General features: G+C 41.7%; 65 protein-coding genes and 4 long non-coding RNA genes across 148 annotated transcripts in view; 37 read left to right on the plus strand and 32 right to left on the minus strand.

Annotated features, from left to right (window-relative positions):
• The first annotated feature begins 40042 nt into the window (after window positions 1–40042).
• nav3 (neuron navigator 3) lies at window positions 40043–167029 on the plus strand. Of its 5 annotated transcripts, none has more exons than XM_058077401.1 (40): window positions 40043–40571; window positions 79034–79151; window positions 81200–81252; window positions 95638–95710; window positions 98843–99017; window positions 103728–103796; window positions 107024–107166; window positions 112193–113264; window positions 117202–117317; window positions 124289–124397; window positions 130678–131085; window positions 131853–131972; window positions 141404–141527; window positions 142511–142820; window positions 143111–143834; window positions 145826–146251; window positions 146547–146588; window positions 147512–147663; window positions 148460–148654; window positions 149002–149054; window positions 149420–149443; window positions 151216–151239; window positions 151400–151477; window positions 154098–154181; window positions 155382–155493; window positions 155590–155717; window positions 156505–156528; window positions 156908–157074; window positions 158568–158721; window positions 160620–160806; window positions 162098–162195; window positions 162291–162386; window positions 162459–162627; window positions 162701–162936; window positions 163288–163442; window positions 163525–163596; window positions 163671–163867; window positions 164000–164118; window positions 164432–164635; window positions 164807–167029. In XM_058077401.1, the coding sequence occupies exons 1-40, from the start codon at window positions 40317–40319 to the stop codon at window positions 164924–164926; spliced, it is 7185 nt and encodes a 2394-aa protein (XP_057933384.1). In that variant the 5' UTR covers window positions 40043–40316; the 3' UTR covers window positions 164927–167029. The 5 variants fall into 5 exon arrangements, with proteins under 5 accessions (XP_057933384.1, XP_057933386.1, XP_057933387.1 ...); XM_058077406.1 differs by having other exon boundaries at window positions 40044–40571; window positions 130678–130914; XM_058077403.1 differs by lacking the exon at window positions 156505–156528.
• A 943-nt stretch (window positions 167030–167972) lies between these two features.
• On the plus strand, window positions 167973–172532 carry LOC131132190 (zinc finger protein OZF-like). Of its 5 annotated transcripts, XM_058077581.1 has the most exons (8): window positions 167979–168400; window positions 168831–169660; window positions 169980–170182; window positions 170243–170335; window positions 170406–170501; window positions 170569–170679; window positions 170759–170882; window positions 171020–172531. In XM_058077581.1, the coding sequence occupies exons 2-8, from the start codon at window positions 169528–169530 to the stop codon at window positions 172489–172491; spliced, it is 2232 nt and encodes a 743-aa protein (XP_057933564.1). In that variant the 5' UTR covers window positions 167979–168400; window positions 168831–169527; the 3' UTR covers window positions 172492–172531. The 5 variants fall into 5 exon arrangements, with proteins under 5 accessions (XP_057933566.1, XP_057933565.1, XP_057933567.1 ...); XM_058077582.1 differs by having other exon boundaries at window positions 167974–168400; window positions 170043–170335; window positions 171020–172532; XM_058077584.1 differs by having other exon boundaries at window positions 167974–168400; window positions 170043–170182; window positions 170243–170501.
• A 627-nt stretch (window positions 172533–173159) lies between these two features.
• On the plus strand, window positions 173160–176363 carry si:ch211-214j24.10 (uncharacterized protein LOC558894 homolog). The gene is made up of 4 exons (XM_058077887.1): window positions 173160–173320; window positions 174010–174780; window positions 174872–174904; window positions 175538–176363. The coding sequence occupies exons 1-4, from the start codon at window positions 173305–173307 to the stop codon at window positions 175585–175587; spliced, it is 870 nt and encodes a 289-aa protein (XP_057933870.1). The 5' UTR covers window positions 173160–173304; the 3' UTR covers window positions 175588–176363.
• Window positions 175902–179872, minus strand: osgep (O-sialoglycoprotein endopeptidase). Its single transcript, XM_058077885.1, has 12 exons — window positions 179710–179872; window positions 179228–179347; window positions 179035–179154; window positions 178582–178757; window positions 178408–178503; window positions 178274–178323; window positions 178128–178206; window positions 177980–178045; window positions 177331–177421; window positions 177141–177216; window positions 176821–176919; window positions 175902–176754 (listed from the first exon to the last, which is right to left on the minus strand). Exons 2-12 carry the CDS (start codon window positions 179340–179342, stop codon window positions 176715–176717), a joined length of 1008 nt encoding a protein of 335 aa, XP_057933868.1. The 5' UTR covers window positions 179343–179347; window positions 179710–179872; the 3' UTR covers window positions 175902–176714.
• A 188-nt stretch (window positions 179873–180060) lies between these two features.
• Window positions 180061–182551, plus strand: apex1 (APEX nuclease (multifunctional DNA repair enzyme) 1). Its single transcript, XM_058077886.1, has 5 exons — window positions 180061–180283; window positions 180889–181020; window positions 181090–181256; window positions 181332–181524; window positions 181718–182551. Exons 2-5 carry the CDS (start codon window positions 180960–180962, stop codon window positions 182230–182232), a joined length of 936 nt encoding a protein of 311 aa, XP_057933869.1. The 5' UTR covers window positions 180061–180283; window positions 180889–180959; the 3' UTR covers window positions 182233–182551.
• Window positions 182552–182574: 23 nt separating this feature from the next.
• On the minus strand, window positions 182575–192037 carry LOC131132343 (zinc finger protein 420-like). 3 transcript variants are annotated; one of them, XM_058077883.1, is made up of 13 exons: window positions 191703–192034; window positions 191601–191628; window positions 189935–190072; window positions 189440–189586; window positions 188447–189365; window positions 187376–187578; window positions 187207–187305; window positions 187035–187130; window positions 186827–186937; window positions 185951–186068; window positions 184872–185850; window positions 184356–184411; window positions 182578–183982 (listed from the first exon to the last, which is right to left on the minus strand). In XM_058077883.1, the coding sequence occupies exons 5-13, from the start codon at window positions 188478–188480 to the stop codon at window positions 182754–182756; spliced, it is 2925 nt and encodes a 974-aa protein (XP_057933866.1). In that variant the 5' UTR covers window positions 188481–189365; window positions 189440–189586; window positions 189935–190072; window positions 191601–191628; window positions 191703–192034; the 3' UTR covers window positions 182578–182753. The 3 variants fall into 3 exon arrangements, with proteins under 3 accessions (XP_057933867.1, XP_057933866.1, XP_057933865.1); XM_058077884.1 differs by lacking the exon at window positions 191601–191628 and having other exon boundaries at window positions 182575–183982; window positions 184356–184408; window positions 191703–192037; XM_058077882.1 differs by lacking the exon at window positions 191601–191628.
• Window positions 192038–197115: 5078 nt separating this feature from the next.
• Window positions 197116–204121, plus strand: LOC131132453 (amphoterin-induced protein 2-like). Its single transcript, XM_058078071.1, has 2 exons — window positions 197116–197417; window positions 199482–204121. Exon 2 carries the CDS (start codon window positions 199568–199570, stop codon window positions 201029–201031), a length of 1464 nt encoding a protein of 487 aa, XP_057934054.1. The 5' UTR covers window positions 197116–197417; window positions 199482–199567; the 3' UTR covers window positions 201032–204121.
• A 20421-nt stretch (window positions 204122–224542) lies between these two features.
• On the plus strand, window positions 224543–251402 carry slc38a4 (solute carrier family 38 member 4). 3 transcript variants are annotated; one of them, XM_058078069.1, is made up of 16 exons: window positions 224543–224682; window positions 235378–235611; window positions 235719–235815; window positions 237006–237121; window positions 237375–237448; window positions 237594–237686; window positions 237756–237837; window positions 237913–237995; window positions 239717–239775; window positions 240182–240442; window positions 241996–242075; window positions 242154–242254; window positions 242649–242773; window positions 247853–247997; window positions 249320–249417; window positions 249570–251402. In XM_058078069.1, the coding sequence occupies exons 2-16, from the start codon at window positions 235487–235489 to the stop codon at window positions 249672–249674; spliced, it is 1644 nt and encodes a 547-aa protein (XP_057934052.1). In that variant the 5' UTR covers window positions 224543–224682; window positions 235378–235486; the 3' UTR covers window positions 249675–251402. The 3 variants fall into 3 exon arrangements, with proteins under 3 accessions (XP_057934052.1, XP_057934051.1, XP_057934050.1); XM_058078068.1 differs by lacking the exon at window positions 224543–224682 and adding an exon at window positions 228725–230742; XM_058078067.1 differs by lacking the exon at window positions 224543–224682 and adding an exon at window positions 231214–232040.
• Window positions 251403–273310: 21908 nt separating this feature from the next.
• On the plus strand, window positions 273311–283574 carry slc38a2 (solute carrier family 38 member 2). The gene is made up of 16 exons (XM_058078070.1): window positions 273311–273604; window positions 274743–274850; window positions 274930–275011; window positions 275102–275217; window positions 276694–276767; window positions 276850–276942; window positions 277216–277288; window positions 278199–278281; window positions 278381–278439; window positions 278777–278941; window positions 279027–279106; window positions 279219–279319; window positions 281596–281720; window positions 281791–281932; window positions 282019–282116; window positions 282193–283574. The coding sequence occupies exons 2-16, from the start codon at window positions 274744–274746 to the stop codon at window positions 282298–282300; spliced, it is 1506 nt and encodes a 501-aa protein (XP_057934053.1). The 5' UTR covers window positions 273311–273604; window position 274743; the 3' UTR covers window positions 282301–283574.
• On the minus strand, window positions 282447–293400 carry scaf11 (SR-related CTD-associated factor 11). Its single transcript, XM_058078066.1, has 15 exons — window positions 293165–293400; window positions 291594–291640; window positions 291374–291522; window positions 290302–290385; window positions 289767–289840; window positions 289600–289679; window positions 289495–289529; window positions 289348–289418; window positions 288933–289052; window positions 288753–288847; window positions 286529–288643; window positions 285240–285571; window positions 284994–285167; window positions 284802–284921; window positions 282447–284656 (listed from the first exon to the last, which is right to left on the minus strand). Exons 2-15 carry the CDS (start codon window positions 291610–291612, stop codon window positions 284561–284563), a joined length of 3564 nt encoding a protein of 1187 aa, XP_057934049.1. The 5' UTR covers window positions 291613–291640; window positions 293165–293400; the 3' UTR covers window positions 282447–284560.
• A 469-nt stretch (window positions 293401–293869) lies between these two features.
• On the minus strand, window positions 293870–319308 carry arid2 (AT-rich interactive domain 2). Its single transcript, XM_058078065.1, has 22 exons — window positions 319194–319308; window positions 317284–317459; window positions 317097–317190; window positions 316161–316258; window positions 306552–306685; window positions 303798–304016; window positions 303650–303717; window positions 303453–303522; window positions 302684–302934; window positions 301956–302052; window positions 301635–301844; window positions 301168–301332; window positions 300631–300709; window positions 300417–300551; window positions 299980–300194; window positions 297600–299845; window positions 297052–297209; window positions 296836–296974; window positions 296283–296371; window positions 295870–295996; window positions 295609–295700; window positions 293870–295483 (listed from the first exon to the last, which is right to left on the minus strand). The coding sequence occupies exons 2-22, from the start codon at window positions 317373–317375 to the stop codon at window positions 295372–295374; spliced, it is 4890 nt and encodes a 1629-aa protein (XP_057934048.1). The 5' UTR covers window positions 317376–317459; window positions 319194–319308; the 3' UTR covers window positions 293870–295371.
• Window positions 319309–321406: 2098 nt separating this feature from the next.
• gas2l3 (growth arrest-specific 2 like 3) lies at window positions 321407–347113 on the plus strand. 3 transcript variants are annotated; one of them, XM_058078097.1, is made up of 9 exons: window positions 321407–321525; window positions 334061–334116; window positions 339038–339224; window positions 340348–340466; window positions 340537–340678; window positions 341442–341505; window positions 341595–341736; window positions 343058–343162; window positions 345106–347113. In XM_058078097.1, exons 2-9 carry the CDS (start codon window positions 334093–334095, stop codon window positions 346378–346380), a joined length of 2058 nt encoding a protein of 685 aa, XP_057934080.1. In that variant the 5' UTR covers window positions 321407–321525; window positions 334061–334092; the 3' UTR covers window positions 346381–347113. The 3 variants fall into 3 exon arrangements, with proteins under 3 accessions (XP_057934080.1, XP_057934081.1, XP_057934079.1); XM_058078098.1 differs by lacking the exon at window positions 321407–321525 and adding an exon at window positions 324063–326413; XM_058078096.1 differs by lacking the exon at window positions 321407–321525 and adding an exon at window positions 331154–331498.
• A 1571-nt stretch (window positions 347114–348684) lies between these two features.
• On the minus strand, window positions 348685–359466 carry tm7sf3 (transmembrane 7 superfamily member 3). Of its 3 annotated transcripts, XM_058078656.1 has the most exons (12): window positions 359208–359466; window positions 357440–357594; window positions 354796–354946; window positions 354263–354383; window positions 352746–352917; window positions 352490–352667; window positions 351715–351801; window positions 350979–351059; window positions 350753–350905; window positions 349994–350094; window positions 349763–349925; window positions 348697–349699 (listed from the first exon to the last, which is right to left on the minus strand). In XM_058078656.1, the coding sequence occupies exons 1-12, from the start codon at window positions 359272–359274 to the stop codon at window positions 349446–349448; spliced, it is 1683 nt and encodes a 560-aa protein (XP_057934639.1). In that variant the 5' UTR covers window positions 359275–359466; the 3' UTR covers window positions 348697–349445. The 3 variants fall into 3 exon arrangements, with proteins under 3 accessions (XP_057934640.1, XP_057934641.1, XP_057934639.1); XM_058078657.1 differs by lacking the exon at window positions 350753–350905 and having other exon boundaries at window positions 348685–349699; window positions 350907–351059; XM_058078658.1 differs by lacking the exons at window positions 350753–350905; window positions 350979–351059 and having other exon boundaries at window positions 348688–349699.
• A 447-nt stretch (window positions 359467–359913) lies between these two features.
• Window positions 359914–362586, minus strand: fgfr1op2 (FGFR1 oncogene partner 2). The gene is made up of 6 exons (XM_058077577.1): window positions 362320–362586; window positions 361128–361264; window positions 360843–360960; window positions 360624–360766; window positions 360423–360536; window positions 359914–360355 (listed from the first exon to the last, which is right to left on the minus strand). Exons 1-6 carry the CDS (start codon window positions 362342–362344, stop codon window positions 360224–360226), a joined length of 669 nt encoding a protein of 222 aa, XP_057933560.1. The 5' UTR covers window positions 362345–362586; the 3' UTR covers window positions 359914–360223.
• On the plus strand, window positions 362166–364781 carry med21 (mediator complex subunit 21). Its single transcript, XM_058077578.1, has 4 exons — window positions 362166–362877; window positions 362967–363081; window positions 363408–363508; window positions 364279–364781. The coding sequence occupies exons 1-4, from the start codon at window positions 362836–362838 to the stop codon at window positions 364456–364458; spliced, it is 438 nt and encodes a 145-aa protein (XP_057933561.1). The 5' UTR covers window positions 362166–362835; the 3' UTR covers window positions 364459–364781.
• A 1027-nt stretch (window positions 364782–365808) lies between these two features.
• On the plus strand, window positions 365809–372357 carry LOC131132110 (serine/threonine-protein kinase 38-like). The gene is made up of 14 exons (XM_058077407.1): window positions 365809–366163; window positions 367266–367405; window positions 368133–368184; window positions 368287–368409; window positions 368482–368565; window positions 368639–368762; window positions 368843–368997; window positions 369315–369417; window positions 369513–369574; window positions 369899–370016; window positions 370100–370223; window positions 370440–370535; window positions 370610–370701; window positions 370769–372357. The coding sequence occupies exons 2-14, from the start codon at window positions 367272–367274 to the stop codon at window positions 370891–370893; spliced, it is 1392 nt and encodes a 463-aa protein (XP_057933390.1). The 5' UTR covers window positions 365809–366163; window positions 367266–367271; the 3' UTR covers window positions 370894–372357.
• A 3561-nt stretch (window positions 372358–375918) lies between these two features.
• LOC131132586 (basic helix-loop-helix ARNT-like protein 2) lies at window positions 375919–392489 on the plus strand. Of its 2 annotated transcripts, XM_058078355.1 has the most exons (18): window positions 376272–376380; window positions 378835–378953; window positions 381002–381113; window positions 381176–381214; window positions 381280–381324; window positions 382437–382594; window positions 382662–382744; window positions 382831–382923; window positions 383913–384030; window positions 384115–384264; window positions 386180–386402; window positions 386725–386831; window positions 387047–387197; window positions 387288–387346; window positions 387429–387540; window positions 387628–387706; window positions 387817–387898; window positions 389241–392489. In XM_058078355.1, exons 4-18 carry the CDS (start codon window positions 381195–381197, stop codon window positions 389396–389398), a joined length of 1638 nt encoding a protein of 545 aa, XP_057934338.1. In that variant the 5' UTR covers window positions 376272–376380; window positions 378835–378953; window positions 381002–381113; window positions 381176–381194; the 3' UTR covers window positions 389399–392489. The 2 variants fall into 2 exon arrangements, with proteins under 2 accessions (XP_057934336.1, XP_057934338.1); XM_058078353.1 differs by lacking the exon at window positions 378835–378953 and having other exon boundaries at window positions 375919–376380; window positions 381283–381324.
• LOC131132587 (P2Y purinoceptor 1-like) lies at window positions 391238–394275 on the minus strand. Its single transcript, XM_058078356.1, has 4 exons — window positions 394039–394275; window positions 393853–393958; window positions 393305–393520; window positions 391238–393174 (listed from the first exon to the last, which is right to left on the minus strand). Exons 1-4 carry the CDS (start codon window positions 394225–394227, stop codon window positions 392750–392752), a joined length of 936 nt encoding a protein of 311 aa, XP_057934339.1. The 5' UTR covers window positions 394228–394275; the 3' UTR covers window positions 391238–392749.
• Window positions 394276–396303: 2028 nt separating this feature from the next.
• zgc:162331 (uncharacterized protein LOC793007 homolog) lies at window positions 396304–416076 on the minus strand. Of its 4 annotated transcripts, none has more exons than XM_058078710.1 (7): window positions 416009–416076; window positions 415603–415776; window positions 409302–409511; window positions 399442–399633; window positions 399216–399369; window positions 398964–399149; window positions 396304–397575 (listed from the first exon to the last, which is right to left on the minus strand). In XM_058078710.1, the coding sequence occupies exons 2-7, from the start codon at window positions 415730–415732 to the stop codon at window positions 397236–397238; spliced, it is 1212 nt and encodes a 403-aa protein (XP_057934693.1). In that variant the 5' UTR covers window positions 415733–415776; window positions 416009–416076; the 3' UTR covers window positions 396304–397235. The 4 variants fall into 4 exon arrangements, with proteins under 4 accessions (XP_057934693.1, XP_057934696.1, XP_057934697.1 ...); XM_058078713.1 differs by lacking the exon at window positions 416009–416076 and adding an exon at window positions 409596–409649 and having other exon boundaries at window positions 396308–397575; window positions 415580–415616; XM_058078714.1 differs by lacking the exon at window positions 416009–416076 and having other exon boundaries at window positions 396308–397575; window positions 415580–415695.
• slc13a4 (solute carrier family 13 member 4) lies at window positions 415483–429624 on the plus strand. Its single transcript, XM_058078717.1, has 16 exons — window positions 415483–415857; window positions 419958–420086; window positions 422557–422693; window positions 422914–423080; window positions 423809–423863; window positions 424971–425010; window positions 425077–425163; window positions 425252–425436; window positions 425679–425798; window positions 425903–426004; window positions 426306–426411; window positions 427043–427148; window positions 427243–427358; window positions 427439–427600; window positions 428073–428210; window positions 428437–429624. Exons 1-16 carry the CDS (start codon window positions 415735–415737, stop codon window positions 428572–428574), a joined length of 1911 nt encoding a protein of 636 aa, XP_057934700.1. The 5' UTR covers window positions 415483–415734; the 3' UTR covers window positions 428575–429624.
• Window positions 429599–430949, minus strand: LOC131132777 (cytochrome c oxidase assembly factor 6 homolog). Of its 2 annotated transcripts, none has more exons than XM_058078716.1 (3): window positions 430869–430949; window positions 430431–430597; window positions 429599–430342 (listed from the first exon to the last, which is right to left on the minus strand). In XM_058078716.1, the coding sequence occupies exons 2-3, from the start codon at window positions 430572–430574 to the stop codon at window positions 430244–430246; spliced, it is 243 nt and encodes an 80-aa protein (XP_057934699.1). In that variant the 5' UTR covers window positions 430575–430597; window positions 430869–430949; the 3' UTR covers window positions 429599–430243. The 2 variants fall into 2 exon arrangements, with proteins under 2 accessions (XP_057934699.1, XP_057934698.1); XM_058078715.1 differs by having other exon boundaries at window positions 429600–430342; window positions 430772–430942.
• Window positions 430950–437614: 6665 nt separating this feature from the next.
• Window positions 437615–477424, plus strand: ptprz1b (protein tyrosine phosphatase receptor type Z1b). 4 transcript variants are annotated; one of them, XM_058078703.1, is made up of 32 exons: window positions 437615–438121; window positions 450550–450618; window positions 463755–463934; window positions 465293–465444; window positions 465511–465606; window positions 465687–465753; window positions 465882–466039; window positions 466795–466942; window positions 467680–467864; window positions 468214–468340; window positions 468418–468458; window positions 468531–468986; window positions 469060–469246; window positions 469489–469689; window positions 470469–470613; window positions 470682–470773; window positions 470864–470949; window positions 472499–472519; window positions 472918–473014; window positions 473084–473166; window positions 473244–473378; window positions 473463–473594; window positions 473667–473824; window positions 473928–474063; window positions 474185–474331; window positions 474438–474531; window positions 474608–474681; window positions 474776–474904; window positions 474973–475125; window positions 475954–476096; window positions 476184–476319; window positions 476383–477424. In XM_058078703.1, exons 1-32 carry the CDS (start codon window positions 438064–438066, stop codon window positions 476524–476526), a joined length of 4230 nt encoding a protein of 1409 aa, XP_057934686.1. In that variant the 5' UTR covers window positions 437615–438063; the 3' UTR covers window positions 476527–477424. The 4 variants fall into 4 exon arrangements, with proteins under 4 accessions (XP_057934686.1, XP_057934684.1, XP_057934687.1 ...); XM_058078701.1 differs by having other exon boundaries at window positions 437729–438121; window positions 474970–475125; XM_058078705.1 differs by having other exon boundaries at window positions 437732–438121; window positions 469120–469246; window positions 474970–475125.
• Window positions 477411–482298, minus strand: LOC131132775 (HMG box-containing protein 1-like). Its single transcript, XM_058078709.1, has 12 exons — window positions 482254–482298; window positions 481467–481559; window positions 481230–481395; window positions 481089–481152; window positions 480906–481017; window positions 480643–480737; window positions 480409–480565; window positions 480191–480335; window positions 480002–480120; window positions 479750–479930; window positions 479539–479680; window positions 477411–479475 (listed from the first exon to the last, which is right to left on the minus strand). Exons 2-12 carry the CDS (start codon window positions 481543–481545, stop codon window positions 479464–479466), a joined length of 1272 nt encoding a protein of 423 aa, XP_057934692.1. The 5' UTR covers window positions 481546–481559; window positions 482254–482298; the 3' UTR covers window positions 477411–479463.
• A 296-nt stretch (window positions 482299–482594) lies between these two features.
• On the plus strand, window positions 482595–495104 carry pik3cg (phosphatidylinositol-4,5-bisphosphate 3-kinase, catalytic subunit gamma). Of its 3 annotated transcripts, XM_058078707.1 has the most exons (24): window positions 482597–482881; window positions 483407–483625; window positions 483692–483863; window positions 483939–484201; window positions 485593–485679; window positions 485749–485849; window positions 485913–486082; window positions 486152–486339; window positions 486676–486783; window positions 486860–486941; window positions 487012–487444; window positions 487523–487621; window positions 487897–488032; window positions 488364–488429; window positions 488873–489016; window positions 489139–489220; window positions 489301–489404; window positions 492013–492159; window positions 492253–492343; window positions 492420–492550; window positions 492797–492908; window positions 492977–493134; window positions 493222–493303; window positions 493379–495103. In XM_058078707.1, the coding sequence occupies exons 1-24, from the start codon at window positions 482741–482743 to the stop codon at window positions 493576–493578; spliced, it is 3516 nt and encodes a 1171-aa protein (XP_057934690.1). In that variant the 5' UTR covers window positions 482597–482740; the 3' UTR covers window positions 493579–495103. The 3 variants fall into 3 exon arrangements, with proteins under 3 accessions (XP_057934689.1, XP_057934691.1, XP_057934690.1); XM_058078706.1 differs by having other exon boundaries at window positions 482595–482881; window positions 485593–485849; window positions 493379–495104; XM_058078708.1 differs by having other exon boundaries at window positions 482596–482881; window positions 483403–483625; window positions 485593–485849.
• LOC131132779 (uncharacterized) lies at window positions 487847–490134 on the minus strand. Its single transcript, XR_009130429.1, has 2 exons — window positions 489650–490134; window positions 487847–489401 (listed from the first exon to the last, which is right to left on the minus strand). It is a non-coding gene; the product is annotated as an uncharacterized LOC131132779 (long non-coding RNA).
• A 3256-nt stretch (window positions 495105–498360) lies between the features above and the next one.
• Window positions 498361–601245, plus strand: LOC131132093 (anoctamin-1-like). The gene is made up of 36 exons (XM_058077360.1): window positions 498361–498471; window positions 501022–501218; window positions 502764–502796; window positions 504559–504951; window positions 509530–509628; window positions 509719–509870; window positions 510644–510698; window positions 510780–510831; window positions 511526–511581; window positions 511673–511720; window positions 511785–511849; window positions 512017–512151; window positions 512235–512395; window positions 512503–512585; window positions 512678–512764; window positions 513889–513972; window positions 516219–516293; window positions 516400–516601; window positions 516668–516779; window positions 516852–516909; window positions 517061–517161; window positions 517629–517771; window positions 520205–520357; window positions 520887–520939; window positions 522768–522946; window positions 525327–525432; window positions 526483–528529; window positions 528868–528933; window positions 583650–583783; window positions 592747–592821; window positions 593979–594063; window positions 594157–594516; window positions 595031–596714; window positions 599572–599675; window positions 600015–600103; window positions 601179–601245. The coding sequence occupies exons 1-27, from the start codon at window positions 498435–498437 to the stop codon at window positions 526828–526830; spliced, it is 3267 nt and encodes a 1088-aa protein (XP_057933343.1). The 5' UTR covers window positions 498361–498434; the 3' UTR covers window positions 526831–528529; window positions 528868–528933; window positions 583650–583783; window positions 592747–592821; window positions 593979–594063; window positions 594157–594516; window positions 595031–596714; window positions 599572–599675; window positions 600015–600103; window positions 601179–601245.
• Window positions 539911–589903, minus strand: ntf3 (neurotrophin 3). Of its 8 annotated transcripts, XM_058077373.1 has the most exons (4): window positions 589827–589886; window positions 589572–589751; window positions 560642–560805; window positions 539911–541952 (listed from the first exon to the last, which is right to left on the minus strand). In XM_058077373.1, the coding sequence occupies exons 3-4, from the start codon at window positions 560657–560659 to the stop codon at window positions 541050–541052; spliced, it is 921 nt and encodes a 306-aa protein (XP_057933356.1). In that variant the 5' UTR covers window positions 560660–560805; window positions 589572–589751; window positions 589827–589886; the 3' UTR covers window positions 539911–541049. The 8 variants fall into 8 exon arrangements, 5 of the variants coding, with proteins under 5 accessions (XP_057933356.1, XP_057933357.1, XP_057933355.1 ...); XM_058077374.1 differs by lacking the exon at window positions 589572–589751 and having other exon boundaries at window positions 589827–589903; XM_058077372.1 differs by having other exon boundaries at window positions 589572–589863.
• Window positions 591892–598221, minus strand: pfkfb3 (6-phosphofructo-2-kinase/fructose-2,6-biphosphatase 3). Its single transcript, XM_058077365.1, has 15 exons — window positions 597954–598221; window positions 596744–596872; window positions 596572–596668; window positions 596419–596485; window positions 596269–596343; window positions 596136–596192; window positions 595934–596058; window positions 595649–595856; window positions 595426–595572; window positions 595253–595357; window positions 595015–595144; window positions 594403–594530; window positions 594145–594333; window positions 593977–593999; window positions 591892–592824 (listed from the first exon to the last, which is right to left on the minus strand). The coding sequence occupies exons 1-15, from the start codon at window positions 598030–598032 to the stop codon at window positions 592818–592820; spliced, it is 1566 nt and encodes a 521-aa protein (XP_057933348.1). The 5' UTR covers window positions 598033–598221; the 3' UTR covers window positions 591892–592817.
• On the minus strand, window positions 599839–604279 carry rbm17 (RNA binding motif protein 17). Of its 2 annotated transcripts, none has more exons than XM_058077370.1 (13): window positions 604134–604279; window positions 603574–603699; window positions 603377–603493; window positions 603122–603288; window positions 602577–602689; window positions 602432–602482; window positions 602211–602349; window positions 601975–602126; window positions 601840–601884; window positions 601362–601435; window positions 601113–601211; window positions 600964–601036; window positions 599839–600069 (listed from the first exon to the last, which is right to left on the minus strand). In XM_058077370.1, exons 2-13 carry the CDS (start codon window positions 603694–603696, stop codon window positions 599966–599968), a joined length of 1257 nt encoding a protein of 418 aa, XP_057933353.1. In that variant the 5' UTR covers window positions 603697–603699; window positions 604134–604279; the 3' UTR covers window positions 599839–599965. The 2 variants fall into 2 exon arrangements, with proteins under 2 accessions (XP_057933353.1, XP_057933351.1); XM_058077368.1 differs by having other exon boundaries at window positions 601840–601887.
• Window positions 601350–608775, plus strand: il15ra (interleukin 15 receptor subunit alpha). The gene is made up of 12 exons (XM_058077983.1): window positions 601350–601409; window positions 602072–602138; window positions 602221–602358; window positions 603116–603251; window positions 603564–603705; window positions 604627–604714; window positions 605420–605605; window positions 605942–605986; window positions 606435–606497; window positions 606791–606878; window positions 608022–608064; window positions 608139–608775. Exons 1-12 carry the CDS (start codon window positions 601350–601352, stop codon window positions 608277–608279), a joined length of 1197 nt encoding a protein of 398 aa, XP_057933966.1. The 3' UTR covers window positions 608280–608775.
• A 1316-nt stretch (window positions 608776–610091) lies between these two features.
• Window positions 610092–617261, minus strand: fbxo18 (F-box DNA helicase 1). Of its 4 annotated transcripts, none has more exons than XM_058077364.1 (21): window positions 616978–617261; window positions 616730–616873; window positions 616255–616661; window positions 616043–616179; window positions 615820–615967; window positions 615557–615738; window positions 615095–615169; window positions 614655–614746; window positions 614045–614213; window positions 613760–613973; window positions 613599–613683; window positions 613449–613541; window positions 613236–613372; window positions 613051–613147; window positions 612396–612562; window positions 611482–611554; window positions 611198–611392; window positions 611006–611131; window positions 610833–610939; window positions 610627–610761; window positions 610092–610435 (listed from the first exon to the last, which is right to left on the minus strand). In XM_058077364.1, the coding sequence occupies exons 1-21, from the start codon at window positions 617042–617044 to the stop codon at window positions 610265–610267; spliced, it is 3021 nt and encodes a 1006-aa protein (XP_057933347.1). In that variant the 5' UTR covers window positions 617045–617261; the 3' UTR covers window positions 610092–610264. The 4 variants fall into 4 exon arrangements, with proteins under 4 accessions (XP_057933347.1, XP_057933346.1, XP_057933344.1 ...); XM_058077363.1 differs by having other exon boundaries at window positions 616255–616664; XM_058077361.1 differs by having other exon boundaries at window positions 616255–616664; window positions 616727–616873.
• A 786-nt stretch (window positions 617262–618047) lies between these two features.
• nudt5 (nudix (nucleoside diphosphate linked moiety X)-type motif 5) lies at window positions 618048–620806 on the minus strand. Of its 2 annotated transcripts, none has more exons than XM_058077378.1 (8): window positions 620527–620806; window positions 620210–620274; window positions 619976–620043; window positions 619842–619894; window positions 619664–619771; window positions 619507–619602; window positions 618821–619426; window positions 618048–618746 (listed from the first exon to the last, which is right to left on the minus strand). In XM_058077378.1, exons 2-7 carry the CDS (start codon window positions 620264–620266, stop codon window positions 619215–619217), a joined length of 594 nt encoding a protein of 197 aa, XP_057933361.1. In that variant the 5' UTR covers window positions 620267–620274; window positions 620527–620806; the 3' UTR covers window positions 618048–618746; window positions 618821–619214. The 2 variants fall into 2 exon arrangements, with proteins under 2 accessions (XP_057933361.1, XP_057933360.1); XM_058077377.1 differs by lacking the exon at window positions 620527–620806 and adding an exon at window positions 620484–620521.
• A 280-nt stretch (window positions 620807–621086) lies between these two features.
• On the plus strand, window positions 621087–625714 carry cdc123 (cell division cycle 123 homolog (S. cerevisiae)). Its single transcript, XM_058077371.1, has 13 exons — window positions 621087–621337; window positions 621484–621555; window positions 621640–621700; window positions 621791–621823; window positions 622046–622141; window positions 622289–622395; window positions 622481–622532; window positions 622616–622691; window positions 622802–622924; window positions 622991–623019; window positions 623092–623196; window positions 624231–624368; window positions 625232–625714. Exons 1-13 carry the CDS (start codon window positions 621264–621266, stop codon window positions 625283–625285), a joined length of 1020 nt encoding a protein of 339 aa, XP_057933354.1. The 5' UTR covers window positions 621087–621263; the 3' UTR covers window positions 625286–625714.
• Window positions 625715–626117: 403 nt separating this feature from the next.
• On the plus strand, window positions 626118–674304 carry camk1da (calcium/calmodulin-dependent protein kinase 1Da). 2 transcript variants are annotated; one of them, XM_058077367.1, is made up of 12 exons: window positions 626118–627515; window positions 627611–627749; window positions 651038–651169; window positions 654540–654614; window positions 661620–661758; window positions 662027–662153; window positions 664081–664156; window positions 666806–666918; window positions 668646–668724; window positions 668827–668914; window positions 669030–669255; window positions 669902–674304. In XM_058077367.1, the coding sequence occupies exons 2-12, from the start codon at window positions 627652–627654 to the stop codon at window positions 670024–670026; spliced, it is 1278 nt and encodes a 425-aa protein (XP_057933350.1). In that variant the 5' UTR covers window positions 626118–627515; window positions 627611–627651; the 3' UTR covers window positions 670027–674304. The 2 variants fall into 2 exon arrangements, with proteins under 2 accessions (XP_057933350.1, XP_057933349.1); XM_058077366.1 differs by having other exon boundaries at window positions 626118–627749.
• A 3970-nt stretch (window positions 674305–678274) lies between these two features.
• Window positions 678275–684276, minus strand: ccdc3a (coiled-coil domain containing 3a). Its single transcript, XM_058078651.1, has 3 exons — window positions 683746–684276; window positions 683448–683625; window positions 678275–679469 (listed from the first exon to the last, which is right to left on the minus strand). The coding sequence occupies exons 1-3, from the start codon at window positions 684144–684146 to the stop codon at window positions 679164–679166; spliced, it is 885 nt and encodes a 294-aa protein (XP_057934634.1). The 5' UTR covers window positions 684147–684276; the 3' UTR covers window positions 678275–679163.
• Window positions 684277–685278: 1002 nt separating this feature from the next.
• Window positions 685279–690739, plus strand: optn (optineurin). Its single transcript, XM_058078650.1, has 13 exons — window positions 685279–685428; window positions 686052–686176; window positions 686235–686443; window positions 686536–686691; window positions 687144–687298; window positions 687398–687485; window positions 687753–687868; window positions 687958–688107; window positions 688183–688267; window positions 688881–689039; window positions 689122–689264; window positions 689542–689615; window positions 689743–690739. Exons 2-13 carry the CDS (start codon window positions 686056–686058, stop codon window positions 689853–689855), a joined length of 1569 nt encoding a protein of 522 aa, XP_057934633.1. The 5' UTR covers window positions 685279–685428; window positions 686052–686055; the 3' UTR covers window positions 689856–690739.
• Window positions 690740–691111: 372 nt separating this feature from the next.
• mcm10 (minichromosome maintenance 10 replication initiation factor) lies at window positions 691112–696790 on the plus strand. Its single transcript, XM_058077033.1, has 18 exons — window positions 691112–691275; window positions 691415–691466; window positions 691541–691789; window positions 691867–692025; window positions 692099–692236; window positions 692302–692503; window positions 692576–692741; window positions 692864–693031; window positions 693471–693587; window positions 693673–693863; window positions 693938–694020; window positions 694206–694307; window positions 694375–694836; window positions 694914–695038; window positions 695127–695240; window positions 695341–695486; window positions 695590–695632; window positions 696038–696790. The coding sequence occupies exons 2-18, from the start codon at window positions 691460–691462 to the stop codon at window positions 696119–696121; spliced, it is 2556 nt and encodes an 851-aa protein (XP_057933016.1). The 5' UTR covers window positions 691112–691275; window positions 691415–691459; the 3' UTR covers window positions 696122–696790.
• A 75-nt stretch (window positions 696791–696865) lies between these two features.
• ucmaa (upper zone of growth plate and cartilage matrix associated a) lies at window positions 696866–700069 on the minus strand. Its single transcript, XM_058077038.1, has 5 exons — window positions 698702–700069; window positions 698393–698452; window positions 698226–698318; window positions 697857–697955; window positions 696866–697387 (listed from the first exon to the last, which is right to left on the minus strand). The coding sequence occupies exons 1-5, from the start codon at window positions 698757–698759 to the stop codon at window positions 697299–697301; spliced, it is 399 nt and encodes a 132-aa protein (XP_057933021.1). The 5' UTR covers window positions 698760–700069; the 3' UTR covers window positions 696866–697298.
• A 231-nt stretch (window positions 700070–700300) lies between these two features.
• Window positions 700301–704092, minus strand: phyh (phytanoyl-CoA 2-hydroxylase). Its single transcript, XM_058077037.1, has 9 exons — window positions 703847–704092; window positions 703460–703509; window positions 703045–703155; window positions 702796–702964; window positions 702638–702719; window positions 702384–702565; window positions 702171–702320; window positions 701722–701856; window positions 700301–700645 (listed from the first exon to the last, which is right to left on the minus strand). Exons 1-9 carry the CDS (start codon window positions 703910–703912, stop codon window positions 700592–700594), a joined length of 999 nt encoding a protein of 332 aa, XP_057933020.1. The 5' UTR covers window positions 703913–704092; the 3' UTR covers window positions 700301–700591.
• A 655-nt stretch (window positions 704093–704747) lies between these two features.
• cdk17 (cyclin dependent kinase 17) lies at window positions 704748–727740 on the plus strand. 2 transcript variants are annotated; one of them, XM_058077034.1, is made up of 17 exons: window positions 704748–705060; window positions 716340–716484; window positions 718094–718258; window positions 720868–721001; window positions 722257–722382; window positions 722687–722743; window positions 722831–722945; window positions 723241–723335; window positions 723491–723553; window positions 723654–723777; window positions 723865–723985; window positions 724068–724165; window positions 724235–724340; window positions 725700–725742; window positions 725835–725925; window positions 726000–726077; window positions 726686–727740. In XM_058077034.1, the coding sequence occupies exons 2-17, from the start codon at window positions 716358–716360 to the stop codon at window positions 726724–726726; spliced, it is 1584 nt and encodes a 527-aa protein (XP_057933017.1). In that variant the 5' UTR covers window positions 704748–705060; window positions 716340–716357; the 3' UTR covers window positions 726727–727740. The 2 variants fall into 2 exon arrangements, with proteins under 2 accessions (XP_057933017.1, XP_057933018.1); XM_058077035.1 differs by lacking the exon at window positions 704748–705060 and adding an exon at window positions 714636–716252.
• Window positions 727741–727770: 30 nt separating this feature from the next.
• elk3 (ETS transcription factor ELK3) lies at window positions 727771–733221 on the minus strand. The gene is made up of 5 exons (XM_058077036.1): window positions 733007–733221; window positions 731937–732158; window positions 731289–731870; window positions 730616–730741; window positions 727771–730485 (listed from the first exon to the last, which is right to left on the minus strand). The coding sequence occupies exons 2-5, from the start codon at window positions 732141–732143 to the stop codon at window positions 730393–730395; spliced, it is 1008 nt and encodes a 335-aa protein (XP_057933019.1). The 5' UTR covers window positions 732144–732158; window positions 733007–733221; the 3' UTR covers window positions 727771–730392.
• A 368-nt stretch (window positions 733222–733589) lies between these two features.
• On the plus strand, window positions 733590–738607 carry hcfc2 (host cell factor C2). Of its 4 annotated transcripts, none has more exons than XM_058077592.1 (16): window positions 733590–733820; window positions 734226–734374; window positions 734449–734609; window positions 734696–734898; window positions 734968–735052; window positions 735116–735219; window positions 735298–735519; window positions 735582–735773; window positions 735840–735904; window positions 736031–736082; window positions 736185–736216; window positions 736300–736428; window positions 736500–736697; window positions 737242–737539; window positions 737624–737693; window positions 737769–738607. In XM_058077592.1, exons 1-16 carry the CDS (start codon window positions 733661–733663, stop codon window positions 737776–737778), a joined length of 2130 nt encoding a protein of 709 aa, XP_057933575.1. In that variant the 5' UTR covers window positions 733590–733660; the 3' UTR covers window positions 737779–738607. The 4 variants fall into 4 exon arrangements, with proteins under 4 accessions (XP_057933575.1, XP_057933576.1, XP_057933577.1 ...); XM_058077593.1 differs by having other exon boundaries at window positions 736034–736082; XM_058077594.1 differs by having other exon boundaries at window positions 735582–735764.
• A 710-nt stretch (window positions 738608–739317) lies between these two features.
• On the plus strand, window positions 739318–744453 carry LOC131132267 (centrosomal protein of 83 kDa-like). Of its 2 annotated transcripts, XM_058077741.1 has the most exons (15): window positions 739318–739555; window positions 739633–739771; window positions 740001–740093; window positions 740247–740378; window positions 741139–741390; window positions 741465–741596; window positions 741846–741960; window positions 742709–742853; window positions 742920–743069; window positions 743184–743259; window positions 743319–743449; window positions 743533–743629; window positions 743698–743801; window positions 744039–744189; window positions 744311–744453. In XM_058077741.1, the coding sequence occupies exons 1-15, from the start codon at window positions 739395–739397 to the stop codon at window positions 744443–744445; spliced, it is 2013 nt and encodes a 670-aa protein (XP_057933724.1). In that variant the 5' UTR covers window positions 739318–739394; the 3' UTR covers window positions 744446–744453. The 2 variants fall into 2 exon arrangements, 1 of the variants encoding a protein (XP_057933724.1); XR_009130336.1 differs by lacking the exons at window positions 744039–744189; window positions 744311–744453 and having other exon boundaries at window positions 743537–743629.
• A 1380-nt stretch (window positions 744454–745833) lies between these two features.
• On the plus strand, window positions 745834–751097 carry cep83 (centrosomal protein 83). 2 transcript variants are annotated; one of them, XM_058077739.1, is made up of 16 exons: window positions 745834–746006; window positions 746069–746207; window positions 746309–746401; window positions 746868–746999; window positions 747286–747537; window positions 747617–747748; window positions 748989–749103; window positions 749179–749323; window positions 749415–749564; window positions 749737–749812; window positions 749875–750032; window positions 750101–750230; window positions 750295–750398; window positions 750468–750648; window positions 750715–750828; window positions 751008–751097. In XM_058077739.1, the coding sequence occupies exons 1-16, from the start codon at window positions 745834–745836 to the stop codon at window positions 751035–751037; spliced, it is 2124 nt and encodes a 707-aa protein (XP_057933722.1). In that variant the 3' UTR covers window positions 751038–751097. The 2 variants fall into 2 exon arrangements, with proteins under 2 accessions (XP_057933722.1, XP_057933723.1); XM_058077740.1 differs by having other exon boundaries at window positions 745859–746006; window positions 746076–746207.
• Window positions 751098–751273: 176 nt separating this feature from the next.
• plxnc1 (plexin C1) lies at window positions 751274–772465 on the minus strand. 3 transcript variants are annotated; one of them, XM_058077738.1, is made up of 32 exons: window positions 772291–772465; window positions 767981–769068; window positions 767722–767844; window positions 765709–765843; window positions 765540–765640; window positions 765364–765469; window positions 764886–765051; window positions 764705–764807; window positions 764309–764384; window positions 764068–764109; window positions 763857–763990; window positions 763519–763698; window positions 762398–762506; window positions 760938–761117; window positions 760687–760854; window positions 760523–760619; window positions 760331–760432; window positions 760023–760126; window positions 759659–759700; window positions 759467–759579; window positions 759197–759395; window positions 755754–755900; window positions 755063–755231; window positions 754899–754999; window positions 753726–753795; window positions 753570–753604; window positions 753397–753492; window positions 753168–753331; window positions 752955–753102; window positions 752683–752823; window positions 752535–752609; window positions 751274–752376 (listed from the first exon to the last, which is right to left on the minus strand). In XM_058077738.1, exons 2-32 carry the CDS (start codon window positions 769004–769006, stop codon window positions 752272–752274), a joined length of 4557 nt encoding a protein of 1518 aa, XP_057933721.1. In that variant the 5' UTR covers window positions 769007–769068; window positions 772291–772465; the 3' UTR covers window positions 751274–752271. The 3 variants fall into 3 exon arrangements, with proteins under 3 accessions (XP_057933721.1, XP_057933719.1, XP_057933720.1); XM_058077736.1 differs by having other exon boundaries at window positions 751275–752376; window positions 759467–759591; XM_058077737.1 differs by lacking the exon at window positions 772291–772465 and having other exon boundaries at window positions 751275–752376; window positions 759467–759591; window positions 767981–769384.
• Window positions 772466–772835: 370 nt separating this feature from the next.
• rerg (RAS-like, estrogen-regulated, growth inhibitor) lies at window positions 772836–797050 on the plus strand. The gene is made up of 5 exons (XM_058076860.1): window positions 772836–773035; window positions 777566–777706; window positions 790582–790638; window positions 793748–793821; window positions 795192–797050. Exons 2-5 carry the CDS (start codon window positions 777646–777648, stop codon window positions 795600–795602), a joined length of 603 nt encoding a protein of 200 aa, XP_057932843.1. The 5' UTR covers window positions 772836–773035; window positions 777566–777645; the 3' UTR covers window positions 795603–797050.
• LOC131131869 (synapsin-3-like) lies at window positions 780984–862155 on the minus strand. 3 transcript variants are annotated; one of them, XM_058076853.1, is made up of 14 exons: window positions 861957–862155; window positions 851505–851951; window positions 846899–846956; window positions 842941–843032; window positions 836586–836742; window positions 836096–836185; window positions 811911–811973; window positions 810635–810777; window positions 810400–810474; window positions 810144–810246; window positions 805816–805947; window positions 805694–805712; window positions 805461–805617; window positions 780984–781651 (listed from the first exon to the last, which is right to left on the minus strand). In XM_058076853.1, the coding sequence occupies exons 2-14, from the start codon at window positions 851897–851899 to the stop codon at window positions 781609–781611; spliced, it is 1527 nt and encodes a 508-aa protein (XP_057932836.1). In that variant the 5' UTR covers window positions 851900–851951; window positions 861957–862155; the 3' UTR covers window positions 780984–781608. The 3 variants fall into 3 exon arrangements, with proteins under 3 accessions (XP_057932836.1, XP_057932835.1, XP_057932838.1); XM_058076852.1 differs by lacking the exon at window positions 780984–781651 and adding an exon at window positions 799519–804892 and having other exon boundaries at window positions 861957–862143; XM_058076855.1 differs by lacking the exon at window positions 780984–781651 and adding an exon at window positions 804748–804892 and having other exon boundaries at window positions 805446–805617; window positions 861957–862150.
• LOC131131872 (metalloproteinase inhibitor 3-like) lies at window positions 825009–836052 on the plus strand. Its single transcript, XM_058076859.1, has 5 exons — window positions 825009–825310; window positions 829310–829392; window positions 830323–830434; window positions 833074–833195; window positions 834450–836052. The coding sequence occupies exons 1-5, from the start codon at window positions 825181–825183 to the stop codon at window positions 834645–834647; spliced, it is 645 nt and encodes a 214-aa protein (XP_057932842.1). The 5' UTR covers window positions 825009–825180; the 3' UTR covers window positions 834648–836052.
• Window positions 862156–865677: 3522 nt separating the features above from the next.
• On the plus strand, window positions 865678–885213 carry etv6 (ETS variant transcription factor 6). 3 transcript variants are annotated; one of them, XM_058076856.1, is made up of 9 exons: window positions 865678–866020; window positions 869284–869413; window positions 878266–878430; window positions 880122–880256; window positions 880418–880462; window positions 881121–881711; window positions 883073–883215; window positions 883308–883408; window positions 884678–885213. In XM_058076856.1, the coding sequence occupies exons 1-9, from the start codon at window positions 865991–865993 to the stop codon at window positions 884778–884780; spliced, it is 1443 nt and encodes a 480-aa protein (XP_057932839.1). In that variant the 5' UTR covers window positions 865678–865990; the 3' UTR covers window positions 884781–885213. The 3 variants fall into 3 exon arrangements, with proteins under 3 accessions (XP_057932839.1, XP_057932840.1, XP_057932841.1); XM_058076857.1 differs by having other exon boundaries at window positions 869287–869413; XM_058076858.1 differs by lacking the exon at window positions 880418–880462 and having other exon boundaries at window positions 865679–866020; window positions 884678–885212.
• A 227-nt stretch (window positions 885214–885440) lies between these two features.
• On the plus strand, window positions 885441–931226 carry LOC131132437 (chemokine-like protein TAFA-2). Its single transcript, XM_058078044.1, has 6 exons — window positions 885441–885847; window positions 911728–911822; window positions 921435–921590; window positions 924613–924737; window positions 925251–925321; window positions 928390–931226. The coding sequence occupies exons 2-5, from the start codon at window positions 911729–911731 to the stop codon at window positions 925278–925280; spliced, it is 405 nt and encodes a 134-aa protein (XP_057934027.1). The 5' UTR covers window positions 885441–885847; window position 911728; the 3' UTR covers window positions 925281–925321; window positions 928390–931226.
• Window positions 931227–941174: 9948 nt separating this feature from the next.
• LOC131132736 (uncharacterized) lies at window positions 941175–964383 on the minus strand. The gene is made up of 4 exons (XR_009130416.1): window positions 964142–964383; window positions 947012–947109; window positions 946835–946871; window positions 941175–941698 (listed from the first exon to the last, which is right to left on the minus strand). It is a non-coding gene; the product is annotated as an uncharacterized LOC131132736 (long non-coding RNA).
• LOC131132737 (uncharacterized) lies at window positions 944472–950638 on the plus strand. Its single transcript, XR_009130417.1, has 3 exons — window positions 944472–944880; window positions 947057–947147; window positions 948987–950638. It is a non-coding gene; the product is annotated as an uncharacterized LOC131132737 (long non-coding RNA).
• Window positions 964384–978469: 14086 nt separating the features above from the next.
• LOC131132462 (monocarboxylate transporter 2-like) lies at window positions 978470–991212 on the minus strand. Of its 3 annotated transcripts, none has more exons than XM_058078093.1 (5): window positions 990945–991212; window positions 985217–985456; window positions 981296–981439; window positions 980147–980935; window positions 978470–979607 (listed from the first exon to the last, which is right to left on the minus strand). In XM_058078093.1, exons 2-5 carry the CDS (start codon window positions 985431–985433, stop codon window positions 979339–979341), a joined length of 1419 nt encoding a protein of 472 aa, XP_057934076.1. In that variant the 5' UTR covers window positions 985434–985456; window positions 990945–991212; the 3' UTR covers window positions 978470–979338. The 3 variants fall into 3 exon arrangements, with proteins under 3 accessions (XP_057934076.1, XP_057934075.1, XP_057934077.1); XM_058078092.1 differs by having other exon boundaries at window positions 985217–985461; window positions 990945–991211; XM_058078094.1 differs by lacking the exon at window positions 990945–991212 and adding an exon at window positions 987960–988346 and having other exon boundaries at window positions 985217–985461.
• Window positions 991213–1004684: 13472 nt separating this feature from the next.
• Window positions 1004685–1020192, plus strand: lrig3 (leucine-rich repeats and immunoglobulin-like domains 3). Its single transcript, XM_058078447.1, has 19 exons — window positions 1004685–1005120; window positions 1009386–1009457; window positions 1009572–1009646; window positions 1013833–1013967; window positions 1014054–1014197; window positions 1014274–1014417; window positions 1014509–1014652; window positions 1015255–1015398; window positions 1016164–1016244; window positions 1016330–1016401; window positions 1016519–1016590; window positions 1016753–1016916; window positions 1017174–1017509; window positions 1017593–1017874; window positions 1017950–1018426; window positions 1018511–1018669; window positions 1018754–1018891; window positions 1018970–1019224; window positions 1019296–1020192. Exons 1-19 carry the CDS (start codon window positions 1004906–1004908, stop codon window positions 1019532–1019534), a joined length of 3348 nt encoding a protein of 1115 aa, XP_057934430.1. The 5' UTR covers window positions 1004685–1004905; the 3' UTR covers window positions 1019535–1020192.
• Window positions 1020193–1035998: 15806 nt separating this feature from the next.
• On the minus strand, window positions 1035999–1038540 carry atp23 (ATP23 metallopeptidase and ATP synthase assembly factor homolog). Of its 2 annotated transcripts, none has more exons than XM_058078738.1 (6): window positions 1038271–1038540; window positions 1038021–1038066; window positions 1037684–1037765; window positions 1037476–1037613; window positions 1036491–1036574; window positions 1035999–1036411 (listed from the first exon to the last, which is right to left on the minus strand). In XM_058078738.1, the coding sequence occupies exons 1-6, from the start codon at window positions 1038413–1038415 to the stop codon at window positions 1036208–1036210; spliced, it is 699 nt and encodes a 232-aa protein (XP_057934721.1). In that variant the 5' UTR covers window positions 1038416–1038540; the 3' UTR covers window positions 1035999–1036207. The 2 variants fall into 2 exon arrangements, with proteins under 2 accessions (XP_057934721.1, XP_057934722.1); XM_058078739.1 differs by having other exon boundaries at window positions 1038262–1038407.
• A 171-nt stretch (window positions 1038541–1038711) lies between these two features.
• Window positions 1038712–1043476, plus strand: rpap3 (RNA polymerase II associated protein 3). The gene is made up of 17 exons (XM_058078734.1): window positions 1038712–1038892; window positions 1039047–1039208; window positions 1039285–1039446; window positions 1039520–1039630; window positions 1039696–1039823; window positions 1039985–1040106; window positions 1040166–1040236; window positions 1040302–1040424; window positions 1040499–1040626; window positions 1040696–1040817; window positions 1040916–1040986; window positions 1041809–1041895; window positions 1041974–1042137; window positions 1042206–1042365; window positions 1042445–1042542; window positions 1042603–1042703; window positions 1043267–1043476. The coding sequence occupies exons 2-17, from the start codon at window positions 1039056–1039058 to the stop codon at window positions 1043350–1043352; spliced, it is 1887 nt and encodes a 628-aa protein (XP_057934717.1). The 5' UTR covers window positions 1038712–1038892; window positions 1039047–1039055; the 3' UTR covers window positions 1043353–1043476.
• Window positions 1043477–1043560: 84 nt separating this feature from the next.
• Window positions 1043561–1046500, minus strand: mapk12b (mitogen-activated protein kinase 12b). Its single transcript, XM_058078737.1, has 12 exons — window positions 1046214–1046500; window positions 1045479–1045608; window positions 1045344–1045402; window positions 1045156–1045267; window positions 1045044–1045073; window positions 1044726–1044773; window positions 1044539–1044653; window positions 1044388–1044459; window positions 1044202–1044281; window positions 1044035–1044113; window positions 1043793–1043966; window positions 1043561–1043727 (listed from the first exon to the last, which is right to left on the minus strand). The coding sequence occupies exons 1-12, from the start codon at window positions 1046330–1046332 to the stop codon at window positions 1043663–1043665; spliced, it is 1083 nt and encodes a 360-aa protein (XP_057934720.1). The 5' UTR covers window positions 1046333–1046500; the 3' UTR covers window positions 1043561–1043662.
• Window positions 1046501–1047843: 1343 nt separating this feature from the next.
• On the minus strand, window positions 1047844–1056349 carry mapk11 (mitogen-activated protein kinase 11). Of its 2 annotated transcripts, XM_058078736.1 has the most exons (12): window positions 1056063–1056349; window positions 1054125–1054254; window positions 1053990–1054048; window positions 1053779–1053890; window positions 1052426–1052455; window positions 1052238–1052285; window positions 1051116–1051230; window positions 1050974–1051045; window positions 1050656–1050735; window positions 1050507–1050585; window positions 1050260–1050433; window positions 1047844–1048605 (listed from the first exon to the last, which is right to left on the minus strand). In XM_058078736.1, exons 1-12 carry the CDS (start codon window positions 1056173–1056175, stop codon window positions 1048532–1048534), a joined length of 1086 nt encoding a protein of 361 aa, XP_057934719.1. In that variant the 5' UTR covers window positions 1056176–1056349; the 3' UTR covers window positions 1047844–1048531. The 2 variants fall into 2 exon arrangements, 1 of the variants encoding a protein (XP_057934719.1); XR_009130431.1 differs by lacking the exons at window positions 1047844–1048605; window positions 1050260–1050433 and having other exon boundaries at window positions 1050570–1050585; window positions 1050856–1051045.
• Window positions 1056350–1057265: 916 nt separating this feature from the next.
• LOC131132785 (FYVE, RhoGEF and PH domain-containing protein 4-like) lies at window positions 1057266–1064267 on the plus strand. Of its 3 annotated transcripts, none has more exons than XM_058078731.1 (16): window positions 1057266–1057569; window positions 1058738–1058830; window positions 1058891–1059401; window positions 1059467–1059812; window positions 1059872–1060017; window positions 1060860–1061016; window positions 1061085–1061223; window positions 1061287–1061345; window positions 1061423–1061566; window positions 1062128–1062300; window positions 1062365–1062395; window positions 1062467–1062550; window positions 1062615–1062740; window positions 1062826–1062966; window positions 1063739–1063864; window positions 1063936–1064267. In XM_058078731.1, the coding sequence occupies exons 1-16, from the start codon at window positions 1057452–1057454 to the stop codon at window positions 1064182–1064184; spliced, it is 2643 nt and encodes an 880-aa protein (XP_057934714.1). In that variant the 5' UTR covers window positions 1057266–1057451; the 3' UTR covers window positions 1064185–1064267. The 3 variants fall into 3 exon arrangements, with proteins under 3 accessions (XP_057934714.1, XP_057934715.1, XP_057934716.1); XM_058078732.1 differs by having other exon boundaries at window positions 1057267–1057569; window positions 1062826–1062960; window positions 1063936–1064266; XM_058078733.1 differs by lacking the exon at window positions 1057266–1057569 and adding an exon at window positions 1058142–1058264.
• Window positions 1064202–1070579, minus strand: LOC131132788 (DENN domain-containing protein 11-like). Its single transcript, XM_058078735.1, has 9 exons — window positions 1069953–1070579; window positions 1069317–1069416; window positions 1068220–1068378; window positions 1067478–1067634; window positions 1067270–1067408; window positions 1067064–1067195; window positions 1066835–1066985; window positions 1066696–1066764; window positions 1064202–1065146 (listed from the first exon to the last, which is right to left on the minus strand). Exons 1-9 carry the CDS (start codon window positions 1070311–1070313, stop codon window positions 1064951–1064953), a joined length of 1464 nt encoding a protein of 487 aa, XP_057934718.1. The 5' UTR covers window positions 1070314–1070579; the 3' UTR covers window positions 1064202–1064950.
• Window positions 1070580–1070813: 234 nt separating this feature from the next.
• Window positions 1070814–1073181, plus strand: arl1 (ADP-ribosylation factor-like 1). Its single transcript, XM_058078740.1, has 6 exons — window positions 1070814–1070976; window positions 1071441–1071578; window positions 1071664–1071745; window positions 1071941–1072052; window positions 1072134–1072312; window positions 1072388–1073181. Exons 1-6 carry the CDS (start codon window positions 1070973–1070975, stop codon window positions 1072416–1072418), a joined length of 546 nt encoding a protein of 181 aa, XP_057934723.1. The 5' UTR covers window positions 1070814–1070972; the 3' UTR covers window positions 1072419–1073181.
• Window positions 1073078–1093217, minus strand: utp20 (UTP20 small subunit processome component). Its single transcript, XM_058078730.1, has 59 exons — window positions 1093002–1093217; window positions 1092704–1092784; window positions 1092553–1092619; window positions 1092340–1092472; window positions 1092022–1092210; window positions 1091464–1091545; window positions 1091247–1091384; window positions 1091024–1091179; window positions 1090737–1090892; window positions 1090525–1090659; window positions 1090368–1090445; window positions 1090123–1090301; window positions 1089903–1090058; window positions 1089642–1089730; window positions 1088914–1089019; window positions 1088668–1088818; window positions 1088531–1088593; window positions 1088277–1088444; window positions 1088135–1088211; window positions 1087966–1088045; window positions 1087636–1087900; window positions 1087390–1087557; window positions 1086565–1086655; window positions 1086400–1086485; window positions 1086047–1086172; window positions 1085803–1085969; window positions 1084798–1085006; window positions 1084545–1084688; window positions 1084398–1084477; window positions 1084087–1084319; window positions 1083797–1083941; window positions 1083614–1083701; window positions 1083397–1083540; window positions 1083268–1083321; window positions 1083039–1083191; window positions 1082789–1082944; window positions 1082476–1082616; window positions 1082258–1082395; window positions 1082051–1082190; window positions 1081898–1081980; window positions 1081364–1081826; window positions 1080762–1080918; window positions 1080603–1080701; window positions 1080352–1080519; window positions 1080121–1080287; window positions 1079906–1080053; window positions 1079716–1079832; window positions 1079470–1079640; window positions 1077663–1077794; window positions 1076000–1076110; window positions 1075786–1075935; window positions 1075531–1075713; window positions 1075320–1075451; window positions 1075115–1075247; window positions 1074854–1075038; window positions 1074452–1074787; window positions 1074243–1074369; window positions 1073580–1073725; window positions 1073078–1073504 (listed from the first exon to the last, which is right to left on the minus strand). Exons 1-59 carry the CDS (start codon window positions 1093050–1093052, stop codon window positions 1073349–1073351), a joined length of 8427 nt encoding a protein of 2808 aa, XP_057934713.1. The 5' UTR covers window positions 1093053–1093217; the 3' UTR covers window positions 1073078–1073348.
• Window positions 1093218–1093641: 424 nt separating this feature from the next.
• On the plus strand, window positions 1093642–1097552 carry slc5a8 (solute carrier family 5 member 8). Its single transcript, XM_058077356.1, has 17 exons — window positions 1093642–1094057; window positions 1094112–1094231; window positions 1094306–1094371; window positions 1094445–1094496; window positions 1094576–1094643; window positions 1094705–1094743; window positions 1094811–1094926; window positions 1095342–1095482; window positions 1095557–1095686; window positions 1095746–1095834; window positions 1095914–1096023; window positions 1096083–1096150; window positions 1096211–1096297; window positions 1096358–1096575; window positions 1096657–1096757; window positions 1096831–1096904; window positions 1096974–1097552. The coding sequence occupies exons 1-17, from the start codon at window positions 1093830–1093832 to the stop codon at window positions 1097097–1097099; spliced, it is 1833 nt and encodes a 610-aa protein (XP_057933339.1). The 5' UTR covers window positions 1093642–1093829; the 3' UTR covers window positions 1097100–1097552.
• On the minus strand, window positions 1097203–1098273 carry lyrm5a (LYR motif containing 5a). The gene is made up of 4 exons (XM_058077359.1): window positions 1098132–1098273; window positions 1097865–1097930; window positions 1097569–1097777; window positions 1097203–1097496 (listed from the first exon to the last, which is right to left on the minus strand). The coding sequence occupies exons 2-4, from the start codon at window positions 1097907–1097909 to the stop codon at window positions 1097469–1097471; spliced, it is 282 nt and encodes a 93-aa protein (XP_057933342.1). The 5' UTR covers window positions 1097910–1097930; window positions 1098132–1098273; the 3' UTR covers window positions 1097203–1097468.
• Window positions 1097687–1106887, plus strand: dnai7 (dynein axonemal intermediate chain 7). 6 transcript variants are annotated; one of them, XM_058077354.1, is made up of 17 exons: window positions 1097687–1098937; window positions 1099075–1099089; window positions 1099257–1099329; window positions 1099395–1099483; window positions 1099559–1099663; window positions 1100943–1101080; window positions 1101146–1101280; window positions 1102973–1103076; window positions 1103149–1103307; window positions 1103381–1103531; window positions 1103597–1103684; window positions 1103748–1103911; window positions 1103969–1104128; window positions 1104577–1104791; window positions 1104858–1105016; window positions 1106293–1106406; window positions 1106600–1106887. In XM_058077354.1, exons 1-17 carry the CDS (start codon window positions 1098935–1098937, stop codon window positions 1106873–1106875), a joined length of 2148 nt encoding a protein of 715 aa, XP_057933337.1. In that variant the 5' UTR covers window positions 1097687–1098934; the 3' UTR covers window positions 1106876–1106887. The 6 variants fall into 6 exon arrangements, with proteins under 6 accessions (XP_057933337.1, XP_057933333.1, XP_057933334.1 ...); XM_058077350.1 differs by having other exon boundaries at window positions 1097687–1098756; window positions 1098908–1098937; window positions 1103597–1103911; XM_058077351.1 differs by having other exon boundaries at window positions 1097687–1098670; window positions 1098908–1098937; window positions 1103597–1103911.
• Window positions 1106888–1106895: 8 nt separating this feature from the next.
• On the minus strand, window positions 1106896–1126970 carry lrmp (lymphoid-restricted membrane protein). Of its 14 annotated transcripts, none has more exons than XM_058077337.1 (40): window positions 1125264–1125283; window positions 1124403–1125088; window positions 1123833–1123937; window positions 1123450–1123630; window positions 1123313–1123371; window positions 1123174–1123249; window positions 1122245–1122403; window positions 1122056–1122173; window positions 1121898–1121948; window positions 1121747–1121824; window positions 1121586–1121642; window positions 1121430–1121489; window positions 1120464–1120528; window positions 1120287–1120380; window positions 1120074–1120220; window positions 1119886–1119987; window positions 1119265–1119416; window positions 1118385–1118496; window positions 1117720–1117975; window positions 1116869–1116921; window positions 1115904–1116003; window positions 1115546–1115687; window positions 1115180–1115240; window positions 1114045–1114091; window positions 1113874–1113962; window positions 1113617–1113768; window positions 1113091–1113175; window positions 1112960–1113014; window positions 1112627–1112654; window positions 1112400–1112540; window positions 1111706–1111840; window positions 1111488–1111635; window positions 1111379–1111422; window positions 1111229–1111297; window positions 1109618–1109676; window positions 1109335–1109433; window positions 1108368–1108493; window positions 1108047–1108073; window positions 1107675–1107829; window positions 1106896–1107603 (listed from the first exon to the last, which is right to left on the minus strand). In XM_058077337.1, the coding sequence occupies exons 1-40, from the start codon at window positions 1125266–1125268 to the stop codon at window positions 1107461–1107463; spliced, it is 4521 nt and encodes a 1506-aa protein (XP_057933320.1). In that variant the 5' UTR covers window positions 1125269–1125283; the 3' UTR covers window positions 1106896–1107460. The 14 variants fall into 14 exon arrangements, with proteins under 14 accessions (XP_057933320.1, XP_057933319.1, XP_057933318.1 ...); XM_058077336.1 differs by having other exon boundaries at window positions 1111229–1111294; window positions 1113617–1113774; XM_058077335.1 differs by having other exon boundaries at window positions 1113617–1113774.
• Window positions 1126971–1128062: 1092 nt separating this feature from the next.
• LOC131132092 (uncharacterized) lies at window positions 1128063–1138249 on the minus strand. Its single transcript, XR_009130303.1, has 4 exons — window positions 1138200–1138249; window positions 1136184–1136363; window positions 1128504–1128588; window positions 1128063–1128408 (listed from the first exon to the last, which is right to left on the minus strand). It is a non-coding gene; the product is annotated as an uncharacterized LOC131132092 (long non-coding RNA).
• bcat1 (branched chain amino-acid transaminase 1, cytosolic) lies at window positions 1128176–1133414 on the plus strand. The gene is made up of 9 exons (XM_058077358.1): window positions 1128176–1128421; window positions 1128480–1128590; window positions 1129135–1129254; window positions 1129322–1129482; window positions 1129546–1129688; window positions 1129763–1129848; window positions 1130280–1130420; window positions 1130553–1130627; window positions 1133123–1133414. The coding sequence occupies exons 1-9, from the start codon at window positions 1128311–1128313 to the stop codon at window positions 1133159–1133161; spliced, it is 987 nt and encodes a 328-aa protein (XP_057933341.1). The 5' UTR covers window positions 1128176–1128310; the 3' UTR covers window positions 1133162–1133414.
• A 254-nt stretch (window positions 1138250–1138503) lies between the features above and the next one.
• The window catches only part of sox5 (SRY-box transcription factor 5), a 176473-nt gene continuing 168877 nt past the window's right edge, over window positions 1138504–1146099 (plus strand). For 2 of the 5 annotated variants that reach the window (XM_058076816.1, XM_058076811.1), the window contains exons 1-3: window positions 1138504–1138669; window positions 1139812–1139984; window positions 1145193–1145406. The gene's annotated coding sequence lies outside the window, so the exon portion shown is untranslated. Of the gene's footprint in view, window positions 1138670–1139811; window positions 1139985–1144941; window positions 1145064–1145192; window positions 1145407–1146099 lie in introns of all 5 variants that reach the window. The other 3 variants (XM_058076812.1, XM_058076813.1, XM_058076815.1) reach the window with 3 other exon arrangements.

Here is a 1146099-nt window from a genome sequence, read left to right on the forward strand (position 1 = left end):
CCATGCAAACTCCACACAGAGATGCCCAAGGGGGGGATCGAGCCCAGGTCTCCCAGCTGTGTGACCTAACCACTCGTCCATGCAGCCGGGTTCTTCATTTGTATTCCCAAACATCTTTGACTGATTAGATGTTTACCTGGAAATGTGGTGTGAAAGTGTGTCTCCATGGAAGTAGCAGAGTAATTCCTGAGACTTTTAGGAAAATTGGTTTGAAAATGGTGACCTTTAGATCAGAATTCCACAATAGATGCTGTGAGCCGGGACCAAATCCTCTGTAGTTTTACGGCTTTGTCGGGATCAAGTATGCTTTGATACATGGCGATAAAGCCACCGGTTCCAATTGAGTGAGCAAAATCTTAACAATGAGGAACGCTGGCAGAGAGAATGTCACAGAAAACAACAACGGGCATCTTGTGTGTCTCTGAGATGTCCCGGTCAAGTGGGACAGGACTAATTGTAACGGTTGCGAGTGGACTCATGACGTGACAAATATACAAGCTCTTGTAGATGCCATTAAATGAAAGTAGACCGGCGGCCAAATATTTGTGAGTGGTAAGCCCTCTGTGGATGGAAAGTGATGCAAATTAGATTCCTATCTGTCAGCCATGTTTCATATATAAAATAGACGCCACTAATCAATCTTATGTGTTCATTCAGTTGAGAGACATAGTCTCTCCAACGTGGCTTTAGTCTTCCTCTATCTATTTAGGGTCTCCAGTTAACTTAACATGCATATTATGGGATATGGGAGGAGGCCAGAGTACCCGAGGAAAACAAACACCACACTCAGAAGCCCAAGCAGAGATTCAAACCCTCCATCTCCCGACTGTGAGGCCAACATGGACCCGTCACTGTCCCTAAATACAATCATACATGTTATATTCTGTCCACATGTTTACCCATCTTGACTTTTGCATCCTCAATATCTCGTCCAATCTTGTTGAAATAGTCAATGTAATGGATTTCAAGCATGCTCCATTCTTAACTCATTAATTCTCCAACCCACAATACCCCTCGCAAATTGTCAGTTATTCTAATTATCCTTTTAGTATGTAAGTTAACAATGGGGTGGAGAAGTCTTTTTGCTCGTTAGTTCAAATGCATCATGTAACATAATTACCGGCGGTACCAGTTGTTATGTTACATGCGCCCCCGAGGGTTGGGGGGTGGGGGGAACAAGCAGTGACGAGTTCCATAAAGAGGACAATTGCACTGATTTATGTTCAACTGCAGCAGCCACTCCATTTTCACATATGTATTTATATATGTATTTAAACATACTTTTTATCTATCGAAAGACAAAGAAAATAACACGGCTTCATTTTCTGGCAGATCATCGTTTTTCCTCTGGCCATGGCTTTGTTGACATTTTCACGGCCCTTCACTCAGACCAAAGCCAGCCGTCCCCACACCGCAGATTTGCCACGCCGTTCAGTGAAGGACAGCCACAAAATGAACGAGTAACAAACCACAGATAACGACGGGAATAAACCGAAATAAAATGTTCCCCAACGTTTCCCTTAGCTTGTGTGTAAACATTTCGTATTGCTTTGTTTGTGTGGTGCTGAGTTTGTTTGAGGAAATTAGTAAGTGTGTACACGTCATTTTTTTTTTTTCCAAGGTACCTCATGGTCAGCCTGCCTAACTCACTTCCATTCCGTCAAACGTACTGAGTGAATGATATAAACAAGGCAAGATTAAATAAACCTTTATAGCCTCGCAGGCCACACGCTTCCCTGAACGCTTTTGGACGTCGACCATACGACTTCTCTGAACTGAGGCAGCATACTCATTATTCTGAAAGCAATTTAAAGGAATCAGATCGGACAACCGGCTCTGTTATTTTTAACACCCTTGAAAAGTAATGACAGTTAACGATGACAAAGTGTTCACTACATCTGACGGAGATCTCCCTTCCATCAAAGCCATTGATCGGTGGTTGCCAGCTAATCCATGGAGAGTATGTTCCATGCAGCGCTGTAGGCGGATCAGATGACTGCCAAATGTTTTGTTATTATAAGAATGAAGTCAGTTAAGGTATTGGCTGATGATAAGACGAGTGTCATGTGACCTTATTGTGGCTTGACAGCAGCTTTGGCATTGTTGTTATGTTGCTAGAGAATATACATTATGTACAGTTGCGGTGAGAAGTTGAATGTAATATTCATTTTGGACTCTTAATGATTTATTGAACCATCAGGATACATCTTTACACACTTATTTTTGTCTTTCTTTCAGATTTTCCTATCAGGGGTTGCAACAATACGCAATACTACAGTTAAATGTGTAGCATACATCTAACACTGTTCATAAAAAAGCCTACAAGTTTTACAAGTGTATATGTGTTTATGGCCTACTGAGAATGTTTTTTTTTCCTTGAAGGTCATTGAAGGCATCATGGCTGCTATAAAAATCCACTTTTAAAACTTACAGCAAGGTGAAACCCAAGTTAAAATGTGGCCGTAAGTCTGGAGTCGTAAGTCTAAGATTCATCCCTCCATCATCATTATCATTTTAAAACATGCATGAGGCGCATTTAGGGCTTAAACCTGTTAGCTTCTATCAGGAGTGAACAATGGCAATTGAAGAGAGAGGATTCCGGAGCTGAATCTAATGTAATAAATCGAACAATCACTTTTATTGCAAACGTTGATCCGAAATCAGGAGACCGTGAAACCATTCGGTGGTACGGTTGAAATGAAAATGAGGGATCTCCTGACAATAACGCCTGTCTTATTCTGTCTGGCAACCTCAACCTTGATGCAGCAAGTGAAGCATACTTTCTCCAAAAGTTGACCTGTTTGTTGGGGTTGGAGATGATTCATGCTACGTTTTGCTGCTCTAAACCAGCTGTCCGCTCACAGATGAGTTCATTGTGTCCAATTAGCCACGCTTTATGCGGTTTTGTATTCTTGTGTACGCGCTATTAAGAAGAAAAGCCTCAATTTGTGAGTAATTAACAAAATTAAATGCGAATCAAACGTGCCAAACTGTATTTGTAGATTCCTCTTCAAGTGGCTTGGTAGGTCCCGAGCCTCATTGTGCGGCTTGAAATTCCCATAAAAGTTAACTTAAATGTACAAAAAGGAGGAAAATGGACTTTATGGGAATAGATGACTGCTGAACGCAAACTGGCCACGATTCCTGAGAAACGTCTCCATCGGGATCTAACGGATGGTGCTCACATGCTTCCCAGACTTGACCCTGCAAATGGAGCTTTAATGGTGTTCCAATCAGGAGCCCTAAACTACAGTGCCGAGCTGACAGTTTCAACCCGCAGCTGGGAAACTTCTGCAACTGCATTTTGCCTCGACACCACAATGCAGAGTTCGACCTCTGCATTCAGGATCTTAAATTGAATACCACCTCAAAGCAAACAAGAAAAAAAAACCCCATGCAAGCAATGTTGCAAAACAACAGATGTTTTTCCAACGGTAGTTACCACACTTGGACAGGTTTCAGTAAGTGGTTTGTCCTTGTTTAGTCTGTGACCTCATGACAGCGGTCTGTCAAGCAGTTCAAGCAGACCAGCATCCATCTTGACTTTTCGCGTCTCTCCCTGTGCTCCCTGTTGCTTTTGTTAGTCTGCATCGAGCCAAACTGCAGCTGCTCCACAACCTTCTCTCTCTAATTAACCAGACGATCTTTTGTGATGCTTTCAGTGCACGCTTACTGTAATGTTGGCATCACCTTTGAACGCTCCATGAAAATACTGACTTTATTTACATGTCACTTAGGATAGGCTCTTTCTGTCACTTCTGGGTTGTGTTCATGCAGAACTAAATTCATGGTAACTCTAAAATAGTGGTGTCTGGTTTCTGGAAGAGAATTATGAGTTCTTGCAGATTAGCTGCATCAATAGATGTCCTTTTGTTGCCTCACATTTGTTTGTGACCAGCCAGAACATTAGAATTATTTTTATGATGTTCATAATCCCCCTATTTCTCATTTCTCTATCCCATGACCTGATGCAGCCTTTTATGGTTATGATAAAAGAGTCAGAGTTAGCGATTGGTGCTTTCCCTCCAAAGCCACAACAGATGTTACACTTTTGTTTTGTAGTTTATTATTGATTGGAAATTTCCCCACACATAAATGACTGTTTCAAAGACACATCAAGTATACGTGAAAGCCCCTCTCCCCGTTTGATTTGGTAAATGATTAACACACAAGAAACCTAAAAAAAAAACCCTGCACTCTCACCTAAAACCCTGCTGTGAACTGAGTTATGCTTGATTTTTGACGATAACATGTTGCAAGTACAAGGAAAGGCTATATGCGTTACTGCCATGCAAGTAGGGACCCACAACCCATGGGGGCACACCTTTTTGTCCATCCATCCATTTTCTATGCCACTTTTCCCCACTAGGATCTTGGGGGTATGCTGGAGCCTATCCCATCTGACTTTTAGCAACACGTCCGTCTGAGGCGGGAGAGAATATATAAAGATTTATAATCTGTAACCATTGTTGCCACAATCATTGGCCGCACACAGCAGAATAAAATCACCCATTCACCTTGCAGTCTCCGGTCTCCGGTGGTGTAATGATACAGCTGCTACTTTTTTAGACAGAGAGCATGGAGTCAATCTAAATATGAGGTGAAAGAAAAACAGGAACGATATAGTATAGTTGTTGATCTGTGCAGCGTGGGAGAAAGTATGGTGTGTTCAAGGACTGTCAAACAAAGTGGGAATGGGCAATCGGCATTTTTTCCAAAATTGCTATGCATGAACATAACATTGTCGGACCGGTTTTAATGAGTTAATAGGTTTTGGGTCGCAATAGCAGCTGTTGACAAAAAAATAAAATGCAAGGTGATAACTTCACTTGCATTGTATAATCACTCATGCAAGCAATATTCATATACAAAGTGCCTTAAAAACATGAATTTGAATACTTTTTGAGCGTATTGTTTCAGGCAAGTTCTCCATCAGGTTCAACCAGTCGAATTTGCACCACAATTTGCACATATTTTAGTGAGATATTCTTATGTCGAGACAGATGACGATACTTTTTCTCAACGGAACTAGTTGCAAACTTGTTGGACGACATGTTTCACCCCCACGATCCGAGGAGATTTACTGTGGAAGCTTTATGAGTGTTAGTAAGAGGCATGGCCGCAGACCAAGTTGGCAGGGAAACAATGCTGCAGTGTTGTTGTCCTCTGTTGTGACACTTCTCTCTGTTACTGTTTGTTTGGCCGCTGACGGCTTCCAACTCGAAACTCGCATGCTTTTATAGGTTGGTAGACACACCCCCTGCGGAGTGGAGTGTCTTTGGGAATGTGGAAAGCTGTGGCTCGCGTTCTTCTCAGGGTTGTTTTGATTTCTGAAAAAGCCTTACCAACACACACAAACCAAGTGTCAGTCAACATGTAAACATCACCGAGATTGCCAGGCTATTTCCCTTTTTTACCGCACATATATGAAAGAGTCCATGTTTACTAGAGACTTCTTTTTTTGGCAGGAACCTCTCCGACTGATTCGAGGGAAAATTAGGGATGAATTATTCAGGCGGCATGGGGAGTCATTACTCAAATCTATTCTGGGAATGTGTTGTGCTCAGCAACCACTTAAATAGATGAAAGGACTCACGTTACCCCCCAGCCTCCGCCCCCCTTGTAGTTTTATAACTTGTATGTATTTAGGGAATGTTGACCAAGTGTATATAAATGAAAAAAAGACAATTTTTCTACAAGAACACTTGTTATACCACTTGATTTCAAAAGTAGCAAGAGGGCTGTAACTTTTTTTTCTAGGCCCCGTTGCTGGGTTAAGTCGACTTATACTTATAATATGTGAAAATTAAGAAGTACGATAAAAAATACAGTGGAACCTCAATTTTTGTCATGAATCCAACACGTTACAGAAAGCAACAGACAGTATTTTTACATGCAGAAAACAAAGTGAAAGCCATCTAAATTGAAATGAATGAATAAACATTTCTGTAATGTGTTACACTTTCTGTAATGTGTCTCCCTTAAAGCATTCCTCCTGCAACCTGCGTTAAAGAGTACCTTTGTACTTTGTGACTGATTATGTCTTGAATTTAATAGTCTCTTACCATCTTTCTTAAAAGTTCTGGCACTTGCAGCTTTATACATAAAGAGCACTCAGGAATACACAGTGTGCTTGAACGCATCATCTGTGAATGGCACAATGTACTAAATTCACTAAAGGCAACTACCAAAGTGTGTGGTGACTTTGACTTATAGGTCGGCATGATTATCGCCCAGATATCAGCATAAAAATCGGTTGATATCGGTATCTGATTTTTTCCCTATCATGAAAACCGATATTTCATTCCACCACAGAAGATATGTCCTGTTACACATATCGGTATCGGGTGATATTGGTATTGGAAATTGAGAGTTGGACAATATCGGCATATCGGTTTTCTGTAAAAAAGCCAATATCCGACATCCCTACTTAAAGGGTACAGCACATAAAGTACAACATAGTAGGGGGTGCATGTTTTGCCCAATTATCACCATTTTGTGTGCTGCTCAAGCTTACATAAATACATACAGCCCAGAACAGAAATAATACTTTTTTATTTACCATGAATGTCGCACAGCGGTCGAGTGGTTAGCGCGCAGACCTCACAGCTAGGAGACCTGAGTTCAATTCCACCCTCAGCCATCTCTGTGTGGAGTTTGCATGTTCTCCCCGTGTTTTTCCAGGTACTCCGGTTTCCTCCCACATTCCAAAAACATGCTAGGTTAATTGGAGACTCCAAATTGTCCATAGGTATGAATGTGAGTGTGAATGGTTGTTTGTCTATATGTGCCCTGTGATTGGCTGGCCACCAGTCCAGGGTGTACCCAAAGACAGCTAGGATAGGCTCCAGCACCCTCGCAACCCTCATGAGGATAAGAAAAGTAGAAAATGAACTTTGCGGTGAACCAAAAAAATATCAATAGTCAGGTTATTGCCATCCACGTGAATAGTACCAATGCTAAACAGTTTTCTTACCCGGCAATTTACCATGGAAAATATTCTTGATTGGCACATTGATTTGGACATTTTCACCATGGTGGTCTGAACACACTCACATACACACACACACACACACACACACACACACAGGCATACACAAGCGACGCTGTAACTGAGCCAAACTCTCTGATGCTTGAGATGCTATGAAGGCGGTCCTTTGCATGTCAATTAATGCCAAACGTCTGCAGAGAATTCAGAAGGGGGAGCTAATCTCCCTCTTGTTTCCTTTCCCCATCATGAGCATTTTGCTCTGTAATTGTTTACATCTGTCTCATTCCCCAAAAATATGTTAACAGAGGCTGTGGGGTGGTGGTCCAGAACATCTCAAGGTCCCACTGGCCACTGGATCTTTTGGCAGAGGATGAGAGAGGCCATCCAAAACTGCAGCCAAGCCTCGCTACACTGCACCAACGGTTCTCTCCTCTTCATCATCAAGGTCGCAAGTGATACCGGAATGTTCTGTCAGAGCCGGCCATTTTACCTCATGTTGCCTCGTATCGCCATGCTTTAAGTGAGGTCTGTCATATAGTTTGCATGTTATTATGTAGGCTGCACGGCAGCCGAGTGGTTAGCATGCAGGCCACGTAGCTAGGAGACTCGAGTTCAAGACCTGGGTTTGATTCTCCACTTAAGAATGTTCTTGGGTTTTCTCTGGGTAGTCCGGTTTCCTCCCACATTCCAAAAACATGCTAGGTTAATTGGCCACTCCAAATTGTCCATAGGTATGAATGTGAGTGTGAATGGTTGTTTGTCTATATGTGCCCCGTGATTGGCTGGCGACCAGTCTAGGGTCGCCAGCCTCTTGCCCGAAGACAGCTAGGATAGGCTCCAGCACTTCTGCGACACTTGTGAGGATAAGCAGTAGAAAATGAATGTTATTATGTACTTTTCAGACTTACATATATGTTTACAATGTTGCACTTTTCTTAACAAGAAGAAAGAATTTTGTTTTCCTTAGGTTCACCAAGGAAACTGGAGAACTAAAGAAAGATTTTTTTGTTTTCAGTGGAGCTAAAGACCTCTACCTCACAGTCACTGCTCCTCTGCCCTTGCCCTTCCTGGACATCTATTTGTGAACAAAACATAGCTTGACTACAGATTCTCCAGTAGTAATTGCAAATAAAATAAAATGGAATTGTTTCAGCCAAAAGGGGAACAATGCAGATTTACATATTTTTTGCGATCCATCCGTCTATCCTCACTAGTGTTGCTGGAGCCTATCCCAGCTGTCTATGGGCGAGAGGCGGGGTACACCGTGCACTGGTCGGCAGCCAATTGCAGAGCACCTATAGACAAACAACCATTCACACTCATATTTATAACTATGGAGTCGCCCCTAACTTTGATATTCCAAATCTCGCCGACTGCACTTTGAGTATTTTGTAGTGGTTCTAAATAGCATGTGGTGTCCCAGTGTCAGGCCCACTTTGGAAAAGCCCCCTTTTTTGTCATCTGGGAGTTTGCTTTAATGCATGTCTCCCACCAAGACATTTTTTTTCTTGTGTTTCTTGAGGGTCGCTCAGAAGAGCTGGATGAAAGCAAGGAGTCAGGCATCTGGGCACACAGGGAGCACCAAGCGGCATGTGAGGGATGTGAGGGATGTGGGAGAAAGAAAGAATGCAGAGGAGTTCCAGCATGTGCGGTTCATTAAACATTCATAAAAAACTTTCATTTATTGTGTTAGTGGCAGGCCTTAAACAATGATTAATACCACAACATCAATCAGATACGGCGTTTCTGTAATTGGCATCATACTTAAAAAGAAACAAAATTATTTGATGTATATAGTATATAATGTATGGAACAATTGGTTTTTGGTTCAGTACAACCTAGAAGTATGTCCCTCTGTATCAAAGGCAGAGTTTTCGTGTCAAACATCTCCCCCTCAGGCTAGCCTCTGGGCTGCAGCGCTACAGTTTGATTCACTTGTTGGTTATTCATGTGACCGCGAAAATCGGAGTCATTTGACAGACGTTTTTCCTATTTTAAAGCTCTACTCTAATACCTTTTAATGTTCTTACAGTAATATGTGTCCCAAAAGGCCTCTCTATGTGGACCACATTGGAGAAAAAACTCACCTCTTTGCACCACTGTGAAAACAAGGGTCTCTTTTTAAATATGTGTCCTACATCATGAAGGAAAACCTCCTGCCTTATGGACAGGAAACTGTCCACAGACAAAGGATTCACTACACATTTTAAAATAAAAAAAATTGTCAGTGAGCTCAAGGTGTGGGAAATGTAGGTGTTGTCATTTTGTTTTTCCCTCCATCCATCCAGCCATCCATCCATCCCATCCGTCAATCCATCCATCCCATCCGTCAATCCATCCATTCCATTCGTCAATCCATCCATCCCATCCCATCAATCCCATCCTTCCATCCATCCTATCCATCCACCCATCCAGCCATCCATCCGTTCATCCCTCCGTCCTTCCCATCCATCCATCCATCCATCCACCCATCCCCGTCCTTCCCATCCATCTGTCCATCCACCCATCCCATCTGTCCATCCATCCATCCACCCATCCCTCCGTTTTTCCCATCCGTCCATCCCTCCGTCCTTCCATCCATCCACCCTTCCCATCCATACATCCACCTGTTTATCCATCCATCCATCCATCTGTCCATCCCTCCGTCCTTCCCATCCATCCATCCATCCATCCATCCACCCATCCCATCCATACATCCACCCGTTCATCCATCCATCCATCCATCTGTCCATCCCTCCGTCCTTCCCATCCATCCATCCATCCATCTATCCGTCCATCTGTCCATTCCTCCGTCCTTCCCATCCATCCACCCATCCATCTATCCGTCCATTTGTCCATCCATCCATCCGCGTATCCATCCTTCCATCCATCCCATGGTAGGATGTTTTGTAGTTCCAAACTCTCTCAAATAGAATACCCTGTGTGTGTGCTCAGACACACTGAGGAAGAATAATAATAATAATAGAATGATTTTAAGAAGGTAGAAAGGCCTGCAAGACGACCACAGCGGAAATCATTTGTCACCCGAGAACCACCTGTACAGTATATCTGATACAAGGCATTGGACAAGAGTTAGTGTGTGAAAAGTGACTACAGCGCATCTTCAGATCCGCAGCCAGATTTGTGATCATCAGTCCTGTTTCCTTCTGTTTTCACATTCCCTTGACTCAATGACAACCACTCTGTCACAGCACGTTACATCCGCCGGCACGCTGGGACAAGGGATTAAGAGATGAATGAAGGCCGTATCCCCACCAACATCACACAGACACCAGCGAGGGCGAGCGCCTGTCCTCCGCATATGTCCATGCCCCTTCCAGCCAGGGCATTAGGCCGAGCTGGACTCACACTAACACGAACATTGCAGCAAAGCCACACATTTCCCACTCATGCGTAAAAGCTGAAAGCATTGTGTTAAATATAAGTATAGGGTTAACTCCAGTGGTCTGTTTCTTTTTCCTGTTTCTGCCTCATTCGCCTCTTGAGCATATGTTGTTTGGCATGGCAGCTATTTTGTACACATGGATGAGAAAGAACTTTACAGAAAGCCATGATTTTATTAAGGACATTTTTTTTTCTTTAACCAAAATTGTGGCTACTTTGATGCAGCCACATTATCCATTTGCAATCTTTTTTCCTTGACACTGCTATCATGGAAGACACGAGGGCCCAAAATGCAGCTTCTTCCTGTCATATTTTTGTATTAAGTATGAAGATATTAAAATTTTAAATAAAAAAAAATTATAAAAAATAAAATTATATAAATTAATAAATAAACAAAAAATAAAAGAATAAAGAAAGTGGAAGTGGAAACACTGTAGTTGGTATAGCAGTGACAATTGGGAAGTAGTAAGACTCAAGTGTGATTATTTAATTTGAGGTATTTTAAAGAATATTTTTCATTTTTTCTCTCACAGACTTTTATTTTTCAATCTCACTGAAACAATATCATAACATTGATGTTTTATATCTATGTTAGTTTGTGATGACTGGTGCGGTGACTGTTTAGTTGGAGTGGTTTCTTTCTTTCTTTTGTACTGGACAATGTAGTACGATAGGATGACTAATAATGAACTAGTTGCTCTTGGCACGTGGTTGGATGCCTCAAGCTGGGTGAGGGTGGTTGGTGTGGGGTTTTTATTCTGTGTAGACAAGGAATAATATATGTTTTGTTGGGATAAGGTTGGAATCTGGGTGTTTAGGGGGTGGGACTAGATAAGTCTTGACTTCTTCCCACTCCCTTTCGAACATGTGTACGTTTATATATACATAGGTATTTTTATTTGTATTGATTTTGGTTGGTTTGTTGTGCTTTGGATGTTTTTCATGTTTGAAATAAAGAAGGAAAATATATATATATATATATGTATATTTATATATATTTATAGGCAATAACATTCACTTGCATGCTTGTTTTAGCTGAGTGCTTTCACTTTTCATCTGCTTCATCTCCAGATCAAAGCAACACCCCTTGTCAATCAAATTCACTTTCAAAGTAATGAACAATCAAGTGTAATAATTCATCCAACCTATGCCTGTCCATCATTCATTTCTTTGAGCGATGTGCGACAGCCTTTATAGGAAGCACTAACATTGGATTAATGCCATGCATCAATCCTCTGCTCTCCTGATAGCCATGTGACACAGCAGGGGGTATGTGTGCGTGTCTGTGGGAGAATAAAATGGACGTCTTAGCCAAAATGATGGGGCGGAATTGCAGGGGAAGGCGACGGGGGAAAGTGACAGATGGCGGCAGAGTGATGATGGGGGAAGGAAGGATTGTGTGTCACTGGGCTATAGTGGGAAGTGGGGTGGCGGGTGTGCATGGCGGCGGGTGTGCGTCGACTTTTCGGATTAGTGTGTTGTCGCTTGTGGGATCTGTATCTGCCTGTAACAGTACATGGAAACACGCAGACTTGTCAGGCTGTGTGAGGTAGCAGTACAACAAATCGTGAAGCATATTTCGATTTTTTTTCTTGTTAGCCATGAAGTGGCTATCATCAATGCGTGCGATGTTAGTCAGGGGCAGCCGTAGTGCCCCCGTGACCCCTGCTTCCAGCCCAAACATGCACTCCAAGGAAGACCTGCATGCCAAACAGGTAAGAAGCAATACTTAGGATGCTTTTTGTTGGAGTCAACCTGTTTTGTCACACACAGAAGCCTACGTTCACTTTTCCTTGGACCTCCCACATCCCCCTGCAGTGCTATTATATGGGAAAGCGATCCAATTGTACTGGAGAACTTGCGTGTCATGTCTACACATAGTAAAAAATACTATCTACGTGTTCTCAAGGTCTCACTCATAAATGTGCAGATGTCGACTTAGAGAGGAAGTGCACAGCAACACACTGTACTGTATGTGTACAGTACAGTGTGTGTGTGTGTGTGTTTCTGTGAAAGCTTAGCAGGTAGGTACTGTATACCACTGCGGGGGTTGTATGGGTGTGCTGGAGCGCGGGGGTGCTGGAGCCTATCCCAGCTGTCTTCAGACGAGAGGCTGGGTACATGTTGGACTGGTCGCCAGCCAATCACAGGGCACATATAGACAAACAACCATTCACACTCACATTCATACCTATGGACAATTTGGAGTCGCCAATTAACCTAGCATGTTTTTGGAATGTGGGAGGACACTGGAGTACCCGGACAAAATCCACGCATGCACGGGGAGAACATGCAAACTCCACACAGAGATGGCGAGGGTGGAGTTATCGATCCATTATCAAATAATTATAGGGCCGGTATTACCAATACAGATACTGATAACAGCTGTCTTCGGGTGAGAGGCGGGGTACACCCGTGACTGGTCGCGAGCCAATCACAGGGCACATATAGACAAACAACCATTCACACTCACATTCATACCTATGGACAATTTGGAGTCGCCAATTAACCTAGCATGTTTTGGAATGTGGGAAGAAACCGGAGTATTAGTAGAAACATTCCCAAGTGGAGAATCAAACCCAGGTCTTCCACTGTGTGGCCCGATACATCCCCACTTATTGTTGCTAAAAACCTTATTTCTCGCTATGATTAATTGTGATTAATTATGCATTAAAATTGATCAAATGTGATTAATCGGGATTAATAAATATATACACTAGATTTGAACAACACTACCAAAAACAAAAAAATCAATCAAGCTAGTATTGATCTGATACTGATTGATACGCTCAGTATTTGGATTAATCTGCCCACCCCTGATATTAATCGTTCCCCCTGACCTCATGTTGTACTGATCGTTCGGTCTCTTGCATCACGACAGGGTCCTGCTGCTCAACTGAATGGAGTTCGATATTGCCTAGACACTTGTGGGAGCCATGTAGGAGATTCCGTCTTGTGAGGGTGTGCCCCTAATGACTTTCAGCCAATGAACCCCTACGGGATACAGGATGCAATGCTGCACTTTGTCATGAATATTGATGAATGACGACGAGGTCGCAGTAAAGTCATTACAAATATAATGGATGACCCCCTTACGCTTGTTATATTCAGTGGGAGTGTGTGAAAGTAGGACTCAAATACTGTATTTCCAAAGGTGTCTACACATTTTGTTGCTCCAGAAAATCTTTAATATTTGGAGAAAAGTCTGCCAAGATCAGATATGACCTCAGGCGTGTTTTTTGAAAATGATCGATCTAAAATAAATAGTTATTTCTCTGCATTTACAAGGTCGACATGGGTGAGCTCGGTGTCCAAATAAAGGGCATACTTTCATAGTTACTGGTAAAATGTGAACGTGCACTCCAACTTGATTTCCGCCTACATCAAGCATGCCTTTCTACTGAAAAAGACTAAAACTCGAGAAATGATCAAAACCACATCTGATTATCACATGTGCTAAGCCAAATACGTCAGAGAAAAGTTATAAAAACTTTTAACAGAGAAATATCCAGGCAAGGAGGCACTTTAGGGCAACCTGGGAACAACATAATACCTCCGTGTAAATCAACTTATTTTCATCCAGTTAACAAAATAACATTTGGACACAGGAGAGTACTGTTTGGCACTAAATAACACAATTTTGTACTAATGATGCATGATTGTGCAAGTCAGGGCCAGCAAGGCTCTCTCTGCTGGCCTAACCATTACCAGAAGCACTGACCTACATTTCAAGCTTAAATTGCAGTATTTGTTGCATTAAATTATATTAATTTATTCCTAACAGTCTATTATCTTTATGCTGTAGCGTCTTTCCTGGCTGCAGTCCTTCCAGTGCAAGGTAGATGTATTTTTTTTGTGTGTAAAAATCAGATTTCAGCCAAAAAAACGTGACATTTGTTAAGTAATATGCTATTTATTAGTGACATTTAGAGCAGCAATATGCTGTATATGTAATTTCTAATCATGCACCACAGTGAAAGACACTGCTGCAAATGCACCCTGCAATGCTGCATGTCTAATAAAGAACAGGGTAAATGAGAATGTAGTTTAGCCATCTGGATTGGTTCTGGTGCTTGTAGGTGCTAGAAGGGCGTAACATCTGAAATCAGCTATACAACTCAATTGGATTCCCTCATTGCTTATTTCTTTTCATGCAAAGTTCGCATATGTTCAGACATACAGTACTTCATCCAGGAGCCACAGATTGAAAATTGTACTTGAGCCCTCCCAGCATAATAGCAGATAATGAGGCCTGAGTAATATTAAATGGCTTCATATTTTCAGCAGGAATGACACCAACCTGATGATTGATGAGTGGGTTTTGGCCCAAAGAGTTGAGTTGCAAGGTTCTGCCTTTTCTCAAAAGCTGAAACAGCTTCAACTTTGAAGTGAATGTAAAATTTGGAATAAGAGCAATGCAATATCTGAAGGCTCTTTCAATGTCTAATATCAATAAACCACATAAAACTAATGGAAAGCAGAAGTATTGCTGTTTTTGAGAAAGAAAATGAAACACTGATACAATGGTGAGTGGCTTTAGGTCAAACTATCAGAGGAAGTGAGGAAACAACAGTTCAACCTTGAGTAGCGCCTTTGATTTTTCTTATCGGGCCACTTGCAGATAAGAAGGAAAGTTCTCCCAACAGCTGCATAAAGAGGGCAAAGTTTTCTATTTTATCAGTGGCAAATGTACCATGAATCCCTTGCCACTGTCAGCTTTTTTACAGTCATACAACCTGCCTTCATCTTCTTAATCTTCATCCCGTTGGGGTAGACCATAATTCTCAGGCTGGAATGACGCTGTCAGAACTGTTAGTTTATCATTATGTGTATTTTGGGGGTTGTTTGCCTTATCATAACAGCATAACAGGGGGTCTAAACACCATCATTATATGGGAAAAAACATATTTTGCATTGAAATTGTTCTTGAATGTGCGGGTGTACCTAATGATTTGGTTAGTGAGTGACATCCGATCCAGTCACAAGAAGTAGAAGATAAAAATATAAATGTAAAAAATCTAAAAATGACTGTGGAGCAGTGCAGAACAGCAGCAGGAGAACCGTTGATGGAGTTATAGAATTATAGCATCATTGAGTGTTGAGCGTTCGAATATGTTGAGATATATTTGAGCGGCATTTAGAGCATAGTGCAATTTAAGGGCTGCTATGTTGTGTATTAATATTAGGGATAAGGGTTTTATGCTGCCGATTCCGATACCAATCATCAGTTAGTGATATCGGCCCATAGCGATCTCATAAGTGAACATTTTAAAATGTATTTATGATGAGTGCTATTGGCCAGGGGTGCCGTAAAAGGGGCAAACGTTAGGACAATTCCAAGGTCTCCTCACTGCCAGGGGGCCCAAAAATTATATATTTTTTTATTGTGGCCAAAATTTGCATTCCCACTGTTGGCTATATGATATTAAAAATGGAACCATAAAATCACCTTCATTTGTACGTGATTCTACCAGTGTCTACCTGTTGTACACTTGTGTTTGTTTTTTAAACGTTGAGGTCCATTATGTGGTTGAAAAAACATCATGTTTATACATTTTGGAGGAGTGTAGATGAAAAACGTCTTTCCACTGATTAATAGCGATTAATTATGAGTTAACTGTGGGCAAAATGTGATTTTAATCAATTGACAGCTCTAACGCACACATAGTAAACATGAAGAAACACAAGTAGTATTGTACAGTATTGTACTTAGAAAACACACAGTTACACAACATCGCTTCTTGTTAAAGCATCTTCCTGCTGGAGGATGTTGAGTGAATTGACTTTAGAGATAAAGCTGGATTCGTGGCTGTAGCATCCTTTTTTCTCCCCTGCAGATAGCGCCATTAAAACACATCATATTTAAGTTAAATTAAAAAAGGATGCCCGCATCTGGAAACTTTTGGGCATGTGAAGGAGATGGCTATATGTTTGGCCGTGATGAAGTTATCAAGGCCGACACATTGAGTCGACACAGCTTTTCCATTGGCGCAACCTGCAATATTGTGTACCACAGTCTCCGCTTTGCTGCAGAGGCCCATTTTTGTCTTGCCCTTAGTGTCCTCCTGGATAAAATTTGCTGAGAAGTACAGACAGCGGATGCCATTAATGTTGCTGATCAGCATGTCTTTTTCCAACTAATACGTGCAATGAATTTCCCTCAAGCTCCCTAAATACTTTCCGGTGGTATATGCTGGCATATATGCTCCTAATCTGACGTCAATTTAGGAATATTTAACAGATTTCTCCAAATTGTCCTACCCCATCTAGATATGTGCTTTTTCAAAGTGACAGTATATTGACAGATAAACACAAGAAAAGTGAGGACGGAGACGGTGACATGTATTGTGTTATTTTTGGGATTGCTGGGGGGGGATAAAATATCATCTCGCTCACGTGTTAATATCACACAGTGTTCCTGTGAGAGTGTGTGGTTTGCGAGACAGCTCCCACCCATACTTGAACACTCGACCGGCATTAGAAAGGGTGTGCAAATGAGAGAACTTTATGCACTTCCACACTTCAGCCTCTTAATGCTGAATCATATCTCGCTCTTCCATATTCCCTCCTTGTGCTCGCTTTAATTTGCTTCTTACCTTGAAAAACTTTTTACCTCTCTGTAAACTCTGCCTCAAAGTCAGTGAAAGAGTCATTGACGAGTCTGTGTGTGCCAGTATCACTTTAAGGGGATGCGTTTATATATTTTCATTAAGGAGTGCTTGACTATAGATGTTGATAACTTTGCTTAGGCCACCAGTATAAATGTCGGCAAAATCCACTAAAATATATTTACAGATGTAAGAAACTCAAGTTAGAGTTAAGTTACAGTAGAAAAATGTAATTATCACTGTCAGCTAATATATATATATATATTTAATGTACATCTGAAGAAGATGCCGACCCAAAGGGTGGAAAAAAGAGAAGGGGTGCGGGGTGGGGGATGCATCAGTCATAGCCGAGCTGGAATGCTGGACTTTCTCATGGTGCGTTACTTAACCAGTTCAACATTATTTGAGCTGGCACGCTCAAGGCTGGCCAGGATAAACAGCAAAACACAGTGCAGCGCCCAAGCACCATAATCACAATCATATACAAGTCGGCCAAGTGGTTATTATAGGATACTTAGAATGGAGTGTCTCGGTCGAAGCCAGAGAACAAGAAAAATCACTTTAAAGTCTCTGACAGAGCTGCTGAGGAGGAAAAGGAGATGATTTACAGACCATTATTCTGCTCTCCTGGTGACTTTTGACCTCACAAATTGTCATTGTTGGAATTCTGTGGAAAGAGCAATTTGGGCATTAGTCATAATGTGTTCAATGAATCAGTTCATTTACTGGATTCATGTTTCTGTTGTGCACGAGTGGTTAGAGTGGTTCAATTCCACCCTCTGCCATCTCTGTGTGGAGTTTGCATGTTCTCCTCGTGCATGCGTGGGTTTCCTCCGGGTACTCCTCCACATTCCAAAAACATGCTAGGTTAATTGGCCACTCCAAATTGTCCATAACTATGAATGTGAGTGTGAATGGTTGTTTGTCTATATGTGCCCTGTGATTGGCTGGCGACCAGGGTGTATCCCGCCTCTCGCCCAAAGACAGCTGAGATAGGCTCCAGCAGGAAATGAATGAATGAATGAATATTTCTATTGTCATGTTTTGCTCAAATTTGAAGAGTCTTCAACTCATTTGCTATCAAAGACGTATACGTTTTGGGGGTTTTTGCATGAAAGGCAAAAAGAAGCGGGAGAAGTGAAAATTGTAAATAGTTCATGGTGTTATATTTGTGAATAAATTATTTTCATTTAAAAACATTTTTTGTGTTTTGTTGTGACATAGTGATTGAGTTATTTTGACTAAGTATAAACATATATGGCTACATTTGTGAAAGTTATGCTTGTTGAAATGTACTATATCTTTTTACAAAAAAGCTGCTTTTCCCTTTCTTGTTGAGAACCGATATCTTGCAGAAATTTGTTTTGTTTTGTTCTCTGATGAAAGATGAGGGTCTAATATTTATTTTGGTACATATAGCCCTAGGACACAATATTCAGTGTCAAAATTGTCAAAAATAGCCAATACTGAGAGGGATGTCTTCTAAAAGATGTCTGGGACTGAATGAGTTAACAAACACAAAAGATCAGAGCGGAACTGCACACACAAAGTAGCAAAATAACAAAGATATCTAGAAGGCCCATTTAGGGCCTTAAAACTTAAAACTCACCATGGGAGGTAGAAACAGGAATGGAAGATACCAGGGAAGCTGCAACAGAATACATCGGACTTACACATAGTGAAACACACAAATCCAGAACTAAATTGCAAAGCCATGAATCACTATGAGTGATGGAATTTCAACCCTTTTAAGGGAGTCGGTTCTTTTGGCTCAGGTCCCTAAGGAGAACCGGCTCTTTTGGCACAACGCATTTTGAACAATCATGTGCGACTTTAACTAGAGCCCGCCGTGGTGTAGTGGTTAGCGTTCTGGACTTAGCCGTTCTTGACGAATACCGATGGAGTAAGCACCATCGGTATTCGTCAAGAAGGGCATCCCGAATATAAAAGGCTCAAGCCAAAAATCGCAATCAGGGAAAAACCCAAATGAAACAAACAAACGTGCGAGTTTAACTGGGAAAAAAAAAAAGATTTTTCACTTCAAAGAGCCAGCTCACACTGTTCACTTCAAAGAGCCAACTCCACAATTCGTTTTGTTGGTGACGGACATATCACTAGTTCCTACTAACAGGAGTGAAGATACTGCATACGTTGCCAGGTAGGAAACAGAAATAACACATTACCGTTTAAGCACAGACCAGTAAATAATGGCGTAACAGAGAAAAATCAAACCCAAGAGTCCAACCAGTTATGACACGGATAGGCCAAATCAGTGTCTTTTTTTTATATTGAGCCACCGTGGTGTAGTGGTTAGCATTCTGGACTTCGGAGCAAATGCCCTGGGTTTGAATCTCCACTAGTAAGCGTCATTGGTATTCGTCAGGAAGGGAATCCGGAATATAAAGTGCTCAAGCCAAGAATCAGTATGCGGATCAAAAGATCTTCTGTGATGACTCCTAAATCAGGAAAAAAGCGTAAAGAAACAAACGAAAGTGTCTTTTTGTAATATTTAAGGCAGGACGGAGGCTCCAGTGGTCAATGATATACAGTCCAATCACCACACTTCTTATTGGATTTGAGTGTTGTATGACCTAGACATGGTATTGATCCCTGGGGCAGGTTTGGTCCGCGAATGATCATTTGACCTTTGCTGGAAAGGCAGTTTTAGTGTTTTTGAACTGATGCTATCAAGCATCACAGAATTCCAATCCTTGGGAAGAATTCAGGGTCAGGGCTCTCGTCGGCGCCACAACAACAACTCCCGCGAACGCTCCAGACACTCCCCTCATGCACAGTAATGACTTTTTGCTTCTTTGGTGAGATTTATGCATTTCAAATGCGGCCATGTTGTCTTTTAACAATCCCGGAATGACACAACAGAACACGCGTCATCTTTACCAGCTGACAGACGGCGACGGCAAAATGCAGCATCACTCTGCCGAAAGGTCATTTGCCTCATTGGTGCACTGTCAGTGGTAATTACTTTGCTTTGAGCCTGAGAACAAACAACAGTATATTTGTGTTTGTATGTGCTAAAAATGCAAATGAAGGAGAATGGAGGGAAATGTAGCTCAACATTAGAATATCTCCCTAATTTGTTTTTGGCTCATTAGGCCGGATCCTCCCCAAACACACAGCCCTCATGACTAGATTAGAAATAAATTGCTTAGCCCTTTAGCCACAATGAATGAAGAGAATAATCACTGTTAGACATGCCGCAGGATAAATGACATATATGATGACAGCTTTTTCTATCAGCAGAATGGAGGCCGTATTAATAAGTCCATGCTGACCCAAAAGCACCCAGTTGAGACTAATCCATTTATTCCCTGCTCATCACCAAACTGCCCCCATCTGGAATAAATGGGCAAATACAGTAGCAGTAGTACTGTTATCTTGGAGGTATGATAATCACAGACTGCTTCACAAAATCACAACATATGTTGGGATTCTTGTATGAACCGCAGCTCCCCACAGCACTCATGCAACCCTAGCCAATGTTGCCACCGCCACTGTACTTTCCAGCCATTTTGACAACGATGGGTTTGGGTTGAATCATTTTATACATTCATTCATTTTCTACCGCTATCTATCCTCATGAGGGTCGCAGGGGTGCTGGAGCCTATCCTAGCTGTCTTCAGGCGAGAGGCGGGGTACACCCTGGACTGGTGGCCAGCCAAGAGTCACCAACCGACACAAATTTAGCCATATATACTTAGTCAAAATAACTCTATGTCACAACATAACACAAAAACTGGTTGTTTTAAATGAAAACACTTTTTTCACAAATACAACACCATGAATTATTTACAATTTTCACTTCTCCCGCCTCTTTTTGCCTTCCTGCCCCCAAAAACCCCATAAAAGACATGTGTGTATATATATATATATATATATATAATATATATTGATCAAATCTTCAAATTTGAGCAAAACATGATAATAGAAATATTCATTCATTCATTTTCTACCGCTTATCCTCACAAGGGTATGGGCGTGCTGGAGCCTATCCCAGCTGTCTTCGGGCGAGAAACCCTGGACTGGTCGCCAGCCAATCACAGGGCACATATAGACAAAACAACCATTCACACTCACATTCATACCTATGGACAATTTGGAGTGGCCAATTAACCTCGCATGTTTTTGGAATGTGGGAGGAAACCGGAGTACCCGGAGAAAACCCACGCATGCACGGGGGAGAACATGCAAACTCCACACAGAGATGGCCGAGGGTGGAATTGAACTCTGGTCTCCTCGCTGTTAGGCCTGAGTGCTAACCACTCCCCTTCGAGCAGCATGGATAGTGGATAGTAAATCTGCACCACTCTCAAGTATATCCGAGTATACTTTCTAAAGTATCAGCTAGTTTGGTTTTTGACTTTCCAGTCATGCAAATGCTGCTAAATACAATTGAAAGTCTCCTCACATCTGCTACCAGAGGCAAATACAAGTAAAACATCGGCCTTCATTGCTGCGCTCGAGCTTTTCAAACCACATGATTTTTGCTCATCCAAGCGTTTCTTTACATTGAGTGTCTAATAACACAGAGTAGGTCACAAATGAAAGCTTGGTCTTCTATGGATTTTTGGGGCTATTAGCCCCCCCGAAGGCATCCTTTCGTCCTGCTGGTTCTGCGGATCTGCACGGTAAAAGTACTTGGGAATGCATTTGATTCTCCTCCACATCCAACAAACTGTGCTACATTAAAAGTCAGACGGGGTGCGCTCAGCTTCTATTAGATGTGGTCCACTGCCAGTATGGAGTTACTTGACCACAGGGATAGTCAAATTGAGGACTTGGTATCATGTAACTGTTAAATGTTGTCTTAACACAAGCAGTGGTATAGAAGTTAAAATGATGTTCTCCGAGTCTTCCCAGTCAGACTATTTCACCAATGTGAGTCGAGGTGCTGACAGCAAAATAATTTTCTTGGACTGGCTTGAACGAAGCGTTGTAACGTCCTGCTGGTCTTGAAGCTATTTATAAAACCTCTTCAGTCTGACAAGGAAATTTCCTGAGGAAAAAAATAATAAGATACCTCAATTCAATACAATAGCGGCAGTTTTCTCCAGTAAGGTAGCTTTTTCTGGTATGTCATCGTTCTTTTTTCCCCACTGTTCGAGTCAATAAGAAGGGAACAATCAGCAGTAGCGATGAAGAGAAAACACTCCATCCACAGTTATTAAAAAATGGTAGCACTTCCTTTGATGTGCCGGTCCAAATGGTCGCCGCCCCGTCGCCAGCTTTCACATTTCTATGACACCTGAGCAGAGAGCGCAGAGAACCGCTAACATGGACCCGTGAGAGTTGTGTTTTTTTTCATGTGGCCGCCGCACGAGGCCCGCAGCTCTGACACCATTGACGGTTATTTCAAGTGTGCTGACGTGGGGGGACTTTGGAGGGAACGCCAAGCGGTCCCTATTTCGGAGCATATGTTGGAATTTGTAGAGGTAGAACAGCCTTTCATTGCTGTCAGCGACACATTGATTGCGAACCTCTATTCCAAAAATATTGTGATGAAGTGCTAGAGGAAAAAGATGGTCAGTTAATGAGTTAATGTGGCCAAGACTATAAATTGAATGTCAGTGCTAGAAGATGTTGTTGATGTTGATGGCTTCATAGCAATCTCCAAATACCATGCAAATATGGGCTCAGTATGGAAACAATACGACCTAAAATTAGAGCAATATACTGGATGCTTTGTCAGCAGTGATTCCCAAAAAGGACCAGTTTTCAGTGGGACGCGTGACCTGTACTACATTCAATGTACAATGTACATTCACACATCCACACTCATACTACAGTATCATTCATTCATTCATTCATTTTCTACCGCTTTTACCTCACGAGGGTCGCGGGGGCGCTGGAGCCTATCCCAGCTGTCTTCGGGCGTAAGGCGGGGTACACCCCGGACCGGTCGCCAGCCAATCACAGGGCACACATAGACAAACAACCATTCACACTCACATTCACACCCATGGACAATTTGGAGTCGCCAATTAACCTAGCATGTTTTTGGAATGTGGGAGGAAACCGGAAACCGGAGAAAACCCACGCATGCACGGGGAGAACATGCAAACTCCACACAGAGATGCCCGAGGGTGGAATTGAACTCTGGTCTCCTAGCTGTGAGGTCTGTGCGCTAACCCCTAGACCACCGTGCCGCCCACTACAGTATCAGTGTTTTTAAAAATTAATTATAGTTACTAGTTACTGCTCAGAAAAGTAACTGAGTTACTCCACTAGAAAAGTAACTAGTTACCAGTAAAATAACTATTGCCCCGCCCACAGCAAAGACGGGTACCATTACAGAATTTTGCATTTATTGCAGTCGACAGGTGTTTGTGTGGGTTTGAGTTGCTCACACAAGATGTGGAAAAGTTTTTTTTTTTTCCGGGAACATAATGTACATTTTACCTTTTGACATCAACAAAGTTAAAGTAGTGTCTGTACTTCCATTTGGCAAATGCTGTTTGGCCGTGCTCTAAACACCCGCCCACCCAAGTTCTCTGGCTGAAAACGCAATGCTCTAAATACCCGCCCACCCAAGTTGTCTGATTGGCTGAAGACGCAATTTTACTAAACCGTAGCCAATCCTCGTTGCTTATGTGCTCTAAACACCCGCCCACTAAGTTCTCTGATTGGCTGAAGACGCAATTTTACTCAAATCTGAGCCAATCCTCATTGCTTATGTGGTTATCTCACCCCCTCCCTTGTCACGCTGCAACACTCTCACACTCTCACTGCACTGCAGATTAGTTATGAAGTTGGTGACATATTTTTAGGCGGCTGTCGAAAATGGTAACGGCGTTATGCTGACAGTAAAAGTAATTAGTTAGATGACCCGTTACTGAAAAAAGTAACGCCGTTAGTAACGCCGTGATTTTAAACGCTGTTATTCCCATCACTGTACAGAATATCTCACTCTCCTTGGGTCATGGCATCGATGTAACCCACCTGGTTCAGCCAGTCCACAACGCTAGCCATCAAGCCAGGCCAACGCCCGGCCTGTCGCCTCAACTTATGTACTATTTGACAGAAAAATAATTTCAGCTGCAACTTTCTTCATTTTATCACCAACTAACCTCACAGCAATCCCCAAATATGAAAATATGGCTTCTAATACTCAATTAACATGATTTCTACAACTACTCTGTGTGTGAATAACAAAATGCAGCATGTTGCATTTGTTTACCGTGATTGACAACCTCTGATTTGTGTTCAAGATGTATTTACTAATTTCCTTCCCCTTTGTATTATTTGAGGTTTGTTTGTGTTTTTGTTCTGTTTCGCATCAGTTCCGTCGAACTAATGCCTCAATCTCCCCTCCGCAGAATCTGGAGGGGAGATTGTTTATGAAATTAACATTCCTGGCCCTCGGTATAGAGGCACACAAATATACTTTGCTTTTTCTATCATCATGTTCCTGGTAATTTCACAGTCCACCAGTCAAGGGAGCACTCTCCAGCTGGTTGGGCTGGGTGTTTACGGCCTTTGCTTATGCTATTCAAAGTGGGGGTGTCATTTTGGATGTTTTTTGGCCTTCTCTTCCAACAAAGCATCTACTTGTGAAAGGACACAGAGATGCAAACAACTGCTTCTGCTTCGGCTCTTTTTCCTGAAGTCACAGCACATTAAATTAAGCAAAGGTCTGTTTTTGATTGTTTATCGTCCCTCTCACAATGGGTAATTCGACAAATTTTTCTTTATGATTTATGAGACGAGCCGACTCCCTGTCTTTTGTTGATGTTTCGCAGTTTCTAGTTTGTTTCCATGACAGTGCGGTGTGTCATTACAGAGCCATTAAAGGTAAAAGTACAAAACACAATAAACTGAAAAGGCTTCACTGATGTCAAACCGAAGCTCTGCATTGGATTGTGTTGGGGATGTGAAAAATGACTGTTACTTTCTGTGCGCATCTTTCTCTTCTGTGTTATATTAACCAAACAACAGCGACTGCAGCACCCAGATGTTATTTACTGGCAACTGGTGGTGTCCTTTCTGGGAAAGTCTTTGCTTCCAGTGCATCCTCCAATTCCTATGATAAATATGAAAAGACAGCAGCAGTAGAGGAAGTGGCTCACTTTCATGCTGGAGTTCTTTTGCAGAAAGGCTTTGGCAGCTCCGGGTGTCATCTTCTGGTTCTTCCATAGTTTTTTTTTTTATTAAAAAAACATATGAATCAAAACAGCAGACAGACATCACATCAGATTGACATCAACATGGATGAGAGTTCTCTGTTTGATAACCAGGCTTTCTGGTTCTGCCCTGCAGCAAGTGTTGGGGTCAATCAGAACCAGAGAATGTGATTCTTTCCATTCCATCCCTGGCAAACATCTGACAGATGTCAGACTAAATCGGCAGGTCTATGGCATTAACGTTAGTATGATCAGATTGGATGAAAGTTCCATGTCAAACTGCATCAGACCTGCGTCACTCCAACGTCATCTTCAGACTCTTCGTATTTGGACTAAGCTCTGTCCTGCACTTCTAATGATACCATAATGTGGGTATTGCGGCACTGAATGGTCTGGGTGGTAGAGTGGTAGTCTCCCTTAGTTCTAATTAAGGATCGACCGATACATCGGCCAGCCTATACGTATATCGGGACGATATTTGCGTTCTTTACTTGAATTGGTATCGGCCGATAGGCGCGTGGGTTCGCCGATGTATTTTTCCGCTGCATGATTTACAGGCATGCATCCACCGAGCAGCTTTGTGTTGCGGCAGCAAAAGCAGTATCGGCCACAAATATCGTCCCAAGCAAAATCGGTCATCGGCTAAGGATGATGGAAAAATAATGGTATCGGCAAAAACTTATCGGTCGATCCCTAGTTCTAACTATGAAACTGTAACTCGATCGATTGGCCACAGATCTGTATCGGCCGATATCAGTGGAAAAAGGACGGTATCAACATCGGCTGATACGTGCTTAAAAACACATATCCCCAGCACCAATCAGCGCTTTAGATTTCGATTGGTGCAGCATTTGGGGCACAGTGTGGTGAGTTTGAGGCTTGCGATGTGATCACCCGTCAGGCAGCGGCTAAAGCGCCGATGCCAACCCGCTGTACTTGCGACTGTGGTCAAAATTTGGGGATGAGTCCCCGCCTTAGTAAGGATTTGGGAGCACTTTTAGTGCAGGAGGAACTTTCATTGTGTGCGGGGCTGTGTCGGACTCCGGATGACGTGTGACGAGTGAACACTTGTCATCGGGCAGTACATTACACGGCAATATTCTAACGTGTACACTCTGACGTGCATCACTAAGTCAGTGAATGAGTTCTAAAATCAGAGGCGTCACAAGAGTTGTGTCCCATTTCCATAATGCAGCAAAGAGCGGCACGCTGGCCCGAGTTATGTCTCATTTACAGTGAAGTTATAGCTGGGTGTTATGAGCCGTACAGTGCAACACTGCGAGCGTACAGTCTGGCCACCTCCGACTGTGGCTCTCACTTATATACACACTCTTCTCAGAATGGCAGTTGGGCCAAACACGACCATGTGAGAGGGGAGGAGGGGTGCTTATAACTGATTTCTCCAGGCCTTTTATAGCCTGGTGCCCACGCGCCAGTGCCCTGCCCACCCACTGTCGAGGAAGTGTCAGCAGGCAGAATCCCAAACAATGGCCCCGTCAGGCCTTTCAAAGCCAGATTAACTCCCCTGACCCGCCTGTTTGGGAATTGGCAAGCCTGTGGCAGGCTGCTTGGGCAGGAGCAGAAGACCTTAATTGGACAACTTGCAAGTAGTGGTGGAGGGGTGGTGGAAGGAGAGTTGGCGGCAGTCACCTGCTCTTAGCCTTGTTTAGTTTTCATTATAGTGACACAAGAAGGAGTTACAGGCTTGACGCTTGCAGCTCTCAGCTCTTTGTAAAGCCTGAGTGCAGCCAGTAAAGACAAGAACAGCGCTCCATCATTTTTAAAGGTCCCCTATTATGCAAAATTCACTTTTTACTGATGTTTTGATGTGTCCCTAAAGCCTGTTTATGAACACTAAGAATGAGGACAATCCCGCCTCACTTGTTTGTTCATTTTGATTTTGATGTTCCGGGTTTACATGCTGTCATGAATATGCGTGCAAGATGGCATTGCGACATCCAAGCATTTGGATGCCAAGCATTTCATTGGAGGACAAGTGGCATAGAAAATGGATGGATGGTGCCGCAATGATGCCTCTCTCCACCAGTGGGAGCCAGGGGAGCACAGAGGGAGGCTGACATTATTGCAGCGCTCCTGCAGGCACCAGAGAATGCTTTGCATTATGGGAAAGCATAAAAAAAAGTATTTTTTCCTGTTATACTCTGGTACCTTTTAATATATTTTGTAGGTATAGCTTTTGAGCGTTAAGTTACAGTGTGATGATTTTAGCATTCTTTGTAAGATGACACCTTGACTCACTGTTGCATTATTCTATGTATATTATTATTTCATCATTTATATATATATATTATTATTATTATTATTATTATCATATTATTGTTAGATATTGACATTCTGTGGTTTCTAGTGGGTTGATAAGCTCATTGAGAGTGCACTGATAACCCCAAATTGACCATAGGTATGAATGTGAGTGTGAATGGTTGTTTGTCTATATGTGCCCTGTGATTGGTTGGGGACCAGTCCAAGGTGTACCCAGCTTGTCGTCCAGAGAGGGCGAGATGCCTCCTAACCCAAGTGAGGATAAGCGGCATAGAAAGTGGATGGGTGAACAATTGGAGACTCAAAATTGGGAGTGTCAAACCCGTGCCATTGGGGGCCGAGGGACTGCAGGCTTTCTTTCTTCTTTAGGTGATTTTAATGACCGACCCCTCCTTCAATTTGAGGAATGGAGCTCATCAATTAAATCACCTGCTGTCGGCCCATAGACATGAATGTGAGAGTGGGTGTTGTCTTTGACGTTTATCTATATTTATTGACTTGTTGCGGTACTTTTTTGTCAACTGTGACCTGAGATTGGAAGTGTAACAAAGAGCTTCAGCACTTCTCAGTGAGCCAAATAGGAAGTCAGAAAGGATTTGACTTTTTTGGCAGCTTCGGAATTCTCCCTTTCCTCCCCGTTTTGATTTACTTCCTCTGGTACAAGACAAAAATAAAGCCTGTGTTACTCAGGGGGATGGCTTTCAAAGTCATGCCAACCCTTTAATCACATTGTGGTACCAGTAACAATCATGCAAATACAAGTGTCAATAGACACTCTTGCCTATACTTATCCAGTGTATTGGGGCACTGAGATGTGAGGGTTTGGACATAAATCACTGTAAATGCTCCTCCGTACCCACCAAGTTCAGAGCACAATGTCATGATGCTCGGCTGTCTAATTACAGATCCCTTGTTACTATGAAAGGGCGACACCAGCTGATTTGTGACAAGAATACTCTCAGCCTTGTTATGGATTTTATTTTTATCCCACTTTGTATTCTATATGTACGAAACTATATCATACTAATATTTGGGGTGAAAACCCAAATGCCCTGTTCAGTAATACCTTTAGGTATCGTCACCATCACGTTCCTCTGTCGACTTACTGGACAAGCTTAAGTGCAGTTTCAGAAGCCTTTTTATGGTGACATAAATGCAGGAATGCACTTTGAAAAAACATGCTGAGGTTGCTAAGGTGAAAGAGGAAATGAAAACATATCAAAAAACATGCACTTTTGGGTTTATAAAGCACCTAGCCTACCGCTACATGTTACATAGGTTGGATTTATTAACATAAATCTTGCATGTTGTATCTGCAGTAGCCTACTGAACCAATTGTATTGTTTTTAAAACAGCAAATAGACACAATGAGCAGGTTTTATTGAAACGCATTGCTGTTATCATTGAACACATTGATATTGCATAATATGTGACCTTGACGGTGGGGGGGGGGGTTGTGCTGCAAACGCTAGTCAACAGGATGTATGGCCGCCACAGAGCAGAGAGGAACTCCCACCGACATCCCGCTGTCTTGTCACGCACACACAATCATAGGTCTTTCCTCCACATCCTTGGACCTTTGCAGAAAGCCCCTGAATAGTTGCTCCATGGGTCAGAGTGTACAATTAGATGACTGTCCTTGCCTCTCCACTCATTCCTCCTCCTCCTCGTCGTCAGTGTCACATAAATCAAAACATAGAGCATGATCCCCTCCAGCTGTTTTTCCTCTTATACGTAGTTTACAAGACAGTCAACATGTACAGTATTGCTTTTTGGGCTGCGTTTAAAGGGATTTTTAACAAGCAAGTAGACGTTAAAGATAATGAGATGTTGCACACTGAATGCTGTATGTCGGAGTGCATGTCCATAGAGCGGTATGGCATGGTCCTCACATCTGGGATGGTTGACACTTTGCCAGCTTCCAGGGCTGAGGGCCCTTTTTCTTTCAAACCGCCCTCTTTAATCAGATGACGGCGTTAAAAAGCTGACATTCCTAACGAGACGCCCAGCGCTAATGAGGGCCAGTCCGATGAACCCCAGGCCGGCCGCAGATGATGGCAATATGTGTTTATCAGATGAGCAAACAACAAGCTGTCCCTATTTACAGCCCGCTAGATGGAGGTTAAAAGCCATGTGTGTCTTTACCACACATTTAACATTAATGAGGCTTAAGCTAGTTACTGGAGGACACTTGCTTTATGTCTGCCAATCGCTTGTAACAGCAGTGTCCAAAATCCGGTTTGGGGACATTTGCACCCCAAAGCAAATTTTTTGTTAGCTCAAGGAATATTAAAACACACTCAGAGACAGCTTCTTTCCCAAAGCCATCACTGCAATGAACATAAATGAAAAATATGGATGTTGTATTTGTGCCCTGTGATTGGCTGGCAAACCAGTCCAGGGTGCACCCCGCCTCTCGCCCGAAAACAGCTGGGATAGGCTCCAGCACCCCCGCGACCCTCGTGAGAAAAAAGCGGTAGAAAATAAATGAATGAATGGATGTTGTATTTTAATGCATCTTTTACTCAACTCTATTTTTTATTTAGTTTTTCTTCACTGTAAAGCATCTTTGAGTACTCTGAAAAGTATTATTATTATTATTATTACTGCACTACTAAATCACACATCTCACTGTTATGTACAATAAGCTTCAAAATGTGCAATACAGGACTTATGTGCAATAAGATTCATTAATTCAAGTGAAATTCATGTACAATATGTGCAATTCTACATTTTGTTTACTGCAATTCTACATTTGGTTTACTGTATAAGTTATTGTTTTTGATGTACATATATTTACATTTATTCTGAACAGCACCTACCACTTTTTATATTTATATTCTTTTTATTTTTATTTTTTTCGTTTTTTTTTTTTCCACTTTCTACAAAATGCAGAATGGAGTTGCACTCAAATTTCGTATGCAATTGTCATGCCTGCCATTGCCTACCCCGCCTTCTCCTTGGAGACCCCGCCTCCTGCCTGATTGTGCTCAGGTGTCCCTCATCACCTAATTTCCTGCTGGCTATATATTGCCTCTGATTCCTCCTGTCTGGTGCAAGTTCGTTGTACTCTCATGTCTCGTCCTAGCATTCCTTGTGATCTCCTCGCCTGGTTCTCGACCCTCGCCTGCCTTTCGACCTCTCCTTCTGCCTGCCGCTCTTGGATACCTTTGCCTTATTGGACTGACTTCCTGTGTACCGACCCTCACCCGCGTGTAGAACCTTACCTCGTGTCGTGCCTGCCAATTCTGCCTTTGGGTCCTCCTTCCCACGTCCTGCCTTGACAGAACGAACTTGCCATCATGGACCCAGCGGAGTTGGAGTCTGTTCGACAGGCACTCCGGACGCAAGGACAGCGCCAGAGCCAGCAAGAGGAACAGCTTGCCGCTCTAGGCACGGCGTTGCAATCTCTGTCGGAGCGACAGGACGCCATGGCTGGGAATCTAGGCTCCCAGCTTAACTCCCTGCTATTGGCTCTTCAGCCCCCTGCTTAACCCGCGGCTCCAGTGGATCCAGCAGCGGCTCCGCTCCCTCCTCCGGTCCTGACTTTCGCCTTGCCGGCCGCCACGTGTCCACAGTTGTCACGGCCGGAGTGGTTCTCTGGCGAGTCGGGCGACGTACGCCCCTTTTTGACCAAGTGTGAACTCCATTTCGAACTTCAAGCCCCCGCATTCACGTCGGAACGTGCCCGGGTGGCTTTTGTGATCTCCCACCTCACGGGCAGGGCAGGAGCGTGGGCCACCACTTAATGGAGCCGTCGGTCCGCTGTGTGCGAGTCCTACGCAGCATTCTCCAAGGCACTGGAGCAAGTGTTCCAACGCCAGCCGTCCGGCAGAGAAGCAGCTCGCTCCCTGCTCCAGCTACGTCAGGGGCGTCAGCGTGTCACCGACTACGCTGTCGAATTTCGCGCTCTCGCGGCAAACAGCGACTAGAACGCCCCCGCATTTTTTCTTGGACTGTCCCCCCACATCCGTAGACAAATGATCCCTTTGAAACTGCCAGGAACAATTGATGAACTCATCGCCTTGGCTGTCATGATTGAGAAGCGCCTTCATGATCACGAAGAGGAGAGCAGGTCGCGCGGGCGAGATTCCACCACACACTGGGGTGGCAGCCTAGGGCACGTCAACAACGTCCGGCCCACCCCTGTCGCCGTGCCACTTGCTGCGCCCTCTGCTGACGAACCCATGCAACTGGGACTAACCCGCCTGTCTCCAGAAGAAAGGACCCGCCGCCGAAGTGAGGGCAGGTGCTTTTATTGTGGCTAATTGTGGGGTCAAAATGGGCAAAACAAGCAACCTGGGACACGGCTCGGTGAGTCTTAATGTCATTATCAGCAATCCTGCTCTCTACAAACCTTTGGTACAATTTTGCTCTCAGCATACATCCATCATGGTACCTGTATTTGTGGACTCTGGGTCAGATCCCAATCTCATTAGTACTTCTCTCGCCAGGAAACTAAAGCTTCGCCTGTGCCCTCTACGACACCCCCTAACGGTGAAGGCGGTGGACGGAAGTTCTCTGGGCAAAATTAGTCACAGAACTCATCCGGTCAAGATTTCATTTCCCGACAGTCATACAGAAAAACTAAGTCTCCATGTATTCTCTAGCTCTGATCATGAAGTTACGTATATTAGGGCATCCTTGGTTAAAGCGCCATAACCCCCACTTCGATTGGGCTTCTGGGCAGATCGTCTCTTGGGGGTCTGGCTGTCAGGACTGTTTGGTGAGTGCCAAAACAGTGATGGAACAACAAGGGGAGGTCAATCTAGCCTCTGTTCCAGAGTGTTACCATGATTTAGCAGCTGTCTTCAGTAAAGTCAAGGCCAAGTCACTGCCCCCCCACCGGGTCCACGACTGTGCTATTGACCTGTTACCAGGAACCACACCCCCACGGGGAAGACTCTTTTCCTTGTCCCCTCCTGAACGTCGTGCTATGGAGGAATACATTCAGGAGTCACTTGCAGCAGGGATTATCAGGCCTTCCTCATCTCCTGCGGGGGCTGGTTTCTTCTTCGTAGAGAAGAAAGACAAAACCCTTCGGCCATGCATAGACTACAGAGGACTTAACGACATCTCCATCAAGAACCGGTATCCCCTGCCCATCATTGCCACCGCCACTGATCTCCTGGAAGGAGCTAAGATTTTTACCAAGCTTGATTTGCGTAATGCTTATCATCTTGTCAGGATACGAGAGGGGGACGAATGGAAAACAGCCTTCAACACCCCAACCGGACATTATGAGTACTTGGTGATGCCCTTTGGACTGACCAATGCCCCAGCAGTGTTTCAGGGCCTTGTCAACGACGTTTTGAGGGACATGTTAAATATTTTTGTGTTTGTTTATCTCAGTGACATTCTGATTTTTTCTCGCGATGAATCTACTCATGTGCAGCATGTCAGGAAGGTGCTGCAAAGACTCCTGGACAACCACCTATTTGTTAAGGCTGAAAAATGTGACTTTCACCAGTCTTCTGTATCATTTTTAGGGTTTATTCTGTCCGAGGGGAAGGTGAGGATGGATCCAGGAAAAGTCTCTGCTGTTGCAGAGTGGCCCACTCCTTCGTCTCGTAAGGATGTTCAAAGATTTCTGGGATTTGCAAATTTTTATCGTAAATATATCAGAAACTTTAGCTCGGTAGCCTCTCCTCTCCATGCTCTCACGTCTCCTTACAAACCGTTCCACTGGACTTCTGAGTGTGAGGAAGCTTTTGTGAAGCTTAAGGATAGGTTCACCACAGCCCCGGTGCTTGCCATCCCTGATCCCCATCAGCAGTTCGTGGTCGAAGTGGATGCATCAGATATTGGAGTCGGAGCCGTCCTGTCCCAGATCGGTGCTGAGGACGGTAAACTGCATCCATGTGCCTTTCTGTCAAAAAAATTGTCTTCAGCAGAGTGCAATTACGACATCGGGGATCGTGAATTATTGGCAGTCAAGACGGCTCTCGAAGAATGGAGACACTGGCTGGAGGGGTCTACGCTGCCATTCCAGGTATGGACTGACCACAAGAATCTGGAGTATCTCAAATCCGCCAAGAGATTAAATTCTCGACAGGCTAGGTGGTCACTGTTCTTCAGCCGTTTCAATTTTACCTTGTCTTACCGTCCTGGTTCCAAGAACACCAAGCCTGATGCTTTGTCCCGAATTTTTTTCCCGTCGGAAAAGGAACCTGAGGTCGCAACCATCTTACCTAACTCATGTTTTGTCTCTGCCTTGCAATGGGCGATAGAAGATGAGGTCAGGGAGGCAGGACTTGAAGTGCCTCGGCCCCCAAACTGCCCTCCAGATAAATTGTTTGTTGTGGAAGCCATGAGGGGTCCAGTCATTCATTGGGCTCATACCAATAAGACCTCATGTCACCAGGGGGTGAAAAAGACCATGTTCGTAATCCAGCAACGCTTTTGGTGGCCCAACATGGCAAAGGATGTGTCTGAATATGTCTCTGCCTGTCCTGTCTGTGCGGCTAACAAATCTTCACCACAGAAACCCGTGGGGGAACTCAGGCCCTTGTCTATTCCCCACCAGCCCTGGTCCCATATCTCATTGGATTTTGTTTGTGGACTGCCCCCATCGGAGGAGAAGACGGTGGTACTCACAGTCGTGGACAGATTTTCCAAGATGTCAAGGTTCATTCCTTTTGTTAAAATTCCCTCAGCCAAAGAAACGGCCGAGGCACTGCTGAACAACATATTTTGCATTTTTGGTTTCCCGCAGGACATAGTGTCCGATCGTGGTCCTCAATTTGTCTCCTTGTTTTGGAAGGAATTTTGTGGCTTGCTGGGATCCACAATCAGTCTCTCATCTGGATTTCACCCCCAGTCTAATGGACAGGCAGAGAGGATCAACCAGGTGCTCGAGACAAAGTTGCGATGCCTCGCATCTCAAAATCCCTCTTCTTGGGCTAAACAGCTCTTGTGGGTGGAGTTGGCCCACAACACCTTGCCTAGTGCATCCACCGATATGTCTCCGCATCACGTGGTATTTGGTCACCAACCCTCCCTGTTCCCCTCGCTCGTCAAGGACTCCGTTGTGCCCTCCGCCTTGGCCTTGGTGGGGCGAATCAAGAGAGTTTGGCAGAGGACTCGCAAGAACCTTCAAAGAGAGTCCGATATCTACAAGGTGGCGGCGGACCGTAAAAGAATTCCTGCTCCTGCCTATACGGTGGGTCAAAGAGTTTGGTTGTCCTCCAAGACCCTTCCCCTGAGAGTGGAGTCTAAGAAGCTTGCCCCCAGGTTCGTTGGCCCATTTCCAATCTCCAAAGTCATTAATCCTGTCTCAGTCCGTCTGAAACTACCTAGGTCCATGCAAACCCACCCATCCTTTCATGTGAGCCAGATCAAGCCTGCGAAAACCAGCACCCTGGTCCCACCAGCCAGCCACCCACCGCCCGCCCGAATCATGGATGGAGGTCCGGTTTACACAGTCAGGAAACTGCTGGCTGCTCGACGCTGTGGTCGAGGTTGGCAGTATCTCGTCGACTGGGAGGGGTATGGACCTGAGGAACGCCAATGGGTACCCTCCCGGTTCATTTTGGATCCCTCCCTCATCAAAGACTTTCATGTAGCTCACCCTGAGGTTCCTGGGCCGTCAGGAGCCGGCCATTGAGGGAGGGGTTCTGTCATGCCTGCCATTGCCTACCCCGCCTTCTCCTTGGAGACCCCGCCTCCTGCCTGATTGTGCTCAGGTGTCCCTCATCACCTAATTTCCTGCTGGCTATATATTGCCTCTGATTCCTCCTGTCTGGTGCAAGTTCGTTGTACTCTCATGTCTCGTCCTAGCATTCCTTGTGATCTCCTCGCCTGGTTTTCGACCCTTGCCTGCCTTTCGACCTCTCCTTCTGCCTGCCGCTCTTGGATACCTTTGCCTTATTGGACTGACTTCCTGTGTACCGACCCTCACCCGCGTGTAGAACCTTACCTCGTGTCGTGCCTGCCAATTCTGCCTTTGGGTCCTCCTTCCCACGTCCTGCCTTGACAGCAATGCAATGACAATAAAGGCGATTCTGGAAAAAAAACAACAACATGAAACATAGCCTTCAACAGAACATTGCCAAGGATGATTACTTACAAAAAAAAATGTGTAAATTATATTGTGTGAATTAAAGTTAAAATTGTAAATTTGACTATAAAATAAACAAAATGTATTGGCTTATATAATATTTATAGTACAGTCATACCTGGTTTGAGTTGATATGTAATGTGACTGTTTTGCATGTTTTAAAATGGCCATTTTTCTATTTGGGATAAATGTTAGGTTGATATTTTCCAGGTGTACTTTTTAGTAGGGTGCTCTCTTCGGGGTTTTTTGCTGCCGATTCCGATGCATGAAGGAGATCGGCCGATCTCATGGATAACAAACAGGTAATTGTTAATACATTTTTTGCCATCATTTGTGTAAAACGATTAGTTGTACTATTTGACACAAAGCTGAAACTACTACTTTTTACTACTATGTATGTATTGATTCATAAGAGATGTCTTTTAATGTGTCGGACCTTGCTGTTACGCTCCAACTCTGCTGCTTGGAGGAGTGTTTAGTGTGCGGGCGGCTTACCGTGGAGAAACCGAGGGTTGACTGGGGAGCAGGAATGTATGTGTGAATCCCAAATAAGAGGCAAGAGTCGTTGAAAGTGGAGGTTTATCTCCTCGGGGGGGGGCATCACGCTTGATATATGGTGGCACATGCCCGTGTTCGACCACCACTTTGTCCTATGCGAGGTGGCAAGTGTGTGTTTGTTTTCTTTTCCACGTTGTCCGACGTGCGCTTGACTGATAGCATTCAGACTGCTGACAGCACCAGGTGGATGTCTATCTATGTCTTGTCCCATGGGGGATGTGTTGAAGCGCTGGGTGTGATTGTGCGTACGTGATGGGAGGGTGGAAGGTGTTTGACCCCCTCTTATCTCCAGCACCCCGGAGTGTTTGTTTTCACAGCCCTTGGTGCAGAAGTCATGTGACCCTGGGCAGTATCTTTCATTTGCACTTACACACACCAGCTAGTGCAGTATAACAACCGCATCCGTGTGTGGAACAAATAGGGAGGTGTTCTTGACTGGCTGGAAAATTGTCCATCGTTTAGTTTTCCAAAGAACACTGAAACATAACACAGATATTTACTCAAATTTAAAGGAACTATACATCAAGGTCTACCTTAAATGTATTATATTATTGTCATCCCTCGCCACTTTGTGCTTTCACTTTCATGGTTTTTCTAAATATATTCAAAACTATCGCTCTTTTGTGATTGATGACAAAATGTATCCATAAGCAATGGTACATATTTTTTGGTTTTTGTTATGTATTTTCAAGCCTAAAAATGACTAAATCACTAAATGTATGAAAATACATTTCAGATGTAATTACATTGATGTAATAATCGACTCTGGTCACTAGGTGTCCGTAATGTTACATTAGCCACTGCTAGCTGGGTTTTATGTCTTATTTTCAGTGACTTTGGGTAATAGGAGTGTAAAAAGGTAACTATAGGGGTGCTGTTTCATATCTAGAGAGCTTTAATATTGTTAAAAGCTGTATTTAGAATGTCGTACACAAGTTTTTTCATGCTAAATATTCAATTTATAAAGAAGGAATCCTACTTCACAGAAAGTCTGAAGCTGACTGACGGATCGTTCATTAGTTGATTGATTAGGTTAGTCATAAAGATGTGTAGCGAAGCCTGTTTTTACAAAGTTGTTCTCTGTTAAGTGGTGAACATGCACACGTACACACAGAGCAGTCTCATCTAGCTTCGGGCGGGTCAGAGGTGGTATTATGTCCGTGAGAATGGAGGGTTTTTGTTTATAATAATAAGAAAATCTGGAACTTCAACCTGAACCATTTCAGGGCCTCTTTTCTCAAAACAGACTGAAAAAACTAACATACGGACACATACTGTGTTACTGTTATAACGTCAAAAGCTATTTTTTATTAGTTTGATTATTCCACCCTTATAATGAGATTTATGGCAGTTTCATTGATATGATTACATAAAATGGGTCTTTTTTACATATGCTTTTATATATATATTAATAATCCACTCACTTCTCTCAACATTTAAAATATAGCACAGTCGGCTGTGGCGTATAAAATAGTCAGCCGTGGCAGCCAAACACAAAGGTGCTGACTCTCCTTTCATGGTTTGTGTAGATAGAAGAAAATTTGCGATCTGCTGTGCGTGTATTGACTTTGGAGCTGGTCTCTATTATTAAGTAGGAACAACCAGCGCTATGTTACCAAACTGGCTCCTTGATCATGCAGCTATCTGGACTGCCCTCAGCACTGACATACATTTCCCTGCAACTGCTGTGAATGTGGGTAGTTTTCCTGTCATCTTGGCGGAAACCTGTCTCAGCGACCCCTGTGAGATAGGACCTCATCAAAGACGGGTTTCCAGACGCTCCTGAGAGGTTGGATGCTCGTCAAGTAAAGCTCCAGCCCCTGCAGCTCTGCAGGCAGACGCAGTCAAGAGTTGGACGCCTGCCACTCATTACGTGCTATCCTGTTGTTTTAGGCCTGTCATGATAGCCCCTGGTGCATGATTGGAAACATGTTGAAGCTGGTGCTACTCCTGGTCTATATTGAGACCATTGCCTGTCAAAGACTCGTGATGGCAATGTGAAAGTGCCTAGGATGCAGCAGAGGGTAAAAATTATTATTTCATACTTAACTGACTCCTCATAATATCAACGTTTGCCTTAACATGCGTGTTAGTTCCAAAGTTCCAAAGACACCACTTTTGTCAGCTGGAGATGACAGTTTGTCCAACACAAGTTTAAACAAGCTTGGGAGAAAGACTTCCTTTCCAAAACTGCTGCTACCATCATCATCACAAGGCTTATGAGTGACACATTCCATCCAAAAACTGAATCGGGATAAGTAAACAATTTTTGCAATGTCCTGATAAAGGTTGTTTTTCAAGTTTTTTTAATATATATTGTGAAACTAGAACCTTAAAAATAATAGTTACCAGTAGTAGTATAACTAACTAGCTGGCTGTCACTCATGGCTGTTGGTATTGACATAGATATCTGTCTTGGGCCAATTACATTCATGTGGGTGTTATGATAGGCCACACATTAAATGAAGCTAACTTTAGTCGCTAAACTTGGTCAAATTGCTATCATTAGCTGACAACAAACATAAGTAGCACATGTGTTAGTTTGTCCGGCTTACACACTCAAAGTAGGAAGATAAGGGATGTAACACTTGTAGTATGTTTAAATGTTAGCTCCATTAAGGCAACTGGTGGAACAGCTTTCATCATCTTCTCTTTGGTCTTCCTCTACACCTCCTACCTGGCAGCTCTAATATGCCTGAACCATCTCAGTCTGGCCTCTCTGACTTTATCTCCAAGGCCTCTAACATGTAATGTCCCTCTGATGTACTCGTTCCTGATCCTATCCATCCTAGTCACTCCCAATGAGAACCTCAGCATCCTCATCTCTGCTACCTCCAGTTCTGCTGCCTTTCTTTTTTTCAGTGGAACTGTCTCTAGACCAAACCACTAGAGCAGGGGTGCTCACACTTTTTCAGCATGCGAGCTACCTTTAAAATGACCGAGTCAAAATGATCTACCCACTACAAAAATGCAAAACATCTATTTATTTTCAAATGTATTGAGGATTATTTGTACGTACAATGTATGTTGATGTACCTTACATAACCAAATGAGCCAATATTGCAAAACACACATAATTAACTATTAACATTTTTTGTAATTACCTGAGTTTACTTTGATGACTTGCACTGAATTGAATCAGCCAGGGATGCATAGTCCGGACAGTAGCTGCTGATAGCCAGGTTAGCCAGGCAAACGCACTTCGAAAAAGACATTGTGAAAAAAAAGTCCACCTCCCATTCCGTATGGATGTGATATGTTTTTGCCTTTTTACTTGGTCCAGCTCCTTCACTCATTTTAGTGACCATAAACTTTAGCGAGGGCTTGAAATCTCGCAATTCGCCGACTAGCTTAGCACTTTGCATCGTTGTTTACGCATGAGCGGTGACCTAAAGGTCAAAATTCAGTTGTCATCTGACTGGTTGTCCTGTATGTCAATCAAGTAACAGGGATGGATGATAGGCTGACATCGTAAGTTCTGCTGCACTTAGAGACGTTGTTTGATTTGATTGGTCACCCGAAGGGCAACATTCAGTTGTCATCTGAATGGCTGCCCTGTATATCAATCAAGTGACGGCATTGATGCTAGGATGATATTTGTCACGCCGATATTTGTCAGGATGTCACGCCGCGATCGACTAGTACCACCTCCGCGATCGACCGGTAGATCGCGATCGACTTAATGAGCACCCCTGCACTAGAGTTTTGTATACTTTCCTTTCATTTGAGCTACAACTCTTCTATCACAGCTTTCATACACTCCCTTTAACTGGAATTAATTAATCACTCAACAGCATTACAATTGTATTTCCAAGACGGTTCCAGAGCGGAAAGTGCATTGTCAGTTGTGTTGAGGAAGACACACACATGCAAACACACTCTGTAAGCTCTCCTTAATCATAGTTTTGCCGATTGCTGATTCTCCGCTTGAGGAGTTCATGTCCCCTTGAACTACTCTGGCCGACTTTGCGGTGTGCTGCTGACAGTGAGAGTGAGTGAGTGAGAAAGGGAAAGAAGGGGAGGGAGTAGTGTTGCCTGTGGGAGGAGAAGGAGGAGGAGGTAGTGAGTTGGAGGAAGGAGTAGGCTTCTCAGTTTCTGTATGTCCTGCTTGCTGTAGGCAACAGAATGAGCGCAGTTGCTCTCCTCTCAGTTTGAGAGGCAACTGCTCTTTTTTCCTTTTTTTTTCCTTTTAGTTTTTATTGCATCCAAGACATCGATAGAAGTCATTTTCAATGCCCTGTCACGGACCCGTGTGTCCAGCTCTTTTGTAATCATTTTGTAAACCAGGGGAAAGTACCATGCCGGTAGTTGGCGTAGCCTCCAAACTTAGGCAACCCTCTACGGTGAAGCCAGTGCACACCGCTCTCCCCATCCCCAGCAGCCTTCGGGCGACCAACACCTCTCAGGGCTTCATGGCCAGGCAGCAGGAGCTCAAGGCAAGTGAGGGTGTCCCGATGCTTTCCTGCCAGCTGTCGGTCAAGTCTGAGTACCAGCCGACAAGAACAACAGAAGGAAAGTCTAAGACTGAAACGGAGGAGAGCAGGATCTGCAAGGTTAGTAGTCACATCATCTAGTGGTGGGATTGTCAGACCAGAGTTTCCCATGTTTGGTTGAGCAGGTGCATGGAGGTGACTCATGTGCACTAGGGAGGGATGTTTGCCACCATGAGCCATGAGTAAGGGATTACCTCATCCTGATGCTCTATCAGTTTCTGTCGTTTGCAGGAAATAGATGATTGCTGATGTGTTTAGTCATTCTTTCGAGTGGCATAGAATCACTTCCAAGGAAGTTAGCTGTTTTGTGCTATCTTAAGAACATGTACACCTTGTCTCTCCTTTTGACCTAATAATGTCAAACCCGTAGAGATCAACATCTCAGACTATGCCGATTGTTTCCTTCCATGCAGGTCTATTGTTTGATTTCTCATGCTCCGGCAGCTGGGGGCGGGGTCATTTTCAAAATTCCCCGCCAACTACTTTCAGCAGCACCTCGTCACGAGCTGTCAGAGCGCTGACCGAGTCATTGCCGTTAGGCTCGAGCTGTTCTCCTCTTCTTCTGACAGTGCTTTGCATTCTGGATTCTTTTCCACGGCTTTAAGACGTTCCGTAGCGAACAAAGATTTCCTCGTGACCGGGAGGAAACGTGGGCCGGAGACATCAAAGCGCGGGTCAGCGCTCTGCTGGCTGACTCTAAATCCTCACAGCGTGTCCGGGACTGAGTCTGAGCCTGCGGGGCCTGTGTGAGAGGGCGGGGGGGGGTTGACGAGAGCTTCATCATTAACCTGCTGTTGAAAAGCAACGTAACTTGCAAACTTGTTAGCAGAGTCGGTTGACTTGATTGACACCGGGATGTATTTCCTTTGGTTTATGGGGTGTCTCAATTTTTTTTTACTTAACTTTAAATGACATTTGTGCTGAAAATGCTTTGGAATACATGTTAGCATAAATGCAATATAGATATCCTAACAGTTTTATATTCATAAGGCAAATGATTGATGACTTACGGCAAATTGCAGTTGCCAAGTCCTCTCCATTCCCCTACAAGACATTTTCCTTGATGGAAGCTCGTCTCCTTGAACCAAGCTTCCTCAGATTTTACAGATATACACTTGTCAGTCTCGTAAAGATGTGTACCAAACACTACAACACCCTAAAGCTACAGCATCACATCATCATCATCACAATCACTAAGGAACTTAGCCCTGTGAAGGCATTCAAGGAAGACAAACCTCTGTCATTGTTTCCAGTGTTGAACACCATGGTTCTGCAAAGCAGATAAGAGTAAGAACAGTTCTTGAGTGTGATGATGTTTGCAGAGGTCCGCACATCCGATGTTGTCTTTCAGGAATCGAAGGAAGTTGTTCCTAAGATGTGCAAAGCTGGCATCAAATCCTTTCTCATATTCCAAATGTCTTCTGTGTTTGGATTCATGCATTTGACAGATAAGGTTGTAGAAATGTCATACATTTGTCTCCAAAAGGAAGAGCGTACTGAAATGATGCAAGGTGCTATTAGCTTGTCTGATATAATGAAAAGGCCGTAATTATACTGTCAGGATGATAATTTTTTTTGGGGGGGGGGTATGACTCACAGGTAATCTTGGCAAGATTATACAATCCATATGTGCTGATTGACAGCAAAACCTTTACGATTCTGTCACGAAATACACAGCAGTGAAGTCAAGTACGTATTCTTATTCCTGTTTTGGTTTCATCTGCAGGCCGTTTAGGAAGCTAAATAGTCAGGCCTGATTTATCTGCTGGTTTTGACAGCAAAACCTTCACGATTCTGTCACGAAATACCCAGCAGTGAAATCAAGAATGTATTCTTACTTCCTGTTTTGGTTTCATCTGCAGGCCGTTCCGGCAGCTAACTAGTAGGGCCTGATTTACCTGCTGGTTTTGACAGCAAAACCTTCACGATTCTGTCATGAAATACCCAGCAGTGAAATCAAGAATGTATTCTTACTTCCTGTTTTGGTTTCATCTGCAGGCCGTTTAGGCAGCTAAACTAATCGGGCCTGATTTATCTGCTGGTAGTTGCTAAGTAGTGAAATCCAACAATATCACCATCATCAACAATGATTGGAATCACGCTGGATTAATGGAATTATCAGGCCCGTTTCAGGCGAAACGAGAGTGTTGTTAGTTTTGTACACCACCTGCAATCTCTAGAAGCCTCCCCACGTTAATCCATGTATGATTTTGCCTGTCAGAAACTCCTATCTCCGCGCCTTTGTGTGATGGAGACGAGAACAAGAGGCGACGTCGGCTCCTCCTGTTGTATTCTCTCCCCTGACAGTTCAAATTAGTCTTTAGCCTCTGGCGCTGTGCGATGACGAGCTGGAATGAAGAGCGTATCTGACTTGACTGGGCTTTAATGGAGTGTCAGTGCCACCGGCACTGATAGAGCATGATCTTGTGCATGAAGTGGTCAAAACTGTCAAAATGAACGTAGGTATTTAATCACTCGTTAATGTACATTTTCTTTCTTGAGGTACAGCAAGCGAACAAGTGGGTGCGCCTTTATCTGTTGCATACATGACCCAAGGGTTTCTATTTATGTTAACAATCAATGTTATCCTGAATGTGAGTGTGCAAGCGTGCGTCGGAAGTGGATGTGACAGACACACTCACCCACTCACTTAGGAACTTCCTGTTGATTATCTCGTGTCCACAAGGTCATAATCAAAGCCTTGGGTTTTTTTTTTTTGTATTTATTTGCTTAGCGCCTCATGTAGATTTGTGGCTAGAATGCAGGTCAAACTGTGAATATGACAGAGCGGGTCATATACTGTATAAACATCCCTCATGGCCTCTTTCCATGTCTTGTGTACTCTTGTGAAAGTCTGGAGCTTTTTGCCCATGAAATATGACTTTCATATATGGTAACCTATAAAACAGACTCACAGCTGCATGTATTCTGCAGAGAGTCCATGATTTTGTCTTATTTATCCTCTGCAGGCATGCAATTAGCCGTTCATATAGCCCAAATCATAAATCATATAGTCAGCCAAATCTAGTATTTGTTCAAGCAATGTCCTGAAAATGAATTACACCATCCGATGTGCATTTATTAGCCCCTTTGGAGCACTTTAAATGTATGCATATGCCATTGGGTGTTTTTGAGAAGTGTTTAATTTATGTGTGTGGGTAGTGTGAAGACATTTAGAACAGTAGTTATAAGAGCAAATTATTGTATAAAAAACACAAGCCGTGATAGATTTATTGTGAGTCCACTCTGCCAATAGTGAAAGCATACTGTCTTTCTGGCACGGTTAGGTCGACCCCCCCCCCCCCCCCCCCGCCTTTCTTTTTTAGTGGCTCTGACACCGCTGAAATAACAGAGGCAGCCAGAGGGGGCCAGCTTGCTCCAGCAGAAGGAATGGGTGGGCAGGATGGGAACTTAATATGTCATGGGTGGTCTGACTCGCTGTGTTGGAAGCTGCATCTGGAAGAGAAATCATGCAGGAGGAGTAAATGCTCACAAGCGGTTGTATTTTCAAATGACACGCTAAAACATTGTCAGCGTGATAATCAAACCATAGTCTGAAGTAACTTGTGAACAAGTAAGTCCATCCCACATCACTTGGCTGTAATATTTTCCACCACAGCGATGAAGTAATCCCTCATTTATCGCTGTCCAGGTTAGTTGCAGGCACGACTGCGATGAGTGAATATCCACAAAGTAGGACAAACTTCTACATACAGTAAGTTTTTTACCATTATTAGAGCCCACTAGAAATGAAATAACACCCCTATAATCACTCATGTTATCCAATTTAGTAGATATAATCAGAAAAATAAGACATAAATAAGACTCATGGCCCTCCATTCATCCATCCATCTATTTTCTATGCTGCCTATCCTTACTGGAGTCGCTGGTATGCTGGAGCCTATACCAGCTGTCTTCAGGTGAGTGGTGAGGGCACATATAGACGAACATTCACTCACATTCATACCTATGGATAATTTAGAGTAGCCACATAGTCTTCCCACATGCTAACCACTCGTCCACCGTGCGGCCGACTTGTGCTCCTTTGTGTCTCAATAAATGTCTTGAAGACAGTGTGGGCAGGAAGTGATGTTTTAGGAGGAGTAAGTACGGCCACAAGATAAATAACACAGGCTGTGTTATTATGATTATGATGATTATTATTGTTATTATGTTATTATTGTGCCTGTTCAATTTAAACTGGAAATAAAAGCCAGTCGTTGGCAGTGTGCTGCGTGTTACTGCAACATTTTTATGCAAAAAATGCAAATTTACTGTCGGCCAAGAATATATACAATGTTTACGTTACATTTAGAATATCATTATCTTATCAGTAAAAACATTGCCATTCAAATAGTTTTGTAAGAGCATGTAAACCCCCACATGCGTCACCCCCACTTTGAAAAGGAAAAATATTTGACACAATATTATCCTTTCCAGTGCTTTCACTCCCCCCATCATCGTCTTAAACACTGTATTTCATTTCCACCCACTGTCTGGGGACCTTGGTGTTTAACTTTTGGAGTAAGAACACACAGAGTTGTTTAGAGTAGAGCCACACCGCTGAGAAATACCCTGCCAAATTAAGACAAAAAACGAGGCTGCCATACGTGCTTGTGAGAAGCGCTCTTGAGCATTTCTAGGAAAAAAAAAATCCTCAATGGTGCAATTTTGTTTATCAGGGTGATTGATGTGGTTAAAAGTGCCTTCATTAAGGACACGGAGGCCAGCTGGGGTTTTGCCATCAGTGAGGCTTCCACCACCTTGCACGTGTTTTTGTAGCCCGAGGCTCCATAATTCAATAAATAACTGAGATTAAAGAGAGGGGGAACCTCCCGCTGGCCTGTTATTGTCTCGTCATATTTTGAGGTTTCTCTCTGATGTTTGTGGCCTGGGAAGAGCTGACACTGATTGGATGCAGGAAAGTGCGTATGGAAGAAAGGCTCCTCGCTGGCATGCTACATCTGATATGACACTATGGCACGCACATATACTGTATATGTACATATGTATTGTTTAATGCCACACAAGGAAAAAACAGATAGATGCCGTCTATCGCCATTTTAGTTCTATTCAAATAAATCAACCTTCTCTTTGCTTCTCTTGAACTGCTGCACAAAAAATGGTCAAAATGTGGCAAAAGCTGCACCCCCAGTTTGTTGGCTGTGTTATTATTTTTCTGAGAAATACACCACATGGTTGGTTAGGACACAGGCCTCACAGCTAGGAGACCCGAGTTCAATTCCACCCTCGGCCATCTCTGTGTGGAGTTTGCATGTTCTCCCCGTGCATGCGTGGGTTTTCTCCAAAAACATGCTGGGTTAATTGGCGACTCCAAATTGTCCATCGGTATGAATGGTTGTTTGTCTATATGTGCCCTGTGATTGGCTGGTGACCAGTCCAGGGTGTACCCCGAAGACAGCTGGGATAGGCTCCAGCCCCCCCCCCCGCAACCCTGGTGAGGAAAAGCGGTAGAATATGAATGAATGAATACCACAAGGTGGCGCTATTATTAAAGACCATAAGATGGATTGATGTGAAGTTTATCACAACTTTTGTCAATACGCTCTGCGAAACACCCACTGTAATTTTCGGGTGTTTAGGCACACCTTCAGGGCATTGATAAGCACATGTGAGTAAAATGATACCAAGATTGGTTGAAAAACATGTCTGCAATCAAAAAAATTGCAAGGACGTGGCGAGCTATTACAACTATTTTCCCATAAGTCTTTTATGCCTTTTATGTCACGATTAAACAATTACAATTTGATTTATTCAGGCATTTTCAGCACAACACATCGGTGGCACCACAAATTCAATTTACGGTCACTACCTTCTTATTTAACATTGGTAATCAGCAGAGTAAAATGACTCCCTCCATTTGTCTCTGTCTGTCAGCAGCCTCTGTTCTGTTTTCTTAGCATCCTCTTCACTCTTTACTCTCCATTACTTTTCCACTCTGTCTCCCGTCACTGTCTTTCTCTTTTTTCCAATCGCCAGCATTCCTTTCCAACTTTTTTGTTCTCAGCAAACAGGAGGCTTACTTTATTCCACTTGCTGCCTTTTTTTCCCTTTGACCTTTACCTGTACACCCAATTTGTCGTATTTTTCCACACACCTCTTCTACCTCTTGATCCTCTTCCGCTGTCAATCGTTTCCTTTGTGATCTAGTTCCAATGAGAGCAGGAAGGAGGGACTTAAACACACACCTGGCCCAGTTCTGTCTGTCCAGCTGTCAACTCTTCCCTGCTGAATGAATCACTCACCTTTCCCCCCCTCTTTTCGCCTGCTCCGGTCTATCCTGTTTCTAATCTATCAGTACATTGTGTTGAACCATGAAGAATGCCACTGCAGACCGAGCCTGCCGTAACACATGCTTACATGGCCTCGCGCCTTGTGCTTCCGAGTGTGTGTGTGTGGTTTGTAGGTATGCATGAAGAATGGTTGCTGATGTTTTGAATCAAGCCAGGGCCTTGGCTGTGGTATTGACTCACTGCTTAACACCGCAGTGGTAGTAGGTCACCAACCATCAAGGCAATTCCTGTGTTTCTTTGCACTTCGGAAGGGGTTTCCTGCAGCAAAAAGAAGACATCAATTTAGAGCACTAAATATCCTTCTGGTAATAAAACAGCAGAAAATTGTTCACCACAAACCAGTTAAGAAAAACAACAGCAAAAGTGACTTAAGTGGTTGTTTTCAAGGAATTTCCTTCCCAAGTGAATAAAATGTTGATTCTAAGCCATGTTTAGCTACATTACGGGTTTGGTGCTTCATTTCTATGCTCCAAAAATTACATTTATCTCGTCCCTAGAAGGGGAATACTTCCTCAGAGGAAATCTGCACCAGGATTGTAAACATTTGCACTTCTTACCCTCTGGAAACAAGCTTACATTTCCAGACAAAATGTCCTCCTACCTCCCAACTTAATTTCTCCGTAAAACATTTACAAGTAGAGACACTCTCAGGTGTTTGTTTCATTGTGAAAAAAATAAATCAGCCCTCCTTCCTGGGGTTATATTTAACTGTTGGGTGTTTTTGACCAATAAAGAGCACACAAAGTCCCTCTCGCATGCAAATGGTTGGATGTAAAGCTTGCTGCGGTGCAATAGCGGGTGGTGGTTTGTTTCCGCACCCTCCCTTGGCAGTAGATTTTACAGTGAGCTTAACTGAACCTTTTTTTAAAAAATATATTTAGATGCATCATTACCCTCAACCAACAAATATGAACTTTTATTATTTTCCACTTTCTGGTTCCTGTCTTTTTGTTGTCTTATTTTTTATGCGTTTATGCCTTCTAACTGTCACATGAAATTACATGTGAAGTCATCGTCTTTTCTGACCTATAAATGTAGTTAGAATGTTGTATTCTCATGTTAAACAAGTTTCAGATAATGAGGTTTGAGCATTTGGAAGTGAGCCCTGAAAGATGGCCCTAAACGCTCGGTTTCAAAAGCCGTGGTAAAACTGCCCCTTTGTGATGTCACAGAGGGACGGACTTCCTTATATGGTTGATAGTTAGGAAGCACTTTGGGCGTGTGACCAATCACAACGGGAGTGGGCATGCCTGGAGGTGGACCGTGGGTGGAATAAATCAAAGGAAATACAGCTGAAATAGGTGCAGATTCTGGAAAATCTAAAAAGTTGTCAGTGTGGGTTATTGTGTGTTTCTGCTCTATAGGAGACCACAACTCCATACAAAGGGTCGATAAATGAGCACAATAGGTCCCCTTTAAAGTATGTAATGTGTTTTCTATGGAGAGAAAATAATCACATGCACGAATTAAATGGCTGTGAATGCTGGAATTGCATATGTGTGTGCACTGCGGACTATGAAACTGCGTGTTGCACAGCACCCATTGAAAAGAGCTAATTTGCAGTCATAGAAACACTCTTCATTAGCAGTTCAAATTGTTCAAATTGTCTAGGAAGAGGATAATTGGATTTGATCCCGGTCCTCCTCCTTCCTGGGTGGTTTCAAGCCATGTCCCAGTGTGTGGTTAAGAGTTGTAAGTTTGCGAGTGGAACATTGTCAGTTCACTCTGTTGGACTGTGCGACCAGGAGTTATGTGGCTGGGGGAAATAACCACAAGCATAAATATACTGTATAACATAGTAAATATGGCATCTGTAGTCCATTATAAATTATGGCTGACCTTATATTTTTTTTATCAAAACCAGTTTTCTTTAGAAAAATATTGTTTACTGTACACTTCCGGTATATTAACCTTGCCCGTAAAGTGCGTTAGCGTTGTTATCATTGGTAAACTGCCAGTCCTTGACACTCTCTCTAGAGCTCCCTTATTGGCCTCCCCAGCTCTGCTGTTTTGGCCAGAACACATTTTCTCACAGGATCCACTCGGAGTTTGGCTTTATTTACTGGCTGACGTTGTTGTTATTGCCACATAAAAGCACACATTTGCTTTTAAGAGCCGTGTATTTTGTTGATGCATCCTTTGAGGTATTTTGGAGCTCCTTTCATTTTCTCTTTCAACCTGTTGGCCTTCTCATTCAAGGTTTTGTTTCATTCCATTCTTCCACGCACGTTTATGCCAAAGTGATGTCTGCAAGTCATTTATACCATTCAAAGTGTAAATCTACTCACTGTATTGTAAAATACTTCACGTATATTAGCTTGTGGTGGTCCAGAATCTTTGGGAAAAATGACTGGCAACATGAAGAAAGTCTAAACGTAAGCACAAGAGGTTCCTTGTTGGATCCACCAAGATTCACACGACAAACCTTGTCCAACTTAAGTCAGCTGTCCTCTGGGAAATAAAAAGAAAAGAATCTTTTGGATGACATGATGCAACTTCTCAAAGTCCTTCGACCTGACGGACCTCGTGGTCTTTCAGATTATAGACCCTCCCTTCATTGATGGACCTTGCATCCTAATCAATTTTAGAGTCTTGAAGATTGATGTTTGAAAGTAGTAGCAAAAACGCTGTTTCTTTAATCATTTGGTCTTTCTCCACTGGTAGGCGTTAACTTGCCACTGGATTGGAAGCAGATGCAGGCATCTCATTCAGGTTTAAAAGCATAATCGCTCTCAGCATCTGGCTGCCTCCTTTCAGGCTCTTGGTGGGAACTGCTGAATGTAAGCCTGCCATAAGGCTAGCTAGGGGCCGAGGCTGAAGGGGGAAAGGAAATCAGAAGGGTGGGCAGGAACAGTGTGAGTCTCATGGGAGGCAACAAATCGTAATAGTCGATGTCAGCGTCAGTAAGTAACCAAATCATTCTCAGTAGGTAACAATTGTTACAAGTGCTTGAGAGCAGAAAGAAAGGAAGTGGACTGTGGGTGGGGTTCTGAAAATCACGCCAAGATGGTCCGATGGGACTGTGCCCTTTGAGCCAGGTGATTAATAGGGAACTTTGCCAAAATTCCCAACAACATCGTTTCCGTCAAACAGCAGCTTATTGTAATTATACGCTTTAGTACATTTTTGACCTCCGACATTCCTGGTTTCTCTGGTAATGCTGCACCGGTCCTCTCCACTGGAAAGGGAGTGAAATCTTATTGTAATGACTCCCACATCAAAGCTATAACTGTTAAGGTAACACAGCATAGTCCCCGTGAATCGAAAATTCCTCCCCGTGATTTGCCGGTCTATAAATTCAAATAAGCACCACTCACCTAGCACATTTTTCCTTTTTGGCCAACATTTGATTAAAATCTCCCCACACCATTGATTCAGCCATCTAGTCATAAAGGCTGAATCAGGGTAGATTTATGAAAGTATGAAAACCACGCAACCAACGTTGCCTCTTCTTCCTTCGCTTGTCTTGAGTTGGACGCCGGCGGATATTCATTTCCGTGAGCTTGACAAGGTCCATTAGTCTTTGGTGGGAGGCTTGAGTTACAGTGTCTAGGGGGTAAGAATCCTTTGGCACAGGCAGCAACGTAGTGCATGTGTTATACAATAGCCCAGACCACAAGAGGAGGAGCAGGAAAAGTGGGAGATACCATTGGACTGTGTTTTTTAGAAGTGTGGGAAAGATGAAATGCCTCAGTTTGTCTGCTTGAATTCTGACAGATGCAAAAAGGAAGTGAGTGGCCTGCTTCCAGTTATTCCACATTTTCTGTACACACACCTAAGTCCAATCCGTCCAAGCAATTCCAGGGTACATGGACTCTATATTGACCATGGCTGTAGGGTTCTGATCACTAGGAGGTTCACCTGCCAATCACAAGCATCACTCCATAAATTCAATTGCTCAGGTATACTCTATAGTACTCACATAAAGGTCCTTTATAGGACAGGAACGTTGTGTTGTTCTTTAGTGAGAAACGCTCGTCAAAGATCTTCTATGTGACAGCGGCACTCTGCTGTGTTTATATACCTACTGTCAAAACATTAGTTAAATATCCTTTATAGGGCACTTTGCTGTTTTTAGTACCCACGCACTGCAAAAACATTACCAAAGATTCCCTATATGACAGGAGCACTCGGAGGCTGCAGAAATGCGATCTTTATATTTCACTACTGTAAAAACAAATTAGCCAGGAGTGCTCTGCTGTTGTTTGTGACTAGTGTAAAAACTAGCTAAGAAGGGCTTTTCTGCGTTTAAAAACACTAAGCAAAGATCCTTTATGACAGGAGTGCTATGAGGCTACAAAGATGCACTACATTGACAGTTACTATGGTACCCATTATGTCATTGTATGGTCATATCACCTCGTACTTCGGTACGTGACAAAAAATTAAAAATATATATTTTTTAAATAAACAAAAAAAACCTAAACTATATTAGGAAAGCAGGAAGTGAACAAATGTAACAGTTACTGCTGTAGTCCAGTGATGACAGCTCGCCACCATTTTCAAAACCTGAGAGACGTCTGCGTGTTATGTCACAGCTGAGCATGCGCTGAAAGAACGCACCCTGACAACTTTACAAGATACCTCAATCGGATTGTGGAAAGGAATATTCCACCCCTGTGAATCCCATTATATATTCATTCGGATTGGCACTTTTCTTTCGGAATGAGGTGTATACAAAGGTTAGATTCTTTCCGTTTGGACAAATAACCCGAATGGAATTGAAATATTTGGGTGTAAACCTGGCTATTGTGACAGAATCAGTCTGCTCTGTATTGTTTCATAAAGGGCCCGGTGCCTACTGTAAAAACATGAGTGGAAAAAAAAAAACACTCGGCAGAGATCCTCTGTATGACAGGAGTGCCATGAGGCTCCAAAAAAGATGTTCTATGTGACAGAATCAGTCTGCTCTTTATATTTACATTATTTATATTTTTATTGGTCGAAGATCCTCTTTCTAAAACAGGAGAAATCTGCTGTTTTTTAGTATCTCCCTAAAGACACAGCATGTTATTTTGAGGAATTCACTGTAAAAATAGTAGTTCCTCCATAGGGCCAGTGTGATCCACGTGCCAGGCTTGGCCTGCGGGCCACCAGTTGAATATCCCCCAATGTTGTGTCCTGTCCATGAGCAAACCCTAACAGAAAGACATAAGACTGTGAAAGTGATGGATAGATATGTGTGCCTGCATGTGTGGGCGTGTGAGCCTCAATTTCCCAGGTCTCCTCTCCAGAGAAGTAATTGGCTCAGGAGCCTTGGCAGCAACACTTTAATAGCAGACTTGTTTACATATTATGCCAAGTCATTTCACCCCCATTTTATAAAGGGCTCGGTGCCTTTGGCATTGCGGCGCGTACAGTACAGGCTTTTTATAGCGTCGTTTCCGCAGTGCCATCAACGCAGCATTCTTTACGGCCTCATGCTTTGTGTGTTTTCATAATAACTTCATGTTGTGCCATCAATCTCTGAGAATGGCTGTACAGACAAAAGCTTATGCAAATTGTCCTCAATAAATCAAAAGACATCGTTTTAAATATACAGTATTTGTTGCCCTATCGCTATATTCCAGTCAGCAAGTCATGCAGGGAACTGCTTGTACTGGTATTGCATCATCACATCTGTAAATACTCATGTAGGCTTCGCATCCAGTGTGTTTTTTTGGTAATATTCATAGTAGGGGTTGGTGATACAGGGCCATTACTGTGTATAGATACCAATAACCATACTAATACTTGCTACTCATTAAATGTGTTTCCCTAAAGGAAAAAGCAGAAGTGACAAAATTGTGGATTTTCCTTCTCTGTCCTTAATTCTTCCCAGATGAGACGGCACTCGGCCTGTCGTCGTCGCAGGACACATACAGTATTGGAATATTATGGTCTGGACGATTAGTCATGATGGTTAATAAAAGAAATGTTTGCCTTGGAAGTGGCGGCAGGTTCGGCGAGCGTCCATGCAAGAGTGTGCTAACTTGGATGACTGAGGTGAGGAATTAACGTGCGGTTGTTTCAAGTGGTGGGCCTACAGTCTGTATCCCATCCAGAGGTCAGGATGAGTATAATTAGGGGAAATCTGTTTAAATATTTGCACCTATTTATTAACGCTGAGTGACACGTGGAATTAAGGCCCGTTTTTTGGGGGGTTTTTTTTGCCTCAGCGCAATACTTCTCGGTGAATTCAATTAAGTGGCAAGCCTCCATCTGTTCCTTTTTGGTGGTGGAAAAAAAACCCTGCTGCATGTTTTGAATCATCTTCTACCTCAGCAGTTCCATCTTTGCTTGCTGCAACTTGTTTACACCGCTTGGCTTGCTTGGTGACTCTGTGCTCCACCAATGTTCAACCATGCAAACACTCCACACGTTTTCTGTCAGGGAGCTGTACTCCATCTTTTTGCTTGCCTCATTCTGAATGTGCTCCATTTATTAGAGAAGCCTCTGCTTTGTGTCTTAGGTCTTTGCAGTGTGAGCCTGTACAGGTCAGCATCACCATATTTGGGGACACACACTTACAGTAGATCATACAGTATCGCTTTATCTATTTACAATATAAACAGTTCGCCCCATAGGTGCTCAGGTCAGATTTCCCAATAGAAAAACAAATTCACTTATGAAATACTGGGATGTACGTATGCCGTATATACAGCAAAGAGCAACCGCATTGTAAAGCAGTGCTGAAAGGATGAGCGATAGAGCGTGACGGAGGGCTGGTTTTACTCTCACACGTCTAAGTGTATGTGCTGCAGATGTTGCTAAATCCTTTGTTGTATATACATGCTGCTGGAACAATGTGTATCATCAAAAATGAAAGTTAAAACATGGATAACAAAAATGAATCATGATTTCAATAACATTAGCTGCCTTGGAGATGAAAGTTTGCCTGTATCTGTATTCTGAGTGGGAATAAGTATTGTTTTAACAGCGGTACTAGTTACATGCACGTATTATCACAATAGTGCCAAGGATTTGTAGCATTCCACAGCCTGGGGCACATTTCACACCTACTTGGAAACCGTTTCATTGCTGAATAATGAAGAGCACAGCTGTTGTATGTACAGCTTCTTTGTCATTACCATGGTAACCCTGCATCAGGACCAGCTTGAACAGACTCTCGAGATGTTATCACTCACTTTTTGTCCATTGCAATAGCAAAAAAGTTGCCTTTTGTATGAAATAATTTGGTCGCTATATGGTCCTGTGAGAATATATTAACTTAAATGAACACCCACACCATACACAGAACACATGAAGGATACATAAAATACAGTAATAAAAAAGGGAAATACAAGAACACACTGGCAGGGGCCTTACAAGGGAGGGAGCGACACTTATCACTTTCTGTTTCATCGGAACTGATCCGGCTGCACGGTGGGCGACTGGTTAGCGTGCAGGACACACAGCTCGGAGACCCGAGTTCGATTCCACTCTCGGCTATCTGTGCGTGGAGTTTGCATGTTCTCCCTGAGCATGCGTGGGTTTTCTCCAGGTACTCCGGTTTCCTCCCACATTCCAAAAACATGCTAGGTTAATTGGCGACTCCAAATTGTCCATAGGTATGAATGTGAGTGTGAATGGTTGTTTTTCTATATGTGCCCTGTGATTGGCTCGCGACCAGTCCAGGGTGTACCCGAAGACAGCTGGGATAGGCTCCAGCACCCCCGCGACCCTTGTGAGGATAAGCGGTAGAAAATGAATGAATGAAAAAAGGAAATGATCCTTTCAAATGTTCAAGAACGCCATCTTAATTCTTGATGTTGGCCCCTGCCGTTTTGAACATTTTACATTTTACTTTGCCTAATGTCTACTTTTCACTTTCACTCTCCTTTTTTTGAGACATTTCCTTCAGAAGAATTTGGAAAAGGAAAAGGGACAACTTTGTAACTATGTATATTTTTCTTTATGTACAATATTAATAATTTATGGGAGTGAGTCAGAACCACGGAACGTTGTAACAAGAGAACAAGCAGCAATAAGTACTATGTGAGATGTCTTTTGGGTTTTTTATATATACTCTACTTTCATCCCCTGCTGATTGCTCTTCAAAATCAAGCCCCGCTCTGTAATTAATTCTATGCATCTGGATAAAGTTGTGGACTGCACTTTGTCGAAAATAGAAACTGGACAAAATGGGGTGTCGATTCCTGATATGTAAACACCAAACAGGAAGGGAAAACTGGCAGGCGCAGCACAGTTTCCTCAGTGAAACTGAGCAGTAGCACTTTTTCATGAAAGCAGCAAGTCCAACATTACAGTTAATGTTTTCTTTTGCTCCTGTTCAAATGGTTTTAACACCACAGGACAATTAAGATATAAAGAGTTGGCAAAATCAATGCGGTCTTGTTACTGTGTCCTGATTTCATGTTGGGTGTCTGGATAGCTTGCAGGACGTTTACGGGCTTTGGCTTTGGGATTACAGGAGCTCTGTTTTGAGGTCACAAGGTAGGAGGTCAAAGGGCGTTTGTCTGAACGTTTTGGCAAATAGAGGACGCGTCTAAAAGCAGCATTATGTTGCCAAGGCTAAAAGATATGAAGAGAAGACAGCGACTTTGCTTTACTGCTGACAGACTGCTTGATTGCTTGAAAAAAAAAGTGTCCTTGGCTGAATTAATAATAATTTGATGTTATTTGATTTTTCCCCATAGCCTCATATTAATGCAGCTTTTTTCATTACTCAGTAATGGAAAGAAGTGTGGCTGTGGGCTTGAAAAGAGAAGAATTTAAGAGGCTGCTGTATGATTTGTAGTTGTCATCTTCCTGTGTGTGTGTGTGTGTTTGTTATTGTGTATCGTTGTGCAGCACAGGCTGCAGAGATTGCACCGGGATGCAACTTTACAGTTTATGAGCCTCTATACTCCATGCGGAACTCTTATAAAAAAGATGTTCAGTGTGTTTCTCAGAAGAGTCCTGAGAAATGTCGTTCAAAGACAGCCTCAACCTGTGGAATGTGTTCAAGTCTCGTACGCCTCCAGGACATCAAGGTGTCCGAAAGGAGATATGCCACAAAGGTAAAGGCATAGTGTCGAACAAGCGAAATAAGATATTCTACGGTGTCATTTAGATTGATTGTACAGTGAGTGTGTGTATGTGTGTGTGTGTGTGTGTGTGTGTGTGTGTGTGTGTAGACAAAATAAGATACACCTCAAAGACAAACCTGGCACTTTGAGTCATTGTCAGTGAGTGTTCCAAAGAATTGTGTCAACCCTCAAAGGCAACCCTTTTGAGACCGGGCTGACAATGTTGACATTCTCCTCTCAACCTTCTCCTCTGAAGTTCTCTCAAGTGGAAAGCTTGGGTTCCTCATCCCACCTGCACTGCCGTTGCAAAGCCCTACGATAGTCACCAACGCATCTGGACCTGTCAGGAGGCTTCAAACAAACCCGTGTGTGTGTTTTTGGACCACACTCTCCTCATACGTTCGACTAGTTTGTATCTTCAGTAGCCCCTTTGAGAGTTATTCTGAAATGGACCTTGACGTCAATTAGCTCATGTAGCATTGCCTCTCAGCGTGCCTTCACTCCACAAGGCAACCCAAAGTAAACAAATAAAAGCACTCGCCTTTGTCAGGGGTGACTGCAATTAAAGTACAATTTCCCCATCTCAGGTCCAGGATGTGGCCTCGGTTCACCGCATCCGTAGAGGTTCCTTGCAGTTCTTTGCCACGATCTTCTTGAGAGGCACACGGAAAGTTGCTGAGGTCAAACATCAAATCAGGATCATGATGTATTATATTCAGCTTGACACAGTCAAGTTTTCAAACAACCCAGATTTCATTGGATGACTAAATTGGAAAGTTGAATGTGGTATAAATAAATATAGGTCATGGGGGTCATGGGGGCAAAAGCCTAAGTAGGGAAACCCGAGGAGGGATTCCCTGCTTAGGCTTTTGCCCCCATGCTACTTCATCCGGTTCCTACTGACGGACTCTGAGGCGTTTCCAGGCCAGTTGAGAGACATGTCTATCAAACATGTCCTCAGGCCTTCTACTGGTCTGACATGCCCAGAACACCTCCCCAGGGAGGCGTCTGGGAGGTATCCTGACCAGATTCCCGAGCCATCTTCTCCTCTCAATGCTTAGGGACAGAGGTTCGACTTGAAGTTCCCTGACTCGGGTACTGAACACTGCTGCCATTGATATTTTTGAGTGTCTGGAAAACCTGTTAGGGATTGTGAAAATCTGCAATCCATTAAAAGGCTGCACGGCAATTGAATGTAAACACAACTCCTATCATTGTGCGCACACAGCTCCCCATTCATTGAGCGTTGCCGTTTATCTCTCCAGCTCTGCCCCATCTCTTCCAGCTAAACAGCGAGAAGCAAATCATGATGGTGGGGATTGGTTGAGAGAAGATAAGATAAAAACCATAAAACACCCCACCAAACAAACATTTCTCTCACACACACGCCTGCCTCACCTACAGTCCCCTCTCGGCTGTAACAGCAGTTCCCCTCTGGAGGCCCTGACATGTATTTTACAGATTGCCTGTGTTGGACCTCACCCAGTTATGACAGGTTCTGCACCCTTAGGCCCAGGACGGCATCTGATTGTAGATAGTGTTCCAAAATAAATCACTAAAAACCCTTGCAGCATGCGTGTTTCAGCTGAGCATGCAGTGAAACATGGTGAAAAATGAAATGGAGTGTGTTATAATTAGGTATCCTAGTTGTAAACCTTAGGATTACAAATCACCTTTAAGACCTCCTTATCTTCTTCAACCCCCTCTGGGCCTGTTCTTCCTTGCATGGAATCCAGTTGGGATTCTCTAGAGTCAGTGTAGGTTCACGTTGCAATTGTTCTTCTAAACATGCACAATATCTCACAAGCGATTAAAAAAAATGTGGAGGAGGACTATGATGCTCCAGGGAGAAGCTGCAGTTGACACACGATTGAGTTCATGAGAACGGAAAAGCTAGATCTAAAGATCACTCTATGAGTCCTCTTGCGTCAGTTCTTCCTAAAATACATCAACTGGAATCTCCATTCCAAATCCATAGTGTAGTTTTCTTTATTTCCTTCTAATTAAAAGTTTCCTGATTAGGTCAGACAAACAAGCCACCAACAGCCCAGCCACAAGGCGAGCCCTCGTGTCGTACATCTGGTCTCATTTCCTGCCTGACACAGATTGAGAGAGATGCCGGGTCGCTCGGCCCTCAGGAAGGACATTGAGCGAGGACAGTCTGCAGGATCCTTTCGGAAGCGACTTCAGACCTCCCTCTTCTCCGGGGTTACCTTGGTGACAAGCCATACTAATCCACTGACACACTGGTGTGATGCCTATCGGACTCTAGATTCAATTAGCTGGGTCTGTTTGAGAGGAGATAAATGGCCTTTGGTATGACTCTGATATCCTAATGAGAGGGGATATGTTTGATTCTGTTTAGGAGTTGCGATACAAGATAAGAGATTGGGGGGGGGGGGGCTTATCAGTGACATTGGAGGAAAGGAGATTAGTCTCAGAGCATTAGAGGAAATGTAATGTGCTTAATGATGCGCAACAAATGTGCTTACCCTTGCTACTGATTTGCTAAATACAGTACGCAAAGAAAGGAGAAGGAAAAAAGGTGAATCAATACGGTTAAACCTCATTCTGCTTGACAGCGGCGGTAGGAGGGTGGCGGTCTGTCACGATACTCGCAGCCTTGCTCTCTGCTTTGTAATTCCTTTTGACAATTACGCAGACATTGCATTCTTCTTTCATGCTTATTGTGTTTTCTGGGAGGCGTAATCTTGTTTCCGGGCTGACATCATTTACACACGCTGTCAAGGCTCCGTTCTGTTGTCTTTGTATAGCACATGTGCTGCAAGGTACATGCATGTTATTTAGATGTAGATTTGGCTCAGTCATCCTTGGAGTGATGATATATCTGATTCTCTGTACTTTAATCCAGTGGTCAATACGGCGGTGCTCAAAGACAGCATTCTGTGCCTGCCTTTAATACCTTAATCAGTAGTATCGATTAACTCCCTGAAGATAGTTATTATGTGTCAGAACGGTGTAAAAAAAACACTGCAGGGAAGAGAAACTATTGGAGAAAAGTGGTTAGATATAGATCCATTTATAACAAAATGTGGTTATTTGCATTTGATATGATGACTATCGACCAGTACTTGCTCACATTAGCCTCTAAAAGTTGTCATTTGCAACAATCAAGGCTCCCTCCACCCCCCCGTTCAAGTCCTGGGGTTTTACATGCCTAATGGTCCATATCGTCTTTTGATGTGCTTCACCGTGGCACAACTTTTCCAACATTCTAACTGTCACATTCCTGCGGGGGGCTCCGGGTAAGGTGAGGCCTCCTTTACATTCCCAGAAATGCATCACTGATAGTTTGTTTAACAAATGGTCGAGGGCAGAAGGTCGAGATATGATGAGTGGAGTCCACAGAAAGAGAAAAAAATGTTGCTTGGTGGCTCGCACTATGTAGAAGATGGTTTGGTTGCCATTACTTCAGCTTTAACTGATCAACCCTAAAGATTCAATTGGAGTGTTTGATCACACAAAGAAAGAGCACCTCCAGGGGGGTTGTACAGATAAGGAGTGTTTCCGCCCAGCCTTCACCAAATAGCTGGCTGTGTTTACTCAAGGTCAGCCAGCGTATTTACCTGACTGCTCTTAGGTCACCGTGTCTGTGGGAAACTACCTTCTTCTGCTAGTTAGATATTGTGGCATGTGGAGGTGACACATTCTTCGCAGTGTAAACGTTTGGACGCAAGTGACGACACACACAAGACGCTTCCTATGGAGTTGGGCTTGCTTTCATATGAATAGGTTTTCCTCAGTTTTACAGGGCATGGTTTATTCATACAGTAGTAATGGTGCATTCAGTAGAATAAAAATAAAATATCACACCCATCCTAAAGATGTCCTACCGAGTTACGTTTCCATGGAACATTCGTATTGCTCATTTTCAACAGTTAACCATTCTGTCGTGAATGCACTGGGAAAGAAAGACCTGTCTGTTCAGATTTTAGATTCCATATTCTTCCATTAGGGGAGCTGCTGCAGTGTGCATGTTCTGCTCCGGCAGCTATAAAGATGAAACTTTTGGTCAACATTTTGGTCATAATTGAATTATGGAAGTCCATCTGTAGTGTCTGAGACTGTGTAGAAATTTGGTGTGTAGTACAAAAATCTCAGATTTAATTTCATTGTACTATTATTTATTATTGGAACCTTATAAATGAAATGCCTAAAAGTCATTCTATAACACCTTCATGTATAAATCTGACTAATAATTGACCATATGGTCATTTGTTAACTAGTAAACTAAAACACAGCAGCCACCGAAACTATGTTGTAATACCATTCATTCATTTTCTACCACTTATCCTCACAAGGGTCGCAGGGGTGCTGGAGCCAATCCCAGCTGTCGTTGGGCGTACACCCTGGACTGGTGGCCAGCCAATCACAGGGCACATATAGACAAACAACCATTCACACTCACATTCATACCTATGGACAATTTGGAGTCGCCAATTAACCTAGCATGTTTTTGGAATGTGGGAGAAAACCGGAGTCCCACAAACGAGAACATGCAAACTACACACAGAGATGCCCACTAACCACTCGTCCACCGCGTGGCCCTAAAGACAACATGACTTTTGTTAATGTAGTTTATTTTAGGATTTCTCATTCATGAATTTAATATTTTTGTCTTAGAGCATACATTTATGACCATCTAAATAAAATCTTCTAGCCCTCTAGGCATGAAATAACACCCATATAGTCACGTTACGTTATCTCTCTCTCACTGTCTACTTCGTCCTGCTACTCCCTGTGGATCCTGCGGCGTTCGCAAACCAGTTGAGAGACAGAGTCTCTCCAGCATTTCCTAGAGACCTCATACCGGTCAGACAGACCCTGAACGCCTCCCCAGGGAGGCGTCCGGGGGACATTCTGTCAGATGCCCGAGCCACCTCATCTGGCTCCTCTCAACACGATGACTGCTGGATCAGTGCTTCTCACCCTATCTCTAAGGGAGAGTCCAGCCACCCTACCAGCCGCTACCTTTACGTTTGTATTACACAATATAGTAGACCTAATAAGAGAAAATAAGACAGAGAGTGTTATTTATTAAGTTTGAAAGGGAAAGCACCTTCCGGTAAACCACATTCCTCCTGCACATAGCAACTGACAGGGGCACGGGTCACCCTTTAGAGCGGCACTGATCCAATTCCACTTCAATCGGAGTCACTGACCCAGCCGAAAAAGAACAAGATGAAGGGAGAAATTAGAACACTGTTGCTGCCGGCTTTGAGGTTTTGACTTAATTTGATCAAACTCTTCTTATGGAAAATCCCCAGTTTTTGAGAGTTGTAAAATTAGTTTTGTGGTGAGCAGGGCAATTGTATGATCCTTCATGCTTGTTGAGGGATGAGAAATACTGATACGCGCCACAAAAACACACCAGGCCATGACTATAAGGTTTCAGCATCATAAAAAAGCCTCGCTTTTGAGAGATTTGTATCATTTACACAGCCCTCAGTGGGATAGTGCTGGTTCCAACTGGTTAAAATGACTCACAGTTTTTGGGTAATTTAGTCTCATTTTGAGAAGCGAAAGCCATCGTCATGTGGCCTCAGAGCCACGTGGGACACTTCTGGGCTTTAAAGAGGGGGTTGCCCTCAGAAAGAAAATGTTTTTTTTTTCCCACTCATATTTTACTCTAATGAATGATGCCACCAGTATTTCAGTTCTCTTGTCACATGGATGATGGGTAGAATGGAAAAGGCAAAGGACTCTGATAATTTAAGTCAGTGGAGTCCAATGTAAGTAGCAATTTATCAGTCTCCTAACTGTGTTTATTTAAGTCATGGAACAAAAGCGGTTGTCTGTGTAGCATTATAGAGTGTGCATATAGGGAGCAGGGTTGGTAATAGCCTTTTCCCACCGTCTACCCCAGACGGTTTTTAAACACCAGTAATCCCACAAAAAAAATGATGCTCTAGAAAACCTAGTGCTAAAATGCTAAAGCTACTTACCATTGAGAGGCAAAGTAAGTAAACTGCTTTCTTGAGAAACTTTGAACTGTCCAGTCTTTACGTCCAAATTATGTCCGGATCCAACACATATGGATGTATGGTAAAAGCCGACATAAAAAATAAATCACAGTTTATTATCATGCTATACCGTTTATCAACTCCTATGAAGTTGGGTTCAGCAGCTAGGGGCACAACACTGGAAGTCCTCTTAAGCAATTGGTAGTGTAACCAACCACAGCGGAGTGGGCCTGCCTGCAAAACATGAAATCCAAATAAATACAGCTGGAATAGGTGCAGATTCTGGAAGATCTAGAAAGCTTTCTGTGCTGGTTATTGTGTGTAGCTGTTCTTTCGGAGTCCACAACTCAATGAAAAGGCCCAATGATTAGCATAATAGATCCCCTTTAAGACTAAATTGTCATTTTGATGCTGATTTTTGTGCATAATGCAGCTTACATATGAAATTAAATAGATAATGCCTCAAATGGGTAATCCCCAAATAATGTTGCCTTTGCTCAGTCTCCTGGGCTTCAGTTAAAAAAATAACTTTTCATTGTGAGAAATCCAAGCTGCCTGTTGATTTACTAGGTAAAGGCCCTTTGATTACCACAAGAACCCCACCCACCATCCTGAAAAGCACTTATGATTACAGTATAACCTCAGAGGAACGGCGTATGTTTCACTGTACGTTTATACGATGAATCTGCAGCTGCTGCGAGGGGAGCTCGGGGGTCTCCATTCTGAATCCATCCATGAATTATATGACTCACTATCTCTTCCAAGAGGCATCGCTTGGCTGGCCACATTATATTGGGGAGGTAAATCACAAACACACTACAGCATTTGCCCAAGTGCATCATGTTCAGGTGTTGGGTTTTTTTTGGCTGGGAATCAAACAGCGGATGATTTCAATCCACATAAAACAGTGAAACCTCATGTCGCCAGCACCTGATTCTCTCATCAACTGCCTCCATCTCATCGGCAAGACCAGACCGGCACTTCTCTTCTTCCATACATATCCCACCAGGCGTCTTGTCTGGAGAGGAAGATGAGTAACAGGAGGAAAAAGTGGAATGAAAAGAAGACAATATAACCGTTATGGAAAGATGAATGTGCGAGGAGATGTGATGAGGATTATCGAAAAAAAGGATTATCGAAAAAAAGGATAAGGAATATGGCACCAAAGAGTAAAGAATGTGTAGGAGACAGAGGATGGCTAGCACGTTAACAGCGGTGGATGTCGGCATCTGGCACGGAATCAAAGCAGGGATTTGCAGCTTTTTTTTTTGCAACAGCCTGCAAAGCTACACAAGACGTTGCTCATGATTTTACTTCCCACCGTGTGACACCAGGGGCACAAAGATACTTGTATTGCTAACATATTCCGGTGCTTATTCTGAAATGGTGTGCGTATTTATGAATTTCCTTTCCACATCTTGTAAAAACATTGCTTCATCCAGTTCATTTTTACACACAGTAGGCAGTAGATTGCACATTATATGCTCATTTATATACATTTTGGGCATATCTTTTTGCACAAAATTGGATTGGAGTGCTGCCAACATTGGGCAGCTGCGGTTCATTCAGAAAAACATGAATACAAGGGTTAAAGCAAAGCTGGATAATAATGGTACCCACATTAAATATTGTGCCACAATTTCGACACTTGTGTTGCCAGGTGTAGTGAGGCAATTCCAGTGGATAGTATATCTATACTGCTTTCCAAGCTGTACACTGAATACTCTGGATTCATTTATTCATTCATTTTCTACCATTTATCCTCACGAGGGTCGAGGGTGCTGGAGCCTATCCCAGCTGTCTTCGGGCGAGAAGCAGGGTACACCCTGGACTGGTGGCCAGCCAATCACAGGGCACATATAGACAAACAACCATTCACACTCACATTCATACCTATGGACAATTTGGAGTGGCCAATTAACCTAGCATGTTTTTGGAATGTGGGAGGAAACCGGAGTACCCGGAGAAAACCCACGCATGCACGGGGAGAACATGCAAACTCCACACAGAGCTGGCCAAGGGTGGGATTAAACTTGGGTCTCCGAGCTGCGAGGTCTGCGCGCTAACCACACAGTCACCGTGCAGCCCCTACTCCGGATTAAGTAATAATAATTTTTCACCATTCATCCAACATATCCATAATTTTTCTAGTCAATTTGTACAACAATGACAGGCCCCCGCTAATCCAATCAAGCTACCTCATGCATGTCCAAAGGCTTTTGACCTGCAGTGTGTAACTGACAGCACAATGTGTTGCTCACCCCGGCGTCATTATATCAAAGCATCCACTCGTGCACCTCAGCAAACACCAGCTGGGTAGTTTTGCTTCAGCGGATAATAAACTTTAGGTAATTATTTTTTCTCCTCTGCTATTTCTATCTGCAGGTTATTCGGAAAGAACAGGTTCTCGGTTGTCTTGCTACTATCCCCCCCCCACAACCCCCACCCCAGTCGGGCTGCACATGTGCAGGCTGCTTGGTATTCCCAGCAGGTTGCAGCTCTTGACTAGATACTTAACACTGTCTTGCTATCACCATCTTTGCTCTCCTCTGGGCCAGGAAGATGAGTGTTGATAAAGGACACATTGCTTCCTCCACATCTCATCCATTTTGTGCTTGGATGCATTTCTGCAGGTTATGTTTTAGCACTTGATATGGATGGAGAAGTATTAAGTGTCCGCATGAGCAATATTGAATTGCTTGAACTGGGCATGTGTTTTTAAAACACACACACACACACATGTATATATTAGCTGCAAATCAATTAAATATTTTAGTAAGATTAAATAACATTGAATCTTCAGTAATGGTCATCAATTATTGGCTGTGGATAAAGCTTTTTGCCCATAATGCAATCATATTTTTGCTTTTCCAAGGCTTAGTAGGAGATTTTAAGCTTCATGGGCTGGTTGAGTGATTGACATATTTTTGTAAACATCTCAGGAAGAAGTCGAGATTTTGTGAGGTGCCATGAGGCCTCAGCCTGTATATGTCAACTCTAACTAATTTACACTGACTGCAAAGACTTTAAAAAAGCTTTCACATTTTTCATTTAATTTACCACCCTTGACGTTCCCATTTCTATCCATTTGCCGTGCATATTTGCACACTGCTAGTTGACTTGTATGGCTTTTGCTTTTGCAATAAACAAAAAAGTGAACAGAAGGACACTAATGGTTCTGTTGATATTATCCAAGGTCTTCCTTTTTGGGTTCGACCCCTGAGGTCTCGCTGTTATTCAAGCATCCCGCTGCGTAAGGATGTTAAAACACTCTTTGCAGCTATTAAAGTAGTTTCCTAAAATACATTCAACTCATGCAGATGCATATTGTAAATATAATGTCCTAATTTGGGGGTGTAAATTACTGTAAATTACATTTTTGGCGCCCTCTATTGGTTGTGCTCAATGCATATATCCTCAAAGCATTAGACAAATGGTCAATTAATTGCTAATCATCTCTGCGTCCCTACAAATACAATTTGTTTCATAGCAAACATGTTTGTTTACCAATCTGGCTCAAATTTGTCAGGGGCTGCATGGTGGACAAGTGGTTAGCATGTAGGCCACACAGTCAGGATATCAGGAATACCTGGGTCCACCTGGGTTTCTCTCCGGGTACTCCGGTTTCCTTCCACATTCCAAAAACAGGCATGTTAGGTTCATTGGCACTCCAAATTGTCATAGGTATGACAGCTGGGATAGGTTCCAGCATACCTGCAACACTACTGAGGATAAGCGGCATAGAAAATGGCTGGATGGATGTGCTTGTCAGTCCCTTAAATATTCGTTTAGAATTCTGTGTTGATTTGGCTAAGCATCCCAAAGGTACAGTGAGTGTCAATTGGACTTATGGGGGCAAATTGTAGTGTTTAATAACAGCACCATGTGGTATAGGTGTCTGAAAAAAAGCGAAGAATTCAACACTCTGGGAGTGCATGTGTTTCACCTTTTTAAGTGCAGCTGTTCAGAAGTAGAATAGTTTGTATGGCAGTTGTCTATATTAACTTTAAAGACTGACACGATACAAATAGATACAAATCTATTGGCCATCATTTTCCAAGACCACTTCATTCAATAGAATGGTAAAGCGTCACTGACTTTTTCCGAACCGCTAAGTTCAGCATCGGCTTCTCCATCCATAGTTCATCAATATTTTTCGACTGTGCCTCACCCAGTCTATGCACTTCCTCATCCAGAATTTTTATGGTGCATGTCCCGTTGACTCCAAGTCCAGACGCAGGGCAAATAGACTGGAAAAATGCTCGCCTGTCCAGTCCCAGACATGGCTCTCCGCATCGCTCACGCTCCTCAGACGGAACAAAAAGTTTCCATTGGTCGCTTTCCTTGACCCTTCACATTTAGTTCTGTGATCCACTTCTAAATACCCTCTGTTGTCTCTGACCCCGACAATGAACTGAACTTGCGAGTCCATTAGGAATGGGTCATTAATAATGCTGTCATGCCTGGGTTCTTGTAACCTGATAAGTCTTTTGCTAACCTCCTGTGGTTGATGGTTGCAGTAACTAGGGAGGCTCATAGGTACGCCGGCTAGAAGCATTTATGGGAAACTGTTTTCAGACGTATCCTTCAACCATGCATCTTAAATTCCCTTAACGGAAAACGCAAGGCTGTCGGGTACATGGAGGGGAAAAGATGATGCCACCTCTAGTGATCTTGACAAGCCTCTTCTCAGCCGAGGTGCTTTTTACCCCGAAGGGTGCAAGCAAACTCTCCACTCAGACGTTGAGAACTTTTGCGCTTCTTGTTTAGTCGAAGCTAACCAAGCCTTTGTGGAAGTGGAACAATACAAGGCAGGAGATAAAGAGCAAAATCACAAAGCACTGGGAATTCTGGGGGATTTGTCAGCAGGTCAAAAATAGCTGCCCTTGTTTTCTTACACTCTGAGTGGAAATCCTGTAGGTCGGATCGTTAAAAAAAAGTACCACCCTATTTCCTTCAGGTTCTCCCTCATTAACTTTCCTCTTAGCAAAAAGTGTGACAAGTGGACCTAAAAAGCCTACATTTAATTGTCCACTTTCTCCCTAAAAGCCCTTTGGAGATTCATATTATTGCTGTGCAAGCATACATCATTCCATTAACTGCATGGCTACAATAACAGAAATGCAAGACGAATATCACAAGGGAACTTTTCATGGTATTTTCACTGTGAGGCCTGCAATGAAGTGGCAACTGGCTGTTCTCTGGTTACCTCCTGCCTCATTTTCTCCCCTTGGACACACACACACACACACACACACACACACACACACTTTCCGTTGTCTGGATTTGTTTTTGTAGCTGCATGAGAGGAACGCTCGTGCATCGAGTGCAAAGAGCTTTGTGTCACCAGCTATAGTGACCGGGAAGCCCCAGTGTTTGTGTCAATGTGGGCATGTGGTTCCTGTTTCCAGCCTCCATACATCTGTCAAGTCGAGACAACTTCGGCTGAGGAAGGTATCGTTTCTTATAGGAAAGCAACAGGAGGATATCCTGACAGAAAGCAAGAGAAGGTGCGCTTTAACCTCTGCTGTTGACAGCTGGATATTATGGACTGTCTGTCTGTGGCCACCCAAATGATCTTGGTTTGACATTTTAAAGTCATCAAAAAAGCCAATAGAGAGCCTCACTGCAACACTGACACGCGCGGCAAAAATGTGTGACTCACAGTCTGTTGGCGAGAGAAAGTGGGGAAGACATCCAGAGAGCCTGCAAGGAAGACCACATTCCCTGGACTCTGTGACTCAGCAGTAGTCACACGTGATTCAGGGTCGAGTCACGCCGTAAACCCCAACCCGCCTCAGATGTTTAGCACATCCACACACATGCCCTTACAGTAAATATCAAGGCTTGATGGGTGGCAAGCAGCCCACTAAACCGCAGCGTTATTCAACCTGCCGGTTGCATAAGTTGGACTCTTACTGGAATTCTTCATCTGGTAGTGAAGTTAAGTCTGGGGCAAGTGTGTTGGGGAGGGGGTATTTTTCACCTTGTTGGGCAGTGCATTTGTCATCAAATCACCTTGTGTAAGAATTAGAAGTAACCTACCGCAACTTTTACTGAGGCATATTTTACATTAGAAAAATCTCGCATAGCACAACCAATGATGTACTTTTCCTGATCCTGTCCATCCTGGTCACTCCCAATGAAAACCTCAGCATCCTCATCTCTGCTACCTCCAGTTTTGCTTCCTGTCTTTTATTTGGTTCGGAAAAAAAAACAAAAAAACAATGGGGGAATCAGTTAGATGATCCTCTGTTCATTTTGGAAGGTCATCGTCTTACAACATAGATATTTATACGAGGTTTCATTTGACTGAGAGAAGGATTTGGGTCCACCTATCTTCACGTACCACCAAATCCTGAAGGTTTGAGGCTGTTGCTTGGCAACTCAAAGTTTGAGCTTACTCCACAGATTTTCTATGGGATTAAAGTCCGTAGACTGTCGGATATTGCTGTTGAGTGCTATTATGTACCACTGTACTGAGTAAATTTGTAAGGATTTCTGAGGATAGAATTGTGTTTGCACAACAGGAGGAAGGGCTGCTGGCTTCCTTGAACTTGATGACAGCCCTATTAATCCCCAAACCTGACAGTCAAGGTCCCGACCTCCCGCTGATTTCATGCCCAGCGATATACACACCACCCGGTGTAATAAATAATGAAATGCTTTACAAAGGAAGGAAGGAGCATTGTAACAGAGTTGAACTGTCAGTAGTCAAATTGTGTCATGAGTTGCCTCTGTGAAGCATTTGGCAGTGATGCTGTGCAACTGTAGAGCTTTATTCTGTGGAAGAAAGGATGAAAATACATTCAAGCTGGTGAGTGTGATTCTCAACCTTCCTTGCTGTGAGGCAACTGCTCTCTTGCACCCAGGAACTGTCTGCACGAGAAAATAAAACAACAATAAATCAAAGTCTGACACTGACACGAGGTAAACTACTTTTGATTTGCGACATTTTTGAGAAATCTTACAGTTTGATTACAGTCTGGTTGCAGTGATGATTAAAGAGATATTTCATGCATCCTGCAGTTTAAAGTGAAAGGCAGCTTCTTCTAAAGCTGGGTCAGTGCAGTAGAGCCCCCAGCTGGTTTCCCTGCAGAATGCACATGATCAGGGCAGGATGGATGCAGCAACCTCTGTGATTCATAGCTGGAAATCATAGCTTTTTATGTAACACTGATGACTCTTTTCGATGTTTTTACCGGTACTTTAATTTTACAAGGGATCTTCACAAGGGTCTTTTATACTAATTAAAAACAAATAATAAGAACATCATTTATGTAATGTACTGTATGTTTCAAGGCTTGCATTAAAGCTAAAATACCCAAAACACACACATATCTGATGTCTGCAGTTTGAAAAATTCATGTCTTAAAGCCTACAGTCAAAGTGAAAGTCTGCCAGGCCTGTAATCAATGGAGCGATCAATTGTCACTTTGTTTAGCCACAAGCAGATGGCAGCAGACAAGCAGATATGATATGTGCTGCATGCATAAAGGATCTAAGTAGTAGAAGCTGTTTTGATTCTTTATTAACCCACTGAGTGCCTGACAACAGCCTTCTTTGGTCTTCCTCATGTTGTAATGTCATCAAAACAGCAGTGTTATCACCATCGGTACAAGGGGATGCTCTTATTATCAGAGGCAGCCACAACTTGTAGCTGAGTCATGTTGATGACCAGGAAGGCAGTCAGATGCTGAGAGGAAGGTGCCGGCGATGACTCACACAGATCACGACCTCCTAATCTGAATTTTATTGCAAGATAACACGAACCCCTTGGCTCGGTACTGTGACGGGCCAACGTCACTGTGGTTGTTTATGATCATGTTTTCTGCACATTTCTCATTACTAATAAAAACCTAGCATGCTTTTTGTGGAAGGGGAGCCTAACCACGTCTGAAGGGTGGACTACAAAGAGGTGTGAGGCATCCGAGAGCAGATAAAAAATACAGTTTTTGCACACCAAATATTTTGTCCGATGTGGTGCAAAGACTGTAAGATTAAAGGGGATCTTATCTCCAGGGATGCAACATCACTTCCTCCTGTCTCCGAAGCAAGGTCAAACAAGACACTGTGACGGCAAAAGACCGCATTTGCAATAATTAATCACTGCTGAAGTTTACGTAAGCATCACTTTGTGACTGATATTTAATCCAGCCATGCAGCAAACAACTGTTGGCTGTTGGGTAAAGCGCTCTATGAAGTAACAGAGCAGCCATCCATCACCATAGGAAGTTCTTCAACTTGCTGTCTGTCTCTGAAGACTATAACCTCATAATTTTGCTTCTGCTTTTTATTAACACAAGGCCTGGATTAGTGTGTGCCTTTTGGAAATCAAACGTGTGAGTACCCTGTGAACTTTTCAGCAAAGGCACAAGAGCGACAGGATATGTATGACAATTGTTCTTGGTGATTATTGTTCCTGCGCGCCATATTTGTAAATGTCAGATCGTAATTCAAAATAGCTAGTGACAATTCATATTTTATTGAAGTGCCATTTTGTTCCTCCAGAGGCAACATTGACTGCTGAAACTCATCCACGTCGATGATGTGTTCACCCTACCGATCATTGAACTTAGTTTTTACTGCCGCTTTGAACTACTGTTATTTCATCCCCTTGGTCTACAAACTTGCTTACATGTGTCTGTTTTTCATTCCCATTCTCTCAATATTTTTTTCCCCTCTGAAACGCATTTGTTCTATTTTGTCTTTAAGCTTTTTCAGAGCCCCCGTCTGCATCTTTCTCCTCTTTTTGGCCTGCTGTGCTACAAGAGCTAAACATTGACACTGAGCACATCCAACATGGATTCTGTGTCCAAACATCTCCCAGCCACATGCAATTATGTCATTTTCTACTCAGCACTTCTGCTAAAGCGACAAAGCGGCTTGGCAGATCATGCAGCGCGTGACACAATGATGACTGAACGTCTTGGCGGCATCGTTTTTGGTCTATTCTCTGCTCTTTGTGGTGATGTCACACAGCAATGCTGGAAATGGGCTTTAAGGCAGCAGTATGTAATAATAACAGCCTATGGTAACAGTCTCTAAATGATTTTGTAATCAGGTTTGTAGATTTTATTACTATTGCGGTCTATGATGTTGGTGGACCAGCCAGGCCATGTCATGTGATGCATTACTGCAGTGGTTTTGGCTTATGCTTTGGGTCTATAGCTTTATGAATGCAAACATCGTGATGCCAAATGAATTCTCCCCAAGCGAGCGAGAGCTTTTCTTTCTGTCACACACACCAGTGACCAGGAAAAAAATGTCATCAAACGTTGAGCAGCTAATACATAATGCAATATCTGTTTTGTGATAGATTATAGTCAAAACATAATGAATTAATTTGCGACTCCATGTTGTGACTCAATCCACTTGTCTATAGGTATGAATGTGAGTGTGAATGGTTGTTTGTCTATATGTGCCCTGTGATTGGCTGGCGACCAGTCCAGGGTGTACCCCGCCTCTCGCCCGAATACAGCTGGGATAGCCCCCCACGACCCTCGTGAGGAAAAGCGGTAGAAAATGGATGAATGAATGTAGTATTTAGGTCACTGGTCACAGTCATGACAGAAAACACTGAGACCTTACCTTACATTACCTGATCTTAACACATGATAGAGTGGAAAAAAGTTATCCTCTCATTCCATGTGGAAGTGGTAAGTTTTTTGCTCTTCAATTAATTCTAGATTGACGAGTTAGCTTGCTAGCTGTCTGGAGTCTGCAGCATAAGAGTTGCGTAATGTGATGTAAACAATGTATAGGACTGTAGAGGTGACTATAAGCATGTTGTTTCATGCCTACAGGGCTGTAATAATGTTATAAACCATATTTAGAAAGTCATTAACAGGTCTTCTATGCTCTTAATATAAAAATATTCCATTTATCAACATTGAATTACGTCTTACATTTGGCTCAAAATGGCACAGTTTCTTTTTAAATAAACTCGAATTTAACCTCGCTAAACTAAAGCTACCTCATTACCGTTACCTGAAATCCATATTTCCCGGCCTTCCAACATCCCTTAATCTTTATGATCAGTTATATGTGAGCGTATTTGGTTTCCCTTTATAAAAACGCAGCAGAATAAACAGGTTAATAAGCTTATGGGATATGGTGAGTAAAGTTTTGGCAGGAAAGTCAAAGGCTTTTTCTTCTGAAAAGAAAAAAATAATTGACATGTTTCCCCATTTATGTTCCCTCATGCATCAACCTGATCAACTATATTTACTCTGTCCACTGATGCATTTAATTTGTGCTTTATCGCTGTGTGCATAGCTGACTTATCAGTTTTGTAAATACAGCTGGACAGATCCACCCGCCATTACCGAATACACCCACACTTTTCCTGGCATTGACAGTTGGCACGGCAACAAAGGCACCCTCTCGTGTCATTGGTGTTTGTTTTCTTAAGTTTCTGTGGCGCATCACATCAGTAACGATCTTCAAGCTGGGAGCCAGCGTGTGAGGGGAAGCTTTGAAATTGTTCAAGTGCCTGCGTAAAGTCCTCACTTGGGTGTTTGCCCACTGCTATTACGTATGCTGGGTTTCCAGTAGGAAGGGGGCCTCTCTATTCCGCTCTCAGGACAAGGTAATGGCGGTTTTTGGAGGGAATCACACGCATCAGACTTGCCCTCGAAGAGGTTCATATCGTTCAAATGGCTTCCAGGTGCATTGTTAATGTACTGGAACGTAGACAAAAGCCATATGCACCTCAGGATTCTGGCAGAAATGTGTTTTTTAGCAGCGTATACTATATGCTTACTGTAAGCCATCATCAGTGTTTGGCAGTTCATCTCTTTAAGTCACCTTAGGAAATGGATTCACGCTTGCATTTCCTCTAGTAGACACACAGCAAGCTACTTTTAGAAGACACATCGCAAGTCAATACAGACCACTTCCTGTCTCTCAGACAATTAAACCAGGGGTGTCCAACCTCTTTCCACACAGAAAAATGAAAGGATACAGGGGGCACTTTCATATGGTACCAGTACCTCTGGATCGCTTTTCAAGAAGCGTGACTAGAGGGTGTGTATAGGGTTGTTATTACGTGCCATTCAGTGTACAACTGGAGCCTGGAGGCTCAAATTGCCCGGATCTGGATCAGTGGAAGACTGAATGCATGGAATATGCTGCGGACCAACACAAAAATAACTGCTGGCCGCTACTGGCCCTTGCGCCAGACGTTGGATACAGCTGAATTTTTGCTCACTTATGTAAGTCACGAATGTTGGTGACAGATTTTTCATTCATTTTCTACCGCTTATCCTGACGAGGGTCGCGGGGGTGCTGGAGCCTATCCCACCTAGAGCGAGAGGCGGGGTACACCCTGGACTGGTCACCAGCCAATCACAGGGTACATATAGACAAACAACCATTCACACTCACATTCATACCTATGGACAATTTGGAGTCGCCAATTAACCTAGCATGTTTTTGGAATGTGGGAGGAAACCGGAGTACCCGGAGAAAACCCACGCATGCACGGGGAGAACATGCAAACTCCACACAGAGATGGCCGAGGGTGGGATTGAACTCAAATCTCCTAGCTGTGAGGTCTGCGCGCTAACCACTTGACCGCAGTGCAGCCCTGGTGACAGAGTTTTTTTTGGTAATTTCAAATATGAAATCTCCATATCTCCAGCCAGGAATGTCTCCTGGCAAGGCTCTATCCAAATTGTTATCATGTCATCACTCGTTTTGTTAATACAGCTTCACGTTGCATTTAATCACATCATGGAATCACGTGAAAGCAAATCCAGTGCCAAGTTTTCCAAGCCGGCATAGCCATAAGAGGACACTTAGCCCATTTTGGACAGCTTTACACCACTAAATGCCCTCACAGTGATTGTATATATGTGTTCAAACTCCCTCAACTGTAGTTAAACTTAATTTATTAGACAGTGTTGGACTAATGCCATGATTAAAAGAGCCCGTTCATTCATTGATGCTGAATTGATGAATACATGTGGTCGCTCTGTCCCAGTACCCCCTGGAGGTTACAGAGTGACACTGCAGCTTCTTTCACAAATACCTGCGCGGCTCTAACCACTGCATTGTGATAAGGACCACTGAAGGCAGACTATCTCCTCTGAGGAAAGCGCTGCTCTGGATTTCTGACAACTACGGAGCAGGTAAAAAAAAGGGGGGGCAGACTTTGCTGAGTGTTGCAAAGGAAAGGAGTTTGTGTTTAATGCTTGAATGGGTGATACTGATGATACTCCATTATGTCAGCATCTCTGAAGATGGGGTTCGTGCTGATGTTTTGCATCTGTTCCCACATTTGATCGAGATTCAGAAAGGGAGCGAGAGAGAGAAGCTAAGGAGCCAAGCAGGCTGAACTCTTACTGTATACAGTGTCACTGAAGAGTCATGAATGGGGCGGATCAGTGAGTCAACGAGTACACACACACACGCACGCACACACACATTCACACACCGCATGTGATGCTTGTCACACAGTTAAGAGGGAACAGGATGAAAGAGAGGGTGCTGACTGGTCACAAAGATCCACGACCTTGGATTGACTTGGATTCGCTTTTGTACTTAAAACAATACAGTGTATCGCCAAACCTTCCAGCAGGTTGCTTCTCAGAGTATCCTGTCACAAATTACTGTTTTTCATCTCTATACAATAAGGCTTATTTCTGGTATTTGAAATCTATTTTTTTTAACTTTAATAATGATCTGGTGTACGTGAGAAAGTGGAAAAGAACATGTTGCTCTCTTTGACCATGGTCATTTATTAATAAGTAGACAGTTTGGGCGACAGGGTTTGCTCCCCTCTGATTTCAGATCAACATTTGCAATAAGTGACTCTTGGAATTATTAGATTAGATCAGACTCAGCTCCCTCCCCTTTCTTTATTCAATGCAATTATAAAATGTATACATAATGATCAATGACCGGATGCAATCAGAGTCGCTGTGTCGAAGTTATTTCTAAGTTTCACTTTTACAACTCACAGCAACTATGCTGCGTTCAAGGAATGTTGATCAAATTGCAAAATCTCAATGCTTGATGAATAAACATGATCACAAATGTAAAAATTGTGCGCTTTTTTAAATAGTAGCATTTGTATACTGTACATTTAATCTGCATTATCACGTAAATTATAGATTATTTCAGTTAGTTATTTCGTAAAGCTTAGGGTTATCACAATTTTTTTGTGTTAAAAAAATCTGTGAATGCTGAGTCACAAATGTGCGGCATCATCTCATTGTGCTTCATTTTACTGTTAGAACTAATATGGTATTACACATCAAAACATAGCTTTGACTTATTTGTTTTCACCCGGCGCAGCCCACTATTTGTGCTTGTGTTGTGCCTTAAATGCAGCCACTAAGCAGTATAAAATAAACAAACCCTCCAGGTTACATTTGTGCAATATGTAACTCCTCAGATTTGTCTTTATTTGTACCGTACTCTCCCTGGAGCTACAGCAGATGCAGTGGCAGCTGGCTGCATCCCCCCCCCTCTTTCCAAATCGATCCAATGGCCATTGCCTCCAAAGGAGACTATAAAAGTGTATGTGAGTTATGGGAGGTGTGCCTAGTTTTTGGTGTGGTAATGTGGAGACTTATGGTAACTATATAGTACACTACTTCCCATCCTTCTGTTTACTTGCTTACAGATGGGATGTAGCATTTGTGGTTGATTCTTTGTTGTGTCTTAATGTAATATGCTTTTATAGCATAATGCACCGGGGCTTGATGGTAATTAAATGATAGATCTTAGTCATTGCAGGGAGGCACAGTATACTGTATTGCCATTGTGGTATCTGATTCTAGGAGAATTAATTTTAAAAATCAGAGTTTTTATTTGGGTCGCTACAGATAATTTTTGTGTTTCCTGAATCTCAAGTCTTATCTTGCCGAAAGAACTTCTCTCATACGCCGACTATAAACACCTCCTCTACCTAGCATTCATTTTTTTCTGTGATGACTACAGTATGTAAATTCTTTCAGTGTACATTTGTGCCGCACTTAGAGCCTCAAAGGGGTTCAGGTCTTATGAATCGCAGCAGCTGTGAAGCTCAGTCTGTTATTGGGGCGACAAAGCATCTCTTATCAGTCACTTTATGGACTCCGGTGAAAGACAAAGAGACCACAAAGAAGTGTGGGTGACGATAGGATGGATTATACAATGTAATGCTCTTCGAAGTTAGTGGTTATGAAATGTCTTGTAAAGCAAATGATATGACATCACTTGTATTGTCTAGATTGCTTATATTGATGTTTGACTTGCATAACATATGACCCATTAAGCATCGTTTCTATCATAGTCTAATTATAGATTGATTACAGTGAAGAAAATAAGTATTTGAACACCCTGCTATTTTGCTATTTCTCCCACTTAGAAATCATGGAGGGGTCTGAAATTTTCATCGTAGGTGCATGTCCACTGTGAGAGAGATAAACTAAAAAGAAAAATCCAGAAATCACAATGCATGATTTTTTAACAATTTATTTGTGTGATACAGCTGCAAATAAGTATTTGAACACCTGAGAAAATGAATGTTAATATTTGGTACAGTAGCCTTTGTTTGCTATTACAGAGGTCAAACGTTTCCTGTAGTTTTTCACCAGGTTTGCACACACTGCAGGAGGGATCTTGGCCCACTCCTCCACACAGATCTTCTCTAGATCAGTCAGGTTTCTGGGCTGTCGCTGAGAAACACGGAGTTTGAGCTCCCTCCAAAGATTTTCGATTGGGTTCAGGTCTGGAGACTGGCTGGGCCATGCTAGAACCTTGATATGCTTCTTACGGAGCCACTCCTTGGTTTTCCTGGCTGTGTGCTTCGGGTCGTTGTCGTGTTGGAAGACCCAGCCACGACCCATCTTCAATGCTCTGACAGAGGGAAGGAGGTTGTTCCCCAAAATCTCACAATACACGGCCCCAGTCATCCTCTCTTTAATGCAGTGCACTCGTCCTGTCCCATGTGCAGAAAAACACCCCCAAAGCATGATGCTACCACCCCCATGCTTCACAGTAGGGATGGTGTTCTTCGGATTGTACTCTTCATTCTTCTTCCTCCAAACACGCTTATTGGAATTATGACCAAAAAGTTCTATTTTGGTCTCATCTGACCATAAAACTTTCTCCCATGACTCCTCTGTATCATCCAAATGGTCATATGCAAACTTAAGACGGGCCTTGACATGTGCTGGTCTAAGCAGGGGAACCTTTCGTGCCATGCATGATTTCACATCATGACGTCTTAGTGTATTACCTACAGTAACCTTGGAAACAGCTCTTTTCAGGTCATTGACCAAGTCCTGTCGTGTAGTTCTGGGCTGATTCCTCACCTTTCTTAGAATCACTGAGACCCCACGAGGTGATATCTTGCATGGGGCTCCACTCCGATTGAGATTGACCGTCATGTTTAGCTTCTTCCATTTTCTAATGATAGCTCCAACAGTGGACCTTTTTTCACCAAGCTGCTTGGTAATTGCTCCGTAGCCCTTTCCAGCCTTGTGGAGGTGTACAATTTTGTCTCTGGTGTCTTTGGACAGCTCTTTGGTCTTCGCCATGTTACAAGTTAAAGTCTTACTGATTGTATGGGGTGGACAGGTGTCTTTATGCAGCTAACGACCTCAAACAGGTGCATCTGATTCAGGATGATACATGGAGTGCAGGTGGACTTCTAATGGGCAGACTAACAGGTCTTTCAGGGTCAGAATTCTAGATGATACACAGGTGTTCAAATACTTATTTGCAGCTGTATCACACAAATAAATTGTTAAAAAAATCATGCATTGTGATTTCTGGATTTTTCTTTTTAGTTTATCTCTCTCACAGTGGACATGCACCTACGATGAAAATTTCAGACCCCTCCATGATTTCTAAGTGGGAGAAATAGCAAAATAGCAGGGTGTTCAAATACTTATTTTCTTCACTGTATGTAGTGTAATACAATGCCTCGTCTAAAGAGAACAATGAGTTACAGGTTGCAAGGTTGCAATGTAAATTTGTGTAATATTTAATAATATGTCTTATAAATAATTAGGGCTGTCAAAGTTAATGCGTTAATGACGCGAAAACAGTTTCCTTTAATGGCAGTACTTTTTTTGACACACTCCTCGGCCGTGGCTGAAGTCCAGTGTTGTGCTAGCATTAGCGATTTAGCATCAAACTAGCTAGGGGAACATTTTCAACATCTCGGTAAAACATACGTACATTATAGCGATGTGAATAAGCTGTTTTGTATAAAACTATGGCAGGAACAACATCAAATGAAAAGCTTTTGTATTAGATGAACGTTTGGGTGAGTTTAAGTGGGTGAGTTTAAGAGCTAATATGCTAACAATAAAAGAAAATAGTAATACAAAAATATGCTTGCTGACTCTATTGCTTTAAATAATGGGACATAGTTCCAAAATTTATACCCACTTACATAAAATTTGATGTAATTATCGTTGTTAACGGTGTGTAATGTAACGACTAACGGTTCAACGTTTTGACATCATTTTCCAGTCATATGTCATTGTGGGCGAGGTTAAGAGCTAATATGCTAACAATAAAGGACAATAGTAATACAAAAATATGCTTGCTGACTGTATTGCTTTAAATAAAGGCCCATAGTTCCAAAATTGATATCCTCTTACATAAAATTTGATGTAATTATCGTTGTAATAGCACATTGACTTGTTCACCACAAAGATTTCCCCTACTTATTATAGATGAAAACATATTTCTATCTGAGAAAAAATGTGATTAATTCTGAGATTCTGTGATTAATCACAATAAAATATTTTGACAGCCCTATTAATAATATATTAATGTTATGTTTACAATACTGAATGCCGAGCTGTGTACTAAAAGTGGCCCCCAGGACACTTTTTGGACACCCCTGCCTTATTGGCTTATTTGGACAGTGAAACAGGAAATGATGTTGCACTATAAAACATTAATAGCGAATGCCTTAAGAATAGTCACCATTCTTTATCGGGCAATAATTGAGATGAAAAGAGCAAGAGTTGAGTCATAACGGCTGACTCCTAATGACTCACTGTGGGGCTATAAAATATGCACAAACAAGTCACTCCTAAAATGTTTGTGTCTGTTTTCATACACCAAACCAGCATGGCTTTAGGATTCTACTTATTGTGTCACAATTTTAGTCAGTGAACACGTGCTTTGTTTGGATACAGTAGTGGAGCAAATTGTGCACACATGCTGTACTTAATGTTGGACCTATTCTGTGTTTTCAGATTTACACAGACTGGGCCAATCACTACTTGGCCAAGTCTGGATGTCCACGCCTCATCAAGGACCTGAGCCAGGATGTCACTGATGGAGTCTTGCTGGCACAGATCATCCAGATAATAGGTACACACAGCACACACACATTGCATGAAGTGTATGTCCTACGTGTGTGCTTCTCTTTCTGCTACTTTTATGCATTGCATGTATGGCATGGAAGCATAGACCTACCCATGCTCGTGTTTATGAAGTATAATATTTGGGCCACACCACAGCTGTTGTGGTTGCAGTTTGGGGTGCAAATCTACCCCCAAAAGATATGACAAATAATAAATATTATAATAATATTATAATATTATAATAATAAATAAAGCAAATATACGTATAATAAAATACTGACAAAACTGCCCTATATCCCAGACAATTCAGTTAATTGTTGTGCAAAATCCTACTAAAATGAGCTTCCTTTATTCTGTCACATTTTATCTCTCCCTCCTTTCAGGTGCTCTACTTATCCTCTTCCTCCCTTAAGTTTGCACTTTTTCTAGGTCTTCTTATTTTGTCTTTTCTTTTTTTTGCTTCATGTCTTTGCCTGTGTGTGGCTTTTGCCCAAATCCTGTTATCTCTACTTTTGGGCAAGAGCAAAACTCAGCAAAAGTTGTTATCGACAACAATGATAAGTTAAAGGAATTGCTCATTCATTGATCTAACACAGTGCATGTATGCAGGTTGCAAGCAAAACACATTGTAAACTCACCCACTCACCCAAAGTGCTTCCTAAGTATGAACCATAAAAGGAGGGAAGATTTATTAATAAATGGCCGCTGTTTAATGGTTGACTATTAGTCCAAAAATATTGAATGACAAGGTAAATGTAGTATTTTGGTGACAAGACATCAGCAATGTTACATCGATGACATTACATTTCCTTCACACTGCATGTCTGACATGACAAAATGGGGAAAAACAAGCTCTTTTCTCATTCCGTGTGGAAGTGGTAATCTTTTTTTACTTCTTACTTTGTCCTTCTTCCCCTCTCCGTTTGAAGCACTTTCTTAAGTTCAGAAGAAATAAATTGGAGGGTAACTTGTCAGCTCGGTAGGTTGCTAAATGCTATGAGTTTCTTGTGGCCCTGCATTGATCCTGTAGCCTGTGCATTACAGTTGGGCAAAGTGGTGTCAACAAAAAAAAGTAGTACAAGTGTAAAGGTGACTATACGTAGGGGTGTTATTTGTGTCTACAGGGCTCTAATAATGGTACAAATTGTATTTAGAAAGTCCTTAACTGTTTTTTATGCTCTAACAATGAAAATATTCCATGAATTAATATTGAATCATACTTCACATTGATTCATTTATCGTTGTTTCCAATTAATCACACTACACGAGGGACAATTGTATACTGTGTAAACATGGGTAAATGAAGGTCATAGTTGAGTAAGACTAGAACATCCAAAGAATACAAATACATACTCCATAGATCCCGTCACGTCTAGGAGAAATGTATCAACTGATCACAAGGACCATGATGCTCAATGACACTTGTTTAGTTGTGCGATAGAGGAGAAAGTCTGAGAGTTATGATCTTTCAAGCTCTTCACTTGGGTTCTAGATTGGCTCAGATGAAAGAATTTTGGACCATCCGTTGACAGGTTTCATTACAACTGGGAATTTGAGTAATTATTTGTTTACAGTTATAAGCAATTCCGGTGTAAACCCAAGTTACTAAACAAGTTATGAATAGATAACTTTTCTTTATGCCTCCATCACTGCTTCTTTTTGTCTTGCCACGTTTCTTCTCCATTACTGCCATCTGCCTTGTCACGGATGCTGTCCATCTCCCTTAATCTGTCGTTTTCTTCATCCTCTGTCATACTTCCTTGAACTCTCTCGCTCCCTCTCTTGTTGCATTGAAACTTTACCCTCCCTGCATGCCCCCAAACAGACAATGAGGCCAAGCTGGCCTGTCAGTAATTCTCTGGCAGCAGCTGACGAATTAGGCAGCTTTTGCTTCCCAGACGCCTCGTGCGCACACTCACACACACACACACACACACACATACACACATACACACACACTGCACTTTGCCAGCAGAGGTTCTCTGCTGCATTCGTGCACCTGAGCTGGACGATGGGATGGATAGTAAACATGTCTTCACTTCCTCTCTCCTGCAGCGAATGAGAAGGTGGAGGACATCAACGGCAGCCCCCGGAGTCAGACACAAATGGTGAGTGTTATCTTTCATTCAGTGTTTTATAAGGACAGCATTATGTCGGCTGCGCAGTATAATGAGATCAAATGTATGACTTTTGTCAATGAAAGAATAACAACGACTGCATGAGATGGGGAAAATTTAAACATGTCACTATATATCATGATGTGCAATAGACAAATGTAATACTGCTATGTATATCATGGGTGTCCAAACTTTATACATTTTGTAAAAAGGCTAAAAAACTTTATGGATATAGTGTATCTGTATGACCCATTGAGCCTTATCTCTTTGCATTGTGTCTGTTTTGCTCTATTTTTTCCCATTTTTGCATTTTTTTGGTTGTATTTTATTTCAGTACTAAACACAGTGGGCGGCAGATTTGCCCCAAGCACCCCTGACGTATAGTTCAGGCTAATGTTTTGTTTTTTTTTTAAACATATGGATCACCTTTGAGCAGTTTAAACCTTGAAAATGTCTTCATTTTCACAATTGTACCTTCTGGCTGCCATTCAGCGTGCTGTTTAGTTAATGAGACTTCATACCCGCTTATTTTCATCACAGTGAGATAATTACCCCTGATTTAACTAGAGTTGACTAAGTGTTTATAGGATGTTGGTTTACTGTGGCATCTCTACTGCCACCGCTAAAGTAAAAAAAAAAAAAAGACAGCATGAGGGAACTTGATCCCACGAGTTTAAAGTTGAAAGTATTTTACTGCACCCTGCTATAACAGCTGTCCAATAATATACGTGTTGGTATATTTCCTCAGTGGTCTTCCAGACAGGAGACATTGACGCATTTGATTTAAGCTTAACATCTGAAGGAAATCTGGGATTCACTCCAAAAGAAATGCACTCGAATGTGTCGTACAATTGATTTCACAGAATCTGTGCCGTTTTCAGCTATTTGGACTCGTGACTCCACGGTGAGTCCAGCTGTGGTGGAAGTCAGACTCAGTCAATGCATTAGGAAACCACACTGAAGAAGGAGGAAGGAAGAGGGAAGGTGAAAAACTGGGAAGCTTGTAATGTTGCTAGGAGAGTTTGATGTGTCAAAGCCAGTTTCCTGGAGATAAACACAGTAAAGGTGAAGTATACTTCAGGGTCTTGAATGACGTTAGGTTTCAGCATTGTGGCGTTGGAAAGGACTTTATCATTGTGGATATGTTGTTTTACTCTTTGTCTCAGCCACTCAGTAAGGCCACTGATCCCCCACCTGCTCCAGACAACAGAAGGGCCAGCCAGCTTGGGAATGTTAACTTTAAGGAAGCATGGTTGCTCGTAGTATGGGCACAAAAGGAGGGAAAACAATTGACGCACTCTTCAACACGTACATCTGCAATAATGAGGCTCTCTGAAAGTCGTTTGGAGTATTTACTATATTATAAAACTACATAAGTGTACAATTGGCTACCACCATTGTGACAAAGTTGCCATTATCTTGCTACTTATACTTTTGTTTTGTTGCAAGATATTTAGACAATAATGGCTGTGTATTGAGTGTTTTTCAGTGAAAAGAATATATATATATATATATATACATATATATATTATATATATAGTATATAAAAGCTGTACACTGGTATTGTCAATACAGATACTTTTTACTTGAAATCCTTGCGAGATTTTATAATTTAACAAGACAAAGTAACAATATCGCATTGTACTACATACAATTGTTTGAGCTAAATAAGTCAGTAGTGCTAAATAAGTAAATAAAAGCAAAAATTATGAGATCTAGGGTATCAAGTGTGGTCCGGGGACCATTTGTGGTCCGCAGCTGTTTCTTTGTTGACATGTGGCACATTTTAAAAATAGAATAGAATCAATCTGACAGGAAAAACAAATAAATGTTGTATGGCACATTTTAAAAATAGAATAGAATCAATCTGACAGGAAAAACAAATAAATGTTGTAATATTATGAGAAAAAAATAACGTCATATATATAATTTTATATGCATGTTTATGCATTAAAATGTCCCTTCAATGCAATGCAACCAGAAAGATGCAGGTCAAGCTCTTATAAAACACTTACACTTTTTTTCAGCTTAAAACTGTACCATACATGCTCTCTTCTATTGTGGAGTTGCATCAACACCACTTTCTGCCTCTCGTGCATAAAAGACGTATAAATGTGTATTTGGTAGTGAATGAGTTAATATATTTTAGAGTGTAATCACTCACAGGGTGGTCAGAGCTCCTCCGCGCCAAACTGTCATCCAACCATGCTTTGTGCACCGGAAGAGAGGAAAAAACAGTTCCCACAAAGTTTGAAACAGACAATGTCTACAACAAAAGTCAGTTTGGACCGCACCAGTCAGTATATGCTGAAACATTGAGACCTTAAAGGGTTTACAGGTCTGTGCCTGATTGTTTATTGATTAAACGATGTCCCAAGACTTATCCACATGGTGTGAAATGACATGGTGATGACACATGAATATATAACAACAATACAGCACAGTAGCAACCACAGCTTGGGGACAGATCAGTCTAATTCAGTCATGCTCCGCCTCTCCACCCCCCCACCGCCAACCTGGTTCTTATCCAACTGGGAGGTCTCTGCAGGTGCGGGGAGTGGACCAAGGCCAACTAAGCAGCTGCATCAGTGCAGTCTTGCACGCTACAAGTGTGGTAGAGACTTCTCAGCTAATCTTTTAATACGTTATGATTTCCTGCAGTACAGCAAATAGTCACTGAAGAAGTATTGCTGTCTGCCACAAAGCAGGTCAGATATATAGCTAATAGATTCATTATTTTTGTTTGAGCTTTGACCTCCCTGTTCTGTACCATACAACACCCGGGTTTATGTATTTCTTGACAAATAATTGAAAACACCCCAATCCTCCCATCCTTTAACTCAATTATATAGCCTTATATTACTATGAGTTTACATTTACATACACAGGTATGAAATCACCAACAGTACAAGCAGTAAATGATTATTATGAGAGAATAAACAAAGCCTAGCTGTGTATTTTTATGGAAGTAGTATCAATATAATGAACAATATAGTTTCTCAATATTAGTTAAGGCTGGCCACCAGTCCAGGACAATTAAATGTGATTAATTCTGAGTTAACTACAGGCCCAAAATGTGATTAATCACGATCAAATTTGTAATCAATTAATCAAAGCCCTAACAATATCCCTGCGTCCGTGCAAAGTAGGGCAATGATAAGCCTCCTCTTTTTCTTTCGGCACTGAAAAATACAGACAAAAACACAACATTCATAGGGTCATGGGGGTATGCTGGAGCCTATCCCGGCTGACTTCATTGGCTGGACAGAGTTTGTCATTGTTTTACGAATGAGAATGGTAGGGCAGTGCACTCTTGTGTCATTTAATTTTTTAACATGTGGACACCCAGGCCGTAAAGAAATGATTATCTCTTTAGTCTTGGATGGTGTAAGTAGCATATTATGATATATTATGATATGAGGATGAATAGTCGCCCTCTGTACTATTGCTTTGTCAAGCATTGAATTAGTACTTACATTATAATTGTTTGTGCTTTCCCTATGATAGTAAAATGATAAATGAATCTCATACTGTATGGATATAAACGCCTTTGTACGTGCAGACCTCCATACACTTAATAATAAATAATAATAATGAATAACAAATGTGTACATTGTTTTTGTTGATGGGCATTTTTTCTATGAGGTTTCCAGCTCATTGAATGGCAAGCAGGGAATGGCAAAAGAGCCTTATTCAGCATTACAGCAGAAAATATTAAAAGTCTCGCTACACTAATCCTACTCATTACAGACAGACATCGTTAGAAAACCATGCAGGGCTTCCCGGGAATACAGATGAGTGTGCAGTTTCATTTTCCCAGTTTTATGCATGTGTCTTTTGTTTCAAGCAGCCTCAGCAAAGTGCAAAAAAAAAAACAAACACATGTCACATCGTAAATGATGAATACCGTTCCATAAATGAAGCGATGCAGCGTCTGTCAGAAAGGGAGACTTAGGCGAAATTAGATTGAACAACTCATCGCTTTATGTTCAAGTCTGACACATTTATAGTGTGCCGTGGATCATAATAAAATCAAGCACTTAAAGAAGAAGGAGGAAAAGACATGTCTGCATTAGTGATGGACGTGTGGAATGACCACCAGCTGCATCACAGATTGGATTTCACTCGGAATACACTACTCACAGAAAGTTAGGGGTACTTATTTAGTTTTTGTACAACTTGCTGTTCTCTAACACAACAGGAGTGATTTGACGATGTCCGATAACATATTATTGGCATAATAATGAGCTATCGTTTATATTTTTCTATCAATAATGATATCGGCGTGTGATTGAGGACATGCTCCACACAACAACAAGCTGCTAGCTCAGTATGATTGTGGTCTGGAATTGTTTCCATGTTTCGCCTTCGGATTGTAAATATGTAATTTGCAGTGACATGTGCCATTGCAGCCTGGTAATCCCAGAATCGGGGTTTTGAGTTTTTCTTTGCCCAGATGGGGGTTCAGATCAGGGGATGTTGTCGATGGTTACCAGCCCTTTGAGACTCTTTTGTGGGGTTATAGGACCCTATAAATAAACTGGACTTGACTGGTTATTCAAAGCAGTCATGAGGCATTTTGCTTTCATACTTCTGTTTTATTTTGTTCATGTTGTATTCAAGTGCTTAATGATTCCAGGTTATACATTTCTGGTTTCATACTTTGCACTTTACTTTGGTCTTGTTTGTTCCACATAGAAAAGTCGGTCATGACTTTTGTTGAGGCAAAATGAATATGTATTTTTTCTAAAACTTACCTCACAACTTACCACCCTGCAGTGTATGACTTATTTTACAGTGTTTATTTGTGAAATGTGCCTGGTGGCATCACAGTAAAAGAAGCACAATGTGTTCATTCATTACACAACATGTGACCTGACATTAGTTCGAGGGAAGACCTGCTGCCTTTATCTGTATTGGAAATGAAGTGCTGGACATTGGCTATTGGTAAGAAAACTAATATCGACCTCTCTACTTTTAGTGAAAATGCACAGTATTGGTCGATTTATGGATTACACACCAGTTGTGAATGATGAACTTAAGTGATCTTAAATGTTTGTAATTAAACTTTTATCTTGGCTGTATGAGTTGAAAAGATTAATACGCTCTACAAGTTTGATGAACAGCAGTTTAAAACTATAACTAGTCATCTTGACTCAAAATATAATGGACATTGTGAACACTGGCTGCAAAGTGAGACCGTCTGAGGCCAAACGAATCATCTGTATGAACATCCACATTGAACTGAACCCACTGACATCAGCAAGCAATAGCACTAAGTCGCCTGGCCTCTGCAGCAGGTTTGGTCTAATTGAGTCTAGTGTTTCTTTGAGACTGTAAAAGCCCACCGGTCTCATCTGGGCCCCATCTGTGGCGGCACGCACACCACTCCCAACAAGAGGACAAATGGCACCAACTTATTTTTCAACATCCAGATGCGTCATCTCCACCACTGCTCATTAATAACCCCATACTACCAATTGATCATGTTCCTGGTTTGAGTCCCAGACCTGCAACTGGCATCAAGTCCTCAGGTTGTTTACAGCAACCTGGCTTGTTTGGGGGAGAAAAACGGCGACAAATGGATGGCGCCGGAAACATCACGGTGTTTGGAAAGCCTGAAAGGTGATTGGCAGTCAGCGGTCCGAAGAGGGCAGAAGCAGATGGCCAGTTTTTGACTGCTGAAACTAAAGCTGTTTGGGGAATTGAATTACTTTGAATTTCTTGCTCACAGTCTCCATGCGGTGATGATGTTGTCGCCAGATATCTATAAGTCAATATGTAGTTGTCAAGGGAAGCGTTTTCACCTCTGCCAGATGTTGAGGTCGCAACTAAACTGCTAGTTTGAAGGAAAAAATAAAGTCCTATGATCCACTAGTCATCCACTTTGTTTCCACATGCAACAGCTGTTTCAGCAAGAAGCTCACAGGACACTTTACACCCCCCATTTTTGAATGCCCCAGTGGTACCCCTCCACAAATAGACAAACCAATGCTAGGAGCGTAACCGAGGACTCTATTTTCATCTACAGTATACACTGTATATATTATATATATATAAAGTGGATATCAAGGTTGTGCACAAGTTAAATATCCCAGGAGTGTGAATACACTGTCTCTAAATAGAGCCAAAAAATAGTTCAATGCCTGTTCAAACTTTTAGACTCCATATAATCCTGTAATGTGTATCGCTCACCACCTTCAGGCTTTTAAGAAAAGTTTTTGCTCCTCCACAGAAGTTGGAAGTTACTGCAACAAACCACCTCTGCACCAAGTTTGCTGGATGCAAACATACACAAATAGCTAGCAATTTAATCCATAAATGCAAGAAGTCTGAATGATATCAAATATTTATGTACCCAGGAATGTTGAATGAGCCTATGATGTATGTGCAGAACACCTGCGGTCATACAGTACTGGAAACAATGACACCTGGCGGGTTTGGTTCAAAAAGGAAAATGAGATGCTCTGCATTTCATAGTTTATTCATGCCTTAAATTATTAAATTTTTAAAGTTAAATTATTATAGCTATGGTCATTTTGTATTGTTGTTTTTTTTTTTTTGACTGTTAAAGGAAACTGGAATACCTGGAGAAAACCCATGCATGCATATGCAAACTCTACACAGAAAATACCCAAATGGAAATTCAAACCCAGATCTTCCCAATCTCCCAACTGTGTCACCAACATGCTAACCACTAAGCCATTGTGCTCCGCTTGTCCGACCTTGAGCAGGTCTCTGTGTGTGAGTGACAGGAAGAAAAGCTCAGCCTCTTGTTGAGAAAACCCGTTTTGGTCGCCTAGTTTTGCATGTATAATAGATGATTCCCCTGGTTGATATTTTAGTATTATTTACTCTATGGGGCTGTACGGCGGCGGAGTGGTTAGCGCGCAGGACTCACTGCTTCAATTCCACCCTCGGCCATCTCTGTCTGGAATTTGCATGTTCTCCCCGTGCATGCGTGGGTTTTCTCCAGGTACTTCCTCCCACATTCCAAAAACATGCTAGGTTAATTGGCGACTCCACATTGTCCATAGGTATGAATGTGAGTGTGAATGGTTGTTTGTCTATATGTGCCCTGTGATTGGCTGGCGACCAGTCCAGGGTGTACCCCATCTCTTGCCGGAAGACAGCTGGGATAGGCCCCAGCACCCCTGCGACCCTCGTGAGGATAAGCAGTTGAAAATGAATGAATGAATTTACTCTATGGCCCTGAACATAACACGACTCCTGTTTTTTAAGAATATTTTATTAATCATCTTTCTTGAGTGACATTTCTTTTCGATTGGATCTCTTGTGTTGCAGCTGCATCCCTCCAGGTGACTGGTGTTAATGACAGGAAGAAAAGCTCTGATTCTCTTGGAGAAAAGCCTTTTTGACACACCTGTTGTTTTGCATGTATAAATCCCGAGACCAGTTAAGACTTGCCTGTAGCTCAATTGCAGCTTTCTAATCACTGACTATAACCGAAGAGCATGGCCACATGTCGTTAGAGAAGCAAAGAACTGTTATGTTTAACTCTGGAGCAATGAAGGATGGCCAACTTTTTTCATCTGCTGCAGAGTGACTGCAGTGCAACAGCTGCAGACCCCCTCGCATGCATCCAGTATAAACTTGCAGTGAGTGTTGCAATGTCGGAGTAATACTATCGCATCACTTCCTTTGTCGCTAATGTTCCTGACACAGAGACCGAAATGAAGCCATCACATACGACTCGGGAGACTGTTGTGATTATGACATGCTTGATATTCTGTGAAATGAGAAATGAGTGACAGTTGTTTGCTGTATTTTGATCGTTTCTCATGCTTTTGTCTCTTTTAATTCACTGTCCATCCTCTCCGATGGCAGGTAGCTTACTCACAACCAGCCATGTCTGAGACACTGTTTGCTTCTCCACTACTCTGCCTTTAGTAAACCCTGCGGTGCAAAACCGCTTATGTCTCAACAAGCGTCACCCTCATTTATTACTCACAGACACAGCAAATGATTAGCACTGAGATTTAACAAAGATATTATTTTGTCGCTATTTTGCTTTGTGGTTGTCTGCATATTTTGCCTTTTCACCATCACTGGCACCCTTTGGTGGTGGCATCCAAAAAGTGTTAAGAATAAGCAAAATTTGAGTCTCACAAAATGTATTGCTATGATAGGTTTTCTGCTCTGAATGTACTTAATGTTGTTTTAACCTTGATCTATACCAAGTAAACACAGGGCCGAGTATTTTGTGATTTTTCCCTTTAATTTGTTGATCAGAATAAAACACAGCATTTTTGAGATTTGAAAAAGTGTCTGAAATGAAGTGGGGAAGAAGAACGAAAACACTAAAACCTTACCACTTTCACACGAATTGAGAGAAGCACTTTTTATTTCCACTCGGTCTCAGCCATTGCATGTCAGTTTTATTCATTTATTTATTCACTTTAGTGTCCAATGAGATGTCTAAGGTGATTATCATATTATCATATATCATATATTATCATTATCATCACCATATCCGATGCTATTACTATTTATTGAGACAGCCACCCCTATTGGGCCTTATTTAAGTATTTACATGCAAAAGTTCCAAGCACTCTCTATATACCCTTCAAATATCACAATAATCAGTTGCATGTCAATTAAAAGGTGATGCCTCTTTGTGGGTATTTTTCCGCTTGCATCATTCATTCTTGGTCAGGGGGTTATGCAAACAGTCATCTTAAAAGTCAGCAGCTTAACCCTGCAAGACCCTTTTGGGAGCTGAACCCAGACACTACTGGCAACCAAATCTGTTGGCTGTCAACACTAATGCCATCCATCATGTTTACCTACGCAGAACAACCCTGTAAGAGCATGTGCTCGAGGAAAGAGACAGGGAGGCAGGCCCCCACTGGCCTGTGTGAGCTTAGAAGCCATCAAGCCATACTTAATGTCCTCAGCTCATTTATTCTGCAACTAATGTTCTCTGTGTGTGTCTGTATTAATAAAACACCTCCTCATCTTCTTTCAAAGGTTTTTATAGCATACATACCATTCAAGACAGTAGCTGGCATGAAAGCTGAGATTAGATTTTAAGATGATGCTCAATAAAACCAAACCAAAGCCCCTTTTTTTTATTATTTCATCACCGGTTGGCTGATAATCACAATGCATTTTTATTTCTCGCTTGATTCTCTCATGGCTCAATGGCTACAAGTTGATACTGGAGATATGTGTTTTTAACTTTGTGAAACAGCAGGTGTTACAGAGGCATGCAGTAGCTCTGAAAATAACAGGTGTCACTCACGTTTAACAGCAGACGAAATAAAAGACGACTTATACATGTTCACACTGACCCTCGGGAGGTGGAATCAATTACACATTTGCAGTACAGTGCATGTAATGTCATAGCCTGTAAGTGCCATCCATTTTGTTAAAACACTTCTTGGAAGTGGTCTGACAAAATTGCTAATGTGATCTCTTAAGGGTCTTGTCTATTTTTCATGGTAAACCCGTGGAGCCTTGTGACCTTGGAAGTGGAATGAAGTCGACATTCACTATTAGGCTGCAAGGCCCTTGTGCTAAGTGGTTGTGATGCTTTTGCACTCATCATGCAACGGACCGATGCTTCTTTTACCCCTTTTCTACCTTGGCTGAGTGGTTCAGAGTGCTGTATTTTACAAACTGTAAGTTGCACTGTTTTTCATAGTTTGGCTGGTTTTGTAACTTAGTCAGGTGTAAGAGCGTACTCTAGACTTGTGACAGCTACAGGTATATGCTGCTCCTGTATCCACACCTCAAAAAATTTGCTAAAACAAACAAAACACTGACAGAGTTGTTTAGAAGCCACACAAGTGATGCAGAATGAGATCGGGAGCTTGGTGAACTTGCTTGTTCGGCCTGCTATAATTTAGTCTATTTCCATTTTTTTGAGTCAAAAAACTTTTTTCCTTAACTGCTGCTGGATGGAATGGAATTTGCCTTTATTTTCACTTATACGTACAGAGAAACAAGCAAAATTGTGCAGTCACCTGTCTCTACATATACAATACATTTGGGTCAATACAGTAGTATTGTTTGGTCTCTGCACTTCTCATTGTTCTACGTGAGGTCATTGATGTTGCAGTTACTCTACAAACTTTACAAGGGAGTCTGATAAAACAACAACATGTGATTATATCACTGATCCATTTGATACCACATCAGTCAAAAGGTTTAAAAGAGATTAACAGATGTTGAATAGACTGCTGCACTCATGTGGACACACAGGAAAGTCTGTGTTGCAGATGCAGATCTCCAAATGTTAACCTATGAGACAATATTTGGAGAGAAGCTAATGCATACTGCATGATAGAGGTATCTACATGCCTTGAAAACCTGAAATAATTGAAGTACATGTCCACAGCTTGTCCTTCCAACTTCTTCCGCTTATCTGAGTTCAGGAGCATGGAAGGCCAGAATTCCCTTCGTCCAGCTCAGTAGTCCACAGTCTCTCGAAACACCTCAGGAGGCATCCTGACCAGGTGCCCAAACCACCTCAGCTGACTTTAGTCTGGTATTCTCCTGAATGACAGTACTTCTCACCCTATCTATGGGGGAGAGCCCAGCCACCCTACAGAGAAAGCTCGTTTCGGACACACTTTCTGCAACTACCCGCCATCTTGTCCCATCGGTCACTACCTAAAGCTCACGACCATAGGTGAGGTTTGGAATGTAGATCAACCAGTGAATTGAGGGTTTTGCCATTCAGCTCAGCTCCCTCTTCACACAAAGGAACCGATGTCCGCATCACAGCAGATCTGAACTGATCCACCTCTCCATCACGCATTCCATCTTTCCCTCACTCATGAACAAGACCTGGAGGTACTTAATCTCCTCCGCTCGGGGCAGGCTCTCATCCTTGACCCTTAAATGGCACTCGGCCCTTTTCCGGCCAACAGCCTGTATAACTTATCGGCTTTACAAGACAAGATTCAAGAGTCAAAAGAGTCCTGATCTGAAGAAAAGAATTAGAAATAATATATATGTATTTTTTTTTTACGGAATCAAAATAATCCATCAGGTAAGAACTCGGCAAACATCAGTGAGATGAGGCTTGCAAATGTTCTCTTATTTGAAATCAGCACAAGGTCCCTGATTAACAAAGCATATTGCAGCTATGAAACGCAGCCTCAGTAATGTCACTTTAGCGAGAATGATGAGCCTCGCTAATTGGCTTTCAAGTGCCAAGAAGCATTAGTAGCAACAAAAGGCATGCATTCATCCTGTCAACATCCTGAATGGAAATCGGCTAACTTTGGTACCATGATGCAATAATTATTTGTTCCAGCTGATTTCGGTTGGGCGGCAGTCTCGCCATAGTCATTCACTGACTAAGGAGTTTTAAGAAACTGTTTTCCAGTGGGTACAGCATTTAATAAGATATGCCCCTGAGTCGTAAACTGCTTACACGTGGTTTTTCCAGTCCTTTTAGGAGATTGTATTCTGTCCCATAAGATGTTCTGGCTTATTTTTATTTGACAGCTTCATCTTAGGGCTAACCCTATCCGATTCTACTCATTGTCAGTCACTATTCCTTTCAAGAATCCCAGCATGATTTAGCAGATATTGGCCTTTTATAAGCATCTTTAGCTGCATCGGTCCCATATTGTGCAAAATATGCAATCCTGTTTATGGGCACCAAATGTGAGAAAAAGCTACCATCTCCCTCGCTTCTTGGCTCCACTTCTGGTTGCTTTTGAAGGTTTCGAGAGGTCAAAAATCGTTCCTTCCTTGTGGATGATGCCGCCTCTAGCTGGATGTTCCTGCCCCGTTTCTGCTCCCACCACTTCAGACTTAGTTTGTGTTTGGACTACAGATCAATTGTTGAAATGTAGTATAAAGCAGGGCTATCAAAGCCTAAGCAGATGCTCAAACTCCAATGACTCTCCATTTCTTCCAGGGCCTAACATCTCACTCGCTTTCATATCTCAGTACCTTTTGGTTTCGTTGATCAGAGGTTTGGTCTTTCGCAAGCAAAGGACCTGCCTCCTTCCTTTATAATATGAAAGTACCTCTTACAAGGAACCACTATCCCAGAGAAACAGGTCACTTAAACGCAGATTGGAGTTTGTGTTTGACCTTCATGGAGCCAAGAGGGTGCAAATTTTGCACCTCTCCATCCCCATACCTTCCTCACCTGTATGCTCAATAATTCTCCTCTTTGCTTGCCCTTGCATTGACATCCAATGCCATCGCATGTTCTTACAATCCTAAGTGCATTCATTAAGTGTTCTGCACATTGCCTGCTTGCTCGTCAGCAATGGAGATGACAGCTTCCACCACACAATGTGGTTTCTAATCCAGCCAACATCGTGTCACCCAGTTTTTCTCCACTCAGCTCCTATGTGTGATACTTTGATTTGCGGTGTGGAAACCCGTTATCACGGAACATTAACAAGGCACCATCGAGTTTCCTTCCTACACTGCAGTTTGTGCCCCTTTTGTCACTCCTGAGAGAAAATATTGAGTACCTCCTGAAAATGCCTTTTACTTCTAACTTGATGCCAGCTTACATTGGAAAAAAAATACATGATATCAGTTACTTGAGAGGCTTTTACAAGCACCCACCAAATGAGTAGTTACACCTCGCCAGAGCCTTGTGGAACATTAATGCCACAGCCGTCATCCACACCTTCAATCATCATTAAGCTTTTTTACGTCATTTCAGTGTTTGGGCAGGCTAAAAGCTAAATGAAAGCCTCAGGATTTCTCGTTGGAGAGTGAGTGGCTTTCCCCGTGGAAGACTGCGCTATTTTCTGTTTATGAGTTTCACCCCTTTCTTGTTTTAATGAACGATTAAACACCCACTTGCAGCCTGCCGAACAGATGCAAAGTACACTCTGAGCCTCTTGCCACCATAAATATTTTAAACGACAATAAAAAAAAATGACCGCTAATACATTTTGGTGAGCTGTAGCGTGCATTTAGAAAGCTTCATGCACACATCTGAGCCAATGTGGCATGGTAAAACAAGCTAGCACACGAAGAACGCACATGTTTGCATATGTGTGCAACATGTGCGGAAGTTGTGTTTTGAAGTTGTGTCACGCAGATGCAGACATTATTTGGATGATAGAAAAGCCTGAGTAAGTCATCTGGGTGCTAGCATACCCATAAAAATAATATATTATTGTATTATTTTCTCATGACGCCGGTAATTTCATCTGCAGATCAAGTGCAGCAAACAGCTTTTGTTGCTTCTGTTAGGTTGCTTGGGTTGGGCGATACTGCAAATGTTGGCGTCGATCCGCTTTTACCTTGCAATGTTTCATGATCTGTGTATGATTTACACATTTATGATTTCCCCCTTTAATTTCTTGCTTATGACTATAATCACAATAAAACAGGACAAATATTTTAAGCTAACAAACAATGTAGGAGTTATTTGTCAACATGACACCACAATTTATATTCTACAATATTCTACAATAATAAGACAAAGTAGTACAATTATTCCTTTTTATTAGACACAATTGTTAGAGGGAAAAAAAACAATTTGGCTCTCATTCAAGTCCTTTGTCTGTTTGCCCTCAACGATCTAATTTTTTTAACAATATCAACAATATAACAATGGGAACATTACAAAAAAACAGATATACAACCTAAGTGGATTTTAATTTGGCGTTAAAGAGCCCAAATGGCTCTTTTAATGCTCAAGGTTGCTGACGCTGCAGAATTCACTTTACTAGACTGATGTTCTGTTCAATAACACAAATGGCTCATTCCCAAGCATACAGTATTCTGCATTCTTCTCATTTAGCATCTATTAAATAGAGTATGAAGGGCATGAATCAGCACGCTGGACATCTGACTGAAGCGCCCTCGCCTGCTCGTCCTTTGTGTGGCCTTGGCACACTGCACTGTCACCTCTGACCTTGTCATAAAGGACCTCCTGAGGGTTTCCGGCGGTTGAGCCGCACGCATGCTAATGAACCCGCCTGTTTGCTGCTGTCAAGGAATGTAAAAGTTTGTGAAAAAGAATGTAAAAGTCCCATAATGATGCAAATGAATGCTAGTAGGGCTTTGCAGACGACACAATTATATGTTAATGTTTCCTTGTGGGTGTGTGCATATACATTTTATTCACAAATAGATGCTTGTCGCCAGTTGCCAATGTATTCTTGCACCACGGCTTGTGTAGGCAGCAAGACACTGCGGTCAGTATGTCACACAGGCGGGCCGCAGGGTCATGTGGGGATCGGTCTATTAACCACACAATGATGTGCTTTATGGCTAATATCGCTGGGCATCGCCGTTCCCCCCCTAAAGCCCTCGACCCCCAAGACATTTCAGCTCATTGAATGTTAAGTATTGTAACGGTCTTGGTGCAGCTGAATTTTGAGCTGATTGCCCTGTGTGTGTTTTTTTTTCATACAGATTGAGAATGTGGATGCATGCCTCAGTTTCCTGGACGCCAGAGGAGTGAATGTACAAGGGCTCTCAGCAGAAGGTAAGACCTGGATCAATGATGCAGTCGGATGCACGGTGGAACTCTGTACACTACCATTTTTATTCATAGATGTAGAAAATGTGTTTGGGTTAATCACAGCATCAAAAATGTTCCATGGCGGTGTGATTTCAAATGATTTTGAAGGTCTTTCCATACTATTCTATACCATGGGTTTATCATTCACGTTTTGTTATGTTTATTGCATTTAGTTTTGCACAGTTGTCCAACTCTTGTTTCTTCTTAGTCATTCATTGCCAGCATTTTACAGGGAAAATTCCCACATGATCCTAAACTCCCAACCCTCTGAGACAAGCAGCCTGTCTCTCTCTAGATCTGCCATACAGGAATTGTGTAATGTCATGAAATATATGTCTTCAGCTGCTGTCGTGCCCACGTGCACTGTTGCTGGTGTTCCATGAAAGACCCAAGCACGTCCTTGACCTCCCCTGTAGCAGAAATAGTACGAGAGTTTGACACACTGACTGGTTCTAAATCCAGTTCAGCCTACCTCCGATAGCAGGAGCTTACTAAAAACAGCAAAGTGAGTCACTGCAGGCCTGGAATTTCAAAGATGGACTGTAAATAAATGGGCTATTGGGTTACCTAACTACAACGGCTTCTATTATTTGCTTGGTTCTGCACATCTCACATTTGCTTTAGCATTTAATCTGCATGTCTTTATTATTATTGTACATTGTAATTTAGTAAAAAAAAACATGACATATAATGACAATGCAGGTGCAGTTTATTTTCCTGAGAGACGATAAGCAGCCTATTTATTCTGACAAGTAATGCAAAATTATAGACAAAAATGAGTGAGCATTGTTTGCAAGTGAATGAACGCACCAGCAAATACAAATAGACGGTGTAGACATTGAAAGGGTGAAGGAAAATACATTTCTGGGGATCACAATAGATGAAAATATGAGCTGGAAACCTCATATTACAAATATACAACATAAGGTGGCCAGAAATATTTCAATATTGAATGAAGCAAAATTTGTTCTCATTCAGAAATCACTCCACATTCTTTATTGCTCTCTGGTTCTACCATATCTTACTTATTGTGTGAAAATATGGGCTAATAACTATAAAAGCAATCTTCACTTGCTAAATGTACTGCAAAAAAGGGTAGTAAGGATAATTCATAATGCCGCCTACAGAGAACATACTAACTCCTTATTTCTAAAATCACAAATACTTCAACTTGCTGATATAGTTCATCTTCAAACAGCTAAAATAATGCATAAGGCTAAAAATAACCAATTACCTAAAAATGTCATCCAGAAATATGATCACAGGGAAGAACTACATTTGAAACACTTCTATGCTAGGACTACGTTAAAAAGCCATAGCATTTCAGTATGTGGAATCAAACTATGGAATGGATTGAGTAAGACCCTCAAACAATGCACAATGATGAGCCAATTCAAGAAACGATACAAGGATGAAGAGTCTTGAACCAGTCATGATGTGCTATACATATCACTATATTGACACTTACTATGGTACCCATTATGTCATCGGATGGTCATATCACCTCGTACTTGGGTACGTGACAAAAAAAACAAACTTCAACTATATTAGGAAAGCAGGAAGTGAACAAATGAACAAGTGAACAATGTGTTGAACAAACAGTTCCTGATTGTAGTGTGTACCAGATGGAGGGGTAGGATTTAATAAGCTTTGCTTCTTCCTACTCCTTTTGGACATGTGGAACTGTGAACTGATTATGTGATGCATTCAATTGTAATCTGATGCATGTTCAAATGAAATAAAACCATTACCATTACCAATGGTAGGTTGTGTGATTGGTGTCACCAATACAGATACAGATATAGACAACACAGATGAGTAAAATAAGCCTACACTTTAAATGCATGCATCAGGGGTGTCCAAAGTGCTGCCCGGAGCCATTTTTGGTCTGCAGCTCATTTTTTACTGACCTTTATAGTCCAAAACCTGACTTGATCAACTAAGAACTAACGCTGACCTACACTGGATTTGTTTTGGCATCTTTAATGCACAAAATGTATGAAAGTGGCCGCCCATATGCAGCCATCCACAGAGACCTTAGAGTCTGTACATTTCAGGGTCCCTTTGATTTGACCTGCCTATACCAAAAACCAGCCACATATTTCTTTCTCCAACATTCAATGACCAGGAGAGTACACTATGTCTAGTTTATCTAGTAAAGTAGCAGGAACAAGGACACAAAAGGAAAGACATAAGTGCTATAAAAGAGACCTAGAAGCATGAGAGACCCTGGCCTGGCATGTATTGTCTGGGGATTGAAGCCATAAGCTTGATGAAGTAGGTAAAGGTAGAATTTATGATGCTGGAGCAGTATTTGTCTTCCACATTGTATTACCCGGCTGTACTTGAATCTATGCCGCAAAGTCTTTTGTAACCCACCAAATAACCTCTCCAAATCATGAGAAGCAGAAAGACTGAATGGAAGCACGTCAACCACTTTAAAGGCCCCTCAGAAGCACATTTTCATTGAACGCGGGCCAAGCCGAAACACTTTTTCTTCATTGCACCAAGGCAGCCTCCGACTTGTGCTTAATGAAAAAGCTGTGTGCTGCTGACAATCTCCTGTCAAGGCAGTCCTTTCCAGTGTCAACAAGTTTCTGCCTATCACTTGGTATCATTAGACAGACTTGTCTTTAGTTTAAGTGGATGCTTGCTTTTTCTGCAGAAAAGTCAATTCATGAGGGTAAAAAGTCTCCTTCTCGAAAATTCATGATGTTTCCTCAGGACGTTCTGGTGCAGGTAGCTTCTGGCCTCGATTTCTTGGTGTCTGCGTATGATTAGTTCTTCTTCATACAAAAGCAGAAATGTAAATATAGTTCCTCGTCGTATATTATTTACATGCAGAGTTTCAGTAGTAAATAAACTGGATAGGTCACACATCTGTTTTGGTTGAACGCCTCTGCTTAAGTAACAGATAATATACTGATACTCATAAGATACTAGCTGACTATGACGTGGAAAAACTGATTTACTTGGACACATACAGTCGAAGTCAACTGTTACTGTTCGACAGAAGAAAACCTGTTTTCATATTGTGCCACAAACCTTCAGACTGTGGGGACTTATGGCTTTTCTTTTTGGTGTTTGCTTCTCCAGAGATCAGGAATGGCAACCTAAAGAGCATACTTGGTCTCTTTTTCATCCTGTCCCGCTACAAGCAGCAGCAGCAGCAACAGCAGCAGTACTACCAGTCGCTGGTGGAGCTCAGCCAGCAGACCAGCAGCACGGCAACATCTGCCAGCAGCCTCAAGTCGCAAGAGATGCAGTCCAGGTACAGTTTAATAGCTTGTGTGGCTTGAGCTTGTTTGCATCGTCTATTCATTATTTTAAGTCCTTCCTGATGCATAACCATGGAAACGGAGAGATTTGGCGATTGGGTTGAGGTTTGGAGACGTACTTGGCCAATCCATCACCTTCATCTTCCTCAGCTTTGACATCTGGGATATGTGTTTGGGCTCCTTAATATTCATTCATTTTCTACCGCTTATCCTCACGAGGGTCACGGCATGCTGGAGCCTATCCCAGCTGTCTTCGGGCGAGAGGCAGGGTACACCCTGGACCGGTCGCCAGCCAATCACAGGGCACATATAGACAAACAACCATTCACACTCACATTCATACCTATGGACAATTTGGAGTCGCTAATTAACCTAGCATGTTTTTGGAATGTGGGAGGAAACCGGAGTACCCGGAGAAAACCCACGCATGCACGGGGATGGCCGAGGGTGGAATCGAACTCGGGTTTCCTAGCTGTGAGGCCTGTGCGGTAACAGCTCGATCGCCGTACTGCCACTGGTTTAAGTTGACATAAAAAAACAAGTAATTCCAATTTAAAACAGAGGAATCTGCAAATGCTGAAACATGAAAAGGTGGGGATCTACAGAACATCAATTTCCTGAAAATAGTCAGCCTTTAGCTACACTTGAGTCGAATCACTCTGAGATTTGATGTAATATCAACAGCGTCCATGTTGAGCAGCTAAGCAGTTAAAAGCCACCAAAGCAAAGCAAGCTGTTAGCCTAGTGATGTAAATAGACGCAGCATCTATCTAAAGTCCTGACATGCCATGCATGAGCAGCATTCTCTGACATGCCATACATGAGCAGCATTCCCTGGCATTAGATCAAGTTACTCCACTGCCTTCCTGCTTGGCTCTGTGCATAGTGAACCCATGCCATGAAATCTTTGCGATGAGACAGTGACAGTAACAGTGACTAGCTACTGTGCAGGGCTTTTAGCATGACTCCATTTAGCCAATTTAACAGCATGATGCTGGTTCAGTGTTGTGTCCTGTGTTTTACATGGAATATGTGGGGAGGAGGTTACTAGGGCGCAGCTGCCTGACATTCCCAACCTCCCTATTCCACCCTTAGAACAGGTGGAGAATGATCTATGCATATAATGAGGTTTGGGTAAAAGAAAGAGTGAGGCTTCTGTGTGAATTACAAAGACTATACAACATCATGAGGATGATGTAATCATAAAAGCTGAGCGGTAGAGAGCGTGAATCAGCCAGATAATCACAAAGGTGTGAGCCCAACATTAGATGGAGATTGGTCGGTACCCCAAACACCAATTCTTGGTGACTTTTAGCATTTTTATCATAAACATCATTTATAGTTTTTGGTCAGGGGTTTATTTAGGGATATACGTATGTCACACTGTGCACATAATTCCCATGATAGTTATTGTCGTGCCATTCTACAAATAACCTCTTCAGGGTTTTGATTGGCTAAATGGCCCTAATATGGCCTTATGGTTAGCGCTTAAAGGGCCACCTGTTGCTTTGGCCTGCACGCCAAATGTATTTTGTTGTCCAAAATGTGCTTTTTTGGAATGGAATTTATTTGATGAATACATACTGTATATACAGTAGATGATGGTTTTCATTTGAGGTATCAGACTTGGCTTCTTCTTCCTCGGAAATTGTAAAAAATGGATTCAATTTAATCAGCAAATCTTCTAATTATTTTCTTTTTTCAATGATGAATCCCTTTGAGCCGCTGCGAGCCGTGGATAATTAGCGTTTCTAAATAGCTGCAAAAAGATATATGAGGAAAATGAGAAATGTTAAAGGCTTTTCAGTGATCAAATTATCTGTCTGGCATATTTACACACACTTGCTCTCACATGTTAGGCATCCTGCAAATCTACAGTTGGACTGGGGCTGCTTTCTATAGACAGCACCTGCTGGCCTCACTGGTGTCTCTGGGGCAAGGGATGGGATGTGTGGGGTTATATGTGTACGTCCAAAGGGAGACTCCACCCTTTTGGATGTGGTGCGACGTCTCAGGGCTGGCAGAGTGTTTGTGCACTCTACAAGGCGAAAGGGCGCCCATGCGGGCTCCGTTTAGGAAAAACAAAACCCTCCCTCTTAAACTCGACATGTCCAAGGGTGCACAAGTCGAGCCCTTGGTCTGGCGTTCGTCTCGCCTGCCCACTGCTGTGTCTCGTGAAAGGAAGAGTCGCTCGCCCTACGGGAGAGCCAACACTCAGGCCAAGCTTGACTCATCGCCGAGGTACAGTTGCAATGTGTGTTGGTTGGGTCCGAGTAGCCATCTATTGTATATTAATCCAGAGACCACATAAGGATGATTAGGGCGACGATTAGGTTTAGTTAGAAATCTATATATTAAATATCTAAATATTTGCAATACAGTTGTTGGAAAATATCACCGTAATAGATTGTCATTGTATAGAATCAGCACTGGAGCATATCTGGTGGACCTATTCTGGATCCTAAAGTCAATTCATGGCTCAGTTTAGTCTAAAAACATCCCTTTGAGTCTTAGTCTACAGTGTCTAGCATGTGCTCTAAATGTCCCATTGGTCCATTTGACCCTGTGTTGCCTTCAAAGAATTTAAATGCTGGTTGGATAAAAGCTGCTGGAGATTGTGGTCATCCGTGCAGAATTCCTGTATGAGTTGGTTGACATCTTGGAAACATCCCTGCCAAAAATCTCCAATTGGAGCTAAGGAGATGAGACTATATGACCCAGATTTTTTTTTTTTTTTGCTTGATTCTTGTTGTATAGCCGCTGATGACTATAATGAGATACCTCCCTCATTTCCAGTCGACTCTGGAACTCATTTGCAATGTCACTACATCCTTAAAACTTGCAAGGTCAATGAGAAACGGTGCATAGTGGCTCGGCGCTTATCACAAGGGCATTTAAATTGGGGCTTAATTGTTCTACCTCCAGAGTATGCATGGATATGCCTGTATATGATTGTGAGAAATGGTCATTAGGTATGCATTGAATTTAAATTTAGTACACACACACACTCTTAGACACTTGATACGCCATTTTGTGTCACAAAAAGGGTATTACTTAGGTACTGGTAAACGATTATGCACTTTTGGTTGTATCCCAGTACATTTAATTCACTCAATGCAGACAACACAGAAGTTGTTCCTAGTCGCCAGAGCAACAGTACATCTTAATGTGACTGTATTCCTCCTTTCTGTGGCTCTGGACATTGTATTTGACATTTTTACAGTTGGATTCATACATTACTGCTTTTGAGGCCCCTTCAGGCATAACCACTGTTGCTGTTGCTTCATTTGAGTTATGATTCAAAATCTTTTATTACAGAAAAAAAAATCACATTATGTAGTTCTAGAACAGAGGGGGGCAAACGTTTTGACTCGGGGGCCGCATTGATTTAACAAAATTGACAAGGGGTCCAGACTATATATTTTACACGTAACAGTCCACCTGGTATTATTAAACATCTTTAAAAGTGTCATGCAATCTGCTATTATTATTTATTATTTTATATTTATATTAAAATATTTTATTATTATTTATTATACATTTATTATTTGCTTGTGTCCCTTTTTTAGGAGCACTTTGTAAACAACAGACCACATCAAAAAACGAAATTAATAAAACAATCAAAAGGTTGGCTCAAGCCATGATGCCAGGTTGTATGTTGAGTTTAAATTAAATACTTTGGAAAGAATGGGCGGGCCGTATTCAAACACTTGGCGGGCCATATGTGGCCCCCGGGCCGTAGTTTGCTCACCCTTGTTCTAGAATACAAGTGCCATTGTGTCAAGCGATGGATTTGATTTCACTTTTTAATCTTTTCTATAAGGATATTGAAAATAACACATTTTAGAGATGTAATTACAAAACTGTGAAACCGTCAAAGGATGATATTTTTGCCCGGAGTTATACCATCAGAATCTCATACCAGCCCATGCCAACATCTAAGTATCTGAAGATTTTACTTAATTTATTTACAGTCTACTTACAGTTTACTTAACTTATTTACAGTCATGGCAATTTGAATGAGCCAACATCAGATTGTGGGAAAGAAAGAATGAGAAAAGCAGTTAAATGCTTTACCCGTCATAGAGTAAACACAGGACATTACACAGAGTGCATTTAGTCACTGGAGTAAACAAGCGTCCTGGCACCTGGCTGTCAGCTTTGACCTCACTTCCACATTTTTACGTAGGATGATGAAAGCCACGCAGCATCTTGCTTCATAAAGCGTTCTGCATTAGCTTTACTACTTCCTGTCCAACGTGAGTGGCGGCCGGTGCTGGTTCCCATCGACGTGAATGACTCACTGTGTGTGTGTTGAGTCGTAAACTGTGACAGCAGCCGTGGGTATTTCCTTCACCTCTGCTTTTCTGTGTTTTGTGGGTGTTGTGTGTGGGGTTTTTTTCTCAAAAGCTACCGCCACAAAATTGGTTGTTAACGTTTCAGGAATGATGGTCAACAAGCATGTTATTGACATAATTACACACATGTGACAATAACGTGTGCGTCACAAATCAAAAGAGTTGTCCACCTGACATGTCATATGAAACACTTCCTCTTCCTCCTCCCTGATCTGTTTTTCCCTTCATTGTCAGCCTGAATGTTGCCTCTATCTCAGATTATTGCATTAAGAATCGGATTAAGAAACTGGGCACATTCCTCGTTTAACGCTGTTAACACTCCACACTCTGCTTGTTTCTCCTCAGTCTCACGGCGCGATATGCAAGTCCTCCAGGCCATACTGGAATAGGATCGCCACAGAAGAAAAACACAAGGTAAATCTTGCAAATTGCTATTACTCTCAATTTTAAAACTCTTAGTGTGCTTTGTTGGGATCCTACTGAGGTCTAGGAGTTTGATGCTTTCATTATTTATTCTATCCATACTAACATACAGTTAACCCTGGTCAAGTTGTTAACGTCGTAATGTAGTCAATGGTGGAAAAACATGTCAAAGTTCAAATTTTGATCAGAATGCTGTGGATTATGCTACAGCTTACCAGGATCCTTTACATTGATCCTCAAATGTCCCATCAAAATGTAAAAAAAAAAAAGCAATGAACATCGCAAATATTTTTTCGATATGTCTGATCATATGTTACAGTCACTCTTTGAAATTTTAAACAATTTCAACCGGGGTATAAACACTTTTGGTGTTTAAATGTACTATTATTACTGCTACCACTACTCCTACTATACTTTTCGGCAACCAGCTTGGCTTATCTCCTCTGTATAATGTTGTCGTTTACTCTGTTAGCTCCTTTTAAATGTGCCTGTTAATATTCATAGAAAATATATATATAAAAATACAAATTTCAAATTAGCATTTTCTCCCTTCTCCGGTTTCCTCCCACATTCCAAAAACATGCTAGGTTAATTGGTGACTCCAAATTGTCCATAGGTATGAATGTGAGTGTGAATGGTTGTTTGTCTATATGTGCCCTGTGATTGGCTGGCGACCCGAAGACAGCTGGGATAGGCTCCAGCATACCCCCCTGTGACCCTTGTGAGGATAAGTGGCATAAAAGATGGATGGATGGTTTAGTTAACAGTAACATTCAGGAGAAACTTCCCTGTCTTTTAAACCATTTTTGGGGGAATTGCCACTTGGTCACAATTGCACTACATTTTAACACGGCGCCACCTGTTGCTTTGGGATGCATCCTGCACGCTACAAATGCATTTTCATGTGGACTTAGGACAGCGGAAGACTGGAAGACTGTATAATTGGCAGATGAGTATTTGTATAGGACTGTGCAAAAGTCTGCTGGACACTTGCTTTGTTGTTTTAATAGGCTTAAGTTGTGGTAATAATTACAAGATCGAACCTCCAAACTGGGGCACTAACCTCCACATGGAAAAAAAAACACACAATACAGATCTCTGTGATGTTTGTTTCTATGCATGTTATTCCAATCAACTAATAGCTAAATAACGAGCCAAATGTTGACCTGGGACTTTTGCACAGCGCTGTAAAGCTAAGAGACAATAGGAGGCACCATGCTGATGAATATTTCCTCTCTGGCCGCTGCGAGACAGCAACAATGCTGCAGCCAACGGCAGCTTGTTGGGTGGTAATCTAGCCACTCAGCATGGACAACTAGCCTCAGCACTGCTGCCTTGCAGAGATAGCACTCTTATTTGCTTGCATACAGGAAAACAAGAGTCACACAAACCAAAACCCTGCGGTAGTGAGCGCTGATTCTCCATTTACAAGTATGATTACCACATGAAATGTTTCCCATGAGGAAAGTGGAAGCTTTTATTGCTGGGAAGGGGACACCAAGCAGGTGCAATGGCCAATCGAAATACTTTTCCCTGTTGAGGCATGTGACTTTTCCGAAACATGTGACTGTTTCTTCCATGAGACTACCCTGAAACACAAAACCGCTGTCCACAATTTGCATTGTGTTACTCTCCCCAAGCCACATTTTGCTGATGCATAAATCAAACATGAATTTTGAGAGATGAAAGCATCCCATGATAAAAGGAACTACCTCTGATTTCCATCTAAATTGCCTCAATCTCTCGCTCATTTTCCCGCTGTTTATCTCTCATTTTCCCTTGTCTGCATCACTTTCTTTTCTCATCTACCCTTGCCTTTGTTTTCCCTCTTCTAGTTAGCTTTTTATTTCATTATGCCTTATCCCCATTAGCATACCCCTTTCCTTTGTTATTGCTGTAGTGTTGGATCAAGTTTTTTCTAAAATGGGTGTCTATGGGGGCCACTTTGATATTATTTACTTTTCTGTGTGTTTTTTAATGAACCCTTTGGAGTCCACGCTAGTTTTCTTACATACAGGTTTTTACCTCTATAGCTCACCTTGAAGCTGCTGTATGTCACCAGAAAAAATAAGTTGTCCATATGAAATAAATTGCATACAAATTGGTCTAAATTGTCATTCGGCTCAAATACAATGTCGAGTCACTCACGGCTGTTGGTATTCACGTCCATGTCCGTAGTGCATACCCATACTCACACAAAAGCAGTCTCACAGAAGCAAGCAACAATGTTGAGTCATTATCTGTTGTTACAGGCTATGCAATCAATTATAACTAGCTTTAGCAGCTAAACTTTGTCAAATCGCCATCACTGGCTGACAACAAACTAATGTGTGTATTTGTGTGTGTTATGTGAGGGCAGGATGCAATTCTTGCATTACGTTCGAAAGGTAGCACCCTGTAGGTAACCGCTTATCCGTGACATACAGCAGCTTTAAAAACTGTTCGTCTCGGCTCCGTTGGTTTGCTTTTTTTCAGTCCAATCTCACATGTGTGACTGTGCAGTTATTTTTTCATTTTGACATGTTTGTTACACACTAGACTCTTGAGTGTTATCCATTCTTAAAGCACCACAGCAGTGGTGGAGGTGGTTCACACCTATAAATACCTGGGAGTGCATCTGGATGATGGACTAGACTGGACAGCCAACATGGTTGCTCTGTGCGGGAAAGGGCAGAGCCGTATGCACTTCCTCTGAAGACTGGCGTCCTTCAACTTATGCAATCAGCTGCTACAGCTCTTCTAGCAGACTGTGGTAGCTGGTGCCCTTCCTGTATGCAGTTGTGTGCGGGGGGAGCAAGAAGGACGTCACACACCTGGACAAGGGCACTGGCACTGAGCTGGACAGCCTGACAACTGAGGCAGGACACTGTGGGTGCTCCTTTTCCATCACAGACAACCAGCATCATCCAACATATACGCATGATCCAACGCATAACATCATCTCCAGACAGAAAAGCAGTTTCAGTGGCAGATTACTATCACTGTCATGCTCCACTGAAAGACTGAGCAGATTGATCCTTTTCCATGCCATGCGGCTTTTCAACACAACACATTAATTCTTATTCTATTTTCTTATTTCTGTTATATCTCCTATTTTGCCTTGTTTGTTCATTTTTAAGTGATGAAGTTTATTACTTTTTGCATTTTTGCAGAGCTGCTGGAACTGTGAACTTCTGAACCTACACTATGTTTCACCCAAAGCCCTTTTGTCCCTCCAGGTTACCAGGACCCTCCAGGGTACCTGCTGCAGGCAGCGGGGCCTCCCGGAGTCCGGGCTCATCCAATCTGAACCGCCGCAGCCAGAGCTTCAACAGCATCGACAAGAGCAAACCTCTCCAGTATGCCAGCGGCAACGACAGAGGTGAGCAGGATCTGCCTGGAGATGCAAAGTGGTCCATCCCAGGCAGCCACTTGATGGCACCACTTGCTCACACAAGCTGCATGCAGAGAAGCCCTGAAATCGTACCCCCTCCTTTTAATGGCTCTCTGCTGAATCATCCCCAAGCTCATTATTCTGTGTTAGACATAACAAATGCCATTAAGTGTCAGAGCCGACACATTTTCACAGAGATAATCGAAGAAGCTTGAGGATGAAGAATGATGATGCTTGGAATGGATCTTTAAACATATCCTTTGCTCTTAAATAGATTAATAACGACTCACTGGCACACATTGAGAGAATACCGTGGAAGCGCTTTCCAGGGTTGCAAACCTTTTTCATAATTAAAAACTCTCCAATGCCAACCTTTTGGCTATCAAATGATAGATGGCATTTTCTCAACATTTTGTGGTTGATTCAGTTCCACGGGAAAAGGAATAATGAAGTCAGTGCTGTACTTTAGTTTGAATGCTAGTCAGTCATGAATAAACAAATAGTTGTCAATCAAAGAGGTGACATTTGTTCCATTAGTTAACAATAGAATTCATTCTGGTGGGGTAGTTTTTGTTTGTGTGTGTGCAACTTCCTGTCCAAAGTTTATCCATGTATGTTCGTATAAATTGATAATAATCCACACATTGATGATACCACATATTATTTTATAATATAGAGTAGGGAGAGAGTAAGGAACAAGTGGAGCATATGCTATAAGAGTGGAGGTTTGCCCTGTAAAGGAGAAGAATAAAGACAGTCGCAGCAAGACGGAGTATATCTGTGTGAATGAGAGGCACCCAAGTGGAAGAGTGAGGTTACAGGGAGAAGAGATACAGAATGTGGATAATTTTAAGTACTTGGGGTCAACAGTTCAGAACAATGGATACTGTGAAAAGGAGGTGAAGAAACACATGCAGGCAGGATGGAACAGGTGGAGAAAAGTGTCAGGCGTGATGTGTGATAGAAGAGTTTCAGCTAAAAAGAAAGGAAAGGTATACAAAACTGTGGTGAGACCAGCTATGTTGTTTGGTCTAGAGACAGTGCCACTGAGGAAAAGACAGGAAGCAGAACTGGAGGTAGCAGAGATGAGGATGCTGAGGTTCTCATTGGGAGTGACCAGGATGGATAGGATCAGGAACAAGTACATCAGAGGGACATTACATGTTAGAGGCCTTGGAGATAAAGTCAGAGAGGCCAGACTGAGATGGTTTGGCTGTCCAGAGGAGAGATAGTGAATATATTGGTAGAAGGATGCTGCCAGGTAGGAGGCGTAGAGGAAAACCAAAGAGGAGGTTTATGGATGTACTGAAGGAGGACATGAGGGTAGTTTGTGTGAGAGAGATAGATGCGGAAGACAGGGGTGGGTGGAGGCGGTTGATTTGCTGTGGCGACCCCTGAGGGGAAAAGCCCAAAGAGAAAGAAGAATATATAATCCATATTGTTTTTATTTTTTAAATCAAAATCAACAAGCTTGGTTTTTTTCTTACCCATACTATACGTAGTAGATGGCTTGTGGGTCCTCCTGATGTTCCTTTCTTTGCAGATTACAGCCATTTGCGTGCCATCTATTCATCTGTGAAAACCACCACAACGAAAAAACGGCATGCGTGTGCGGTCGTCACCTCTGCACAGCTGGCCGCTAACAGCATGAATCGTGAATCGTGAATGTCAGATCACCGCTTTGATAAAGTTACAGTAAATTTTGTTCGACACATGCAACCTCTCTCCTCGGCACTGGCACAGTTTAGGGTAGGAAGGATAGACTGTGTGTTTCTGAAGCTGTCCCACCATCTGTTCCATGCGTACTGGTCAGCCAAGAATAGGGCGGGTCTATAAACCAAAGTCATGCTTTTAGTTTATTTATTTATATTTTTTTCGGGGGGGGTGCGCCATTTGTGTCAGTGTGCAAGTGCCTGATTAAGTTAGGCGTTGCATCAAAGGGCATCTGTTCCTGTGGAAGTGTATGTGTGGATTAATGTATGATTGGTCTGCTTTACATTAAGAGCATGCAAACACTGGGGATCAACTTAAAGCTCAGGGATGAAAGCTGCTGACTTCATCAAACTGTAGACAATAATTTATTTCCTGTCAAGCTGAGAGCAACGTCATATTAAAAGACTTCAAATCAATGTGGAGAAAGTAGCCGTATGTCTGTAAAAGTACCAAGAATGTGTGTTTACAAACATTCATATGACTCACATGCAAGTTTTTATTTGCCCATCTATCCATCACCGGCCACATGAAGTGACATTTAATTCCTTGGCCGGTGTGCAAAAAAAAGTCAGTTGCCATGGTAACAGCAAAGTCACTGCACGATGAAAAGTGGCGGGGCTGCGAAACAGCCTCAGGGGGCCGACGGATGGCGGGGTGGGCTCTCTAAAGATGGGGTTAATTGACCTGATACTTGAACATGCATTACTTACAACCTCTATCATTCACACCCATGTGTTACCTTGAGGGCTTCTGTCATGCACGGAATAATTATCCACACATGTCATTGCCTGATATTAGTCTCTATATACACACACACAGACACCTACAGAGTTGTTCTTTTATCAACAGGCAGACAATGCTCAGAGCAGATTGTCTTTGTCCATTGGATTGTATTGGTTGTGGTTCAATTGTCCTGGTGTGTCTAATGATGGAACCAGTGAGTGTATATTCTTGGCAATAGAATATGGAGCTCATATTGCATTTTACGTTTGGGAGCGTGCACCCAGGCAGGCGTTTTTTTTTCCTTCCCCAAGTGTTAAGGGATGCTGTCACACATGTAAGCCTGTTAAAAGAGTCTCGGTATACCAACCTAAGCTGAACCCACTTTTGCCTGCCCGAAGGAGCATTATAATGTGAGGGAGAGGGTGACTCACAACATGTAACCCCTTCCCGCTACGCTGACTGATTGACAGACATTCAGTTAAATGGCGCATAACTTCATGCTGTCAGCTGTGTCGCATTTTCTGTCGTTTTAGTCACCCCATCGTTGTTTTTTAGGGTACATATGCATAGCTGGAGAATGCACAGTGAGATACATTGTGGTCTTATTTGTTTAAGTATTTATGTAGATAAGGTCCCCCATTGTCTTTTTAATGATCGTCCTTCACTTGTTTGCTTCTTTTGAGAGAAGACGGGTTCAAATAGTCACTTTTTTCAACCTCCTTCCTCGTGGATGTGATAATCGTCCAATGTGCCCATATGCCCACAACATTTCACGGAGGACAGCTTTGTAAAGAAATGCAGGCTTCGCTACATATCTTAAAATAAAGCCTGAAGCTCAGCCATCTGTCCAGATGCTGGAGGTCAGCTCAAGATTTGTGAGTTAGAATTTTGGTGTTCCTTCAGCAAATAGGCTAACCTAGCATGATAGTCGATAAAAGTGTGAGTGCAATGTTAGCACTGTAGCACACATAGCTATGGGGTGGCTAACACAGCTCATTAGCATGGTCATGCTTGATGCCAGTGTTTCTAGGAGGCTATTGAGAATGTTGTGCCACGGGGTGAATATGGCTTTACTGGCATCCACTGTCTGGAATTGATATGCCCATTTTTGTAAACTTCCCTTACCATCCATCCCCAAATGTTCTCAGTTGGATTTAGATCACGGGAACACACAGGATGGTCCAAAAGAGTGACGTTATTCCTCTTTTGAGGCTGTTGAAAAAGCCAGATATTACCACACAGACGAGCCTGCAACATCTCTTCATAGACAGCTGCCCTTTGATGCCCCTGCACAACTTGAAGCTCCATTCTTCCATTGAAGGAAAAAGCACCCCAAATCCTGATGGGGGTGTAAAACATGTGTCACATCCCTTCTCATGCCAGCAACATTGGAAGTCATCAGGACCGTCAATGTTCATTTTTTTCTCCTCAGAGAATACAAATTTCTTCCACCTTTCAGTGTTCCATGTTTGGTGTCCTCGTGCAAATTCTAAACAGGCAATTTTTGTGGCATTGAAGGGGACTCAACCGTTCAAACCCTTCTCTCACAGATGGTTATTAGACTCCACTCAGGAACAGCAATAACCTTCATTTGGGCCCAGGATCATATTGTGTCTTGACATTCTCAGATCCTCGGATCCTCCGACTCAGGGCCGTTGACATTATTGTGTGTCTACCACTTGACTTTTTTTGTTCCATCACCCACAGGATCTTTGAAGAGGTTTCAAATGCCTGTCTTACTGCATCCAATCTCAGCAGCAGTGATGCGCTGCCAGAGGCTTTGCTTATGCAGTTCAACAATCCCACCACGTTCACAGAGAGCTTTTTTGCCTTTGCCATCAAGACATTGGTGTGAAACCTGAGAGAAAATGGCATTGAATGCACATTTTTGCCAGGATTTTGCCTTTTAAAGGCTGTGGTCTTAAACTTTTGACCATCTGATGAACCATCCTTTTCACATGATGGTTCTTTGCAATAAAAATGACTCTAAACTATAAAAGATTACTGTAAACATGAACAGAGAAACGTATACAATAAGAGTGACTGATGTTCCAGATTGATTAGTTCCAGCCCCAACAACAATCTGGTTGTTACTTTTGTCATTGTTGCCACTCAGGAAAGCACTGCCCTAGCGTTTTGGGCTGCCCAAGAGCTCTAACATTATCAAGGCACCTTCAGAATCGCTGGAGTAGTGACTATGTTGTAGCATAATGAAGCTAACTCTGTGAAAAGGGAATTTCCAAAGTTTCAGGTTTCTCAAGGTGTATTTTTTCAAACAATGTGCAAACCCAACCGGAGAAGAACTGCCTGTACTTCCAACTTCTAAAAATGTGGAAACCTAAAAATCCAGGAAGACTGTAAAAGTTTTCAGCAATAGAAAAGCTGAATTGTCAAACCATGAGGTTTGCCAAGAGGGAGTAGAGTGTTTCAAAGTTGACTTTAACTCATACACTTATTGTTGAATTTTATAGTTAAGAGTTTCATTCACCTCCAGGTATTATCCATGCTATAGTAGATGTTGTAGTGAAATGGCTGATTGGTCCTAAAAAAACTCATGATTTTCCTTTCTTTCTTCCAGAGGCGATGAGGAGCATCCCAGTACCCGGCGGGATGAATGGAAGCGGTGTAACTGGGACTGTTCCCACCAGCCTAAGTGGGCAGCAGCTGGCCTCTGCCATTCCCTCCCCCGCCGCTAGCAAGTCTTGGCGCAGCAAGTCTATGAACCTCAAGCACAGTGCCACTTCATCCATGCTGGCCAGCCCCACACATTCACCTTCTCCATCACCTTCACCAAATATCCAAGAGGGCATCCAAACACATGGTAATGATGGGTCCAAAGTAGGTGGACCCCAGAGGTCCATGCTGGAGAAGTTCCGTCTCATTAACCCTCGATCCGCCTCCCGAGTATCACCATCTATGGCTGAAATGGCTCTGCAGGAGGAGGATGACCTTTCAGAGTATGGTGAAGATGGACTTACGCCCACAGGGTCTGTATGCAGCAGCAGCAGTAGCAGCGCGACAGCGAAACAAATGCCCTCTAAGACCGCCACATCGTCTCTGACTGCAACAAGCAAGACCTCATCTTCATCCCCTTCATTTTCAAAGGGTTCTGCCAATGCCAGCAGGTCAGCGGCCACATCCAAAGACAAGGATGACAAAAGCAAGTCTGGGAGCAAGCTCCAATCCAAAGAGGAGCGGGAGTCTTTTGCGGACTCTACAAAGAAGACCTCCAAAATTGCCAGCCTTGTACCGAAGGGAGCCAAGCCAGGAAAGAAAGACGCCACAGCCTCCACGGGTTCTAGTGGCATCCCCAAGCCAGGACTTAAAGCCCCCTCTACAACTGGGGCAAAGCCTCAGGGTCAGTCGCAAAGCCAGGCGGGCTTAAACAGCGCTGCAAATCTGCGAGCAGGCGAGGGGGACAGAGCCAAGATGTCAAAAGGTGGGCAAGGTTGCTACATGCAACGCTCCAGCGGAGGTCCAGAGGGCAAGAGAACCAGCATGACCTCCTCCACCAGTACCTCAGCCCTGTCTGGTTCCAATGGAATGCTGGCAGGAGGAGGAGCGCTTGGGGGGAATGGTGTCGTTCAACTCCCACAGCAGCAACAGCACAACCACCCCAATACTGCCACCGTGGCTCCCTTCATGTACAGGTAAGACTTCTATGTTCCATCCAAATGTGGTTTCCTGATGTTACACACCCACAGAGATGCACTCAAGCTGTGTAAATTTGCCCATGAGGGCTGATTTTCTCAGACGACAGCAAACATAATCCAAGAAAAATTTTTTAGAGGAGCTGCCAAAGTCTCTCGGAGGCCTTTTGTTCTGAGAGAGAATGAGAGTTTGCAATCCCATTAAACACGGCTTAATCCCTCACCCCTTCTCCCACTTCTGTCTACCTTCTCGCTCTGCCAACGTTCAGCTGGCGCCTCCTTCCTCCGAGCATTAGTGCAACTTAGATCCCACACATTTAGAAAGTTTAAACCGCTGCAGCTGCTGTTCCTTCGTTGAGTGATAGTGTTATTTCTAACCAGGCGTCACTAGGTTCTGAGGACAGGGAGGACTTAGCCCTCTGGAGATGCACAGGATATGAATGAATGTAGTAGACCTTCAAAAAAATCAAAAAAACAAATAACGAACAAGAACCGGGATATAACTTTCCCACTTTTGGACATATTTAGTAGAGATACTCAATTGTTTTAGGCCACCATTAAATGTACACAAGTACACACAATCTGCACCGCCAAAACCGCCATTCAAGCTCTGCAACCATTCTGTCCAGTGGACAGTGATCAATTATATAATAATCATTATTGTATTATTAATTAGCCTATTATTATTACTATCATCATTATTCTTTTTCTGATTATTACTACTACTAACTACTAGTAGTAGTAGGCTAGTATTAGCCTGCTTATTGGCCTGCTTATTAGCCTTTTGCCCTATTATATGAAATTTGTCAGATTTTTTTTGTTAAAAAAAAAATCAATAAAAAATATCAAATTATTTGATGATAATAATAAAACTAAAGCCCCCCTAAAATAGGCCTAATGACGCCGCTGTTAAGTTGCAAACATCCTATCATCATCAAGTACAGTACATAGACAATTTGTGATTTGTTGACATTCTTGCTGGGCAATATTACTGAAAAAGTAGGGGAGAAAATAGGCACCATTTACTGGTATTATTTACTGCAGGGGTCACCATTTGACCAGTCCATCTTTGGGGCTTGCCAGTCCATTCTGAAAATATTAGGAAAAATAAATGCATTATTGAATCCACGCCCTTTCCTCCAACATACCTGACAACAAGCACGCATTTTGACCGCTGAACACGCCTGTACGCCTAGCTGATCTCCAGCTACACAATCTGCCAAGTCCCCAAATCAGAAAAACACAAAAAATTCCTTTAAAGTCATGTAACAGCATTAAATTCTCACTTTGTTCTACACTATACATCGGTATTTGCATCTGCTGTGTTCAGAGTATATCCTACACAAAAGAAATTCCCACACCCAGAAGGCAGTGTAGCATTCTTGGTGGGTAGAATCCATGTGACTCCAGTTTTCTTGACATTCAGGTTTTATAACGTTACCTTGTTCTCTCTCCTCCGCTTTGCGTGCAGATATTCTCCGCTCGGCTCCAAACTCTTGCATAATATCGCTTGCTCAGACTATCAGAACCTCTACCTTGCAGCCTTGTTTCTGCTCTGTGCAGGAAATATTGAAGAGCTTTGAAGCACAGAGAATTTAGTCCAAACTTACCACAGAATGTGTATAAATATAACTTCTATTTACTGCATAATGGGAATACTGGAGCTATAAAGTGAGGCCAGTTAGCTTCCTGCACACTGGTACCGTATTGGGGTTTTGGGTTACGTCAGCCATGTTGTGGAAATCCATCCTTTAAAGAGAAATGCAGGCGGGGATTATCGGTGTCAGTCAACAAAATGGAGCGATTGCACATTTAAGCTAATCCTCACCTGTGCTGACTCGATTTGTGGGCTCTGAACATGCCAGTAATTCTGTTGTCACATCAGCCCTGTTTCTTCTTGCATCATCTGCAACCATCAGCAGGTTGGTCTTAAGTCTAAAAGCCTCATGTGGTGTTGCAATTTACCACCATTCTCAGTCCAGTTTTGGAAATTTTCATTAAAAACGGCATTTTTCTCTCCCCCACATACACTTTTAGGGGAAGTTTGGTTCATGCCACACCCACGCTTAACCGAGTTGACCTAATTTATTGGAATAAACACAAACAAGGTTTACTGGCCGGATTTCATTGTTTTATTCCTAGAATCACATGGATATCACATATTGCAGGAAGTGCCTGGAGTACTTCTATGCTGATTAATGCTGACAAGACTCATTACATAATTCAATCAATCTTCATTATATAAAGCAGGGGATGTTAACAGCAGAAAGTAAAAGTCAGTATTCGTAGTAAAAGTGTTTACAAAGCATCCTCTAAATGGCAGAATCACCATCTCATAAATATGAATGACTTATTATTGCAGCAGCTATCTGCCTTCCCCAATTTATAACCCATTATTTTGGGTCTAAAGTGTTGTGCATATCAGCGATAGAGAATAAATATGAATGCACCGAGGCAACGAAAACAAGATTTTTCACATGCTTGATTGCGTGACAGTTTTTATCTGCCTCTCTGCAGGTATATAGTGTGTATATTCTATTTGTCCTGCCATGTGTATGTTTATGTTTGTGTGCATGTGCGACTGTTATCATCAAGTGTACTGGACCCCATCTTTGTTACTTCCGACAGGACTCTGATTACACACACGTATTGCACACACACACACACACACAGAAAGTGTTTCATCTGAGATGTCCCCTCCTCCCTTTTGAGGTGTCCATCTGTTGACTGTAGCAAAGCTCTTTTATCACCGCAGACCCACAATCCACTGCCTTATTAATATATCAACATGAGGAAGACACTGTTCCTTATTCCTTCTTCTTGCTGCTTTAATCAACCTTAAAAGTCAATAAGTGGCTCTCACCATTACCTGGTAGAAATGTGTTTTAAAAGGATTTGAACCATTTATTTTAGTTTTGCTGCATTACATTTCCCAAAGAAAGCCATTTAAAATGACCTTTTTGATCCCACATTCATGTGTTACCTTTTCCCATTTAAACCATGGCGCAAAATTTCTTTCGGTAATTAAGTGCATGGTGTTATTGATGTTGGATAATGGTGGGTATTTAAAAAATAAATTGTGCAAGATATGCATGTATGTGTGCTTCATTAATTCAGGGTTTTTTTTGCAATGCAATTCATGTAAATATTTTTTCAAGCCGATAATGATACCAATAATTTCCTGCTTCTCAAGACTGATAATGATAACCGATAACTTTTTCTATCTATTTTGTTTCAATTTAATTCAGATTTAACGGCAGTGAATGTTTGTTTACGAGTTTACATTAAGACAGGCTGTTAACAGCTGTTAACAAGAAAAAAGGAGCGCTTGATTTTCTCATCAGAACAGTACAGATAACCTCACGTCATTGGATATTTTTTTTTTAATTTAGGTGTTATCTGAGCTATTGTTTAATGTGGTAATTCTTCACTTCACACAATTGTCTGTCCGATATTTAGCGTGCACCTATCATTTTAACATCATTTTTTGAGAAGCGGACATTTTTTGTCATTTGATATCTTTAGTGTAATTGTAGAAATAGCTAGTTACTGCACAAATACAGCCTCAAGTGCCTGTCAGAAGGGATGTATTTTAAGCCCAACATATTGCAGACCTGCACTGATTTAGAATTCTTTATCAGTAGGCATGATTAAAAACAAGCTTTAATGTGTACATTCGGGTAAATTCCATTTACTGTATATATTATGTATAGTCTTTGTACATTATATGTTGCTCTAGTACCAGCAGCAACACAACAATAATGAAAATAATCACAATTACTGTCTAAAAATGCCCTTGATTCTATATAACAGTAATTCATTGTGTATTAAACTCCATTTGAATATAATTATCATCCTTGGGGAAACTGTTCCAAAGACTTCGAGGAGGGCTATTTTATTTTCTCCTCTTCTCATGATTTATTTTGTGTGCCTCCAGGACATTCTCAGAGAATGATTGCACCATGGTGGCCCCGGCCGACCCCTGCCTCAGCCCCACCAAGGGTGAGCTGGTCTACAGCAAGACAGCCAAACAGTGCCTGGAGGAGATATCAGGTATGGGGAACAACACATGGTGGGCTTCTCTACAGTGTGCAATGTCAATATACCTCTGTGCATTTACACACAAGATTAGACACCCTTGCACTTGGGGGGTCTGCTTTATCAGTATCTGTGTTTGGATTCGAGGAGGGAAGAGGGAGTCCGCTGAAGCATTAAAGGAAAATGAAGGTTATACTTGCAAGATAGACACTGATGTGGTTCCTACAAGGTGCTAATCGTGTCCTTTCAATGTGTGTTTGGAAGGTGATGGGTGTCTTTTTATGTCTATTTGGGCATCGCCCCCCTCCTGCGCTTGTGTTGTGCCGTGAATGGAAAAGGTCAGCACTGACAGTCAGACACAGAGAGCATCTGTGGCTCTTTGTTTACACCCCCACGGCTGCCATCGTCTGTGACAATCCCCACACTGCGTCACACACGTATGACACATGCAGAGCAAACACAGCTTCACTTGCAGGATAATCCAGTAGAAATATAACGTGCCTCTTGTGCTTTGTCCCTGGAGTTCTGGACTATATATGTGGTAAAACATGCATGATGCAGCTGATTCTCTCATCTCTTAAGTGCATTTTATAGATTAAAGTAAAATAAAATGAACAAACATTGAATGAACTGCTTGTCATGTGAGATTTGGAGAAGAAGTTGGAAGTGGCATACCAGACGTTTCGCTTCGACCGTGGCTTTTCCCAGGGTTTTAATTTGGAGGGTAAAATTAGACTGCAGCGCCGTTCGTAAAACACTTGTTGTTTGTTGTTGTCACAAATCCCGTTGCCGTTTCGCATCCTTTAGTTTGTGAACTCTTTTTTTTTTTCGCGGAGAGGAGGAACCAAGTAGTTCTGCTGAAGATACCATAGGAGAATTTTCTCAACACTGAAGATGCAGATGAACTTTTTGACTTGGAAAAGGGTGCAAATGTCCTGAAAGTTAGTGTATGGCTCAGGTGCTAGAGTGGTGTCACAACCTGAAGGTTGTACATTTGATGCTCAGTAAATCAACAGATGCACTCAAATGAGTCAGAGCTTTTCTTCCTGTCACTCACGCACAGAGACCTGTTGAAAAACAGTGTCTCACAGGTTGGACAAGTTAGCAAACAACAGAGGGGAAGTCATGATGCCAATTTCGTTATTGAATCTGATATTGAAAATGTGATCTTGGTATGGTATGCATTGGTTTGTTTGGGACACACTTAACAAGCTACATTAAGGAACGTCACATGGATGATTCAACAACACAGTTCATTCACAGCATATCTATGACTTTACTTTAGTTTACTTACATTTAATCATTTACACTTGAATTCCTGTTGGGCTGCACGGCAGTCGAGTGGTTAGCGCGCAGACCACACAGCTAGGAGACTGGAGTTCAATCCATCTCTGTGTGGAGTTTGCATGTTCTCCCCGTGCATGCGTGGGTTTTCTCCGGTTACTCCGGTTTCCTCCCACATTCCAAAAACATGCTAGGTTAATTGGCCACTCCAAATTGTCCATAGGTATGAATGTGAGTGTGAATGGTTGTTTGTATATATGTGCCTTGTGATTGGCCAGGGTGTGCCCCGGACTGGTCACCAGGATAAGCGGAAGAAAATAAATGAATTCCTGTGTTGTCACCAGTGGCTAATTAAAGACAAACGAATAGAGAATGTGTAGCGATGGATAGATAGATGTTGTAGAGCTGTTTTATAGGCAGCGTCATCTTCTGGTCTGCTATTTTAGATACCATGACACACGCTCAGCACAGCATGGCATATTTTTGGTTGTTGAAGGGTGGATTTTTGCAAAGTGTCAAGGGACACTATAGCCCTGTTTCAGAGTTTGTCCAACATGCACATGGTAGCTGGGGGCTAATAAAGCTTGCACTGATTGATGAGTAATATGTTGGTTTTGCCATCTCATTGCTGATCCACGATAAGCTGACAGACTCAACGTTAAGCGCCTCCAGATAGCATTTAATTAAGTTGGGCAGCAGCAAGGGGCGGTGAGCTTACAGGTGCACTATCCAAACAACTCGCCCTGCGAGGGAACGAGATGGAGAGACTGCGACGGTAAAGGTGGAGGGATAGTTTGAGGGAGGAGAGATAAGGAGCTGACAGGAGAAAGGAAAAGAATGAGGGAGGGGGGGTGGATTAAGAGAAAGAGAGGATGCTCAACAGTGAGCGAAGAGAGAAAGAGCGATGCGAGTCCTCTAGCTGTGGCTCCACCACCCGCTCATTCTCCGCTGCGAGGAGACCGCCACAGAGTGAGGAGATGTGTAGCGGCGAGGTGGTAATTATGAGCAGGAGGAGAAGGGGGGCCAGATAAGAGTGAATGAAAGAAGACTGTCGTTTAATAAGAGAGGAAAAAGAGCGTGCAAGGAGGAGGAGGAGAAAAGAGAGGGAAAAGGGAGATGTAGCGAGTGGCTCATTCACACCCCTGACTGTGGTGAGAGAGGCAAGAAGACACAGCATGAGGACCGGCGAGGAAGCGGTGAAGGAGATAGATAGTAAAATGTGATGGAGACTATGGACTATCTGGATTATCTACCTGAAGGGGTTTTTTCTCTCACCTCAAACCCGGACCACAGTTCAGGAGGCGTGGGACACGTGTCTCTACCTCCTCCACCTCCATCCTTTGGTGTCATTCGCAGCAACAGTCCAGCCAAGATGAATACACTGCAGGTGGATGTACGCGCACACTTCGATTTACCTGCTGAGCCAAAGGCAGCAAAGAGGTAAGCCGGAAAAAAGGGAGGGGTTCCGTGAGAAGACATGAAGAGGGGAGCAGAGTTCTCTGTATATCAAGGGGGCAGCCCGGCTCGGCGGCCTCCCCAACCCCTTCCGGACAACCTCAACCTGCGGATCAAGCAGCGCTCCCTTACCAATTTAACATTGCACAGCGATGGCGAGCAACGGGTGTACGCTTTTCAGCTGGACAAGCCTCCGCCTCGCCAACCTCAGAGCTCTTCACCATTCCCTTCTTCACAACGGGCGGGGGGCAGCCTGCAAGGAAGCCCCAGGAAGGAGGCGGTTACTCGAAGTGGAGGCACCCGAACCCGATCCCTGTCACTCTCCCTCACCAAGGTGCTCTCTCAGTCTGAACACTCACTCATCCCTGTCCCTTGGCGGTGCACAGCTGCAGGCGGAAGGCCGCAGCGTGCTTCATACAGCGGCCAACCACGGACTGAGCCTGTTCACAAGGCCACAGAGGAGGCAGGCACAGATGAAGATGGCAGCAGCGGGCGTTCTGATGAGGACGCGGCAGTAGGGACGGGTGGTGGAAAGAGAGGAGGCAGGGAGAGGGATGGTGGCTATTGGGCAGAGGAGGAGGTTTCAGGTGGAGGGCCTCGTGAGGGGACGGCTCAGCTGGATAAGGATGTGATTCTCACCATGCTGGGCGACCTGGAGCAGGTGCTGCACAAACAACCTCGCCCACGTAAGTCAGCTGTCGCATTAGATTCCTTGGCGATGACACACTATTACCGTGACATTTACGACGCCCTCTATGGGTTATGCTCAAAATGCTAACATGCATACATACATGTAGCACAGGTGTCCACAAATGTTGTAATCGTGACATACATGGTCGTTGCCTTATGGGCACATACGGGAAACCACACAGTCATCCCTCACCATTTTGCAGTTGGAATTTTGCGCCTTCAGTATATCACATATTATTGCAGGTTTGAATTATCAATGACCAATGACCAATGACATTAGGCTACTTTTGTGGCCGTCCATCTCACCATTTCCTGTCCACACGTCTGGAAGACATTAATTGCAACACACACTTGCACAAGTGTTATTTATATCATAAATGTATTATTTTCTCGAGTAATATGAGTGTAAAGATGACTATAGGGGTGTTATTTAATGTCCAGAGGGCTCTGTTAATGTTAAACCCTTATTTAGAAGGCCGTAAACAGGTTTCAAACAGGTTTCAAACAGGTTTTATATTCTCTTAAAAAAAGAAATAATCATAAAGTAATCCTACTTTGCGGGATTGACTACCATGGTCGTGACTGGAAGCAAATAACTTGTCCTTCTTTACTGCTGCCTTTCTGTGTTAAAATTTTCCCATATTTGAAATTCCATAAGAAATTGAATATCCTCTCTCAAAGTCCACTCATTATAATGCATCATGCCGTCGGTCCAATCAGACTTTTTCATACCTGGCATTGCAGAATTCATGTCTTTCCTATGCCAATTAAAAGCATAACGAATGCACGCAGATTCCCTTGCATATCATTGCCTCGTTTATTACATTTGAAGCCATGCTCATCCATACCAAGTGTTGCAAAGCAGATAGCTAGATCGATAAATAAATATTCATTAAGGCTGACTAAATCTTGCACCACCTGTATAATTAGCATTGTTTATTTAGCTCAAAGTCTGTAAATGTCGCCAGTTTGTATTGCAATCAGATGCTGTACTTTGTTAGTATTCCACAGGAGTGAGTCCCAACTAACAGTCATTCTTGACCTATGTTTGTTTATACCGCATTTTTAAAAAGCCATTTCTTGGTGTGGACCTTTGAGCACAAAGCACGCCTGCAAGCTGTTAAATAACTCCCTGCTGTCCATACAGAAATTGTGTGCACACTTAGATTGGAAAATGGTGGGTTTAACAGGGATTTATACAACATAGAACAGATATGGTGTGATTGAATTTTCAGTAATAAATATGATGGGTTAGGGTTAAGTAAGTTCTGTTTCTTCATACTCTTTTTTTTTGTACATGTTGAATCATGCAAATGCAAACGTGGTGTTCCTAAATGTAACTTATTCAGCATGTCTGTATTTCTAAATCAAATGATGGAATGCATTATAGTTGTACATATTTGAAAGGAGGGCAATCCCACCCTCGGCCATCTCTGTGTGAAGTTTGCATGTTCTCCCCGTGCATGCGTGGGTTTTTTCCGGGTACTCCGGTTTCCTCCCACATTCCAAAAACATGCTAGGTTAATTGGTGACTCCAAATTGTCCATAGGTATGAATGTGAGTGTGAATGGTTGTTTGTCTATATGTGCCCTGTGATTGGCTGGCGACCAGTCCAGGGTGTACTCCGCCTCTCACCCAAAGACAGCTGGGATAGGCTCCAGCCCCCCCGCAACCCTTGTGAGGATAATCGGTAGAAAATGAAATGAATGAATATTTGAAAGCTGTTTTACCCTCTGTCCTCTAAGCAGCCATGCATCTTATAGTATATTAGGATATTAGGTTCAAGGGATTAAGCTGCATGCATGTCTTTCTGTTCCACAAATGCATGCTGTGCCTGGAAAGTGCTTTAAGGTGTCGTGTTGTGCACGAATGTTGGCTTTTCTCATTTTAATGTGTGCCTGTGGGCTCAAGTTCAGGTGAACCTCGCACATAGACACACATAGAATACTATAAATGTGTAATAAATACTAGAATGTAGGCTATACGACCCTGCTCAATGTTGCATTAAGTGTTCTTTCACAACGGAGACCCCTGGAGATAGATGTGCCTTATAATGGAATAGAAAATGTGTCTTTTTAGCGTAAATGGCAGAAAAACAGTGGAAGAGTAGTTATGCTTTCAGCTTACGTAAGAGATGGAGCCAGTGAATGGCTGATGTAAATCAGTTTCAGTGCAAAGTTTTCTTCAAAAATTGAAGGTTTATCATGTATTTTCTAATGTTATATGTAATGCCGCTGATATAAGGTCAGTGTGGTGGCAACACCTCAGCCTCACTTAACTTGCCGTCTGGGTGCTCTGGCCAGTCAAAACATGACCTCAATTATGCCAGTCTCGTCTTTAGCTTCTATGAGGTCATCAGCAAGGTCGGCAGAGAAAAATTGAGGGCAAGTGTCAACACGTATATATATTTATAGATAATTTGTGACGTGTTTGTCTTTCACGATGATGCCCTTGCATTCATTTTTCCTCTCGGGCACAGTCGGTGCGCCATTTCCTCGAATAAAAATGAGTTTCACTGCGGTATACTCTTGTGTCACATCCATTTAGGACATTAGCCTTTCTAGCGTCTGGTATAAGTGCAGTCAGTGCCACCAAAGCAGCCACTCGTCTATCATATTTGGTGAAGCGCACGACTCAAACAATGTGTATTGCCACGCATCATGCACCCAAACAAGGAGATTGCTGTCAGTGCACAAGATTACTTTCATACTGGCACTGTTCAGATCAGTCATTTTTGCACTGCACAGGGGAAAATGCCAATGGAAGAATGCAGAGCCTTTTCCGTGGATTCCTATTTGGATTGTGATCAATCAGTGCAAGCCCCAAGTCAACTGTAGAATGTATTTTGTGTTCATACTTGGCCTGTTGCTTCTTTTTAATTTGGAGCATAAACGCTTTCCCTTCTGCGGCTATTAAGACTTTGAAACGCTTTGCCCCACCCTTTTGACTTTTGGAATTGCATCCCAACTCACTCCGCATCCAACATCTATTCTTTGCCACATGCTCATTATCCGTCCTGTGGTCCCAGCCTGCAGATGTAGCTTGATGAGTTAACAGGCAAGATTAATCAGAACAGACAAGTCGATACTTTTATGTGCCTGCAGCTTATACTTCTGAACTGTCGGCCCTCCCGGTGCTCATGAACAACACTCCTTCAGTTGATGGCGGAATCAAATAAATGCGATGAGAAGCGCTTTAAAATACAGAAGATTGTTTCCTGGCCGTGACTCTCAAGGATTTGGTGGGAGGCTGACAAAAAGCGACAGGGAAGAAAAGGATGTCTGACAGAGTCTGCTTTCGTAGGCACGAGCTAACTGAGCACACGGTGTCACGGCACGACATTTCCTGCTCAGCCTAGAGACCCTTTGTCAGTTGCATGAAAAATAATGTGTCTAGAGTTCATAGAAAAATGCGACATGATGACTTCCATTGACCATTTATTGTTTTGTTTCCCTATAGGGACACACAGCGACAAGTGATGAAAAACCCTGTGTCAGATGTTCTTTTCTCTTAGAATGTGTGTGCAGGTTTCGACTAAATCGAATGTGTGTCTGCAGGAGAGGACCCCGAAACAAGACGGATGAGGACAGTAAAGAACATTGCTGACCTGCGGCAGAACCTGGAAGAAACCATGTCCAGTCTACGGGGGACACAGATCAGCCACAGGTAAGCAGAGAGATGACTTTGCATTTTCATAAGGAGGAAAAAAAACATGTATATTTATAAATTATTCCAGACTTACTGTGACTGAGATGTTTTTCAGCAGAAAAATTACATCTTTTAATAGATTTTTTTTTTTTAACAAAAAACAAAATCTGCAGGTATCCACTGTACATGTAAATGTTGACTTCTCCTAAGTCAGAGGTTTTTTTCCTGTCACACACACTAGAGACTTGGCAAGCTTCAGCAGCAACACAGATAGCGTCTTTAAATCGATGATGCTACATTTAAAATAATGGTGCTCAATTAAACAAAATGGCCGATTTAAGTCAGTAAAGTTAAATAAGTTGAAGCAAATTTCTATGAGTGGATTTCTCTGGAAAAAAAGGATTAATATTCTGTCTTTTTTTCTTCTTGATTTAGTTTTTAATAATATTTACCCAGAAAGAACACCTGTCTTATATCCATCCATCCATTTTCTGTACCGCTTATCCTCACGAGGGTCGCGGGGGGTCCTGCAGACTATCCCAGCTGTCTTCGGGCGAGAGGCGGGGTACACCCTGGACAGGTCGCCAGCCAATCACAGGGCACATATAGACAAACAACCATTCACACTCACATTCATACCTATGGACAATTTGGAGTAGCAGGGGGAGACACCCCGGACCGGCGCTTCTCTCTGTCGGCCATGTTTGTTGATGGCAACGGAAGTGAATGCGGTGAAAGGTGATTAGGAAACCTTAAAGTCACAGCTACCGTTTGTCTTTGTGGTAGGACTAAAAAGTAAAATAATAAATAATGAAATAAATATAATCTAAATAATAATTTAAAATATATATATATATAATTTTTTTTCTTCAAATTATTAAGAACATAACAAAAAAAATGTTGTGTGTTATAATACACTTGGCCGAATAGCGTGACACCAACTGGAAGTAATTTTGCCACAAATTGTCGTGTATTTTTTTAAAGATTGTATCATTCATTCATTTTCTACCACTTATTCTCACGAGGGTCGCCAGGGGTGTTGGAACCTATCCCAGCTGTCTTTGGGCGAGAGGCAGGGTACACCCTGGACAGGTCGCCAGCCAATCACAGGGCACATATAGACAAACAACCATTCACACTCACATTCATACCTATGGACAATTTGGAGTCGCCAATTAACCTAGCATGTTTTTGGAATGGGGGAGGAAACCGGAGTACCCGGAGAAAACCCACGCATGCACGGGGAGAACATGCAAACTCCACACAGAGATGGCCGACCGGGGAATCGAGTCCTGTGTGCTAACCACTCGGACACCGTGCAGCCCTGTCTTATATTGGAGTTATAAATAAACTAAAAAAAGGTTCATAAAAGTTTCCCTAACAAAAAGTGTTTCTAATAGTTATTGCCACCTGCTCCTGTGGTTGTTTTAGTCCTACTTTTACTGGCACAGTGTGCACCGCCCAGCTATTATGGCGGTATTGCCAAGTTTGAACATATCCAAGCTGATATCTACCCCCTACCTGGCTCGCTTAGCCAATCACAAGCAGGCACTGATGTAGAAATAAATGTGAAAATGCTGAGAACGCTGCCAGTGGATATTTTAAGACAACTAAGCCTTCTGGCACTGGGGTTTGACAATTGCAGTTTGCGAAAAGGCTTAGAAGCACCAAAGTGTCCTAAATATCTTAGAATTAATATTCAAGAAGGGTTAACGAGTCTAGGCCACAACACCTGAATCTAATGAGATCCTGTATCAAAACATCTAACCTCTAGATCAGGGGTCGGGAACCTTTTTGGCTAAGAGAGCCATGAAGGCCAGATATTTTAAAATGTGTATCTGTGAGAGCCATATACATTTTTTTAAACGTTGAATGCAATAAAATGTGTGCATTTTTATGTAAGACCAACAGTTTTAGATATAATGGGCTCTAATTATGTAGACCATGCAGGCACACTACCCCAAGCCAATGGGGTGTGGCCAGCACACTTTCGTGAGCAGCGCAGTGTCTAATAATAAATCTAATACTTGTTGCCATTAATACAACTTATTACAAGTATTGCACCATACTCAGTATATTTCATTCTTTTGGCCATCTTTGCCAGAAGGCTTGGTTCTGCAGCTTTAGCTATTTGACTAAAGGAGGAAAGTTTACATTTACATGTTGACATCTCAATGACCGAGGTAGACTACCGCATTACCCAGTAATAATCGAGTTTTGGTGTTTGACCTGGAAAATATCTTCAAGAAAGATGGATATGGTCAGCCGTATTGCAGTAGAAAATAGATGGACGGATTAAAATGCATAAGAAAGTTGTTAATTTTGTCAGTCGTTTCTGTGATGTTTACTTTAAAATGTTAGCAAAAATAATTTTTTATTGTGGTAAGAAATGCTTGAGAGCCAGATACAGTCATCAAAAGAGCCCTACCTGGCTCCCGAGCCATAGGTTCCCTACCTCTGCTCTAGATAAATGATAAATAGTGAATAAATAATGCAAATGAACACATCCTTTAAGTCAATGCACCGATATTTTACTGGTTAAATGTCAGGCTGCAGTTTATAAAGCACAGCTCTCAGCTCTAATATTCTCACTGAAGCGATGCGTGGTGAAGCTGAGACATGTTTGGCTTCAGCGGAACGCTCTGAAGCCAACGCACACATTTCGAAGGAGGCAGCCAACGAAACAGTGACATAACCACTGACAATTGTTTTAGCCCTTCATTCTCTTGAATCTGAATTTTACATGCATGACCACGACAGACACGATTGACTTAAATACCCTCATGTGTCCCATTACTTTTGAGTGTGTTGGATATCCTTGACTAAAAGAGGCTGATCTGATTTCAATATCTTCCTCTTTGCCGTTGGAAGATATGTCCCAAATTATTAATGACACTCCCTCTATTAGCATCCCTGTATTCTTCTACCTATTTCCTGCTTTTAATTAAAACTTGCTAACCTGCTGGCTCTTGCACATCACAGTGACAGAGTAGGGACTCGCATATCATGATGATAACTATTGGTCATTTGTCCCCAGACTTCCCTCTCAGTCTATTATTTTGGCCCATTTACCAAGGGAGATGGTGCAGACAGCCATGACAGATGGCTTTCTGTGCGTGTGCATGTATGTGTGTGTGTGCATGGGTGTTTGTTTTCTATTTCTTATTTCTCCCTCCGAGGGTTCTCAGCCAGCCATGATCGATGCATCGCTGTTGTTGTGCCACCACATTTAATTCAATATAACACTGGGGGGGGGGGGGGGGGGGGGGGGGGGGGTTCTCTCATTTACATGCATGGTATGGTACACAATGTGGATAAAACATGAAATGACCAGCAGTGCAAAGGCTACATGGACTGCAATAACCTAAAATGACAATACATCTAATTGTATCATTTATGCCCCATTTTTTGGGGCGTTAATGTAAAATTTGAATGGATGTTTTAATAGTTGGAAGGTGATAACTGCCTCAGAGGCTGCATGCCAAATCAGTCCATGACAAAAGTCTGGCCAGACCACCTTAATCTCCCCCTGCCCCCCGGATAAGAAATGGCTGTAATCACCGTGAAGGTTTGAAGCATCAAAGTAATTAATCAGCGTTACGCTTGTATGCACATGACAGTCATGCTCAACTTTGGGATTCTTATGTCCTCTAAATGCGATGGCAGCTGTTATGCATCCATCCATTTTCTAGGTTCGCAGGTATGCTGGAGCCTATCCCAGCTGTCTTTGGGAGAGAGGACATACGTATAGTCAAACACACTCGCATTTATACCAATGGACAAACCCACGCATGGGGAGAGCATGCAAACTTCACACAAACGTAGAATCGAACCAAGGTCTTCTGACTGTGTGGCCAACATGCTAACCACTCATCCAATCTGTACTAGTTCATTATGTCAGAACTAATATGTGACCCTACAGCCAAAGTTTATGACCACCATATGTCATAAAAATCAATCATGTACGTGCCACTTTTGAGACAGTCGGTTTTGACGTCATGAAAGATAAACTTCCTTGCTCATGGACATGAGACCACCTCTGAACTCCCTCCCCAGCTAGACGAACCCACCCTGTGCCCACCACTTTGCTACATATCTTATCAATATTGTTTAATTTTGTAAGGATCATTAGCCTTAATTATGCATAACCCAAGCGCTTCATTCATTCAGAATTTCCTGAAAATGTTAAGTATCTTATCAAACTGAAGGCTTGTTATTTGTGTGTCACATTAATAAGATCCAGACGTGTTTTCCTCTCCTCAGACACTCACTATTGATCCAAATACACAATTCATTCCTCCCAGCTTATAGTGAGGGATTGTATTTGTATTGATTGGCATCAGGAAGAGAAAGTCGGTGTTGGAAGAAAATGTCATGATCTTCAAGGCTCAATCACTGTTCTCATCTTGTTGGGTTCTATGGATGTGGATCTCTATCTGGGGATTCAACAACAGGTCAGGTGACATGCTGACATTCTGGACGTAATAGCTTCACTCTGCCGGCTTTGTTTGTGTTGTGTTTATACACTTGGCGTACACAAACAATAAGCCCAAAGCTAAATTATTCATTGCTTTGGAAGTGAGCGCATAGCCGTTGAAGTGTGTGTGAGAAAAAAAACAACCTTTTTTAGGGGGTGTCCACACAGAAAGTGTAGTAGTGTAGTGTTTCAGCCTTTCATCCACACGGAAACGGCTTTTTTTGAAAGTGTTGCCAGAGTGGGAAAATCTCAAAATGCTGGCTTTCAAATCGACAATCATGATTTTATCATGATTATTGAATAAGAAATACAGAAATTACTGTTTACGCTGTACATTGTTGTTCATATTTGATGTCATCTATTTATTCTCCACATTATTATTATTATTATTATTTATTATTATACAGGAGCCAGGCAATGACATTTCGTTGGCAATTTCACAGCTGTGTTATTGTGCAATGACAATAAAGGAAGTCTATCTATCTATCTACATTGATTATAGCCGCCGCTTGATTTTTATTTGCCCATGATGAAAAAAAAGCATGTTTGGAGAATTTGATAAGAAAAAGAAACACATTTTGAATACAGGCATTCCTCCTCTACATCATCTACACCCGTGCCATCATATATAAACTTATGGGGATTCATTGTGCAGTATTCTTATACGAGATGTGTCTGAATACCGTAGGTTTGATGTTTCTCAGCAGCTTTCCTCCACTTCCACTTCCTCCATCCTCCTTAATCTCAACATCTACGTATACACACACACGCCATCTTTCTCTGTTTGTTAGTCTTTCACGTCTTCCTCTGCTGCTGACTCCAGATAATGATAAGATGATTTTTGCAAGCATTGTACACCAATGTTGTAAAGACTGGGTGATTGATTTGCATTGCAACATGACATTGCATGTGTCACTGGGATTGTGTGTGTGTTGCTGTTGATGAGATCTGATGTGAATATGGTTGGCACCGCTGCCCTTCTCATGCTGGCGCCTGGCATCACAGTGGTGCCCACTCAATAAACGCATGGCACACAAACACACTCAAATTACCTCCTTTTGTGCCTTGATAAGTAGTTGCACAGAAGTTGATGCTAGGAGCAACTTTGCAAACATAATGCAATGAATAATTGCAAACAACATGCAAATCTTTAAATTGAGTAAAATCTATTTGAAAAATAGAAACGTCTCCTATACGCCTTGTTTGTTTTACCCATGTGACAATGCAGTGCACTTTTTTCCCAGCAGAGAGAGCTCCAGTTTGGTTCCACCACATACTTTGATGTCCAGCTGTCAGGGATCACCATATTTGTGTGTCATCTACAACTAATTACATTTTTAGTACAATTAAAGGTCTAGCTAAACTACATCTGCATTTTAGCCGTGTCCTGATAACTTTAGATTAAAAAAAAGGCCTTGTGGCTTACCAGAGGGCCATTATAAAGTCATAATAGGAGATTAATTATGATGGAGACTGTGTAATTATCACTAGAGGCTTGTTCAGTTTGAATGATTTCATTGTTTGTGTCAATATGATGTAATTATATCAATTTTTTTGTTGTTTGTGCTTGAAAAGCGTCTAATTAAGTGTGACATTTGGAAGCATTCACTTGATAGTCAGATGGAGACATCACTGGTCTGACATTTGTCTCATGGGAGACTTCATTTTCTTCTCCTCCTCCACCACTTTACAAGTTTACACACTGGAAGAGGCAGCACTCTGTTTTGACCTTCAGGCTTAGCCATGTTATTTTAGGCAGAAAAAAAAACCAGCTGAGTCAAAATAAATGTCCATACATTCCCCCTCTCTCTGTCTTGACAGCACACTGGAGACAACCTTCGATACAACTGTAACCACAGAGGTCAATGGGCGGAGCCTTCCCGCCCTCGCCACACGCTCCTCCCCCATGGCCTGGCGCCTGGGACAAACGCAAACGCCGCGTCTCCAGGCGGGCGATGCCCCCTCCATGCCCGGCAGCTATGCTGCGCCTCGGGCGGCTACAGCGGGCGCTGGCACCACCACGGCAGGGCGCTACAGTGGGCACTCTGACCCCTCCAGGTTTGTGTACAGCGCCCCCCTGAGGCGAGCGGCAGGGGCGCGGGGGGTGGAGCAGGGTGAGAGGGAAGGAGGAGGAGGGCTGGAAGGAGGGAAGCCGATGGAGGTGGCGGGGTACATGAGTGATGGGGACATCCTGGGAAAGAACGGACGGATGGATGAGATCACCAGCGGGTAGGATGATTAGTGCTAACAACGCATGCTAACTTTTTTCCATGTATTTCCTCCAAACATTTTTTTTCCCACTGAGACCTGCATACAAACAAACTGAAGCACATTGGGGGGGCTCTTTGCTACATTTTCTGTATTAAAGATGGTGAAGTCAGTCCACTGTAGGTCAATACAGTATATGCTAAGCTATCTGCACAAAGCATTGACATCTTCCAAAGAAACATTTTATCATTCATCTTATTAATCATACATTTTATTTTATTTTTAGAACATGCCAAGGGCCATTAAAAAAGAGCTCTGAGGCCAAAATGGCCCCTGGGCTACACTTTGGACATCCCTGGTGTAAAGTAATGTTCATCAGTGTACAGTACTTCGCTAGAATAACATATTCTTGGGAAGAGTTACTAAGAAAAGTTTTAGGGGTTGGAAATTGGAGACAAATTGATGAATCAGTGATGTAATTTGAGTGACGGAATTAAGCATCCATGGGATTTGAGACAATTTGTTTCAGCCTGTCAGGACGGTAAAGGTGATTTGCCATTTAATTAGCTCAATTAGCTCAACAGCTAATCATTTCCATGTCCTATCAGGTGTGTCTGATTGCTATCTGCGCTCAAATCCCAACTACTTGCATTACACACTGCTATACTAATGGTAAATAGAGCCACTTAAACGTACAAATACACCACTGCAAGCACTGATAAACAGTATTCCCTCCCTCCTTTATTGTATGCTGACTGTAAAATGAAGTCTAAATTCTGCTCCCACAGATATCTAACAGATGGAGGTCTGCATTTGTATGCACGGAACGCCGGCCGCGCATCAGACTCGGCTTCTTCTCGAGAAACATCCCACAGAGGAAGCAAAGAGATACAGGGGGACATAGACAGGTAAGGATCTGTCAGTCATAGCTAGCTGCTTGTTTTATTTGATTTGTTTGTCTGCGGACAACACACATGGATGTGTTAAGCTTTGGGCATTGTTGGTAAATGAGATATTTCCACTTGCTTGGTTTATAATTGAACTCTTCAGGTTGCTAAGCTGGATAGCTTTGGAGTGCCTCTGTTTTGAGTTGAATTCAAGGACACCTTTGTCAAATGACTTTGAGTGCACTTACCTGTAGACACTTTACTTGGCATCTCAAAAGCATTCACTTGTACAGACCTGCTTGTTTTGTGTTCACTTTTGGCGTTGTCAAGTACAAATCCAGTAGACCGTGCTTGATGCAATGATGTACGGGTTATGAAGATACGTCAGTTATTCTTGACACACCTTTTCATATCTATTGCATTCAATATGAACTGTCAGGTATGTTTGCAATTTGCAGTTTATTTGGGTGATATTGCTTTGAAATGACATGATGGAGATAATGGATGGATAGGACAAAATGAACTAGAAAATATTGTTTTAAAGGTTCCATATTTTGCTATTATTCAACAATTTTAAATAAATGTGTTTCCCATAAACTAGGCTGGATGGAATCTACTACTTGGAGCATGTTGTTTTGTGTGTCTGTAGCTTTAATGCTAATGATCTTCCTCCGTCCGTCCGCTTTGTGTGGCTGTTGTGCACTTTTGTCCACCTTTTACCTATACTATAGTCGTCCCACGCAATATTGCAGTCCATCACTGTATCATGGTTTTTCATCAATTAATTACAGTAAGTAATAGACGATTGCTATGGTCTATTATTAGTCAAAACATATTGAAATACAAGTCATACGTACTTCTGGTCACTACGCGTCAGTAATACCACGAAACATTACATTACTTTAGCACTGCATGAAGTCTTTTCCCATTCCATGTGGAAGTGGTACATTTCTGGTTTATTAAGTTTAGCAGAAATACATTTGAGGAATACATTTGGAATACAGGTAGTGAACAAATGTATCGCAATTGATGTAAAACGGATGGGGGTAAAATTAAATAAGCTTTGCTTCTTCCTACTTCTTTTGGATATAGCAACTGTGAATTGTAATGTGTGACATATTCCAATGTAACTTGTATGCATGTTACTGTATACTGGCAACAATAAATGCCATATTGTATATCACATACAACAATGTAATAATATTAAGGAGTGGGACAAGAGACGGCAAACATTTTACATTTTAACAGCAACATCATGCTATGTTAGCCTACTCGCTGAAGAAAGCAAAACAATTTACAGCCCCCTCGTCTGTTGGTGGATAGTTGACAGAGCTCAAGGATTAATTTTAAGAGTTGTAGCGAAGCCTGATTTTCCACAAATAGATCTTCTAGCCGGAGGTGGTATCATGTACATGAAGAGGGAGGGTTTTTCTTTACAATGTCATCAAAAGCAACCATTTAAATCATGCAAATGATTGCATTGTGGTTGCACTAGTACAGCTTTGGTGGTATTTCATTTCCTGTATGATCACATTTGCTCGATAATCCGATGGTTTCCCAGCCGCTATGACTGCCGTCCTTTCTTCTCAACATCCAGTCAGTCGGCTGGACAGACAGGCAGGCGTGAGTCTGATCATATCTGAGAGCGTCCGAGCGTCAAAACACGGCAGACCCGGCGGCGGGTTGAGAATAGCTGATTAACCTGCCCCTGTCACTCCCAGACTGATATGCCTGTCACACTTGACACTCAAGCGTGGAGAGACATGGGAAGAGAAGAAAAATGAACCCTGTGAACCGTCTCCTCCATTTGTCTCGCTGTAACCCTGCCTGTGTTTTATCTCAGGATGTGAGAAGTTTGCCCCCTCACCTGAGCAGGAAAAAGCGGTTTTGCCGCAAGGCCTTGAAGGTGATAGAGAAATATTTCCCTCAGATGCTTTCAAGCAAGAAAAAGCCCAATGGGAGTTTATTCTTCCTCTCTTCTTCCCCATACACAGCTATGAAAATCACACTGTTCCTTCAATACACACACAGTTCTAATGCTTCCTTCAGCCTTGCTGTGACATGTGTGATTGTCAGAAGCTTAGCTGACGCTTCCCACTGGCGGATGACAATGTTCTCAGGGGGATTCATTTCCCAAGCAATCATTTGCCAGGTTTTTGCACTGTAGTCTGGATTGAGGGTCCTTCCAAGGACAGGATATGCTACCCTTGATTGGTTATTTGCAGATAGGCTTCAATGACTTTGGGAAACTTTAAAATGGTAAACATAACACAGTAACGGGGCAAAAATGAAGAATTGCAATACTTCAAGTGTCACCATTTTGGGTAACCTTGCTCTACATTTTGCGGCAAAACCAGCCATATTTAAGCCATATTGGCTTGTCTCTTATACTCAGCAGCAGGGTCATCCCTGACCACATTCTAACAGCAGTCAGCAAGCATAGATGGATTCCACTTTTCCCTGATATCTTATCTCCATAGCTCCTTCCCCATGCTCATTGCTTATCTCCCCACAGTTCAATGGAAAGAAATCTAGATGGAAATGCAAAAAAGTGTATCTTAAGTGACATTGCAGCCAAGGGCTTTGTAGGACTTCAGGAGTTTTGCTACCAGCTGCTTATAATGATCTGCTTTGTCGTTTGCAAAAGTCAATTTCTGCTACCGTTCATGACATTTCTCGACATGCAGGCATTCTGTCCACTTCCAAGAGAGAGATATCAGCAAATACAAACAAATGTGGTATGTCAAAACACTAGACCTCCTAAATTCTCAGGAGAAGACCTTCTGTAGTGCATTTCTTGCTAAATATTTGCTCTACGGGAGCATTGCTTCATTTGCAGAAAAAAAAGACTTCAGGCAACACTTTTAATGTTCAAGCTGTGTTTGAACGATAGCTAGATATTAAATTCAGTATGCAACTAAATATTTGTTTATTCAGCACAATAGTGTCATTATTGTTTCATCACTAAAGAGGAAGAATTGCTGAGCCTTAAAAGGTTTTCATTTCAAAGCTGTTCCCTTTTGCTGTTTTTTTTCACATGTACAAACAAACTGCATACACTTGGCTCCCTTGAGGCTCATTATGATTCACGCTTTTTTTTTAATCCTTCAATAACGACTCCCCTGGCTGCCACCCATGCATGGCAGCTATATTCCGCAATGCCCCCCCCCCCTGAGGTCGCCGTGACTCACTAGATGGAGACGGGTGGCCAAGCAGGTGACTGAGACCATCTGTGGCTCAAACAGTGCAGCCTTGCTCCTTATGTTCATAGGTTTAAGTGCCTCAAATCTGTTGTTCTTTTCACCCTAACAGATGTATTTCCATATATTATCACATACATTTACAATCCTGGGCATGCCAAATGAATGAAAAGGTCTTCTTTTGCTATAAAAATGGGAGAACATGGTTCATTTTCCACTTTTGTTCATGAACGGGATGCAATCAAGCACTCTATGTGCCCATACTGGAAGGAAGCATGGCGGTGTTTTACATGAAGGATGATCACAGCTGTCACTGTGCAGAGCGCTGAGAGTCGAGAAGATTTGGATGACGAGGTTCTTTCCGTCATCACCTCCTCCCTTCGTCATTTAAGTTCACGTCTAGTTCAACTGAGCCCCGGGCGCCGCTTTGGAGGCACATCTCTCTCATGCTGCACCTGAAACAAAAGCTTTCTATGTTTTTTTGAAGCTCTGAGGCGTTTGTCCCTTTTCAGTCTTTTTCCAACTTCAATCAAAAGCAGTCAGGCGCGCAGTCTAAACTTTGCAAATTGTGATGGTAATTGGAAGGAGTTGCATCCTCGATTGGACTACCCAGCTGTGTCTTCCTCTTCATGCTAATGTGGCTCCGCACTTGAAGCAGGTGCATGCTCTCTGTCAAAATAGTGTTCCATATCAACACATGTTCATTAACCATCTATTTATTCACAAAAGATTGACTTTCTTAATTCCCTTCACTTCCGAGTGGGGAAGCAGCACTCAAATGAACAACTGAATAGGCAGTGATTTTTGATATGTTTACCCCCATTGAACCAATGACCTAGCATGTGTTTTGCATGTAAAAATATTCGATCTAGTGTGAAATGATTTGGTGTGCAACCATGCAGCACTTTCAGGTCTGACTCAATGGGATTTATCGGAGTTGTGGTGATGAGTCACATTAAAGTGACACAAAAGTGACATAAGATGGTATTAAAACAGCCTTAGCCTGCCTGAAATGAATAAATAATGCATGCGCTTAGGGGATAATGCAGTGGTCAAATACTACTTGTAGTCGTATTTCGTCACAACTGTTTGATGACATAATGTATCGTGCCATTTAAAGAAAACATGTTATACTGTAAAACATATGTATATTATACATTTGTGTATGTGTGTACATATATACTTTTATATGTGACTATTATGTACTATTTGCATAAGTATCTCTGACTTTTATAGCGACAGTATAAGACGTTTTTTTATGATAAACGGAGCAAAGCACTTCATTCACAGGAGATTTGCAAGGGTTTGACTCCATTCATCATCTCAAAGGCCTTAATGACTCTGGGAAACATAAAAACGACACTGATCCTATCACGGCTAATTCACTTTACCGTGACTGAGTCACGTAAGTCGTAAAAAGGTAATTCTGTGGAATGATGACTGTTGTGTAGTGTAGTAATGTAGTAGGCAATTAACATGAACTCATAGCTCCCTGGTATTATAGGTGATATAGTCTGTTACATGATGATGTGTTGTAGACATTTTTAAAGAGAATTTTTTATTTTAGTAACATTATGCATGTAACATAATATATACAGCAGATTGAGGGATTATTAAATATATTTTTGTTATTAATCAGTTTGAAAAGGTCAGTCGAAAAGCGAACCGTATGAAATATGAAACAATTTTTCCAATCCAATTACCGGTAATCCATTCCAGACACCCAAAAATATTAACACAAAACACACTGTGTCAAGAATAATGATAGTTTTCCATGCAGAAAACAATGATGAACATTTAGCATATCTTTCACCTTTATTGAAGATTATTAAAGTTTTTGTCAAAAACTGAATCCTATGAACAAAGGCACACAGATACTGCTCTGCATGGCACATCCAGCAGCGATAGAACCAATGTTATAGTAGCGATACGGCGCAAACGACACAGCCAACATTAATAGTACTGCAGAGTTCATTGTAAACAACAGTACAGCAATTGTATCACATTACAGAGATCCTAAATCTACTGGATGCTGACCAGTTGATTTTTTTAGGGAAGGAAGCTGTGATGTTAGTGCGACTTTGCAAAGTCCTTGCAGATCTGCATTGCAGTGGAAAGCTTTGATGTGTTTACTGGCGCTGAAAAAGCTAACGCTGATGGTCAGGCAGCAGACAAGGTCAGGGTCTTTCTTTCTTGGACCGGGTCAGTCAATTAAATACGTATTTCTGACAACACGTAGGAGGAAAGAGGAAGCTCAAGATCCTCTTCTCGGTGCTGCACTGGCACCATTAAGACAGGAGCCTCATGAATAATGTCCCAAGACGAAGCAGTACGGACCTTTCAGAGGCTCACTCATTATGCATCAGATCATTTCTAGGCGTCAGAGGCGTATGGCAAAGCACAGTTGTTGGCTCACGCTCTTCCTTCTTTGCTTTGGCTCAATTCCACATTGTCACCCTCCCTTAATTAACCCTCGCTAACCCGCTGTGGATGACGTGATTGCGCCTCAGAGGGCTTGACAGGCCCATCCTTGGTTGGGGAAGGATGGAAGAGAAGGGAGGGGGCGAGCACAGCAGCGAGGGGTGAAAGTGGAACAGTGAGGTAGTTCTTTCTTCCTCTTGTTCCCATTTCATCCCTGGACTCCCAGTCGATTCACAGCTTCTTGCCGTCTCAGGCAAACAGGTGGAGCAAAACATAATTCTTCAACAGGAACAGGAAGCATCCATCCCATTCGGTGAGTTGATGGAACAGATACACACACACACACACACACACACACACTGTAGACAGCTGATTGTTGCACCTTACTGGTCAAAGCCAGGCAGGAAGGAGAGCTTATCAGTGTCCTGCTTTGGCAGCTGTTGAAACGACAAGGCGACGGAAGTGTTTGTGTAATTCTGCAAAGAAACGTTTAGGTTCCTCTGAAGAGTAATTGTAAGGGCTCAGTGGCATTAAGTTGGATTACTGTGTGGGCAAATGAGGACATGAACTTTACATTTGTATTAAAGACTCCTGGAGTGTCTGTGTCAAGACTTCAGCTTACAGTGGCTACAATTAGTGTTGAAGACTCAATGCCAGAATTAACACTAATTGGTCATTTTTGATGTAAAGACAAAAATAGCTGAACATAATCAGATGTTTTCCTATTTTTTCTTGCAGTAATATACATGAGGTCAGATGAAATGATGCTGGTTAGGTGCTGGTCTATGAACTGATCCAGTGCCAGTCCTCTGTAGCTTTTTACCTGCAGTTATTCCTTCCTAAGTGTACAATTAACTCTGTATCGTTCGTTGTCACGCACCACAGCAAAGCTCTACAGGACTGAATCACCGTATTGTTGATCTCCAAATTTTTACATAAACTGTATGCTCATAACAGCACGGAAAGGCCTGGTAGCAGATCTATTGTGCCTTTATTTTGTCTGAACTTGGGTATGGGTGTTGCAGACAATTGAATTCCACCTGGAGAGAAGGTATGCTGAAGGTTGTGGTGGTGGAGTTGTCGTACTATAGACAGCTGTCCACTTCACTCAAGTCAAGTCCCAAAACCTAATCATGCACATAACGTGCTGTGCATTTGAATAATTGAATCTAGCGTGCGCAGTTATCTGACATGGACCTTTTTGGTGCTTATGTTTAGTGGTGTCAGTGGAAAGATGATGTAGACCTATTATGGAACCACATTTGGTAACTTAAAGTAATAACAAAGAAATATTGTGATAAAAATCGTAGCTTTGTATTTAAAAAAAAAAAAGGATTCCATTCAATTCAGTATGCTCTGAATAAGTGGGCCGGTTTTAAGCTGTGATTGTTGCCACAAAAACCTTCACTTTTTTAAGGACAAGAACTCATTTTAGTTGATTCGCTGTCCTATCAAAATGTTGCCTCCCCTGATGGTTTCCAGAAATGAAGAGAAAAATGACTTGTGAGACTGAAGATAACCATTTTGACAATAATATTCTTGTATCCGCAGTGGTCTCACAACATGTCTTCAAAAAGCAGTTACATAACACAGATTCTCCTGCCTTTGGCATCCTTTTCAATTTGCTTTCCCAAATATTTATCAACCATCAAAATCTCATATATCTCCATGATCGGGTGTAATCACCGGTGTTGGTGCCTTTGTTTGTGCAGTTAATAGCGTTTTTCCTCATCCCGGGCTGCCTGCTGAAGGAACCAAAGTTAACGTGTTGAATATTACATGAGATAATGTTTGCATGGCTGACTGGAGTCACAGCCATGCATTCACAGGATGGAGCGCAGCTTATATGTGTCGGAGGCAATAAAAAACAAATGAATGGTCATGCACATATTTGTACTGTAGTCTTCATTTATTATAAGTCCCGCCTTTTGGGGGGAAAATGGCAATATTATGAGTATTAGAGCTGTGATTGTCTACTATTGATCACAGTCATCACATGAGGATTTAGCTGTGTTTTCACATTGATTCCAAGCTTTACACACCATCTGTTTTTTTTTTGCACATACAATATGAACTCAGATGTATCCTCTGCTGCGTTCCACTCTGTACATTGCAAGCTCATAGTTAATTTAAAAAGTGGTGACACAAAACTCTAGTGTACCCACCCGCCCTCGCCGGCAGGTTATTGAGTTCGCTTGTGACGTGCAGGTCTAAGGGAGGGGAGGAGCTCGGCGAAGCTCGGCTATTCTGTCAAAACCATCTAAGCTGATCCCTGGGAGTTGAACGATGAAATATTCAGTCCGTTGCACCACCAGACAACTGTCTCAGGAGGTCGGCTGCCATTTTTTTTTTGTGTAGTCCTTCTTATTTTGTCCACACTTTCACCAGGAAATGGCAGGAAATGGTGGATGTTGTTTGCTAGTGTCAAAAACCTCCTTTTGTAGAATTATTGGTCACATAAGTGGATCCAAATCGGTTATGGGTCCAGTGGTGGGTATACAGAATCAGTATTTGGTCACATAGCTAGCCGTCAGCACCAGTTACTGGTTTACTATTTGTTCTTTCACTGCAGTATACCAATTTGCTATTAACACCAAGCATCTTCTAGAATTCCATTGACAGTAATTTAGAGTGAAAGCCTTTGCTTTGCCTTAATGACTCGAAGGGGCATTCACTGTGACTCATTATGTTAATTGAGTCAAATTTACCCAAGAAGTACTTTTAATCACATTACAAACAGTGGAGACTTATTTCCTAGCAGAAATGTGCAGCTTTGTATTAGCCAGCCCACCCTGCGAGGGAAAGAGTGATATTTTTGCAGCCATTGTCATGTTTGAATAAAATGAGAGAAAGTCAATTAGACTTCTGACATACACATCTTCTCATTTCCTTTGTCAAGTACTTCTTGGTTTCTATGCCCAAAAGTGGTGTACTGTGTTTTTTGGGGGGTCACTTTGATACCTTTTCCAGTGGAAATGTCAAAAAAAGTGTTTTTTGCCAAGCAACTATATGCATGGGGCATTGAATTTGACCCAGTCAGCCTCTGCTGTCAATCACACATTGAAGTTAGCTCTCAGAGGATGAAGAGTCAAGCGCACTTCAACACCCTGAGGCGACAGGCGTGTCTGAATGTGGACAGAGACAATATTGTTAAAAATACGTTGCTTGTTAGCAGAGAAGCAAATCACATGGACAATTCTGTTTTTTTTTTACAGATTTATGACCATATAGACTTATTAAAAATAATAACTTCCTACTTTTTTGGGTGGAAACACAAATGAAATTTCACACTTGGTCTCGCCCACATTCCCATTCCTTTCAGAAATGCACCACTATTCTCTTATTCTCCACCCGCCTCCCAGTGTCTGATCAATTATAGATGGCAGGCCGGAATTGACGTGTCTACAGTGTGTAATTACTTTCTGGAAGTTGCTTTCAGTTTTGTTCTTTTGACTCATTTTGAAATGTCTAATGACGTCAGTCAGACTGAACATCCTTAGCTGGCATAATATACATGCTGTGTCAGTCGGTTTCATTGCCTTCCATAGTATGTGATTGTGTAAGCAGTCATTTTGCCATCTTTGTGTTTGATTACTGTGCGTATCTCTCTGCATTTGACTTGGCAACTACATACTGTAACATCCCCGTAATAAGATATTAATATCCCTATTTACATGCCTATTTTTTCCTACATTCTCTGTATTTAACAGTACAATAGCGGTCTTAGCTGGCCAGTGTGGGAACATTGATCATTTATTCCTCCACAGACTTGATTCTAACAGTAGATACAACTCTCTTCATTCCCTCTTATTTTTGTTGTGTTTCCTGAAGCTGGGACGACAGCAGCTCGGTGAGCAGCGGCCTGAGCGACACCTTGGACAACATCAGCACCGATGATCTGAACACGCCCGTCTACTCCTCCGTCAGCTCGTCACGCAAAAGCAAGGGCACCCAGGTTAGTCCGCTTTTGTGCATAACGCCGCCAATGTGCAATGTCCATATGTGACTGGAGAACCCAGAATAGCAACAATTGCACACATGTACTTAGCTAACTTTGAATATAGTAATACAAAGAAATCCTTGCCTTCAAATGCTGACTAACCAGCATGTTAGACTGGTCTGCATGTAGCTGAGGGAATAAGCTGCAGTCTCCCTGCTCACTCCTCTCCTTGGAGGCTCTTTTTGCACTATTCTGCCAAGCATCTTTGGCCTCTCATGGAAGAGACTCCAGTGTTGCTAGGGAGACTGCATGGCCATCTGTCAAGGAAGGGCTTTGTAGAGATTGCGTTTGTGAGTGTGTGTGTAGGTGTGTTTGTGCATGAGCATCCCAAAGGAGGAGACATAGTCAGACCAAAGATAGCTCCGACATCACACACGGTTACTTTGTTTGCTAGTGGAGTTTTGTTTCCTTGTGTTGCCTACATACCTTATGTTTTCAGTGTTGGGGGTGATTCCTTGAAGTTGGCAATTACTGTAAAAAATTCACCTCACTAATTAGGATTTCTTCATTCATTCATTCATTTTCTACCGTTTATCCTCACAAGAGTCGTTGGGAGGGTGGGGGGGGATTGGGGTCTATCCCAGCTGTCTTCGGGCGAGAGGCGGGGTACACCCTGGACTGGTCGCCAGCCAATCACAGGGCACATATAGACAAACAACCATTCACACTCACATTCATACCTATGGACAATTTGGAGTGGCCAATTAACCTAGCATGTTTTTGGAATGTGGGAGGAACCCGGAGTACCCCGCAAAAACCACGCATGCACGGGGAGAGCAAACTCCACGCAGAGATGGCTGAGGGTGGAACTGAACCCGGGTCTCCTAGCTGTGAGGTCTGCGCGCTAACCACACATCCACCGTGCAGCCTAAATAGGATTTCTTAACGTTTTTTTAATTTTTCCAACCTTGTATTCATCACTAATTTTCCTGCTACAGTCTCAGAGAGGAAGTAAGTCCAAGCATGCCGAGCAGGAGGTGAGCAGTAGCTGGGCAGGAGCCGAGGACCTGAAGAAGGTGGACGAGGAAATCGACATGACCATGGACCCCAACGCCGCCTCCTCTCGCTGGAAGCCTTCCTCGTCCTCATCGTCCTCCCAAGCCCAAAGCCAGTATGAGGAGGTGGGTCAGAAGGCCACAGCGCTGGCCCAAATATCCCAGACTGGGTCACTGAGAAGGGGCATGACAGCCCAGGTGGGCATCACACCACCCAGGACGAAGGGTACTTCTACTTCCCTAAAAACACCCGGTAGGTGTTTCCATCTTTTCCATTTTCAAACTGGAAGATTCCTGCTTGTTCATTGTTTTACATGTATTCCACTTCCCTTCAAACAGCTTTGTTCCAGACTTTGACAAGTTTAGATACACCTTCTCATTGAATAGCATGAGAAAGTGTATCCAAGCTTTTGACTGCTACTGTAAGATCAGCAGAAATCACGTTGGCTATAGGCCACAATTTGTTCGAACAAGTCTTTGGCCAAAAACCTGCTGAGGACTATTTCTGCATTCATGCTAATGAGTGTTTCTGCAAATTGACAGGCAAGACAGATGATGCCAAGGCTTCGGAAAAAGGCAAGGTGCCCTCCAAGAGTGCATCTGGCATCCAGCGCTCCCCCTCAGACGCTGGTAAGAGCAGTGGCGACGAAGGCAAGAAACCCCCCTCTGGCATTGGACGCCCACCCACCACAGGTTCTTTTGGATACAAGAAGATCCCCGGTCCCACGGGGACTCTAATCACCTCCAGTGGTGCCACACTCTCCAGTGGTTCAGCTACCCTGGGCAAGGCACCTAAATCTTCAGCTGTCCAGGGCAAAAGCGCAGGCATCAGTTGCGTGCGGAAGACCAGCCTGGATGGTTCACAGCCTCAAGATGATGGCATTCTACTCACCTGCGGGGGCTCCAAAGTGCCTCTCCAGTACCGCTCTCTACCTAGACCGGCTAAATCCTCCAGTGGAGTAGCAGCAGGACGCAGCGGACACCGCTCTAGCTCCAGCAGCATCGACTCCAACGTCAGCGGGAAATCAGTTGGCGGAGGGGCAGCAGCTGGAGCCAAGCGTCGGGATGGGGGAAAGGTGGGCTCCAGTGATTGCTCCAGTCCCATCAACATGAACCAGACGGACAAGGAAAAAGTAACGGTAACAGAGCAGGATCCGGGACTCTCTACATCGCCCAAGTCCAGCCCTTCGTCTTCTTCAGCGGGGCAGACGGGCCTCAGGCAGCCGGGCTCCAAATACCCTGACATTGCCTCTCCTACCTTCCGCAGGTAAGTCACTCCCTACTCTCATTCTGTATTTAGTCGTGTTTCCACCAAGCAGTACAGTCCAAAGTTATAAATGGTACTAAACAACCTCCTCTGGCACTGTCCTTTTTGGTGGAAATGTGTCTTTTGTCTTTCGCTGTGCATGTTTCCACAGGTACAAGCATTTCATCGCCATTAGTTCCAATCCATTGGATCATATTTAACAAAAAAGCTATGCCACAGCCTTGAGGTGCGATAAGGTTTTATTTCAGGACTAATTTAATATGATTTCAGAAACTGCTGAATACAATCATCGAGTAAAGAAAGAGGGAAATCATTGTAATACACATCATAGACATTGTTTAGACATTGTTCTCATCATACCCTGATTCAGAGGTCTTCTCATTCATGGCGATGCGTCCATGATCAGAAGCAACAATCTGCGGCTCATTAGAAACACACGCTCAACAGGCATGCCAAAACATGTCCGCCCCATCTGATCTGTCGAGTTGAACCTTTTTGCCTGATCCCCATGTCATTATAAGATCTTTTCTATTTATTTTTCCTCTCAAGACAGTATCACCTGTTTTATTTTGTGTGATTGCGGCGACGGACCAGGACGGGCTCACGCTGAGTAGCAGGCTGTCTGAGCATATGTGGAGGCAGACAGGCCTGAGTGGCCTAACAGATTGGCTTCTTTTAAGAAAGGACGCTGTTAAAGCAGACAGATGTGTTGTTGTATGCGAGTGAGAGGAGGAGACGAAGGACATATGCATACATGGGAAGTGTTGACAATTATTCAACAGGAGGTCCTCGGTCTACGTCCAGAACGTTAATTATACCTAAATTAACACCTAAGCAACTCACACTGTACATATAGTATATGAAGGACATATAAGATAAAATATTAAAAAGATTAAGTCCAATAAAGTGAAAATGAGACAGTATTAAAATAAGAGAAGGGACACCGACACTGCATTACGTTGATTCTCCTTTGCATGATCGTTGTGTTATAAATGTTGCACTGAGCTGACTGCTCTTTTATGAAGTTAAGCCAAACTTTTTAGTTGCTTCTTCTTTGTTGGAGTTCAGGGCTATTTCCAGGAATGTAGGAATCAAAATAATAACATTTGAGCGATCCATGAGAATCGGTACGTTAGTCCCGGTTCCCATTGATGCACAAGACTCGATGGCCAATTCTGCAGATTATATATTCATTCATTCATTTTCTACCGCTTTTTCCTCACGAGGGTCGCGGGGGATGCTGGAGCCTATCCCAGCTGTCTATAGGCGAGAGGCGGGGTACACCCTGGACTGGTCGCCAGCCAATCACAGGGCACATATAGACAAACAACCATTCACACTCACATTCATACCTATGGACAATTTGGAGTCGCCAATTAACCTAGCATGTTTTTGGAATGTGGGAGGAAACCGGAGAACCCGGAGAAAACCCACGGGGGAGAACATGCAAACTCCACACAGAGATGGCCGAGGGTGGAATTGAACCCTGGTCTCCTAATTGTGAGGTCTGCACGCTAACCACTAGACCGCCGTGCCGCCCCAGATTATATATGATATGATAAAATGATATAGACATGTTTTGCCTTCACACAATGAATTGTAATAATTAATTGTCCCCTGCAGCTCACGCCCCACTGACACCCCCCACCCATCCCACCCTCCCCATTTGAGTAGCACTGGCTTAGACCGAGCATGTAGCCAGCGTCGTTTGCCATTTCTCTCACTTTCTGAGCATTTTACCATGTTTAATTTCACTTTGCTTTTCACTTTCCTTTTCTTTGACGCAGTGTCATCAGGGAGTTTGGGAGACATGCTGAAAGTAAAACCTAGAAAGTTAGCCAAAAAAAAGTGACGTCATCCTTTTTATAATTATATTAATAATTTCTGTGAAACCACGAAACGTCGGAACACGAGGACCGCCTGTATTTGTAGAAGTACTTGCTGTAGATGCACCCACTTACATTTGACTGCACCCACCTATCTACCTCCAGATTATTTGGCACCAAAACCAACAGCAAGGCCAGCTCCCCAGGCACGCCTGACTCTGGCAAGTGCCCCTCAATCCTGGGCAGCCCGCACGGTACACTGGCGAGGCAAGCCAGTCTGGAATCGCCCTCCTCTGGCACAGGGAGTCTGGGCAGTGCTAGCGGCTTGAGCGGCGGCAGCAGCCCGCTGTACGGTAAAACCCCCGACCTGTGCACCGACTCCCCGGCCTCCAGCCCGGCCTCTGGCCTCTCACTGCCTTCCAACGCTCGGCCCTGGCCTGCCTGTAGTTCGTCAGCTGGCAGCAAGGACACACTGAGCTGCCAAAGCATGACCAGTCTGCACACAAGCTCTGAGTCCATTGATCTGCCTCTGGGCCACCACGGGCCCAAGGTCACAAGAACTGGCAGTGTCAAGTCCACCCTGTCTGAGGGGTGAGTAAGAGGAATTCTGATTGGGCTGTGTCATAGTCATTGTTTCATGTTAAAATAATCAGATTATTAGCACATAGATTGTGCAGTTCTATAAAATATAATATCATTGTCTGTCCATGCGTATAGTGTTATAAAGGTGTGTACCTTATTTCCACGCAGTGTGCATGCAACATAGTCTTTAATGTTACTGTTGTAGTTATTGTTTTTGTCATTTATGTCAGCAAATCGAGTGCATAACATGTTTTTTTTCCAAACATGTTTTTCCATCTAATGCACTCATCCTCTGTCTTAACAGCATGCCTCTTGACAGAAACACCCTTCCCAAAAAGAGACTGAGGTATAGGAAAAGTGTGGGCATTTTGTATTTATACATATTTATAGTACGAATTTGGAGTCGTGTTGTCTTGGATTTCCGTGCATGGTGGCTCATGTTGCATGTTGCGCCTGCAATTCTCTGTGACCTTTTTATGCAGCACTTTTTCACATCTTCTTTGGACTTGCAGAGGTTGCCCCTTACCTCCAAGAGAACTATGCATCTGCATGTATTTCTGTGTGCACGCTCATCTCATGCACAGTTACATTCACAGATGTGTTATTCCTGCACAAAGCACCAATATGTTGTTATTTCACCATAAAGTAGTGATTCCCAACCATTGTGCTGTGGCACATTAGTGTGCCGTGGGAAATTATCTGAAAATGATGCTTGGCTGAATAAATGTCATAAAGTAAAAGCTTCTACATGATTTGGATGGTACACGGGTAATAAGTAGGATCGTGTGTCATTCAGTGCCATGGCAACACCGGACCAGCTCTCACATCAACTAACCTTCCTGTTTTCTAGTTGTTAAGAGTTCAACAGCCGGACATAGCGTATATACAGAGTGGAATGGCGAGTGGAGGTCAGATGTGACAAGCGTAGTAATGAGGACTTTGGAAGGCGGGATGCTGCTGAAAAGTGGATGAGCGCAAACTCAATTATTATCCTCAGAGGATTAAATATGGCCGATTGTCACGCGTGTGATAAGACGGCCTTCTGCTGCTTAGCCCTTTTGGAGCTGGCAGGAGATGAGTGTGTTTGGCAGCCTTGAGTCAGTGTATGCTGATGCATGCATCTTTATGTTTGCCTGTGTGGGTTTTTTTTTTTTTTAGTTCGGCATAAAGGCCTTTTTGCACTCTGCACTCATTCCACCACCAAGCAACCAAACACTTCCAATATATCACTCTTTAAGAACACCTCAGCACAGTCTCTTTGGGTTTCAGGTACCCTCCGTCGACTCGGCAGACGTCTCACGAAGATGGAATGGAGTGGCTCAGGTCCCATTCAACAGGGGGGCTTCAGGACACGGGCAGCCCAATGTCTCCCCCTGGAGCCTCCTGCACCAACGCTGGAAAATACCACTATTCCAACCTATGTGAGTCTATGCATATTTTAGTGAACTCCTGACAGACAATGTGCTTTTTAAGCAATAGAATATCCGTGTGATTTAATAATGCATGAACAGGACCGAAACCAGCCTCAAACATTTTTCCTAATTCATTCTCCTAGAATAGGAAATAACAAGATCCTCCATAAGCACAACAAATTGATTACATGTGACATTATGAGCAACACTATGTACAGGAAGTGCAAATGTCAAAGTGTAAATGCAAATAAGCACACACCCATCAAAATGCCCAAAAATGGGTTGTTATTTTGTCGTTAAAATACATTCATTCATCCATTCATCTTCTACCGCTTATCCCCACGAGGGTCACGGTGGGTGCTGGCGCATTTCCCAGCTGTCTTCGGGCGAGAGGCGGGGTACACCCTGGACTGGTCACCAGCCAACCACAGGGCACATATAGACAAACAACCATTCATACCTATGGACAATTTGGAGTCAAATTAACCTAGCATGTTTTTGGAATGTGGAAGGAAACCGGAGTAAACCCGTAGCATGCACGAGGAGAACATGCAAACTCCACACAGAGTTGGCCAAGGGTGGAATTGAACTCCGGTCTCCTAGCTGTGAGGCCTGTGCGTTAACCACTCTTCCGCCATGTAGCCCCATTAAAATACATGCATTAATCAAATAAATAAATATTGAATGTTAACCAATAAAATACCTTTAATGAGGTCTTCCCTGGGCCATGCCCATCTCATCCACAAGTATTATCCAATCAATAACACAAATAGATATGATCTCTTCCACTCTTGTTGTCCCGCAGTGAGCCCTACCAACATCAGCCAGTACAACCTACCGCCAGGCAGCAGCAACATGAGCCGCTCCAACAGTATCCCCGCCCAGGACTCCTTTGACCTGTACGGTGATGGGCACCCACTGGGGGGCAGCGCCACCTCCCTGGAGGATCGACCGCGGGCCATCAGTCGCTCTGGCTCCTTCAGGGACAGCACTGATGAAGGTATGCACGCACACACACACACACACACACATACAGGTTTAAGTGCAGGTGTACCAGTGGCCACTCAGCAAAGTCCCACTGGTCGTCAAGTCCTTTAATATCAGTTTTAATGACCTGTGTGTAAGGATTGGCTCATGGGTCGCCTTGCTGTGATTACATCCTTATGGCGGTCAGCTTTTTAACAAGCCATGCATGTTTTTTCACTGCCCTCCTGAAGCTATTCGCCCTTTATTATGATTAGCTTGTTATTGCTAACCAGCATTATTCAGTGCGATGTATAACCAGGTCAAGTACATGACATGAAAAGTAGGTTCCATTTGTTACGTTACCTCTTTCTATCATTACAGTTCACGGCTCTTCATTGTCTCTGGTCTCGAGCACGTCTTCACTGTACTCCGCAGTAAGTAGTAAATTCCTGCATTGCTATGGCAACAAGAGTTTTGAATACAGTAGCACATACCAGAAGATTAAAATTGCATTAAAATTTAAAGAGCGCATACTTGAATTTCCATTCTGGATTTGCAGGAACTGAATTTAATCATAAAGTATTGATTAAGTTTGCACGTTGCAAGGAAATATATGAAGTTTGAAAGGATAGACTTGTGACAAATAATTTCCAATTTCACTTTTAAGCCTGCTTTTACCCACAGCAGGGATGCTGGCTATCTCCATCCCTTTAAAGTCATTGTAATGAAAGGTTGACATTAGGCTAGGCTGTTTATTTTTGCACTTTCCTCAAGTTTGTTTCCGCTTCTCTTTTTCCAGACAGAGGAGAAGGCACACTCAGAGGTAAGAGGGATGACTTAGTCTGTAGTTTTGCTTGCTTCTGCTGAGATTGTGTTGTGTTGCCATAGTTGTGTGAATGCTGAAAAGCGAAATCAACCATGACTGATTGATGTACAATCAGTTATCGTTATCTTTTGAGGTGGTAGCATGTTAGGTGTTAGCATTTTAATCTTTGGTTATGCTCTTATTAAATGGCAGACATTTACATGGCATGTTGAACAGTAAATTCACTATTTCAGTGCTTAGAGCTATCTTGTTTGGTGTTAGCATGCTAACTTTTAGCATGTTAGCATTTTAGCCATCCTCCTCATTTTCAATACCATCATACAAATACTCTCATGTTTACTACATTTTTCAACTGAGGCGAACCATTCTAGCTCATTCATCGTATTATTATTACATTCATTTTACATTTCTACATTCATTCTACATTACATTCATCACTTTTCTATATTAATTTTGTGTTTGATCGCATTTCTACATTAATTTTACATTTCAACACATTTCTATATTCAGTCTAAGTTTCAATTTCAACACATTTCTACATACATTCTACATTTCAATGCATGTCAACACATTTCAAGAGGGAATTTTAGTTTATCTGCTGCTTTTCAGCATTCACACGTAATTGCCACAGAAATGCATTGTGCAGCTTTGCATGTGGGATAGCAAATGTGTTTTCATGTTGCATTTAGGTTTGCTTTATTGTGTGCTTCAGTGTCATAAACTTTATGTACAATGTATGTTTAGGTGACTGCTGTGTTTGTGTTTTATTGAGTCTTGATGGCTTCGTAAATGTATTTGTCACACAAAGCAAAACATGGCTATTTGGTGACCGTAGGCTATGTTAACACGTACACAGAAGGTTGCAACGCCCTTTTCTAGAGTGTGCTGGTGTTTTTACTTGCCTAGTCCATAAATGGTGCAGAGAGACAATTTGCTATAAGAGATTCAGTACGTGTGGACATAGCCTCACTTTAAGAGTAGTTGGACTGTTATTGCATTGTCAATGAAGTCATGAAATAAGGATGAAGATGAAGGATCAATCAAGTAGTTTAACTCTATGTTGCATTGCTTTTTATTTAGATTTTCATTACCAGTAACATTCCTGCACTCCTTCCAACTTGATCATCAATCACCTTTATGTCTAAATTATAATTAACAGATAATAACCTTTGACAAAATTCACATTTCATAGATATATTATTGTTTAGTTCCATTTCTGTTCATTTCTCATTCCTGTTTGTCTTTTAGTGTCTGCTCTTCTTCTCTGTTTTCCTCTAACCAATTAACACTGGATCAAACAGTAATGGCAAATACAGCTAAGCCTTTTCTAAACTGACTCTCGGATTAAAGTAAAAATCAGCGGAATCTGTAATTGTGCAGCCCTTACGGGTGACCTAATCCAGGAAGCGTATTTATTCACATAAAGCCAAAAAGCTGCAAAGATTAGTGCTATTAAAATATGTAAATAACGTCAATATTTCTTAGGGGAGTATTTGTGCAGCATTACTTTGCTTAAACAGGCAACGAAATGGACCTAATAAACACCATTTGTCTTAAAACAATTGTAATTTGTGACTTTAACTGGCTGTATAATAGAAATGAGCTATTTGCAATACTATTTGACCCAAAAAGTGGAACGTTTGCTGGGTAACTCCTAACTATGAATACTACAAGCATTACCTGTAATAACCTCTGTCTTTCCAGCCTCATCCTGTGTGATGGAGGCATGCAACATAGTGTTAATTTTGACTTTTCTCTTTTCAATCAAGGGCCAAACAGTCCAAAACTCCACGGTAATCCCCCACACTTTACGTTCACTCTTTTTTTGTTGGTTTTTTTTCCACACAGTGTCGGCATGTAACTGTGCAGTTTTTGCATCCCAGCTATCAGAATGAAAGCTGCACATTTCTTGCTTTCTGTTAATAATTTGTTTATTTTTTGCTCCCAAACCAGCAAATCAGGAAGCTTCGTCGGGAGCTGGATGCATCTCAAGAGAAGGTCGCGACCCTGACATCCCAACTGTCTGCCAATGTGAGTTTGTTTGCCTCAGTAGACACCCCCACCACCATCCAAACATGGATCCTAGCATTTGCCTGTTGGAAGCGACATAAATCTTGAAAGCATCCACAGAAGCCCTTCTGAAAAATCTGTGCAGGCATTTAGCCTTTTTCCCTTGTTTGCTTTTGGTACTGTGTGTGGTTTTTGTGTTTGGAGATAAGATGTTTTCCTCGGTGGCTTTGTGTTACGTACACAGAGGATTCGTCTCGGGCAGTTTTGTAGCAAGAAAATTCAACTGAGCAGAGCAAATGAGACAGGCAAGCGAAGTGGGAGATGAGGATAAATGGAGCCAGACTAAAGTGTGTAATTCATGAAAAAGGGAGCGACGGAGTTAAGATGCAGATAGATCGACGATATGGCTCAGCTCAATGCCAAACACTTTTGCTCTTGTTTGACTCACAGATTATTAAAAGTTGTGCACAACTGAAACTATCGGGTTGAAAAATGAATGGAAGACACTAACCATGCACAGCATACTATATAAGCAAGGATATTCTGAGCCTAACAGTTTGTTTGAAAAATACGAGTATGACTGGAAATGGCTGGAAAATCCAACCGCTGTAATGTACATAGTGTTAGATTATACCCTTCTAACTAAATATCAGTGCAAAAGTAGGCGTTATTCAAAAGTATACAAAAGTAGAGTTATTCATAAGCGAGGAGGAGCAGGAAGTCATTACTAAATAGAACAGTCTGACTCACGATGCCATCTTAGATAGAAGGCTAAAATCATCATGCAGCAAATTAACACTCAAAAGTTCACTAAGAAATATACAATAGTAACCCAAAATATACAATAATATCTGATGAGCTCCCTCAGGTAGCCATTGGCAGCCATTGACCCGCTCTGCTGGGAACAACAGTTGGGGTATTATTGTATATTTCATATATTATTGTAAATTGCACAGCTACCTTTTGAGTGCTAAGTTACTGTGTGATGATTTTAGCCTTCTAAAGATGACACCGTGAGTGTGGTTTATATATGTACAAATTTTTCTTTCTAAATGTAGTGGGTTTAAAGAAAATTACGGTACTTTATTATAAGGTATTGTTTTGTCATATATTATTTAACACAATGTTTAATAAATATACACATTTAAATAATTGTCACATGTGGGTGGACAAGTGCAGGTCAATAAAACCGAATATCATTGAAATGTTCATTTATTTCAGTAGTAATTATAACATTGTAAAAAATTACAAAATAAAAGTAGTAGTTCTATTAAAAATAATATACAGTACAGTATAGATTTTATTATGTACTGTAAATGTAAAAAATATCCACTTGAATAATAATAATAATAATTGAACTAATAATTTTTGCACCAAATTCAAATTTATTGAAACGCACCTGTACATTAAAAAAAAACAATAATCTAAAATTTATAAGTAATACAGAGAACTTTTCCAATTTATACAAACAAATAAAATGTGTGAATTTGCATTCATTTGACTGACAGAATAAAATCTTAAAATTAATCTTTTATTGCATTATCTTTATTATTTTTACCATCCTGCTTATCATCATCATTGTTGTGCTGTTGCGGAAAATGTGTTTGGGTCTTAAAGTGTTATGGAGGAACTAATATGGGTCATTTGTGTTGAGTCCAACCTAATTAGTCGTATTTGTTGCTACACTGTGGTGTCGTACTACACTCTCTGGGCTTCTTTTTAATTAACCGTGCATTTCTTTGGGGTTTTTATGATGAAAAATGAGGCTTAATTAGTAAAAACAACATTCTTTGAAAGGATTAAGACCAAACCCAAACTATTTCTTGTGTTGTTTTTTTAGCGCTTCTTCTTTTTTCTGTAGTGTTGCATTCAGTCCATTTCTAGCGTAGTTGTGCGTCTTAGTCTGATAGATGTCCTTGATATTTCACCCACGCCTGTTGCGATGGTGTTCTAACAGCACTGACACTGATAACTTCACCTCATTCACTCCACTGGTTTGGCCCTTCATCAACTTCAGCCAATGGCGACCATCGGGGACAGGCTGAAGAACAAGACAGATGGTTCAGCCACAGGGTCCTACCAGCGCCTCCTTCAGGGTGGAAAACAATACTGGCACATTTAAAGGTCATGACATTTGGGATACAGAGATAAAAATGCAACATAGTTTGGTGTTTGAGACATTTTTACAGTACAGTGTGTTAACTTGGAGACAAACATGCCATCCATCACTCAGCATCTGTTGCTATTGGTCATCCCTTCACTCGTTTTGTGAGATTATTTTATCTCCACATCGCCCCGGAGCGCCTTCTTGTCATTGCTTGACGTTCTGCAGTCACAGTCGCTCTGACAGGAGTCGCAGGGTCTCAATGTTTGGATTAGGAGGGTGGCTTGTCAGGGCACAAACACATTTAGGAGCCAATCCAAGAGCTGTATCAAAAATTGGAGCTAATAATGACCATTTTAATCAGTAGTGCTGAGATTCCTTTTCAGACTGTAACCATGACCATTTTTGAGAGGTATCACTGTTTTGACACAAATATAAGCCGAACCTGAATATAAGACCTCCTGTCTTTTTCAATACCTGTTTTATGGGATGCACTTTTAATTATTTATTGTGTCTTTTCACCTTTTACCCCTGCAGGCTCACCTGGTGGCTGCCTTTGAGAAGAGCCTGAGCAACATGACATGTCGCTTGCAGAGCCTCACCATGACTGCTGAGCAGAAGGTGGGTGACTTTAACAGTCAAAACAATATGAGAGATGTGAAGATGGTGGTATTTAGTCAAAAGTAGATTTGTTTTTGTCGGTAAATAGGTAAGTAACATCTTAAAAATGCATCATTTTTTACGCATCTTTTGTGTTTTATGTCATTAAACCAGGCAAAAACCTTTACAGAGGAAGCTATCTCTAGGCTCAGGCTAGTGATGCTCAATATTGGCTTTATTACCGATATCCAGTATGATATATCTTGAGAAATTAATTTCCACAAAGTAGGATTCCTTATTTTTGAACTTTGAGCATATAGATATCACGGTGCGGCTTTGTGAGTTTCTCGGTTCGACCCCAGGATGCAGAGATTAGGACCCAAATGCAGGTAAAAATATATATTTATTTTTGCTATGCAGTAGAACAATGCACTAGCATGGCAAACTCAACCAAAGACAATGAACCGACAAAAGGAAGACGCACCGGCTGAACTAAATACAATCAACAAATTACAAACAGGTGCATGTAGAGGAGAAAGTAAAAGTGACGGAAAACAGGACAGACCAACACAGGAAATAATACAAAATAAGGGTATGAACTAGGAACAGAGGCAAAAAAGGAACTAAACGAGCTGTCACGAGGGGGTGAAGCCCGATCGTGACAATAGAAACCTGTTTTTGACCTTCTAAATAAGGTTTTTATCATAATTAGAGCCTTCTAAATGCCAAACACCACCCCTGAAGTCACCTTTACACATGAATTACCCCATATACTAGACAGTAAAGGTAATGGGGGGGGTTCAAGGTTGAGTTTGATTTAGCCATCAGACCAGCCAATTGGGTCTAAAGTGCACATGACACGGAAGTGTGTGAGATTTGAAACACAGAAATGATTTGCACTGAATTTGTATAACCTGAATGTTAAAACACAATCTGAACACATGCATTTTGCTTATGAATTTTTAATCAGTAACATTTTCAGCATCGTTTTATTTTTAAAAATCTGAGAATTGAGACACAAAAAAACATAGTGGACAGACATACTGAGGTTGTTGCTCTGCAGAGCACGGTGAAGTTTAATGAGGTCTCATTCGCACCGATGTCATTATTGCCAGAATAAACGTTTATATGCCCCGTTATCTCATTTTTTGACAATATCGTCCGTTGTCAGGCATCCCTAAAATAGAGGCTAATAGTTTTTTTTTCTTTTTTTTCCCTCAGGAGTCTGAATTGGTTGAGCTGAGGGAGACAATAGAGACGCTGAAGACCCAGAATACTGATGCTCAAACGGCAATACAGGTGGCACTCAATGGCCCGGACCACCTCCATAAAGGTAGTTGAAATGAACCGATCGTACTATTGAGACACTAGTTGAATTTCAATCAGTGAATGAAACACGGATTTGTTGTTTTTTTGGGGTTTTTTTTAGATCTGCGTATAAGACGGCAGCACTCCTCAGAAAGTATGTCAAGCATCAACAGTGCAGCCAGTCATTCCAGCATGGGCAGCATGGGCAAGGATACCGAGGACAAGAACAAGAAGAAGAAGAAGAGCTGGGTAGGCGGACCAAGGCCATCGCGTCACTGTTGCTAGGCTACAATGTTTTGCAGGGTGTCAGATAAGTAGTCGCCATCCATTGCTGTTTGAGGAGCTCTTGGGGTTTTCACATTAACGTCATCATGCAGATGAGGCTGCAGAATGGCAATAATAATATCAAGGGTATGGATGTTCATCTTGAAATTAAATGCACAATGGCGGGTAGAAAAGTGCTTCTTGAGGCGCTGGGGCTTGAAGTCGAAGCAGAAGTGGCAAACACTTTTACTGTCGTCAAAGTGCTTTTTAAAAGGCCCTTAATCCCATGCACGTACTCACAGGAAGGCCTAAAATCCCCAGATAGGTACTTATCCTTTAAAAATGACTCAGATGTGTACCTTTACTTCTTTTTCTAAATCTGTCCTCCTCGGTTCCTCTTCCAGTGGAGCTTTGCAGCTCATGCAGCAATGCTAACTTAGGCTCATTAGTGCATTTTAGGCCCTAATTAAAGAATCAATTAATGATTCATGTGTACAAATACTGCCTCGGTGCACAATGGAAGATGGAAAACGGAATGAGGTGCCTAATGAGAGCTATTAAATGAGTTAATTTCTGCCTTTGCAAAAATAACGAGAATGACCTCCTCCCAGGCCATGCATTTGTTAAATGTGTACACCTCCATATACACCCACCTCCGTGTGTGTCTACATGTTAGATTCAAGCATGATTCACTGGGAAATGAAAGAAAAGTGGAGTTTTGTGTGGTGTGGGTGTGTGTGTGCTTAACACTGGGTGTGTTCTACATCTTCAGGTGGCTGATTCCATCCCGGCTCAGGTCAGTCGCCCCCTAGAGTGCCCTTTGAATGTGTGCAGTGCAGTTACCCTCCACCTTCGCCCTCCTTCTTTCCAAACCATGTGTTCCCCTCTTGAGTTCCCCCTTTTTGCCCTCTTAAGAACAAGCTCTCCTCTTGTCTTTTCTGAAAATGTCAGCATGGATACGGCTGCCCCGTCATTGCTTGTTCAGCCATCATTAAAAAAAAAATCTCCTTCCCCCGTTTCCATCTCTACTTACGCCCTTGATATTTGCCTCCCTCTTACCTCAACCAACTCAGCAATGACCATTGCTTGGGAATCACACACTCTTGAAAAGGTTGCCTCTTAGCCATATTGACATTGCGTCCGCCCTGCATCTGTGTGTTTGCTTTGCCATGCAGCTGCGCAGCTCCTTCAAGCACGCCTTCAGCAAGAAGAAAACCAAGTCGCAGTCGGCCCACGATGAGATTGAAGAGATGACCGACTCGCTTCCGTCCTCACCCAAACTGCAGCACGACAACCGGCAGGGCAGCATCGCCACGCTACGCTCTTCGCCCTCCACCACAGAGTGAGCTATTACACACTCAACACACAGTATGTGGTACACCTCCACTCTTTGATGCTTTTACACACTTTTGCAGCATATAAGCCACTCATTGATGCCATAATGGACACATCCAGGCCAACGTATCAATGTCTAGATATTGTGGGTGTCATGGTACCAATTTGTAGTCTTATTGCTGTGTCAACTTGAGTACAAGCCCTCCCTGAACATAAGACGACACCTCACATAACAGCATTAGCAACTGCAATAAAAAGAAGATACCACATCTTAGCTGCTCAACGGTTGTGATATTCATTATGGTTAACTTGTTTGACACAGAAATAAAATAGCGTCTTATATTTGGGTCAATAAAATACAAATCTAAGGCATTCAGAAGACGGTAGTATTCTACACTGGCCACTAGGTGTCAATAATGTTATTGTAATCTTTGGTTAGGCTTACATTGCCAGAACATCAGGCTTTTTTTGCAGGTTTGAGTTATCTCAGGCATAATAATAATAACATAATAATCATCTTCATATCAACACAAGCTACTGTTGCGACCGTAATCCACTCCAGGCTAAAACTCAACTCTGACCTTCCAATGTCACTTCCTGTCCTCCACACATCTGGAACACATTTATTTCAACACACGTGGGAACAAGTGATATCGTGTGTCTACTACTTTGGGTGATACAAGTATAAAGATGACTATAGGGGTGTTATTTCATTTCAGGAGGGCTCTGATAATGTTAAAAACTGCGTCTAGAAGGCCGTAACAGGTTTTCTATGCTCTAACTACAAAAATATTCCTACTTCACTTATCATGGGTGAGTCTGGAACCAATTAAACGCGATAACCAAGGGATTACTGTTGTGATTGTGAAAGAGAAACCTAATGCTGTGTATACACACATTTTTCATTGGTTGTCTCGATCTTTCTTATTTTTCTGCTCACTTTTCTTTCACCTCTTTATTTCTCTTCCAACCTCACTTTCCATGCTTTCCTTTTTAACCCCCTCCCCACCTCCTCCACCACCACCATGCCACACCGTGTAGCAAGTGCCTTTGTGATAGCAAGTCCTCCCCAATTTGGACCTCAAAGAAAAGGCAAAACGGCCATGTGGTCTACAAGCACAGATCTCGGTAACAGACTGGAAAGACTCCCCAAGAGGGAGGGTGTGTGTGTGCAGTGTTGGTGTGACTTTGCTGTGCATCGTTATATACAAACACAACGTAGGCAATTAGAGACGGAGATGACAAGCATGCATGTGTGTTTATTGCCTTTTGGCACATTTTCTATTAAATATGGGAAGGATTCAGTCTCAAAGACCCTTTTTTGCTCCTGCCTTTGCAAGTTCCCCCCCTCCCCCCGACTCCACAATCCTCCTTAACAGTCATGGATTTCTCCACATGATACTATGTTTGTGTTGTATTTAGTGTAAGTAACCCACAAAGTGCCCTCCGTCCTCCTCCACCTCCTACCTCCACCCAACCTGTGTGTCATCCCGGCTGCAGGCTATGCGAGTGCACCGAGGCCGAGGCTGAAATCATCCTCCAGCTCAAGAACGAGCTGAGGGAGAAGGAGCTCAAGCTGACGGACATTCGCCTGGAGGCACTAAGCTCCGCCCACCACCTGGACCAGATTCGGGAGGCTATGAATCGCATGCAGGTGAGGTTTACAGGAATCATGATGGTGTAGATGAATGCTATTTAAATGGCCTGTGATGACATTGTGCAACTAACATTTCTTAGATCCTTAACTCATTCAATCCTAAACATTTTTTCAAAAGTCGTCCCTCTCAGTACTGGTCATTTTGATGATTTTGACTGATTTTTTCAGGAATACAGAATATTGTGCCATTGGGCCATATAGACATGGTGTACACCAAAAGAAAGATTAGACTCTCATGTTTCGCCTTTTCACTTGCTGGTTGCTGCATAGGCTCCTTTACAAGCAAAGATGCAGGTCGTGTGGTCATAAAATGCACTTGTGGCTGTTTTTTTTTTTTTTTGCTTAAAGCTGCACCAAACATGCTCTGGTCTATTGTGGAGTTGCATCATCATCTCATTGGTAGCGAATAAGTTAAAAACACCACAGCATTCCTAAAAATCAATGTCAGTGCTAAAATTACTAAATTTCTGCCTGTTTTTCAAAAATGGATATGCAATTACATTCAATTCAATTAACTTTTTTTTGTCTCTGCTTAATTGCATCTCTTTCCGCACACACTTGAACCGGGTCTGCAGAATGAGTCGCCCCCCATGCCACCCTCAAGAAAAATAAAGTTGAATAGTGTAGAGCATACGGTTTAGCGCATACAGAGACTATTTCGCAATGCTTCACATCAGTGCACTACACACTGTACTGAAGCCTATAGTCTCTCTTCTGATCTGGGGGATCTCATATAGCGTCTTATCGGAGACTTAACCTTCACTACAAAGTGAGCCTTGATGATCACAAAATGCTGCTTACAGCCCTTAATTCCACTCCACAGACTTAAAGAATAACAGCCGGCGGTGGCTTGGATGCTACAAAGTGACTATTAACTTTTTGAAAAGCTTATTTCCAAAGCACAACTCGTGTCTTTGAATGTTGTTTCTATTTGATTTTGGCTAATGCCGCATCATGTGCGGAACACTGCACTAATCATCTACAGTGTTTTTGTAGTCGTACTTCAATACAACGTTAAGATCACGCTGAAGCAAAAATTGTCCAAATATGGTGTATATTAAATCCACACATCTAATGTGTCTCAAGTCTCAAGAGATACCATCATAGCGTTTTGGAAGTATGTTGACCAAAATCTGGTCTTGATGCTGGAATTTAACAAAGCTGTCCTCATTGAAGTGGCAATATCATGTCCAAGTGAGAGGGGTGATATATTTTTTGGGTGGTTATGAAGGAGCAACATCATGAACTCATTCAATACCAAAGACGTAGTTTTTATAATAACCCCAACAACAGGATATGCGGTATAGAAAATAGATCGATGGTACCTAAAAGAGCTGATGATGCATTTGGCTTCAGAGCAATTTTAAGCCATAAAAACGTCCACTAGGTGGCAGAAGTGCATTTGATAAGAGCTCGGCAGAGATCATGTGGACGGAACACACATGAAAGGAAGGCGGAAGTAAGAGTGTAGCATGCAGAAGGTGACTAACTATGAACCATATAAGGAAGTCCACCCCTCTGTGACATCACAAAGGGGCAGTTTTACCCCACCTTTTGAAATGGAGCATTTTGAGCCATCCCAAACCTCTTTCACGGTTCACTTTCAAATGCGCAAACCTCATTATCTGCAACTTTGATATCATTTAATGCGAGAATACAGCGTCCTAACTACTTGTATAGGTCAGAAAAGTGGAAAAAGCATAATAGGTCTCCTTTAAAATGTCGAATTTGCATAATACCGATCCTTCACAACTCAGTCCACTCATGTTGAAAAATTCTGCGTGGAAAGAAAGTATTTTTGATTCAATTTAGTTTGATGATATTTGTGTATCCCATCCTGTCATGTATTCAGGCAACATCTGTGTTCATTTTCATCCCCCTCTCTTCATTTATAGAATGAGATCGAGACCTTAAAAGCGGAGAACGACCGCTTGAAGTCCAGCAGCAACGCCACGCCGACAGCCACGCCCGTCAAGACGGCCCGGCCACCTTCGGAGACCTCCAGCACGTCCTCTTCCTCCTCGCGTCAGTCCTTGGGCTTGTCTCTCAACAACCTCAACATCACCGACACCATCATGTCAGGTCAGTGGAGCGTCAGCGCAGATGTCCGATCGACTTTGGCAGGCTGACATTTGTTCTGGGGTGTGAGAAGAGGAAAAAGTAATTTCAGTTGACCTTTGATTAAGAAAAAAACAGGAAGAAAACAACTCATAGTGGCTCTAAGTGCTAATTTGGGAGGTACTTTACTTCTATACAGCAATAGGCTGACTTTCTCCACAAGCTTTAGCTCCTTTTTGACAAGAGCGGAAGATTTCCTTCCTCACTTATACTTGTCTTGTAATTAATGAAGACGGTGAAGCTTGCCTCTGAAGACGACCCATAGCTCTCATTATTTGATGGAGGGATGAGAGAGAGCAGTGAGGCATTTGAGGACCACTGGACCATCGCGTCGCTCTCGCCCCAGCACAGAGCTAAAAAGTAGCGATGTAGGGAATACAAAGTATCAGCTCCAAGATGGACAGGATATATATTATAGTTAAGAGTTACCCGATATAATATAGTCTAAATAGCTAAGTGAGTACACTTCACAATAAACTAGTCCAAAATGGGTAAAGAGTTACTGTGAGTTGCATCATCTAGCACAGCCTTAATCCTCCTGGGCATGGACTTCACTGTATCATGTTGGAAATCATGTTTCCATCAATTAATCGCAGTACTCATGCAGCCCCAGAGTATGGTGCTACCACCACTATGCTTGACAGCAAGCAACAACACTTATATCTCGATAATCACTTACATTGTACAGATCAGGCAAAATGATCAGACACATTTGTAGGTTCAATAAAAGGCAAATAAAATAAAGAAACCAAAAAGTGTTTTTATTTTCGAAAAGTACATATAATGCAATTTTGCTTTTCTCTATAATGCTATTGTTTTTGTTTCTTTTTCAGTTGCTACCATCTGCGTTGTCATTGTGGAAATGTTTATCAAAACAAACAAATCTGTAACTGCAACACAACGAGCGTTCCGTTTGCACTTCAATCTTGGTAGACATGATCCCGTACCAGCTCCAAACACCATCTTGTTATGGGTTACCAACTTCAGAGCTACTGGATCTGCATTGAAACCAAAATCAACTGGCCGACCTCGCACCGCCAGAACTGATTTAATTTTTAAAACACAATGAAACAGAATGGCATTATATGTACTTTAAAAATAAAAATCTTTACTTTATTTACCTTTTATTTAACCTACAAATGTCAGATCATTTTGCGTGATCCTGTACATGATTTACCAAGTTATGTTATGTTTTACCAAGTTTAATTTCTATAGCATTGCCCCGGTTGCTGAGATACTTGGGTTTTGTCTTCAGATATTCTGCTCGACGACAGCTATGAGGGCAATCTGCGTAAGGAAGGTCGGAATGTTCGGATTGTGGTTAACATCAGCAGTGGACCGAGTACAACCAAGGTTAGTGGGGTCAATGGTCTCTTCTCTCCTCCTGTATTTTAGTGTATTATAATATGTAATATTGATACACCTGGCTTCATGTGTCCAATGTGCAGGGCACACAAATGCAAGAGTACCTGATTGGCTCAATAGGTGTCAGTGGGAAAACCAAGTGGGATGTCTTGGATGGGGTGATTAGACGCCTTTTTAAGGTAACTCCATGTCAAAGTCTTGAGTAAATATTATATTTGCAATGTAAAGATGACCACTCGCTCGCCTTGCAGGAGTATGTGTTTCGGGTGGACCCGGTGACCAGTCTCGGCCTGAGCTCAGACAGCATCATCTGCTACAGGATGGGCGAAGTGGTCCGCGCTCACTCCTCCGAAGTGCCTGAACTGCTGCCCTGCGGCTACCTGGTGGGCGACAACAACGTCATCAATATTAACCTCAAAGGTACGCCAAAGAGAGAAGGTGGACATGCAACATGGCAGCAGGTGTACGGTAGATTCACCGCTCCTATTTCCAGGCGTCAAGGACAACAGCATAGACAGTCTGGTGTTTGACACGCTCATCCCCAAGCCCATCATCCAGCGGTACCTCAACCTGTTGATGGAGCATCGGCGGATCATCCTCTCAGGACCGAGCGGTACCGGCAAGTCCTTCCTGGCTGCAAAGCTGGCCGAGTTCATCATTTCCCAAATGGGCCAGGAGGTGACTGAGCACAATGTGGCCAGCTTCAACGTGGACCAGAATTCCAGCAAGGTCGGTACACCTTTGATTTCCTTATAATGTATTTCATATTTCCTTTTTTAATCACTCTAAGTAATTATAATAGCATGCTAAGGGAGTTTACATGTTTTGCTGAGGTCAATAATAATAGTAATACATTGCTCAGAAGGACTTTTCACAAAAGTAAAAGGAATTTTGAAATAAAATAATTTTTTCAGCATTCATGAACAATAATAATAAATAGTGATGTCCGATTTTGGCATTTTTTTGCACATTTTTATGGTGATATCGGGCCATCCATAATAATAAATAATAACATGAACTTGTTATATATAAAGAAGTAAAATAATAATGGAAATAAGAAATAATTCATTTCTTTTCCAGGATCTTCGTCAGTACCTGTCCAACCTGGCAGAGCGATGTAACTCTGAGGGGACAGACACAAAACTCCCCACCGTGGTCATTCTGGACAACCTCCATCACATTAGCTCACTCAGCGACATATTCAATGGCTTCCTCAACTGCAAGTATCATAAATGGTGAGCTTTAGCCCTCCATGTTAGATTTTGTGAGCACAAATGATATGGAAATACCTACTAAGGACCTTCTATTCCACTTTAGCCCCTACGTCATTGGGACCATGAACCAGGGGGTCTCCTCCTCTCCCAATCTGGAGCTCCATCACAACTTCAGGTTGGTCACCACAGTTGATCTGTGTAACCAAGTTAGCAGAATCATCTGTAAAGTGATCTGATGGTTGGTCACAGGTGGGTGCTGTGTACCAACCACACGGAACCTGTGAAAGGCTTCCTGGGTCGTTTCCAGAGGAGGAAGCTGATCGAGACGGAGATCACTAAAAACATGCGCAGCAATGACTTGATTAAGATCATCGACTGGATTCCAAAGACGTGGCAGCACCTCAACAGCTTCCTGGAGGCCCACAGCTCCTCTGATGTCACCATAGGTGAGATACTCTTTACACTGGAATGACAGAAAATAATCAAGTGTACTGTACGGTTTGATTGCTATAGCCCATACACAATCACCATACAATGGACAGATCCATGTTGACTTCCTTGGGTTGTGGTTCCTCCAGGCCCCCGTCTCTTCCTCTCCTGTCCCATGGATGTGGAAGGATCCAGAGTGTGGTTCACTGACCTATGGAACTACTCCCTCGTGCCCTACCTGCTGGAGGCTGTCAGGGAAGGACTTCAAGTAAGTGGTGGCAAACACGCCACTACTACACTGATACTGCTTCGGTTTTGCTGCTTCAACAGATGTCAGCTGATGTCTACAGCAGATTTACTCAGTTGACCCCTTCTGTCTGTTGAATGCATTAATTGGTCCTCATCTGTAAAGAGCAGACGGGCCGTGTTGACCCACAGGGCTTACAGATTGCCGTGACCCATAAATGTGCCATGCAGTCATTGGCCAGATGTGTGCATATGTACAGCTTGGAGGCCAATTAGTATGGTAGTTATTCTTATTTACACTGAAATCCACTCTTTTTTTCTACTTTGTGATGCAGCTATATGGCAAAAGGGCCACATGGGAAGATCCCTCCAAGTGGGTGAGCGACACGTACCCGTGGAACGCGGCCTACCTGCAGCAGGAAGGCCAATCGCTGCTCCAGCTGAGGCCTGAGGATGTGGGCTACGATGGTTACAGCTCATCCAAGGAGGGAGCCTCGTCCAAGCAGGTGTCCCAGAGCGACACCGAGGGTGACCCCCTGGTGAGACACAAAAACAACCCTTACCATATCATAAAGATAGAATTTACACTTCCCACCTTAAAGTGACATAATTGAACTTGTAGATATTGTGACATCATAATAACACCCTAAAATGACCAAAAACTAAAAATAAGCCCTAATGTTTTCTACTTACGCTTTGCATGTTTGCAGATGAACATGCTGCTGAGGCTGCAGGAGGCGGCCAACTATTCCAGCACGCAGAGCTGCGACAGCGACAGCACCAGTCACCATGACGACCAGCTGGACTCCTCGCTGGAGTCTGCATTATGAGATTCACGTTTGGTCCTGCACACCTTTAGTGCATATATGAGAGGTTGTATGATCCAAAGTCACAAGTGATGATATCAAGTTAAAGGGAAAAACATCAACTATCCTATTAGGGGGTTTGTTGAGAATTCCCAGATTTGGAATACAGCTTCTTATAAAAGTGCACACTTCCAGTTTTGGAGGTTAGCATCACAGAACTGGAATAGTTGTTTTTTTAAGTTCATGACAGATGTTTACAATAAGTGGGAAAGAGGAGGGCAGGTACTATTGTTTTTGTATTTCCTTGTTTACAGAGGTGCTTCTCAGACTCTCACAAAGATGCACTTATACAGACAGAGAGGTATTAATCGGTCCAAACACCCCATGTGACCAACAATGTAGCCTTCCAGAGGGCCTTTGAGCAGGGCAGTGCTCTCCATGTGATTGGCTAGCAAACATAACAGAATTGAATGAATATTTCTAGTAAGACACATGCAGGTGAGCCCCGGGGTGCTGGTGCTGGTCTTCCACCCTGATTGTCAGCCGCATTGACGTTACTGTGAAGAAAATGGAAAAGTGCCAACGTTTGCCCATTTGTGTTACTGCCACACTTGACGCTCTTAACACAATGCAGACTTAACTGGGGTTAACAAGATCAAGTTGGGTTCTGCACAATAAGCAGGCAGGCAGCGCCCCCCTGTGGCCGCCTAGTCAAGTTAACAATTGGTGCAACCGCAGCTCATCATCATTACAGTTTTCCAAGGCGCAAAACGACATGTGCATCGATTGGGAAAGTAATCTGTATTTAAAAAAAAAACACTTTAACAAAGGAACAGTGATACTGGTGCTTTCTCGTTGCCTTAAATGTGCAAAAAGGTTGCTTCCATGTAATAAGAAGAGGCTGACATGGATGATGACGATGATGCTTTGCTTCCTTGCTTTGTCAAAACCAGCCTCTTTCATTTCTTATCACTCCTAGTATAAAGTGCAAAATTAAGAGTTCATGTATATGAATTTGAAACTGACCAATATTGTAGTATATATACATACATATATATATATATATATATATATTAAAGGGGGAGGGTTTGTGTTTTTTAGCCCAGTTGAGCTGGGCTCACTTGAACTGAAAGGAGCACAACCAAACTGTTTTTTTTAGCCTGACGAGCATGCTTTGAGCTTTTTAACGGGAAAGAATCAAGAAGAGATATTTACCTTTATGTATACAAGTATTGGACGGAAGCCATTTTTTTGATTGTCCTCTCTTTGGTTGGTTTTGCACACTTGGGCAGGTTGTAAATACTTAAGTCTTGCACAGAGAATCAAAGATGCATTACTAATAACCTGCTAAATTATTGTAGAGAATTTAAAAGTGTGTGTGGGAGGGGGGAGGGGGGGTGCAAAAACTCAAACATGCTGTCCGAAACAGGTGTGTGTCTTGTGATGTCTGCCTATGCAGGAGGCACACTGTGTATACTGTAGGTAATAAGAGATTCCACTCAAATCACAAAATGACAATTGTGCACTTTTCCAGTACGCTCCCATCTTTGCCGTTTAAGTCATTGGATGCCGTTCGACTTCCTCTTTCAACATTGGAGCCTAATGAGGCTTGCTGGCTGTGGGGGCACTGAAGCTGACCTTGACTCCGTACTGTATAACAAGCGACAGGTGCTACTGGTCAGTCAACGCCCATCTGAGACATCCAACCTCAGGACAACCCTCAACTCTACAATCCTACTGTCAGCTTCATGCGTCTCCGCAGCCAAGCCTCGCCATGTGGCGTGCATCTTAAGGGGTGTTGCCATGGTTACACAAGCTGCGATTCACCAGAGTATCTGTTAGACTCCTATTCTTGGTCATTAGTTCTCAAGCTGGCTGAACTTTGACCTCAGTCGGTGTACAGCATTAGATTTGCAGTGGTTCTCAAATAAAGCCCATAGCATTTACTCTGGTTGGAGAAGGGGAAAGTTTTTTTTTTGGGTGAAACATTTGTCCTTAAATGTTTTATATTTTGTACATTTGTATGTAACATATCATGTAAATAGACAGAGACAGTGATTTAACTCATCTGGAGGATTTTGTAGTCTTTGTAAAGCCCTAATAATAAATGGTATTTGGTGTCACACAAGCAAAAATATGTTTGTCGACTTATTTATAACATTAAAACCAGAACCTTGGATACAGGTTGCATTTAACTGTGCAAGTGTTCCAAATAAAATGCACGGTTTCCTCCACTATATGGCAAAATGTTTTGCATTCATTAGCTTTAGGAGACAACAAGAAGACTGTTGTTCTTGCACATAAAGAACACATACTAAAAATAAAAATGTGCGGGGGCCACTTTGATATTTGTATTTTTTAATTTTGTAATAAGGCTCGACCAGGGCCGGACCAAAGACAGCTGGGGTTGGCTCCAGCATACCCCCGCGACCCTGGTGAGGATAAGTGGCATGGGAAATGAATGGATGTAATAAGACAGACAAAAGATGTATACTAAGACAAAGCTTTGTGTTTATTGTTAGTTATACGCTTTACATGCGAGATGAGGTGAGTTTGCACTAAATATCAGGCTGACACCAGCCTGAATTTCACTCAGTATCTATCGGATCGGCAACGAACTCAGTGGTATCGCACATCACTACTGTGTATTGTTCTTTTACTCTTCAGCCGTTTCAGGTCGCAATCGTTTGGCCTGTATTGTTTACGCCCCTGCTGGTTGTTGCCAAGTAATGTCCCCAATTGCGTTAAAGCGTCAGATGATTTATGGGTGTAACTCTAATCTCTGTGTCAATTTCATACTGGAGTTCTCGCATATAGTTTTTCTTTGTAGTGTGGTGTCTTAATTAGGCATATTGGTAACTAAAGCACGATAAGTTAAACCAAAGTTAAACTCTCTTATATAACTAAAATGAAGTTTAATTTTGAAGGGTGGCACAATGCTCTTTCCACTTCCGTTCTTGGTTTGTAACGTTCAATTGCAATCTGACAAAGTCAACGATAATGACAAAGCCGATTCGGAATATCAAACAATAATTAAAAACAATTTAGAAATATATCTGAATTAATTACTTCACTTCGTGGTTAACTCCATACACACGTCCTGACCAAATACAGGTCAATTCGTCGTTAATAAGTTACATTAGTTTCCACAATTAAAACGTTTTCCTGTATCTGTTGATACGATGGGTAGCTTTGACAGAATTTAGGGACGTGATGTCGAGATATTTTTAATTGTTCTGCTTTTTCCGAGTTCGGGGGTGCGTCCCTGTCGCTATCCGAAAAGTAACTAAAAAGTCCGCCTTTTAATACGAAAGTGAATGCAACACACCCCTGACGCCAACATGGGACCATCCGCAGTCAGGCGAGATGAAGACATTTGCAAATCAAAAGAAACACCGGTGTCTTTACCGAAGCACTCATATTGGTTTGATTTTTGGGTCTTCGTTGTCTTTGACGTCGTCTTTTTCTTGGTCATGTATTTCGTAGTACCATAAAATGGTAAGTGGAAGGAAACGTTTGTTTTCCAACTCAGAGGGCGGCTACGGAAGTTGCTAAAGTGTTTGCTAGTTTTGCTAGCCAAATGCAACTTAAGTGATATTATTTTACAATATTTCTATAATGTGCTAATAGTATTAACTACCCGCGAGTAGACTTGTGTGTCCTCTAAAATATCAGGTGCATGAGGCAATCTATGCCTTGATAAATTTTTAAAATGTCATTGTGCAAATAAGAACATCTATGCCAACAGTCGGTCGTCGGACATCTCATCAATTGTAACGTCTTTGACAGTCCAATTAATAAGGATGTCGCCATTTTCCCTCCAGTCTGTTTGACATTTTGATACATCCTGTGTAAATCATATGATTTTTTTACTGTGTTGATTTGAATTTCATTGTTTACTATTTAAAATGTCCTGGGTCTGTTCCAGGTTGGCCTTACGAGGAAGCAAGTTGGAGACTGAAGACGTGGGAGCATCCTGATGAAAATGCTCACCCTGCTTTGACTGAATTTAACACAACCTCTACATCCTGTGCGACATTTTAAATGTTAAAGCATTGGAACTGTGCATTTTACACTGTTGTTGTGACCTGAACCACAAAAGTCCTCCCAATGCAACCTCCTTGTCAGTTGTAAAGGACTAATCAATGCAAATTGTGTATTTATTCGGACTTCGAAACGTCCTGTATGGTATTTTACATGGTACAACCATGACTGTGACCAAGACAACAGATCTGCTCAGTGTTTGTGAAAGTAGGTTTGTTCTGCATCTCCATTTTGCCTTAAACCCAAACAAACACTGGGAAGAAATGGGTAATGTCAGGCCTAAGTGGGGTGATAAGACAACAGAACGCGATGAAATGTGAAGTCACTCAAGACATATTTGTGGAATTTACGCTCTGTGAAACTGCTTTTTGGGAACTGTATTTCAATTGCAGTCTTGCGTTACACACCTACAAAATAAAGCCGTTATCTCATTTTAATACTGTATTATTATTGTGTGTACAGTTAAATGTGGGATAACTAAAAACACATTTTAGATGAGTTTCGCAAACCTAACGGATAAGCGGTGAAAATTCGTGCTTTTACTTTGAATAAAGGATAAGTGTATTTCCTGTTTTGGTCACATGCGTGCTTTTACTTTGAATATTTCCTTTTTAGTGGGGGAAGTTCCGTTTTACATTCAGACTAATGTATCTGTAATATCAATCATCTCTGCTATGGCGACGACTGTGAGTGCCTGTCGATTGGAAAACACAGGTCCGTTTTAAATGTTGCTTTATTAAGTTATGTTTGTGTCTTATTAGTTTAAAAATTACACGAATCGTGATGGTAGCTAGCTAGGCTAATGCAAAAAGCTACTATGATATCAAACTAAGCAAAGATAGCCATGAGTGGATATTTTAAACACATTTCCATACATTATCAGGTCATATAATGCAGATTTATATTAGAACCTGACTGAAGTAAGTTCACAGAAACAGGCTCCAAGTCTATCAGAACTTGTAAACAATCCAATCCTTAGAGAATCAGTGCCAATTCGTATGATATTGACACCATGAATCGTGTGGTGCTACAGATATTTTCCTGCCATTGTCTTCACTGAGGCTGCTGATTCCTCCTTTCCGGCTGCTCTCTGCAGCCATGTGGCAAGTGGCTCAGCAGAGAGACGTCCTTGATTATGACAAACTGGATGAGTTTGTGACCTTGGTGACAGCAACTGTACCTGACCTCCTCAGTGCAAAGCAGCGCAGTACACTGCTTCTCCGACTGAGAGCTAAGGTGAGTCGACATGCATTCCTACAGCTTATTATTACCCACCCAGTCCTGTATCATCCACAGGTCATTCTTGAGTTGTGCCGAAAAGAGGAAACTGCAAACATGTCGTGTATTCAACCTCACTTGGCACGAATCCGGCCGCCAGGGTACAAAGGAGTGAGTCGGTTCTGTCTGGTGTGATCTACTTTGCTGCATCCATTCCAGTAGTAGCAGTAGTTTCTTCCAGAGCGGTGATGCTGAGGTAGATGCAGAGGAGGCCATTTTCCTTGAGCTCATCCAAACCCTCCTTAGAGATCCAGCAGAAAGGGAGCATTTTTATCAGGCATGCTTTTTCTTATTTTCTACTACATTCCCACTTCCTTTACGTTAACTACCATGTTCCTTCCCAGGATGTTTTCCCAACACAGTACGGTCTCAGCCATGATGCAGATATGCAGCTCCTCATGTGGGAGCTTCTTTCCAAACTGGAGAAACTCTTGCCAGTGCCCAACCTCACTCAGGTAAGACGTGACATCATAGTGATAGGTTCCTGGACATGACATGACTCTTGCTCACCACTTTGTTTACATTAACTTCCAGACTGTATCATGGCTGACATCTGGTCCCTCTGTCCTGAAGGACTATGTGCAAGTACTGTCCAACCCTGCTGACCTGAAGTCTCTCCTGCAGCACCTTAAGTGCTTGGAGCACCTCAGCTCGACAGGTAAGCCTTCAGCAGTCATCATTTCAACCCCACAGCTAAAGAAAGCAAATCTACAAGGATATTGTAGTTCTAACATGTTTAGTATTGGCCTGGCATTTCTTTTGAAACTTCCCTGTCCACTTGTTCATCACTTGTAGGTGGTGCCGCTGTGGAGATGTCCTCTCAGGTGTTTGCTTGCTCCCACTGTCCATTCTTCCACATGCAAGAGTCGTACCTACAGGAGCACATTCAGCTCAACCACCCGGAGCATTGCAGCAAACTCCAAGAGCTTAAAGATGCTTCAGTGGAACAGCAGCAGAATAAGATCCACTGCCCGAAATTCCCCAAACCGTTCCCCAATCACGACAGGCCAAACCCTCACACGTGTAAAGATTGTGGCAAGACGTTCACGCGGGCCTCAGATGTGACACGTCACATGCGGACACACACAGGAGAGCGGCCATACACCTGCACGGAATGTAAAAGAGGCTTTCGGAACTCCTGGGATTTGAGCAGGCATAAGCGTGTTCACACTGGAGAGCGACCCTTCCTCTGCTCCCAGTGCGGGAAAGCTTTCACTCAGATGGGATTGCTCAAACTGCACTTTGAGCGGAGCCCCTGCGGGCAGACTTCCGATGACATGGTGGCGGCAGAAGGCGCGTCGTCTGAGCTGAGCGTGGCTGCGAAGTACAAATGTCAAAAATGCGACAAGTGCTTCAGCAGCGTCCTGCAGCGACTTAAACACAGACAAAAGCACGTGTTGAAGCACCAGTACAAATGCTCCCTGTGCAAGAAGATCTACAGCAGAGCATCAGACCTGAAGAGACACCAGATGAAACACACAGGCGAGCGGCCGTTTGCTTGCGAATGTGCCAAAAGATTCACGCACGTGTGGCTCCTGAACAAGCACAGGCACGTCCACACTGGAGAGCGTCCATACTCGTGCACAGAGTGCGGGAAGACCTTCATGCAACTCCAGATCTTAAACAGACATCTGCTGACTCACACCGACCAGAGGCCTTTCCGCTGCTCCTCCTGCGAGAAGACCTTCACCCAAATGGCTAGTCTGACACGCCACGAGAGAACACACACTGGCGAGAGACCATACGTGTGCAATACATGTGATAAGACTTTCCTCACACACGGGGAGCTGGTTAGACATCAACACAGCCACAGCAGCTTGCGGCCCTTCACTTGCCCGCAGTGCCCCAAAAGCTTCAAGACCAAGCGGGCGCAGACCGAACACGTCAACGTGCACACGGGACAGCGTCCGTTTGTGTGCGCTCACTGCGATAAGAGATTCGCCAAGTCAACATCGCTAATCCGGCATAACCTGACTCACACTGGCGAACGGCCGTACCAGTGTACTCAATGCGGGAAGACCTTCTTGACCTCAGGCGAGCTTCTTCTCCACAAGCGGATCCACACGGGAGAAAAGCCGTATCCATGCTCCCAGTGTGAGCGCAGGTTCAGGTGCTCCTCCGACTTACGCATGCACATACGGACACACACCGGCGAGAAGCCTCATAGCTGCATGGTATGCAAAAAGGGCTTTTCTTCATCAACAAGGCTGAAGAGACACTCACGGACACACACGGAGAGGGAAGTACCTGTTCAGTTAGCTGTCTGAAGTTAATAAACATCTGATCAAGACTCTTCTTTGTGTTGTAATGTATAGACAGGGTTGCATATTTCACTTTCAAAACACAATACAATAGCCATAGGCTACCTCCAAGATAGTTTTGACAAAACCTACAGTATGTCACTAACTCAGCTATGTCAGCTAACTCAATGACGATGAAATAATAATCAAGTTATTTTTAACACTGATTTCTGGAATAACTTTAAAATGTCAGAAAAAAATAAATATATTTTTATTAAAACAGGCAGGAAGAAAGTTCACCTTGGTTTGTTCCATAGAACAGTGGTATGAACGGAGGGAGCCCTTTTGTCGTACTGTCTTTGTCTCGGTGGGTGGAGGCAGAGCCAGTAGCATTCACAGAGAGTGCAGAAGCGTGTAAGGTAGTAGAAATTAAATTAATAGATTGAAATATTAATATATAATATAGTTTAACATTGTACTTCTCTGTAAAAAAATTAGGCTAATTAATTTTTTTACATTATGTATATAATGTCTGTTTGATATCTTCAACAAATCCAATAACACTATGTGCCTCAGTATTGACCGTAATATTAGTAATATACTGAAGAAAAGTCGAATCTGACTTATGATCACGTGGTAGACGGTACGTTTCCGTTGATCTGCTGCCAAGTTTCCCGCCGGACGGTTTATTTGCCGGGCTACTTCCTGTTCCACCCACATTGCGGTGTCGTTTCCTGGTGGTGGAAGCAGGACTCAATCCAGCCAGCCGACGTTATCCAAACGCTGTAAACAAAAGTTAACTTAACGGTGCGGACTCAACGACACTTTCAGCGAAAAGACATGCATATCAAGACAGGTACGTTTATTCAATCCCTCGATGTATTGAGCAGAATTGACGAACTTGAGAAGTTATTTCTGTCTTCGCCGACGTTGCTAATACTGCTAGCCGAAGGAGCCTGCTGCCCGCTTTGCTCTGAATGGGCAGTTACGAAACTTTGGCTAGCATGCTAACACGTCGATACAAGCTAAGAATCTCCGTAAATATTAGCCAATCCGGTGTTGACAGTTGTTGATTTCAACACTGTGTTAAAAATACACGTGTAGTCGATGTAATGATGGGCGACTTATTTATAACGTCGAACATTTCTTCATATCATGACGCTGCTAATAAAAGTTTGCTAACATGGTCTCCTAGCTTTTAGCAACGCACAACAAAACCCAATTGAGCGCCCGAAATTGCTACTTGGTGGTTATTTACGGTGTAGTTTCTCGAATTTTCTTTTCTTGTATGTGTAATGTGCCGTGGGACTGTGTAGTTAGATCTCTTTTACTCGGTGTCGGTGCAATGTGGCGCTTGGGGGGGGCTAACCGGGCTAGCGATGTATATGAAATCTTTGATCTCAAGCGATATATATGAAATCTCTTTGATCTCACAATAGGATCTCAACTGTCTACTTTCTGAGGGGAATGCAAGCACATTCCAGGCGGTGCTTGTTTCCATGTGAGTTGTAAATGACTGATGTTTCTTGTTTTACCGTCTTCCAGGTACATGGGAAGCTAGCAACACTGTGTGTGACTCCGATTCCCTGTGTGACCCAGCAGTTCTTGTTTCAACCACCAACTCGGAGCCGCACATTCGAAACAGACGTCTGTCTCCCGGCTCTGGTAACTGCGGTGGCGGCGGGGGTGGAGGCTGCATCTCTGGAGGGGAGCAACAGTCCCGGCAGCTTTCACCTGAAGCGGACCTGATCGGACCGGGCCACACAAACACCTCCAGTTTCCGTCGGGAAAAGGAACGCAAGGGCCAGCAGCACAAAGGTCGAAGTCTTCGCAGGGAAAGCCAGAAGGGCCTCAGCGGGCCTCCGAAGGCGAACCAGAAAGAGAGGTGGGTGGGGGACAGTCTGTCACTGCTCAAGCCCCCGCCTGCCTTCCCGGTGCAGGACAGTCCCGCCAAACTGCAGCCAGCTGTCAGCTACGCCTCCAAAGTGAAGGCAAAAACGCCAAGCGGCATTCTGGAGGAGGACCGTCCCGCCATCGGTGTTCTGCTACAGAACCAATGGGGTCTCAGTTTCATCAGCGAGACGAGACCCGTGTCAGAGGCCTCCAACCATCCTGCCACCGACTGCCCCCCACATCAACCCACAGACACTCAAGCGCCAATAGACCCACCTGTTACGGGGCAGCCCCCCGAAGAAACTCGCAGTCCTTTCGCTACCTCCACCACCCCACCTTCACAACCTGACATAGATGTGAACAACGGGGAGCTGCTGCTTAGTTGTCGCCACCTCATGGAGGCTTTAAACTTTCACAATAGAGGTCAGTTTATTTTATAATCAAGTCTTTTTCACATTTATATTGACAAGAAAAGCAATATTGTAACAATTTGAACTGCTGTTTCTCTCTGCAGAATGGAATGCAATCTGCAACAAACAGAAAAAAGGTAAGGTAAAAATGTTACGATGTCAAATGGGTCAGTGATGTTTAACATCTGCAGTCTTTACTTTTAGACTATTTATATAAACCAGCCCGGCCAACACACATTCATAAAAGGCTTATAAACTATTTTTGTTTAACCCAGCATTTGTCCAATATTACATTTGTATGGTTGAGTATATTGTGCTTATTCCTACACTTCGAGAATTACCTGAAAGTCACGGTCAAACTATAAAAGTACCCCCTGAGACATTTTTACTAAAATGATGAGACTGGCAGGTGTTGGTTATTTGCAAAAATGTAGCTGAAGATTTCACTACATACTTGCATGAGCAAATTGAAGAACATCTTGATATGGTATGGTTTAATTTTATTTGAACATGCATCACATAATCAATTCAGTTCCACATGTCCAAAAGGAGTAGGAAGAAGCAAAGCTGATTGAATCCTACCCCTCCATCTGGTACTTTTACAGTCTGTAATTGTTACATTTGTTCACTTCCTGCCTTCCTGATATTATTTTCCCTATTTTTAAACACATACAGAAGTATAAGGTGATGTAACCATATAATGACATTTGTTCATCAAAAATATGTAGCCAACAACTTACAAAGCGCAATAATTTTTGTTCCTTTTTTAGATCCAAAAAGGGTTGTGTGGTACAAGGACTTCCAGGAGCACCCAGCATAGCGGCGTGAGGAAATCCAAAGCGTATATAACCCCCGCCCACACAGACACACACATCTTCATGCACATTAAGACAAATAACTACGGACAATTCTTTGAGTCCCCTTTCACACACTGCACTCAGGATGATGTCTTCATGCAAAGCCACACTGAGACACTTTGGACTAACTCCTTCGAGATCTTACAGCTTTTTTTTTTAATCGCCTTATATTAACAAGTCTGCCTTAAGTAATCAGACCATTGTTCCATCACCTAATAAATTTTAGCTTGTATGTGTAGAGCGGGGTTTTTTTTAATATATAAATCTTTGAGCTGTACATGATTTTGTCACCCCCCCTTTTTTTTTTTTTTTTAAACTGTCCCGTGTAAAGCGAGTGGTCAATCAAGCACTTTCTTAAAAGATATCTGTTATGACCAATCCCTGTGTGAGAGTCACTTTTCACCCCCTCCTAACTCCATTCAAGGTGTCTACCTGCTAGTTCTACTGTTAATGTCTTTGGTTTACAGAGGGGTGTGTTCAAAAGCACAGTAGAATTCACCCTTTAATTCTGTCAGATCTTAATGCTGTTTTCCCCCCGTTTTTCCTTTTTTATTTGGTTTCTAATCAGGTGAATGTTGCTCATAAATCCATAAGGGAGCTCAGTGTTCAATATTTTTTGTTTTTTTTGGGGGGGGGAAGAAAAAAATTTAATTACACTGGAGGAGGAATGTAAGTGAACAGTATTGCTTAATAAAATGAATAAACATGACATGATTTGTTTATTGGGAATTGAACTTTACCCTGCTGTAGACTGGATTATCTTCTGTGTAACATTTGGCAACAGGTGTCTTAAGAACAAAACGTTAAATGACGCCACATAGCTGTAGAGTAGTGTCCCATTGTTGGTGGTTAAACAGGTTTTCTTGGCAGGCCTTGAGTGTGAAAGGGGGTGAGTGGTCCATTTAAGGAAAGTTGAGCTCATCAACTCCCCCACCCTTCACACACTAAAGGTGTGTCTTTCAGCTATACAATTTGTCAGATGCACAGTATCACCCTTCTGATGCTGCACTTGAGGCAGGTACCCAGGAGTCAAATGGAGTCCACATTTGTTCCAAAGATGCTTATGTGGCAGAGCAGAAGTTTCCACTTATTAGTCTCTCCACGTCACCTCCACTTCATCTGTTCTGTACCTGTAACAGGACCATTGGATGTAGAAAGGAGAGAAAAAAACTTACATCTAATCAAGATCTTAATACCTTTGTGTGATCCACGAGTCCTCCAACTCAGTCACTTGGCCAGATCGAAACATTTCCCAGCCGGCTTGAGCAATCATTGCACCATTGTCAATGCAGAATCTACGGTACAAAGTGACCTTTATTTTGTTTAATGTACGCAGTAGTGGGGTCAAATTATTTCAATATAATGACAGACAATGCATTTTCTACTAATTCTGAAAACTGAAAATATGGTACAAGTGAGGAATACCCTGAACTTGCTATTTTATTATTTCTCCCTGCAGTTGCAAAGTTTCATTTTACTGGTACATAAAATTTCATAGTTCTATGTACGCATTTACCTTTCATCTGTGGCAAAAAGTTTGGCACCTCTTTCTGAGCACATCACTCCCATCATCTCTTGCAAACGTACGTTACCTGTGAAGGCATTGTCATTTTTCTAAGCTTAGACTTAACTAGACACAACCTATTTTGTCTTGAGCCTGTGTAATGTAAAGATGAGCAAAAAAAATAGGCTACAGATGTACTTACAGCCAACACCGCCAACAATGAGGACTTCCTGGGAGCCGCAGTGCGCCATGGCCCTCTCTGTAATTTCCACCAGCATGGAGAACACAGTCTCCTGTAGGAGGGGAACATGATGACCCTGTCTTAATACTTTTTCATCCAACTTGAAACAAACTGAAGTGAATGAGTCTGGTCCATCAGTATTATAATAGACCATTAAATTGGGTAATCTGTGTGAATATACTATTCTTATTAACCATCTCTGGAATTATTACTGGCGGGAATTATGGTATTTGTGCTCCATTTGAGCTTGTCATGTGAAATAATTCGGACACCCTATGCTGTAACTCTTATACTGCTGAACCTCTGCACGCTAAACAGTGAACAGTCACCCCTGCTACTTGACTCTATATTTTTTCAGACAAATACACCACAGGGTGGCGCTGTTATTAAAACCCAAAGTTGACTGCATTCATTATTTTCGCCATTAGCTGTAAACATAAACTCAAACATAACCCCCCACGTAGAGCTGGGGTCAATTTTACTCACGTTCATGTTTAAATACTTTATTTCTAAGCTTTACTTGTGTTTATTGTTATTTCCTAAGAGTCGTGTACAAATTTGACACACCTGATGGTAATTAATAATAGCCACATAGTGATGTGATTCTAACCTGCAAGGAGAAACACAAGTCCGCTGCTGTACACTGACCAGAGCCAAGCATCTTATGAGCAGCATCCTATGGAAAAAAAAAACATAAAACATTTCACCCATAACCTGACTTTAAATTTAAGACACAGTATATTATTGCAACCACTCACCTCAATGTAAGACAGAATCCCAGAAAATGACACATCCATTCCTTTTACTGTATATGGAAGCTCCACATACTGACTCCCTCTGTTTACAATCCACTGCAAAGTTAATCAGAGCCAAAAACATTTTTTAAAATATTGCCACTACTTACTTCTTGGCCATCTGTTCTATGTTATAGCCAGGACTGGGGTCGTTTGAAATCTGCAGAGGTCAACAGTTGTTGTATTTGTGATAGAGTCAAATGTAAATGCATGTACTGTACTCCTGGTAGGACAGCACACCAACCTTAATAACTCTGGCAAACCTGTCCAAACAGTTGCCAACTGCGATGTCTATAGTCTCCCCGAATATCCTGTAGCGGCGTTCAGAGTATGCAATGACCTTAAACAATACGGAAAATACTCATTTCCGTGTAGATTTCAAATACGGTTGTTTACTCAGAGTTTTCCTACCACTAACCTGTGTGTTCCCACCGCTTACATACAGCACGGTGGGGTTACTGGCTTTAGTGATAAGCCGGCCCATCTCGATGTGCCCAATACAGTGATTGACACCTAGGAGGGGCTTCCCCCACAATTGGGCGACTGTGCGGGCCACCAACGCTACTGTCACCAAGGGGGCCCCCATGCCAGGACCTGAGAGGGACATAGATCAATAAAACACCAATGTAAGTCCTTGCACTTGCAATTCTAATGTCAACATGCTGAGTCACAGCAAATATACTTGCCATATTCTCCACCATGTTTGAGCTTGGCGGCAGACATGTTTGCATAAAGTTTGTGGCTATTTGTACATTTCAAAACTGTATGCCAAGTCATTCAGTCATTGTTTGTATTTTTAAATTCTAACAGTTATGGCTGCAGCAGCAGACTTCACCATCATCATATTCCCAAAGCATGAACAAATGTTTACCTTTTGTGTACGCCACACAGTCTATGTCTGAAGGTTTCAGTTCAGCTTGCTCCAAAGCCTCCTTCAAGACAGTCAGTATAACAGAGCGATGATGTCTGGCTGTGTCACTTGGTAAGAAGCCTAATCAGGTGAGAAAACATAATGTGATCAAGACTAAACAGTACATGGATGGTTGAGTGACAGTTTAGCTTGCCTTGACCAGGAGGGGTAATGTACGTCCGCCGAGGGTTGGAAAGTACTTTGCCATCCCTGATGATGCCAATGCCAATCTTATTGGCACTGCCCTCGAACCCAATTACTACAGTCATTGCAGCTACAAAACAATTCAGAGAACATTGAAATAAGCATGGTCGTCTGTTTACTCTCAAAAGCGTGCAATTTAAAAGATATGAACGACAAATACAAGTCAAAATCGTGGAATTTTAGGAACAAAGGTGGCACTCTGAACACATCATGTTTGACTTGTTGCTGGTATAGCAAATAAATACATTATGTTACAAAAGAACAACATTCTATCTTCCAGGCTTGAGAAAAACAAAACATTAGCAACAGCTAGCTATATGGATACTTTGCTAGCAAGACCCATTTTTTTTTTATTTATCAACCAGCTAAAATTCTATGTCACTAGAGGAAAAATTATCGACTTCTTTGTGTTACGTTCATTTAAAAACTCACATTACTCCGTGCTTCTGTTAAAAAAAATTCACTTTCTCGGATAGCGTCAACTCCTCCATGTGAAGTCTCGAGGACCCAAACAAGGCAGACCGATTTACTGCCCAAATCAGTTCACTCAAAAGTTCAACAAATATTCACACAAACAGTCACTCGATAAGTACTGGTAACGACTTATTTGTTTTTATGAATACTGGGTGTGCGTTTGGTTTGTGAGTGTTTTACCTAAGCAGATAACCTTTATGTAATTTAGATTAGGCATTGACTCGGACGTCAAAATTAGTATGTGATCAAATTATAGGTGCTTGCGGGCACCGGTGTCACTAAGTACATATTTATGCATGAGCTGTAAATGATGACTATATGTGTTTGAAGCATATCATTTATTGCACAGTTTGGTCGGTTTTACATTTTAAAAGGTAGTTTGGGTTTAGACGCATGCACGTAATAACAACTAGCTAGCCGGCTAATGCACGATCTGCTTCCGCTTATACAGAGTGCTTTGCATGAGTTTTGGGAGGAGTGGCTTATTCGAGAGCAGCGCGTGTCTGGGCTTTGCATCCTGGTAAACGTACAAGTAAGGATATTTGCATGAGTTTATGAAAATTTCGAGTTTCGGCCTCAAATTGCACCATTTGCACTTAAGTAGCAGCTAGCTGGCAAATTAAGCTCTATAAACCGAAAGGGTCCACACTCATTCATTGTAGGAGGCCTCAGTCTTTGTTCAAATGGAATGCTAGCGGTAGCATAGCGTGTTACCCAAAGTTGCGGTCAGTGTGTTGCGTTGGCTTATTGTTGGGCGATTCTTCACTGGCTGTGTTGTTTGTGTGCGTCCACATAGAACGATTGGCTTCCTGGGAAATGTACTTAACATCACCAGCACGCAGTTTAGCCTTGCTGACAAGCGGACTATATGTGCATTTATACACCACTGCATGAAGTCACATTTCTAAACCTTGTATGTTTTACAAATATAAGCCACGTAGATTTAACGGAAACACCAATCAAAACTCACAGTACATTAGTAGTACATTAAAGTATATAATACACCCTTTGAGGCTGTGGGGAGAATAACAAAGCTAAAGTAAACATGTGCAAGTTTCACAGTCTTGGTGGCTATTGTGTAGACTAGTGTGAAAACTTGATTTCTGATTCACCCCATCTCCCTCCCCCCTTTTTCAGCGGCTCTTGTGCTGTTGTGTGTGCGTGTGGTGGGTTTACGGAGTGTGTTTTCAGTCAGAGCAAGGTCAAGCATGAAAAGAGGCAAGAAGGCAGCGGAGGCAACTGCAGAAGGAGACAATGACGCCGCCTCTGGTAATGAAGGATGCACACTCTGAATGTATGCAACATTTTCTAACGTGCTTGCTGCTTTTGTATTTATAGAAACGACTACAAAGAAAGCAAAGAAGACTAAGGAACCGGAAGCCCCTATCTTGTACGAAGACCCTCCTGACAAAATGACCAGCAAAGATGGACGCGCTGCCAACATGAAGATCACCTCCTGGAATGTTGATGGACTGAGGGCCTGGGTGAAGAAGAATGGCCTGGATGTGAGTTGGTTCTGCAGATCTGCAACATGAAGCTTGCTTTCACTTGTTGACACTTGGGCTTCTTCCCTCTTTCAGTGGGTGCGTGAGGAGAATCCAGACATTGTGTGCCTGCAGGAGACCAAGTGTTCAGAGAAAGACCTGCCAGCTGCTATCACCTCCATGCCGGAGTACCCGCACAAGTACTGGTGTACATCAAATGAAAAGGAGGGATACAGTGGTGTGGCCATGCTCTGCAAAACTGAGCCTGTTAAAGTGACATACGGCATTGGTGAGTGATATTCTATGCCTTTTTAATATTATATATCATTCAGAACTATGTGTGGTTCATGGATGAGAACTTAGTTTGCTGCAAAAGAAGTGAGTAATTAAAGGGGACAAGGAAAAGTAAACATTGCAATACCCTACTACTCTCTTAGAAATGATTGCACATGTGGAACACACGTTATGCTTCTGTCACTCAGGCAATGAGGAGCATGACAAGGAGGGCCGTGTCATCACTGCAGAGTTCCCCACCTTCTACCTGGTGACCGCCTACGTGCCCAATGCCAGCAAAGGCCTGGTGCGCTTAGATTACCGCAAAACCTGGGATGTGGATTTCCGCGCGTACCTCAGCGAGTTGGACATACAGAAGCCCCTCGTGTTGTGCGGCGACCTCAACGTCGCCCACCAGGAGATCGACCTGAAGAACCCCAAGGGAAACAAGAAAAATGCCGGTTTCACCCCAGAGGAGCGTGAAGGCTTCAGCCAACTGCTGGAGGCCGGTTTTGTTGACAGCTTCCGCGAGCTCTACCCCGAACAGGCCAACGCATACACCTTCTGGACCTACATGATGAATTCCAGGGCAAAGAACGTGGGCTGGCGGCTCGATTACTTTGTGCTGTCCTCCTCTCTGGTGCCAGCGTTGTGCGACAGCAAGATCCGCAACAAAGCCATGGGGAGTGACCACTGCCCCATTACGCTGCACATAGCTGTGTAACCTCATCTCGCAGCACAATCGCCAGTTTAGTTGCTTAGATTAGCGCCAAACAATAAAAAATGCCCTTTTTCTGAAATGTATGTCAAACCCAAGCTATTACATTTTTCTTTGGTTGTCCTGCAACACTAAATAACGTTTCAAGTCTAAGCTTGGATTAAGACCAATTGTTGACCTTTCTCAGTGTTATACTGTAGCCCGTCTGTGCTGCTGCTGACCTTTATAAATGCTCAATGCCACAAAATTTAACACGATTTTGTGTTGTAATCTTGGATCAAACCGCAATAAAGTCTGATTTGTAGAACCAACTTAGTTATTGTGTGACCATAAAATATCCTAACCTCAGACTATTCCTCACTCCCTTATGATATTAAGACGACTGCCAAATAATGGCTGTATCTTCAGGAAGCCAACTCCACTCCATCAGTTCTTGAAGTTTAATCACCACCAATGAGATCACAAGCCAAACTGATATGAATTTCGACCAACTTGGAGCTGCATTCAGTTACAGCGGACACAAATGTTTATGTTATCTTAATATGTGTCCGTTGATGCATTTTGAGGTGATAGGACTGCCTGAAGCCTTTGCCACACTCCACACACGCGTAAGGTTTTTCTCCTGTGTGTGTTTGCTTGTGCCTCTTCAGACGATTGGCACTGAGGAAGCTCTTGTCGCACTCGATGCAGGAGTAAGGTCTGGCGCCCGTGTGGTAGCGGAGGTGAATGGTCAGGTAGCAGGACTGTGTGAACCTCTTCTCGCAGTGCGGGCACTGGAAGGGCTTGTGGCCCGTGTGGAAGCGCTCGTGCTTGAGCAACTCGGCGTGGGAAAAGAAGCCCTTTCCGCAGTCGGAGCAAAGGTACGGCCTCTCGCCTGAGTGCGTCAGCTCGTGTCTGGTCAGAGTTGCCTTGTAGACAAAGCTCTTGTCACATTGGGAGCAGCTGAAAACATTCTCTCGAGTGTGGCAGCGCTCGTGCTTCTTCATGTTGCGCTCCCTCTTGAAACACTTTCCACAGTAAGAGCACATGAAGGGCATCTCCTCAGAGTGGATCTTCATGTGGTTCAGCAGACCACCCTTGTAGAGGAAGCCCTTGCCACACTGTGTGCAAACGTGAGGCCTGTCTTTTTGATGGATACGCTGGTGTGCCGTGAGTGCAGCCCGGTAGGCGAAGCTCTTTCCGCAGTTGCAGGAGTGGGCGCGCTCCTTTTGGTGAGTCTGAAGGTGTTTGTTGAGGTAGCTGGCGCAGCTGAAGCTCAGCTCACAGTGAGTGCACTTATGCGAATGCTCGTCTTTCTCGTTGTCCCCCTCACCGTGTGTCTTCAGGTGCCTCACAAGCGCAGACTTCCAGGCGAACTTGCGGCCACACTCCGAGCACACAAACTCGCCATTGTCCATGTGGACGCTCATGTGTGACCTTTGCGCTAGGAGGGATTTGAAGAACTCCCCACAGATCAGACACTCATACTTGCGCCCGGGCTTGTGAGTCTGCTTGTGTCTCTCCAGGGACTGCTTGAAGGAGAAACGTCGCCCGCACTGAGGACAGACAAAGGGCTGTTCACCTGTGTGGATGCGCTGGTGGGCTTTTAACAAGGACAGGAACATGAAGCTCTTGGAACAGTCTTGGCAGTTGAAACGTCCCTCTTCGTCAACAAAGTGGACACTCTCCATGTGGTGTTGTAGCTGCTCTTCTTCTGAATGGTGGAATGAGCATTTGGGACAGGAGAAAGTGGCTGAAGTTCCATCTGCCTCAAAACCTGACAGAAAAACACATTGTTATATACCTGAAGCAACCCAATATACGATTACAAACAAAAAAAAAAACGATTACATGACGATACATCTAATTGACACCGTCAGGGAGCTATGTAGCAATATACCTAGTGTTGTGGTTTGCATAATATCAAGGTGTTTCTAATGTTTATCTTAAATATTGGGGGGGCCACTCACCTCTGAAAATGCACTGCAGTTCTACACTAATGTGAACAAAGCATGCTTAGTTAAATATTGCTGATCCAAAGTCATTGTTATGTACATGAACCTTATAATGTGCCCTGTCAGTGTGTAAAAGTATCACCTAAAGTATTAGCCCAGATCCTTAAATTTGAAGACACACAAAGCAACACTCACTTTCTTCCGCATCCTTAGATGAGACTGATGCTGTCCCGTACGAGTGCTCTGAACTGCTGAAAGAGAGGGAAAACATTAAACCGCTAAATAGTAATCTATTATTTTTAAAGGTTGGGTCTAATAATGAATTACATTTTATAGTGCTTTTTCAAGGCACCCACACCGCTTCAAAACAAAGTGAACCCATTATTCATTCACTCCTCAGTCACACAGTGGTGATGCTAAACTACATCTGTAGACACAGCTGCCCTGGAGTAGCCTGACGTTGCCAATAGCCTCTCCCACCACCATTTCACTCATGATACTTCAAATGTAGCTACTGCCATCTTGTGGAGCTAATAAAAAAGCTACATCAGGAGGTTGCCTACAGCCACAGCTATTTGTGGTCTTGACCCAGTGCTAATTGGAGACCCCGACAGTTATTTGCTTTTGTAGCCCTTGCATACTGTGACTAAATAGGTGTTAATATGAATATTTAAGGTAACATAGAAGTGATAAACACAGTGGCTAACTGACCAGTTGAAGGGTAAAAGCTTCAAGGCTGGAGGATTCTCCCTGGTAACGTCTTGCTTCCTCTTGCTGCTCATGTGTTTCTGCAAGTTGATGACTTGGACCTTCATGGTGGGCCGGCGTTTGCGCCCACTCGTGCGTATTTTGACGAGGGAAACGACTTTGGCATTGGCATTGTTTCCTGCATCGCCAATGTCTTCGGGTAATGTGTCTGCCTCACCACCACTGATCTCTTGCCCCACTTCACAGCACTCTGGGGGGGAGTTGGCGTTGACATCCTCGGTGTGAGTTTTCAGGTGCCTCGCAAGCGCCAGCTCCCAGATGAATTTCCTGTCACACTCTTTGCACGCGTACATGCCATCCATCATGTGTGTTTGCTTGTGCTCCGTGCGGGCTGATAAGGACAGAAATGTCTCTCTGCAGATAATGCAGTCGTACCTGCGTCCGCTTTTGTGTGTGTTTCTGTGGCGGTCAAGGGACTGCCTAAAAGAGAAGCAGCGGCCGCAATCGTAGCACCGGTGGGGGCGCTCACCGGTGTGGATGACCCTGTGGGCTGTTAGCGAGGAGGCAAACTTAAATTTCTTCTCACAGTCTGGGCAGTCATGAGGCCCCGAAGGGCTCTGTGGTTGAACTTCTGCATGGATTAGCTTTGCTGGATCACTTGGTGAATTTTCCTTAGTTCCCTTCTCTTCTTCACTTTCATCCCGGCCTGTGAGTACGTCCTCTGTCTGGACCACGAGAGCATCTTCAGCCACGATGCCACTTATGGGTTCTTCAAAGCCATTTTCACCCATCAGTACACCATGCTCTTCTGCCTCAACCTCTGCAATGACTTCAATTGTGATCTCATCCACGAGTGGCACCGGTATGTGAGTGTCACCACTGAAGCCCAATTGATAAGACTGGTCCTCGGGTTTTGCTATTCTGCAGGCAGGAAATGCAGACAGCGAGGAGAGGATATTGTCCCCCATGCTTGTGGGTGGAACTACATTCAGAAAAACAAAAAACATACATTACACTCAAAAACCTCCAGATAGGACCTTAGAATTAGTAAAAAAAAGTAGTCCTTAAGGATCACAACCTACCATGCTGCTCTAGATGTCGAAGGTGTTTATGATGCCGGAGCAAAACCTTCAAGTCATTGGCTTCGGAAAGTGACTGCACACAGTCACCCAATACTGATGGTCCGAGCCAGCAAATAGTCTGCAAATGATGTATTAAAAACATCATTCATGTCTGGTTACTTTTTTTAGCTACATGAAATGCCGCAGTTTTTGATGCTTGTATTGAATCTCATCAGGTTTATATACAGAGAGTGGTCAATGAATTGCATTGAAAACATTCATTCAACTACATGTGGTGCTACTTGCATATCATCATTTATTGTATTTTTTGCTACATTAAGCAAACGATAACAAGGATATTGGTAAATTAATATGAAGGATAGCAATCTTTGCTACAGCTCATTAGCTAATACAGTAACATACTCCCTCCTGTGGCCAGTTTTGGAAAACCAGCAGCAGGAATTCATGCAATGTGGGGTACTGGTTAGGTATGGGCTGGTTATTGGTTTCAAGGTATACCAGAGTATGGAAAACTAAAAGTTTCAAAACCAGTAAAATGTTAAGTCATACATTTCTATGATATGAGAGAAAATGCGGGTCCAGTGCAGCCACTATGTGGGAATACTTTGTCACGTCCTGTTTAATTCCTCACACTCAAAACTGAGAATTGATGTGTTGTAACCACATAGGTCAGCCATAGATAGCACAGGCATCATGTTATATAATATGGTTTAAAAATGACACATTTTAGAGCTGGAATTATAATACACTGAAACCATCTATCTGTGATGTTTTTGCCCAAAGTTACCATACCAAAATCTCATACAAGCACATGCCTGGAACTGCTAATGTGACATTTAAGTTTCTAATCAAAACACCACTATAGCTTTTGCTCACCTGTTTGAGGTCTGGAACTGTCAACAACTGATTTAGCCGACAGAGGAACTCCCAAAACAGTGTCTGCAAATCCTTGTCATACTCTGTTCCATACTGAGCTGGGAAGACCTCCTTTGCAATAAAACACCTCACAAGTATTAAACATTGTCCAGCATCTATGGTCTACAAGCGCACAATAACAGCGGACATGATACTGATGTCATCTCACCGAGAAGAAGTGCTCTCTCTTTTCAGGATCCTTGAGGAGAACCTGAATTAACTCCTGAAAGTGAATCATGGTTTCCTCTTCTTGTAACGCATTCACCTGCAATGTAATGCGACGCCTGGAGTGACATTCTAAGAATGAAAAAGGCCAACATCAACATGATAAGGGCACTTACATCGACCACAGAGTGGTGTTGTAGTTTGATTGTGTCCAGGAGAGACAAAATGAAGTCAGGTTGCAAGGTTTGGTCACTTTTGCATAATTGAAGTATATACTAAAGATAAAAAAACAAGCATAATGACAGAATTGTGGTCAAAACAAACATCACATATTGTTTTACTCACCCTGGCTCTTAAACCCAGGTTGAGTTGCATCCTGTGCTTATACATCAGCAGGTCTGGGACCATGTCCATCACCAAAGAAACAAATTCCGCCACTTCCCAGTAGCTCAGGACGTCTTGTTTCTTTAGCATCTGAAACATGGAGGCTGACAGGAGCTGCAAAGGGGGGACCAACAGGCGGAGGGAGGCCAGAGGTAATGGGTTAGCTGGAAAGGAAGGTACAGGAGAAAGGCGAGAGGATCAATCAAAATGTTGATATTATCTTTCAGTATCAGTACGAGATGGCCATTTTTCACATTTCTTTTCACAAATATACGTGTGTTTTTTGTTGTGTTATTCAAATATACTGTATGTATTGTTTACAAACTCAGGGGATCTTAGACAGGGGAGGGCTTTAGGGATAAACGTAAAAGGATTTGAGAGCCCGTAGTAGTTTTTGCTTTTGTTTATTTCCCAATTGTTTGGCATTATTTTGTTCAAAGAATTGTATGAATGGAAGGAAATCTATTTTTATGATATCCCTAGATTATCAGATAACGATATTACAGATCGTTTGAGATATAGATATATATATATATATATATATATATATATATATATATATATATATATATATATATATATATACACACACACACACACATATATATATATATATATATATATATATATATATATATATATATATATATATATATATACACACACACACATATATATATATATATATATATATACATATATATATATATATATATACATATATATATATACACACACATATATATATATATATATATATACATATATACATACATACGTTGTTGTTTGCCTAAAGGTAAAAGTTTGTAAATTCCGTTTATAATCACGAACACATTAAAGGCAAAATAATCACTATGATCTTGAAAGTCGCGGCGATACTTATCTTTTTACCAAAATGTGTAGTATCACCCACCCCAAGTAGACATAATTAGTTATGTATTTAAAATAAAACTTAAATGGGCTTCATAAGCTTGACGCTCAGATAAAACACTTAAGTCCATGTCAACTTCGAAGAAAGGTTTTCCAACACACCTTTGGAAAGTGTGTCAAAGAGACACGGGTCCATCTTCGATCAAGTTGCAGTTAGCCTGTTAGCTATCCGCGCGAACGCTGTGTCATTACAAACGATTCGCTCGACACAACGCCTGGCCTAAAGTACCGGATAAAAAAGCTCAAGTTCCGATTATGTATACCCAAAACCAACGCAACAGCATCTAAACAAGCAGCTGTGCATTGAAAACAATCGAAGGGTTGAGTGCGATTTGTTTGCAGTTTCTTCTTCGCTGTGGAGATTGACCCGGCTCAAGATGCTAATTGTTAGCATTACTGCCATCTGCTGGGAAGTCTTACATTTAAATTGCCCTAAAGGAAATGCACACACACAATGCTTCTGCTGATGTGATCCAAACGTAATTGTGAACAAGTCAGTCTTTTATTAGCATCCACAAACCAGAACTGTACCATATTTACCATAAATATACCTAATGTAAACACTGTTAACACTTCCGTAATCACTTCGTCTTACTCACTGCTAGGCTGTCTCCAAACCCAGCTCGTAAACGTTACTGCCCTCTGCAGCCTATACCTTGTATAGCAGCTCAGAGTCACACAAGTCCCGTCTCTACTACCATTGTAACAGTAGTCAAGAAATTAGATGCAGCTCTTTTATTGTATCTCATTTGATTGTTTGATTGTGACGATGTATTGTGATTGTTAATTTACTGAACAACAATTATATGTATAGTAATAAGTGTACAAAAGCTAATGGGTTCAGCAGCTTTTCAGTGCTGAACAAGGTCCCATGGTATGGAAGGTCCGAAAAGACAGTTTGTAGTTGCAGTTCCACAGCATTCTACCCCTGTTGCACTTGATGAATCAGTATCGTTATCCTCATAATACAGCTGAAGAAAATGAGTCTTTTTAAAAATATCTTGTTGGCCGGATGGAGGACCTTGAGAGGTGCAAAAAAAAAAGAATGTCAGAGGACATGGTAGTTATTACATTACTAATATGGAAATAAGTAACCTGTCTGGACTTTCTGCAAAGTCGGTAGGTGTTTGACAGCCCCTCTGGCCTTGGTGTCCAAATTCTTACATCTCAGCATGACAAAGAGAGCTAAACACAGCTGTAGGACAAAGGTCAGCACGCCCAGCACGATGATGGTGTTCGTATCTGTTGGAGGGGGAGCGTTTCAACTTTTCTATTTTTTCTAAACTGCTAATTCAGCTTTGAAATATACAAGACGAGTATGTAAAAGTGTTGTGGACAATTAGAGCAGAGACACTAATGAGAACAGCACAAAGCCCGGATGCATTAGTGTTAATAATTCAGACACACTGGAAATGCTTCAAAGATATGAACAAAGAGTACAAACGCGATACTGGATGAAATGTGATGTTAAATTAAACAAATATGTAGCGTTATAATATCTGTACAGGCAGATTTGATACGTTTAGGCACACTTCCTGTGTTAAACATTCATACAATCAGATGAGATTAAGACGCTGCAGTGATACTCACAGTCTGATGAGTCTCGTGGTGTTGACTCCCAGTGGGATGCATCGGGTCCAGAGAAGTTCTGGTTTGAGTTCTGGTTCTGGATGAGACCCATTTGTCTTACCTGACGTGCACAGACAATGTGGGAAGCAGCTGGGTGCGCTGAAGACAAGTACAGCTATGGTTACTGGATGTGTGATTTAAGAAGAACTGTACAATATAAAACAGGGTGCAGACCAAGGAGACATTTTTGGCCCACATCTGTTTTTTTCTAGGCCCCTCAGCATATTCTAAAAATAAAATTAAGCTATATTATTAGGTATGACCAATAACACAAAGCTAAGGATGTTTAGGTCAAACAGCTTAGCATATTGACCTACATTGGATTGGTTTTAGTGTCTTTATTGTACAAAATGTATGCAGCCGGGGAAAAGTTTGGACATGTCTGATCTCGAAGTAATTGAACTCCAAACCAGCAAGGGGCAACATAGCAGCTTTATGTATATGCTTTTTAATGACAAAATGTAACATTATGACGGCGTATTAGGACCACATTGAAAAAAATAGAGATTTTGAGAATGTATCAGAGGGAAAATAAAGCATATAAAGGAACTTTCCTCTTGCGTCAGGCAAGCTTTTATTTATAATGTGGCAGCAAAATAGATTAGCATGTCTAGTCCTTCACTCCCGCCTTCCTTACCACGCACATTTCACATGTCCAAGGTTGAAGGTCACAAAATTCTCCCCTTTTTTCATAACCTGATATGACGGAATGATAAACAATTGGACATTTCGAGAATAAAAACTTGCAGTATTAGGAGAATAAAGTCATAAAACTTAATAGTATGATGGACGTTTACCACACTGAAAAATAAAATCATCATACATTTCCCAAATAAAGTCGTGAATTTACACGTATAGAGTCGTAAAGCTTAACATTACACCCACATTAAGGCCACACTGAATAAAAAAATTCCAGAATAAACCCGTAGAATTACAAGAATACATTTGCAAAACTTAATAGCATGACGGAGTTTACCATATTGAAAAAAAAATTATCATATTTCCTGAATAAAGTCGTACATTTACAAGAAAAAGTTTGTAGGATTACAAGAATAAAGTCGTAAAACTTAATAGTATGACAAAAAAATTACCACACTGAAAAAATTGTGTGATTCGTAATCGTAAATCGTAAATTTACAACTTGATTTTTCGAAATCTCTCTTGATTTTTTTTCTTTCAGTGTGGTCCTAATAGTCTGTTATATAACAAAGACAAGTAGAATAGGACATTTTTCCGTATCATTTATGTTGAGCAATTTATACTTAACCGGCCCCTTTCACTCCACTTATATAATTGCATGAGGATTCACTTTTTATCTCCATGGTTTAATCTTTAATACATAAGATCTTGTTTAAAGGCCAAAGGGGGCGTGTGCCGAGAGAGCCAATGATCAAAGACAACCTTTAAAACTGTCACGTGAATTACATTGTATTATAATCAACATGTGCAAACGGGTGCGTTTCTGTTAAGGTTCGGCTTCATCTCGAATTTTCCTACTAAATTTGACAAATTCTGCAGGCAACTTCAATGAACTTTGACCTTTACCCAGTCAAATTCACTGAAAACATTTAGTAAAAAAAATAAAAGTGCAATAGAGCGCCAAATATTCAGTCTTAAACAAACCTACCTTACTATGCAGAGTATTGTTTGGACAGCTGTAACGACACATACGTAAAGCCCGTCTGCAAATAATTCTAATTCTAAACATCAAGTTTGCAACTTTACTCACCTTGTTAATGATAAAAGTTTTCGCTGTTTGTTGCTCAGGTGCAAGCAAATGTAGCTTGAAGTTGGCGAATCCTCTTAAATCTCCTCATTAAGGTTCCCGGGAAATTTGTTTTTCCTGCTCACTCCACATGAGGTCCCCTCTTTTGGACAGCTGAACCCTCACATTCATTGCATTCATTCAGTCGTGAACTAGAGGCAGTATTTTTCACCCCCCCAAAAAAGAAATGTAGCGATCATCTGAGGGGCTGGTAAGTATAAGTGCAATAAGTAAGCTATCCAGAGGACCTTGTTCAGATTACCCTCAGGGTTGGGCGTACACCGTCAGCCACAGTACATGTTCATTACGCATAGTAAACACCAGAGCACAAACATCACTGTCACTTTGCCCCCCATTCATAGTTTCGACACCAAGTTGATTATTTTGGCTTCAAACTCACCATATCAGTCAAGGATGAGGTGCTTGTATTTGCTACTTCCAGCCATTGGGAGTTTTTACCTCATGTCAATCTTCACTTTGCTGTTATAATTCATTATGTTTTGTCAATATTATTGGTTGACTTTGATGATGTTGTGTTTGTTTAATAAAGTTTCAATAAAGTTGGTTGATACTTCCAATCGAGTAGGAAGAGGAGTGCTACCTACACCAGGCGTGTCCAAGCTATAAACCACTGGCCGTTTGTGGCACGCAGTTTGGTTTTTTATTGGCCTGCGACACATTCTAGAAATTAAATGAAACACAAAAACCCCAGCAACAACAATAGTAACAATGGAAAAAAAGATGTAATAATAGGTGTTAAAAATAATAACCCATGGCACCTCAACACAAAGCTATGTCATTAAAAGGGCCCATGCATCCTTTGACTTTTCAACATTCCATTCCCATTGAAAGACCCCATGAAAAACACCTGAATCTTCCACAGTCCCGATCTAGTCTAGTGACCTCTGATAGCTATTTTATATTTATCTGCAGCTGTTTAATCACAAAACGTTCTTCCTTATTAGCATTTTAGCTAGCTAACAAAATGGCAACCGGGTAAGATACGTCGTCCATCTATGATGTCATCAGCGATTGACTCAAAAATCTTAACATGAGACACGTTTTTATAGTTTTATAACTATAATTCTACATACATAAAACATTGAAATGCATATAAATTATGAATGAAAGGGCTAAATGAAGATTTCAGGCTACTTTTACCTTCATTGAATTTTCCCAAAGATATGATGTGGCAGCGAGACACCACACAGACGTCATTTTCCTGTTTTGTCAAGAGCTATTTCTTGAATTCAGTAGTATTTGTCACATTCTCTATGAAAACGCTGGCACTTGCAACTTTCTTTGTTTCCATTTGGGGTGAGAAACACTATTAAATTCAAGAACTCATATCAGGTGGTTGATCTTGCTGCCACGTCATATCACATCAAGAATCACGTCTTCAAGGAATGCAAAAGTAACCTTCAATGTTCATTTATCATATATGTATTTGTATGCATTTAGAATTGTTTTCTGCATGCCAAACTATAATTGTAAAAGTATAAAAATGTGTTTTGTGGTAACATTTTTGGCTTTCTGGAATTGATTAATTGGGTTTACATTATTCCGTTTGGGAAAATTGATTCGGCTATGCCGTTTGGAAGGAATCAATGACGCTAAACAAGGCTCCGATGTATTTTCTAAGCCACTAAGACGTTGTACTTTTCCGCCATTACCAGCAGAAGGCGTCAGAGAGCTTGATTCACGCCACGGCTACCGCATCAATCATGTTAAACCACAATTAAACGCAAAAGTCATTATTTAATTGAGTTCAACTGCACTTGTGCATGTTTCTTTCATATTACCAGTGCACTATGTTTCCTATCTATCATTCTCATTGTATAAATATGATAATGCATACTGTCTGCAGGGTAAAACAACTTGCTATCATGCCCACCACACAAGCAGCCTTTAGGCTCATTGTTCCATCACATGTACATCCAGTGATGAAAATAACATGCTAAAGGATGAATGTGTCACCTTGACCATGTAACACACCTTTTCCAATCAAAACAATAGCGTCGGTGTCCCTGCAGAGGTTGTTTTTTGTTTTTTTTTTTATCACTGAACACATCTGTTAATCCGACGTCTACAATCATCTTTAACACAAACTAAATGGTATACAGAGACCAGGGCGGTGTCCTCTGGCGCAAGGATTATTCCTACACATGGTGCTGGTGGCCTTCATGCAAATTCCATTTTGATTATTAAAAGCAGAGCGGACAGGGGAGGCAAACTGTTTTGTTTCCCATTAAGGCGACCCCTTCTCTCCCACTAAGAGGATTATCCCTGACACACGCTCAGGACTTACATAAGGCTGTCAGGGTAGGATAATATCTGACATTTCTGTCATATCCTACATTTTGGCACAACTGAGTAGATGTGAGGTGTGGTATGGTGAAGAGATGGAGACGGGGAGAATGTCTTTGCTTTATCTCCCCAGAAAATTGGATCACTTGTTTGCCATAGCAATACGATCTGTTGACCTTGAAATCCTACCAACCTTGATTGTCTAGTCCGGTGTATAAATATGTTGTGAGACTCTCTAGCGTTCCATTATAACATCATCATCATCCTTCAGCTGTAAGAATGGACTCTTTTGGAGTCTCTGCGAAGATTTTGAGATTTTATGTTCTTTTGTGTTTGTCTTTCCTTTTACCTTTCCTTTCCATCTACAGTATGTTTCTACCATCACCTATGGTAATGATCTTTGGGCGGTGACCGAAAGGGCAAGACTGCAGGTACAAGCGGCTGAAATTAGTTTTCTCCCTAGGAGATAAGGTGAGAAGCACTCAGCCTTGAGAGGAGCCAGAGGAGGTGGCTTGGGCATCTGGTCAAGATTGAGCCTTGAGCGCACGTCAGACCGGTAGGGGAAGAGGCCTCAGGGAAGACCCAGGACACTTTGGAGAGACTATATCTCTTAACTGGACTGGGAATGCCTTGGAATAGGAGGCGCTGGATAAAAGCTGACCTTGGACAACCACTAAAATGTAAAATACATGTTACAGTACCCCACCTCTTGCCCAAAGACAGCTTGGATAGGCTCCAGCATACATAACATGGATGGATATTTACCTTCAAAGCCAGGTGAGGCCTCGGGTAGTTCCAGGTTACTAACTCGTTAGTAACCCGTTACTAAGCCTGTTGGCTTACCTTTCCACACCTACCTCTGCAACCAAGCGACCTCTAAAAGCTTGATCGATGACAAGCTTTTTTTCCCCACCAACAGGAAGGTGGTGTTGTTTCATTGCCTGTTTACTTCCACTTTCAAAACGAGTACCTTCCCGCACCTATAAAGCACATACAAATGACAACAGCATGGGAAATATTACTGAACATGATTCTGTATTTACTTGACCGATATTCGAGTTTCACATATCCAACAGTGAGTCCGATGCGTATCAAGCCTTCAACTCTTATTTATCAATCGCAGAAGGCTGTGTTATCTCAAATCTACATCAAACACACAGTTAATCCCATCTCTCTCAGGAGACGGGCATCAGACACGCGTTTTCATCCTTTTCTGCTAATCTCCATAGATAGTTGATGACTCTCTCTCGTGGAGGAAGCACTCCTCTTTTAAATGTCAAAACACCAGCTGCCTTGATAGCTAGAGCTTGTTACCCGCCTGTATGGATTGTTTGCACACACTGATATTACACATTGAGGGTCTGGTGTCACTTCCTGGGTAGCACCGCAAAGAAAAGTAGATGAAAATATATATTTTTTCCAACTCCGGCTGCTGTGGTGTTTGCAAGTTGCCGTTGCCGGGGCGACATAGCTGGTATGTCCATCACAGTCCTGATAATATTTGTAAAATCTCTTTCTCGCTCCCTCTACTTTAATTTGTTCACTATTTTCCATAATTTCTCAAGAAATAATGCATTAAGTGTGAATGTATGATGATGATGATGATGATGATGTAGCCCTTTATTCTTGTCACTTATACAGGAGTACAAGCGAAATAGTGCAATCATCCGTCCATACATATACAACATACTATGCAGTGAGACAAGGGGTGACAGGACGGGATGATTGGGCGATGAAGGGGGGTAAGAAGGGGGACAACACTAGGAGAGGGGAGGGAAAAAAACAACAACTCCAAACTAGACTCTTAAATGAAGGAGTACAGTGTGCGACCTAAAAAAACCTCGGCATACAAATTGGCATACAAGTAAAAACATTGTTCACACACATAGACACAATGATGATGAGCCATTTGTGAGGTTTACATTCCAAGAGCCCCACAAATAATGAACACACACATAAAAAGCCCTACAATGTCTATTTTTGATACTTTAAACCAGGGGTCGGGAACCTTTTTGGCTAAGAGAGCCATGAAGGCCAGATATTTTAAAATGTGTATCTGTGAGAGCCATATACATTTTGAATGCAATAAAATGTGTGCATTTTTATGTAAGACCAACAGTTTTAGATATAATGGGCTCTAATTATGTAGACCAGGCACACTACCCCACGCCAATGGGGTGTGGCCAGCATACTTTCGTGAGCAGCGCAGTGTCTAATATTAAATCAAATACTTGCTGCCATTAATGCAACTTCTGCTGCTGCATAGTTTTGAACCGTATTCAGTACACGTATTTCATTCTTTTGGCCATCTTCACCAGAAGGCTTGGTTCTGCAGCTTTAGCTATTTGACTAAAGGAGGAAAGTTTACATTTACATGTTTTGTTGACATCGCAATGACTGAAGTAGACTACAGCATTACCCAGTAATGATCAAGTTTTGGTGTTTGACCTGGAAAATATCATCAGGAAAGATAGATATGGTTGGCCGTATTGCAGCAGAATATAGATGGACGAATTAAAATGCATAAGAAAGTTGTTGATTTTGAATATTATTTTTAACAGTCCTTTCTGTGATGGTTTACTTTAAAATGTTAGCAAAAATGCATTTTTATTGTGGTAAGAAATGCTTGAGAGCCAGATACAGTCATCAAAAGAGCCCTACCTGGCTCCCGAGCCATAGGTTCCCTACCTCTGCTTTAAACCCTATAATATGCCTCTCATTGTAATTAAACACATTTTAATTTAAATTTTACACATTAAAAACAATTACAGGCCTATAATTATGCAGTATTGTACTTGCAGAATGTGCAGTTACACAACATCACATCTTCTCCAAGTATCTTCCTGCTGGAAAATGTTGACTGACTTGACTTGTGAGACGGCGCCCTCTGCTGGATTCATGGCTGCAGCACTTAGAAATTAGAATATTTTTGAAAAGTGAATGGAAAAGTGCAACATAATTGTAACACTAGCTTACTTTGATGCTAATTTTACTCCAAAGGTCTTAAAGAACTGGTGGGGGGGGGGGGGGTGTCCATTGTGGACATTTCCAGTTCGTGCATCGTCGTACAGATGCAGCTGATCCTCTTCCCTTGTGTTGTCGTGCTGTGCTGTTCTGGTTTCCGTTTCCTCACACGTTGGACCCCTCCCCCTGGCGTCACGCAACCCGACCTGCAGGTGAACAGTTCATTATGCAGCGTTTCCCTTCTGGCAGCACTCACACACGCCCAGACTGCTTTTAGGTTGCACAATGGTGCGCTTTGCTGCGATCAAGAGCCCACAATGCGCTCCGTACTCTCAGGCGAGTGTGCATGCAGACGCGACCGTGGACGAGAGGATGAGTTGAACAGGCGGCAGCTTCGTGGGCGTGAAGGTAAGCGGTCTGTTGTTGATTTTTTTTTTTTTATTAAAAGCCGATTGTACGGTCACTACTTTAATAACATACATAGTTTCACAGTTCTTCCCAGTGCTGCGCTATTACAGCTAAACATTATATTGCTTCGATTTTGCCTTTGCTGCCTGCATAAGCACTTTTAAAACAATTTCAATGTCGTTAGGAACACTTTACCTGCATGTTAAATGAGTCCATACACTACAGAGAAATGTTAAAACGATCACAAAGAAAAATACATTTAATACAACACAACAGGTGCAGACAGTGTCATAATGAATGCTTTAAATGGTGTTAATCGTTTATTTTTCATCTGGTTATTGCCTTCCACTCTCTGGCACCTCTCACAGACCAGACTGACTGACTAAATGTGCTTTTATGCAAACAACAACAGTGTCCTCTGGTTATACGCTCACTGGCATTGCTCTGGTTGGTCAAATCTGCAAGGGCTGGAGATAGATTATGTACTCTATGACCTCAACGTCAAGCATAAATCTGCAAATTTATCAACGTTTGTTAAAAATCCATACAATGATGGTCATTTTTACGCTTGGCTTGTTTATACGGTAATTGAAGTGGTCTCGTTTTAGTATGGCATGCCTGAGATCAGCTACAGTTGAGATGGCTAAAGTCACTGCAGTAGACATTACAATTTTTTGTACAAAATTTGTAAGATAGGGTGCACTTTTTTTTGCCCATCACTCACAATCCTTATGTGAAACATGAACACATATTGTTCCCTTTTCTGTGCATTATAACACGAGAAAATTAGTCAATTTGAGGTAGCTAACAATGCTGTCATTGGGATACACCTATGGGCTATGAAGCCCTCTAAAAAAACCTCTAAGAATGTTTCATCGTTTGATGTACATGCTGTGATCATGCATTAACACGTACACTGATGATAACATGTATTAGTTGCAGTATCTTGCCGAATTTTGATGATTTAAAGGGGACCTATCGTGTTTTTTCTCCACTTTTCTGACCTATAATTGTAGTTAGAATGTTGTATTCTCGTGTTAAACGATGCCAAAGTTTCAGATAATGAGGTTTGTGCATTTGGAAGAGAGCCCTGAAAGAAGTTTGGGATGGCTCAAAACACTCATGTTTGAAAAGGCGTGGTAAAACCGTTCCTTTGCGATGTCACAGAGGGGCGGACTTCCTTATATGGTTCATAGTTAGGAAGCACTTTGGGCATCTGACCAATCACTGCGGAGTGGGTGTGCTTGTGGCTGTGGGTGGAAAAAATCTAAACAGATCAGGTTTAAATTCCTGTTTAGAAGAAATAAATTGTAGAATAACTAGTTAACTCTGTAACCTTGCCAAATGCTATGAGCGTAGTAATCCAGTACTGTTGCACAATGCGGTGTAAAGAAAAAATAATAGCAGAGTAATGTTGACTATAGGGGTGTTAATTCATGTCTACATGGATCTAATAATGGTCACAGCCATATTTAGAAAGTCATAAGCGGGTTTTCTATGCTCCAACTACGATATTATGTTTATTAATATTAAATCCCACTCACGGCGCTCGGTTCCAGAACCAAATGAGAAACGACTGGATTGGGCACTGTCAGGGTATTCATTTTAAAAGGTTTGCATTTCGATACCACTAAGAAATGAATTCTGAATGTCAGCATTGTTATCTTTGTAAAGGCAGATTTATTGCTTTGGATTTCATGACATGTTGCTTATGCTGTTGCCAGGGAGTGCACACTGTGCAAACATATCACCACAATACTAAATATTGTTAAATTAATAATGTAAATATAGAGAGCATAAAGGCTGCTTTATCGTCTTGGATTTCATTAAATACGGTAGTCAGTGAGGGCATATTGAATATGTTGTGCAATCGCCACAATAATAAACATATTGTTAATTTTATACCAAGTATAAAAAGTATTAAAAAGTGAGCCTTATTTTCTTTGGAAAGGCAGATTTATTGTGTCGGATTTCATTTCCATTTAATAGGCTGCTACTATTTTAAGGTACATGTCAAGATGATTCATGCTGACTACTACATATTTTTGTGTGTATCTTCCTCAGCTCTTACAGGCATCCTCATGGTAAACCTGACATGTGTAAGCCAGGTGAGACAGTAACCTGAGAGTCCATCCTGAGGGAAAACCAGGATGTGTCCCATCGCGTCCCAACTCAGAGGCAACCCTGCAGCTGTCACCTTACTCCTCTCCCTGTGTCTCGGCTTCCCTCCTCGGGCGCTGCCTTGCCCGAGTAGCTGCCTTTGTGCAAGTGATATTATTTCCTGCAGCGGGTGCAATCTGTCAGCGCCGCCCTCCGACCTCCCCGGCTATGCCACGCGCTTAGACCTGAGCCACAATTCTCTCGCTGTGCTGCCCGCTGATTGGATAAACCGGACGTTTGAGCGCCTGGCCACGCTGGTCCTCAGCCGCAATCGTATCGAGAAAATTGAGGCGAATGCCTTCTCGTCCACGCCGCATCTCCTCCACTTAGACCTCTCATCTAACAAGCTATCAGTGCTCAACGCTTCCATTTTTACCGGTCTGGAGGACCTGAGGGAGCTGCTGCTGTTTGGCAACCAAATTGTCCACATCCTTCCCAACACCTTCAGTGGCCTCCAAAGCCTGGCGAAGCTCTACCTTTCTGGGAACAAGCTGACGTCACTCCCTTCAGGTCTTGGGGATGGCGAAGGGCCTCTCAACTTGACCTTCCTTGACGTGTCCTCCAATAGGCTCTCCAGTGTGCATGTTCACACACTGCTTGCTCTAAGCCAACATGGTGGAATTTATTTGCAAGGGAACCCTCTTGTATGTGACTGCGCTTTGCTGGCTTTGTTGGAGTACTGGACGTGGGCGCAGTATCGCCCCCTGTTGGACTTCCGAGATGAATACCCATGTAGGGGCTCAACTCTCAATTGCAGCCTGGGGGAAGAGTCATCTGAAGGTGGAAGCTACCAAGTGGATCCAGGTAAATGGTTGTTGTTGACATGTCCCGGCTTTGCACCACTTCCTATGAAGGATGCCGCCGTCTTCTGGGTCACCCCCACAACTGTGCTCAATTCATCAACGCAAAATCCCAACGCTCACCTCGCCGTCCTCCCCAACGGCAACCTTGAGATACGAGGAGCTTTAATGGAGGATTCTGGCTCGTACACATGCGTAGCGCCACGTGGGCGTCGCTATGACCCCACCGAGTCTCCAGAGGTCACTGTGATCGTGGGAAACACAAGCACCGTCGCTTCCAGCGGCTTGGCCCATCGTAGCGGAACTGAACACTTCAACACTGCTTTCACCACCCTGGCGTCCTGTGTGGTCAGCATCATACTGGTGCTGCTATACCTGTACCTGACGCCGTGTCGATGCACGGGGAACAGGGGCGGGGGATCGAGAGGTTGTGGCGGGCGAGCTATGATGCTCTGCTCAGACCCCAGGGAAGTTGAGTCAGGACAAAGGAGGTCCAACGGGAAAAGGGTGGCGTTCTTGGAGCCGCAAGGAGAGGACGCTGATACGGGTGTTGCAAAATCACCGGTCATGAGTCATGGCACCACAGAGGGCATTCTTAAAAATGGAAGCAGGACAGTGGGACAGACCCTCACAGACACAACCCTCGTGGTATAACAAAAAAACTGAATACAAGGTCATGGATTGCTAAAAATGTAGTCTACATTTCACTCATATCCAGAATCTGTATGGAAATACGATGGATAACATAGGAAGAGATCACAAAGATGATTGAAACGTGGGCGGTGGAGCGTTCACACTAGATAAGGCGTAAAATTGGTAAAGTCTGTCTGACTATTGTTAGGTATGCTGTGAGAACACCAACGTATTGTATGTGTGAACTCAACCAAAACCTTGATGTTTTCCTGATCAAACTGTTTCCGCTACACTGACAAAGGAGCAATTGAAGGTGGCTTTGGCTGCTTTAATACATTATGTAGCTCTATACTTCATCCATGCACATTTATAGCTTTATAATAGCGTATACTTGTCTTGTGAGATGTGTTGGCACCAGAATAATGAAGGTGAGTGTAAGGAAACAGACCTTAAAAAGGTCAAAGTGCACACTTAAACATGATGAACACCACAGTTGCTGTATGTAATATCATCATTATGTAAAGCAGGGGTGCCCAATTTGAGTGAACTGTTGATAAAATAAATAATAACACCAAACTATCTTTAAAATCTATACAGTAATCCCACGTTTATCGTCGTTAATTGGTTCCAGAAGTGCAGCGAAGTAGGATTCCTTCTTGATAAATGGAATGTTTACATAGTTGGAGCATAGAAAACCTGTTTACCACCTTCAAAATACGTTTTTTTGGATCATTAGAGCCCTCTAGACATGAAAAAACACAGCTAGAGTCACTTTTACACTCGCATTACCCAATATAGTAGACATCATAATAGATAATAGGACATCTTAGACATAAATAAGATATAACATAGACTCACGTTAGTTGTCTTCCTGTTAGTTCATACTTCCTGTGTTGGCTATTGCCTCATCAATGTAATGTTACTGGCAACTAGTATGTCTGTGGTTAAAAAGAGCCTCATGGTGCGCTTCCCTCACTTTTTTTTAACAAGCAGTGAACAGCCACACAGGAGCTGCTGTCGGCCACAACTCACACCAGTCACTCGCAAACTTCACAGTGCTAACACTCACTTCCCAAGCCCCGCGCCTTAAAAGGCGTACACAGCAGGACACAGATATTACACTACAGATCATGCCTTCTGAATTCCTTATAGTATTTGTAGGCTAAGAATACATATGTACTAATTGCTTAAATATGCATATTATATAATAGGCAATGTTCGATCATTAAAAAAACTGTTTGTAAAACTATGCGAACCACCATGTAGCGAGGGACGACTGTATAAACCTTTTTGTTAGGCTTTTACAAAATAAAATTACACACAATGTCAAAGTAGCCCCGCATCCTTTCATTTTTCAGTGTGCGTCCCTCAGGGGACACCCCCCACATGTCAACTGATGATCAAACTGTTCCAAGTATTGTACCCATTTTGTCAGTTTAAAAAAAAATATATATATTAAAGATTCATCCATATGAAGTGATTGAGGGATTCCACCGCAGGATGAGCATAAAAATCTATCCGTTTGCACTGTACTGTAGTGTTCCGCAAAATCGAGTGCCCAATCAACGTGCCCTGCGTGTTGCTGATGCACCGTTCATGCATTTTTTTTTATTGACTTCAACTCACCATGGGGCCAAATAAAGTTGGCAGCGCCGGCAATTTGATAGAAAAGGTGAGAAACACTGTTCAATTCGATCTCCTTGGGATGTATGGGAATATTATAATTATTTTTCCATTGTTTTCTGCATGTAAAACTCAAACTAGTCAATAAGTATTTTCTTTGAAATTTATTATTTGCTAATATTTTCGAAAATAATTGGATTAACGTTTATTTTTGTGAATTTCCTCAGCAAGAAATTACAGTGGAATTTTGATCACCGAAGTGAAGGTCTAACTTTAGCTGAAAAAAAAACAAATACAATTTTAATATTAAAAAATAATGTAAACTCAATTAATTCGGAAAGACTATTTTGTATATTTTAGCTAATATGATGCTAACAAGTATGCTAACAACAAATTAAAAAAATATACATGAAGCACACGTTGGACTCACGCAACAACATGTCTTATTGTAAGCTAACCGGAGAAGAAGGCAAAATTGTCATACATTTTCAACACTAACCGAGTTTCTACTGTAATTCTAACCTTTTTGAAGAAATGAATAATGTAAACAGAGGTTCCACCGTGACAGGAAGTTTACAGAAACTAATTTATGATGTGTGATGCCGTCTTTCACCTAATGGAGTGTCCAGGGAGTCATAAAAATATATAGTGATGCTTTTTGCTAAGAATGACGACTAATACTTGAAGCTATTTCAAAAGAATCAACCCAGTCGCTTGCTTTATTTAGAATATGAACCAAAAAAAGTCGACTTTGATCACTCTCATTGATGGATAAAAATAGTGAGAGTGTCACAAGTGAAGAATTGTGAAAAGAAGTGGCCTGTGAACGCCTCACAAAGCAGGAGGCTGTGGAGTAAAGTGTCATTCAGTCAGTGTCACAGAATTAGAAAAGCGCTGACCCACATACTCCCTTTGTCTGTTATTTTTAGACGTGCGGTGTCATTTCCAAGGTGCCCAGAAGCGTGATGTTGTTTTCCTTGCTCGTCCACACTGCATTGTTTTCAAATAAAACGTCTGCTTAGGCAGGTTGAAGGCATGACATGTTTTGTTTTGGGGTTGTTGTTTTTTTTTGTCAAAATGAAAAGTAGTGTTACATCAGAAGGATTTAAAGCATGGCAAATAACCTCTTAGTGAGTCAGCAAATCACAATTTCCCCAAAATCCTCTTATGGCCTTTTCATTTGTGAGTAAAAAACTGAAACCTTAAAGCCTATTTTTTGCACGCTTCCCCTTGCCCAAACCACTTCAGATGATTGTACCGCCGTTTCGGTGGCAGGGAGGACAAATAAGGAGCCTTTTTTCCGGTGACAGAGAAATTGGCTGGTGCTGATGGATCCCATCGGGACCAATCTGAGCACCTTACCATTTGGAAGGACGAGGTGTTATTCTCACACTAACATGATGACTTTTCATGAAGCGACGCAAGTTTCCTCTCATTACATTGGACATCATTAAAAACAGTAAATCATTCTTTCATGTCAGTGTAGTACTATTGGTTGTTATTGTAAGTATATTTTACAGAATATGCTCCAATAAATGCACTTGCCTTGCAGCATTTTTGTACTGGATTGTCATTTTTCATGATTTAAAGTTCATTTGTCGTTCCGTCTGGTGTGGAGGTGCCACACCACGAGGTGAGGTTGGTGTGTTTTTAAATCATCCCCGCTTTCATTTCTTTCACTAAATCGTGTGAGATTTCCACAAGGTCTTTGCAATTTCTCACGTAAAAGTCTGCAATAATTTTACAATAATATGGTCAAGATATTGATGAAAAAGACGTAATGTAATGAAAAAAAATATTTTACAAGAATAATTATTAATATTAATATTAAGTAATATTATGAGAAAAATAGCATATCATTTAAATATTAAAGAAAGAGTTTTTAGAAGGAGTAATGTGAGAAACAAACAAAACAAAGTCGTAACTTTTGAGAATAAAGTAAAAATATTATTGGAATAATGTCAGGAGTTGAAATAATGAAATATAAAAAAAAAACTGTAATTTTATGAAAATGAAGTCAAAATATTCCAAGAAAAAATTAAAAAGTCACAATAATCAGAGAAAAAAAATTTAATATTATGAGGAAAAATAATATTTTTTTAGCATAGATCTGAAATATTCTTCCATCCATCCATCTTCATTTAGGGTTGCAGGGGTATGTTGGAGCCTATCCCAGCTGTCAGGCGAGAGGCGGGGTACACCCTGGACTGGTCACCAGCCAATCACAGGGCACATATAGACAAACAACCATTCACACTCACATTCATACCTATGGACAATTTGGAGTCGCCAATTAACCTAGCATGTTTTTGGAATGTGGGAGGAAACTGGAGCACCCGGAGAAAACCCACGCATGCACGAGGAGAACATGCAAACTCCACACAGAGATGCCCAAACGGAGAATCAAACTCGGATCTCTTGAAGAGAACCACTCGTCCACCATGCCGAAGCTGAAATATATAATTTTTTTAAGGTATGCACATAAAACAAAGGAAAGATCATTTTTTTGGAAAATAAGGTTGGGGGAAAAGTTGATTTTATGGGAATAAAGTGAAATTATTATGGGTATAAACTACAAAGTCATAATATTATGAAAAGACAATTTATGGAAATTATTTAAGAAGAACGTGTCCGGGGAAAGGACATATTTGCATGCAGAATTTTATACGACACTGAATTGAGTTACAGGAAGTATTAAAAGCCGTGGGCTTGTACTAAAACATTTTATCACATATTTAGGAGTTATGACGGGCTCTAAAACCAAAAATATTGTATTGCATAACCAAATCTTAGTGGGGTTAGACGCACTTAGCTTTAAGGACGACTGCCTTGATCAATATCTTCTATCGAGACATTTCATCTTCCCAGTGCCAAGCATAAATGCGACTTCCTGACTATCCATAAGTCAAACGTTGCAGAAGTTTAATGAAAGTGTGGCTCATATTGCTAAAATAGCAACATTAATGTGAGCCCGTTCAATATAATGGCACCATTTGGCAAATGGTGCCCGCTGTTTAATTAGCGTAGTTTCCAAGCTCCATTCACCTTGTTCTGACTGTTCCCCCCAGAGCCGTGTAATCCAAAAGGAGATCATTTACCTGCCTGCATTTTTTTTAACAATGCTACTGCTGAGTGTGCCCCCGGTAGGCCCACTGCTTGTTAGGAAAAGTACGATTTCTGCAATCCTTCTGGTGTGACTTTCCATTCTATTGAAGCTGGAGGCACTGGACTGGCTCACGTGCAAGACTAATGAATGAAAGCTTGTCAAAGTTGCATCAAAAATTAATGCGGTGTGATGGACACCACTGTTCACAACACGGGCTTGTGTGTTCTAGGATTTGGAGCATGCACATGCAACACTCCAATGGAATTTGAAACATGAACACAGCTTGCACACATGTATCACCTTGTTTGTTGATATTTTATGCATATCCTTGGGAAATTTGGAGTGGGAAAGTGTTGAAAAAGTACTACATATACAATATTCATTTATGCCATTTCAACAATCAAAATATGGTGTCATCCAATTAAAAACAATGAAATAAAACAATCCAATTGGCATGATTTCATTTGGATGTGGCTGTTGCAATGTCACCTGCACCACCTCACCAAACAACACTCTCTGTGACGGCTGGATCTCTTTTCCTGTCGCTCCCTTGGAAACACTTGATGGATTGAAGAGGCAACAAAAAGGAGGAGCAAACTTTGCACAAACGTGCCACCAAGAGTACAGAGCAAAATATACGACAAGGAGCATTCTGTGGCATTTATAGGCACCACAACACAAGCACAGTGCTGGGGGAAATTGCAAGTGAATTCTGACTTGAAATTCTTATTCTTATTTGAAATGTGTTTTTAGACTGGGGGAACTCACAATAACGGAAGAAGAGGGAGTCTGTTTGCTAATATAACTCATAATCAATGTTTGTAATGTACAGACAGCATGTAATAAATACATGTGATTATTATAGTTGATGGATAATGCCAAGAAGAGACTTTTGAGTCTTGATTAGATGACGGATAAGAACTTGTGTTTTTTTTTTTTATACTGGATTGAGACCAAACAAGTCCATGCTGAGTTTATGTAATCACATGGAGTCAGAGAGCCAGTGGGGATAGAAAGTCAAGTAGGAAAAAGTAGGTTACTTAAAGGCGGGGGGGCGAGTTTCACAATTTGACATGTCTGATAACTGTTTTTGTTGGTTCTTGAACTTGCCTAAACAAATACTGTCAGTTAAAGTACATGACTATACAATGGAACCTTGGTTGGCGCCATTCATTTGTTACAGACGGTCCAAAATGGACGTTAATCGAATCAAAGAAATAATGTAAATCCACTTAATCCATTCCAGAAAATCAAAATGTTATGTTATTTTTTTTACTTATAGTTTTACTAAATTTACTAATAATGCCATCTTTATCCAGCAACCTTTGTATCGTCTTTTTCACTGTTCACTCCAGCTATGTAGCCTCTCCTCCTTCGTATCTCCGCAGAGATCTCCAATCGCTCTGCGTAGCGAAGGGGTGTAAACAATGGAGCAAGAGGCAAGCTAGCTTGTTGCACTTGCTTAAGGGGGTCCGTATGGCACAAACGACAATAGGAAAGTAATTAAACATGAAAAAGGCCCCAACTGCCGTAACTAGCTTGCACTCGGGCGACGCCATCTTGAAACATGAGACTTCTGCATCAATTCCATTCTATTTCGATATCAACAATATGTTTTTGATATTGTGCTTAAAAGAAATATTACTATTTTAAAAATATTGATATATGGCCCAATGCTGACTCTGACCTAAACTTTAACAGCCACATTAAATCAATAACATGCATAGCTTTTTACTACTCAGTAGACATAGCCAAAATGAAGGGAATACGCCTCAACCAGACTACTAGAGAAACGAATGCCCTTGTCGCTAGGAGGCTAGACTACTGTCACAGCCTTCTTGCCGGGCTCTCAAACAAGCTGCAGTACATGCAGAATGCTGCTGCTCGAGTCCTGACTAGAACCAGGAAATATGACCATATAATTCCAGTACTCAGGTCTCTGCACTGGCTTCCTGTTGCTCAAAGAATAGACTATACAACAGTTCTACTTGTACAAGTCTTTTCATGGTCCTGCGCCAAAGTATATGTCTGACATGTTTGAGCCACATGAACCATCTTGAGATCAGAGAAGCTCAGGTAGTGGTCTCCTGTTGGTGCCCAGTCAGGACTAAACATGACAATCCTCAACTTTGGCAAGCTGAAAACGTTTCTATTCAACTGTGCATATAACAATTCATCAATTCATCAAGTATTTCATCTGCACACTGCATTTTTTTGGTGAGTTTTATGATTTTATGAAGTGATATTACTCGTGCCTCTTCATATTCTTTCTTTGTGTAAACGTGATGTGCTGACATGTAAATTGCTTTTCATGTTCAAAATAAATCCAACCATTACCATTAATGTTGACTGTTGCCGCCTGTGTCATGTTTACGAATCAGTTTTGCATTTTGATGTAACAGCACAACGTGTCTGCCTTTGGGACTCTAATCAGTTTTTCTTTAATGGCCTGGATTCATTAACTTCTTCTGTTCTTTGCCTCACAGAATATTGAACGCGTTGCAACAATAATTTGTGCCCTTGGTGCAGTCTACTCATCTCAACAACAATGGCAACACATACGCCTGAGAGAAGGTGCTGCTGAAAAGACTTGTGAATGTTTTGTATACGTTGCTCATTAAACATGCATCATAAACAAAGGTGCATTGTTTAATGCAAAACAGATCCAGTCCACTAGGTCTTTTATTTTTATTCAGCATCTTGATTTTCGTGCAGTAATACTACATTACACTCCGGCACCCTTCTCGGTGTCAAAAAGCTCAGGGCATTTTTAATTTATGACTTATAATTAAAACTAATTGAGATGAACAGCAATTGGTACAACAGTGGCTTTGAAAATATTGTTTATTACATTCAATTAAATATGGCTAGATAATGTGCCAAACTGGCTCACTGGTTTCTTATATTGTGCAGGGCATGAGGTCCAAGTGCTACACAGGATCTCATCCTACGTCATAAGAATCTTGATGCTGAAGTGGAGGAAGTGTGCCAGGCACAGATATTATGTATGGATGATTCTACTGACCTGGATTCCATAACACAAAAGATATAGGACCCTTCATCTCTTCATTTCCTCTGTTTTTGCTGCGGGGTTCGTCTGTGCCTTTAAAATGGTCTGATCCAATATTTGAGCGGGGATGTCGGGTCAGGGCATTTTCAAGATGCTGTTACCATATTTCTTTGTGTGTGTGTTTGCTATTTTTTTTTTTAGTTTGATTCTGGATCGACTGTATGTTAAGGGACTTAGATATGACCCCAGGGATGCACTTTGGACTCCCCTGCGTGAGGCTATTCGTACCGTGCTAGACTTGGGCATCCATCCATTTTCTATGACGCTTATCCTCACGAGGGTCGCGGGTATGCTGGAGCCTATCCCAGCTGACACCCTGGGCTGGTGGCCAGCCAATCACAGGGCACATATAGACAAACAACCATTCACACTCACATTCATACCTATGGACAATTTGGACTGGCCAATTAACCTAGCATGTTTTTGGAATGTGGGAGTATCTGGTGAAAACCCACACACCCATTAGAACATGCAACCTCTTGTGGCAGATTAGGGCATGATATTGTTGAAATTTTTGAAAAATAGTGTAATATGGGAGTATGCAGTACTGTATCTCCCAGCAGTGGTTCGATAATGACCCCTATAAATGTCATGTCAACAATAAACACAATGAAACTGTATTAGACAAGAACGATGACGAGAAAACATGATTTCTGCCTTCTATCCCCGAGAGTCAGATATGTTTATGAAGTCATTTTCCTTTTCCACTTATCACAAAAGTAGATCATCAGTATAAGATGCTGCTCCCTGTAGTAATTAATTTCAATATACTGTATACGTAGATCAACCCCCTCAAACCTGTGATAGCCAATTGTTATTACAACAATTGGCAAAGTGATGTAACCCTGCAGAGATGACCTGATCGATTAGGAGCACAGCCATGCAATTCCCAAGCCTTGCTTTATAGCATGTCACTGCATTATAAACTTAATGGGGTCTTTTCAGGGAGGATTTGCTTCATTAAAGATACCATCACTGCAATTAAACACCAATGTCCTTGAAGATGCCTTTTCATTTCCCCCATGCAGAGCTGCCACAGCCTCATTAGTTGTACTGTAGGTTACACAATGTTAGAAAAAAAATCTATAGCACTAGGGCAGAAAGGCAGGGGAATTGCCTTGAGAGACAGACTATTTCAAAAGTTTGTAATTGGCGTAAACACATTTTGTTGACAAAACGGGCTCATAAAGTGCCCCTTGTGTTGATTTGGGAGCTGCTCATCCTTGTTTGTTTGCAGATTGGATCTTTCATAAGCAGCATTTGCATTCATACAATCAATCGCAATTTGAAAGCCCTGTTTAGCTGACAGAAAACATAAAAGAGAAAAAGAAAATCAATTAAAATTCTCCTTGAAGAAAGACAGGTCGATTTCATTAGCTGAAAGACGATGTGAGAATGAAGCCTGCTGTCTTATAATACTGACTTGGGTGTAATCACAATGCACTGGTAATTATGAGCTTTCCACCCGGAACAACGTGACAGACAAATCGGTGTATGTTTCCATGGTGCCAACCATCAAAGGGGAAGGCCACTTGGGATAATGCCAGTGTGTCCATCTTTCTCACCAGAACCCCACTCGCAGCTTGCTGAGTGGATGGACATCACTTATTCTCATTACTTCCTCTTTATTATAGGATGCTGGCAGCGGTAATGAACAATTTGAAATGCTGGACGCAGCTACAGTACACTCCATAAATAATACTGGACATGTCTCGAAAACGAATGCCTCCATGACTTTTATCATACAGTCTGTTCAAGAGATACAGTCTTACCTTCTGCTCATGTGAGGATAATTGCATATTTGTTGCCATCTCAGTTATAAAATAGACACTGATTATATGCTTGGGCTTCTGAGAACTGGCAGGGGGTGACAGATGCGTGATGGTTGGCTATCTTCTGCCTCCGTCTGCAAGTTTCTGGCAAAACAGCGTTTTTATGAAATACATTAGCGTGGAAATTGATTTTACCCCCTTTTAAATCAAGCACTAATGTAAATGTGTTGCAAATGTGTGATGATGTGTTCTCATATCAAAGCACACAGGCATTGTTCTTGCATGGGTATGTATTGTCACCGCCACATCCCGCATCTGTAAAGCAGTCGTAGTATTACGTATTTGGTCCAGCTGTGTCCAGAGAACTCCAGAGAAGAAGCTCTCATTGCAGAAAAGAAACACTGGTCTATATTATCTCTCAGCTGCAGAAAGAGAATGAGGAAAGACCAGGAAGGAGGCATAAATGAGAAAAAAAGGAAGCATGGATAGTGTGTGAGAGGAAATTGCTGACTACAAGACATCACTTTGGGTATTATGATCACTGATGAACAGAAATTCACAAGGAAATTACTTGTGGTGGGAGAAAAGCATTTTCATACACGCTGTACCTCACCTGTTTATGACCAATTTAATCGCAAAATTGCACACTACTGTCGAGACAAAATGTGTGCAAGTGTAACCTCAGCTTTAGTAGGTGCTAATGTTATGGAAATATGTGAATAAGGCTGACTGGACATGATGTCTCCCTCTGGCATCGTCATCCAGAATCTTTATTATTTCACACACAAAAAAACATGTGTATGTCAAGCACACAGTAACCTCCCTATCTCCCACAAGCAGACCTGTACAGCAAATTAATAAAACAACAAATAGTTTTTTCCAATGAAATTAACTACTAATTAACCATGCCCGTGACATACCTGAAAAGGGGCAAATATGTGAATAAGGATGACCGGACACGACGTCACACTCTGGCATCCTCATCCAGAATGGAGCGCTGCGGCCAAGAGCTCCCCCTTTCGGCCTTAACAGACATAGACAATCGATCCCCGATTAACTGATTCAGAGTGCATTTTAGACCACATTTTAAATAGATGTAACCCTTTTAAGTGAGCACCTTGCAACACAAACAATATATCACACTAAGATCTAGAAAAATCAGTCATTTTTTAAAACCAAAAAAAAATACAACCCAACCATGCAACTTTAAGACACTAATACTAAAATATGTAATCCTTAGCACTCATACCTGTTGCTATATCATTTTTCATACATTAATAGGGCGCATACGGTGCATTAGGGATGTCCGATATTGGCTTTTATGCTGAAAACCAATATGCCGATATTGTCTAACTCTCAATTTCCGATACCAATATGTGCAACAGGACATATCTCCTGTGGTGGAATGAACAAACAATCTCATTTCAGGTGGTTATAATGCTGTAGGAGCTAGGAGACCCGAGTTCAATTCCACCCTCAGCCATCTCTGTGTGGAGTTTGCATGTTCTCCCCCTGCATGCGTGGGTTTCCTCCCACATTCCAAAAACATGCTAGGTTAATTGGCGACTCCAAATTGTCCATAGGTATGAATGTGAGTGTGAATGGTTGTTTGTCTATATGTGCCCTGTGATTGGCTGACGACCAGTCCAGGGTGTACCCCGCCTCTCGCCCGAAGACACCTGGGATAGGCTTTACAGGACTACCAAGCCCATGTTTGTAAAATTTCCATAAGATTGGTTGAAAAACATGGCTGCCGTCAATTAAAACGTCATTGCACGAGCACCTCCGCGACATAAGTCACTGACCATTTTTCTAATGATTATTATTGCATGCCTTAATTCCAAAGCATTTCGAGGACAAGCCAGAAGGGCTATGCTCAGCGGTCAATGCTACCTGGGAACAGGCATGAAAAGAAGCAGATATTTTCTTTATAATGTCAGCTTCCAATGTGTCTCTCTAAATGGTAGCTCTTCATACAGCAGAGGCTGCCAAAGGATGGTGTACAATCATGGGAGTGCATATGTAATTAAAAATCTTACTTTTGAACGTGGAGTCTAAAAAGCAAGGTCATCCTTTTGGGAAGAAAAAAAAACTCCTTTTATAGCCATTTATTTCCCATGTTTGTGACCAATATTTTAGGACTTCTCTCTTGCCAATGTTATATCACAAACACATACACACACATAGAAACACAAGCAAAGGCAAGGTAACGTAATCATGCCGCAACACAGACTGACAGGTGCAGAGAGTAATATGCTATATTTAAGAACAGCTCCACCATCTTCCTCACTACAATTTGACCTGCAAATTCTAATCTTCTTGAAGTAGCTTTTGATCTCCACTTTCCAAAAGCCTTATGATGACAGTATCCTGCAGTTTATCCGAAGGATACATTCCATGTTACTGTAATATTTAACTCCCTGCAGTATAAGTCTTGTATGTACAGTTAATTATAATGTAAATTAAATTACTTCAAAAGGAATGCTGCGAACCGTGTTGTAGCTTATAATAAATGGCTTTATTGTGAATAAATATATAACACAAACAAGCACAATCACTCATGATGTAACATGCCATGTGTTTCCAGTAATTATTCGCTTTAGTGCACATCGCTGCTGTGGCTACAAGGCATCTTTGTGGTGTGTTGGAGTGTATGTGTGTTTTTACACATCAAACATCTCTGCTTGCCGCTACAGTCGCTGACCTCGGCACAATCCATCCCCATTCAAAAGCTTTCTCCAACTTGCTCTTTGTTAGCAAGATATACTATAATGCATGTTGCACCTTGGTGTGTGCTGTTAATGTCATTTTACTACAGGGCGGGAAACATTAAAAAAAAAAAAAAAACATATATTAATATACGGTTGTCTATGAAAACGGCACTGACAACAAATATGTGACCCCGTTTTAGCATAAAGGGGATTCGTCACTTCAGCGTAATTTAAGTCGGGTGAGTTGAACCCACCTAACCCCCCACTCAGGGGTCACATATTACCTGAATGTATGTGACATGAGCTCATTCGCCTGCTGAAGATTCATGCCTATGTGATGGGAGTTGGATGCAAACATTGTTTCCTCATATATTATAAAAATAACATAATAGTAATGCAGCATTACATTGTAAAAATGTGAAGGAACTTACTAGAGATTAGGCATAGTGTCACTAAATACCGTAGATCAGGGGTGCTCACACTTTTTCAGCATGCGAGCTACTTTTAAAATGACCGAATCAAAATGATCTACCCACTACAAAAATGCAAAACATCTATTTATTTTCAAATGTATTGAGGATTATTTGTACGTACAATGTATGTTGATGTACCTTACATAACCAAATGAGCCAATATTGCAAAACACACATAATTAACTATTAACATTTTTTGTAATTACCTGAGTTTACTTTGATGACTTGCACTGAATTGAACCAGCCAGGGATGCATAGTCCGGACAGTAGCTGCTGATAGCCAGCCTCAAGCACACTTCCAAATGTTTATCAGTCATGGATAATATCCGTATCATAATATCCGTATAATATTCCATATCCGTATGGAAGTGATATGTTTTTTGCCTTTTTACTTGGTCCAGCTCCTTCACTCATTTTAGTGACCATAAACTTTAGCGAGGGCTTAAAATCTCGCAATTCGCCGACTAGCTTAGCACTTTGCATCGTTGTTTACGCATGAGCGGTGACCTAAAGGTCAAAATTCAGTTGTCATCTGACTGGTTGTCCTGTATGTCAATCAAGTAACGGGGATGGATGATAGGCTGACATTGTAAGTTCTGCTGCACTTAGAAACGTTGTTTGATTTGATTGGTCGCCCGAAGGGCAACATTCAGTTGTCATCTGAATGGCTGCCCTGTATATCAATCAAGTGACGGCATTGATGCTGGGATGATATTTTTTTAATGTCACGCCGCGATCGACCAGCGATCGACCAGTACCACCTCCGCGATCGACCGGTAGATCGCGATCGACTTAATGAGCACCCCTGCCGTAGATCATACATACAGTGGTGTGAAAAAGTGTTTGCCCCCTTCCTGATTTCTGACTTTTTGGAATGTTTGTCACACTTGTTATGTTATGACTCGTCAAACACATTTAGATATCAGTCCATGACAACTCAATGAACACAAAATGCAGGAGAAAACACATCTAAACTAGGGGTGTGAATCTCAGCACCGAGGACGATTCGATACACATCTCGATGCACTGCCAGCAATACCATACTTTAACCATACATGGGATATAACGATGTGATACGATACGATACGATACGATGCAATAATCATTTTGTTCAAATCAATGCAATCCAATATTATATGGTGCAATTCATTGCGATATGATATTATTCAACATGATGCAAATAAGCAAAGAAAAAAATGGAATTCAGTATGGTCCTACAAAAAGGATTTGGCTTTATTCCTTCTAGGCACTTGGCAGTAAATTCAACAAAAATGTCACAATCTGAATCACTTCTTGTGTGACAGTTTTGTGTTTCACGTGGTCTGCCTTAGTTCCTGCTTTCATGCTCTTATTTTGTAGTTTTTCCTGTGTTGGTCTGTCCTGTGTTCCGTCACTTTTACTTTCGCTTCTACGCGCACTTGTTTGTAATTTGATTGTTGTATTTAGTTCAGCCGGGTGCATCTGCCTTTTGTTGGTGCATTGGTCATTTTTACGTGTTGTATGCCAGTGCTGCATTCGCTGCTTCGGAAATAAAGCCAAGCTTTTACCTGCACCTTCCCTTCATCTCTGCATCCTTGTGTCGCATCGCAACACCGACATGCCGAATCGTGACAAAAAGTGCTGTTTGTGTTTTTTTACTATTCACCACTTCTTGATCATTCTTTTTGCCATCCTAAAAGAGCAACAACTTTTCAAAAACAACTTTCCGCACAATTTCACATCGGCTATGCAATTACAATAACAGTGGTTCAGTGGTGGAGTAAAACAATTAAACAATGATTACTGACGTAAAAAATACAGTACACAGCAACAACAAAGTAAAAGTGACACTTTCAACAGTGGAATCAATGTTTGTTTATATTACTGACTGCAAAACATACTGCTAATATGAATGCACTATAGCATATCACACATAGCACTATAGAATGCACTATACCTTCCTATAGGAGCTAGGCTAATACAGTAGTGAGGAGCAGAAAGCAAAACAACTTAGTATACCCTTTTAAAATTGTTTCACAATTCAGGAAGAAGCCAACTGCTCTGCTGTTCTAATAACACTCGTTCGGGGGGGGGCACTTGTTGCGGGACGGACAAATAGCTCCTGGACAATTTGGAAAGCAGCTGAAGATCCACTGACCTGATTTGCTTGGTTCTTCCTCGGTATCCGACCAGGAACTAGACAGAGAGGCGGCGGTAGACTTGTCCGTGTTGTGCTGTACCCTTTTTAAGGGGGTCTGCATGTTTTCCGCCATTCTTTGCAAAGCCGTAGTGTTTCCAAACATACCATTTAAACGTTGCGGGGGGGGGGGGGGGGGGGGGGGGGGGGTTAAATATAGAAACTTCCTCCCTGCTGCTTGCATGTGAGCATCCAGGCTGTTTTACTAGTAGTTGTATGTGCCTCACGGCTTCCGTCCGTATTCAATACAAAAGGCGAAATAATGAGGGGAACAGCATAGGTGAACATTAATAAAACGGCGCTTGCATCGGATTTTACCAATACCCACAAACACGTCATGATGAATCTAGATTTCACCAATCAATTGCATCCAAACCCAGTGAATGCGCCGATGCACTCGCATCGTGCACATGCACATCGATGTATCGATTAATATCGATTATTTTCCACACCCTTAATCTAAACCTACAAAGTGATTGACCTCTAAACCTGATAACCGGTTGGGCCGCTCTGAGCAGCAATAACTGCAATCATTCATTTGCTCCTGCTTACCCTCACGAGGGTCGCGGGCGTGCTGGAGCCAGAGGTTGGGTACACCCTGGACTGGTTGCCAGCCAATCACAGGCTATGGACAATGCGGAGTCACCAATTAACCTAGCATGTTTTTGGAATATGGGAGGAAGTACCCGGAGAAAACCCACGCATGCCAACTCCTCACAGAGATGCCCGAGGGTGGAATCAAACTTGGGTCTCCTAGCTGTCCAGCCCAACTTCAAGCAATTACGTGCAATTACGAGTCTTTGAAATGTTGTCATTCAGCCATGTTGGAGGGTTTTACAACATGAAGTGCCTTTGTAAGGTCACGCCACAGCATCTCAATAGGATTCAGTTCAGGACTTTGACTCAGTTCACTTCAAAGTCTTCATTTTGTTTTTCATTCAGAGTTGGACTTGCTGGTGTGTTTTAGATCATTGTCACCATCAGATGGCCAGAGATTCTCCTTTAGGAGTTTTTGGTTTCATGGTTCCATTTATCACAGAAGGCCTGTCAGGTCTTGAAGCAGCAAAACAGCCCCAGACCATCACACTACCACCACCATATTTTACTGTTAGTATGATGGTGTTTTTTCTGAAATGTAATGTTATGTTTACGTCAGATGTAATGGCACAACACACCTTCTATAAAGTCCAACTTTATATTATTATTACTTTATATATATTTCTGGCGAAACTGAAATGAGCCTTAATGTTCATGAGTGGTGGCTGCTCTCATGGGGTAATTTTAGTGGGCCACGAGTGTTCCATGTTTTTGCCATTTGTGGATAATGCCTCTTACTGTGGTTTGCTGGAGTCCCAAAGCTTTAGAAATGGCTTTGTAACCTCTTCCAGACTGATAGATCTCAATTACTCTCAATTAAGTTATGTTTTAACTGGGGGAAATCATTTAGTAGCCAAGTAGATTTGCAATGTTTTCTCAAGAATAACAACTTTCATGTAAAAACTGCATTTTGTGTTCAGTTGTGTTGTTAACACACACACTTTTTCCAAACCACTGAAAAGCCGACTTAACAATTTATTATTTATTTCTAAGAGCTATAATCTAATGAAAGAAATGCAGTTTATTTTGCCGTACAGTCATGCTTTAGAAGACACACAGCTTAAGGTTGGTGACCACCGCTGAGTGTAGCGCGAAACCACTTTCAGTGGTGTCATTGTGGTGAGATGTCGCCCTCTGGTGGATATAAAGGATACTGCTACTCAGTGTAGCACTTGCTGAGCCACACTTGTGTTGGTTTGTTACTATTAAAATTACATTACTATTAGAGTAAATACATATTCGTGTACAAAATACGTATTAGCCCATTTTCTTTCTTTTTTTTTCGAAACGTTTGTTTAAAGTGACAACTGTCAGAGGGGTCGAGTTGGGGTCATAAAATACACCACAGCCCCTGTCACACACAAACACACACACACAGCTTTCCTTTTTCTGCCTTTCAACATAGACTACTGGTTCAAGAGGGGTTTGAGGGTTCACATTCTAGTGTCAGTATGTCTTTGAACGTAACTTACATGGTGTTACTGTTGTAAAATGACAGAGACGTTTAATATGAAAGAAATGTCAGCGTTTTGTTTCCTTCATATGGTCAAACCCAAAAATATAGCGCTGACAGGAAAATGGAGAGGACCGAGTTGCAAGAGGCAAGGCGGGAGTTTAACCTCACTTGTTAAGAAGCGTGTCATCAGCAAGCACAGGAAACAATAGCATTCTTGCTCCGGGGGCTTCTTGGTGTCCCCAGCCCCCTCTTAAGCTAAGCATACAAAAGCTCGGGGAGGAAGAGAGAGAGGGAAAAAAAACTCTTGATAAGACACGGACGCTAAGAACCTTCCAGAGGACCTCTTGAATTGTTCAGCCGTGTGGTGGAAAAGTACAGGACTTTGGCTCAACACCAATCCACCCACCCAAGCGTGGACGCATCTCCTCATCCTCCAGAGCCACAACACAATTTGGATAAACAACATGCACATGACGGCCCGTCACACAAACGCACCCTGTTCCACATTATGTATAGCGGCAAGCTGAGAAAGGAAGAGATGGGCTGATAATGGGCAGTTTTTGTTTTTGCAAAAAACAAACTCCCTTAGAAAGTTGGTATGAAGACTAAATCTGTCACTGAGACAAAAAGCTAAAAATTCAGTTTGATACATCAAAGCAAAGCGTATTAGTCAGAAAATCACTTCGCAAAAGGGGCTATTTTTGAGGTTTTTCTGGCCATTATCTCAAAATACTGGTTAATACATCACAGCATATCATAGCAGATGAGTGGTGAACAGTATAAACGTGCCTATCGCAATTTCTACTCTCTTCCAGGAACCACATTGACGTAGCAGCTCACGCCCTGTCAGACCTTGAGTGGACCCCACAATGTGTCCCCCACACCAACTGATGTTTGATTGACAGGTTGTGTCAGCTGTGCTTTCACTACCAGGGTGGCCTTGAAAGCTCTGACTGAGGTCATCTTGTTTCAACAAACTAAAAGAAAGAATGGTTCTTATTCTAAATATCGCTTCATATTTTAATAAAGCTGTCAGATTCAGCATGAAGTCAAGAGTGGGAGACCTGACAGTAACAAATGCTATCCGTGTAGCTTACGTGACCGGTGACAGTGGTCAGTCAGCCAGTCAGTCAGCTGACAAACATAACTGAGGGCTATTTTTGTGTTGGAAAACACTCTGCTTAATATTGCAAGGTTTGGACTTTATTTTCAAGTTTGGGTGACATGATTATTATTTGTTTCATCATTGCAACTTCTCACATTCTGCTTTGTTATGCAGCCTGACATGAATAACATTAAAATCAGCCTGCATCAGAACATTACGGAAGATAATTCGAGTGGAAGTTCCAGTGTGACACACACACAAGAACTTGTGTTTCCTGCCAAAATTTTTATTTATTTTATTCCACCCATGGCCCGCCTCCGGGCCCGCCCACTCCGCTGTGATTTGTTACACACCCAAAGTGGTTCCTAACTACGAACCATATAAGGAAGTCTGCCCCTTGTGGGTTTGACCACGCCTTTTCAAACTGAGCCATCCCAAACTTCTTCCAAATGCGCAAACCTCATTATCTGAAATTTTTGCGTCATTTAACACGAGAATACAACATTCAAACTACATTTATAGGTCAGAAAAGTGGAAAAAGAGATGTTTAAAATACATAAAAATATATGGAAAATGTATAATTAATGCACAATTTACAAGATATTAGGGGTGTGTATTAGTATGAATTTATTTGACGTTAAAACTGGAAAAAAACAACACTGAGTGGGGGTTGTGATGAGTTTTGAGAAACCAGATGGCACGTGAATCCCGCTTTCTTCTGCTGTGTGTCCCACAGCATAAAGCAAACAATCCCAAGGCTGACAACATTCCCCATCAGGGGGACTCAAGCTGTGCATTAACCGACAAACAGCTTTCTCCCATCTGCACATGTCCGTGTTTTGTCCAAACCTTTCGGGACACGTGCGCAGCGCGACGGCGGCTGCGGCGGTGGTGGTCCCTCCTAAACCGGCTGACCGTTGGCCTGTTTGGGTTTGATGTGGCTGGAGAGGCAGAGCGGGGGGCCCCGACGACAAGACCGAGCCCCAGACCCATTAGTGTGCAGGAAAACACATTGCGTAATACCTTATGCAAGGAGATTCACAAACTAATAGCAAAAGCAAGGAAGCGGAAGAATTGGGAAATGATGTTGAGGCCTCGCGGTATTGTGGCATGGGGGCACACTGGAAGGTTCGGGGGGGTTATCACTGCTTGTCATTGCTTGGAAGGACTGCTAATAAAGAGAAAAATGTTCAGGGGACACAGTAGGGTGTAAACTGTTGCTGTACAAACGACTAAAGAGCAAAAGCACTGAAAAAACTCAGTTAACTCAGTTATTGTGTGCGTTGTCGCCGAACAGCGACAACAGACAGGGCAATCATTTCAGTCAGGCATGCCTTTGACACAAGGCTCCGGACATTTATCATTGCTGTCTTGACTGCAGTAAAATAATTCCATTGCTCTCATGCTCATGGAGGTTCTCAGACACATGATCTCTCTGGTGACAAACACCATGGTAAGCACACAAGCAGCAAATGTGGAAAACCTGTCCTGGGAGGGTGATGACCGAGGTGGGTCGCCTCCATAGACTGCATACAAAGAGGCATAGTTTTTGTGAAAAGACAAGAGAAGATCAGACTTGTGAGTGCATTCACTGACGATGTGGCCTTCAGCATCTCAGACTACATTGCTCCATAAAATGAGCAGTATATTCCATCCAAATGCACAACAACCCACAATTTATTCATCCTTTATTTATTACTTGTCAGGATCTCGCTATTATGCACCTTTGATGCTATAACACGAATGCGTCGTTAGAGCAGGGGTGTGTAAACCTTTTCACTTAAATATACAGTCAGAACAACAAACAGTACAGAAAAAAACATTTTCCTTACTCCAGTCCTGTCAGACTCCATAGCAAAAAATGCTCTAAAAATCTTGTATAATAACTGTGCAATAAACTGTGCAATAACCGTGCAATAAACTTGTGGCTTTGCTTCATGTTAAAATAAATTCAAGATCTCTACCCAAAAGTCATATTTTTTCTTCAGTGATGAGGCTGTAAATTCCAAGTGGTCGTAAATTGCAGTTTTTCCATGCAAGATAAGAAACACCCTGCGGTAATTTTACCAATGTTAAAGGGCAAACGGAATATTCCCGATAACACTACCACCTGCCGTAAAAACCTGCATCATGTGTAAATACTTTCTTTTACTCCCTTGGTGATAGTATAGTCATTTCGGATGCAAGTTCTTTTAAACGTAAGCAATATGAGAGCCTTTAATAAATAGGAAATAACTGTGTTAAATGAATTGAACACATCTGAGTTTACCGGATAATTGAATCTCAATGTAAGCACCACACATTACATCAGTATATGACGGAATTTGAATGTCATGGACAGTCAATCAAAACATCCTTGATGTACGAATGACAGCAGTAGAATGCGAGAGTGATGGTATTTTTAAGCATCATGGTAAAATGTAAAATGTCATTTACGTATTTTTGAGGCTATTTTAGGCCATGAAGACCCCATCCATCTGGACAAACATCATCATTTACAGGAGGTGATGAGTCTTTCACAGGGTCTGTGATCTTTTCCTCAAACAGATGTAAAGTTCTTTCAAATGTAAGTGTGTCAAACAGATGTTAGACATCGGAAAAACACACCCGTTGGGTTGTTAGAATGAGCCCTCCTGATGTGGGCAGATGTGGTTATTGTGCAGAAACAAAGCTGTAGATAATAGCAATTTTCATCTATTAAATGTTCTCAGGGCACTTTAGTCATTGCTGTGCCTTGTTACATAATGCAAACTTTTGTGTGACTGGTTTACTCAAGGGGAGTCATCCCGTCATGCACGCTCACAGGTATGTTCTGGTCTGAAGTTTACAGTATGCAAACAGTGTTTGGCAGCGTTTTGTATGATTAGTTCAAGCTTCAAGTTCATTTGTGTTTGCACAGAGAGGACGAGATGGCTGGTTAACCGACATGTTTTTTCTTTCTTTTTTTTTTTTTTTTTACACTGAATTAATCTAATAAGCCCCAGATGAGCATTAGCATTAAGGGGATTACAGACAATTTGGATTAGTAATGCTTTGTGACTAGTCTAAGTCAATATGGAGGACAAGTGCATGGCGTTGGGATTAAATGTCTTTCATAAAAAAAGTAACGGTTGTAATACAAAAGCGATAAGCAAGATTATCTTCCATCACATGACCAAACGTGAGCTCCCTCGTTATCTTTATGATACAAGGTTAAAATGTAATGAGTGTATGTCTCACAGGAAACACATGTTCATGCAGTAAATAAAATAAATGTTTCTAACAATTGTAGAAGTGGATCAATTCTACACTGGGATACTGTAAGATTTGAAGTTGAAAAAAATGGCCTCTTACTAGCCCGGGATAGCCATAGCCTCTGAAATGCACACCAGACCATGGGCTCAGTTTATTTTACCAGACAGTCCAACAGTATTTCCCCCAGCACACACAACAGGCCTCCTCCCCAACAATTCACCCAGCCCCTTTTACCCGTGACGGGCCAACCATAATTCCCCAATGAGAGGGTGAGGCAATTTGTCTAAAAGGTAACATAATTACACTTAAAACACCCTTCTTTTATGTTACAAAAGCCTTTCAATATTACCACACTGAGGTTTCACTTTCTGTATACATTTTAAGCACTAGATTACATTTAACTATTTCGCCAACAACTACCCAGTTAAGCCCCCCCTCCTCCAGGTGACACTTGGGAGAGTCCAATCAAGGTGATCAGCCTCTGGCCTGCACTCACATGGGCGCGCCTCCATGCTTGTGCCTCGACCAATCACCTCAAAGAAAGGAGAAACGGATGGAAAATTAGGAACACAACCAATGACTTCTAAATGAAAAACTAACTAACTAAAGTGGCAGTTAAACAACTTAAATGGCAAACAAATGCAATTAAAGTACTAACCAGAATGTATGTGTAAATAACAAAAGCCAGCTACGTATATACACAAATAGACACATGACCGTGTGTAGGCGGGGCATACACACCTGATCAGTGAGGGACGATTGGCAGCTCCCTCACAGATACCCATATTGTTCCTACAAGATTGGTCTTGTCAGAAAAGACTTTGTCAGACAACAACATCATCGAGGTGATGATGCAACGCTACAACAGAAGAGATCACGTTTGGTGCAGTTGTAAGCTGAAAAAACCTCCACTAGGCGGCAGAACTGCATTTTATAAGAGCTCGGTCAGCCTCTTTTCCATTTAAATACATAATCTGCAGCAACCAGGAAGTGAAAAGGCATCTCGCCGTGTTGCATGAAAGAGGTTATGCATTGAAGGGAAATTTTAACACATGCACACACGTGCACACACATTTTTCAGTTGCAAATGTGAAAATTGTTCATAGTTCATGGTGTTAAGAAATTGTTATTTTGATGTAAAACTGAGTTTTTTGTGTTGTTTATCTTGTACAATGCGACAAGATAAACAACACAAAAAACTCAGTTTTAGACATTTTGGCTAGATATATATGGCTAAATTTGTGTCTCAAAAAGCCTTTTTCTCTTTTTTTTGTTGAAAACTGATATTTTGCTGAAACGTACCTATGTTCTGATCACTAAAGAACGGAAAACGGAAGAAACAATTGTTTTTTTCTGATGAAAGATGAGAGTTGAATCTTTCTTTTGGTATATACTACCATGTCTATAGTATATTGCCCAAGAACATGATATTCTGTGTGCCTTGAAAAATCAATTAAAAATCATTAAAAAAAAAAACCCGATACCAAGAGGGTTGGCTTTTGAAAAATGGCTACGATTGAATGAGTTAAGGAAATGGTCGGATGGTCCATGCTTGGTGAGCCCAACATGGTGCTCCACCACACCAGAGGAGAACTGAGAGCTTTATGGTGACCATGTTATTGCTTTGAACAGCCCAGTGGAATGGCCCCCAAGATCACCTGATATGACACCAGCCAGACTAATGCCAACTGGACTAGTCGTTTGTCTTTTTTTTTTTTTTAGGAAACTAGGAGAAAAACTCAGGTGACACCACCACATGACATTGACGGCATTGAACAGTGAATCAGGATGAGGTCCACACCACACCAACATATGCACATATTCAATTCTAACTTTCGTGGCAACTTTTTAGAAATTCTTGACTGAAAAATAGGCGTGTGATTATATCTGTATTCCAGTCATTCTACTTTAACTTTGCCTTTGACATGTCATTGCAAAAATGTCCCTTTTTGTCCCCAGACCTAATGTAAACAGACATCAGCCAGGCGGGAAGGGGGGGGGGGGGTTACACTATCATTAAGAAATATTGTGTCTGGACTTTATTAACCTATAAAAGAAAATGGAGCAACAAAGATCACTTGAAGACACTAAAGACAATAAGAGGCTTTGCTCATTTCTTCTACCTGCAGTGGGGGGTATATTGGAGTGGGGGGACGGGGACGGGGACGGGGACCCCCCCCCAGTAGTGTAACATGAAGCTTCAGTAGCAGCCGTCATCACATGGCACATGGAAATTTCCACTCAGTCTCCTTGCCTGTTAAATGGGAAGGGTCTCCATCTCTTGTTTCCAATAGTCCTCCTCTACTGCTACTGCTGCTGCGGCTCTTAACAGTCCACCACTTCCATCGGGTAAGACCTTTTATACTGCCTTTTCTTTCTCTTAAGCTTTTCATTTACTGCCTGGTAGCGTCTGGGTGGTTAAACATTATTAATTATTATTATTTAATAGGCTGGAATGCTGTGCAGCTTTCATGCGCCAGACAAAACCGCACACACTCATGTTGCACGCTGTGAAGTTATTATAGAAATCGCTTGAAGACATTTCTTGCGGATGATTATTGTTTTAAAAGAGAGGAGAAAGCAACAGTAGCGCTTCATGCAGGGTGTTGCCAGAAGCGCGAAAAAAAGTCGTCTCGATTGAGAGACAATCATAACGTCTTATGTTGACAACGCTGCTAAACACGTCCACGTCTTGCCGCACCAGTTGCACACTTTTTCCACCAAAGTGAACATTTGAGCGTATTTAGTTTGTTTTTGCCACGTCTTAGCTCGCTTTCCACGCGTTGGAGAACAAAACAAAAAGGCTCAGCGGGGCTCACATGGCGTGGGTGAAACACGATTTGGGGAGATAATGACTGAGTTGCAATGTGGAATGTTGTTTTTTTTATTTTCTTTGGTGAGCTAATTCATGTGTTATCGCTGCAATCGGGATCGGGCGGTGGTGGAGATGCTGTTACTTTAAGCAAAGACTGGATAAATCCTAGAGTAGTGTTTTGTGCAGAATAAATTAGTACATTTATCAATTATAATGGTTTCTCTGTCATATTTGGGGCTTAAGGCACAATATGCATTACTTTAGGCCAAAAAGGTACACTGAGTTCATATAAGAGTCTGGAAAAACTGTGAATCACGTTTTTCTTGCTTGAAATTGAGGATGCAATCCTGTGATTACTTTTAGACTGTTTGTATAGTTCTGGTCTTTCTGGGGTTCCTTAGTGGGAGGTCCTGGAAGGACAGATGACAGGGCACTTTCTTGATACAAATGAATAGAAAGACTGAAAATAATCCATCAAGTTAAAAACATGGTACACTCCACAGTATAGTCGTGCCTTGCAATAATAAAAGTGTTTTTTTTTTAAAAAACGAACTGTTTTGCGGTTGACTATGGCCAATTATTAGTCAAACAATATAGACAAAGGTATACGTATGTAGTATTCTGGCCACTACGCGTTATGTAATGATTACTGTCACAGTGCATGACCAACATGATTGAGTAATAAGTAGTCCCCCTCCCATTCAGTGTGGAAATGGTAAGTTTTTGGCTTATTTGTCCTTCTTCACACTCTGTTTTAAACCATTTCTTAAGTTTAGAATCAATTGAAGGCTCGCTAGGTTGCAAATGTTTAAAGTCTTGCGTCCTTGCAGTGATCCCGTAGCCTGACATTGCAGTTGAGCAATGTGGTGGTAACAAAGAATAATAGGTGTAAAGGTGATAGAGGGGTGTTCTTTCATGGATACAGGGCTAATAGTCCTAAACAAACATAAACATGGGACAGGTTAACAGTGATAAATGAGGAACGAGTGTATGTACATTCATGAATGTATAATAAGGACAAGTCTAAAGAAAAGTGAAATTGCTCCACTTCTCAGTCAAATTTTGTACAACTCCACTGCTCAAGACGACGTGTCAAAAGGACAACCTGAACTATAATGATGGACAAGTTTTCCAATTGCATACACAAAGCTTGACCTACATTTTCCATATTGTTCCATTGTGTGGCTTATCGCCGCTTTTCTGCTACATGTTTATCCTGGTCTTAAGCCACTATGAAGCAACACAACCTGACCACACACATATTTATACACACTTGTGTGACTGGTCTTGACCTGCCACAAAAAACAGGTTGAGCTTGGAGTATGTGGAGGAAGGGCATATTTTAGTGACATGTTCAGCCTATGGTTGCCTCTCTCTGGTTGCTATAAATACACAGTGACCATGCATATATTCCCCCTTGGCCTGCTTCATATATATATATATATATATATATACGTATATGTACTTCTTATGTAACCACCAGTGACCTCAAAGAAGTATCCATTCAATGCATGTGTAGCTTCATTTTAACCCAGGCATCAATTATGTTATAGAACTGACTTGCAGACACAGTAAAACTCTTCCTTCATTATTATGCAGAGCTCCCTCTACTGTTATATGTTATATATGCAACCATGGTAAATGAATAGCATCTACCCTAGTGTTGCTATTTCTATACACTGCTACTTGAATCCTTTTTTTGTTTTTACAAGATGACATCTCATTAAAGTTGGACTTTAATCAACTTGCACCAAATCAAACCATGCTTAAACCCATGCTTTATTTCCTAGCATCGATGCAATCGATTGATTACCTTTTAAAGGCACAGTGGCCGGAAAAGAGGTAAATGATGATGCATATGAGGCAATATAGACCTAAGTAATGTTTGCTAGGGCAAAAGTTTATGTTGTGGTAACACTGCGGTCGAGAATTTAGCAGTGCGGTGTCAAGGCTATTCATCTGAAATCAATGTACAACATGTCCAGACATGCGCTGAGCTAATAAACGCCCTTAAACGCGTCACAGGGTTCACCAAAGGTGCCCGATCCTCTTCTCATGGAAAACAGTGAGTGGAACATCATGGCGGTACTCAGAGGGGGAATTTGTTTCCCTCTTTTCACCCGCTGCATGGTCGTCAGAGGTCAGCCACGGGGTCCCGGCGTCTCATTCAAGATCTTGGAAACATGAAGGGATGTTTGCCGACACAGCTGCTTTGGACACTTGGTTCTCGTTGATGACGTTCATGTTTTACAGCTTGATGTTGATACATTGGAACATCTCTGTGTGGAGATTGCATGTTCTCTCTGTGTGTGCGTGGGTTCTCTCCGGGTACTTCGGCTTCCTCCCACATTCCAGTTGGTGTGAACGTGAGTGCGAATGATTGTTTGTCTATATGTCTGGCTGCACAAAGATGGCTGGGATAGGCTCCAGCATACCTGTAACCCTAGTAAGGACAAGCGGTACAAAAAATGGATGTGTAGATGATGTGTTACATAATGAAATGAAGATAAAGTGCACTAAATGTTGGTGTATGAATGATGTGGATAGACTGTCCTAGTCTTTTGGCTTAGGAGTCATCTACCTTTGCACTGCGCTATGTTAAACAAATCCTCCTGGGAACATCAGGATCTCTAGGGCTGAACCCATTAACCTTCAAATAAGCCAGGAACGTATACAACGAATTACAAGTTGTAAAAAAAAAAAAAAAAGCAAATGTCTCTGTCGTCACGCAACTGTCGGCAGATCAGTGGAAAGTGATAAGAGATAAGAGCAGGTCAGAAATAAGGTGAGGACACACCAGGTGCTCGAACAAAAGGCCATGTTTAAGTTGATGGATCTATCATACGTTATTATTCCAATAGATGCATTTCATCATAATGTTTACACTGTCATGTCAGAAGAAGAAGAAATGGGAAGGTGGTTGTTATCTCAACATGTCCGATGTGTGATAAATTCCTCCCAGGTGGGAACACAGACAGATTCCGAGTTCTGTCTAAAGCTTTTGTGTTCGTGTAGTTCCCTCTGACAACGTGGCAGTTGGAAATCGGGGCCGACCAACGAAAATAAATGGAAGCTGCATTGGCTACATGTGTTATGTGGTGACAGAAAAATAAAGTGGAAGGAAGCAACAATTCAGGCCTTGTTTCTGGACTCCCTCTACGGAATGGAGTTTACTCGCTGTGACAACACTAACAGCATTAAAAAAGTTACGTATTAAGACAAATAACCTGTAACATGTACAGTAGGTGACTCCCCACAAATGGCGAAAAAACGTGAATAATAATAGACATACCCATAAAAAGGCCACTTTGCACATGTTGCCGTTTCAATCCATCACCGCCTTTCAAAACAGATGAATTAATAAAACACACTGTTTTGTGGTTGAATACAGCCTATAGTTAGTCCAAAAATATGCAGATTTAAGCACATTTCTTCTTCAATTAAGAATTTTCAAGCATAAAAATGGCTCAAAATAAGGCATTCAAGGACAATGATAAAATGTAGTCCATCCTTTACTCAGTTCCCCGAGGGGAACACATTTATACCAACACACACAAGCACGAGTCTGTAAATGGCTTATTTGCTTAATTGCTAATGCATTGTTTGTTTACTACATGGCGCCCTATTACAATATTGGGTAATAGCACCGTGGCATGTTGGCCACACAGCCAGGAGATCCGCGTTTGAATCACCGTTGGCATCTCAGTGTGGAGTTTGCATGCTCTCCCGTTCTCCTAGTACTCAATTTTCTCCCACATTCCAGAAACATGCATGTAGATATGAATGTGAGTGTCTCTACGTGGCTAGCGACCGGTCACCAGACACCAGTCGAGGTTGTACGCCGCCTCTCGTGTCAGCTGGGATAGGCTCCAGCATATCCCCACGACCCTAGTTAGGGTTGCGGACTAGAAGATGGATGGATATTGTGTAATACAAGTGTCAAGGTGACTATAGGGGTGTTATTTCATGTCAAGAGGGCTCTAATAATGTTACAAAACGTGTATAGAAGGTCATAAACAGGTTTTCTTTGCACTCTTGATGAAAATATTCCATTTACTAAGTTAAATGTTGTAAGCGAATTGTCAACCAGTCACATTTCTTGATAAAAGCCTGTTGTTTGATTGATTTATTGTCATGAATGTTTTGTGGTATTGGTCGCTGTTGAAGCAACTGAGGCAAAATGGAGTACACTACTTGAGTGATGCGAGTAAAGGTGCTGTGGATGCAGTCTCAACTAGTTTGTTGACGGTGAATGTTGAGAAGAAACACTAGGAAACAGGAGTTTAGAACATTCAGAGAGAGCTTCTCCCATCCCCTTACACCTAATATAAAATGTTCCCTGCAGTTAATCAAGGAATAGGTGTGTGTGTTAATGTGTTAATGAATAAAAGTCCTGTGGACAATAACAATAGAGGCTGTTCCACCAATAATATATAGACCACATTGTAGACCGTGTAATCAACGTCTTGCCTGTGTCATATGATGCTATTATGTCATATCGCTAACCTGCAAACAAGTTGATAGAGCCACTAGGTTTGGCACGCAGGGGCTAGAAATATACGTTGTCTCAGACCTGTGAAATTCTTAGAGGCCCTGCGGGCACTGTGAAGTTTTTCAACGTGATCTTAAGGTTCTTAACAGCCGACTGGAGTGCTCTTCCCAAGTTCAAGTTCTATTTGTTTTTGAATTTATGTATACTACTTCTGTTATATTTCATGTTTCTGCGTGAATATATATAAGTAAAATGTGTTGTTTCTGACCTGCTTATTAGAGATATTTCCTGTGGACACACATCTGCGGGAGGGCCTGCCCCACTTCTGTGATTCCAGGACGGACTGATTGTCTACAAGTGCGTCACACTGGAGATGTTTTGGTCAAAAGAGGAGGTTAACAACCCCATACTATGATGATGACACAAACATGCCCCACTTGGCGTCTTGTTTACCGGCTCTTGAAGCTAATGTTTGTTTATACAGCAACTTTCACAAGGAAAAGTGCTTCAAATTGAAATGTTAGAATAACTACAGTCCAATATTTATAAAATATCTATAGAAACAAACAGGAGGAAGTTACAAGGCCAAAACCTACAGCAAATATAGGAAGGCATCCTAAAAATTGACATAAAAAGTCAGTTTCACAAAAAGCTTGCAGCATTTTGGCCTATAGGAACCTGGATTTCGAGTATTTACAAATACAAATCTGAAGCCCAAATGCAAGCAAATGTAGTCATTTATGTCGTTCTATATGTGGTTTATCCATCAATATGATTAACTGGTTAGCTTTGCAAAAAACAGTACAAAGGAACCTCCTTCAAAGACGTCATAGTCCTGTTTACACAGAACTTATCAATGGTGGTAAATTCCATGGTGGTGTGTGAATATATGTGGCAATCTGCCATTTCATAACAGGGGTATGTCAACACAGGTGAACAGTGAACAGCCCTCCCCGTTGCTAGGAAACTTGTGTTTTCAGGTAAAAGTGATGGAGACGATGGAGTCGTTTTGGAGGGCCTAACTCTGCTTTAAGTACACAGTTTTTGAGGGATCTTCACTGAGAAGCGTCGAGAAGGGCACCATCCCCCGCAAAGGTTCCTGGTTAGTATATCACAGCGTTGTGGTCACAGGTGACTGGCTGAGAATTTATGTGAACTGACACACACATACTTCAAGGAAACTATTTATGGAATGTTGCCGCACTGCTGTAGCATGTCATTTTAGTGACATTTTTGCAACATCCTTTAAAACATCATTTGTAGCTCACGTTCATTTAGCCACCGACACTGTGCACCCTGCTCTTTAAAATAAGAATGTGATGTATAAATGGTGCCAGGGTGCACATGATGACCTGTATTATGGTGAACTGGTTTGCCAAACCAAACTATGAAGGCCTATTTGCAGAGGTTACATCCAAAACCACAAATAATGGATGCAGCCATAAAAAGCCCTAAATAAGCCTATTTTTGATACTTGAAACCCTATAATATGCCTCTCACAGTGATTCAGCACATTTTAAAGTCATTTTCTTTGCATTAAGAAACAATTATAGGCCTAGAGTATATAGTGTTTTACTTACAAAATGTGCAGTTGCACATCATCATGACATGTCAAGGCATCTTCCTGCTGGAAAATGTTGAAGGAAGCTCTGCGGATAGCGCCATTAAAAACCAATATGTATCTAAGTTAGAATTAAAAAACAAAAAAAACAGAGAAAAAAATTAAAAGTTGATTTAATGCAAAGCACAGTACAACTTGGGTGATTAAACTAATTGAAAACTATGAAAACTATCAGAGGATGCTCTTCACAGCCAAGTCCACTTCAAGCTAAAGTTGAGGCATAGTGCATGTTTTCCTTTATTTGGACACTACGAACTGGACCGAGATAACACCGCCTCATCCCTGACATGTACATGACCTTGGGCACAGCGACATCCCTCTCCAACGTTGCGCTCTGATTGGCCGACTGGCGGCACAGCCTACCACACCTACTGCCCAACAGTTGTTCACCATGCAGCTGGCCATGTGCGTGTGTACAGGGACTGACCATCACTTATTTGGAGTCGCTCATGTGACGTGTCATGTGATCACCTTATGAAGGCGTATTTAACAATGTGACAAACTATACTCAGACTTAAGTTGTCTAACTTGGTGTATTTTGTATTGAGGCAGTGTGTGTGTGCGCGCGCGTATGCACAAGCAAGAGAGTTTGGCACTTGTAGAGGCAATGGAGAGCCCTGTCCTGATTGGGTGACAGAGGTCCTCCCTTCCCCCTTTTAAAAGCCTCCTTTCTCACCTGAGTTACAAAATAGCTGCAGCTCCTCAACCATTCACATCTCCGTTATTTAAAAGCATCTTTTTAACAAAAAGGAGAAGTTTATTTTCCACGGATCTTCTCTGTGAGTATGCTTGTTTTGTTTTAATTCACCATAGAAAATGTTTCTTGCTGCAGGGTATATTTGAAGAAGACAGCTTCTGTCCACTTTCTGCACTTCTCTGCTGTCTGCTGAAATAATTTTGCCCTCAACTGGTTGGCTGATGCAAGACTTTGTTTGGGCGGAGGAGGAGAAATAGGATCAGAATCCCTTCTTTCTGTTAATGCAACCTATAGCTTATTGCCTGTTATTGCATGGCCTGTTGTTATCACTACACTGTGTTATTTATGCCTTGGCGTGTTTGATTAGGTAATATGAATCTGTGTCAGTATTTTTTGCCATACAGCATTGGAACAACTGAACATGTATTCATGCGTAAAGGTGTTCAATAAAACGTATCCCCGAAAAACGAGGTCAGTGTGTGACCCTGTTGACATTTAACATAAACACAACAGCTGGAAACTAGAGTGGAAAAGCTGTGATTATGATAGCTTGTGCTTTTTTAGGACATATTTGGCAGAATGCGGGTTTCTCGGAGAATGCAAAAATGACCCTGGGGATCATTCAATGTTTCTCCATGCAAACTGAGCAAAGACACATGTCACTAAAAATGCATGAAAAAGCCTGCACAAAAAGTATGGACAATATTATGGTTGCAAGAGGGGAAGTATTATATGTGAGGGTAACCCAGTTAGACAGGTTAATCCTCTTGGCAACGAAAAGTCTAAACATTTCTGTCTGGCCACATAGCACAAAGGAGATTAGGCGTATTCGTGGGTATGTGATATGGTTGTTAACGGTAATACACACGCATAATCGCCACTGCTTTACTCACGCTTCCATCCGGGGTTCAGAGGCGGAACAGAAGCATATCGCTAACAGAGACTTGCTGGTCAGATCAAGTCAGGAGTGAGGGTCAAGCGTTTTAAACACCTCTGATGTCAATTCACGGCCCCCTATTGACTGTAAACACAGCTTGTGTATTGTGATGCAAAGATGCTGCTCAGCCGCTTCTTTCGACAGAGACAGACGCAGAACGAGTATTCAGCACCTTTATTGTTTCCGCTTGATGACCTTTGATGTCATGGAGTGCATGATACCGGCCTTGTGCAACGGAAACTTACCGTGGCCATGTTGTGTGTGCCTTTGTCAGTGCAATGCAATAATCAACAAGTTCAACAAGTACACTTACATTACACTTGCTAACTCTAGGGGGAGCCCTGGAGCAATCACACTTATTACATAACTAACAATCTTATAGTTTTATCCACTGCGTAGTGGCCGCTCAATTAAGCTCTTAAATCTGAAATCTAAAATCTTTTTCTGTTGTAGCTAATGACTTCTTGTCATTCCTTGACAGTTTCCATTGTGAGATGACGTCGGTCGTATTAAACATCCCCGCTTCTGTAGAAACTCGTGCATGACAAGTGTCAAGTGCAACGTCTTTGTCACGTTAACGAAAAATACACACACACACGGCCTACATGGCTGATACTTCTTGCTTAACACGTTAGCCCATGCTGTTATTGTGATCACATGCTACATAGATGTGCTGGGCGGAGTCTGGAATGGACTGCTTGTGGCAATATGGATTTTATATGCAGGCCAATATCAATATTGAATAGGGAACACCCTTAATTAATACATTGACTGCAGTGACATAATTCTGGCATATATAGTAAGTGGGTATCTCTGAAGGTTTGGTTCTGTGCAGGGATGGGTACTTGAACCTTACCTGACGATTTAAATTATTATTTAAATTATTATTCATTATTATTTTCTGTGATAGGAATGGACAATCTCTCCCAAAATGTTGTGAATGCTAATGATAGCAAACGATTTAAATTTGAGGTAACATTTTACAATATGTTACCGGTACACAAAATTACAGTAGTTAATGAGGAACAAACTTACCTAACCCTCACCACTACTCATTAGTTCCACAATAACTACTCTAAATGTATACGTATGTGTCTTAGTTCTTCAGTAACTACTCTACTCATGAATTCCTCATTATTCATCATTCCTCGGGGGCTACTCTACTAATTAGTTCCTCGTTATCTACTCTAAATCTATGTGCCTTAGTTCCTCAGTAACTACTCTAAATGAATATACCTTAGTTTCTCGGTAACTACTCTACTCATTTGTTCCTCAGTAACTACTCTAATTCTATGTGCCTTAGTAATTAGTTCCTCATTAGTTCCTCAGTAACTACTCTAATTCTATGTGCCTTAGTCATTAGTTTCTTATTAGTTCCTCATTATTTCCTCACTGTCTACTCTAAATCTATGTGCCTTAGTTCCTCGGTAACCACTCTACTCATTAGTTCCTCAAAAATGAATATGCTTTAGTTCCTCGGGAACTACTCTACTCATTAGTTCCTCATTAGTTCATCAGTAACTCCTCTAATTCTATGTGCCTTAGTCATTAGTTCCTTTTTCATTAGTTCCTCAGTATCTACTCTACTCATTAGCTCCTCGGTAACTACTCCAAATGAATATGCCTTAGTTCCTTGGGAACTACTCTACTCATTAGTTCTTCATTAGTTCCTCGGTAACTACTCTAATCCTATGTACCTTGGTCATTAGTGTTTTATTAGTTCTTCATTAATTCCTCAGTAACTACTCAAAATCTATGTGCCTTAATCATTAGATCCTCATTCGTTCTGCATTAGTTCCTCAATAACTACTGTATTTTTGTGTACCTTATTAAGTGAGACAAAATTCAATTTGGTAGCGCCTCTGCTGGTTGAAACCAAGTAGTGCACGCCCTTTTGCCTCAGTTGCTTCAACATAATAATAAATAAATAATCCACTTTTGGCTTGGCTTGACCGATAGTTCCTATCTAAGAGCTCTTTGTGAGAATGTGACACAACAATTTGGGTTACATCGAATGCGGACATTACATAACATAATGATGTTAAGCTGCACATGGAAATTGTGAAGTCGGCCTCCCTCCATAAAGTGGGGGAGTGAACAAGGAGGCCTCTTCATGGCTGAAGAACTCATTGCATCCTTGGCCTACTTTCAGTGTTTGTTTACTTTACTGCGGCCAGTAATCTTGGCGTATATAATATTTCACCAAAGAGAACAAAAGAAGAACCACTATTTGGCATTTTGTCAACAAATACTAAAACCAATGGTGCAATATATGGAACCAGAGCCCAGATAGTTTTGGACGAAGAGAGGTGCTCATGTTGCACCAAGCAACTGCTTTCCTCTATGAGGTAACAAAACAAATAGCTCCAGGAAATGGCGCAGACTCTCTGAAGCATGATCTCCATCAAGCCAAAAAGACCACATGCGTTATTTAAGCCCCTGAAGTACTCTTAGCGTGCATTTGCTTTTCTCTTACTCACAGGTAAAACAACAGACTGTGCAAGCATTTAAAGGAACCCATTGTCGCTGAGCAACAAAGTTGGCATCTGAGGACAACTTCCTTCTCTTGTCCTGCTGTGCTGTGAGCTACTATGCCGAGTGTTGTGGATCGGATGGAGCTGAGGAAAGTGTCGACGGAGGCTGACGATGACAGCACCGACAGTTTGGATGACCGTTACACGGAGCCCATCGATTCGGAAAAGGCCACCATTAACAGGTCAGCAGTGTTCCGTATAATCTCACAAGAAAACCTACTGACGGCCTGAGGAAGTGTACAACATGCAACTACTGTAACCTCTTTGTGTGCATTTTCTGCTTCTACAGTCAGTTTCTGGACGACAACGAGGATGGCGAGAGCCAAAAGTTCCTGGCGAATGGCATCATGAAGAAGAAGAAATATGAAGAGTACCATGAAGAATATGTAAGCTCGCTCAGAACACAGAAGCACAGAACATAGCACAATTTTTACAGTTACAGATATTCCTTGGTTGACAAATTATTTTTAAATTACAATTTGGTTGTCCTGTGATTGGCTGGCGACCAGTCCAGGGTGTACCCCGCCTCTTGCCCGAAGACAGCTGGGATAGGCTCCAGCATACCCCAGATGGACGGATGGTTGGATGGAAATTTTGGTCATGAGACTTCCTCGAGAGCTAGCTACAGTGCCACGTACCGCAGAAATATTCAATATTGGTTGCTTGCTCATTAACTCATTCAATACGAACTATTTTTCAAAAGACAAATCCTTCAGTACCGCCCATTTTAGACAATTTTCAATCCACACAGAATATTCTTTGGCTTTATAAACATGTAATCTACCAAAAGAAAGATCGGACTCCTGTCTTTCATCATAAAAAAGTTAGTCAGCTACCTTTTTCCGTTCTTTGGTAACCGGCAATAGAACATGGGTAAGTTTCAGAAATATATCAGTCCCCGACTAGAAACACAACAAGCATACCAACATAAACAACACAAAAAAAAGTGGTTGTTTTCCATCAAAATAACCGCTCATTTACAAATATAACAGCAGAAACTATTTTGTATGCTACATTCCCCCACGCTCTCTCACTTCCTCCTTCCAGTCATGTGTGATTTGCACATTAGCATGATCCCTGCCTAGCAAATGCACTTCTTCTACCGTAAAAGTGCTCTGAAGCGTTAATGCATTAGTACAGAGTTGCTTCATCACCTCTTTTTGCCTCTCGCACCAAAGACAAAATGTGAACGACGTATAAATATGTAGTTAGGATCAGGCATTCTTTGGTATTGAATGAGTTAAAGGGAAACTGCACTGTTTTTGGAATTTTGCCCATCATCCACAATCCTTAGGTGAGACATGCATGTAATGGGACACCCCTAAAAAGCCCACTATTAATACACCACAGCGTTTGTTGTGTTTGGTGTTTTATTGCTGTATTGTAGTATGTCCCCTGTGCATTCTTGTGTACAGTGTGAGTGACTTAGGAGTGAATTTAGGTAGAATATAGGCACCAAAACTCAACTTATATCACAGTCTAGGAACAGAACTAGTACGTAACCTGAAGACCACCTGCGCATGATGACTTTTTGTACTCCTTCTCATTTCTCTCACTATCTTTTCTATGCAATCAGCATCCAGGCCATACCTCCTTTGGAATGTCGGTCTTTAACTTGAGCAATGCCATAATGGGCAGCGGGATCCTGGGCCTGTCCTACGCCATGGCCAACACTGGCATTATACTGTTCACGTAAGTGTCACCATACAATACTAACTGACTGATAAAACATGTGTGTGTCAATGAAATGACCACCCACTTGCTACGTTTCACCTCCTTGTGGTCCACATGCACAATCAGCATTTATGGATCTAAATGCCCCCTCCATCCATTGCTCATGCCCAGCTCATAAACTGACTATTATACTAATATGTTACGTGCTGCATGATTACAATTACAATAAGGATTCCTGGTCAGTTAATGCTTTCCTTGCTTTTTTTTTTAGACTCCTCCTTATCGGTGTTGCCATCCTCTCCTTGTATTCTGTACATCTGCTTCTTATGACGGCTAAAGAAGGAGGTTAGTATTTTATTTGACTCCAAAAAACAAGGATTTTCTGCCCGGTAGTGAAAAGGCCAATAGCCAAAAGCCAGTATTTCCTTAAGTCACGATGCTTGAAGTTTATTTGGTGTCTAAATGTCAGTGAATTTGTCTGTTGTGGCAGGGTCACTAATCTACGAAAAACTGGGAGAGAGGGCATTTGGTTGGCCTGGGAAAATAGCAGCATTTGGATCCATAATAATGCAAAATATTGGCGGTAAGATGCAGGCTTCAAATTCAGGGATACACATTCCTTTACTCTTTTTAATCTGATATCATCTTGCAGCCATGTCTAGCTACCTCTTTATTGTGAAATACGAGCTGCCAGAAGTGATTCGGGCGTTCTTGGGTTTAGAAGAAAATACTGGGTAAGTCAAAGTGATTATGATGTAAGTATGAACGTTATATATGTATTCTATAACTGGTTTACACTGTGATTGCAGTGAATGGTACCTCAATGGAAACTACCTGGTGATATTCGTGTCCATTGGAATTATTTTCCCCTTGTCTCTACTTAAAAATCTGGGTAAGTGTTCACACGCATCTGCATATTTTCTGACAAGTACACCACATGGTGGCGCTGTTATTAAACCCTATAAGTTGGATCATAATGACATTTCTCACACAGCTCAATGCTCTCTGCAAAAAGTAACTTTAGTGTGTTTCGCTGATTCAGCATTTTGAGCATGTGTCATCAATTATGGTGTATAAGTATATTTTTCTTAAAATATGAACCCTGGGGCTTATACAGTGCTGCGGCTAACTTATGGATAAATTCTTGTGGCATTTCTGTGATTTCAGTGCTTTTAATACACTCACAACAAGCTTGTCAACTCGTTGGAAATCTCAGGAGGTCATTTTCTTTAACAGTATAACAACATAACAGTCTGACTCACAGTGTGATTGTACTGAGAACACTTTACTAACATGACTCCATTCACCACACCGCACCTTAACACTCCAAAGGTGTACAACAGATATATACAAACATGCATGTTCCAGTAAAAGTTTAAAATGATAAAAAAAAACACCAACATTTTAAAGTAGTAGTTCTTGTAAAGGATTGTGTCTGAGCGCTGCAATGACGCCAGCCTCCCTCTGGGCTCTGGATCCTCTGGCTCTCTCTGGTGGACAGAGACACTACTGCAGTACCATTCAGAATTTTCTATGCTTTCCATGCTCCTCAAATGAATGGGTTTTGCCAAACAAAAGGTATAACTTTTGAGTGTTAAGCTGCTGCGTGATGAGTTTATTGTATAATAAAACCATGGGTCATATTGTGAATAATGAACCCCCTGTATTTTACAATGGGTCGACAAGCTCGTCCTGAGTGTTTTCACACCTCATGATTGGCTCCTGTCATATAAGACTGGGACTCACGGACTTGTGAGCACCATAATATGCCATTTCATGACACGGGCACGTGCAACTTAAGTATCGGTATGGCTTATACACTGAAATTTACGGTCATTAATGAAATGGGGTGTCCTCATTTTTCCACATGACTGTATCATACATGAAATTGACACTTACTGTATATACACTACTATTTGAGATTTCAACATGGTCCAAAAGTGGTACTATCTTCACATTTATTTTAATTTATTGCATTTTCCACTGATAGATTTAATGAAAATTAAATTTGCCAAAATCACCACTAGAGTGAACAACTTTTTCTAACTACTTAAAAAATATATAAAATAAAATCTAACAGACTGGCATGATGCAGTGCAGTTGTACACCCCTCTTAGCGACAATAATAAATGTATTGTCCTACTGTTGTGGGCAGTGAATGAACATTATTGTCTGCTCGGGTTTACAAGCGGTCAGTTATTGCTGTGGACTTGTATCCATGCCACATCTTTGCAGCTGTTTGCAGTCAACCAAAAGTAATATAACACCAACATCTTAGTCAGCTCTGGCAAGTACAAGTTACTGGAAGGAACACTCGCATGCATGAACTTTAAAGATGATCATGTTGAAAAATGATTTGGCTCCAAAAGAAGCCCATTTCATGGAATACGTTGGTACAGCCAGATATAGATTTAAACTATTTCTGAACCCACATTTTTTTATCAGCCTATTTTTGGATGTTAGTCCAATGTGTGACCCATATCCTGAAATAGCAAATAGCAAAGTGAATCTGCAGCTGTTTATGAGAAGTGAGTTAGCAAAAAAATAGCACTGATATCCACTGTTTGTTGTCTTTTTTGTACATTCATCTAGAACACTATTATTCTTTTGCAGGTTATTTGGGCTACACAAGCGGATTTTCTCTATCTTGCATGGTGTTCTTCCTGGGAGTTGTAAGTTTATCTTCTTAATTAATAATACCCTATATGAGATTTCAACAACCAACAGCATAGTTCCACAGCTACAGCATAAAAACAGCCTTTGAATACTTAAATCCATTGTACTTTAGTGTTAAATAAGGTTACTTTTGGGTTGACCAAAGTAAAATGTTCTGAGCAAGATTATACAGTAATGCACACATATTTCTTCACCAAATAAAATTTGATTTAAAGAAGAAATCATATTGCACCAAAATATTAGCTCCCTTGATTAAAAGAAAGTTTTAAAAAATCCTCACTCCTAGAACAACCTGAGGATCAGAGCTCATCACATTCAAATGCACAAAACTTGTGTTATACTGACTGAAAGGGATAGCAACAGCTGAAATGCGATATACCCAACAAGACTATTATTTCCCAGGTGATCTATAAGAAAACCCAGCTACCGTGCCCTCTTCCATTCCTTGACCAACCATCGACCAACGTAAGCACGGATGCCTCGCACATGCCGGGCTTGTACGCGTTACACAACCGCTCGGCGCAGATGGACTTCTCGCGAGCGGACCTTTCCCCGTCCATCACAGACAGCCACGACGTTCACGCCTCGACCAGCGTCCACTTTGAGCCGCACCCTGACGACGACGACATGTGCACTCCCAAATACTTTGTCTTCAACTCACAGGTAGGCTTGCAATGGTACAGGTGTGTCAACTTAAATGATGAGGGATCGTTAAACGAGGCGTAGCAAAATATGTTTGGTTATGGTTAGGTTTTAAAGGTGTGTCATGCCTTTTGCATACATTTGTGTTTGCATACATTTGTATTTAGAGATTTGTGCTCTTTGTATGCTACTGAGAAACTACACCAAGGTATGACACAGTGGGTCACAGGATTTGATAATGTTTTCATTGGGATTTGTTTGTGATAAGCTACAATTGCAGAAAAAGTAAGAGTGAGTAAGGTCAGGGCTTTGTTCGGACCAGTCAGCAAACTTTACAGACTTCGATTTAGTTAGTTAGTTAGTTAGTTTAGACCAGAGGTAGGGAACCTATGGCTCGGGAGCCAGGTAGGGCTCTTTTGATGACTGCATCTGGCTCTCAAGCATTTCTTACCACAATAAAAATGCATTTTTGCTAACATTTTAAAGTAAACCATCACAGAAATGACTGTTAAAAATAATATTTAAAATCAACAACTTTCTTATGCATTTTAATTCGTCCATCTATTTTCTACTGCAATACAGCCAACCATATCTATCTTTCCTGATGATATTTTCCAGGTCAAACACCAAAACTTGATTATTACTGGGTAATGCTGTAGTCTACCTCGGTCATTGAGATGTCAACAAAACATGTAAATGTAAACTTTCCTCCTTTAGTCAAATAGCTAAAGCTGCAGAACCAAGCCTTCTGGTGAAGATGGCCAAAAGAATGAAATACGTGTACTGAATACGGTTCAAAACTATGCAGCAGCAGAAGTTGCATTAATGGCAGCAAGTATTTGATTTATTATTAGACACTGCGCTGCTCACGAAAGTATGCTGGCCACACCCCATTGGTGTGGGGTAGTGTGCCTGGTCTACGTAATTAGAGCCCATTATATCTAAAACTGTTGGTCTTACATAAAAATGCACACATTTTATTGCATTCAATGTTTAAAAAAATGTATATGGCTCTCACAGATACACATTTTAAAATATCTGGCCTTCATGGCTCTCTTAGCCAAAAAGGTTCCCGACCCCTGGTTTAGACGCATAACGTAACCTACCTACTTCACCATGTTGGCGCACAAATAAATATGTACGCACAACACCCATGCCGGAAAAGAAAACCTTGGTATTCTCACCGCAAGGCATGCTGGGTAGCTTGTGGTACTCTGTTGCATTTTCACTTGAGGAGGTTGTCAGAGAAGTAAACAAGGAGGAGTTAACATACTTTTGATAGTCACCGTTTTATTGTTCATAGTTCATTTTGTTGTTGCAGCTAGACTACCCAGCATGCCTTGCAGGCATTTGGAAATAACAGTTTTAAGTTAGCACCTAGCTGTTGTTTGTCAGACACGTAGTTATAGTTGATTTATGTGATGCGTCAACTTGCCATGGAAGTGTTGTGTTGTCGTTTTGTTGCACCGCGAGCAAGTACGTTTGATGGACAACCCCTCCACCAAACTTTGAGTCTAAATGTTTTCCCACCTCTGCTTTAACACAACAGTAATGATATTATATCTTTTCTCTAGACGGCATACACTGTGCCCATCCTGGCCTTTGCCTTTGTGTGTCACCCCGAGGTGCTGCCTATCTACAGTGAGCTCAAAGAGTAAGTGTGCTCCTTTTCTTTCCAAATGTATGTATTACACAAAACTTACATGAAATGCATATGTTGCTATTTGTGCAGTCGCAGCCGGAAAAAGATGCAGAACGTCTCCAACCTGTCCATCCTGGCTATGCTCATCATGTACATGATGTCTGCACTGTTTGGCTACCTCACCTTTTATGGTAAAACGAGTCAATATCTATGTTGAAACCACATGTTGACCAATTTAACTATCAGGACATCTAAAGCACATTCAAACATGACCTCTCACAGCCGTAATGTTAAACTAGACACCTCGATAAAGATACCAGGGCACCAGTAATGCATCCTGAATGTCAGACATTGTCTAATAATAATAACATGACCCACTTGGCCAACAAACTAGTGCTTATTTTCAGTCAGTTGGGTGTGAATTCCACTGCAACCCACACCACCTCCAAACATGGTTCAAGTAATCGCATCTCAGTCACCTCACACTGGTCCACCACGCCTGCACCAAGGAACTGTTAACATGTAAACAGACTCATGTTCAGTGTCCGTTATTTGACAAGTGGCTGTTTCCTTTGCAAATCACAGAAAACGTGGAGGCGGAGCTGCTTCACACCTTCACCAAGGTTTATAAGTTTGACACGCTGCTGCTGCTTGTGCGTTTGGCTGTTCTGACTGCCGTCACGCTGACTGTTCCCATCGTGCTCTTTCCCGTAAGTATCATGTATAAAATACAATCGCATGCCTTCTATGATCACCTTCCCTGTCATACACAACAGTGTACTGTATTCCTACCCTTGCCATAGTAGTAGGCAATAATGCCGTAAATACTACATTTGCATCCATACGCCCATATTTGCTGGCCTCTGCTCTAAAACACACCATGCCGCAATGAATCCATTTCAAATAAACACTTGCCCTTTACCCCATAGTAAACAAAGGTGGTGCCTACATTTTATTATTAAATAGGTATGATTTCAATTCATAATGTAAAAATCTATAATATTAAAATTTTTTTTTACAAGTCCAGCCACCGTTGTGTCAGGAAGTTCATCCAGAAAAGAAAACTAAGACAAAAACGTGAACTGACTTGTTGTGGTCATCCCTGCTGGGGAAAAAAATCAAATGATTAAAAATGTTAATCAGATTAATCACATTTTAAAATTATAATTAATCATGATTAATCATCACGGTCAACTACGTCTAACACCAGCCTCTTTAATAGTAGAAGAACATTTGAATCACACTTTTAACGGCGTTATTGTAAACAACTATGGGTTGCGTTCACTGACATCTCGTAATTTTAGGTAAATGTACTTGTTTTAAGTGTATTTCCCCAGCATACTTAAATATAGCAAATTGTTCATCAGGAAGAAGAGTTACTTCATGTTTATTTACACATACACACACACATTATAAAGTTGTTTTTGTGCTGTTCGGAGTGTCCCCGAATGCATCCAGGCATTCTTGTAACAGGGACTAGAGACATGTGTGAGTTGGAGGTACATACAGTATACGTGTTGGAATTGTACTGCAATTGATGAAGTCAGGATGAAGTTCATCATCACCAAGCTGAGTAATTGAGCCGATACATGCAGCAATTATGTACATAATTAAACAATTGGTTGGAATCACTGGTCCAATGATAATAATATATGTACAATAATGAATACAAACTTTATAGCTGTTATGTAGCATGTATAGTATTTCCTCTTATATTGGATTATGTTATGACAACATTTAAGATTATCGCTGACTATAAATACTACTGTTAGATATTTGCTGCAAAGGCAGGTTGTATTTTATGTCATAATGAGAATGCCTTAAGTGTTCTCTTGGCAGATTTACGATGACAGCAGGAGCTTGTGCTGGAAGGTGAAATACCAAAGCACACCGACAGGGGGTGTTAAAGCCTACCCACATACTTGAACAGTACATGCATAACGTACATGTACAGTACAGCTTCAGTGTGTGAATGGTTGGCCTGTGATTACAGTGCCCACAGGAACACCCCTTGTTGCATTCATTCACATATTCCCCGGCCAAATATGGCCAGGACCTAAATTTAGGGGAACAAACTTGGCTGCTGATCAAGAGGAAGTGTTAAATCCAGTACAGTGGCCAAAAAGGGCAAACAGGCCACAATGTCCAAACACGGAAATTAGCCAAACCATAAACAAGCAAAAACCATAAAACATGTCTATGTTGTCTATGTCTATGTTTTGGATTCGAGGGTGTTTTTGACACTTGCTATTACCTGCGTAATTTTGCAATATGTTTGTGTTTGGAACGTTTGGACGTTGTTCACCATACTCCACTCTCATGGCTGTTTTCTGGTCTTGGGGTGTACTAGCTGCAGAAAGCCACCAGAGGGCAGCAGCAGCCCTGTAATCAGTGAGCCTGCTGCAGTGTTTGTTATGCAAACACATCCCACACTTGTGCATTGTGATTGAATGAGTCATAGATGATGCTTGTGTATACATTTTAGCCTCGTGACGGACACACATTATCACAATGCCGACACGTCCACCACTCACCCCTTCATCCCACCTACTTATTCCAGTGAAGAGAATGTAGTCTGAGACGGGGGGAGGATCCTCCCCCCCCACGCTTTCTCCGCAATGGAAGTTTACTGGATCAGAGTGGACAGTGGAAAAACCCTCACCTTGACCACTGCTGTCAGGCAGAGTTGGGGAGCGGGGGGATAAAACCAAACATGAACAACTGCAACTGTATTTTGGTTATTTAGCAGCAAAAATTGGCACTGAATCTTACTGGTGTTAATACAGGGCATTTTATACTAAAGTATGCAACAGAATGCCTATTACTATTATAACCTACAAATGCATGTTAAATGAAACGTTCAACAGTGCTAAGAACCTATTAGACCCGCCAGTACCTGTAAGGGCATGACTCTCAACTTGCTTTGTATTAGTCATTTATTGTGATTAGCGCTAAGAAAGAACAGCATTAACCAAATAGCTGGCATAGCAGGCGGGGTTGTGTTTAGAGGCTAGGCAAGTTTACTGTACGTGTAAAGACTAGGGGTGTCACGATGGACTTAGCTCTTGAGAACAAAGCGACAAAAAGTAGTACAGCTTAGTACAATGCAGGTACATTTAGTAATTACTAACTAAAACAATAACAGCAGTTATACCTGCTGCTGCTAATCATTTATGTTGACTTGTTATGTAAAGACACAAACAGATTTTGTGCAAAAAAAAAACCTACAGTTCCAATCATGGGTTATCAGAGAGGGTAACGAGGAAGTAGTGAATTTCCAAAATAGTATCACATGTTTTGATAGACGTCTGATACAGCGATAGTGTTTTGATCTGACAAATCTTAAGTATGTTTGTCCAAAGCAGAATTATTACAGCTTCTGCTTGGACATTAACATTTGGATTGGCTTCTGACTGCTCTGTTGTCACGAGACAGCTTTTCTCTTTAAAAAAAATATGGTTACATTTTACAAATTGCACAGCTATCATTTCCTCCACCGTGGTTTGAAGCTGATAACCTGCAAATGACCATTCCTGAGACATCAGATGGAAAGCAGCGCCGTCACCAACTTTCCACCTGACATTTGAGAATCTCGAAGCCTTGAATCCTCTCTGACCTTCATTTTGCCTGTCGGCCTTCAGCGAGAGATTAACATTAGCTTTGTCTGCGACTGGCTGTCCTCAGCTCCCGTGGAGAAGTCGTATATATACGCACATGTGTTTAGACGGGACAATCACGTGTAGGGTAGATAGAAAAGGGAGGCCAGCTCACACAGGGCTTTGCAAGGATTCAGTGCATTATGAGGGGGCTTTACATGGAGGCACCCATGCCCCAGTTCTCAGGCTTTTACTGATGGGAGCTGATTACCTAAAACATAATTTTGAAGACATTTGAGTGATGCTACTTGGACCTGTTTATACTCAAGGCTTCCTGTTAATCGCTGTATGTTGAGGAACATAACAGATAAAACACACTCTAGTTGATTAAGATATTCAAGTCATACTCATAAAACATTGCATCAGCTTCTAGAAAGTAAGCCACACCCCAAAATTAACCGTGCAGTATTAATCTGCAGTATCTATAATTATTGAATAATGTTTCATTTCCTCATTTGACTAATTATATCATATGTATGCTTTCTCTTTCACTCTTTCTTTAACTAAATGCATTCAACTCTCACGTGTGGCTAAGCTAATAGGATACAGAACTACTACACTATGTGTATGTTCATTTAAAAATGTTCCGATTTACTGCAGGTAACTTGTCTTGTATCTTGTCTGCCACTGCGCTGGAGTAACACGAGGTGTTCGCTAGAGGCCTCTGTAGAGTCTGTTGTATGTTTTGTTTCCATTGCAAATAATGAAGTGAATAGGCAGCTGGCGAGCCGTCATGCATCGATTGTTGTTGAAATAAAAAGGGACTTTTCAGACATCTGTGTTTGAAATTGCCTATATAGAGATATTTACATGACACCGTCTTTAGATTTCAATGCGTTTGCAAAACCACTGCGTGCACCAAGACGTCTGCAAACCCTGATGATAATCTACTGCTAAATCTGCATGCCTGCTTTGAGTGTCACCTCACTAAATCCAGTTGTGACTGGCCCATTCTGTCTGTGTTACTAGTTCATCCACATTCCCATTGTGTGTATGCATGGGGGTGGCTGACAGGTAAATAGCAGGAGTCAGTGTACAAAGTGTCCAAATATCACACAGTGTGCTCCAAAGGCTTCGCGCCAGGTAACAGTTGGGTGCCAAATAGTTTGGAGCCTTTCAGAGAAATGCCCCGTCTTGGTTCGAGTTTTCCAAGCCGACCTAATTATGCAACAGCTGCCGGGGGGGAATGGGTGGGTGCAAGGTTGTAGAATTTTAAGGGGGTTGCCCTTAAATTATTGTCATTATCTCACATAACTCTTTAACTGTGACTTCTTTTTGGCAGCAACCATTTAGCCATTATGCTGGCCACCCCCCGACAGTCATAATGAAGGTCGCCCGGCTGGGACTGTGGAAAATGTACTGTACCGCTTAAAAGGATACATCTCTGTCAGCAGTGCATGACGAAACTAAACAGAAAGCTACTTTTGTCGCCTTAGCTGACTGGATATAAAAGACATAAGATAAAGGAAGTAAGGATCGTTGGTGGAAATAAACAAACATCCTGTAAAGACACACCTCCCCGCCCCCACTGCATTCAATCCCGCCTTCCTCTCATGGCCCGGCTGATGCAATCCTATGGTTCCCTTGCACTGCAGGAGATAATCCTTTGCCTTTTTGAATGGCCACCCGCAAGCCCCGCCTCTTAACCTCTCCCTGCGGGGGCCTCAGGCTACACCTGATGCCACCAACCTTTCACCCACTGGAGGCTTGAACGGGCTGCCTGTGGCTCAAGCAGTGCCGGGCGTCTTAGCTGAGGATCCGTGGGCATTTGACACAATTCGGTCATTCAGTATGGGAGTGAGGCCCATGAGTTGTTGTTGTTCCTGGCTGATAGCATGTGCTCACACGTTGAAGACTGCTTCTTTCAGCATGTCCTGATAAAGCCTAAACAACAGGTGATATCGTTTTCACAGCCTTCTGAATGGTCATTACAATATACTGGAATCAGTCCCTCCCCTTCCGCTACGTAGCCAAGACGGTGATGACGGAGGCTCCACACACATAAGCACTCAAAATTGACAACACATCACCACGTATTGGCCTGCCATGCAAATGACATCGTCTGTAGACCTTTGGCCTGAAAATTCTCTTTTTACAAGAATGACTCAAGCCTCCTTCCGTTTCTCCACCCAGATCCGCTCCTCCATCACAACCTTGCTGTTCAGCGGCCGAGGGTTCAGCTGGCCTCGCCATGCCATCATCGCAGCCACCGTCTTGGCCTTCAACAACATGCTGGTCATCTTTGTGCCCACCATCCGGGACATCTTCGGCTTCATCGGTGAGTTGTATTGAAACTAAGGGCGGGAGGCTTGTCAGGTCTTAGAAGCCGTGCGGTCCCGTGAGAAAACCATGACCAGTTTAAAGTGGTCTTCACGGCCAAAACACTCAACATTTACACAATCTCTCTCCTGTTACGGAGTTTCCGCTTTTCTCCAAATTCTAAGTAATAAGAGTGCATTTGTTTTAAAACAAAAAAACTACATCAAATTTAACTAATTTGCTACCAAAGATGTATTTATAAGGCTTTCTCCAACCCAAACGCTCACTCTAAAAGACGGATTTATACATTTTTCCGCACTTGAGGCAAAAAAGGTGATGACGCAACTCCACAATAGAAAAGAGCACATTTGGTGCAGTTTTAAGCCAAAAAAAAAAAAAAAACGTCCTTATATAAGAACTTTCTCATAGAAATACACGCTGCGCAGTAACCAGGAAGTGAAAAGGCACGGCGTCTTGTAGCATTGAAGGGAAATTTGCATGACGCGCATGCATATGCATGCACTCACACACTTCAGATCCAAATGTGAAAATTGTTCATGGTGTTACATTTGTAAATAAATTGTTATTTTCACATAAAACAACCATTTTTTGTGTTGTTTATGGTGTGGCGCAATATTGTTTGTGCCTTGAAAAATCATCAAAAATGGCCGGTACAGAGAGGCAAAGTTTTTGAAAAAAAAATGTCTGGGATTGAATGAGTTGATGTAAGTGTACATTATATCAGTTTTATGTGTTGTTGTTATAAATAACATACAAAGACATTAGATCAGTGTCAAAGTTGAATGCATGTGATCACGCTCATGCTCCTTTGCTTCCATGCTAATGAGCCAAGCCACTGGTGAGGTCGTTGAGCGTCGGGAGAAGATGACTGTTCCTTATTTTCGGATTAAAATGAAAAGTAACTACCTGGTATTTTCATCATTAATGATATTGAATATGAAAAACACACTGCGTCTGTCACCCACACGCATCAAACCCCTATATTATCATACCGATGGTGAGTCAGCATTCATTTACATCAGTACCTGACAATAGCTGAGACGGGTGTGTTGAGTGTTGGCTAGTTGTTGTTTTCAAAGCCAAGTTGTTGCACTTTTCTGATGTGTGCCGTCAGTGATTAGTTTCAATTTCTCCTGCTTTCTGTGTCGCTAAATCAAATATTTAAAAACTGTACTGTAACATCCATCCGCACAGCAGTCCTTCAGGGGTTTGACAGAACACAAGCTATTCCGTAGGACGCAGAAAGGTTGGGGATTGTTGATATAAAATACGGAATGTTCCCGCTTGCACATTGTTGAATCTGCCTTTTTGCTGTGTCAGGTTCCTCGGCAGCCACTATGCTCATCTTCATCCTCCCTGCGGCCTTTTACCTCCGCCTGGTGAAGACAGTGCCGCTACGCTCCCCGCAGAAGATTGGAGTGAGTCCACAGGAACACACATATGCACTTTCTCACGATATCGGTTTTCCTCGGAGGAGGTTGGGCTGTATCAAAGATTTCACCAGATTCCCGCCGCGTCCTGACTCATCCTAACACATTTAATATCATTTTGTTCTCGTCTCGCTCCACAGGCGGCCGTCTTCCTGGTCGTGGGAATCGTCTTCATGATTGGCAGCTTGTCACTCATCGTCCTCGACTGGATCCACAATCCGCCAGGCTCCAGTGAAGGACACTAAGAAGCGACATTCGCAAAGAGGCCTCAATCCCTCCTTAAACATTCATCACGGTATATGAACATATCAACATGTTTTTCACTTTATCCATTGATATGTCACGGTCCCCGAATGCATCGTCGTCATTGTCATTTCCAAGCCGCGAAAAGGCAGAACGTATTTGTCACCAGACGAGCGTGTGAATGTGACATTTGGGGACGGCGTCTGTGGCCCTCCTGAGGAAAAACACGGAGCACTTCTCAGCATCGTTTTGCAGCGTAGGACTAACACATGTACACTCACAGCCAGTCGGTCATTTGCTGCTTTTCAACGTGAACAATCAAGAAAGAAGCCTGCCAAAGTCTGCATGCACATACGTACAGTAACACTACTCAACTGGTTTTAGAGTCATACAAACTCTGATATTTTACGACATGAAGCGGTGGAGGGACTTCCAGTATTATAGTCACATGAGGATCTGAACATATATGTACATAATTACGTGTCTACTGAATCGTGTTGTACATACTATGGAAAATATGCTTCAGGCACTTGATGAATGTCTAACTATGAAACAATATTTTATCGATATTTCAAATGTTTTCTAAAGACGCAGTCAACGCATTTTAATACCATGCAAAGGTCAAAGCAGTGTGATGTGTTTGTAAGCTGTTACACTGAAACGATTTAGTCATGTGGTTCATTTCGTCCATGATTGGGCTCTACTAGAAATGTACTGGTGCCTTTTATGATTATCAATAACAGTTGAACTTGTGCCTTTTCCTGCATTAATTGGCTTTGATTGCCTTGAATAAGGATCCAATTCTCCTCCTCTTTTTGTCATGTACACATCCAGCCAAAGTAGACCATATTTACAGATCCTTTGTGGATCTAAATACATGAGGCAAATAGATATTTCCAATGAAATAGTGTTTATGTGCATGTTTTTTTGTTTTTTTTTTGCATTACACACATGGTCTGTTTGGACAATTGTATATGCTCTGTAAATAATCTGTATTTTATTGTATACTGACTCATTGTCAGCACGTGTTGGGAGTATTTTCTGAAATCCAGTGTTTGTTTTAGTATATATAAATATAAATATGTATAACGTGTTACATTTTTTCCCCTCGCTGTATGACAGTAGGGCCTTTTTTCTCTTTTATTGTATATTTGTAGAAATATTTTCACTTTGTTAGCCTGTCACATGAGGATGATTTTATTAGCGTTTCACAAAACACCGTTTTCTAGCTTGTTATGTTTTGCTACCCAACGCTGGGTTCAAGTTTAAGTTAAAAGTGAACAACACAGAGGGAGAGCAACCACAAAACTTGCCAGAACCTTGCTCTGCCTGGACAATCAAACATTTATGAAGATTTCTTGACATTTTTGCATTTCTGCTTTTCACCTAGTTGGGTTTTAAATCTTTCAACCCACACTTCTGCCCTCTAAAGTATCTCAGGTATCCTTGTAAAAGTTTCCATCTTGCTCTGTCTGTACTCTTTTGCATGAATGAGCCAAGCTGCTGTTCACGGTGAAGCGGTCAGAGTCAGTGTTTTATTAATAAAGAGATGCAGAACCGCTCGGCTTGCCTATATGGAGGATCACCGACCCCAGTGCTGTCCACAGTGCCTCGACATCATGTGGAATTAAGGCTTCACATTTGTAAAAAGAAAAAATATCCCCACAAAGGGCATGTTTTTGTATCGGCGCTGCTGTTTCATTATGAAGAATAAAAATGTGAAAAAGTCACTTGTGTGTTATCGGGGGGGGGGATCCGAGCGGATCCGAGCGGCCCGGTTAGTCTTATCATACGCAACATTAGGATTACATAAAATGCTTACATAAAGTGTTTAGACTGGAGAGGGTACAAATTGTCACCAGTGCCAAAAAATATTATCAGGCCATAGGAAATCAGCGCTCTTGTCTAGGTAGCATCCAGCCATGACTTGTAACACCAGCGCGTAATGTTCCCAAACAGGAGGAGAAAAAGCGGGAGTTAGATAATCTCAATGAAAAAAAAACAATATGTGATAAATGAAGGTAGTATTCCAGGAATAGTGTGTCAAGGCTGGTTTTGTGATGGCACATATTACACATGATTGGATCTAGTTATTGTAAATAATTACTGGAGACAAACACCTGCTGACGTCTCTCGAGGCCACTGAATGAAAGAGATGTCACCCCCCCAATAGAGGACATACTGTAATTACCTGTTCTCTCATTACCTGCTCGCAAGATGACACCCAGGCTTAGCTGGCAAGGACAAACTGGATATGAATTAGTGGAGGGTCATTTAATTGACAATGCACATCATTCTCATGTCCGGATGCATTACGGCCAGAGCTATGGCTACCTTTCAATGTGTTTCTTTGACCCGCTGACATGGCAAATGCTGTAGTGTGCATACCCTTCATTGGCATACACCATAAATGCTTAATTTATAGTCAGACAGAATTCTAACCGCAAAAAAACCCCACAGGGCACTAATTGGAGAGAGGCTGCTATTGCCGTAATTTGACATTTTACTTTAATAATGATGTAGAGTGCATGAAAAAGTGAAACAGGTATCACAACTATAGCAACAGAACTGATGGTATGACATCATAATAATAATAATAATAACGACTATATCAGGAGGTTGCCTACAGCCACAGCTATTAACTCCATTCATTCATTCATTCATTCATTTTCTATCGCTTATCCTCACGAGGGTCGCAGGGGTGCTGGAACCTATCCCAGCTGTCTCCAGGCGAGAGACGGGGTACACCCTGGACTGCTGGCCAGCCAATCACAGGGCACATATAGACAAACAACCATTCACACTCACATTCATACCTATGGACAATTTGGAGTTGCCAATTAACCTAGCATGTTTTTGGAATGTGGGAGGAAACCGGAGTAACCGGAGAAAACCCACGCATGCAAGGGGCGAACATGCAAACTCCACACAGAGATGGCCGAGGGTGGAATTGAACTCGGGTGTCCTAGCTGCGAGGCCTGTGTGCTAACTATTATTATCACCAACTGTGCTAATTACAGACAGGAAGAATATTGTATACTATAGGACATTTATTGCCCTGGGTCAACCCCAGCATAATGGAAACATCAGCAGTCATTTTCAAAATAATGTCATTTTAGTAGCATAAACCTGCACAAACCAGGGAAAACACTGCATAAACACTCATGCATATTAAACAGTCTCTCTATTGTCAGCCTGCAATGGTCTCCACCCTAATGGGACAGAATTTGGTGTGAAGTTAGAGAGAATGCAGGTCACATTCCACCCCACGGTTTTGCCATAAATCTGGTTCCACAACATCAAACGTCCCCAGATATTAACACGCTGCATTGGATGCTCCAGTCAGCAGGCTGTGTTTGTTGTTGTGTTCCCTTATGTGCAAACGTCAGCGCATCTCCTAAGATGCTTCATTTTACTGTGACGCACAACTTGAATGTGCTAAAGCCTTTGCTGATGTTTGTCTCTTCTTTCTCTCTCTTAATGCATATTCAACATGAATAAATGGCTCATTTCCACTGCAGATGGCATTAACACTAAAAACGTCAGGAATATCAAGAAAACAACACCTTGCTATTAAATGTTTAATAAATGTCATAATTTAGACGTACTTCTGATTAACCGCAGATATACTGTATACCGAAGATAATAAATATAGAAGATAACAAATGATTCTGGAAAAATTCTGGAAAAATGAACTGCTGATTGGCTCAGAAGGAAGCAAAAGCCGCTTGCAGGAGAAACTAATAATCAAATCACACTTTTCAATTAAAACTATGATATAATAAAGCATGGTTAGGTATGTAATAAATTATAATAATAAAATTGTAATCTTGCAATATTGTAATGCAAATAAAATTGGAATAAAAATTGTAAAATCAAATGAATAAATTATACCAAATATGAAATTCTATTGCTTTCTTTTATAAAAGTTTAATCCAATCCATATTATCACTCAAAAAACAGCAAATAAAACATGATGTCATGAAACAGTCAACAGTTCCTCATTTTACTATTATTTTGTTAATCGATACAAATACTAAATAAACACCACAAGCAGTTATAGCACGCATTTAAGCGTCCAATTTTGGTCGCTGCAACTGTGTCTATTAAAGGCAGCTAATTATTAAACCGAGCCCGCCGTGGTTAGCTTTCTGGACTTTGGAGGGGACGCCCTGGGTTCGAATTTCCACTAGTAAGCATCATCGTGATTCGTCAGGAAGGGCATCCGGAATTTAAAAGGCTCAAGCCAAATCAGTATGCGGATCAAAAAGATCTGACCGATATGGGGTTTGGCTGCATGTGTGGTCAAGTGTTTAACACGCAGGCCACACAGCTAGGAGATCCAAGTTCTATTCCACCATCTGTGTGTGGAGTTTGTATGTTCTCCCTGTGGGTTTTCTCCGGTTACTCTGGTTTCCTCCTGCATTCCAAAAAAAAAATGCTAGGTTAATTGGCCACTCCAAATTGTCCATAGGTATGAATGTGAGTGTGAATGGTTGTTTGTCTATATGTGCCCTGTGATTGGCTGGTGACCATGGTGTCTGCATGGACAATACCATATTTGGCAGGATGAGCATTAAAAAAAACCGACCAAACTAAACAGAATTGAACAGTGAACAGTTCAATGCGTCACCTTCCAATATTAGTTTGAATATTAGTTACATTCAGATATTTGAGCTCGCGTCACGGCAGAGCCCAGAGGCTATTTTCGTCTGCTAGTGTCAACAAAATACTAAAAAGCAATACCATATAGTAACTTGTGCTAGAAATAATTATTAGACAAATGGCCAATCATGGTAAGTGACTGCGCTGGCTACTATGTATTTAACAAGTAGATTAGAAATAGAGAATTTTGCCTCATAAGTGACATGAAGTAATGTGCAATTAACGTAATAGTGACTGAGGAGACATGCAGTTTGGGTAGGTCCATATCCATCAATGCCACTGAACGACAGACTGACACAACGTGAACAGCATGTCCTGTGGTTGACACACATCTCTACGACTAGCGCCCTGCCTCCATTAATACAGTCAAGGAAGTCACTCGGCACACGGATGCAGAAAGGCACGCCTAAAGCAAACCCTCATGTACTATGTAGTAGAAAAAAAATTGCTTGTCATGGTAGAAACAGGTTAGGTACATTGTGGTCATGTGACTCCAAAGGCGGCCCACTGCAAACACTCATGCAGTAGCAATGCCCTCACATGAAATATTCAAATATGCTTTCTCTATGGATTTTTTTCATGCTATAAATATTTTTGTAAGCCCAACTAAATAATTAACTAGAAAAGCACTGTGAGAGTGCCCCCCATATTGTAATTTAAATATTAGTCCTGCATTTCTTTTATCTATATATTTAGATTCTTTAACCATGAAAATATATCATGGAAGGATTGGAATGACTTAGAGAATGCCAACAATGCTAACATTAGCTTTCTAACATCAAGCATGATCGCGATAAGGTCTGCTTAAGCTTACATAACATACATAGCATACATGTTACACAATGAAAAAAAAAAATCCTAGTACGCTCATGTCACCATGCTAACACCTAACATAATAGTGTCTACCAATCAAAATGGCTCAAAAAGCTATTCTAATATTATAATGTTAGCTAACACCTAAGTGTTCATACACGTGTCTACCCATGAGAATGGCCAAAAATGATACAATGCTAATATAAGCATGCTAACATGCTGATGTCAGCATGCTCATACCTAGCATGATAGTGATAAGCGTTTATATACGTGTCTATCCATGGAAATACCAAAAATGCTAGTATGCCAACGTTAGGATGCTAGCAAGACTAACACCTAGCATGATATTGCAATGTACCGGGAAGGTTAAATGTCCCGAACAAGTGCTCTGATGATTTCTTTTGTGGCGTTACATACACAAAAAAATTAGCCTATTTCGCTTAAAGTTAAAGACTTTAAGACTTTAAAAATCCCTCAGTTCTTCCATTCGTAAACAATTCCTGAATATTTCATCCAAATCCATTCAGGTTATTTTGAACACAGACAAACATGACTCATATTAGCTTAGTTAAGGAAAATTCTTGTTGTGGTCAATTGCAGGCTCTGGCATGTTGTGTCTGCAAGACTTTCACTTAGTTGCATAATATGATGCTTCACAGAGGTGACATTGTTCGTCAAATGACATTACCAGGCTGTACCTTCAGCATGAGATTCAGTTTCCACTGTGACTCACCTTCTCTCAGGTACGTGGCAGCCGCTGGAGCTCGGCGGGTGTCAAAGATCAGAGCGGCAGGTCGGATTCGGTGTGCTTCGCCGTGAGGTGCCGCCATCACACACACATCCAACGGGGGGAACATGGCGACACTATGAGAGAAACAGCGTTTTAGTGCGAAAGGGTAACAACACTCACCCAAGGGTACGCACGTATGAGATGGTCTTGACCTCTCAGAAGATGCTGAAAGAGTGTACGGGGTGCAGCAGGTCAAAAATAAGCAAAAACAGATCAAAGGTGTGACCTCTAACATGCAGCAGACGAGAATAAAGACGAGAATAAAGAACATTTTTTGTTGCTAAGAAAGAACATTAATAACCAATGCAAGAGCGGAAGAAAGAGTGACAGACACAACAATTTTCAGGACATATGTATCAGGTCTATTTGAGAAACAACTTATAACCAACACAGCATTCTGGTACGCTTCAAACCTGGAAACACCCCAAGACTGTCTGGTGTATGCTTTCCAGTGCAGCGAGGAATGCACTGATTTATATGTTGCCGAAACCAAGAAGCTACTGAGCCAGCGCATGTCACAAAAAGACACGCTAACTCTTCAGGTCAAGACTCAGCTGTCAATCTGCACCCTAAGGAGGAACAGCACTCTTTTAAGGTTTGAGGAGGGAGGGAGGGAGGGAGGGAGGCCATCTACGCCCAAGTTGTGAAACACCGATCTCCCACATACAATGCTGTCCTTTCATCGTTTTAACTGGACGACCATTGAGGGTGATTTCATCCAAATGCTGTATCCAATGTATCTTAATGACTGCTGTTTTGAACCACAAATGAATAAAGTTCATCTTGTCCTATCTAGTCTTGCACATGAACTGATGACGCAGGGTCAGATGAAAGTCAATGCATCTTCTAAGGCAGGGGTGCTCATTAAGTCGATCGCGATCTACCGGTCGATCGCGGAGGTGGTACTGGTCGATCGCTGGTCAATCGCGGCGTGACATTAAAAAAATATCATCCTAGCATCAATGCCGTCACTTGATTGATATACAGGGCAGCCATTCAGATGACAACTGAATGTTGCCCTTCGGGCGACCAATCAAATCAAACAACGTCTCTAAGTGCAGCAGAACTTACGATGTCAGCCTATCATCCATCCCCGTTACTTGATTGACATACAGGACAACCAGTCAGATGACAACTGAATTTTGACCTTTAGGTCACCGCTCATGCGTAAACAACGATGCAAAGTGCTAAGCTAGTCGGCGAATTGCGAGATTTTAAGCCCTCGCTAAAGTTTATGGTCACTAAAATGAGTGAAGGAGCTGGACCAAGTAAAAAGGCAAAAACATATCACTTCCATACGGATATGGAATATTATACGGATATTATGATACGAATATTATCCATGACTGATAAACATTTGGAAGTGTGCTTGAGGCTGGCTATCAGCAGCTACTGTCCGGACTATGCATCCCTGGCTGGTTCAATTCAGTGCAAGTCATCAAAGTAAACTCAGGTAATTACAAAAAATGTTAATAGTTAATTATGTGTGTTTTGCAATATTGGCTCATTTGGTTATGTAAGGTACATCAACATACATTGTACGTACAAATAATCCTCAATACATTTGAAAATAAATAGATGTTTTGCATTTTTGTAGTGGGTAGATCATTTTGACTCGGTCATTTTAAAAGTAGCTCGCATGCTGAAAAAGTGTGAGCACCCCTGGTCTAAGGCGACCGATTGATAGCATGTTCTCAGAGTACAATGTACGTTATTGTACATGCTATTTTATATTTTTATACATATTTACATTGAATTTTAGTGATATTTCAGTAAATTGTATTTTAGGATTAGTCACTATTTAATCCTTCCAACATTACTGTATGCGAGACAGTACAATTTGATTTGGCGTAATAGTTTTCTTTCATTAACATTTTCTACATTGATTTGTATCCATTTTAATTTACAGAATATGATTCGAGGCTACTTAAGTAACCACTTTCCCGAGGGCATTTATCAGCCGTTCTTTGTCCATGTGGCTACCCCTGTTATTTCCTATTGATTAGATAAGATCTAAAGTGGTCAAAACATGTGACTCATCTGTACTTATTTTCTTTGTACATGCCATAGTGCAATTCCTCTGCTGGTAATTGTCCACGTTGGAACACATTGTTGTGAGCAAAGGGAACTGAAGGGCATGGTCACTTTGTGGGGTGATGTTGCAGAATGATTAAGCCCATATCATTCTGACTCATTCTGAGCTAAAGGCTGCTGTAAATTCCCAATATACGTACATGCATTTTAAACTAGGAATGCACCCATCATTTAAAAAAAATGGAAATACAAGCATAACTGTTCAATGAATGACTTTCTTTGTATTCATAGTACTTGTTGTACCACACTGTATCCCATTTAGTAGAAATACAATATATTGTTATAAGATATACAATTCCTCAATGTATAAAAGGGATTTACAGTTGTCATTTAAAAAGGCTTACATGTGTTATTTTAATAAAACAAGCAATCATAGCCAGGAGGAAATATGTGCACATGTTATTATGTTATTGTACAGGTGGGATCAGACAAACGAAGGTCAGGGGTGGAATTTATAATAAAAGCTTCATATAAATATGATCCAAGTGGGTTTCAGAGTCAGCAGCAATAATAAGGTGGTCTGAATTTATGTTTACTCAGCTGTTGGACCCTTTTGAGTTTTGGATGGTCCTGTACCCCGAAGGTGATCCCATTGTTTCAAAATCGACAGGATAAGACAATGCAGGATCTGTGTATTTGTCTATTGTACGGCATAGTGTAGTTTAGGAACATCCTGTAGTTACATTTGCACAATCAACCTTGAAAAGGAGTAGAAGATCAGACCTTATGTAATCCATATCTATTACTGATAATCCCTTCACACCATATCTTTAACATACTATTTTGTTTGCTTCCTTTCTGCCATTTAAAATGTGTTTTCCAATTCAAGAGAAAAAATGCAGAATGTTTGGGACTTTGATATTAAAGAGTCAGGACTTGACTCGGACTTAAACTTGAAAATACTTGAGCTTTTCATTGAATGTGTCTCCATTCAACTTATGTGACCGTTATATAACTTCCAGCAAGACAACATATTTCCCTTTGAATCTGCCTCATTAACTGCATCTATTAATGTCCAATCAGGTTTAAGAACAAACAATGACTTCAGACTTGACTGGACCTCTCTTGTCTTGACTTAAGACTTGTCTTGGTCTTGCCTGTCTTTACTTCAGACTTGAGTTTAATGACTAAACACTGACTTGCTCCCACCTCCAATGTACACTATACAACTAAATATAATTACAAAAAAGTCAAATACCAACAAATAGACAGCTTGTGATGCTAATTTATGTGTGTGCTGAAATTATGTTGCGTATTAATTTATGTGTGTTTCAGTGCAAAATCCATCTAAGGAATATATCGTACAATCAATGTTTATGTGGCTGGTGTAATGTGAACAACAGCAAGCTTTCTGTGTCATAAATATTGTTATGTGTGCAGCAAAGTCACATTGATTGGCCATAAATTATTGAACTGCTCCCTGTCACACATATTCAGCATGTCCTGCCAACTTAACATGTAAGCTCACATATACTTTTTGTGCATTAAAAATGCTAAAAGCAAACCAATGTATATATGTAAATAGTGTTATATTTCATTAGTCAAGTCAATGTGCATTTGGTGAATGTGAAGAAATATTTTGTTGTCGTTGACTAATACAAGAGGCATTTCCTTCAATGAACAAAAAAAAAAAATCCAATTTCCTTTTGTGGAATCTTGGAATGCAGGCATTACAATACCTGACAGAGACGTGTAACTCACAAATACATATGGGATTAATTCAGCAATAACCTATCATTTTTCTTATAACTGGCGCACATGCTTCTGGTGTTGAGATGAAGTATCAACTGTTAAATTGAATACTCCCGCATGTAGTAAATGCAGTTATTGCAATAAATCTCGACTGCTGATGACCACGTGGAGCATCGTTGAACATCCCGTTCTGCACACACACACACACACACACACACACACACACACACACACACACACACACACACACACACACACACACACACAAAGAGCCTATAAAAGCCAGCCAAAAGCTAATCTTTAATTAAAATACCATACTGTGCAATCTGACTTGCTCTTGCAAATGCGGTTATGTATACAAAAGAATGCATAATTCCATGAGCCTCTAGCCACATTACTCTAGCGATGGTCATGCTGATGCTGGTTGTGCTGGTGGTGGGCTTCGTCGTTTTGCAACAAGAGTCATAAAAATGTGTCACAAACAACCGCAGATAAGATAAGGTGTGATTTTATGGCTTTCATGTTGAAAAATATCCACGCATAAAGGACAAATTCCACCCAAATTGTGATATACAGTTGTCAGAAAAGCAGAAGAAACATCTACAGTATGCACTGCCTAAAGGGAAATGTTATATTTCTCTAAGTTGAAAACAACACAGTTTAACTCTTTGTGAGTTTTGAAGAGCAGACATGAGGGGTCGGGAAACAGACGAGCAGGTTTGCCAAATTTCTTTGGGATCGCAATCAGGAAGCCAGGGTACATCGGTTGCCATGGTAACCTGCCTTATACCACACCAGCTTCAACTGAAAGAAGAGGATCAAAAATCTGTTTGTTTTCATTTTCATGCAACAAATGTATTAAAATGTATGCTTTTTGGGGGCTACTTTTTCTCTATAGATACGCAATTCACCATAATGATGTTGACAGAGCATAAGATCTTACGATAATGTTTTTATGCAAAGTGAAGGTGGCTCAGGTAACCAAAGAAGCTATGTGGAACATGCTGAGTGCTGCACTCATGTTACACAACAGCAAGGCCTTCACAGTGACACAGCAAAAATAACAATAGAAGAAATGCAAACAAAGCACCACTCTTGGCAAATACAGCCAAAATGGAAGTTCATCCGAGAGAGTCGTCTTTAGGATAACCTACTGACTTTTTTCTGCTGTTATTCGTATTAATTAACCATGGCACATATTGGACACCCCAGCACAACACACTCAGGAAACCTTTTTCTGTTCCAGTGCAGGTATATACAAATGTTGATTGTAATATTGTGGCATGAAGGGTGTGGCTGTCAGCAGGTGTTCATAAGCAATCAAGTACATCAACATATACTGTAGTACATTGCTACACAACTACAGGTATGGGTATATCATACTGCAGAGACATTCCAACTGTTACAGGGGCCAAATTTTCAGGACGCAAAGGACATCATCAAATGATAGACATAATCATTTAAACAGAAGCAATATGCACTGTTTCTAGGGGCCAACTGCAAACCCGCTTGTCAATTGAGTTGAGGACTCCTATAGAGTAGCTACACTTGATAAGCCGCGCAGAAAGCTTTCTGGATCTTCCAGATTCTGCACCTCTTTCTGCAGTGTTTCCAATGATTTCTTGCTTCCTGCCCAAATGGTGGTTTTCTACACTCCACTACTGGCGCTGCTCCAGGTACGCCCACTCGGCAGTGATTGGTCACACTCCCAAGCGTTCCCGAGGACTTCAGACAGCTGCCGAGCTAATTTAGTCAGATTTTTGTCCGTCTTTATATAGACCAGCTTCGGCCATGTTCACAAAACAGTCCTGCGTGCTGTTTACACACAAGCATATTTTTCTCTGGCCGGTCAGGAATCAGAACTCCAACCACCTATGCCTGATGCTTGCCTCTTTAGGAGAGCTAAACTAAGCTAAAATTATCTTTCCCTTACACCGGAACGAACTCTTTTTTAGAAAAACAGAGCGTGCAGAGTCATTCAAAACCTTCCAAAAGGTCGTCTATGTTGTGCTGTTTTTTAAGAGCCTCCTACAAAAAGTGCAAAAAGTCATAAATAGTCATAAATCCTCCAGGACAGGAGCCATCTGTTCTTTTTAAGGACCTACTACAAAAATGCTAGTTAAAGATCAAACTGCTGTTTTGAATGGCCTACAGCAAAAACACTGGTCAAATATGCTCAAAATGACAAGCGCGTCCTTGTGCTTTTGCGGGCCTACTGTAAAAATGCTAATCAAAGATCTTCTATATGACAGGCATGCTCTGCTGTTTTTTGGGATCTGCTGCTGGTGCTTTATGGAGAAAATTGTGAATATGGAGTAGTGACATATTGTAAGTAAACCTGCACACTTCAATAAGATTCAATACGAGAGTTGCATCAAAGAGCCATCATTTATATGGATCCATCACCAACCACGTGTAGAGCCACCTCTCACTTTGATGCAGTGCAGTTCCAACCACAACAAAGCTGATGAGTGTTTTGCGAGTCACTTGCTCTGGTTTTCCAAATTGCAATGCGTGCTTCAACTGCAGGTACGTTTTACACTACAGTGCTTGTATAAATGTGCATTACCTCATCTGGGTCAGGTTGGTCTCAATAGGATGTCAAATGTAGAAGGTGGGGGAAGCAGTCAGTGGCTTAACACCGTGTTGAAATCAGGTCAGATCACAGTTGATATTTAACATATGAACAACATACTGGATGAGATAGCTATTCAAAATAAATCTCTTTCCTTATACCGGGTGGCATTTGTAGCCCCCGTTTCTCTTCATATTCTGACTGAGATATGCTGACTTCAGGTTAGAGGCGGGGTACACCCTGGACTGGTCGCCAGCCAATCACAGGACACATATAGACAAACAACCATTCACACTCACATTCATACCTATGGACAATTTGGAGTCTCCAATTAACCTAGCATGGATGTTTTTGGAATGTGGGTGGAGATTCAAACCCAAGTCTTCCCAATCTCTTTAAAAGTCACACGGTAATTTAAAAGAGATTCAAATCTTTCAAAATATCATAATATTAGGCACCTTTAAAACTCATAATTTAACAAGACTGAACAAGATTCATGTGAAAAGGTTGTGATATTAGGCGACTTTAGAAGTCACATAGTTGCCACTACAGTGGGATTGCAATACATCTGCACCCCATCCATGTGTAGAACGCATCGCAGTTTTGGTGTCAGTATGGGAAGAAAATTGCATAACACAGCGTGATTGTTTGCGTCCGCTGGAACCGCAGTGTCTCTGGTGCGCGACAAGCGCAGGTTAGCGTGCACACTAGAAGTCAATCAGTCAAATGCGCTGTCTCACTCGTCCGCCAAATGCTTGGTCCACTCGCGGCATGGCGCATACACAACAAACTATGATGTGTCTGCATCAAAGGTGCCGTCATGTACGGATGTGCGTTACCAATCCAACTGGAACTAAACATTACTACCGGACTTCACTGTGCTGAATTGCAATTTCAAAATTTGACAAGGGTTGTTAGCCAATCATCATCATCATCATTGTAAATACGCGTCAGAACGGAGTGACTCAATGACCGTGAGGGTTAGCGATCATCAAAAGTCCAGTAAAGGCAACTCACTCCCAACAACTCTCTCCCACTCACATTCTGTTAGATCAGAGGTAGGGAACCTATGGCTCGGGAGCCAGGTTGGGCTCTTTTGGTGACTGTATCTGGCTCTCAAGCATTTCTTACCACAATAAAAATGTATTTTTGCTAACATTTTAAAGTAAACCATCACAGAAATGACTGTTAAAAATAATATTCAAAATCAACAACTTTCTTATGCATTTTAATTCGTCCATCTATATTCTGCTGCAATACGGCCAACCATATCTATCTTTCCTGATGATATTTTCCAGGTCAAACACCAAAACTTGATTATTACTGGGTAATGCTGTAGTCTACCTCGGTCATTGAGATGTCAACAAAACATGTAAATGTAAACTTTCCTTTTTTAGTCAAATAGCTAAAGCTGCAGAACCAAGCCTTCTGGTGAAGATGGCCAAAAGAATGAAATATATGTACTGAATACGGTTCAAAACTATGCAGCAGCAGAAGTTGCATTAATGGCAGCAAGTATTTGATTTATTATTAGACACTGCGCTGCTCACGAAAGTGTGCTGGCCACACCCCATTGGCGTGGGGTAGTGTGCCTGGTCTACATAATTAGAGCCCATTATATCTAAAACTGTTGGTCTTACATAAACATGCACACATTTTATTGCATTCAATGTTTAAAAAAATGTATATGGCTCTCACAGATACACATTTTAAAATATCTGGCCTTCATGGCTCTCTTAGCCAAAAAGGTTCCCGACTCCTGTGTTAGATAGTGTAACAGTTATTAAAGCGCTGCTCTGCAACATACTGAAAGCTGTTGCTTCAACAAGCCTTATTATCGTAATATCTCCATTTTGATACTGTTGTATTGGACCTCTTGGAACATTGCTGTCTGCAAGAGAGTGCTTAAAAGGGTCAACATGCCTGAAAATATTTATTAAAAAGGGATGTACAGCAGAGAAGAAAGTTTAAAACCTCTATAGGGAAATGTAATCTATTTCCCAGTAAAACCACAACTTCCTCTTTTTCACTTTCATTACAAGAAACAAAAGAAGACATACACAAATAGCACAGTAGGTGCCAGTCAGCAGGTTTTGAGATCAGTTGGATCTTAAGGATGTTGTAAGTAGAACTAAGTAACTAGAACTGTAAAAAGAAGAAATGGGGGTGAGGAAAAAATACATTAAACTAAAACAGGCTGCTCAGGAGGTGATCAAAAGTTTAAGACCACAGCATATTACAGTATCTTGGAAAAATGTCTGTAAGGTATTTCCACTGTCATGATCTCTTGATGGTAAAGGCAAAAACGTGCCACTTGTAGCTCTCCATTGCTGCTGAGGTTGGACGCAGTAAGTCATTTGAAACTTCTTAAAACCTCCTGAGGGTTATGGAACAAAAAAGTCAAGTGGTAGACATAAAAAAAATGACCAGCCCATAGCTAGAGGATCCCATTGGCTGAGAGAGAAGGATATTAACAACAAAAAATGTCTTCAAAGGCCTTGTTTCCTTCAACGCAACCAAATTTGCTTGTTTGGAATTGGGACTTGGAAAAATGGAAGAACGTTTATTCTCTGATGAGAAAAAAAAGTAACCTTGACAGTCCTGTTGGCTTCCAACATTACTGGCATGATGAGGAGAACCTACCTGAGATGTTTTCCACACGGGGCAGAGGAGGGGATGCCATTTTGATTTGTTGTTCAGGGGCGTCAAACGGCACTGGCTAAGGGAAGATGTTGCAGGGGGCTTCCCTTGTGATGCCCGCCTTACAAAGGACTTCTTCCAGAGGAATAACGTCACTCTTTTGACTGTCCTGCGTGTTCCCCTGATCTAGGTCCTTTTGGGGAGGGATGGTAAGGGAGGTTTACAAAAATGGACATCAGTTGCAGACAGTGGAATGTGCACATTGTGTATCAATGTGTGTACCCGTTAGAAAATTGTTTAAACCTGCAGAAATGCAACAAATTGTGTCAAATATTGTGCTTTAGCAAGATGTTTATTATTATTCTGCTTATGGAATGAGTGTAGAGCTAAAGAGCTAAAAGCCTATTAGCGAGTCACTGTGCATCGCAATAACAAAACCAGAGGCCATTATCATTTTTTTCTTGAAATGCACATCTGATGATGACTACTGATATGATTCTGGTGTTTCTGGTATTTGTCTGACCGTTGGTGACGCTATCATTCACAGCTCCACCTCTTCCTGCCATCGGTGCTGCTGTATGTGACCTCCATCTTCAGCCAAAGAGGAAATTGTCACGACAAAGGCATGCGGTTCATAACTTCCTGCTGTGGGTTAATCGCTACATAGTAGAGACAAAGAAAAACACAATAACACAAACAATGGACATGAATGGAGTCGTTATCATGACGACTTTGGGTGCTTATCTGTACTTTGAACCTGAGCTACAAAATGAATAGACCTGGAGTCGGGATCAGTAGCTCATGTTATTACTATTATAGTATTATGTTTTATGATTGTGCCACATTTGACAGACAATGTGAGTAATGAGAGCTATTCTTTTTTTTTTTGCATCGTCACCATTACTCAAGTGAAGAGAGGCTTTCATTAGCACACACGTAGCTGACATCCCATCACGCAATGAGCACAGGCAATGCAAGAGGAGATACCAGAAGCCTGGAGGCTAAATGATGTTTAATGACAAGTCACGAGTCTGGCTCTATGTGTGTGGAAGTGAAAGTGTGTGTGTGTGTGTGTGTGTGTCCACATCTTCTCAGTCACATAAAGCATTTACATTCCAACTGAACTGAAAAACCTCCATACAATGTTAGCATCCACCACCTTCCCAGGTCATGTTGTACATATATAAATACATGTGATGCATAACACCCACCATGGAGGACAACAAACACCGGACCTTCATGATGGGAGACGAGCGCGCTGACTGTTGGGCCAAAAAGCCAGACTGTCGACCCAGCGTTCAGCGCAGCTCTTAAGACCGAGGAAGTGAGGTTTCACGAGTGTTCCCTTTGCACGCCCACATGCACGGGCTTTGCTACACATCTTCAAATAAAGCAGCACTGCCAGTCAGTCTGTCCAGTCCATCAGTCGCCACAAATGTTGGAGATGTAATTCATCATTTTGCTGTCATGTAACTGTCAGGTTAGCATTATATGCTTCCAATATACTACTGCAGGGCCTCTGAAACATATTTAAAGTTATTGAGTGGTTAGCGCACAGGCCTGACAGCTAGGAGAACCGAGTTCAATTCTGCCCTCAGAGTTTACATGTTCTCCCCGTGCATGCGTGGGTTTTCTCTGGGGACTCCAGCTTTCTCCCACATTCCAAAAACATGCTAGGTTAATTGGCGACTCCAAATTGTCCATAGGTATGGATGTGAGTGTGAATGGTTGTTTGTCTATATGTGCCCTGTGATTGGCTGGTGACCAGTCCAGGGTGTATCCCGCCGCTCGCCCGAAGACAGCTGGGATAGGCTCCAGCACCCCCGCGACCCTTGTGAGGATAAGCGGTAGAAAATGAATGAATGAATAAATAGTAATAGCATAATAATTGTGCAATATAGTTATCTTCTCAAAAAAAAAAGAATAAAATTTGACACAAAGCATGACCCAAAATTTTGCATTGTAATTGCATGAACTATGACACAGTTCTCCCTCCTTTTTGTCTGGGCTTCACTGTATAAAAAAGCCCCACAGTGGAGGGGTGGAGGGGTGGAGGGAGTCAGTGGGTTCACAGGGCAGCTCCAGGGCCAACCTGGGTGAAAAGTTTTCGGAGAATGAGACGGGCGGCCTCCCTTACCCCGCTGGGGCCCCTAAGGCTAACGTGATCCCCTCCCCCCTCCCCATTTGTGCTCCTGTCATAAAGAATGCGCCCGCTAAACCACTTTCCCACCACTAAGAGGATTTACTAATGCCCACAAATCAAGAGATGCTCTGGCACATTTGGACATAGGAGAAGCTTAATATCATAACTCATGTAGAAACATCCACTGGGCACCACAGTGAGATATCATTTGGTCTGTGGATGCAGTTTCAACATTAAAGGATCTCTTTCCGTCCATACGTCCATACGTCTTTTTATCTGGTTGCACGGATGTCAAATTTGGCTACTCGGGCCAGATTATGGACACCACTCTCATAATGCAGGTGTCATCTGACTGAGGCATATTTATGTTTTTGTATGAGCATTGTATACAGTCGGGCGGCACGGCGGTCGAGTGGTTAGCGCGCAGACTTCACAGCTAGGAGACCAGGGTTCAATTCCACCCTCGGTCATCTCTGTGTGGAGTTTGCATGTTCTCCCCGTGCATGCGTGGGTTTTCTCCGGGTACTCCGGTTTCCTCCCACATTCCAAAAACATGCTAGGTTAATTGGCGACTCCAAATTGTCCATAGGTATGAATGTGAGTGTGAATGGTTGTTTGTCTATATGTGCCCTGTGATTGGTTGCCGACCAGTCCAGGGTGTACCCCGCCTCTCGCCCGAAGACAGCTGGGATAGGCTCACCTTCACCTTCGTGAGGAAAAGCGGTACGAAATAAATGAATGCATTGTATACAGTCATGTGATCAAATTCAGGACACCCTACATGGCTCACCAGCTAACATTTCTGCTTTTTACTCTTGTGAAGGTGAAAATTTGTCCCTTGTCTGTGCTAATTTCTTTTTGACAAAAACCCCTAAACTCAATGATCCAGATTGACTTGAAATTTCTCACACAGCTCTATGCGCACTGCAAAACACCCACTGTAACTTCAGGGTGTTTAACTGAATCGCCACAAAATTTGGCACACACATTTAGGGGACCGACCAGCACAAATGTGTACAATTTTTCCAAGATTGGTTGAAAAACATGGCCACCATCAACCAAAATGTTTGTCTAATAACAATAAAACATACGTAGAGGCTACTGTATCTAGCATGTCTTCCACAGCTTTCAGAAGCGTACATATTATTAAAGCTAACACTGCATGTCAACATAGGCCAAAACATGGCAGATAATCCTGTGATGCTTGTTAAACTCTGCGGGCTTTCTCGCCTACGTTACACGGGCTTGTTTGATTAACAAATGTTTACGTAGTGGCCCTGTCCCTGTCACAGGATTCACACCCAATCAGGATCATGTACTAAACGAGAGTAAGCGAGTGTGTGTGTGAGGGTGAATGACATGACAAGGGTTCCAAAAGATAACCTACTTCCTCTATTGTGACTTGTTTGCTTTACAGTCTGATGCCCAGCACACTCTTTTGTGTCCCTCGTGGAAAAATGGCAGACAGAAACAATGTGTTCAAATATATACGCACAACACAGAAGTTAATAGTACCTATGTATCGGCATATGAATGGGGAATATTCATTGTCACTTCCAAGCCATGTTCTATGTAGTCGTAGTGTACTTAATGTACCTTTCCACACACTTCAAGTCAAGGCGATACTAACCCAACAACCTCTATTTTCCTAATAAGGCCGGGAGATCATGAGACCGCTGCTGCGTCTGTCAATATTGTAACAAAAATCCGCCTCAGCATCAAGGTTTTCCAAGAAAGCTCACAGTCGGGGCGGGGTGACCAAGGTTGAAAAGCAAGAAAATCCTCAATCTTGTGGTAAGGAGAATGTATTAAAAGTCTAGGCTGGTGTGTTGGCAGTAGCGGGGAGGGGTGGTGTTAAAGTGATCTGTGCAGATGCAGCAGGGGGGCCTTAGTGGGAGAGATATGATGTTCTCGCAGGTATTTATCTAGTCAGTGCACTTATGTAAGATAAGATAATGGCAGCGGATGAAGTGATTAACATTGGGAGTAATGACATAAAAGGATACCGGTGTCATAGTTGCATGAAAAGGCCTTGCTTTACCGAGATAATAATGTGATTAACACAGACATATTATTGCTATTATTATTATCAATGCTGAGATACAGGCACATATATGTACAATGTGCCCAAAATCAATTGAGAATATCCCTAATACACAAAAAAAAAAACACTGATAAAATATTTATACACCCCAAAGAAAAATGTGACTACTCGAGGGATGACATATTGACATTATACCCATATTTTCTATTTATTTTATTCACGTATTCCAACACAGCATAAGCCTACATCTTATTACACATTCAATATTATTTCAGTCACAGAGAAAGGGTCGGACAAAATAAACTTCTTCCTACTCCTTTTCGGACATGCAAACGTTAACTTGTGATGTTCCTAATGTAACTTTTAAGCCCCTCAAAAAGTAAAATAATGACCTTTACCATTACCATGAAGCCCCCCCCCCCCCCCATTTTAAAGCACCACAATCACAAAGAAAAAGACATTACTCGAAGTGACACAAAGTGAGAATAGTTGTGCTTCCCTTTTTTGCGAAACTGTTTCAAGCTGACCGTCTATGCAAAACCCACAAGCACACGCCCATTCAAGTATGTTGCGTTGCATTGTTGTACCACTCCTTCCTCCCACAGCCAAAGCCTTGTTTCTTATTCAACGTGCTCAGAGTCGGCACCGCGTGTAGCGCAGTGTTGCCGCAGGACAAACTCAGCATTATTAGCCTCAGTGTGCAAACGCAGCAATTCTGGTGACCTGCATTGCTTAGGAGGGGGTCAGTTAAATAAAAAGAGCAGAGTTGTTCAAAAAAGGACGTGACTTAAGGTGGATAGGTAGGGGCAGTTTTCTCACCTACAACCTGAGATCAGTGAACACATCACAATACATGGAGGGTGAGAGTCTATTAACATACGTATATATGGGTGTTTGTGAGGGGGTACCAGAACTACCCGGGCTCCTTTCCTGATCCGTCTTAGATCTGCCGGGTCAAGTAGCTAAAGCTAAGGTCCCGGAAGGCCCTAAAAATGTCATGTTTTTTCACGCTACAATACATTCAGTCATGTAATAAAGATTCCTCCGCAAGCTGACAAATGATATCCAGCGTGCCTCGCCAGCCAGGGCAGAGGATTCAACTCGTCCTGGTCGGGGGGTGGAGGAGCTGTCGGCCTTCACATGAACCACACTGCAGCGTTTGTTTGTGATGCAGCTTGATGGATTATTCATTCGTAGTATAGGTTTCCTTAGCCATCTTAAATGTCACCAAGAGTGGAAAATATCATTTGAATAATTAATACCTGCATACAGTATAAACAGTAAGTGTGAACAAGTATTTTATGTGGAGGTGGTCTACAAAGTGTAGTAAGGGTGAAATGTTTACAATCCAAGAATATTTACTATTACTACAAAGAAAAAGGAACCAGCTTTTCCTGTTTAGTTTGGGCTTGCCCCACTCCATAAAGTTTGCAAGCACAAATGGCTTTTTGCACAAAGTGTTCACAGGATATTGCACTGTTGTTTCAATGTAATTCTTCTCGTATTTTTAACAATCATTTGACGGAGGAAGGATGTACACGCTGCCTTTTAAGATTAAGATTAAGATATGCCTTTATTCGTCCCTCAGTGGGGAAATTTGTATTGCACAGCAGCAAGAGTACAGAGTCAGTTAAGTAGTACAAAATACACAATATAGAAAAATAAACAATATAAACAACCCAAGTATTAACAAAATCAACAGTTTTAAACAAATGACAAGTGTTTTTCCCAGAGTTATATACAATACAGTATGTAGATAATATGAGATGAGATGAGATATATGACCAGTCTATACACTGAGATCTTGTTAGAGAGTTAATATGAGGCATTATGGAAATACTTCACATAGAACTTAGTATATTGCATTTAGAGCCTTAATATTGCACATGGAGGTTGATCAGATACTGCACAATGAATGGGGTCTGGAGTAACTATACTGACTATAAAAAGCAAGTATTACACAGATGTACATAGTGGTGTACAAGTCTATTGGGAGCAGTGCTGGTTGTACAGCCTGACAGCTGCAGGAAGAAAAGACCTGCGATATCGCTCCTTCACACACTTGGGGTGAAGCAGTCTATCGCTGAAGGAGCTCTCAAGTGCTGTCAAAGTGTCCTGCAGGGGGTGGGAGTCGTTCTCCAACATGGATGATAGCTTAGCCAACATCCTTTTGGTAGCACACAGCATGTAGAGAAATACAAATAAAGTGGAAGTGGTGTGGTGTGATGATGTCAGTTGAATTTGCATGGTTGCTGATTAAGTACGGAGTATAAAACTGGAATAAGATTGAAACCTAACCCAATGATGATACGTAGATGTAGTGCGAGTAACTCCTTTTCTGGTCCGGGAGGTGGACAAAACCCACCACACATTCATCAGGAGTCACGGCTACCATTCCTCGTAGTACTAATGTGGCAAAATACAAACTACAGGTATTACGTGTTACGAGTATTACAAGGTTTTGAGTCTCATATTGCCAAAAAAAAAGTCAAATCGGCACATAATGTAATGCAAAAATGATATTGTTCTCAACACTTGGCAGCAGGAGCGCAATTATTCCATCCGTGTGAGGTACTTTTGGCAGCCTTTTTGGAAGAATATTGATATTTAACAGACATTACTGTTAGTTTTCCTTGCATTAATAATACATCAAACTTGAAACCAGATCTATGAAACCTTTCCAAACACACCTGACCCTTAGAGGAGCGCCAAGTGTGTGTATGAGGATCAGGATGGCCGTTGTCCCATGACAGCGTTTGGACGTAATCTCCTTCAGACTGGGAGGTCTCCTTTGAAGCTCCACTCTCACGGTCTTAAGTCGGACTGACAAGACAAAGGGGAGGGGTCACTCTTAACTTTTAATAAGGGTCTTATCTATACCGGTAGTGGAAAGGAACATAATTGTAGCAAAAATAGATAGTGTATTTCTAATAATAATAACAATCATAATAAAGTCACTGTAGCTTAGTTAAAAGGCACATCACATTATATGTAAATGTGTACATACAAGCATTCTTAAATGCATCTTTTTAGCTGTTTGTAAAACTTTCGAAAACACACCTTATAACTCACATCAAGGTCGTGGACAATGATGCAAAATTTCCCCAAAAAGTGCAGCACAGAGGCAGTATTATCATCTCGTAGTGCCTTGGTACCCTTGGACAGCGCTCTATATTCCTCCTTAAGGTTTATGACTTCATCCTGAATCTCGGAGAATCCAACGATTATTTCCAATCTGTGTTAGCAAATCTCTCCGAGCTAGCCTTAATTGTCCTACGGTTTCCTCCTGTAGTGCCGTCATCTTCTCCCTCAAGGCACAAAATAACTAGAAGTAAACGTGATGCTGAACCCAGACTTCAATTTTTCCAGGCGCCATCTAATCCTCCTCGTCCGTCAGCCAGAGTGGCCCTGTTTCTGATGTGCACTTGTCATTTGTTTATTTCAAAGAATCTGTACCTCTCTTCTGACCTTGTGTTCCCAAATTGTAGTCAGGAAAGCACCGAAATAGTTCAAAAGTCAAGTATCGACAGCAGACCTCTTGCCACGTACGTCCCTATCCGGTCAAAAACAACAGCAAAAATAATCTATATATCATTTCATGTATTTAAAGACAAAGCTTTGTGGTATTAGTTGACATTAAGCTAGAATAAGTGATGGAGTAAATTGAGAAGAACCCGCAGTAAATTTTTTCACGGAATCACACAATTTATAATTGCTGGATATAGATTAAGCCAAAAAAGTTGGTAATGATTATATAGTTACTGCTTTATATTATTAAAAACAGTACTTTTCGTAACAGTGTTGTAATAAATACTATGCTAAACACTTGACTAGCATTAGCATTCAAGTGTTTAATGGACAAAAGGTGAAGAATCCTTCAGGTTTTCGTGCAGGCGGCCCCTGTGTGTGTGGGAAAAAAAACAAACACCCCTGTTTGAATACTACACCATGTCCACTCTAAAGTCCACTACAGCATTCCTCTGGTTTTCCACAGGGGAGTGGCTTTGGGTCACAGAGTGTTCTGTTTGTATACAAAGTACGTCACAGCCATGCGTAAAACTGCCTCCCCCCCCTCCCCCCCTGTTCCAAGCCACTCCCTCGTCTTCCTCTTTCTCTCCAACACATCCCCCACCCCTCCTCCGTCTCCTGGCTGATGCAATGCTTATAAAGGGTGAGTCCACATCCCTCCTATAGCAGAACACTTGTCCTTTCCGTGCATGCATTTTGGAGGATTTTGGCTACATTTAAGAGGGAGACTACAAAAAATATCAAAGATCACTGTTACACACCATTTGGTGTAGGTACACAAATAGCATCTTTTTAGTGTCTTGTGTCACCTCTTTGGTAATTCCTAGTCTTTATTTTAAACTAAATTCCAAGGATCAGTCAGCTTTTGGAGTCATTTTTTGTGATCAACTGGATTTTTGATTTTAACCAGAAGGAATTTTAAAAAGCATTCAGCCACACCTTCATCAGGTAAGAATGCCGGCATGTCATGTTCTTGGCGGGTAGAAAAAAGCGGAAATAGGAAGTGATTATAATATATAGTTTCTTCCAGATGAACATAATTTCTGGTTGTGTTTTGTGAGTCTTTTAGAAATATCCCAATCCCCTGTGGGTTGTATCTTAGAAAATATGACAGAAAATGTCTTATTAGGTCATCCTGGCACATGAATAAATAATAAGACGCCTCGTCAGGGGTTGCGGTGTTATAATGGTGACTTGATGCAAATCAAACACTAAAAGTGATGGAAAAAGGTCTAATGTGAGCGTGATGTTGCATCATGGTGCTAGTAGAAATATGAGAAGCGGGCCATGCCCATAAACGGACAACACGTGCCATTGTTTCCACTGATGCCGGTCATTGGGCCTAATGTGATGAAACTGATCCGGGGTCAGACTCCGTGGGGCTATTTGGGTGCGTTGTGCATGTTTGGGCTTTATGAACTAAATATACGACAATGTCCTGTCTGAGTGGCTCAGTCAGCAGGCTAGAAATGGGATGAAAAGACACTCTGTCTAATGGATGCTCCTTATTTTGAAGATTTTTAAATATAAATGTTGGCAGGTGTGGCCCTGTTGTGATTTGTTTTAATGATTTCAGATGCTAATTTAGCGCAAAATCCACACTGCGGCTTTTCGTCATTAAGCGTCAATGGATGGGGCTGAGGTGATGTCGGGTGGACTCAGATGCCGGTCTGGTATTTTTCCACTGCCGGTGCGTCAAGCCCCCCCTCCCCCTCCACTTCCCCCTCCCACGGCTGAGAAGTCACATGATCTGGCAAGGGGCGCGCACGCACTCTAATATTGATTATTCCGAGGCTCTGTGAGCGTCCATGGTTAGAAATAAAACCAAAAAAAGGGGTTGGAACTCTTTAACCAGTTGAGTCACAATTCCATTGTGACACAGTGTCTTACGATGTCCTCTAAAGCAGAGTTTCTCAACCTAAATTGAGCCAATATGAGGAAAATCTTACAGCACACCAAACAAAATGTCACAAAAAGTATAGTATATGCGGTCGGGAATCACTGCTCTAAAATAATAGAGTGACTTTTGTTGACATACTTAGATACTGATGACTGAGAAACATCTTTCTTCATTTCTTCCTCCCAGTATGAAACAAACAGAGATGAGCAGTTTTTCTCGCGAAGAAGACAACAGCAGCACCAACAGCAACGAGTACAATTACCCCGACTGCCCTAGCAAGGTCCCGCTGAATGGGTGAGAGAATGTTCAGAACGTGACATCATTCCACGTGTTTAAGTGCCTGTGAAGCTAAATGTAAACGTGTCTCTTCAAGCCAATATGCAGACATCGAAGCAGAGAGTGAAAACTTCCTCCCAGAGCAAAACCTTGGCAAGAAGAAGTATGTGACAGAATATGTAAGTTTTCGGCTTTTTTTTTTAAATTTACGCTCATATGAAAAAATGGATGAGTTATTGTTTCTAATGACGGAAGCTGTCCCTCCACAGCACCAAGGCAATGCCTCCTTTGGCATGTCCGTTTTCAACCTGGGCAACGCCATTATGGGAAGTGGCATCTTGGGGCTGTCCTACGCCATGGCCAACACCGGCATTGCTCTATTTGTGTGAGTATATACTTTGTATATAAAATAGCCACAGCAAAGGCCTGGCTTTGCTTTCACATTGCAGTTTCAGCAGCTGCAGTTTAGCTCTGCAAGGTTGCAGGTGCTTTCCCGCCAGCAAGGGTGTGTGACCTTCAAAGTGTACAAATGCAACCCACTGGTGTGTTTCTGGTAGATAAAGTAGCGGAGAGATAAGGCTGAATGGGAAGGTCTCAGTCATGTAACGAAGCCATGCGTCACTTCCGGGGGCCAGCGTTCGGTTACAAACTAAAGGAGTGGCATCTTAAGTCGAGCTAATCCTAAAGAGTGAATGGCGTTGACTATCAAGCCACCAGCTCCCGAACAGTCGGGATTAGCTGCATACCGCCACACAGGGGAACACAGGTACCCCGGCACATCTAAAACTGTGGTTATGATTGACACCGCCAGAGAGGACTATAAGGTCACATTCAAGAAGGAAGTACGGGCTGCAGATTCATTTTCATACACCCTATTAATACCCTGTGCACACTTGGAGCCCTAAGAGGATTCCATACGGGATGACCTTTCCACCTGACTAATGTGACATTCTCAATTGCCCTCATGTTCTGTGCTGACGCAGAAATACAAATAAAAAAAGAAAAAGCACATATCTAACATGCATCTAAGGCAATGGACTCTGATGCATCTATGCACTTTCAATCAGTGATTCATAAACACTGTGTTAAATGGGCTGAAAATGACTACGTATTTATGATGGATAATATATAATATCTTTGTTCATCTATCTGCGGCAAACAGTATGAGGGCCACATTGGGGAAAAAAAATCAGAGAAGTTGTAAATTTAAAGTCGTAAACTTCTCACTTCCGCCTCCCTTACCTCAACCCTTCCACAAGCCCAAGGCCGAAGGTCACATGAGTCGCCCATTTACTTTTCATCGCTGTCTCAGGCCAAGTTTTTTTTTACTTGACATAAATTTATGACAGTAAAGTGGTAAATCTTACGATTTTTTTCTCGCAAATTCATTCTCTTAATATTACAACTTTTTTATGACTTCTCTAGGCATTAGTTTAGTTACTTTTATTGGCATTTTTCTCGTCAGTTTGCAACGTTGTTCTTGTAAATTTCAGACTTCAATGTCCTAAATTTCCAACTTTATCGTGTCAATGTACTACTTTTTTTCATGTAAATTGACGACTTTTTTTCTCATAAATGTACGACTATATTCTCGTAAAAAAAATAATATATAAAAATATATATAATTCATGAGAATGAAGTCATAAATTGAATCCACTAAATGGCACATGATTAACATGATCATTATTTCGGATTATGTATTTGTTTATCAAAAGTAAAATATGTGCCTTGGTTCAACAAAAGTTGGTAAATTAAGAATACACATATATATATATATATATATATATATATATATATATATATATATATATATATATATATATATATATATATATATATATATATTCCATTTTGTGGACAGGATCCTCCTTGTGGCGGTGGCTATCTTCTCCTTGTACTCTGTGCACTTGCTGCTGAAGACAGCCAATGAAGGAGGTGAGTCTGGCTTTTTTTTTTAAATATATACAATATGTCAAATCTTCAAAATGAAGAGTTTAATTTGCCACTTTTTAAAAAGGTGCGCTGGTGTATGAGCAGCTAGGCTACAAAGCCTTCGGGATGCCTGGCAAACTGGCCGCTTCCTGCTCCATCACCATGCAGAACATCGGAGGTGAGTGTCATGGATTGGAATCCAAATGTATATTAATATAATATATTAATAGTTGCACAATCACTCTATGTCTGGAGGAAGAATGAAAACATCAGGGTGGAAAACCAGCATGCGTAGCTTCCAGTAACAACTTGAGTCAGAAACTCTTTTTTTCCCCATACCACGGAACAACTGGGCCCCTCAGCAAATATTTAACTGTGCTAAATGTGTTGTGGAATCCTCTCACTTGGGGGAAAAAAAATTGCTAACTCCATTTTTATTTTGGTCTTTCAGCCATGTCGAGCTACCTTTACATCGTCAAGTACGAGCTGCCAATTGTCATCCAGGCTTTTGTGGGAAACAATGGGTGAGTACATAATAAATAATAAGTAAATGTATTCTAGTCAATTAATCACTCACCTACAGTCGGCAGCTGCGTGGTTCTCAAAAGCAAATAACCACCAGGGTCAAAAATAAGCTGTGGTATAGCATACAGCAGCTTTAGCAGCTTATGTGCTGTAAAATGTTGAAAGCCATGCTTGTTACACTTTGTTGGTTACAATTACCTCTGGTTCTTTTAACTATGTTTATTATTACTATATGACCAGTCCAGGGTGTACCCCGCATCTTGCCCAAAGTCAGCTGGGATAGGCTCCAGCATACACTTGCACTTCTCAGGCAGGTTGCAGTACAGTTCTACACAACTGTAACCATAACGATAAAATCAATACCTCTCACAAACATGTGGGAGATGCTTAGAACTTGTCCAATGACAGGCAAGTTTATCCAAGTGGCCATTCAAAAGGCCCTTTTAGTCGCCGGCAGCTGGTGCCGGATGGAGACAGTGTGAGCGTGTGAGTGCGTGGGTTTAGCTCAATCATCGCAACCTTGCCTTTCATCGCTCTTGTAGCTTGACGGCCGTTTTTTCTCACTGCGGCTTTTGAGATCCACATCTCAATGTCTGAAAATGTCAACTTTGCCTTACATCTGGTGCCCATTAGAAAGCAGGCTTGACCACAGTTCCATGATTAGAATTAGAGGATGACTCAGGAGGAACATAACACGTAACGCTATTGTAAAGGCCAAGAAAGAAAAGGAAGCAGGAAGTTTAAAAGCACTAAATTATGTAGAATATTTTAAAACATGACCATAATAATACACATATAGTTAATTGACTACCCTTTTGTTGGTGTCAAGTTGCCATTATTGTATGTATTATATTGTCCTGTATTTGCAGGACATTACGCTCTATAAAATGCATGTGTTGTGTTTTCCAGGGAATGGTACACCAACGGAGATTACCTGGTCCTACTTGTGTCACTTGTTATTATTCTGCCACTCTCGCTGCTCAGGAATTTGGGTAAGCAACGTCTAAATGTTCCCAAATCATAAGAAACGCAGCATTCGGCAGATTTTGAATGGATTTCACGACTTATGTTTGTGTCCTCCTCCTCATCAGGTTACCTAGGTTACACAAGCGGCCTGTCCCTCCTCTGCATGGTGTTCTTCCTGATTGTGGTGAGTATGTAAAATACATACATCGCCATTTGCCAGTCTTGTACAGTGATGACAAAGCAGGAAATCCTAGAACAAAGCATCATAAAACAATAGCGGTCATGCACAATTGGCTGCAGTAGGAATTTTTTCCAGTACTCCTCATAGATGATGCTGGGAATTCCGACTAACATGCCTCTTAAAGGCAAATTCTCTCCATGCGTGGCCTTATAAAAGCCCTAATTATTATAATTAGCCAATAACATAATGGGAATGGGGCGATTTGGCTTGCAGTGACGTACCTACTGTAATTCTTTCCACCGTCATCATGAGTAAATGCTTTGTCGCTTTGTTCCTCCAGGTGATTATTAAGAAGTTCCAGATCCCGTGCCCTCTTCCTGAAGATGTCCACAGTGTGAATGAGACATTTAGTAAACTCCTCAATGCCACTTTGTCTCCAAACAACGCCACCGCCGTGGACTACAGCGATGTCTGCACACCCAAATACTTTGTCTTCAACTCTCAGGTGAAGATCTGTGACTTGCAATGACATGTGGATTGAAAAGAAATACACATACACACATTTATAGTTGTGTTCTTCCTCCTTCCAGACTGTCTACGCTGTTCCCATCCTGACCTTCGCCTTTGTGTGCCACCCTGCTATCCTCCCCATGTATGAGGAGCTTAAAGAGTAAGTTTCTTTCACTTTTGAGTTCCAAAATCGCACCTGCGCTCTTATCTGACCTGACACATTGCCTGGTGTGGAAAGTAATTCAAACATCTCCGCTCCCTTCCCCATGCAGCCGTTCTCGCAGAAAGATGCAAGGAGTAGCCAACGTGTCCTTCCTGGCCATGTTTATCATGTACCTCCTGGCTGCTCTCTTCGGATATCTGACCTTCAATGGTGAGTGCCTCCAACAGGCTGAAGATTAAGTAATACATTAGGGATTTGGTTTAGATGCACAAATTGGTCAAATTATTTGTTAACATTTTAAAATCACATTAGAGATTGTTACATCAGCCTTTTTTATCGCAGTATTTGAAATGTTTTAACATGTTTCCAAAGTATCGTACGCAACTTCAACTTGTACTTGTACACGATCTTGGCCCTTATAGGCCTCCGTAGTCAAGAGCTAAGCTAATGGCGTTTGGCAAGGCGTTTTTTTTTATATACCATTTCGATTCCAAATAAGCGTTTTTACGTGCGTTTTGAAGATGAAAATGTTGCAACGATAACTTGTGTCGTAAAATTACCTTTTGAAATGGACTGAAACCACAGAGGGACGTGTGCACTGTCAGCAGCGAGCGTGTACCAGGTACAGCTAAAGCGATGCAATGCAGTGCATTATGGGATTTGTAGTATCGGAGGCGCCTTCTATATATGATATTATTGTGCTTGGTCCGCACACTGTAGATGTTAAACGTTACATTAATTATCTGTTAACAATTTCAATTCACATTACAGATTGTTACATCAGCCTTTTTATTATCACAGTATTTGAGCATTTTTGCTAATGTACGGCTTGTTATAAATCCCATGCCCTTGAGACAAGGAAATGCATTGTTATGTGTGAAATGGTTTGTCCATGGGGATTTCCGAAACAACTAGAATCTGAACGTAGTAAAAAATAATACAAAAATCTCAGTAGAATGTTTTTTCAAATTATCGTACATAACTTCAACTTGTACTTGTACACTATCTTGGCCCTTGTAGGTCTCCGTAGTCAAGAGCTAAGCTAATGGCGTTTGACGAGGCGTTTTTTATATACAATTTCGATTCCAAATAAGCGTTTTAACGTGCGCTTTGAAGACGAAAATGTTGCAACGATAACTTGTGTCGTAAAATTACCTTTTTTAATGGACTGAAACTACAGGGCGACGAGTGTACTACTCGAGCAGCGAGCGTGTACCATGTACACCTAATGCTATGCAATGCAGTGCATTATGGGATTTGTAGTATCGGAGGTATGATATTCTAGACCAGGGGTGCTCACACTTTTTCAGCATGCGAGCTACTTTTAAAATGACCGAGTCAAAATGATCTACCCACTACAAAAATGCAAAACATCTATTTATTTTCAAATGTATTGAGGATTATTTGTACGTACAATGTATGTTGATGTACCTTACATAACCAAATGAGCCAATATTGCAAAACACACATAATTAACTATTAACATTTTTTGTAATTACCTGAGTTTACTTTGATGACTTGCACTGAATTGAACCAGCAAGGGATGCATAGTCCGGACAGTAGCTGCTGATAGCCAGGCTCAAGCACACTTCCAAATGTTTATCAGTTATGGATAATATCCGTATCATAATATCCGTATAATATTCCATATCCGTATGGAAGTGATATGTTTTTTGCCTTTTTACTTGGTCCAGCTCCTTCACTCATTTTAGTGACCATAAACTTTAGCGAGGGCTTTAAAATCTCGCAATTCGCCGACTAGCTTAGCACTTTGCATCGTTGTTTACGCATGAGCGGTGACCTAAAGGTCAAAATTCAGTTGTCATCTGATTGGTTGTCCTGTATGTCAATCAAGTAACGGGATGGATGATAGGCTGACATCGTAAGTTCTGCTGCACTTAGAGACGTTGTTTGATTTGATTGGTCGCCCGAAGGGCAACATTCAGTTGTCATCTGAATGGCTGCCCTGTATATCAATCAAGTGACGGCATTGATGCTAGGATGATATTTTTTTTAAGTAACGCCGCGATCGACCAGCGATTTACCAGTACCACATCCGCGATCGACCGGTAGCTCGCGATCGACTTAATGAGCACCCCTGTTCTAGATGTTACAAGGGTTACCGACGTGGATTAGTGTGAGTTGTATTTGAAGGAGCTAAAAGTACAAATATACCCTTTTTGAGTGTACATATATTGTAACGTCCCAATATGCTAAATAGCCAAAGTTTGAGTGGAGTAGCTTTCTCAATCCAAAATAAATAAAGGTTTTCATGGTAGAGGCTTATGTAACATTGCGAAAAAGGCCACCTGGTGCACACTGTAGTATTATTTGTGTTCCTGTTCTTCAGTGCACAGGGAGAGTTCAAGCTGGTTATACAAGATAGCTAGAAAAAGCAACACTGTATAGTCCTACCGCAGCTTTGGAACAAAACGTGCCCAAATCATTAGTTTCCTCATCATTTTGTGACATCTCTCACACCACAGTGCATGTGGAGCCCGAGCTGCTGCACACCTACTCCAGGGTCTACAAGTTCGATACCATCCTGCTGATCGTCCGCCTGGCTGTGCTCACCGCTGTCACCCTCACCGTCCCCGTGGTGCTCTTTCCTGTAAGAGTCGCCGCTTTAATAAATCTTAAGATTCTTGGACTTCCATTTAACACGCATCCTCTTTCTGCAGATCCGTACCTCCATCAACCAGTTCCTGTGCGCCTCCAAGTTCAGCTGGATCCGCCACACCATCATCACGGTGGTCCTGTTGGCCGGCACCAATGCCCTCGTCATCTTCGTCCCGACCATCAGAGACATCTTCGGCTTTATCGGTGAGTGACATTGCGTGTAAAAAGCTTGAAACCGAGCGTTGTCTATTTTACATCCTAAAATGTCTCCTTATCCTTCTCCCATGCAGGTGCATCTGCTGCAGCCATGCTCATCTTCATCTTGCCCTCTGCTTTCTACATAAAACTGGTCAAGAAGGAGTCGATGAAGTCCGTCCAAAAGATCGGGGTAAGTCCCTTCTTGCTTGTTTTTTAAACTCCAGCAACATTTGAAGCTCAATGGAACTACGTCCTCCTCCGTTCAGGCCACCGCTTTCCTTCTGTGTGGCTTCCTGGTCATGATTGGCAGCATGAGCCTCATCATCCTCGACTGGGTCCACAATGCAGCAGCGGAACACCCCGACGGACACTAGAACCGACACTCACATGAAGATGACATTGTACAAAAAAGACACAAGAACTCATACTTGATGGTTGGCTTTGACGGAGAACCAGACTACGCCATTCCAGGAGAATGTATACATGTACAGATGATGCTTTTTCACACCAAAGTATGGTGTTTTTTTCCTCCCTCTTACTTTTTTTTAATATATATACAGACACACACATACATACACTTCTTTGTCTTTACCTGTATTGTTTTTGGAGTTGTGGTACAGCTGAAAACAAATCGAATGTGCCTCTCAGGTGGAGGTGGTACAAGGGTTCAAAAAGCAGCTTACACTCAGGTACGGTTCTGTTTTTGCAAGTGTGGCTGTGACCTCACAGATCAACTACAAATCCTGCTGACAAAACACAGCGCAAACCACCGAAACATTCACAGGAGAGGCAACAGACTTGAACGCTTTGCTTTTTTTTGGTTTTTTGTTTTGCTTTGCCAAACTTGTATTTGTATACCGAAAAGCACTTACTGTTCAGCACACTAGTGGAAAACACAGACTTGTTTCCACATACAGGAGGCCTACTCAGTATTTGTGACCTTGCTTGTGTGACGTCAGCAAAAGAACAACAAAAACCTGCCCCCTTTTTTATAAGCAACACTGGGAGCTGCAGTCACTGGACTCTTTGACAAACTGTATTTATGAAGCCGCTGATGTTGGGATAAGTGTGAGGATTGACGACACTGGTGTGTGAGGGGACTAGATGTTTTTTTTCTGGATGGGAGAATACTTGGAATTTGACCATGTGCGGCTAAGGTAAACAAATGTCACACCGACAAACAATCATACCAAAAGTCTTTTACGACAGCTCATCGTCGTGTGCACGTTTGGCTGTGCTTCCAATACTAAGGCAACACCAAGCTATTTATGGAAGACAGTGAAATCAATGTAAACTATTTTATTATATTTATATGATATTGTATGTATATATATATATGTATATATATCAATTGACTTCAACTGTATATTTTTTTTATGATGCATTGGAGTGGCAAGCTGCAACTGTTCACCTGTCAAAACTGACTGAAATATCCTGCTGTGTCGATTTTGTGCAAAATTCTGTTACGTCGAGGTCACTGATAACGTAAACGCCACCTTGTCCCCCCCTTTGACACCCTTGACATTTTTGGTTGGAGAACAACCGGCTGTGGGCCTCAGGGGCAAAGAGGGCTTTGCCCACCAGTGTTACATTCTTGTTTCAATGAAACGATGTACATCCTGTAAAATTAAATTCAAAGATACTGTAACATGTTGTGAGTTTTTTTTGTCAAGTGACAAAAAGGAGGATTATGCATTATCTAGGTTGCTATATGTATACCATTTATGTAAAGGGTATTTTAACTACAGGTTACAAGGTTGAGTTGAAAAGGCCACTCAACTTTTTGTTGTGCAAGCCTGCCCCCTGGTGGTCAACAGATAATATACCTGAGTATTGCCAATTCTGTAAAAATTATAATAGATCTATTCAACTTGTATGCTGTAGTGAGTGGAATAAAAAAAAAATCAAAACGTCCGATAAAGACTCATCCAATCAGGAAGCAGCTATTTTATTTCACTACTCTCTGGATACTTTGGACATCGTGATGCATTGACATTCAATACACATCCAGGTGTGGATGGGGTTCATTTCACCTGATTTGTTCCCTCCCAGGACCCGTGTCTTATATCACACGCTCACTGCGGACTTGTTCTCCTGATTCTCAAGCAAACAGGGCGACAGTTATAATCAAAAACCTGGCCACTGAGATGAATGCAGGCTTTTAAACTATTTGAAATATTACAGAATATACTTTTTTTTTTCTTTTTAAGAATAGATTTTTGCAATCAGGAGGAACCCGTAGTTCCGGCCAGCAGCCTAGAAGATTCTCTCAACAACAGAAGCAGACATGATTTACTAAGCGGTGCATTTTTTGTATCAAATTACCCACCCAACCACCCCCAAAAGGCCACCCCGCTCTCATTACAGTAGTTCTGCAGGTCAGAATCTATGCAAAATAAAGGGCTCTTGCATTACAATTTTTGATTGGGTCATTCTTTTTTTTCCTAACAAAATATGAAAATCTATAGAAAATCTATATAGTGTAGTTCATTAAAAGGTAGAGATATCAAAAACAGAAATCATGGCTCTCCATCATCGTTGAGTAAAGAGGCTAAATTCCAGCTGGAGGAAATTGCACTTGAGCTGCACAATGGGGTCTGTGAGGGCAGTGCTGCGCCGCATTAAGGTGGCCATTCACTTTTTGCGCGCGTGTTTGTATTTGTCTACATAGGCCTTCACCAGGTTGGCCACCTTACTTGCGTTCACCTCGCCACTCTTGCTGTGACACACCTGGGGACAGGGAAACAAACACACACACACACACACAAAACACAGCTACAGTCAAATTAAGCAGGATCAAACTGGCTCAGACAGAAAACAACCCTCCAATATTCATGGCGATATTTTTAAATAAAATGAGTGTGAAAATGCATACCTTCTCCACTGCTTTGCGGACAATCTCCTTGTACTCCTCTTTTGTGATTTCCTTCTTTTGGTAAAAAGGTTTTATGGCCGTCTTAACTTCATTTACAGCTTTCTCTTGGATTTGTTGTTTCTAAAGCATGCAGAGGACCTCATCAGAGACAGCATGATACAAAATAATGCTGAAAAGGCCATAGCTAGTTACCTTTTCTTTTTTGGAGCTGTCAGCTAGAGCCTTGCTATGATGGCCTGACTGTGTTGTAGATGATGGTAGCACCTGGCTGACTGCTTGCTGACCTTGGGTTGCCACAGCAACAACTACTTTGTTTGGAGCAGGAAGCAGGCCCGGGTTTCCGTAAGTGCCCATAGTACTCACCATCTAGGGAAAACAAGGCTTTTAAAAGGATGATCAAAATGCAGAGTCAGTTGTCTTTACTTAAATGCATCATACCTGTGTGTGGCCATCAGCCTGAGCCGCTGCTGCCTGGCTGCCTTGCTGCATTGGTGGGGGCGGCGGGGGAGGTGGCGGGAGGACTGGAGTGCCAACAGCGGGCACCTGCAGCAGTGGCACGGCAGGGTGGAGGTGCACAGGGACTGGAGGGGCCATCGCGTACGGTGCGGTGGGCTGCAAGCTAACTGGCAGGGGTCCCCGAGGTCCCGGCAGGGGGAAGTGATGATGAAGGACGTTGAGCTGAGGTGGCGGCGGCGGAGGCATCACGGTCAGCACGGGTGCTGGCGCGCTGCCCGGTATGGTCTGAAAGGCAGGGTCACTTTTCGGGGGACCTAGAAATAAAAGGTTTGAAGGACTTTCAAGCAGAGTATAATCCATATACAGTATACTATACTACAATGAAGAGCTTATGAAGACCTATGACACAAAAACATTACAGTACAGCAGTAAGCATGCTCCGATCAATCAGTCACTGATCAGTGTTGGCCAATTTCAAAAGGAAAAATACATGATCAGCATATGCCAAAAAAAACCCCAAAACAAAAACGATGCTTGCGTTCTAATACTCTCCCCTTCACATGCTGCAGACTTGCGGCGGCAAACCCAAACAAACATGTCTGCTGTGTGGAATTTTGATGCAATTTGTGAGTGTGAAGTAAAGTTTGCATCCTGCAACACCTCCGCAAAAAATATAGCAAGTTAAAAAGCTTTCATTTAATCCAGTGTTAAAAGAGCAAACACTTGAAAAAATCATGTAAAAATAAATAAAAATACAGTAAATCAATCTAGAATTGTCCTGACTTTTCTCCCTTTACGGCACCCCTGGCCAATACCACCAATTATAAATAAATGGAAACATATCCAGTTAATCCATGTGACCAGTATCTGTAACAGCGGAGCTCACTCATGGATTATTAGTAGTGGAATCCGCAGCATAAGAGCCTGATCGGAGCACCCTATACAGCAGTGTTTCCCAACCTTTTTGAGCCAAGGCATGCAGTATATTTAATATATTTTACAACCTCAGACCACACCAACCAAGCATGCCTGTCTGTTGTACGAGTGGCAGCAGGTGGATACACAGGTTCATGATTATCTAACGTCTGTCATCTCTGCATGTCATTGCCTGCCTGGATAAAGGTAGATTATTTCTAGAAAAGAATGAACTGTTTTGGGGATCAATTAAGTGAAATTGAATAATTTCCCAAAGCACACTTGATGATCTCTCATTGAGCCACGGCACAGTGGTTGGGAATCACTTTTGTAGAGAACAGTAGAACGATTATAACCTGATGCTGGTTGCTCCTCCTCTGTTCTGTTCCAGGCTCCTGCTCCCCCTCTCTCCCTCTTGGAGTAATAATCCTGAACATCAGCAGGAAGTGTCCTCCGGACTGCCCAGCTGGATGCTGATGACCAGCCTGAGCGATCCAGCATGGAGTCGCCAGTCTCTGAGTCCTGTTTCCTGCGTCCACCACCGCGATTCTCGTTGAAGCGGCTGTAGGCGTCAGTCCCTGAATTGTTGCCCGTCCCTGAGTTGCTTCGTGGCTGCCTGTGGTTGTCATCCTCCTGCTGGTTGTGAAAGCCGCGGTTGCCACCGCCCCATCCTGCCCCGCGGCCACGATCGTAGCCCCTCGACTCCCCCCTGCTTCCTCGATCTTCCCACCGGGAGCCACCGCCACCGCCAAGGTCCCGGCTCCTGTTCTCAGCTTCACTGCGAGTCTTTTCTGTCACCCAGTCAGGATTGTCTGACCAGCCCTGGCGTTCAGGTGATGCTTCGGCTGGGACGCCATTTTCAAAGCGACCAGCGCCTGCATGATACCGCCGTCCCTCGCTGCCATTCCCGCTGCCCTGCCCTGACCTCCAGCCACCCTGTCGGTCTTTTCGCTGGGGAGACTGATCTCTTAAGAGCAGGTGCTCAGGGCTGGACCCGCGTTTGTAAGATCTTGTTCTAGAGCGAGACCGTGATCTAGATCTGGAGCGACTCCTGGATCGCCTCCTCCTTCTGTCACGGCTACGGTCCCTCCTGGAGTAGTCCCTCTCTCTGTCTCGCCCCCGATCTCTTTCTCTGCTGCGAGGACGGGACGACTGGCTGGAGGGAGGGCTGCTGGCACGTTCTCTCGAATGAGAGCGGGAGCGCCTGGATTGCTCTCGTCTGGAGTCCCTCTTAGGGGACCAGGAGGAGGATGGGGAGTGGAAGCGAGAGCGTCGCTGCCTTCCATTCTTCCTCTCATGGCTCACGTCTCTCTCTTCGTGGTCCTTGGAACTTTCTACCTTAACAGAGGAAGGAATTTCGGCAGCAGCTGATGCCGTCCTCTCATGTGATACATCCAAATTGGTATTGCTACCATGCCCACTCGAGGGGGAACTACAGTCCATAGGAACTACATTAGTATCATCTTTGGTGAGACGGTCATCCTCGATTCTTTCTCCAGAAGTGTCCGCTTCTGCTGATTCTGCCGTTCCAAATGTTTTGGAACCAGAGTCCTCAGATTGTTTTGCTTCTTGGATAGCAACACTTTCCTCAGACTGTTCAGCAGGTTTGAGGATTTCACACGCTACTGTCTGCTGATCATTCAAAGGCTTTGCATCATTGCTTTCTTCCGAAGCTGCACAAATCTCCATTTTATCATCCTGCTCAGTCATCTTGTCGCCGTCTGGAGACGTGAGGTCCTCTGGTTCAGAAGGCGAATCATCTTCTCTATTTGAAGTTGACATGTCAGGGGCTTCCTCTTCTTGCATGCTGGGTTTACCATCTGAGCATGACTCAGGGCTTTTTGGAGAGGAGTTTGAGGGACAAGATGGGTGGCTGTCACCTTCATCTGCTTTTTGTTCATTTGAGTCTTCTTCAAGTGTCTCATTCGTGTCTTGCCCCACATCACAGCTTAAAGGTTCTGCAGATGTTTGTTCGTCAGGTGAATCCACACCATCCTGTTCTGCACTAAGACTTCCTTCTGCATCAGAAGGCTGCTCGGGGTTGTTCATCTCATCCTCCACTTCATCTTGTTCTCCTTCCTTGTCAGTGCTGTCAACCCTATCCACCTCATCATCCTCACTTGCTGTTGGGCTTCCAACAAACTCAGACGACTGCTTTTTCCCCGTGTTTTTCCTTTTCCCGCTGGCCTTTCGGTTTGTTACCTGCCTGAGCTTCCTCTTGCCTGGCACCTGAGAAGTCCGGCCAGGCTTGGAGGGCTGGTTGATGGATGAGTCCGAGTCGGACACACTGGACTGCGGCGGCGATGACTGGTCAGATACAGGCGCCTCACCCTGGGGTTTACTGTTGCGCCCTGATCGTCTGGACGGCATCGACTCGGCTTTTTTGCTGGGCGCTTTGGAGTTTGAGGCCCGTCCACCTCGCTTCTCTTCTCCTTTAGGACAAGTAATGGCGCAGACCACACCCTGGAAAACTGTACATCACAAAGTAGATGAGTAATGCTCCAGTCTCCAATCACTGTCCTCTTAATGTGTGAATCTATCAATGTAAGAATCACATTTTTATTAAAGTGGTCTACGCACCAAAATGACCAGGTCCAAATGATGACGTGGAGGTAATGGGAGATGAACAGAGACCAAACGTAAATGGACTGTGGTTCCTAATAGTGGGAAGGAAACTGCGGGAGGCAAATGTGAAATGCATAATCAGCAGGGATTTAAGCTTCTTGTGCATTTTCAAAATTCAACAAAATCACTAACAACCTTGAGGTTCCAGTTGCGGTTATGGGAGCAGCAGGAGAGAACCACGGGCAGTCTTGCACCTGACGTTTGCAGCGTTTAGTTTCATACAGTATGTCCTCTGTCACCAACAACGGCTCTGTGCTGCAAAAGGATGAAAATGTCATTGAAACTGTATCAAGGAAAGGGAAAATAGACTATCAATGTGATAATTGTATCACACGCTGATCTCAGCACAGCGCATGCTTTTTGTACAAGCTGTCGTGCTCATGTAAAACGTAAAGTGTTGATGTAATCCGACACTCAACCCCAGCTTTCGAAACTGTCTGATTGTGTGTTTTGAGACTCCAAAAGGTTGTTGCTGCTGTATAAATAAATCTACTATTCTGTTCTAGTCCCTGCTTTTCAAGCCATACCGTTATCATTTGTATACACTTACATGTCCTGCGTTGATGTGGTTAATGAGATCAACACAGATGGCGGCCACGCACGGCACACTGTTTCTCTCACCTGAAGGATATGTCATACATTTTTTTAAATGCCATACAATAAACGCACAATATAAAAAAACTAATCCAAAGCACACCTTTTTTCGGCTCACTGCCAATGGGTCATTGTTGCCTGCAAGATGAATTAAGAGATGATTAAAAACGGGTAAAAAAGTTGCTTGAGTGTCAGGCTGACAACGTACATTTCCTCACAAGTCCTTTTGTTTTGGAATGAGCCATCGTCCTTGCCTTTTGCCTTACAGACCTTTTCCAAAGGTTGCTTCTGGGAAAGAAAATGAAATTCCAAACGTTCATAAATGGCCTTTTCATGTTAACAGTGAGATCATATTCCGACCACAAAGTGACATACTTGAGACACACTTCATGTTCGGTGTTTCGACCGCTTTGGGCTTCAGGTTCTGCTTCTCGTCTCCTCACAGGGACCTTAGATCAACATGGGTGGAAGTAAATTTAGTTTCAGTGGCCTGTACTGTCTTGCTTTGGGGGTGCAAGTAGTGATTAAGTCATGGTTTTATATTTAGGTTGAATGAGCAAAGCTTTGAGTCGCCTGTGTGTCAGACGATAGCCAGCAGCTGCGTGTAGCAATATCTGCCTACTCCTTCGTTTTCATGTGTGTCTGTCTTCATTTAAATCAGCAAGGACCCTGAGGGTATAAAGGGTATAAACCCTTTTGTGGTTCCCAAACCTCTCAGTCCCCTGTGCCTTTAGATATTTGATCAGAAGCCATGTGCATCCTACTCCTGCAAGCTTTGATAAAAACAACAAGTTCAATGATTGTGGAAGGCTACTTTTGAAAGTCATATAAAATAAAAGCACTCAAAATGTGGGGCCATATATATTTTTTTAATTTTTGTAATTGTGAAATGAGAAATGGATAAACACACCTTCACACAGCATAGACTCCCATCCCATCTGTAAACACTTGTGAAGGGTCGTCTGTCCACTGGACAAGACGGGACCGTCTGCAACTGTTTGGGAAAAGAAAACATTAATACCATATTTCCTTCACTTTAAATCACCATAGCGTCTCAATTCATCATTGGGTGCATCGTCATAGTTACCTTTATGCTAATAAATACTTAAATGTTCTCTGCTGGTGAATCAGTAGAACAGCCACTACTTGAGGCTACTTTGTTTACTTTCTTTTAATAACAGTCTGCAAAAATGCTGGGCTTCAATTCGTTCTATTACGCTGATAAGGCGTGATACTTTTGATTCATCATGGCAGTGGAACATCCAAAGGAACGCCTTAAAAGATCACTTGGGGTGCAATCAAAATATTTAACGACCATGTGTTTCAGTGTCATGCCAATCAGAGGATGAAGCGTGAAGCGATGTTTATGGTAGCTGGTAGCTCGTGATCAAACTGTATCTTAGGTATGTGTGCACAATAATAACCGCAAACGGCCTGTCGTAACTTCTCTGTCAAATCAACTGTACTTGAGTCCTGCACAAACTATATCGATCTTGGTCTTGAGAAGCAGGAAGTTATTGGTATGGGCATGGAAAAAAATCATGCAGTCCTCATTTTATGCATGTACTGTATACTTGTGTGTTTACATTCCATTTATGAGTCTTAGAGGGTCCACAATAGTGCATTGGAAGTGAAATCTAGCCTTGATGCTGTAATTGCCGACACAATTTCCACGTTTGGCAATCATAAACGGTCTGTAGGTCCACATATTATCGTTTTGACATCATTAAACACTTCATAATGCATAATGGGGTCGTTTAAAGAATGCCATTTATTATTTATCACCACCATTTGTTTTAAAAGATTCATATAACAGTGGTGAAATAATTATAATGTTAAAATGTTATTTAAAACAGTGCTAAGCAGTTAAAGGTTTTATATGGTGACAGTTTGGTCTCTGGAATTGTTTATACTTTTGCAACACATCTCTGATCACGAGCAGCATGGAGATGGAAAGATAATGTGTCAGAGTTGAAGGTCACCTCTGCCCAAGTCAGGAGGCATCCGAGGCAGAAGACATGGCAGCAGCTGTCGGGCATGGCGAGCTCTCCTCTGGCCAGGACACCCAAGCAGATAGGACATCGCTCTGCCTCCTCGCCGTCGCTTCCATCGGGGGGCGGCCCCTGGCCATCTTAACACAGAGATACTAAATAAGCATTTAATATGCAGACATATGAGTGTCACAATATTACTGAGCCTCACCGCTCTCAGCTCCTGTCATGTCCAGCCCTGGGCTGTCCTGATCGCCACTACAACAAAGAGGAGGGTCAGCCATCAATGAAAATCTCCAGTTGAATTACAAGTGCAAAAAGAAGAAACGGGAGTGAAACCATAAACATTTTTGGAGGAACCAATTTATTGCAAACAAGCATTAAACTCAAACAGGCTGTTCATCATCTGATCAAACCCCGACTCCACCCTCAAGAGTTGCTTCGGGCACACTTTTTGTTCGTTGGAATTTTTGTCCATGTGGTGAAGAAAGCCGATCATTACCACACAAACGAGGGTCTTCAGTCATGACGGAGACCCCCTGCAACATCGTCACATAGCCATTTGACGCCCATGCACAACCTGAAGCTCCATTTTTTTCCATAATTCCAGATCATGATGGCGCCCCTTTTACTGTGCCATGTGGAGAACACCTCAAGGGGAATCTTCTTGTCATACCAGTACCGTTGGAAGCCATGCGGACCATCAAGATTAATGTTCTTTCTGACAAGATCACAACATGCTTTTGGTCTTACATGAACAGCCTATTTCAGTTCACTGGTTGTATGCAATAAATTGATTACTCAAAAACGTTTAAGGCTCTGTGTTATTTCTTCTTTTCTAATATTGCACAAAGTGAAACCCACAACCGTAAGTTGACAAGTTTATGTTCTGTTGTTAAATAAGGTTTTAAAAAATGACATAATGTTTCAGTTCTTATGGCACAAACCAAAAAGCTGTTCGAGCCAACCATAAACATCACATTGGAATAGTAGGAATTTTTGACCGCTTCTGACCTAAGTTTTGCATCACAGGCAATTAGACGATTATGTCAACACCACAAATAGATTGTTATCCTGCGGGAAAACAAATACAATACAACGCTATATACAATATGTTTAATCATATTAACACACAGCTATATGAAAAATAAACAAAAGATAACGGAAAACACCATCGAGCCTTGTATTCAGTACGTCGGTATCAATAGTATCAATATTTGGATCGATCCGCCCACTTTAAGTTTAAGTATTGAATAACCATACATCCGAATGTTTCACTTGCATTAATTTGATTGTTAGGTTTGATGGAAATTATATCACAATAGTAAGGTGCTCCAATGACAACAATCAACATTGGTGTGAAACTAATTAGCTTTCGTGTCTTGTCAAATCCATTCGGTTTCCTTCCAACAGCACCATTTCTTTTGCAACAGAAATATAGTCACGCTGAAAGGCATGGGTCTAAGTTCCAACACACACAAATGAGCTTCTTCGATCAGAGTCAACATGAAGCGGATAACATGGTTGTTATGCTTAGCAAGGTGAGCTAATACCCAAATAGCTTCGTGGCTGTTAGCACGCTAACAAGCACAGCTAACCGTGCGTATGTTACGCTGAATGCAGTGAAGGTCATAGGTTAGCTATCCGGCTAATAGCAAGCTCATCTTAAGTTTAACTCAATAGCTAACTAGCTGCTTTGAATAACAACACAACACCTGCTTACGTCGTGAAAACAAGCGACCACTCGAGGCTAGTTAGCAGCAAGCAACTGTCGCTACTCACCGGATAAAAGTGCTCCTGTGCTTGGCTTTTACACACCAAACCGTGTTGAGGACCCAAACTTTTTTTCTATAAAATGCTAACAAACCGCTGAGCTAAGCGTGGTAAGCTAAACTTGTTTGTGGCTAAAAACCGAGGACAGATTTCAGAAATTCTCGGCCACATGTCCCGGTAGTGTGGCTGGTAGTTTCAGCGAGTAGCTTCCCCTACTGGACACGCCGAGCATTGCAAGGACATGATGGAAAGGAGCCCCCTGGTTCCAGTGCAAGCGTCTACATTCCTTACATTAGATAAGCATCCTGGATAGAATATCACAATTTGGACAAAAGTTTAAAATCCACCAACATAGCTAAGCAATAAAGAAGGTAAATGTCAAACTCTATTCAAAATGTCACTAAGTTGTTAATAATACTTTCACCATCTCATCTCACAGTCTATATACCATAAATTGTCATCACAATTTTAATTTAGATCTTTCAACTGTTATTCAAAGCTAAAATAAATGATCCCAGTAGAAGCAAAGCAGTGTATTAGAGATTTTTCATTGGAAATATTGTGGGATAAAAGTGAAATGTTCTTAATATTGTGCAGTTTAAACAGTGAATTGTATACGTGTTTACCCAATTTTCACAGCGAGACATGCCTTTGTGTGAAAACTCTTTCAAGGTGAAAAAATGGTTTAAAAAGAGAGAAATATTGAAGCAAAGCAAAAATGTTCAGTGTTTTATTTAAAAACTATAAACAGTCACCAAAGTAAATAAAGCCAATCTCTAACAGACTGTTAGGTCTATGTTTAGTCACACATCTTACTGACACCGCAGAAATGAAGGATGGTTGGGTAGCCCCGGGCAGATGCTAATAGGACAGGCAGTCATCAAATGGTACACAACACACGGTCGAGAGGACAATTGGAGAGGACGTGAGGTAAGGCGGAATGTGGCATGGTATTAAGAATGAAAAAATAGTACAATAAAACTCCACACTATATTAAGATAGAAAAAAGTGGTGAAGAAAATATTATACCTGCACATAAAGCAAAGAACACAGGAGAAAACCTGTATAAAAACTCCATGTATTTAAACCAATTTACAAATACAAAAAGAATTTTGGTACGCGCACTGTGCTCGTACTATGACAAAACGCTTACAGTGGATAGATATATGTCACTTGTGTGTGTGTGTGTGTGTGTGTGTGCGTTGAGGGGAAGGTGTGAGGGAACAGAAAGGGGGCGGGGGATACCTTCAATATTTTTTGTTCTACAAAATGACATGATATATTATTCCATACTCTTTCAGCCAGCAAAATGAGTTCTACAAGGTATTATAATACAAAAATGTCACAGTTCCACAAAAAACTGCTTTTTTCCTCTCCCTAGGCTTTACAGCATCAGTACCTTTGCAGAAGTATTTACAGGGTTTTAAGTACATTCATCCACTGCTGAGTATAGAATCACATTAGTTACAAGTGACCAGGGATCATAAAAAAAGCAACAAAAAAACAAACCCAAACAAAACATACTACTTTATTCATCCTACCAAAGTAATGCTTCTATTAACACCACAGAGCAAGTTCTCCAGTGGCTGCATCATCATGAAAGAGGATCTTCTTTATATATATTCACAACATATTTACAAGATTTTATTAATTGTAATGGTATTCATTTCATTAATAATAAATAAGTGAAAATATATCGACTCAAGTAAGAAAACCAAGCTACCAAGTTTTAAAGAAAAAAAAAAAATCGGCGCCAGTTGCCAGCTGAGTCCTCCTCTACGCAACCCTGTGGGGCGCCTTTCAAAGCCCCGCCTTCTCCCCCCGGGCACCCGAACCACCTGGTGGTCTTCATTCAATCGAAACGTCACTTCATGGGACGAAAACAAAGCTAACAAAATGTGCTCGTGTTTGGTGCTTTGCGGGGGGTATTTGTCGTCCCTCGGGGAAGCAGTCGGAAAGAGCTCCCCCTTGATGGGCAGCTGGTGGAAGACCCCGTGGCAGTTTTTGAGTGTGTGGTCCAGAGTGTGAGGGGGGGTGGGGTTTCAAACACAGGTTGAAGGAGCTGAGGATGAGTGAGTGGCAGGAGGAAGGTCTTCGGTCCAGATCCTGCTCTCTCCTTCTCGACAGACCTGCTACGGCTCACCGGCGTCTTTCCTTTGTCCTCGTTCGCCTCGCGTGAGGATGGAGGGCTTTCTTAGAGGTTGTCCTTTTTGGCGTTAGGCCTGAAGCGAGCGTGTCAGTTCATAAAGGCATTTGGCGAGCGTGGTGGAAACCTCCATGTTGCTTAGTGCGAGCACAGAGAGGTGAGTCTCGTGCTTCTTTACCAACCTGCCATTTAAAACCGCACCAAAAAAAAAAGAAGCAGTGAGACGTCAGTGTTGGCTTACTTCTTCTTGAAGCTTCCATGTCACCATAATAACACACAATTCTAAGAAAGCGGACTCGATACTTACACACGACCACAGTCCGAGTGCTTGGCGATGTTCTTTAACGTTAAGGCAGCAGTTAGTCTTATGTGTTTGGTCACTGGTCCCTCTTTCTCATCCTAGGAGGGAGACAAAACACAGCCACACATTCACTTTGAATCAAGGTAAAAAGTTTCTTTTGGTAGCAACAATGATTATGTAAACCCACATAACGGACAAAATGCATGCAACGCCATTCACAAACAGATAGAATACCAAGGGCGGTGAGATAAAACTGCTGCTACTCACAGTGAAGTCCCTGAAGACCAGGTTTCGAGAGCCTCTGCGAAGGGCCATGAGGGCTGCACTTGGATGATTGACGATCGCTTTCGCTGGTCGGCCTGCCGGTGTACTACTGCCTGCCACTGGCGGCGTCCTTTACAAATAAAAACATCACATATTAAACATTTGTAGTGAACTACTCGTGCTACATGTTGGACTAAAGCAGTGTGGCACAGTGAGCCTCACCTCAGACAATATAATAATAGTTTCTTTAAAAACAACATTGGTTTTCTTGGTCAAAATATGAACTCCAAATCAATTCATAACATAACAGGTTTGAAAAATGTTTCTTTATTGTTCTCAAGCTGCCACGCCTCCCAGGGGAGACCTGCCTCACACTTTCAAAAGCCCTAGTCTAAAGCATCGTTGTCCATACGTACTGGGAAGAAGTCTGGTTGGGACTTTGTTGGGCTTGCTGTTCCTCTAGTTTGAGTCCAGCCAGTAAAGAATCCCGAGAACAGTGCTTATCCTATAGGGTGAAAAGTTGAAATAATTGTAAAATGAAATAATAATAATAATAAAATAAAGCCAACACATGAGCCCTAACACAGGTGTCCAACTCAAGTCCTGTCATATCATTTCATGTTGTCCCTTGTCAGTAGGACCCTCGGTCGTTCTTGCTGAACGTATTTTTTTTGCATGCAGGATTAACTAGCAAACAACATTGTAATGGTATTCTCACTTTGTCAGAATTGTGTATCAATTTCTGCAGTGCATGTTACTTAAAAAGTACTTACAAGCACTGCAAAATCTTTACCTTTCTTTATCTTTACAAATGTCCTGTACATATGTCCTGTATTGCTGTGATAATTATGACAATTTGCTGTGAATTTTAATTTTATATTGGCGAATTTATTACCATGTTATTTTATTTACACATGATGAAAAAGGGTTTCACATCCCTCATCTATACATTTTTTTTTTTAAACGTACCTGTAGATGCGTAATAAAGGACAGTCTCTGTCGTGGAAAAGGGTCACATCCCTCCCACTGACAATGGCCTCCATACACATCTTTTCCACCGTGCTGCGTTGCTGCGTGGTAAAACACTTGGGATGGCGTCTCAAACCACCTAGTGGGGGCCAAAACAAGACAATTCATCAGCACTTTTTGGGGAAAGATTTACTGTATCGCCACAATTCATTATACCTTTTACAGGATTGCCAAAGACATTTGAAGTTTTGCCCCGCTTTCCTGGTCTGCTCTGGTGGTGCCGTGGGGGCCTGCTGTGTTGGAGGGAGATGAGGGCCATTGCTATCCACATTTGCAGGCTGGGTAACAGGGGGCGGGGATGGGGTAACAGTAGGCTGCAGAAGAGAATCACAGCATTATTAAAAAATCCCAAACACTACTTTAAAAAAAAAAAACATGGTCTTCATATGTACAATATTGTACACTGAGATGTAACCGAAGCGCTCTCTTGGCTTAAGTTGTTCTCTCAGCTGCTTTACTGTAGGAGGTGTGTATCAGTGAGAGCCACATGGTCTTAACTGGCCTCACCTTCTTAACCTCCAAAAGCTTGCGTTGCAACCCTGTTAATTAACATTTTCCATTTTTGTTTTACTACTATGGAATTTGGGGCACATCATGGGAAACACTGAAAAATTAAATGGGTGATACTATAGATTTGGATTCAAACACTTAGCCAACAGTGTGTACAGACCTGACACCAAATCATTTCCTAAAAAGTGACTCACCGTTGAGCCAGCTGTCTGCGTTGGTGAGCAGTTCCTCTGCTGAGTGGCGTTCTCTATTGCTACTTTGGCTACTGTGCTTGGGTCTGTTCCCGCTGGCACTGCCACCATCGTGGAGCTGTTGCCGGCGTTGTTGGGGTCACTGATGGTGATTATCCGCACTCCCACTTTGTTGGGGATGCCCGAGGAGGGGGACGATGCCGTACGATCGTCGTTATCAGCCGGCCGCTTGAGGCCCCGGGCCTCCAAGGCAACTCCGTTTGCAGAGGAGGTGACCACGCTTGGCGAAGAAACGGGAAGAGTCGGAGGGAGGGAGGAATTGGGGAGCAGTTGCTGCCTGAGCACAGGCACGGCGTGAACCGGCCCCAAAGGTCCGTTTGTTAATTCCGAGGGAGGCCTGTTCCCTACTGCCTGAGGTCCATTGGCCAGGCGCTCAGCCTGCTGGGCTTTGGCAGTGTCCTGCGGAGGAGTGGGAGCAGGGGGGGTTGAGCTGTGACTCTTCTCTGTAGGGCCCACATCGCCATTCCCCAAGTACTGTTTGGAAGCAATGTGATTTGGAATGTTTTTGTTAATGACACCACAGTCACCCCGATCAACGTCACACACCCCATTGACCAGTGTCTTTTTAGAGTCGGGGTTCCCCTCCAGAGGGGCTTCAAGTCTAGGGGAGAGGGCCTGCTTCCCATTAGCAGGGGGACTCTCCACAGCTGGACCATTTAGTGCCCCCTGGGTGTTCCCTGAGTGGTATGGAGGTAGATTAGACTCCATGCACTTCCGACCGTTTAGCAGCTTGCCACCTACTCCATCACCTACATCACCGTTACTGGTTTTCCCATTGGCAGAGTCCCCTTCTGGCAAAGAAGAGTTCTCCATCACCTCGATTTTCCGCTCATGAATGTGTAACCCAGTGGCGTCCTTGGCCTCCTCCTCCTTTTGACAGATGATCTTGTCTCCTCTGAGTGGGTTCGGCGGCAGTGGTGATGGTGGTGGAACAGCAGGGGCTTGCTGGGGCACGGTTCCAGTCGATAACGGCGGCTGGGGAACACTTGGGGCCATTGCGCTGACCGCGGCGACAGCTGCAGTAGACGTGGTGAAGCCAGTGTTAGGGACCACAGTAAATGTGACTTGTCCAGTTGCCATGGGGGCTTGGATGATTGTAGCTGGACTACTTGTCGAGATGAGCTGGCCTGGCAAGAGCTGAACTTGACCAGGAACAAGCTGAACATTGAGCTGCTGAGGTTGCGGAGAGGGCCCTTGGGTGTTGTAGGCTGCCTGGTAGATGACTTGTGAATTCGGGGCTATCGTGCTGTTGGGAGGGGGTACCTGTGGCGCAGGAAGAATGAGCTTTCCACCCGGTGTGGAAGGTCCTCGCTTTGGAAGCAGGAGCTGTTTGATTAAGCTGGATTCGGAGGAGGTAGGCTGAGAGGGAGGAGTCTGAGGAATCATTTGAAGTGACGGCTGCTGCTGATGTCTTTTCATGGACAGTGTCTGGCTGACGCTTTGATTGGGCTGTACGAGGGTGTTTGAGTGGGATGCAGCAGGTGGGCAGGGGCTGGAAGGAGGTGCAGGCTGCCCTGCTATCTGGATAGTCTGGGCGCCGGGAATGGCGGAAGGATTGGCAAGAACGATTTGGTGTATGGCAGGGGTGTAGACAGGGGTCTGCTGAGGGCTGGGACTGACTATTACCACACTCTGTGCCTGTTGTTGAGGCTGCTGGTTGGGAGTGGCTATCGTGGCTGCTGGTGCAGCTGACTGGTTTGGCGCTGGCTTGGGGGCAATATTCTGAAATGTGACACGTGACCCCGTGGATGTCGCCTGGATGGAAGGGGTGGGTGCAGATGCAGCCACACCACACTGAGGGTCTACCTGTGCAGAGCCTCCTTGTGGCGCCGAAAGGGGTTGGGTTTGATTGAGGGGTGGGTGCTGGGAGATTGGGGGACAGACACCTTGTACCCGGGCCGTAAGTATGTGGCCCTGGGGTACTTGCTGAAATAATGTGACTGGTGTCCCGGTGGGGAGCATGGGGCAGTGTTGCTGTGCGGAAGTTGGGGCAGCGGGATTCTGAGGGCTGTGGTTCTGGGAAGCCGGTGACGACGTTGGGATCTGAACCACCGGACAGGGCCGGATCTGCTGCTGCTGCACTACTGCCTGGGTATTTGACTGTAACTGCCCCGGGTGAGGACCAGCTGGACCGCCTGCGCTGGGGGCTGGTGTCCGTCCCATCTGTGGTGTATTCCCAGGAGGTACCCCTAATCATACAACACACAAATATGGGTTAATAAGTTATTTTTCCTATATTATCATACTTGATTATACATGATAAAAGGCATAAACATAGCATTTTAGATTTTACATTTGTTTCACGCTCCAAATGCGGTTTTACCTGGAGGTGGAGCTTGTGAGTCTCCAGGGGTTTCATGTCGAACTACAGGAGAGGGTGTTGCACCTGGCGTCTGCTGCTGTTGTTGAGACTGCTGGTAGTAAAGTTGAATGGGCAGCGGTATCGACCTTCGCCTTATCCCCACCAGGAGGATGTGAATTGGGCCATTGGTTTTGGTCTCCTCCTGCCGCCGCATTGTATGATTGGGAAACACAGTCCTGTAATGGCAAGGTTATGTTGGAATGTCACAACTGTTTAATATTCCCTGAAGGACATTATGTGCTTCAGTTTAAATATGCCCTCGCTGTCCGATGTAAGGTTTAATTAGCGGGTGAATAATTCATTTTACCTCAAAAGGCTTGGGCGTAACCTTGTAGATGGTTTTGTATCAGTGTGTGCAACTGTGTCTTTAAAGAAGGTGGGGGGAGGGGGGTACTAACCGTAGACATTTGAGGAAGCCAGTTGAGTTCAAGATGTTACTCCGTCCCATTTTGCTGCACGTGGCTAGGTACTCGGAGTACATGTCTGATCGGGACACTGAGCCATCAGTGTTTGTCTCAAAGTGTGCGTTTAGCCTGTTGAATGTAGGATACACTTAGACATGGAGACAGTAGACATTCAGTATAAATACCACAATAATTACAACTCTCTTACCATTGCAGCGTAAATTTCTCTCCGTCAAGTTCGACAATGCCAGGCGGCGGTTGCGTGGATTGAACCGAAGCCCTTGATGCTGAAGGAGAAAACAAAATATGTCAAGTCAATTAAGCGATGTCAGGGTGCACTATAATCAACAAAAATGTCACTCCTCAAACTGTCCACTAGATGTCAGATGAACTAATGTAATGACTTTACATGAGAGTGCTGCAAAACTTAACCAGAATGCCAAGCTTGCATGCCTTGCTGGGGCTCACTAATCACTGAAGTCATGTAATATTTTACACTCTCATGCATAGCGAGTTTACAGCTTCATTGCTAACCAACAGTACAAAATCACATAAAATCCAAGTGACAGTTTGGCACGTTCACTGGTAAACTGGAGGGAATATAGTCTGCACAACTTTGAAATCAGATGATTACAAATCTCACAAGGCTTAAACATCAAAGTTGTGGCTTTTTAAACTGTTTTGCAGCAAAAAATTAATGTATCTTATTATTTTATTCGAGGCATCATCCACTGTCTGCACTCACCAGTAGATGTTGCTCCCTGCACGGCCGCAGGTACCTGCTCCACCAGCTGTGGTCGAACCTCCGTTGCCTGTTCAGTGTTGGCCTGATGCTCGATCAACCGTACCGCTGTTAGGGCATCTGGTCCGAATGTATGAAGGTCAACAGACACTAACCTCACTAACAAGTCTGACGGGACAGAAAAAAAAGACACCAGACACCAATGTTCAGTACACAGAGATTTTCAGCAACATCACATTCATTTAGTAAATCAAACATCTTAGCAAGAACTAAATCCAAAATACTTCCAGGGTAGAAGGAGAGGGATTTGAATTTGAGTAGGACAACTTGGCAAGCATACAAACCACCCAAAGTCCAAGATTTTAAACCTTCTGTAAAGCAGAATGATCACTTTTGCAAAATTGGGTGATTAAACAAACTTTCCCACCATACTTGATTTGAGCCACAGGCGCATGTTTGAGGATTTCTACCTATGCTATGGTCAACTGAGGCGATCTTGCTGCAGGGAACCTCTCCAAGCTGAGCCAATAGGTAGAGCACCTCCAAGGAGGCCATGAGGAGCATGAGGTCAGGCAAAGTGAGGAGCATCATAACCTCCCTGTACGAATCCTGGTCCACATACTCGCAGATGAGCACGCCATTATCCTCTGCTTTGCTGAGGTTGCCCAGGATCTCCATGGCTAAAATAAAAAAAAAAAATTTAAGAGAGAAATTGCACAGAAGATGCTTAGTTGCCTGGGCTACAAGTGATTTGTAATAACGGAATAGGATTTTATGGTTGGAAGCCTCACCTCTCATTTTGAGAAACCTGTCTCTGGACATCAAGCATTTGGTGATGGTGTGAAAGATCAGATGAGTCATCCGAAAGTCAACGGGATCAAGCTGAAGCTATTAAAATAAAAAACATTTCCGGGACATAATTTCTCAGGAACCTCAAGAGAAGAATTCACAGCACATGTCTAAGCATGCGGTTTGAAATGACAAATCTGATGCATAAAAAAGCAATTTCATTAGCATTCATCAATGCTATATGCAGTTTAGACCTAGGAGAAGCATGTTTTAATGTATACTATGGATGCAAAAATTGCCCCATCTAGTGTTAACTCATAACAAAGGCTCTTTGCATACATTTTCTAGAAATAGCATTTTAATAAGGAGTCACGTCCCTGCAGAGCAATACATTAACATACATAAAGTTTATACATAAGGGCCTACCAACTACTTTCATCATTTGTTCTTAAAACATGTAGCTGAAGCTGATTTTATTTTGTGTCTCCCCCCCAACAGCAGAGCAATTATTTATTCATGAATCGGTCGGGTTTTGGGAGACAATATCGCAATTAATACCCAAACAGGTTGGCTGTTCAGCTAATTATTGCACCAATTATGTTAACACTGCATAGTTTGATAGCAATACATGCTATTTGTTGATTACATTACCTCAAAAAGAGTTTTGATCGCAACTTCCTTTCCAGCCGGATTATGCAAATAACCACAAAAAGAAAAAAAAGAGGCTCACCTCGGCGGCCACGTTGCCCAAAGTGTCAAGGCCGAGCTGTCGGAGTGCAATGAGGTTACAGTGAGCACAGAGCAAAAGGAAGCGCAGGCACGTTCGGTTGGCTGCCAGCAGCTTGACGTTTGCCTCCTCAAAGGAGAGGTTTCGCAGAATGACTGCGACCTGCAGCACCCGCTGGGCCTCCATGTCGCTGATGCCCTGGTTCCGTGGTGGGTGGAAAAGGCTTTGCCAACGTTCTGCTACTGATGTACCATCTGTGACAAGATAGAGGAAGCGGGATACCATTTTTCAATAAGCAACATTTAACATGGATGTTAAAAAGGTGGATTTTATTTTGTTGCTCCTCAGACTATAGCTATTCTAGATCCACCCTTTAGGTGCTGCAGTCGGTACCCTTGCATAGAATAGTATTTTGGAATAGTATTTTTATCATTCGTAGCTTAATACATGGGAAAGACAAGCAAGGTTGCACTACTATGGAGTGTTGAATTTGTGCTTGTCGGACCACAGTGTCACAAGAAGCCATCTCGGCAAGCAGCAGGGTGTAATGACAAGAAAGAGGCGGTGGATAGCAATGAATGCTAGAAAATCTTGGCATGAAAATAAGCCTTCCAAGACAAAATGTGGAAGAGGACAGAAGATGATTAACGGGTCCCTATATACTGAGCAGCATGGTGAAAACCTGGCTTAAAGTAGGTTGTAATACAACAGGAAAGCGGTGTAATAGCCCTTTAATGTCGCTGGTGGCATTGAGCGCATAAAGCCTGCTTACCTTGTGCTGTGCTGCTCTTGTCCCAGATCAGCTCCCTGACTTCAGCATCCTCCACCACCTCTTTCCAAAACTGCAGAGAATGGCAAGAAAATCAGTTGTTAGCAAAGCATTACAAACAGTTTCCAATACAGGAATACGGCCTTTACAAAATGTGATGTAATCGTTTCACTTCTTAGTACAAGAATCATCTGCTTTACCCTGATAAAGTCTCGGGATGTTTTCTCCTTCCAGTCAGTACCAAACACCCCGGAGAAGCTGCCTAGCGCTACATAAAAAGGAACATAAGAGGATCATTAGTTGTTTCTTTACAACCAAAAGATAGAGGAACATGGCCAGGGAACGTACAGTCATCAAAGACACCAGTGTGGGCCAATAGCAATGTGACCACTTTGGGGTCCTTGTCCAGCTGCATGGCATGCTTGCTCTCATTGGAGAGTAGAGTGCAAACGTTGACAGCGAAGTCCACTTCGTTGGGTAGGCCCGAAAGGAGAGACAGCACCAGTTTGTTGTAGTCGCACGGCGGAACAAAATCTGTAGACAGCCCGTAGCTTTGGCGGAGATAGTCTAGGGAGAGAAGAAAAACAAAAGATGAATGGCTTAAATATGAGCAGTATGTGGGTATAACATCACACCATTTTAAGGCAAGTCTGTCCCATTTATTTTGCTTTATTTGAAATGTGCACTTTTTGGAAATTTTGCCCATCATCCACTATCCTTATGTGAAACATGAGAACATATGTCTTTCCCTTTTCTGTGCGTTCTAAGGAGAGAAAAACAGCTGGCATGAGAGAGCCAACAGTGCACAGTGTTACATGTTGTGCAACATTTAGACTATAAAGCGTTTAAAAAAAACAAAAACGTTTGATTGTTTTATACATATTCTGTGACAGGTACATTCATGATAACATGCCATACTTCCATCAACAACAGCAGCGTGTCAAGCATGTGTCTACTAATCATTCATGGCAGACTTTGTGAGACCTGCCGCTGAGTACTACTTTTGGACAAACGAGGACACAGAACCTTATCTTTTTGAGCCTGAATATACAGAGGATGAGCTACAGCCCACAAGAAGAGAGAGTGAAACTTCATAGCAGATGGGGGGGCAAGTCATTACACCGCCATGACTTTGTGGTTTAAGTGTGGAGCTTTCCAAGTCATGCAGACAGAAATTGAGTGTAAGGAGTTCTTTTTTTTGTTTCATTACATTTTTGTATTTAATCTTTTCATTACTGTGTTTTATATGTCCTTTATGCATTGTGTGTACAGTAAGTGACCCAGGGCTGAATTATGTTACAACAAAGTCACTACGCCAGCCCTTCTGACGGCACCTTCCATTCACAGCTCTTCAACCAGTGGTAGATGTGCAATTCACCACCAAAACTCTAAGGGCAGTGTTTTCTCTGACTTAGCTATTTAACTTTTGGTACAGTAGTAAACAAAGGTGACTCAAGTGACATTCAGTTAGTGATGTAGCATTGCTGTTCATGAATGCACCTCACTGTTAGGAGGAAGTGTAGTGGGTGAGTGTGTCGAGTGAAAGACGCGTTGGTACTGAGCACAATCACGACACGGACTGCAGAGCGCTGATTGGTTGGTTATCTTCATACATCATGACTTCACACAGTGTGACCATCTACATCATGTCTCAATAATGGAACATTACTGACACGTAATGACCAGAATACTACATATACCTTTGCCTTTCAATTTTTATTTTTGCATATTTTTGGGGGGTTGGACGGGTCCATTCATGCCAGTCACTGTAATTATATATTTTTACGCATCTATGGCATTGGTTCTCAAATATTTTCCATCAACCCCCCCCCCCCCCCCCCCTTATTTATCTGTACTGTACAGACTGAACACGAAACAAACCAGGAAAATGGGGTGCTTGAAGCACATCAGCGTATTCAAGAGTGAAATTCCATGTTGAGTACAATTAATTTGTACATGTTGAACACTGCAAGTACTCCCTGCCTCTCACACAACCCCTGGTGGGTCTGTCCTATTTATCAATCAGTCAAATGATTGTTGTGTAAAAAGTTCATTAACACAATGTAGTTAGTGGTGGCCTAAGACTTCTGCACAATGCTGTATGTACCATAAACTAAATATTGACGTTCCAATAAGGTCAACTTACAAAATAAGCACAAGGATGCGACATCACAACAGCACAACTGTGACTGCAAAGTACGACTCGGGTGGGATGCAAATAGCTTACCAGTGTGCATAGAATAGGTTCTTCACTTAATGAGTCAGAACTCAAATAACATCCACTGCTGGTAGTCAGGTGCGCTTTTGACACCCTTGTGATGTTGTGCGGTCAGCACAGCATGCACAGTGCACTGAAAAAGCAATGAGCACTTGCAAATAAAATATGGAAGGCCCTAATCTGAACATAGGCAAAAAGAAAACCAAGGCACGCTTCCTTTCATGAATGTCAAGTTGCCTCAGAGCTGCTCAGCAGGAGCAAACATATTGTGTGTGTATGTGTGTACGCAAGAGACGTTGCCAATGGCATGTAACAATTTACTTGGAAATATGTGCTCTCTCAGATGAGCTTTTGTCCAGAGGATACATGTTTTTTGCCACCTGATTTATCAATTAATTGTATAAGTAACTTCCACACAATCCTTTATTGCCTGCCTGGTGGGCTTGGTTCCAACACGGCGGCAAAGTACTGTGAGGTAAACACCACCCTGCAATAAAAGTGATAAGTTACATCAATATGCTGCTGAGCGAGCTGCATGGATGGCAAAAGGCTGAGGCACATTCAGCTTAAAACTAGCATTTGGCCTTGCACATTTGAGATGATAAACAGGAAGCAATCTCCATGTAGGTGATGATGTTCAAATGTTGGGCTGAACGAGTCAGAAAATGCACAACATGTGTATGCCCTATGCCCAATGTGCTTAAAGGGGCAAAGATGCAGTGATGGGGCACCGTAAACATATCAGCATGAGGATTAACAGTACAAGCAGTTTGTTACGACACTAATTTTAAGCTACTTGATAGAGAAGACATGGCAGAAAGATGGGCGCTAAGCTCAAATGAGCTTGATAACCGCAATGCAAAAAACAAGCATGCCGGGCCTACCTGAAACAACATGTTGCTGGTAGTTGTAGGATGTGGGAATTGCGCCAACTGGAAGAGAGGTTTTGGGATTCCCTGGCTGCGCCTCGTCATCATCCTCGCCAAAGTGATGGACTCTCTCATACTTCTCCAAGTATCTGTGCGGGGACAAGGCAACAGAAATGTGTTACTCTCTCTGTGGCTACATATAAAAGACAGACAAAATGTTGAACATATCATGAAAAAAACGCCAAGCTCGGGGGTTTTCTGGCAAAAAGTGGATACAGCATGAATATTTAATATTCCCACACAGCATTGGGGCACAAAAATCCCTTTCATTATCTCAAAAATGCCATTTCACTTGCACGAGGACAAGTTAAAGAGGGTACAGCAACACCAGCTGAGACAACATACAACCACAGAAAAAAGCGAAGGACCAGAAATAAATACTTAATGGAAAGTTAAGTTTGACAGACTGAGTGACGATGGTGCTTTCAATGACTCAAAACTGAAAGAGCTGCAGGAAAACTTAAGCACAATGCCATGTGATGAGTGTTTTAGCATACAACATACAAATACAATCTCATTAAATCAGTAGCATGGGAGGGTAAAATAATGTAATGTCACAATTAATATGGCAAAACTACCGCACAAATTCCCATGTAGTTCCATTAAAATGTCATGTTTACCTCTATATTGCTGTTGATGCAACCAAATTACTACATCTATACTGCTTTGTTAAAATTTATTCACTGGCTTTTTTTGCTCAAATTTGGCGCACAAGTATATCTTTCACTGCAGTAACTGTTGCATTTGTACATTTGTATCATGGATGGGGGAAGAGGTAACGTGAGATTAAGTGCTATTTAATCAAATTTACATTCAAGGGGTCGTTTGAGCAACAACACGTCCAATCACAAGCTTTTAGGAGAACCTTTAAAATTTAACAAAAGCCTTTTGCAGAAACATGAGCTGGCTAAGAGGAGCAAACTTCATGCAACAAATACATCCTCTAAACATTTGCTAGGAAATAGGGAGACATGAGCAATGAAGTCATTCTTCCACTGCATGATAAAGTAACGTAATCTCTTCAGAAGGGCCAGCATTCTCTCCAAAAACACACACACACACACACACATATCAAGTCAAATACCTTTGTGGTGAGAGTGTGGTGAACCCTGCCTGTGTGGCCGTGAGTCACCCGACCAGCCAGTGGCTGTTACTGAATGAGGCCCCTGCTTGTTCATCATCATGGCCGAGGTAATCCCCCGTCCGCTGGCTGCCGGGTGACACACTTGACTATAAATACACGCCACTGGTAGGGGAGAGAAAGGAGCGAGCGAACGAGACGAGCGGGAGAGATAGGGCACGGCTCCCGAAAGCAGCGTCATCAACCGCTGTCTGGCCAAAAGCAGATAATGACTATAGATGGGTGCGGTGGGGGTCTGCACACTATTTAATACATACATGCACACATGCATGATGACCTGGTTGTAAGGTCTCCCCCACCCCCCAAAAGTTGACCCCTTTAAAAAGGTGCTTCTCATAGCAATTGGAGGAAAAGCAGCAAGCCGGGGGTTGGGGGGGATATGCAAAATCCTCCTCAACTCTTCGATCAACGTTGTAGCTCAGGTTGGGCCGATTGCTATTTGGATCAATACCAAGGGTATTGTTTATTTTCATAAATATTTTAGTTTTTATTGTGTTTATTTTCTTTGGGTACTCCACCTTCTTCTCACATTCCCAAAATAGGCATTTTAGGTTAATTAGAGACTCTCCATTGTCCACAACTAAATGTGATTGCAGTGTTTCCAATGCAGTTATTTAAATTAATGTGCCGCTACCTGTCAGGCGGCTGTATGCATCACTCCGAATTACCACACGGTATGCATTGTTGTTTCTTGTGTCATGCATTTACTTGGTAATCAAATGCAAGTGGTCACCAAAGGCCAAGTATAAGCCACAGGAAAGGAGATCCAGACACGCAGGGCACTTCCACAACCCCTGGGAACATGCATTACCACCTCTGTGAAAGTTCACAAGCATGCAGCCCAGCTTTTGACTAGCAGGAGTCATGGGTAGCACTATAGCACTAGTGCTCAGAAGACGGCGCTTAGAGACACTCTTCTGCTGTTTGGTAACACTTCTTGGTGAAATATGTGTCCCAAGTGAAGCCCGGGAGCCACTTGCGACAACGGTCCGTATTTTTTATGTGCCCATGACATTAGCCTTTTTTTTTTTTTAAATACATACATATGCGTATTACGCAAATGAAACAACCACCACCACAAATAGACTACAGGCCTGTGGGAAACATTGGAATGCTTAAATGGTATGTACCCTCTGATTGGTTGGCGACCAATCCAGGGTGTTCACTGCCTCTCGCCCAAAGTCAGCTGGGATAGGCTCCAGCCACACATGACCTTAATGAGGAAATGGACGGAATTTATGTAATACAAAGGGAAAGGGAATAACGGGAATAATATGGGTTGTTTCACATTGTTCCATTGTCTTAAATTTGTCGAATTGTTCACAGATAAGTTTGTTGATGTTTTTTTGTTTGCCTAAAACCTGATTATAAACATGAACAAATCAAAAAGCAAAAACAATTTGCTTGGGATTGGATCAATACTTAAATTTGAAATATCACCCACACAATGGCACATAAATATTGAAATGTGAAATAAGTTTGATTTTAACAGCCTCACATCCTGTGACTGATGTAAATCTACCTCTACTTAAAAACAGCAAAGGATGGCAATTGACAAGCAAAAACCCCATGAAGTTGTTTAAAGTCACCTGAATCACTCAAGTGCATTAAGTCCTGGTTTTCAGTCAGCATCTGCCCCTGGTGCCCCCTTGTATGTTTGAGTCCACTGCCCTCTGCTGGATGTGGATACAAACATGGAAAACACACCCTCCTATAAATTCTGTCTGATTGGATTTGTCAATAATCCCAGCACTGGTTTCATGTGATTGATTGATTAAGACTTTACAATGGAGACGACTTGACAGCACAGCACAGCAGAAAACTCCCATCCCTGACAGAGAGCCCATTACATAGTCAAATAACTCCAAGCACTTGTGCTAAATACTGATTTTGGTGCTCTGAATGTACCCCCGTGACTTTCACTGATGGCGTATGACAGGCGCATACACATGGAAAGGTCAGCGCACAAGACGGTACTAATACCACCGGAGTCTTTTACAGCTGCAAACATCCGCATCTCAGCGAGCAGCTATGTGCAACAATCCAAGGGCTTGCTTGAAGCGGAGAAACACATTTCTTTCACAATGGCGCAAGTTTTACTTGGTGGCCGTTGTCAAGGAGGGAAAGAAATGCTCTTTTTATGTGGTGCTTGTCGTCAGACATTAAAGCAAGTGCTGACAATTGCATTTTCTAAAAATGATCCCTTTTCCTTCCATCTAGTCCCGACTGATTCACAACAATGTGGTGCTGACCTTCTCCTTGACATCATAACTGTTTGACCACAGCCTTCTGCTATAGAATTTATAGCCATTGTTCACTAAATGCCCACGAACAAAAGTATCAAGCCATGATTTGTGCATTTGCCCATAGCAACAAAAAAAAGTGGTGAAGGAGCCGCTCTGTCAAGTTCAAGGCATATCTGTCAATCTTCTGGATGGCAAGGAGACAAGTGAAAGAGATGAGGCTGTCAGTGCTTGCCGACACTGCCTCTGGGCAGGTCGAAACTCAAAACACCAAAAAGCCTCCAGGAAGATCTCCTAGCTATACTGGTGGACATGAGCTCATCTTTATCCACAACTGCTTCTCATCAGAGGATCCCGACAGTCTGCAGCAGGCCTTCTGAGGTGATGGGAATTAAAAAAAAACAAATGATGCAAACTAAGTTAAAAGCCACATACAATAAATGCTCCAATTAACCTCTATTGAAGTTAAACACAGCGTCTCCAATAGTCACCAGTTGCGTGGTCTGCAAATGCAAATAACCACCGGGGTCCCCAATTAGCACCAAGTCAAAAAAACATTAGCATCAACAACTCTGGCTGTAGACGACCTCCCGATGCAGTTTGGCTGTAACTTTGCCGTTGGCGTGAGACGCATCATGTCTATTGTTGACAAGAAACTTGTATTGATATTAATCCTGACTAAGCAGTTGGTTCATTACGATAATGGATTTAAAAAATGAGGTATCGGTACCAATTTTTATGTGATGTCATGCGCCACACAGCAGCAACCTTGCTTGCTCAACATGTCCACGCTGTCTAATTATTTCAATTATAAATTTAATTATAAGCTTTGGATTGTAAATAAGCAATTTGCAATGACTGTATCTGTGGGGGGACTTTAAAGTCCTCATGACATCAAAAAGTGATCATGTAAAATAACACTGAAAGGCACGTTTCCTGTGTTAGATGTTGACATATTTATCCTTTAACATATTTCACCACTACTGGAGGAGGAGGAAGAACCTTCACTCTCGGACCTAAGCATGGAATGCATTGTTTTCGTATTGTTGTGGTGCATTTTCTGTTGTTCTATATTCTGTATGCCCGATCTTTGTGTGGGAGGCTTCTGCTCAAAACGGTCAAGCAGATGGAGTAAGGCTGTTCGCATTTCGAAAAGACGCTTGTTCGGCACATTTTGAAGACAGTTGTTTTGATACCGTGCCTCAGATAAAGGAAAGTTTGGGACTGAATGCGTATTACAGGATGGTGCTTATACCATTAGTTTCCCAAATAGTTTCTTAACCCAGACCGAGGAAATCACCAACACCGAAACAGACAAACATCAAAAACCCAGAAGACCTTCAACTGTGGAAAAGCTAAACATGGACCGCTGCCTACTCATCTGGCTCTCGCCCGAAGACAGCTGGGATAGGCTCCAGCATACCCACAACTCCAGTGACAACAAGCGGTACAGAAAATAGATGGCTAGGTCATAGAAGTGGCGTAATCACCAGAAAGAGACAATTACCCGGATAAGATTGAGCAACATGAAAATAAACAATGTAAAATGTAAAAATCAGACGTCTCTCCAATGAACAACTACTAAGAATAATTGGGAAAAAACAATACACGGCGAGAGTGCTTTGATAATCGATCGTAGGGTTTATTATTGCGATAGTTCAATAAATGGTCACAGCCCTAGTACCAATGTACAATGCATTAATAATGACTCATCACAACACAGTATCAGTGCATATTAGTGTTATTGCTGTGACTAAAACTAAACCCAGGCAGCAGCGCGCCGTTAGTGCTTATTAGCAGTACAAAGAGCAAAGCTACGAGGGCTGCAGCTATCGAATATTTTAGTAATCAGTATTCTAGAGAAAATTCATTGCATTAATACCAATAAAACATTTTTGCTGGGTTAAAGAACAATCATTAATACACAAGAGAATAATTTTGAAAAACTACAGTTTGCACCTTATGGAAATGTGAAGTTTTCCAAATGTATCATTGCCAGCCTCATTTAATTGGATTTTTATTTGCAAATTTATTAACACTAACCTGTCTTTCTTGTTCATAGTAGGAGAACATGTTATTTTCGTTGACTATTATGATTTTTTTTTTTAAGAACTTGAGTCAAAATGTCAAAAATAAATACGGGAAGTTCTATAACTTACATTGAATATGGCAATATTTGTCTAAGTTTCACAGTGTTTGTGAAATGCATTCAGTGGCATCACAGTGGAGAAAAAAAGCATAACATGTTCATTCATTACACAAGATATGACCTTACAGTAGTTTGAGGGAATCGGTTGACAACGGTATCAGCAATATCTGTATATCGGTAAGGAACAGCTAATAAAATATGTATATTTTTCCCAATGTTTCACATTGGCAGGACAGTCCAGACAGGGGTAACATGGACGATAGAAGAGCCTAAGAAATGGTATGAAAATTACCACACAATCAGAAAAGGTCAAGAAATGTGTCTGGAGCTTATATCAGTAGATAGAGTGCCTCTGCTTAGACGAAAGGTTCGATATGTTGTCTAATGCAGAAAGTACATTAAAAATGGCGCTTTGCTTGTTTACATCTGAAAAAGCTGATTATTAGAGTTTAAAGCAGAAAAATCTTTGACATCTGCTTTAAAAGTGATTCAAAAGACAAACAGGAATGAGCAAACTCACGGGACAATTAATCTAATTGCTTGCGGGGGTCATGAGAATGTGGAGGCCTTATGGTGGATAGTCAGGGGTCACAGATGGGTGCAAAACTTGCACATACATGCAGTGTTAGCAAGGGGCCAATATTACAATAAAACATCGTCACACTGAGAGGAACGCTTAATTTAAGAGCATCTGTTCACCGCACATAAAAAGAAACAATATGCTGAGCTTAAATGTGTGAAACTCTGCTGCGTGAGCACAAAAGATGATGCAGCCACTATATCTTTTTTTTCCCTTTTAAAATCAGGCCTTTGGGTTGATGCTGCCACAGGCAAACACCTGTAAAATGGTTACAGGTCAACCGTCACAAACAACAGTAGCAAAGGCTTGCTTGCCGTTTGGTGCGTAAAACAAGAAAGGTATGAGCACAATGTATCCCACAATTGCTCCACTCATACATAGCATGATATTACAGCAGAAAAAGCCAGGTCTGATGCATTCTTCCTGCATTTAATGACAGTTGAAAATATCCACACAATGAGTTGAAATGACAAGTCTGCACTGCAAAATACTCCATCTAAAACAAGACATTAAAACTGTTCCCAGTGTGTGCCATGCGCCAGAACCCCATCAGGATAAAAAATAGACAAGTTTGAGCTACCAGCAGTCTGAATAAGTGGTTCCTAGATGTCTGTGCCTCCTGGGATTGCTTCCCTCCCACTGAGGGCACAGTGGCGGCAGAGGAGGTTAAACCAGCGTAACGGTCACCTGACTTGTCTCTCAAATTGTAAACTGGAGGACATCAACAACCTCATCTCTCTGCATGTTTTATTCATTCTAAAATAAAGGTTCTTTTACAGAAAAATCACAACTGGATGGCCCTGTAAGGGTTTATCTCTGAAGTATATTCAAAAAATTCATATGATAGTGATTATGCCAGACAAAACCGAGATGTAAACATTTTGGCTGAAATGCAAAGCATCACTATCAAACCACATCAGCTTAGGAAGCAGAGTGGGCTACTCTGCAGCTGCAGCAGCAGTCTCACACTTGGGAAACGGATATGTCCAAATAAGCATATAAAAGCGTTAGGTTGTTATATTGTAATACTTTGTATGCTATGAAGGCTGCTGAGTCATTAAAAAGTCATGGATAGTGGCCATTGCAATGCAGCTGTGATGACTTTTATTAGGGCTTTAATAACAAGGCGCTCTGTTTGGAACCGTTTTATTTAGGAGGCACTTTCACAGTCTCCCATGTCTTCTACATCTTTGAGAACACATCAAACATTCTTGCATGATCTGCAGTCCTCCAAAAAGGAGCGCTGCACCTTCTCCGGGGTCTCATGTCAAAAGTAGCCCCTCAACGACTTGAAAACGAGCTGAAGAAATGTCTCTGGCAAGCTTCTCACTCATTACCGCCAGACATTCACATATCAAATAGACACTGAACTTCAGTGAGTGCTTATTGCTCTGCGGTGAGCGGGAAGCACGGCCGGCCGGACTGTCCGTTCAGAGGAAACTGTAGAAAAAGACTAGAGCAGAAAAGCCATGGGTTTGATCCCCTGCAACACTTGTCTTCAAACAGGACACAGCAAGGCATTCTAAATCTTGCAAAATAACTATGAAAGGACATAACTTGATTGTAGTTGGACGCTGCTAAAGCAAATCGGAGCTGAGGCACAGTTGATTCAGTTGTTTTCTAGCTATACTGGGACAACATGACATCCAGTAAGAAGCTGAAAGACACGCATGCACACCTCTAGTACGGCACAACACATCTGCATTATTTTGCTGGCATTCAAACAAGTGTTCAGAACTCATTATTCCAATAATACCCAGAAAAGTAAAAGAAATAGCCAAATTCCAAAATCTAACTCAAATACACTTCAAGGCCAACTTTTTAAATGATTCTAAGACGACTCCAGTTCAGCTTAAAAAGCTCAAAGCAGCTACTAGTTACACACATGGCCATTCAACCGCCTAACCAAGGTTAACAACTGACGTTAGCAAACGTCAACAAAGCATTCAGAGAAAATATCCCGTATGTCAGACAGCAACCTCTACCCTGGATGAAGGCCAAAAGGAAACCTTGCCCCGCAGTGATTATTTTATAGGTGAAAGAAAACTGAATTTTGGAACCATACACAGTCAGCAAAAATATGTAGCAATCATTCACTGTCTGCCACGGCTTCCTTTGATAAAAATCAACAAATTAGCTCCAACGGCTGTTGTGACATGAGAATGATATATTCTGCATGCAGGCTTCCCTCAGCTGTCAGCCTGTGTTTGCTGCTCCCTATTTCACCACCCCACAGTATTTAGGGAGCAACACAATTTGACAAATGAGCACAAGTTGGTCACTTAAGGTCATTATATCCTGGAATCAGTCATAAAAGTCGGCGTGGCACAGTGTGCTGCACTTGCTAAATATTTCCTGAGCCTCCAAGTTAGGAAGGTGCGCTCACACTTTTGTCGGTTGGCTCTACTAGAAGAGTAAACGCAGCCCAGGACAACTTGAAGAGATTGGTCTCGCTCCATCTGTCAGCGGACTCTAGTCCTGAGTGAGGCAAGCGTCAACCGCACTAAAACACTGAACACGTGGTTAACATATAGAGAGTGGCGTGAAAATCATCAATACATAAGATTTAAATGCAAGCCAAGAAGCTCAAATGCAGAAGTTAAACATCCTTGGCTCTTGTCATTACAGGGCATTGGTGTTACGCAGCAAATCTCTGGGAAACTTTTTAACTTTATGCAATTTACATCCTATGTAACATCAGCAGCTTGTGAAAATATCTATCATAGAAAGTCCAATGATAGAATGTGATCAAGATGACATCCTGTTGCTTTGGGTGCGTGAGGTCATGGCACAATGTACGTGTCTGTCCAAATCAATGCATACAATTAAATCAGCGTACATTTATACAAGTGTGAATGCAAACCAGACCACTTTATGTCTTCTTTTGCGAGTGCACCCTTTTCCCATCGATACTTCCACAGAAGGCACTGCCTGGTTCACAGCGCCATTTAGCCATGCTCTCCTGCCTCCTTCGTTCACACTAAATAGAAGGCTGGTTAATCGAAGTTTGTCTCCACAAGTAGCACTGAACGTCTGCCGTTTCTCTCTAGTAAAAAGCTGATGTGCATCTGTGCGCTTATAAGGAACTGAGAGCAGCTGTATACAGTTAGAGGGGAGGGCAGGAGAATAACTGCTAGTCTGAGGGACACCTTGCAAAGTAGGCGTTTAAGGGTGTTCTCCTGCAGACAGGTGGCAACTCAAGCAAAATGCCAGACTCCCATCACTTGCAGCTGACTAGTGTTGATGCATGCAACACAGCATGAAAACAAATGAGTTCCAAAAATATACACACCACATTGATTTACCTCATAGATACTCTGCATCATGCAAGTTAAAAGAGTCCCCCCTGCATGATGTCATGACACATTTTCACCATAAAGCCACTGGTTCCTAGCAAGCAAAAAAGCGCCTCTTGTAAACATTCCCACATGCTGCCTGGGAGGCTACTCACCGAAGGTAGTACTGTTTTAAAGCGAATGCAGCGTTGGAGCAACTCCTTGGGAAGTTAAAGTCCTCTCCGAGTTCAATCCATTGGTTTTTGTCAGACACCTGAAATGAGGGAAATTTGTGTTATAAAGGAGGCACAAAAAAACGTAAAAGAACACCTGTAAGGAGAAAAAGAGCGGCAACCATCTGGTGCTCTACCTACACGTCCCCACTCCCCACCATTAGGGGTGGAAAAAATCACTAACTTGTTAAAACTGGTTGGCAAAACTATATATTAATGACAGTAACACAAAAAACAACACAATAGTGTGTTCATGTTGACGTGCTGTGAGACTTCACGTTTCAGTTGAGGCTAGTTAGCAACAAGGCTAACAGGGCTAACTTGACTTTGCCTCCATGCTAGTTGTGGACGCAAACGACGCCAAACTCCTACCAAACTGAGTCCGCCGGCGGAGTGGGAATGTGTTACTTTGTGTTATGACGTTTATTTGTGGTTGTGGTGGATAGAGTTAACATTATTCACTATACGGGGCCTATGAGGCCTGCGTTTTGTGAGCAGCCATGAAGCCGAGGAAAATGGCGAGGAAAGGGGGGGTTCCAAAAAAATTAAGCTTTCCGTGCTAGCAAAGTGTCTACAAGCGCTCCGGAGTGGGGGTTCCGTTCGTCCTCCGTGGCAATCGATGTTAAACGTGCCCGCTAATTTTGAGCGGCTCCAAGTGGAGAGCCCACACACATATACACACACACTCACTCACACAACAACACAACAGCACATTGCAATAGAGATACATGGCAATACTAGCACAAGGCCAACAACGACCCACTAACGTCTTTCTGTTGGTGGTGGGGGTTTCCACTTGTCCCGGGAGTTGCAGAGCAGTCCACATGCAGCAGCGGTGTGTGTGGTGGGGAGAAAAAGCCACTTTTAGTTCCCACTCACCTTAGCAAATCCACCTAAAGAGACGACTCTGATGTAGAGAGCGTTCAGGTCCAGCTCTTTCCCACCCACGATAGGAATCTTCTTGAACGGCGATCTGCGGGGGGATAACGTCAGAAAAGAGCACAAAATGTCTCCTGGTGACACTTTAAGTGTGGGTTTTAAAGTTAATGAAGAATAAAAGACGCACCCTCTGCTTTGGTGGAATTGCCGCAGCTCGTCCAGGAAAGCCTGTCCTTTCCGCCGCTGATCTGGAAGGTTTTTCCCCGTCGAATTTGCCATCGTTTGAACGGTTAAAGCCCACTTCGCTCGCTTCCTAAGACGCCAAGGATCCCATACTCCGCCGGCGCTCAGTCATTCGCGAAGCTGAGTGTGTTTTTAAAAAAAGTTAAATAAGCTGATAGCAAGAGAGCGGGGAAGCTCGCTAATAAAGACTGATGCACACAGCAAGCAAGCGATTCAACCCGGACTAAGTTGCAACGAATAGTCCCAAATACGACCGATCTAGCGGCAGATTCGGCGCGCCATGGCTGAAGGTGCTGGATGAATGCGTTTGGTCGCGGTTGTATTCGTTTGGAGTGGTTTGACAGTGTGGTACGGACGCGGCTCCGAGGCTATCGCACACACTGTAGAGCGGCAGAGGGATCCTGTTCTCAGACAAAAAGATGAGAAGGCCGCGGAGAGGCCGGCCCTGCCATGCGTGCAGCGCCCTCTGTGGCCACTGGTCGCATTGCATCCCGGGCCAGGGCAGAGCTGGTGGCGGAACAATAGCGACTGTTTTCTTTTTTAGGGACCGTCTGACAAATTGTCTATTGCAGGAAGTTTTTTTTGTTAAAATAAATATGACTTAAGGTCAGAAATGCTAATTGTGTGGAAGATACTACGTTTTATCGTGTAATAAAACGTGAGGATAACGTGCAAGTCAGTACAATTTTAAACACTTTAATTAGATTATACTTCACTAGTTGTCATGTCTATCAATATACCGCAGCAAATATTTTACATTCCTGTTTTAGGGACACATATTAGAGGAAACTAACGTAGGTGGAAGCCTATTTGGTGGAAGAGCATTATTTGCTGTCAGTTTTTAGTTGTGTCTCATAGTGTTTTGTGTTCAAATGCTATTACATGCGCTATAGTTGTGCTCATAATCTCCAGGGGATGCTTGGAAATTACCCCACGGTCCCTTCGCTGTGTAACTGCCAAGCATATCTTCTTGATGGGGTTACATTCAACCATTACACGTACCCCTTTGCTCAATGAAAAACCTGTCACAAAATGGCGGAGACGTACGTTAACAGACCCCATTTTGAGGAATTGACATCAGACGACAGCAGAGAAAATGTGTCGTCGTGGTGTGGGTTTTGGGGGGGTCGAACATAGCGGCGCTTGTTTGGGTTTTTTACGGGAGTTCATCTCCGTTTGGACTCTCCTCGGCCGTCTCTCGAATTCTAGGCTAATGAGTTCGCTGCGTGTTAGCGTTGTAGCTTAGCGTGCTAAGCTAACTCACTTTGCTAACAACCGAGCCGCTGTGAGCAGGTCGGGTTAATCCTATTAGGTGTTGTCTAATGTAATTTAAGGCCGTACTAGTGTCATTTGTTTTATTTAATATTATTTAGACTGTATGTAAATACAATTCGGTTACGCGACCGTAACATACGCTAGCTGCAACATCATTTATATAGCTATAGAAACAGATTGACGAACATTGTCAGATTTAGTTATAGTTTATTGATGTATCCCTAATAAGATTAAACCGCTGGAACCATAAAATTACTACCTAGCTAGTTTACATTGCTTGTGTGTCACGTGTCGCAAGCTAATGTTGGAAGCTAACGTGCTAGTTAGCCATATGTGATCGTGTTCACTTTGCGCTTCATAGTTGCAGTTTTACCTTTTGTATAGCACACTTGTCAAAACTCACACGGAGGCAATAATAATTTATCATAAACAATGACTCTATTGATAAACATAGCCCGAATGTTAACGTTAGCCAGCTTGGATCGTGTTGATGCAGTGTAGCTAATGTTCTGGCCAGATTACGTGAGAAAGTGTGGTCAATTAAACCTATCCAATGTGAGTATGTATCGAATGTCTTACCTTTGATTGGCAAGTTCACTTGTATGTGATATTTTCGTCATTTTGTGCCTTTTGTTTACGTATCTGTCATCACATAATGCAGCTGGCCAACCACAGTTCATGACAGCCAAATGCTGCAATAAATATCTACTGGAAATATTTTATATGCACTTTGTCATTTAAAATGTATTCCTAAATTAAAGACATACCGATAATTAAAACGGGAAAAGATGACGTGGTCTACTTTCATATTTTTCACGTTTTTTGTTTTTTATAAACCAAATTTGTCATTAGTATCAACATTTCAGCTTTTTCTCTGTGCCGTTTTTCTTTATTTTAGTTCAGGTGTTCCAAGGGATGTCACCGGAGTTGTATCCAAATTGGAAATTTACTACTTTACCACATTGTGACATATGTGTCATTCTAGTAAGACGGAAAGCAAGTACAGTGTAGCTATAGTCTACGGAGGAACTGAAACTACACTTTGGTTACACGGATAGGGTGACTGTGCAGTCAGTTACGCCATCACACAAGTGGTCTTCATCTGAGTTGACAGTGGCATATGGCGCAAATGAAGCAAAATACTACCAAGCTGCCTCCAAGCACGGAGACAAAAGAGCCCAGTGGGACGCTAACTGGGTGTAACGTGCTTACACGTTCGGGACTGAAGAGGCATCCAGTGGAGCGTGAGTCCCCCCCGTGGCCGTCTAGAAAACTGCAGGTTGCCCTGGGACGAGCACAAGGCTTGAATTTATCCCCATTAAGGCCTCTCATCCATTGGATTATGGCTTCACTTTGTAGCAATCGGAGGAAATGGCAAAAAACGAGGGATTAGTCACTTAGTTTGGGGCATATTTTTGATTCATTGACAAATACCTGGAATTACATTTGAACGTGATTCACCACGAGTGTCAGAATTTTGTATTATAGTCATTGTTACCCGATTAGATGCCATTTATTGAACAAAATTGTCACATTAACGAAATTGTGACAATTTGTTAACAAGTAACGAAATTTAAAGACACCGCTTAGAACATTTTCACCACTAGATAGCATGCATATCTTTGAGCGAGCATTACATTACTATGTACTTGCAGGCTTTCACCACTAGGTGACGCTTCAGTTCAATGTTTTGGTGCAGGGAATGGATTTTCAATTAAAATGTCTGAAATACTTGTTTTTAAAGTTTTCATGTGTAAGAAATAATAAATTGAATACGAATTAATTCATTATAGGATTTATGTAAGGATGTGCGTGTTTTCTCATTTTTATTTTTTCCCTTTATTGATGCTTTTCTACAGGGCTTTCAGAGGGAACAGTGTATCACACAACATATCATTATCTTGTTAAAAATGCCTCCTTTCTCACCGAAACCCTTCCGAACCTCCACTAGTATGTCTTGCCATTGTTCATCCCTTAATCTAAGATATTAGATCACGACGTTCTTATTCAAATTAAATGAAAACGTCAGTCCCTTTGTTATGTAGTTACATGTTTTCACCACTAGATGACGCTACAGTTCAATGTTGCGTTCTTGTGACTTGACAGTATGTCATTAAATACTGTTTCCTTCATTATGTGGTTTATATACACGTTTTGTCGTTTTTACGATTGCCTCCCACCATGAAAATACTCTATTGTGATATTACAACCTTAATTCAATTATAGATATTGACCAAGTTAGTTTGTTATTGTAAAATATCCCCTTTCTTGTTTTTAAAAACAAAGTTCCAACAAAATATACCAAGAATACACAGATACAAGTGTAAGTTTACATTCTTGATAACAGAATAATATATCAAATTTCCGAGAGAGCTCACTTAGCAGCTGTCTGTTTCATAAAGTATGTATTATTAAAGTGAATGGGAAGGGTGTGGCTGAGACTCCACACAATCCTACCCGGAGAGGTTCACTTTCCTTATTGTTTGTCATAAAGTGGGCCGTCATTTTAGACAATACACCACCAAACTTTTTTCTTTGCATAGGCAATACCTTTACTAGTGAACCCTTGTATTTAGACTGGTGTGAAGGAAGTTATGATCATAATTGTTCATGTTTTATAAGATATCATCCACATAAATTGATACAAAATAGCAATGTAACAAATTGTTAGTCAATGCTTTACGTCACTAAACCCATGAATGAATGGTTTTAAAGGCAGGTGAGACAGACTCCGCCCCCTACAGGGGCTGCTGCGCTGTGGTTGGCTGGTTCGAACAGCGCCGCTCACGAGCACGACAGCAGCAGCTCACACACAAGAGATGACTAGTTTCCCAGCTCAAGTTTTCCACAAGGAGAAAAAGCCCCGAATTGATACAAACTCACATGATTTCATTGAAGACTGCTGCAAGTGGTAAGTCCAAACCTCTTCTGTTGTATATGACTTCGGAGCTATTTGGGAAAGTTGTCGTAAAGTTTGTTTAGCTGAACTACAAGCAATCGATAGTAGGAATGCCTTGTGGATGCTAACGAGGATGTGTTTCATTGTGGAGTTGTTAGGCGATACTTTGGATGTTGGTATTCATTCCATGTCAAGTACAGTAACTGCAATGCCAGTATTACCCAAACGGATACTTTTTACTTGAAATATTGGAAGCTCATTGACTGATTTTGTGATTTGTTGAGTAAAACGCAGGACAGCTATTTTAGGCAAACATAATCAACAAACTTATTTTTAAACCACTTATTATTACAGGGCTCGTTTTCACTGCAGTACTGGTACATACTCAAACAATAAATGACAACTGTCTTCTCTATCCACCCTGTTTCTCTCCATCGCTTAAGGAAGGCCCCATTGGAGGCACAATGTACGTTCTTTTTTATTTTCAGGAATTGTTGGAAATGGGACATGGAAGAACTCATTAATTTTTTTTTTTTGGGGGGGGGGTCCAAATCACCATATGGATCCAGCATTTTTTAAAAGGATTCTTTAACATCGCAAGATTAACAATTTCCCGCATTTGTGCATAATATGCAAAATATGGTCAAAGCACTTGTTTGGGACATTTAGCCGTCCCAGTACATTACACTATCATGGTCGGTGTTAGCATTGCAAGTACACTAATGGCAGCATACTAGCATTTGTTTCCATTTTATAGGTAGACAAATATATAAACACTCACTACTGTCATGCTAGTTGTTAGCATGCTAATATTAGCATTGCTATCATGGTAATGTTAGCATTGTAACATTTTTAGCCGTTTTCCTGTGTAGACACTTATATGAACATTTGAACACTGAGCACTATCAGGTGTTTTTTTTAGCCATTTTCATAGATCGACAAACGTATGCTCATGTTAGCATGTTAGCATGTTAACATGAGCATTCTAGCATTTTCGTTATTTTGATGAATATGAATTTAAGCAGACACCGTTATCACGTATACAAGCACTAAGCGCTACTATGTTCAGTGTTAGCATGCTAATATTAATGTTAAGCATTGTTAGCATTCTTGATGTCATTCCAAACCTCCCGACATGATTTCATGGTCAAGAAATAAAATAAATGTAGGACAAATATTTATGTGGTAAATCACAATATGAGGGGAACTACGGAGCTAGGCGGAGGTTTGCGCTCTCTTAGTGCTTTTCTAGTTTTAATGGTGGCATATATATTATTCAGTATATAAATACAACAATATAAGACCATGTAACAATGTATACGCTCGTTTTATCCTTGATTGGCAGGTGGGACTAAATAGTTAAGAGGATCAGTAGTCGTCTATCTATCCTGGGAGGTTGGCCGATAAGATCATGTGAACGCTAGGGTTGAGAGAGACTAAGTATTAGTAATAGATACCACTGCTAAATTTGGCTTTTTTGATTTCACTATTTGGTACACCTGCTCAAGGTAATGCAATCAAACACCATAAAACATTTTCAGTTTTGACTTCCACTGCTAAGGAAGGTCAGATTATATTTATTTAAATGGGAGGCAACTTGGAGGCTTACATGGAGGCAACTTTATTTCAAGGCTTAGAAAAAGGCTTGGAAAAATTGTGCAAGTTGCACCTGACTCAACAGCGCCTCTGCTGGTTGCAGATAAGTAGTGCATTGTAATGTATGTACAGAACGTTAAGTCTTTATTAAGCTATATAAGGGGGGGCAAAAGCAGCTTTTTCTTTTGTTTTTGTTGTTGTTTACCTCATAAAGTGTATGTACATTTGACATGGCTTCCTCTTGACGGAAAAGGGATGAAGTAAAGGCTTCATCATGCAGTTGCTTCCTTCCTGCAAGGAGAGTGACACTCAGGAAACAAATGTCTAAAATCAAGGCTAATGATGTATATTTTGTATCTGCACTTCCAGCTCACACCGCTCTGATTATTGAACTGGTTGTCTTGCCACCCTTCTTGTGTATCTCCAGCATGTTCAAAAAGAAGTCACTTTAAAGCACATGTTACGCAAACATAAATAAATCACATTCTGCTACCAATGGGAGTCGCAAAACCTTAATTTGCAACAAGTGTGAAGCCCGACTCACCGCTATGGCATCAATGTATCATATGTAAATAACTGAAATGATTCATATTTTCATGGTATGAGCTGTACATCTGCTACTGCATCATTAAATACACCGAGAGCCCAAACGCAGCCCTCATCATTCAGACTTTTTATTATCACCATCTGCTTGATATTTGGCATCAGGCCTTTGATTTTGGGTCAGCCCCAGTCTTGAGACAGCAATACACACACACACACACACACACACACACACACACACACACACACACACACACACACACACATACACACGAGACAAAGAAAGCTTAATGAGTCAAACCGCACGAGTGTACGTGGCACATATGGGCTTGATTCCTGCGTGTGTGGACACAATAGAGATGGTAATGAAATCGCAGATTACCCCTCATTTATTGTGTGTAGGGGGTTGTTATTCTGTACATTTTCCTCTGTGTTTTCATGAAATGGTCATGCTGTACTCGGCCATCCCTGGGCTGGTTATCTAATAGTCATGTGCATCCTTGTGTATAAGTCTACATGATGCCATCGCAGACAGTCTGGAGACTCCATGATTGTTTCCCAGAATAATGCCAGAAATTGTTTTAAAATGTCCACAATAACTCTGTTTTTAGTTTGTTGCTTTGTGGTCTGGGTTGATTCATCAGCAATCTTTCAATTGCTAAATTATGTCCTATAATTAAATGGCTCTCAGCCTGTTTTGGTGGATGAACAATAAACTACTATAGCAGATGTTCTTCTTCTTCATCATGCAAACTAATTGTGACTGACTCAAGAGTGCCCCTGCTGGTTGTAGTAATTATTATGCTTCTCATGCTTCAATACAGTACAGTCGCCCCTTGTTTATTGTTTAATATGCTGGCTCTAGACCCGACCGCGATCAGTGAAGTTTTGCGAAGTAAGATTCAATATTAATAAATTGACTGTTTTCATACAGTTGTTAGAGCATAGAAAACCTGTTTATCTGGCCTTCTAAATAGAGTTTTTATAATTATTAGAGCCCTGTAGACATCAAATAACACCCCTATGGTCACCATTATAGCTGTATTACTCATTATACTAGACATAATAACAGACAATAAGCCATTTTAGACATGAATAAGATAACACAGACGAACCCTAACAAAAAACGTGAATTTCTTTTGGAGATAATAAAATATCTATCATTGACCGTGTGTATTTCCTGCAGTGGCTCATCAATGTAATGTTACTGACAACCATAGACCAGTGTAGAATACAACACTACTGATGCTGTCTGTGGCTAAGGTTTATGTTTGAAAATGCTTGATTTAGGCCATGCATATGGACAATTTGCTTAAATATGTACATATATTTGTACTAATAACAGGCAATATTGAACCTAAAAACAGCGATCATTTATTAATGAATTTGGGAAAAAACGCGATAGAGTGAGGGGCGTGATAATGTGATGATAAAAATAAATTCCGTGCTATAGCAAGTTTATTAATTTACCCATCCCTCATCACTTCATTCAAAGTTTCGATTAGTGACCGTTTCGCCTCAAAACGCCATTCTGTTTGCTAACTTTGTTTTTCAGTCAGACTGATTAAGGTCAAAGATGCCCTAGTTTTAAAATCCCACCCTTTTCCCCACCACACTGGGATTATTATGTGACAAACAAAGGTGGCTAATTAGGCTTAGCATAGTCACCCCTTGACCATTTATGGCTCCTTAGCTTGACCTTTACAGAGGACGGGAAGGGGCAATCTGGGCCACAGAGGCTTATCTACACAGCAAGTTGCATGTTTGCACCGTATAGAATAGAATATATTTAGGTACAGTGACACCCTCACACTGCTGCTTTTGTACCCTTGACACTTACATTTTCGAGCTTGGGATGTTTTTGGCTGCAGAAAAGGTACAACGTGGAGTCCAGTAACGATCGTTATACCTTGATTGACACTAATGACCCCTACTGTACCAACCCATCAGGACCCTTGATATTGTTTTCTGAGGTCAGGTAGTTCAAACTGATTTACAGAGCGTCTGCACTACCACCGAAGCCATGATGTAATCTCCATTAGTCGGCCTTTTGTGTGTTTTTGGAAGAAGGTCATCACTAACGGCTTGCACTGGGCACCTCGCCAAGCGGGACCCGCTTCAGTTTAAAGGACGTCGCACCTCTTCTCCATCTGTTATCCTCTGCTGACTGAGTCCAGCAACTGCCTGATGACATCACCTATAGGGAGGGAAAGTAGAATAAACAATCACGGCAACGCGCTCAACAGTGAAAAGGAAAGTCACGACGAGAGCCATCGTGGGGAAGCTCTTGGCTTGGTTGAGTAATGACTTCATTAAAACCATAGACTGTGAAAGGGCAGGTTCTGTCACGTGTCTAAACATTTTTATAGTCAAAACCAACCAAACGAGTCACTTTTAAAGAATTTTTGTGTCAATTCAGTTTTCAGATGATATTGTCACACCGGAAGTACTGTATTGTGTATGGTTCTGAGCTGTAATTCAGGGGTTGGTCTATAGGGGGCAGTGGCATTTTTCTGCTATTGAGAGCCAGCCCAAGGGAGAAGAAGAGTTGCATTGCCGCTTTGGCCTCTTTAAAGTTCCAAGTACGGCACACAGTGCTGTTTGCAGACTAATTATTGTCATCCCGCTGACATTATAACATTGTAGACCTGCAATTTAAGTGACTCAATGATTAATTGAGTTTATACAATTAATCTGTTTTGGCATTTGATCATTTTTGGACTTAAAGATGTCAATATGCTCTGATTTCAGCCTCTCATATGTGAGTATTTTCTTCATCATCCCTTAAAGTGGACCTATTGTCTTTGTGTTCTAGACTAATTTAGGCGATACTCGCACACATCAGCTTTGGTTTTCAAAAACGGTGATGGACTTTTGTGCCTCTTTTCTGATATGTTGCCGCCAGTGGTACATTGTAAAAATAAAATTGAACCAAAAATCAGCATAAATAGAAAAAATAGAGCAAAATGTAAAGACAATGAACTGAAATGTTGATACGAATAACTATTAAGAAAATTATTTTTCTTTGTTTTTTTTTTAAAGGTTTTTTTTTTTTTTTTTCCAAAATAAAAAATATCAAAGTGGCCACCTGCATTCTTTGATTTGCTCTAAGCGGCCCTCGGATTGGACGCCCCTGGTCTAGAGCCTAACCGATTACTTGATTAATTGAAACAACAAGCTTTTAGATTAATCAACTACGAAAAGAATTGTTAGTTGCAGCGCCGCAATGTTTTATACTCTAACAGTGCCACTGCTAATCACATTGCATGTCTTGACTACATGTTTAAATCTTTTTTGCGGCTAACAATGTAAAAAAAAGTAAAATGTACATATCTGTACAAACCAAAAACCTAAAAACTTATGTTCGACTGTTAAATTCCAAAGATTTAGCTGAAAGATTGCTGATAGCCGTGGAATCGGTCGCATGGCTGCCATACCCATAGCAAGCAGAACAAGGGTTACTGATCCTGAGTCAGCAACGAGGATCTTAAAAGTCCCAAAGCTGGCCCGGTGGCGTGTTGTAGACCGTGGATTAGCATCAACAAATCAAAATGGGATTGGCAGGTGGCTTCCACGCCTTGGAGCCTTTAAGATGGGCTTTAACTTCAGAGTTTCACCTATAAGGAAAGAACACTCCATCAAGGACAAGAGGATGCAGTCCAAGGAATGTCTAATCCTTCTTTCAAAGAGAGGTAGTCTATTACCTGGGAGACGCCATTATGCCATGTGAATGTCTTTCTCGGCCCATATTTACCTCTACATTATTTGCTATTTCATTCTCCTCCTTTTTAAAGGAACCGGGCCCCATCTGTATTGAGAGAGGGGAAGCCCGGCTGTAAATGAAACACTCCTCCGACAGGATAATTAAGTCCAGACACAAAGGGCTCAGCAGGAAGGACTTTAATAGAGGAGGAGTTGGTATTCTCCAGGGGAAAGCCAGGCTCAGCAGAACCCTTTTGGACCACAGGGGAAGGGCGCAGAAGGTTCAATTGGCTCTTGTGCTGGCTACCAGCCACCACACACAGCGGGGACTTTTACAAAAGCTACCCGTCCTCATCGTTTGATCAAGTTATCAAGCTGAGGCCTTTTTAATACCCAACAGTAGACCCCATTAGCGCTTCTGCATATTGGTGGATTTCTTTCCAATGATTTGAATTGGAAATCATTAGTCTTTTAGTCATTTTGCATCATTAGTCAGTCAACCTTTTCCAGCAGGAAGAGGCTTTGACAAGACGTGATGTCTATACTGTATGCCTCTAATTTATTTGAATGTGTACATATCATATATAGGTAGATTCAAGAGTCTTCGCCAGGGTTGTAGAGGGGCCCGGTTGTGGTGTGCCCCCACTCACACAGGACCTCTCATTCATGCAAATTTCCCCGTGGGGATGAATAAAGTATCTACCTACCTTTTATTGTCAATTCACCTTATATCAAGGACATACAGAACTACAACATTAGTGCAATTAAACAGTATAAAAATGTAAAAGGTGTACAGTATATACAGGCAAAGGAGGGCATAGTATGTAAAATCAAAGAAACGGTGCAATACCAGGTAGATGCAAGAGTATGAGGTAGAATTGACATGATTAAATGTACAGTGCGGTGCAAAGGCCAATGTGAGAGTTAACCGTGCAGTTCGTTTGTGTGAGTGCAAATTAGGATGCATTTAGCAATTATACCGTATGGCACAGGCAAAGGTCAGAGTGTGCTTGCAGCTGAACCGTTCGTGCAACATGCCTTTTTTGGAATGCTGTTAATGTTCAGAGCGCTCACCATCTTTAATATTAACTTTGTGTTGAGTTCCCTGGACCTAAATGATAGAATATGACATTTCCTGGGAGCTCCCAAAAAAAAATACAGCAAAATGCTTGAAGGCCCTTAAAATTTGCACGTGGCCAACTCTGAGTTATTTGTTACTCATGTTTCAAGTCCTCCGGCATTCCTGGTGCAAAGTGGTGTAAAATCAAAAGGACATGCATCCGGAACGTTCTACTTTTAACTCATTACATAATGTGGGTTGCAATTTTTTTTTCTTTTGCACGGGCGCCACAGGCTGCACGCCACGTGCCTTGTGTGTGTTGTGATGACGGAGTGTCGTGGAGGTGGATGCGTTCCGCTGTCTGGAATAGCGTTGATCCTCTTAACTGATTACTGGCTGCGACTATAGAGGGGAGGTGACCTGCGTGGGGAGCGTTCAGACAGATGCCCCCCCCCCCCCCCCCCCCCCCCACACACACACACACAATAACAACATCCCTATTTATTTCTGGCTCCAAGGTCTAAATAGTAAGCTCTCTTTAGTGAGACCTCAAATCAACTACAATGATCATTAATAGCTACAAAATCTATACATTACGCAATACATAAAAATCACATGATTTGGTGGCATGTTAGTTTACAACACATCTTTACAGCATGTCATATGTAGGAAAAAAGGAGCGCTTGATTTTCTCACGATGTATGATGTATGGATAGTCTTGCCTCATTGGAACATTTCCTTAAATGGTCACTGGAGCTATTTTTTTATTGATATGATGTTGTGATCATTCCAATATTTATTGTGCACCCCTAACATGTATCGTATACACAGTATGTAAAGGTACTCGCCACTAATGAATGATAAGGTAAGATGATCGATGAACAGATGGAATCGGAGTCATGAGTTTTGCTTCTGCATCTTACATAAATCAACAATGAAGCACTAAACATAAAACGTAACTTTCCAAATGACCGCAAGGCATGCTGGGTAGTCCAAAAACAATATGAACTATGAACAATAAAACAGTGGATATTAAGTGAATGTTAACTTCTACTTGTTGGCTTCTTTGACGGCCTCCTCAACAGATTTTGCAATCTGGCAAAAGCTACCCAGCATGCCTTGCGGTGGAATATATGGGTGTGTTTTTTTGGCATGGGTATTGCATGTAGATATTTGTTTGTAGGCCCACATGGTGCAGTAGGTAGGTTACTTTGTGCGTTGCATGTGTTGATGTGTCATGTTTTTTTTTTCTTCTTTTTTTTGTACAAGCCACAGATTGCATTTGTCTATTTTGGTGACTCAAGTGCGCCACAATAGCATTGAAAGGCATGTTGATGGCTACATTTTCCATGTTAAAGATTTAAATAAGGGAATTTGGAAATGCCCAGGGGACCGTCATACATAAATGCAGGCATGAGCAAAACGTCATCAAAAAAGGGAAAATTATCGTACCCCTGACCCATTAAGTCTTTTCTGAACACTTTTCCAATCATTAAAATTATTTTTGAATATTTTCACCAATTACTACCCCCCCTGTAAATAACATCTGATTGCTTAAAATGTGTGATTTGTTTCAGCCTGGACTCAAATATCTTCTTTTTTTCCTCAAGGGATTAAACCTTAAACAAAGCCATTACAAGAAGTGCAGGTTACTCAACCGAAATCCGATCTTTGTATCCCAGGTTTCTGTGCGTCATTTACTCAGTTAATCCCTGGATTCAGAAATACAAGAACAGCTCATTCCACTGAAAAAATGCCGCTGTTATGCACTGATGAACATAATAACATTATATGGATATTAGGTAAGTGTTCTAATTTCAGGGGGCCAAAAATGTTTGCTTACATGCTTGTGTGCATTTTTGCCTCTCCAAGCAACCATTGTAAAATTTGCGTGGTTGTGTTGAGTTGAATGTTGAGCCCTGCCCTTTTCCAATGGGCGACTCCCAAGTTCACCATGACCACAACACACGTTTTGTTTCGGCTGCCCCCACTTTTCTGGTTTTTGCTCCCTTGCCCTTCTTGATGACATCTGACCGTGAGTGGGTGCTTTCAGGCTCTGTAGAAAGTCACACTCTCTCTTGTGGATCCAGCTGCACACAGCTGGGAATCCATGTTGTGTTCAGGGACTTTCAGCGAATGCCTGCATAGTGAAAAGAAGCAGAACCATTCTGAATTGTTCCTTCCTTCTGAAATCATAAATGTCACTGTTCTTTCACTCTTTGACTTGGTGACATTTGCAGACAATGTATGAATAGTCCCTTTCGAAGCCTCTCAATCTAACTGTTCATTCTTTTATTTGAACTTTACTAACCTAGGATAGTGGTGTCCAAAGTCTGGAACAGGGGCCATTTATGTCCATTTTTATTGTATTTACTTTATTGTCACAAAGTATGTTGGGGTTTTTTTGTTTATTTGAATGACTTATACTGTACCATGCTGTCGGTTTAGGGACTGTGTTGTGGTCGGACAATATAGTAAACTTGTTATACTTGGGGCATCATGGCAGCTGAAACATATATTCATTTCATTGTCTTTGTCACAGACACACACTGCTAGAGTCCCACCTCTTCCCACTAAGCCAAGTGACTGTTCGGGAACATAACACTTCCTGTTTCCAACTTTCTTCCGTCCTATGATCGCCTGCTCGAAGAGTTCCTGGTTGGGATGGGAAGGAGTGGATGTCTGTGTGTGTGTCTGTGTGTGTGTGTGTGTGTGTGTGTGTGTGTGTGTGTGTGTGTGTGTGTGTGTGTGTGTGTGTGTGCAGGGTAAAGGAAACAATGGAGGCTTTGTGAGAGTCCCGTCGTGACAGGATTGTTGGGGGGGGGCTTGAAGGGCTAGTCTGGGCTGAGCCAAGCAGAGCCACTTCATTAGTTAGGACCCTCCTTTTGCGCCTCCTCCTGCTCCCATCCATCCTCGCTCTCCCCCACCCGTCATCCTAAAGCCGCCTCTCCAGCTCACTCGTGTGTCGCCACTCTGGGCGGACAGCGCCAGTGCTCAGGCTTAGCGTGGAGGAAAACGTGCTTGTCACACTGAGTTGTCGCTGTGTGCTTCTATCACGTGGTGCTTGACAGCTTTTGCACTGAGGTGAGTGATCTTGTGTTGTCACCTTTCCTGATTGCATCTTGAGTGTCTTGATGATGTGTGTAAGATGACTGGGAGACTGGCGTTGATACTATATGAGATGCCAGATGTTCCTACATGACAACATAGGAGTTGCCTTTTAAATTGCACTTTCTCAGAGCAAGCCCGGTGTTTTCAGGTTATAAGAGCTGATTGTTTGTATAGAGGAGGGTTGCTGTGGGATGCCGCTGTGTGTTCTTGAAGGGGGGGAGGAGTATTGCCTCAGCTGTGTTGACCAAATTATCAGTGTTATTAGGATCGTCATGCTGTGTGATTGCTTTCCTCCCCCAGAGCCACAGGGACAGTCAGTTGAGTTGAGGGGTAATCCCTCACATCCTGTGTGGGAAAGGGCAAAAGAGGAGCACCGAGGCTAACCCCGTCACTTCCTTGTGAGAAAGTCTCAACTAAAAGTCACTGTGCATTCACTAGGAATAACAGTGATGGCTGTTTCTCACTTAACTCCTTATTACACCCCTCAAGGCGCTCACCTACATCCTATTGCTTATCTCAAACTCTACATTATACAGCCTGGGAGAATAGGATGATTTTAATGTGATCTGTGACACAAGCGTGACTCGCCAGTCAGAAGACTCAGTAGTCAAGCCACAAAAAAAGCCAACAAAAACAGAGTTGTCTGATAATATGAGGTGATGTTGCTGCAAAAGAAGGGCAGATGTACTGTAAATCTAGGCCAGAAAGGGTATGATGTTAAACTACAGTGGACCTTTTTGTTACACACAACAATTCACTCAAAGATACCTTTTTATACTGAATTCATTTTCCTCAGTATAAATTGTACAAATGGAAATCCAGACAGTTGAGTAACTTTATTCATTATTATATTCATTATTATTTATTTCTAGTTCTTGCAAGTTGACAAACGGAATACGTTATACAAGTAACTGTTGTTAATCACAGTGGTTCTCAACTGGTGGGTTGGGTGGCTGGCGGAGCCGTTTTCAGTGGGTCGTGGGTCTTTTCGTGAGGGGGAAAGGTAATGATTAAATGTCTGTGAATGCACCTCACATTCTGGTGCACTATTCGCTTGCTACGCATCTGCGAGGTGCACACCGTGTTTCTGGGTGACTGTCAAGCTTGAGTGGGGATCATCAAGTAGAGGCGCCCGTTCGACACACAGCTGGAGATCTCGACTAGAGAAGATGTTGTGTTGAAAACATGAAATCATTCATTTTCTACCGCTTATTTTCACGAGGGTCGTGGTGCGTGCTGGAGCCTATCCCAGCTGTCTTTGGGCGAGAGGCGGGGTACACCCTGGACTGGTGGCCAGCCAATCACAGGGCACATATAGACAAACAACCATTCACACTCACATTCATACCTATGGACAATTTGGAGTCGCCAATTAACCTAGCATGTTTTTGGAATGTGGGAGGAAACCGGAAAACCCACGCATACATGGGGAGAACATGCAAACTCCACACAGAGATGGCCGAGGGTGAAATTGAACTCGGGTCTCTTAGCCTGTGAGGCCTGCGTGCTAACCAGTGTTGAAAACAGTCCCTTAAAATAAGATACATTATATGAGAAGTTTGAATTGAATAATTCCCACAGTTTGGGTCATCATTTGTCATTGAGCGATGATGGTGGGTCCTGCAGCCAAACCAGTTGAGAACCACTTTTTAATAAACATGCAGGAAACGACAATGATTTCCGGTGCATAAGCCACTACTTTTTTTCTGAAGCTTTGAACCCTGTGGCTTATTTATGGATATGTTGTAATCTCATGGCACATCTTCTTTACTTCAAATCTACTACTGATCATTTAAATACCGTGCCACTGGCGAGTCGGTGAGTAAACGGTAGTTCTTTCTTTGACAAGAGCAAGTCATGAGCTTGAACTCACTCAGTCTAACAGTCTGACTAATGGTGTCACCTTACAAAGAACACTAAACTCATCACACAGCAACTTAACACTCAAAAGGTAGCTAAGAAATATACAAGTACCAATACTAGTTTAAAATTGTACCATCAAGCATTTCATCCCATCAAATGATTTCATTGGTTATGGCTAGGGGGCACTGCAATGCTGCCTCTATCCACAAGAGGGAGCCAAAGGAGCCCAGAGGGAGGCTGACATCATTACAGCGCCCCAGCAGCCATAACCAATGAAATGCTTTTTGGGAAAAAGTTTAAATATTTTTATATGTAAACATATTTGAAACTCGTATTGGTAGTATTTTCAAACACTGCCATTGTACTTAAGGACTTACACTGCACTGTCGTTGGCCAACACTTCCTCATCTTCCTCCCTGCACCCACCCTGCCAGGGTGAGTTGACTCGGCTGCCCTGGTTCTCCACACTGACGGCTAACGTTGTCGGTGAGCCTTGCCGGTGGCATCTATCATTTAGTTGTCTTTTTTTACGTGCATGTGTATACTGACAAGTGAGCAAGTGTGCAATTTTTTTTTGACTCATTTTCTGTCATTTCCAATCAAAGAGAGCCCCATCAGCTGTCCTTCTGGGACCTCAAATGAAGAGTTTTCATATTTTTTGTATTCCTGCAGAATGAAGAAGTGAATCATCTGTGATCGCAGTCATGGCTGTCCAGACTGGCATCCAGGTAAGGTCACCAATTAGTTAATGTCGTTTATTAACGGCTAACATTCATGAAACTGTGGCAAAACTGTACTTTTTTCAGCATTGTCTGCTCCTTTTTAGCGCCCCCGCAGGGCGAGAGTCAACTTGTTGTCCAAATCCAGGCACCACCACACAGCCAGTTATTTTGATTACATAAAAAAACGTTGATATGTGTCTCCCACTTAGCAACTGAAGCAAGCCCACCTGTGTCACAGCATGCCATCTTGTTCACATCATGCATGTCTGGCGTTCCACTATCCAGACCCCGAGGAGTGTCTTTTGCACATTTTTGGGAGGGGTAGCTGGAATGTGCCAGACTTTTTTTCCCCTTTCCCCTCCCAGCAACGAATGCCAAGCATGTAAAAATCCAAAACAACAAAGGCGTTGAGTTATGTATTTTTGGACTATACGAGCCTCTTTGGAGCATTAAATTCAAAATGTGCATCCTTGTTATGAATTTCTTAATAGCATAGTTCAGGCGACTGCGATGACTTAAACTGATTTAAGCTCCAACTATATTAAGAGTATGACTACTTTTTTGTGTGTTCGTTGCATCAAAAACACAAATCACAAAGCCAGTTTATCGACTGAGTGTTATCTAAGAACCGCCCTGAGGTGATATTGATCCGTATTACACTGTAATGACTCTGCATCTGTGGTTAAGGTTGCATCACACATGCCCAGCAGAGTTGCGTTCAATAAACCTTGCTCACATTCTGGGCATTGTGTTCACTTGTGCTGAAAACGTATGCAGTCATGGAAGCACGAGCATATGTGCACGTCTACAAACGTATAACAGTCATTTAAATTGAACATCTGCGTGTTTAAGTGTTCTTTTGGAGTACAGGCGGCACGTGTATTTGCAGTTATGTCATTTGCAGGGCTATGGCCATGACTTAAAGAGCTAACATTCATTTATGCAAATGAGTGAAATTGGAATGGACATGATCAAGACAAGTAAACAGGATTGTGTTAGCTCTTCTGCTCCTGAACCGCTGAACACAATTGGGTGAAACTTTGCCAAAACATGCACCCCTATCCTGTTGCCTGTGCTATTATTTTTCTGACAAATAAACCACATGATGGCGCCGCAGTAACATTGGGGGGGGGGGGGGGGGTTTACCGAATTGCCACATAATTTGGCACACACCTTTTGGGGATGGACAAGCACGTGTGAGTGAAATTTGATTACAATTGGTTGACAAATATGGCCACCATCAAGCACCTGAGTCATCATAGCATGAACCCGACCACATCTGTCTATTTTAATTGCTGCTATTGGATCTTTAGTTCCCGCCCTGCTATTTCCATAAAAACAGCCAAGTTAATTGGTTCAAATTGTGCCATTCCATCAAGCTGTACTTTCCACTTTTCCGCATTACACGTTCCACATACGACAATCACATGTCAAGGATACTAAGAACATCTTAGCATTGTCACTGGAGTCCTATGACTGTGGCAACACTGAGTAATGTTATTTCTGCTCTATTTGACATACTTTGATAATAATATTGCTTGGTCACATCCTCCCCCTTGACCTTTGAATTACGGTTCCAAGAGGTTTGGAGGCCCTCGGTGTAAGTGGCTCAAGTTAAGAGCATCAGCTAAACTCGATGAGGATAAATCTAATGGAGAAGCACATGCTGCTTTAAATCTCCATGGCTAGGTTGCATTATTTGCTGGATTACCACCCCACATTCCTCTGCCCAATCAAAACAGAGGTGGTTTAAGAAAATTGAAGATTAGCTCAACTGAGAATGCCCCTAATCTGCTCTCAACGCAGATTCGCATTAAAGATTTACTGTACATCTTAATCAGGAGAGGGGTTTTTTTGCACAACATGTTGTTAATGCTACACTGTTCTGTCTTAGTTTCTATTTAGCAGGACGTCAAGAAGCAATTATGTCACATGACTTCTGTTATATAACGTCTGTCCATCTGGGTCCATTCGGTACTCTTGATGTCAAGTCACGTTTTCGCTTTAGAACAGGAGTGCCCAAACATTTTCCACCGAGGGCGACACCCCTGCTTCAAGTCTTTTTGTTGTTATTGTTGTTTTTTAACACTTTGTCCCGATGTCATCTGCACGTGCTTCTGCTTTATTCTGTTGAAAATGACATTTGGGAGTTCATGTTGACTCCAGCTGACATCCAAACTCTCTGGTCAGATGTTGACTTCAGGGACTGTTTTTACCTAATCAAATTAGATGATGACTTCATGAGATGAGTCAAAGTGGCCTGAAGTGGAATAAACTCTAATAATTGTATAAATAACTTACTTCATTGTGAATCGCATGAGAGTGCATGGGAACATTTTGAGGGGTTTAATTAAAGTTTGGTAAACATCCTCGAGGATACTAGTTGAATTTAGTGATGTGGGATAAACAAGGTGATGTTTATCCATTATTCATTCATTCATTCATTTTCTACCGCTTTTCCTCACGGGTCGCGGGGGGTGCTGGAGCCTATCCCAGCTGTCTTCGGGCGTAAGGCGGGGTACACCCTAGACTGGTCGCCAGCCAATCACAGGGCACATATAGACAAACAACCATTCACACTCACATTCATACCTATGGACAATTTGGAGTCGCCAATTAGCCTAGCATGTTTTTGGAATGTGGGAGGAAACCGGAGTACCCGGAGAAAACCCACGCATGCACGGGGAGAACATGCAAACTCCACACAGAGATGCCCGAGGGTGGAATTGAACCCTGGTCTCCTAGCTGTGAGGTCTGTGCGCTAACCCCTAGACCACCGTGCCGCCTTTATCCATTATATTGTAATGATTTATCGTACTGTGCTGCATGACGGCTGAGTGGTTAGCACGCAGGCCTCACAGTTAGGAGACCCGAGTTCAATTCCACCCTCAGCCATCTCTGTGTGGAGTTTGCATGTTCTCGGGTTTTCTCCGGGGACTCCGGCTTCCTCCCACATTATGAATGTGAGTGTGAATGGTTGTTTGTCTAGTATATGTGCCCTGTGATTGGCTGGCGACCAGTCCAGGGTGTACCCCGCCTCTTGCCCGAAGACAGCTGGGATAGGCCCCATCACCCCCGCGACCCTTGTGCGGATAAGCGGTAGAAAATGAATGAATGAATGATTTATCGTACGATATTTATCATACATTATATCAGTCCTTCTCAGGGCCTGACAAAAAATTTCCTCAATAGTGCAGAGTTCAATCTAGTGCAACATGGTTGCCTGTTTGTTGGTATGCATCATTGAAGCGGCTCTAATGAAATAGAGAGCAAATATGCTGCTGTGCCGTCACGCTGCTGATGAACATGTCTACATAGTACAGTCCCTGTCCCTCCGATCACAGAGTTTCCTGTTTGGACAGAACTCTGCCTTGTTCTGAGCACAGTAACTCATCACAGTGGAAGAAATGGCCTAATATTGCTGTTGTAACATGTGATGGACACTGAGATTAAAGCCATGCGGAAGGGAAGGGTGGGGGTCATTTAGCTGCAAATTATGTAATATCTGTCTGGATGAGTCATCCTAATGCACATCTGCTTATGATTTGGAGATTTCCCTCCTGCTGCTTGTAAACAATGAAGGAATGTATTGCATGGAATGCATGAAAGACTGGAGGAGGAGACATGAGATGGATATGAAAGGACATGACTATGAGGAGCCAGGATCAGTGGCTTGCTCCGGGCACTGTGAACACATCACTTGACGCCCATTTAGGCAGTCAAGTGCAAGTGCTCTCTTTCCTCTATGTCGTCTTTGAGGCTACAACAGCTGTGAGGTTTACTTCAACAATTAGGCGTGACAAGCGGCCAGGCACCGGGTCAGAGGAGGAGGTGAGGCAGCACGTTTCTCCTGCATGGACGGGTCACTAAAAATGCCACCCACTAAGCAGGAAATAGAGCAGCTCAAATGACTGTTGGGACTCTGGGTGTGTTCATTTTGCCACAAGGTTTTCTCATTTTTTCCCCCCTCAATACAGCGGAACCTGTTTATGTCAACGCCCCTCGGACTGGCGTCGAACCTAACCGTTGTTTGCGCATTAACTTGTGACCTTGGCTAGAGACATAAGGAGAATCACCGAAGCATCACAATAGTCTTGAACCAGCAGCTTTTATTGCAGCCCACCACAAGCTAAAACTCAACTCTGAATCGCCAATGTCACTTCCTGTCTACCATTGATTTTGCTCTGTTTTAAATGGGCTGGTTTTTTTTTCATTATATCTACTATATTGTGTAATATGAAAGTAAAGGTCGAAAAGAAGATCGTAAATGGGTTTTCTATGCCATAATTATGAAAAGTTTCAATTTAAGAAGAAGGAATCCTACTTTGCGGAAATGTACTTTTCACTGTTGGTTATGGGACCCATTAACTGTGAAAAACAAGGGATTCTTGTACATAGACAGGTTGTTTAAATAGGTGGGGACCCAAGCTTTATAACTGCGCAGCAGTTGATGCATGAGCTTTGGCGATGGTGCTTCATCTAACTTTAGTGGACTTTTTAGGGGGGGAAGAGAAGGGACTGGAGAGTGGTTTCCACAGTGCATTACTACTAGGATACACTGTTTTTGTATGTTTTTTTTGTTTCGTTCCCAGAATAAAAAACGACCTGATCTGTGATGTCAACAATGGTAGAATGCCCCTTTTCACATGGGTCATAACCCTTCAACGCCCACTAAAACTCGGCGTGTCTTCACTAGGACAGGGAACAATTGGCATTCATTGTCACCTGACTCCAGCAGCAGTACTAGTATTTGTGGAGAATATCTTATTATTATAGCCTGAAACTGCTTTGTTGACCAACTTTTACAGTATCATAAACACGGAGGATGTCCTACCACCAGTCAATTTCTAGGTCATATATTTCTTTTTGTATTTGTTACATAGAAATACTGCCAAATATAGTCAACTTCTGACTGTTTCCTCTCCAGGTATGGTTTGGAGAGAAGTTTGACGCCCCCTTGCTGAGCCCACGGAGTCCTCGCAGCCCGTTGGTACAACGGCATGGCCCGGGACTCGCTGATGTCTTCCAATACGACCAGTGGCTGGCGGTGCGACATGAAGCCACCCTGGTGCCCATGCAGGAGGACCTTGCCATATGGCTCACAGGCATGCTGGGTAATGTCTAAGTTTTATAATAATCATGTCTTGAAGCAGGAGAGTTGGAATGGAGTGTGTGACTTGGTTGTAACAAGCAGAGGCGCTGTTATGATCTCAACTACACGTCAGCTATACATCCACGGGGACCTGCACTATGGCTCAGGCAGCTGCTCAGTACATTACGGCCATGGAAACCGGAGTTCAGAACACTCTGCAAACCATTCTCCCTTCAAAAAAAAACTAAAATCACAAATTGCTTTGAATGCTTTTTGTATGTAGTGATTGGCTGATGGATACCAAAATCACAGTTGGTTTTCCTGTTCCCCAAACTCACTGCTTTTCCAAAGTATCTGTTTTAGTATCCTCATGATGCCAAGGTCTGCATCGCTCGAACAGTCATTGGAGAGCAGTAATTGTGACTGACCTCAGCTGGTGGATGGTAAAAAAATCCAAGGTCCAAGTTCGTCTTTTGTGCTTATTAAATAGGCCCAAACCGTTAAATAGCTGACCACAATAGATCCACTATCAGTTTCTCCCATGTAATTGGATTTGGATTCTGCAGTTTCCAAGTGGCCCCTAGCTGTCTTCGGAACCAGCAGTGTAACAAAATCCCTCATCCCGCCTGTCTCTGCCATTATTCTGACATCTTTTGTCCCGTTTTTTGGTACATAATGGAGCAGGGAGGAAATTGAAACTGACCCTACTGTTTGTTTTAGTATCACCCAGTCAGTGTTTCCCACGAGGAATGCGGGGTGGTACTGAGCAATCAACAAGAGTTATTGGAAACGTGACTGGAATGACCTGAAATGCCATTTTTTTTAAAACTATTTTTAAAAAGGCCTTGACTGTGATCCCTGAGGTGCAGAAATGCAGGTGGTGTGCAGGGGGTGTCAGTTTCAAGCCTCTGTTGTGTGGACTAAACTTTTAGTGGAGCAATCATTGTCACTTAGTGTTCCGCGCATTGTGGACTTTGTCCCCCCTTGAGAATTCAGTGGCCTCAGGGGACTGATTTACAATGAAGGACCATGGGAAGGCTGCTTTTGTCCCCCCGTGACAAAGTATAAAGACTATAAAAGGCTTCTGGGAATTGTATCATTTCTGCTTGCTTTTAGGCTTAAATGTTGCTTCATTTCTTTTGCAGAAGAGGAGGTGAGAGCCGAGTTCTTCATGGAAGAGCTTAACAACGGCGTGAAGCTCTGCCAGCTTATCGGCGCCCTGCAGTCTAAAATCGCCCAGAGTTGCCCCTCCGCGCTGAGCAAAGTGAGTCAGATGCCATCTCCTCACCTGAAGGCTTGTGCGTCGATTTACACAAGTTTCTTTTACCCGACAGCTGTTTCCCATGAGGAAGGTCGCCTGTAAACGCGATGCTTCTCCGGGTTCATTCTTCGCTCGTGACAACACAGCCAACTTCCTGGCCTGGTGTCGGCACATCGGCGTGGAGGAGACGTACCTCTTTGAGTCTGAGGGTCTCGGTAGGTGACTGCATCAATTATCCTAAAACCTGACATCAGGGGTGTCCAAGCTTTTTCCACCAAGCGTCTCATGCTCAAAAATGTTAGCGATTACTCCAAACGAGCTTATCATCTGAATGGAAATCACAGGTCATTAATCAATATTATAGTGGGAATCACAGTGTTAGCTTACAAAAAACCTCTAAAATCATCACACAGTAACATAACCCTCAAAAGTTTGAAATGTTTGAAATGAAAAACAACAGCAATGTTAACTTCATCCCTTAATGTATTTCATCCCAGAAAAGCATTTCATTGGTTATTTGCCTTGGTGCTGCAATGATTTCAGCCTCCCTCTGGTGGACAGAGGCAGGGGAAGCCACAGGGCTTAAAACCTCGTCAAAATTGTAACATTTTGGTGAAATAGGCCCCAATGTCTTCCTAATGGTGTTATGAGATCATCAACCCTGAGTAGTACGTACTTTAATCACTTCATTATTAGTGTTTGCTCTCCAAAGGAAAATGGCATGCTTTTCTTTACAAATGTAAAGTGGGGCTGTGGTATAAATATCTTTTATATTTGCTGCTCTCTGGTCCGAATCCGTGTTCCCTTCTGCATGATTCACCCAGCATCTCCCTTCGGGGAATCATTAACTTCCACGTCACGTTTTCAAACATCGCACCTCTGTCGTCCTGCTCTGACCGCTATATGTTGCCTAACAGGAGCAGAGAGGACAGCTGCTGCCTCACGTTATTCCCTCTAAAAGTTTGTTTTGCTCCTCAGTGCTGCATAAGGAGCCGCGGCAGGTTTGTCTCTGTCTGTTGGAAATTGGACGCATCGTCTCCAAGTATGTCATCTTTGAGCTTTTTAATAAGAATACAGAAATGGCATTTCCGCCCGAATGATAACGCTGCTATACGTATGTGGACGTAACAGGTACGGCGTGGAGCCCCCTGTGCTGGTGAAGCTGGAGAAGGAGATTGAGCTGGAAGAGACCTTGCTGTTGACCGAGGAGCCTCCTCCAGCGGTTAAGACCTTCAGTGTGTGCTGCCAACATGGCGGCCTTTACCAGTCTGGGGTGAGTGCTCTGGGTGCCGAAATAATCAACTCATCTTCATAATGGATAATTAATAATAATTGGTCATTTTGCTTGGAATTCTTATCTTACATTATATTACACTATTATGTTATATTTCACTATATTATCTATTAGTCGCCATCCGCTATGCATATGAGTGACACATTAAGGCATCAATTCCGTTTGCCATATCCACGTGTCCTCATCTCTGATGTCACGTGTGCAAACCAAGATGGCGGCACTTTGCCGCTTCACTGGCAGCCCCACTGGCAGCATGACACACCATAGCCATGTGACCCTCCGCAGGCGAGCTGTGACTGGCTACTCACTGCACGTGCCATTTAGGATACACATATGTGGCGTACTGCAACCAAAGAAACATAAAAGCAACTTATTTTATTGCAGTGTAAGATGGGTATCCTGTCTGGTTTTATTGGTATCACATTCCCCCCTCCCTCTCCCCAAAGGAGACAGATGCTCTAAGACAGGGGTGCTCACACTTTTTCAGCATGCGAGCTACTTTTAAAATGACCGAGTCAAAATGATCTACCCACTACAAAAATGCAAAACATCTATTTATTTTCAAATGTATTGAGGATTATTTGTACGTACAATGTATGTTGATGTACCTTACATAACCAAATGAGCCAATATTGCAAAACACACATAATTAACATTTTTTGTAATTACCTCCACATTACTCCACATTTCCCTTCTTTGGTACTGCGATGGTAGAATGGCATATGAGGCAAACGCACTTCGAAAAAGACATTGTGAAAAAAAAGTCCACCTCCCATTCCGTATGGAAGTGATATGTTTTTGCCTTTTTACTTGGTCCAGCTCCTTCACTCATTTTAGTGACCATAAACTTTAGCGAGGGCTTAAAATCTGACGCAATTCGCCGACTAGCTTAGCACTTTGCATCGTTGTTTACGCATGAGCGGTGACCTAAAGGTCAAAATTCAGTTGTCATCTGACTGGTTGTCCTGTATGTCAATCAAGTAACGGGGATGGATGATAGGCTGACATCGTAAGTTCTGCTGCACTTAGAGACGTTGTTTGATTTGATTGGTCGCCCGAAGGGCAACATTCAGTTGTCATCTGAATGGCTGCCCTGTATATCAATCAAGTGACGGCATTGATGCTAGGATGATATTTTTTTAATGTCACGCCGCGATCGACCAGCGATCGACCAGTACCACCTCCGCAATCGACCGGTAGATCGCGATCGACTTAATGAGCACCCCTGCTCTAAGATGAACTAGTGTGCAAATAAGCCAGCAGGAGACAGTATCATGATATACCTTTTCTTTTCTTTCAGGAGCATGGAGTGGACGAGCCGCCTTGCAACTGCTCCAACAGGGTGTCCATTGAGTACCTGTCAGAGGGTCGCTACCGACTTGGGGACAAGACCATCTTTATTCGAGTGAGAGCCCCACACATGCACACACTGAGTGGTGGTCATAGGCGAGTTCACGTCCGTAATCCAAACTCTCAAAGGGGCAGTGTGTGTTGCATTGAGAAGGATCCCGTTGTTCCAACTGGAATTTGATATTCCCCCAGTGAATAATTACCTGAAACAAGGAATCCTTGTTTTCATCTGCTCTGCCACAGAAAATGTCATCTCCTGAGCAACACAACACGGGTTCATGTGTAAAGCCGGGCGACAGTAATTAGTGCCTGAACACTTTCAATTGGTTTTAGCTTCTTTTCCATGCCAGGGTGTATGTTGCACATGTCTCATCGACGTAACAGGCAAATAGTTACACGTAAAAGTCAAAATGTTTACAGATTGCAGGTTCAGGCATCTTTACGGACACCTATTTCCAAAATAAAGTCACAAAAATGCTCTGAAACATATTTCAGGATGACCGCATACAGAAATATTGGTAAAATGCTGAAACCAATCCAGTGTAGGTCAATATATGTTGTATGCAATCTGAATGTGACATCCATGTCTCAGCCTTTTGGTGACAAATTAGTGTAATATCTACTAATGTATCTAATTAATCATGAATTCATTGTATTTTTACAATATGCCAAGGGCCAATTTAAAAAAAAAATGGCTGCATGCTAAGATTGCTTCTTACCGCTATATCACAGCATTGGTTGTATTGCTGCTGTGTTGTGCGATGTACTTATAGAGACACATTTTATTTTCCACTTTCTCATGCACTCCAAACCATTTTGAACAAATGTTTCAAAATTCAACCCCTTGACCACCAGCCATTTTACATGATTTTGACTGCTTTTTCCAGGCACACCAAATAGTGTGTTCTATGGCTATTTGACCATGGAACCTGCCAAAAGAAAGATTAGACTCTTGTCTTTCATCAGGAAAAAAGTTTGTTTCTACCTTTTTTCCGTTCTTTAGTAATCAGCAGTAAGGTACATTTCAGGAACATATCAGTTCCCAACAAAGTCAAAACATATTTTTCACTTTGACTATACCACAAAATAAACAACAAAAAAGACTTGTTTTACCTCAAAATAACCATTTATTTATTTATAGTTTTCATACAAAACAGTGTGTGTTCAGTGTGCGTTAAAATTTCCCGACAATGCGCAACCCTGCACGCTACACTCCTCCATGCTCTCTAACGTCCTCCTTGCTGCCGAGCCATCATCAAACGCACCTCTGCCACCTTGTGGACACTTTTTGGTATGGAGTGTTGGGGTTGAATATGTCTTTGGTATTGAATGAGTTCAATTTGAGTTTTCAAATTTTAGAAATAACAGCGTAGCGCAAACAACCTGCAGGATCTCGAAATAGCAGTGGCTGAAAACATTGGCATTAACAGCTGTCATCCTGTTGTCGTTCTTTTAATTAACTCCACAAGATGGCAGGATTCAACAGCTTTACCTGCTTTTATTTACCTCTGCATGCGCTTTAAAATGTGGGTTGTACAACTCGACCTTTGGTGTGAAAGTCATGCGTGTTATACCATACTGTCACACTGTATGCAGTATTAAAGCAGGCTGGGTAGTATTCTCTGTACCGCTATTACAACATTGGTTCTGGAGCTACATTTTCCCTTCCACTTTCTCATGCATTTCAAGTAATTGTTCAGTTTCTTTCAATGAACGCCCTGTCATAGTATTAGAACATTTTTATTTAGTGTCTTTATTGGTTGTTTACTAATGTTGTCCCCCCATGGCTAAACGCTCTGATAGAGACTATAAATCCTCCGTCCATGTTAGTACCAGTACAAAGAAGTGGAAGCTGTTTGTGCTTCTGTAAGCTTGTTATCCTCTAACAGTCGATTACATCATGAAGAGCAGTGCTAACTAAGTAGGCTTCAGTCAAGAAGAGGGTGTCCTCCTTTCACGGTTTCATTTCAGATCAAATTTGTCCATTTGTGTCCTCAGATGCTGCATGGCAAACATGTGATGGTGCGTGTCGGTGGCGGCTGGGACACGCTGCGTGGTTTCCTCACCAAGTATGACCCGCTGCGTGTGCTGCAGTTCACCACTCTGGAGCAGAAGATTCTGGCCTTCCAGAAAGGTCCGCCCGGCTTGGGGGGTCACCACAGCACCACAGCGCCACCTCCTGACATGGACCCCCTGGCGGCTGTCAACGACCTCATCTCCTCATCTGATTCCTCCTCCGCTTCATCATCGTCTTCCTCGTCCAGCACGGTCTGCAAGCCGACCGCCCCGGGTCAGACGTGTCGGTCCTACACAGCCTCTCCTGCCTGTACGCCCACTTTACCCAGGAAGGCGACCAAGAAGAATCTCCAGATGACACCTCCCGCCCTCAGGAAGCCCACCCAGCTGCCCCTGCCTGTCACCACCAAAGGCTCCTCCTCGTTGCCGTCTACGCCTGTGGGCGGCTCTAAGCAGCCTCCCACTTCAGGTGTGCAGGTCCAACGTAGAGCTGTGACACCATCCTCAACGCCGGACCTGTCCACGGCATCCAAACTGAGGGTTAGACCATCCCCTCGGACCGCCGCCTCCCACCCCAGGAGTCCAGTTTGCCCCGAGCCATCTTCTAAATGTCCCAAACCATCCAGTCCCTGCACCTCCCCCACCGCTCCACCTATGCCTCGCCCCACCACTGCCCCCAACCCAAAAGATGTCCGACCCCCGACGGGTGCCGGCCAGCGCTCTCGCCTTGCACAACGTCGTCCCGGATCCCCTGCCTCGCGCCTCCGTCTCGAGACGGCGAGGCGGGTGCGAGCAGCGGCACGTGCCGCAGCAGCCCCAACATCCAGGGCGGCGACACCAACTCCTCAAATTCGCCCGGCCAATCCACCCTCCCCTGTCAGGCCAAAACCTGCCTCCCCCCTGCCCGTTAAAGACACCGCAGCCAAAGCCAAGGGGCAAGCCACAATTAAGGCTGCCGCCCCCCTTCCATGTGGCCCCACTGTCCCTGGGCGGGTCCCCAGGGGCAACGCAGGCCCCTTCCCCCACAGCAATCAGAAAGCTTCCGCCACAACACAGAAGGTGCTGCAGAAACCCTTGGCTTCCACCAACCACGTCAGATCTGAGCTCACTCAGACGCAGGCGGTCGCCACCCACAAGACAACCCCCAATGTCAAAACGAAAGCCGAGCCCTCCACCATTAGGAAGATCCCTCAGTATAGAGGCAAACGTGAGGACCCTTATTTTGAAATGAACATCAGGAGAAGGCAGAAGACGTGATGGGAGGGGCAAAATCCAATCCAGCACTTGTTTGAGCACTTTTTCAACACCTTTAATGCTCATCAGACCTTCTCTACTGTGGATCTTAATGAATATTTAACAGTCTTTTATTTTTTAATCCAAAAGGGTCAAGGCTTTGTATGTTTTTTTGTCTTTGTGATGCATTAATGAGTAGTCCCTTTAACTACCTGCTTATCAAAACTCACACAATGTTTACATTTTTACACATGCAGCAGTGACGTCAAGTACCAAACACCGACCTCATCGGGTTACCAAAGTCAATTTAAAGCAGTTATTAACATGGTATCATGGCGCCATTACGAACAAGTCCTCTGTCATGTGCCTTCATCAGAAATCAGTGTGAATGGCATTTAGAATGTATTAAACAATGATGGGAAAATGAGTTTTTTAATACCGTAATGAAGCTTGCACAAGAGGAAACGACTACTGATACTGTCATCACGTTTAGTGCACAACCTAAGCAGTATAGATCTGTTTTATATGGTTACTATTTCTTCTGTGTGTGTGTGTGTGTTGAAATTCTAATTTTCTATGTGTTGTTTGTCTTATGTTCAGAAATATAGAATATTTACAGAATATTATAAATGAGGCTTTCTTTTCTTGTGTTTGCACTTTACAAAAATCTGTTTTTCACACTTTGAATGTTGATTGTGTTTCTTGTTCCAGTTTTTGGTTGTTGTTTTTTTTGGGGTGAATAAATATTTTAAAATCCCATCTGTGTGTTTAATTAGTATTTCACATTAACTTTAGGCCTGTTTTTTGAAGCCACAAAAGCAGCCCATGTCCTTTGCAAAGGGTGAACCTACTGAACACTGACCACAATATCACTGAAGCACTGCTCTGCCCTCTAGTGGAAATAAGGAATCCCTGCAGGGTGCCCAACACATTGTGACACACGATACACTGAATAGAAAATATTGCTATACAGCAGAGGTAGGGAACCTATGGCTCGGGAGCCAGGTAGGGCTCTTTTGATGACTGTATCTGGCTCTCAAGCGTTTCTTCAATAAAAATGTATTTTTGCTAACATTTTAAAGTAAACATCACAGAAATGACTGTTAAAAATAATCAACAACTTTCTTATGCATTTTAATTCGTCCATCTATTTTCTACTGCAATACGGCCAACCATATCCATCTTTCCTGATGATATTTTCCAGGTCAAACACCAAAACGTGATTATTACTGGGTAATGCGGTAGTCTACCTCGGTCATTGAGATGTCAACATGTAAATGTAAACTTTCCTCCTTTAGTCAAATAGTCACCTAGCTAAAGCTGCAGAACCAAGCCTTCTGACGAAGATGGCCAAAAGAATGAAATATGTGTACGGAGTACGGTGCAAAACTATGCAGCAGCAGAAGTTGCATTAATGGCAGCAAGTATTTGATTTATTATTAGACACTGCGCTGCTCACGAAAGTGTGCTGGCCACACCCCATTGGCGTGGGGAAGTGTGCCTGGTCTACATAATTAGAGCCCATTATATCTAAAACTGTTGGTCTTACATACAAATGCACACATTTTATTGCATTCAATGTTTAAAAAAATGTATATGGCTCTCACAGATACACATTTTAAAATATCTGGCCTTCATGGCTCTCTTAGCCAAAAAGGTTCCCGACCCCTGCTATACAGCAATGCTTCTGAAATAGTAGGGCGGGGTGCGAGAGGCTCTCATTTTAATGCAGGCCTACCAAAGTACACATTTATAGTACTCAGCATGCAATATGACTCTTGAATAGGCTTATATGCTCTCCATTCTGTGGCATTTTCTTGGTTTCAGTTTCAAATTTAGTCTGTACAGTACAGATAAATGAATAAATATCAGGTTCTCTAGTATTTTAAATTGGGGACGCGAAAAAAATGATGTTCCTTCGGGGGGCGGGTACGACACAAAATGCGAAGCACTCCCTGTATATGTGCAGTGACTATACTGTCGCATGTCCTGAACTTACCGTAAACTGCCGCTTGGGGGCGCAGCGTTCCCATCAGTAACACCAGAAGTAGTTAATTAATGACAAGGTAATGGGCACCGGTGTGATTAAACGTGAGAATACAGTATATGATATCATGAAATACACTTGTGTTCACTATGAACAGGTTAGCTATGAAGGTTATTTTTGTCGGAAACCTGTGAATTAAGACTGTAATATATAAAAAACTGGAATATATATTTATTTTGACATTTTTGTCGTCATTGCACGTGCCTTTTCACGACAGCAACAAGGCGGCGACGATGGGATGCTCTTAAAGATAAGCGAAAGAGAATTCACAAGCATTATAAAAGTGTAGTTCTTTAAATAATAATAATAATAACCTCACTTTTGTATTGAATGTTAAACACAAGATTCGGTCCACCGTCAGCATGTGTTTAGCAACTTCAGAAATTATGGAACACCAGTAGCGCTAGAGGGCACTAGAGTTCCACCACCGCTAAAATATCCCCAGAAGAAGATGCTGAATAGGCACTTTCCCAACATTTTATTATCAAAACAATTTAGTTTATCGGTTGTTTAGCGTCAGTGCATCAACATCTGAGTGAAAACCTGAGGAAAAATGATGGGACAACAGTACACAAAAATTAAATCATAACTAACAAGAAAATTAAAAGAAAACTATCATAGGTTTCATTCCGATTTAAATAAATGCAAAGAAATTAGCTTTCAGGTTCGCTGTCAGTTGTTCTTTAGTTGACTGACATAATTACTGAGAGCTGAGCTTAAAGCGTAAATGTTATATTAAAAATCTCTGGTGTATTTGTATCTTTAAAAAGCCGAAGTTATAAAACCACGCAAGTTTGTGTTTTAGTGCAAACAGAAAAGTGCAGCGACATTCAAAGCAATAAAACCAAAAAAATCTGACGTCAGATGTCTTTCACTTCTGTGTCAGTGGTGATAAGTTAAATATGAGAATATGTTGTAAAGATGGTCCATCAAAAAACGCAGGGCCTTCTTCGCAACTTGGAAGTCTGACGCCATGTGGGACTCAAACACAACCCAGTGGTCATTCCCAATCTGGCTCACACTGAAGTTAACGCAACTGTCTCTAGAGTAGCAGAGGCGTGTGCTCTCCGGCCGGCTCTGTCCGCCGTGTGAGCTGGCGCACTCTGGCCATGAGGCGATTGGGAAGCGGCGGGAAGTGATGGCTCGGGTCCAGCACGTTGGTCTTGCGGCGTTCACGCTCCTGCAGCCACATGAGGTACGGGCTGGGAGGGAAGAAGGGCCGCGTGCGTTCCCGGTACAGCTGCAAGACGATGCCCGAGACGCCCAGCACCACCCACACTGTGATCAGGATGTAATCTGGACCAGAGAAAAAACCATGGTGACAACACCGTCTCAGCGTTTTCACATTTGGGAACTCACCGATGGTTTGGAACGGCACGTCAGTGAACGCAGCACTGAAGTTGTTGTTGAGGAAGCGCTTGAGGATGTTGAGGGTGATGTAGGAAAGGCTGGTGTAGACGTAGGCATTGACAGCCAGGATGACAGCGTAAGCTCCGATGACTCCACATGCGGTGATGTTACCCTAACGCCAGTCATACAACTTACAGCCAATCAAAACACTTTGAAATCCCAACTTGCTGACATCATTACCTCTCTGGGCCAACGCACAAAGAAGAGTGGGACGATGATCATGATGCTGCAGAACGTCACCCAGAAAACCGCGTCGGAGCGCCTGAACACATCAACGTCACCTGCAGGAGGACCGGATAGGGGATTCAAGTTAGGGATGTATTTACACTTTTATCCTAGGTATTGGCAAGATAACATTAGCATGTTAGTATGTTAGCATGCTGATATTAGCACAGTAGCTTATTTAGCCCTTTTCATAGGTAGACACATATTTGCACTATCATGCTAGGTGTTAGCATTGATAGCATGCCAACATGAGCATACAAGCATTTCTTGCAATTTGAAAAAATTGTAGGACTAACATTTATGGTGTAAATCACAAAATGCAAAGACAAATGTGCTGTTTTTTATGTAGCATTCATCTTTAGACATGACAATTCTAAAATGTTATAAATGAATATCGTCTGGAAACTAATTTCAAAACAACCAAAACTGAAAAAATAAATAAGTAAATTGCACAAAATGTCCCCAGGATACCTTCTAGTTCTTGTTGCCTTGGTATCCCAACATCTTTATATCTGTAATTTAGTTTGATTTGTTAACAAATATATTGACGTTGACTTAGATCTGCCGTTGTCATCGTGCCTTTTAAGGAAAAACTTTTCTGTAGGCTTCTAATTAGCTAAAATATCCTTTCGGTTGGAGGTTATGGCGCCACCTGTTGCTTTGATGTGGCTGCAGATGAGTTTTTAAATGTCACTGGACTGGCCTTCGTCCTACCGAGAGGGGTGAAGAGGACAGTGGACGCCACGAGGAAGCCGAGCATCAGACCGACCACCACCACGCATGCCATCACGGAACCAAAGCGCCACCAGCTCAACACCAGGAGGATCCCGCACACCACGCCAATCACTGACGACACAGCCAGACGTACTGCGGCAAAGGAAGGCATGTCGTAGCATTGTGATGACATCATGAATGCTGTCAAAACGCCTGAAGTCCTCACTGTCATAATCCAGTCCCGTGGTCCTCGTGATGAGCACAAAGAAGAAAAAGGTGGAAAAGCTGAACCCCATGCAAAACAACTCTGGAAGCGGAGGAAAGGAAACAGATCAAAAGGCATCCATCGTGGCTTTTAATGCAGTCACAAAGACATGCTGTGTCACATCAGGCAACCATGGGTTCATCTTGGCAGCAATGCAGCATCACATGCAGAGGAGCACATGAGAGGCATGGTGAGCTAGACAACGGAAAACTGGCTGAGCATGACTCACCTGACCAAAACAACCTGACAGCTGGGTGCTAACCATGGTGCTGATTTGGACCGCAATACTAATAGAAACTAGAATGACTTCATATAAGGTGTATATAGTGTGCGTTAAGCACTTAATCTAAACACTTTGGATCAGTGGTCCCCAAACTAAGACCCGGGGGCCGGACACAGCCCACTTCCACATTTGACCGGGCCCCTTGAACAATAAAGCATGTACATTTTTCTGTCATAGAACTGGAAATGGTAACCTATGGTGAGCAATGTTACTACAAACACACTTTGCCCCAGTCATAGAACATAAACAAACAAACAAACTACCCTGCCCCTGGCCCCCTTCAGAGGAGGGAAAAGTCATGTGGCCCTCATTGGAAAAAGTTTGGGGACCCCTGCTTTGGATCATCGGGCTATTCAGCTCAACAGTTGCTGTTAAATGACATTGTAAATGTCATAAAAGCATACAAGTACTAACCACATTTGAAGAATCTGTGTCCAAAGAAGCAGACAAAGAGACCAGCCAAGCCTACCACCGTGAAAAAAACCTTGGTTGATATTTGTCCTGAAAAGGAAAGAAAAAGGCCACATTAACAACCTAAAAGCAGCAGCCATTTCAGCATTGGATGCAAACATGGCTTTTCGTTTTTTTCATGTCATGAGAGAAAACCTCCTTCCTCTTTGACATGAGTCCACCCCGTGTATCCGTACGCCACTACACATTTATCATTCATCATTCATCATTCATTCATTCATTTTCTACCGCTTATCCTCACGAGGGTCACGGAGGGTACTGGAGCCTACCCGAGCCGTCTTCGGGCAAGAGGCTGAGTACACCCTGGACTGGTAGCCAGCCAATCACAGGGCACATATAGACAAACAACCATTCACACTCACATTCATAATGTGGGAGGAAGCCAGAGTCCCCGGAGAAAACCAGAGAACATGCAAACTCCACACAGAAATGGCTGAGGGTGGAATTGAACTCGGGTCTCCTAACTGTGAGGCCTGCGTGCTAACCACTCATCCGTCATGCAGCACAGTACGATAAATCATTACAATATAATGGATTGGCGACTCCAAATTGTCCATAGGTATAAATGTGAGTGTGAATGGTTGTTTGTCTATATGTGCCCTGTGATTGGCTGGCGACCAGTCCAGGGTGTATCCCGCCTCTCGCCCGAAGACTAAAGATTAAATTCTAAAGACTAAAGACTAAATTCCACATTTAAGGAACAGGTTTCAACTCTTACCAAGTGTTTGACAGCCGTCCAACTTAGAGTTGAAACTGCAAGCATACGTGTGTACGGGTACGTAAGCGGCAGATGTGTTGAGGACGAGGTCTCGAACAATGACAGAGTAGATGACACCCTGGCCGGGGATAGAGCTGAATATCGCCATCCTTGCATCTGTTGAAGATAATGTCATCATCTGCAAAGCAAGAGAGACAGGAAGTGGGGGATTCAAGTATGTTGCTTGATTCGTCATTCATATTATTCTTCACTGCACCAGTTTGCCGTTCTCCATCACGCCCGCGACATCTGCAACAGTCTGGAAACCATGGAACAGGCTGCGCTCTGAGAAGTCCCTCTCAGGCAAGAAATGCTGGTAGACGTCGTACTGTAGCCGCCACTGCATGCTGACCCCTGTAGAGGTGTCACAGGATGGACGAGCGCTGCCCCTGATTGAATAATGTGGGACAACCAGGGAGGATTGAACTATGACGTTTGTGACTGATCTAAATGAATGTGAGCAGAGAGTGCATGTGGGAAACCACCGAGGGTGCTATGTGTGGCTTAGTGGTATGAGTTTATTATTACCATTGTTTAAAACAGTCATTACCATCCACTGGGCAGCGGTACGTTAGTGTGCTGTGGGAAATGATCCATTTTCACTTATCCAATTCACTACAAATGATGTCATTGTAATCCTTCTATACCAGCAATGTATAGGCACAGGCAGAACAATTAAACGCTTTTCCCAGAGATGACAGTCTTCCCTCGCCTCATTGTGCTTCCAACTCGCAGCTTCACTATCATGGTTTTTCTAAATAAATGAATAAATCATTGCTGTTTCGTGGTTGACTATGGCCTATTATTAGGCACAAAATATGCTTGTTTAAGCAAATGTTATGTATAAAAATCACTACATGAATCAAAATACACTGACAGACAAGTTGATAAACAGTATATTGGTCACTAGTTGTCAGTCATGTTACATCATTAGCCACCACAAGAAGTCCCCAAGTAAAAAAAAAGGGAACTTTCCCAACATGTGAGTGTATTTTATGACTTATTTTCTATTAGTATGTCAACCATACTTGGTGATACAAGTAAAAAGGTGACTATAGGGGTGTTATTTCAGGTCTAGAGGGCTCTTAGTGTGTTGTAAACAAAATTTAGAATGTCATAAATAGCTTTTCTATGCTCTTAACTACAAAAATGTTCCATTCGTAAATCCAAACACAGTCCAAACACAGCTGAGATAGGCTCCAGCATATTTGACCACGACCCTAGTGAGGATAAGCGGCATAGAAAAAGATGGATGGATGGATAAATAGATATGTAAATATATTTGGACATGTGCACTACACTACACAACAAGTACAGTATATAACATTAAGAGAGCCTCCTTTTCCCGTTTCTGGCAAGCCAGGAACAACGACGCCACACTATCGGCCCCAAGTGGGTTGGCAATGGCCTGAAAACACCATTTGTTACAAAAAATGGCATCAGTGTGTAAAATCTGCCATTTCACGAGGGAGAGAGAATAATACGTGGCTTTCACAGATGTGCACCGCTGTGGCTGCGACGGAACAATCCAGCAGTGTGTCGCGTGTGCACACACTTCTCTTGGAGAAAAAGAAGCAAGCAACAAGCAAACGTGCTCTGCCTCAAAAAGTGGGCCAGTCTGTGATAACTGGAAATCGGAGCGAGTACCACCGGCTAAATGGGTTAAGAAGGACGAGCAAGCGACTGATCACAAGACCGTTACAAAACAAAACATGAGCCAGCTGAGCGCGTTACCTCGCGTAACCCAGGTTGGCGGGTGCAAAGCGGATGGTGGTCTCGTAGAGGTTGTAGTGGAGGTAGATGTTGGGGTCGGCGTTCAGGTTAAATGCAATGTTACAGCCTCCAGGCATTGGGTCTAAAACAGGGAAGACATGGATTATCAGCATGCAGGGATCACTGATACATTTTGTACATTAAAACCAATATCATGTTGGTCAGTATCTGTTAAACTATCTGAAGAAAACTACTATATCACATTAATAATGACTTATTTTATGTTTACATGGGCCAGGAACAACCAATCTGGGACCCCGGGAGGCACTTTGGACGCAGCTGGACTGGATAATGCCATGTCATGATGACACATGACCACCAAACACAAAGCCAACACCCTCACTTCAAGCTTATGATGAAAGTGCTTGGATTTTGCAGAAGCGCCAACATTAAAGTGCAACTTCCCGTTTTTTTTCCCCACATCTGCTGCAACATGTAAGAAACTTCTTTCTCGAAAACTGGCATGAGCATGAATGAGAACGTTGTTGCCGTACCTGTGCTGGAGAACGGGAGAATAACCCCAGTGCCTGCAACCGTGTCTTTGTCAGCGGAGAACAGGAAGAGAGTGAAGGAGGTTTGTCCTGGCAAGAGAGCGGATAGGATACCGGTGTCCACCGCTGTCGATGACAGACCAGGTACAGGTGTCTAATGACAAGAAACGCAAACAACAGACATTAATAGTGGCTTATAACCTCTTCAAGGCACCCGTTCATTCACTCCTTAGTCACACACTGGTGGTGGTAAACTACATGTGTAGACACAGCTGTCCTGGGGTAGTCTGATGGAAACATGGCTGCCAATTTACGTCAACGGCCTCTCTGACCACCAGAAAACATTCGTTCTGATTCATACACCAGTGTGGGCAGCACTAATAATCCTAATGATAATAATAATCCTAATAATGAGTCTACTGGCATTAAAAACCACACAAAATGTGTCCTGAAGCCACTCTGAGTACAACTCTTTTTAGTCATCAGGACTAATTTAATTAATTAATGAATTAATGAATTAAAGCTGCAGCTTTTTCTCTGCTGTGAAATCAGAGCACTGCTTGATTAACTTCAACTAACCGATTAATTGACGATTCATTGAAGAATTGACAGCTCCCATGCACAAGTAAAGATGGAAAATGATGCTTTTAATGTATTTGAAGAATGCCCTATAACATAATAACCTGATAATAAGACACTACAAACATAATAATTATGTTGAATAAGGGGCTTGTGGAGGTGGTACCTTCATCAGACTCTACAGCAGTAGGGGGGGGGGGGGGGGGAGCTGCGTACCCGCAGAGCAGTCACTGCTTGGATAATAATGCCTTTGTATGGAACCCATCATGATTGGGCAGCGCAGTAAATAAGCAGTAAATGTCCATCCCATGTGGTTTACACTGAATTTATCTAATGCGCCACAGAGGTGATGCGGTTTCACGAGTCACAAGAACTTTTCTCATTCGTTTTGGGATATTAAATGTCTGCATTAATATTAAATCTGCATTGTTGAGTTTGGTTTTTTGAATCACACAGTTTGTAGCCAGAGAACATCAATTAGGGGAAATCTTTAGAGTAACAGTTAAGCTTATTTGAGTGAGTCACACTTCCTAATTCATTTCATAATAATTTTCTAGTTTTACATTAATCCAGCTCCCGGGAAAATTCCTTTTTAGATTGAGGGCAGCTCTCCACTTGTATAACCTTTAAGGTCATTTGCGTCAACAGATCATTTCTACCCAGCAATTTGTTTTCCTTTTGCCTATTTTTGTCTTAAGTTGAACTTAAAGACCCTACCTCAGTCAAGGCAGGACCCTCATGACCACCACCTCTCCGGTGTTTCCCATACATTTATTTATTTGTAGCGGCCCGCCACAAATAGATCTGGTGCTACCTGTTCACCCTCGATTATAAACACATTAGTCTGTGAATGTAACTTGTAGTGGATGGCATCATAGCTATACTTCATAACACACCTCATTTGCACCTGCTCTACCAGAGAATAAGAAGACGTAGCAGGAGGGGATCAGTGTTGTCAACTTTTTACCAAGTATTCAGACCTCCCTAATTGAGCTACTTTCTTGGTTTATTATGATACTTTTACAGACCCATGTGAGCTCCAGCGCCAACCTAACATTGGGTGGTGTCCAAAGTGGGGGGCCATTTGCAGCACGCTGCCTGTTTGCTTATTTCCCCGTGGCACATTTGTGGCAATAAAATTTTACATAAAAAAACCCAGCACAAATGGGATAAATAGAGCGAAAAGCTCCTATAACTAAGAATAACAAAAAACATTTGCCCTTTTTTTAAAAAATCCTTTTTACAAAATGAAAAAAACAAATTATAAAAATATCCAAAGTGGCCACATGCATTAAAAAATGTTTCAATATGTGAGACTCAATAGAAAGAGCTGCAGAGCTTTGGCAGAGCTCCAGGCTTTACTTTATGATGTGTAGTGAAGCCCTTTTTACCCCCAAAGCTGTCCTCCATAATGTGGTGGGTGTGTTCATGGGGGGCAGTAGGCAGTATCATGTCCATTAGGATAGAGGTTTTTCTGTCATCAAGTCATGAAAAAGCAAAACTTGACATTCGACATTCGAACTCATTCAATACCAAAACCATATTTAGACATTTTCATATGCCCGAATACCCAATCCCAAAGATGTATTTTTGCAAGAGGCAAAAAGAGGTAATGACGCAACCGCACAGTAAAAAAAATGTTGCTTTTGAAGCAGTTTTAAACCATAAAATTAGCCTGTCACAAATTCTAATCATATGCTTGAAATGTATTTTTCACAAAAGGTTTTAGTTGGGAACTGTTATTTCCCTGAAACTTACTTGTGTTCTACTGCTGACTACTAAAGAACGGGAAAAGATAGACACAAATGTTTTTTCTGATGAAAGACGAGAGTCTAATCTTTAAGTAGGTTCCATGTTGATATAGCCATAGAACACAATATTCTGTGTGTCTTGAAAAATAAAAGTCAAAATTGTCTACAATGGCCGTAATGAAAGTGTTGTCTTTTGAAAAATGACCAGAATTAAAATAGTTAATCAATATATGCAAAATATACAGTACTGGCAAATGCACACGTTCCAAATCATACCAACAAACTGCAATGACTCCAAAATCCTATCATGTCCTTACGGTGCCATAGGAGAGCGTGACGTTGTGCCGCTGTGTGTGGAACTGCACTGTGATGAAAGCAACCTCCGGGGGGATCCTGCTCGCCACAGCCTGTACGGTCTCATTCGCAGACACGCTGATGTTCTGAAACGTTCCCGGCAAGAAAATCACCCGGTCTGTCACAAGAAAGATAGTGCCATTATACAACCGAAACCAGCTCATTAATGAATGTCACATGAACATTTATGATTTCATAGCTGTGAAAAATGAGACGCTGTGTTGATCTATTCACTGTGATGGATTACAATGGATTGCCAAGGGTCCCATACTGAAAAATCAAAGGACATGGGGGGCCATGTTTCTTATTTATTTTAACCAACCTTTGTAGATATGCAAAGACATTCTCATATTTAAAGAAACATCACTTACATTACACTTACAAATACACTGAAGGACTTTAAAAATACATTTTTTGTTGGGGCTGTTTTTAGGGCCATATGGTATAATTTGTAGTCAACAAAAATTTAGTTTTTAGTCCGTCGAGTATATTAATGTTTCTTGCTGTATATTTGGTCCTGTAATATTATGGATTTATTCTCAAAATATTTTCACTTTGCCATAACAAGATAGCGTTTTACCCAACCTAACTCTCGAAACTTTATTCATTGTTTTTTCATGACATATTTGAATTATTATTTCAACTTTATGCTATAATCTTTTTCTCTCAATTTTTTGAATTTTACCTTTATTCCATGAAATGACTGCTCTTGGTTTCATGGCATTTTTACAATGTGCTTAGGACCAATAAAAAATAGCCCTAAATGCCCCCCGAACCACACCTCGGACCCGCCTGTGATGCTCACAGCATTGTCTTTGTGCTTCCTTTTCAAGAATGTCAAGCATGAAAGTGGAGCTGGCTGATCCCGACTGACTGTTTGTAAAGCCTTGATTTCCATCTGATACAACTTGAAGTGGAAGCATGTGAGTCACACGAGCTTGTTTGTGCTACAAACCATAAACCTACATAAACACCTGTTTATGTATCTGTAAAAAATATACTGGGACGGTCAAGGTGTTGTCTTCAATGTTAGAAATAAATATCATAGCAGTATAGTATGAGGCTAGAAAACAAATACATTCGTTTCATTTAAATGTAAATAATCACTTCTGCATTTACTGCACTATAAGTATTAAAAATGCAATGCGTGAATGTAAATATAATGCTGTATAAATAATATTTTGCAAGTTAAACTGAAGTTACAGGTTGATTCACCTGAGCGACGTTTTATTCATTCATTCATTCATTTTCTACCGCTTTTTCCTCACGAGGGTCGCGGGGGGTGCTGGAGCCTATCCCAGCTGTCTTTGGGCGAGAGACGGGGTACACCCTGGACTGGTCGCCAGCCAATCACAGGGCACATATAGACAAACAACCATTCACACTCACATTCATACCTATGGACAATTTGGAGTGGCCAATTAACCTAGCATGTTTTTGGAATGTGGGAGGAAACCGGAGTACCCGGAGAAAACCCACGCATGCACGGGGAGAACATGCAAACTCCACACAGAGATGGCCGAGGGCGGGGACCGAACCCTAGTCTCCTAGCTGTGAGGTCTGCGCACTAACCACCAGACCGCCGTGCCGCCCAGCGACGTTTCAGTGATTTGTAAAAAAAAAAAAAAAAAAAGTGGGTCATTACATAGCGTCCATCACACACACGTATTAAGTTCGCAAACCAAAAAGAAGACTACACTTCGTATTACACGCACTAGATAATATACTTACTTTCCCCTTGAGTGCCAGCTTCACTTATTATGGAACTCAGCATCAACATCCAGAACCACTGCGACATTTTCCACTCTGACAAATCTGACAAATGAAAAAAAATCCACAAAAGGTCATTTCAGTCATTTGTAACCCCAATGTCTCCTTTGTTTCGCTTTTGAAAGTCGCCACAAACGAAGGAGCGACATGCTTTTCTGACAACAGGCACAAGTCGTCGATGTTCTTCTGCTGCCGCTCACTTCTTGTACTGAGCGAATGACCCTGAAGGCGACGCTCGACGTGAATTCTGAGATACCGCGATACCGCGCCAGTATGACGACGCCCACTACGAGACTGCGAAGGGCAGAGGCGTGGCTAGTTTTGGTACGGACGGAAATACTGTTAAGATTCGAATGTAATGATCGTAGTCTATTTTTGTCAAATTATACTGTAGTTTATAATGTAATTGAATGTGTTAAGTTAGGTTATTATTAGAAACATATATAACCCTTGATGGTGTTAACTGAAAAGAGTACATATATTGGTTGAAGTGGTACAGAATTTAAAGGGTGGATTGAATAATAATGCAAAACTGAAAAGGGATCTTGATGTGTTACATTGATAAAGATTATAACATTGAACTTGCTTATTTTTGCAAAATATGTGTTAGGTTGTTTTTGGGGGGTGGGTATGTGCACCAGTTCGTAAGACAAAAATAAAACACACATTAATATTTCATATTCATAGAATTTATTCTAGCTCACACTTTTCTTTCGCTCACTCACACATTCAAGTCGTTCCAAGTGCCGCAGACTGTGCTTGCCAACACTTAGCAAACCTATAATAAGTACCAAAAATGAAGTAAGTGTTCAAATGCAGCTCTGTAGGAAGGTGATACAGTAAATGCACCGGCAGTCAATGGTGGGGTTTTCATCCCTGGAGAAAAAAAAAGAAAGTGTGTGGCAACACACTGTACACAGTAGTGGCAGAGGTGGAGTGGAAGGGTGGGTTGGTCAGTCAAGTCTCGACTTTTAACTCTACTGTAAGCTGACATCAGTATTGGTCAGTGGCGGCGACAGCGATGTGCTTTCTGATGTGTCTTCTCTTTTAAGGATCAGGAATGCTTCACGGCTGATGCCAAGCAGCTCTCTCAGTCCTTTGTTCTCCAGCTTCAACAACACGTAAACATTTCTAAATTAGGAATATCAATTATTAATGTTTGAGGTTTGCGTTTACCTCCAGCTGCTTAATTCTCTCTTCATCTTCACATATCCGCCCCTCGTCCACTTCTATTGCTTTCCTCATCACAGAAGCCATCTCGTTGATTTTGTCTATGTGTGCTTGCATTTCCTGTAACAAAAAAGATTCATCATTATTATTATTATTATTACTTTCATCTAAATCACCAGAAAATGAATCATTTTATATAATAATGACCGTGGTGTGTTGCTCCTTCAGCTGGCTCACAATGGTGGGGTCATCCCTCTTTCTGGCCATGAGCAGCCTGAACACCTGCTCCCTATATTTGGTCATGATGAGTGCCAATGCAGACTGGTGCTCCTCCAATGACGTCCGCAGCTCTGCGTCAAGGACGAATGAAGAATCTGTTATTGTAGAAACGGCATGACAACACGGGTGAATGTTTCCCATGCAAACCTTTATTTTCTAGCTGGAGATCTCTGATTTGACGGTTTTCCTGCTGGATGCCCAAGATCAGATTTGACCGAGGCCGATGGCGTGCAACCTGGTTTAGCGTGTCAATCTCCACCTGGTACTAATAAAATATAATACAGACAGTCAATAGCAGGGTTGGGCAAAACTGGGTTGCCCAGTAAGCTGGATTAAGATGCTTGGCGGGTCTGATGTGGCCCGCAGGCCGCAGTTTGCCCACCCCTGGCCCATAGGAATGAGTACCTAATGTGGGGATTATGTGTTCGCTACCTGCTTCATTGCATCCACCCGCTTGTTGAGGAACGTTGTCTGCTCAATTAACAGCTCTGCAGCATTGTCATGGTTACGGAGCCTTTCCACCAATGATTTGGCGTCAGCCAGGACTTTCTCCAAAGTGCAGTTCATATCTGGCGAGATAACACACATCATTAGATAACACATCATCCACTGCTCCATGTGTAGCACTGTTAGAGGCAAACATTTTACTTTAACTCCCAAGAGTCAATGACCTTGTTTATGCAGGATAGTAGCGGCATAATAGGTGGCATAGCATTGATGATGTACCCACAAAGACACTCCCTTTCAACTTGGAAGTGAATACGAGTCTGGTGTAAATGTAAGGTAAAAACAGATTTGTTATTAATAATGTTGACCAAAATTTTGTCAAAGTATCGTCACATTACAAAGCAGGAAGACACTGCTTGGAAAGCAAAAGTAAACAAGCAATGACCACAAGCAAACACCACCTTCCTATTGGTGGGAATAAAGCTTGTCATTAATCAGTCAAAGCATTAGCAGCAGTTTAGTTGACTTATCAGGGGGAGGGTGGAGAGGGATATATAATATAAATGTTAAATCCGACACTGGACTCCAAATGAATTATTATTAAGACACCCAGATTTAAAGTAATCTCTTATGTATAACCAGGGAGTCTATGGGGCCTCAATAACCATAAGCACTTGATCTTGCTGTTTACTACTCCAATTGATACATCATCAATCTACCGAAACAATCTCAATCTATCAAAACAAAGCGCCTCTGCCGTAGACCGATGTCTCTGCATTATGTCATCTCAAACAGAAACGTGCAGCTGTAGTTTAAGCGGTTATGGTTATAAATCTACACTTAGCATGTTGCTATCCGACGTCATTACATAGGCAAACGCTGTGCCACTTATTTCCACATTCCACATTTGTATAACACAGCCACTAACATATGTATTTGAACGCCACATGCAATGTTATGTTGTTTTAGGAAAGTCAACGACAGCCATGCAATCAAATGTAAATTATTCAGTAACGAGCAACTCGGAACAGTACAAGCTAAACTGCTAGGCTAATAAACGAAGCACACTGTCGCGCTATTTCAACAAGCCTGTCACATACATGATCTAATATGTCGAGTAGAATACAGCGCTGCTGTTAAAGAGACGTGTGAAGTGGAATTGAAATGGAGGAATTACCTGGAGAACTCAAAGTGCAAGACATTGGGATTTAGTTTGCCTGTTACTTCCTGTTGATGTTTGGTAGCTAATAGCTATAGGCTAATCCACATCAATTGGTAACGCAAGACTCCTCGTTTTACTACCAGTCGCCTTCAAAACACAATCAATTATGAGTGGCACGGTTTAAAGACTTTCTTCGCCGTTAAAAAGTAGCTATTTGAATTGTTGACAAAGACTAGAAACGATAAAAGTCTATCCAACAGCACACATCTCGTCAAATCTCGCGTGATTACAAACAACAACGACGTGAGATAACTTGACAACCCATTTCTGCAAATTCATATGAATTACTATAATTACTCTATATACTACTATATGTGTGTGTGTGTGTGTATAAAATTAAAACATTTCGGGGATAAAAAGTAAAACACACTTAAATTACCATGTAGTGAGCAAGAGGGGGCAATGTTGAGTCACAGTCGCGCCGTGGTTCAAGCGGCGCTCAAACTCAAACGAAGAAGACAGTAAACAAATATGGCGGATAGGCTCACGCAGCTACAAGATGCCGTCAATTCGGTAACGTGTCGAAGACTACGCATGACTTTGCTATAATTGTGATGTAATAATAATAATAAGTGCTAATAACTGATTGTTTGTGTGTCCAGCTTGCAGACCAGTTTTGTAACGCTATCGGGGTGCTTCAACAGTGTGCGCCGCCTGCCTCCTTCAGTAACATTCAGACGTCGATAAACAACGATCAGCCTGCAAACCAAACCGAAGGTGCTTGATTTATGCCGACTAGAGGATGTTTTATTGCCTTTACTAAGTTATACTTCAGGTATCTACTGGGACAAAGGAAAACAAATGGAAGGTCGAAGTTGTTGGTTCTTTATGGACATACATGTCTTGCATCGTACCAGGCAGGTGTTTCATGAGGGAGGAATTATCTTTAAATTATTGAATATTTAATATTTATGAATGAGATACATGGCTCTAAAACGTTATAACAACTAAATTGCTAGCAACTAATGTAGCATTTGTAGCAACAGTTAATGCCAGTCAGCCTGATAATGAATAACACTCAATGCATGGTTCTTTGCGTCTAGAATATGCTCAGCTGTTTGCAGCCCTAATTGCCCGAACAGCCAAGGATGTGGACATACTCATCGACTCTTTGCCAAGTGAGGAGTCCACGGCGGCTCTGCAGGTCAGTATTTTCACATTTCACAGCAAGATGTATCCCTTTTCGGTCATGTCCACACAAACATGGATATTTTTTCCCCACTCCATCCACACCAGTGGCATTTTAAAACATCTCTGTTCACATACAAAACATTTGCGGTCATGCGCATTTTGTCCATTCTGAAGCCTGAAAAAGCAACTACAGTTTACTTGGTTATGCATTATCCTGCCTCTGGTCATCATTATAGCGACCCATTAGACATACAATCAGTGATCCTCGCAGGACTGTAATCTATACGTGGCAGGATATAGATTATGTCTCATTTAGATAATTGACCATGACAGAAATGGAGATTTTCCAAAAATGCGTGTGTGCCTTTTGACATGATTACAAAAATATTCAGCATTGTTTCCTGTCTCCAATAAGTGTGTACTGTTTTAAAGAGAATGTAGACATCATTATGCATCTAATGTCACTATATTGATGAACATGTGCGTTATAATGCTCAACCATTTCTGTTGTGGTATGTGAGGTGTGTTAATAAGCACAGATACGATGCCATCTTCTGTACAGAGTTGTAACAGGCTACACAGACAGTCCCACCTACAATGTGTTTGTGAGCGAGTGTAAACAGTTTTCAACAAAAAAAAGCACAAAATCATTGTAGCATTCCTGGATGGGATACACTGACAATGCGATGTCCGTTGTTGTCTTTATAATGAAGTAAATTCATACAGAGTGACACACAGAACCATCCAGTCTAGTCCCAAGTACTTTGACACTATATGCTCTAGGCGGCCAGTCTGCGGCAGCTAGAAGAAGAGAACCATGAGGCAGCAGCCCGTCTGAGGGAGGTGGTCACCCGGGGCGACATGCTGCTGGAGAAGATCCAGAGTGCCCTGGCAGACATAGCTCAGTCTCAGCTCCGCACCCGCAATGGCGCTCCCTGCCAGTCTTTGCCGCCTGAATCCTGACAGCCCAATTGCACACATTACTTGACATTCACTCTGACATTCACATGCTGGATCTGTCTGTCTGGTCAAAAGCCATATTTCGTGATGTCACCATTAGACACACCAAAATGTGGAAACATGAAGCGTAAAAACTACATTTCTACATGAACATGTCTCTTGGTAAACAGGCCGGTTTTGTATGTTTTGTCTATGTTGTATATTTGTTTTGTAAATATTTATAAGCGACTTCAGGCTGATTTATAAAGTAACTTGACCAGCTCAGCCCAATTTAAGCTCCAATGTGACTTTTTTCTTTGTTAAATAAAGCTTGAATAAAATGTCAAGTTTTGTTTATCCAGATTCTTGAATGTGACTGTGTGAATGTGAATTTCCTCGCATTCTGAGGGGAAAAATAGGAACTAGGTGGCATTTTTTGCTCACTTAGAGCGTTTCATAAGCCTCGGTAATGTAACTATTCAACCTGTGTGAATTCCAAGGCCATAAAGTAAATATAGATGCTGCGTCACAGCTCAGGCGAAATATAAAAACAACTTTGTCTGCTGCTGGACTCCACACCCAGATGTGCTAAGAGGTCACACCCACATCTGTGCACTGACATCATGGCACTTTCATTAAAAAAAAATGTCCAAATATGGACACCTACAGAAAACTATTTATAAAATCACTTTGACATTTGCCAATGAAAAACCCGAAACACTGACCTTTTATTGACCTCAATTACCTTCTAGAACTCTTCTTACAGATTGTTTATACAAAAATAACCAATTAAACTGTAAATGATTTACTGCACCTTTTAGACAGCCTAATGAACCTGTGTACTGTCAAATTGAGTTGGGCAATGCGGTACTCGCGTGTGTCGCTCTCATACTGAGTGAACAGAGGGCCAGTGTCTGCAATAGCGAATTTTCTTTCATTTGTTGATCATAATTATAATCCCAATATAACACAAGTTGTATCAACAAACATTTTTATATTAGCATTTATTTACATGTGACAATAAAAGACATTCTATATTTATATCTATATAACAATGTATAAATGTTAAATGTACAATGTATAAATACAACAATATAAGACAATGCTGCTGAAAACAAATTAATAAATTAATTCTATTGAATTTATCTTAGTTTGTTTGGGAAAAATGAAGTCGATCATTCAAACCAACTCAAAAAAGCCCAATCCACTATTTGATCGGTCTGCCCACCTCTAGTGTCCAAGCACACAAATAAGGGGCGGTTCGACACCTCTTATTGGCTGACGCCGTTTTCAGCCTCAAACAACCTCTCCCCGTGATGGGTCAGTTATATTATCCCCGTCGACGATTGGTCCAATCTAACGCCATTCCAAAGCTACGCCATTGCGTAACCGCAGCGTCTGATGAGCCCGTCCATCCCAGGAAACAGATTTCATATTTTTAGCCATTTATGCTGGGGAACCGCTGCACCTAGACGTATGAAGAAAACAGCTAATATATTAAAGTACAATTTAATGTTGTCCTGCCCTCAGTGGCTTAGGAATGTCGCCATGTTTTTGTTTTTGATAAGGGCTTAGTTTCCTGTGTAGCTCACTGGGTAACATTGGGGTCCCAGTCTTGTCTGCCTACATTTCTAGGCAGAAAAGACGTTTAGACACAATATATTTTTCTTTCACTTAGCTTTGGAGGCTGGCGGCAAGCCACTAATTTACTCTGGAGCAGGACACGGAGGTAAGGATGAGCCTGGTTATTTTAAAAGTGCTAGTTATTTTTACACTGTTTGCTCCAATGGGATATAGCTAGCATTAGCCAAACACATCAGCAATATTTATTTAACCATAATATGTATGTAGTCAATATGAGGCTTTTTTAAAACATACACTCGTGTATTAGGCACACATTCAATACATTATCAGAAAGTTTGCCTTTACGAAGCTGTTGAGTGTAAACCAGTCAGTGTTCCTAATAGTGTGCCTCTCTCATGCAGCTCAAGGTAACCAAATTATTAGACACTTAATAGTGTGGTCAACAACAATAAAATACAGGATAATTACCGTGTCATTAATAATTTCATTTATTGCCACTGGAATTTAACAACATTATTTGTCATTTGTTAATTTATCCATGAGAAAATTAAATGATCAGTTATTTTACCCTGTGTGTGTGTGTGTGTAGACATGAGTGACCCATTCCTCTTGTGAGTGTGATGACTGTACTCTTTCATTCAGGATGGAAAGTTTCCTTGCCAGTCTTTGAAAAGGGTGGAGTGTGTGCATGTGTCTGCCGCTATATTAGTGCCAAGTATGGTCATTTTACACCTAAATGAATGTACTGTTGTGCAGCTGTCGTCAATGTTTCCAAACATCAGCAACGTCCCCGTCTAAGCCTGAGTTATTCAGTGATTTTTCTTAGAAGTCAACCAGGAAGTTAATTTTTTTTGCATGTGATTGTTGTGGCCTGGACTAGACCAAACAGGGCTCCTATCTCTGGCATGCAGAGCTGTAATCAGGGCCAGTCATACTTTTTTTTTTTTTTTTTGAAGGTGTACAGTTTGTACGCAGCAGCCCATTTCCTTCTTTGCACCAAAATCTACTTCTAACTAAAATTTCCCACAGGAAACACAAATCCTCTGTTCTGTGACTTAAAAAGGCAAGTTTTAAAACATAGCCATACATTATAGTAGTACTGAGCAGCTATCATCACACATTTTTGTGTATTTAAGAGACAAATTTTGAAGTCTCACAGAAAGACTATTTGCAAAAATACAACAAAACAATCAATGGTGTAAGTAGCAGGTGGACTGATGTCTCTACTGGTTTTATGTTCATGACAGGATAGTATGGCCATGACAGGAGGGACTGCAGCAGCCCTCCCGATGAGCAACCACACCCGAGAGAGGGTGACCGTGGCCAAGCTGACGCTGGAGAACTTCTACAGCACGCTGCTCACTCAGCACGAAGAGCGAGAGATGAGGTGAGGACACACGCCTTTTCATGCGTTCTCCCTTAACTTCATGCATGTAAACGTTGCTCAAAGGGTCAGGTGTCGCTCCGCGAGCCACACATGCTGCGGGTGTGAACACAACAATGGGTGTCTGCCATGCGCTCGCATTACCTGAGAGCTGATCTGGTTGTTCAGGTGACTGTGACAAGTCAACCACCAAGTGATATAATTGCTTACACCTGCGTGTGTGTGTTTGATGGTTATTTACTTATTTTCCTGTCTCTTCATCAGAATACAACCAGAAATAACAGTTTTATAGGCGAAAGTCACAAGTATTTAATGTAACATCCATATGAACTTGAGCAGTAGCAGGAACATGCCTTCCCAAAATGGCATGGAGCCCAAATTATTAATATCATTGCTAATGCCTATGCTTGAGCAGCTGTTATTATTTTTTTAATTCTAATATTTTTATCTCACATAAATGTTACAGTGCTATGTTTTTAATTCTTCATCATTATGGTTATGGTTTACGGCTTCCAAACATATTCACCAAGTTGGCTATTCAACATGTTTGAAAAGGAGTAGGAAGAAGCAGAGCTTATTTAACCCTAACTATTTCTTCACTTCCTGTGTTTAAATGCTACCATTCAGCCTCATCGAGACAGAGAAAAGTATGGTTCTCATGTATTCATGTCTGTGATGGTTATTATTGATTAAAGCACATTATTCTGGCTTATTGTCTTTCTGTTGCTAGGCAGAAGAAGCTGGAGAAGGCCATGGAAGATGAGGGCTTGCCAGATGAGGAGGTAATGCCTAAATTTGTTAGTATAAGTAAAGTCATGTTTACTCTACATAGCTATTGCAGAAGACGGACATTATTCTGATGATGTTTCCTTTCAAATTGGCAGAAAGTAATGCGGCGTTCGCAGCACGCTCGCAAGGAGACGGAGTTCTTGAGACTGAAGAGGACGCGGCTGGGCTTGGATGACTTTGAATCCCTTAAAGTCATCGGGCGTGGTGCTTTCGGAGAAGTACGTTAACATTTTTATATGTATTACACTGCTGTGTATTACTGTCTTTCAATTCCGTTCATTCTACCGCAGGTGCGTTTGGTGCAGAAAAAGGACACAGGGCACATTTACGCCATGAAGATTTTAAGAAAAGCTGACATGCTGGAAAAAGAGCAGGTATTTTTTTTCATAAGCTGGTGGTGTTGCACACACACTGTCAAATGATGTAACATTTTCCATCCACATGTAGGTTGCACACATCAGGGCAGAGAGGGATATTCTTGTGGAAGCAGACGGCGCCTGGGTAGTTAAGATGTTTTACAGCTTTCAGGACAAACGGAACCTCTACCTCATCATGGAATTTCTACCTGGAGGTGTGCACATATTACATATTGGATATGTGTAGTTAATATTGGCACAGGATGTGCAAATAAGCGCTAAACCTTGTCGTTAGGTGACATGATGACCCTGCTGATGAAGAAGGACACCCTGTCAGAAGAAGCTACCCAGTTCTACATAGCAGAGACAGTCCTCGCCATTGACTCCATCCACCAGCTGGGATTCATCCACAGAGACATCAAACCAGACAACCTGCTGCTCGACTCCAGGGTGAGATAACACACACACATGGCACGACTCACATTTATGGTATCTCGTATCTAATATCTGGCACAATGTCGGTAACCCGTGTCCAAGTGCAGTGATTTTTTTTTAACACTGACATAGGGGAAATGTATCCGACTCACCACTGGTGAAAATAAAACGATGTGATTAATAGGAGCATAAGCAATATGCGAGAAGCGTGTTCTAGCATTGTGGTCAGGGCCCGTGACACGCTAATGGCTGAGGTGGTGACTCAGGGAGAGGTTGTACTCATGGAGGAGAACTACGTGAATTACCTGAATGTTTGTTTGTTTGCTCCACAGGGACATGTGAAGCTGTCTGACTTTGGCCTCTGTACCGGACTGAAGAAAGCTCACCGCACAGAATTTTACAGAAACCTGACACACAACCCACCTAGTGACTTCTGTTCGTATAGTTTTTAATTTTCCAAAGAAAATGAATGTCACCATTTGTGGCTGCATGTTTTTGTGAATGGCCTTTTCTTTTTTATTTTTCTGTAGCTTTTCAAAACATGAACTCCAAGCGGAAAGCAGAAACCTGGAAAAAGAACCGGAGACAGCTGGTACAGCTTTAACATATCGGTTGAATCATTAAACAGGATTGACAGAGTTTTACATCATATTGTGTGTAGTTTGTGTTTGTTTTTGAACAAAGGCTTGTGTAGACTAACAAATGTATTGAGTGACGCCTGGTGTTACAGTGCCCTCTAGTGGTTTTGTATATAGTATTTGTATATTACTGTGCTAAAATGACTGCAAGAGTGTTTCGATACTTAAAAAAATAGTTTCTACTTTTCAGAACCATCTTAAACCTGACTCTACGTTGTGTTTATGTATACTTACATACTTGATACAACATTTGTCCTCGCTCTCTGTGTTACATTCAGGCTTATTCCACAGTGGGAACACCAGACTACATTGCACCTGAAGTCTTCATGCAGACGGGCTACAACAAGCTGTGTGACTGGTGGTCTCTAGGCGTCATTATGTACGAAATGCTAATCGGTAAGCGTACATTTGCATACAAGTGAAAGACAATGTGTGATGAGTTGGTCGCGTGTAAAATGACCCACGCTGCTTCTATTCAGGCTATCCGCCATTTTGCTCGGAGACGCCGCAGGAGACGTATCGGAAAGTGATGAACTGGAAGGAAACCCTTGTCTTTCCACCTGAAGTCCCAATCTCAGAGAGAGCGAAGGACATGATATTAAGGTATGTGGTGACAAGAATCCAGTAACACTCAAGAGTCCTTGACCTCGGATCTGCAGACTTTGCAGGCACAGCATAATAGGTGGCATGGTATAATGATCTTGCGGTTATTCATATAGCGCTGCAGGTTCTGGAACCGCCGCACGGGGGAAAAGTGGTTAGCATGTAGGTAAGCACAAAACGTGTATACTTTGATTTATCAGTGTTTCTGTGTTGCAGGTATTGCACTGATGCAGAGAACAGAATTGGTGCCGGCAGTGTGGAGGAGATCAAAAGCCATCAGTTTTTTGAGTCCGTGGACTGGGAGCACATCAGGTACCCTTATCCTTTTGTTGTTGTTTTTATTCTTCCCACCACTTTACGTTGTTCATGTAGTATTCTCTTTGCAGAGAGCGACCTGCAGCCATCTCCATTGAAATCAAAAGCATTGACGACACGTCTAATTTTGATGACTTCCCCGAATCAGACATCCTCCAACCAGGTTTGAAACATTTGTCAGACCATCTATCAGGAAAAAAAATGTAAATATGTCATTTTATCCATTCCAGCCAATGCGACAGAACCCGACTTTAAGTCCAAGGATTGGGTGTTTCTCAACTACACTTATAAGCGCTTCGAGGGCCTGACTCAACGAGGCACCATTCCCACATACGTGAAGCCCGGGAAGGCCTGACAAGCTCAAACAGGGAGGACAAACAAAAAACATTTACGGACTAACAGGGTCAGGCATCGGAAGGCTCTGGCTGGTTCTGAAGGCCGAAACGCCTCTTCGCCCGCCGACTGTACGTATAACTCACCCTCATCACAAGTCATTATTGCCCGCAAAGGTTAGTTACCGCATTACCTCGTTTGTGTCATATACTGTACATGACAGCTCTCAGGCCAGCTCAGCAGAGTGTATGTGCATGCGCCATCTCATAAAGGCTAAATCACTGCTTCCACATTTAACAATGGTAGCTAAACTAGCTTATGCAAAACAAGTCCACCATTTATACACTTGGGAACATTCTGGAACAAACCACATGTCCTTTTTAAAAAGAAGGTTTCAGCATTATTTGCATTGTTTCATTCATTTTCAAACAGTTTTAGTGTTTATCCACAACAGTAGCTTATGGCGTAATTCTTGAATTTAAAAAAACCACATGCAAATTAAAGCTCCCTTTTTTCCCCCCCGTCAGAAAAAAACAAAACAGCATGACTGCAGGGGTCATTAGCGCACCATGGTGGCATCTGTAAAGCTGAACTGTATGACAGAGTGGCTGCCAAACATTTCAGCATTTCCTGGTAAAAGGAATAGCAGATGAATTCCATGTTGCACACAACATAATAGACCTATATTATGTTATAATATGTGTGCTTTAGGCTGCACGGTGGCGGGTGGTTAGCACGCAGACCTCACAGCTCGGCCCTGGTTCAATTCCACCATAGGCCATCTCTGTATGGACTTTGCATGTTCTCCCTGTGCATGTGTGGGTTTTCTCCGGGTACTCCGGTTTCCTCCCACATTCCAAAAACATGCTAGGTTAATTGGCGACTCCAAATTGTCCATAGGTATGAATGTGAGTGTGAATGGTTGTTTGTCTATATGTGCCCTGTGATTGGCTGGCGACCAGTCCAGGGTGTACCCCGCCTCTTGTCCGAAGACAGCTGGGATAGGCTCCAGCACCCCTGCGACCCTCATGAGGATAAGCGGTAGAAAATGAATGAATGAATGAATGCATGCTTTATATGTGAGGGAAGTGCATTTATACAAACAAGGCCTCCCCCTAATGAATGCCTTATCCTGAATAATTGCCTCCTAGTCTCTGCAGTTGAGTAATGAACATCCATGGCCACTTTATGAGGAAATACAGTATAAAAATTACTCAGGAAATATTGTGTATATATGTATTGTTGAGGATTTAGGGTTGTCTCAAGAGTGTATCTCTAGCCTTTAGATGTTACAGGGTAAGTAAAGTAGGCGTAAAGTAGCTTTACCATTTCAGTTTATTGTCACATCAAAACACAACAAATCAAATCATGCTGGAATCTTCCTCGTGCTGTGCAAAAAAAAAAAAAGACCCTGCAGGAGCATTTTAGGTCAAGTTAACATGCTGATCCATGTCACTCGTCACTCTTACACTGTACTGACAGTCCCCCCCCCCCCCCCCCCCCCCCCGCCTTTTCAAATCTGTCGAGGTCCAATCACTTCCTTCTTAGAAGTGCCTTTACGTCGCTGTTAAATAATATTGCATCAATGTTATTAGCAGTGAATCTAAAGGCTTTTCATGACCTTACAAACTCTTAGCATTGTTTGAGGAAGAAATCTTACAGAAGAAAAGGGAAATTACTAGTTCATGATGACCAAAAAAAAGCAATAAAGTTGTTAAAACAGCCGTATGGAAAAGGCTTTTATGGCTTAGATAAAAAAGGATGCTCATAAAAACATAGCGCGTCAAAGCAAACAGAGAACAAAGACTCCTTGTGAATTATTTGAGTCACAACAGGGGAAATCTATTCACTTTCGACTCAATTTCGTTGTGTTATTTCGACAAAAGGCAGCATTGGCCTGTTTTCTCTGCTGAAGTACTACCCACATCATGTCTGCTGAAAGTTGCACAGCTCTGAAACAGCTGCCAAAGATCATCACAACATGTGATCCAATGTAGCTCATGCCGGCTGCACTCAACATTAAACTACCTGAACACATGAAAAAATATGAACAATCCCACCGGAAGTATTCACTTGTTTTTAATATATATACATATGTAAGTGGAGGAAAGCTACTGTTTGTCATTGGATGAAAGAAACTGTTTTCACCAGAAGGTGGTGCTATTTCTGCAGAATGAAATCTTGAGCTCCTCAAGCCAGTCAGCTACAACAGTATAAGCAATGTATAACGTATGATGTGTATTTTTCAACATTATTTATTATTTATGTTTAGGAATACTTTGTGCATTTTTAGATTTTAAGTTGAAAAAAATATATTTGACGTTTGTGGAAACCCCCGTTTAAGACAAGTAACAAACACTAATTGCTTGTATTTTCCCTTGGATATAATGATGACATATCTGTGGTAAAACGCTAACATCATATGCGTTTTCTCCTCCAAAAGTGGTTCATAAAAGTCAGAAAATTGCATCTAAACAAAATGTGTCACTTTATTCAAAAGAAGATGACTTATTGTCACGGGAGAGTATTCATTAAAAAAAAAAGACCTTGACACTAGAAAATAAAGGACCAAGCTAGTTTTGTGTGTTGGTGGGCACATCAGCGTTAAAAAGAAACCTGCCATAAGATGTAGTTATTAGCATAAACTTGGCATTGTCGGGAATCAGGACAATGTTGTTGGATTATTTCTGTGATGATGTGTTTGTGCTGTCTGTTGTAGCCCAGTGAAAGGTCAAAGGGGAAATTCTTGTCATAGACTCACACAATAATTTATTATGTCTATAACATGGCAAAATACAATAAAGAATCAAATGAAACTCAATGAGTGCATCCTATTTTTAGAATATTTTTAATAATGAAAGTAGTAAATATATACAAAACAATACAATGTTATAATATGTCTTTTAGTTCCTTTGACAGTCTGTGGAAAAAGGTTTAGATCCCTCTGTTTTAAAGGCAACATTAGTAACAACAATAACAATGTCTTTATAATATTGCATTTCCAAATGAGATTTATGAGATGTATGGGTTTAATTGGTTCAGAGTGACCGTTCATGTGGCCTCTAACTAGTTAGCATGCATTGCTACCGCAAAATGGAAGCTGTGCGGAAAACAATATGAGAACCAGGACATCTCGTTGACGAAATATAGGCCACGAGGAGGCACTTCAGCAACAGTGTGGTGCACAAAATGAAAGAAGTTGCATGCAGAGCTCCCAGTTTGACATGAATATGCATACAGGTGTGTGTAGTTTGACCTGATTTGTTGATGACAGTGCATGAAACCAACCAACGCATACATGGCAGAGGTATCAAGAGCACAGCGATAACTCATCCAACAGGTCACAAAAGACCCCACAACAACGTCCAAAGAACAGTAGGCCTCACTTGCCTCAGTTAAGGTCAGTGTTTACGACTTCGCTATAAGATTGAACTTTTTGGAAGGTGTGTGTCCCATTACATCTGGTGTAAAAGTAACGCCTCATTTCAGAAAAAGACCATCATACCAACAGTAATATATGGTTGTGCTCGTATGATGGTCTGGGGCTGTTTTGCTGTGATAAATGGAACCATGAATTCTGCCGTCTCCCAAATAATCCCGAAGGAGAATGTCCGGGCCATCTGTCTGTGACCTCAAGCTGAAACCAACTTGGGTTCTGCAGCAGGACAATAATCCAAAACACACCAGCAAGTCCAGCTCTGAATGAAAACCAAAATAAAGACTTTGGAGTGGCCTCGTCAAAGTCCTGACCTGAAGCCTATTGAGATGCTGTGGCTGAATGACAACAATTCTGCCAAGATGAGGCCAAAATTCCACCACAGCGCTGATAGAGACTTGCTGCAAGTTATCGCAAACACTCGATTGCAGTTGTTGCCACTAAAGATGGCTCAACCAGTTATTAGGTTTAGGGGGAAATCACTTTTTCCCACAGGGCCAAGTAGGTTTGAATTTTTTTATTTATAATACATTTATTTTATTTATTTTTATATTTAAATGTATAATATATAATTTTATTTTTAATATATATATATATATATATATATTATTCCCTTAATAATAACGTGGTTTATTTAAAAACTGCATTTTGTATTCAGTTGTGTTGTCATTGACTCATATTTAAATCTGTTAGATGATCTGATGCTTTTAAGTGTGACAAACTTTTTCACACCACAGTACATATCAAGTAGAAAATAAAGACATTGTTCCTGAATGAGTAATTGCAAATAAAGTATTTCCTTCTAGACATGCAGGCTGACCTACATTTATAAGTAACACACATTTTCACCACAAACTTTACCTTGAGTCTGTGTTTTTTTGACTGGTTCCAAATAGTCATTAAAATATATATATATATCATATATTATGATGACGAAATGGCTTCTTTCAAATATGACGTAGAGTACTGACTTTCTCCATACTGACTTTTAAATGGGTTAACGAGTCAACCGTCGCCACGTGACCACTAAAGTTATATAATATATAGGTCAACACGTTTCTGACTGGCACGTGCAGCCGCCGCTCTTATGTAAAGTCTCGTGCAAAGGTCTCAAATTACACTATGTAGGTGAGGGCCCAAGATCGACTATTGTAGTGAAGACGACTCACTTTGATTCCCCTTCTTCCACCCTTCCATTTTCCTTTCGTTCACATGTTCATGTCGTTATTGTGCTAATTAAATATGTTTCAAACCACGCTCGTGATATTAATGTGTGTATAAAATGTACAATCTTTGCATTTAATCCACCCCGATCGACAACTAAATGTCATCATAATTATGAACATTGCTGCCAGAGTCACTATATTTAGGGTTACATTTCCTGTAATGGGTGTCCTATTGGAGTAACCACAGAATAGGGCAAATTCCACCGCTCCCAGGAAGAACATGGTGATTATTTTGTACTACGACAACCATGGCAAAGTGAGACCTCTTCTTCTCTACTATCGCACTTTCCGAAGGCACGTCAACACAAATGCGTGACGCTCGAGGTCACTAAAATGTATTATTATATTTATTTATTTTATATTTAATAAAAATAGAAGTGTTTTGGGGGCGTATAAAACTAGTAAACTTGTTTGGGTGTTAAACCATGCAGGTAAGACGATGTCGACTGATAAAACGAGTGCTGATTCCAAAAGAGGAATAAATCAGTAGTATGACGTCAGCACGTGGGCATGAATGAAGCGCATAAATAAATAAATAAATACAAGCTGGAGGAGGAGACATGTTTCCGAAAGGACACGGGTGTCCCATCCCTCACGTTTCTGCCCCCTCGACCTCACCCCACTCCGCCTCCTTTGTAAAAAAAATATACGGGAGGGGTTGAGGGGAGGCAAAAATGAAGTCAATTATACAACTCGCCGGCTCTTTGCGGCTCCCTCCTCTCCCTTTATCACTTGGCTCCTCCACATGCGCCGCCGCCGTGCACCGTAGCCTCCTCCGGGACACTGGCTTCCCTTTCAGACGCCATGTCGGACGGAGGCTCGGAAGGGACAGCAGACCGCCTCACAGGTAAGTGTCCCCTTACCCGAATTATAACATAGCATTAGTATAGACTATCCTTTTAACACATTTACTCAAAGTAAAACAATTGAACCAAGAAAAGAAGTGGTGACTTTTAATGTAGACCTCAATGTAGAAAATTTGAGTATTTTGTCACGGCGGGAACTTTTACCGCTTCAACTTTAACAATAAATAATTAGAATAACAGCACACAAGCGAGTAAGACAATAAATCCAGCAGGGTTCTTTTAGCGGCCAGGGTGTTGGACCCCTGCCGACAAAGCTGCTCAAAATGCCGGTAGTAAGCCGGTAAACGACCGTATGGCGAATTGGACAAGTCACCGCCGTGCTAACTTGCCCATTCATTATTCCGTACTACGGGCTGGTTCTCATCTCTCAAATGCTGGACGGGCACGCGCATGAGCATGGGAGGGGAAGCCGGGAGCAGTTTGCCTGCCCAGCATACCTCACGTAGGCACGTGACTGTAACTATAACGACAAATGTCTCCGAAAATCGGTCCCCAAACAGCATACATGTGACTTTAATGTAACACCGTTCCATTGATTTTTACCTAAAGGCCCACGAAAAAGTTTTATTTAGTTTTTAACCTTCTCCAAAGTCCCCATGAGGGGCTTAGTTGCTCACGTGCGTGCACGAGGCAAAGTGGGTCAGTAGAGCAGTGGAGCAGAAGTTCCTTTACTGGCCAGCAGGGGGCGTTTAAGAGCTCCATCGAAAAAATCACAGAAAAAAGTTTAAAATACGTTTATATGTGCGTGTATCTAACCTACTCCAATAAGTGCATTAATCCAATGACTAGACATTTATTAGAAGCACCCGTACCATTAATGAATATCATATGATAAGTTTATTAGTGAGACGCAAACTGATATCATATACATATATGGTTGAATTACAATTTTATAAAGGCACAATATTAGCTTGGGTTGTGTCAGTGCATCTCATTGGAATGTGGTGTACTTATTGTTCTCACTGCATAGTGTTTTTCCAATATCACTTAGTATATATAGCATGATTAGATAGCATGATTTTCCCAAGGACAACATGTACATTCAACAAAGTAACCTATGATCACATTCCCAATAATAGTTGCAAAGCATTTATTTATACAAATATTCCTTCAGCAAAAAATATAGTTTGTAAATCATCAGCTGTAAGACGGCATTGAGAGGTATTTTGTTGTGTTAAGCTGAATTAGCATGTTTAACAATAGTGGCAATAGAGGAAATCTATCTATTCTTCTGACCTTTTAGTGTATTACAGTTGTGCTGTTTTTCCAGTACATTGCAAAATATCTTGTGAATAATGGACAAAATGTACTTTCCAAACTGTTCATCCAAAGTTAGGTCTATTCACATGGGAGATCATATTGTTTCCAATATGGAAACCATGAAAAATAAATCAACAAAATGACTTGCATGCTAAAATGTTTGTTTATTCTGAATTCCACTGCAGATTTTGTCCACTGTGTACTCTCAAGTGCGCTCTCTCTGTTTAAAATGCATGACTAACTACTATGGCCATGTGAATTGTTGTTAATGTATTTCAAAAAGATACATTTAGCCTGTCACAGACTACTGTGTGGATGTGTTGGGGTTGGGTGGGGGGACAATTTTCTCATGACATTCTTAACATGGCCTATACAGTAGGTAGAAGTAACCGGGGTCATGTCATCCAGGAATAACCTAGAACACAGTGTACTTTGCGGGCTGAAGGCTGCCCCTAGTAGTCGGGCACACACACACACACGGTCGTGTTCCTCAATGTAAAGGCTGGGATTTGTTCTAATAATGTGAGAGCCATTTGTAGTTGGGTATCATTAAATGCAATTGTGTAGTGACATTGTGGTGCGTGTGCATGCAAAGAGAACCAGGTCACTTCAGTGCATGAATATGCGTATAATAGTGCAGAATAGTGCACGTCATCACCCCACTTGAGAGGTGTGGACTACCGGAATGCTAACAGGAAGTAATTGTTGCTGGGTGTACAACTGCAGACTGAAACACGCATCTGGGAGGAATATCAGTAATGTGTGGGTGTCTGTGAGAGTGCTCATGTGAAGGATTCTTTTTTTTTTACAAAAATGATGTGAGAGCAGACTATCTGTGAGAAGCTACAGCATTCATGTTGCTTTATAGCTCTTGTGGGCAATCATTTACACTCATGAATGAATGAATGTATTGTATTGCCATGACCTGGTCATGTCTTGTCATTAAACCACAAAGGAGTAACACAAAAAGTAGCATAAAATACAAATGAAAAGTAACGACATGACTGCATCCGATATGTTTAAAATGCTGGAAATGTAATATTATTATCACTCTATATTTTAGAAAAAAATAACATACTAAAATCTAAAAATATGTTGTTGTAAATGCCTTCGCATTTGCAGGAGTGGTAGTAAAGAAATTAATTCATTCATTTTCTACCGCTTTTCCTCACGAGGGTCGCGGGGGGTGCTGGAGCCTATCCCAGCTGTCTTCGGGCGAGAGGCGGGGTACACCTTGGACTGATTGCCAGCCAGGCGAGGTCTGCGCGCTAACCACTCGACCGCCGTGCAGCCCGTAAAGAAATCAATGTTTTACTTTATATGTGATAATTCCAATATGTTTAAAATGTCTTACTGCTTCCTATATTTTGTAATTTTTTCATCTTTGAACTCTACTGTTTTGCTATATTGTGGATACTAGTGTAGTTTCAACAAGTCTGCCTACCAAGTACCTTGAAGTTAATCAAGTGGGATGCACTGGCTGCTTGTTATTGAAGGTATGGCATGTAGGTCACATCGTGTAGGTCACATCAACAATGGACCATTTATGTTTATGCTCTGATTGAACCAAGTATTGATAAAAACATAATGTACATAGAGGCTGAGTTGATTTCATCATTGTGTTTTATTTCAATTTTTCAGTTCTTCTTAACGGTCGTAACTAATTTATTTCATGAATACCGTTTCATTTTTTTTGTGTAATGAACGGCAGATGGAAGTACAGTGGAGCTTCCCCACGCAGCCACACAGCGTCTCACATTCAACACACATACGTCTCTAGTCCGTTCATCCTGGAAACTCTCATTCTCATGACAAGATGCATTCGGGGACACGCCGGCTTTAATATGCGTGTGTTCTGGAAAGTATGCTGGGAAACACACTGAAAAGTAGTCAATTTCCCTTAAATTAGGTGATGTTTTTGAACGTAACCCCTCACTGCTCATTGTGTCTCTATCATTATTTCAATAATAGGCTGCATGGGTACATTTCTCACAAATTGTCCAATTTTACCTCATGTTCCATTCATGTTGTTTATTTTCCGCAAATAACCTATCCATGTTCGTCTATGTATGCCAGTGATGTATAGTATAGCAGAACAATAAAATGGCAGAAGGTACTCTAAATAACGAATCTAATAATTGTATCGGTTGATATACTTTTTGTGACATTTTAGTTGATTTTTCTAGAGTAAAATAAAGGTTGGGAAACACAGTTTTAATCTGGCTTGCATTGTAATCTTTGGACAATTTCAGGACACTGTGGAAAGGATGTGACATTGAAAATAGCGTGCAGCATCGGCACGGAAGTAGTGGGTGGAAGACAGGGCCAGCCAGCTCCCACATTCCACTTTTACGTCAGTGATGACCCACTAAACTGCTCAGGGGGGATTAATGAGAACGGTGTCACTATTACTCATCAAATAGTAACGCTGCATATATTTGGATTGTACTAGAATTTTAGTAGACAACAGACTAACTTTGTATTTATTGCTTGAGCTCGCCAAAGTGAGCCAAAAAGTGAATATGGGTCAGCCAAGGTCAACAGTGCCTTCACTTTCATCAAGAGTTGTTTGGGGTTTTTTTCCCAGAAAAGTGTAACAATTAGAAGTACGTATAGTATAGTGTATAGTAGTATGTATAGTAGTCTCTACCTAGAGAAGTAGGTCAGTGTTACGGCATTAAATAAGATTTAGGTAACATGATAGCTCAAACCCAATTTACCTTCACGTGCCTTCTGGATTTGGCAACTTCTATCACAGTTCAATGGCAGCCCGAAGCCGGCACACCACTGGCTCACATCGAGGGTGTGTGTGTGGGAGGAGCGGGGGTGGGGGTGTTATTGGCCGGAGCCGAAGTACAATAAAAAGTCAAAAGATAATATGTTTGTAAAGCACAATGCTCAATGAATGAATGAAAGTCAAATTTTTAGAAATGTAATTGTATTTTATTTTGGAAAAGCAGGAATGCTGAATCATCCTAATGAATCCAATACAGCCTATGAAACTAAATGTTTATGGGGCCCAAGTGTCATATCATATAAATATCATTTAATTCTTTGGTTGAATGTTGTGTTCATTTATTAAATTCAGCACATTTACTTTTATTTATTTACATTATTGGGTGCATTGGTACCAGAATTTGTTGTGCGTGTAGCACTTAGCTGTGTGGATGAGTGCATTTCCACCCCTCGCTTGTTTGGCAATCCTCCCCCTTACTTTCATGTCATTGTATTCCCGATCCATTTGTAAATTAGCAGCCATTCCATGATTTATTCAAGCTGCTATGAAAGCACTGGAGGTTGCCCACACTGACTCAAGGTCGTCTATTTGTTTGCGTGCATTAGGTGGCAACGCAGAGGAGGGAAGGCCGAGCCAAGCGACCGCTTCGCTACCTGCTGCTGAGCTGCCAAGGAAACGCAAGGGCGATGTGGACGAGAGATCAGACGCCCTCTTGCAGTAAGCGTTTTTTTTTCATCATCGCACTTTTTATTTGATTCTAAATTGGTGTGATCTAACAGCCGCTGTCTTGACTTCCAAATGGATGAGGACTTCACCAGGTACACTGGCATTCGTGAATAATTCTGTCTATAAGTATCCAATTTCAAATTTCTTTTTACATTAGCAGATCCGAAGGAGAGGACCAGCAAGCCAAAATGAAATGCTTCAGGTATTTTCATCTCGAAATGTGTGTGTGTGTGTGTGTGTGAAGGATTACAGCATACCATAGCAACAGTAGCATGCTCTCAGGGGTAACATCAGAACAATTTGATTGGATGCTTTCATGCCATGACATCACTGCTCTATCGCTGCTGTTCGGCGTGGGCCATAAGTTCATGTTCATGTGGCCCCCAAGCTGTAGTTTACCCACCCCTGCTATATCTCTTAATCACATTTACACATCCATTTCATTTATAATAATTGGAATGCACTTCTCAAAAAAGGTTCTACTGTGTATCTAGAGCAGGGGTCGGGAACCTTTTTGGCTACGAGAGCCATGAAGGCCAAAAATTTAAAAATGTGTATCTCTGAGAGCCATATACATTTTTTTAAACATATACATTTTTTTAAACATTGAATGCAATAAAATGTGTGCATGTTTATGTAAGACCAACAGTTTTAGATATAATGGGCTCTAATTACGTAGACCAGGCACACTACCCCACGCCAATGGGGTGTGGCCAGCACACTTTCGTGAGCAGCACAGTGTCTGATAATAAATCAAATACTTGTTGCCATTAATACAACTTCTGCTGCTGCATGGTTTTGCACCGTACTCCGTATATTTCATTCTTTTGGCCATCTTCACCAGAAGGCTTGCTTCTGCAGCTTTAGCTATTTGACTAAAGGAGGAAAGTTTACATTTACATGTTTTGTTGACATCTCAATGACCGAGGTAGACTACCGCATTACCCAGTAATAATCAAGTTTTGGTGTTTGACCTGGAAAATATCATCAGGAAAGATGGATATGGTCGGCCGTATTGCAGTAGAAAATAGATGGACGAATTAAAATGCATAAGAAAGTTTTGATTTTTAATATTATTTTTAACAGTGATTTCTGTGATGTTTACTTTAAAATGTTAGCAAAAATACATTTTTATTGTGGTAAGAAATGCTTGAGAGCCAGATGCAGTCATCAAAAGAGCCCAACCTGGCTCCCGAGCCATAGGTTTCCTACCTCTGATCTAGAGTATACTCTATGAAGTAAAGTGGCCCACCACTGTCCAATCGCCATAGATCTCTATCTCTATATATATCTAATAGCAAAATGCACTCCCAGGCAGCCTCACCGCCTCACTGAGAAGCAGCGGCGAGATAAGATAAACAACCTCATCGACGAGCTGTCCGCCATGATCCCCGCCTGTCAGCCCATGTCCCGAAAACTCGACAGACTCACCGTGCTGCGCAAGGCTGTGCAACACCTGAAAGCCCTTAAAGGTACGCTTTTCAGGTGGTATTATTTTTCTGTTTGCTCTAAAAGTATGTCTCCGTTTTGTGTTTCCAGCCGGGTCGGGCAGCAGCTTTGCAGAGGCTGCCTGTAAGCCTTCTATCCTGCCTCATGATGACCTCAGGCACCTTTTGCTCAGGGTAGGGGCCTCAACCGCTACCGCGTTGGCGACCCCTGCTCTAACGTGATTATCTCTTGATTCACTTTCATGTGTATGATCTTCCAGGTTGCAGACGGTTTCCTGTTAGTTGTGAGCTGCGACCGAGCAAAAATTTTGTTTATCTCCGAGTCTGTCTCCAAGATCCTCAACTTTAGTCGGGTGTGTCCCCATTCTCATCATTTGAACACCATTTGAGGGTTGATTTTGACATTGCTGTTCCCATTTGAATGACGAGGAACTCATAAATAGTAGCAGACATCCAGGCCGGAGGAATAAAAGACTACATGCAATTTTATTATACCGATTGTACAGAACGGTTAAACTCAATTTGTATTTGTTTGATTGGTATTTTATGGCTTGAAAAATATGTAGAATAAGAAAATTCTCTACAAAGTTAGGGAGATAAAATGGGGCAATTTTCTTTTGTTTACAGTACTTAGTACTGTTTTTTTGGCCAATTTTTAAAACAAATTATTATCCAATATAGTACATTTAATGCTAATTAATCATAGAAAATGCTCCTTGTCCCCCATAATTTAATGTAGAATTTTTCATAATTCATATTTTTAATTATATTTTTAAAAAATTGAATAATTTGTGTTACATTTACATTTACATTATTAAGGTTATTATTAAATATTTATATTTATATCATAATATGATTGTTATTAACATTGTTATTAAATAAAACAGTCCCTTTTTCCACTTTGTACAGAATTCTTTTGTTTTCTTGTATCATAATACTAATCAATAATAATAATTAAAACAATATGAATATTACTACTAATAATTTTTTCTTACATATTCTTACAGTCTTCCCACTTTTTTGTGTCATTTCCAGCTACTAGATACCCATTTATCATTTAATAGATTATTCACCATAACTCCAAATATTTAGGGCTGAGCTGTACCTTTCACATAACGATCACACCTGTTCTACGTTTTTGACCACATTTCCCAAGCGGAGAAAGATTATCAGAGCTCCAAAATAAACGCCTCTGGAGAAATATGAAACCACTTGAATATGAAACCACTTGAGTATACACGGGGGAGGCAGATGCTGTTTGGTTTTCTTTAAATGCCACAAAAAGTTCCAGGTGTTGCGATCACAGTCAGGCGGGAAGATGAAGTGTTCGCTATGTCAACAGGTGGAGTTGATGAGCCAAAGTTTGTTCGATTTTGTCCACCCCAAAGACATCAACAAGGTGAAGGAGCAACTGTCATCTTCTGACCTGAACTCTCACCAGGGACTCATTGATGCTGCCAGTAAGTCTGTTGCCATGGCAGCTGTACCTGAAATGAACTGACTGGAGTTGAATTCGTGGACTGTGTGGAAATGTGTGTGTGCAGCTGGGGTTCCTGTTCAAGCGGACACACCGGTCACGGCGTCAAACTTGTCCACTGGAGCCAGGCGCTCTTTCTTCTGTCGCATGAAGCACAGTCGGGTGGAGGGAAGGCACAAGGAGAAGCACCCATTGCCCAGCACTTCCATTAAGAAGGGTGGGTCGACATACCGGTACTGTATAATAATAATAATAATTATTATTATTATTATAATACACTGATATTATTGTGCATATGTTACTATGCCAGTTCTGTAAAATGAAAACGTTTGTAAATTAGTTTCTTTGTAAGTCTGCAAGCGTGTGAACCTATTATGCATTAAAATGCATTAAATCACATGCTTCAGCTTCAAAAGCAGGGCAACACAATCATGCGCAGTTGTGGATGCAACCAAATCAGTTTTGCCAGGTGGACGGGTGCTGCTGGAACTTACAACAGTAACTGCTCAGAAATAAGACATTATACAGACCAGGGTGATGCTAGTTTGAGACCCCCACCTTGATATGAAAGTTTAATGTTAGTGCGGCCCACGCGAGTTTGATATGGATGCTGTATGTTATCATGCACCCAGAAATGTGTGCACACCGGACACAATTGACGCGATTTTGCAAGTTACGACACTGCTCCCAGATGTAACGATGCTAACTTGCTAATTGGGTAAAATAAAAAAAAAATCAAAAGTTTCATTCATGTTCATGTTGAAGGTTAAATAACTGTTACTACTGTTAATTTGAATCTGAAAAAAAATAATTTCTCTAGCCACCAACTAGTATATGTGGTTTCTTAAGTTTTTCTTATTTTGCTGTTTTATTATTATTTTATTTATTTATTACTGATTTATTTTTTCTTTATTTTGATTTATTTTTGCATCTTACTTTGTGTAGTAAATAAAAATTCTGATATTTGAGAACAGTGGAATGTTTTATCAGAACTTTTCTTGTGGAAAACCGTAACCGTAATTATATTATTATTATTATTATTATTATTTTATTATTTTATTATTGATTTATTATACAGTTTTTTTTCTTTTTTTTAATAAATGCGTTTTTGTTTGTTTTTTAAACCTGATGCGGCCCAGCCTCACCCAGACCCTAGCTCCAGTGGCCCCCAGGTAAACTGATTTTGAGACCCCTGATATCGACATTATTTTGCAGACCAAGAACCTGAAATATGCTATTTCACTTTGAAACTGTGAAATCTTGAATGAATATGAGTTGGTTTAGCATTAGCTGCGAGACGATGATGATAATAGTAGTGCTGTGGCATCACTTTATGTACACCACATTATGGATTGTATATGATCAAATAAGCTAACGTTACTTGATGGCTTTAAGTAAGCTTGAAATGAAAAGGTGTCTTTGCAACAGATGTATGAGTTTAGACAGGATAAATTGCACCTCATCGTGAAAAATGGATTATCCAAGATCAAACATGCCCTCAAGACCATCCTGGCAACTTGTTTCCAGAAGTCGTGATGGACTTTGTGTAAAAAAAGAGTAGTCACCGACTTGCATGCGGTAAATGATGTTTCCTTTTCACAACTTTCTACAATGTAGGTCACTTTGATTCAAATGGAGGAAGGAATACAGGAAGTAGGTCAGCGTTACTAGCATTGTATAACCACAAAGTCAGAAGGCAGTGTGGTTAAAACGTGTACATTTAATTGGATGGAGACAAGGAGAGCGAGCGCCTCTTAGTGGAGGGATGCTGCAACTGTAGCGTTGGACTCTGCCACTCAAATCTTCATAGAGCAAAAAAATATTATGATGGAGTTTATCTTTTTATAATAAATTGTAATGATAATCCAAATCAACTTTTATTTTTTGCTAATGATTAAAAACGTATGAAAAAGCCTCAATTAAATGTTAATCAACATTATATCCTCTTAATATGATATTTTTAGTACTACTTCTACGTACTTTATTAGGTACACCTACATCCTAATAAATATACACAATGCAAGTTATTCATCAATATGTTATACTATTTATTACTGACCTTGTTTGAGCCACAAAATATGAGGAACGCCTCTGAGTATGATACATCTTTTTACGTCCATTTGTGTCCACAGACTCCTACAGATACTGCACCCTACACTGCACCGGATACATGCACAGCTGGTCGAGGAGCGAGCTGGATTCGGAAGCAGACACCTCCAACCTGACTTGCCTGGTGACCATGTGTCGCCTCCAAGGACACCCTCCCCACCAAACGCCCAAAGACATTAACGTCAAGCCCACTGAGTTTGTGGCACGCTGTACGATCGACGGCAAGTTCACTTTTATAGAGCAACAGTGAGTGGCCCTCGTTTCTCTCTCGAAGAAACGCCCCTTGGGGTGGACCGTGTTGCTACTTTTGTCATGAGCTTGAGGTCAGAGGTCCTCTGAGAAAGCAATGACGTGGTGAGGAGTTTGTGTCTTTGTCGTTGTTTCTCAGAAGGAGCTGTGCATCTTGATGGCGTCCTTTAATAGATGTCTGGGACGTAATTTCACCTTCACCTTCACCTTCAGCCTTTCTCATATGCATTGACTGATAGATGATGCATGCCTGTGGACATGTTGTTCTCGCACAGTCCTGAATCAACCTACCTGTTTTTTTTCTTTCTTGTTTTTGCAGGGCAACAACTCTCATCGGTTATCTACCGCAAGAAATTTTAGGCACGTCATGTTATGAGTACTTCCACCCGGACGACTTGCAGCAAATGGCAGAAAAACACAGGCAAGGTGATGGAACAATATACATAATATATCAGGATTTCAGTTTTCTGTCTATTTACTTGGACTAAATGTGGCATCTAAAAAGTGTTTTCAAGTGCTTGTGCATCTTTAAACCATGCTACAGCACCGCTCTAAAGTTTTGACACTTTCTTATGTTGTTCAACTAAGAAGTGCCGTCTATTTTCTGGTGCCATGACAGTTGTGTCCAATCTCTTTTCCAGTCCTGCACAGCAAAGAGAAGATTGACACAAAGTGCTACAAGTTCAAAACAAAATATGGCTCTTATATTTCACTCCAAAGTCAGTGGTTTAGTTTTACAAATCCATGGACCAAAGAAGTTGAATTCATCGTGTCTTTAAACAGGGTCGTCTCGTAAGTATTGAAGCATTGATACAAAAGGATGTTTTTGGACTGTGCAATGGATTTGTTGTATCTAACAGCTGGACTGCATCTTCTCACCAGCAGGGGGCACAGCCACACTAAAGATGATGAGGCAGCAGGCAGCTCAAAAGGTCAGAAGGGTAAGAAATCCACATTGAAAATACATTAATTTTTTATTTTTAATGCATTTTGGCTGCAAATGATTTATTTCTTGTCCTACAGACGAAGCAAAACAATTACCCATAATTCCAGGCCTCACAAGTGGAATGGGCAAAATGATCTACGCTGGCAGCATTGGGACCCAAATTGCAAATGAACTCGTCGAGTCGTACAGGTGCCCAAAGACAAAATAGGTGTTGAATTAAAAAGTTCAGACTTCCTATGAAATCAATGTATAATATAATAACATGTCCTTGAACAGGGCAAACTCATCTCCATCAAGCGCTAGCGGTGTTTCCAGTCCTTTTGGACCACCAGCCTCCCCACAAGCCAGTCGAAGTGTGAGTGTTTTGTTATTTTTTCCTTAAAAGACTGCATAAACGTATTATTAATTTGTTTAAATTGAACTGATTTGTATTGTTTTTAAATGCAAAGTTACTTTGTTTTCCAGCTGTCTGGCAGAGGAGAAGAAGAAGCAGGCGGTCCATCTGAGTGGAGAACAGAGGCGGGCCCCAGCGCGTCTGAAAGTACAGGTACTGTGTGACAACATTCACTACGAGCCAATCAGAAGCCCGAAAAAAGTAATGTCTGGAAAATACGCAATAGCAAATTGGTGAATCAGAAAAAGAGGCATTGGCTTTTATTCAGGTTCGTCTTATACAGTAAAGTCTCGTTATATCGATATTGTCGGGAGTCGGAAAAAATATCGATATAACCGGACTGTCGATATATCCGATCCTGCGCCGAACTGCATTAAAAGTGGGCAATAATGATTTAAGCTGCTCGACATTGTTCTATACTATAGAACAATGTCGAGCAGCTTAAATCAATCTTTGCTTAAGGATTTCAATACCAAAAAAGAACACGGCAAACGGCTGCTTCCAGTCAACTTTATTTTTCACACTTCCACCACCAGAGCGCAGCACACACACCGATTCCCGCACTTCCTGGTTCACAGGTCATGCTCAACCCGCCCCACATAGCTGGCCAAACACATGCCTGCAACAGAAGAACCAACTGCGAACGCCAGCATGTACATATGAAAAACAGTGATTATTGCAAGCGATAAAAAGATATCTGAATACAACACAATTAAATACATGTATTTGTACGCTTGTGTCTTGGTTGGAATAGGTGTGTATGCTATGTCAGTTGGTTCTTCTGTTGCAGGCATGTGTTTGGCCAGCTATGTGGGGCGGGTTGAGCATGACCTGTGAACCAGGAAGTGTGGGAATCGGTGTGTGTGCTGTGCTCTGGTGGTGGAAGTGTGAAAAATAAAGTTGAGTGGAAGCAGCCGTTCGCCGTGTTCTTTTTTGGTATTGAAATCCTTAAGCAAAGATTGATTTAAGCTGCTTTTGTATCGATATAAGCAGACCAAATTGGCTGGCGGGAGATGAAAAGGGCATCGTAGTAACCGGATTATCATCATAACCGGGTATCGTACTAACGGAACTAATTAGATCATAAAAGACTAGAAATTTGCCGGGAAATGAAAATAGTATCGTAATAAGCAGTACTTCGATATAACCGATATCGATATAACGAGACTTTACTGTATTTGGATTGTGACGATTATGTTAAAGGGGACCTATTATGCTTATCTTTCAACCCTTTGAGCTGTGGACTCCGATAGAGCAGCTACACACAATAACCAGCACAGAAAACTTTCTAGATCTTCCACAATCTGCACTTATTCCAGCTGTAATTCCTTGAATTTGTCCTTCCTGCCAAAACAGTCTGTTTTAATTCATTCCACCCACAGCTGTTGTGATTGGTCACATGCCCAAAGTGCTTCCTAACTACAAACGAACCCCACTTTCTAATATAGTGGCGATAGGATTTGACGTGAGCATCATTGTGTGGTGTGTCTCACAGGCGAGTCGTCCCAGCAGGACTTGGACAACATGCTGGTGCCGGGCCTGAGCAGCTTTAGCAGTGACGAGGCGGCCATGGCGGTCATCATGAGCTTACTGGAGGCCGATGTCAACATGGGTCAATCGGGGAACTTGGAGGACTTACACTGGCCTTTCTAGCCCCATCACGCTTGTTCTTGTGCCACTTGAAATGAAGTGGACCCTGCATGTGTTCATCCAAGCCTTGCACTGCTGCACTGGATGCAGTCAATGAGGCATATGGGAGAAAGAAGAGTTGATTATCACCACTGTGGTGTCCAACGCCTCCAACAGGAAACAGCGCTTGTCGGGATTCAGTGTCTTCCTGGAGACTGAAATCATGACTTATTTTTTATTTGCCCCATCCACCGCGAGTGGCTTACGTATGTAGAAGATGGGAATGCTGCTAGCCAAACTCAATTTTTCTGCAGGTATGTTTGTTTTTACCGTCAAAAAGTACAAAGCAACAAATCATGGGGGAAAATATGACTTTTTCTGTTTTACATTGGCTTTAATTGAGCCATTGAAGACTCTGAAGCGTTATGCAAATCTGGAGATGCCTTAGGCCTTTGCAGCCCTCCCACCACTACTGTTCCTGCTAATTTAAGTTAAATTAATTTAATTATATTCATGTGCTGATGTTCGGAAACAGTGTCAATGCCGAGTGAATGTGAGCTGTGTCAGCCCACTGCCGTCGTCTTGCTGTAAGCAGTTTTCATACCGTTTTTGTAGTGATATGGACTTAGATTTGATCTTATTTTACTTAATGCTTAATGCTTCATCATTGCAATCTCATTTCAGGAACCCAGTTCAGTTCCCTGTTAAGCTAGCAACCCTTGGCGATTGACAGTACAATGGAACCGTAGTTAACGTCAGTTCTTTCCAGAAATATTTCCCATAAGAAATAATGTAAATCCAATTAATCCGTTCCAGGAAGCCCACAATGACAAAACACATATTTATAGCTTTAAATTTCTAGTTTTACATGCTGAAAACGAAAAAAAAAAACGATGATTGAAAGCGATAACTGAACATTTAAGGTTACGTTTGCCTTCACGTGACCAAAAACAGGAAGTGGTGGTAGTTGATCTCGACGCCACATTATGTCTTTGTAAACAGCACGTCTTCAATGCAGGTAAGAGTAACCTTAAATATTCATTTATAGTTTTCATTCGTCGTATGTGTGCATTTAGAATTGTTTTATGCATGTAAACGTATAATTGTATAACTATAAAAACGTTTTTTTTTTGAGTGAAATGCTAATTACATCATGTGATGTAACTTCCATTTCCGTTTGCTAATTGGCCTGCTAATAGGATGCTGGCGCGAATACACAGGCTAATTTTAATTTAACTGTGAAATGTGGACAAATTCCCACTTGTAAAATCCCCTTTTACGCGTCGAATAATTATTATATGAGCCCAGAACACTGAATTGTTGACTATATGCTGATTTATTTCTTAAGCCACCCTTAGTGTGTTATTCGAAGCACCTACTTTAGCTAGTGCTATTTAGCATTATATGCTACAGTTCTAGCAACTTCTGCCTAGCAACCCAAACTAATTTGAATGTAATATAAAACGTTGCAATGTCAAACTAAAATGTGTTAACTGTCAAACAAACAAATTATACAGTACATTTGCACTCAAAATTATTGTCTATTAAAAAAAGATGGCCAATTAAAAATGTAATTTGCAGAGCTATTGAATTTTGAGTGCAATTGTGCACAAGACTTTAGAATAGAGCTGGTCTCAAAAGTAAGTACAAAAAAAGTGTTGTTTTTTTTTATGAATGTGCACTAAGGGACTTGAGCAGCGGTGTATTGTACTGTTTTGACATATCACTTATTTACTGTATGCTTAATGGTCCTGTGAAGGTCATCTACTGGAAGATTTCCACGTCAGTCGGGGCCATAATTACAAAATGACGCTGTATTGAAGAAGACTTGAAACGACCATGAATTTAGTAGTATGAAAATGTTTACTGAGGTAAAAGTTGACAGAATGCATGTTTTAAGGCACTTTTGCATCGGCTTCCCTTTTGTTATTCAGATGCTCCATCCACTTATTTAATGCTTGTCTATCTATGTATGTACAGTGTCGTTGAATACCACAACAGCCTTTATGTGAAAGATAACATCAGCCGATTTCAGCATTATGACCGGAAATATGCAACATGATTCTATCTGTGTACGTTTTCTTGGAAAATGATGTTTGAGGAAAAGCCCAACAAGCCAGTTCAGCAAGTAAAACCTACGGGAATCAGAGCGCGTATGTATTCAGACACATTATTAGTGTTAAGAAACATTTTCAACAGGGGGATTTGACTTCAAAATGTGTGAAATACTCGCCCTTGTAAACTACTCTGTGTTCTATCACTGGGTTTCTAATCTTGAAAACAAGAATGTGATTGTGTTGCCTTTTCTTTTGAATGTGCTTTTATTGTATATCATTCTGTGGCTTTAAAAGCTGCCATCAATGTCAGCATATACATATAGTCAGCTTTCAAAAGAGGAAAACGCCTGTTTTATCTGTTTTGCAAGTGCTAATTGTCGTTGATGTTTCTGCTGTAACAAGAAATTGAGGTATTTGAAAGTAAATTACTTTTTTTTGTTTTTGCTACTTTTTTTTTTGTTGCTGCGTCTGGTTTTCAAGCTTCAATTTTCTTATTTTGTCAGTATTATCGTAAATATTCAACATTAGCCAGTCAAGCAAACGCACCAAATAAGTACAATAACATTACATTTGGATGAATTCTTATGAATAAATTGAATAAATCTCATAACTATGGTATTCAAATACAAATATGGACATCCAGACAGGACAACACATAATAGCACATCCGACAGAAGTCCTGTAATTGGTATAAACACAAGAAAACCCCCCAGAAAAAATTGAGTAAAAAGGCACAATGTAAAGAAAAAAAGCTGACACTAATAATAAATAACACAAAGTTTGAGGATTTAAATATAGGTAAGTAGTTTTTTTCCACAGAAGACGCCCCTGCATCCTGATATTTTTCTTTATGTGCCCTTCTGGGGGAAAAGTTTGGACACCCTTGAGCTACATTAAAAATCCTACTTCATCTGAATGCACTGTAATGTGAATTAATTCAACTAATTATCATTACACTATATATATGTCAATGAATTAACAAAAAACACATTTAAAAAGCAACATCAAAAATCTTACTTATTCATGAATGCAATCAAAAATTTTAATGACTAAAATACTACTACTATAGATATAAATAAATTACAAGATACTTTTTCGAATGTCATCTTGAATTTAAATGTGAATAAATGAAATGAATATCGCTGTAGATACACTATTAAACTGTCATTCCATCGAATAAAATTCATGTTTACACTCACAATACAAAGTAGGAAGAAGCAGAGCTGATTTAATCCCGCCCCTTCTTCTTTTTCTAGCAGTGACTGACAGTTGTTGTGACCTTTGAGTGTATGTGTGCACAGACTGAGATTCTATGTCTTTATGTACAGTTTTTGGTCGCACTATTTGTCTTCCCTGTTCCACCTTGGCAAAAGATTTGCTTTGCCTTGGCGAGGTAAAAGAGAGGCCCGATGAGCACGCCTAACCTTGGAAACAGCTCGCATACTTGAACAATGTTGCATATGACTAGGTGTATTTTAAAACTACCCGAGATGAAAGCAAGAAGAGTGGGGACCGTCATACAAACAGGAAGGTAGGCGACCACTGAAGGCACCACCACAGTTAAAACATTCACCACCGCCCGTCTCTTTAAGGGTGATTCCGACGCGTTGCTGCTTGTGTAAGCCGGGCTTTGTTGCCGTAACGACCACACCACACCTCCGAGGCTGGCGAGCATGATGACGAAGAGGTTGGAGACAATGAAGGAAACAGGCAAGCTCATGATAGTGGGGTTGTTAACAACACCTGTGTGTAAAACAAATGGACAAGTTACACTCCACAGCAGTAGGGGGAACTATGGAGCACAACTTCAAATTCAAATTCATAACAGTTACCAGAATTTGTGCTAGCTTTTGTTGAGAAGTTTCTTACTAACCTGCAGCGACACAGAAGGACATGGTGATGACCCACACCACGATGGACACGGCAACATGATACTCCGTCTTTCTCGCTCTCAGGTACAGCACGGGTCGAACCACCGCCAGGTAGCGCTCGATACACATGCAGGCCAGCAGCAGGGGGCAACCGATCTGGTTGAACATCGGGAAGATGTTTTGTGCCAAACGGATTGGGGTTGTTTCGTTTGGGGTCGCTGGATGGAAAGAGAGGAAACTTGGAAGATGATTGGGTTACATCACATTGAGCTACATTCAGGATGGCTTGACACATTTACATGGCCAAATGAAATAAATGCAAACTTTTCGAACAATAAAACTGCTTTAATGTGCCAGAAGTGATGGATGTTTAATGTTCAGGCAATTTGTCACAGTTTTACAGTCGTACTACGGCCTATTATTAGTCGGAAAACTAAACGAGTCTTATTTATGCTTATTATATCTACTATGTTGGGTAATAGGAGTGTAAAGGTGACTATAGGGGTGTTATTTCATGTCTAGAGGCCTCTAATAATGGACTGGTTCTTACCTGTATTATTGCTGTCCCGACTTGCCCGAATATAGCCATAAGCATAATCGAATGGTAATATACTGAGGTAGACAAAATCCATCACAACAAGGTTCAGGCCGAGGACCTGTAAGAAAATGACTAGGACAGTATGAAACATGTGATGCTAATCCAAACATATTAGAGGTTGGAACCCCATAAACTCACCTGTGAGGCTGATAGTGACTTTGTTTCTCTAAGAAATAACCAAAGCAGGATTCCGTTGCTCACTACCCCGATGATGAAGATTAGAACATCAGTAGTAAACCAAATGTGTATCCAGAACGTTTTTAGACAGGCTTCATGGATTTCTTCAAAAAGGTTGGCTTTCTGTTCCAAAACGTGAAACGAGGCCATGATGTCTGCAAAATAAAATAAACAAAAAAAGCCATGTGATGTAAGACGTTATTTCGCCTGAATGACCTTATAAAATGTGTTGTCTTCAATGTTTACAGTCACAGGCACGCCTCAGCCAGGCACCAAACAAATGAGCAGGTGTTTAATGATGTTTTCTCATATGCAAATATGTTGTTATTACAACTGATTTCCATCCCATTGTCAGTCTCTACTCTTCCTCTTTTTACTGACCAAGCTCACAAGCACACAGTTGTACAAGCTCACCCAATTGTACTCTTATTTATGCCCACGATAATTATTATTATACGTATAGTCCTACTAATAATAATATAACACATTTTGTTGCAAATATATTTAAAAAAACATTTTTTATTATTATGTTATACAGAATTATTCAAGAAAGCGTCTTGAATACATCTTTGCACGTTTATTTGGAATTTCCATATGACCTCAACTCTGAGTGCTGTTGCCTCACACGGCAGAGAACGAACAGGGAGAACTGGCAGTCAGACACTTTAATGAATTTCTTCCAATGATGAATTGTGACACAATTAGGACAAATTGAGACACGGCTGAATGTAAAATAGGTTTGCATGTTCTCCCTGTTAGCATCCGGTTTCTTCCCACATTCCAAAAACATGCTAGGTTAATTGGCGACTCCAAATTGTCCATAGGTATGAATGTGAGTGTGAATGGTTGTTTGTCTATATGTGTCCTGTGATTGGCTGGCGACCAGTCCAGGGTGTACCCCGCCTCTCGCCCGAAGACAGCTGGGATAGGCTCCAGCAACCCCACTAATCTCGTAAGGATAAGCGGTAGAAAATGTATGAATGAATATTATTATGTTATAAAGAATTATTCAAGAAAGCTGTCGCTTACATTTTTGCACCCTCACTTGTTGTGGAATTTCCGTCTGACTTTAACTCTGAGTGCTGTTGCCTCACACAGCAGACAACGAACAGGGAGATCTGGCAGTCAGACACTTTAATGAATTTCTTCCATTCATGTGACACAATTAGGACAAATATTACAATTGAGACATAAAATAGAGGCAAGCTTTTTTCACCACAGTGCCATCTGTTGGAAATCATGTCTTACTGCGTCACAGCGTCACTGCATCACGTTCTTTCAAAAATATAGCAATTAATAAATCATGCTGTTTTGTAGTTGAATACTGCCTATTATTAGTCAAATATATAAAAATATCTAATATCCTACACTGGTCACTAGGTGTCAGTAATGTTACTGTAGTGTTCGGTGAGACACAAACGCCAGAATTGATTTTATTGCACGTACAACAGGAACAATAGTTCCTACATATCGACTGTAGCAACCTCAACTCCATATTTATACATACAGCCATGTCTTATGTCTACTATATTGGCTGATATGAGTGTAAAGGTGACTATAGGGGTGTTATTTCATGTCTAGAGGTCTCTGATAGTACTACTTTCTAATTATCAGGTCTGGCACCAATTAATTATTACTGTATATACTCTTGTAAAGTCCTGACAGTAGCATCACAGGTTGTTCTGTAATGTTTTACTATGGAGTATTTATTCTACAACTAAGTAGTCAAAATACGCAAGTGAGAATTGTCACTGGCACCAACCATTCTATTTCCCTCGTGCATGGCTATGGCTCTGCATGCAAATAAAGTTACTTTCACCTGCTGTGACATAATAATCATTTTTGTGCTCAATTTGCGGTGTTTCATTGTCATTAGTCATAGTCATCCTTTCTGTCCTGGCGGCACGGCGGTCGAGTGGTTAGCGCGGAGACCTCACAGCTAGGAGACCAGGGTTCAATTCCCACCCTCGGCCATCTCTGTGTGATATCTCCGGATACTCCGGTTTCCTCCCACATTCCAAAAACATGCTAGGTTAATTAGCGACTCCAAATTGTCCATAGGTATGAATGTGAGTGTGAATGGTTGTTTGTCTATATGTGCCCTGTGATTGGCTGGCGTGTACCCCGCCTCACGCCCGAAGACAGCTGGAATAGGCTCCAGCACCCCCGCGACCCTCGTGAGGATAAGCGGTAGAAAATGAATGAATGAATGAATCCTTTCTGTCCACTCAAATGGTGAAAACACACAGTACGCTATTCAACTTGAGAAAAAATCATTTATTGGTAATACAGCTGTCATGATAAAACAAAAATATTTCCAAAAGACAAACTTTGTAAAGTGCAAATCTGAATACTGTGGCTACTTTAGTGCTACTGTTAAAAATACAAAGCCGCACAGTTAAAGTGACTTCAGCAACAGTTGATAGGGTTTGGGCAGACATTTCAATATACAGTCATAAAACATTAAATGCAACGTCCACTGTTCTTAGCACATGTGAACAAAAGCTACAGATTCAGTGCAGTTTGTACTCACAGTCGATTTGACAAACATATTTGTTATATAAATAAGTAAATAAAGACATTTAGTCAGTCAGGGGTGTCCAAAGTGCGCCTGCACTGTAAAAATAAATATTATTAGTTACCAGATACATAGTATAACACAAAGATGTGGCTGGTCATAAAGTTTAGCATATATTGACCTACATTACATTGGATTGGTTTTAGCATCTTTAATGTAGAAAATGTATCAAAGTGGTCCCTGCGTCTTTCAATTTTTATGCATGCGAGCCTTGCTGGAAAAAGTTTGGACACCCCTGCAGAGAGAGAAAGCATCCTTAAAGCCACTAAAACAGCACATTTTTGATTTAGCACCCCCCAAAATAATACACATAATAACCAAAGTACCCTGTTAGTTTGTGTGGGAAGGAGCGATCCCCGTCTGTCTTAGAAGAACACCTAACTTGGGTTTTTATATAAAAAACTGTACACGAGAAATTCCACACCAACAACTCAACAAACGGACAAACCCAAGGTGATTAGAACAGAACCTCCACAACCGTCCTACTGACTGTAGTTTTGGCTGCCGACGGCGACACAGGCTCAGGAAACACCTGTTGACTTCCTGCTGGAGACGTCCATCTTTGCATTCATAGTAAAACTCACTGCCATGGCTGCTGTGGCGTCGGGTTGGGGTTAGGGTAGATTGGCGCCGGGACGGGCTGGTGGTGGAACGGTGGCGCAGTAGTGTTGGGGTGAGGAGGGTATGTGGGCGTGGGGTACTGCCCCGTCATGTGAGCCTGAGAGTGGGTTGTCGTGTGCGCAGGCGTGGAGGCGGTGGAAGAGGAGGTGGGAAGGTGGAGGTAGAGCGGGGCAGAGGGAGCCGAAGGGGCGGAGGGCGCCGTCGGGGGCAGGACCCTCTGCAGGACCACGTGTGGGTAGAGCTGGGACTCGGAGCGGTAGATGCCAGGTGTGGGCGCCTTAAGTAGACTCTCTTGGCTCCTGTATGGGGCAGCAAGGAAATAAGGGGTGTCTATTTGTGTGTGTGACAATGGACAATTGCAGCCACAGTTAACATAATGAGGAAAATCTCCTTATTTATTTACATTATAAGGTCGCGAGGGTCGCGGGGGGTGCTGGAGCCTATCCCAGCTGTCTTCGGGCGTAAGGCGTGGTACACCCTAGACTGGTCGCCAGCCAATCACAGGGCACATATAGACAAACAACCATTCACACTCACATTCATACCTATGGACAATTTGGAGTGGCCAATTAACCTAGCATGTTTTTGGAATGTGGGAGGAAACCGGAGTACCCGGAGAAAACCCACGCATGCACGGGGAGAACATGCAAACTCCACACAGAGATGCCCGAGGGTGGGATTGAACCCTGGTCTCCTAGCTGTGAGGTCTGCGCGCTAACCCCTAGACCACCGTGCCGCCCCCACAGTTAACATAATGAGGAAAATCTCCTTATTTACTTACATTACTGGAAGCTCACGTTAAGTGCTTGAGTTACTTAAGATTTTTCAGATCAACCCCTGCAGATGTTTGGACTTGTCTGTACCTTTAATCACCTCTTGGTCACCACCACTTTCTCATGCACGCTACATCATTATTAAAGTTCCAATAATATTCATTCATTCATTTTCTACCGCTTATCCTCACGAGGGTCGCGAGGGTGCTGGAGCCTATCCCAGCTGTCTTTGGCCGAGAGGCGGCGTACACCCTGGACTGGTTGCCAGCCAATCACAGGGCACATATAGACAAACAACCATTCACACTCACATTCATACCTATGGACAATTTGGAGTCGCCAATTAACCTAGCATGTTTTTGGAATGTGGGAGGAAACCGGAGTACCCGGAGAAAACCACGCATGCACGGGGAGAACATGCAAACTCCACACAAAGATGGCCAAAGGTGGAATTGAACTCGGGTCTCCTAGCTGTAAGGCCTGCATGCTAACCACTCAATCCGCCGTGCAGCCAGGTGATCATGAAAAGTGAAAATCAGGAAGTGTTTCTTGCTTGTATCGGCCGCGCGCACCCATGATTGGACATACTGAATACCGCCGTGCAATGCCCATTTTCTGGCAATCTGAAAACTGTGCACAACCCCTCCACAATGCAGCCCAGCCCTTGCAGCGACAGAATCTTGGACACACTCCTCCGTCGCTTGGCAAAGACTCGGCCAACGTCTGGCTCACAGAACAAAAATTGTGGAACGTGACTCATTGCAGAAATAAACAAGCCAAAATATCGATACTAATAACTTATGTTTGACAGATGTACTATTGCGTGTGAGACGTCACAAATGCCAATTCTGCAACTTTATAGAGTGAAAGACAGGAAATATTGCATTACAGTATTATGATATATTATTATTCACCTCTGATATCCTCTGTTCTCATATCCACTGAGGCCTCCAGTCAAGTATAGGGGGCTGTCCGGTGCCAGGCGGGGGTTCATCCTCTGGGACAAATGGAATATTTTAGGAGGAGGGAACGCCTCCCACTCTCCTTCCTCTCTTTCCAGCCATCGCTCATTGCGACGGGTGGAACGCTTTTCCCTGCGCCTGCAAAGAAAAAGGGCTAAGCAGGGCATCGCGGTTGCCTGCCCCATTCTTTAAAGTTTCACCTACCTGGTCCGAATTTCTTTTTTGGCTTTTTTCTTGCTGGATCGTTCCTGCAGGCAGCAAATGAGGAAGGAAAGTGACATGGCGAGGATGACGATACCGCTCACCACTGACGCCAGCACTGCTACTCTCAATCCACGGTCCTCCGGCCTGGGGATGGCTAGGGACAAGAAGAAATGCTCATGCAAAAGTGCGTTACCGTGGCAACTTGACTTGGCAGACAGCAGCTCACCCTCACAAACAGGCAGGTAGTTGCTCCACTGTGCTTTACCATTGCGGACGTTACAGTAGATTTTATCGCTGCCCACCAGCTGGTAGCCCTCACGGCACCAGAAGGCCAAAGCGCTGCCGATTGACACCCCCGTGCCGCTTTCGACGTAGAAGGAACCTCGACGTGGTGGCAGGATGGAGATACAAGACAGGCCTGAAGAGAGAGGGTCAAGATTTTGAATGTATGACACTAAAATAGGCCGAGTGGTTAGCGCGCAGGCCACACAGACCCGAGTTCAATTCCCCCCCCGTGTGGAGTTTGCATGTTCTACCCGTGCATGCGTGGGTTTTCTCCGGGAACTCCGGCTTCCTCCCACATTCCAAAAACATGCTAGGTTAATTGGAGACTCCAAATTGTCCATAGGTATGAATGTGAGTGTGAATGGTTGTTTGTCTATACTATGTGCCCTGTGATTGGCTGGCGACCAGTCCAGGGTGTACCCCGCCTCTCGCCCGAAGATTGCTGGGATAAGCTCCAGCACCCCCACCACCCTCGAGGATAAGCGGTAGAAAATGAATGATTGACACTAAAATACTGATACAGATAAAATCACTTTCTGTAATGTATTCTCAATTCAACTTATGTACTCTTATTTTGGAATGCTGCACTTCCTGCTGGCATTAAGATACAGCTGCTTTACCCCGGTTTTATGTGCAGCTGTGTGTAATTACAATGAATTAGGTTCATAAGGTGGAGCTGGATCAGTGCCTCTGTTTACTCCACCTGTGTTGTCACGTTGACGTTCTCCTTACCTGTTCCTCCTGCTCTGTCGTTTGTGTAGCCGATATGCTACACTACTGTGAGTACCTGCTCGTGCTTGCTACTAGACTTTTATTTGGACACTGCATTCAACAGTCATTAAGGTATCACCATAAAAATGTAATATCGGTTGATATCGGTATCAGATTTTTTCTTGAACATGAAAACTGATACAAAGAAAAATACTGTATACAACACACGTGTTTTCATTCCGTCACAGGCGATACTATGTCATATTACACATATCGGTATCGGAAATTAAGAGTTGGACAATATCGGCATCCCTAGTTATAATATGGAATTAAAGTCTAAACATTATGGGGATAAATGAACAAGAGGAAGGGTGAAATTGTTGACATAAAAACGTTTTTTTTGGAAAAAATAGCTAGTCCAAATTTTAATAGAATGTAATTGGAATTTTACACGAACAAACTTGTCATTTTATAGAGAAAAAAATGTCCACTTTTCAAGCTGAAATGCAGATTTTTCCAATGACTACTGATCATATCTACATGTGTTTCTTTCCAAAATATCAAAGTGGCCCTTTCACCCATTCACTTGTCACTTTGTGGCCCTCTCTGGAAAAAAGTCTGGATAATGCTTTCTGTTCAGGAAGGCACCCGCTTTGAAAGAAATCACGAAATCAGAAAATCCCCTGTGCTATTATTTTCACAGAAATTATTATAATAGCAATTCTGTTAGGTTTATTCTCATCTTCAGCTTTTTCTTGTGTGTGTTCTCTACTCGGGCATTGACGGTTACATAGGAACGTAGAGATACTGCACGAAGGAAGGGATGGAGCTCTATTAATAGCTTTTTTTATGCTACAGTACACAAATGCAGCTCAGAGGTCTTGTGATACACTTAGCGCTATTGTTAGACTGTTATTGAAGCTCCCAATCATGCAAACCCGCAGTGATTCCGATATGAGCACTTGTTGACTGGTTGACGTTGCTAAAAAACACCTACCATTTCTAAAGCTTTGAGATGCCATCAAACCACAGTGAGAGCCAATATCCACAAATGGCAACAACAAGAGCGCAGCAACGACTCACTCAAGAGGTCACAAAAGACCCCACAACAAGCAGGCACTTGTCTCAGTTAAGGTCGGTGTTCATGACTCCACCAGAAGAGAGACACTGGGCTAAAACGGCTTGCATGACAGCGTTCCAGGACACAAACCTCTGCTGAACGAAAAGAACATTAAGGCTTGTCTCGACATCTTGATGATCTCCAAGACCTTTGGGAAAGTACTGGTCTGACTAGACAAAAGTTGAACTTTTTGGAAGGTGTGTGTCCCATTACATCTGGCATTTAAAAAAAAGACCATCATACCAACAGCGAAATATGGTGGTAGCAGTGTGATGGTCTGGGGTTGTTTTGCTGCTTAAAAAGCTGGAATAGTTGCTGTGATAAATGGGAACTGTATATTCTTTCAATGTGTTGTATTATTAACCCCATTCTTTAACTGCACTCATTCATATGATGCATTATTGCCTTCTTTTCTCTTTGTCTTTGCGGTCATTGCATCTCTTCCGGTCTTTGATGGGCTAAATGGGGCCAAATGGGTTTGTAGGGTTAATAACACCAACTGCCATGCAGCTAACACCTTGTAAATATATTTTTAGATCTCCAGAAATCATGATTACAGTACAGAAGAATCTCGGATGACTGCTTTCTTCCCATTTTGTGCCTCACAAACCAATTAGTGTTGACGGAAACATGGTGTTGGGTTGGCTCATTCCGCCACTAATGAGTAACAGCCAGCGGGCATGTGTGGTGCAGCGCTTTGCTCTGCTGTGTCAGTATTAGTGTAATCTGTAGATGTGTGTGTGCACGAGATGACATCCAGTGTAAGACCCTCGGAACATGCAAGCTGCTCTCCGCTGATTAGTAACGACAGATGGGAGGATTTCTGCAGCGGCAGAGATGCTGAGAGAGGATCCCGTCATCCTGGGTGAGGATGACAGCATCCTCTCCCCGTCTCACCCATACACACACACACACACACACACACACATCAGACACGTGCAGCACGAGTGGTACAGTACATAGCAACAAGGGCTAGCTGACTCAGTGTTTATTGGACAAACTATTCTGCCTTGGATGTGATGGTCTTTTCCAGGAAATGACTTTCTTCTGGCTTCTGCTTGGCTAAATGTGCCAAGTGCTGATAGTGCTGATGACTCTAACTGTCATATTCAGTTTTAACAAAAAAAGGTTGCAAGGGTGAAAAATAGGTGAAAAATCATACTATATGTGTGTACTTTTCCCCCAAATATTTAAACCTTCTTAAATCGTTTTCATACATTTTCTTCCGGTAATATTGTGACTTTATTGCCATAATATTCTAACTTTTTCCACAAATTATAACCTTATTTTATTTGGTTTGGTTCTCATAATATTACAACTTGAAAATGCTACTAAAATAATGTTTTTTTTTGTATTTATTCGAGTAAAATTACAACTATCTTCTCTTAATTATTGACTTTATTCCCATAAATACAAAATACACAACTGCATTTTGTGCCCAAACCCTTTTGTTAGATTTTTTTAAAAATATTATGACTTAAAAAAATCTTTTTTCTTTAATATTACAGCTTTATGCTACTTAAATGATGCTATTTTTCCTCTCATTCGATAACAGCTATTTCTCTTAATATTTTCACTTTATTCATGTAAAGTTCCATCTATGAGCCAATCATTGTTTAATGTTATGCTAAATGCTAAAAACCGAGCTTCACTTTCTCCAGTGGCCAGTTGGTGCAACATTTTGCATGGAGTCGCACCTCACGACACGATACTGTAAAAATCTATTGCTGTATGTGAAGCTACTACATACAGTTGCATGCAGGTTCTGAAAGAAGTAAATGAAGCAGCAGTAACCGTAAATAAATTGTTCAATCGTTACTTCATTACTGCATTTTTTTTTTCTCCGATGGTTGGCGATTTGTTAGCATGTCAAATTGAATTCAGCCTTAAGTGAAGTCAAGTCTACTTTGTGTTTTTCTGGCATCATGAAATCAAGCCAATTCATCTTTTTAGCTATTTTATGACTACTATGTGTACATACGTGTACAGAGCATCCCCTGAGCTTCTTGTAACACACACACACACACACTTGCCATTACTGCTGTAAAGCTGCATCAATTATTAAATATATTACGTGACACTGTGTTTTAAGACTCTGTATTTTTCTTCTTGCTGTTGCCATGCAGCTGTGGTATTTGCTATCTTCCCACCACCAGGGGAGCAGGGGAGCCCATGCAGGATGACTTTTTCAAAAAAGGGAATTAATGCGGAAAAGATTGAAAAACATGTACTAGCTGTGAAATCTTTGTATTCTATTCAAACCCGTGACTCCCCACACAAACAACCACAAACTGACTCTGTGTTGTCGAAGCACCGACTGAACTCAACAGTTTTGCCTCCATGTCGGAACAGTTTTCCCTTGTTAATAGTTAAAAATACACCAGTCAAGTTGACGTAGATGGAAGGTGGCATTCCTAGCTAACAAGAGACTAACTTCACATCACTTTTGTGTTACTGTCGGGTTTTTTGGGGCCCCAGCTGGATGTATTATGACCTCGTGTGAACTTCTCGTCTCCATCGTGAGTGTATCTATTTCCGTGGCACATCACTGATGCACTGTATCGCTGCTGGTTACCTAATCACCCCCTGTGGCTCGCTGCTTAGTGCAAACACATTGAGGGTGTGCATGTGCGCCCATGTGATGGTTCGATTCTCTGCAAATGCCGGATTCATGACGTTGAGGGCATTTTTGGGATCATAGTGGGGTTCCAGGTGTTTGGCAGGAAACAGAGCGTAAAGTACTGCTCAACACGCGACTGCGTGGTCTTTGGAAGGGAGGCTGAGAATTTATTGCGTGAGGAACACACCTGACAGGGTTTCATAGGATGCCGTTCCAAGAGAAAATGTCATTACCGGCGCAGAAGAACACAAAAGCATTTCAGCATTTCATCAAAGTTACATGATAAAGAGACAAGAGATTTTTTTATTCCACTTTCCGCTCCTTTTTGTTCACACAAAAGTCAGCTAAAAAGTAAGTTAACTCAAAGAAAAGGGCCTTCCCCACGAAAGTTAAAATACATAATGGCAATTTAATCTGGTTTACATCCTTGGTTAAATACCAATCCGCCTTTTTTCAGGTCCTCGGCAGAGATGCTGGATGAAGAGATGCGGCATCTGAGAAAGGTAAACCCCACTGGCTGTACACATTTGAAATTATTCACAATAATGGCTGGCGAGAGAATAATAGACTGAAGATTCATGATTGTGTGACTTCTTATTAAATATTACAAAGTGCGGCTACATTGAAGCCAAGGGAAGGTAATAATGAAGTCGAGTCGGTGCCAACATCCATATTGGATTGACAGATAGGAGATGCTGGGAACTCTTTTGAGAGTAGCTTGGCAAGCCTGCAGGGATCACGGGTGAATGTGTGTGTGAGTGAGTGTGTGTGTGTGTGTGTGTGTGTGAGTGTGTGTGTGTGTGTGTGTGTGAGTGTGTGTGTGTAACCCTTTGGAGCCATCGTAGCTTTGAGGAAGTGAAGTTGGCTCTCCAAAGCAAAACAACAACTTGGATGCTACTTTTTTAGCAACGGGTTCTATCGGCACTCCATACCAAATATGTATTTGTTTTTATTGTACCAAAAGCCCCATGCTAACAACATATTTACTTTTACTTTTTTTTTTTTTACGAAGCAATGAAACCCCTGAGCAATTTTAAGTCATAAGAACGGCCACAAGGTGGCAGAAGTGCATTGATAAGAGCTCAGCAGGGATCATGTTGACGGACATATCACAGATGAGGAGAAGGAGGAAGTGAGAGCGCGTGGAGGAGTGTAGCCTGCACAATGGTACAACTCTTTTTTTTTTGTTGTTTGTCAGGATAGTTGTTTCGATATTTGAGCTGTCACAATAGGAAAACAACTTTGTGTGTTAGCTGGTTTTCACCCTGATATTTTCCCCAAACCTATGTAGTTGACTTTGAAAGACATGCATGTAATACCGATGTCGTGAAACTTTTATTATCATTCGACTAGTTGATTCGATGAGTTGCTCCGTTTGTTTGTGTTTGTGCTTTTGCTTTATGGTGGCCATACTTTTCAATCAATGTTCCTCAAATTCTACAGGCATATGCTCGTCCTTCTCCTAAAGGTGTGCACCTAATTTGGTACGGTGCTTTGGCTAAGCACTCAAAAGTTAGAGTGGTTGTTTTGTATAGTGTACTGAGCCGTTTGAGAGATTTCAAATGGGGGTCAAACAGACTGAGTGCCGACGAGGTCCTACCAACATAAGACGGAGCTCAAGCTAGCTCAAGCTAGCTCCCAGGTGGTGTCAACACATGGTGCTAGAGTACCTGCAGGTGGCTCCTGAACTCAAAGGGACAAAAGTAATTGGCTTTAAACTACACCTGCTAATGCCGTGTGCATGGGTATTCCTGTGTGTGACCGTGCCATTAAGTGCTAGAAATAGCCGGGAATAGACAAAGGTAATTGGCTTCCAGGATAAACACATCACGGCCATTGAAACAATTCACATCTACTGGATGTTGCAGCCTGACAATTTGATCTGTGGCGGATAAGCCGCTTAGCGTCATCATGAGGTGGATGCTGTACCTAAATCTGTGCATCGGTATTTTCTATTCTGCTGGACTGGATGCAGCGCCCACTGTTTGTACACTTTTTATACCCAAACCCCCAACCAAAAAACTCCTGATGCCAAGCTCAGGAAGTAAGTGAAGGGATCATGATTTTAAGGATTTACATTTTCAACATTAACTCTCAAACATGGCGTGGAGGTGAATTGACGTGTTGCCGCGTTAAGACTGTAATAAGCCCAGCTCTTCCACACCTTCAACACGCCATCTGTCGCCTATTGTGAGAAAGGAACTCGACCAGAATGATGCAGACCTAGCCTAAACTATATGCAGTGGAACCTCGGTTAGCGTACGCCCCGGTTAGCTAATATTTCAGTTAACGTCCAAAAGTCACAGCCAAATTTTGCGTCGGTTTGCGTACATTCCCAATTGCATTCTCACTAAATTTGTGTCACTTATTGAGGGAAGAAAATTTACGAAAAAACTGTAATTATGTTACAGGCATTGCCTGAGACAACTATGAAAAAAAGGGGGTGGGGGACTTATGTGACCTTTCCGGTGCATGTGGAGGGGGCGAAGTAAGGAAGAAGGAAGCTAGAATGCTAATCTGTTTGTGCTCAACTGCTGTGTTTTGCTGCCACATTATGAATAAAAGAGGAAAGTTTCATCTTTTAGTTTATTCTTGTAAATGGAACACTAGAATATTTGCTTTAAAGGATTAAAAATGTGCACAACCCAAAAACATGACAGTTGACTATATTTTCTTTATTAATATAATAACAATATCCTCATTGCCGTATTTGAACTTAGCTATTTTTTATAAGCGCTGCGTTTCCATACAACTATTCATCATCTAAATCACAACTCAGACTGTTTTGCTGCTGTGAGCTGCACTAGAGGAAACGAGTCAAATAGGCTTAAAATATGATGGGGTGGGGGGGGGGGGGGAGAAAATATGCAGAGGTGCTTTTATTGGTTCATGCTGGGGGGGGGATAAGTCATTTATGCAGTTTTATTGCATATAAGGAACATTTTGGACAGTGAACAAGGCTTTCATGCGTGTGGTGCAAGCCAGATGATCACCTCTGCATGTGTGTGATTAAAGTATCAAAACGCTTACTTACTCCTGCTCACTCAGACACAGAGCTGCCGTTATGAAACAAGCAACTGTGTTTATTCCCTAAACCTTTAAGAAGATTGGTGTGCGTCCATTAGCTGTGTGTGTGTGTGTGTGTGTGTGTGTGTGTGTGTGTGTGTGTGTGTGTGTGTGTGTGTGTGTGTGTGTGTGTGTGTGTGAGGCACGTGAGCTTTGTATTTTGTCATTTGCTGACGGCTTTTTTGCTTCCACGTGAGCGCTGGCTCATCGAGACAGAGCCTGCGACTCACATGAGAATAGACGATGTGAAAAGAGAGGAGAGTGGAGGGACAATTTTCACTGGAGTGGGTTCTATACCATTGGATGGAGTGTGCCACCGTGGCAGTAAGGTTATGGTATACAAAACTGCATATTTTGGAGTGGCCTTTTATTATGGCCAGCCTGTGCAATAATCATGCTATACGATCAGCATTTTGATATGCCACACCTGTGAGGTGGATGGCTTATCTTGGCTCACTAATACCGATTTAGACAGATTTGTCAACAATATTTGAGTGTACAATATTTGTGTACATACATAGAACAACTTAATGAAACACATGCACATATCCACATCCAAATAACTACTACTAATTGTTTACTCATTATGTAACACTCAAAAGGTGTACCAAGGAAATATAGAAACATGTGCTAATATGACTCTTTTCAGGTTTTCCCATATTGCATTGCATCTGAGCAAAGTCCTCATTGAAGGACAAGCGGCATAAAAATGAGATGGATGGTGCTGCAAAGCTACCTCTGTCCACCAGAGGGAGCCAGAAGAGCTTAGAGACCAGAGAGAGGCTGACATCATTGCAGCACCCTGACAGGCACCGATGAGTACTTTGCTCAGACGCAATGCAATTTTTAAGATCATTGTTTTGTTTTTAGTATGTTTTTTTTGGTATGTTTTTGTATATTTTTTTGGTACACCTTTTTGAGGGTTAAGTTGCTGAGATGAGATGATGACTGTTATATTGTTTTCCTTGTTTCATAGTCACAGTCCAAGTGCTAACGACTTTACCCATCATATCGATCATGACGGGCAGCTGTTGGTGCGCGTTTAACCGCTGTTTCCCTCTTATGAATTCCGTGATATACACCAAGGCGGTGCATAATCCAAACAGCACCAGACCTGTTATCATGGTTCAGAATACACTGCACTTTGGACACCCCTATTCTAGAGTAAAAAGAGAGGGAAAGAGGTGGAGGTGCAGTCATGCGCTGCAGCTTTCTCTTGAGGCAGAGGATGGCCAATTGTCTTTAAACGCATCATTTGCCTCTTCAAATACACGCACACACACACACTCACACGCACACACACCAGTAGAAGGATGTGTAATGTGTTTTTCCTGTGGAAACACAGTTCCAATGCAGACAATGGTCTTCCAGCCTAAAGCCTATTATCTATCTTAACTGGAACCATGCAAAATGAATAACCTCAATTTCAACCCTGATCCAAAAGCTCAACTTCTAATTCAAATAGCCAGGACTTAATCTTTGCCTCATGGGGGAGGTGAGGACCAGACTAAAGAGCTGCTTCCTCTAGCTAGGCACTGTGAACACAAGTATTGGGACGGAGCCACTTTTGTGCTTAGGAGGGTGTGGGTGTGTGGAGATGGGTTAGTAAGATTGTGAGGTTTCTGGCTTCTGAAGTTCTTCCACATCAAACTCATACTACCATGCTTCTCTATGTACAATGTATGTACAATTGTACTATGTACAATTCAACATTTTCCAGCAGGAAGATGCTTTGAAAAGCTGTGTAAATACAATACTGTATGCCTGTACCCATGATTTGGTGTGTAAAACTGAATTTTAAATGTGTTTAGTAATTGTGAGAGGTATATAATAGGGTTTAGAAGATTTTAGGGCTTTTTATGAGTGACTCCATTGTGTTTGTTATTTTGCCACTCTCAAAGGTTTTGTAACATAACCCCCCCACAACGTTTTTATTGTAATCTCACCCATTTAAGGTCTATATTGTCATAAATAAGCTGAGTATTAAAGTGAACTCACAGGCTGCCAGTTGAACAGCCCTCCACTGCATGTCCTCGTGTTCCCCAACATGAGTATAATCGGTTCAAAGCAAAGTTAAGTGCATGTGCAATTTGTTCATATGTAGGAGCTTTATGATGATACTTTTCACAAGTTACTTAGTGTTTGCATTCATCTTCCTGGGCTAAATATTAATAATATATATTAGGGTGAAATTGGAATGCAGAAGCGTTATTCAGGTAAAACATACTGTTACATTTCTCGGTATTGACACACTTTGATCAAGTTTACCCGGCAACAGACTAACCTGAGTAGTTGCTGGTTGGTGTCGGCGTCTCCGTCTGTACCTCTGTTGTCGTCTCGCTGTCTGTCTGCAGGTCAGGCTGCAGCTGGATGGTGGTGGCGGTCCAATTCCCTGGCAGCATCAGAGCAGTAAAGTTGTGCAAGTCCTCCGAGATGGGCTCTGAGCCTGGGGTCGGAACCAGCGTGCATAGTAGCAGCACCCAGAGGTGTCCCACTTTTGGAAACATGGGGTTGAATGATGTTAAAGATGCCTCTTTGGAGAATGAACGTTCACAGCATCAGGGTCACATGTTCTGACCTCCTTGCTTCACGGGCAAGAGAACAATCCACGATGCTGGCATCCTGCAAGAGGCTAAAGCCGAGAAAGAGAGCGAGTGAGTGTTTGTGTTCCTCCTGTGCTTTGCTGCTCACTCTGTTTGCTCCTCTCCCTCTCTACAACTCTCTTTCACTCTTTCGCTCTTGCTCTCTGATCTCCAGCTGGGCCGGACGACTAAGCTCTTGCGTAACAGCGGCGACTCGCTTGCTGAGCTGTGTTGAGCTCTCCCTCATGCAGTTGCAGCGTGCCGCCCCCCCTCACTATGACCCTCTCACGTGCACCCCTCTTGTTGTTTTCAGTGGACCGTGAAAGGACAGATGTGTCACTCTGAGGTGCAACTGGAGCACCAACCTAATGCGGGATGATGGTGATGTACTGTAGTAGACATACTGTAGTAGTTATGCTCATTCCTATCCCCATTATTTCATGACAGTATTAAAAATGTTACTTATGAATAGATTACTGATCGCTAGCCTTTATTGACACTCTATAAGTCATTAGAACCAAATGCTCCTACTAAATCTGCTGCATTTGAAATATGAACAGTCGGCATCCAACTGCTTCATCTACCTCTGCATGTGCTTTAAAATGTGAGCTATGCTACTCAGCTGTTGGTGTGACGTGTGTTATACTTACCCCATTCTTCATGCCGCTTACCGCTATTACAACACTGGTTTCGAAGCTATTCTTAATAATTGACACTGTGGTCAAAGAGATAGGATTTCCTTTCCAATTTCTCATGCACGCTACATCATTATTAAAGTTCTAATAGTATTCATTCATTCATTTTCCTCATTTGAATTTCACGAGGGTTGTGGTGGGTGCTGGAGCCTATCCCAGCTGTCTTTGGGCGAAAGGCGGGGTACACCCTGGACTAGTCGCCAGCCAATCACAGGACACATATAGACAAACAACCATTCACACTCACATTCATACCTATGGACAATTTGGAGTGGCCAATTAACCTAGCATGTTTTTGGAATGTGGGAGGAAACCGGAGTACCCGGAGAAAACCAGAAGGTGGAATTGAACTGGGGTCTCCGAGCTGTGAGGCCTGCGTGCTAACCACTCGGTCTACCGTGCAGCCTAGTTCTAATAATCATTTTTGAATTTGAATTTTTGTTTTTGACAATGTCTTTACAGCTTCTCTTTTCACCGATATGAAATATAAAGCGATGGATAAACATGTGATGAAACATGTGACTGCACCTGCTGTCCATTGTCCAGATTGTTTTTTTATCCCATAGCTGTATATATATGTGTGTGTGTGTGTGTGTGTGTGGGCAGGCATGTGCATCCCCTTGTGGGCCGCAGGTAGACACTCAGGTGTATTACGAACGTGACTCGTTGACGGCTCTTCCATGTCCACGCGAACGCATGAATAATTGATGTACGTGGGACCAAAAATAGGAGAGGCAAAAAGAGGGATAAAAGAAAGCGTTGGAAAGTGATTCAAAAGCCAGAGAGGAACAGTGAGGAAAACAATCAGCGAGCGGAGATTGGAAAATAAAAACAGACGTGACTCTTTTAGACCAAGAAAAACCACAACAGATCCAACATTTGGCCAGTAAATGGGGACAAGCTACATTATTTAGTATGCAGGGGGATGTCTAAAAGCTAAATAAAACGCTTAAACGCTAAAGTTATCAGACAATAACTGAGCTAATCATACTTAAAATCAATTTACATGAAAAAAAATACATAACCATTTGAAATATTAAAATTGGTCTGGTTTGGGCGGCACGGCGGTCTAGTGGTTAGCACGCAGACCTCACAGCTAGGAGACCAGGGTTCAATTCCACCCTCGGGCATCTCTGTGTGGAGTTTGCATGTTCTCCCCGTGCATGCGTGGGTTTTCTCCGGGTACTCCGGTTTCCTCCCACATTCCAAAAACATGCTAGGTTAATTGGCGACTCCAAATTGTCCATAGGTATGAATGTGAGTGTGAATGGTTGTTTGTCTATATGTGCCCTGTGATTGGCTGGCGACCAGTCCAGGGTGTACCCCGCCTCACGCCCGAAGACAGCTGGGATAGGCTCCAGCACCCCCGCGACCCTCGTGAGGAAAAAGCGGTAGAAAATGAATGAATGAATGAATGGTCTGGTTTGACAGTTTTTTTCAACCACATGCTAGGATTAGCTTTGAAGTGTGATAGCTACCATCATACACACTGATTTGACCAGGCACATACGCTCCATCTATTATTTACGTTTTCCTCCCGATGTCATTCTACAGCTGCTCCGCAGCATAGAGAAAATACATACATGTAACAAGTGTGTAAAGGCTATATCTCCTAGACACAGGAATATGAAATGTGTGTGTGCAGACATACACACATTGAGCAAATCATTATGACCCTAATCCCGAGCGTGCCTTCCTCGAGCACATCAAACACTGTTATATAATACAACACACACACACTTGCATTCAGACGCAACTCACTTTCTTGTATCTGTGTGTGTGTTTAGAATCTGTCTGAGCCTCTGTCTTTTTTTCGACACTCTTGGCTCACACGTCATCGGAACACCCACAATGTGTATGATATGTGTGTATGATAAAATCTCCATATGCCATTAATTGGTTGTTACAATATTATTATTATTATTATTTATATTATTTATTTTATATTATTTTAGATTATTTATTAGTTCCTCTGAAACTACTCTAAATGTACATGTGTGCTTTAGTTCCACAATAGCTACTCATTACTTCCTCATTTGCATTAGGTCCTCAGTAACTACTCTAAATTTGTACGTTTAGTTCCCCAATAAGTACTCTAAATCAGTGATTTGAATCCCTCAGTAACTCATTAGTTCCTCATCATTAGGTCTTCATTAGGTCTTCAGCAACTTCTCTACTCATCAGTTCCTCAGTAACTACTCCAAATGTTTGTTTTTAGTTCCTCAGTAACTACTCAACTACTCACCCCGTATCATCCAGCTGAGCTAAGGTCATCATACTACAAACGACGACTGTGTTACTGCATCCTACGTTACATTTCAAGACGTGACTTACTCTCACCAGGCGTCTTCAATGTGAGCCTGCATGTGAATGAGTCGTGTTGCAACAATCGCACCTTTACTCCACACGGTCAGAGCGACGTGGATTTGAAGGTGGGATCAAGGCTAATCCTCCTAAAGGCGACCACATTCACGGCGTGGCCTGTTGCAAGCAAGTGTTGCACCCTCATTAGCGATCAATAATCTCAATCAACGCTATGTGCTTTGACCTTTTTCAGACGTTTGGGAACATCTCTCAGGCGACGGGTTCCCTGTGGCTTTGGTGCCGCAGATTAGAAATAAGTAGTCAGACAGACACAAATGTTGACATGAGCTCCTGGAGCTCGGCTGATCTTGTGTTGTGGCGTGCACGGCAGGACATGGACGCACTTGGCGTCAGGAAGCAGCAAGAAAGTCATTATTTGCAAGAGGGTTCAATGAAAGGGCAGACCATGTCCACTTTAGATGGGGGTGTGACATCCAGCAATCATCCATGTCATTTTGGGTATTTCAATGCTACAAACTGATCCACACCTAATATAGCTATATAAATGATATAGTTCATACATAACAGCATATAATGCAAATGAGCATAATGTGTTGTTGCTATGGATAAGCTACAGGAGCCTACAAAATAGCACAATGACTAGAATTTGAGCAGACTGCCATCTTGTGGAAATATTGCAAATGTAAGACTGGATGAAGTCCTAATGACCAGCATGGTGACTCCATGTCACGTTGTCTGATTTCACTGAGCTTTTCTGTTGAAATATTGTTACACATCAGAGGATAATCCCCTTAATGCCTTCCTTGATTCCGGTCAGTCCGTTATGAGGAGTTGGGTGTTAATCCTCATTCAACAAGACAAATGGCTAAATCAATGCAATTTATACTTTCTGCAAAACATACTCTATTACGTTGTACGTTGTTGCTCTTTTTCTCATTTTGATGATTTTACTCGAGTACACGTACGACTATATTCAGTCTCCGATTATTTTTGTTCTGTTTTCCTAACGCTTGGTCATATTTGGATCGATCCACCTTTGGAAAACATACTTTGCTACTAAGGAAAAAAAGTCACACATTTACAAGAATAAATTTGTAAAAATAAAATCGTAATTCATGAAAAAAAGTAGTAAATTTAGGGGAAAAAACATCTCGTTTAGGAAAACGAGATGTGAATTTTATGAATTTACAACAAAAAAGTCAGAAATTTACAAAAAGTAAAGTCAAACTTTAAAAGCAGTTAGAGAAAAAAGTAGTAAATTTAGGAGAAAAACGTCTCAAAATGTCATAAATGAAAAAAAAAACCCAAATATAGTGTCATAAATATATAATATAATAAAAATATAATGTAGTGTCATAAATTTATGAGGAAAAAAAGTCTCAAATTTAGAAGAATAAAGTCATAGATTTACGAGAATCAAGTTGTTAATTTATGAGAAAAGTATAGCAAAAAGTACAGTCATGAAGTTACAGGAAAAAAAGTAGTAAATCTAGGAGAAAAACATCTTATATTTATGAGAGTAAAAGGTATTTTAAGAGAAAAGAGTAATTTAAGAGAAAAAATGAGTACATTTATGATTTAAAAAGTCTCAAATTTAGAAGAATAAAGTTGAATGAAGTTGTAAATTTTCAAGAGTAAAGTTGTAAATTTGTGAGAAAAATGTAGCAAATCTACAAAAAGTCAAGTCATAAATTTACAGAACAAAATGTAGCAATTTGAAGAGGAACAAGTCTTAAATTTACAAGAAAAACTTCCTAAATTTACTTGGGGAAAAAAATAAAAAATTTACAAAAACTAAAGTCATTAATTTACACCCATAAAAAGTAGTCAATTTAGGAGAAAAAAAAGTCTTATGTTTACAAGAATAAAGTCATAAATTTAAGAGAAAAAAGTATGAAAGTTCATGAGAAAAAAGTCCAACATTAATTTACGAGGATAAACTTGTACATTTATGAGGGGAAAAAAGCCAATTCATAAAAAGTAAAGTCATGAATTAACTAGAAAAAAAGAGTAGGAGGAAAAAAACTCTTATTTACGACAAAATTGTAAATAAAGTCGTAGATTTACTGCTTTTTCTTTAAAGTCATACTATTCTGAGAATACCATACTCTAAATTTAATTATGATATCATCCTCTCAAAATGATATCATATTATATTTATAAATTGTTAACACACTGAGGGAATAGTCCAAACCATATGATTTGAATGGGAGCCAATAGCAGTGTTTGCTAATAAAATGCAATGAAGGAATAATCAAAATTGAAGGCAAAATCAGAAAAGTAATTCGATGATCTTTAACATTTACAAATAATGATTTACTTGGCATCGATTCGATACCGTATTTTTACAGTAACGCCCAACCCTAGCGTCCACTGGTGCACACTTGCACATTAAATCCTCTAGTGGGCAGCGTTGTGTCGTTACCTTGAAACTGTGACCAAACACACTTATACACATGTGCAATATATTTACTACTTTATGCTATTTTGTTTTACTTAAGCTGTAAAACACATGTACTATTATCTAAATAGGATTTATTTCAATGTGTTCTGTCATTCTTCAGTTATAAATCGATCCGGATCGATCCAAATAATACCATGAATAGTATCAGATCGATCAGTTTTTTTTTTGCATTGTTGATTTTGTTAAAATGTATAACGTGTTATATTGTGTAGAAGGTCAGGGGTTAAGCCCTTAAAGTATCACCCACCCCAATGCACACACCCACGGCCTTATATAAACATAGCTGAAATGTGATTGGCTGAGACACAAGCAGATGTTGGTGCAAGCCGTGTTTAATTAGCATATCTAAGCAGCAGGCCCATAAAAAGGCTTTCAGCCTCACCTGACTTGGCAGACAGCAGCCAAACAGAGGACGGAGGTTTGTGTGGAGTAGTGCCTGGCCTAAGAGGGATACATTTCCCGATTGGCTTTGGAAGTTCTTCCCAAACACACTCACCTCACTGGGACAAGTCCACTCACCGTCCGCTCTTCTGGTCCGGTCCTGCTCTGTGTGTGGCTGACCGGACACGTCCTCCACCTCAACTGTGTGGGGACTTTCACCGCCTGTGTTGAGTTGCGCCCAGCGGCACCCACGAGGTCCCCGGGTCATCCATGAGGCTGGAGGCTGCAGCCAGGATGGATCTCTTCAGGAAGCTGTGGAGGGCGAGGAACCTGATTGTTGTGGTTTTCATCCCACTCTCCCTGCTGCCGCTTCCACTCATACACCCCACCAGTGTAAGTCAAAGAAATATACTTTCTATACTTCCTTTTTTTTGTTCGTGTTAAGATACTTTCTAGTGTGGTGATCCATAACATATTACAACAACAATAAGCATTACAGCAAAAGTAATACCTCATAATGAAAGTAAATAAGAGTAATACCCACAGCAGTAAACATCCACTTGGTGTTGCTGACAGTCCTATTTTGCTGTGATAGCTTCTGATGGGATTCTGATGGGATTTTGGTGTGTGTGTGTGTGTGTGTGTGTGTGAATCAATCACAAGGCTCTTTTGTTGTGATGAATGCTCATCCTGATCAGCAAGCAGTGTGTGTGTGTTTGGCGAGGAGATGTCACGGCATTGATGTCATGGTGATCAGTAGAGAACAGCAGGAAACATAAATATCCAATACAATAAAAATGTCCTGTACTTTGTCATGTACTTGTCATGTACTGTGCAGTATATTTGCAACACAAGCTATAGAATCGTAGGACAAATCCCTTGTGTCTCGTAATTGAACTCAAACCAAAGACCAACGAAAACATAGTCGATGGAGCAGTATGGTTAAAAAGTGATACTAATATCCGGTACACGGCAACATGTATAATCCATAGTTGACTCTTACATATGTGTCACCTTTTGTACACAGAAAAAGCACAAAAAGTTATCTTGGAGTCCAATTATTAGTAGGGATGTCTGATAATTATCGGTACTGATAATTATCATCCCGATATCAGTATCAAAATGTGATATCGGTAACAGATTTTTTTACCTGACCATGAAAACCGATATTTTTAAAAAGCGGTATACAACACATATATATTCATTCCACCACATCAGCTGATATCGGTAGTATCGGAGTTGGACAATATCGGTTTTCCAGCAAAAAAAAGCCGACATCCCCAATAATCAGTCAACCGGGTACATAAGAGTAGATTTTGCATGGCTCGGAATGACTCCCCTAATATTTAGATGTAACATATTCCATGCCTAAGTGAAACTATATTCTATGAATTGTGCAACAAAACATAGAATATGTTCTGTAAATTGCCGCAGATAGAAGTGCTCTGCTTCACTTTCTGCTGTTTTTTTTCCGAGCTAAACTACTACATCGGTTTTTTGGGCAATATTTACGATGTAACATATTCCATCCCAATGTGAAACGCCAGTATATCCTACAAAAAAACTAAACTTAGTTTCAGTAAATTGCTGCAGATAAGTGTTCAGGACTAATCCTAGACTGCTTTTAGCAGAGGGCATCAAAAGCTTTAAATGTTGTTGTAGTACATAGTACTAGTACATTGGGTTTTTATATGTGAAAGAAATGTTGCACATACCAACTACTTCAATAAGTGTTTTGTGTCACACTCAAAGTTTATTTTCGAGCAAAACACGGGCCAATCACTGCTGTCCTTGCTGTTATGTCAGCGGCAGTGCATGTTTGGCACGGCTTGGCGCAGCAGGACGAGGCCAAAAGCAAGATCCAAAGTGCCAAAACATCAACACACAAAAAAGAAATAATCCAAGTAATGAAGTTATATAATCGACGTACCACCACGCTGGGTCGGCTCCCCGTGGCGCCCCCTCCTTACGACACCGGGGACCGCAGACTGTTTGAGGAATGTGACACTGTGCATGTGTGTGTGTGTGTGTGTAACACAACAGTACAACCAGTACAAGTTACAGTCATGCGGGGTCATTAATGACCAGTTTTTCAATTACAGGAAGACCTAATACAAGGGTTCTCAAACTTGTGGTACTGTGGAAAAAAAATCTAATAAACACATTTGAACAATCTGAACACCACAAAAACGGCTTTATAATGCCTGTGTTCATTAAATACAGTAAAAACTGGCATATTTCAAACATACTTGCTCATGGTGATTAATTAAATTAAAAACTGTGATTAATCTCATTCAAATTTGTAAAGAATTGACGGCCTGAGTAAAATGTAATTGAACCTTTCATTGATTGGTTCAAGGAACACAGGTTCCTTCCACATTGTGACACAGTTTGTCTTTCAGCAACATTTGGCTGTTGCTTTGTTGAACGCCACTCATCTCCATTTCCTCAGCTGATAACCAGGAGCTGATGAGACAATCAATCAAGCCAAAAAATAAACTGCTTTAAAGACGTTGCTTTAAAGGCATGTTTGAACTAAAACTGTGGCATTAGGAGCCCAGACTCAATCATTATTATCCTCTTATTTGTTTTTTTCTTCAGTCTGACTTTTTGCTGCTTTGTTTTGTTGTTTATTTGTGTGCACTGATTTGATGCATTTTTGATATTCAATTAAAATGCATGCATTATTTGTATGCATGTAGTTATCACATTCTTCCTCATTTCCTTGACCAAATGCCCTATTCGATTCCTCTAAAATGCAATTTGCACATGCAATTATCTGTGTTAATGTTAAATATATGACATATGTGATTTAAAAATAAACATTTGCTTAATTTCAATGAACAAATATAGTTTTTTCTTTAAAATAGAGTAAAAAGGACAAAAGTGTAAAAAGTAAGTTAAAAAATGTGTTAAATAAAAATGTAACTAATAAAACTAATAATGACTGACCTAAAAAAGTTATAAAAATAAAGAAAAATAACGAATTAAATAAAAGTGTAAATATAATTTAAATAATGTAAAAATCTTGAAAAAAATAATGACTTGAGTAAAAGTTTAAATGTAATAAAAATAATAATGGCTTAAATAAGTGTAAATAAAATAAAAATGACTTACATAAAACTGTAAAAAAATAATAAAAATACATAAATATCATGAATTAAATAAAGGTGTAATAAATAAAAGTGCAAATATAATAAAAATAATAATGCCTTAAATGTAAATATAATAAAGATAATACTGACCTAAATAAGTTTAAATATAATAAAAATAAAAATGACTTAAGTAAAAGTGTAAAAATAATAACATAAAAATAATAATAACATAAAAATGACTTTGATAAAAGTATAAAAGCAATAGGGTAAATATAATAACAATAAGAATAATTGACATAAAATGTAATGATCTATGTGCATGCACTAATTCTGCTTCATGCAAACCAATACATATTGCATAATCAGATCAAGATCCTGAAGGCATCAGCGTCATTCCATTGATATTATTAACACGTTCCGGCATAGTTCATACGTCCCGCATAGCCACTGTTCTCTGGGATTGAACTCTCATTAGAACAAAAGCATCTATCGCTCTGATTATTGCATCAACAGCTTTGCTTACATTGCACTTTAGCTCTAACTTGCAAAACTAGAACAAAGACATCAGCGATGAAGGTTTCAATGTCTTTGTGTAGCAATCCTCCTCTGATAAGCAGCAGCCAATAATCAATAATCAATAATCAGTGAGTGCTGAATAAGGCCATCTTTTATTTTTTGGTATCTCCCCTCCTGTGTTGACTTATTCTATCTGCCCGTGTATCCTCCTCCAGCACCTCTTTATCCTTTTTGCTCGAGTCAGTCGGCTCCAGCACGTTTCCTGTGACTTGCAGTTTGAGGCAGGCACGCTGAGTCAGCAGCGACAGTGAAGGACCCAGCTGTTAATAAGTAACTGAAGGCAAAATGGAAGCTTTCTTGTGGTTATTTGCTTTGTATGTATTGGTGCAACATTTTCACAAGGGTAATTATATTTTTATGATTATTTCTCATAACATTTGTGTTATTTTAGTTCATTTCTAACATTTATTTTAATGATACACTCATTAAAAATGCAGAATGTATTTATTAAATAGGGCATGACAGTATGTCTCTTTTATTATAGTGTGTTAAGTAGTTTAACTCTCACGTTCTGGATTTTTTAAAATTGGCTATGAACCCTTGTACGTTTTATCGCAGACTAATCCAATAGCTGTGTCTAATACTTGGCCTCTTGCGACGTTAAATCGATAGAAAATGATTCTAAAAAGGAAGACACAGTTCATAGTTAAAGTGTGATAACCCTTGGCCTGTTACAGTCTGGGATGAGCAGTTCAGTTCACTCATATATGCTCTTAACTAGAAAGGCGTACCCCAGGCATCGTCTTAGAACCACTACCATTTCATGATATCACAATCACTTCAAGCGTTCATTGCCTTGTGTGTTTTTTTTTTTGCTTGCAGGAAGCCAGTTGTGCATACGTGCTGATCGTGACAGCGGTCTACTGGGTGTCTGAGGCTGTTCCCTTGGGTGCTGCCGCCCTTGTCCCTGCCTTCCTTTACCCGCTCTTTGGTGTTCTCAAGTCAAGTGAGGTACGCGCAGTTTTTCTCGCAAAACTGAAAAGTGTGACGTTTATTGAGATTTTGCAATACATACCATATACGTATGCAGTCATCCTGCCGTTATCTTACTTAATTGGATATTGGATAATTGGATAATTCAATATTAATCAAGATGGAGCACATTTTTCTAACCATTATTACAGCTCTAGAGATATGAAATAACACCCCCATAGTCACTTTACCAGGGTAGAATACCTCAAAACAGAATATTCCCAACTTATTGGCTAGTTTCATTTCAAGTAAATCCAGTGAGACATAGGTTTGATATCATGTGACCGTGGACAAACACACAAAAAACAAACACAACAATTGTTCTCTTACTGTAACTTCAGTTATGCAAATCGTGGGGGCTTAAATCGCAATGCACAGAAACAACATGGCTGTAATGAGTCTTTATATCCAAGCCCTCTCTGTGGTTTAACCCTAAATAGGTGCACCCCCATATACTATTGATATACTCTAAATTCATGAAAATACGTTTAATTTCATGACTGCTTCACTCCACCGCTTCATTTGGGTAAACTTACTCCAGTCTTTTAAAGCCTATAAAATAACGAAATAATCCCCTCCTTCTTTTTCTCTTAACTTTCTTACGGTGGCATTATATAAAAAGTGAGTTGTGGGCCTCATGTGACCAAATCGCATTGACACTGACAAAGCTGCTTCTTAACCGTGCTGTAAGCTTCTTGTGGTGGCGTTCCATAAATATGCAAGCAGAGAGCTTTATGCAACATTTCCTGTCTGCTATAATGCTTCCAGGCGACATGAGTCCAGGTTCCAAATGATTCCCGACACTTCAGAGTCTGCAATTTTGCCCCGCAACACACGTGACATCATGAACGGTGCATCCTGTGGTGGATGGGGCGGGGCTTAAAAAAACTTTATAATACTACATCCATCATACCCCCACCACGCTGGTGATAGAAGAGTAATAGAAGATGGATGGGTTGTAGTTTAGAACCACCTCAAAAATATTTGTATGCTTGCTTTACACGTAACATCTGCATATTTAAGCAAATATTATATAAAGCAAGCCTTAAAATGGTTAAACAAACTAAAATACAAGGCTTTCAGACGATGCTTCAAAGACGTTGTGAAGATATGTGATATTCTACAGTGGTCTATATTATATATTAGGTAAGTGGTCTATATTAGGTAATACAATTGAGAAGGTGACTATAGGGGTGTTATTTCATGTATGGGGTGCTCTAATAATGTTAAAAACATATGCATATTAAACAATTTTTTCTGCTCTAGCTGTGAAAATATTATAGTTATGAAGATGGAATCCTACTTCGCAGAAATTCACTCATCACTGTCGGTTATGGAACCAAATAACCATAAATAATGGATTATTATGGTTTATTAATTATTGGTTTGAGTCAAAGAGAAAAAGATCAAACTAGAATTCAGGGATGTCCGATATTGGCTTTTTTGCCAAAAACGATATGCCGATATTGTCCAACTCTCAATTTTCGATACCGATATATGTAACATGACATATATCCTGTGGCGCAATGAACACATATGTGTTATATACAGCATTTAAACAAATATCGTTTTTTTCATGACTGGGAAGAAATACTGATATATATACCAAAATCAACCAATATTGCATTTTTATGCTGATATCCCTATTCATTCATTCATTTTCACGAGGGTCGCGGGGGGTGCTGGAGCCTATCCCAACTGTCAGGCGAGAGGCAGGGTACACCCTGGACTGGCCGCCAGCCAATCAGGGGGCACATATAGACAAACAACCATTCACAATCACATTCATACCAATGGACACTTTGGAGTCGCCAATTAACCTAGCATGTTTTTGGAATGTGGGAGGAAACCGGAGTACCCAGAGACAACCCACGCATGCACGGGAAGAACATGCAAACTCCACACAGAGATTGCCGAGGTTGGGATTGAACCCTGGTCTCCTAGCTGTGAGGTCTGCGCACTAACCACTAGACCACCATGCAGCCCTGATATCCCTAATGGCTAATAAATAAATATATATATAAAGAGTGACACATAGATATAGATATTTACATTAAAATAAATAGTGTTCCTGTGTACCACTACTATGTATATGAAATTGTTCCTGAAAAAGCAAATTCAAAAAAAAAAGAAAATGCAAATTTCCAACCATTTGTGGTAGGTAATGGAATAAGCCAATGTGAGTCATGTATGCAATGCGGGCCAAAGTAGGCGAGAGGTGACGAGACATTGGCTTATACAACTTGGTGAGGCCGTGAACCCTGCAAGCATGAAGTATAGCAGATTACAAAGAACGAAGTAATGAGTGTTGATCCATAAACGGAGGAAGGTGAAGTCGGGAAGAGGGTGACGACAGGAAAAGCTCCTATTCAACCATCACTTCCTGTTAGAGCAAAAAAATTCCACATTTTCATTGCTACAATGCACATTTTCTTGCGTGTGTGTTCAGGTGGCAGCAGAGTACTGCAAAGACACCACTTTGCTACTGATGGGAGTCATCTGTCTGGCTGCATCCATCGAGAAGTGGAACCTGCACAAACGCATCGCCCTGCGCATGGTGATGATCGCAGGGGCCAAGCCTGGCATGTGAGTGTTCAAACACGCAAAAACGTTGACATCACCTAAAACTGAAGATGAATTTCTTGGCAGCACATGGAAGAAAGTCAATGTGTAGTTTGAACCATATTTGTTGTGTTCTCTCCGTATTTTTCTCACTTTTTGTCACTTTTATTCCTCTCTCCTTCAGCATCAATTACAATTGAATGAAAAGATGCAATTAGATGATCATTACACTCGTCCTGTGCAGGTTGGTGCTGGGCTTCATGTGTTGCACGGTGTTTCTGTCCATGTGGCTCAGCAACACATCCACCACAGCTATGGTGATGCCTATAGCGGAGGCTGTACTGCAGCAACTCATATGCACCGGCATGGCAGACAACCTCGAGACGGCAGAGGCCACCGAGGATGACAGCGGTAACGATGCTTACATGCAAACACTCACTCACTCACCAAAATATTAGAAACACATCTCAGTATAATGCTGTGCACCACTTCAAACCACAATAAGCATTATTTCTTGTCTTCAATGAAAACAGTACCTTCCTTAAATACTCCAATTAATGCCTGTGTTCAATTAGCTGCTAAGTCCTTTAATCAAGGGGTCACGGACCACTGAAACCAATGGCATTAACATCTCTCTCGTTTTTATGAACTCCACAAGATGACAAAGTGTCATGAGGGGTCAGCATCCAGCAGCTTTATCTACCTCTGCATGCGCTTTCAAATGTTAGTTGCACTAAAACTCATTGCCCTACTTTTGTCAGTGAACTCATCAGTGGTATTAATGCTGGTTAATCCTTTCTGGTATTACAACATTAGTGGTGTTTACACTTGCATGCATTTTGCTGCTGCGTCGTCCTGCAATTTGACATATTGACTGTTTATTATGCTTACACATTACACACTGTTTGCTTTCTGTTTATGCATAAATTACGCACTTGGCATGCAATTTGTGACCTTAAATGGTGCACATTAGCACAAAATGACTACTCTCCCATAGGATTTATTTACACCTTGTCAGGTACTGTTTACGTCTAGTGCATGACAACAGCATGCAGTGTCAGTACACCATTTGATATAGCTCTTGTATTGGATCTAATGATATTGTTCTGATGGTGTTTTCTCATTTCCATCTGTTTCAGACAAAGAAGAAAACCTGGAGAAGAACCAACTAGAGCTGCTGTACCGTAATGCCAGGTATGGTTACTGTCCTTGCGTTGCAGCATACCATCATTGTTGTGTCAATGACAAGACATTGTGTGGTATAAAGTCGGGCTGCTTAGAATTGAGATTGTGCTCCTTTTATATGTACATACTAATCCATCAACTCCATACCATGGCACGCTCACTCACTCCACAGTACATTCATCCACATAATGAAAACAAGCCAAAAGAAAAGTCACTTAATGCAATTGCTCCTCCCGTGAGCTGATGAATGATAGCCAGTGAGTCAGTGGGTAGAACCAGGGCAGTAGAACCATCTTTCCCTGGAAGGCGAGGCTCAGGAGGAAGTACCGGCCAATGTGTTGCCAATGACACTGGAGTGTCACTCCTTAGTTTAGATAGTTTATGTATTGTGTGCCACTGGTTGTCCAGGGTTAAAATTAGAATTTGGGCGATATTACTTACCAGTGGCAACAGATTTATGTGCTGAATCACGTCAACATTAACCGGAACCGACCAAATAATCATGGAAAACTTACCTGCCTCTTGCAGTTCATACAAGACACAGTTTAACTGACAGCTCAAACAAACCAAAATAGGCACCTCTCTTCTGTTCTCCCACGGAATGTTGTGTGCTGCAATGAAATGCATCGAAGCGGAAATGGCGGTTAGGCTGAACTAATATTTCTACCACTAAGCCGCGTTTGGCAAAATTTTCCCCCAACCGTAGGGGTGGCCACTCAGATGGCCAAAGAATGACTAAGGCAGGGTGGTCACTGCCAGCACTGATTCTGAAGGTCCTAGGCAGATAACATTCATATGGCAAGAAACACACCACTAAATGAATATAATAGACTGTTAGGAATGATGTCATTTAATTTCATGGAGCAAATACTAGTATTTATACTAGTAATATTAGTACCCAATATAGGCCATTTAGTTTGCTGTCTAAAATACTATTACATTTGTTTTCTACTCATTTTAAGACAATTTCATATCTCACTTTGATGCAAATATGACTACCATACAGTTGTCTCAGAAAAGACACATTTGGTTAGTTCAGTAGACATTAACAATATTATTCCTCCCAGTTTGAGTCTTTTTTTGTTGTAATTGCTATGATTTCCTCCTTGCCTCCAGCAATGATTGCAGTAAACTGGAATTGTCTACAGTTAGTGAGGTAAGACGATGATCATTTTTTTCATCAATTTACAAAGAAAAGATAATAATGAGTGACTCTATTCAGGTAGAGAGTGGGGAGGCCAATGGAGTGTCTCTGAAAGTAAATGCCAACAAAGAGTGCATCAGACACACAAATGGACACTTGCCGCAGGTTCAAAACTGCCCTCTAATCACAATAACAAACACTGACTCTTCTCATGAAGCTCACTTATTTGATTCTTCCCTATTCACCTTGCTAGGTTGCCATCGAAATCCCAAATGTGAAACGTGTAAAGGCCAGGCGAGATTCCCAGTACCCCACCAAGAGAGATCACATGATCTGTAAATGTCTGACACTCAGCATCACCTACGCCGCGACCATCGGCGGCCTCATCACCATCACAGGCACCTCCACCAATCTAATCTTTGCTGAACAGTTTAACACGTACGTATACCGGAGTTCAATGACTAAACTCTGCGGGTATAACCCATCTTTTGGGGTGGGGGGCACACAGGGTCTGAGATCTTGCTAATCAGACTTTCCAGTCCTCCCAGAGCTTATTTCCTCTCAACACTAATCCTTCATATTACAGCTAGCTCGGACAAAGGTCAGCTTTCTGTAATTTTGTGTGTGCGAGTGGGCAGTAATACGCAGTCTGAGCATCACACACTCCAAAATGTCTTCAGGCGTTATCCGGATGCCAAGGTGATCAACTTTGGCACGTGGTTCATCTTCAGTTTCCCCATCGCCATCATCATGCTGGTCCTGACCTGGCTGTGGCTTCACTTCCTTTTCCTGGGCTGCAAGTGAGTGTGTATGTGTGTGTGTGTGTGTGTGTGTGTGGGGGGGGGGGGGGGGGGGTAAATATATATATGAATGCATACTGATGATGTCCCCCCTGTGTGTCCAGCTTCAGGGAAACATGCTCGCTGAGTAAGAAACGCAAATCTAAGAGAGAGATGATGTCAGAGAAGAGAATCCATGAGGAGTATGAAAAACTGGGACCCATCAGGTATAGTATCGACTGTATCTATTAACGGTAAAACAGCCAGGACCTTTATTTACCTTAACTGCAAACACAATGGGTGTTAATGGGAGGCAGCACTAACAGGAGGTGACTGTTATTTGACTACTCATTGGAACATTTTGTTGACATTTCAAATTCAGCTGCTGTCATAGTATTATGGAGTTCATAAAAAAGACCCCAATTGTTAATTAATAGCGATGTTAATTGACTTATTTCAGCGATAACGTTACTATAAGACATTACATGAGGGCACAGTATTATGCAATTTTGTGTGTGTGTTTTCTAGTTACCCAGAGGTGGTCACCGGTGTTTTTTTCATCCTGATGACTCTGCTGTGGTTCACAAGAGAGCCTGGTTTTGTTCCCGGCTGGACGTCTCTCTTTGAGAAGCAAGTACACACAATGTTGCGTCACACTACACAGCATGTGGTGTTGTTCCCACTAACAGTCATTACTGCTTGGAAGTACATCAACACACAAAAAAAACTACAAAGCATACCAGTAAATTAAGATTTATCAATAAATATATTTTTATGAAATTCTACTAGTGGAATCAAACTATGGAATGGATTGAGTAGGACTCTTAAACAATGCACAACGATGAGCGAATTCAAGAAACAATACAAGCAGTTGATGTTTGCTAAATACAAGGATGAAGAGTCTTGAACCAGTGATGATGTGCTATACATATCACTATATTGACACTTACTATGGTATCCATTATGTCATTGTATGGTCATATCACCTCGTACTTCGGTATGGGACAACAAAAAAAAATCTTTTAAAAAACAAAACAAAACTTCAACTATATTATGAAAGCAGGAAGTGAACAAATGTAACAGTTACTGATTGTAAAAGTACCAGATGGAGGGGTAGGATTTAATAAGCTTTGCTTCTTCCTACTCCTTTTGGACATGTGGAACTGGGAACTGATTATGGGATGCACTCAATTGGAATCTGATGCATGTTCAATTGAAATTAAACCATTACCATAACTATATTGTCCACTCCCTGCTTTAGAAAGGGTTATCGGACTGATGCCACTGTGTCTGTCCTCCTGGGCTTCCTGCTCTTCCTCATTCCTGCAAAGCGACCATTCTCCTCATCCCCATCAAGCTACAGAGACCCAGGTAGAAATCATGCCGTCTTATTGTATTACCTTATTTCTTTAAGGCTATGTTATATTATAAACTACAGTGCCGTAAAATAAAAAAAACAAAACAGTTTCAGTGTCGGATCCACTCGCCCCCATGATCACCTGGAAGGACTTCCAGAGACTGATGCCGTGGGAGATTGTCATCCTGGTGGGTGGAGGGTATGCACTGGCTGCTGGCTGCAAGGTAGAACATTTAATAGTCAATAATATGTTTGTACTACTGTTTCATTTTTAAGCGTATGGTTAAATGTATTTTTTGCACAGGTGTCAGGCTTGTCAGTGTGGATCGGCAGACAGCTGGAGCCCATGAGTGGACTCCCACCCTGGGCTGTCACCCTGCTGGCTTGCCTGCTGGTGTCAGCGGTCACAGAGTTTGCCTCCAACCCGGCAACCCTCACCGTCTTCCTACCCATCCTCTCTGCACTGGTATGTCCCCTTCTTTTGTGAAATATTGTGATTTAAAATAGGACGAGGCGTTAATAGGAAGAAGTTGACTCACTTTATCTTTAATAATGATTTGGAGTGCATGAGAAAGTGGAAAGGAAAAGCGTATACAAAGGTAGGTAAAGTTGATCAAATTTGATAAAAAGCTACCATATAAGCGGTGACGTTAGAAGACTTGTTAATTGAATAACGGCTCGAATTGGAAGGTCTACCTTCTGCAATGTGATTTAGAAGTCTGAGGAATGAAATGAACCTGCAGCAGAGTGATGATGGAGGTGAAAATCAAGCTGCATATGTACTTGTTCCATTTCATATTTACTGTATCAGTATAGGATCATATTCACTTTTCATGTGTGCATTGGGATGAAACGTTCCGCAAACAGGCCAAGAAGCAGAACATGTATGGATGGATGTGATCATCATCCCCTTTACTGTACGTCTTTCTCTTTCACAGTCAGAGACTTTGCACATCAACCCGCTCCACACTTTAATCCCCTCCACTATGTGCGTGTCATTCGGGGTCATGCTTCCAGTCGGGAACCCCCCCAACGCCATCGTCTTCAGCTATGGACACCTGCAGATCAGCGACATGGTACGACACACACCCACACACATTCCTTGAAACACACGCTCTCTTGCACCTGCAGCATCAGCTTGCGTCTTATGTAATACATTTTTCATCTCCTAACACTTGGAAAAAAACTCAGAAGATAAACTACTAGTATTTATTAGGATCCATTGGGAATGCTATGACATTTTAAAGACCTCGGTTCATTCTCCATTTGTGAATTGATGGTCCTCTTCTTTATATTCTCTAGGTGAAAGCAGGTTTTGGGGTGAACCTGATTGGCGTAGCGGTCGTGATGTTGGCCATCACCACATGGGGGGTTCCGCTCTTTAATTTGACAGAGTTCCCAACCTGGGCAGTGGCCAGCAACGTTACCAGCAGCTTATAGCCCCCTCTTGGAGCGAAAAATGTGAACTGTATTGAAGATGATGACTGGAGGGAAGGAGGAACCGTTAAGAATGATACTTTTGTGGAGCCAATTCAGTACTGACAATGAAAGCTGATTGTCATGCTGTATTTTATTTTATCTGTCATAATTGGACAGAGATCTTTACTTGCCGTGTGATATACCACACCGAAAATCATTACCATAGTGCCTTTTTCAGTAAATGTTTCAAAAGGTGTAGACTGTTGCTGCACTTTAAATGAATGTGTCCTTGCTGTTTGAACAGCAAGTGTAGGAATGTGTTGGATGGACTGTTAAAAGAGACGGCTGCTTTATTTACAAGCAATAAATGCACAATGAGAGGCTTCCACTACAGTATTTCTGATGTGTACTATAATGTAATGATATAACGTATCTAGTGTACACTGCAAGCTGCAACAATTCAAGATGCCAGCTGTCTTTACCAAAGTTATCACACTGTAAACATACTAGCCATGATTGGCAATAGTGCCTTCATATGACAGCTCCAGAAAACACTATGATATTGGAAATTTGTGCTTTCATGAAGACAATGAAGGACTTTTGATGTAACCACGGTGACCGATGCAATGAATGGCATCAATTTTGAAAAAAATGAGTTTATGAAATGGGTTACAGTTGAATAATAAGCTGACTTGTTGCCTTGGTGATGTGAACAGGGAGCTATATTGGAAAGGTACAAAGGGTGAGCACACATATTTGTATGTTATGATAATCAAATCTGCTGGTAAAAGAACACTTTCAATGTATTATACATAAATGTACAAGGTGTTTTGTATTTTTACACAATATGTCAATGAAATGTGGAGCTTTTATCACTTTTACCGTAGCATAGGTATAATCAAAATACTATGAATTTATTATTTTTTTTGTAATTTATTCATGCCTACCTTTTTGTAAGTACATACAGGCTTGCAACATAAAGAACTGAAGTGTTTACCTGATGTCATTCATGCCGACATGACAGTTAGGAAGACCAAATAATGTGTACAAGAATAAAATCCCTGAAGCCAATGTCTGTTATTTACATTTATTTCAAAAAGATTGCATGATCACATTTCCTTAAGTCCACAGTGATAGTACACTTTTTTCCAATGAAATATAAATGCAGATCTTTTCCATTATTGTTGTATTTGATACTTCAGACCAGTTGGGCAACATGAGATGTTCAAACAACCCATTCCCGATCCAAATGTCATCTTCAGCTCTGTACAGATAAATACACCCCACTGCTCAAAAATATATAAATGGAACCAAATGCTTAAGGCCACAAACATGACAAAATAAAAGCCTTCTTTGTCTTGTGGTTGGCATCCTTTGTGATGCTTCTAGACCGTCACATTTTCCATCATAGTCTGGTTTTTGGAGATGTTACTATGCAACATCTTCATTATTTTACTGGTGGTCAATTCCAACATTCACTTTGACCTTAACTTGTCCTTCATTCAGTCCCTCTCCCCTTTATTGACAATGGTCACGTAATCCTGTGGGGTGTTTCAACATTGACTGCAGTGACTGTGTAAATATATTATAAATGTCTGCCTTTGTCCCAATATTCCTGTCATGCCAGTACTGTTTTGCTCCATTTAAATCGGCAATAAAAACCAAAGAAGACATGTCAGGATTGCTATTGTTAGGAAGGCTGTCGAGGTCCTTCAGCAGGAGTGAACCCCTCTGTTTGCATCTTCTCCTTGTATTTCAGGAAGTCTCTCCTTTTAATAAAATACTTGACCTGCAAAGTGAGGAAAATAAGCAAATAAGTTCTAGCTGTGATCATATTTCACTTATATCCCTAGTAGTAGTCTGAGGGGATAGTTTACCCACTGCGCTGGACATTTAGCCTCAAATTCTCTTTGGAAGTTCTGGCAGGCTGTTGCTTTATCATTGTTGTCATCCATGCACTTCCACAATAAGTCCCTGGCATCCCAGCAGGCTTTCCTCTCTGCGGAGTTTGGAGCTGCCATCAGCACTTCACTCTGACTTGAATCTAAAAAGGTAAGGTTTTCGTTGATTATAAAAAGCAACTCTAATAACATGCAGGTTTTGCTCAGTAAAGCATTAGCGTCTTATACAAAATAATGATCCTTATCACTAACGATCAACAATGGCGATAGCTACTTAGTAACAGCGTGTATTAGCGTGTTAGCTTTTTCACACTCACTGTGTTAATAAAGCTTGGATGATATATTTCCACAAATGGCTTCTGTGTTAAGATTGTCGATCCATATACTTTACAGTATAGGTGATGTTATGTTTACTTTCGAGGTGACAGCATTAGCTAGGCGAAGGGCAGTTTTTCCTGGTCGCACGTTGATGACGTCAAACGCCAGTACACGAGTGAAGGAACGCTAAGGTATGTTAAGGTATATTCAAATAAGAGTGAAAATATCTAAATAAAATGTAAATGAATGTGTTATCTTAATATTATTTGAAGCAGGTAGAAATTGTTGTCGTTGCTGAAATTCGTTGTCGTTGTCTTCGCTACTGCTCAAAGGTAACAGAAGATGGCGATGTTTGCTAATAAGTAGGGCCTACATTAGGCAGAATGGGTAGAATAGCAGTCAAATGTTGTATATTGACACATGAAACTGAAACTGTCAGAAAAAGTACAACAGGTGACGGGGTCTGTCAGATCGATATATACTGTAGATACATTGACAGGGGCGTGGCTAGACAGAACAGCTTTTAAATGCAATTTGCATTATGTTTGATTGATATGTACACGTATCATAAATGCACAGTATTTATGAGGGTTGTTGGTGGGACTACTGCAAACCTTCAACCAATCCCCAATACCCTATTTGTACTCATACCTGTAATACTGCAAAGAACATCCTTCCCCTAATGTAGCTGTTAAGAAGTCTTTTCCCATGTAAACCTGTTTTTGTCACTCAGCTATTTGGATGCACAATGGCATGTGTGAGAGAGTATACAGCTTTGCAATGAGTAAAGGCATAATTAATGCACAGTGTTGATTAACTCTCTCCTTCCTTTTTCTTTCCCTCTTCTCTCTCAACCACAGTAATGAAGAAAAGCCCCAGAGGTTGCCATGGTGCCCAGCAGCAATCCATCTCCGTTTGTGTGCTCGTGTGGACCGAGGAGGAATAGAAAAGAGGCAAACCTCTGCAGAGACATGGTGCTCACAGTCCTTTTAAGAAAGTAAGTGTTTGTTGCCTGATTTGTATGTGTACAGACAAACCTAATTCACTATTGATGTCACATATTTAGTGATCCCACTTCAAGTTTGTTCATTGTCACTGAAGTGTCTCTAAAGGTTCAAGTGCAGTTTCCAGACGCACAACAGTGCACGTGTAAGATGTTGCCAGTGTGAAAATACTCAGCTATAATCTTTGTGACGACAGAGAGACCTAAAAATCTGCTGCATGAGAGCACCATACACAAAATCGCTGCATGGGAAAATAGTTCAGAGCACCACTATCATATATATGCAGATAAATTGCACAAATATGCATTATATTCGACAAAGAGCGTCATAGCCATCCACTGCATTGGGCAAAAGTGGAAGGAAACAGAAGAGGCCACAAGACAGATTTTATTCGCCGTAATCTCATGACCTACTTAATACAGAACGCTCCATCCCACTCCATGCTGCAGTTACATAATGGAGAGTCATTGTGGTGTCGGACAAATCATTTTGCCAATTGCCTTTTGAAAAGTGCCTTAGATGCTACAAGTAAAACACAGGTAATCCCATTTACCCCAGGAAAGGACTCCAAGGATACCCACTATTCTAAACTAGTGGCTTTACCTGCAGGTAGAATGTGCACATCATTAGAGCCTCAAAGTATGTCGAATGTGCTTGTTGAGAAGAAGGGATCAATATGGAGATCACCTCCTCATTCTGACTGTTAAATGTCTCAACGAGCCACTCTGGTTTTCACTAGCGATTATCTGTTCTAAACAAGGTACACCGGTGATGAACCAAGTAATTGTGCATGTCTGGCCAGGCTTTCATGTTCATATAAATGCACATAATTTGCTGTGACCTCTAACCACAGAAAATGGCTGTTTTTTTTTCTATCCTCCAGCTGAGGTGCACCTTGCCTCATAATGGTCGGAATGTGCGTGGAGCAAGGCTTTAGGTTGCTTTTCTTCACGGTGTTTGATTTGACAGCCTTAGCAGTTGCTGAAAAATGCTTTTATTTGACTCGCTGAATCTCTTTCCAAACATATTCTGCTTCCCTTTCAAAAAAAAGGCAGGTTATCCAAAGGGTTGGTATTTGGCCAGTGAAAGCATTTAAATGTTTCCACAAAATTAGCTTTCTTCCCCTGTGATGACACTGGATTGCGTCCAATTTAGTTCAGTGTTTCCAAACCTTCACTGAACCAAGCAAGAGTCAAGTTACATGCTGTTTTCTTACTAAATAAATTGAATGGCATTGATTTTTCCATTGCCTTTAATCACCCAATTTACATGGTTTAAATTACAAATAAATACAAAAAACATCTGAAATATAACATGAATCCCCTTACCACAAAGTACAAATCCTATAACTAAGGGACTAAATTATAATAATAATCAATTATAAATCCAACAATCATCCAACCATCTTCTATCGCCGGGGCAGCAGTCCCAACAGGGAAGCCCAGACTTCCCTCTCACTGGCCATTTTGTCCAGATCAAGGCGTTCCTAAGCCAACATATCCCAGGTCTTCCCCGACGCCATCCCTGGTGGGACATACCCTTAACGCCTCCCCAGAGAGGCGTCCGGGAGGCATCCTGACCAGATGCCCGAGTCACAGCATGATGTCGGGACACTATGGGACCGCCTGAACACTTTTGGGAGCTGGTACCTACTTGCTAGATGCTACCAAGCTAGCTCTAAGCATGTTAGCATTTTAGCTAATTTGCCGCTCTCTAAAAGCAAATACACACATGGCATGATGTAGATACGCTATGGGTCTGCCTCTCCGCTTTTGAGACTCGGTGCTTTCTTTTAGCTGCTACCGTGCCGACTGTTAGCATGTTGGCATTATAGCATGTCAGCTTTGTCGCTCAATTCCTCGTCTAACGTATGCACGGCATTGCTCGGCGGCGCGTCACGGCAAACAACGGGCCCGAGGTTCACGGCACAGGTGGCAACCCATCAAAATTTCGGCGGGAATTTTCTAGTTTTTATTATTGTGCCTGTTGCTAGATCAATTAAACCTGCAATAAAAGCATGTTGTTCAATCTCACTAAACAATTACTGTCACCTAGTGACCACTTTAGAATACTACATACATTAACCGCAGTGTAGCAAGGGACAACAGGTTAATTGTATGCCTTCTGCCATCTAGTGGTAGAGCATTTAATTGTTCCGCCTGTAACTATGTTGCTTGTATAGATGGATGAATAGTGACAGGTTATTTAGCATAAATAAGAACACCTGATGATCTCTTATGGCATCACAGTGGTTGGGAATCACTGCTTTAGTTCATTTTTAAAAGTGGCCCGCCACCATACAAACAGGTCAATGGTGAAATGTGCATACCTAGTGTTATGTGTGAGGTTCAATTCTTTAGTCTGTCTTGTTGTTTTCATCACAAATATCATATATCTTTGCTTTATGGCCTCATGTGGGCTGCAGTTATTAGTTGGTGTTCACAGGTTTTGGCCTCCAGAGAATAGAGATGCTTTCAGACCATCCAACACATCCTTGTCGGTGAGTAATAAAATGTTTTTTTTTTTATCAGCATGTGTGCTCAAACATGGAGTGCCAGAGTGCAAAAAACTGTGCAAGTCATTTTCAATTTGCAGCACATTAGTTTGTCAAATGTATAAAAGGACTGGGGCACCTATGACCAGTTTCTTTCCTTCCAAATATTACAGTCCAGTGAGGTTTGGTCAAATTCTACACAATATCTTTCCCTAAGCTTGTCTAGAGGTCCATTCAAACAATTACACGAGATGTGCACTTAATGGGTTCAACATGCCAAATCTTATTATTATCCATGAAGCATCCAACGGTCGTGTCTCGTTCTACTCCATCTCAACCACTGATTGAAACTGTCATGCCAACACTTTCATTCAATGGATTAAGTCAGATTTTATTGAAGGATGAATATGATTTACACATCTTGAGCTCTTCCTGTTTTGTTATCAAGTGGCACGCATGGTTTTATCTGGCAGTGACAAATCGGGTGGTGGCATATCGAAATCTGGTGATGAAATTAATCTCCATCGTAAATAATGTAAGATCATGGTGACAATGAGTAAGATTGATATGCTCACTTCTTTTTTCAAGGCAGATTAATTTCTGCATGATAGTACGATGGGAAGGCTATTGTATTATTATGTAATGATTCATTACATTCACATATCCGTCACATGGACACTGTATTGTCTTATTTTGTACAAACCTTAGCATGAGAGGTGAGTCATGTGACTTTAAGATCTGCGGCAGAACCTTTAATGTTCCAGGAAGGTAAATGTCAAATCCCAGACAGACCTGGAACACATACACACACACACACACACACACACGCAGATGCATGCAGACAACTGCCATTAAAGTATGTTGACGTATCCTGACACAGATTTTAAATGACACAAACCCTCTCGTTTCCTTTTTTCTCAAAGGTATCATGACTCTTCAAGAGGAGGAACAAATTGATTATTAAATGGAGCGTGATTATCCCTAAAGGGAGTTTTTTTTGGCAATGCAGTCTTTAAATAACAAGAACAGAGAGACTATGAACAAAAAAAGCTTACTCTTAAACGCCTTCTAACTAATATGGTTGTGATAGATTACATCATAGCTTGAGTGGTTTGCACATGCCAGACAGTCTGCAAGACACACACACATCGCACATGGCGCACATTGGCCGCTGATGGCATCTCACACACACACACACAGAGGGATAAACATCGACCAGTATCTGTCAGGCATGCACTGGCCATGACAGTGACCTCCAGTTGCCACCACTGGAAGTCAATATCACTGTCACCCACCGCCATGGCAACAACACACACATTCACACAAACCCTGAAGACTGGCAATAATAGAAAGATTGATTTGTATTACCATTGGATCATATCGGAATGTCCTGTGTAGCGGAAGTTGGAATTCCAGTATCATCCAGTCATCAGCATGCATAGACTGTATTCTAAATGCTAACTTGCAATATTTGATTCATGGGTTTAAACGTCATTAAACACAACAGCTAATTTCATTAATATGTGATGTGTGATTTTGATCTTGCATTGGCTTTTCCATATATGCACACGTATTGTTCCTATTTTGTTCCCTAAGTTTATATACAGTATATGTCTATACCGATATTCCGGAAACACAAGAGCAAAGAGCATATTGTAACAAACACTGGAACAAAAATGTTGATCCAACAAGTGGGACAAGGCTCTCCTGCAGGAATGGAAAAGGATTATCTCTCTTAATTTATGCTAATGTATGCACACGGAGTAACGAGTGCAGCTTGTTCTTGGGAGACCCACACATTCTCTCACACGCAAACATTTAAAAGCTGCCACTGTAGTGTGTCTTTGCCCCCATTGAAGCCTGTTGCATGTGAACGCCACTCTTCACTCATTCTTGTTTTTTCCCAACACACACACACACACACTTGATGCTGTGCAGTCGGGTACTTCGGGGGAATGTTGTTTTCCAAACCTTTGCCTAATCTTTTTACAATAACACAAACACTCACTTTATTTCCGCTGTGGGAGAGTTTTGGGGTCCTTTTCCGCTGTGTGGTGCTGCTTCGGTTCAGTGGACCAGTGTCTTTCTCTTGGGACAAACTGTTCATCAACACATACTGTGATCTGTGGGATCCCCATCATTCCAGAGTTTCTCAAATGCATCCTCTCATGAACAGCCCTCCAAATGAGACTTCATCTGTTTCTTTAGCTTTTAGCAAGAGCGGGGGCTTCAAAGTAAGTTTAAGACATGGCAATCATGTTGATACATTTGGTCTGAAAAGCAATAGCCTTTCACTATCGCAGCAAGTCACTTGGAGGTGTGTTTGAGTTTGTTATTATGTTTTATGTTTAAAAACTCCCATGCAGCCCAGTTGTATCATGATCTGCCTCAGAACGTGACGGAACATATTTCCTCAGTGAACCATAGCTCCCCAGTGCCTGCAGCACTCATGCACAATGCACTTATTGTGGGATTAGACAATCATTTACTGTGAATAGTAAGTACTGTATACTGTATCCAAGTTTCAGACCATGTTGCACCTACCACCACGCTATAATTGCACTAAACAATAATAGGTGTGGGTTGAGTCTTTTTCACAATATACTCAATATAAGCAATACAAGCTGTACATGGACTATTCTAAAGGACATTTGTATTGCCTTGCTCTCTCAGAAGATATACTGTACTAAAAATGCTTGTCAGAATGGTGTTTATTTTAGAAAGAAATGTTTAGCTTCACAGCTGCACGGCAGTCGAGTAGTTAGCGCGCACACGCAGCGAGGAGACCCGGGTTTGGTTCCACCCTCTGGCATCTCTGTGTGGAGTTTGCATGTTCTCACCGTGCATGCGTGGGTTTTCTCTGGGTACTCCGGTTTCCTCCCACATTCCAAAAACAGGCGAGGTTAATTGTCCATAGGTATGAATATGAGTGTGAATGGTTGTTTGTCTATATGTGCCCTGTGATTGGCTGGCAACCAGTCCAGGGTGTAGCTGGGATAGGCTCCGGCACCCTGCAACCCTCATGAGAATAAACGGTAGAAAATGAATGAGTTTAGGTTCACTTTCGTTCGACCACTTTTAGTTCCCACGTTGTTGACTTGATACCTAAAATAATAGACACCCGTATACATGATAACATTGGAATAAACAAAACAACACTATACATAGACTATATGCAACTGAAAACACAATCACACCATAGCTGTTGTTGCCTTCCTGTGTCCACTTCAATATCATAAAGTCATTATCATAAAGAATGGCAGTTTAAAGAATGGAAGTGAATGCAGATTGGTGCATAGACGTGGTGTGGTAGACTACAACCACAGTAATACGCATATTGTTACATTAATATGTCTCTAGAAGCTATTATATTTCTTTGTCAATGTACAGTCATGCATGCAACAGGAGCTCAGCGCTTAGAGATATAAAAGACACTGGATGTCAAGCGCACGCACGTACACGCCGCGCGCGCACGCACACGCATACAAATCCCTGGAGTAAGATCATCAGACGCCCCACATGCATTTTCATTAAAGGAGGTGGGTGGCGCTCACTTCATCCCTGATTGCCATACGTAAGTGCGCGTCCACGGTCATACCATCCAGACCGCCAGCCCTCCTCTAACCAAACCCAGCCGAACCACGCCGAATCAGAGCCACGCCGCAACGAACATCGATTACCGGCGGCCACGTCCTAACTATCCACTTGCGCATCTTTACGCACTCGATACGCTTTGTCACTCCCTTTAAAGCAAGATTCTGCATCTTCTCGTGTCATCTCCACACCGGGGACCATGGAGACAGTATGGGTCCATGCAGTCTTCTCCCGGCTTCTTCTCTTCTGCCTAATGGGTAAGAAAATCTGACACTGCGCGTATTTTGCCGTGCATTTGCACATTTTCTTTCGTGAACTAATTGTTTCTAACTTTGCATGACAACAGCTAGTGCTTCCATGATTTTGTTGCAATATGTGCTGGGATTTGGGTCCTGGTTTGAGCGTGCTTGCAGACACATGTTGAAGAGTGGAGAGATGCTGTCTGCTTGCACTGTGGTGCATATTTGCATGCGTGCAGCACGATTCGCTCACTTCCAGCAAGTAACTATTTTTAATGAGCATTTTTTTTGCTTTTCGCGATGAAGTCATGAGCTGAAGTGCGGCAGTGACCAGAAGCAGATGATTCATATCATTTACATAGTCATACCATTCCTTTCCAGTTGGAAGCATCTGCCTTGGTCATGTTTTACCCTCATTTTGTAAATGTGGCACTCATCTGGAAATGGGACAAGAGGCAAAACAGTCTGGCTTCTAGACTGCAAGCAGAAGAGAATTTTTTTTTGGTATCTGAACTACTTTGATCATTTTGGCCGTGACAAAAATGGCGAGTGTGTTTGCTTATAATTGTTTTTTTTAGGTTTTAATAATGCATAATAGCACAATTGCAAGATGTAGAATAAAGCCAAATGAAGTTGCAAGTGCCAGCATTTAATATAGAAGGGGAAATATTCAAGAAATAGCAAAACACGAAGGTGGTGTCCGTGTTGATCCTGCTGCCACATGGTGTCTTTGGGAACAGTCTTCAATGAAAGTAACCTTAATGTGTATTTATCTTTTTAATGTGTTATTTATATGCATTTAGAATTGTTTTATGCATCTAAAACTATACTTATACTATAAAAAGGTGTTTTGTGCTTTTGAGAGTCAACAGCCAATTGCAGATGGACTCACTCAGTGTATTAACATCATGACAATACACACCCTATGTTAAACGCTAACAGGATAATGTACGCAAACCGAGGCAAAAATTTGGTGTAAAGTTTTGACGCTAACCGAGGTTCTACTGTATAGTTGTGTGAAAACATTAGGACTTGACTTTCTCACACAGGTCAAAGCGTGCTACAAAACATTCATCGTAACTTTAGGGTGTTTGGTTGAAGCATCGTGAAATTTGGTACACACCATTAGAGCATACATTTTGACCAAGATTTGTAGGGGCCCAGGACCAAATGCCTGTAAGCTACTGACCATGTTGATATCGTCCGAAGCTGTGAGTGTGCAATGCATAAGGTATCTGGGGGACTTCTATGCTATGCTGTGATTTACTTACCAATATTGGGGTTTTACCCATATGATGAAGATGACTTTGTCTGGAATGTTCACGTAGTTTTCGACAGAGAGGCATCATTCCCCGCAGCGATATGACTGCAGTGTTGTCCAACCATCTGTCTCTCAGTATGCCAAGTCGGCACTCAGAACAGTTTCGTGTTTTGACTCACTGTATCACACATCCAACAAACACACACATACACACAAAACTGTGTGATGTTTGCATGCTCTCATCGTGACCTTATTTGTCCTGGCAGTTCTAAACAGTGTGTCTCTCCTTCTGGGTTTTTTTTTTCCTTGTTGTCCATTCATCTATGAGGGCATTTGTGAGATCAGAGGTCACTGATGTTGGACAAGAGGGGCCTGGCTTCCCATCTTTGTGCTGGTTTGTTCCAAAATTGTTTGATGGGGTTGAGGTCAGGGCTTTTTGTTTTTTCCACACACAACTCATGCAATGCAACCATGCCTTTATGGATGCGGCTTTGTGCACTGAGATCTGACCATTTCAAGCCTTTAATGTCAATAGAGCAATTGTACATTTGGGAAAATCCCCCTTTATCACAGTAACTCTGCAGTCTTTTTGGGTCAGGGTTAGGCTTGGAGTCCGGCACCGATTTACAAGGCCAGGTCTTACACCGAGGCGTATGCTTTACATTTATTGTAATGTAATGTATTCTCTCAGTTGTGATCACACCTGCTGCTTGTCAGTCCATGTGCTATTCTGAAAGAGCATATTTTGCAGTTCAGTGCATTTTAAATTTCCCACGGCGCCAATGTCTGTAGCTGATTGTCAGATAGTTCACAGATCTCCAGGCTTTACTTTATGATGTGTAGCAAAACCTGCTTTTCTACAAAACTGTCCCCGTTTAAGTAGCGGGCGTATAAACAGACTAATTTGAGGGGGATAATACATTTTCTCACATTTGGCGCTGATAAACAGGCTCTAGGGCAGGGGTGGGCAAAACTTTTTGCTTTAACAAAATTGATGGGGGGCCAGACTATATTTTACACATAACAGTCCACTTAGAAGGATTGTATCTGTAAAAGTGTCATGCAATCTGCTATATGTACTTGTGTCCCTTTTTTCAGGAACACTTTGTAAACAACAGACCACATCAAATAATGAAATTGATAAAATAAAAAAAAAAGTTACTTAAACCATCAAAAAGTTTGCTCATCCATGATGTCAGGTTGTATGTTAATTTTAAATGAAATACTATGGAAAAAACAGGCGGGCCGTATTCAAACACTTGGCGGGCCGGATGTGGCCCCCGGTCCGTAGTTTGCCCACCCCTGCTCTAGGGTCATATATTACGGTCAGTCATTAAAAAGTCACTTTTACATAACCTAAGGCACCTCTTTAAAGTTTTTTGAGTTTGGCGTTTCAGCCTCTTCCTCACACAGTCAGAGCACCAACGTATTGCATTGTGCTATTGATTGGCTGCTAGGGCGTGACAATTGGTTAGATGGATTCACACAAATACAGCCTGCATGCTATTGATCATTTAGCAGCTCACAAGGCGCAGTGCCAGCAATTGCGCGTTGGTGTTTGTGTGTGTGTGAAGCAACTTGTACAAAGTGTGTTTTGGTAGTTGGCATCTCCAAGTATGTCACTGTAAATATCCCACACCCCCCCTGCAATATATTCTGAGAGCATGCCACCACATTGCGAGACCTAGCTAATGATCATATGTTGAGATACCATCTGGTCTCGCAGCTGACTGAGAGACGACATCAGCATCCGGTGGCATCATAGGACGCCTGATGGTGTAATTGCTGGCCCTGACTAAGTCAAGGCATGAATAATATATACAGAGGACTGATGACACAGTCTGAATCATAAATTATTGTATGGAGAAAGTCTGCTTCCAATGTGTAAGTTATGCTCATTTAAAAACGGCTGATCTTGTAAGGATGACACAGTACACCACCGACCGGTCACCCAGGTTATTGATTACAGTATTGATGAATTGCCATGCCATGGGGGGGTGTTGGTTTCTGTTGATGTCACCTTTGGATTGTTGATTCCATTTCAGATTTGCTGATTGCATTGCTTATATAGTACACAGTAAATCAATACATTTCTTCCTTTCAAATCAAAAGCTAACCATTTTGAGATAGGGCTGTAATTTTCTGCTCATCTACCTTTAAAACTCCCTGCTTAAAATGAGATTATGGCTCCACTAACTTTACCAACCCCCCTCCTGCATTTACGGAGTCAAGCTCTGTAAACCAGCCAAATAAAAACCTTCCGTGAGGGGAAATAAATCTTGTTAGAAAGATTTCCCAAAGCCTTCTTAACTGTCTGGTTTTTAGTGGTTTTGATAATTTTCTTATATAGAGTATAGTAGTTTAAATCCTGAGAGTGGAACACAAAGTATGACCGTATTTCTCTCTCATTAATGTATTCTCAGCGTCGTAAGTGGGTTAACGTATTGCACTAACCGATGCGTTGGCACTGAGACAAACCACAGATGTTACATTCAATAATTAACTACTTTCTACTGTGGTACTTTAACTTCCCTCCTTCTGTCTCCCAACATCCCTCTTTGCCATTTTTGGATTGGCCTTACCATTCCACTTATTCATAAGTTTTCCTTTAATCCACTAGCAGTCTCCTCTTACCATGTATAGTGGGTTTATTTTAAAGCCAGCCTGCCCAATGAGGACAGCTGCTTGTCTTTTTTGATGGTACAAAGCTCGGCTTAGAAGCAGGAAGCACAGTCAAAGGGATTCTCAGCGGCTACTCTCAATGATGCAGTAGGTGAGAACTGACAGGTCAAAAAATCAATTAGGAGTTGTGTTCTTGGACTGTGATGTAAGTCGAGTTGGTCTTATAACTAAATTAACTCTCAATACAAGAATGAAATCAACCAGTACTAGCCAAAGCCCTAGCCATTTTTGCATCTCTAATAAGAAGACCACTACACTGTGAAGTTATTACTGTTGCTTTCAAAGGATCGTTGCAACGTGGCAGTTATGTGTGCTGTAGTGTTAGAGTTTTGTGATTTCCGGTGACCGTCTCACGTGAGTGACATGAGTCCTGACTATTTGTTTGCAGACTTTGTGCCGTGGTTTGCCTGTTTTGTTTTTGCAGTACTGTACAGTTTTTACAATATGATCTTGACCCTTTATGATGGTATTCGAGAGACCATTGATTGAAACTAGTGCGGGTCTTGTGTTTACGGACCATAACTATGTTTTTTCAGGAATTTATTGTAACATGCAGATAACTGTGAAACAATGTATTCCGAGGATCGTTTGCACGTATAAATCTGTCCCTCTATTTTCATTTGTTGTTCTTACTTTGAAAGTTGACAGCAATGCACATGCATCTGTTAAGTGTGAAACCGATTAAACCTAACAATTGTCCCTGGTTATATTGTAGTAGGGCTGCATAACTTGACCGTCCACAGACCGGCTGACTGATGTTGACAAAAACAGTTAACGGCATAATCGAAAGCAAAACAAACCATTGCTTTGACATTTACTTGTGACTTTCAGCTGTACAGAATTAAGGAGAATGGGCAATAATAAAGGATATGGGGATTTTGATTCTTCTGTTTTCTTTCTGTCATACTTTAGTTTTGAAGCTTACTTGCACATGTTTTAAAGGGGACCTATTATGCTTTTTCCCACTTTTCTGACCTATAAATGTAGTTAGAATGTTGTTTTCTTGTATTAAATAATGCCAAAGTTTCAGATAATGAGGTTTGAACGTTTGGAAGTGAGCCCTGTAAGAAGTGTGGGATGGCTCAAAACGCTCGGTTTCAGAAGGCGTGGTAAAACTGCCCCTTTGTGATGTCAGAGAGGGGCGACTTCCTTATATGGTTCATAGTTTGGAAGCAATATGGGCGTTTGAACAATCACAGCAGAGAGGGGAATAGATTAAAACAGACCATTGTGTCAGGAAGCACAAATCAAAGGAAATACAGCTGGAGTAGGTGCAGATTCTGCAAAATCCAAAAAGTTTCAGTGCGGGTTATTGTGTGTAGCTGCTCTATAGGAGTCCACAACTCAATACAAAGGGTCAAAAATGAGCATAATAGGTCCCCTTTAACTGTAATTAGACGGTAGTTATGTCGCTGATGTTGTTTCACGCTGCTCAGTGATAATGGGGAAGTTGATGATACAACGACGGGAGTTTTCCAAATGTGAGGTAGGCTGGAAGATGTCTTGGGAGTCACAGAAACGTGAGAATAATGAATCACACCTTATAAGTTAATTTCTCTTTTGTGTAAGGCAAAATGAATTGATTTTTAGTTCCTCCTGTGAAAGTGCAAACAGATACCGGAGTCAGCTGGAAACTCTGCAAAATATGCTGCAGAAAATTTGAGGAGTAGGGGAGGCCCCAACCGTATTATGTTCTCTGAGGGGAGGATCATTGTGACACACTTTGAAAACGTCTGGTGCACACAATAATGTCGATTGTGGCAAAGACAGAGATGCAGTTTTTCTTTACAAGGCAGCCAGTTCACTTTGAATAAAAAGAAATGCTACTATTGCTTCTTTACTACTTATATCTCTTGCTTTGGTGTGGTCATTCAGTCTGAAATCAATTGAATATTTTAGGGTTTCTATGTAAAATAGTATTTAAATTCAGATGAAAACCCACTTTAGAAGTCTTTATAGGTTGCATTTTGTCGCTTATGCAAGTGTCCTGGTGGGCAACAGAAGGCGACAATACTTCAGTCTTCAAAGTGGGGCATAAAACCAGTTGGTTGAATTGGGGATCTGGGGACTGTGACAAATCGAAAGTCAATTAAGGCTTCCAAATTTATAACCAACCCAACACCCACCTTAAAACAGGCGAACATAAATCTGCAAGTGAGGACTTGGGAAAGTCTACCATCCACAGCGATCTTAAACATGCACTCTAAACATGCTTCAAATGGATTTGTAATGCAAAATGACACCATCTTTGTTGACTATTTTGTTTTTTGGTACAGTGGCAAAAGAGTTTGGGCTAGAAACTAGCGGTGATAGTGAGCTGTGTGTCTGCTGTCTGCCAAACAAGTGAGGAATGGGGGGGGGGGCGTGACCTCACCGCTGAAAGACAACCAGGGAGGGGAGGTTGTTTTGTATCCATGGCGATGGAGAGAGTCGGATCAGGAAGCCGACAGGAAGTCAGGGTTTTCCACGAGCCATTGGTGGCTTTTTTGTTGTCCTAATGTTGTCATGGAAACTCCACTCATTCAGACTGAATTCACTTGACTCTTCGATGAACATATACGTATTTTCCACTAATAAATACTACATTTTTTTTTCTTCTACAAATGAACCACTATTGGACTTTAAATGCAGCTCTCCATAATGAAGCACACATAGCTTTCAGACGGCATCAAATCCATTGCCAAAGGAGGCTGTATTAGGATGCAGGGCCGCTCCACTGAACGGATGCAGGATTACTAATCGCACATACGCATACAGTTTTTTCTCAGTTTGTGCCAAGCAGATGGGATTGGTTCATCTCACTGCTCAGACTAGGCAGGCAGATTAGTGAGCCACACAAGTGAGGTGAACATGTGCACTCATATGTCCACAGTGGATGGACCAGAACACTCCGCCTGCGTGCTCTGACATCACAGTGTGCAATGAATACACACATGGCCTCCTCCAATGTTCACACAGTATGTATCATTCGCGTAGATTCTCTTTTATGATGTATTTTGAGCTCATCAGCTACATGGATAAAAGTGTAGCAATACCAATCCCTTAAGAGATGACCCGTTTTGCCTGGTTTGACTTTTTTTTTTATTTTTTACCCTGAAGCAGAGATTTTAAGACCAGCTGAACAGACCACATAGTACCATTACACACTCACAACGCATCAAAAATATCGTAGCTGCGGGGTAGAATAAAGAGGAAGGAGGCTCATTCATCCCTTTACACCTTGACTTTAACACCAGCTGGAAGTGAGCGGGTGAAATTGCAAGTGTTTTGTGGACAAACTACATTTCTATTCGCTTTCTGAGGCTAAATTTGCAGAAAATCTACTGTCCATTTTTAAATGTAAGCTAGAGAGCTTACCTTATTATCATTTAGCATCCAAATGATGAGCTAATACATGGTAATTCCTGATACTCATTTTTAAAAAATGTGTAATAACTAATTTTGGTTTGCAATATTCCAATGCAGTGTGGGTTCAAACCCTCCTACTAGCTGGGGTGATGACGTTCTCCTATTTCAGATCAGAATTTGCAGTAAATGTCCATTTTCTATGCCTCACTAGGGTCGTGGTGGTATGCTGGGGCCTATCCCAGCTGTCTTCGGGCGAGAGGTGGGGTACACCCTGGACTGGTCGCCAGCCAATTACAGGGCACATATAGACAAACAACCATTCACACTCACATTCATATCTATAGACAATTTGGAGTCGCCAATTAACCTAGCATGTTTTTGGAATGTGGGAGGAACCCGGACAACACAGAGATGTTAAATGTGTTGTAATTATTAGATTCTATTCAGCTCCAGCTGTATTTCTCAATTTTTACCAACCGATTTGTTTTCTATGGAAAAAAAAAACAAACAAAAAAGGAAAAATGACCAAAAATATGTGAATTTTCAGGGCTGTGAACGGGGATCTACTGTCTTGCAATTTAGCAATTCTATCCATCCATTTTCTGCCGCTTGTCCTCACTGGGATCACAAGTGTATACTGGAGCCAGCTGACTTTTGAGCGAAAGGCAGGGTAGACCCTGGACGGGTCGCCAGCCAGTCGCAGGGATTTACCAATTCAAGCAAAAAAATGTGGACACCTTTTGGGCTGGGACTGTATGTACAGGTCAACCTTGTTTTTTCTACGCTACAGTTTGTTGTATGATTCTCTTTTTGCCACAAACCTTTGGTACATTTTTGTGTGGTTTTGTACACTTTCATGGGTTTTTGTACAATATTGCAGGTAATAGATTAGTCCCAAAATATGTGCTGTTTACCCGCTGTGCATTCTCAGTGCATGGCTGCTAAATTTGAAAGTTGAGAGTGCAATCAATTTGATAAAGAAGAATATTTTTGGATGTCTTGTTTTCGTTTGATCTCTTGGAACGAATGAATAATAAAAACCGATGTACCACTGTAAAATGTTTGTGGAAGCGAACTCTGTTGCTCCTGAATCGGGTGAACATTTGCTTGTACTATGTCTCTTGCTTTGCAGAGTAATGTGTGTCAGTGTTTACATTTCAATGTGTGTTCTTTCTTCATTCACGGCACCATGACAATCTTGAAACTTAAAAGTATGACTCATTCTTCTTCAAATAGTAGATGAAATTGAGTAGAAAAGGCATTTATGGGCTTTCATCATGCACTGTGGCAGGCTGTCGGCGTATTTTCTTCCTACCTGTTATTTATTTTGTAGTTCTGTGTACAGTAACAGTGTGCTATTGATTTTTCATGATGGTGGAGATTACAGTAAGCACAAGCGCAGGAAGTGTATGGTACACATTAAACCATAATTACACGCTAATATCTTTTTTTTTTAGCTTGCAGCAGACTGACGCTAACTTTATTCTATGTATGCATGTTGAACTTGCAGAGTTATGCGGAGTTACAATATAAAAGAGCTTTGGTTTAATGAGATTGTTGTGCAGCCAAATGACAGAAGGAGAACGTGTGATACCCCATATGTCTGGACATAACAGGGTCTTACATTACACTATGTCTTTTTGCGTGTGTGTGTGTGTGTGTAAAGAATTGAGCGTGAGAGTTTGGGGGCCCCTGTGTGAGGTACTAATACAGTGGAACAGCTGTACATGTGTGCACACACACACACACACACACACACACACACACACACATACGTCCATGGACCCACACACACTGATCCCAGTGATAGGCTTGTCTTCTTAGGTTTTAAATTGCAGCTTTTAATGCCGCCTGGGCCTTGTCGAACAATGCACGGTTTGTTTAAACCTCCACTGTCTTCCACTTAAAGCCTGATCTCATTAACTGGCTTCTTCTGTTGCTGTACTATACTGGGAGGGGAATGACGAGATGGGACAGTAAATATCTGCGTTTTGGACCACAGTGACAACTAAATGTTCTCATCTTCAGTGCACAAAGATGCTTACTGAATTTTTTTGACGTATTGCATTATGTTCTCTGATTGGTTTATCGCTGCCAATGTACATATTGTGTCCCTGTATCTGCGGGAAAAGGTCTGACAGTCAATCAAGTGGAGCACTTACCAACATTTGTACAGGTTTTGGAACACACATAAGGCGCCTCATCGATTTTTGAGACGATTAAAGGTGGAAAAACTGTAATTTTCACTAAATTCTCCCAGTTTAAGTATTTTGACATTGATAAATTCACTGAGGATTTGAGACAAAAAGTAAATAAATGTTTCTTACATTTAATTTTTTTCATGTTTCTTCATGTTTTCATCAATCCGAAGAGATACACCAACATGTCAAGAGAGAGGATTGGACTACAACACATATATTACCAACTGACACTGAACACAGCTGAATGCCTTTAACAATGTTTGAGGTGGGCCCCTTGGACATGTGGCCCTTGGATTAGTTTGTCTGACCCCTGAGTGAAAAGGTGTTACGTGCTACACAGAGGTCATGTCTTTCTTCACAGTTGTCGCCTATAGCAAATGTTCAATGGCAGGAATGCCACTCGGTGTGTGTTAATTCCGGTCCATATTATGTGTCTGGATGCTAAAAAGCAAAAAGAAATGTATTGGAAAGCTAGTCTGGATGAGGTTCTGCTTTTAATGGGACAAGTCTAAACCAGTTTGTGCTGCTTTAATGGAAGCCGATGGACAATTCCGTCATTGGAGCGATTCAGGCTAAATCAGACCCCAGGAGTGCTGTAATCCAGCACTGTGCTATTCATTAGATTTCTGCTGAGAGAGGCTCACTTATCCCAAAATGATCAACAATCCTTCTTGCAGCGTCTTCATAGAGCCTGATCTCATGGGAATTTAGTAGGATTCCGTAAGAAACGTAATGTGCGGTAATTAGTGCAAAGCAGGCTGATTTCCTTCCTTTGTATTTTATCAATTAATCCTATTAAAGATGATATACTGGGTCCTTGCCTATTTGCAGTTCGGCATTCGCTTTGATGGCACTATCTGCAGGGCATCGAGTGCTGCAGCTACGAATCCAGTCCTGGGTGTACCCTGCCTCTCGCTCAGCTGGGATAGGCTCCAGCTTACCTGCGACCCAAGTGAGGATACGTGAGCGGCATAGAAAATGGATAGATGGATGGGCTTAATTTCAAAATAAAGTATGTAAAAGGAGAATAAATCCAATAAGTTTTTTACTAACTTCACGGACATCATCCAGAAACATCCTTTCATTTGATGCTGTTTTTCTGCACAAGATGGTGTTTTTTTTGTTTTATTAGAAGCTTTAAGGTTCCCCAACTGCAGGAGGCACTAAGCCTCTATCTCCAATTGATTGAAATATCTTTCCAGATATTGTTGAAGACGACAAACAGTGATGTAATTTTTCTCGCTTTGGAATCAGCACGTTCTCATTTGCATGTTGGACTGTGTGGTTGCTGGTTTAATAAGCTTGGAAAGTATGATTCCACCAATATTGGTTGAATTGGTTGAATCCGAGTGCTAGGAAGTAAAGAATGAAATACAATACCCATTTCAAAGTAAAACTAATTGAATTGAACAATTTCTCACCTCCTTATAAGTTGATAAAGATGTAAATATATAATTGAAGTCTGATGTGTACCAAATTTCATAGTAAAACTTGACTCGTTTCCACTTTAACAAGGAGGAATAACACAGAGTGAAGCGAATAAAGGCACAAAAAGGAGAATAAAAAAAGCAGCTCCCGGCTCATAGCATCAGTAATTGCCTCATTAACATCACACTGGTGTTTCATGTAATGTATTCATTCACACACACATACACATACACACCAATGAAGCCAATTATTACCTGTTGTTTCAGTTTTAACCTCTGATGGGGTTTTAATTCAAAAGGGACACACAGCACAGCTTTGCATCCATTCTCCAGTCGATGCATTTCAACAAACAAGCTGAACAGTCCACAAAAAAATCAATTGTCATTTTGAATATACTACTGCTTCAGCTTCCAGCGTTGTTGTCTTCAGGTAAAAGTAGCAAATAAGTGAGTAAAAACAACTGTGGTGTGCAACATCAAACCCCCCCTGTGGCTGCGGCTGTATTGAGGTCTTTTGAATATGCATCGTTGCAGATGATTTTACAGATGACACAGAAGGACCTTGTTTGCGGCACGGGTGTTTTAAAAACTGTATTAACAAGCAGCTCAGACGTGATTTCACAGTTGTAAGGGCATGCTGTTTACGCATCTTTTTATCCTGTTGCTGTAAACAATAGGATTATGCTGACTTCATATATGATATGTGACCTACATTTGTCTCAACTGAGGGCTTTTGAGAAGAATTGTGCACGTAGGAAAGACAAAAAAAGATGATGTGTTGTTTTATTCACCTTATTTTTAATTTATTCATGTTACTTTCCTGAATAATTCAAGCTTCAGTGTTTGTCTTACTTTGCCATCGGAATGATGATGACCCCTCCTCCTCCATCAGTGGCATGTCATGACTAACCTTCTTACTTTGGAGGAATGACAATCACAAACTAGGAAATTCCCATGGAAATTTTGATGGGTATGCCACCCGTGAACCATGGGCCCGGTGTCTGCTCTGCCATGTCGGCGAGCAATGCCAGTGTTAGAATGTAGACATGAGGAATTTAGCAAAAATGCTAACATGGTAACTATTAGCATGCTAGCACCCAACAGGATGGCGCTGTATTGCGAAAGTGCCAAAGCTGTCCTACAATGTCCCTGCATCATGCCATGTCTGTATTAGCTTTTCAAACTGAGCGAATGAGCTAAAATGCTAACAGTTAGCTTAGTAGCATCAAAAGTACCAAGACTGTCCTAAAGCAAATTGTGCCATGTATATGTGTATATATTTTACCCCTGAAACAGGAGTAAAAAAGCCAGCATGCTAACATACTAACAATTAGCATGGTAGCACCTAGCGAAGCTAACACTAAGTGCCAAGGCAGTTTATTTATCTTACATTTGAGTCAATAGTATGCCATAGATTCATAAATGTGTACCATTTGGTCCTGTCTTACCTTGTCTCAAGCAAATTTATGAAATGAACGGGTATAAAAGCTCAAGTAATAAGAATCTTTTTGTTTCTCTCCTGTACAGTTGTGACAGTTGAACCTTTGGTCCGTGGCTTCAAGAAACTCCCAGACGATATAGACTGGTCTTACGCAGGTATGTACAAATTCTTTTGACAATAAATACACATTTTATGATAATCAATCAATAATATCATCAGACGGAAGCCAAATTGGTGTTAAGCTATCCAATTTCCCATATTAGCATACTATATGTATAGTACTTTTTCAACCATTTCAAATCTCAGATTCTCAGAGGTTCGGCAGTAGTTTATTTAGACTGTTTACTTTGTGTGTCTGAAGCTTTAATGCTAATGACCTGCTTGTCCGGTCATTTCTCCAACCGAGTTTGAGTGAATAAAAAAGGCATGACATTTTAGGTGAAAACAATCCCTTGCTACAACATTTCAAAAACAACCAACAGTGACAAGCACAGGGTATATGTCATCTCTTGATTTGTCGGAATTACTATATATGTCAACAGCTCCCATAGGAGAGCCTTGATCTGCCCGAGACCATATGCTTTGATGACAGCAGCTAACTCAGCATGGAGCCTCAGTGCACTAAGCTGTGCAGAAACAAGAGTGGTCAGAGGCAGACTAATAATAATAGTAGACCCGGAGAGAGAGAGAGAGAGAGATTATGGCCTCTTACTGGTAAAGGACAATCCAGAGCAGTGATCAGCTTGAACGGGTCATCATTGGGCTCAGTGAAGAGCAATAAACATATTAACCCTACATGGATTTATTGAGACAGCCGCCACATTTGACGTTGTGAATCAATTACATACAGTTGGAACTTAACCTTTTGTCACATACATATGAGAAGGGTCCTTTGTTTAATTTGCAATACAAAGATAATCCTTTAAAAGTATAAATGTAATCTCAGTCCAAGCCAAACCTAGCCAAACCTATTTTTATCCTTTCATCCCGTACATAAACGCCAAATAAACACTATTGGGCTTAGAGACACAGTGATTATTAGTTTGTGCTCAAAAGCTTATAATAGCTCAAGAACATATGGGCTGATCATCGCAAAAATAGTCCGGTATAGAATTCTGAAGTGATTCTTTAGAATGAGGTCAAAGGTCAACCACAAATTGTGCCATCGCCCTGTGCCTCAAACCAATGTATGTCAAAGAAAACGATGCCTGCAATAGGTTCAACATCCTTTATTATCATTTCTCTTAAGTCTCTGGCCAAAGTCACAAGTTAATGTGCAAACAATGGTTATGTGGATGTCACTCAGCCAGTCCGAGGGGTGTCGAGATGACTTTAACATGATTTTAATATCCACAGACGTAGTGATACAATAAGAAGTTAATATTAATGCAGTTTGTTTAACACATACAGTATTAATGGTATTAACTAGTAAGTGCTGACACCCCCATTTCTACAATGGGTTTTATTCGTCTTGCTTTTAATCTCTTCTGCCAGCACCAACAGATTTGTATTGTCGTTTTGCAGATTGTTTTCTTCCCTCAGTCGAATCTTTCCAATCAACTCTCAGGCACACACAGTCCATTTGTCTAACAGTGACAATGTTTTTCTTACACGCCTCGCCTTCCTTTCCCTACCTGCCTCCATCAGTCCAATTTGTAGTCTTATATTCGACGCGCTTGCTCCCCGCTTCTGTCATTGCTTTCTCGCTTGGACTCATCATTCTGCTCGCCTCTCATGTTCAACAAGCTGGCGCCAGTTAGTATTGCTTCACTGTTACTGGAGACACTACTGCCAGATGCATGAGTGTCTGTGTGTGTGTGTTTGTGTGTGTTGTGGTCACAATCGGGTCTTTCTGAGGAGCTCTGTTCCCTTGCCTTGTTCTGTTCACTCAGCCGCGAGTAAAAACATTAACATGTGAAAGAAGCCCACTTCATTGTGAGGCACCGCGCACTTCTTTGTAGGCAGGTCACTTACGGAAAAGGTGGGGGAAAGGTTGTGGCAAAAGAAAGGGAAATATGTGAAGAAGGGTAAAAGAGAGTAATTGACGGATGATGAGTGTGAGAAAAATGTGTCAATGTCAATGGCACTTTGAACATCTCGGTCCAAAATACGGCCCGGGGGCCATTTGTGGCCTATAGGTGTTTGTGACACATTCTAAAAATAAGATATAACAAGAAATCAGCAACAACAAAAAAAAAAAACAACAGCAAAAATAGAAAAATCTACAGTACTTTTGCAAAAATAATGTCAAAATCTTAAGAGAAAAAAGTTACAATCTAACAAGAAAAAAAAATCCCAAGTTTACAAGAATAACGTCATAATTATATGAGGAAAAATGGATGAAAGTGCAGCCTGGAGGCCAATTAACTCATTAAATCCCAGCCATTTTTCAAAAACCGTCCCATTTGGTACCGGCCATTTTTAATGATTTTTGACAGATTTTTCAAGGCACACAGAATATTGTGTTCTTGGGCTATATAGAGATGATATATCCCAAAAAAGGGTAGATTTGTTTCTACCTTTTTCTGTTCTTTAGTAATCAGAAGTAGAACATGTTTTCAGGAAAATATCAGTTCCCAACTAAAAAAAATGGAGGATTTCTTTTTTTGGAGAAAGATACATACAAGTATTGGACACAATTTTAACCATATACATTTAGCCAAAATATCAACAGCTTTGCCACAACATACAAAACAACACAAAAATGGTTGTTCTACATGAAAATAACAATTTATTAACAATTATAAACCAATATTCACATTTGGAACTTGTGTGTATGCGCATTTGCATACGTGTGAATGGATTTCCCCTCAATGCGTAATTTCATCAACACTTTTTCACTTCCTGGTTGCTATGCAGGGTATTACTGTGGGAAAGTTGCCGGCCGAGTTCTTATAAAATGCACTTCTGCCACCTTGTGGCTGTTTTTCCAGCTTAAAACTGCACAAAACATGCTCTCTTCTATTGTGGAGTTGCGGCATCACCTCTTTTTGCCATGAGTGCAAAAAAAAAAATTAAAAGACATATGAATATGTCTTTGGGAGCGGGCAGTTGGGTTGAAAAATAATATTTTGCTTTTGTTGTGTTTCCATGTCTTCACACGTTTTGAACTACGTTACACACCAGCCTTTTCCTTGTGTTCGCATCCCGGTATATCTCTGTAAGCATTATTCCTAGCTCTGGTACTCATTTTTGTCCTCTGCTTAGCATGTCCCCATTTCCCCACCTTCCATGGTGACTTTTTACATTGGCACTAGGAATCCTTTGTTATTTTGTTCCTTTGTATTTTTGTAAGTCGTGCCGCTCTGCGTGAGCTCCTCCTTTGTTAAATAAAATCCTTTATTGATTACTACATCTACCATGTCCTTGCATCCTGGGGTAACATTACACTTAACATAACAGTCCCCCCCTGGATTCTCTTTTTCTTGATGTGGCCCCTTTGGGAAAAGTTTGGACACGACTGCTTTAATGCTTATTTCATTTTAGTTCTTAGTTACAATTTCATTCATAACAATGCATCATACTTCCCTCTCTTTCTGTTCACTGCCGGCTTTGATTTATACAGCATCCTGTTTACTGGCAGCAAACCTATGGCACTTTTTGCTGACAAGTACTCAAATCCAATTTGCTTTTATTGTTACATATTTCATAACCCTGCTACATCAGTCAAAGATATACAGTATATCATACACAGCCCTTTTCTGTTTGTATCATTTGGAGAACATGGTAAATGCAGACACTCCTTTCATGTCGACGTGAAGGATAAAAGTCTTTGTCACTTGCACCCAAAGGGCTTTTAACATGTCTCACACTTGAAGCTCGTTCACCAGACCTCACATCCTCTTTGGTCACGTTAATGACTTATTTGCATCCCATCTGGAAGGAATACACTGCTTTCATAGTCATTCATTCATGGCTAATCCAGATTTTGTGTGTGTTGAACATAAGCCTTTGTTTGAATTGGAGTATTTTCACATTTTGCACGTTTGTGATGGAACTTGAAATCTCAACACAGCGTCCCCTGCATTCAATCCCTTGCACTCGACTGAGCCTGACCCCCCCGTGTGTGTGTGCACCAGCAAGCCAAGTATGACAAGGTCAAAATCAGATGGTAATTTCCAATGATAATTTATTGGAGAATGCATCATGTCATTTATTTATAGTGGAATATCCAGTTTTGTACTCCTTACCATTTGTTATATGAGCATGTATTAAATCTGCAGGCAAGCCTTTTTCAAACAAACTTCCATTTCCTTCATGTTGCACTCGTCGTTGTCCCTGGTGGCCTTGGGATCCTTCTGCCTGGAGGACACCCCCAGGGTCCCATCTGTTATGTTTGCATGCAATTCTGCACTCTGATTATCCAGACCAAAGCACGCATCTTATGACTCAAGTATTTTGTATACTATGTAATAAAACCACATCTATTATTCTCACATCCCCTGTGGCATGTTATTGCTTTAAAAGCCAATTATAATAGGCTTACATATACTGTATATATTTTAAAATCTATTAAATCTGTTATCGAAAAGCTTGATGAAGCCTCTTCTTTTTCCTATTTTCCGCCTCTGTTTCTCTTTTGCTCCAGAAGATTCATAGCCACTGGCAATGCGAGCTTCAAAACTCCTCTCCTGCTTGATCTCATGATCACACGGAAATGCACGTAGATTTTAGAAATTTATACTTTGGCACATTCTTCATTCCCCCCCCCCCCCCCCCCCCCCCCCCCACACACACACACTGACTTTAGAGAATTAGACAGAGAAGTCGACTCTGGCAGGATAGCGCCACAGGCTTTGTTCACATTTGATTACATTTAAAGTTAAATTGCGTTCTGTGCAGAAACATCTAAGAAAACATCCTACGTTTTCCTTGCTGTTGCACATTTGACTAACAAGGAAGAAATCTGTTATCATCAGACTTAAATAAACAGTACTGTACATATTCTCTATATTTGTTGTGTTTGAACAAATTGGATTAATGATATAGTTGTATGGTACCTCACCAAAGGGAAACAACTCTGTAAATATTTGATGATATCTTTTCATGGGACAACACTGGAAAATGACACTTTGATATGATATGAAGTCATCAGTGTATAGCTTTTATAATAATGTACATTTACTTCTTCTTCTTTCTCTTTTGGCTTTTCCCTTCAGGGGTCACCACAGCAAATTAATCTCCTCCATCTAACTCTGTCTTCTGCATCTGTCTCTCTCACACCAACTACCCACATGTCCTCCTTCACTACATCCATAAACCTCTTTGGTCTTCCTCTACGCCTCCTACCTGGCAGCATCCTTCTACCAATATATTCACTATCTCTCCTCTGGACATGTCCCAACCATCTCAGTCTGGCCTCTCTGACTTTATCTCCAAGGCCTCTAACATGTAATGTCCCTCTGATGTACTCATTCCTGATCCTATCCACCCCGGTCACTCCCAATGAGAACCTCAGCATCCTCATCTCTGCTACCTCCAGTTCTACTTCCTGTCTTTTCCTCAGTGACACTGTCTAGACCAGGGGTGGGCAAACTTTTTGACTCGCGGGCCACATTGATTTAACAAAATTGACAAGGGGGGGGGGGGGGCAGATTCTATAGTATTTTACACGTAACAGTCCATTTTTACACGTAAAAGTGTCATGCAATCTGCTATATATGCACTTTGAGATCATTTATTTGATGTAAAGTGCGTTATAAATTTACATTTATTATTATTATGTTAGCGCGCAGACCTCACAGCGAGGCGACCAGGGTTCAATTCCACCCTCGGCCATCTCTGTGTGGAGTTTGCATGTTCTCCCCGTGCATGCGTGGGTTTTCTCCGGGTACTCCGGTTTCCTCCCACATTCCAAAAACATGCTAGGTTAATTGGCGACTCCAAATTGTCCATAGGTATGAATGTGAGTGTGAATGGTTGTTTGTCTATATGTGCCCTGTGATTGGCTGGCCACCAGTCCAGGGTGTACCCCGCCTCTTGCCCATAGACAGCTGGGATAGGCTCCAGCATCCCCCGCGACCCTCGTGAGGAAAAAGCGGTAGAAAATGAATGAATGAATGAATTATTTTATCATTATTATTTTTATTATTATGTGTTTGTGTCCCTTTTTTTAGAAGCATTTTGTAAACAGCTGTCTTCGGGCGAGAGGCGGGGTACACACTGGACTGGTCGCTAGCCAATCACAGGGCACATATAGACAAACAATCATTTTGGAGCCCAGTGAGGATAAGCGGTAGAAAATGAATGAATGAATGAATTTTGTAAACGACAGACCACATCAAATAACAAAATTGATAAAACAGCTACTTCCACCATCAAAAGGTTGGCTCAAGCCGTGATGCCAGGTTGTATGTTGAGTTTAAATGAAATACTTTGGAAAGAATTGGCGGGCCGGATGTGGCCCCCGGGCCGTAGTTTGCCCACCCCTGGTCTAGACCAACGAACATGGCTGGTCTCACCACAGTTTGTATACCTTTCCTTTCATTTTAGCTGTAAAATCTCCAAATAACTCCACACACATCCATTAATGTCTAAACTGCTGGCAACAAAAGTGAGTATTCCCCTTAGTGAAGATGTCCAAATTGTGTCCAAAGTGTCACTATTTTGTGTGGCTACCATTATTTTTCAACACTCCCTTAACTCTCGTGGGTGTAGAGATCACTAGAGCGTTACAGGTTGCCTCTGGAATCGCTCTTCCACTCCTCCATCACAACATCATGGAGCTCCACCTTCCGTTTGTGGATGCCCCACAGATGCTCAGTAGGGATTAGGTCTGGAGACATGCTTGGCCAATCCATCACCTTTAGCCTCAGATTTTTTTTTCTTTTTACAAGGCGCTTCTCATCTTGGATGTGATGCTACAGACCATAACTCCTATTTTTTTCAGACCTCAGAAAGTTCTGAAGGTACCATGGTACCATGTTGAACTTCCTGTCACCAATGACACCAATGTAATACCGTCATATATACAGTAAAGTCTTTGCAGAGACTATACTTTTTGTTCTTTCATTGTCGTGAGCATACAGTGAAGAAAATAAGTATTTGAACACCCTGCTATTTTGCTATTTCTCCCACTTAGAAATCATGGAGGGGTCTGAAATTTTCATCGTAGGTGCATGTCCACTGTGAGAGAGATAAACTAAAAAGAAAAATCCAGAAATCACAATGCATGATTTTTTAACAATTTATTTGTGTGATACAGCTGCAAATAAGTATTTGAACACCTGTGTATCATCTAGAATTCTGACCCTGAAAGACCTGTTAGTCTGCCCATTAGAAGTCCACCTGCACTCCATGTATCATCCTGAATCAGATGCACCTGTTTGAGGTCGTTAGCTGCATAAAGACACCTGTCCACCCCATACAATCAGTAAGACTTTAACTTGTAACATGGCGAAGACCAAAGAGCTGTCCAAAGACACCAGAGACAAAATTGTACACCTCCACAAGGCTGGAAAGGGCTACGGAGCAATTACCAAGCAGCTTGGTGAAAAAAGGTCCACTGTTGGAGCTATCATTAGAAAATGGAAGAAGCTAAACATGACGGTCAATCTCAATCGGAGTGGAGCCCCATGCAAGATATCACCTCGTGGGGTCTCAATGATTCTAAGAAAGGTGAGGAATCAGCCCAGAACTACACGACAGGACTTGGTCAATGACCTGAAAAGAGCTGGGACCACCGTTTCCAAGGTTACTGTAGGTAATACACTAAGACGTCATGATGTGAAATCATGCATGGCACGAAAGGTTCCCCTGCTTAAACCAGCACATGTCAAGGCCCGTCTTAAGTTTGCATATGACCATTTGGATGATACAGAGGAGTCATGGGAGAAAGTTTTATGGTCAGATGAGACCAAAATAGAACTTTTTGGTCATAATTCCAATAAGTGTGTTTGGAGGAAGAAGAATGAAGAGTACAATCCGAAGAACACCATCCCTACTGTGAAGCATGGGGGTGGTAGCATCATGCTTTGGGGGTGTTTTTCTGCACATGGGACAGGACGAGTGCACTGCATTAAAGAGAGGATGACTGGGGCCGTGTATTGTGAGATTTTGGGGAACAACCTCCTTCCCTCTGTCAGAGCATTGAAGATGGGTCGTGGCTGGGTCTTCCAACACGACAACGACCCGAAGCACACAGCCAGGAAAACCAAGGAGTGGCTCCGTAAGAAGCATATCAAGGTTCTAGCATGGCCCAGCCAGTCTCCAGACCTGAACCCAATCGAAAATCTTTGGAGGGAGCTCAAACTCCGTGTTTCTCAGCGACAGTCCAGAAACCTGACTGATCTAGAGAAGATCTGTGTGGAGGAGTGGGCCAAGATCCCTCCTGCAGTGTGTGCAAACCTGGTGAAAAACTACAGGAAACGTTTGACCTCTGTAATAGCAAACAAAGGCTACTGTACCAAATATTAACATTCATTTTCTCAGGTGTTCAAATACTTATTTGCAGCTGTATCACACAAATAAATTGTTAAAAAATCATGCATTGTGATTTCTGGATTTTTCTTTTTAGTTTATCTCTCTCACAGTGGACATGCACCTACGATGAAAATTTCAGATCCCTCCATGATTTCTAAGTGGGAGAAATAGCAAAATAGCAGGGTGTTCAAATACTTATTTTCTTCACTGTATATTGGTTTGCCTGTTTACCTTTTTGAAGACCCTACACACAAACTAGCTAAATGATTTTGATGAAACTAAGGGCAGGGATGCAGCACAGGCAAAACAAGCAGCAATCCAATTTGGGTCAGATCTGTTTAACGTAGTGAAAACAGTTTTTCGCCCCACTACAGTACATTGGTGTGGGAGTACTGATGCAATGTGATGTACTGACCTCAGACCAGCGTTCGCAGCTGGAGACTGCAGTGCTCCACTTTGGACTGTTAATTTGTTACTAAATGCAAGCTGCCAGAACTGTTTGAAAGCCGTTCACACGCCATGATGCTCTTTCCATTTGATTGGCCACAGTGCAACCCCCCCAGTTGTGTTAAATGCTAAATAATTATTTTAGGTTGTTCACAGACAGGCCAAATGCTGTGTATGCCTGCTTGTTATTGAGCTGTAAAGTTTCTTTCCTGGGTTGGCTCTTTTTTAGCTATGCATTATGCCAGCACCTCCTTCTGTTGCAGTTAAGGGCTTCCCTGTCTTGTCTTCATTTTAGACTCCACCTTGAATTTTGAGTTTAGCCCGCTAGCTGTTTTCGATAGCGTGTTCTCTTTGTGTCTCTGTTCCTGTCTGTTTGTCTGCACGCACATGTTCACAACTCTGTGCTGCTCTCCCAGTCACCAAATACTTCGGGCCGGCCTTTCTTCTGCTCCAGTTGTTATGTATTCTTGTGAGGGTGCTCCCAAAGCCTTGTTGCAGACATGAGGTAATGATGGCGAGGTGTGTATCTGCATGCGGCTGTTCTCAAAGTCGTACACGCAGAGTTCCTTGTGTTATTCCTATGCTTTTTTTTTGTCTTTCACCTGCTGATGCACGCTGGAAGGTTTGATCCTTCTTTTGTACAAGTTGAAATAGAACAAGACTGCAAACATCCACCAAGGCTTAAGCATTTGTCACCTGCAAAATCACGTCAGTACTGTAGGAATTAAACATACTGCACATGCTTTAGAGTAGTCAGTGTACAGCTTGTATAGCAGTATAGATTGACCATCCTCTGAAAATGACTCATCACACAGTCATTATTGTCTACATAGCTGTTAGCATGAATTGATTATTTGACAGTCAGATGAAACTAGAACTTGCGCTGTGATGAGATGAGATGAGAATCTGTGACCAGACAGTGACCAGTGACCAGTGAGAGGATGCCCGGGGGGGTATGGTGGCCAGGAGAGAGAGGGTGAGGACAGTGACGAGAGAAGAAGTGTCAGTCGTGAAACTTAAGCTTTATGACAGCACTTTAGGCTGCATATAATTTTCCTAGATTTTTGTTTGTGTGTTTATATAACACTATGTTATGCTAAACACACATTTTCGTATTACTCCAATGTATGGAGGTTACTTTGGTGATGTGCCGAACCATCCGAGTTTATTTTACTAAAAGAACTAAGGAGCCAGAGAGGGGCTGATGTCATTGCAGCGCCCCAGTGAATGTGTTGCTCAGACACAATACATTATGGGAAGATAGTTTTTTTTTTTCATTTTAAACTCATATTGGTGAATGTGTGTATATTTCTCAGGTATGGTTTTGAGTGTTAAGTTGCTGTGTGATGACTTTAGTGTTTTTTTTTAAAATATGACATTGTCAGTCCGACTGTTATATAAAATGGTCTGTAGCTTCAATGGGTTAACAAGCGTTTTATGAATGCACTGATAACTCGTGATTGGCTCCTGCCAATGGAAGAGCTACTGTTTCCTCACTGTCTCACGAGAGACAGATACATGCTTTTGCAAGTGAGCTATAGTGTTGCTGAAGTGTAAGACTCTTTGGCCAAATAATCTTAGAGTTTTGAGAACGTAATTTTAGTTTCAAGAAATGGAAACCAATGGAGAAAAACTAACAAGAGAAAAGTAATTGTATTTTTCTCTTCGAGTCTAAGGTCAAATAAGCAGTGAATCACTTCTAAATCAATCTCTCATTTAATATTTATGGCGACAGTATGTACAATCTTATCCCAGTTATTCTTTTTGTCCTCTTGGGATTTTGACATATCTTCACGTCTAGACAAGAAGCCGACATATCAAATGAGGAGAAACACCCCCTATAGATTCCTCCTGCATGTTTTATGAGCAATCATCTCATCTGGCTGATGTGACAGTCACATTGTGGATGAGTGGGCGTGTGGTGCTTAGAGCTAGGCTCACTTTTTCATGTTAATCACGGTGTGCCTACTGTACTATATGTATGTCTGCCCTTTTATTCATTGTCATGAATAAAAATGCCTTTGTGTAGACAAGCACACAGCACAACAATATCTTGACAGCACATGTACACTCAACCTAAAATAATGGCAGTTTGGTTAATAGGAGCAAGGTGAGGTCATGTGACCGATGGTTCAACCAATAGAATGCAATTGCTTGAAGGCTTGCATCTAAAAATATTACAGTGGAATTTGCCCTTTCCCGAGTATTAGCTTCTGTTTCACCTGTGTTACATGAATGTGAAATTAACAATGAAAGAAAAATGACAGAACATCAATTAACATGATAATTCATATGATTCTTTAAGTTTTGAGGCCTAAAAGTCTCATTTTACTCTGACAAAAGGTTGTGCACCCTCAAAACTGAATACCCTGATGCCAAGTTATTTAAATGTGGCCATGACGAATTCAAATGTGAATCCCGCAAGCATGAAAAAGAGGTTAAACTGCTTGCGATAATTCACATTCAGAGAACTTCCACCGTGGGTTGAACTGCACAAGCAGCGACTTACTGGTTTTTAATATTTGATAAGTATTGGGCTATTTTTGCCAACAGTGAGGCAAACAGGAGCAGACAGACCACCCCATCCCCCCCCCACACAAAAAAAGTTGAGACCTACATTATTCAACTAGATAATCTTGCATGTATTTTCGAATGGTTCCCTCGCTCTGCAGGGCAGAACCTATTCACAGAGGGTGAAATTAGCACTTTGCAGTGTTCGTGTGCATCGTCCAAGGGAGCCTAATTGGTTAAAGCGTGGGCAGGAGGAGAGAGAGAGACGGTGCATTCTACTATTAGGCATGAAAACACTTCTGGATATATTTGGGTGTGCACACCTTCTATTTCCTCATCATAAACTCATTTTATTTCACAATTACCATAGGCAAAATGTAAGTATATAATATTTTGGAAACAATCTGGCAATAAAATTATGCATTCATTCATTCATTTTCTACCGCTTATCCTCATAAGGGTCGCAGGGGTGCTGGGGCCTATCCCAGCTGTCTTCGGGCAAGAGGCGGGGTACACCCTGGACTGGTGGCCAGCCAATCACAGGGCACATATAGACAAACAATCATTCACACTCACATTCATACCTATGGACAATTTGGAGTCGCCAATTAACCTAGCATGTTTTTGGAATGTGGGAGGAAGCCGGAGTACCCGGAGAAAACCCATACATGCATGGGGAGAACATGCAAACTCCACACAGAGATGGCTGAGGGTGGAATTATACTTGGGTCTCGTAGCTGTGAGGCATGCATGCTCACCACTCACCCGCCGTGCAGCCGCAATAAAATGATACTTTTTCAATTTCTAGATAGACAGCATTGAAACATGCCATACAGACCAATATGGGTGCATATTGACCTATTATGGCTTTGTCAAATCAACATTCCTATTGATTTTACATTCCTGTTGAGCAACAGCTGGCAGGAACGGTTTGAACTACTTCCCAGTCCTATACCACACCAGTATCCCTGCGAACATTTCTTATAAAAGTCAGGGCTATTTAATGCAAGGGGCTTATTCAGTCACTTTGAAAAGATACATTTTGGTCATTCTAATTGAGACTGCACACTGACTTCATGATAACATACACCACACATGTAGACACACATTAAACAACATGGTTAACATACGTAGAGCAGTCATTTAGTTTGCAGACAGTCCTAAGCCCTGCATAACCCATGCTGTTCTGATGCAAGTTTTCCAAGATGTTACTTTACCTCCCACACCACCGTTTCTATTAGCGCTGACTGACAGTACAGTGGTGCTATGTGAATTTTCAATGTGGGTTGCGTTGTCCAAAAATTCCTTTGGAATATTAAGATGCGTTTCTCCAATTTGCTACAAAACGGAAATATATTTATGCACTGAAAGGTTAAACTCTTTGTTTATTTTCTCTTCAGTTGTGAATGGCAGATGGCTTGGTGTTTTATTTAGAGTGTTTGATATGTAGCCATGAATACATTTGCACACAAATGCACCCACATACTCAATTCAATTCCACATTTTACAAGCCAGATAATTAGTAAAGTGATTTGTTGCAAGTAAATGTCTTGGTTGTATTCATACGTGTTTGGCTGCAAATTTGCTTGTTCTCATGCTGTTCGTTCTTCTGCATTATTCATGGATAAAGCACACACACAGCTCCAGCAACAAAGAGAAGTCATACTGTGCACTTCAAAATAAATACGTTTATTTATCCATACTTGCCGAACATCAATGCATGTCTACAGAGAATAAAAAGCCTGGTATCATGAATAAACAATATTTGTGCCCACGCACATCTTAAGCATGGATACAATGCGACTCGAGGCCAAGTCAGCCACCCTCAACACTGACCCTTTATATTTGTGTGCTGGATTATTTAGGATTTATGATTACATCATGACTGATGCTTTTAAAAATATGTTTGCAGGTGTCCTGAACCAGCGTAACTGGGGTAAGAAGTACCCATCCTGTAACAGCGCCAAGCAGTCTCCCGTGGACATCGACGAGACCTTCACTCAGGTGCGGCTGCAGTACCAGAAACTACAACTAGAGGGCTGGGACAGATTTACAGCAGAGTCCACCACCATCCACAACAACGGGAAAACAGGTTTGTTAACACTCTTGCCCGAATTGACCTGCATATAAGCCACCTTTGTAAATCATGTTTTCGGTGCAGTAAAATCATAATTAATGAATAATATATAACAGTGGTTTAATTATCTCAAACCCATTACCATAACTATCGAAATATGAGACTTGTTCTTGGAGCGTGTCTCTCTGTTTCAGCTCCCTGGGATGTGGAAAAATGCAGTTTTATATTCAGATTATAGGGCTGCACGGCAGACGAGTGGTTAGCGTGCAGACCTCACAGCTAGTTCGATTCCACCCCCGGCCATCTCTGTGTGGAGTTTACATGTTCTCTCCGGGTTTTCTCCGGGTACTCCGGTTTCCTCCCACATTCCAAAAACATGCTAGGTTAATTGGCCACTCCAAATTGTCCATAGGTATGAATGTGAGAGTGAATGGTTGTTTGTCTATATGTGCCCTGTGATTGGCTGGCAACCAGTCCAGGGTGTACCCCGCCTCTCGCCCGAAGACAGCTGGGATAGGCTCCAGCACCCCTTGTGAGGATAAGCGGTAGAAAATGAATGACTGAATATTCAGGTTAATGTGGTAATTATTTGACGTTTGCCAAATTATGTAGCCGGTTTTAGGCTGGAGGAGGCATAGCGCGTTTATTTAAATACTGTAAATAAGAAGTAATGACAATTTCATGCATTTAAAATCAATAGCAATGAATCTGATATCATTCTGCTGCAATAAAACACAACAACTTAATCCTTGGATGAGGTAAGAAGCTTAACTTTCCAGATGCAACAAAGAGAAAACCTTCGCCACGGAAGTTAACGAAGGAAAGGAGCCGTGAGGATTTAAAGGAACAGAGACAGTGGAAGCCATTGAAGGAGAGGCAGCCAGAGGCACAACACTACAGAGCAATCATGTGGCAAAGTAACAGACGATCAATGTCAAGAGCCAAAAGAAAAGAGAAAAAGAGAATTTGTGCTCATGAAAAAAGAGATGGCGAGGGGAACGTGTAACGGGTGATGTCTTGCCTGATAGCCAGATGAATACTGTCAAGGACGTGTATCTTATCTATATGTTTAAAAGGACTCAAATGAATCTTTTTTCCCTCTCTTTTGAGTCAGGTGGGAAATTGGATATCAGGGCAGGTAGTAATGCAGAGCTGGCATGATATAATGAGGAATAATACATGAGCTGTATAGTCTCACTTCACTCTATTTCATATCCTGTCATAATCAATCCTGGACTTGGCAGTTGTAATATAATCAGGTTCAGTACAAAATTGTATGATGCAGTGCAGTAATACCATATTGTTATATAAATACCTGGATATCATTAGATTGTACAGGCGAGTACACTTAAAAGTACATACATGTGTTTTAGTGGCCATCACTGTGGACGGAAACTTCTTTGTCAGTGGAGGAGGGCTGAGCTCCAGGTTCCGTGTTGATACCATCACCTTCCACTGGGGGCGCTGCAATACTACTTTGGAAGGGTCTGAGCACAGCTTGAATGGGATGAAATACCCACTTGAGGTACAAAAAATAAAAAATGAAAAAAATCATTTTTTATATATGCTGAACTCAACTTTCTTATTTCAGATGCAAATCTACAGTTATGATGCAGATGACTTCCAAAGTTTTGATGAAGCCATCCGGGAGGGAGGGAGGGTCGCTGCATTAGCTGTGCTGTTTGAGGTAAAAACGGCATGTTGATGTCTGCCACGGCTACTAAATGAAATAAGTAAATTAATAGACACTCTTGTTCCCGTCTGCAGATCAGCTTGGATGACAATGACAACCTCGGCCCTGTCGTCGATGCTGTCAACACTGTTAGTCGGTTTGGTGAGTCGCCCCCCTCCAAAAATGTATTCTCTCTCTTTTTCATCCCTCACAAAAAATTCTTCTTTAATAGGCTCTCACAGGTTGAAAAATGACAAGTGCGGTTCCAATTCTTACTTTTGTGGGTGCAGGCAAGAGCGGCTCAATGGAGGCCTTCACCTTGAAGTCTTTGCTGCCAAATAACACAGATAAATACTACATCTACAATGGCTCGCTGACTTCTCCTCCCTGCACGGAGACGGTAGAATGGGTGGTCTTCAAACAGGCCGTGGCCATATCGGAAACACAGGTCAGTAGTTTTTTTTCCATGTTGCACTTACCAGCCACAACATTAAATATATAATTTCATTTTGCATTGTGAGTGTGAATGTATCGGAATTATTAAAAAAAAAAAAATACAATAAATAATACAAATGACAAAATAATTTGTAAAAGTTTATGCCAAGTATATTAATTATACCATTTTTGTATTAATTAAGGCATTATTTATTACACACCCTGTATTTATTTAAAACTGAACCAGGTTTCTGTTATTTATTTCTGTTATTGAAAATACTACAAACTGGATTATCTTTTTTTTTATTATACATCTTTATACTTTTTCTTTTACTACAAAAAATGTGTAACTGGTACAAATTGAGCACATTAAGTGAAGAAGTGATAATTAACAGCTGTGACACAGAGAAAGGGTCAGATTCAATACCATCTTCGTCTTCCTACTTTTTTTCATACATTTAGAATTGTGTACCTGTAAACATATCATATATAATATATCCTTGTAACAAATCCATTACCGTTACACTGTAGAAAGACTGCAGCCATTGCAGTGGTGGTGTATATATTGTACAAGCATACGTGTCTGCATGATGAAAATGAGAGTGACAAGGCATGACATGGGCACATAGGAGCCAACTAAAAATAGAGCAGTGCTCTCTATTCGCCTGGCACTAACACGAGCCTCTTACACCGTTTATTTTGGCACCAGTATCAAAACCAAAGCGCCACATATTTGTTTTTTTGATGATCACCCTGATCCCAATGCAGTTGGAGGTGTTCTGTGAGGTGATGACCATGGAGCAGGCGGGATACGTGATGCTGACGGATTACCTGCAGAACAACTTCAGGGAGCAGCAGCAGTTCATGGGACAGGTGTTTGCCTCGTACACTGGAGTGGAGGACGTACCCACGCCAAGTACGTCTTCATACACGCCAACCAGTGATAACGTTCATTGTCAGTACACTAAACCTTTTTGAATAATGGAGTTCTCCAAGGTCAACCTCAGTCACAGTCATCAATCGATATCATTTCACCATCTATCTGCAGGAATTCAAATACAGAGTATGTTGCCAGGGAGCTTGACTTTTTAGCCCCTCAATTTATTCTGCTGCTCTTTTAGAAATTGAAATAAAGTATTCATTATTTTGAAAAACGGGCCTTTTAGCTTGTATCACATTTATATATATACTTATATGTTTTTATATGTTTTTTTGCATCTTGACATTTCCGGCTGTACGGCAGACGAGTGGTTAGCACGCAGGCCGCACAGCTAGCAGACCCGAGTTCAATTCCACTCTCGGTCATCTCTGTGTGGAGTTTGCATGTTCTCCCCGTGCATGCATGGTTTTCTCCGGGTACTCCGGTTTCCTCCCACTTTCCAAAAACATGCTAGGTTAATTGGCGACTCCAAATTGTCCATAGGTATGAATGTGAGTGTGAATGGTTGTTTGTCTATATGTGCCCTGTGATTGGCTGGCGACCAGTCTAGGGTGTACCTGGTTTCTCGCCCAAAGACAGCGGGGATAGGCTCCATCACCCCCGCAACCCTCGTAAGGATAAGCAGTAGAAAATGAATGAATTTTTTTTGCATCTTCCAAGCAAAATGTAAAATTTAGTTAGTTAGTTAGTTAGTTAATTAATATTTATTCCAGCCTGCAGTTCACCGCCAGAAAATGTCCAAGCTGACGCTCAGAACGAGACGACCATCGTAGTGACATGGGAGCGCCCTCGCTTTGTTTACGACACCACCATCGACTGGTACACCGTCACCTATGAGAGGCTGCAGGGCCGAAACCAGAAGAAGCAGGAGTACAGGACCGACGGGGATCAGGACGTGGTATGAAACATCCCAGTACACCGTAAATTCTTCAAATAACGCCTCCATTCAGTCAACTGCCAAGTCTCCTATAGTCTCCTGGTGCATGAGCTTCAAAATCAAATAAGTCCCAGGATCATTAAATGAGTGGTCAGCATTCAGCAGGGTTATTAGTTGATTTGAAAGTTACACTTACACTGTAATGTTCACAGTGAACTCATTACCAGCATTAATCCCGGCAGGGTAGTTTGCTTACAACTGTTGCTGCTGTGTTATGCAATATTTTGTTCATAAATAACCATGTGTTCAATGAAAGCACTTTCTCATGCACTTCACATAATTTAAATATACTGTATGTGTGGATTTACAGGGAGCCATCATCCCCAGTTTGCTGGCCAACAGCAGCTATGTGGTTCAGGTGGTGGCCGTTTGCACCAATGGCCTAAGAGGAAGATGGAGTGACCAGATTATAGTGGACATGCCGTTAGAGGACCCTGGTACACGCATACACACACACAAAAGGAGATCATTTCAATTCACTAAAGACCAGAGTATTTTTCTATGTGTTTTCTAGACAGTGATTCGTTTCCTGATGTTTCTAAAGGCAGCAAAGAGGTAGGACTCTTTTCCCACACACATTTAAATATTATGATTCTTATATAATAATCGATATCCCACCCACACAAGGTGTCACCTAATGTCAGATGGCAGAAGCCAGAGAATCCCAATCCTCTGGATTTAACCCCAGATCACAGTCCAGTGGAGGAGATCCCAGCAGAGCAGACCAGAGTTTACCAGAATCAACCCACACACTACCCTCGGCCCCAAACGACCCAGATTGTGCCCAGATTGTCCACCCCAAAGCCTCCTCCTGAGACGTCCATACAGAAAACACGACTCAACCCCAATGTAAAAAAGAAACCGAGCAAGCCCAAAGGTGGTGATATGAACAAAAACCAGATCGATGAGGAGCGGAGGACTCGAACACAAAGGATATTTACTCATGGCGGTTTGGATGGGAACAGTGCAATCTGGGTGACTGGTATCACCGAGCAGCCGGGCTTCCTGTTTCCTGTCTCCCAGCCCAACACTCTGCCTACGGTCCGCCGTCAAATCACGGAGGAGGCGTCTCTGACACATCAGGTAGTGAAAAATAATTGAATATGTTGCATTTTCTGCGTGTATTAAATCAAGCTGCTCATGTTTGGGATTGCAGTCACGAGAGCTCAGTCCAACAGATTCAATTGAAAGTGAAAGTGGCCTCCCTTCTTCACAGTCGGACCTCTACTCCTCCACTGGGGAGGACATCCAAGTCACAGATGTCTTCTATGAAGACTTAGCCAACGGCTCTTCACCCCAAATCACCACCTCCTCTTCGGAAAGATCCACTGCCGCTCTGCCAGGTTGGATTTGGTGATCTGATTTGTCCCTTTTATCACCATCTTCACTTGATAGTGACAAGTATTTATATTTATATGTATTCAAATGTGTAACATCAGATTCATAGTGTATAAGAAAAGGAAAAATATGAGAAGAAAATAATGAAAAAATAATAAACAAATCAAGTTTTGACACTACAATAATTGTTCAATGAATACATTCCTGTCATTTACAAATGAACGGGAATATTATTTTATTCTTACAGGAGGTGTGGTGGCCAAAGGGACAAACGAGTCCTCTGTAAACACGCCACCAGAAACGAGCACCGCCTCAGCCTCGACCTCGTTCTGGGTCACATCGAGGACGGCGACTGCAAGCAACACCCTCGCCGATACTGTCTACAAGTCATTCACCTCCTCATCCCTCCTTAGAGTGCTCATGCATACCACCCAGCCAATGTTTAATGGTAAGCCCTAAGGATCACTGAGGACCACCTCTCTCATCATGACTTTATTTGTCTTCGGCTGACTACATTATGGGTTTAGTTGTGTGAATCCAGTGGGGTTGATAAGCTGCTATTAGAGGAGGTCCTCAGTTTATGTGTGAGTTCCGTTCATACGAGGCAAAGGCTTATTTGGAGGAGGAAGTTTCAATAATGCTTAGTTATCACTCTCTAGTTCATAGGAGCAGATCCTGTCACATGTTCAAGGATATCATTTTTATGCTTAATGATGGCAGTCCACCTTTCCGACCAAAGATACAGCCAATGTTATTCAACATTTCTCCAATTTCGAAAGCATTTTTAAAAGAATAAAAGAATAAAAGTGATGTATTTCCTCAGTGAAGGGATGAATGTATGTACATATATATGTATTCTAAACTAGTTCTCTTTTTCGTACAGTAACAATGTATGTGAGTGTGTTGTATAAACATTGTTTATAACACCACCCCGCCCCCCCGTATTGTAGTATTTTATCAATGATAATACCAAAAGGGCCACTTAAGTAAATTTAAGTTAACCTAATTTCATTTCTCCTTATGGCGTTTCTGTGGCTCAATGGCACCCCCTGGTGGTTGTTTTTTAACTACCACAGTGAAAGAAGCATTGACTTAATCAGACTAAATTGCCGTTTCCCCAACATGTCAGTTCAGTCCCAATCCTTTGAGCTCATTTCTATCTACAAATGTTCTTCTTCTCCTCACTTTTAAGACGGTGTATAACACCATCTCTTTTTTTTCTGTCAGAGGGAAGGAACAGCAGTCACGAATCTCACGTCGGGTTAGTCGGAGGTGTGGAGAGGGAGAAGAGGACCATCATTCCTCTGGCTGTTGTGTCCACTCTCACTATTCTGTGTTTACTGCTGCTGATTGGAATACTTGTCTACTGGAGGTACACACAAACACACAAAGTTGACATCACATCGACTATAAACTTTTTTTTACTTGCATTTGGCATAGAAACTGTTTCCAGACTGCTAACTTCTACCCAGATGACAGCGCAACACCGAAAGTCATATCCGCTCCATCCACACCGCTGCTGCTTGCCACAGGTACATAGCGCACCTAAACGTTACGGCATCTTAGTCAGAACATACATTTATTAACATTTTAAGTGTCAATTGACTTCTACTGTGTGCCAGATGGACACGAGCCACTGACGGTGAAGCAGTTTGTGAAGAATGTCATGGAGCTCCACAGCACCAACACCTTCTCCAAGGAGTTTGAGGTATGTGTTCCTTAAAGTAGTCAAGTTGGAAAACAGTGTGTTTTTTGGTTGATATTACAGCAGGGGTGTCCAAACTTTTTCCACCGAAAAATACAGGGGTCACTTGAATACATTTTGATTTGGTTAATATATGCTAAGCCAGGGGTGCTCATTAAGTCGATCGCGATCTACCGGTCAATCGCGGAGGTGGTACTGGTCGATCGCTGGTCGATCGCGGCGTGACATTAAAAAAATATCATCCTAGCATCAATGCCGTCACTTGATTGATATACAGGGCAGCCATTCAGATGACAACTGAATGTTGCCCTTCGGGTGACCAATCAAATCAAACGACGTCTCTAAGTGCAGCAGAACTTACGATGTCAGCCTATCATCCATCCCCGTTACTTGATTGACATACAGGACAACCAGTCAGATGACAACTGAATTTTGACCTTTAGGTCACCGCTCATGCGTAAACAGCGATGCAAAGTGCTAAGCTAGTCGGCGAATTGCGTCAGATTTCAAGCCCTCGCTAAAGTTTATGGTCACTAAAATGAGTGAAGTAGCTGGACCAAGTAAAAAGGCAAAAACATATCACTTCCATACGGAATGGGAGGTGGACTTTTTTTTTCCACAATGTCTTTTTCGAAGTGCGTTTGCCTCATATGCCATTCTACCATCGCAGTACCAAAGAAGGGAAATGTGGAGTAATGTGGTAATGAGGTAATTACAAAAAATGTTAATTGTTAATTATGTGTGTTTTGCAATATTGGCTTATTTGGTTATGTAAGGTACATCAACATACATTGTACGTACAAATAATCCTCAATACATTTGAAAATAAATAGATGTTTTGCATTTTTGTAGTGGGTAGATCATCTTGACTCGGTCATTTTAAAAGTAGCTCGCATGCTGAAAAAGTGTGAGCACCCCTGTGCTAAGCTATCTGAACAAATGTATCAGCTTTGTATTCTAAGTAACAAAGCTAATTAGTGGAATATTAATATCGTTGTTTGGGTCCACTCTTTGGACACCCCTGTATTTCTTTTGCCCCAGTTGACATAGCTTTTTAATATTGCACTTCCATATACACTAACATCACACTGTTTAGGAAGCGCTTTTAGCAAAATATTACTGTATGCAAGCAGTTAATTAGTGGTTTCCCACATGGTTTCTATAGTGTTGAAACCGGGTACATTTGCATGGCTTCAGTCACCTCTTGTTTCCGAGCATGAACCTCCGGAGTAACGCACACAGAAAGGACATTAAATAAACCATACTTCCCTCTCGTACCCGCCCCTTTGGTTCCCTTTTGGGACCGATTTCAAATGCGGTGTGCATTTAAATTCCAATGAAAGGCAAAAGACAAAGACAAGTGATAGCTGGGGAAACCTCCGTACTGTTGTCAGCCTCTCTGTGTGTATATGGACCCTGTGTTCCTGTACCTGCACTGACTCCCTGTCTGCCTGTGTGTCAACCCCCCCCCCCCCTCCCAAACTCTCCTTTCACCAACTCCACCGCCATCGTCCGTCGTGCTTTCTGCATCCTCACTTCCACCCTCCATTAGATTGTGAAAGAATCCTACGAGGTAAGATGCTCTGCACCGCTCTAATGTTATGGAGTAAAGAGATGTATGTATCGCAGCTGGGATGTATTGTATTGCTTAGTATGTTAAAAGAGGTAGACTTGTGGGAAAATGCACACCGATTCTGAATGGGATGTTTGCAATTGAACATGTAAGCTTACCCTGCAGATCCTCATACCACGCAGGTACCAGTCTGCATGGTCCTTTATTTGAAATGTACCCAATAAAGCATTAAAGACCACTTACATTGTATTAATATATATATATACATACATAATATAAAATAATTCGGGTATGTGTGTATTTCCAAAAATGTCAACATAAAATCTTGCATTCTATTTTATACACATCTTGGTATACTTGAAATCCTTTTCTACAAATATGACCTGTGTGTGTTTTAGGAGGTGCAAGCGTGCACGGTGGACATGGGCATCACTGCCGACAGCTCCAGTCAACCGGAGAACAAATCCAAGAACCGATACATCAACATCCTGGCTTGTATGGCTAATTCAACATTTTTCATTGTCGCTTTTGGTCACATAACCTCCAAATCATTTTCCACTCCAGATGACCACAGTAGAGTGAAGCTCTCCAACAGCTTAGACCGTGACGGGACATGCGGAGACTACATAAATGCTAATTTTGTTGACGTAAGATTGAGTACATCTTAAGTAAGGTTTTTCCACCGAAAGCTGTGTTTCTTGACTGTTCTGGTGTTTATCTGCAGGGTTACGAGCGTACAAGGGCCTACATCGCAGCTCAAGGACCGCTCAGAGCCGGCAGGGAAGACTTCTGGAGAATGATCTGGCAGCAGAACGTTGGCGTCATCGTCATGATCACCAACCTGAAGGAGAAAGGACGGGTGAACGCACTTATTTGCTACTAAATGAAGTGCAATCAATATTCATCTTCATCATTGTCTTTTATTTTATTTTTATTATGACAGACTAAGTGTGATCAGTACTGGCCAGAGGACGGTCAGGAGGATTATGGTCCGTACCAGGTGACCTTGAAGAGCACTAAGACCCTTGCTTACTACACTGTGCGGACATTCATTGTCAGAGATACCACAAATAAGGTACACACACACACAAACACACACTGTGTGAACATGAACCCAAACATACCACAACCATCTCTGACCCAACAGACGTGTCAGAGGAAAGTGGAACACACAGTCCACCATTACCACTACACCCAGTGGCCAGACATGGGTGTCCCAGAATACACCCTGCCTGTCCTGTCCTTCATCAGAACATCATCTCGTGCCCGAACGCAGGAGATGGGACCCGTTGTGGTGCACTGCAGGTAGCCTTGTCATACTACATGTGTGTTTAAGTCGTGAAAGGAATATTATGGATCATTTGTGCACATATATATATATATATATATATATATATATGCATCACAGTGCTGGAGTAGGAAGAACAGGAACTTACATCGTGATAGACAGCATGCTGCAGCAGATCAAGGATCAGGGGACGGTGAATGTCCTCGGGTTCCTCAAACATGTGCGGACACAGAGGAACTACCTGGTTCAGACGGAGGTACGCCAATGCACTTTTAATTGAATGAAGCAATTGGGTTGGACTAGGTGTCCTACTTCCCATCAAATCGTTATTTTGACTGGGGGTATATTTTTGCAAAAATCCTCCCTCCCGGTTCTAGGAGCAGTACGTGTTCATCCACGACGTCTTAGTGGAGGCCATCTTGAGTCGCCACACCTCCATCACCTCTGACCTCCTCCACACGTATGTGTCCGACCTCCTGACGCCCGGAGTGTCAGGCAGGACGCGCATGGACAAACAGTTCAAGGTACACACGTCCTCTCACACGAAATATGACTGAATTGGCATATTTATCATATTATCCAGGCGGCATTTGGCTTTATTGAGATGTGACGATCGACTGTGTATTTTAGTTAATCAGTCAACGCCAAGCAAAGCACGCTGACTACAGCACGGCTCTGCGAGACGGCAACGCAATGAGGAACAGAGCCCGAGCGCTGATGCCTGGTAGGCCTCATGTTCACGTGACATACACAGTACCTTCATGTGAACCTAAGTAACATCCACGTGTCTATGTTTGTAGTGGAGAGATCCAGAGTCTGTCTAACTGCCACAGAAGCAAACTCCTCAGGTTACATCAACGCCTCTTATGTGCTGGTAAAACAAGTTCCTTATTTATTATAGAGAAAGTCAATCCAAGGTGTTGTGAAGATATTATGTCATGCTGCTGGTTGGGTTTTTTTTCCAACAGGGTCATCATCACAGTAAAGAATTCATCGTGAGTCAGACCCCTCTTAGCAGCACCGTGGAGGATTTCTGGCGAATGATCTGGGAACACAACACGCACACCGTCGTCCATCTGCCTGACTCACATCACCAGGTTGGATCACACACACACGTTATTTAGATGTGTCTTTACAGCTTTCACATACTTGTTTCTTTCAGAAGTGTGAGAACGGGGAACCATGTCTTTACTGGCCTTCTAAAGACCAGATCATGAACTTTGAAGGATTCACTGTGGTGTACTCGGGGGAGAGGATGCTGTGTCTTTCCAATGATGACAAAGTCCTGGTGCAGGACTTTACTTTAGAATCCATTCAGGTATTGCCCATTTTATAATACACGACCAGAATACTACCATTAATCACCATGAATACTACCAAAAGCCTGCCATTCATTCATTCATTCATTTTCTACCGCTTATCCTTACGAGGGTTGGGGGGGGTGCTGGAGCCTATCCCAGCTGTTTTCGGGCGAGAGGCAGGGTACCCTTAACTGGTCGCCAGCCAATCACAGGGCACATATAGACAAACAACCATTCACACTCACATTCATACCTATGGACAATTTGGAGTCGCAAATTAACCTAGCATGTTTTTGGAAAGTGGGAGGAAACCGGAGTACCCGGACAAAACCCACCCATGCAAACTCCACACAGAGATGGCCAAGGGTGGAATTGAACTCCGGTCTTTTAGCTGTGAGGCCTGCGTGCTAACCACTCCGTGGAAACCCCCGCCGTGCAACCCAAAAATCTACCAATATATATACATTTTTTTTTAATCACCCAAATCAAGTCTTAACCGTCACAATTTTGCATTGAAATTCTTATTTGATGTCTACATTTTATTCACATTCACCTTTCATTCTGCCCATATAATTGCATATTTGTGTTTTTTGGTCCGAATTTTACTTGTTTAATTGTTTAATGTGTAACATTAACCTTAAAGTGTTTAGGGTGTTTCAATTACACGTGGATTTGCCATTTGCTTGTGGATCGAAAAGTGAGGACCTACTGTAATTCGTCTACAAATTTCCAACAAATTTATGTCTAACTGTCACTATTTGACTGAAAATTCAAATTTGCCACCATTTTATAGTTTTATTTTTATGGGTTTTTTGAGGGTAACATTAAATATCCTTGATTTATAGAATAATTTTGCCCTGGAGGTTCAGCTTTACATCGCATCCTGTTGGCCCAACCCAGACAGCCCAATTCGGAATTGTTTTGACCTCATCAACACGGTCAGTGAGCACAACAGACACACAAACGGCCCGACAGTGGTACACGACCCGTGAGTACAACATACATTTCCCTTGCATTGGACTTAGTAATTGTTTTTTATCCTATTGAACTTGTGCTTTCTTGTGTGTGTGTGTAGGTTGGGAGGCGTTACATCTGGGCTCTTCTGTGCCCTCACCACCTTGTCCAATCAGTTGCAGGAGGAGGGACAAGCCGACGTCTACCAGGTGGCACGTATGACCAACCTCATGAGGCCGGGGGTCTTTAATGATATAGTAAGTACTTAAACACATACCTGTGTTGGGACAATAATGAGAAAAACCATCATCCCTCTGCAGGAGCAGTACCAGTATCTGTACCGTGCAGTGCTGAGTCTGGTGAGCAGCCAGGAGGACCAGCGAGCCCTCCAGAGTCCAGAAACCAATGGATCGGTACTGTTGGGGAAGACCAACATTGCTGAAAGCCTTGAGTCACTCATGTAGAGGCCACCCACACTTGCAGTACACACTAACGCTAAAACACGATGAACTTGAGTCGTCTCTGCAAGCGTCCAAGAGTTGTGAGTACTTATTTTACACTTTAAAGTAATCTTCTGCAAATGTCATGGCTTCCTTCAAAGAAAAAAGGCAAAGTCTCCCACTATTGTGCTCACAGAATGCTAATATAATTTCCCTGTATCCGTTGCATTTGGGTGCAAAAGCACATTTAAATCACAGAATACAAATGACTCCATTTTAATAATTAAAACATAAAACATTTCCTAGGCTAATTCCCTAGTTAACCAGCATTATTTAGGAGTGTTTAAAAAAGTAGTGATGACTGCCATTGGCTCCGGTGCCTTTTGTAACTCACACTCTTGTACTTTAAAGCTTTAAAGCTTTTTTTTGCTATGACTGTTGGATGACTTCTATCTTTTTCTAAAGGTGGGTATACTGTCTTGTTAGCTTCATGAAGGGGAGCGACATTCCATCCAAATTGTGTTGTCAGTATTGAACGTATTTTGTCAGTATTTTGTCTAAATGGTCCACAATCAGGCACGATCAATCAAACAACCAGCTTCTCCTACAGCAACTATCATTCTACTTTGTATGTGTGAGTGTGTGTAAATATCCCTGAAACACCAAAAGGCCAAATTACTGTAAGTTTTTACTGTATCTATATATTTTCTAAGACATTTTCTAGCCATTTCCACATATATACTGTATAACTGTGTGGATTCTATTTGATAACTCCACTACTGAATTACTGATCATAGATTTAACACATTGTTAATGCTTTTTTATCAATATCATTGTAGCCGTTTAGCACATTCATCTCCAGCCACGAGCGTGTGCAGTATGTAAATAGGAACAGATGGAATAAAGACTTTTTGACTTGAAATGTAAGTCCTCTTTATTTCTTTTCCATATCTTATATTACATACGTATACTTATATTACAACAAGCAGCGACATTAAAAGACTCCAGAGCCCCAAAAGCAAAATTATATCAACACTTTTCATTAAACATTATAGCACGGCAGTTTAACATGATAAAGTGTATACAGTGCTTTATAAATATTGTAATAACACAGGTTGTACATATGCAATATTTCTGGAACACCAAACATTGAATTTATTATTATAGCAACATGTTATTAATGCTTCACAGCACCCTGCAGTGGACATAAAAGCCAAACTCACTCATGTCACACAAGTTACACCGTAAATGCTCCAATTAACAACCTTATTCAACTAACCCTACTGTCTCTACTAGTAGCCCCGGGTCAAAAAATGTGTTTTTATCAACTTCACAAGAAGGCAGTCGCCATATTTGAAGTATCATGAGTGGTCAGCATAAATATTTATTTTCTCGACACATTTACATTCCTTGACTATGAAAACATTCCATGGAAGGGTTTGAATGACTTGCAGAATGCTAACATGCTAATGTTACACCTAGCATAATAGCGCTAATTGTTTGTATAAGCGTGTACCTCTGAAAATGTTCAAAATGTTGTATAATTATGTTAGCATGCTAACACCTAGCATGATAGTCCTGTTTCCTTAAAATCACAAAAAAATTCAATATGCTCTTGTTAATGTCAGCATGCTCATACCTAGCATAATAGTGTCCAGTGCACCAATAAAAAAAGACTAAAAATGATACTATGCTACTATTAGCATGCTAGCAATGTTAACATGCAAACGTTAGCATGCTAATACCTAGCATGAGAGCGCAGTGTAGGGTAAGGCTAAATGTCCCGAACAAGTACTGTGACCATTTCTTTGTGGAGTTATATATACACAAAGGCCATGCAAACAAATTCCTGGATTATTCATTCTTGGATCCAGGCGGCGACACGCATCACCACCAAAAATTGATCACTTCTTCCATATCCTGTTTCCTGCCATTTCTGCAAATTTCATCCAAATCCATTCAGAACTTTTCAAGCTACTGCTAAAGGCCGGCAAAAAACGTAATAATAAGCCTCCCCATCCGCTGGTTATAAATAGAGCATTTACGGTATGTCGTATTGTATAACACATCATTTATAACGAATGTGTCTGCTAAAGTAAAGCATTGAAACAAAAATACTTCTTAGCTATTCCACCATGATACATACGTATATCAGATTACTGTATTTTGCTGTCTAGGAAATGACAACCTACTGTAACATATCCATCATAATAAAGACCTTTGGTAAAAAACTACCCTACTAAATACCTGCTTTATGTTGTAGTACAACATACTTTTTTGAACTTTTATCCTTAAAAAAATGTATTGTTATTAAAATTGCACTTAAGGTCATTTATATGAAACAATTCACACACTCTATGTGGTATATATTAATTTTCCGACAATAACTACACATGGTGGCACTAATCAAACCCCATAGGTCCACACTACAAAACACCCACTGTAACTTTAGGGCGTCTTGTCGAATCACCATAAAGTTTGGCACAAACCTCTAACTGACCAACAAAGATTGGTCAGCAAAATTGGTTGAAAAACATGGCTGCCATCAAGCAAAAGCCCTTTATGTTATTATGGTTCTGACACTGAGGATATTGATATTACATGCATGCCAGCATGTATTCCAATGGTTGTGATCGCCATGAATGTCATGTACAATCATGCGTAAAAAAGTAATTTCTTTGACATGACCTAAAAAGACCTAAGCCTGCACCTCTGTTTCAAGCATATATCAAGATTTTTGGAAATTTGCTTTAAAATAAATCATGGAAATCAACACACACGCAAAAAAATCTAATGTGCTTGGAATATAGGAGATTTACGCCTGATTTATAGCGTCATTTAAAGCAGTAAGAGCAAACTCCAAAGCTAATGTATTGAGATATAATGCTTCATGTTCAGCGTGTTTAGGCTGTTGTAAATGTGCATGTAGTCCTGCATTGGCCATCCTTGCTTGTCTGCAGTCTAATTCCCCTGCTGAGAAATAGGTGAATTTAACATAATAGATGAATTACTGTGCACATGTGTGTGTGTTCTTACGTAGTCAGCGCGTTTGCGTTTCCAACAGTCTGGGTCGAGTCTCTTCTGTTCCTCAGCGAGCGCTTTGGCCTGCAAGGTAAACACCCGTCGCTCCTCGTTTTGCATTTTCTTCCACCGCTCACCAAGGAGAACACTGATGGCTCTGCACGCACACGCATGTCATTTCACATGCATGATAGGATAAAGAATGGCAATCTGGATTCACACAGACCTGTTGTCCTTGCCTGGGTGCATTTGTGTGTACTGCACCCTGAACTTCTTGGCAAAAAGCATGAACGCATTCATTGGCCGCTTGCACTTGGGTGGGGTGTGGTGACTTCCTGCTTTCTTGGCATACTGACTTTTGATTGGCTGACGGAGAGGAGCGTGTGCGTGGCTGGTCCTGTGACTGCCTGTAGATTGTTTTTTTTCATACTATGTTATTCCCTTTCTAAATTGACAATGTAAAAGAATGGACTGAAACCTTGTAATGTGTCTCGATCTGGTGAAACAGCGCCCCCACTGGATTGGGAGGCGTGCCGCCGTCTGGCCATGCTGCTCAACAGGTACACTGCCGAAGAATCCATTGGTGTGAAATCATAACTGAGGAAGATTGACGCACAATTACTAACTATGCTAATTTGAATAAGGTCAAATATAATGCAGGCGTTACCTCCTGAATGTGTCAAAAACAAGCGAGTCATCTATTTGTTTGGCTTCTCTGTGACCCGGAGGCAGGCACACATCACCTATCTTCATTTCATAGCCCGCTATCCCATAATGCACCACGGTCAAGCTCGGGTAGAATGATGACCAACCTGATAAAAATGACAATACAATCATTTCAATGTTGAATAAGACGTCACTCCGTAACTCTTTGCTTTCACCTACCTTTATTTTTGACATAGAACGGGTGGTCCAGTTGACATCGGGTAGTTAAGAGGCTGTGCCCGACTACTCCAGAGTCAAAGGTGAGTTGCAGGACTACTTGACCTGAGAGAACAGTTTCTGAATGTGCGATGAGCTGGAGACCCTCGGAGCCGTAACTCTGTGGAGTCGGAAATGTATGAAAGCGGCATTAAGTCTACTAACAAGATGCTTACGACAATATTGACTTAAAAATACCTTCAGAGATGTCGACTGTTCCTCGTTGCCTGATTCAAGGTCCTCAACGTTCTGCCATTCAGCATTAGAGCCACTGTGGAAACGTAGGTACGTATCTGCAGGGAGATAATAAATTCAACTTCTATTCAACTATTACAACTTCTAGTACATAAACATGTCCATAATTCCCTCCACCTTGACACTTTTGTATATGCTTTTAAATATTCTGATCCTTCCATATTTGCCGCAGAAGCAAAAATAACATTAATAGTAATGTTTGGTACCTTTGAGAAAACAGTGCCAGACTGTGGCAGGCCAGGAGATGCTCCAGACCATGTCTTCATCATCAGACCCAGAGGACCTGGTGGACACTGTGGCGCTACCCTCGCTGCTCGTCTGTGGTAACATACACTGTCAGACGTCCGTCACACGAAAGCTAACTCTTAAAATTGACATATTTGGTTTACTCTGCTGTGGTGTCGCTCCCTGGAGTGAGGAAGGGGTGGCCGGGCGTAAGAATGTAGATCACTCCTGGTGCATTTGTGATTTAACACATCAGTAGAAATCATCGTGTTTCAAAAGGGGTGAGTACACACGTGTGCTTTTACCTGCTGTGGGACGGCTCTCGTAGTAGTGGGCTCTGAGGACCGGTGGCGATGTGAGCGAGTTGAGTAAGCCAGTGGGCGTCGCGTACGGGAGGACAACGCTTCAATTCGACTTGATAAACTGCTGCTGTTTCATTCTCTGGTACCTCCTGAAGTTTTGGAAGGTCAGCTGAGGAGAGATCACAACCACAGGAGATACCGATGAGAATGTTAGTTTGTCGCAATGGCAAGGTTGGATACCTGTGTGTTCATAGGGAGGCTCCTTGTGTTGTTTCGGGTGAGTGGACAGCCCTTTAGGGATCACTACCTCCCACATCATGATGTTCACAGTCACTGAAACAGGAGGAACATATAATATTACATAATTTTACATTCCATTTTGCAGTACTTATGTCATTTCTTCATTCTTTTAAACAAATAAATCTACCAATAATATACTGTAAATTCTCTTAGTCCCTGTTTCACCATATTGCCATCATGTGACAACCTGTTTACAATTTTGATAGTCCGCGCATGCGCGCAGTTCTCCATTCATTCAATGCTACGTGAATGACGAATACATATGGAGCAAGTCGTAAAAAGTGTTATCACATAATATTATTTAGATCAAATGTAGTCGACCAGTTATAATTATGTCATGTGAACTCAAGACGAAGCGGTGTGGTTTGTTACGCAACGAAAGTACTATCAAAAGGGGATTTCAGTCGACGAAAACGAAAATAATTGGTTATAGTGTACCTTATTCATTAAAAAACACAATGTTCCGAGTTGACAAAATGCTATTAAATACATTAAATGCAGTGAGTGGGTGTTTTTTTAGTACGTAAAAGGGAGTTTCAACAACGTCAACAATGAAGCTTTAAGAGCGAACAGCTAAGCTGGTATTTGTGTTAACGACAGACGTCGTCATCTCAATATTGTCTCGTATTTTGCAAGTTTAGGGCATATTCATTACATCGGTGCGGTCATGTGTCGAATTCAACGCTTTAAAAGCAGGAAAAGTTTTAATGAACTTTACTTAACTCACCTAAACAGTGGCCTTGTACGGGAAAAGGAGGCTGGGATAAACACGATCCTATTGGGCCAGCCTGCCGTCAATTTCCAGCTATTCGAATTCTCATTGGTTGTTGCAGACGGCACTGTTTATTATTGTATTATCAAAACATACTGTATATATGCGGATATACGTGCTGCCTTTTTTTTTACAATCCCAGTCACGTGTGACATCATTTTAAATAATCTAATATGTAATAATGTGTTAAATAAGATCGTCCACGGTCTGTAACTATATTAGCAGCGCTGTAAAATTTGCTCCATAAAACGGGAGTGCAGCAAAACTATATATCCATTAACATGCACTTAATGCATTTGTGATGCTCTTTTTAAATAAAATCCCAATCAAAAACTCATGGTAGTGAAGCATGAAATCTTACTCCAATTCAGGAAAAGATGACTATACTTTATTTTGAAGGAAACGCCGGAACCGGCGAGCTGCTGGTCCAAAAATCCACCAAATGAGCTTGACTCCTGGCAAGGGAAGCAACACTGTCGGCTCATCTAAAAACACTTTTTTTTTCAAAGTTTACGTGCTCTGTCAGTCTTGCTTAAATGACGAATCTTTCGTTGGCGGGTGTCATCGCCCTCTTTGTGTTTTGGTGAGTTGCTTTTTGCTATTCTGTCGACATTATTCCGGCAATTATATACCGTTATAACTCAGTGTTGAGCACCACTTCCGCTGAAGTTTTGATAACTCATTTGGTTCTCATTTAGATATGGCGGCACGTTTGTTTGCCATGTACATATGTTATGTACATTTAAGAACAGGCTGTGTCATTTTGTGCACTTTTAGATTCATACAGTGTCGACCTTTGCTTCCTGTTTTCTTAAAACTTCATTCAGAGATGTGACAGAAGGCGGGGAAACACCAGTCATTACATCCTGTAGTCTAAAATAAGACTGCTTGGTTCGGATTATGGTGCTTTTCTATTGTACAATTACATCAGCCCTTTAAAAAGCAATAACTGTTACCTTCAAGATATAAACTGTATTTTTGTAAAATTATATTTTTATCTTCCTCTTTAGCAAGACTTCATGTCTTGTCATCATATTAGAAGACATAATCAGAACCCGGTGACTGTAAAATGAAACATCCGTATACAACAATTGTGTCCTCAAGCTAGGTGATGGACGAGCACCAGCTGATCCAGGTGAGCGACGAAGAGCGAGTGGTGTTGCGAGAAGACAGTCGTCGCCGGAGAAGAAAGAAGGCCATCATGTCATCCACCTGCAGCTCCATGGATCACATCACTGTGGAGTTTATACTTCCCACTATGGCGAGGGGCGGGACCTGCCCCGACTCTCTACAAGTAGAGGTTGCAGGGAACTGGACAGTGGAACAGGTTGCTCAATGTGTTATTTATTTTCTGCGTGACTTTGGGTGGCTTTACACAATTGTCAACTCCTAGGTGAAGGCCCAGGTGTGGCTGAAGGCGGTGACGTCAAACCTCTGTCCGGAATTCTACCAGCGCTTTTCTCCTGACCACTGCATCCTGCTCTACCAGAAGAAAGGCAGCATGTGTGAGATCTACGACAAGCACCAAGTCTTCCAGACGCTGGACTGCATACGCTATTGGAAAGGTTTGCTTGTTTACAGCCTCTTGTCTTTGTGATACATTGTAACAACCTGGGATTGTTTTTTGTTTTTTTATAAAGCATTGAAGAAGGATGTAGGCCGGATAAAGCTGGTGCCTCGTCCGCAGCCATCGGATGAGACCCTTCAGTACCAACGTTACCTCAACTACCTGATTGGCTACGACGTTACCGACGTCAGCAACGTGCACGATGACGAGCTGGAGTTCACCCGCAGGAAGCTGCTGACACCTCGACGCATCGAACTGTCGGACCGTGATCCAAAACTCTACTCTATGGACCCCTGGGTGACGCACAAGCTGCTGCCTGAGTACCTTTTATGGAAGGTATGTTCAATTGTAAGTTGTGGTGTTGTATGTGGTTTGCCTCAGTGAAACCCATAGTTTCTCAGTGTCTGAAGCACACATGCAACCCAATACCATGACTATATCATGCATGACTGTTGGCAAGACAGCCATTGAGGGTATACAGACAAGTGTTGATACGGCAATATGGGACAAAGTACATCCCTTGGCGGCTCAGAGCGTTGGCAAGTCTACATGATACAGCCCATATGTGATTTTTGTGAACGGCCTTGAATACTGATCGGTGGCCAATCAATCGGAGCATCCCTATTTGTAGTAAATAAAATTATAATGTGTTCATCATATGTTTATACTTTGTCTTTAGGCTGTTTTCAGGGCATTAAATCAATTGCAACTGGACTGTTCCGGTTGTCTTAAAAGATGTTTCGCCTCTCATCCCAGCAGGCTTCATCACTTCATCCTCATAGACTGGATAAGACAGTTCTAGCCTGAGGGGGATGATGTGGGGGTCCAAGTATTTATATCCAGAGGTAGAGGCTACCCCCCCCCCCCCCCCCCCCGACTAAAAATGGTTTCAGTCTTTTGTGGTGCAACATGACAGTTGCTAAGATGCAGTGGAATGAGGCCTCTGACAGCCAATCACCATCATTTGGGTGGAATCCGCCATTACTATTCTATTCAGTTGTAACAGGGGTCATGGATGCACCTTCAAAAGTGGCTATGTTGTTACGTAGTTACGTTGTGTTTTCTTTATTAATTCATTCATTTTCAACCGCTTATCCTCACGAGGGTCGCGGGGGTGCTGGAGCCTATCCCAGCTGTCTTTGGGCGAGAGGCGGGGTACACCCTGGACTGGTCGCCAGCCAATCACAGGGCACATATAGACAAACAACCATTCACACTCACATTCATACCTATGGACAATTTGGAGTCGCCAATTAACCTAGCATGTTTTGGGAACGGGAGAAAACCCATGCATGCACGGGGAGAACATGCAAACCCAAGCGTAGAATCTAACACAGGTCTTCCCGATCTTTGGGGTGTACAAGCCTTTGTCTCAGGGTGTTACCAAGGTGTTACCAAGTTTGAAGTGTACCATAGGGTAGTGTTGTCACACAACATTCCAATGTTGTCACAACACAACATGTCTCAGAAACGTCTTCTGAGACAACACCCCGGTTGCAATTGCTTCAATGCAATATTCACCGACGTCACCGACGGCTACAACGGAAAAAACCTCACACACAAGTGAAGTGGTCACGTTGAATAAGGATGTTACAGCCTGTCAGTTTCCTGCAAAGATGATTAATATCTTAATATCTTATCGTTTGTCTTCAGAAGTTATAGTGCCAGCTAATACTGTATAGCCTTATGTCTGTTTGGCTCTTGACCTTTTCACCTTGCCTTCCCAGGTCAGCAATGGCCATATCCTGGTGGTAATCCACATTAGCACAACCAGTCACACCATCAAGGTCTCCATTGAAGACACACCAGCACAGGTAGAAGGAAGTTTGGCTCTCTCCCCTTCAGTTATTGTGGAATTTCATCGTATTTTCTGTCTTATACAGGTTTTAGCCTGCTTTTTCTCCAAAACGGCAAATAAAAGAGGGGTGCTGGGCATCCCTGATAACACGTCCGAGTCAGACTTTGTGTTGAGAGTGTGTGGCAGGTTTGTTCAACGTGTCTTTTATAGAGGATCAGTGAGGTGAGACATTAATTAACTTTTAAACAGGGAGGAGTATCTGCATGGAGATGAACCACTGCAGAACTTCAACTGGATCCGTCAGTGTCTAAAAAATGGCGACGAGATCCACTTGGCTCTGGAGAAGCCGCCTTGTCCTGAACTGGATTCAGTCCATGAGGAGGACTGGGCCCAAGTGGATGATTGCACTGGTGTAGCAGGTAAACAACTGAATAATACACCACTTTGTCTTTGAAGTTATTGGGTTTGATTCTGTCTTTTTCCCCCAGGCACACACGAGCAGTTGACTATCGCAGAGAAGGACCACGAGCGAGTGTTCACCATCTCCATGTGGGACTGCAACAGGAAGTTCAGGGTCAAGGTGCTGGGAATTGATATCCCAACACTGTCCAAAATTCCAGACTTTGTTGTGTTCATCGAGGCCAGCATCTTCCACAGTCAACAACTTCTTGCCCAGGTCATAAAATGTACATGCAGTATCTCAGAAAATGTTCAGCACCCATTTATATTACTGTAAATCTTCTCAAAGGGTAATACTACTACTTTAGAGTAGTCCATGTACAGCCTTTGTAGCAGTAGAGATTTTCCATCTACTGAAAATGAGTCAACGTACAACCATTGAGGTCGAAATAGTGCTGCTGGCAATGGGGAGCTGTGGTTCATTGAGGAATTCCAACATGTACTGTACACATGCCACAACACTTTTAAATTATTTTTTAAATTTCTCCAGTATAGTTCCATGAGAAGACATACTGTAATAAAATGGCTGCTGTAACTGTAATATATTTTGCAGGAGAGGACATCCCCTAAAGCCTTCAATGAAGAAGTCTTGTGGAACTGTTGGTTGGAGTTTAACATTAAAATCAAGGATCTACCGAAAGGTGCCAGGCTTAACCTCCAGGTAACGTTTGCTATTGTTTTACACTTATGGACTTTTTCTTTGATAACGGGTAAGACTTTTCCGGTTTCCTGCTCAGGTGGTATGTAGGAAACAACCCCAGACTCCAAACTCAAAAGGATCCTACCAGGATAACACAGCAGGAGGTGGAAACCATGATGGTAAAGTCGCCCACCATGTTTACACACCACAATGGAACCCTCACCTTGCTTCCCCCTGCTGATGTTTAAGGAAAGACCAAGAGCCGCCTCTTGTACTACGTCAACCTTCTTCTGGTAGACCATCGCTCCCTGCTGCGCCAGGGTGAGTTTGTCCTCCACATGTGGAAAATGCCCGAGAAGAGCGAGGAGAGCAGCAGCAGCAGCATCAACGCCGACAAACTCACATCAGCCACCAACCCGGACAAGGCTTCATCTATGGCCATTGCCATTTTACTGGACAAGTACTGCTACCCCGTGGTGCTTCCCAAGAACCGTGACCTGGGCCGGGATGGCGGTCCTGTACCCGAGGAATCTGAAGGAGGGGAGCGAGGTCAAAGAGAGATGCCAAATCATCTGAAGAAACAGTTTGAAGCCATTGTGGCTACTGACCCTTTACACCCGTTGAGTCCCGAGGACAAAGAGCTGCTCTGGCATTTCCGGCATGGGTGTATGCGGGATCCCAGGTGCTTGTTTTTCCTTGCTCCGAAAAGAAAATTCATATTTAAATAAAGCACTCAAAGCTTACAATATGTTCCCGTCAGGGCCTATCCAAAGCTGCTATCCTCAGTCAGGTGGGGTAAACAAGAAGATGTGCTTGCCACCCACCGACTGTTGGAACGTAGCACTGCATGGGACAGCAGGTACGTGGATATCCACTCTAGCGGCTGCATGTCCTCTATAGCAGTGGTAAAGTGTGTAAAGGTGACTATAGGGGTGTTAATTCATGTCTAGAGGGCTCTATGTTAAAAACCATATGAAAAACAGGTTTTCATTGTTGGGTCTGAAACCAATTCACTTATAACAGGCCTTATTGAAGAGTAAGGTCTTAATACAGTAAATGTGTTGAATGTCTAAGGTTGTCGGTACCTGGTGTCGTATCGGTCATCACTTTTTCCTTTGGCCTTGTTTTGTTCAGTGTTTTGGATGTTGGCTTGGCTATGCAACTACTCGATTGCCACTACTCGGATGCTCAGGTTCGCTCAATGGCCGTGAGGAAGTTGGAGACCCTGGAGGACGACGACGTGCTCAGATACCTCCTGCAACTTGTCCAGGTACTTCTTTGTCAAGCTAACCTGCTTGTCTCGTTTTCTGTCAATACATAAAATCACACAAATGAGTTAACAAGAAATATCTTCTCTGAGGCTTTACTTGTATAATCCTGCATTCTCTGACGTTCCAAATGCCATGTGATTTTTCTATTTGTAAACATGAAGAATGTTTGCTGTTGACAAAGCTTTTCTTGTTTGGAGTCATCACCTTAAGGGTATTTTTTCCCACCTGATCAACTAGTTATTGTTTCCTGGATGTTATTCCTTGCTGTTTAAATGGACTATCCCTATTAACTAGTTGATATGTCTGTATGGGTGTTTGTGTTTACTGCAGGCTGTCAAGTTTGAGCCATATCATGATAGCGCCCTGGTTAGGTTCCTGCTCAAGAGAGCTCTGAGGGTAAGTTTACTTAATCCCAAATAGCATGCTTCACTCAAAGGGGTGTCACGTGACACCCGGTTCACGAGACGAGACGATACACAAGACAGGGTCTGTGAGAACGATACAAATAAGATACAAAGAAAAAATATGTGACAGTATATTACAGTCGATTAATTGAATTTTTCCTGTGTTTTTCCTGGGCTCACTCCATTCACGCCCTTGTTCTATGGCACAAATGTGCTAAGTTGCTGAAATCAATGCACAGAGTGATCCTTCTTCCTGGCTGTTCCATGCACCTGGCAATATTATGAAGCTCATTTTCATTTATTGCGTGATTAATTGTTTATTTTAATGCCGATGGTATATCTTTTTCTGAACGACAAATATCGCATTTTAATCTCACAAGAACGTTAAAGCTTTCATACATTGTTTCTATTTTCAACCCTTTTTTGTCTTCTCAGAGTAAGCGTATCGGCCATTTCCTCTTCTGGTTCCTGCGGAGTGAGATCGCCCAGTCCATGCATTACCAGCAGAGATATGCGGTCCTACTGGAGGCGTACCTACGAGGGTGCGGCGAATGTATGTTGCAGGATTTTGGTAAACAGGTGAGCAACTACGTATATAACTATGCATGCATGTGTCGATGATAGGGAAAACTACTATATGTATGTGTGTTATTGAATGACATTGATTTGGATTGTATCCATAATCATCTGGTGCTATCCAGGTGGAGGTGACTGAGGCTCTACAGAAGGTCACCCTAGAAATCAAGACCATATCTCCGGACAAGTACGACGTCACAGCACAAGGTGTCAAAGTGAACTTTCTGGGCTGGAATCTCAAAGTCATGATGTAATGGAGCCACTGATAAATGCTGTATTCTTGTCAGTGGTGTTTCAGATGCGTCAGAAGCTGGAGACCCTTCAATCAGCTGGTCTTCCGCAGAATTTCAGAGTCCCGTATGATCCTGGACTGAGAGCTGGAGGCCTTCTGGTAAAATGGACACACATTTTAGTGACTCTAATACAGGGGTGCTCACACTTTTTCAGCATGCGAGCTACTTTTAAAATGACCGAGTCAAAATGATCTACCCACTACAAAAATGCAAAACATCTATTTATTTTCAAATGTATTGAGGATTATTTGTACGTACAATGTATGTTGATGTACCTTACATAACCAAATGAGCCAATATTGCAAAACACACATAATTAACTATTAACATTTTTTGTAATTACCTGAGTTTACTTTGATGACTTGCACTGAATTGAATCAGCCAGGGATGCATAGTCCGGACAGTAGCTGCTGATAGCCAGGTTAGCCAGGCAAACGCACTTCGAAAAAGACATTGTGAAAAAAAAGTCCACCTCCCATTCCGTATGGGAGTGATATGTTTTTGCCTTTTTACTTGGTCCAGCTCCTTCACTCATTTTAGTGACCATAAACTTTAGCAAGGGCTTAAAATCTGACGCAATTCGCCGACTAGCTTAGCACTTTGCATCGTTGTTTACGCATGAGCGGTGACCTAAAGGTCAAAATTCAGTTGTCATCTGACTGGTTGTCCTGTATGTCAATCAAGTAACGGGGATGGATGATAGGCTGACATCGTAAGTTCTGCTGCACTTAGAGACGTTGTTTGATTTGATTGGTCGCCCGAAGGGCAACATTCAGTTGTCATCTGAATGGCTGCCCTGTATATCAATCAAGTGACGGCATTGATGCTAGGATGATACAGTGAAGAAAATAAGTATTTGAACACCCTGCTATTTTGCTATTTCTCCCACTTAGAAATCATGGAGGGGTCTGAAATTTTCATCGTAGGTGCATGTCCACTGTGAGAGAGATAAACTAAAAAGAAAAATCCAGAAATCACAATGCATGATTTTTTTAACAATTTATTTGTGTGATACAGCTGCTAATAAGTATTTGAACACCTGAGAAAATGAATGTTAATATTTGGTACAGTAGCCTTTGTTTGCTATTACAGAGGTCAAACGTTTCCTGTAGTTTTTCACCAGGTTTGCACACACTGCAGGAGGGATCTTGGCCCACTCCTCCACACAGATCTTCTCTAGATCAGTCAGGTTTCTGGGCTGTCGCTGAGAAACACGGAGTTTGAGCTCCCTCCAAAGATTTTCGATTGGGTTCAGGTCTGGAGACTGGCTGGGCCATGCTAGAACCTTGATATGCTTCTTACGGAGCCACTCCTTGGTTTTCCTGGCTGTGTGCTTCGGGTCGTTGTCGTGTTGGAAGACCCAGCCACGACCCATCTTCAATGCTCTGACAGAGGGAAGGAGGTTGTTCCCCAAAATCTCACAATACACGGCCCCAGTCATCCTCTCTTTAATGCAGTGCACTCGTCCTGTCCCATGTGCAGAAAAACACCCCCAAAGCATGATGCTACCACCCCCATGCTTCACAGTAGGGATGGTGTTCTTCGGATTGTACTCTTCATTCTTCTTCCTCCAAACACGCTTATTGGAATTATGACCAAAAAGTTCTATTTTGGTCTCATCTGACCATAAAACTTTCTCCCATGACTCCTCTGTATCATCCAAATGGTCATATGCAAACTTAAGACGGGCCTTGACATGTGCTGGTTTAAGCAGGGGAACCTTTCGTGCCATGCATGATTTCACATCATGACGTCTTAGTGTATTACCTACAGTAACCTTGGAAACGGTGGTCCCAGCTCTTTTCAGGTCATTGACCAAGTCCTGTCGTGTAGTTCTGGGCTGATTCCTCACCTTTCTTAGAATCATTGAGACCCCACGAGGTGATATCTTGCATGGGGCTCCACTCCGATTGAGATTGACCGTCATGTTTAGCTTCTTCCATTTTCTAATGATAGCTCCAACAGTGGACCTTTTTTCACCAAGCTGCTTGGTAATTGCTCCGTAGCCCTTTCCAGCCTTGTGGAGGTGTACAATTTTGTCTCTGGTGTCTTTGGACAGCTCTTTGGTCTTCGCCATGTTACAAGTTAAAGTCTTACTGATTGTATGGGGTGGACAGGTGTCTTTATGCAGCTAACGACCTCAAACAGGTGCATCTGATTCAGGATGATACATGGAGTGCAGGTGGACTTCTAATGGGCAGACTAACAGGTCTTTCAGGGTCAGAATTCTAGATGATACACAGGTGTTCAAATACTTATTTGCAGCTGTATCACACAAATAAATTGTTAAAAAATCATGCATTGTGATTTCTGGATTTTTCTTTTTAGTTTATCTCTCTCACAGTGGACATGCACCTACGATGAAAATTTCAGACCCCTCCATGATTTCTAAGTGGGAGAAATAGCAAAATAGCAGGGTGTTCAAATACTTATTTTCTTCACTGTATTTTTTTAATGTCACGCCGCGATCGACCAGTACCACCTCCGCGATCGACCGGTAGATCGCGATCAACTTAATGAGCACCCCTGCTCTAATATGATGTCTATGATGTCGATTTTTTTCCACTGAGGCCGGCATACTGAAAAAGTATTTCCACATGTGCCTTTTTACTTATTTTTCAATATTTGCTGTTGTAAACTGCAGGCCGCAAATAGCCACAGTTCACCCCTGCCTTACAGACACTACAATGGTTATTGTGTGCACAGATTGAGCAGTGCAAAGTCATGGCATCAAAGAAGAAGCCGCTGTGGCTGCAGTTCAAAAGGGCCGACCCCACCACGCTGGCCAAGGACCCCATTGGCATCATCTTTAAACATGGCGACGACCTCCGGCAGGACATGCTCATCCTGCAGGCAAGCGAGTGTCCTCACTTCAGATGTCTTACTGACTCAGTTGATGATTATGGTTGAGTTGATGATGCTTTTATGGTTCTTGTTTGTCGTCAGATTCTGCTGATCATGCAATCTATCTGGGAGACAGAATCTCTGGATTTGTGTCTGTTACCTTATGGCTGTATTTCCACTGGAAACAGAATAGGTACAGTATAAGTGAGGTTTCTCCAGAAAAATTAGTCACATATTTCTCTTTCAGCATGTCCTCCTCTTGATCACAGGTATGATAGAGATCGTAAAGGACGCCACCACTATTGCTAACATCCAGCAGAGTGTTGTAGGAAGCACCGGGGCCTTTAAAGATGAAATCCTTCATCAGTGGCTGCGGGACAAGTGTGTCAGTGAAGAAAAGGTGACCATAACATTACAGACTTCTTCTGTGTAGTTACTGTGTCACTGAATTGTTTTGTTTTCATCAGTATTAAAAGGAAGTAGCAAAACGGCACACAGGAAGGAAGTGAGCTTCAGCGGTTTTCCTGTCAAGAGTGTCACAGTCTATGACACTACTGTTTGTTTTATGTTTATGTGAAATTGTTCCTAACCTGCAGTGGAAGTGGTCTTATTGTGTTTTACAAACTGGGAATGGCTCTGTTTCCAGTTTCAGCAGGCCTTGGAGAGGTTTTTATATTCTTGTGGTGGCTACTGTGTGGCGACCTACGTCCTTGGCATCGGTGATCGCCACAATGACAACATCATGATCACTGAATCTGGTAATCGGGTAAATATTTCATTATTTAATGTATCTATGCTACAGTAGTAAATGTATGTCTTTCTGTAGGGAATCTTTTCCACATCGACTTTGGTCACATCCTGGGGAATTACAAGAGTTTCATGGGAATCAGTAAAGAGTGGGTTCCCTTTGTGCTGACGCCAGACTTCCTGTATGTGATGGGAACATCAGGAAAGAAGAGCAGCCCCCACTTCCAGAAATTCCAGGTGCTTCAAGATTCAAAATTCAAAATGGAGGAATTCCCCATATAACACATGTATGCACCTTTTCTATACTTTCTGTGTCTGCATCAGGACGTGTGTGTAAAAGCTTACGTCGCTCTTCGGCACCACACCAACCTGCTCATAATCCTCTTCTCCATGATGCTAATGACAGGTATGCTGCCTTTCTGCGTGATACTAGCATAGCCACTGGTGTATGTATGCTAATATATATCTATGTCCACACCAGGCATGCCTCAGCTAACCAGCAAGGAGGACATCGAGTACATCCGCGAGGCGCTGACCGTCGGCCGCAGCGAAGACGAGGCCCAGCGTCACCTCTTGGACCAAATAGAGATCTGCAGGGAGAAAGGATGGATGGTTCAGATAAACTGGTTTGTTCACCTGGTGCTCGGGATCAAACAGGGTGTGGAGAAGCGGTCCACATAGGTGTCACTTTTATGCATTTTTCTACGTGGAGGAAATATTGTGTATTTTGGAAAAGATAAAGAGAATATAAATCAAAATAGCAGGTAAGGTCAAAATTATGTTTTAATGTTTCATGTATAATAACATTACACCGGAAATGCTTTCACCAAGTTGTGCCATTACGTCTTTATTTTTTAGGTGCCATCTATAGTTCAAATGTTTTGCATAATGTATACTGAATACAAAATACAACATCCTCCTCTTTTTCCATGAGTCTTAAGAACAAATATTATTTTTGCATCACAATACATTCGTTCAACTTTGTTACACTATGTAACTTAAAACCTATTATTAAAAGCTTATGAATGTGCAATACGAGTCATACCCTAACCAAAGTATGAGATAGAGTACATTTTTATTTTAACTGGAAATGACAGCAAGATGGCAAGAAAAAAGAACAATGTTCCAAATTTGTTTGGGAAATTAACATTAAGATGTTTTTATTACATATTTTTCTAGAATATACACATTTATTTGCAAATAAAATTTCACTTTAAGTCAATATTAGTCTGTAGTTCAGTCATTTTGGGCTATGTATTGTACTGTACATGTATGAGATGTAGTTTGACGTTTTTACCACAGGAGGGCGCACTGGCCTTTTGATCATCCTATCGTTTCACTCTTCTTCTCTCCTTGGGTTTCCCTCATCTCCTCCCCATCCTTTCCATCCTTCGTGCTGTCTTAATCACTGACATTATTGTCTCAGCAGATGAGTGGGCGCAGAGTGGACATGAATGACGCCCTTTCTTCTTCTTCTTCTTCTTCTTCTTCTCCTCTTTGTTTGGTTGTTCTCGCAATGGCTTTGAACTGCAAATGGATTTGTCAGAACAGAAAATCCTCCTCGTTCCTCGACGCTTTATGGCTCTTTAAAGCGCTTTAGCACGCCTTTGTGAATAGTGTGTGGAGGCTGAAGTGATTCACTGAACAGAGAGAAATGTGAATGGGTCGCAAAAAAGCTTTGTTGCCATTTTTACTCGCCGTTTGTGCATGTATTTGGAAATGTGTCTTATTCATAAAAAAAAGGATCAAAGGTATCACGCCACATTAGGTAGCACACGTGCCAAGCATTCCAATACAGCTGACGATACTTCTCAAGTTTCATTGACACAGTGAACCAAAAGTTGCGTCTAACATTTGTTTAGTTATGTTGTCTAGTTAGCCAAATGTAGAAAATAGGCCTCCTTTTCCACATTGCAGGCTTTTATTAGTAAGAAATGATGCATTATTAAAACAATTGTATGTATTTATGTGGCTAAAAGAAGGATTTCCAAGCTTAAAATGGTTAAATGAACTAACAAAAATATAAGGCATTCAGAAGACGCATTCAAAGACATGTCGATGATGTGATATTCTACACTGCTCACTAGGTGTCAGTAATGTCGGAATGACAGGTTGCAATTATCTCACAACAGGCACAATCATAATAATGTAATAATCATAATAATAACACAGGCTCCAAGGTAAAACTCAACTCTGACCCCAACGTCACTTCCTGTCCTGTCCACATAACACGAAACACCTTTTTGCAATATACACGAACACACGTCTTATTTGTGTCTTGAGTGTCTTATTTTCTATGTCTAATATTGGGGCACAGGCCACACAGCTAGGAGACCCGAGTTCGATTCCACCCTCGGCCATCTCTGTGTGGAGTTTGCATGTTCTTCCCGTGCATGCGTGGGTTTTCTCCAGGTACTCTGGTTTCCTCCCACATTCCAAAAACATGCTAGGTTAATTGGCGACTCCAAATTGTCCATAGGTATGAATGTGAGTGTGAATGGTTGTTTGTCCGTATGTGCCCTCTGATTGGCTGGGGACCAGTCCAGGGTGTACCCCGCCTCTCGCTCGAAGACAGCTGGGATAGGCTCCAGCACCCCCGCGACCCGCAACATTTTTAACTTATTTCTCAATATATTTAAACAAGCAAACAACTGAACCTGAGAAAATACGTGAGCACATTGTCGTGTTGGACAGCAAGCAACATAATTTTTTTTCCACATACAGGAAAAAGAAAAGTTCCCTACCAAAATAAAAGTGTTTCAACATCCGGCGCAGAACTACATGTTCTTCAAAATAAATGAGTCAATAGCTAAGCATAAAATAATGTAAACATGTAATTTCAGTAGTTGTGTCAACATTTCATTTTTATCTCACATGACTAATTTTCGCTCTTTTTCCCTCATCTTTGCAGTTTTTTTTTTAGTTTTCTTGTATATTTAGAATATTCTGTGGCCCACTAAGGAAAGAGGTGCAGGCCACACTTTGGACATCTATGAGTTATATATACACTAACAACCAAAACCCACAAGATTTCAGAGTATTCTACAGGTGACATACTCCAAAATACTTTTTCTTTCAAACTAATCTTGTCCACTCAACTGAGGAGTTTTGGGAAGTGTTCACCTTTTCTATTACAGTATCTCTGGTTCCTTTCCAGGAACTCATTAATGGACAGCGATGGAATTTACTCTTTTTGTGCGTGTGTGACCGTGCTTGTGCGTGATTCCAAAAGGTGCGTCGGTGTGATAATTTCACACATGTGTGCATTACATGAATGTAAATGCATTTATAGTATTCTTGGAGTCATTGAATATGGTGATGACATGACACGTGGGTGTGTTTTCCATGGCAGAAGATTTCCAAACTTAAATAGATTTATGCTTCTCTTTCAGTTCACAGAATATCAGTGTGAAATTTACATGGCAGCTGCCGGCGGATGTACTACTATGCATAGTTCCTAAACATGCACAGTGTTTGTTTTCATATATATTTGCGGTGGTAATGCTCTAATTTGGGATAAGCACTTTTTTGTTGACAGACGGGGGCTTTCCTGCTGTAGGTTACCATAGTAACTGTCAGTCACATCTAATGAAAATACACCCACACTGTCCTCATCAAGCAGTGTGACAAAACATGACTTTCTAACATTATAAATAACACACTTGAGATTGATCCAACTGGAGATCCCCATCTTTTCAAAGTGAAATGCATTTTAGAGCTTCTGGAAATGACTTGAGAGTTTCCTCAATGACAACATATAGCTGTTAATATTTCAAGTGTAATGTCCTGAAGATATCTGTACCAAATGGAACTGGATACTGAATGTGGCGGGGTGTCTGCATCCGATACCTTTACTGACAGGATGTCAGGGCACGTGAGAGAGTGTTTGTCTGTGACACTTTGTATTGGTGCACCCTCGCTTTCAACTGTCTAGTTAGCTTTGGTTACCATTAGATATAATAGAAGATTTTTTTTTAATGTCTTATATTGACTGACATAAGAAAGCAACTGGAATTATAAATGCAGCTTTCAATTTTTCCTTCTTCAACCGATATACCTCCCCTTTGATGTGTGGTGTCCCACAAGGTTCACTTCTAGGGCCTCTACTTATCTCTCTATACTGTTAACAGTCATCCCTTGTTTACAGCGGTTAATTGCGTCCACACCTAACTGTTGTAAATAGGAGTCTATGTTAACAAATTAAATAATCCATTGTTAGAGCTAGGAAAAGCCCTTTATGACTTTCTAAAAAAGGGTTTAAATATTATTAAAGCCCGTAGACATAAAATAACAACCCTATAGTCACCTTTACACACACATTATTCTTTGTTTACAACATATTGCTCAACTCTTATGCAGGGACTGGAGATGGCCTCAAGCCAGCAAGCTAGTGAGTTATGGAATTAACAAGCTCGTGAGCTAACCGGTTAGCCTCAAAGTATTTTGTAGAAACTTAAGATGCCGAAAACATACCATTTCCACATGGAATAGGAGGAGAAATGATCATGTCGGGCATGCTGTGGCTGACTTCATGATTTCATGCAGTGCTAAGGTAATGTAACGTAAGGTAATGTCTCAAGGTTTTGTTTCATCACTAACGCCCAGTGACCAGAATACTACATATCACTCTTTTCATGTTTTTGAACTGTTCCTCAAAAGACCTCAACAGTTGGCTGTCCACTCAATAGCATAGATACTGTATTTAACTGGTCTCCAATACCTCCTCTTTGTGGTGTTCTTCAGGGTTCACTTCTAGGGCCTCTTCTTTTCCCTCCATACTTTACTGTGTATTCTTCTCCTTTGGGTCACTTTGCTCATATAGTTGTATTATTGCGTGTTATTTATGTATGGATGATTAATAACTGTTTTTTCATTCAATTCCAGAGAAATCTTGTCAACGGTACAGAATTAGTACCCCTGTGAACTGCTTTTTACATTAATGTGGTCTACGATGTTCATTGGGCATGTGGATTGTTCCAAAAAGTACTCAACATCTAGTTGTTGTATGTGGATCAAAATATATTCTATTGATGTGTACTTTCCGGGACACCCTAACTTATACATATGTATACCTCCAGGAACATAATAAATTGTGCAGTGCTGAAAGCACATGTTGCCGTGTTTTTTAGGTGCTATCATTCTGACACGTGTATAACACGAGGCCCTCTCTTTGTGTGTGTTTAATTTGCACTGGAACACTGCCTTCCAGTCCTAATCCCTATGAAGAGGGCCCTGGTGGCCCACGTGCTTTTACAGATGAATGTCAACAGAAGGCAGAGTAACTAATGCACATTAGAGGGCCCAATAATCTTTTCTGTACGTGGTTGTAATTCCAAACACCCAATCAGCCTGCCGGTCTGTCACCGCCCCACAACTTGTGGACTTCCTGTATCCCATCCAACCAGTTGGTCGTCTAATCCCAGCAGGGCTAATCTTCCACTGATCTGAGGATTGCACTACTGAGTTGCTGTTTCCTGTCACCTGCGGACAACAACATGCCCGACTGACTGACGGAGTGGAGTATACTGTGAAGTGGAATGGCTTTCCGCAGATCAACCTCCTCTACCTGGACAGGTGAGTGCCACAGTAACTTGTATCATCATTGACACATAAGCAAAGACCACTGTGGAGGAACTGTGTAAAGGCGGTGAGTGCCAACGATCACCAGTGTACAGCTGCATGGAAGGCTGCTGCAGACTCACTTCCTGTTTAGGGTGTGTGTGATAGCAACAGGACAAATCTGGGTTAGTGTCCTTTACATGCAACACCCCATAGTGACAACATTAAAAAATATGTTTGTCATTTTTGCCAATGTACTCAAAATAAAGAGCTTTTAAAGAAAATTACATGTAGAGAGGTATTCACGGTCTGAGCTCTACTGCATCCTGTTTCCACTGGTCATCCTGTACACTTGGTGTCCAAAGTACAGCCCAGGGACCCTTTGCGGTCTGTCGTTTTATTGGCCTGCAGCAGCCTCCAAAAACGAATGTAATAATGTTTAACTATTTATTTTAAGTGTTATTTTTTTACGTTATAATATGAGAAACAAAACAAACAATAAAGTTGTAATTTTTGGAAAAGTACATAGCCGGAGAAGTTCGAATGTTGCGAGAATAAAGTCAAAATATTCTGAAAAAAATATTCTGGGAGTAAAAACATAATTACAGGAAGAAAATTTACAAGGCAAAATTCTAATACAATTAATAAATAATAAAAAAGAATAAATAGATATAATCAAGTAAGATAATATTTTATATAAAATATAAATAAAATAATATAATAAATAAATAAATACATATAAATACAATTTTATAATCATAAAAATAATTTATAAACAGCACAAATTGGAAAAAACAGCTATTATTTTACAACAAAAAAGTAAAAATATTGGGAATAATTGTTGCAGTTTCATGAAAATCAACTCATAATATTAGGAAAAATAATGTTTTGTAAGTCATGTTTTGTAGCATACAAATATAACTCCTCAGCATATCTACACATCTTCCTTTACAAAATAGGGCCTTGTAAATCCTGATACCCAGAAGCTCCACTATGTGACTCAATGTTAAAACTAAAGCTAAATCAAATTGCGATATATGCATCGCCAACTTGTGATGTATCTTCAAATCTGATTACATAACAACATAAGCATTGGCTCATGTGGGATTATTTTCTTCTTCTTGTTGCTTAAATACCTTTTAAAGAAACACACTTTACTACACATTTCTCATGTAATATAACAAGAACTGTTGCAAAAATGTTTTACCTATATGGAGATAACAATGTTCAGTTATAATGAGCAGTATCAGAACATTTGCAGTATTTGCCTATATGTTTTTTATTATAGCGAGGTATAGATATAGACAGGCGAGATGAAATCGAATTACCGTGCTTAGAAATTCTTTCCAAATGTAAACCCACAGATATAGGGACATCTGACATGTACCCCGCACCATAAATATATAAAGAGGGATTTTCTCCTTTCCCTTCATACAATATTCAAATTGGCGACCCTCCAGTTGCCAGGCCTGCCTCTATAACCCCAGGCAGGCGACCACTGCCAAACAGGCTGTGTGAGGGACACAAACATATGATTGCCGCCATGAAAAGATCTCACAAAAAAAACAAAAACTTCATGTTGACCCCATACTTCCTCATCATCTCCAAATATACTGTCCACAGAGAAAGAAGAGGAGGAAGTAGAGAGGCAGCGAGCTGTCCGTTGTACTGAAACGAGAAAGCCTGGTGTGTTACTATGGCTACTGATGTCTGTATCCCTAAATAACCACACGTAACCTTATTATTAAAAAGAAAGGACGTGGCAGGCCCTGACAAAAAAGATGAAGACGTGTTTCATACTTAAAATCACATTTTTGGTGAGCAAGTTGGGAAATTGAGCATCAAGCTGAGTCAAAGGGTGGGTCACAACATATACATTTTTATTTTTATTAACACTTAAATCATTTCTAATAATGATGACACAACTTTTCATCATGTTAAATTCTCATAGAAAATATACTGTACACTCCAATACGGTTATTTTATCATTCGAGAAGGAATCTTGCATTGGACGAGATGTAAGAATATACTGTACGTTTGAATCAATATGGCTGAATCATCCAAGATGCTCCACGTTCACTTCTGTGTCCCTAGAGGGAAGTATTTTCAGAGTAAAATGTGCATCCTGAACATGGATGCTCAGCTGCTAAGGCTGTCCAGTGGGCTTTTAGGCTGTTATGTTAAAAAAACATGTAGTGCACTTATACACTCCAGTTGGAAAATGTAGATTTTGCACTGTTGGATCTTATGGAGGTTCTAAGCAGAGCTTTGAAATGCAAAGAGAAGAAATGGGAGTATGTGAATGTGAATGGTTGTTTGTCTATAGGTGCCTTGTGATTGGCTGGCAACCAGGGTGTACCCCGCCTCTTGCGGGAAAGGAAGAATGGAAATAAGCAGCTGATAAATCGTTGATTGCTATAAATTGATGGTTTTGTCCCACTCCCATGTCTTCTTGTCGCATTTTGAAGCTCTACTTCCAATGTTTCAATTTTTCAATTGGTCTTAAAATGAAGATGGGAGTGTTATTTGTTGGGTGAAGATGATCAACTCTTGCATATCTCACAGAGTCGAGAGGGAATGGCCGAGGCTTCATCCAAGTGGCCACGGCTCTCAGCGAGTCCTCCTCCATTCACAGTGACGCCCTGTATCACCTGACCAGGGATGTGTCCATGATGGGCCTGGACCCTTTGTCCTATAGCATCCTGGAAGCAGAACCTTATAAAGAGGAAGTGTGTAATGAAGAGGCTCAGACTCTACTAAAGGTGACTAAAGAGTGGTTGGATTTGTCTCTATGTGCTATTGCATTGCATCATTGTGGGAGTGACTGTGCATTATTCCACATTATAGGATAGATACATATAGTAGTCTCACAATTATGCACCTGCTTTCTAATTTTTGGTCCCACATAGCTGTGTTTATTTTGTTTCCATTTAATATGTGCGCACCAGGGGCGTCACAAATGTAGTAGACATTCAAAAAAATCCAAAAAAGCCAAAAAACAACTAACAAACACGAACCGGGATATAACTTTCCCACTTTTGGACAGATTTAGTAGAGATACTCAATTGTTTTAGGCCACCATTTAATTAAAAAAAGTACACACAATCTACACTGCAAAACCGCTGCTCAAGCTCTGCAACCATTCTGTCCAGTGGACAATGATTAATTATATAATAATCATTATTGTATTATTAATTAGCCTATTATTATTTCTATCATCATAATTCTTCTTCTAATTATTACTGCTACTACTAGTAGTAGTAGTAGGCTAGTATTAGCCTGCTTATTGGCTTGCTTATTGCCTGCTTTTGCCCTATTATGTGAAATTTGTCAGATAATTTTTTTGTAAAAAAAATCAATAATTTTTTTTTAAATCAATAAAAAGGCTGCACGGCCGTCGAGTGGTAAGCGCGCAAACCTCACAGCTAGGAGACGAGGGTTCAATTCCACCCTTGCCCATCTCTGTGTGGAGTTTGCATGTTCTTCCCGTGCATGCGTGGGTTTTCCGGGTACTCCGGTTTCCTCCCACATTCCAAAAACATGCTAGGTTAATTGGCGACTCCAAATTGTCCATAGGTATGAATGTGAGTGTGAATGGTTGTTTGTCTATATGTGCCCTGTGATTGGCTGGTGACCAGTCTAGGGTGTACCCCGCCTCTCGCCCGAAGACAGCTGGGATAGGCTCCAGCACCCACACGACCCTCGTGAGGATAAGCGGTAGAAAATGAATGAATGAATGAAAAATTTTAGGGGGGGGCTTAAGAACATTTTACACACACCGTTAAATGAACATCTCAGTGCAGAAAAAGTGATACTGCATTGCGTAGGTGTGCCTAATGAAGTGACCTATGAGTGCGCACTTGAAAAAACATTCAGATTAAAAAGAAGAAAGAGAGAGAAAATGAGCAGATGGACACTTTTTACAGTGTGCCGCACGCTGTTTGCCCAACGCGCCTGTGGTGCGCACGCAGCCTGCACACATCTCTCTCTCTCTCACACACACACACGCGCGCGCGCGCACAGTCAGACTAGTGTGAAAGCTAGAAAGATAGATGGATGCCCCTCATGCGTGCACCATGCTACCGGTACGCGCTTCTCTTTAGATTCCAACCGAACCTCGTTTGCGATCCAAGCAATGCCACCTGTTGCATCGGGTCTGTGGACTAACTGGAGTGACCTCTAGTGTCAATTTTGGGGGGATGGAGGAGGTGGTGGAGGTGATGAATTCGGCTGCCGTCGTGCCAACTTTTACTCATGCTCTTCTCCTTCATCATCGTCTTCCTCGACTTGTCTGATTGGCTTTAAAGCGGCACAGCATGCAGACCGACGACAAGATCCCAGTGAGTACGACAAGCTTGTTCTTTTTATGCGTGTAGTGTTAGTAATAGAGTGGCTACTTTGTGTAGTAACCTAGTTTGACACCCCCTTTAAACCCCATCAAAACTATAAGACTTTAATATTTCACTGAACCAAAGAGGGAATGAAGGTTTCCATGCATATTTAGTGAATTGATGGAGTCTAAAATGTATTTATTTAAAACATACATCATATACTGGCATTTGTACTGTATGTGAATCTGTAGACCTTTTATAGGTAAAATGGCTTGACACTGGGTTGAAACTTTGTGCATCCCTACCTTTCTGGCACTGTGGAATGCATAAATAGTGACCTTTAGTCCAATAATTAGTGATATTTTGACCTAGTAGTATAGAGAAATTGACAAAAATGTACACAAATCATAACTACTGGCAACATTTTGAACCGATGTCCAGCGTCCTCTCCATCAGGTGAAAGCAGACAGGTATTTATTTTGTAATGGTTTTATTGTTGCAGCTATTCCGCAACAAAGCATGTGACCACGTTGGGATGGTATCCAAGGGAAACACCAGGCTGGTGTGTACTAAACAACCCCTAAAAGTGCTCCCCCTATTCTTTGTGGACACCTAACTGACATTTAAAAAGGCCACAGAGAGAATGTGCATACCTCACTCATACTTATTGTGGAGGGAGTCTTTGTCTTTGTTCCTGCATTGTGTTTTATTGTCTTTCTGGTTCCCACTCTGCTCGTCTATCCGTCTATCCCTGCTGGCCACACTTGTTTGTTTTAGTAGTCTGACCACCTGCCAACTAAATCCAGCAAATACCCATTTTTGTCCTCTCTTACTTGGTTTTGACAAATCATTTCAACTAGCATTGGTGTGATCATGCTGCCTTCCTTTGCACAACCTGCTCGAAAATCTCCCATCATGCCCTGAGGCCTATAGAGCTCTTGTGTCCTCAGTGTTCCGTCTCCTGCTAAACAATCTGTCTAAATAAAGACTAAAATGGCCAAAGGTGAGGCGACTGCCCACTCTGCTGCGAAAGGTTCTCACTTCAGTGTTTTTGAGAACCTGCCAACAGCCACTTGTGCGTGTGTGTGCCGACGTAGCCATCGATGCTCAAGTTCATTCAACTAGTTACATAAGCAGGTGCTGCTTTTGCTATTTATCCCTGAGTAACATGATCCGTTAGGTCATACTAATTCACAATCGCTGATGGATGATTTGTTTATTTTTCAAGTCAGAATGATCAATGTAATAATGTAATAATGTTCAAATGTAATCTAATGTTTGTGTCTAAAGTACGGTGGCCAACGTGGGCACAAACTCCAAACACAGAAATACTCTGGCACCAAAAACACACAAAAAAAACATAAAATACCCGTCATTTAAAATGCTGAAATCACAAAAAACACTGCTGGATCACAAAACATGGAAAAGAAAATGCCAAAACTTGCCAAAATTAAGTTAATGGAACAAAAACAAAGTTAGTCAGGCTACAACTCTGCTAGCATAGGAACACATTTACAGCAGCACATGAGCACAAACCTTATTTATGTCTTATTATGTCGATAATATTGGGTGGTACCATTGTAAAATGGTGTTATTTTATGTCTAGAAGGCTGTAGTAATGTTAAAAACGGTATTTAGAAGGTTGTAAACAAGTTTTCTATGGTCTAATGATGAAAATATTCCATTTATAAATAAGGCATCCTATTTGTATTACAAATTGTGAGCTCATTCAATCGAATATGCTGCCTTAAAAATCCAAGCATTCTTACAGGTTGTCAGTTCGGCATCAAGCCCTCAGGACAGCGGCGAGGGCCTTCATTTCTCCGATGGCCGCCGGAAAGTCGACTACGTTCTGGTTTTTCATCAGCGAAGACACAGCTCCATCCGGTCCCCCGCCAGCACTTCGGTTTCCCATGACCGACTGTCCATCGTTTCCAACGGCAACTTCCCCCCGTCGCTGGGCTCGGAGGGAAGAGTAGGAGGTGGAGGTGGAGGAGGAGGAGGAGGTGGGGAGTCTGTGAGCATCGGTGAGGTGTTTATGGAGCTTGACAGTGGGGGAGGGAATGAGGCGGCTGAGCCTGCTGACCACGAGATGCAACTGATCAGGCAAGAGTTTGAGGCCAACCTGCTGGAGGCCGGGCTGGAGATAGAAAGAGACAGAGAGGTGAGTGTGATGACAGCGTCAATCAAAACGCAGCGTTGGTATCAATCTAGTGGAAGTGTCACGTCGCTTATATTGAAACCACATACACAAAGATGACTCATTGTTTATTGTGCTCAACTTAAATAGCTAAATAGCGTATCTACTAATATATTACCATGTGCTGTTGGAGGCTTTCATGTGAATCCATTCCAGCTGCTAGACCTGACCTCCTCCATAGCTCTTCTGCCATTCACACATTGAGACGACTCATTTGGGGTTTTGACATTGTGCAAAATCTAAGCAGGACTCTGTCGGTTGGCTGGGGTGTGTTCATGTGTGTCGTAGTAAGCGCTTTGGCAGAACACCCACTCTTTGTTTTGTTGCAGTGGGCCTGCGGAGTCCTACAAATGGAGTTATTGTTAAAGATCTTCTGAAATGTTTTGGCGAGTACTGGGTGGGATATTTAAAAGCAAAATGACAAACATTGCCAGAGTGGGGTGGGGTTGGAGGGGGGAGGCAATATTTTAAGAGGATTAGGTGTAGTTTGAATGCAGTATGCGTGTATGCCATCCAGCACTTGGCCGCACGTAGTCAACAGGCTATCATTAATCAGATTGTTGACAATATGCTGATGGACCCTAATCTAGGTTGAGATTAGCTTCCTGATAGCGCCTTACTTTATCTCATAGATTGACTTGTTTGCACTCTGCAGCTAACAGTAGCAAGGATAGATATTTTGGCCCTCTCCTTCGACTATATCAGGGTTGTCAAACTCTCACACTCATTGTATCTTTATTATTTATCCAGATTATTTCACACACAGATGATCGTTTATGATTATCCTGGATCAAAAAAATAGTATTTAGTAAGGTCAGATTTCGAGAAAATGCCTACATGCCTTTTGTCCCATACCGATATAATGTGTCAGGCTGCTGTGCTGTGCTGTGCGATGTGGCGAGGGATGACTGTCCCACAGGGAGGCTGACGTCATTGCAGTGCCCCCAACGAATGCGTTGCTCAGACGCAATGCATTATTTAAAATGTCTCTTTTTTTAAATCATATTGGTACATGGTTGCCTATTTCTGAGTTGTTGAGTGTTAAGTTGCTGTGTGATGAGTTTAGTGTTATTTGTTACTTATTAGTGTTATTTTCCAGCCATACAAAAACACCCCACCGAGTGACATATGTAACCCAGAAGAGTTTGCAGCTGCAGAGTGGGTGGATTAAGCATTTCCCAGCATGCATTGTTGTAGTTAAAATGATATTTTTTTACTCTTATGCCTCTTTTATTTTGGTTGTGTGATTTTGGACTGGTTGTAATAGTTTTAAAGTTGAAATTATTGTTACTTTGGTTGTGCATTTAGTGCTGTATATACGTACTACAATGGCCGCTTAGGTATAGTTACAGATATAGTTGAAACTGACAGAATGACTTTATTGTGAAGATCATCCTGGGCAGGTTTGTTTGATAAGGTCCCTGATACTGCCTGAGTTCCCACAGGCCTTCAGTTTGACACACGTCCGCTATAAAGGACAGGATACTCTTACAGAGTGACTGACAAACATAATTACACTCCTTCATTTGAATAAAGTGGGGGATACTCTTACGGAATGACTGACAAACATAATTACACCCCCTCAGTCGCAGCTGTAGATGTGTCTTCTGTAGGTGCTGGCACAGTAATGGAACAAAAAAGGGATGTTCTGTATTTATGTACACTCAGGGCCAGTACAAGAACACAGTGAACAAAACATGTCAATTTTTTTAAATTGAAAATGGGATATTTTGGTGAATGGCTGAAAATGGTCTTGCTTGGCTTGCACCTAAACGGCAGATAACAGAGTGGCTTGAATGTCAAACTTGTTTACTGTGGTTGAGGATTATTGGGTTGACCTTCGATCTCTTAGGGGTGAGAATGTTTTTAATTAAATGTGAGGGTGATAGGGGCGGCACGGTGGTCTAGGGGTTAGCGCACAGACCTCACAGCTAGGAGACCAGGGTTCAATTCCACCCTCGGGCATCTCTGTGTGGAGTTTGCATGTTCTCCCCGTGCATGCGTGGGGTTTCTCCGGGTACTCCGGTTTCCTCCCACATTCCAAAAACATGCTAGGTTAATTGGCCACTCCAAATTGTCCATAGGTATGAATGTGAGTGTGAATGGTTGTTTGTCTATATGCGCCCTGTGATTGGCTGGCGACCAGTCCAGGGTGTACCCCGCCTTACGCCCGAAGACAGCTGGGATAGGCTCCAGCACCCCCGCGACTCTCGTGAGGAATAAGTAGAAAATGAATGAATGAATGAGGGTGATAGGTTCATTCAAGATGCAGAACTGGGGCCACTGGCGACACGCTGTTGGCTCTGAATCACAGACAATGTTGTATACATAAAAAGTGGGCATTATTATTATTGTTGTTATTATTATTATTATTATTATGCAGGTAGCTTTTAGATACACCATTTGTGTTGCATGTCTGCACATCAGGATGATTCCTACTTGTATTTACCATCTCTTCACGTTGTCTTTCGCCTTGTGTTGCACACTGTAGTCCTCTCTGTCCTTCACACCTACTGTCTATCAGTCATTTTCACCATTACCGCCTCCTCTCACTCGCTGGAATCCTGTCACCCCAACCATCACCCCCCCTCCTACTCAATGCATACCTAGCCTAGCCCCTCATGATGACACCCCCCGAGCCCCTGGCTGTGTCCTACTTCCACCCCCTGCTGAGATGAAGAGATAATTGGAAATCCCTCTACTAATTAACCTTTTCCAGACTCAAATATATTTATATCATCCTGCTTTTTTTGCTTTTTTGATGCCATAGAGGAAGAGACAAAGAGGGCAGGGGAAGGTAAATGTGATGATGACAGTGTTTGTCATCAGATGAGTTATGTGTCAATAGGGTATGCTCATTGTTGTGATTTGAGATCCGCTTTCCACTTTTTTAGCAACAGTATAAATCATGGAAACCTACCTAATTATTAATACTGATTTAGGCTCATTTTATTTTTCAATACTGTAATGCATTTTTCTATACATTTTTACACAGAAAGTAGTGTGCTTTCATTGATGTAGTCGCAATTTCATGGTTTGGCTAGTCCTGCTACTTATACTCCTGAGCGACTTTTTTTTTCCACACGGACAGCCACGAGAGGGCTTTCTAGGCTTGTGTGCTTTTAATTACCCAAATGTGGCAAAATATGTGATTTTTGATGCAAAAATATTGCAGTCATGTTTAATTGTAAAAATGTTGAATTGTGTTTTTAATATATTTCTAATTATAATAATATGGTCAGTACAATGTGCCGATTGGCTAAGCGATAAGACAAGTCCCACATTATTAGGGGAAATGTTAGCTTTACAGCAGCAAAAACAAAAGTACAGTAGCACACAAGAGTAGATAAAGTGCAAAAACATGGTAATACAAATCAGAAATGATATACATTCTATACAGTTATCTATTGACCATGTCAGATGTGTCTTGCACGGTTATTGCACAATTTATTGCACGGTTATTACTGTTTATTGTAGAGAATATTTGGATCAGTTTTTATATTATAGAGTCTAACAGCTGCAGGACGGAAAGACCTGCGATATCGCTCCTTCACACACTTTGAATGTACCAGCCTGTCACTAATGGAGCTCCTTAGTGCAGTGAGTGTGTGTTGGAGGGGGTGGGAGACTTCCCAAAGACATACGTATGTATATATTCCAAGACATATATTAGTAAAAATAATATACCATTACTATTATCATGACCTCTTTTGCTGATTGGCTCTGAGAAATCACATGCATCTTCTACCTTTTCTCATTCCTTTCCCAGTCTTTAGTGGACGGGTTGGTAGTACTGCATACGGACAGTACAATATATGGTCAAAGAGTAGTTCCGAGTGTAGCCGAGAGAGAGTTTAATGAAATACAAGAGCAGTTAGCGTGACAGACAGTTCAATGAGCCAGTCGCTCAATCAAGCCAGTGAGGTACAGTAACCTATATGAGGGTGGGCAGGGGAGACGGGGTGGTAGTGCTGAGGTGGGGAGTGAAGGATCTCAGCAGTGTCAGGGTGGAGAAAGGGACTCAGGTTTCCATCATTGCCCCACAACCCTCCATCTCTTACAGTAGCTGATTGGGGTCTGAGGAGTATAACGTTACCTGCATGGCCGCCGTCCATCCTCTGCTGCATGTTGCACTCTCACTGCAAACAAGTGTCGCTCCATTTGATATTCATTACATGCCAGTGCACCGCAAAATGTTGAAAAGAGCTCCAGGCTTGGCTTCAGGGAGGCTGTTTTTATCGTAATGGCCAAAATGGAAGTGTTACAGTAGCACGTTGACAACGGCCTGGCTTGTTTTCGTTGGGTGGCATTTAAAATAAGGCAGATAATGGATGACGGGGTCAAGTTGCACTTTTAAGGCAGAGAAGCAACAGAAGTGACTCTCGGATTTAAGCAGAGGAAAAACTGGTGGTATAAGGTGCTTGTGATTGTTGGGGAAAAAAAAAGTTTTGGGACACCTCGCTGTTTGTGAGAATGGAGAAAAAAATGTAGAAGATACAAGCTTTTGACGTGTTTGTGCTTATTGGTCATCTCTCCCCACAGGTGAAGGCCCACGGGCCGAGCTTCACTCGTCTTCACGCTCCCTGGCCAGTGCTCTGCAGAGAGGCGGAGTTCCTCAAAATTAAAGTCCCAACCAAGACAGTAAGATATTTAGATTATTGCTGACACAGCAACACTGTGTCCATCAATCAGCAGAAGAATCATTTGATCCTGTGCTGTGTGTCGTAACAGCGCTATGAAATTAAAGAAGAGGGCGCATTCAGCAGCAGCATGAGCAGCATGTGGAGGAAACTCAAGCAGCCTTTCCAGCCCAAAGTGCTGCATCAGGACCACGGGCCCACAAAGTTCCTCACGCACTGCTTCTCCAGGGACAAGCTCCACCTGTGAGACCAAAGCATACACACTTCAAGCTCCAATTAATTCCTGCATCAGTTAACTGCTGAGTTCCTTATAGGCGCCGATAAAACTGATTAAACTAATCACCCAATTAACCCAAGATTGAAAAACATTGCCATAAACATTGTGGCTGTATTAACTCCACAAGATGGCAATAGCTCTATTAGTAGCATTATCTACCTCTGCATGCATTTTAAAATCCATCCATCCATTTTCTATACCACGGGCATGCTGAAGCCTATCCCAGCTGTCTTCGGGCGAGACTGGTGGCCAGCCAATCACAGGGCACATATAGACAAACAACCATTCACACTCACATTCATACCTATGGACAATTTGGAGTCGCCAATTAACCTAGCATGTTTTTGGAATGTGGGAGGAAACCGGAGTACCCGGAGAAAACCCACGCATGCACGGGGAGAACATGCAAACTCCACACAGCGATACCTAAGCGGGGAATCGAACCCGGGTCTCCTAGCGCACTTTAAAATGTTGATGAAAATCACCTGTATTTATGCTGACTTAGCAGTTTACACCCTCCCGCTACTACAACATTGGTTCTGTTAAATAAAAAAAGAGCCTGACTTTTACTTTACTTCTTCTCTGACGGTGTCAATCAAAACCGAGCATCATCTTGTGTAAAATTCTGCTGCATCTCCTATACTGCAGATATACCGCAGACCTCAAAACCGAATGTGATTGGTGACTATGTGACAAATTATAGCATGAAGTGTAATATGTGTTAATTTCTTTTTCTCAGGTACAACATCACATCGAAAGACACGTTCTTCGACAACGCCACAAGGGGCCGGATCGTAAGTGTTGAATCACATCCTGCGTTTTTCTTCCATTTGTCCTGTAATCCAGGCTTAAGGCGCCTGTGTTTTTTTTTCCAGGTGTATGAAATCTTGAGGCGAACCGTATGCGCACGAACCTGTCAAACCATTGGTAAGACTGCTGGTTCAATACGTGTTCCATTTCATGCGGCACACAGCATCACATCCATATACAATATGCCTCTGCATTGATGAGGCCCTTATACAATCTTCCTGGGTGTGTTTGGCTGGCCCATCACAGCAGAAGGTGTCAGCCGCAGGGTTCTGCCGAAGCTGGAGGGAAAGAGAACTGCATCTCTTTAACCTAAATTTTCCTCTTTCCCCTGCTATTCTCGTTCGATAATTTTGTCACACAAGTGGACCCAATGCACAGCAGAACCCACCACACACACACACACACCTCATTGCTTCTCTTCTACCTCTACAAGTGGGTCATACTTCCCGCGGCCGGCTGAGATTGAAGCCTCATGAGTGTGTATTGCATGCGAGGTTCATTAATAGCACGGCTAACCACCGTACGAGTGATTCATTGACTTGAGCCACTTGTGTCGCCGTCCGATCTCGCATCCTCAGGTCAGGTCATCTCATCCCTTGCTGAAGACTAAAAACAGCGCTCCCAGTTTGCTTGACACTAAAAAAAAAAAAAATCAGAGCTTTGAAGTGGTGCAAGCTGCAGGGGATGGCCTAATGTTTGCACACTCACCACCGAAACAGATGGATCGCTGTACTTTTCATTTCATGGAGACATTCTGTTCAAACGGCTGCCATTCTAATCCCATCCCCATTGTTGACGTGTACTCTCCCAGGTATCACCACATTGATAGCAAAGGGCGTCTATGATGCTGCATTCCCCTTACATGATGTAAGTACGTATGCGGTTATATACTCGCGTGTTTTCAGAGCATTTGATCTCACATTCCATGACCTTTTCTTGTGTACGATATCTACCGCAGGGGGATTTTAACACCACCGGACACACTGAAGAGAGGAATGATCGACAGGTACTAACTCCTCTTCTCGTTTCTGTTTTTCCACCTATTAACACTGAATCGTATTACCTGTCAGGTTTTACATGAAGAGTGGGCCAGATACTCCGCCTTCTACAAGTACCAGCCCATTGATTTGGTCAGGTAATCGAACCTCCAATGGCCAATTTGTGCCTACAAGAGATCTTGACACCCCTAAGAGTAATAATATCATATACGTATAATAGTAATACATAATGGCATAGTACTGTTACTCTCTTAATGTGTTTTGTACCTGCTCATGAAAATCTATGTGATTTTTCACCCGACAGGAAGTACTTTGGAGAGAAGATTGGCTTGTATTTTGCATGGCTTGGTGTTTACACTCAGCTGCTGGTGCCAGCCTCCATTGTGGGAATCATTGTGTTTGGCTACGGGGTAGCAACAGTGGACACCAACATACCCAGGTAAATAGTAGGACTTGCATTCCTGGGCTTTTAATTGTAGTATTTTTCATTCCTGCGCTATTTATTGTTTCTTCCTTTTCCAGCCTGGAGATGTGTGATCAGCGTTTCAATTTCACCATGTGTCCTCTGTGCGACGGAGCCTGCGACTTCTGGCAGCTCAGCACCGCCTGCGGCACCGCCAGAGCCTCACACCTGTTCGATAACCCCGCCACTGTCTTCTTTGCCATCTTCATGTCTCTGTGGGGTGAGGCTACACTTTTGCATCTGTAAACACCTGGATTCGGATCTTGTTTTATCGTCGACTCAAATGAAAGGCGGACCAAACCATAGCCTGCCTTTTTTTGCCTTTAGCTGTGCTGTTTCTGGAGCACTGGAAGCGCCGTCAGATCAGTTTAAGCTTCAGTTGGGATTTGACCGGCATTGAGGAGGATGAGGTAGGCAAAAATCATATTTTGGGTTGTATTGATAAATGTATACGCGTACAAATCTGCCCACAAGATGCCATAAATTCTGTTTTTCCCTTTAGGAACACCCCAGGCCTAAATATGAAACCATCCTCCTTCAGAAGAGACAGCGGAAGCAGAAGAAGAAGAAAAAGAAGAAAAAGAATCAGGTAGGAAAATGTGGAAAGGTTTTTGGACTCCTGTACATCATACGACTAAATTTGATGATTTCAACATAAAACTACTTTTTTTCTTACTTTAAAAATGATTTAGAGCGCATGTGTGCAAGTACAGTATATTACACAACACAGAATCTGTAGCATCAAGCCTGTAGCCTGTAGCGCCACATTATGTAATAATGGTGCATTACATACAATTTGATACATTGTCACATCATGATGTAATAACGTCACATTTTATCCCATAATGTGGTGCAACAAGCCACCTGGTCGGCCAGCATTGATAGTGCTAATGAGTTCAATATAAACAGTACACATGAGCTTCACTCTAACAGCTGAATCATGTTTTTGAAAGCGCACGCAGAGCTAGGTAAAGCTGCCGGATGCTAACCATGAATGATACCTCAAATGCACCAATACCATCTCGTGGAGTTAATACAACTACATCGAGAGGTTGTCCGCACACCAGCAGCTGAGTAGCAACATTTTAAAGCGCATGCAGAGGTAGATACAGTCCTCAGATGCTGACCACGAAAGATACTTCAAATGCAGCTACTGCCATCATGTAAAGTGACTACAACTATATCAAGGGGTTGTCCACACACCAGCAGCTGAGTAGCAACATTTTAAAGTGCATGCAGAGGTAGATATGCATACTTGATACTTCATAATAGTTTGCCTACAGCCACAGGTTTTTTTTTTCAGATGCCGGTGGTTACTAGCTATTGTACACCATGCACAGGGTTACCCCACGGGACTCGGCCATTGATGGGATTGAGGCGTTCATGTTGTGCCACATTTGTGCATACGTATACTGTACTCGTACATTGTACTATTAGTTATGGAAAAATGATCCTAAATGATTCCACACAGCAGACATTGCCCTCATGTTAATAACAGGGAGTGATCTAGATTGTCTTAGTGAATCGGGTCAGTCTCACGGAGTCCTGTTGGCCCACTTACTGCTGTACAGTGTACTCCTGCCACAGCCACGCCGCAGACACACAAACTCGTTCAAAACTCACATGGTACTGGCCAAATGATCCCATGTGTTCGACATGTGTTCGACATGTGCCAGTGTGTGCGTGTGTGTAACGTGTCCTTCTGTCCTCCAGCCAGTGAAGCAGGAGGATGGGACAGTGACAGGGAAGGACAGATGGAGGAGAAAACTACTTTCAGCCATGGCTGCAGGAATACCGGTAACCCCGCCCCTCCTTCCTCTTCCTTCTCCTCAACCATTTCCTCTTCCTCCTCACCTCCCTTTAATTTCCTCTCTCCTGCACGCTGAGGCCTATCTGTTCTTCTCTTCCTGTTCCATCTTCTGGCTGCTGCGCTCTCAGGTATTTATTTCCAGCAGTTTTGCTTGCAAGGGTGCATCCTCCCACAGCGCACAAAAACATGTATATTAGGTTATTATGCTCGAATAACTGCTTCCCATATGCGGCCTCCCTTTGTGTGTCATCCCTACTAAACCTAACATCGTCTTCAAGGTCTATGCACTAATAAAAGCAAACAGAACGGCCGCTGCATATAACCCGACCCAATTCTGTCAGATTTCATCCAGGATGTTTCCGGCTTTATTGAAACTGACCAGCAGTATCTGGGAAATTATTCTTGAATTCCAGACGCGTTGCCAAAATTTGCAGACACATTAACACACACATATGGAGCGATTACACTCGACAGCAGGTTGGGATACCATCAAGGTATAAACCAGGGGTGCCCAAAGTGGCATTTACGGTTTGTGACCCTTTTTTTTGGACCTTGGCACATTCTAAAAATACAATACAAAATAAATAAATAAATAAATATTCAGACCTATATTAAATATTCATAATATTTAAAGAAAAAAATAGTTTTTTAAAGTTTTTTTAAAAAGACCAAAAAGTGAGAAACAAACAAAACAATGGAAAATTAGGTTGGGAAAACGTTGTAATATTACAATACTATAGTCAAAATATAATGAGAAAAAATGTACAAGGTAAAACTTGAAATCAGTGACAGAGCTACAGGGTGGCTGTGGCCACCCCTGGTTGCTCCCCGGCCACCCCACTGGCCATGTAGACAATTCAAGTATCAATTTATCAACTCGTTGAAATGTTTGTAAAAGAAAAAAAAAGTGTAAAAAAAATTTAGATTAATAAAATGCTTTGTCACCACCAACATTTATCTACACAAAGCTGAGATGCAGGCTGTTTTTTTCTCAAATATAAAAAAACTGCCTTGCTCATATACACAGGTTTGATTAAAAATATAAAAGAGGCCCGTGCCTGTTTAGATATTTTAGTATGCAGCCCTCAGTGGCAAAGGTTTGGGCACCCCTGGTGTGAACAATGACCTCTCATATTTCAGAGAGCATATCTTCTCAAAAAATATATATACTATAGTAAACAAAGCAAACAAAAGTGGTGGTCGAGTCATGGTGCTGCATGAGTGCTGCCGGCACTGGGGAGCCGTGGTTCACTCAGGGAAAACATGAATTCCAGCATGCACTGTGACATTGTGGATCAAATGTTGATCCCCTCCCTTGGGAAAGTGGCTCACATTGACCACACTGTGTATTACACTCCAAGTCAATAGGGGGCAGCATATTACTCAAGACTACTTACTATTAATGTTAATATATTGTGTTCTAAGCTCTTTCTGACAATTTATTAGTGATATATCCTAAAATAAATGTTGGCATTCTTCTTTGTCATGGTTGTTTCAAAGCAGTCTGACTCCATATTAAAAAAGATCATAAAGAGGTTAGAATCCAAAGAGAAAGATACACATGAAGACAGAGACTTGAGTGGAGGGATGGTGAGTAACAGAGGGAGGGCGGCTGAGTGGGAGTGATGCATGCTGGGCAGGAAGCCAGAGGTAAGATTAGTGACCGTCTCTATGGTGACACACATCTCGCTTCTCACACATGTACGTTCTGTAAAATTGGAAATTGGGCATTCTATAGTTGCTGTCAATTTTAAATATATATTTATGTATATGTGTGTCTTATGCCATGTTTGTGTGAGGGGGAGGGAAAGAGATCAGGGACGCACCTGCAATATGTTGCACTGAGTCAGTTTCTCCACTAGATGTCAGCAATGTCTTTCCAACCATAGTAGTAAAAAACGTTCTCAATTTATGCTGAATGAGTAAGATTCCATTCTACCCATGTCTGAGCTTGCCCAAATTTAGACTGTGATTTGAAGAACATTGTGATAATAACTAATGAAAAGGTGACAAAGGTTGCATACTTGAATATTTTTCCATTTGTACAAATCTGACACAAGTGGGATAGTCTTTTTTTTTTTTTGCCTTTTTTGGATGTTTAACCGAGCAAATGGCAACAAATACTAGACATGACTTGTTGGAATCATGATAAATTTGGCATGAATTACATCATGCGACTATAGAGAGCTCCAGTCCAGTCATGAATGTGTTTTTTCCCACTCTTTCCAATTAGGCTGCCATTGAAAAGTTAACCTGGAAAGACCGTCTTCCCGGATATTGCATCAATGTCTCCTCCATTCTTTTCATGGTTAGTCCATGCATTGACTAACTGAATCATACATGTTCACTGTAATTGCTAATGTGCATGCATTAGTATGTAAACACCGTGAATGTGTATCTTTCTCCGTCCTTAGTTCGGCTTGACCTTTTCAGCAGTTTTCGGCGTCATCATCTACCGCATCACAGTGTCGGCCCTGATGGCCATGAGCCCAGACCCCGAGACAAAATCCAACGTCCGCGTCACTGTGACGGCCACTGCGGTCATCATCAATCTGGTGGTTATTCTGATCCTGGATGAGATCTATGGCGCAGTGGCAGTGTGGTTGACCGAGCTAGGTAGACAAATAAAATAAAGAAATAACCTGGTCGGACATCTTCACGGTCGAACTTCATATTTTCCAGAGATTCCAAAAACTGAGACCAACTTTGAGGAGCGCCTCATCCTGAAGGCCTTTTTGCTGAAGTTCATGAATGCATATGCACCCATTTTTTATGTGGCTTTCTTCAAAGGACGGTATGTCGTGCACCCCCACGTGTGATACCAACTACAGGAAGCTGAGTGAAGGTCTTCTCGTACCATTTTTAGGTTTGCAGGTCGACCTGGGAGTTATGTGTACGTCTTCAATGACTACCGAATGGAAGAGGTTAGTTGGTATGCATCTTTATGGTAAAATACACAGAGCATCATCTTCTAAAGTAGGATCTGGGTGAGGCTGGGCCATACTAAGTACTCCACAAGAACAGGCTTAAGTATTCCACCTCAAAAGTATAAATATGTGTGTGTGTTTCCATCAGTGTGCTCCAGGAGGCTGCCTTATTGAGCTGTGCATTCAGCTCAGTATCATCATGCTCGGGAAGCAGCTAATCCAGAACAACATCTTTGAGATCGGCATCCCGTAAGTAGACTACATTCCTCTCTTCTGTGTAAGAAGCTTTGAACTTCTCGAGGTGGGATATTATCTCTAACAGGCTAGTGGCATGCACCATTTTCCACACATTCCCAAATGTGTACTTATAAAGTGCTTCCTTGTTCCAAAAGCATTGCATTCACAGTGGTTGTCATCATGTCTTCATTCCTAATTATCTCGATATTAATTGTGACAGTTTTATAATGATTACATAACCTACATGAGCTGTCAAAGAGATTGCTTTGTCATCCTCTGTCACAAACCACTTTATTGTGTGTAAAACCATAGCTGGTTTTATTAGCTTTTTTTTATTCAATTTCTTTTTTTCACATGTTGTAGTAGAAGTTAATTTCCATCATAACTAAACAAATTTGCATAGTCAATAAAAGCTTCATAAGTAAGCTCCTTCACCTAATAAATTCACCTTTTGGTGTCTTTACTCTCCATCCCAATAGGAAGTTGAAGAAGTTGGTGCGTACGCTGAAGGATAAAGGAGGAGTGGAGAAGGAAGAGGAAGAGGAGAGGCTACCACAACAGTGGAACCTGGATTACGCCCTCGCCCCCTTCGAAGGCCTCACGCCCGAGTATATGGAAATGAGTGAGTTTAAACTTGTAAAAGTACTTATTTTACAGTTTCTTCACAATATAAAACATGTATGAAAATATGTTGAAATATACTAATAGAATTTCTACTATGTTACACCTTTGTGCACTCTGTGTGTATGCTACCGGCCTTGCCTCCACCCACTGAGACCAAGACCCTATGATTGACAAAAGCGCTCAGCCATTGTTCTATGGAACGAAAGCGTCAAAGTGCAGAAAATAATGAGCAAACTCTCTTGACGAGCATTCATTCATTCATTTTCTACCGCTTATCCTCACAAGGGTAGCGGGGGGTGCTGGAGCCTATCCCAGCTGTCTTCGGGCGAGAGGCAGGGTACACCCTGGACTGGTCGCCAGCCAATCACAGGGCACATATAGACAAACAACCATTCACACTCACATTCATACCTATGGACAATTTGGAGTCGCCAATTAACCTAGCATGTTTTTGGAATGTGGGAGGAAACCGGAGTACCCGGAGAAAACCCACGCATGCACGGGGAGAACATGCAAACTCCCCACAGAAATGGCCGAGAGTGGAATTGAACTTGAATCTCCTAGCTGTGAGGCCTGTGTGCTAACCTCTCTCCAACTTGCAGCTGCCGGCAAAATGATTTAGTTCTTTTCATTTTATCATTTGATTAATGAATTCATATATTATTGTCTTAGGCCCAGTGCCCACAAGAGATCTTGTAAGATCTTGTGACTTTATCATGTTTGTTAAAGTCACTTTACTTCCTGAGTGACCTAAATCACAGCAAGTGTCATATACTTGATGTCGTGTTCCCACTTGAGAGTTGATCTTTTGTTGTGATCATGTCATGTGATGTAGATAGACAGAGGTGGGAAGTCCTTTCTTGTGCTCATGTTGCTACAAGGCACGGGACGGAATGTCAGAAATGTCTGGGCAACCGCACACACTCGCACATGCTTGCCAGCGTGTGAATTTGCAGCACTGGTGTGGCGGGTCGTGTATTTGGTCTTTGGGCCTTCAGTGGGAACTTAATGGACTTCTATTACCACCACTATCACGTCACACATACTCATGTTTGTTTTCTCTCCTGTGCACCCGCTTAAACTCGTCAACCTAAGGCTCAGGCGGCGGACAGTGAGGTGATTGTGAGCGTACCCTCTAGCGCTCGGCTCTCTTCTGTCGCATCTCTTTTGTCTCTTTCTCCGCGTGGAGTCCCGAGAAAGCCTTCGGTCTCCAGCTCAGCGGAAACCCCCGTTCTCACACTGCTTAAATTCCACCGCACAGACTAGATTGTCTTGTCTCGGCAAAGAGGTGAAATGTCATCCACAGATCGTTCCTACAAGAACACTGATGTATATATATTTAGAAGTGTTACAAATGAAGCTGGAAAGGACTCAAAATGTTAAGTGAAGACTATCTCACGTTACAGTAAGCCCTGGTGGTGTAATGGTACACGCTGCTGCAGGTTCAATTCCCAAGCCAGGATAAATGGGAGAGTTGTGCCAGGAAGTGCAAAAAATTTGGCAAAATCGATGGAATAGCATAAACAGCATAGGTAAAGTCTTAAAGAAAACACATTTTACTCTTTTAAAGTTTAAATATTATTCATTCATTCATTCATTTTCTGCCGCTTATCCGCAAGAGGGTTGTGGGGGGTGCTGGAGCCTATCCCAGCTGTCTTGGGGCAAGAAGCGGGGTACACCCTGGACTGGTGGCCAGCCAATCACAGGGCACATATAGACAAACAACCATTCACACTCACATTCATACCTATGGACAATTTGGAGTCACCAATTAACCTAGCATGTTTTTGGAATGTGGGAGGAAACCGGAGTACCCGGAGAAAACCCACGCATGCACGGGGAGAACATGCAAACTCCACACAGAGATGGCCGAGGGTGGAATCACACCCCGATCTCGAGCTGTGAGGCCTGCGCGCTAACCACTTGACCGCCGTGCAGCCCGTTTTAATATTAGGTGCAACAAAACAACAAATCACTGTGCGACCCTGTAGCAGTTGCTGAATCGGGCAGTATTTGGGCAGGACCAGGTCCTGGTACTGGAAGGTGATTGGACAAATATTCTGTCTAAGAATCCAATCAGAATCTTTGCTCTTCAAATAAGCAATGCCCACTTCAGATAAAGCTGCTTCTATGGCAGTATTCACTGATGGATGTGTGCTGTGAAAATGATTGTGCATCCCATTTTAGCCACAGTGGAGTGTTTTAACCCTAAAAGGCATCATGTAAAGCACAGAACTAGACTGTGACTCCTGACTAGACATGCGCTGTCGGCTTTAGCATCCTGGTGGAAGGTTTAAATAGATAATGTAGCCCCCATTGGCATCCAATAGTAGAAATTCACGATATAGTATACAGGGAGTGTTACGAGACATCATAAAGAGTATTTTAGGGGTTTAATGGCAGTGTTTTTTTCTGGCTCTTTCTCCCACAGTTATCCAGTTTGGCTTTGTGTCTCTGTTCGTGGCCTCCTTCCCTCTTGCGCCCCTTTTCGCCCTGCTGAACAACGTCATCGAGATCCGACTGGATGCCAAGAAGTTTGTTACAGAGCTCCGCAGGCCGGTGGCTGCACGCGCCAAAGACATTGGTAAATTCTTCTGGAGTCATGGAAAAAATGATTAAGTCACTCATGTTTCTTGTTCAGCTCATTTTAAAGACTAAATGTCGATTGTTTGGACAAACATAGTGATGGCAACAGAAATAGCTTGTAAGACTTGAATTCTTTAATCATTAATAAAAGATCTTACGATACATCAGTACGTCTCTAGTCAGTTGTACCAGGCATTCAAATGAACAATATTTTTTTTCCATAGCTTCACATTTCTATGACAAATAGACAGAACCAATGTTGTAATGCTGAAGAGAAAACTACTCCGTCAGCATTAAACTGTTATGAGTATGACAAGTGTAACATGTTTTTAAAGCACATGCAGAGGTAAATTATTTATTGATTTATTTTCTGGACCGCGCACCCGGCGATGAATTGAATAGAAGCATTCCTCGGAGCATTTACGGTACATTCAAATCCAGTTAGTTCTTCATTTTAAATAAAAAAATGGCTACCCATCTTTGCCTGTACTGACCATCCCTCCCTCCCTCTCTGTTTTCTTCTTTAGGTATATGGTACAACATATTGAGTGGCATGGGAAAATTCTCAGTCATAATAAATGTAAGTAGAGGCTGTAGTTGTAATAGCAACACTGTGTCATATTTCAAGCTTTAACTATATTTTGTTTCATCTTACAATCATTCATAATCCTTATGTGTAACATGAACACCTATTTCTGTCCCTTTTCTGTGCATTATAACAGGAGAAAACAAGTTAATTTGAGCTAGCTTACAATGCTGTCATTGGGTTACACCAGGGTTGGGTAAATATTTTGACTCGTGGACCGCATTGAGTTAACAAAATTGTCCGGGGGGCCAGAACATATATTTAACACACATACACACTATTTTATGCTTATAATTTTCCTTGAATTATTTGTCTAATTTCATCTGTAAAAGTGTTATACTATCAGCTGTATGTTCTCATGTCCCTTTTTCCAGGAGCACTTTAAACATCAGACCACATCAAACTGTCATTTAATTTGACAGTTTTGTTGTTTTTTTTTTAACTAAATAAGACATACGACTTACAAGTCATGTTGCCAGTTTGTATGTTAAAAGTTGAAATACTTAGAAAGCAACTGTCGGGCCTGATTCAAACACTTGGTGGGCCGCATGTGGCCCCTGGGCCGTAGTTTGCCCACCCCTGGGTTACACCTATTTTGACTATGAAGCCCTCTAAAAAAGCTCTAACAACATTGTATGGTTTGATATACATGCTGTGATCATGCATTAACACGGGATGGCTGTGTCTTTCAGCACAAGACGTGTGCTGACGGTAAACAAGCATCTTGTTGAGTCTTTGTAGCGAAATTGAGAGGTACATATCCGCTCTTCCTTCTGTGAATGACGAGCTGTCAGTGAGGTGTTTTTTACTTGAGGACTGGAACACACGTCTTGTGCAGGAAGACACAGCCATCCCAATGAGAATGGATATTGTAGGTGTTGTCGCTGTATCTATGCTGCTGTTGTTGAAGGAACTAGCATAAATATGTGTATCAATGCGCAGAGGAAAGAAGTTTGGGTAGTGTTTTAAATCATCAAAATACGGCAAGATACTGCAACTATCATCAGTGTGCGTGTTAATGCATGATCACAGCATGTATATCAAACCATGCAGTTATTTTTTTAGAGAGGTTTATATTGGAAATGACAGCATTGTAAGCCAGCCCATATTAACTTGTTTTTCACTTTTATTTATGAACTTTATTTAATATTATTTTTGTGGATATTTACATCTTTCTGTTACAACAAACACACCTTAAAAGTTCTGTACTATTCATATCTTTGGAAAATCAGCAAGGGATCAAATTTTATTTTCCCCACTGTATGTTAAGTATTTTTTTTAAATCTCAAGTCTTTTTGCAAGTAGGCCTTTAAAAATGAGGATGGTTCTGTCATATAAAGGATCTTTGCTAAGGGATTTTGCAGTACTACCTAAAAACACAAGTGATAAAAAAAAAAAAAACGGCATATAGGATCATAAAGCTCAAAGTGTGCGGTCGCCTTTGCGCAGGATTTATCCCTGAAAACTAACTGAAAGCTGTCATGTTTGCTTTCAATATAAGCAGATTTCTGACTGCTGCTGGAGAAAAGCTTGTTTATGCTGGAGCTCCGTGGACATGCGTTCATCTGAAGCTACTCTGTAAGGACTTTGCAGCAACATTCCCTGAGGACTAAGGGCTCTAGTTTGCTCTAGTCTTAGGAGGAAAAGAGACAACGCTACATCATGCCTCATAAAGACACAATGGGCTATTTTAACCCGGAAGCCTGATTACAAGAGTCTATGAGAAGCGTGCACAAAGTCACTGAAACAAAAAAAAATGTTGAATTCTTAATTGATTAGTTAGTATTTACATTCCTCTGTTATGTTTTCTTTCTCCCGGGAGGCCTTTGTGATCTCCTTCACGTCAGACTTCATCCCTCGACTGGTTTACCAGTACATGTACAGTCACACAGGCACCATGCATGGCTTCATCGACCACACGCTCTCCTACTTCAACGTATCCAATTTTAAACCTGGCACGGCGCCACACAACTCTCATCACGGAGATGTCACCGTCTGCAGGTAAAAAAAATGTGTTTTACCATCAGTTTCGATTATAAGAGGTGTTTAAGTTGCCAAATGCAGGCCTTTTAAGCCAATAACGAGGCACTGTGTGGCCACAAAAGATCGCTGTCATCATCTCTTTCATATTGACCTCCAGAGGGGAAGGTCATGCATGTCATCTAAGTGTGACCTGCTCTTACATAAGTCACAAACGAATTCCAGTCCACGAATGCCAGTCTTTGTGTCTGTGCATGTCTCAGCCATGATGCCATCCTGTACGCCTCGACTGCTCACAGGCGTGAAATTGGCTTTAGGGTGAGTCAAGAAGGGTGTGAGTGTGTACAGTGGTGTTGGAAGCGGTGCCTCAAGGCAGAAGGCAAGCTATTCAACCCCATGGCTTCTGAAACAGCTCCTTACTTTGTCCAGTCAGCTTAGATGGATGTATGCAGGAAGGAAGAAAATGGGTCAAAATATGAGAAAAAGGTGTCAGTCAGCTGAGAGAGGAGAGGAGACATTGTTGGATGGAGATAAACATCCAAATACACCCGCTTTATAGTTAGATTAGATTAGATTAGTTAGATTAGTTAGATTACATTATCTTTTACACTGCATGGAGACTGGCTACTGAAACAGCAGAGCCCAGCTGACATGCCAGGGCTGTGATTGAAGGGAAAAAAAAATTCCTCCCATGTAGTGTGGAAGTGGTAAACATGAGCCTTCTTTCTCCTTCTTTCACGCTCACTTTCTTAGGTTTACAATAAGTAATAGTCCAGGAGTAGAGGCTTCAGGTCAAATATCTGAAGGGGTCTGTGACTCTAAAAGGTTTGGGAACCACTGATTTAGGACAAATGTGTCAATAGTCTGAGTCCTCAGTTAGTATGTTATAAAATAGTCAAGGAACACATTCAGTCCTGCTTAGTTGTCTTATCATAACCTCTCCGAGATATCTTCTAAATCTTCCCAACTATTGTGAACCAGCATATTACATTACATTAATTACACATTACATTAATGACGTATAGTGACAGTAAGGAGAAGTTACAAATGAACCTCATTTGTTCCAGCAAATACGATATACTTTTTGTGCCATGTTTGTTTGATGGTGTGCTGCAAGATATTTCTAATTTAAAATACTGTATGTATCTTGGCTCAATAAAGGTCACGAAACACCGTTGTCAAAGAATATTGATGCTCCAGTTGCTGCAGAGCGGCATAATGAGATGTGTGTGTGTGTGTGTTTGTGTATACAAGTAAAGAGGGGCGCATAGTCTATTCCGGCCTTGGTGGACTATTCATAGTCAAGTCTGTGTATTGTAAAAGGCAGTGTTAGCTCTGATTATAGTTTCCTATATTGGTTTTGGTTATATATTTGAGCTTTTATTGCCTTCAACTGTAGTCCAATTAAAGTTGGTGGTAAGTTTATAGAAGGCTATCACACCCACACATAATAGTGGTCTTGAAAAGCAGACGTACCAAACAACATTTAGTATGGTGAAGCCACAAGATTTTGCTTAATTATTTGTCTTTTCTTATTTTAATCCTATTGTGCTTATTGTCTGCCCTTTGTATTGAGTTGTGGACTCCTATAGAGCAGCTAGCACAGAAAGCTTTCGAGATCTTCCGGATTCTGCACCTCTTTCTGCAGCGTTTCCATGGATTTTCTGCTTTAGACCCAAACGGTCTGTTTAATGTATTCCACCCATGGCCTGCCTCCAGGCTTTGCTGTGATTGGTCACACTCCCAAGCACTCCCGAGGACTTCCGGATATTTAGGTCCGTGTTTACTGAGTGCAGGCAATCTGTAGCCCATATAAAGAAGTCCTGATGACGTGTGTTCAGGTTTCACATATGGATTGTGGATGATTCCAAAAAAAAAGTGCCGTTTTCCTTCAAAGGGAAATGTCGTTTTCATGCCGCTGTATGTTAGTTGCAGTCATTCAAGTCCCATAGCTGATTCTGAGGGGAAAATGGACCAGCATCAGAGAGTAGGGTGCCACACAGGACGCCATTGAACCTAGAATCGCTACTGTGCACATGACAAGGTTTATGGTATTTAGCTTACAGGCAGTGTCATATACAGAGGGAACCTTGGTTAGCATCACTAATTTATTACAGAAGGTCAAATACATTCTCTATCGTCTTTCTTAGTGCCTCTTTCCTATATGTCTTAGGAATATGTTAACCATTAGCTAAATGTGCGGTCGGCTGTTTGTTTTGGTTTAGGGTTTTACTACAAAGCTAATAATGGAACGGAATCCTAATAAAATTCCTCCCCTTGAAGGTTGTTTTAGTGAGGCCGATTCTCAACATTTTACGTGCAAATGACAGGATTTCCTCCAGTTCAAATAATCATATAAATCAGGAAATGATGAGTATGTGTTTGTTTTTTTGTCTCTCAGGTATAAAGACTACAGGGAACCCCCCTGGTCTCCAGATGCGTACCAGTTCTCCAAACAGTACTGGTGTGTCCTAGCAGCAAGACTGGCCTTTGTCATACTCTTTCAGGTAGGAGCACAGCTGGTGTTTGGCACATCGTAAAACCGTTCACAGCAAAATAAACAACAAGCGTGTCTGAACATTATCCAAAAGTCTGGATTTTTGGAGTTGGACCCATTTCTATCAAAAATATACACATTTCTGCAAATAACACTGCTCTGATACAATGTTATGCAAGTGTGTTATGTGTAGCCAGTCATTCCGTATTAGTTGCCTCACATTGTACTCGGAAACATTACCAACGCCTCAGTCAGTTAGGAAGAAGTTAATTTGATAATGAGCCCTCTGTGCATACCTCTGGAACACATGTGCACCAAATGTCCCTCAATAAAAACACACATTTTGTAGCTATACTGGAGGCTATCCTGGACTATCTATAGAAAATAATAATAACACTACAGACAGGGTTCAAGGTAAGTCCAAGCCCTCTTGAAAAGCATCTGAGCTCCCTTAAAGATGGAAATCCATCCATCCATCTGGAATTCTTTTATATTGTATATGGTTGGGGCGGCACGGCGGTCTAGTGGTTAGCGCGCAGACCTCACAGCTAGGAGACCAGGGATCAATTCCACCCTCGGCCATCTCTGTGTGGAGTTTCTCCCCGTGCATGCGTGGGTTTTCTCCGGGTACTCCGGTTTCCTCCCACATTCCAAAAACATGCTAGGTTAATTGGCGACTCCAAATTGTCCATAGGTATGAATGTGAGTGTGAATGGTTGTTTGTGCCCTGTGATTGGCTGGCGACCAGTCCAGGGTGTACAGCTGGGATAGGCTCCAGCAGCCCCGCGACCCTAGAAAATGAGTGAATGAATGCTTGTTCTACAAAGTAACCCTGACGGTAGATTATATAGCAATGTCTTGTACATTTTTACAAGCCACAATCTAGCATTAAGGCTGGAATTTAAATTAGAAAAGTGCAATCATTCTTTCACACAGCCATGTAGGTCTGCATTTTCTGCTCATTTGTGTTGTCATTGACTAAAATCGAAATTTGTTTGACGATTTGAAAGATTTTAGTGTGACAAACATGCAAAAACTCCCTGTCCTCATTTTCCTGTAGAACCTTGTGATGTTTCTCAGCTTGGTGGTCGCCTGGGTCATCCCGGACATCCCGAAAACCATCGTGGAGCAGCTAAAACGTGAAAAAAAGCTGTTGGTGAACCTCTTCTTACGAGAAGAAAAGGACAAATTTCAGCTCATCCAGAGCCTTTTCGCCAAGGATGCCCCCCACGAGCCATTACCCATCCCGGGCCGCTACAGCACCCTACCCCAGTGCCCGACTCAGGCACCGACCGGGGACGAAGGAGGAGGGCCCAGGGCGAGGTGCAGGGCGGCCAGTTTCAGCTTGTACACCAGGAAGATTCCCCCGTCACCCAGGAATGAGAATTCAAGACACACAGCTGTGTGACAAAAAAAGAATCGAATCGCAGCGTCAAACATCAAGTATGAACACAACGATCTGAATGTGTGTCTGTGTTGTTCCCACCTGACCAAGTGTTGTCATTTTTTTACCGAAAAGTGGGGCTTACAGCTTCATAGCGTAGACAAGCAATAATACTCTAGTAGGCGAAACTGAACAGTGACAAAAACACTAGATTCAGTCGTTTTATGGATGGAAGTACAGCATTGTACCTTTAGGTGTTGTCACTGGAGTAGTACTGCCGTTGACACCTTTCTAGTGGCAAACAGACCTGTGGGGAATTGGTACCAATCAGCCAATGTGGAACATTAGTGTAGATTGTACCTTCAGGGACACAAATGGCGACCGTGATGGAATACTGCTTTATGTGCTTAATTATGCTAGTTGTATGTATTTATTTTCAAACCGAACCCGTAGCAAATACACAACAAAAGATTCTATATACTTATTTATTGTTTGTGAGAGAGCTTCCTGAAAGTGCTTATTGTTTCTATTGTCCATTTAGGGGTGTCCAAAGTGTGGTGCTCGGGGCTAGTTTTGTTTTTTTTATTGTAAAAAAAAAAGTACTGTTAAGTCATTATTATTAACGAGATGAATTTGCTTTGTCACTTATAGCACAAAGCTAAGATGTGAAAGTTTTGTTCCGCTAGCTTATGTTGACCCACATGTGATTTGGTTTACATTTTGTTTCACTGCTTCTGTTTTTTTGTTTTTTTTTTGACACAGTTGTTTCTCAGATGAATGAAATTGTAAACTTTTCAAGCAAAGTCAATAGCCGCTGTCAATTTGTGTTTTGGGGCAACTAAAAAAAAATCCACTCCTTACATATTTGCAACATGCTGCAAAATGTCCTTTGTGTTCCAGAGGCCTTGTTTCGCTACGATGACAGAACGTGTGTGTTCTCTTACGCTCCAGCAACAGACTGTTACGTGTGTTTTGATCGACTTAGAGCAAGCAGATTGTGATTGTGGTATATTTGTTTGTCCTTCACAAAGACACGTTAAGACTTATTAGGCTGGTTTAGAAATTGAGTGTCTAAAATCATTTCAATATTATTGTATGAAATGTTCCTTTTATCGCAAGGTTCTTTTTCTATTTCTCATCTGCCTTTTTTGACTCCAAATAGAGAAAGGTTCAAATGAAAACAATAAACATGTAAGAAGGTGGTGGACTTTTCTTGTTGCAAGACCTGCCTGGTCTTCAATGTTTTTCTTCATAAAACAGTCAGGCCTGACAAATAAAGTTTTGTGCGTCATGTTATTATTTTTAGAACTACATAATTTGCACATACAGTACTGTATAATATTTTCAAAATGCATCACTTTTACTTCACCATTCTTTTAATGCTAGTTTTTTTTCCAATAGGGGCGATGATGAGCCACTTTACCAGTCACGTTGACATCTAATTTTAGAAATATACAAATCATGCACTCTTCATTCCACGTAAGACGGACTTTTATCGATAGCACTATTTAATCGAATGAGGTGCATTCATGGTAACGGAAAATTTGTGCAACCGGTTTAGAAACATCCAGTTGTGGCGAAATTTTGTAATTCCACTGAACGTACCACCGACGTCATTTCCTGTCCGGATGGTTACATTTTTGATTGGTCACACCTGTCATGACATACGTAACTTTGAACAGGGTGATATTGCGCTTCCACTTGAGGGCGATTTTGTCAACAGGTATGTCTCATTTAATTATTTTTGTATTCAGTTACACAAGCCATATATATTACGGTGGGGCTAGAATTATTTAATATTCCGTTTTGTTCGATTTTCACCTGACTTACGGTTTAATGGCGAGCTGTCCCAATACTTGTGTCGAAATAGTGTATGTAAAAACATGGCGCAGCTACAGCTTAATAAATCACTGAACGGGAATTAACTATGAAATAGTTATCTGAGAAATGTCTGTCTATGTGTAAATATCGATGGTAATCTATAGTATGGAAAGGAAAACAACACTTTATGTCAGTGTCCAAAGTCTTCTCATATCTAAAGTGACTTTTTTTCTTGTTTAGAAGCATTCAGAGGATGTAAGGAATCAGGCCAACCTGGACTAACATCACCAGAAAGGGATGACTGGGGTAAACAGAACCTTGCAAAATGAACTAAGCCCACTAATTATATGTGATGCAATGATGGTATATATGTGATGACTTCAAAGACAAGTTTTACAACAGATCAGGAGTATGGTTGCTATAGCTGATTGTGTATAGTTCTATTCTTGCAGGAGATGATGTTAAAATTAGAAATTGGCAGGGAAGGAGAAGAATAGCAAAAGTAAGTGCTTGTAAATGTAAGCAAGAGGACGACTGTGAGTGATGTGAAGCCAAGCTCCTGCTCGAAGTTGAATTGTGTGGCAAGGAAATGACCTTGTGCACAAATTTGCCTTCCAAGATGTCATACTATTGGGTACGTTTGCACTGTCCTGCATGCTTGATCACTTAATGTGGCTTCTTGTTATGGCTTCCATCAGGGTCGTTCCACGGTATTTGATATAGTAATGCACTTCATTAGCAGTGGTAAGCTCTCTTGTCTTATGCAAGAAAGACATGGGTTTGAATCAAAACATCTGTGTTCATGTATATATCTATATACATATATCATATTTTAGGCACCATAGGGCACACGGGATAATAATGCACACTGTCGATGTTTGAGATTTTTAAGTGTGCCTTATATTGCGATCCCAATCTGATGTTCAGGATCGGTACCAGCTGTAGATCCACTGTATTTTGAAGATTGGATAACCAGATAACCGGTTGCCGTATAACATTTCGGTGTACCATGATGAAGTTGGTTTCACATTGGCTATTTGGTGCTGTAGCTATAGTGATAGTTCCCCCTCACTACGCCTGGAATATAAATTATATTTAATTATTACATTTTTCATTGTTGTGTTTCCCTTTCTTTGCTGATTGGCTGGGGGAAATCACATGGTTCATCGGGCTTGTAATGAGCTGTTACCAAATATACCGTATTTTCTGGACTATAAGTAGCTCCGGAGTAAAAGTCGCACAAGGCCAAAAATGCATAATTAGGTAGATAAAAACATACATAAGTTGCACTGGAGTATAAGTCGCATTTTTTGCAGTAATTTGACCAAAGTAACTTGAGTAACTTGCAGTAACTTGACCAAAACAGGTATTACGTCCTCTTGGAAGGCAAGTTCTAACAATAAAAGAATATAGCAAACAGGCTGGATATGTGTAACTAACACAAAAAATACACAAAATATACAAAAAATAAACATGAACAGAAATGGTGTCGAGTGGTTAGCATGCAGGCCACACAGCTCGGAGACCCGAGTTTGAGTCCACCCTCGGCCATCTCTGTGTGGAGTTTGCATGTTCTGGTTGTTTGTCTATATCTGCCCTGTGATTGGCTGGCGACCAGTCCAGGGTGTACCCCGCCTCTCGCCTGAATACAGCTGGGATAGGCTCCAGCATACCCGCGACCCTTGTGAGGATAAGCGATAGAAAATGAATGAATGAAAGTCGCTCTGGAGTCACAGGAACAGCCAACCTATGAAAAAAGGTGCGACTTACAGTCCGGAAAATATGGTATTTCCATATAATTGAGCATCCTGCGTTGGGTCACTCTGACTTTCCAGTTTATGTGATGGGTGAGTATAAGAATAATTAGCAAGGGAGAGTGACGCAGTCGATAATAAAAGTCATGAAGAGACTAGTTGTTGAGGGACTTGTTGTAGCATGTTGACTCTCACTGTGAAGTAATGTAATTGCGCGGCTCGCTATGTGATTCAATCACACATGACATGGATGTGAGCGTTAGTCAGGTGCTCAATTTAGGAATGTAACTGTGTAGCTTGTGGCTCGAGTTCAGGCTTGAACCCAAAAATGATGAAATGATTGTATTGTAAATTGATAATTGTTTGTGCAGCTAACGATCCCTGACCTCTGGTTAGACTAGTTGTTATTTCAGATCCGGTTTCCTACTGTTTGTGTCTGTTTCCATGACGCTTTTCAACATGCGTGTGTAAGCAAAGCATGCTTTGAGCGATTTTAGTATACGTGTCCGAAGTTGCTGTCTTCAATTAGCATATCATGCTGTGTGAGTAAGTGGAGGAAGTTTATGTTAGCAATGTTATACGCCGGCCTGTTTATAGAGGAAGGCTTGGTGATGTACTGTATATTTAGCCAAGGTGAACGCAGTTAGCCATCAGTGCAACCACATGCACACACACTGTCAAGTGAACAACCAGAACACTGTTTTGGAGTATTATTCAACACGCTTGTTGTCTTTGTCAGAACAAGGGATTAAAAGTTGAATTATTTAAACACATATTGTGACCAGTTGCTAATGAACACACTATTGACAGAGCTGCCATTTTATTTCATTTCAAGATTTATCTATTATTTTCATATTGGAGGTCAGATGTATATGCACCTGACATCTTTTCACCAATAACACATTGCTTTTGGAAATAATAATTATTATTGTCGTATTTTTAAGACAAACAAATAAAAGTCACTTTTACGCTGTTATTGTTCTTTGCAAGCTACCAAGCTTTACATATTATTAACTTGGTGTTTTAAACAGAGTGGGGAAGGACAGTAATAAGCCAAAAACTTACCACTTCCACACGCAATGGGAGGAGAACTATTTTTCACTCTTGTCATGTCAGAGTAGGGATGTAACGATTACCAGTATCGGTGATTATGTCCTGTGTCGTGGATACGTAAAGTTATATTTGCAAAGTCATGTGGGTTCTGCTGTATTCCCTTTGTATGCCCTGTCACAGCATCTCAAGATCATTTCATGATAATGCATGTATTATTTTACAGCACAGTTGTAACTCAAGCTTAAATAAGCAGTCCCTGTACTAGAAATTACAGTAAATAGCTATCAAGTTTGTGTTTATATTGCTGTGAACACTGTTTATGTAAAGAATGGTATTATGTATTAATTACACGCTTGTCACAATTGATTGAGAGCTGTGTCTCAGGAACGGGGAACGCAGGAATGTGGTGGTTGATGTAGTGTATTGATATCCTCTCTTTTCTATACTGTTTTTTTCGGGTTAAGCTATAGGCTTTAGCCCGGCATGTGTTCTGTCCTGCAGAGTGCCAAATGTGACTGACTTTCCTTGCCATTTGGTGCATGTGTGTGCACACTAGAAACAGCCCTCGTCAGGGTTTTCCCCTTTGATTTTTTTGAAGATGTGGTGGTGGGCTGCATGGGGGGGCCGACTGCCGCCGCTGTGTTGTACAGACTGTCTTTCAGACAGGTGATTCCGGTGCATGATTATCAAAATGTGGGTAAATAATAAGCTACATATGTACCTACATAGGATTCATATAATAATTTTTAAGTAAAAAAAAAACAAATTTTTAAGGTGTGGCCGATTTTATTTTGCATGGCGATGTGCCACGATCAATTACATGTAGCGGAAACCCTGCTTGTTGACCTCACACACTCTCATGAGGAATGTGGCTGCTACCCAAAGCACCCGCAGCTGTTTTGGTGAGTGTGCATGCATTCCATGTGCATGAGGATGTGCATCTGTTGTGTTTGACTCGATGTACATTGGAAACACACACAACTTGTTTGTCTTCCAAAGCGCCAAAACTAGTAAGTGTGTGTATTTGCGTTGACCTCGCGTACACTTGTGCGTGTGTGTATTTGAAGCGGCTTCGATCATGCCGTGAGCAATGATGTTGAACTTGATTTGTAAATTAAATCTCATTGATCCAGCATCACGCCACTGACTGAAGTGGGTTTGCCATCTCATTGTTTTCATTACGTTGATTACAACAGCCAGATCACACGGAATGTTCCAACAGGAAGTTTACTGCTAAAATGTGTATTAAGTTACGCAGTTTGTAAACCAAAACCACCTGATCAGCTGATGAGCTGCTTGCATCTGACCATGTTGCAGCATAAGTAGAAATAATCTCATGAAACAGGAAAAGGACATTAAATAAAGGGATTGGAATGCCATTAAAAATATGGCAAGAGGGAAAATTATGATTATTATTATATTATTTTAACAGCTGTACTTTGGACACCAATCATCTCTACTGCTCTGCCTCTTGGCTTCAAGTTGGAACAGGCTGTCTGTGGATGGATGAGGCTTGCGTGACCTCCAAAGAACAAACAAGAGCTTTGCTGAGAGGTGTTGTCATTGAATACAATCCTCCTTCAGCCCTGCGTTTGTGAGCTGCTGTTTTGGCCTCGCTTACGCACAGAAACTCGTGTTTTCCTGTATCTTGTTTCTTTACAAGCGTTATTACTTCACTCAATAAACCGGCAACAAGTCATAACTAGTTAAGTGGCAGTTTTCCCACATCACTCTCATCCTGCATGGTGATGATCGGCATGATACTTTTATGGGCTTTCCTCGGAAAAGCACTTTGGTTGCACTTAATTACATTTGAGGATGAAAGCTGCACCTTGCTGAGAGATGACACTGATAAGAAAAAGACATATTTTACCTTTTACATGACGTCAATTTTTACAGTATACGGAGGATGACTATAAAAATATGAGCTGCGGGCTGAAAATGGCCCCCAAGCCACACTTTGAGCACCCCTTGGCTTTGTGGTATGGTATTTTGCTGTGTTATTTAGCTGCATCTGACTGATGACTGGAAAAAAAATGGTACTGATAATGTACATTTCAGGGAACACCAGGGAAGCACAAACATGTTCATGCGGTGATTGAATGTCTCCCATGGGTTCACACAGCCTTTGTACATTTTAAAATGAACACCAACACGATCTGTTAACCTTTGGTCCCCAAAGTCTGGAAGCGCTGACATCATCCGTCATTCTGTTCATAACAGGAAACAAGTCCCAACCGCCAAGTGCTTTTCCCTCTCAGAAGATATCAAATTCTATCATGTAACATTTGTTTGAATTTGCAACTGACTGTTTTTGCATTTGATGAATATTCACATAATGAATATTGGGGTGCTCACTCTTTTCATGCCTCCAAGCATCTGTTAAAATGTCCCAAAGATCTACCTCAGACTATACATTTAAAAATATATACTGCACTGTATACTGTATGTACTATATTCATGAATATGACTATTAATGTGTGTTCAGGGTTTTCCGCTACATGTAATTGATCACCATCACAATTTATTTTCTTAAATAACATTAAGTAATATATTGTATGAATGGATATGCTCTATAGCTCCATATAGTATACTTTGGATTTTACATCGTGAAGGGAATCCAAATTACCTTCATGATTGACCTTATGGGCACCCCTGCTGTAGATGTTTTACACTGGATTGTCTATGAGGAACCCTGTTAAAATAATATAATATCATAATTTTCCCTCTTGCCATATTTTTAATGGCATTCCAATCCCTTTATTTAATGTTCTTTTCCAGTTTCATGAGATTATTTATACTTATGCTGCAACATGGTCATCTTAAAATATGCAGTATTATCCTTTTAGCCATAACAAATAAAAATTCAAACAAATGGTCAGTGAACTCTGGGCAAGTTGTAACCCTGCAAAGAGGTTTTGGTTGATGGCAGCCATGTTTGTCAAATAATCGTGCTCAAATTTTACAGACGTGCTGGTCAGTACAATGAAGATATGTACCAAATTTTACAGTGGTTCGGCAAAACACTCTACAGCTCCAGTGTCTGTTTTGTAAAGCGAAATTTCATTTCAGTCTGACTTTACGGGGTCAAACTTTAGCGTATTTGTCAGAAAAATAACACACAACACACAAAGGGTACATGTTTTGCCACATGTTCACCCTTTTATGTTTAGTGGACTAGAACAGGTAATTGACGCAAAAAAAAATTACATAATATATTTGAATCCTCACGAGGATCGCGGGGGTGCTCGAGCCTATCCCAGCTGTCTTCCGGCGAGAGGCGGGGTACACCCTCGACTGGTCACCAGCCAATCACAGGGCACATATAGACAAACAACCATTCACACTCACATTCATACCTATGGACAATTTGGAGTCGCCAATTAACCTAGCATGTTTTTGGAATGTGGGAGGAAACCGGAGTACCCGGAGAAAACCCATGCATGCACGGGGAGAACATGCAAACTCCACAGAGAGTTGGCCGAGGGTGGAATTGAACTCGGGTCTCCTAGCTGTGAGGCCTGCTCACTAACCACTTGGCCTTCCCTTAACATAATGCATATTATTTAGCAACCCAAACATAATAAGCTGTCAGTAAACCATCCAAGTAAAGGTCCAGTGTGGTAGCCAGAATCTGTGATTAATAATATGATTCATTCTCTATCACAAACCTTGGCAGAGTTCATGATAGTCAATAGGCAATTCATTTGCTGGGAAGGACTTTTTTTTGTATCTTCGATAGGTAAACATGACCAAAACCGGGACACTGGAGTTGTGAGAAACTCGGATGAGGTAGTATTTAAAGTGACAAGGTTATGACTCCACTTCAGCAGGAACTAAAATAATATTATATCAGGGAGTTATGGGAACAGGGATGCTGTGGGTAAGAGCCCATCATTCACTGCTGTGCTTAAAAAGTTGTGCTTAAACTTAAAATGCAGTAAAGGCCAAAAGTTTGGACACACCTTCTCATTAAATGCATTTTCTTTACTTTCATGACTTTTGACTTGCGCGTGTCCAAACTTTTGTCCTTGAAATCCTTGTAATAACAATCACAGAATGTAATGGGATTTCCACCACGGCCATAATGGAAATGCCCTTGTTTTAATTTGACAGCTTTAGAACAGTGGTTCGTTCTAACGGGTCAGACGAAAACCGAAACATACAAAAAGCAAGCTAATTTTGTTGGAACTTATTGTTGATGCGGACTTCCTCTACATCCTGGCGGGCGCAGATGCTAAATTCAGACCTTGAAATGAGTTATTTCTTGAATTGAATAATGTTTGTAACTTTTTAATCAATTGCAGGTGCTTGTAGCTTTCTTTGGCCCCGTAGCGGGTTATTTACACTCAACAATTGGTCGTGAAAAGACGTATTTGATTACTATGCAAGGGAAGTTTATTTATACAGCACAGTTCTTACACAAGGCAATTCAAAGTCCTAGACTGTAGAATATTTGAGATCTCCGGCCCCAAATGCACATGTTTAATCTGACATGGGTCACTTATCATGATGAAATGTGGCTACTTTTTACATGAGTCGGGTGCAGCTGCTCAAACTGGGGCCACCTTGAAGTTCTTGCCAGACAGAAAAGAGAATAATGTACATCCCGAGAGGATTTCAAAGCATACATGCAAAGTTTGAAACAAAATCTACTGTATCTTGTCTGGATGGGTGTCCTTATATTTTATGGCGTATATGTATTTGCAAGTATTAGCAATTTAAATGGACAGAATTGTCAGTTTCAAGGTCAGGCTCTTAATGGTTATAAGCTGCATGCATCCGTCCAAATCACTTAAATTCAGGCAGGAGGCCTCCTTGAATTGCACTGGTGTCAGTTTGCTTGTTTTCAGGAGTCAGTGGTCTGCAGAGGTACAATAACACAGTCATTTACAATTCCAACAGAAACCAAACTTCCAATGGTATTGAACTCTTGGAAAAACATGTTACATCGTACAAATATCCTATATTCATCTTGTACATCAATTTATAAGAGGCGATATATAGTCTTAATACAATTTTGAAAAACTGTTGTTTCGAACAGTCCTTTTGTTGTTTGCATGGCACACTAACTTAAAGACAATTTCATATTTACTTACACAGCAGTATCAAATGACTAAATGTTTATGAAACTATTTAACCCATATGTTTTGCCTCTTCAACACCTCCACAGGCATGCACACATACATTGAGAAGACACAGTGGGTGGTCAATGGTGCATCCAGCTCCAGATGTTAACACGACGGCCTCACATCTGCAAATCATCTCCGTAAACCTTCTCGTCTTTTTCCTCTTCTCCTTATCCCCCCGATGTGTTTGCTGCGCACCAGGACGGTCTCGCCCCTCCGTCGGCTGCACAGGCCTTCCATTGTCACCTAATTAAACGTGGGCCCGCTTCACTCAACTACTGCCAGCGTCCATCATAAATGCACCCCCGCTAACCTTCCCCCACCCTTTAAAGCTGTTCGGAACAATTGTGGAGGATCTCTGAGACCCTTTATATACTTCAGATATTGTTCGATGCTGTCTCTCTGATGCTTAGATAGATACTCAAATACCCTGCATTATTGCAGAAGCCAGTAAACATAGCATAGACTTTATGTGAAACTGCCTATTTTTGGCTAGATGTGATGGTTGGCCTCCTTGAGGACCATATTAGGACTTTTATTCTGGGAGTGTAAAAACATGGTATTAGAGGCTCCTTCAAAGCTGATATCTGGAATATCCGATGTTGAGTGAAGCACTTGCTCCTGGCCTTCTAAAGCGCTTCTTAATCTGCTGAAAGTCTCAAGTATGGTAGATGGAGCAGATACAGGTTCGACAGTCTTCTCATGCAGCATAAAAGTCCATGAACGATAATGATTAGATTGTGAAAAGGAATACAATATAATATATATAACTTAAAAGAACAGCTGAACTTCATTTTTTTTAATGTATCTGTTCCAGACACCCAGAAATATGAACAAGAAACATATTTTATAGAAAATATAGTTTTATGTGCAGAAAAGCAATTTGAATTAGATATAATTGACAAATTTACATTAACATTGTTTTTGCACCCTGGCCAAGTGGGGTTCTGTGTGCTTTTTTTTTTTTTTTTTTTTTAGAAAATAAGCCAAAGACAGCTGCAAGTGCCAAGAAGGTGAGAAACACTATTGACTGAAAGAAGAAGTTGTTGCAAATTGCCACTGTAGCATCTGTTACTATCAGATAGTAATGTAAAGGTGGCACCTTTTAACACAGGTTGCAGGGAGAACAGGTTGCACAGACACAGAAAGTCATCTGGTCCAGTGTGTGTAATGATGAAGATTGTACCGGCTGCTGAGGTTTACAGTAAAGTTCAAGTGAACATCCACTCTTTTTAAAGTTACCTTAATTCCCGGACTATAGATTCCAGCTGGTGACTTCCTTTTATGGGTGTGTGGGATCCATCGCAGAGGAGTGGGAGTGCCTGAAGGCAGGCCGTGGGTGGATTAAATTAATACAGACAGTTTTGGAAAGCCAAGGAAAAACAGCTGGAATCGTTGCAGATTCTGGAAGATCTAGAAAGCTTTCTGTGTGGGTTATCATGTGTAGCTCAATAGGAGTCCACAACTCAGTACAAAGGGCCAAAAATGAGCAGTATGTAGGCTGCAGGTGTCCATGTCGTAAAATGGGATGTTTAGTACACAGCTATTTAAAAAGTCATTCATTGCCGTCCACCTCCTCCACCTGGGAAATAAAACCACTCAAGTCATCGTCTTCAACGTCACAATTGAACAGCCTCATATTTCCGTTGTCACACGTCCGTGAGTCTCTTGGACGCTCTCGAAATCTCTTGAGGCGAATTAGCATTTTGGATTGAGCTATCTTCTTCACACAAAAGTCTGGCCTTTCAAAACTCATTGGTGATTGGTGCTGATAGAACAGATTCATTATACCGATTTTTCACTGTTTCGCTGTTAATTTAACAGTATGCCGAGCTTGGTGGTCCGTTGCCAAAGCGTGTCGCTTCTTAGCCTCGGTGTCATCCTCCCATTTGTAAACACATGTGACCTTTGAACATCAGGCTTCCAGCAGGCTATGGGACACCATGAACCCCATGGACTGTTCTTGTCCAAGATACACAATCCCCACTCTGCCTCCCGTAGGAGGCCAAAACCTGAGCAAGGCCTCTTTTACACCCACGTCTGTCAGAGTGCAGCTATCCAATGCTGAAAGAATCCTATAATCCACTGTCTTTTCTCGCTTGTCAAGCATGCAATGGGGATGTAAGTTAAGTCTCTTAACACCTGGGCCAGCTTCATCTTGGTGTTAAGGGTATATTTGTTTCCCTGTAGAAGCTTATTTTAACAGGTTAGGGTACCATACAGAATCAACACTGAATTGAGTTGACTCTTAAAATGAGGGTATGTGTTTTCACCCTTGCATGTAATTGATCTGCACGGTTTAACATTTTGGTCTTTCGAAGTAATTCCACTTTCTCCAGGCTTCACTGACCAATTTCCAAATAAGTTGCACTTCATTTTGTACTTCATCAGTTGCAAAACCGAAATGGAAAGAAATATGCAGTGAATTGTTTTGCAGTTCTCCACCATTACAAACGATGACCACAATAATAACCACATTGTAATAAAAAGGCATTTATCATTAGCATTTAATATTCTATCATCACTGCCTTTGTCTACATGGTGAGCTATTTTGCAGTTGCAAAATGCACAGATTGTGAGTCAGCAACGCGCGGTCACTTAATTTCGCAGAACGATGCAGTACAGACCAAATGGACTAGTTTGTTCCGTGCAGTATTGTATGATTGTGTGAAAATGTAGAATTAACATCTCATCCTATTTGTAAAAGTATGCAAAGCAACAATACTGTGTATTGTGTACTAAGCTTTGCACTATATTTCATTTAGCATTGTCATAGCTAAATTCTGTCCAACTTTACCCTGAAGCCCGACGCAGTAATTTGGTCAGTACATCGAACACATTGCTGATCTTCTCTCTTCTGCAGCCTGGCAAATGATAAGCTCCTCTTTAGAATAGGAGATTACAGCCTTAAATCCCAGCTCGGCATGTATGCACATCTCCTTAAGTCAGCTTTGCCCCTTTGTAAGACCCTGGGTCATTAGAGATGGCAAATTCTGCCTCTGCCTCTGCCGCTGCCTCGGATGACTTCCTAGACCTCACCTTGTCGGAGGCATAAATTGGAACCATGCACAGTTGGGTAATTTTCAGGGCTGTCAAAGGGTTTAATCAGATTAATCATAGTTTTCAAATTAATTCACCATTTGCCACTTTGTCTGAAATATGCCCATTTTTACTGTGTTTTATTAACAGAAAGACGGATGACTGGACACAATTATATTATATACACTCCTGATTAAAATTTTAAGACCAGTTGAAAATTTGCAAAAATTTATAATCAAAAGTTAAAAGTTTTAAAAGCCAAAATCTTGGAAAAAATGTGGATTCAGTGTAATTATCTGTATTATTTCCACTGTCATGATCTCTTGATGGCAAAAGAAAAAAATCTTTCTCTTTCAGTGCGGTCATTAACAAGGCTTCTCGCTACGCACCATTACTGCTGAGGTTGGACGCATCATTTTATACTATCAAAGATCCTGAGGGTTATGGAACAAAAAAGTCAAGTGGTATATCAAAAAAAACATCGTCATCATTGTTTCCCATTTCTTGGTTTTGCATTTTGAAGCTCTACTTAAAACCGTGCAAAACAGTGCCAATGGTACAAATGTTCCATTGGTCTTAAAATTTCGATCAGTAGAAGCTGAAAACAACCCAATGCTTTAAAAGACACTTCTTTTCACATTAAAGCAGGAACTTTCCATTCAACTTTGTTTATTTTTGTTTGCAAACCAAACAGGTTTTCAAGGAACTGGTGATGACGAAATGTAATACAGTACATGCTCTCACCAGTCTGTGGACAACCAATATACAGTATCATGTTTTGGTCCATGAAATATTTTCAAACATTGCATTTGTCGTTTATATTTTTACTAAGCAGAATATATTGCTCATGATACCAGTTTCGAGTAAACCTGTCAGGATGAGGGGCATCAATGTTGATCGGAGAAAGTTTGGGTTTGTCCAATTTTTGTATTATGCTGGAACTATGTGTGCATGCCTAATTGCCTCGCATGCTTTGTCATTGTTGGTGTGGAGTGATTATTGCTGGTGGATGGTGTGTGTAAACGACTTTCCTATGCAGCCACACTGGTCAAGGCACATAATAAGTCTGTGTGAAGCACCTTTGCAGCCCAGTTCGGCCTTGTATTCTCAGAATGTCCAATTTTAATTTTTTATAGAGCTTTTTGTTCATTGGTTCAATAAATAACACAAATATACTCGTACATATATATTTAGACAAACATGTATAAACTACATGCATTTCATATAATTTAAATAATTTATATATACAGTTCCCCTTCACACCCTGTCTGAAACAAGTTCTTCCAAAACAGCATGAAATATTGAAATGGACCCACATATTCTTCAGTAGAAGTGTCATTTTATATCACCACTCAGGTGCATATTCCGGTGTCAGAGAGCGGTTGATATGGAAATAGAATCCACGACAGGAATTCCAGGTGATAGAGGTCCCCATTGGGTTGTTTTCTTACGTCCTGTGACGTTTCCTGGACAGTGCGCAAACACAGGAAGTATCTATGCGTATCCACCTCCAGCCCACTGAATTGCGAACCTGTGTTAGCGCTCGAACGTAAGTTTGTGTCGTCTTACACTGCGAGTTCCAGTTCTTATCATCGATTCCTCTGCAGCCTCCCTTAAAGGGTCGAGGCGTCCGACAGCGTGTCTCATAAAAGTATTGTTTAATATCCTGCGTTGCACTGGTTTTGATCTTGTCCAAAACGGTGACATGGTTCCCCCTTGTGTCCACCGCTTGAGTTTTATCCGTCACCCACTGGCTCTCACTGTCACACACGGAATATTCCCCACGATAGCTCTTGTGCTCTGTGTAGCGCTTCTTCCGGGTCTTGTTTCCGGATGTTTCACCCTCCAGCCCGCCATTCACGAAATCGTCAGCCAGGTACAACGGCGGCGGTTGCAGTGGCGGTCTGTCACTCAGCAGCACTCGAGGTGAATTAAAGCGCTTGTGCTGCCTCAGAAGGTCTGTGTTCAACACCATCAGCTGCTGTTCGCCCACATTCTCGCTGCTTTCGCCACTGCGGCCCGCTGCCCCCCACTGCTCAGCATCCTGCTGCTCCTCCAGAGGCATATTGGCACTGAGGAGAGACGGCAGCGTGTCCTGTGGTTTGGTGTCTTTGCTTTTCCCCTGGTGGCTCTGGTTCCCCCGGTTCTTCCCCCTGGTCAGGTCCGCCTGGAGCAGCTGGATGATGAGTGAGTTTAAAGGGTCAGGACCGGGCGGTTGCTGCTGCTGTTGCTGCTGCCGCTGCTGTTGCCCCTGGCGACTGTTGTCCATGTTGGTTGCTTGGATACCATAGAGGTACACAAGGACCATCACATAGAGCAGGATGGACATCACTAGATTCACCTGTAAGATCTGCAACGACAGACAGAGGGAGTCATTTTCACTTGTGTTGTGGTTGCCAGGTTTGATTCCTAGACGGCATCATAATGCTCCTGTTTTTTTTTTTGTTCCGCTGAAGTTTTCAACAACACATGCTAGTTCCTGTTATGAATGAATATGTCTGGAAGCGAAACCCTTGGGGGAGAGTCATTGATACTTTCTCTTTTTAGAAACTCTGTTTGTACCAAAATAATAAGGCATTGCATGATGAAACAGTAGCATAGACTAGTAAAAAACAATTCAAGGCTCTGACACACACCTTGTTCTTAGTCAATCATCATATACAGTACTTGTTGACCAGTTTGCTCGTGTATCAAATGTGGAGGCTGCAAGTCTGATAATTTAGTTTATCTTCAACAAATAGGCTAACCTAGCATGATGTTTCTGTTAAAATGTGACTGCAGCGTTACAGCCCAATTCAATTCAAAACTTTATTTGTCTCCAGGGGCACATAAAGCAGCAAAAAACACAGTAACCACTGTTTAGTACGGTAGGTTAAATACGAGAGACAGGAAGGATTAATGGAATAGTTATAAATACGATGAAATGAAAAATAAATAAAATAAAAAATAACCAAGGTTTCACCCTACGGGGCGCTCACACTTCTTTGCACATGTAGTGCATAAAGAGCAAAACAAATTGCAGTTAGGTTTGGAATGGTGTGGTCATGACAACACACTCATTTGTCAGTATGATTTATTGCACCCTGTGGTTACATATTATGTCCATTCAGAGATTGTAAGAACATATTTGACTTCAGGCAAAAACTTGAATATGGACAAGTTGCATTTGTCATGTGTCCACATGAGGGCTGTAACATAAATACTAAACCTTTTTTTTCCTTATAAACTTAAAATTCTAGACCTATGTACACTGTTTGCTCAAAAGAAACAAGTATGCCACACTGTGAGGAGCATAATGTCGGACAGTGATATGCATTGTCATCATAACATCACCTCCTATTGCTTTTTTTTTAAGAGTAAATTGGGTAAATACAGTAAATGACTCGAGCGACAGGTATGGGCATGGAGAAGTATCTGAAGCCTCAGGGAGTAGAAGAGAATTCCTCACATTCACAAAAGGTCAGATGTTTGAAAAGTCGTGTTCCCGGAAAGTGACGTCTCCAATTTTGCAAGACTTCAGCTCCGCAAGCGTGAGAGGAGTAACTTTTTTCATATGTTTTGTTTTTTCTTTGTCTTTTTTAGGCTTTTTGGCAACATTATTTCCATAAACCGCCCACATGGCAGCATCTCGATGATTACGTTGAGTAGAGTGCCTTAATGTTGGCCACACATTCCAAAAATATGCATGTTAGTTTAATTAGAGACTGTAATTTGTCATTGCTTTCTAAAACCAAAACACGGGACTACATTCACTTAACCGCATGAATGTACAAGAGAAATACATTGAAAATGTAAATGACCATGTCAAATAATCTTTATCTGATGACTTTAGTTTAAAATAAACAAGCACTCTACACGACTCTGAACAGGAAAGTTAGCTCAGCTGTTGATCACAACACAACCGCCGGTGATGGTGATGCAGGATTTCCATGGCAACAGCAGATACCATCCTTACTACAAGCCAGTATACAGTCCCGATTGAATCTGAAGCTATTACTTGACATTACAAACCTGTCACTCACACACTTAAAGACAAACAATAAGCATGTTTACAAGAAAACCACCCAGAGTCTGAGAGTTGCTCAAGGACAATTTATGTGATTTTTCATGTGACAATCAGATGGTTTGGTGGTCCAAAATAAACTGGTGTAACTGGAATGCTGGGCTTTTGTCTTGCACTACCACAATTCTTCATGTGTTTGTTTGTTGTTTTTTATTATGCTCTTAATTAGTACTGGTTCAATGTTCTGGCATTTTTCTGGCATTGCCAGTGAACCAAGCCTTTTAATTGGCAATAATAATTCCACAGCAGTTGGGAAGATGTATTTGTAAAGGCTAAATAAATGAAGCAAGACCAACATGCAAGTAAAGCAGTACAATGGCCAAAGTCGGATGACACAATCTGGAGGTTGTAAAAAAATGCGATTTCACATCTCATTCACTCTCAAGTCGGTAATAGTTTATGAATATGTGATAATAAAGCATAATACTGCATAATAAAACATCATACATGTACCTAAGAACATTACAATGGAATAACCATTCATGAATATTGCATTAATTTCATATTATCTAGGGCCAGTCCAGCTGTCCCTTGTTGCGCCGCACACACACACTCGTACAAAAGAGCTTGTAAGCTCAGACTACCCTTTGACCAGAAGCTTCTCGGGCTTTGAGTGTCAAAAATAGGCATTTTTATGGATGTGCAATGGATACATCAAAGCACTTGTTAAATAGATGAAGGTAGCAGTTTCGTAGTACAAGTTGTTTTTTGCCTCTCCACCTTCTTTTGCTGTCATTAATGTGTGAAACAGACGTTTTGGAACAAGCCGGGGCTTGATGAGGCTGTTCTTTAGGTATCTGTTATAAGCTCCAAGCAAGCCTACCCTTTTATTTCAGGCTGTGGAAGAGGATGTTTGGGACTTTTTGGAGGGAAAAAAGTGTTTTGTCAACATTATATCCAGAAACTCCGTTTAGAATTGTATCTTGATAGCTGGTTTGTAACACTACATTTGGTATAAAGTTGCATTGACCACGGAAGTCAGGGATTTGTTTTAAATGATTGATTAAAAGGCAATGTTTTTGCTGAAGTAACTCATTCAAACAAGACAACACTGTAAACTTGGCCAAAGTGTTTACAGAGCTTATTGGATATACACAAGAGCCAATAAAAAAACACATCAACCACATAGCGTGCTCATAATACGTAAATCAATTATGTTGATGGCTAAGGCGTCTTTAAGAAGGCCCGTCACTGGTAACCGTGTCCCACAATATTTATAGCTCTTAAAGCTGCATAGATACACAGTGAATACTGTATTAAAAATACTTGCAAATAAATATTTCCTTTTAGTATGAATTGATATAATCTTCAGACTCTCGTCTAGCTGCAGTTCAAAGAGAGGCGGCACTATTCAGGGCAAAAATGTCCTCATTCTGGACAGAGAAGGAGTGAGGCAAGCCATCGACATTAAGGGTGAGAAGCCATCGCTAATCAGAGCGATGATAATGAAGGTGGTACCACCCAAACGACCACCATCAGTGGGCAGAGACCCCACTCCATTGTACCCTGACGATCGTCAGTTCACACCTCTTGACAAGAGCCAAAACATTCCTTTCTGGCCATGCCTCCACCTTTAGAAGGTAAATAGGTAAATGGATTGGATCTTGCAGCAAGTTCTCAGACTCGAGCTGTCCTTTCTAGTCTGACTGGTGTTTGTCTGACCTTGTCTTCTAAGACAACCTGAACAGTCCAGTTGTGATCGATTAATTGCCCTGAGAATGAACAACTTGGATAGCCATCTTGGATGCCTGTAGGTGCCACAGGTGCACCCCAGCCCTTCTTGTAAAATATCTGTGCATTCTACATTTCAACATTCATACATTTCCACAGCATTTCAGTCCAGCTTCAGCTCATCTTCCAAACTATTTCTACAGTCATTCTACATTTCCATATTCAACCATTTCTATAGCATTGCACCTTCAGCATTTCACATGCAATTTTGACAGTTGAAATTGCTTCATCTAGTTATATAATCACTTGTGGTGACATGAATGCTGAATGGAAAATGTGAGGGGATCCACTGTATAAGGTAGTACTGTATATGATATACGTATGTCAGAGCTGAACGTTTGACTTGTGAGTTAATCATTCAGACTTGTTTCCACAGTGAGTGAGTGTTATGACGGATTACCTTCATTGCTACTTTACATCGTTTGCTGTTTTGTGTCAATGATGGATGACATTCAACTCCAAGAGATCAATTGGTGTCGCTGGTGTTATCCGTGTTTGTTTTTAGACAGTGTTATTCATTCAGTCATTCATTTTCTACCGCTTATCCTCATGAGGGTCACTGGGGTGCTGGAGCCTATCCCAGCTGTCTTCGGGCGAGAGGCGGGGTACACCCTGGACTGGTCGCCAACCAATCACAGGGCACATATAGACAAACAACCATTCACACTCACATTCATACCTATGGACAATTTGGAGTCGCCAATTAACCTAGCATGTTTTTGGAATGTGGGAGGAAACCGGAATGCCCGGAGAAAACCCATGCATGCACAGGGAGAACATGCAGAGATGCCAGAGGGTGGAATCGAATTCTGGTCTCCTTGCTGTGAGGCCTGCGTACTAACCTGCACTGTGCAGCCATATGTATTAATCATTTCTACTGAAAGCAAACTCCACACAGAGATGGCCGAGGGTGGAATTACCTCTGAGGCCTGCGTGCTAACCCACACGACCGCCGTGCAGCCTAGACAATGTTAATTCAAACTTAACAATGTAAGGCAGCAATTTAAACTGTGTAGGTGTGTGTGCGGATTATCATTGTCTGCCTCATATAACCACATATTTTGTTCATCTGTCTTGACGCAGACAAATATCTTCTATTTAATCCAAGTACAGTGTCTTTATATGTGATGTGATTCCCCGGTGAACTCTCTTGTGTATCTATTTGTAGGTAAGTTCAAGCACTTGGTGTTTCTGATTCAAAGCCAAATGTGGATTTGACCACCTGCCAACTTGTGTGTGTGTGTGTGTGTGTGTGTGTGTGAGTATTGTATATGTGGCTGTCCCCATTATTTTTTTCTGTTCTCATGCACATGGATATGGAGGACCAAAACTGCCAAAATAATAAATAAATAAATAAATAAATAAAAGTGAAAATAAAAACAAAAATGAAAAAAAAATCAAAAAATTAAATACACAAAAATAAATATAAATGGAAATAAATAAAAAATATATATATACATAAATAAATAAAGAAATAAAAGCAAAAATAAATACAAAAATAAACAAGATTCAAAAATTAAAAATAAATTGAAAAATAAATGTAGAAATAAATACAAAAATAAATATAGAAATAGAATTACATATCAATAAATAAAAAAAGCACTCTGCTCTCATATGTATTTATTTCATGCTGCAGACAATGTCAGCTTGAAATGCAGAAGGAAAAACTATTCAAATGAGGGGGCGGTCCTAAGTGTGTCTTGGGTTGAACTGTTCGCCTATTGGTTGATCGACATGTGAGTGCGAAAATCGACTAGGTATGCCTGCAAACAGCCACAGCAAGAGGAAGTCACCACACCACTCTCAATGGCGGTAAATATGGCTGCAATCTCCAGGGATCTCCGTTTGCTAGCAGATATTTCGGATAATGCTTCCCCGGATTACCTGCTTTTCTGGGTGGAAGCCTTATTGGAGCCTGATCTCTCTCCTCCCCGACGGAGCTTTTTCGCACTCACATGTCGATCAACCAATAGTCGAACAGTTCAACCCAAGACACACTTAGGACCGCCCCCTCATTTGAATAGTTTTTCCTTCTGCATTTCAAGCTGACATTGTCTGCTGCATGAAATAAATACATATGAGAGCAGAGTGCTTTTATTTTATTATTGATATGTAATTCTTTATATATTTATTTTTGTATTTATTTCTACATTTATTTTTGTATTTATTTTTAATTTTTGAATCTTGTTTTTTATTTTTGTATTTATTTTTGCTTTTATTTATTTATTTATGTATATATTTTTTTATTTTTGTTTTTATTTCCATTTATATTAATTTTTTTGTATTTAATTTTTTGATTTTTTTGTTCATTTTTGTTTTTATTTTCACTTTTATTTATTTATTTAATTATTATTTTGGCAGTTTTGGTCCTCCGTACATGGAGGCCTCAACACATTTCCAATCAAAAAACTTTATTTTTCTAATGAAACAGTATTAGGATGCAGACAGTAATAGTTAGAATGATGTGAATTCTTATTTTTTATTTGTAACTTGGCAGCAGTGATAGTTCCAGCTGTAGCCCTGTTCCCCATCTCTATTGAACAATGGCAGCACGCTGCTTTTGTCCCATCCACTTGTCTTTGTCTCTCTGTTTATGTGTACCGTATTTCACCAGGGAGGCTGAGCGTTCCTAAATGACTGAAGAGGATTTTCAAGCTCTGGCTTGGCAATATAGATAGAGGCGTGATATATCATGAGGCAGTTACACACTTGGCTTCTGTAGCGTACCAAAAAATCTGGTTACATGTACCATTCCACCCCTAATAAGGACATATTACTATGCTATTACTATACTATGCAGCCATTGATCACATTGTACTGCAGTTTCTAATGACCACTCCATAAAGAAAATGTCTATATAAAACTAATATTGGCACTGGTGTACTTGACCTCTCGTACGTAGCTCAGCTGAGGGAGGTTGATCCTCCACACTTGGTCAGACAGATAAGGTGCAAGCGATTTAACTTCTGTCATGGCTGCCAAGCTATAAAGGTAAGGACGTACCCGTCAAGTAAATTGTTATTAATTGTTGAGTGCAGTTAGAGGAAAAGAGAGGAGTGCAGGCATGCACTCAGCAGCAATGGTATGTTTACTTTATTCTACTGCCTCTTCTGAAGCCTTAAGTGGAAATACTTTACACTTTAGAGTCCAAATAAAAGACACACTGGAGAAGTAATTGGTCACACTGCATGGCCTTTTGGGGCTAATGTGTTGTGAACTGTAAAAAATAGTTTGAAATCATCCATTTTATTATTTTACCCATTCTTTACAGTATTGGAATTGAATATATGAAACGTCACCAACAGTACAGTACTGCGTATTTAAAACTACATTCATTCATTCATTCATTCATTCATTTTCTTATGCGGTTATCCTCACAAGGGTCGGGGGGGTTGCTGGAGTCTATCCCAGCTGTCTGTGGGCAAGAGGCAGGGTACACCCTGGACTGGTCGCCAGCCAATCACAGGGCACATATAGACAAACAACCATTCACACTCACATTCATACCTATGGACAATTTGGAGTCGCCAATTAGCCGACCTAGCATGTTTTTGGAATGTGGTAGGAAACCAGAGTACCCGGAGAAAACCCACGCATACATGGGGAGAACAAGCAAACGCCACACAGAGATGGCTGAGGGTGGAATCGAACTCAGATCTCCTAGCTGTGTGGCCTGTGCGCTAACCACTCATCCAATAGATAATATAGTGTTGATATTATAATGTGAATTAAGCTGTTTGAACTTTATAGAGTGTTACATTCAACATGGAGACCCCCAGTGATAATGGTGCTTAGTGACAGAGCCTAAAGGACAGTGTGCCAAACCAAAAAATCACCCACAGCGACGTCTGAGCAGTAATACTGTCCAGTTGACTCCAGATGTTTGCACACGGAATGGATGCTGCATGGAGAGAATGTCACGCATAAGGTCACGTCTGTGTCTCTTTTTCCTGCCAAGTTTTTATCCTCCTAATGATAATTTATCAACACACACTAAACTCCACCAAATGTTTTGGACAGCTCAGGAAAGATTAAAAGGAGGATGGAGAACTTAGAACTGTGCATAACACAGTGGAGTAGCATGCAGATAAAAATAATGAATTGTCCCAAAGGTCTACTTTGTGGTGTTGATTTACATAATCCCTTTTGTGGAAACTGCACACATTCTAGACCAGTATGTGAGCCAAAGCTTTTCATTTGGCGGGCTGTAGGCTATGAGGCCCCAGGGTAAACATGTACAGCCCGCCAAAACTTTTACTCACCCAAATACAACCTTCATTTTCATACACCCTGGTTTTCGTAGGATTTGGTTTTTGACAAAAATTACTCCCAGAAATAAAAAATGGTACGCTGTCGCGGTTATTGCAGGGCCAAACAGTGCGCCTGTTTCTGTTTTTACATTTGCAACTGATAACATTTTAGTATGATGATTGCAATCTGTAAAAATGTTGTTTATATGGAACACCTAAGTCAAGCATTAAAATGTTCGAGAAATGGATCAATGCAGCCTTCATAGACATCGCTGATGTAACAAAAAAGGAAATAATTCATATTGTCAATATGACGTACAACAGTAATTTTTCATTTCAGACTAGTATATTTCTAAACAATGGCTAAAGTAGTACAATATTGACTTGTGGACTCCTATAGAGCAGCTACACACAATAACCAGCACAGAAAGCTTTCGAGATCTTCCAGAATCTGCACCTATGTCCACTTTTACCATACGTTAAAAAAAAAAAAAAGTGTTGAATCCCGAATCCAATTCAGGAGGAGAGACTGGCCAGCCCGATGTTTCTCAAGAAAACAGGTTGCTTCAAGGCGTCTGTCGATGTTAAGTAGCTTTAGCATTTTAGTTTTCTACAGCATCGGTAACGTGTAATGTGGTTAATACAAGTTTTTTGCGGGACTACCAGTGTTTCAAAAACTCAGTACACCCACTGATTGTGGTGGGAAACGACTATTAGCAACCCCGCTCCCTGTATGCACACTCTATAACATATACTAACTCTATATAACAGTTTGGACACTAACTGCCTTGCAAATATTGCCAACTGTAGGTTGTGTTCACCCGAGCCTACAATGTAATGAGTGCAGCCAGCTATGATGCAAGACCCTGTTGGAGTATTTGGCCCAGAGTTTAGTCTCAATGTCAAAGACAATGGAACAAGACAATATGATTCATGTGGCTAAATCCCTTATGCAACAAACCAGTCAGACACAACAGGACTGCCCACAGCATTCAGTCTAGGGAACATGTTGTTTATTCTTTGGAGCTGGGATGTTGTTGGTTTTTTTTTTTTAGGATTTATCCGACTGATGTGTTTGAATCTGAAAGTGTTACAATTCAGTGTTTTGAGATGAGTTGGACAAATGATGCGCCACAGCATCAACAGTTAATGGTTAAAATGTCACTAAAGATTAATCTGGCCATTAATATAATGTATTTGTTTAGAGCTTTGTCCTGACAAACAGGCCACCCAACTCTTGGAACTGCTCATTTGATATCAACACTGGGGAGCAAAACAGTTCTCCAGATTTGATCAAATCCCCCATTTTCCCCTTGTTTTTGAAAGGCATTGTTCATTGTGGACCCTGACCACTCAGACTTAGATATCAATCGAAGGAGCCGGAAGCAGCGGTCTCATTGAGCGCATATGATTCACCTAAAAAAGGCCAAAGTTTCAACTGCAGAGACGGATGATCATCATGTTTGGATCTAGCGTAATAACTGAACCATACCAACCTTGGCACCACGCTATAGGTGTTTACTGACGGAATTTTAAGTTCTTCATGTGAGTGGAATGTTTCAATACCAAAGCAGGGATGCAGATACATTCTCTGGCTGGTCTTATTATGAAAATATGGCTTTCATTATGCCCGACATCTGAAAGCGTTCACAAGAATGCACCAAAATGCCACGGATTTGAGCAATTTCCTACATTTCTGTAAGATCAGTTTTCTGCTATGACAGAGTTTTACATTCATACCACCACCTCAACTCTGCAACCTAACAGTGGTTTCCTCACTCAACAAGGCATTGAATGACTGACAAGTTGTGTGTTAGTAAGAGTACAGTGAGTGATTCAGTACTATAAACCAAACTAAATCACCCTCAGAGTTCAGGAGATGTTAATCCAGCGTCAAGCCTAATTGAATCACTAACACAAGAATAGACTTGTAAGGCTCAACAGTGGCTTTGACCTTCCTTTTTCTCTTCTGTGTGTATGTTGGTAGTATTTAATGGTCCACGGCCACTTGAAAATCAACTGGACCCAGCACGTCCCAAAGAGTGTCAATGAGGAAAGATAATTCGTTAAAAATGCTTGAATTGTTTGGAAATGTTTGACCGTCAGGACTTTATTTTGGGGACAGAAAGATAATAATTATTAAAAGATTCACCCAAAGCATTTCCAAATGAAGTGAATCCGTTATCCATTCACTCCTCAGTGAGCAGTTACCACTGGTGGTGGTAATCTACGTCTGTCGCCACAGCTGCCCTGAGGTAGTCTGACGGAAACCCAGTGTGCCTAACTGAGCACACATGACTCACCTCAAAATAAAGACAGAGCAACGGTTGATAACTATTTTGTGAATGTGATCACAGAAAGAGATATTTTCGTGCCTTCTATTAATATCTGATGGTGGCGCCAACCTGTGGCTTCTTCATTGGGGCTAGGTCGGGTCAGATCGGGCCTTGGGTTTTCTCCTATAGTGTATGTAGATAATTGGATGTGAATGTTAGGAGATGTCGTCGCTGAGCTGAAATGGTCATGCTAAATGTGTGTGTTTTGGCAGAATGGCATTGTTGTAAATGCTTTCCAGTGCTTGTCATGCTATAATTTCTTCTGCCATTTAAAGTAAGTGTAATAGTATTTTTGGCCCTAACCTGCCAATGCTTCTTCTGTACACTATCACAGAACCTGCAAGAAACTTCTGTTGGCATAGAATAACCCCTTGTCACGTCAGTCTATCATGTTTTTTTCACAAATGTATTAATAAATAATTGCTGTTATAAGTTTTAAAAAATGCATATTTAAGCAACTGTTACATATTTTTTGGCTAAATAAAGCATTTCCAAGCATAAAAATGACTAAATTAATGAATATATATATAAATATATATATTTATAAGGCATTCAGATATAAGGCATTCAGAAGGCTCATTGAAAGACATTGTATTGATATGTAGTATTCTAAACGGGTCACTAGGTGTCAATAATGTTACATTTATGAGGCAATAGCCACACAGAAAGTAACATCTTGAACAAGAAGTGCCCCCAGTGCTAACGTGTGAGTCTATATCATGTTTTTTTTATGTCTAATATGTCTTATTTTACCTCATCATGGCTGGTATAGTGGCATATATGAGCCTAAAGCTGGCTAAAGGAGCTATTTCATGGCTCTAGGGCTCTAATGTTAAAAAACATATTTAGAAGGTTGTAAAAAGATTGTTTATATTACATTTATAAATGAGGTATCCTACTTCACGGAAATTCACTTCAAATTTCATCACACTCTGTTTTTCTAATCAATTTAGTAGCGTTAATCATCAGTATGCGGATCAAAAAGATCCGCTGTGGCGACCCCGTAATCGGGGGGGGGGGAGCCGAAAGAAACAAACAAAATGAGGGATTACTGTACTGTTGTGGAAAAAAAGAACACCCACATTTTTGTGTATGTTAACGCTGCTACTCCTTAACACTGCACACAAAAGAAAATTGAAAAAAAAGTAAAAATTTGACAAAATGACTCTGGTATTCAACCCCAAAATGTAACCCTTCATGTCAGATTTACTAGCAATTTCTCACACAGTTCTGTTCTGTGCAATACTAGCATGAGATTTTGCAGATTCAACACTAAATTTGGTATACTACTATTATTATTACTGTTATTACATGCATGTAGTAAACGCTAGTATGTTGGAACTAAGCTGTAAAAGACACACATCAATACACCCTACCCCTGTAGTCTGAGCCTGCACTGTAGCCTGCACTTTCATACTAAACATCAATGTTGATGCAGCTGATCTTTACTTATCGATGGGTGGTGCTGTTCTTGGGACTCCAGGCTTTCCCTGTTAGCTAAAGTATGAGTCTTGTTAAGACTGACGCAGGCTAAAAAATACAATCTGGCCCTCGCAGGGTCTGCGGAGAACAATTCTGGCCCAAATGTACTGGTAATTGCCATGGAGCCATTACAGCCCATTCAGAGTTGGCATGTATGATTTAGCTTACCAACAAACACAATCAAGTCAAGTTTATTTATACATTATGTATGGCCATTAATCATAAAATAGCCTCAAAGGGGCTTACATGCAGGCAAAAATTGGCAACAATAGACGATGTACAACATCCCCTGATCTGAACCCCCACCCACCCACCCACACACACACACACACACACACACACACACACACACAAACAAAACAACATAAACTTGTCCAAATTAAAGAAGGATGCATTATTTTTGTCCTGTGTTGCCAAAGTCACACACACAATAAGACAATGGCCACTGTTCGTGCAATAAACATCTGGAAAGGCGGACAAACCCATATTTTCTGGAATGCTTTTATTCCTCGAAGCTACAAGCATATCGGATGATTTTTACAACTGGATTTATGTCCGTGACATTTATACAGGGAGACACAAATGTTTGAGTCAATGTGCAAGCGTACACTATCAGGGTCTGCAGAGTAACCATTACAACCCTCACTTTGATTTAATCTTTTCAAAACTTTCTCAGACTTGTAATACTAACAGCGTAACTGGCACAGTGAATTGAAGCCGAGCTGTGTTCCACTTATCACATTATATTCTTGGATTTGAACCTAACCCTCCTCGCAAGTCACTATTGTTTACCGCATTCATCACTTGTGATGACTGCAGCTATTTGTAGGCTCCCACTGACATCCAAACGTCTGCTGCGGATCCAGCTCACCGTGTGTGCGTTATGCAACATATTACCAACACAGCACCAGTTTGTTTTCCTAGTGTGCATTTTTGCTCTGTTCGTGTGAACACATGCAAATTATCAGTGGTACTCCAATAGGGCCTGTTGACAGACAGCTCCTAGTGTTTCTGCAGAATCCAACCAATGAGCACTGTAGAAACGTCTTGCATGAACACAGTCATTCAATATATATTCTCTAGGAAAGACAAATATACACTACATAGTAGTAAAAGCAAGCAAGCAATCAATCAACAGTCCTCCATGAAATGGTGGACATATAAACGGGACAGGCTCATATAACTAGGGGCGTGAAAATAATGTCCATGAGGAAGGAGGGTTTTCCTTCATGACGTCATGAAAACCCAGAACATCAACAAACAACTGAAAGCCTCTCAAAAGTGGAGGAATCAAGGAAGGGAGATTATAGATAGTTTGCTAGTGACACGCATTACTGTTTCAACATCATTAAATAAAATCATTGTAAACTGCAAGCACCATAGAGACTAAATTGGGCCCTGACTTCTTTTAGACTTCCATTTAGGTTTCCATATTTAGCTACAGGGTGGAGATTAAAGTTAGGATTAGTTTAATTTTAAGGTTGAAGTTAAAACCAAATGGCAGGACAAGCAAGGATTAGGTGTGTGTGTGTGTGTGTGTGTGTGGTTGACATACTGGGCAGCAAGTTTTACCTTCCAGCCATTGGAACATCTGCCAGCTCAAATATCAAAGCGGCCACTAACCTGACACACAAGTCCACCCAGATGTCACCTATGGGCATCTCAGTCTATACGAATAAATGGAAGATGACCACTCCCATTTATTTGATGACGGCAAAGCACACCACAAAGTGACAGTTATCAGCCAGGGAGAATTAAGTACTATTATTGTTCTTTTAATAAAAACAGTTGTAGCACAGTACAGACACTTCGGTATGACTTCTTTGGCTAAACTTTCCACCAATCAGTACCCTTTTTGTTTGGTAAACAATGTTTTATGTTTCTGTTGACAACAGTCGGGAACAGTATCAACACCATGGGTCCATACTGCTGTTAGTCAACCACAGTTGTTTAATACCTATCCATCATCCACTATGATCTACACGTTACCAAACATTGACAAGTCTCTGACCGTGATAGTCTAAAATCACCTCTAGTTTGCATCGTTTTGGTCACATTTTATCTGTTTATAACCTGTTAATAACCTTCCAAAATCACATTACATGACTACAGAAATGCCATATACACTGATAAACACGGATAGATAGGAGACCTTGTATAGTGCAAATCCAAATCACCAACTCAATTGAAAGACTGACAAAGCTGCTTGTTGTCCCCCCAAAAAAGACCATTTAAGATAAATGCTGAAACCTTAATAGATTACCAGTATGCAGGTGAACAGATACCATCATTCAAATACCGACATCTTTGTTGTTGTTTCACTAACCCTCTTTTTCACAACAGTCATTCAGACATGGTAAAATAATCCATGTAAGATGCAAGTCTTAATTATGTTATATTATATTTTAGACGGCCTATTATTGTAATATCCCATTGGCCTACCAAAGCCGTTTTTAGGATTTCCTGTTTTTCCAAAACTGCACAATTTTATTTCATTGATTACATAAAAATATTTAGTGTTGTTAACTCGTGCGCATCATGTATTTTATTCGGAGCTGAAAACATCAACAGCAGATCAATTCCAACACCGTGTATCAGTGGAAGGGAACCTATGGCTCGCAAGTCAGATATGGCTCTTGGGATGCCTGTATCTGGTTCTCAGACATGTCTTAACATTGTAACATTTAAAGATTTTTAACTATAACAAATGATTGGATTAATCTGATTAATCACAGATTTTAATGAATTGTGATTAATCACCATTAGCAACTATGTCTGGGCTATGCGCATTTTTACTGTCTTTAATGACTAGAAAGATAAATGATGATATATATTTGAATGTATTAAGATCTCCAAATGTTCCTATTTGCACCATTTTTCTTTTTTTTTCTCATTCCCGCTCCACACCCACTACCATCGCACATCCGTGTAGCGCGTCCATGTAGCAACATTTCAATCATTAAGCGTTACGACGTGAGTGTTCAGAACATCCAATTCATGTTTGCCTTCATCTCCCTGTTTATTTCCACACATTATTAAGCCATTTTTGTGATGTTCAGGGTATTGCTGAAGGCATCTCGCATGCTTGTAATGCGAAGGACAGAATGAAGGAACTAGAGACGTGTCGGTTGGAGATACATACAGTATTGGAGGACTGTGCTTCATCCTACGTGCTACACTGTGTGAATGAAGTCTGACACAAGGTTTATGAAACATTCATTCCCACATTGGGAATGAATTTGGTGGTGGTCGGAGAGGCCGTAGGGGCAAATTGGCAGCCACGTTTCCGGAGCAGGGCAGCTGTGACTACAGATGTAGATTACCACCACCAGTGCGTGACTGAGGACTGAATGAATAATGGGTTCAATTCATTGTGAAGCGCCTTGGGTGCCTTGGAAAGCCCTATAAAAATCGAATCTATTATTATTATTCCAATTTTTAGCCCTAGTTGTTTTTGTTTTGTATTCATATACACAACGGTGCAAATACAAGCGTAAAATTGTAGCCCAATAATTTTTCCCAGTGCCGTACATCAGTGTTGGATGCAGGTTGCATGAGAACGCTTTGGGTAAAAGTGAGAGGTGGTCCATACTAAGGGATCCATCAATCACCACCACTCCACAGACACTCTTGCTATCTGGAGGTCAGACAATCCACTCTTAAAAGTGGAACCTGAGTGAGAGGAATCGGGGAAAAGCGATCGTTTGGAGGTTGAAAGATGGAGAGAGGGTCATAAAGAGAAAAAAATTAGCGACATAAAGATCCGGGCCGTAAAAGTGAGGGAGATAAAGAAAATAGTTTCAGACAGTAAAGCAGATTAGCGGGTCAGAACGGACAAAGAGGAGAGCAGATCCGTCATGTGATGGAAGTGGCGGGAAGGCAGAACATCACCTCGAAACCACTTGATTCCTATCTGCTTCACCCGTCAGTCAGAATCAATCGATTGGTCAAGGAGAATGCTTTTTTTTCTCAGTGTCTTTACACGGCATGAGTTTATCCGAGATGTAAGATAAAAATATCAAGATACAAGAAAGGTCACGAATTGAAGCAATAACTCTGTCTTAACTCCGTGTGTGTGTGTGTGTCCTACAGAGGAGAGAAAGCTGTGCATTGCATCATCTACCTCTTTACATTATGTTTTGTGCACATGGACAAGCCATGTACGAGAATGTGCAGCATGTAAACACTCGGCTAAAAGGATAAACTATCACGGAGCCAGCGTGGCTCGACAATTGCAACCATACTGGATGAACGACCACAACTTCATCAGAGCAGAGGAGCACAACCAAATGTGAAGCAGACAGTGATGTCTTTCAGCCGCTGACTGGTGCAAAGACAGACCCATGGAGGCATGGTTGAGGGAGAACTCAAGATCCCTGACCTTAACACCTTTTGGGAGGAATTGACATTAGCCACGTTTGAGCAGTTTTTTTTCTTTCCGAATGACTTTTCCGAAAACATGGTATACATGGAAAGGAATATTCCAATCTCTTGTCTACATGAGCCGCTATAATCAAACAGAATAGTCAATGGGGCATGCGCAGTAAAGCGTAAACATAAACATCACATGTTCCCCGAGTTTTTCTTTCACTTGTTGGAATAACTCCGTATTGCAAGTTTTTCGTTCGTCCAGTCTTGAAATTCTGTTTGGATCAAAAACGAACATTCCGCAGCAGTCCAGTGCTGATCGTTTGTCTCCATTTTTAAAACTGAAGAAGGTCTCGAGCTGCGTGTTACGTCATATCTGAGCAAATTTAAACAGGAAAAGATCAAATTCAATCTTCAAACTGGGGACATGTTTTATATAGATATATATTTTCTTTTTTAAGAAAAACTGGACTTGTGAATAAACTATAGAAGTGTTTAGATTCTGTTTAGATTCAGTTCCACAGATGGCGTTAATGCACACCGAAAGCTGCTTGCCAACCACCAATAAACAACAGAAGAAGAAAAACACGACGAAGAAGAACGCACCCTAACAACTTTCCGTTTGAGTGGGTACAAGATACCTCAATCGGATTGGGGAATGGAATATTCCACCTCTGTGAATCCGGTTATATATTCATTCGGATTGGCACTTTTCTTTTGGAATGAGGTGTATACAAAATGTTAAATTCTTTCTGTTTGAGAAAATATAACGAATGAATTAGAATATTTGGGTCCATGTATACATGGCTATTGTGAGCCTGGCCTTGTCTGATATTAGTGAGAGGTCACCAGTGCCTGTCTCACAATTAACCTTCTTGATTAATACATTAAGCCGGTCAGTCAAGTTCTTCCACACCAACCATGCCTTCACAGACCTTGCTTTGTGCACAGGGGCCCTTGTGGTAAAAAGTTACCCCAATGTTGGCAGCATACATTTTCCGTATGACTCATGAATAGTGTATGTATGTCCCTAGACTTTTGCGAATTCAGAACAAGATCCGAGTGAGGATTAAATGCGGCCGGCTTCATCAGTATTTATCTATCGTCAATGAACGGGTGTACACGTTTGCTCTTGCAACAAAAAGCCCAGCCATTAAGACTCTGGTGAAGTTCTTTCTACTCTTTCCAAAGTAAACAGCACATCGTTTAACACACTTGGAGTCTTTTAAGTAACTCTTGTACCCTTCAGCCATCAAGACATTTCAACATGGACTCTTGGCAATCATTCTTCCTCACTGATTGTTAGTCATTTATATTTTATGGACGCATCATCTCTGCTTTTAACATGCAAAGTCAAGATTTGGGTCACCCAAAGCAACAACAACTACAGTATATTCCTCTTATCGATATATTGTCTTGTATTCTTCGAGCCTTTTTTTCAACTCAATGTCCTGTTCACACCCCTCACTTCTCATTTTTCTCTTTTCTCTTGCAGTAAAACTCTGAATGAACACTGTTAAACTGAATAGTTGCAGCTGTCTCCCACTTGCACGCAATCGCCCAAAGCCGTGGCAGTACGTTTGTCTCGGGGTGCCTCCAAGGGCCTTTTTTTAGGGCCTATAAAGTCCACGTACAAGCGGCTCGTCCGTTGTCTCTGTCTCTGTCCTAATTCCTCACCCTGCTCGTATGTGTCTGCATGGCAAGGGTTGGAAGGGCATCCAATCCGCCACTGCAACAGCTGTTCCTGCAACCTCCCCGCACACCCATGCATGTACTCGCACACTTTCAAGTCGAATTGACAGCTATAGAAGAAAAAAACTAAGTATTATGTACACCTGTGGGATTGGAATTTGCACGAGGGGCATCCATCGCTGATGTTCTTGCACGTGGTGCTTGTACACTTCATAGATGGTGTGCTGAAGTGCTGCAGAGAGCATTTTAGCCACACCAACTGAAAACGTCTGATTAGCCATTTTCATTTGTAAACCCATCACAGCTCAGTTCTAAACCTTTTGGGGGGAATCTAACAGCAGGTCATTTTAACCACCCGACATATATTGCAAAATAGTCATTACAGGCTGGGTTTGAACCTGTTACAGCCCGATGCAATAAAACAGGACAGCTACTTGGGAACCACAAAAACTTTTATTGACTTTCGTTCGGTGTGTTTTAATTATTTGCTTTTGCAATGAAAAAATATTTTTACCGAATTAAATATGTATTGCCTTTAAGCAATATGAACATGCACAAATCAATAGAAAGCTTACTGTAGCCACAAAGTGTACTATAAGTGTAGTAGTAGTACATGTGACTTTCAAATATACCTTAAAACACATTAGCCTACTTTACTTCCAGATTTTTTTGAAACTTGTCAGTTAACAATCCGCTTGAATATGATATCATTTTTCCAAACATACAAACACAACCACATCAGCAGGTCCACTCCCTAGAACACGTCCACACGCCTTCCCACACAGCTGCAGGGGGCTCTCGTAATATTTATGTGCAATTGAAAGAAACCCAACCCCTGTACCTGCACAAAGACATACAACAGAGTGTCATTTGTGCTTTTTTTTTATATATACTATATATAAACGGAAGCAATCTTTGAAACACATCACATAACTTATGTGTTATACAAATATTTACGGTACAGGCCTTCAACCTTTTCACCAAACTCGAGTTTATGACAAATCACACTTGAGCCACTCCAAGACTCCGTAAGAGTTCAACTTGGTGTAAGCTTGTTATCATGTGTCACCCTCTCTGATCACAGTGGATACACAAGTAAAAGTTGAGTTGTTCCTACCGTAATAAAGGTAACCATAGCATCGGCCGGTTAGTATCCAACAGAGTCGACATGAAGGTGATTTAATTCTAGGACAGAATCCTTTGGTGAAAACTTTTCTCTCATTGAGGAGGGCTGCAGTCTGTCTGTCTGCCTGCCTGTGCGCCACCACCACCACTCTGGTTCTGCAAAGAAGGAGAGGATCAGGGTGTGCGTAATTCTCTCTCTCTCCCTCGCTCGCTCTCTCTCTCACCCCTTCCAACATAATCTACACACTCTCTCTGATGCAGGACAGATGGCTCTCAGTGCACGTTGCTGTAGAGACTTACATGCCTGCATGTAAAAAACTATATCCTGAATTAGGACCTTTTTTGATTTAGGTACAACAACAAAAAATTAGGACACATTGTGGGGTGAAATGTACTTGTCACCCGGACAGTCAGTCCCCTAAAGGTGTGGAGCAAATATGGGTGTGCTCGGTTAAACGCCCTCATGTTATAATGAGTGTTTTTGTAGAGCATATTCAGCTGTGTGAGAAATTTCAAGGGACTCTGAGTTATGGCGTTTAATAACAGCGCCACCATGTGGTGTATCATAAAGATAATAGCACAGACAAAACAGTAAGGGTGCTTGATTTGATTAATTTCACTGTAGAATGGGTATATATTTAATTTTTAGGCACCTTTCAGGACTACTTCAGGATGTTCATAGACATTTTTTCCTTCCAATCCTAACACCTAACTTCTGGCTGTGTTTCTTGACTGACAGATGGATTGAAAATATAGCCAGGTGGTATTGGCCGTTTCTGATCCATAAATCGGAACGGATTGGCCCCCATCTTTAATCACAGCGCTTATATTAATTCATCTTCCTGTTGGCTCTCCATCCAGTGGCACTTAAATCATTTTTATCATTGATTGGGCCCTTTATGGCTGCACGGCAGACAAGTGGTTAGCGCGCAGACTTCACAGCTAGAGACCCACCCTCGGCCATCTCTGTGTGGAGTTTGCATGTTCTGGGTTCTGGTACGCCGGTTTCCTCCCACATTCCAAAAAGCATTCTAGTTTATTTGGCAACTCCAAATTGTCCATAGGTATGAATGTGAGTGATTGGCCCTGTGATTGGCTGGCCACCAGTCCAGGGTGTACCCCGCCTGGAGCCCGAAGACAGCTGGGATAGGCTCCAGCAACTCTCGTGAGAATAAGCGGTAGAAAATGAATGAATGGGCCCTTTATACTCTGCCTGGCAACAAATGGAAGAGCAAGCAAACTGCCTTGCATGCTAGTTTTTATGCTAGTTCGAAACCAGTAAATCTGTGGTTGGTAACCTGACGGAAGGATGCCGAAAAGTAGCACGGTTTGGATCAGTTATTTTGGTGCCCTTTTATAAACACAGCCGATTGATTATATGTACAGACCTAAACCAACTGTACTGTGAATTAGTGTGTCTAATTGTGATCCCACAGTTGTCCCTTTTTATTGCATCAAATGTGTATGATGCCCTCTTTACGCTAAAACACGTGTACCGGTGGTTTAATTTGATGGACTTCCAGCTTGTGTGTTTATTGGAACAAAGTCATCCAGCGATTCTGTGTCCAAACTCATTTCACGACCCAGTAAGCGACACCAAAACAAACTTGGCAGATATGTGTTCTCTGCACATCTGGTCGTTCCTTTTGTCGCCTCTTGTTCTCAACAACACATCTGGTAAAAGTGTTTCTCCACTCTAAAGACAAGACCTGATGTGACCTGTCGGATAATTGGAAGGGTGATGATTTTGGCACTTACACGGCATGCGTAAGTGTTATATTGGGGTGCACAGTAAGTGCTCTCTTGGGATTTTAGTCAAGATCTATATATTGGACTGGATTAGGCTGTCATCTTGTAATACGGCACGTATGTGCAAAATGGATTTCATGATGTTCAATAAATAAATAATAAATGAACGGACATGGACACGGATAATTTCCCCCACTCCGGTGTCTAAAAAAAAAAAGAAAAAAAAACATGTATCCACATGAAAACACAATGAACGGCCGCCCTGTGTATTTTGCCTTAGCCTGAAAATGCAAAGAGGTTGCCGTATCGGGCCTGTGACCTGAAGTCGGCTTTGAGTTTTGGCCCCCCCTGAGCGATTGACTTGACTTGACCGTTGTATACGATATAGGGCATCTATTATGTTGGACCAGAGTGAAGTGCAAGTGAAGAAAAGACGCCTGTCATGTGGTACTTTTAAGGATATACTGTATGTGCTAGTTAATCTTGTTCACTGTATTGCAAAATAAGATACACGTGCCTATTTTTAATACTGGAAATGTTGCTGTTGTATTAATCACACAATTATCATGTCCGCATACCCCCATTAGATGTTTATTTCCCAGTATAGTAGAAACAAATGCAACCATGCTGCAAGTCGTTTTCCCCCTGCATGACAAAGCATTAGTCATACATCACGAGGGCTCCCTTTTTTTAATGCAAGCTCTTACATCGTCATCACTGTAAAGCATGTCTTTCATTTTTTATGAACGCTCTTCTTCACACAGTCCCTTAGGCTGTCCGCATGACGCGAAGCTGAGTAATTATTATCCTGGACCGGAGTGAAATCATCAAATATGGAAGCGGTGAGGCAGCAGGGGGAGAAAGTTTTACTTGGATGAAGCGGGTGATGAAACTATGACATGAGTGGGGACGGGTGCCCGAGATAACGTGACGAGAGTGGAGGTAAAGTCGTAAAGTAGACATTGCAGCCAAACTGTTCAGGTTGTTTTAGAAGACGTTTCACCTCTGATCCTAGCAGGTTTCATTAGTTCATGCTCACGGCCAGATAGGACAGCTCTATTCTGACCAGGTAGGACAGCTTCCTGTCTGAGGGGATGGTAGGATGAGGTCTACTCCTCTCTTCTTATCTCTAAATACCGTATTTTTAAGTCGTACTTTTTTTCATAGGTTGGCTGTTCCTGCGACTTATACTCCAGAGTGACTTATAAATGAAAAAAACTGTTTATGTTGCATAAACACAGGACACCTTTTCTGTTCATGTTTATTTTTTGTGTAGCTGAATAACCATTGTGTTAGCATATCTTACACCTATTCAACCTGTTCTCTATTCTTTTGTTGTTATAACTTGCCTTCCAAGAGGATGTAATGTCTGTTTTGGTCAAGTAGTTTGTAAAATAAATTACCCACAAAAAATGTGACTTATACTCCAGTGTGACTTTTTTCTACCTAATTATGCATTTTTGGCCTTGTGCGACTTATACTCGGTAGCAACTTATAGTTCAGAAAATACGTTACTTAGATCCCGTAACATCCCCTCAGACTAGAGCTGTCCTATCTCGTCATGAATTGACTTTGAAGGGATCAAGATGGCATCAGAAGGGATGGCGTAGGAAGCATAAATCAAGCTTTATTACCGAACGGTTACACCGTATCACCAACCAGATGTTGGCAAAGATACTTGCAGCAGGTGTACGCAGTTTCAGAGATTTGAACTTATCTTCCATACTGATTTTTCCAATCTTTTTTGTTATCCCAAGTCTTTTGGATCGTCATTCTCCAGTCCGTTTCCAAAATCAAGCCCTGACAGTAAAACCCATCACAGCACAGTCCATCTTTCAAAGACAGTGAGGTATCAAGTATCCAGCCTGCTAGAAGGAATGTGTAGTTTTGCCTCTGTATTGTACAGTACACCCAATAGCCAGTGGAACTAGGGGTACTTAAAGAAGACATTTTGTCACGTGGATATCCTAGATAACCTTAAATACAGATAGCAGGGTGTTCCTGACAAATTCCACAAACCAGGTTTGCTTTACACAGAAAATTCCACGTCACGCACTGAAATCAAAAGGCACCGCATGCTTTGTTTGTACTGTGATAGACATCGAGGACAATAGCCAGTACCAACCACCACGCTTCCTGTTCCTGACATCGTTTGTGTCATTGCATTCTGTAAAACACACCACGGTTAATTAAACCCACACTACAAACGCAAACACTCATTGGATGACGTTTACAAGGTACACCTGCTATTTTTTTTGTTGTTCTTCTGGAAGATTGACTGGTTTTTACAGTATTTGTATGCGTGAACAGATTGACAATGCAACAAACAAATGTACAGGAGTCATTCCAGTCCACAGAATAAGAGTTATTTCAACCAGGCTAAGAATAAAACGTGAGGGAAGAAATCAGGAAAAAGGTGTTGATGATTATCAGAGCAGAACACTGCATTATTTAGCCCACTCTATGTGGGAGATAGACACAAGCACGCAGAAGGATGGATGGAGACAAGGTGGAAAAGCGACTTTTTTTTGAGGGAGGAAAAATGTGGGACAGCAGACCACACCTTAGTGAGATTGAGTCATAATTATTAAAAACAATTAACGAATTAACAAATTTCACCTTCTCTAATTGAGTGCTTTTCTTCACCCTGAAACATAAATGATCTATCTCAGCTTCACATTTAACGTCGGCATGCCTGACCTGTCACAGTCGGACGGTGCTGACAGTTTAAGTGAGAAGTGGAGAACACCACAAAGAAGGAATTTACAGGACCTGACATACGATGATTAAGTGTGACAGTGCGTGAACTCTCCATGACGCAAGTCTGTTAAGTTCCAAATTACTCAACACACATTTTTCTCAGAAGTAGAGAGACCAAAATATCAAACAATACGTCCTATATTGCCAATATATATCGCCTATGCTTACCTCGGCATTAACACAACGTTTTGTTTATAGATGCAAGGAACCCTATTGTTGACGCATCAATTTTAATAAGCTTTCAAACCGAACCGCCAAATAAACGCTACATGCAGCACGGAGTGTTACAGTGCATCATGAATTAGTCAAGGTTAATGAAGGTGTTTTTAATTTTTCAGCAGTAAAGTGCTTTGAATCCATCAAAACCCAAGCATCCTCTTTTGGGTGGGGTGATTTTGCTCTTTTGTAAGATTTAAAATAGGAATTCCAAATCTCTTATGGCTTGTATGTAGGTCACTGTGTATAACTTTACTACATGTATTTCCATGAATGCTTTGTCAGACATGACAGCCTGTTTCATTATGCACAACCAACTTTCATGACAGCATGGATGATTTTTGCAATGTCACCCATTTCCATCTGACCAACATGATGACTCAGCATGTGTCCCCACACAGAGAGGACCTTGCACATGTTTGTATGAGTGTGAAACAGGGCGTTGGTTTTGGAACATTATCGCTAAGCAAACCTACCCTGAGTAAATAAAGTTTCATTCAAATGAAAAGAAAGATGTTGCCTGGAAAAAGGGACATCTGGTGGGATGATATTTCCAACATTGTGTATGAACACACAATGTGCATTATGCATATCGCACATGAATTATTTGGTCAAAATGAATAGGTGCTTTCTGCATAAAAAATACATGGCTGTGCAACTTTCTAACAGCTATCTTGGCAAAGGTGTTTCCCTGCTTTTGACCCACTTCCTACTAGTAGGGGCACCAGTGGGATACAGTGGATCCCTGCACAATTCAGCATTCACAGCACTTTTTTTCCCCCCCTAAAAATAAGGTATTTCATTTGTTCTAAAACGGTAATCATTTAAACGTGGTAAAATATACAGCATACATGTTCAGGGGTCCTTGAACACAGCATGGTTGCTGTGGAGCAGGGGTGCTCACACTTTTTCAGCATGCGAGCTACTTTTAAAATGACCCAGTCAAAATGATCTACCTACTACAAAAATGCAAAACATCTATTTATTGTCAAATGTATTGAGGATTATTTGTACGTACAATGTATGTTGATGTACCTTACATAACCAAATGAGCCAATATTGCAAAACACACATAATTAACAATTAACATTTTTTGTAATTACCTCCACATTACTCCACATTTCCCTTTTTTGGTACTGCAATGGTAGAATGGCATATGAGGCAAACGCACTTCGAAAAAGACATTGTGAAAAAAAAGTCCACCTCCCATTCCGTATGGAAGTGATATGTTTTTGCCTTTTTACTTGGTCCAGCTCCTTCACTCATTTTAGTGACCATAAACTTTAGCGAGGGCTTAAAATCTAACGCAATTTGCCGACTAGCTTAGGACTTTGCATCGCTGTTTACGCATGAGCGGTGACCTAAAGGTCAAAATTCAGGTGTCATCTGACTGGTTGTCCTGTATGTCAATCAAGTAACGGGGATGGATGATAGGCTGACATCGTAAGTTCTGCTGCACTTAGAGACGTTGTTTGATTTGATTGGTCGCCCGAAGGGCAACATTCAGTTGTCATCTGAATGGCTGCCCTGTATATCAATCAAGTGACGGCATTGATGCGAGGATGATATTTTTTTAATGTCACGCCGCGATCGACCAGCGATCGACCAGTACCACCTCGCGATCGACTTAATGAGCACCCCTGCTGTGGATGCACTGTGCTTGTGAGACTCTGACTCATCTGTTCTATTGACATTATCATTTACTAGTGGTGGCCACCTCTACATTTTGTCATTTAGGTACTATATTTAGAGTTTATACCTTGATTGTGCATCAGATGTTTCAGATCTGAATGTAATCTAATAATTGCAACTGTGGCTTTTATTGCAAATGTTGATCTGAAATCGGAGGAGAACATTGTCAAGCGAGCAGAAGGGTTTAGAGAGGAGCGAGCCGTGTGTTTAAAAATAGACACAAAGTAGGTGCCTTTTTAAGTGGTTAAGGTCTTTTTCTGATACGTCGCCACAACAAACACAATAAATCCAAGATTTGTCAAGCGCACTTGTAGAAAAGCAGGCTGGCCGCCTTGTGTACCATTCAGGTCAACAAAGGGAATATGAATTAAAAGGGCTTTCCTTTGGCGTTCTTACATCTGAGGTAACAAAAGACTGAGAAATGAAAAGGGCTTTCCCCGTGCTCCGCCTCTTTTTGCACTATGAGACTGTTTTGTTGTCTAGTTTATAGGCAGCAAGTAGCTACAAGTAGCAGACGACCAGGATATTCACACTACTTGAATCTTTCTGTCAGTCTCCCACATGGGGGGCTGTTTGCACCAAAAAGGAGACAAATTAAAGCTCAAATAAGTCAATATTTTTAAAGTAAACGTCACTCAGCTCTTAATTGGTGACTCGAACTGGCAACTGTAGTCCCAGCTGAGTAAATGAAACCATACTCGGCAACACGTGCTCTCTGCAGCTCTGATAACTAGACAATAACATCGCCTATAAATACTGTAAATATATTTCACTGAGCATTGTGAACTACTGTTTCATGCTCTAATTAAAAAATGACCTGAAATCCAAGGAAAAAGAGAAGGAGGAGATGAATCAACAGGCCTGTGTGGAAAAGAGAGAAGATATACATTGTCAGGATGGTAGGATGATAGCTTTCACTACTGTCTGGGTCAGATTACTTCCTCGTTTCACGGATCATCGCTTGGCTCTGACACATAAAGCCGTCTTCTTCTTCGCACAAATGTCCATTTTTGAACGAGCCGGAAGACCACACATGAGCAGATAAGACAAAAAAAGTGTGCTGAAGATGATTTGGAGGACAATTCTTGTTAGACAGTTTGCAGAATCTGACCACCAACTTCATCGCAAGAAAGGACAAAGTTTTCGAGCTAAAAGAGAGGGGGAAAGCCACAGGTTTGGTCTACCTTCTGTGCCAACCAGTCAACCAAATAAAGAACTAAAGCAAATTAGTTTTGTTGCTCTGAGAGAAGGTGTGTACAGAGGAGACTTTTTGGGTTAGATTGCCCAGACAGATAAGTCCTTGCTCAGTTCCCAGATGGCAGAAGGAATGTAACACCAGAGTAAGTGCTCTAATAAATAAAAGCCTTTCAACATAAAGGAAGAAGCATTTGTAAAGGAGAATTGAGGTAAATTACTGCATACTCCGTCTTGAAGCTGACACCAGAAAGTGCAGTGGTAAGGTTACTGCCAGACCATGGTACCATAAGTACCAATTTTGACCACCAAACTACTACAATACAGGACCAAAAGGATGATCCTTTTAGCATTATACATGCTAATGTAAATAGAAAAGTCAAACTAGTCAGATAGGATACAGTTGGATCTGATGGTTGAATGTCGCATTTGAATCCAAAACAGATGATTTCATTGTAGTGTTATGTAATCTAATTGGAGCAGAGGTGGTTAGAAGTGGTTAGCCCGTGCTACTGCCGCACAATTACATTACGCATCAATTATAGTTGCAGAAAACTGGTCTCCTCCAAGAGCAGTGCTGCAAATTATTAGCGTGTCTTGCACGGAAGGCATGAGGCCAGAATAAACAAACAGTTGGCAGGAAAAGGGTGTTGACCAAGAAGAATGCTGTGAGACTTGACAGGGACAATACAGAAGGCAATCAATAGTTGACGTGAATGCAGACGGGAAGGGAGTTAAGCGTAATTCTTAAACAGCAGACTACATGGAATTAAGTATGCCGCTGAAACACGCAAGCCTTCTCTGGTCGTGGATGAACGCCATCAACAAAATGCACCTGTGGTCATTGTCCATAACTTACGTCAGTCCATGCTGCCACATTGGGGCCACTGGATCCGCAACACAAGACCGCATACTCGCTGGACATGTCAGGACCCCTCCAGATACAGATTAACTGCACATCTTTGAAGTGGCCTTTTATTGTGGCCACTCCAAGTCACACCTGTGAAATAATCATGCTGTCTAACAGCATCTTGACCTCGTAGTGTTCAAAACTGACGTTGACGTCTGTTGAGTGTACATTCTTCACTGAGCGGCCTTTGCATAAAGGTACATGCACAGCACCTGCCAAGTCGGCCCTTTTAACAGGAATGTCACCCGAGGGTGAAGGATGGCAACCATCTGGGGTCTGCAGCAGGGTGGGGACAGGTGGGCAGGGCCACATCATCGTATGGAACATTCATATCATGAGCTACTGCACGCATGTAGCAAACTTGTAGTCATCTGTGCGTTTGCCATTATGTTGTATGTAGTTTTATAGTGGTGCTCCATCACTCCATCACAACCCATTTAGTTGCTAAAACATGCTCATAATGTTCTAATGATGACATAGCACAGGTGAAACATGTTTGGAGTAAGCGGATACAAAGTTCAACATGGAGGAGGAAGGAATGTGAAGGCTTTCATTGTTCACTCGACTTTCCATCTCTTCGCACAACGTTGCTGGAGGGTCCTCTGTAAAAAAAGAGGCGGGGGTCATAGGTTTGAAGCCAACACCCAGATTATATTATTCCTGCATTGCTGAAACTTTGATACCTTTAAACAAACCGGTGTTGGTTGCACCTAGAAGCGCTTATGTTTTATTTGTTGACAGTTTGTGGTGTAGAATTGCATAGCTCCACTTGCTAAATGGTACATTTCCTCAAATCCTGTACGATACAAAAGTGGGAGAGTCGTTGCATGCATGGCTGTATGTGTGCTTGCATGTTTGGCAAGCCCAGACGGAGCACACAAATTAGACATAATTGACATCTTTGTATACGTGTGTATCCTGTTCTTTTGGATCAGGTCGATGAACCTGAAGTGGATCTTACTTGTATAGGCAGACCCACCTGCAGTATTATCTCTTTTAGACTCCCACGAAAAGGTGAGATGGGTCAGTGAATGAGCGCCATTGTCATTGCTGACTTGGCAATCTGTCAAGTCCTAATGGTCAGTGATTGTAATGAGGAAGTTGTATATGTAAATGTGTCAGGTATAACATCAGCATACCTTGACAATTCTCCAACGTAGCATGAATTCCTTAGACGCACAATACACCTGGTGACTAATAGAACAAGTGTTTCCGTCATGCCTTTACGCATCTCCAGTGTTTTCTTTGCGCCTCTTTAACTGTCACGTTGAGCTCTCTTCAGTGTTTGCTTTAATCTGGCCTCTATTGCTTTTTTGAAACACTTAAGATGCGGCTATTTTCTTTGCATCATTCTTTTTCTTACCCAGATGAAGGCACGAGGAATTCCCCTTAGTTTGTTTTTTCCCGCCATAGCAGATGAAAAGAACAGAGCACACGCTAAATTGTGTGTTTGTGTCACATGTACAGTACAGTGCAGTACATGGCTACGCATCAGCCATCACCAAATGGCGTACATCTATCCAGATCCGGACCCAGTCTTTGTATACAACCAGGGCTTGCTCAAAGTTATGGTAATGGTTTAATTTCATTTGAACATGCATCAGATTCCAATTGAGTGCATCACATAACCAGTTCCCAGTTCCACATGTCCAAAAGGAGTAGGAAGAAGCAAAGCTTATTAAATCCTACCCCTCCCTCTGGTACTTTTACAATCAGTAACTGTTACATTTGTTCACTTCCTGCTTTCATAATATGGTTTAAGGTTGTTTTTTTGTTTGTTTGTTTGTTTTTTAATTTTTTAATTTTTTTGTCCCATACCGAAGTACGAGGTGATATGACCATACAATGACATAATGGGTACCATCGTAACTGTCAATATAGTGATATGTATAGCACATCATGACTGGTTCAAGACTCTTCATCCTTGTATTTAGCAAACAAGTTCAAAGTTGATTGAGAAAAGTGAACATTTAAAGGTGAAAGGACAGGCCAAAATGTGTTCATTCTTTCAGAAGGCAGTCCCGTCACACACAGGTGTAGCGGGCTGGACCGCAGAGCCTTCTGCCTATCCCCGCGATTGGCCCGCTGGCTGCTGGGGCTTGGCGGCTCGCTCGGGGTGCCCTGGGCTGCAGGATATTTTGGTTTGGTCGGCCTGGCCTTCCTGGGGGTCCCGCTGGAACCAGCTGACGCCGGGGCTTGTCCTAGGGTCATGGTTGACGCTACCTCCCTGGGTCTGTCCTGGGTCGTGGGCACCAACGTGTTCTTGGGGGGGCGTTCGCCGGCCTCCAGGCGGTGGGGTCCGTGCTGCTGGTGGCCTGAAGTCTACGGTGGTGGCTTGGGGTTGTTGTGCTGTGGTGGCTGCTGCGGGGACCGAGCTGTGTGTTGGGAGGGGGCTTGATCCTGCTCATGGGGACGGGGGCCTGGGTGGCGTGTGGGGATGGGGGGCATGCTCCTCGGAGTGGGGCCTGCTGGGGGGGCGGTGCTCTTCCGGGCGTTTGGGTGTCTGCTGCCACTGGTCCTATGCTCTGCTGCATCGCTGTCCCTGTCTTTGCCCATCCCCAGTCTTGCCTTAGGGCTCGTCGGGGATGGTTCTCCGGTACGTGGGTGGAGCGCTGCTGGTTCTGGGGGCGGGGGGGGGGGCGGCCCTCCCGGTGGATGGTGGGGTCCGTCGGTGGCCTTGCGCTGGTCTTAACTCCTCGGCTCTCGTACTTGGCCTCCCCATGACTTGGAGCTATGGCTCTCCCTCACGGGGGTGAGCTGCCCGGCGGGTGTCGGCCGGCGCGGTGAAGCGCCTCACCACTCGCCTGCTCGCCCCCTCCGCTTGCTCATGTGCGGGCCTCCTCCCCTCGCCCGCTCCTTTGTCTGCCACACTGCCGTAGCCCCGATGCCGTGGTCGAGGGGAGTCTGGGGGTGCTATGCCTTGGCGGTCCGTACCTCCCTGGGCTCGGGGCCTGGTTGTGGGTCTGGGACCCCTGGGTCCCCCACCCTGTGATGCCCCGGACGCCCCACCCGGGGACGTCCACAGTGTGTGCTTGCGTGTGTGCGTATTGAGTGGATGGGGTGTGCGCATGTGTCTGAGATTATTTTATGTATTTATTGTTTTAAATACTTAGATAAATAATGATTAGTTTTATTATAATTATATATATATATATATATATATATATATATATATATATATATATATATATATATATGTGGGTGTGTGTGTGTGTATATGGCCATATAGATATACGGGGGGGGGGCTCTGCGGGGGTCTGGCGCTGGGCGTTCCATCTCTACCGCCCGGTCCTCCATGGGGCAGTGTGCCCGGGCCTCTTCTGTCCTGGCCGGGGCGGTCCTATGTCGGTGGTCAGGCCTGGGGTTACCTGGGGCGGGCCGGGTTCTGCTTCCTGGGGGTGTGTGGGGGGCGTGGGGGCGGCGCCTCCGGCCGTGGATGGGCTCCCTTCCGGTTGGCGGGGGCGCCCCTGTGCCCACAGGTGTGTGGCCTTCGATGCCCTTCTGCCCTAGTGGGGTATGGTCTCCCGCTGGTCTCGGGGGTGCGGCTCTCCTCCGGCCTGCTGGCGCCCTGTTGCCGGTTGGGATTGCTCCTCCATGGCCTCTTGCTGGTCTCTTCGGGGAGTTGCTTCGGGGGCGGGTCTTGGGCAGTCGGCCCTGGCTTTGCCCACACCCACGGGGCCGGAGGATCTCTGGCGGTGGGGGCTTGACCTGGCTGCGCGGGGCGGGGTTTGCTGGGTGGTAGAAGGCACCTTTTGTCATTCTCAGTGACAATTACACATTCACACACTCGCATTCACATACACAACACACCTCCATATGGGCACTCACAGCACATGGGTGCTTCTCTACACAACCTACCATCTTATCCCTGATGTTTATATGCTATTGGTATGCTATTATTACAGTAATAATGATGTCAAGCAGTGAGATTTTAATTACTGTAACTGTATGGCTGTAATTGTGTTTACTATCATGGGTCATGTCTTCATCGTTACTATTGCTACTGGTAAGTTGGACTGTTTCATTTCACTGATATCATCTCCATTGTGACCCTTAGCCATCATTGACATTTAACTGTTCTGTTTGTCACTGTTGTTGTTTTGGGAATTCTTGTTGCTGCTGTTTTTGTCTCTCCCTCTACTGCCCCCCACCCCACCTTTCTCTTCTTCTTTTCTGTTCTTCTTCTAGCTCCGGTCCGGTCGCTCCAAATGGCATAACAAAAACATAAAATAACGGCAAATAAAATTTCATGGTACAGGGAAGTTGTAGCCAACACCTTTCCTGACACAGAGCAAATCTGTTTAGCATGTAAGGGCATTTAGATCAACAATACTATCTGCCCCAATGGCTGGACAGGACAAAAAAAAAAGAAAAAAAAAGAAGGCAGTCCCGAAACGCTTCTGGACTGAGACCGCTGCCCCCACAAACTGAACCATTATAAGTGGAAGAAAATGGAAGGTTCATCCATCCTCATTAGGATCCCCTAACTGAATTTGGGCAAGAGGTGGGGTACACCCTTGGACTGGCCATGGATGGAAGTAGATGCATGTATATCACATATTTATAAGTAGCCTCGTATACATGGACCCAAATATTCCAATTGCATTTGGTTTATTTGCTCAAACTGAATTTAATTGAATCTTTTGTATACACCTCATTCCAAAAGAAAAGTGCCAATCCGAATGAACATATAATCGGATTCCCAGGGGTGGAATAATCCTTTCCTTGTACCCGCTCCAACAGAAAGTTGTCAGGATGCGTTCTTCTTCGTCTTGTTTTTCTTCTTCTGTTGTTTATTGGCGGTTGGCAAGCAGCTTTCGGTCTGCATTACCACCATCTGTGGAACAAAATCTAAACCCTTCCATACTTTATTCACAAGTCAATTTAAAAAAAAAAAAAAATATATATATATATATATATATATATATATATATATATATATATATATATATATATATATATATATATATATATAAATATATATATATAAAACATGTCCCCATTTTAATTATAAAATATTAGCAAGACTGAATGTTATCTTTTCCTGTTTAAATGTATCCAAGGAGCGTTCTTTCAGCGCATGATCTGATATGACGTAACACGCAGCTCGAGACATTCTTCAGTTTTAAAAATGGAGGCAAGCAATCAGCACTGGACTGCTGCGGAAAGTTGGTTTTTGATCCAAACTAAATTTCAAGACTGGACTAACAAAAAACTGGCAATACGGAGTTATTCCAACAAGTGAAAGAAAAACTCGGGGAAGCCGGGATCACGTGATGTTGATGTTTATGCTTTACTGCGCATGCCCCATTGACTATTCTGGTTGATTAGAGCGACGCATGTAGACAAGAGATTGGAATATTCCTTTCCATGTATACCATGTTTTCGGAAAAGTCATTCAGAAAGAGGAAAAACTGCTCAAGCGTGGCTATTGATTGCTGATTTAGGGTTCATTTGGCGTATTTTCAATGAATCAACGAATAGGGATGTATGACAAAAAACAAATCCGTGTTTTTTTCTGAAACACAATATCTTATCTTCTGTAAGACCTTTCACTTGAATTATTAGATCTACATGAGAGGGTGGAGCCTGTTGAGACGAAAAATGACAAATGAGCTTAGACACAGCCAGATTTATGTCTGCTGTATTTCAGGAACAGTGGTACCTCGGTTAATATCTGCCCAGTTTAGCGGGTTTTTTCACATTTTTGCTAAAATTTTGCCTTGGATTGCATTCGCCCGCTTGTTAAGCATACGAAATACTGCACATGTGACATTAACCAAGCCACCAGTACTTGTTTAAGATAAAAGCAGTGGGAGATGAGCTTATTACTGTTACTGCTGTCATGCATTGTTTTTTTTGATTGTTATTTAGCAGCTGTTGGTTTTGCATTGAATGGACTACACACTGGAATGGAAGGATAAACCACCCCAACCCCATCGCAATTTTGGATAGTGCCTCAAAGCAGCACTGACAATAGAGCATTTCACAGTATTGTCAAATGATACTTTTGCATAATATGTATATTTGCAGTGTGTGGGTACGTATGTGTGTGGCATTGGTTGCTTGACCCTTAGCGTGCCCGTGGATACACGAGTATGCAAACTGAGATGATACTTTTCAACTTTGACCTCCATGATTGCTTTGCTGTCTGTTAAGATTTAAGTTTCCGTCTTACTTTTGTCCGTCTCTTTGGCTCTCTCACACACACATCACCCGCTAACCGCTTGACTAACCCTAACCACTGACCCAAAAGGCGCCTTTTTCTCACATAGCAACAGGTCAGACCTTTCCCAAATAACTTGCCATCAATCAAAATCACGTCTTTGAAGGAAGACAGTCATGAATATAGACAGGATTATGTCTCGCAAATCTCGAGGTCCTTTATTACAGTGTTTCAACTATTTTAAAGATGTCTAAGAGGTTGTGTATTCCACAAAATCTTGTCTTAAAGCTGGAATTAAAGTGTTTTGGTAAGCTGATAGTCAGTCTTTAATTTAAGACGTGCAGCAAACCCAAAATCTCAAAAGCTAAAATGTTAGCAAATATTAAGGAGATGACCGATTTCCTCATGTTTTGTGCTCATAAACAGGCTCTTGAGCTACATACTATATTACTGTTATAAAACAGGATATATGTATATGAAACGCCAATTTTCCATTATAGGTATCTTTTAGATACCTGAGGCTATAAAAGCAAATGATCCAATTTTCTGTAATGTAATTCATATTCATTTACACTTGCAAGAAAAGTGAACTCTGAGAAAGTTTAGGTGTCCTGTCATTGACCGCAGGCCTTTTTCTCACCCAAGACTGGCCTTTGACCCCTGCCAAGCCACATTAACTCGTTGACCCCGGGTCCAATTCCGGCTTTGTAATAATCAGCATATGTGTTTTTGTAACCCTTACACTCGTCTTCTCCAAAATATGTTGTTGGCTTGTCACTCAAAGATTTAACACCTATACATTTTCTGCCATGCGCCAATGCAATTTGTTAAATATGTTCCGATCCTTGTTCTTTCCCCACATTTCACAAAACACACAAAACACACACACAGTGAGCGAAAAACCAGCTGAGTAACCCCAGTAGAGCCGCGAAGGATCAATTACTGAATTAGCATCCCAGTCCAAAGAGCCAGGAATAGAATGACACTTTTTCTTCTATCACTCCCTTCCATTATCATTTCCACTGTGATTCTCATGTGGTCAAAATGTTGTAGAGTTGACTGTCAACAACCGCCCAGCATGAGATACATGCGTTCCACACCGATAGCTGACTTGTGCAACCAAGGTTTTAAAGCGCATGCAGAGGTAGATAAAGCTGCTGGATGCTGGGCGTCATTTAAAAATTACATATCAGGAGGTTGCTTACAGCCACAGTTGTTCATATCAGTGTTCTTCAATTCAAAAAACTAGCAGTTATTATTTTTAAGCCACTGTAGTGGGCTTATATCAAGAGAAGACAAACTGTTTTTTGTTTTTTTTTAAAGCCACTGTGCCATTCAAGTGATGTAACTAAATACTTTTGTCTGTGCACGACAATTTCACAGATGATTACTGGAGATAGAATATGTTGTGCTCTGCTTCATATCAATCAGTGCTAATCAAAGTTTTTTTCCGGTCTGCTTCCCTTGATGTTAATAGTTGCCAAAATGATGGCATTTGAGATAGCAGGAAGGATGGCGAGCACGCAAGCACACGCAGCGCCTCCGAGTAAGAGTGGTATGCTGAAAAGAAGTTGGTGAGGCAGCAAACAGGCCAAGTTTTGACAAGTCTCTCACACGCTCCTCTCTCTGCCTCACTCATTTACTCTCCCAGCCGCTGTCATCCGCTCCTCTAGTTTCTCATGCCGCGCTCACTCCCCCTCCACTCCCAGACATGTCCACAGCGTTTTACAGGGAGCGCAGACGCACGACATAAATAATTTCCAAAGGCCTGTCTTGTATCGAGAGCAGCGGGAGTCCCAAAAACTGCTCAGTTTTTAGGGCTGGAAACCAGGAGGCCGGTGACATTGTCTTTAAATCTACATTAACCTATCAAACAGGACCGGGGGGGGGGACTTTTGAGATTTTTCACTACACTAAAACCAATCCAGTTTAGGTCAGTGTATGCTAAGCTATTTGAAGAAAATCTTAGCTTTGTGTTATTGGTGTAATATCAAATACTTCGGGCTGTCAAAGTTAACCCCGATAATAACAAGTTATGATGTTTTTTGATGTTCCACCCTCGGCCATCTCTGTGTGGAGTTTGCATGTTCTTCCCGTGCATGCGTGGGTTTTCTCCAGGTACTCCGGTTTCCTCCCACATTCCAAAAACATGCTAGGTTAATTGACGACTCCAAATTGTCCATAGGTATGAATGTGAGTGTGAATGGTTGTTTGTCTATATGTGCCCTGTGATTGGCTGGCGGCCAGTCCAGGGTGTACCCCGCCTCTCGCCCGAAGACAGCTGGGATAGGCTCCAGCACCCCCCGTGAGGATAAGCAGTAGAAAATGAATGAATGAATGTTTTTTTTATGTGCGATTAGCGTGCACACGTCCTGTTTGACCCTCGGCCAACACCGTTGTTGATGTTGAGCCACAAGCCCGCCATTGGTCACTGGGTGTCAGTAATTGTTTGGTGGGCTTTCATTTTTACCTTGTACATCCTGTTGGTGGTTCCTACATCCACAGGAAATAATATGCAGAATCCTTCAGATTAAGGCAATTACTGCCAGTTTAAACAGTCAATATACTGAATGTTACAGTCACTCCAAATATGCATGTGTGAAAATATAAGAGTAGCTCGGTATCCTGTTGGACATGGAAAATGATGTTTGTTTGTTTTTTATCTCTCTAGAGAGATGAGTATTGGATCAGATGAGATGCTCCTTCCACCATAATAATAACAGCATGTTAAACGCTACAACATCTGTATAAAGGATACTAAACTCTGCAGGATATGATAAATATGTTAAATATGTTTCTTTTTTTTAAATGCATTTCAACCCCCCTGTTAGTAGTGGAATCAGACACATGGGAGAATTAAACAAATAGCTTCCAGAAATAGCTGCTAAATTTGTTCTGATGTACAAGCAATACACTCTTTTCCTAAACTCAATATGGTAATCCAAGTCATGCAAGTGTTGTTAACCTGTAGATTAATAATAAAATACAGTGGAACCTTGGTTAGCATCAATAATAAGACTAACCGAATAATGTAAATCTAATTTCATCGATTTTAGGATTTAATATATTGAATATATGAAGAGGCTGCACGGCGGAGAGTGGTTAGCGCGCAGGCCTCACAGCTAGGAGAGCCGAGTTCAATTCCACACATCTCTGTGTGGAGTTTGCATGTTCTCCTCGTGCATTAGAGGTCTACACGGAGCAGCTGGCCCCACGGCTGGCCGGACTCCTCGGCTAACGGGGCGGGTGAAGAAATCTCAAGAACATGGCCACGGCTGTGGCCACGGCTATGGAAAACTAATATAAAAAAAATATTGATAGCCTCATTTGTTTCTTGAAAGGTCACCTATATTGTCCATAATTAAGATATGCCTTTATTCGTCCCTCAGTGGGGAAATTTGTAATCCTTCCTTATATCATCTTTTTCACACAATTTATACTATCTTGAGCTGAAAAGAGGTAATTTAATTTTTGCGCTTGTTAGGCTGGCTGACGGCTGGCTGCTCAAATCTCACCACGGCTGTGGACGGCTGTGGCTGTCATGCCACGGCTGTGGGGCGGGGCGGCCAAGGAAAAGCACAGCCGTGTAGACCTCTACCGTGCATGCGTGGGTTTTCTCCGGGTACTCCGGTTTCCTCCCACATTCCAAAAACATGCTAGGTTAATTGGCGACTCCAAATTGTCCATAGGTATGAATGTGAGTGTGAATGGTTGTTTGTCTATATGTGCCCTGTGATTGGCTGGCAACCAGTCCAGAGTGTACCCCGCCTCTCGCCCGATGACAGCTGGGATAGGCTCCAGCACAGATGCACAGATGACCTCACACAGTGCATTAATAAGACGATAAAACTCCGGAGAATGCTCGCAAACCAAGGCAAAATTGTGGCATAAGTTACCTACTTTAACCAACAAAGCAAAAAGCTTGCACTATAATGCCTTTTATTCCGACCTCCCCACAGCGATGAATCAATCAAGGCAGCATGATCAACAGTTGTGACGTCAATAGGCCTCAAAATGTATAATAAATAGCTTATCTGTTTATCTGTGCTCCTAAGGAGCTTCGCCATACTCTTGTGTGTTGTCAAAGCAAATTTTATGCTGATTTGCTGATGCCGAATGGATCATTGTCCTGTGACATCCTAGAGGCCCTGCAGCTTGTCCAGACCCCTTTTTATGTAATCTGGTTTTAAAAATTTCCACACGGGGGGAGAAGCCCCATGTGCAACTAAAAAAGGATTGGGAATTTGTGCTGAGCTGATTCAAGGCCCACATGGTGGTTTGAAGGAATATGCGTCATCAGACACAGTCTCAAAGCACGACACTGAGCCAACAAACCAAAAAGAGTCGTAGTTTGGTCATATAGACGACCCCACAAGCCAGACCCTAGCTTAAAAACTAGCTCATTTCAAATCTGGGTCTGTGCACAAATCCAAAAGCGTCTAGCTGGCCAGACTGGTGATGATTTAGCATCATGGTATTTATTGGATGAAATGTCCCACTCTGTTAGCGGGCTGGTGTTCAGACACAAAGTGGACATTAGAGGTGGGGGTGGGCGAGGGTGGGAGGTCACAATCCCTGCAGTGGGTCACATCGTTTCACTGCTGTCACGCTACGCTTGATGCTGTCATCCTAATCCAACAGGAAGTAGAGCTGAGTGTTAATCACTGCTCATCTGACTGCACGCAATAGATTACACACTCGCTAATATGGACACATGGATGCATTCAATGTTTGGTAGTTTTTTACTGTTTTCAATGTATGTGTAGTATGTATAATGAATGAATGACCACCTTTTCCACACCTTTGTTCAATCTTTTATGTGTAAGAGGGACGTATCCATGAATGAATCCTCTCTTGGTGGATGCAGACATAATCCAAAAGTCGTAATCTATGAGAGAGGTGGCAGATCGGACTTTAATCCCCCAAACATCAGGAGGAAAGCCGTGGTATTGCCCCTGCTTGAAGTGATCACTTCCGTTTGGGATTTAGACGGCTGATGGACGTGGATTGTGGGGGGAAAAAAACCGTGGTGGATGAATGGACAGATGCAGGAAGTTTTAACTCGTCCTGTCGAGATTATAAAAAAATGGAGAGATTAATTGCTTATGATTCAGAATTAATTGGTCTAATTATTTTATTAATAAGTTTTTAATCTCACCAAAAAATTGCAGCAAAAAGCCCTTGCTTTGAGGTATTTTCATTTGAGTTTGACATTATTGTGGCAGCTCAAAATACTGGCTTTATAGTCATTTATTGATTTTAGCAGACTTAAACTGATGCAGTCCTAGCCATTTACATTACGCTGGATTTTAGACGAAGCCCAAGTGCCACCTGAAAACTTTCATTTTGAGAACCCGGGGATAATATTGTTTTATTCTTCAATCTCCAAATAGTTAGACACAAAAACAGAAAATAAAGCATCAGGCCCATATAAAGCACTGATGTTAACAGTGATGGCTGCCTTGCGTTGATGTGGTCGGCAGACTCCCATCTTATAAACGAGACATATCCCTTTACCCTTATCAATGGTGCTATCGGAACGTTTTTTTAATGTAAATTTCCCACCTTTCCTCTCCGCTCCTCACAACTACAACCAGTTGATACTAAACAAGCATTGTTTTGCACCCACAATTCAAACACAAGCATAAAATTAGATTTTTAAGGCAACTTGCGTACAAAAACAGTAAGATTTGAGATTTAAAAAATTAGTTTTTTGACAATGAAACGTGCCAACATTTGTTGGAGAATGCGGGCATCGTCTTCACACACAGATAAACGTATTACCGTGGAAGTCACTTCAGCTGGCCCTTCTCACGTCAACAACTCGTCTGTTCACCAAAGTCCCATTTTAGTGTATAAACTGCTGGTAAAACACCATGAGCCCATTTCAAAGCTGCTACAGATGGTGTCTGAAAGTAAAATCAGCATGCCAGTCACAACTACTTTGAAGTGGATTTTTAAAAGGAATTGATTGATTCCCAGGCCAGATTTACAGTAGCCTTGCTGTGTTGAGGTGGATTCACTATTAACTAACATTACTAATCCATACAGTTTCATCTTGTCACATTTCATCTTGATACTGTGTATTTACATTGGCAGAGACCCCGCGCCTCATGTGAACTCCACGCCCTTTGAACCCAATGTTAGAATCCGACAACTGGCAAGTTTCTTCAACTTTTTTTTTCAAGTTGGATGAGCTCTTTATCTGACTTCTCAGCGAAGTTGCTATTCCTGATGTCGTTTGTTTACTCCTCTTCTAAGCCCAGTTATGGAGAAATAGTTATTTGTCGGCTGTGAGAAAAACTAAAATAACCTATGGGCTCCTTGTAGCCGTTGTTAGCATATGGTCCTTCAACTTTTTCTTTTGGAAATGCTTGGGTTCCTTAAACTCACTCATAGTAAATGAGTCTCCATCACATGCTCCCATAGGCAGAGGTGTGGACTCGACTCAACAATATTGTCAGGTATGAATGTGAGTGTGAATGGTTGTTTGTCTATTTGTGCCCTGTGATTGGCTGGCGACCAGTCCAGGGTGTGTACCCCGCCTCCGGCCCAAAGACAGCTGGGATAGGCTCCAGCATACCCGTAACCTTAGTGAGGATACGCATCATTGAAAACGGATGGATGGATTCTCCTTCTGCTGATATATTACTAATATAGATTTTGCAATACAGCTTACAGTCTTTATTAGTCAGAAAGTCTTTATTTTCGTGTAGATTTTCTATTCCCAAGTGCATGTTGACTTTAACTGGCACAGTGTTAGTGTGTGGTGATCTTTGACATACTGCACAAATTCCCAAGCTGATGTATGCTAAAACTCATATAGAACAGATGGGAATGTTTTACTCTTGGGATGACATTGGCATGTTTATGATCTGGCCAAAATAAAATCCACTTCTTTAAATGATACTCACCCCAAACTACTACTAAAAGATGAAGTTAACATTCCAATTATTGAAATATGTAATGAAATTATATTTTTGTATATGTCTACAAATATCACATATATGTTTCTGACATATAACTGAATCCGTAAAATATTAAATATTGTGTATTCACTGCAATATATATGATAAAAAATGTTGGGGGAGGATCAATGGCCATAATAGTCCAAACCTTCCAGTAATGATCATAGCGGTTACCCACGGCCATTAGGTGCACGTCTTCTGCCCTCTAATGGGCTACATGTGCACTGCAGGTGTCCGTCCAGAGAACTGCAATTTACTTAGTTACGATTATGCCTTTTGTGTGAATTTATTAACGGGAGCTGGTAACATTGCAAAACGTGAATAGTAAACACGATTAAATATTACAGGATATAGTTCTCTTCTATGTTAGACCAGTTTGCTTAATATGCACTAAAGTAGAGAGAGAAATAATTTATTAGCGTGACTTGATCTCAGATTGTATAATAATAATCAATTTAGTTGTTAAATTAATAAATAAAATTAATAACAATGATCTGGCTTATGATTTTATTAACAATAATAATACTCCATTTTTATTTTGTTTTATTAGTCAATTTAGATAATTTATTTATTTACGCAAAAAATAATTTTGGAGAAAATTGTCGGATGTTTGGATGATAATAAGATTATTGCACAGTTCATCTGTTAGTTCTTGCTTCGACCTTCCGGCTTGCCAATTATAATAATAATAATAAATGTTTATTTTGTTTGCATATGTAATAGAATATACATACATAATTGTAAGAAAACATATCTTGTTCACCAAAAATATCCGACCTTGAAAATTATTTGATGTTTGGATAATAATAATCATCATCATACGACTGTAGTTTTAATAATTTTTTAGCTTAGTTTTTTTTTACTCAAAAAACAATTTTAAGAAAATTGTCGGATGCTTGGATAATAATTCTGCATTTTTATTTTGTTTGCATATGTAATATGTAAGATCCATACATACATAATTGTAAGAAAAAATATCTTGTTCACCTAAAATAACCGACCTTGATATCGAATATCTTGCTCGATTTCAGTTTGTACAATGCGAATTTTTTAAAAACACATTACTAGAAAGACTTTTGAATATTGTTTTGGTATTAAAATCGGCAGTACAGTTCTACACCACTCTAGCTTACAATACCTCCCTGGTCATGAGTCGTACTGTAGTAGTATGTGGTTAATTTATCTCATCAAGTGTGCAAATATACCTGGGAAAAAAAATCAACAAATATTCCAGTTTTGGTCTGACCCTGAGCCATGACTTGGGTACATGACACTGTGTAGTGCTTCACTCTTTCCATCCTGGTCAGCATATTTCCCGTCTGCTTTTTTGTATTCCTGTTTGCAGCCAAGTAGTGAAGCAGTAAAGTGATCTGATGTTGCACCGTATATCCAGAAGAGGGCGCACTCTACCCTCCTTAACAGGTGAAGAGCCACCAAAGGAGTTTCCTTCCCATCACATGATCGTCTGACTCATGAGAGGTGACGTGATGACAATGAACGTGACTCATGTCAAATCTTTTTTGTTTCTTTTATGTGTGTATTCCCTTAATCCAACTCTCACTATAGGAGTGAAGGCTTTCAATCCAGATTAGACGGCATTATGACTATGACAGGACACACTGATCTCAACACAGACAGGCAGATTAAAAAGGATACTCCTGCAGATTCCCACGCAGTCAACCACTGGGTTGGAGCTAACGTGCACTCCCTGACCCACCATGCTTCTAATCTGCAGGTTGAGTGGACTGGCCAGTGGACACGTCGTCCCCTTACAGTATGATGAACAAGCTTAGAAGTGGCACCAGATGTGTGCTGTATCATCTTAATATTATATAATAATGATTACAGTTAGGACATACTGGACAACCAATCACATCATCTGTCAAGATACTTTATTATAGTTACTACAGTATAGTGACTATATTTTATATTGTGTAGTTGTTGTACTGGATGCCTTGTTGTCATCAAACTTGAGCATAGAGTATATTTTTTTCAAAGAAAGTGGTGAGTGTAAAGTGAGCAGATGCCACTTGTTTGTGAGCTGATATGTTTACTGTGGACTGAAACGTTCACTCCTACATAGCTGTTGCATCAGCCCAGTATCATCATTTCCACACAGGGCTGTGCAGTGGGGGTCAAGTCGAGTGTGAGGCATTGTGGTTTCAAAATGCGTTTGATAAATCACTGAAGTGCCATAACAGGAAACCATTTCTACGAGTCATCCTTACACAGCCCCTTCTCTTTGCCCTGATGACCCTCAACTACTACACTACTACACTACATCTTCTACTGTAGAAATCAAAGAGAAATATACTTAGTCAGTGTACCGCTTGTATAGATCTGCTATGCCATTGAGGAAAAGACAGGAAGTAGAACTGGAGGTAGGAGAGATGCAGATGCTGAGGTTCACTCTGGGAGTGACCAGGATGGATAGGATCAGGAAGGAGTACAGCAGAAGGACATTACATGTTAGAGGCCTTGGAGATAAAGTCAGAGAGGCCAGGCTGAGATGGTTGGGACATGTCCAGAGGAGAGATAGTGAATATATTGGTAGAAGGATGCTGCCAGGTAGGAGGCGTAGAGGAAGACCAAAGAGGTTTATGGATGTAGTGAAGGAGGACATGAGGGTAGTTGGTGTGACAGAGACAGGACAGGGTTGGATGGAGGAAATTGATTTGCTGTGGCGACCACTGAAGGGAAAAGCCGAAAGAGAAAGAAGAAGCTATCCGCTAAAAATGATTCAACACACAGCCATTATTGTCTAAATAGGTGGCAACACAAGTGTGAGTCTTGAGGGCGTACTCACATTAGACCATTTGTACCATGCTGGATTTGGCCACAATTCCCCCTCCCACTGGTGCTTCAGCCCTGTCTTGCTTGACCCATCACATCAATACGGATGCAGTTTCCCTAGTCCCGTTTAGACAATAGCGGCTGTGTGTTGTCATGTCATTTCCAACACATAGTAAACCATTGTCAGTGTTAACAAAGGGGAATCCTGGAGCCTCACTTGAACTTTCCTGGAGTTCAGGACCTCATATCTGTGGCCTATGCAAGCGCTATGGATGGTACAGCATGGTAACGCAGTTTCCCTTGACACTGCACAAAATAAGATGAAAAATGAATAAACAAATCAAGAATAAAAAAAATCAATCAATCAGTAATAAATAAATATAATAATAATAATAAAAAGGCAAATAATAAAAACTTAAGAAACCACATACTATAGTTGGTGGGTAGACACATTATTTTTTTCAGATTAAAATTAACAAAGCATTATTAGAGCCCTGTAGACATGACAAAACACAACTATAGTCACATTTATACTCTTTTTATTTACAACATATTGCGCAACTGCAGGGTCTTGAGACACATGCTAACTCGCAAACTTGAGAGCTAGCGACCTAAACGCTAGCCTTCTAGCCAAGCCAAGCCGCTAGCCAAGTTATTTCCTTTAAAATTAAATAGCCAAAAACGTACCACTTCCACACGGATAGGGAGGATAACTATTAACAGTTATTTAACCTTTAACATGAACATTAATCAAACGTAATATTTTTTCTGGGTACATGATACCATACAGCATCCATATCAAACTTGCGCGGGCCGCACTAACATTAAACTTTCACATCAGGCGGGGGCCTCAAACTAGTGTCCTGCGGGCCACATTTGGCCCACGGGCCGCATGTTTGAGACCCCTGCTTTAAATAGTGTAAAGCGGTCAAGTAAAAACAGTTATAACTAGACTAGAAAAGACTAGAAAATAAACCAATGTGACGTCAGGGGTTCTGAGTTGCGTGTTTGTTGTGGGCTAAGGCCGTAACAGTAGCTCATGCTATTATTGTTATTATTATCATCATCATTATTATTAGTAGTAGTAGTAAGGTATCATCATTATGCCTGTTGTGACATCATCTAAACCTGTAAAAAAAACAGATTGTTTAAGTCTGGAGCTTCAGTGGTGGTCTCCACTAACAATTACTGGCACCTAGTGACCAATGTAGAGTACTACATTTACAAGTTGGTGGTCCAAATGGCTTATACAGTAAACCTCGGATATATCGGACTCGGATATATCGGAAATTCGCTCACAACGGACAGATAAAAAAGAACCAATTTTTCTGTAATGCATTTCCAATAAAAATTCATTGCATATATTGGATTTTTTATAACGGATTTCGCCTATTTCGGACAAAATCTCCAGTCCCGTTCCAATGCATTTCCATTAAATTTCCCTCGCATATATCGGATGGCCGCATCGTGGCGCTCCAATTCGCCGAATCGTGACAGGCCACTATACGACGTCGTTTGCAGCGTTGCCTGCGCGTCCAGGTACATTGGAAACATAGTCAAGGAAGTGCCTTTTTATAACGGATAAAATCCGACTTATGCATATACCGGATATAAATCCGATATATGCGTAAAACGGACATTTTCCGGTATACGCATATAACGGATTTCGCTTATATCGGACAAAACCAGTGGGAACAATTGAATCCGATATATCCGAGGTTTACTGTACTATATTTGTATTTTACTTCATTCAACCATAGGAAATGTTTAATTTGGGCAATGAAAGCAAAAGTAAACAGGCAACATGGTTCCACCTTCACCAAATACACCATAAAAGTACATCAAACTGCTCCAACGAGTTCCACACCAATATTAAAGTATTTAGTAGTTGTTTTGCATGAAGCTGGCAACTATTAAATGAATGAAAACAAGCAAACTAAATCACAGGTCTCGTAGTATTTGGGTATTTTTCTCCCAAATTGCACTTGCAAAATATCAAATGGTGCTGATTTGGGATTTGACCAACTTAGCGAGCGGAAGGCCTGCATCCAAACAGGGCCTAATAGTGGTTAAGAAGTTCCCAACAGGACTGCGTGTTCTTCATGGGTTGCATAAGATCATTAGCCAACAGGCTGAAGAGTAAACATCGAGCTACTGTTTGTACACAGAGCAACCAGGTGGCACAATTGGCTCCATGCTTGATTTGGACCTGTGACATCAACCCTGCTCCATTGCCAATGTGACTCACCTCACCGCAGGGTGCTCTGCAATCTTAGGAGAACTTAGACTAATGATATATGTACATTTCTATGCATATTTATATATATATATATATATATATATATATATATATATATATATATATATATATATATATATATATATATATATATTTAAGGAATTAAGTAAGGTTAATGTACAAATTTCCCCACTGAGGGACGAATAAAGGCATATCTTAATCTTATCTTAATGTATGCATGGTAAATTGACTACTATTTATACTAATAAAATAATTTCCATGAAATACACTTGTACCTATTATGCTTTTCCCACTTTTCTGACCTATAAATGTAGTTGGAATGTTGTTTTCTCGTGTTATAAACCATGCCAAAGTTTCAGATAATGAGGTTTGTGCATTTGGAAGTGAGGCCTGAAAGAAGTTTGGGATGACTCAAAACACTCTGTTTCAAAAGGCGTGGTATACCTTCCTCTTTGGGATGTCACAGAGGGGCGGACTTCCTTATATGGTTCATAGTTAGGAAGCACTTTGGGCGTGTGACAGATTCCTCAAAAACTAAAGTTTTCTGTATGGGTTATTGTGTGTAGCTGCTCTATAGGAGTCCACAACTCAATACAAAAGGGTCGAAAAATGAGGTCCCCTTTAACAATGTTACGACTTAGACACCAGCGGCTTAGATGCGGCATATATACACTATATATACATATTTCTTTTCAAATTTAGTGGGTGCAACTTATATTCAGGGGCACTCAATATAATGTCGGAAATGATGGTATATTCATTCAACACAAAAATATATTCATTATGTTATTCCTTGGCCCATGTCCGACCCTTCCACAAAGAAATGAAGTCATTTTTGTGTAATCCTTCTCTGGAATACAAACACAGTTACAAGCACAATGGGGACACAATCAGTGAACTTTTTCTGCCCTGGGGAAACATCACCATGTCCCTCTGGGTCCACAATGGAGCCACATTCAGTTCATTCCACTGTTTTGTTTTGTTTTTTCTCATCACTGAGCTCTCAGGTCATGTCCTGTCCAAACTGGAGCCCTCATTTGTTTCCTTATGCTGCTTGACTCAGGCTTTACTAGCACGCCGGTTTAACTTGCTTAGCGTTACATTAATAGTTTTATAACTTGTAGACAATATTATTGCCTCTGGTTCATAAAGGGAAGCACTGGAAAGTCTTGGGAGTGTTCCTCGGTTATATCTACAATTCTCCCTCTTAGATCTTCACTGAGCTCCTTAGACTTTCCTATTATTTTGCGTATTTTTGTGTTACACAAAATTAGAGTAGTTAACTCATTCAATGCCAACCATTTTTCAAAATCTCTTCCATTTGGATGATTTTTACTGATTTTTCAAGGCACGCAGATTAGACTCATCTTTCAACAGAAAAACAAGTTTGTTTCTACATTTTTCCGTTCTTTAGTCATCAGTAGTTTAACATACTGTAGGGAAGTTTCAGCAAAATATCAGTTGTCGCCAAAAAAAAGCGGAAAATGTGAACATTTTGCTTAGCCAAAATGTCTAAACAACTGTTTAATTTATTCCACCCACAGCCCACCTCCGGGCATGCCCACGACATAAACACACCCAAGTGCTTCCTAACTATGAACCATATAAGGAAGTCTGCAATCTGTGACATCACTAAGGTGCCGTTTTACCACACCTTTTTGAAACCGAGCATTTTGAGCCATCCCAAACGTCTTTTAGGACTCACTTCCAAATGCGCAAACCTCATTATCTGAAACTTTGGCATCGTTTAACACGAGAATACAAAATTCTAACTACATTTATAGGTCAGAAAAGTGGAAAAAAGCACAATAGGTCCCTTTTTTAAAAAAAACATTACAGACCTTTGTGTTTAGGAGAACCTACATAATATTTAAGTGACTGTATTGAATATACTGTATATTAGAGCCTGTGAGGATCAATTTGACTTTGTGTAAATCAGATCCAAAGTGAATACAAATTTGTGCACCTCAAAAACCATTGAACATGCATGATGTATTGTCACATATCGCACAACTTAATGACGTTACTGTAAAGTTGACAATCCGCATCTGTGTAAACCATGAACCATCCTGGGCTCTTATAAGCTCAGGCAGTGAGAACGGGAACACATTGCTTTTCACACTTCTCCATTTCCTGTCACACAGGAGAGGAAAATTGTGTGGCGACTACGTCATGTACTATTTGTTGTGATGCAAGTGTCATCGGCGTATTTACCACAACGGGGCTTTTCTTCCTAGTCCTACGTGAGCTTCCACATGCCCTTCTCAAGGGTCCTTCGCTGCTCTTTTCCAGCTTTATTTCATTGACTCTCCGTCCTCCCCTGCTCTGATGTTGGCGTGTCCGTGATACCGAACTATCCTATTAGTCCATTAACTTTGTGAGGCCGCCCTAACTCTTCAGGGCAGATATAACAGGAAGTAAGCTGCTGCTGTCTAATAATGTTAAGCGAACTCTAATGCACTCACCCACCTTTCTCATAGTTTTTCAGTCCTGACACTGATCCAACGCAAAGTCGTTGGACAATCAAGTCCCTCAGACATAAAAGTCAACAATAAAGACGACTCGCGTGTCATGTGACTTATAGGAAAACCTTTTGTGCCAACTGTGCACAAGAATCCGGTAAAAGAGGCTTTTATATTTCAAAGCCAGTGTAATCGAGGCTATCTTATTAATTCTACTCCACTCTAGATCATGAATGGCTTATCCTTCCCATTCGCATGGAAATCTCTCCATGCATGGCTTCCATGCACAAAGGCAGAACGGCGTTGTGGTGACAATCTGTGCACTTGTTTTGTTTTTTTGTGATGAAACGAACGTCTAAAATGGAAAAAATGTGTTTGAATGGAGGCCATTTTTAAAATATAAATATGTTAATTATATTTGATTTATATAATATAAAAAAAATCATATAAAAAATATATAATTTATTTTTAAACAGTATTTTTAGATTAATTTGATTAAATTTTTGAACTTCAACATTTGAATTTGATAAGGAATTTTTTTGCTTTATTTCTTAATGAAAGTTAAAATATGGACAACAGGGGGAAACGATTACAACGAGAGGGTAACAGGAAACAAAGGCAAAATGGGGTGTTTCCTGAGGAAAATGGGCCAGTTGACAGTTGAAATGAAGGGTAGCCTTGATCAGTAAACTTCCACACATGAGCGTCACTCCACTGTGTCCTTATAATGTCATAAAATATCATGTGTGCATATCAGCTCGTGTGACTGTATTTTATATAGGCTGACCAGTTTGTGTGTGTGTGTGTGTGTGTGTGTGTGTGTGTGTGTGTGTTTATAAGATTACTTCAAGCTCAGAACAGACACCCGGGTCACATGCTCGGCTAATAAGGAAGAGCTAATGAGATACAAGAGGGCAACCGGCTGAGTCATGATAAAGGACACAATGCAATGCAATAGTCTGCATAGAATGTAGAAAATTCAAGCCGTAATTTGATTGGCAAGAGTCTGCAGGCTAGCCGGGGCCCGCCTTCACGACTCCACTTTGAACCCTCAAAGAGATTGAGAACGCAGCAAGTCCAACACCTTCGTCAGCAAAGCATTAAGGCCACTATTTGTGGAGCGGCTGGCTTAGCGCTGCATGGTAACACCGGGCCCATGTTACCGTTTAAATACCTGACACAGCAGCTCCACTGTGCATTCACACCAGCGACAGGCAACACACACATATTGGCCAATGAGAAACTGAAGTATAATAATACTTAATCCAAATGACACTTTAGACTTTCAATATTAGTACAGACCTGCCAACATGTAGGAATTTGTGGTACTCTGCATGCAATTTGACTCTGGACAGATAAATCAATAGATATATAATCAGTTTCTCAATAGTATATAGTGAGTGAAGTGGGGTGGCGACGGGCAGTGGAAGTGGAACCTGAAAGCCATCACACGGCCACTAACAGCATGAGGCACAGACGCTCGGTCTAACCGTGATTCCATTCACAAGGAAACACCACATTTGTCTGGCAAATGTTGAGCGTCTGTTGCTTGCGAGGCCGAAATAGGAGAATGCATGCTGTGCCAAGTTGTATTTATAACCAATTCACATTAACATGAACCCAAGGTGTTATAATATCAATATAGTCATGGAAAAATGATCAGTTTATCCATCCATTTTAAGTAAAGGCACATTGTTTAGACAGATGTGCTGATGATAACCAAAACAGCTCATAATGTAGCAACTTTCATGGTTTCTTGATGATACCCAAAATTAGTTAATATATGTATGTATTATATACAATAATGGGATATATTAGGAGTGTGTAGCCACTCATTATTATTTTACCAACCAACTCTGCCATAGAGTCAATAATCAATAATCTCAAACAACTGTACAACATCCTGAATTGCACCAGTCGTCTTATCAGCAAATAGTCGGTGACTCATCAGTGGCGAAAACGGGTGTGATAGTGGATTTACAAGAACACGGAACACGATGTGAACGCTTCATATCGCCACAGTTAGAAGATGTAAAAGAGACAACATGGGAAGCGTAGTGTATTTTTCCATAGTCGGTTTATTGGTCCAGCAGATGCAAAATCAACACAACAGACTGTCCTTTCCTGCATAGCAGTCAGGTTCAAATAGTCACGTCCCGCTCTCTTCTCAAAAACGACACAAAAATAAATAAAGCAATTTAAAAAAAAAAACACTTTTCAAGTATGTCAAACTAACATGCCATTTAAACATAACATTTTCATACAAGACTCCCAGAAAATTCCATCCATCTCCACTTTGACTGTATGTACACTGATATTTACAGACATATTATTACCAGCACGCTTCCCTAAGAGAAAAATAGAGGTGCTTACATTTGTGCGTAGCAAACAACGACAGCAAGGAACTTAAGAAATGACAGTGCCGAGAGGAACCCTGTTCAATTCAGTCCAGTTCAGTGTTAGCTATTTGAATGATATGTGAGGTTATTAGGTGGTAAAACGTATCATCAGAGAAAGCGATAGGCTTGGAAAACAAGCACTACAGGCACTCTACGGCAAAAATCAGCTTGGAACGAAGCACATTAAAGACACTGTGACACATAAAAATTCAAACTGAATGCATTCTGAATGTGCAAAATCATTTAGTGGCATGTCGATTGAAAAATCTGGCTCCGCCTTGACACATCAAAAAAACAGCGTAACAAATACAATCCAATGACAACACATAATAGAATTGATATTTAAATGAATCACAGTTTGCTTACAAATCGATTAGTAAAAATATCTTGAAGGCATGGAAGTGATGATTTTTGCGTTGAAGTGACATCTTTGGATTGATCAGACCGTATCATTTAAATACCATAATGTGAAAAATAAGATCCTTTTTTCATTTCAAAGAGATTTATGAGTGAGTTTTACACTTTCAGGACTCAGGAGGACTCGTGCCGTTCTCAAAGGCAGTGCTGCGGGACGTCCTGGCGGCCACACGAGTGTCTCCTCAGGTCCTGCAAACGCACACAAAGACACCACTAACGTTAACACTCACGCTACGCTGCGAATATGCTGCAGTGGTTTTAGCAAACAATACCACAAAGATCTCCTTTTGTTTGTCATCTCTTACGGTGTCATGCCTTTCCTACAAGTTACATCACCGCTTTTGTGTTGGTATTTTTAGAAGGTGTAGCGTGCATGACAGCCGCCAACAATGAATGAACCGACACCCTCTTAATCCTCAGCTAATTGTTAAAGAAGCAGGCTCACACACACACACACACACACACACACGCAGCATGTGTGGTAACAAAAGTAGAATGACACTTCCTTTGTCCTTTGTCTTTGAAGGTGAAGGAAACGGTGAGCGTAATCACACCTCTTTTCCACATAGACTACTACGCCCTAAGCGCTGATGTTTGCGTCATTGTTTTGCTTCTTTGTCAAGCTTCCATGCTGCTTTTTGTGCACTGGTGGATACAAGCACAGCACTAGGACAGCACTAGTAAACACTTCTCAGCTGTCATCTTGGCAATATAACACTATTTGGTGGTCTAGAGTTGAACCACAAGGTGTAGAAAAGGGTGTAGCTGGGGTGTCCAAAGTACACGTATACACGCCTGCGCTACATGGACAAAAGAGGTTGGATGGCTTTGGTGGCAAGTAGCAATACAGGCAACCGGCTTTCATTTTCACTTCCTGTGGGCGACCTAATACTTTTGCCCATATTTCTACTGTGGCTGCTGGGAGAGCTATGAAGCAATAGCTTCGGTTGTGTTTAGCTTTGAAAGACTAACAGCGAAACCGCTTCCAAATAGGAGGACACTTTGTCTTTGAAGAAGCCAGAATAAATCCACACCCACAGTCAAGTAGTTAGGGTGAATCAGCACACTTTAACCGTAAGAAGCACAATGCAAGTACGAAGGGGCGTGTTGTGAAAAGAGTGCTTCCCCCTTCCTTGTTATGTTAGTAAGAAGAGCTGGTACTCCCTCCCTGGTGTCAGTTCCCATCACTTCTTTTTTTAAGTCCAACGCACGTACACAAACTATTTGATGACAACATATCCTGCTACAAAATGTCATTGAAACTTTGCAAATAGATTTCTTCAAGTAAACATTTTATGAAAATAAGAAAACATAACAAAGAAGTGAGCAACTTGTACTTACAGGCAAACTTTACCCAGCCAGTGCTGCATGGTGAGGTGCAAGTGAAGGCAGCAGAGGAAAAGAAGAAGCAGGGTGATATAAATATAAGTAAGTGAGCACACGTGCGGTCTTACATATAAGAAGGTGAGCATTATTAATGGTGATTATTTTTCTTTGTGATGAACCTACCTGGCCGGCCAGTGCAAGAGGGAGGTGTGTCGGGCTGCAAAGGGCCAGTGAAGCCACCGAGTGAGGGAGCTCCTGGATGGGAGCTTCATCCAGATCGTCTATGCGAGGTTTCTTAATGTTTGACTCGGGGCTGGTCAGGGGAGTCACGCTGTTCCTCCTGATCAAAGTTCCGGGACCCCTCTTCACCTCCTGTACGGATAATATGAATCATTAGCTGCAAGATGCAGGCCGGGCTACTGATGAACAATGAAGTATTACCTCTGGTCTTTCTCTGTGAGTGTTCACCGCCTCCACTTTTAGAGAGATGGACTCCACTTTGCACCCGTAGGCCACAGGGGTGAGCTTCAGCACTGTATGCAGGGGACACTTCAGGTAGGGCATCTCATCTACAACACATAAAAAAGATATGATAATCACGACGTGATGCTGTCCCACTTAATGATTTGTTGTGGGAACTTCATTTTTTAGGTCAAATAACCAAATATTTTGGTCGTATCAACAATGTAAATCAAGTAATCTCAACTCATTTTCAAATCAGATTAGCAAATTTAATTTAATTGTGAGTTGAATTTACTTGAGCTAATTAGTTCGACTAAATCAAAAGTGAGTTGAGATTACTTGAGTTCTATTGTTCATACAACAAAAATATTTGTTCATTTGACCTAATAAAGAAAGTTCCCAAAACAAAGCAATAAGTCACGTGAACTTGATCTTTTAAGTTGGAGAAACTTAATTGTGAGTTGAAATTACCTGAAATAATTTGCTAGATTTAATCCAAATTTTAAAGAAGCGAGGTTACAAATTTTAAGTTGAGTCAACTTGGATTTTTTTTACAGTGCACGAGTTAAAACTGCAGCTTTTTCTTCCCACCTGCACTTTTATCCAGGAAGTAGGCAAGGAGGCAACGCATGACAGCTTGGTGGCAGATGACCAGAACGTTCTCCTGACGCTCCAGCTCCATGATGACCGGCTCCACCCTCTGGACCAGGTCCTGGTAGGACTAAAATCAACAGTGGGGGAAAATGATGTGCTTGATTAGTTTGGTTTATTTTGGCAAATTGGCTGTGATGTGATGATGCTGAGCAGATGTCGTTGAGTGGAAGCATACCTCTCCAGCAGGGTAGCGGTAGTAGTATTTATCTTCATCCCTCAGGGCAAACTCTTCAGGGAATTTCTCTTTAACCTCATCGTACGTCATCTCCTCACACACTCCCTGCAAGGACCAACGTTAAGACATTAAAATGGAGACTATTTAATGAGGAAAAGAAAAGCAACACCCACCGCATCTATTTCATTGAGAGCCTTCCACTGCTCGTACGGGACCCCCAGATGCTCGGCGGTCTGGATGCTGCGACACAACTGACTGGCCCAGATCTTAAGATTCTTCGGCTGCTGCTCCTCCACAAACGCCGCCAAGGCTGCAGAAAACTACAACAAGAACGGAGACGACCATCACAACCCGGCTTCCATTGACGAGTCATATCATCGCGGGGGTCTGCCCCACCTGTCTGCCCCTCGGCGAGAGGCCGGCATCACCCCCCAGCCGTCCCTCCAGGTTATCTGTGCTCTCTCCGTGTCGACACAGGTAGATGGTACGTGGCTGGACGTGGATGTTCATCAGGTAGTAGACGATCTTGCTCTGGATGTGGTCTTGGATGCGGTTGACCAGGAAGCGGCGGCCCACATCGATCACCTTGATGAAGGATAGATCCCTGCATGGACAGGAAATAAAAGAGCATGAACGACGTGACAGTGAGCTTGATTGTGTGCTGGGAAGATGGATGCTTACCTGTCATGCTGATCAGGGTCTAGAGGTTGGTAGCTAGCTTTGTAACATTCAATTCTCCTTTGGAAGTCCAACATGGCATCAGTCTTGTTGCAGTCTTTGTAATCTGGACAGGACACCTTCACTTCCTGTACAGGAAGGAAGACAGACAGTCAGACATTTGTTTGCTAGGCTCCAAATCACCTACAATAATTGCATTACTCACCATTATATTGGACGCAATGACGTTAGGATCATCACAGACGGACTCGATGAAAAAGATCTGCAGGAAAAAGACAATGCAGTTGCTACGCTGTACAGCTTCATCGATCAGGTCGCCATAGTGACAACACACGTACATTAAAGCCATTCTCACGGCCGAACTGGAGGATCATCTCTCTCCTGTCCCTCGTTGTGTTTGTTGCATCGAAGACCTGCATGGAGACATAATTGTCACTCATGAACAGATTTCTAAAAGCTGGAAACAAAAAAAGTGATGGAAAACGTACCGCTACTTGGCCTCCCTCATCCTGCAAGTAGGACTTGACGTCCCTCAGGGCTGCTAAGGCACATTGCCTGCAGGGGAAAGACACTTTTATGAGTTCTCGGATTTGCACTGGAAACTGGTTCTTAGTTGTGTGTGTGTGTGTTTACACACTTACTGCCTGATCTTCACTGCACATTCATTTTCAGGCTTAAAGAAATCATAGGAGCTGTAGTTCTTGACCGCCTCCCTGCGGTACTCCCCCACGTTGAAAACTGCAGGCGGCAAACATGAACATGAGACGTCGCTACCGCTTCACTGGTGAGTCACTGAATGAGCTGTGCTTCTACCTTTGGTGGGCATGCCGATCCAGTTGAGGTAGCGTGTGAGTTTCCTGGACATGTACGTCTTGCCTCGAGCCGGCAGCCCGACCATCACGATGACGGTCGGGGGGTTGGCAAGGTGGGGGGACCCAGCCACTGTCGAGACAACAGTCTTGACTTACAGGAATGCAATAACCAGGTTTTAAACTCACGGCGTGTTTGCCCTGCCTTTAGAGTCTTGAGCTGTTTACACTTGCCCTGCACCCTCGCCCATTTCCCTTTATGATACACACAGCTAAGAATCCCTTTCAGGTTGATGTAATTACTCAGCAATTTGATGTCACATGCAGCCAACTTGGGCGCCATCCATTCGTTGCCGCACTGCACTATACAGTAGATCATCACCTGTGCCAACTGACTAATCTTGTTTCCATAACACAAGAACCACATGAACGGAAAAAGAGATTAAGAGTTAATTGACAGTCAGACACCAGCAGCAGCTCCGTCTCACCTTTTGCACAAAACCGCCCATCATTCTTTAGCTAACATATCCCGTGTTATACTATAACAGTCAGTGTTCCCCTCAGGACGTAAACAAAAACATGTTTTTTTTTTCGTCTTGTCACAAGCAAGATGAAGCCCCCTTGAATGCTTTTAAATGGGGGTGGGGGTGGCACAGCAATAACAAGCCAATATTCATTGAAAAATATTTTAGTTTTTATTGCATTTTTTGATATTTTATGTTTTTCCTATTTTAAAAAAATCGTTATAGCGTTATGGACTGAATGTATTTAAAGGAACTCTTAATTTAGGAATCATGCAGTAGTTTTGCTGCCGCATCAGTAAAGCATCAAGTGTCGCACCATCCACGCGCGTTGCTTTCCGGCCAATAAAGCGTCGGGTTTTTGCAGCATCACAAGCAGGTTGCGGCGCAATGGAGTTACTATGGTGACGGGTGCCGGTGCCAAGTCACGCCTCATGTAGGGCAAGTGCTATAGCTATTATCTGCTCCCATAACTTACTATGGTCATAAAACGTGCAATAGTCTGGTTAAGGTAATTATAGAGGGTACTAAACATGCAGGTGGAGTCGTCAGCATTAGGAGACCGTTAGCATTATAGAGGTCATTAACGGGTAGCATAGCAATGAAATGGGAACATGGCTGTAATCGCACACGTTGATATTATGTAGAATGGTCGGTGTGGTTGCAGCAAAATAACAATAAAAAGTATTTTACCTCTCCGGGGCGCCGGCTTGTCATCCTTGGTAGGAACCCAGATCTTTTGGATCCTATTCTGGGTCAGCTCTCTGGGCATTCCTTGAGGACTGAAAAGCCGCACAGGATAAGTGGGAAGCTCCTCGATCAAAAATAAAATAAAAATCTACCAAAAAAAAGCTGGTGGTTGCTGAGTAAAGAGACGCGTCAGTTCAGTTGCAACAAACCGGACTGTTGAATACCTGCTAAGAAGCGTTGAGTCGCTATCAAATGCCGGTCTGCGCCGCAAGTCCGCCTTTTAACCCCGCCCGGCTGGAGAACAACGTGACTGGATGACGAAACACGAATACGAGAGGAAGCCACAGCGACACGTTGTGGTCATTTTAGATATTACAGGATGTTTTATAAAATGGCCTCAAAATTTTGTTTTGTGCTTCTGGGTAATTCTCTTTTTGCCCAATATTATTATTGCAACTGAGTGTTATCATTTCATTATTAAATGAATTATTATTTCAAGCCACATTTGTTGTGACGCAATTACATTGTTCTCTATTTCTGGCTGTTGCCTCATAAGTGAAACGTGCTGATTGTCACTCCTCTCCTGGGTCTACCACTGAGTCATCAGGAGTAATTACTCATTCATACGTGTTTGTAAAAGCCTCATAAATACCTCATATACAAAACAAAATAATATGGTGGGGAGACAGCTTAGGAGCTGTACAAAAAAGTACAATTATTGCAATTTGGAGTGGCGTCTATGAATGAAGCTTCAAACAACCAGTGAAACAATCATTTCCTTACCACACTACTTAGTCACATCAACACTATACTTCAGTCAATGTATTTATTTGCTGGTAAACTTTAAATTGAAAAAAGCATGGTCAACTCTCCATGAGAAGGATTCAGATATTTCAGAGTCTCAAGTGAAAAGGTAGAAATTCAGATTGTGAAACCAAAACTTGTTGGTTTTGTCTGGCTTGTTTGGCCTGATAGGAACACTCTTTTCAAACTTTTACAGGAAGAGGCATTGATACTCCATGTATTGTATTGTTAATCCTTAAATTACTCAATGACAATAATTATAACAAAAAACAGGATTTAATGTAGAGTTGTCATACAAAACGCACAAAATACTTGCTAGTAAGGCGGGGGTGTCTCATTTTTACAGTGGGGGCTGCATAGAGGGAAAAAAATATCTGAAAGTGTCACTCTATTGTATTGGCATTCGTGTATCTACCAGTGTGTTTACATACTCAATAGGCATGTATCAAGGCTCATATTATTGAGAAATGGGACGGCATATCTAGGTCAACCTACGCAGCCATATAAACATACCGTGACCCTTTAAGCCAGGCATCATGACCTGTCCGCCTCATCTCAAGTCTCACTGGATGGTATGTGGGTCAGAGATTAATAGGTTACCTTTCCAAATGCCAGTCAAATTAGTTGATGCGATGGCTGATGCACGCTCGGGACACGCTACCAACATGTGGCCACAGATCTGATTTGACTTTTCCAAACAAACCTATGAATAGTTTGCATTTTACTTTGTATGCTTAACAATGTTTGTCCTTGCAGGCCATAGCATAAATGTACTCCACTAAAGGACGCTGACAATATTCCTACATTATTAATACAGTTGCTCCTGAGGGATTCCTGCTGCTGACGTCCGCCCACCCAAAAACCTTCGGGGGCCCTCTGGACCACTTACATAAGTTCTGAATGAGGCTGAGGCACACCGAGGTACAATTCTCAGTTCACTGGAGACGTGTTAACACTACTGGGAGATGGGTTAAATGAGACAAGTAGGTTTCTTGGAAAGAGTGAGCTCCTCAAGCAAGGCGGCGTGCTTGGTTTAGTTTTCTCTTGCCCCATTGTTGCTAAAATGATTTTAACACCCGCAAAGTGGAGTTTCACCCTTTATTCTGTCGGCATGAGGTGTTTTTCATCCCACAACAAAATCTAAATCTCTGACATTGAATAGGAATATTAAAAAAAGGAGGGGTTTATGTACATGACAGGAAATGATGCCTTCATAATTGCTCGCCCAGGTCAAAAACTCGAAATTTGTCTTGGTTGTAGAAGCAGGCTTTGACGACCTGTCCGCCGAAATAACGTCCGTTCAGATCCACCACAGCTGCAGAAGAAACAAACAATGAATGCATATCTTGGTAAGCAAAGATGATGTAATACTATCATTCTGCATTGATATGTTTGTACTTACAGTACATCATGTTGTCTTAGCTAATGCAAAGTACCACATTGAGCTTTACATAATGTTACTTTGCACATACAGTACATTTCTAGAAGCCAAATATAAGACGACTTGTCTTTCAGAGACTCCCCCCCCCCCCCAAAAGGAAAAATACAATGTTCTATTCGTGTCAAAACAGTAACTGGCAACAGCAAAAGATGTCAAAAGCTTTCATTAGGACACTTTTGATGAAAATATATCGGTTTTTGGACAGTATTACACAAACTAGTCAATTTACCCTCTACTGTATCGTTCCACAAAATCCATTGCCCTAAGCAAGCACTGTACACATTGCTGACTCATTGTCTGTGAGCCTGTTAACCCTCCATGGGGCCAAGAAGCTTTGAGTGCCAGCAATTTGATGAAAAGAAATATGTATTTTGCTGCATTGTGCTCATAAATAACTCACAGCCTGACAAATGCTCACCAGTGAAATAAAAAATCATTATATTTTCATTTATTTGTTGTGGTTTTCTTTAGTGTCCTGCTTTGAGAGTTGTGATGTAAGGCTGGTTCGTCCCGGTGCCGCTGGGAGATGATAATGATATAACACCACAGGGAACGCAGTCTCACCTCGTTTCTGATCTGGGCCAACTCAATTAGAAAGGAACACACTTTTCGCCCACAATAATAGAGCGCTTATGCAATGGCAGTGAGAAAGTAATACCATTACATCAGGTTGAACAGCTATCCGATATACAGCTGCTTTAATTTGCACTAAACTAAAATCCAAGTACCAGTCATCTCCTCTGGAATGTTCAGGTAATAGATACAAACCTTTGATGGCCGATTCCACCCTTTCAAACTCCAGAAATATCCTGACGGCTTCGTCATCTGGTACATCAGCAATCTCAAGAAATAAAACAAAAAGAGATGTTTCGTCACACAGAATACAATAACAGGTTCCGTTTCTTGTCCTTGCTTACCTCAAAAATGACACATTTAATCACTTTCCCGTATTTCTCGCATTCTTCTTTGGTCTCCCCCTCCAGGTCTTCGTCCACCTCTCCCCGGCCCACCATATTCTGTAGCACAAAGTGATTTGCATAGGGGACAAAGGTTAAATCTCATTGAAAGAAATCTTCAAATGAGTTGTTCTCATGTCACTGTTAGTAATGTTTGCACTTTTTGTTTTACTTTTGCAGAAATAACAGACTGGAAACATGCAGACGTACCCTCAGCAGGACCACTTTGGTCGGGTTTTTGAGGATCTCTGTGAGCGGGTTTGCATCAGACTTCTTGGAGTCCACTAGGAGATAAAAGGTCATGTGATGGATTTTTTTTTTCCCCTTCAGAAAATATTGACAGAAAGGGGTATGCCAACTGTACCCTGTATCATATCAAATTGTATTGTTAAGACATGCAGCGTCATTCAATACAATTGAAAATGTGGAAACTTTTCTATGGTGCTGCTTGTTTTGCAATACTGTGCTTTTATACAGCTATGCTGTCCTGAAAATGAATGACCTCAACAGCAGAGCACAAAGAAACATTGCGGTGCATATATAGGTCATCTTACACCTGAACTTATCCGAACCCGAGTTTCCTCACATGAATGCATGCCTATTTGTGCATTCAAACTATAGAAATAATGCATGTACTATGGCAAAATATTTGTGTATAAGAGAGAAAATGAAGAGAGTGAAGTCCAACCTGCTCCTCCAGGAATATCAGCAGCACCTGCTTGGAGCGCTCCTCCTGCTAGGACAAACACCGGAAAGTCAACGTGTGTGTGAAGATGGTATGAAAATACACAATAAGTGTGTGACAAACAAGAGAAGAGCACACCTTTCTCTGCAGCGTCCCCGATGATGATTTTTCCGCCTCTTTTGCTCGTCTTCTCCACAGACAACGCTGTGCTCAAGCCTTGCTCGTGCTTTCCCAGGCCCTGGCCTTCTTTGAAGCCATACTTCTGCATGATTTTGTGCGCGACGGTACCTCTGCAGGAAGAGGTACAGTTACATTGGGGAGGGAGGGGTGTTGCTAGTATTTGTGAGATGCATTGGCATTTAGCTCCTACACACCCCATGTTAGCCAGGAAGGAACTGGTTGGTCCAGGTGGAGAACGTGGCCCGTCCGAGTCCTCATACATAGGTGGAGGGATGGCGGCCTTGGAGCCTCTGACAGGACGACCTTCATCCTCATATGAGTACGAGGATGGGCCTTGTTCATGTAAACAAACGATATTAAGTTGAATTGAATATGACTAAAATGTATTTCATGCCAGAAAATCCCTATAACTTACCATCCCGGTCCACGAGCGATGAAGGCGGGGCAATGGCGGCACCACCCATACCTGAGAAAAAGACCCACATAAATAACTAGTTTACTGACATCATAATGTGTTCTAGGTGTCGAGTTGTACATCGGCATCATTTCAAAAGGCTCACTTCGTTTCCGCCGCTCTTTCTCATAATCGTCATCCTCATCAGAATCTTCCTCTGCAGCTGGGAATCTCGAGAAGCCACTCGGCGCACCTCCTTCATGTCTTTCCTTCCTTTTCCTGAGCAAAACAGTATATTCATAAATTATGGGTGCACCATAATTATCAGGCAGATATGAGGGGAACTATAGCACACAGGCTACTCAAAGCATGTGTCCGTATATTGTGCACTTTGTAGGGCCACAGCAGGTGACACCTCCGCTCTATACTCAGGTTCTCCTGATAGTAATGATGTGGTAGTGGTAATGTCATGATATTTGATTACGACAAACAGGTACAGTTTGTGAAATCCAAATTAGTTCGAGTCCATCGTACCTACAGGTGTGCACAAACTACAGTTAAATCTATATTTAAAAAGTACATACAAACGTTATCGCTTAACAGTACAATATTAGTCTTGAGAAGCAGAAAGGTTTGGAAAAAAAATATTGTGCATCTCTAATCTAAATACTTGTGGACTCGAGAATCTGATTTTATAACATTTAGCCTTACTTTTCTCTGTCCTCTATCTCCTTCTGTCGCTCCTGCTCCCTCTGCCGCTGTCGCTCCTCTCTGTGCCGCTTCATCACCTTCTCATAGTCATTGGGGAACATCGGGTCATACTCGTCTGCAAGCGGGATCAGTACATCTCCCGACGAGAATCCACTGGGCACTGGATCCTTAAAAAAAAAAAGCCCACCATGTCCACATTACATATTTAAAGGACGGATAAATGATAAAATTGGTTTAAATGAAGTCAGGGCTGACCTTTAGGGCACCAACAGTATGCGGAGGCGTGTCTGAGATTTGTCTGTCTTCACTGGGGCCTCCTCGCTTCAGATCAATAACAGGAGCCAAGACAGTTGTTTGCTTTATCCGATGAGTCTGCATACAAGTACATACATGTCCATACTCAGGTACAACAGGGCTTGTATTGATAATGTCTTATAAATAGATATGCATACCTTAGCTTGACTCAGCGCAGCCTTCTTCACCTTCAGCTGGGACTGCAGGAGCTTGAAGTTTTTGGACCATCCTTCGGTTTTGGTGTCACTTGCACCCACCCCGAGGTCATCATACAAGGACATTATCTGCAGGTGCAGTAGATGTTCCATTTTAATTAACAGTCTACAATCGTGTTTTTATATAACGCAAACAATATATCATTCATGGGTCCCTAAATGGTTCGCTGCTACTCACAATGAGTGTCATGGGTGGCTAGAATAAGAAAGAAATTAAGTAAACATCCATGTGAATAACTAATAACTAACTAAAAAGAGAACCGGGTCTTACTACACTCTAACCACACTGTTCGATTCCTCCAGTATCGAACAGATGTCGGCTGCATATATCATATATCATGCCTATCATTTGATATCAATATTTAGTGGTATTTCCAACCGAGCAGGCCACGAGAAACTAGCTGCATGCTAACGCTAGCTAAAAACAATAGAATTAGGCAGTACTTTCGTCTGCGGTGTAGCGACTATAAAAGGTAGCACCGTTAGTGATTATGTTGACGTACCAGGTTTATGTTGAGTTATGCAGTTATTAGCTGAATTAAAACCAACAATTCTTGCTGCACATTTAACATACAGCCATGTCGTATCCTGAGGCAGCAACCAGCAAGGCAAGAGCGACAGGCAACGACCATGGCTTTGTACGGCTTGTGCCACCTAGCGGCTGGATGATTTAAATTGGAACACGACCGTCTTGACGGAATTGATTTTGTCGAATAATCCAATTTGCTGGGTTTTACTAGTCACTATTCTTTCGATGTTAACACACGGACGTACATGAATACATTGTTCATGGGGAAAAGAAAGAGAGCTGCGTTTTTGATACGGAACTACAAACATGGCGTCCAGCAGACATGATATATTGCAAATGACTTTTTGTGCCAGAACCGTGAAGAGGAGGTGTATTGGTGGCTAAAAGTGAAAGTCACGTTTGCATTGAGAAAATGGGGTCCACGTGCTAGTGCTTGGTTGACAAACGTGTTTTTAATTTTTCCGTAGAACCGTCAGATGGATTTGAGATCACTTTTGCTTTACGGCTGCCTGGTGATGGTGAGTCGACTCGGTGCAGTGCACTACTCCACCGGCGGTAAGTGCATAACTCTTCTCTAAACGTCTATTCTGTTGACTTGTCAACTCATCCCCAGCACAGCCAGCATCCTACATTATGGTCGTGTGTTTTCTCCTTTAAACTAGTACCCCATTGTTTGATTCGTGTGCTAGTAACTTTTAAAAAGACAAATATCATTCCATACAAAGGTTCACATCGTGTGCAGTCTAGTCATGTTTAAAAGATAATAAACCTGCACCAAAATAGAATATTTTTGCATTTAATCAACATTGATTATAAGCATCACAATAGACAGTGCAGGTGTACTCAATGAAATGACCTAGCCTGTGGATTTGCAAAGATTGTTTATAAATACGATTTTCAAATGTGCATATTTCATGCTCCTTGGAGTTGTTGTTTGATTACTTCTTAACAGTCTGTATTTCCTACTTTTTAATAATAATATAGACTTATGGCATCTGCTTATAATGTTTGTTTATTGTACAAAACCTCTCACTATAGCTTTGTATTATTTCCGCTGTTCCCGCAGATAACATTTCATTTTACACTCCTTTGTTGGTAATCCAGTTTAACCCGTTGACTTGACTATAGATATGCATGCTTTGTTTTGTTATTTACATCTCCCACGTCATTTGTGTTTGGCTTGGTTCTTTTTGGTCAGATTATACACACATCCTTCTATCCTTCACATCCTTGAGGTTTTGTCATCCCTGCGTCTTCCAGAGCCAAATGAATGCCTGTGCTCAGAAATCCCGCCTTTGAATTGGACCGAGCCTCCCGACTGCCACCAGATGAACAAAACTTTCCGTTATACCTGCGTCAAAGGCTACGTGAGGAAAGCAGGGACATCAAACCTCATCAAATGCCAACCTGATTCACGATGGTCCACGCCACACCTCACATGCATAGGTAAGTTTTCATGCGTGGTAATAATAGTACTAATAGAACTTGAACAATTAGCATGCGCATTAAACACTGTACTGTGCCAAAGTCCTAGTCTGTCATTAAGTATATTGTCTTAACAGTGCTTCAGTGAACGTATAGAACTACAGTGTCACCTCATAGAGTGCAGATCAGTGAAAAACGTGGTTAAAACAATCAATTTAGTGGTCGCTTTAGACTTTTTCACAGTACTGTGTACATAGCAATCAAGAGAATGCCAGGTGGCATATGTTGTGGTCGTCTACGGCCATGCAATGGGTACATTGTCGTTGTCTCTGGCTAATTTCTGTATGTACTCGTCAGTTGACCCGAGGGGCACACCACAAGCATCTAACAGCACCAAAACAGGTGAGTGGACTTGCCCAAGTCAACAATACAGTCAACAACAGGTCTGAAAAGCAGTAGGAAGAAGCAGAATTGATTTAATCCTAACCCCTTCTAAAAAAAAATATCAGTGTCAGTGACATTACTGACATTATTTCACAACATCCACAAAGTAGGATTCCTTATTTACATATTGAATATTTTTTGTATACTGAAAAATAAAAAAAATGTGATGGTTTTTCCCCCCTGATTTCTATAAATGCGAGTACATTTTATTCAAAATAAAGAGAACATGAACGTGCAAACTCCACACAGAGATGGCTGAGAGTGGAATTGAACTTGGATGTAAACAACTGTTAATATTACGTTGATGAAAAGTGAGGATTATCATCTGTATAAGTCCATGCATGTTTTTTTTGCACATGTAACATTACAGCGTAATGACTTGACCCCAGTTTGGCTCTTTGTCCAGATGCTGTGACGGCTAGCCTGGAACATGACAACCCCACAAATTCTCATTTGGAGACCAAAATAGGTAGTATTTTGCTTGTATGACATTTTTATTATTGTGATGTTGCAAATGCAAGCCTTTAACATTGTTTTGTTGGGAATGTCTAGCTGAAGATACTGCATTCTAGCATTGGCAAACACCTCTCAACTGGTTTGTCCACTAATGAGTCTTTCATGCGTCATCATAGTTTCATAAAAGCTACCTAATCTCGTCTTCTTGCATTTCACTTGTCGTGGGGAGCAACGGGACAAGCTGGGCGCTCGTTGTAGTGAGCTTCCACCGAATACACGCTCATGTTGGATATTTCTTCCTGGCAGGACTTGGCCATAGCACAGTCGTTGTCATCAGCTGCGTTTCAGTAGTCATCATTGCTCTAATCGGGATCGGCCTCTTTGTTTGCAAAAGGTAAGCTCCATACTTGCACTGAATTTGACATCTCCCTGGAAAAGTAAGGTCAAGCTTGTGGCAAACTTGATGTAATTTCTTCTCACCACTAGGGGGCACTGGTATTGACCTATGCCAGGGGTCGGCAACCTTTACTATGAAAAGAGCCATTTCACCCACTTGCCCACTAAAGAAAAATAGCCTGGAGCCGCAAAACGTTGTATGTTTAAAACAACATTGGAGGGAAAAAAAAGACGAGTTGGAGTACTCTTGCTAGTACTGGAGATAAACTTTTGTTTTTAAATGAGCTCTAATTTATTTTTTAGAATCATCAAATAACTCATTAATAATAATTAATAACTCAAATAACTCAAAGTATTACTCATTTCCCTTCATGTTAACCTGTCAGAGAGAACTGGATAGCATCCTGTCTGCTCATTCAGTCACCAGTCAGAACTCAGTCAGGATGCATTCATGGTCTCACACAAAGTTGGATTTTTGTAAACTCATAACAAAGACGTGCATTTTCACCACACGGGTGCTAAAAAATATTCAAGCATTGCAAAGGGAGCCGCAACAAAGAGGCTGGAGAGCCACATGCGGCTCTGGAGCCGCGGGTTGCTGACCCCTGACCTATGCTTAACCACTGTTACCATGACCCCTCTAATCCAATGACGCAGGCTGAAATACTTATAAAATACTTATAGTAGTATAGTAGAGATTTGGGCTCAGGTACTCAAAGTTGTTTGGCTGCTTCGAACCGAACTGACCGATGTACTGTTTTTGAACATGGCTTCTTGGGACTTTTTCATACGTCCACCAAATTTGGTGAAGATTCGTTGGCAGGGGGACATTTTTTCAAAATGTATAAGAATTGTGAAAATTTGTCAAAACCCAAATGCTATTACTTTTCTGCCAAACACACACACATCTGACCACATTTCTTTAGAGTGTTTTGATGAATCGCCACGATATTTGGTACACACACATTTAAGGGCCTAAGTACATGACTGTGAAATTTGAGCAAGATTGGATGAAAAACGTGGCTACCGTGAACCAAAACGTTACATAATCCTTGTACAATCAGAATAGTGTAGTGGCCAGAATGTGTTGTTTTCTTGTTGTGAGTATTCTCTTTCTACTGCAAAATGTTTTATTACTCAGGAGAAGGGCGGAAAGCAACAATCCATTGCAGACGGCAGCAGAGGTGATTCCCCTCAATGAAGTTCCATCATAGTGTGGACGAGTGAACGCAAACTACGATGTATTCGTGTCTCACAGGATTGGAGGTGTGTGCTGTGTCAATCTGAAGGACAGTGTAAAAATGACATTTGGCACATTTGCAAGAAGACTGTCAGATGGCATTGTGCTGTGTCTAAAGAGTGGCTTCTAAAGTTCTCAAGGTGTGGCTCACTCTGTTGAGGATGCGAGGCCCTCCCAGTTTCTCAGAGTCCATGGATCCCTGTCTTAGGAAGATCATTTCTTTCTTTGCACTCCGAGCTTTCTTCTTGGTGAACATCTGCAACACATTTTGAAGAGCTGAATTCCTAGCACTGTTGAGCAACTGCAGGCGCTTATCAGGGTAACATTTTGTTTTCCCTTTCTAAATAGTCTCTGAAAGCAGTCCAATGTGATGTATGGTCGTGTTTAGTGTGTATTTTCAACCTGAACTCCATTAATGTAGTGGCAGAATAACACTTTCCTACATAGTGAATTGTTTTCTTATAACACTGATTGTGAAACATGTAGCAGCACTTTCCGTAAAGCAGCTATTCCCTTCTGGGTTTTTTTTTGCCAAACCATCCCAGGCAGATGTTAATATGATTTAGTCTTATCCTACATGACGCACAAAATCTTAGAAATGCCTCTCAATACCATTGAAGTATATCATAATAAAAATACTGTGGGTTTTGTTTAAAGCAACCATTCTCTGGTCCAGCTGTTATTTGTGATGATGACCTAATGGAATGCATTTATTTCAATACCAGGACCCTTGTGCTCCACAAAGTCCCAGCAACAGCTCTCTTTAGTCCAGCTGCATCATCTCCCGTGTCGGAATGCGCCACATAAACAAGCACATGCTTGCGTCTTGACTCTCACTCGATATATCAAATAACATTGTTGAGTTAGCACAGATTATGCAAGAATCAGCTTCCACTGTGCAGTTATTCGACCAAAGATATTTGCGCTCCTGCTACAACATGTTACCAGCAGGCGGCGGTACACGTTAAGTACTCTACTTGCTTCCACACGGTATTACCCACGAAGCAATGCGCACACTAGCATAACAAACCAGCAATCCAATGGCAACGACGGACCGGTGCGGTCAATTCAAATGGCAAGTGAAGATGAACACGCAGATGCCTCCGCTTATGATTGTTTACGGGAGTTGTATGTATTGTCACCCATAGATTCCGACTGTTAAAATGTCACCTTTATGTGCAAACCCAAAAAGCCCACACGTCAGCCTCGTCAAAAAGGCATTTGGAGTTGAAGCATCCTTCCAGTATGAGGAAATATCTACAAGTCCTTGACAATCACACAAAGTCATCAGGAAACACCCCCTGCCAGCCCCCAAGGTCAGGTCAGTCTTTCATTCTCACTTTTCACCGAAAAATATTGAAATGAACTGAACTTTGAACTAGTTGAAAAACTATGAACGTGACCTATTCATATTTATACTATGTGAACTGAACTTTGAACTACTTCGTGGCATTTATGAACTTGCACAAACCTGGTCATGATACAGGTACATTTTGAAATGTTTTATAACTTCTCTCCACAAATCTAAAATGTTTTAGTGACCTTAATAGTTGTAACTACTACTGCTAATCATTTATGTTATGTGTAGTTGTGTAAAGACACGTGCAAGGGAATAGACGGCGGTTCGCTTTACGTATAGGCGACAAGAACTACAGCTCCCATAATGCTTAGAGTGCATAGACAGGAGGTATGCCCTCTTGAGACACTACTATCACGTTTCCATAGTCATCTGCAGGGATCGTGTTTCTTTCTGACAAATCACGTTTTCATCTCGCGAGATCAATTACACCCCTTTCATGATAAATGTCCTGTGCTTTTCTTGTTGAATGCGCACATGCTAGCCTGTTCTAGTACAGACACAGACCATATGTCATTATTTGGGTAAATATCTATTTGAAAATATTTTCAGTTGTATTATATTCTGTTTGTGTGGATGCATTGTATGTCCTTTTAGAAATTCAATGGTGCCTCAAAGTTTTAAAAACTTTAATTCACCGCAAAAACTTAAACTGAATTGTTTCAATATTCTCTGATATAAAGTATTGCACTGCTAGCAACTGAGCTAGATAAATGTCTGGCATAAATTGTTATATGCTAAAGGCCGCGATGGTAGGAATGAATGTATAACGTTCTTTTCATTTTAGTCAGAATGGTCCCGGAAAAAATAACTGGATGAAAGGCAGGTCTGGGGGTAATATCACTGGAGCGTCAGCCATGCAGCACACGTTGTCAGTCATGAGAAAGGCGACGGGGCCCACGCGGGACCAGACACACCTCTCACACAGTTGGCCCCCTGTAGACACCACACTGCCAGTCTGCACAAAGACGATAGACATTCGTTGATGTATGCTTTAGGACTATTGGCCTTTATCTGCACTTTTTTTTTTTTTACACCACCGTTTTCATTGTAGCGTCATTTGATGGTATGTTTCTGACTTCAAGTAAACATCAGCAGAAGATGGAAGTCTGGACAGAATAACATTGAACCCTCAAGTGATTGACTTACAAACGGCAGCTGTCTTTGGCACATCATGAAAGGCGCGCCTGGTGTGATGGTGTTGGGACAGTTGTAGTTGGTACACTGCAGCACGTTGTCCTCTGTCAGTGGGGCGCTGGGCATCTCAGACTTCAGGAAGTATTCCTGTTGATGATATAGTAGACCTTATCAAATCTGTGTGTCTGTCTAAGAATGTGGGTGGGAGCATGTCCTACGCTAGCCATAGTGATGATGCGCAGGATCTTCTCTGTGAGGATCAGTGTCGTTTTAGCGCGAGTCACTGCCACATAAAGTAGGTTCCATTCATCATCGACGGTTTTATCTGATGGTAAATCAGTAAATATTAGGACATGTAGAGAACATTTATGCTGTTGAAGGTAATACTCACCAAATGAAAAATCGGGAAAGCAGTGGATGTAGTGATATGAGGCCGGCACATCGGCAAAGTCATCACTGACCATCACAATGTCAAATTCCAGACCTTTTGCCTTGTGGACTGTGCCCAGAATGAAGTCTGGAGTACAACAAAATCAGCAACATGTAGCGAATGAGCTATTCAAAATTCTCAAAAAGTGCATACCTGCTTTGTTGATGTTAGCCTCAGAGAGCCTTTTCAGGCGCATCACCAAATCTGGGATACGATGTCTGTATCGTTCCACGATGTTCAGTTTGCCCTCCAGCTCGTGGTCTGCTGTCTTTTTGGCGTAAATCTTCAGAGCCTCAAAGGAGTTAAATTTGATTTTGGAAAAGGTGCGAAGGAGGTCATCCTTGATGACTGATAGAAGAAGAAGGGCAGAAGAGTCAGCGGGTCACATGTTTCTCATCCACGGCAAATTGTAACAACATGTTGAGGATGAGCCTCACATTTGCGATTGCCTGCGGCTTCCATCAGATACCAAATGTCCTTGATCTTATCCAAGCCAATGTTGTCCACGCCCTGTGGGAGAACACTAAGCATCTTTCAAACTAATTGTGGGCAGTACTAATTAAATCGCATGTTAGTGTAGAGGTGAAACCCTAAAAAGTGGTCAGCATCCAGCAGCTTTATCTACCTATGGGTGAGAAATTCATACATATCATGCGTATATATATCATGCAGTATTACGTTGGCTAGTTCCTTACCAGTATTACAACATTGGTTTTGTTGCTGTGGTTCATTAAATGTCCCAGCTATAATAAAGTATTTTGCTACCAAAGGCATATTTCTAAGTTTGTTTTACTTGAGCGAGAGGCACAGAGGTGAAGATGCAGCTCCGCTATGAAAGAGCATGTCAAATATGGCTGCAAGGTGGCAGAAGTATTTTAGAAAGAAGAGCATGGCCTGCATCTTTGCCTTGTAAAAAAGCGTGATGCAGTAACCAGGAAGTAACCAGGCTTGAGGCTGTGTTGCGTGAAAATGATTACGCACAGTTCATTTGCAAATGTGAAAATTGTAAATAGCTCATGATGGTTAAAAAAAAAAATCATTTAATGTATCATTGTTCGGACATTTTGGCTAAATTTGTGTTAAAGTAAAAATTTTATCTTTTCACAAAAAGCCTTTTTTCTCGAGAACTGATATTTTGCTGAAACTCACCTATGTTCTACTGCTGATTACTAAAGAACAAAAAACGGAAAGATGACAATCTTTCATATACCATGTCTATGTAGGCCAATAACGCAATATTCTGTGTGCATTTATCAACGTTTTCCTCATAACTGGCAGATTTTAACACATGAAAACAGCCCTAAATGGCTTAATAATGTTCAGAACACTTGAAGAATGTATGCACACTCACGCCTACAAAGTGGATCCTGCAGTCTTTGTTGGTGTCTGTCAGCCGCACGGCCTCACTGAACATGGTTTGATTGCATCGGGACAAGAGGGCGGTTTTTCCCTTGCCTGGAGTCTTGCCGCTTGCAATGTCTCGAGCAGCCTGGGCCGCCTTTTCATCAAACACACCCCCTGTGTCATTAAAAAAATGATGTTACAATACTATACAATACTTTGAGTGGCGACAAACATTAAGGTAGAAAAAAAAATGTAACCCTCTTGGCCCTGTGTGAAAAAGTGATTGCCCCCTAAACCCAATACCTGGTTGGGGCACCCTTAGCAGCAACAACTGCAATCAAGCATTTGTGCTTAGGACAAGTCTCCATCAGTGCTGTGGAGGAATTCAGGACTTTTTGATAGCCAAAAGAATTTATGGTTCCATTTATCACAGCACGTTAAAACAGCCACACTCCCACCACCATATTTTACTTTTGCTGTGATGTTTTTTCCTGAAATGCAGCTTACTTTTATGCCAGATGTAATGGGACACACGGGCGCTTTCAGGGGCCTGCCTCACAATATTTGTTTGAGCAAGCCACTGAAAACAGCTCTGCAAGCCACTTTTGGGTCAAGACCTACCAGTTGAGAACACTGCTGTAAAGACCTGCTATAGTGTTTACCTTCCTGCCGTCCTCCTACTAAAATCTTGCGGACTTTCTTGCACACCTTGAGGACCATAGCACCCACGAAGGCGATCTCGGCCCCAAAGCGAAAACTCTTGACAATGAAAATGAGGTACAAAAAATTGAATTGTGATCTACTATGACTTGGAAATCAATGGATGAATGATGGCTGTAATGCAAACCTGTGTTAGATAGTAGATATGGGTGTGCGCGACTGTCTGCAGAGCATTCACAGCTCCTCTGAAGGTATAAATCTGCTGGTGAGGATCTCCAACCAGGATTTTGCCACATTGCTGTTTCAACAGTACATCCATGATGCCTAGGAGTGGAGCAGAGGAAGAAGATGAAAGAATACGACCAAAAATCAACAGAACTTTGCTGGCAAAGCAACACACATGGAGTGCAGTCCTGGGCTTCGTCAATCAAAAGGACGTGGTAGCCGTGGAGTTGGGGCGGTGGGGTTTGGAGCTGCCATAGCTTTAGGTAACCTGGAAATGAAGTTGTTCAAATTTCCCAACGTAACAGCAAGCTAACAAATGTCTTACCATCGTGAGTGATGTTATAGCCTTTTTTAGTCTCATTGACATCCGTCATTTTCATCCAAATCGTCTGCGCATCCTCGACAATCAACTTAACAGAAGATGTACGCTTAAAAAAACAAACTCGTCTGAAATATGTCGGCAGAGTGTAGTTGCTGCGTACTCACATTTTTTTCCACGTTGTCTAAACATGTCTTGAGGCCTTTAAGACTAACATGCACGTCCGGAACATGATCAACCGTGATGGTCTGATCCTTTGAAGCCATGAAGTTGTTCAGAGTGGTGGTGACCACTTTTGCTTTCGTGAGTCCCCCTCGGCCCTCAGGCAGGACCGTGTTGATGGAGAACGTGGTCAAATTAAAGGTGAGCTTCTTTTTGTACCTGCATCACATCAGTATCAAGTTACTGTGAACGTTTCCTCCACAACTCTGCATGCAAGTAAAGTTTCTCACAGTCTCCCAATGTCCCTGAAGGCCAGAGAGTGGACAGTCTTGCAGTCCACATTTGCTGGGAAGCGATGTGAGGCCTCATTGGCCACGGATTTGTTGAAGGCAACGTACAGGAAGCGGAGGTCTGGCCGCTGTTCGGTGTATTTTATCAGTGTGGTCGTCTTGCCCGTACCTGTGGCGGCGCACCCATTCGAACACAATGACAGAAACTCCTTATTTATATATGGAATATTATCATAGACCACAGAAACCTGTCTATTGCATGTCTTAGGGCCCTCTAGACATGAAATACCATCCTTTATACTCGTATTACCCAACACAGACATAAGACATAGCACATCATCGCTAAGCACTTCCTGCAGTGGCTATGTCGTTAATTTTGCCATTTTTATGCTTGAAAATGCTCCAGAAATGCATCAAATTAGTTTAAATACACGTTTAAATTTAAATTACATGAACAGGACATAGTCAATCACAAAACTGTCGATTTATTAATGTATGTTGAAAACCCTGGTAAGAGTGATGATGCAAAATTTGAAGTGCCAAGTGACGACTGTCACAGGAAATATCAATTTAGCATTTTACTCTTGCATTGCGATTGCTGTCACGGTACCTGCAAAAGCAACAATCTTCACCATGTGGTCCTTCTGGATGTCGTGGCTGAGGATATGCAGCTGCTCGGAGGTCATGTTCATACTGGACGACCTGTCAGAAAAACAAATAAGTCTCTACAAAGTGTGTATGTGCAAATTATTGTCGGGTGAAAACGATGTAATACACATGGCACACGTGGTGAACTAATATAGCTACAGCATAAGTCTGCTTTTTTATCGAGTACAGCAGCAAAACAACCCACCATGGAGCCACAGAAAGTTGCAAATGCCAGCTCTTTGATAAGGAAGGTGAGAAACACGATTTAATTCAAGAAGTGACTCAGCAAAACATGAAAGGGGCCAGTTGACTGTTTTCTGCATGTAAAAGTATGTGTCCTATAAAATGTGTTTGTGTATAGCTACTTATGGCAAAAGAATATTCAGCTTTCGACGCCCTCACCTGCCCTCTGAGGTCCGAACAGAAAATGGTCCATTATCCCTGAGATGAAGGACATAGTAGATGTTGTAATGCAACCTGGAGAAGCAAAAGCAAAGTGTTCAATAAAATCATAATCAGAAAGGCATAAAATAAATGTTATTTGTTCCAGCACCGGGCTGCACGGCATCCAAGTGGTTAGCATGCAGGCCTCATAGTTAGGAGACCCGAGTTCAATTACGGCTATCTCTGTGTGGAGTTTGCATGTTCTCCCGTGCAGTGTGGGTTTTTGGTGACTCCAAATTGTCCATAGGTATGAATATGAGTGTGAATGGTTGTTTGTCTATATGTGCCCTGTGATTGGCTGGCGACCAGTCCAGGGTGTACCCCGCCTCTTGCCGGAAGACAGCTGGGATAGGCTCCAGCACCCCCCGCAACCCTTGTGAGAATAAGCGGTAGAAAATGAATGAATGAATGTTCCAGCACCTTTCACTAATCTTTACGTTGTTCCTCCTGGCTGCAAGCAACAGCATCGCCATGTGGCTGAGGTACTCCGTGACGGCCATGTGTGACATGCAGCCATTCAGTAAAGACACCAAAGATAGCACGTCGCTGACGCTCTCATTGAGCAGCAGTATCACGGCCATGGCTGCATACGGGTTGGGACCCTTGAAGATGTAACACATTTATATTCCAGGGTTTCTATTCAACACAATGACATGTTTCAGTGTGTGTGAAGAGAGACAAACCTCAGTTTCAAGATATTTGCACTTGGGAACATTACGAATGCGCAAGGTCAAGGACGCCTCGGCATGAGGAAAAAGGCGATGTTTCTTGATGCACTCCAGGACCGCTGTTGGATCCACTCTCTCACCAAACCCATGATGTGCCATTGAACTGTCCGCCAAACAAAAGATGCTTGGTTATCACTTATAGTAGCACGTATTGTTTACTTCAGTAGTACAAACTTACATAACAAGGTTTCGGATGCCACTCGGTGACATATGTGATGTCAGTATGCCGCAGTTCCTCAATGAGGAGGAGACTTCAAAGACCGTTGTCTCTTCCTCCATCAGGTAGCGATAATACCTTTTCTTGTAGGGCATAAACTGCAAAAAGGGACACCCAACTTAGAAATGTAGCTCTGATTATGTGTGTATTGTATTGGCCGCTCAGTTGCCAACCTTGCGATCCTCGATTATGTTACGCCAATGAACGCAGACAAGCATGGCACTCCTGTAGAGGTCCCGTGCAGGAAGATGAGTGAATATCTGTCTCAGCACCTCCTCTGGAAGGTTGTCGATGCAACCCTGAGGCTTCTGCAGCGTCCTACTGCTACCTAAAAGCCCGTAGGTGGCATCAGGTAGTGCTTCAACCTCCGGTTCTTCCAGCATGATCCCATCAGAACAGTCAAAGTCATCCTCGAACATTTCGGCTGTGATTCCCTCGAAATGGTCTATCTCCGTAACATCAGACTGCTTGTCTGAGTCTGAGGGTATCTCGGCAGGTAGTGGGCTCCACTCCTCATCGTCAGTAGTGCTTACGTCTTCAGATAATTGCTCTCCGTTGAGTCCATTTGCGTAGGCCTCTGCTGCTGATACATTAAATTATTAATAAATATGATGTGATACATAATAGAATTGCTCATGTATTTACCACACTTCCGTCTCTTGGCAGGTGTCCATGGGTGTAAAGAAGCATTGCTACGTCTGGTGTTTGTGTTTTGCGGGTGGGTGAGGGCTCGAAGACCTTCTTCACTTCTTTCCAGTTCATCTGCTTTCAAATGCCTCCTCTTGGCCCTCCCTTTAAAGCATTCATTGGACAACAGCTCGTTACCACAATGCCATGTTAACCAGCGGGCGATGCGTTCATTTTTTTTAACATATCAAGTAAAAAAGTCAACTTGCCTTTCACAGCTACCTCCATAGTCCCGTTTGTATGCTTGCAACACGTGTGTCCGTAAATATTTACCATAGCAGTATTTACGTTTGATGGAGACAAATATCTCTTACAGGTTCAAAGTTTGCAGCCACCAAGTGGCTAATAACATCAATCCACGGTGCGTCGCCAGGCTTTGGGAAAGGCTTTAATATTGTACTTTTAAAAGCTAAGCGCCAGAGCAGTTAAAAAGAAGAATCCTCAGAGTTGTTTGGGGGGGAAGTGACGTCGTAACGAAGCCACTACATAGTCGCTTCTACGCATGTGCAGAACGCGTCTACGTCTGGCACCAAGATTTCTTCTACGCATGTGCAACATACATTGAAGGAATGAATGGACTTATATTTGATTCTTTGTTACAATAATGAATAGTTTTACTTGTTTAGCCGTTATCTCAACTTAAAAGGCAGTCACACCCACACATAGTGTTTTGCGTGATTTGCAGCAGCTTAATACACTCACACATATGACTCACCATGGCATAGACACATCAAAGGAGCACACAAACAGCAAATTTCTAGACACCTGGGGTGAAGGACACGCCATAGATAGGCCGCCACCACCAACAAAGACATTAAACCCGGACCTCCGTTGTATTAGGTTTGTCTGTCAGGAATAAATCTCTTGAATTGCATACTATAGTCTCATGTGGTTATCCTTCCTCCAACTCGACACCCACTAGGACGAGGCCTAAGGTGAAGGTGGCCAATTCCTACAACATCCACACGAAAAATACTACAACTAAGACCTCGGCGGATTCAGTATTGATTAAAATTAGGTTTTGTGTTGTAGGAAAATGTTAGTTTTTGCTTTTACAAGGGTTTCTGCGCTAACAAGTTCTAAGAATTTTTTTCATTTTTTTTACAAATTAAATTCCCTTTCAGACTGTGTAGTTCTTTTTCCAACCACTAGAGCACAGTGGCGCTGTATGACAGTCAAACCCTTTTTGTATATCTTACCTGTATTTGTGGCAACTGAACCGTGTATCTACGGTTCAAGTTTTCAAATATATAAAAAAGTAAAGTCTCACACAAGAACATATGTAGAAACTCATTTATTAGTCAGCTATGCGTTCTGGTAACTACAGCATCAATGAGATGAAGGCCTCAAACCAAGGCTGGATGGTCCAGCATGGATTATTTACCCCCGACTTCCGTACTTTCTCTGTTGCATCATCAAGTACAATTGAAGGAGATCACCATAGATCATCTAAAGTTGACTAATCCTAAGGAATGAATATGCATTAATGTTTAAAATAATTTGTGCACTGTTGACATTTGGCAAACAAACCACAAAGCCCAATTTGAAAGGGCTTTCGGTAATAAGATGTTAAGTTGTTTTACTAAATAAGAGTATGTTAGCAAGTTAAGGAATGTATTACAATCACAAAATACATTGTTAAAACCCTGAAACTGTGTCCCTGGCATAAAGATATGGAACATTTAACTCTATTTCTATGTTAGGTGAAATGAAACATACAGTACATGCCTTGCGATGCAGTCCAAACTATTCTTAAAATGTTGCACCCAAATAGTTATTGGCTTTTTTTGTACTTCAACGTCACATCACAAGTGTGTTTGTTCCTGTGTGCGAACAGTAACAACTGTATAGTGTTTTCTATGTCACTTTCACTGCTTCAACACGGGGAGTTCCCTTGGCTTAAAAAAAGCCTGCATCATCCCCATGGCGAAAATGTAAACCTTGGCATCCACTACTATTTTTTCTTTCTTCAGCAGCTCTGCAGAATGAAGCATAGTCAAAGTTTCAGGAAAGCACTTTCTATTGAGAACACAACAACCACCAAATCCTTACCATCTATTTTCATCTGGAATTCATCAAGAGGTAAAAGCACAACATCCACAAATTCTGGGAAAACAACAAACAGGCTATGAGTTATCTGTTTCATGCACTAAGAGTGTTTGTGTTCTGAAAAACCCTGACAACTCACCTCCGTCACCTGTAAAGGAGCACAAGAGAAATGGTGAGTTCAGTGACGTGGGAAAAATTCTGTACAGTTTATTCTATTATTTCAGTCATTTAATGGAGATAAGTGTCATTTTGAGCATTACTGGGACTTCCTTCCTTGAATACATTCATTTCACATAGAAGCATAGCATAAAAACAAAGCAGCAGTAAGGCCGCCTACGGTATGCAGTGTAACCATTCGGTTGTTGCCTGAGCGAGTGTGTGGTGGGGCGAGGTGTCACTACACCAGTAATGTAGTTCTTTGACGTAACAATGTCAATAATAATAGCAATGTTGGAATATTTAGTCTGTGCTGAATATGTATGTGTGTGGAAAATTGCGCCTCCTCACCCAGTTGTTGTGTTGGGTTAATATTCTCCATTTCATCTCCATTGATGTTGACCATGACAATCTGGGTGGTGCAGTTGGAGAGGCCGGGGTCCAGACATGTCACTGCAATGATAATAACAACAGTTCCTTCATACAACTGATTACAAATTTGTTTCTCTAGAAGGGCATATCTTGGACAATACCTGGCGTTACTCCGACTACTTCGCCTTTGTAGCCCGTTTCTTCCTTCAGCTCCCTCAACGCAGCCGCCTCTGCGCTCTCACCCTCGTCAATCAAGCCTTAGCAACGAGACAGGACTGCTCTATACACTGACAACAAAGAGCTGTCATTTACACCAACCTGCAGGAAACTCCAGGCTGAAGCATCCAAGAGGAGGCCGAAACTGCTTCACCATCACCACACAGTCTTTGTGCAGCGTCCTCTTCAGCAGCGCGATAATGCCCACACCTGTGGGAATACTTTTGTTTAAGCTGAAATTTCATCACAACTAATAGAACAACACAGGCGTTAAACTCACCATCTGCATCTGTGTTGGTTTGCCTCGTCGTCCTCTTCACCGTCTCCCAGACTCTGATGATGACCACACAGTAAAATAATTTAAAAAATGTTATTTCAAGCAATAAATAAATAAATACAAAAATAAAACTATGCCTTGTGTTTCCTGCAGGATCTACATATGTCGTCTTCTCCAGTTTCACCCATCTCCCAGATGCCAAGAGCTGGAAAAAAGTAATGACTTTTCCAATTTTATAAGTGTTTCCAAACGCATGGTGTATTTATTAGCATAAAAAACTATGTATACAATCTGCAGATGTGGCCTGCGCAGTCGATATGGATGCTAAAACGCAATTATTAACCATTTAGAAAAGTTGAACAAAGACATACCTCCTCTTTCACGATGTGAGGCACACTCGTAACTTTGGGGTCCTCTGTTTGATTCATTTTATTTTCTGGGGGAGAAAATGCAAATTCAAGCCACCATTTTGATAAAGCTCTCGTCTTTTGATGTTTCTAATCATGAGTTGATCATTTGGCTAAATGCGGATACACGTTTTCACTTTAGCTGAGCAACAATACCAATGACATTGTTGCGTTTACAGAGACTAACTTTTCTTGATTTTAAACGGCAAAATATGTCAGTAATGTGTCGATTTCGCACTTTTAACGGCCATATGAAGTGGGATAGTGGAAACTGGACTCACGTGAAACGCAAACCTGGTCCAAGCTTTGCTGAAGAGCGAAATCACTGTAAGAGCGCTCACTGTGTTAATACTTTTGGGTAACGAAACCGTAGGCCAGATTTCTAATCCTGTATCATTTACTTTGGTAAAATACTCGACGAGCCTTGTTTACGCATGTTATATGATATTATTTAGGAAAAACATTTTTCGCGTGTTTTGAGAATGATAGCGAGTTGTGACATTGGAGTACACAGCTAAAAAATAAACGATCTGCGTCACACGGCAATGAGGGAGGGATTACCAGATATAGTATACGAAGAGATATCCAAAATATGACTAACAAAATTACAACAAATTGCTCGACTTAAACCTTCCGTTATCCAAGTTTCCAAGTCAGAGCTACGTTTAAGTCTCTAATTAAAATCACCACCATAAAAACACAGACTGTTAGGTCAGGACAACGACTAAATTCAATGCGACGCACCAAGGTGGGTGATAATCTTAGTTTTAGAAGATCTTTGTATCTACGCTCCAAACTTGTGTGCAACGGTAAAATACTTCCCCCAAAACCGTCCACAATTGCTAGCATATAATTCGGATAAAATAATCAATTCTACGAAGGTCAAATTGATTTCAAATAAACAGATAAACTACGTGGTGCATTCGAATTAATTTGACGTCGTAAATAACTGTACGGAAATGTGGTAGTACGGAAGACAATTAATGACGGACAGTGTTTCGCTACAGGAAATTGCAGCATGAAGAAGGAGCAAGTTGAGCATTGCCAATTTTCGGTCTGGTATCCGATATTTAAGCAACATACAATTAAAAGGTAAAAGCTGTTTTTATGTTGTGTTATACTTTCTGTTGACAATAGCTAACATTAGAGGCTAGACGCAGAGGACGCTCTTATCTCACGTTGTGTATCTTGTTTATTAATTGCCATAGCTGAATAGTGATGTATTTCAATTCTTTCAGTCTGATTCTTCCACTGCCACAGAATGTAATAGACTATTTACTGGACGACGGGACACTGGTAGTCTCTGGGAGGTAAGCGAGCACACACAAACACGCATAAATGTTGCACATTTTCAAAATATGTTGCAATAATTGACTATTTTTGTCTTTCCAAAGCGACCGAGTTGCACAGCAGACGCAAATTAACAACGATTCAGATGCAGAAGAAGACATTCAAGTGAGGGAAAACAAAAGTGTCATTATCTTTTTTTCATATCTTGCACAGAAGGAATAATTTAGCCTTTGTTGGACTTTTCGTTCTCTATAGTGGTCAGATGATGAAACAACTACCACTGTCACAGTAAGTACAAAGCAACTATAATGCACTGTATACAAGCATTATGCGGATTGTAAAAGATCCGCTGTGGCGACTCTGTAATCAGGAAAAAGCCAAAAGAAACAAACAAATCCAATGTATCATCTTGAAAACGTAGTATATCCAAATTTGCTGCCCATTCCTTTTCTCGGCAATAATAATGAAAGTGTTATGTAGAATATGACTCCCCTTGTGTCGCTCCACCAGGCTCCTGAGTTCCCAGAATTCACTGCTGAAGTGCTGGAGGCCATAAATGCTTTGGGTGGACTTGTTTTTCCAAAACTCAACTGGAGCGCTCCAAGGGTAAAATAACAGTTAAATCTATTTGCCTGCTTCAGATTATGATAGAGTAGCTTTAATATTCCTTTATATCGGATGTAATCCATGCACAATTTAGTATGGTAGAAAGAATGTCTTCCAGCTGTAATATTGTGCGCATGTTCATCTTAGGATGCTAATTGGATTGCACTGAACTGCTCCCTCGAGTGTCACAGTCTAAGTGACATATTCTTACTCTTCAAAAGCTCAGATTTTATCACCCATGATCTCACACAACCGTAAGCCCCTGCAACACGATAGTAAATTGCATAGGGATGGATATTATCATACTAAAAACAGAACATTATTACTTTGTTTGTGCAGATTTCGCCAATGCAACGACAAGGATTCACCTGATCCCATAATCAATTATGAGGTATTGTTGGAGAATAGATGTGGTTTTACACATGTTTTTTGTAACATTACAAAAAAATAGCTTGTATTCTCTTTTGTCTTCAGCTAGTTCTGAGAAAGTGGAGTGAGCTGATCCCCGGAGGAGAGTTCCGCTGTTTTGTTAAAGAAAATAAACTGATTGGTAAATTTGGGCATTATAATGCTTCCGCTTCGGACAGGAAATAATTGAGAACCACTGGCCTATACTGAAATGTTCAAAGCTCAGTGTTTCTTCTGTGTTTGTGTTGCCAGCAATCTCCCAAAGAGACTACACTCAGTATTATCCGCACATCTTGAAACAGGAGGAGTCGATCGTCCACGCTATAGAGGACTTCTTTAACCGGCGCATCCAGTATAACTTCCTGGATGAAGACTGTGAGAACCTTATTTTTGAATGTCATTTCTGGTGAATGTATTGACTTACTATATGTGTCTTTTCAGTTGTGTTGGACGTCTACAGAGATAGCCAGGTAAGCACCTCTTTTTGTGATCACGTTAAGAACTAAAGAGATTGTTGTCATGTATTCTGTGGTCTTTGCAAGGGGAGGGTGTGGCTCATTGATCTCAACCCATTTGGCGAGGTCACAGACTCGCTTCTCTTCAGCTGGGAGGAGCTGACGTCTGGTGGAGAAATCACCCAGCAGCAGGTTAGCCAGCATGATAAGGTCTCCGAGTAGTGGCTGTGTTTCAATTTGTGCGCTTCCACACATAGCGAAAGTGCAGAGATGAACTCGAGTAGTTACAGTTCACAATTAGAAAGGAGGGAAGTCGAGAAGGTGGATAAATATTACTATACGTATGCAATAACAGCACACACTCACAGGAACCTGATGTACATAGCATAGTCTACAACAGGGGTGCTCATTAAGTCGATCGCGATCTACCGGTCGATCGCGGAGGTGGTACTGGTCGATCGCTGGTCGATCGCGGCGTGACATTAAAAACATATCATCCTAGCATCAATGCCGTCACTTGATTGATATACAGGGCAGCCATTCAGATGACAACTGAATGTTGCCCTTCGGGTGACCAATCAAATCAAACAACGTCTCTAAGTGCAGCAGAACTTACGATGTCAGCCTATCATCCATCCCCGTTACTTGATTGACATACAGGACAACCAGTCAGATGACAACTGAATTTTGACCTTTAGGTCAAATGCGTAAACAACGATGCAAAGTGCTAAGCTAGTCGGCGAATGCGAGATTTTAAGCCCTCGCTAAAGTTTATGGTCACTAAAATGAGTGAAGGAGCTGGACCAAGTAAAAAGGCAAAAACATATCACTTCCATACGGAATGGGAGGTGGACTTTTTTTTTCACAATGTCTTTTTCGAAGTGCGTTTGCCTCATATGCCATTCTACCATCGCAGTACCAAAGAAGGGAAATGTGGAGTAATGTGGAGGTGTTAATAGTTAATTATGTGTGTTTTGCAATATTGGCTCATTTGGTTATGTAAGGTACATCAACATACATTGTACGTACAAATAATCCTCAATACATTTGAAAATAAATAGATGTTTTGCATTTTTGTAGTGGGTAGATCATTTTGACTCGGTCATTTTAAAAGTAGCTCGCATGCTGAAAAACTGTGAGCACCCCTGCTCTACATATTGAAGTGTTAAGTGTGGAAGTGGGCAAATTGAAACACAGCATGTGTTTATAATGAAAATTCTCCCCAGGAAGGCCCCATTTTCCGCTACACCACCAGTGAGGTGACGGTGCAGCCCAGTCCGTGCCTCAGTTACCGAATCCCACGTGACTTTGTGGACCTCTCCACCGGAGAAGACGCCTATAAACTCATCGACTTCCTCAAACTGGTGAGGGCAGTATGAAGAACTGTAAAGCCCACAGTCTAAACTGCACAGTACACCCGTCGCTACAGTAACATTACTGTGACCTATGTAGACTACTACATATCACGTTTTTAATTGCGTCTTCTGAATGCCTTATAATTGTATTTTTGTTCATTGAAGCAGCTTGAAATGCTTAATTTAGGCCTAGAATACATAAAATGTGCTTAAGTAGGCATATTTTTCACTAATAGTAGGCTTCAGATATAATTAGATTATTTACAGTGCACAGTGGAATGGTTAGTGCACAAACCTCACAGCTAGGAGACCCGAGTTCAATCCCACCCTCGGCCATCTCTGTGTGGAGCATGTTCTCCCCGTGCATGCGTGGGTTTTCTCCGGGTACTCCAGTTTCCTCCCACATTCCAAAAACATGCTAGGTTAATTGGCGACTCCAAATTGTCCATAGGTATGAATGTGAGTGTGAATGGTTGTTTGTCTATATGTGCCCTGTGATTGGCTGGCAACCAGTCCAGGGTGTACCCCGCCTCTTGCCCAAAGACAGCTGGGATAGGCTCCAGCACCCCCACGACCCTCGTGAGGATAAGCGGTAGAAAATGAATGAATGAATGAACAAACAGTGTATTGATCAGGTCAATGTTGCACAGAGCAGTTGTTTACAGCGCCTCTGCTGGTCACAACCAATTGACACAACCAATGCACCCCATTTTGCCCCACTTGCTTCAAGATGTGATTACATTTCAAATTATTATAAAAAATAATTTTAAAGTGACCAATTGATATATGCCTTATTGGCCAGTTTTCTGCTGCTAGTCCAAAATAAACAAGAAAACACACCTCTTCAACTGCTATCACCCTTTTCTCCACAGAAGAAAAGCCAACAGGAGGAGTCCGATGATGAGGAGGCTGACACTCCGGAGTGACGTGCAGCGGAGCTGAACATTGATGTTATCCCTGCATGACGTGATTTTATTACACCCCTGCTATGTTTTGGATGATGCTGAGTTAGTCCACTGACAATCACTCAATCAATCAGGGCTTTTCACAAGTGACAGTGGAGCAGAGACGAGAATAATATCGGGCTATTTTTGAAACGAGTATGTTGTTTTCACTTCAAATCATGTCTGTAGTTTATACACGCACAGTCAAGTCTTGAACAAACTTGTTCATTCCAAATTCCTAATCACCTTTTTACTTACTTGCCCTGTCAATTTAGTCTGAGCACTTCTGACACACTCATTGCTCCAAGTCGCTGCAGGCACCCTTTATTTCTGTGAGTGTGTGCTGTTTCCCATCATGCATCGCTGCAGACTGTGGCCCAGACGGAACCCCCATTAAACTTTCTTGTCATATATTGACTGAACTGTCAAGTCTGGTGGATGCTGCAAACTCACACATTAGAAATGGATTGTGATTTTACGTAACAACTCCAATTACGCCACGGGCTAAATGAGCTCCAAGCAGGCCACTTCAATTTGTGTAGTGTGTGTGTGAGAGAGTGTGTATTTTCCCCACACGCCGCTGGACTGAAATAGCAATTACAGGTTAGGTTAGGTTAGGTTTATCATTGTGGGTTGTAGGCATACCATGGATGCGTATGGCAGCGGTGTCCTGCTTTAACCTGCATAGTAGTGAGTTCATCTTTTTTGATGTCTGCTCTCTCGCAGAAGGGTCATCAACTTTTAACATGCCAATTGCTGACTCAGTGCAAGAGGAAGAGAGTGTGTGTGTGGGGGGTGAGGGGGGGGGGGTTCCTTGGCTACAGTTGAGGTAGCGCTGCAGTGCTTTGCAGACAGAATACTCATGAGCAGCCTCACTTCCTACTATACAGTGTGTGTGTGTGTGTGTTTGTGTTTGTGTGTGTGTGTCTAACAGCATCGGTACGCGTAACGAGGCCGGTGTGTGCTGTTGAGCAGCAACGTAGCCTGAGATGACCTTAGTGTCTGCAGCTGTCACACAATGTGAGGATGAGTGTCCTCCCCAGTTTGCAAACATCAAAGTACTACACAAGACGCATGTTTCATATTGGTGCATTGCTAAGCATGGGATAGCATTGAAGGCTTTTCAATTAATCTCCAGGTGACAGCATTGCTTACATCAAGGCTGACGTGTCAATACAGGAAATAATGGGAGCTTGCCTTCAAATTAAGAGTTGGGGAAAAAAAAGATAAATTAATTTTATATGGGGCTTATAAACGAAATTAAATATCAATTTGCTGGTCATTTACAACCCACATTACAACCCACGTGTAACAACCCACATTATTAAATAATTTTTCAAAATAAAATGGGAAAAAGCTGTAACATGTATAACATGTAACGTGTAACATGAGTATTAGCTTGATGACCTGGCATATACTTTTAGATATTATACTAGTTTGTCTTTCCACCTACAACACAAAGCCAAAATATGTTTGTATCGTTCAGATAGCTTAGCACATATTGACCCACATTGCATTGGCCTTAGCATCTTTAGCACAAAATGTATTCAAGTGGTCCCCAGGATCCTATACTTTTCAGTGGAAAACGTTTGGACACCCATGCAGTACTGTATACAGTGTATACAGTACACTTTAATGTGACTTCTTAATGGGTATGCATGAAATAGCACGTTTTTACCACTTAACTCTTCATTATATATTATTGTAGTCAAAGCTTTTGCATGTTTTGCTCATGCTTTTACATATCAAAACGTAGGTTGGGTGACATTTGAGGCCTGTGGCTCATTTTTTATAGCCCTGTGACACATTATGGAAATACAAATAAACAAAAAATGTTGAAAAATAGTAAGAAATAAAGTAAAAGTAAATAAGTAAGTAAATAAAAAAATGAATAATAATTGAAGTAATAATTACACATGCAGATGTACAATACATACAATTAGAATGTCCTGTACCACCACTGAACATTCTTTAACGTTTTTATTTTACGTTTACGTGCATTTCCAAATTAATTCTGAATAATTTTACGCCATACTGTATATTTGAGGGATTAACGGAAACACACGCGTGCTCTTATTTTGAAGGTCATGGCAGGAAGTGGGAGTACTTTTCTCTAATTTGACAGCCGGAGAGGAGAGCGAGGGAGAAGAGGAGCAGGGACACAGCAACCTGCCGGAGGACTCACATGGTCCTGCTGCAGCTCTCACTACCGGTACCGCACGAACCCTCTCACACAAGTTGGAACCCCGACCTTTTTTGGGGGGGGTTGTTTATTTTTTTTTTATTTTTTCATCACTCATCCCGTAGCCCACAGGACTTGGCCCCCCCACCCCCGGTAAAGCAACGCCATGGCTCGGGAGAACGGAGACACCAGCGGAGGTGAAACGTGGAAGAAGCAAGTCGACGACATCAAGAAGATCTTTGATTTCAAGGAAGTGCTCGGGACGTGAGTAGCATGAACTTTCACCCCTTTGACGTTGCTCTAGCATCCATGCTGGCTTCCCTGCAAAGTCACTTTGCAGTCACCATTGTACTTTATCACCATACTCCACATTGGACTCATCGTCTGTATTTACAAGACGACGACGACAATATACACAAGCATACGATAGTAGGGGTGTATAATTACTATACGAGAGATTGCAAACGTTTTCATTAACACCAGGTATATTTTTATTCAATTTGATAGATGCTAAACTTGCATAAAGTGATAAACAACAGGGAATTAACTTCAGTTGCCCTCTCCATCTTAAAATGTAGCGTTCCTTATTTTAAAAAGGTACACGCAAGTAGGAATTTACCAATAATATCCAGCAAGACACACCATCATTTCTTGGAGACTTCCATCCATCCATTCATGCATGTTCTATGCTGCTTATCTTCATAAGGGTATGCTGGAGCCTATCCCAGCTGACTTTGGGCAAGAGGCAGGGGAACTTCTTGGAGGCTTCATATTTTTTTGTTTACCTTTGTTAGCCTTTGTTACCTTTGTTTTTTCTCTTATTTTTAATAATATATATAATAGTCTATTTTTTTCTACACCTAAATGACTGAATTTTATTTGCTATTATGCGCAAAAAAATTGAAATGTGAAAATGTAAACAAAAAATATTATAACACCATATCTTTTTGGTTTTGCTTTCGAAAGCCATGCTAATATCTGATACAGATATCCTCAAAATCTTATAATCATTAGACAAATGGGCAATAACATTACTTGAAAAGTCCTGCCTGTTTTGGATGATGGTGGCCATGTTTTTCAACCACACATGCTAATATGTTACACAAATGTCCCCTAATGGTGCATGCTAAATTTAGTGGTGATCCGCTAAAAACATGAATGTTACAGTGAGTGTTTTATCATATGATAAAAAAAAGGCTATATCATATGAAACATGGAACAATAAAATCACCTTTTATGGAGACAAAAACATATTTTTATGAAATGAAATGAGATGAGATGACACATGAGCTCCACATGGCAGACATGTTTGTTTTGGGTGCTCAGGGGGCGATCACTACAGGCTGTAGGCTGCTATGGTCCTAGCCGGAGGTGATGTTGTTGAACGGCATTCATTTGGCATATGCCGATCACATGCTTTTTGACTGAAAGTGGCTGATTTTATATTGTTGTGAGGTCTCCAGCACTTCGTTTTCTTCAGTTTAGCAGCATCAAATGTGTTGATTCTAAAATATTCCATTCTATTGTCAGGGCATTGATTCAATTACTCCAGAGGTAGGGAACCTATGGCTCGGGAGCCAGGTAGGGCTCTTTTGATGACTGTATCTGGCTCTCAAGCGTTTCTTACCACAATAAAAATGTATTTTTGGCTAACATTTTAAAGTAAACATCACAGAAATGACTGTTAAAAATAATCAACAACTTTCTTATGCATTTTAATCCGTCCATCTATTTTCTACTGCAATACGGCCAACCATATCCATCTTTCCTGATGATATTTTCCAGGTCAAATACCAAAACTCGATTATTACTGGGTAATGCGGTAGTCTACCTCGGTCATTGAGATGTCAACAAAACATGTAAATGTAAACTTTCCTCCTTTAGTCAAATAGTCACCTAGCTAAAGCTGCAGAACCAAGCCTTCTGACGAAGATGGCCAAAAGAATGAAATATGTGTACGGTTCAAAACCATGCAGCAGCAGAAGTTGCATTAATGGCAGCAAGTATTTGATTTATTATTGGACACTGCGCTGCTCACGAAACTGTGCTGGCCACACCCCATTGGCGTGGGGAAGTGTGCCTGGTCTACGTAATTAGAGCCCATTATATCTAAAACTGTTGGTCTTACATAAAAATGCACACATTTTATTGCATTCAATGTTTAAAAAAATGTATATGGCTCTAACAGATACACATTTTAAAATATCTGGTCTTCATGGCTCTCTTAGCCAAAAAGGTTCCCGACCCCTGAATTACTCCATCAGTTCATATTCAAAGACGAGAGGACGATTCTAAGAGGGCCTGATTCAGTGCCCTGAGAATACAATGACCTGGATGAATGACAATATTCACACACACAATCATGTACAGTAATAACAGTAATCTTTTTAGCACCTCCTGTAATTCCTGCAGGGGATTTTCTTGTTAACAGGCTGAAGGAAGTGGGTCTCAGTACTAGCGACAGTTTTGCTGCTTTTTCCCACTTGGATTCACACTCAGTGTGTCTTGAGGGACATGTAGCTCTCCTCTTCTTCTTCTTCTTCCTTCCTGTTTTCCCCTCCAGCCCCCTCTGCTCCTCATATCCCCGACAGCCAGTTCCTGTCACCGTCTGCTCTGTTTTTCCGGCTCTGAGAAATGAGCGGGACTGGTTTGGACGCCAGCCTGGAGGAGGAGGAGGCGGAGGGGGCACATGGGGCTGATGCACGTTGGGATTAACAGTGCAGGGATTTAGAGGAACTTCACCCTGAATAGAAGAAGGTTTGGGCGGGTTGTGTAATGAGGCGAGCGGATGGCGAGCGAGGCTTGATCTGCAAAAACAGCTGAAATGGAAACCAGATTTAAAGCACACACAATCAAGACATATTGTTGATGAGATGCGGACTGGCACAGGACCCAGTGATCCGAACAGCCTCTGCAGTAGACACACATTAACCAAAAGTGCTGACAAATTTGATGCATCAGCAGAATAGAGGAAGGGGGTGGAAAACAACTGGTCATGGAGGAGTGATTTTTGATCAGTGAGAGCAGTATAAGGTGTATTATATGGACAAATCAAATGGGGCCCTTTTGATTTTTTCATATTTTTTAAACAGGCTAAAACCAATCCATCCATATATGCTATGTATATTCATACATTTATTCATTTTCTACCGGTTATCGGCGAGAGGCGGGGTACACCCTGGACTGGTCGCCAGCCAATCACAGGGCACATATAGACAAACAACCATTCACACTCACATTCATACCCATGGACAATTTGGAGTCGCCAATTAACCTAGCATGTTTTTGGAATGTGAGAGGAAACCGAAGTACCTGGAGAAAATGCACGCATGCACGGGGAGAACATGCAAACTCCACACAGAGATGGGTGGAATTGAACTCGGGTCTCCTGGCTGTGAGGCCTGTGTGCTCACCTCTCTCCACCATGCAGCCTATGTATATTTCAAGAAAAAAAACACCCTTTGTTGTCATATAGGTGTTTCTTACCAGTCTTCCAGCACTTTCAATACCAACATCCCACAACACATTATGATTCTTTTACTGATGAAATAAACACTGTTTGTGAAAAAATAAGCCAAATACTGCAAGTATATAAGTTATAGAAAAGTGCCATATTTATTTTACACATTTTGTCTTAGCAAAAGTCATTTCAAAGTAAAATAGGTTAGGCTTCATAAATTCACAAATCCAATTGAATAATGCTAGTAACAATACAGTTGGGAAAGCTGCACATTTCTATATGGCACAAACATCCTTATTTGAGGTAGGAAACTCTGGACTCGTGCAGGCAGTGAAATTATAAACTGGGCTCATTCAGCATGTCACCCATTAGATTTCCACAAAATAACTCAATTAATGTAATTTGTCCTCCTGTGACCTGATGAAGGATAGCAAGTCACTCAGTATACTTCGGGAATTATTTCATATGTATTGTCCTGTGTAACTCCCCTCTTACGCAACAACACAAACAAGTACAGGCCACGTATTGAATTCTTAGCCATGATGGTAAGCGGAGGTAGTAAAAAAATTGCAAAGCCATATATTTTTGATGTGGTACATGGTGTAAAAACATTTGCGAAGTGCTGCCTTAAACCACATAGAAATGAGTTGTCGCATGACCTGAATACCTCACGAGAGAATGCTGCGGTTCAAATCGGTGTCGTCATTTTGACCAGCAGTGCGGTCGCCCATACTTGCTGAGTCCCATTGCCGTGCGTGTACTTACACTTGAAGTTTGCCAGGGCACTAAAATACTGCATTATCTAATCCGTATTAGCTTCTTCCTAGCCGCTTTGTGGATGTCACCTTACCCTCCTGGGTGTGCTCACTCTTCAATAATTCAATAGCAGTTGTCTCACCTGTACTGCTTAGTAGGAGGCATGAGAGGAGGATAGAGGTCTAAAAAAAGAAAGCAGATTGTGTTTTGGTCCAGCCAAGTGTCAGTGGAAGAGAAGAGAAGAGAAGGAGGACCCACAGAAAGACAAAGTGTATGATGGGGCACGTGTGTCGTGTGCGGGTGAGATAGCGCTGATGGTGATGCATTGTGGGAACGTTGCTGTGCCATCCAGGGTATGCTGCCCTTAATTGATGCTCTAATTCCCTGCTCCTGTCTTGGTTCCCTCCACTCTTTCTGGGACTGCAGAGCACCCCACCCACTTCCACGGTGTCTTGACGTCTCTCTGTAGATCTCCCTCTTGGTACGTCCCAGGCTGCTATACATCATCCTAATTGCTCTGCATTTGACCGAGCTGTCCTTTGTGGCACAGTGTTCTGTTGCTTGCATGGTGATGCATTCAGGGCTCTTTTGCACACATGCCCGAGAGTTGAATGAAGTACCTGTTGTAATCAATCGTGCTTGACATCATTGCAGGCGACCTTGGTTGACGATTGCTCTGAAAAAAAAAAAAAAACAGTGCAGTGATGTCACTTCCTGTTGTTTTGCTACAAATGACCCTATACTACACTGTGATATGTTATGTGATTTTATTTTATGTTATGATATGTTATACAGTGTCAGGCAAAATGATCTGACACATTTGTAGGTTAAATAAAAGGCAAATAAAGTAAAGAAACAAAGTGTTTTTTATTTCCGAAAAGTAATAATAATAAAAGTAAAAAAAATCAATTAAAAAAGTAATAATGCCATTCTGTTTCCTTATGTTTTAAAAATTAAATCAGTTCTGGCGGTGTGCAGTCACCCGGTTGATTCTGGTTTCAATGCCGATCCAGTAGCTGTGAAGTTGGTAACCCATAACAAGATGGTGTTTGGAGCTGGTACGGGATCATGTCTACCAAGATTGAAGTGCAAACGGAACGCTCGTTGTGTTGCAGTTACAGATTCGTTTGCTTTGATAAACGTTTCCACAATGAAAGCGTAATGCTCACAAGTCCAATTCATGGCAATGAATGACTGTCAATGTCAATTCATGGCAGCAAATGAAAAAGAAACAAAATACAATGGCATTATAAAGAAACAAAGCAAAATGGCATTATATGAAAAAAATGGCATTATTTGTACTTTTCAAAAATAAAAACACTTTTTTGGTTTCTTTACTTTATTTGCCTTTTATTTAACCTCCAAATGTGTCAGATCATCTTGCCTGACCCTGTATAATGTAATGTCATGTCCTACATTGGTATGCATTGCGATGTGTCCCCGTCCATGGAATCAAAACTGAATAGCCCCGTCATGAAATGTAATCGGCCATTTGCCCCACATTATGATTTGCGATAGCCTAGTCTTTACCATTTATTGCACACCCTACCGATAGCGGAAACCGCCAGTGGACGGACCCGTATATAATGTTACTAACCTTGGCTGAAGTCTGTGCTCGACTATACATTTCAATACTAATTGGATACTAATCTCACAAGATTAAAACATGGCGATGATATAATGCCATCAGTGGGCACTAGGACTGGTACGATAATATATTCATTCATGAATTGCACAATAAATGAAAATGAAGTATATTAGTTTGCAGTGCCATGGCTCTGATTGCAATATATATTCATTCATTCATTTTCTACCGCTTATTCTCATTACGGTCGCGGGGGTGCTGGAGCCTATCCCAGGCGGGGTACACCCTGGACTGATCGCCAGCCAATCACAGGGCACATATAGACAAACAACCATTCACACTCACATTCATACCTATGGACAATTTGGAGTCGCCAATTAACCTAGCATGTTTTTGGAATGTGGGAGGAAACCGGAGTACCCGGAGAAAACCCACGCATGCACGGGGAGAACACGCAAACTCCACACAGAGATGTCCGAGGGTGGAATTGAACGCTGGTCTCCTAGCTGTGAGGCCTGCTTGCTAACCACTCTCACCGTGCAGCCCTGCTATATATATTTTCATTATACTTTTTAAAGTAATGTTAATTTTGTCTCATTTTCATAGACCCAATCTAATCTCCCAAACTCTCATGACACCCCTACTCATCACACATTTTAAATGCATTTACAATCGGCACCCAGTAGGCTGTGAGTCATCGTTAATAGTGATCTCATTACAAATAGTGATTTTAAATACACATAATTGCTTACCATTTTAACACTCAAGTCACATGCATATATACACACACACACAGCGTGACTTTTCAAAAGCAGCAGAGCGTCAAAGTCACTTTCCGCTCGACGAGCATGCAGCAAATACATTTACCAGCTGTCAGGAGCTCACTCAGCACGGAACACATACAAGGTAAGATTAGTATTTTACCCATGGGGGGGGGGCTGCACAGATTCACACGTGCATCCAGTGTATTAATAACCACAAACTATAGTCCATTATCGGATCGGACACTATTTTAATCCATCCAGCTCATAATGGCCGTGGAGCTAAAAGCCTGCTGACAACTGTGTGTGAACAGTGGCACGGGGGAAAGTTGTTTAAAAACATTTCATGTGGTTGGCTGGAACTTTTCAAAACAAACGGTCCACTTCTGTCTTTTCTCCCATTGTCATTTTTAAACAGACTTGAGTCCTTTTTAAAGTGGATCAAACAGGGATTTAGTCAACCTGGAGTGCTTGTGATGCTTGACAGTATGCCACTAATTTCATCACACATTGCATACACAACTGGGATGACAAGTCCTGAGATCCGTCTGTGTTCACTTACTCAGGGAGGCAAGGCAAAAACGCTGTCCCTCTTATCTATTTGACGGATCCCTCAAGAAAGATGGTTCCATCCTTCTTCTGACGCGTGCAGATAAGGAACACAGCGTTGGATGGAGATTGATGAAACACAAACGCGGTGTGCTGCTGAAACAAAAGGGATGATGGTGTGGGTCTCGTTCTCCTTGAGCAGAAAATTTGGTTTCACAATCCCAGTGGATCTCGATAACATCTGCTGTTCTTGGGGGGGAAATCAGGGTCACAGCTTCAACTACTTGTTATTTGGAGGAGGCAACACTTGGTAGGGTTGTTTTTCTTCTTTACATTCTGACCAAATCATTGTTGCTTTGGTCACTAGTTCGATATTCAACAGATGTTCATTCATTCATTTTCTAACGCTTATCCCCATAAGGGTCGCGGAAGGTGCTGGATCCCAGCTGTCTTCCTGTACTGGTTGCCAGCCAATCACAGGGCACATATAGTAGACCAACAAGCATTCACACTCACATTCATACCTATGGACAATTTGGAGTCGACAATTAACCTAGCATGTTTTTGGAATGTGGGAGGAAACCGGAGTACCCGGAGAAAACCCACGCATGCACGGGGAGAACATGCAAACTCCACACAGAGATGGCCGAGGGTGGAATTGAACTCGGGTCCCCTAGCTGTGAGGCCTGCATGCTATGCACTTGTGCTAACCAATCTCCTGTATTTGTTTGTGTAAGATTACCCTTCTAAACTTAAACCACATCACACAAAATTAAATATTGGACATTTTTTGACATCCTTCCTCTGTTCCTATACCTGTGCTGTTGTTTTTCTGATGAGTTCACCCATTGATGGCTCTGTTATTAAAAGCCAAACATTGGCCTCATACAGTATGTTGGATTGACTTGGAATGGCTTAACTTTAGCCTGTTAAATTGAATCACCACAAAATGTGGTACACATTTTTAGGGGACTGACAAGAATATATGTGTACAATTTGAGCAAGTTTGGTTGAAAAGTATGGATGCCATGAATTCAAATCTTGGCAACTAATTGCCCATGTGTCATTGACCATTTGTCTCATGATTAAAAATGTTTGAGGAGATCTGTGTTATACATGTACGCTAGCTGTCTTGCGAAGCATTTTGAGCACAACCAGTTTTTTCACGACTGCTTTCAGATCAGTGTCAATTTTATATCATCTTAACACAGAATGTAATTCTTGTTCCAAACAGAAATTCAAATTAGAATATGTTCTGTTGAGACTTTAGAGCAGGGGTTGGGAACCTTTTTGGCTAAGAGAGCCATGAAGGCCAGATATTTTAAAATGTGTATCTGTGAGAGCCATATACATTTTGAATGCAATAAAATATGTGCATTTGTATGTAAGACCAACAGTTTTAGATATAATGGGCTCTAATTATGTAGACCAGGCACACTACCCCACGCCAATGGGGTGTGGCCAGCATACTTTCGTGAGCAGCGCAGTGTCTAATAATAAATCAAATACTTGCTGCCATTAATGCAACTTCTGCTGCTGCATAGTTTTGAACCGTATTCAGTACATATATTTCATTCTTTTGGCCATCTTCACCAGAAGGCTTGGTTCTGCAGCTTTAGCTATTTGACTAAAGGAGGAAAGTTTACATTTACATGTTGACATCTCAATGACCGAGGTAGACTACAGCATTACCCAGTAATAATCAAGTTTTGGTGTTTAAGATAGGAAAGATAGATATGGTTGGCCGTATTGCAGCAGAATATACTAGATGGACGAATTAAAATGCATAAGAAAGTTGTTGATTTTGAATATTATTTTTAACAGTCATTTCTGTGATGTTTACTTTAAAATGTTAGCAAAAATGCATTTTTATTGTGGTAAGAAATGCTTGAGAGCCAGACACAGTCACCAAAAGAGCCCTACCTGGCTCCCGAGCCATAGGTTCCCTACCTCTGCTTTAGAGCCTCTGGCAAAGCAAACTATAACAAAACAGATGATGATGAGGAAATGTAAATAAGGATCCAATAGTAATGGAAGTAAAAAGGACTGAAGTAAATATGTGCTGAGCGGAAGGAGTGGGACAAAGTAGGGATGCCATACATCACACTGCTTCTATATAAACTATTGACACACTTTAGTATAAGTAGTCTATATATCAGTGTGACTTATCTCGGCAAGTCTTATGTGATATTTTTACTTGGGAAATGGCTTTCCGGTTCACAGAGGATAAATCATACCGCTCAGAATCTCGAATGAATCATCACACCTGCTGTGTTTGTCCACCTTTCTTTCACAGTAGGACTTTCTCCTTTGCAGGAATGCAGGGACCCGCAGTTCTATTTTCCCCTGATCATTCTCAAAAAATTTTTTTTTACATGTTTTGATTTAAAGAACTTCAGTGCAAGGCAGAATCCATGCAGAGGTGGATATTTCTCAAACACATGGCAGCTTTCAAACATCTGCCATCATCCCATTAAGTTAATCCATCAATAAAATGTTTTATGTCTATCCCACAATCCAACAGACGGGTGCTAAAAGGTTGTGTGGAATGGACCAGTTTATTTGACACCCTTCACAACTTTTAACAATGGAATCCCTCAACTGTATTGAATGGTAATTTAGTTAAACTCCTGTTTCTCCAGTTGGCATCTATTCCATACTTCAAAACACTCTGTTAACTGCTATCAGTAAGTTAGCATGCAGCTACATGTCTGTTTTTGTCTCTTGTGAGATAAAGGTGCATCACCTCCGGTTGTGTACTTGGCAGAAAGCACTCGCGGTGTACTGTAGATGCAGTGTGAATATGAATGCAATGTTTGCCTCCTGAAGCACTGTGGCTCGTCCTAGAACAGTCAAATTAACGCACAACAGCCATGTTTATACCGCAAAGTACCCTGAAGTCTGTTTTTTTATGTTTGAGTAGGAAGCAAATTGCAACATTCTCTGTGTACTTTAAAAGTCACATTGCAGGAAAAACTCAGTGCTGCCACCAGTGGCCAGAAGTGTAACAATATTTCCACTATTTTCACCTCTCAACTGGGTTAATGTATCGCATGCAATTAGATTAGATGTCCAAATATTTAGCTATGCAGGAGGTTGTCGTGGTAACATCCGAGACTGTTTCCAATCCGATTGTGATTGATTGTTTCTTTTTAAACAGTGTAGTTCCACGGCTGGTTTACACACACTCTGTCATGTGGACAGGCAATTTTAGGTAGACTACACACACACACATAGAGGAATTCAGGCGCACACTCGCACAATGATATTGTAAATTTAGGCAGACGCACATGGTCTGCTCTGCTAAGCATCGCACTTAAGTGTGACACACACACACACACACTTATCTGCACCTGGGAGGCTTTTTCTGTATTATAGCAGACCTACTTTCCCAGAGTCCCATTACCACAATGACATCATTTAAATCATTTGTGTAGTCACTTGTTTAGTGTAGAGTTTTTATGCAGATTTTTTTTTGAGTTAATGTGTATGTGACTTTAATGCATATGCATATAATGCATACGCATTTTGGAAATTGAGGTCATATTGAGGTCAAAGTTGGATGATTGCTTACGACTGACACAAAAAACTTCCCAGGCCAATGAGGATAACGGGGAGGCGAGAGAAAGCCCAATTCAACCCAAATGATGACAGCAGCTGCTTAAAATATGCTTTCGTCGCTTCCATCCTAATCCATCCAAACTGCTTGTGTGCTGCGCCTGTCACCCACATACATGAAACTATGCTATTACAGTATCTTCTTCTCTGTGGAAAACAAAGAACCCCCACCACCCTCGCCTCGAGTCCATCAGAGGTTTGACAGACACGAGCTGGTCCGTGGGCCCAGGAAGGTTGAGGAGCGAGCTGCTGTTTTTAGGAATGGACTGAACCCCTCCATTTTCTATACCGCTTGCCCTCATTAGGGTCACCAATCAGCTGGAGCGTATGCCAGGTGACTTGGAGCATGAAGTGAGGGGCACCCTGGACACACAGAGAAAAAACCCATTCACATATGCACACCTATGGGTGACGACAGGCAAACTGCACACAGATGCCCAGCAGAGATTCCAACCCTTAATCCACTGACTGTGAGGCCAATTTGAGAGGAGTGCTGTGCTATTTCTCGAGCATATACTCCAAAATAGAGATTTTCTCTGACCGTTTTCTGCTGCAAAGCACTATTCAAAGATTGTAGTCTCCTTTTTTGACTCACGGAGCAGCTCATGTTCCCACAAATCTCTCTTGTATCTTATTTATTGTGTATTGCGTGAAAATAAGACTCAAATTAAAAGCACTAAATGAATATATATGTACCATCCACCAGCATGAGCCTGGAGTTTGTTTTTCAGAGAGTCAAAGAGTGTTAAAGGTAATGTGCTAGCACCAACAAATATGCATATTAGTACTCAGTAATGTCATCAAAGCCTACCTTTATGCATTCTCACATAGTATCAGCATTTGGGACCAAAAATGAGGTGAAAGGAAAAACTGAAAAAATACAGTTTGTCTATCTGTGCTGTTGGTATATGCACAATGGTGCGTTCAAGGACCGTAGAACAAAGTGGGACGGGTTGCCACCCACAGCAAACAACATAAAAGTTGGATTTGTAACTCTATGTATTTTTTTTCATAAAATAATGGCCCATATTTCCAAATTTATGTGTTTAAATAAATGTAATTATTTACGGCAAGAGCCCAGTGGTGGAGGACTCCTGCTCCATAAAACAGGAGCACTGCTGCTTTTTAGGACTCTACTGCAAAAACACTAGTCCAAGATCCCGTTTATAAAAGGAACACTGGTTTTAAGGATCTGCTCGTCAAGAGATAGGCTATATGACAGGAGTTTTCTGCTGTTTCCACTGAGAAAACATCTTCGACACTTTAAAGTTTTTCAAGTGAACACGTGGGCCGGGCTGATGTCATTTGGCCCCCGGTGCAGCCTGCTGCTGTTATCGGAAGGCCTTATTAACTTGTGCTTTTTGTGACGTGTATTAGTGATGAATCTGCCAAGACATTGCTTGTATTGCAACACCTGCTGTGTGTGTGTGTGTGTGTGTGTGTGTGTGTGTGTGTGTGTTTGTGTGTGTGTGAATTTAAATACAGTGCTTGGGAAATCGAAAACAGAAAGACCTAAACAAGTACGGGCGTGTTGTTGGTTTCTGAAGAATCCATGTTATCTCCGATCTTAATTGTGGCTTATTCAGAGTAAGACATTAACAAAGAATAGTATTTGCTGGCTGGAGACAATGCCATGGAGTGTAGCAGCTTGTAATATTGACGCTCTGTAACACTTTGTTAAACCAGTCTGTTGTGGTTTTGCTTCCAAATGTCGGTCTCAGCATGGAGTCTGCTATGTTTATGACATCTTCTTACAATGAATGTGTTCACTCTGCCTTTAAAATGGAGGATTTTTGCTCATCGCAACTGTAATCTTATAATATTTATGACAAATTTAGGACACCCCATGATGCTTTGGAAGACATGCAATACATGTAATACAGACATCATAAAAGTTCTGTAATCATGAGACAAATGATCAATGACTTATCTCATTTCAATTAATTAGTTAGCAGAGGGTTCCGGACTAGATGAGGCTTTAGTCATAGGCATTGTTATCAATAAATTGATGAATTAAAGTTAAATTTGAGTGCATTACGCGGCTGCAACAGACAAAGGTGCTGTTAATCAGTTCAGACAATCAGTTGTCTAAAGAAGGACACCATGACGTCAAATGAAGGAATTTGAAATTGTATTGTTTACGTAGGCAAAGATGATTATGATGAACAACAGGATTTTTCTGTTGCCCTATTCTTAATCACTGCATCAGGGCTGAAGATGCATGTTTTGTCGTGCCAGTTTATCACTGTGGAGGAGATTTATAAGGTCAGGGAATCAGAGTCAGGAAGGATGCAATCACACCCAGCAGTATATTACTCCCAAGACAGCAGTGAATGGTTGGAGCAAATGTGACCAATATCACCCATTTTTCCAGCTAGTTTTTGGCAGTAAATGATGTTAGCATGGCTTTCTAAACTGTATAGTAAAGCTCATATTGGCTTCCCATGAAAGGTGCAGCCCCTCCTTCACTTCAAATTACTATTATTATTATTAATAATATTAATGATTATCGACTGCACGGCGGTCGAGAGGTTAGCGCGCAGACCTCACAGCGAGGAGAACCGAGTTCAATCCCAGCCTCGGCCATCCATCTCCGTGTGGAGTTTGCATGTTCTCCCCGTGCATGCGTGGGTTTTCTCCGGTACTCCGGTTTCCTCCCACATTCCAAAAACAGTGGCAACTCCAAATTGTCCATAGGTATGAATGTGAGTGTGAATGGTTGTTTGTCTATATGTGCCCTGTGATTGGCTGGCCACCAGTCCAGGGTGTACCTCGCCTCTCGCGCGAAGACAGCTGGGATAGGCTCCAGCAGCCCCCGCGACCCTTGTGAGGATAAGTGGCAGAAAATGAATGCAGATAATAATGATATAATAATAATATTGATTTTCTTTTTTTTCACCCCAAAAATATAGCAACACTACCACCGGTTAGCATATTGTGGCTTCAGAGAACAGATTGTACAGAATATTTGAACCGCAAATTCAGAAATAACTTAAAATCTTTAGATTTTAATCATAATCAACAAATTGAAGGCAAAAAAAGTAGCAATTATACATTTTTTTGCCACCATTCAATACACCGACACATTAAAATGAAAAAATAATCACAGTAGAGCATCTACAATAAAAATGAATCAAAAATTAACGACGGTGACTAATTAATTGTTTAATTACAAAAATATTTTTAGTGTAATTAACACATGTGCATCATGGCAAGCCACACCTCTGTCGTGACCGCAGACCCAGGCCACAATGTAGCATCCCCACATTGACACATAGCCTGACACACCTTTTATGGCATTATTCTGACCTGAACGCATCAGCAGCAGAGCATTCACTTGCATTCAAGGACACTGAGCGTCACAATACTGTCTTCATTATGCGTGTATGAGTTGTGTAAATAAACACAAAGACAAACGTTAAGTGGATATTCATATCTCTCACTACTGTAGAAGTACAATTGGCTGCATTTGAGGAGGCTTGGGAATCCCAGAAAATACATGTGCACTCTAAATGTGCTGATTTTTTTTTTCTTCTGGACTGGAGAAGGAGGGGATAGAAAAGAAGAAAAAAGAAAATGGAGGGAGGAGTGCGGTGACAAGAGGGGGACAATACAAAGAGAGGAAAAAAACAACAACAACAATTGCAATGACACGGAACAACAGAAACAAACAGGACAACATCAGCAAATGTCAATCTAAATGACGTGGTGTCTTTGAATGCAACTTTGAACGAAAGTGTCATCTCAGACAAGTAGACAGATGTATGGTGGTAGTGAGTTCCACAGTCTGGGTGCCAAGCGGCTGAAAGCCAGTGTATCGAATGTATTGAAAGTATCAGCAATTCACAAAAATTTGCAGTATCGCCCACCCACCCCTAATAAAGACCCCCACTTACACACAGTTCTTTTCCGGTACGATGATAAATGTAAACAGAAGGGAAGCCTCTCTTCATCCAGTGGTGCTAAGGGTTGTTGCCATGGTGAATTCATCCTTGGCTGGGTTTGGCTGAGCACACAAAGCAGACACTGAGCGTCATCATTCTTTCATGCGGTCTACCCTGCACTTTTTCATCAATGAAATGCCACGATCGCATTACTTCAGATGCACCTTTGCTCACGGGGAAAAAAAAAAAAAAAACAAGGCTCGGAAAATGGTTTGCTGTCAGAAGGTAAATGTCTGTTTTGATGTGGCTGTTACTTGAGGACACTAAATGAGCGCACCAACCACAATGGCACCTACTCCTACGCAATTGTGACGAGCTCCCCGGGCTAAACTTTATTTTTCTTTTAGTTCAGCATGCATCTGACAGCTGTCCTATGCGTTGATTCATCAGTTTCCTTTACCAGCACACAGTGGCCTGCCATGATTCTGCTCTGCGTGTTGTTTTTCTGTTAATGTTTAATTTTGTCCTACAGAGCTCCACATGCATGTTCCATCTGCTGGTAAGAGTCGAGCCCATTCTGGACGCCCCATATGGGCGATGGGTTGAATTACGCACTTTCAGACCAACTATGTGCCAATTGTGCAGATTTGTTTTATAATTACATAGAAGAATGTGCCGGCATTTTCTTTCAGCGCTTTCTCCCTCTCTCTCTCGCTCTCTCTCTCTCTCTCTCATCTTCATCCCCTGCCATTGGATCCACGGTGAGCATACAGACTATAATTGGCTCTTAATTGCTGCCGTGGCAACAGTGCTATTTAAGCCTAGCTGTGTGAATGTGTGCACCAAAAAGCGGAAAAGACACACAAGGGTCTCTTAAGTCTCTTCCCCTCATTTCACTCTACATGTTAATGTTTTTACTAATGGAGTGTGTGTGTGTATGGTTTGTGTTGTCCTCTTTTTATGCCCCATTGCTGCTGTAATAGAATCTGCACCCATCATGACTAACCTCCTGTTGCCATAGTGATTCAGCTAAGCACTTTTTCCACATGTGGAAACAAATGTTGAAAACAAAGTGATGAATGAAGAAAACATTTGTGCATGCGTCCATTCATGTTGTTTCATGACTTTTCTTGCTTTACTTTATTTTGGTTACTTATTTCAAGTAATAATAGGAAATAGCACTCATTAAAGTTCAGAGTGCACGCATCTAGCAAGCTTTACGGAATCCTGACTCAGTGAATGCATCCCTGGTGATGCGCTAAAGCTGCATGGCTCCCCGCCACGTCTCAGAGCTATCAGGGAAGATGAAAGTTGGAGCAATATTTCACATGAACAAAAACTGATGTATGGATGGTGTTTACATTCTGTGCGCTACAAAGTCTGGCTGAACTGATGACTGAATTGGAGTTTAATCATCCAGACACAGGATCACTGATACACCACACAGAAATACGTCTGGGAATAGAAGGCTATCCATCCAGCCATCCATTTTCTATGCTGCTTATCCTCATTAGGGTCGCAGGGGTATGCTGGAGTCTATCCCAGCTGTCTTTGGGCGAGAGGTGGGTTGCACCCTGGACTGGTCGCCAACCAATCGCAGTTTAATCCATCCAATACGAGCACACAGGCACTAACTTAAATCTGCATATCATGTTTGGACTTCACAGTTTGAAGTGAAGTCTAAGTTTGAAGTATTTTATAATTTCAGCTTGTCATCCCCATAGAAATGATGTTCTGGGTACCTAGAAATTGTATTTTTTGATAACGGCTTCCCTTCTGCACCTGCGTTTTTTTACTTCTTCTATAGCAGGGGTGCTCACACTTTTTCAGCATGCGAGCTACTTTTAAAATGACCGAGTCAAAATGATCTACCCACTACAAAAATGCAAAACATTTGAGGATTTTTTATCCTTTATAATCCTCATTTTTTATTGAGGATTATTTGTACGTACAATGTATGTTGATGTACCTTACATAACCAAATGAGCCAATATTGCAAAACACACATAATTAACAATTAACATTTTTTGTAATTACCTCCACATTACTCCACATTTCCCTTCTTTGGTACTGCGATGGTAGAATGGCATATGAGGCAAACGCACTTCGAAAAAGACATTGTGAAAAAAAAGTCCACCTCCCATTCCGTATGGAAGTGATATGTTTTTTGCCTTTTTACTTGGTCCAGCAGCTGACCATAAACTTTAGCGAGGGCTTTAAAATCTCCCAATTCGCCGACTAGCTTAGCACTTTGCATCGTTGTTTACGCATGAGCGGTGACCTAAAGGTCAAAATTCAGTTGTCATCTGACTGGTTGTCCTGTATGTCAATCAAGTAACGGGGATGGATGATAGGCTGACATCGTAAGTTCTGCTGCACTTAGAGACGTTGTTTGATTTGATTGGTCGCCCGAAGGGCAACATTCAGTTGTCATCTGAATGGCTGCCCTGTATATCAATCAAGTGACGGCTTTGATGCGAGGATGATATTTTTTTTAATGTCACGCCGCGACCGACCAGCGATCGACCAGTAGATCGCGATCGACTTAATGAGCACCCCTGTTCTATAGCTTTGGTGTGCCACGTGGTTCCTTCTGTATGTCTGTTTACAGCACTATGTGTGCCTTGTGTATTACATCATTTTTACATAGTTATCCCATTTACATGTCACAAATGACCCCTGGCACGTACTTTGTAAACCCCTGCTTGAATAACCTACCAATTCAACCCAGCAGATGGAATTATGGTTTGTAATGACAAAAATAACAGTGTGAACGCTAAGTGAACCGCACCAAAGTGACATATTTTTCCAATTTTTTTTTCTGCAGACCAGAGTACCAAACCACAAGTGTAAACGCGGCATTAAAAATACAAAACCCGACGAATGTCATCTTCTTCTTTATAGTCAACAAAACAAACCCTCTCTGCCTCATTCATGCACTCCCTCTTTGCATGTGTGTGCGACAAAGGATTGTTTCATTGAGTAGAAAGACAATGATACACAATTAAAGCAGATTGCGTTGTGTTCTCATGAAATCAAAGGAGCATGTGTGCTCATATGGGTGACGTCAGTACCGTGTTATCTCTGTCTGTGCCCTGTCATTATCGGGCCCTCTTGCCACTTCGCTCTGTGTGTGTCTCTGCATGTGTGCATGTCCATTCAGAGGCTACTGCCACCGCTTTGATTAAACTGCTAATTATTGATATGGCAGGAGCAGATTCACACAACTGGCATTATCCCTCCTTGCATGTGTGTGTGTGTGTGTGTGTGTGTGTGTGACTTCACAATGAACCCAGAAAGCAATCTGGTTCCTCTCCCTGGCGTGTGTGTTCGCACATCATTTTTCTCCATTCTCCAGTCATCATTCACTGAGTTTTGAATTCAGTGCTACTTGACGACATTTAAATTAACAGCGATGCTCATACTCGGTTACATAATTAAACTGGGTGCAAGAAAGAAAAATATGTGAGCTGCTTAAAAACAAACCGAGACATCATGGCAATGGCCTCAGGAAGTCATATTGCTAATCACGTAACAAGAAGAAAAAGAAAGATGCGTCATTGTGCTTTCGTACACAATGCGCCACAGCTGATTCACAATAACCTTGCTGGGCATCAAGCATACTGTTCTTCCACATAGATTGGTTCTTCGGGATGGAAATCTCAGGGTACCACACAATACGATATGATTTGCGATACATGGCTCACGATAATGATAATATCACGCTATACCAGTAAGATGAAACAAAAAACACAAAATTCATCGTTTTATATTTTGCAGCATATTTTCACCATGTATAAACAGCAATGACACTGTTTTAGTGCAACATAACTGGAAATCATATTTTATTTTAGGTGTCTGACAAAGAGTCACTGGTCACTAGGTGGCAGTAATGACAATATTGAGACATATTACATTACCGAAACACTGCATGAAGTCAGCAATGGCATGTCCGAGAGTGAATAAAAGCTGTCCTCCCATTCCGTGTGGAAGTGGTAAATTTTTGGCTTCTTAAGTTTAGACGAAATCAATTCAAGGCTAACTGGCTTGTGAGCTAGCGGCTGTCTCGAGTCCTTGCAGTTGTGAACAATGAATAATAGGAGTGTAAATGTGGCTATAGGTGGGTTATTACATGCCTACAGGAAATTAGCACTCGTTCAGCATAGATCTGGCAAAAGTCACCAGTAATTGGTCACAAAGTCACAAAGCAATGGTTTGATTTTGGTAATTTTACAGTCCGAAGGACGTTGCGATAAGCGGATTCCATTGTATTATTTTGCTCAATACAGTGGAACTTTAAAGGTCAGACGCAATCCACTGCGGAACACTTGTCAACCCTACAAGAAATGAAATTAAGTCATTCCAGAGTCCCACCGTCAGCACAATAGCAAGTATTTTAACATTTGAACATGCTATGTTGTTACAGGCACAATTTGGGAGAATTTGATGACTCCACAATTTTGGTTGAATGCATTAAATGAGAAGCACTGATATGTCAGTCTTCATGTTAAATGTGTCACTGTCACCTTGTCCTAGTCCTTCCTGCTCTATCTCTCTCTCTGTGTGTGTGTGTGTGCTTGATAGAGAATTGCACACACACTAACTGCAAATATATGCACTGATGGAGGCAGTGGAGCTCGACCGACACAATTACACAGGTTCATACAGGAGGAAATGCAGTTGTCGTTGCCGTGGGTAACTGCAGCGGGGACTGCCAGCTCATCAACCGCCAACACACAAACACACACATAAAGTACACTGGTGAGCATATTAGCTCACCTTCCAGATGTTGTACCATCCCATCTTCTTCCAATCAATCATTTCCCCGACAGGTCTATTATTATATGAATAGTAGGGGTTGGGCTGGGGGTAATTTTATGGATCTTACAATTTTCCTGCTCTTGTGGTCATGTGATGCTGCGAACTGTGTGTTTATGAGCCAGCGTTTTATATTGATTTACCTTCATTTACATTTTTAGTAGCACACATTCTGCCTCACCTTATCCCCTCTCTCTCTCTTCTGACCTTTTTCCCTCATTGCGGTGAGCTTGACATGATATTCAGCCGCAACGAGCGTTTTCATGTGAGGGCAAATGACATACAGTACATGATCATTTCCGTGGATGGTGACATCAGCGGTTATCCTTATTGACGGTTACCATGGTTGGTGGCCTTTACATGAAACAACAAGATCTTGTTAGACAGTCAGGTGATGCCGCTTTACCCTCCTAGCCAATCCATATGAGGCAATTGCATTATAGTTGCTTCATTCAATATTCAATATTTTGCAACTACTGTATTTACATCAGATCCCAGCCTTTCGAGTGTTTTCGTGACCACAGTTAATGGCATAAATTTCACAAGTAATGCCCATAATGATGCCCATAAAAGTTAGCCCTCCTGTTAGCTTGACTGATCAACATTTGCAATGAGAGTGACCGTTGTAATAATATTAGATTCAGCTTCAGAACCCTCTTTCTTCAATATGCCTCACAGACTTACTACTAAACACATGTATATATACTACATGCTTGGTTGAAGTCTGCATATGAATTTCATAGCAAATTAATGGGGAAAGTTTAACATTGTCTTATTGTTGTATGAGCAACAAGTGGTTGTTTTGTAAATATCACCTACTTTCGGCTCCATGTGCATGTTTGGGTGTGTTTGTTGTGATTTACAAGTGTATCTGAATGCAGTGGCAACGTTATGTGATGCACATGAATGCACCATTTTTGAAAAAGCTTGCGCAGCACTTACAGCAGTTTGCTAGTTTTGATCCTGCTTGTTGAGTATGACGTGTCCATTAACTGACTGGAATCTTTGGTGTCCCAATTGTCAACTTGATATCAAATATACCGATTACAGATACATTTCACAAATAAAAACTGCAAAATCCAAAATTGTGGATTTTAACAAAATAATACAGTCAACTAAAATAACATTTCCTAGAATCAACAAGTGATGAATAAATGTACAATCCAATTAAATAATGCTGTTAACTATACACTTTGGAAAGCTGCACATTTTGATGTTGCACAAACATCGCTCTAACAAAATAAAATCAAAAGCTCAAAATAAAGTTTGAAACTCTGGACAACTGTGATCAGTGAAATTATCAACTGAGCTCATTCAGCATATCGTCCATGAACGCAGCATGAATGAAAGATGTTTGATTAGACGTATGAAAGGAAAACACCCAATCCCCCTTAGCATAACCAGCACTTTCATTGCAAACTCCTTATATACAATTCAAAGGCGACACTTGGAAATAATTCCACACCCTGGACACACTGAGCTAGCAATTGTGGAGAAAGTCATCACTCATGCACTGAGACGTACTGACCCATGTTATTAATTTTATATTTAACAAAATATACAGACGGTTCATAAAAAAATGTGTCGCAGGCCAAATATGACACCCCTGATTGTAACAATGAAACAAGCATGCTTTCAGATGTACGGGCTAGTCCGCCAATATTGTTAACCTCAACAGTAGGCGATCTTGGGTTGCCATGGCAATGACAGAGATGCTATTCTCCAGCCAGTGTGTCTCATCAGTATGATTTAGATGCTGCTCTTTAAAAATGTAATACAAAAGTGGCTGCATATTGTTGCTTTGAATATGAGTGTCCAAACATTTACAATTCAGTTTCTTTGTGTTTACATGCATTGTGTTCATGTATTCCATACAGCCTGCTCTGGCTTTATAATAGATGCTCATTTATGTGCAAGTGTGTGCCTTTACAGCGCAAACACTACATCCCACGCGCTTGTTTTGTCTGGATTTGACGTCACCCAAAACCACAACAACCATTATCAGAGCAAGCAGGTGCAGTGTATGCATGTGTGTGTGTGTGTGTGTGTGTGTGTCTCAGTCCAAGGCTCATTACCAGGGGCAATCGGCAGCATGATCACTTGTCACGGTAAAAAATGTGCTGAACGTGAGGTGAGAGGCAAAGAGGCACGAGAGAGAAAAAGAGAGGAGGAGGTGAAGGTGAGATGAGAACGAGGTAGTCGCTGAGAAGTGTGAGAGAACAGAAGTGGTACAGGAAACCTTCTGTTTTCTCTCTCTGTGTGTGTGTGTGTGTGTGTGTGTGTGTGCTGAGGGAAGACTGTTGTTTTACTTAATAAAGGTGACACCAGAGAAGAAAGGAAGCTTCTCAATTGTGCTTGACTCTAATCAGTGTCTGGGCTTTTTGGGGCATACACACACACACACACACACACACTTGTCTCATTCATAACAGCACATTTCCGCTAAGCAAGGAGCGAAAAACACAACCAGCACGTATCTTCACACCCAAGTGAGAACAATAAATTAATGTGATTTCAGAGAATAGATGATGTCTTGAATGTTTATCAAGTGGTTTATACGACAATCGAATTTGTCTATGATGCCTGAATTTATGGTTTTGTCATTCACGATGATAACAACTATTATGTATCTTTTTTGACTGTGTAGGACAACAGATCTCCATCCATTTGAATGCATTTCTGATTAAGCGCTCCACTTCTCTTTGTCCAATAATGTATTTCACTGAGTGTTCCCAAACAGGAGACTTTAACGACTGTATAGGATTTTCAAGCTCCCAACTCCCGACAAACACCTCGTCTCCAACTTGTAATGTGTACCGAATGAGCAAAGTGGAAGGATTGCCATAAAGTAGGATTCAAGATTATAATTTTGTACTTATGGCATAGAAAACCTGTTTAAGGTCTTCTAAATATGTTTTTTTTATAATTAGAGCCCTCTAAACATGAAATAACACTCATATACTCACATTTGTGTTACCCATTACAGTACAGTAGTACTATAATAAGATTAAAGCAACTCCTATTTGTGTGTGTCACAGTAAATGCGTTCCCTAGCAGACCTTAGTGGCGGGTGGACAGATGTGTAGAGAACAGGAAGTGATGTCAGAGGTTCAGAGTTGAGTTTTAGCTTGCCTGCCTGTGCTATTATTATGATTATTGTGTTATTATTATTATTATTATTATTGTGCCTGTTGCAAGATAATTTGAACGTGCAATAAATGCCTTGTCTGGCAGTTTCTAGCTTGTATTTGTAAATGCATTATTTCGGCTAATATTTAAACAGTAAATACGAAACGGCAATCTTTAATTACTTTATGAAAAAACACGATACAGTGAGGGTGGGATGTTTGAATCGTGGTGTAGCAATTGTACCATTACACCCCTTGTGCATTTCTTGTTGTTTGTATGCATTTCCATACTTTATTAAGTGTCATCAGTCTTGTCATAAGGAGCAATAACAAATCCCATTCCAACATAAAGCCAACAATTTCATTAACGTGAATTGCTTGGGTAATGACATGATTGTAAATGTAAACCAAATAGTGCAAACTATAACAGCAACTGCGTCTGCTCCAGGCAGGCTCACTGATAAAATGAAGAGAGAAGAATTGAATATTGAGGCGTTCAGGATGGAAAGATGTGTACTTTGGTGGCAAATTAATAACATGGTGGAGTCAGCAACTTGGTCACAATGGACTCATTTTCATTCAGCAGCCTGCTTATTTTCTTGGTATAGCACACACTTCCCAGAACACACATTAAGACATGGCTGAATTTCAATTCCATTTCATTTGCTTTCGATATTTGTATCATGGATATTTCAAATTTGCGTCGGTGAGTTAAATGCCTCCAGTGAATCAGTAATTAAAATGCTAATTTCCTCCGTCAGAAGCCGTTCCACTCACTTTGTTCCTCCGGCCCAGTTTGACGAAAGTTTTGAGAACTGGCTGTCGATCACAGCTGTAACCGTGGTGACACTAAGCAAACCAATAAATTTTTTTCTGTATATTCAAATGTGTCCATTTAAATGAGTTAATGTTTATTGTGTGAATAATACTACTATTACAGGCCTTTGTAATAGTTTGGTGACCAAAATATTGAATCAGATGTTGTCTTCACAGAGGAGCCTTTTCCGAGGTGGTTCTAGCCCAGGAGAAGCTGACGGGTCGGATGTTTGCGGTGAAGTGCATCCCAAAAAAGGCTCTGAAGGGGAAAGAGAGCAGCATTGAGAATGAGATTGCCGTGCTGAGGAAGTGAGTGCTGCAACACACACAACTGTGAGCCATCTAATTCATGGTTACTTGGCATGGCAACTGTGACTCCCTATGGATCTTTGCCATGCACCATAAGTCCCTCCATCCACCACCCCTGGGTCACAATCCACATCTTCCCTCATTTGTCCCAATATACATCATGACTAAAACATCTATCAAAAAAAATGACATGACGCTGTGCTCTGTAAAAGCTTTTTATGGAACATTATGTACGGACATGCTTCAAAAGCAGTGTCTAACCTTTTTTCCACATAGGGCCACATACTGAAACATCACTATACAATACAAAAAACAATATAAACATGTCATCATTGAGTTTTCTTTCTATTTGGATTATATTTTTGTGGTGTATCACTATATGACAATATAAAACGATATAAGTCTTCTATAAAAAGCTACAAACCTTAAGCCAACCTTTACTTTGAAAATAGCCATTTTACACCCTTGCCCACTAAAGAAAAAGAGCCTGGAGCCACAAAACATTAAAAGAAGGTCTCCTAAAGTCTGAGAAGAGAATAGAAGAATGTGTAAGGGATGCCAACTAGTAGGGTTTTAATTTTTTTTTAATTATCTGTAATTTATTTTATAGAAATATCAAATAGCTCTGTGAGAGAGAACTGAATAGCATCCTGTTGGCTCATCCTCGTGCTCATCCAATCAGCAGTCAGAACTCAGCCAGGATGCGTTCAAGGTCTCACACAAAGTTGTTTTTGTTTTAACTCATTACAAAACATGCATTTTTCCCACTCGGGTGTTGCAAAGGGAGCCACAACAAAGAAGCTGAAGGGCCACATGTGGCTCTGGAGCCATGGGTTGCTGATCCCTGCCTTAAGCCATACAACGAAATGCACTTGTCTCAAATTGTAAAGCACTTTTATTCATTGGTAACAAATTGGCGAGCTTTTTGACTGGATTTAGATTGGTGAGGCATTTGGGGGGCGAGAACTTGGCAGGGTGTGTGATATGATCATCAAGATTTGGGGTATCGCCACAATATGGATTTGGGAGCATGCAGACACGATGTGGCAATCTTAGTGCAGGAGGAACTTTTCTTGTGTGCGGGGCTGCTTACAATATGTGACATTTGTGACGCCTGCAACCACCATAACTCCACAATGGGTGCACGTCAGTCTCGGCACTTCCCCAGTTTGGCTGTCCAATGAGAGAGTACAACTCACGTGGACCGTGACGAGTGAGCATTTGCGCCACCCTTGAAACACGCGTTGTGCACACTGATTTAAGCAGTGGTTCCAAACTGACGGACGAGTGCATCCAGCATTTGGTCTCCTCTCCGGACACAGTAGAGGGAGTTGGCTGCATCTGCGGTTCAGAAGGCAGGCAAAACTGCGTTTCATTCAGGTTTTCAGTTCATAATGTGAGAAGACTAGAAATAAATGCATTGTGGATACCAGCATGTTGTTATTGTTCTGGTAAAACAAGCATATTGGCTTGAAATAAGCTATGAAAATAAAAATGTGCTTCTCCTGGCCATTTTCACCCAAAGCAGGGCTCGACAGTAACAATGTACCGATGGCCCGGGGCAAGTTAAAACAAAATTTGGGCAAGTAAATCCAATCAGTGATATTCCCGTCGGGCCAAGAGTTTTTTTTAAAAGTGGTTCTTGTTGGGTGTTGGTAAAACACAGACGCGTAATTCCGGTGGTAATTTACAAAAAAAAACTTTGCAAATCTTGAAATGGACCAATCAGAATCGTTTATTTAGATCGCGGTCCGTAGTCCACAGTCCGCGTTATACCCACACCCGTTCTTGTTCGCGATCAACCAATCAGCGATCGTTTGACTATGAAAACATCTAGCATGGCGTCCCTGCCAACATCGTCTAATTCTTGAACAACTTCTGAAAGAAAACAGCAAAAAGTGATGAACCAGTGCCTCCTAAACAAGTATTTTATTAGCGGCAGCAAATCAAATGATGGCACAGGTGAGTGAATCACATTGCTGTGACAATTTGAAGTGGTCACAATGAAACACCACCGATTAGATCCAATACCAAGTGCTGATTTTGCACAAGCTACAAAATCTAGCGCTTCCATTTCTGTGTATTTTTCTCACCTTTATTTTTAAATTATTGTTTGACCATTGAGCATTTTTTTCTGGATTAAAAACACTTTACTAGTACACAAATGTGTCTATTCAATAATGTTTCATTGTGGTACACAACTTATAAATATCACTGCTTACTACGACTACCATGTGTAAGGTAGTATGGCATGCCATGTTAACATACGTTTCAGACATTCCTCCAAATACAATGCATCAGTACTATTATCTGGTGAATTATCAGCATATTCGGGCAAGTTCGGGCAAGTAGTTCTCACCTTAAGGATTCCCCATGGGCAAGTAATTTTTGTTTTTAATGTAGAGCCCTGCAAAGTATAGCCAGTAGTACATTTAAACATTTGCAACTGCATGTATGTGATCGGCCAATTTCACTCATGGAGATATGCCCCAAAACACTGTAATTCATCCGATAAATAAACGTATTATATTATGAGGTGAGCCTCACTCTGCTGCACTTTGAAAACCCCTGTAATAGAAACAAATCTTTCTGACTAAAATTTTGAATCACACTTGTTTTTTTTTAGAATCAAACAAGTCTTAGATGCCTTTTGCACATGGTTCCCATTCACAAATCTACAACACAAGTCCTTGAATCAATACCCACTCATGTCACGTCTGAGAGGGCTTTTCCAAATGCACTGTGGCTGTTTGCTGTCATTATCCTGTGGGCAGCCCTTCAATACATACACAGAGACACACACACACACACACTGTATTTACTCCTTTGTCTACACGTCTAAGAATTACTGACATCACGGCGCTGCGGGCTGCCAATGCAGCAATCATACGCTCGTAATGACTCTTAGATACTTACCTGGGCACCTATTGGGAATGCCTTTGCCTTTGTGTGTGGGAAGGCAAGACCCTGTGGGAATTACCTGTGCTCCCAAAGTACAGTAAATCAGTTGTGTCAGATGTATTAGGATAACAAATGCACACATCTACACAATCAGGCTTACCTTTACGGGCAAACATGGCCTCTTGTGATGCTGTAACCATGGAGAAATCAGCAGAGATGTGGCAGACAATAGCGACGGATATACAATGGGGGGGGGGGGGGGCGGGCATAATGAAGCGCAGCCAGGAGCCTCAGTCTGTGCCAATGAGGCGACTTTGCCATGGAGAAATAAAGCCTGAATGACTGTATTTTATGTGTATTAATACAGCACTATCTTAATGGGAAACATTATTGCCTCATTAGAGAGATTACTCATTTAGTTGACAATATGAATATAGACGCTGAATAACAAATTGCTTTGTCTTTGCAGGATTAAACATGAAAATATTGTGGCGCTAGAGGATATCTACGAGAGTCCGGATCACCTCTATCTCATCATGCAGCTGTGAGTTGATGTTGGATTGACGTGAATATAAATATGGTTATGGTTGTTGGTTTATTTGTGTCAAACACACTCAACATGCAACACAGTAAGTCGTACATGGCAGCTTTTCATCAAGAAGCAACACATACACGAAAAGCTGGCTTGTTCTCTCACGTGCAATACACAAATGTCAGCGTTAGAGCCAAGCTGGATGGCCTGTGGTTCACCCATAGGTGGCCTCCTGACCTCCTTGAAGGCTTACATAAGAAGAAAAGTTGGACTGGCACTTGCTGTGGAAACATTTCAGCAAAACAAGTGCAGTGGAAGCCAAGGTGGATGATTACACAACAGTGATGTTATTTGTAGCTCCTCGGCAACAGATTATCACAGATGTTGGTATAGGTACTTACTTCTGTTTGGATTCATTTTAAAAGCCGTTGTGGGATGCATTTTAGGAATTGTGTGCACCGGCGCTGTCATTGAAATGTTTTTTTGTTCACTATTGATAGAGGTAAAACAGGATGCTGTACTTCAGATCCTCCAGTTGACTTCACTGAAAGCCCTTAGTGGGATTAGACTTTCCTCTTTTCATTAGCCAATTAACAGAGTACCTCTGTTTGCTGCCTGTCTTTTCCTAGAAACCTCCAATAGACTTTTACAACTTAAGCTTGTCATCTCTTTAACTCTAGGTTTCCATTTGGTACACATGCCTTTCTATTATCAGTGGCCTTTTGAGGGGTAGAGTCAGTAGCCACGTGTACATGGACCCAAATATTCCAATTGCATCCGGTTTATTTGCTCAAACGGAAAGAATTGAACCTTTGTATAAACCTCATTCCAAAAGAATAGTGCCAATCCGAATGAACATATAATCGGATTCACGGGGTGGAATATTCCTTTCCCCAATCCTATTGAGGTATCTTGTACCCACTCAAATGGAAAGTTGTCAGGATGTGTTCTTCTTTGTCATGTTTTTACCGCCATCTGTGGAACAGAATCTAAACCCTTCAATACTTTATTCACAAGTCCAGTTTTTATTTAAAAAGAACATATATATCGATATAAAGCATGTATATAAAATTGTAAACTATTAGCAAGAGTGAATTGGATCTTTTCCTGTTTAAATTTTATCTTGGGCGCGTTCTTTCAGCACATTCTCAGATTTGACGTAACACGCAACTTGAGATGTTCTTCAGTTTTAAAAATGGAGGCGAGCAATCGGCACTGAACTGCTGCGGAAAGTTTGTTTTTGATCCAAACTAAATTTCAAGACTGGACGAACAAAAAACTCACAATACAGAGTTATTCCAATAAGTGAAAGAAAAACTCGGGGAAGCTCGTGCGGGGAAGCACGTGATGTTGATGTTTACGATTTACTGCGCATGCCCCATTGACTATTCTGTTTGATTATAGCGGCGCATGTAGACAGGAGATTGGAATATTCCTTTCCATATTTGCAGAAAGGTCATTCAGAAAGAGGAGAAACTCCTCATGTAAACATGGCTAGTGAAATGGTTTGAAATGAGCTAAGACGTTCTTTCAATAGACCGAACCACTGCTTCGTTGTCCATGTGTATCTCTATCAGCACACACTAATAAATGATGCTTTAGATATAACACTTTAACCCAACAGAAGGGTTACTATAGCACCAGCCCAACGTAAGGTCTTTTGACCCAGCATGCTGGGTTGGTCTATTTTAACCCAGCAGATGAGTTACAATGCTGGGTTGTTTTAACTACAATATTGGCTAGATATTCCACCCAAATGCTGGGTCAAAGTATTTATAATTCTTGGTTGTTTCAACTCCGTGTATTGTTATAGTATTCCCAAATGCTGGGTCAAAATAATTATAATTCTTTGTTCTTTCAACTATGTATATTGGTTACGTATTCTACCCAAGTGCTGTATTGAATGAATTCCTATTCTGTGTAGTTTCAACCATATTATGTACTCCACCCAGATGCTAGGTCAAATTACCCCAAAAATGCATTTCTCACCTTTATTTCACCATCTGCCTTCATTTTTTCCTGCCGTTTTTTTCTCCTCGCTTTCACACCTCATTTCCGTCACCATCATCTCTTGCCCTCCACCTGCTCACTTGGAATTTAGTTTGCTTGCTGTTTTTTTCCATCTGTTCATGGGTCAGCACACCACACTAGCCAGAGCTACGTACAAGGTCGAATGGAACAGTGAATGTAAGGGCGGATCGACCCACAAATATCATCGCAAACATTTTGAGCACGGAAGTTGAACTTCACCGGTTGTGAGCCACAGCGGGGGATTTGTGAATGGGAGATTTTGCACTCAGCAGCATCTTTCTGACTTTGGGGGGGTGTTGCCACATGGGCGACATCGCTCCTGCTACTTCGTTAGCACATGCTGTCGTTGTGAGCGTATTGAGTCTGCATGATGTTCTAGAGTCTGCATGATATTCCAGAGTCTGGAACGGACTGCTTGTAGCATCATTTTGTCATAAGCATCATAAGCTTTGATGACTATTAGTGCTGTAATGTAGTATTTAACAGCATATTTTTGTTTCACCCAGGCAGTTAGTTCTGCCAAATCAAATGATGAAAGCACATTTCTTTGAATGCCCGTCTTAACTCCTAACGAGATGATCTCATCTTGATCAGATGGAGTAAAGCCAAATTCTCATGGAACACACTTCTCATCTTGCGCTCTGGTCAAGCAGCAAAATAAGAAAACAAAATCAAATCAAATCCCATTTGATCTGGCCTTTGTGCTGCAGGCTGCACTCGGCTGTAGCGCCGCCGCAACCCAGCATATTTGATGTGCCATAAAGCATTTGTGTTATTATTTTAGACTGACAGTAAACTCTTAAATTCAAGCCTATACACCAGCAGCCCTTTTCCAAACGTATTACAGAAAGGAAAGTCATCCAATTTGTCATAAATGTGCACATGTATTTCGACTTTAAAATTCCAGCCGGCACCAAGGAGTTGTTTTATGTTTTACACAGAGTTGTAGCACAGCAGATCAATGCAGCGTGACAGCGTTTGCTTTGTTCCCCACTCGGCTTATGTAAGCTGTGACACCGCAGGGAAGCAATCAGTCCATGCTGCTATGAAAATTGATGCCATTGAGTGCGGTGGGGGCTACTGATGTCGTTTGTGTGATGAATTACTTTATATGGAAATCATAACAAAAACGGCACACAAATTGTCTTCCAAACATATCAAATTTTATTCGAAAAATGTCAAATCCTCATAGCTATGACTATATGGTTGTATTGTAGGCTTGTTCCGAAATAATGTTGCTGTCAAAATTGCTCTTAATATGTCAAGCAATAGATTCAAATGAAATGTGGTAACTAAATGTGTATATCATTTGGGATAAGTGAGCTATTAGGTTTTACAAGCAAAACACTTGTCAAACCAGAGAGCTCCAATGTTGAGCTCTTACTGCCCTTAGCCCAGGGGTGGGCATACTTTTTGACTCGCGGGCCGCATTGATATAACAAAATTTCCGGGGGGGGCAGACTATATATTTTACATGTAACAGTCCACCTGGTATTATTGTATCTGTAAAATTGTCATGCAATCTGCTATTATTATTTATTATTTTATATTTATATTTAAATATTTAAAAATAATAAAATATTATATTTAAAATAAAATAAAAATAATAATTATTATATTATTATTATGTAAAATATGCACATTTACAATATTATTATATATAATTAATATAATAATTAGCATTAATATAATAAATATAATAATCATAATAGTTATAATAATAATATAATAATTATTATTTTTATTATTATTATGTGCTTGAGTCTCTTTTTTCAGGAGCACTTTGTAAACAACAGACCATGTCAAACAACGAAATTGATACAATTGATACAAAAGGTTGGCTCAGGCCATGATGCCAGGTTGTATGTTGAGTTTAAATTAAATACTTTTGAAAGATTGGGCGGGCCGTATTCAAACACTTGGCGGGCCGGATGTGGCCCCCGGGCCGTAGTTTGCCCGCCCCTGCCTTAGCCCATAGGCAGCATATTTACACAATGTCTATGATATGATGCTCTGATGTCATATGAATAATTGGTATTTTTCGCTCAGTGACAGAATCCTTCTCAGCATGTCAGCAATAAGAGCATCGGGGGATTATCAACACCTCATTGGGAAAAAGTCATACTTTCCAGTCGACAGCATTCAATTTATCTTAATATCAAATCAAATGAAGTCAGAATAAATACCCCAATAAAATCTGTCTGACTCTCAGTCCTAATCAGGTTATCGTTTCACAGGTTAGGAGTTCATAACAATAATTGTAATCATAGTTTGTGCACTGACTGAATATTATCTGGAGCCTGTGTGAACAAAGAAGGTTTGTGGTTCATCACTGCAGCTGCACAATTATTGTGCTCAATAATGTGCATCTTTTACGCTTGTGTGTGTGTTTAGAAGCTTTTGTTCAGGCATTACTTCTTTTAATTGTGCAAGGTGTATCTGTGTCAATGGTCCTTCACTCTTTTGTGCACACAGGCTTACATAACAAGGCGTCCATCTTGAGATGATTGCCCCTTATTATTCATCAACATGAGAGCAGGGAAACAGCCTCTTAAATGACTACACTCGTACATGCTAACATTTAATGACACAGCGTCACCGTCACTGTGAGAATTCCCTGCTTTAAACCAGGGGGGGGGAAAAATCAGTCCACATTGTGGGCACGGCGTTCTGACAAGGAAAATCCAAAAGTGAAAGCAATTTCCCCAGATGAAATAGATGAAGACAAAAGAGGAAGGCTCCTTTTTGTAGGGTACAAAAGTGATGAAACTTGCCTTGAAATCACTTGGGGGCTCCAGACTAAATAAAAATTTAGAGGTAAACACCGCTGCACGGTGAAGAGGGGTTGGCATGCAGGCCACACAGCAAGGAGACCTGGGTTCGATTCCCCCCTCGTGCATCTGTGTGTGGAGTTTGCGTGTCCCCGTATGTGGGTTTTCTCCGGGTACTCTGGTTTCCTCCCACATTCCAAAAACATTCATTCAATTTCTACCACTTATCCTCACGAGGGTCGCGGGGGTGCTGGAGCCTATCCCAGCTGTCTTCGGGCGAGAGGTGGGGTACACCCTGGACTGTTCGCCAGCCAATCACGGGGCACATATAGACAAACAACCATTCACACTCACATTCATACCTATGGACAATTTGGAGTTGCCAATTAACCTAGCATGTTTTTGGAATGTGGGAGGAAACCGGAGTACCCGGAGAAAACCCACGCATGCACAGGGAGAACATGCAAACTCCACACAGAGATGGCTGAGTGTGGAATTGAACTCTTAGCTGTGAGTTCTGCATGCTAACCACTCATCCGCCGTGCAGCCATTCCAAAAACATGCCAGGTTAATGTGAGTGTGGTGTGAATGGTTGTTTGTCTATATGTTCCCTGCGATTGGCTGGCGACCAGTCCAGAGTCTACCCCTCCTCTCGCCCAAAGACAGCTGGGATAGGCTCCAGTATGCCGAAGACCCTCGTGAGGATAAGCGGTACAGAAAATGGATGGATGGCGGTATACACCGGCATTGACTTGCAAAGTAAACATTCATGTTCCCTCTCTGTTTTACTGCATTAGTGATCAAAAGTATTAACTCCTATTCCAACAAAAACCAACAGAAAAATATTCAATAATATACGAATATGTGATACAGTCACACATGTGAGGTTATACTCTGGGGAAAAAAAGCAGTTTTTAAGGTGAAATATAAAGGTAAACACAAAACCGCTCAGTCCTACCCTGCGCTCCAAAGGGTGCAGAGCGTTTTTGGTCACAGACTAGAATCTCAGTCTCTCTGTGTTTGTCGGCTTGCGATGGCCCTGCTCTTGTATGTGTATTGTGTGGGTTTTCCTGTGGGATGACCATGCTCTCCTTATGCAAACATTAAGGCAGCCATGCAGTTATGTGGCGGTGCATCCAAGAGCATATGCATGTGTGTGCACGAACCGCTATGTTTGTATTTAGCCCGTGACTGCCTCTGAAGCCAAATAAGTCTCCTTAAGGCTTCTTTGAAGAGAGGATTAGCAATTAATGAAAAAACAAGTTAGGTGTTTAACAAGCACTAATCTGATCTGTCACTTTGGCAACACGCCGCAAATATATCAGCCTCTTGCCACCGCATATGTGTGTGTACGTGTTTGCCCTTGTGTGTCAGCGGTGATTGTGCACATTAATGCTTGCATGTGTCTTTCATTATTATGGTTTAAATTTCACCTTGCTGCATGGCCAAGTGGTTAGCATGCAGGCCTCAGGAGACCCGAGTTCAATTCCACTCTCGGCCATCTCTGTGTGAAATTTGCATATTCTCCCATGCATGCGTGGGTTTTCTCCGGGTACTCCGGTTTCCTCCAAAAACATGCTAGATTAATTGGCGACTCCAAATTGTCCATAGGTATGAATGTGTGTGTGAATGGTTGTTTGTCTATACTATGTGCCCTGTGATTGGCTGGCGACCAGTCCAGGGTGTACCGTGCCTCTCGCCCGAAGACAGCTGGGATAGGCTCCAGCACATCCTCGACCCTCGTGAGGATAAGCGGTAGAAAATGAATGAATGAAATTGCACCTTTTTGTGTCCGAGTTTTCCAGAAGGGGGTGCTATGCGCCTGCACTATGTTTCCCAACTGTATAGTAGGGCTAAATTTAGTTTAATTGTTTAGGAGGCCACTTTTTCTAGAAACAAAATACATCTTCCTTCACTACTATTATTATTTTTGAGAATAATAATGGCGTAACATTTATCTTAACTACCACAAGGTAGTTAAAGCGAGTCAAAGATCCTCTGACAGGAGTGCTTTGCATTTTTTTATGGACATACTATTCCAAAAACACTAAGTCACAAAATGCCTATTCTGCCTATTTACAATATCATTCTCCAAGGTGTCTTTAGTTGCCTTACATTTTGAGGTGGTCTTGTGGCATCACAGTATTTTGCATTTTTCCCTGAAAGAAACAACCAATTCATCTTTTACATGTTCATGTATGCTTTCATTCTGCAGGGTGTCAGGCGGCGAGCTTTTTGACCGAATTGTTGAAAAAGGCTTCTACACAGAGAAAGACGCCAGCACGCTCATCCGACAAGTACTGGATGCAGTGGACTACCTGCACAACATGGGCATCGTACACCGAGACCTGAAGGTATCATGCACAGACATCTTCCTGCTCATCCTTACACACAAACGCACACCTCTTATCACCTCTTAAATGCTGTATGTGCCTACTTGACAGCTAGTGATTTACTGCAGCAATAAGGGCAGCGGCTCACCACATGTTGGGTCAGGGCAGCGCGTTCTGCTTTATTAGTCTGACAAAGCTTTTAGTGTGTCTTCAATTATCTTTAAGTGTGTTATGTATCTACTGTCAAATTCACCGTCCAACATGTCTGCATATCTTATTTCTCCTGAAGCCAGAGAACCTGCTGTATTTTAATCCCAACGATGGTTCGAAGATCATGATCAGCGACTTTGGCCTTTCCAAGATGGAGGGAAGCGGTAATGTCATGTCCACTGCATGTGGAACACCGGGATATGTTGGTAGGTTATTCTTCCATTATTAATGGTTATTTATTTGCATATATAGGGGCTTTCCCATGCATGAAAAGATCACAGATCGTCACAAAATTTGGTCTCAAAAACCCATAATTTGTCCGTTTTGGTTTGGACCTGCCATTTTGGGCGAAAACCAGGTGTTGTGCTTTGACAAACTCCTCCGACAGTGACTTTGACCAAATTAACATGAAAGTCCTGTACTACGAAGCAGGATTTCTCCTTATCCTGAATGCATTTGAGGATAAAGTCCACATATGTCGTACTATGATGCTGGTTCACTTACAAAATAAGAGCCGATAAGCGATTAGAGCCTATAAAATTCCCACTCAGTGACCAATCAGTTCCATTTTGTCACATCATCCACCCATCAATCCATTGCATACAATCTGGACTGGTGGCCAGCCAATCACAGGGCACATATAAACAAACAACCATTCACACTCACATTCATACCTATGGACAATTTGGAGTGCAGAGACAACATGCAAACTCCACACAGAGAATCAAACCCACTTCTTCTCCATTTCCTGACCGTGTGACCTACGTGCTAAGCACTCACATCATGTTTGTGCAAATGTGTGATAAATTAACATAGTTGTGGTTCTTGGGATCGCCACCTAGCAGTCATGAAAAATTCAATGAGCCCATCTTGTTTTCGCCTGACACCATTTATGCAGGCTGGGTCATATTTGTGTGTGTTCATGCATGCTTACTCACTTATAGTATTAATCATTAATCAGCCTTGACAGACCCATTTTCCTCCTCCCTTCTTCATCAACTGTATGTGTGTAATGCGTGTGCATCTGCACATGAATGTGTTGTGATAAAAAACAGGCACACTGTTCAACTTTCTGACAATGTCAGAACTCTTGCATCAACAAGATAATGTAATGACTGCATGTTAACGCCATTTTAAACTCACATCTGATTTTAAAAATAGCTCAAGAATGTAGGCTTGCACACAAAAATGACTTCATGTGCTTTAAAGTCAGAATTTGATTTGACTTTAAATGGTCAGAAGTACTCTTAAATATTTTTTTTCCTCCTTTTGTTTCAATCATTCTTCATCCAACTAATTTGGGCCTCAAGCCCACCTTGGCCTCCTGCACGGGTTTACTTGGTCCTGTGCTTTTAAATATTATTACAACTACAATTCTCCAATTGAAAGCCAAATATGAAGGAGATGCACACAATGCTTAATGATGGAGCCAATGCTGAGCTAATGTGTTTCCATCAAAACTTTAACTCACTCCATTTTAACTTAGTAGTGATACACTAAATAAGGACATGGACATGCACTAAGCCCCATCCTCCCTCCCTGTCTTTACATGCAATGCTGCAACTCCATGTATACTGACGTACACTAACTCTAAACCCAATTAGGCTAATCTTACGTTCTAAAGGAACCAGACGTAATGACCTCAGTGTACAAAGATGTTGGAACCCATCAAAAGCAGAACACAGTCACACCATTACAATGACTCACTATAAACAAACTCAAGTGCTGTCTGATTCAGCACACATGTGCAAACTTTGTATTTTGACCCATATGAGTACTTTTTTTCTGCATATCTGCACACCAAATTGTCTGCTCTTGTGCATAATATGCAAGGTAAGAGTAGCAGGTCTCTTTCTGTTGTCATGGAAAATAGTTTTCATTTTACATCTGATAGTTGAGAAATGTTTCCCTTTCCCACCATAATGGAGAGTATAAAGCAGCTGCAATTTCACTTGAATAAAAATCACCCTGCTACATAAACACAGCCTCAAGCTGACAGGAATGTAAACTACTATTACAAGACCAAGCCCTGCTTTAACGGTGCATAAACGACCGCACAGCTCCTGTAAAAGAGTTTCATCAGTAATTAAGAGGCTTTAAGAAGCTCATGAATGTTGTCTCCCTCTGTTTTAGCACCGGAAGTTCTTGCCCAGAAGCCATACAGCAAAGCGGTGGACTGCTGGTCCATTGGAGTGATTGCCTATATTCTGTAAGTGCGACATTATCTCCAAAACATTGATTTGAGCAGCATGGGGTGGTCACATACATTCATACGTACTTCCTCCAAAAGATCTACTCTTTCATCCACACATTGTTAATTTAACATTTTCTTGAAAGTTTCTTTCCTCAGAATGACTTAAAATTGTCATAATTGTTTTTTTATTACGACGGTTTTGTTGTATTTTTGCTGCTGTTGCCATAGGGCCAACAAAAATGGCCCCCCGGGCCGCACTTTGAACACCCCAACCATAAATCATGCAGTTGCTGTTAATTAAAGCTCACATATACTGTATGTGGGCTGCACGGCGGACAAGTGGTTAGCGTGTAGGCCTCACAGCTAGGTGACCCGAGTTCAATTCCACCCTCTGCCATCTCTGAGTGGAGTTTGCATGTTCTCCGGTTTCCTCCCACATTCCAAAAACATGCTAGGTTAATTGGCGACTCCAAATTGTCCATAGGTATGAATGTGAGTGTGAATGGTTGTTTGTCTATATGTGCCCTGTGATTGGCTGGCCACCAGTCCAGGGTGTACCTCGCCCCTCGCCCAAAGACAGCTGGGATAGGCTCCAGGACTCCCCGCGACCCTTGTGAGGATAAGCGGTAGAAAATGAATGAATATGAGTATGTGTATGTGTATGTGTATGAGTTGATCTCTATGCATGAGCGAGTGTGTGCTAGGTGCAAAGATGATGATGTTGCTCGGCGCCGTCATCAGAGCCAGATGCAGCTCTTCATGATGACCTTATATAGAAATGGATCCAGATGCATTTTTCTGGTTGTTCTTTGTTTTGCCTTTTGCTGCAACCATCTCACGCAATCACTCATACAGAATCAGAAATCAGAGGGTTTATTGCCAGGTATGATCAAACACATACTAGGAATTTGTTTTGGTGAAGTAGGTGCAGACACATCTATTAAAAAAGAATGAAAAATACAAAATATACAGAATAAACAGTATAAATATATGTACACAGTCTGTTTTTTGTTTGTTATTCCGGAAGTGCAGTCTGATTGTTTTTCCTAAGAGTCCAAAACTGGGCGTTAACGTAACACATATAGTGAAAGTGTCATAGTGGCAGGATGAGGCAGGGTTGGGTTGTGAAGAGTGTCAGGGGGGGTTCCGGGCCTTGTTGATGAGGTATTGGCGGAACAAAAAAAATGTAGTTGGTTAATTGAGCATGTGTGTGACATACTATATTCCACTGTAATTATTTAAGTCTATGTTTGTGTTTACGTCTGTCTGTGTGTTCTCCACCTGACAGAGACTAGGTGCCAGAAGTCAGAGGTCAGTAGCAGGTTAACAGGACACAGAAAAAAAGTTGTATGTGTTTTTGTACTCAAAGAGAAAGACTGCCTCCCTGCTGCCAATTTGCACAATTAGGTTGGCGATTTAGACCTTGTTAGCTTTTAGCTGCAGCTCAGGTGGAAGGATCACATCAGGTAATCAGCCATGATAATCACCTGGGATTCTGTGTGTGTGTGTGTGTGTGTGTGTGTGTGTGTGTGTGTGTGTGTGTGTGTGTGTTTGTGTGTGTGTGTTCACTTGGAAAGTAGGTTAGGTGAATGACAGCCAATTTCATAGTGTGGATATTAGAATGCATGTGCTCATTCAGGTGGATGTGACCAGGTTGAGTCCGTCACCTGAAGACAAACCAAAGGAAAGACTTTGTTCCTCACAGCAGGCAACCGTCCTGTTTTCTTCAGACTTTTTACTTGTGTGTGTCTGTGTGTGTATTGATGGGGAACGGCATTTTAATGACTTTTTATGAAAATCTCTCGGTGCATGCAGAGCTTCGGTAATGAGGTGCAGATGATGTTTTGGTGGATCGGCATTAATTTGATCGTCTCATTAGGGAGGTTCTAACGGTAGATTGAGGCAATTTGTGTTCAGCACTTAATCTCATGTCATCTTGATTAAGGTGATGCAGGTAACTAGTGGCAAGGGTGCCAGTGCAATTTGGGCTAAGTCGGTGATGTAAGCTCATATGGGATATGGCAAAAATACTGTTATTACAGTATGATAGTGCTTCTACATATACAGTACGTATTTATTTCCACTGTTTATATTCATCAGTGTTTTATATATACAGCATAAATGTCCATTTAAGGACGTGGGGGTCACTTTCATTCATTTTTGTCATCATCATTTTTCATTCATTCATTCATTTTCTACCACTTATCCTCATGAGGGTCGCGGGGGTGCTGGAGCCTATCCCAGCTGTCTTCTGGCGAGAGGTGGGGTATACCCTGGACTGGTCACCAGCCAATCACAGGGCACATATAGACAAACAACCATTCACACTCACATTCATACCTATGGACAATTTGGAGTCGCCAATTAACCTAGCATGTTTTTGGAATGTGGGAGGAAACCGGAGTACCCGGAGAAAACCCACGCGTGCACGGGGAGAACATGCAAACTCCACACATAGATGGCCGAGGGTGGGATTGAACTGGAATAATACAGTATAAGAAAATATTGACTATTATAGAAAAGGTTGAAGTACACAATCCACGAGCCTTCAGAAAAGTGTTCTTTGATCATCTAATTAAGTGATGTAAAGCAGTAAACGGAAGTACCACTTATATTCCTCACCCCATTGTGAGATTATTGAAATCCAATATTTCCTGTCTACAGGCTGTGCGGCTATCCTCCCTTTTACGATGAAAACGACTCCAAGCTGTTTGAACAGATCCTGAAAGCAGACTACGAGTTTGACGCACCCTACTGGGACGACATATCGGACTCAGGTGATCCTCTTCCTCCTTTCCCTTGACCACTTGCATCCTGTTCGGTGCAGCACATATGGACCCCACAGCGCCTCTGATGTAACTTGGAATAAATCAGTGCGGGAATGTGTGCGGTCATTTGAAAGCGCCTGCTTTCGAACAGATGGTGTTCAGAACCCGCCAAAACCTGCCAAGACGTATATGGGGTATACACTGCACACAACAGGGTGATCATTTTGTCAAACATGTGTCCCTGCTGCGTCGCTTGTGTTATTTATTCTGACAAATACACCACATGACACACCACTTTTTTTTTCATTTCTCCCACAGCTCACTGCGCTGTACAAAACATCCACTATAACCTTTGTGTTTTTAGTGGAAACACCACAAAATTTGTTACACACGTTTAGGGACTGGCAATCCCTTGTCAAGGTTGTTTGAAAAACAAGGCGGCCATCAACCAAAACGTCTTTGCAGGGACTTGGCAACTAAAAGTCACTGACCATGTGTCATGTACTTTTAAAATGACCGAGTCAAAATGATCTACCCACTACAAAAATGCAAAACATCTATTTATTTTCAAATGTATTGAGGATTATTTGTATGTACAATGTATGTTGATGTACCTTACATAACCAAATGAGCCAATATTGCAAAACACACATAATTAACTATTAACATTTTTTGTAATTACCTGAGTTTACTTTGATGACTTGCACTGAATTGAACCAGCCAGGGATGCATAGTCCGGACAGTAGCTGCTGATAGACAGCCTCAAGCACACTTCCAAATGTTTATCAGTCATGGATAATATCCGTATCATAATATCCGTATAATATTCCATATCCGTATGGAAATGATATGTTTTTGCCTTTTTACTTGGTCCAGCTACTTCACTCATTTTAGTGACCATAAACTTTAGCGAGGGCTTAAAATCTGACGCAATTCGCCGACTAGCTTAGCACTTTGCATCGTTGTTTACGCATGAGCGGTGACCTAAAGGTCAAAATTCAGTTGTCATCTGACTGGTTGTCCTGTATGTCAATCAAGTGACGGCATTGACGCTGGGATGATATTTTTTTAATGTCACGCCGCGATCGACCAGCGATCGACCAGTACCACCTCCGTGATCGACCGGTAGATCGCGATCGACTTAATGAGCACCCCTGGTCTAATGAGTCTAGAACTTTGTGGATACCTTTTATGACATGTATGCTAGCATGACTTCCCAAAGCGTTTTGAGCATAGTCTCCATTTCTAATATTTCTGTAATTTTTTTGTGAATATTTTGTAACATTTTCTGTAAATATTAGGATAGAAGTTTTAATTATTTTGGTTCTGTACAGTACCACAATTAATTTTAAATGAATATGTAGCTAAAGTGCAGACTTTCAGCTTTAATTCAGTGGGTTGAACAAACATATTTCCAATAATTGGTTGAAAATCCTTTGCTGGCAGTGACTGCCTGAAGTCTTGAGCTCACTGACATCACCAGACGCTGATCTTTAATGCTCTGCCAGGCCTGTAAAGCAGCCGTTTGCAGTTGCTGTTTTATTTTCGAGGCAGAATGTTTTGGGTCATTGTTCATCTGTAGTACAAAACCCCAGCATAATATAATTTAGCATCATTGTTGTGATATCTGTGATATTTTGTCCCATGATCTTTTTTTTTGGCTGATAGCGCCTAGTTTACAGCAGATTGTAATCCTGTGTTGTGGTTTCTATGTGTACTTCTTTTCATTTTCCCAGCCAAGGATTTCATTAGCAGTCTAATGGAAAAAGATCCAAGCCAGCGTTTCACATGTGAACAGGCACTCCGACATCCCTGGTGAGCAACACACACAGACAATCACAGTGGCAACGGCAAACAAAAGGATATTAACTCGATAGAGATTGTGATGCACTAACAGAGTATTTGCTTGTGTGTCAGGATCGCTGGAGATACAGCTCTCTGCAAGAACATCCATGAGTCTGTTAGCCGGCAGATCAAGAAGAACTTCGCCAAGAGCAAATGGAGGGTAAATTTCCTGTCTTTCCTTCAGGCTCTGCTGATATATGACGGGAAGATGAATCACTTTGCAGTATAAAGACTACCGTAAATGTTTTCTCTTGTTTTTCCAACCTCCTCCTCAGCAAGCGTTCAACGCCACGGCGGTGGTTCGCCACATGAGGCGGCTGCAGCTTAGCAGCAGCATGGGGAACAGCGTGGACTCTTCCAACCCACACAGGCTGAGCCAGAAGCTGGCACAAGGTCCGAGCCAGGTAGACCGGAACCGGCCGGCTCAAAGCCAGAGCGCCGGCTCAGCAGCGAGTCAAACTTCATCCTTTGATAACAACATGACAGCCCCACGCAAGGAATGTGAGTAGCACACATTCGTATCGGTATCATTTTTTTCTGATGATATTCACACATAGCCACAAACTAGCGAAGTAAGTCCGTGGTGTGGAATTAGTTCCAAGTTTCAACTTCATGAAATGGTCATGAAATCTGGTGTGGTGGTGACTGGTTGAGCCACCTTGAGCCACCTGAAGGACATCACAGGCCCCCTGCTGGACCGCTTGCTGTTTGCCTTAACCATGATGCAGTCCACATTCTGGATCACCTCAACTCCCCAGGAACCGATGCAAGGATCCTGTTTGTGAACTTCAGCTCGGCGTTCAACACCATCATCCCTGAGATCCTCCTCCAGAAGCTCTCCCAGCTCAGCTCTACCAGCTTCGGGGAGTATTATATCCATATTCTGTGAAACTCCCGAGGTTTGCAGACCACATGACAGTCATTGGTCTCATTCAGGACGGCAAGTCTGTGGACCAGCTGATCCGCGAGTGTGGTCAGAACCATCTAGAGCTGAACCTATCCAAGACTGTGGACAGTGGACAATGTCCCAGACTATTAGTCACACATCCACTTACTGAAACGTCATTATATTATTCTCCCTTTTGCACAATTGAATTTGTTCCTTGGTGTTAAAAAGGATGATAAATTGTGTTGTTGCCTTCTCCAGGTGTCCCCACCCCTGCCACTCCCTGCAGTCTGGCATCTGCAGCCGCTGCTCCCGCAGCAGGGGCGGAGCTAAGCCGGCCGCACCCCTCGGTGGTCCCCGCCCCGGTGCTCACGGAGACAAAGTGACGCCAGGTCTTGCGGGGGACCAGCTGGGAGGCCACAGCGCTGTGAGGCGGAGGGACGCAAGGATATGAAGGAGAGCAGGAGAGGAAGAGATTGGCCCTCTTGTTTCAACTTTTTTTGTCTCCTCACTGAACTTCTTCATGGGAGTGTCCCCCCTCCCCCCACCCATCACCACCACCACCTCTTCCTCCTCCTGCCCCTCAACTGGTTCCTCGCCCTGCTCTAAGGAGAGCAGAGGACTGAGATTTGTACACACGGGGCCACAGTGTGTGTTCAACCCCACCACATCACTGACTCTCACTGAGCTGCCTGGCGCTGTGTCACATTAGTCAATGTCAGCTTGCCTCTTGAACCTTGTCTTTCCGTCGCCACTTTTATTTCATTTTTTTCTCTGAAACTTGGGTTTGACTGTTGGCAACTGGAATGTTTTCGTGTTTCTATGACTGCTGTTCATTCATAGAGGTTGTACTTTTGAAAAAGCCATCACTGTCAAATTATCAGCGCTGCATCGGTAGAATTACTGTAAATAAAGAAGGCCATAATCGACAGGTCACCACTACCTCATGCAAATTACCAGCTTTCAACTCGTAAATCCCTAAATTGAGTCCAGGTGGTTTCCCATAATCCCCCATCCACAACATGACTACTATTTAATGTGCATCTTCCTGCTGTGTGTCCAAAAGCGTTCTGGTCCCTTCGTCTCCTCCATTTGCGTTGACTCATGTTGCACACAAAAGCAACAATGTTTATGTTTGAAATGCTACACTTAGCACTTTTAAGCCCTTTTTTTGTTTAGGCTTTCTTGTCTATTTGTGTTTGTGCTTTAAGAAGTGCTTTAAAAGTACCATATGACTGTTGAGAGGGAGAATCATGAGTTAGAGTATTTTGCACAGAAATTCAAACGCCACCCACCAATGTTTATCAGACAGGAAGTCGAGATTGTATTGTACTTTTTTAATTTTTTTTTTTTTTTTACTTTAAAAGAAAATTCTTGCTTTTTAAGGCACTCATAGATTGTTAAACATACAGACGTATGACGGACAAACACGATATCAGGGGTGTCCAAAGTGTACTTCATTTTCAGCCCGCAACTCATTTTTATTGGCATATTTAAAAAATAAATTGCATCATTAATGATGACTATTATAAGATATTGCACTTGCTTTGCCACCGATAACAAAAAGCTAACATTTTTTTAGTATATGTTTACCTACTTTACAATAGATTTAAAGGGGATCTATTCTGCTTTTTCAAACTTTTCTGACCTATAAATGTAGTTAGAATGTTAGTATTCTCCTGTTAAACGATGCCAGAGTTTCAGATAATGAGGTTTGCACATTTGGAAGTGAGCCCTGAAAGAACTTTTGGATGGCTCAAAATGCTCGGTTTCAGAAGGCGTGGTAAAACTTCCCCTTTGTGACATCACAAAGGAGCAGACTTCCTTATATGGGTGGGGCTGTAAGCCAAATAAGCTCTCTGCCCTCCCCCAATCTCTGCTTCTCCCACCCTTCCCCAAGCACTCCTTATCTGTTTACCTTTTAATAGCAATGACTCGTACGGGAAAGCCACATTTGTTTGGTTGGAGTTCCTGATTCCCTACTAGCAAAAGAAATACATTTTAATCTGTCAACGGCTCAGAGTCAGAAGAGCAAGCAGTAGGTAACAGTTTGTCAGTGTTCGAACTGTGTTTAGTTTGTGTAAGTAATGGAGCAAAAGTGTTTGTCTGTAGCGTTATAGCATTATTAGCATTATAGAGTGTGTATACAGTCTCTACTTCCAGATCGGATTCATTATCCAACACACATGGCTGTATGTTAAAAACAGATCTTTTAACGAGTTTTTCAACTATATACTTTTTTTATACGATAAAGTTAGGTTTGCAGCTAGCACCACAAACCGGAAGTTCTTCTAAGCACTTGGGAGTATGACCAACCACAGCGGAGTGGGTGTGCCTGCTGCCGGGCAGTGAGTTTCTTTGGATTTCATGCATCCCGCGAAAACTGTCTTTTAATGAAATAAATACAGCTGAATAGGTGCAGATTCTGGAAGAACTTGAAAGCTTTCTGTGCTGGTTAACGTGTGTAGCTGAGCATAATAGGTCTCCTTTAACATCATTAATGCACAAAATGTATCAAAGTGGCCCCCGCATTCTTCAGGTTTTCTGTATGCGATCATAAGTGGAAACAGTGTGGACACCCCTGCGCTATATGGACAAAAGCGCATCGTCAATACCCCTTAACTAACCTGATTTGTTGGTGCATGGATGATATACTAGATGTGGACAAGCTCCAAAACGTCTTCTCAAAAGGCTGCAAAGGGAGACCAAGCTCATATTTTCTTCCATTTTCACTCGACATTATTTTGTCCATATAGTGTACAGAATGGTTTTGATGATGTACATAACTTATCACGCGTTTTTCTTAGTCTTTTGCCTTCATAATTGTCCAAATTAGATGATGATTGTCCCTCGCCTTTCTATTGAAGCCATGATTTTTGCCGCTGCACCCAGTTCAGTCATGCTCAGGGAAAACTGCAGCTGCACTGTGTGCTGGCGGCTTCCCTGGTTTAGTTTCACTTTCAGTCCATTTGTGTGCTGAGGGCAGCATGTAGGCATGCCCAGGATAGAATTACAGTATGTTTGGTTTAATCAGATCAGATAACCAGAGCTATAAAAGATAGTGAACATGACTACCAAGCAGAATAGTTCAGTTCCATTAAGTATCTGATCTGTATAGACCGCTATTTGGTACCCTCTGTTGCAGTTCCAACAACAGTGGTGAGGTTGGCTTTCAGGTTGGCTTTCAGGTTGGAACTAGATGCAGTCAGATCAGGATTTACCATTCCGAACCTCACCAAGGTGAGCGTAACTGTTCTTGGTCAAAATGCTGCATTCAAGTCAGCTGTGAAGTTGGAAATATTGGCGCTTATTAGGTTTTGTGGTGTAAACAAAGAATAATAGGAGCTTAAAGGGATTTGATGTCATGTCTACTGGGCTGTAATAATGGGAAAAACATATTTACAAAGTCATAAATAGGTTTTCTATGTTTTAACTACATCAAATTTTAACCAACATTGAATCTGTATTGTTAATTAATATTGAATCCTACTTCATCTGTAACCAATTAACCGCAATAAACAAGGCGCCGCAGCAATGCATTTTAGTGAAGCTGCGGTTTACACCAATTTAGTGGTTGGAAATGCCAGACTTTCTAGTTTTCTGGAATGCAGCATTAAGACTTGATGACTTGATTCCATTATATTCCAAAACATCAACACTTCACACATATCCGATTGTCATTAGTTGCTATCCCTTTATTGTGAATATGTAGCCAAAGACAAGAATATTAGGTACATCTGAGAACATTTGATAGATTTTGTATGATTTGATATGATAGCTACTGTTAGTTGCCATCTTTTTGGGGATATTTCTCCCCTGTAAGAGTGCTACTGACGAATGTCACAGCATGACAGGTCCTCAATTGGGCAAAAACCCACCATTTGTGAGACTTTTGTGATATTTGTGAGTTCTTAGTTCTGTTTTTTGGTCATGGTGACATACTTTGTGAGCTCCAAAATGCCCTATAGTTGTAAGTATTTATGCAAATGTTTAAAGCCACCGCATGTAGGTTAACCTGTATATTCCCTAAGCCTACTTTGTCCTGTGTACTTGTCTTCATGAACGCACTTGTCCTTTTAGCGTGTCTTTAAATGCTGTTAAATGTTGTCTCAGTAATTGTCTTGACAAAGTTTGTTTTTTTTTATTCAAATGTGAGTGTGTCAAAGTAGCAACATTTTATTCCGGAAAAAAAAATCATGTTTTCTCAGAGGAAATCAACTTTGCCGTTACCTTCATTTAAAAAGATGACATAAGGGCTTTATTCCAACGTAATCTGATTATTCATCATGACCCTGTACACTGTACATACAAACATTGATTGCTATGCATTGTCAGAAAATCCTGAAAATAAACTATATTTATTGAAAGTTTGGCACGTTACAGGGAACAAGTGTCCTTGCTAGAATTGAATCCAAATTAGTTTTTTGTAAATTCTGACTAGATTCTCACAATGCCCCTTTGACCTACAAGTTCAAATCCCTACATTGTAAATTGATTGTCAGGGAGGGGGCGGGGTTGCAAACTGAAATAATGTGATGTGGTGCACATCAGTGAATGTTCTGTGAGCTTTTGTGTCATTGCTTTCTGAATGAAATCCTCCGTGTCAAAGATGCTTGTGTACAAAGATTGTGAATATAAATTATAATTTTCAAGATATTTACAAATGTTTGGCTGTTGTGGCTTGAAGGTTGGGTGTGTGTGTGTGTGTGTGTGTGTGTGTGTGTGTGTGTGTGTGGTTCAGGCTGTTCATTGTATCTGAAATGTCAAGACAGGGCAAGGTGGAGGGCGAGGGCGAAAAAATCAGTGTTCTGATACCATATCGGTGTCTGTCCATCTGCAAACAAAGTTTAATGATCTCAGGCTTACGTTTTTTTCCATTGGCCAAAGCTGTGACAACTCAGAAACGCAATGTTATGGAACTGGAGCGGCTCTCATCTATTTTGCCTTCAAGCTCATGCATAATGGATGTGTTTGCATTAACGTATATGCTCTTGTATCATTTTAGTGGCTGTCTTGTGTAAAAATGAAAAGTTCGCAGCACCCACCTCAAATTAAAACAGTCACATGATAAGAGTTTCAGTTCTACAAACATGAAAATGAATGTATTTAGGATAGTACAGGTTGCTGAAATGAATGTATTTAGTAAAGTACAGTACGAGGTGCTGGTTTATTTCATGTAAGGTGGCACATAATGGCTGACCCTAGCTATTAGCTATTTCATTATTTGTTTCGCTAAAAAGGCCATTCCCTGAAAAAAGCAAACTCGGGTAATCTGGCAAGAACAAATAACCAAGGAAAAGCTAAAAAAAAAAACTGTATCTACATTCCACATACTACATTAACATTTATCTTTTTTGTATTATTTTGCGACTTTGAAATAGCCAGCTTGTCTTGTGTGTGCTACGCTAAAGCATGCTAGTTTGCTAAAAGATGCTAAAGGCTTGTCAACATTGTTGAGTACTCGACTAAAAATGAGCTACGTCAATAAAAGTACGTTATGACAGGTATGTGATTGTGAACACAAATCATTTCCAATTAGAACATTTCTGTTGTCTCAAATGTAAAAGTTAGCCTTAAGGCTATTTTAGCATCCATGTTTTTATTGATCACATTCTGGATTAAAGCTGTATAATTTAAGTGAGTCAGTTTTGCTTCATGATTTACAGTGCAACCTTGGTTAACGTCATTAATTTCTTTCAGGAAACGGACACTAACTGAATCAATTATCCAGAAAGCCGAAAATGTTTACACAATGTTGGTCACCTTCACAAGAGCAAGAGTTATTGCTACCCTCTCTAATTGTGTTTGTAAAATACAGTAAATACAGTTGGGTGCATAGTTTCAAATAGTGATTAATCATGATTAATTTGAAAACTGATTAATTTGATTAAAATGTATAATCATTTCACAGCCCTGTTTTTTACAGGTTTACATTAGAAAACAATTCAAAATGCGTCTAAATACTGTACATAAATGAGATTACTTTTACCTTCACTGAAGGCGCGACTGTCCCCAAAGACACGATGTGACAGTGAGATCAACCACCACCACTTTCCTGTTTTGACATGTGTTGGGGGCTTTTTTTTAATTCACTAGTTTCTCACCTCCAAGGAAGGACATTTCTGTGAATAAATGTTAACCAAAAAACAAATTTACCGGCGTGGTTGATAACCAAGGTTCCACTGTATTTGTTATATGAGGCAATGCAGGTAGGGAAGCACATGGAATTAGATCTGGAATTCAATTGTTTGGAAGACTGAAACTCTTAACGTGGTACTTGTGTAGGTCCGACATCTCACTGTCTGTCTCTGTTCTTCAAAAATCTTGCATTTTCCCGTGAACTCCCATCTGGTGGGCCATCGTCACGCTCGACAACACCCTCGTAAAGCGGGCACTGCCGGCTGCATCGATGACGATGATGATGATTTTGTGTGTCCATGGGGCTTGTATATCGGATGCCTTTCGACAATCATGTGCACATATCAGCATTCCCATGATAACACGGGCTGGATTTTGTTTTGTTCTTCTCTCCTGGAATAAATCCTGAATGATCACTAAAGCATATTGTTTTTTCTTTCATGTATGCATTTTCCCAGAAACTGCAAATTTCATATTCAGGTGCTAATTGTGCTTTTTCTTTCCTCCGGCAGGCTTGGGAAGATAAAGCAGAGTTTATCATCGCTTTTCTGCGTTGAGTGAAAGGTATTTAGTGTGAAACAGATGTTAACAGACGAAAGACAGATGTTGCAACTCTCAAGGCAATTGTTACCTTTATTGGTCCCAGTTGGAATTCTTTATTAGAAGCATGCCAACACACTGTCTACAGATGCTGCTTCCGATAACTATAAATCCCAAACAAAGCCGCTTTACTCACTGTCGTCCTTGTAGCTTTTCAAACATTTGACCAACTTTTTTACCAAAGGTTTTCCATCCTATATGTGGCATATATCAATGTCCCTCATTTATCGCGGTTAATTGGTTCCACACCTGACCGTGGTAAGTGAATTTCCACAAAGTAGAATTGAAAATTTAAATAAAATAGTTTTGTAGTTGGCTGCATGTCGGCCGAGCGGTTAGCGTGTGCAGGCTTCACAGCTAGGAGACCCGAGTTCAATTCCACCCTCGGCCATCTCTGTGTGGAGTTTGCATGTTCCGGTGCATGGTTACTCCGGTTTCCTCCCACATTCCAAAAACATGCTAGGTTAATTGCCGACTCCAAATTGTCCATAGGTATGAATGTGAGTGTGAATGGTTGTTTGTCTATATGTGCCCTGTGATTGGCTGGCCACCAGTCCAGGGTGTACCCCGCCTCTCGCCCGAAGACAGCTGGGATAGGCTCCAGCACCCCCCACCACCCCCGTGAGGATAAGCGGTAGAAAATGAATAAATGAATGAGTTTTGTAGTTTGTGCATTGGAAACTTGTTTATGACTTTCTAAATATTTTTACCATTATTAGAGCCCCGTGGACATGAAATAACACCCCTATAATCATGTTTACACTGTAATGCGCAGGCTATGGGATTAATGCGAGGACATATGACATGGCTGCCACTCATATCATATAGCAAGCTACTCAGCTAGCTAGCTAGCCTCAAATTTATTTGTTCTAAACTTGAAAAAAAAAATGAAATATTTGTGTTTCAAACACAGTGGGTAAGAATACAGAAACTTACCACTTCACACACACTGACTGGAAGGACAACTTTTTTTCACTATCACGTATGACAATCCATAGCATTTGAATGTATTTATTTTATTTAATTTTCCAGAGAATTTCCCATATTTTCAAATGCAAACTTTGACTGAACAAAAATTGAACAAAAACAGAACAAAAGGTAAGCGGCCTACTTCCTATGCCAAGTAGATTTTTATTTGAAACAGTGTCTTTGTCACCATAGTTATGTGTGTTCCTTGCAGAGCTTTACCCTGGCTAATTTAGAGGAACATTCAGCGAAGTCCTGCTGTTCTTGCCCCCTCACAAACACATTCCATTCACTTGATGAAGCAGACACACACACATTGGTGTGTATCCTCTGACCTACAACACCATTAACACAGATTCCGTGATTGTGTATGGCAGAAGGATTCAATTAAAATGTAAAGGGAGCCAGTCCAGGATTGTCTTGAACAGAAAAGCTGGGCAAATGCAAAAACGGTCAACACGCTAATAATAGATCTGTGACATATGGTGTAGGGTTTGATTGTGTTTGTCTCTATGCTATTTATGTATTGTATTTCTGTACTACAGGGACCCACACAGTCATAATGAAAATGTATTTATATTAATATTATACGCATTTTTTGTTGGAAACCCCATGTTACTGTATACCAAACAGATGTTAATTCTACCAGTATTTCCAACAGTAAAACAGTGGAACCTTGGTTAACATATGCCCCAGTTAGCATGTTTTTGGTTAGGGCCAAAATGTTTGCATGTATTTTCCAGTTTTCCGACATGTTAATTTAACTTAACATGTTAACTTAGCAGGTTAATTGGGAACTCTAAAAAGGTATGAATGTGAGTGTGAATGGTTGTTTGTCTATATGTGCCCTGTGATTGGCTGGCGACCAGTCCAGGGTGTACCCTGCCTCTCGCCCGAAGACAGCTGGGATAGGCTCCAGCACCCCCGCGACCCTCGTGAGGAAAAGCAGTAGAAAATGAATGAATGAATGAATGAATGTTAACTTAGCAGGTTAATTGGGAACTCTAAAAGGTATGAATGTGAGTGTGAATGGTTGTTTGTCTATATGTGCCCTGTGATTGGCTGGCGACCAGTCCAGGGTGTACCCTGCCTCTCGCCCAAAGACAGCTGGGATCGGCTCCAGCATAATACACCCGTGACCCTCATGAGGATCAGGTAAAATACTAGGTAAGGTAAAGGTAAAATACTAATACTAATATGAGGCCTTCAAAAATATGCCACAACCACACTGTTTTTGATCCAAATCCAATTTTATCATTTAAAAAGCCTAGTGTCTTTTTCCCAGTAAAAATGACATCACATAATACATTTCAGTTTGATTAATCCTCACAAACTGTTTTGGTTTTGAGTAATAAATGACATTGGACATAAAGTGAAATCAGAAATTATATCAGAACATTTGGTCAGCAAAAAGTACCATATGTTGCAACTAGTACTCTGACAGAGTAACCACTGTTAAGACTTGAAAAGTGACTCCACCATCTTGCTTCTTTACAGAGAACTTACAGTATGAACTCTGAATTTCAATGGCATTCCAAGATGACCTGAAGATGCAACTTGATCTTCCTGCAAGAGGCAAGTAAATATGCTTTAATTCTCTTCCAGGTCGCCTGCTTTTGTTATCATACCCCATATAACCTGGAGTGAAACCAGTTGTGTGTTATAGCAATCATGGTTACACAGAAAGAGCGCAATTTATTTACAGAAGGTCCTCGTCCATAATTAGCCTGAAAGTCATATGAGGATTTGTCCATAAGACCGCCCAGCAGTCTGTCATTACACACGGCCCCTTTAGGCAAGCAGGTTCGAATGTGGTTCATCACAGTTGCATGCTCTGGCGAATGGCTGTGCCGGCATAGCGCCCTGGTGGAGGTTCTTCCTGTGTGATGGTGTTGAGATGATGGCCTGCTTGGCGCTCGGCAGCCTTGAGCTTCACCAGCAGCTCCTGCGCCTCTCGCTCGGCCTTGCGAGCCGCCCTGCGGGCGTTCCTCAGGGAGCGTTTTACTTTGCGAACACGCTCCTTCAGCTGCTTGTTCCTCCTGTCCGCAGCGACCAGGCGCTCCTGTATCTTGCGACCTCGCTCCTCTTCCTCAAACAGCGCCGCCTGCACAGAGGAACACAGCAGCTGGGGAGGAGAGATGCAGAGAGTCAGCAGGTTGTTTGTTTTCCTGACAAACTTCTCAGTGGCTGGCTGGAGAAGTGTGGGAGCACCAGTCATGTGATTTTCCCAGCATCCACTCTCAGTAAATGAAAGTGTTTGTTTCGTTCCACTTAAGTTGGCTACATACAGAGACAACAGTAATTTCTCCATCTTCCATCCACTAAGTAACTGAATGATATTGTCCATAGTTATGAGTGGGAATGGTTTGTCATTATGTGCCCTGCAATTGGATGGAGACCAGGGTGTACCCTGCCTCTCGCCCAAAGTCAGCTGGGATAGGCTCCAGCATACCCCCACGATCCTCATGAGGATAAGCGGCATAGAAATTGGATGAATGAAAGTTCAATACCCTTACCGCAAAGTAAAAATCTGTAAATAAGGAAATAAATAGTCAAAACAAATTATAAATACACCAATCAAGATTAAACAATATAAACAACCACTTTGCACACAATAATTTTGCACCGTATTTTCATTTATTGAAATGTCTGTGTGTAACATTTCAACATTGCTCTGTATTATATACAAAATGTTTCAATCGATGACTAGCTCCCACAAAAGCGCTAACTGCATAGACAGTATCCACAATTCAACAATGCTCCCTCCACTTCCCCTCTCGCCCACTTTGTTTCAGGGGCCCTCATTTTTCCATCTCACCGACAGACCAGAGCTGACCCCAAGTGGCAAGGTTGATTGCTCTTATAGCCCCACTGTGGCTGTGTGTGTGTGTGTGTGTGTGTGTGTTTGTGTGGATTCCCACAAGGCTCGTGAAGATACAAGCAAGGCCTTGACATTGTCAGTGATGTCACATGAGGTACCTTACAAGACTGTAAGGTACCTTATGTATTCGTTTAACAGTATGCTTGTTATTACGTTGTATTGTAGTGGATATATTTGCTACATGAGGTCTAAATATTATTACAAAGATCCCTCAATATTATGCAGTGCAGTTCTCCACCACAAGGGAACCAAAACAAAACCTAGTGTTGATTATCTTATTCGCCCCACAAAGGTCACATCTGGGATATTTTCCTACAGTTTGTACCCTTTCTCATAGGGTCCTAGGAACGATCTCAGTAGGATATGCAAAACACGTGCAGACACACACACACACAGCATCTGTCAAAACATCCGGGTATCACCTGCCTGCTGTTCAAGCATCATCTGCACAAACACTATTGAAGGGACATGCATGTACTATACAGTAAACATGCACAATTCCATTACTATGCATCAGTTTCATATTCAAATATGACATTTTCAGCAACTATTATGCTATACTACAGAAATTAAACATGTATATACTTTAGACTAGAAAATATACAGTGTGTACAGTAGTAAATCCATCCATTTTCTATGCCGCTTATCTTCACTAAGGCCGCAGTATATTTGTTTACGGTACTTAATGCCGTTGTTTTTCTTGCCAAATATTACAAATGCATCCGGCCGCCTGTTGCCCTGTTGGAACGACATCATCATGTTATCAGCTGTCCTGACATGTAGCCTGTGTGTAATGTGGAGCCCAGTCACAATCACATTGTTCCTGTCCGTGGACTGTTCCAAATAATCGATTCTGGACATGACTTGCGATACAATGCAATCCTTTTGCATTTTCCAGCCCATCAATTTGTTTATGAAGCGATGCAGTATCATTCTCCACTTCCTGAATGTTTTGCTCAGTACTTGAAGTCATCATGCTGTTTATCTAATCATTACTTCTCAGAGACTACCTCCATCCCATCCTCCTCCTCTGTATTTGTTGCGACAGAAGCTCTTTTTCTGCTCATTTTGGCGGTGGTCAATGATTACTGTATACATTTACTAGCCACCGAAAATGACACAACTGCCTAGAGATGTGTAGTTGACGTTGTACCTGAACATGTACTGTGTTTATTAGAACCTTATTCAAGGCAAACCAGGATGATAGAAAGGTAGTAAATAAACATAAAGACAGGTAAATTAGCCATAAAGTGGATTTGCACCTCAAACACTTTCTATGCCTCTTAGAGTCCACAAAAATGTTTATGAGAGCCACAAAACACATTCCCCACGTAGTACTTTATCAGTGTATGTGCATAATTTGTGCATACAAAACATTATATTGTCTGGTGCTGATCTTGTTAATATGCCGAGGCGCTAAAGAAATGCTAATTAAAGGTTTAAGAGCATAAGTGGAGGAAGCTTCTTGTCTGTCCTTCAGGAGGAGTGTCTGGTTCTCATGGGGGTGAAACCTGAAGCATAACAACCTACCGCACTCAATTTTAGGGCTGAATGAAGACTTGAAAGCCTAAAAAGCACCGAGAGAGGGGAGAGTTCTTCTGGAAGGCAAAGGATGTGAAAAACAATGAGTAGGTTTCATTAAAAGAGCTAAATTCCTGAACACCTGTTTGGCATCCCACTGAGCATGAAGGTCATGACTTCTAAACATGCAGACGCTTGTCCTTGACATCAGCGGCGTCTTTATGGTTTGCCGGTATGACCTCTGACTTCATAGCTTGAGGATTCAAACCAAAAAGAAAAACGGAGGATTTCCTTTTGCACTTTTGCTGCTTTCTCTCTGTAGTTCATTAATCATTAAGCATTAATCATCTCTGCAGAAACAGCCCATCATTAAACTGCCATTACTGTCATAGTAGATTGCATTTTTGTCATATAAAAAAGACAGTTATCATCCAGCGATCCATTTTCTACATCACTTGTCCTTAATGGGATCACAGATATGCTGGAGCCTATCCCAGCTGACTACACCCAGCACTGTCATGATCTCTTGAAAGCAAAAAAGCTTCCGCTCTTTGAACAGTTTGTTGAGCAGCATAAACAAAGCCTCCCGCGGTGCACCATTGCTGCTGAGATTGGACGCAGTAAGAGACTTCTTAAAAGAGGGCCTGAGGGCTAAGGGACACAAAAGTCATGTGATAGACCCAAAAAAAGTCACCGGCCCTGAGCCCGAGGATCTGATGCCAGTCCATCAAGATGTGTGACATGTTTTCCACAATGTGATTTTTCCTTCAATGGAACAATGGACTTCAGGTTGTGTAGGGGCGTCAAAGGGCAACTGGTTATGTGGAGTGCATACCTCATAACTGAAGACAATGGTTTTTTTTTCAACAGGGCAACACTACTGGGCATTGTGAACTGGAAGTCTTTGGACCATACTGCATGTCCCCTTGGTCTAAATTCACTTGAGAACATCAAGTTGTGAATGGGAATGGAAGTTTAGAAAATTGCACATCAGTTCCAGACAGTCTATGCCTTCCGTGAAGCCAAGTCCTTGAATGCACATGACTTTGTTAGAACTAAAAATTAACCTTGAGTCACGGATGTATCCACTCGAAATGTGAATCAGGTCTTTAATGGAGACCTCCAAACATTGTTAAGCCCTCACCTTCCCTATCTCATCTCAGTCAAACCTGAGATAATAGATGTCTAAATAATAACAACAAACCCTGCCCCTTCTAATGGCAGGGTCCGGCTTATCTCTAGTCCCGGGTCAACTTAGTGTTCAAAACGCCTTTTGTTAGAGATGTTGATCTCTGCTATGTGACATTTGACCCCCGAATTGGTCACTATGTTGCTTGCCTGAGGAGCCAGACGGCCGATCAGTCACTGCTTTTGTCCCCAACGGTTGACATGTGACCATGTGCAGCCAGTCACATGCAGGGAATATATAAGACGCTCAATCAGTGCTTCTGTCCATCCGTGTGTATGAATTCCAATTCCCAACCTTTTGACTGACCCATTTGGGTGTCAGATCAAGTTTTTCCACTTCTTGGTGTGTGTGTGTTTGGAGTTTATTCAGTGTCAGAAAAGTCACTAGGCGCACACACAGTATATTTAAGTAACAGTTAATGTGTTATACAAATACAAGATGTGTGGCGGAGTAATCAAAGAAGCAGCAAGTTACTATAGCAACAAGCCAGATAATGAACCTAACACCCTTACCCTGCTGTCCTCCAGGGTTTCCCACTCTGGGCTGAAGGTGTGGAACGGCTGGCTCCCCTGGGTGCAGTTGGAGAACTGGAAGAGGCTGGAGAAGGTGCGCCTGTTCTCGGCCGTGTCCGGGAAGATGGCATCTTGGAAGTTGACGCCATGGGGGAGGATGTTGTAGTTCTCATCCATCCTAGTAGGAAATGTTTGTTTGTTTTTTATAAAGGGAGATAATTTCACATATTTTGTTGGAGGGCAATCAACTGATAGATGACGAGGTTCAGGGATACACGTGCATGTATTTCCTCCTTACCTGAGGAAGAAGAAGTAGGAATAGTTCTCCATCACTGTATGAGACTGACAGGAGAGGTAGCCCAGTCCAGTGAAATTAAGCCGGGACCCGGCGGGTACCTCCAGCATGCTCCCCCAGGCTTGATCGCACAACAGCTCCACCTCCGCCGAGTACAGTAGCCCTTCCTCCGCGCCCTCGTAGCCGTATCCAAATCCGAAAGGCAACGAGTTACCCACCCCTCTGCCAGCCAGGGGCTCCCGGTGGATTGCCAGAACCCGGGCGTACACGATTATCTCCGCCAGCTCTGCGCGGCATCCCTCGCTCAGTGGGCGCCACTCGGACGGGAGCTGGCACCCGTGCGTAAAAGTGTCCAGGTGCGCAAAAGCGCCAAGCAATGCAGGCAGGACGACCATGAAAATCATGCCGAAACTCTTGCAAACGCCGGGCTGGAGTTTAGCTTGCAAATGCTATTGCTATTTGAATGTTCAAACTGTTGTTGCCCGCAGACACTTTAACAGGCGCAAAACTTGTGCAGCCCCTTCCAAGTGTCATGTCACCAGTCTGCTGCAAGTGCACGAGGTTCTCTGCAGGGAGCACCCGTGCTGCATTCATCGACTCATGGAAAACAAAGTGATGCGCGTTCTCCGTGGACTGATTGGTGCGTTCAGTTGCATATTCATAAAAGTGCAAAAGACTTGCACTTCAAATTTTTGAAAAACATTTTGCATTTCAACTACGTTTTAGATGTTTGGGTCATCACATGAACTGCACCAAATAACTTATCTCGAGTGTATGTCTCAAAACCGAGTACACCCCACACATTTCTGCAAATATTCTATGAAATATTTTCATGGGACAACACACACAGAACCATTAATGTCTAAATCACTGTCAACAAAAGTGAGTACACCCCTATGTAAAACTGTATACTAACTGGGGCTACAACCCTGTATCATGTGATTTGTTAATGTTAATTGACTTTTGTGACACAATGTGGAAGAAATTGAACTTGTATTTCAATATAGGTCACTCATACTGCCATGACTGATAGGGACGCTTTATCCTGAAGTACAACCTGGGCTGAAGGCAACGGATTAGGTTTAGGTAGGCTTTTTCGACGTACAGTATAAAACACTGCCATCTGGTGGGATTTAAGCTGAATAACAAAATCAACATGCATTTTATTTCATTTTGGCTTTTAAAAATCAACGTTTACTATTCCCAAGTATATTGTCTTGATGTTAGTCTTCGCTGGCATTATTTATGTCGTGTTTAAAAATAGCTAGAACTGGTTTCCTGACTAGTTGCAAGGTGACGCCATACGGGAATATCCAACCACTAATTTACACAACACGTGGATAACACACAATAGCATCACGGCTATGTACAAGTCTGGTATCCGCTTTGTGACGTCACTTCAAGGTAATGGAAAGCCGCGTCAAGGACTACATTGTAGTGGTAAGAAAGTCAGGCAATTATTTTCAAAATAAAAGACCTTCTTGACTGGTCAACCATACTGACTTGTTTGCTATGACATGTATTTTATTTAGATATTTCTAAACCGGATGTTATTTGCTATTACTATGAGACTTGAAGCTAGCCCAATAGCAGAAACAGGCGTAGCAAGGTTCATCAATAACACCTTATCATCTGTCTAACTGAAGTGTTGTTCTGTTCGGACCAAGATTCCGGCTCTTAACGCAGGTCAGTTTATATCATTAAAGTCATTTAATATTTGTTGTGACGCAGTTTGGTGGATATTTGAGTACCTCTGTGTTGTGTAAATTACTTGAAGTTTGTTGACTGAACCAAGCCAGATAAAGAAAGTAAACATGTAACCATCATAGAGAAAGACAAATGATATTAGCTGAAATGATTACAACATGAGAGCTGTTCCATAGTGTGGCGTGATCACTTTTACGTGATATTTTCCATTATGTGCATCGTCTATTCATTTTCAAAGCAGCGATAGACTTGATTGAGACATTATGGTTTCTTATAAAGACCTTAATCATCCAAATCATGTGACCTGATGACGAGCTAATTCCGTTCAAAACTAAATGTTGGAGCTCTGAGTCACTTAGGGTTTCCCTGCTTGTAATTAAACTCCCAGATCATCCATCATTAATCCACAGTGCTACATTTAAAAACACATATTAGCTGCAAAAGCAGCAACAAACCTATTAAATCAATACCCAACTCATAGTGACAGTTTGCATAAAACTTGTATAAGTAATTATTAAAACTTTATAACTGACACAGCAGACATAACTTGACTCCAATGCCAGCTGTTGTGACTTTACACCAAAAATGTCTTCATTTTTCAGCATCATGGCGTCTGGAGGCCCAATGATGAATGGAGACATCACTCGTTCTCCCAACGGGATGGGCACGCTGGAGGAAACTGTGCAGCAGATGAACGTCCTCATTCAGGAGAACATAGATTTGAAAGGTGAGTGAAGGTGTATTCTGATGTGTTTTATTCATATTAATTGTCTTCACCCCTCCAGAGGCTATACGTAAGACCAACATTATGATGAAAGAACGTTTCGAGGGTCTGTCAGCATGGCGGGAGAAGCACCAGGAGGAGCGCAACCAACTGGTCAGTAAGCTCGATGAGGCTCAGGTTCAAATGGAGGCTATGACGCTTCAAAACCAGGAACTGAGCAAAAAACTGGAGGAGGCGGGGATGTTGACTGACATTTTGGATAGCTCACAAGTGAGTGCACTGCAGCGTAACTTATTCAGGACCAAAGTTAAACATCGGTGATTGTGTCTTGATCGGTGTGTGATGTGTGATGTGGCCTCCAGGTAGCAAGTCACAGTGTAGAGGTGAACACCCTACGTGCACAGCTGGCCCGGTTGCAGGCAGAGAAGAACGATCTGGTGGCTTTGAACTCTGAGTTGCAGCTGAAGGCTGACCAGAACTCGCATGAGGACTCTTTCATCGAGATCATCAAAGTGTCTGTGAGGAGGAACTAAAACTATTCTTAAATATAGCTGGGGCATTTATTAGGAATGGGGCATTAATTGGTATGGCATGGTTTGTTGGTTTCAGACATGTTTGGACAAGTTACATTAAGGGACATCACATGGTTAGCGCAATTGAACATGTCTGAAAAGGATTAGGAAGAAGCAGATCTTATTTAATCCTACCCCTATTTCATTCACATCGTAACTTTTACACGTTGACAAAATGTGGAAAAAAATGACACTGCAGAGCTTATATAGTGTAAAAAGAAAAAAAAGTAAATAATATGATTCAAATGTATTAAAGGTGAAAAAATCTGAATGTAATTTTTAATAATATAAATGTGACAGTAAATACAAGTAATTAAAACTGCGGATAAATAAGTCATTTCTGTATGCTCCATTTGGAAAAAGTGCTTATTATGTATTGCAAACATGCTGCCTTTCAGGATGACAACGTTGTCAGCAAACACCCCGACATGGGCATGACAGCATCCCGGCTGGACAGCGAGGAGGTGACCGTCAGCCACCTGCTGCAGTCCCTAAGGAACGAGACGCAGCGGGCCGAGCGGCTGCAGGGCGAGCTGCACGCTACCTTTGACAAGTAAAGCAGAGCTGCTTGGTCGTAGCATTTAAATGTCTTGACCTGCTTTATGTTTCTTTTTGTTTCACGCTTCACCCCACCTCTGTTGTCATCGAACAGGATAAAAAAGCTGGAGGAGAGGAAGAGTAATGTTAATGTAACAACGCAGACTTCCATGGCAGCAGACACCAGAGAGGATTGTGGGAAGGTAAAATAAAGAAGGATTTGCTGCTGCTCTTGTCCTGTCTTAACTAAACATAAGAACTTTTTTTTTTAGCTTTTGTTAGCGTCTTTTCCATTTCTTGCAATCATTTATTTTTCTCAGTGGTAGAATAATAATCACCAGATTCCTTTTTGCATAACATATATGCATATTCCTCCTTACATATGTTTTTAGTTCTATTTCACCCTTGTTATCAATATATGTCAGAATCAATCAAGTATAGTAAGTCTTGTGTCTGTATAATTACTCCAGGCTCCTTCAGAGTTAGAGACTATCAAGTCTCAGATGAGGACACTGTTCAATGAGCTGCAGCAGGCCCAGAGCAAGCTGGATGAAGCAGAAGGCATGAAGAAGAACCTGCAGGACAGGTTGGCTAACCCATCAGCGCAGTAACATACATCCAGTATGTTACTGTACTGTACCACAATGCTTCATGGTGTTCATTGTGGTATTCCAGATGTCGGGAGGGGGAGCAGGACGTAGTGACTCTGAAGGCTCAGCTGGTGGACAAACAGGCTGTCCAGACGGAGAACGATCGGCTGAAGCTGCAGCTAGACAGCATGCAGGCACAGAGTTTAATTGAGCAGAGGAAGGGTGTGGAAGAGAGGTCAGTGGCCCATTATACATTCATTTGAATTCATATTGACTCTGCAATAAACAGATTCTGGTTGCTCCTCCGCAGGAGCAACTTGGCCCAACTGAAGGATGCATACACACAGTTGTTTGAAGACTACAATGAACTCAAGGAGGAGAAGAAGAGAAGCGAGGTAATTTAGTGCTGGAAGATGCCTAGATAGCTTTGCACTATATATACAGGGTCAGGCAAAATTATCTGACACATTTGTAGGTTAAATAAAAGGCAAATAAAGTAAAGAAACAAAAGTTTTTATTTTCGAAAAGTATATATAATGCCATTCTGTTTCATTATGTTTTAAAAATTAAATCAGTTCTGGCGGTGTGAGGTTGGCCAGTTGATTTTCGTTTCAATGCAGATCCAGTAGCTGTGAAGTTACCATAGTAACCCATAACAAGATGGTGTTTGGAGCTGGTACGGGATCATGTCTACCAAGATTGAAGTGCAAACGGAACGCTCGTTGTGTTGCAGTTACAGATTTGTTTGTTTTGATAAACGTTTCCACAATGAAAGCGCCATGCTCACCGGTCCAATTCATGGCAGCAACTGAAAAAGAAACAAAAAACAATGGCATTATAAAGAAACAAAGCAAAATGGCATTATATGTACTTTTCGAAAATAAAAACACTTTTTTGTTTCTTTACTTTATTTGTAAAAGCAGTGGCTGATACACTGTAAATTACGGTAACCTATTGGATGGAAATAGTCATCAATGAATGTTTGACCTTTTAACTCCGGTTCTGCAGTCTCAGCTGGTGAGTAGGGAAGTGGTGGATGAGCTTCAAGGTCAGCTGACTGCTGCTGAAAAAGCCCTGGCAAATAAACAGGAGAATATCGACCAGCTGAAGAAGGAGATCTTCCAGAAGGAGAAGGAGCTGGAGACCATATGTGTATTGCAGGCACAGGTCAGACACTATCCTCACAAGGAACTGTGTACATAACAGTATTAAGTGAGTCAAGTTCTTGTATTGTATTGTATCTCTATAGGCTGAGGTCTACTCTTCTGATTTCTATGCCGAACGGGCAGCGAGGGAGAAATTGCATGAAGAGAGAGAGCGTCTGGCTGTTCAGCTGGAATATGTCAAGAAGCAAAACAGCCATCTTCAGGAGGAAATGGAGTCGATGAGTCGGTATGCCAAAAACACAATTATCATTAGTGCTAAGTAGGTAGCAGCCAATGGATGGTGACTCACAGGTAATTAAAGGTCCCATATTTCTCAGTAATTTTAAATCAGTGTCAGGGGTCCTACAATGTGTAAAGAGTGCCTTTTACTGTTCACTTAATGTTTTTCTCTAACACAATGTGTGTCTCCATAACGTGCTATTGCACTTTTACATGGACACTAACTCTGCATTTGTCCAATGCACCTTGATAGCGTGCTGTGTTTTCCTTGTTTGTGTCCACAGGCAGACAATGTTAGAAATGCAGAAAAGACATGTGGCAAATCAACATGGACGAGGAGCAGCTTTAGTTGGGAGAGGTTTGTTTGATTGTCCCCACATTTTCAAGGTTGTGCAAATGCCATGATGGTGCTGCAGTTCTAAATACAAACACAGAATGATACAAGATGGTGTGCTGTCATTAAACCGCACTTTTCTGTCTTGCAGGTACCGACTGGCAGCATCAGGGGAGTATTCCTGAACACGTCTGTCCCAAGTGCAATGACATACTCCCAGACCTAGACTCTCTGCAGATCCACATTATGGACTGCATCAACTAGCCTGTCAGCATAGTTAGCATTATTTGCACTTTATCCCCAAGTCTTCCTCTTGTTGCACCTCCTTTCTCTCCAACAAAGGATCTTTTACTTCTTATGCAAGATTCAGAAGAGTTTGTATACTTTTTTTTGTTGTTGTCTTCCATGTGTTTGTTAGGGTGTTGACCTGAATAATCTGGACTCTGTAAGGACTCAAGAGGCTTTGAATGGAGCATCAAGTGTGGGCCTTTTAATATAATGTGGTTGCTGAATGGGTTGTATTGAGGAGGAAGCTAATGTCACATGGATTTTATTTTAGTCATGTAACTTATTTATCCAACTTACAAATTAATTGCAAATGCTAATAAAATGCAAATGATTTACAGTGTAAAAGAAAAAAATATTGTCCCTGGTGCCTCCCTTGTTTGTGGGGGTTAGCATACATCCCCATTCTTCTGGTTTCGTTTGGTTTGTCGCACCCAAGAACCTCCTGATTGAGGTTAATTAGGTTTGAAGGGACTTCCTGATGTGGCCTTGTCCTGGGGGGGGGGGCTTTGAACATAGTTATTTCCTCTGGTATTATTTGTTACCCCAGGTGACAGATGCTTGAGGGGGGAATTGAAGCTCTGCAAAAGGACATAAAAAGCAATGCACATAAAAGATGTTATGTAAGTTATACCTGTAAACTATAAATGTTCACGTTTAATTAACCTTGTGTATTTCTGCATTTCATGTAATACTCAACTTCCTCCTCAAATACATTTATTTGACATTAGTTCCAACTTCCTAGATACACATATGTACAATTACTGAAGTGATGACAAACATTAAAAAAACTGGCCCCCGGGCACTTGTGGTAGCTGGGACTTGAAATATTTTTATACAAATAAAAAACGTTAACTGCGTCATGTGAGTTTGTCTGAGAGTAGTTATTAGTGGTTCACTATCCTTCCACAGACTGGTATACAACAGCCACTTTCAGCTCAGTGTTTACGTAGAGAACAGTGGATTAATGGCGTGTAGCATTTTCTTCAGGGCCGCACCCTTGCAGACACGCCCATTAGGGTGTCTTGAGTATTCGCCAAACTTTTTAGATGAAAATGATTATTCGTATACATACACTGTATCGATGTAAGTGATTTTATTTTTCACCAAAATATATTTCTTTCCCGTTTTCATACGTGAACAAAAAAATAACGCCACGAAAAGGTTTTATGGTTAGGCAAATTATTAGGCACCTAAAAGTGCCTTTGACAACACAACGGGGTCCTTCGTTTAGCGCCAGTTTGGATTTTCTCCCTATTTTTGCAGACAACAGCAGCGGAGGGAAAGCAACATTTTAGATCTTTAATACATAGCAATCGTAAAATAACGGAAATATTCACATTCCCCGTCGTGTAGCATTGCTGAATTGGCACTGAAGATAAAGCATGTACTGACTTTGGTAAGTTGACCGTCACCTCAATAGTATTGGATTTGGTATGTCGAGTTTAACTAAGTGTACCGACTCTTATGTGCATGTTGTTTCGTCAACAATACATAAAATATGCTACATTTGGATCTTGATAATGTTCGTACTTCAGTATTTATAGATTGCTGAACATAAGTGGACTACTGATAAAGCTACAATGGATTGTAAGTACAGCTTTTTACGTGATTTAACGCCCCGACTGTGTTGAGCAGTAATTGATATCCGGTATTCCCTGAAGGTGAAGATGATCTGGACATTTTGACGGCAATGATGGTTGAAAATGAGGGCTTTGGAGAGGAACAGCAGGTTGCAGATGACTTGGATGGCCTTTTTGACAATGATGGCGAGGATGGACAGTATGCGGAGCCGGAGGATGAGTTGTTAGAGCTCTTTGGGGATGTAGGTGATATTGAAGAAGAAGAAAGTGCTAAAGAAAGCAAAAGCCAAGCCGCAGAGAGCTTGAACATGTCCCAAGAGGCATTACAAGGTTTGTGTCAGAGTGGTTTCTCTTGTGATTTAATGCTGAACTTTTATTGATGCTTGTTCAATTCTGTATCTTTTCAGATGAGTTGAGGAAGATGCAGGAGAAAATGCAGGCATTGCAGAAGCAATTGGAGGCCAGTCAGAAGCCTAGTCAGAAGCCATCACCGCCTCAACAGGCTACCCCCAAACGTACCCCAGTAAGGCCAACTGCTGTGACACAGACGACCAAAAATCAATCAGGTAAACCATAGTCACAATTCACAGAACTACACGTAAGAATACAAAGCATAATCAACTTCTTTCCCCACATTAGTCATATCATCGTCAACTCCAGTCAGTGGCAGAAGCCAGAAGCTGCAGGAGTCCTCTGACTTTCTTTCCCAGCTTAACAAAGCTGACTCCTTCAAATCCAAGCCCAGAGTGGCTCACCAAGCAAAAAACAATTTATCAGGTACAGCCAGTCATGTAATTGACTATACAAATGTTTGAATGCCTCATGTACATTTTGGTTAGCAGAATCCATTGGACCACGAGTGGAGATTAAGATAGGCAGCTCCTTCCAGCCAGTGGAAAGCACAAGTAAAGCTGCCACTCCTCTGCAGCAGTTGCCTCCATCCACCCAGAGGAAACCCAGTCCGACTGCATCCAAGGGGCTGCCTAACCTGGGCTCGCTTGCTAAAGACGTGGCTGTGGAGAAATACTCAGGGTTGCGGCTCAGGTAAGGACATTGACAATTGGAATTACTCAAGAGCCCTATTAGGTCAAATCCCACACTTGAAATGTGTTACAGGAAGCCACGTGTTTCGTCCAGCGAGATGGATCGCAAGATGGCTGACCGTCGCCTGATCCGTTTGTCGCAGGTTCCAGAACGCCTTCTGCGTGAGAAGCTGGAGGACAGTGACTGGGTGACTTTTGCGGTGCTGGTCAGCAAAGCTACACCACAAAGCAGCAGCAGTGTAAATATGTCTATCATGTGTCCCTTGTGCCATTTAAATCATTCTCAACGAGCAGAGACAGTGTAGCAATAACACATTCAATTTAATGTATTTGCTCATATTGTTTCTTCTGCATTTTGCAGGGTAAAACATTTAGCATCTGGAAGTTGAATGACCTCCATAACCTGGACGTGTTTGTGTCGCTCTTGCTGTTTGGTGACGTCCATAAAGAGCACTGGAAAACCGAGACGGGCAGTGTCGTTGGACTCCTCAACCCAAACACAATGAAGCAAAGAGATGGATATGATGGGGTGAGCACAAAGCCTTAGTTTCACATACTGTATGTTTAAAAAGCTGATGTTCCGGTGTACCACTAGAGGGAGCAATGTGGAATTAATTACATTGGCTTGAATTAGCTAATTTCTATAAAATAGGGAAATCACTGTGCGAGAGGCAAATTTCCACATTTCATTTAGATGTCCTTAAATATTTAAAAATGACCTTAAATAGATTGACTTGTGTTTTATTGGTTATATTATAAGACTGCATTCACAAATCACACAAGTCAGTCAGGAAAAAATGCTGTCAACTAAAGCAAAAATCCTAATTAAGAATGTAATTGCTTTTCTGGCAAAGTAAATCTCATCTTCATTGAAGTCACTTTGCACAAGCATCTTCTGAGGGTTTCTGTTATAATAAATGTGTATTACACTTGCACTATATCATTCAGCTTATATTGAACATGCGCAGGTCAGCCTGACAGTGGATCACCCACAGAAGGTGCTGCTGATGGGTGAAGCTCAAGACTACGGCACATGCAAAGCCATGAAGAAGAACGGCGACCCTTGCTCTCAGCTTGTTAACATGGTAGTTTCAAATTGTGGCTCGTCCGCAAATCATTTTGTCGCTGCTAGCTAATGTATGGTTGTGTGATTTTTTTTTCACTCTACAGTATGAGTGCCAGTTCTGCCAGTATCACGTCAAGGCGCAGTACAAGAAAATGTGCTCCAAGAGGGCTGAGCTGCAGTCGTCGTTCTCTGGAAAAGCTCCCAACAAGGTGAAAGGCGCCAGCCTGAAGGAACAACTCTGTCGGGATGGCTTCTACTATGGCGGCGTGTCCTCAGCTGCCTGTGCAGCATCGCTGTGAGTAATGATGGTCTCACCATATATTCAAATGACAAGACGTTTTATCACAGTTGCATCTTCATGTGTTACAGAGCTGCATCCAAAACTAAGAAATCAGGACAGAAAACTCTGGACAAGCTTTTTGTGAAGGGTTCAGCTCGCCCGGCTAGTCTGGGTAAGACTGGTAACGAAGCAGCCTAAGTAGAAGTGCAATGGCTCTTGGCCACCACGATGTATCTCACCAGAGTCCAGTCCTTTGACTGAAAGGACTGAAAACCTGTACTGTGTACAGTAAATGTGTACAAATGGCAAATGGATCTTGAATGTTGGAACTAATGTATTGTGGTTTATGTCCTGTAGCCATGCAATCTGGTAAAGTTTCGGGTTGTTCCAATGAATTCAAGACCTTGATGTCCGTTCCAACACCGGGAGCTCTGCAGCTGAAGAAGCACCTGGCACCAGGTACATTTCACAAATATCCTACCTCTACTCCAAACCAGTGAGCTGATTTTCTTCCGTTTTTCACCAGCTGTCTCCAAGGACCCCCAAGGACTCCCTGTTCAGTCCATATCAGCTTCAGACCTTCTAAAACAGCAAAAACAGAAGCAGAGGGAACTCATGGAGAACCGCCGTCTTCGGCTGGAGGGCCTCCAAGCGAGTGCGGTGCCAAAATCACGTGACTTTTTACTGACATCCCCAAAAGCAGCCCCTGGCGTCCCCAAAACCACCCAAAGCCCTGCAACGCCGCAAACCCCCACGCTTGGACGGGGCTTGTCTAAAGGCGAGGATGTCCTCTTCTTTGACACCAGCCCGCCTCCTGCACCGGCCACCGCCTCCGTCAGCATCTCAGCCACTAAGATGGCGGCTCTGAGGAAGCTGAGAGCAAAGGGGAGGGCACTTGAGAAAGAAGACCCCAATGCTTTGAAGAGGAAGAGGACGGACACCAATGAGATCAACACCCGTGTAGAAAAAAGTCTCACCTCACCTGATGGTACATACACGGTGTCAATACCATATTAAATACTTTTCTATGCTTAATATCACCTATTCTTGGGTTCCTCTGTGCAGCTGAGTTGTCTGCCAGTGAGGAGCCAGCTCTGAAGCGAAAGCGAGATCAGCTAAGCTACATTCAATCAGAGGAGTTTCAAAAGATCCTAAATGCCAAATCTCTCCATGGAGCCGTCCTAGAAGCGGTACGCATCCAAACGGTTGACGGTATACATGCTTAGCAATTTATTGCACATGGTTCTTTAGGATTTAAGTAATGTCCTTTTTACCCAGGCTGAGTACCAGCTGCAGGAACGATACTTTGATGCGCTGGTGAAAAAGGAGCAGATGGAGGACAAAATGAAGAGCATCAGAGAGGTTAAGTGTCGTGCCGTTACCTGCAAACAGGTACACTTTCATTATAATGAAATGAGCCAGTACCCAAGTGGCTAAAACGACACCATCTCCCTTGCTATCCTTTCTAACTGTCCTGTTTCCTTGCTTCCAGTGTAAATACACATACTTCAAAGCAGCTGATCGCTGCGTCGGAGAGAACCATCCTCTCTTCTGGCACGACGCTATTAAACGTTTCTTCAAGTGTCCGTGCGGACAGAGAGCCATCGCCCTCGACAGACTGCCACACAAACACTGCAGGTAGGAGGCGCTCTTGTCAATGTGGTGTACTTTAAGGAAACATCATTGCTGTGATGTATATAAACGTAATAAGTACAAACTAACCTTTGTCTCTTCTTTACAGTAATTGTGGTCTGTTTAAATGGGAGCGTGATGGCATGCTGAAGGTAAAAGTTCTTCCTGGTAGTAACAATCTAATGCAATACAAAAGCTGTCGCTATACCCCTAAATCGCACCAACGCGCATGCAGAGGTAGCTAAATGTGCTTAATACTGACCATTCATGATAATTAATAAAAAGAAGTATTTTTTGACCCAGTGCTAATTACAAAACCTTGCACTTATTTGCTTTTCTATACCACTCACCAGCAAGTATAAGAGACTCTGCATGTAATTGAATAGATGTACTGGTAATAGAAATAAGAAATAATGCTCATTTGGAGACACGGTGTCAATAAAAAAAAAATTTCAACAATTTTAATGAAGAGTATTATATTGGATTTGCTAATATTTCTTTCTCTTTTTTTGCATTTGGGCAAAAGCAGAAATGACCTCTCATTTTCTCTTCCACAGGAGAAAAAAGGGCCAAAAATTGGTGGAGAACTTCTCCTGCCGCGAGGAGAGGAGCATAGCAAGTTCCTCAACAGTCTTAAATAGAATCAATTTGAATTTCGTCCACACTGCAGCGTCATGCTAATTACCGGAACAAAAATGTTTTTAGATTTTAAATGCATGGTGATTTGTTTTTATTGTGACATGTATTACTGCTCAGGAACTAATCATGGAACAAAACATGTATGATATTTGGGAATTATTAAACGTCACGCGTCCAAATGGTTTCTGTTCATAATATTACATTGCTGAGGTAACAACTTGCGGTAAACCTTTTCAATTTGAAGACTGCGTTAATAAGGAAAACACGCCAAGGCCTTTCTAGGAATGCAGAAGGAAATACTTGACAAGGACTTTATGATTTCACAGCTGTGTGACCTCAGTGGACCTCCGAACTACGGAATATTTCATTATGGAAGATGGAATCCTACACATTGGGTCTGGTATTCCATAAAGTCATGCCATATTTTGGCCATAACTGTCGTCACCTTCACAGACACTTTTTCTTTCAGATATTTGATTCTCCCCTCTTGTTTGAAGACAAAGAATCCTTGGTAATCCACTCCAGGTGTTCACTGCAACCTTGACTCGATGGCATTTTTAAGATAGTCCAGCCACATCTTGCAGAAAGATCCACAGGTTTTTTTCCCTTGTTGTTTCCCCCCCTTTCTGCACCTTCTCTGTCTCTTTTTGCCATTTTTCCCCCACTCTGGAAAGTTTCCTCGTAATGATGACTTCTGCAGCTCACGTCTTCTCTAATATTCCACCCCCCCCCTCATTTAAATTCTCCAAATTCTAGACGGTGCTGGATGTGTGTTAAACACATCAGTGCTGTAAACTCTTCAGGAAACTCATTTCTGTCAGATTGCCAGGAGTACATAAAGTCCATTGAAGTTTGCCCGCTCCGGCAATAACAAGTGTATTGTGAATGAATTGTGAATTTAACTAGCTACAAATGCCTCATGGCTAACATCACCTTGTATTAAGTTTATCCTGTAGGTGCATGGAAAAAGCAGTAAAAACAAACATGCAGTTAAGACAAGTCTTTAACATAGTGTTACCTTTATTATTATTTTTGTGACGTCTACCATGAAACACTGCAGAAGTATACAATGCAGAATACACACTCCCTATTTCTAAGACAGCAGAAGCATTGTAAGCTATATCCAACTATATGGTTCGCTGTCAACGATATTGCATCCATGGCTCCGTTGATGCCACACTAGTGAAACCAGTGATATCGAGGATAAAGGCCGTCGTAATGGTACTCTCGAATTTGCTCATTTTTCTCCCTCGTTCTTTCAGTTTGCTCTGTGGATTTAAAGAGAAAGATGAAAAATTACTATATAAACATTTTTATTAATGTGTGACTATATTGTATATGAAAGAAGCCTTTACAAAAATACTGTGGCTGACAGCTGTGTGACCTGTGCGCTAACCACTCGGTCACCGTGCAGCCTGGAAGTACGTAAGTAGTAAGCGGCATTATTTACTTTTGCATGCGCTTCCTTCTTTTTCTCCTTTCCGGTATTACCACAGTGGTTCCATTGCTGCTATGTGGAGGAATATACTGACGTTCTACTTTATCATGCACCCCATATTATTATTCAATGAATAAATGAATTTGTGATGTATATAACGCAGCCATTCTCCAGGTATCATCTGCTTCCAATTAAGGCAATGTCTTCCTTGCAGTTGAGGTAAATAAACACCCTGTCCATAATTACAGCATTTGTTGGGAAAACGTGTTTGACAACAGTAGTGTTCATGCTTGCTATACCATCACGGTCCTCTTCGGCGTAGTTCTCATACTTATTCCGCCGCTCCTCATTGTACTCCCTCCAGCGCTCGGTGTTGGCCCGCTGCACCCTCTGCTCAGCTATGGAGACGGGGTGGAAACGCAGACGTCAGGATTGTACTTAAGTGAGTGTTTGCATTGGAATGATTAGGAAGCGTGTTGTTCGTCACCGTGACACTGGCATCAGAGGAATGGCATTACAGTACAGTACAGTGCTAGAAGTCTGCTTCTTTGCTCCACATTACCCTGTGACTCCTTCTACATGCAATGTGATGCATATTGTATGGAGAGACACCTGATGCTTTCTAATATTTTGTTTCCCTTATTTTTTACTGCAGGACAATAACTTACCCAGCTGTTCATAGTAGCTCACTGAGCGGCGACTGCGGCGTTTAAAGAAGTTGGCAGCATCCGCCCCAGGCATGAAGACCCTCCGAGTTCCCTCTGCAAAGGTCAGCGGTTGAAGGTTATGGCATACTGAGTGGCAATATTCATATGATGTCTTTAAACAGCATCACCTTTGATATCAGCTGCTGTTGAGTCATCCCGCACTGCTGCACTTTCACCAACACTAGAAACTGACAAAAAATGTTTCACCCTTTATCTTTTAAGTAGGGAAACCAACCCCAAACTGTCGTAAAAAGTACCACAATTGCCATCTTTACACAATACCATGCTTACTTTGCAATGTTTCCATCAAACTCCTATTGTTTCACTTCTAATGTAAAACATTTTAGTACTAAACTCAAGCCTGACTGATTTTGCCTGTCCTTATGTAACCCATTTAGCTGTACCCACATCCAACCGCCACCACAAAAGCTACTCACAAGTGAGGATGAGGAGGGTGGCGAGGAAAGACAGAGCAAAGACCTGACTCCAGGACATCTTGCAAAGAGATGAAGAAATGCCACAACCGAACTTCACAGCACGCTAAACTCCAATGGAGGGAAGAGAAAAGTAAGTCATGATGACTGTGGAGGAGGAAAATGGGAGGAGAGAAAGTAGTAGTGAGGAGGGGCATCTTTATTGAGATGAGGAACAATAGCAAGTGTGTAAATATGAGCAGACTGGACACTAGCTGAAGTCAGTGGTCAGACATAATGTATTTATAGTTAATAACGGTGATGAGCGGTCAAGAGAGGTAAAGTCTCACAAGTCATCATGAAAAATAAGTAGGGATGGCCGATAATTCTCAGTATTGATCATTATCGGCCCGATATCAAGCATAAAAATACAATATCTGTCGATATTGGCATCTGATTTTAAGCTGTACATATACAACACATACAACGTTCATTCCACCACAGGAGATATGTCATGTCACATATATCAGCAAAGAAATTGAGAATTGGACAATATTGGCATGTAGGATTTGGACAAAAAAAGCGATTATCGAACATCCTTAAAATAAAATGATGTAAAATTAACCTCTGTTGGATCTGTTTTTGATATTTTGTATGTTTGAAACTTGACCACTTTATTTGTGGCGTTATATGCACAAATGATGAAAATGGGCCTATCACGCAATGTTAAAAAATCCTCTAAAAAAATTCCTGGATCCATATCGCCCCCAAAATTAAATCAGTTCTTCCTTTTCCTGAAAATCTCATCCAAATCCATTCAGAACTTTACTAGTTATTTTGAATACAAACAGATAAGCACCGGCAAAAACCAAACATGACTAAATCTGTAATATAAATTACATTTCTTTATGATTCCAAACTTTTTCTAACATTTTCTTAAGTTAAAATCGCTGAATTTGCGATATTTTTTGCACTATTTGCAAATTTGCACTATTCCTGATGAAATACAAAACCTAAGATCAGTCATCATCTTCCTGGCTTTGCCCAGCCTACCGTCTGAGTGCACTCAGTGAGTCACTTAGTTGGATCATGGCACCTGGTAGTTTCTGTAATGTATATATTTTTTATGTTTCAGGTCATCTCCCCAGGTTTCATCCCTCTTGTAATAATTAAATATAAAATACATACTGTATACAAAAGAAAAGCTGTAGCAACGTCACAGGCTCTGAACTGTTTGACTGGCATGTCTTTTGTTTTATTTGTGTACCATCCTAATATTTGTGCATGAGTTGACACGAATGAGGTATGAAGCACACTTGAGACCTAACAGCCACTATTAAAGATGATAACAGAGATGCACTATTTATACTGCTCAGGTATGTTGAATTCCCCTTGCAGGCAGTATGCACATGTAAGTATCTTGTGTTGAACCCTCTCATTATTCTTTACACTATCGATGATGTCGAAATGAAACAATGACTTTACAGTGTATTTTTCTTTTGCATGTGATGTAGAATTCATACATGCTATTTGTGTATTTATTGAAAATGTAAGAAGTGCATGAAGTTGAAATTATATGAGCAGCAATTCCTGTTTATTATTATTAAAACATTATTCATTGTACAAACAACAAACGTTCCCGCCTTCCGGTGTCCGTCAACATGCCAAAACCTTTCTTATTCTGATAAGGGAGTGGCATTCTGGCAAGGGAGTGCAATTTTATGTTGTTAAAAATACTGCTATATATATATATATGACTTCACTAGGAAAATCCATTTAATTTAAAATGGAATTTGTAATACATTTTCATCTTCAAGCAGAAGCTAGTCTCAACCTACACACCCTATTGTTTTTGCTACAATCACTATGTCGCTCAGTGCTAATTTCAGCTCAGTTTGTCTTCTGAAGGCCACTTTACAGTGTGTGTCGCTCTCCCTGCACCAGGCGACCTCTGAAGGCCCAGGTATCCTGCAGGGGGAGACACATAACAAGTCAACAGAGTTAAGTTAAGTAAAGTGTTTTCATCATTTACATGAATATTTTTCTTTTCTTTTTACGTTCACATTTTTTGTCATGAACAAACGGAGCCACAATAGCGCCCCCACAGAGTTACACTGACCCTCAGTAATAACCTTATTCTGACCTGAACACATCAAGAGTGCAATTCCAACACTATATAGGTACATTATCTCCACCCCACAAACTCGTCCTTCTCCTTATTTTACACTTCCTTATTGTCAGTAGACGATTCACTGACACTCTGAAAATCACAACAACCTCTTTATTATATGTATATTATATATATGTGCGGTCTAAATAAACAGACCAAGAAAAACAGGAAGTGGATATCCTTATCGCTCACAGCCTCTCAATGCAGAAGTACAATTTGCTGCATTTAAATATGCTTGGAAATCCCAGCTACACCCAAAACATATGAATATCTTTTAAAGCTTTACAGAGCTGTTAATACACATAAATATATATAATTGTGTCGTCTCTTTTATTTTCTATTGATAAAATACAGCATAAATGTCCATATTTCACACATAGTGGCAAATGGTGATTAATCATTCATTCATTCATTTTCTACCGCTTTTCCTCATGAGGGTCACGAGGGGTGCTGGAGCCTATCCCAGCTGTCTTTGGGCGAGAGGCGGGGTACACCCTGGACTGGTGGCCAGCCAATCACAGGGCATATATAGACAAACAACCATTCACACTCACATTCATACCTATGGACAATTTGGAGTCGCCAATTGACCTAGCATGTTTTTGGAATGTGGGAGGAAACCGGAGTACCCAGAGAAAACCCACGCATGCACGGGGAGAACATGCAAACTCCACACAGAGATGGCCAAGGGTGGAATTGAACCCTGGTCTCCTAGCTGTGAGGTCTGCGCGCTAACCACTCGACCGCCGTGATTAATCATTATGAATTAATTTAAAACTGTGATTTATTTGATTAAAATTGTCAATAATTTGACAGCCCTAATAAAAAAAAACTCTTAAGTGTATATATCAAATCGTATTGGATTGTGTCAGACCTGGAAGGTGATATTAATAGCTGTGGGGTATTTCTTGGCTGCGAGCTCCTTCACTTCATTCTCGATGTTTTCCTGTGTGGTTCCCTTAACGTCGATGTAATAGCAGTCAGAACTGGCGTAGTGGCAAGAGATAGCCTGAGGAAACACACAAGACATCAGCTATTAGAAGAGGATACTACCGTTAATGCTGTGATTATAGCATGGCCGTGTATTGGTAGCAGGCAGAATATAGAATCACACATGTTAGCATTGGGAGAGTTCCTTGTTGTTGCTGTTTTTTAACTTTCAGTGTCTGTACAGTACTTCCTGCAGTGGCTGTTGTTTCCTCAATGTAACAATACTGACACCTAGTGACCAGTGTAGGCTGCTGCAAGTTTGAATGTGTCTTCTGAATGCCTGAAGTTCATTTATGTCATGAAGGGGGGAATGCACTCTGCGTGGAATAGTACCTTACGGAAGCCTTGTGTCTGATTCATGCCAGAACCGTGGATCAGCAAAGGGTGGAAAAAGACCGTGTCTCCCTTCTCCATCTTCAGATGCACCCGGGGGTGTTGGGGGTTGTAGTCACGCACTCCGTGGTACATCTTGTTTACCCCACCCTTTCAACATAGGGTACTTAAGCAACGTGTGTTATTTTATTTCATTTTATTATGTGTCCTTACCTCCCACTCTGGGTAGTCGTGCTCCTTCAGCGTGCCCGTGTGCGTTCCTGGCAGGACCACCAGGCAACCATTTTGCCTGTTCACCGGCTCCATTGCTGTCCAGGCGCATACAATACGGTCTGCTGGTCGGAATGGGAAGTAATGCAGATCCTGATGCATCGGGTGACGGGATGTTTTCTTTCCTGCACATCCACACCTCAGTGAGCCTTTTTAACACTCATCTTTTGTTCTTGCAGACGTGGGAGCATCCATACCTGCATCTGGAGGTTTATTGATGAGCATGGTGTGCATCGCCATGATGTTGGGTCCAGTGAAGCACTCCACATATTTTATAATCTACCAGTCAGAAGGTCAGTCTTGTATCCCTGCTTCCTGGTAGTTGAAGTATGTTGTGAAGGTGAGACTTTAGTACCTGTGGTAAGGTGCAATACTGGAAAAGGTCAGGATCTTCCTGGAAGTCCTGGAGTTTGGACACAGCTCTCTGATCAGAAACAAACTCAGACTTGGAGATGGCGATGTCTCTCATCACCATCAGACCGGGAATGTTGACTTCTTCTTGACAAATGTGCTCAAACCTCCTCCTGAAGATCAATTCCAAAGGTGACTCAATGTCATGTGTCATTTTGATATGGTGAACTACATGCGAGTGGCTGAGTGTCACCTCAACAAGTCGATGTCTTCATCAGACACCAGGTTCTTGACAACGAAGAAGCCATTTTGCTCATAAAAGAGTCGCTCCTCTGAAGTCAGCAGGTCATTATCCATCGTGTATCTAACAACAAGTATACAAATGGATGTAGTTAATTATACACGACTCACAAGAGCTTTATATCATACAGATGCAATAGGCGTCTACTTTGACCCTGCCATGTGTCTACAATATACATTGTACATACTAATATATTATAATTACTAATTGTGCCCTCACTAAACTACCCTCAAAACAGGTCCTCTTGAATCTGAACACTACACCATAAACAAGCAGAGTACTTTATTGATGTTATTCAAAGGGCAATGATAAACACAGATTATGTAACATGCATAAAATAACTTCCACTGAAGGTTTGTTTCCTTACCTGAGTTTCTGTGGGTAAAGGCTGAGGGTTTGAGCAGCAGTGACTGCAGCCTGAAGGTAGCCAAGTCAAAGATAAAACCAACGTCATTACTGTTGACACCATAATAAGCCCCTTAGAACGGTATGTCAACATTACATCGCACTCAGGGATGAATAATAGGGATAGAAATAAAATAAAATAAAATACAGCGTGCAATACCCTATCGGGGACATACTGTATAAGCAAAAAGCTTCATAACACCACCAACATTACTCTCTTCCAGGAGACCTATTTGTGTTCAGTGGGACTCTGGCCTGTACTAGCACCACTGCTAGCTGCTCGATGCACACACCTTTCGGCTCCACAATATCAAACATAATCAAATTAGCTCCATGAATGAAAGGATACCAACACAGCCGGTGACCGATCAAGATGACCGATTAACAGCCGGAGTCTTTCCGAAGCCCGCGACATTGTCCAGTCGGCTTTGTGTCGTCGTTCTACTGGCTGTTACGATTGGGATATTATCAGCGAGGCTATGCGGATGTAGGTCAAAGTGCATTGTGGCATACTTTTCCCCTTAACTTGAAATATATTTAGAATATGCAGTTATAATTACCCAAAACAGTGTATACAGTTAGTTCCACGTTATGATGATTATTTAGTATTAGTCACTGGGTTACAATGAAACCTGTTACATGCATTACGTCATTGCATCCACTAGAGGGCCCTCTTTCACAAAAACTGGTGTATGATTTCTGAGTATTAGGTACACCTACCTATTCTAAATACAGGTACAGATACATTTTATATGGACATTTTATCATTGAACAATTTTGTAATGTTGTCTTTCATTTGTTTATCATGATCGTCATTGGAATAAAACACAGGCAACATTATTCATTTTAGGCAAAAAAACAAATTATTTGTGAACAACGTGGAAAGAAAAAAACATAGAAGACAATGTAACAATATAAGTAATTAGTAATATATAATCCTATACAGTTGCATTACATTGCAAAAAAGTCAGTGGTACAAAATACCTTCAAAAAAGCCAAAACTACAATTGGTTCTCTTTCAAATCTTTTGACTTTTGCCCCTTTTTGCTTTTTGTATCAATCTAACAACATTTGAATTAATCCGCTCATCCCTATAAATTACAAAAAATATCTCTAAGTGAAATGTTTGTTTTCTGTAGTAATATTTAGTATTTTATCAAACGTCTATACTATAACTATATACCAATACGTTTTTTTGGTGACCGGATATTGCTATGCTTTTGTTTTTGAACTTGACAGGAAGTTGTTTTACTATCCTACTCGAGCTAGACAGCCCTCCCGTCAAGTCGACGGTGGAGAGCAAAGCGATCCTCCTCCTCCAGACTCTTTAATCTGCTTTTGCCGTCATACAAACGGCTCTCTGGTAGCTTTGCTCCGTCGTCCGTCTCTGTCTGAGGACACGAATTCATTTTTTCTGCGAGATCGCTTACAACCGGAACCAAGCAAGAGCTCTGTATCTGTTTTTTTGGGGTTGACTTCAGTGGGCGGATACAGCGGAGGAGGGCATCCGGGCCTGGCAGCTCCGGCGGCCCAGCTTGAAACGACGGAATTTAACATTTTCAGGTAATTTCTCTCAACGTTATTTTTGGAAAAGCTTAAATTCTGTTTGATAACAAAGTCAGTTAAGTTACTGTAAAATCGGCTCTGAAGTCATGGTTGAAATTGTGGTCTGTTGTTATTAAAATCGCAACACAAGAAACAGAATGCAGTCACGTTGGAGCCACTGCAGTTTTGACAAGTGCATTCTGTTTTGACTTGTTCCGTGTGGTGTAAATATTCTGCTTTGTTTCCATAACGTGTTCATTTTGGCACGCGTTGTGTCCGAGCGTATTTCAAAATGTATGCTCCTCACTTTTATTTGGTTTTCCAAAAAGATGGAACACACTGCATTACTGTACAGTATTGGATTGCATTGAAGGCAGTCAATTGAATGCAACTTGTAGACTTATTTTCCAGTAACGCTTTATGAATGTAGGTTGGTTTAATGTATTACATACATTGGACTCCATCACATATTACAATTCACAATTTTACATGTCCAAAGAAAATGAGTGGGAACATACATTTGTTCACTTCCTGTATTCAATAGAACTTAAGGTTTGTAAATCAGTATAAACAATATAAATGGCTTTCAAATAAATAATTATAATTTTTGATGAGGAAATTAGTAGTTTTGACAGTAATATTGTAATGTGCTGCTCCAATTAGTGACCTGAGGATAATTTTGCACACTGGTGTTCCAGTGTGTTACATTAATGAAGCTCTATCATGAAGCTGTCATTACATCTCTAGGCTTCCCCCAAACTGACTGATGTACTTTATGTCTGACCCCAATGTGCTTCTACTGTCCTTCAATGGGAACAACTGGGCATTCATGTATGTATTCATGTGTCTGCACCAGCGTGTGTTCTGACCCACATCCACATGCAGGCTATTGAGAGTGGCACCCCCCCAGAGGACAAAGTCATTACCTTGATATCCCCTCTACCAATAATTGATGGGCCATATAGAAGTGCTTGATTGATCTGCATTTTGTCAGCGACAATACAGCAGGTTCATTATTCAGGATCTGACACACACTCTGTCCCTTATGGAACTGATGGACGAGGACGATGTTTCAGAACAATAACCCTTTCACGCTTCAGCTAGGGTTTGAAAAATGTAAAGTGTCATGTGGCAGAACCTCAATGGGGGATTGTATTGACCTTTTTGGATACGGTTTGGCTTGTTAATGTACCACATGAGGGTGCCTTCACACTTGTCATTTTTGGTGCGGTTAAAGCCGACTCAAATCTGTTTACTCTGCTGGTATTTGGTAAAGTGTAAGGAGGAGGAACAAGACTGCCTGAGGGTCTCGGCCTGAGAGTGTGTTACCAACTTAGTGAAGTGGTCGTACGCAAGGAAGGGTTGGAACTCCACTTAAAGTGCTTTCCTCACACTATAAACCTTGCAATCCACCCTACTTTTGTGTTGCTGCAGTGATCCCGTAGCCTGTGCATTGTAGTTATGTAAAGCAGACTATAAGGGCATTATTTTATGTGTACATGGCTCTAATAATGGTAAAGATTGTCTTTAGAAAGTCCTAAACAGGTTTTCTATGCGAGATAAACAAGGGTTGACTCTGTTTAAATACACATGCACCAGCCAGCAGGAAATGACATCATCAGATTCATCTTTTCTTGGGATTAGTAATGTTTAACAGAAAGGTTGCATCATTGCCGTTGGGTGCAGCAACAACATAGGAAGTAATGAGTCCTGTGTTTTCTTTTGTGTGTAACTTTGCATCATGATGACAGCTATTTATAATATTTTGTCCATAAGCCACGTGTGATAGAAACAATATTATAACCCGCCCTCAGTGTGATCACTACAATTTTCAAGTATCGTCACGCCCACAATGCTTTGCTGCAAAGCTGACTGTGCTTGCTAATGATCAGCCTCTAAAACACTGTTGCTATTGACAACCGCTCCAGCTCTCGCTTTTGTCTTATGCTCTTGCTGGTTTACATAACGCTGACATATTTTCTTTTTGTGTGCACTCATTAGTATTTGTTTTTTCTTTTGCAGTAATGTTAAAATTATCACTTTTGTGCCGTTACAGTGAACACAATTATAAAGCATGGAACTCACAAGATGAATTATGTTAGCCATGCATGGAATGTGGAGTGCTGTGAGTTTATTCTACGAATCTTTCGCTGTGTGTGTGTGTGTGCGCACGCTGGTCATGCTGCATCAGAAAACTCTGACACAGTCATCTAATGATAGTCTGTGTGCGCTTGTCATCCTCAATGAATGTTGTTGGGTGTCAGAGAGGATGTTTGGTCTTGTAGGATGATGCTTGTGTCAGCGCCGTTGTGTTGGCTCGCCTTTGTGCTCTCCCTCACACATTCCAACCTAACACTTACTTTTGTGTCTCGACGCACATTGTCTGCATCACAAAATGTTTTGTCCCCTTCCAGATGTGTGTGTTGAGCTGGGTGAGGGAGATTGGCTCATAATCTGCGGATTAAGTAGTGGCATTTGTTGGAGCAGCATCAGACGGGGATTACACACACACATTCTGGTGGTCACATCAGTGCAAACAAACGATGTCGCAAATGTGAAATTTTAAGGATCCAACCATGTAAAGTTGTGGACTTTTACATACCCTATAATTTGGCTCTATTTTTAAAAGTGATGTTCCCTTTTCGGGCTGCACGGCGGGCGAGTGGTTAGCGCGCAGGCTTCACAGCTAGGAGACCAGAGTTCGATTCCACCCTCTGCCATCTCTGTGTGGAGTTTGTATGTTCTCCCCGTGCATGTGCGGGTTTTCTCCGGGTACTGCGGTTTCCTCCCACATTCCAAAAACATGCTAGGTTAATTGGCGACTCCAAATTGTCCATAGGTATGAATGTTAGTGTGAATGGTTGTTTGTCTATATGTGCCCTGTGATTGGCTGGCGACCAGTCCAGGGTGTACCCCGCCTCTTGCCCGAAGACAGTTGGGATAGGCTCCATCACTTGCCGCGACCCTCGTGAGGATAAGCGGTAGAAAATGAATGCATGTTCCCTTTTTGTCTCAATCAGGCATCTCTAATTACCTCCATTTCTTCCCTGTGGGTAAATCATTGGTGAGGTCAGGTAAGAACACTACATGATCCAATGTCCTGAAAACGTGACCAGTCAGTTCAGTTCAGTCAATGTACGCTTTATGCACTGGAAGACGTGTTTATTACTGTTGCCTTTTGGTTTCCGGTTTGGTGTCTGTAAACACTAGTATTCAATGTTGGGCAGAAGTTGTCAGACAATCACAATCTCAATTCTACCAAAATGTATGCATTTTGTACTCTTTATAGTCTACGGTACAGATTTAAATTCTATCTCCCTGTGTTGATAATGCAACTTCGCCGTGTCCTACAGAGCAAGTACACATACGAAAACCAGAAATGACACTTTTTGCTACCACATACTTCAGCAGCCAAGGAAAGAGCCCACAACCTGTTTTGTATTGTTCTATTATAATCCGCATGCCAAGGAATATGTCATGCTGCAATAATATATTGCAAAATTGATTTTCGCCCATATTGCCCATCCTGACACTGCGGTGGTGTAGATTGGCAAAGCTCTGATTGGTTGACTTTATTACATTAATTTCTTCAGATGGTGTACAGCCCACTTTGATGAACGCCTCTGATTTCAGTAGAGACTATCGTAACACACAAATTACTTTTTTATTGGCCCACAGCACATTGTTGAAACAAAATTAAAATAGGGAAAATAGAGCAAATGTAAAGACAAATAGCTGGGGGGTTGATTGTGTAGTCATGCAACCCTATTCCACAGAAAAAATAAGAGTTTCATTGTCGGGGTCGGTTTGGGCTCCAGAACATAGCATATGCATATAACCATAACCAATTTTATTTTCATTCCAAAGTGGTGTCCCTTAAATGTCAGCATGATCATTTTGCTATAGCAACTGAACAAATACAACCTCCTGACTTTTTCTTTTTTTTAAATAACTCTACTGCAGTTTGCCTGCAGCACAAACTGCGACAAGCATATGGTATCAAATAAAAAAAAAGAAATGTGTACAACCTGTCTTCCCGCGTGAACGCTTTAGGGTTCCAGGGCACTGAGAAATAGAACATTGAGTTTCCTTGCTCTCTGTCACAATATTAGACAAGTAGTAAGTGTGAAAGATGACTAAGCGGAATGTCATTCTTCATAGCCAACTTAGATGCATCTCTTTGAAGACGATCCACAGCACATTTTATCATTCCTAAGGATGATATAAACATACTGCAAAATTTACCCATTTACGTTTTTATGCATCTGAGGTATAGTTTTTTATCAACAATGTAATGGCGTTTAGGCATAATACCATCATATAGTATCAAGCGTACTTTAAGGGGCGTGTTGCACAATGGGTTAAACCATAAAGGAAAGGAAGAGTCAAGAATGTAAATGTTGCTAATGTAGTTAAAGAAAAACCACATTTGGAAGTATGTGTTAAAGCTGGATTGTGTACTTAAAGTGAATCAATATCATCATTGAGCCTCTGTGTCAACACCAGAATGGAAGCAAAGCTTTTACTTGACTGCCACAGTCTTCCAGTCCACTGCGTTGCAGCAACAGAGTGCACAGATCATGTGGATGATGTTGGAACATTTGTAAAGATGCATGCATCCATGTTAATGCATCCCTGCACTGTGAGATCATTTGCTCAATGCATCAGTACTGATGGTTGGACCATTACGCACTCCTTGTTGAGAGCACTCCACTGTTAAATATGCTATGTTTAGCTACTGAACAATGGTCTTCTGTCTGTCGTAGATGTAACATTGCTGATGCTGATTTCTGACTGGGACTTGTTGTCATGGACCCCTTTCTTTTGACTTGTTGTCAAGGGTGCATCGTGTATGTGCAAGTGTGTGAGAGCTTCACACATGTGGATCTAAAACCACTGACTTGAGGATCAGCCCTTCCAGTTGAGAAAAAAAAGGTGTGACCTTAAAACACACATATAACGTGTGTTTGCATTATATAAAGCATTATTTGCTGTTATTGTTTATGTAGTGTGTGTGTGTGTGTATGTCCAGTTGTTCTGCGGCCTGAAGGCTTTGTGTTTGTCATCAAGAGAGTCCCTGGGGGTAGTAATGGTTTGCCACGTGCTGTGTTTACATTTGTATGCTACAGGGAGACATTGCAGGCTTCACATCTATAAATAACACGTTTCCTTCAGCTTGGCCTTCTTCTTCTCCATCTTTATCTTCATTTCTTTCTTCCACATGATCTTTCTCCTGTCTTCATTGTGGTTTTCCTGTTTTTTTTGTCCGTCCTTGTAGTAAATTATATTGCATGCATACATAGTCATGTAAAAAAAATACATTTGTGCACTTCACAAATTTCACTCCCAGCCATTTTTCAAAAGACATCCCCTCCACTACCGGCCATTTTAGACGATTTTGACCGATCTTTCAAAATGTTTGTTTTATGGCTACATTGTATAAACATGCAACCTACCTAGAAGAGCCACACTCCACCATGCTCGTCCATATCCTCCATGCATATAAAATATGCATGAATATGCATGTTGAGGTCTTATCTTGTCCTTGTGGCCGTTTTATAAGGCTTCAAACGGCAGGGACAGTGACGTCTTTTAGTCTGAAGTTGCATCATCAACTCTTTTTGCCTTTTGAGCAAAAAAACGCAAAAGACAACGTACTGTATGGCTGTAATCACTGCAAAGATGTTTTGGTTGATGGCGGCCATGTTTTTCATCCAATCTTGCTCAATCAGGCTAGCTCTTTGGCAGCAGGATGATGAACAATGCCATTAGGATTTGAGGGAATGAAGGCTTTCATTGGTGCCAAAACTGTGAAAATACAAACCTGTACCTGCACCTTGATCCAGATTGTCACCAAAATGTAATGTTGTCACCTTAAGGTACAACCAATTTGAATGCAAGTTTGCCTGATGATAATAAAATCAGCTTAGCCAAGTATCACCAGTATCAATCGGATCCACTTGACACTCCAGGACATTTTTTTTTCAATGTTCTTTTTTTATTCATATTAACAGTACAGCCTTTTGAGCTATTGCTCGCAAGTATTCCGTAAAGCCCCTGTGGGTCAGTCATGCTGAAGCTCCTTTTTTGGCTCCTCTCAAAACACACAAAAGGGTCTTTGAGCTGAGAGCACCCACTGCACCGGGCAGCAGTACTGATGCTGTTTGTGTACGCTCTCTCATGGCTGCACAAACGCATGCTTTTGACTGTACTGAAAGCCTTTGTAACACTTTGTCTGGACACAAAAGACAATAATCAGTGTAAAAATGTCAAAATGCATAGAAAAGATGCCGTGACCGCCGTGTGAGTCAGCAGTATCAGATGTAGAGATCCATCCATCCTGTCGACGAAAGGGAGGTGACACCTCTTGTCTTTCAAGTCTATAGTTCTATATCACGTAGACCAGTCTTTGTAATATGACAAAAAGGGAAACTCCCTGGTCATTGTGTGTGTGTGTGTGCTCCTCTCTGATCTTTATACCTACCTATTTATACCTAAATATGACTAAAGTGAAGTTGGTTGGCTTGAGGCTATACGATCCCCTCCAAAACACAAACACATTAGCACCTGTGCAAGGTCACATTTCACCCTCTAGCTTTTTTTTAAGCACCACTGGTGTTTTATCTAAAATTCAGTACTCAGGAAACTGCGTCGGGTGTGGGAAGAGTCAGTCACAGTTACAGGATGTTAAGACTATTAAAATATTGGTTCTCAGAGAAAACTTACACACATTTTCGCCGCTTGTTTGTCTGTGAGGTCATGAACACCAAATAATGTGAAGAGATAAGCCCTTGGGTCAAGGAAAACTTGATTAGAAGGAAATTGGAACAACATCAAAATCCAGGAATGTTTGTTGGTGTTGCTAACTTTGGGACATTTCATGACTTTTATTAAAACTGAAATCCTACAGTCTTTACAGGAAATGTTTTATAATATGTTGTTGTTTTAACACAACATACATGATTACTCAAGCTATTAGTAATACTCATTCATTCATTCAATTTCTACCGCTTATCCTCATGAGGGTTGCGGGGATGCTGGAGCCTAGAGGCGGGGTACACCCTGGACTGGTGGCCAGCCAATCACAGGGCACATATAGACAAACAACCATTCACACTCACATTCATACCTATGGACAATTTGGAGTTGCCAATTAACCTAGCATGTTTTTGGAATGTAGGAGGAAACCGAAGTACCCGGAAAAAAAACATGCATGCACAGGGAGAACATGCAAACTCCACACAGAAATGGTAGAGGGTGGAATCGAACTCGGGTCTCCTAGCTGTGTGGCCTGCTCGCTAACCACTTGTTCGCCGTGCAGCCCTAGTAATAGTCAGGGTTTCAAAATTAAATCCCACCCAAGATGCACTGCTGCTGTTGGAGACTGAAGACCAGAATTTCCCTTTCTTTTAATAGTTCAGGGTTATCAGAGTATTTCTTCAAGGCCATGTGGAGCATTCTAAACTACTCTTGGGTGAGCATCCTTTCCATCATTACATCCTTTATTGCTTCCATCTTTTTCTTCTCCTGCAGTGTACATGGAGTAATGCTCAGACAATGGTGGAGATTCTGCCCCTCCTTCTCCCACTGCAGTCCCCTGCTTGCCATCTCCATTCATTTGTGGTTCAGTGCAGCCTTCAGTTGCTTGTTATTTTCCGCCAGCATGGCTACATGGACCTCCAACTTATTCTGATGAGATGTTTCACCTCCAGGCCTTTGCTCTAACTCGGGCCATTCAAAGCAAACTTACTCAGCTTGGTTTGAGCTCCTCTCAGCGCGGTTCGTTCACGTCGCCATCAGTGTGCAACACCATAGTAAGATTGTTAAGCGACACAAACCATCTGAGGCACCTGGTGGGTGCTTCCTTTTTGCCATGCTCTGTTGAGTTGTTTAGACATCCAAGTCCCCGGAGATTTGGGTACTGGTATGTGTCCTCAAGTTAATACACCATATAGGCTCCCTTGGTGCACCTGACCATTATGTTGCAACAGCCATCTGTCGCACCTTGTGGGGTGCTTCCCCCCTACTGCCCACTGTTAGCTCTTCTCTTTAATACGCCGAGTACTGTTGCAGCTGGTTTGGAGATGGAAACTCTAACCCCCAAATAGGACTCCTTGGTGCACACTGAAGCCTACTAGGATGATGAGCCTTAGGTTGTGGACCTTCAGGTTCATCAGACAGTTTGGCACAAGGTGGTGCAACTGCCTCTTGTTGTCCGACTTGAGGTCTTTCAGGTGCTTTCATGTTGTGGTCTAACTGATTAGTCAACTTAAAATGCTTGTTTCTCCATAATTATCTCCAACATAGTAATGTAGCACCAGCAGTCAATAAAAATCATCATGACAAAGAGACAAACAAGAAAGCAATGTTCGTTTTGCGTCTTATAGCGAAATGATGGACAACATTGTAGCATTTTAAAAACATTCCACGCAGCTTAGTCAAAAATAGGAAGTACATCTTTTGGGGGTGATTTGTCCCTAAACTCATACTGATGTATAGATTCAGGATGTTTTTGGTGTTGCCTCACTGTTACTTTCTCACAAGCTTTGAAGAATCAAGCTTTGGTTTTGGCCGATATAATAATTGACCCTTTCAGTATGATGTGCTGCAGTTGGCTATCACTGCAACCTAAACAGATACATACGCAACATACAGTATTAATTGACTTTATCATCAAAACTGACACCGCTATATCTATTTGTGACATGGACACTTTGTTTCATTGAGCATGGTACTGTACATGCCCAGTCCCTCTCTAACAAAACACAATGGATGCCATTTTGTCTCCATCCTCTGTATCTCGCGGGTTGACTTTAAAGTCATCTTTCTCTGATATTCTTGGAAAAGAGGTGAAAGAGAAGGCAGTGGAAAACTGGAAGGAAAGTGGAAGTGTGTAATTATTAGCCTAGTAATTAGGTGGCGTCTTGGCACCCCCGGGATTCTGAGGAGGGGGGGTTCTCCTTCTTGACTACCCACAATGCCCCTGGGATGCGGGAGGCGTTTTTTTCAGGGGGTTGGAAGAAGGAATGTGGGTCAAAATTGCTTGATCTGCTGATGAAAGAGAAAGACAGTCGGGTTCTCAGTCTGTGCAGGATGATCCAGCTTTTCATTGTACGTTTTTCACTCACACACACGTGTCTGCTTTGTGTATTGCTTTGCTGCAGAGATAAAATGAAGCCCTGTTATGCTCCTCTGAAAGAAGGTCAATGACTGCTTAATTGTATCTGTGTGTTTGTGTATGTGTGCACTTGCTTGTGCCATTTTACATTTGCATAGTGATATTTCACATAGTGATATTTCCTTCAATAAATTGCCATAGCTTGTGTGCAGTTGTGACTTGACGTGTGTGTGTGTGTGTGCATATCGGCTGTACAGGATGACAGAGCCACTAGGGTGGGCATGACACACTTTCTCTTCAAAAATAGGCTAATCACGCAACGTACTGCATGGCGAACACGTTCTCCATTTTTTAAGTCCTTCAGATCAGTTAGGGAGACTGCTAATTTAAATACAGTATTTCCTCAGGCCTTATTTGCAGTGTTTTTATGCAAATGTCTCACCAGTGAGCTTTAGTGTCCTTGTTTGCTCATGCTTTTGTAGTCATCCCATTTTTTAACTGTTTTATTATGACTGTCAAGTCAACACAAGAAGTACAAAGGTCTGCGAAGCAAGATATCCTGATATCTTTCAGTGTATCAGCATTCATAATTGTGGGGAAAAATACCCATTCCCACCAAATGTTGGATTTGAATTTCCTAGGAACTAATGTTCTTGGAAGTAAAAGGTTTCTGTGACCCATTGTGTTTTGCATTGACATACCTCCAAGTAGTCTTCCAGTCTCAACCTAAGGGGTCCCCAAACCTTTAGGCAGGCCAAATTATTTCCTCAAAAATGGTCAGAAACGTAATTTTGTGGCTTGCACTTGCGGTCCAAACATACATAGTTCTGGGATTAAAGTTCCTGGTTCCTGGGTGAATTTTCTCCGGTGGTAAAAAGGGGTCTTTTGATGATAGCTGAAGTCAACTAATCTAGCAATGAGGAATGTCCCGATCCAATATTGATATTGGATACTAGTCTAGTATCAGCAAAAAAAAGCCTGTATTGGATTATGTCATGTTATAATCTCTGATATTGTCACTCCGATACGATCAGTCCATTCCATACGCCGTGCAGCACTTCTGTTCAGCATGCAGAGCCCATGTGATTACGACGACAGCGTGTGCTAGCGTGTTTCGCAAGGAGCATGAGTGATGTCAGCAGTGTGGCAGTATGGGTCAGTTTTTCTCATCCCTACTCACTGTTGGCAATATCACTTGATCAAGCCTTTGATTTTGATGGGTTGTAGATGTCCAATCATCCTATTTTTCACCAGTACCATTTTATCAAGAATTTCACTAGTTGTTGGCTATAATGATTTTCATCAGCATCGTGGGCTATTGGTGCTATGGAGCTATCAATGGAAGTAATTATTAGGCTTTGAATAAGCAGTTGACACACAAACAAAAATCTATATTCTCAATTCTTCTTCCGTATCCTAGTAGGCTTTATAAATGTGACCAACTCCAACTGCTATCCAGGTCACCAAACACACACGTAAACTCTCAGAGCCAATCATGAGTTTATGTGTGAAGATTACACATAATTAGATGGATTGTGTGACGCTCCGTGAGCGCGTTCACGCACGCCTCGCACATGATTAATCACTTCCAAACTCCATGCAGCGACACAGAAGTGGATGTGTCATGTGTGGGGGCTGTCTGTGGAGAGGGAAAGGGCAAGAGTGGAGGAAAGAGATGACGGAAAGGGTCAACTTGTTTGGTGCTGAGGACATGTCTGTGTCCGTTTCCTTGCTGTGTTTCCTCCGCTCGACTCCCCCGTCTCTTCAGCCTGCACACACACTTGACTGGGCGTTGACAGAGCAGCACAATGAGCAGGGAGCAGCTTGAGGGCGATTTAGCAAGGTGTTTCCTGCAACCGCCGCTGCATCAACACACTCGTCTGGATCTTTCTGTCCTCCTCCAATTAGTTCCATCTCCTGTGGTTTAAAAGTGAAATAGCCCTGTTTGAGTTTGTCATCTTTTATTCATGCTTTGTTCATGGTTTATACATGTGCTGCTCAAGTATTTGCAGGGCGAATTAATATTGGATTATAGGCAGCCTGACTTCATTCATGAGGCTGGAATCCCCCACGCTGCTCTCAAACACAAACGGCAAGCCTGTTTCGTGAAATTGTGCTTAGTTGTTGTTGTTGGGTTTTTTTTTTTTGCATGACCGTGGTTTATTTGTGTGTCTTGCAGGCTGTGCATTGCTCCGCCATGGAGAAGATGAAGAGGATCAAGAAACGTCTGTCATTAACACTCCGCTCAAGTCAGACCATCGATGAGTCGCTCTCTGAGCTAGCAGAGCAGATGACTATCGAGGATGGCGGCACAAAGGACAATGGTTAGTATCTCTGCCTGCAGAATGTCTAACAACATAAACATTGAGTCTTTAAGTGAAAATACCATAAGTGAAATAGTAACACGAATAAAACCGTAAAGACCATGTCCAGGTTAAGCGGCAGGCTATTCCAAAGTCTAAGACTTGCAACAGAAAAAGCAGAAAAAGTTATGTTTAGATCTTTGAGTGGTTAAACGCAACCGTGAGCTGGACCTCATTGTTCTAGGGGGATCATTTTAAACTGGATCCTGTGATTAACAGGTAGTCAGTGTAAGGGGTTAAAAAAATAGTTCGCTTGGGCAATGATTAAATCCTTTTTCCGCACATGTCCATCGCAGGAATTTTATGACCACAGAGAGTGCTTTTAGTCGCTCTCCGGGGTCTTTAAATTATGAAACGGTGAGTATTACAAAGCATGAATGAAAACACACTGTGAAAGTGTGTGCGTGCGTGTGTGTGTGTGCACAACTGGAATGAAGAGCTCTTTATGGAGTTATGTAACAGGAGGAGTAAGAGCAAGGGGGCAACGCTGTTGAACGCTCACATTTGCATAAACACACAGTCAGCTCTTTAAGTGAGAAGGTCAGACAGGAACCTGTCAGTTTAGAGTAGCTAACATTTAGCTTACACTGATGAGCAACATCTACATTAAAGTATTGCACCTTGTATGTTTATACATAGACACTTGCCTTTGTTACATAACATTGTGCTCGGTTTGGCACTACAGAACATGGCCTTTCCAACCACTAGCTTTATTTGACACTTTTAAAGTGATTGGCAGGAAGTTGCTGGGATCTGCCAAAATGCACGAAGACGCGCATCCATCTCTAGCAGAATCTCTGCTACTTCCATCTGTTGCTTAAACGGGCTCATTGCTTTCTGTTTGCTTCTGCTTATTTTAAAGTTTCCCCTATTTTAATATATTTCAACTATTTTAAATACATGTGAGGGGTCCAACAATAGTGTATTGGGAGTATATTGCCCTAAAATTGCCTTTTTGCCTGAATTTAGTTTCTGGTCAGATCAACTTTAATGTCCTGTTGTTTTGCACGACACATAGCTAGCTGCATGAGCTACACAGCTTTTATGCAACATTTATTCGCTGAAGAAAAACTAAATGATAAATCTTACAAGCTCCCACCACTGTTGAATAGTTGGCAGAGCTTTATTTTGAGATGTGTAGTGAAGCCTGCTTCTTTTCATTATATATTTTTTTGCAAATCTGTTCTCTGCAAAGTGATGACCGTATACATCTCATCTAGCTAGCTTCCAATTTCATGTGGAAGGAAGTTTTTCGCCAGAATTTGAAAAGTGACATTTGAGTCCCTGTCCTCTCCTAAGTGGAGCACACAAGTGAGGGAGATGATCGATTTTCATCTCCCGGGGTCTTGGGACAGAAAATACTGTTCTATTTTGTATTCTAGGGGACCATTAAACACTTCAATAGACTGCACAACCTTGTAACTGAACTACAAAGGCACTTTGAGCCTTCATTTAAGATATACTGATTAAAAAAACAAACCAAATCTCAGCATGCATTTCAAGTGAAATATTCTGCAAGTGTGATGCAACAGCTGAAACACAACCTCTAACTGTCCTTGTTTTCTTTCAGAGCCCTTCATGAGGAATGGCCGCCCTCCAACCTCCCACAGCATGCACTCCTTCCTGCACCAATACACAGGCTCCTTCAAGAAGCCACCGCTTCGACGACCACACAGCGTCATCGGCGGCACCCTGGGTTCCTTCATGTCCATACCACGCAATGGCAGTCGCTTGGGTGAGGCAGGCACACGTTTGCACACACACATGCACACAGTGGAAATGGCCAGCTTGGAGAACAGATGGCATCTGGGGACAAACAGGAAAAGTGTCACGGCTGTGAGATTTCCGTCTTCCTACCCTGATATTTTCAGGGCACCTCCCACCTTTGCCCTGACTGGGTTTCGGATGGAGCTTGTGTGAAGTGACTCATCACAACCTAGGTGTAACCGTGTCTATAATCCCGACAGTCAGAAGCGAGAAGCTGTCAACATGATGAAGCAGCCTCTCACTTTGATTGGAGGTGTGGGACAAACCGGAAGCCTCTGTCGTCACTGTTGATTTGATTGTGACTTTGTACATGGTTCTATTATAGGGCCTCGTTCCGGACTCGAGCCCATATGCAGGAATGTGAATATAAAAAATGGCAGTTGAGCAGGAAGAAGGTGCACCACAATCACATTGTAATTAAGTATAAAGAATACCATGTTGGTGTAAAGATTGCAAAGTAGCTTTAATGTTGCTGCATGGGGCTGGTTTGTTTTGTTTGGTTGAATGTGAAGGACTTGCAGGGAAGTGTTGTCCAAAGTGCGACCCGGGTGCCATTTTTGGCCCGCTGTTCTTCTTTTTAAATAGGCCTTTTGCATATTCTAAAAATGATTACCGTATTATCCGCACCATGTGGCGCACCTAATTATAAGTCACAGTCCAAATTATGGGGTCTATTTCTGTACTTAACACATACATAAGGTGCACCGCATTATAAGGCAGATGCTAAAACATACGGTTGAATCCCAAAGAACAGGTGTCTGAGTGTCGAATGCTGGAGCAAACTTTATTTTCTTGATCAAAAATGAACTCACAAGCATAACCGCAGCACCCTCAACTTTAAAAGTTCCAGGGGGGGCTCAAAGTATGTACAAACCCACTAGCACTAAAAAGTGAAAAGCTCAACGAGAAGTGAAAGTGTTTTTTAAGTATGGAAATAAACATGTAGATGAGTGTCACAGAAGTGACAAAAATTGAACATTTTCAGTGAAGTAGAAGAAAGAAAGTAGGGTCAGATTTGCTGTCTGTGGGTGGCAGACTAAAGAAGCTTTTTAGTAAGAAAAATAGTCTCACTGTATTATTTATGTAGACTGTAGCAAGCATTTTTGTACAAATGCCTCAGCTGCATCATTGCACCAAGATATCAAAAAGACATCCCAGAAACCAAAAGGATGTGAGGAAGAAACTTCCCAGTGTGTACTTTTTTTTAATATTATTGGTATTTGTTTTTGTATTTAACTCTACCCCCTTCCTCCATGTCTATTTTTGATAATTAATTCCCTCCATATCTTTTACATGTTGACATTTACGTTGTTAGGTTTGTTCACTTCCTGTGTTTAAATGTCACCATCTTCTATTCAAAGAGAAAAGAATAGAGAATGTGTTGCAATGGGTAGGTGGCTTATGCAGTGATGACGGAAACAAAAGAAAGAGGACAATATGTTAAAAAGTAAAATACTAATAAGGTACCCATGTATAGCTTGTATAATATTGTTCAAGATAAACGCATTGGTGTCATGTGTCCTTGCCCATCCAATTTTCGGTTCACATTTATGTTGTGTGGAATTTCTGGAATTCCTGAGTGTATTTCCATGGTCCCTTTTCATTTTAGGCCTATCATGAGTCCTCCACACGTACAGTAGCTGACCTGAGTGAAAATCCACCGACCAAACCCATGGTTTCAACTATTTCCTGGAAATATAATTATGCTGGTTCACACACAATTGAATTTGTGTACTAATTTTAGGTTGTGCAGCTGAGGGCATCATTTGATTTGGGTGTGCATGCTGTATTTACTGTATCTGGACTTTCCTCTACATGCCTGCATTTCTGTATATTTAGTTATTACAGTGACATTGTCAAGTTGCGTAACATGTTTTGCATTGCACTACCACCTATAGACGACAGATCGCCTGTAGAAGAAATATCTCCAATACCTCTGGAATGAGCAACATTCGAAAAGAATTGAGTCATTATTCTTGCTAACAGACTGCATGCTGTGATGACAGAGAGCTGTGACTCCACTGCGGTCACTTACTGTTTGTGTATGTGTGTCTTTACGGTGGGAGGTAAATGGGGTTGGATGAAGCATGTGGTGCAGAGTTATATGAATGGGCACATTTTTCATTACATTAACTTTGAGTGGATATCAGAATGGCCTGTTAAAAATGATGAGGTCACATACCAAGTGTGCTTAAGTACCTAATAGACAATGCATATTGTCAAGTACCCTAGCATTACATTACAGTTCATTCATTACACCCCTTTGAGTTGCACTCCAAATTCACTGGAAGTTATGTTTTATGTATCTATGTATTTGTTCTAGGGGATATTTAGAAGATCTTGGCTTCTCTCCGTGGAGCCAGAGTACATAATTGCGGTCTGGCAGTGAGCCCAGTGCATTGTGGGTGTTCAGGGATTGATATTTTATGAGCAAAAATAAATCACACTGCCACTTTCCGTCTCAATTTTCAATTTATTAATTTGTTTACAGCCTAGAAAGCACATTTTTACTGAGGTGTTAAAAGTCTTCACTCTCATATTGTTTATAATAGAGATTGTGTTTGTGTTCCATTTTAGACATTGTGCATGAGAACCTGAAGATGGGATCAGATGGAGAAAGCGACCAAGCATCAGGGACGTCGTCTGATGAGGTTCAGTCCCCGACAGGGGTCTGTCTGAGGAACAGAGTCCACCGGCGAATCTCCATGGAGGTAATCTTGTCTCATCGACATAAAACACAGCTCTACAGAACGGACATGTTTATGGTCTTGCCTTTACCCTCCCTCCTTCTCATCTGCTCATCACTGCCACCCCGTCTCATGGGAGCTGGTGGGTGTTCTCCTTGCCTCCTAATGGCCTCTCGCTGTGTCTGGGTGTCATGATACCGATATCAGTGCTGCTCCCTCAGGACCACGGCGGCGGAGGGTTATAATTAAAAAGAAAGCTTGGTGGGATACATGTGGTCTATATGTTCCTTCTGCTAGGATGTATAAAAGGCTAGATTATTGTCATGTTTGGTTGCAGTTTTAAGTTGAAGTCCACTCATTCATATCGTTTGATAAAGATGAGAAACATGTGCTTTGTTATACTATGTTAAAGCCTTCTGCTCATTTAGATAGGCTTAAACCGTGAAGGGGGTGTTTTGCACATACTGTTCCATAGTGGAATGCTGAGCTTGGAGGCCTTATGCCCCCTACTGGCAGACCACAACATTTCCAAGTTCCACGACCCCATCCCTGCAAATGGCAAAAAAAAATGCAAATAATGGATCTTTTTTTATACTCTTAACTCTATAATATATAGTTAATTAAATACATTTGAAATTATGTTTCACACATTTAAGAAACAATTGCAGCAACAAAATCTGTTACACATTACATCGAGTCAAAGCATCTTCCTGCTGGAAAATCTTGAGTGAATAGACTTCTGAGATGGAATAGGTGCAGATTTTGGAATATCTACAAAGCTTCCTGTGTGGGTTATCACATGTAGCTGCTCTATAGGCGTCCATAAACTCAATACAAAGGGCTGAAAATGAGCATAATAGGTCCCCTCATTATTGCTGGTTCAATTTGAAATACCACTTTGCGGCAAACAAGCAGCGCACTTACATAATACGATTAGCTTCTTTTTTTTAAAAAAAAAAAATTTAGGCAAAAGACGTACGTACAATAGCATCTCTCTATTTTTACTCTCCTCACTTCCGTTTCTCTGCGTTTCATCATCATTAGAGTTGGTTTCATTTTGATCTCAGAATAGATTCCATCAGTAGCAATCAGATGAGACGTGAAGCTTGTTGTTGTGCAAGTGTTCTTATGATGGGTGTGTGCATTGTGAATGAATAAGGACTACAAACACTTCTGTGATCACATGTAGTGAACAAGGGAGGATTCAGTCTTGCATTTGTGTAGATTGTAAAGACATTTGAAGGGGACACACATAGATATATGTGACTTTATGTTTTAGGACCTCAACAAGCGTCTGTCACTCCCTGCTGACATCCGAATTCCTGACGGCTACCTGGAGAAGCTGCAGCTCACCAGCCCGCCCTTCGATCAGCCACTCAGCCGCCGCTCACGCCGAGCATCGCTGGTACATATTTGTGTGTGTGTGTGTGTGTGTGTGTGTGTGTGTCACTTTTATAGCCCTGCAGCGCTCGCAGCACTGGCAGCAGACTGTTGCCATGGCAACTGGCCCAACGTGAGCCTGAGATATATTAATCTGGACTCACAAGTGCTTGCATTGTTTAACCAGTCAAAGATGATCGTCATCAGATACAAAAAGATGTCCGATAAAGCTGTTCTATGCATTCTCCTAGACTGATAGATGATAGAGAATCAAGGAGGTTTTCCCTGTAATACAGTTACTTGTTTATGTTTCCATGATTTTTTCGTAGTCGGAGATTGGTTTTGGCAAGTTGGAGACCTACATTAAGCTGGACAAACTGGGAGAGGTGAGGAAAGACACTAGTAAACCAAAATATAAGCTACATTTTATCATCATACTTGTAACACATTAATTATGTTTATTGTCCATCAAGGGAACGTACGCTACAGTATTTAAAGGACGCAGTAAGTTGACGGACAACCTCGTGGCCCTGAAGGAGATCCGGTTGGAGCACGAGGAAGGAGCGCCATGCACTGCTATCAGAGAAGGTCATTCACTGTGATACAGATTTTTTTTTCCACAAGATGATATGTACTAAAGGATATATATATATATATATATATATATATATATATATATATATATATATATATATATATATATATATATATATATATATATATACAATATAAAACATTCTCCTATGAACCAGGTTGCTTTTAGAGTGCTGCAAACATAACAAAAGTAGCTACATTGCTAGTTAATTAAAATAATATTTGATATGGGTCAAATCACAATGTTTGTTTTTTGTTTTTTTAACTGACAATTTATTTTTTTCTGCAGTATCATTACTAAAGGACCTTAAACACGCCAATATTGTGACGTTACACGACATTGTCCACACCGACAAGAGCCTCACGCTCGTGTTTGAGTACCTGGTAAGGGCCTGCTATTTGTACAAGGGCAACTCAGCCTTTTTTTACCCATCGTCACCAAACAACATGTGTTTATTATTCAAAGTTCTTTAGTTGGGTTTGTCAGAAATGATCATTTAAAATGTTCTTTCATGTTTGTTTTTTGTTTTGTTTTGCAGGATAAGGATCTGAAGCAGTACATGGATGATTGTGGAAACATAATGAGCATGCACAATGTGAAGGTGAGAGTCACCTATCACTTAAATTGGAGATTTGTTGTTTCTCATCCTTTCTAACCTTAATTCACTTATAATGAATAAAATAAATATCCTTTTATTTCAGGTCTTCTTGTTCCAGATTTTGCGTGGACTGTCGTATTGTCACAAGAGGAAAGTTCTCCACAGGGACCTGAAGCCTCAGAACCTCCTCATCAATGAGAAAGGAGAGCTTAAATTGGCTGATTTTGGTGAGGGGGGATTTCAAAAATTCCAAAGTTCTGTTTGATTGATTTTCCTTATTCGGATTTCTGTTGACGTTTGTGGTGGGCCGACAGGTCTTGCAAGGGCAAAGTCCGTCCCGACCAAAACGTACTCCAACGAGGTGGTGACTCTTTGGTACCGGCCTCCTGATGTTCTGCTGGGATCGTCTGAGTATTCAACACAGATTGACATGTGGTAAGAACCTATTTGATTTTGCAAAGGGCCAAAAGCTTATCCAAAATACCACCAACTTGTGTATGTTTGCGTGTGATTATAGGGGTGTTGGCTGTATATTTTATGAGATGGCTGCAGGTCGGCCGCTATTCCCCGGCTCCACAGTGGAGGATGAGCTCCACCTCATCTTCAGGTTACTTGGTGAGATCCAAAATGGAATCAATTCAAGCTCAACACTGTCTGATCTGCAAAATGTTTTTATGATTCCAGGCACACCGACGGAAGAGAACTGGCCGGGAATATCTTCCATCGAGGAGTTCAAATCCTACAATTTCCCCAAATACAAACCTCAGCCATTCATCAACCATGCTCCCAGGTACTGCACTGAGTTCTGTGAAGTCATTGTCTTTGATTTAAACATCAGGTTAAGACAGGGGTGCTCATTAAGTCGATCGCGATCTACCGGTCGATCGCGGAGGTGGTACTGGTCGATCGCTGGTCGATCGCGGCGTGACATATATCATCCCAGCATCAATGCCGTCACTTGATTGATATACAGGGCAGCCATTCAGATGACAACTGAATGTTGCCCTTCGGGTGACCAATCAAATCAAACAACGTCTCTAAGTGCAGCAGAACTTACGATGTCAGCCTATCATCCATCCCCGTTACTTGATTGACATACAGGACAACCAGTCAGATGACAACTGAATTTTGACCTTTAGGTCACCGCTCATGCGTAAACAACGATGCAAAGTGCTAAGCTAGTCGGCGAATTGCGTTAGATTTTAAGCCCTCGCTAAAGTTTATGGTCACTAAAATGAGTGAAGGAGCTGGACCAAGTAAAAAGGCAAAAACTGGACCAAGTAAAAAGGCAAAAAACATATCACTTCCATACGGATATGGAATATTATACGGATATTATGATACGGATATTATCCATAACTGATAAACATTTGGAAGTGTGCTTGAGCCTGGCTATCAGCAGCTACTGTCCGGACTATGCATCCCTGGCTGGTTCAATTCAGTGCAAGTCATCAAAGTAAACTCAGGTAATTACAAAAAATGTTAATAGTTAATTATGTGTGTTTTGCAATATTGGCTCATTTGGTTATGTAAGGTACATCAACATACATTGTACGTACAAATAATCCTCAATACATTTGAAAATAAATAGATGTTTTGCATTTTTGTAGTGGGTAGATCATTTTGACTCGGTCATTTTAAAAGTAGCTCGCATGCTGAAAAAGTGTGAGCACCCCTGGGTTAAGACATACACATACAGTCATGTGAAAGAATGTGAAGACCTCACAGAGCTCGTTTGAGTTGTGGTCAAAATGCTTTGGAATGTTTGCAAGGATACACATAATACAGAAGGAAAATTGTCCAAAAGTTAATCTTGGTTATTAATAGAGTAAATTCACTGTATAATATAGAAATATAAATAATACCAATGCTGCAGTGTACAGTCTAAAATAACTGCTCTTAATTGTTGATTAACCATGGCAACAGGCGTCACATGATGTCTAAACACATGTTTAGAAGCAGTAACAACATAGATGGACGTTGTGTAATGATAGCCTGCCTGTGTTGCACGTGCATGTGTTGCGCAGGCAGGAAATCCTGTGAAACATTGTAGACACAGCTGTCCACTTCCTTCCTCTTTAGGAAGTCTGCTCCTTTCGCATCTGCCTTTGCAGCAGTAAGCTGCCATTATGTTTGTTGTCTCTTTCAGACTGGATGGCGAAGGCATTGAGCTGTTGCTGGCTTTCCTCAGAGTAAGTGTTTTCCAGCAAAATATTATAAATGGAATGAATGACCTTATGCCATCCATTTATGGCGCATGTTCATGGCTCATTTTTCTTCACAGTATGAATCCAAGAAGAGGATCTCAGCCGAGGAGGCGATGAAACATTCCTACTTCAGGCATCTCGGAATGAGAGTTCACACACTGCCTGAGAGTAAGCACACACGAACACACCCACACACCAAAAGCTGAAGGAAAACACTGTTTGACATGTTTGCTCTCTTTCAGGTGTCTCCATATTCACGTTAAAGGAGGTGCAGCTGCAGAGAGACCCAGGTTACAGGAACTCTTCATACCCGGAGTCAGGTGCTCCTATTTGCTATACTCGTTCAGTAAAGAGAACTGTCTGATACAGTGGTTGTCAAACCAGCGTTTTGCGACATTTGCTGTTTAGCTTAGAATATGAACTCGGAAAATGTCATTTGAATTGGAGTGTAATTTCCAGTGTTTAAGAAGCACAGGTATTTTAGAAGAAAACCATATAGGCCCCACATGTCCACATCATAAAATTGCATATTTTAGCGTGCACGGGTTTGTGAGGACTGGGTAGCTTTTTATGTGACAAGAGCCAAACATGAGCTACGAGAAAACTCACCATGAGGTTGTCAACTCATCAGAAATCACAGGAGGTCATTACTCAGTCTGACTTACGGTGACATCTTAGAAAGAATGCTAAAATCATCATGCAGCAACTTAACACTCAAAAGGTAGGTAAGAATGCAAGTACAAATACGAATTAAACGGTTACACATAACGCATTTCTTCCCAGCTAGGTGTGTCATTGGCCATGGCTATCCCTCTGTCTGGTGGACAGCAGTAGTACCACTAGTACCATTAGTAGTACCACTAGTAGTACCACGAGTACCACAGTTTGAGAAGAAATAATGATAATTGGAATCCTTTTATGCATCCAGGGAATGGCAAGATCAACCGGCGGCAGAGCATGCTCTTCTAATATAGAGGAAGGACATCATCCCTCTCTACCTGACCAACCTCTCTCGCATGAAGCCCCCACGGTGACCTCACCCTTCCTGTTGTACCCACACACACTCATTCACGTGCACACACCCCTCTTGAACGACAATATTAGGTTGGGGATTCTAGTTTAAGTTTATTTATTGACAACAGTGAGGGGGGGGCTGTTTGCTGCTAAAATACTACTGTATGTATTTAACACACGCCGTGTGTGTGAGCGCGTGTGTGCATGTAATGTGAAGTTGAGCCGCCATGCACAGTTACAGCAGTCAGTAAAGATTGCAGTAAGATTCTCCTTAGAGATTCTGTTTTAGAATTCCACGGATGTTCATGTCCTGGCTGTGACTCAAGTTTGAGAGACCACTTTCTTTTTTTTTTTATATATATATTAAGAAAATATACACGTGTATATATGTATTGATTTGATGATTTATTTGTCCATCGAGCTTCTTTGACTGAATACTTTACAGCATTTCCAGGTCTTAGTTTCTTAGGGTTTGTTTGTTTTTTTGACACTTCTGATTCTACCAAGGAGTATTAGGACCACAAAAAACACAAAGAAATACGAGGAAAAAAGTCATAATACTACAAGAATAAATAAATGATATTTTAATAAGTGAATGTGGAAAATATATAATAAATAAATCAATTAATGGTACTAATATAACAAATTATGAAGGCATGTATACACATTAGTATGACTTAATAGTATGACTTATTAGTATGACTGCAATATTATTACCTTATTTTCATTCAATTAGGACTTTTCACAGTATTCCCCTTTCTTTTTGTCATATCGAGCCTTCATTCTGATCTTATTCTGACTTTTTCATTCTCCTTTTTCCTAAATGTACTGCTTGTATTGCGACTTTGTCCTTGAAAAATTACTACTGCCATTTGTCATACAATTGCTTTATTCTCCTATACACTACAACTTTTTTCAACAAAACGTTCAGCAAGATTGCCCAGTTGTTATTATGATTTTATTTTTTTTCCACACAATTATGACCTTTTTTTCTTAGAATTTTTGGACATAATTTTCATAATGAAACACATTGCGGTTCACTTCACGGCTTCACTTTCACATGTTTTTTCAAAATATATCATTTATAAATCATCACTGTTTTCTGGTTGACCACGTCCTGTTGTTAGTCAAAAGATGGATACCTTGGGCTGAAACGGCGCATTTTCAAGCATCAAAATGAACAAAAATATAAATATAAGGCATTGAAATTATGTATTGAAAGACAGTTGTGGTATGTAGCGTTCTCACTGGCCACTGGGTGTCAATAATGTTACATTGATAAGACAACAACCACCACAGGAAGTACATCTTATGTTCTATTGTTATATCTACTATATAGGGTAATACCAGTGTTAATAATGCTCTAATAATGTTTGAATTTGTATTTAAAGTCTTAAATAGGTTTTCTGTGCTCTAGCTACAAAAATATTCAATTAATAGCGGAAATTAACTTCAGGTCTGAAACCAATTAACAGCAATAAAAAGCGGTAGAAAATGAATGAATGAATGAATGAATGAAAACATGGATTACTGTATTTTGGCTTTATGCGGATAACATTCCAACTTATTTCTCTCCATATTGCAAATGTTACTCTCGGAAAATGACATTTTCTTCCTAATTTTATGACTTTATTGTCCATAAAATTTGTTATTCTTGTAGTTACTACTTTTTTCTCGTACATCTATGACTTTGTTCTGGTAGTCTTATTTTTCATGACAGTGTGGCCCTGATACTCCTTCCTACTGGCTCAGGTTTGCGACCAAAAGTCAGGATGTTTTTGGCAAGTAAGTAGGAAACCTAGAAGAAAGGCAGTGAGGCAAAACAAGGAAGTCGGTCAGCCAACTTCCTGCGGGATGTAACAGTTTTTTAATAGAGAATTCACACAACACATCCTCGCTCTCTCTAACTTTATGTTTAACTTGCACTTTCTTTTTTAAATAATATTGCAAGGTGTTGGCTGAGTTTACCCAACAGTATTAAGAGATGTTCCCTACATCTGTGAAGCTACAGTGTTATTGTGGCATGGCGTAGTTGGGATTGAGGGGGAGTAGCAGGGCTTCTCCACCCAACCCAATAATGTAGTTACATTTCGAAGTGCACATTGTAGATTCTAACGGATGTGCTTTGCTGTGTTTGCAACCAACGGTGACGCTACAATCTCATTTCCCGCAAATGTCATCGCACTCTGAAGTGTGCCTGGCATTCCTGCAATTTGTATTTTTCCAGTAGATTTTCCTTCAAATACAGGAGATATTCTATTTATCTAAAAAAAAAAACACAAAAAAAGGCAGCGAGACCAAGTCATGCACTCACAGTAGCAAAGAAATAGCCGAGTGTAAACAATACAATGACTCCTGGAATGTATTGCGACTGAGCAGAGTTACTTTACTGTGTTTCTACATACTGATAGAGTACAAGACCAGTGCAGTAATGACTACTACCACTTGTTGTTTGCAGCTAATGGTGTACTAATGTGTAAGCACACTGTATTTGTCCTGATGAAATAGATGAAACTATATGGCAAAGTGAAGTATTTTTTCTACAAATAAATCTGGTCGGTGTTATAGCCATATTGTTTCAAATAATGTGACAATTATTTTGTTCTCCTTGGGTGGGGTAAAAAAGACATTATATTAATGGTCATCACCACAAACGAGAAAATGGCGGAGGTGAGGTTGTGTTGCAATTAACTGCAAACTTTCATGATGTCTGTATTTTGACATGAAACGCAGTGACACGCATGATAGGACAGTTCTACGACGCCGTTATTTATCAGTGTAAACATTTTCAAATGTATGAAAGTCCTGACTTTGACCATGTCTGAAAGTATGTGTGTGTGTGTGTGTGTGTGTGTGTGTGTGTGTGTGTGTGTATACTATATGTGCGCCTGCTGCATGGAAGGCCTGCTGTGTTTTGTGAACAACTCCTTGGAAACACTGAGCTGCCGGCAAACAGTTGGTGTATGACTCTTTTTACTGGAATTATTTATTTCTCATAACCATTGGAATTAAATTGAATCTGTTTCATAATCCGTCTGTGTAGCATTTTCTTCTGGAACTGAAAACATCCTTTCCCGAAACATCATATTTTAAAAACTGTACATCATATTTCAACTGTACCAACACATGACACGTGTCAATCGTCCAAAACTACAATCACCATAACAATTGTCTGTCAAAAATGAACAATATTAAATGTAGTTGCCGTCAGCGGCCACTAGGGGCCGACAAAATGAAATTGCGACACAATTTAAATTGCAGATGTTTTACTACTGTATTGTATGAATACTGCACACACAAACAATTTGTTAAACTATTTATTCCTGTATAAAAATAAGCATTTTAAATTTTGTGTCATGATTAGAGTCTAAAATATGTACTTGCATCTTAGAAGGCACTGCAGATAAAAAGCAGAAATGTAAAGCTCTTTACATCATCAGCTTTTTCAGGTCACTTAACTGTTTTTTAAACACAGCTGCGTCAAAAACTTCAATTGTGTTCCCATTTTAAACATATAAATTATTTAAATGATAATAATGTATTATCTGAAGCATGTCAGCTTACATTTCTATTTTCCTTAAGACACCTTAAGATGACATAGACTTCAAAAAAAGCTCGTCTTCAGCAGGACTTGTGTGAGGAAGAGGAGAGCAGCGAAGGAGAAGGAGCGTCCACATTGGGCAAAGCAACTGATCCATTTACCAAGGTGGGAAACTGCAGGACATTTTCACAACAGCAGCAAAGTCAGTACACACCAGAAAAGACACATACTATGTATCGTATATGATGCAATAATTTGACAAGTTTAACCACGAATGACACATTTTGTCAAGGTTTACTTCACCTGAAAGAGAGGGGCGTGGTTATGTAGGTGGGCGGGGCTTGTAGGTCCCACTGGACTCAAGCTGGACCAGAAGTGGTGGATGTTGGAGAGCAAAGAAGTCGGACTGAGCAGTAGACCAGATGGAGTCTGCACAGACCAAAAGACAGAGGGTAAATACATCAAGATGGAAAGCTGCTGTTTATTTTGGCATCAAGAACAAACATAGCCATTTTGTAGTCTATAAACCAGCGCCTCATTGGTCACCCATGCACTGCTTGTACGTAACCAGGAGAGGGAGCAGCTAAATGAGTCCAATTGATGTATAGCCTAAAAAGACATCAGTAGAAAGCAAAACAGGAAGTAAACAGGAAACCTCGAATTTTGGTAATTTTGTTTGTAAATATTTCAGTGTATGTACTAAATCACCACGTTTTTATGTACCTGGCTGTATACTCACAAGGCTGTACTCACTTTTTGATCATATTTCTCAACAAAAGTTCCTTTTATTTTACGAGGGAGAGTACATGGCTCAGTCTGCCAGTAAATCACAAGATTCTGGAACATATGGCTTCACTTATAAACCTCCTCCCCTCTTTGTAATCACCTCTCACCATTTCCTCTTCCTGTGAGTGTAACTTTCCAACTACCACACGCTCCCCCTGCATGGATACAAGTGTTCCACAACAATTTGTACCTGTGCACTGAGGAAGGCAGGAGTCAAGGACCCAGATGGAAGTGCTGGGCTTTTGAGGGCGATGGATACAAGATCACTTCCTGTCAGGCCGAAGGAGGGAGAGGAGATTTCCAGATCTGTGCGTTTCCTGAATTTAGAACTTTTGCTCTTAATGCTCTGTGACCTCTCTCGTTCCCTCTGACCAGATGACAGGTTCAAAGGCAAAGCGTCCTGATGGGACTGGTCAGTCTCTGTATGGATGGGGCTTTTTGGCATGGGGGAGGCCTGGCGAGGCGACAGCCTGGACGAATGGTAGGTTTCCGTCAAGGTTGGCGGAGGTGTGGAGGAGCTGGAGGAATGGCGGTGGTTGGTGACGAACCGGATGACCGTAGAGGTGTCATCATGGCAATTAAATCTTGCCTCTGTCTTGATTGAGCCGGTACAGAGGTATTGGCATCTCGCTTCCTCAGGCTCCGCTTCAGATGACTCGCAATCATCACTGCTGCGTCCACACTCCACAGGAGCAGGGTCCATCTTCAGAATATCAGGGAATGACACAAACTTGTAGACAAACTTCTGGCCTATAACTTTTTTGATGATGTTCTGTAAAGAGAACAAGAAGTGAACGTTACTTCTACCGCGTTCTATAGCCAAAAGCACATCATTTACCTTGTCGTAGTAATAACGCAGAGCTCGGCTCAGTTTGTCATAGTTCATGTTGGTCTTGTTTTTTCTCAGTCCCCACAGCTTGGCCACCTCTTCTGACTTGAGCAGCTTAAACTCGCCATCGTTGGACGTCCAGCAGATGAGATGTCGGTGGTTTTGGTCGAGCAGCAGTTGCAGGAGGAACTGCCAGAGCGTACTGCAGCTCTCCATGTTGGTATTGGTGATCTGGACAGAGTTATCATCTGGAATCATCACTCACTCATGATTTTAACTTTTTGACTAGCAGGCCGCATTGAGTTAACAAAGTCCATTTGTCTTGTTTTATCTGTAAAATTGTAAAAAAAAAAAAAAATGTGCGCGTGTCACTTTTTCAGGAGCACTTTAAACATCAGACCATCAGTAACGTAACTGAATTTTACTGTTTTGTTTTTTTACTGGACTTCCTGTCATTCAGCATCACAGGCGTCTTCCCGAGAGTAAAAAAAGAAGGGAGGACTTCCTGTCACTGAGAAACAACACACCGAATGTTTTTATGTGTTCTTGCCTCATTTGACATCTGAGGGGATGATTTGTGGCTTTTCCGCATACATTTCTGGTCACTAGTTGGATCTATACAAAACTGTGTGTCAGGCAGAGGAAGTTTCCAACATCATGTGATGCATAATCAAGATCCTCCTACACACACACACACACACACACACACACACTGTACTAAGGTACACTACAAACCAAATAAAAGTTTCACTCATTTTCTATTCGGTCGAAGGATGCACATATTATGTATTACTGATCAGCATCACCGCATCTGCGGAGGAGAATATTGTACTTTTTTCTGTACATTTCGGTGACGTTCAATCCGGAAGCAAGTTCCAGAACGGCCCTGGCATGCCACCTCAGACTTTAGTTAATATTTCATATTCAGACATGGAAAGTGTCTAATGCCACTGCACGAATGTCATTTTAACCATGATAACATTTGTACCTGATCGACATCAAGCATTTTACTGATGTTGCGCATTTATAATATATATTGAAAAAAGGTTGTAATTAGAAGAGAAAGAAAGTGCGCATACCCTGCTTATATGGCGCGGCTGCTCCTCCTCCGTTCGTCTGTGTGTGTGTGCTAAAGTGTCTTGTGTTGTGGATCCATGCTGCTGTGTGAAAGCGGATCCGCAGCTTTTTTTCTCTGCTACCACAGAGCAGGAAGCTGGGACGCGCAGACGGACATCGGGCGCACTTCCTCTGGCGCATTATTCCCGTCCGTGTAAAGGCAAACACACGCACGCACGCACGCACACACTTTGGACACCACTCAGCGGCATGACGTCATTCATTCTTGCTTAATGCTTAACGCTCACCGAGATAGATTCCTGTTACACACACCACCAAACACCAGTCTTCAAAAGTTTGTAAATGTGGATGTATTTGTATAGAAAGTTCTCAAAAATATCAATACACCAAACTTCTTATTAGACGAAAGATGTCGAGTAGGAACCATAGGTATTTTTACAAGCAGCATTTTGCTGACTCAAAACTGTATATCCTTTATTCCAAAGTCCGTCAATTCCAAAGCAACTTTTGTATACGGAGAAATTACAAAAAACGAGTGAGACATCTGTGTTTCCCCATTTCAACCTCTTTGGTTGAACTTCCGGTTTCAACCTTGGCGCCGCCCACCTTTGAAACATCAACAGCGCCAAATTTCAGCTTCTCTGTTAAACAGGAAAATGTCAAGCGAGGAGCCACAATGGAGAAAAGTCCATAGTATAACAGGTGTAATACCGCGTTCCAGACATGGACACAGGGCAGTTGCCATTCGGGAGTTGATTGTCGTGTTCGGAGGTGGAAACGAAGGAATAGCAGAGGACCTCCATGTTTACAACACTGGTATGCTAACATTAGCATGACGGCAGTTTTTACTGTTTAGCGGGCAATGTTTTTAGCATTAGCAATTGCAAATAATGTCACAAGAACGAGTTCGTTTAATCACATTACTGTTGGATACATTTTAACTTTTTCTATTTTATATTTGAGATCGACATATCGAAGTTTTAAGTATGAAAACCGAACAGATGCGCTCACAAAAACTTTACTTCAGTTTAAACCAGGCTTGACAAAGTGAGGCTTTATGTATGTATTTATGTAATGGCCACTCCTGATTTTAACAGTGTATATATAGCCGGATGGGTACCCTTGCAAATTCTACATACTGTATATTATACATCGCGGAGTGAATTCGCTGAGAAATAACGGTTTTAACCTAGCTCATTTGTATTGTACTGTTTATTACAGTGTCAAAGCAGTGGTTTCTGCCTGCTGTGAGGGGAGACATCCCACCTGGCTGTGCTGCCCATGGTTTAGTCTGTGAGGGCACTCGTATACTGGTCTTTGGTGGAATGGTGGAGTATGGAAAATACACCAGCAGCCTCTACGAACTTCAGGTAATGCTTTCCTATGATTTCAAATCAGACTTGCAGTCTGCATTAACACACATGTTAAAATTGTGATTTGATAGGCTAATAGATGGCTTTGGAAAAAGTTGAAGCCCAAAGCGCCTAAGAATGGCTTGCCTCCATGCCCTCGTATCGGACACAGCTTCACACTTTTGGGTAACAGGTGCTACGTGTTTGGCGGGCTATCCAATGTTAGCGAGGACCCCAACGGAAATGTCCCACGGTACTGGGAACACTTTCTAAAGTTGTTCAGAATTGATGTGATATTTAAAAAATACACCTATAATGATGTGTATTTTGCTGTGGAAGGTACATGGATGACTTTTATGAGTTGGAGCTACAGTCCGTATCGGGCACAAGAGGCTGGAGCATCCCAGAGACAAAAGGGGGTGGTCCTACAGCACGGGAGTCTCACACCGCTGTTGCCTATGCTGGTCTTGGCTCTCCAAAGCTCTTTATCTTTGGAGGAATGCAAGGCCACCGGTTAGATGACCTCTGGCAGCTTGACCTCAGTAGGTTTATTATTTGGGACCCATCAAATTCATCATGTGTTCATCGCACCATCCTTCTCCCTTCCTCAGACACAATGATGTGGTCGATGCCTGACACTAGTGGTTCTATGCCACTACCCAGAAGCCTTCACTCTGCCAGTGTAATTGGAAACAAGTAAGTTCTCTGGGTTTAACTGTAACAACTCTCCAATGAAGTGACACCCGACTCTGTCTGCAGAATGTTTGTTTTTGGTGGCTGGATTCCTGTTCCAGAGTCAGAGAAGCAAAATGCGGCAGGAATTAAATGGATCTGCACTAACTCCTTGAGTGTTCTTAACTTAGGTAAATATTTCTCCTTTCAAATATCCAAGTGTGTACGTGCTTAGTGTGCATATAATGACTTTAAACACTGGATTCCAGACACAATGATCTGGCAGAACCTGGGCCCAGAATACGATGACATTGGGTCCCAGTTGCACAAGTCCCAGATTGACACCCAGAATGCCAGCAGACCCAAAGCCAGGGCTGGACACTGCACCGCTGCTGTCGGATCCAGGCTCTACATTTGGAGTGGCCGCGATAGTTACCATAAGAACTTGAGCTACCAAGTCTGCTGCAAGGACCTTTGGTACCTGGAGACAGGTGAGAGGCAGATGACATTATGAAGTAATGGTGCAATATCTTTTTTCTGTGTGTGTTTTCAGATCGACCATCTTCAGCAGATGCGGTGATGCTGATCAAATCCACTGTCAGCATGCTCCATGTAGCATGGCGCCCTCTTTCTGCAGCGGACTGTTACCTCCTCCAGATTCAGCCTGTCAGTTCTGCAGGAAACGAGCAGCAAGCCAAACAGGCCGATTCAACGGCAACAGATGGCGAAAGCAAAGGTACACAAGGTACGCAGGGACAAATTAAATTGCATATACGGATAAAGCTAAAGCATTCTAAGTATTTGTACTCAGATTTCCAGTCCTCTCAGAGTGTAAGTGAATGCAACACTGCAGAACAAGAGACCACTTCATTGCAGGTATTTGATGCAGCTTCAAAGCCAATAATTTTATGATTTTAAGCTAAAACGTCTGTGCGTATGCAAAGAATTAATGAATGTTGTTGGATGGTGCTAGAATGAATTATTGTGGATTTTCTTTCAAAGCAGGATGTCAGTCCAGTGAAATCTTCCAATAGCCAAGTCGACCCCCAAGAAGGTGCGATTGTCAGCTTAGTTCACAGACACTTGACATGTATAAATTATGACTTCACCAAAAAGCAACAGATTGAGTATTGTCTATTTGCTTTGTCTCTGACAGAACAACATGCAGCTGAGAAGACAGCACACCAGGTTAGATGTATTTTTGAACTTTCATTTTATCTTGCGCGTGGTTCTGTGAGCTGTGTGACAAAACCACCTGTCGTCTTTTGCAGAATTCAGAGGAAGCACTTTGGTTTGACGTTGGGGTGTTCAAAACCCTCTTTTCTGAGGTCCTGTACTACTATCTGCCTGCTGAGCACCACCAGGTGACCCTCAGCAGTCGGTCTTCCATTACAAAAGAAGTAAATATAATCACAGTGAAGATCATCAACATATAGAGAACATGCTATTAATGGACTATTGGTTTTTACAGTCCTACACTCAGAGGAAGCTTCCAGGCCCTCAGGATTACCAGGACAGAGAGAAGAAGGAGCTGGCTCCAGGTCAGAGGTACAGGTTCAGAGTGGCAGGCATCAACTGCTTAGGCCAAGGTGACTTCAGCCCAGTCAGTGAGTTCAAGACTTGCCAGCATGGCTTTCCTGGAGCGCCCTCTGCTGTCAGGATAACCAAGGTAATACAGTAAACCTCGGATGTATCGGACTCGGATATATCGGAAATTCGCTCACAACGGACAGATAAAAAAGAACCAATTTTTCTGTAATGCATTTCCAATAAAAATTCCTTGCATATATCGGATTTTTTAGAACGGATTTCGCCTATTTCGGACAAAATCTCCAGTCCCGTTCCAATGCATTTCCATTAAATTTCCCTCGCATATATCGGATGGCCGCATCGTGGCGCTCCGATTCGCCGAATTGTGACAGGCCGCTATACGACGTCGTTTGCAGCGTTGCCTGCGCGTCCAGGTACATTGGAAACATAGTCAAGGAAGTGCCTTTTTATAACGGATAAAATCCGATATATGCGTAAAACGGACATTTTCCGGTATACGCATATAACGGATTTTGCTTATATCGAACAAAACCAGTGGGAACAATTGAATCCGATATATCCGAGGTTTACTGTACATAAAGTAAAGCACAGGTAGCTAGGTGACACCCCCCTCCCCCTCCCCAATTATTATACTGTTCTTCCTGAATTTTCTTTTAATCCAGGCAAACGATTTAGTCTACATCACATGGGAAGCTCCTCCTTCTCCATCAGGCCGCATCCTGGAGTATTCCATGTACATGGCAGTAAAGAAAAGCCGCTCTTCCAGCTCTGAGGGTCCAGGCCAATTGGCGTTCATCCGAATCTACCGTGGCACCAAGATGTCTTGCACGGTTAGCTCCAACCAGCTGGACAACGCGCACCTTGACTGTTCCGCCTCCAGCCGCCCGGCTCTCGTCTTTCGTATTGCCGCCAAAAACGAGCAAGGCTATGGCCCAGCAACTCAGATCCGCTGGATTCAAGGTGGGAGCGGACAAAGCAGCATCAACATCTCCTTTTATGGTGGCATCCACTTTGATATCCAAGTCTTGTTTGTGTTCTTTTCAGATCCTTTTAAAGTACGAGCTGGATCCAAGGCAGACATTTGTACTGCTGATGACCCCGATGCTGCTGACAGGTGAACAAACAAACTACGCACTCATTCTTGTGTATTTTACTTTTTTCCTCAATTTTTTGTCCCTTTGTTTTACAGCTCCAGCTGAAAATATTACCAATGAATAATATTACAATGAGACTGCCCTCTGGAAATCAAGCAATATACAACAGTACATTTTGTGTACTATAGTTTATTTTTTTGCTAATTTATTTTTCGTATTTAAATATTCCTTGTACATATTTTCAAAAAATGTATGTCTGACCATTTCATTATAAAATAATTCACCAAATAACTTTTGTATGTTATGTTATAGCACTTGTGTTTTTAGCATGGATCAATTTAATTAATGCTCCTAGGTTCGTATAATGGTTTATCTTCATCTTCAGTGTTCTCTCAAGCAGTGTTTCCCAACCTTTTTTGTGATACCATGAGTACCTCCTCACTCATACAAGTTGATAGTTCTCCAAAAGTAAAATGTAACACTTACACTGACATTTAGAACGGAGAGGCAGTAGGAAACTACACTCTGTTAGCATAATATTGTCTTTTTTGTACATGAAGGTACATTTGATCATATATGAATCATCATCGCGCACACGGAAAAGAAAAAAAAATACTTTCTTTTTTTTTAAGTGAATTGCTCTTGGGGGCCCCCTGGTGCTCACGACGGTGCCCTAAGCAAGTGCTTAGCCCGCTTGTGCCTTGGGGGGGCTATGCTGACCATCTTAGATAATAAATGTTTTCTCTACTCCCTGCAATTTGCTCCTGTACCACCGGGATTACATAAAGTGGTACGCGTGCACCGGGTTGGGAAACCCTGTTTTAGAGCAGGAAAGTGTCCATCTCAGTTCTAGTGCTTATAATTACAAGAACGTTACAAATCTATTCTTAACACAGGTCCCCATATTCATGCAATAAAATTATATTGTGTGGGAGACGGTTTCTTTTGGATGTTGTATGTGTGTATGTTTTGTTCTGGGTTTCTTTTGAGAAAATTAGCAGATGCTCCCTGCTTAGTAATTAGCTGATTAATTTGCAGACGACGATCACTTTGGCTAAATCGCCCACTTGGCATGGAACATTTACTTACTCTATCGACATATCAAGTGCAAATTTTGTCAGTGAAATGAATTATACTCGTAAGCATGACGTAATGACAGACGGTATAATTATGCGTTATGTTAGTATGTAGCAGTGTGGCTATCATTAGCTTCTTACTGATGTTCGCTTATAATTAATTTCGAAGATGTCTATTAACTTATGCTGTGACTATTAGCGGCAAATTATCGTTATGTTTCTAAGTTTGCGTGCAAATATTACTTTAGCAACATTTATTTCGTTCAATGTGGTGCGTATATATTCAGTAAACTTATATTCTTACTTTCGTGTACATATATATTTAGCTTGTATAGTCGTTTTGCCGTCCCTCAAGACGAAGATGAATTTATACATACAATCTAAAATAAAATGTAGTTATTGTCATTGTTCGCCATACATTTTGGTTCATTTTTGGCTTCTTCCACTTGGAATATATATTATTGGAAAACTGGAAGTCTGATAATTCCCATTTGGGGGAAGGTGATGAAACGCGGCGCAATTAATGACGCCCGTGCTTCCGGTGGACGCTTGTCCTCTGTGACGTCAGTGGCTTGGGCTTTAAAGCTCGGAGAGTCAATACAGTAAAACTTTGTCTCCTACTGCCTCTCAAGTAGTAGAGATAAAATGGAGTCCGCCGACCCGCAACAGACCAGTTCCCTCATTCCAAACCTGGTGCCGGTGCCGGAGTTGGATGGGATGGAGCTTCAGAACATGCTCACTGATCTTCAGAAGAAATGTGAAACCTATAAGTCCAACTACCAGGTTCTTAAGAATGAGCATTCCAGGTACACTTGTCCTGTATCGCCCTGTATCCAGTGAAATTAACCAAGGTGGCTTTATTACAATTTTGATTTGTTATTAGTTTACAGGATGAGTTAATGCATACCCAGGAGGAAGTGAAGCGCCTACTTGCTCAACAGGAAAAGCTCCAGTCACAGATGTCTGAGCGATCAGGAGAACTTCTGTACACAAAAAAGGAGAACGAGGAGCTTCGGCTGCAGGTAAAATAAGCCAGAGAAGGCAGCTTTCTTGGAATATCTTTCCAATTTCATTTTGTAAAGAGTTTTCCTTTCAACAAAAGCTATGGTCCGCCAAGGAGCATTAAAGCCATCAAAGATAGTCCGTTTTCTGGAGGGTGTGTCAGCCTTATGAATACTTGAGCACTGTTTATTCACGTGCATTTGTTGCCTGAATAGTGACTGACATTATGCAGCATGTCACAAATATCAGGTGATGACCCCTCAACGTCTGGAGTTACTCAAAGTGCAGCTGCAGCAAGAGATGGAGGTGCCCATCAAAGAACGTTTCCACAAACTAGAAGAGGTCCGTTTGATTATTAACAAGCCACTCTCTAAAGCAGTGGTCACTGACCTTTTTGATATTTTATATATACTGTATATGTATTGTGTACTATTTAATAATGAAGGTGACGGTAAACTTTGGTTTTACAGATGCCATGTCTTGTCTTGTGTGTAGGAGGCAGAGAAGTACAGGTCAGATTTCAACAAGCTGCGCTATGCCTTCACCATGCTCATTGCACAGGTTGAACGCCAAAAGGAGGATGATGCCGGTGTATTGGAGGGCCAGAGGATGCACTATGAGGTGGAGGTGAGTACTTGTTTATATTGTTTATTTTAACCTCTGATTTTGACTGTATTTATTTACGTAACCACAGAGTAGAGTAGAATATCAGTAATGGCGACATTGTGTATCCAAGTCACTGTGTCACTATTACAGATAGATATGCTGTAGCAGTTATACTATATTTGCCTTCTATATTTGTCTATATAACTGACAACACTGATGGACACACTGATTGATTAGATTAGATTAGATTAGATTCAACTTTATTGTTATTGCTCATGTCACTGGTACAGGGCAACAAAATGCAGTTAGCATCCAACCAGAAGTGCAATTTTATAAGTACATTAGTAGTAAGTATGGACAGATCTATGTAAATAAAACTATACAGGCTATGACTATGATACAGTGAGAATATGTACAGGGGTATAAATGACTATAATATGGCTATTGTAGATTATACAGATTATAAACAGTATGGATATGACAATATATAATAACAGTAATATGTACAGTATTGCAGTGAAGTGACTAGAGTAGAGTATGGTTATTGCGGATTATATAAATTATAAACAGTATGGTCAATGAATCAACATGATAGTATATGTACAATAGTGCAATAGTACAATAGTGCAATGAAGTGATGGGGGGGTATAGATCAGCGGGGGGATGTAAGTAGTGGAAGGGGTGGGCAATGGGGGGCAGAGTTCAGCAAGGAGACAGCTGTTAGGAAAAAGCCCCTATATATGAATATATTAACCATACAAATCTATGGATATTACTACAGATTGCTCATTTGAAGAAGGAGAAGGAGAGCCTGGTGTCCCAGTACAAGAATTCCGACCAGCTGCAAGACAGGAAACACCTGGAGATTCTGCTAAAGGAGAAAACGCAGCTCACCATGTTGGTCAAGGGTCTGCAGGCAGAGGTGGCTGAGTTGCAGGCCCTGAAGGACAACTCCGACCAGCAGGTGGAGAACATTCAGCTCACCCAGAACCGGCAGCTAACAGAATCTCATGCTATGGTCAAATCTCTTGAGGTAGGTGACCGCTATTATAAGGAAAATAGATTTTTGGCTGCCGGATCGCAGTACTTAATACAATCTGCTTGCAGGCGGAGCGACAGTCTCTGTCCCTGCGAGCGGAGCGCATTGAGGGAGAACTTCATCTCAGCCAGGAGCAGAGCAGCCAGCTCACTGGACAGTTGCACAAAGCTAAAAGGGAAGTTAATGCCCTCACATGCCAGGTAAGGTTTTTTTTGTATATATCGCATATGACGAAATAGATCAGTATAAGAAGGATTGCAGTCATTCACCATTCACAAATTTTCATTTATTAACCAAGTATTTTTTTCCAAAATCAACATTCTGTCATTCCTCACTTTGAACAACAGAGGGGGCTTGTCACTACAGCCAACGTGGCAAAGCTGCATTTTTGTGACTTTGTTTGCCACTATTGTGTTCATATTTTTGTCGTTTAATTTGTCAATTCTCAGATTGATACCCTGAAGCTTTCACACAAGACTGACGTGGACAATGTCAAACTGGAGTTTACGCGCTCAAAAGGGGAGGTGGAGAGGGAGAGAGATACACTGAAGGGGCAGATCGAGAGTAAGCATTTCTGTTAGAACAGCTTGCCCTGTGGATCCATTGGTTGGGAGCCGGGGTGTCCAAACCCATCGTATTTTCATTGTTGCATTTTTTTTACAGAAATTGCAACTTATTTGTTTCCAATATTACGACTTTTTAATATTTCAACTTTAAGCTTGACCTGAGTTCAATTCCACCCTCTGCCATCTCTGTGTGGCGTTTGCATGTTCTTCCCGTGCATGGGTTTTCTCCGGGTATTCCGGTTTCCTTCCAAATTCTAAAAACATGCTAGGTTAGTTGGCGACTCCAAATTGTCCATAGGTATGAATGTGAGTGTGAATGGTTGTTTGTCTATATGTGCCCTGTGATTGGCTGGCGACCAGTCCAGGGTGTACCCCGCCTCTCGCCCAAGACGGTTGGGATAGGCTACAGCACCCCCACCACCCTTGTGAGGATAAGCGGTAGAAAATGAATGAATGGAGTTCATATTGTTGTTGCAGCTGGACTACCCAGCATGCCTTGCAGCATTTGGAAATGACAGCTTCAAATTACATGTTATTTAAGCTTTAAGCTTCCAAAATGAATTTATTTTCTCATAGTATTATGACTTCATGCTCGTAAAACATTGTTGTTATGACTTCATTGTATTTTTATTTAATTACCCCCCCCCTCCCCATTTTTTTCATTTACCATTCTTTTTTTGGACACCCCTGGTTTGGAGGAAGAATGTTTTAATTGTGGCTGTATGATGCCTGGTGTATTTTGCCAGGTCTGAAGACGGAGGTGGAGGTGTTAAATGAAATGCTGGAAAAGCACAATGAAGTCCTTGTGGAGAAAGAAAGAGAGATGGTCAGGAAGGTGAAATCCGTCTGTGAAGAGGAACTCCGCAAGACAAGCATATTGCACGAAGAAAAGTGAGAAAGTAAAACTCTGAGGTTGTCATGACAAGAGTAAAAATGTTTGCAATTGACGTGCGCTAGGCTGGAGTTGGAGAGCCACCTCGCAAAGTTGGAACAGCAGAGGTTGCTCCAGGACACTACCGTGGAAGCTCAGAAAAGGGAATGGGAGGAGCAGCTTCGCTTTGCCCAGAAAAGCGAGGAGTCTGTACGCAAAGAACTTCAAGGCCTGAAGTCAGTTCTTTTCTTTCCACTTTAAGCGATTTGTATTTTAACTACACTTCCACCATTTCTAACATTTGGCAAATGAGCATGTGCAAATGTTGAAATGGACGTCATATTTGTAAGAATCAGATTAAAGCAGCAAAGCTCTGAGTTGGAGGAGTTGGAGAGACAGCGAGCGGAGTTAGAGGACCTAAAGCAGGTAGGAGAAACCCTCTTTATCACGTCATGATCCTCTGATGTGATTTTTACTTTTAACAGAAAAATCAACAACTGCATGTCCATGTGGGGGCGTTGTCAAAGTCTCAAGCTGAGCTGATGGAAACAAACCAACATCTGAGGGAAAAAATGGCCATGGTGAAGGAGGAGAACGTTCGCCGAGGGGCAGAGCAGTATGACTATTAGCTTGTCCTTGTATATTATTATATTAAAATGTATTGTTTTTCCTGTTCTTTTACTTCTCTCTCTCGCCCAGGCTGGTGGAGGATAGCAAGGCACGAGAGGCCAAGCTAGAAGAGAAATACTCTCAACTCAAAGACAAAATAAAGAGGATGGCGGCTACTCAGAAGAAGGTATGTTATCCATGAGGAAACTCGTGAAAATGTATCTTCTGGTTGTCTACTGTTTGTCTGCTGTGTAGCGGAAAGCTAAGATGGAGAAAAAGGAGAAGAGTCAGCAGGATACGATCCAAACGCTGACGGAACAAATAGATGAACTTAACCGGGAAGGTGCTGCAGCCAACAAGTAAGCCTGTTTCTCATATATGAATGAATTTTCTCTTATAGTGGCTGTAGATCTTTACTTAAAATATTTTTATATATACGGTGAAGCAAAATAAGTATTCAATCTTCTGCTGATTTTGTATGTTTTTTTTTTGTTTTTTTTCATCCAAAGCAATATACAGTAGGGGCCAGTATTTGAAGTACGGTATTACTCATTCATTATCTCTGTAATCTCATTTCAAACGGAATTCTGCCATAGGAGGTTGCAGGACTATCAGCAAAGGCACAGCGAGTTCCGAAGCCTCCTGATGAGTAACGGTGGTTCTTTCGGTGCTGGCATTGCCCAAGCAAAGCCCTCATGCCGGTCTGCCCTTTTCCTTGGGCCTGAGATACTGTTATCCAACGCGCAAGTACGCAATGACGACCATTACCCAGTTTGCTTATTTTAGTATCACACACTATAATAAAACATTTTAGGTTACGTATTAAACAATGATTTATTACATATTGTTCTATGTTGTGTGTCTTTAGGAAGACGAGAGGGAACAGAAAGAACTAGCCCTGTTACGTCAGAGGGTGGATGATCTGGAAAGAGTCCAGCAGAAGCAACTGGAAGAACTGGGATGTGTGGAGCAGAGGGACCAGCAGAAGAACTCCCTACACTGATGCATTCAAGTTAGTAAGTGACATTTCATATAAAATCTAAGATATAAGATATATATATATATATATATATATATATATATATATATATATATATATATATATATATATATATATATATATATATATATATATATATATATATATATATATATATATATATATATATATATATATATATATATATATATATATATATATATATATATATATATATATATATATATATATATATATATATATATATATATATCTTTTACCAATATGTATTCAAGAATTTACATTGAAGACTCATTTTATCACACGAAATAACCCTTTACTTTAATTGTTTCCACTGCAAAGCTCTTTCATGCCGGTAGGGGGAGGCAGTGTAACGTCTATCTAAGCCTGGCCGAAGAAGAAAAAAATCCCACAATGCCCCAGTTTGTAGTTTTCCCATGAGCCCGCTAGCTAGCGAGCTTGTGTACAATTTTCTACGAAAAAACACATACACTGTATGTGACTTTCAGCATTCGACACAGAAATAGTGATAGTAAGTGATAGTTTGTTTTTGTTTCCACAGCAGAATGCGTGCCGAGAATGCTTATCGGGACTAGCGATGCAGCTTGCTAACTTTGTAACATTAGCTCGTAAGTAGCAGCTTGGCCAGGATCTTAAATCTTTCTTCTGTGTTGTTGATAGAACTTGAATAAGCGAATGTTTTCACCATCGAATACACACATTTACATGACATTATTCGTAGCCGTGGAAAGCAGCTGGTCAGACACTACACACCAGTCGCGGGAGACAGCGCGCGATATTTGAATTCCACACATTGTTATCGAATTTGTTGTTCCGCCGCAACACAGCTTTAAGAAGAGAATCACTACATCACCAATCGTCCCACCATCTTCTATACTAATCGAGTCCGATGTTAAATGAATGTCGACTTCGTGCTTTAAACGTAGGCACATTTTTACGATTGGCTGTTTCTATCTAACCTACATTGCAGCCACAAAGCAAATAAGAATAGAGAATAAAAATAAGAAATTGCTGGACCATGAAATGGTTAACGATGCGTCGCTGTAATCAGTTGCCCCAGACTCTTGTGTCCATGTATCCACAACAGACGCTGCAGCCAAGGAAGGGAGCTGACTTATCACTTGAGTCTGATTAACAGCCTTTTCCTGACAGCTAAGAGGCTGTGATTGTATCAAATAATAGCTTGACTCTTCTTATAGCTGCTATGGAGACTGACAACAAAGACGGGCCCTTCAATACTTGACTTGAGGGTCCTCGTCTTGCTCGAGCTGCTTTGTTAGAGAACAGGCAGGTCGTGGAAACAATCTCTTGCCGATTCGGTCTCAGTTGACCAAGGATAACGGTATCCTCTCCTGACTCGTCTAGGTGGGATGACTACATCGACCCTCCATCAGTCTTTGCCCCTTGGGGCCAACCTGGTTCCTGGCATGCTGGGATTGTCCGGTGGTGCCGAGATGGAGCTTCAGAAGATGCTCATTGATGAGAGGACCAAGTGTGAACTGCATCGGAGCAACTACGAAACTCTTAAGGCTGAACACACCAGGTACTCGTGAATCGAATATAAGACGACTTGGTGTTCAATAGCTTCATTAAAAAAAATGTTAGCTTACAGGATGAGTTCATGCAAGTCCAGGGGGAAGTCAATTATCTGCAGGCTCAGCAGGAGAAGCTCCAGCTGCAGCTGGCCGAGAGGACAGGAGAAACCCTGGAGAAAAACAGGGAGCTGGAGGAGCTCCGACTGCAGGTAAAGTCAAGAATCTGGTAGACGATAGAGATTGAAAATGGCCACTGACATGACAGGCATGTTTTTGGTGACTGGCAACGTGTAATTACTGCAAATATCAGGTCATGACTCCTCAGCGGCTGGAGTTGCTCAGAGCTCAGGTGCAGCGGGAGATGGAGGGTCCAGTTAGAGAGCGTTTCTCCAAACTGGAAGAGGTCAGTGATATTTCTTTGTTAAAATGAATGAATGATGAATAACATAATTTAAAGCATAATTGTTGGTTAATGTTAACAAGAACTGTCGTCCCAAATATAGATTATCATATAGATGATCTCTGTGTGGCGTTTGCATGTTTACAACTGCGTTAGTGGGTTTTCTCCGGGTACTCCCATTTCCGCCCACATTCCAAAAGCATGCTAGGTTAATTGGCGACTCCAAATTGGTATCAATTTGAGTGTTAGTAGTTCGTATGTGCGTAACAATTGCCTGGCGACCAGTCCAGGGTGCAGCCCGCCTCTCGCCCAAAGTCATCTCTGATGGTAAAATCATGCAAAATAAGCCTTAAAGTGCCTTGTTTGATGTTCCATCTGCAGCTGCTGTAGTTTGAAAGTCAAATGTTGTGTTTTGCCTGCGTGAGTGGCCACTCCACCTCCCTTCTCACTGATTTGTGCTGCCGTGTAGGTGGCAGAGAAGTACAGGGCAGACTTCAACAAGCTTCGCTATGGATACACCGTGCTTAACGCCCAGTTTGAACACCAAAAGGAGGAAAGTGCTCGTATGGTGGAGGAGCACAGGTTACGCTATGAGGCTGAGGTGAGTATGCGGGGTTTCCCACGGGACCGCAGTCTTTGTGGTGGAGGAACTGACGTAATGGTCACTTTTTTTTGGCTTTTTTTCCCCCACAACCTGCCTGTGAGTGCTTTTAGATGGGGGAGGGGCCCACAGTAGGACTAGATCGCTAGATACTTTTTTGAGAAAGATTATGTTTAGGGGGTCTGATTACTTTGTAAATATAGCAGCATTTGTGGCGGGAATGTTTGGGACACCAAACGCCTGGAAAACAACAACATAGTAATTAGCTGTTTGTCTTCCTCGATAGATCTCTCATCTGGAGAAGGACAAGGAGAACCTGGTGGCTCAGTTCCAGAATTCTGACCCACTTCAAGACCGGAAACAAGTGGAGGTTCTGCTGAGGGAGAAAAGCCAGCTCAGCTTGCGTTTGAAGGCTCTGCAGACGGAGGTGGCCGAGTTGCAGGCCCTGAAGGACAACTCTGAGCAGCAGGCTGAGAATGTTCAACGTGCTCAGAACCGACAGCTTTCAGAATCTCAGGCTGCGATAAAATCTCTTGAGGTCAGACGTCTACCACCTTTACTCTTCATTCGGGACGTTCTCGTACTCTGCGGTGCATGATGATTCCAATGTGAAACAGGCGGAGCGTCAGTCGTTGCGCCTGCGACTGGAGCACATGGAGAGCGAGCTTGGTCTCAGCAACGAGCAGTACAACCAAGTCACCAGACACTTGCACAGAGCTGAGAAACAAGTCACCTCCCTCACCAACCAGGTACAGACCTCTCTCGTTTCACATCCACTAAAACTGTTTATTGAATGCACCACCACATTTATTATCTTGTATATTTTATTCTAGTAGTCTGCCACATGCAAATATATATGTTAGCAGCAACATCACATTTGCCTCATCTGATTGGATGCTTAGCAGAGGTGGAAAGCCTACTAAGATATCATATCTTATATATAAGATGTCAAGTGTAAGTACAGGTCAAAAAATCGACTCAAGTAAAAGTCAATTATTGAAAATGCAACTAATTTGTTACTTTTTAGGCGGGTTGTCTGCTCTGTAATGCAAAAAAGGAAAAAGTGGTCCAAGTGTCAAACAAGGTGTTAATGATGCAACAATACTGTCTTGTAATATATTAATAATAAATATATCATTGGACTTATATGTCACCTTTTGGCTTTGGGCAAAGGCAATAATCTGACTTTCTTTGTCTTTCTTCACACCTTTTTTTCTCGTAAATGTACGACTTTCTCATAATTTTTTGTTATAACTTTTTTTTCTCTGAACTTTCCAGTTTTTTCTCTTTTTGTGTAACTTTGAGTTTTATAGTTAATTTACATATTCTAATAAATCTACAACTTTTTTCTTGTAAATGTACATTTACCTGTAAATGTCCCAACTTTATTCTAGTAAATTATGACTTTTTTCTTGTGAACGTAAGACTTCATAAATTCATAACTTTGTTCTCCTAACTTTACGTTATTCATGTAACAGTATAACATTATTTTTTGTACATTTACGCCTTCTCTTGTAAATGTACAACTTTTCTTGTAAATGATGGACTTTATTTTCAGAAATTTACAGCCTTTTTCAACTTTTGAGTTTTATGCAAATTTACATATTCTAATATCTACAACTTCTCTTATAAATTTTGGACTTCCTTTCTCGTAAATGTACATATTCTCATAAATATACCACTTTTTTCACGTAAATGCCCACTTTTCTTTTAAATGTATGACTTTATTATTGTAAACTTATGACTTATGTCAACATATGACTTTTTTAAACTTGTGTAAGTTTCCAACTTTTTTTCATGTACATTTTTTATTTTTTTCACCCAAAAATGTGCTGTTACATTCTCATAAGTTTATTACATTATAACATACATTTTTAAGTTGCAGAATTAAGTGCGCCCTCTGGTGGTTGTAACTTTGGTGTTCTGTCAAGTTCCACAACCTGTCGGTTGATCTTCTCATCCACTAGTTTTTTGCCATTTCATTGTCAGATCGAAAGCCTGAAGCATTCTCATAAGATGGAGGTGGCGAGCGTCAAACTGGAGTGTACTCGCTCCAAAGGCGAGGTGGAGAGGGAGAGAGACACCCTGAAGGGCCAGCTTGATGGTAACGTCTTGTCATGTTGTCTGAGCCACATCTCCACACCCCATTGCACAATGTGAACTTTTGTGTGTGTGTCAGGTCTGCAGACGGATGTGGAGGTGCTCAAGTCTGCGTTGGAGCGACATAAGGAATTAGTTGTGGAGAAAGAGAGGGAGCTGGCCAGGAAGGTTCAGTCAGCACGTGATGAAGAAATCTACAAAACTACTGTCTTGCATGAAGAAAAGTAAGAAATGAAATAATATGTGTCATGCAAAAGACAAATCTTTTGACTTCCTGGAGTTAACCTTTTTTTTGTATGATTTTCTTGCTGAAAGGCTGGAGTTGGAGCACCGCCTTGCAGAGTTTGAGCAGCAGAGGGTGCTGCAGGATACTAAGGAGCACGCCCAGAAAGAGGAATGGGAGGAGCAACTACGGATGGTTCAAAAAGGGGAGGAGTCTGCACGCAAAGAATTACAGACGCTAAGGTCAGTGATGTTACGACCTGCTAAAGGAAAACTACACTTTTTTTTTTGGAATTTTTCCCATCATCTACAACCCTTATTGTGGATGATGGGCAGAATTCCACAAAAAATGCAATTTTCCCTTAATAGCTTAGCCTTATGCTCCTCATTTCTAAATGTATTGTTTGTACGTCAGAGCTCGATTAAAGCAGAAGAGCTGTCAGCTGGAGGAGCTGGAGAGACAGACGACCGTGGTGATGGACTTACAGCAGGTAGGACCAACCCTCATTAGCGAGATACATGATGCTGGAAACTCAAATTGTGTGTTTGATAGAAAAACCAGGAACTGTGTGGGGAGCTGGGCATGTTGTCACGCTCCGAAGCTGAGCTGATGGAAGCAAACCAGCACCTGAGGGCCAAACTGGACGCTGCGAGGGAGGAGATGAGAACAGTCCGAGCTCAAGCTGAGAGGAGCCAACGCGAGGCTGAGAGGTAAAAAAAAAAAAAAAAAACACATGTAGAGGTTTAATTGATCTCTGCATGACTTATCGCTCCTCCAGGCGAGTGGAGGAGAGTCATATCGAGTGGCTGGAAGAGAAACACAAGCTACAAGAGCGAGAGGCTAAGCTAGATGAGAAGTACTCTCAGCTGAAAGAGAAGCTGCAGCGGGCCGCTGTCGCCCAGAAGAAGGTACTCTTCTCTTTGTCCGAATCGTACGTATGTGTAGAACTTTAATATTATGTATTCCGTGTAGAGGAGATGCCAGATGCAGAACAAAGAGAAGAGCCTTCAGAACAAGATCCAGCTCTTAGAAGCCCAAATGGAGGAGGCCAAACTGGAAGCTGCTGCGGCCAACAAGTGAGCATCATGTTGACATTAGGACACAAATAGCAGTCATACAAGCAAAATATCAATATCTTCATGCAGACGTCCACTTCACTCTGAGGAACACGCTCAACTGCGCAGAAGGTTGAGGGAGCTGCAGAGAAGACATGATGAGTTCCGGCGCCTCCTGCTGGGTGACCATGGATCCTTCAGTTTTGGCCCCGCCCTCCTAACCTCCACACAAGACCCTTTCGTCATCGGCAACACTGCGTCTAACATACCGGTTAGTAGGAGTCAACACACTGCTGTAGAAGATCACATGACCAACTGCTCACTTTGTTCTCTGCAGGAAGAAGAGGAACACAGGGAGATGGTTCTGCTGCGTCAGCGGATGGATGACCTGGAAAGAGCCCAGCAGCAGCAGCTTGAAGAACTGGGCGGTCTGGTGCACAAGGACCACAGCGTGAGACCCCACAATGACCTTTGACACAAAGGAGAGACACTAATTATGTATTGTTTGTTTACAATGTACATTCTATGTATTGTAATCATGTACAAATATATCTTTCTTACATTTTGCACTGTTGGAGTGGTGCTTAAAGGGTTAACAGCTCTGCTTCTTCCATTGGTCACATGCTGTAGCTGGCGATGACCACAAGGCGGCAGTCGTGACTTGTAAGTTTTCATCTTGATGTTTTTTTGTCTTTTGTAAGAACAAAGTGTTCCAGTTGACTTTTGACTCTTGAGTGCTTATTCTTCCAGCACATCCATATAAGACCGACGTGCTGAGTTACCTAGGCAAGAGCTGGCTTAAACCTCTAACAGTATTGGTAGCCTTACACCTGAGTTGTCCTTGTCTCTAGACCAGGGGTGCTCATTAAGTCGATCGCGATCTACCGGTCGATCGCGGAGGAGGTACTGGTCGATCGCTGGTCGATCGCGGCGTGACATTAAAAAAATATCATCCATCCCCGTTACTTGATTGACATACAGGACAACCAGTCAGATGACAACTGAATTTTGACCTTTAGGTCACCGCTCATGCGTAAACAACGATGCAAAGTGCTAAGCTAGTCAGCGAATGCGAGATTTTAAGCCCTCGCTAAAGTTTATGGTCACTAAAATGAGTGAAGTAGCTGGACCAAGTAAAAAGGCAAAAACATATCACTCCCATACGGAATGGGAGGTGGACTTTTTTTTCACAATGTCTTTTTCGAAGTGCGTTTGCCTGGCTAACCTGGCTATCAGCAGCTACTGTCCGGACTATGCATCCCTGGCTGATTCAATTCAGTGCAAGTCATCAAAGTAAACTCAGGTAATTACAAAAAATGTTAATAGTTAATTATGTGTGTTTTGCAATATTGGCTCATTTGGTTATGTAAGGTACATCAACATACATTGTACGTACAAATAATCCTCAATACATTTGAAAATAAATAGATGTTTTGCATTTTTGTAGTGGGTAGATCATCTTGACTCGGTCATTTTAAAAGTAGCTCGCATGCTGAAAAAGTGTGAGCACCCCTGCTCTAGACCATCACTTCCACAGCTTAGTATACACATATACTTAGTCTAAAAATGCACCAATTTTATAAGATCATCTTTAACAGCACACCTCTACCCAGGGAAACAAAACAATAATAATATACTAGCTAAATGTAATAAAGACGCTATCTTAAGAATACAAACAATGTATCTTTCTCTCCCGCTACCTCCAAAAGTGTGTTTCTATGTTAATATGTTCGGTACTTGAATTCACTGCTTTGACAGATACTGTGGAAGTAAAAACAACAGCAAGACCATTAAACTATAAAAATCAAATATTTATCGTTGCATTGCAATGTATTGTGTAGCTTTAATTTAACAAGATGTTTATAAATACGCTAAAACGTTGTGCTTGTTTGTGTCAGCCCCAGGAGCAGCTCTTCAGTCCATCAAACATCTTCTTGACTTGATGTAATTCCTCCTTCAGCTCAGCAGGGGCGCCATTGAGCTCCAGTTTGTCTGTGATCTGGTGTCAGGAAGGCATGAGTTCACAAATGTCACAATCTTTGATATATTTTTTCTGTAGCAGAGAGATAAACGGTGCAGAATGTTGCGATCTGATAGCCAACCCGTGGTTTCTGGTGTGATGAGACACTGATTGCATGAGATGAGAAATAAACAGACCTCTGAGAAGTATCTGTGAATAATCTTGTAGAGCTCCTTGAGGGCCGCAGCTTCATTGAATTCGTTTTCATGCTTCTGAAACAAACATTCCAACGTCTTCACTTTAAGTGGTGAAAACAATAGAAGATACTGACTGCTAAAACGCCACCTTTGACTCCTCGAGCAGGAAGCGGTGGAAGTCTGAGTGTGTGATTGGTGGCTGCTCTCGGATCTGCCGGTAGTATGCCTTGACTTCCTGCTTAAACTTGGGAATGTCTTTGGCGTACAGCAGCTTGTTGGTGGGTGCGTGCTGCACGAAAAGAAAGTGTAAAAAACATAGTTGCCGGGTGCGTGGTCTATTAAAGCAAATCCGTTTATATTGTCAGACATTTTCCTTAACACTTTCTCATGCACTCCAAATCATTAACTTATTCACGTTACCTTCCCCAGCTGTATCTCGCTGAGGGAGAAGGAGTCCATGAAGGCCTGAGCGATGACGGACAAGCAGCCGTCCAAGTGTGGACTTTTGTCCATGTCGAACACGAAGTGGGGATTTTTCAGAATGTTCACCCAAAAGCGCAGAGGCAAACTGCAATCGAACCAAAGTGTACTCGTTGAACGGCCCGCCCCCAATAAGAAAAGCATCATCCACACCTGTTGGTCTTCCAGATGTGCAGCACATCTGGATCGGGGATCTTCATGTTGTCGGCTTGAGAGTCCAGGAAGTCAAAGAAGTATTTGACAGCCTGTGGCGCTCTGCAGTGAGGCATCCCCCACACAGACCGGAACAGGTTCTCTACAAACGAATGCACTGCCACCTTTCGAGACAGACGCATGTACGTGTTACTTCCTGTTTACCTGGACTATTGTGTTGCTGTGGTACCTTTGTTGAGAGCAGCTTAGTGAGGTGCACTTCCTTCAGTTTTAACTTCTTCCTCTCTGGGCTCTTTGTTTGGTCCTCATCCACTTCAGGATCAATCTACGGGACAAAACAAAAGCTAAACTTGTCATGTCATCACAAAAAGGTGATGATGCACTTGACAAGCAGCCTCTCACCAAATGGAAGTATTTCCCTGAGAAGTCCTGATCATCTGGAAGGAACAAAAGAACAATTGAGGTCCATTTTAGGCTAACTTTTTGCATTTGGAGATGTTTTGGTGACACTGAAAAGGTTGTTTGTCACGCAGATGAAGATATTTCCCCTCAGCTTACCTTTCAGACTCGGCTGGGGGCTGTGAGAAGGTGGTTTTGAAAGCACTTTGATTGTGGCTCCATCTGGAACCTGCAGGAAATACATTTTTTTTCAGATGTTGATCTCTGCAAAAATGGTAAGGGGTTAGCCTTTTGTTTTTTGGTTTTTTCTTTCCAGCTTGCTTCAACTGCACTTTTCTGCGGTGGAATGGAATGGAAACCACCCCCATGCTCATGGGGTTCTCAGCAGCATCCCAAAAAATGCTGGAAATTTATTTTTTTCAGATGTTGATTTTTCGCAAAAATGGTAAGGTTTTTTTTTGTTTGTTTGTTTTTTTCAACTTGTTTCTGGTGGGAAAAAAACGGGGGAAATCTCACACACACTCAACAGGGGCCCGAGAAGCATCCAAAGCATAAAATGCCAAGAGTTTGAGGGCGGTGATTTTTGACAAAAAATGTAAGGGGTTAGTATGTCATTTTTTTTTATGTCGTTTTTTTCAACTTGCTTCTAATGTCTTTTTCGGTCAAAAAACAAGGGAGACCTCACACACACTCAACAGGGGCCCCAGAAGCATCCAGAAATGGCATAAAATGCCAGAGTTTGAGGGTGGTCATTTTTGACAAAAAACATAAGGTATGTTTTTTTTTTTTTTTAGTTTTTTTCAACTTGCTTCTAATGCACTTTTCTGGTGGAAAAAAAAACGGGGGAAACCTCACACACACTCAACAGAGGCCCGAGAAGCATCCAGAAATGGCATAAAATGCCGGAGTTTGAGGGCGGTCATTTTTGACAAAAAACGTAAGGGGTTATGATTGACATACATGATTTTAAAATGCCAAAGTTTGAGGGCGGTCATTCATTCATTTTCTACCGCTTTTTCCTCACGAGGGTCGCGGGGGTGCTGGAGCCTATCCCAGCTGTGAGGGCGGTCATTTTTGACAAAATTTTTTTTTTTTTCTAACTTGCTTCTAATGCACTTTTTCGGTCAAAAAAAAGGGGAAACCTCAAACATAAGGGGTATGTCGTCTTTTTTTGTTTTTTTCAACTTGCTTCTAGTGCACCTTTCTGGTGAAAAAACGGGGGAAACCACACACACACTCAACAGGGGCCTGAGAAGTATCCCAAAATGGTAAAATGACAAGACAAAAAAAAACAAAAAACACAACCCCACAAGAATGATTGTAAATTGCTACCTTGTAGTGCTTGAGTGTGTTGAGCATGGTCACCTCCCCGATAACCTGGGAGCTTGAATCGACCTCCTCAAGAGCAATGAAAGATCCATCCATGTCTAACTCTGCAATAAGAAATATGACCTACTTTTTGTACAGATGGCACATGGCGTGCTGCAATCCCTTACCAAGATAAACACTCCTTTGAGGGCTGCTGTAAGGGAAACCAAACTTGGCCTTAAAGGTGGTTAGGATTTTCTCCTTGACCTGCTCCACTGTGTCACAGCTGAGGGTGATGACCTCCAGAGGCTCGCTGACGCCCCCGTCACTGCCCACCGCAAACAACACCTTCAGCCTCTGCAAACAACACAAGCAATAAAAGTGATGATTCCATGATGTGAGCCACTTGACAAATCAGTCAATCTTGTTGTCGCTGTGGAGACTTGCGGTTAAGGCGGAACCTGTGTTGGGTGGTAGTCAGCAAACTGATCTGTTTCCTTAGATTAGATTACGCCGTTGAGGCTGCACTGCACAGCACAACAGAACTCAATAAGGACGACCCGTACAGATATGAAACAACTTTATCATTTTAATTGTGCACAGTTTCCTATGCTTTGCTCACTTTTTTACCTACAAAGGAAGCTCGACTATATGAACTAGGATGCACACAGATGCTGTGTTTTGGCTCTTCTTCTATATACCATGCTTGGCTATTATTTGCTCTGTCTTTGAGTAACTTATTAACATATATTAGTAGTATTGTAAAGTGCAATTGCTGTTCTTCAGCATATACATATTTATAAGTAAATTCCCAAGCATTATTCCCAAGCCAAGACGGAGTCATTGGTGGAGATGGTTGAGATTATGCTGTGATTGTACCAATGAGCTGAAGTCCTGAGCCTGCCACAGTAGCCAGTCCTCACTGAGCGTGTACAACGCTTTGTCCGTCACACAGTCCACCGGTCCTCTGGCGATCTGCTGCGTTAGGGCGCTCACCAGCAGGAACAAGTGCTGACCAACGCTCTCCTGTGCAAAGACAGCAGCAAGGACGTGTCAAACGGAGACGTGATGCAGCTCGCAAAAAGAGGAACTGAAGAAGTGGCACAACCTTGGGCTGGTTCAATCTAGACTGACAACTGAAGTGTGAAATGGGCGGTTAACTGAAACAACACACTTCCTTACTTGTGTGTAAGAAATGTCACTCAATGTCACTGGTGGAGCTGTTTTAAGCGTGTTATGTGTTATGTTACAGTGTAGTTACGCTTCAAATGTATCTTTTCACAAAAAGATCTTTTTCTCCTGTTAACTTTAGCCCCTTACAAAGGACATGAAGAGTACAGAATGTTTGGTATGTTTTACCATTCTGAGAAACAGAGTGTAATGACTTTGTAAGATCATAATGAATGATAATAAAAATAATAATAAAGTTTAGACCCTATTTGCAAGAAACTAACGTCTAAACGTCTCCACAGCACTGCACTCTGCCCTCTCACACTTGGACAATAAGGACACATATGTATGCCAGAATGCTCTTCATAGACTTCAGTTCAGCATTCAATACAGTCATCCCCTCCAAGCTAGTAGCCAAACTCACAGACCTGGGCATCACAGCTCCTGTCTGCAACTGGTTGCTGGACTTCCTGACCAACAGGCCGCAACATGTTCGGCTGGACCACCACTGCTCCTCCACCCTCACCATAAACACCGGAGTACCACAAGGCTGTGTGTTAAGTCCATTCCTCTACTCCAGGGGTGCTCATTAAGTCGATCGCGAGCTACCGGTTGATCGCGTAGGTGGTACTGGTCGATCGCTGGTCGATCGCGGCGTGACATTAAAAAAATATCATCCCAGCATCAATGCCGTCTGTAGGAGCTATTTATTGGTGTGTTCCTAGGTTTTTGATATCTGTTGATTTATTTTTTGTTGTTGTTGTTTTGTTTGGATTCCTTGATGGTATTTTCTTGTTGGTTATTTATTTATTTTGTTTGTCTATCATATTTTGTTGGGGTTAATTAGTAGTTGATTTGTGGGTTTGTTTCATTGGATGGCACCCTGGGCACCTGCAATATATTTAGGTAGGCGGTGCTCACAGGACCAGCATGCACCGGGGTGGGCCTATGGTTTTGTACCAGAGCAAGAGAGGCAATAGGAAAAGGCCCTTGTTCCTTTTTTATTCGTTTGCTTGCTTGGTAATAAAAGGAAAGAAGAAACGGAACAGGATTGTTTGGACTGACTCTTTTGCCTGCGTGAAACAAACCCATGGTGCATCAGTGGCCGTTTGATTATAGGTTACGTTTATTGTTTTGGAGAAGGACAAATAGCCACTACACCGTCACTTGATTGATATACAGGGCAGCCATTCAGATGACAACTGAATTTTGACCTTTAGGTCACCGCTCATGCGTAAACAACGATGCAAAGTGCTAAGCTAGTCGGCGTATTGCGAGATTTTAAGCCCTCGCTAAAGTTTATGGTCACTAAAATGAGTGAAAGAGCTGGACCAAGTAAAAAGGCAAAAACTGGACCAAGTAAAAAGGCAAAAAACATATCACTTCCATACGGATATGGAATATTATACGGATATTATGATACGGATATTATCCATGACTGATAAACATTTGGAAGTGTGCTTGAGGCTGGCTATCAGCAGCTACTGTCCGGACTATGCATCCCTGGCTGATTCAATTCAGTGCAAGTCATCAAAGTAAACTCAGGTAGTTACAAAAAATGTTAAGTTAATTATGTGTGTTTTGCAATATTGGCTCATTTGGTTATGAAAGGTACATCAACATACATTGTACGTACAAATAATCCTCAATACATTTGAAAATAAATAGATGTTTTGCATTTTTGTAGTGGGTAGATCATTTTGACTCGGTCATTTTAAAAGTAGCTCGCATGCTGAAAAAGTGTGAGCACCCCTGCTCTACTCTCTCTTCACCCACGACTGCAAACCCAAACATGGCTCCAATGCCATCATTAAGTTTGCAGACGACACTACAGTGATTGGCCTCATCAACAACAACGATGAGTCTGCCTATAGGGAGGAGGTAGACTGCCTGGCTGCGTGGTGCGAGGACAACAACTTACGACTCAACACAACAAAAACAAACAGAACTCATTGTGGACTTCAGGAAGAATGCTGCCATGCATCCACCAATCTCCATCAACGGTGAGACAGTGGAGCGTGTGGCCAGCTTCAAATTCTTGGGGATCCACATCTCACAGGACCTCTCCTGGACTACCAACTGCTCCAGCCTGGTCAAGAAGGCTCACCAGCGCCTCTTCTTCCTGAGGACCCTGAAGAAGAACCACTTCTCTTCAGACATCCTGGTGAACTTCTACAGATGCACAATCGAGAGCATCCTAACCAGTTGCATCACAGCCTGGTATGGGAACTGCTCTGTCGCGGACCGGAAGGCATTGCAGAGAGTAGTCAAATCTGCCCAACGCATTGCCGAAGCCCCACTTCCTGCCATCGGGGACATCTACAGGAAGCGTTGTCTCAGGAGGGCATCACAAATCGCCAAAGACTCACACCACCCAGCACACAGACTGTCTGCCCTCCTACCCTCAGGGAGGCGCTACAGGAGTTTACGGACACGAACCACCAGGTTCAGGAACAGCTTTTTCCCAACAGCTGTCTCCTTGCTGAACTCTGCCCCCCATTGCCCACCCCTTCCACTACTTACATCCCCCCGCTGATCTATGCCCCCCCCCCATCACTTCATTGCACTATTGTACTATTGCACTATTGTACATATACTATCTTGTTGATTCATTGATCATACTGTTTATAATTTATATAATCCGCAATAACCATACTCTACTCTAGTCACTTCACTGCAATACTGTACATATTACTGTTATTATATATTGTCATATCCATACTGTTTATAATCTGTATAATCTACAATAGCCATATTATAGTCATTTATACCCCTGTACATATTCTCACTGTATCATAGTCATAGCCTGTATAGTTTTATTTACATAGATCTGTCCATACTTACTACTAATGTACTTATAAAATTGCACTTCTGGTTGGATGCTAACTGCATTTTGTTGCCCTGTACCAGTGACATGAGCAATAACAATAAAGTTGAATCTAATCTAATCTAATCTAATCTAATCTAATCTAAATAAATGTACCATGAGTTGTACCAGGAATTCAAATGAACAAAAAAACATGATCTAATATACGTATCTATATATAATATAAAAATACATACAGTATGTCCTATTTTATGTAGGGCCTTAAAACCTACCACCATCATAAAAAAAAATGTAAAATGACCAAAATGACAAAAGAGCGCCACACCCTCAAGAAGCCATAGAGACAGATGGACATCCAGTTGGTCAGTAGTTTCTCCACTGTGCACTCGGTGCGCCGCAACAGCATCTTGGGCTGAGCGTTGTTATTTTTCTGCATCAAATCTTTCAGCAGCACCTCCATCACTCCTGTCAGATACGACAAGTTGCTGTGGAGCGCCACGGTCAGCAGGGACGCCAATGCACACCTGGAGCAACGGGAATAAAGAAGAGGAAGTGGATAAGACTGTTTGTGCCCAGCAAAGATGAGAATACTAACTTGTCTTTAATGGTGAAAGTCTTCTGCTCCTCCACAGCGTGGACCATGGACCGAAGGAAGAGTGGGTCCCGGATCAGCTTGGACAAGCCCTGGCAACACTCGTCCAGATGTACCTTCACAGAGACCTGATCCGCAGTCAGAGTCACAGTGTAGACATCATGTACGTCATGTATCGTCAGCGTCCATCCTTACCTGACCCACGTCTGCTAAACACGACGCCATCAAAGCTTCATTCTAAAATGACAAAACCCAAAAAACATGACTGTAAATGTTTTTTATAATTTGCATCAAAACTGGGTTGACCATGGAGTCTGGTCTGGAAAGCTTGTTCGTTTCATGAATTATTGAATGATAAAATGCTGTCTGTATTGAATATGTTGATGATTTTTCAGATTTGACAAAAAGCTTCGAAAATAGCATTAAAATGACAGCTAACACCATGCAGAAATTACAAATGCATAAGAGAAAGTGTGTCAGAAGCTGCTCCGCTCTCAGTGTGTATATTATGAGGTATTTTTTTAATTTTTAAGTTTTTTTTAAATATATTGCCGTTTACCTCAGGAAAAAAGATTCTGGACGCAAAATGCTTGTAGTCAAGGAAAGGAATCGTGCCAACATTTTCCATCAGGTCAGCTTTTTCGGTCTGCAGATCTACAAAACCTGTTGAATGAGTGACAGTTGAGTACTATGTGCATGCATCCAGTGCCAGTGTTGGACTGCCACTATTATGTATTATGTAGGTACTAGGTAAGTGTGTAGCAGTCAGGTAGTGTAATGCAGACACCTGTACATACGTATATGAATGTTTGATAATATTAACAAGAATACATCATATATAGTTCAAAATGTAACAGTGTGACACACCTTGTCTGATATCATTGCGGATGTCAAGCTCCAGATTTTCCATCCGTTTATTCATCTTCACAGTGAGCTGCCGCTGCTGGCGTCGGTAAACCATCACCACGACTGACAGACCAAAAAAAAAGTCAAGTCCACCCTCAAATATACTGTATAGACTATTAATACTTATAAATAATTTACTTTGGCACTACTAACCAAGTATAATGCACGGTATGAGCAAAAGGACGAGCAGCATCAGAGTTAGCAGATGTGACGTATTCTGCAGCGTAACTGTTTTATCTCCGTATATAACCTGTGTGGAAAACACACACACTGCTCATGTGACTCGTACTGGTGTGTTTTCTACCCGATAGACCTACCTTCAATTGCTTAAACTTAGCGTCAGGTGCGCTTTGAATTTCACAGATGAAAAAGTCAGTTTGGTTGCTGGTTTCTTTGTTCTTCATGATGCAGGGGTAGTCTTTTCCCTCATACACGCCCAATGCTGACACATCTTCTATGCTCATCTCCAGGTTATCTGACATTTTCTGGAAGGTGAAACGCTTACATACAAATGTGTACTTTTTATTGGTGTATGTGGTGTGTGTGTACTTTGAAAAGTGAGCGGTACCTGTATAGTGAAGCGGACACCATCCCCAGTCCTTCTGGAGGTGAAGCTTGTAAACTGAGGGTCTGGATAGAAGGTGATGGACTGGGAGCATTGCAACGACTCATTGGCAACTTTTAGAGATAGAAAACTGGTAAAAGCCCTCTGAGTGCTTTGAGCTGCAGGGGTATGGTAAGTGAGACTCTGAAATTCAAACATAAACACATCAGTAAGATACTAATGTACAGGCAATATATGATCTGTGTAGGATGCTGTCGCTTTAACTGGCATTTTCATAGCAGCAGGAAGAAATAATTGCATGAATTTCATACTGAATTGCATACTGATTTTTGTCTTGAGCCCTTTACATTGCGGATGCCCTTCCTCGCGAATACCGATGGTGCTTACTAGTGGAGATTCAAACCCCAGGCGTCCACTCCAAAGTCCACGCAAAGTCCTCCACGCTAACCACTACACCACGGCGGCCTCAATTGCAAGAATTTCAACTAGTTATGAAATAAAATCTACATTTAAGTTGCTGAAGTAAATACAAATTGTGTATATACAATGCGTATACTGTAGGTGTATGTCTGGGCTGCTGTTAGCACTGAAGTAAGTCATCTTGTGACACAAATGCTAGTCTCCTTTTAAAGGTCTTCTAGTCATGTGACTTTGTCATTATGGTAATTTTTCATCACTTTGTATTGGGTTGTGGACTCCTATACATCAGCTACACGAGATAACCAGCACAAAAAGCGTTCTAGTTCTTCCAGAATCTGTACCTATTCGGCTGTATTTTACCGTTAGCTTTCCCTTGCAGGACTCCCAGAGTGTAAAAATATCATATTATGTATTTGTATTATGTACAGCATTTATGGACAACTCATGAAAGTTACTGCTGTTAGTTGAGCTAGTTTTAGGAGTTTGTTTTTTTCATGTGGTTTTCTTTTTGTAGGAGACGTGTGCATGAGAGTACTGTACATACGTTGCTGTACATTTTATATGTTGTGCACAAAGAAACTGACTCTGACTCTGCCCACGCACACACTTACCTCAGGACTGCACACTTCACTTCATCCATGCTCATTTGCACCATTGTTACATATACCTCATGTCTGTTCATTTTAATCTCACCTCACCCATGCTAATTTGCACCACTGTTCATACCTTATGTCCGGTTGTACTGCTCACACTGTTAATTCTTTAATTTAGTTTAGTTGTTGGAAATTTATTATTTATTACTTCCTGCACCGGGGGTCCGAGAGGACTGAAATTTCATGTATGCTGTATGTCGAGCATGTATAGCATATTTGACAATAAAGTTGACTTTGACTTTTGACATTGAAAAATAAACGCCTCCTCCGGTTGGCGAAAGAATTGCAGCCTTCCACCTCGTCATTCACAGCAAACATCACAACGCAGAGCATAATTTTAGCCTGTGTCAGCAAAGATGTGTCTACATGCGTTCCTGTGTGTTGTCTCACTTGAGAGCTTCTGTTTATGAAGAGGCTGACTTCCTGCTGGGTGTGACTGTGCAAGATAGTGTCCACAACCTCGAGGTTGGCTCCTGTGAGGGTGATTTTTCTTTTTCCACTACAAAATACAGAACAGCATCAAATGAATAACAACAACTCATTTGTAGCTCCACAAATTAACAGACGGGTGTGCAACAATGATGGCAGTCAATTTCATGGAATTGAGCACATTATGTTCCGTCTTAAAGGATTCAGTACTAAAATCGGTAGTAACATAGCTGACCATTTGGTCTTGGGAATTATAACTTTTCAGAGTCCTGCAAAAATGTATTTGCTGCCTACCAACATTTAGACTGTCATTTGTTTTATTGTGTGTCTGCATGCTTGTATGGGGCCTTGAAACTGAGGAGTGCAGAAGTAGCACTTTCAGATGTTGCAACTGAAAAAGGGAACTTGTGATGGTGAAAGACATTTGACATAGGGGAATAGTATGACTCGCAAACCCGGAAACTGATGCATTTACAAGGCAAACATGCAATCTGTTTTGTTATCTTAAATTTATTTCGTTCCATTTTCCTATTTCTGTTTTCACACATGCTGTATGGCACTTCGACCGCCTTGACGTTATTCTTGTTACACTGAGAAACACATTATACCAGGGGTGACCAAAGTGTAACCCAAGGGCATTTGTTGCCTGTGGTTCTTTTTTTATTGGTCTATGGCACATTGTAGACATAAAATTAAACCAAAATATAGAGAATGTAAAAAGAAAAAGCTGAAATATTGATACTAATAATAATAATACAAAGCTGTGCAAGGCTGCTCCTGCATCCTTTGATTTTTCCCTGCCTTACACCAACTTTGCTATCTTGCAGATGCTCCACATTGCGTGTTCATTTAAAAATGTTTGACATTTAAAATGACGAGAAAAATATTCTTTTTAAATGTCAATAACTGTACATAATCATATTTCAGGAAAATGACAAAAACCACAGCTGAAGCCACAGAAACATTATCTACAGCACTTAAGCAGCAGGAATAATGTATTAAGCAAAGACTGCAGTCTGCCTGGTGAACACTCATACATACACACACACACACACACACACACACACACTAGCTACTCTTACCTGTTCCAGGTGCTGCTTGGTGTGACAGTGGTGCAGGACGGGGAGGACATGTAGGTGACTGTGCTGTTCCCGTGGCAACTACCATCTGGGAGGACAGCGCACAGACGGCCTGTTCCTTTGCCTTCATTGGCGGGAATGTGGAACATCAAGTCCATGCCCGTGTTGAACCACACTGGAGACCTGAGATGGGAACGTCATGTCGTTTAGTAATTTGAATTCAGCTTTATATGTTTAAATATCTCAATGTGATTATGGTTTTTAATAGTCATTATGGTCTGTGGATTTACAATGGGTTAACAAAACACAAGATTGACACAATGTAGTCCTGGAACACTCACTCCCGTGGTGTGCAGTCCATGTTGGTCTGGATCCTCACCCTGGTCACATGACTGAGGTTATAGCCTGACATAACAGCGTTGTTGTGGCCGTAGAAAGACACAATGCTGGGGGTGATGGAGGAGATCTCTGGCTTCTAACCATAAAAAAAGCCATAAAGTACAGTGTCTTCCACTGTAATTTAGACAAATAATATTCAAACAGTTGACTTACCAAAAGGTTCATTCCTGACTGTACTGTTTTGCAAACACGTTCCTGTTGGAAGACATTTACCAATAAATCTCTCACTCTATGTACTGTATGTCTACTTTAGAACTGTGCAGCTAACAGCATCCATTCAGATTGATGAAAGGGCAAGGTTTGCAGATGGACACTTTCAATTGATTGTGATGTTTACAAGCATATTTTAACTGATGTTAGTTTATCAGTGACAAATGAAAATGTCCATCTTTACATTCATGACTCCCGCAGTAGCCCAGGAACAGCCGTTTTTACTCCACGCGCATCCAACCTCAATACATCGTTGGCACCTGACAACAAAACAAAAGATATTTTTAGTTGAGTCACATAAAATATAACATTAAAATTCAGCATAAGCACAGTTTTTTTTTTAACATCGAACAATATTAGCAGTGAAATGCAGTTACGGAGCTCTTTGTGGCTGAACACAATCAAATCAACGGGAAAATAATCAAATTAAAGGAAGATAGACTATAAAATGCAAATGATCATGTTATTAATTATCCACTATAAAAACATGGAAGTAACAGTATTTTAATCACACAAATTCAAGACAAATCTGCCCAATTTTATAAGTACATTCTTATATTAATGTGACATTTGTTCTCACAGAGCAGTAGTAGGCGACCCCTTGATGTCAGAACACGCCATTATGTTTAATGTTTCAGAAAACCTCATCGACGCCAGTCTGATTTTCACAGCAACGCTCATTCCTGCAAATATAATGTGACACAGGGAGATGAAAAAATGTGCATATATACAGAACCACAGCGATTTGTTAAGTCGCTGACCTCTGCTGGGTAGTGTGCCATTTGGAATGATGCAGTTGCATTCTGGGAACTTAGGGGGAAGGCCGACCCTGCTGCAAAGCTCGCCAGAACTTCCGGAGAAATGACAGGAAAAGATGGAGCTTGCATTTGGACCCACAGCCACGTTTGTGTGAACGTTTAGCTTGATCTGAGGAAGGCGGGGCGGAGTGTTATAACAGCCTACACTTGAGAGGGGAACTGAGACATTAACAACACTAGATTAGCTTTGTGAACCTCAGTGCTAACATTACAGTCACATTTTAACAGCAACATCATGCTAGATCTGCTGAAGAAAAACAATGTCTGGAGCAATGACTAAAGTATGTCAGAGCTGTGTTTTAAGATGTGCAGTGAAGCCTGCTATTTTACATAGCTGCCCTTACATAGTGTGGGTATATATACACAAGGAGGGCTCAACTAGCTAGGATCGGGTCAACTGTCCATAATAGGGAACTCGTACCTGACCACCACTTAGCTTTTCAACACTGTAGGACATCATCTTTGGCTGGTAATCATCCAGAATGGACAACCAGTTGGAGTTTTGGCATTCATCCTTAAACGTGCAACTGACAAGAGAATATTCCATCATCGACACCATGTTTAGGAGTGAATGACGATGCCAATGACGTGTCCTACCTGTTTTTGGTGCTGCACCACACACAGCTTGGATCCTGTGCATACCAGCAGTCCCGCAGGGTTTCGTGTGTGTGGCACTTTGACACAAGCACACGCTGCACCTGCAACGCAGCAACTGTGAACAATGTTCTCTGTGATATGCATATGTGCGTATTGGTTAAAAACATACCATGTTACCAAAGGCCACATACAGATGTTTATGATCCACTTCATCTCGATGCATTCTGGGAAACACTTTCCTGTCGTCATCAGTCCAGTAAAGCACTGTGGGACAAGTGGTGCCATGGTTTTTGTCCACGTTTAGCTGACAACAAGTAGCAAAGATGGAAGATGATTCATTATCACATGCCTGAAGTCTGGCAAGATACAAAAATGGCCAACTATAAATAAAAGCTCAGCCTCACAAAATGACATTCAGCGGGGGTGGAGTTGCATTCGTTGTGGGTGAGACGGCTCTCAGAGATTGCCAAGCTAATGACCACCGCCATTAGTGTTTGTGAAGAAGCCTGTGATCAACTGCTGGATATATTACTGTTAATGGGATGCTGCCTTGCCTCTTAGCCTGCTGACACCCAGCAATGCATTTTTCTTCTCTGTAAGTGACATCCTTATTTCAAATGCTGAACACGCTACAATAATAAAACCTGTTGTTCTCTGGTGAGGACATCCCGGGCTTTCAAGTGGTATGAGCTTTGTTGGGGTTTGTGTAGTGTGTAGTGAAGACGACCTGCCTTCTTGATGTGGCTGCCATAGCAACCAGTGAGCTTTTGGGCACTTATTCTGTTTTTAAATGTATAATTTGAGCATTTAACAAAAAGTTTGTTGGAGTTTCAGGGTTTTTTTTTGTAATTTTTTAAGACGGAACACATTTCGAAATGTCCTCTGTGGTGGATAATTTTCATCAAAAATTACGACATGATCGATACATCTAATGTAAACAAAAGCTGCTGCTTCTTGCAATATCATTCATTATATAACTAAAAAAGGGCTGCACGGTAATCGAGTGGTTAGCGCGCAGGCCTCACAGCTAGGAGACCCGAGTTCAATCCCACCCTCGGCCATCTCTGTGTGGAGTTTGCATGTTCTCCCCATGCATGCGTGGGTTTTCTCCGGGTACTCCGGTTTCCTCCCAAATTCCAAAAACATGCTAGGTTAATTGGCCACTCCAAATTGTCCATAGGTATGAATGTGAGTGTGAATGGTTGTTTGTCTATATGTGCCCTGTGATTGGCTGGCGAGGGTGTACCCCGCCTCAAAGACTGGGATAGGCTCCAGCACCCCCCTGTGACCCTTGTGAGGATAAGCGGTAGAGAATGAATGAATATAACTAAAAACTAGGGCTGTCAATGGATTAAAATATTTAATCATGATTAATCACATGGGGCTCTAATTTCACAAATTTGGCATGGGGGCGCAACAGAGGAGGTGTCCACATTTTCAGGCGCAGTGACAATTTCATGACCCTCGCTAGCTCCGACCAGGTCTGGTCTATTCTAGACCAGGCACAAGTAAATTGGCTGAGCCCACAAAGCGCACACGTCACCAAAACCTTGCAGGCAGATTTTTCCGTGTGTCAGGCACATTTCAATGGAATAAACACAACACCCAACATTTCAATGTAACCGACTGAATCAACATGTATTTGTTAGTCAGCTAATGATGGTGACTTGTCATAGTTTATTTACTAATATTCTTTTAAAACACTATTGGTAACTTATGCTAACCAGTGGTAGTTCCTATATTTAGGGTTTTTAAAAAAAGTTTAGGAGTAGAAGGACAGTACATTTAAGAAAGAGGAAGCGTGAGACATCGTGATGAAAGAACAAAACTTTCCTTAGACCCAGTACTACTTCATTTCTGTCCCTTAGTGACACTTTGTCCCTGCTTTACTTCCTACTTAATAAGCAAGCATGTAACATTATGACCATTTTTTGTCTTAACAAAGAAGAACAGCAATAATCCAACTACAATCTCATGCAGGTAAAAAAAAAAAGTAACATACAGAAAGCATTAGAAATGGTCCATCAATTAGGCAGGGCTACAGATTTGTGACAGGATCACTCATAGCACATGCTGACTATAAAATTGCTTTTGTTTGCATGGACAAACTTTCCACGGCTACTACAGGACGTTCAATTATTCCTGGTCCTGTGTAAATGAATGAAAAGGGAGTGAGACCCACCTTAATGAGCTGGCCATCCCCTGTTCCAATAAAGATGACCAGCCATGTGCCTTGTGCCACAGCCAGTACAGACGTCATGGAGGTCTGCCTGAAGAGCACCTTCTTAGGCTGCAGCACTTTGGGCTGGGAAGTACAAACACTGACATTATACATGCAAATCCAACACACTCGTCACTATATCTAACCCATTAATGTACATACTGTCGCAGCCAAACTGTCACTGCAAAGCAATATTTGGTAACACAGGTGATAAACCAACCTGAGGGTGTTTCTCACTGCAGGAGACAGCGCTGCAGAAGTCTTGATCTTTATCTGCTGCTATGTTGAGATCAGGGGTGATATCAAACAGAACCAGCTCGGTGTTGGTCGGATCTCCGTCCACACTGAACACACCAACCCAGAGTGAAGAATGAGCCCGGGCCAAGACCACCGAGGAGGCTACGAGTCTGCTGCTTTTCCTCCCAGGAATGATGAGGGATGCACCACGAAGCGACTTCATGGTATCAATTTTCTTTGCTTCGGCCTGGAGCCATATGAGGCGAACTTTGTTACTGCTGGCTTTGGAAGAAGGCACATTGGCAAAAAGATAGATGATAGAATCAATCTGAAATCCATCCACAAAATCTGCCTCCCCGTTGCTTTTAAAGAGTGGGTTGGAGCCATCACCAGAGAAGGAAAAGATGCCTCCTTGGTTACTTGCTTTTTTATCCTGGTTGTGAATGGTGTCATGGAGGTACACCGTCTCAGAAAAAGAGGGGCACATGCTCTGTGAGGTATGGTCTTTGCTTTGCTTGATGGCGGTCAGAATGTAAAAGCCTTTGCTGGCCACAGACACCAGGAAGGCCACAGATGCGCTGGTGTGCCTAGAAGGCCCCACCAGGATGTGCTCCCTGTAGAGCACCCTGGAGATGTTGGCCAAGGCCAGCAGCTCACAGTAGCCGCACTCATTGTCCGTCACACCGCAGCTGATGAGAGTTCCATTCACCACAAAAGGCAACAGTACGTTGACGCTGAAGGTTGCATTCCATTTATCCTTCTCTGTGACTCTGTAAAACTGTGCAGTTTCACTTTTACCTCTAAGGACCCCTCTCTGGTTCACAGTCTGGACCAAACTCAAGTCGCGATTCAGCTGGTAAAGCCTCTCTGCTGTTGCTATGTAAACAGCATTAGGTGTGGAGACCAAGTGGCGGATGTTTCCTTCCACGGTGAAGTTAACACCTGCCGCTGAGCACCGACTTGCTTCCGACCAGAGAAGACTGATGAGAGCAGTCAGCAGCAGCAACATCCTCTTGGTAGTGGTAACCAGACGTTCTTATCAGGACAGCTTGCATGGCTCTCAGCCTGTTACTATGGAGTCATACATAAAAGTGCAGGGCACGCAACCACAGAGGAGAAGTGACTCTAATGGGAGGGGCTCGCCATCTAACAGACATTTGCTTGTTGAAAAAAGGTAGATCAGGTCGTTTGTAAGAAGATGACACTTGTTAAAAGTTGAATCAAACTATGTACACCTTTAAAAAATATCAAAAAGTTGTATTAAAGGACAAGTGTACCAAAAGACATGACGTGGAGATTTTACTGTTGCACAAAAGGTGATGACGTTTGGTAAGATAAAAAGAAAAACAACAATGGTGTGCGTTTGTGTGTGACCAGCTACACCTATAGACTCTTAAAAATGCTGGGTTGTTTCCCAACCCAACGCTGGTTAAATATAGAACCAACCTCGCGTTGGGTTATTTTAACACAACAAGTTGGGTTGGTTCTCTTAACCCAACAATTGGGTTGTACATTGGGTTGTTCAAATGACCCAACGCTGGGTTCATATTTACTGCATGGCTGGGTTATTTCAACCCAGCAAGTTGGGTTGCCAATATACCATATATATATATATTTTTTTTTATTGTATGCTAATACAATTAATAATATATTACAATGATAATGACACCAATGTAACAATTAAATATTTATTACAATTCAACATTTCCAGAACATACAAATAGAACAACTCACATTTCCTTCACATATGAACAAATTACGTACAAAAAAATAACATTTTAAGAACAAGTGAGGGGGACAGCTATGAGAGAGTGATATATACATAGAACAAGAGGCTCAGCCTGCTGCAAGTATTCCACCATGTTAGCTCCGACCTACGATGAGAAAAGAAAAAAAAGGTAAGTATTTTGTAAGTATTTCTAGCAGTGCAGAGCAATTGTCATCAGCTCTCTACTGAAGCTATTTCAATATATATTCTACAGGGAGAAGTACGACACCCGTAAATTCAATGGCGTGTTGTTCAACAATTTATTCAGGGGGTTTGGCCAGTCTTATGTTTGGTCTGTGGTTTATACGTCACACATCACTACGGAGTAACAACTTACACCAAGTTACAACTTGTAAGAATAGTGCTTCATGAAATGAGAAACACAGCCAAATGTTACGTTGTCACACATTCCACGAAATACAATCTTTTCAAGTAGCTCCTCATAAAAAGAGTCCTGCTTTACAACTGTGTAAGAGAACAACTGGAGTCATTTCACAATTCATTTACATTTTAATTTCTATTGAAAGGTAAATGACTTACGGGCTTAACATCGATGAAGGCTCTCTTCACCTCCTGAATACTCGCCCGGACCAATTTCCTGCCCTTTTTAAACACAGGCGGAGGGAGCAGGATGGGCAGCAGCGTCAGGGCAACTTCTCCCCTGGCATCTGTAGGACAATTATGGGTTCATTACAACATTGTTGAGAGCATGAGTTTTAAATAATATAATATATTACAATTTTAGATACAACTGTCTTGTTTTCAATACGTTTCACTACTGTGCAGTGTTGTCGTATTGCAATCAACCCTAACATAATATTAAGAAAATGTCTTGATTATGTTTACTTGGTCTATTTTAAAACACAAAAACACCCCAAACATTTTTTTTTACCAATTGGGATCATAATGTGTACCATAGAGGGTTTGTCATCATTGTCTCGAGCAGTGGTGAGCAAACTTTTTTGACTCGCAGGCTGATATATGTAACAGCAATATATATTGGAATCACAAGATGGATCAAAATCAAATCAAAATTTGGGTATTGGTACAAGCTACAGTGACTGACCCACCGCCATTTCTTATGTATAGAACATATAGTAGGCACAGTAGCTACTGTAAAACAATACCCATAAAATGAAGGCATGAAGATGACTTACCTTTCAATCAGCCCTGGTAGCTGCCACTCAGTCAATTTGGAACTGACAAACTCATCCATAGATGCTTTTCAGCGAACTGAAACATCACAAAGAGGGTCCATAAGAACAAACATACCATGAAATGAAATAAGATTCAGTAGTCCAAACGTATTCTCCACATTTATATGCGACTTACAAAACTGTCGTCGAATTCGCGCCCAAACTAGTTGAAACTGATAAGTATACAGTGGACTATCGGTGGCTAACGGTAGCCCGCTAGCATGCAGCAGTCTAGCGTAAAAAAAACACCGGTTCATCAGCACGCTCGTATTAATTCACGAGATTCTTTAACTTGATATCACATAAAATGGCAAATTGACGAGATAACTGACGTTGTCCTCATAACTATCACACATAGTGCATGTCTCTTGTAACTTCAACAACATAGTTTGGTTCCTACATAGCTCGCCAGCGAATGTGTTCGCTTGCCACTTTTGGAGGGAATGGAAGTTTGCCAAGGTTAACCGATCAATTCCTGAAGCTAGTACTCAACAGTGCTTCACGAACTTACAAGTTTATGAAGCTTTATATAATAATATAAAGTCAATTCTACGGTAAAACAATAGTGGGCATGTAACAAACCTTGCTCCGTGCTGAAATTGGTATCCTCAGATGAAACGTGGGATCCGAACGAAGTAAGTTTGTGGGCGGGGCTTTGTTGCGCGTGTCCAAAATTCTACCCAACGCTTTGGGTTGTCCAAAATAAGCCAGCACAATATAATGGAAATCACAACCCAGCAGTAAATAACCCAGCACCCAACAGAGATAACCCAGCGAATTGGGTTCTCAGAATACCCAACTCAATAAAAATAACCCAATTAAATGACCCAACAGGCTCAACCCAGAGATTGGGTCAAAAAAATAACCCAGCATTTTTAAGAGTGTAAGACTTAAGTATGCATAACTACAAAAAAGAAAAAGAAATAGAAGGAAATGCCTGATATGATAAGGCAAATGAGGATTGAACATATTTCATTATATTAATATTCATACGTATATTAAAAGCATAAAATCATTTTTAAACTCTTAATATTTCATATCTATATTATACTAATATTGGAGTTAGACCAACTCACAACGAAAGCAATGCCATAAAGCTGTCCATTTCTGACCTCTTGTGGCTCAAAATAGTACAACTGTAAAAAACATTTCAACATAGTACTGTTGATGGGGAAAAGCTATCATAGTTTTACTACATTTTAACATATGATTATAGTAAAGATTTGATATTTGATATTGAACATATCTTGTGTTCATCATTCACTTTATTGTACGGTTACGGTTGTATTAGCTGAAGTGTGTTGGCTAACGTGTCAGTTTGCAACTCACCTCTCCTATGGAGAACCATTACGTCTACCTATTTATTTATGTACGTCTACCTATTTATTTTTTCAGATATTGCGAGTATTCATTTAGATATTGTATTCACTGAGTTAATTTGGTAAACTTCAGTATTTAATGGAGTCCAGCTGCGAGACACCTGCCAAACACAAAGAGCAAAGCTCCGCCTCTAAATGTGTATCACACAAGCTCATTGGAAGACAATTGACCAATCAAAAGGGGGGGTCTGTAAGACGTCATGCCGTAATTACGATGACGCACATAATGCTGTATTACGACAGCAATCTATTCGGAGAGGTTTAAAAAAAATAATTCCAAATGCTTTAAAGCAATTTTAAATTACTTTTCCCTGCAATCACATTGCTATACTTTGAGCCTTTTATGTACTCAGTGTGGGTGTGCAGTGAGTGTATTGTAAGATATTTAGTATAGCGTCAGAAAAGTACTACCACTAGAGGCCGCTGTCCGTAGTGTTTTGCGGCCACGCAGCGGCATGCGGGGCTACCCTGGTCCCACTCATGCAGTGTTGGGAACTCCGCGTATTATTTCACGGCTGCCCGCTCGCTTGAGAGCTTCATTTATGCCTGCTGCTCGCCCTGCTTCCATCTGTCCTCCATTCATCTACCCATCCAGCAGTGCAGTGTCCACATCAGGAAGGAAAGAAGCAACTTTTATACATTTCTTTCATCACCTTCCTTATTCGGGGAGATCATCTCTGCCTTCAGCCGTATTGGTGAGTCTTTTTCCGGGTTAAAAAAAAATGTCACACAGGCTCCCATAAGGAATCACGAGGAGAAAATACTCCTCATACATTTCCAACATTTTTTTTAAATAGGGAAGTGTGTCTAATATGATGATTACCCTCATCTGGTTTGATTCGCATCCCATGTTGTCACTGATACAGTACACTGTAAGAAATAGAGCTACATGTATTTCATATAGTCGTCTGTATTGTAATGTACACCAGAAGACCAATTAGAGGAGTTGACAGAACCAACTCAGTGACAATCCACTGTACCCATACAGTTACTTTAAGATGTTACAGATCAGTCTTCATCAATGTGCAGTTCCTCCTCTTCTCGGTCCCAGGACATAATTGACATTCACAAGCTGCCCTGGCTGTTGCATAACAATCCACATCTCAATGGGTTTTGGGTTCACTCTGCTCATCTCATACATGATCTTGCCAAAAATATGTTAGTCATTGCTATCATTTAGATGTGTTTGATAGCAAGGCCTGACTTGAAGTCATCTCCGGGAGGAAATGAAGGCTTGATAAGTTAACAAGATGTTATTGGGCCCCTCATCTGACCCGTGCACTATACTAGACTCATGGAATGTGCTAGAATAACAGCATTATTAAAGTAGCGGTACTACAATATGACTGCTATGATAAATCCACTTGAACCCTTGCAAGGAAACTTAGATGTGACCATATGCTGATGTGGAAATGCTGGTGTTTGCCTCCCACAGTTGGTGCTGTTACGCTACTGGTGGACCAGTTTACTGCATGCATATTTTGATGACAAGCCTGTGGTTTGCTGCCTTTCTATAGAGTGCTGCTCTGCAGCGGGTCTCCTCCCATGGACTGTGCTCTGTAATCTCCTCAACCTCAGCACCACCCAGATTTGTTTCTCAGGGTAAAAGAGGCACAAAAAGCCAAACGGGCACACAGCTGAAGGAAAATACATACGCTGACTTTGACAGTGCAATTATGAGTCCCCAAAGGGAGGCGTTCCACCCATGGGTAAAAAGAAAGCAGACTAACTTTGGTAACGTGACCTCTAATGTCATTAATTTTAAGTTGAAAGGCACGTTTTGCAACCACAGTACTTCTATTGAAAGGTAAATGACTTACGGGCTTAACATCGATGAAGGCTCTCTTCACCTCCTGAATACTCGCCCGGACCAATTTCCTGCCCTTTTTAAACACAGGCGGAGGGAGCAGGATGGGCAGCAGCGTCAGGGCAACTTCTCCCCTGGCATCTGTAGGACAATTATGGGTTCATTACAACATTGTTGAGAGCATGAGTTTTAAATAATATAATATATTACAATTTTAGATACAACTGTCTTGTTTTCAATACGTTTCACTACTGTGCAGTGTTGTCGTATTGCAATCAACCCTAACATAATATTAAGAAAATGTCTTGATTATGTTTACTTGGTCTATTTTAAAACACAAAAACACCCCAAACATTTTTTTTTACCAATTGGGATCATAATGTGTACCATAGAGGGTTTGTCATCATTGTCTCGAGCAGTGGTGAGCAAACTTTTTTGACTCGCAGGCTGATATATGTAACAGCAATATATATTGGAATCACAAGATGGATCAAAATCAAATCAAAATTTGGGTATTGGTACAAGCTACAGTGACTGACCCACCGCCATTTCTTATGTATAGAACATATAGTAGGCACAGTAGCTACTGTAAAACAATACCCATAAAATGAAGGCATGAAGATGACTTACCTTTCAATCAGCCCTGGTAGCTGCCACTCAGTCAATTTGGAACTGACAAACTCATCCATAGATGCTTTTCAGCGAACTGAAACATCACAAAGAGGGTCCATAAGAACAAACATACCATGAAATGAAATAAGATTCAGTAGTCCAAACGTATTCTCCACATTTATATGCGACTTACAAAACTGTCGTCGAATTCGCGCCCAAACTAGTTGAAACTGATAAGTATACAGTGGACTATCGGTGGCTAACGGTAGCCCGCTAGCATGCAGCAGTCTAGCGTAAAAAAAACACCGGTTCATCAGCACGCTCGTATTAATTCACGAGATTCTTTAACTTGATATCACATAAAATGGCAAATTGACCCACAGTTGGTGCTGTTACGCTACTGGTGGACCAGTTTACTGCATGCATATTTTGATGACAAGCCTGTGGTTTGCTGCCTTTCTATAGAGTGCTGCTCTGCAGCGGGTCTCCTCCCATGGACTGTGCTCTGTAATCTCCTCAACCTCAGCACCACCCAGATTTGTTTCTCAGGGTAAAAGAGGCACAAAAAGCCAAACGGGCACACAGCTGAAGGAAAATACATACGCTGACTTTGACAGTGCAATTATGAGTCCCCAAAGGGAGGCGTTCCACCCATGGGTAAAAAGAAAGCAGACTAACTTTGGTAACGTGACCTCTAATGTCATTAATTTTAAGTTGAAAGGCACGTTTTGCAACCACAGTACTTTAGGAAGTACATTTTGGACTCCAGTCTGACAATGAAATTATAACCTGATGTTGTTTCTGTCTAATTACTATTTAAATACAGTATGTGTGTGCTGGTGATTCAACATCACACACATGGACACAAATGTGTGCACAAATGTGGTATTTTGAACTAGAGCTAAGCCTTAAGTGAGTCAGGGATGTCCAAACTTTTTCCACAAAGGGCTACAAACTGAAAATCTAAGAATGCAGCAGGCCACTTGATATTTGTATGTATTTTAAAATCATTAAAAAGGCTAAAATAACTTACATTTCAGTTTCTTCTGTTTACATTTTTTCATTTTGGCTCTGTTTTTGGTTTCATTTTATCTCTACAATGTGCAGCCGGCCAATAAACAACAAGCTGTGGGACGCAATTGGCCCTCGGGCCGCACTTTGGACCCAACTGGACTAATCCATTACTATTTTTGAATACTGTGTGCTAATTCAAGGCCCTTACCAGTCAATGAATAGATGAATGGACCACTGATTACGAGCCACACAGCCAAGGATGATGAATACCTTTAAAGCGACCTTCAATCAATTTCTTGGAAAACAAGTGATAAGATCACCCTCGTTTCTTCAGTTTCTACTTCATTTTCATGCTCATAATCATGCCTACTCCAACTACAGGTACATTTGTAATGATGTGATTTTGGTTATTATTAAGAAAACCATGGAAATGGCCAGCACTTAAATGAAAATTTTAAGAACTATTTTTGTTGTCATCATTATATTTGTCCAAACAAATATCCATTTAGCTGCACCAGGCATTAAAATAAACAACAAACTGAATAAACAAGGGTGGTCCAATAATTTTTTCCATGACTTGATTGAAACTAGGTTGACTCTGAGCTAGAAAATTAATCTCCACTATAATTCTACCTGTGCTTCAAATTCAGGCTATATATTCCCCTGCAGTACACTTCTCTAACTAATTACTTTGCATTTAGCACTCTCTCCCTTTAGGTAATTACGATTTGAAAGCTGCCGTTTAGCTGTGACTTGAACAGATAATTGCAGCATATGTGAGTCTGTAACGCGTATGAGAGAGTGTGTAAGTGAACAGGTCAGGAAATGGTTGCAGTGGGTGGATACTGAAAATGGCAAAACACAGGAATGACCATGTTGGCAGGGAGACTCTGAGTGGTGTTCCCTATTGCTGCTGCTGCTGTAGCGGCTGCGTGGGAGATGGGCTGTGAGTGACTGCGGTAATATATGTGAGGTATAAAGTAGGTTTTTTAAATCAATCATAGGTATTCCGGTTTAACCAATCAACACTACACAAAAGGCTTAAAGCAGGGATATCAAAGTCAATTTACTTGGGGGCCACTGGAGCTAGGGTCTGGGTGAGGCTGGGCCGCATCAGGTTTAAAAAAAAAACACATTTTCAGTGTTTTGATCTCAGTCATGGATGATGAGAGAAAAAGCAAAAAAGACGGGCTCGTTCGCTTGCGTATGGGCAGAGCAAAATCGCGTCAATTGTGTGCGGTGTGCACACAGCTTTAAGCTGTCTTTTTTGGGTTCATGAAACCATATGGCATCCATATCAAACTAGGCAGGGGCCTCAAACTAGCATCCTGCGGGCCGCGAGTTTGAGACCCCTGGCTTAACGCATGCGTTGCAGGAAGCAGAAAAATGTAATACTGTGAACTAGAGCAGTCTCACTCTAGTTAATTCGGCTGCCAGCAATAGACGGTAGCATCATGTAGACCTCCAGTTTGCACACAGTGTGCACAGTGCACTAGTTTAAGAATGCATTGCACAGTACTGTGAGCAGCAAGTGTGCATTGCTGAGAGTCCAACATGAGACTCAACGCTTCGGGACAGCATGTCACTTACATTCATAATAACAATATAAAAGCTGTCCTGAACATCTCAAGGATGTCACTTTGACCACCGAGAGGAGTACATGGCCACCATGTATGGGCATGTGTGTGCCAGCAGGAAAGGGAAATGACTACAGTAGCTTCCCTGTATGTGTGTGTGTGTGTCAATGAATGAAAAAGTGCACGCCACAAATTGCACATTTGTATCTCCACAGACGCTGCTTCCTCCTGTGTGGACAAGAGGATGGATGGTTGACCTCTGAGATTGCTGACTGGCTCACTGCGCATTCTAATCATGGCCAAAAGTCCGGAGGTGAAACTTGCCGTCTTCGGCCGTGCAGGGGTGGGCAAGTCAGGTAGGCTGTGTGATCATTATCTATATTTATGGAGATACAGATCATTAATATACAGCTGCATACCGTAAATATCCAATTATCAAGCGTGTGGTCTACAAAAGCAAACAATCCCCAGAGTCTATTACAACATCGGTTCTGTTGCTGCAGCATGTGGTCAAAGGGAGTTACCACTTTCTTGTGCAATACAATTTCAGTTATTATAACTATACATAATATGTTTTTGCAGTCAAATTAGAGCATTTATAGTATGTAAGGTTTTATGAGATACATATTTAGAGATGTGTGTCCCTTTTGGTCAGATGCTTAAGATAAGATTGTTAAATGTAGCACTGTAAAACTATGACTCAGATAGCAATTTACATAAAGTGCGTTTAAACCTGGCACGATTTTGAGCACTGATTTGTCTCTGTGTGAGTCATCATGACCTTCCCAAATCTTTTCTGTCAGAATTTTTATACTCAACATAAATTCCGCTCTACTTTGTTTGCAAAGACACAGTGTTTTTTTTTGGCCTAAATACCTTCATTATCCCCGCTTAGTGTCCTTGGAAACAAAAAGCAGGGTCATTATCATTCCGAGATCCCACTGTAAGCTGCAGGAGCTTTGCTGCCCAGGTTTTACGGAAGCTTCGCACAATAACAAAAAGTGTAAAGCTTTGAAATCAGCTCTTCAGTAACACCTTCTAAGTAAAAATAATACAAGAACGTTCATGTCCTTCAGCTTAGAAAGTGCAGCTGTAAAACATGACAATGGAGCTCAGCATGGCTGACAAGGAGTCGGCGACCTTGAAGTGCCAGGTTAATTCCTCAAAATCCTTGATAATCAGAATGGTCTATTCCTGCTTCGATGCCTGCAACCACAGATGGGGGGTATCGGGTTTGCAGGATGTCCAGCCATCCATTTAATACAACTGACACAACACCCACCTGGACTTTGGGTTAAGCATTTGATAAGTTAAGAATTTGCTTGGCTTCTTGCGATCCTAGAAATGATGAAAAATGTTGATTGTTAAAGCTAAAGCCATTATCTCACAGTTCCTGCAAGAACATGTTCTCCTTATATCCTGTTACACATGAGCAGGAATGTCAATGCAAACAATTATGGGTGATAATTCCAGAATACCCGTCTATTGCAAGTATGCATGGGATCTGGTTATCAGCAGACAGTCAATAGCTAATACTAACCATGCGCTGCTTTTTGGTTACAGTGACTCCAACCACCTTTTCTCTTTACTGCACTCTCATCAACATATCTATTCTCTTTGCGAATACAGTATGACGCATACAGCTCTGCATCATCATTGCTCTTCTCAAAAAGGACACACAAAGCCGGCTTGTTTGTCACATTAGAAGCTACACGTAGCCTCGGCGATCTCATCAATAATGAGTGTACCTCGTCCAAACATTGTCCCTTTTAGCAGAGACCCACGGATGCAAATAAATACCCGCTGTAAATGTGTGTATTTGGGCTGTGAATTACCCTAGCAGTGTTTTTGGGGACTAGGAACAATCTATATATTTTTTAAGGTCGCACATATACTATTTTCACATTATTCAAATATGTTTGGCTTCAGTTATATAAAAAAAAAACATGTCCGTTGTGATGCTTGGTTGTTTAAAACATTAAGCGCAAAATTAGTTTTGACATTTTAGAGCCCTGACGTCATAACGCAAATGACTGGAAGCAATATTTCCATTTATATGCTGTTGTGTCCACTTAGCTGCTGGGTGATAGAAATAATAGGTTGCTAATGAGCGTGTCTGTTGGGGGCCTCTGTGTTGTTTAAAGGGTATGTGATGATGATGTGTTTTGGACCCCTGCACAGCCACCCACCGCTAGCTTGTGGATAGTGGATCAACTCAAGTGTGGCTCCTCTGACAATTTGCAGCTGTTCATTCACTGCACTTAAACCTTGTCTAATTACTGTGCCTATGACTAAACACGCCTGTGTGCTCACACATACAGCGTTTTAACATTTTCTTTGAATACAAGTACGTAGATCCCTGCTTATTCTAAATTCACTCCCTCGCAGATTTCATTTACTCAGCTTTTAAATTGGGAAAAGAAAAAAAAACTCGGCAGTGTGGGCGAGAGGATACTTTGTCATGGACAAATATGCTATTCTCCTCAGGATAAGGCAGTATTTTCAGATCAAACTATGCATGCTCTGCTGACTGAATGATAAAGACTCTTTCAACCTGATGTACATAAATGGTAAATGTGAGCTGTGGGCTGCTCAGGCTTCTTTTTCATCATTGTTGTTTATGGCCATAAAGGAAAAAGGGAATGTTGGCATTCTCACTAAGAACCTCTTAAATTACGCTATATGTCTGATTTGTGAGGACCGGAGATAATACTAGACTTGGTTGTGCTGGCTCGATACCATACATGCTCCAATTAAACACCTCTATTCACTCAATGCTTGTGTCTGCTATAGTCTAGTCCCATTGTTTTACAAAAGTATAACATTAGCGACAGGTCCAAAAACATTGACATTAGCAGCTATGGCTGTAGGCAACTTTCTCATGATTAACTCCACAAGATGTTAATAGTTGCATTTGAAGTACCATTAATGGTTATAGCATCCAGCAGGTTTATCTACCTCTGCATGCGGTTTAAAATGTTTAAATGTTTAAAACACTTATTGTACTGTTGTTTACAGTGAACTGATCCATCTGCTCATACAGTGAACTCATTAATGCTGGCTGAGCCTCAGTACCCCATTACAACATTGGTTCTGTTGCTACTGTGTTGTGCAATATAGCGTTTAATTGGCTCCAGTCTGCGACCAGTGAATTTGGGAATGTCTGTCAAGTCGGATTCAATATGGCTTAGAAAACCTGTTTACTTCTAACTAGGTTTTTAACATATTAGAACACAACATTATTAGTCGTCAAAGCGACATCGCTTTTCGATCCTTTGATGTCGGCTCTTGTGAAGCAGAATTCGCCAATTTTTTCAGATACTATGCAAGAAAATGACTTTTTTTTTCCTGGGCAGTTTACTTCCTGTAAACAACGACACCTAGTGGCCAATATAGAATACTACATTCACAAGTAGACTACTTCTGACTTGTATTTTAGTTCATATAGTTAGTTCATTTAGCCTTTTTATGCTTGAAAATGCTTAATTTAGGCCATGAATAAGTAAACTTTTAAAAGTGATCATTAATTAATTAATTGTTATTAATGAATTACTTTTAGAAAAAGCATGATAGTGTGAGGGCGGGATGTTTGAACCCTGATGTAGTGAGGGACCACTGTATACTCTTTAATATAGTGACTCTGTGGTCAAGGAGATCTATGTTTTCCTTTCCACTTTCTCATGCACTCCAAATGATTATTAAAGTATAATGAAATTGTTATAAAAAATGAAATACCAGCAAATTCCTCTTTGTGGTGTTGATAAATAAACACCCAGGCTATAATTACAGCATTACACCCTTTAAAATCTTTTCATTTTTTCTTCTTTTCGTTTTTATCTGTGAATGTTAATATCGGTTTGTTTTGCGTCAGTCATAATCTAATAAAATATAAACTAAACAGATCATATTACCAATAAAGTCAAAGCAGGATATGATACCCGATCTAATCTTCAACAATGCAAGTCTGCTGAACAAACAACAGAGGTGTGCGTTTTAATAAAACACTTTTTTAAGAAATAAATTTCATAACGTGATTGTGTGCCAGGCTTGTGAAACATCTCATCACACCCCCCACCCCCTCCGTCCCCCTGCACCCCAGCTTGTCTGAAGGCCAGACAGCAGAACAAAAACATAAGGGTGCGCCAAACCTGCATCGGCCTCACAAATCCCGCTGTTTACCACCTCCAGGGAGCCATGAATCTGCCGACTGTACACGTCAATGTACACGGAGGGGTGGGGCGGTGGGGGGTGTCAACAGTCATCCAAGGGGCAAGCAGGCCAGACCAAACCACAGGAATACTCTGGACAGACAGACAAGATGCGAAGTCAAAAGGTTGACTCTGAATGTTTTTTTATATAAACTGTCCTGCTTATCGTCTTTCAGATCTATTTCCCAAAATTATATTTCTTGTTTTTATACCTTTAACCTAAGAAATATTGAATTCATCTGGACTGAAAGTTAATCCGCAGCTTTATTCAACCGAAAAAACCCAGAAATCCATCAGTATGATGCATAGGTTAGATTATGGTGTAAAGGATGAGATAAATGTTTAATAAAAGACACATTAATTACATCCAAATAATATTTTAAAACATTTATTTTTGAAAAAATGGTACTGGATCTCAATAGATGCTATACCGAATTGATAAGAAATACACCATTTTAGGGTTTACAGTTGTATCAGTTGTACAGTTGTAGCCTCTCATTTTATTCTGTTTCCACCGCAGGCAGTCATGTTCAATGACCCAGGTTTTTTTAAAAGCCTGACCTGTTATTAGAGACAATTTACTCTCCGGTGACAATAAATCAGCCACACCCGATGCAGCCTGCAGCAATGCACACCATTGTAGGAGAAAGAGAAAGGGATTTCTAACCCTGCTGGCCTGTCATCAACACCCTGACCCAACCTGCCTGCCCTTAATATTTTGTATGTTTCGAGGAAAGGAAGCGTAGCAGCATGTCCTGCTGACCTTGCAAGTCATTTTGCACAGTGCAGGTCACCTGACAGTGGAAGGGCTGCTGCAGGGAGGAAATGACAGCATTGGATAGTCATCAATTAACTGATGAGATCTTTACAGCCATTAGCTCCAGGATACAGAGACACCACGACAGTCCCCCGTCATGCTACCGCTGCAGCATGTTTGACGCAAAAGAGCCGGTTGTCTCTTTGACCTTCATGATTACATTCCTCCACCAGTGAGCAGCCATAAATGATGAATGCAGAATGCAGTATGGGTTCTTATCAGCACAACTGTGGTTTTACTCTTCCAGATAAGAGATTTGGAAACAATCCCGAGTGGCTTTCAGAATGATTGAATGTTTAGGGTGATGTGCGTCTGCCGCATAGAATGTTAAGTGGCTTTTATGGAGCTTAATGGCTTGCACAAGACCTCCCTGAACTTAAAGCAAAGACGTGTGCTTGATGCCTAAAGAAGAAATCATTTCATTCTGAACCAGTCTTGTGTCCTTGTATCGCTTCCTCCATATAAGAAAGAGCTCTTGATCACCGCAACTAAATCTTTTCTATGAGCACAAAGCAGACACATCAACAGAATATCCTTACGAGGACATCCCGTGGCCATTATGGAACACTTGTTTGTTAACTCATTCAATACCAAATATGCATTTATACGTTGTTAAACCCGAATGCGTGCTCCCATTTGTACGTCTTTTAAGTTTTTTTGCACAAGAGGTGACAACGCAACTGCACAGTAATAGAAGTCACTGCAGTTTTGGGTCTATTTACACACTCAACAGCAAGGAGGAAGTGGAAGAGCATGGAGGAGTGTAGCGTGCAGAAGGTTACGCATTGGAGGGAAACTTTAACGCATGCATACAAACACACAGTTCCAAATGTGAAAATGGTTCATGGCATTATATTTGTAAATAAATTGTTATTTGTGTTGTGGTGCAGTTGTGTAGATATTTGAGAATTCACAAAAGAAACAAATATTGTGTCAAAGTCAAAGACTTTTCCCAAAAATATGTTTTTTTTTTCCTGAAACTTACCTATGTTCTACTGCTGATTACCAAAGAACGGAAAAAAGTAGAAACAAACTGTTTTTTCCTAATGAAAGATGAGAGTCTAGCCTTTCTTTTGGTAGGTTCCACGTTTACTGTATATAGCCATAAAACACAATATTCCGTGTACCTTGGAAAATCTATAAAATTGTCTAAAATTGCTGGTGCTGAAGGGGTTGAATTTTGAAAAACGGCAGGGATGAGATTTTTCCTCTTTGTTCCCTGACCTGAAACTACTTTTCAAAAGGTTCCTTTAGGATCCAACACAATCCCCCTGGTAGGCTTCATTCTGTTCCTCCATTTATAATAATTACATGCATCATCTTGAGCACTCAGGTTGTTCACTTGTTGAATTATTTTTAGTACGCAGGGTGTCCTCAACCTTGGCATATTGTCTGCTTGCCCACTCACTGTAATGCTGACGCTGTCTCTGGGTGGTTAGACCCAGAAGACAGCGTGAGTGGTTAGTTCCTTTCCCAGTATTGACAAGTGCTGCTCTCTGGAGGCGTTTTTAAAATGCCTCAGTGGATCTCTACGTGTATTTTATTTGGCTAACAGTGATTCAACATTCTATTTTCTGTGACGCATTCAACCGCTTTGTAATACAAAAAAAGCACAAACACTGATGTAGCTTTCAGAAACCTATTTCAATTTTTGAACATTTTATCACGTCACCTCTCTACAACTCAGTTTTAAATGCATTTTGTCAAACTAAAGGTGATTATCAAAGGCAGTGCAAGAATCTTGTTGAATTGGAAGTTTTTTTTTAATTTGAAAACTGATAACATACTACAGTATAACGCCATTTTATGACTTGGTTTGAGGAAGTGGAGAGGAAAGCGAACAGATATATTGCACAACACAGCAGCAACACAACCACTGTTGGAATTAGGGAGGTTACTTGCGGTCACAACCATTCCAAAAGAATATCAGCAAATGTACACAAACATAAGATTGCACACAACTTCCTGGTTGCTACATAATAATTACAGGCAAGTATGATATTGTTGCGACCATACGAGTGGGTCATGTCCGACATTTTGAAAATAATGGGCATTATTTATTGACGTCAGAGCAACCATTATACAGAGTTTAAATGATCGTCAACACTCAAGACTTCTTGAGGCCAATGTTCTTTGCTACAGAAAGAAGTATGCTGATTTTCAATGACATCGAACGGAAACTGGCCAGGGTAATGAAGGTCAAAGTTCACTGCAGTGATTTTTTCCCCCTCCTCATCTTCTCAAAGGTTGCTAATGTCAGACAGATAAAATGTCAACGCTCTACCTGTTATATCACTATTTTATGCATATGGAATCATTTAGGAATTATTTGTTAACAAAAATCGAGCTCTAGTTTACTTTCTAAAAACACGTTTATAGTTTTTGTGGGCCCGTCTCAGTGAAGGTCTGGCGTCTATCATTGGCCTTCCTCATCATGAAACCAAAAAATACGTGGACAAATACAGCGTCCTAACCCAATGTCCTTCCCGTTTTAACCTCCGGAATGTGAACTCTTGTTTATTGCATTTTCCGGAGGTGTGAAATCAATGAGGGCTCTGGTGTCCCATTTTACAGCGCCTCAGGGTCCCGTGGAGACCTTGGTTATTGTGTGCCTGTGGAGCTGCTCTAAAAAGCACATGGGAGGGGACTTTGTCTGATTTTTATTCAAAGTAAACTGGTATCCAGATGAAGAGACAAACATTAGCACTGTGAATGCAACCTACTTGGGGAAAAGTGTCTTATATCAAAGTAATGGTGTGAAAAAGTAGTGCAAACGAGGTTAAATTGCGGACATTGTGCTCTTGTGATGCTGCAGATTGGATGAATGAAAGACAAGCATGAAGCGTTAGCAGCAAGTCTATAGTGTGAGAGAGTAACAAGCCCCGCGTGCAGTGAAATTCCTACCCCGCATTGACATGACTAAATCAATTAGCAGCTGCACTCTTTGGCGCTCAGTTTGTGGTCTCATATTGGTCGGAAAAAGTCAAAGTGCCAAAGCACTAATAGTCAGATAGCTGACACAGCTAATTGGTGTGTCAACCTTTTAGCAAGTCTTTTTCCATGAGCAGTTTGAATGTCTTTGTCGCTCTGCTGCAGCATTATACGTTGACTACTACATTTATTTGATTTGTTTGGGAATGAGTATGCCAATCTAAGCAATTGAGGTACTCAATATGAAAAATACAAATCAAAGTGCTAATTGACTACTTGAGGCTAGGAGTCCACTGGGCCGGAGCCAGTTGGTGCCAGTTGGCACCAAAGATTATATGATTAGCGCTTAGTGACTCGCTGTGGCGCCAAATGAATGTTCGCTCGGCATGTTGCCATATTGCTAGCCACTAGTGGCTTGCCACATACAGCAATCCACTACACGTCAATCACATAATGTTTGGTGCGAACTGGCACCAACTGGCGCCGGCCCAGTGAACTCCTAGCATCACTGGCGCAACTTGGCTCGCGCCAATACATTCCAGTGGATTCCAATAGGCGGATTGTTTGCGACATTTGGTTCCACTTGGTGGACACTTTGGTGGACGAAGATTTTAAACATTTAGAAATTTTCTTGCCGCCAAACTCAATTTTTGCTGCTGGTACAGACCACCACGAGCCAGTTGGGAGGCAGTTTGAGCCACTAGGCACCTTATTGGCACTAGGCGCCACAGCAAATTGCATTGGCACGAACTAGCACCAACTGGCGCCGGCCCAGTGGACTCTTAGCATGAGCATGACGGGGAATGAAAAAACACATCCTATTTTCCTGAAAGCTGGGATAATGCTGCAAGTTACAAGAATTTGCAAAGCATTGTCACCGATGAGTCAACGGGGATGGTAACTAAAGATTAAGACGTATGTTGTTTAGAAAGCAAAGATAGCTGGAAAGCATTTTTTTTCAGTTACAAAAATACAAATACATAACATAGAAATCAATCGTGCGTAACTTAAAACAAAATTGCATCACTATTTGAGCTGTCAACTGTCAACATTTAAATCGTACACAACTTTATTTATCAAGCAGATCTCCTCTCTGATATAAATGCACTGAGTGAGTCTCGAGTGTATTTTGTCCAGACAACATCATTCCCGGGTGATGATATGTTTACTGTGGCCTTGTATGTTACTGTTGCGCTGGTAACATTATACTTCCCACATCTCCTCTGATTGGAAAAGCAGTCTGGCTATCTGATCTGGGACGGGACTGACATTATGGGATATCTTACTTCATTTCCATTAAATTGGGCTTGGACTGCCGGCGGTTTCACATATTTTCTTTATTGTGAGAAATACAGCGTGTGCCAATGCAGCGACTCCATTGTGGAGGTTGTGGATGCAGACGTGCCTCAGGGGGAGGCGGGTGGTGAAAGGAACTCTGGGAAAGCTCTCAGACTGGGGAGTAGTGGTGTGACCTCCTGTTGAAGAAGTGGCTTTGTTGCTTTTGTGGATGATTTGTCTGCCTGTCTATCTCTGTTGACTAATCAGGGTGGGGAAACATCTTCCACAATTTGTGGAAAGTGACTGCAATTTTAGATGTAAAAATCCTAAATGTTAAATGAAAAATATAATACTGAGAGCGCCTCAACAGTTTCTGATGACATAAAGCCCTACATCAATAAGATAAGCACAAAGCACAGTTGCAACCTTTTCACCGGCTACCGGTAACAAGGAATGAGGATATTGATGATAGACAAGGTCTTCTTTTTCATCGGGGTAATATAACAGAAAATAACATGATCACATTTACTGTGGGAGAAACCATCATCTACAGAGACCAACAGTCAAGGTAGTTATTCTAAGCACCTTTTTATATTTGTAGGCCTGCTTTTTGTTGTTTATTTTTGCTTTTATCTTAGCTTACAAACACAGCGTTCGGTAGACTAAATACTACAGTTTAGCTATTTTCAGCAAGGTAATATATAATTTTTATAGTTGCAATTGTATGCAATTGTATGAGAAAATAACCTGAATGACTGAAGTATTACATTAGTAAACAGTGGCAAAATTACAGTTACTCTATAACATTGCTTCCCAAATAGTGGGGCAGGGTCTCTTTGGGGTAAAAAAAACCCACATTTGTGTGTAAGGTGCCTCTGTCCACTAGAGGGAGTCAAAAGTCCCGGAGCCGAGAGGGAGGCTGATGTCAATGCAGCGTCACAACGCATTATGGGAAAGTTTTAAAAGAGTTGTTTTTTTTTTCATTTCAAAATAACATTGGTACATTTCAGTATATTCCTGAGGTAGTGTTAAGTTCATGTGTGATGAATTTAGTGTTGCTGCTCCAAACCTGGGGTGACAGAGCCTTCTCCATCGCTGCCCCCACCCTCTGGAACTCTTTGCCCCATTCACTCCGTGCTTGCCCTGTCATTCCCAGTTTCAACTAAAAAAAAACAACTAAAAACCCACTTGTTTAAATCTGTTTTTAATGTCTAACTCTTTATACCTGACTGTTGTGCCCCGCCCCGCTTTTTCTCATGTTTTAACTGTGTATTAACGAATGAATGTTGTATTTTAATGTATCTTTTACTCTGTTCACTTGCTTTTATTCAACTCCATTCTTCTGTAAAGTGTCTTTGAGTATGTTGAAAAGTGCTATACAAATAAAATGTATTATTATTATTATTATTATTATTATTACTGTTCTTAGTAAGATGACACAGTGGGTCAGACTGTTATACTGTCATATACAATGACCCATTGAGTTACTCTTGAACTAACGAACAATGCTTTGACGAACACAGTGTTCAGCCTCTCACATAGTTAGAAGCAGGGTCCATTCACTAGCTCTGTTACGTGGAATATATGTCGCTAGTACGTCACGTCCTGGGTAGCCCAATAACACTCATAATGGTAGCCCCCATAGTGCACAATATCATTTTTGTAGTACTGTGAAGCACTGAAAATTTGACACACACATGTAAAAAGGAAACTGTTACTCATGCAAATTGGTTAGAAAAAAAAACTAAACTTTTTGCTTGTTATGTCCCACTTTTTGTACCAAACTACCTTGCCAAGAATGCAACATGTTGGATGCAGTGTGTTGCGGTGGCTTGAACTGCCGTGCTGTCATGCTGTTTACGCAGCTATCACCAATCCGCAGTGGAAAAACTAAACCAGATCACGGTTCACCGTTCCAGAGCATAGCATAGCTATTTAATAGCAATAACCAAGTTTATCAGCTAACATAATTGTGTATAGTTTTCCAGTCAGCCTGTCAAGATGTTAAAAACACCACCTGTCCACAGTGGAGCAGATGTATCTGCAGATTAGTTTAAGGACACGTGATGCATCCAATGTGTTAACAACTCCAAAATAAATGATCATAACATAAGGGAGAACATTTTCCTCACTGCTTACCTTCATCGTTTTCGTCTGCATGCACCTGAAAGTCAATGACTTGCTACTGCACTGCACAGCGCCTAAACGTATTCTATCAGATCTTCTTCTATTACACTGCCGCATTAATTAAGGGCCATTGCATATCATTAAAAATGTGCCACACAAGTAGCGCCATCAGTGCCAGTGAATCGTCCCCCTTTGTCCCCCTGGTGATACTGTTTCCCTGTGCGATCCTTTTTGGAATCTGGGCCATGATGTCCATATTAAGGCCCATTAACAATGGCTCCTCTTTTCCGTGCCTATACATTTATTCCGTGGCAGTGAAAAGCGGGAGATAATGTTACGTCTAATGAGGAGCGGACTTCACACACCATCGGTTGTTCTGCTCAGTTGGAATCCAGGTCAGTCCAGCGGAGATTCACTGGCCACAATATTAGGTACACCTGATGCTCTTGTCTATAAAAGTTGAACATGAAAATAGCTTCCTGTTGTAAGGAATGAGCTTCAGTAAAGTGTTGAAGGGGTTAGGTAGGCCGCATCCTCCTGCAGCTCCTCCCTGGCTGCAAAAATGACAAATTGAGCTGACAAGCAGTGCCGCTATGAGCTCCATAGGAGTGTAATGAAACGTGGCAAAAGGCACTATGCCCAACATAAAGGCTTTTTCTTAACCCGTCCCCTTTGGCAATTTATGAGCTCAGAAGAGAGGCCTGGTTCTAATGGATGTTTTTAACCCCCTCCCAACTTAAGAGGCAATGCTGCTTCATCACTGACATGAGGACACAATCATACCTGCCGGGACTCAAGTGGACCTCTCAGGGTCCTTTAACGTGACAGCCCCTGCAGGGAGATGGAGCGATTGAAGTTTGTATTTGTTTGGTGTATGGACTGTATAAAAGAAGTGGACAATAGCAGATTCAAATTGTCAGTAAGAGACAATGCATTAGGAAGGATTATACAGTAGTATTTTCCCCATAGTATACAAGGCAGAAAGGCTGCCCCCTGCTGGCCATTACAGGACACACTTCTACATTGCCATGGAAAAATTTAGCATCCTTGAGCCAGGGCAAATAACACATCAAACATACATCACAGCCCACACCATCTCGAGTAATGGTCCAGACTTTGTCCTTCACCCACCAGAACAGCAGAGCCCCTTGCAGGTTTAGGAAGGCAAAGCTAAAATAAAATTAATTTGGCTTGTATCCGTGCTCATCCGTGCTTCTTAATACCACCCGGAGATGACACCATCATTAACAGCATGAGTCACTGGCTTTGGGATGGAGCTTTTCTTTTTCATTTGTAATAAGGATGCAGCATGGGGATGTCGACAAGTCTGTTTAGTGCATATTTATATGATAGCCTCTGGACATTTAGGCAAACTTTGTAAAAAGTCCTACATCAAAGGAAAGTACACTTTTACTGAAATGTCAATATTACCTATATTGACTATATTTTTACCTATATTGACTATATTGACAGTTACTATGGTACCCATTATGTCATTGTATGGTTATATCACCTCTACTCCCTTCTCCTTTTGGACATGTGGAACTATGAATTGATTATGTGATGCACTCAATTGTAACCTGATGCATGTTAAAATAAATTAATAATAATAATAATACATTAGCGCTTATAATTACAATAGCGCTTTTCAGTACTCAAAGATGCTTTACACTAGAGAAAAAGAAATAAAAATAGAGTTGAGTAAAAACAGAGTAAAAGAAGCATTAAAATACAATATCCAAACATTCATTCAGAATTAAACCATTAGCATTACCATTTATAAAACATTTCTGCAAGTATTCCTAATGTTGAGTATAGGCAGGTAATGCCATTCATTCTATTTGATGTCACATGTGACCTGTCTCTGCAGCACTGGTGGTGAGGTTTCTGACTCGACGCTTCATCTGGGAATACGACCCGACACTTGGTAAGCGATGACTATGAAAAAAAAAAAACTTTAACCATGCACACACTAATTTGCATTTCGATGTCATCCTCTTCACTCATCCGTATTAAGTGCCTCACATTCACATTCGAGACAAAAAATGCCATAATTGCAGGCTTTCTGTGTGTCTTTGTGTCTGCACAGCATATGTACCGTATACGTACGTAGCGTGAAAAGTACATAGAGTGAATGGGTCAACAAACAAAGGCCAGCTCTACAGGACATTGCTTCCTAGGTTACCACAAGAGCAGAAGCCTTATTGAAGATTGTATTTGGACGGTGTGAGTAAATCACTGCATGTTGAGTACTGGTCTTACAAATGCATCATTACTGCAAGAACTTTGTCTCTCTGAGTCCATGTACTACAGTACAATATATCTCTCTAAGTATCCCTCCCATTAAGAGTGTGGTTAAGTTGATTATCTATTTAGTGCTCATCCCTTGCTCCTGCATGCTAACTGCCTACGCTTGTGTAACAAATGATGTAAAAGGCACCTAGAATGTGCTGTTCCTACTTAACTGCATATCTCTTCATCTCTTAACTTCATTTCTCTCCTCAACTGCAGCTTCATGCCCTCCAATCTTCAAGGTCCTATTTTATAGATGTTTTTTTTTTTTTACAAGTCTCAGACGTCCAACAGTAATGTATTGGAAGCATTTGCCCCAAATCTCGCCTTAATGCTGGAATGTAGCCCTTACTGGGAACACGCCAGAGTGCTTTTGTGGATTTTATCCACTTTTTACATACTGTAACTCCGCACCTGTCCAACGTAATAGATGCCATACATCTTCAACGACGCATTAAGGACCGGGATAGTAGGACATAAATGCTACACTGCTAACATTACATTCACATTTTAACTACGCACCAAAAAATACCGAGCTGGATAGCTGACAAATCTCCAGGCTTTATTTGAAGATGTGTAGCGAAGCCTGTTTATTTATGAATTCCTTTTATTTGTATCAAATTGGGGTGGGTATATACACAAGCTATTACGTCCATGAGGAAGGAGGTTTTTGGTTTATGATGTCGTAAACACCTGGAACTTCAAAAGCGAATGCTTACATACCTCTTGTCTCAAAAGTCACGCGAACATGTGAGGGAGATGAGAGACTTTTCACTGGTGTAGGGCTCATAAACAAGCTCTAGGGACATACAATATTTTTATAACGTCATTAAAAAGTGTTTTTTTTTCTCCTTTTAACAGCCTGAATGAGGATGAGAGAACCCAACCACAACAATAAAAGTATGAGAGAAAATAATAGAGAACCACTGCATTAAAGGTATATATCGTATTTAAGAGTAAAAAAGTAGCATTTTTGAGAACGCGAGTCATTTTTTCATGGATGTTGTAAGAAACCTTGGGTAGTGACAGCTCACAACCAAAAAGATGGCTTCAGCGTTGAAAGGATGCCAATAAACACAATGGGTGCTGTTAGCAGCAGACAGAGTGATGGCTCCAGAAATAGAGCATCCCACAGGACACAGCCCTGATTCTCCTCCTCAGCCTGCAGCCAAACAAATAAATCCTCACGCAGCTTCCACCTCTGGCTCTCGGTGACATTTCATTGACGTCACTTGAGCCCCCACAGAGAGGTGAAGCACCTGGAACACGGCAGGGCGAGATTTGAGCTTCCCGATGAGACATTTTGACAGGAATAACTCCAATGCTGACACTAACGCAACAGTACACCATGATTAATACAATATGCACCAAAATAACCTTCCATGAGGAGATTATCTAGTGAACAATGTCCTGGCTGGTCCACTAAAATATTATGAAACAATATTAAGAAGCTACATACGTATTGTTACTTGGAATGAATACCTGTACAAACATCTAGGGCATGTTTGCATTCATCTGCTTCAATGTTTTGACTCTCTCTCACCACTGAAGTAAAAGACAGGCAGCTATAAAATTAACTGAAAGATTTAAAGCACACTGAAGAATGTTTAAAGCCAGCAAAGGTCGTACGCCCGTTCAGTTTAAGATCTTTCACTTCAAAAGCAGTGGTAAAAGTAGAGTGCAGGTACATGCAACCTGGTGCAAAACTAAAATGTATCTGACTTCAAGAGATTCAGACTAAGAGACTGATTAAAGGCTCAGGAAGTGTTTGCATTGCCTTTGGGAGATGAGATTTTAACATTACTTTTAAGAAAAGTACAATGACAAAACATCTATGACAATGTACTGCAATCTACTAACTTAACTTACCATTAGTCCTCATGAGGCTACATTCTTCTGTGTTCAGAGTATATGCTAGTAGTCCCGCCTTCACCCACCCAGACAAAGACTGACAAAAGAGCTCACTCCGTTCATGCCGTTGTTCTATGGCGCCAAGGTGCTGAAACCCACGCACAGAGTGAACCCCCTTCCTGCCTGTTTGGAGGCGATAGACAAAGAAAACAGACACACGTGCACATGGCAGGCAATATTTCCAGGCAAGCAAAATCATCGACTAAATGAATTTGTTTATTATCGTACCAGTCCAAGGGCCCACAAGAAAAAAAAACAAGAAACGATTTTCCCTAATACCAAAAGCATGATGCACGACAGTCTTTAAAGACAATCAAATTCTTAGTGTAGAATCACATAAAGTTAGTCTGAGAAGTTAGTTTGAGAAAACAGTGCTCAAATCCCTCCAGTTAAGATTACTCTAAAGCCCGGAACATTCTCTGAAGAACAAGGGGACCTCTGTTTACACAGATGTGCTTTTACAAGGGGGTCAATTCTAGCAGATAACTCCAGTGGCCGCCTATGCAGCAAAAAGAACTCCAGAGGTCATAGTTCACACCTGAGTTCATAAGCTTGAATCCTGCTATTCACACTGGTCGGAGGTGAAAATCAGGTTATTGCAGCAAAAACACACAGAACCATGTGAAAAAATGCAGACTGGGAAGGTAGTCTTTTTTTGAGGCATGAAATCATGTCTTATGTATATGTGACATATCTCACATCAAGATGATTCCTTTATTAATAAACCTGGCATCACTGACAAGCCTTGAACGATTAGTGATTATTAAAGGTGAAAATTGTCAGAATTCCCCAAAATAACCTACATTGTGTAAACTGCTGTTTGTGCCATACAGAATCCACCTACCGCCATCAGGCCAATATTGATGATGAGGTTGTCACCATGGAGATTTTGGACACAGCAGGCCAGGTAAGACAACTGTCCTGTGAATTCTCACCTCTTTCTATGTGTTGTACACGTGGTAGGTTGAATATGATCCAAAATACAATGGTCAAGAAAGACAAAAAAACACAGTTACAAAAGATTGTGAAAAAGTTGAACAATGCTAAAATTCAGGCTGCTTTTTTTCTTTAAATACATTCATTCATTCATTCATTTTCTACCGCTTATCCTCACAAGGGTCGCGGGGGTGCTGGAGCCTATCCCAGCTGTCTTCGGGCCAGAGGCAGGGTACACCCTGGACTGGTGGCCAGCCAATCACAGGGCACATATAGTAGACAAACAACCATTCACACTCACATTCATACCTATGGACAATTTGGAGTCGCCAATTAACCTAGCATGTTTTTGGAATGTGGGAGGAAACCAGAATACCTGGAGAAAACCCACGCATGCACGGGGAGAACATGCAAACTCCACACAGAGATGGCCAAGGGTGGAATCGAACTTGTGTCTCCTAGCTGTGAGGCCTGCGCGCTAACCACTTGGACCGCCGTGCAGCCTCTTTAAATACAATATAATAATATATCATAATAATACAATGAAACTTGGTTCGGCAGCTCCACTTCTGTTTCTAGTAGCAGTAAGACACGCCAAAGCAAATATGCTGTTTAATATGTAAAATAAAAAAAATATCCATCCACTTTCTATGCCACTTATCCTCATTAGGGTCGCGGGTATGCTGGAGCCTATCCCTGGCCTGGTCGGCAGCCAATCACAGGGCACATATAGACAAACAACCATTCACACTCACATTCATACCTATGGATAATTTGGAGTCGCCAATTAACCTAGCATGTTTTTGGAATGTGGGAGGAAACCGGAGTACCTGGAGAAAAGTATCAAATGTAGAATATACAAATTGAAAAATATGACATTGTATCGTTTGATTTTTAGGACACCTGTGAATTAATGCTTACTTATATCGCCCACATCAGAGGTCCATACTTTTTTTATGCTAAAATATGCGAAAAATATGTGAAAATATTAGAATAGACAATACAGTAGCCTAAATGTCAATACGCTTTAATGTTAGTATTAGTGTGACATCACGTGATATATTCAATATTTTTACTTTCTGTCACATAACCATTTTATTAAATAAAAATAGTAGTGGTCCACACATGGACCCTGAGCTGAACTTTGGACACCTCTAAACTTGGATTTGTGTGTGTCCTCCTTACGGATGAATTCTAGAGTCCTTGAATGCACCGTCAGTCCTAAGCGTTTTGCCTTTGAGGTTTCATATACTTCAGGTTTCCCAAAAAAGCTGCATTATTGCATGAGAGGGGATTGCCATTCATGCAACAACGCTAAATTGCTAAAATTCTTCTCTTAAGGAGGACAACCAGCAGAGAGAAGGCCACATGCGTTGGGGTGATGGCTTCGTCATCGTCTACGATATCACAGACCGAGGAAGCTTTGAGGACGTAGCGCCGCTCAGGAGTCTTCTAGAAGAGGTCAAGAAACCCAAGAACGTGCCTCTGGTTCTGGTGGGCAACAAGTCCGACCTGGACCACATTCGGCAGGTGACCACCGAGGAGGGCGAGCGCCTGGCCGCTGAAATGGCGTGTGCCTTCTACGAGTGTTCGGCGTGCGCTGATGAAGGCCGCGCCGTGGCCGAGGCGTTCCACGAGCTGTGCCGCGAGGTGAGGCGCCGCAAGGCCGTGCAGGGGAAGGCCAGACGCCGCAGCTCCACCACACACGTCAAACAGGCCATCAACAAGATGCTGACCAAGATCAGCAGCTAGGGGAGACTCTTTACAACTCAAGAACCAAAATAATAATAAAGCATTTCTCATGTACAGTAAATGTTTGTGACTGGCGCTCAAATGGACTCGATGGAGTGTATAATTTATCACCCTAAAGTGCAATATATCATCCCTTTAGTGCACATTCAAGCAGGAAACTACACTGTAGATTTTACATGGAGAATCTACTTAATAATTAGCCCATCTTGGAGTCGACTGCATCCTGAGGGACAGAAATGGAGTCTTGCTTGCTGTTGCCCTATTTCTGACAGCACAGGTAGATAACGTTCATGGATTTATTCCTGGAAGCTGCTGAGATATGAGATCCGTCTCCATTTGACACAATAAATGAGTCGGCGAGGACATAATTCTGATTGAACATTCATGTAGCCGTCTGTATATTGTAGGGGTGTCACAAGATAGTCCATTCACGAGACGAGACCATATATGATATTGGGTCTATGAGACTGAAATATATGGCTGGACAAATTTAACTGTCACAAAACAATGCAGGGGTTAGCATGTTAGCCACACAGTCAGTAGATCTGGAAGATCTGCGTTTGAATATCCGTTGGGTAGTTGGAGTTCATATGTTCTTCCCATTTCTCCGGGTACTCCGGTTTCCTCCCACATTCCAAAAACATGCTAGGTTAATTGGCGACTCCAAATTGTCCATAGGTATGAATGTGAGTGTGAATGGTTGTTTGTCCATATGTGCCCTGTGATTGGCTGGCCACCAGTCCAGAGTGTACCCCGCCTCTTGTCCAATGTTGCATAGATAGCGGCATAGAATATGTCACTATACACAAATGTTTTAATAATTTTGCATGCATGACCTAAGCATGATACTTTTCACTGTTGAACTTTCCACAAATTGAAACAAAAACTACCACTTCAAATAATGACGGAGGTTATAGCTGCTAAAAAGTAGGTCCGAATTACTTCTGGCTGCCCTCTTCCTGAAAAAAAAAATTGTATAGAATACACGGTGTGTCTGTCTGTGTGTGTGTGTGTGTGTGTGTGTAGGGCTCAAATTGACAACATAACAGAACAGCATGTCAACCCAAAGGCGGGTCTATAGTGACTGTCAATCCTCTTGCTTAGACGACTCTATTTTAATAAACGGTAACACACGGGAAGACCCACTAGGATTATCCAGGAAATAGAACAAAAGCACATACACGCAAAATAAGCGACTAACTCGCATCACACCAAAATCTGACTTGAAACACTGTATTGTAGAGTATAGGTAAGCCTTAAGCGCCACTGTTGTGTCTTAGGTGAAGACACCGCAGTACTCAAGTGTATTATATATATATATATATGTCTCTGTATATATATATCTATATATCGACCTATATATACAGGTATATATATCTGTGTGTGTTTTCCTGTCAACATAATGTGACCTGTCAACATAATGTGCACTTAACAGCAATTAAAACGTATTGCACCGTAAAGTCTGTTTTTTTGGTTGTGCCTATGAATGCCACTGTTTGGTACTTGTGGTCATTGGCATAGTGACCCCTCCCCCGTTTCCTTTGTCACACCCAACACAGATTAGCAACGCAAGATATGGCGGAAATATATTCACATTCTGACATTTAATATCAATAATTAGGTTACTAGGGAGATGCTGAATGAACACAAAGCAGTGCATAAGATGCTTGTGGGATTAATCACAATAAATGGTCATATTTGCTCATTATTTGAATATTAGCTATGACTTTGATACAGACTGGGTAACCTAAACCTAATGTAAATATACTGTAAGATAACATCATATCACCAAAGGATGAAAATAACAAATATGAGTGAAATCGTCCGCCACTGATACCAATACCGATTACATACATGCAGTGTAAATGTTTCAATGTACTACTGGCTATGTTAGGGGTCACCAAGGTTTTTTTTGTATTGCATCAGCGTGCATCCTGAAACCCTCGGTTTATTGTATGGCATCAAAGATGGAGCACTCCATTATTTCTACACCATGAATTTGGAAGTGTTTAAACACGCTGGTAGCATTTGCATGATATCATTTTGAGTCGACCGCTCTTTTTTACGAAGTTAAGTCATTTCTATCTCGTTGAATCGCCAGGTTAGTCCCTATTTCATCAATGCTCAAGACTTGATGTCCCCTCACCTCTGTGAGGTGGCAGACATATGTATAGCGTACACAAGGCTGGTTGTCATGGTATCACGGTGTCATGAGGAACAAGGTTGTTCCTTTATGACGTTGTAAAAAGCTTACAAAGCCACTGTTTTGAGTGCTTCTTCTCTCAAAAGTGGAGATTTTGCCCACTTTTGGAGCTTATAAACATCATCTAAAAATGCAACCAATAATGACCAATAACCTAAGTTCCTGTGATAACCATGAAAAGCTTTCTTATAATAATCCTTCTTATCACGACTTTGGTGTTTCAGAGGCCATACTTCAGTTTCGATTGCAGCACAGAAAAAATAGAGGCAATATATATCATAATGTGGCAGATGCTAGAAAGATGATCATCATTCACTGAATGGCATCGGTGTCAGTTTGTGACTTCAGCTTGTGTTTGTCTTCACACAGTGGTCATTTCCAACGTCACAAGAAAGGAGGAAGAGGGATTGCTAGTTTGTGAGACTGATGGAAGTTTTAGATCAATATTAGTATAACTTTGGCAACCAAGTGACGCCTCCCTTGCTCAGTTAAATACATAATGACTATTAACTAAATGAGCCTTAAAGTGATGTTGCGCCCAATTGTCCTCAGTATCAGTGTTACAAATGTTGCTGCTTTACATTACAAGGATGTGTGAGCTATGTATGTCTGTTTGCTGAACACGACTATCACTCTCCTGATCTCATTAACATCTCCAGAGGAAAACAAACATCTCCCGAGTGCAAATAACTCCCCCGTGTACTTGCAAACACTGATCTAGCCATACATCCTGTTTGGGTAAGCAGTCATGGATAAAATTAGCTTCATATTGATTTGGGCACAGTTTGGTAAACAACCACAGGAGTGTTATGATGGACAGATAGATTGGAAATTGCAAAAAAAAAAAACTGTGCAAATATTTTAAGATGTTTCTTGTGGTTTATTTTTTATGCATCCCTCTTGATGACATTTTCCATTATGAGACAGTGGAAGGGAAAGAACAGAAGGAATGGAATTTGACTTTCCTAGAAGAGGACTACTAAAGGCCCTGCAGAGAGGGGTAATGTTCCCCTTGTAAACATCTACTCGATCCAAAGTGGTCTCTCTCTCTCTCCTTTTCAGCTCAAACTAACAACACGTAGTTCTTCTCTAAGTGGCTGACAACATGTTTAAATTGACTTTATTTCAAAACATTTGGTGATTTTATAAAAGTACTTAAAATCTCAAGACAGTACTTCGGCGTTGACGAATATGTGTATAGAGCCCTCACATCTCAGTAAGGGACAACATACTTTAAAAAGGAGGAAGGATTTTTTTTGCCTACAGTCAAACATAGTGGTGGTAGTGTAATGGTCTGGGGCTGCATGAGTGCTGGGGAGCTGCGGTTCATTGAGGAAAACATGAATTCCAGCATTTGCTGTGACAATAATGCCTGTGTGGTTGTTGTTATATATAATATAATTTACCTATCATTTTATCAATTAAAATTTTTCATGATAAATAATATAAATAATTGAGAACCACTGCATTAGGCATAGGTGGATGTAAGAAATAACTGTTATTGGGCTAAACCTTGCTATTATCTTGGTGTACAAAGAAGCATTACAGTTTCCATGACAACCATGACAACCAATGCTTTTCCTTTTCCCTACTCACAGAATTAGGTACACATTGTTTTTCTCCTTGAAAAGTGACCAAAAGTTAAAACAAACACAAATTTCATTATATTTCATTCACTTTAATCCTGAAGAAAACATTAGACTGTTGCTAGGGAACTAGATGATACATTGGCTTGTTCATCTCACATGATGATGATGACGTAGTGTTTGTCTGGGCAGTATGAGAAGAAGATAGTGTGCGCCACAAGCGGCAGAATGAGCAACCTTTACACATTCAACGCCAACCATCACTTGTATGCCTTCAATCAGTCTACTCTAAACTATTGTGTCATCACAAAATAACTAGACGGACACTCAGGAAAGATCACGGATCAACACGAGTCATTCTTACGGCCAGAAATAAAATGGAAACAAACACATAATAATAAGAAAAAAGTGCAAGTACTTTTATCCAGATGCCTTGATAGGAAGGATGTGTTGGAATGCAGCATCATAAATCATCATTCGTGCAGGTAGCGCCTGTGGGTTTATTGCACCCATTTACAGGAGTGCCGCCCGCCTGCAGGCAGGTCCGGACTAGAACATTCAACCTTGACAATGCTGGGGCTGGAGGGGGGATCACTGTAGTAGCAGATTAGCATCAGGTCGCCAATACAACCGGTCTGGTTGGCATGCAGCACTTGTGTCATATGGGGCAGAAACAAGTTTGAAGAGGTAAGCAGAAGATGAAGAGTGCGAAAAAAATAAGGCAGTCTTGTCTTTATATTCAGCCAATGAAGCCGTTCATTTTTGTTTTTAGCAGCAAGGGCACTTAATCATCTCTGAGGTGTGTTAGGGCTTGTTTTAATGTAGGAAAACTGTTATGCACTGCTTTAGAATGTCACAGCACATGCTGGAATTCAAGTTTCCGCTTAATGAACCACAGCTCCCCAGTGACAGCGGCACTCATGCAGCCCCAGACCATTGTGCTACCATCATGATGCTTGACAATATCAGACCTGAACAGAACAGATCTGATTAGTGACTTTTTCCACCTTAAAAAAGGCAAAAAATCTCAGCGAAACAAAGAAAAATGTCAGGTGTGAGGATAAGCGGCATAGAAAACGAATGTACAAAACCATGAAAATCAATTTATAAAATCAATTTGGCTTTACGATTTGAGACCAAATCAGTAGAAAGCTGTGGTCAAATCAATACCTGTCAATAAGAGTATGATCTCATAACATTGTGCAGTGTTACCTCATGTTTGTCGGCAGCCAGACGTGTCATTGCCTCACAAATGGCTGCAGAGATGAAGTCATAGTTTGAAAATGGAATATTGTGCGCAGGCTGAATGTGTTTTTTTTTATTACCCCTACAACATTTTAGCGCTCCTCAGAGTTTATTTCACAGCTTGAGGTGACGCACATGAAAGGAGTCCCGCAGGGTTGTACGGCCTGCAGCCCGACACCCCATGCTTCATGCCAGGAGGAATAAAATACAGTAGACGAAGTGGTTTTATTATTCTCAGTATGGTATGTGTGGCTTTTAAAAGAGTGACCATACATGGAGAACATAACATTTTAAATCAGTATAGTTCTCTGGATGACCCACAGCCAAGGTGTAGTAAAAGGTCTCACTTTTAATAACAGAAATCTGGACCAAACTGTACAGAATACTGATAAATTGCAGAAACATACGAGATGCATTCCACTCACAAATAAGCAGCCGGACATTAAAAAAAAAATTACATGACGACCGAATGTTCACACCTGAGGCACACAAGTAGGATTCATGCCACATTTACAACAATATACAGAAGAAGAACACCTAAAGTACCATTTCATACCATCCACCAGAGAGGGAGGGGACACAGTGGCGGGAATATTGTGTAACTCAACAGTGACAGTCGCAACGATTTCAACTTAAGTCTCTGTGGCTGCATATTTCATACCTTTCACAATAAAACTTTGGAACATAAAAAGTGTATTGCCTTTGTCCAAAGAGGACAGGTTAAAAGGATGCACACATTTTTAAAAGCTCTAATTGGTCGACACAACTGCCAATCATTACCATTACCATCACGGCTCAAATTGTTTCCAATCGTTTGTTTTCCAATAGTTATTTCAGACCGAGCTAGATGTCTGCCGAAAATGGCTGCATGAAACAAAACAGGAAGTACTGGACTCATTAGCTGTAATGTAGAGTAAATGTTAAGCAGAGTTTGGTGCTGACATTTTAACGAGAAAATAAGGTTGGTTGCCATTTCACATAAAGTTCATGTTTATTTACGGTAATAAAGGAAAAAACACGTATTCTTTTTTTTTGTAAATGATATACAGAATAAAAGAAACTAATGACATTTTCCATTGTCAATTCTTAAAGAAAACAATCTTTGCTCTTAAAGTGTCTGAATGGTCTTGACAGCAATTGGGATGCTGATAATCCCCTTAAGGGTGAGTTCCATTGCAGCCAGGTAACTTTAAACTCGGGTTTTGACGCCACAGACATTAAATGTCGAGTACATGTCTTCTCACTCGTAGTACGCAGATCTTAGTGTCCCAGTGTCAACCACACTAAAGTCATTTTCTGCATAACTTGAGGTAGTTTGGAAACAATGGAGGTCTGTTTCAATTTAGTCAAATTAAAAACATTACGTTAGAATGACATTTACTTTTTTTTCTTGCTTTGACAGAGAAAAACAACTGTCTGACGGAACGCTAGAATGAACCGCATGTCAAAGTCACATGACACGATGATCTAAGTGGATATGTCAGTTGACAAGTGAGCGATTATTGCGCGGCGCATCCTGATAATTTGCTTATGGCTTTTCACACTGGTGTTTTAGGCCAAGGACAAAACAATATACTTTTTAAACCTTATTTTGGTCCCTTTTGACACAGTGCTAAAGGAAATGGAATGGAATCGTCTGTAATTATTCTTGTTATCTTTTCTCAATTTTACTGCTGTGGTTGACGTTAACGCGTGCTATGTACAGTTTTTCTAGTTAGCATAGCTTAGCATACAGGCTGGAAACGGTGGGGGGAAAGTATCATAGCATAAATATAAATATTAATAAATATTAATTTGATAGTTTATACAAAAATTCGGCAAATTTTCCACAACTTCCAGTCAGTGTGCTCAGCTGTCTGTAGTTAGCTTAGTTAGCTAGAAACATTCTCATGTTAAATGTGAAACAACTCGAATAAGGTTAGCTTTTTTTGTAGTCACAGCATTAGGCTTCATGGTGAACAAATTAAAATAGCCTAAAAAGTTAATTATTGCAAATAAGGGCCATACTATTTGTAATTGTTTACACTTAATACCACCCGCACCCACACTTTTGTACAGTTTCATGCATTACAACTATTTATATTCAATTTGACAACATTTGGACACAAACAGTGCAAACAAAAACCCAAATACAATAATACAATGTATTCTTTTTTGGGGAGGGTGCGGACTTGGGGGCTATTGTTTGCACGCAGCTGTAACTTAACACCATAAATTGCCCTGGATGGCAGCGTGTTATTCACAAAGCACTAAACAGCAAGAAAACTAAAACAACAACTTTGCTGTCACGGAAGACGATGGCCAGAAGCCAGAAGAGCATTTGCACCTTTGTGAAATCACTCAGTTCAAAGGTCGACAAGCTGTGCGATTTCGCTCTTGACGCAGCGTGCTGCAGACTTATTTTTAATTGGCTTAAAAAGCACTTTGGTGGAGGAGTCGCTGCTTAAGCCAATGTGTGAGTAGCTGGCAAATACGCTGGTGAGCCATGTGCTTTTATGCACTTCTCTTGGAATAATATTGCCATGGACAGCTGCAAACCTTTAAGAGCGGTTGCTTCACAGACACTGTAATGACTAAACGTGGGAGCGTAAGCACTTTCACTAAGTGAGACAAAGAAAAAAAAGTACATTTATTGAAGGCTTATTAATTAAATATCAAGTAGATCAAGCTGGATTATGATATGTGACTGGAATAATTCACCACTAGAAAGGCCAAGCAAACTGCAAATACTGAATTGATTAGCATCGGGATTGATGATTCACTAAATGATAAGTGAAAAAAAATTCGCAAATACGGCATGGAGGAGATCATTTGCAGGAGAATTTGATATGTTTCATGTTTGATTTTATGTCAAGAATATTTTCATATGGCATGAAGAGAAAAGCAGGCACGGAAAAGGTGGTCAACACAAAACTGCACTTTTTTGGGAATGTTGCCCATCATCCACAATCCTTACTTGAAACATGACAACACATCTTTCCCTTTTCTGTGTGTTTTTCGAAAGAGATAAAAACAGCTAGCATGTGGGAGCTAATGCATCTGACTAACCTGTATATAAACCACATTGTTATTGTGATGGGCTGCACGGCTGCGAGTGGTTAGCGCGCAGGCCTCACAGCTAGGAGCCCCGAGCACCCTCGGCCATCTCTGTGTGGAGTTTGCATGTTCTCCCCATGCATGCGTGGGTTTTCTCCAAGTACTCCGGTTTCCTCCCACATCATTCTAAAAACATGCTAGGTTAATTGGCGACTCCAAATTGTCCATAGGTATGAATGTGAGTGTGAATGGTTGTTTGTCTATATGTGCCCTGTGATTGGCTGGGGACCAGTCCAGGGTGTACCCCGCCTCTCGCCCGAAGACAGCTGGGATAGGCTCCAGCAACCCTCGTTGAGGATAAGCGGTAGAAAATGAAGGAATGAATGAATGTTATTGTTATAACAGGTAATACGAAGAACTACTTTTCTGGAGTAGTGACACAGCGCCTCATGCCAAGAACGACTGAGAGGTAACAGCACTCCAAAACAATGCAATGGGATACCAGTGACTGGGAAACAAGAACAGGTATATGAACAAATGCAAATAGACAACAAAATTACCTGTAAAGTATTAGCCCACATTCCATGATTTGTTGTATACATGTACTATATGCTCCATGTATGCGATATATAGTTGTCCGTCTGGTCATGCTTGTCTGGGGCATCTTTTCCACTTTTATATTTTTTGGGTCAACACGGCTTGGCAAGCTCAACATTTTCATGACGGTGGAGGTTTTTTCGAGGGTTTAATAAGTGTGTCCCATTAGGTGCATTGTTAGCTCTTTCAGGCCTACTGTTTTTCTCTCTTTAGAACACACTGAAATGTACCTTCATGTTTCAAGTAAGGATTGTGGATGATGGGCAAAAAAACTAAAAAAATTGCAGTTTTCCTTTGAAATGAAGAGAAATAGAAGTGGTTTGACTGTTGTGCTCACACTAACATAAAAAGTGTTGAAGAAGCCTTTCTAGTAGCGAAGGTGCAAGGAGAAGCAGTTATTCACAAAAGTGACAGAAGACGGAAGGAAACCAGAAGATGAAGCAGGGAGACTCCTCAGCAGATTGACAGGAAGCAGAAAGGATGAAGAAGAAGGAGGGTCTCAGTCAGAGAAGAGGCTGGCGAAAGACTGCCGGAGACTGCGGATGGTCTCTGCTTTGGCCTCGTCGTCTGTCACGTTGCCTCGTAAAGTCTCTGTGAAGGTGTTGGTCAGCGACTGCGATTTGCTGTGCGGTAAACGGAACAGTGATTTAGTCGTCTTAGATTGGTGTCTGCGATCAGTTGATGGACTGATGGATTTTTATGTTTCCTCCTTTCAGCGACAACTTCCAGTTCAGTGTATGTCTATGTACGTTAAGCTACCTGAACAAAACATCCACATCTTTGTTCCGTGTTATGGTGACAAAGAAAAACTGAACCGCTGCACCCTGCACCCTGAAAGGGTGAACATTTAGAAAAACATTCACCCCATTGTGTTGCCTGTGCTATTATATTTTGACAAATACACCACAGGATGGCGCTGTTATAAAAAACCCCATAGGTTGGATTGCCCTGAAATTTCTCACAGAGCCAACCGGGTCTGAAAAACACCCGCTGTAACTTTAAGGTGTTTAGTTGTATAACCACAAAATTTGGTATACACCGTCAGGGCACTGACAAGCACACATCTGGAAAGGTTTGAGTAAGATTGGTTGAAAAACATGGCCACCATCAACCAAAAGGTATTTTCAGGGGCAACAGATTGGCCATAACCTTTTCTTGTGTGTATAGTTTACGTACATGGAAGCGTCTTACTTGAGTTGAGGAGACTGTTTCTGAGCTGCAGGTCCAGAAGTGTCAGGGATAGGCCCAGGTTGAAAGGCCTGGCTCGGTGAAGTGGTGGCGGACCGGGCTCGCTGTGGAGAACCGTGGGCTGACTGGGAAGGGGAGGCAGAGCCAGAGCGGTGTCCACCTGTAGTGCAAATGTACACAGATAAGATAAAACATGCAAATGCAAAATATTGTTACATAAACAGAGCGTTCCCCACCTCGTCTGGGCTGTGTGGTCTGTAGACAGAAAGAAATTCGGCATGAATTATAATATATATTATATAATGTCAACACATGCAGTAGCAAAGTACTGAAAAGCTTGTATCAAGCTGTATTTGACCTTGACTGAAGATGGCGGTGGTGTGGAAAGTCCCAGAAGCAGCTGCGCCATCTTATGGAGGACCAGCTCTGTGATCAGTTGCTTATCTTCCTCCACATGTTCCCCAATCAGAGGCATGGAGCTGTCCATCACCTACACAGCCCAAAACAGTCAAATCAACAACCTCCAGGCTTTCTCCACTAGATGGCAGTGTTGCATCATGACACTGGAGTTTTATTTCCAGTCAGCAGATGGAATCTTATGGGTTATTATCACTCATGACAAGCACACGTGCGCTTGTTTTGTGCATTTTCCTTCATTAATTATTAAACCTGCAACAACCACTCTTATCCCTTACTTTTCTTCATTAATCTCAGTCACCTCTGATTTACACAAATAACATCTTAACAAGACATCTAAGTTGTTGAGAGAAACCCTGCATTCAATCAATATTATTATTTTTTTTAAATATGATATCTCTGTGCCACCATCAACTGCAAATAAGGACAGCAAATTTCCACATGCTGCACTTGGTATGCCTTGCATGGGCACAGGCCATGATAGCTCACATGCACGTACACGTGTACTGGTAAACCACTGAGACCGATCGTCCTCAAGTATCAAAATAAACATGCACACAAGGAGTGTGGCTGCTGCTTTGGATGTACAAGTAGATGCCCTGAATATACAGCACTAAGAATACAACATGTACACAAACTTTTCACTCAGCAGCCCGCCCCAATGGTACTCAATACAAGCCAGTCAAATGTGGGAAGAAAGATTTTGGAGAGTGAGTGACCTGCTGTTGCTATGACAATCAATCCCATGCATGTCCTATTAAGCAGCAGGAAAGCTTTCATTGAAGATTTATGCTAATTCTTTGCCAGGTGTTCCGCTACTTTTATCCATCCATTTCCTATGCCTCTTATCCTCAGGGGCGCGAGTGTATGCTGGAGCCTATGCCAGCTGTCTTTGGGCGGTACACCCCGGAGTGGGGTCGCCAGCCTATCGCATGGACAATTTAGAGTCGCCAATGAACCTAACATGTTTTTGGAATTCTCACGCACGTGGAGAACATGCAAACTTCACCAACTATGCCCAAGTCGAGAATCAAACCCAGGTCTTCCCAGTCTCCTGACTGTGTGGGCAACATGCTAACCACTCAATCACCGTGCGGCCCAAGATAATGATGTTGTGCCTCCAAATCAAGCATGGTGGTTGCAGTGTCATGGTCTGAAGCTGCATGAATGCTGCCAGTACTAGGGAGTTCACTAGGGAGCAGTACATGTGTCATCTTGGGAAACTGGTCCACATGGCAGTTTTCCAACATGATTGAGCCCAAACACACCTCCAAGATGAGTGCCTTGCTGAAGGTGATGGAGTGGTAGTCTTCAATATTGTGCCTGGAGAAGCTATAATACAACGGTTGATGAAAAGCGAGGGGTGTACTGACTTTAGTATGAGGCACACTAACAATAAAAGCAAAGCATCACTGGTATTGTTGCAAGTCAGTGATCAGGAACACCTCAATTTGCAATTGTGCCGAGCCCCTTTTAATCCCTATTTTCCTCTGTACCCAGGCCTCTACTTGGCAGGGATTTGGCGGCACTGTGGGGTGTGGCATGATGTTTTGGCCAGTTGAGTCATGACCACACGGGAACTGAGCAGAGGCCCGGAGAACGACCGCCAGGCCCCCCACTTCAAATGGCGTGCGGTGGCAGGCATAGCCAGGATCCACCCTGCTGATTTATTAGGATACAAAGTCATCCAGCGCAAGACTGCAGCTCGCCACTGGCCTTTTCAGCATTGGAGCACAGGGGTGTTATTCTTCTCTTTTTAATTGAGCTGTTCTGTCTGGACAATGTAGCCTGCTGCATGGGAAAGTTCACTAAGCGCAACGGGAAGTATGTTGTGCAGGCACGATACTTGCTGGCTTGATGGACGGAATTACGCGCTCTTGCATGAAAATAAAAAACATTCATAGGAAAAACGCTGGTCACCTTTTTACCCTGAGTACGCTCTCTGGCTACAGTAGTGAGTCAGTGTCTCAAATGAGTGGTTAATATTGATAGTTATTTTCTTTTATGTATTCCCATAAGTGATATGAATGTTCAGTTTTGATTGATGCTGCATGAAAATGGGCAAAACAGCACAAATAGTGCTGTAGAACAACGTATTAACAGTACTCACGACACCAAAAAAGTTAAAAGAACCATTACAAAGTGAAGCCGCACGGTAGGCGACTGGTTAGCGTGGAGGACCTGGGTTCGATTGTCCGCTTAGGCATCTCTGTGTGGAGTTTGTATGTTCTCTCCTGTGCATGAGTCAGTTTTGTACAGGTACTCTGGTTTCCTCCCACATTCCAAAAACATGCTAGTTTAATTGGTTTCTCCATATGAAAAATAGTCAATTATTCAGGATTTTTGTTGAGTGTCTCGGAACACACGGCCGCAAATACCAGGAATCTTCCGTATATATTTTTTTCCAGAGACTCCAATGGAAAAGACCTGCTATGACATTTTCCAAACCATGTTAATATCATCTGAAATGTTTAATAAAATGCCTGAAAGCACTTTAACCACAAAGAAGTGTCATGACTGATGTCTTAGTCAGGCACAAAAAACAGATTCCCTGCCCATGATGGACGGACGGATGTTGCCTGCCACGCTAAATTAAATTCCATCATGCTGAAAGGCTGAGACAGATAAAGAGAGGTTAAAGAGGCGGAAGAGGGGGAAGAACATAGTTTATATTGTGTCACTGACTTTCTCAGTGCAGCTCCAAGACGGCACGTCTCGGGGGAACTGCTGGATATTTCCCAAAATAGTTGAGCGTTAATACGAGAGGGCGAGGCTAAACGCTCTCGCTGTTGACCTCATCCAGTGTGGAGATAGTGAAAAATGTGATGTCATGCTGTCAAGACTAAATATGGGCATGTCAGACGTCTCACATCAGCCTGTTTCCGTAGATGTGAAGACGTAAGCGGCTGTTCTAAAAACAATTACAGCACAGATACTATAGCCGTTTGTCTGCTGCTGCTCTCCAGAGTATGATCCTCCCTCACATTTCCTTGCTTTTTTCAGCTGCCTTTTTTAGATTTCCCGTTTTTCTATCATCCCATGCTTCACTTTTTTTGGAGAAAGTGATAAAATACAGAATTACGGAATTTTTTTCTCCTTTATCTTGTTGTACCTTGTGCTACTGACAGTACAGTATGTATATCTCTGTGTGGAGTTTGCATGTTCTCCCCGTGCATGCGTGGGTTTTCTCCGGGTACTCCGGTTTCCTCCCACATTCCAAAAACATGCTAGGTTAATTGCCGACTCCAAATTGTCCATAGGTATGAATGTGAGTGTGAATGGTTGTTTGTCTATATGTGCCCTGTGATTGGCTGGCGACATATTCCAGGGTGTCCCCCGCCTCTCGCACAAAGACAGCTGGGATAGGCTCCAGCACCACCCATGACCCTCGTGAGGATAAGCGGTATTTATTCAAAATTATTTAAATTATTTGTCCAAATTACTGTTTACGCTGTACATTGTTCATATTTGATGTCATCTATTTATTCTCCACATTATTCATTCATTCATTCATTCATTTTCTACCGCTTTTCCTCACAAGGGTCGCGGGGGTGCTGGAGCCTATCCCAGCTGTCTTCGGGCAAGAGGCGGGGTACATCCTGGACTGGTCGCCAGCCAATCACAGGGCACATATAGACAAACAACCATTCACACTCACATTCATACCTATGGACAATTTGGAGTGGCCAATTAACCTAGCATGTTTTTGGAATGTGGGAGGAAACCGGAGTACCCGGAGAAAACCCACGCATGCACGGGGAGAACATGCAAACTCCACACAGAGATGGCCGAGGGTGGCTCCACATTTTTATTATTATGTATTATTATGCGGGAGCCAAGCAACGACATTTCGTTGGCAATTTCACTGCTGTGATATTGTGCAATGACAATAAAGAAAGTCTAACTATCTATCTATAGTGGTGTTATTTTATGTCTAGGGGGCTCTAATAATAAAAAAACCATATGGTTTTCTATACCATAATTACAAAAATATTCCATTTACCAAAATGTAATCCTACTTTGTGGAAATTCAGTGCTGGAACCAATTAACTGTAATAAACGAGCGATGACGGTACATGTGATTCTGAGTGAGAAGCATGTTTGGGCTGCCGAATAATCATTGCTTCAAGGTTTTGATAAACAAATGCCACCAAGTGTGGCTCTACAGTCCCCTTATTTACACCAAACCATCCGTTGACCACTTTTCATTCCAACTCAACAGGTGACTGCTTCATCCACTCACCACTATTTAACCTCACCGTGACTGACCTCAATGATGTAGTCATTGCCATCTTTTCCGTGGACGGCCTTCACAGCACAAATGTCAAGGCCACCAAACATCTCGGCGCAGGAATCCACCCACAGTCGGTATCTAGGACACAATGACACTTACTGATAAACGGTTGCAGAAGAAACACAATATAACGCAACAATACACACACACTCACTCTCCAAGGGGGTTTCCATTGTGATTTGGAGTGACGAAGAATGCTTATTTATATTTGTAAGGTTTATTCAGGTTCACCTGTCAGTCATGGCAATCTGCTCCAACATGGCCGAACCTGTGTTGGCCTTCCAGTTTCCAGAAATTGAGGTTCTCCTTAAAATCAAGAAGAAAAACACCATTTAATTGCAGCAATGCTTTCACACTGACTCACTTGCAACTTCGGAAAATAATGAGGACGTGAGGAAATGGAGATAAGAGCACAAGCATTGTTTCCCAAATGCATACAAACAAGGCTTCAGCATGTTCTTCTTACATGTAAGCCTTGTAGTTGTTGCCGATCTTCTGGATGCGGATGTCATACTTGGACTGGACGTAGGGCTCAGTGGTAGCATAGGTCCCGGCCAGCGCCACCACGCTGGTGATGTCCTGGAAGTCCTGCTGATTTTCAACTTTGATCTGCAGGCCAGACATCACTAATTAGAAAGCACGCACTCAAGAGCTGGTAGCGCTCTGCTGGAATCGCACAGGAAGTTCACACTTGTACACAAGGTGGGATAATAAAAGGTCCTAAGTTGGAAACATTTGCGCAGGGGTGGCTTTGAACTACGTCACTTTGTGCCCATTAAGAAACTAAATGTTTGGGGAAATGACATCATGGTAACACCGTGACACAAGAGCTTATGCAGATAATGTAAAACCCAAATAATAACCTTCCTCACTGCACTTTCCACACACTTTAAAAGCTACTATATTATAGTATTTTTCAACTATTTGAAATAAGTATCAAGAGAACTGAAAGTGTGCTGCCCAAAATCTCGTATTGATGGTGGCATTCAGACAGTTTATGCTCCTGGGAGCACGTCTGTATCTTCCAGCACGTATCAGCATGTGTGTCTTCAAGATGCACTTTTATCCACTTTTTATAAACAGACTGAAACTAAACGTAATACAGGCGTCCCTCGCCACTTCACGGTTCTAATTTCAAGGCTTCAATCTCCCACGGTTTTGAAAAATATGAATAAATCATACTGTTTTGAGAATCTATATTTGTGTGGACATAGCCTTAATTTTGCGTCTATAAAAACCTGTTTTGTTCGCCATGTTATTCTTTACGCTCACTAAAGCGTTCCTGGTTCAAAAAAAGCAAACATCAACAGCAGCTGCATCCCACATGTTCTTGTTTGTTCTCAGAGCTCAGTGAGGTCTCAAGGGGTCAAAGGAGGTCTCGGTTGTACAAGGGCCCACCATAGTCCTTACAAGACCTATATGGGAAATTCTATACACTGTCTGGCTCCTGAAAAAGGAAGCCCAGCCCATCCAGACAGACGGAGGCAAAAGGCACATGGGAAGTGTCCCCCCGACATGAGGATACAATATCATGGTAAGAGAGACACTGATTACAGTTTTCATCATGCAATATTCTATATCGTATGTGAGGATGGAATAGGATGAGGTTTGGCCTTCCTCGCATTATTCTGCCACGGAAAGACCACTCATTTGCAGACGTGTGAGAAAGCATGTTAAGATAAATGGAGCTAGTCATCACATTCAGTGACACATGGGGCATTTTGTGTGTGTATTTAACTCACCTTCCCCATGCCTGAGTGAGCATGACCCATCTTCACCACCACAGGATAGGAAGGGGTTGTAACCTGCAGGACAATGTGTTGTTTGATTAGTCTGAGCACACATATACACACTATTATTTCCTATTCATATGTCATTAGAATGATGATACAGTCATTTGATTTCTAATCATTTTCTAGATATCATTTTAATTAAAGAGCTGATATCGAGAAAATGTCATGGTTTTCATGATAATAACCAAAATTACTTATGTTTTTACAGCAGCTAGCAGTGTACATCCGAAAATGTTAAATCGTACGAGCTGTTTTTGTTATCATCATTATATTTGTCTAAATAAAGGTACCAGGCATTAAAATGATCAAGAAACTGAAAAAACAAGTGTGGTCTAATCACTTTTTCCATGTTTATCACAAAGCTGAGATTCAATCTTTTCATGAAATATATATGATTTCTTAGCATATCTACAAAATATCACTTTTCAGTATGTAGGGTAGTATTTCAATTGAGGTCACATTATTTTGGGATGCCTTTGTACGTATATTGCTGCAATTCCTGAGCCTCCAACAGAGGTTAAATGTTAACGTGCATAGAGTACAGTATGTCCACTGATAATAAGGTCACCATTCCAATGTCACAGTGGAAGAAAGCAATGCCAAACTATGAACAAGTGGGAAGAAAATGTCCTGTTCCCTAGAAACGTTTGGCATTTTAAATATAACGTTGGTGGCGTCAACCACATAGAAAGGAAAAATATTTCCTTAACTGAAGCGACATAGTGTCCACAAATGTAACCTTGCAAGCAAAGACGTAGCACCGAGTCTCATGGCATCAGCCTAAACTTTTGCTTTATACACACAATAAAGAAGTAAGGGTTCTGGGAAGCCCAGTGGAAGACCGCAGCTCACTGGGATGGGTTTGGACAAACGAGGCAGGCCGCAAACATGTTGTTTCTCATAGTTTGTAGAACTGAAGTGGATGAAACATCAACAGATTACTTCAACCGTCTTGGCTGTGGTTTTAACACGCCCCTTGGTGCATCAGACATTATTGTAAATGGGACTATAATCTAAAGGGGACTTTTCCAGTCTGCAAAGAACCTTACCCGCCGGTGTGTGAAGTAAACAGTCGGCGGCATTGCAAGATTACTTTGCGCTGAGCAATTGAATGCAATCATCTGCTGTTTATTTGAAGAAAGGGCGACGCATCTTGCTTGCATGCTACAGTTAAATTATCTGATCTGCAGGTGAAGCCTTCAATTTACACATTCAGTGACTAAATGTGATAAAAACACCCAGACAGCTGCAATCTGTCACCCAATCAGGATTGCACACCCTTGTGTTACTCAGCTAGGTGGAGTGCAAGAAGAGGGTCAAAACAGTGTGAGGACCGACTGCCTAACATGAAGCCAAAACAAAGTGTACTCCTACTGCCTCTATTATCACCTTTACACAGGCCAAAAACAGAAGGGAAGGGCAAGTGTGCTCAGGAATGATTACGCAATGAGCTTTACCAGGGAACTGTATGAAATCATCATATGACACAATAACAGTTGATGCAAAGTTTGTGTCTACTGCAGCAATAGTCACTTCTAATACTGCAAAAGATTTTCAATACGTCCAAAACAATGTAGCAATCTTTTTTTTTTTTATTCATGAGTGTCACGACAGCCAAATGGCTGAGAAGGCCACATACTCAAAAATGAAAGGATGTAAGGGCCACTTTGATATTTTCTAAACCAACACATGTAGATATGCTAAAGAGTTATGTATTTCAAGAAGAAACTGCAAATGACAACTTTTTCTGGTTAGATTATTACTTTTTTCTCTTAATATTCTTACTTTATTCTTGTAAAGTTACTGCTGATTTTTCAGTTTTTGCTGTTTATATTTATAGAAGGTGCTGTCGGACAATAAAAAAAACTAACAAATGTGGGCCACAAATGGCTCCTGGGCTGCAATTTGGACACCCCTGGCTTTTATCAAACATGCGGCCAAAATTTGTTGGCATTTGTCCACTTTCTGAGCATGTGACAATGCCTAATCCCACCCCAGACTTTGTGTTAAGTATTCTATTTATGAATTCATACTGCATGTGTTTCTTTGCAAGTAGAAAAAAATTAAATATGAAGCATCACCCTCCTTTTTAAAACTTCCAGTCTGTTATTCTTACTCAAACAGGAGGACAGAGTCATCTCCAGCCTTTCACCAGAGAATCACTAACATTATGTCAGCAGGTCCTTTTGTGGCAGGGCTGAAATGTAGTGGAATTTATTTGGGGGGGGGGGGGGGGGTGAAATTCATTTTCACGTCAAAGATGGACTTTGCAATTAATTGTCATTCATCTTATCACTCTTCAAAACATTTTGGGGTCTATGCAAATTGTCAACATAAAGTGCTAAAATTTGTGTAATTCTGTGCCTCGCTAAACAAGCCTGGTCGTATAAAGCTGTGCCATATTTCACCAGTACTGGTAACAGCATTATAACATTTGCAATAGCAATTGATTAGTTAACCAGTTACTGTAAACCAGTTGTTATTTTTAAAGCATTTACTCCCACCACTGATATTGACTAATGGGTGAAAATGCGGGAATGCGTTTCATACACCGGAGTTTTAGCACGTGTCTGAGAAGTACTCAGTAGCAGCAAGGTGCGGCTGTTTGTCTGTGAAGAAAAGAGAGGGCTTGGGTGGATGGGGGCCACAGCCGCCCACTCTGTCTGAACATGCTCCTTCCAGTCATTCCCACGTGCATGGCAATGACGGCACAAGTGGAAGACGCCGACAAGAGACAACCACATCCTCTGCCCCACCTTAGAGTGTTTCCTCATTGATTCACAAGCCGCAAAAACATGCAGCGTCACCTTCTCTGCTGGAGGGGTTTACTCAGCAATGGCTACTGTATATCTTATCTCATTTTAGAGCCTGTGCGATGAATTACATGATGAAACTGCATTGTCTATTACTGTACACCTAGTGGAGTATTGTGTTCTGAGGTTGTTTAATTGAGAGGTCTTTATTTTACAGTAATTTCATTTATTTTATGAGGTTGTTCAACAAAACAAGCTCCTACCATTAAAATAGACCTTGGTGGCCATTAGTGTTCACAAGCTCTCAGATGTGGAAGTTTTGTGGTTTTCAATATTGATCTCCCTATTTCATCCCAGCTGCCACCCAGCCCTACAAACTCTACAAAAAAGCATGCAGTATGGTAAAAACATTAACTGGGGGGGAAAAAAAGCTAATTATGCAGTGGGCGATTTTTCTCTTTTATTTCATAACTCACAGGCTGCCTTCATTATAGTAAATGTGCCAGACAACCAGCTCTGGAACATAATGGAAATACTTCAGGGAAGCCCATAGAGCCCACACCTGCCCCCTCCCTGTGGCTGCCAGGCGTGATGTAAGTGACTCACACAAGACCGTCCCTCAGGTTAGTGTCTGCAGCGCCAATTTCCACCTAAAAACCCATCAGTGTACGATAAATATAAACAGATCTAATTTATAAAATACAATCAAATCAATCATGAATGGCTCATTCATTAGCCGATAGAACACATGGTGCAACGATCTGGCATTTATGATGGCAACACATTTTACCACATGAAGGAGAAGACACAATTGGGTGGGCAGGCAGACCAGGAGACCCTGACCCAGACTGCTTTTCAAGACACAGTGGGCCCAAAGACAGCTTTCCCACATTGATGAAAAATATAAAATTGCTTGGGTTGATTGGGTATACTTTTCCAACCATGCAAACATGTAAGTTCATAAGGTTGTAAAAGTGCAAAATATGTTTTATAGCGCCCTACGCTCACTGTGTCACAAGCATGACGCATACATTACAGCTCCGGCATCCAGACTCAATGACAAACAAGCCGTCATGGTGACCCTTTACGTTTACATCCGGCTAGAATGGCAAACTTTAACGCCCACACGATTGAAGTATATACAGCAGAAGCTGCCTAATGGGGATGGTAATTATTGTTGTGGATCTAAAGCTCACATGGCTTCCATTAACGTCCTGGTGTATTTCCATAGTGTGGAAAACACAACTTCTCTTGAAGATGGAAGTTTCCAGGGTGGCTCCTCACAACACAGAGATGCTGACAGACTTGTGGCAGTCAAGTCACCTGCTTGGTAATCACAATTGTATTGCAGTGTCACGCTCTTCAATGTTTTTTTTTGGTTTTGGTTTTTTAACATATGCAGTATTTCTCGCAAATCAAATCATCTAGAAACAAATGAAGATGTTCCTGAAATGAAGACCACTCTATGTTTAGTGGTCATGTTGCTTCCAAGACCCACTGTGACATTATCCTCTTATAACTACAGACTAACATAAAAAAAGAAAGCAGTCAGTATATCATCATTAAATCAAGAGTGGAATCAACAAGTAGTAGTGTGCTTTGCCAAAAGTCTTCATGAAGAACTAAATATGTGAGTACCCGAAGATGGTTCCCCAGTGACTGCCAAAGGTCAAGCCACTACTCTAAGTACAGACACACTCAATGGACCCAAATGGGGAGCCATGAAAATGCTAATTCCCAAGGTCCTTGGGTAATGGAGAGATATGGACACAAACTCATCCTTAATTCTGGAAAAAGGGAGACCCCGTGACTGCTCTGAAATGGAAATACAGTACATAGCTCCTGATATGTAATTAAGACGGGGGAACTGCCTCAACTCCCATTTGAGACAGGACATGCTTGTGGAGGTCAGCTGAAAGGATTTCCCATCCAACAGACTGGCTATCTCACCGACCTCTAAAATGCATCATTCTATCATTTCCAATGGAAGATACTGTGGTCTGCTGATTTCACCAATGGGTGCTCTCCATGCACACTCATTTACATAAATTCATCAACTGTCAGAGCAGCTGGGGAAAGCTGGAAATGGTAATGACCAAGACCTTCCATAGCTTTGAATCCTATGATGAGCACAAAACATGAGACGTCAGAACCGAGTGATGTCACAGGTGTCTGATATTACAGATGGTTAACCAATACCATTTAATACGGCTACTGCTTCAGTCTACTCATTTCAAGTCAAAACAGATTTGTGATTTGTTAAGTACATGTCCAGGCTGTGGTCAAGTCTAGCTTCCATGTGGTCTTTGCAGTAATAGGGACCTGGACCAGTCTTATTAGTGATAATCAATTCAGTAACCTGCGTTCGTGCTTCCGTGGGACAGACAGGCCTGGAGTGAGCCAGTCCTGCAAAAACCATCAACAGTGTGCCACATTCCTCTTAAAAGGAAAAGAGATGTTTCACCCCCCCCCCCCCCCCCCTTTTTCCGGCGGTATTATGTCTCGGAAAAGGCTAAGCAGGAATGAAGTGACTGATTGACTGGAAGTCACACGACTGAACCGAGTGGAACGTTCAGTCACGTCTCATCAGTGTAGGTATGACGCTGAATCATAAAGTCCAGCTGGGAACAACGTGACGGAGGCAAGGACACAAACAGGTAGGAAAGTTGAACACAAGCACGCACCCATAAAACAAGCCAGGAACGTTCTGTCACTAAGTGGTTCCATGATCCCGTTTCCACTGAAAATACATTAAAATGAAGGAAGCTGGATGGTGTAAACAAGCACCTTCACTGTGACCCTCGGGATAAAAAGCAGATGTGGAGTCTGGATTTGATGTGTTGCTTTAACTACCGACATGCTCCTCTTCTTTCTGCCACTCTTTCAACATTGTCTGGGAAATTGTAACTCACCGAAGCTAAAGCTGCTTGGACAGTCAACAGTCTAAAAATGCAACAGGTGCATATACAGAAGCTGCACCCACAACTGCTTCATTCAATGCGACATCTGTTAAAGCAAACGGCTGCAACGCTCACTCCAATATCAATAAACGGCATTTAAAAGAAGGAAGCGTTTAAGTCATAAACGTTTCCTGCTCTCAACTTCTGAAAAGGTGATAAGCAAATGAAGGCCTACTTGACAGCAGAGGAAGGAAAAGGAAGATATGTCAGCACTGCCACTGTTTCCAATTAAGATGTGCTACATTGGGAGTGAAGGAGGAAACATCCAGAAACATCTTTGCTTTCATTTAGTTATCATGAATCATTTGAAGGCAACTACGATTCACCATGCCACACTATGTATTTTCTTTAGTCTTAACCAATTGACCCTTTGTCTTGTTATCACTTTAACATCATGCCTAATAATATATACAGAAAAACACCAAATGAGATCCCATGTTGAGGTTATTGTAAGCTATCTTGGAACTGGACAAATATTGTTTAATCTGACTGTATTCCCCAAACTGTTTGTATAGAGTCTCAACTGGCTTACCGGGGGATTCCAATAGTAAAAAATAAATATGCAATGACTAAACACTGTCTGTGTTTTTTAAGAAATCTACGGTCAACGACAGTCAATAAAGCCCACGCCCTTTGGCCTCTCAGCGCACAGACTGCCTATTGTTCAATTTTATTCGATTCCTGTCATCCGCTACTTCCAACTGGATAAAATGACACAGAATTCCCCCAAATGATTGTAAAAAATACAAAATATACAATACAGTTCCAGTACATGTGGTGCTGAAATGGGTTCCATGGCCAAATAAAGAACTGCAGTGGTTCCTAAACTTTCTTCCCTTCCCTATTCACCTCAAGCCATCTAAAACAATTAAAAAATCTGAATTAGTTTGCATGATTCATTAGTTAATTAATTTGATAAATTACGAGTCAAACATTTTTATGTTTATGTTTTACAATTTATTTTTATGTTGCATGGACAAATTTTGATTTCATATCAGAACTACAAAATGGATGAGTCACCATCTGTTGGGATCCCTCCATTTGTATGTACCAAATGGAGGGTAAAGTTTAACATGCAACCAGGAACCAAAAAGAGTGACATTGACAGGTTTTACCGCTGCGTAGTGCACGATCGCAACATCAAAGTAATTTAAATCTGCAAGATTAAACACTCTCATTATACAAACTTACTTGTTTGTTCATATAACGCGCACAGAGCAGAGAACTACCTCATACAACCTCAACCTCACTAAATCACGCCGTTTCGTGGTTGAATAATCCCTATTAAAAACATGGGCTGCGATTGCTTCAGCTACCGTATGGAACACATACTACTACTCTTTTTAGGTCTACTATGTTGGGTAATACTATTGTAAAGGTGACAAAAAAGGTGTTATTTCATGTCAAGGAGGGCTGTAGTAAATGTATAAAATCGTACTTTGAAGGTCATAAATATGTTTTCTAAAAATATTCAATTTATAAATAAGGAATCTTACTTTGTGGCAATTCCCTTCAATCACGGCCACGCCTGGAACCCTACTTGGTACTGTGGATTTATTGTCCTCTGAAAATAAGTTAATACACAGTTTGCATTATCTAAACATTGTTTCTCTCCAAGAACCAAAGAACCAAGAACCCCCCAGTGCCGGCAGCACTCATGCAGTCTCCGACCATCACGCTACCACTACCATGACACAATTATCTTGCAAACTATTAAGACATTATTGACTGTGTTGAGTCATTTTTCACATTTTCATGGTTTCACTATTTCTATAGTCAGCCCAACTCATACAGGCCCACTCTTGTCAGTGAGACATCCCCCAGACCCCTTTAACATCCTTGACCTTTGATCTGCTGGTGACTCACTGGTTCTCCACCGACCAACTTCCCTAAATATGCTTTCTCTTTTGCCTTCCCACGCATGCACCACCTTCCTCTCCAAATGCTCAGGTTTCTGGGAAACACTGCCCTTTCTAAACATTTTCTTTTTCTCCTCAGAAGAAAGACTAATCTCATTTACTGCTTTGTCCCGAAGGACAAATGAATTGGAACACACTAGAGGTGGAATAAAACACTTGTTTATTTATAGCAGGGAGGAAACCCACTTCCTATCTTATCGGGGGGAAAAAATGACGAGCTATTTGGGATTTTGTTGGTTGAATATTTCATGGGACTGTTTTTAAAGTATAAAATGTTACAGTATATTGGCTAGTGAGAGGGCGCCCTTGTGGGTGAAAAGCCTTAATTAGACAACCACTCAACCTTCAGGAATTCCTCCGAGCTTGTTCCATGTTGTCATATTCCCATGTCTATGGTTTGCCTTGGTGTCTCGCTGTCTCGTGCCGTAATACAACATAGTTATTTGTGGGGTTTCCTTGCCAGTCAAGCCATCCAAATATGTGCATGATGGTACAGCAGCGGTTACCTTGGGCTCGCATGTGAAGGAAGTAAGCAGTAACTGACCATTCATCACGTTTTACTGCATGCATTGTACGAAGGCTCATCTCAGGTCACGGCTATGGATGCGTTTGCTTCTCGGATATCTTAACTTTACATTGGATGACTTGCACGCCAGAGTCACTAAAGCAGTCGGCATCTGCTGAAATATTCAGTGGAGTGGGCAGACAGGCGTGATATCACGTCTGATCCAAATGGAACAATGGGGATGACTGCATCACACTGACAGAAATAAGGGTAGTATAAGGGTAATAGGGTATAAGGGTAATAATAAGGGTAAGGGAATAAGGGTAATAGGGTACAGAAGGGGCCCTTTCCTAGAACTTAGTGTACAACTGACATAAGGTAAGGGCCAAAAGCTACAGGAATGTTCCCAAGATAAATTATGACCTTTGAGAGTGCCTTTGCAGTGTCCAGTTTAAGATCTTGGATTAAGAATCCTATGTAAACATGACCATAGTACAAAATGAAACTAAGGAGGCACTGATAAATAGTTACATAGCAACTCACCTGTTTGAATAACTTTAGCATCTCCATCCATCCATCTTCTATACCGCTTATCCTCATAGGGTCGCGGGGGTATGCTGGAGCCTATCCCAGCTGTCTTCGGGCGAGAGTCGAGGTACACCCTGGACTGGTTGCCAGCCAATCACAGGGCACATATAGACAAACAACCATTCCCACTCACATTCATACCTATGGACAATTTGGAGTCGCCAATTAACCGAGCACGTTTTTGGAATGTGGGAGGAAACCGGAGAACCCGGAGAAAACCCAGAGACATCTCTCACCAGATTCTTTTGGACAACTGACAACATGGGCCAATAACGAGAGAGAATAAATATGCTGCCAAGAGCCAGATTGCCAGGTTAAGGTGTTTCAAACACCAATGGTCACAGGCAAACACAACTCCAATTGCATATGAATTTGACACATAACATGAAATGTGAACATAACCCAAATAAAACTGTGCTGCTTTGAATTCAAGCTACCAAGCTGGGAACGGGAAAGAACAAACACAAGTGAACAAGCGAGCCTACTCTTTAGAACTCGAAGACACCATTATTCTCCTTTGAAATGACTCCCTATAGAACAGCACAGAGCTTCAGACCAGGGGTCGTCAGTCTGTCCCACTTAGCTTGAACGGCATGTGGGCCATGCAGCAGGGCTGAGTGAGTCAAGGCCGGACACACTCTGCCTTGGCGAGCCCCCTCCCTCCCAGTGGTGCTATCTTTTTAAGCTTCTCCTCTTCCTGCATCTCTTTAGCGGCCTGTCAGTCGGATGAAAGGTATTTCCTCTGACTCACTGCTTTGTTCTCTTTTGTTAACCTTCAACGTCACTCTTACAGACCTTTGATACACAAGGCTGCAGTCCTCACATCCTCAGAATTTTTTTTTTTTACCTTGGAAAAGGACCTTTTCAGAAGATGCAATATGCTGACCTAATTAGACAATATCATTCCTATTTCAGTTGCTTGTTTCAGTTCATACGTAACAGGAATATTATATTATAATTATATTTATAATTATATTATAATTATTATATTATAATTATATTTATAATTATATTATAATTATTATATTATAATATTACATTATTATTATTATTGTACGTGTTGTGAGATAAATGAAACCAGCAATACAAGCCTGTTGTTCCGGCGACCGAGTATGGTGCCCGTCTCACCAAACACTTACTGACACCTAGTGGCCAACATGGAATACTACAATTACAATTTGAATACATTGTCTTAATTCCTTGTATGTTTATTTTACCCCAATTAGCCATTTTATGCTTGAAAGTATTTATAATAGTAATAGTATAGTAATAGTAATGTATTAAAATTGGTTTAAACAAGCATTTTAAACTGCTGATCTGTATTCAATCACAAAACAACATGGTGTATAACTTGATATATGTTTGAAAAATTGGGATAAAATTCAACCAGGCAATGTTTTATCATCATGACAACAAAAGTTCAATGAGTTACATGCACATTCTTGCTGTGGTTGTGGTTGATAGCGGACATGTTTTTTAACTAATCATGCTCACATTTTACAAGCATGCGCTTGTCAGTCCCCTTAAGGTGCACATCAAATATTGTGGTGATTCAGCAAAGCACCCTAAAGTTACAGTGGGTGTTTCATAGAGCGTACCGAGCTGTGCGAGAAGTTTCAAGTCAATCAGATTTATGTGGTGAAAAACCAATGGCACTATGATACTAGATGATATGATAGAATCGACCAAGGACATACAGAGAAATATCTACGCGCAATACCCATGCCTAAAAAACACCCATACATTCCCACCGCAAGGCATGCTGGGTAGAATATCGCACTTTTTCTCCCAACATATGCAAGGTTAGTCATATTTTTGCTTGATTGCATAATATGTTAATTAGCTTGTCAGAGAAGTAAAAAAGGAAGTAAAAAAAGTTTTATTGTTCATAGTTCATATTGTGGGCTGCACGGCAGACACGGACGGGGTTAGCTCACAGGCCACACAGCTAGGAGAGGCGAGTTCAATTCCACCTTCTGCAATCTCTGTGTGGAGTCTATATGTGCCCTGTGATTGGCTGGCCACCAGTCCAGGGTGTACCCCGCCTCTCGCTTGAAGACAGCTGGGACCCCCCGCGACCCTCCTGAGGATAAGCGGTAGAAAATGAATGAATGGAGTTCATATTGTTGTTGCAGCTGGACTACCCAGCATGCCTTGCGGCATTTGGAAATGACAGCTTCAAGTTACATGTTATGTTTAGCACCTTGTTGTTGGTTTATGTTTTGATTTCATTGCACCGTGAGCAAGTATGTTGTTCTGCTTGATGCCACCTATATTTAGACGACCCCACTGCCACATTTTTTTTCCACCAAATGTGGCCCACAAGTCAAAAGTTTGATTCGTAATTGTGACAAATGGTGTCCCCGTTGTTAACAGGGGCCTGCAATTAAAGGCATATTAGACTAAAGTGAAACAAAAAGGCAACAGTGAATCACTAAATTGCTCTGATAACTGTTTTTCTGGTGATAATTTATGCTTTCAGGTCAAACCACGTGTGGGATATGCGGTATGTTTGGAATGCTGCCTGTTTTTTTCACCATGAGTGAAATCATTTGTTCTATCAAATGAACCAACTCTGACTTCCTCCTAGACCTCCTGTCTTCATCTCCACATTTGGGCATACAAAGTCAAGTCCAGCTATATCATGCATGCCGATCTAGTGTCTAACACAGGAATGTCACATATCTGTTATTTCAGATGTTAGGTCGGAGGCTGGAATAATAACTGACAGGACATTATCAATGAGCCGCAGCAGCACAGCAGCTTTACGTGTTTCCTCGTGATGTCTGTTGCCGTTGAGGGGTCCAACGTTAAATGTCATGCTGTTCTAATCTGCAGAGCAAACACTGACTTTTTTGTGAGGATACATTGATGTGACTCATGTGTGAGGAATGAATAGAAAATCACATAAGCAGTGGCAGTTTCTTTCATCAATACTTTAAGTCAATATTTTTTTCTCATTCACTGATATGAAGGCAAAGATACAAAAATAAAGACTCTAACTCAACACAACCATTAATGAAAGCACATTAGTGGCCATACTTCCTTAACTTGATTATTTCTGGCTGGGTTACATAATGACGAGTATCGTCATTCCTTAACATAGCTCTGCCAGTCTCTGCAGATAAGCCTGTGCAGCGATAACACAGTTGCACTCAGGTTCATGAACACAGTCAGAGGCGGAGGAAGACAAGTTTAATTGGCTAATTTAACCCTGATCGTCATGCTCCGCGAAGCCTTTTGCGAATAGAGACGGATTAAAAGAGACAGTGATTGCTGCTTTCAAGGTCATACAGGCATGATGAAGCAGCTCAGCATATATACTGTATTATATTCATGCTGGTGGCTTGTGTGGGTAGAAATATTAGCAAGAAGTCACACATATTTTTCCAGATAAATCTATACACATTCATTTATTTTATGTGAAGGTAACGGTAGCAAAAACTGATTCATTGCTCCACTGCAAGAAACGTTTCATGTTGATGTACTTTCCTTTAGTCCGTAAAACACAGGAAGACAGATCCTCTTTTACACTGGATCAGGGGTGCCCACACTTTTTCCACACAGGGCCACATGCTGAAAAACCAAAGGATCTGCAGGGTAACTTTTCTCCTTTTTCAATTTTGTTGAACGGCTGTTTATATATTTAAAGACAAAGCATTGTGCTATTATTAGTTATTAGTATTGACATTTCAGCGTTTTTCTCTGTACCTTTTTGCTTAATATTTCAATTTTAGCTGGGTTTTATGTATTTCTACTGTGTGTTGCAGAGCAGTGGGCACAAACCGGCCCCTGGGCCACACTTTGGACACCACTGCATTGGCCAAACCCCAACAAATGACATATCACAAGAAAGGCCAGGATGTCCTCTGCACAGCACAACAACTTTTTCCATTTCAAATAAAACAAAAATGTGTTAAAACTGACATTAATAACCAAGCCGGCAAATTAATTGACAATATTACTGCGCGGGAATGAATACAAATGATAACATTATTATTATATTATAACGAGGTTGAACAGACACAACTCAAAACGCAACAAGACTGCAGCAGCCCGACACCTAGCATGACGTCACAAATTAATTAATTAATTAATTAATTAATGAAAGCGGCTTTGAAATTAGTTTCCCGCGGCTTAGATAAGCGGCATAGAAAACGAATGGATTATATACAGGTGGGGAGGTACTCATACCCGGTATGTGTTTGAAGTGACAAAAAAACCCTGTTCGGGATAACCTTTCAGGCATCATCGCGCTGTGATTGGCCGCCCCGCCCCCGGGCTGCAGAGGTGGAGGGCGGCGTCACCGCGTCTATATGAACGCCGGAGCCGCTCTCAGTCATCAGGGTGGAGAGACGCTCTATAGCAAGCAATCCGACACTTGGACATAAACCACGCAGCTCCGACAGCAGCAGCAGCAGCAGCAAGCAGCGGATCCACGCGGAGCTCACACACCGAGTCGCAAGCAGCACAGCGCGGGGAAAGTTGATAGCGATGCAGTCTGTGTACCAGCACCTGATTAGCCTGCTGTTTGTCTTCAGCAGCCTGCAGCTTCAGCAGCTGACCGAGGGCTGCTCCTGCGCCCTGACTCACCCGCAAGACGCGTACTGCAACTCCGACATAGGTGAGTAGTACATTACACCCTGCCACGCTACAAAATGAATATGAATATGAAATATGGCGTGCCTTCCACAAGATGCTCTTACATGTTCCTGTCTTAGAATGGAACACAGATTATTTTAGGTCCGTGCTGAGTATGAAATTGATGGCTGAGCATCCAACACATATTCATTTCAGCATCATCTGACTTTTAAATGTTTTATTTTAGTTCCATCCTAAGTTTTCACTTTCACTGCACAACTTCATTTGTGAGTACTTAGTAGACTGTATTTCCAGTGTGGCGGCGGTGGGTGCCTTTGGCTTTTTTTCCCCCCACATATTTGGACCCGTCAAGAGCATTAGAGCATTCACGTTTTACTGCAGTGTTGTAGTATCGTGGATGAATGAACACTGCAAAACAAGGGCTTGCAGCTGTACCATTTACCTTCCCTTCTTCATTAAATTGATACATGAGACTAATACCATGGAACATTGCAAAAAAAGCACACAACAAAACCCCTAAATCCCAATAAACCTCCACCACAACCACGTGTTTGCACACACAGAGATATATACACTAAATACTCACTTAATACTGATAGCTCGAGTTGCTGGCTACATGTACTCATTGACATAAATTCACATGTTCTGCCCCACAGTTAAAATGATATCTATGACCTAAACCTGTTCAAAACCTTCATCACTGCGGGTGGTGAGGATTGCCTCAACCAGCTCTGTGTTTACAATTTCTCCCGCCTCCATGCCTGCCAAAATCACATTACCTCGTGAGCTGGATTTGAGAGATTGCAAGATCACACGAAAATGGGAAAACCACATGAGAATCCTGGCTCTGACTGGAAGTAGAGTCTGAGCACACGACAACATTTGCTGTCACTGCCTGGTATTTATCCTCATTTCACCCCATATATGATATCCATAAACATGAGTCACTTGGAATATGATATTAAATCGTGGAACAGGCTCATAGGGAGTGAAAATGATGTTTTTGCATGCATCCTGACTGACAAAGGCTCAGTTGGCTTTCATAGAAAGTCTGGATCAGACATCAATGGGAACAGTGATCAATTCTGAGCCACTTAAATCCCATTTCTAAGTTCCGGGCTTAGCTTGAGATGTACCCTTCACAAACTGCAGGCGGGTGTTGCATTGAAAGTTATTTTCCACGCTGAAAATGATAAGCGATAGTTGAGTTCAAAGCGTTTTGCTCAATTCCTTGGCCTTGACCAATCATCACCCGCAGATATTTCACTCAATGAATCTGAATTAGGGCTGGAAGTTGGGTTGTTGAAGTTTTATTTCCATTAGTCATAGTGACACTTACTGCTACGTATCTGAGCATCAGGCCACTGGGTGACCCGCTGCTTGGAGAGCCCTAGCTGGCAGCCATGAAATTGCTGGGTTCAAACCGGGTGGGGGGCGTGGAATGAGCAGTGCTTGTTGTTCCAAAGCCCTCCGAAAGCAAGATTAGAGGCCTGGCAGTAAACTTTGACCCTGCGATTTAATATTGCTCCATGTTGGTTCCCAGCCCTTGTGGAGAGTGACAGGAGCAAACCTATACTTGCGCCGTGAACCAGGTCAGTTGCCGAGGATTAGTGTGATATGTGTTTATGCTTGGTTCGGGATCAGGCACTGGGAGTAACAGCTCCTGCCCTGCTCTGGCTTTTTTTGTGCATAGAGGACCTTTGTCAACCAAGTGCTGCCTAGCGGCTTTAAAACCTTGCATAGTCGTCGGCTTTGTGACCACTCTCTCCTGGTACCTAGATAAATCTCCCCTACCTCTACAGTACATCAAACCTGACAAACAGCAGGACCCCTGTGATGAGGTTATGTAAGCTCGGATCAGGTCGCCACAGCTTTCCCTAAAGTTACTTCAAATACAATGCCATGTCAGAGGCTAGAGATTCCATACAAGGCTGAAATGTTTGTCCCTTTGGCTGAGCATATCAAATCTCCAACCCGCCCCCCCTCCCCTTCTGATGATCACAAGGCCGCTCTGGGTTTCACTATTTCAAACAGTCAGAATGGAGCATGCCGACGCCACACACAAGAATGAAAAGACAAAGGCTAGACTCGGACTGATTATCTTCATGCATCTTCACATGAGCAAAAATGCATTTTTTTTTTTTACGTTTACACGAACGTGACTAAGCAGATCCAAGATCAGTTGTGATAAAAACTCTCATTGCAGGATTTCTACTCTTCAGTGGAGATTCATTTCAAGTGTTTGTTTCTGAGCGTGGTAGTGTGTCATCCTGAGAATTCCTCTTCCACCCACTCGCCTCCCCAGACTTCTTCAGCCTGACGCCTCGCTATATTTCTCACTCATATTCACAAACGCCAATGACTAACCTTATTTTCGCCGTCGTACGTAGGCCGGCAGAAACGTTTAACTCAATTAAAGGCTCACCTTAAGATGAAGCGTTGGGCTTGTGTAATCCTCCGCTTTAGGCGAGAGAACTGAATTCACTTCACAGGCTCCCTGTTACCTCTCTTATCACGGTAAAAAAAAGCCTCCCACTCATTTTTTAAAAATGTATGTCACATCCTCTGCACAGAATGAATCTACTATGTGCGTCACAGCTGCAGTGTAAGAGCACGGTGATGTGGGATCTCTCATTTATAAATGGGTTAAATAAACACTCGTAAAGTACACTTTTTGAGCGCTGAGGTAGTATGTAAATATAGCTGATGAATGGAAAGGAGGTCAGGGAGTCACAGAAGCGGGGGAATCACACAAATCCTGTGTCCCGAGAGCAGCTGAGGCCTTTTGCACATTCCTCTGGATGATGGCACCACCACCGGGCCAATTAGTGGCTGCTGTCCAACAAGAGGGGTCCTATCTGAAAGTACTTGACTTAAATCAGCTGACATGTAGCCCCCCTTCAAACACTAACATGTTTTTCTCCCGAGGAATGGTCGTAATAGCATCTAGTTATACCTGCACGTTCCCACTCTTAAATGACTCATAAATGCATCATTTTCAGCACCACGTCCTGCAAATCTAAAGATTGTCTCACTAGGTACCTCTACAAAGAGGTGATTTGGTCTTCTTAGCCCTGTGGTCCATTTCAGAGCAACTACATACCAATGTTATTATCTCAAATGATAGGTTTTCTCCACATTGGGAAGAGAAAACAGGTGGTTCAAATCTGTTGTTACAGCGACACATCCAGCTGGACAAACGCAGCAAGGCCTGATTTTATTGCGACTTCATGTAAACTCAAATCATCATCGCCGTGATCCTGCAATTGCTTCCTTTAAAAGGGTCTTATTCTAAATTTCCTTTAGCCTGGAGGTATTGCAGCAAGACCGGGTTGCCTTCCCTTTGCATTTGAAAAGAATAAAAAAGGCTCCTCATTTTCCCCCCTTTTCTGGGGAATGTGAACACCCAAAGAATGTTAGAAGGAAATTCCATGAGGAGAAGATAACAAGCAGGGTCAGTTTTAGTTGTGTCTGCGGCTGCCAGGCTGTGGGCAGCAGGTGAACCTTGTAGAGGACTCTCTTATGCAGGACCCGCACGTCTGCTTCGGCTCTATTTACCCGCTTAACATCGCTCCAGGTCTTGCTTCAACACTGATCCCCATATAGAAGCCAAACACTGTACATGTTACTCTGCTATGACCAATACTTTATGACATTATTACCTCCAAATCAAACTCAAAATGTTCCCTTTAGTGTTTTTCCCTTATTTGTCCCGCTTGGCAAACAGCAGTACTGCAGAAAATCGGATAAACGGATTACCAGTAGTGCCAACCTGGTCCTGAAATTATCTATCCTTTAATGCCTCTTGCTGGCCGGGACGGCGTGTTGTATGACGAAGTAAAGGGGAAAAGCTCAAAAGTTGAATGCACCATGGAATGTAACTGTTTGTCTGCAATCATCTGAAAAGTTGTTGACCAGCTATTTCACATCTCTCTCTCTCTCTCTCTCTCTCTCTCTCTCTCTCTCTCTCTCTCTCTCTCTCTCTCTCTCTCTCTCTCTCTCTCTCTCTCTCTCTCTGCAGTCATTCGCGCTAAAGTGGTGGGCAAGAAGCTCCTGAGAGATGGACCGTTTGGAACGATGCGCTACACCGTCAAGCAAATGAAGGTGAGAGGATAATCGACAGTGATTTTAAAAGTCTGTTGTCATGTTTCATCAGTCCTATTCAACAAAATGTTAAACATCAATTTCACCCAAAGGTTAAATCGTGAAATAATTTTGTGTGGTTGATTGATGCTGTTGTTGAAAAATCACGTCACTTCCTATATTGTTACGTAAGGCTGCATATTTCTCATAGATCCTGACACCGGCCCACTGCTTAAACAGGAGCCAGGCTGTAGGATTATAGGGCTTTGCAGGCATTACATCTCAACCAAACTCCTCATGTAAACAATCCAACATACAGACCATCAGTTCAAACACAGACAAATGCATTAAATGGCCTTTTCCTTCCACACTGGAGGGATTATGCGCTGGATTTTGACCTCTCGGTTTATTTATTTGTATTCCAGTCTGCTGATCCCCCCCCCATGTAGTCAGATTAAGCATGCATAGCTTCCCAAATTTAAACAAATCTGATGAGAAAAATGCCATCCAAACTTACGGTGCTTAAGTAACAGTTTGTTCTGGGAGCGTTGAGTCTAAACAAGGATTTCCTGTTGTTCCCAGACAAATAAATTGCACCGGAGAAACGTCAACAGTTCTCAGGGCAAACACTGACTCTGCATACCTGAGCTAAATAGAGAGAGCTGAGGTCCACGGCTTAGCAATGAATATGAGGACAGATTGCCAACACAGCATCAAAGTCGAAGCACATTACACGACATAATCGTGTTATCTATGATTTGGTCAGGGCAGAGCACTAATACTCACGTCTCACACAAGGCATTCCTTAAGGAATGTCATCTGAGAAAGCCGACATGCGGAATTTCATGCTGGATTATTTATGTGGGGGCTAAGTAAAGGCTGCAGTGCCAGGGAGAGGGTACGGCATGGCACATGTTTTATTGTGGCGTTTTTTCCCCCATTTTCCTACAGATGTACAAGGGCTTTGAAAAAGTGCAGCATGTGCAGCATATTTACACTGACGCATCAGAAAGCTTGTGTGGCGTCAAGTTTGACATCAACAAGTACCAGTACCTGATCACAGGTAAGATGATTTTAGATATTTAACATGGAATGTTATTTTGGGGTAACCCATTGGATCATTGGGGTGACTCTATATGCAATGAAGTGGTCAGACACTATTACATTATTAGGTTTGGCTTCTTGGTGAGAAATTCCTATCTGAGATAATTCCATGCGCCCCAATTTGTGGGAACAGTTTTGGTAATGCAAGGTCCAAAGATGCATGCATTTCACACCTTCTGGATGAACTAAAACAGATAAAAGAGAGACCCTGTGGGCTTTGACTGCTTCTGGAAGTATATTACACGTAAATCTTTTTTTTTTTAATCCAGAGGCATCAAAGGATGACACACTTAACTTTTTTGTTCCTGTTGGTTAATGGCAGATGTGTCTTTATACACCCTATGGCAGGGGTGGGCAAATATTTTGACTCGTGGGCCGCATTTAGTTAACAAAATTGTCCAGGGGGGCCAGAACATATATTTAACACACACACACTATTTTATGCTTATAATTTTCCTTGAATTATTTGTTTGTCTAATTTAATCTGTAAAAGTGTTATACTATCAGCTGTATGTTCTCATGTCCCTTTTTTCAGGAGCACTTTAAACACCAGACCACATCAAACTATGTCATTTAATTTTACAGGTTTTGTTGTTTTTTTGTTTGTTTTTTTTACTAAATAAGACATCCGACTTGCAAGTCATGTTGCCAGTTTGTATGTTAAAAGTTGAAATACTTAGAAAGCAACTGGTGGGCTGGATTCAAACGCTTGGTGGGCCACATGTGGCCCCCGGGCCATAGTTTGCCCATCCCTGCCCTATGGGGTGTCCTATTTTTGACTGTAAATTACATTAATGGGGCCCCCTATGGGTTTTGTTTTGGAGATAAATGGTCAATGACTTATGGGCAAGCCCTGCCCTAACCACACCTCTAGAGACAATTTGGTTAATGGCGGCAGTGTTTTTTTTCTGGCTGAAATTTACAGTCAGTCCGCTGAATGTGTGTACCAAATTATGTGGTGATTTGGCTAAACACACTCAACTGTAACATACAGTTTTATGGAGCTGTGTGGAAAAATTTCCATTTCATCTGACTTATGTTGTCAAATATAACAGTGTTACGCGGTGCATGCATTGACATAGCTTCTCCATGTTGCATTCACTGAATCAGGAGTATAAGTACCCCATGTATAGGTACACCATGTCTGCAGATTGGTGATGTGTCGGTCAACAGATTTTAAATTGACAGTATTGATTGAGTATATGATATTTAACTAAACTGAGTACAACCTACTCTAATAAACAATATCATTTCCACTCAAGTTGACACATCCTCTGAGGACAGGATGTTTTTTTTGGGGGGCGGGGGGTATCCAATGGCTCAGCCAGCAGCAAACTGTTTTCAGTCCCACAACTTATAATTACAAGCCAGCAGGAAGCAACTGGTTTCCAGTGTATTTTACGAGTTGCTATTTCCAACAGAAGTGCAGTTTACTTTGGACCCTGCGGTGCTCTGCATATATAACCATCGCTAAGCTCTGACCTGTAAATACTGTAACTACATCACACGGCGCGAGTGAACAAGCCGTCGGGTTGCCAAGCGATGGCTGCGATGTTTTTCCGGGCCGGGGTGCGAGTGACATCACTGCAGCTCTCACGGTGTCTATATTAAGTCGTGTAGGCAAATTAAAGACACTCGGGCATGTGAGAGGGCCGTCTTCAGCTTTCTTTGATGGGACCGGTATTTTAGGAGCGTGTCACACGCTCAACACGATGTTAGACGTCTGCAAGTGACTCCATTAACCTCTGTGCGCGCCGAGCAGGAGGTTCACAGGGATTGAAGGGGAAAATATATGTGAACTGTCAAATTCCTGCATGGTGAAAACATGGTGACATACGTGTGACATACCCTGATGTTCCCGGGTGCTTGCGGGCTGCTATAGACTAGCGCACCTGTCTCAGGAGTCAGTAAGCTGCAAACAGTCCATGTTGACAAAAATAGACACGCGGTGACCTTTGGATATTCAGAAATAGGGGTGATGGTTTAATTGGGCTTACTGTGTGAGATTGTTTTACCACGCATGAATGAATTGGTACCTTGGGGCGGAAATTCCAAAATGTAGTGTTGCATACAAAATATTTTGGCAATTAATGACAAAAGTTGCGTATTGCGTATTAATGAGGTAACCCCCCCATGGGTTGTGCTCAAAAGGCTTATGACGACATCCAACCGTACATGTAAAAAAATAGTTTTATAATCATACAAATGGTCAGTGACTAATAAGTCACTCAAATTGTATATGATTGCCAGTCCTCGAACAGTGTGTACCAAATATTGTGGTCACATGGACATACATATCATATACGTGCAGTTTTTTGTGGCTCTGTTTGCTTAGCATGGCGAGCATAGTATTCAATGCTGCATACCACACATGGCTGCACGGCTGCTGCAGACTCATCGTCGTCTCCTGTTTACTACCAAAGGAAAAAACACCAGCTCAAATTTTCAAATCATCTTAAAAGCAACACCATACACTTTCATCAACTAATCAGCACACCTCCACTGAGACTTAGCCACACCATAATACTTCAAAATTCATCTCCAAAACAGCTTTTTTTAAAGAGCTTGTGATTGACCAATTTCCTTGTATTTTCTCAGGGCGAGTGTATGATGGCAAGGTTTACACGGGACTGTGCAACTTCAATGAGAGGTGGGAGCGCCTGTCATTGGCTCAGAAGAAAGGCATCAACCACCGTTACCAGCTGGGCTGCAACTGCAGGGTGAGTGGAAACCAGTATCCAATGCCTGGCAAGGACACCTTCTGTAATAAGTTAAAATACTTCAAATAACCTTCAAGAGGAAAAGTATCCTGCATCTGTTTACACTACCGCTGAGTATTGGTGGATTATTACAATGACCCACTTGTTCCTAGCATGGGTCAGCACCTGTGAACAGCATGTTCTTAAAAGAAAGGGGCCCCCAACCATCAATCAATCAATCTTTGGCTACGCTGTGACTCGCCAAGGCACAAACATCATCCGAAATTAAATGTGCCTCCGCATTCTTCACCAAATGATTAACTGTGCTAGAACGTTTCTAAGATGATTCCTCCAAAGCAGGAAGTTGCACCAACCTTTAGACCTTCATTAGACTTCATTTGGCTCATTCAGATTTCAAATAAGAGCATATTTTTGCAGCTGGTGACTTTCTGTCAATAAATAGCGTTTCCGATCATTACCTCCGTGAGAGGTTACACGATGTGAATCGTCCTATGCATGCTTTTTATGCAAACACCTGGAGGCTGGATGCATGAGAACCTTGAACAGAATAATTTGGGATTGACAAAAACATCAGAACCTTAGAGTAAAATGCCCATCATGTGAGGCATGAACAGACATGTTTTGTGCGTTCTAAAGATATAAAAACAGATAAAAAGAGACAGCCCTCTATAAACCCTTCTGAAAAAAACTCCAACCTCCATAATGTTACCTACATATATACGAAGATACAGCGACATGGTTATTATTATGGTTATTAACACAATAATGTTACGCCAAAGAACTACTTTACTTTACACAAGCGAGCGACTAGCTTCACCACACACTCGTTCATACTGCGTCAGGCCTCTATAGAAAGGTAACTCTACATATTGGGAGTATTTAAAACTACCAAAGTACGGCAATGTATAATATGTTATAATGAATGTACTTGTTACTGCATGGTTACAGCATGGATATAAAATGATAAAACATTTTTGTGAGGCGTTTTAATTCTTGGTGGATTAGGTGTGCCCCATTAGATGCATTGATGAGCTACCTATTTTTATCTGTTTTTATATCTTTCAAACACAGAAAAGAGAAAGGTTTGTGGATGATGGGCATGAGTTTTCCTCTGAGTTAACGCTCATTTAGTAATCCACTACTCAACGAGCACATTATTTTCTCGCAAAAAGTGCCAATCTGCTGCTTAGGAAATGTATCAACTTCAACCTCCATTAATTTCAAGTTAAACTGTTGACATTTCTGTCTCTGCAGATTAAGCCCTGTCACTACCTGCCCTGCTTTGTGACCTCAAAGACAGAGTGCCTCTGGACGGACATGTTGTCCCACTTCGGCTATCCTGGCTACCAGTCCCGACACTACGCCTGCATCCAGCAGAAGGAGGGCTACTGCAGCTGGTATCGGGGCATGAATGCCCGCGATAAAACTGTCATCAACACAACTGACCCCTGAACCCGAACAAACCCTGCCTGAGCAATCGCATTGCTTCTTCCCCCTTTTGACTCCATCTAGCCCCTTTTAGCCGCTATAGTATTACAGGACTCAGTCCCGCATTTAAGGGCAAAAAAAGACATCAAATCCATTGCAGTGCCTGTTTGGTAGCACTTCTGATTGAATTGTTTTATTGTTGTACAGAACGCCCAGTTGAAGTGTTATTCCCAGATTATAACTCAAATATTCCTATGGGGTTCGGTGGTGTTGAAAAGGCAACATAGTCTTTCTTTAAAGGCTAATAGGAATGCATGACATAGATCTCCACCTCTAATGGGATCTTCGGAAGAAAAATACAAGCTCGGAAAACATCATTCAATGATTCAATGAACAACCAGCAATCAGCCTTCCATTATGGACAGCAGCTTTCCAGTACATTAGCCATATTCTACAGATCATGTGCCAATGTGAGGTATGGCGCCTCTTATTTTGGCTTCAATCATTTTAAAAAAGAAATGCCTGTTACAGTGCAGACGCACAGAAAAGCTCACGTTGTCCTGAGATGGTTATATTTTGTTTTGTATTGTACATAAGCTACAGAAATCAACTCAGCTGAAACCTCTGTGATACATTTATTTATGTGTTTATTGGATCAGACGCTAGATTTGCTGTGGATGTCTACATAAATATATATATATAAACATATACGTATATATATATATATATTAAACATAAAAATACAGTCCTGAATGAAGGACCAGCATCTCCAAGTTGAATATCGTGGTTCTTCTTTTTGTGATTATAATTTCCTTGTCTGGTACTCTTCACAAACCAATCAATTATACGCAGAGGTTTCAAATAGTGAGATATTTTTTATCTTTTTGTATTTAACTATATCAAATGGACACATACAGTATATGAAAGTAACAATATTATCACTAAATTCATTCTTCCTCAGCTGCTTTTTCTTATTTTCTCTTCCCAGAGCAGTATCTTCGGTTCATTCCATGAAACTGATAAGGCACAGATTTGTCTCCAAAAGGGAGGAACAGCCCTATCACCACTAATAAAGCATTACACTAAATGCTTTGACCACAAAGATTCATTTGTGTCAAACTTTCAAAAGTTGCATGAGAAGATATACTGATGCCGTTATCAGAGTTTTATTGCAGACAAAATGAGCGACCTTCAACCGCCAACAAATCCACTTAAAGCTGTCCTCTCTTCTGTCTTAAATTGTGGTGATAAGGCTCTTCCTCCAGCTGAAGTGTTTGCGTGTCCCACATTTCTGTAAATATACTGTTTCAAGTTTGATCTTTATGGAAAAAAAAATCCAATCAAGGAAACTGTGTACAGTCTGTGTGCAAACGCTGTTTCCTTAAGTGTGGCAATTTTATATTTTTATATTAAATATTTAATAAATGTGTGCTTTTGGCTGATTTGTTGACATAAAAGGACAAGGAACTTACCATCTGCATGTGGTTGGCATAGAAGGTTTGTTCATTCAAGGGGAATTTCTCAGCACCGAGTGAGTGGTAGAGCTTAATCATCTGAGAAAACTGCAAGACAAATGCAGAATTGTCTCATTAAAGCAAACATATCTTGAAATCAGGGGTGTTGAAACTTCATACAGAAAAAAAAGCAAAAAAAGGATGAAGGGGCCACGTTGATACAATGTAGGTCTATACATGCTAAGATATCCCCTTCTTAGCTTTGCAAAAGTAAGTAATGAGTAACCCCTGATTTAAAATGTATAAGCAACAAGACCGTGGCTGGCAATGGTATTGTGAATCATTCAGCTGCAGAGTCATTCATAGTGGCTGTGGAGGTCACCTGTGTTGCAAGAGAGACAGGTGTTCCAGCTCAATTCAAACACCCAAATAAATCAGTCAGAGGCAGCTGCTGAGGGAACGGAGAAGGTTAAAGTAGAGCAAAGAGGGCTGCTAATAATTGACTTACCACCCAAGGCTTGCTGCAGAAGTTGTAGATGGAGAAGATGGAGTTGATACTTGGGACGCCGCCAAAATGCAAGCCAATGACCAGGTTCCTGAAGTCCTCTCCTGGGACCATGCTGTAGGCATGCTGGCGAATCAGGACAAAGTCCGGTTTGATGGACCTGCACACAGACGCAGATGTGGAACACATCATTGACTCTGCTTTACTAACTTGCAGTGTTTGGTCAGCTTGGAAATTAGCACCATTTAATTAGCCCTTGTTACTTCAGGCATGCCTCAAAGTTCTATCCCAGGACCCTTCCTTTTCATCATCTACCTTCTCCCTCTCGCAAATATCTTACATGAATTCAGCATCCAGCTGCACAGTGTCCGAGTGGTTAGCATGCAGGTCTCACAGCTAGGAGACCCGAGTTCATTTCCACCCTTGGCCATCTCTGTGTGGAGTTTGCATGTTCTCCCCGTGCATGCGTGGGTTTTCTCCGGGTACTCCCGTTTCCTCCCACAATCCAGAAACATGCTAGGTTAATTGGCGACTCCAAATTGTCCATAGGTATGAATGTGAGTGTGAATGGTTGTTTGGCTATATGTGCCCTTTGATTGGCTGGCGACCAGTGCACAGTGTACCCCGCCTTGAAAGGCGCTTGCAAATAAAATGCATTTCTGTTATTATTGTTATCGCCAATGACATTTATGTTCAACACAGATTTTGCTTCATGTCTCAGCCATGGTGGCGGACAGCCAACAGCTCTGTCAGCACATTAATACACCGCATCTGGACCTGTGTCCACACTCGGCAGCTCTATTATACACCAGCTGTGCCTGAGCTGAAGGGGTGAAGAAATGCCTGTGAGAGCACCTAATCTTTTTGGACTATCTATCCAATTAACACAACCTAATCCTCCCTAACAAATTGCTCTGGGCTAAGGGCCAAGGAACCCGTCAGGTACCTGGAGGTCTCGTTTAAACCCTCACCTCCTTCAATGGAAAAGAAGAAATTCACTTTGGCAGTAGTGAAGTTTGTTCCGGTACAGGTAACACAAACATGTGCATGGATTTTAGTCAATTTGATAATGTGATAGTGTATACCACAGAAACAGAGGACATGAAATGAAAATATGCATGTATGTACATGAGCGTACACAGCGTGATCTCAGGCTGATGACTGCCATTACAGACGGGCTCTTGAAACGACTATAAGTGTTATGTTTGACAGGACGGCTCAGAGGAGATCGGTCCTCAGTGTCGCTCGCCAGCCGCTGCATTCAGTCATGGAGGCTGCAAACCCGTTATTAATACTGGATGGAACTGGTCCTTGAGGGTAGCAAACCAAAACAGCTTCGAGTGCTGCATCATTGGAACTGCCAGTTCCCACTGCTCTCTGCTGTGGAAGGCTTTTCAAGTGGCCCTGTAACAGCTTTGTACATGGAAAATGTAAGAAGACGTTGTCGAGGATTGTGAGCCATTAACGTCTGCCGGTGGGTGACACGTTTATGCTTTACCATCCAAATTGCTCACCTCCTCACTCTCTCATACTTGATATGCTAATCTGGCTTTTAAATGGGTTATTAGTGGTGAAATAAAACTTGAGAACAAGACTGTGTAGATCTGGATAGGTTGGTGATAAGGCTGGTGCTCTTATAGAGCAGTGGTCTCCAAAGTGGGGTCTGTGTACCCCCAATTGCCATAGGGGCTACGTGAATAAAAATGAAAAAGTTGTTCCTTGCTCTGTGTGCAACAAATAAGTAAGTCTGAATGATTACTTTGTGCATTAAGAGTTACTTGCACAATAGCACCTTCAAGCACTTGTTGCAGGTAGCTGAGTCTGCATTAATTTAGCACAGACGTGAAAAACCAATGGCTATTTCATCTTTAAGACTTGACACAGAGTTTCAGTATGCATCCCCAGTAAAGAAAACATCCAAAAACGTACCTTATGATTCATAATGTTCACAGTAAATGATCCCACCCAAAACAGGCCAGCTCCTCTTGTGTGAAGAGACCCACTGAAGTTTAGCATCATTTTGTGGTGGCCTGAATATAGGACTTGTTGTAATTGTGGCTGTGGCTCCAGGCCCCGTGGCACCAGAGCTCATTTGGCAGAGGGCTCACATTCTAGAGTGGCGGCCTGGTGAGGGCTGCCGGAGCTCCGGATCCTTCCCAAGGCTCATCTCCATAACAACGGGGAAATGACCAGAATGGTGACTTAAAATTCTCCTGCAAAAGATTTACATGCCGGTTTTCATCTGCTTTTATGATCAGACATGGATCTAACTGTGGGTCTAAATGACTGTAAACAACAGTGCAGGAAGTATAAGGCCAAGGCAGATAAAACTGCTAGATGCTGACCACTCATACTTTAAATACAGCTATTGTCTTGTGGATTGAATAAAAACTACATCAGGAGGTGTCCTACAGCCACAGCTGTGTTTTCAGACCTGGTGCTAATTAAGAGACCCTGGCAGTTATTTGCTTTCGTAGACCACACGTCCAGTGAGTAGGGGAGACTGGGGTTAATTGAACACAGGTGTTAATTGGAGCATTCACAGTACATTGCAAGATCGACTGCTTAGCAGCGATTGCAATAAGTGTGGAAAATGAAGATAATAAGGGTTAGGGTTGCCAGAGCAATCGAGCACCTAATCAGTTCTGGCAAAGGGAGGAAATGAGCGTAGAGAGAATCACCCAGCCATTTGTATTCATGGTTTTATTACAAAAGCAGAGATGCTGGGCAAGCCCTCCTGGCCCATGCATGCTTTCATTACAGCCACAGTGCCCCTAAGAAGAAAACCACCCCCTGGCATCCTAAAGCCGTGTCTGTGAATGGGATTTATTTGCTCTGTAACAAGATGAACCTGTCTGTAGTATTAGGTGTTGAGGCTGCTCTGGGCAGCCACTTCCTTTGCTGATTAAAATGGGCCTTAAAGAGGTTCAGTGGAAAGGGTATTAAGGCTTGTCTTGTGGTATGTATGTGTCTGAATTAGCTCTGTGTGGTCAAATGTAGTAAATCGTCACCTGAGGTAACTAAAAACGGGGCAGACTAAGCCTTATAAAAATTGCATAGTAAGAAAAAAAAATCAGACAAGGATCTGCTTATGTAATCTGTCTGCCTCAATTCAATTGTGGTCTGAAATCTGGCTGTGGCCTGCTTGCATCGGAAATTAACTTTTGGTACACCTGCCACCAAGGCGGAAGATTTTAAAACCCTTAAAGGGAGCCTATTATGCTCACTTTTCGACCCTTTGTATTGGGTTGTGGACTCCTATAGAGCAGCTACACACAATAACCCGCACAGAAAACATTCTAGATCTTCCAGAATCTGCACCTATTTCAGTTGTATTTCGAGAGAAGCCGGACATGTGGCCCTGCCTACGGCCTCACCAGCCCGTGGAGGAGCACTCATTGTCGGACACATTTTGTCAGAGCTCAGAAACTGATGTGAGAGCGCCGAGTTTACTAACTGCATTAACTTTTGTTTAAGGTTTTTTTTGTTGATATACAGTATGTTTGTTGTTGTGTGGCAACTTGATGACTTCAAGTGTTGTAAAACACGAGCTGAATAAGCTTGAATTGATTTTCTTTCATTACAGTAGCCTCATTGGCACGACCAGTGTTAATTAGCCCCTTTAAGAGCAATACAAGCTGTGTGGTTTTCTTTTTTGTATTCTGATGTTTGGTGTGATAAAAGTTCCACACTACAAAGCAGAAACACCCCCAACTTCTATTTAGTTTTATGTGCACATTTCAAGCAACCGATACTGCAAGTGTCGTAGTAAAACAAGCTCTATAAACAGAAAGCGGACCAATTAATCAACACGTTTTATTAAAAGTGTGTGTGGGGGACGATGGTGTACAGAGTTGTAGCTCTGTGGCTTATCATACTTGCAGTGCTCCAACCAAGCTGAGCGGCTTGCTGGAGGTTTTGGCAGCCGAGTGTGGAGACTCCAAAGGGCTGACTAAAGCAGTGCCACAGAAAACAAGTTGAAATGACACTACCTTGTGGTGTGCTAGTTTGCTGTTTACTGCATGCCACGTTGCATGTTGTAGCAACTGTTTATATTCATTCTTGAAAATGTACTGATCCTGCAGGCAATAATAGTAAACAAAGTTCAGCAGCCTTTAAGAGTGTAAAGAAAGCCAAGATGTCACAAAGGTGTCACAAAGGGCTTATTCCCCTCTAGCTTGGTATTGCTATTGGACAGCAAATGACAGGAAGGGGTGTAGCAAAGGAAAAGCCACAAGACAATCACAAGACAAGGCACTGACAGCTGCTTGATGGGCAGCTCGTGGGACAACAGCTCAGAGTAGCTTAGCAGCAAGTCGGCAACTATCAGTTTCAGGTGTGCAGCTTTGACACTGAGCAAAAGTGACAGAGCAAACTTTAAAAAAAAAAAGAAAAAATACCGCAAAACTTCATAATGCAGGCAAAGTGAGAACAAAGCCGGTTACTCTCTGAGGGTACTGAGACGCAGCCTCACCCTGTTTAGTCCCAATCCTGGGCACCCACAGGAGACCACTCCCCGAGATGGTTCATGGTGCGCTAACATATCAGGGCTGTATTTTGGCAACACAAGGTGAGTTGTTTTAAAGTCTATTCTCTGAGCGACAGGAAGCCAGTGCAGAGACATGATTATGGGACTAATTTGCTCATATTCTAGTCAGGACTCGAGCAGCAGCATTCTGTTTCACAGCTCGTGTACAGGGCCCGGTGAGAAGGCTGTCCAGTAGTGTAGCCTGCTGGACACAAAGGCATCGATTAGTCTCTCTAAATCTGGCTTAGGCACTACAGACTTCTACAGCCTTTGTAATGTCTTTAATGTAGGTGTCACATCATTATTCTTGCCAATCGGACAATAAAATACATAGAAATGTCATGCGGGAGGTACTTGAAGGACAGGGATGCAGCGATACGCCTCGTCCTTCAGGTGAGGAAAAGCCACTTTACTGAAATACACAAACAGCATTTAAAAAAATGTCAAAATATATTTTTATGTTTTGTGGATGAATGAATGAATTTGACTGCCAAGATAGAGGATGATTCACCCACGCTCACCATGAGGTGATCATACTTTGACAACAAAGTATCAGAACTTCTTCCTGGAGAAGAATAGGATGCATAAAGGGTCACCCAGACAGGGGTGAAAGGTCACACCAGCCTGAAGAAGCACGCAAATACAGTACAATACAATAAACGGTGTCAAAGTGCAAGACTTCTGAATAGTCAGTCTCTCACAACCGCACCAAAAATGTGTTTTGTTTGTGTTTGAGAAATTGGTGTTATGACTTTGCTCTATCTGTCGACATTCTACAACATTCCTCTGGCGTCCCTATCAAAGACAGACTTTGTTTTCGCTTTAATCTGTGACAAAAAGCGCCGTCAAGGTTGTCGGGGGCTGTTTTTCCTCCATTTCCAGGAATTTTTAGTCTCACTTTTGGGTTGGAAACTTTCATTTAGAGGACATTTATTTGTCATCAAGCTGCCGGGGCCGCTTGGTGCTATTCAGAGCTATTCGTAGACAAGGGCAGAGTCATAAAACCACAACAGTTTGACAATGAATGTCATTGCTCGCGAATAAGGCGGCAGTCACACCATCTGCATCCAATTTGCCTTCTCTATCATTATAGCGATAACGCCAAAATTATACAACACACACACACACACACAGTAACCTCAATGTCAATTTTGACGAGCAGTAGTTTCTAGTTTGTGATTATTCCTCTTTTATTCCACACGCCAGCTGCATGTTCAATTTGTTTCTCTGCTGATAAGAGGGGTGAAGTGGAGGCCAAATAAGATACATATTCTACAAGAAGGACGAGATGACAAGCACTGGGTTGAAATCAACATTTAAGATGAAGACCATTTATGCTAGTGCAATTTATTCCACCCTGCAGAGGATCAGTGGTTGTGTACAATAGATTTTTTCGTCTGCGACGTTACTCTTGCCAATGATTTGAGAGCTGGACAACCTACGAAGTGTCACATGAGGTTTAGTGGGGAGAAGATGAAGTCATCTTTGCCACCCTGATCAGCTGATCATCACTCTCCTTGAGCCCTGATTTAACATAACAGAGCCGTCTATTTAAATACACAGCTTCACGTGTTTGACCTCTGCTACTGTTGGAGCTGCAAACTGAACAAAGGACATTACTCATGTCCTTGATTCCCAAAGTGGGGTACATACATAGATTGTCATGGGGGTACGTGAAAACAGATTTAAAACAGTGTGACTATATTAGTGTCAAACACTAAGACCTGAACCTCATCATGTGAACAGCACCTGACTTCTATGAGCTAAATAATTCATCATTTTTCTTACTGAGGGAGAACAGACATAGAAACGAGAACGGAGTCTCCCTACCTGACCACTTTTGTGCCACCCTTGTTGACCTGCATGTCCACCATGCACCCCGAACCGACATAGGAGGCCAGGTTGATCTCTGAGAACTCTGCCTGGGAAAGACAAATGGGGCATTGTAAATCATTCAGTCACATTTTACTGCATCTGTGATTCATTTCACATGCTGGATGTGCAATTGTACACAAAAGTCAAGTGTGATGACTGTATGACTGTAAACATTCATTCATTTTCTACCGCTTATCCTCACGCCAGGGTCGCGAGGGTGCTGGAGCCTATCCCAGCTGTCTTCGGACAAGAGGCGGGGTATACCCTGGACTGGTTGCCAGCCAATCACAGGGCACATATAGACAAACAACCATTCACACTCACATTCATACCTATGGACAATTTGGAGTCACCAATTAACCTAGCATGTTTTTGGAATGTGGGAGGAAACCAGAGTACCTGGAGAAAACCCATGCATGCACGGGGAGAACATGCAAACGCCACACAGAGATGGCCGAGGGTGGAATTGAACTAGCTGTGAAGCCTCCTAGCTAGTGTACTGACGCTCTAAAGTATATCCAAGTTTCATTTCTATAGTATTGTCCCTTGCTGAAATATGAGGAGTACATCCCACGTTGTATTTCCCCAATGATCTTATAGTTGTACAAAGGAAGGTTGTCTATTGTTCTTGACATCACATATAGACTAACATGCAGAAAGAAAACCAAGTCCTCCAGTTGACCCTCCTCTCAACGCAATCTGCCAATTTCCATAGCAAATTAAGTCTGTTCCTATCTACACGTTCTCATATGGCAAACCATCATTTAAGGCTTTAAGCCTGCTTTGTTGGATTTTATATGTGCAAAAAATCTTTCATGTACAAAAAAACATAAAAATCCTCAGCAATGTTTACTGAGAGATGTAAATAAACAGTGTGTGAGGGAGTGAGTCATCTTTGAAAAGAATGTTCTGATGTCACACAAATGTTTATTTTTCCTGCCTATAGAGAAATAACACCCACTTGTTTCATTTCAATGTGTTTCACTCCCAGGGGAAGAGCAAAGGGGGCGAGTCAACGCCGTCGTCTTATTTAGGGGACAATGAGGTGTCAGTCACACTCAATTTGCTTCAAGGACATGATGCACTTTTTTTCTTTCTGTTGATTCTCAACTCAGAAAGGAACATCCGTGTTCCCGCCGCTGTGTTGAACACATTCATGCACAGACGCACGCTTAAATGCATACTGTACATGCCCTCCATCTTTACCTCTGATAAGAAAATCCGATGTAAACATGGACTGAGATTGATCACTGCAGTGATGGTAATGGTAACAATAATGGATGAAGAGGCTGGTGTGGGGGCTTAGGGCCTAAAAGCTAGGATAGGAGGCATTTCCTCGTGCCATGGCAACACATTACAAAAACACACTTGGAAAGGAAAACGTGAAGTGTGAGGAGAAATACGTAGATTCATGAACGATGCGTCATGTGAGGGTGGCACTTCTGATGCAGTTGCTCAATGCTAACAAGCATAACATTTGGTTATATGCAACAGTTCACATGCTAAAAATGTATACGACCGATAATAAAAAAATAGCTCCCATAACAGTACAATGGGATACTGTACTGTAGGTGGCTTAACAAGAGCAAATCAAGCCCTCCTTTTCTGTGATGTGCTGCAAACGACCTGTTGTAACGTCCCCCTGAGCTCACTTATAAACAAACATGGCGTCCATGGCATGTTCTCCCCGTGCATGCATGACTCCATGCATGCACGGGGAGAACATTCCAAAAACATGCTAGGTTAATTGGCAACTCCAAATTGTCCATAGGTATGAATGTGAGTGTGAATGGTTGTTTGTCTATATGTGCCCTGTGATTGGCTAGCGACCAGTTCAGGGTGTACCCCGCCTCTCGCCCGAAGACAGCTGGGATAGGCTCCAGCACCACCGCAACCCTCATGAGGATAAGAAAATGAATGACTTTACCGCTACCACACTACCACTTTTATTCTAGAGTGAAATAGTCCATTGTAGAATCAAACATAAGACAGACGCTACAAAGAACAAGTAATCCATCTGGAGCAAGTTCTGCACAGATGACAAACACGGGTTCCTCGAGTTTAACTGCCCTATTTGTTTATTTGTTAACGACATTGTTGCCAAACCATTTATTTGTGCACATTGATTCACTTTTGATATTACGGGGCATGTACTCAAAGTCTGTTTTATAATTTCGATAAATATATGCTGTTTTTGGAGCACGGCGGTCAGCATTCCTTGTTATTTACATCCAGTCTCCTATATTATTAGTCAGTTGGTTCGGAACCCACTAATTACATCTACTTGGGGGTTACACAGGTGTCTTCCAAATTCATCTTAAAACTGGGTCAAGTAAATGGGAAGAAGCCTTATGAAAGATCATAGTTTTATCCTTGCTAAACATCAAATCACTGCAATGTGAGTATTTTTGTCTCTATGCATTATAACATGAAGATAGAAAGTAGACATGTTCAATGGGATAGAAAAACAGAAAGCGCAACACCTTCATCTGTTACGTTGCCAACTTTTCACATCGAGGTGCACAAAGCAGGCTGGCCGCTGAAGGCAATTACCGACCGACTTGTTAGCATCAACTTGGAGGGCTTCTTGGAAGGAGCAGAGGGCTCCAGCAAAATCTAAGTAGGTCAGCTTCAGCTTTTGAGGGGCTCGTATGGTGCAAACACCCATTCTGACCCACCCCCCCTTCTCGCTGGTGGATTTAAGGGGCCTCATTAACATTTTCATAGGGGCTCTGTAGCTGTGACACCCTGGGATTACAAAGCAAATCTCTTACATGAAATAGAAACATGGAGACTCCAATCTATACAGCTCGTGAAGAGAGGATGTGACCACAACAGTAGAGAGTTGAGCAAACAGGCTGTAAAGTGCAACTTTTTTTTTTCATTCGCCTATAAAAACCCACCACTCCATTTCAAAGGCCGCTGCAGTCTCAACAATGGCTTGCAGATGTATAACCTAACGCTTATTGGAGGTAATTTAGACGTTATCTGCACACTGTAAATATGCTGTGTCTAGACACATTTGTGGGTATATTTACACAGGTACAAGTGGCTGCCTGTCGGAAGTGGGTGCGATGAAAGAAGATGAAAAATATACAGTATGTCCTGTGTATGGAAATACATTTTTTGTTGTTAAATTACCTGGTATGTTATTACTTTAGCCAAGGGGTTCTCAATTATTTTCTACATTACTTTGAAATATGTATAATTGAGAATGGGGCTGCATGGCAGACGAGTTGTTAGCATATGCAGGCCTCACAACTAGGAGACCCGAGTTCGATTCCACCCTCGGCCATCTCGGTGTGGAGTTTGCATGTTCTCCCCGTGCATACGTGGATTTTCTCTGGGTATTCCGGTTTCCTCCCACATTCCAAAAACATGCTAGGTTAATTGGCGACTCCAAATTGTCCATAGGTATGAATGTGAGTGTGAATGGTTGTTTGTCTATATGTGCCCAGTGATTGGCTGGCGACCAGTCCAGGGTGTACCCCGCCTCTCACCCCAAGACAGCTGGGGTAGGCTCCAGCATTCCCTGCGACCCTCGTGAGGATAAGCGGTAGAAAATGAATGAATTGAGAACCTGCTAATATAAATGTATTTATCTGTACAAGCCACCGTATGAGTTGCTGGCACCAGCATTCTGCATACAGACACCTGATTGAACTTAAAATGAAAACAAATAAAATGAGCTGAAAAAACACCATTAGTCTCATTTGTAAGTCATTCCATTTGTAGCTACTGCTTGTTGGGCCATAAAAAATGTCTGAAAATTTTTGTTTCCCTTCAATATTGCAGAGAAATATTTGTATTTCATTCCAGCATTAATTGTCCCCTGAGAAGACGCAAAATGTGAGGGGTTTACTCACTTTTATGAGCGACTACATGTGTTATACATATGAATAACATTCCATACCTGGTCCACTCGGATCTCATACTCCCCATTCAGCTTCTTGCCTCTAAAATACTTGGCCCTGCAAGCAAACAGAAGACACCCTTTCAGACTTACAAACAATAAAGCATCATTTAAAATCACAAACCATTTAATGAGGTAGTTAACCAAAAACATTGCATAAACCGATGCCAAAGAGTACTGTGTCATGCACGTAACACTCTCCTATGAGTCATAACAAGCTCCAAAAATATCCTTTTGTTTATTTGACTTAAGGAGACATTTAAACAGACCTTCCTAAATACCTTGCAAGCTCACATTTTCCGTGATTAGACGCTGTGGCCTTAATATCAACATAGCACGTGCATGGAAATATGCTACGGTGTGCTGTCATAAAGAAACAGCAGTTATTCGCATCCAATGTGTACACCTTGACATAATTTGACATAAAGTTATTTGTGTCGTTTTGTGTTTAGAGCCACGTTGTGTCCCAGTACTCAGAGGGTCTCAGCATTGAACCCCTCGCAGCCGTGGGACCATCAACAATCTGTCAAGAGCTCCAGGCTAGATATGCGACTATATCAGAGGATCTCCCCTCCATGTTGGAGGCCTTCAGTCACTGGGACAAGCTGTTTGGGATTTGGCTGGCGGCAAAATAAGTTTTCCCTTACATTTTTCTTTTTAATCCTCCACGTGTCTTCTCCATGCCCTTACATCTGTCCTTTAAGATGCAGTCATTACCCTTCATTATGGTCGCTGAGGGGGATCTCTTCGTGAACATATCCCAGCTGTTGCGACTTAAATGTTTAAAATCTCCAGCCGTCTCATTCTGTGTCATTTTGGAAGCAGTGAATCTTCAAACATAACCGACCTACATACTACACTTGCAGTGCCCCCGGTCACCTTGGCCCACCACAGTCAAGGGAGCGTGCGGCCGATCCCGAAGGCTCATTGGCCAAATACGACTGGTATGCGTTTCAAGATATTGCAAAATGTGTCGTCACTCTGAGTGATCGCTTTAATTTACAAGGCGCTGGGCTTTGCACATGTTCACGTGTAAACATTCAGAGGTCCGGAATTTCCTTCTCTCTTGTGCCCACACCCGCTATGTCAACTCCACTGCTTTTTATATGCACCAGGAGAATATATTCCTCGTTTTGCATAAAGGTTCATGCACAAGTCAATGAATAATGAGAGTTTTTATATTTTTATGACTTATAGTGATTACAAATCTACAACAATTCTTTCACTGATGTCATCCTATACTACAGCTACGACTCTATTGGGATAGTGCACACTCTTTCAGTCTGCAATCTAAGCATCCTGGGCTTTCTTTAAAAAAAAAACAAACATAATTAATCAGCAATACTTAAACACTTTTTTCAAACAAGTCCGTCACAGCTGCAGCTCTCCAGGTGTGTGTGGGACAAGAAGAAAAGCTCTGACTGGCTTGGCGCCACCCGTTAGTTTGCATGTATTCATTCATTCATTCATTTTCTACCCCTTTGCTCACGAAGGTCGCGGGGGTGCTGGAGCCTATCCCAGCTGTCTTCGGGCGAGAGGCGGGGTACACCCTGGACTGGTGGCCAGCCAAGGGCACAGGGCACATATAGACAAACAACCATTCACACTCACATTCATACCTATGGACAATTTGGAGTCGCCAATTAACCTAGCATGTTTTTGGAATGTGGGAAGAAACCAGAGTACCCGGAGAAAACCCACGCATGCACGGGGAGAACATGCAAACGCCACACAGAGATGGCCGAGGGTACAATTGAACTCGGGTCTCCTCGCTGTGACGCCTGCGTGCTAACCACTCGTCCGCCGTGCAGCCACATGTATAAATCATCCATCCATTTTCCATACGGTTTGTCCCCATTAGGGTCACGGGTGAGCTGGAGCTTATCCCAGCTGACTTGGGGTGAGAGGCAAGGTACACCAGATATAAACAAAACATCCATTCACACCTCTCTGATTAGCCTAGCATGAATGTTTTGGGGATGTGGGAGGAAGCCGAAGTCCCCGGGGAAAACCCAAGCACGCACAGGGACAACATATATCACACGCAGGGATTCCAACTTGTGACTGTGAGACCAACTTTGTAAACACTACGTGACCATGGAGTCTTCAGCTGTCCTATGTTTGGGTCATAGCGTAATCCTGTGCACAAAGCCTTGCAGCAAATGTAAACAATAAAGACAGTTGGTACACTTCCACCCCCGTCCTGTAGGTGGTGGTACTGCACATTAATTACAAACTGATAGTGATGACCTTACTATATGTTTTCATTCTTTTTAAATACCTCGTTAGTTTTAAAGCAGTGTTTTCAGCTTCGTGTATGTGCAACGGTGTTCAGCTGTTCAGTGAATTCCACCAAGCAGTGAAAACATTTCCAGAGAAAGTCCCAATCGGCCTATGTGACGCTAGTATCATTCAAAGCCCAGTGCAAACAGATGGACAGCTCCTTGGCATCGCATTTTGCATCTTGTCCCAGGAGAGACGGATAACAAGTGCGGCAGAGACGTAAGGGGCAAGAAAAGGAGGGATTGTTGGTGGCGGCGACGGCGACGATGCTCTTTGAGACTTTGCATCAGTGCTGTGTACTGCTTTTGTGTGCCAGTCATTGCTGGAGGCCAGGTTTGTCAGGACGGAGCAGAGTTTCCACAGAGACCCAAGCCTCTCTGCTGGAATGCCCAGGGGGAAATTCAGCCCTGAGGCTTAGAGCAATGGATGTTCACCGTGCCTTCTAGTTAACACAGGTCAGAGGAATTCAGATTCATTGGCAGTAACATCAATATACTGTCAGAATTACAATTTCATCCTACTTTGTGTGCATCAACACGAAGGCAACATTACATTTCTTTGACATGACAAGAGCCTTCTTATAGCATACTTAGTTACTCTGCCTGTTTCCTGAAAAAAAGTCCTAAAAGCAGGTTTCACATTGTCCTCACAGCAAACAGTATGACAGAAAAAAACAACATGACACAGACACGTTGCCAAAGCAGCAGCCAAATATTTGTCCCCCTTTTATTTACGACTTGCCCTTGTCTCAGAGTATTGGAGCAGCATTAAACATTCGGTTAAAACATATAGTGCATTGTTTACATGTAAAAAAAGGACATATTACTTACTTACTGAAGCAGTACTTATTTGTCAAGTATTTTGAAGTTGGCTGAGCTTTATGTGCAAAGGAACCAAGCCTAGCACACAAACATGACTATGAGGTGGAATCTAATTGATAGATTTACAGTATAGTGCTTAGAACAAAATATTTTTTTCCAAAGTATTTGAAAAAACTGCGCCAATAAAGCCTCAAATAAAAAGCATTAAATGTCTAAGCTTGTGTTAAATAATACAAAATAAAACACAAAGTGAAGTTGGTCGCTAAGCTGTTAATTCACTAATGGCCACAATAGGAGCAGTTCATGAGAAAACTAAAACTACTGGATAAAACTATTTCCCACAAGACTCAATAGAGCCTCAAAGTCTATCCCACAGTACCATCTACTGGCCGGAGAGTTTCGCTGCAAGACCAATACGCTTTATGGGCTTTATAGTTACGTAGCAGCGTTTGTGAGGCTTTAGATGAACAACAGCACCGCCATGTGGTTATATATGGAACAACATGAGTGTTACCTGGCTCAATGATGTAAAAAAAAGACCTCTATAAAAACAAAAATATGAAAACTTACTTCTCCTGAATAGTCAATATTCATCTCCTTTGAACATTAGATGTATTTCACAAAAAGGTCAGTAATGGGTTCTTCCGGCCGGTGGTGGTGTTCTTATATAATTTTTTGTTTCACAAAATGTAATTTGGAGTTCCTGTGGTCGATCACATAGACCTTGTTCCGGTCAGTGATTCCCGCTAAAGAAGGACGGTCCCTAGGAGAGGATGAATGTGTTATGTTATGCTCCTCGGATGGACGATGATCCTCTGACAAGTCATTTCAGAAACACTGAGGTGTGATGAGGAAGAGCAAACCCCGCGGGTATTTCACCCAGGCGGCTGAGAGCCTCGCAGAGGGGAGTTAGTCTTCCTTTCTTAAAAAAGCTCGTCTTGGTGCTCATGATATGGCTGTCAGTGGGGTGGATTAATTTAGAGATCATTTTTAAACCTGGGCTTGATCCCCGTTGAGCCTTTAGCTACTGCACGTAATGATCCCTGCTGATGATTAATTCAAGGGCTTGAAATGGCGACTAACACATCAGCAGAGGTTGAGGCTCCCCCGCTGATGGCGGGCTACAAAATAGCTATTCATGAAAAGGAAGAGTGGTTTTATTGATTCGAAGAGGCAAATGTGATAAACGAACTGCTGTGTGCCTTCAATGGAAGAGAAGCTCAATGTATATATTGGATCTCGTATCCTGTCAGTACCTGTTTGCATTTTAATTTGCCTTCATTACTAATCAAAACAAACTAAAGAAATCACATAAGAGGGAGTGACATGACCCAATTTCTGGCAGAATATTGATGTATAACACCCCCTCATTCTAATAGCTTATAAAGGCGAGGGAAGTGGTGTTTATATATTATTGTGATAGAATTTGCAGTACTGCATCATAGCGAGAGATGTTGCGATGCATTTTCTAAAAAGTAAAAATATGATGTAATAGTACTCACCAGTCTGTGTGCTGATCATCAATGACCAACAGGATCTTAGGTTTGCGGACAACAGGCTTGGCGGGCTGACTGCTCCCTGTTGGAGCGCCCTCAGTGGCCGCCGCCGCCGCTGCTGACTTAGCATGTGCGGCAGCTGCGACATTCTGCGCCATCTGGGCGCTCTTCACCACACTGGAGAAAGAACTGAGGAAGCTGCCTGTCCCTGCGGCGGAGCTTGGAGCCGGGCCCTGAGTCTGGGTTGGGAAGGCAGGGGGCTGTCGCCTCTCTGTGGCCGGGGAGGCCGGAGAGGAGGTGGATGAACCTGGAGGGGTTGGCCTCTGCAGATCCATCATGTAGCCGTTGGGGAGGTTGGCCACAAAGCTGCTGTCTGACAGGCGCCGGCGAAGGTAGTTCATGGTGACGGGGCTGGTGGGTCGGTCAGGCCAAAGGAGGTGTTGTGGAAAAGTCCTTTGAAGGAAATAAACAGTTAATAAAATAGGAAGGTCGTAAAATTCAGCTTAATACTGTATTTATCTAATAAGCACCTTACTCTCAATACATGAATGAACAAAACCTTAAGACATACACTCACATTCTGCTCTGTAGATTGGAACTAGATGGTAATGCATAATAATAATAATAATAATAAATTTTATTTGCATGGTGCTTTTCAAAATACTCAAAGACACTTTACAGAAAAATGGAGTTGAATAAAAACAAGTAAACAGTGTAAAAGATATGTTAAAATACAACATTCATTCGTTAATACACAGTTAAAACAAGAGTAAAAGCGGGGCGGGGCACAGCAGTCAGGTATAAAAAGTTAGACATTAAAAACAGATTTAGAGAGGTGGGTTTTTTGTTGTTTTTTGAAACTGGGAAGGTCAGGGCAAGCACGGAGTGAATGGGGCAAAGAGTTCCAGAAGGTGGGGGCAGCGATGGAGAAGGCTGTGTCACCCCAGGTTCGGAGCTTGATCTTACAGGGGAGTGCCAGGAGGTTGGAGTCTGAGGAGCGAAGGGGACGCGGGGGATTGTGTAGATGGAGGAGGTCTGTGAGATATGGGGGGGTCAAATCGTAGAGGTCTTTGTAGGTTATGAGAACTTTGAAGTGAATGCGTTGGGGAACGGGAAGCCAGTGGAGGTTTTGGAGGACAGAGGTAATGTGTTGACGGGAGCGGGTGGAGGTGAGGAGGCGGGCAGCGGAGTTCTGAATATATTGTAGTTTGTTGAGTGTTTTGGAAGGTGTACCGTAGAGAATACTGTTGCAGTAGTCAATTCTGGTTGTGATGAATGCACGGATCAGGGATTCAGCGGCAGAGAATGTAAGTGATGGACGCAGTCAGGCTATGTTCTTAAGATGGAAAAATGCAGTCCGGGTTAACTGTTTGATGTGGGGTTCAAATGAAAGAAGAAAGTGGAGCAAAGGCAACTTTCTGTCTTTAAACCAGGCAGTCCACACGACTATATGGTGCAGTTCAGTTGCACTATTTCCAATCCATCAGTCCAAAATGTGACTACTTGGAATTACCCCCAGGCTTCATACATACACTATGTTGAATGCCGTTACCACACAGGGGATGGCAGCTATGATATTGCTTATCCTTATTTGCATAGGAATGGGTTACCCTGTGCATGCTGAGGGAATAAAACTCAGCATTAATGACTTGAAGTTGGAGTGCAGATTCACAGCGCTGTTGTTTGTGGAGCAGACAGAAGCCTCTGGGTGGAATGAAAACAGTTATATAACATGTGGAAGCCAACGCGGCGGAGAGGAACGAGACGAGCCCAACCCCAAACCTGATTAAAACAACACTGATATCACATTAAATGACGTTTGCATGTGAGTGCACATTTCGTATTGAAGGGGGGGGGGGGCTGGGTTGTATGTTTGCAGCAATGTTTTTGTAGGGAAGCCCCTGTAAGATTGGAATAACATTTGGCAAATGCTACATCTGCACAATGTGCTGCCATGTGGAGAATGCTTCTGCCAGGGGAACAGCTGGGGGCCAGAATCTGTTCCACTTGGGCCTGAACTCTTATTGTACACTTTTGAGTTACCTTGTTTGGCTGCAAGAGAGGAGCTCAATATGAGAAACACCTCTCAGTTTGATGCAGTGCAGTGCAAACTAGAACCATGCACAATCATCATCATACCTGTCAGACCGGGTCTAACAAAACTTTGCATTGCATTGCAATTTTGTTGCTTTGAATTGAATTAGGTGGCAAGGTCGGGGTCAATACAAAAAGCACCTATAATGCAAAAACCAAAGGAACATGAGGGCCATTCTAACTTTTTATACATTGCTTGAACTTTGCAAAAAGGCTTAAAAAAAGACACCGCTTTGTGTTATTATTAGCTATTAAGATCAACATTTCACTTTTTTGCTCTATTTTTCTGTTTTTTTATGCTTAACTTTGTTTCTACAATGGGCTGCACGGTGACGAGTGGTTAGCACACAGGCCTCACAGCTAGAAGACCGGAGTTCAATTCCGGAGTTTGCATGTTCTTCCCGTGCATGCGTGGGTTTCCGGGTTCCCTCCCATATTCCATATGCTAGGTTAATTGGCGACTCCAAATTGTCCATAGGTATGAATGTGAGTGAGAATGGTTGTTTGTCTATATGTGCCCTGTGATTGGCTGGCGACCAGTCCAGGGTGCACCCTGCCTCTTGCCCGCTGGGATAGGCTCCAGCACCCCTGCGACCCTCATGAGGATAAGCAACAGAAAATGTGTTACTACAATGTGCTGCTGGCCTATAAAAAAGGAGCAGGACACATTTTGGACACCCCTGGTCTAAACAGTACCTTGAGACTCTATTTTTAACAGTTTACACTCAAAAAATGAGAATAAAGAGGAGTCACAAGGCCACCTCACTACCTGTGATCCCATCAGGCAGAAATGCATGAGCTCTCCATCTCTACACGATGCCCTTCCTGCACATCCACATCTACATAATCCAATGGCTGCTGGTGATAAGAGGTTCAGAAAAAGAAACTTGGATGATCCATCTATTTTGGACCATAAGAACATGCTTGCTTACAACCGCAGCTATAATAACAGGCTTTGTTCGCTAATAACGTAGAAGAAGCAGAGTAGCGCCACCCCAGTGTGTTGGATCCCTGCTGATGACCGTGTGTGCCTTCCTCTTTTAGGAATTTGTCGTTTTCTTGTGAAAGATATGGCGCGAGGCCTCTCCGGTCGATTTGTCGTTTGCGTCATCAAACAGATGGCCCTGTGTGACTTTACATTTGAAAGCGTGACACTAATTACCAGAGGACCGAATATACAGCGAACATGTATATTCATGACCTGCAATCTCATCAGTATGATTTACATCTTTTACCCAATTTACACAGCCTGAATAGCAATGAAAATCAGCATACTTATTTATGAATGTAGAATATGCTGTAGATGAGGGTGCACGGCTTTTTATGACCCGAGTGTGCAGTGCGGCACAATTTTTATGTTGAGTTATACAGGACAGGGAAGAACAAGGTGAAAATGCACCACTAAAAAGTCTACTTTATTGACAGGTTGATGCTGGAGGGGAGGCGGCCATTCAACCCACAATTTATAATATAGCATAAATTATAACCGCCGAAAATTGTGGACTTAATGAAAAGGTCGCAGTCATCGAATGACCAAAGAATTTCCCTCCCTAACTCGGCCATTTGACTCCGTAAAGCATCCACATGTTAGTGACTGATTCTCTGTGAAGAATGGATACTGGAACGTTTAGAGTTGGGACACTATAGACAGATTCCGACCAAGAAATCCTTTAACCAGCTTTATTATGTGTTCTCCTCTCATTTCGTGTGGAAGTGGTAAGTTATTGGCTTCTTTACCCCCCCCCCACCCCCCCCCACACACACACAGTTTGAAACACTTTAAGTTTGGAGAGGCTTTCCAGTTAGCCCAGTAGCTAGCTATGCTAGAAACAGCCATCCCTGCTGTGACCTCAGCAAAGGGATGTAAACAAAGAATAATAGCATAAAAGTGACTATTAGGGCTCTAATAATGTTAAAACCCGCATTCAGAAAGTTATAGACATGTTTTCTATGCTCACGCTTTAAGTTTCTCCCCCAGTGACACCGGAGCAGTCGAACGTGGCTTTTATTATTCATGACAGTCTGAGCTGAGGGTTCAGGAGCAAAACCAGTCAGAGGCGAAAGAGAGAGAGAGAGAGATGAAATTAGAGATAGTGTTTGACCTGTCTTTTAGCAGGAGTATTCCTGAGTAATGTGGAGTAATTCCACATTTAAAATAAAACACGGCCCACCTACTAGCTGACAGGTAGTGAGGAAATGGTAAAACAATAGTTTCTAGAGGTAGGCAAGAATCAATGCAACACTGGCCCATACAGATCTTCCAACCACAGTGGAATTGCTTTTGATGTGTGTATTGATTTGAGTAACACCCTTAACCATCCTTGGGTGAAGTACTTTATTTATACTCTCCTGAAAAGAATTTGAAATTCTGCTTTCCACATTACATTGTTTGGTGATCTCCAACGTAATTTGGATTTGCTACAGTGGAACCTTCACTTTCCAAGTGAAATGCTCCTGAGATTTTACAATAGCGAATATGAACATTTACAGGAAAATATGTCTCTGAAGAAAGGCAATGTATCAGATAGCTTTTTCTTTAAAGGAGCAGCCTCAACACGAGATATCAGCGCACAGAGGACAGTTGAGTTTGCTGATGTTGTTTTGGCGCGGTTCGGCCAACAGTAGCCAGGTATGTTTTGGCAACAATGTTACGATATAATCTTTATTAGGGGTGTCACGACACACCCAACTCATGAGACTAGACAAAGCATGAGATTTTGACCACAAAAAAATCTCATGCAAAACAATGCAGTTGCTTTTTGAAATGTTTATTGTGCCATAAATTGACACATAAAGATATCATTGTCTACATTTTTTTAAACCCAATAAGTCACTGTTATGATAATATATAATAATAATAATAAGACAGCTCACTGTTTTTCTCTTCATATATTTATGTCAGCGCTGCCCAGCTGTCCTTTCATATTTATAATTTTTAAAGGGGACCTGTTGTGCTTTTTCCACTTTTCTGACTGAAAATGTAGTTAGAATGTTTTATTCCCGTGTTAAAAACCATGCCAAAGTTTCAGATAAAGTTTGGAAGTGAGGCCTGAAAGAAGTTTGGGATGGCTCAAAATGCTGAGTTTCAAAAGGTGTGGTAAAACGCTTTGTGATGTCACAGTGGGGCGGACTTCCTTATATGGTTCACAGTTTAGGAAGCACTTTGGCCCGGTGACCAATCCCGGAGGCGGGCCTTGGGTGGAATAAATTAAAAGAGACCATTTTGGCAGGAAGCACAAATCAAAGTTCTGCATAATTGAGTTTTCTGTGTGGGTTATTGTGTGTTGCTGCGCTATAGGAGACCACAACTCAATACAAAGGGTTGATAAATAATCATAATAGGTTTCCTTTAGGGCGGCACGGTAGTCAAGTGGTTAGCGCGCAGACCTCACAGCTAGGAGACCAGGGTTCAATTCCACCCTCGGCCATGAATGTGAGTGTGAATGGTTGTTTGTCTATATGTGCCCTGTGATTGGCTGGCAACCAGTCCAGGGTGTACCCCGCCTCTCGCCCAAAGACAGCTGGGATAGGCTTCAGCACCCCCCGCGACCCTCGTGAGGAAAAAGCAGTAGAAAATGAATGAATGAATGAATGAATGAGGTTTCCTTTAAAAGAGCTAAGTTGTATTGTCATCCTCAAAACTAAGGTAAAAAAAATGTTGGTTCACCAATACTTGTGGTTAACTTCTTTTTGCACTGTGAATTAAAAATGATATAAAGTGCGCCTTGACTCGAGTTCAAGACTTTTTACACTTGTGACTATAGATATGATACTTCCTTAACCCAAACAAATCATAGACGACCCAGAACAGATTGTGTTGGACCTCACAGCATTGGCCTCAGATTCTTGCCTTAGCTTGATGCGTACAGTCAGCCTAAAAGCCGATTTGTAGGATCACTATGAACTTCCTGCTGTTTTTAAACTTCCTTTCATACCACGCACCTCCGACTATGTTCTCTGCAAATGAAAGTAGTCAGGTTGTATAGTAATTCGATGTGGTCGCCAAGCAACCCCACTCTTTAAGTCATTTATGGCTTTAAGACACAACAGAAGCACAGCGAGACGACATGCTCGACAAACAGTGACGTTAACACCGTGACAAATTGTGTCTGTAATGCCCTGTCACCTGACTGATGTGAGTCAGTAGATTAAAAAGAGCATCTGTCGAGATTTCCATGGAGATCTTAATGTGAGTATAAGAATCATTTTGAAAATCCTTAACTTCCACTATGGTACTGACTCTGCAAGCAGCCATCCTTATTCTAGGACCAGCCTGTGTGTCGTGGGAGGTTGTGTGAAAGTCTGCTGCTTATTTTGAATCGCAGCGAGGCTTGCGAAGCTGTTATTTCAGAGTGTGAAAATATACTCTCAACTTCTCACCGTCCTCATTGCATGTTTCGAACCAAAACTTCAGAGGTAAAAAAAAAAAGTATCTTTCAGGAGCTAAATCTGAAAGTACTACTCACTCCAGGAGGATTCAGGAAGTCATCCCTGAGCTGAGAACTCTGACAAGTGCAGTGACAGAACACTCGAGGCGCCAGAACACTGGTGAGCTGGTGAGGCACGGCCAAGTCATCAGCCTCCTCTGTGACCTCACCGTGCTTCTCAAGGCAGACGCCAAACTCAGATGCACAGGCAGGGGCGAGAAAACAACCACTGCAGAGATTAGATAACTCCGAAAACTCCATTCAGAAGGGAAAGAGGAGGTAAAAATCAGTGCAGCAAAACAATACAATGCAACCACGATGCAGGCCTCCAGCAAGGCTAATCGGGTTTATTTTGGATGAGCACTAAATGTACACCTTCAGATACATACCGCTCTGATGTTGTAATTATAGCCAGGGCGTTAATTCACCAGAACTGAGAGGGCGTCATTTGTAAACAGGCAGTAAATGGAGACAGCCAATATAGCCATAGCCTAACATTTTTGGACAGACCTAAATAGTCTGCTTCAATAACAGAAAGTAAATTCATCTCCAAAAGGGGGAGTGCTACAAAAAAATTTGGGAACCCCCCCCGATGGCTTGATGAATCCAAAGAAAATAATTGTTGAATAGAGGATTAGTTGAGGTATTTACGATATAGTTTAGATAGATCACCAAGATGAACGCTGTAAGAAATTTATAAAAATGAAAAAAATATATATTAAAAAAGTACAAATAAATCCTATATTGCTTTTGCAACTAGGGACGTAAAGTCAGTTGAGATGAAGCAAAGATGCCAACAAGTCACTTGACACCACCTGTCTTCCAATTGAGGGATGGGAGAATCTCTCTTTGAATGTTCTGAACCCCTGTTTTCATCCCTGTGGAGAGAGGGCTGTCATAGTTGATATCTGAAGGGATGTACTTCGACATCCTACATCTGATGTCATGTCGTTCTGTGCCCAAGTAGTGCACAGTGCATCCCTTCCATCTCTACAGAATTCCTAATGACCAATTAAGAATCAGAGGTAAGTAAAGTCTTTAAGCTACGACGAGTTATTGATAAATCCCTCCCACATAAATACAATTAGCATATTGATCCAACCTTAAGATGTTCTCTGTGAAGTCCGGTGCACATTTGTTGTACAGCTTAACCAGGACAAAAAAAAAAAGAAGGTCAGTGTCGTAATCCAATTATCATTATACAATGAAAAAGCAGGCTCATTAGCTTAGCTTTCATGCTGAGGAGCATCTGTTGGGAAACAAAGCAGTGCGATGATTGTTTATGGAGAGAACACTTGTGTCTTCCCCGTGATTACCGGATAAATAATTCAAGGCATTTAGTCAATTGCGTGGGGTCATTATCATCAATATTCAGTGCTTTCAACCTGATTTGATTGACAGTCAATGACCTGATTTTTTGTTTGATTGGTTGCATGGAATTGTTTGACAGCACTTTTCAATCTATATGAGGAATATATTTGAAAGGGCTGCTATTTGTAGGGGGACGTGTTCAGGAGGAATAGGGGGCATAGTGTACTCCACTGTATTTATACGCCAATGCTAAGTATTGAGCTCTTATATATAAGATATTTGATATAGTGACAGCTAGGGGTGTCACAAGACGATACACGAGATTGGGTCTACAAGAAGGAGACATGATGAGATTTTAACATTACTTTTAAGAAAAGTACAATGAAAAAAAAGTCAAAAAAATATATATGACGGTATATTCATGAGCGAGGGAAGCATGGAACATGAGATCAACAGGTGAATTGGTACGCCGTCTGCAGTGATGCAGACTGAGCCGAAAGGCAAAGCTCTCAATTTACCGGTCAATCTACGTTCTTGCCCTCACCTATGGTCATGACCTTTGGGCAACAGCCAAAAGGACAAGATCGCGGATACAAGCCATCGAAATTAGTTTTCTTCGTAGGGTGGCTGAAGTACAACCGCTGCCCCTCTGCATTGAGGGGAGCCAGATGAGGTGGCTCAGACACTGGTCAAGATACCTCCCGGACGCTTCCCTGGGGAGGTGTTCAGGGTACGTCTGACCCTGTAGGAGGCCTCGTTGGAAAGACTATGGCTGACTATGGTCTTACACTCCTGACTATGAGGCATTTGGAAGTGAGCCCTGAAAGAAGTTTGGCATGGCTCAAAATGCTCGGTTTCAAAAAGTGTGGTAGAACTGTCCCTTTGTGATGTCACAGAGGGATGAACTTCCTTATGTAGTTCATACTTAGGAAGCACTTTGGGCACATGACTAATCACAGAGGCGAGGGCATGCCCGAAGTCGGGCTGTGGTGGAATAAATGAAAATAGACGGTTTTGGCAGGAAGCACAAAGACACAAATACAAATGGAATAGGTGCAGATTCTGGAAAATCTAAAAAGTTTTCTGTGCAAGTTATTGTGTCTAGCTGCTCTATAGGAGACTACAACTCAATACAAAGGGTTGAAAAATAACAATAATAGGTCCACTTTAATATTATCTTAAGTGAGAATCGCTGATTTCCTGAAATACAGGGACGAAACCTACGGTGAGACTTTCTACAGCCTGTGTATACCTTTCACGTAAGAGTGACATCATTATTCTTGCTCATTTGGCAATAAATGCGTATCAAACAGAACAACACACTTGCTCATGTGCAAGGAAACAAAAACACAAGACATCCACAGCAAGTTAACACATTACATACATACATCTAACTATGTTTAGCTGCTAGCTAGACATAACACGCAACTTAAAACTGTTCTATCAAAATGCCCGCAAGGCATGCTGGGTAGTCCAGCTGCAACAACAATATGCATATTATGAAATCCAGCAAAAATGCGACAAAGAAAGAGCACCACAAGCTATCCAGCATGCCTTGCGGTAGGAATATGTGGGTGTGTGTTTTTTTGTTGTGTGTATGTATATTGTAGGTAGTAGTATTGTAAGTATTGTAAGTTGTCGTGTTGTTTGGATCTACAGATTGCAACTGAAGAAACAATACAAGCAGTTGATGTTTGCTAAATACAAGGATGAAGAGTCTTGAACCAGTCATGATGTGCTATATATATCACTATATTGACACTTACTATGGTACTCATTATGTCATTGTATGGTCATATCACCTCGTACTTGACAAAGTACGTGACAAAAAAAAAACAAAACAAACAAAAAAAAAACCTTAAACCATATTAGGAAAGTGAACAAATGTAACAGTTACTGATTGTAAAAGTACCAGATGGAGGGGTAGGATTTAATAAGCTTTGCTTCTTCCTACTCCTTTTGGACATGTGGAACTGTGAACTGATTATGTGATGCACTCAATTATAATCTGATGCATGTTCAAATGAAATTAAACCATTACCATTACCAATATTTTGGCGACTCAAGTGTGTCTTTAAAGGTTTAAAACAAGGAATTTGGAAATGCTTGAAATGCCTGAGCACCGCTGCAGTAGAGATACGCGTTTTGCTAAATGTTCACCCTTTAAGAAGAAGCTGAAAAAAATACAGTACATAGAGTGCATAGTACTGTAAACGGGAATTTGTTAGGTGAATTCCATCTGAACAGCAAACTACAAAACAATTAAGCAAATGGACTCTGTGTAATTGGAATTAATTGTAGTACTATTTTTGCCTTAAGCTGTGAAAGGTGGTGAGGTCACCATCACACACTAATTGATAGTACCCTGCCCCCCCAGGCACCAGAGGAGTGACTGGGCTAAAGGCTGCAGACAGTGCTGAGGGAATCACCTAGCTGCCCCCCCTCCCTCAACTAGCTTGACGCATCAAGCTAGGGCATCCAGATTCAACCCCTCTCACTTGACAATGTGGCAAAAAGGTGTTTCATTGCTTCATTGTGTCTAATGCAGCAGCCCACAACAGCCCACCCGCGTCAGTGGAATGTGGAGAAAATAGCGAATAGAGATTTAAAACAGGAAGCAATTTACCTGAGCGGTTATCAGTGATGAGTAAGATGGGGAGCCTTCTTTCTCTTCTTTCTTTTAAGGATGCTGCTGCCTCTTCTTCTTCTTCCCTGCTGTCCTCCTAATTCCAAGCAACCCGGCCAAGCCAAGCCCCCCACCTTCGCTCTCTCTCTCCTCCCTCACGCAGACACTTCCGCAATGCATGCCGGGGGAAAGAGGGGCGCGTTCATTACTGCAGTCAGTCGTTCCTTGACGCTGATTGGACCAGAGACAAATTGGGGGCGTTTCAGTCAGGTCTGTGTGTAAATAAATTGGGTGTGATTGAAACAGGAGATGGAGATGGCCGATACTGTGAACTTTGGTATCGAGACGGTTGTTTCGATATTTTTTAATTTGTTGATCATATTTCTAATCACAATAAACCCAGGAAAAAAAGTTTTCATCAACAAACGTATTTCTGAACAATTTAAAAGGTAACAATATCGACAAAATAATATCATGACTCCCTTTTGTTACAACAAAATTAACAAAATTTATATAAACTCAACAGTACATAGTAACGAGAAATGACTGATTTTTGCCATTGACGCTATTTATTCTGATTGTGATCAGAATAACACGCAGTGAAAACATTTTAGTGGAACAGAAATATACATTTGGTTAAAATGTATTTTAAAAAAGGAGCATGTGGAGGACCCCAATGACTAGGTTTGCCTCTGGTCCCCAAATGACTAAATACGCCCCTGGTCATCACTGATGGGACATGGAAAATATTGGAACAATATTTACAGTCAGCGAAGTAATGACGCCCTCTGGTGGCCATAGCGACTGTAAGCAAAAAAAACAGCAAAGGAGGAAATCAATGTAAGAACAAATAGCGTGGAAGGAAGGATGACACAGAAAATCATTTCAATTCCGTCTTGTTTACAGTTCGCCTTAACCAAGTGGAAAGCTAACCAAACAACTATTAACATTTATTAACATTAATTCAAGAACAACTACAGTTTAATGAGAAGCTGTGATCCATCACTAACTCAATGTGTGTTGTTTAATATGTTGTCACCCAATCCTATTGCAAACCACATCTGGCCTAAACACATATTGTGTAACTTAGCAGCAAACCAGAAAATGTGTTCACAAAGTTGTCTCAACACAGCACAATCAAATGTTAATATGCTTGCAGACATCTCAGCAGGAACATCTCTTCCTACCAGGAAACGACAGCCAAGAGAAGTCTCAGTGGCCGCCACAGGCACCTCTCAGACAGGAAGTAGCTGCTTAGGCTGGTTAATGTCAGTGCATACACTTACTGTCGCTGGGTGGGCTGTTGCATCCTGCAGCTCCATTTCCCATAGGGCACATTCATCTTAATAGGCAGCATCTACACAATAAAGAAAAGCCATTTTATTGCCTCTTCTTATCTACTTTTTGTACTCATAAAACCCCCACACTGAACCTGCTTGTACATATGCCACTTGCAGAGTTATCTGCAATGGTTTTTTGCCGGCGGTGTTGTTTCTAAGCCATATATTCTCTTGTTTTGGCTCTCCACACTTGTCTGGCTGCCCGATTGCTTGCAGTTATTTTTAAGAAAGTGTGGGCAGAAGACTACAAAGCACCCCAAAGTCCTGAAACATTTATTTTATTTTATGTGCTAAAAGATTCACAAGCTCCATAAGATACACACTACATTAGAGTGGCAAGATAAGCATACATCAAAGGATGTTTGAGACTAAATCTGCACAGATGAAGATGCCTTTTGAAATGTGTGCAGTATTTGAGGATAAAGAGCAAGCACCTCTCTCCTCTGAGTAGCATGTAAACACATCTCAGGCAGCAGTGTTTGTGAATATAGTGCAATACATGTGCACGGGGAGAGTGGAGGATTACATTCAAAAGCCAATACCACATTATAATTAACGCTTCTTCTTATCAAGAGAGAAATAACGGCTCTCGTGTTGTGCCTGATAAATGTCACATATAATGTAAGTGGCCATTTTTAGCCAAATCAGCTGTGCTAGCTTTGCTTGCAGAGGCATGCTGTCAGCATGCATATCTTCATATCGGGATCTGTTGTTGCTGCATGCACTACTGCACTCCTAGTAGTTCATTCAGGGACTACTTCAGGGATAACAGGACATCCGATAATCTTTTTTCTATAAGAATCCCACTTTTGTTTTGTTCCAAGTTCACTTTTTGAACATGTCATGTTGTGCAAATACGTATGAAGGTGCAATCAGGCTAAATAATCATTCTTATATAAGTGGAGCTCTCAAAAATATTATTGATATGCCTATTAAGCGTATGGTACTGCGTGTTTGTTTTCTTCAACCCCAAAACACAGGGATTTATTTCTAGAATACTACGTACATAAATGCACCATGCTTGTTAGAGTGAGAAATTGAAACAATAATCCCTCAAATAAACAAAATCTGACTTTGAATAGAAAATGGCATGACTAAGTAGTAATTATGAATTTTTTTTAAATACATTGTGAATGGTTGTTTGTCTATATGTGATTGGCTGGCGACCAGTCCAGGGTGTACCCTGACTCTCGCCCAAAGACAGCTGGGATAGGCTCCAGCATAGCCCCGCGACCCTCGTGAGGATAAGCGGCAGAAAATGAATGAATGAATAAAAAAGTCATGTTTGCTTACAGCTGTAAAAAAACATACCTCGTTATCAACGTCTTGGCCGCACGGGGGCGCCACTGTGTTGTGAGACTTAACCAGGTGACGTCACATCAATGAGGTTAGAACAAGGTAGGAATTGCTAAAGGAAGTGAGTCTTTATTCGAGTGGTGCAAAGAACAGAAGTGACATGTTTTGTTGTATTATTATATTAATGTTATGCAATGCTTTATATATGTTCTGTTATTTTATGTTACTTTTACTTTAGCTTTAGCTTTTACTGAAGCTCCACACAGAGATGGCCGAGGGTGGAATTGAACTCGGGTCTCCTAGCTGTGAGGCCTGTGCGCTAACCACTCGCTGTCGTGCAACCCAATGCATAATTATTCGGCACTATTTTTCTTCATTTTTCATTCATTTGGGGTTTTTGACCGACTTTTAGGAAAGGATTACAAACAACAGCGGTTTGCTAGTGCTTTTTCCATCTTGCCCATCACGATCCTGCCTTGCCAATCTGTTGAGGTCACTTCCTGTCAAGTTTCTTGTACAACTCATCCAAGGCCTCTTGCTCAGCCTCATCTACACCTTACATCTCGTATCTTTGTACTCTTCCACAACCCTCATCCACGTCATGGAAAGCTGAATGGCAATTGGATTGTACATTTCACTTTCTGTACAAAAGGCTTCTTTTGTTTTTAAAATGTTAGGAGTGGAGTATCCCTGTTTATGTCCCTGGTGGGTGTGTCCCCTTGGCCCCGCCACAGAAGGGTTGTTGTGGCTTCTTCACCAGCCTTTTTCTAGTTTCACTTTCGCTACTGACCTACTTTTCCGACATTCGAATTGATTTGAATCCTGAACAAAATCAAAAATGTTGAGCTAAACAAGCCAGTTGTCAAGATGGTGTTCATGACCTAAATATGTGATTTCCCTGATGGATTCAGGTACAGAAATGTGAGTTAGTACTTCTTAATGCTATGTAATGGTACTACAAAAATAGCACTTTGAGTCTGAAAACTTCATTTTGATGGAAATGCATAACTTGCCACGATATGTGTGTGTGTGTGTGTGCATTTCCTGCTTGGTGTTTCCCTTTAAAAGGGGGCAAGGCTCAGTGCTGGGAATTGACGTCATTTCGCCGTTTTACACACGTCCGAATCAATGAGAGAGAGCGCGTGTGTGCAGCGCGCGCGTCGCTCTTCCTGGAAGGGATTACTGTATTAACGTGCGCGCCGCCGACATGCGAAGGACAACACACACGCCGAAACAAAAGAAGTTTCTTTTCCACGCTATGGATCGGCTCAGCAGATAGAAGAAGAAGAGGAAGAAGCAGAAGAAACAGCGTGCTGGCTTGCGTGACGAGACGCAACTTGTGCACGCAGTCCACGACACATATAGGACACTTCAAGAGGGAGAAGTTGACGGGAGATCATGTCTGAATCCTCCTCGGCTGCAACCAAGGTAACCACACGCACGGCGTGAAAGGGCTTCCGTGGGGCTCCTTGTCCCCTGGTTTCACTCCCACGCTACGCAAACGTGTACTTCCAGGAGGCTCGTTTTTTGTGTGTGTTTTTGTTTGGCCACTCATCTGTTGCTTGCCTCTGCTCCCCCGCGCGTGTACACTGCTTGCGTGGAAGTCGTGACTGCATCAGAACCACCCTTGACTTCTTCCTTTAAAAAAAAAAAAGTCATCAAAGCTGACAGACGTGTTGCCCACGTTGAGAAAAAGCAGCGCAACATTGCAGTGTTTGTGCATGCACGGGCTCCACGCGTGGAGGTTGTTGCCCACGGCATCGTGACACAGAACAAAATACAGCTGGATTGCTGTAAGGAATTGTTGGTGCAGTTACAACAAACGGGGCAGTGTGTCAAAAAGCAACCCAGAAGATACTTAAAGTCATTCATTCTTAAAATGTAACATATGACATTAGCACCTACAGCAGTACATAGCATTGCAACTGCAGTCCTCCTTTGGGAAGCTGTCATGTCATGTAATGTAATGTAATGTCCCGGGGTCAAACTGCACGTGTGTTTCTGTTTTGGTGCTAATATTCTTGCAGTGAACAATAATGAAACATGCCGCAATTACACTTTCCTTTCCTTTCAGAAATCGGGGTGTTCCTCCCCGTCTCCCACAAATTCAGCCTTACCAATCAGTTGATCACAGTCGAAATGATAGTTCATGTAATGGCTGCTTTTAGCCGTCGGTGCTCCTTTTCAAGGGCAAGCGGCATGGATGTTGTTTTTGTTTATGAGTAATGACTCGTCATTAGTGAGTATGATGTCATTCTCAAGGGTGATCTTCATGCTGAAGCCCAGTTCTGTCACTTTTGCATGATATCTGCAGTCTGTCTTCAACACGAGCCCTTCATCCCAGCTGCCGTGTGAAGACGACTGCTGTTTTTTTGTTCTTTTGAAAGAATATTTACAAAGTGTCTATAAAAGGATGTCATGCAAACCTTCTGTGAGGAGAAAATGGAAGAATGAAAGATGATTTCTTGGCTTTCACAGGAAATTCCTGGTACAGCCAGGTCTCTCTCTCAAAAAAAAACAAAAAAAAGTGACTGGGTGCCGACAACAAATTTCCTCTTAAAAAGTTGGCTTTGGCTCTCAGGAAAGGAAACCATTCAACGTAGAATAACCACAAACTGGGAAAGCTGGCTTGTATAGAATTTGTATCCATTGAAAATGACTTGACACAAGTTAGCACCAAGGAAGTTATATCTTGCCTAGTGGTGGTGTCATTCTCTGGGGCTGCATGAGTGCTACCGGCCCTGGGGATCTGCGTGGCAGTTTTCCACCGCCGAGGTGACAAGTATCTCCCTGGAGAAGGTGATGGAGTGGGCGAGTCTGTCACCTCCAGAACCCAACATTCAGTTACAGCACTACTTAATATGACATGCTTGCCAAACCTGCTGACTAAAGACCTGACAAGGGAGTCAAAATTCAAAGTTGAGGTGCACTCACTGTTCAATCACCAGCACGTCATGAAAAGCCTCTAAAACCATTACTGTACAATGTTAATGTCAAAATCATGGAAAATAAAATGTTATGATAACTATCATGATGATGGACACCACATGATTCTTAGATATCGATACATAATTAACTTAACGTTTTATTCACAGAGTAATCTGGCCCCATAACGATAGCCAAGCTTCAGAAAAAACAAAACAGAAAGTGCTACACTATGCTAAATAACACGGATGACGGCGATGGACACGATAAGTAACTATTTTATTGGATTTCCAGAGTTCCTGTACTCCGTCAACCATTCCCCCCCCAATATTCAGGATTTATTCATTCATTTTCTACCGCTTATGCTCACATGGATCGCGGGGGTGCTGCTCTACGGGCGAGAGGCGGGGTACACCCTGGACTGGTCGCCAGCCAATCACAGGGCACATTCAGACAAACAACCATTCGCACTCACATTCATACCTATGGACAATTTGGAGTCGCCAATTAACCTAGCATGTTTTTGGAATGTGGGAGGAAACCGGAGTACCCGGAGAAAACACACACTTGCACGGGGAGAACATGCAAACTCCACACAGAGATGGCCGAGGGTGGAATTGAACTCTGGTCTCCTAGCCGTGTGGCCTGCGTGCTAACCACTCGTCCTCATTTTTATCATACTATACAATTTGAAAATATACACGGCAGATTATATTATATGTACTGCAGATTCAGAGAACATGTCATGTAGGAGAAGTGAAATGTAACAGGATAGTGGATGATGCGTTTTGTTACCACCGATGACTACCGCAAGACAATTTCTACCCATACAAGAGCAAGGTTCCTCAAAATGTCGCACAACACGTTTGCTCATGTGCCTGGCACTCATCATGATGCTTCTGGTTGGCAATATGATGACTTCAGCTAAACCATGCCTGGCATGCGCTATGCCAATAAAAGATGCGCACATTTTTTTGATAGGACTTCTTCACGGTGGTCCCAGTTGTCTTTTCCACATGGGAAAATATTTGAAGAAAGCACTGAGAGTGTGTAAACATTTGTCTCTGCTTTCAGTTGAGCAACTTTCCATGACTAGGCTTGGAATCGACCATATTGGAATGAATACAAATGAAAATGTGTGCGTTAAGTAGCATACATCCATGAATCCTCTTTAATTTTAACTAAACATTGTCATCGTTTAGCTTCATTGGCCACAACATTAGGTACACATGGACAATCCGATGACCAGAACACTCACTTTTGATAATACACTGGAGCCTTAGTTAGCATTATTAATTCATTCCAGAAGGTATGACGCTAACCAAAACAGACTCTAACCAAATAAAGAAGTCATGTAAATCCAATTAATCCATTCCAGAAAGCCAAAAATGAACAAAAATTTGGACCCTGTTGATCTAGTGAACGTTTTATTATACTATATAAACCATATACTGTATTTTTTTTAACTGACCCAGCAACATTTTTGGACCGTTTTGTTATTTCAGGGATTAGCTACACATGCGTGAAAGCATGCGTGGCATTCTGGATATTGGTATTTCCACAGCTTAACAAGCCTGTGTTTCACTTTAGCGACACACACACACACACACACACACACACACTACTTACTGGTGTTGTGGGTGCATGGTGAGGTGAGGCGGGTCCATGTGGGGGCTGTTTGGGTTCAGGGCTGGTGAAGGCGGTGGTAGTGGTGGGCTTGGCACGTTTTGTGAGCCTGGCTTTTGTGTCTCTGTGTCTATTCATAGCAGGAGAGGCGCTCTTTCAGTCCTTCCGCGAACCCGCTGCCAAACTCCACTTCCTCCCCCGTCCATGCTCCCGCCGCCAGGCCAGCCAGCCGAATGGAGGACAAGCCGGCCAGGCTGCCTGCACACCTGCGTGAGTTTCCCACACACACACACATTAATTACTAAAATGTATATTATTATTGCATTTTTCCCCCATGGTGGTAAAAAACAAAAAGATATTGTGTCTTCCTGATTATTGTTAGGCTGTTTTATTAATATAAAGTACCGGTAACTACTCAGGAAGCAGCAATTGTAATGCAACACACTATCATTGTCATTAAGCGAACACTCAGGAAGTGCTTACTTAACCTGAAGTGATGAAGCAGTGTTTGTACTCCAGCAGATACTGGCAGCAGACCAGATTGTTAAAAATATATTTTAGACTTTTTTGGCTATATTGGTACTACATACTGTACTTGTGAGTTAATCATGCATTCATCTGATGCCTAATTGGCTGAGCGTGCATCTATGAAGCCTTCTGATGCGAAGGCTACAAATGCAATACTTTCCCAATTTAATGAGCTGGTAAGTGGCTATTTGGAGATAAATGGTGGCTAATGCCGCAAGTCTCAAGATGGATTTTTCATTAAAACTGACAATACATTGACGCAGTTACGATAGCGAAATGTAGCTAATGATGCTAGAGCTGGAAATCTTAAATGTAAACCCTATTATGCAAAAGGGACTCAGCAGTGATGCACAATCTGCATCGGTTTGTTGTGATGAAGAGGGAGCTGATAATCGACAGTTGGGAATAAGTTAATGGAATTTTGTGAAAAAATACAACAATTTATGTTTGAAAAGTTGACCAGACAATGGAGTACCCCGCCTCTCTAGTGAGAATAAACTGCATAGAAAATGGATGGATGGAAGATTAAAAAGTAGGTTGGTGCTTGTGATAATGGTTAGGCCAGCAGATAAGGCCTTGCTGGCCCGGACTGCACACCACTGGTTAATTACCACTAAAGCATAATACAAACCAAGCATACATAGCTTTTGCTAGTGGGATTCACATCATTTTTACTAAAAAGCGCACATTTTTTCAATGACACAATTTCACCTGTTGCCACAGCTAAATCTAAACACTGTTAAATATGGTTAATAAATGAATTGCTTAACCAATAGGAGAGCAGGTGGGGCTGGAGTGCTGCCAAAAGATAAACATTCAAAGAGTAACCCTCCTATGTCCAAGACATTTGTCAATCTTTAACTTTTTTTTTTTATCCACAAGTGTTGAGTTGAGTTGAGGAGTTGAGTTGGGCAAGATGAAGTTGGATGACATCTACAGGAAACGCTTCTACTTTTTTTTCCTGCATTGTTTTAGAAAAAGGAAGAACTGGTTTTGGTTCCGTTTCCTATCAACCAAGGCGACAGGTCACTCTACATCCGCACACTGGAGGAAAAATGTCATGTTCCCATTTCAAACACGGTCCCTGGGTTTCTTTTGTGACCATGTGGTGTGGCAGCGAACACCTCCTTCATCCTATGCAAACATATGTGGTGGGAAATGAGCTGCCTATTAACACTGAGAAGGAAAGGGAGTGAGGAGGATACTGCGATAGTAGGTGGGGGGGAGTAAAAAAGAAAAAAAGAAGACAGAAAGAGAAAGAATGAGGGAGGAAATTGCAGTGTGGGCAGAAATCCGCCTTCTCCATTTCCTGGGGAGGAAGTGGATTAGATGAAGTCTGCTCCTCACACTGAAGAATGCTCGCAGCCCTCTTATTTCAACCCTTTAAGCCACTGCGATTAAAGAGGTCAACAAAATAAAATTTTCTTGTTTTACATTGCGTTTATAGAAATGATGTACTATTAAAAGCTCGTCTTTACTTTAATTCAATAGATGTTTTGCTGGAAAACAGTCAGGTGTTCCATTTTACTTGATGTTTTTATATTGTTTGGTAATTTTTTTATTCAGGGATATTTGGTGAAGTTTGGTGGTTTATAGCAGAGAAGCAGTCTGTGCATGATGTGTGTAGATAGTACTTTTATCTTGAAAAGGTCCTATACAGTTACTAAGTGCCACAATAGTGTGTTGGAAGCAGTTGCAAGAGGTGCATTTTGGTTTTAAGCACCAGTGATATTCCAATCAATACACAATACAAATATAGGATGGACACATTTACTAAAAAAACCAAACCTTATAATTTCAGTACTTCATTTGCAAAGTACATTTCAAATGTCTTCAAAGAATAGCATCGTTTAGTAGCTAAAAACTATACTTGGTATTTCAAACATTTGCTGGTTAAAGTCACGGCCATGGCAACAAGGCTGCCTGTTGCGTTCACACGCAGTTGGCTTTCCTCAATGCATGCGAGTGGGTGGATGAGTGTGAGTGAATCTTTGTGTAAAGCTTGTGTAGGTGTGCACAGAATGAGTAACCATTACAGTACATGATTGCACACCCCATGTCACCATTGTCATTTTGTTGTCTTCCTCTATAGTGTGTGTATATATATTAATATATATGTTTTACACATTGTAGACGATGTGGGAGCATCGGGGTTAATAGGTGTGTTTGTGTGGGGAAATTTCCTGCCCCTGGAAGCAGCTCTCTTGTCCTCAGGAATTTCCTGAGTGGGCAGACGGTGCTTCCTGAATAAATGTTGTTGTTGTTGTTGTTGTGTGTGTGTGTGTGTGTGTGTGTGTGTTTGAACTCGCTCCTTTTTCTCCACTGAAAGGGAAACTGTTCTCACATGCCAGAGTGTGAGCGGAATCCAGCCTCCTTCTCTTCCTGTTCGCGACACACTCCGCACAGACTTTCCAAAAGGGAGCCTTATAATCTGATGAATCTATTCTTTGCAAAATAACAGAACGTCCGTTGTAATAACTATCACATTACTTCCTCTGTCCCCCCCCTCACAGTGAATAGTCAATATATTTTGTGAAACTAAAAAACCATACCAGGTAATAATGGCGTTCAAACATTAACTCAACTTTGCAACCTCTTTCCTCACGAAACTGCCTCCAGCTAGATTCAATTAAATTCATTTTTATATAACGTAATTTCCAGACTACAAGTCACAAAATGAATTTCACAAAATTCAAGACCAAGAACAGGAAACTCAAGTTATTCGACTACACAATAACAGTCTGAATAGGTGTCCGGTATGTTAACGTAACACATTAACATTTCTTCCACTGCTTAGAGTATACCTGGGAGGGGGCCGAATAGGCTGAACTAAATAAATAAATAACAAGCCAGCCAACAAGGAAGTTACTGGTAAGGAAGTTCACCAAGCTCACAATCTCTTTCCACATCACTGAATGGTACCTGGGCCTTCAGTGGGTTGACAACAACATTTTTCCCGCCAGACACCATGATAACCGTTATCCAAAACCAATATAAAAATGCCACGATGCGGTTTTGAACCACGGTCACCCATATGGAGCAATGAATTGCGACAAAATGCTACAACCACACACTGGCATACTCATACAGTAGGGCTCAATACAGGCACTTTAAACTGTCGACTTTCAAGCATCAATCACCAATACCCAGCAGTAATCCAGCACATACCACCAGCCATGTCCAGTATTGTATTCATCATGAAAAAAAGTTGTACAAATAAAAAAAATTGTGAAATAAATGATTGAATGCAGCTTTGTCATGCAAGCTGTGGTATCTGTTTTCAACCACTAATAAGAATACAACTTATAATGGAGACTGTGTTGTCAGCATGCATGTGACTTAAACTGCTTTTACTTTCCACAAGTTGCAACAAGCTGTGCTAAGTAATCCATGTACACCGTGTCAGTCTTGTAAAACATAATTTTATTTAATGTTCACGGTGGAAAGATTCAAATATTTGATGGTATAGTTTTCAAGAAAGCTTGTCTCGAACAGGATCATGTAAGTGGTCTGCTGGACAAAACGCTGACTTGGTTTTAACCAAGAGCAGAGAATACGCACTGTGAGTGTGTGTGGACACGTATAGGGGCCGCAAACAAATATCTGTAATTGTTATGCATAGCATGGGGAGAAAAAGGAGAGTTATAGTGAACAAAAGGAAGAGTGGCAGTTGGAACTAAGCTACAAGAGCTGGCTTGTTCCCGTGCTCGACAACAAACAACCAGGAACAGGTCGTGCTACTTCCTGGCCATAAAAGCTCCGTGTGATTGATGGTGTGTTTTATGTTTGTTTTGACTGGATGCAGTCCAGTTCTGCTGCATCGGGACAAGCACATGCCTGCTGGCTAAGGAAGTGGAGGATTACACTTTATGCTGTGTATATGACAGAAGAGGGGGAGATGGATGAAAGTAAGAGTGTATGTGTGTTGGATTGTTTTCCCCCCGCGGGATGGAGTGCTTATATAGACAACAAAGGGGGGTGTACAGCGGGTTAGGAAACTGCTTGCGCTCATAGCCACATGTCCCTGAGTCAGAAGAGTGTCAGAAGGTCATGGCTGGACCTCCTCCACCTCCTCCTTCCTCTTATTCCTTCCCTCTTCCTCCTGCTCTGTTTAGAAAGAAAAAGCCTCTTCTCTCTTGAGATAGCAATGCCAATATCCGCCTACTTCTGCTTTGAGAGGGAAGGCAAACATTTACCAAAGAGCAGAGACTGGAGCAAAGTCCCAGCTTTACTGATAGAGCCTTGTTTGTTTGTATTTAGATAGTTGAAGCCATTCCACAGTTTCCCCCTTAGTTATAAGAGTGTATATTTATCCAATTATTGGCAAATTAATTGTCTAAACACATTGTCACACATTAAAAATAATATAGGGGGTACAGTGGTGATGCTTCCTTGACATTTGATTTTCAGTTCAGTGACTACAGTAGCTTGTAGTAGTATGTATATGGAAGTACAATACTGTACACTGTATTAAAAATACACTTAACTGTGAGAGGCACATTATAGACTTAAAATTTAGGGCCTTTTATGGGTATGTCCAATATATTTCACCATCCGCAGGGGTCTACTGTATAGTCCAGTATTGATGGACTATATTTCTGACAGTCCAACTAATTAGACATCAAGTATGAGCCAGAAGAATAGACAGGAGTCTCGGAGGTATACAATATGGAGGCATGCTACTCTTTGGATGGGACCTTAAAGCTTCTCAGCAGGACAAAACTCATTAACCCGTCTGGCTGGGAGGGGAAGTCAAGGGCTTTGGTAGCGCTAAAACGAAATGAGATAGCGGTGATCTCAGCCTCCTCGTCTCCTCATTCATCGCGGGCGCTTATGAGTTGCCTCGGCAACATGTTCGCCCCTGCATCTCTATGTGTCTTGGGAAACTTGTGTGTCATCATAGAGGATTAGGAGCCCATGGTTTAGTCAAGGGCTTGGCATCCTGCTGCTGCCGCACTTGGTGTGTTAAAGGCATTGTAAACACGCACATAGGCCTGTCAACATAATTCACAGAAATTGAGAGTTGGACCATATTGGTATAGCGGTTTTTGAACAAAAAAAAAAAAGCCAATATCGGACATCCCTAATATTAAGGACTGCAATATTGTCAAGTTAATGTGTGATTAATTCATGAAATTTTTATCGGCAACAAGAAATGTTATGTTTTAATTTTTTGTAACTATTGTAAAAATGTTCAAAAAAATTTCATAAATTTAGTATGGTAAATAGTATAGGAAAAACCGTATCCTTCATACCCATCTCTTTTATATGGGTTACAACCCAGAATAGATATGATGCCCCCACATTGAACTTCACATGAGCTCTGGCCTAGTATCATTTTCCTGTTTGTATTTCTTTCCTCATTGTGTATCTGCTCCAGCAACTCTGGCCAATACTCCTTTATTTGTCTTTCATCAAACACCATCCATCTTTCCTCTTTATTCCCACACGGACTTAAAAAGCCTCCTGGTATTGCTCTCTGACCTTCCAGCTGGAAGTTTCCTGTGCTGAAACGAAGCCTGAGCTGGATTACTTCCTGCCAATGTGTGTCATGGGACAATTTTTTTTTTTTTTGCGCCCCCTTTTTCCCTCCACCTCCTCACTTCTGCTCCCCTCGTACTTCCTCCTTTGGGCTCTGTGCAGATGGCCGAGATCGACATACCGGATGTAGGAGGGCTTTTTTGGCAAAGCAAGCGTCACTCGCTCTCCGGCCCTAGAGAGAGCATACCGCAGCCCTGACCCTGTGACCCACTGCCGCCCACCGGGCTTTGCTGCTCAAACAAGTTACCACGAGAGACGCATGTGCAGCTGGTGCATGCTGCTCCCTTGGCAGCCTGATATTGCTTCAAGTATAGGGTCAACATCTATGCCTGCGAAGAAGCCTTTTAATGCCTCTCAAGATCACTTGCATCACAGAGAGCCTCTACTGAGTTAAGATCCTGGGGTTGTTTAACAATCTTTTTGGCAACTGTACACCCGAGAGTGATATCCTAAACATGTCTTGAAATGACGGCCGTTCAATGTTGTTCACAAAGCCTACACCACTATTTGAACAGAGAGACTTCTGCAAGAAAGCCAAGAAACGGGAAGCTGGCAGTCGGCACAGAGGTTTCATGTTATATTGATCGCTTTCTGTGAAAACTTCCTTTGTTTGACAACCACGGTGGGAATGGTGGGGGTTGATGGTTGGTCTGAAAGTGTTCCAATTACTTGTGACTGACATTGGTGGCCCCAACGATAACAGCTGCCTGACGGCCCTAGAGGAAGAGTTTGAGGTCGAGCGATAGGTGAAAGATGAGTTGTCATCATGCTTGGTGGCGACATTATGCTGAGAATGTCAGCCTGAGTTACCATGCCAATCATTGGATTGCACAGAGGGTGAAAAAGTGATGAGACGGCAGGATTTGTCTGCATTGAACGGAATAAATTAGCGTTAAAAAATATGCATCCTGTCTAGCCTGATAATGAGAAGATTACAATATCAGTCTGAGATGCTCACCTCAGATGACAGAGAACCCATGACCCCTTGAACAGAGGATGCTGTTGTCTTGAACAATGGAAGCACATGAATCTATAGACTTTAGAAAACTAAGCTAACTACGCTATTCCACTCGTGCTGCATAAGAGAGGAGTTTGGAAGTTTTTTGCCAACTTTTACCAGTGTTTCAAGTTGAGGGAATTCTGCCATGATTGAGCGGTCCGCTGGGGAAACATTTCCCCACACAAACATCCCATCTCCTGACAATAACAGCATTTCATTCACATTATGTCAGTTTCCCTGAGATTCCATTTTTATTGAGAAGTTCCGGAATTCAAGTATCATAGGTCCCTAGTTTAACAACAATGAAAACATAAGACTTTTGAAACGGATCGAACTGGGAACATAGGACATATAGACACTGGGGATGCACAGCTTTAGAAACATAGGGAACTGAGAACGTAGGATTCGAAGGCCCCTGGGAACACACGTGTTTAGAAACAGAAACTTGGAACATGGGATTTAATTACACTTGGAACATAAGACATTAGAAACAGAAACTGGGAACATAGGCTTTAAGGACAGTGAGAACATACATACATACGTAAGTGTTTATGAACAGACAAACCGGGAACACATAGACCTTGGAACATGGGTTTTATAAACAGTAGGAGTGAAGGACTCTATAAATGGGACAGGGAACATACACAAACTGAAGAAACCGACAATCTATGATTGGAGGAAATTGGGTATATAGGACTTTAGAAACCGTGAAATTGTATACACTGGGAACATAGGATTTTAGAAACTGAGGAAATTGGGAACATAGGGTTGTAGGACACTGGGAACATAGTACTTGAGAAACCAAGTATATTGGGGACATGGAGTTGAAGGATACTGGGAACATAGGACTTGAGAAACCGAGTATATTGGGAACATGGGCTTGCAGGACACTGGGAACATAGGACTTGAGAAACTGAATATATCGGGGACATGGGATTGAAGGACACTGGGAACATAGGACTTGAGAAACCGAGTATATTGGGGATATGGGGTTGAAGGACACTGGGAACATAGGACTTGAGAAACCGAGTATATTGGGAACTTGGAGTTGAAGGACACTGGGAACATAGGACTTGAGAAACTGAATATATTGGGGACATGGGATTGAAGGACACTGGGAAAATAGGACTTGAGAAACCGAGTATATTGGGAACATGGGGTTGCAGGACACTGGGAACATAGGACTTGAGAAACTGAATATATCGGGGACATGGGATTGAAGGACACTGGGAAAATAGGACGTGAGAAACCGAGTATATTGGGGATATGGGGTTGAAGGACACTGGGAACATGGGTTTAACAAGAACAAAGGTTTAAGCACCCTGGGAATATATGAGTTATAGAAACTTAGTGTACTTTACAGAAAACAGTCTCTTCTTATGTACCATAGAGCTACTACTGCTACTGCTGTTTTGTTGCTTTGTTGTCTTGTGTAGTTGTACGTTGCTGTTGTCTTGAATAGTCTCCAGTGCAGATGTTCTGTTGCCTTGGCAGCCAAAGAAGTGTTTCAGTGTGTGAGGAAGGCAGGCAGAAAAAAGATAGCGTGGTTCCTGTTTCCTCCATTTCCTTTCCTCCGTTTGTGTTTATATGCAGACTAATAAACCGGCTCGCATGAAGCACCGAGAGCACGGAAAGATTGTCAGAGACAGTCTGGCCATATTTCCTCATATCTTCACCATGTTATTCTTCTTTCTCCATATCTGTTTTTTCATCTTTAATTCCAAGTCCCACACACTGCCTGGCTTTATCACGGCCGTTCCCGTAATCACTCCCCCCTTTTATCTCCACTTCCTCAATATCCTCTTTACTGCTTCTACCTCCTTCCTTCCTCTCCCCCCTCCCCCCATCCTTTCCTCCCTCCCACTCACCCCCTCCCCTCCATCCGGCCTTTCCGTCTTTCTTCCTTCCTTCCGCTCCCCCTCTCTTCCTTTCCCCTCATGTCTACTTCACTGAACATTGTTTTTTTCCCCCTGCAGTCTCTCACTCAATGTTGCTTGTTCAACAAACTCATTTTCATCAATTGCCAACTTCTCCCCCTTCCTGACCCCTCCAGGTTTGCAGCCGGTGTTCTGGAGCAGAGAGGATGTGGCCCAGTGGCTGCGATGGGCCGAGAAGGAGTTTGCATTGCGACCAATCACAAGCGGCTCTTTCCAGATGAACGGAAAAGCCCTGTTGCTGCTCACTAAGGAGGACTTCCGCTACCGCTCCCCCCACTCTGGTATTCCTTTCCTTTCCCTTGTCTTCATAAATTATTTGCAAGCAAAATTTAGTCCAGATGGGGTATTGTTTTTTTGGTAAACTACCGGAGTTGGGAAGTCTTTAATGTGAAGGACGTGCAAGTCCAAGTCAAGACAAGACAAGACAGGTCGACTCCACTCCAATGTTAGAGGCTTGAACATTTCTTGTCCTTACATATTACAAGAACTGTATAGTCTTTACCAAAAATAACAATGTAACAATCTATTAAATATGATTAATACAATGAATGCATTGAATAGTTTTTTATTTCAAAAACTATTTTGACCAGACTGAAGATTGCTGACATACAAACATAATCCACCCATTCGTCATTTGTTCTTAAACCTGATTGGATGTACGTAAAAACATGCATTCAATGAGGCAGATTCATAGGGGAAATCTAAAAGCAATCACATTAAGTGAGTACCTTGAATGGGGACACATTTTACCCAACACATATCAAGTATTTTCAAGTAATCAGGCTAAAAGTCGGAGTAAAAAAAAAATGTATAGTTTTGGAAAAGCTCACAGCAACATTCTTGGCTTTCAAAGGTGAAATGAGCTTGTGCAGCTTTAAACCAACATCAACAAATCAATAAAGTCATCCGGAGATGCAGCTATTACAGCCAGCCTGCAAGGAGGAGGGATGTGGGAGGCTAGTAATGGGGTTTGGAGGAAGTAGGGGACGGTTGATCAGGAAGTACGAGCACCAACCTCAACTGTTGCCCCGGCAACAGCGGCAAGAGGAAAAAAAAACATTCTTTTCCAAGCAGAAGAGGGATTTTCTTTAAAATATAAAACAGGAATTGAGATTACAGTGTGACGCACGGTTGTGGGGTCAAGGTTGAATGCCTAATAGTCATTAAATAAATACAAGAAAAAGATGTTATGAAGAATAATGACTTATGAGAGTCCTGGAAATGTGATTTATTTTCACTGCTTTTATCAGTTATTTCCTCTTCATGCACTGTGTCACCAGATTTGAATGTTTAATATGAGTTTATCCGAGATAAAAAAATTATTGAATATACTGTACATATATTTTGTGTGTGCCAAAGAGCTGTTCGAGGCTGTATTGTTTGTCATTTAAGCCTGAATCAGGAAGCAGCAATTTTCCGGGCACTGCAACTGCAATAGGACCTCAAAGTGAGAACTGAAAGACACGCGCACACGCATGTGTGTGTGTGTCCACTATCACTTCCTTGTTGTAGTAAAAGCTCAAGCACAAGTCATCTTTTGAGCCGGCTTCAAACATTATCTCAATGTTCCTTTTATTTGAAGTTAAGTGCTGCTGTTAATGTGTGAATACACTTCCTGTTTCGGACCCATACTACTATATGGTCGACACGTCTCATTCACTATTCAAAGCCATGCTTGGAGGATCATACAGGGGAAAATACTCTACTACACAGAGAGCCCAGCATCAGTCAAAGTATGACATATTATACTTGAACAGAGTTACAGCTGATGTTTACTCTGTGCTGTTTGGATCTTAGGAAATTTACAGGAACCATTTTCCCTTCCCTGTAATAGGGAATATGTCTGTGACGCTTCTGTTATTACTCAAACTTCACGCTGCTCGGAAGTCGTAGAGAAGTCCAGCAAGACATCAAGAGTAAATTTCCCGTTTTCTACATAGGGAGTCATCAAGTGATGTGTTTTCTTCTGCAGGTGACGTCTTGTATGAGCTGCTGCAGCACATCCTAAAGCAGAGGAAGCCCCATGTGTTCTACCCCTCTAGCTACTTCCCTGGAAACCCCTTCCACCTGCTGCCTGAAAGCACAGCGCAGCACCTGAAGCTCGAAGGTCAGCTCACTAAACGTTATCGGTCATCATCAAAGCAGGGGGTTGTCCAAACCGATGGATGCGGGGTGCCACTTTGATAGCTACCTCAACAAAACTTGGTGTAATATTAGTGTTATATATAAAAATACATCCCATTAATAATGCATTTGTTTTATTTTTAGAATTAAACGAGCTGCACAGCAGGAACAGCCCGATTCAAATCAGAGGTGTGTTTTTATTACATGCTAATACCTGCGATTATTTGGCTCTGGTGTGTAAGATAACTACAACATGACGGGAGTTAACACAAAACCGATCAGTGATGGGCATTGAGAAACCTGTTCCACAAGGAAATGTTACTTTATTTCATCAAGTTACACTAAACGGGTGCCGCATTCTCCTGGCAGGGCTTTGCATCTGGATTGGAATTTACTTTTGGAAAACACCTGCTTAGTTCCTCATTGCTGTAGAAAGGTTTATGTTTGCTCAAACGGAAGGAAGTACCTGTATTTTTGTATAATGGTGACACCTAGTGGCCTTGTGTATGCGACAAACTACAGCAGACACAAACATTTTGCCTTTTAAACAATAAGTTATTATTTAAGCATTATAGCTATACACCATTCACCTCAGTACATGTTGCTTGGTTTTTGTTTGTTTTGGCACACCTATCTTGTAAAAACGGGAAATAGTTTCTACCCAGAAACCTATCATTACTCAGTTACCCTCGGGCAAATTCAAAGTACGGCTGTACTTGCAATTATCTACCAATAACTCTTTGGGTTATGTGACAAAGTGCTGCCTCACACGTCTCCACAGCCAACATTGTACATGCCGTGCTATTTAAATGTAACATTCAATGAGTTATGTCTGGCGTATCCACAGAAACGGTACGACGGGCGCCATGTGCGACAGAGCCACTCCCCCAGCATCCGCCCACCATTGAGCTGCGACATCGGTCACGTTCCCCGCACCATCCGGCACCACGACAATCCCCCCCAGAGCCAAATCACCCACGGGCCGCCACTGAGGACCACCTGCAGACCTTTTCCCAGCTGCCAGACAGCAATCACCACTTGCCCGAGGACGTGTACCCTCTGTCAGTTTCCCCGACTGCACCGAATGGCCGCTGCGTGACCCCCAGAGAGGCGCCGTGCCCCGGTAGCCCTGGAAGCCAGGAGGCGGGCCCTCCTGGTGTCATTCAGCTCATGCCCAGCCCCATCATGAACCCTCTGTTCCCAAACCCAAGCAGGAGCGGTGGAGCCTTGGACTTCAGGCACAGCCGCGCTGGACCTCAGGCCATGCTTGAGAACGGTCGTGAGGGGAAGGTGCACTCTCATCAGATGACCGCGGCCCAGCAGCCGCCACATCATATTTTACATCAGCAACATCAGCAGGAGGAGGTCCTCTACAGGAACATCATCATGCCTGTGTCTCCTCCGGAGGAGCAGCAAATGCCCATGGGGCGGATAGCAGGTAAAAACATGAAGATGGATATCTAATTAAAATCTCCATGGGAATCTCTTTCCAGACCCATTTTTGGAAATATATGATGTGTGCCAGTGACAGGAAAAAAAAGCTATGATTGGCTTGGAGCGAGCTGCACGGCGAACGAGTGGTTAGCGCACAGGCCACACATCTAGGAGACCCAAGTTCGATTCCACCCTTGGCCATCTTTGTGTGGGGTTTGCATGTTCTCTCCGGGCACTCCGGTTTCCTCCCACATTCCAAAAACATGCTAGGTTAATTAGCGACTGCAAATTGCCCATAGGTATGAATGTGAGTGTGAATGGTTGTTTGTCTATATGTGCCCTGTGATTGGCTGGCGACCAGTCCAGGGTGTACCCCGCCTCTCGCCCAAAGACAGCTGGGATAGGCTCCAGCACCCCCGCGACCCTCGTGAGGAAAAAGCGGTAGAAAATGAATGAATGAATGGCTTGGAGCGAGCTGCACGGCGAACGAGTGGTTAGCGCACAGGCCACACATCTAGGAGACCCAAGTTCGATTCCACCCTTGGCCATCTTTGTGTGGAGTTTGCATGTTCTCTCCGGGTACTCCGTTTTCCTCCCACATTCCAAAAACATGCTAGGTTAATTAGCGACTCCAAATTGTCCATAGGTATGAATGTGAGTGTGAATGGTTGTTTGTCTACGTATATGTGCCATGTGATTGGCTGGCGACCAGTCCAGGGTGTACCCCGCCTCTCGCCCAAAGACAGCTGGGATAGGCTCCAGCACCCCTGCAACCCTCGTGAGGATAAGTGGTTGAAAATGAATGAATGATTGGCTTGGAGCGAAGTCATATGGCGCCACTTGCTGGTGTGCATGTATACATTTTTAACGCTTAAGCAAGCAAGCCAAGGCAAAATTTTAATAGACTTAATCGAAAAACATGCTACCCGGGGCGGACGTGAACCGAGGGGCGGACGTGAACCGAGGCGAACGACTGAGTCCACAAGGGTGAAGTATGAAATTTGACACCATCAAAACATACAAAAGACAGACGCTGGCCGTACGATGAGTGTATAAGTTTGTCTTACAACCTTAAGAAACTGTACGTGTCCGTAGAGTTTGTTTGGCATGACAAAGAACGGCGTCATGCGCGACATGCATATGTTTCATGTTTTTTGGCATGTAGACCAGTCCAGGAGCCCGTATGACTGGCTGTGATCGTCGTACATCACAGCATGTCATAGAATCACCACGTGTTGTTAACTGCAAGTGTGGTTGGACAGGTTTGATGTGGAAGAACTTCAACCCTCAAACATCTAAGGGATGAAGGCCATCATGAGTGACATCAAAAATGAGTCAAAGGTTTCCCTTGTTGTGTTCTACCAGACTGCAGGCTTCTGTGGGACTACGTCTACCAGCTCCTGTCAGACAGCCGGTACGAGAACTACATCCGTTGGGAAGACCCAGAAAGCAAAGTCTTTCGCATCATGGACCCCAACGGCCTGGCCAGGCTGTGGGGTAACCATAAGGTAAGCATAGCGTCTGGAGCGGTAGCCATATGCAGCACAAACTATTGTATCTAATGCATACATTATTAACCATGTATGCTTTGTTTTTACAGAACAGGACCAACATGACATATGAGAAGATGTCCCGAGCACTCAGACACTACTACAAACTCAACATTATCAGGAAAGAACCTGGACAAAGACTCTTATTCAGGTAAGACACTTTCACTGTCATACCTCGTTCATAGCCGTTAACTGGTTCCAGACCTGCCGGTGTGAAAATAATTTCCACATTATAAGATTCAATGTTAATAAATGTCATATTTTCTACATTAAAGCATAGAAAACCTGCTTAGTACTCTCAGAATACGGGTTTTAACATTATTAGAGTTGTGTCGACAGGAAGTAACACGCCTGAGGTCACTGTAACACTCAATTATTCATTGCTTACACCATGCTGCAACTCTGGACTTGAGATGGCCGCTAGTAAGCGAGCTAACCAGTTAGCTTCAAATGTATTTCTTTTAAACTTAAGAAATCAAAAATGTACCACTTCCACACGGGATCTGAGAAGTTTTTTTTTTCCCCCACTCTATAAACGTACCACTTCCACACAGGATTTGACTTTTTTTCCCCCACTCTAAACGTACTACTTCCACACGGGATCTGAGAAGTATTTTTTCCCCCACTCTAAACATACCACTTCCACACGGGATCTGAGAAGTATTTTTTTCCCACTCTAAACATACTACTTCCACACGGCATCTGAGAAGTATTTTTTTTCCCCACTCTAAATGTACTACTTCCACACGGGATTTGAGGTTTTTTCCCCCACTCTAAATATACGACTTCCACACGGGATCTGAGAAGTATTTTTTCCCTACTCTAAACATACTACTTCCACACAGGATTTGAGAAGTATTTTTTTCCCTACACTAAACATACTACTTCCACACAGGATTTGAGTTTTTTCCCCCACTCTATATATACTACTTCCACACGGGATCTGAGAAGTATTTTTTCCCCACTCTAAACGTACTACTTCCACACGGGATTTGATTTTTTTTCCCCACTCTAAATATACTACTTCCACACGGGATCTGAGAAGTATTTTTTTCCCCCACTCTAAACGTACCACTTCCACATGGGATCTGAGAGTTTTTTTTTAATTCTATCATGTCGGGACATGCCTTGACTGACGTCATGGCTTCATGCAGCGTTAATGTGTTAATGTAAGGTAATGTCATCAATGTTTTGTGGCATTACTGTCACCTAGTGGCCAGAGTCCGACATATCACTTGAATTTCAATATGTTTTGACTAATAATAGACCACAGTCTACCACGAAACAGCAATCAGTTATTAATTAATTTCTGGAAACATGAGATATGGTAATGGATACTAATGGAAACGTGATAATCCAAGGCAATTGCCCAAGATTTCCACTCAACTGCACTCACTCACTATTAATGTGGCACTTCCAGGTTCATGAAGACCCCGGATGAGATCATGAACGGTCAGACAGACCGACTGGAGCACCTGGAGTCGGACACCGATGAACAAATTTACATCAAAGAGGAGTGCTGAGGAACTCTGGGAAATGGAGTCCATGAACTTTTACTACTGCAACTGCCACCGATGCCTTTTCCAAGCAGCTTGAACAATCACTGATGATGAACCTCAAAGGTCTCGGGCATTTGCTGTTGTCAGTCACACCCACATATCTCCTTAAAAGGATGCCTGTAGTTAAAATGCAGTTTTGATTTTTGTTGTCCCGGTTTTGTAATTTTATTTCTCAATGAACTGCAAAGGCACGCCAATCACTTAATGCTTTCATTTCTCCACATGTGTGTGTGTGTGTGTGTGTGTGTGTCTGGAGTAAACATCTTTTGAATTAAACAGCACTTGTTTTTTGGGGATAAAACGTCGAGGTGTAATATGCAGGATGTCCACTTGGGGGCACTGGTGAACAAGTTTATATATCAGAAGGAAATGAGACGCGAATAATATTGCAAATAATACATTAAATTGAGCAAAAATTGTTAATTTGTTCACATTTAATGAACTTCATCAGTGAGTTTGACACGTCTCCTTTTAAAAAGAACCATATTATTATTAGTTTTTACACAACCAACTATCATTAATATAATATAATTTGGAAGATGATGACATCTCTGATTGGACACGGTCACGGTCCAATGAGAAAAATGCAGTTTGCAGAATATGACGCTGAAGTGGAATCCGGTTGGAGTGCTGATAAAAGTTGGTGTGCGCAGAGGAGAGCTGTCAGACTGTGCCGAGACGCGCTAGAAACCACAAGCCAAAGCGGACTCTCACCGCCAGGACCAAGAAAGCCAGACATGCATTCCACGCGTGGGTTCTGAACCACTAAGGAATTGTGTAAAATGATTTTGATCCACTTAAACTGAGCTAGTGGGATATTCCAGAAGACAACTGAGGAGGATTTGATTGTGTAGTGGTGATTGAGATGCCATCAGTGATTGCGTTAATGGACCAATAATCACATCTGATAAAGTGACACCAAATCAGGTCTTTTACCAGATCTTAACACTGGATTGTAGCAGCAGCAGCCGCAGCCCACCTCATGGTTTAAAAGGGTGTTAATGCGCGGGAAGGGAGTGGAACACTTCCAGGTAAGATGCATTCACTGTCTTCTTTAACTTTGCCTTGGATGCTGGCATACCTACTATATCTAATCAATACTGAAACAATTACCTGCAAAATGGGCATTTAACTGTCAAGCCGAAGAGAAAAGTCTAAATTATTCACTCATACCTGCAATTTATGAGTGGGGGGGATTGACACCCCCCCCCCCCCCACAGCAGAGGAAGCAAACATCTGATTATTTATTAATGGCAAATGTTGCTCTCACTGTAGTTTGATTTGCATTGAAACCGACAAGCTCACACTTTTTTGCACTTGCAATACAAACTCTGATAGGCAAATCCTGCCTTGCACTTGCAGGCTCCTCTGCGGAGCATCTCCCCCCCCCCCCTCCCCAAAAACAGAAACTAGAGTGAAATTCACAACCAGGAATGATAGCAGCTTCCTATTCATTTTAATTGTGATTTACTGATTTCACCTCCAGTCCAATGTTGGCCGGCCTGTACTGCAAATACGAGTCCTCTGATGATGAAATGTAGCAGCAGAGGCGCTCCAGACTGCAGCCTAGTCTATATACTTGCTGCCACTCTTATAATAGCCATGATAAATAACAGACAGGGAGCAAATGAAAGAGAGAGCGGTGTGGTGGGAATATGGACAATACAATATGTACCCTGACAACTATAACATCATATTAGGGAAGGTGCTTTCATGGCTTTCCATAACTATTCTTTCTCGGCTATTCCACGAGCAACAATTTTATATACATATAGTACATCATCATAAACAAAGCCCTCACATCTTTAATGTGAAGTAAATCAAAAGCAATTAATCATCATGAAAACTCCATTAACTGTCTTTTCATGGCGTACAACTCAATTGTTTTGGAGGACACATGTTCACAAAGCTAAGCCCAACTTCTCCATTCATTGTTATTCTTATTTTGTATGCAATGTCAATGCAAGGCTCTGACAAATGAATAATATTGTCTTAAAACCAAAGCAATATAATATGTCTCCCAGGTCAAAGATCTTCTATTAAACAGGAGCGCACTTCAGTTTTTAAGCATGCACTCCAAAGATCCTCTACGTGACAGGAGTGCTCTGCTGCGCAGCTGCTATGACAGGAACTCCCTGATGTTTTTCAGGGCTGCAAAAATGGTAGTCAGAGATTGTCTATATAACAGGAGCCTTCTTCTGTTTTTAGCTCAAACTTTTTTCAAAAGCCGCCCCCCTCGGTACCGGCCACGTTTGTATTATATTATACATATAAGAATTTTTTACAAACATAACACCATGAACTGCAACTACAAGTGCAACTGAACTGTACACATGTGTGTATGTGTTAAATTTCCTTTAACCTCCTTCGCACAACACAGTAGACAAGATGCTTTGTCACTTCCTGGTTGTGGCAGAGCACGTATTTCCATGGGAGAGATGCAGGCCGAGCTCTTATAAAATGCACTTCTGCCACCTTGTGGCCATTTTTTCAGCTTTAAACTGCACCAAACATGCTCTATTCTATTGTGGAGTTGCATCATCACCTCTTTTTGCCTCTCACACAAAGAAAACATGAAAAGGTATAAATACGTCTTTGGGAGCGAGTGGCCAGGTTGAAAAAAATGTATAAATACGTCTTTTGTAGTGTACTCCAAATCCACTAGTCAAAGATTCTTTATAAGACAGGAGTGCTCTTCTCTTTTTAAGGGCCTACTGCAAAAACACAAGTTAAATATTGTGAATACCGTATAGCAAGCGTGATATTTTGTTTTAAGTACGAGTCAAAGAGCCTCTAAATTATGTTTTTAAGGACCAACTGCAAAAACAGTAGTCAAAAATAGACTTAATAACAGTAGTGGTCTTCTGTTTTTAAGTAATACTCCAATATACTCCAAATCCTCTAGTCAAAAACTGGATACTACATGACAGGAGCATGCTTTCCATTTTTTAAGACCAACTGCAAAAACACTAGTTAAAGATCATCTATTTGGCACGACCCCACATATTGTTTTTCAGGACCAACAGCCAAAATGTTCGTCAATGTTTGTCTCAGGAGCGCTTTTTTGTTGTTCGGCATGTATTCCAAATCCACCAGTCAAAGATCCTCTATGTCACAGGATCCCTCTGTTGTCTTTAAGAACCTACAGCAAAAATAGAAGTCAAAGATCCTCTATATAAGACAGGAGCGTTCTGCTGTGTTTACGGGCCCACTGCAAAAACACCAGTCAAAGATTTTGTATATAACAAGACCGCTATTTTGTTTTTAAGTATTCCAAATCCTCTAGTCAAAGATCCTCCACAGGACAGGACCTCCCTGCCCAAAACACAAACCCAAAAACTACATCAAAGATTATCTCTAAAACAGGAGTGTTTTCTTTTTTTCTATAGCACATCCTGTATTCCAAAATCCACTCGCTATTTTTCAGAACCTACTCAAAAAAATGCAAGTGAATGATCTATTTGACAGGACCTGCAGCCAAAATATAGTCAATGAATCTCTATATGACAAGACCTACTGCAAATACACTCTATGGGGCAATAATATCATCACAACCTGCCCATGTGACAAACACAAAAACGTGACCAAATCCAAAATGGATGCAATACCAGATTGTTTCCAAAGATTTGTAGGACAATTCTTGTACTGTCCCGATATTTTGGCCCATTGTGTGTCCTTGTCTCTAAGCACAACTGGCAGTACTGGTGGGTTCCAATTAGCTGGAAGCATTGTATTAGTAACAGCTCCTTCACCATGAATGATGAGGATTTAACGCTGCAGGCTCACTGCCTCGGGTCACGCTGGTCCTCCTCCAGCTGGACGACCTGGCGCTGACTTGTCTGGCCAGCGCCAGCGCATCAGCCCAATGTCACCTCTTTTTTTTTTTTTTTTTTAAATTCTGGCCTGTCGATCCAAGTGATGATGCTGAGGCTTTATGGTCGAGCACTTTGAGCCAACCGGTCGAAAAATGACCAGCTGTGGCGCGTGACACACCATCAACTCTTTGAATTTGTGGTTTTTGTGCCATTTCCTTTTTCCTCTAATTTATTTTTACCTAGTGGTTTTTACTCAAAAATGGCCATCCTGCTCTATTTTGTCCAGACAAATGCTGCTTACTGCATATTTTCCCTATTTTGGACCATCCTCGAAAGTTAAAATCCTATTAGATCTCAACTCTCTGGAACACTGGCACCGATGCTACTTTCAGAGTCACTGAAATCACATTTCTTCTCTTTATGGATGCTCCATTTCAGTCTGAAATAATAATGCTAATTTACAAGCATCAGCCCTTGGCTGTTTACACGGCAACAATAAGTAAACAAGCCTACAGTTCACACAATGTAGAACATGCAGTTCACATGAATTAATTACAAAAACTATTGGTCTCACTTGATAATAAGATACGCACAAATGCAGTAGTTACTGTGGAACTAACAAAGAACTGATTACTAAGGCACATGCATTTAGAGTAGTTACTGAGTAGCTCATGAAGAATTCATGAGTAGAGTTTTTACTGAAGAACTAAGGCACATACATTCAGAGTAGTTACTGAGGAACTAATGAATAACTAATTACTAAGGCACATACATTTTGAGGAGTTAATGTGGAACTAATGAAGAACTGGTGAGCAGTGACTGAGGAACTAAGGCACATACATTTAGAGTAGTTACTGACGAACTAATGAAGAACTAATAACTAAGCCGCATACGTACATTTAGAGTAGTTACTGGGGAACTAATGAATAACTAATAACTAAGGCACGTACATTTAGAGTAGTTACTGAAGAACCAATTAATAATTCATGAGTAGAGTACTTAAGGAACTAATGGATATACATTTAATATAGTAACTGTGGAATTAATGAATAATTAATGAGTAGAGTTGTTACTGAAGAACTAAGGTACATACATTTGGAGTAGTTACTGTGGAACTAATGAATAACTAATTACTAAGGCACATACATTTCAGAATAGTTACTGAGGAACTAACGAAGAACTGATGAGTAGTGACTGAGGAACTAAGGTGCATGAATGTAGAGTAGTTACTGTGGAACTAATGAAGAACTACTAAGCAAGACACATACATTTGGAGTAGTTACTGAGGAACTAATGAAGAATTCACGAGTATGTATTAAAGAACTAAGGTGCACAACGTAGAGTAGTTACAGAGGAACTAATGAATAACTAATGAGTAGTTACTGAGGAACGAAGGCACATACATTTAGAGTAGTGCAACAAAAAAGTGCTGCAACCTAAACCCAATGTATTTGTAATTTTGTATGTATTGAAGAACTAAGGTGCACAACGTAGAGTAGTGACTGAAGAACTAATGAAGAACTGATGAGTAGCTACTGAGGAACTAAGGTACATAGTAAATGTAGAGGAGTTACTGTGGAACTAATGAAGAACTACTAACCAAGGCACATACATTTAGAGTAGTTACTGAGAAATTAATGAAAAATTCACGAGTATGTATTAAAGAACTAAGGTGCACAACGTAGAGTAGTTACAGAGGAACTAATGAATAACTAATGAGTAGTTACTGAGGAACGAAGGCACATACATTTAGAGTAGTGCAACAAAAAAGTGCTGCAACCTAAACCCAATCGTGACACGGCGCTCGGCGGGTTTTTTGGGGTTCTCCTCATCGCCAAGAACGAGAGTTAAATCTCAGGTCGTGATTGGCGCCCACTGTGCCAAGTGTTTGATGTAAGTTGGATGCGTGGTCTTGTCCCGCCAGCCTGCCACTCCCCCCTACCCACACCACCATCCATGCGCTCTTCCACATTCTGTTTGATCTGAGGTTCCATCTCCCTCTGCTTCATTTCTAGTAAAGCTAATTCACCAGCTTCTAAATGAACTGCAACTTGGGAGAGAATGAGTAAATATGATGAGGTATGAAATAAAAAGACGAAGGGCGATGGGAGCACTCAACCTTGTCTGTGACCTGAACAAACTGTAATGACTTGGGAACTTGCGTCTCTGTCCAGTATTGCTGAGAGCAGGTAAACAGGATATGGAGTCCCAGATGGTTTTTGCACACACCATGAAAGTACTGGACAAACTATCATAGCCCACCCACAATGAAGCTAACTCAAATGGGAAATGGGTGCAGACGAAACCGTCCAAAAAGTGTTTGGAGTGGGGTTTTTTGGGAGACACGGTACACGGTTGTAAGACTCGTGATGATGAACCTGGAAACAAAGCAGTGGATCTCTGTTTGCCATCAAGTGCATTTTATAAGAGTTGTGTATGCATACTTCCCTTGTAATAAAACACTCCATAGCAAGCAGGAAGTAGGCGTGTAGCAAGCATAAGGTTAAGAATTGAAGGGAAATTTTAACACGTGCCTGTGTGCCTAAATGCATGCACACACTCACATTATAAATCATTATATTGTAAAGAAATAGTTTTTTTCATGTAAAACAATATTTTTTTGTGTTTTTGTTGTGGCATAGTTGACATAGTCTCCCAGGAGACTGGGACGTCTTTTGAAGAATGGCTGGGATTGAATGTATTCATTTAAAAAATGTGTCCATTTCAGACAAACATGACCAATTCAAAAGTATCAATATTTTGATTTGAGTAAAAATGTTATATCATGAAGAGCTGCTATCGGAATCACTCGTGCACAAGAGCTCCAATCAGCATGCCAATAGCCTGAAATGAGGTTGGTCCCGCCAGCAGGGTTCAAGCGACAGAAAGACAAATGGTGTAAGTAATTAAGCAATGAGTGTCAGGTCATAATGGCAATGCTGTCATCTTGCAGTTACAGCTGATGAATGAACAGTGTGCTCCATTTACACACCCAATGAAGACAATATATTACTCATCGTGAGCTCGTCTATATCTGTGGGGATTTTTTTTTAATAAAAAAAGAAAAGTCTTCAGTTTGTCTTTGGAATCCCTGAGTAGAAGTGTTGAGATGTATTCCACCTGTGTGCCTGTTCACAGCTGGAAACCTGCTTTGATGCACCGATGTGAGCAATCTCACAAAGCGTCTTTGGCTTATTAGAAAGAGAATTATGAATATTTGTTTGATTTGACCTGCTCCGAACGGCACCCGCATCTTGATGATCTGTGTTTAAATATTCATTTTACTGTGTTAGCTTTGTGGAAAACACACAGATTGTGTATGGTTCCCCCTCTGGCCTTCCTTCGGAGCGCCTTGCTGGGTGCTCTCAGCACGCCCGCAGGCTACCGGGGCTATAAAGGGGGGGGGACTGTAACCTAAAGACTTGATACTGGCAGCCTGTGGCTTCCAATCTAACCGCACTCTCTCACTTATCTGGAAAATAAGCCATTTTAATTGCTTACACACAGAGCCCTATCTGGCCATGTCGTGAGCGCAGAGATAAGGGTTACACGGAATCAGGCATTAGTAACAGGATGAGAGGACAGCAGAAAAACAGAGCTGCGGGGTCCCCAGAGGAGCAGGAGTCAGGAAATAGCCATAGCCATCCTATTAATTTCAAACCCGAGCTGCTCTCTGTCAGGCTCAGGAGACGACTGTTGTTCGCCTAAATTCATAGTTGCTTTTAATGATCTATTTAAAATGGTGATACTGGAGAGGAAAGAATGTGTAAAATTATGCAGCTTATTGAGCAAAATGACCCTGACTTTGGTGTTTGCTATTAATCCTGAATCTTAATTAATCCCGCCACAGGGAAGGTGTCATGCTGACATCGACACAGCAATAATACCACAAGGACACGCAACAATGCTGGCTTTTTACCCCAAATGACAAAAAAGAGTGGAGCCTAGTTGGCTTTGGCAACACTAACTATGAACCAAAAATGGACACCTCGAGTCCTGTCCCATTGCTCCACTCTGTTCCTCAGGGTGTGTGTCTGAAAACTCTTCTTCTCTTTAAAATTATATTTTAGGAGCTTTTCATAAACAGTCTTTCAGTAATTGCATTGTGCTTTTCTACCTCGACGGGACCATGAGCACCGTTACCTGCTCCTGACGCAGCATCAGGAGCAACTGGCTGTTCAGTATCTTGAAAAGGATACCTCCAGGGATCGAACCTGCAAACTTCACGTTGGGAGACGACCACTCTACCACCCACGCCATGCGTAAAATCGCATAATATGTCAGAAAAGCTTCCCAGTTATGTCCTTACTTTATGCATTGGGTCACATGAGAACAAGGTCAAACAACAACCAAAGCATTTTTTCCCCTCAGAAATGATGTGAATCCAATGAATCTGTTCCAGATTACCCAGAAATATGAACAAAAAAAACAAAATGAAATTGATTGATAAATGAACATTTAACATCACTTTTACATTATTGACGGAAGAGCCATGTGGACGCTGCTTCGCCCTAGTCTGTTACAAACCTAACTGGTGACTATAGGGGTGTTATTTCATGTATAGAGGGCTCTAATAATGCTAAAAACACACCTGGGAGGGTTTAAACATGTTTTTGATGCTCCAACTATGAAAATATTCCATATATAAAGAAGGAATCCAACTTAAAACTTCACTTATTACGGAAGCAGTTAACCACGATGAACGAGGGATTACTTTATATATATACTCATATATACTTATATATATAAACAATTAACGTCACCTTTACCTTTTATTGACCCGGCTCGCTTTCGGTTCTGTGTCTCGGTTGAACCCTTCCCCCTGCAACCTGTGTTAATTAGGAACCGTTATATTACAATCACATACAAAACATAATAAAGATGATTAAAGGATTCACTGGCTAGAATCTGTTTATTGTGTCCCAGCTCTAAAGGAACCACTACTTTGTTAGGTACTGTTTGGCTGTACGATAACCAAGACAATGTATGAAAACCAAGACATATTGTACTTTTGTCAATCATTTTCAGGGGCATACAAAACTGAACTGTATCGGCAGTAAGAGGGCATCTGTAAAGCCGCATACTACATTTTAACATTGTTCCGCCTTGCCGGAATGTCCTTCCACTGTTTTGTTTGCCTGTAAAGGCATCATGCTAGCATATTTACATTTTTAAGTCAACATACAATCACGTCACAACATTCTGGCACAGGATTCAGGGCTCACAGGAGTATCTCACTGTGTATTGTTTTGACTGGAGCGCCCCGCATGAAGAACTAGTGAGCACAGTGGCTGAGTAAATGTCAGCTCCACTCGGCTTCTAATGAGACCAGAGACTAAGAAGAGCGCTGACACCATCATAGGCGCTGTGCTGAGAGGCTCATTTACATTCTGCCAGCCGACAGCCGCAGTTATGAAGGGGAAGCGATGGGAAAAAATCAGAGCCAGGAAAACACATTTGGTTGTGGCCTGCGGACGTTTTTGCTTTTGGTTTTGTTACACTGTCAGTGGCTTTCATCAATATTCTTATATTGGCAATGGGCAAAACGCAAAATGATTCAAACTTCAGCCTTTAGTGCCTTTCAGCTAATAAACGCTAACAAAGTGCGGCCAATGCAGCTGCATACTCTTTTTGCCAATTTCTCCTCTAGTGGCAATGCCTTTTTTTTGTTTTGCATGTTTATTAGCAACTAAATAATCCATTTCAGGACCAATAGTACTGCTTATGTGACCAATCGTCTTTGTGGTCTTTTAGCACTTTTGATTTGTGTACTCCTTACGGTGAGCTGAATTTTTCATTTTGGGTCTCCATCAAGGACTCTTTTCCAATCATGTTCTGAAATGGTTAACTTGAGCTTGAAGTTGAAGGCTGAGGAACCAATTACTCTCGCAAGCTCAAGATACAGGCAGCTAATTACCAAACCTGGAGTGGGCAGTCTATCGTCTATCTGTTGACATTGTTCTTTTAATGACATTTATGCAAGGGTTTCATGGCTATCAGACAGTTGCACAAAATGGATATGCTCCTTTACGGAGTCTTATTAGCGAACACCAAACATTACAGTGAGATAACTGTGAATTCCTGCTGCAGTCAAAGACTCATAAAAGTTCACAATCTTGCTATAATAAGCCATCATTCTGTAATGCAATGTGCTGGTTCATCATCAGAGGGCAAGCAGCCCAAACAGTTTGCATACAACATTGTGCTAATTGTCCATAATTGATGCTGCAGTTGTGCAACATTATAAGGCTGAAGTGCACTTCAGACTTGTAAAACTTTGGCAGGCAATTGAGTGGAAGAAGAAACAAGTACCGAAAGCAAAGCAGTTCATTGGCCAATGGCTGCCGAGCCACCAGAGGGAGGTCAGCTATATTGCTATATTGGTACTTGTCGTGTATATTTCTAAGCTACCTTTTGAGTGTTAAGTTGCTGTGTGACGATTTTAACCATCTATCTAAGATGACAGTGTGCGTTATATTGAGTCATGACATCCTGCGATTTCCGATGGGTTGACACGGCTTGTTGCGAGTTCTCTTTTCGCTCGTAACTTGCTCTTACTAGAAAGAGCTACAGTTTTTATAATAATGCAGTAATTATAATAATGCAGTCTTTCCTTTCATATGTCATTACGTTTTTTCACAGGCAATTCATACTGTCTATAATACGTTTGTAGCATTTCTTGAAATGCTGGATTCTCTGTCATGTTAAAGAGCAGCATACATATACATCATTTTGCGCTGTTCCATTTGTATTCTAGTTGCTGATCAAACTTCTCAGTGACTGTTGACTGTTTTCAGGTGGATACGTTTGAGGTGGCTAGGTTCGTTTTACGTCGCCACCACTTCAGTGTGTTATTTTGACAACTCCTGCGTGATCATGATTGAATGCAGTTAGTAATTTCTCCTTGGCAGCCTAAAATGTGTTTGACTGCGCTTATTGGATTGAGAAGCTACTTAACACGGTTGTGTGAATGCAGTCTTTCAGAGACAACAATGCCATACTTATTTTGTCCTCAGAACTTTTGAATTTGTGGTGTTTGTAACGCTTGAAGTATTCAGCTCAGGTTCAAAGTTTCAAGGACACCTGTTGAAACTGTTATCTACTTTGTGCAATGAGGCAGGACAAAAAAAAAACACACTCACTGGCTTATACACACTTCCATCTATCCGGTTTTCCTATCAAGCCAACCAGAGTGTAAAGGGTCATGGGGAAATGGAGCCTATCTAGCATTCAATGGGCGAGAGGAGGGGTACATCACAAAAAGAGGCCCATTCTGGCTGGCAGTTTAAATCCAGAGCCTCTCTTGCCTCCAGCTGGAGTGGCCACCCACTTCACCACTGTCCTACCTATTATGCTTTTTCCGTAACCTCATATTTACGACAATGATTTAACAGCCGGCGAAACCTGCGGGGGATACAGGACCTTTAACGTCAACATTTCAAGAGACCACAGTTGAAGTTTTAGCAAATCCGAGGAGTCATGTTTGCCGTGGAGCTTTTTAAGGGGGGGGGGGGGGGGGGGAATCTGAGTGATAGTAATGAGCTCCAGGAGACAGAAGCGCCGCGATTGTAGTCGACATGCCACCCAATTATCCGCTGGCACCTGTCGAAATCGACCGTCGCTCTGTGGAGTGACGGCACGTGTGCGGTCCCAGCCCACCCCCGGCTCGCAACTGTATGTCCTCTACACTCTTATAATGAGGGGGTGTCTCTCTGGCACCATCTTTGGTTCCCGTATGCACTGATGTTTAATGCTAACTTATCTCCCCTTTCAGGTAAAGACACCATTTCTGCCTTACTGCAGTTACACTTATTTTTCCTTTGCCTGGGGTCTGCTACGTTTCCTTCACGCTTATTATACAGGCTGTTATATTAGCAGCCATTTTGTCTGTCCGGCACAATGTCACACTCCATTATGACCCCAGCGTGTTGAATTGAGTTAGAAATTGCGATTCCCTTTAGAAAGTGTGTGTGAATGCTAAGACAAAAAGTCTGTCCGTGTAGGGCCTTCAGTTACAATGGCTGACGTGTTGCATTTTATTGCCTGCATCGTTTTTATTGATAGCTGGAAGGACATTTGTGATGGCATAGACCTCCACCAAGGTCAATTCGCCATTTCTCCATTATACTGCTGAAACCATCACAATCACGTATGAGTTTTCCCAGAATTGTGTGAAACAGCATTATATACTAGGTTGTCCATCACGGCACTTGGGTTGCAGAGGCCTATCAGGGTACCCAAGAAATGTTACATGTCCAAAGAATCCAAGGAAACTAAATACAGTCATTCCTCGCCACTTGCGGTTTGAACATCCTTCACATTTTTAGTCAAATAATTTTTATTAAAAATTGTAAATATTCAGGGGCTGCACGAGTGATTAACGTGCAGGCTTCACAGCTAGGAGACCTGGGTACTCCGGTTTCCTCCCACATTCCAAAAACATGCTAGGTTAATTGGCGACTCCAAATTGTCCATAGGTATGAATGTGAGTGTGAATGGTTGTTTGTCTATATGTGCCCTGTGGCGACCAGTCCAGGGTGTACCCCGCCTCTCGCCTCTCGCCCGAAGACGGCTGGGATAGACTCCAGCACCCTCCGTGACTCTCGTGAGGATAAGCGGTAGAAAATGAATGAATGAAAGAATGTAAATATTCATGGCGTTAAAACTGTTGTTTATGGGTATTTTCATGTTGTTTAAAGGGGTACTCTGATCCATCGGCTACCGATCTGTATCGGGCGATATCAGTACGGCACGATGTCGATACCAGCCGATACTTGCGATAAAAAACTGATCCCCTCTGCAACAACAAAAATGCAGCAAAAAATGTCTATAGATTGGTACGGCATTTGGAGGCTTGCAATGTGATCATCTGTCAGGCAGAGGCTAGAAAGACCCGGGCCCAACCCGCTGTACTTGCAAGTGTGGGCAATATTTGGGGGTGAGTACCGCCTCAGTACGGATTTGGGAGCATGCAGACACTATGTAGCATTTTTAGTACAGGAGGAACTTTTGTTGTGTGCGGGGCTGTGTCGCACCGTGCTTGAAAGGCGTGTTGTGCAAACAGATTTCAGCATTGCGGACGAGTCTCCTCTCCGGCCGCAGAAGAGGGAGTCGGCTGCATCTGCAGTTCAGATGGCAGCTGATGCAGCTGTAGAAAACCCCCAATATAGGCAGTGGTACATTTAAACATTTACACTGCATGTATGTGATCGGTATTGGTATCGGCCAATTTTCCTTTTGGATTATTGTTATCGATAATATCGATAAACCATGATCGGAACATCCCTAGTTGTTTAAGTTGTGGCATCGTTTGACTTACCTATGTTATACTGCTGATCATTAAAGAACGGAAAAATGTATAATCAAACTTTTTTTCTGATGAAACATGAGAGTCTCCCCTTTCGTTTGGTATAGAACACAATATGTATGTCAAAATCATCAAAAACCTCCGCTACTGAGAGAGAATCCTTTTGAAAAATGGCTGGGATTGAATGAGTTGGAAGACGTCGATGAACTGTACTGAACTGAACAATACTGACCACTAGGTGTCACTATGAACCAGACTCGATCGCTGTCAACAATTACTGTAGGTTTGAATGATCTCACAACATGCCCAAGATTAACAATCATAATAATAACACTAGGTACCGTTGTGGCCGCGCACACACAAGAACAGGTCTTATTTATGTCTTGAATGGCTTATTTTGTCTGATTATATCTACTGTATTGGGTAATATGAGTGTAAAGGTGATTGTAGGGGTGTATTGTATGTCTGGAGAACTCTGATAATGTTAATACCCGTACGTAGAAGGTCGTAAACAGGTATTCCATGATTTAACCATGAAGATATTTGGAATCCTTCCTGTGCAATTCGGTCTGTCACGATAACAAATTCTTCTGGACATAATTGTCCTACAAATGATTGCCTATGTACAATATAATTAAATATCATTTCAGCTTATAGTTGTCCTACATGAATACACGGTGCATCGCCAGCCAAAGTTCCATCACCGAGTTGCTATGTGATGTAAAAAGTAATAAATTGTCTTTTCATGGCTGGTAAATGCAATAAGACCCCAGCAGGCAATCAATTCCCAGACAGGGGAACATCCCAGTATTACATTAGGTGCTATTAAATCTACATATTGCATATAGTGTAGGTAAAGCAGAATTATGACTTGATCATTTAATATGGGCCAATAAAGTTGATATATAAATAATTCAAGACAGTTTATAGAGCCTGATCATTATTTATGATCAGTTGGTCAATAAGTGGCACAATTGAATGAGTCCTGTCCTCTTTAATGCTGAAATGTGTGCAAATGGGATAAATAATTCAACTCAAAATACCAACCACCCAACCAAGATTTGACCCTTTTCGGTGCATTATTTTCAGCAGGATGATATTATGCATCTAATTGGCATTTATATGCTCCTAATCTCAGCCCCCAAATTCCTCCCTGAATCATCTGCAGTGGGTTTCTCCAAATGAGGAAACATATTTCCCGCATTTATTGTCATATATTACATTTCCTCGACAAAACAAGGACCGGGCCACCGTGTTCTTAATCGCTTAAATCCACACGCAATCTGGCTCAGCCATCTTAGGCAGTGCTGCACATCCATTAGCCCCCTTTCTCATTTGTGGGGAGAGCTACCAGCCCATTAGTTCTGATATGCTCTGCTAGATTTCCATGTCCTTCCATTTCAGCAACTTGGGCAAGAAAATGCGAAAAGTTGGGGGATTAATTTGAACTAATCCCACATTTTTCTATTGGCTTTAATTACTTGTTCCGGCCTCTGACACCCTTAATGGTCATCAACAATAGGTTGACTTAGGACCCACGGAAGGGAAGAAAAACACTTGCGTTACAAATGCTCTGTGGGCCACCACTTCCTTGCTTTTCATCTGAATGCTTTAGACTCTCCCACTCATATTTTGGTGTCTTTTTTCCAGTTTCTGTGCCCTTTATTTGGACTTGGACATATGCTCATTATGAACACACCACCTTCAAGTCACGGAAGGGCTGCAGCTCTTCCTTCCTACCTTCAGCTCAATTCTGTCTCCCTCGCGCTTCCCGACAGGAAGATTGAAAGTGACCGTGGAAATTTGGCCCCTGAGAACACTTACAAAGAGCCCCTTCCCGATTCAGTCACACGGACTCCGAATGAGAGCGTTGACGCAGAGCGGTCTTTTCATAGCGCCAATGTCCAATGCAGGCCTCAATGAATGCAATCTAATATCACAAATTAGCCTGTCACTTAGCCTGGATTATAACCCTCACGGGGGCCGCCGATAAAATAACATGAGCCTTGTTGCTCACTGATGTAAAACAGAGGACGATGGTTTGGGGAAGGGGGGGGGGGGGGGGGGGGGGGAGATGAGGTGCATTTGAATATTTAATCAAGCAGATTATAATGCAATTTAGACTGATCCCCCCCCCACACTTCATCAGCCACTTCCTAGTTTCTTGTTTTTTGGTACCACCACACAACAGGACTGCAGCAAGGGGACACCAGGTACATGATTTATGGATCACTCATGGCAGTATTGGACAGCACTGACAATGGGGGGGGTGTATGCGACATTTTCACAAGAGCTGGAGATCAGCAGGTTCGTGCTCTGGATGCTTCAAACGACCCCCCACCTTCATTTTCTTTGAAATATTGTTTCATAAGTTTCATTCCCTCTAGAAGATAAACTAAAATACTTGCCGAAAATCTGAGGTGTGTACTTTTTATATTACATATTTTTACATTTAATATATATTCATATAAAGTCATCCCTCGCCACGTTGCAGTTCACTCTCACAGTTTTTCAAAAATATATTCACAAATTAAAAAAAATACATATTCAAGTAAATGTCACATATTTATGTGCCTAAATTAAAGATTTCCAAGCATAAAAATGACTATATGAACTGAAATGGAAATAGAAGTCATTAATAGGACACATTCAAATAGTGAATGTTGTCTTCTACGCTTGTCGCTAGGTTAGTAAGTAATGTTTAATAATAATAATAGTCATAATAATCACACGGGCTACTGTTGTGGCCGTAACACCAAGCAAAAAGTCAACTCTGTACCGTTATTTATGTCTTAAATAGCTAATTATATCTGATTATGGGAGTCACTTCATGCCAAAAGGATCTCAGCATGTTAAAAAACTTATTTAGAAGGTTTTAAAGAGGTTTTGTACGGTAAAGAGGGAATCGTACTTTGCAGAAATGGACTTATCATGGTCGGGTCTGGAACCAATGAATAAGGAAGAGATTACCGTACGTGTATCCGTCAAGTGGCCATACGACCTGAATCGGATACCATCTAGGCTTCGTTGAAAAGAATAAAAAAAATACATCTTGATATCAGAGAAGCGACATTTCAACTACTAGCTTTCAGTGAACTTTACCAGTGAATAGTTTCATCTTAATGCAGGCGACACACGTTGACATTTCAGCTTCCATTCAAAGCACCTAAGCTTTAATTACTCTGCAAGTTTGTCTCACCATTCTAAAATGCTCTAAGGGCAAATATCCAGCACCAAGCACAGGCATTTATCTGATTAACAGATTTCTCACATGGAATCATCTCTTTGTAGTTATTCATTGCCATGATATTCTGCGTTATCTTGCACTAAATCAAACAAAATTGGCATGATGGTTTTTCCACAGTTCCGCCTCTCTGTCTATTTGTTTTTCGTTGAGCGTTTTGTACGAGCCGAAAATGAAAAATGTCATATTGTATAAATACAACACAGAATCCACCATGCCATCTCAGAAGTGTTTTTGCTTATCTTTTCTATACTGGGAATATCACACACTGTGTGGCATGCAGTGCACAGTATCCGTCCTTGTCATATCGACCTGGGTAGGAGGCATCAAACCTGGCATTTGGTGATGATAATTGGCTAACAGAGATAGCGTAGCTTATGAGCTAATTAAAGAATGTCATAATTGCCTGTCAAAGTCTTGCCTGTCGTCGCCATGGCACAGAAAGGTTTTCATTGCATGCCTTAAAATAGATTTCCCTCGTGAACCAACACCTCACGCGTCACCTTTTCTTCTCATCAAAGTATATGACAGCCGGCGAGCGGCAAATCTCGAACCCTCCGTCCAAGCCTCGCACTTATTGGCTGTAGGTAATGCGACGTGGGAAAGTTCATCAGGTAGTCACATTTCATTTCAAGGCCTTCTGTGACCCCTGCTTTATTATTTGAATTCATACCTTCAAATCAGACCCTGTCTTTATTAGGTAAAACCAATATAAGGCACTGCTATTTTTTTTAATGTCGTTAGGGAGAAAGCATATGCTCTTAACACAAGAATCTCACACATCTGTTTGCTTGGAGTGCTGAATGGCAGCTTGTGGAAGTGTAATGTTTCTATTTGTAGGAGAGTTGTGTGTCATTGTCACTGGAGTTTGAGCATACACTTGCAAACATGAAACAAATACATGCACGTATTGGACTGAAATCAAAGCTGACCACTCCACACCATTCTGGTGGTCAGGGATAAATATAAGTTCCCATTCATCATTTATTTTGCATCCTCTGCATTATCCCGCATCACTGCACGGCCATTTTTATCCTCAGCCGCTCATAGTTTGCTTCCATTTGTCATTAGGACAAACTGACAGGACAATGTGACACATTTTTAATAGAGGGAAGTTGCGTGATTTACCTGTTATCAGTTATGTCTAATTGTCACCTATTCATTTTTGTCAGGCAAGGTGCTTTATTCCAACTCAAAACCCTAAGAAACCTTTGTCGACTCTATAGTAGCGACCCATCGTACACACCCAAGGAGTCCTGGGAATGGTATACCCTGATAATGACTGGAAACTAGTGCAAGACACGGCATCCTACACCAACTTGAAGCTATACAATACAGTTGCAATACAGCTGGCACGTGTAATACTGTAGGTATTTGGTTCTGTCCCAGGAATCTGGTCAGACAACGTAATAATTCTTAAAGTGCTCGTGTCACCAAAAAAGTACGAAAAACAGAAAAAGAAAATGAAAGTACTCACTTCAGGACCAACTCATTCAATCCCAGACAAGCCCTTGTGTACCGATGGTTTTGACCGATCTTTCAAGGCACGCAGAATACTGTGTTCTATGACTATATGAACATGGAACCCACCAAAAGAAAGATTCATCTGCTGTCTTTCATTAGAAATTATTTTTTGTTTCTACATTTTTCCGTTCTTTAATAATCAGCAGTAGAACATAAGGTTCAGGAAAATATCAGTTTCCAACTAAAAAAAGGAGAAAACCAGATTTAAAAATAATAATAATAATGATAGCTCAAATATTTAAACAACTGTACCAACATAACACAAAAAGGTGTGTTTAACATCAAAACAACAATTTATTTACAAAAATAACACACTGAACTATATTATATGATATATCTTATATGTTATAATTTTCACATTTGGAACTGAACTATGTGTGTGTGTGTGTGTGTGTGCGTGCGTGTGCATGTGTAACGGTGGTCAGTTGACTGCCCTCCAGCTGATGCCGCTGTCAAAACAAATAAACAAACAAACAAAAAACCCCACTGATTTTTTTCTCTTTATTCTATGGAAAGATGGCAGTGACAAGCACCTTATCATAATCATGTCACATTTACATTAAAGACTCATTGATGTATATACACACATCCATTTACTATAAATCAGCCTCCTCTGATCGCACATCAGTGGTGTGAGTGACTTTGGACTTAATTTAGACATCATTTAGGCAGACACACTCCAGGAAATGAACACGTTCATCACCACAAGACCACCAGTACGTCTGAATTCCTGCATACAGTTCTTACCTTGTCATCATCCTCTGCTTATCTTGTCTTTCTAGTTCCACATTTGACCGTTGCGGTTTTGATGAGCGCGACCTCTCAGATAGCATCTCAGTGTTTCGTTATGGAAGGTCGCCTCAGTGGCTAAACGCTCGAAAAGGGCAAACAGCATCAGTGTCAGGTGACAGCGTCTTTGGCCAAATGCAATTCATTTTTCTCTTGTCTTGAGTGTGACACAGTCGCTTGATGAATCGGGAGCACTAAGAGCACAGCAAGACCATTCCTGCATCGGATTTGGAGCTTAGGGTTGATATGGATGATATGTGAACTCATCAATGGAATGGCCTTTATTGTCATTATCAATGTGAATGGCTCTATACGCACAGGGTAGTAGATAGAAGATTTGAACAAAACATTGATGTTGCTTTTTGTAAAAATGGAAGTTTTTAGTACTGTAGTGTTTGTGCTTAGCAGGCTTCTGCCTTTCAAAAGGAACTTTTACTAACATTACTGACAGTTTTGGATAATATTTGAGCGCATAAGCAGTTGGCCCACATGTGTGTCGGGTTTCTTTAGTACATGACATCACACGCTTCCTGCTGTGTTTTTAGTCAGGATGTCCAAAGAGATATCAGATCATATCGGAATAATTTTTTTTCTGCCGATATTGATACCAGAGCGCCAGTGAAAAGCTTGCTGTCTCAGTATGTCTGTGGTTTGGTATTATTTCCAGGGTTTGGCCTTTGGATCATAAATAAGCAATTTACAATGACTTTATGGGTCTTCTTTCATTACGGCTAATCTAATAGCACACTTCAGGAATTGTGTGGTATTGTTCCAGAGTTTCACACTTTTCACACTGATGTTTGTGCCACATGGAAATGTGCAGCTTTCCAAATTGTATTAGTGCTATTAGTCAGACATGTTGTAATAGCTGAGCGTGTTTATTTTTTTTTTTAACTCATTCAATACCAAACAGAGGTGATGACACAACTCTGCACTAACGCATGTCACTTTTAGAGCAATTTCAAGCCATTAGGTGGTAATTGTAAATAGTTCACGTTTGTAGATGTAAAACAACCCATTTTTTGTATTGTTTATATTGGTAGAGGTTTTTATGATATTAGAACTGCCACAAAAGCAAAAAATATATACAGCCATAGAACACAATATTCTTTGTCATGAAAGATCAGACAAAATCATCTATAGCAGTGGTTCTCAAAGTGGGGTATGTGTACCCCCAGGGGTACGTCAATTTCTCAAAATGAAGCGTGCACCTGAACACCTCACAGTGCGAGGAGACCGCAGCGGGAAGGAAACAGAGCGGCAAGTTGTTCCTTGCTCATGTTCATCTCGTAAATCCTCGGACACAAGTTGCCGCTGCATTCGGGGACACTTGTAAATCCCAGCAAAAACACCCACACATGCAGCCCAAAAATATGTGATATTTATAAAATCAACCACTCATAGAAGAATAAGACAATGTTACAAAATGTTCTACTTCTAACAGTCTGAAGGCATATGTGACTGTAAAAAGGATGGACTAAGAACCACTGATCTGCAGGATAATGGCGGTACTAATATTCATTCATTCATTCATAATTGGAGTCGCCAATTAACCTAGCATGTTTTTGGAATGTGGGAGGAAACCGGAGTACCCGGAGAAAACTCACGCATGCACGGGGAGAACATGCAAACTCTACACAGAGATGGCCGAGAGTGGAATTGAACTCGGGTCTCATAGCTGTGAGCCCACCGGTACTAATAGCTTTTGAAAAATGTTGTTGAGACAAAATGTTTAAAATAAATCTGTGACTTGTCTAAATGTATTTCATATTGCAGTGTTTATTTGTGAAATTCACCCAGTGGCATCACAGTAAAATAAGCATTGTGCATCAATATGGTATCTGTAAGAAAGAAACTAGTTTGTTTGCCGGTCTGTCAATTATTAACAGTAATCCACAGAGCTGACACAAAGTCACAAAGATACTGCTCCGGTCGTGATTTGCTATGTGATGAATTGCATCTCAGCACTGATATGAGCGCCCATCCAAAAATGATCAGATATGAGCAGAAGATCAGAAGTGAAGCAAAGGCCCGAGGAGTCGAGTGAGCCTCCTCGCGTCCACTCTCGCCTGCTTGACACGCCGGCGTCTGGAGTTGCTAAGCGTCGCTGCGGGCTGGTGTGTAATGATTTGATTAGCGAGCCATCAGGACAACGTGCTAAAGCATTGCTTATTTTCTAGACCGGAGTTCATGCTTCAAAAACAGCCATGACAGCTACCATATCTGGCGATCGAAGCGACTTGACATGGATTTTCGCTGCTTCGCGGAGCCCGGCGACAAAGAACAGCGCCGTTGTTCTCGAGCGACGGGGTTGAGTGCTTCCCTCCTCGACTGTCAGAAGGGAACATCTGTGTTTTGGCAAATGAGACATGTTTGTTCTCACATGGAGCAATCGGCTGCCTGCAGCCGTCCGAGGTGACAGTCTCAGTCACGCTCCAAGTAAAGAGTGAGATAGAAGACGGAAGGGAAGGAGGAGAGGGGGGGTTAAATCCCTGTGTCGAATCCAGCTGCAGAAACCGAGAAGGAAAAGTCCAGCTTTTTTCGGCTTCTGCGCCTGCCCTGCAATATCTGGCATACTGTGGATTACAGACTTGTGCATTTCCAGCGTTTTTATCCCCTCCATTGAGAGGAAAAGTGGAAATTGAATCTTACACTTTTTAAAATGTTTACCGGCTTGAGTTGAAAGCGCTTACGGGTTTACGACTAAAGCTGATTTGCAAGCAAGATATTTCAGGAAAGCGTTAAATGCTTGAGAGAATATGTACAAAAAAAGAAGGCAGCTGATTTTAATACATTGACAAAAGTTCTCTCAGTCTCACAAAATCCAGTCTAATCAACGTCAGCCTTAATTCACTATGCTATGCTACCAACCAAATGTTCTCCTATATATCTGTACTGTTTAAAAGTCATTTTATTTTAGTAAGCCCTCTTGGGAACATGCTGTTTTGCGTGTCTGTAGCTTTAATGCTCATGGGCTGTGTTTGGCCACGCCTGTCTCCTTCACGGCCATATTGTATTAGTCTGAAGATTCCCTGAAGATAAAGAAAAGGATCAAACCTACAGATCCCCCGTCTTTAGATGCCCCACGGATACTCGGACGAGCTCCATATTTTATTTTAAGACACGTAGCAAATAGTGGTGGGCAAAACCGTTCATTTCAGTGAACCGGATCATTCCGGTTCATTCAGTAAAAAGATCTGTTCATTTCGGTCATTCCAGTCAATTGGTCGTTAGCCTGTGATCTCCCCCTGTGCATAGACCCGGTCAGCCGTGTCGAGTCAGTCCGTTCACTCATGTTCACCTTCGTTCCGACTCAACAGTGCAACAACGCGAGATGATTAGTGGTGTGTCAGTCATGAACGAACGGGTCAAAAGAACTAGTTCTTTTTTGTGAATGGAATGAACAAGGTCACAGACAGTGTCGGTCAATCTCTCGGTCTCGGTCTTTCAGTCAGGTAACCCCACCCACAGAGCGAGGTGCGGCGATAGGATATGACAGGCAAGCATGCAGATAGGAACGGTGAACTGACTCTCCAGCCAATCAAAAAAAAGCATTTGCAACTGAATGGACTGAACGGGTATTTTAGGGGCGGTGACCTAAACTCGTTCTTTTGACCCGATCGTTCATGACCGACACACCACTAGTAGCAAAGCCTTTTTAAAAATCTTTTTAGTAAGCTTTCCTTCCAAAGTGGTACAAACGTGCCCACCGTGCGGCCATCAAATCAAACCGTTTAGGATCTCCAAGTAACTCAAACAGTCTACTTTAATTACGCATTGCTGAAAGCGTATTTAATTACAGTTTACCTGCTATTATTTGACCAAACGACCAACAACATTGATTTTATAGCCACTATTAAAACAGTTGTGAGTGACATCAATTTTCTTCCCCGTCTACAAACATCTGCTGTAATATAGGCCATGGTTGAAACCCGAATGAAAAACGTCAGTGAAGGATAATGTGTTACCTTCATTTTTTCATGTACTTCAAAGCCAATCAGACATTGCAGGGCTTGTCCAGTTGCAGTCATGTTGGTGTATGTGAAAGGCAAGGTCGAGTGGATTCTTTTTTTTTTTTTTCTTGCAAAGCACGATTATTTGTACCGCTGCCATTCAAGTGGGAAAACAAAAAGGTCACACTTTTGGTCAGATGTGGAGGACTTTAGCGTCATTCTGTTTTCACATTCTCTTTGTGCTTTTGAAAGGAAATGTGATCCCTATAGCAGAGACTATTCATCACGGAAAGGATGAAAGTCAAGCACAACATGAATCTGAGCACATACTGTTGATGCACACGCACTACAGAGGCAGCAGCAGTAATGAGAGACTGTATTATTCCTCTGTAGAGGTGTCCATTTGCATTTGAAGGTTCTGTAAAGCTCACCGTAGGGTATAGTGAAGGGAGGAATACGGGCTACTGATCACAAATTATGTGTAATTTACCTCAATTAGTATCACTTTTCTTATTGCACCCACTGCCCCCTCCCTTCCATATCATAGTAGGAAGTAGTAGTATTATCAATTCGGGGTGTCAAATTAAACCATTTGTAGTGGCTATTTGTCCTTCACTAAAATAATAAACGTAACTTATGCTATAATCAAAAGGCCACTGATGCACCATGGGTTTTGTTTTACGCAGGCAAAAGAGTCATTGTCCAAACAATCTTGTTCCGTTTCTTCTTCTTTCCTTTTATTACCGAGCAAGCAAACAAACAAACAAAAAAGGAACAAGGGCCTTTTCCTGTTGCCTCTCTTGCGCTGGTACAAAAACCATAGGCCCACCCCGGTGCATGCTGGTCCTGTGAGCACTGCCTACCTAAATATATTGCAGGTGCCCAGGGTGTTATCCAATGAAATAAACCCAGAAATTAACTACTAATTAACCCAAACAAAATATGATAGATAAACAAATAAATAAATAACTAACAAGAAAATATTATCAAGTAATCCAAACAAAACAACAACAACAAAAAAATAAATCAACAGATATCAGAAACCTAGGAACACACTAATAAATAGCTCCTACACCATTAATTGTGATTAATTAATTACAGATCATGATTGGGTTTTCTTTTTTCTTTGAATTGCGTTGTTATGTGTTGGGTATCTTGTGTGTGAGTTTGGAAAACAATGCTCAGCCACACAGATGGACACAGATTGGCTGCCATTGTGTCTGGGTTGGGTTAGCATCAGCTGATCAGCTCTCGCCGTAGTTGGGAGGGCAAAGTGAGGAGACGTGTGGAAATAGAAATAGAGTGCGTGAGATATAGTGATATGTCTTCTTTGTTGGGAGACGTTTACCTACCACCAAGCAGCCTAAGTCTAGCCTACCACATCACAGCTAACATTAGCAGCGAAGGAAATTTGGCGAGCCATGGCAAAGTACTTGGGCAAAATAAACTAGACACACGAGCTGATGAATGTTCCCGTCAAGTAGGTAGCAATGAATTACAAGCCCATAGTGGAAGACAAAGGGTTAACAGAGGTGTTGGAATCTGCGTCCAGTGACCCATCAACTACAATGACAACCAAACTCGGCATACGGTGCCTACAGCCACACCCATAAGGAAGTCCACTCCTCTGTGACATCACAGAGGTACAGTTTTGCAACGCCCTCTGAAACCGAGCGTTTTGAGCCATCCCAAACTTCTTTCAGGGCTCACTTCCAAATGCTCATAACCTCGTTTTGCACGAGAATACAACATTCTAACTACATTTATAGGTCAGAAAAGTAGAAAAAACATAATAGGTCCCCTTTAAGAACAATAAAGTAATTAATGAAACCTCCTTTTTTCCCATGTATAATTTGCCACAATAATGTAATGAATGAAATGAATGAATGAAAATACCTCAAGGTTTTTAAAAAAAAAAAAGTGAGATAAAAAAACAGATCAATTAATTATGATCTTTAATTTATCAAATTAATCTATTTTTAAATATCTCTTAAAAATATTAGAGGTCAAAATATCCTGCAATTGATCAAATTAATCTCTTTAAATCTCACTTAAAAATATTAAAGGAGGTTAAAGAGTTAGTTAATCAAAATTAATTAATTCCTCCAATTGATCAAATTAATCTCTTTTTTAAATGTCTTGACATCACTATTATCAATATGGGATTGAGCTTTTTTTGCAGCTTGGGGTCCCATGAAAGGTTCGATATACTGTAAATAGCATCAATGATATCAGGTAAATACACAATATAAGTGCAAAATTAAAACACAACAATTTGTCACAAATAAAAATGACAAAAGTGGCCATATCTCCTAACTTTTCTCCATGGCCGTATTGGGCTGAAAGGCTGATTCCAGCCTTGTAGAGCAAAAAAAAGTGTGCTTTGAAGAGCACAAATATTGTTGCCTTGAATGGGTGTTACAAGGTCAAGCTAAGAGACAGGCTGACACTGCAGCTGCACCACAACACAACACACTCAGGGACAATGAGACACCATTTGTACAACTGCACCCTCACTGTAGAGAGCGGCTATCAAATGATGCCGTGGCGAACAACCCTGTACTTTGTCATCAGTGACCCTTTTTTCACACGCGTTCTAATTGAGCCATTGCCATTCCCAGCTTTCAAACCACCAGCCATAAATCTGTCCGTGTGAAGGTGAACGTCAAAAGTCAGTCTGTGTCCAGTGGGAAACTATTAGAGCAAACACGTCAACGACACGTCATTCAACATACTGTAAACATGATGCTCCAATCCCCGCAAAACATTCCTTCGAAAAGGAAAGAACAGTTGAGGAAGTGGGTGACATACACAACAACACAACACAACGCATAAATTAACTAGTGCTACCTTGGTGATAAACAACAACACAACTAAAAATTGTTATTTCAAAATGCCTGCAAGGTATTCTAGGTAGTCCAGCTGCAAAAACAATATATTAATGAAGTGCAAGTCATGTTTCTGGCGAAAGTTTCTTCCATTAAAGGTTTAAAAAAATTTTTTTGGAAATGCTCAGTGGGCCAGATTAAGACGGGTCGCAGTTTGCCTACCATTGCTTTAGCTTCTGAAACTTTCCAATTGATGTTTCAGCAGCAGTGGCTCAGGAGGTAGATGATGAGAGAAAACTGATTTGGAAGTGAATTGGAGTTTCCATGAAAGTAATATTCATTCATTCATTTTCTACCGCTTTTTCCTCACGGGGGGGGGGGGGGGGGGGTTGCTGGAGCCTATCCCTGCTGTCCCCGGGCGAGAGGCGGGGTACACCCTGGACTGGTCGCCAGCCAATCACAGGGCACATATAGACAAACAACCATTCACACTCACATTCATACCTATGGACAATTTGGAGTCGCCAATTAACCTAGCATGTTTTTGGAATGTGGGAGGAAACCGGAGTACCCGGAGAAAACCCACGCATGCACGGGGAGAACATGCAAACTCCACACAGAGATGGCCGAGAGTGGAATCGAACCCTGGTCCTCCTATCTGTGAGGTCTGCGCGCTAACCACTCGACCTGAAAGTAATATACATTATAAAAATAGTATCGACTTTGTTGTTGCATTTAAAACTATGAAAAGTTCCAGAATTTTGCCAACCCAGCCTACATGCAGTCCAGTAAGCAAGAGGGGCAAGTTGGGATTCATTATAAACCAAGACCTTGTAAAGAATCAATTTACTGCAATAGTAACAAGAAATGCTGAACTTTGGGGTCTGTCGGAGACCAACAACATTCGATTTGAAGTCCTCCACAGAAGCTCACGCTTGCGCATCCAAAATAACTTTAATTAGTTACGCAAATAACATGAGAATCCCTGCGAGGTTTAGACAATCTATATGTCAATGAGCCGGCAAGATAAAAAGGAAGGGGTCAGTGAGTAAGGCGTAAACGCAGCTTGTAACAGTGCACGCTTGCACCATTCGATATCGGGCCTCTTCCAGTAATTACTGCTGCGGCATTCCAGTATTTTTTTTCTCCTGTTTTTTTGGAAATGTGACCGCTGTCTGTCAAAGATTCCACGCAGTGTGGCAGATGGAACTCCACCTCTTCATTTAGTGGGAGGTAGAAGGTACAGCGGTGGGATGGATTAAGATTATGGGAGCCTGGCGGGGCAGTGGAGGGTCGTCACCTTCTGTTCTTGTTTCGAAGACAGGATGGGGGGGAAATGAAGGTTTGGGGATGAACTATTATATCTTTATTATACATTGCTTCTCACGACCTAATGTGTTTACACTTGATATTTGCTTATAGGCTAGTAACCTACCGTTTCTCTTTGCCAGGATGAGTGAGCGATACACGCAGGTTGGATGCAAAGGGTTTTTACTCATCATGGTCCTTGCCATCAGCATCTGGGACATGTCTGAGGGCTCGACAGGTGAGTACACGAGGATACATTTTGCCACTCAATGTGCTATTGTTGCGGCGTGTCATAGACTGCACCCATCCAGATATAAGAAGCTATGTTTTCCTCCAGAAAACAGTCGGAAGAAGACAGGTCATCTCATATGTGGTGTCTTGAGATTTATACATGAGTTAGAGCTTTTCTTCCTGTCAGTCACACATTCATGCGACATATTTTTCCCAAAAAACAAGTCTCAAAATAGAGCGGCCGTGTATATATTTGAGATATATTTTAATTACAGATGATAATAATAATACATTTTATTTGTATAGCGCTTTTCAGAATACACAAAGACTCTTTACAGTGAAGAAAAAAACAGAGTAGTAGACATTAAAATATAACATCTATACATTCATTCAGAGCTAAAAACAAGGCTAAAAGCGGGGCACAGCAGTCAGGTATAAAAAGTTAGACATTAAAACGGATTTAAACAGGTGGGTTTTGAGTTGTTTATTGAAGGTGGGGAGATCAGGGCAAGCACGGAGTGAAAGGGGCAAAGAATTCCAGAGGGTGGGGCAGCGATGGAGAAGGCTCTACCTGTCGTCCCTTGTTCATCATTAATTGGTTCGAGACCCAACCACGATTCGTGAATTTTCATTGAAACCCGCAATGACGATCATACCTGATGCCTGTCTCACTGAACAATTACTGACACCTAGTGGCCAGTGTAGAATACTACATTCACAATTACAATGCTTCATTTGTTTTGCCTCAAGTCATTTAGTTCATTTTTCCATTTGTATGCTTGAAAATGCTGAATTTAGGCTCTTCTGTCTTCTTCCCTCACTCATCCATGTTTTGTTTTTTTTTGACAATATTTTTGGGCGTGTTGAACAAATTAACTGGATTTACATTCCTTCTGATCAGAAAACTTGATTAGTTTTCTCAGAGGTTCCACTGTATCCTAAAAAGGCTGTTTTAAATCAGGACAAAAGCAGTCATGCCTTGCCTCTTTTCTGTCGTGTAACAAAATAATTAATTCACATGAATTCCAAGCATAGCTGTCTGCATGTGTGTCCACTGTTGAACAATTAAAAACACATCCACACCGTTGAGCCTGGTGACTTTGTCCTTAATTATTATAGAAGACAAGGGCACCTTGGATGATTTTCAATCAGCCTCACATATATATGCGGATTAGACACAGCAGCGCAGCAAATGGCTACTCATCTAAAAGTAGTGCCCAACAAAATTTAGTCCGATATATTTTTGCTTCAAAGACCGTGAAGCTGTGACATTGGAAACTTTATATTCATGGCACTTGGGTAGAGATTAGCGGAAAGTGATGGCCTCGGGGTTCATGGTTGGCTTTGCTGCATGTTCACGTCAATATGTCAATCAAATATAAAAAAAAAAACAAAAAAAACTTTCCTACCAAATGCCCACTTTTGTCACAACTTTACCCATGCTCAAATGTCAGCCACTCTTGTGAGATCTGGCTCAGCTGCCATCCATCTGTTCACTTTCCAAACCAACAGGACGTGAAAAATAAAAATACAAAATATCCCCCTTCAGTAATTTGAGCTAATTGTATCGGGTCCAACTGGCGTCAATCCCTTTCTCATTAAAAGTGTTGTCAAGCTTTGTAAACCCAGCGAGATCAATTATGGCAAGTTGGTAACATTACAAGTGGAGGCCAAGCTACATGTTTGATCACTCCACGGCCGCGCTGACAACACACAGCCGCCGGTAATTGGTGGCGTACAGGCGTCGCTCCTGGCGGACAGGATGTCCATTTGCGAGCATGATAGATACGCACTTCTCTTCCTTTGTCGACCAATTAGGCGAGAGTGTACCTCTTTGATGGGCTCGCCTTTGACTGGCAGGGACGCGCACTCAAGGCGCTCATCATTCCAGCAGGAAGTGGATGCGAATAATCTCACATCCTATTTCTCTCTGATAACCATCGCGGCATCGCTAATTTCCCCTGTGCGTTGTGTCTGTGCCTGTAAAGCTGTTGTAATTCAAGGCATGCAAGCAGCCGAGCGAACATCCAAAATACACCAAATTAATTTGTTTCCAAAGATAAAAGAAGGAGGAAGAAGGAAAATGGGTGAATTCAGTTCATCACCAGTGCGGGACTATCTATTTATTACCTTTGCCGGGGGGTGGGGTTTGTTAGTGAGCTTTGTTTACAGTCGCTGTAAGCGCAACATGGTAGCTTTACAATGGGTGCCCGCATATTGACAGTGAATGTCACACTTAAGAGCTCTCGACACACAAGCTCTCGCCAGAATTCTCGTTCGGAAAGAAACTCATGGGCACTAGAATTTGTACGATAATAAATAAACAAATGAATCACACAATAAATGACTTGATCATTTTGCCGGTTTCAATATATCGCCATGCTTCTCAGTTCACTCCGTGCATTGGTTTCAGCACCTTGTTCCATAGAACAACGGCATGATCGGAGTGAGCGTGTTTGTCGGTCATACAGTCTCTGCCTCGGTGGGTCAATCCTGCTAGCATACACAGTGTAGAAGGGTGTAATGGCTTTCGTAGATTGCAATATAATATCATATGTTTTTCACTCATCTCGTGTACCGTATCGTCGCCATGCTAAAATAATTTGTGAAACTCTACTGTAAAAGTTGTTTAGAACAAATGGTGGAGCGGGACCCAAAAGTGGGTGGCTGATCTATTCTGGGTGGGCTGCAGACAGGGAAATAAAAAAACTACATTAAACTATGTCATGTACAATCAATGTTTTAATGTGCACTTTGATATGATATGTACTTAACACTAAGCGATATTTTAGCGATCTGTAGTCATTCCTGTAAGGTATATATATACTCATGACATTTAGATAAGGAGATAAAAAAGTTCATACTCAATTCATAAAAAACGGCCCAAAATCTGAAAGTGGTCCAACTAAATGGACATTTACTTATTGATGACGCAGGGGACATAATCTTATGCCTTGGCGGAGGTCTGCATTAAATCAGTTCAATAATGAATTCTGTGTATATATCACTTAAATACAGTTTCTATCTGCCTGGTGACTTCTGATTTATAATGAGAATGATCAATAATTATTCAATATCAGCAAACAAAGGTGCCTTGATGAAGCATGAAGAGCATGACTGAGTGGTGCAAAGCAGTGTTTCTGCAGCACAGCAATGATTACATTATCATTCCCATCAGCACTGTGAACGATATAAAGTATGCATCATTTGCACTTTCCGCACCTAAGCCAGGTATTTTCACCACCAGACTGAGTTAAAAAAATCTCAATGAAAGCAATCTCCCTTGAAAGGATTCAGTGAGACAACATTTTCCTTCAGGAAAAAAAAAAACGTTCACAGTCGGGTATCAGGTTGATGCCGTGGTGTTTCTCGGGATGATCAAATGTCGCTCTCAACGGCTCGCTTAGTGTGCATGGAGAAGCTGTGTGTAAAAAATGAGTCACAGTGACTCACACAACTCCATTTAAATTCCACCCCGACACCAACGGAACAGCTGAGGAATGTTTTATTCAGACTTCAGTCAGGTAGAGTCACTACGACATTAGTATGCCGACTACTCATTCCCTTCATAGGATGCCTGGCATTTAGTACAATTATGCATAAAGTGCTGTGCTCTGATGTGCCGAAGTGAGTTGTTTAGGCATTATTACATCATTATGTAAATACTGTAGACCCCTGATTAAATATGTTGCAAAGTCACATTTAACTCCTTGTTAGTTATTTAAGATATTAAAGTCAAACTTAGGCAATGGCATGGTTATTAACGCAGTGTGTGCATTCTAAAGATATCAAAACGGATAAAAGGAGACACCTCAAGTTAAAACACTTAATCCGCCTATAAAGCCTTCTGAAAAAAACTCCATAAAGCACCAAAATCGCTGCATTTACATATAATTTGACATGCATATTAAACAAGCTACAGCAACATTGCTATCATCATCATCATTCTGGTAATGCTTAAAGGGGAATTATACTTTTTGGGGAATTTTGTCGATCATTCAAAAGCATGAACACATATTTATTTAACTTTTCTGTGCATTACAACACAAGATAACTAGTTAATATGAGCTAGCTAACAAAAGACATCATGGGAAATACGTCTTTTGACACAAGAAACTCAAAAACACCAACAGCGTTATATTAACCAAGCTACAGCGATATTATTATTGTAGCTGCTAACACAAGAAACTAACATGACGACAAGCTAAGCGCGAGCCTGTCAATTTCGCTACAAAGACTCAGCAAGATGCTCGTTTACTGTCAGCATGTTTTACCATATCTTACTTATTGTGTGGAAATATGGGGTAATAACTATGAAAGCAATCTTCACTCGCTAAATGTACTGCAAAAAAGGTCAGTAAGGATAATTCATAATGCCGCCTACAGAGAACATACCAACTCCTTATTTCTAAAATCACAAATACTTCAACTTGCTGAATCTGTGACAAAGGGCAGCCTTGGAGGAAGCCAACGTTTACCGGAAACAGGCTCGACTTACGACTGGCAATGCGAACCAGACTCCTGCCCCGTTTGTACAAGAACCGGATAGCACGTAGTAGCGCGCCACCAATCCCGTACTCCCAGAGCACCCCCCAAAGGACGCCACGAGGGACACGGTCGAATGCCTTTTCCAAGTCCACAAAGCACATGTAGACTGGTTGGGCAAACTCCCATGCACCCTCGAGCACCCTCGTGAGGGTGTAGAGCTGGTCCAGTGTTCCACGACCTGGACGAAAACCGCATTGGACCTCTTGTAACAAAGGTTCGACCAAAGGTCGTACCGTTCTCTCCAGCACCCTGGAATAGACTTTCCCAGGGAGGCTGGTATAGGTTCATTTTCTACCGCTTTTTCCTCATGAGGGTCATAACCAATTACCTAAAAAAGTAATCCAATACTTCTCTACAAGAGAGGAGAAATATGATCTCAGGGAAGAACTACATTTGAAACAGTTATATGCTAGGACTACGTTAAAAAGCCATAGCATTTTAGTATGTGGAATCAAACTATGGAATGGATTGAGTAAGGACCTCAAACAATGCACAACCATGAGCCAATTCAAGAAACAATACAAGCAGTTGATGTTTGCTAAATACAAGGATGAAGAGTCTTGAACCAGTCATGATGTGCTATATATATCACTATATTGACACTTACTATGGTACCCATTATGTCATTGGATACTCATATCACCTCGTACTTTGGTACGGGACAAAAAAAAACAACAAAAAAAACAAAACAAAACCTTAAACCATGTTAGGAAAGCAGGAAGTGAACAAATGTAACAGTTACTGATTGTAAAAGTACCAGATGGAGGGGTAGGATTTAATAAGCTTTGCTTCTTCCTACTCCTTTTGGGCATGTTCAAATGAAATTAAACCATTACCAATTACCAATACCTGAGGACTGACGCGCACATCTTGTGCTGGAAGACACAGCCATCCCACGGATGGCTGCTGTTGTTATTGAAGGAACTAGCATAAGTATGTGTATCAATGCGCTTAGGAAAGAAGTTTCAGTAGTGTTTTAAGTCATCAAAATACGGCAAGATACTGCAATTATTCCATATTACCATCAGTGTACGTGTTAATGGTTTTTAAGTAGTGGCATCGTTGTTTAGAATTTGTCTCAAAATGAAAGTTATGCTGATTACTAAAGAATGGAAAAAGGTAGAAACACATTTTTTTCTGATGAAAGTCTAATCTTTCTTTGGGTTATATAGCCATAGGACACAATATTCTGTCTGCTTTGAAAAATCAGTCAAAATCAACAAAAATGGCCGGTACCGAGAGGAACAGATTTAGAATCTTGAATGAGTTAATCCTTTAACTAGATGCCTTAACCAGCAAAAATAAAAAAAACAAATACCGATTTGTCTATTAATACTATTTAAAAATGAAGTTATCCAAAGACAACATTGCACCCCCAATGAATGCACATGGCCTCCCCAAAAGTTGCTAAATGCTTATCCACGCTCTACACCAAGGCAAGAAAGACAAACACATCGGGAGCAAGTCAAGCCGCTTGAATGTTTGCTCAACAAGAGCTGCCAGAATCTCTCTGTAAAGGGACGTGCTTCACACCGAGAGGCTGTGTCGTGATGGTCCCGATTGGCTATGGAAGCTCTTCTTGAATGCCCACTCAGCTTTCTCCGCCAGCAGATTCAGAGAAAAGCAGTCACAGTGGAGTGTCTATTTCGCAATGAAAACTAACATTTCAAAATCTGCTGTGACAGAGGGTCCCTTGATCCGTTTGTCAAACCTATTCATGGCTATGGGACAGGCATGTCGACCTGAACAACAGCATTCATGCGCATTCCTCGCTGGTGAGGATGCAAATCTGCATTTGCATGTGAGACGTGCAAATGTAAAAGTGCCCACACGTTAAATGTTAGAAAGACGTAGGAGGACGACCGGAATTTGGGAGAAGTTGGGGAAAAAATTGGCAAAGCTTTTATATTTGGAGGCAGTTACATTTGAAATGCCTTCAAATACAAAACGCTTGCAGAAACCCATCGTGTATCTCACTAAACAGCTTCGGGATCCAAACGTGCCTTCAGGGACCCGGAAGGCGATACAATTCCATTCAAAAGGAACCTGAAGTGAAACAAGTAAGCTGCCAATTAGGACCCCCGATCTCTGTTTAACCACGGAAGTGTCTTCATATGGCCACACCTCATGGAAACGTCTCACGCAGCTAATAGAGGCAGGAGCAGTTCAGGCTCTAAATAATTCAGACAATGAGTGTGATCTGGAAATTGGCTCTTATGTTCTGCAGCGCTGGCACTTGCACCATTCTATACATCGGACGGACGCGGCATGCGTCAATCATTCAATCATCAGTATTTTCTGGAAGCAGGAAGGTACTAAAACATAAATCACTAAATGCAATCATTAAATGAAACAGTAATACAAAATGTAAAAGCACTTTGTTGTCAGTTTCAGAGGATCGGTGAACTGTTGTATTGGAGAGTTTTTTGTATTGAAAAATGTGTGGTGTCTGACTGTCTTTGAACGTGTCAAGCTGAGTCTGTCGGGGTGTGGGCTGAGGAGGACCGATCGCCATCATTATCGGGTGACATTCGCCATGATAGATACAGTAGCAAGCCTGGAAAGTTTACGTTCTGTCTACGCATTTGGTACGCAATTTGTTCCTGAAAATGGTGCACATTGGCACAGAATGCCACCCTTATTTACACCTAAATTAAAGCACTGTGTAGTACCAGAACTTAAAGCATCCATGGCATTATTAGGTCCCGCTTTGTCCTGCAAGACACCACGCAACAGCAGGCATCCCCCCCTACTGTAGCTTCGTTAATTCCTCTATTTGCAGAAGGACGTACAAGATGTCGACGTACAAGAAAATCTCAAAAGAAAGCTCAGTCTACATTTCTCGCTGCTGCAGAAAGAGAATGCAAAAAGTGCAGGAATCAAGCATAAACTAGAAAAAAGAAGGCATTTCCAGTGTGGGGGAGGGAATTGCTGACTAGAAGACATGGCTTTGGGCACTATGATCACTTATTAATGGAAGTTCACAAGGAAGATCCAAGAGGCTACAGAAATTACTTGAGAACTTCGACTTTCTCCGAGAGATGGTGGAAAAGCTACTCCATTAATGTCAATGAGACACGCGTGCACCTCCCACAGTGGTTTTGACAGGGGAAGGGGGCTCCCGTTAATAACACTTTAGAGTTTTTTCCATCAGTTTTGGTATTACTATTTCAAATGCTTGTAGCTTGAAAATGGTTACAGACACGTACATACTGTAAATGAGAAAAGTCATCGGTGGGACCCAAAGTTTGTCATGGGACTAAATTCACTCATCTAATTCATATTATGATGTCACCAGGCTCGGAAATGGTCAGATCACTGCCTCCACGATACCAGTCCTCCTCATTCAGTACTGTAAAAGTGACCACTGCAGTGATTAGTTGAGGGGGGGAAACCGTTTGGGAACCACTGGTTTAGGCATATAGGTTGCATGCCACAAATTTGGAACATTTCATCAGTAGCCATGTATACATGGACCCAAATATTGCAATTCCATTTGGGTTATTTGCTCAAATGGAAATAATCTAACCTCATTCGGAAAGAAAAGTGCCAATCTGAATGAATATATAATCGGATTCCCAGGGGTGGAATATTCCTTTCCCCAATCCGATTGAGGTATATCTTGTACCCACTCAAACGGAAAGTTGTCATACTGCGTTCTTCTTTGTCATGTTTTTCTTCTGTTGTTTATTGGCGGTTGGCAAGCAGCTTTCGTGTGCTTTACCACCATCTGTGGAACTGAATCCAAACCTTTCTATACGCCATTCACAAGTCCAGTTTTATTAAAAAAGAAAATACATATCTATATAAAACATGTGCCGAGCTTAATTATAAAATATTTGTAAGATTGAACTTTATCTTTTCCTGTTCCCGGGTACGTTCTTTCAGCGAATGCTGAGATATGACGTTACATGCAGCTCAAGACGTTTGTCGATTAAAAAAAACGGAGGAGGCGAGCAATCAGCACTGGACTGCTGCGGAAAGTTTGTTTTTGATTCAAACTAAATTTCAAGACTGGACCAACGAAAAACTGGCAATATGGAGTTATTCCAACAAGTGAAAGAAAAACTCGAGGAAGTCGGTATCACGTGATGTTGGTATTTACGCTTTACTGTTCATGCCCCATTGACTATTCTGTTTGATTATAGCGGCGCATGTAGACACGCGTTTGGAATATTCCTTTCCATGGATACCATTGCTTTCGGAGAGGTCATTCAGGAAGATTCCATTCAGAAAGAGAAAAACTCCTCATGTAAACGTGGCTATTGTTTTGCACACTGGCATCGCACAGTTCACACATACTTCACATCGCTTTACCACCTATTTACTCATCGGCACACACAATGCGAGGACACTATGCATGCGAGTGTAAACTGCGATTTCCTGTGTCTGGGTAGACGGGGATGGTCGTAACAGTCAAGTGACTGAAACAAGTGCAGCCTTTCAGACAAACATGACTGCATTATAACATAGTGGGACTTGTGTGCAAAGCTTGAAAATATATTGTTTTTACTCAAAGGGATTTCCTGGCTGATCCACTGATATTATACGCCTCAAAAAAGGGGAGGATATGTTGCCAGCATGGCGACGACAAAGTTTGTATTCTCCTAATTAGCAGACAGAATGTGAGTGAAATCATTTTGAAGGTGTTATTCTCAAATGGAACTATTACTTATTGTGGCTTTAAACTGACAGATATATCTTAGATGCAGTATGTGTATTTGTGTTAATGATCAGATGCATTATGTTATTATAAACAGTGTCCTTGAAATATTGTGTGCAACTGATGGGAGGTGTTTGAATTACCGGAATTATAGATAGCAGTGATTTCCTTAATAAGGACACAAGAAAATCAGTCATTGTACAAGATGAGAGTCGTTTAAAGAAAATGGCTTGTCTCCTTTAATGAGTATTAACACTGAGAGAGATAAAAGAGGTGCTGTAAAGGCCCGAGAGATGCTCTTATGGGACTCAATCCAAGGCCACAAGTGGAGAGTAATAACTTACTACACCACAACAGCATTAAACACTGTCCCCCCCCCCTCTCCTTTTTTTCCTGTCATCCATCCAGTGGCGCAGCATGTTCCCACAGGCACCTGCGAGGTAGTCGCCTTACGCCGCTGCTGCAACAAGAACAAAATCGAGGAGCGCTCTCAAACCGTCAAGTGCTCCTGTTTTCCGGGCCAAGTGGCCGGCACCACCAGAGCGGCCCCTTCCTGTGTAGATGGTACGATCCACCACAATCTTTTTTTTGTTGCTATGAGTACTTGATTATCTTCCAGGATCTGTCTACAGCAGTGTAATGTTTATTATTTACTTTATGGTGAACTTTTTTCAATGCAATGTGAGCTGCAGTGTTGAGACGCTGTCTCTTTATTGCACGTTTATTGCACAGGGCAGACCTGATTGGCATTATGAAGTTGATATTGATCCTGTGCTTTTTCACTGATATCGGATGAGCACACCTTGTCATTACATCATTTCCATTGAAAACCATTGATCTGCAGTATTACTATAATGTAACCACATGATGTTTTTTCTGTTAAAATTTAATCGATTTACCTTCACTGAAAAAAGATGGGGTGTTAATTGGAAACAGGCTTTTTTTTATTTTAAATATTTTTGGACATCAACGGTGTAGTGCAACAGTGACTTCCTCCCGTCAGCTGAACTCTGATCAGTTTTCATCGTGGAGGAAAGTAGTTCCGGCTAATTGCTTCTCAAAACAATATGCATTCAAAAGAGTAATGCATTTGACATCACAAAGTTGCTGCCCCCTCAGTCTTCTTCTTTCCCTTTGGGCTTTTCCCTTCAGGCGTCGCCACAGCAAATCAATTTCCTCCATCCAACCCTGTCCTGTCTCTGTCACACCAACTACCCTCATGTCCTCCTTCACTACATCCATAAACCTCTTTGGTCTTCCTCTACGCCTCCTACCTGGCAGCATCCTTCTACCAATATATTCACTATCTCTCCTCTGGACATGTCCCAACCATCTCAGTCTGGCCTCTCTGACTTTATCTCCAAGGCCTCTAACATGTAACGTTCCTGATCCTATCCATCCTGGTCACTCCCGATATGAACCTCAACATCTGTATCTCTGCTACCTCCATTTCTGCTTGCGTTATTTCCGCACTACATGTGGATATGTCATAACATGACATGACGCTGTTTCTAATATTTTGGTTACCTAAATTAGGGGAACCACAGTAAAACTTTATTAGCTTGACCTTGCCAATTCTCAGTATTTTCACACAATGTGTTAAATGTTCAAAGTAGAGACAGTCGCCAAAGAAGCTTCAAACGGTTTCCTTTAATGAAGAATGCGCCTCTCAACATGCTAATGAGTCCGACCTCAGGCCCAGCACGAGCGCTGGCTCTGCTTTGGTCTAAGAAGCAGCTACTCTGCCTAAACTCTGGATCCAATTGTGTTTGACCTATTCCCTGACATTTTAGTATTGACATTTTCTGCAAATTACAGCTGCGAGACGCCGGCCACAGTTTAACGCTTCATGGGTGTTCTCAGCAAAAATGACCAGCACTTAACCTTTTAATTATTCTCCCTTTCCCCTCCAAGATGGGATTACCTTTAGCTGTGCTCTGTGTGACACAGCCTCCACTTTGATAAATCATCACATCGGCGGGGACATGCGGGGATTTGAATTAAACCTTTAAAATCTGTGGCTATTGATATAAAAATACGAAGGAAGTAGCTACCTTGCATTTAACACACATTAGCAGTGTTTTTATCTGGTTTTGTACTCCAAACAATCATTTCAAACTCAATAATCCACCTCTCATTACACAATGCGCCTCTTGTTGCCTCACTAATGAATGAGTCCAAGGTCAAAGCCAAATTTGTGGGCATCTCTAACTAGCCACAATGAGAATAAATGAATAAGCAGCTCGCTTCCAGATGTTTCCAGCCATCGTATTTACCTCTGCATCATTAACTGTTAACTGAAACGCATACGATGTGCTACACATAGTTAGCGTTAACAAGAAACCTCGCTGGCTTTTTTGTTAATAGTCGCCGTTGCACAGTCCGCCATCTGCCCGCCACTGACCTCGTGCGCAGCGCTGATATACGTAGTGCAATTTACTCTATGCTGTTATGTACAGACCACAATAACCATCATCATTTGCTAATGCTAGTTGAAGCGTATGTGTAATATAGTAATATAGATAATAATAATATGGGAATATGGAACATACTGATTAAGGAGCGTACCAATATGAGCCTGTTAAGAAACAGTACAAGGTATATGGAAGAAGTATCTGATCATTTAACCTTATTTCATTCAGAGAGTCGTTTCTAAAAATATAATTTAACAAGAAAAACAGCAATAAATTGTAATTTTAATATTAAGATAATTTTTTGAAAATATCTAAAAAGAAGTCGCAATATTACTGGGATACTAATATTAAACACAATATTGAGTATTACATTTATTTCAGTCGCACAAAGTTAAAATATTAAAGACAAATATTTTTTTGAAGTCTTACCATTATGAGAAAAAAAATCTTTGAAAAATTTGGTTGCTGAAAAAGTTCAAATGTTACATAATAAAGTCAAAATATCATGACAACAAAGTCATAGTTACCAGAACAAATATTTACAAGAAGAAAGTTGAAATAATTGCAAAATAAAAACAAAAAACCCAATTGCACAATTATAAAAAACAGTTGTACGAGAATAAGGTTGACATATTGAATAAACTCATAATATTATGAGGGGAAAAGCAATGTCCTTTTATATAGAGACATAGAGATGAAATATTTAAGAAAATGTATGTTTTATGAAAAACAAAGCAAAATGAAGTTGCAATTTTTGGAAAAATAATTTGGAGAAAAAATAAGAAAGAAGATTTACAAAGAAGAAAGGTTAAATATTTAATTAAATATTGGAAAAGAAGAGCAAAGACCAAAGTTCATACTACTAATGCACTTTTTCACAAACCTTAATACAGTTTTTTTTAATGAAATGTACAAAATATCAATGCATCCTTTCCTTTTTCAGTATGTGCCTTTGGTGGAAAAAGTTTGGACACCCCTTTTACTTTTATTCCACAGAATTTAGCTATCTTTTCTCTTCTTACCTTCTATAAAAGGGTAACATTTAAAGACAGGAAGTGCACAAATGATCAGTAATTGCTGAGACGTGGCGAAGATGTGCTACCCCTACTTTTTTCAGTCATGTTGAATTGTACAAGTGTAAACTTTGTTAAGCATGTCCATGTGTCTTCCAGCCTCCATAGTGGAGCAGAAGTGGTGGTGTCAAATGCACCCGTGCCTTGACGGCGAAGAATGCAAAGTTCTCCCTGATCTGAAGGGCTGGAGCTGTGCTACGGGCAACAAGATCAAAACCACAAAGGTAAGATTTTAGGAGACAAGCGTTCAAATGAACACGTTGAATGTGACCTTGCAGGCTTGGTCAAAGTCAACAAGCGTCTCTTGTATTTATCCCAGTCGCTGTGCTCGGTCTAAAAAGAGCTAATGTTTGCAGTGGGACCTCTGGGGGCCTCTAATCAATGGGCTGCCATGTCTCCTTAGCACTTTCCAAACACTTTGAGCACCCAAACTGGCCAATTACTCGCTCCAATTACCTGCTTTTAACGTTGTAACACGACGCCCGTATCCTTCACCGTGTTATGATGACCCATAGACTTGGCTGCTGCCTCTCTCTCTCTCCATGTACTTAATTATTTAAAGTGTCCACACCACACCTGCCAGGAGCTGGCAGCCTGGAGCCTGGGGCTATTGATTCTGGGACTTGTCGGGACCTCAAAATGGGATATTTATTTATTTTCTTTTTGTGACATAGAGTCTGCTGACTGCCATGTTAACCAAATACATTTTTTCCTTTCTTACATGGATGGCTGAGAAGATTTCCGCAGATAGAGACCAACTTTGGTAACATCATGCACATCACCAGGGAGTCCAGGTGAATGTGTGAAGGTAATAACGATACATGCATATAGCATCATCCCAGATAGGATCATTAACACTTTCTCACTGTCTCACTTTCGCTGACATAATGAGTGACTGATGAGAGGACTGTAAATCCAGCGGAGTACATCAATTTCAGAGTCATTACCTAAAAGTTTACCTCAAAGAACTTGCAGTAATATAGTGCTGTATTGCATCATCGGGTTTAACAACGTTTAACATGTTCATTCATTCATTCATTTTGTACCGCTTATCCTCACGAGGGAGCCTATCCCAGGTGTCTCCGGGCGAGAGGCCCGACTGGTCGCCAGCCAATCACAAGGCACATATAGACAAACAACCATTCACACTCACATTCATACCTATGGACAATTTGGAGTCGCCAATTACCGTATTTTCCGGACTATAAGTCGCACTTTTTTTCATAGGTTGGCTGTTCCTGCGACTTATACTCCAGAGCGACTTATAAATGAAAAAACTGTTTATGTTACATAAACACTGGGCACCTTTTCTGTTTTTTTTCCCGTTTTTTTTCCGTTTTCTGCATTTTTTGTGTAGCTGAATAACCACTTTTCTCAAAACTTTTCTCCTTGTCACACACTTTGTAAGCAGAGATACGCTTGTCCGTATTTGAGTGACTAAAACCATCCATTTAGTGTTTACAGACATAATATGCTGAGAGATGACTTTGCACTATCTCAGCGTTCCCTCTCCTGCTGAAATTCCAGGTGTATTATGTCCGAATAATCCTGCCTGCGGCTTTAAAATACCCTAATTATCATAAACCCAGTCGGTGTCGTACACAACTCGACTCATATCGTTGTGTTGACTCCACAAACGCACATCACACACCTGCTGTGTTAATTCTCACAGCCAAACTCACTTCAGACACACGGTGGCAAATACTCCCTTACTTGTTACATTAGCACTTGTCAGACACCAATTAGGACAAAGCAACACCCGCTCAAGTGTTTCCCTTCTCAGTATTTTTAGCTTCGTTTAAAAAGAATTATAATGATAATGACTCGTCCCGAACAGCATCTTCGTGCCTTATCTCTGATCGCTGCAAATTGCTCTCAAATTGATGCCGCACTAATCACAGACTCAAATCGAGATGTAAATGGCTTTAAACGAGACGTTTAATGCAGCTCAGCCAGCAGCCTACTTTTATGGGGCCTGTTCTCTTCTTCACAAGTGAACAGTTTCATAATTCCTTCATCACACACTTTGTCAGTCTCTCTTTCATTATCGCTCTTGGTGTCTTTCATTTCGAGGCAAATTAGCCCCTTAGCATGAGTTGTCCTTGTCATCGTGTAAAAGTCCAGCCTTTCTAAAGCAGGTGTGGATGACAGTGAAGCGTCCGAGGTTATAAAGCATCTAAAGTCAGACTTTTATAAGGAAAAAAACTCTTTTGGAGTGGACATGCTGGCCACATTTATTTAACACAACATGTGAACCCAGTGTAGCAAAACAACAGTGTTTTTTTTTTTCTGACATAATCCATGCGGCCCACTTTCCAGGCATGAAAAATGAGCTCATGCAAAATCAAACAGTTACAATAGTGATGATTGGCGGTCCGATCGGTCCAAGCTCTAATAATCCTACACTTGATCCAATTTACTTAAGACTTGTCAGATCAAAACAGGAGCTATTGGCATCCATCCTCTAAGCATCATGGGAAGTGGGCTTCTAGTCATAAATTAGCCACATCATTATACAAACCACAAGGTTTAAGCATGACGAAAAATAGCGGCTTATCCACTGGAAATTAGATACCTTACCTCATAATGTATATACTGGTCATATATTTCACTCATTCATTCATTTACATTTTATATTTCATATTATCTTAACTGTATTTGTATATAATTCTGGGAAAATTGTTAATTTGCTCATACTTTTAGGTTGTTTATATTTAGATTTTTATTACTGTTATTACTGTTTAACCGCTCTGTCCTCTTTCCTGCTGTACAATGCAAATTTCCGCACTGAGGAAATTATTATTCCAACTATATTAGATGTGCTACTATTTTCTAACAAATACGCCACATGGTGGCTCTGTTATGAAACACCAAAGGTTGACCCCATTAGTCGGATTGACTTCTAAATTTCTCACACACTTCAATGCGCTCTACAAAATACTTTCGGATACTTAGCTGAATAACCACGGAATTTGGTACACACCTTTAGGGGAGTGGCAAGCACACGTCTGCAAAATTTGAGCCAGATTGGTTGAAAAGCACGACCAGCATCAAGCACTGGACTTAGCAACACATTGGCTCTAAGTCATTGACCGTTTGTCTAATGATTATAAAACATTGAGGACATGGGTATTACATGCTGAGTCATGAAGTGTCAGACGCTGTGGGATAGTCTGTTAAATGAAACTATTTGTGAGCGCCTTTCCGCAATTCTCTCTCCCTACGGAAAGTTCGATAACAAGTTCGGCGATTGCTTCCCCGAGTCCGTCAATCCTTCGTGGCAGCTGACAAGAGGTTTGAATCGATAGAAAGTAGTCGTCACAAAGGCTGTTACGAGTGTTCCTCCCTCTCCAGAATGTTCTTTTTGAGCGAGAGCAAAAAAAAAAAAAAAAAAGAGCTGCCAGTCAGCCTCTGAGATGCGCTGACAGGCAATTTAATCTGCACAACCTCCAGTCTGGAGCACAAACCTAACTTAGCAGCATCTTTATCCTGAAAGCTGAAAACATTCCCGCCCCAAAAAACAGGGATGGATAACGCTTATCACCAGAGAAAGTCTGTGAAATGAAAGCCACAACGGTAAACATGATAACTCCTTTTTAACTCGGAATTCTTGCAATCACGTACATCACAAGTTTAGTGTTGCATAATGCGAATTTTTGAGTTACTTTGCCAACATTTGTGACCTGTCATAGAATGTGTAGGCTGGGGCCTTGAACCTTCTTCTTCAATGTTCTTTTGCTGAAAGTTGAATTTGAACTCGTTTAACTCTCGTATATATCTCTCCTCCAAGTACAGTGTGTACTTGGTTAAACATATACATATTGAGATTTTGTGAAGAATTACAGCAATTTTAACACATCTTTGTTTTAATCACAGGCGTTCAAAAGGAGAAGAGGACCTTTTTTGTAAATAGAGACTTTGTTTCTTCTGGACTGAAACGAATCCTTGGAAAACGGTCAGTCCCAAATTGATTCTATGGGACGCTCTTCTTCTTGAAAGAAGCCTTTACGGGACAACAGGATTCACGCTCTTATACCGTACTGCTCGTAGTGGAATACAAATGGTGAACTTTGCCTAAATGTTCAATTCTAGAGTCATATGTCCTTTACAGGTTTTGGTTTCTTGAGCCAGATGACTGCAATCGTTGTGAGTGGCTGTCACCTCTAAAGTAGCTTCAGAGGTCGAACAAGATGAAATGATGTAGCCGAGTAGCAGATATTCAGGAGGATTTTTCAAATACACAACCACACCGACCTGTCTCTGCCCGGAATGTCATTATGCAACATGTTTCCTTTATACATTTAAAAATAACCGCGTGAAGGGATTTGCATAAAAATGCATTCAGAAGCAAGAATCGCATCAATAATAGCTGGAGTTGTTATCTTCACGACATTGTCAGGATCAGTCCAGCCAACATGGTTGGTTTGTCTTTGGAAAAGTCACTTTTCTGCTATGTTTCCTCAGGTAGGTAACTATCTAGACCGAGGGTGTCCAAATGTTTTCCATCAAGGGCCACATTCTGAAAAATGAAAGGATGCATACATTTAGGACTTTATTATATATATATTATATTATATAGTAATTATAATATTATAATATATATTATAATATTTAAACTTTTTTGTCAAACAAATTTTTCCCAAAAATAGTTTCTCATAGTACTGACATGACATTATTTTCATAAACTTTTTTTTGTTAGAATACTTTTTTCCTTTAATATTTTGACTTTATTTTTGGTAAAATTACAGTAGTTTTTTTCATATTTCAACTTTCTTGTGAATTTCTCGTAATTGTGCCATATTTGGCCTTCATTCTTGTAACATTATAAAACATTTCTGCAATGTAATTTACCAAAAATTACAACTTTATTACAACTTTTATTTCAACTTTTTTTTCAACAAAATACTATTTTTCGTCATAATTTAATAATTTCAATTTTTTTCTCTAAATATTTATCTTTTCTTGTTAAATTATTTTGACAATGTACCACAGGCCAATCAACAAAAAAAAAAAACAATCACGGGCCGCTAATGGCCCCAAGGCCGCCCTTTGGACACCCTTGATATAACTAGACAGAGAGCGACTAGTAACATTAACATGACTGTTTTCAACCCAAATATGACATAACATGTCTTTTGTCTGACAAAGTGATGAGATCAGTAATAAACTGTGGTTGTGTAATTCAAGGCTTGTGTTTTTGAGCGTCTACGCTGGCAACTAATTCAATAAACATGTTTTATTTCTGATGAGTGTACTGTATCTGTGCAATGGATACGCTTGTGATCTTGGGCGAGTTGCAAAGTTATAAAACGGTGGCCTTTAGGGGTGTCACAAGATTTCTCGTTCACCAAAAAAAAAAAAAAAAATCTCGATAATTTTGCCGTCCTCAACATATTGCCATATGCATGCATATCAGTTTTCCTCTTCTCCCGCCTTCAAACAGGCAGGAAGAGGGTTCATTGTGTGTGTGCTTAGGTTTCAGCATCGTGGCGCATTTGATCCATAGAATAACGACATCAACAGAGTGAGCCCTTTTGTCATACAGTCTCTGTCATACTGCAGAAGAGTATAATTGTACGTATATATTGTCTTTTTTTAATTGTACTTTTCTTGAAAGTAAACATCTTGTTCTCATAGACCCAATCTCGTGTATCGTCTGTCCCGTGACACCCCTAATGGCCTCTGGTAGTGCTACCTATCTGCTAGTCAGTATACAAAGTGTTGATCTCAGAGATGATATTTTCAGTGTCTGCAACGTTAAGGCTATTAAACTGTCAGAGAAAATAAACACTAGATCGTGGAAAGTCAATGTTTCACTCTTCCATTTGTAGTAGTTACACAATATTATGTGGTTAGCAATTAAACAAGCTGCATGGTGAGGTGGATTTGTTGGGGGGGGGGGGAGTAAAAAAAAAAAGGACATAGAAGCTGAAGAAACGCCTTAAAGACGCAATGTCCTGTTGCTGATAATCTCAATTGCCTACGCCAAGCGTAGCGCAAAGCGCAATTGCAGCGTGGAGGTTATGTTTTCACTTTGTTCATGTACAAAATAACTTGAAAAATTCTGAATGGATTTGCATGAAATTTTCAGATTTGGGGGTAAAAAAAACACAGGACAAGTTTCCAATAGGTTCTACAAAATATGAAAGGCCGATCCAAAAAATATAGCATTATTATTTTGGTGTGAATCACAATAAGGGGGAAGGGACCATGGTGCTTGGGGGACAGGTCTGCGCTTTCCGAGTGCTTCTCCAGTTTTAAAATGAAAATACCCTCTGATTTCTGTCTTTCTTTAATTTCCTTCGTCATTCATGAAAACAGTGATGGACATTTTTGCCTCTTTTCTGCTGGGTTGCAACCAAACCACTGACTGTTTGTGTTTTGTCGATTCTGATTTTGTCTGGAATTACCGTATTTTCCGGACTATAAGTCGCCCTTTTTTTTTCATAGGTTGGCTGTTCCTGCGACTTATACTCCAGAGCCACGTATAAATGAAAATTTATATATATATATATATATATATGTGTGTGTGTGTGTGTGCGTGTGTGTGACAACCCACCTCTTTAAATCTGCTTTTAATATCTAACTTTTTATATCTGACTGCTGTGCCCCGCCCTGCTTTTTCTCATGTTTTAACTGTGTATTAACGAATGAATGTTGTATTTTGGTGTGTCTTCTACTCTGTTTACTTGCTTTTATTCAACTCCATTCTTCTGTAAAGTGTCTTTGAGTATTTTGAAAAGTGCTATACAAATAAAATGTATTATTATTATTATTATTATTATTATTATTATTATTATTATTATTAACTGAGAATGACAGAACCCCAAAAACAAATCTGCAGACGACAAGCCACAAGTAGTGAAATTAGCAGCTGAAAACAGTAATGGAACAGCACAGAGAAAGTTTGGAGTAAGTAAGAAACTTGTTAGGGACTGGCGTAAAGCAGAGGCTACTCTTACTGCCATGAAGAAAACATAACAGTTAGTGTACTTAAAACTGTTTGTTATGTTACATAAACACTGGACACCTTTTCTGTTCATGTTTATTTTTTGTGTAGCTGAATAACCATTGTGTTAGCATATCTTACACCTATTCAACCTGTTCTCTATTCTTTTATTGTTAGAACTTGCCTTCCAAGAGGACGTAATGTCTGTTTTGGTCAAGTAGTTTGGAAAATTAATTACCCGCAAAAAATGCGACTTATACTCCAGTGCGACTTATATATGTTTTTATCTACCTAATTATGCATTTTTATGTTACATAAACACAGGACACCTTTTCTGTTTATGTTTATTTTTTGTGTAGCTGAATAACCATTGTGTTAGAATATCTTACACCTGTTCAGCCTGTTCTCTATTCTTTTATTAATGTTAGAACTTGCCTTCCAAGAGGATGTAATGTCTGTTTTGGTCAAGTAGTTTATAAAATAAATTACCCACAAAAAATGTGACTTATACTCCAGTGCAACTCGACTTTTTTTTGACCTAATTATGCATTTTTGGCCTTGTGGACTTATACTCCGGAGTCACTGACAGTCCAGAAAATACGGTACTTGACTAATTGTAACAACAAGCTCTAAGAATATAATCAGTAGTTGTAATTTCCTGGTATTGGTGGCTGATCTACCGTTGACGTTTTAGTACAGTATAACTGTTTTTTGCTGTGTAGACGCTGGCTGTGTTGTTGTATTTAAAAATAGTCACCTTGTGAAATGGAAAGTCACAGCCACACAACTTTCAGGCCTTGACAGCTGCAGAAAATTCCCCGGAATGATGCGTTTGACTTCAATCAGCTACATGGCTGTCACGGCAAACACCTCAGCTTTACCAGCTTGTCAGCTCGGAGGGAAACGCCCGTGATATCAAATCTGAAGATTTGCAGCTCTTCCAGAAAAGAGCAGGCAGAGTCCAAAAGTGTCGCAGCCTTGATAAGAGTGAGTCTCCCTGCTGTATCAGAGTGTCTCCTGCGGAAATTGTCTGCCTTCCGCAACTGGTGCACCATCGAGTGTCACACTGACCTCCCGTGAGCCCAATATTTTCTTTAAAAATGAATCAATCCTCTGAAAAATGACTTGATTTTTTGTTTGTCCCCAGAGGGCACATTGATCTTCCTGCAAAGCGCTCTTAAATGACTCTCTGATGAAGAGCTGGAAGAGCTTCATTTTGAAAGCAAATAGCTTTCTAGTTGAGAGGCAGCCTGCAGCAACATCACATGCTTGGTCAGGGATTTCTCCGTATCAATCAGGCACTAATTTGTCTTAGTAATTAATAGTCACACTAAAGACAATTGTGTCTTTTTTTATTTTCTTCTTTACTAACACCAATCACGAGTCGGATATCATACATTTTTGCGACTCACAGCAGCATTTTTTATCCCATTAAAATATTTGATTTCTTGCTTTGGGAAGCAGGCATATTAAAAAAAAATCTCATCTCTTAGTAATAAAGGGAGCTACCAATTGCAAACTGTGGGCCATTTGGTAGCTCCACAAGCAATAAATACTCATTTTTGTGGGATTTGTTATCTTGGCACAGTAATGGACACACATTTTAATCAATTCATGAATCAATGAATGGTTCCGAGGTACCTTTTAAAAATCATTGTTGGTCATTTTGTGCTTACAAAAGAGTCTCATATGTAGTACAAAACTCAAAGTCATTAAAAAGATCCAAATAAAGTAAAGGCAAACAGTGATGTCTTCTTTGTAACCCCTCCGCAGTCATCCAAAGAATTTCCCCTCTTACCATATGTTGCATGGTGCTGTAATCTAATGAGGCTTTTGTAATTACAGAATCCACCGAGGGACGCGAGCTCATCGATTCTCTGGGAAAAGAAATTCCATTACTCACTATAAACCGTGATGCTTTGTAGTTTAATTTCAGGTAATTGTTATGCACAACAATGTGATGGCTTTTTTTGTGTGTTTTTAATGCGTGCAAATCATGTACTGTTGATGGAGGCTTCCTCTAAACTGTAATTAATCGGTGTGGTAATGTGGATGTTGCAGTTGTGCATCACTGCAAACTACAACCTCACGGATGGACGTTATATTTGCTAATTGGAAACATGAATGGAATAGACACACTAGAGTGCACACTGGCCATAACAGAGGTTATCTAGGCCTCCTCGCCCTATTAAAGTCTCTAATGAGCATCACAATGGATTATTTGACACTCTCCACATGATATTATACCAGGGATTAGATTACACCTGTGTATAAATATGACACAAGACCTTCGTTATCTCCACGTCATTCCTATCAAAGATCCTCCATATGATAGGAGAGCTCTGTTGATTTTATGGACTTAACCACAAAAACACTAGTCAAAGATCCACCATATGACAGGAAAGCTCTGCCGTGTCTAAGAACCGAGTGGAAAAACACTACCCAAAGATCTTGCATATGTCAAAAGAGCGCTGCTGTTTTTCAGCAGAGGAAGCAAATATGCTCGTCAAAGAAGAGGAGAAGTCTGCGGTTTGTAGGGATGGAATGCAAAAACGCTTGTCAAACATCCTCTTTATACTGTTCCTGAGGACCAAACTAAAAAATGTCCAAGATCCTGTATATGACAGGACAACACTGCTGGAATGCAAAAACAATCCCCTAACCTAACGCTGGGTTATAAATGACGCCAACCACAGGACAGACTGACGCAGTGGATACACCGCCTCTCAACTTAGACCAGACGACATCGATGCTTGTTTGTTCTGAGTGTTTTTTTGTTTTTTAATTTTTATTTTTTTACATCAACTCAACCAGGAGAACACATCTTTGCTGGAAGATACAAGTAACAACATTATTCTGTGCCTGGGGGAAGGAAGCGTCTTACCGTGTTCCGATTAATGGGTCTCTGAAATCAATGCGCCTTGGAAAGATGTTCCGCTAATATTTTAAATAATCAAGATACAGCAAGTATTGCATGTTATCATCAATGGGCTTGTTTTTGCATGATCACAGCATATATATATATATATATATATATATATATATATATATATATATATATATATATATATATATATATATATATTCATTCATTCATTCATTTCCTACCGCTTTTCCCTCACGAGGGTCGCGGGGGTGCTGGAGCCTATCCCAGCTGTCTTTGGGCGAGAGGCGGGGTACACCCTGGACTGGTGGCCAGCCAATCACAGGGCATATATAGACAAACAACCATTCACACTCACATTAATACCTATGGACAATTTGGGGTCGCCAATTAACCTAGCATGTTTTTGGAATGTGGGAGGAAACCGGAGTACCCGGAGAAAACCCACGCATGCACGGGGATGCAAACTCCACACAGATATATATATATATATATATATATATATATATATATATATATATATATATATATATATATATATATATATATATATATATATATATATATAAAAAACAAAAAAAAAACGCTCAGAACAAACAAGCTTGTGGAGTCTTCGTAGCGATATATATATATATATATATATATATATATATATATATATATATATATATATATATATATATATATATATATATATATATATATATATATATATATATATATATATATATATATATATATATATATATATATATATATATATATATATATATGTGTGTGTGTGCTGTGATCATGCAAGAATGATAAAATGTTGTTAGAGGTCATCCATTGTTAGCTAGCTCATATTAACTTGTTTTCTGGCATTATAATGCACAAAAAGGGAAAGAAATATGTGTTCCTGTTTAGGTGGTGCAATCACCTTGTAATATAAATGTGCTAGGATCATTTTTACAGTAGATCGTTTTGCACGTACACACATACTAATTGTCTTTTTTTTCATTGTAAACTTGACATTTGAGAGATTGTAAAAAACAGATACACAAAAGCATGAGATCATTAAAGAGCTGGTCCCCATAGCAATGTCCCCTCTTGACATTTGTGAGGTCAGAGCTCAATAAAATTGGACCTGAAAGGGCCTTGCGCCGATGCTGAAAGATGCAATGCTACAAAACCAAGTTGGATTTCTGTTTTCTCCATTTCATCTCCACAACGTGAATTCCCAAGGCTGACGACAGGATGGCCATCTTCTTGAGCCAGCACTGTGTGGTACCGCCTATGCATGCTGGCAAGCTTCTTGTAACCATGGGCCCAAATAGTTGGTGGCAAAATTACACAGAGTGCACAAAGATGTAGAGAATACATTGGCACAAACTAAGCTCGCTTCTCAAAATCTATCTATCTATCTCTCTCTCCACAGCATACCAGGATCACAGAGGGCTTAATATAATTGCAGCTATTGTGAATAAAGACACGGCATTAATTCTCTTCCAATCTTTGCCTTCAGACAAGTGAGCCGATTTATATGACGCTCCATGCAGGTTTAGCAAGGAAAATCAAAGCGTCACGAACACAATGAACACACAGGCATCTGGTGCTGCATAATGTCTTGCAGAAATCATCCCCCCCCCCCGCCTCAAAGCTCTCTCTTCATTGTCCACCTGCCGACACACGTCCCTCAATCCATTGTGATGTAAAAAGTTGAATGAAAACGGCAAAAAGCGAGAGCAAATTAGATGCCGCTGAGCATTACTTCTAGCATGACAAAGCGGGATGAGCCATCAGCGGGGTCCAAAACTACCTGTGAGCCGTATAGAAGGCCTGCCAGACGCTAGATTAAGCACAGTCTGTGACAGTAATTTGCTTTGCTATTGTGCCTACCTGGCTACAATTTTATTATCAGACCAGGGATGGATCTACACTGATAAAAAAAAGAAAAAGCCCAACAACAATGGCATGCTGCAGAGCGACAATAACCAAATAACGCCAGAGAGGAAACAGGCTTTTTTTTTTCCCATGAAAGCGTGTCACAACTGGCACTTTCGTGACGCCACATGACAAATGAACAAATGTTTCTTTTATCGGTTTTGTCAGCCTTTTTGTTTCCTGACAGCAAAACATGGTTCATGGAAGGCTCCTTTTGTGTGTTTCCTCATTTCATGAAATCCTTTTTATTATAAGGAATAAAGAGTGGTGGAACACAATCTGTTACAGGACTAATGATTCACCTCCCCCAATAGGGAATCATGAATGTGGTCAATCAAGTATGGGTATCATTGAAAGCAGGGGCACTGCCAGGAATTTCCCACCTACGATTGAAAGTATCAATTTAGCATTTTTTTACAAACCATATTATATATGAATATAATAATAGACATTCTCAGGGCATTGAATCGATTGTCTTATGTTTCGCCTCTCATCCGAGAGCTGAAAGTTCATGAGGATCTGATTCTGGGTCAGGGTTTCATACGTAGCAACAACACATCATCAGTAGGGGGAATCTAACCTGTGTCACGACTGTCTAAACCCAGTTTACATTGGTTCACCTAGTCTTGGAGCATGAACTGATGAAGCCTGTTCGGGAGACACAGGACACCTGAACAGTCCAGTTGCAATTGATTCAAAGCCCAGAGAATACTATGACCTGGATAAATGATATATATAGTATATATATGTATATATATATATAATATTCACTAGCATAATAATAGGCAATTGTGTTTATGAGCTGATGATACGTGTACACCAGGGGTCTCAAACTCAATTTACCTGGGGGCCACTGGAGCTAGGGTCTAGGCAAGGCTGGGTTTTCCAAAAAAAACGCATTTATTAAAAAAAGAAAAATATAAAAACTTTTTCAGTGCTTTGGTTCCGATTTTCTACAATAAAAGCTCTGATAAAACATTCCACTGTTCTCAAATTTTCTGCACAAAATAAGATGAAAAATAAATAAACAAATCAAGAATAAAGCAAATCAATCAATCAGTAATAAATAAATATAATAATAATAATAAAACGGCAAATAATAAAAACTTAAGAAACCACATATTTTACCATATATTTTTTTCAGATTAAAATTAACAAAGCATTATTAGAGCCCTGCAGACATGACAAAACTATAGTCACATTTATACTTTTTTATTTACAACATATTGCGCAACTGCAGGGTCTTGAGACACATGCTAACTCGCAAACTAGAGAGCTAGCGACGGTAGCCTTCAAGTTATTTCCTTTAAACTTAAATAGCCAAAAACTTACCACTTCCACACGGATAGAGAGGATAACTATTAACAGTTATTTAACCTTTAACATGAACATTAATCAAACGTAATAATTTTTTCTGGGTACATGATACCATACAGCATCCATATCAAACTTGCGCGGGCTGCACTAACATTAAACTTTCATATCAAGGCAGGCCTCAAACTAGTGTCCTGCGGGCCACATTTGGCCCGCGGACCGTGTGTTTGAGACCCCTGGTCTCCACAGTCCATCATAGACCTGCAGACAAAACAAAATCTTATTAGTCAAGGTCCAATAACATACCCACACGGGTTTAGATCAGGGAGGCCCCTCCTGGTCGCACAGTCGTCGCCCACATGGGCATTGAAGTCTACCGGTAGAACTACAGCATCCCCGGTGATGTTTTCCAGAGCCCAGACACAAAGTATTCTTGGTATTCTGAGCTGCATATGAACACGACGACAGCCAGGACCTTTTCCCCAACTCAACGGCGCAGGAAAGTAATCCTCTGGTCCACCAGGGATGACTTAAACGCTCAGGCACCGAGCCGAGGCGCTATTAATAAGACCACACCAGCTCGCCACCTCACCCTTGCAGCATCTTCAGGGAAGAACAAGGTCCAGCTACTCTCAAGGAGCTGAACCGAATTGAAGGCTCCATACCAACTTCCCACTCAGTACATACTGTATTTCTGCAGTTACATACATTACATTGTGGTCCTTTAAGTTAACACCCAGGTACATATCAAACCATGAGGGTCCCATACTGCTATACCCCAATACAGGTCTTTTAACATCAAAAGAAAGGAGAAAAAAAGGTATTTAATTGATTAACTATTTGATGTCATATTTTTTCACTGCACGAAAATGACAAAAAATGATGAAGACAAATCATTCATTCATTTTCTACCCGCTACCTCACAAGGGTCGCGGGCGTGCTGTAGGGTGAGACACCCTGGACTGGTCGCCAGCCAATCACAGGGCACATATAGACAAACAACCATTCACACTCACATTCATACCTATGGACAATTTGGAGTCGCCAATTAACCTAGCATGTTTTTGGAATGTGGGAGGAAACCGGAGTACCCGGAGAAAACCCACGCATGCACAGTAGAACATGAAAACAGAGATGCCCGAGGGTGGAATCGAACTCGGGTCTCCTAGCTGTGTGGCCTATGCGCTAACCACTCGTTTACTATATTTATTTGAGTGAAAAGGTGTATATTGTACACACACAAAGCCAAAGAAAAAACGAAAAACAATTTATTTGAAGTTAAGTTAAGTCGCAGAACAGTTCCAAGGGTCCAATTTATTGGGCATTTTCAAGCTGTTCTTTTTGCCTCCAGTTTTACACTTTGAAGGGGTCAAAAGTTAATGAATGTGGTAGGTGCAGCTGCTTCTAAATGACACGTATTTAGCACAAAGAGAAGCTCACTTTAAAGGTATATGAAGAAGAAAAGCTATCCCCCGTACAACCCCAAGTTTGCAGCAATAGACCCCGTTTCATCTCCGCTCCGCTTTTAACAAGATAAACCCTCTACTGACAGTGACCTGAGATGAAAGTAGGAGACATAAAGCCGACAAGAGTTCAGGGAAAGTTCTCAGATGCCCCACCTACCCGCCCACTCACCCCGGCTAACCCTCCTCCCTCCCAAACCCACGGCTGATGCAGCACTGGAGGAGCAGAAAAAGTTCCCCATAGCCTCTATTACAACTTTGTGGTTGATCCCGCGTGGAGGCCCTGCTTGTGAGCTAAGGATGCTACGACTGACAGCTCTAATCTTGCAGATTCTCTTAATCTTACCCCATCTTGGGCACTTCTTTTGTTCCTCAGGCTGCAGAATCTTCTACATCTCTATTTGGATTGACACCAGGCTGGACTGTGGTGATGTGCGCGTGTGTGTAAACATTAACTGGTGCGAGGTATGAAACGGGGATTTCACTTCACCGCTGCTTTTTAATATTACTGGAATAAAAAGAAATAAAAGTGTCATTACATCTAAACCAATATCAAACCAGCCGCGGTTCATTGAAGTGATATTTTCATGGTGTGATGCAACAGAGAGATTGCAACAGAAGCAGCAATTGCGGCGCGAATACGTCAAAAATATCTGACCATATATATTTTTCTGCTTGCAGATGAATTTTATTGCACTGATGAGATTATTCCATCATGGTTTATTTTATCTTGGGCTTCCAACTTTGTGGGGTCAATTACATAGAGCAGCTAAAGGGCAGCTAAAGGGAAGAACCAGAAGGAGTTTGTCGTCGAGGTACTCATACTTTATGCTTGGTGATTACATTAATTTTCGGACTTTATATTTAGTACACATAATTGTTTGCTGTCTTCTGAACAATGCAGAACAGTGAGTCAGGGCTCGACAATAACGATGTACCGATGGCCCGGAGCAAGTTAAAACAAAATTCGGGCAAGTAAATCCAATCAGTGATATTCCCGTCGGGCAAGTCCACTTTGGCATGCCATACTGCCAAGAGTTTTTTTTAAAAGTGGTTCTTGTTGGGTGTTGGTAAAACACGGACTGCGTAATTCCAGTGGTAATTTGCAAACCAATCCTTGCAAATCTTGAAATGGACCAATCAGAATAGTTTATTTAGACCGCGGTCCATAGTCCACAGTCCGCGTTTTACCCACACCCGTTCTTGTTCACGATCAACCAATCAGCGATCGTTTGACGAGGAAAACATCTATCATGGCGTCCCTGCCAACATCGTCTAATTCTTCAACAACTTCTAAAGGAAAACAGCAAAAAGTGATGAACCAGTGCCTCCTAAACAAGAATCACATTGAATCACATTGCTGTGACAATTTGAAGTGGTCACAATGAAACACCACCCATTAGATCCAATACCAAGTGCTGATTTTGCACAAGCTACAAAATCTAGCGCTTCCATTTCTCTGTGTATTTTTCTCACCTTTGCTTCACAAATTATTGTTTGACCATTGAGCATTTTTTTCTGGTTTAAAAAAACTTTACGAGTACACAGTGTGTCTATTCAATAATGTTTCATTGTGGTTCACAACTTATAAATATCACTGCTGACTACGACTACGATGTGTAAGGTAGTATGGCATGCCATGTTAACATACGTTTCAGACATTCCTCCAAATACAATGCATCAGTACTATTATCTGATAAATGATCAGCATATATTGATGCTAAATATATATATGTACATACATATGTGCTTTTATTTATCAAGGCGAAGTGCCTAGAAGTCTCTTGACAATCCAGATTTCCATGCAACGTCATGATCTATGTAGGAAAAACAACCACAAGAAATGATAATCATTTCATCTTTATTTGAGATTCTCATGTGATGCTGCATAAGTCTACTTTCTGAAGCTGTACTCTTTGCATGATGGGAAATGTATTTTTTAGCCGCATCATTGTAGACGAAGAAGGGTTCAAAGCATTAGAAAAAGTACTACAACTGGAATTCCGGTACGAGGCAAGACCATGTAGACAACGTTTGACATTTCTGATTTCTGGCTCTAGAATGGTACAGCACTTCCAAGACCAGGTCTATTCGACTAAGTTCTGAAACATTCTTTTAGTTGCTTCTCTAAAAGCATTTTAAAAAATCTGACTTCTTCTGACTTCTCTGTGTATATAACGTCACCGCAAGGCTAGGACCGGAGAACAGTCTGGAATAAAGTCAAAAAGTCAAATCCATAACCGTCAAATGCTACTCAACAATTCTAGTTGTGACGGGATCACTCTTGTATTTAGAAGGCCCTTACTGCAAAAGCATCCTCAGTCCAATATCATTTATGGGCCAGATTTGGGCCACCAGTTGAACGGTCATGTTCCAGACCTTTCCATGAGAATGGATGACAGAGGAGAGGATGATTTGCATCCAGGCTGAGCTCCATGATGCCCCGGTAAATAGAGCAATATTTAGGGAAGAAAGGATTGGTTTGACTTGTGCTGGCTTGCACACAGCGTTGGATATCTGGACCGGAAGAGTTGGTGCAGGGGTGCTTTGTGTGATCCGTGTGCTGGTGCCAGGCAGCAGGAAAATTCACAGATGGCGTTCCGAGCCGCTGGCGCTCTGCAGTCAGCGAGGCTCTTTCAGGTCCAGTGCTGTCTTTATTGTGAGTGAAGGCAAGAGGAGACATGATGAGCATCTCAGGGAATGCCACATATGTTTTGGGGACTTGTTTGTTTAGGTCAGAGGTCACGGATGGCTTAACAAAGGACGTGGTTCAAATCTGTGCTCCAGGTCATTCCAAAATGTAAATGTACAATTATTACATCATGTGGCTTTAAGGGTGTACAAAAAAAAAAGATAAAAGTGAGGAAATAGGATATTTTCTCTGTACATGCCAGCCGTCCTCCTGATCGCAGCGTCTCCTGGGATTCTCTTGTCTCTTTATCATATATGCTGCCACTGGTCGGGACAGGGAGTCAAGAGGGTTCAACAGGGATGGCGGCACCTCACAGAAACCAATTATTCACAAGCTCCCAAGCCTTCATTTCTATGCTGCAGCTTTGAACAGTTTTGATATTCCATGATGAATTACCATGACCAAAATGAGAATGGAAGAAGGGGGGGTGCAATAAAGCAAGCGAGGGAGAAACTAAAAGAGAAAAATTCCAGGAGGAATTCTTTGCCTCCACTCCCTCGGGGTGATCCGTGTGTTGGCGGAGCACTGTACATTTCTCTGGCGAACGTATCTCCTTCACTTCTTCCGCCCACGCGAGTCTCCCGAAACGAATGAAGTCCCCGCGGAGGAGTTCCTTAATACAGGCAGAGTGTGCGTGCTCTTGTGTTGCACACCTCCTCTTAATTAAACAATGGCAGACGCTGAAAACATTGTTTGACAGAGGCTGAGGAAATTAGCTTTTGTCTGTGCTCAAGGAAAAAAAAAAGAATTCCATACAAAATCTCAAAGGAGATGACCATCGTTAAGCCGGAGGACCGATGCCATTTACGCAAAAACGCACATTTACCCACACAACGAGGTAAAAAAAAATAAAAGTACCTTGTCTGTTCATCAATATAATGGTATATTAGATATACAATGATGGACATTATCTTTAAAATCACCACTCACTTAAATGGAGCCCAGGAAAATCCATAAATGATTCATCGACCGTGCTTGTTATAAGGCGTAAACACGCACAAAATGAGACCTAAGGAAATGAGGAAAACTGAATTTTTTTGGAATGTTACTCATCATCCACAATCCTCTGATACATGAATTCATATGTTTCTCTTTTCTGTGCCTTTTAAAAAACAGATATAAATATGTGTTTGTGTCTCACATAAGGTGTGTGGATGATGGGCACAATTCCCAAAAAAGTGTAGTTTTCCTTTATACGTTCATTCAATTGTGAACGTGTTTTTTGTTCACATTTTTTGCTTCTGGAATAATATCATTGGATTTACATTATTTCTTATGGGAACATTTTATTTGGTTAACATCCGCTTTGGTTAGAGTCAGTCCTCCTAGAATGAATCCATGACGCTAACCAAGGTTCCACTATATTTCCAGTTTTCGTCAGCTTTATAATGCTATAATGCTAAATGCTAAGGTTTCACTGTACCTGTATTTGTGTGGACACAGCCTGAAACAAAGTTTGATTATTGCCAACATCAATGAGAGTTGATAATCGTGTCAACAAAATGTGGGCGTTTGTCGCAGCATAAAGTGTCTTTGAGAGACTGTAATCAGTCAAACTAATATTTCATCAGTTTAAAAAACGTATTGTTTAAAATGTTTAAAAAAACGACTGAAAGCCGTTATCAGTGAGACAAGGACATGCTAGCAACTGATTGGCTCAAACAGAAAGCGCAGCGCAGTCTGACAAAACCAGCTAACGCCAACAGTCAAGCAAAGACTCCAACACAACAGTAACTACAGACTTTATCGGGGATGTGAACAAGTTTCCAAGTTATTTTTGCTGCTACCTTATTATTCTTAATAAGTACAACTTGGTGACATGCACTTTGAGGGTGTAACTACACAATCTAAGCTAGAAGAATACCCCCTAATTGCGTGCAGGTTTAAAAATTTAAATTAAAATAAATCAAGTAGTTTGCTTGTTAGCCAATTCCTTTAATTCTAAACTCCACCAATTAAGAGTTGAGGCTACACGTTGTACGCTGACAGCGGTGCAATAAAAATCTATGACTACAGTTGTGTGGCATACTGTCCAATTAGGGGGACTATAAGTGTTGCTCCCCACACACAACACAGACAATGCTAATGAACACATAAACCTCACTCAACCTTATTTGTGAACGGCTGCAAGAAGTCAGTGTAATTCAGCCTAAATCCTGATGATTAATGCTTGGAATACTCTCGATTTTATGCCCCTAATTATGGCCCTCATTTGTTATTTACTGCAGAGAAGCTCTGGTGACCTATTTTGCAGGTTGTTTCAGACGTTCTTGAAAATGTGATTTATGCTCCCAGTGCAATTTCACTGGAAATTAGCGGCCACTGTAATTTATCAGTAGACAACCATCACAACCTTGTTTCCACACTCATTTACTGACTAATGAATAACTGGAACATCTGAAGGCAAATAAATGCCTTGGAGAAAAACAACATTGAACGTGGCGCTAATGTAAAGGTGATAATGAACTCCAGTGAAGATGAATTGGCATTAATTGCAATGATATTCACAATGTCATGCAGTCGGGTGGGGGGTGTCGTATCACGGAATGTAATACGACTAGACCAGGGGTGCTCATTAAGTCGATCGCGATCTACCGGTCGATCGCGGAGGTGGTACTGGTCGATCGCGGCGTGACATTAAAAAAATATCATCCTAGCATCAATGCCGTCACTTGATTGATATACAGGGCAGCCATTCAGATGACGACTGAATGTTGCCCTTCGGGTGACCAATCAAATCAAACAACGTCTCTAAGTGCAGCAGAACTTACGATGTCAGCCTATCATCCATCCCCGTTACTTGATTGACATACAGGACAACCAGTCAGATGACAACTGAATTTTGACCTTTAGGTCACCGCTCATGCGTAAACAACGATGCAAAGTGCTAAGCTAGTCGGCGAATTGCGTCAGATTTTAAGACCTCGATAAAGTTTATGGTCACTAAAATGAGTGAAGTAGCTGGACCAAGTAAAAAGGCAAAAACATATCACTTCCATACGGAATGGGAGGTGGACTTCTTTTTTTCACAAGGTCTTTTTCGAAGTGCGTTTGCCTGGCTAACCTGGCTATCAGCAGCTACTGTCCGGACTATGCATCCCTGGCTGATTCAATTCAGTGCAAGTCATCAAAGTAAACTCAGGTAATTACAAAAAAATTTTAATAGTTAATTATGTGTGTTTTGCAATATTGGCTCATTTGGTTATGTAAGGTACATCAACATACATTGTACGTACAAATAATCCTCAATACATTTGAAAATAAATAGATGTTTTGCATTTTTGTAGTGGGTAGATCATTTTGACTCGGTCATTTTAAAAGTAGCTCGCATGCTGAAAAAGTGTGACCACCCCTGGACTAGACAAACGGTAGCTGGACACTGTTCCACACTGTCAGGATCCACTAGCGGACTTAAGCAAAAGTAGCCTTTGTGTTTTTCTTTGTGTTTTCTCCATGCTGAGGGTAAGAGTTTTTTGACGAGCGTGACATACACCAGAAATCACAGTAATCCAGTTTCTTTCGTGTCTGTTAAATTGTGTATCCACAATGACTGGGGAGATCAACTGAGATCTTTAGCTTGACATTTTCCCCCCTTAGCACAATATCATTGATTGCAACTTTAACATCTATCTGTTTACACACACAAAGACCAAATAACATAAACCCATTCTATCAATACAAGCCTTCGTGGCAACTTCCATCCAGGGGTGAAGAACATGTGCCTTCAACCTTGCTTACAAAAGTTCCTGTAACCATGAACTCATATCCACTCAATTACCCGCCGGCTTAATTGATTTGCAAAGGTAATCACTGGCCACACATCCACCAGGCACGGGTATTTGATGTTTTAATAAATGGTTTTTAGAGGGCCACATCGATTTTGGACTCGGTAACCTTTGATTACAGCACATGTTGGGGCGGGTGAAGGGGTGCAGCTACAGGACAAGTTAAATGATGCAATTGGTTGGACTTACTTTCTTGTATCTGGACCGAGTTTGGTAAAGTGCAAATGCAAACACTTTACACATTTATACAAGCAGGTGTTTACTATGGCGGAGAACATTGGTTTTTGGGTGAGCAATGGCTTCACTTTTATGTAGAGTGCATGCCAAAATACGTTTATTTTCCTCACAAATTCATATATGTTTAAAAAAAAAAGATGGAAATACACATGTGCATGGAAATATCGTACCATCTGGTGAACATATGGCTTTTGTTGTCAAACTATTTTTATATCATTGTTTTGCTGATGCACATACGTCTTCATGGATTTTATGGGCTTTCATATTGTTCATTCATTTTCTACCGCTTTTCCTCACAAAGGTCGCGGGTGGTGCTGGAGCCTATCCCAGCTGTCTTCAGACGAGAGGCGGGGTAAACCCTGGACTGGTCGCCGGCCAATCACAGGGCACATATAGACAAACAACCATTCACACTCACATTCATACCTATGGACAATTTGAAAATGGATGACATGACATGACACCTCTAATACAAAATATTTTTGTTTTGCTGCACATTTCCAGATTTACTGCTCCTATTGAATAATGTTGGATCTTACAGGAAATATCATTGCTATAATATCATTAATATCATACAATATTATTGACATATCATGTTCATTTAATAGGCGGCACGGCGGTCTGGTGGTTAGTGCGCAGACCTCACAGCTAGGAGACCAGGGTTCAATTCCCACTCTCGGCCATCTCGGCGTGGGTTTTCTCCGGGTACTCCCACATTCCAAAAACATGCTAGGTTAATTGGCCACTCCAAATTGTCCATAGGTATGAATGTGAGTGTGAATGGTTGTTTGTCTATATGTGCCCTGTGATTGGCTGGCGACCAGTCCAGGGTGTACCCCGCCTCTCGCCCGAAGACAGCTGGGATAGGCTCCAGCACCCCCCGCGACCCTCGTGAGGAAAAGCGGTAGAAAATGAATGAATGTTCATTTAATCAGCATTTTCAAATTAAAATGTAAAAGTAATTGTGCCAATATGTAAAACTGCATCCCCTGTCAGTGGAATTGCCCATAAATAGGGGCACCTGTATATATTGAGCTACCACAAAGTTATGATACAATGTAAGCTGTTACTCACATATGCAATCTCGTCCCAGCTCTAAATCAGGACAGACCTAAAAACAAACACACATAAAAACGGCGAGCTCGCTAACAAGAGCTGACTGAAGGCAAAATGTCATTTCTATTGTGAAAATGATGTCTTTGTCTGTGGTCCTATTCGGGGTCCTCCCGAGAGTTGCAGCACCACCCTCACCTGATTGTTTTTCACCTTGTATATGGCCTGGCCGCCTTCTCCCAGCCTGCGTGGACCTGTCTCATTACGTCCATCTCAACGAGTCACTCAGCTGAAATCTGGAAGAGGGGGTGGGGAGCAGGTTATACAAGGACAGGTAAGGAGAGACGATTAGAAATAAATGAATGTACTTGGGGAACACGGTGTAAATCTGCCCTGACAAGAGACGAGAAATAGTGTGGAAATCGCTGTTGGCATGTAAATTCATCTGAAGCAGGACGAGCGAGGAAGGGCAAAGTACATAAGGATAACCTCTGCTTTTAAATCAAGACTGATGTCTCGCAAGAGAGCAAACTGTTGTTCCAGCGCACATCCATAAGCAGACGCTTTTGGAATCTCTTTTGTCTCGGCTGTTAAGGTACCATTCAAAGTGCTGACTACCAGCTGTCAAGGTTCAAACTGAGGACCGAGGGAGGGGGCCTCTACCCCCACAGCAAAAGGGGAACAACACACCGTGTCTTGTCAACTCTTACAAAATGCAGAAGTTATCGAGTGCACGGGACAAAGCACAAAAGACAGACCCCTGTGAGTCCAATCACCAATCTTTCTAGCACATTTTAAAATTTGAGGCTGTAAACACTCAGACAACATACGGGCACTAAATCCAAGATACACGGAGGGGATACAATCAGAGCCGACCCTCTGCAAAGTGGCGCCCTAGGTGAGGTTTTATACGGCGCCGCCCCCCATTGGTGAGTTACGTGGCTTGCAAAAGAAATTCAATTCCTTTGGTTTTATCAAAGTCTTTCATTTGTAAGTTAACGTGCCACCAAATTGGACAAGTGGTTAGTGTGCAGGCCACACAGCTAGGTTCGATTCCACCCTCGGGCATCTCTATGTGGAGTTTGTATGTTCTCTCCGTGCATGCGTGGGTTTTTTCCTCCTGCATTCCAAAAACATGCTAGGTTAATCGGAGACTCCAAATTGTCCATAGGTATGAATGTGAGTGTGAATGGTTGTTTGTCTATATGTGCCCTGTGATTGGCTGGCGACCTGTCCAGGGTGTACCCCGCCTCTCGCCCGAAAACAATTATATATATATATATATATATATATATATATATATATATATATATATATATATATATATATTGGAGGCTTTTTTCCCCAATTTTCCCTACATTGCCTAATGGGCTGGCCGGCTCTGGATAATTAATTCATTCATTTACTCACATTCATACCCATGGACAATTTGGAGTTGCCAATTAACCTAGCATGTTTTTGGAATGTGGGAGGAAACTGGAGTCCCCAGAGAAAACCCACACATGCACATGGAGAACATGCAAACTCAGAGATGGCCAAGGGTGGAATTGAACTCGGGTCTCCTAGCTGTGAGGCCTGCGTGCTAACCACCAGCCCGCCTTGCAGCCCTCTGTGGATATAATTGAAGTCAAATATCAAAGGGTGATGTTATTAAGGACCATATCAGACGTTCTCAATATTCCGGCTAATATTATGTAATACAGATGTCCTTTTTTATAACCATAAGACAAATGGTCAATGACATATGGGCAGTTAGTTGTGGAAGAGTTCCAGTCGCTTCTAAAAGTACATAAAGTCTGACCATACCTTGGGAAAAGTCACGGGCCCCAGGATGAAACACCTTCAAAGTGTTAATGCAAATGTATGTTCTCCATGGGTTCACAGTTTCTCATATTCCTATTTTCCGCATGGAACTAGTGTGGCAGCAGTGTGACACGACATTATGTGAACCGCTGTAGTTCTGACCTTTACCAATGAGCGAGTGTTTATCATGACATAACACGTGGAGGACATCGCACAGAGAAGATGTGGACTATCTTCCTAAAAAAGTAATGCAACTGCCACAGTTTGATCATGTCATTAGATCGTCCTCGGCACCGTGTGACTCCATGCGTCATGTTGACATTGTTTTTTGACGGCACCGTGCATCACCTGCTGTCTCCGGGCCCCGCAGATCATCGATCTGTCCTTTGGGTTCCTCGGAGGCCCTTCGCTCACTGCCGACATGTCTGCGATTAGCTCGTCACTCTCCACATTTCTGGAGCAGAACTAATCACTGCTGCAGAGGAGACTCGGCCCAACGCTACCCGCGCATGACCGTCTTGTCTGATCAACGCATACGCTAGACAGGAAGTTTGATTTTCTATGCAGACTGTTTCTGCTGTGTGGGTTGTTGTGTTTGTCATTGATCAACGAGACTGACTAACTCAATAAAGACATAAATATTCAACTTTATTAACAGCTTTAGATCGGCGCATCCATCCCGAGGTCTCTTTGATTTTCTGTTCAATAAAGATGAAATAAAATGAACAGTAATGTGAGGCAGCATTGGGTAAACATTCTATAAAATATTATGATTTGAATTACACACTGGACTGTTTGGACACCAAACGTCTTCAGCTACGGACTTGCTTAGATGCTCAATGCTGTAGTGTTCAAACGGAACACAGGGTTATATAAATGAGGGTGGGCTCACTATTACTCCAATGCTGTTCACAAACAATAGAACGTGACGATTCTTCACCTTTTGTTAACTTTATTGACACGCTAAAACCAAATAAAGGTAGGTCAAAATGTAATATTTACTTCACATATACAGTAGAACCTTGGTTAGTGTCATTAATTCCTTCCGTAAGGTCCGACTGTAACCAAAACTGATGTTAACTGAATACATTTTTCTTATAAAAGAAATAATGTAAATGAACATATTTATCAATTAGTCAGTTTTCAGAAAGCCAAAGCAAGATCAACCACCACCACCATAGCGACGTAACTTCCGGTTCGGGTTGCCATTTTGTAAGCTAGCGAATGGAATGCAAGGAAGGGTGTCTTGTGATAAAAATAAATAAATAAATGAAGAACACAGTTGGACTCACGCAGTGGATTAACAAAACAAGTTGCATGTGCGCTAACCTGAAAATGAACGCAAACCAAGGCAAAGGTGTGGCATACAGTTTCTATGTTAACCAAAAAACATGCTAACCGAGGTACACGCTAACCGAGATTCCATTTGACAGTCAAACACCCCAGTTTTTGTATGATTTACTTTTCATTGACAAATCTTCACCAAAATCCTGTCTTGGTTTTCGTACAGTCGCTGCTTTTGAACAAAAACCAATTGTTCTGAATACTATATTAAATTTTGTGTTTAAAATGTGCCACAGCCCAATTAAAAATGAAATGCAGGCCCCAGGACCGGACATTGACTACAGTCATAAATGTACAGTATTGAGCCATCTGGTACACCTACAGCAAGTATAAAAATATAAAGAATAACTTGCTCCATATACTTTCCGCCTATTCATGCTATTAATTTTGCAACAACAGCTGTTTTTCCCCTCGGTGAAGCCTCGTCACTAACATTAGCGCCTAATGTACTTTATTCCCAGCAAACATCTTCCTTTGAAAGTCATTTATATTTGGCGCTATTAAATATTGACTCTTTATTTAAATATTTTACCACAAATAATGAGCGCTCTTGACCTCTTGTATTTAAATTTAATCACCATATGCAGAATTCATTAGCTGCATTTTCCCCTAGTCTGTCTTCTTATATAATTGAAAGAATTGGCCAAAATAGGAAAAACCTACAAATGAAGCATTTTCTATGACTCTGATGGATAAATTTGACTGAACTTAGGGCCACCATGCGTTTCATCATAGCTTTACAAACAAACAGTACGGCGGTGATGAGGTAAATAAGGCCAAGCGTGAAGCGTCTGACAGCTCCATCACAGTGGGGGGAGGGGGGGGGGGACGTTTACGCTTGAAGGTCGACATACGTCGCACATCCTATTTGTCTACATTACTCGTCCACGTTCAGGAGTGGGCGGCAGGTAAAAAGCCATTTGGCTGCTTGTCATCCTCAGTCACCTTCCGCCGTCCACGCTTCTCATCAGCCACGCGCACGTTCAATGTGCAAAAGGGTATACTGCAGAAAATGTGCAGAAAAATGTGCAATATAGGTTTTCTGTGAGGCCAAACATGCAGCCAATCATTCTTCCCTCACAAGGAGGAAACACAAATAAGACAAGATAAAAAGTCGTACAGACAATATAATGACAAAGATGGGATCACGCTGGGAGACGCTTGCCTGAAAATATGACTTTATACATTCAAATTGAGGCAAAAGTCAATGCAAAGAGCCTTTTGTATATCGGAAGTGCCTTGCTGTGTGATGATTAATGCAATGTCTCCAGTCTTTTGCAGCTAAATAAAGTGCCCAAGGCATTAGTCAGCACTTTACACAACTACCACTGTTCACATTCCAACAGAGGAAAGAAAAACATCCTGCACAAAATGAGGTAATCCGTCACAATAAACAAGTAGTTTGTTTTTATTCTTATCTCACTGGGAGAATGTTGTTTTTATGTTTGGATGCACGTTATTTGACACCTAAAGTCATTAGAGAGGGTAATTTCAAGCAAGATTGGATTTGCATAATACTGCTTGGGAGGAAATGTAAACTGCACAGAGAGAAGGAACTCTCATGTAATGAAATATCAATTTACAGTACATTGTTCTGCCGAGGGTGTGCCCCACCTCTCGATGAAAGTCAGCTGGGATAGGCTCCAGCATACACTAGTGAATGTATACACTACTGCAAGTGGGAAAGCAATGAGAAAGAATAGAAAGGCAGCAAGGAAAAAACATTTGTGGGATCAATAAGAAGACCTAATCAAACTTTGAATGTCAAGTTTCTAATTATTGGATTTGTTTAATGCTCAGAAAGATCATATTTTAATATGTTTGGCACTTCCCTGTTTGGAGACTAATAAAAATCCTCGATGAATTGAAATTTCTTTCTGTTACTTGCACTGTGAAGGATGGGAACAACAAATCCTGAAAAGGTCAACAATGACTTTTGACGTTTAATACCAGCATTAGACAGTTTCCCATTTCCGCAAATAAAGGCTAGCATTTGTAATTGCAATTCAAACCTTGTTGGGTTCCATCACGTTTTAGAACTTGCGTTCAATATTCCTTTCGATGGGGATATGACCCAAGTAACCCAGGTGTCATATTTAGGGTTTTAGGGTTTTAAAAACCGGAATATGAGCATGTTCAGATTTTTCCAAAAGGGTTATTGGTGTTTACATGACCAGGTTATTACCAATAATCCGGTCTTTGACCTAACATGGACACACATGGCATTTTGTCACTTCCTAATTATTGCTGCTTACATGATTCCCTGACAAGTCCTGCTGCAGACAAAATGTTATTTTTCTCCAATTCCACAGTTAGTTAGCCATGCGAGAAGAAGAGAAAGCACAAGGGAAAAGATTATATAACTGACTGATGACACAGGGAGTGAGGGGTGGTGGTGGGGGGAGGGGTTGTTTCTAAAGCAGAAGTGTGAATATCATCTTAATAACAAATCTCAGCCAGGGTTCAAGCAGACACCGTTCCGCCTGTCGTAAACTCATTTCCATCTCAATCAGCGTGACCTCAGGCCGCTGACTTAATCCACGGCTTCGGAATGCAAAAATAGACGTGGAACAGGACTATAGTACAAGAGCACTGCTTAGACTACGGTCGGAGACACTAGCGTGGATTTGGATTTGTCTGGTCTTAAAGCGACACGCACACATGGACTGGAAGGCGCGTGATCGTCTCGTCTTGAAAGTTCCCTCATCACTGTCTGAACTCTCTGTGAAACACATACGGGACACTTCATTAGGTACACCTGCTGTAGTGACATCCAGCGTGGGAGCGTCATAAAAAAAAATCAGTTTTAAAAGATGATTATAACCGCAAGACCTCTCAGCGTGACGTATCCGAGTCTGTGCCTCAAGAGGTCAGCCATGCAGGAATCCTGGGATGCTGGCCTGTCAGATCCAGCATCCACTCAGGCGTGGTGTACGAAGCAGCAGGGGAAAAGAGCAACACACTTTCTCCCCAAAACCATCAGTGTTATTTAGAATCCTGCTATTTAGTCTGATGCCAAGGTTCTACCCCCAGCACCCACCTCCTGGCAGCCATCTCAAGCTTTAACTCGGGTTAAACTGATATTCTCCAGGGTTGGGTGGGTGGCGAGAGGGCCATGCGAACTGGCGGGAAGCGGACACTTTCAAGGGATGCAATTAATCTTTCTCAAAATTCCCCTTTTAGGCGTGATTACAAATGAGCCGTTCTCCAGGGGAGCAAAGAGAGAGAGAGGTAGGATGAGTTGGCGCCGAAGCAAGGATGTAAATACAGTCGAAACCAATATATAGACCCCGCTTATATCGGAAATCTGACGACCGACTCATCAAATCTTGATTCATCGTCATCTTATTATGATTTAAAAGGTGCCCACTTAACGGAAACAACAACAATCCTTATGTGAGATGTCTTAAAGACATAAAAACAGCTATGAAGAGGCAGGCTGCACGGCAACCGAGTTGTTAGCACGCAGGACTCACAGCTAGGAGACCCGAGTTCAATTCCACAATTCTGTGTGGAGTTTGCATGTTCTCCCCGTGCATGCGTGGGTTTTTTCCTCCCACATTCCAAAAACATGCTAGGTTAATTGGCCACTCCAAATTGTCCATAGGTATGAATGTGAGTGTGAATGGTTGTTTGTCTATATGTGCCCTGTGATTGGCTGGTGACCAGTCCAGGGTGTACACCGCCTCTCGCCCGAAGACAGTTGGGATAGGCCCCAACACCCCCCGTGACCCTCGTGAGGGTAAGCGGTAGAAAATGAATGAATAAATGAAAGAATGAATATAAAGAGGCAGCTAAGAATGCACATAACGGGATGCACTTACGTATTCCATCTATAGAGCCTTTTGGGAAAAAAAAAAAAACTTAAAAAAACGTGAGTAAAACATAATGTGACCTGCATATACAGCAACATTGTTATTATTATTATGAACATTGTTGCGCCGAAAAACTCATAGTTACACCATCCCAGCTAGCGACTAGCTTCACCACACGTCAGCGTGGCAAGTGATTTTACTTTTACTTTTTTCAAAGGGAGTAAAAGGACAAAGCAAGAAACCGGAAACTTACCACTTCCACACAGAATGGGAGGAGAATGCCATGCCATAATATTTAGGTAATGCAATCTATGTCACACTAGTGACCAAAATACATATGACATGTCTTAATATTTTTTGACTAATAATAGGCCATAGTCAACCATGATCATTTTTGACAAACTGCGATAGCGTGAGAGAGCAATGTTTTAACTGTGATGTAGTGATAGACGACTGTATACAACTTTGGTTCCATATTTACATTACATGTATGCGAGCATGTCTTTCAAAGCATTTTAAGAAAACGCACAAATGTCATTTGCAGCCAAAAATGAGGACCCCCACCCTTGTCATTTTTTAAGATAATCAAAATTGTCTCAATACTGGTGAATTTGTGGAAGCACTTTTATCACTGCTAATCTGTGAACTTTATCTGCGGACATTGCATGCCTACAAGACTACAAATGACCATAACACCATAACAGCTATACATCAACATGCAAAATGTTTGTTTTGCTTCGTATACTAAAGCGGGGCTCTCTCCCTGCCAATCCCCTCTTGCAGCCATAATATTGTGTTATTTTTGTGCTCATGTTCTTTTTCGCCTCATGCCAAATAGCATCACTCTTGCTTCTGCAGCAGCCCAATGCCCCTACAGGGATCAATACACTTTTATAGCATCTGATGTTGTGTTTGGATAACTGATTCAACACTGAGCAGAACTGGCGGGAAGAGGCTCGGGCTGCAGTTGCTCCATCACTCGGAATTCGGCGGCTTCGTTCCATATAACGCCCTGATGCTTTCCGAGTTAAAGCCTCTGCGTCGACTTGCATGAAGTCGTGCCATCAGCCCTCGGCTTTTAGAACCGTGTCCACCGATCTATGTATGACTTGCAAATGAAGACATTGGGGAAAGGAGAAAGGGAAGCGGGATCTGAAGATGACATTTTCAGCAATGACTAGGACATTGTGTGTTATTAACCTGGGTGAACACTGATAACGCCTTTGAGAGGGACACAATGGCTTCTTACAACCTAAAGATCCGTCATTTCTGTCCTCTTTGCAAAACATTCATATGATTTGTAAGACACATTTAAATGTCTTATGTATACTTCCATGACAAACACATTCTCTGACCAGTAGAGCAAATCTCATTTTTGGCTCAGCATCTTGGCAAGGATCCCCCCCCCCCCCCCCCCCCATTCCAAAAAAAAAAAAAAAATCAAAGGCCTGCAATTATTTTTATTTATTTATTTAGATTCCACATGGGAGACTATAGAGACAAGGATACAAACTTGCTGGGGTATCACTTCAAATAATTAAATGCACTTTTAAGAGATTGCTGCTTTGAGGCTGAATTGACATCAAATGTTCCATGACTCATTATCTGGTAAAACGGGTAAAAAGAAGTAGGGCACATACTACACGTACACCTCAATTACATCTAAAAATGTCCAGTTAAAATAAAATATGGCAGTACATTTAGAACTGTGATCGTAAGTAGCGAATACAAAATATATTAATAAATCATTGCCACTTTGTTGTTGGTAAAAACATATGCATTTGTAAGCAAATGTATTCTTTGTATTTTGGGCTTAAATTGAGCATATTTAAGCATAAAAAGGGCCAAGTGAACTAAAATACAAATATGATGTATTCATAAAACGCGTTCCAAGATGTTGTGATGATATGTAGAATTCTATATTGGTCACTAGGTGTCAGTAATGCTACATTATTTTATGAGCTGGGGGAGGGGGGGGGGCGATTTTGAGATTAATATCGATATTAGTTAGATATTAGATAGTTAGATATTAGACATTGATATTAGTAAATGCATACTGTGAAAGAGAAAAATCACCAGTATGATTCAAAGTTCATTCATTCATTCTACCGCTTATCCTCACAAGGGTCGCGGGCGTGCTGGAGCCTATCCCAGCTGTCTTCGGGCGAGAGGCGGGGTACACCCTGGACTGGACGCCAGCCAATCACAGGGCACATATAGACAAACAACCATTCACACCACACTTGATTCAAAGTTAATTAGGCAAAACTATGGTTTCGATCATTATACAGTAAACCTTGGATATATCGGACTCGGATATATCGGAAATTCGCTCACAACGGACAGATAAAAAAGAACCGATTTTTCTGTAATGCATTTCCAATAAAAATTCATTGCATATATCGGATTTTTTATAACGGATTTCGCCTATTTCGGACAAAATCTCCAGTCCCGTTCCAATGCATTTCCATTAAATTTCCCTCGCATATATCGGATGGCCGCATCGTGACGCTCCGATTCGCCAAATCGTGACAGGCCGCTATACGACGTCATTTGCAGCGTTTGCAGCGTTGCCTGCGCGTCCAGGTACATTGGAAACATAGTCAAGGAAGTGCCTTTTTATAACGGATAAAATCCGATTTACGCATATACCGGATATAAATCCGATATATGCGTAAAACGGACATTTTCCGGTATACGCATATAACGGATTTCGCTCATATCGGACAAAACCAGTGGGAACAATTGAATCCGATATATCCGAGGTTTACTGTATGTGTTACATGTGTTTCTGTTGAAAAGCTAGTTCCAATCCAGTGTCTAAATAGGAATTATTGCATCACGGTTGAGACAAATGTGCATTCATGTTAATGTATTTTGCCTCGACTTAGCCTTCTCTGCATTATTACCAAAAGGCAAGGCGTGTTCTTGCCCGAGTATTGTCCCATTTACCAAACAATGTTCATGTTCTTTAGCAGTCCAGTTCACATTTCCCAGCATTAACACGCAACGTCTAGTTTAAAGTGCCAAACTAATGATGGTGCAGCCACTTCCTCGCAACGCATGCCATCATATTCTTTGTACTGCCCAGCCGTGTACAAACACTCCTCAAGCTACCGTCTCAACTTCATTCACAGCGGGTCCAGGGTTCTTTCGTGTTGCCGCCATTAAGGAAGGCGATGTGGAAGTTTTTCCCTCCATCGCTCTGTGAAATGTTTGTTCACACTTCCCAGCTGTGAGCCGCATGTGTTGACAGAGCGCTTTCTTGGAGGGAATAATTAGAAATGTAGCTTGAGGAACACGTCTTACAGCTTCTACTGTTTGTAAGGCATACTGTTATGATGTGGAATGTGTGGCTTGATTCCAGAAATAATCCACTTAGAGGATTGGGGACAGGGAATTGTTTGTGTCCCTTTACAAGCCATATATGTTCCAATTAATTGTACAGATTGATGGGCAATACATACAAATACTCTCCTACTACTAAACTATAGTTTACATTGCTTGGCGTCCTGTACATTTGTGCGGCTTTTGATCAACACAGATTTGGCACTACCTATTACAAATTATCCAAATTTTTGGCAGAAACTGTCACTTTTACTTTGAGTTTTTGAATTTTGAAGCATGAATGTGTTCATTTGGTAAATTGCATATGGCTGCCACACAAATGAGCTATTATAGCTGATTTAACATTTAATTGACAGTTATTAGATGCAAGTACAGTGGAAGCTTGCCCCGGTTTTCAATGAAAATGACTGCAATAATATTCCACAGTTAGAAAGCAGCCTTGTGGGAAGTGTCATCATCTGGATGTGAGGGGAGAGGCAGTTGATGCAGTGTGACAAACAAATGTGTCACTTCTAATTATTTCATGACTTACAAACTATTTTCATAGACTGTACACGTATACAGTATTAGCTCATTTTTCACAACCGTCTACCCCTGAAGCTGCACACACAAGGGTGAAATTAGACAAAATATGCACTCGTGCTATGTTGGCTATCTCGCTACCAAACAGGCTGAATGATAAGAGACCCGGGCGTGTTGGTTCTATAGCAGAATGAACGGAGTGAGTGACAAAGAAGGTGAATACGACCAACTTCAAACCGCACCTCAAACACAAATTATCATGTCCAGGTTTCCCAACTGGAACAAAATCTGTATCAATAAATAATATGTAAATAAACAATGTGTACATGAACCGTTATACAATTGTTTGTTTCGAGTCTTCACCCAATACTCTCACAATGCTGCATTGTCATTACACCAGGGGTGCCTGTATGTATGTTTATATACTGTATATACATCCTTTTTATACATTTCTGTGACCCCCCTGGCATTCTTTGATTTTTTTTTTGTATACGGCCCTTGCTGGAAAAAGTTTGGACACCCATGCATGACACACAAACAGGGGAAGAGAAAGAAAATACACGTCTAAAAGTCTAAGAGTCTCTGAGGTAAAAAAAAAAAAAAAAAAAACACACATTAAAGCCCCTTTCTACTTATGCCTTGGCGCTGGACCTTGGTTAAAATTCCGCCTGAATTGAAACGTTCTGAAGCAGCATCGAGGTGCAGCACTTTCCACTACAAGCGATATGAAGATCAATGGACCGGCCAGAGAAGGCAAGACTGTGGTGACCGACTGAAAGCAGACCCAATCCCGATTAATGTATTCCTGTCAACATTGCAGCGTCACCGTTTTAATTCAGGCCCGAGAGGATTCATGGCAAGAACAGTCACGAGTCAAACTCCATTTGTCGGAGCTGAAAAAGAGATGTGACACGGGCCTAATGCAGGTCAGGGACCGTCTCGCTGCAACGAATCATGGAGGACGGATACAAGCTGTTAGAGAGCTTTTCTCTTCTTCTTCTTTTTCTTCTTGCACGGTTGATTAACCCCAAACTAGCCTGAAGAGAGTAGAAGCACACCTTTACAGCTCAAACTCAATTACTTACACTCACCGGCCTTGACATTAAGTAAACTGTTGAGGACAATGGAATCACGTTTGCAGATACCTCATTCAGCTATATGAAGGCGCAAGTACCGCAAACTACATTAATAACTTTTACTGAGCTGTTACAGCTTTGACAGATTTTATTTGCGTTCTTTTCATTTCAGCCCTCCGCAAAAAAGTCCTCATTTTCCTGTTATGTTAGAGACTGCTAATTATTCGCCAAGTACAATCATTGTCTCCCGAGGTTCCCTGCTTTGCAAAGTAGACACGAAGCATTCCCAAATTGCCTAATTAGTTGGTAATAATGTGATGTGAATATCCAAGCTTTGCTTTCTTATATATTTAATTTATCATATTCCTACATTTTGTATGTAAAAGGTCCCCTCAAATGCACAATTGACTTTTTAACGACAGTAATGTGCTTCCGTCGAGGCAAGAGCCAGCAGACACTATGAGTAAGCAGAACAGTATCATTTAAAAACAAAAAAAAAATGAAAAATTAGCCCACAGGCTGCCTAGTCACGACTCCTGCCTCAGCGTTTTCATGGCCTCACCATACAATTACTGACATCTAGTGGCCAATGTAGAATACTACATTCACATTTTGGATGATTCTTCTGCCTAGTGTTTGTATTTTAGTTCATTTTGGCTGCTTAGCACGCAGGCCTCCCAGCTAAGAGACCCGAGTCCAATTCTAACCCTCTCTGTGTGGAGTTTGTATGTTCTCCCCGTGCATGCGTGGGTGTTCTCCGGGTACTCCGGTTTCCTCCCACATTCCAAAAACATGCTAGGTTAATTGGCGACTCCAAATTGTCCATAGGTATGAATGTGAGTGTGAATGGTTGTTTGTCTATATGTGCCCTGTGAATGGCTGGTGACCAGATGTACCCCGTCTCTCGCCCGAACACAGCTGGGATAGGCTCCAGCACCCCCTGTGACCCTCGAAAATGAATGAATGGGCTGTATTCACCATCAGTGATCATGAACTTGAAAAGTTCATTAAGAAAAAAAATAGCATTAAGATACAGACACACACAAAAAAGTTTTCCCTGTAGGGCAGGGGTGCTCATTAAGTCGATCGCGAGCTACCGGTCGATCGCGGAGGTGGTACTGGTCGATCGCTGGTCGATCGCGGCGTGACATTAAAAAAATATCCCAGCATCAATGCCGTCACTTGATTGATATACAGGGCAGCCATTCAGATGACAACTGAATGTTGCCCTTCGGGCGACCAATCAAATCAAACAACGTCTCTAAGTGCAGCAGAACTTACGATGTCAGCCTATCATCCCTCCCCGTTACTTGATTGACATACAGGACAACCAGTCAGATGACAACTGAATTTTGACCTTTAGGTCACCGCTCATGCGTAAACAACGATGCAAAGTGCTAAGCTAGTCGGCGAATTGCGAGATTTTAAGCCCTCGCTAAAGTTTATGGTCACTAAAATGAGTGAAGGAGCTGGACCAAGTAAAAAGGCAAAAAACATATCACTTCCATACGGATATGGAATATTATACGGATATTATGATACAGATATTATCCATGACTGATAAACATTTGGAAGTGTGCTTGAGGCTGGCTATCAGCAGCTACTGTCCGGACTATGCATCCCTGGCTGATTCAATTCAGTGCAAGTCATCAAAGTAAACTCAGGTAATTACAAAAAATGTTAATAGTTAATTATGTGTGTTTTGCAATATTGGCTCATTTGGTTATGTAAGGTACATCAACATACATTGTACGTACAAATAATCCTCAATACATTTGAAAATAAATAGATGTTTTGCATTTTTGTAGTGGGTAGATCATTTTGACTCGGTCATTTTCAAAGTAGCTCGCATGCTGAAAAAGTGTGAGCACCCCTGCTGTAGGGCTTGCAAAAATCACCATTAAACTAAATTTTGAGCAATTTTGGGACATTTTGAAAAATAGTACACGAGCAAGAGGCAGAATTTGACAGATTCCTCTGGTGTTGTCAACATCCCCCCAAACTATTTACATCATGTCAAATGACTCCCTGACAAATAATTCACAAAGCATTTACATGAAAAACAAAACCCCAGCATGCCGTCACACAACTGCTGCATTATGAGTTCATAATTTTGACTAATGTCTACAATAATAGTCGGGAAACTCTATATGAATGAGTAGTGAATTATGGATACAATTATAGGATGCTTTGTATGGTAAGTAGACAATGTTTTCCATCTACTACGTATATCATTGGGCATGATGGCTATGCTATATTTACCTGGAAAATACAATATTTTTCCATACATTGATATTACGTCCACCTCCTGTAAACTTATGTTTGTTTATATTGCGTGCCTCTTGTGTTTCTCTCAACTGCTATTTTACCAGTTATGGCATTTCTTTTCAGGTCTCCCATATAGTCACTTGCTGAAGTTGAAATGCATATACTGTATTCCTTTATGTTCCAGTATTATGATTCAAGTGTGGGTTGTGTGTTGTCGCTGTCAGGAAAATGGGATCAAAGCACCGACACCCACACGCTTCCGTTGAAGAATATCCACCATCATTTTTGCAAAAAGACACAAGCTATGAGTTTCAAATTGGCTTTAGAGACTGCCAGATTCGAAGGATGCACTAATTGGTTTGCAATAATACGGACTTGGAACTCAGGTGACAACAGAAAGTGTTTTGAAAAGGGCAAGCACATTTCTAAAAACATTCCAATTATCCCAACAAGTAAGAGTTCCCTTTGCTCCACCCTTTAATGAATGGAATATAAATAAACTGCTGACTCATCATCAGCATCATCATCATCATGCTGTGGTCGCATCTTCCCTTCCTTTATTTTCCGCATCCCAGCCCTCTATGGGACCTTCACATGCAGCCCAGCAAAAGCAATCGTTAAAGAGCCTCTTTTTCCCCCCTCCTCGCTGCCATTAAGGTCTAATATATCATTTGTGCAGTCAATCGTACTTGACAGGCAGCTTCTTGAACTTGAACTCGGTCGTCTGGTGACAGATAACACGGCCTGTTTGTTCAATTTCCTTCCCCCGAAATGGTATCGCACCAGAGTGAGTTATTATAAATCACTGTGGATGCGTTCATCATGTAACTTGTCACTGCAGAGGAGAGAGTACTGTGTGTGTGTGTGTGTGTGTGTGTGTGTGTGTGTGTGTCTCAAACAGACAGTACAGAGGGCAGAAACAGGAGGACAAATAACAGGTGGCAACTTCATACTGTATATTTTTAAAGAGTATATGACATTGTTTTGATGGGATTTAGCATGTATTTTTACACTGTTTGTATTCCATACCCAAGACCGCGGCATGTTTACTAACTGCAGACAATCTTGGCACATCAGTCGTGGAAATGTTGTCATTACACTTTTTTTTTTTGCGGGGACTACCGTGTTCCAGACAGTGAGCACTGTGGTCCGACATTAATGCACCTTTCCTGGCGAGAGCGCGCTGCTTCTGGCTTCAGCGAGAGTATAGCGGATATTTCACTTTCATGTTCACAAAAACAAGTCCCGTGTGAAATGCCGTTGACACATGAAAATATTTTTCTCTTGCTGGGAATCACCAATGACAATAACTTCCGCCTGAGCTTGTTTTGTAAACAGGGAAGCAGAGCTCGGGGAGACACTGCACTCATTCCCCTTCATTAAAATGTATAAACGTTTGTTTTGGCTGCACGGTGAGGGAGTGGTTGGCGCGCAGGCCTCACAGCTAGGAGACCCAAGTTCAATTCAACCCTCGGCTATCTCTATGTGGAGTTTGCATGTTCTCCCCGTGCAAGCATGTTTTTTTTCCGGGTACTCCGGTTTCCTCCCACATTCCAAAAACATGCTAGGTTAATTGGCGACTCCAAATTGTCCATAGGTATGAATGTGAGTGTGAATGGTTGTTTGTCTATATGTGCCCTGTGATTGGCTGGCCACCAGTCCAGGGTGTACCCTGCTTCTCACCCGAAGACAGATGGGATAGGCTCCAGCACCCCCTACGACCCTCATGAGGCTAAGCAGTAGAAAATGAATGAATGAATGAAGGGTTTGTTTTTTCTACTAATGGGGTGTGGTTACCTCATCTATACACTATAGATATACACAGCTGCTATAGATATATTAAGATTAAGATTAAGATATGCCTTTATTCGTCCCTCAGTGGGGAAATTTGTATTGCACAGCAGCAAGAGCACAGAGTCAGTTAAGCAGTACAAAATACACAATATAGAAAAATAAACAATATAAACAACCCAGGTATTAACATAATCAACAGTTTTTCCCAGAGTTATATACAATACAGTATGTAGATAATATGAAACAAGATGAGATATATGACCAGTCTATACACTGAGATCTTGTTAGAGAGTTAATATGAAGCATAATGGAAATACTTCACATAGAACTTAGTATATTGCATTTAAAGCCCTTAATATTGCACATGGAGGTTGATCAGATATTGCACAGTGAATGGGGTCTGGAGTAACTATACTGACTATAAAAGCAAGTATTGCACAGATGTACATAGTTGTGTAGAAGATATAGATATATACATATAGATTCCTGCTTTTTGGGGGCTGGGTTCCAATCCAGAACCACCAGCAAATTGTGAAGTCCACACAGCCATAAAAATATCTATTTTTGGCACATGGTTCATTGACATTCTCCTCCGATTTTCAGACCATTTTCAATAAGAATTGTTGTAATTCTTTAGCTCCAGAACCCTCACAGCGGCTATGGTGCAGTGCAAAATCAAAATCATTACCAGTGATGCTTAAAGACATAAATATGGAAAAACAGTGGAGTTTTTTTTTTTAACAGTGGTACATACGTATATGCCGTACCTGTATTATCACATACTTAAATTATTACCAACTTTGGGTGAAGGAGATGTGTTTTAGGCAGAAAAATTACAGAAATTTGCCAATGTGCGCTGATCTTCCGCATTTGATAACAATAGAGAAAAAGATGCAGCCCCTGTCACCAGATGCTACCCTTGAAAAAGGTCAATGAGCTTTAATGCAGATATAATAAAGAGCTCTGCAGGGAACAACTCCCCTTGAGACTGTAATTTATTACATAAACAGAAAAATTACATAGAAGGTAATTGGACCTGTTTTTGCCGTTAACTTATCAAGTCGCTGTCAAGAGAGCTACCTGTCCATCACTGCAGGCCGAGAATGCCCGAGACGCCAATTTGTCTTGACATGTTAAGTGGTTCTATCGTATTACGGAACGCATAGCCATTAACGGCTGAGTGGAGAGTTTGTCTCTCCACACTAAAATCTGGCTTCTCTTTCCCCTCGCTACCAACATCAAGAAAAGCCAGTGACCTTGCCAGTGTCTGTGGTCAAAAAAAATCAACTGGCTACTTTGGTTTCTATAATTTAAGTCATTTTATTGTGCATTTTAAGCAACGGGATAAGAAGGCTTACCTTCCATTGTCATCTGTGGTTTATCATCACTGGTCACATGATTCCTGTTCCCCTTTAGGACAAAATGAATATCATATATAGCTGTTCAACCACGAAGAGATTCGTTAATTTCTGCCTCAATCCTGTTCAGATTATTCTTCTTCCTTTATTTGTATTGGTGGTCGGGAAACCAGGTGCATTACCGCCACCTACTGGACTGGGAAATTATCAAATAAATTGCTCAAAATGTTGGTTTTGTGTTGAACTTTTAGATATCATTGTACTTTTGCTGTCATTTCCTGTTTACTGCCCTTCACTTAATGTGAGCCAATCAGCTCCAGCCATCCTTTAATTGGCTTCCAGCTTTGCTGTTTGGTCCCGCCCCTCCTTTGCGTCTCAGCCAATCAATCCTTGCTTTGACATACAACGCAACAAAAGTACATTAACTAATTCTGAATGAAGGACTATAGACTGGAGTGAATCGAAGTACATGAATGAATGAGTTAGTGTTAACCGAACAGTGTTTCGAAATAATGGACACTTTGAAAACATACCTTTAACCATATTTATAAAAAAACACACACACACACAAACACTTACGACTAAATATAAGCGGTTTGTATTATATTTGTAATATAAGCACCTAGAATAAGGATAGGCTGACATTTTTAAAATAAAATACAATAAATCTTATCTATTCTGTTTTATGTGTTATATTACATTCGCTTCGGAAGCCATCAATCATTTTTTTCTATTATTCTATTTCTCACGCTCACTCCTCGAAGAGGCAAACTGCAGCCTGGAAAATAAACTTTTCTTGCATGAAAAAGAAAACATAATCTGATAAAAGAAGGGGGGTAGAATCAATAAATCCAAGCAGTTTGGTGTAGACCGCAACACTGTTGTAAACATGAAGAGAGAGATGATTTATTGCACTGCTGCACATTTGGCAGTTTTTGTTCCAAAACAAAGCAGTTCTACTTAAATTATTCACAAGATATAATAAGAGAGTTACTATAGAGATGAGATGAGAGGAATCTGTTGTTCAAAGGGAGACGTGAAATGTCTGTTAAAGCATAAGTGGAATTCCAGGTCGCACAAATAAGAGCTTTAAACATATTTTGTTATTATTTGGTGGAATAGCAAGAAATGAACCCGAGCTCCCTTCAGGGAAGCTGTTTGTTGTGCAATGTTGTTCTAGCGGTTGGCTGTATCTACCGCCTGTACGAACAGAACAACAAAGACAGACAGCTTTCAAACAGCACATGCACTGTCTCCTCCTGATGTCTGAACCTTCTGCACCGCTTCTTTGGAGTTTGTTCTGTGTCTGCAGGTGACTGAACTAACCATGCTCCCTGCTATTAAAGCCACACAGTAATTCAACACTGTCAGGAATGGATTCATTTCACAAAATGTTGCTTATTCTGATGGTAATGCATATAGTTATCTCGCATAAAACCTAAAATGCAGAGGAAAGAGACATGATTTAGCAATCGCTAGATACAATGCCCCCCTGGTGGCCTGGTGACAAACAACCATTCACACTCACATTCATACCTATGGACAATTTGGAGTCGCCAATTAACCTAGCATGTTTTTAGAATGTGGGAGGAAACCGGAGTACCTGGAAAAAAACCATGAGGGTTGAATTGAACTTGGGTCTCCTAACTGTGAGGCCTGCGCGCTATCCACTCGTCCCCCGTGCAGCCAAAACACACGTTTATACATTTTAATGAAGGGGAACGAGTGCAGTGTCTCCCCAAGTTCTGCTTCCCTGTTTACAAAACAAGCTCAGGCGGAAGTTATTGTCATTGGTGATTCCCAGCAAGAGAAAAATATTTTCATGTGTCAACGGCATTTCACACGGGACTTGTTTTTGTGAACATGAAAGTGAAATATCCGCTATACTCTCGCTGAAGCCAGAAGCAGCGTGCTCTCGCCAGGAAAGGTGCATTAATGTCGGACATGTTTTTGGAATGTGGGAGGAAACCGGAGTACCCGGAGAAAACATGCAAGAACATGCAAACTCCACACAGAGATGGCCGAGGGTGGAATTGAACCCTGGTCTCCTAGCTGTGAGGTTTGCGCACTAACCACTCGAACTCCGTGCAGCCTGCTTTATTTATTACATTCTTATTGTTTTTGGTGTCATACCGACCTCTTAAGCAAGTGTGCAGCCATGGATGTTCATCTTGTTATGTTTGTAGCTACATTGTTTACACTCGGAGCAGCTGCTAGCTTTGAGCACCCCTTGGCTATGCGGAGCGATCGGAGATCCCCACAAATATAAGGAGGAGAGCCCTCATTTTTACAGCAGTTTTTGGGAAGCAGACATTATTTATCATTTTGAGAATTTCATGGATTTCTCTCAAGATCCTCTCGCAACAGAAACAGCAAAATCATTACATTAAAGAGCAGAATAACGCCATTCATTCGATGAATACCTCTTTACAACGCTTTGTGAAGTGTATTAATTAAAAGTCTTGCAGCAACATAAACGACTTCTCCTCTTGCCAATTACAGGTTGTTGATGAATATGGAGATATGCTGAGCGGCTCATTTTCTCAGAGAGACAGGAAGCGGATTGATTACACTTGTTGTTATTGTTGTTCCCGCCTTTGTCCTTGATGAACGGTTAGTGACTTCTCCTGAGGACAAGCTGGACTGTAATGCTAACTGTAATGCTAATGTAACGCTTCCTTCTTCCAGCCTTAACTTGATAAGCTGGAATACTCACGGGCGTGGGTTAAGGAAAGCACGGGGACAACCTTTCTCCGTTTCTCACTTACTTTAATCTCCTCATGGTCAGGAGGACAACAACAACTTTGCACTCTCAACATAGCGAAAAAACGATTGGTCACTTTACATCCCGTGATCTCAACTATCCTTGAGCTTAAAGGGGAGGTGCATCAAATTATGTAGCACATACTCTTGAACTCTCTGGTATTTGAATTTTACCTTTAAGGAAATTAAATCATTTGTCTGAATAAGTCATAGAATAAAATAAAACCATCTATCAAATAAAACAAATCTTCACAAAAAGAAATCTCATCTTACACTAACTACATAGTATTCAATGATACTTCATGGCAACAACTGTGACGATGACTGACTTGTACTGCAATAGAGCATGCAGACCCACACCTTCTCCTCAATGACTTCCTCTTCCTGAGACCTGATACCCCCAACACCCCCCCCCCCCCACCCCCAAATGTCAGTTCACCCAGTGTCCTGCGTCCCTTGTGAGCTTTTGACGCCACCTGAGCGTAAACACATTGATTCAGCATGAATGGACGTAGCCCACTGATGGCACTGCCATGCTGTCGCTGTTTACAAAAGCACACTTCCGTACTTACACTTAGCACTTTCAGTGCAAAAGCGCCATTTCCCTGAGGATCTCCCTGCAGTGAGGCGTCAGTACCAAGATCAGGGGTCATGGAGAAATATGGAAGGACAAAAGGGATGCAGGGGCTATTTGACATTTTGTAAAGCAACACATAGATATGCTAATATCTTGTTATATATATTACAAGAAAAAAACTGCATCTCAGATTTGTAATATTCAGTCTTGAATGAGCACAGTGGCCTCCATTATTCAGTCATAACAGTCTTGCTCTTTTTTCCATTTTTTTAACTGTTGTTTTTCCAAATATTTCAACATTCTACTTGTACTTATGCCTTTATTTCCATAATATTTTGTCAATATTATAACTTTTAATCTTATTCTTAGTTTTGTTTGCTGTGAAACTACAACTTAAAAAAAATTGTATTTTCACTTTAATATTTGGACTTCTCGTAGTATTATGACTTTATTCTTTTTTTTCCTTCCTAACTTTGGTTGTTTTTATAGTACAACTTCAATACAATACAATGATGTTGTTTTCCTCATAATACACTCTCGTGAAATGGTAACTTTTTTCTTGATGTGTTGACTTTATTCTGGTAAAATGAATTTTTTTCCACTTATGTTGCTTTTTTTCCAACTATTTCAGTTTTATTCTTGCAAAATTTATTTTTGTATTTTTCCAAAAAACAAAATTTCCCAAAATTTACTTTACTAATTTTGTTTGTTGCTAAAAAAAATATTTCAAATTTATGCTACTAAAATGACCTTGTTTTTCCCCGTAATATTATGTTATTCTTGTAAAATTGCAACTTCTTTCTCTGACTATTTTGACTTTATTCTAGTAAAATTACTGCAGATTTTTTCCTTTTTAGTGTTCTCGTTGAATTATATTTTTAGAATGTGCAACATTCGGATCCAGACACTGCACTGCATTTTGCCTAACATCTCGTTAGAACACTCGTTAGAACACTCTCCCAACACTAAGTAAGTACGGACATGTGCCAATTGGGACACAGCAATAGCATTTGCAGGTGCAGAAAAAAGGCGTGCTACAATCATCAGTTTATCCGTGAAGCCGTTCACGCCACAAAGGGAGTGGTGGTAATGTTAGTGCAATTGCGGTCTGAGTGCCCAGGCTGGTGACCTTATTACCCCACGTCACTGCTTGAAAGATGCAAGCTGCTGCTGGATGGATCCCAGGTAACCTCGGCATGTCGACAGGGCACGAGCGTGTCTGCATGCAGCGTGGGCGGTCAGACAGGGTCAGGAAATCCACTGATTATAGAGCAGCTTTTTCTTTTAGCAAAGTCATGGTGAATTCATTGCGAGCGTACGGTCAGGAATCAGCGTATGATGATGTGAAGTGACGTTAAGTGAAGCCGCAGCTGAAAGATGGAAAGAAGCGGTGGAAAAGAAGGGGAAAACGTGGCAGCACATGAGCCTGAAGTGAACTCAAGTCATGGTTTCAAACACTTTATAGTGTTTTCACTTTGAGGAGACACCATTGAATGGACACGGACATTATCCATCCATCCATCCATCCATCCATCTTCTATGACGCTTATCCTCCCTCGGTTCAGCTGATTTCAGGCAAGAGGCAGGGTACAACCGGGACTGGTGGCCAGCCAATCGCAGGGCAAATACGGCATATTGTTGGACAATTTAGAGTCCAAGTTTAAAGGTAATTTTACTTTATTTTATGGGCTTTTTTCATTACATTTTTCAAAAGTAATGGTAATTTTGCTCATTTGTATACATTATTTCTTTATGTGTTAAAATTGCTTGTCATATTTTTGCCAGTGGCTACAAAAGTAATTTTACTTATTTTTATTTATTTTTTTAAGTCCATTTAATGCAACTGTTTTTCCTTTTTTTGTTTGTTTTTACTTTATTTTATGTTTGATTGTGTTTAAAAAGAGAAATTAATTCATTCATTCATTTTGTACCACTTATCCCACTTATCCTGCTGGAGCACCCCTGCGACCCTTTTTTTTTTTCCCCATGTATGTTTATTGGGGTTTTTTTTTTTATAACACAAATATACAAAATACAAACTCAGAACACAAAACATAATATACAAACATAACATCAATACAACAAAGCAGGTTGCCAGCCCCCCCCCCCCCCCCCCCCCCGTTGAGGACCCATATAAAACCTCACTTGAATCTTGTAGTGCATGTTACATTCCTCATTGAGCTTGATTTGTATTTACAAGATATTGAACAAAAGGTTGCCACGATGTTTCAAAATGTTGAAGTCTGTCTTTCAAGATATATCTTATTCTTTCCAGATGGAGTGTGTTCGTCAACTCCTCTAGCGATACTCATATTTTTTAATAGTAATTTTACTTTATTTTTGTTTTTTTAACACTCATTTTTGTGTCAGCAGCAGTCATAGTAATTTTACTTTATTTTACTTTTTTTTTTTACAAAAATTACTGTAACACTCCTATTTTTGTCAGCAGTCATGATTGTAATTTTCTTTGCTATTTATTTATTTATTCATTCATTTCCTATTTTGCTTTCCTCACTGTGGGTCTCGGAGGTATGGTGAAGACCATCCCAGCTGATTTTGGTCGAGAGGCAGGGAACATATAGACATACAGCACAGAGAGTCTACGTGTGCTATGGGTTTATTTCGTTATTAAAAACATCAGAAGCTAATTATGTTAGAGAGACAAAATCCCTGGCGCCAGCCTACAGCTGTACAGTATTTACCTGGTACTGTAGCTCCTTGATACCAAAATGTGCTGTAGCCAGCCCTTCTAAATAATCTCCTGGTGGTGTTAGAGAAGGTAAAGCCAGGCTAAGAGTGCCCTCTATGTGCAGTGTGAAGGCCTGTGCTTGAAAATGTCATACAAAACAAAGTTCCCGCACACACACACACACACACACACACAGGTAATATGACATCATGTTTCAGCGTTGCAATGACATATTTCCCCCAAAGTGTTGTCCTCTCAGTGTGCGGAGTCATCAGGATTTACGTGGCAAAACAACCATGATCAAAGCAAGAACTGATCTTCACGGTCTAACTCCATACCAGCACCAGACTCCATTTTTCGCCCCCTTTCCCTCTCCTTACAAACACCAGTCACGCTTGTGTAAGCCAAATCAAAGCAGTCCGTTTGAAGTCCTATTCGGGTAATAACTCCATTACCAGACGTAAAAAGCTGCAATTAGACGGAGGGAAAAAAATCTGGGTAAAAATCCCTGATGGTGTTTTCCAAGACAAAGACATCATCCATCACCTGTGCTCTCTGCTGTGATGATACACTGAAGTAATTAAGAGTCCAAATGAAATTAGAATGTCTATGTCGCTGATTTGCATGCGCGCCGTGTACATGAGCACTTGTAATTATGTTGGTTGAAAATGAGATTAAGCAGGCTGATTGGGTTATTTGTGCTACATGTGTTTTACTTAGACGTTACGTGTTTTATTTATGATCTTTTCAAGGGGACCTTTTTGTTGCAATACACGTTGTAGCCCCCTACTGGCCATTAGGTGCAATGCACCTGGATGCTAAATCTTATTTTATTAATATACTGACATTAAGAAATGAATTATAAATATTCACAAAGTGAATTCCATTCCATTGAGCAGCAGAAATAGTGTCGTATTTATGGATCACCTTGTGACTATTGATATATATGTATATATATATATATATATATATATATATATATATATATATATATATATATATATATATATATATATATATATATATATATATATATATATGATGACGATTATAATAACAAACAGGAACTCCTCATGGCTTTGAATGCTGAGGATGTCTTGGCTGACGTGTGTCTTCAACGTCGTGTGGAAGTCAGGAACAGTACTTTTGGATCTAAATGGCTGTTAATACCCTGCAGGAATGACGGCGGGCTCCGTGTACAGTGACTAAAAGGGATTGTTTGTATTTTTTCCACATGAAGTTGTATGACGTCCCCATCAGCAGTGTAGTCCATCAACGGCGACTTACTCCCCACTTGGACCCCACTAAGTCCAGTTTTAGTCGATTATGCCAGCAAATGATTGAATATCTAATGGAAACATAATTGAGCTGTCAATCTATTAAATTATTCAATGACAATTAAATTTGTCCATAGTTAATTCATAATTAATGGCAATTAATCACAGATTTTTATCAATAATGAGTAGGGATGTAATTCTCTTTGTAGTACACAGGGTTAAGGTACGAGATACTATATATCAGGGGTCTCAAACACACGGCCTGCGGGCCAAATGTGGCCCGCAGGAAAGTAGTTTGAGGCCCCCGCCTTGATATGAAAGTTTAATGTTTGTGCGGCCCGCGCAAGTTTGATATGGATGCTGTATGGTATCATGTACCCAGAAAAAAATTATTACGTTTGATTAATGTTCATGTTAAAGGTTAAATAAATGTTAATAGTTATCCTAGTTAAGTTTTTGGCTTTTTAAGTTTAAAGGAAATAACTTGGAGGCTACCGTTTAGGTCGCTAGCTCTCTAGTTTGCGAGTTAGCATGTGTCTCAAGACCCTGCAGTTGCGCAATATGTTGTAAATAAAAAAAGTATAAATGTGACTATAGTCGTGTTTTGTCATGTCTACAGGGCTCTAATAATGCTTTGTTTATTTTAATCTGAAATAAATAATGTCTACCCACCAACTATATGTGGTTTCTTATTTCTTATTTGCAGTTTTATTATTATTATTACATTTATTTATTTATTACTGATTGATTGATTTTCTTTATTCTTGATTTGTTTATTTATTTTTCATCTTATTTTGTGTAGAAAAATAAAAATTAAGATATTTGAGAAGAGTGGAATGTTTTATCAGAGCTTTTCTTGTAGAAAATCGGAACCAAAGCAAAGTTTATTCATTTTTCTGTTTTTAATAAATGCGTTTTTTTATGCGGCCCAGTCTCACCCAGACCCTAGCTCCAGTGGCCCCCAGGTAAATTGAGTTTGAGACCCCTGCTATATATTTTATAAACAGAAGGATTCGATACAGTGTACAAACGATTCAATTCGATCTGACTCAACGGTTACATTTGTAGATATGGACATTCATCTTACATTACAAAGTAAAGACGCCAATCATATGAATCTAGTATTCTTACAGCATTTTCATGATATCCCCAAGCATGCTTTAAGACAGGGTCAGTACCCCAACCAGCGGGCCACTTTGGGAAATTATTTAATTCTCCTTTAGAGGATAAATAGATTGGATCTTGACTGGTGTGTGCCCCACCTAGTCTTTAAGCATAAACTGATGAAGCCTGCTCAGATGAGAGGCGCAACGTCTCCTAAGAGAACCTGAAAGGGTCCAGTTACGATGGATTCAATGTCTTGATGACATCTGGATTATACATGGACGCATGTGCAGATGGGCGTCATTTAACATGAGTATGATTATTGTGTTGGTAGAGGAATGCACAGGTTTCAGGAGTCAAAAGCAGTAAAGAAATTGGACTTGTTGCACCTCCAAGATCAAACTAAAGCTCCTAAAAAGGTGCTGGTGACACCAGCCTGCAGAAATATGCAGTTGTTCTGCCATTCTAGCAGCACACTGGTTGAAAAACAAACAGGCCATCCTCCACTTTACAAGCCCGGCCATGGAGCAGATGTGCTGATATGCCATCTCTAGCCGGGGGGCTTATTCTGACTTCTAAAGGCTTGGGCTGTCAGGATGGCTCGCTTGGGAGCGTGTGACACAAAAGTTAAATGAAGGTTAAATGGAAGCACTTCAAAGTGGGCGATCTCCACGAGAAGAAAAAAAAATAATGGAGGAAAGGTTAATGCGTGTCTTGTTGAGACACCATCGCGGCTTGTAGCTTTTGGGCAGAACAGTTTGAGGTCCACTTTGGGTCAGAACACCTCGGGGCTGTCGTTTATTGGCTTTGTTCGCACGCTTCTCAAGAGTGCGGGATGGAAAACGGGGATTTGGAGAGATGCTGAGCCAGCAGTTTTCTTATGCTATTACAATGCAAGAAGGGCAGCCGGTGTGTGTCAGCACTCCATCGCCGGAAACTGCTCACAAAAGCTTCACAACTTCTTTTGACTGGAAGGAAAAGGGGAAACATTTGGCTGTTCTATCTCAAGAACATTCATGCAATCCTTAGATCTGCAAACAATATTCCTGTAGAGTCAACACAGAATTATGTAAAAATATACTGGAGCTAGAACAGGGGTGGGCAAACTTTTTGACTCGCGGGCCGCATTGATATAACAAAATTTCCAGGGGGGCAGACTATATATTTTACACGTAACAGTCCACCTGGTATTATTGTATCTGTAAAATTGTCATGCAATCTGCTATTATTATTTATTATTTTATATTTATATTTAAATATTTTAAAAATAATAAAATATTATAATAATTAAAATAAAATTAAAATAATAATTATATTATTATGTAAAATATGCAAATATAACATTATATATAATTAATACAATAATTAGCATTAATATAATAAATATAATAATCATAATAGTTATAATAATAATATAATAATTATTATTTTAATTTTTATTATTATTATGTGCTTGTGTCTCTTTTTTCAGGAGCACTTTGTAAACAACAGACCATGTCAAACAACGAAATTGATACAACCATCAAAAGGTTGGCTCAGGCCATGATGCCAGGTTGTATGTTGAGTTTAAATTAAATACTTTTGAAAGATTGGGCGGGCCGTATTCAAACACTTGGCGGGCCGAATGTGGCCCCCGGGCCGTAGTTTGCCCACCCCTGAGCTAGAATTAACACCAAAAGTCTCTTATTAATTACACAGAATTATCTTTGGTAGAAATTAACTGGGATAGGTTCTAATGTGTTGAAAAAAAGACTCGGTGTGGAATCGCTCCTCCTCCGCATTGAAAGGAGCCAGATGAGGTGGTGGCTTGGGCATTTAGGGATGCCTGCCGGACGCCCCCTTGGGGAGGTGTTCAGGGCACGTCCAACCGGTAGAAGACCTTGGGGAAGACCCAGGACACGTTGGAGAGACAAACATCTCCGAACTGGACTGGTAACACCTTGGGAGGAGCTGGACCAAGTGTCCAGGGAGAGGGACGTCTGGGTCTCCGTGCTCCCTGCCCCTGTTACCCAACCTCAGATAAGAGGTAGAAGATGATTGGATGGTCTACTACGCCTTGTGAGGATATGCTCTGATGTTAATTATTAAAAACTTTCTGCTAATTACACTTAGAAAACTCGGAAACTACTTTTCTGTGCAAAATCCTACTGAATTATTATATTGCAAATATAGAAAAAATATAGAAAAATATAGAAAAAAAGACTGTTTAAAATAAAATGTATTTACTTTTTAATAATTATTATGTATATATTTTTTGCAACAATCTCCTGCCAATTAGATTTACATTACTTTTTTATAGCAAATCCTACAAAATTCTTGTGAATTTAATTATATTACTTTTAATACTAAAATATTTTTAATTATTAAAATATATATTTTACATTATTAAAAAAAATATTCAAGCTAGGAGGACCAGGGTTCGATTCCACCCTCGGCCATCTCTGTGTGGAGTTTGCATGTTCTCCCCGTGCATGCGTGGGTTTTCTCCGGGTACTCCGGTTTCCTCCCACATTCCAAAAACATGCTAGGTTAATTGGCGACTCCAAATTGTCCATAGGTATGAATGTGAGTGTGAATGGTTGTTTGTCTATATGTGCCCTGTGATTGGCTGGCAACCAGTCCAGGGTGTACCTCGCCTCTCGCCCGATGACAGCTGGGATAGGCTCCAGCACCCCCACGACCCTCGTGAGGAAAAAGCAGTAGAAAATGAATGAATGAATGAAAAAAATATTCAATATATTTTGGGGGGTATTTATGAAAATAAGAAAACGCACATGTAAACAAATATATATAAAAAAAAAATTTACTAATTGCACTGGTTAAAGTAGACACTTATTTCATTTAAATGATAGCATATTTTAAGACAACTTTCCGCTTTAACAGCTACTTTATTGCAAACAAAATCCTACTAAAATCTCACGAGGACATGCTCTAATGATACATTGCAGATATAAACTTTTAAAAATAAGAATTAAAAATATATATTTCTACATTATTATGTATATATACAGTAAGTTGATAAGCGCTGCTATTGTATGCCGCACAGGGAATAATGGTGCTGTTTTGAAAGTCATATTCCCGTCCACTCAACCCCCCCACTCCACCACGTAGCTGGAGCACCACCTCCCCCTCCCCGGAGGAGTTGGTCCAGCTGATCACATGGACCTGCAGAGAGGCTTATTGTTCTCTGCTCCCTGGTTGACCCTTACTGTCCCATTAAAATCTTGCCTCAAACTCTGCCTGAGGGTGTCCAGCCAAGGCAGTGCATACTGATGAAGCAAGAAAAGAGAAGGGAGGTGCTTTTTTTTTCTTCTTTGCATCTTTAAAATGTTAAGTGTGGCCACAGAGGTTAGGGGTGGTCACCGGGCAGAATGACTAACAGACTGCCTCTTGATTATTAGTGGGTTTAATGCAGGCAAAGAGCAAGAGGAGTCGCACTTTGAGCCTAATGAGACACGCACGCCCCATCCCAATGAGCGCCAGCACTGACTAAGACTCATAACGCTGGCGTACTTTATCAACCACTCTTGCAGTCGGCAGGATAGCTAATGAAAAGTTACCACTTCTACGTGAGGGTTGCAGTGAGAAAATACTCAAAATTAGTTATGGGATGCAAATGGCACCCCAGGCCAGACTTTGGATTGCACCCTACCTTCAAAATATGCAAATCTTCCCATAAATTACAGCAACATTTTTGGTGAACTGTGATGTACTAAATGCTATGGATCTCACCAAAACGTAGCAGTAAATAGAGATAAAAGCATGAAATTACATTTTGTTTTCATATTTTGTTTATTGCATTTAAAATATTCCATATTTGGCCGTGAAATGAAAAAATATTCATCCATCCACCTATCGACCCATGTTGCATGCCGTTTTATCCTAATCAAAAAACATGCATATGCAATTTTAAAGGAATTTTAAAATATTTAAAATATTACCAATTTATCAACTAATTATAACAAATTTTTAAAACAAATTCTATATGTAAAATAGTAGTTGAAAAAAGTATATGTATAGGAAAAAATGTAAAAAATATGTAGAAACAAGTACTGTGTTTCATATACTCTATATAAATTGATTTTATAAATCTAATTTTGTCTAGAATTGTACCATATGTTAATGTTGCATTTTAAAATAATAAATAGGTAATAAAAAATAGTAAAATCCACCAATAAACTTTTCTATACTAAAACAAAAATAATAAAAAGCAAAACAAATATTTTGTCTTAACCAACTACAATAAATATACTCAATTATTATGGGGCAGGGTCTAATTATCTGGTATGATAATTTGCAAAAACGCTTGAAAACATATTTTCAAAAATGAATAACCCAATTGTCAGGTTGCATATACACAATACATTTATTGAGCTATTGTCACTACAATGACAAAACACTTTGCTATAGTTTGTTTGGTTGTTTTTTTTTTTTTTACACAGGCGTGGTACTTCAGTGTGACATGTCTGCAGAGGTAGTGTAAAAATACAATCTGGTTGAATAAAGTGTTTGAAAGTGTTTAATGCCATACACACAATAAGCGAATTCAACTGATTGTACAGTCGCCCCTCGTTTATAGCAGTTCATTGGTTCCAGACCCGACTGCGATAAATGAATTTCCACAATATAGGCTTCAATAAGATTTTCATAGAGCATAGAAAACCTGTTTATTGCGGTTTTTAACATTATTCGAGTCCTCTAGATATGGAATAACACACATTTAAACTCCTATTTAAGGGGCCACGAGCCAGCAAGCGAGCGAGCGAGTTGACTTCACTGGTTAGCCTTGAATTTATTTCTTCCCAACTCAAGAAGGCAAAAACTTACCACTTCCAGACGGAATGAATAAATACCGTTTTCCCCCCCACGTCATGTCGGATTTGCCGTGGCCAACTTCATGGAACGTATACAACTTCCAGGCAGCATGGAAAAAGAACGTTCCCCCGTCATGTCGGACATGCCATGGCCGATTTCATGTAACGTAAAGTAATGTCGCAATGTTTTGTGTCATTACTGCCCACTAGTGGCCAAAATACTACATCGCATTTCAAACAGCGATTGTTTATTAATTTCTGGGTGTAAAAAAATATATATCAAGGGCGCAGTAATCAAACCGCGATATTGCGAGGGTCAACTGTACAAAAAACTGTTGATGACAAGGAGACACTGACTGCAGAAGCATAAATTAGGAATGCACGCTAAAGATCACAATGTATGCGACACAACATTAATTCTATAATATGCGATAAGGCACTAAATACTAATTTGTTCACAATTAGGATGATAGTTGATGTTCTTAATAATCTAGTTATACATTTTTGATTCTTCTCATTCATCCATTGCTACTGTTCCAAGAAATGAAGTTAAACACAGTGAAATGTGACTGGAATAAAAACGTATTTTCTCCAGCAGCACATGCTGATTATCAAGAAGCGTCATCACAGCATCAAAAATATAAATATTTCACAAATAATGAATAAAAACCGAACATAGACACAGTTCTGAGCCTGCAGGTCATTCATAAAGGTCAAGAGCAGCTAATTGGACATTAGGTTAGATTATGAGGTGTTGGCGGTTTGACACCAGCAGGGGGCAGTGTTATTAGGGGAAAACGTGATTGCAACACTTTGGAGAGTTTGCATTGTGATTGTCCAGACAGCATTCACAAGCCACAGTGAAGGTACAAAACATGCAAAAAATATCCAAATACTGCCAAACACTCAACTTATGTGAAATAAAACTATATCAGTCAAACACAAATTGTGAATTATTTTTCAGAATTTAGGACAGTCATTGGTCAATATTTGCTCTACAGCAGCATAAGTGATGGGAATAAGTGAACATTTGTATCAGTCTTTGATGCAAACAGCACAGATGAATTGAGAATATGTTAGAACAAAAGAGTCTGGACCACTGTGGACTTACAAAAAACATGTGATTTAAATACACTCATTAGAGCATCCCCCCAAAAAATCATGTCATGTGATTACATACCATTTCCGTAACATTTCCTTCTATTACATTTAAGGCAATGCATTAGCCAAGAGTTACACTTCCTGATTTCCACACTTCCCGATTTCCACAATATGACACTATATAATGAAGGGGCAAAATACAGATGACTTTGGTCAGTAATACCTTATTAAGGCTTGCAGAGGGATGTACATTCAGGTCGATTCGATTAAAACAGTGTTAGTTGACGTACTCTATACATGGCATTTTCTCTTTTGAATAAGTGCAGCATACTTTGTTATAGGAGTATCAGTCTTACAGTGCTCTGAAGGGCATCGGGGTGCCCGTTGCTAAACGTTTCCCTCTCAGCAACATTTCAATGCTTTGCGGTCGTCCACACCTGAAGATGTGGAAAACTTCAAGACTTAATCAGGAACAGACGATGGCTCTTTGGATCGTAACCATTCTAGTTTCGGCCCAAAATTGCAGCCGGCTGTGTATAAATGTGGCACCACATCAATACCACATTGAAAAGTTTAAATTACTGAAAGACATGTTTGCCGAAAATTCATTGATTTATACCTGGAATCTATTCAGAAGCTTTTCTGAACATTTTAGCATCTAATTTGATCTGATATGCCATTCCCGTGTATAAATTGTCATATTGTTCTCTAGATACATTTCAGCAGTAGTTGTTGCTTTGGCAGTTTGGAAGAGTTGCAAAGGACCCTGAATAGAGCCTTGTGGAACACCGCGAGGCACCTCTTGGCTTCATTTTGATCATTTCCGACCATTTTTACGGAAGCTACAGTAAGACAAAATGCCTGTCTTTTATTTACATATTGGTTTCCCGCTGCATAAGCTTCTCCCCTTTCTCCTCGTCCCGCTCTTCCTTGACCGTCGCCTCACCGTCGGCCTCCTTCTGAACCACGTCCGGGTCTTCAGTACCGGTCGGTTTGTACAGCTCGGCATGTTTGCGCTCACGTTCCAAGAGTCTGTAGTTGATGAAGTTGCCGATGAAGAGCCAAATACTCGCCACGATCACGACGACGCCGCAGCAAAAATACATAACTTTGTAATTCTTGGTGATGTCCACCAGTTTTCCTGCAAGAGAAAAGAAAAAAAAATGATTATTTTCTGCCAAGTACCATAAATCCCAGTACATCAATTTAGAGGAAAAAACACATTTATAAATGTGTAACCCATGTTATGTATAACATCAATACAAGTAACAAAATAAACATTAAAAAGTTTTTACATAATACATAGCGCCTGAGGAAAGCATTTTATTAGAGGACAAGCATCAAAAAAGGTGAATGGCGTTGCAATACTGTCTGTATCCACCACAGCGAGCCAGAAGAGCCCAGAACCTAGAGGGAGGCTGACGTCATTGCAGTGCCCCAAATAATGTGTTGCTCAGGCACAATGCATAATGGAAAAAGTGTTTTTTTCTCTCAATTTTAAACTCATATTGGTACATGTTTGTGTATTTCTGAGGTATACCTTTTGGGGTGTTAAGTTGCCGTGTGATGAATTTAGTGATTTTTGTTAGGTGACACCGTGAGTCAAACAAATATTCTTATACTGTTATATATAATTGCAATTTTCTAGGAGATGTTACGGTATGCATATAAGGACAGTACCTGCTACTGGTGGACCAAGAAGAACTGGGCAGCATTCCACAATGGTTGTGAGGCCCACAGCACTGGAGAACCTCTGAGCACCAACAAGGTCCATGAGACTCTCAAACAACACCGAGCTGACCATGCCGAATGCAAAGCCGAAGAAAACGGCGTACACCACCAGCCCGGTGTAGCTCTCTGCAAGGGGGCACAGAATGTGGCACACACCGTTGTAGAGCACGGCGAAGCTGAAAAAATACTGAATCCTGGGCCTGATCCAGCGCGAGTTGGCCAGCAGACCCATTGAGGGCCTCGCAAACATGTCGACAAAAGCCAGGATCGAGAGGAGAAAGGCGGCGGAGTACTCGTCCACGCCCATGGCTTTGGCGTAAGCGGAGAGAAACACGATTGGTGCGAAGAATCCCAGGAACATGATGACATTCCCAGATAGGTAAATGAGGAAGCCGCGATGCCTGAAGAGCGACAAGTCCAGATACTTGTTGACAATTTCCCAGGCGGTACGCTTTTCTGAAGTGGCGACCGCTTCCGCCTTTTTCACCTTAGACGGCGGAGGTCCCAGAGGCCTCATGAGCGAGCCGGCCACACAGCAGTTCAACAGCAGACCGCCAAGGATGAGGAAGCTTCCTCTCCAGCCGAAGTGGTTGAAGAGATACTGGTTGAGGGGAGCCAAGGTGCTGAGGAACACCGGACTTCCAGCCATGGCCAGTCCGTTCGCAATGGGACGCTTCCTATAGAAGTATTTTCCTATCATGGTCAGAGCTGGCTGCAGGTTAAATGCCAATCCCAGTCCTAAGTGGAAAGATGACATACTCTGTGTGAAGTCACATATCATTTTACTTCAGAAACACTTTATATTTAGGCATTTTTATATTGACCTTTACCATTATTGGTGCTAGTACTTTACTATGGTATTATTATTAGTGTGTTGTAGTTGTAGTTTGAGCTGCATTAAGTGTCATTTTTTGGGGTTAGCCAATGTTGTTCAACACTTGGCCATGTTGATATGTGAAAACTAAAAATATAACCTGATCAAATTAACCTGACAGGTCAACAACACTCTTCCCGAAGGTCTATTTCCAACTGCCTGCTATTAGCAGAAGCTAATCAAGTCCACTCAAAACGGACTTAAGTGGATTTAGAAAGACTTACCGCCGATAACGCCGATGCAGAGGTAAAGCTGCACCACGCTGGTGCAGAATGAAGCGAGGGTCATGCCAACAGCACACAGGCAGCCCCCCATCATGACGATGGGCCTGCAGCCGTACGTGTTGACCAGTATGCTGCTGATGGGACCTGGAAGACATACAAACAGAGAAACATTATATATAGAACAGGAGATGGTCTTGATTTCCGACCTTGAGCCAAGTTACCCCTCATTTGCATCTGAACCACAAATTCTTGGAGGCGACTGAGACGAGGAAGCCCCTGAGCCTGCACATTATTTTTTTTTTTTCCGGGAGAAAAATTACTTATCTCCTGGCCAGACAGTGTGGACTCCATTACAAACTCAATATAACCACCTAGTGTAGATCCCAAAAGGGAGTGACATGCAGTTTGCCTCCACAACAATTTCATGGTGGCAGAGGGGAGTCATGATGGTGATTCATAACAAAAATAGGGTCAGTCTATTAAAAACAAAACTACACAGATTTTAAGCTTGACGTGATGTTTACAAATCATCAGTTTGTCTATATGGATCCTAATGTGCAAATTCAATTTGAGCAACAATACAACTAAAGCACCATTTTTCAATAACACATCCTGTCAGCTACCTGTTTGTGCTTGTTTGCTGCCTCAGCCAAGGTCAACTGTCTCTCTGTCACGCTCTCTTTTTGGATTAACACCACTGATCTCACACGGACATACAGTCTGCAGCTTGAACGCGTCACCAGCCAGCAATGTTACCTCACAGCTGCCTGATGTAATGGCAAAAAGGATTGCACGCCAATGCTCAAATGTGTTTTAGTTGGTCTTATTTGCCACGGGGAAAAAAACCTACAGTGGCTCCCATCATCCACAAACCTAACATGGGACATGAACACTTCTCTTTTCTGTGTGTTGTAATGATTGAAAAACAGATTAAAAAATGCACTAAATGGGATACAACTATTTTGAAAAAAATTCAAAACATGCCGACAACGCTCCGCTTAAGTATGAAATGTTATTAAATGATGAAAGCATAGCTTTTCAGTATATGGAATCAAACTATGGAATGGATTGAGTAAGGACCTCAAACAATGCACAACGATGAGCCACTTCAAGAAACAATACAAGCTGTTGATGTTTGCTAAATACAAGGATGAAGAGTCTTGAACCAGTCATGATGTGCTATATATATCACTATATTGACACTTACTATGGTATCCATTATGTCATTGTATGGTCATATCACCTCGTACTTCGATACAAGGTGCATTAAAAAAAAAAAAAAAAAAAAACTTAAAACTGTATTATGGAAAGCAGGAAGTGAACAAATGTAACAGTTACTGATTGTAAAAGTACCAGATGGAGGGGTAGGATTTAATAAGATTTGTTTCTTCCTACTCCTTTTGGACATGCGGAACTGTCAACTGATTATGTGATGCACTCAACTGTAATCTGATGCATGTTCAAATGAAATTAATTTGGTAATTACCATTACCAAATGATGCCTCTCTTTATCTGTATTATACTTTAGAATGCACACACATGAGAAAGACGTGTGTTCTGATGGGTAATATTCCACAAAAAATGCGGTTTTCCTTTAATGCTGGATGATGGATGCATGTACTGTATTTCAAGGTCAGTTGAACACTAAGTGTATCAATAATGCATTTTAACTATCAAGTTAATATGGTCGTTATTTGATTTTGCAGTGATGTACAACTACGCCAATGCAGCGGAAACAGCACGTTATGCATCTGTTGAGAGAGTGTCATAAATAAATGTGTAACACTAACATATGTAGCTTTATTAGTTGTATCTCTGCACAGGCTTCACTTTGCTCAAGCCCAATATGAGATTACTCTTCTATTATGCATGGTGTTTCCTCTGTAGCTGCAGCAAAGCCAAATCGCCGAGTCAGATTTGCGAGATAAAAAGGGTGGAAGTCATTTTGTCTCATGAGACGGTGACCTGGATTTAACCATACTGATCAGTGAGTTTGCTTAATGATAACCGATGCACTGAGGTATCCAATCCGATTTTGGGCAAAATATGTTTCCAGTTGCTGAGCTCACCTGCTGTATCTCTCACTTTGGCTGCAGGCCTGCAGTATTGTGCAAGGCAACGCCACAGCTGCCATCTGTCCACACTATAATCCTCCTGTCATTCTATCTACTGCTGTTATTACCATCTGCACTGATCACCAGCAGGCCTGGTAAGCCGACTCCCTACATTGTGCATTACACGGAAGGTTTATTTGCTCATTGTACAGTATATTATACTGTTACACTGTATATACTATACATGCTATAATTAATAGCATCAATATGTGTAGTCATCTCGCTGGTAGTATTGATTATGCTCCAGCTGTCCATTAAATGGTCTGCTGCCGTGGTGAGTTTCTTGTTCTGTGTCCTGACCGCTGTGTCCGCGTGTTTACACAACAGCTCCGATTACAGTGAGGCCGTGTGATAATGGCGAACATGCAGGAATACGAATCCGGCCTCACCCAAATGAAATAACTTTTTAGGTGAGAGCTCATCACATGACGGGGTGTCATGGTGATAAAATGACATTAAATATTAGGGGTGTCATGATACTGAAAGTCACAATAACAAAATGCAGGACTGGAAAACTGTAATTGAAGTGAGTCCATTTTTATAATGTCATGCTTTTAACTGTTCTTTCCACCAATAGTAAAATTCTAAACATTTTGACAGAGTTTGATTCCTTCTAAAGTGTCATCCCTTCTAAAGATTAATTTCGCCTCGGTTTAAGGTGGGTCCATGACCATCATTACATGGGAGGCTGACGAAATTGATACCACCCAAACGACCATGGTTGGCGGTCTGAGGTCCCACTCCACTGTATCTTAACAACCGTCATTTGACACCACTACAGAGCCGAACCATTTCTCTACGAGCAGGTCTCCTCCTTTAGATACATATATTGGATCTTGCACCAAGCTCTCAGACTAGAGCTGTCCTATCTAGTCTGATTGCTAATTTGATTTTTAGACTTTTATACAGCCCAGTTAAAAATGTAAAGAGCAATGCATTTAGCCTGCAGACCGTGGCTTGGACACCACTGGTCTAGTGGTCTAACCTGTTTTACTTGTTGATAGTCGGGGAACAGGCTATTAGAGGTCACTATAGGTCATTATTTTTTTTGTTGTAAAACTGGCACTTTCTTTATAACTTTCATTTTATATTGCGGGCTGCACGGCGAGCGAGTGGTTAGCATGCAGGTCTCACAGCTAGGAAACCCGAGTTCAATTCCAACCTCGGCCATCTCTGTGTGCATGTTCTCCCCGTGCATGCGTGGGTTTTCTCCGGGGACTCCGGTTACCTCCCACATTCCAAAAACATGCTAGGTAGGAATGAGTGTGAAATGTTGTTTGTCTATGTGTGCCCTGTGATTGGCTAGCAACCAGTACAGGTATACCCCGCCTCTCGCCCGAAGACAGCTGGGATAGGCTCCAGCACCCCCCGCGACCCTCGTGAGGATAAGCAGTAGAAAAATGTATGAATTAATTTTATATTGTAGTATTTATGAAATGCATCCAGTGGCATCACAATAAAAATAACATTCATTCATTACACAAGATGTGACAGATAGAGCCGTTGCCTATATTACTATAAGTGATATAGTGCTGGATAATATCAATATATTGAAAATCCGATTGCCGTCTCTGTGTGGAGTTTGCATGTTCTCCCTGTGCGTACGTTGGGTTTTCTTATATTTTTAGAGCCAATCAAAAAAAGAGTCACTGGCCACACTTTGGTTACCCCTTGTATATCGGATATCTCCCATTGGTGTGCATGTATAAAACCATAATCAAAGGTGGTCCAACTTTTTCATATTGTCTTACATCAGGGAAAAAAAAATATTCTTATTATTTCTGGACCGGAACATATGGTAACTGACCTGCGGCGTACATGACGGCGAGCATGATGGAGGAGATCCATGCGATTTGACTGGACGAAGCATCGAAGATGATCTGGATGTCTTTGAAGAAGACTGTGATGGCTTTGGGGAAGGCGTAGGAGAAGCCTATGGAGATAAACGATGCCAGCACCACAGCCCACCCCCAACCACCGTCTGGTGGGAGCACGGCGGGGGGACCAGTGACCGGGGGCGGCATCACCGGACCACGTCAACCCTTCACTGCACTGAGGAAAGAAATAAGAAAAAAAAGTTATTGTGATGCCACCATTAGTCGCTGTGACTCCTATTCACAGCATGGCATAATTTCAAGCGAGCTCCAGTGTCAGAATGTACACATCATTCGATTCAGAACACACAAACAGTCTTTATGCCCTTCAGCAAACAGCCAGCAGTTACGTGACGCATGTGGGAGGGGGGCATACCAGCAGCTCCGCATCCTGGTGAAAGCATGTGCAAACACTGACACACACACATTTATGGTATTAATGCCGCCTTGTTCGAGGGTATGCGCTCAGTCGTACCTGCGATTCAATGTGAGTTCCACCCACTATTCACCTTGAACCCGCCCACCCCACAAGCCAGAGCGGGAGGGAATTGTAAACTGGGCGGAGTCTCTGCGTTGTGGCTCATGTAAAGCAAACAGCCTCATAAGCGTGTGACAAAATAAAGGAAACAAAAACCACAATTGTTTCCCTGACCGCATGCCATTGCAGTGAAGCACAATGACAATGATGTGTTTATTTACGACCATACAAAGGATTAGAAAAGGTATGCAGTCGAGCTTTAACCGTATTTAACACCGTTCTCAATAACCCCGAAATTCATTTTCAGTTTGTGGTTGCAGAGCGAGACGTGTCTATTCATGTTGGTGACCAAGATTTCTACTATGGCTGTGAAACTTGAACTTCAACATCTCAAAAATTACAGGGAGGTACCAGGTGTGTGCACCCCCCATAGGCTATAAGTTGCACAGATATTGGATGTTAGCCAAGTTTTATTCAGCCTTTACTGTCACAACTTGCAAGGCAGGCATGAGCCAATCAGAGTGTTTGTCTGTGTCATCCCCACAGTATTATGTGAAAGAGGTGGCCTTGACTGTGTATGTTCTCTTGTTAAACCACAGGAAACGTTGCATTGCGCAACTGACTCATCAAATGAGAAACTCAGACTTTGTATGTACGTGTGAAAGCTCCGCCCAACCAGACACATGTATGGCTGATGCTGCTGTACTATCCTTTTTCTTATGTCAAAAAGGACAGGGGTGTCCAAAGTGCGGCCCGCAGCTTGTTTTGTGTTGGCCTGTGGCACATGCAAACAAGAAAACTCATTACATGTCATCATGGGTCAAAGACCGGCGACCTACCAGTTGAGAATCCACGGTTTCCTCTACATGTAATTCATTGTGGCGCACCAACATGGCAAAATATAAGCTGCCACACCTTCAAAATATTTATTTTTAACTTGAAAACAATGTTAAGTAATAATGAATGAATTTATATGCTATAAAGATATATAGGGCTGCACAGCGGGAGAGTGGTTAGCGCGCAGGCCACATAGCTAGGAGACCAATTCCACCCTTGGGCATCTTCTACGCGAAGTTTGCATGTTCTCCCCATGCATGCGTGGGTTTTCTCCGGGTACTCCGGTTTCCTCCCACATTCCAAAAACATGCTAGGTTAATTGGCCACTCCAAATTGTCCATAGGTATGAATGTGAGTGTGAATGGTTATTTGTCTATATGTGCCCTGTGATTGGCTGGCGACCAATCCAGGGTGTATCCCGCCTCTCGCTCTCGTTCCAGCACGCCCGCGGCCCTTGTGAAGATAAGCGGTAGAAAATGAATGAATGAATAAAGATATATAGATGCACATGTCGACCACAATTAGTTTCAAAACAATTAAAAATATCATTTATTTTAACAAACATGAACCAGAATTGCCCGACTATCCTTTTGGCATTTGCACAATAAAAGCACGAGACCTGTTTTGTGTTGACGAGGAACTCGCTTTCTCCTTGTTAGCATGTGAATGAAAACAAGTCTGTAAAATGTTTCAGTCACAGGCTAATAAACCCATCTATGCCATTAATGTGTGATCGCTCACCTTTCAATCTCATTCCACTTTGCATCTTTGTTTACACATTTTGCCTGGCTCTCTGGGGGCTAGTGGTGTGTCGGTCATGAACAAATGGGTCAAAAGAACTGGTTATTTTTTGTGAACGGAATGAATGAGGTCACTGCCCCTAAAATACCCGTTCAGTTGCAAATGCTTTTTTTTTTGATTGGCTGGAGAGCCAGTGCACCGTTCCTTTTGCATGGCGGGACTATCTGCATGCTTGCCTGTCTTATCCTATCGTCCCACCTCGCTCTGTGGGTGGGTGGGGTTAGCTGACTGAAAGACCGAGAGATTGACCGGTCTCCAGTCGGTCTCTGTAACGCGGGACCGGGGAGCTGAGACGCTTGGATCTGGAGGGCTGTCATAATACTAAACAAGGTACGTCATCAAGTGTTGTTGCGCTGTTGAGTCGGAATGAACGTGAACATGAGCGAACGAACTGACTCGACACGGCTAACCGGGTCTGTGCAGAGGGGGCGATCACAAGCTAACAACCAATTGACCGAAATGAACGTAATTAACAAAATTAACCGCACTTTTTAACCGGAATGATTCGGTTCACTGAAATGAAAACGTTTTGCCCACCACTACTGGGGTCAGATACCCACCTCTTTTTTTGTCCCACCGGCAAGTGGTTGGCAAGCGGCTAGCACGTTCACACCGTCCCCACGATATTTTAACTTTGGTTGCTGATGACACAAAGTCACAATCCTTTCAGTACAATACACACAAACACAAACTTTGAAGCACGCATCATTTTGTGTTGCGTCATCACAACAACAACAAGGTCAGATGACTCGTAACTGTCAACCTTTAGTCACAGTGGGGCCTGTGTGACCTGCGAGTGGGCTGCTATTAACTAACTGGAAAATTCTACTAAAAATTGCTTTGGAATGTTCACCAAATGATGCCACCTTCTGTCAATGTCAAAATGTATGCTTTACTTATGTATTTATAGATTGTTCTTACGTCTTACTCAGGTCATGAACCTCCCCTGTGTCGTTTTTTTTTTTTTTTTGCTGAAACTGCAACATGGAAACAAATCAACGTTTATGGCAGGGGCCCAGCATCCAAAGTAGCGCGGCTATCTATAAGCAAATCATCTAACTGCCAATGTGGCCTCACTAAAGCAGTGCATGTCTTTGTTTCTCCGAGAAGAACACTGTTTCGTAGCTAGCACAAATAAAGACAGACATGGAGGAAGCGGAGCAGAGAGGCTTATACTTAACTTTTCATGCTATTTCAGTCTACATGGCAGAGCCCATGAGTGTTTTAACGCTTAAATAAATCTGATGCAATGGCTCGCAATACTACTTCCTCAACTTAACTTGTTAAACTCAAGATTATTTATGGTGGCTTTCCTCTCACGCAAGAGAAAGACTATGATTTCTAAGCTTAAAAGTATAAATATAAGAGTCAAGGTCAACTGACGGGCATGTGACAGTGTGTGAACATGATCATAAAAAAATGACTATCCATTAAGGTTCATACCTGATTACCACAAGAGCAGGACTATCTAAATGTCGTACAAACAAACAGCTGTGATAAACCCCGTCTGACTCTACAAAAGGAAACTTGAGAACTGGAGTCAGCCAACTGGAAAGTCGCATGGCGATGAAAGTTATGGCACTCGAGCTCCAAGGTAATTTCAAAGTTACATTCGCTTTGCTGCATGTATAGCTTATCATTAATTCTATTCGCAACTCTCTCTTGGGGAATGTGGCACCCACATGGCTGCTGATCCGGCAAGTACACTCAAGGATCAAGGGCAGTGTGTAACAGTATCGCAACTCGCGTACTTGAGTGCCTAAGTGCGTTCACATATTGAGTTTCCGTTAACTGGCAACTCCTAAATTGTCCATAAGTATGAATATGAGTGTGAGTGATTTGAGAAGCACCACATTTGTCACAAACATTGCAAACCAACAAATGAATAGGATAATAATAGTATAAGGATGACAAGCGGATTGGCAGATTGAATGCTTAAACCTGGATTATGCTTCTGCATCGTCCCTTCCTCCCCAGGAGGAGAGGATGTGCGCAAAAGCGGGCTATACACCTTCTGAACGAGTCGTATACACACTAGAAATGATGTACTAAAAGCCAACCAATCATAATTTTTATGGTCTGCACTGCCGCACTGAGGGGCATAATCCAGGCTTTAGTTATCAGGTCAGAACCTTGACAACGTTTCAGCCGTTCATCCACATGGAAACGGCGTTCCGGGTGACCTGAAGTAGTATTTTTGGAAAACGACTTCCTGAGTGGTAAAATTATTACCACTACATTACATCATTTTCACCCAGGGATTCGTTCCCGTCTGGATGCAACTATTTACAAATCCGGTCCAATACATGATTTAGGGCAGAAAACATACTAAAAGCTTCTTGGAACGTTATTTATAGTTGATACACTAACATGCGGGTGGTGGTGGTGTTTGCACGATGCTGATTTGTAGCCACAACAAACCTCCTTCAGACCACATGGGAAAAAAAGCCTTGATCTGGATTGAAACCTGACCCACTACTAAAGTAATAACACTAAAATAAATACCACATAGGTAGACAGGAGCTAAACTCAACTGATAAGTCAGGGAACATTATCATTAAGTTCACGATGCCACTTTTTGCCAGTGAAAAACGTGTATAGATGTCAAGAATTAGAGGTCATCAGGAGCAAGACCACTATCATTAAGGCATTTAGCCAGAAGGAGAGTTATATCATCTTTCCTGTGGAATATTAGAGGCGTGTACATGAATCTTATATGAATGGGACCCATACAGGCCACATGACTGTCCCATGCTGATTCGCCACAACTTTAATGTGTTGTTTCTGAGTAAAGTGGCCCCTATGAGAAGAGACGCCCATCACGTATGTTACTTTGTGTACAGTAAAACATTCACTTGCACCATAGTTACAGTTCCAATTGGTGCTCAAGGCATTGTTGGATATTACACTTATTTGCTTTGTCACCTATAACACAAAGTCACAATTTCCCATGCACAAAATGCATCAAGGTATCAAGGCTTTTGATCTGTGCCTTTAAGGTGAGCATTCATCCATTCAAGTTCCCTGCCTTTAAGTTTACAAAACAATAAGTATGTCCCTTGGAAAAATAAACTTTCCATGTCAAATATAAGAATGTGACAAGCTGTTTTTAAAGCAAGCTGACCACTGCCGGTAGCAACACAAATGAACCTTTTCATTGAATTCTATGTTGTGGTTGAATAGTAAAAGGAAAAGCAGTGATGCAAGTCTAATCGTGTGTTGCTGCTGATGGAGGACAGGGGCCGGATAGAGCCAGTTTTTAATAGCCAAGGCCTACTGGACTCAGCCGGCTTCCGGCACACACGATGTCCATAAATAGCATCAATGAATTAACTAATACCTTAAGTGATGAGCAAGTGGGAATTCCAAGCAGCGCAGCAACACGTGAACGCATCATTCAATGTACTCGAGACATATTAATACTCACTTGACGTCCATCCCCCAGCACATACTTATCCGCACCAAAGATGCTAAAACCTGCTCAATCACTGACAGAAATCGAGCACATCCAACCACTAAGACACGTGTTAAAAAGGTTACAATACCTTCAGAGGGGGATAAAAGGTGCGTTTGTGCGCGTCCCGGCTCGGTGACCTTGGAGGAGAAAGATGCCGATGTGTGTGTGTGTGTAAGTACAGTGTGTGGACTGTTTGAATTTCCTGTGTGGCGTGACGTGGAGTGCTGAGCGCTGCAGAGGGCGGTGCTCCCACGTTGCTATTTTAGACCAGAGAGGATTGCCACGCCACTGATTGAATCGTCCACAAAGTACTGCGCACTCTCTACTGGTTGATCACACGCGAGCAATTTACACACCCGAGCACTGTGAAGTAGTCATGGGGCATTCGCGAACGATGCGGCTTTTGGAACCGGTGCTTTGATGTGAATGACGGGAGCAGACGTGCGTGGTGAAAATGTGTGTCGACACAAAGGAGTGTGAAAAAACTTTACTACATAATATCCAACGACACACATTTAGATTTACATAAGAAATTTAGCATCTTATTGACAATGTGTGTGTATTTTTTTACATGGCTAGCATCACTGGGGCAAACCTAATCTCTTTTAGCCTGTATGATTCATCAAAAAGGGTGGTTAGCATGTGGGCTCCAGCATACCCACGAGGATAAGCCACACAGAAAATAATGGATGGATTCATCAAAAAGGGTCATGGTGAATCTTTTGCATAAGACTCACAAGGCAAATTCGAGATTATTACTTGTAGGCCATGTAAATTGACGACATTGCTTTTGTATATTTTCAACAGCAAATGTATCAGTACTCAGGGATGTCATACCGTGGCGTTGTTAGGCTACGAACCGCATATTTCAGTTTTAACGGTTGTGCAAAATGTAAAGTTTCCCTTCCGATCCTAAAATAGTGACACTTGAAACACAAGAAGTGAACAAACTATAAATGACAACAAATTTTGCAAGTGTCAACGTGTAAGAGATATTATGTGAATTGTTTGTTGTTATCAAAAATTCATTTTCTACCGCTTATCCTCACGAGGGTCATGGGGGTGCTGGAGCCTATCCCAGCTGTCTTCGGGCGAGAGGCGGGGTACACCCTGGACTGGTCGCCAGCCAATCACAGGGCACATATAGACAAACAACCATTCACACTCACATTCATACCTATGGACAATTTGGAGTCGCCAATTAACCTAGCATGTTTTTGGAATGTGGGAGGAAACCGGAGTACCCGGAGAAAACCCACGTATGCACGTGGCCGAGGGTGGAATTGAACTGAAATGGAAGGCTGTGAGGCCTGTGTGCTAACCACTCATACACCGTGCAGCCCAAACACACAGATATTACAGTAAAATTATTGTGTTGCAAAGTATGAAGCAGAAAGAAGATATCAATAACAACAAGCTAACTATCCTCTATTTCATCTAGACAACACTGAGATGGCTGATATGGATTTCTCCGACCTGAACATGTTCTATCGTTTTGATTATCACACTACATCTAAAATGACAACGCTGTGTGTATATGAGAATAAAACTGGCCATAAAATACCTGCAGCAGGGTTCTATTCATCCACAGCACCTCTGATAGAGATAGAGATAGATTTCTGGAGGATGATATACACAATATGTACATTCCTCTACTCAGAAATGTAATGCCTGGAGAACTCCACTAGACCATGTGACCTCACAATCCTTATCTTATGTGCTAAACGATGAAAAACTGCATATAATACAGGCAGGTCTAAAGTCAACTTGATGTAACATCCTGTGATCATTCCCAAACGCCTCACTTTTCCAATCAGTCAATGTGATATCTTTTAGGCTGTGGATAAAAACACAAACATGACAGCTAAGATAGTGGAAACCTGCTGTGTCAAAGCAGAAACACAAGAGCAGCGCTCACAGCGGAGGTCGAGTTGTGGCACGCTGGAGAAATATGGTTTTGCTTTCCTGCCAAAAACATCTTTGAAATAATACTGTTATGTAAAATGGCCCATCCGAAGTTTCTTAGTGTGTAGCTTTAGATGGACACACAGTGGATTCCACTAACTCCCACTGGATGAATGAATGAATGAATATTCAATTTAACTCAATATTGTTTATCATTTTTTTTTCTTTACTGACTGAAAGCATCTATTGATAGCATTATTGCCATAGTGTATCTCTTTGGCTGTGATGACATAGCCTACCAACAGGGGTCACTATAATGACAAGGTCATTGAAGGAAATGGGGTTGTCCTTATTGCAGAGTTGCCCAATCTTTTTAAGTTGTAATCTTTTTCCAAATGGACCATAAAATATATATTTTAATATTATATAAAAACATTTTATGATAACTCAACAAGAATTGTCAAATTCTATTGACTAATAACAGTATGTATATATTCAATATACATTTCCCTCCATTTGAGTGTGCTGATGTTTACCACCCCATTTAATGCTTTTTTCCAAACTGCCTGACTGATGAGACCACCGAAGGAAGAAGCTCTTTCCACACCTTGATGTTTACCTCTGCTGTCAGCTTGTTTCCACAAGGCCAGCAAAGGGGCCCCGGCTGTTTGTGCGAGAAGAGAAGCTGCAGCTGGGCTGGATGGCGGAGGAGGCTGGATTCTCACCTCAACACCTCCCTGAGCGGTGACGTTGAAGGGGAAGCGTGTCTGCACAACCTATAGGCACACTCCATCCGCCCCACCATGCAGTCAGAAACATCAGGCTCACATTATATATATGATACTGTATGTACTTTTTAACACTGTTTTAATTCTACACTTAGATGCCCTATGTCACGTAAACAAACAACACAAACAAATACATTACATTTTAGCACTTTCAAGAAGCCTTCTATGACTGGATCTCTGTACTACTCATAAAAAGTTTGGACATATTCACAAGAATAAAGTTTAAAACTTATGAGGAAAAAAAGCAGTACATTTACCAGACTGAAGTCTTAAATTTACGAGAAAAAAAGCTGTAATATTCAAGGAATGAAGTCGTAAATATACACAAATAACATCGTAAATTTAGGAGCAGGAAAAAAAGTTGTAAATTTACAAGAGTAAAGTTGTAAATTTATGAGAAGCATAGTTGTGAATTCCCCAGAATGAAGTCGTAAATTGACCAGAATATTACAAGAACAAAGTCGTACATTTATGAGAATAGAGTCAGAAATTTACGAAAATAACAAAGTTGTACATTTACAAGAACAACGTCGTAAATTTAGGAGGAGGAAAAAAAAGTTGTACATTTACAAGAATAAAGTTGTACATTTATGAGAAAAATAGTTGTGAATTTACCAGAATGAAGTAAGAAATTTGCCGGAATAAAGTCTTAAATTTATGAGAAATATTACGGAAATAAAGTCCTACATTTACAAAAAAAAAACTTTGATTTTACAAAAACAAAGTTGTACATTTATGAGAAAAAAGTCACAAATTTACGACAATAAAGTCGTAACTTTACCAGAATATGACAAAAACAAAGTCATACATTTATGAGAATAAAGTCAGAAATGTACGAAAATAACAAAGTTGTACATTTACAAGAATAAAGTTGTACTTTTATGAGGAAAAATAGTTGTGAATTTACCAGAATAAAGTAAAAAAAATTACCAGAATCAAGTCTTAAATTTATGAGAAATATTACAAAAATAAAGTCCTACATTTACAAAAAATCTTTGATTTTACAAAAACAAAATCTCACATTTATGAGAAAAAGTCACACATTTACGACAATGTCATACATTTACAAGAATTAAGTTATAAATCCACAAGAATGAAGTCATAAAGTTCACTAAAATAAAAATTGGAAATGTTCGAGAATAAAGTCATAAAAATATGAAAATAGTCATAAATTTAAAACAGTAGTCATAAATTTAAAAGAAAAAAGCTAAAAGTCTGAAATTTATGAAAAAAAGCTGTAATCTTATGAGAATTATTACATAAATTTAAAGGAATAAAGTTGTAAATTTGCAGGAAAAAAGTTGTAAATTTACGAGAATAAAGTCGTAACATTACGTGTCATACGTGTCAGAGGGAAAATAGAGCAGCTGAGCACAAACAGATTAGCCTGCTTTCCTTACACCATAGTTGTCTCATTGCAATGCCTGTAAGATTTACATTTGTTTTGACAATTGTTGTAAATTTACAGCTTTAAAATCTGAGATTAAGTCATCAGGTTATGACTTTATTCCTGAAAAGGGGGATTTACGTGGCTTTTGGCAAAGTTAAATTGGACTTTTTTTCTCAAAAATGAGAAAATGTCTTTATTCTCCAAACTTTTCAATGTGGCCCTAATATACCGTCGTAGTATTAAACACCCCCATCTTAGACCCTTTGGGAGTGATCTCCTGTCCCTTTGAAACAAATAGCATGAATGATGGGCATCGTCCAGCACCAAACAATGGAATGGAGGAGGAGGCAACATCAGCAGGAGATTTTCAGGAGATAAAACTAGGTTTGGGTTGGTCTGACCCCCCCTCCTTGCTAGTCCCTAACAATAAGGAAGGTGATAACTAATCACAAATAAATGTTGACCATTCTACTTATTTAGTCAGATGAAAATCTGCATTTGTGTGTATGGCAACATAGTGCTCACACTGCTATCATGAGCATACATTTTCTCATTAGGGCAGACAATGCTGGTCCGTGCATGTAACTAATTGGAATAAATGACATTGTTGGAATAATTGATTCAGTCTTTTCCCATGCAGTATCTGCATCATCTGATGTTAGCTTCCTGTTGCACAATGAGTCACCTATTAGCAAGTCATTGTCCTTGGGGCATAGCATGACTATTTGTCATGCTTTTTGTGCTAATTTAATGACCCACATAGTTTATTTAAAGTTATTTTACTTTAGTTTATTGGATTTCATTCATTCATTGAGTTGTTATTTTATTGCACAAGTGTTTTAGTTTAGTGCCATTTAGTGCCAAAAAGACCCATTTACCCTTATACATTTTTATTGGCTGTCTGTCTTTTCAATGCCTCTTTATGCTTTTAAGGTGCACAGATCATTGATTTAAATATGTTGATGTCTCCTCCAACCACCCTACTGTGTTCCTTCCAACTGTTTGAACAGCTGTGCTTTCGTTATCACTGCCTGGACCCACCGCTGATTCTTGCTCCTGGCAGGAGAGGAGCGTGTGAAGGTGGAGGGTCCACAGGTTTGGAGGCTCTCAGCAGGAAGGAGGTCCATGGTGTGGTGTGACTATACTGCCTTGTTTACCACAACTCGGCTGTATAGCGAAGGCAGGGACATGTGTCACCGTTGTGTTGATGAGGTTGAGAAGAATGCATACATGTGTTGCATACTGCATGTGTGTACTGTATACTACCCTCATTTACCCTACCAGCATCGTTAGGAGATTCCAAAGTCATTTTTTCACATTTTCCATAAAAAGGAACAGGTAAGTTCCCAAACTGAAAAGGACAAGTTTCATGGGTCCAGAACGAGCCCATTTAAATGACATTGAATCCCTTAACTTTCAATATGGTACTTTTAAGGGATGAAAGATGAAAAAAAGACACTTAAAAAAAAATAGAAACATTTGCGACAAAACAAAATATTTTGACACAAAATAGCATATTGATTTTATTTCAATTTGATTTAATTGCTTTAATATTTATTAGTACTATACATATAATTATTATTTAATTTTCATTATTTTTAATTATTTATATACAACTTGTTATTGTTATTTAATTGTTTCAACATTTAATTTATTTGGATTTTTATTTACCATTCGTTATTAAAAACATTTTATTCAATTGCTTCAATATTTTTCATTTTTATTTTTCCAATAATTATTATGTCACTTCTATTATTCTTTATTAATTGGATGACACTTATATGGGACACTTTTTATTTTATTTATTTTTTAATTTTATTTATTTTATTTAACAATTTCAACATTTGATTTATTTAAATTTGCATTTATTGTTATAGATTTTCATGCTTATTCTTTGTTTATATTCTATTTATATTATTATATTATACATATATCATGATGTTATGATTATTGGTAGTGAGAATTATCGGCCTGTAATCAGTATAAAAATGTGATATCGGTCGATATTGGTATCAGATATTTTATCCCAGTCATGAAAACCGATATTTAGAAAATGCATGCAAATGTGTTCATTCCACCACAGGAGATATGTCATGTTAAACATATCGGTATTGGACATTGAGAGTTGGACAATATCAGCAAAAAAAGCCAATATCGGACATCCCTAATATTTATTTTCTTTACTCTTTTTTTTAAATGAATTTTATTGTTCAATATTTATTGAAGTTGTATTTATTCTTAGAATTATTAGATTTTCACGACTATCATTCTAAATCCAGTATACGTCTTTTTAAAAAATCACCTCAAGTTGGCTGAGTGCTGTTTTGTGCTGTTACAGTATGTTGAAAACTGCCTTCATGGTACATTTATGGGTGCGGTAAAACAGAGCTAAGGCCCCTAATGCATCACAGAAATGCTTGAAATCGCACATAAAATAGCAGCCAATCATAGTACAAGGGTTTGCTGCTGTGATGCTGTTCATATGTGCTGCAACACAGTTTTTAATTTGTGTGCATTGCAACCATATGGAAAGGGTGTAAACACTTCTCCTTTCAGAGTACTTGAATGCTTTTTCTCAAACACATTCAAGCTCACTCAGCCGCTTAAGTCAAGATGAGGCGCATTCACAATTCTCTTTTTAAATGATTTATTAATCTTCCTGAAATAAACACTTGATGTGTTCTTACTCCTACCTTCTTTATATTGCTAAACTATTCCATCAAGTACGGTTTCTATTTGTTTTTGCCGTTGCTTTACAACAGAGAAGCACAGCAGCAGACAATGTGTTGAAGTAAATTAAGTTAAAGTGCAAAAAGGTTGATTGGGACGTTAAATTGGATATTGAGCGGACTTGTCTGCATTTCGCCAATCGCTCAGTGCGGTTATGAGTGAATAAAGCAGAGCGGTCTGAAAAGTGCGAACAAATACAGGATGATTGGCTTACAAACGAGCTGCAATTCTACCTCAGGGTGAAAGATAATTAGAATCAATACTAACCTCAGGCCAATGTCCTAAATGCCTTCTGACCTTGAGCCCAAGGTGAATGCATTTGTGCTATAATTGCTAGAGTTTTGCCACTTTTCGAAAAGTAATGTTATCAGTAATGATTTCCTTATTAAGATGGTGTTCCTTCACGCAGGAGTCAAGAGCAAGATGATTAGATTTAAAGTAAAGCAGTTGAGAAACTTTTTTTCAGGCAATGTGTGCATGCAAGTGTGTTTAAATGATGGGGTGTAAAGCCGTATGTTGACAAATTATGGCCATCAGTCTCTTGGTCAGCACACGCCTTGCCCTTGTCAGTCATCCCATTAATTATGAGAGGCAGACGTCCTGCAGGAACTCCACACACACTGCCTCATTTGTGACCAGGTTGCACAGCAGACATTTTGTTTCTGACTCACAGACTCGTAATTGGCGGCGGTCGCACAATGCCCACCTTAACGTGCCCACTTTGGAGGCTCTCAACATGCCTGTCAAAATCAGCCCCACACAGGCTAAAAGTCTTGACAACAGTTACTCTGTTCTTATGGCTCCAACACTGCTGTGCTGTGCCTTTTCTGTAAACATGCAAAAAAAATGTCAACGCATGCAAAAAAAAAAGACCTCAAAACACTTTGCACAACATGAGCATGTTTAAAATGCATCGTATGAAACAATATAACCAACAGGGATTACAGGCCGTCCTAATAATAACAAGTTTCAACATTACTATGCAGTCCCACCTGCTACATCTTCTTAGTTCACTTTTTTCGATTCATTATGTCTCCCAAGAATAAAGCATAGTTTTCTGAAAAATAGTCAAAAGTGAAATGAAAATTCCACATCGCCAAACGCTCGCAAAGTAGAGAAACGCTGATCAACAAGTCCTTAGAGGTTTTTTTGGAGGGCTTCGTAGTCGAAATAGGTGTGTCCCAATGATGTGCATTGTTAGCTAGCTTATATTAACTAATTTTCTGGCATTATAATGAACAGAAAAGGGAAATATGTATTCATGTTAAGGATTGTGAATGATGGGCAAAATTCCAAAAAAAAAGGTGCAGTTCTCCTTTAAGAGAGGTGGAATGACTTCTGCGAGTCATTATGGAGTATAAGACAACAAAATGTCAGGAGAAGATAGATAGATGGATGGATGGATGGATGGATGGATGGATGGATGGATGGATGGATGGATGGATGGATGGATGGATGGATAGATAGATAGACTCCCTTTATTGTCATTGCACAAAAACACAGTAGTGAAATTGCCAACGAAATGTTGTTGCCTGGCTCCCATATAATAACAGACACAAAAGAAGATAAGTAATAATAAATAATAATAATAATAATAATGTGGAGAATAAATAGACACCAGCTCCCCCCCATTAAGGACATAGCGTTGACTGGGGTGAGTTAGATCAGTCGAAATATTCAAATAGCATGTCGGCTTGTCGACAAAGCTCACTTCTGGTCACGTGATGGTGATGGGTTGGCATTGGGTCGGGAATGTCATCGTTTTCTTAAAACAGCAGTGTCACCTGTCGACACAAAAATGATAAGCTGGCGTTTTTCAGATTTCCCACTCTGAAATACTGTAGTATTGCAGGGCACCCAGAATACCTTTCATGTAAGTCAGAATTTATGCCAAAATTAACATCAAAGTCACTTACACTGTAGAAAGAACATTTGAATGACATATAAATGCAGTAATGAAAAGCTTCAATACAAGAACTATATGAAACTAATGAAAAAAACAGAACAGAACAACACTTTCCAACTCCCGGAACCTGTGTGGGCAGTCTCAGCTCAAAAATCAGCACATCCGAAGCACGCCGCCTGTGCATCTCTTTCGAGCGGTTGTGACCTAGGCTGTACTTTTATTTCTGTGGTTGTCTTGCACACTGGAATGGGTGTTGCAAGGGAGGCTCATTGCTGTTTATCACTGAGTTATCACTGTCTAAGTTTGCGTAAAATTAGTATTTATATTTTGAAAATATTTCAGATACTTCTTTATATATATATGTTAGGGCATCAGGTGATTGAATATCTTAAATAAAAAACAAAGAAAGTTCCCTTTATTCAAGTCTTTTTTGCTTTTTTTGCAACATTAACAGCCATTTTGGGGTTGCGTAATTACATTTTTCAAGCAACCGACACAAGATTGCTCATAACTGACTAACTGCCACAAAAACAACTTTAATCTGTGATGCCTCCAGTATTTTCTGAACTGTTGCTTGTGGTTTATATAAGTATGAGAGCGCATAAACACGCATGCATGCATACCTTCACTGGCACTCCACCCCTTCAATGTATACTTTTACTGGAAGTCACCTGGAGCTATGCATGCTGGGTAGGCATGTTTTATGCACTGTTTCTATTCTGAGGATCATTTCTGGCAGTGGGAGCAGCATTTGGATTTGTCGCCGCCAAAATCTGTGTGTGTGCTTCACACAGACTGCGGAGGCTCCGGCACTCTTGAGTTCACATATCTCCAAACTGTCATACAAACTATCCAAAAGGGTGGTTTGGAGGTGCTCTAGTGCCCGAGTACATGTGTATGGGGTATCTATCAAGCAGGCGCCGTTGTGACCAAACAAATCCGGCGGTGGTGGCTGGACAATATGATTTCACCAAAACAGGAATGGAAAGCGGTAAGGGTAAACCCTATGTTGCATAGAAGGTACGTATAGTGTGTGTTGCAAGTGGGGTAAGGTGAGAGGTGTGGGCTGTTTACATGAGACCATTTTTAATCAACATTGATAAATATTCAGTGAAACACGCTTATCGGATGAGATGGTGGTGGTCCAAGCCATTGCTTGTAGGGTTTTCATTCACTCATTCATTTTCTACCGCTTATCCTCACGATGATAGGGGATAGGATCAGGGTGCTGGAGCCTATCCCAGCTGTCTTCGGGCGAGAGGCAGGGTACACCCTGGACTGGTCGCCAGCCAATCACAGGGCACATCAGGGCTCGACAATAACGATGTACCGATGGCCCGGGCAAGTTAAAACAAAATTCGGGCAAGTAAATCCAATCAGTGATTCCCGTCGGGCAAGTGCACTTTGGCATGCCATACTGCAAAGAGTTTTTTTTAAAGCGGTTCTAGTTGGGTAAAACACGGACTGCGTAATTCCGGTGGTAATTTGGAAACCAATCCTTGCAAATCTTGAAATGGACCAATCAGAATCGTTTATTTAGACCGAGGTCGGCAGTCCACTGTCCGTGTTTTACTCACACCCGTTATCGTTTGACTACAAAAACATCTATCATGGCGTCCCTGCCAACATGGTCTAATTCTTCAACAACTTCTGAAGGAAAACACCAAAAAGTGATGAACCAGTGCCTCCTAAACAAGTATTTTATTAGCGGCAGCAAATCAAATGATGGCACAGGTGAGTGAATCACATTGAATCACCCAATAACCTGTGTTGTCATTTATTATTTAATAAGCACAATGTTTATTCAATCATGAATGTACTTATATTTATCAAGGCAAAGTGCCTAGAAGTCTCTTGACAATCCAGATTTCCATGCAACGTCATGATCTATGTAGGAAAACAACCACAGGAAATGATAATAATTTAATCTTTATTTGAGATTCTCATGTGATGCCACAAAAATTAGATGATATCATTATGGCAGTCTTTTCATTTTACATGGGGCAAGTTCGGGCAAGTAGTTCTCACCTTAAGGATTCCCCATGGGCAAGTCATTTTTGTTTTTAATGTAGAGTCCTGCACATATATGTATAGACAAACAACCATTCACACTCACATTCATACCTATGGACAATTTGGAGTCGCTAATTAGCCTAGCATGTTTTTGGAATTAGCCCACGCAGCACAGGGAGAACATGCAAACTGCACACAAAGATGCCGGAGGGTGGAATCGAACCTGGGTCTCCTAGCTATGAGGCCTGCGTGCTAACCACTTCACACCGTGCAGCGCGTGTTGGGTTTTTTTTTCATTTATTTCATTTGTAAATAAAATTTAATATGATACTTAGTGATGAGAGTATTGTGTATGGTTCTGTAGTTGTGCTTTAGGGTGCAGCGGCGTTTGCCTGCTGGGTAAAGTCAGTCCAAGAGACAAGAAGAGTTGCTGCATTGAAGTGTGGAATGCATCTTGCTGTTTTGTAGACCCCAATAAATGGTTGATTTGTGTACAGTCATCCCATTATATGCATTCTTAGCTGCCTCTTTTTTAGCTGTTTTTATATCTTTAGAGCGCACACAAAAGAGATAGACGTGTGTTCACGTCTCACATGAGGATTGTGGGTGATGGACAAAGTTCCTCCCCAAAAAGTGTGGTTTTCTTTTCAGCGGACCCTAAGGTTGGATTATAAGACAGAAAGAGATGAGCTACTGTGGGACACGAAAAGTCTAAATGATTTACATGCTGCAGTTCCTCTAATGTTAGCTGAGCTGAGAGCGGCGTCAGCAAAGGAGGCCATGAGGAAGCAATCCATGTGGATGTTCTCCAAAATCCTGCAAGAGTCCTTGGGGACCTAATCAATCACTACAAACAGGCAAAATACTCCAGCATGCAATTCCCCTGCCCTGGATTCCTGTTGTTTGTTTGTTTTTCTCACCACAGAGAGGTTAGCGCACTGAAATTCTCAAAAAAGAATGTGTTATTCCACCATAACTTGGCACACATGTCAAATTAAATCACGAGCACAAATTGCAACTATCTACAAACAAACGGTTGCAGGTATGTCATTGGCCAACAACCATGCATGTTTGACAGCCCATTTTCTTTCTGGCACAATCAATGCATTGATACGTTCTGTTAAAATAAGTTCTGATAGTAACTGGAGCATGGTAATGTGTTTGTTTCTGCATTACACTTCCCATTTGCCCACAGTCTCACACATCCAAGCAGCTGTTAGAAAGGCAATAAACCATTCACAAGACCCAGCCCCCCACCCGTCCACGACACAATAGAGCTGCTTATCACCCATCACTTATATTGTCACATCAAAAAAAAAGGCAACATCACACGTAAACAGGTCAGTCTGCTGAAGTGTAAGAATTATATGGATTGCAACGAATGTATATTGTAAAGTCGTATAAAGCCATTATGGACGTGGAAACAAGATGGGGGAAGCACATTCAGGGCAGCATTCAAAACAGGGGAGCAAAGCAGGGGAAGGGGCTTTGATACATTATGTGCATTAAAGATGCTAGAACTAATTGAATATAGGTCAGTGTATGGCTATCAGAACAAAAAATCAATATCATATAGCTTAGACCAAGCAAATTAGTGTCATATATTATTCATAGTGAATTGATTTTATTTTTATAATATAAGTGGCAATAAAAAAAAAGCGGTGGGATGAAGTTGGTCCCTGGGGTCACACTTTTAACACCTCCGTGCTAAGAGGTTTAATATATTTCAATAATGTTAGTGTGATATCTTGTTCAAACAGCCGATATTTACATGTTTTCCTAATTGTAATTCCTAATCCTCCTCTATAATATTCCCTGGGGTGCCAATAAAAATTGAGCTGTTTGCATTTTAAGCACCTCTTAGCTATACGGCGCCGTATAGTGACTTTGGTATCACTGAGATAAGATAGAAATATCACAGTGCTGATGTTCCCTTAGCCCGCTTACAAGTTTTGGTATTCATCGGAAGCCTTGAAGACTCCATGTTGGAATTAATACTGACCTCCTCCTCTGCGACACCCGGTGTGACTCAATTCAAGTTTTAATCAGTTACCATCATGGTTTGTCACACTTGCATCTGCATGTCAACAGACTAATGAGGTTGTGCCCTCCCTGTGAAGAGGAAGTGCCCGCAACTGAGTGAATATTTGACCTTGCCTTAACAGGAAACTGTTGGACGCCTGGCCTGAGGGGGACTTCATTTTTACCCAGGCATGAATATCCTATGAAGGGGCCTTTTAATGTGGAAATGAAACACAGCAAACAGCCTTTTAAATGGTAAATGATTCCTAGTCAATTCTTTCAAGTTCTGAATATCAATTAAGGCTTCTGTTATGGACTGTACCTTTAAGGTGTAAAAGGTTGGCATTCAGCAATGAACAATGTGGCCCTAAAAGTACAATTCACATACAGTAATGAACATATTTAAATGTTCCTTATCAGATGTCTTTCAATGTTGGAATGGAGTGGTTATTCATGACTACAACAAAGTCATGCAGAAGTCCAATTTAACTCCATTTGTTTTATATTTCAACTGCTTCCCAAGATTCCACGTCACCATCAGAAGGTATAATAGCATTGATCGATCTATAACATTTTATTGAATTATTTTTCCTTTTTAGTTCTTAAAACATTTACAAACTTTTTTTATTTACGGAATGTGTGTTTATGTGAATGTGAACGTGACCCTTGTGAGGATAAGCGGTAGAAAATGAATGAATGAATTCCAATGTATTATTTAATCATTATTATTATTTAATCATCATTTCATTCATTCAATGAATCAATCCACCATGGAAATGATTTAATTTGATTTGCATCACATGCAATCAATTCACAGTTCCATGTCCAAAAGGAGTAGGAAGAAGCTATGATATCATTTTTTTTTGTATTTTGTTTTTTGATAGATAATCTATTGAAATTAAATATTACAAAATACAAGCTATTACATACTAATAACACATGTAGTAGAACGGGCCTGCGCATTGCTAGACGAACAGGTATGAACTTCATCACCCATAAACCACTGCGGCTGCTTGGCCCCGCCCCCTGCATACCTCTGGTGAGCTTTCCTGCGACTTTGTCGGACTCCTCCACAGTACTACATCAGCCGAGTGGGTCGCTCACAAAAACTTTCCCCGTAGGAATGGCCACCGCTTTTCTTTCACTTTTTACGACTGTGACCTACAAAACAACACGGAAGTGGATTTAAAAGAAGCAACTTGGTCTACTTATATTTACATTTTTGGACTTTTCTCACTTTTGGGGGGTTGCTTTGTCGAAAAAAAACCCCAAAACTTCAGGGGTTCTCTCTCGTGATGGGGGTGGAAAGGAAAATGTATTCCCCCACGCAGCCCCGCACTTTTGTGAACTTTGTTGTGTTTTTTCTTGTGTTTTTGAGATTAATTTGTGGGGTTTGGTCGAACACAAGGACGTGTCCGGCTCCGTGCGTTTGTTTGGGGGATCTAGTGGACTGTAGTCGACTGAAAAAGGGACAAATTCCCAACTCTTTCCCGGAATGGGTTGTTCAGCTGTAAGTACACCATCTATTACATCAATCCACTTCTCTACTTGATATATTTCATTCTTTTAACAATTTAACAACAGTAGTGGATGTTGAGTTTGGCGCTGAGATGATCCACATTCCACTTGCAAACCACATGAGGAGCATACTATTGCAACGCCTCCAAAAGCTTCCTAACCTCTCATTAATCTATTTCAATGTTTAACAGGGATTTATTAATGCTTCTCAAAGCAGTGGGGAACCTGATACATTTTTACAGAGCAAAAGATTAAACCGATATTGATGTTAATAGCAACGCATTACTCCTCTCTTCAATGCATGCATGCGTATGCTTTCACTGTGTATATGTCAACCATTGGAATATAAATCAGATTTGTCATGTTTATCATTAGACCACTTGAAGTATGTTGCAGCCAAAATAGCAACTGTTAAAAAATGTATAATTGGGTTTATAATTTTTAGAATTGGGTTACATTTACTTCAGTTTTTTCATTTTCCTAAGTTGAAAATAGTTTGCCAGAGAAAACAATGACCTCCCAAAGAAAATGGGGAGGAGCCGGTGGGGGTAGGAGCATTCTACAAGGGGGTAAAAATTCTTTTCACTCCAGCATGCTAATTTATGAGTGGCTCTCCAGCACATCTTAAACCCCTTAAACCGACGAGGCCCTTTGTTTTCCAGCACCCCATTATTTCTGCTGAATTAGCAACACCAGAGCCAGCCATGGCACTGATTAAGGAGGAGCATGTAGGATTAGTTCCAAGGGAATGGGGGGGGGGGATGTGGGAACACAGTCAAGATGCTCTATTCCCTTTATAGGGTTTAATACAGTATTAAACAGTGAGTGGTGACATGCACCATCATCCTTTTATCTGCTTGTGTGTTTCTTACCCTCATTCAGAGTAGTAGCACACTGGCACTCATCACTTACTTGCTACTTCTCATATCATTTTTCTCAAATCGTATGAATATATCTCATTTCAAGGCAGGAAGATAAAACACAACTCGTGTTGTTAAATTGTATGTGGCTAAAATACTAATTTACTTCTTGATCTACCAAGGAGAAAATTGATGGAGTAATTGCTATTTATTTTAGGGGAAAATATATAACATTCTACACAAAGTGTGTTTTTGACAATATTTTTACATGATTAAATGATTCAACCCTTTAGAGCAGTGGTCCCCAAACTAAGGCCCGGGGGCCGGACACGGCCCACTTCCACATTTGACCCGGCCCCCTGAACAATAAAGCATGGTCATTTTTCTGTCATAAAACTGGAAATGGTAACCTATTGTGACGTGACTACAACCACACTTTGCCCGAGTCATAGAACATAAACAAACATACGACCCTGACCCTGGCTCCCTTCAGAGGAAAGAAAAGTCATGTGGCCCTCACTGGAAAAAGTTTGGGGACCCCTGCTTTAGAGTGACGGTGTTGGCTTACCCTCCCTTCTTTGATTGATGCTAAGCTTTTTTCCCCACTAACAGGAAGGTCATGTTGTTTTGCTCTCAAGTGAATATTATTAATTAATTCATTTTCTACCGCTTATGCTCATGCTGGAGCCTATCCCAGCTGTCTTCGGGCGAGAGGCGGGGTACACCCTGAACTGGTCGCTAGCCAATCACAGGGCACATATAGACAAACAACCATTCACACTCACATTCATACCTATGGACAATTTGGAGTCGACAATTAACCTAGCATGTTTTTGGAATGTGGGAGGAAACCGGAGTAGCCAAAGAAAACCCACGCATGCAGAGGAAGAACATGCAAACTCCACACAGACATGGCTGAGGGTGGAATTGAACTCGGGTCTCCTAGCCGTGAGGCCTGCGCGCTAACCAGGTCAAAACGGCAAAGTATTTTTTTCGTTTCAGCCTTTCGTTCACACGAATCCTCGAAACTGTTTCCAGAGTGGGAAAATTTGAAAACACCGGCTTATTGTTACAGGGTAGACAAGCCAAACTGCTGTTTAATGAAAACGATGGCGTCTCCGACCCATCATCGTAACATGACCGGAAGTGAGCTTTACGACAAACCAACACAATATCGGAATATTTCCATGAATGTAACTCGCCCCAGTCGGCATTCTCCGGTCGTTTTCTTGTCTTGTACTTCCCTTTGTCGTGGACAGGGCCTAAAACTACTGATTTAGGTTTTATTCTGCCTCTTAGAATAAGGTTTTCAATTTTTGTACAACCCGTCCTGTTTCATTCCAAAAACATTAATGACAGCGCTTTCAACAGAGACGTAACTCCTTCATTCGCCTGTCAGCTCGTGGTGAACACTCACCATCATGCATGCCGTGGTCTGTATACAGGGCATTGTGTTATCTTGCTTTTTGAAGGAAGTGGACGTGTTGGGAGCGACTCAGGGTTTATCTAGGTGCGATGATAATGCGCCTTTCCCATATAGCCTCCAGCGCTGGACCTAAAACAACAACGATGCACAGCTGCATGCTTGGAAAAGGTGCTGGGAGGAGGGGTTGTTCAATAAAAGACAAAACCAGGCCGCCAGAAGTTTCAACAGGGGTGTTACGTATGTTTGAAAGTCTAGCCTTGCCTTTCCCAGCTTTGAGTACATTACCAGGCTCTTCCCCTCCTCCATGAGCCGCTTGATGTATTCCAGATGAGGGAGGTAGCAGAGGGGAGGAGGGGTTAGGTGTAAAAAAAAAAGGGGGGGGGTGAGGGGGCTGGCACCATGGCGTTGATCATGCGCAGCAGTGTCAATAACGCCACGGCTTTACAGTGCATGAGGCCCCACTTGGCAGACGCCGGTTTTCAGGCGCCTCTTCAAAACAAGGCCACAAAAAAACAAGACTCCCTCTGAGTTAGCCTTCAGGCCGGTTGCAACAAAATCAAAATCTAATGAAGAATTAAAGGAGTCTGATTTTTTTCCACATGAATACTTGCGTAATGACACGACTCTACGCTTGGAAGAGGTTTCCTTACAGATAAAGTACTTCTACATCTAGATTTGATTGTGTCGACCTATTTTATCCGGCCAGAACCTGGCTGTAACCCGAAACATGAGACTTGAAGTGCCGGGCCAGCCAGTACTAAAACCTTCAGCTCACGGTTCCAAAATCCATCGCCAAGTTTGGGCTTCCTTTCAGCACCAGAAAGAAAAGTCGTCCCTGAGTAACGTATCAGTTTGTTGGTTTTGGCGTCAATGTGCCGGCGCAGGCCTGGAGATGAGGCGAGCTGTTTGGAGTGTGCTTTCTCTCTTGTGTCAGAAAGACAGACGGAAAAGCATGAGCAGGATTTGGATTTTTCACTGCTTTTTAGGCTTTAATGTTGGAACAGTTGATTTCTGGCTGCTTTTAGGAATAAGTTCTCTGATAACTATGTGAATAATAATAATAATGTGAATGCTAAAACAAATACCCACCAAACTATATGGGGGCAAAATGTTTTAAAAGGACCTCCTATTCTTCTTGCTTTTTCTTATGTTCATGAAGTCCTCTATGAACCGTGGTGATAGCTCTGTAGGTATCAACAGTTGTTTTAGTGTCTTTCTTAACAGAGCTCGCAGTGTTTCTGCCATCAACTGCTGATGTTTCCCTTGGTGGAGCTGTTGGACGTTACAACTTAGTACATCGGTGGTTTCTTTTTTTCCAAGCCATTCCAAATGGTTGTACTGGCTATGACCAATGTTTCTGCAACGGTTATGATTGATTTTCCATCTTCTGTCAGATTCACAATTGCTTGCTTATCATTCACAGATAGATCATGTTGTTTTCACCTCTGAATGCTACCCCACCCCATCTGAAACTCAGCGTAGACTATGGTGTCCAAACTATGGGTGGGGTTCTGAAAAATCAAAGCATGCCACCCAAGTAGACATAATGAAACATTTTTTTATATTTAAAGGGAAAAAAACAGCCCACACCTGCACCTTGTTTGCTCATACTTTTTGAATGTGCCTTAAATGGCCCTCGTGCCGCACTTTGGACACCCCTAGTCTACACATTCAGTGCTATTTTTTGATGGTATAAGCAATACTTGTGTTCCAATACTTTTGCTCACATGAAAAAGTTGATGTTTCAAACAAAAGGTGATGTAAATACCTGGAAATATGAAATGAAATGCTGTTCTCTTGTCTCATATTAATCTTTTGATGCCAAACCCATAGCTTTTCAGTTTGCAGTAAAGATAAAGGTATTGGAGGGCTGTATCTCCACTGTGTGCACAGCTACTGTACAACATCTATGGAATATAACCCCTAGTGTATACTTTCCCTTATTTTTTTCTTCTCTTTCCCCCTTCCCAGGGATCTGAGCCATAACAAATTGCAGGTGCTCGACAGCTCTTTGTTTTCTAAACTACAACATCTAAAAGAAATGTAAGTACGCCTGCTGCTCAGAGCTTCCTCGAATAAACAGAAAAACTTCTGTCACTGTCTTAGTGATGCATGCCAAATTGTATTTTTAACTGTCTCCTTTTTTTCCCCTCAAAGAAAACTGAACCACAATGAACTGGAAGCCATACCTGATTTGGGAGCGTACGCGTCAAACATCACAACATTGATTTTGTAAGTACAGCAATGAGTGGATGTAATCTGGTACCTGAGTTGTCATTGTCGCTTACTGTGGAGTTTCCTTTTTGGCTGAGGTTGGTTCCCAGACTGGGCAGTCACAGACATGGCAGTCAGCCCCAGACAGGTCACATGGTCAGAGACAAATGGCAATGGACCGGTTTTCCTGCATGCTGGCGTATTTTTAACGTGCAGAGAGAGACGATCTGAGTTGTGCCACATGACAGAAATACAGATTTGGTAGTCTTTCGTGGGAATCAGCAATGGTGGAAACTTTTTCCACTCAGTAATATCACAAAGCCGTACGTGCTTTCTCGACAACAACAACAGTGGATATTATTGTGTGAAACCACAACAAGCTTAGCTGCTTTATTTGGCACGATGCACCAAACCGATCGACGTGAAGTTATTTGGGAAGAATGTATCTGTCTCTTGGCTTTGCTCGATGGGGCGTATTCCTCATCAAGTCCCGACACGAAGCTCCCAAGGCGGCCGTGGGGTGTTCACTTGTCAATTTGTTGTTACATTTATGACACACCAGTCACCTCCAGCTATGAGTTTTTACTCAATGCAAAAGACGGACAGCATGGACTGAATGTCAGACATTTTTGAGGTGAAGCACGAGCAGATGTCTTTTTTGTTTTGAAGCAAAGGAAACGTTTCCTAAGAGCATTTGATGACAAATTATCAGATAAAACTATAAACAGTGGTATGAAAAATGTGTTTGCCCCCTTGCCGATTTCTTGCCTTTTGTCACCCTTGAGATCATCAAACAAATGTAAATATTAGTCAATGATAACACAGTTTTTAAATGAAACGTTTAATTATTATTACAAAAAAACAACCTCTATGGACCTGACTAAAAAAGCGATCAACTCCCTGTTAAAACGTAACTGAGTTTAATTGAGATCCATTTGACTGGAAAAGGTTATAAAGCCATTTCTAAAGCATTGGGACCCTAGCAAACCAACAAAATGTGACTGCCTGAAGTGGCAGTGCCACTTCAGTTTTCAAGATTGCCCGCACAACCTGCGGTATATTATTTGATGTTTTTGGTGAAATGAAAATAGAAAGGAGTCCTGTTTATCAGCTGTGTGTGTTTGAAAACAACACTCTTGACCTTGAAAGTTGCTTATTCCGCATGCAAATGAGCTTGCATTGTGAATCCAGAGTGTCAGCATCTGGTGGAGGCAGGGCTATACAGTAATTCATTTCAAATGTGTTGAAAGCAAAATGAAGTGCAAGAGCAGCCATGAAGCAAAAAAAAAAAATCACTGCCGTTCTCACTGCCTGTGTTGCGTGACACCCTCTTCTTCGGATTTTTTTCCTGCCTCTTTCTCCAGTGGAACATTTTTCCAGAATTTCTCTCCCTTCTTCAATTTCTCTGAGCTGGGAGGGTAGTAAAGGGGGGAAAAAGACCTCAGGATATCAAATACCACCTATTCAAACAGCCAGTCAGACATTGCGGCAGCTCTCGTCGACATCCTTGACCTTGCAGCTTCAAGTAAAAACAAACGGCAATAACCCTGCAGCTGGTAGTAATTGAGTCATGATCATCTTAATTAATTGAACAATTTCCTTGGAATTTACGGAGGGGGTCTACCCCAGCGCCACTAAATCCCCAAGCCTGTGTTCCAACAAATGACCTGTAGATTCCAGGTCTGATTAGGAGTTCAGGAAGGTCATGCCTCATCACAGGAAATAGTAGTCACATACAACAGTCCTGTTAAGACATATGTACAGTGGGATTTGAATCACTTGAGGTGTGACTGCTAATCAAAGTTGGATCTAAACCCATCTCCATTACAGTTAAAGTTCCGTTAATGATGGGAAAATCATATATTTTTCAAAGCAAAACTCCAAAAAGCGTAAAAGTGCTCATCCACTGGCATGAGATACGCACAGAGACAGCAAACGAAGCCCTGGTTTTCATTACAGGCGCCACAGCAGCGAAAGCAAGTCGTCAGATGACTCCTCAAAACTCAGTTCTCCTTCCAATAGGAAATACCAAACACACACACACACTCCACAAGCACCACCACATATTCTGCATGCGCACACACAATCATAGACTTAGCAATAGCAACCTCACGTTTCAAGAGTTCCTGAATACAACTACTAACATGCTTGATGGCGGTCAAAGCGCCATAGTCTATGTGGTAGTAAGATATCGTAACTTTTATTGACATATATATTATCACATGTGGCTGTAATGTTAGACCTTGAAAAAAAATCACAAAGAAGTGATGGTGCTGTTACTGGCTTGTACAATTGTAGTAATACAGAAGAACAGGCGCCACGGACTGGCTGTCGTGGTCGTCAACGGCTGAAATCCAAACTGAAACTAACCATCACAAGGTTGACATAAGGACACACTTCTGTATATTTTTATTGTAAGTCTTGTGTTTTCATATGATATTGTAGTGAGTTTTTCTGAAGCACCTTTTGAAAATAATTATAACACAGAATGTGTTGTTTGACATAGACAGTGGTTCCCAGCTGTGTTTTAACTTTATTGGCCCATCGGGTTCTCTAAAAAGATAAGAACTGACAAAGGAGCTAAAATGTTCCATTCCATGTGTCCTGCTTTGCTTTTCTGGGTCAAAAACTCCCCTGTTTGAGTCATGAAGGACGCAGATAACCCCAGGACAAACTGGAAAGACTGGTCCTCCCTAGGCTCCTTCTCTCAGCGGCCAGTCAAGGGAACATGAAAACTGAGAGACAGGTGGTGTGCAGCCCTTTTGTTTTGGAGCCGGGGGCTGTGGTGTGTGCAAAGCCCTTTGCAAATCTCCCAACAAAAGGAGCTGCCTGTGCAATTTTATTGGTGATAATGATCCCTTTTTGAAAAAAAAAGTGTGCCAGGCTACTCTTAAGGAATCTTAACTGCTCTGTGTTACAGACAAACGCCATTGTATCTTATAGTCAGGTCTTACACAAGCACTCCCACATGTTGCCAAGCTTGTCTTCACTTGGCTCTATGCTCTAGTTCAGAGAGACATGCTCCGGTGGGTTTTATTCCACCGTCGCCCCGCAGTCCAGCCAAACTCTCCGGGCTGCCATCCATCCCAGCTCCTCATTTGCCTGCTCAATCTTCCCCTCTGTGTGTTTATATCATACCATTACCAAAAGGTGTTCCATATGGAGAGGGTTTCTTCAGTTGGAAACACAAACACCACACAAGGAAAATGTGAATATAAAATACAAGATTAAGATCAGATGGCTGATTTGCATGCCAACCTATTGTGGCAGCTGGCTGGCTCCTTACATGAGGATAAGCAGATTTTGCAGGGTTGAAAGTTCGTAATATTATGACTTCTTGCTCCCCATTCCTCAACAAAAAGTGATATGGAGCCTACTTCGTCTACTTCCACTGTAGTCCAATGAAAGTGTGCCAAAAAGTGTTTCAGACAGTTTCAATGTACAGGCACAGTATGTGAACTTAAAGTATGTGCAGGATTACGACCTTTCCCAAGTTAATGTAAACACGGCCTGCCCTGTCGGTCATTTGGTTGAAATATTCCAACAATTAAATATTAACGACACCTCATCCCAAATTAAATCAACATTATAAAACTGTCCTCACTTCTTTTTTTTTTTTTGCTTTGGGGAGAAAAAAACTCTCTTGGTCAGTAAGGTGTATCAAGTGGAAGGGGGCTGCAATGAATACTGAAAACGAGGCCTGTAGTCTGGTGCATCGGAGGGAATTCCTGCCTCCCCCTCCTTTCGCTCGCTGTGCTGCCGAGTGCAATGCACAAAGAGGGCACTGTTGACAGCCTCTGTTTATAACTAAGCAGTCCCTGCACTGCAATTTAGGAGGCGTGCAGCACAGGAAATTGCTGGCCTCTGCCAAGGCATGCTTTCACTGAGGGAATGGTATTCATCAGCCAAGTAATTGGCAGGTTACTTTGTTTTTAAATACCTTGTTGGTAATTACCTTATAAACAAAATAACACATTGCTAAACAGAAAGCTTGTTTGGGGCTGTTGCATTGATCGCATTGGGTAATTGGGCAAAAGTGTCACACTGGGTGGTAAACTTTGCATTACCTGTGACGGCTTGTCATTTTTGCTAATTGAGGAACTCCACTGTTTGCGTACATGGGAATGCGAGACAGGTGCACGCCACCAAGTCAAATACACATTATTCCTGTCATTTATTGGAGTGGCGGTGTCTGTATTTTCAGAGCAAACAACAAGTTCTCCAGAATCACCATTGAGCAGCTGAGACCGTTCCTCGCCCTGGAAACGCTTGACCTCAGCAACAACAACATTGTGGAAATAAAGGCCAACTCCTTCCCTGCGCTGCCTCTCAAGAACCTGTGAGTCTTTGCGCATAGACATCAAACCTACACCATATAATAGAGATTCTCTGTATAATCTCTGCAATCAAATTTGCCTCCCTTAGATTCCTTAACAACAATCGCATCTCCTCGCTGGAGTCAGGCTGTTTCACAAATCTATCCAGCAGCCTTCAGGTTCTCCGACTCAATCGCAACCGTCTCTCATCACTACCGGCCAAAATCTTCCAACTGTCCAACCTGCAACACCTGTAAGTATCTGTTTTACATGAATACACACGTGACCGTGACCGTGGCTTTGATGGCATGTTACGGTGTGTGTTTCAGGGAGCTAAGCCGGAATCGAGTGCGCAGGGTGGAAGGCTTGACGTTCCACGGTTTGCATGCTCTTCGCTCTCTGAAGATGCAGAGGAACGGCCTAAGTCGCTTGATGGATGGAGCCTTCTGGGGCCTCAGTAATATGGAAGTCCTGTAAGAGCTTTTTCCTCCAATCTTTTTTTGAGTTGTTCTTTCAATCTGTTCCAAGTGTCAGAACCGGAGTTTTGCATGTGTGGTCCTGCAGGCAGCTGGACTACAACAACCTGACGGAGGTGAGTAAGGGCTGGCTGTACGGCCTGCTGACTCTGCAGCAGCTCCACCTCGGCCACAATGCCATCAGCAGGATCCGACCCGACGCCTGGGAGTTCTGCCAGAAACTCAGCGAGCTGTGAGTCGGGCCCCCTCATTTTCCCTCCCTCCTCCTGTTGTTCCCTCCTCACTTTCCATTCACTCTCTGAACTCCCAACACTTCTCTGTGTCGCCCTCTTCTCCTCTCTGGCACCCCAGCCTGCCCTTCCTCACACTGTAGCTCCGCCTGACGCCAAGAACCGCACATACACACACGCACAAAAGAATAACAGCACTTTTTGCTCTACCGTCTTGTCACTGTTTTCCAAACTATGAGGAAACACTCTCACATTGGATTGCTCTAGATTACGTTCCCTTTGTTGAGGCTGTTTGGGTTTTTTTTTTCCTGTACACCAAGAGGTGGTTGTTTTTATCTTCCTTCCTCTCTTTTCACTCACTGTTATCACAAAGTGGCAAGTAAACAAGCTGCGAGTCGGCTGGGAACATGCCCAGCTATCTGATTTACTCTATTTTTGTCGCTGTTGCCAACTTTGATGAAAGCAAATTGCATTCATTTAAGGCACCGTTGGTGTATTACGCCCTAATTGGCCAACCACATGTAAAGAGCTATTAAGGGCTCATTTGGAACTGTGTGGACACATCCACTGTCCTCATGTTATTGTCCTATTTTTCCCCTTGCAGCAACCTCTCCTCCAACCATTTGTCCCGACTAGAAGAATCCAGTTTTGTTGGACTCAGCCTGCTGGATGAGCTTCACATCGGGAATAACCGTGTTAGCTTCATTGCTGACGGAGCATTTCGAGGTCTTTCCAGCCTGCAGACACTGTGAGTTCAAGTTTAGTATTCAATAAAAATGATATTAGAAACTAAGCAAACAACATTATGCTCGGATGCCCAATGCAGTGAATGTATAAGCAATATCCACAGGACAACAAAGCTCCGAGTAAAGCTCTTACACAACAGATTTATCTCTCCCATGACCACAAAAATGCATGTTTGAAAGTTTAGAAGCTTCATTTGATTGGTGCTCTTGCTAACGTAGCATCCAATGTATGAACAAGTTTTTAAAATCCCGTCCTCCCCCCACATTGCCTCCCTCCCTCCCCCCAACATCAATTCTCCGCCTGAGTGGAAATATCCTGCCTGATTTGTTTTGAGGATGTGAACTAGATTACCGTGTTGAGGTCTCTCCATACACATAAAAAAAGCCTCCAAGAGGCGCAACCCCAACCTCAACACACACTCCTCTGTAGCCCACATGCATCCCCCCATCCCCCCCACTACCGCAGCTTTTCTCACACAGGGACTGCTTAACATTGGCCATTTTAACTGGAACCAAATGTGAGCTGTCGCTGCTGAGGTCGCCATGGGGCAGGTGTGCAGCTAGGTGGACACGCATTGCTGCAGGGCTTCAAAGGCACCTCTCCCACCCCCACACACTAATATCCAATCTTGACCGCTGAGTGGAAACTCATGCAACTGATGGTTATTGACTGTTCTTTCACAGACAAAAATCTACCTTCTCTTCATTTACTGACTTCCTTGTGTAGATTTTTTAAATGTTTTTACAATGTGGTCTTTTCCTTAAAGGGATCTTCAAAATAATGAAATATCCTGGACCATAGAGGACATGAATGGGCCCTTTTCAGCGTTGGACAAACTGAAGAAACTGTGAGTTTTGGAATCAATCCACCATGACTGTTCAACTTAAAGCGCAAGGTGATAGAATTCAAAATTTATTTATTTTTTTACACAGATTTCTACAGGGAAACCAAATTCGCTCCGTTACCAAGAAGTCCTTCACTGGTCTGGACGCACTACAGCACCTGTGAGTCACTTATACTTGTCGTTTCCTATGTAATAAGATGCGATCAATGTGCAATTGAGTTTGAGACAGTGTTTATAGTTTTATTGACTGCACATCACCTCTTCTTATTCTCCACAGAGATTTGAGCAACAATGCGATCATGTCCATCCAAGCAAACGCTTTCTCCCAGATAAAGAACCTACAAGAGCTGTAAGTGGGATTTCAAGTTAATGGTGCTTTTGTATGCATCTCCATTTAGATCCCACTCCCACCTTTATTTAGACTTCTTTAAATAAACTAATTAAATCATAGGAAACCAACTATGTTTTTTCTTACTAATGAAATATTTCTGGTTTCTCGCCCCCCTGGCAGGCGTCTGAACACCTCCAGCTTGTTGTGCGACTGCCAGCTCAAGTGGCTTCCAGTCTGGGTGGCAGAACAAACCTTCCTCCCCTCCATCAATGCCAGCTGCGCCCACCCGCAGATGCTGAAGAGCAGGAGCGTGTTCGCCGTTGGCCCCGAGGAGTTCGTGTGTGGTGAGCGATGCGTTTACACTGGAGAACGACTATGCCCACATGCCGTCACGCCTCAAAAACAGCCATTTATGCAGCCCATTTATGAACTGACCCAGAATGCTCAATATTTCCCCCCGATTCCCAAATGAGCCAATGAAGGCAACCTGATGGAAATGTACTAGCTTTACCACAGTCCCCCCCTTGAGCCACATTCAGTTTCATATTCACACTGAAGTGTTTTAGTGCGGCAAATTAAATCCTTATTGTTTCTCCCACAGATGATTTCCCAAAGCCTCAAATCACCATTCAGCCGGAGACCCAGTCGGCCCTCAAAGGATCTAACGTGACATTTGTGTGCTCGGCGGCGAGCTCTAGCGACTCACCTATGACGTTTGCTTGGAAGAAAGACAATGAGGTGCTTAACGATGCAGAGATCCACAACCAGGCCCACTTGCGGGTACAAGGAGGCGCCGGTGGAGAGACAGAGGTGACGGAGTATACAACCACTCTGCAGCTGCGTAACGTGCAGTTCTCCAGTGAGGGAAAATACCAGTGCGTCATCTCCAACCACTTTGGATCTTCTTACTCCACCAAGGCCAGGCTCACTGTTAACAGTAAGTTTTTTAAAAATCGGTATGTCTGAGCCAATCCAAAGAATGTTCTACACCTATAATCTTATTGTAATGTTTGTTTCCAGTGCTGCCTTCCTTCACCAAGATGCCCACGGACTTGAGTATCCGTGCCGGAGCAACAGCCAGGCTAGAGTGCGCCGCTGTGGGTCACCCGTCTCCACAAATTGCCTGGCAGAAGGACGGCGGGACAGACTTCCCTGCCGCACGTGAACGCCGAATGCATGTGATGCCTGAGGACGACGTGTTCTTCATTGTGGACGTCAAGACAGAGGACATTGGTGTTTACAGCTGCACTGCTCAGAACATTGCGGGGGCCATCTCTGCTAATGCTACGCTCACTGTTCTAGGTGAGAGTGGAAGCACAGACAAGGATGTTGGTGTTTTGAAATGGCAGTACCATCCTCACATCATTTTTTTGACAGAAACACCCACATTCCTGCGTCCTCTCATGGACCGCACAGTCGCCAAGGGAGAAACCGCCGTCCTGCAGTGCATAGCCGGCGGCAGCCCGGCTCCGAGGCTGAACTGGACCAAAGACGACAGCCCATTGATGGTGACCGAGCGCCACTTCTTTGCCGCCGCTAATCAGCTCCTCATTATCGTGGATGCGGCAGAAGCAGATGCCGGGAAGTACACCTGCGAGATGTCCAACGCCTTAGGCACCGAAAGGGGAAACATCAGGCTGTCCGTCATACCGAACCCCAACTGCGACTCCGGGTCGCAAGGAGCAGTCGGGGTTGGGATCATTGGTGGAGCTGGCTCAGAGGACGATGGCTGGACCACTGTGGGCATTGTCATTATAGCGGTGGTGTGCTGCGTAGTGGGTACCTCACTAGTGTGGGTGGTGATTATCTACCACACCCGAAGACGCAATGAGGACTGCAGCGTCACCAACACAGGTTAGTAATTGAGAAAGGAGAGTCCATGTAAAGCAATCACACATACGTTACATATTAGCTAAGCTTGATATTCCTGTTTAACAGATGAGACGAACCTGCCTGCGGACATCCCAAGCTACCTCTCCTCCCAAGGCACACTTGCAGACCGCCAGGATGGCTACATCCCATCTGAGAGCGGAAGCAGCCACCAGTACATGGCGTCATCCATTAGCGGCTTCTACCTGCAGCCGAAAGACATGAATGGTACAAAACAGAGTCGCCTTTTTTGTTTGAAGTGGAAGTCGGCTGACGTGTTCCTGACATGAATTTCTTCTGGAATCTGTGCAGGATTTTGTCAGCTGGATACCGGAAGCGAGGGCGAGATGGAAGCATCTCTTGACCCTCTGCTCTGCCATTATCAAGGTCCAATAAGTACGCTGCTTCGCCGAGACCTGTACCCCACCGAGCTCTCGGAAGTCTACACAGGTCTGGTCGTGTTTTTTTTTATTCTCTATCAATTATTTGATTCTTTACTGTGTAACATCTAACATTTCTTGTCAACAGGGTGTTCCATTGACCCAAGACCCGCTTGCACAGACACCTACAGTAGTAGCCTGACCAGGTCTAAAAGAAGGGATTATGTCCTCTCAGAGCCTTTTGATCTTTCTTCATCCACCATCCTGATGCAGCTTCCCAATGCCAGTCTCCATCTTGGGTCCTCCCACCAGCAGACTGGCCGCCGCCCATCCATAGAGGAGGCAGAGGCTGCCAATTACGGCCAACCTCAGGAGTGTCTCCCTCCTTGTAACAACTTCATGGGTATGTCTTTTAACTCCAAAACAAGACTTGGAGTCGTCCATACTTTAACCTTTTCACTTCTTTCAACATAGGAACATTTGGGAAGTCCCGCTGGAGGCCTCAGCAAGATTTGTCCCCAGGATACGGCCCTCTTCCAGCGATGCACAATGGAAATGGTCTCCACGAGAACCCTTACATTGCTCCTGATGCAGACTCGGATCACAAGGAGGACAGCTGCAGCAAGGACTCTGAATCAGAGCAAAGCCACAGCATTTACGAACTGCCGTTTGACAGCAGCAGGACGGAATCTCAGAGCGGAACGAGCTCTTAGCAACTTTTTGTTGCTGACCAAATCTTTTTTTTTTTAAAGAATTCTACCTCACTGAGTCGACACTTTTGGAACAAAGGACTCCTGAAATGTGCAACAAGTGAATGTAAAGGATTGGACAAAAAAGTACATCATTTATGTATAAAAGGCTGTGTTTTAAGGGAACAGCTTCAGTTAAATAAAATAGATGAATATACACCTTTTATATATAGAAATATAAATTTTATATTTTGTAAATTGTATATAAACAGAGTATGTTATTTTTGCTTAACTTCTGACATGTATGGGAATTTTCAGCAGCCCTGCCAATTCAGTTATTCAAATGTTTTGTGCTTTGAATGAAGCAATGATTTGCACATAAGTAAACATAATAAAAACACCTGAATGTGTGCTGCTACATTCACTGGAGAGTATTTTATAGTGTTGCTGCATGACAACATGGCGTTGGCTGTTTTTTTTTCAGGCCACCAAGAAAAATGGAGGTGTGTCAGAATTCCATATATGGGATTGCATACTTTCTGAGCTGAGTTGCCTCAAAAGCATATAAAAGTAATGCATTTGTAGTTTTTCTTGCTGTAAATGAGAGGAAAGTCAGCTCAACCAATGCCATTTTGATGTTTTGTAATAATACAGTAAGTAAGTAATTCAAATTAAGTGGTTATGTAGTTGAATTAAATTAAATGCAAAAAATAAAAGACTTGATTTCATACAGGAAGCAATACTATGCACTTTGTGGAATGATCACTTTTCTTACTTATAATCATGGTATTATTATTAGTAAATATTATTATAATTATATATTATATAATAATAGATAATATAGATTATAATAATAGATTATATATAGTATATTTATATATATAATAATTATATATAAATTATATATAATAATATATCATATATTATTGTAATTTTTCGACTAAATTCTTAATGAAACTGAATAATAATAATTTTCTGGGTTCTGAGCAAGACTTAAAAGTATGTCTTTAGTGTTAAATGCACCAATGAGAACAGTATGGCGCAGTATACCTTAGTATGAGTTCCACTATGTTTGGTTAGTGACTCATCTCCTCGCCAGCCTCCCACCCTCATCTACCAGCCACCCTCTCGCTCTGTGGTTTGTTTTCTCAGGCCTCCCTCTTCTTCAACGGGAGGAAAAAAGGTGTGCTTGTGCACCGCGGGCTGGCTGTTGAAACTTGCAGTTGGAGAAAAAAATGGCGGATTGGATGATTGCACCATCCAGCATATATTAAAAGAGCTTTCCAGTCTTGACTTTCTCTCTAAAGAAAAAAAAATCATAAAATTGAGTTTGTGTCTTCTTGTGTCTGTGTTTGGATTGCTGCTGTCACCCAGCCTGAATGGAAATGTGTACAAGATCTGCTGTCGCATGCCTCATTAAGCGTCCCTCCTCATAGTTTGTTTAAGTACACCTGGACGTGCTGGCTTGTATGCCTTTACCCCACTGTAAAGGAATGAGGGACTTTTGTTGGAAGTCATGCCAGTGTTAGGCTACGATTAAGACAAGATGGTGGAGAAGCATGCACCCCAGCACCTGGGAAACATCTGCTGGCGGAGGAACAGTCAAGGCGACCCACTTTTGGTCAACAAACCAACCAACCGAGCGTAAAGTTGTTTCAGGTTGGAAGAATCCACTTCTACAAATATGAAATAGTGTCCACACCAGATTTTTTACGATATTATCTGTCGCCTTTTGTATAGTCTGGATGATTTTGACAATACCTCCTCTGAAAGGGAGGTTTTTAAAGGAGACTCTTGCATATAGTAAGTCTTTCTCCTTTCTCCGCATTCTAAAGAGAGTAAAACAGCTAAAACAACAGCTAGCATGTGGAAGCTAACAATGACAGGACACAGCTATTTTGACTCTAATATATGAATAACTACGAACTGACAATCTAATTATCTGAAAGATATCACAATCAACATTTCTCGATGCACATGTCCCATCCAGCTGGTCTGTGGAGCCTTTTCCTGTTTAGTTTGAGTAGGTGGAGACAAAAATTACAAAAAAATGTTTTTAAACGTGACCAAAAATCTGCCAAAGCTTGAATGTGCGGGAATCCACTGTATACACGTACGTGATGGGAAGCAAATGTTGCAGTTTATTGAGAATACATGACTGCCTTTGTTCTGTCACAATTAATGTTACGGTTAGGAGGGTGGATGTTATTCCCCTGCAAACACTCTCTATTCCGAAAAGGCCCTGAAACTGTCTGTGTGCCTCCGGAATGGGAGGCAGGGAAGGAAAAACAGGGGAAAATTGCAGAATAAGTCCCCCTCTTTGATTGTGCGGCTAGAGAAATGAGACAGGAAGTTGACCAATGACTGGCAGATGAGTGAGACAAGTCCTGGTCACAGATCAGCGAGCAATTTGCATATTGTGAGTTCACAGTGTCCACCCGATCAGTTCAGTTCTGCTCCTGAGGCGATCCAATGCTCTCATGGCCAGACGCTGAATTGTTTTGCAGCTAATTTGTCTTTATTATTGCCAGATGTGGTGACATACAGACAGATGTTTATTATATCAAATAGCTACAGGCGGCTTACAGAAATGATTAGCTCTCAGTGTAGACGCTCAGGAAATCTGCTTAGGGACTGGTGTCTTGACTTTTATGATCTTTCAGCTTGTTACAACATATGCAAAGCTTGCTTGGTCCTAAAAGACGAGGTGGCCCCAAGCTGTCGGAATGCAAGGTCACGCTCACTTGGAGTCTGAAGTGATGACAGATAAATCCACTAAGATTTGTGTTATGTCCACTCATGGTTTTTGCTCATCGCAGCATCATGGTTTAGGTTTTCCGTTGCAAGAGACAAACCATTTGAACTATTCAGAGGTTATCGCTAACCATGTGGGATCACATAAATAGCCTTCAATTGATGGTACAAACACCAGCTGGGTTTCGGTTGGAAGCCTGCACGAGTCCCACGGTCTTAAACTATGTTCATACAAGTTGTCATCGGAGGGACTCCAAGGCTCCAGAAAACCCCATTGGACCATCTCTTTTTCAGTCCCCACTCTTTGTATGATTAAAAGCGCATACGAGGATTTTGCATCTTGCAGATGTTGCCATAAATCACCAGCTGGCCCGGCCTCTGCAACTGGCTGCCTGACAAATGTTCCATGATAATTCCAACCCCCACCCCATCCTTCCAGCGGAGAAGAAAAAAAAAACAGACGAGAAAGAAAAGAAAAAGGCAGCTTGTAACTCTTTTAGAACTATTGTAAAGTCTCGGCCATGTCAGCACAGGTGGAGAGCTGGAGAACCATAAAACCAGACTTTCTCTTTTCGAATAACGTCTCTGTCTGCCTCCACTGTGACTAATGGCACACAAATCTGAGGGGCTAAATCACTGGATGGTAGTAACCGACACCCCAACGCCAGTAAAAGAAGAAAACATAATGGCCAAAACAGAGTCCAGGCTGTGAATCATACTCTAGAGGGCACTGCTATGGAATGATGCACTATATTTGTTTCAGACATGCTCAACAAGTTTCATGAAGGAACTCTATTCCACTTGCATTAGAGATAAATAAGTTAGAATAAGACTAAGTAAATCAAAAACATTGAGGACATATATGGACATATATACATATACATATACATATACATATACATATACATATACATATACATATACATATACATATACATATACATATACATATACATATACATATACATATACATATACGAGATGATGTAATCTTCAATATTTCTCCACTTCCTTGACCTCTTATGACAACAAGTGCTTTGGCTTCCTCCAGTGCTCCATTTAACCTAATGTAGATTTTACTGTTGGCCCTCCAAGTGTCTTGAATTTTCCCCTGCATCCTTTATCCACATGCTTTCTTGGCGATGTCAGTGTTGTGTGCCTCAGTGATTGTGGGTGAGCTTTATGATGACAGGTGTGGCTTTGTTATTCCTCCCAGACATTGGAACGCATGTGTCGATGTTGCTGACATCCACATCCGCCCACTTGATTTCATAAAGTTGGCTATCTGTTGCTCTGTTGATCTTCTTCCACTTCTCAGTTAACACCTGTGTGTAATGTGGAGCCCAGTCACAATCACATTGTTCGGAACTTTTGAACCTGATGTTCATTCTTATGCGTTGTGTTATCAAATATATTGTATATATTCATATATGGCTGCACAGCGGGCGAGTGGTTAGCGCACAGGCCTCACAGCTAGGAGAACCGAGTTCAATTCCACCCTTGGCCATCTCTGTGTGGAGTTTGCATGTTCTCCACGTGCATGCGTGGGTTTTCTCCGGGTACTCCGGTTTCCTCCCACATTCCAAAAACATGCTAGGTTAATTGGTGACTCCAAATTGTCCATAGGTATGAATGTGAGTGTGAATGGTTGTTTGTCTATATGTGCCCTGTGATTGGCTGGCGACCAGTCCAGGGTGTACCCCGCCTCTCGCCCGAAGACAGCTGGGATAGCACCCCTAACTCCTCGTGAGGATAAGCGGTAGAAAATAAATGAATGAATATTCATATATTGCTATATCTATTTACAATTATAATTCAAATCAAGTATTTTCTTTTGAGGATTTATTTTTACAGGGGCCGGGGGATAGTGTGTATTTGGTGAGAAGCCTTGAAGTGATGAGATGGTAGATTTATGAGCAAGACACTGACAACAAAAACGCCCGAGACCGTGCAGCTTGCATGCACCTGGTACAATTTCCCAGTCTTTGTTTAACTTCTGCAGCTGTACTCGTCAAGATTTCCTTCATTTTCTTTCAAATACTTTGAAATACTGGGGAATGGTATTTATGCAATGCTGACATAGTTGAAATGCCAAACCAACAAACCACTTGTTTTCCCAGATGTTGTCCTCCCAGAATATAAATGACTTTAAAGATGATGGGTGCAGAGATATGTTCTGAACTCATTCAAATGCTTGGAAGGTCTCATTGGTAGCTTCAACATTTTTGTGAAATAAAAGTAACATGTCCATGTTAAGTTACCAAATATCAGGTAAATGGTTTCGGAGGGGTATAGGCTGGATGGGGGTTTTCTTTGTGTGTTTTTTTTACGAGCAACTAAGGGAGACAAATGGGAGGGAAGGTGACTTTGCAGGTTTAGCTTGCACTCCAGGTGGTTTCCGCTCATCCTGTCAACACCGTCTTACACTTGGGGCTCCTTACATTCCTTTTGTGTAGTATGCAAAGAGCTCAATGACAAAGTGGATGGTGTTGATGTTGACAGCCTTTAATTACCACCATTCATTCATTTCACCTTCATTGCACAAATACAGTCATCGCCGAAGATCTTCGATCAGCCATCGATCAGTATCGGCTGATTTCCATGAAATACAACATGATCACCTGTGGCTAGTACTATTGCAGCCTGCAGGGATCTCTGTGTGCATGTAGTGTCTTGCTCTAACTAACGTCTTGGCGTGCCAGGACAAAAACAATCATGTCTGCCGTTCTTAACTTAACTGCCAACACATCCCATGAAATCTATCTTGCAGCGGTACCACGATAAAAAGCTTAATACAGCCCTTGAAGAACAAACATGTGATGCAGTATGGTGAGTTTTTAAGGCTGATGGTGCGATCATCAGTCAAACTGACGCCAACGCCATGTGGACAACATTCTCTGCGGTGGAAGACACCGGGTTTGTCGATTGCTCTCTCACTTTTCTGGAAGTCCTGCTAGAGCTCCACCAATTTAGTCTCACATCCAAAGGCTCATCCTCTCTCATTAGATTCATCTGGTCTCTTGCAAACAATAAAAATGTAGAGAAAATGTATTATTATTGGTATTAATATCATCATAAATGTCCCCAATCATTATAACACCAGAGTAACAGCAGTTCACAGCTCCGTTCCTTGTCAGTCACAATCCCAGCTGTCCAAATAAAGCCATCGGGCCACCCCTCAATCATCACTCTGCACCTGACCTTTAACCTTTCAAAGAATCAACCTTTGGCTAGTGGGTCAAACACTGGACTGGAGTGCGTGCTTGACCCCCCAAGACGCACAATTCAGGGCTTCAGACAATGAGCACAGTGGCCCCTAATATAAAATTGTGTACATTGTGGCACATTAACTATAGCTAGCTAGCTAGCTAGCATCTCCAAAGCAATAGAAAAAACGGGTCAGGCAAAATGTGTAAACAAAGATGGTAAATTCGATTGAAACATGAGTACTAGCATTGATAGGCGTAGACTGTGACAAAGTGTTTTTGCCTATTTTTGCCTACATTTTGCCTATTTGATATTTGACTATTTTTGATTCTCACAGGGAATAAGTGACAAAGAGTGTTTCTTGTCACCAGGCGTACTCAGTATACCCGGTCTCATATGCACAAATCAATTTACTCGCGATGTCTCATATTTTAGTCACAAAATGCCACCATTTAGTCGCAGTCTGGAGCCCTGCAATTCTGTTTTTGCATTAAAAATGCCCTTGAATAAATAACAATAACCCCGGTTATTGAGATGCCACACTTTGCAAACTGTAGTAGCACATGTTGACAGATCCTTTTATTTTCTTCCCTCCATCTCCCTTCCACCGCCTACTAAACGGCACTCTCAAAAGGCGTGAGCGATGCCGACGGTGGGAATGATGGGCGCCTTGTGTTGACAACGAGCAAACAAACACTAAAGGTTTTTAATTTCAGGCCAAGTCGCCTGTCGACAGCTCAAACAAATGAAAGCAAAAGAAAGAATGGGGGGTGGGAAAGGAGAGGAGAAAGACTAACATGACACGGTGCTAATCAAGCCTCTTTCTTAAAGCAAAAAAAAAAAGAAAAAGCCTTTTGTTGCTGCTTGAGAGCTCTTTGTCGCGGCTCAAATCTGATAATAGGGTGTGAGTGTTTTCAGAAGTGAGGATACGGACAAAAAATCCACTTGTTTTAACTTTGAATCCAGTTATAGCAACTTAAGCTTGAAATTACCTTTACTATTTCAATCATAAAATAGCTATGTTCCGTTTGTGGGCTTCTCATTTCCACAAGCTAGAGTGCACTACTTGGATACAACCAGCAGAGGCACTCTCAATGAGTTTGCCGTCGAAAGACATCCTCAGCATGACATCACCTGTGAAAACTGTGACATTATTCTGCTCGATACGCCACCGACAGAACATTTTCATACACGCCGTTTTGTGCAAATGTAACCACATGATGTTCCTTAATGTAACTTGTGAAGCATGCGCAAAAAAAATACTCCATACTATACCATAGTGGGTCCCATGTTGAGACCAGATGACAACCCCTGTTCTATGTACTATTCCAAAAAAAAAAAAAACACTTGACTACCACTGCAAATAGATAATATCAGCAAAGCATACTGGATATCAAACCAGAGCATAACGGCTGTCAGTCTAAAACTGCTGAGAAACACAAATCTAATCCCTTTCACATATCTTGTGTTAAATGGGCCCACCCAGAAGAGCGGTGCCAGCCATTTGTCCTACTTCCTCAACTTTTATGCCGCTTACTGAAAAAGTACCACACGCTCAGCCAACTCTGCATGAGAAAATGGAACCATCTTCTTGCAAAAAAAAAAAAAATCCAAAGATTTCTCCCAAGTTTTCCACAAAGGATGCCAGCAGCCGCCTTGTGGTGGCTCCATCAGCGTCTAGTGTAACGTCTTGGTACAGTTTGTGAAACATAAACAAGTCCGTAGGGCTCCTTTTGGAGACATTTGAATGCTCTTGTTTGTTGAAAATCAATAAATAATGTTTTGAAGCTATGCACTATTTTAAGCCTTGAAGCACAATATATTTTACTGCAACATGTGGGCCTCCGGAGAGAAAATAGGACTGATTTATGGCTCTCATATGGTATGTGTGTGCGGGCTTTGAAGGGGACGCTTCAAGAGTTTAAATGAGCACGAGGCACGAAGTGTGAATACAATTGTTTTAAAGTTAAGGTATAGATGGGAAAGAGCGGAGGAGGGAAGCGGGAAGGAGGAGGAAAAGGCCTGCCGTGGTTGTGTCTATCCCAGCCTGAATTACTATCATTATTGTAATGACTCTGTAATGTTTTCTTTCCTGGCCTAGTAATTGTTACCAAGCCTGCTGTTCAGATGTGCAGGTGGACAAATTGCTGGCGAGTATTACTTTCCACGATAGAAAGAGAAACAATCGTTTCCATCATTTAGGTGGAAAACAAGACTTTACTCTACTACAATGTCGATAGCCTCAGCTAGTAATCACCATATTGACCCAATATACTTATATATAATTATATATATTATTAAGTACATAAACCAACCAGAAAAATACAGAATACAGAAAGTATTCACAGCGCTTCACTTTTCAACATTTTGTTCTATTACAGCTTTATTCCAAAATTGGTATACTTTTTTTAAAACTCAAAATTCTATGAACAAAAACCCATAACGACAAAATGAAAGACATTTTTGAAGGTTTGCAAAGTATTCACAGCCTCTGCTACACCTTTGGCAGCCATTAGAGCCTCAAGCCTTTTTGAATGATGCCACAAGCTTGGAACACCTGTATCTTCAGGGGACTGAATTTATAACAGGTGGACTCCAATGAAGCTATCAAAACACCTTAAGGAAGATCGGTGGAAACAGGACCGACCAAAGGCTGTGAATACTTCTCTGCACATCTATCCATCCATTTTCTATACTGCTTATACTCACTAGGGTCGCGAGTGTATGCTGGAGCCTATCCCAGCTGACTTCGGGCGAGAAGCGGGGTACACTCTGGATTGGTCGCCAGCCAATCACAGGGCACATATAGACAAACAACCATTCACACTCACATTCATACCTATGGACAATTTGGAGTCGCCAATTAACCTAGCATGTTTTTGGAATGTGGGAGAAAACCGGAGTACCCGGAGAAAACCCACACATGCACGGGGAGAACAGGCAAACTCCACACAGAGATGGCCAAGGGTGGAATTCATTCGGGTCTCCTAGCTGTGAGGCCTGGGCGCTAACCCCCCTTTATAAAACAGTATCATTAAAACATACAATGACTAATAAATATGGATGAGTGGACATTTGTACCATGAACCTACCGCCCATTACCATATGTGGCAAACTGTCCATGACTCTTAAAACCAACCAGATGTTACTTTTATGTCTGTCAATTATGCCCATGACATTTCATAACAACCAGCAGAATGGATGCAAATTTGCATAGTGATTATTATTGGGATATATGCAAGTAAAGTGACACGTTTGAACTGAATTAGAAATAAACTTCCTGCATGCTCATCTTCGTCTTTTCATGAAATTCCCACCATGCCCTTCTTTGAAAAAGAAAACGCCCAGAACTTGTTGCTCTCAGCAGTTTTTCAGAAGTAGGAGGAGAAAATGGCAACGGTCCCACAAGACACATCAGTGGGAGAAAACCATACAGTCAAATTTATGGCCACAGCTGCTCACTCAGGACTTGCGTAGAAGGCTGATTTTTTTTTTTTTTTACCATTCTTTTAAAGCGCCAAGTCTCTACGTAGTAGACCAGCAAACTGTCTGCTATTTGTTAACGCAGAGGCCAAGGGGTTTAAGTGCATTTTTGCTGCAAACGACATGTGAACATAATCCATGCTCAAATTCAAAGTCAGAGTGAATCAAAAACAATACAGTATTTAGTCATGTGTAGTTCCTATGTATAAAACCATTCTACTGAACATGATGCACCATAAGTATACAATTTAAAGAATGTCCACAAAACTGGTTGTGCTGAGAAGATGCTGCATGATGCATTACATATTTAAAGTGTTTCCAGAGATGACTTCTTTAAGGTCCCTGCAGGCAAATGTACATCAAAAAGAGAATTCCGCTACTTTGAACGTGTGGCAATTACTAGCATGAAAGCAGCACAACATATGTGGCACACACCACATCCACCATAAAGCCATGGCTGGGGTGATCATGTGACACCCAGAAAATAGTAAAGGACTGTACTTGACTGTATGCACAACACAACTTCATTTAACACCGTCAATGCGGTCAAAATACACAGCACACACACGGTGTCTATATAAAGTTGACACACTCCTGTCAATTTTATGTGGAAATAACTGGATTAAAATGACAAAAAATGTCTTTATAGACAAATAAAATAATGTATTTTGCACATAAGTCCTACACATTAATGGTTTATAGCAGTTGATTGGCTCCAGATCCGACTGCATTAAATGAATTTCCACTATATAAACGGAATATTTTCAGAGAAAAAATCATCGGAAACTTGTTTAGGACTTTCTAAATATGGTTATGATCATTAATAGAGCCATATAAACATGAAATAACACCCCTATAGTCACCTTCTATTATTCATTGTTTACACCACATTGCAACTCTTAGTGAGCCAAACAATCAGACTTGAATTCACTTCCTCTTAAAACCAAAAACTTACCACTTCCACACGGGCTGGGAGGAGATCTTTTTTTCACTCTATCATAAGAAGCATGTTCGTTAGTTGGAAGGAAGAGCTGCTGCTTATTTCTTTGCTAATGAAGTACTAGACTTCGCCAATATTGATATATTGCATATCGATCAAGAAGGTGTAATTATGACATTTTCTAAAGCCTTTCTCTGTATTCACATGGATTTGATTCTAATCGTTGGTTTTCAGGGGCCAGGTTTGGCTTATTATCTCCTGGCCTTCACCCGCCTCATCAAACCATACAGCAGACATTACATTACAAGTACGTGACTCACAGCAAAACCACAGCATTCCCAGTACTTGTGAGGATGCAAAAAAATGAGTTTACAGTACAGCAAGGCAAGGCTTGAATGTGCCTTGGAAGCTGTTTCCATCCACCACTCTCTCTGTGAGCATACATCTGCATTTTCCACTTGTAGTGGTGCAAAAACGTGATATTCAGCAAGAAAGTAAGAGAAGGAAATCAATTAGTCAGTTAAAGGGATTGTTCTTTTTTATTATTATTTAGGTCTCAAATGTGTTCAAATCAGATTCACACAGTCAGTCTTTGTGTCGAATTAATTCAAAGGTTGTTTTTTTTTCCCAAAAAGCATTACAGTGACCTCTAGTGGCCACTTGTACTCATTGGATTCAAAGTGAAGCAATTTGCATGAGGATTGAATTGGCTAACTACCAGGTTCAAAAGGCATCACTGCTCGGTGCAGACGTCCCTTTGGTTGGTGTTCAGGTAGAGCTCAGTCACACAACCATGACAAATCTGGCAGATTGCTTGGACACTAATCTAGACTAGCAAACACAGGAGACCAGACGAGGGGTTGAACTGAATTGACTCACCCCTTCAGGCAAGCTCTTTCTCCTCCCCCTCGGTGAGCTGGAAGTCCCACAGGCTGCCAGTTTGGGCCACCACATCTCACAAAATGGGGCAAAGGAAAATGAAGTTTGGCGCCCTTGAAATGACAAAGAAAAAAAACAGAGGAAGGTGACTTTACTGTAGGACAGTAGGACCCATATGAAACTATGTCTCGGCCCACTTCACACCTAAAGGACAGGGCATGATTCCATGCACACGCACATGCACGCACATATACGAGTTTAAACAAACATATGAGTGACAAAGTTAGTTGGCAAACGCTCCTGGGGCTTATTAATGAGCCATGTGTAGCCTCTGCTCTTACCTCTGGACAATACCCAGCAGTTGTTATGCTAATCACATAGTCTTAATTAACACCATGCATATTATTAGCAAGAGGGGAGACTGAAATGCCAAATGTGCAAATGTCAAAAACAATCGACACCAGCATATGTCATTAATAAATCCATAAAATCACAAGATTTCCACAAAAAAATATTGCCAAGCCTGACAGACTGTGCAAGAAGTACAGTGGTTAGCGTCAATATGTTCCAGAAGGCCCGACTCTAACCAAATCTGTTTTTCCGATAAGGAATAACACATTTTATGGTTTTAATATGTGGAAAACAATTCGAAATCCAAACTTTCTTTCGGTTCACTCTGTGTTATTTTGCAATTTTGGAAATACGGACCATTATTTTTATTATTAAAAAATACAATATACATTTAGACGACATTTAGATTTAAGATGTTTCATTTCAGAGTGTTACAGCTAGCATCAACGAGTCCCACTTGTTCTGCGGTCCATGAACGCCTCAGTTATCAGCCGTGTGCTAACTTTCTCCCACGCTGCAGGGATACTACTATACTGTATTTGTACAGTTTTTCTTTCACCTCACATTTTGTCATACATTCTTACACTGTGAGGGAATGTATAAAGGTTTGGTGACATTGTTGACTGCGAATGTAAATGTGCATACACTGTATAAGTGCACAACTGGAGTTAATTCATGCTAGCACACTGCCTATAACCACACACATCAAACAGCTAATTTATAATCTTTCTGGAATATATAAAAAAAAAACTCCCATGCACATACTGGTGGAAGATTTTGTTCTTTTAATTCGATGTTGTTCCAGTCTCAGTTTTACTAAATAAATAATATAAACAACCGCTAAACAATTGCTAATGCTAGCTACTCTGAGTAGCTAACAAAGCACATTCTTAGCCAAACTTTTTATTCCAGCATAACTTAAAGTCATTTGTTTGAACAGCGATAAATATTGTTTTACCGTTTCGTTGTCATTTTAGACAGACATCTGCAGATGGTACACGGACTTCTGACGTCCCGTTCCCTCGTTTTGATAGGAGCCAGTCGCCATTACACTGATTTTACCGCCATCTTGTGACCCTAGGTAGTATTACTTCTTTTTCGTTGTCTTCCTTTCAATGGCTGTTGGCAAAAATCGTGTGTCATTGCTGTGGTGCTCCAGGTCAATGACCTCTTGTGAGGCACATTTTGCAGGTTAACGTTACATAAATAAGTGAACATTTTTACATTTTACTTCCTTGTTTCAGTGTGCATTCATTCCCCCCTAATTCCACACACACATAAGTAATGTTTAAAAGATGGTCTTTGCCAACTTTAAACACCTTCTTAATTAATCCTCAACTGGCACTCATAATTACTTGATTTGCATGCCCAGCCCCCCCACAGCGGCCTCACACAGATCTCCCCTGCTGGGGAAGTTAATTGTCAGCTTAGACGGCTGATTTGGGCATGCAAATCAATCCGCCTCTGGAGAATTAGTGCGGTGAATTATAATGATCTCAACTTTTTTTTCCACCATTAGTGTTGTCTGTTAGCAGTCTAATGAATTATATCACTTTGCCTAATAATTACAGGTCTACAGTAGTTTTAAAAAGCAATGTGTGTATACTTAGAGGTCTTAGATTTGAGCCTTGTGGGACACCACATGCTGTCATAGGCATGCATGAAAAGAGATATTATTGAGATATACAGTGAAGAAAATAAGTATTTGAACACCCTGCTATTTTGCTATTTCTCCCACTTAGAAATCATGGAGGGGTCTGAAATTTTCATCGTAGGTGCATGTCCACTGTGAGAGAGATAAACTAAAAAGAAAAATCCAGAAATCACAATGCATGATTTTTTTAACAATTTATTTGTGTGATACAGCTGCTAATAAGTATTTGAACACCTGAGAAAATGAATGTTAATATTTGGTACAGTAGCCTTTGTTTGCTATTACAGAGGTCAAACGTTTCCTGTAGTTTTTCACCAGGTTTGCACACACTGCAGGAGGGATCTTGGCCCACTCCTCCACACAGATCTTCTCTAGATCAGTCAGGTTTCTGGGCTGTCGCTGAGAAACACGGAGTTTGAGCTCCCTCCAAAGATTTTCGATTGGGTTCAGGTCTGGAGACTGGCTGGGCCATGCTAGAACCTTGATATGCTTCTTACGGAGCCACTCCTTGGTTTTCCTGGCTGTGTGCTTCGGGTCGTTGTCGTGTTGGAAGACCCAGCCACGACCCATCTTCAATGCTCTGACAGAGGGAAGGAGGTTGTTCCCCAAAATCTCACAATACACGGCCCCAGTCATCCTCTCTTTAATGCAGTGCACTCGTCCTGTCCCATGTGCAGAAAAACACCCCCAAAGCATGATGCTACCACCCCCATGCTTCACAGTAGGGATGGTGTTCTTCGGATTGTACTCTTCATTCTTCTTCCTCCAAACACGCTTATTGGAATTATGACCAAAAAGTTCTATTTTGGTCTCATCTGACCATAAAACTTTCTCCCATGACTCCTCTGTATCATCCAAATGGTCATATGCAAACTTAAGACGGGCCTTGACATGTGCTGGTTTAAGCAGGGGAACCTTTCGTGCCATGCATGATTTCACATCATGACGTCTTAGTGTATTACCTACAGTAACCTTGGAAACGGTGGTCCCAGCTCTTTTCAGGTCATTGACCAAGTCCTGTCGTGTAGTTCTGGGCTGATTCCTCACCTTTCTTAGAATCATTGAGACCCCACGAGATGATATCTTGCATGGGGCTCCACTCCGATTGAGATTGACCGTCATGTTTAGCTTCTTCCATTTTCTAATGATAGCTCCAACAGTGGACCTTTTTTCACCAAGCTGCTTGGTAATTGCTCCGTAGCCCTTTCCAGCCTTGTGGAGGTGTACAATTTTGTCTCTGGTGTCTTTGGACAGCTCTTTGGTCTTCGCCATGTTACAAGTTAAAGTCTTACTGATTGTATGGGGTGGACAGGTGTCTTTATGCAGCTAACGACCTCAAACAGGTGCATCTGATTCAGGATGATACATGGAGTGCAGGTGGACTTCTAATGGGCAGACTAACAGGTCTTTCAGGGTCAGAATTCTAGATGATACACAGGTGTTCAAATACTTATTTGCAGCTGTATCACACAAATAAATTGTTAAAAAATCATGCATTGTGATTTCTGGATTTTTCTTTTTAGTTTATCTCTCTCACAGTGGACATGCACCTACGATGAAAATTTCAGACCCCTCCATGATTTCTAAGTGGGAGAAATAGCAAAATAGCAGGGTGTTCAAATACTTATTTTCTTCACTGTATACGGTACTTATATATTCATCCATGTCACATTCCTAGCTAAATAATTGAACACGTTTCACACGACTACCCCACTGAGACCAGACACCCGTATCCTCACACCGTTAAATGTACTAGTAGCTTAATATGATGAATTCATTAGTGCTCTTGGCCTATACTGTGTCAGTGACTTTCATCAGTGATGCCCGTGCATTCTAATTAGATCACAATGGGTGTTGCCTGCTTAATAGCACCATAAAAATAAGTACCCCGGGACAATGAGACTGTGGCTATTTTGCTAACATTATTACAATAAATTATATAAGGATGCACAATAATTATCGGCTCGATAGAGGAACCAATAAATCCGAGCGCTGATAAACGATAATATTGGGTACGAGACTACCCGTACGGTTGTGTGTTACTGTGCTAAGATGGGCAAATCAAGCGCTCCTTTTATGTGATGTACTGCACACCTCCCCTGAGATCACTTGTAAACAATCAAGACATTGATCGTGTGGGACTTCTTTATCCTATCAGCCGGTGTTTTGAAGGCCTAGAAATACGTCAGTGTTGCTAAAGAAGGGGGCCACAAAGCTAGCCACACCGCATGACCAGCTTAGTGGTTCTGTCATCGACAAGTCAGTTTTTACCAGGGTGTCAGCATTTACTAAACACTTCACAACAGGGGGTGTTCAAAGTGCAGCCTGGGGGGCCATTTGCACACTTCTTTAGCAATACACTTTTTTTAATCATTTTTTGAGTTTTTAGACGGTCACATCATATAGTATTTATGAAAGGAGCGGGTCTAAATTTTATGTGCACAGTGACCTTTACATGCTAAGTCTTATTTGGATTGTTATGTTTGCAGATCCACCCATGACTGAAGAGGTTAACTCGGAGGAATAGTGGGCGTTCACTTCTATGTATCATCATCAATAAGAGGAAAAGCATTCACAAAAAGAAGAGCTTAAGTCGTGGTGAAAAAGTGCCATCCAGAGGGCCACACAGGTACTACAATAAAAGGGATGATTAAGTATTTGTTTAAATGAGCATTGTTTGAATACAATAAATAGAATTAAATATAACATGTTAATCCAATTTATTAGCCTGCATTTGATTCCATAGTAATTCTGTTGTTTTGCATGATTTGTTTAGTCAACTTGTGTCAGGCAAATCCAAATAATTTTCCTTTTGTTTCCGGATGTTCTTTTTATTTTCTTGAGCTTGTTATTTTCTCTCATAAGCTTTTAAAACCTATTCATTTTGCATTTTAGATAAGGGGGCCTATTTCTACAGCGCGTGACATTGTGATTATGATGCAGTGTGTGTTGTCATTGAGATAGTGCTAAGCGGAAGACGATGATCATGGGGGATTATGGAGCTAATTCCTTCATAACTTTCCCCAGCTCATTAGTCTCTGTGAAAGGATACGAGATTCTTTCAACGCTACTGTCCAGTACAGATGTCAGCAATGACATGCTATGGATGTGAACACAGTTGGCGGCCATGTTGACTGACAACTTTTTGCGTTCATTTGCAAACTTCTTTAAAAGGGTCAGCGATGTCTAATGTGCCCTAGAATTGACTTTGAAGAAGTCATACTGTTTAGAGGGATTTAATTCAATGTTTTAATTTAATCAGCGGTATTTACAGGAAATAGAACGGACAAAAAGGACAACTTAAGAAAACTCTTCTGGTATTTGACTTTCAAAACAATTACTACTTACGTATGATCCATTTGTACAGAATTAATGTCCAAAATGTGTCCCAAGGACATATCACATCCTGACAGTGGAGGACTTGTGACGCTAAAGGTTTGCATAGTATCGATTTCTGTTGTCATAATCTCTGTTGGCAAACTTAGCGTCCTTCTTGGTGTGTGGGATCCGTCCGAAGGGGGCGTGGTCATTGAAACACGTATCGAAGACTTCGTCAACTATTTTCTCAGCCTCCTCTTGGCTAATTTTCCTCACGGCCAGTATGGAGCGAAGGGCGCGGCTTCGGACGCACTCCTAACCGACAAGCACACAGGAAGAGTTAAGAGTTAAGCAGGCCGAAAGAGGCGGAGTGAAAGCGCTGCAAAAAAGGTACCTGATGATGCTGCTTCATGCCAAAGTGGAATCTCGACATTTCATTGGAGAAGGAGCAATCTCCACTGAGGTTAGCTGCCCGGATCTAAGACAAGGACAACAAATCAATTATGATACTCAACCCACATATAAAGACGGTAGTTTCTTCCAAGAGAAATATCAGATTGTTTTATATTTCAGGTATAGACAGAGCTTTTCTTCCTGTCACTTACACAGCTATAAAAAGGTGTCTCCAAGGTTGGGAATACTGACGTCCTTCGCAATACTGCGGTTGGATTATCGTTTCTTCTGTATATTGCATTTACTCATATATCATTCATTGCTATTTCATGGTAGACTATTGTCTATTAGTCAAAATGTATTGAAATGCAAGTGATATGTTGTATTCTGGTCACTAGGCGGCCGTAGTGACAGTTAAGAATAAATACATTTGAGCCAGGCTAGTAGCCATCTTGAGTCCCTGCAGCGTAAACAAAGAATAAGGCGATGACATCTAAAAAAAAAAAGTTTTTCTATGATATAACTATGAAAGTATTCCATTTATTAATATTGATTCATATCACGGAAATGTATCACGGTCAGGTCTGGAACCAATTAAGTGCTATAAACGAGACTATTTGCAAACGACAGAGGAAGAGTCATGATGCTCATTCTAAAGATAATGTTCATCACTGACGACTGTAGAACAGCTAAGAAATATCCTTTTTTTAAACTGTAATCTCCCAAAAGATACACTTTGTCTATTCAAGGTTGTCTTATATTCGGGTCAAATACAGTGAAACCTTGGTTAGCATCATGAATCCGTTGCAGAAGGTCTGACTCTAACCAAAATAGACGCTAAGTGAATAAATTTTTAGAATAGTTTTAATCATGTAAAACTATCATTGAGAAATTATAGTTTTACGCTAACCAGGACGGCCTCCAACCGAGGTTCCACTGTATAATAAATGGATGTGGGCTGCACACGATCATATCATAAATCACACCTCAGAACACGCTAGATGTCTGAAATTGTTGAACCAGTCCACGTGAGCCCGGCAGTGGTCAAAAGCGTGGATGAGCTCGTGCGTGACCACTCGGTTCATGTGGGACTGCTTGTGGATGTTGTTCTGACACAAAACAATCTGTAAAGAAAAAAAAATGAACTCTCAACAATATTAATATGGTCAACTGATCAGTAGGTTTTCTCCTTACTTGGGACGTCGCCGCGTCAAATCCTCCACTGACTGTCCCATCACAGTCCTCGCAGGAAAAATGACGGTCTGGACGCACTTTACTGTGTCATATAGAGAAGGCAATGAGTAAAGCGAATGCAATGAATTATATGTGTTAAGAGATATTGGATGTGATCATGATACTATCATGGGGGCATTTGACATTTGTTCTATCTGCAAAGTTCCCCGTGCCGCACTTTGGACACCCCTGCCATACGTCATCGCTTTTCTATCCAGAATCTCACCTGCTATTTTCAAAAGTAAACAATTGCTTGTAACATCATGTCGTCAACAAATATAAATGTACTCATACATACCATCCAGAATTCTTCATGGCACTGAGGAGGAGTTTGGCATATGGACCTGAGTGAAGCACATCACCGATTAGAGCCTGAGTATCTAGCTATATACAGCTAGCTAGCAAGCTAACGATATATTCCATATGAAAGGCAGGACACAACATTTTAATTGTATTTCTTTGTGTTAAATTAGCAGTGGTTCGTTACTGATGTAACTAATACTCGCGTTATACAGCACGAAGTAATAAAGAGTGACAACCTTACTTACTGGTTTCCACCGCTAACTTTAACATGAGCTGACACTTATGGTACCAAGTGTAAAAACGTGGTACGGATCTTTTATTTAAATCCCCAGGATTCCTCTCCGGAAATAAGTCATATCCATAATCTTCGTCTTGTTTCGTCTGGCCCATTATTGAAGTGTTGAATGTACGGAAGTATTGGCATGAATGTTATCTCTCCGGCTAGCTAGCGTTGGCTAACTGGAGAGGTCATCGCGGTTCCGTACGTCACGTGATAGCGGTGAGGTTAAAAGTAAAAAAATACCGGAATAAATAATAATAAACTGTATTTAATGTGTCATTTTCATCAAAATTCATGTAATTAACAATATTTATACAACTTATATTCAACAAATTTGCGGGTTTTGCATGACCATTTTTCATTTCAATGACCAGAAGCAACAGAAGGGGCGGTAATGAGATGAGATTCCACTGTTAAAGCGCATGAAGAAGTAATTTCTTGCGCATGTTCAGTAGCGCAAAGCCTGCCGGGACACTGCTGTCATGGCTCCGAAACAACAATAACAAGACTAGCACATGAAATAGCTACTATTTACTGTACTGTAAATTAATTACAACTACATCGTCATCTGGACAAAGACATAAGAGGTAATGTATAAAGTTGTAGTTAATTCTATTAATGTCGTATTTCGCCTTTATCATGTTAGCGGTTTGGCTGGACTCATGAAGCGTGAATCTCTGGGTGGGGGGGCTTCCATACAAAAGTGTCCATTACTTGCCATCTCCTACCACAAAATCGCAGGGCGAAGTCATGGCTGGAGGAAACAAAGCAGTTGACTTGCAAATCCAGATGCGTCAGAATGCAGAAGACCTGCAAAGCTTCATGAAGGACCTGGAGACGTGGGAGACGGAAATGAAGACCAAAGATGAGCAGCTGAGCACATGGGCGCTGGGGGGTGACCAGGTTCGTTGTTGTTGTAGAGCTGCACATTCAGGTGATAATTCTTTGAACAGCAGGAGCATTTTCTCTTGTTTTGTAGTCCAAACTCCCCCCTGTGCGTAATAAGGACTACAAAGCAAAAATGAGGGTGAAGAAGAAGATGAAGATGGCAAATGGGGACTCCAAGGCAGAAGAGACGACTACCAATGTGGTATCAAGGATAAAATCGCACGATTATAAGTCATGGGACAAGTTTGATGTGGTAATTAATTGATGAGTTCGAAGAGTATTCTTGTGTAGAGGTAGTGATGTAATAGTTGTACCCTGCATGACAGGACAAGGCTCTAGCAGAGGTGGACAAGGAGGAAAGTCCCACAGAGGCAACTGAATCAGACGCAGAAGAAGCTGCAGTTGATCAGGAGAGAGCTTTAGCAGAAAAGGAAAAGGTAATCGTCCAAGATGTCATACAATACAACTGGAATATTAATAAACACAAGGACTTTATTGTTAGGGTAACACGCTTTTCAAAGAGGGGAAATACGACGACGCCATTGAATGTTACACCAGAGGGATGAGTGCCGATCCTTACAATCCAGTTCTTCCTACAAACCGAGCCACCAGCTTCTTCAGACTCAAAAAGTGAGCAATAAAAGTCCCATGTTATGGTATTTAAAAAAACATTTCAAATGTCTTGGTGTACAGTAGCCTTGATTCTACTGTTGGAACATCATTTAAAAAAATCACCTTTGCATCATAACATTTCCATGCTTGCTAACCTGTTTTATTCTGGATTTCATCAGGTATGCTGTGGCCGAGTCGGACTGCAACTTGGCCATCGTTTTGGACAGCAACTACTTTAAAGCATACGCACGGAGAGGAGCAGCCCGCTTTGCACTGAAGAACTATGACGGAGCATTAGAAGGTGTGTAGGCAACTACTGTCTTTTGAAAAATGGCTGGGATTGAATGACTTTCTGTACAGATTATGAGATGGTCCTCAAGATAGATCCTGGTAACTTGGAAGCCCAAAACGAAGTGAAGAAAATCAAAAAGGTGAGTGTTTGTGATAAATGTTTTACATGAACTAAAAGCATATCTCACCGGTTTTCCTTTTTCAGAGTCTTGAATGTCAAGAGCCAGTTGCAGAAAATCTTCAAGAAGATCCCACGTTGGACCAGGAGCAGCAACAACTGATGGAGGAGCAGCAGAGACGACAGGAAGCAGTTGTCCAAAAAGACAGAGTAAGATTTCCTCACTGAAACCCTCCACACACCTTGACACGGTGACCTACATGATGCAGTATGGCGTCTCCTAGGGTAATGCTTATTTCAAAGAGGGCAAGTATGACGCGGCTGTCGAGTGCTACAGCAGAGGCATGGAGGTGGACAGCATGAACGTGCTGCTGCCCGCCAACAGAGCCATGGCCTTCCTCAAGCTGGAGAAGTAAGAACAATTGCGCTTGTACTGTTTATTAATGGTGTCAAACCACATTAACACTATATCGTATGGCAGGTTTAAGGAGGCTGAAGAAGACTGCACCAAAGCTATCTCTTTAGACGGCACATACTCCAAGGCCTTGGCTCGCCGAGCCACGGCACGAGTGGCGTTAGGGAAGCTGGAGGAGGCCAAGAAAGGTGTGCACAACACTGCCGTCTAACAGCAACACATTACCTTCATTATATAGTAGGAGTTGAATTAGCAAAATAGTAACGATAGATGCGTGAAAATGCAGATTTTCAGGAGGTGTTGAAGTTGGAACCAGGAAACAAGCAGGCCCTGAATGAGCTTCAGAAACTCCAAATTGTGAGTTTAAAATTCCATCTTTTAATTTATGCGATTTTAGAACAATTGCATGAGTTTGAATGTGTTGTGGCTGCACGTGTGGTTAGCGCACAGACCTCACAGCTAGGAGACCTGGGTTCAATTCCACCCTTGGCCATCTCTGTGTGGAGTTTGCATGTTCTCCCCGTGCATGCGTGGGTTGTCTCCGGGTACTCCGGTTTCCTCCCACATTCCAAAAACATGCTAGGTTAATTGGCGGCTCCAAATTGTCCATAAGTATGAATGTGAGTGTGAATGGTTGTTTGTCTATATGTGCCCTTTGATTGGCTGGCCACCAGTCCAGGGTGTACCCTGCTTCTGGCCCGAAGACAGCTGGGATAGGCTCCAGCACCCCCGCGACCCTCGTGAGGATAAGCGGTTGAAAATGAATGAATGAATGTGTTGTTCCATTTAGTTTGTGTAGTCTAGTTTTCAATGTGGGATGGCTTCAGGGAGGCATAGCGGCCCGAAAAAAAGAACAAAACATTTTTTTAGGTTAACTTATGCACCAATGTTGTAGTAACAGGACTGCAAATGTAGCAACAGTTGAGTCGCCACATTTTAAAGTTGATGGATTCTGCATGATACTTCAGACGCAGCTACTGTCATCTTGAGGAGGTAATAAAAACAGAGGTAGCCTACAGCCGCAGCTGTTAATGCCAATGTATTTTTTTAGCTATTGTAGGGGACTATAGGAGATTCGGCAGCTAACTGAAGGGCGTTAATTGGAGCCATTAAATGTTGTACACACCTCTGCATGATTACTCATGCACTAATATCATTGTTCTTGTGGTGTGTTGTCAGGATAGTGTTCCCAGCGGCATCCTTCAAACAGCCGGCCACAGGAGAACAGTGCAACCCATCGACAAAGCGGCCCATCTGCGCTCCACTGTGAGTCACCCATCTTTTAGTATATGTTCTCTTTACGTCTTTTACGCATTTTTACATGTCAGTCCCAATTGTGCTCAGAAACCCTTGAGGAGGATGGACATAGAGGAGGTCAGTGGGAAGGTGGAGGTACCTGAACTGCAGTCAAGCGGGCAGCAGGAGGTGGCGAGGGACCCCGTAGGCGGCTCCTCATTGTCCAGTGCAAAGATGATCAAAATCCAGGAGATATCAGACACCCCCAACTCGTTAGTTGAACTATCTTCATCTTATTGTCCTGCTTTAGTTTAATTATGCTCTCTGTTTTATCGTTAAGAGTTCCTTCAAGCACACAAATCAAAGAGGAAACCGATCATCCTCCCGAGTTGTTCCAGAAACCGCCTGTCCTGCCTCCCCCACCCAGCCGAAGTTTCCAGTTAGAAGCCGACCTCCGCACAATTGGAAACCACCCGGAAGTGGTTTACAGATACTTAAAGGTGGGAGGAGCTCGTTACTTCACCATAATGTCATTCCAACTGCTAGCTTCTAAGCTATTCTTGACTGTCTTGCATGTAGCAAATCAAGCCAGAGGCGTACGCACACATTTTCCAGAGCTCCCTTGAGCCAAACATCCTCAGTCAGATCCTACAAACGCTGCGTGATTTCTACATCCAGTGAGTTTCTGCACATTTTACAAGCAATTACTCGACAGTAACATCTTCCATCTCGCACAGGAATGAAGCTGCAGCTGTCACAATGGACATTCTTAAGAATCTATCAAGCGTGAGGCGCTTTGACACGGCTATCATGTTCATGTCTTCTTCAGAGAAGAAAGGTGGGACATATTCAATTCTTATTTTACAGTAAATCTGGAATAGCACAAATGTCAATGTTGTCAATTGACTTATAAGACAGCGCCTTCTGCTGGATTCATAGCCGCAGACTATAAAAGAACTACAGCAGGTGTCCCCAACCTTTTTTGCACCACGGACCGGTGTGATTTGGGTCTTTTTGTCACGGATCGACAATGTGTGGCAGACAAATACAGCATAGGTATAATATATATAACATATATATAAAAAACTAGATGCTCCAATGTATTTCTATGATGACATCCTATCCAGTTGTATTATTATATCTATAGAGAGTAGACAGGGATTTTGGTGTGTCAAGGGACACAGGCCAAAGTTAATTTGGCCAGAATGCGGTCGTTAATCAATGATTTATTATTTCTGTGCGGCCCGTTTGCAAACGCCGGTCCCCGGCCCGGCGGTTTGGGACCCCTGAACTACAGTATACAGTGAATGCCAAACTCAAATTACTCTATTTGTTTTTCGCCATTAGTGTTATTAATGCATGGATTTCCCCCCTCACACACACACACACACACACACACAGTGCTCAAAGAAGTATTCGACTTCCTGCATCAAGCAGACCTGGATGGATCTGCCATTACAGCCCTGCAGAAGAAGTACAGCATGTGACTTGTGTATTATTCCGCTTTGGGTGCGTTCAAGGATGCCAAGGCAAAGCCATTGTCACCCGAGGGAGATATTGGACACCCCCGGTTGCTGCATTGAATCAATCATTAAATAAAAATGTATTTTATAATGCTTTGCTGACTGTTTTTGCATCATTTTCTTTGCTAATGTCACAATACACCTCATCATGAGGTATACTATTCACTGGAATTATGTCACTCTTCCCATTATTATACAAATAACATTTATTCCAAAATAAGCATTCTACGCATTAAAAAAATTGTAGCATGTGCAAATCTGTGTTCTTGTGTACTTAAAGCGACGTCTCTCTGGAGTCCTTGGGCGGTCTGAAGGTCAATATCTCAGTGACCGTGTGCCCTGTATCAATACAAACATCACGTTTTGGATTCATACATATATACGTTGTTACTCATATTTCTTACTTTTCCACTGGTCCAGCGTCAGGTCAGTGTTGTCCATAGTTTGGTCGTATGGTTGTGCCTCGGTTTCCTCCTCTGTGTCCCGGAATTCGCTGAAGAAAGGCAGGTCGAGGGCCTCCGAGGCGCTCACCCTCTCCTCCGGGTCCAGGAGGAGCATCTTCTCCAGCACGCACACCGCTGCAAAACAAAAATATAACAGTGGTTAATGCTGCGGTGACAATGGAGAAACATTGCTATTTACTTACCGTTGGTGCTAGCCTTAGAGAAAATTGAGTGCAAATCTTTTTTGGCCACTTTTGGCAAACCTCTGAGGTAGTTTTTGGCCTATTAGGAGAGACAGTGGACTCAGTACTGTATGATTATTAATGGCTATATAGTGTATATATATGTATTTTCTATTCCTATAACACACATCTTGGCTTTGTAGCTTCACCACAAAGTCAGCAGCAGGCGTTCCTGTGATCTTCATGATTTCTCGTAGCTGGTCCAGGTCTGGCAACGGCTATACGTCAAGGCTTTTTCATGCAATACACACAGAGAGAGAGAAACAGCTACTTCCTGTTGAAAAGGAAGTTTCATGTTGCATGTTGAAGGATACGGTCGTTGCCCTTGAACAGCGGCTTCCCCAGCAGCATCTCTGCCATGATACAGCCAGCAGACCAGATATCCACTAACAAAAGAAACATCGTATTAATAACCTAAGCATACAATTGATTCCAACCCATACGAGTGAAGAAAGGGCTACCGACCTGTTTGCGTGTAGTGCATCCAGTTGAGAATGACCTCTGGGGCTCGGTACCAGCGGGTCACAACGTAACCCGTCATCTCTGCATCAGCTTGCCTTGCCAGGCCAAAGTCTAGAATCTGAAGTAGTCGCAATCATTTCACTCTCAGTCCTTGTTTGGGGAAATTCAAGGTTAAGCTGCCGTGCTGTACCTTTAACTCACAGTCTGGGTTGATGGCGAGATTTCCTGGTTTCAGATCCTGTCATAACGCATACAAGATGTGAGTATGTTATCAATTAGTATAATATAATCAGAGTATAGTATAGTATGGCATACCATAGTACTTGTTTCGATTAGTAGCCAATTGTAATAAATGATTGCATATGCTTTAGTCTGCTATAGTATAGCATTGTATGACATACCATCACACACTAATTCCACAGGGTTGGAATGAATGGATTTCAGGAGAAAAAAAGAGTTATAGCCCCACCCCCAAAGCGCCTAATCTGCAAGGTTAAAGGTTACGCACCCTGTGGATGATCCCTGCTGAGTGGATATACTGAAGAGAAATGAGAAAAACACATGAAAAACATTCAATGGCACTTTAAAAACAATAACATAATGGATGCTCAGGTGTTCACCTTGAGTCCTTTCATCATCTGGTAGACAAGGAACTGAACTCGGTCCTCTGAGAGCCTCTCCAACTTCATGAGCTTGCCCAGGTCGGTACCCATGAAAGGCATGACCAGGTAGCTGCGGGCCAAAGGAGGTATCAGTGGGTGCAAAGATTCCTTCTACTACTTCAAGGTAACACCATATGGGAGCTTACAAGTCTCTGAGGCGGTCCAGTGAAATTTCAGCCGTGAAAACATCCAGAAGTCCTATCACCTGCTCAGGGGAAAAAAGAAAGAACATCCAAAAAGTGGCTTGATACATGAACGTGATTTTAACACAGTTCTCTCACATTTTCATGCTTCATGTGTTTGAGGAGTCGCAGCTCTCTGTAGGCTCTTTTGGCGAAAAGTTTAGACTGGAAGGGTCGGTGAAGCTTTTTGATGGCCACCTGTGACCCTGTACGACGATCCCACGCTGAACTGAAATGGACAAAATACAAGAAAACTGTAGACAAATCAAATCATGAGTGGAAATCCCATTATGAATGGAGCTGTGGGTAATATTAATTAAACCTTTAGCCACCCTGCTGATCAGTGAAAATGTCAGCTGTGGAAACACATAAAAGGGCCGGTTGTGTTCGCTCAAAGAGTGGATTGAAATTCTTTGACTTTTAACAACAATGAGGCTGGGGGGGGGGGGGGGCTTTTTCTTTGTTTGCCCTCATTCACGCCACACAGTGCAAAGAGGGGCAACCAGCTGGGCTTGGCAGAATATCTCTAAATATTCAAGAAATTTGGTGCAAAACAGGGAAAAAATCATTAATAAGTCAGGTTTTTTATTTTGCACTGTTAAATCATGTTTTCATTTAGATTGTCAGTCAAAATTAATCAATTATACCCTGAAGAGATAGATAAAATCTGACATGGGTGTCCAAAGTGCCATTATACCAAAAAATACAGCCAAAATGGGAAAAAATTGAGCAAAAAAATTACAAAACCAATAATAGCACAAAGCTTTGCCTTTTTACACAAGATTAAGATGAACATCAATCATTTCATTCAATTGTATATCAGTTTAAACTCACCAAACAGTCCCATAAGCTCCAGTCCCAACCTGCCTCAGGTCTCGGTAGCGTTCTGGAACTTCCCACACGGTCCTGTTTACCTCCTGCCGATAAAATCCAGTCCTGGAGCGCAGAGCCATTCCCTAAAGATTTGAGGTCAGGATACCCTGGTGCAGTCCGTTCGGGGCGCTCATGAGAAAAAGATCCACACGTTTAATTCCAAAACACCCCAAGAGGCACAGTCTGTCCTGCAGAAGGAAGTTTGAGGAGCCAAATCCCCCAGTGGGTCCAGTAGAGCCCTTGTGTGTCTTGAAGCGGTGCACCCCCAACACACACACGCTCACACACTAGTCTATTGTGGTTCTTGGTCGCCCTGGGCAGTCTATGGGTGTGTCTGTAATGTGGGAGAAGCATCTGCCCACTCAGGTCATTGCCCCACTATTCTCCCCTGCATGTCATGCGTCACTTTTTACTCATCTAACCACAGCCAACAGCTTCATTCATTCATTCATTCATTCATTTTCTACCGCTTATCCTCATTACTTCTTCTAATAGTAATCTCTAGCGTAGTATTAAATAGAATAATGATAGTACAGTGTGGTATAGTCAAGTATGGCACAGCATGGTACATAATAACACAGATTACCATAGTGTAGTGCAGGGGAATGAATGAAGCAGGGCATAGTGTACTGTAGAATAATACAGTGTAAGTATAGCATTGTATCAGTGTATTGTAGTGTAATGTAGTGTCAGATAACAGATAACAATACAACAATAGAACAGTCTGACTCACTGTGTCATTTTACAAAGAACACTAAAGTCATCACACAGCAACTTAACACTCAAAATGTATACCTGAGAAGTATGTAACAATAAGAGTTATTCATTCATTTTCTGCCGCTTATCCTCACAAGGGTCATGGGGGTGCTGGAGTCTATCCCAGCTGTCTTCAAGCGAGACACAGGGCACATATAGACAACCATTCACACTCACATTCATACCTATGGACAATTTGGAGTCGCCAATTAACCTAGCATATTTTTGGAATGTGGGAGGAAACCGGAGTACCCGGAGAAAACCCATGCATGCATGGGGAGAACATGCAAACTCCACACAGAGATGCCCGAGGGTGGAATCGAACTCAGTTGCTCGCTAGATATATAAATAAATAAATAGAATATATATATATATATTTATATTTAAAGATATCCTCTAATGCATTGGGTCTGAGGAAGACATTAATTTGTGCCTGCCAGGGTGCTGCATTGACATCAGCCTCCCTCTGGTGGAGAGAGGCAGTGTTGTCACACATAAATCCATTTTCTATGCCACTTGTGCTCCAATGAAATGTTGTGCTCAGAGGAAATGCTATGGAAAACTGTTTTTTTTAATATATATTAAACTTGTATTGCTACATGTTTGTATATTTAATAGTTATCCTCATACTATCATCTTTTTACATGCTTTTTATGATGTGGTGGCAATTGAACACTGCAAAAAAAAAAAGCTTTGAGTCCACCATCATTTTAAAGCAGGTTGGGAGAACAGGTCACATTATGTGGTCAGTGAATGTATCGTATCATGATAATGATGACATGATGATGTAGTACAATTCCAAATGGTCTGAAAACCTGAAAGCTTTGGTCATAAAGTGTTTATAAGATGAAAAGCCACACTCCACACAATATAAAAGTACATTTCAAAGAAAGGTGAACACCATTTATCCAGACAACATAACATACTTTATGTACATTCTATACCTCTACATTCACTGGACTGTTGCAACTCACCCTGAAAGTACAGCATTCATATATGACATCGCATTCATCGGACGTGGCGCCTTTGTGGTACAAAGTGATGCTAAAATCAGTCACTTTATGGGCAGTAAAACATTTCCATCAAGAAATCATAGGACACACTGTAAACACAGGCCTGCAGTATTTCATACATTGGTAATTAAAAGCACACTTGGTGTTGACTACTGTGTAAACTAGAAATGACTTGAATCACTGATTTATGATAATGATTCTTGGCAAATTTCCTCTCCCTAACCTGCAGGCTAGTTTCTTAATACACCGTGTTGATATAATACACTCATGCAGTAGCAGTTAGTAGGAAGCGGGCATTGATGCAAGTCTTTAAACACAAACAAAAGTGTTGCAATAACGAGGAAGCAGATGGTGTTTTTTTTGTTCTCGCTTTGGAAATCCTAGCGTGCGTGGTGTCTGTAAACCATGTCTGTAAACACTCCAGTTGTTTGGGATGTCTGTTGCTCGTCTTTCGGGCGAACCGCTTGTCTTGTTAGCGCCTAAGTGCGCTGACTCTTTGAGATGGTAGCCTCACTGCTCCACCTGAAGGCTGTCAGTCTTTCCGACGGATGCTTTGAAGCCGTTTACTTCCGTGAACACCAACTCTGCACAAGTGGAAAAGGCAAGAGTTTTAACACACAGCCCTCATTGTCAGTGATGTGTGGTGAGGTTGATGGCTGGTTCATGGTTCATGCACTGGAAGGATAATAAGGTTCTAAGTAAAGCTTCAAAATGCAAAAAGAAGAAACAGGAATGTTTCCAAGAGGATTGTGGGAATGCTGTTCCAGGTGGTGAAGACTTTAGGAACCTCCCTTCCCATCCACCCCCAAATGGATTTAGGGATCAGGGGACCAAAATTGTGACGTTATTCCTGCATCTGCCAGTCATTACCACACAGACAAGGACCTTCAGCTATGAGGGATGGCTATGCGCAACACCTCCGTATAGCTACCTACCGTTTGACGCCCCTGGACAAACTGAAGCTCCATTGTTCCATTGACGGAAAAAGCACCCCATTTTCCATTTTCTACCGCTCATCCTCATGAGGGTCTTGGGGGTGCTGGAGCCTATCCCAGCTTTCTTCGGGCGAGAGGCGGGGTACACCCTGGACTGGTGGCCAGCCAATCACAGGGCACATATAGACAAACAACCATTCACACTCACATTCATACCTATGGACAATTTGGGGTTGCCAATTAACCTAGCATGTTTTTGGAATGTGGGAGGAAACCGGAGTACTCGAAGAAAACCCACGCATGCACGGGGAGAACATTCATTACTTCTTCTAATAGTAATCTCTAGCGTAGCGCAGTGGAGTGCAGTACAGTATTAAATAGAATAATTAAAATGAATGAATTACAGTACAGTGTAGTATAGTCAAGTATGGCACAGCATGGTACATAATAACACAGATTACCATAGTGTAGTGCAGGGGAATGAATGAAGCAGGGCATAGTGTACTGTAAAGTAATACAGTGTATAAGTATAGCATATATCAGTATCAGTGTATTGTAGTGTAATGTAGTGTCAGATAACAGATAACAATACAACAATAGAACAGTCTGACTCACTGTGTCATTTTACAAAGAACACTAAAGTCATCACACAGCAACTTAACACTCAAAGTGTAGACCTGAGAAGTATGTAACAATAACAATTCATTCATTTTCTACCGCTTACCGCTTAATATGCAAACTCCACACAGAGATGGCGGAGGGTGGAATTGAACTTGGGTCTCCTAGCTGTGAGGCCTGTGTGCTAACCACTTGTTCACCATGCAGTCTTCTTTGAGATCTGACCTTCCCCCACCCTCCCCCCTTTGAAGGAGTTTCAAATTACTGTCTTACCAACTGTTCAAATTCAGTAGCAATGGTGTTTCAAGGAGAGAAAGCTTTTTTGCCTTTGCCATCAAGAAATCATGACAGAAAACCACATTTTTGCCAAGATTGTCTTTTAACGACTGTGGTCTTAAACTTTTGATCAGCTTTTGAACAGCCTGTTTCACTGTGCAATAAATTGCTAAAAAGCTCCACTTCAAAACTCAAAGATGTAACTTCTCGTATTTTTTCAACCGGTCTGAAAATTGTGATCATTCATGTTTGTCTCGATGAACCACATCTCTCCTCAGTGTCTGCAGTCCTCGTGCATCCCCGGACCATGACGCTTCTACCGCCACCATGCTTGGCTTAGTGGCAAGACCCAAATATCTTCCCAGCTATCACGACCCAGACGTTTCAGTAGATGCTGTATTGTACTCACCTTTCCATTCTTCTAGAGTGCGGTCTTTACTCTCAAGTGTCTGATCATAAGGCGGCGCCTCCGGTTCATCGTCCGGGTCGTGGTACTGGGAGAAATAAGGGTGGGAGAGAGCCTCCTTGGCTGAGATTCTCCCATCACAGTCCAGAACCAGCATACGCTTAAGCAGATCTACAGCTATTAAAGAGCAGCAGATGGGACATAAGCGATAATGCACATGGGAAAAAGGCTCCTGTGAAGGAGCACTGACCTAGTGGATTGGCTCCCCTGAAGATCTTCTCCAGATCTTGCTGGGGCATAAAAGGCAGAGACTGGATGTACTTCTGTGCCTGCAGCATAAGGTGACGTTCAGGAACATGTTTTAAAACACACACAATGCATCCACAAGTGCTTCCTCACATGCTCGGAGCAGATCTTCTTCAAGAGGTCAGGCGTCGGCGTTCCCACCATCTCCATGATTCTCTTCAGCTGGTCAATATCTTTGAAAAGGCCGATTCATGGAAAAAAAGACTACTGAGGGAGCAGTTCATCAAATTGCCTTTGATACCTGACACCAAAAACAACAAGCAGGTTCATTCAAGCCTTTTGTGGTGGCCTACCATTCATTCCCTAACTTGTCTCTGCTTGGAGGGCTCCAGATTGTCATGCAAATCCAAAACTTGAAGAGATAATGGTGGGTGGATAAAAGAAAGATTGCCGCGGGCTGATAAAGGATACAGTCAGTGCCGGGAAAAAGGACTTTTCCCTTTAGCAGCTCTCCCATAATGCATCCCACCGACCAAATATCAACTGTAAGATAAAGCCTGGACATGAATCACTCATTCATGATAATAATACCCTTTCTAAAATGCTCTCTCACCATTCTGATTGTAATGCATCCAGTTTAGCATGATTTCCGGCGCTCGATACCAGCGAGTCGCCACGTACCCTGTCATCTCGTCGTCTGTTTGCCTCGCCAAGCCAAAGTCAAGGATCTGTTGGAGGAAGCAGACGTACTGGATACAACGCATGGAAGCGCTAACATAGCAAGTGGTGGTTTGAGTCAGGGGTGTCCACATTTTTTTTAAGAAGGAGAGACTCAAAAATCAAAGGGTGAGGTGGTCACTCCTAAAATTTTGTAGTTCTCATAATTCTATAACATTTTTCTGAAATACATTTTTAAAAATTGCAACTTGTTTGGTGTGTTCCTCAGAATAGTAGGACTTTAATATTTAAACTATTTTCCCTTCCTAATATTGTGTTATTTTAGTACAATTTGGACTTTTGTCTTTTAATATCATTTATTCTCTGAAAATTAAATATTTTTGCTATTGTTTTTTCCTTCTTTAATTGGCCACAAATGGCCCTCTGGGCTACACTTTTTTCCTCAATGTTTTGATTTTATTCTTCGAATTTCATAACTTTTTCCCAACCTAAATATTAACTTTATTCTTTTGGTTTTTTTTTGTCATAATATTAACATTTTTAAATATATTTTTTCTTGAATATTTTCTCTAATATTTCAACTTCTCATCATATTATTCATTTTTAAAGTCTTATTTTTTTCATATTTCAACTTTGTTTGTCTCCTCATAATGTCACAACTTGTTTTTCCTGATAACATTCTGACTTTATTGTCGTAATATTTAAATGTTATTATCTGAAAATTTATTTTGTTTTGAATATTTAAAAAAAACAGCATGCTCCCCAGGCTACACTTTTTTTTTCTATTTTATTATATATTATATTTTGGCTTCATTCTTTGATGTTTTCAAACATAATTTTTCTTTCATATTTTCACATTATACTTGAAAAAATTAAATGTTTTTCTCCTCATAATATTACAACTTTTTTCTCTTTATGCTAACACTTTATATTCTCTGAAAATTACGTCTTTTTTACCTTAATTTTTCCCATTTTCTTCTTGTTGAATTCTATTTTTCGAATGTGGCAATGGACCCCGACACACACGACGGACACCCCTTTAAGTGTTTGGACTTACCCTCAGCTCACAATCTTCATTAACAGCCACATTGCTCGGTTTAAGGTCCTGGAAAGGACGATAAATATCAACCATGTGACAGCGTACTGATGGATACTTGTACTGTACTGTATATGTTGAATTACACACATGATGTGGGGAAAAATTGATAGACAACGTGACAGGAAGTGCAAAGTTGATACACTCACTCTGTGAATCAATCCAGCTGAATGGATGTACTGTTGCACCGCCAGCCAATGGCCATGCAGGAGGGGCGAGTGGTGGGGAGGGTAGGAGATAAATAAGGAGACAGGGGTCATTAGTGCAGCTCTCCGTGCAAGCCACCGCCACTAGGGAGGCTGCTTTTTTAGTTTCCGTGGTAACAGGCGAGACTGAACAGCTGGTCCTCCACACTTTGTTAGCATGCAATCCCGGACACGAATCCATTGAACAAGAATATGACTGCAATGCTAGCACAGATATTTGAGTAAATTAAATGATAGCAATCGAGGTCAGAAGTTTTACAAGTGGGAGGGGCTGGAATGCTTCTAGGTAGACGAGGCAGCTTGAGAAAAATCAAGAAAAACATTGTTTTTGTTCCAAACTTGTTAGAAATTAATTAATTTCTAGTCCCATATTAGAAACAAAGAACAGTACGAGCCATACAATGATCCACCCATCTCTGGGTGAACCACTGTATCACACGTTAAAATCCCCCTGTTCAAAACTGAATAGCCATCCTCAGTAAAGTACTATTTTAATTTGTCATAATAATAACATTCAATTAATAATTTAATTTGTGATCATGAAAGAAAAATAACTGAATGTCCAAAATAGTTCTTAATAATCCTTGATTTCTTCAGAAAACAAACATCATAATGACATTATAATGACTAATTTACTAATATGAATAATTATTTATTTTGTCAAAAACAGAAATGATGCGTGAAAAAAAATCAAAATTTATATTCATGCTAATTTGTGATGCTAATTAAATAAATTAAAAATAAAAAATAACATGGAATTTGTAAATAAGCAATAATTTATTATAAATAATAAATAATCCATGATTTAATTTACAGACACTCTTTTATATTATTTTGACATAATAAAAAAGATTATTAATCTTTTTTTATTATGTTAAAATAATATATAATCATATAATAATATATACTAATATGAATAAAAATATGTGTAATAATAACATAATGTAATAACAAGTATGATATAAACTAAGTCCAAAATAGTTTTAAAATATATTCAGTAAATTACTATTAATAAAATAATTTATGATAGCAGTATTATTATCACATTATTCTTTAATACCAACTAAACGATCATTTTTTAAAAATTGTTATTTAGTCAAAATCATTGGTGTGCATCTGATAATTAGCCTGAAGCCTGTTTTTACACTCATTGGCCACGCTGCATTAAAATACTGTATGAGATGAACCCTCTATCGTGTATGTGAGGTGTTCTATATACTGTATCTATTTATTTTTCCAATCCAAACTGAGCAGTGTGTCTTTTAGCATCCAGTATCTCAGCATATAGAAACCCACCTTGAGGCCACGGAGTAGCTGATAAATTAAAAACTGAACATGTTCGTCTGACAGCCTTTGGAATTTGACAATGTTATTGAGGTCTGCACCCATCAGGTTGGTCACCAGGTAGCTGGGTCAAAAAAAAAAAAGCAACAGGTATAACCCACACCATAAACACACACATGCTGTATATACTGTAATGATGTGCAATGGACATGTGAGGATTTACAGTTCATTGAATTCTTCAAGTGCCGCAGCAGGTGTGAAGACATCCAGCAGCCCTATTACCTAAGGAGACAGAGCACTTGAATCAATAAAAAGAGATGCTGAGCTCATCCTATCATTTCTCATTAGATGCACTCACGTTCTCGTGTTTCATGTGCTTGAGGAGCCTGAGTTCCCGGTACGAACGTCGACTGTGGATGAGCGACTGAAAAGGCCTGGAGAGCTTCTTCACAGCCACCTTCTGTCGCAAGACCACATCGTAGGCCGAACTGGAGAGAGAGAGAGAGAGCGGCAGAAATACAGTAAATGATGCGGACCTTATGTGATCTGGCATGCTCCAGTAAAGCCTTGCATGGATGACTGCACCTTTCCTGGCCTCCCGTCACCTGCTGCCACTCCAGATGCCCCCAGTCAGATTTCAGCCAATCTCCGACACAAAGCAGACCTCACACATGCCATGCTGGCATTTTTCCTTCCTGATTTATGATTATTTTTGCATGTTTGTCACACTCAAATGTTGCAGATAATTCAACTAATTTAAATATTAGTCAATGACAACACAACTTTTTATTATTAAGGGAGAAACCAAAACCAAACCGATATGCCCCAGTGTGATAAAGTGATTCATTGAGATCTACCAGCCAGGAAAATGTTATAAAGCCATTTCTAAAGCTTTGGGATTCCGGCAAACCACCAATTGTGAATGTATGAAACAGTGGTGAAATTGAATGAATAAATGAAATTACCCCAAGAGGTCACAAAAGACCCCACAACAACGTTGAAAGAACTGCAGGCCTCACTTGCCTCGGTTGAGGTCTGTGTTCATGACTCAATGCTTGTCTCAATTTTACCAGAAAAATCATCGCAATGGTAGAATATGGTGGTGGTAGTGTGACGGTCTGAGTCTGTTTTGCCGCTTCAGGACCTGGCAGAGTTCTAAGACCAGTTGTGTTGTCATCGACTCATATTTCAATTAGTTTGCTGAGCTGAAATGTTTAAGTGTGACAAAAATTTGCCTCCACTGTATGTTGCATTTACACACCATTGGTTGCAGGTATGGCGTACTAAGGGTCAATACACAGTGCATCTGGAAAGTATTCAGCGGAATCCATGCATCGCTACCATGTAGGATAATATGAGCCGAGTCTGCAGTCTCAGGAGGGTTTCCCATTCAGCAAAATGATCCACACACACACATGTCATTCTCTGACACCCCATCCCCCTATCGCATTAGAAATTCAAAGCAGCTTTGCGTTGGAATGTCTTTTGTGGATTTATATAATTTAAGACCGGTGACTTGGGACGGGAGGACCCGCTTAAACCCCCAAATGATGTTGTGATTGCAAACAAAGCATGAGGTGCACCTGCATGGTCTTGTTTGCACTGGGCTGTATGGAAGACCACACTTTGGTGACAAACACAAGTCTCACCAAAACAACATATTAAACTAATAACTATCACAGAGATACACTGTTAATACTCCAAACTATTGTGAAACCAAAAACTGCCAGAAAGTGTGATTCAGAGCCGTTTCACCACAAAGAGGAAGTGAAGCAATAACTATCACTTCCCTGCTCAGGATTTGGATATAAATACGCTTGCTTTGCACAAGCTAATCTATTGTCAGCATTTAGGAAAAGGCACCAAAGCCACCAGCAGTTGCAATATCATCATAATAAATCATAATATCTGTATATAGAATCCTACAGAGATCAACCACAGAACCCATTCTGTCTTTGCTATGATAGCTTAATTGATGTTGTCGGGGATGGGTATCGCCATAGCAACCGTTAGATCTCCACTGGCACTCAAGGGTTTTTGATGCAAAAAAAACAAAAAGGAAATGTTATGAGACATTTGCATGGTGAGTAATGTGTAGGCTAACTTTGAGGGATTTCAATGAAATGATTTCATTCCAATGAATTGACTTGTGTCATTTGATTCATTCTGATGACACAATTAACCAACCAACATGCATGCAAGCAGCTATGGGATGCAGCCTCGCCCCATCACACACACACACATACACACACACACACACACACACACGCACACACACACGAACAAACACACTCACCACACCGAACCGTAGGCTCCGGACCCCACCGGCGTCAGGTTCTGGTATCGTTCCGGAACCTCCCACACCGTCTTATTCAGCTCCTGGCGGTAAAAACCAGGTCTGGCTGACATATCTGATGGATGACAAGGAGGGGGGAATGGAGAATAGTAATGGGAAGATGGGACCGGGAGTGCCGGGTGCTGTTTGCTGCCTCCGCCGAGCTGCTGTGCTGCTGCACCGGCAACTGACAGCCTGTCTCCCCGCCTCCTCCTCCCTTTGTGTGTCAGACCGACTGCATCACAAACACGCCATCTTCTGGTGGAAACAGCCCAAAGTGGATATGGGAAACTCCTACATATTACACGTTTAAAGCTAATAATTAACAATAAAAACACACAAGGTCATACTATTAAAAATGTTGTAAAGATTGTTGTCGACATATTTTCAAACTACAATTAATTCTATTTTAGAGCTATGTTATTAATATGAAATTAATTAATCAGTCATGATGTGCTATACATATCACTATATTGACAGTTACTATGGTACCCATTATGTCATTGTATGGTAATATCACCTCGTACTTCGGTACGTGGAAAAAAAATTCCTATATTAGGAAAGCAGGAGGTGAACAAATGTAACAGTTACTGATTGTAAAAGTACCAGATGGCGGGGTAGGATTTAATAAGCTTTGCTTCTTCCTACTCCTTTTGGACATGTGGAACTGTGAACTGATTATGTGATGCGCTCAATTGTAATCTGATGCATGTTCAAATGAAATAAAACCATTACCATTACCATAATTAATTAGATTAATAATTTACTTTGTTGCCTTCAACACAAACCTTAAAATGTGGGTGATTCATTAAGAAACCTGGACACATAATATTCACATATAAGATACAGACATTATACAAAAATATGAAATAATAATAAATACACAAATACAATTATGAAAAATAAATTGTGTGATTTTCTATATTTTTATAATTTTTTAAAACTTATTTACCTTACTTTTTAGTTTTTTATGGGTATTTTTTAGTTTCTAAAATTACATTACATTACAATAACAATAGTTCTCTAATTCATTTTTGTGTTCTGGCTGTAGTTTTAAGGGGTGCAAACATTCACTTTGACTTTAATGTCATCAAAGGTTAAAAAGGTCCATTCAAAGCAACTATTCCGTACGTCACCTTGTGGCGCATTGTAAGAACAGCAGGTAATCAACGAAAGCAAATTGAGCCCCACGACTCCCCGTAATTAACTTCAGCAGCTCCGACACTCACGTGAGCACACAAACTCACTCACTTCTCCTCCTCCTCCCCTTGTTGCTGCTGCTGAAACGTTGGACTCTCACCCTTCTATTTATCGACAAACTTCGAGGTAAAAGAGTGACTTTTGTTCACCATGTTCGACTTGAAGAAGAGGAATAGTTTGACGCTGAACAGCGGTCGTGACGCGGAGGAGTTCAGGCGTGTGGCGGTCAGGCGGAAAGTGAAAGGCGATGCACCGGATTGTCACACGGGTGAGTTTGCACCTGATATGATAACAACACGGCATTTTGAAGCCGAACTAACAAATAATGTGAATATAAACCCAAACAAAACAAGCGGAAGTTTGTTATTTTGGGTTAATTTGAGGCCAATTAACCACACGAGGCAGGGATTTTTAATGATGTGTTATTGAATCACGAACTGTTTCCCATCAATGACATAATGGCGCGAATGTATTGGAACTGTGCCAACTAATGTTTGGATTACTGAATTCAAATCCCTTTCGCCTGATTCAGCCTGGACTTTGCTTTTGCTACTTGTTTGGCAATCACACACACACACGCACACACATACAATGGCGCACTGTTCCTCTGTTGAAGGGATGGTTTTAAGCCGTCACTAAAGTATAACTCTTGCTCCAGTAGCACTGATAGAATGGAGTCAACAGTGCCAAGCATCACTTGGAACTATACTTTCTCATGAATGTCATGAGTACTTTTGCAGGAAAAAGCAATTTGAATGTACAAACAGCAACATCAATGTCAGGCATGCACTATGATGTCCAACCCCCCACACGTTGGTGGCCCTTACATGTTAAACAACGTATGCAAGCCACACAGAAGTGAGAAAGCAGAAGTGTGACATACTGGCAGAGTGACAAAGACTTTAGCCTGCTCCTCCACATGACCCACAGATCAACTTTAGGTTTTGTCAAGTTAGCGAAAAGGTAAGAAATTAAGCTGTTGCATAATTGGGAAGGATTTGAGGGAGGTCGCCGACTCATATTGTTGGCTGCAATAAGATGAGATGGTTTCCTCAGGGTTAGAATTATTTACAAAGTGGCACATTTGCAAATTAGTAATGTATTCCTGTCACATAATTTTTTTTCTGAGGCCTATTGTGTATAAAGTCTTATTTATTTATTTTTTTTGCAATTGTTTTTCATTTCTTATGTTTTTATATTTATATATTAGTATTTTTCAAATATGAAATTTTTTTTTACTGCATTTAAATGGCATTTCAAGGGATCAAAGTTCACCATGTACCGATTTCAAAGCAACTGCCGTTTATTCAGATTTTTAAAAAATGCTATTTTCTAGCATTTTGCTGACTTTATGCACTTCTCGATCAACTCCGATAATCAATATATTGTTAAATGACTGCTTCCTCGTGATATGAAATACATAATATATATTTCAGTGGTGAGCGGTGGCGTTTACAGCTGTGGGGGTTCAACCTCCAAACATGAAGACCAACAAAGTCCAACGAAGAGAACCCCCTCCAAGCCCCAAGGTGAGCTCAAGTCCATCCTGTTTGTGTTTGTTGTTGTGACATGCAATGGTTGCCTTGCAGTACCCCCCAAGCCGGCTCACCTCCAGAGTCCGATGAGGAGCGTACCACCCTCTTCTTCCAAGCAATCGCCTCAGCATTTTAATGACAAGAGTCCAATCCCAGCTTGCTGCCACACATCCCCGAGTCCAAACAAAGCAGGGGCAGGCTGTTTCCTCCCTGGATCACATTTAAGCCCCATCAGGCTCTCCCCTTCCCAGAAGATCCCCAAGTTTGCAAGCAGCCCTTCATTGGGGTCCCCAAGTCCTGGTAAGAGGGGCATCCAAAACTGTAGCCCCTTGAGGGAGGGCGGTCACAGTCCCGCTAAGTTGTCCCCAAGAAACCGTAGCCCTCTATCGGGAATATTACGGACCCCCAGCCCTGTTCAGAGCAAGGTGGGGAGCTACAGCCCTGCTCGGAACTCTAAATCCTGGCTGGGTTTACACAGGATTCCAAGCGTGAAGACGGAGTGTCAGGAGAAGAGGCCGGGGAAGTCTTTGAGCGTGCCAGACCTCATTGTGTACATGGACGAAAGGTTAGCGCGTTACTTCACTTTGATGTGGCTTTGCGTGAAAATGACTCGGCACTTGCTTTTTGCAGAACTCCATTGAAAAAAGGGGAATGTTCTCCTCAGCCCGCTATCACCATCGAAGCTCCAGAAGACTGCAGACTCAATCGCACCATGGAGGATGTCACTTCTAATCGCTCAATCAGCAGCAACGAGCACCAAGGTAATTGTGTCCTACTTGGGGACGAAAAAGCCTCCAAGATCCGTGTCGGATCCAAGTTTAAATGCGGATGGACTGAGGGTGAAAAACGTGGGGAGGAGAGGAAGAAGGAGGCACCAAAGGAGGAGGAGAAGATGGAGCAAAAGTTGTTCAAGATAGCCAGTGAGCTCCTGCACACGGAGAGGGCCTACGTGGCTCGGCTACACCTGCTGGACCAGGTTAGTGTGTCTGGGGGGGGGGTTGATTTGGTAGAAGAGCTAATGGACTCCTCCTGCAGGTGTTCTGTCTGCGCCTCACAGAAGAGGCCGGGCGTGGCTCCTTTCCGGCAGACGTTGTCCGGAATATCTTCTCCAACATTTCATCCATCTACTCCTTCCATAGCCAGTTCTTGCTGCCTGACCTGGAAGACTGCATCAGTCACTGGTGGGTCATCATACCTAGACCAGGGTGTCCACGTACTGAACAACAAAGGGCAACTTTGCAAGAAAAAATATGCATTTCAGCTTTTATTTTTAGAGATTATTTACACGTTACTTTTTCACAAGTTATTTGTAGTTGTGACTTTATTCCCAGAATATTTTGACTTTGTCTGAATATTTTTAATACTTTTTCTAACTTGAATCTTTGTTTTAATTTGTATTTTTCAATAACGCCTTGACTTTAATATTTTACATCTATGCTACTAAAATGACAATTCATCGTGATTATTAGTTTATTCTCCTAAAATTGCGACCTTTTGTCTTGTTTTTTCTCTTAATATTTTGTCATTATTCTTGAAAATTTTTCCTGCATTTTCTTATTTTTAGTTTTATTTTTTTAATCCACCCCTGACCTAGCCAGAGAACTGGACTGAAAGACCAGGTTTATGACGCAGGCTTTTTACACTCGAAAAAAGTCTGAAAAACACAGGCTGTTTGCTTTTTGTCTCCTCAAGCGAGCTTTTCTTCCTGTCACTTCCTCACCCCAGTGACTTGGACCTGCTTGAAAAGTGTGTCTCAAAGGCGTTACTATAAGATTTCACAGAAAAAAAATGACACCAGCACCAAGCAGACTGGACACTGTGCTGCTTCAGCAGTTCCAGAGTGGACATTTTTTAAATGAAAGTTAAACTACGGGAAAATATGCAATATAAACGGTTAAAAGTTTGGCTAATTGACCGTCTGTTTTTTTGTACTTTTGTCTTGGAAAAATCTTTTTTTGAGGTTGTCTTGTATGCCTTTTTTATCTAATTTTTCCTGGTTGGGGTCCTCCTCTTAACCATGCAGGTGTGAGCGGCCAGGTTTGGGAAATGTTCTCCTGCAGCACGCCCCCTTCCTGAGGATGTACGCCGACTACGTCCGGAACTTCGACCAAGCCATGGAGCTGATAAGAACATGGACGGAGCGCTCCTCAGCCTTCAGGAACATCATCCATGACATCCAGGTAGGCTCCACAAGTGTCACTCTTCTGTCAGGACCGAGGGAGAGAGTGATTTATGTGTATTCTTTTAGAGTCTGGAGGCCTGTGGCAGCTTGACTCTCCAGCATCACATGCTAGAACCGGTCCAGAGGATTCCTCGCTATGAGATGCTGCTCAGGGATTATGTCAAGAAAGTGCCCACCACAAACCCAGACTACGAATTTGCACAAAGTAAGACTTCCTCAAGATCTTCCTCATAAATAACATTTTAACGTCGCTTTTTTCCCTCCACAGAATCCTTGGAGACAATCTCCATGGCTGCCAACCACTCCAACAGCGCTATCCACAAAGCTGTACGTCACGTCAATGTGCATCTGTTACCACACTTTAGTTCTGATGAAAAAAACCTACAGTATTCCTATGAAAACAGGAGAACATCAAGCGGCTACTGGAGATCTACGAGATGCTCGGAGAGGAGGAAGTGGTGAACCCGACCAACGAGTTTCTAAGGGAAGGTCGCCTGCTCAAACTCGCCGCCAGGAACACGTCCGCCATGGAGCGCCACCTCTTTCTGGTCGGATGACAATGATCTAAGCTGACAAATATTTATTTTAATTCCTATATTGTACTTATTCTAACAGAATAGAATTCAACTACATTTCCATATAGTGGCGCTTCTTCATGTCACATTTAATTCACTTCAACCATAACATTCATTTTATTTAATAGAATTTAAATATTTTTTGAATAATTTCTAAATTAATTATATTAGAAAATATAATAATTTTTAAAATGTTAGAATTTAATTAACTATCCACAATTAAAATTATTGACTAATTCACATTTTTATTAACTGTATTTATCATGTTAAACAGAATGAAATATTTTTCTGTTCACTCAAAATTGTCACAATTAACATTTCAGTGCTAGTTTATTTTCCTATATTTTATGATTCTAACAAAATACAATTATATGAATACCTATAAATATAAGAAATTATACAAATTGAATAAATCATTTTCCCATAATATATTTTTTATTAATTATCCAATCATATCATTGAATAAAATGTAATTAAATGAGTTGTCATTAGATTTCCAGTCATTCATGGATGTTTTTGTTTCTTTCTGCATAGTTCAACAACTTTCTGCTGTGCTGCACGCCAAGGTTCAGCCTAGTCGGGCAGCGTTTTACGGTGCGGTGCAGAGTAGGAGTGGACGCCCTGCAGGTGCAGCAAACCACCAATGAGGACCACCTTTACACCTTCCAGGTGTCGGGAAAGGAGAAGACACTGGAGCTGCAGGCCAGGTGTAGTGTGTTGAATCTGGAGTGGTTTTTGTGTTCATGTGTATGATGTGTTTGTTGTCTGTAGCTCCGAACAAGACCGAGATGAGTGGATAAAGGTACTTTGTGACATTTTTGTGTCATGTTACCTGAAAAGATGTATGTGCATCACGCGACTCGTCTCCTCCAGGTGATTCAGGATGCCATTGATGTGTTCCAGAAGAAAAATGAGACCTTCAAGTTGGCCTCAAAGGAGCTCCAGGCGGAGGACCTGGTAAGTTGGACCGTACCGGTGAGGGATGACAGGCGGGCAGCATCCCTGACTCTTCTCATTCTAGACGGAAGAGCTTGGCCGCCGTGCACCCCGCTGGATCCGCGACAACGAGGTGACAGTGTGCATGAAGTGCCAGGAACCCTTCAATGCTCTCACCCGGCGACGACATCACTGCCGGGCGTGCGGCTGTGTGAGCGTTAAAATGTTAAAAACAAAATCCCCCAAAAAACAGACCCCGCGGACTTGCATCCACTCACCAGAGTGTCTGTCTCCAGGTGGTGTGCTGGAAGTGTTCTGACAACAAGGCGGCGCTGGCGTACGATGGTAATAAGCTGAACAAGGTGTGTAAATCCTGCTACTCCATCTTGACTGGACAAAGAGGAGAGAGGATCAAGAAACAACCAGCAGAGGTAAATGTACGTACAGTACTGTTTATCACCTAATGCTCCAATTGCTGCTTCTCTTGCTGCCAAGTTGTGGCACAACTTTTCCACTTTCTCATGCACTACACATTATTAGTTATAAATTGTTATATACAGTCTAGCAGTGCAGTGGAGTGTTTGTCCCCTTCCTGAGGTCTTTTTTTGTCAAACTTCTGTTTCAGATCATCAAATAAATTGAAATATTAGTAAATGCCAACAAAATTCTACACAAAATTTTGTTTTTGAATACAACTTTTTATTAAGGGAGAAAGAAAATCCCCTCAAATTATGAAGCCATTTCTAAAGCTTTGGGTCTCCAGCAAACCACAGTGAGAGCCATTATCTACAAATGGCTAAAACATGGAACAGTGGTGATGGCCAACCAAAATTGCCCATAAGAGCGCAGCAACGACTAACCCAAGAGGTCACAAAAGACCCCACAACAACATCCAAAGAACTGCAGGCCTCATTTGCTGCATGCTGGAAAAGCCTCTAATGTGGCCGAATGACAACAATTCTGCAAAGATGAGTGGGCCAGAAGAGACTCATTGCAAGTTGGCACAAAAGATTGATTGCAGTTGTCGCTGCTAAGTGTGGCCCAACCACGTATTACTTGAAGTGTGACAAACATGCAAGAAAAATAACACTATTGCAGTGTCGTCTGTAATTAACACCCCTTCCTCATTATGAATGCTAATTATGGCATTAAGTGTATTCCACACTGCAGTACCTGAGAGTCCAGTAGGGTACATTGTGTCCTTCTCAGTTCCCCAGCAACTGCGTGATGAGCGGCTTCCTGCAATACGGAGACAATCCCAAAACGTGGCAGCGGGTGTGGTGTGTCATCACCAACACCGAACACCCCCTCCTCTCTTTGTGTGCTGCTTCACAGGTAACACCAACAACACCACGTTCGAATGTTCACCCTGCCACAACTTCCATTACCACTCATCTTTTCTCCAGGATGTGAAGCCCCTCTTCAGTATTCCTCTGCTGGGCTGCACTGTGGAAGATCCCCCTCAGGACCTCCAGGGACACTTTTGTGTAAGACAATCCAAAAGCAGCCACATGTTCACCTGCGAGGATGTGGATTTTAAACAGCGATGGATCACCGCTCTCAAAGCAGCCGCTGCCGCCAGTTACGGCTCCGACGACTGCACCAGCGAATCCAGCGGGGAGGAGTTTGTTCTTAATGGCAGTAAGGAAAGCTAAGCATTTACAAGTAGGCATTCAAATTGACTTTATTTCTGAAATGGTTTACAGTAAAATAAATAAAAGTGTTTTAACATGAGTCTACTGCGACTAGAGCCCTGTACAGTTGATTGAAGGTGGAGAATAGGCTTTAGGGGATCAGAATTGCCTTAGAAAACACATTCATTTGATCCCACGTCATCACTGATATAAACGTACAGCCATTGAGTATCTACACACGGCTAAAGCTGAAAGAAAAATGGATAGGCATGGTTCATGTTGGGCAACACATCTCTCAGCTCACTCCCTGCAGGCATGTGCTTGTCTTGCTACCATACTGGCAGAGGTCAAACGTACTCGTACGCAAACGTAGCGGCTCAGCTGGCAGCGTGCAAATAAGCCTGTTGAGAATATTTCAATTTGGTCTCAGCTCTGGCTAAAAAAATATTCAAATACAAATGAGGTTAAAAAAAACAGTGGTTTACCTGCCATGATTCACATTTCCCACATAAAAAAGACATGGATTTGTACATAAATGCTTAAATAGGACATTGCACTTGAAGGATATGAACAAGGCAAAGACCAGGACGCTACTATTACCGGTTTGTGTTACAATGCAGCCTCCGGTCTCCATGGTGGGGCGTATTTCCCGGAACAGTCACACGATGCTCGGCTTGGCTTGAAGATCAGATCAGAGGCAGCACAAAGAACAAAAATCTGATGCCACAGATGATCCAGAGGGCTCGAGATAGTCAACAATGGGAAATCAATATGGGGAATCGATATTTCAGCTGCAGCAGAGCTGATCGGACACCAGCAGGGTGTCAAAGCCGTAGATCTCCAGCAGGTGGAGCAGGAAGAGCCTGTCACCGTGAGGGTCCAGGCCCATGGCTCTCACATTCTCCTGGGTCAGCGTGGGGTCGGGACTCCCCGCCACCTCGCTCAGGGTTTGGAAAATCCTGTTGTTCTGCTCCAAGAAAAACCTAAACGTAGATAAACATTAGGTCTGTCATAGAAGTCCTTTAAACATCCCAACAACATTTCTGACATTTTAACCCTTTAAAAAGGTACATTTATAGGATGCATGTTTGCATATATGCTGATTAGGCCCTAAGATGGTTCAATTCTTGGCAACAACATTCAAGATTTATTAATTTAGTTGGATTTCAACCCATCAAATCCAGTGTTTTTCTTAGTTTCCATAATACAGGGGTCTCAAACTCCATTTACCTGGGGGCCACCGGAGCTAGGTTCTGGGTGAAGCTGGGCCGCATCAGGTTTTCAAAAAAACCCCAAAACGCATTTATTAAAAACTGGAAAAAAAAATCAATAAAAAAAAACTATCTTCAATGCTTTTGCTTCTGCTATACCCTACACTTTTTCAGTACTTTGGTTCCGGTTTTCCACACCAAAATATCTGATAAAACATTCCACTGTTCTCAAATATCTTAATTTTTATTTTTCTATACACAAAATAAGATAAAAATAAAAAAATAAACAAATTAAGAATAAAGACAATAAATCAATCAGTAATAAATAAGTAAAATAATAATAAAACAGCAAATAAAAAAAAATATAGGAAACCACATACAGTTGGGAGAGAAATTATTTTTTTCAGATTCAAACAAACAGTATTAACAGTTATTTAACCTTTAACATGAACATTAATGAAACTTAATAATTTGACCCAATTAGCAAGTTAGCATCGTACTCAGTTCCATCTGGGAGCAACTTTAACAACATGTTTGATGAGATGCTTTATCTTGACGTGTATTTTCCCTTTTATTCCAAATCATTTCCTGCATTTATTTGTACCCAGCGTCATAAGCCTTTAGCTTAACAGGGCGGGGTAACAGGGTTGGGTAACAGTATGGGCGGGGCAAAATCATGTTAATTGTGTCCGGTGTGCACACAGCTTTAAGCTGTCATTTCAACATTAAACTTTGGTATCAAGGTGGGGGCCTCAAACTAGCGTCTCGGCCCGCGGGCTGCAAGTTTGAGGCCCCTACCATAATATAATAAATATGTATATAATAGACAGCACGGCGGTCGAGTGGTTAACGCGCAGACCTCACTGCTAGGTGACCCGGGTTCAAAATCACATTGTTCCATAGTGTAGCCTGGTGAATGGTGCGATTCAAAAGCACATCAAGCTAACTGCTAATTTAGCAGCGCTACAAACACAGTAGGCGTGACCTACTGATGAACGTTTTTTTCCAAATGGTCCTTTCATCAACATTTATATTATAGCCGAACATGTCGCTAAAAGACAAAGAGTTAAGATAACTTTTGTTTCTTCGATTTTCCTGTTTTATGGTGCTTTTATGGTACTTTTTTTAAATCCCCCCAAGCGGCAGTGTAAATTTGAATTGGATTTGTAAGCCCTTAGTGACTAGTACTGATAATGCTGTACAAAATGTAGCATTATTTTTTTGCACAATAGTATATAATTGTATAGTATACAATAATATAAAGCCAATTCAACCAAAACGTCTCTAACATCTCAAAAGGGTTAAATGATTGTGTACTTACAGAATAAACAAATCCTCTTCACTGGACACACAGTCGCCATTCTCCTCCTGAGAGTACAGCAGCAGCTTCCTGTATGTGTGCAAATAATACAACTGTTGAGTCCGTTTTTCCTTCAATTCTTTGGTGTATTTGAACGCACCTCTGCTCGGTAAGCTTGCGATATTTCTCCCTGTCGGCGCTGCTGATGCGGAGCAAAGGCTTCAGGCCATCTCTGTGGGTCTTGACGTTCTGATTGTCCACATAGACGTCATACAGATCCCTCTTTTCCTCAAAGATCTTCTCCGTTGTACCTAAACGTAACACACACATGCATGTTACATTCTGTCTTTACCGAGAGGATAGAGGATATCGTCTGGCGCATCCCTCACATGCAACATAGGAGAGTTCGTTCTCCAGCGCGCTGATGTCAGCGACGTTGACGTAGAAGAAAGGCCTGAACTCTGGCACGGCCACGCCCACCCCTGGGATGGAGATGTTTGCCAGGCAGCAGCAGCAGTACACTGAAATGGGACAGAAGGAATAAAACGTGAGTATCTTTGTTTGGTTAGTTTCACCTACAACCTTCTCACCCCACCTCTGTAGCAGACCACACCCACGGGCGGAGGCGAGAAGATGAGGATTCGCCTCCGGAGGAGAGCTAGCTTCCAGAGCACCATGATCTGCTCTCCGAAGAAGCGGATGAACTGGGACATGCAGCCTGCCGGGTGTGTGATCTGGTGCAGAAACAACAAGCTGTACACAGACTACTCTATTTTGAGGTGACATCCCAATAATGTTTTTACCTTCATTTCTGGGTGCATGCTATGGTTGATGGCAGCCCCCCAAGCGTTGACAGGGCAGGTAGTAACAGCTTCATCACCGCTAGAGGGCAGCAGCGCCCTCTTGTCCTCGTAGAAGGCCTCCAGTGGGGAGTAATGTCCCGGGGACTGAAGCTGGAGTCTGGGTCAGAGCAGAACAGCACAACCAGCAAAAAAAAATGACACATTTGACATGTGGTAAAGTTGACCTTTCACCTTCAGCATCATCCTGTAGACTGCATGCATGAATTAGCATTAAATCTGCTGACCTCACTCACGCATACGAACATAAAATATACACTAAGGCAGTTTTCGAGCTAATAAAGAGTGTGGAAGTTGAGGGTCAATTGCAGCTCGGGTTTCAATGACATGCACGTTTTAAGCTGATCGGGTCGTTTAAGCGCTGGCACACACTGCTGGCGTTTGTCAGGCAAAATAAAAAACAAGAAAGGAGGAAGGTTGACCTCGGCAATGCAACCCAACCACGAGGTGCCAAATATCTTGTGACTACACAGCCAGCTCTTTGTGCAAGAAGCAGGAGGGCAGCGACATGATGAGTAACGAGCTGGAGAATGGGAGCATTTGGGATGGCATCATCATTCAAAACGTAGCACATCTTATGGGAGAACTGACGTATAGTGGTGTCCAAGCTGCGACCTGGGGGCCATTTGTGGCCCATGCCACATTCCAAAAATACACTTTAACAAGGATATGTGCACCTTCTTACCTGACCTGGTGCTCCAGGAAGCTCATGTAGCGGTAAAGCAACGTGTACGAAGGAGACAGGATCCCCACCGACTTCATCCTGGCGCCGCGCTCCGCCGTGCTCTCCACGGCCATGTTGGCGAAGCAGGCCAGGCCAAAGTAGCAGCCTTTGCGGAAGTAGCTGGGGTCGGGATTGGAAGGGGTGGGGAGGGACAAGAGGGAGGTGGATAAAGCCATGAATCATGGAAGCGACTGCATGGACAGATGGCTGAGCTCTTTATTTATTTATTTATGTATCTTCTTTATTTATTTCAATACAAGCCACACATTCTGTCAGGGGGAATACGGATGGTATTTTCCTGTTCAATTCCAATCATGTGCAATTCATCTAAAAGTCAAATTCATATCAGAAACTCCATTCATTTGTCAAGTTCATCACCGTCCTTTTAAATAATAAGATGCAGATATTCCTCCCTTAGAAAATGAAATAAAACATAAAATAAAGCAAAATTAAATAGGTTTAATTTAAAGTAATATAAAGTTAATTACCCACTTAATTATGTAGAAGAAATATGGAGTGACTCATTCTGATTAAATTAAATTAAATTAAATTAAGTTTATGGTGGAAGGACAATGCAGATATTATTTTGCTTATAAAATATGAAACTAAAATTCAAAAATATAAAATAAAATTTAAATATATTGAAAAAATAATATATACAATTAAACTTTAAAAAATGATTTTTTTTTCTAAAATAAAATAAAAATTCACCCACCACTTGGATAAAGTTTGTGGTAGAACATATATGCAGATATTCATTTGCTCGTAAAATAAAATAAAAAATAAAATTCTGAAACCCCTTATTTTGATAAAATAAAATACAAATAAAATATAAAAATACAATAAAATGCTGAATCTCCTCTTTATGAAATAAATCAAATTACATCAAATAAGAAAAAAATAAAATAAAATATGAACTCCCCGCAGCTCTATGAAATCTGTGGTAAATGGACAAATTTGGAGATATTTCTCACATTATTAAAACATACAACAATAATAAAAACTTAACTCAACTTAATGGTAATAAAAATCACATCAAGTCAATCACATCCACTTACATGAAGTCTGTGGTGACTCTATGGGACCCGCTGGCGATAGCTTTGAATTCCACCCCTTCCAGATCCATATCTTTAGGGAGGCACCACTCCAGCATGTTGCCTGTCACCACACACACATAAGAGAGATCATATTAACAGAAAAGCATGCACGCACATTCTAGTAAATGAATGAAGGCTGGCTCTCTCCTTTAGATGTTATGTTGTGCAGCAGCTGAGCAAATATGGTCTGATAAGAGCAGGAATTCAAGGGAGGTGTTGAGAGTTTCAAGAGCAGCAAAAATGCAGAAATGGTGGCATCAAATGTCAGTGCAATGTGACACTTTTGCTTAGGATGTCCAATAATGGACATCCTCCCTAGTTGAGCTCATCTTCATATTCCTAAATAAGTGAAGCAACCTCATATAACGCTCCTTGCTACGCCCAATGCGTGTGTGCACAACCATAAAGTGTCCCTGCGGTCCTTTTGCAGAAGCTTCTGTTTTATTCATCACTGAGCTCACTGGCACATTCAACAAACCTTACAATATAGCACATACCACAAAAATTGAAGTTATGTCGATGTATTTTATCAGCTAAAGACCACACCTGTTCATTCTGATTTCGTCACGATTTATAGTTTCATATTTATTGTCCCACCTGTTCTGGTGTTGAATGTAACCACGAAGACTGATACAATTTGGTCCTTCTCCTCCCATGTCACCATCCTGTCCTCCAGCGGGATGTCCCTCGGTCCTGAATCCGAGGGATGCACCACCTTGTCCGGATGCGGCGTTTCATCCGTGCCCGCCTGGGTGATGGAGGTCACGGGTGGGGCGCCGCAGCCGTCTGCGTTGAAGGCAGACCTGTTTGAAGAGAGACCCCCCGCACCGCTGCTCCACCCATGCCCCGGTGTTGACGGGCTCGATAGTCGCTCGTGTTCGTCCGCGCTACCGGCTTTCTCAGCGGACGGAACCTCCTCCCAGTCCAGCAAAGGTGCTCGGTCCGACCGCTCCACCATCCCGTCTGCGGTCCCGCCTCGACAGTCTCACCGCGGATTGTAACCGATGTCTCAGCTGATAGGGACCAGACCCATCCGCGGATGATCGCGCCTCAAGGCAGCTTCAGCATTGTGAAGTTGCTCCGAATCGTTTAAAAAGGTTTCATCTTGTTGCAAAACTGCAGCCGTAGCTCAAGGATGCGTGGAATATTCCGTCCAGGGAGATCATAAATTTGATGCTGTTGCGAGGAGGCAACTCCTTCGTCCAACGTGAGCTGCATTCACAACAATTTCACCTATTCCGTCAAATTTCCCCGCCGACATAAATGCTAGCGAACGTTTGAGAACGTTGTCTTATTGAATGCGCACTGCAAACACACATTCGCAAACCAATTCACCTTCTTCCAATCAGCCGCACATTCCGTACAAATTTGTTATCATTGAGGAGTAGTCCCCTGTTGGAAATAAATACACTCGTGATTACATTAAAATTATATGGGATTATTTACCTTTTTAGTTATTTGTATTAATCAGGTACTACTTTAATCAATGTTAATGTGTTGAATGTTGCGAAATAAAATTCACTACTGTTTGTGACGTCATCAAACGACACGTCACCACACGGAAGAAGGATTCGGTCCAACCTCCTCCTGCGATACAAACGCCGTGGTCTGATCAAAATGGGTGAGTACTTTCTAAATCCACAATCTAAGCATATAAATGAACATATAGGCTTAAATTAGTATTAGAAACGCGTAAGTACTTTGTTTTTGCTTGTTATCTGACATATGGCGTAAGCACTGTGGCTCAGCTAGCAAGCAAGCTAACGTCACGTTAGCTATTTGCATAGAGTTTGTCTGTTTGTTTGTCTGGATAGTCGTGGAAATATTACAACCCATCCAGTCTTGTGATGATTATTAAATCTGAACTCAAGCATTAAGCATAACATTACCAAGCGTGTGACAACATGTGGCTTTTAACTCCATCATGCCTGGCTACGGTTGCTAAGCTAACATAGTTAACCTGTCGAGGAAGCTCGAATCAAAGCTCTCGTGTGTTTATGAACCCGTATAGTTGTCAAATAATGCTACTTTTGCGTCGGATTCAATTACAGAATCTTAGCTGATGAATGCAGTGTTTATTTCCAGGTGGTTTCTTCTCCAGTATCTTCTCGGGTTTGTTTGGTACCAGGGAGATGAGAATTTTGATCCTGGGTTTGGACGGCGCAGGGAAAACAACCATTTTGTATCGGCTGCAGGTTGGAGAGGTTGTCACCACAATTCCCAGTAAGTGATTGATTAGATGTAGCCGTCACCTACCACATTGTGAGCTTTGTGGGACTAAACAGATTTTTTCTGGTTCTCTTTGCAGCAATCGGCTTCAACGTCGAAACTGTCACATATAAGAATCTGAAGTTCCAGGTTTGGGATCTGGGAGGACAGACAAGCATCAGGTACAGATCAAAACCATATTTGGTAAGCGGTGGCGGTTCTAGCTATAGGTCCCCAAGGGAATGCCCAGGCTGGCATTTTCTCCAGGGGAAAAAAACCACCAAGCTTCTCACCCTACCTTGATATAGTGGTGCTGTGTTATTCAGGCCAGAGCCACCATTGTAGGTCAAGGCAACGTCTCTTTTGTCTCCTCACAGACCCTACTGGCGGTGTTACTACTCCAACACAGACGCGGTCATCTACGTCGTTGACAGCAGTGACCGCGACCGAATGGGCATCTCAAAGTCTGAACTTGTGGCCATGTTGGAGGTGAGTGACAATTATCCATGGAGTATCTCATGGGGGGTGAGCAGTATTCTCATCGTCAACACTTGTTTTTTTGTATCCCAGGAGGAGGAGCTGAAGAAGGCCATCCTGGTGGTGTTCGCAAACAAACAAGACATGGACCAGGCCATGACGCCCGCTGAGGTGGCCAACGCTTTGGGTCTTCCGGCGCTCAAAGACAGGAAGTGGCAGATCTTCAAGACATCCGCCACCAAGGGTACAGGCCTGGATGAAGCAATGGAGTGGTACGCTTTGTACAATACCATATAAAAACAATCCATATGAGCCTGTGTGTTTACATTGCTTTTGTTCCTTCACAGGCTGGTGGATTCGCTCAAGAGTCGGCAGTAAAAAAAAAAAAAAAAGACCCACCTGTTTTGTAAATACTCCTGAACTTTGACCCTTCTGTATGAAGCCTTGTGACTGACCTCTCCTCAGGTCTACTCTGGCCAAACCTTGGACTGAAAAGGCCTCGTTTATCGTGTCTGTGTGACAAATTCGGAGAACAATGCTAGGCAGATTACAAGTGAATCTCTCTACATTTAGTTATTAAGATTAAATAAATTTGCCTTTTTTCACTTCATCATTCAGAAGGGTCAAGTTAGTTGCGCCTAAAAAAAGAAAAAAAAATCCAAAACCCCCTGCAAAGTTTGTTGCGACCCTGAAATGTGCAAGAAATGCCATGAAGTTCCACTAGGAGGCAGTGTTCTACCGTAAATATAATTGTATTCAACACTATCACGTCAGAGGCCATCAAGTGTTAATGCAGTGGTCCCCAAACCTTTTCTGCAGCGCTCCACCCCCTGTACCCCCCGGGACCGAAAGAGTTAATAAAGAAACGTGCTCATGGTATCTCCTCACCCCCCAGTTTGAAAACCACTGTGTTAATGCAACCTGTGCTGTTTTTTCTACAATGAATTTGCATACTTTCCCCACCCACTTTAGTGTTTTTAGTAGTCCAATCTGTTTTTCCATTGATTGCAGCTTTGTCACAGTAGTGAATGTACAGAACACTAACTGTATGCTCAAAGGTTTTATGGTTGCATATTTATATCTGCTTGTACAGTGATGATGATTCACAGTAAAGACCTGATGTCACATTTGTGTACAGACACTTTTTAGTTGGGATTTGTGATTTTTTTTTAAAGTTATACATTATAATACAAAGAAAACATTTACAAAAGGAAAATCTTCATCAGCTGACATAATTAAGCCACAAGTCAAGTTTCATTTAGCAGTGTTGAGAGACTTGGGGTATAAACATGGCCGCCTAATATGGACTCACTGCACCATGGCCAGGTCTTTGAGAGCATGGCTGCGGTGCTTCTTCGCTTTATATCCAGGCCGAAGGAACTCGATTTTCCTCTTTCTGGCCTCTATTTTATTTTGGTGCTTCTTCAGTTTCTTCTTTGCGGCGATCTCGGGGTTAGCCACGGCCTGAAAGAGAGAACCGATGTTAGATGGCAAGGTTGATGAAAAACTATGACACGGTCGCTAAACTGATGTTCATACCTGCAGGGCTCGATGTCGCTTACGTGCAGCCCGCCTTAATGAAAACTGCTTCTGGACTGCTGAGAAGGCGAGAGAGAACTTCTCCAGTCCTACTTGTTTCTTTAAGAGCTCGATGAGTTCCTGAGCCAGGTTCTTCAGTGTGGGGTCTGAGGAGGACAAAGATGAGGCTTTAATTCAGGGAATGCGGTAATAAATCCTGCTGTTTCGTGGTTGAATACATCCTATTATTGCATATTTAATCACAGATTTTTGCCCTAAATTGAGCATTTTCAAGCATAAACATTGCAAAATGAAGTAAAAAATTCAAAAGACTTTGACCTTTTCTATGTTGGTAATATTCGGTAAGACACACAAGCACCAGGTTTGAATAATCTCACATAAAAACACAGGCTACTAAACCCACAGCAGCCACTTTCTCTGCTCCCCAGGGAACACATTTCTATCAATACATACGTCTACTACTTTGGATAACAAGTATAAAGGTGACTATAGGGGTTTTAGTTCTAATAATGTTAAAAACCATATTTAGAAGGTCATAAGCAGGTTTAAATTAAGATAATACCATTCATAATTAAGGAAATTTGCATCACGGAAATCCACTTGTGGGTCTTGAACCAATCAACCCATGATAGCCGATGGACTACTGTATGACGTGATGGTTACCTTGGTCTGCATAGGTGCTGTCCAGTTCTCTGTAAAGAGGCGGGATGATTGTTGTCAAGTAGGGGCCGATCCGCTCCTTCCCCAGGTCCATGGATATCGCTCCCAGGAATTTAAACACGCAGGTTCTCTGTGGATGACATCCATCAGGATACCAAGATGATACCTTCTGCACCCTTCCAGAGGTGCTTCTACGTCTACGCTTTTTGTACCTTGAGGGGAACTTTTGGAGTATTTGCCGCCTCTCTCTTGGTCATCAGCGACAGCTTCTTCATGAGCCAAAGCAGCGATGGAGGTTTGTTGTCTTTGTCGGCTTCGTCTTCTTCCTCCTCCTCCTCCTCCTCATTTTTATCCTCTTGGTCCTCCACATCTTCATCCTCTTTCTCTTCTTCCATTTCCTCCTCAAGGGTAGCTATATTTGACTCCGGGGAAAGGAGGTAGATGACCTTGCCCACGAAAAGGAGGTTCTTGACGACCTGCTCTCCAGACGCCGTGTCCAAGAATTTGGACTGCAACTGATAACAGAACGATAACGCCAACTCTCTCATCTGCGGGACAACATAAAGAAAGATTATTTTTTGGCATAAAAAGGTTGGCTGAGGCTAATCTCACACCTTCTTGTCCAAATTGGTGGTGATGAAAGCGATGGCCACGAGTGAAAGCGAATCCCCGCCCCCTTCTTCTTTCCACAATGCCACCAGCTCATCCGCTTGCCGGGCTGCGAAGAGCTGCCCGAAGAGCTGCGAGGCGGTCAGCCATACCCAGCAGTGAGGGTGGCGCAGGTGGGCTTCGATGTGACCTAAAAAGACAGCAATGGAGTCACATGACGAGTGGACGTGTTTGGTGTCGTTGCTGGACAGGAAGTGGCGCTTTACCCCAAATATGGGCGAGGGTGTCACGGGGCTCGGTGAGCTCCAGCAGACCGCAGTGTTTGATGAGTTTGGTGATGAGAGTGAGGTAACTGAACAGCAGCCTGTCTGCTCCTTTCTCGTCCGTCTCCTCCTCAATCTTGACGACAACAAATAAATCAATCAATGGTTCCTGTTTGCAGAGACAAAAAAAAATGAAAGGCAGCCTCACATCGTCATATTTGTCAGGGTTGATCTCCTTCTCCAGGAGAGGCAGGAGTTCTCCAAGGCGCTTAGCAAAATTCTCCCCCTCCACCTCCACAAACAGACCACACAGCTGAGTACCCAGACGCTGCAGATTCACCTGCAAACAAACAAAAAAAAAACAACCTAATTTCCCCGTAAACACACTAGGAATCTCCAAAATAAAAGCATGTATTTACCTTCTCTGCTTTCAGCCAGGTGCATATGAAGGAGAACAGGTAGTTCTGCGTGTCAGCGTCCACCTTAGACAGGAAGGTCTTGACGGCCAGGGCGGCCATTTTTTTACAACGTGCAGAGTCGTCATTGACAATAACCAGCGCCAGTGGAGCGAAGAAGAGGTCGGTGTACTGCAGTAGTATTTTCTGGGAAGAGAACAACAAAGTGTTAGTTAGCGTTTGTTCTCAAGTGTCAGGATGATGGACAAGAGGAGATACCTGAGGGAATGATTGGAAGACGAAGGCGAGCATCTCCAACGCAGACTCCCTGCCCGTGTCATGCTCATAGGTCAGCTGACTCACAATAAAGTCCATGTGTTCCTGCAACCTCTTCCCCAGAGGATAGTCCAGCAGGTACTTGAGATAGATCTAAATACACAAAGACCTGGTTTTAGAGCTGGTGGCCATCTTACACTATCATTTTCAAACACACCCGTCTGCAATGGACTCGGATCATGGAGTTGCTTCCGTTGACTGACAGCTTGGCCACTTTCTTCATCAACTCCTGCATCTCGGGAACGATGAGCTTCCTGGACAGAATGGCCTGCGACACAAGTGGTTTGTATTTATCAAACTGAAAGGGAATTTTTTAACAAGAAAAAAAAACACACTGACATTTAACTCCTATGGAATTGTACTACAAGATGGCAACTTCATCTACCTCTGCATGTGCTATAAAATGTTGGTTGCATTGCTGTTGGCTATGACACTTGCTGTACTGTTTACAATGGGGCTCAGCAGTAACAGAGCGGGCTACTCCAACATTGGTTCTGTTACTACGTAGTTCATATGAAATGTTAATGTTTAATGTTAGTGCGGCCCGCGCAAGTTTGATATGGATGCTGTATGGTATCATGTACCCAGAAAAAATTATTACGTTTGATTAATGTTCATGTTAAAGGTTAAATAACTTAATAGTTATCCTCCCTATCCGTGTGGAAGTGGTAAATTTTTGGCTATTTAAGTTTAAAAGGAAATAACTTGAAGGCTACCGTTTAGGTCGCCAGCTCTCTAGTTTGCGAGTTAGTATGTGTCTCAAGACCCTGCAGTTGCGCAATATGTTGTAAATAAAAAAAAAAGTATAAATGTGACTATAGTCGTGTTTTGTCATGTCTACAGGGCTCTAATAATGTTTTGTTCATTTTAATCTGAAAAAAAGAATGTCTACCCACCAACTATATGTGGTTTCTTAAGTTTTTATTATTTGCCGTTTTATCATTATTATTATATTTATTTATTACTGATTGATTGATTTTCTTTATTCCTGATTTGTTTATTTTTCATCTTATTTTGTGTAGAAAAATAAAAAGTAAGATATTTGAGAACAGTGGAATGTTTTATCAGAGCTTTTATTGTAGAAAATTGGAACCAAAGCGAAGTTTTTTTTTTTTTTTTTTTTTAGTAAATGCGTTTTTTTGGAAAACCTGATGCGGCCCAGTCTCACCCAGACCCTAGCTTCAGTGGCCCCCAAGTAAATTGAGTTTGAGACCCCTGACTTAGTTAATACCAAAACAACCCCGTGTTCAAAGACAGCTATGGTTTCCTTTCCGCTTTCTCATGACCTCCAAGTCATTATTAAAGTCAGTCGTTTACATTAGTACCGTATTTTCTGGACTGTAAGTGGCTCCGGAGTATAAGTCGCACAAGGCCAAAAATGCATAATTATGAGATAAAACATACATAAGTCGCACTGGAGTATAAGTCCAATTTTTTGTGGGTAATTAATTTTCCAAACTACTTGACCAAAACAGACATTACGTCCTCTTGGAAGGCAAGTTCTAACAATAAAAGAATAGAGAACAGGTTGAATAGGTGTAAGATATGCTAACACAATGGTTATTCAGCTACACAAAAAATAAACATGAACAGAAAAGGTGTCCGATGTTTATGTAACATAAACAGTTTTTTCATTTCTAAGTCGCTCTGGAGTATAAGTCGCAGGAACAGCCAACCTATGAAAAAAAGTTAGTCTGGAAAATATGGTATTTTGCTAATTTTGTTTCCTTCTAAAAAAATCATCCTGTCCTTTTTGTGGTTTGGGCTATAATTACAGCATTTATGTTATTATTATTGTTGTTATTGAGTTGTGAGCGTACCAGCAGGAGGCCAAAGGCGGTAGCCTGCCGTGATTGGTCATAGATGTCCTCCTCGGCGTATCCCAGCAGCACCTGCAGCTGGGTCTGTGATATCTTGCTGCTGTTCACATTTTTCACCAATATGGTGATTGTCTGAATGGAATGGAAATGGAAATTTCATTGCCTGATTGAAGACTCGTGTGTACAGTGCATCCGGAAAGTATTCACAGCGCTTCACTTTTTCCACATTTTGTCATGTTACAGCCTCATTCCAAATTGTATTAATTTAATCTCTTACCTCAAAATTCTACACAAAATACTCCATTATGACAATGTGAAAACGTTTTTTTTTTTACTTTTTTTGAATTTATTGAAAATAGAAAACTAAGAAATCACATTTACATAAGTATTCACAGCCTTTGACATGAAGGTCAAAATTGAGCTCAGGTGCATCTTTTTTCCACTGATCATCCTTGAGATCTTTCTACAGCTTAATTGGAGTCCACCTGCAGTAAATTCAGTTGATTGGACATGATTTGGAAAGGCACACACCTGTCTATATAAGGTCCCACAGTTGACTGTGCATGTCAGAGCACAAACACCAAGCATGAAATTTCTGCTGCTTTGAAGGTCCCAATGAGCACAGTGGCCTCCATTATTCGTAAATGGAAGACGTTTGGAACCACCAGGACTCTTCCTAGAGCTGGCCGGCCTTCTAAACTGAGCGATCGGGGAAGAAGGGCCTTAGTCAGGGAGGTGACCAAGGCCCCGATGGTCACTCTGTCAGAGCGCCAGCGTTCCTCTGTGGAGAGAGGAGAGCCTTCCAGAAGGACAACCATCTCTGCAGCAATCCACCAATCAGGTCTGTATGGTAGAGTGGCCAGACGAAAGCCACTCCTTAGTAAAAGGAACATGGCAGCCCGTCTGGAATTTGCCAAAAAGCACCTGAATGACTCTCAGACCATGAGAAACCAAATTCTCTGGTCTGATGAGACAAAGATTGAACTCTTTGGTGTGAATGCCAGGCGCCATGTTTGGAGGAAACCAGGCACTGCTCATCACCAGGCCAATACCATCCCTACAGTGAAGCATGGTGGTGACAGCATCATGCTGTGGGGCATGTTTTTCAGCAGCAGGAACTGGCAGACTAGTCAGGATAGAAGGAAAAATGAATGCAGCAATATATAGAGATATCCTGGATGAAAACCTGCTCCAGAGCGCTCTTGACCTCAGGCTGGGGCGAAGGTTCATTTTTCAGCAGGACAACGACCCGAAGCACACAGCCAAGATCTCAAAAGATTGGCTTCAGAACCACTCCATGAATGTCCTGGAGTGGCCCAGCCAGAGTCCAGACTTGAATCCGATGGAACATCTCTGGAGAGATCTGAAAATGGCTGTGCACAGACGTCTCCCATCCAACCTGATGGAGCTTGAGACTTATTGCAAAGAAGAATGGGCAAAACTGCCTAAAGATAGGTGTGCTAAACTTGTGGGATCATATTCAAAAAGACTTGAGGCTGTAATTGCTGCCAAAGGTGGATCAACAAAGTATTAAGCAAAGGCTGTGAATACTTATGTAAATGCGATTTTTTTGTTTTCTATTTTTAATAAATTCAAAACATGTCAAAAAAACCTTTTTTCATATTGTCATAATGGAGTATTTTGAGGTAAGAGATTAATTTAATACAGTTTGGAATGAGGCTGTAACATGACAAAATGGAGAAAAAGTGAAGCGCTGTGAATACTTTCCGGATGCACTGCATGTTGAATTTTCGCTGTAGCGCAATGAACCCTGCACTCCTTTTACTAGAATTTGGTAAGCTCCTACCTTGAAGCAGTTCTGGACCAGGAGATAGTTCTCCCCACGGGCGGCTCCAGCCTTGGAGTAATCCTTCAGCAAGACAAAAAGCTGCGTGGTCAGCTGGCTGCTATTTTTGTTCACAGCCGGGAGAGGGAACTTCAGCAGCCATGTGAACGCCACCATGGCCTCCGTGATCACCTGACAGGAGGACGACAAAGAGGAGTAAGGACGATGTTCAGCATGATGCTCGTCCATGATTTGTGACGGTCCCACCTTGACGTGCATGGAGTCGAGGCACTCGAGCAGCAGCGACACAAAAGGGTCCAACATCTGAAGAGCCGACTTCTCAGATGATGTCACTTTGGCTTTCTTCAGGCTCATGTGTAGCAGCTGAAGAACATCGGAGATATTTGCTTGAAGGTCACATAGATTAACTATTAATGAAGTGATAGTGGATGTCTACCTTAAGACCTGCATCCACCAGGATGTGCATGTTGGTCCGTCTGCTAACCGGAGCTTTATTGCCCCCTCTCTTTGGCGTTGGTGCAAGGAGCAGGCAGCTAGGAGGGGGTAGTCGAGGGTCTGGGGGAGGTTGAGCTGATGTTTTCTCCCTACAAACACATTTGAAGTGTAACAAAATGGAGGACACCGGGACTTAGATGACCTGTCAACGCGTACCGGTCCTTCTTAGTGAGCAGAGGCAGGCTCTGGCTGATCAGGCCGTGGCTCAGCAGCAGGACATCCTGGGAGGTCATGCCAGTGTTGAGGAGCAGACCCGGAATGATGCGTCGCAGAACAGCGGCAACCCGGTGACACACCTTCAGGCTGGAGGAGTTCTCCAGGATCTGTAACGAGGAGTTGTGTATGAACAAACACATTTGGCGAGAGCGTACAGTTAGCTCCACCCACCTCCTTCAGTGGCAGAATAAGTTCAGTGATGCTCTCCTTGCTGCAGAACTGGGCTAGAAGCTGGTAGGAGTCCATGCTCTTGCTGTGCCGCGCTTCCATCAGCTTGGAGACGATGCCTTTCACCTCCTTTTCCTCGGCGATGACGCCAAACAGCTCGTTGTTGAAGATCTACGTAAGACAATAAAACAACAATAAATATACAATGGGATGGGTCTTCAACAGGAAGTGGGAATGATGAGGTAGGTTCTTACATCAATGAGCATTTTCATACACGGGTCGAGGTCGCCGCTTTTCAGGGTTGGACTGAGCACCGTAAGCAGTTGGTACACAGTAAATGTCAGAACATGGACCTGCAGGACAGAAGATGGTTAGTGCACCTTGTGTGTGTTGGGGTGATCACTTTGTTGTACCTGATAGCCTTTGACGAGGATGCCCTGCATCTCTTTAAGCAGATAGTGCAGGTAGCGGCAGCCCAGCGTCTCCATGATCTTTATCAAAGTCCCACGGGCAACATCACGGATCTCCTGGAATCGGTTCCTCAGAAGCACACACACCTTGATCAAGATCCTGGAGAGCACACGTGAAAAAAAGAACTGCTCAGACACTAAAGAGGATGCATTTCAAGCTAACAAGTTGCGTACTGGGCGGCAAGGCGATCTAGTGGTTAGCGCGCAGACCTCACAGCTAAGAGACCAGGGTTCAATTCCACCCTCGGCCAACTCTGTGTGGAGTTTGCATGTTCTCCCTGTGCATGCGTGGGTTTTCTCCGGGTACTCCGGTTTCCTCCCACATTCCAAAAACATGCTAGGTTAATTGGTGACTCCAAATTGTCCATAGGTATGAATGTGAGTGTGAATGGTTGTTTGTCTATATGTGCCCTGTGATTGGCTGGCGACCAGTCCAGGGTGTACCCCGCCTCTCGCCTAAAGACAGCTGGGATAGGCTCCAGCACCCCCGCGACCCTCATGAGGAAAAAGCGGTAGAAATGAATGAATGAATGAAAGTTGCGTACCCGGGAAGGTTAGCCTCCATGATGTGTGGCGGCAGAGTCTGCATCACTTTGACCATGGCGAAGGCTATCGGTATGCGCGCCACTTCCTCCTCTTTCACATCCTTCGACTTCACGGCCTTGTGCTCATCGTCACGCTTGACCTTCGCTGTGAGACATTTATGAAGGCGGGGCAATACGCTGCCATTGACGCTCTCGTAGATGGTGCTGATGAGCACCTCCAGGTCCTCTTTGCTCTGCGGCAGCCCGTAGGAAACCGGCGCAGGCTTGGAAGCTGATGGACGCTTTTTTTTTGCAGTTTCTTTAGAGATGACCTTCTCTCCTCCGTCGGTGGTTTCCATGCCGACTGCTGGAGAAGCTTTCAGAGGGAGCTCACTGTCGACGTCCATGGCTTCCTCGTTATCGCTTGGCGCCGATTCGTCGGCTGCTTCCTCTTCCTTCTCGACGTCCAGTGCATTGCTTGTGGCTTCACCAAGACAAGCATTGTGAACATTTAGTGTCTTTTGAACTCCTTAGGCATAAAATGATGAATCTCACCATCTCTGGCTTTGGCAGCCTCCATCTCTTTGCTGAGGGTCTCGTGGTCAAAGTGGAACGCGTCAAGGACGGTGACCAGCAAACTGGAGGTGACGATAAAAAAAAAATGAGTACATGAAAGAAACGATAGGACTTAATTGGGCGTTCTCCTACCTGACAGCCAGCTTCTGCTCAACCTGGGACGTCTGCAGGATGTGAATGAAATTCTTCAGACAGCTGAGGTACTTGGACCAAGTGAGCCGGCGACACACAGCGCCCACCACCTCCACTGACGCCGACGTCATGTTCTCGTGCTGCCAAACAGGAAACCGTCATATAGGAAGTGTGATGAATACATAATGAGGTGAAACCTCAAGGCACCTTCAGCATCTTCTCATCCAGCAGAGCTGTCATGGCGAACGGCATGATGTAAAACTGGAGCGACCGTGGCGAGATCCCCACCGTGCCCTCGTTTAGCTGCTTGGCCAACTTCCTTAGAGCTCGACCTCGACGGTGGATCTGATGGACAAGACAAATACTTTTTTTTTTTAACTTAACCTGACGATGGAGGTGGCGAGATGAAAAAGGAGTCACTTTACCTGGATGTGCTTCATGTGCTCAAAGAAGTCCGACTCTGGGTCGTTGTAGTCGGTGAGCTGCACCAGGTCTCGGAACTCCTTCTTTGAGGGGAAGTTCTTCACCAGGCAGGCGAGTACGCTGGTGTATTCATGCTGTATGCTCTGACGCAGAAAAGGGCACAAAATTCGACATTTGCAACTGGTTTAGTGTATTTTATTAAAATGAACTGTAATACAAATAAGCATGTCAGCAGGTGATTAATACTAATATTAATACTAGTATTACCATTGTGATATTTATCATTGACTTCCTGATGTATGTGGCTATTATTACCTCCGTCTTGCTACGTAGCCCCTTGTGTACGGCGTCCAAGATGGTGTGCTGGACAACGTCCCTGAAGATCTGCTCTCCGGCGCCAACTTCTGCCAGCTGTCTTATTATTGCTGACAGACACAAGGTGGCGTTGTCTCCCAGAGACATATCACCAATCTGGAAGAATATAAAAACACGTAGTTTTACATTTCATAAAAAGGAAGTGGGGAAAAACAAAACAACCAACAATTCAGTGCTCATCTGTCAAGACCTCATAAGTGTGGAAGCAGTTGTGTATGACTGTGCCGATGTAGTCCAGGTCCAGCGTCTTCATTTCTCTCACGTGCTTGGTGGCGTCCTGGAAAGCTGTCAGGCGCACGTCGAAGTAAACCTCGTCCAAGTGGCGACTGTCGAAGGCGTTGAGCTGTAGAGTCGCAGTTAGAATGTTAAATATCAAAGAAATAAATCATTTTATACATATCATAAGTGTCTAGTCTTACTTTTGTGGCCATGTCAGTGATGTATTTAAGCGAAGGGTCCAGGTCTGACAGAGTCTGAAAGTCAGATGGGAAAGTCAGATTATGACTAAAATATCAGCAATAGACGTTCTAGTATCCCTGTGTGCGTACCTGGAAGACGCTGGTGAGCGCCTGCCTAGGCAGCTTGTTGTGAATGACGGAGAAGAGTTTGCTGAGCTGCTGCAGGAAGGCGGAGGGCTGCACACACTGCTGCAGCAGGTTCTGAACGGTGGCCAGGATGTCGAGTTCTGTCTCCTGAAATAAACAAAGTAGAGTCATTTGGGGCATATAAAACAAAAAGCACCGTATGTAATGCTGAATCCCTTACTTGAGGGTTGTTGCCTTTCTGCAGGTGAGGCAGTAAGAGCCTGATGAGGGTTGAACTCTGCTCCTTATCACTAACAAACCGGCTGACCCTGGTAGATATTTACCAGATATTCACCAAAAAAAAACAATCAGACTTTGATTGCATACAAAAATGGAGGTGATGGACGGAGCAATATGAACTCACTTGGAAAGGATGTTGAGTTCCTTCGACACCTGCGGGCGGAACTTTTTCTTCTTGAGCCTGTCGCTGTTGCGGACCACTCCGCTGAGGTACTGCAACAGGGTGGAGATGTGAGGCAGAAGCAGCCTGGAGCCTTGTGTTAATGAGTCTGAAAGAGATGTTTGTGCATGTTAAAAGGTGCTGTAATAGTACAATAATACATTCACAGAGACTGCAAGGTGACTGTCGAATATAAGACAACTGACTATAGGATGAAGCTTCTTTTACAAGACACACTTTTAGGACAAACAAACCTGCTGCAAGGCCGCCCTCTGCAGGCTGTGGGAACACACAGCCGTTTATGCTCATCTCGGTTACCATGTCCGTTGCGACAAAGTCCTCTGTGGTTGCGAGGGACTCTGCTATGTCCATAACCACGGCGATGGTGGCTGGGGAAACGTTCTTGGCAGAGAGGAGGGCAAAGACGTTTAGGAGGACGTCGCATTCAGGGTTGTCTGGGCGCTGCTTGGCCAAAAGAGGGAAGTACCTAAGACACATGCACAAAAGAGGAATTAGTTCGTATATTTTGGCTATACTGAAAGATAGGAAGGTGACGGAAAGAGACCTGGCATTTTTGCACCACACATGGATGAGCTTCAGCAGTGGAGTGGGCGAGTAGGTGCTCTCTGTTCTGAGGCGACTCAACTGTAGAAATAAAACTCATGAGCAACCAAGACCATCAATCTTGAAACCTGAGCAATTAGACATGCACCTGAGGCCAGACAACGGCCATGAAGATGCCATCCAGCTGATCGGGGACAAATTTGAAGGTGTCAAAGTTGTCAAAAAAATCCTGGATCTTCAGGATGCCGAGTTGCCTCAGGTTTTTCAGAGGACTGATGCAACCAGGCCGCACCTATGGGACAAAACTCAGGAACTCAGCACTCATTTCACGGCTTGGAACTAGCGGGTCACAACAATCAAAACAAATAACCAAAAACATAACATCATCGTCCATCTCGTACCTGTTCCCTCCTCTCCAGGATGGTGGACACGGACGCAGTGACACACAGTAGGATTTGGAGCAATTTGGGCAGGTAGGTTTCGATGAGGTGGCCCAGTTTCTGGATGACAATGTCGATGATGTTCATCAGGCTGTGCTGACGGCCCAGCGGCAGCACAGCACTTATGTCAGTCACGGCCACCGCTCTCTCCACTGCAGACGAACAGGAACCTGAAGAAGAAACAAGAGGACGGGAATTATATTCAATTTATACACAAACTTCACGATGACATTGCTATAGTTATTCAACAAATACAGATTCTTTTTCTTATCATTAGTCACCATATTTCAATGGGACATATTATTGTATCATTGCTATCCTTTATGGAAGCAATGAGCTTCATTTCTTGTCCCCAATTCATTGTTAGAATTTAGCTCCATTTTATGTTAGAGATGATTATATACAATTACCGGCTTAACAATTACTATTATCCTAAGTTAAAATTAGCATTCATTCATTTCTACCACTTATTCTCATGAGGGTTACGGGGGTGCTGGAGCCTATTCCACCTGTCTTCGGGCGAGAGGCGGGGTACACCCTGAACTGGTCGCCAGCCAATCACAAGGCACATATAGACAAACAACCATTCACACTCACATTCATACCTATGGACAATTTAATTGGAGTTGCCAATTAACCTAGCATGTTTTTGGAATGTTGGAGGAAACCGGAGTACCCGGCGAAAACCCACACATGCACAGGGAGAACATGCAAACTCCACACAGAGATGGCCGAGGGTGGAATTGGACTGGGGTCTCCTAGCTGCGAGGTCTGCGCGCTAACCACATCCTCCGCCGTGCAGCCCTAAAATTAGCATTTTAGGCAAAATTGCCCAAAGTTTGAGGCACTTTGAGCGGACTGCTGTGAGTGACAGGAAGCAAAGCTCTGACCACCTTAATTTACATGTGCGTTTTGCATGTACAAAATCTAAATATACCACAACTTGTCAGTTGCCAGTTTCCCTACCCTGGCCATGATGGCAGACGGGCTCCAGCAGCAGGTTGATAAACATTCCCAGCTCCTCCGTCTGGCAACTGGCCAGGAAGCGCAGGATGATGGAGGAGCGTGTGGCGGCGCTGGCCTTCCCCTGGAAGCGACTCCCGCCTTTGCTGCGCAGACGACCAAAGAGGATCCTGGGGGAGAAAACAAAAAGGATGATGAAAAAGTGGGCTAACACACACCCATACATGTAACACACACACAATGATACCTCATGAGTAACGGAATGAGTTCAGCTCTGTGTGAAGCATCGACGACTCCCGTTTCCTCTGAGATGTTAAAATGGACAATTTCTTCTTTGAAGTGCTTGTCGTCGAGCAGCCTCTGCAGATTCTCTCTGAAAACACACAACTACATTATCAAACTATACTAGACGTAGTTTTACAGGATGCTCCAACTGAACAATTTGAAATACAAACCTCCTGGGACATTTAAAGGCTTGGTAAAGTGATAGCTAAATAACCACTGGAACCCCGGGCCAGCATTCCTTGAGCTTCCCATCCAAGATGCTGACAAAGGGCCCATTGATAAGAAAAAAAAACCCAAACGAGATTGATAACTTACTTGTACGGGACTATGCTTGGGTCTTTGTACGTGAGAACACACTCAAGAGCCACTCGCTGAATTTGCTGATCCTGATGGCAGAGGAGCTGAGAGCAGAAACAGGCAAGACGACATTAGTTAGAAACATTTAAACATGATAGACACATGATCATTTTTGGACATTACTTGGTTATAGAGTTCTCGCAGGCTGCTCTCCATGTAGAGTGAACAAGGATTGGTGAATTTGGAAAAAACAGTGAGGTGGGCGATCAGCTGTCTGGAAGTGGAAAGGTAACACCATTACAATTGACCAACACTTTTTAGTAACATGACATATCTCCTGTGATGGAATGAAAAAATAAATAAATCTGATACAGATATCAACTAATAATTATCAATACCGATAATCATAGGACGGACACCCCCAATTACTATTATTACTACTTTTACTTCCACCAAGAAGTAGAAGAGTCTTGAACCAGTCATGATGTGCTATATATATCACTATATTGACACTTACTATGGTACTCATTATGTCATTGTATGGTCACCTTGTACTTCGGTAACTTAAACTGTATTATGGAAAGCAGGAAGTGAACAAATGTAACAGTTACTGATTGTAAAAGTACCAGATTGGGGGGGTGGGATTTAATAAGCTTTGCTTCTTCCTACTCCTTTTGGACATGTGGAACTGGGAACTGATTATGGGATGCACTCAATTGTAATCTGATGCATGTTCAAATGAAATAAAACCATTACCATTACCAATGGGGTTATGTTTTTGCCCGTGTATCTGTTTGTTTGTGTTCAAAACAACTTGTTTTTTTTTTTTACAAAATATCTAAGGCTGATCCAGATGATGGAATAATTCAGAATAATGTGATCCATAATATGTCCGATTTGTTGTATCGTTAAAAGCTATGAAGGTAGATGCAGATGAAAATGTGATTTTTTTTTTAATATAGATAATATATAGCCATTTATTCGTCATAATTGTCCTCCAAGTCTTACTTTGCAGCCGCTCTCCGTGGTGGCGCTTTCCTCTGCTGTTTGCCCTCTTCCTCATTATTTTCTTCCCCTTCTTCCGCCTGCTGTTCCTCTTCCTCCAAGGCAGGGTCCCTCTTTTTTCTCAGGTCTTGAGTGGGTGCCACCAGCAGGTCGGCAGGGTAAAACTCATTCCTGGAAACACCACCACCTCAGAGTCAAGAGTCATGGTCTTGTGTTTAATTTAAAAAAAGTGTCATCATAAAAGCTTACCGGATGAACCTAAGCAGCAGAGGGCTCAGCTCCCGGCTGCGGGGTTCCACCCTGTCCGGGAACTGGGCCATGGCGCGCCACATCAGGCTCCGGAAGTTGGGGAAGTCCGTCCTGTCATTGGCATTCGAGGCCAACTTGAGCTGCTCCAGGAACAGCACCCCCACATCGCCGCTTTCGATGACGTCGCAACCTGGCTCACCCTGGACGTCCATGGCTTCATCGTTGCTTTCATCGTCATCATCACTACTCCCCTGTAGTTCTTTTTCTACAACACAGAAAGGAGGGGTGTTGGTTTCCTCATGGAGTCCGTGTGGAATCCATAATCCATACCGGCTAATCCTGCCACATTGACCAGATGTTCATGGTACACCATCCAGAAGTCTTTGTTGTCCATGCTTCTCGCGTGACTCCTGCACAAACCATCACCATCAACTTTCCACACTACTACAACGCTTAAAGATAAACCACTCATTTTAAACGTATTGATTGTTATGCTAACCCAAGAAGTTCAATAACAGGATCCCATAGTGGCCTGAAGTTGATGAAGAGCATTGCTAGGAGGTAACGCAGCGGCACCTGGAAGGCACAAAGAGAAGATCAACACTTGCTGCACATTGGAGGATATAATCCATCATTCATACCTGCTGGAAGGTTCCGCGTGGTCCCTGCGGCAGGCTGCGCTGCACCAGGTCGTGCCGCAGCTTCCGCAAGTGCAGCAGCTTCTCTCGGTAGTCCTGAACCGAGGCTGGCACCAGCTCCGCCTGCAGGCACGAGGCGAACACCAGCTGCACATTCATATTCTCATCAGGCTGGCAGAGAAGGACGAAAAAAAAACATAGGAATCTTGTAAATCTGTCAAAACTTTTGCTAAAAACTGTAAGCGTGAGTGTGGCACCTCTTCCGAAGCAGGAAGCTGTGGCTCGAATTGTGAAAAGAGCCTCAGGGTTAGCAGGCGTATCTGAAAGCGACAAGCATATTCATCAAATAGCGCATTTTTAAAAATCACGCAGCCATTCTGGTAAGCTACAGCACCTTTGATATGTTGGAGGACAGGTTGCCGTGCAGGATCTGGTAAATATCCAGCAGTGCATCATGGGAAAGGTGCTGCGAGGCACCACTGAGGGAGAGGCGGGTGTAATACAGGTCTCCTAACAGCAAGGATGACAGCTCTGATGGGAACTTCCTGCACACACAAACAACAATATGGAGTTTATGCTGGTTATTGAAGGACTGAAATGTTGTATAATTAATTGCAATACTGTAATGCAATATTCTAACCGGAGGATGCAGGTGATTTTGTTGACGGGGACCAGAGATAGCAGCTGGTCGGAGCTATCCAAAGTGAGGAGGCAGCTGAGAGCTTGTGTGGCCACAAACAGACCAGCTAGAATCACAGAAACAGCAAACGTTTAGAGCAGGGGAAGGGAACCTACGGCTGGGGGGCCAGATGTGGCACATTTGTTAACATTTGCTGACATTTTAAAGTAAAACCCGGGTGATTGAGAGGTCAAGAAGTAAACTCTCCTCCTTTTGATCAAACTGTCAGCTAGCTAATTCTGCAGAGCAAACCCTTATGCCGAAGAAGATGACAAAAACAAAGAAAGATAGAGTACGTAGTTGCATTTTATTTAGTTTTGGATAGCTTAAATGTAACAATGTTCTTAAAAATAATTAATTCAGAGACTTATCATATAAGATTGTTGGTTTTGCTTAAAAATGCACCCATTTAGTTGTGGTCATTGTTAAAAATAATAAGATACATGGAAATACATTTTCAAATATGTGGCTTTCATGGCTCTCTTAGCCAAAAAGGTTCCCGGACCCTGGTTTAGAGAAACAGATGTAAACAGTCTTGTAGAAAGTAGGTATCGTAACTGATAGGAATACTGTAATAAACAACCAAAACTAACTAGGCTTTCTATGCTATCTGTCGTCTACTCCTGTTTGCCCAAACATTACACATTCCAGCTGTTGAACTTTGGACAAAAGAACTATAAAACAAATACCTTTTTCCAATTTTTCCTGCTCGATTTCACACAAGAGGTGGTTTAAAAAGGAAGTGACGGCCGGGAAGACATTAGCTGCAACAAGAGGCCTGCAAAACAAAAGAACCATGGAGTAATCAAATCAAAACAGGATTGACTTATGTGTGATGACAACCACACAACATGGAACTTATTGCTAAACAAACAAGCAATGTGAGTCCCCACATAAAGAGCAACACGTGTGTGTGTGTGTGTGTGTGTGTGTGTGTGTGTGTATGTTACCTGAGGTGCGGCAGCAGCACCAGTGCACTCCACGGTAGCGATAGATCCGTGATAGGCCCGTTCCGCTCCTCGGGAAGCGCAATGAGCGACAGAACCATCTCTGGCACTGCAGGCTGCTCGAGCACGCCTTTGCCCGCCTCCTTGTGAATGAACACGCTGCCACAGTGTGAGAAATATTAATTAATTATGCTCACTTCTGCAGAGGATTTGTGACACTTACCCGGTGGTCTGTCCTGTGAAGAGAAGCGGGTATGTCTCAAAGGCCATGGAGCCATCTGTAGGGGGCGGGGCTTTGGCCAGGATGAGGCTGACTAGGACCTCCAAGGCGCGATGGCGTGACAGGGGGTCGCCGCAGGCAAACAAGCCAGTGGTGAAGTGCAGGAGAGTGGGCAAGAACAGCTGGAGGTGCAGAGAACGGGGAATGTTAAGGGATGACAACGGAGACAAAGGGTGTTGATGACTCACCTGCTCAAACTCTTTCATGGTGAACATCTCCTTGGTGAACTCCAGGATCAGATCCTCTCCCAATGTGCTGCCAAACACCTCAAGAATCAAGACATCAGGACATGAGATGGAAACAAAGCACATCATTATGTCTAAAATCCAATGTGATTCAATGTACTTTGTGGATTATCTCCTGGATGAGAGCCCTGGGGAGGATGATGTTCTCCCCAAGGAGCAAGGACGAGACAATTTGGAGAAGCAGCCGTGAACAGGGAGCTTGGAGCGCCGTACTCTGAATCAGATGCAACACGGTCTAAAAGACAGAAGAAAACACTGACTGACAATGTGGACTTTGAAATATGTTTTTTGGACACCGTGTTCTCCTTGTACCTGGCAGACGTCCTCCGGCTTAGTGATCTTTGCTCCATCTTTGTGAGACACTAATGTGTGGAGGATAAACAGCAGCCTTTGGAGCTGCTCTCCTGCTGATTCAGCTTCTTCTTCCTTGGCCTCCTCCATGACAGAATGGACCTCTGCCACACTGGCCTGTGGATTAAAAGACATTTTCTCTTCTGGAATGGTGATGTCGTACAACAATAGGGCTAAAAATAACCATCAATGAAACACAAACCTGTCCTAGATTAATCTGAAGATAACATTAAACTTGCATGTCATACCTGTAGCGACTCCCAAAAGACCAAGAAGTGCTCTTTCTCTACATAACCGGCTGCAGCCTGGGCTGTTTGATCCAAAGCATCTCGCGCCAGGTCCCACGGCAAAGGCACTCCCTTGTTGGTTGTGGGTCCGAGCTTCCGCAAAGCAGTGGGTAGAGCCTTGGATGGTAAACGTGTGTCAGTATGACTAAGGACAGGATATATCATCAACACGGTAGGATCTCACAGTTGCAGCACAGGAGTGAAACATGTGTCGGACTCCTTTGCACATCTCAAACAACAGCTGGCCGGCTCCCTCGGCCTTGTCGGGGTGCTGCCACAGGTCGGAGAAGACGTGAGTTAGGAGGGCATCGAGATCTGGAACCTACAGGACACAAGGAAACGTAATACTTAATAAAAGATTAGGAATGTTTGGAGGGCAAGCTGGATGGCATGTCACCAACCTTTCTCATCAGATATGTGAAGCTCTCTGCTGCAAACTTGCGGATATGCTCCTTCTTGTGCTCCAATAGTGTGCTGTACAAGCTAAAAAGGGGAACAACGTGGCCACTTAATAATGAATTTATACTTTTTGCTCTTTCATAAATGTAGAATTTATAAAACAGAGGTATATAAAAATATATATATAATTGATATTAAAATATAACATAAAAAATAGGGGTAATAAAGTATAATTACTTATATTTATCTCCACTTCAAAAAAAGCAATTTAAAATATTTTGGGGGTTTTTATGTCCTTTGAGCCATGATTACATTAAAAAAAATCCAATATTTTGCTTATGCTTTTTGAAAATAGCTCAATAATTCATAACAACATTGATGTTGATGCACTATTGTTTTGGCAGCAATGAGCCTTTATTTATTATTATGATCATTATTTTTAAATCCAGACCAAAAGTAATATTGGTGCAATAAAAAGAAATCAAATGAACTGAATGTATACATGACAATTATGAACAGTGAATTGATGCGGCAAATTATATGCAATCAAGTGGTTTCACCTGTATATGTTGACCATGTCTTTCACCATAAGCCGCCACAGGTACTTGTACAGGTAGGAGAGGCAAGTGAAAGCCCACTCCAGCACCTCTGTGTCCTTAGTGTCCAGCATTGATGTAATCAATGTGAAGAAGTCCGGGAAGTGAGGGTAGAAGTCGGTCTGCAGGTCTCTGGCCAGCTGCACCACAAGGCTGGAAATGAAGTATAAAAAGGGAGTGAGATTTGCCTCAGTTATGCAAGTAAAAACAAAACACAAATGCAAATTTAATATGCTGCAATCACACGCAGCATACACACAAATGTAAATAAAGACCACTTACTCGAGCAGAGGTTCATAGGCAAGACTGCACTTGACTGCCAAGTGTGTTTTCAGACTTTCCACTATAAACTTCTGGTGGAAAACCAATAAGTTGAATGACTGGCTCATGTTGGAGACCTCCTTCAAAAACGTAGCTGGAGAACAAACACATTATCCATGATGACTACTGACAAAAATAATCATACCAAGAGCAGAGTTACAGCTTTATACATACTGAAATTTTCCGTCAAGTTGAGGTCTCTCCATTTTTTCAGCCCTTCAAAGAAATAGGTTTCTACTTCCTGTGTGCGTAGAAAAGAAATACACTAATTAGACTGGGGGAAATCCGATTTAACTGTGTGTAATGTGGTTTTATCGGGACTTGCCTCTGCGTATGATCCGGTTCTGTCGATGCGGTGGATGACATCGATGTTGACATTGGAGAGTCTTTCAGCAAAAGTGAGGAACTGCAAGAAATCCAGTGGTTTGGAATGTCAGCATACACATACCGAAGCTAGTTGTGTTGTGCTAGCTTGCAGCGATGCACGTGACACTTTTAACAGACAACATTAGCTTGGATAGTATTATATAATGTAAAAAGACACTTTAAAATGTGTTTAGCTACACTTTAAGAGAGTGTTATACTTTAGCTTAACAATGCTCAATGTGCTCTCGGACTCTTACCCTGTAAGTGTTCTCAGATTTGTGATAGGAAGACTTGGATTTGATCTTCATCTTTGCCTCGCTGCGTGTATCCAATAAAATTATATTCCAAAGTCACCCACGATTAAAAAATATTCATTCAGCCCTTAAATTAGTTTGTAAAACTCAAAACGTGTGTATTCACATGCCTGCAGCACGGGGCCGCCATGATGGACAAAGCATCATGGGAAAAAAACATCCGCGTGGTCCTGTGCTGCATTTACCGAGCAAGATGATTCCCTCGAATTTACTTCCGTCTTTGTTTGAGCGTAACCTGACTTTGCTTCCGGTTTCGTTTCGGCAGACGCTTTGTAGAATTCGAGTTCTCGTTTGACACATGATAGTCAAAAGTCACTCATTATACTTTAATAACTTATACAAAATGTGTATAATATCAAATAGTTCTATATATTTCTAACAATTTGAAGCAGAATAGGACTGTGAGCAAGAAAAGTGTGTTTTAGCTTGCACTGTTACTAATGAATCTGTTTTAATAAAGGTGCTACAGTAAAAATCTTTGAAGGAGGGGAAGTACAACATTTGAAGGACATGCAGGCCTAATCAAGAAACAAACATTTTCAGCACATTTGATTCATACTTGAACCACAGTTCAGTGATCTGTGTGGACTGATGATAGCTTGACCATTCATCATGTACCTGCCTGGAATGTCCACCTCCCCCTTCCTTTATCACAACACATAAAAGGTTTCAGTCCTGTTTTTGCACAGTGTTCCAGGACAAAACACATGGGGCAGTTTGCTTAAACGTCTGACTAACTTTTCCTTTTGTTGATTTGACCTTTCTGTGAGAATGACCCCTGTGGTTGTTGGCTCTTTTGCAGCTGCAGACTATGTGGTGTTTGCTTGCATGCTGGCTGTGTCCGCTGCCATCGGAGTCTATTACGCGTGGACAGACAGGGGCACGAGGAGCTCAGAAGATTTCTTGACAGGAGGACGGAGGCTCACCGCTCTTCCTGTCTCCCTGTCACTGACCGCCAGCTTCATGTCAGCCATCACAGTGCTCTCCAATCCGGCAGAGGTATGAAACATACTAAAACTATTATTACAATACATAATTCACATTTTCCTATAGGTGTACCGCTATGGAGGCAGTATTGCACTTTACTGTCTCTCATATGTCATAACTATGGTGGTGACATCTGAGGTGTTCCTTCCAGTCTTCTACAGGTTGGCCGTCACCAGCACTTATGAAGTAAGCATTTTCAATGATGTTGTGATATAGTTTAAAATGTAGAAGCTCACGTAGTTGTGTATGCTTCTGTCAAGTATTTGGAACTACGTTTTAACAGAGCGACCCGCCTACTTGGAACATTTCTCTTCATTGTGCAGACTGTAAGAAACCATACAAACACATAAAGTAAATGTATGTACATGAAATACATATGATTCTTTGTCATTGTTGTAGATTCTGTACACTGGAATAGTCATCTACACACCAGCCCTTGCTTTAAACCAAGGTAAGGTGTCGTCACCCCTACTTGAAGGTTCTTGAATGCTTTGCTCAGTGAAGCATCCACTCTCTGCCTCCCATTACAGTGACTGGTATGGACCTTTGGAGTGCGGTGATTTCCACTGGTGTTGTCTGCACCTTTTACTGTACAATGGTAGGGAAAATGTCAGCTTCTTCAAAATGACAGCAGATAAACCGTACCTTACTTGTTACAGGGTGGTCTAAAAGCAGTTGTTTGGACAGATGTGTTCCAGGTGTGTAACTACTCATACAACATAATAATATTTGTGGGCTGAAATCCAAATGAAGTGTACCCCTCAGGTTGGCGTCATGCTTGCAGGCTTCCTGTCAGTCATCATCAGGTCTGTCATCCTCCAAGGTGGAGTTGGCCCCATCCTTTCAGACTCTCAACATGGAGGGAGGCTCAACATTTGGGAGTGAGTGCATTAACACAATATCATGCAGTAAAGGCATGAAGATCCTTTCAGTCATTGTCATGAGAAAGAGCTATTTTGCCCTAAAAATAAAAAACACATTATTTTAAATAATTATATTTCTTATAAAACTGAGCAAATGCTGAATTTTTAATACAGTTATAGTTTTATAGCTCAACCTAAAGGCCTCAACAGAATAGCCTTGTCGTTACCAATTATGGCCACTAGATGCCACTAAACAACCTGACAGCCTGATTTTGTCATTACATTTTAAAATGTTGTTTATTTTTCTCTACTTTAATCAATACAATGTAAATGAAAACCAAGTTAATGCTAACCTAATATACTTGTAAGTATAACATCCAAGATCCAGATGACTACCTGTTATGTCTGTTATGTGATGTGTATGTTTCAACAGCTTTGACCCAAACCCACTAAGACGACACACTTTCTGGACGGTAACCTTTGGCGGTACATTTGTCTGGGTCAGCATCTACGGTATAAACCAGGCTCAGGTTCAGCGGTACATCTCCTGCAAGAGCATCGCTCATGCCAGACTGTCAGTTTCATTTTTACTGAGCTGACTGGCCATATTTGGAGGTTATTTAATGGTTTATGTCTCCTACTTAACAGATCTTTGTTCATCAACCTGATAGGCATGTGGTGCATCTTGCTGTCGTCAGTATTGGCAGGAATGTGCCTCTATTCAGTGTACAAGAACTGCGACCCATGGACGTCCGGGATGGTGTCTGCCCCAGATCAGGTTCAGTCAAGTTGGAAATGTGTAAAATCTGTTCATACCTAATATCAGTCTCTTTCTAGTTGATGCCATATTTGGTGATGGACATCTTGGGAGACTATCCGGGCCTTCCTGGATTGTTTGTTGCAGCAGCTTACAGCGGATCACTAAGGTCCATCACTTTGTGTGAAAAACAAATATTTAAGTAGCATGAATGGTTTTATAACCTGTAAACATTATGTCCAATGCAGCACAGTGTCTTCTAGCATCAACGCATTAGCTGCAGTGACTGTCGAGGACCTGATTATACCACACGTGCAGATGTCTGAGAGGCACCTGTCCTGGACCTCCAAAGTCCTGAGTACGTTTTGAATGTATGCATGTGCAAAATGATTATGCTTCTGACAATGTTTTTTGCAGGCTTTTTATATGGTGCTGTATGCATTGGAATGGCAGGGGTGGCTTCTCTCATGGGTGGAATATTGCAGGTAGTGCTTTACAGTATAATGTGTTCTACTTCAATATTGAGTGACTGTCTCCATCTACAGGCCACCATCAGCATATTTGGCATCATTGGAGGTCCTTTACTTGGACTCTTCTCTTTGGGCATCCTCTGTCCGTTTGCAAACTCCAAAGTGAGTAACAACTTATTGAAGTTTTTCCCCCTATTTTATAGCATTCAAATGTCTTTTTAGGGAGCTTTGTCTGGTCTGGTGGCAGGCCTTGTTGTGTCTCTGTGGGTGGGCATCGGTGCCCAGATATACCCTCCATCTTCTGAGATGAGCCGACCACTGTCACTCACCACTGAGGGCTGTAACATCAGCACTCCGGAGAGCTTCAACTGGACCTCTACTGCTCTGCCGACAAACACCAGCCCCATCGCGGCCTCTCCAGTGCAGCTCAGTGATGACAAGTTAATAAATCCCACCACAGAACAGCCTTGAATAAAAGTCAGTTTTAACGGCAAATTGTATTTTCTTCCCCTTTTTGCAAGGAATCTGCTGGATAGCTGGTACTCTCTGTCCTACCTTTACTTCAGCACCATTGGAACCATAACAACCATCATTTTAGGCCTGCTTGTCAGCCTTTTCACTGGTACGGCTACTTGTTTTTTTATTGATATTTTCATCTTAAAAAATAACATCAAGTTAATGCTATTTCATCCCAGGAGGTTGGAAGCACAAAGTGGAACCAAGGCTGATCTTCATGAAGAGAGACACTGCTCTCTTCTTTATACTGAAGGTATTCAAGACAGAATCTTTCTATAACGCCCTGGTCATAATTTCTCACGATACGCTTTTTCCGCTTAAGCATGTGGCAAGAAGTGGCAATCTTGACCTGATACAAGACAAAGAGAAGAACCATGGCACCATAAATCCCACATTCTGCGACGCTGAGCTGGACTTAACGAAATGCAACATGCCTGCATCTCTTTGATGTTTTATGTTTTGTGGCATTGTTGCTATCCTCTGTGATTGTGAAGGGTGACCCATTGCACAACCACATTACAGATATTGAGGACATAGTTACAGTTGCTGGATTAATCAGCTGATTATCACCATAACATCCACTGTTTACAACTATTTTATCAACATTTCTGTAGTTTTTTATTTTCTTGTACAATTATACATACTAGAACATACTTACAAATGTACAGACTAAACTTACATACATTAACATTGATTTGTCACACACCCTGTTCACACAAAAGGGGTGGAAATAATTCCCTTGTACATTATATAACATTACCTCTGTGGCAAATCAAGATTCTCATGGAGAATCTATGGTTGGATGGCTGTTTTGTTCTTACTCCAAATTACAATGTGCAATTACACTGTTGAAAAAAACACTGTTGAATGAACGTGAAATATGAATAATTATTGTAAATGTGTTGTGTGTGAATTACTTCTCCGGTTCGTAGTACCTCTTCTTCATGGCTCTGTATTTCTTGAGGAAGTAGAGAGCCTCCAGTTCCTTGATAACAAACTCCCCGCGCCCCACAAGTTTTCTGATCTGTTCCGGGTCCGTCACATCTTTATTCTTCATGAAGGCTGATTTTAGGCGCTGTCGGAAAAAGGCTGATCCTTCAGGGTAGTCCCGACCGAGATACAGCAACTTTTGACACATAAAATGCAACGTAAACACCACTTCCGGTAATAAACAGGAAGTAAACACAGAATGACGCTAATAGTTAGCACTTACGTTTTTGTATAGCCTAATAACTTCACTTTTTAGTGGGTTGGCCATGTGAGAGAAGTTGTGATAACCCTGAAACGAAAAGAAAGCGTAAGCGAGAGGACATTGATGTATAAGCACTTCTAGTAAAGAGAAGAATGCGTGTGGGCAAGACAAAAGCGCACAGAGGTTTAGCCGTAGCTAAACAGTAGCGTCATTAAAAAGCGGTTTTACAACACGTGCATCTAAACTGGTCAAAGAAAGTGTTGCAAACAATGTTGAAAATAAACATACCGACGTCAACGTGTCGGTCTTATAAGTGGATATATATTGAAATTATATAACAATCAAGGTGAGATATCAACTTCACATATGCCCTTAGTGGTAGTGTCTGTCCAAGCAGCTTGCCGTACATCCTTTCTTGTGTCGTAAACGAACAAACGCTGACGTAAACTTCTTCTTGCGTTTGTGGTTACAACCACGGTAAACATGGGATGGCTTATTTATTTTAAAACAAAACGTGAAGTTAACAGGAGGTGATATTAAAATGCAGATTATACTGAAAATCAGAATATTTGAAATTTTGTTTTGTCGCAATGTTTAATCACACGGTGCCTTTTAAACACCCAAACTCAAATTAAAATAATATTATTAAGGTATCTTATATGTCTTTTTGTTTATTTGTTTATGTTATTAATTAAATATGAGAGTCCAAATATGAAGCACATTTTGGTATATATTTTACTGTGTTGTTATACTTAGCATTACGGTAACCATTTCCGCGTGGTGGTAACCATGGAGATCAGCCACTGTATGCCGGAGTGTCGAGTTTGGTAGGCAGTATTTCTTATTATCAGGACGCTAACGAAGACGAATAACTCATTTTTGTTTGAATTTAAGCACATTGTGACTAAAGAAGGTAAATAATTAAAAGGTGGGCGGGGTTTGAATGAGAAGCAAAAACAGACTTAACTAGCAAAGCATGGCTAACTAGCAAAAACTAAGTAATCCGTCTTTTAAAAACATGTCTCATGTTTGACTATTCTACATTGTGCACCCAATGCATATAGTTCATAGAGAAGTTTTCCCAGCTCATCATGGTGAGTTTAATTATTCATGCATGTTTGCTGTTTAAATTAGGACAACTCATATTCTAATACTGTCTTTTTCTATCTGGGATTGCATGTTTTTGATTCCCTCTATAAATCTTCTGTTATCTTCTGTGACTGAATGAAAGGGTCCAAAGAAAAAGGTATGAGCAAATTGACAACTTTCTATTTTCATTGTTAGTGTTGTGTCTATTTTCATTTATCTTCATTTCTTCATGTTCTGCAGTATGAGGAAAAAGGCAGTGAACGCATCCTCTCAGTGTTATTCTCTTTAGGGATACACACTAAACCTATTATTTTTATTTTTAAGAAACCCAAGTTGACCAAAGCGGAAAAGGCGAAGTTGAAACAACTGGAGGAGGAGAGAAGGCTCCGAGAGGAAGGTAATAGAATCGCAGCAATAGTATCAAATGAAAATGTCATCCTCATTCTCACTTCTGCTTCACAGAGGAGGCCCGTATTCAAGCAGAGAGGGAAGAACAGGAACGATTAGAAAGACAAAGAAAGCAGGAGATCTTAGATAGGCTTGAGGCCATGGTACCCAAATTATGTCAATATATGCCATCCTAAATCATTTCAATATTTGATAATTGTGTGTTGTTTTGCTGGCAGGACTTAGAACGCAGAGCTGGTGAGCTGGAAGAACTTCGCTCCGTACTGGAAAAGAACCACACAGCTGTGATTCAACATAAAAATGACGTTGCAGCCAAGTCGAAGGTGTGTGTTTCAGATCATCAAACACATTTAGGCAATAGCAACACAACTGAACACACAATGTTATAATTGGTGGAAGGAAAAAGTGATTTCCACCTCAACCTAATACCTGGTTGGGCCACCTTTATCAGCAACAACTGCAATCAAGAGTTTCAGTTTGAATCTCTGACCTACTCATTTTTGCAGAATTGTTGTAATTCAGTCACATTGGGGGGGTTTTCCAGCATGAAGCGCCTTTTTAAGGTCATGCCTCAGCATCTTGATTCAGGTCAGGACTTTGACTAGGCCACTCCAAAGTCTTCCTGTTGTATTTCTTCAAGCATTCAGAGGTGGACTTGCTGGTGTGTTTTGGATCATTGAACCCAAGTTCAGCTTGAGTTTACCAACAGATGGCCGGACAGTCTCCTTCAGGAGAATTCTTGCTTCCATTTATCACAGCAAGTCGTCCAGGTCCTGAAGAACGACAACATCACACTACCACCACCATATTTTATTGTTGGTGTGATGGTCTTTTTCTGAAATGTGGCTTAATTTTACACCAGGTGTAAAATTGGTATACAGGTGTACTTTTGTCTCGTCAGACCACCAAGTGTTTGCGTGAAGATCTTGGGGATCATCAAGATGTTTTCTGGTAAAATTGAGACAAGCCTCAATGTTCTTTTGAATTGCTGCTTGTCCTGCTGCAGAACCCAAGTTGGTTTCAGCTTGAAGTCACAAACAGATGGCCGGACATTCTTCTTCAGGATTGTTTGGTAGAATTCATGGAATTTTTCAGGTCCTGAAGCAGCAAAACAGCCCCAGACCATCACACTACCACCACCATATTCTACTGTTGGTATGAGATTATTTTTCTGGAATATAATAGGACACAAATCTTCCAAAAAGTTCTACTTTTGTCTTGTCAGATCACAGAATATTTTCCCAAAGTTCTTAGGGATCATCAAGATGTTTTCTGGCACAATTGAGACGAGACTTAAGGTTCTTTTAGTTCAGCAGTCGTTTTCGCCTTGGAACTCCAAGGCAGGTCGTTTTTGCCCAGCGTCTTTCTTATGGTGGAGTCATGAATACTGACCTTAAATGAGGCAAGTGAGCCTGCAGTTTTTGGATGCTGTTGTGGGGTCTTTTGTGACCTCTTAGATGGGTTGTTGCTGGACTCTTTTGTGTTCAGCTGTGTTGTTGTTGACTAATACTTACATTTATTTGATGATATGAAACATTTAAATGTGACAAACATGCAAAACCCCCACGTGGATTCCAGTGTGTGTCTTTTGTGTCTCTCCAGTGGGAGAAATACATGCAATGTAGCAACATACCAGACCCGGCAGTGCAGCAGGATATCAACACTTTTATCAGCTTGTGGAGAGACGACCCAAACTGCAACATCCCCTCTGTGCTGCAACAATGTAATGTCGCCCTACAGGTCTGTCCATCTGCACCTCAATGTTTATTTAGGAGGTTAGCCTTACTGACTCCTATCCCTGCCAGTTGATCGAGGAGCTGGAGGAGCTGCTCAAAAATGCTGTAAGCCTCAAAGAATTTCTGATGTACCAGGAGTCACTCCTACATCTGCAGGAAATGGTCTACAGCAAAATTGTCGACATGACCGCAGAGATCCTGAAGGTGCACTCATACAGTATACTGTACTGATGCAGTCAACGTCTTTAGTTGAATGCAGGGGTGTCAAACTCATTTCGCATCGTGGGCCACATACGGCCTAGGGAGATGTCAAGTGGGCCGGACCATTAAAATTATACCATACTCTGCTATAAATAACCAAAATATCATGTCTTTCCTTTGTTTTGGTGTAAAGAAGCACAAGAACATTAGGAAAATATTGAAATTTAATGAACTATCCTTTTACAAAACATTTCATGAAACACCTCATATTTCCTTAGACAAATGTGCAATTTACTTTTATCATTCACAAATAATGCATTGCAACTGATCCCACTGATTGTACAAAGGCACAAAACTTTAATTGGTACTGAAAAATATAGTAATGCACTTTAAGATTAAATGAGACTTTTAAAGAAAGGGATTTTTAAACCACTTACACATACGCATATAAAATCTAAATGTAATCCCTGCGTACAACTTACAAACTAAGGAGAGTGATTTTAAATGTGTAATGAAGAAAGTGTTCGCCTGTCCTGTAAATCTGTAAACTTCATACATGAAACATACATACACATACAATATATACTGAAAATTTATGGAGTTATATGAACAGTAGAATTCCATCACACAACTTTTGTTTTTTTTGTTTTTTGTTTTGAAGCTGCTGACTAACATTAAAGTGCACATTTTTAAAATCACCACAGTAAGGATTCATCTTCACAGAGCTGTATTCTTTCAATGCAAACAGTAAGCCGTCATATTTTTCGCTGTGATGAGTCTCGTAGTGGCGTCGAATATTATATTCCTTCAATACCGAAACTTGTTGCAAACACACCAAGCACAAAGGTTTTCCGTGCATGTCTGTAAATAAATAGGACGTGGTCCATTTTTCTTTGAAAATTCTACACTCCTTATCTACTTTTCTCCGTTTGGATAACGACATTTTGGCTAATGAGGGTGTAGCGGAGAGGTAGAGACCAAGGTATTAACAACGTCGTAACAAGCAGCAGATGGCGCATTGATACCGTCTGCTGTTTTCAGTCTGTCTCAGTGATGCGGCTTGTCTTCTACTCTGATGGAAAGAGTGCGCCCCTTAGCGGATAATCCATGAATTGCAGCGAATTAAAAATATTAATTCCATGTCTTTTATGCATTTTTTCCACTTTCAAATTATCCTGCGGGCCTGATCGAACCTCCTTGGGGGCCGGTTCCGGCCCGCGGGCCGTATGTTTGACACCCCTGGTTTAATGCATCTTTAGTTGAATGCATCATATCACCTCGTACTTCGGTACAAGGTACATTATTTAAAAAAAAAAAAAACACCTAAACTTTATTATGGAAAGCAGGAAGTGAACAAATGAAACAGTTACTGATTGTAAAAGTAAACTGTATTATGAAAACAGGAAGTGAACAAATGTAACAGTTACTGATTGTAAAAGTACCAGATGGAGGGGTAGGATTTAATAAGCTTTGCTTCTTCCTACTCCTTTTGGACATGTGGAACTGGGAACTGATTATGGGATGCATTCAATTGTAATCTGATGCATGTTCAAATGAAATTAAACCATTACCATTATCATTTAGGTAGACAGAATGTAATTATCCATATATATGTTTATTTAATAAATCATACATACCATTAATAATAAAACTGAATGTCTGATGTGTTATGTGCGTCTCCTCTGTCATCCAAAGGGGGCCAGTGCCAACATCGATACAGAAACGGGCAACATGCAAGCTGTGATAAAAGATGGCAACCTGACAATGTGTCTCTGGGCTAACCTCATGAGGAATCACAGGTAATACAATATCTTTTCATAATAATCCATAGGTGCTAATTGCTTTTTGGGGGTTCTCTCGTGGTCTTTCAGGTTTAAATGTTTGAACTTTGAGGAGGTTGGTATGGGATTTGAGCTGACCAAGCAGCTGGCGGCTAGCAACATCACCGTGCGGATCCTTCACACACGCTACGATCACTTGTCCACCCTGTCCAGGATGACGCACATGAAGATGACCCTACCCTCCTTTAAGTCTGTCCAGTCTCTATTTAGCACACTGAGAGGTGTTTATGATATTTAATACAGACTTCATTGTGGTATGCAGGTCTCCTACCACAGTCCAGGAGGTTCCACCCGAGCAGGAGGAGGCCAAGGAGGACAAGGAGGAGGTGCCGGAGGAGGATGCGGATGCTCAACAGCAGCAGGAAACTTTGGAGGATGAGGAGACACCGGCCCAGGAGTCTGAAACAGCTAAGGTAAGAAAACAAAGATTCCTTCCTGAGCTTTCCTGGTCCATCGTCTGTATGTGCCTCCACTGCAGAATTCCGAAAGCTACATGTCAAGAAGCAGCAACCCACATCCAGACGATGGAGACAGTATGATCCAAACACAAATAGAGAAACTTGCAGGTAAGATTGACACATTTCTCATCCAAAAACCGTCACTTCTCCTCACCATCTTCTACTTTCCAGCTGACCCTATTCCTTCTCCCCTGGATGAAAGCACCGAGGACGCCAATGGAGATCGTCATGTGGTGGACTTAATCCAGTACACACCTCTGGGTGGAGTTTTCTACTATGAATTGTTCCAACTGCCACCGCAGGCTCATGTGGTCAAGGGCTGGGAGATCCAAATGGTGAATTCATACACATTTGTTTCATGTAGCAATACCACATCACATGTGTTTTATTAGCATTCAGACACGGGCCTGGAAACGTTTGAATACACGATTGAAAAGCCCAGTCCTACAGAAGAAGAAGATGCTACCTCACCTCTTGTCGGACTGTCTGTGACGCTCCCGGATACTGTTATCTTCTTGGAAACCCCTCAAGTGGGGCGCTGGGCTGCAGCAGGTAGCGAATGACACGTTTTCAAATCATTTGGTCCAATTAACCCTGAAGAGAGCCTTTAAGGTTGTCTCTTATGACACAAAATCGCCCCCAAAACCGGTTTTAAAATATTATATATTCATATTTTTTTCCAGTAGCCAACACCAGCAGTGACACACACACATATCACTTCAGACCCTTGCAAAAAACAGTCAAACAGTCATGTGACATTCTGCTGCATGCTTTGAATGGGAAAACACATCACCATCTGGTGGACAAATATAAAAATAATAATAATAATGAGAAGCTATCTTAATCTAAAAGATAGCATTAGTTGATGGCATTTTCAGTGTTTTTTTGTTATTAGGAACAAATGTGTTGGTTTTTGTGTAGCTTTGTCATTTTGGGCAAAGTTTTAAAGTAAAATCGTCTGCCACAAAAGTCCAAATAATACTGAGCCTTTCTTCCTCAGAGAAGCAATGGAGGACAGACGGTATCAGCGACTTCTCTTACAATGAGGAGGAGGCAAAGATCTCCTTCAAGATGGAGTCCTTCTACCCTTTCGTGCTGATGCAGCAAACCTACGCTAACTTTCCCTTCCAGAGCTGGGAGCTGCGGCCGCTGGGTCAAGACACGGCTCTCTTCACCATCAACGGGGCACTCATGGACGTCAACATCACCATCAAGGTGGGAGGGGAGTGGAGAAGATAAAAAGGAAGGTCAGTCGTAGCTATTCATGTGTGTGATGTCCAGGGGAATCAATGCATGCTGCAGTCCGAGCGAGTGGTCGGCCTCGCCAGCCTCTTTGAGCAGTGGATGAGTGGACCTGACCTGCAGCAGGCCATGCTCAAGGCGGGGATTAACGTGTTTGTGAACGAGCACACCGACAAGTTTGTTAATACGTGCGATAAGGTTGGCATCTCCAACACTGCAGTGCTAAGGTTTATCCCCGAACAAAAACATCAACAGTCCACAATTTTATGGGAGATTTACGTGAAAACAGGGAGACAGAATAGGAAGGAAAAAAACATAAAAACATGACACAAAGTAAATAAATTGATTTGATCGAGTTAAATAAGTGACAAGATTCCCGAAATGTCTAAAGGGCTTTCCAACAAGACTATGGCTTGGGGGCCATTTAAGATAAGATAAGATATGCCTTTATTCGTCCCTCAGTGGGGAAATTTGTATTGCACAGCAGCAAGAGTACAGAGTCAGTTAAGCAGTACAAAATACACAATATAGAAAAATAAACAATATAAACAACCCAAGTATTAACAAAATCAACAGTTTTTCCCAGCGTTATATACAATACAGTATGTAGATAATATGAAACGAGATGACCAGTCTATACACTGAGATCTTGTTAGAGAGTTAATATGAGGCATTATGGAAATACTTCACATAGAACTTAGTATATTGGTATACTAGTATACTACAACTAGTATTTGCGGCCCCTGGCTTGTTTATTATTGGCCCATGGAATAAAATGAAACATTAAAAAACAGGAGGCTGCACGATGTAGAGTGGTTAGCGCATAGGCCACACAGCTAGGAGACCCGAGTTCGATTCCACCCTCAGGCATCTCTGTGTGGAGTTTCCATGTTCTCTCCGTGCATGCGTGGGTTTTCTCCGGGTACTCCGGTTTCCTCCCACATTCCAAAAACATGCTAGGTTAATTGGCGACTCCAAATTGTCCATAGGTATGAATGTGAGTGTGAATGGTTGTTTGTCTATATGTGCCCTGTGATTTGCTGGTGACCAGTCCAGGGTGTACCCTGCCTCTCGCCCAAAGACAGCTGGGATAGGCTCCCGCGAGCCTCATGAAAATGAATGCATGAATGACTACAGCAAAAATGCAAAAACCAAGTCTTTTAATCATTAGTAACACAAAGCTTTGGATATAAACTATGTAAATTTCCTTGTCTTATGGCTGTTAGCCTTTTTTATATAGTTTTCTTGACTCATTCATTTAATAAAAAAACAAACGTCTATAAATGGCCCCCGGGCCACACTTTGATCACCCCCGCCTTAATCAAATAGCAATTAATTGACTGCATCCTTTATTTAATGGATTTACTAAAGCTGACACTAATTCTGGACTTGTCTCTTTTGTAAAGGGATAAACTTGTAAAATGAGCAGAGGATGAACTATTTATTTCATGACTATATGAAATACGCCCTGCAGGATCCGCGTACAGAGCACATAGCCTATGAACAGATGTCCCTATTTGCCTCCGTCTGCGCCTTCTCGTGGAGCAAGTGGAATGCCCAATGTGGTGCCGAGCACGTCATCATGAAGGTGCTTTTAACACTTTCCTCTCATCTCCATTGTGGTGCGATAAGGGCTTTCATTAGATGTTATCAGTTACAAGAGGGGTTGATGTTTGTGCTGTAAACACAGTAAGCAACTTTGACATTTACACAGAGGCCACACAAAAACGAGGAAGGAAATTATATCACGTAACACTGAGGTCACCCGCTTTCAATCTCAGGGGTGTGAGTACCAGGGTCCGGACCGGGTCCCTGATGGCTTGTGGAGCCTCTACTTCCTGGGCACGCAGAGATTTCAGAAGCTGGAGATAACAGAGGCCAGCGAAGTGTTCTCCACCGACCACCATCCTGACAGCGAGTTTCACTCCACTTTCATCCACATGCTGAAAGACAACGTGAGCACTGAAGGGTTAAGTCGAAGCAGAGAGTCCAGCTTTCTCTTTGTGGACACCGTGCAGAGTATGCTTTGTGCCACCAGACCGCTCACGTTTTGTTAAAGCCAAATAAAGTACACCCTTTATCATAGAATCAACTCCTTTATTTATGCGACGCATATTCTTGGCAACATATAAAAGTGTATGAAGTTGTGACAACCACAGCAAAAAAAAAAAAAAACAACCTTTGGTGCTAAGACAATAATAAAATCAGATTCACATATCACCCACTCCAAAAGTAGTTATAAATACACATTTAAAAACATAAAATATTTTATTATCAGTGTTTATCTGCTTAAAAAGTTATAAAAAGGACATAGGTTAAGAAGCCGTTGTGTGGCACATAAGGTTGAGTGGATGCACTAAAATCTGACAATGCTCTGAAGTCGTTTTAAGGACGGTGGTTCTAAGAAGCAGGTAAATACTGAGTGAAAACTGCATTATATTGTGAAGGATGCCGAGCAACCATCAAATGTCCTCCACAAACGTGACAAAATCCTCCATTTGGGTCAACCAGGCCCAGAAGCCCTACTGATACCATTTAGATATCTTCAGGCACCACCAACAGTCTTTTCTCCGTGTGGCACGGACAAATCTACGCAGAAGGCTGACAGTCGTAGCACCATCCACTCCCCGATCCAAAAGGGGTTAGACTGGGGGCTGTCCGTTATGCTGCAGGCCAGTGTAAGGCCACAGAAGCTGCTGGATGGTCATCCAGGAGTCCCCGGTGCCCACAGGGGCTGCGTCTACTGCTGGCTGCATCACCAGACTGGCCAACAACGCCAGGAGACCTAGTGATGAGGAAATGATGATCCCAGTCCCATCAACTGGCGAGCCTTACAACTATCAAAAAGGAGCTAACCTGCGAGCACAAGCACCATCGCCAACCAAAGCCAGAGCCCCCTGCCACCCCGCGCCACTGCGGCTGCTGTCGCCACCCGGGAGGAAGTCAAGTTATGGGACAGGGACTGGGACAGGCCTGGGTCGGAAGATGCCGGGCTGGAGGAACAGCTTGGACTGTATGGAAACAAAGTCAAGCAGAGAAATAAATACATGGCACAGTTCCGTGCTAATTGGGATGATGGATTGAGACAGTGAGCGCTTGCTTGAATGACAACAGTTAGACATAAAGACACATGGAGTCATCAGCATAACAGGCAGCAGAATGAAGCATTCTTGGAAATGCCACACAGATGTTTGCATGCATGTCCACTTCCCTTCCCTACGCACTTACAGCATGACAAAGAGCTCATCCTGACTCCTGAAGGATGTGGAAGGAAAGGGAACATTCAGAAAATATTCATTTGCAAGGGAAAGAAAATCATCAGATGTTAGTGAATGTCAGAAAACCCATACAAAGAAATCCATGCATGAGCTGAAGATGGCATCGTATGATCAACTCCAACAAAGTAAGCAGAAAAAGCTCAGTGAAGCCCTGAACGCATCACAGACGTTGCATCACGTCGAAAGAAGTCATGTCTTACGCCATTTCTATCTGATCAAACTCAATGATAAACTGGTGCGGCCAGAGATGTGCGTATGGAGATGGACTAACGTCTTGAGCGGCAGAATGAGGGAGGTGAGTTTGCTGCCCAGCTCACTGAGACTGGACCTCCTCCTCTCTGCCACCGGCTCCTCCTGTTCGTCCACCGACTGGGCGTCAGAGTTGTTGCGCGTCGTCCTGTGGGCACGTGTGGGGGTCAGGGCATTGACACAAACGACACGGATTGATGTACAAAGCATTGATAGATTGCAAATTAATGCGGACAAATTAGTGTGGACACATGCATGTACGTTTACCAAGCAGACACGTTTTATGTGCGTCACGATCGCAAACATTTTCTCATTCTGTCATTGCAGTATAGTATATGGTGTTTCTTATGACAAAAACATGCAACACAGGACTTCTGGTCACGCTTACTGTGCGGCTGAATGCATGAAAGATAGCTGCATCACTATTTTACAGTCCAAGCTCATTCCTAAAGGTCCCATATTATATTATACATATACATATGTTTCTGTTATAGTCCTTGCAATTGTTGTTGCTGCTGTTTTTGTCTCTTTATACCCCTTTTGTCCCTGCACTGCTCTGTTTTTTCTTCTTTTCCATCCCCTCCTGCTCCGGCCGCTCCAAATTTGTAGAACAACAAAACATCAAATAATACTCTGTATAATAGGGAAGATGTAGCTTACACTTTTTCCTGGCAGAGCAAATCTGTAAGGGCATTTATATCACTAATACTATCTGACCCAATGGCTGGACAGGACCAAAAAAAAAAAAAAAAAAAGATGTGTAGCAAAGAATACTATTTTACAAAGCGAAGGACGATTTAACACCCGAAGGAAGTAGATGCCATTTGCCATGAAAACATAACTCTTCTCTCTAAAGTAAAGAGCAAGTGAAATGATTTTTATGATGCCATGATGATGTCGCATAAAAGGAGACCTTTTCAATCCTAATTTATGCAGCCATCTTTTTCATAACAGCCCACGGTGCAACGCTCTCCCCTGGCATTTCTTACCCCTTCATCATGACAGAGGGCTCTTCAGTGTCAACCCAGGCGGCAGAGCTAACAAAGCGTTTAAGTGGGGGGCGTGCCATGTTCTTTCCTGCCACATTCCTGAAAACCACCATTGTCAACAGGGGGGGGCACAATAAAAAAAAAAACAACCCTTGTTATGGTAGGTAGCAAACCTCTCAAAAGCTACAATACTGGTGCGTTCGACAGAAGCAATTTACAGTGTTCCCTTCACTTGGGAGACATAATGACAGTTCAAGGACCACACGCACACTTGGACACTTACCATGGAGATCTCCTTGTCAGTCTTTCTGCCTCACTGTCTGCACCATCCTGTTGTTTTGTCTATAGAGAGGGAAAGTACATTTTCAGGAGATGGAAGCATTAAACCACCCGTTGCACCCATGAGACACATTAAGCCGAAAGAAACAAGTGTTAGTCAGTGAAGGTTCCCTATGATGCAAAATTGACTTTTTAATTATGTTATAGTCACATGTGTCACTGAACATGACAAATTGTATCGTCTTCATAAGAGTCACTGAGATGGTGGGTTTTGAGGAGGACGTCATTAATAAACGCAGCTCATCAGACTTAAAGCTGCTTTTGGGGCAAGACACTACCAATACACAATCAGGAAGACTAAATTGTTGAAATACTCTAATCCTGTATGGTAGTGGTTCCCTAACGTCATGTCACTCTACAGACACATCTGACTGGACCCCCTGTACCCCCTTATCTTTAAAACAGCAGGTTTCAGAATCATTGGTGAATTTATTTATATGATGAATTATATATTACACGTTGACAAGCTGTGGTAAGATAGGGCGAACTGTGCTCTTTATGCTCTCTTGCTGTGCTTTGTGTGCAACAACATGGTATGGCATAATGTGAACACAGAATTATGCACCAAGCAAAAATGCAGCAGCACAGAGCGAACATTATCAAAGCTCACCTCTGTCCATTTACACACAGCATTAACATTTGTGAACATGGACGAGATGAAATGAAGAACAGAAAATACACGTCTGGCTGTGCAGCGTCGGAGAAAGTCATACACATGGCGTGTTCAAGGACCGCTGAACAAAGCGGCCACAACACCCGAAGAAGACACATACGTGAAAGCATAGGTTTACTTTCACATGCAAAATTTGTAAGTCACCACATCCAGTGCTTTGCAAAGCACCCTAATTAGTCACAGCAACACATACAAAGATCAACCCTAATTTAGCACATTCATTCATTTTCTACCGCTTTTTCCTCACGAGGGTCGCGGGGGGTGCTGGAGCCTATCCCAGCTGTCTTCGGGCGAGAGGCGGGGTACACCCTGGACTGGTCGCCAGCCAATCACAGGGCACATATAGACAAACAACCATTCACACTCGCATTCATACCTATGGACAATTTGGAGTGGCCAATTAACCTAGCATGTTTTTGGAATGTGGGAGGAAACCGGAGTACCCGGAGAAAACCCACGCATGCACGGGGAGAACATGCAAACTCCACACAGAGATGGCCGAGGGCGGGGACCGAACCCTGGTCTCCTAGCTGTGAGGTCTGCGCACTAACCACCAGACCGCCATGCCGCCCTAATTTAGCACATAATATCAATAATCCTAACAACTGTGAATGCACCACATTATCATCAAACTTATTTGTGCATGTAAAGCACACAGAACAATGAACAACTTCATGCTGTAACCTTTCTTCTGCACTGTACTTAGCTACTACCTGCGCTCTGGCTGTTCACATGAGGTGTTCGAGCACATTATGTAAATCTCAGTGTTTGACGCTAATGTAGCCAAGCAGTTTTAAATGTTTTCAATCTGTGTACCCCACTTTGGGAACAGAGGCTGTATGGGATCTTTAGTAGTAAGCAAAGCAATGCCAGCATCCTCACCATATCATAGTGCATGTTGACTCCACCAGAGCGAGGTATTGCTGCTATGCTAACCCGCCGGGTTGACTGCTGGGATCCAAAAATACAGACAATGTCACAATCACATCCAGAACATACTTTCAAACGATGAGACCATGTGTGATACCTGACCTTGTAGTATTGCGACGTTGACGGCTTCTTGCCACGGAACTCATCTGCAAGGAGGCCTAGTCAACTCACGGCCTTTTTCCATTTTCAAAACGCATGCGGATAAGCCCACCTCTTTCTGTGTGCGAGCCAAACGACCTCTCGTTCTGCATGAGTGTTTCTCGTAGCTCCAACAGCTCTGCGTGCTCCTTGGTGTACACCCTCCTCAGGTTCTCTACGTGCTGAATCATCACCTCCACAGCCTTGCCAATGCGATTCTCCTGTCGATGACAATACACAGATTTGAAAAACAAAAAAAAACCCAGAAAACTTTTAGCCGTTTCCCCATACCTGATGAATGGCTCCAAGCATCTCAGAGCGACTGGACACGCGGGTCATAGACTGGATGAGGATATCCAGGTTCTTCTGGAGCCTGTGGATGATCTCCATTGACTGGTTATCATCCTCACATAGAGGAATAAGAGCCTGCAAGAATTAGGGAATGACTGTAATAGCTCTATGTGGCGCCCCCTCGGGGGACATTCCCAACATTTTATAACCGTCACACAAATGGCCAATGATTGCTAAAAATGTTTTGGTTGATGGCGGCCATGTTTTTCAACCAATGTTACTCACATTTTACAAACATGCGCTTGTCCGCCCCTTAAAGTATATACCAAGATTCAGCTTAACACCCTAAAGCAGTGATTCTCAACTGGTGGGTCACTTTATAAAATAATTCATCACCCAATGTCTGTGAATGCACCTGGCATTTTTGTCTGCCAAGGGGTGTGTGGAAAGTTCATGGTCGACTGTCAACCTTGAGCAGGAGGTGAAGGACATCAAATGGGGACTTAACGTTCAGTCCATCCGACACACAGTTGAAGATATCTGCTGGAGAAGACCACGCTATAGCGACAGCGTCTCACCACTGCGGCTCGAGTTTGAGTTTAAAAATGTGCGCTAATTGGGGTGATGGTGGGCCCCCCCCAGGAAAACCAGTTGAGAACCACTGGCCTTAAATGAGCTTACACAAACAACACACCTGCAGCAAGCCCTGGCAGCTGGACACCTCCCTGCGAACATTCTCCTCAGCCAGGTCACGTGACCTCTCTTCCAGGCGCAGCCTCTTTTCAAGGGTAAACATGTCACACTTGAAACCCAAAGCTAGACGCTGGAACTCGGTCTGGAAAAGGACACAGAAATGGTATGATTGCCCATGATACTATATCACATTATGACAATATTAAATATTAAAAGGTCAAAACACACCTCAATCTCTTTGTCATTGGGAGAAAGGCTGCAGAGAAGGACAATATTAGTACATGCTACACACGTTTACATGAACAGACATGGATGCGCTTGTCTGGGTTATAGGGCTTACCTAACCCTAAACTTCAATAAGTACATTCTGTACTTAGTTCCCGAGTATGCAAATTTTGACAGTGTCCCAAACCCCTCCCCTCCCACGATGTATAAAAGATGGTGTCCACAGAGGGTGGCAAGTGGCATTTTCCCAGTTTTGAGTCCTAACAACGCATTGCATTGGGCTGTCCTCCTCAGGTGCAGGTAAGGAAGTGCGTGAATGGAAAGCATTGGTCTCACCTGTTGTTGTCCTCTCTGCATGTACCACCGTGGTCAGAGATTGTTGAAGCCTCAGCTACACAGTAAAGAGATCATTTCCTGACCAAACATTTTTATCTTGAATGTACAACAACATTTAATATGACACATACATTCCTTTTCAGAGGCTGCAGGTGTCCCGGTTTTGCTCTCCCCCACCTTTTGGGCTTCCTTATTGTCCATGCCACATGACGGCTCCTGCAGGTACGAGTTAAACATCAGTGCCTTCTGATGTGCCTCTCTTTTTGATGTTGTTCCTTCCTCCAAATTGTTCTTCATTGTGTTATATCCTTATTTATTCCCTCTCCTGTCCTTCACTGCATTTCTTTTTTCATGATGGACGAGTACGGTGTGGATTGAAAGCCGCTGGAGTCTAACCTGAAAATGAGCTTTCTCTCTTCCACTCAGCATCATCCACACCCATCCACCCACAAAGCTGGAAAGACAGGCTCTCTATTCAAGTTGCAATGTCATGTTGAATGATGAAATCCACCTTGCTCCATCCATCACAATAACCATGCCATGTCAGTATAAAGTTCTTCAAGGTGATGCCGAATGAACTCATTTACGTCACATTATCTTTTTGTCAACATCAATAAAAAAAATTAAAATAAAAAAGCTAACCAGGGCAGGTCTTACCAGTTGCTTCTTATTCTTCCCATCAGGGGAGAGGGAGTCCTTTTTGCCTTCCAATTGATCAGAGGTCATGCTGACCACGCTGCTCTCCGATTGGCTGGTCTGTGTCAAGCTTGCGTCAGTTAGGGTGGTTGTGCCGACACTGGCGGGCTGCTCTGTCCCTTGACGAAGAGGTGTGTGTGTGTGCGGGGGTGTTAAAACTTGCATGCATGTGTGAAAATCTGTAAACAAACGTCTCTTTTGAGACTTCTGCATCCTACCTGCCGTGTTGGCCACTTCACTTGGAGCTACCGTGGTACTCTCCTGCATGCTCTCCTCTTCTTCAACCACCACAGGAAGCAGGCTCGTGCTGAAAAACAGTGTTACAGCGTTATCTCTCATATCAGTAATTAGATGCAGAATATCGGGACTGCTGATGGTAAGTTACTTACATGTCCTCCGCTGCTGTCCTCGGTGTCGACTGGTCCAGGATCAGGCTCTAGAAAAGTTACAAAGGCTAAGCAAAAGGACGGATCTCTTGCAACCGACCGTTTACATACCTGTCCCATGACAGAGAAACGCTTTCTGAGCTGCACAGTGTGTGAAAGAGACAGATTTGGAGGATTTCTTATATAAGGTGCAGTTTCATAAAGCGCCCTGCAGCTGTGCGTGTGTGAGGGTGCTAAAAGAACTCTCTTACACTGGCACAGTGCTAAGTGGTGGAGGTGGACTTCCTGCATACACACTTGTGTGAACATTCGCACGATGGAGCAAGGTGAGTGTGTAGCAATAGGATGTTGTGTAATGGCATACACACAGTACTGTAAATGTCCAATATAACAAGGTAAGTGGCGAAGGACGCAGCTTCATTTTTTTTCAATAACGATACCAGCTGAGGGCTGCACGGTGTAGAGTGGTTAGCATGCAGGCCACACAACTAGAACACAGGTTCGATTCCCCTCTCTGGCATCTGTGCGGAGTTTGCATGTTCTCCCTGTGCATGCGTGGGTTTTCTCCGGGTACTCCGGTTTCCTCCCACATTCCAAAAACATGCTAGACCCCAAATTGTCCATAGGTATGAATGCGAGTGTGAATGGTTGTTTGTCTATATGTGCCCTGTGATTGGCTGGCGACCAGTCCAGGGTGTACCACACCTCTCACCTAAAGACAGCTGGGATAGGCTCCCTCATGCCCACGACCCTCGCGAGGATAAGTGGTAAAATAGATGGATATCGATGGATAGCAAATAATTACCGGCAGCCCTTTGACACCAGCACTGACACCTTGTCCTAGTTATTACCTACAAAAAGAAGTGCTGTGAGGCATGCAAGCATATTCAAGAGTCTGCCTTACTATTTGAGAAGCACTGACCTAACAATGTAAACCGAGCACTCATTGTACAAGTGTCAGACATGGTGAAAGGACATCGGTCAACTCAACCCCCCCCCGCCCCTCCCCATAACACAGCAAGCACACATCCAAACCTGTAGAGTAGGAGAGAGGAATAAGAAGAGGAAGTGGTGTGCTGTGGGGAATAGATGAAGCTGTACCCTTTCAAATTCAAACATTTCCTTTAGTGCCACTGACCTTTGCACAGCTCATGTCCTCTTTCTCCTCCCCTGTGTGGTCCTCTCCAGTCAGCTGGATGCTGCAGACAAGAGGAACGTCAGGAGTTTTCAGTTTCTACTCTCCCCTCTTATTTTCTATCCACATTCTGATGAGGAACAGCTTTTGTTTCATTGTCGTTGGACGGACTGATGCTTTGCAAAAGCACTGTTTAGCCTGTGCTTGCCTCCCACACACAGGAAAACAACCTTTGACTAGCAAATGTGGAGCACGTCATAGGGAAATGATGGTATAAACATGATGACTGGAGCTTGAGTGGCAGTGATGAGATTCAATTCAACAATCTTAACTTTAGGAATGATTTTTATTTTATTTTCTTTACTTCACCTAGCACTGTGTGGAGTAACCTCATCTGGTACATGTGATGCGCCGTTGGCAGGTAGAACAGCTGGATCCTGATCAGGTGAGGTGCTCACATTATGGGCTGCGTCTTCAGACTGAGACAATGCAGTCTCTTGTGTTTCTGCATCTGGGCACACAATACTGGACTCAAAAAGACCTTCTCTTGAATTTTTCATTTTCGACAGAAACGGGGAGCGTACCAAGTGAGTCAGGAAATGACTCATTCTTTGGTTAACTTGTAAAGATGCACGGTGGACTATAAGCACATACAGTAGATGATGATCTGCATAGAGATTGAATAGAGAGAGCGAGAAAGAGAGAGAGTAGGAGGCGGCGGCCTTACTACAGTTCTCTGAGTGGGATGGATCGGGCAGGGCATCCGCCTCTCGTTGCTTGGGGCTGACAGCTTGTGAGTGGGCGTCTGACGGTGCTGCTGCCTCGTCCTGAAAAACCACAGAAATGCTACATGTTTAGAAAAAAAGGGGGGGCGGGGGGTGAAAAGTTGAAATATGCAATGTGCATTAGTCATATAGGAACCTACAAGCTCACTCCAGAATAGGAAACGCTTGAATGAAGCTAGCAGACAGCTTGCTGGGTGAATAACTGCTGTGATGAGTGTCAAGTCACTGTCACACTGTATGCAAGTGTGTTTCGTACACATGACTTTCATCAATTTGCATATTCATGATTTGAAAAGATTGTGGCATCTTATTTAGACACTATTAGTAATTTGGGACCAAACCATTTGTTATGCATTTTTTTGTGGTATTCCATGTAGAAAATATGAGATCAGCGTGTTATATAAATGCAATACAGTCAACATAAGGGATTGAAAGGAGCTTTCACTGCTGCATATAAGGACAGTAAATCAGAGTATGTCGCCCACGATGGGTTGTGCTCAAAATGTTATATAATATAAATCAGATATCCTTAGTTTTACAATCAATCGGTTATTATTGTGTGCCTCTGCAAAGACATTTTGATGTCGGCGACGTTTTTAAACCAATATTTAAACCATATTTCCAATCCCCTACAGCTGTGTACCAAATTTGGTGGTAATTCAGCCAAGTGGACGTTTTGTAGTGTGTGAGAAATTTCAAGGTCAAACTTTCAGGGTTTAATAACAGCCGTTTGTTGTGTCCGTTTGTCTGAAAAATAATAGCACAGGCAACACAGAAGGGTTGCACGTTTTTTCCCCAGTGTTCAGCCTTTTGTTTGCACTACTTCAAGAGTAGAAGAGTTAGCTTACGCAGACAAAGTGTGAAGTATAAGTTGTGTTGCTGAAAATGATATCAGAATGAATTTTACCTGCAAACAATGATGTTTCACCTCTGGCTCTGACTGAGTGCAGGCTGAATCTTCTATGTAACACAGAGAGGGGAAGAAAATAAAATGACAGCATATAAGTAATTGAACATTTGTAGAAGTTCTCCGGCCCTCCAATAAAGCAACCCCGCCTTGTGCCATAAAAGGTCAAACTGTGTATAGTAAACAGAAGTGTCCTGCAGGAGGGGCAGAGGGGTTAAAATCAGACAGCCAAAGTGGCATTAGTGGCCGCATTCGTGCACTCTTTTTTTTTTTTTTGTCTCCCTGCCTGCCAGCCACTCATGCAGGCGAGGAATGGGGGATTACTGCTCGCTCCATGGACTCAGATCACTCTTACACCTGGCCATAGAAGGGCCTTGAGGAAGGAAGTCTGACACACACGTTCTCCCCCAAACACACAGCTTTTAGAATCGAACCACCATAGAAGGTAGGGGTCTTCTTGTGTGCGTGGATGTGAACGGAGCGGTGCTTCAAGGCTGGCTGCGTGTCCTTTGACTGTCATGGATTACAGGGGAATAACCCAAGCCCTACACTCACACACACAAAGACAATAAGTCAACAAATCCTATAGTCACTGCCTGGGGTATTCAGCCATTCCTTACTTATACTGGTTGGTTGCATTACAGATAAGATGCTCTAGTAGACATTGTGGGTTAAATATAAAACACTTGAAAATATTTCAGAATTTTCTCTTATTAAAAAAAGCAAATGATGTAATCATGGATGCAAGACTGCAGTCAGAATGAACTTTCAATTACATATTTTTATGATTTAAAAAAAAAAAAGAAGAGCATTTTTGCTTTGCCACGGTTGACTTCTGTGTCCTCTCTCACCTTGAGTTGTGTCCAATGGACAAGGAACGGCAGACACAGGAGTGGACGTGTCCCTCACTTCTCCATCACCCGTGCGGTCCACCACCATCCACTTCTCTCCGTCCTCCTCTTCGCCTCGCTCTGCCACCTTGCCCACTGTCTCATCAGCTTTGCTCTCCTTCGGTTCGTCCTGAGCTTGACAGTTGCTTCCTGCCATTTCGCTTTTCAGGAAATCTTGAAGGGCGTATTCCTCATCCCATTCCAGGTCTTCCCCAGGCTTATTAAGGACATACAAGACAAGATACAGCCCATTACAATGACACATTTTACCGAACATGATCAAAATAAAATAAAAATAAGCTCATAAATGATGATAAAACCCAAACTAAATGAAATAATGTAGTGTACTGGTTGGTGCAAACACCAGTGCAATTTGAGAGACGAGTGTGTGGGTGTATGGCTGCATCTGAAGTTGTGCACACTTCAGACGCCAACTCATAAGCCCTGCCACTGTTCTATTGTGGAAAATGAACACTACAGTAACACTATAGTAAATAGCAATGATAATATTCTAAACGTGATGCCATCAAGTATTAAAGCAGCCAACAAAATGTGATACGATCCTACACATACACAACAAATTAAAAGCTGCTCTCGACATGAATTCAGGTCCAGCTCAAACAGACCTCTTCCTCTGGTGCAGGTGTTTGACATGAGGCCTCTCTGCTATCTTGGGTGGTCTTAAGTTGATCTAGCTCCTCACAAAGCTGTCGCTTCTGGTTCTCCTGCTCCTGCACCCTGCATGAATAAAACCACAGCATTATAATGAAGGGACAACACCAGAAACATGTCCAACTACTCTAAAGTGTCCAAACAAAGTGATAGACGTCCTAGAAAGCAGTACAGTGGACATACTGTACCCAATCCGCAGGCCCATGCAGTGTCCCATTTTGTTTCCCAGGGTGACCAGCGCCAGTTCTCCAACCGGCCCAGTGTAGCTTGTTACACCTTTTGATTTCAGATGGCACGCTGCGTATTAATCTTGTCACCCAATCTAAACCTCATAGCACACCTCAAATGTACAATCAAGCATTGAGGGGTGAGGAATAAGCCCTTTCTAATATAGCACCACCCTGACCCTCTCCCTCTCTCTGTGGGCTGCTACAGAGCCACTGTGACTGTTATATAGCCACGCACACACACACGTGCATGCACACACACCCCTTTGACTTACCGTGTAAAGGTCTTAAATCTATATTAAGGACTTTCACTTTTTTGTCTCAAATTGGAAATGTACGTCTCCAGTACATGAGGCATAAGCAAACACACACACACACACACACACACACAAAGATAACTTATCCAAACACAGTATTACTGTAGTCCAGGATTGGCCTTGGCCCAAACCTATTGAGGCAGGCTCTTAGAGCCGCTTACAGTTAGGAGCACTGACAAGTCCTTCCCCTGTTGAGCGGTGGTCAGTGAGAGGCAAGAGGCATGACATTTAAGAAAGGCAGCGAAGTAACGCTACTATGATACTACTATACTCGAAAAGCAAAAAGTTACCTGATGGAAAGGTGCAGGATCTCAGTGCGGGACCTCCTCATATTACTGGCCATTTTGATCAGCTCCTTCTCTATTGAGTCAGTGTACTGAGCAAGCTGGTCCAGGCTGAGGGCCCAGTCTTCCCGTCTTGCGTCCAGCTCGGCCTGCACTGCCTGTAAGAAGTCAGGGCCAATAGCGGGTCAAGTCTCTCACTCAGGTGGAATGCTAAATGCTAACTGTTAGAGAATTTCCATGGTAGTCAGCTGATGAGCAAGCACTGAACTAATGATGTCCGTCTCATTTGTGTGTTTACTGCCTTACGTGCCTAATGAATGCAACAAAGCTGGAGGAGGGACGGAAGGGGCGAGCGATAGGATAGTCCGAGTGAGCGAGAAGGGGAGTGGGTTGTGTTCACGCTACGACACACCGAATAAACAGCACAGAGAGTTATATAAGCGATAGTGTGTGGGAAAGAGAGAAATTTGAGCGAAAAACATGCAACACGTGGACAAAAATGCCAAATTTCCATGACAAATTACGCGAAAAGGTGGCCGACACTGGCGCGCACACACACACACACAAGCAGCAAGGTTGCAATAAATTGTCATGATGATAACACATTGATTGTTGATGATTTCACACCTGAAGACTGGCGTCTGTGTCGCCCTCTGGCTGTGAGTGGCCATCCAGTTGGGCTTTCAGCGAGGACAGAACAGTGCTGCTGTCTTTCCTGAAATCTGTCTTCTGGAAGGGCACAGAAAAGGCAACATGTTGCATGTGTTTATATGGACATGCCCTGAAGCTCCACACGCTTCATTTCACTTCATTACCAGTCTGCCAAGTAGTTTCTTGAACTCCAATGCCATGTGCTCAGGGCTGGGTCCATTCATCATCAGTAGCACCTCCCTGTCCAGCGTCTCATCCAGTGGCGAGGCAAAGCTCACACTTGTGGATAAATGATCAACCCCATGGACAAACTAGAGGGAAAAAAACATGCATTTATAGTGTCCATGTCAAAATGCAAGCACAAGTGAAGTGCTGACCTCCAGTGGCGACTGAGCCAGAGCCAGTTCCGTCTGCAGGGACCCGGAAGGGCTCTGGTTCAACCTGTAGGCTACCGAAAGAGACACTCCTGCACTGCGATGGGAGTCATGCAAACAAATGGGAAATGTGAAGATGTTCATAAAACTTCTAAACCACACGATTCTTTGTTCACCTACCCAGCAAGGTCTGGATGAATCATCTGCATCTGGTTCTCCAGTTTGCTCTTGTCCGCCCTCAGCATCTATATTAAACAAGAAGCAACACAAGAATCCATGGCATGACATTATTCTAGAACAATGACCCACGGGCTGGATGTAGACCACACGCTGCCTATTTGGGGAACCTGAGCTGAGCATGAGACATTTTCACCGTCAGCCAGCAAAGGCCAACTTGCCAAATACAGATAACATTAAACTCGCAACAACTACCTGGGTGTAACGTGGCTACTTTTAGCATTCAGCTTTTAACTGATGGCCATTTTCATAAACTTCCCTTGCCATCCATCCCCAAATGTTCTCTATGGGATTTAAATCAGGGGAAAACACGGGATGGTCCAGAGTGATAATATTCTCCATGAAGAAGTCCTTGGTCAAGCCAGCATTGTCCTGCTGAAGAACCCAGCTCTTCCCACACAGACCAGAGTCCTCAGTCATGAAGCATGCCTGCTGCAACATCTGCACTTGCGCTGCAGCTGGCACCAGTAAGGGCCTTTATTTGGGTCGAGGACCGCCGTGTGTCTTGACAGACGGCCAATCAGATCCTCTGGCTGAGCACAGGTGTATTTTTTAGGGGGTCTATCATTTGACTTTTTTGTTCTGTACTACTCAGGATCTTTCCAAAAATGTAGAATGACTGTCTTACTGCATCCAACCTCGGCAACAATGGCACGCTGCGAGAGGCCTTGCTTATGCAGCTCCACCATCCCACCACGTTCAAAAAGAGAAAGCGCCTTAGATATAAGAATATATAAAATAAAAGATTTTAACAGCTTTTAGCTGTTGCCGCATGTTTCACCACTGCTTCAAATGTATGGAAGTACGGTTGTCTTACATTGTACGCATATTTTGTATTAATTTGGTCGGTTGAGCCTTAAAAAAAGCATTGCGTTTTATTTTATAGATTGTAAGTATTAAAAGACTGACCTCTGTGATGGAGGAATATTCTTCCACTGTTGCCTTAAGCTCAGCTATCTGGCTGCTCTTCTGGAAAAGGCAAAAAAAAACATGGTTGAGAAAACGTAGTTTTTCTGCGAAAAAAAAAAAGCAATGTAAATATATTCAAATTTGAATGACAATGACCTCTTGTATTCGAACTTCCTTTTCACAGATGACCGCATCAAAAGAGTGAATCTGCACCTGAAGACAAGAATGTCACACCCCATATTACAAATCAGTATAATAAAAAAAGAAAAGCAACGGAAATGTACAACAGAAAAAATCTGGATGGTCAGTAAAGCTACCTGAAGGTCAGCGTTAATGTCACACAGCTCTGCTATTCTCTTCTGAAGCTCGTCCATCTCCATGGTGACCTTAAAGTTCTAGGGAAGCATCAGAGGGCAGCTGTTTTTAATCATGCCTATGCTCTCATCAGGAGAAGACCGGGATATTTACCTCCTCTTGCAGCGATGCGATATTGGCTATCAGACCCTGGTTTTCTTTCTCCTGTGAAGAACAAACGGTTCACCTCATTTTTATTATCCGTCTCTTTGTTATCGCCTAGTTTCACTGGACAGTATTTGCAAGCGGTGTTGTGGATGAGTCTGTCTGACCACGTGTTTGCTGTGTGCGGAGGCGCGAGCTCTGTCTTCCTCAGTGCAGCTCAGAGTGGCCTTCATTTCTTCCACTTCTTCTTTTAGCATCTTCTCTTCGCTGACCAGCTGCTGGTGACTGTAAAATAAATCCATGGAACAGCAGAAACCTCCCATGCGCTCTTGGACTTGAATGCGAGCGTAGCTTACCCTCTGGCCTGGTTGCGGAGCTCCACATTCTCATCTGCCAGCTTTTGGTTGCTCTCCTCCATGCCCTCCACCACCTGTTTTAGCTTCTTTACCTCCTCCTGGAGCTTTTGGTTGCTCATCTGGAGGTCGGCAACACAGTATACAAGCTCTGATGTTTCACTGTAAAGGCAAACAAACGGTGGAGGGGGAGCTTGTGTGTTTGTGCGCGTGTATGTGTTGAAGCTCTTCACACAAAAATAAACAAGAAAAGCACTTGGAGAGCGTAGGCGTCCACTCAGCCCCCCCCACATCTTGTGATTTACATCTAAAATATTAGTTTTATCTATGATTTAGATTTCCGGGCCATGAAACCAGTATTCTGTATTTTTCCCCCCCCCCAAATGTGCTGACCATTTTTTGTTGAGTTATATGCAAAAATGTGTATTTTGAAGAATCCTTTCAATAAAAAAATTCCTGGATGCACACGGTGATCCAAATCACCCCCCAAATTAAACTATTCAATTATAGAACAGATTCTATAGTGTGAATTATCTAAAGTGTGTCCATTGTGTCTCACTACAGTCAAGCATGAGTGCTGCTGGCACTGAGGAGCTGCGGTTCATTCAGGAAAAATATGAATTCCATTAAATTCCTTTAGGAAACTGGCCCACATGGCAGTTTTCCAACAAACACAAATCCAAAATGACAAATGTCTTTGAGTATACTGGAAGGGGACACAATTTGGACATGTTCACTGTGGGGTGAATGCACTCGTGTTGCCAGCTATTTAGAAAATAATGGATGTGGTTTGACTTATTTTTAGAGGACTGTAAAATATATACTCATTACCAAGTTGTACACTGACTACTCTAATGCATATAGGAGTTTCATTTCTATAGTACTGTCCCTTGAGAGGATATGAGAACATGCTGGCTTCTGAAAGAACTTACAATTCAACTCTTGAGGCATCCCCTCCAAAGCCCTCCAAACTTCCAGAGGTCATGTTAAGCAGCATTGACTTCTTGGCTACAATACAAAGAACATAAAGTACATGACAGTATATACTGGGCGTATAGCTTCAGCACCCACCAGAAAGAGTGTCCTTCAGTTTCATGGAGTCCTGGGTTACACCTTCTGCTGGTTCTTCCCTAGGGTACAACAGAGGAATCAAACAAAAACATACAACCATAACAAGGCAAATGACCATGATGTTTTCATATCAATGCCTGTTGCTGCGGCAGTCTTCAATCCACTCCCTCATTACAGCGTGGTAAGTGTCCAGGTCGATGGAGATATCTTTGCGTTCTGGGTCCAGCATGTTGCAGAGCTCCTCCAGCCCGCTGTCCTCCGAGCTGCGACTGGTGGTGTACCGCAAGTAGTCCACAATGTGAGACACATACACCTTACCTAAACAATGAAGGTGTTTATGTATTATTACAGTATATGGTGGGGAAAAAAAACAAGTTCTCACTCTTGGAGTTTGCCCCATTTCAAAAGCTGTTTTCTCCACCCGAGCCACTATACCATATACCACTACCTTACTCCTCATCACTGTTGAAGCTTGAGTGACTTGCTCGATTGTTGATGTGCGAGTTTGCGTTGGCGTTACCTCGACGCTGCGTGTCGCATGCATGGAAGATGGTGTCGAGCAGATTCTCCTCACAGATGAGGCTGATTTCTGCCATGTTCTTGCTGTCGGAGACCAGTGTGTTGCCTAGGCGGAAGAGCAGACAGTGAAAGCACATGATGCATATTCCTCCTCCAGGCACAGAAGTACTGTAAACGGTATTGACCTAATAAACTGACTTGTGAAAGCTGAAAAAAGTCAACCACTTACTTTGAGATTCCAGTGTTGTTTATTTTAACAACTTATCAGGGAAGTTAAATGAAATCAAGATACCTTCATGCTCTGCTGAATGAATGAATGAATGAATGAATGAATGAATGAATGAATGAATGAATGAATGAATGAATGAATGAATGAGAAAGCCAAGATGTATCAGATGGATTATATGCATAAACTCATCAGGATGTGATCAGACTTTAAGTATCAGAACTTCTGGAGAAAGAAGGTAAGAAGGCCGCACTTTAGGTCTAAGCTAGCTACTAAATCATCATAAGAATATGTTGACTGCAAGGATCCATCGACAACATCCTTCATGCTGCAGTTTGGACCTACCTCCATCTTCCAGTGACAGTCTTTTCACAACCAGAGCAGCATAGGGCAGCTCAAGCTCTGTCGAGTTCCCCTTGTCTGTGGAGCTGAAGTTGAGGTTGTAGGACACGGTGCTGTTACTTGGGGTGAAGGTACGAGACAGCAGAGGACTCTTGCTTGACTGCGCGGATTGGGGTTCACCATGTGTGAATGTCAAGTACGGAGAGTCTTTGGACTGGCCTGTGGGAGTGGAGCAGTACCTCTGCCAGGTTTTAAATGGTTTTACATCACTGCCATCAGCACTTCTCCTCTCGCCAAACGTGCTGGTGATGGTGTATGTGACGTTAGCTGGCGTGGGGGGATTGGATGCTGGGGTGGAAAACGTGGAAGGTGGGATCGAGGTACCCATGTTGCTCTTCTGTGGAGGAGCGGAGCTCGGCATCCCCTCCTCCTCCCGCCGCTCACCCTCGTCTTTGCGGCGGGCGCCCTTCTTTAAGATAGCCTCCAGGTTGTGCCTGAGGCCACACTGGGGGCTGTCGTAGCTGCTGGAGGAGAGCTTTGGGATCTGGAAGGGGGAATATGGCTCTCGTTCACCACGCCACTGAATGGTCTGCAACTTGCGGCAGATGCTGTCCACCGGGTTGTGGCGTCGCGTTGGCTGGGGCGTGTAATAATCCATGCTGGTGATGGCGAGGCTTCCTAGCTGGAGTCTGAGGATGGATGAAGAGGATAAATGTATAAAAACAGTATATGGACACTTTAATATGACGTCAAATCATCTTACATCTACACTTTCATGTTGAATATTAGCCAAATGTGGAAAAACATCAACATTTGACGTATCTAATTCATTAATTGGTTGGAGAAAAACAGCTTATTACATACACCATATCCACTTTTTGTATGTAAAAGAAAAACACATCAGCATTAGAAAGTAGCCACATCAAGCTAAAAACTGTCATTAGTTTCAGTTATGATAAGAATGCAACTACATGACTAACTGAAGTTTAAAAGTGGCTAAATACCACTCAAAGTGACGCCCATTTTGGTGAGCAGGTGTGCAAATGAGCTAATTAATTCAGCTGACACACTAACGTGAATTAATTTGCCACTGGATAATAATAATAATAAATAACAATAATCATACAGTACAACCTCCGACTATAAGTCATCATAAACGCAATTGTCACCTAAAAAGGACATTCGATGTAAAGGTTAAGAGGCCAAAAAGTAACTTTTTGTTCCTGTTTCACAAAACTCACGACACCAGACCAAATACATAAACAACACTTACTTTTTCCTATGTTAAAAAAATGACATGGCATCCGACTTAGTTGTTATTTTCGTTACCTTCGCGAGCTTGATTGGAAAATCTAATCGAGGTGTCCACCACAAGAGCATGCGCAGTAGGTAGTGAGTGAAGAATGTTAAAACCACGGTGGGCGTCACTAAGAGGCGAGCCAATAGCACCACTCTGCGGTCAAATGCTGGTACTACAACAACAGACAAACACTAGTGCAAACTTGAATGATATTTACTTTCGAACGTCTGGCTCTCTTCTCCTTTTGAAGGTTTACTTCTAAACGAATAACTTATTATTGCTTATAAACTAATAAGTTGTTTATTCATTAATTCATTTTCTACCGTTTATCCTCACGAGGGTGGCAGGGGGTGCTGGAGCCTGTCTTTGGGCAAGAGGCAGGGTACACCCTGTACTGGTCGCCAGTCAATCACAGGGCACATATAGACAAACAACCATTCACACTCACATTCATACCTATGGACAATTTGTCGCCAATTAACCTAGCATGTTTTTGGAATGTGGGAGGAAACGGAGCACCCGGAGAAAACCCACGCATGCACGCGGAAAATATGCAAACTCTGCACAGAGATGGCCGAGGGTGGAATTGAACCCTGGTCTCCTAGCTGTGAGGTCTGTGCACTAACCCCTCGACCGCCGTGCAGCCCCCTTTATACGTTGTTATAAGTTGTAAATAGTTGTTATATTTATTTGCATCATTATGCAGAAATATGGTTTCAGGTGGCCCTCGGAGTAACAGCAATGTGCCTCATGAAAACAAGTTTGACGGCAAACAAATACAATATATATTTGCATGACAGTATGTACCTAGTGTGTCCTCACAAAGAGTCATATCTTTCTGACTCTACAGTGTGTCATTATGGAAGCCTCTTCCTCCTCCTCCAAAGCTGAATGCAGCATTCCAAGCTTCAAGGTATTGACCTACCCTCCTTTGATGATCCAGGTGCAGCATCTTCACACCTTGCCTCCGGTTGCTCCACAGAGAAGATATTCCTTTTATTATAATGTCTTTTACATGTCTATGGAGCACAGCAAAAGGCATCGTTCAGTCGTGTTTTACTAGAAAAAGCGTCTCCATTGTGTTCGTCTCCTCTTCCCTTTGCAGTCTACTCAGCAGAATCCACTTTCCCAGCTCACGATAAGTAGCTGGAGCTTTGTTTTCTGACCGGAATGGCTGACCGGTAGACAGCAGGCTCAGGTAGAGAGATTAGAGGCCGCTCACAAACTCACTCTATGGACTTTTAGCATGTGTCAAGAGGGTATTTTTTTATTTTCTGTGTACTTTGGTATCTTTGATCCAAATCCCCGACTAGTACACAAGCTGAGTGGTTCTTATCTACTTTCACTGCTCACTCCCACACACTGGAAGACAGACTTGTGCGTGCTAGAGTATTTATAGCACCTTAAGCCCAGCCAAACACTGACAGCATCGTCTATGTGAGCGGAGGGATGCAGGTAACAGTGAGGAGGGATTATGGCGCATGTTAAAACACTCGTCTAGCACTGGGCAAATAGACAAGAATAAAACCTTACAAACCACCAACAGCTGGTGTATTCGACCTCATTGGAGGTCATGTACCTATTAAGGTGGCCACACTGTGGTGGTCAATCATTGTTTCCTAATCTGGTATTAAGGTTGGAGGAGACTAGATCAGGTTCCTGGCTAATCTGTACCTGTTGGAAGGAGTTGAGTGATCCTAAATGAGGTTGTTCTCAACCTTTCTGAGAAATTTGACACATAAGCAGCTGTTGAGAAATTCATTTCGAAAGAAACCATTAAGAGGACCCAATGGACGGATATGATGGTATTTGTTCCAGTCATAAATTCAGGTCTAGTGATTGAAACATGTAAAGAATGAGGTGGTGCCAAACCTCCAGTGAGTCAGAGCTTTTCTTTCCGTCACTCACTCACACACTCACACACACACACACACACACACACACACACACACACACACACACACACACACACACACACACACACACACACACACACACACACACACACACACAGAGTATACACTGGTTCAAGACTCTTCATCCTTGTATTTAGCAAACATCAACTGCTTGTATTGTTTCTTGAATTGGCTCATTGTTGTGCATTGTTTGAGGTCCTTACTCAATCCATTCAATAGTTTGATTCCACATACTGAAAAGCTATGGCTTTTTAACGTAGTCCTAGCATAGTGTTTCAAATTTAGTTCTTCCCTGAGATCATATAAATAACTGAAAATTAATCACAGTTGCATTCAAAGACAACACGCAAGATGTACATGTATTTTCTGGGATTTCCTACTCTAAATACATTTTTGACAACCCTTGTTAAAATAAAAAAAAAATATTTTATTTTATTTGATGTATGGGAAAACACTTTATGTATACATGATCACAACAAGAAATGCAATATGTATGTGTTGGTGGGCTGGTGGTGCCCATAATTGTGGGATGTGCTTTTAGATTATTCATACAACAAAAAGTATACAAGTAAACAGGTTTAATCAGGAAATTGATTCTGTGTGTGCACCAGGCAGCAGACCTTATCCTCCAGCTCTCCTCCGCTCCCATACCTGAACAGGACGTTTCCGCATTTGGGACGGCCTTCACCAACCACATGCTGACTATAGAGTGGGACGCCACCCACGGCTGGCGGGCTCCGCTCATCAGGCCTTTTGGCAACCTGTCGCTTCACCCGGGCTGCTCATCGCTGCACTACAGCATTCAGGTAGCCACACGATAAACGATTAACCTGAAGAATGAACTTCACATCTGGTTCTCCACAGTTGTTTGAGGGTCTGAAGGCCTACCGTGGGGATGACGGTCAAGTGCGTCTCTTTCGGCCGATGCTCAACATGGAGCGGATGATTTATTCGGCAAAGAAAACTTGTCTACCTGTAAGATGGAAAAGAAAATGGTTGTTCATGTGTGAACGGTCATGGATTGCATTACTGTACACAATTGTACACAAGTACAGGTGGTCTTCAGGTTGCGGATGAGTTCCTAGACTCTAATCTAAGCTGAGTTTTAGTCCTAAATCACACATAATATACACAGAACACACAAAGGGCATATAAAATATAGCAATAAAAATACTAAATACAAAAATTAAACACTTAAAACCCTCCCCTTCTCCTCTCAGACCTCCTGGTAACAGTGTACGGAATCCATGACCCCTTTAGCATTGAACAATCTTCATGATGGTCGGGACAGTTGAGCTTCGTTTTCACTTCTGTTTTGATTATCTTTCGTTGGGAGACATAATGACCTCCAATGCAAACCGAGGACCACCGACAACTGTGTCCAAATTCCTCCAGTCATTCCTTTGCTTTGCGCACTGCAGCTCAGTCAGAAAAAGCTTCTCCAAATTGGTCCAAGAAAAATAATTGCTCCTGCCTCAAATTAATATTGTACATAAAGTCTATTTTTTCCATCTTCGAGGCCTTTGAACCCTCAGAATTACTGGAGTGCATCAGGAAACTTGTGGAAGTGGACCAGGACTGGCTTCCTCAATCAAACTCCATCACTCTATACATCAGACCAACTTATATCAGTACTGAGGTAACGACAATGCATGTTGCCAGTTGTTGTCTTTGCTTAAAACAAATAAAATACCTTTGTTTTACAGCCAACACTGGCCTTAACGAAGCCTACTCGTGCCTTGCTGTATGTGATCTTGTCCAAAGTGCGTTCTTACGCTATGATGGGGTTAGAGGATATGTGCTTGTGGGCAAACACAAAATACGAGCGAACCACGAAAGGAGGGACGGGAGATTGCAAGATGGGATGGTGAGCAGGTACCCTTGACTATTCATTGCCATCGTATTAAAGTGGTGAGTTTTGTTCCTGCAGCAATTATAGCTGGACCCTGTATGCATTGAACGAGGCGAAAGATTATGGGTGTAATGAAGTGCTGTGGCTTCATGGAGACAACCATCAAATCACTGAGGTCGGAAAGATGAACATCTTCCTCCACTGGATTAATGAGGATGGCGGTAAATCAGCCACGATCCACTTCTTTATGCTACATTCATAGGTTTAAATGTAACATTGTTGTATAAACTTGCAGAGGAGGAGCTTGCCACTCCACCTCTTGATGGTATGATCCTACCTGGAGTCACTCGACAGAGCATCCTGGATCTAACAAGACAATGGGTGACACTTACCTCTATTCAATTCATTGCGAGGTGCGAGCAGATGTGGCTGTAGGCAACCTCTTGATGTTGTTATGTAACACCATAAGATGGGTGCAGCGGCATTTGAAGTACTACACTGGCAGACAGTAGTATAAATAAAACTGAATCATGTACTTGTATGTACGTATCGTGATCATTAACCATGATAAATGAGGGCTGACTGTAGCGTGAGTGATCAGCATCCGGTAGTTTTACTTACGTCTACGTGCGCTTTAGCTGTTTTGTTGTAAAACTCACATCTGTTCCACTTGCAGTACTGTTGTTTACAATGAAGTCATCAGTTGTATCAATGTTGACCGAGCAGTTTGACACTTCTGGATGTCAAATTCAATTTATTAACAGTCTCTCTCTTTGCTGCTCTTTGCTCTCCTTCCCCTTCCAACCCTAAAGGGTGAGTTTAAAGTGACAGAACGCTGCCTGAACATGCACCAGCTCTGTAGCGCTCTTGAGCAGAAGAGGGTCAAACAGATGTTTGGCTGTGGAACAGCCTGCACGGTATCGCCTGTAGGAAGCATCTACTACCAGGGAGAGGTATAGTGGAATATACACAGTCACCAATTCATCTGCAATATTGGTTGATTTGACAAATGATGTGCAAATGAGGTTCACCTATACTGTATGACAATATAGTATAAATATGTACATTTGTGTATTGTTTTGTAGCACTGGTACTTTCCCAGTCAAGAGAAGAGCTCCCAGCTAACTACTCGTATTACAAAGGAACTCAGAGATATTCAGGTTGGTGTGTGCACACACATACGTATAAACACTCAATAATTGCGTTTTCCCCTCTCAATTAACTTAATGAACATTTGTCTTTATTCCTTGTACCCATTGCATGACTTAAAATGCCTTTAAAAGCAAATTAATTATCTCCTAACGAATGCTTCTCATGTGGTAACAAAAGCAGTCGGCAAATAAGTCTTTCAACCAGTTTGGTTACCTTGCTAATTAACAAATACAAATACAGTTGCCCCTCCTTTATTGTGGTCAGATGGATTCCTTATTTAAAAATCTAATATTTTCACAGTTAGAGCACAGGAAACCTGTTTATGTTTTATAGTCATTCTCATTCTGTCTTTCCAACGCTTTGCGCAACAATGATGTGCAGGCCACGGGATCAGTGCAAGGATCTATATCATATAACAAGCTACTGAGTTAACTAGTTAGCCTCCAATTTATTTTGTTCCAAACTTCCAAACAAAGTCTGTCAAACATTCATTCATTCATTATCTTCCGCTTATCCTCACGAGGGTCGCAGGGGGTGCTGGAGTCTGTCCCAGCTGTCAGTGGGGAAAAAAAATTACATACTAAGTCTAAAATGTACCACTTACACATGGAATGGGAGGACATTTTTTTACCCACTTGATTATGATGGACATGTATGACATATCTCGGATTCAGAAAGAAAAATGTGGTACACTTTCAGCGGGGTCCTTGAGAGGGCATGGAAGTTTGCCCAACCAGTTCACGTGTTTTTGTGGACCTGGAGAAGACATTCGGCTGTGTTCCTCGAGGAATCCTGGGGTACTGGACCAACTAATTCAGGTGGATCAAACCTTGCATGACCGGTGTCAGATCTTGGTCTGCATTGCTGTTAATAAGTTGGACTTGTTTTCCAGTTAATGTCAGACCAATTATGTTCATAACTTGTATGGACAGAATTTGTAGGCCCAGCCAGGGCATTGATGGGATCAGGCTTGGCGGCTTCAGGATTGGATCTCAGTTACTGCTGGCTTCATTGTGGCATGATCTTCGGCTCTCACTGGATTGTTAGCCGAGTGTGAAGTGACTGCGATGATAATCAGCACCAAGTCGGACTCTATGGTTTTCGCCAGGGAAAGGGGATCAGATCCTGATCAAGACCTTTGGGTCTTGTTCACAAATGAGGCAGTGATGGAAGACGAGATCGACAAGCCATTTGGTGCAGCAGTCTGTAGCAATGAGGACTCTGCATCGGTCCGTTGTGGTGAAGAGAAAGCTGAGCCAAAGGCAATGCTCTTAATTTAACGCTCAATCTACAGTCCTACCCTCGGTTATAGTCATGAGCTTTGGTTAGTGACCGAAAAGACTGTCATCAGGGAGGAACTCGGAGTAGATCTGGCATCTGGTCAGGATGGCTCCCGAGTATCTCCTTGCATGGGGAGGTGATTGGAAGGAGGCCTGGGGAAAGACCGAGGTTTACGTTGGAGAGACTATGTCTATCAACTGGTCAACTAGTCTGGGCTTCCCTGCTTAGGCTGCTGCCCCTGCGACCCAACCTCAGATAAGCAGAGAAGATGATTTTTTGGTTTTGGTTAGAGTCCGTTTTGGTTTGAGTCCCACCAAGGCACCAAGTCACATTTCCATAGTATTGTCCCTCTTGGGAAGATATACTGTAATAAAATGTGAGGGTTACGCTAACTTTTGTTATATACTGTATGTAAAATCTCTTCAAGGAGTTAACTAAATCCGTGTTTATTGCAATTATTCTAATCACTGTGAGGCAGGAGATGAGTGCTCCATCCATCATGTGGCAAGTGCATTCTGCTTGTGGCTTCACAGAGAGATAGAGGCCATCCTGTAGTGTGGCTAACTCCTGCATTCTCTCATTAAGCCCGCTGTAATTGCACAAACTCAATTATTGCCTCAGCGTTTTGTGATCTTCAAAGCCGAGATGCTGCAAACAAGTGTCGGGGAAGCTTAATGAACAATAAAATCGACAAGAAACGCACACGCCTTCCCGCAAAGCCTTTAAATCTGTTGACATTTCATTTGGAGGGAAGCGGCAACATTGTGCAACAAACAAACGAGTGGTCCGAGGCTGCGGATGAAAGATGGGTTTACTTAGTCGCCCTTCCTCTTTCAAGTTAATTAGAAATCACATCCTTTTGTTTCCCCTTCGCGTGCGTTTATTTACTTTCTCACTTGGACCATTAGAACACATTTGCAGAATGAGACGCAAATAATTGGATTTGTCTCTGCGGCTGTCATGGATTGGGGAACATTTTTGTCTTTTGATTGTTATTATTCCTTCTCTCTGTTGTGTTGGCTCGGGGGGCTGACTTGGCACATTTGCTCAAGGATGTTTAATTTCATTTTTTCTAATTTGTGTTTTGTTCGCAATTAAGAGGCACTGGGTGAAAAGAAGTTTATTGCTTTGTGACAGGAGCTTTTTGTTGTTTTTTTTGTACCCCTGCAGGAAGGGAAAACATAACCTTTCAAACCTTTCATGGACTTTTGCTCTCTTGCAGTATGGCCGCACACCCAGTGACTGGACATATCTGGTCTAATGGACGTGAGGAAGATGGAGCAGACACACAATGGCCAGTGTGTGTTACACCTCTTATGCAATCTTTTCAGTTCAAATGCAATGTACTGTACTCGTCAAACAAAGACAAACACACACCCGTCCAGAGTAATTAACAAAAGCAGGCTTCAGTCTCAAGCAATACTGCGTAATAAGTTACAGAACTTCATACTTAAAGGCTGCGTTCACACAGGTTTAGTTTGGTTAAATCGAACTTCTGTCAATTGGGAAAGGCGAGTCGCATGCGGCTATTCAGTCTGCTTTTGTTGCTCTTTCGGTCAATTACACCTTTGGTGCTGAAGCACCAGTGTGAACGCAGCCTTATACTTCAAAGTCATTTTTATGATAAATAACCATACTTCATATACGTACAGTTTTCTGTCATTTATCTTTGCACCTTTATGTCTTTTACCCCAAAACAACAGGAACCCTCCCTCCCATGAACCCCCCTACACTCTGATGATGTTTTGTCGCTTCTCATTAGGACGGCCGTGACATTCACGCAAGGGCACGAGGGAGGTGTAATGAGAGGCAAAGGAGAGAGAGAGAAAGATGGCACCCATTCAGCTCCAAAGAGCCATGTTTGGCTCTGAGCAGTACATGTGCCCACCCTTCCTTCCCTCCCTCCTGCTCCTCTCTCCTCCCTGCCGCCGCTGGGGGCTTGATGTGATTTGACAAGCACAACGCTGTCATCTTGAGTTAGTCCAATTTAAAAGTCTAATTAATGAACACGGCGCCACTTTGTGTGCTTGTTGTTGTTGCCTTTCTTCCTCTTCTCGGGCCCGTTTGTCTCCTATTTGCCTTCTCTTTTTACCCTCCTCTCCTCACTCCTGCAAGTCTCATTCCGAGGCGGTGTGACTGCAGAGGCCGCCAGTCGCCCTGAGGTGAGATTGGAGTCTCACACCATAGCAGATGATATCAACGGCATTGGGGCCCCCAAATACAGTCAAACTGTCTCTTTCCCCAAACTTCACTGCACTATTTCGCTTAACCGGAAACATCAGAGGTTATTTGGAGGTTTTTAGCAGATGTTTCTCTTATTGGGCTATGAGGCGATATGTTATTGATTACTATACCATTCATGGCAAAGCAACTAAACCCTAACTAGGGAGGTCAACTGTTGTTGACACTGTACAATAAGGATAATAAAATCTGCCTGTTTAATAAATATTGGGAAAAAAAACACCATGACGATGTGTGCTGTCTGTATATTATTAAAAACACACATGTTCCAAATATTGCTTGTATATGCATAGTTAAAAGGGCAAACGGTCACCAGTAATCCACATTAACATTACGATCCTAGCATAGTATCTTGAATCCATCCATTTTCTATGCCGCTTATCCTCACTGGATTTTTTTAACTGGCTCAATGCACATTCCAAAAAAAGAAAAAATTAAATAATAAACTAAACAAAACAAAAAATTAAAAAAAAAGAAAAATCAGTAAAAATCACCAAGAATAAAGTCAGAGGAAAACGATGTAATCCGATGACAACATTATAGTTTTGTGTTTTTTTGTTAAATGCCATTTTATGAGAACCAAACAAAACTACAAATAAAGTTGATTTTTTTTAACCAGAATTAAGTCAAAATATTAACAGAAAAAACGAAAATGTTCAACGTCGTATTCTAACAAAAAAAGTCGCAATTTTATAAGAGTTGACAATATGAGGAAAAATCATATAATTTTAGTAGCATAGTGCTGAAATATTAAAGAAAATGTTATTTATTTAAAACTATAACAAAATAATAAAGTTGTAAGTTTTGGAAATTGGGTCGGGGAAAACGTAATATGAGTTAAGAAGAAAATTTGAATTTTTTTGGAAAAAAAAAAAAAAAAACAGCAAAAATGGGGAAAAAACAAAGAGCAAAGCTCATACGCTTTTTCATCGATATCACAAATCAATGTGGCCGTTGCGTCATTTTATTTCTCATAATATTTATTCCAAATGCTGGAAGATTCTGCATGTTCAACAGGCAATGACCAGAGGAGGGCGCTAGTTGCTAACAAACCACAGACCTAACAGCCTTTAAAAAAAAAGAGAGAGGGAACGTGTGTTTAGCTTTGGAGATCTGCCAGTTATGATGGAAACCCAATGCAGAACTAATCTATTTCCATGCATCCATCTTAATCCACCAACACATTGATGGCATCATTTAATCACAAAAATCATCATCCCCACTATCACCATCATCTTCCTGCTCCCGCCCTTTTCGGCTGCATTAATAAAAAATGAGATTTTTTTTTTTGTAAATAAGTGCTGGTGATTAAGAAGAGATTAACGCATGCCTTCACACAGACACACAGACAGTGAGACAGACTGTGTGTGATGGGTTTTGTTAACACAAGAGTAACACCGGGCGGCGGTTGTATGCGCCTGACATGACATCAACGTTATCCTCCTGCCGCTCATGTTATCTCTCTTGGCTTTACAGTTTTAGGAGACTTTTTAACAGCGCTGCTGCTTAAGAGCTTAGCGTAAATGGATGGATGGTTAGATGGATGGATGAAGATCAGAGACACACACACGCACACACACACACACACACACACACACAAACAGGGAGAGATCAGTGTCACTCACACAGCTTCAGCACCAAAGCCTGATTTGCTTTGTGGTAAAAGCTGTTTTATTTCTCATCAATGTTGTAATGGAGAAGCTCTGCTGTCACACAGTCTCATTTGACATACAAGAAGAGCTTTTTATCCTCCACTCACCTCATTTTACACCACCAAGTGCAGTGATGACCATGGTTTCTTTGCAAAAATCATCTTGTCTACTTTGGTTTTTGCATGTCACCACTGTCACGTCAAACCACTAATACATAACAACGCAATTTGGGAAGAAAACCATTATTACTCAAACAACAAATCCAGTTAACCCTTTATCTTTGAATAAATAGTCCCTCAATACACTGCAACATCATCTGGAGGAGTTCAGAATCAATATTTACTAAATAACATGACAGAAACATACAAAAATAAAGTTCAACACACTCACTTGTAAGCGCTGGTCTGGAAGACGTCCAATGGAAGACGGTGACTAAACTCTTTCCCATAAAATATACAAAGGATGTTCATATAAAGCGCACTCAACGCTGTTCATGTGATGATGCGGTCAAGTGCACTGTGTAACTCTGAACGTCTGTATAGGCTTTCCGACCTCGCCTGATAGCTGGCCCTGCGTGAGGCAAATCAAATATCTCATTAGTTAAACAGTTAAATTAAATTAAAACAGTTTAGTTAAATTAAACAGCCCGATTGCTAATAGTGTTTAAGTGACATGGGCCAGCACGCTTGATTCTGAAGGCCCTGGGCGGATTAGACTGTTGGGAATAAATTAATACTTTTATATGGAACAAATAATACAATTGTAGAATCAGTGCTTCGGATAGTGTTTAGGCATGCGGAGAAGAGTTTGCTAGCCTTGACTGCACACCACTGATGGAGGGCTTGCCATAAAGTTGAAGATGCCTACGACGATAAGTCTAATATTACAATAAAATGTCTGAATGCCCTTTATTTTCGATGTTTGTAAGCATATACGGTGATCTCAGGTGGGTACATGCTGTTATGTACTAATTATTATTCAGTGATATGTTGAACATTTGTGTACATGTGTATCAAAAAAGAGGAGATGTGAGTTCTGACTAATGCTCTGCAGGCCTGGCAGCTGGCACCGCTCTGTCTCCCTGCAGGTGGGAGTGAGTCACGTACACACACACACACACACACACACACACACACACACACACACACACACATGCGCACACATAGAGTAACCCATTACATGCATGGCAGCACATTGGCTTCTTTTCCCTTCAAACCTCTTCACCACCACGGGCAAGACCAAAGAGCCTTTGTGTATATCTATGGATGGTTAAAACGGTGTCAATAGGTAACACACACATGCTCAAAGATGCTGCTACACAGGAGTCATCCTTTGTTTACAAAAACTTTTCTCACTTTGTGTACTTGTGCAATCAAACTTCAACAAAACATCAACATTACATAACATCCGGCATCAGAATGTTTCCCAACTATTTTATCAACTTTTTTTGAAAACATAAACAACCGGTGAATTGGCGCACACAAGAGAGTTGTATGTGTGTGTGTGTGTTTCCTGATGTATAACTTGAAAGTGCATAATTTTTCCCGTGCTCACTGAAACAACATCGCCGTCAGCCGCCTGCCAAGTATGAATGTGGGGTGCAGAAAGGGACATAAATGACCCGATTGTGACAGTGTGCGTATGTTTGCCTTTGCCTCCTCTGTCGTATGAATGTTCATTTATGTGTTCATTATATGCGCCTGTGTGTGTTGTTACATTTGTGTGAATACTGCATTTATTTATACATGTGCACTGTGACTTTGTTGCTCTTTATTCCCCATATAGGAATAAAGACATTTTTTCCTCCTGGCAAAAAAGAACAGTGCACAAAGGGTCCTTTGACAAGCTAGTGTCTATGTGTGTGTGTGCTTCGATTGTGGGGGTGCAGCTCTTGGACCCTCTGAACTCCCTTCTGGTATGACCCGCTGCGAGCGAAACTTGACAATACGTTATGTTTGTAGGTAAAGACAACATTACTTATTACCAGAGTTAAACACTCAATCACCAAATGTTATTTGGATGTAGAAACGGGACCATTTTGTATACATTGGTACTAAATAATGAGATTATTTATGTTTCTTTTACATATTATGCATTTTCAAATATGTTATTTCATATTCGCTCCATTTTGGTACTTTCTAACTTGACGTTGGACTAATATGACAATCCATTGTTATAGCTAAGACTTATTATTTTACATTTATTCTTAAATTTAATCGTATGTTATTGTGTGTGTGTTGATTTTTAAGGTTGTTTAAATGTTTTGTGTGATTGTATGAATTGGCTAGTTTGATGCATCTCCTTGAGTCTTACATCATCAATTGTGATTTCAAACCATAATATAGTACAAATATATTTTTTAAAAACAGTAATAAAACCACATTAAATGTATTAACTGACTTCTACCTGTTTTTCCTCTTCTGGTGTAACAGTCAAAAGTTTCCCAGGTACACTTGAGTACCATTTGTTAGTTCCTGACGGGTCCTCGCCATATGACGGGCGTCTTTTGTGTGAGGATTAAAAGTAAATACCTATTTTATCGTATATTTGTGTGAAATCACTGCATTATATGATGATTTCTGTTTAAAAATAGTAGTTTTTAACAGTTTAACATATTAACATATTATGTTCGTCGTAGGTCGGTTGAGATTTACTACATTGTACTTCGTATCATCCTCCCTCTTTATAAGTGGTACGGTCCAATTAGTCTTTACCTGTTTTCCAATAGCACTTGACTCCACTCATCAGTTGCTGCGTTGTCAACGTGTTCTTATTACTAATTGGAAAATGAAAGGAAGCGGTTTTACATTCATTTGACGTCTTCAACTCTGTACTTCAGTGAAATAGTGGTGTCAAGAACAGATCTTCCCATTAATGTAAGTCATGTTACATGTGCTATTTTTTATGAAAAAAAAAATAACCTGAAACTTTTCCCCAATACCGTGAATTAAAAACTGCTAAATCTGTCCATGTTTGTAACTTTGTTGGCTGTTTGTCGGCTGTTGTCATGCTTGTCACCTCAAAATTGAAGATGGATGGCAGTTTTAGTGCACCCAATGTGGGGAGAATGGGAATTTGGTTGCACTTTAAGGTCTCAATACATGTGAATGATTAAAAAAAAAAAAGAATCTTAGTATTGTGTTTTATTGTTTTCTCTGCCTCCCTTTCTCACGTCACTGTCAACGGTTATTGCCAGGTTGCACTTGTCAGCTGCCATTTTTATTCATCTGCATCAGCACCCATCAAAAGGTGAAGGCGGCACTTTGGTAAATACAATGATTAGGCATGAAAGCGAGCACACAAAGTGACGGGAAGACAAATAATAGGTGGACATTTTCACCGGGGCTCTGAGAGCAACCCTGCACTAACAGTTGCACAAGGGGATTATTTGGGGAAAATTCAAGGGCATTTGTTTCGCAGGGGTGCTGCTGGCCTGTGACTATTCAAGCTAATGTCAGTGTGAAAGCATTAATCTGTCAACAAAACCCTTCTTGTTGGGTCAAAAGGCTTTCAGCATTGCAGCAAAAGACAAAAAAAAGCCTTCCATATTTCCTAAATGAGTAAGAAGGCTTTTGAGTGAGACTGAAAAGAGAAAATTGTCCACCCGGCCTTTGGAGAAGCAAAGAAAGTACAGTATAATCAAAAATTGAGGGTGGGCGTAATTTTGCACGAGGGTCTCTAGGCAAACAACACCCTTTTTTTGTTGGCATGTCCAACACAGAGTTGCATAGTGGAGCTATTCAGATAAGGTAAGATATGACATTTCAGGTTTAAAGCAGTGAAAGTACGCTTTATTGGTTTATCTACGGCATGGTTTATTCTATAGGATTCTTGTACAGCATTAGCTCCTTGAGTGTTTTGTGCAAAGCTCCTCCAATTTTTCACCCTTCTATATGCAGCACTTCAGGAGTAGAAGAGTTATCTTACACAAACAAACAGATACACAGTATCCACTTTTTTTTTTTTTTTTTACAAGACTATAAGTTTCATGTACAAACATACTCTGTTGTGCCCTCAGGAGTCATACTATCAGCACCAGGAAGCCCCGTGTTGGACACTTCCTGTCGGTGCCAGGAACAATGACTTGTCGCGGGCCGTGGTCGCTCACACAGGCCATGACCTCACCTCCGCGTCTGAACTGGCAATAAATCATCCACCTTTAAATGCCGCAAGTGATGACAGAATTACAAAGTAATGGCGCCATGGGTTTCAATGGTCACATGCATGATTTTTTTTTTGTTGCTAATATAAGAGCAGTTCATATTATTTACAAAATATTAACACACCGCCATTTTGGCGGACTCAAAGTGAAGAAAGAGAAACAGTCCCACCAATAACATTGTGTTGGTTATGCATTGTTCCTACATACATGTATACATTACTTTCTCACCATTCACAGAATAAGCACGTCGTCTTACACTATATCAGTTCCGGAAGCCAGAATTGCCTCCGCTTGTTCATTGAGCATCTGATATTGGCCACTACAGTAGTTGAACTGGCAGTGATTGACGCTGACAGATCTACATATGCAGAGGTTGCCAGATACAAGATGAGCGAGCAACTTCCCTGTTTAGTTTGCCTTGGAATTGGTTATGGAAACCCATCCATCCATCTTATGTGCCGCTTATCTTCACGAGGGTCGCAGGGTATGCTGGAGCCTATCCCAACTAACTTAGAGGGAGAGGCAGGGTAAACCCTGGACTGGTTGCTAGCCAATTGCAGGGCACTCACATTCATACCTATGAACAATTTGCATGTTTTTGGAATGTGGGAGGAAACCACACGACGCCCGCCCATGCACGCACGTGGAGAACATGCAAGTCAGGTCTTCTTAAAAAAAAAAATTGCACGCCCAAACCAATTTTTTGAGGTGGTTAACAAGAATAGTGCAGTCACTCATTACTTGTTTTGTTTCTACTTTAGTGGGTTTTCAGGGCTTTTTGAGCTATGGTCTTTTAAACTTTTCATCAATGATGAACAGCCTATTTCAGTTTAATGACTGTTTGCAATAAATAGCTTTTTTGACTCACTCCTGTTTCTTCTTTTTGCAATTTGAAGCTCAATTTAGGACCTTGCTATGATCCAACAGTGCACAATGTAATTCGGAGTGTATGTAACAGAAAATCAACAAAAATGGTCATAAATGAAATTACAATTAAAATATTTTTATTTGAGGGGTTTTATATATATATATAGAGTATACTGTGTAATATATACCAGGCTTGAGGGGTGGTGGAATTTTATACTACTGTCAAAGGAAATGTGTCATATTTGCTCCCCTTTGTTGCATGTGCATGTCACTGTATTTGTGTGTGTGTGTGTGTGTGTGTTTCCGCCATCCCTGTCGGTTTTAGTTATTAGTCACTAGCTCTGTTGAGGCGGCCTCTTTTTTTTATTTTGAACAAAATAGTTTTTTTTTTGAAGTCATAAATCCATAAGCAGACAGATGTAAGCTGGTGACCAAATACAGACGTATATTAGGCATTCCCCTGGATCCAGCAAGCGGCTTGATGGGACATCAATGCAATCATATCCTATCTCCCAAATCCCTGGGAGCTTTTTGCATTGCACCCCCACCCCCCACCACCACCCTTCCCCACAACCCCCTCCCTTCACCACAGCTGATAGACTGTTAAAATACAGATGCTATTGCTAAGTCGGCCAAGATCATTCTCATGTTCACCATATGCCTTCCCTTTCAATTTGGTTGCACTGCATCTTTTCCAAAGTGCTGATTTTGAGACTTATTCAGGAAGAATTGTGTGGGAAGCAGTTCTGAATTGGAAAAAGACAAACTGAGTGTGCAATTTTTTTTTTTTTTTAATACATCCAAATCAAAATACCATTCTTTTGCGCTTAATCTGCCGTGTGTGGGAATGGGAGATTGCTTACATCCTGTCTGTTACCCAAAATGTAAACCTTTTTAAATCATTATAGTCCTATTACTGTAATTGACTTTGACAATAATGCTGCAATAATACCAGATTATAAATTCATCATGATATTCTAAAATAATGCTGGCCAGATGCTGCATAGGAATCTAATCCAAAGCGGACATGTGACAATAGAGGGGGCTTTCATAACTGCTAAATGACATTGAGCAGAGGGATCGGCAAGACTGCAACAATAACTGATATGGGAATCTCTATGAATCAAAAACAGGAAGTACAAAAATGCCAACCTTTTTTGTGAGAAACAATACTTTTATATCTTTTTCTTGAAATCAAGCAAAACCTCTCCATAGTAGCCACTGAAGGAATATCAACAATAGGAATTTGGCTTGCCTACAAGCACACAAGCGTTGGCTTTCAACAGGAAGCACCGCCTTGACCCCTGCTTCCTTCATTGCTCCTTGTTTATACTCCAACGACTTCCTGCGCACCCCTCTTGTTCCTCAGTCTGGGAATAGCAAGGCAATTCTATAGATGTATCATGGCAATGAAAAGTGATGAAAAGTCAAAGGGAAGAAAGAATGAGAGACGCGCAGATTATCATGAGATGTAATGTGTAGTTTAGGCCACTAGAGGGACTTTAAGACTGGGCTGTGTGATCACCGACTGCCTGGTGAGATTATTGACATGTACTATAGCTAAATCACATATATAAAGTACACTTTAACTCATTTTTAACTAATATATGAAATTAATGTGTTGTACCCTTGGCGTTTTATGACTTTTTCCACTACAGGACACATTTACATGGCAATAGTAGGAACCTCATTGGCAGTGACACTAATAAAGTATTTTTTTTTAAATGCACAGTGTGTTGCTATAAAAGTTATAAGGTACATTTTGGTATATCGTGCAAAAATTGATGACACTAAATACAACATCGGCCTTTCGTAATTGCTTTTATTTTATTACTGTAGATATTTGTTTTTCATTATTTCTTCATGATTATATTCTTATACAGATCATAATTTTTCATTTTTAAAAACATTTTGTTTATATTTCACTTAAAAAAAAAAAGTAATACAAGGGAGTAATTGAGGCCTCATTTCTTCATATAAATGGCCTTTTTGTTTTAAGTGCAGGTATAAGGGGTTGCCTGGATATTTTGGCCAGACTCTCAAGCCTCAGGCAGCAGGGGTCTGGGGCACGCTGCCAAATTTGATGAAACTAGCATGACCACAAGGAATACCTGCTGGTTTTGTGTGTTTGTACATGCGCCTTTGCTTTAATTCATTAATGTCGCAGATTGACGGCACTGTCATTCTTTGTACATACATGCCAGAGAAAATAAGGGCGAGGTATGCGCCAATGGGTTGGTAAGAAACAGAAAATTGGGGTTGTATTGTGTTAAAAAAAATCATCAAATCAAAGAGGAAGTCATCCACTGATGAACATACAGATAATAATAGGACCTTTCAAGTCATGCTCATTTTATTCCCTAATCTCATCCATAAACCAAACACCACCCAAATCATCAAGACTTTCGCATGATTCTAATTTGATGCAACTTTCAACAAATGAAGACTTTTAGATGCCCTGTTCTGATGCATTAAAAACCAAATGGAAAAACAAAGATTGGAGCCCGGATAGTTAGAACAAACACCGTGTTGTAACAGTCCTAAGGAATGTGGAACTTATTTCGGACTGTTACACAAGTTCTACAAGTATGAACAAAGTGTGGAAGTTGGATTTTTCAGATGTGGGGTGATTATTTAATCAGGAATAATGGATTTTTGTTTTTGTGCCCAAGAGAAATAGTTGTAATTAACACTCCACCAAAGGGATGGCTGTGTGTGTCTGCTGACTTCAATGCGGCCGTGAATGAATAAAACTGTGTGTCAAACTCATGTGGTCAGACCCTTCGTTGTTTTACCACGCCCCCCCCCCCCCCCACACACACCCCAAACAGCCTCTTGTGTGAGCTAACTTTAGAATGAAGACGACGCCAATGACTCCCTTTTGTTTTCCGCCGCTTTAACTGAAGGCTAACCGTTGAACTGTGAAAGTGAATTGGACAGGGATCAAGCATATTATATAGTTTTGTCAGCCTTTGAAGCACATCCAGTCTGCCCCCGCACATTCGCTGATTGCCCCTGAGCCCTTTTCCTCCTCTGCTCAGGCACATTGTGGCATTTACAAGGTACAGTGGGCAGCAAAATGCACATTAGAATAAGGAGGAAGCGTACACAGAGAAGAGGGGAGGTACAGTGAGGCAAGGGATGAATCATTTGATTTAGCTGGAGTGAAATTGCTTATGCTCTAAATAAGGTAGTCCACATATACAATTGCATTTTGAAATATGGAAGTATATACAAGCAGAAGACCTGGAAAACAAAGGGTTTCACCAATTAGAACTATTGAATTCACCACATAGCATGGATAAAAGGGCATTCATAACATTCACATACGCATCTTCTTGTGCCATCTCTTCATAACACTGCATGACTGTATCTTTGCTGACTTTATGGATTATATTGAGTGGTTTTGTTTAGCCATGCATTTTCTATGCCGCTTATCCTCACTAGGGTACGCTCGAGCCTATCCCAGCTGTCTTTGGGTACACCCTGGACTGGTGGCCAGCCAATCACAGGGCACATATAACAACCATTGACACTCACATTCATACCTATGGACAATTTGGAGTCTCCAATTAAGCTAGCATGTTTTTGGAATGTGGGAGGAAACCGGAGTACCCGGAGAAAACTAACACGTGGGGAGAACATGCAAACTCCACACAGAGATTCATAGGGAACATATACTGTACTAAATTGTCATTTGTCTGAATGGCTTCCACCTCATTCCCATCCCATATGCAGCCCAGTGTTGCCAATTTGGCCGTTTTCTCACTAAATCTGGTGACTTTCCAAAACCTCTTGGTGACTTATTTTCCCAAAAGCGACAAATATGGGGGCTGGTAGTTGGAGACTTAGTGACTGTACTGGTTTTAGGTAGACTAAGTGAGGCACATATTGCTCTGCGGTTGCTTCCGAGAGGTCCACTCTGCTTTACAGCAGTCACTATCTGCCTGTCCATGCAACACCACCTCACCTCCAGTAGCTCCAGGCCCTTTTTTCTTTTTTTATAAAACATATTGCTACACATATTATTTAATTGTGCAGTAATTTGCTTCAGACTTTCTCTTCAGTGACACTCACTGTGACTCGTGGGTTGCCAACCCACATGCTGTGTTTCTTTAGAAAGGGACATTGCCGTCTTCTGGCCTGGCATGCATATTACATCCTTTCCCTTTGCAAACTTGCATTGTTGAAAACTGTACAGCAACATTAAAAGGATGTTAGGATTCCTGTGGAAAATCCAGGTATGCTTACATTAGACGGTGTGCATATTGTTATTGAATAATCTATTTGACGTGATCTCCCTGTGGTGTGTCTACGTTGGGTAATTTCTGTCTCATTGTTTTGTGCATGCATGTGTGTGTTATGTGAAGTGAAGGCGAGGGGAGAGAGTGCAGGAAAGCGGTGAAGAGAGAGAGAGGGACCGAGAAGTGACACGAATCAATGCGACCACTCAAAGCACCTTCAACGGTAGAAACGGCCGCCTCGCTCGACCCCTCCCCCACTCCTCGCCCTGATCCCATCCCTGCCTTTGCCTTGGGACACACCTCACAGGAACAAGCATCTCCGCTACCTGCGCAACATCCAGTAAGTCAATACCTCCCATCTTGCATAAAAAGGATGTCTCTAAGGTAGAGAGCTTTACAGACTACCAGCTCTTCCTGATCCATTCACATTTAAAGCCTGTTGGGGGATTGGATTGAGGGGTGAGCTGTTTCCACCAATCACCACTCTGCCCACAGGAAAAGGCAACGTGGTGGAGTAGGAAGAGCCGGTCCAATAGTCCAATGTAGTTTCTTCCAACTATCCCTGTAGCCTTCAGCCTATGAACACTTGTACCATGTTTGACACACTTTATTCTGTTGTGTATGTCTTTTCAATGAAAAATGAAAATAATGTACATTTCATCCACAAAAGATTCAATAAGACTCATAATATTTCTGACTGGGGTTATCCAAAGCTAAATGTTGAAAACTGATTTTTCGGCTTTTTCTGCAAAATAATTAAATCCCATAATTCAAATAGTCAACAAGGAACTGATTCTATTGGTGCTGTTGCCTGACTGCAACCAATTGAACCAGACTGGGTCAGTGTTCAAATCATCTTTTTTGCCATTGATTCACAACCGTCACCTCATGTTCATTCATTTATTCATTTTCTACTGCTTATCCTCACGAGGGTCGGGGGGGGTGCTGGATCCCAGCTGTTTTCGGGCGAGAGGCTGGGTACACTCTGGACTGGTCGCCAGCCAATCACAGGGCACATATAGACAAACAACCA

Source organism: Doryrhamphus excisus, chromosome 7 (genome assembly GCF_030265055.1).
Source record: "Doryrhamphus excisus isolate RoL2022-K1 chromosome 7, RoL_Dexc_1.0, whole genome shotgun sequence".
Taxonomy (NCBI): domain Eukaryota; kingdom Metazoa; phylum Chordata; class Actinopteri; order Syngnathiformes; family Syngnathidae; genus Doryrhamphus; species Doryrhamphus excisus.

Excerpts from the sequence above, each read along its gene's own strand:
- mcm10 (XM_058077033.1), top strand. Across the intron at positions 694,837-694,913 it reads AAGTCTCACCTCACCTGATG|CTGAGTTGTCTGCCAGTGAG; the intron begins GTACATACACGG and ends TCCTCTGTGCAG. Across the intron at positions 695,039-695,126 it reads ATGGAGCCGTCCTAGAAGCG|GCTGAGTACCAGCTGCAGGA; the intron begins GTACGCATCCAA and ends CTTTTTACCCAG.
- LOC131132587 (XM_058078356.1), bottom strand. The coding sequence starts at position 394,227 with ATGGCCTCGTTTCACGTTTTGGAACAGAAAGCCAACCTTTTTGAAGAA. Across the intron at positions 393,959-394,038 it reads AGTCACTATCAGCCTCACAG|GTCCTCGGCCTGAACCTTGT; the intron begins GTGAGTTTATGG and ends ATTTTCTTACAG. Across the intron at positions 393,175-393,304 it reads GTCCTTCTGTGTCGCTGCAG|GTGTTGTTAACAACCCCACT; the intron begins GTTAGTAAGAAA and ends TTTTACACACAG.
- zgc:162331 (XM_058078710.1), bottom strand. The coding sequence starts at position 415,732 with ATGACCCGGGGACCTCGTGGGTGCCGCTGGGCGCAACTCAACACAGGC. Across the intron at positions 399,634-409,301 it reads ACCAACCAGCAACTACTCAG|GCCTGTCTTGTATCTCCATC; the intron begins GTTAGTCTGTTG and ends CTCTCTCTTCAG. Across the intron at positions 399,150-399,215 it reads AAAAAAGAAATTCGGACCAG|GCGCAGGGAAAAGCGTTCCA; the intron begins GTAGGTGAAACT and ends TTTTCTTTGCAG.
- il15ra (XM_058077983.1), top strand. The coding sequence starts at position 601,350 with ATGCAGACGTACCCTCAGCAGGACCACTTTGGTCGGGTTTTTGAGGAT. Across the intron at positions 602,139-602,220 it reads CGGTACCTCTGCAGGAAGAG|CCAGGAAGGAACTGGTTGGT; the intron begins GTACAGTTACAT and ends ACCCCATGTTAG. Across the intron at positions 604,715-605,419 it reads AGTGCACTACTCCACCGGCG|AGCCAAATGAATGCCTGTGC; the intron begins GTAAGTGCATAA and ends TGCGTCTTCCAG.
- LOC131132093 (XM_058077360.1), top strand. The coding sequence starts at position 498,435 with ATGGCTTTCCGCAGATCAACCTCCTCTACCTGGACAG. Across the intron at positions 502,797-504,558 it reads AGACCGACGACAAGATCCCA|GTTGTCAGTTCGGCATCAAG; the intron begins GTGAGTACGACA and ends GCATTCTTACAG. Across the intron at positions 511,721-511,784 it reads AAGAGAGGAATGATCGACAG|GTTTTACATGAAGAGTGGGC; the intron begins GTACTAACTCCT and ends ATTACCTGTCAG.
- ucmaa (XM_058077038.1), bottom strand. The coding sequence starts at position 698,759 with ATGTCCTGGAGTCAGGTCTTTGCTCTGTCTTTCCTCGCCACCCTCCTC. Across the intron at positions 698,453-698,701 it reads CACCCTCCTCATCCTCACTT|TTTCTAGTGTTGGTGAAAGT; the intron begins GTGAGTAGCTTT and ends ATTTTTTGTCAG. Across the intron at positions 697,956-698,225 it reads GAGCTACTATGAACAGCTGG|CTGAGCAGAGGGTGCAGCGG; the intron begins GTAAGTTATTGT and ends CCGTCTCCATAG.
- fbxo18 (XM_058077361.1), bottom strand. The coding sequence starts at position 617,044 with ATGGTAAATATTTACGGACACACGTGTTGCAAGCATACAAACGGGACT. Across the intron at positions 615,170-615,556 it reads AACGTAAAGATTAGTGAAAG|GTTGCATTACAACATCTACT; the intron begins GTGCTGGAACAT and ends TTGCTTCTCCAG. Across the intron at positions 611,132-611,197 it reads GGCTAACATCAACAAAGCAG|ACTTCATTCTGGGCACAGTC; the intron begins GTATGCACTTTT and ends GTTGTACTCCAG.
- gas2l3 (XM_058078097.1), top strand. The coding sequence starts at position 334,093 with ATGGCTGTCCAGACTGGCATCCAG. Across the intron at positions 339,225-340,347 it reads ATGGCTCACAGGCATGCTGG|AAGAGGAGGTGAGAGCCGAG; the intron begins GTAATGTCTAAG and ends TTTCTTTTGCAG. Across the intron at positions 341,506-341,594 it reads ATTGGACGCATCGTCTCCAA|GTACGGCGTGGAGCCCCCTG; the intron begins GTATGTCATCTT and ends TGGACGTAACAG.
- nav3 (XM_058077401.1), top strand. The coding sequence starts at position 40,317 with ATGCCGGTAGTTGGCGTAGCCTCCAAACTTAGGCAACCCTCTACGGTG. Across the intron at positions 131,086-131,852 it reads ATGGATGAGATCACCAGCGG|ATATCTAACAGATGGAGGTC; the intron begins GTAGGATGATTA and ends CTGCTCCCACAG. Across the intron at positions 149,055-149,419 it reads CGTCTTCACTGTACTCCGCA|ACAGAGGAGAAGGCACACTC; the intron begins GTAAGTAGTAAA and ends CTCTTTTTCCAG.
- arl1 (XM_058078740.1), top strand. Across the intron at positions 1,071,746-1,071,940 it reads GGAGGACAGACAAGCATCAG|ACCCTACTGGCGGTGTTACT; the intron begins GTACAGATCAAA and ends GTCTCCTCACAG. Across the intron at positions 1,072,053-1,072,133 it reads AACTTGTGGCCATGTTGGAG|GAGGAGGAGCTGAAGAAGGC; the intron begins GTGAGTGACAAT and ends TTTGTATCCCAG.
- bcat1 (XM_058077358.1), top strand. The coding sequence starts at position 1,128,311 with ATGCTGACTATAGAGTGGGACGCCACCCACGGCTGGCGGGCTCCGCTC. Across the intron at positions 1,128,422-1,128,479 it reads CGCTGCACTACAGCATTCAG|TTGTTTGAGGGTCTGAAGGC; the intron begins GTAGCCACACGA and ends GGTTCTCCACAG. Across the intron at positions 1,130,628-1,133,122 it reads AGGAACTCAGAGATATTCAG|TATGGCCGCACACCCAGTGA; the intron begins GTTGGTGTGTGC and ends GCTCTCTTGCAG.
- pik3cg (XM_058078706.1), top strand. The coding sequence starts at position 482,741 with ATGAGCTTGACTCCTGGCAAGGGAAGCAACACTGTCGGCTCATCTAAA. Across the intron at positions 485,850-485,912 it reads GTGTTGAGAGTGTGTGGCAG|GGAGGAGTATCTGCATGGAG; the intron begins GTTTGTTCAACG and ends ACTTTTAAACAG. Across the intron at positions 492,551-492,796 it reads AGTGTGTCAGTGAAGAAAAG|TTTCAGCAGGCCTTGGAGAG; the intron begins GTGACCATAACA and ends CTCTGTTTCCAG.
- si:ch211-214j24.10 (XM_058077887.1), top strand. Across the intron at positions 174,781-174,871 it reads TTTAAACTTTCACAATAGAG|AATGGAATGCAATCTGCAAC; the intron begins GTCAGTTTATTT and ends TTCTCTCTGCAG. Across the intron at positions 174,905-175,537 it reads CTGCAACAAACAGAAAAAAG|ATCCAAAAAGGGTTGTGTGG; the intron begins GTAAGGTAAAAA and ends TTCCTTTTTTAG.
- pfkfb3 (XM_058077365.1), bottom strand. The coding sequence starts at position 598,032 with ATGCCCAGAGAGCTGACCCAGAATAGGATCCAAAAGATCTGGGTTCCT. Across the intron at positions 596,344-596,418 it reads ATGAGGGAGGCCAAGTAGCG|GTCTTCGATGCAACAAACAC; the intron begins GTACGTTTTCCA and ends GTCTCCATGCAG. Across the intron at positions 595,573-595,648 it reads TCTCGCCGAGGGGCAGACAG|TTTTCTGCAGCCTTGGCGGC; the intron begins GTGGGGCAGACC and ends TTCTTGTTGTAG.
- LOC131132453 (XM_058078071.1), top strand. The coding sequence starts at position 199,568 with ATGTGTCCCATCGCGTCCCAACTCAGAGGCAACCCTGCAGCTGTCACC.
- LOC131132788 (XM_058078735.1), bottom strand. The coding sequence starts at position 1,070,313 with ATGGTGGAGCGGTCGGACCGAGCACCTTTGCTGGACTGGGAGGAGGTT. Across the intron at positions 1,067,635-1,068,219 it reads TTCCTGGAGCACCAGGTCAG|ACTCCAGCTTCAGTCCCCGG; the intron begins GTAAGAAGGTGC and ends GCTCTGACCCAG. Across the intron at positions 1,066,986-1,067,063 it reads CGAACTCTCCTATGTTGCAT|GTACAACGGAGAAGATCTTT; the intron begins GTGAGGGATGCG and ends TGTTACGTTTAG.
- elk3 (XM_058077036.1), bottom strand. The coding sequence starts at position 732,143 with ATGGAGAGCTGCAGTACGCTCTGGCAGTTCCTCCTGCAACTGCTGCTC. Across the intron at positions 730,742-731,288 it reads CTGCCTTCCTCAGTGCACAG|ACTCCATCTGGTCTACTGCT; the intron begins GTACAAATTGTT and ends TGGTCTGTGCAG. Across the intron at positions 730,486-730,615 it reads ACCACGCCCCTCTCTTTCAG|TTTCCCACCTTGGTAAATGG; the intron begins GTGAAGTAAACC and ends AATGTCCTGCAG.
- optn (XM_058078650.1), top strand. The coding sequence starts at position 686,056 with ATGGCGTCTGGAGGCCCAATGATGAATGGAGACATCACTCGTTCTCCC. Across the intron at positions 686,444-686,535 it reads ACATTTTGGATAGCTCACAA|GTAGCAAGTCACAGTGTAGA; the intron begins GTGAGTGCACTG and ends TGTGGCCTCCAG. Across the intron at positions 688,268-688,880 it reads AGGAGAAGAAGAGAAGCGAG|TCTCAGCTGGTGAGTAGGGA; the intron begins GTAATTTAGTGC and ends CCGGTTCTGCAG.
- LOC131132586 (XM_058078353.1), top strand. The coding sequence starts at position 376,338 with ATGTCGGACGGAGGCTCGGAAGGGACAGCAGACCGCCTCACAG. Across the intron at positions 381,325-382,436 it reads GCCAAAATGAAATGCTTCAG|GCAGCCTCACCGCCTCACTG; the intron begins GTATTTTCATCT and ends ATGCACTCCCAG. Across the intron at positions 382,745-382,830 it reads TCAGGCACCTTTTGCTCAGG|GTTGCAGACGGTTTCCTGTT; the intron begins GTAGGGGCCTCA and ends ATGATCTTCCAG.
- LOC131132777 (XM_058078716.1), bottom strand. The coding sequence starts at position 430,574 with ATGGCAGCTCCAAACTCCGCAGAGAGGAAAGCCTGCTGGGATGCCAGG. Across the intron at positions 430,343-430,430 it reads CTAAATGTCCAGCGCAGTGG|GTCAAGTATTTTATTAAAAG; the intron begins GTAAACTATCCC and ends CTCACTTTGCAG.
- lyrm5a (XM_058077359.1), bottom strand. The coding sequence starts at position 1,097,909 with ATGGCCAACCCACTAAAAAGTGAAGTTATTAGGCTATACAAAAAC. Across the intron at positions 1,097,778-1,097,864 it reads TTATTAGGCTATACAAAAAC|TTGCTGTATCTCGGTCGGGA; the intron begins GTAAGTGCTAAC and ends ATGTGTCAAAAG. Across the intron at positions 1,097,497-1,097,568 it reads AGGTACTACGAACCGGAGAA|TGTAATTGCACATTGTAATT; the intron begins GTAATTCACACA and ends TTTTTTCAACAG.
- osgep (XM_058077885.1), bottom strand. The coding sequence starts at position 179,342 with ATGACTGTAGTAATTGGGTTCGAGGGCAGTGCCAATAAGATTGGCATT. Across the intron at positions 179,155-179,227 it reads CATTACCCCTCCTGGTCAAG|GCTTCTTACCAAGTGACACA; the intron begins GCAAGCTAAACT and ends TCACCTGATTAG. Across the intron at positions 178,324-178,407 it reads GGTTTGCCAGAGTTATTAAG|ATTTCAAACGACCCCAGTCC; the intron begins GTTGGTGTGCTG and ends TGACCTCTGCAG.
- cdc123 (XM_058077371.1), top strand. The coding sequence starts at position 621,264 with ATGAAGAAGGAGCAAGTTGAGCATTGCCAATTTTCGGTCTGGTATCCG. Across the intron at positions 622,533-622,615 it reads ATCCCATAATCAATTATGAG|CTAGTTCTGAGAAAGTGGAG; the intron begins GTATTGTTGGAG and ends TTTTGTCTTCAG. Across the intron at positions 622,925-622,990 it reads TAACTTCCTGGATGAAGACT|TTGTGTTGGACGTCTACAGA; the intron begins GTGAGAACCTTA and ends GTGTCTTTTCAG.
- mapk12b (XM_058078737.1), bottom strand. The coding sequence starts at position 1,046,332 with ATGGCTCTGCGCTCCAGGACTGGATTTTATCGGCAGGAGGTAAACAGG. Across the intron at positions 1,045,609-1,046,213 it reads GGAGCTTATGGGACTGTTTG|TTCAGCGTGGGATCGTCGTA; the intron begins GTGAGTTTAAAC and ends TGTCCATTTCAG. Across the intron at positions 1,044,654-1,044,725 it reads ACCCAGACTGTGAGTTAAAG|ATTCTAGACTTTGGCCTGGC; the intron begins GTACAGCACGGC and ends CGACTACTTCAG.
- nudt5 (XM_058077377.1), bottom strand. Across the intron at positions 620,044-620,209 it reads CTCACATCGTGAAAGAGGAG|CTCTTGGCATCTGGGAGATG; the intron begins GTATGTCTTTGT and ends ACTTTTTTCCAG. Across the intron at positions 619,895-619,975 it reads GATCCTGCAGGAAACACAAG|AGTCTGGGAGACGGTGAAGA; the intron begins GCATAGTTTTAT and ends GGTCATCATCAG.
- camk1da (XM_058077366.1), top strand. The coding sequence starts at position 627,652 with ATGGCTCGGGAGAACGGAGACACCAGCGGAGGTGAAACGTGGAAGAAG. Across the intron at positions 651,170-654,539 it reads GAGATTGCCGTGCTGAGGAA|GATTAAACATGAAAATATTG; the intron begins GTGAGTGCTGCA and ends TTGTCTTTGCAG. Across the intron at positions 666,919-668,645 it reads GGACGACATATCGGACTCAG|CCAAGGATTTCATTAGCAGT; the intron begins GTGATCCTCTTC and ends TCATTTTCCCAG.
- cep83 (XM_058077739.1), top strand. The coding sequence starts at position 745,834 with ATGACTACATCGACCCTCCATCAGTCTTTGCCCCTTGGGGCCAACCTG. Across the intron at positions 746,208-746,308 it reads TGGAGGAGCTCCGACTGCAG|GTCATGACTCCTCAGCGGCT; the intron begins GTAAAGTCAAGA and ends TGCAAATATCAG. Across the intron at positions 749,324-749,414 it reads ACTGTCTTGCATGAAGAAAA|GCTGGAGTTGGAGCACCGCC; the intron begins GTAAGAAATGAA and ends TCTTGCTGAAAG.
- LOC131132775 (XM_058078709.1), bottom strand. The coding sequence starts at position 481,545 with ATGATGTGGGAGGTAGTGATCCCTAAAGGGCTGTCCACTCACCCGAAA. Across the intron at positions 481,153-481,229 it reads CGAGAGCCGTCCCACAGCAG|GAGTGATCTACATTCTTACG; the intron begins GTAAAAGCACAC and ends CAAATGCACCAG. Across the intron at positions 481,018-481,088 it reads GGGAGCGACACCACAGCAGA|ACGAGCAGCGAGGGTAGCGC; the intron begins GTAAACCAAATA and ends ATGTTACCACAG.
- rpap3 (XM_058078734.1), top strand. The coding sequence starts at position 1,039,056 with ATGGCTGGAGGAAACAAAGCAGTTGACTTGCAAATCCAGATGCGTCAG. Across the intron at positions 1,039,447-1,039,519 it reads CATGGGACAAGTTTGATGTG|GACAAGGCTCTAGCAGAGGT; the intron begins GTAATTAATTGA and ends CCTGCATGACAG. Across the intron at positions 1,040,237-1,040,301 it reads AAGTGAAGAAAATCAAAAAG|AGTCTTGAATGTCAAGAGCC; the intron begins GTGAGTGTTTGT and ends TTCCTTTTTCAG.
- LOC131132110 (XM_058077407.1), top strand. The coding sequence starts at position 367,272 with ATGGCCATGACAGGAGGGACTGCAGCAGCCCTCCCGATGAGCAACCAC. Across the intron at positions 367,406-368,132 it reads CACGAAGAGCGAGAGATGAG|GCAGAAGAAGCTGGAGAAGG; the intron begins GTGAGGACACAC and ends TTCTGTTGCTAG. Across the intron at positions 369,575-369,898 it reads AAAAGAACCGGAGACAGCTG|GCTTATTCCACAGTGGGAAC; the intron begins GTACAGCTTTAA and ends TGTTACATTCAG.
- slc13a4 (XM_058078717.1), top strand. The coding sequence starts at position 415,735 with ATGAGGCTGGAGGCTGCAGCCAGGATGGATCTCTTCAGGAAGCTGTGG. Across the intron at positions 422,694-422,913 it reads GCAGGGGCCAAGCCTGGCAT|GTTGGTGCTGGGCTTCATGT; the intron begins GTGAGTGTTCAA and ends CGTCCTGTGCAG. Across the intron at positions 427,149-427,242 it reads ATCAAGCTACAGAGACCCAG|TTTCAGTGTCGGATCCACTC; the intron begins GTAGAAATCATG and ends AAAACAAAACAG.
- LOC131132267 (XM_058077741.1), top strand. The coding sequence starts at position 739,395 with ATGGAGTCCGCCGACCCGCAACAGACCAGTTCCCTCATTCCAAACCTG. Across the intron at positions 742,854-742,919 it reads AGCATATTGCACGAAGAAAA|GCTGGAGTTGGAGAGCCACC; the intron begins GTGAGAAAGTAA and ends GACGTGCGCTAG. Across the intron at positions 743,070-743,183 it reads AAAGAACTTCAAGGCCTGAA|AATCAGATTAAAGCAGCAAA; the intron begins GTCAGTTCTTTT and ends CATATTTGTAAG.
- lrmp (XM_058077335.1), bottom strand. Across the intron at positions 1,113,963-1,114,044 it reads AGGACAGCAGCGGAGGACAT|CACGAGCCTGCTTCCTGTGG; the intron begins GTAAGTAACTTA and ends ACTGTTTTTCAG. Across the intron at positions 1,109,434-1,109,617 it reads CTGACAAGGAGATCTCCATG|GAATGTGGCAGGAAAGAACA; the intron begins GTAAGTGTCCAA and ends GGTGGTTTTCAG.
- med21 (XM_058077578.1), top strand. The coding sequence starts at position 362,836 with ATGGCGGATAGGCTCACGCAGCTACAAGATGCCGTCAATTCG. Across the intron at positions 362,878-362,966 it reads TACAAGATGCCGTCAATTCG|CTTGCAGACCAGTTTTGTAA; the intron begins GTAACGTGTCGA and ends TTGTGTGTCCAG. Across the intron at positions 363,509-364,278 it reads AGTCCACGGCGGCTCTGCAG|GCGGCCAGTCTGCGGCAGCT; the intron begins GTCAGTATTTTC and ends TATATGCTCTAG.
- hcfc2 (XM_058077592.1), top strand. The coding sequence starts at position 733,661 with ATGTCAAGCGAGGAGCCACAATGGAGAAAAGTCCATAGTATAACAGGT. Across the intron at positions 735,774-735,839 it reads CGAAAGCAAAGGTACACAAG|ATTTCCAGTCCTCTCAGAGT; the intron begins GTACGCAGGGAC and ends ATTTGTACTCAG. Across the intron at positions 737,540-737,623 it reads TCAGATCCGCTGGATTCAAG|ATCCTTTTAAAGTACGAGCT; the intron begins GTGGGAGCGGAC and ends TGTTCTTTTCAG.
- fgfr1op2 (XM_058077577.1), bottom strand. The coding sequence starts at position 362,344 with ATGTCTTGCACTTTGAGTTCTCCAG. Across the intron at positions 360,961-361,127 it reads GGGTGGATGCAATGAAGCAG|TACCAGGTGGAGATTGACAC; the intron begins GTAGCGAACACA and ends ATATTTTATTAG. Across the intron at positions 360,356-360,422 it reads AGAGAATTAAGCAGCTGGAG|CTGGAGAACAAAGGACTGAG; the intron begins GTAAACGCAAAC and ends GTGTTGTTGAAG.
- dnai7 (XM_058077350.1), top strand. Across the intron at positions 1,099,484-1,099,558 it reads TAGATAGGCTTGAGGCCATG|GACTTAGAACGCAGAGCTGG; the intron begins GTACCCAAATTA and ends TTTTGCTGGCAG. Across the intron at positions 1,104,129-1,104,576 it reads GGGGCGCTGGGCTGCAGCAG|AGAAGCAATGGAGGACAGAC; the intron begins GTAGCGAATGAC and ends TTTCTTCCTCAG.
- LOC131131869 (XM_058076852.1), bottom strand. The coding sequence starts at position 851,899 with ATGAACTACCTTCGCCGGCGCCTGTCAGACAGCAGCTTTGTGGCCAAC. Across the intron at positions 846,957-851,504 it reads GATGATCAGCACACAGACTG|GGCCAAGTATTTTAGAGGCA; the intron begins GTGAGTACTATT and ends GTTTGCTTGCAG. Across the intron at positions 810,475-810,634 it reads AACAACTACAAGGCTTACAT|GAGAACCTCAATTTCTGGAA; the intron begins GTAAGAAGAACA and ends CTTGATTTTAAG.
- tm7sf3 (XM_058078656.1), bottom strand. The coding sequence starts at position 359,274 with ATGTCGCAGTGGTTCTGGATGTTGATGCTGAGTTCCATAATAAGTGAA. Across the intron at positions 349,926-349,993 it reads TTGTGCGTTGGCCCAGAGAG|GGTAACATCACCGCATGTGG; the intron begins GTAATGATGTCA and ends GACTGGCGTTAG. Across the intron at positions 349,700-349,762 it reads CGTGCCGTTCCAAACCATCG|ATTACATCCTGATCACAGTG; the intron begins GTGAGTTCCCAA and ends TCTCTGGTCCAG.
- lrig3 (XM_058078447.1), top strand. The coding sequence starts at position 1,004,906 with ATGGGGGTGGAAAGGAAAATGTATTCCCCCACGCAGCCCCGCACTTTT. Across the intron at positions 1,009,458-1,009,571 it reads CTACAACATCTAAAAGAAAT|AAAACTGAACCACAATGAAC; the intron begins GTAAGTACGCCT and ends TTCCCCTCAAAG. Across the intron at positions 1,018,892-1,018,969 it reads GCTCTCGGAAGTCTACACAG|GGTGTTCCATTGACCCAAGA; the intron begins GTCTGGTCGTGT and ends TCTTGTCAACAG.
- etv6 (XM_058076856.1), top strand. The coding sequence starts at position 865,991 with ATGTCTGAATCCTCCTCGGCTGCAACCAAG. Across the intron at positions 880,257-880,417 it reads GCAGCACCTGAAGCTCGAAG|AATTAAACGAGCTGCACAGC; the intron begins GTCAGCTCACTA and ends TTTTATTTTTAG. Across the intron at positions 883,409-884,677 it reads GGACAAAGACTCTTATTCAG|GTTCATGAAGACCCCGGATG; the intron begins GTAAGACACTTT and ends TGGCACTTCCAG.
- LOC131132462 (XM_058078093.1), bottom strand. The coding sequence starts at position 985,433 with ATGCCGCCCCCGGTCACTGGTCCCCCCGCCGTGCTCCCACCAGACGGT. Across the intron at positions 980,936-981,295 it reads CTGCATCGGCGTTATCGGCG|GACTGGGATTGGCATTTAAC; the intron begins GTAAGTCTTTCT and ends CTTTCCACTTAG. Across the intron at positions 979,608-980,146 it reads TCTTGGTCCACCAGTAGCAG|GAAAACTGGTGGACATCACC; the intron begins GTACTGTCCTTA and ends TTTCTCTTGCAG.
- scaf11 (XM_058078066.1), bottom strand. Across the intron at positions 285,572-286,528 it reads GGAGGAGCAACCAGCATCAG|GTCCCCCGAAAAGTGACCCT; the intron begins GTTATAATCGTT and ends TTTTATTTCTAG. Across the intron at positions 284,922-284,993 it reads ACAGCTCCAAAAAAGAAAAG|AAACAACAAATCCAAGAGAA; the intron begins GTAACTAGCTAT and ends TGCATGCTTTAG.
- LOC131132343 (XM_058077882.1), bottom strand. The coding sequence starts at position 188,480 with ATGGACCCGTGTCTCTTTGACACACTTTCCAAAG. Across the intron at positions 186,938-187,034 it reads AGAGAGAGCACTTCTTCTCG|GAGGTCTTCCCAGCTCAGTA; the intron begins GTGAGATGACAT and ends TTTATTGCAAAG. Across the intron at positions 186,069-186,826 it reads CAGTTCCAGACCTCAAACAG|ACTATTTGCTGGCTCGGACC; the intron begins GTGAGCAAAAGC and ends CATCATTTGCAG.
- mapk11 (XM_058078736.1), bottom strand. The coding sequence starts at position 1,056,175 with ATGTCAGCCAGACCTGGTTTTTACCGCCAGGAGCTGAATAAGACGGTG. Across the intron at positions 1,052,456-1,053,778 it reads AGCTACTCCGTGGCCTCAAG|TACATCCATTCAGCTGGATT; the intron begins GTGGGTTTCTAT and ends GCGGTGCAACAG. Across the intron at positions 1,050,586-1,050,655 it reads AGAAGATCTGCTCCGAGCAT|GCACAGAAGTACATCCAGTC; the intron begins GTGAGGAAGCAC and ends CTTATGCTGCAG.
- ptprz1b (XM_058078701.1), top strand. The coding sequence starts at position 438,064 with ATGGAGACAGTATGGGTCCATGCAGTCTTCTCCCGGCTTCTTCTCTTC. Across the intron at positions 463,935-465,292 it reads CCACAACAACGGGAAAACAG|TGGCCATCACTGTGGACGGA; the intron begins GTTTGTTAACAC and ends CATGTGTTTTAG. Across the intron at positions 474,682-474,775 it reads TCAACGCCTCTTATGTGCTG|GGTCATCATCACAGTAAAGA; the intron begins GTAAAACAAGTT and ends TTTTTCCAACAG.
- slc38a2 (XM_058078070.1), top strand. The coding sequence starts at position 274,744 with ATGAAACAAACAGAGATGAGCAGTTTTTCTCGCGAAGAAGACAACAGC. Across the intron at positions 275,012-275,101 it reads AGAAGTATGTGACAGAATAT|CACCAAGGCAATGCCTCCTT; the intron begins GTAAGTTTTCGG and ends GTCCCTCCACAG. Across the intron at positions 275,218-276,693 it reads ACCGGCATTGCTCTATTTGT|GATCCTCCTTGTGGCGGTGG; the intron begins GTGAGTATATAC and ends TTTTGTGGACAG.
- atp23 (XM_058078738.1), bottom strand. The coding sequence starts at position 1,038,415 with ATGGGCCAGACGAAACAAGACGAAGATTATGGATATGACTTATTTCCG. Across the intron at positions 1,036,575-1,037,475 it reads GACATCTAGCGTGTTCTGAG|ATCCGGGCAGCTAACCTCAG; the intron begins GTGTGATTTATG and ends TCCTTGTCTTAG. Across the intron at positions 1,036,412-1,036,490 it reads GCATGAAGCAGCATCATCAG|GAGTGCGTCCGAAGCCGCGC; the intron begins GTACCTTTTTTG and ends CTTGTCGGTTAG.
- LOC131132785 (XM_058078731.1), top strand. The coding sequence starts at position 1,057,452 with ATGTTCGACTTGAAGAAGAGGAATAGTTTGACGCTGAACAGCGGTCGT. Across the intron at positions 1,062,741-1,062,825 it reads ACTGCCGGGCGTGCGGCTGT|GTGGTGTGCTGGAAGTGTTC; the intron begins GTGAGCGTTAAA and ends GTCTGTCTCCAG. Across the intron at positions 1,063,865-1,063,935 it reads CTTTGTGTGCTGCTTCACAG|GATGTGAAGCCCCTCTTCAG; the intron begins GTAACACCAACA and ends TCTTTTCTCCAG.
- LOC131132190 (XM_058077580.1), top strand. The coding sequence starts at position 169,528 with ATGCGTGCTTTTACTTTGAATATTTCCTTTTTAGTGGGGGAAGTTCCG. Across the intron at positions 170,336-170,405 it reads GGCCGCCAGGGTACAAAGGA|AGCGGTGATGCTGAGGTAGA; the intron begins GTGAGTCGGTTC and ends AGTTTCTTCCAG. Across the intron at positions 170,883-171,019 it reads GGAGCACCTCAGCTCGACAG|GTGGTGCCGCTGTGGAGATG; the intron begins GTAAGCCTTCAG and ends CATCACTTGTAG.
- arid2 (XM_058078065.1), bottom strand. The coding sequence starts at position 317,375 with ATGGCAAATTCGACGGGGAAAAACCTTCCAGATCAGCGGCGGAAAGGA. Across the intron at positions 304,017-306,551 it reads CCAGCAACATGTTGTTTCAG|ACTATCTCCGCCAAAGCTAC; the intron begins GTAGGCCCGGCA and ends TTCTCTCCCTAG. Across the intron at positions 297,210-297,599 it reads CGCAGACAGCTGGCTCAACG|CCTACTGTTACCCCATCCCC; the intron begins GTGAGTCACTTT and ends TCTCTTCTGCAG.
- rerg (XM_058076860.1), top strand. The coding sequence starts at position 777,646 with ATGGCCAAAAGTCCGGAGGTGAAACTTGCCGTCTTCGGCCGTGCAGGG. Across the intron at positions 777,707-790,581 it reads TGCAGGGGTGGGCAAGTCAG|CACTGGTGGTGAGGTTTCTG; the intron begins GTAGGCTGTGTG and ends CTGTCTCTGCAG. Across the intron at positions 793,822-795,191 it reads TTTTGGACACAGCAGGCCAG|GAGGACAACCAGCAGAGAGA; the intron begins GTAAGACAACTG and ends TCTTCTCTTAAG.
- LOC131131872 (XM_058076859.1), top strand. The coding sequence starts at position 825,181 with ATGCAGTCTGTGTACCAGCACCTGATTAGCCTGCTGTTTGTCTTCAGC. Across the intron at positions 825,311-829,309 it reads GTACTGCAACTCCGACATAG|TCATTCGCGCTAAAGTGGTG; the intron begins GTGAGTAGTACA and ends CTCTCTCTGCAG. Across the intron at positions 833,196-834,449 it reads AGCTGGGCTGCAACTGCAGG|ATTAAGCCCTGTCACTACCT; the intron begins GTGAGTGGAAAC and ends CTGTCTCTGCAG.
- plxnc1 (XM_058077736.1), bottom strand. The coding sequence starts at position 769,006 with ATGTTGCTGCTGCTGACTGCTCTCATCAGTCTTCTCTGGTCGGAAGCA. Across the intron at positions 765,641-765,708 it reads ATGTGGCCTTTGGTAACATG|GTGCAGCGTGTGCTTGTGTC; the intron begins GTATGTTTTTAA and ends GCTGCGTTGCAG. Across the intron at positions 760,127-760,330 it reads CCGCAATGATATCAGACAAG|GTTTTGTAGATCTGCAGACC; the intron begins GTGTGTCACACT and ends CTCATTCAACAG.
- slc5a8 (XM_058077356.1), top strand. The coding sequence starts at position 1,093,830 with ATGACCCCTGTGGTTGTTGGCTCTTTTGCAGCTGCAGACTATGTGGTG. Across the intron at positions 1,094,497-1,094,575 it reads AGCCCTTGCTTTAAACCAAG|TGACTGGTATGGACCTTTGG; the intron begins GTAAGGTGTCGT and ends CTCCCATTACAG. Across the intron at positions 1,096,024-1,096,082 it reads CTGGACCTCCAAAGTCCTGA|GCTTTTTATATGGTGCTGTA; the intron begins GTACGTTTTGAA and ends TGTTTTTTGCAG.
- cdk17 (XM_058077034.1), top strand. The coding sequence starts at position 716,358 with ATGGAGAAGATGAAGAGGATCAAGAAACGTCTGTCATTAACACTCCGC. Across the intron at positions 723,336-723,490 it reads CGCTCGTGTTTGAGTACCTG|GATAAGGATCTGAAGCAGTA; the intron begins GTAAGGGCCTGC and ends TTTGTTTTGCAG. Across the intron at positions 724,166-724,234 it reads CCTCATCTTCAGGTTACTTG|GCACACCGACGGAAGAGAAC; the intron begins GTGAGATCCAAA and ends TTATGATTCCAG.
- rbm17 (XM_058077368.1), bottom strand. The coding sequence starts at position 603,696 with ATGTCCTTGTATGATGACCTCGGGGTGGGTGCAAGTGACACCAAAACC. Across the intron at positions 602,350-602,431 it reads ATCGCTCGTGGACCGGGATG|GCCCATCCTCGTACTCATAT; the intron begins GTAAGTTATAGG and ends TACATGAACAAG. Across the intron at positions 601,212-601,361 it reads CCAAAGTGGTCCTGCTGAGG|AATATGGTGGGCCGGGGAGA; the intron begins GTACGTCTGCAT and ends TTTGTGCTACAG.
- phyh (XM_058077037.1), bottom strand. The coding sequence starts at position 703,912 with ATGTCGCGGGCTTCGGAAAGACTCCGGCTGTTAATCGGTCATCTTGAT. Across the intron at positions 702,720-702,795 it reads AGTATTGCACCTTACCACAG|ATTATAAAATATGTGGAGTG; the intron begins GTACTAAAGTCT and ends TCTGACTGGTAG. Across the intron at positions 700,646-701,721 it reads CTATTAATATCACCTTCCAG|GATACCTGGGCCTTCAGAGG; the intron begins GTCTGACACAAT and ends CTCCCCCTGCAG.
- slc38a4 (XM_058078069.1), top strand. The coding sequence starts at position 235,487 with ATGCCGAGTGTTGTGGATCGGATGGAGCTGAGGAAAGTGTCGACGGAG. Across the intron at positions 237,449-237,593 it reads TATGACGGCTAAAGAAGGAG|GGTCACTAATCTACGAAAAA; the intron begins GTTAGTATTTTA and ends CTGTTGTGGCAG. Across the intron at positions 242,774-247,852 it reads TTCCCATCGTGCTCTTTCCC|ATCCGCTCCTCCATCACAAC; the intron begins GTAAGTATCATG and ends TTCTCCACCCAG.
- utp20 (XM_058078730.1), bottom strand. The coding sequence starts at position 1,093,052 with ATGAAGATCAAATCCAAGTCTTCCTATCACAAATCTGAGAACACTTAC. Across the intron at positions 1,090,893-1,091,023 it reads TCTTTTGGGAGTCGCTACAG|GCCAGTGTGGCAGAGGTCCA; the intron begins GTATGACATGCA and ends TTTAATCCACAG. Across the intron at positions 1,082,945-1,083,038 it reads ACTGCTTCCACACTTATGAG|ATTGGTGATATGTCTCTGGG; the intron begins GTCTTGACAGAT and ends ATATTCTTCCAG.
- LOC131132437 (XM_058078044.1), top strand. The coding sequence starts at position 911,729 with ATGAGTGAGCGATACACGCAGGTTGGATGCAAAGGGTTTTTACTCATC. Across the intron at positions 921,591-924,612 it reads GGCCCCTTCCTGTGTAGATG|CCTCCATAGTGGAGCAGAAG; the intron begins GTACGATCCACC and ends TGTGTCTTCCAG. Across the intron at positions 924,738-925,250 it reads ACAAGATCAAAACCACAAAG|ATTTCCGCAGATAGAGACCA; the intron begins GTAAGATTTTAG and ends ATGGCTGAGAAG.
- apex1 (XM_058077886.1), top strand. The coding sequence starts at position 180,960 with ATGAAAAGAGGCAAGAAGGCAGCGGAGGCAACTGCAGAAGGAGACAAT. Across the intron at positions 181,021-181,089 it reads AGACAATGACGCCGCCTCTG|AAACGACTACAAAGAAAGCA; the intron begins GTAATGAAGGAT and ends TTGTATTTATAG. Across the intron at positions 181,257-181,331 it reads TGAAGAAGAATGGCCTGGAT|TGGGTGCGTGAGGAGAATCC; the intron begins GTGAGTTGGTTC and ends TCCCTCTTTCAG.
- ccdc3a (XM_058078651.1), bottom strand. The coding sequence starts at position 684,146 with ATGATTTTCATGGTCGTCCTGCCTGCATTGCTTGGCGCTTTTGCGCAC. Across the intron at positions 683,626-683,745 it reads TCCTACTTCTTCTTCCTCAG|GATGGATGAGAACTACAACA; the intron begins GTAAGGAGGAAA and ends ATTTCCTACTAG. Across the intron at positions 679,470-683,447 it reads AAACCCTGGAGGACAGCAGG|CTGCTGTGTTCCTCTGTGCA; the intron begins GTAAGGGTGTTA and ends TCTCCTCCCCAG.